This window comes from Triturus cristatus, chromosome 4_1 (assembly GCF_964204655.1).
Source record: "Triturus cristatus chromosome 4_1, aTriCri1.1, whole genome shotgun sequence".
NCBI lineage: Eukaryota > Metazoa > Chordata > Amphibia > Caudata > Salamandridae > Triturus > Triturus cristatus.
The window spans coordinates 1,267,906,977-1,269,060,409 of record NC_140585.1 but is presented as its reverse complement, the minus strand read 5'-3'; the positions used below and the strand labels follow the sequence as shown (position 1 = coordinate 1,269,060,409).

Here is a 1,153,433-nt window from a genome sequence, read left to right as displayed (position 1 = left end):
TATTACAAATAGATGCTTGCACATGAACCCAGAGTTGCTGGGAGATGATTCTGATTCCAAGGAGCTAAAAAGCATATAACAAACAATTGTTTGCTAAAGATAATAAAGGTTCAGTCTCCCCAAATGCAACAAACTGGGACACTTTAAAATGCTATACAAGAGGACTAACCATAATGATGTAGAGAAAAATGGCATTATTAAAATCAAACTAGATAACTTGTCCAAATAAATCAGAGTTGTGTAATGAAAGCATTGGCACTCCAAAGATTTGTAATACCTGGATACACTCCAAAAAAATAAATATGAATACAACAGCATTGTACGTAGTAGTCCACAACTATGGGTACAAGCACAGGAGCGAAAAAATTATCATAGTTCCAAGGAGTGGAGAAAATATCCTTGCTGCCTAGCACGGGAGAGAACAAATTATAAAAACTGGGAGAGCCAATCAAGTGAGGTCATGACACATGTCAGGGATGTCCTCTATCTCCCCTGCTATTCATATTTGCAATTGATCCCCTATCACAAATAACAAATAATTGTGAGAATATCAAAGGCATTTAATTTACATTTGACACGCTCAAAACAGCAGCTTACATAGATGACATCTTAATACTCACTGAGGAGACTGACACCACAAGCACAGCCCTGTTGGATCTTATTCACAAGTTCTCTCACATATCTAGTTTTAGTCTGAATAAAGAGAAAACAGAGTTTCTACTACCAACCCAACTTCCAGATTGCATTAGACAGAGTGGCCTACAATGGCAACAAAAATACTTTAAATACCTGGGAATATGGTTCAGAAATGATCTGATGGAATCAGTAAGATATAATGAACAAAGAACACCAGCCAAAATCAAAGTTCTTTTAGGCAACTGGTCACTTAAATAGATATCATGGTGGGGCAGACTTTAAACCCTAAAAAGGATGATTCACCTCTAGTTACCTTCACATCTAGTATGATACAGACTCTCTAACAATTTCTTCACCTCCATTGACAAACTCACTTCTGCTTTTCTTTGGAACTCAAAAAAAGTCAGGATGGCATAGATAAAACTCTAAATAGACAAACACAAAGAGGGGTGCAGATTCATCAACTGTCTTAACTTCTGAACATCATTCCTCTCAAACCAGTGTAACCTCTGGATCACAGATAACCTTGGTTATCAACCATACATGCACTTTATTGAACAAGAACTATCTCATCTCCACGATATTAGGTAATTGCTAATGGTTAACCCTATCAACACCCTACAAGCCGAGCAGATAATTGAGTATAATGTAACAGAAGTAATACCACTAGATATAAAAAAGACTAACAAATTCCCAAAACTAAGGTAATGTTACTATGGAGTAATAAAGGGGCTTGAATAGACACACTACTTGTGTTATGATATGCTTGAGGTGGTAAAGGCATTTTCACATATCAATGACCTCTACTCTACTGACAGCCCTTTATTTCATATGGCACTTCAATACATTTACTCTCTTCTCTATCCTCTATACAGGGCCGTACAGCCCTTTTATTCTATTAGGCACTTCTCCAGTGGACTAGTGCCATTGGAGGCCAATTGTGAAAGCCTAAGAGTGGCCCTACTGCCTCTTTCACATTCTCCCAGCTCTCAGAGGTTAATTGCATAGCAGGCACAAGTAGGCTTCAAGAGAGGGAGGAGGAAGGTAGAGAGAAAGCGATCAGAGAGGGAGAAAAGACAGAAGAGAAAAGGAGAGAAAGCAAATGGATTGACTGGTTTAAACATTTTTGCCCCAGTACTACTTTGGTTCCCCAGCCCAGCCTTTTTTCTATAGCTTTCCCAGAACTAGGCAAAAGAAAATCTAAATTTGGTGACTTTAATTCCTGGATATCTTAACTCTAATCAGAAAAATAAACTCCTCAGGATATGCAATTTAAAAAATGTGTAAAATTGTGAATGCTTGTGCAATAAAAACCTATATTTGAAGTTGAAGATTGAATTCAGGAGCGCGGGAAGACCCCCATCTCTAATGCAATCCAGTCAAAGATTTGGAACAGTGCAATAAAACCAAATGTATCCCTTCCCTTTCACAATCAAATGTATTCTCAATTGTTAAAATATTCTAGACCCCGGATAAACTTGAGAAGCTGAATCTGAATTATTCAAATCTCTGCTGAAACTGTAAAGACAAAAAGTGTGACTCTGAACACATGTTATTTAGTGATACGTTTTTTAAGCTGTTCCGTAAACTAATATCTAACTGCATTATTAGGATTTTCAAAAAGTAAATAGGATTAGATTTCCCAACCGTAAGTCTGGGCCCTCGAGCCACTCTAACACCCCTCCTGTTTAATGCAGATGATAGCAACCTACTAGATACAGAATTAACTATTGTGATCAAACTAATTCTGGTCGAATGAAAATCAGCCAACCATATTGGCTTTTACACATGGTCAAAATGTGATATGTTCATAGGCAGAGCCCATAGAATGCACATAAACCAAGTATCCCAAAATATGCAACTAAGATGTGGAATCTTCTTAACATATTCACATAAAATATAAATACTAGGTCGTAATCCAATACTCCAACCACCACACCCTGGAGTATGCCACTCAATATAAACTCTTCCACATACTGACCACATGAGATGTGCATCTGCTCCGTCACCTCCGTTTTCATTCTTCCTTTGCCCTCTAACCTATCCTATGCTTAATTTGTTACAAGATACAAACCAAGCCACCATCATTCTTTCTAAAATGACCAACGAGCTTTCAAAGAGATGATGTTAACCTATACCACCATTACAATGACCCCTCAATATAGATGGCAACCATGACTTTTCATTTCACTTACAGACCTTAGTAGAATAGGTGTAGCTTCATTGTTACAGCCAGCAAAGTGTTGTATCCATGTGCTTCTTCTTGGTAAGCTATACTGGATACTACCATTGTTATGTTACCATGGATCCATATCAACCATCACCTATATATGGTTAATGCATGTAAATGTATGTATTCCATGTGCTTATCATTGGTAAACTATACCTGGATATTACCATTATGTCTTGCCATGGCTCCATAACTCCTACCTTCTATGTATCTTGTATCACTCTATTGATACTTTGGTTTCATAAACTTCAACACACAAAAAACTGATTGAAATAAAAGAAAACAGATGTTGTATTATCAATAACTGTGGCCATTGCTGAGATATGTTTTGTCTAGAAAATAAGTTGGTTATTTGATGGTCCTTTTGATTGCTCTGGGATAAAGTTGGTTGCAAAATTGATACCCCAAAATTTATTTTATTTTTGGTATCCCTAATCTTATGTGCTTATTTTCTCACATTGGCATCATGGTTCCCTGCATGTCAATTTAAATGGGTATTCTGTGGAGGAGAGTTATGCAAGATTAAAGTAATGCATGCTTTACAGTTTAAACATTACATGCTTCACAATCAAGAAATATGTGAATTGCAAAATAAAAAGAAGTAAAATGTTACACCTAAGTTCTTTCCGCCTCTCTGATAGTGCATGATGCAAAAGCTACGACTCCTTCTTTACCCTAATGCTCTTGCATCTATACAGCTCCAAGACTATAACCACTGGCATCTGCCACTATTATGGTTCTGTCTTTCGGATCATAAGGTCTCAAAGCAGAGGCATTTGCTACAGCTTTCTTTACATCTTCAAATGCTAGTTGACACTCTTCCCTCTACTGAACTACTACACCTTTCTTCATCAGTTCCCGCAAATGATGTACCTTTTCAGAAAAATGATGCACAAATTTGGCGTAGTACTCGGCTAGACGAAGAAATGATCTTAATTGATCTGTGTCGCGCTGGGAAGGGACATTTTCCAAGTCTTTCACCAAATTTAATTTTGGCTTCATACCATTGTGTGCAACGTGTGCCCCAAGTATTCAACTTCTTATTTGCTAAACTTACACTTTTGCAGACTAATGGTGAGCCCCTCATTCTCCAATTTCGCAAGTACCTTCAGCAAAATACTATCATGCTGATTTTTGTCTTTTCCCAATGCTAATGCATTGCCTATATCCTTCAAAGGTTTTTGCATTACCCTTTGAAATACGGCAGATGCTGAAGCAAGATCAAAAGGCATTCAAATAAATTGGAACACCCTTCTGGTCTGATGAAAGATGTTAAGTGTCTTGATTCTGGTTGCAATCGTACCGGATAATAAGTACTGGACAAATCCAACGTAGTAAAATACCTTCCACATGCCACACTGGTCAGCATTTCATTTATACAAGGTAAAGGATGTTGATCAACTCAGATACACTCATTCATGTCTCTCAAATCCACACACATGCAGATAATTCCATTCGGTTTGTGCGCAATTACAATGGAACCTAACCATTCTGAGACCTCTATTGGTTCTATAACATCTTCCCTACAAAATCTTTGTAACTCATCTTTTAAGCCATTGGAACATTTCACACTTTGTGCACCTTGGGTATAGTATCCTTCTTAAGAACAATACGATGTTCAAAATTCTTGAGACATCCTAGTTCTTCTTTGAATAAATTGGGAAACTTTTTTATTCATTCTTCACATTCCTGAGAATCAGTTAACAAAACTTGTAAGGGGTGGTTGGGATTAAGAACAATGCCCAATGCTTTTTGTTTCTTCCAACCCAACAAGCATCTTCCTACCTCCGCCACATATATTGCTTTTCAAATGCCCTTCTTTTTTGGAAACCCACTACAGCATTGAAATATCCCAAAAATGTGTACCTTCTTGCCACAATAAACCTTTGGTTCTACATCAGTAGGATTCAATTCTGTGGCTTCTAATCCATCCCACTTCTGTTTATCAATTAATGTAAAAGGGGAACAAGAGTCAGCCCACACATGTACATCGATAATGTTGATGCTCACAACGGATTTGGGGGACTATACGCATTTGTGGACTCCTTCCATAATACGTCAACATTGCTAATAACCAACACTTCTACATCTGTTTCATTTCTCATATTCTTTTCGTGTTCAGAATTAGATGCCACAGAATTATGTATTACATTAACAGATCTCTGTTGTCTGGAAAGTGCATCCGCCTTGCATACTCTCGAAAAATGTCCCAGTTTTTAACCTTGATACATCTCCAGTTGGCAGTGGGACAATTACTAGCTTCAGCCGTGTGTCTAATACTCCCAAACCTAAAGCATGACCTTTTGTATCCCCCATCTTGCTTCTTGAAAAGATTCTTGTTGTCTTCCCATTCAAGTTGTACACTTTTCTTAGTAGAATTTACTGCACACTCCTTGTTCTGATCACCTTCATTCTAAGACACTGGTCCAGCTAGTTCTAGCTATTTCTATGGATTTGTCTAATGTGGGGTCTTTCAAATCTAATAATTTTTCTTGAATCTTTAAGGTTGTTTGTTCTATTTATTAATTGATCTCTAATGATCTCCTCCCTGAGTTCCTTGAAGCTGCACGTTACTGCCAATCTCCTCAAAGCTGCCACATATTGCTCTATTTTGTCACCTTGAATTTGATCTTGTGAGAAAAACGTGTGTCTCTCTACCACTATGCTCAATTTATTTCCATAATTTTCAGCCAATGCTGTCCTAGCGTTCACATACACATCTTCCTCTTCTTTGTCTGATCATGCATCTACATTTCTTATCCCCAGTTGTGGATTAGGTAATGTATTTAACACTCTCCTACCTTCCAACCCAAGGCTCTGTTTGAGAATTGCTAATTTTCTCTTAGCAATAAATACATCCCCACCCATGGCTTCCAGATAAGTGGTAAATTACTCCTTCCAGTCCTCCCATACCATGGAGTTTGGACCTGGCTCTTGCAGAAATGTTGGAGGAGGAGGGATGGACTGTGAAGCCATAGTGATGTGTACTTCAAAAATAAGAAAAAGAAGGAATAATATCCTACCTTACTTAACTTTTGGCTTTAGTACTGTACTAACTAAACCATAAGTATTGTTTGACAAGTCAAATAATATTATGTTGATACACTAGGTTCACAAGATTACAGAACTTTCAGGCGTGTTCCCACCCACATTCAAAGTCACAAAATCACGGACTCCAGTCACTAAATCTATGACAGGAAATAAGCCTGTCACAGATGCCTCATCGCGGATAATTGTGGGCATCGCCTCAAATGTCGAATTCCTCTGTCCCCGTTCAACAAAATCCAATGGACGGTGTGCCCATCACCTGTGTTCAATGCAGCTGGTGTGGGCTAATTCCGCTGTCTCTGCTCAGTAAAATCCAACGGATGGTGTGCTCATCACCGATGTTCTACGCAGCGTTGTGAGTGCCAACACTACATTAAAGATGGAGGCACGCACAGCGTCTTCTCTTCTCTCAGCAACCACACCATTGTGTGCATGCAGCGTAGGTGGTGTTGTAGGATCCACACGTCAGCAATCGCAGGACAAGAACTTCATGCCTTCACTAAGACACAGGCAACCAGCCAGGAGCAACCGCTCCAAGACTTGCGAACGTCTCCCCTCCTCCAAGAGGGTTGCCATGCAACAGAATACAAATGGTGAGTTGTATATAATTGAACTCAAACAGTAACTTCACGTTGTCTTTAAAATTGCTTGGTACCACGGTCTACAGCTAGTCAAATCTGTAAATATCACCTCAGATTTGTGAGAAGAGTTCAATCGTGGCACAGAGTAACACGGCTGGGAGTTGCAAATGTCCAGCTATTCATTTCCTTAAACGCGGTCAACACCTTTAGTTATTCTTTTCTATCACACAGAATCCTTTTCTTAGAAACATGCTTGTCCTCTTCTGGTGGATCCCATCGTCGTCGCTAATTTTGGTATAACAGGCTACTGCTCCAAGATTTAGAGGTGTTTATTGAAGCTAGGTACAACAACCCCAACAACCAACCCCTCAGCTCCACAGCCAAGTTCATCTGCTGGCTTCCACAGCCTGGATTCCAACAGTAGAACTATGTTGCTAGGAGATGAAGGAAGCTACTAAGGAAATGAAGACTTAAAATAAAACCTAACAGTATCCTCGCTCTGAGCATGTGTGTGTGCCCAGCTCTGCTTAAGTTAGGTTAGTTAATTGTAGCTCTGCCTATGTTATGTGTTAGGTTAGTTACTTGAAAAGCCAGGAGCAGTGTAAGAGAACGCCCTTTCTCCTGATCTGGTTTTGTGTATGAGTGCGATATGTGTGAGCATAAGTCCTTCGAAGGCAAAGTGTCTAGGTGGTGGGTGGTAGGATATGCGACTGTTCAGGTAGGTGAGGCTTGAGTTGCGTTTTGCCTTGAATATGTGTGTGGGTAGTCTAAATTGAACACTTTTGTGTATTGGGAGCCATCGGAGCTCTCTGAGGCTTGGTGATGTGAGTTGTGAGTGAAAGGTTGAGGATGACTTTGACTGCAGAGTTCTGGCAGATTTGTAGTATTGTAGTGAGCTACTTGGTGATACTGGTGTGGAGGGTGTTCTAATAGTCCAACTTGCTGGTGACTAGGGTGTGAGTGACAGTTTTGTTAGTGTTGCTTGGGAGTTATTTGAAGATCTACCTCAGCATCTTCAGGGTGTGGAATCAGGATGCAAGGACAGCGTTGAATTGCGCAGTCATGTCTAGTTTGCTGTCAATGATTATTCCAAGGTTCCTGGCATGGAATTTGGGTGAAGCTGCATGTTTGAGTTCCGCCGGCCACCAGTTGGAGTCCCATGGTGAGATGTTCATGCTGAAGATCACTACTTCTTTCTTGTTGGTGTTGAGCATGAGATAGATGGCTTTCATCCAGTTAGCAACTTTGGTCATGCAGGCAGTGTACTTGTTTCTTGTGCTGAGGGTCTTCGGCGTAGGAGAGAATGTTGATGTTGTGTGCATGGATGACAGTGGCCAGAGGGATCATGTTAGCCTTTAAAAGGGTGGATCTGAGTTCTGAACCTTGAGGTAGATGAGTTTGCAGGCTTCCGATATGCAAGGTGCAAGGCTAACAGCCTAATACCAGTAAACATCATTATCAAAAATTGTTTGAGCTTAGCACACAGGACAGGAGAAATTTAAGAACCCCTGGCATTAAAGTAAATCTGAATTTAGGAAGTCAATTCTTAACCAATTGCTTGAGATCTTAATTGGTTGCATGTCATGTAAGGTAGGTGAGCAATGTGACATTGGTTTATGTTAAGTCAATGAAGCCAAATTTAAGCTATCAGTGGCAAATAAGCCTTCCTAAACTTTATCAAACTACTTGATGGTATTGCATTTTTAATAAGTAAATATATTGAGCATAGATCTATTAAGGCAATTAGATGTAGCTTAAAAGAACTTTGCTAGTAAGGAGGTTTTAAAATAAAGCTTGCTTTGATTGCCTATAGTAAGAAGGGCTTGCATTGTAGGTAAATATGTGCCCTGTTGTTGAATGTTGCGGACATCACTAAACAATAGTAACCAGTTTCATAAATTTGATAGAAAACATTATGAGGCACAGAAAAAGAAGACATCCAAGTGAATTGAGAAGAAACATATCCAAAGGCACAAATGAGAAACACATTGGAAAACTCGGATAACACCAAAATGCTAGGCGAATTACAAGAGATAAAGCAGCATATGAGAGAAGTGACACATTCACTACAAAAGAGAAGTGATGCATAGTAAAACACACAGATGAGATATATCTCTAGCCAAAGAGATGAAAGTCATTTCAGCACACAGATAGAAAACCCATCCATCGAGAAATAAGGAAAAGATGGCCTCATTCCAAAGAAGCTAATCCAAAAATCCCTGAGAGAAGAAAACTTTTAAAACAATGAGGTTACACATCCAAAGACATGAACATCCAAAGACATACAGGAAGTCTGCACTTAAAAAGAGATTAAGAATTTCCACAATTTAGGGAGAGAACATACTATCAATCAGAAACACGACCTTACAGAAAATGGGAACATACCAAAAGCTAAAGACATCTCAAGGTATCCCAAGATGCTGAGAGGCGATGCATCCCAGCAGCAGAGAAACATAGGTTACATAGGACAAGGTAGGAAAGTGGCCATACTTGATACGGCCATCAAGGGTAGCTTTACTGTATGCCTTCAAAGGGAAATAGGGTACAGGACTAGTGATGACAAAGTCAATAAGTGCCTCTCGATGCACAGAGAGGAGAACAGATGCACTAAAGATAAACAGGCAGCTAATGATATGACACAGAAATGCACCAGAATGAAATAGAAGGGTACGCCTTCACAAGACAAATTATGTGCACTTTATACATGAAGTGGATCCAGGCTTCAGAAATGCAGTATGAATGTAGTGAAGATGTCCAATGACACAGTAATGATCTCTGAACATCCATTAAACATGACTTGTATAATTCAGATCTCTCACCCTTGGTTCGGCAAGATGGATTCTGACTTCTACATGCCTTAGTAAGTGCAGGAGAACAGACCAGGAACACTCACCATAGGATAGAGAGATCAGATGTCTCGATGATTAAGTCCTCAGTGGAGTCTAGCATCAATGTGTGAAAGCTGATTAGGTTCATCACCTTTCCAAGGTCTGTGTTATCTCGTAAGTGCAAAGGAGCTTTGGCCACACTGGTGTATGCCTAATCGAAAGAAAAAAATCTGCAGATTAGAAGATGGGCTACCATTCTGTACAATACTGACAATTCCGCTCTCACTCCTAAAAGGCATTGTTCGCAGTGGCTGACTTGTAGGATGAGGTTAATGATCATTCTCACTGGGGATGCATTTTTCAAGACCATGTATCTTAGAAAAATAAAAACGCTTATAAATTAGAGCTAAGGTTGTGTTGGAAGCGGAATAGCATCCATTTTTTAGTACAATGCTCTGTGAGTCTTTCACAGAAAGGCACCAAAGATATAATTTATGATGCAACTAATGGTGTCATCATCATCATCATAAAAAAAACCTTTCTTTCAGTCGTCAAGATCATAAAAGTTGTACATATATGGATTAAGCATAAAAGCTTACAATAAAACATAGAACAATATAGCACATAAAATCGAGTACAGGGAACAGGAAAGCAAGAGTTTCGTGTATCTGTTCGTTTAGTGGGCTATTTTACGTTGTATTTTAAATTTTAAATGTCACTGTTTTTATCTCGGGGGGAATATTATACACTGAGAATGTGGTACTTACTTGGGAGGAGAGCGTCCCCTACAGTAGCTCCTCGCCGCCTCATAGGGTGGTCAGGAGTCATAGAGTACAGCCAGATAGCATGGTAGAGAGGTGGTGTTATCCCTCTCTACCATAGAGCTCTACGTGGCGCCACAGGTCAGCCGTCTAGTTTAAGACCTCTGACGCCTTAAATGTCGGCTGCAGTCTTGGTTGCTAATCTATAGGCCCCGGTGCCGAGATTTGAGCTGGCTTTATAGACACATTGTCCAGTCTCTTGATGAAGAAAGCCCACATCACCATTTTACGGGATCTTAACTTTCACTTTGGTGAACAGAATGTCCCTTACGTCAAGAGGTTGGAGCAGGAACTGGAGAGTTTATCTCTGTTCCAATTAATAACATCTGCCACACAAATTAAAGGGCATATACTTGATCCTGTGATCTCTAACAACCAAGTCCATGTACCACTATCTAATTACCATTGCACTAGGCAAGAGGGGAATAGCAAAGAATAACCCCCAATCTACCAAGTCCATTATAAACCCCCATCTGAGAAATTGGGGCAAGCTTAATTCAGTAGCATGGGGGTTATTCCTGGAGTCGTCAGGCTTCAAGACACAGGGAAGCATTGACGAATCTTACGCAAACTGGGAAAGGTGGATCCTTCAATCACTGGCTAAAGCGGTACCAATAATGAAACCCAAACCAGCTAGAAACAATAAAAAATCACCCTGTTTTAATGCTCACTAAACATCGTTAAGGAAAAGTTGTAAAAAGTCTGAAAGGGAACTATGACCCCCAACTCAAAGCCAGGTACCAGTTGGCGATTAGAACTTATGTCAAAATCAAAGAAGCTCAGGCAAAGTTCTTGGAAATAAAGATTATCCAGGCTCAGAAATTTTCCAAAGAACTTTTTAGAGTCGTGAAATCTTTAACGACTGTAACACATGACAACCATCCACCCCAAGCCTCAAAGGAAAAATGCAATGCACTAGCTACCTATTTTCAGAAAAAAGTATAAGACATCTATAGCTCCCTCCATGCTAAGTTGGACACTACAACAAACCAAGAAAGAGATCAGTTGCTGATCTCCTTAACCCCTACGTGAACCCATTTTCCACTTTTGAATAAGGACATTGTTGAAACGCTCTTAGGGGAGATTAGATCAGGTTCCCCTTTAGACCCGGCCCCTCCTCACGTGCTTGCTAAGGCCATGGAGGCTCTTTTTTTTTTTTTTTTTTTTGAAACCGTTTATTACAAGACTCAAAAATATACAAATATGGGCCTACAACCTTCCGGCCGGCCGCTAGCAGTGAAAGGAGCATACGATACACATTTATAAAACACATGGTGCTGCGGCCGAGCATGCACAGGAGGTAACGTCGTTGCGAGCCACACTGTCCTGACCCCACTATACGGTTCCATTTTAAACTTAAAGAACAACAACTACAAACAAACCCACAAGGCAATCCTCAATTAGAAATAGCAGCACGTGCTCCCCTGGAGGGGGGATCCTAGCCATCCATAGGAATCTCACGAGGGGGGAGAGATCAGAACTAGGGCTGGGTACACCCAATGCCCAGGTACCGGGGGGATGAGTTGGCTAAGGGGACGGGGCCGGCGACGGATCGGGCAATAACGGTGGAGCACAGATTCCCCCGCGGTAGGCGTTCCAGGGGCCCCACACTTTCACCCATGTCGCAGGCTTACCTCTCGCCACATACACCACCTTTTCCCGAAACATGCACCAATCCATATGTTCCTTCCAGGCCGAGACAGTCGGGGGCCTCTGGGATCCCCACAGCTGGGCAATATCACGCTTGGCAACCATATACCCCAGAGTCACCCACCACGTCTGTGGCACCGAGTAATCGGTAGGCTCCCACACATTCAACAGGCATCTCCTCACTTCGGGCAACAGCGCCACATGCGTGACCACTCGCAGCACCTCATGCACACCACGCCAGAACCCCTCCACCTCCGGGCACTCCCACAAGATATGCAGAAAAGTCCCCAGCGCACCACACCCGCGCTTACACAAACCGTCCTCAGCGTAGCCCATACGCAGGAGCTTTGGCCCCGTCATGTAGACCCTGTGGAGTATCTTGAGCTGGACGAAGCGAAGGCGAGCCGGTATGGCCACCTCTTTCGGGGAGGCCACCGTGGAGATCCAGTCCTCGTCGTCCAGCTCCAGCCCATCGGCTACCCAAGCCTCACGAAGGGCAATCAACAAGTCTGAGCGGTCGTTGATCAGTTTTTTGTAGATCAGTGAGATCGTGCTGTCAGGGACGTGTCCGTCCAGCACTCTATCCTCCAGGGGGGAACACTCCGGGATGGAGGCAACGTCCGGAAAGACGGAGCCCAGCGCATGTCGGACCTGCAAATACCGAAAGTATTCGCTGCCCTGCAACTGAAATTCCGTCTGCAGCATTTCAAACATTTTAAATCCTCCCCTCGTCCAGAGATCCCCCACTTTGCTAATGCCTATTAAGTCCCACTGCTCAAAGCCCTTCGAGGTCCACAAGGAGCCCAACCGCTCAGACGCATATAGTGGTGACGCCCGGGTCAGACGGTCCTTCCACCCCATAGCTGCATTGGCCGCGTGCCACACTCGCACCATGACACGCGTGGGCCCCGTTAGGCGAGCGTCGGGCGCGCTAGAAGAGAGCGCTCGATAATGGTCACCACCTGGAAGTAGCATCCTATCCATTTCAAACGCCGGGTTTAAGGCTGGCCCATATAGGCCCTGATTAATCGCAGCTAGCTGGGAGGCCCAATAATACCGTTTAATATCCGGGAGGGCTATCCCCCCATCATACCATGGGAGCGTCAGCTTAGCCAGGGCAATACGTGGCCTCCCATCCCAGAACAGACGGCGCTGCAAACTCTCCACTTCGCGGAAGTAGCGCGCCGGGACGAGGTCCATAGTGTTCTGCAACGCGTACAGGAAACGCGGCAGCGACATCATTTTAAACAATGCCGCCCGGCCGAGCGGCGAAAGCGGCAAACGCCGCCAGCGCGCAACATCCTCTTTCAGACGCTGGAGGGGGGGAAGCAAGTTCCGATCATACCGAGCCTCCGGGTCCAGAGTGATGAAGACACCCAGGTACCTAAATCCCTGCGGGGCGACCTGGATCGGACAGCCCCGCGGGAGGATAGGAGCCTCCCCGGAGAGAACATACACACACGATTTAGCCCAGTTGATGACCAGACCGGAGTTACGACCGAATGAATGCAAAACATCAACCAGTACTATGAGTGATTTACGTGGGGAAGCTAGGTATAAGAGGATGTCATCAGCGTATAGGGATACGCGGTCCTCATACTCAGGGGTCCAGCGGAGACCACGGATGGAAGGCTCCCACCGCAGCCACTCCGCCAGGGGCTCCAAGGCAAGTGCAAAGAGGAGCGGCGATAAGGGGCAGCCCTGCCGCGTGCCCCGGCCCAGCTCGAACGGAGCTGACACTCTTCCGTTCACCACCACCTGCGCCAATGGGCCCGAATACAGCAATTTGACCCAACTGATGAACCCTGGGCCGAATCCAAACTTCGCAAGCATCGCCCAGATATATGGCCACTCAAGCGTGTCAAACGCCATGGTGGCGTCTAAGGACGCCAAAATGGCCGGCTCCCGTATGAACGGGGCACGTGCGAGCACACCGTGCAAACGCCGCAGATTAAGGGCTGTGTTGCGATGGGGAATAAAGCCCGATTGGTCCTGATGAACCAAATCGCCCACCACACCGACCAGCCGATTGGCCAGTACCTTGGCGAGAATCTTGGGCTCCGCGTTCAGTAGCGAAATGGGCCGATAGGATGTAACCCGGTCCCGAGGTCTCCCTTCCTTGTGGATGACCACGATTGTAGCCAGACGCTGGTCCAGTGGGAGGGAGCCCACCGAGTGTGCCGCCAGGAACATAGCCCGGAGGTGGGGTGCCAGCGTATCCGGTCGCAACTTGTACAACTCGATAGGGAGACCATTCGGACCCATGGCCTTGCCGGAAGCGACCGAGCGTATGGCGAGGGCGATCTCGTCGGAGGTGGGAGCGGCGTCCAACGACACCCTGTCATCCCCGGAAAGGGACGGCAGCGCGATATCACTGAGCAGGGCACGGGAATCCTTTTCCGAGCAGGGAGACACCGGGGAATACACCCCACGGAAATAATCCGCGAAGCAGGAGACAATTTCTTCTGGCTCAGTTACACACACACCATCCGTTTTCTCAATCAGTGGGACCACACGATTCACTTTCTCTTTTTTGTCCAACCACGCTATAAGTTTACCAGCCTTATCACCCACATCATACAGTCGCCCCTGTTGCTCTCTACTGAGGCCCCTGGCCGCCTCCGTGACGAGGGCCCTATAGGCCGCTTGCTTGAGTTGGAGGACATGCAATGCGGCATCCGTCACCCCACCTTCTAAATTACCCTCCAACTCGGCTATTTCAGCCTCCATCCGGGTCACCTCCTCCCGCTCGCGCCTCCGGGCGTGGGAAATAAGGGATAGGGCCTCCCCTCGGAGTACTGTCTTGAAGGCCTCCCATAGCGGTACAGCCGAAGGCACAGACCCCACATTCTCATCAAAATATCGCTGAAGGGATTTAATCAATTCAGCGCGAATGATGGGGTCGCGCAGGTACCAAGGATTGATTGGGACCACCCTACCCTCACCCCTCGGAAAGACATCAAAGTGCAGTAGGAGCGGGGAGTGGTCCGAAATACCCCGTGGCAAATGGCGCACCTCTCCCACCCTCCCAACATAAGCCGCCGGGACAAGGACATAGTCTAGTCGTGAGAGACTACCATGGGCTCCCGAGTGGAAAGTGTACTGCAGCTGCGTGGGGTGTTTTAAACGCCAGCAGTCCACTAATCCAAATGTATCCAAGAGGCCGGGTAGCCACGCCTGTGCCCGGGGGAGGTCCCTAGGGGGGTGACGATCCACAGTCCCAGATACCACCGCATTAAAATCCCCCCCCACAACTAAAAGCCCCCCCGGAAGGCCAAGGAGAAGGCGCCCAAGGTCCGCAAAGGTGGTCGACTGCAGCCCCGGTGGGATGTATACTGACACAAAGACAATCACTTTGCCCTCCAATCTTCCCACCAAGACCGTGTAACGTCCCCTGTCATCGTGGAGCACCTCATCAAGCTCCAACGGGAGCGAGTTCTTCACCATGATGCCCACACCCCTTGAGCCGGACGTGAAGCCCGAGTGAGCCACTAGGCGATAGCCACGCCGATTCATGGCGCAGAAGGAGTTGCCAATAAGGTGTGTCTCCTGCAGAAAGACCACATCAGGCGAGATACGCTTCAAAAACTGCAGGACCACACCCCGTTTGATCCTGTCCCCCAGTCCATTCACATTCCAAGACAACAAAGTTAGTTCTCTACCCCCCATCATGTACAGAAGCCATCATTCGTCCCCCGGAGAGCACTTTAGAACTAACACAAAAATACGTTTGCCTTGTGATAAAAACGAACAACACCCCATCCCCACCCACCCACCCCAACAGAACTCCCCCCTCCCTGCACCCCTGCATGAGCCCAAACAGCCCCCCCAACGTGCAGTGTGCCTGTCGCCCCATATATAGTTAGACTAACTAAACCCCCTAGAGGAGGAGGGAGAACCCCCAATAGACCCAACACAACCTCCATAGGAGGGGAACTTACAAAAACTGACGCAGAATCAAAAGTGGCAACATTTTCGTCCAGAGTGAGGCCCAATATTAGATCCTCAGTCCCGATCCAGCGTGCCGTCTCCCCCCGCCGCCCCCCCCCGCCCCCCCGATCACGATCCCCGGGCAGAGTATCCAGCCAGTCCCCGGCCGCTTCAGGACGATCAAAGAAGTGAGTGCGACCATCCACCTCCACACGCAGCTTGGCCGGGAAAAGCATGGCGTATTTGAGGTTTAGGTCCCGAAGACGGCATTTGACGCCTAGAAAGCTCAGTCTTTGCTTCTGGACCGCTGGGGTGAAATCAGGATAAAAATTAACCTCCATATTGTCGAGCTTGACCGGTCCATGCAGTCTGGAGGCTTGCAGGATAGCGTCTCTGTCCCGAAAATTGAAAATCCGGGCGATGAGAGGTCTCGGAGGGGCTCCGACCTTCGGCCTTCCCCTGGGAACCCTGTGGGCCCTTTCCACAGCGAAGAATTTGCTCAGCCCCCGTGGCTGGAGATGGGTAGCAATCAGGTCCTCCACAAAGAGATCCGCCGCCGCCTCCTCGCGTCCCTCGGGCACCCCAATAATGCGGACGTTGTTCCTCCGTGCCCGACTCTCGGAGTCCTCCAGGCGTCGATCCATCAGCGCACTCGCCTGACTAAGCCGGCGCACCTCTGTTTGCAAGGCCGCCACATCTGTCGTTAGGCCCGATGCGGTGTGGGCCAAAGAATCTACTCGGTCGTTGGTTTTGGAAAGATCGGCCCTCACCAGGCCAACATCCACAAGGACCGAGTCAATCTTCTGCGCCAGTGTATCAAACCGCTGGCCCACCGAGGCCTTCATCTCGGCAATGGCGCCCATGACATCTCGCAGAGTTAGATCTGCGGGCAGGTCTGGGGCATCAGGAGGGCTCTCAGGGGACTTGCGCGGTCCATCGGGAGATCCCTTCTGGAGGGTATAGCGGTCCATACTGTTGGCCTGATGGACGGCGCCACGCCGGGTCGATTTGGTCTTTGCCCGGTCTCCATCTTGTTTCGTGGCCATGGCCACCAGTCTCCCAGTCGCACCAGCCACGTCGTGTAGGGCAGGAAAGCAGGGCCACGAGCTCCGGGGGGGGCCCCCTCAGAGCAGTGGGGTGGATCGCAGCCGGCAGGCAGGCAGAATCTCCCAGCAAGGCCATACCACACCAACACCAAGGGCTCCGCGACCCAACCTCGCAGAAACGAAGGTGGTGCGAAAGCGAAAGCGAAAGTGCGGGGTACGCGAGTCGCCAGGCCCTGCCTGCCGCTGTTGTTCACTTTGTCACTGGATCACCCCACAGCGCAAATCCGGGGTCTGGCGAGGGGAAGGCCGCAAACCTCAATCGGTGCTCACTCCGGTGTCCGAGGTCCGATTCGGAAGCGGAAAACGGGTGCCACCTCAGCTCGGGTTCACCAACATAGTCCCCTCATCCAGGACAGGATAATTTCAGGATAATCGTAGGAGGTTGCGGAGGTCCTCGGGAGCCTCGCACCTACGCGGCCATCTTGGTTGCGCGCTAGGCTCCTCCCCATGGAGGCTCTTTTGACGTCAATAGTGGATGTTCTGAATCTCTCATTACAGACAGGCAAAGTTCCAAAAGCCTGGAAACAGGCAATAATTAAACCTTTATTAAAGAAACTGAACTTAGACACTGCTCTACCAGAGAATTTTCGACCTATATCACTTTTCCATTTAGTGGTAAATTGTTGGAGAAATATGTAAATAGGATCCTGTCGGAATTTCTGGAAGAACACCTTTGGCTTCACCCCACACAAATGGGGTTCCAGGCACAGCACAGCATGGAATCTGCATTGCTAGCAGTATCCAAAGAATAAAAAATGACCCTAGATCAAGGTGGATAAGCTGTGATACTACTCTTAGATTTAAGGATGGCAGTTGACACGGTTGATTACTCCATTCTGTCTAACAGACGTCCGGGAAATCAGCATCCAGGGCAATGCATTGGAGTGGTTAGGGTCCTTCTTGGAGGAAAGATCCTTCCAAGTCATGGAAGCCAATTTTTTCTCAGACAAAAAGCAGGTTGACATGTGAGGTGTCGCAGGGCTCGTCACTGAGCCCCACGTTGTTTAACATTTATATGCGGCCATTGGCAGACATGGTTCAGGAATATGGCATTTCTATGATTTCATACGCTGACGATACTCAGTTGGTGGTTTCACTTGATTCCAGGAACAATAGTGAATCGGTTCATGGCGCCATGTCTAGAAAGCGTAGTGAAATGGATGACAGGGAGCTGTCTGAAACTGAACAGGGACAAAACCGAACTGATGTGCCTTGGAAACTCAGGAGTCCCCAGGCCTCTAACCAGATGCCCAAGTTGCTTAGGGATCGTACCAGTCCCGAGTACTTCTATAAAGAATCTCCATTTATGTATGGATAGGGAGCTGACCATGGAGACCCAAGCAGACAAAATGGCAGGTACTTGCTTTGGGTTGCTCAGAATGCTCCACAAGATCCTTGAGTGTATCCCCTTACTGCTAAGAAAAACAGTTATACATGCTCTAGTCAAATTATGTTTGGATTATGGCAACTCCGTCTTTCTGGGCGCACTTAAATATGTCATCAAAAAATTACAGGTCCTGCAGAATGTGGCGGTCAGACTTTTGTGTAAGATTCCAATTCAGGAACCAGCGAGAAAGTATTGATGAACTCAACACTGGCTTCCGATTGAGGCGAGAGTCAAATTCAAAGTACTCTGCCTAACACATAGAGTCGTAAATAATAAGGAACCTTGCAAAATCAAAAATCTGGTGAACCTAAACCTCCCCAACAGACGTCTGAGATCTGGCACTGAGCCCCTATTAAAAACTACCAGAATAAAAAGGGCTAGATGGGGTGAAAGATCCTTTTCCCACCTGGCTCCCAAGCTATGGAATTCATTACCTCAGGAACTTAGATTCATAGTTACAGAATTGACCTTCAGGAAAAATCTGAAGACTTTGGGGCATATTATCAAGAAACGGCGTTAAAATTATCTCCGCTTTAGCAGCAGAAAACTGCAGCTAAAGCGGCGATAATGGGCTTGATAATATGCCCTTGAGAATTCCCATAGAAGCCCATGTTCTGGTGTCAACCTGGGCTTCTATTGGAATTCTCTGTGGCATATTATCAAGCCCATTATTGCCGTTTTAGCGGCAGTTTTCTGCCGCTAAAGCAGCGATAATCTTAACGCCGTGCTTGATAATATGCCCCTTTGTTGTTCCACGAGTTCTGCTAATCTCTCCTGCTGTCTGTACTGTATGTTATGCTTAGCGCTTGGAAGCCTTTGGGCAGCCATACACTCTACAAATCCCTGTAGCATAACATATTCTCTCAGGTAAGCCGTTAAAAGGTTGAAAACGTGCTAAAAGGAGTTTTAAAAAAAGCATAAAATCTGTCTTAAATTGCCTTAGAAATACTGATACTTTCTTTACTAACATAAATATACACAAAGAATGCACTAAAGGAATTTCTACAGGACTCAAGTCAAAGAATGGTGATGAATTGTAGTGTTTGCTCTTGCTCACGAGCCATATAAGAGCACTAACAGAATTCACTAGTTGGTTAGTCTATCAAAGTTGTTAACAATTCTATGGTATCAACCAGCTTCCTACTAGAGAATATAAAAGTGTATAGGTGATGAAGTGCAAACATAATTTTTAAAACACCAAAGGTTTCACGGAGAACATCTTTACTATTCATGATATAATGACTTAGGGGTGGAAGGAAAGTGCATGATGTCAAAGAGCAAACAGTTTCCACTACTAGAGCTCCCTATGTATAGGAAACTAACAAAGTGTATTGGTGTTAGATTTCCAGCAGAATTATGGGTCCATGGTAGTAGGGGATAGGCCAATCAATAAAAGACAGAATGAGTAACATATAATCCAATTTTTAGAACAAATTTAGAAATCACAGCAACATCTCTAAAAGGTTCATTATCCGTAGAATCACTAGAATTCAGTAAAAAAAACAGTTAGCCCTAGCCAACATTGCTATACATTTATGGGCAACAACTGCTCTTCACCTATGCCAAACCTGAAAACTGACAGCAAAATTTGGCCATGGAAAAGACCACCACTCTAGAGGTGTCAGAACTAAGAATTCTAAAAGCTTCCAGGTGGTGTCTAGTGCCCAAATTCCTGCATAGTGGAACCACCCATTTTGCTCTCTCATTCGATACATCAGACAGACAAATAATATATGGGTAACAGTTTCGGATGATGTCCACTTACTACAGAACTGCTACATTGGTAGAGTATTAAATCTGAACTGGATCTACAATTTACGGGCCAAAGGAGGAGTGTTTTCATTAAGAATGGACTCATAGTAAGAACAAGAGTTTGCATCTAGGAACTCTGATGTTAAAGTTCCTTTATAATGGATTACCATTCAGACAGCTAAAAACTCCCAGTAAGTCCCCTTAATACCTGCTTTAGAGGAAGAACACATCTCTTCAGGGGAAGTCTAAAAGTTCTCGAAATCCAGTTTCCTTAATAAACCTTTCACACATTTCAGCCATGGGTTTTTTCCTAACACATACTGGAGACATTAGGTCTTCAAGGCCTCCCGATATGGTTCAAGGGCTGGTAGGGCACAGAGACGGAACCAATGGTGAAGAGTTGGCACTCTGTCTTATGGAGAAGGCCCCTCTGGGCAAAATTCAAACTCACTGGGATCAATGGAGTGCTAGCTGGAAGTCCTAACATAGATCTAACAAACTTGTTTTTGGCCGTTGACAAGATTTTAACATTTACAAATCCCCAAATTTTGGCTCCATACAGTGCAGCCCCTAGGGCTTTTACATTATAGATCTATACTTGCCATATGGTAATTTAGTAATGTGTGGGCGTTTTGGATTTGGAGAGCCCAGATTAAATTAGGTGTAAATCCTACCCCTAGGTAGTCAAAAGAGGACACCTGATCAACTGGAGTGTTGCCCACCTCCATTCTAAGCTTCTGCTTTTTGTGGAATACAGGATGAAATAGCATAAATGAAGTCTTCGAGTTGTTAATCTCTAGTCCCCTCTCATCACAGGAATCATTGGTATCATTTAGCAGCTGCTGTAATCCCCCAGGAGAATAGGAGAGTAGTAAGGTGTTGTCGGCAAATAGCAAGGCTGGTAACCTCCAGCCCTCCACTTTAGAGGAATCACATCCATCCCTATTTAAGTGTTCAGCAACACCTTTAATATACAACGAAAATAGGGTGGGTGCTAGTACACAACCTTGCCTTACAATTCAGTTAATCCCAAAGGGCTTGGTAATCTGCCCACTACCTCTCCACCGTCCTTGAGCATGGTTTACTGCATGTAACCTCACCAGAATGTCTAGTAAGCTTGCAGGAATACCCATGGCTTCCAGAACCCTCCACAGCTTACCTCTAGGGACCAGGTCGAAGGCGGCATGTAAATCAACAAAGGCAACATAAAGGTTGCCTCCGTTAATTACTGACATCTGTCAATAAATACAGGTGAATCGAAAGACCTGGTTTGTCACTGGTGCTAATGTTGCTTCTAATGCCTGCCTAGTAGTCGGAGAAAACCTCTTTCTCAATGATCCAGTATTGGAGATGGGCAAGCACCCATTTAAAATTATTTTTTGTGAGGAGTCAAGCAAACTAATGGGCCTGTAATTCCCTGGGTCATTTTGATTCTCCTTCTTGTAAATTGAGATGATCTCTGCAAATCTCCAAGAAGTAGGAATCTCCATCCCTGACATGATTGCATTGGATAGATGTTTGATATAAGGCTCCCATACATCTTAGTTTGCATATACAAATCATTGGGAATCCTGCCTGGCCCGGGAGATTTAGACGCCAGACACCGATTAATGGCTGCTAGGGTCTCACTTAAAATTCAAGGATATCATTGGAGTTCAACTCAGTATCAAATGTAGACTCACCCCCCTCCTGATGCATTTTGGTACAAGGTGAATATAAACTGCTAAAGTGAGTAACCCACTCCTGAGAGTGAACACAGAACTCCAAATCAGCCTTAGGTCAATTTGCACAAGCTGTGGCTATTTTGAAAAAGGATCTATTATCCTTGGGAAGCAGGGCTCCATGGAGATTTATCCATAGGACCTTTTCTCATTCCCTCTTGGCTTTAGCCAGTTCCTTCATGTAAAGGGCTCTACATCTCAGCAAATCTGGCCTATGTTTTATTTTTGCTGCTGCTAATAATTCTGTTTTCACTGCCCTGCATTCTTTTGTATATCATACCTTCTCTCTGGATTTACTTTTTGCAGCTTTTATATCTTGAGATAGGAGCTCCCTAGTTTGCATGTATTTTTTGTTATGGTTAATCTGTAGTAACTCAATTCTATATTTGGGGGCACAAGCATTTAGCTAATCCACTACCATCTTTACCTTGGTGTGGACAGCTTTTAGAGTCTGGAGTGTTTAACCACCTAATCCTATTTTATATTTTTACCATTATTTGTGTTGAAGAGGGCTCCGGTATCTGAGTGTTCTATAATGGGGTATTTCTCCACCAGGCTGCCTGCTAAGGTTAGCCACAGGGCATTATGGGCAGTATCCATCCTGTCTACTACTATCATGTCCAAGAAATTGGGCCACAAATTTAAATCCATCAAAAAGTAGTCAATTTGGCTCATATGACAGCGTCTATTGAAAGTTGGCCTACCCTCCCTGTCAGAGAGAATTCTACCATTTGCTGCGCACTAGTCACAATTTAACGTTAAAGCCAATACTTCTGTGGCTCTAGAAAACAATTTCATAGTAGTAAGATCAATCTGGGGTATCTTCCATTCTCCATCTTGTTCCGCAAGGAAGCTGTAGGGGTAATGGCCATTGGTTTAAAGGTCATGTTAAGATCCCCAGCCACTATTTAATGACTCTGTCCAAATTGCACAAGGATCACATTTTTCACTATACTAAGCACCAATGTCTCACCCTTTGTGGATTCCACGCGATTGTATATATAAAACATTTTCAAAAGCTTCACGAATGGGAACACCAATCTGATAGATAGAATATCTGGTGAGTCAATAGAATTAAGACCAATTTTGCACTGGAGTGAGGATTTGACCCAAGTCGAAAAGCCCCCTGAAGGCCTACCCCTGCCTGGATGGACACCATTGATACAAATTTCCATTCCTGTGGATGGGTATAAAACTCCATGTCTCTTGGAAGAGACAAATATCATGTAAATCTATAAACTGGCCCCAGTCCATCTTTGTAAGTTTGCTACATATCCTTGCCACATTTCAGAGAAAGAATTGTTATTGATGTCGGATGGAGATCAATTGGTCTATTTGGATCCCCTAAGCTTGATTTATGAACTGGAGAAATACTACAGGTTGCAACACATGTAAGTCCCAGGTTTGTTTCTGTTACCTTGGATCCTAGAACAAAGTTACCCTTGCTATGGTCATTCAAGGCGCCCAGCTCTTCATGGGACGAGGGCGGAGGCAATATTGAGACCTTCGACTTCATTTCCACTACAACCTCCACTCAGCCATGTTCTCCCAAATTTGATCTGTAAGAGTTATGTACTCCCAATCAGACAGTTCCATTTGTTTCCCTGAAATTTCTGATTCCATGCTCTTTGGTAGTGGCGGCATTTGCCTGAATGGATTGGGCTTCAGAAGTCCCTTGAGCTGTGTATTTGATCGGGATTGGGTGTTGGCAATACTGGATGTGTGTTGGTCAGGGGCCAGTCAGCCACCCACCAGCTCTTTGTCTATGAAGACTACCATGGCCATGTCACTGGGGTCATCTCCCAAGGCAATCCTTACAACTCTAGATATATCACTTTTAATGCCTAAATAACAGTGTCTGATCTCCTGAAACTAATGCGTGAATTATTTAATGAGAGTCCTAATCTTCCCTAGCACTGTCTGCCAACTTGGAAACCTGTGTTAGATAAACTGTTGAGCTATTTGTGACTTCCTGGCTACGAGAATAAATCCCCTTGTGGACCACCCCCCTGCTGTCTATTATAAGAATATTGCAAATCGCTGAGGGTTTCCTTGACCATATAGAGGAATGAAACTGAAAGTTGAGTTCCTTTATAAGGTTATGGAACTCCAAGGGTACTTGCAGTTCCCTGATCATGTATGGCAGGGGGTACTTTATTCCTTATAATACATCATCTTTCCCACAATCCACTTAAATTCTAGATGCACAGCTCTTTTTATATGAAAGAGAGAATGTTTGAAAACATGAATAATAAAAGTAGAATCTCTCGTGCAAATTTAAACAAATCAAAAACGCAATTAAATAGTTTTTGAAAAAATAATAGAATCAGTTTAACACAAGTTAATTTTTTGAACAAGCATGGTAGGACCATGTAGAAAGATGTAAAATGTTCTATAATTACTGAAGGAGTGCAAAACAGAAACATGTTGCTATAAAATCTCCTTTCTGTTTGTCACTGCACAGCTAGAAAAACAGAACAGAAGAGAAAAAATACTTTCATTTTCATTCTTTGGACAACTTCTTTAATTTTGCTTTGTGACCTGACTGCTCTTTCTCCTCGGCTGCTGGCTCTAGCAGCAGGCATTGTGCCGCCAGTGCTCAACTGTAATAAGTAATTACAGTTGAGTTGTTACGTCATATATTTAAATGGCGACTGTGTGTGTCACAAGCCCCCTACTATAAAGGAATTAGAGACAGGTTTTTATACAGGGATTGTAGAATCTTATGTATTATCATTCAATTGTAACACATGCAATAAGATATTATTGCCCAGTCATGGTTATAGTTTGAAAAAAACAAATAGCTTAATGCAGAGCTGTAAAACAGTTTTTAGCCATAAACGTTTGAGATGCTGCATAAAATAACCTCTATAATAGGGTATTGTTCCTTAATTTGCTTTGTGTTTCTAATTTGTGATCTGTTTTTAGCAGAAATATTAATTGGTATAAGAAACAATGGACAGATGTGATCCTGTTTGCATTCAGCACCATGGATAGCTCTATTGCTTCAGCGTACTGGAAGTCCTTAACATTATGGTCTTTGGAGAAGCCGCAAAGGTATCATCGTTAGGAGACAAAAGTATTAAAGTCAAAAGGTACCCTTGGTGGACTCACTATTAAGCATTTCTAAAATTGCGTACTGTGTACATGTCCTTTTATCCTGGGCAACGAATGGAACATTGCTTTAATGGGTATCATTTTGCTGGGCATTATGGTCTGAGAAGACTAATGGCGTGCTATTTCCGATGTATTTAATTTAAATGACGTGTGGTGCATAATATAAATTCATCTTAATGGGATAAATATTTTAGTTGATACTTTGTAAGGTGTTTAGCTCATTTATTGACTGATGATTCCTATCTTACCCTGCATTGTAAGTATTTTTGAGAGAAATGCAGTGCTTAATTTGTAAAATATTAAGTGCCAGGGCAGTTTTCAGGAGGCCACTGAAGCTTGCACCACCCATCACCCTTGTCATCGCTGCCAAAACAGCTACTAATCATCTCTCTCACATGTAAATGCGACAGTTCAGATTATTCCAGGTCCTCAAAGCTAAAGGAATGGCTGGGGAGGCAGGTATTTGCAATTTTAATGTATATTGTATTCCTGAACAACCAGTGTTCTGCTCACCTCTGAATTAGATGAGCAGCGCCACCATGTGGTAGACTGTTCTATGTGTGGTGTTGACAATTAGGTGCTGGTGCCGAGCACCGGAAACCTATTAATAATAATAATAATAATCCACATTTGTAAAGCGCGAACAATCACCCGTAAGGGTCTCTAGGCGCTGGGGGCCGTCGGGAAGATTAAGCAAGCTATTGCCCAGGGTCACATAATGCTGGGCTATTCTGCTGCCAGCGCCGGGGATCGAGCCGTATTCCCCAGATTCCGGAGTCATTCGCCCTGGCCGTGGCGCCACACCTCCTCCACAATTAAGTGCCGGTGCTTAGCACCAGAAGCTCCGGCTCAAATTAAGCACTGGGTGTCCCTTACAGAAATATTAGGAGAAAACACAATTCGTTTGGGCTACCAGGAATCACACATTAAGGTTAAATTGACAGGAATATTGATGGCCGACAGGAGAATTCTTAGGAGAAAACCGTTAAGGTCTTCCAATCTTGGTGTTTAGTAAAGATGTTCAACATGCAGGGAGCCACTTTAGTTGAGGACACATGAGACTGTTGTATCTTTGGTCATATGAAGTGCTTCCCTTTGCTTTAGCCATCTTACCTGTAGTCTGAACCAATCAAGCCTCAGAGCCGTGAAATCAAACTTCTCTTTGTTGTCAACTGCATGGAAAGAAAGAGAAACAAATTATGTCATTAATCTTCTCTTTTCTTGTCCATTTCATCCGCACCCCCTCCCCCACCCTAAAAAAAATCTGCCATAGGAAACGCTTCATTTTTAGAATAATGCTCTAAGGAATCAAATAGTAGATGGTCGTCCCACCCCTTAGACATACTGGTTAAAGTTTAATTTAGTAAAAGTGGGTCATGATCTGTACTTCAGCACCAGGAGTAAAGGGGAAGGCATGCTTTATCCTTTAAAGTCTGATGTCTCTGCTCAGTGACAATCTCTGAACATTTAAGAAAAGGTAGAAAAAGATGGATGCATAAATGTCAGCTCTCCATCTCAATCTCCCTCCAGCTCTTTGCATTGCTAGACTATGGGGGTTAATGCATTTGATAGCAAGGTTATATGCCTGAATCTCCTTCTGTACCTCCAACTCCCATGCATCCCCTCTGGTATTTCCCCCACTTACTCAGGTTTTGAGACCCACTTTCGACTCCCTTGATCTCAGCACAAACTCTCTCCTCATTGATACACTTCCCAGCTGTTCACCATCACCCTATCTTAAGTCGTTTGCCTGTGCCTCCCATCTTTTTTCCTACCCTCTCTCATTTCTTTCTGTCTACTTGTCTCTCCTGGACCTCAATGTGCAAACGGTTTCAGAGAGTAAAACTTCAGGAGTGACATATATTTTAGTGAGTGTGTGCTGTCCGCCAAACGTTGGCAGATGCGCTCTCCTTCCTATTCAGAGAGTACACCAATGAATACTATGTAAACAGGGAGGGCAGGACAATGACCAATTTTTGCTGTAGATTACCCACTTTGTACAGCATGGAGTAAAGGTTCCAGTCCTATTTTCGTCATACTCTTTTAAAAATCATAATTGATTTCAATTCATTTTGCTTCGTTTCACTAAACATATCATTTTCTTAATCAAAAGATTTTCTATTTCTGCCACTGAGTGTCGCAGGCTGACTGTAGCATCATGACAGATGCTGCCATCTTGCTTTTAAGATACGTCCTCATGAAGACTTTCTTTAAATTGTTTGAATGATGCCAAATCGCTACATCACGGCTTACATTAAATCATCATGTATTGGTATTGTGTCAATGAAACAGTCAGAAAATTAGATGTTTGCTTCTGTATTCATTTGTCATTACATTTGAATGCGGTATGAGTGGGTATGTTTTGCATGGATGTTTACCTCTTAGAGACGTTGCTATTTTACAAAATAGAGCTTTAGTTTGACATAGAAGTCATTACCTCAGTGATCATAGGTTTGTGTGGGAAGTATGTGACCCTTGTGTTGAACTCAAACAACCAGGTAAAGTCAGACCAAATACAATAGGAACTCGCCATACATGCAAGCCTTTCATTTGCTATTTTCGAAAATGCACTCCTGGCACAACTTCAGGTGTTGTTCCTCAACTCGTTGTAATTGTATAAATGTACCATTTGTTATTTTAATGTGGAAAGCCAAACTATTGCTCTGCTTTAGATCTGAAACCAATCGTGGGCCTGATTTGGGGTTAGCAGTACTGTAAAATGTGCTGGATAACTGTGATTGATGTGCACCTGCTGTGGGTGGGATAATCAAGAGCAGAATTGGCACCAGTGGAATGAATAAAGTGGTACTACACGATGGCTGTAGCAATTCTGGCATTGATGAATTTACTTCTTTGTGGATTTTAAGTGATTGTCTCTAAGTTAGGTCTCAAGTATCTTATTGAAATCAGATTTTTATTGTATGATGAGAGAGAAAGAGCAAGACTGGGTTGCCATAGGATCGTGCAATGGATAAATGTGCCTTGTATGCGGCATTAAGATTAACACGATTAAACGCTATTATTCCTCCTGAACTGTGGGTGCCAGCAAAAACTAATGATGGCTAATGAGAGCATAATGAAGTTTGCAGATCCAAACCAAAGTGGTAAGAGGTTTACTACTCCATAATTGGAAAACTGACTGCAATTGCCAGCTTCTATTATTTTAAGGCTATTGTGGTAGGAATATCATAATTTGTATTCTGATTATTTTTATTAAAGTCCATTGGTCATATGCAGCAGTCCACAGACTAGACATGCTGGAGTGACGTTGGGAAGAATCCGTTTCCTTTATAGTGCTGCATCCTCCCGCATGATTTCAGACTCGTTGTAAATAGATCCTGTTGTTATAGTTCAGATGTTCATCGGTTCACAATCCATTTGTCAGACTTTGACATGGAAAGGATGACAAAAACTGAGCTTTGTGTTCTTAATATGACCCTAAAATGCATGAAGAAGAATGCGAGAGAAGATGTCATGTGGGAGTCCGTGAACTTAGCATGTCGATTATTCTGTGGGTACAATCAAGACAAATCGTGCAGTGGGCCAGAGACTTCCGTTTCTTTCTAAGCAGTACATGCACAAACTGGACTACTGGTTTCAGCAATATCCCCATGCAGAAGTTCTTCTCGTACAAGATAATCCTTCATGTTAGCTAGTACAAAATACTTTACACATAAATACTTGTATTAGGAGTCTGCCGTATAAACCGTCATCTAATTGTATTTCAGTTTTAGACCTGTATTTAATATGTGAACATATAACATTTTTTTAAATTTTTTTGAGTCACTAGGACGCTTGGAAATCTTTGCACAGAGAGGCCTTAGGCACAAATCCTGTTTCAGACAATACAATGTGCTTACAAAAGCAGAAAGAAATGCCCAGAACCGCTCCATGGCGCATGTCATGCATGTAATGTAATGACTCATCAGCCCTTCACCTACTGTGAAGTGTAGATGTGAGAGTAAATCATCATCTCATAAGGATATTGCCCCTTCTGTAAAGCAGTTACAGACTTGTCTTAAGTTTTGCTATTTTGGATTTTCTAAAGCACTCTAAACATACGATATACACTTTCTTGACATAACATGGACTGACCTAACTAGAACACAACATTTTGGATTGGATTTTTTTTCAGAATTGATGTGGTCATCAGTGGCTCAAAAAGTGAGAAAAAAATGTGTAGTTTCCGCAACGACCAGATAGAGATGAGTAGAGTGGAGGCAGACCTCTGTTTTTGTTTTGTTTAATCATTTTAATTAATATCACGATTATACAGAATCACAACATCAGAATTTCAAAGCAGCCTTGTAGAGACGCGAACTTAATACTGATATTCAAGGAAGGCCAATGAAAACCACTAAGTGTAAACACTTAGAAAAGCAGGGGATGAAACGTGTCCAGTGGGGTCGGTCACATCTGTGAGATAAGTGTGATAATAACTGAGAGAAAGCGTAGTTATCAACCAGAGTGAGGGAACTGGACAACTTATTTGGGGGATAAGGCCCTGAGGTGTGGGTGATGGTCCCAGAGACTGTAGTGTCAGTGAGGGTGTTGAAGGGCACAGAAGGGCCGCGAGGAGGCTAGTGCTCATGCGCTGCGGGGGGGAGCAGTGCTCATGACTGGAAGAACCCCCGGTGTCAAGGATCGTAGCATCGCTCAGGATGTCCTCGGCTAGTCTTCCTCAGCGGAGTCATCATCTGCTACCTGGATCACTTGCCCCGCATCATCTTTACTGGAGTATCAAGACCCATGCTGATGGGAGGTTAGGGCTGCAAAGCCCTTTCTGTGCCTTGGTTCCAAGCAGCGTGCCTTCTCAATTGGGCCATTTGGATAGTTCCTTCCCCTTCCCATGGAGTGCGGGACCTCTGAGGGATTGCCAAATTTGGTGATCTGACGCCGTGCAAGCACTAATGATAGGTCGGCAAACCCTTGACATTATCACGTTTTCTTTACTTTTAGGGAAGAGGCCCAATAAGCAGGTCGTTGGTGATCTGGTTCTGTTGCTGCCCATGGCAGCATTAACATCGAGTCTCAACTTGTCCCAGAATGAGGAGAGGGTTGCACACCGACCGTGTGGTAGAAATCCGCAACAAGCACTCTGCAGCAGAGGCATGCTGCCTTTTAGTCTGGGAACAGAAGATTAATGCGCTTAGCCATCAGGTATGCCCTGCAGATGTAATATGTTTGAATGAGTCCGAAATGAGCATTGTGGGATACGCAAGGTGTGTAACTTAGGATGTTTTGCCAGCTCTTATCTGTGAGTACAAGATCCATGTTCTGCAATCAGCGGTCCCTCAACTCAATGAGTGCACTCTGGGTCTGGGTTGCTGGTGCTCTGTAAAGGAGGGTCATTGCAAGGAAGGCATTGTCCTTTGGTGGTACAGACTATGTCCAGTCATTTATGTGTTGATAGTTCCTGGCCATCTCGCTGCAGGTAGATTTCATTTAAGAAAAGTTGCTTTTTATGTAGAACTATATACATTTGCTTTCCGTTTCCCATCAGTAGATTGGTATTGATTAGATTACTCTGTTACCTTGACAGATCTCGTGGCTCACAACGGCCTCCTTGATAATATCTTTTCCTCACAGACATCGGCACTAAATTGAATTAAGAAATATACAAATTTGGAAATTGTGTAATTTTAAAGATAAGAAGCCTGTGGTTCTTTGAATAACGTTATGTGGTTTAACTCTTGAACATTTTAACGTATGTTTTTCAGCACTAAAGTGAGTTGTTACTACTGTAGATTGACGGAACAGAATAAATTGGATTTGTGATGCTAGAATTTTTGAATGACCAGCCGGGTCGGAATTACAACCGGTTAATAGGTGAGATTCAGCTACTAGTGTCATGTTGTGAATAGATTGGTTATTTATTGACTGTAGACTTCCTTCCCACTCCTTTATGAACAGGACACCATTATATTTAAATTACAGGCATTGAATTCCTTTTCCATAACGATACAGGTAGGCCCATTTACGTGCCTTGTGAAGTTTGAGACATTTCTTAATCTACAGAATTTCGTCCACTTTGTCATGCACTCACTTTGACAATGAACTAGAACTTATAGAGATGGGAACTGCACATTTACCCTCACTCGCCACCCGCGTGGTCACACTATTCAGAATCACACACTCTTGGGCCTTTCCTTTTTCACAATGGGCACAGCATAATGTGTTTCTGTCGGTGTGAGTGAGTCACTAAGTATTTTATTTTTAATTTTTAATTTATGATATATGGCTTTGGAAGATTACCACTGTAAAGGTGATTACTTTTTCGCCTTGTTCAATTTTGATAACGTCATCACACTTAGAGATGTTGTGTCACAGCTTTAGATTATGAGAGGTTATGTTCAACACTTTTTTCTTGTAAAGGCATTACACTCATAATGATATGAGTCCCGTTTCTGTTATTTCCAGCCTTGAAGAAGTCGAGGGTTAATACCCTAACGACGAAACACGTGTTGGCTGGACTTTGTGCTGTTCTTTTGAATAAAGATTAAGAAAATACGCCGAGATACAGTACTTGCTTACTTACCAACATTTGATGAACTTTCACTCTACACGAAAGCGTGCGCACAGGAATTGGCATTATTTACTCATGCACGTATCTTGGTCAGCCACGCTTCCCCGGGAGTGTGGTGGGGTGTGGTTTGTGGGATTATTGGCCTCCTGGCATTTCCCTTATGTCAGGAAAAGACCATCTGTCTTCCTTCACACCGAAGACTCTGTTCGTCGCAAGGTCTCGTCCTTGCTCCAGCGACATCTCCCTCTGCATCCGTGCTTCCTCTGGAGATTCGCCCTCTGGGTGTTCTTCTGGGTTCTGCATGCCCTGGATGAACGTGGATTGGTTGTTTTCCTTTTCTGTACCATGATAGGTAGGCAGAGGGTCATGGGGTGACATCAATTGCGCCCTCCTCCCCATTTCACACTGCAAGGCACTAGTCTTCTGCGCAGGCCACAACCTGTGTGTCTGATGACAGTGCAGAGGTGGGGTCCCGGACTACATGTGCTCGCTTCGCACTAGTCCCAAATACCACTGGCCAGCAATAGTCAGATGCCAATGTCTGGGAGGGTTCTGCGTACTGCCACCATTGCCGGTTTACACTCACCTGGATGATGGAGCAGCTCGGGCGAGGGGGATCCCCCAGTATCCCCAGGCGCATCCAAATAACTCCCCTCAATAACCCGGGGGACGGTAGCACGCTCCATGGGGCCCAGCATATCCTTTTCTCCCTAGTCCCGGTGGGGCCATCCAGGGGGCCGCCGGTCCGCTGGCATTCAAATCTCCCTAATCCAGGGGGCCACTGCCAATTTTTGGGACCTAATCCCAGGGCAGGAAGGAACGTGTGTCCTACAGGGCTCAGCAGACACAGGGCGTCAGTCTGAAAGGCCCCAACTGCAGCAGTATTCTACCGCACTCTGCCCTCTGAGGCAGCCCAGTGGTGGAGGCATTGCGGGGTCAGAGCAGCGTGCATGTGTCGTCGGAGACCTGATACCTGTTGTGCAGTTCAGGCCTCCAACCGACCGCAAACCGTGCACTGCCAGCTATCTGACGTGGCCCACCAGTGCCATCTTTGCAAAGGCTTACCATGTTCAGGGAGGGCCGCCCCCGGAGACTCACTGGAGCTGACGACAACACTCTGAGCTCCCCATATGCCAAGGGGGCTGTTTCCACCACGCTGGAGCTAGCTAGGTGTTTTACCTTTGCCAACATGGTGCTCACGTTTACATGCCACTCTACACTAGTAGCAACCCTCTAGTGTGTCTGCTCCAGCGGCATCTGCACCACATGACACCATCAGCCACAACAGCTTCTTAAACTTCTTTCAATGAGCAGAGAGCAAGCATCCAATAATGGCGTAATGAGTTAGGGCATACGCCCCTTTGTGGATCGCTCTGTGACCCATACCCTTGCTCGACCGTGTTTGATATTGCATCACTGGAATTAGAAAGCTATTTCCATTAAGGCAGTTTGAATAGTTGGCTTGCCCAACCATCACCCTCCTTGATATTTTCTATGCGGACAGTGATCTTCAAAGAAGGGAGGCCATTGATTGCATTTAAAGAGTGCACAGCTTACCTTCAAGAGCGCTGACGGCGATTCTCTGACCCTGTCTCATCTACAGTGCCCTGACGACCTTATGGTTACACAAACTAAAGTGCTAGCGTGACATTTGTCCCGTTTAGTCCTGAAGTGGCCACTAATCATAAGGCCGAAATGCATAAACTCACACCCTCTAAGATTAACACCAAGCAGGAAGAAATAACACAGAAACAGAATCTTGTTATATACTGTTTTTCGATTTATACCTGTATACAAATGAATTCTGCACTATTTGATTAGGTCTACTGTCACTTGGCGTCTTCACCTAGAGACAGCAACTTTTTGTTGCCTGACAATAACAGTGTATTGTTCGTCATTGTAGTCCTAATGCTCACCTGCATTTAAAGCTTTTACTGTGACACTAATTGCTTTTAATGTATAGTAGCAATTAAACTTGTAAGCCTTTATGTAAAGCATACAAATAATTTGGCATAAGTAAACACGGATCAGTGAATGCGAGTTTATTGTCATTGTCTTTTCAGCATGTGGCGGAACAATGCCTCTTACAATGGGTGCCTATTGTTAATATGTATTAAACACATTGAATTCATTCTTAAAGGGTGAGTCCAACCCCAGTGAGGCTGCAAATAATAAGCTCGGCTCTCTGTGAAATTTAATATATCCATCCTGCTAGAGCTTTTTAGGTCTCGTCTAGCGTTGCAGCGCATGCGCTGCTCGCTCTGCGAGAACTATTGTCTTCAAGTTGATTTCGGAAGTGGAGTGGAACCTCCGCCCATGCTTTTGATTGGCGCGCGTCACACTTTATGCTAAACGCTCGCTATTGATTTAGAGTGAGGCTTGTTTGTTCTCTCCCTGTCTCCTTTAGGCCCCGCCCACCCAGACTGGATCTTTTGCTCGTCTGTTGCTCGCCATGCGCGCTGCGTCTCTTCACTTCTTCCTTCTCACAAGGCGGTGGGCGGGTCGGCACTTTTTTAACACTCACGATGTCGTCCCATTTATCACAACATACGGGGAATGGCTGACTACGTGAACTTCACCATGATTTTGGTTAGCGTTAACTACAGCGTTACAGCCGCGGTGAATTATAACGCAATGTATAGTTGCATTTACTAGTGTCTACCGGGCTTGTCTAATGTTGAATTCACATTCAGTTCACAGTCACTCTTTATTATCAAAGCTGAACGGACCACGCCAACTTCATCCATTTTTTCAGGTTAGCGTTGGTCACAGTACATCCACCAACACGTGTAGTTGTAAGGCTGTTTAGCCTTTTCTAAATATTCCGTCTATGTTTTTGTTTTAGCTTATTTCGCGGACCATCTCACGATAACATGAGCGAGTGCATGTGAATTCCAGTAAGTGTGTTTACTTAATAATAAACACTTCGGCTGTCTAGCCTTCACACTTTTTTCCAGCACTTGGACAACATCGTCGTCGCATTTTTTTCTACCTCTTCATGCACAAACTTCACAGAGGTGCACTTGATTAGTGAATCACTTTATTTTTTATAGCATGTCACGTAGATGTATCCGTGTGTACACTTACTCTGCAACACGACGTTTATGACGCGAGCACAGTTTTTCCGTATTATCACCTATGTCAACTTCTCAAACATAACGGGCCGTCTTTAATTTCCTTAGGCACTTGATGTTTTCTTTTCCAATTTATTTTGCTTTTTAGACAATCACCATGTTTTCAGCATATCACCAGCATGCATACTAGTGATTTCGTTTTGGCACACTAGTGCTACATTACAAGCATTTGTGGCACTTTTCTTGTTACAAAGGATGTGAGTAGAGAGTTAGCTTAGCAGTGTCTCCCCTGGGGTTTGATGTTAAAGAGCACATCACGCTGGTATGGAATGCGCAAGGACCTGTTCAATTTGATGAACCCAGGATGAATCCACCCTGTCGGCGGACCTTCATTCTCTGAGTGTGGGGGCAACCCTTATGTTCTCCGTAAATCTTTAGGGAACGTCACAACCCACAGATAAGGGTCCGTGCCAAGACTACTCCCGACCTGCAGCTGATAAAAGAACTGAGAGCTTTTGGTACAAGCGCTTTACACAGAGTTAAATATTTGCACAGGAAGATAGATAACCCATCGATGCTACATTTATGGCGTTGTACAAAAGACGGGGAATTCAAATACTAGCTGACCACTTTCTACATCTTGTAGCTTTTTGTTATCTCCGTGTGCTCCAGTTCCCGCATCTGACAAAACTGGTTGCTCCCAAAAAAATGCTGAACATACAGTACTAACTTTATTCTTAAAAATAAAACTAGGCGACCTCAATGTATAATGGGCTGTCAGGACTAGAGTCACTCCCCCTCCCCCTCAGCTGTCATGTGCTGGACAGGGGCTCTTGGACGCATGCCCACTCTATTCCCATCCCTCTTACCCTCCTAAAACAAGCATTTGCAATGCAATAGGTCTCGCATTTACACGAGTTTGAGCTATTGACATTGCAAATAACAATGCCTTTTAATTTTGTTTTCGTTTTTGAAACATAAATAAAAGGCATTGTCATTTACAATGCCAATAGCTTAAACTCACGTAAATGCGAGACCTATTGCATTGCAAATGCTTGTTCTTTGTTCTTGTGTGCAAATAGCTCGAAGGGCAAGATCTTGGGAAAGCCCGGAGCCGGATGAGGAGCAGAGCGACGAAGCTGCTCAGCCCAAGGCGGTTGGCTCCGCCCCGAAGCCGTGCCCACTTGACATTAATTTGATCCCCGAGTCAGAGCAGACCTCCTTTGTGACTCTAAAGCATTTCGCATAGTGACCACACCGTCATCCGCTCCACTCAACACGCATGCACAGACGTCACCGAAGGATTACACTGACACTTTCATTGTGGGTGAAGAACTGCTGCAGGTTTATTTCATACAACATAAGTATGACGATAAGTGGGTTATCTTACGGGCGATCCAGGGCAAGCAGCCCCTCGCTGCTCCGCCCGCCTGGCGAGCCAGCACGCACGGTGGGTCGATGCCCGGCAGTGCGACACATATTTTCAGATCATCCACTGGGTCACGTGATCTGTCTACTACTCCCGCTCCTTTTGACAGGGGCGGGAGTAGTAGACAGACACCCCCGGTTGGTCAGGCCCCCCAACCGCCCAAAGGACTAACGGGGCGCCGTCGCGGTCTTCCCAGAACCTCCTTCGGCTCCCGGACCTTGGCTCGGGCACCCTTACTGTGCCGGACAGGGGTACCCTTACTGTACCGCCTGTCGCAGAGGTACCCTTACTGTACCCTTCTGCCTCCAGATCGCCCTGTAACTCCGCCTGCAACGCAAGAAAAAACATTAAAACATTCCAATAACGCGCTGCCTACGCTGCCCAGGGTAAGCGGAATGGGTGGGAATACGCGTGGCCAGGTAGGAGCGGCGCAGGAAGCAGAGGAGGATCTGGGGGGGGTGAGGCGCCTAAGAAGGGGGTCTAGCCTCGCCCCCCCTATTGGCACGCCTCCTGAAGACAAACTCATTGGGGGGCTCCCCTCCCTGGGCGCGGCCTCGCTAGCGAGGCGGAGCAGGGGGGGGAGGGAGGCTCCGACGGGCGGCCACTAGAAGGCTGCCCTGCTGATGTCCCTCTGCGTGGGACGCGGGCAGCGGCATAGTGACCACACCGTCATCCGCTCCACTCAACACGCATGCACAGACGTCACCGAAGGATTACACTGACACTTACATTGTGGGTGAAGAACTGCTGCAGGTTTATTTCATACAACATAAGTATGACGATAAGTGGGTTATCTTACGGGCGATCCAGGGCAAGCAGCCCCTCGCTGCTCCGCCCGCCTGGCGAGCCAGCACGCACGGTGGGTCGATGCCCGGCAGTGCGGCACATATTTTCAGATCATCCACTGGGTCACGTGATCTGTCTACTATTCCCGCTTCTTTTGACAGGGGCGGAGCGTGTTGTGGCACACCCCCGGTTGGTCAGGCCCCCCAACCGCCCGAAGGACTAACGGGGCGCCGTCGCGGTCTTCCCAGAACCTCCTTCGGCTCCCGGACCTTGGCTCGGGCACCCTTACTGTGCCGGACAGGGGTACCCTTACTGTACCGCCTGTCGCAGAGGTACCCTTACTGTACCCTTCTGCCTCCAGATCGCCCTGTAACTCCGCCACAGCTCTGGGGAGGCTTCCGTCGCTGCCAGAGCCCCCCTCCATAGCTGCTACTGATGCCCTGCCCTTGCTAGCGCCTCTTGCACGCCCAGCAAGAACATGTCCATCCCTACCCTGGACAGGTGTACCCCATCCGGCTCGTAGAACCCCTCCACCTTCTCTTGGATCAATGCATGTCTGATGAAGCCCATGCCCCTGCGCTCCATGAATTTTTGCATGGACCTATTGACCCTTCTGCGTGACCGATCTACTGCTGCCGGAGACCTGGCCCCCCTCCAAGTCTTGCGGGGGACGATCTCCGACCACCACAGTTCGCATGAACCCAGAGCCTGGCTGATGGCTGGCAGGTCCGATTGCATGGACAGAAGCAGGGCCCTCCTTCCCCTGGAAACAAGGTCATTTCCCCCAAGGTGCAAGATGATGACCGACGGCTGTACCCCCCCAGCCGCCAAACGCTGTTCAATTGCGCCCCGTGCTTCACTCCATTTCATCCCCGGGGAGCCCAACCACACGAACTGCGTGTTAACAAAACTCTGCGACCACTTCCTGTGCGCTGCCCAGCGTTCCAACCTCGTGATGTAGGAGTGTCCCATCAACCATACCTGGTGACCTGCCAATGAAATGATGAAGCAGCTTTTAGGCAGTTGTATCATTTGCACACAAAATTTCTCGGGGGATGCCCGCTGTAGAACACAGTTTAAGGACGCTCGGATATGCTCATCGGTAGGAGCGGCGCAGGAAGCAGAGGAGGATCTGGGGGGGTAAGGCGCCTAAGAAGGGGGTATAGCCTCGCCCCCCCTATTGGCACGCCTCCTGAAGACAAACTCATTGGGGGGGCTCCCCTCCATGGGCGCGGCCTCGCTAGCGAGGCGGAGCAGGGGGGGGGGGGAGGCTCCGACGGGCGGCCACTAGAAGGCTGCCCTGCTGATGTCCCTCTGCGTGGGACGCGGCCAGCGGCAATTTCGCGATTCGTAAATTAATCGCAAAATCAGTTGAGGAACACGATGACCAATATATTTTTCTTTTTGGCCGCTAAAAATGATCTTGGGCAGGCAGCAAAAAAATGGTCCATCTGATTGGTTGCACGCACGAACGGCACCATATGACGCTTTACAGCTATAATAGGTGCCTGACTGCCTGCTTCCTCCTGCCGCTTTAGGAATGATGTCAATGAATGGGCCCTGCAGGGCATCACCTACAGAACTTACATTCTCAGCAGGGTGTCCCTCACAGAACAAAGGGGAAAACAATGCTGTTGAAAGCAAGACGAGAAAACATAAATTAGTGCTTTACTGGCAAGCTCTGTAAAGTGGCGCTTGTGCTCACAGACCGATAGGCCTGTTGTTTATCTGGGTACAGCCATCGATCTGAAGACAGAGACAGAGGCCTTCAGCATAGTCCATACTGTCTGCAGATTTGTGGATTGTTTGTGGAGGCAATCACAAAGCCATTGAAAGATTGCAGGCTAAAAACAGTTGTGAAAGGCACATGAAAGGACTAAGACTGCATGTCAGCTGTCCCATGGGCGCTCAGAGATGGAGAAGGATGAGTCTGCAGAGTAGCGGTGGGTCATTTAGAGGCTGGACAAACAGAGGCAGCACGATAGGAATCGGCTGTACTCTCACATGTGGCAATGGGCAGCCCTCCAAGGAGAAAGGGACTGCAAGAGAAAGCAGAGACAAGCGGCACCAGCGTAAAGGAGCAGATTGCAAGCCTCGCTCTCTTGAGCCTCAGTAACATCTTCCTACAACCTTTCTGGGATGGAGAGTGGGACTTAAATAAAAGAAAAAATACTACATTAACCAACTGCAAGCATGGAAGAAACATAAAGTACAGTCATCAGTTCTAGGTGTGATGAAAACAGCGTTTTCAGTGCAGCTTTGCAAATCATCAGTCTTTCATGATTTAGTGATGTATATTACATGCTGTGTTCTGCTATAGTAGTTGAATGTATTTAACCGGAATTCTGAGCAAAATAATGGAAATGACCATTCTTACTATCTCTTTGGATCATATCATGTGACTGGTAAATTACATGGAGGATGTAATTCTGATTTGTATCAGTTCACTAATCAGTCTTATCACTCTTGCTTTAGATGTATATGCAGGGCCACTGGAATTATGCTGCAGGGTTGAGTCAATTATGCAGCAAGAAAAGGCAAATTATGCTGCATAATGCAGCTCATTTTTCAATAGTATTACTTCATTAACTCACCACTTTTAAACTTGGTAACATTCTAACATCCAAATATAGCAATAAGCGCCCAAAAAGAGGCCAGTCCAGCTTTTCAAAGAGCCTTCCACTGCGCCCCAACACGTTGTCACAATTTAGTAACTTTTGAGCTGTTTGAGATAGAAACATTTTTTTTTTATCTGCAGATTATGCAGCAGATGATGAATTGTGTGGCAAATGCAGCAAATCCCTAATGAGGTGAGCATTGCCGTGGCCTCACAATAGCATAATTCCAGTGGCCCTGTGTATATACACCTGCTGACAGACCTCTATAGATCTTATTGTGTATCTTTCAACATTCAGGGTAATGACCAGACCCTCTAGCATTTTGCAATTTTGCGATATGCGAAATAATCGTGAAATCAGCTGAGGAGCGTGATAATCTCAATATCTATCATTTTAGCTGCAAAGAAAGGTCTCCGGTAGACAGCAATCTGATTGGCTGTATGCTTTTATGTTAGCTGGGCTTGTTTAAAATGGATGGCGTTAGACTCTGTGCATGTGTTATGATCTATCTGACCATTTTTACTTGTGTGTTGTGTACCTCTCATGCATGTTTCATACAAGAGCCAAGCCTACTTGCTTTGTCAAAGACGGTTTTATTAAGCAATTACGATTTTCCCCAACCAAGCTGGTTACATTTCAAAATGTAGTGTCCTACAGCAGATGGCTCTGGGGCTTGGAACCACTAGCCCCAAGTCAGCACAATGCCACAAAAAACAGAATGATTAGCAAACTATGATCCAGAATGTTACCACAAAAGAGAATATAGCAAACAAACAACTCTCAGACACATTCATCAGGCCTATTTCAAAGTGAAATACTCTGCTAAAACAGTTTCCATTGATTTAAGACTGAAAATAGTTTATACACTCGCGTCTACATGCATAGTTTATACCTACCCCATGTCACTCAATCCTTACATTCAGAAGAACAATATAGCCCCAATAGTAAACACAAAGAACTGTCAAAAGTAGAAATTAGTACAACATTTTTATTAAAATAAATACACAAATATTTTTCCAAATGTCATTTCATTAAAAATATCAAAAATTAGTGCAGTGTATATCTGTACTAATGATAACATATTTATTTTAAAAACCTAAAGCACAATAAGTGCGCAATCTTTACCCTTGTTCTAATAAGGGAAGAAACCCATAGATAAACAACAATACATAAAGTGTTTTCGAGAGAAGAACAGGAAGACAGTATACTTTGTCATTGAATCAAACATATTCGTAAAAAGAATGATATTAGTCGGCTAAGAGCCAATACATCCACTCTTATTAGGTATCTGTGGTTCCAGTCAAACAAAACGAATTGTGTGGTTGAAGCGTCGACGCGTTTTAATGGTGTTTCTATATTATACCATCTTTTTCAAGACAAGAATATTTTACTCTCGATGTACACCACCGGGTAAAACATGAAAACAATTCCTGGCAATATTGTCCAGAATTGGTCAATTGCGCTCTATAGTGTACGAAAGAAAGTATCCTCAGCTACCGTGGATAATAGGTGTCACAATAAAGATCTTGTTTTTGAAAGAAGACTTTAAATACCAAGAGTCTTTCTTCCTGGTCGGGACATTTTTATTAAAAGATTTTAAAAACCAATACCCATTAAAAATCATTTGCAGGCAATCTCAAAGGTACAGCCAACACTCCATTATTTATGACTTGCCGTCTTCTGCACTCGATCGCGGTCTTAAAATTCTACCGCTGTGTGCATCGATGCCCTTCATCAATTGGGCCTGGGCACGTCCTCGTTTAAACTCTTACGCGACTCTCCTGGCAAACGGTTGTCAGGAGAGTCGCATAAGAATTTACACGAGGACGTGCCCAGGCCCAATGCATACAGAGGTAGAATTTTAAGACCGCGATCGAGTGCAGAAGACGGCAAGTCATAAATAATAGTGTCTGCTGTAACTGCACTACCTTTGAGATTGCCCGCAAAGGATTTTTAATGGGTATTGGTTATTAAAATCTTTTCATAAAAACGTCCCGACCAGGAAGAAAGACTCTTGGTATTTAAAGTCTTCTTTCAAAAACAAGATCTTTATTGTGACACCTATTCTCCACGGTAGCTGAGGATACTTTCTTTTATACGCTATAGAGGGCAACTGACCAATTCTGGACAATCAAAGCCAGGACTTGTTTCTATGTTCAACCCTGTGGTGTACATGGAGGATAAAATATTCTTGTCTTGAAAAAGATGGTATAAAAAGAGAAACACCATCGAAACGCTTCGACGCGTCAACCACACAATTCGTTTTGTTTGACTGGAACCACAGATACCTAATAAGAGTGAATGTATAGGGTCCTAGCCAACTAATATCTTTCTTTGGACGAATGTGTTTGATTCAATGACAAAGTATTCTGTCTTCCTGTTCTTCTCTCGAAAACACTTTATGTATTGATGTTTCTCTATGGGTTTCTTCCCTTATTAGAACAAGGGTAGAAATTGCGAACTTATCGTATATGATTTAGGTTTTTTAATTAAATGTGTATCATTAGTACAGATACACACTGCACTTATTTTTAATATTTTTAATGAAATGACATTTGGAAAAATATTTGTGTATTTTTTTAATAATTCTTTTTTACTAATTTCTACTTTTGACAGTTCGTTGTGTTTACTGTTGAGGCTATATTGTTCTTCTGAATGTAAGGATTGAGTGACATGGGGTATGTATAAACTGTGCATGTAGAAGCAAGTGTAAAGGAACCAAAGGACAAATTTATTTCTAACTTGTGAAGAGTACCCTACTCCTTTGGTGAGGCGAAGGGGTCCCTCACTTTTTTTGTTTGAAAATAAATGATTACACTTAAATTATAGTGATACAATAATGCTGCAAAATCTCCATTTTTATTCTGTAAAACTTCAATTTTTGGGCCACAAAATTTGCTAATCTTGCTGCATAATTCTGGGGGGTCTGTCCAAACCAATCATGCCTATTAGTGGATGGGAAATATTATGAAAAGCAATGTGAAGCCACCTCCTAATAAAACCGAATACCCAATACCATCTGACCGCTAATTTAACCCCTTCCATGCGGGGCGGATTCCCCCGCTGTGCTGACTGCTGCTTGCGCGGGCGTGGTCATGACGGAACGGTTCCGTCATGAGCACAGCTCAACCGACGCTCATGACGGAACCGTTCCGTCATGAGCGTCGAAGGGGTTAAGTACATTCATAAATTACCTTGTTTAAGGTTGAGCGATGATAGCGTGCTCACAAATGAAGACATGATGACAGACTCTTCTTCAGGACAGACTGTCATATTCTGAAAGAGGAGAAGTTTGGTTAACATGTGGCAATGTGGATGAAAAAAGAAACCCCTTGTATATGACATAATGATCCTGATTGCTTTTGACATCATAAAATATCTACTTCATGTACACTAAGGTAAATGCAAAAGACTTCTGGGATTCATTTGAAGAAAACTGAAAATCAATTACTTGGCAGAGCAGTCAGCAAACACCATCCATGCTGGTGGCCTCCAGCCATGGAAGGCCCTTACCCTAAGACCAAAAGGGAGTAGACTGGGAGTAATATTCCTCTCAGTGCTTTCAGTCTGACTCCCTATAGCAACTGAATTTCTTGTAACATGAACATCACCTCTCATGTTCTCCATTTCCCACTTGCACCTGTTGGCTTCCCTTAGCTGCGGAAGGTCATTGATTTATCACTGTGGCTTATCCACAGCACAAGCTGTGTCATCCTCTTTCCTCATCCTCTTTCCGGATCACTTCACTCACTGCTTTCCTTGTCTCTTTCAACTTGCTCCAAATGGCCAAACCACAAAGACCCTGATTATGCTTAAGGCAACTGACGCATAGTAGTAAATACCTTTCTTCAGGGATAAATAACGCATGACCTTAACAAATGGTCTGTGGAGAAGTGTGGCTCAATGATTAGAGCGGCAGACCCTGATGCAGAGGTCTAGCCCGGGACCAGGGTTCAATTCTCCGCCTCGGCGGGTCTTGGGCACAAAAATTCCACGGACCTGATAATTCTTGCCTTGGTGCCATTCCAATCATGGAGTCCCACTCTGCAACTCTTGGTAATAGCTTGCTTAATCTCCACAACGGCCCCCACAACGCTAAGGATGCCTGGCCTCCACCTTGGGGGTGCCCAGGAGTGGACGCCTCACAGGGAAAGCCAGGATGGGTTCCACAGCGGTATTCGTACAAGCGCCTTGAGACCCTTGCGGGTGAGTAGTGCGCTATACAAGTATCAAATTTACATTTATCACTAGTTAAAAAAACGCATTAGTTATTTAGCACATCTGTTAAATACTAAAATATTAAAAATACCCCTTTGCCCTAATGTAATTGGATGTGTCAATACAAATCTGGAAGTAAATCCACGACAGCCTCACAAAGTGAATAGGTCCACAGTAATCCAGACAAGTAGAGCCTTGAATGTTGCAAAAGGCTTCCTCCAGAGATCAACTGAAACCATTATATTGCTGCACATTTTTGCTACATGTGATGAAAGAAGAAATGAAAACACATGGTGGCTATGTTACGATTGAAGAAGGAAGCTAGACCAAGTTCAGGGTTATTTTAGCCAACCACAAGAAATACAGTTTTACAATGTGTAGTAATCTTCTTTAAGTGCAGAAATGTTCCTAACAAATAGGCATACATTTTTAATACTTAAAGTTCATCTCTTACGTTTATATGCCCACTGGTTAACTGAACATTCAGGCGTTAATTACAATTGGCAATGAGTGTCAATTTTTGCTGACACACTTCTATAATGTTACTATTACTCCTAGTGATCACATGAGCTTAAATATGTGATTTTGATTTGTTGTTAAATTATTTTGGCATTATTTTCCACCTCAGTGCCACATTTTAATTTCACGTTAGGGCCAAATCTTAGCCATTACAACTCTGATTTTATATTGAAGGATGTTCTCATGAAGAGTTGGCTCCTCTTCAGTGGAAACCAGTGCAACAGGATGAAGTATTATTTGATCTAGGTCTCAGAAAGCAGTTTTGTTGCATGCATCAAGAACCCTGATTTTTACTTGTAAGCATTATCAATTAAATGTTTGTTTAAAGGTATTTGGATGATTCTATTTTGGCACAGTCTAGTATTACTAGTGGGCATAGTGATCACAATCCTGACCCTAACTCTTACCTTGTTGATGTCATATGTACCACCACGTACCATTATCCTGAGAGATAAGACATCAAGTATAATGGTCTAAGACTAAAGTGGAACCTTGTTGATCCTATTGCTACCTTTAATAATTTGAGGATAACATATCTCAAGTATGTTTTACATTGTTTGGAGGCATATTTTTCTTCTGATTTTATACATTATTCCTTTATCAGTATGTTCTTAACCATCAACTCATTACTGGTAATAGGTTCTAAAAGGCCTTGCAAACATTGCAAATAGTTTGGCTCTCTAGCCAATTATAATATAGACGGAGCTCTAAAGATATCTCTCTGGGATTGTGAAGTGGTTGCACACTGTTGAGCTACATAAGAAAACCTTCGGTAAAAATAAAAAATCGCTACTTTGGAGGATGCTTGGGATAAATTGTACTTGCTGACCCATGAAATATGTGTGTACCTTTTCGAAACCTAATAGCCCTTTTTTCAGAAAGGTTCCTTGAACTTTCTTGGATGTTCAGATTTTACCAGATGCTTGGGTATCTAATTTTACTATCTTCCATCTGCTAAGTTGGAAGAGGTGGCCTTCGTCCCCCATGCTGACAATTATTTCAGATTTGCTTTGCATGTGTCATTGATGAGTTCAGCAATAGTCCTACTGGCAAGATTCCTTGCACTGATGGTGCTACTATGGATTTGTCCAAGTTTAATGTAGATTTATGAGCTTGGCTACATACAAATGTCCTATCTGCTGCCAGTAGCTCTTCATTTCCTTTATCTTGGTCTCAATCAGTTACAGTGCCTGTATTCAAGGAGAGTGACAGGGGATACAAGCATAGCTGTTGTCCAATCTCACTAATAGATTTTACTGTGAAAGTAGCCAAAGTGTACTCCTGGGAAGAAATTTGACCTGGGCATTAGCTAACGATATAATTGCTGATGTTCAGTATGGATATAGAACTGGACTGGGGACCCTCAAATAGTCTTTAAACTTGCATCTATTTATCACGAAATACATTGTAGCTTCTTAGGGTTCCCTCCACCAAGACTTTTTGGGCCTCAGCTCAGTCTTAATTATATTAATGTGGCTAAACTACTGTCCAGGCTGACATTAGTGTGTTTGTGGCAGATCTTTGAAATTCCCAGCATCTCTTTTATACTTGGATGTGTCCAAGTGAGTGCACTGAATCTTTTAATCTGCCCAGAGGTGTACGGCATGGCTCTGTTATAGCATCAATTCTTTTTTGTCTTGTATATTAACAACTTAAATGCAAATCTTGTGACTTAGGGGCATGAAATCTATATTAATTACAAGTACAATTCAGTACGCCCACAGGACCTGGGAAACAGTGTATATCAGGAAATGCACATCACATGAGACTCATTTAGGTGAAGAAACCTCATTTAGCAATATGGAAGTTTCTCAACAATAGTCAAAATCATTCAAGGGTATACAACTTAAATGGTCAACAGCAGTGTTCCTGGTACTCAAGACCACTGGTCTTGTGGTGAGGAGACCACAGCAGACACTGCTTTCCCGAGGGGAACTACACTTCCTGCTCCTAGATTGACAATATGGAGCATGCTGGTTCGAGTGATTGGACTTATGAGCTGCTCCATTAATAATCCAAGTATTGAGTACATGCTACAGGTCCACAATTGGTGTGATAGTTGAATGACGACTTCCTGAGGAGACCGCTAAAAGTAGGTTTGGGTCGAAACGTCGAACGTATTCCCAATCGGTTGACATAAGTAAGGAAACATATGTGTGGCCAAATGTTTTGAGCCCCTTTCACTTGAGTTTGAACACTACATAAATACAACCATTGGGAACACACAGTGTCTATGGTTTGTAATAATTGTTGTCTGTTGAGTCACTTTTTGCACACTGTGTTGTCTGCACTATTGATTCACACAGTCACATCTTGAGAAACACATGTCTGAAGATAATACATGTATAAATTGAAGCCTTCTTGGTCCAGCTGTTTCATTGAAGTACCACTGCTCTGAAATCACAGACATAATAATTCTACAACAGTGTAAACAGAACACTCTTTTTGACCAATTAAGTTGTGTATCCCTGAATGATTTTGACTATTGTTGAGAAACTTCTAAAATGCTGCATGAGGTTTCTTCACCTAAATGAGTCCCATGTGACGTTGTGCATTTCCTGATAAGGGGCATAACATTGCAAAGACCCATCCCAGCCTTCCTTTATGCTCATGACGATGAGTGTACTATGGAATATCAAGGCAATATCATTGACAGAATATCGAGGGACTAAATATCGAAAGGTAAGGTCATATAGAGGAACCTAGATCCCTAGATACAAGAAAAACAACATGGGTGGCACATCCTTCTCTGTTCAAGCAGCCAAAATATGGAACTCTTTACCCCCAACATAAGATCCACCGACAACCAATATCTTCAGAAAACGACTCAAGAATTGGCTCTTCCCCACATAAGCACCATATGCAAACAGAAATATACAGCATATCCCTCAGTATATAAGCTTTTATTTGTGCTATAGATATGTACCTATACATGTGTATTGCTTTGTATAAACATGTTTAATAATTATGTTAAAAAGAATAAATACATTTTCAAGTGCAACACTTGAAAACCAGAGTTTATTGAATGCATCTTTAATCTACATATACTTCCTTCCTTTATGCATCTATATACCTCCCATGTACTTGGATCTATGTATTTATTACTTTCCTCCCCATCAAAAAAATGCACTACCCTATTTCTCACCCTATACCTCTATCAATATCTTTAATCTACATATACGTCCTTCTTTTATGAATCAATAATATTTCCATGTACTTAAGGATCTATATATTTATTACTTTCTTCTAATTCAGAATATCCAATGCACTACCCTATTTCTCACCATATACCTCTCTCAATATATATTCTACCTCAACGCTCTGACTCATCTCCAACCTCTTCCTACTACTCTTTCCAATGCACTACCCTATTCCTCACCCTATACCTCTATCAATATATCCTCTACATCCACTCTCTCATTCATCTCAAACCCTATACCACTTATGACCCCCAAAATAGCCCTTTCTAGAATCTCCCCAACTCTACCCCTCCTTGCACCATCTGACACCTTTTTACTATACTGATCCCCCAAAACAAGCCTTTCTAAACTCCCCCCCTCTGACTCTTCCCTCTACATCCCTTTTTACATATCCCAAGCCTCCCACTACTGCTATGACATCCCTCCAAAAAATCTCTAAATCCTTCACTCATCTATCCTGCCACTATCATTTTCAATCAAAATAACAGACTAACATGTCCACTTATCAAATTTCATATTTCACTATACTAATTCACCACTAATCCTTTATGGGTTCAGAGTAGCGCTCTACTCACTGAAAAATGTGCCTCAACACCCCATCAGAGGTAACAAGCGTTGTGTATATATATATACAAACCTCTTTCCCTCTTCTATCCCTCTGCTACCCTTCTCAATCCAAATAACCGACTAACATATCATCCACCACTCAAATTACTTTCATATTTGACTATACTAATTCAACACTAATCATTTATTGGGTTCCGGAGTAGCGTGCTTCTCTCCAAAAAAGCACTTCATATTAATTCACCACTAATCCTTATGGGTTCCAGAGTAGCGTGCTACTCACCAAGAAAGTGCTTCAACACCCATTAGGGGTAACAAGCGCCATATAAATGCAAACCTTTTTTCCCTCTTCTAATTCTCCGCTATCCTTCTCAATCTGAAAAACTGACTAATATCCAGCACTCAAATTACTTTCATATTTCACTATAATAATTCACCACTAATCCTTTATGGGGTTCAGAGTAGCGTGCTACTCGTCCAAAAAAAAAAAAGCGCCTGAACACCCTATCAAGGGTAACAAGCGCTATATAAATGCAAACCTTTTTCCCTCTTCTATCCCTCCGCTATCCTTCTGAATCCAAATATCTGACAACCTATCCACCACTCAAATTACTTTCATATTTCAGTATACTAATTCAACATTAATCCTTCTTGGGTGCCGGAGTAGCGTGCTACTCGCAGAAAAAGTGCTTCAACGCCTCGTCAGGGGTAGTAAGCGCTATATAAATGCAATTACAATACAATACAATATAGTACATGATTTTGAAAAATTAGCATTAAAGCGTAATCATCCATAATGATTTAAAAAGCATCACTCGCTTTCTTTAGACCATTCGCAGTACAGGACATTAACATAGGAACCCAATAAATGATTAGTGTTGAATTAGTATAGTCAAATATGAAAGTAATTTGAGTGGTGGATGATATGTTAGTCGGTTATTTGGATTGAGAAGGGTAGCAGAAGGATAGAAGAGGGAAAGACGTTTGTATATATATATATACAACGCTTGTTACTCCTGATGGGGTGTTGAGGCACATTTTTCAGTGAGTAAAGCGCTACTCTGAACCCATAAAGGATTAGTGGTGAATTAGTATAGTGAAATATGAAATTTGATAAGTGAACATGTTAGTCTGTTATTTTGATTGAAAATGATAGTGGCGGGATAGAAGAGTGAAGGATTTAGAGATTTTTTGGAGGGATGTCATAGCAGTAGTGGGAGGCTTGGGATATGTAAAAAGGGATGTGGAGGGAAGAGTCAGGGGGGGGAGTTTAGAAAGGCTTGTTTTGGGGGATCAGTATAGTAAAAAGGTGTCAGATGGTGCAAGGAGGGGTAGAGTTGGGGAGATTCTAGAAAGGGCTATTTTGGGGGTCATAAGTGGTATGGGGTTTGAGATGAATGAGAGAGTGGATGTAGAGGATATATTGATAGAGGTACAGGGTGAGGAATAGGGTAGTGCATTGGAAAGAGTAGTAGGAAGAGGTTGGAGATGAGTCAGAGCGTTGAGGTAGAATATATATTGAGAGAGGTATATGGTGAGAAATAGGGTAGTGCATTGGATATTCTGAATTAGAAGAAAGTAATAAATATATAGATCCTTAAGTACATGGAAATATTATTGATTCATAAAAGAAGGACGTATATGTAGATTAAAGATATTGATAGAGGTATAGGGTGAGAAATAGGGTAGTGCATTTTTTTGATGGGGAGGAAAGTAATAAATACATAGATCCAAGTACATGGAAGGTATATAGATGCATAAAGGAAGGAAGTATATGTAGATTAAATATGCATTCAATAAACTCTGGTTTTCAAGTGTTGCACTTGAAAATGTATTTATTCTTTTTTTTTATTTTGTTTTTAACATAATTATTAAACATGTTTATACAAAGCAATACACATGTATAGGTACATATCTATAGCACAAATAAAAGCTTATATACTGAGGGATATGCTGTATATTTCTGTTTGCATATGGTGCTTATGTGGGGAAGAGCCAATTCTTGAGTCGTTTTCTGAAGATATTGGTTGTCGGTGGATCTTATGTTGGGGGTAAAGAGTTCCATATTTTGGCTGCTTGAACAGAGAAGGATGTGCCACCCATGTTGTTTTTCTTGTATCTAGGGATCTAGGGATTTTGAGGCGAGGTGCCGCTTTAGAGCGGAGGTTCCTATGATGAATGTGTTTGGTGCTTTTATTCCTGATGGAGAGCGGTCCCATTCCATGTATCGCTTTGTGGGTGATGAAAAGCAGCTTGAACGTGGATGTTCTGGCAACCGGTAACCAATGCAGGGCTTTCAAGGCAGGGGAGATGTGGTCTCACAGTTTGATATGTAAGAGTAGTCTGGCATCCGAGTTCTGAATCTGTTGTAGTCTTTTCATAGTCGTTAAAGGTGATCCGTGGCAGAGTCTATTGGCGTAATCGAGTTTGGACAGAACAAGGGAGATGGTAGCTTGGACCTTGTGTGGAAATCCCAAATGGGGGAAGATTAGTCTCAGAGTTTTTATAGTAACAAATCTTGATCTTGCAAGTTTGTCCACTTGGGCATTCATCGAGAGCCAGGAGTCCATGGTCATTCTGAGGTTTCTTACTTCCTGCAATACTTTAGGCAGTGATCCCAGTTCATCGGGCTAGGCGGAAAGCGAGTCATAATGTTTCCAATCGCCACATGTGACACTAGGACCCAAATCTACTAACTCTAGAACGCTGATAGTCTAAAACAGGGTCATTGATGAATTGCAAGCTTTTTTAAATCTAGTCATCCTTTTTGACACCTCTGGCTACATTAATTGTCTGCTAACAGAAAATCTTTTATCCCTTTGTCCAGTCCCAGAGTGCTGTTTTTGATTTTACAACCAGGCTAGGTTAAAGTCTCTGAAGCATATAAGTAAATGTTTATCAATAGTTTATTATGGTACTTAGATTTAGGGTATGATAATTCAGTTTACCGTAAAATAGAAGAAATTAGGTTTTGTCACCAGCTCTTAGCTTTACCCCCTTGTTGCCCTCACTATTCGTGCCATGAAGAACTGGATTTGTCATATCTGGAGGATGTCTTCACGTTATATTCTATTCTATTGTGGCTGTCAATTTGGACTAAATCGGCAACCAAGCTCAATAAATACATTGTCAGAGACTACTAAAGAATATATAATCACTTAAATATACCTTGGCTTAGATATGTTCAATCCTTATGCAATGAGCTAGGTAGACCAGATTTTTTCAGTGAACTTGAAAAGATCATTAGTAAGGACAGGTTATGGGCTAAAACGTTTTTTACTTAACACGTTCACAGAGGGTCCACTGAGCTTCTAAAACTTTCAGTAAGTTCTTTTATTCTTTAAGGAACACTAATAAAATGTAATGCTATTTATCTTTAGTTACAAACACATGAAAACGGGTGAACCTGCTGGGCATTTTACATCATTTACTCTCCTTTCCCATGGAATGTCAGACCACCACGTCAATAACATTTTTTGTACCTGTGATCAGAGTTCCTTACAAACGTTGACGCACTTTATGTTTTTTGAAGCATTTTTTAATTCTATGAGACATCTCGTCCTTGTTCCCCTGCTCAGGAATCTTGGCTAAACAAGGTGACGAGCCGTTGTTTTACACTTACAGAAGTTATCTAATCCTTTAGTAGGTGCAACAGCGGGTCACCCTTTAAGTCCCACTGTCAAACGAAGAGATAAGATGTTGATTTTATTAGGTCACTGTTTGATCCTTTAATTTTTTACTATTAATTTAAATATTTAGACTGAATCACTGTTACTTGTTGAGTTTATTTTATTTGTATGTCTTTTTATGAGTAGAATACAGAATAAAGAATTTTTTAATAAAGACTTTTATAGGTAAAAACAATTATATTGTTGTGCAGATTTAGAAATTAAAATTTCCAAATTCGGATAGATTCTGAAACATTTTGTAGATTTCAGATTGGGATTTAAATATCGCAATGGTACCTGGAACATGTCGAGTGCGATTCCTGTTGAGTGTCTCGGGTTCTCCAGTTCTTCCCTTGACATCACTTTCTTTTGCAATCTCTCCCTCTGCGCTGGTCTCGTATTTCCTTTCTCTCCCTACATTTCTCTCTCTGATGTCCTGCTGCATGGCTCACGTTATACCATCGTTCTACAATGCTGTCTTTTCATTCTCTTGTTCTGCATGTGTTTTCTTTTTTCTACTCCACTTCACCATACCATTTCTTTCTCGCAAATGCACAAATGCCCACACTTATAAACACTGAATTTGTGTATCTCCTTCAAAGACTTTCCCAGAGAAACAGTTACTACATACATGACAGAGAAACAATTAGCATATACATGAGCAGAGGCAAAGGATTGGATAATAGTACTCACTCCCTTATGACCCAGTGTCCGACCCTGGTGCCATGATTAAGAGTTTTTTTGTTCATTCAGCTGTTTACGCATGGGTGGGCATTACGAGTTGTTAGGTGTTTAATGCATCTGTTAAAGTTCAACAGATCAAACCCGCCGAAATGTAATGGGGGAAAAACATATGTTATTTACGTATCATGCGGATTTTGGTGGATTAAACACCAGAATCTGCGTCTTATTTCCCACCAACTAGTAACAGGTGTTACTTATATCACACCTGATAAATAACGTACCCTGTGATATCGTTATTAATCAGGTGCAATAAATAACATCTAAATTCGAAATCAGGCCTATGAGAAACTCAGAGGCATATGTACAACGAGTTAACGCCGCGTTAGCGCCACATTTCTACCGCTAATGCGGCGATATTTGTATCGCTCTATTAACAAGCTGTCGCTAACAGCTGTTAGCGACAGCTTTCTGGCGAAACCTGCCGCTTTCCGCATCGCCACCAATGTTCGCGATAACTATCGCTAATGACATGCAAGGCCGGCGTTCCCGTGCAAAAACGCACGCTAACCCTACTTCGCGATATTTACAGCAATCGGCCGGACCCTTGATACGTTAAAAAAACAGCCGCTAAAGGCCGTTAGTGGCTGGGACTTAAGACCAGAAAATAGCTGGTCTTAAAAAATGGAGATAGCACATGGGGCCTCATTCCAGCAGGTTATGGTGCTGGACAGCGCTGCAAGCAATGTTGCTGGGCTGCCTTGCGACAAAACTACAGGGCAGGAATGCGTACCATCAATAAGATAGTGCACATTCCTGCGACAAGACAGCGTTGCAACACTTCTCACTACTCCCTTCTTGCGACACCATGGATGCGCTGTATTCACTAGACAGCGCTCCATGACGGAAGTAATAACAGATACGTCTGGAATCCTGACATATTTGTCTGCACTAAAGTCACACATTGCTGCAGTCGTGTCACAAACATGACGCACCTCCAGCATTGCATGGGGCCAGCCTATCCCTGTGGCATTGCGTCACCCTTGCACCTGCCATCAGGCAAGTGGAAGGTACTGACGCAGTGCTGTTCTTGAGGGGTGCCCAGGTGTCGGCGCAGTTAGAGAGTCATCGGTGGCGGTTGCGCGCTGCAGTGTCATCGTTTGCAAGCGTTGGTGGAGTGGTGGTGTGGACGGAGTTGACGAGACGTCCTTCGGTGGCATTGATCTAACTGCGAGGGGGTGGCGATGATGGCTGTGGCGTCCAGTGGGCAAGGTGAAGAAGTGATGTATACAATGATGGTCAGTCTAGGAGAGTCCGGTGTTGTGGCTGTAGTTGAAGTTTCCGCTGGCGGAGGTGACGTGCTCGACCATGTGTCCTGCTATGTGGCTTGTTGCGGTGACTTGCTGCTTGCGTCTGATGTTAGGGACCTTCTCCAGGAGGGGGTGGTGTTCTGGTCACTTGAGTTCACCGAGTAGGATGTCGTCAGTGGTTGGGAGAGCCTGGGGTGCAATGAGGTATACAATGGTATTGGAAAATGAGGGGCCATGGCCCGGGGGGCCAGCACACGATGGTGCCGTAGAGGATGTGCTTCGGGTTGGTCCGGATCTGGGAGTTGAGGTGGTCCATGGTTGCCGTTGGGTCATTAGAGTGCGTGGTCAGTAGGAGTGTGCTTCAGTAGGCAATGGCAATACCTCCTCCTGGACGGTCGGGTTGGTGTTTGTGGGTGATACTGCAACCGTCAGTGATGGCGATGGCGATGTCCGGTCCGGAGCAGACGTTGGCCCTAGCAGGCGACGTGGCATCCAGGGTTGATGGCCAGGAGGGTGCTGGCGACATAGCGGTGGAGTGTCCAAGAGGAAGGGTCCTTTGTGCTGAGCATGGTCCAGGGGCAGACGGATGCAGACTGGCTTGCCTACGGCTTGCCTTTGGCACAGGAGAAGTCCATTACTATGCAGGCATTACAACGTTAACAAGGCAACTCCGACAACGCAGGTGCCTTTACATCGCATTCGATTACAATGCATTGTGAGGCCAGTAATGGGGTAATTTTAAGTTTCTCTGTGGATTTGGGTTTGGGTATCGGATGTCGGATTAGAAATTTGAGGTGTATTCTAGGGTAATATTAAAAAATTGGGGTCTGTTTTGGGGTCAATTATGAAAATGCGGGTGTGCATTTGGGTCAAATGTGATTTTTAGGTGTGTTTTGGGGGCTCAAAAATGAATTTTAGGGGTCACGGTTTGGTTTGGGGTGCAAAGGTTAGTTGTTTGCACTCACTGAAGTGGGAATAGTCATTTTTACGTCTCCGCTATGCAACACCTTCCCTACTGTTTCAATATGCCTAGTATTAGTATGCATGGAATGGAATCCGATGTAATGGCATGCATCGTAACTACATATGTACCTTTGGCACATGAGTGGTACGACCGCTGCGCATGGGTGCGCAGCGGCTGCCATTGAGAAGTACTGGGGGGGCTGGACAGCGGGGAGGTCGTAAACGTTGCAAAGAACACTGGATGGGGCGTGGATGCGGAGGGATGTGTGTGAGTGGATGTTGTAAATATTTTAATGAGGGAAGTCTTGCCTCGAAGCCGCGTCCCGTGTCTTCATTGCTCCTGCTCTCCTGGGTCTGCTTCCAAGAACAGGAAGCTAGCAACCAGGCTCCCTCCCCTGAGCCATGCACAATGCTGCGATGCGGCGGTGGATTTGGTAATTGGCAACGGGACACGGCATTCAGCCAGGGGCTGGAGGGGTGGACATGTTCTCCATGCAGGCTGTCATGCAGCCTGCATTACGAACAGGGATATGCGCATGACTGCTTTGGGCAGCCTGAGTGAGCCGACCAAACAGTCTTTGCACACTTGAGTGGGCATGCCAATACGCCCATGCCCTGCTCCGTGCTTGGAGCAGTCCTACCCACCCGCAAAGGAAACATGGCACTATTAAATCAGTAAGTTATCATCATGTGATAATTGTTCCTCCTCTGCACTGCTTAAAAGCAGTGGGGCGATGCCCTTCTGCCATAGCAGATGAGCCGGCACTGGAGGTGCGTCATCTACATGTGCTAGGCCTGGGCGATTCGACCCCCAGGCATCCTATGTACCCTCCTTCTCCTTACCTGGACATTGACATTGTGGCGCAATCCGCTGCACTCTCTCCGAATCTGTGACTCGGCCAGCAGGAGCCTCAGCCAGGTGAGATTTCACAAGCGTGGGTATAGCAGTCGCCGCCAAGTCTGCCTAGTGAAGCTCCCAATGCAGTTGATGCAGTAGGGCCCCCCTTAGGTGTGAAGTTGCAGTGCTCCCTCCACACAAGTTTGGCGCAGCTCAAGGGCCTCACTCTCCACAGCGTTCGGCCAGCACAACATCATCCGTCCTGTGATGCAGAGAGGCGGCAGCCACCATTGGTAATCCCCTCCGTGCAACCCGGTGTAGTGGTGGATCATAGTATGCGATGCAGACTTCCCTTGGAGGGGCGCCTCTACCATTCACAGCTGCAAGGGGCGCAAGGCAGTCTTGTCACACAGGTCAGCAACGTGTCTCCATGTGACCGACCAGACTTCACCACCAGGTACGGGCGGTCGACACGTCTCAATGTCTACCACCACAGCTCATCAACTCCACAGCTCCTCCGCATCCCACTCTAGGCTCCAGACGCAGGTCCAGCGACGCATCCAGGCTCCAGGCGCAGGTCCAGCAACGCATCCAGGCTCGAGGGGCAAGTCCAGCGATGCATCCAGGCTCCAGGCGCAGGTCCAGTGACGCATCCAGGCTCCAGGCGCAGGTCCAGCGACGCATCCAGGCTCCAGGCGCAGGTCCAGCGATGCATCCAGACTCAATGCGCAGGTCCAGCAACACATCCAGGCTCCATGCGCAGGTCCAGCGACGCATCCAGGCTCCAGGCGCAGGTCCAGCGACGCATCCAGGCTCTCATTCTGGTCATCCTGGATGTTGGTTGGCTTGAGGGGGTTGTCGATGTGTGCTGCACTTGGTCCTGGCTGCTCCATTCTGCATTTTATTGTTTTTTATGCCTATTTTCTATTGGAGGTCGAATGATTGGCTATTTTTCAATTAGAGGCAAAAAAAAACTCACGTTAGGTTGACTAACGTGCGAATTTTGCAGCTAATGGGCCTATTGTTGGTTTTCGCCCACTAACGCCGGAATTCCTATCGCCATCACGCTAATGTTAGCAGCAGTTTTCACCGCTGATCCCTGAAGCTATCGCCATGTAGCGATGTCTTGTACATACGCCGCTAACAAGGCAATAGTTTTCAGCGGTACACAGCGGTAAGAAAACTGCCACTAACAAGCATTTACGGTAGTTTTCGCCAGTCCTTGTACATATGCCTCTCAGTCCCTCTATGTCAATAACACTAAACCATATACTCAACTCACCTGGACGCAACTGAGAAGTAAGCATCATAAAAGATTCAGTTGTTGCTTGTAAAACATAATTACGGACACACAGCTTCTGGCAAAAAGGAATATTCTTAGGAAACTGAGGCACATATAGAACTGCATTGCTCACTTGCTTTCCTTGAGGGTTCTTACACTTATTGTCGACAAAAAATTATTGATTTTTTCTTCTAAAGTTAAGGATATGACTAGAGGGCCCAGTAAGGTCCCTTTCAGTGTCATCATTTCTTGATACTGATAGTTCTGAACACTGATTCGCCCTTTCAACTTAAAACCTAAACCCCGATTCTGTTTTCTAGTGGAGTTTTAAGTTGTTCGTCTTTAACATTTTGATTGCATTAATATGTAATTAGCAACCATATAATATATTATATTGTCAATTAGGTGTTGTTCTGTGTGTAAAAATGTGTTTGATTTTGCTAAGCGTATGTTGTGGCAGTGGGAATTAAGTTTGAGTTAGTTATTCGTAGGGAGGTGAATATTGAATCTCAGCTTCTCAATTTCATACCTTTTTAGTTTTTGTAGCACAGCCACAGTAACCATAGTAGTTTGGAGAATTTAATTGGCATTTTAAGTATTTATTTGTTGTTTTATGTGTACTATTTCATTCTGTTTATGTGGACATTTGGTTGGTGTATGATGTTTGTTAGAGCGATGTATTATGTTGGGTGTTATAGTGCAAATTGTTGATTATAAGAATGGAAGCTGGTGGTGGGTGAGTTAGTGTTTCATGTTGCGTGAGTTGGCAGTACATTAGGAGTGTAAGTTTTAATTTCCTGGTATGGGCTCAAATTATGATCTGTGCACTGAAAAATAACTGGTGAATTTAGGGGGTTTGCAACTATTTTTTATTATTTTCTTAACTAACCATAATTTCACTTTAACTGTATGTTTTTCTATGCGTTAATATATAGGACACTCCAACCATGTAACATATAATCTATATGTAAATATGTATCTATAGTAGATAGATAGATAGATAAATAGATAAATAGTACATAGATAGATAGATAGATAGACAGACAGACAGACAGACAGACAGACAGACAGACAGACAGACAGACAGACAGACAGACAGACAGACAGATAGATAGATAGATAGATAGATAGATAGATAGATAGATAAGCAGGTATAAATTCTGTTTATTACCATTGTTGAGTGTGTAGAGGGGCCATGACTCATGAGGAGTGAAGTCTCATTTGAGTTATGATGGGTGAAGTCTCAAGTGAGTCATGATGCCCCTCTCCTCGCTCAACAATAGTAAGAAAATGAATATTATAGTCTGTACTTTTGCATGTATAGTTTATGCCACAGAATGTTTCCATGTGCACTTGTTTTAACAAAAGGCATTTCAATGAAATCAGGATGCAAGAGGTTAAATTAAAGAAGCATAGTAAAATCACACAGAAGAGATCTTATAAGTATTATGAGTTGTTTGCTTCTCTAAAGTAATTGTTGTATGCAATCTGTGACTGTCGGGTAGTAAAACATTTTTTGTCATGTCAATTTGTACTGTGGTAATCAAATCAAATTTTACATTCACACTGTAGTAATACGCACTTGAATGCACATTTATTAGTACAGTTCCAGTAGATAATGTATTGAGCCATATTTATTTTCACTACCACGGACCAAATATATCTGTATACAGATTTTTGAATTTGGAAGATGTACTTGCTTTTTGATAACCTGAATAGTCAGATTGGGCCCAGGAGGTGAGAGGGATGAATGCATGCCAGATTTTCAGGATATTAATAATGTAATTGAGTTTTATTTAGGTTTTGTTGTACACTCATTGGTCATATGCTGACATTCTATCAATTTGGTATGGATCCAGCTTCTTGGATCTATGCATGAAAAGTTTATTTGTTCAGTGGTTTTTAGCCATATCTTGAAAACAAACACATAAAAATAAACATTCAAGTGAAGGATCTATAAATTAAATGTTTTACAAATCCACTTTTACAATTCAAGCCATATTCTTCTTTTGGTGCAGGAATGTCCCCTAAGGGGTAAACAGACATATATCCCTGCCCTAAGTGCCCAACTACATGAGATACTAGAATCCTGATTTGTGTTTGGCTTTGAGGTCATAGCACACTAATGTGTTGTCAGAGGCCTAGGAGTGTCCAAGGTAAACCTAGGTCCAGAAACTGTTCTGTGACCTGCAGTGGTTGCCCAAGTGAGCCTTCATATTGGCACTGGACTACATTTGAAGCCTTGGATGCATCACATAAAGCTGTGGTGGCAGCACACTGTGTTGTGTCAATCAGCAGTATGACCAGACCTTTTTCGCTCTGTGTTAAAGACAGATAAGTCTACCGACTCCTCTCATTTAAAGTTCTGCTGTTATGTGAAACCCAGGACCTTGTGCTGGCATTCTATGTGCGTGTCAAGAGCCTGTATGTGCAGTGTGTGCAATACATGTTTGGTAGTAAGACTTTGTGTGTTGTGTTGGTCTGAGTATTGAGACAAGCAGGTTCAATTTTGGATGCCCCTGGTTTATTATATCGCAAGATGGAGGATGAGCATACCTTTCCCAGATAGTGGAAGTGTGTTGCAGGCATTCCTGTGTCCTAAGGATATAGAACCAGACACTGACGTGAAGAAGAATAGAGTCAATTTAAATGAGAACCTTGTTAGCAAAGAACTGCTGATTAGTACTTTCTGGGCACTTCCATTTGGTAGATGGTATGGGGTGTGGCTACAGTTTATATTGTTCAAGATGAGGAAGTTCTAGACAGGGCTTGCCCCCTTGCTGTCCATGATAACTGCTTCAGGAAGACTAATGACAGCCAGATGTGGAGATCTCACAATCCTTTGAGTCCTAGTTTAGGGTACTTTTATTTAGAGCAGTACCCATAAAGTTCTTTCTTTCATAAAAAAAGATAATGAATGGGCTGGACAGTGTGGTATTCTGTCTGTTAGATGATTGTTGAGTTCTGAGCTCTTATCCCCCAGACTATCTCACTGAGAAGCCTTATACTGCTCACCCTCGCCACCCTGAGACTCCAGTGCAGATAGGGTTGTACTTGGCTTATTTTGCAGAGCTATAATAATATGGACCCCAGGACACAAGTGGAAAATAACCTCTACCACAACGATTGGGAGCCCAACAGCTCCTGGCTGCTATTGGCCCCAATGGGATTTTAAATCTGCATTTATCAGACTACACAGAACTCTCTTAAATAAGACTCCATATAAGACTCATACCATAAAAGACGCTATTTATTAAATATTTACATATTCCAGACAGGATCTCAAAATGTTTCTCACAGTTATTGCCATCACCGTTTATCAGATGGACTTGAAATCTGCAGATATGTGATCTTTTGGCCAAGTTGTTGGCTTTGGGTTCAGGTGACCTGGCTTCTAATCCTGTATTTCCCACTTCGCCACACAGTGTGATCCTGGTGACATTAATTCCTTCCCATATGATGCAGTTAAGAGTTTTAGCACACCGATGAGCCCTTACAGCCATATCTACATTCTTGTTCTTTAAGCAGTACATATTTAACTGGAGTTTGCATTCACCAGTGGGATGACTTCCACTAATTTCCCAGTGATTATGCTTCAATTTATATTAGGATTAAAAGTGTGCCTAGGCTGCAGTGTCGTTTTACAATTATTTTTTGTTTTGTTTTTGTGTTGCATATTTATATAGCTCGACTCGAAGGTATTGGAGCGCTTTACATGAGCACCGTATTTACATTACACATTCAGGCACGGGGAGATTAAGTGATTTGCCCAGAATCCCAGGATGCGGACGCGACCTCGAGGCTCGAACCCTGGTTTCCAGCACCAAAATCAGCAGTTTAGCCGACGGACCACTTCCTCTCCCCAACTATACTATTCGTTTTTGTAAACAGTAGAACATTTTCCTGCTGAGTTATATTTTTTGGGGACGAAGAGTAGAGAGAGTTTGTGGAGCCATAAAATCTCCATGGTTAGGATTAATATAATTTAATATATACTTATTTTTGTCAAAACAATTAGAAATCTTATAAAATTGAATCAACAACAACAGGTAACATCCAGGATCTTCACCAGTAGTTCCTCTTTGAGGCAAACCTCAGAGAAGAGCCAGCCAGTATACTTCATGATCACATTGACAACACCGTGTTCTCAAGTTCTACATCCCCTATTACTACAGGACAGTAAGACCAAGTATATTCCCCAGTGAGACAGTAAACTGGATGTTAACGTGGTTTGAAAAGTAAAGAGCGGTTCATAACAGAATATTGCTAATAGGAGAATAGGGCCAGACTGGGAAAGCCAACCAGCCCTGGCAATTCTGCCAGACCGGGCCGGAAGGGGGAGGGGGGGAAAGGTGGCCCTAGGTACTAAGCAGCACTGCTTTCATTTTAGCACTGCTGCCGGTTTTGTTACAGGCGGCCGATACTGCAGCACTGCTGCAAAACCAGCCCCAGGTAACAAAACCATCCCTCACTGCTTGAAAACCTGTCCCCACCCGTCTGGCTCACCGGGAAAAACGCCCAGGGCCAGCTACGGCCTGTCCAGGCCTGTATGAGAACTGCTTTGAAATTTTTTGCATTAAAACTGCTACTACAGAAGTTGATATAGCCTAGATGTACGCATATCTGGTCACAAAATACAGGTTGCAAACAGCAACCTGTATCTTTTAAACCAGGAACAATTTTTAAGAATTGACCTATGTATTAACAGGTCGGTTCTTAAAAATCTGAATCATAGTGGCCTACTGGGGTGAGCGCCTTTTATGGAAGGGTGAGAGTTTTATTTCTGGATAATAGCTAATCTTGTTTATCCTCATCATTGCCCTGCCTGGGTTTTTTGCCATTGTAGAGCAAGGACGGGAAACTGATGTGTGTATTAGCGAGTGGAGATTTCGCTAAGGGGACATTCAGTCAAAGCCTAATTGCGGCCTCTAGCGATTAACAAGCAACCTATCTCCTGAGGCGGAAGCCGGGAGTGCGAATTTGCGCTATTTTTAAAAACAAAATCTATTGTCACTTAACTTTGTGTTTTTAAACTCACCACGCTTGCAAAGCATTTCCGCGCACTTGCTCGGCCCTGATCGGGCCGCGCAGCAGACTCTAGCGCTGCCGCGAAGCCTGACCTGAACACTCCTCCTGACGCCATTACCGGCGAGGACAGAGGCCACGCCCCTTTTTCAGGCCACGCCCACTGCCGCTGGTACAAAAGACGCTGATTACAAGCGCCATAACCACAAGTAACCTATCTCCTGAGGCGGAAGCCGGGAGTGCGAATTTGCGCTATTTTTAAAACAAAATCTATTGTCACTTAACTTTGTGTTTTTAAACTCACCACGCTTGCAAAGCATTTCCGCACACTTGCTCGCCCCTGATCGGCCCGCGCAGCGGACTCTAGCGCTACCGCGAAGCCTGACCTGAACACTCCTCCTGACGCCATTACCGGCCCCTTCCTTCTGCACAAACCATGTGCATCTGCCGGAAGCGCAGCGGACGAGCGCAGCGGGAGCGCCGTCTGCGCGCCGAAGGCGCGCCTAAGGCAAGCCCGTCTGCGCCCGTCCCAGGACCCCTGCTTCGGCCACACCTTCTCCCCTGAGATATACCCAGGAAACCCTCCTCAAACTCAGGGGCTCTCCCTCCGCTCGCTGTCGCAGCATTATCTCCCTAAAGGATGGACATTCCTGCTGCGCAAACTGTCCATATAGGCTCACTCCACGACTCCCCCTGAAACCACGCTGGCTCAATATGGCTCTACTCAATTGCAGATCCCTCCCGAAACACCAAGCAGAAATCAACATGCTCCTGCAGGATTCTGAGATCGAGATCCTCTTTCTCACCGAAACTTGGATCAACCCCAACTCTGACCCAGACATAATCCAAACACTCCCCCCGGGCTACCTTATCAAACACCAGGACAGACCCTCCGGGACTGGAGGTGGGATAGCAATCCTCTACCGTGATCACCTGGCTTGCTATTTTAAGGACAGCCCAATTCAGGACTGTGAAAATGCCCAGTTCTCTATCCACTTGCCACCATCCACAACCCTCTCGGGGATATTAGTCTACCGTCCCCCAGGACAGCAACGACTTTTCTGCAACTCCCTTGTGGAATCCATCTCCTCTCTTGCTTGCCTGACCCCTAACTTTACGGTCTTAGGAGACCTAAATCTCCATTTCGACGACCTAACAAACAAAACAGCCGTTGACCTTAAAGAAGACCTAGCCTCCCTTAATCTCCACTTGAAAAGCAACCAGCCTACCCATTCTAAGGGCCACCTGTTGGACCCTATATTCACTAACCTCACGAGACTAGTCATGAATACCCCCATACCTGTCCCCTGGTCAGACCATTTCTTAATCCCCTTTAAGCTTCAACGTTCGGCTGAAGCACCGGAGAGACCTCCTCCCCAAGCACCATCCCGCCCGTGGCAAAAACTGGATACGGCCTCTTGGGCCCAAGCACTTGCCTCTACCTCACCAGTGCTGGACCCAGACCCCTCCAGAGCAGACGTTCAACTACGCGGCTGGATCGATCAATCCCTTGATGCTATCCTTCCCGTCAAACCCCTCCCCAGTAAGAAGAAAACCCCCAAAATCTCCGTGGTTCACCCAAGAACTACGCCAACTCAGGAAAAAGTGCAAAAAGCTTGAGCGCCTTTGGAGAAAGGACTGGGCGACTGAAAGCAAAAACGAATACAGGTCCGCCATGAAGCACTACAAAACCTGTATAAAAAACACCCAGGCAACCTTCTTCGAGAAAAAATATTAGCTGCAGCTAACTCTGCCAAAGAAACCTATCGCATTGTTCGCCTTCTCACTAAAAGCCCAGACCCTTTGCCCACACCAGACCAATCGGGCACCAGATGCAACCAGCTAGCTGAGTTCTTTGCAACAAAAATTAATAATATCCTCAAATCCCTCCCATCTCCCATTACCTCCCAACTCCCCGCTACCCCCCCCCCCTTATGCAGAGGCTCCACGCCTCCAAACATTTTCCCAGGTCACCACAGAACTTTTCCTGACCACTTAACAATCCGTGAAGAGCAGGCTCCATCAGATCCAGCTCCTATGAGCAAATTAAAACTGGTCGCCGCCACTGTCGCCCCTCCACTCACCCACCTGATTAACGCTTCCCTAGCACTAGGCATTGTTCCAGCCAACTGGAAGAAAGCTACAGTCAGGGCACTTCTTAAAAAGCCCCACCTCGATCCAACGGACCTATCCAACTTTAGACCCATTTCTCTCCTCCCGGCCATCAGCAAAGTGGCCGAGCGAATTGTCAACCACCAAGTATCCCTCTTCTTGGAAACCAACAATCTCCTGCGCCAATCCCAGACAGGGTTTAGACCTGGACAAGGAACAGACACCGCACTACTAGCCGTGGTCGAGGAGGCAAGAACCATCATGGACGCAGGAGGATCAGTGGCAGTGATCCTCCTCGATCTGAGTGCCGCCTTCGACACGGTGGATCATGCCATCCTCATCCACCGGCTCAGCTTGGTAGGAGTTTCAGGCACCGCCCTGTCCTGGATCAAATCCTTCCTTGAAGGCAGAACCTTTCAGGTGTCCGATGGCACAGTTATGTCCAGAGCTCTTCCTCTCCAGTGTGGGGTCCCCCAGGGCTCCTCCCTGAGCCCCACACTTTTTAACGTCTACATGTCCTCCCTAGAGGACATTATAGCCCCATTCGGCATAAAAACAGTCATGTATGCCGATGACACCCAACTGGTGGTGTCCTTAAACCAGTCGAGTAAAAGCCTGGACAACCTGGCAGCTTGTCTTGAGAACATCTTCCACTGGATGTGCGAATCACGCCTGAAATTAAATGGAGAGAAATCCGAGTTCTCCAGTATTGGGGTGTCTTTCATAGATTCACATGCTTGAATATTCCCCGTCGTCGGAGTGGGAGTCCCACGGTAAATAATATAGCAATATATACAGCCATAATATATATATATATATACATATACATAAGTAATCATATAAAACAGAGATATAAGTAAGTAATAACATCAAAAAATGTCCCTATATGAAATTTCCATAGAGATACATGGAAAGAGAAAAAAAGACATTCGTAGTCTATCTCTGTCATTATGTTAGTCCAAACTACGGCCAATCAGGCGCCAGCTCCTCTCTAGAACCTTCTCCTCAGAGCTTCTCACCTTAGATTTTCTACCGCACGTCGTGTGACAGGGAGTCTCCCTGAGCTCTGCTCAGTTTTTTCAGTCAGAATGTCTTCCAGTAAGAAATCTTTGTTTAGACCATGTTCTTCATGTGGAAAGCTGTGTCTATTTTCTGAGGACCCACACAGTAAGTGTATTTACTGTTTGTACCCAGACCATGAGGTGGCAAAATGTAAATTTTTTTAGAACCTTTTCTACAAAGACTTTAAAGGATAGAGAAGGCCGCCTATTAATATGGCTACAGAGACTGAAGGATAAGGATAACCCAGTTTCTGATGTGGAAAGTCTGTATTCTGGCCGTTCTCAACCAGCCTCTAAGCGCAGTAGTGTGCAGGAGTTACCATCTCCTTTCCTCAAGAAAAAGAAGCTTTCTTTGACTCTGACAGCTACCACTTCTGCTGTCTCACCTACTGTTTTGTCGCCTAAGAGACACAGTTCTCAGGCTGAAGAGGCGTCTACTTCACAGTCCTCAGGAAAAAGACTGTCCGCCTCGTCGACGATGCTGCCGACGACGAGATCGGCGATATCAGGCTCGTCGACGGTGACTATGACGACGACATCAGCTGCTTCGTCGTCGACGAGCGTTCTGTCGACGTTATCCTCGTCGACGGGGACCATCAGTAGTACAAGGGCGGTGACTTCAATTTTGCCCATTACATCGTCGACGGCGAAAAAGGTAAAGGTACCGTCGATGCTACCTGTGTCGTCGACGAAGGCGTCGTCGAACTCGTTGACGCCCACTCCGTCGTCGAAGAAGAAAAAGATCCCGTCGACGGGATCGTCGACGGTGGCTTCGTCGACCAAGACCTCGTCGACGACAACTCCGTCGACGGCGGCTCCGTCGACGACGATGACTCCGTCGACGGCGGCTCCGTCGACGACGATTCCAACGACGATTACGTCGACGGCGGCTCCGTCGACGTCGATTTCCAAGGCACAAGGTTCACCGACGCCTATTCCGTCGACAATCGTTCCATTTGCGACAGCTCCGTCGACGAGGCCTTCTCCGAAGACATCCACAGTGTCTACCATACAGCAGTCGACGGCAGGTTCTTTTATAAGGATAAAGTTGAAAAAAGTATAGTCTGCCCAAGAGTCAAGGAGAGAACAGCTACCTCACGAATCTTTAGCGTCGCTTTCATCAGAGGCGCAGCCTCTATCACCTTTATTTGCTACGGATTCTGATCAGGAGTCCGAGGGTCTGCCGGAGTCCTTTGGAACGGCGCAAAGCCCATCCGACCTCATAATTAAATGCCAGGACAGCAGTGAGGATGAAGATCCAGTGTACATACAACCAACGGCGACTCTTCCTTTGTCGCTTATAACTAATCTCCAACGCATGTTGGATGACTATAATCAACGCTTTCCGCTACCTCCACAAGGTTCTGAGGTCCCGTCAACTCCTGTGGTTCCAACTATACCACCGATACCAATAGAGAATCCTTTACCTCTGCTGCCGTCTGCACCACCAAGGCAGGTCCCAGAGAGGTTGTTGCCTCAATATCAGCCTCCGCAGGAAGAAACAGAAGAGGGTGAACTCCCAAATGATGATGGGGATGTGGATGACGATGACGATGATGTGGCGGAGTGGGACAATTACCAAGTACAGACACCATCCCCCTCTCAGATAGTCACAGGGGATTCACCTCCAGTGGACATAGCGAATTTCCATCAATTAATGGAGAGGGCGGCGCAACGTTTTAAATTAACGACTGAGCGCAGAGAGGAAGATTGTTTCCTCTATGATTTCAAAAGTCAGCCGTTTAAACAGACTCATGCTATTCCTATTGTGGAACTTAAGGCAAGAAGTTGATGCAAACACCGAATACCTTGCCGGCACAGGTGCCTCGATTAGAGAAGAAATATAAGGCACCAATGGGAACCCCAGCATGCCTTACAGGACAGGCTAAACCTGAATCAGTCGTTACGCAGGCAGCGCAACGTAAGGCAAAGAATCCGACGTCGACTGTCACCGCACCACCGGACCGTGACGGACGTCGAATGGATGCCATAGGGCGTAAGTTCTCTTCAATGGCCTCTACTGTGGTAACAGCAGCTAATGCCTTGGCCATATTGGGTCGCTATGAACGACAGGTGTGGGCTGACATTTCAGATGTACTGCAACAGTTACCGGAGCCATCTAAGGTGGAAGCAATGAAGTTGCTTCAAGAAGGAGAAGCAGCATCGACGGAGATAATTGATTGTGCAGTAGACATCGCCTGCACGGGATTCCGTCAGCTTGCCGGAGCGGCTGTTCTGCGCAGGCAAGGATGGTTAAGATCGACATCCTTTCCACAGGAAGTACAATCCATGATTCTTAACATGGCTTATGACGGCGAAGCGTTGTTTGGAACTCACGTTGATGAGACACTTCAATCCATAAAGAAGGACACTGAGACAGCTAGATCTTTAGGAAACCTTCAATTTCAAAGGCAGAATTTTCGTGGTGCACGCGGACGCGGCACCTCCTCCTCCAACTTTCGAAGGGGTAATAATCAATACAGACCCTATAATCAAGGATCCAACCGATATTCCAATACCCAGCAACAGCAATCTTCACGACAGCAGGCCTCTAAGTCGTATAGAGGGAAATCCTCATACAGAGGAAACGCATCTAAGAGACAGTGACTCTTTCCGGACATGCATGGTTGGAGGTCGAATCTCTCTGTTCTTTTCTCAATGGTCCTCCATCACAATGGACCGTTGGGTTTTGGACATTGTGAAGAAAGGACACGCCTTAGAATTCACCAAATTCCCTCCTTCCACACCACCCTCCGGACCACCACCTGCTCACATGAAAGAACTTTTACATCAAGTTCGACTTCTACAGCAGAAGGGAGCTGTAGAAAGGGTGCCCATATCGCAAAGGGGAAAGGGTTTTTATTCCCGATTCTTTCTGATCACAAAGAAGAACGGGGAGTGGAGGCCCATCCTCGATTTAAGGGCACTAAACAAATACCTAAAGAGCCAATCCTTTCGTATGATGACGCTAGTAGACATCTTGCGTCTACTCTCGCAGGAAGATTTCATGGCAACTATAGATCTCCAGGATGCCTATTTTCATATTCCGATATTACAAAGGCATCGAAGGTTCCTGCGTTTTCGAGTGGGTCAACACGATTACCAATTCAAGGTGTTACCGTTTGGTCTGCACTCGGCCCCTCGGGTGTTCACGAAGGTACTAGCTCCAGTGATAGCGTTTCTGCGACTTCAGGGAGTGCAGATTTTTCCATATCTGGACGATTTTCTCCTAAAATCCCAGTCAAGCACTCACCTAGAACAACACATACTTCTGTGCCAGAACGTGTTTCGCTCACTAGGTCTGTCAATAAATGCAGTAAAATCCCAACCTCATCCTGCTCAACAAAGGGATTTTCTGGGAGCAACTCTGGAAACGGTATCAGCAAGAGCGTTTCTTTCCCAAGAGCGTCTGCAAAAGATACTACGGCTGGTGGTGTTAATCAGGTCAAAAGAGTCAGTTTCTGTGAGATTGTTAAAATCGTTTCTGGGGATGGCGTCATCCTCCATTGCCTTAGTTCCTCATTGCAGGCTGAGAACACGTCCTATTCAGGAAGCACTGGATGTTCAGTGGCGTCAAGTCACGGGTTCTTTCCACGACATGGTACGTGTCACAGATCAAATGAGGTCAGCGCTCGCATGGTGGACAAATCCAGCCAACCTCACAGAAGGCATGTCTTTTCTGTCGGTGCCGGCGGACAGGACAATCACGACAGACGCCTCATTAGAGGGATGGGGTGCACATTTGGAAGATCTCTCCGTAAAAGGAAGATGGTCAGCACATCAAAGAACTTGGCACATCAACAGGTTGGAGTTGATGGCAATTTATCTTGCTCTAAAGTCATTTCTGCCCTTGATCCAGGGAGAATCAGTGCTAATACAAACAGACAACACAACCTGTATGCACTATGTCAACAAACAAGGCGGAACAAAATCCCCAAGTCTGTCCAGGTTAGCTCAAAGAATTTGGGACTGGTCTCTCAGTCATCAAATCATGATTACAGCAGTACATCTACCAGGAGTAGCCAATATCCTAGCGGATTCCCTAAGCAGGTCCTCCTCGTCGACCCACGAGTGGGAATTACACCAACCCACTCTAGAGAGGATATTCCAAATATGGGGTCGTCCGCAACTGGATCTTTTTGCTACGCCGGAGAACCGGAAATGCCGGAATTATGCAAGCTGGCATCCCCACAAGGGCTCGCAGGGGAATGCCCTTTTGATAAACTGGTGCAATCTATTTGCGTACGCCTTTCCTCCAATTCCCCTCATACCTCGGGTCCTTTGGAAAATGAAGAGACAACCTTGCCACCTGATTCTAATAGCCCCACGCTGGCCCCAACAACCGTGGTTCTCAGAAATGCTTCTGATGTCCCAATGTCAACCAATCCTCCTGCAACATCGGACAGATCTGCTCACGATGAGCGAAGGGAGAATTTGTCATCCAAATCCCTCCTCACTGAGCTTATCGGCCTGGAACCTGAACACCATGAGTTCGCCCATCTAGACATCCCGCAGGATTGTAGGGATATTTTGGCCCAAGCAAGAGCACCCTCTACAATCAGGACGTACAAGTTCAAATGGAAAAGATTCTGCCACTGGTGTGCTGCTAACGGAGTCCACCCGATACACTCCACGGCGCACCAATTACTACCTTTCTTCTTGCACCTAGCTAATTCTGGTTTGTCTCATGCAACCCTACGGGTTTTCTTGGCAGCAATTTCCCGTTTTCGGCAGGATGGATCAAATTCCCTTTGTTCCTCAAGAATTATCCGCCAATTTTTTAAGGGTTTGTTTCGGAAATTCCCGCCAATTCGACGCCCTCCTCCGTTGTGGCATCTTAACGTTGTGTTGGCGCAGTTGATGAGACCTCCGTTCGAGCCCATTCACAAGGCCGACTTAAAATATCTAACTTGGAAGGTCGCACTACTTCTGGCATTAACGTCTTCACGTCGTGTCAGTGACATTCATGCTTTTACCGTCAAACCTCCGTTCCTGCAGTTCAAACCGGATGCTGTAGTGTTACGCACCAATCCATCATTCCTACCCAAGGTGCCTACTGATTTTCATATTAATGAACCAGTAATATTAAAGACCTTCTTTGCCAACCCTCAGACACCTGCAGAGCAAAGATTGCACTCTTTGGACGTGAAGCGATGCCTAAAATTCTACATCAGTAGGACAAGTTCGTTTCGAAAATCCGATCAACTTTTTATAGCATATGGACGTTGTCATAAGGGACGTCAGGTTACTAAGCCGACCATTGCACGATGGATTTCGGCAGCTATTGCTTTCTGCCACCAAAAGGCAAACAAACCCCTACAGTCTTCAGTGAGAGCGCACTCCACTAGGGCAGTATCATCATCGACTGCCTTATTTGCTGGAGTACCTTTGCAACACATCTGCAGAGCAGCTACGTGGTCGACCAGACACACGTTTACTAAGCACTACTGCTTGGCAACTTTAAGCGAAGAGGACGCTGCAGTAGGACAGGCAGTGCTACGCAATCTTTTTAAATAAGGTGAGCCTCTTCCTCCCGCCTCCATATTGTTTCCAGTTATAATTGACATATGATGCATTTATACAATTACAGTTGTTCAGTACTGTCATATGCATGAGAAGATTGATTGTCATTATAATTTCAAGGCTCTGTGATCATGGAAACAATGATGATTGTTACTGCTAGCTATTCTATATTCAAGCATGTGAATCTATGAAAGACACCCCAATACTGGAGAAGAACAATTGTTACTTACCTGTAAACAGGTGGTTCTCCAGTATTGGTGTCTTTCATAGATTCACATGCGACCCTCCCTCCTCCCTTCAGAGGCTCTCTTCTCCTCATACACTCTAAGGTCACTTTGGTGCTACGAAAATCTGAGGTGAGAAGCTCTGAGGAGAAGGTTCTAGAGAGGAGCTGGCGCCTGATTGGCCGTAGTTTGGACTAACATAATGACAGAGATAGACTACGAATGTCTTTTTTTCTCTTTCCATGTATCTCTATGGAAATTTCATATAGGGACATTTTTTGATGTTATTACTTACTTATATCTCTGTTTTATATGATTACTTATGTATATGTATATATATATATATATTATGGCTGTATATATTGCTATATTATTTACCGTGGGACTCCCACTCCGACGACGGGGAATATTCAAGCATGTGAATCTATGAAAGACACCAATACTGGAGAACCACCTGTTTACAGATAAGTAACAATTGTTCATCCTCCTCCTGGGAAACCCACGCAAACTCCCTCCTTCCCTCTCTTGGCCACTCTGCATGGGATCACCTCCCACCCCCAAATCAGAGGTCAAGAGCCTTGGTATCTGGTTGGACCAAGAGCTCAACTTTAAAGCCCAGGCCAGAAAAACCACAGGCATCTGCTTCGGTCTCATTCAAACAGCGTGGAAGATCCTCCACTTGATCCTCTTCCAGTCCAGGAAATTGCTCATGCAAGGGCTGGTGAACTCCAGACTAGATTACGGAAACACCCTTTATCTAGGGGCCCCTGCATCGGTCATTAACAGACTGCAATACGCCCAAAACGTGGCTGCCAGACTCCTAACCGGGACCACATCCAGATGCTCCGCCAAACCGGCCCTCAAAAGCCTACACTGGCTCTCGATTAAGGAAAGGATCACCTTTAAGACCCTTTGCATTTCACACAAAATAATACAAGGCAGAGGCCCGCCGATCCTGAGATCCCTCGTCAAACCCCATCAGTCTAACACACAACTCAGATCAGACTCCCTCTCCCTGGCCAGCGTCCCCAGAATAAAAAAGGCCCGCTCTGGGGGGCGATTGTTCTCCTACAATGCTCCAAAACTGTGGAACTCCCTTCCACTTTCCATCCAAAGAGAACACAACCTACTTGCCTTCCGTAGGCAACTAAAAACATGGCTCTTCCCATAATTCTTCACCTCCTCTTCCCCCCCCTCCGGAACAATAGGTCGACTGACAGCGCTGGGACGCCCCAGGGTAGCTACGCGCTTTATAAATCCGTATTCAAATTCATTCATTCAAAATTCAAACAGATGTTATTTCTGCTTACTTCTATTCTACACCCTCTATCTAAAGATCTGCCATTAATTATGACTTAGATAGTTAACAGCCAATAATCCATTCATAAGTGTTTAATAACGTTTCACTACACAGTCAATACACTATGAGATTTTACTTTGTAAATTTATAATATTTCACATACTTATAGAGGTACCACTCACGTAGATAATCAATCCCCCCAGGTCACCATTTTCTTAGAAACCATGCACCCAATTGTGACAAGCCAGCACAATCGAAGGGGAGGAGGCTTTGGTACCTACGTTGATAAACCCTAACCACATAGACCTTTGAACAACAGGATGAAAAGTTGAGTAGAAATGAGAGGTTGGAAATGGGTACCAGTTTACTGATGACTGATGGAAAAGGGAATAAAATACACTTATGGACAGAAAGAACATATAACACACACACTCTTCAGTACCTGGATAATATCACTGAGCACCTGGCTGTCATAGTTGCACAGGTACTGGAGGTGGTAGCGTTGGATCACCCACGCGTGTTTGCGAAGAAGACTTTTCATCTCTTCCATGAGGAATATCAGTTCTGCTATTTTGCTGTAGAGAAAGATTAGAATTTTAAATGTATTTATCACTTCACGAGTCATTTATATAAAACCTGCTGCCGGCATTATTGAACAAAACACAAACAAGTAATTAGTACGGTTACATAAAGAGGTGCTGTAAATATGACAGATGGATATAGGCAAACACCTCCTGTGATGATCACAAATCACTGCCACGCAGAGACTCTGCTAAAGAAGCATTTGTAAATAGACACCTCTCAACATGGCACATAATGTTCTTAAATGAAAAGTCGCACCTTCATTTAATGAAGTGCTACTAAGGAAATGCCCAGATATAAGCAGATTAGTATAACTACATTAACATTTTGCAGTGACAGATCAGTTGTTATATGACTATTTATCAATGAATTTCAGTCGGGCATATGAATCTGAGCCAAAAAGTTGCCTGTGACGCAAGGCCTTATGGTTGATTGACCTCCATTAGTCCAAATGGACCTCAAATACAAAGGTATATGAGCATCGCAAACAGAAGCTGCTATCTGTACACACAGTTCTCAAGTAGAAGGGAACCTAAGGAACGCAACGCCGTGCAACTGAGGAACTATATACCCAGAAACACGGTGTGGCCATGCTAATATCAAACGTATTTGCAAGAAAGGAACTTTTCATACTCTGAAGAGGACAAAACCTTCTAGTTGAAAACAAGTATTGAGATTGAGCCTAGCTGAGAATAAACCAGTTTCATCTCACTAAATATGGCAATTGTATTTCATTTTAGCAAATTTGAAAAACACAGCTAACAAAAAAGGAAGATTCAATGTTTTTATAATGCCACAAAATAATGTATATGTCCAGTATTGCCCATAACAGATATAACAATTCAATCTAGTCATTGCTGAGAATAACATTCTTCACACATGTCCAATCTATAATGGGAATACCCAATCCTTCCTTGAGACTCATTAATACTGTTCCTCTTATGTGAATTTAGTGGTCAATACTCATTGTGAATTACAGATTCATCTGGCTTTCAATGTTTGACAGAAAAGAAGGCAACTGCATTTTAATAAGCTACTTTACTCAAACAGCATGTTAAAATATGCAGTGGTATGTCTCGGAGTGTGAGAGGCGGAGCTTTTTAATCAACCTTTGCACATGTCATTGAGCATATCTCGACCTGGTTTTCAAAGATTTTTCTTTTTTTTTTTTACCAATCCTGATCCTACTCTATGCCAGATTAAGATGTAGGATTCGGGTGGACATTTTATTCTGAGTCTTGTAGAGTACTATGTCTACATCCGTCCATGGCAACCTTAGTTATCTCCTGTTTTTTTTCTAATGCGAATAGTTTCCTTGATGTTGCACAATCCAGTTTTATTCTCACTGCTCCAGTATGTAGCTACTTTCATTTGTTTTGGGCTTTTATTAATTTACAGTGGATGTAGTCTAATATAGAAATGACCATCCATCCCTTCTAATGTCTGGCACTTAAAAACATCTTCTCTGGAAATCTCCTCATGTAAGTAACTTGAAATTTCTGTAACAAGTTGAGGTCTCAGGCAAAGAATATCACTGGAGGCATATTGGAAGGAAACCTTTCTTATCTACCAGTGAAAACATTTTAATAATTAGGTGTTACAGGTTATTAGAAGTAGGAGTTCACACTCTACTAAATACCATATTTCTGTTTGTGCTGGTGCTCTCATTTTATACTGAAAACTTAACCTCATATCATGAAAGCAGATTGTATACTGGACAGAAACAGAACCTTCGGTTCATTTCATAATAAAAACCCACCTCATTCCACATACTACATTTTGTGCACCCCAGGTTTGAGGATTGGTTCCTATTACTTGCATTCCTGGACCTGGTGTTCAATCTGAGATTAATCCGCAACAAGCCAAATCCTTCAAACACATCTTTCCTTCATTAGAGCCAGAAACGTAATGAGAGGGAAAAATAGAAGCTTAATGTTTTCCAAACTTTCAGATCAGAATCTCTATGGTTGTCTTCTGAATGGATCTGCAGAGCTGAGGTCTCACTCTAACGGTACAAAGATTGCTATCCACTGAAAGTATATTTTTTGTTCCTCATGGAAAAGCCAATGTATTTGACTTTTGCATCCACAAATGCAACATGTTCTTTAACTACTGTCATGCATGATAACTGACAAGAGTCCTGGAGCAAGAGGTACAGGCTATTCAGTATCAAATGGTATTATTTTATCGTTCTTCAACTCCTCCGTCACAGTTTAAGTATTGTGTTGACTTCAAGAGAGGTATTTCAACAAGATCCCATTCCAAACACTATCTTCAGAAGAACTAGACAGACGCCTGTCCCCAGAAACATTTATGTCGGCTTCCTGCCCTCACAACATTTAAAGCCATACCATCTTCCTCTACTTGCTCCCTTTGCCTCACAACCAATCATCACCCTTCCATTAGAATTTCTGTGATGGTAAACGGCCAGAACCTCACATTCTCCGCCCAACAACCAATCTGATCCCTCTTGGTAGATTCCAACCATTTAGACTCTTCAACACATACAGCCGCTAAGCACACCAAAAAAGAGTAGAGCTCGATAAGAACAGCCGCTTGAGATGACCATCTTGCACCCTTTACATTTCAGTCAATCAAGGACGTCCATTTTGAATTCCGGTTCTTCTGCTTCACCTTATCAGGTCTCACATGGTTTCCAAGTCTAGTCTCATTGGTATTTGGCAGACACAAAAAAGGTTATGGTAATCAAGTTTGGTAATGTTAGGGGCCACAAGATGCCAAGGACAAGACACAATGCCTAATGCTACACAAATCAGCTGTTATCATGTGCCTGATTCCACCATCTCGACACACAGTTGTTATACACCTGCAAACACAGAACACACACAGGACAACTGTATATCCAATACTAGTGAGCTAAAACACATCCAACGTATCACCAAACACGACCACCCCTACGCCCCCACTTTCACCAAATCTTGCATCACATGCTCTTTAAAACCCTATACAGTACAACATGCAACAGACACAGCAGATACCATGTCCACACAGAAACTAGATGCAATCTTGGCCCCACGCTCCAAACACATTATGGTTAATATAGCACACAAACCGCACATTTACCACACTTCTAAACCCAGTGGAGTCCATCAACAAGCCCTCATATCGCTGCTCATTTAAGGAACACTTGACGCTTACGTCCATGATGCTCCTCACCTGCCCCTTCCCACTACCAGCATACAGACAGTAATCTTACTGATCTACCATTGGAAACAGTAACACTGTCATCTGTAACATTGTAAAACTCATACTCATAGCGTCTGGCATTCATTGCAATACCACCTTCTTTTGGGATTGTAAAGTTTGTTTAGATGCTTCTAACTTGGCCTTTTGGAAACTGTAATCGTCAAACAGTTTGCTAAATGTTCAAAATGCTCACTCCTTCAGACGTTGGGGATTTCCTTTCCGCCTTAAAATCACAATATATGAACATGAAATAATTCCTTTCACTGTTGTGAAATAGCTTCTGTGAGGAAGAAATCTGATCAACTTAAATAATATGTCATTCTCTTTAGGCATCTTTCCCTGAAAACTAAAATCTGGATACTCATTCAGGTCGACTTAGGTGCTGATCTTAAGAGGGCTGCAAATTGTACATCCAGTAAATATCGATTGCGTGGGGTTCTGTATTCCCTGCCAGTGGGATATGCATTCTCGTCTGATTTTAATGCCTGTGATTGGGGAATAACAAGTTAGTAGTGCATGTTATTTCAGAATCCAAGGTGAAGAAACAGTACGTGGGAGCTATGTACCTGCACAATTTGTGCTAGATTTTACCTTGTGCAAATCATGCAGGCAAAACCACCCACAGTGTACATTTGCAAATGGTTTACAACCCAGTTTATTTGCAAGTGAGACTTTCCACCCAAATCGGGATTTGATCCCTTCTCATAATGAGAGCATTGCATGGAAATACTATCAAAAATGAAGTTCCCATCAAACTACAAAACTAAATCAGAGAATAATCCATCCTCAACAATTGCCAGTAAGGCTTCAGACCATGCTGTAGCACAGAGCCAACAACTATCCATGCCGTAGATGATACCCTTCTCTTGACAGATAATATTGTCCTTGCTTTCTAGTCCTCCTTGAGTCCTCAGTGGCAGTGAACATCATGTACCATCAGGTCATATTTTGAGTGCACATATGATTCACTAATATCCAATTGATACAAATATGTATAGATCAGAACTTCCAGACTACTGCTACCAGTAATCCAAGGCATCCCTAATCTTGCTTCTCATTATCAAGAAGGAGCCCTAAGAGTCCATATGGTTGGCTGCACAATCAAGATTCATCAGTATGCCATGAACACCCAATCCACTAATAAGCTCTTCAGCCACACACATCGACCGACTCAAATATGCCTCATCTTATTGAGTTCTGTATGTCCAACGAAAACATCAAATTGAACTCTTCCAAGCCCAAATTTATATTCATCATCAATAAATTTATACATAACCAAGTATATGGTTGGGCTCGGTAAATAAAAATATCTAGGCTTTATCATCACTAGTGAACCCTCCTTCAAAATACACACCTTCAAGAAAACACAAACTGCTTGGTATCAGCTATACAAAATCAGTTTTGCCAAAACCCAGATGGCGACAATACCAAGCTACTTTGCCTTTCTGCAATCCACCCCTTCCCAATTCAGTATGTCCTGCAAGCAGTCGTTTGTTCACCGAAAGAATAAAGGAATACAAATACAGATCCAACCATGTGAGAACTGCATTGGCTGCCTATGCATTCTCTTATCATCTTCTAAAATTGCTGCAGATAAAATATTTATGATCAACACCACACACTTTCAGGTGGAAACCTCACCATCTAAGGAGGTCGGCTCAACACACAATTATATGAAATTAACAGAATAGAAGGGACGTAAGAAGGTACAAAACAAGCCTTCCTCCATTATCTATCCAGGCTATGATACAATATTGAAAACTGACCTCTGAAAGAGGCACCTCATCAGCCACTGATAAGAAAGCCTCTGATCACCCTTTTCTCAAGGCTAAACTATAAACAGTGCTCCGTTGCTTCCCAGGTTTGTCTACTCTTAACATACATTGTACATAATTATGAAGGTCTTCATACCAGAACACTAATTCATGTGAATTAGAGGATCCTGGATTTTCTTTCTGTGGTGGAAAGGCTTGTCATTTTCACTTTTTCAAGTTTCTTGCACTGCCTAATCATTTTTCCAGCAAGCATCAGTAATTCTATGGAGTGAATTACATCTGATTACAAATTAATGGGAATTAACATGTTTCTGTACCAATTCCTGCGTTTTTTTCTCATTTGTGCTGGAATTTCCCCGAACTTGTAACCTTTGAGCTTACAAAGTGTTTGATTGAAAACCTCTGGACTCACAATGTTCCTGTGGATCTGGTAATGCAGTGGGGCTGGGAATTGCCGTTAATTGCACCATCATCATTACAGTCCCACTTGCAAGTGGCCACTACTTCTATCTGTCACATCAATACTCACCTTTAAAACGAAAATGACAATAACATATATCCATGTATTACAGAGGAGACCTGATGTCAAAATACCTGCTGCAACCGCTTGCGGACAGTATCAAAAGTGGCTTCCTCGATTATTGCATACAACATTAAAGATATGACTAGTGTTTTAAGTCCCCTTTTATCAGAAATACTGAATATTAAATTGAAAGGAACATTTATTGTAAAATGTACATAAACTGCACTCCTGGAGTACAACTCAATGTCCTCTGACTTCTGTAAACCCCCACCTAATCATTACTGGAACCCGGGGACCCCCAGTGAATTATTTTTGGAATCTGGCGACAGCAGCCTAAGCATTTTTGATGATTTGAACCACATACTCGTATATAAAATATGCAGAAACAATCATTCATCATTTTTTTTATTACATTCACAAACAAATATACAAAAAAAAATGTTGATAATTGGAAGGTTGGAGTTTTTCTGAAATGCAGTTGAGGCCACCCATCAACCAAAACATAGTATGTTTGATGCACTTACACTGCTCCCACAAATCATTCTGGAGATACTAACTCAATTTTTAGCATCCAATTTCAAATTCCTAAAACATTAATAGAATGAGTTAAAATTTTCAATTTTACATTTTGCTTCTTTATTTATATACACTTTATTAATCTGTTAATATTATTTATTTTTCTAAGCAATCACAAACTCCCTGAGTAGGCTTTGTAGACCTCCAAGGGTCCCTGGATGACAGGTTGAGAACTACTGCCCTATGACATATTGTGAAAGTGACTTAAATTAACTGGTTTTATATTTGTTTTGCAACTAATTTACAGCTGCATATTAGCGTGCGTATTTCACAGATCAACTCACATACTTACTTTATATGTCTGTAATCCAAAATGTACTGGGAATATTTACTCGAAAAATCTAAAAACAAAAAAATTGGGACCAAGAGAGTCCCTTAGGGATTGGCGAAAGCCGGACGCCCACTACAAATCAGCTCACCGATTGCATGCTTCCACTAGGTCATTTCAAGGAGGGGCAGCTGCTTGGTTTATGCCAGCAGAGCCTCCGCAGACTCAATCTTTTATCTGGAAACTTTTAGCCGGCAGCCCATCTGCCACAGAGCTCTCAGCTTTAGAGGATTTGAAATCCCACCATTTTATTTCCTGCTCTTGACGGGCATATAAACCACGGCTGTCAGGAACAGGAAAAATGAATATCCCATGTGTTGGAAGAACACTTTCAGCGCGTCAAGGTTATAAAATTTTTGTTCTGTGAAACAATGTTGTTTTAGGGGTGAATTTCCTCAAAACCAAAAATGTCAGCAAGCCAGGATTACGTTTTTGCTGACAGTGTTCCTGCTGGGCTGACGAAATCAATTTCAGCAACAGACAGATCTCCCAATATGGCGGGTGGGTAGCCCAATGCACCACGTGATAAATGTAAATTCGCGTTCTCTCAAAACCAATACATTAAACATATAGCTCAAAAGTCTAGTAATCTTTTTTCTCTGTTAGCTTTTTTACAACATAGGGAGATACATTATTTCAAATGAAAAATACCGCTTATGCACAATGAATGTAAGTCATGTGAAAACTATCAATTAATTTATTTATATATAATTTCTATAATTAAAAACGTGTATCGTACTAACCTGTGAAATAACTTAGAAGACTAATTTAAATTTGAAATAAGCATTGGCAGAAATCTTTCCAAAAGCATTGATCCTATCGTAGTGCACACTAGATTAAAAACGTATGTGAGGATGCCTTCTGGATTTGCGCTCTCGGGGACGCCAGTGTTTCAAATCATCCCTATTCTGCCTATTGATATATTGTGCAAGGGAGAGGTGAGAGTCACAGAGGTGGAGACACGAGACGTCTGAGGAGGAGACGCAAGAAGCGAGAAGCCGGGTGCTAAGAACACTGAGAGGAGGAGGCGCTGAGAGCCCTGTGGTGCCAGAGAGCTGGAGAGGAGACACAGAGACACTGAGAGCCCCTGGTGGGGCGGAGGGTGAGGCTATTGAATAGGGGAGAGTGTGCAGAGTCCACAAGATCCCGCAGAAGCAGCTGAACTCACTCATGCCCTGTGTCTGCGTGTCTGTCTTGCTACCCGCTACCTGTTCTGCCGCTTGTTGCTCTGCTCTGTGGTGAAGCAATTCCCTGCAACCCACCCATTCTCACCTCATAACTCACCTCATAGCCTCACAGCCACATAAGCCCTGACCGCCAAACCACCCAATAATCTACACTCTTAGACAGCTAGCGGAGTTCAACAGGTAAATGAGAGATGGAAAACGCTGGATGGATGGTGTTAGGTCCCTTATGATCCTTATACACAAGCTCTGCTGCATGAGTAGTCGTGTAGCATGCAGACCTTCTCTGGACTCTCCTACTGAGTTAGACCACTCTCTATCTGTGCCGCTGGTGAAGTGAGCGTGAAGTGCATGAAGCACGTGGAGTGGTAAAGGGCCAGAGGTGGCGCAGGAGCAGGTGGGACTGATTATTTATTAACTTCTGGCTTCTTCAGCAAAGTTGGCCTGTAAGCAAATGGGCAGCTGGGGGACAGGCATGCAAGCAGTGTGAGCGGTAACAGTAGTGGAGCTTGATGTGGCTTGCGGAGGGGGTCAAACATTATGTGCTGACCCAGAGGGCATTGATTGTCCACAAGCAGTAACTGCTAGCTGAGAGCTGCAGATTGGAATAACCTGGAGACGGAAGGCTGGACACCAGCCTCTGAGACTGAGTTGAAATCTCCCCTCTATTACCATCTCTCCCTCAAACTGATCGACGCATTAATTTAATCTTGCATTGATTGATTGACAGGTGCCTCACTCAACTCCACCCTACTTTTCATGCCTTTATTTTTATTTATTTTTATCAGGCAGGCTCCCTCCATAAAAAAAGAAAGCGATAAGACAATGACCATTAGAAAGAGGCTGTAGAACATGAGGCAGGTGATGCCCGTGCATTTGCAAAGAGTCTACAATCACCTAATCATGACCCACCCAAAAGGAAAAGATGCCATTCAAAGGCCCAGAGCAACACTGACATCCATGCCACTGCTGTTGAAATTAAATGAGATCGCCTCCATGGAAAACACAGAGTCTACCCCAATGGCAAAGCAGATGCCCAGATTATTTACAAACCTTTTCCAGATAGCTAAGGTGGGTGGGGATACACCTATGCAACCCGCTCAGGATGCACAATCTGTGCAATCTATGCCGACTGGAACTAGTCCTATAGGCCATCTGTGTAGACGCTGCAGAGGCTACAGGACACAGCATGCCACTGGGGTGTAAAGTCCTTACCGGATTCAATCAGACACTGCAGATAGGACAGGACTGCCTAAATAATTTAGAGAAGCCAGAGCTAGAGTAGTTGGGAGAGGCTGATGAAGGATGAATGTGGAGTAAGACGAGATAAGCCTGGCAGCTGTGGAATCAGGAGTAGGTGACCGTATGAAAGATCTCTAATTGATGGAGATGGCCTGATAGTTATTAATGCAGCCAAAGCCAGGAGTAATAAAGAGGAAGTGTTTATGCAGGATCTACCAGAGGATATATATTTCCCCAAGTCAGCTCTCCAATTGAATATGATTATACCTTCCCAGATGTGGCAATTGTATTAGCTCCAAGAGGTGAGCGGAGAAAAGAGGGCCCAAATATCGGAGCTGGAGTTATGGTTAGTGTAAAGGAAAAGAAGGGACACCCTACTCACATTGAACCAGGGTACATAATCTATAATCAGAAACAGTGGTTTCTGTGGAAAAAAGTAGGCAATAAATAATATTGATAGGCACAATGGTAATAAACAGGGGTAAGGAGGATGCGCAGCAAAGCATTAACACAACAACAAAACAAAATCACTTAGCGAAGACTGAGTGCTGATAATAGATACACACAGCCCATCATCTTAAGAGTTCGATTGCAGCCAATGTGCACTCAAATCTGCCCCCTCCTTGTGAGTTGCACCCCATATTTCATGAGTTGTCACTGCTGCACCCACCATAGCGCTTTGAGATCTAAAGCGCTACATAGGTCTAATCGATTAACCAGTCGCCAACATGCTGTGCTTTTAAAGAGAATGTGCCAAAAGTTTCCAGCTTTCTCATCATGTCCTCATGAAAGCGCCAACGAAAGGACTCCCGGAATGGTGCAACGGACATGAAGCAGCCGCTGCCATCAGAAATAAACACTGTGAACGTTGTCCAGTTTCACAGTAACATTTCCTTAATGTTCTTTAAGTCACAAAACAGTAATACTAAAAGCATCTCAAAATAAAGGAACACAAACATCGAGTTTGTGGACAGGGAAAGCACATTGTAAGTCAAACGGGTGCAGCAAAGCATTAACACAACATGTTCTTTGATGTATGATGTTCTTTGAACGAGAACATCAAAGGGGCGCCGCGAAAGTGATCGCGGGCGTAAGTGAAAGTGATTGGGCGCTTAATGAGCATGACGAGGTTTGCCAGCCTCTGCTCCTAAGCGCGTGCCCGCGCACATGCACTGTAGCTCTAGGCTGGCCATGGTAGCATTTTTTGAGCCCTCACAAAAAGTCTCGCCAGGCTAGCGCACGCGCTGGGTCAGGCGAGACCTAAAAAAGGGGACCATAGCTACCCATCTAACTATCACCCTATTTCCCTTTTAGATGACGCAGGTAAACTTCTTAGGAAAGTTAAATTAAACTGACTCAAAGGGTGGGTAAATGAAAGAGCTACTGGCTGGCTTTAAGACTATGGTGGGAACAATTGACCAATCTATAAAGCTATATATGATATGTCACAAATATGTTGAAATAAAAAAGTATCAATATACCTAAAACTTATCGACCTGAAGTCAGCTTTTGATCTTGTTTATCAGGCAAGGTTATGGGAATCCTTGGGAATGCAGGGAATAGAGGGTTCTATTCTATGTATAATAAAGGCCCTACATTCAGATTACATATCTAAGGTTAGGTACGGGCTAGCTGGTGAATACAGTGAAACATTCCCTGTAAATAAAAGGTGGTCCGACAGGGATGTGTGTTAGCACGTGCACCTTTTTGCCTCTTCTTAAATGAGGTAGCTGACCGTCTATTAGAGAATCCCACTGATGTCCCCACAATAGTTGGCCAGTAAGTTCTGATCCTCCTTTTTGCAGATGATACAGTCTTATAGGCCCAGACGGAGAATTCACTGCATAGGTTGGTAAAACGTTTTACTGATTACTACAAGTGCCAGGTATGCGACATAAAACAGGTATATGCATGCCAAACCCAGAGAGAGATCTGCCCCGTCTACCTAGTCTCCCTCTTCTTGAGTGAGTGGCCATGTATGGGCGTTTCTAGCATTGGTGCAGCAGGTTCAGTAGAAGCGGGTCTCATGGCTGTGATCCGCACCTCAATTGGATTTTTTTTTTTTACTACTTAGCATGGTATTAGAGGAGACATTTTGTTACTCTCCTATGGCCACAGAACCCATAACAGTGTGTGAGCCTAGTCCGGTTTGCAGAGTATCTGTCCCGATAACAACAAGGCATAGGCGCTGGAAGTGGGTTGTGGGGGATGCTGCACCACCGCCAAAATAACAATACTGGTGTTCAGAAAATAAATGAGCAATAAAAATGTGTTTAAATTGTGTCACATTTGCTCTATGTTCAAAGATAGAGGTCAAACGCAAGACTGTCTTCTGACAAATTCTTAGTTATTCTTTAAACAGGGAAATTGGTGTTTACTTTTCATTCTCTGACTACAAAGTAAGAGGATTTGTAAAGTAAACTATGTGACAATTGTGCAGGGGTACACAGAGTGTGAAAAGTAAGGCTGTAAGATGTAATTTCTTTCCTAACACACACAATATAAATACCTGTAAATAAAATGTATAAATATTTCAAACTATATCAACAGTTGGGAAAACATTAATGAAGCTTGTTTCTATAATTCTGTAGTGTGATGGAATCCAACATTTTAAAAGGATCAAAACAAAAAAAGACACTACTTGGTGATGTGGAACTGATAAATATTTGCGGAAACGCAATTTCCACACATTAGTGTTCAAATTCTATATTTATCAGCCAATTAATTGGAAAATGTGCTGTTAGTAAATGACAGAACGCTATCACACCGCGCTTTAGTAATACATTTGTGACAGTCCAAAATGCACCACTGGCTGGTACCACGCCCTTATCACTCTCCTGCTGACTGAGTGGAGCTCTTTTACTACACTTGTTCTTTGTGAAATTCTTGGATTTTTCACAACTCCTATGACTTCAGTGATATAACAATGATGGCAGCACCCCCATTCTGAAATTGTTCCAACACCACTGCAACTAGGCCTTTCAAAGGCAAGATGCAAGTGAAGGATAGGTGTAATACAGCTTGCAATATTTAGGACTCATACCATATAATGAAACGAGATTTACTTTTTGAAGTGGAACCCCATCCAGAAGGCGTCAAGATGTTTGTCTTTCAGACTAAAGGTTAAATAGAAGTGTGGGTGACAGGAACACTATTTAATACTGCCTGAATGGATAGGAGCCAGTTCAGGTGCCACAATTCAGGAAGGTAAGTGGGGTTGCATGACTACTCACCCTCATTAAGTGAGGGCTATCAAGATAAAGAGCAAAGATTTGCTAACCTTAACTCTGCTTGTTGAAAATTGAAAACTCATCGTGAATGAACCCACTGCAAAGAAGGAGCGCCTGGGGAAATGATTCCATGTCTTGTGGAAACAGAAAAGCAAGCAACTTATTTTCAAACTAGGGAACATGTATCTACAGATAGCTTAGTTCACCAGATTAAAGACATTGGGCAAATTATTTTCTTCTCATTTTCCTCTGTAGTCTGTGCTCTGCACCCATACCCAGTGCTTCATTTGAGCCATTGGTTGCCACTAGCCCTCATTTTTGGGGACTGGTTCTTGTGTTCCATAATTAGATTTTCACTTAGAGCAAGAGAGAGGAAAAACACAAAACACAGAATAAAAAAGGAGGGAAAAACGGAAAAACAGTGGCAAAGAGAGAAAGCAGAGGTGAGAAAGACCCAGCAAGAGTGAGATATCTGGGCAGGAAGTGTCTGGTGGGGGATTAAAGAGGCATGAGGCGGAATCAAGATTGAGCAGTCTTGGTATCCAGCACCCTCAACATTTGTAGGGTCGTCCGCTGGACTTTAGACGCTAGGCATTATTATTTTGCAAATTTACACTGTCCTTACCCCATCATTTTCCCTGGCGACAGTACAATTGGATGCATCCTTAAGCCTTACCTGTCAACATAGTCCTCAGGGGTCTTAGTTTTGGTAACATGCTCTGCATGCCGCACAAGCCAGTTGATTTCATCCCGGCAGAAGGATAAGGCCATAAATGTGAAGAGTGCCTGGATTGGAAAATTGACATGGAGAAAAAGCTATTTGAAGTGATAAGGGAAGAATGACACCTAAAATCTATCAAATGTATCACAAAGAGCAACTGCTATATTTCCTCTATTGAATATAGTTTTGAATAATGTGCACTGTTTCAGTTGTATACATTGACAAATACAATATGGCCGCCGTTCTTCAGTCACATACACTGACTACCTGAAGGATTATTTACTTAAGAAAGGATAAGCATATATAAGTACACTGTATAACCAGAAAAGTGTACATTAATGTTTGGATGAGAAAATGATCCCTGCTTTGAGCACAGGATTGTGCTTGATGCATATATCTACACCCACACACACACATGGCGTAGATAACTGCACCCACAACTATATACGTATTAACGCTTTATATGTATTGTATTCATATGATGAATATGACACCAAACTAAAATATGTGCTTTCAAAATTCAGAATAAGACACAAGTACACAAAAATTGGCAGATACACACTACCATGTTGTTACAGACACACTCATTAACATTCTAATTCAGAAACACACACTACCTAGAAGATTATGGCAAATACATTCACCTAAAAACTCAACATATAGACACAAAGACACATCAACCCGTCAGGATGCAGTATCATGGGATGAGTCTCTCTACAGGCTCCAAATCATTTCAGTAAGCCTCAGTGCTACCTATAACAAAGCAGGGATACTATAAGATGAGGAGACCTCATTGATACCAATGTAGCTGCACATATAAATTGCATGATAATTGAGATCAGCCACAGGATTAACCACACCAAAGTAGTCCACTAGAAACCAGGCAAATTCGATCCTCAGAGGACCGTCTTTTCAGGGCAAGAGGCACAATGCTAAGCAGGTCCACCGCATCTATTCCTCGAAATTTTGGGAAAATCCGTCTTTCTGGGAAGTAAACAACTCAGAGGTGATCCACTGTGCCATGCACCCTGAACTAAACTCCTTGTCCTCAAATAAAAAGGTCATACTATAAAAGAGGGATACAAAAAAAAGAGATAGACTTGTCTGGATCCAAAGTAGGTAGTGGCATACCACACTTTATATTTCAATGCCTACTTCATCACAGAAGTAGTTTATCGTAGTCCATGATATGTCCCCATTGTGCCAGTACAAATTAGACTTGGCATTTGGATATAACAAATAAAATAGCCATTTAGTAGAGTAGCCCTTGCCTTGACTTCACTATCCCCGATTTGTCTTCAACAGGGGAATGTGACCTACATCCCCTAGCTTTAAAAAAAAAAAAAAAACAACTCATTACTAAGGGGCAGAGCTAGCTCAGCTCCAGGGTGCAAGTAGTCTTTGAGCTCCAAATCTCAATGCAACATCTTTTTCTGGGTTATGAGAAGTGGATGCAAGCAAGCAGATGTCCACAGAAAGATACTAAAAGTTGAAAAATGCATCGAGGCACACTTAGGGCTCTAATGAGGTCTCAATCTGGAGGTGGCAGGTGCTGAGACTGAGACAAACATGCCCCCCCCCGGTATTCACAGGTTAACAAGATGGTTCTGGCCAAGCTCCTATCCTTATGAAGGGGTGAGATACAGGTGTGGGTGCACCACCTGAAGGAGAACAGGCTCTGTTAGGGCTTCAGGCAAAACCAACAGATGACAGGAGATGAACTAGGACTGTCTGGATCTTGCTTCTGCTGACAGGATGATATAGGAGAATCTAGGTGAGAGCAACCATATAGCTCATGAAGTTCCAGGCTTGGGAGCTCGTTCTTAGGGACTGTCCATGGAATGATTGCTAGGGGTGTGACAAATGTATTATGCCTGCTTGGCTGGTGACATTTTCTATATAAAAAGAGCATGTGGTTTGCAGGTGTGTCTTGGAGTTGGCATTCCTGTACTTGGCCATTGGATGATCTGCTTTGAGAATAAATGGACTTCACATACTTCTTTAGTGATATTTTTGTGCAAAACCTTTCAAAACTAACAACCTCCAACAGGCAGATGTCCTTACATTTTGCAAATCTGGGGTCTTGATGAGACTCTGCCCTTTGGTAGGAAATGTGGCTCTGGCCAGGGCGTGGAGCAGGCTCCACAGACTTCTCAATGGGTCTTCTTTGAGCTGATTGGCCCATCGTAGCATGAGTCCTCCTAAATTTGGAAAAGTGCCTCTGGCGAGTGCCAGGAGCCCTAGCTTATGTGAGTAGGCCACGGGAGTTTGCATTACCTTCTCAGGACTATCAATGGGGTCTCTTTGAACTGGTCAGCCCCGACCAGTTGTTGCCTGGAGCACTGCCCGGGAGAAACCAGGCCCCATGTTTCCATGCAGGCTTTAAGGGCCAATAACTAGAGCTTTGTTGAGCTGGTTGGCCCAGAGGAGCGCAACACTCCTCACTGTTTTGGCAGCATCGTATCCTGGGTAGGGAAGTTGGCTCTGGCCAGGGCCTGGAGCCCGGGCCTGGGAGACCAGGCAACCACTATCTACTCAGGTTTCCCAAATTTCTCACTGGGGTTTGTTTGATCAAGTCTGCCAGCCCAGTCGGTTGGCTCTGGAAGACCCCGGGTGTTGCCTTTCTTTTTGAAACCCAGGCCCGGCAGGCAGAGTAGTAAGTATTAAGTTAACCATACCCTTTGGGTCTACCCAGAAGGACGTTTTTCATTTATTATTAAGCCGCCATGAAATGAGGTTTATGGAACCCAGAAGGCGCATCAGGTTGGAGATAGTTGCACCAGTCAGCTTCCATCCATGAGGTCTGTCAGAAGTCAATCAGATGGTTGTGGCTGCAACCAACAAGATACCCAGGAGCCATTAACCAGACTGCTCAGGCCTATTGGAGCTGCTGGCCAGAAGTTCCAGGGCCCCAGAACCAGTGACTAGCCTGCCATCTGTAAATGATGATGACCCGGAATGGGAGTGTAGCACTAATTCTGCACCTGGCAGTCTACAGTGGGAGGAAGAGGCCCACCTACCACAGAGCACATTGAGATGAACTCACTCTGAACCATCGGTGGCAAGGAAATGCTGGTACTGCTACCCACATAAACAAAAGCTTGGCTCAGAAAACTTTTAATAGGTTGCAGAGAGGTAGCTGCTCTTCTACTTATGATACTCTGACTCAGAATCAGGCTGTGTAAGACAGATTTAGCGTCGGATGCCCCATGACACCCCATGAACATTCTATGCACTAGGGTAAATGGAGACACCCCCCTTCCATCCATGCTCCAACGACCAAGTCAAGTGAGCATCTGTATGTACTGGCCTAGAGGCTGGCCACCCCTGGCCAACCGAGGTTCAACAGCAATGCTGTAGGGCTTATGGGGAATTCTGAGTTGGAAGTATATAGTCAATGCATAGCTTCTCTCCGTTGGTCCTCTGAACCTGTGTTTTCTCCCATACTAAGTAATAATCATCAGTTGGGTAACTAACCCATATCACAGCAGTCCAAACCCAGTTCACATTCCCTCTTAGGAGATAAAGGAACCAATACTTAGTGAATTCTGTTTCACAACGATATGAAGCCCTGACATCGAAGTATCAAAAGGCGAATTCGCTATAAATGCATGCCCGGCCATAAGCAAGTTATCTCTTTATTAACTTTTCTGATGCTTCCCTTTTGAAACCCTATACGTCAGAAGAATTGTGAGACTGTATTTTCACAGTCTGTATTCTTACTGAGAATCTAGATGAAGCAAGCTTATGCCCTTCTTCTACACTGAAGATTGTTGTCCTCCGTGACATTGTCTTAGGACATGTATATTATGTTTTGACAGCTACACCACCTCAGTGAGCAGCCCACTGTTACCACAATACAGAGATTCTTGGGGAAAAAAATTCTCCATCTGGTGTCTGTCCCAGGGTGCGCTTTATAGTGCCTAAAAGATGAATGGCCAAGAGTGTGAGAGGGGCATTGAGGTCTAGAACAGAGTTATAGCTAAGTTCTATACTGCAACACAATGGGAGAGTCTCCTAAAATAGCCCGTGAAGCATCTATTTATGGTGAAAAGTTTCTGATCTTGTTCTGACTTTAGCCAATTCACACAGAGAAGTAGGCAAGTACTACAGTTTATTAAAAAGAAAAGTTTATTCTTCAACCAAAGCAGCTTTATGGCATCTCACAAAACTCAAGGTGCAGCATATATGCCGTCATCATGTATTCACGCGGGTGGAAGCAGCAAGACTCTGGGTTTGGCTCACCACCGTTGAATGAGTAAGCAAGTGATCATTTGCTGTTGGAGACACTAGCATTGCCTGACATGCAGTTGAAGCTTCCTTATTAGCCCTGAGTAGATTTAGATGAGATTTTCCCCTTTATCGACTCCAGTCCACTTGCCCTCATCCTTCTTGTCTCTTGTTTAATGGTGGTTGGGTTATTTGTGTTCAGTTATATTGATTTGAAATTAATCACATCTTTATAATCAATGTTAGCTAGTCCTCCTAGCACTGCATATATGACTTGTGGCTGTTTTGATTGTTTTGCCCTCATAAAACAATCAAATTATGTAGGGTGATTATATACCTTATATAAAATGCTTTCATATCTGTTCAATGCCGAGCCTATCCTCCACTCTACAAGGCCATTATCAAAAGAATTACTTGAAATCTTATGCTTTAGTGTTACCAAAAAACCTTACTTGGTGGTATAATTGAAAACAAAAAAGCAAACCTCTGTTGTGAAGGCCTGTAATAAAAGGATAAAAGTTGACCCTGCAGGATGTTGACATTACACCAGATGGTCACCAAGGTTGGGATTGGCAGGGTTAAAAAAAGAATGGTTGTGCACCATATGCAGTGTAAGCAAAAAGTGGATAGAATGACTGAATTATCTCAGGCACTAGTAATTACTTGCGTTGCACACTAATTCATTGTTGTCACCGAGCCAGTTTCCAAGCTATACCTAGCTAAAGAGCCCTAACTAGAGTGAAACCAGACCTAGGTTGCTTGTGTTCTGGTTGAGGGAGGACCTGGCCTGGCACTTCGGGTTGAACTTTTTCCATGAGCAGCAGGGTCAAGACTAATTTGCTTATGGCTGGATTTCAACTGAGGTGTCATGGTGACTGAAAAATGATCGATTCTAATGCAGACCGAGCAATTGACAGTGACTTAGATTAATTCACGTATTCAATCCATCACCTTGTTGTTTTTCCATATTCACTGTAGGCAGAGGCTCATGATTATTAAAGGCATCTGAATGGTGATAAATGCCAACAATAACCAGATCCAACCCTGGATAGTGTTTTGGTATGGGAAATTAGAAAAATAGAAAACTTTGGAGCCTGCGATATCAACACTGAATGAAGGAGAAATAATACTGCCTCACTACGATCTAGACCAGCTCAGTGGTTATTGGGAGGCATGCATAAAACGTTAATATTCATTTGCCTCCTGTTTTCCATGATGCATCCCCACATTTTATCCAGATTTGACATTAACTTCACAAGTAAATGCAGAGGTGAAGGCAGAGACCCTTCAGTTCAATTAAGCATGCTCTGTAAAGTTCTCACTCATAATATCACGAGTGCTGGCCAATTAGGCTGCAGTAGCTGTGAACAATGACATTGCACAAAACACAATTGCATATAAAGGAAATCATCCATAGTGTGTCTTAGCATGAAGAATGCAAACCACAACCCGTCTACACCAAGAGTACTCTATCACTCTGGGAAAAATATGTTGATGCCTATTAATCTACCTTATGATTAAAAACATACTGCCAGTGACCAGGAGTGATCAGGAGGCCGTGAGGGCAACGGCAACATCCGAGCTTCCAACACATTTCTCAGGCCGTGAGGGCAACGTCCAGCTACTACATTTCCCGGCTGTCCCAGGGACCACCGGCGCACTCGTGACGCTCCCGCTGTGCACGGAGGTGCTAGAAGAACGCGCAACGCCTCCCGCCTCGCGGGACGTGTGCGGGCGGGCGGGCGCCGGGCTAAGTCCGGGCAAAGGGCGGGCCGTCTGTGGCCGTCGGAGGCCGGGCTGGGCAATTACCTTAACAACCAGAGCTAAAACTACAACTGTATCCTGTAGTGGTGAGTGGTGTGTTTCTTCTTCTGGTACTTTTTGGATGTCTGAGAGTTCTGTCATTATGGGCAAACGCAGCTCTATTACCCCAGCACGCAAAATTACATCCATAGACACTATGTTGGAGCGGGCGGTGAATATGGTCAGCACCGAGATCGAGCTGATGGAGAGAAGGTTGTCCCTGGGCCCCACAAAAATCCAATGTGAAGCACAAACTGATATAAGCAATCCAGAGGTACTGACAAAGAGAATCACTGAACATTCCCCTCAAACCTCCACTGGAGAGAACACGCTGGGCATGGAAGGGTTTGGCTCTAAAGGAACAACTGCAAATTTTGAATCTGGGGTAGCCCAACTGTTTCATTGACATTAACTACAGCCAACCTGAACACAACCCCTAACCCAGAAGTAATTGGAGCGAGAAAGAAGAGGAAGGTGGTGAAACCAGCCTGCTCTAAACGAAAACAGCCCCCATGCTTGAACTCACAACGTACAACGTTAAACACGTGGATTAAGGGCCCCATGGTCCCCGCAGACGCAATCCCCAGTAGTGTCTTAATTGACCTAGCTGATGTGGATACCCAAAGTAATTCCACTCAGACGAAGTCCACGCAGACTGCTTTTTCTAACTTCACACTTGGGGATACTGCTATAGATATTATAGTTGACACGTATGATCGTGTTAAAGGGCTTGTGGATAAAAGTTTTGATAAGTTATGGAAGCGCTTAGATCGCCTGGAATCCCTAACTACTAAGGCAACACCACCTTGCAGGGAACACAATGAGCCAGCTCGACAGGTCAGCACCCTGGAAAATCCACCTCAGAATGTGCGACTGGCTCGACAAGTGCCCCAAACCGTAAAGTCGTTGCCTGTTCCCCTTGACTCTAATAATAAAACGAGAAACCCCCTAGCCTCTAAGCTATACACTCGATCTGCCAATACCCAAAATGTAAACCCTGATGATTCCCAAGATGGTCCGATAGTAAGCACGAGTGTTGTTGACATTGGCACCAGGGGGCATGTAGAACCAAACAAGGATGTTTTAAATTTACCCCCTGCATCCTGCTCATATGTGCTAACTCTTGTACGGGTACCCCCACTAGAGAAAAACAAACCAGAGTCCTGGGAACAACTGCGGAATAAATGTGTGGACTGGATGGCTAAACACAAAGGGTATAGGAGGTCTGATATACATGAAATTTTAATGGTACGAAGGGTAGGCTGGGTGGGACCTGCAGTGAAAACTATCAGGGGCGATTGCATTGTTATTAATTTTTCCCGGCCTAGGACCGTTGGATCCATATCAGCAGTTAAAGAGACCAACTGCCTGTCCTCTACAAACATCTGTGCATTGTCCCTTGGTTTCTTCTATAAACCGCCATCTATACAGTGTCCACTCCTCAGCCCTTCTTATCAGTCGGTAAATAGATTTTTGGCTATTTCTGACTTAGACACCCTTGATTGACTTTCACCCAAAACTCAAACTACTGGATTGGTCTATACGGTACCCAAGGAGACTTCTAAAACCAGACCTGGGGTGGAAATGACCCAATTAATTGATTGCTCTCACTCAATATTGAAGGTGTTGAGTTGGAATGTGGCAGGTCTGGCCTCAAAATTAAATATAGAAGATTGGGCAAATATGATAAATAAATTTGACATCCTTATGTTCCAAGAAACCTGGGCAACTAAAGAGCTATATCTCGATGGGAATGAGTGTTTTAATATTATTTCCCCTAATCCTAAACATGGCAGACCTTCAGGGGGTCTATCAATATGGGTCAGCATCGCTTCAGGTGGTAGAGTAAAACTAATTCCCACCGAGAATGTTAATTTCCAAGTACTGATCTACACACGGGGGGCCTCCATTTGTTTTATTAATTTCTATAATAATGATTTCTTAAGTACACCAAATGTTAATTTTGTTCACCTTTTTAACTTTATTCAGGATCTGGATAATTTATTGGGAAAGTACAAACTGGCAGGGATATGCCTGGGGGGTGATTTTAATGTAAAGATAGGAGAAGGAACTACTGGGTGTTCTTCCCAATTTTTTCCACCCAACCCATGCAAGAGAGGACACGAGCTATTAGACCACACAAGCTATTAGACCACCTATCAAGTAGCAGTGTTTTAAATGTGATGGATATTGCAGCTGCAAACACTAATGATAATCCATTACCCACTTATAGAGGCCTAGGACGAGCCTCAACTATAGACTATGTCTTCATATCTCCATCATTAGAAGACTACTTAGTTGAGGCAGAGGTCAGGGCATCCACTTTTGGAGATCATAATCCTATTACGGTCTCGTTAAGGGTAGCCCCGCGACCAAATATTAGAAGAGAACCGGGAGCGGGAAACTTAGAACTCTCAACTGATAGTTTAAGAGTTAAATGGAAGGGTATGGATTGTAGGGAGGTCTTCCAGAAGATGGTAAAAACTTATCCATCTCTCTGTGAGACTTGTCTCACTTTGGCTGACCCCAACCCAGAGGCAGTTTCTGCTTTTAATCTATTATGTGTTGGCATTAAGGAACTGATCTCCTGACCTGCAGCCCTACACAAATTTGACCCTAGGTAGTTTGACAACACCTGCTCTAGGGCTAATAGGGATCTCAGAGCAGCTTTATCAGTTTCCCCTAGAGATCCCATTCTTATTAGAACCCTAAGGCACAATTATAAAAGTGGAATAAAATTAAGGTGAGACGTGGTCTTAAACGAGTATTGGAATAACCTGGCTTGTGCTGCCAAACTTAATAATACAAACAATTTTTGGTCTGCCGCTAAGTCCCTGAGAGCTTTTGGGAATAAATCTACCCCCCTAAATTGCAATATAACTAGTGAAGTGTGGGTTGCTCACTTCTCGAAAATATATGCCTCCCCGCCCCAATCCGAAGACACCCTGGAAAATGTTATGCCTACCTAAATTCAAATTTCTTTGATTGAGGTCGAGGAGGCAATATTCCAGAGTGCGGGAAATAAAGCCCCAGGCCCGGATGGGCTGCCTATTGACTTTATAAAATCAAGGCCAGAGTTCTGGGCTCCTCTGCTACTTAACGTTTTTAACAATTTAATCACAATAAAAATCCCAAACACATGGTCCACATCTGTAATTATCCCCATTTTTAAAAAAGGAGATAGATCGAACCCAAGCTGTTACAGACCCATTTCCCTAATCGATAACACCCTTAAAATATTGGGGAGAGTTCTATTTAACAAGATCAGAACTTGGGCAGAGGATGAAAACATAATAAATAAATGTCAGTTGGGTTTTCGTAGTCATCTTGGTACTGTGGAACAGTGTTTGAATCTTAATTTAATCATAGGAAAATACACTATCGCCCGACACAGTCCTCTTTACCTGGCATTTATGGACCTTTCGTCCACTTTTCATTTTGTTAATAGATCCAGGCTCTGGCAATGCCTTCTAGATTATTGGTTAGATAAAGATTTGGTGTATTTTTTAGCATATCTGCATAGGGATTTAAGGGCCTGGGTAAGGATAAGTATGGACGGGGCAGTGTCAGGAGACATAGTGGTTGGGAGAGGCGCTAGACAAGGGTGCGTTCTCGCCCCACTCTTATTTATTTGATATATTAATGAACTTTATAATGTCCTGTCTAACCAAACCACCGATGTCCCTATAATTAATGGTAACAAACTGCCCGCCTTACTATATGCAGATGATGCTGTTTTAATGGGCCGAACACCTAATGCCTTGAGAATATTAGTAAGGGGATTTGGAGTTTTTATGAATAATCTGGATCTTTGCACAAATTTAAAAAAATCTTTTTTAATGTGTTGTGGCCCTAAGAAACGTTCCATTAATACTATTACCTTGGGCCCTGATACTTTGATATGCACTCGCACCTTCCCTTATTTGGGCTTACAATTTTCTGATAATGGGTCCTGGACACCACATTTGGCTTATGGACGGACTAAATTTTCAAGAGCCATAAACTCAGTAATAAATCTCCCCCAACCGAAAAGAATTGAGGTGGTACTGTCCCTACTTAAAATCTATAGGACACAATGTGTACCAATCATGACCTATGGGGCTGAAATTTGGGGCCATTTACATTTGAAAAGTGTCCAGGCCAAAGAAAACAGATTTTGCAGGAGACTTTTGGGCCTACCAATTTCATCGTCCACCTTTGTATGCCATAACGAGTTAAGAATGCCATACTAGGAAGATTATATTAGGTCCCGCCCTGTTTTATTTTGGCTAAAGGTTTGGAAAAATCCAGTAGCCTTATTAACAAGGGAGATTCTGACAGATTGTCTAAAATGTGATAAGGGCGGTGATATCCCTTGGCTGGCCCAAGTACGGGCAAATTTGACTGCGGTCAATCTAGAGCATATTTTTAATAATCCTGAGCAACTAGATGGAATTGATGGAAAGATTATCCGCAAAGTTTTATATCAATATTACGGGGATGTGAGATATGCCCAGGAATCCGCCAAAGTATCTGTGAAACAATTTATTTTAATGACCTATTAGTTATCTCTTAAGAGATATTACTCGCTGGGAGCGAAGCCTTCTTTTTCGTCTTAGATCGGGCTCAATAAAGTATCTGTTGTGCTTCTCTATAAGTTATCAACCTAATATTGAGAACTTGGTATGCCCATGTGGTAACTTAGGGAAACAGTCTATGTTACACTTTTTGTTCTTTTGCTCTTTTTATCAAAAATATAGTATGCAGTTATTGATACCGTTTTTCAGGGCAAAGGACACAACGGATTTTAAAGTTGCATACAAAATTATTTTCCAGTTTAAAGATGATGATATAACATATCGAGTGTGCACCTCCCTGAAAATGGCCATCCGCTCACGTTTTTCTATGAATTGATGCTTGCTGGATTAGGCTGTACAATATGTATTTTTGGACTTTGTACTGCTTGTATTTACATTTTGTACTATGCACACCTGCACTTTCATTTAATGCTGCTAACTGTAACCTTTCTGAGATTTAAGGATTTGCCCGTCTTTAGCTGCTCTTCCGTGAAATATTTGCTCTTTGCACACTGTGACTTTAACATCGTCGATGATATCAAGTTATGGATAATTTAGTAATATTTTAACTGATTAGTTTTAGTGATGAGTTTTTTTTTTTTTTTTAAATATTTTAATGATGATGGACTGTGTATGTGATTATGAGTATTGTTTGTACTTTTATGGATAATGCATATCCGAATAAAGATAATGATGATGATTAATTATCAAGAACACACCTCTGATCCACTCCCTCCTTTTCTACGACTGAGCTAACGTTCAGAAAAAAGTACAACACAGAAGCAAATCTATCTGAGAATGAGGCTCCCTATCCTTCCCTGAGTTTTCAAAATACCTGCCCCACTTACAGAAAGTCCCTGAATACACTCTTGCTCAAACGAGTATCCTGCTATTAACTTCACACCAGAACATCCCTCCACAAATAGGGCTTAGTCTCTATCTGCTGGAGTATAAAACGACTGTCTGACTGCCATTGGGTGTAACCCCGTGGACAAATTACAATACCACTATTGTTTGTCAACCATCGGTTCCAACCTCCAATAATCAAGATCTCAAAGCCTGGCAGAAAACCTTGTTCAAGACATGCTACTACCAAGCTTTAAAAAAACAACTGTTGGGATACAAGTTGGTGACCAACAAATCAAATAAATATTAATAACATACATATAAGCCAACTCTCTAAAACATTGATGGGGTACAATTACTCAGTAACATGCAGATGCGGACATATGCATTCACAGTTTGTAGGAAATGCGAGATATAAATATGATTTTTACAGCCCCGACAAGTTTCACAGGTCCATGCAAGCTATGCTGTTCTAGTCAGGGTTTATTTCTTTGAATTCTGGGACTCAAAGAAACAAATCCTGACCTGGAGCAGCACATAGTGTATGGACCTGGGAAACTTGGCAGCTATGCTATTAGTCCGTAGCTGACAGCACTGTATACCTTCATATGTAAAATTTCACACAACCGATATTTTGGACCTATTATTTCAGATTTTCTATAAATCTGAATCCCATAATTTCGGATACCAAAATAGCTCAACAGAACTTGATGCGTTTTGCACACATGCTGGCATTTCTCAAACGTTTGCTGTGCAGCTGCCATCTTCTTTGCTCATTTATATACACATCATGAAAATACATTTGTGTCACTATTTCATAGAGTGGCATGTCAATTATAATAGGACAATTTTGAAAAAAATTTCTCCTGTTGCACTCGCTTTTTATATTGTAGTTCTCTTTACTTTTTTGCTTGGAAGTAGAATGTGAAAAGAGAGTGCAACTAATGGTGTAGGGATAATAGTCAAGGACAGGGGATATGGCCTAGCGGCTTGAGCTGCAGTTTTGAAACCTGGGTACCCAAGTTCGAATCCTGGCCTCAGGGTTAGACCTAACAAGGTATCTGGGCAAATTATCCAATCTGTCTGTGCCTAAAGGTGTGTAAACTGTGTTTGTGTAATCCCCACTTGATTTACACGATCTATGACCATCTCTCAAGCTTTTATGTAATGTACAGCGTTCTCTTGCTGCAGAGCTAGAATTGTGCTATATAAATACACATGCATACACACATTATTAAAATAGTTATAGAATGTATACAAATTATTACAATTCCGAATAAATGTAGGCAAAATAAATGTATAGGCAATGACCAGGTCAACAAGAAGGTAATACGGAACTGGTGGTTCCAAATAAATGTATTCCCAAATTATAGGAGTTGAGGTTGTAACATCAATCACCAGTAGAACCACTAACACGCAAGCACAATGTAATGAGCTGTCACTAATTGTTCTTATCACCTTGGGTCCAAGAAGCCCCGGCTGATCTGCAATGACCGTTTCCAGTTCTTTAACTGCCGTTCTCAGGAAGGCCCTTCTGTCTCGGTGAAAGTGTCCACTGTGAAGAGAAGACAATTGCTCAGTTATGTTTTATTGAAACTAGTGCTGACTAGGTTTATTGTGGGCTAATACACTCTCTGCGTGGAGGCCCAACAAGTACTAAGAAAAAAAAAACATTTGGTACCTAACCTATACGACCCCACCAATCCATCCCCTCCTTTTATTAAAGGCTAAGCCGGGTGGGGGGTGGGCTAGCAATAATTCTACGTATGGCCAGCACACACTAAGGTTATCAGTTCCCACAGTTAAGCTTATATGACAGTCATATTTCAACCACAGGTTGTTAAGAAAAAGGGGCGTCTGGTGTATTTGTGAACAATTGTTTTACAAAAAACAAAAACTAGGTTGTCTGAGATAGCAGGCTTTTTTTAAAAAAGCATTGAGACTATTGCTCGAGTTTCATATTTACTTTGACAAGGTATATTTTCAATTTGTAGCCGAGAAAATGATCTTATTTTTGAACGAAACAGATGTTAGGTGAAAGCTGAAAATAACTTTGGGGTGACATCCTGCACATCACATTGTCCATACTGGACAGCTGCTTTAATGTGTGGTTTTAAGCATAAATTAACCCTCTTTTTTCTTAAACAAAACTATTGTTGCAAAGTCATTGCTATGTAAAGAACACTATACTTAACTGAATATTTTGGATAAACAATCACCCAACCTACAATAATTGCATTCTGCGCCATAAAAGTTATCAATATGTTCTTATCTTGAATGCATGTAAAACCTGCTTGTACAGCGCTTGTTCTATTAAAGACAAAGAAATAAAGATGTTTTCCAAACTCTATCATGAAAAATAAGATTTTTTTAACTAATCTCACTTTGCTGCAAAGATAGTAAACGATGCAGAGGTGGCTACTCTTAAAAATAGAACTCTGATTTATGTGAGGCGACCATTAAAATATACTTTTCCAGGAATGGATTTTGACATGAGATGTGTGTTGCTCACCAGATATTTTACACTCTCCAGGAACTGAGATTAAATCATCAAATTCATTTTACCAAGTGAACAGCTACTAGCAAGCTCAAGCTTGTTTATCTCAAATAGGAGGACTCATAGCTTAGTGCCAATTAGTTTTATGCAACCACAGTTTCCATATCAGCTTCCTTTTCTTACAGTTCAAACCTTTATTTGTCAACTAATATCTGAAAAATGCATGCTTCTTCTAATTTGACTGTAGGAAATTGCCCTTTTTGCATGGTCACCCCCCACACACACTGTTTGCCTCACCTGCTGATGGTTATAACTCTGCACTGGATCCTGCTAACCAGGTCTCAGTGCCAGTGCTCGCTCCCTAAAACTGATATAGGTGAATTGGTAACCCCAATTGGTAAGGACTTTAACCCCCTTATAAATCCTAGGTAAATGGTACCAGCAGTACCCAGGGCATAGAAGTTAAAAAGGTCACCAGGGTTTGCAGCATTGTTTGTGCCACCCAGAGTGACCCAACAAAATAGATGACAGCAGTCCTGCAATTGCAGACTGCATGAGCAATGCAAACTGTTCGCACTCGAATTTGCCCTCACCATGTGTGACAAGGTCACAGCACTATTTTTAATATATGCCAGTCATCCCTAAGGTAGACCTCCTCGGCTGAGGAGGCAGGATGCATTATATTAAATGTATGGACCTATAAGTGCAAACTATAAGTTAGGATAACATGGGCTGGCACCAGAGCACTCCTGAGGTTGCCAGCTCCATTATGGTAACCCTGCATATTGTCAAGTTTGGTATCAAACAGCTTGCCTCATCACTCCTGACATGATGTGCATGTAAGAGTGGATGTGGCATGCACCCAGGTGGCTACCTTAGAGATTTCCATCTGGTCGCCACAGCCTTTCTTGTGCCTTGACAGACAGCTCACAGCTGCTGCTGTCAAGACAGGATTCTGATTCCCTGCCAAGAGGTGTGAATTTTCCCAGGAGTCAAAAACAAAGGCCTGGCCAGGAAAGAGGTGACACCTCCCACGCTGACAGGATGGCTAGTGAAGTGGTACATCAAGGCAATGAGCTTCAAAACGTATTCCGTCTCTGATATGCAACCAGGCCGCCTCCCAAAGAAGGGGACAGTCATTCCCCTGCCCCAAGCACATTTGCACGCAGGCAGACATGAAAATTATGTAGTTAGGACATATAGCTACCTGGTCTGTACATCCAAAGAAGGTTTCTGCAATTTTTAACAGAGGCAGAATAGAGGGTTCGGGGCAACAATATATAGCACACCCCCTGGATGTGATCACCTCAGGGATGGATCAGCTGTTGGCGCTGATAGTCCATTGGCTAATTGCACCCACACCCCTAACACCCCTAAATCTAGAATTTAAGCGGGTTCTACTGGTACCAGAACCTCTGTTCTGATTTGAACTGCAACAGAGAACAAAGAAGAGACCCGAGTCTGCAACTACAGGACCTGCACAAAACGAAGGCGCGAGGCTCTGCACCTGTGGCAACAACCCTGTATCAGAAAGACTCCGACTCATCCTTGACCAAAGACCAGTTCCCCTAGACAAAGGAACTCTTTTGAGAGCCAAAGGCAACTCCAGACTCCCTTGGACTGATTGCACTAGTTCCCTGCAGTCCGCAGGTAAAAGCACGCTCCCGCAACCAAAGAATCGCTGGCCATATTGCCCTCCGAGGGACCAAAAGTTCCAGTGTCTTGTTGGAAACGTAGTCCTGACCTCCAGCAATTTCTAGGTGTCTACTGTTATCCCTTGGATCTCTGGACATCAGAACAACTTCTCACTGGTTTTACCGCTGCCAAGGCTTGCTGTTGGCCAGTCCAGCAACCGCTACTTCCACTCAATGCTGCAACATGAGTGAACTCTGCAGCACCTTCAACCCACCACCTCAGTGGCACAGTTGTTAACTTTTTGCATCCATTTCCTCACCAGCACCGTCTAAGCGGTAAAACCTGCTCCCTCCACGGCTCCTGCTTCAGCACCAGGGACAGCCAGAGCAACTCTATACCTGGCCCTACCGGCCAGGTAAAATTCAACCGACTGTTGTTGCACGTTCCTGAGACCCACATCACTTTACCCCCAATGGGTTCCGCGCGACTCGACCTGTAAGAGACTGATTGTCACTAGTGCTTTTTACCATTGACGGCAATGTTAAAGATCTGCAGTTTAGAATCGCATGATTTATTTTTCCTTCCAAAATCCATACCTCTGGTTATACTCATCCAACAGTGTTTCTTCTGAAATCTAAATTTATATAAAAATCTGCTTTATTTTTATAAATTGGTGTCGGATTTCTTTCAAGTTGTATCAATACTTATCGTCCATGTTGGTACTCTGAAATGCTTAACTCGTTCCTCTAGTAAAGCCTGACTGCTCTGTGTCTCACTATCAGGACTGAGGTAGGAATTTATTAGGATGAATCCAAAGAACCTATTTTGGGGCATTGTGAGAGTTTTACATAGGGAAACCTAACCAGCATCACTGTAGAATACCCCACTTTCCTACAGTAACATGCCACACAACCACTGGTCTAGAATCTTATATAGCCATGACACCAGCTATAACATGTACCTTAGTGGCTGAGGTACCATTTCCGCCACACTGCCAGAGGATAATCTATCATATTTATAGAGTTCTACCATATCTGTAGTGGTATTTTCCCTGATGTTGTCTTGTTGCTGGCAACAAGATTACCTAAAGGTGAGAACACCATCTTTTAGTTCACTCACTGTGTATCAACCACAGAGTTTACTTTGTCGATCAATTTATTTATTTATACCTGATGAGGAGACAATCAATTGAAAAGATCAGAATAAAGAAATGAAAGTCAATTTGTGACTGTCAAAGGGTCAACTTGTAACTAGTTCCATCCAGCACGAAGGTGGTAAAGAAGTTGGAACCGCCTTAGTTCCTTTTTAAAGTTGAGGTAATACGTGATTGCTCTGATGTGGGGTGCAACACAGTTCCACCACGTGGCTCACTGCCACTGAAGACTTCTTTTAGAAGTTTCTTTTTAGTGCATGATAGGATTTCAAGTAAAAGTGTGTCATTGCCCCTCAACTGTCATTAACCTTTTGCAAGTTTCTTGGCCAGATAATTTGGAGGCCTGTGTAAATGGATTTATGTCTGATGAAAGGCAATTTGTATCTGCTTCTTACTTTAATTGGGAGCCAGCTTAGAGTGATAAGGTTTGGAGAGATATGGTTGATTTTCCTCAAACCTATTACCAGATGCTCTGCTGAGTGTAGGGATGCTTTGAGCGTAGCTAGGTAAAACTCTGAGATTTAAGTGAGGGAGGAGTTCCCATAATCAAGCCTCTTGTTAAGACCATGGACTAGTTTGAAGTCTTCATCTTGGATGATTGCTTTGAAGTCTTGTATTAGTGATAGGTGGTTGTGTCTGTCTTTGGTCGTTTTGTTGATGTGTGTTTGCAGATTAAGGATTTTGTCAGATGCCAACTGATTTGGTGCATTTGGAATGATTTGCAGTTCAGCACCATTTTTGACTTGATCCTAGATTAAATTGATATAAAATAGGAAGAAGGGGGATTAGCAAGAGCTTAATTCTATGAGGGTTATGCTTAAGATGTGGAAAGGCATCCAAACTTGAGGAACGCCTTGGTGAACACTGAATTTGTTTGGGAGATTTTTTGCCATTTTAACTCTATCCATGATTGTGTAGCTACAAAGAGAACCATTTTAGATGCAAGTTAAAATCTTGGCTCTTTACAAAATGTTTTATAGTCTAACTTGCCTTTACCTTTGCAGCTATACTCAGCAGCAGGAATCCAGTGATGACAAGGACCATGCTAGTTACCCCCATTCTTAGGAGTTGACAAATGGATTGTGATTAACAATGTTGAAAGCTGCTGGGGGTGGAATAGAATGAGGCGGCAGAGTCTCCTTTGTCGAGCATGGCATTGCATCATCAGTTACTTATAGAACAGCCACTTCTGTCCTCCAGCCTGCTTTCGAGACTGATTGAAGGCCATCCAGTAGGCTATTTTCCTCAAGGAAAGGCTTTATTTGGGTTTATGCAAGGCTTTGAATATTTTTTTGCCAGGAGCATAAGACTGGAGAGTCAAGACCAAGTGGTAATTATTCAGGTTTTTGATATACTGATATACCTTTTTTTTTAAGAGAGATATTTAGCATATGTTTTGACAGTCCAGTATTTACTCTGTGACAGAGATGTGTTGATAATTTGTGTCCAGAAGTGTGCAACAGTCCAACTAGTCTTGAGGATTGGTGATGGGCTAAGGTAAAGAAAGTGGAAGGAGACTTTAGTCTTGGAGATTGTGTAAAGTATCTCTGTGGATGACACTAGCAAGAGAGAGGACATTGAGGTCTCAGATGTTTAGTTGTGTTAGATTGGTAATGAGTTGTCTGGGTACTAATAAGGGGATATCTGATGTTCCTCAGTTTTCCATCAAAATCTAGGAGAACCTTTCACTTATGTGTTGGGTTGTTCAGAGTTTCAATAGTAGAAGCATTTTGTACTACTTGGAAAATCTTCTCAAAAGTTTTTTATTGTGGCCCAGCTATGCTCTGACAAAAAGGATGATTCAGAATCAAAAATATGTTTCTCGTATTTACTGTTTTAGCTGAGATAGGTTAGATGTTGATGGGTTTTGCCTCTATATGTGTCTGATCTCCTTTCTTCATTCAGACTTTTAGCAAACTACTTTGTGGATATTTTGGGCCTGAGCCTGTTTTCTTGTTTACTTTTTAGGCAGCAGCTATATTTATGATCTCTGTAATAGTGTCTTAGTATTTGGTAACATGATCATTGGTGTTTTGTTTTAAAAGAATAGAGTGTAAGGCTAAAGGCACTTTTGTTGATAGGGAATTTGACTCTGCATTATTTAGGTCCCTTACCCAATCTTTTGGCCTACAAATGTGGCCCACTGAAACTATTGTAGATGACAGTGAAGAGAAATGAGTAAGGACTTAATATGCTCTGTAAGTATGAGGTTCTGAACAGTGCCTTTAGAGTGCGTAAAAATATTTAAAAACGGTATTTGTAAAGCGCAAACTAATCGCCAGTATGGGTCTCAAGGCACTGGGGGCCATCGGAGAGATTAAGTGAGCTATTGCCCAGAGTCACATGATGCCGAGCTGACCTGTCTCTGGCGCTGGAGATCGAACCGTGAGCTCCATGCTCCAGAGCAGCCACCCTGGCCGCTGCGCCACAGAGAGTTGTGTTCCTGCACAGTGCTTGGAGTTTCCCCGTTGTAAATTAAAGTCTCCAAAGATGATGTGGACGCCTTTGTAGGTTATAGGTTCTGTGAGAAGCTCAGTGAAGTGATCTGCAACTGCTTTGTTGTTGCCAGGGCAATGGTAGATTATTTGCATTTTGGTAGGGGAGAGTTCTACAGCTTTTATTTCACCTTAGAGGCATTAGAAAGTTGAGAATTGTTCTTTGTTCAGCTTCTTACAAATTATATTCTTTGTGGATAATTGCTACCACTCTAACAATTTTCCCAATCTTACTGAATGATTGAATATTCAGAGGGCAGGATAAGATCAAGCGTTGGTTGGGAGGAATCTCTCTATCATTATTCTATAACTATTAGTGGAGCTAGGTGGTTAGCTAATGTCAGGTCATTATTCTATAGGTGGTGTGCTATGTGCTGCATGTCATTGCACGATGAGCGGGTGCATTTGGTCGTAGTCATAACAGATAATCTGATTTTGATCATGTTGCCTTAATTGTCCCCTTTCTTGCGATAGATGGGTCCTCCTTCCTTGAACTCTAAATGATAGGAATGGTAAATGAGTCTATTGAGTGTCTAGATTAATGTGATAGACATGTAAAAGTGCTATGGTTTCATTCCCAAATGACTCGGGGGATCTCTTGGAGACTGAGTCTTTGTTGTTTTGTGGTGTAATCAGAATTGGCCTATTGATGAACTGACATTACATTAACAGAGTTCTTGATAGAATGCACAGTATCACATGTATGCCTAATGGCGATGAAGAGGGCATTAATTCATTCATTTCTTCTATCAGAAAGTTTGGGGGGTCGTTTCAACCTCTGTGCAAAAAATGGATGCAAAAATACCTTGCCCGAATCAACATTTTCAGTAAGTTGTCAATGATCACCGGATGTTGACGTATATAGCTAAAATAAAACCGAGCTTGCAAACATTTGCTGTATCTTTTTGAGCCTATTATTACCACGTTTCTGGACCTAGGTTACTGAAACATCAGCACTGCACTCCCAGCGCAACAGCAGCAACAGTTCAACTTACACTCGCAAAGGTATTTTGTGTTGAAAGTTGACAATTGCTCAGCACCCCTGTTAATGTTTGCAAAGGGCATGTGTCTGGCAAAAGCCAGGCACAAAATACTGAGGTTTCTAAGGTTTCGGTGCAAATCCAAGTACAATGAATTAGCGTGATATGGCTTTGCCAAAAAAAACATGTGAGCAATGGTTCAAGAAGTATAACATCTGATGTACCAACAATCAACATCTGCTTTACCGTAAAGCACACATCTTACTTATTTGACACCTGTGCTTTTGCCTCCACCTAGGAAGGTGTACTGAACGCTGTACCTCCAGTACAAACCCTAAGCTAGACACTGCTGACTAACCTTTGTGACTTCCCACCTTTCGGGTTGTGTTTGGGTACCAGGACCACTTGCCTGGCCCAAGGACTAATGGGGGGTTAAATCACCCACAACTGTAGCATCTTGGAAACCTCAGCTTTGAAGCCAGTGTTTCCCTGGTCAGACAACCTGTAGATTTTACTTTTGACAGGTAGACTGTCACCTGTGTCTATGTCATGGACACACCACTGGGTCTGAACTGGTGAGTTAGCATGGATCATCCTATGGGGCTGCCTAGGTCTCCCACGTAGGTGACTTCTCCGTTCTTTTCCAGTATCAGGTAAGACCAAGTCCCCTTTTCCTGGAAAGCCCGAGGAGCCACAGGCTCCAATACCCACACCTTCTATCCTGGGTGGTACTCAACCATGAAAGACTTCCCATCATACCACTACTTCAGAAGCACCTGGGTGCCTCCAGAAAGACATTTGCCTTTTTCATGTACTCTGCCATGTGAGACCACAGACCTTGTACATAGTGCACTACATCTTGCTTGGAACTTTGAAGGGTTGCTCCCAACCCTCTATAACCAAGCTCAAGGGATCTCTCACAGGGTGCCCAAAGGAAAGTTCAAAGTGACTGAATCCTACTCCCTTTTGTGGAATTTCCGTGTAGACAAATATTACGCATGGAGGGAGAACATCCCATCTCATCCTGACCTCATCAGACAACCCCATGATTACGCCTTTCATGGTTTTTTTGAATCTCTAAACTAAACCATTTGTCTGGAGGTGAAAGTGGGTGGTGAAGCTGTAAGTAACACCACATTCATTACACATAGCCTTCAGGTATACGGACATTAAATTAGTACCACCATCAGAGATTACCTCCTTAGAGAACCGTACTCTAGTAAACATTTCAAGGAGGGCTCTAGCCGCTGCCGGGGCAGTGACTGTCCTCAGGGGATTGGCATCTGGATATCTGAGGCATGGTCTGCTATCATCAAGATAAGTCTGTTTCCAGAGGCATTTGGAGGATGCAGGGACCAACAATGTCAATCCCTACCTTACCCAAAAGGGGTCCCAATTCCAGGTAGTGGAATTAAGGAAGCCCTTGGTTGTCACCCTGCCTTTCCACTGGCTTCACAAGTAACACAGGAGCGACAGAACTCCTTGACTTTCTCTGACACCTGGGTTCAATAGAAATGGCTGACTAACCAGTTCCAGGTTTTAGTCTGCCCCAGATGTCTAGCCAGGGGAATGTCATGGGCTAGGTTCAGAAGGAATGCTCTGTATTGTTGGGAAATCCCCAGTCTCCTGTATGCCCCCGGTTTGGGATCACTTGCCTCACTAGACAGCAATTCCTTTTTGTGAGCAGACTCTGTGGGTACCACTGACATCTCCCTTTTCTTGACTGGCAGTATGCTGGCAAGGGCCTTCAAGAGTATGACAGTATGACAGATCCCCTGGTCCTCCATAGAGGGTCCTGCTTACAGCTCTGCAACATCTTGCAGGTACCATAGGGCAGCACTCTCCCCTTTAGGATTTAAATCCTCCCCTCCTGAGGGTTAGACTCCCTCTGGGTCTTGGGGTCTTCTGGGGTTGGGTTCCCAGCCTTCTTGCTGCTTCTTTTGCTCTTGGGGGTCTTGGCCATTATTCCAGGCTCCAGAATCCCCTGAAGTGCAGTTTGGACTCACACTCCTCATTCAGAGAGACCAAGCATTTCTCCGTGGGTGCTCCTTTCAACGTCTGCCCAAGTCATTTCCCAATAAACACTCTGGTGGAATGGCAGGGGGCTCAGCTACCTTCTTCAGACCAGTTATCCCTCCCCGCTCAGATTTCACCATAGTCATACGGTGAAAATGTGCTTTGTTGTCAGCAATGACAGCTTAATGTAACAGATCTGGGATTATCTGCTCCGGGAAAACCCTTCTATCCGCCACAGTGGTCATACTGGCACCTGGATACCTCAGAGCCTCTACATGGGCCAGTTGATTTTTGGCCGCAGAATATAGTTCTCCACACTGGGACGTAAGGCTGCTAAGGCTTCAACATTCACTCCTCCCAAAGACACTAAGTTGACCTCTGTGTATCCCTTAGGTATCCCTGGGCCAACTTCCATCCCACTCCCTACGCTGGCAATCCCCTTGGACTGCCCACCATCAGGGGACTTCTTAGTGTAAACGGAGTCTCTTCGATTGTGCCCTGGCTGCTGAAAGTCATAGCACACCTTGGCCTTCGAAGGGTCATAGTTCTTTCCTTGATACCCCCTTCCTTTGGACTTGAATGTGCCTCGGGCACCCTCCCTTGGCCAGACTTCTGGATGGATCCCTTTAGAGAACTCCTTTTTTAACCTTTGTTTCCCTCCTTCTTCTGTTGGAGGCCTGACCCGATTCCCTAGGATTACTCCTGAGACTTTCTGGATACTCTGTTACAGACCCAGTCATGAGCTATACTACCCCTCTGGGGCTGGACAGCTTCGAGTCCACTAGATACTAGTGCAATATCTCTGAGGAACAATTAGCTCAAATGTGCTCTTTAACAATAAGAGTGTATAGCCTATCATAGGTAGAAACTTAATTTCCCTTTAGCCATCCTTCTAATGCCTGTACTCAAATGTCGACAAAGTCCACCCAGGACTGAGGTGTATTTTTGTAGGCCTCACAGACGTTATTCTTGTATTCCTTTGGAGTGAGACCAAGCTTTGCTATCAGGGCCTCCTTCATGTTGTGGCAGGGCTCTGCTACTTCCTTTTTTAAATGTTAACAGCCTGTCCCACCCTACTACTGGGATTAGGTCCCACAACAATGATCCCCAGTGCTGTGGCCCTACCTTTTTCATCTTAAGGGTGCTCTCATAAGAGGCACACCGTTTGTCTGTGTCATCCCCAACAGGTAAACAACCTTTACAACGCAACTTTTACAACGCACTACCATTACAATGAAACTTTTACAACGCAAGTGGATTTACAACACATGCCATTACAACGCAAGTCTTTACATCGACTTGCGCTAGATGGCGTGCTAACATTACAAATAGTGTAGTTTACTATCCCAACACCTTCCCTACTGTTAAGTGGACTGGAGTTGGAATAGTAAATTACACATTTCTAATGTTAGCACGCCATCTAGCGCAAGTCGATGTAAAGACTTGCGTTGTAATGGCATGGCGTAGTAACATCACAGTCGTTGTAACGACCGCGATGTAACTGCACGCGTTGTAATGACTCGCGTTGTTACGTCATACATCCTCCCCAACACAAATAATGGCACAATATCTTGGGCTGTTTAGGGTCTTTTGAACCTTTGGTAAACATTTCTTCTCTTTTGATTCCATAATTACTGCTAGGATCCAGACACAGGCTGATCTTTATTTCTTCCAAAGCTAACTGTTTCTCAACCAAGGCTAAATTATTTTCTTCTAGGGCTATGAACACCAATTGGGCGTCCAGTTCTGTTTGTCGGAGAGGGCCATCTCTGAGGCACAAGTGGTGGTGGAACTTGCTCTACTTCCAGCCCTGGAAGGCACTTCTGTGTTTGTGTGCTGAAAGAGGTCATCTTCATCTTCTTCCTCTGCACTCTCTGAGGTAACCTCCTCTTCTAGGGGGCTTTGGACTTTTCGAGCCTTGTTTGGCTTTCTCATAATCTACTTTTTTAGTGAATTGGCCTAGAGTTATTCCAATGTTCTTGCATAGGGCACTCAGCCAACTGATGTTGAGGGAGTACAGATTGTCTAGGTCCAAATCCATGATTCCCTTACTCTTTTTAAAAGGTGCAAAAATTTAAGACAACAGTAATTTAGAAAAAGATTCTTGGTTAAGTCTTTTTTTATACCTTACCACGGACAGCATATTTCTAATCCATATGCCCAAATCTTCAGCCATAAAAATTACATTTGAGATGGCATTTTAGTGTGTTGCTGAGAGTTTGATGCTTGCGCTACACCCACCTTGAGAACATTTCCATAATCCGTTTCTTTATGTGCAAGCCTTAGGAGTTAGTTCCATTATATGGGATTCCTATCTCATGTTCAGACTAGCTACAGTACACTGATGAGCTCCAGCAAAAGCAAACAACATGTTAGGATTTGCTATCTAATATATGTAATATCCATATATTCTATGATGGAGCTGCTGCTAAACTATAAGGAAAACATGCCATCTACACAAATCTGACAACCAATATGACATCATTTGGGTTCATCCTTGAATCAGACCTATCTTTCAAAGGACAGATCACCAGGAAAGCCAAAGCATAAAGGTAATAGCTTTCTCTCCTTAAAAAAGGGAAATTGTCAATCCTACAAAACAGTTTCAGAACAACAGTACAAGCGCTGTACTCTCCTGCCTTGATGCACTAATGCTTTGATTGATAGCCTACTCAACACCTTTCTGTGACAAAGACAATCTTCTTGTAGCAGCATGACTTATCATGGGCTTGAAGAAATTCAACCAAATCACTCCAATACTGAAGGAATTATATACATTTCCCCTCCAAGCCTGCATCATCTTCAAGACCAACTGAATCCCCTACAAAGCAATCTTATTTGACTATGCCCATTTTAGAGACTCCCAACTTTTTCATACCCCTTAAGGCACTAGCTACCTGGGATGTTGACTACTGTGATCCAATCAGTTTTCTTTTATTCCCAGAACGTAGAGAAACTGCTAAAGAATTTGATTACTAATCACAAACTGATGTATTTTAAGAAATTTGTTGAAAATCTGGCCACACAAGACTATGGGTATTGGGAAGGAAATCTTAATGAGAAAACTGTTTGTGGAGCAAAACGTTGACAAATCCAAGGTACCAAGACCCTATTTAGAGCATGCATAATACACAGAAAAATCATGTTTCTGGATTAAATCATGTGATGACTTGTTTTGGATTTGGCTTTACTAGGGATTTAAAAACACACTCTATTCCAAAAGTTAATTTGACCCTATCCTAAAATTGACAGTGGGAGGGAAATATATCAAATACAGCCTTAAATGAAACTATTCCGAATGGGGCCTACAATTTAACCATAATACACCATGAAGGGATAATCTGTGGCCAATTGATGCTGATTCGTGTATGCGCACATTACTTTCCAAGACACCTTGGCTTCTGGCTAATCGGCATACCCGAGATGTAATAGACATACAACAGTAACTGTTACTAGATACAGTATGGGTAAGCTGCGCCAACTTTGGCTAGCACATTTCAGCCTCACAGCTGTGATAGAGCCCAAGGCCCACACATTACGTGGTTCCTACATGGCGCAATATCCTTGCGTTATATCATCTTTAATTTCCATGAGTGTCAGAAGCACAGGTCCTTGGAGTGGCCGTAACAAATGCACAACACTTTCCCAAATCATGCATGGCATTCAGATTCCACTGTATTCATAAGTAGAGCTGGATGTTCTCATCATGAAGGTCACTCACTCCACTGCAATTCTAACACTGCATGGATCTTTAAACCATTAAAACCAGGATTAAGGTGTAAATTATTGGCTACAACCTGTTCCATTGAATAACAGTTCTTATTTGATAATCATGAATAAAACATGTTGTCGAATGTCCACTAGGCACCCCTACTCGTTAACTGTGCAAAAAAACGCAAAGTGTTGTGGTAGAACCATGTATCCTTCCCCTCAAAGGATGTAAGAAAATGTCCTTGTCGCAAACTAGACATAGATAATATGTGCCTTGAAAAGGTAAACAAAATTGTAGTGATATTAATGGATGAAGAGGTCCCTTAAACCTCTGACTCCAATGGCATCTATCAATCCTGAAACAACTGCTTCAACCGCTGAATTTGTACCAGGGCTATTGTCAAGCATTAGAATAACCAATAGTGAAGTAAGCTCAGTATGATGGCCCATCAAGCTCTTCAATGTTCGAGCCAGCAACAACTTCAGCTCACGAACCACCTATTCTAATCCGAATCAGTGCACAAGAATTATCTGCAGCCCTAGACTCCTTGGACATGCATGATCTGTTTCAATGTATATGCCCATCTGCTCCACCTGGGAACGTTAAGCCCAAAATTAAAGGTTATCCTATTGATCATTACTATGTTACTTCAAATGCTCCAGTTCCTATGTAGAAAACCCCCGGATAGCATAGGCATTCCATTATCACAAATTAAAAAGAAATTAACTTGACTCTAGTTTGTTTTCCAAGATGAAAAGGGAAAAGACTATGGAAAAGTGTGTGAATGAGGTTCACAGCCATCAAAATACTGACTTCACCAAAGAAAAAGAAAATACAGTACTTGAGTTGGTGGGTTGTGTGCGTGGGGGGATTATGGACAGATGTACCTGCAGAAGACGCAATGGTAAGATAATGTGAAGAGGAAAATGACAATATGCGAGATATGCAGTTGGAGGATTTCAGAAAGATGTGAAGAGAAAAATGGAGTGAGTGTTCTACAACAAGAGAGAGGAGAAGAAAGGCACATTAAGGGGAACAGAAATTATTGATACACTCTGAAAACCACCTCCCTTTCCACAGCTCTTAGAAATGTTTAATTCCATCTCAGACTTTCAGAACTGAAACATCTTCAGTTCTTATTATTCATAACAACATCGCAATTGTTACTCATTTATTTGATACTGCTAAAAAGCATTGACAAAGTCAATAGGTCCTATTGTTTTTAGACCTATGTCCCTTGTTGTGTAATATGTCTGGATGCAATAAATTAAATCTCACTGAAAGGCACCCAAATACTGATCTGTTGGTGTGTTCTGTAAAGCACTGGGACTGGCAAGTCTCTTGGAAAGGTTTTCTAGTTACACCTATTTGTGGTGGTTCCATATATAGACAGAGAATACCAGCGCGAACGGATACACTTTACTTAAAGTTGATTCGTATCCCAAGGATTATCTCTTATAGCGGTTGATGTTGTGCCATTCTGAAGCGCTGTAAATAATAAATGCTCTGATAAATAGGGGTACATGGTTAACACAATTGCTGGAGCCACTGTTGCATATATGATCTTAGAACTGGAATGCACATTTCCTATACATGTTATAGCTCATTCTGAGATGACTCACTGCTATTCTTTGTGTTATGAGATTCTCTTACTACCACCATTGACCAAGTAACTTTCATATCCAAGACATCTTTTTTCCCAGCATAGAATCTTCTGTTACCAGGGTCTGACGCCGAAATGAACATAGGACAATTTCAAGCCACTGTGCAGTATCAGCATTATTAATACTTCCCCATCACAGGGATTTCTCCTGCCTTATAGCCCAGAAGGTAGATGTACATGCTCTTCAAAGTCACTAGCCCTTTTTACAGCTCAGCATATGCACAACTGGATGCGCTACAAATGCAGCACGATCACCTGCCACGGCTGGTCCTGCGAATGAGTAGTGTGGCGAGGGGGTGGGGGAGCGGTGAGGGCGGGGGGAAGAGGGTAAGGGGTGGAGAAATAAAAAGAAAAAAAAACTTACCTGGCGGCAGGGCCTGCTGGGCGGCCACCGCCTCTCTTCCATCCTCTTCCTGGCTTCTGCTGGAATAAAAAGCAGGATAGGCCCCTCTAAACCAATCACAAAGCTGTAATACAGTGTTGTGATTGGTAAGCATTCAGGCTCCCATATTCCAATCACAACGCTGCAATGAAGCATTGTCATTGGTATGAGCTACGTGGTTCGGCACTCAGATGGTGAACGGAAGCCTGGGCATGTTCTCCACCCATGCTGTAATGCAGCCTGGGTGGAGAGCATGCTAAGTGCACATGAATGTTTGGCCGGCCACAGAGGGCTGGCCAAACATTCATGCCCACTTAGGAGGGAGTCACCACTCCACCCCACTGCGAAGCCTAGCCCCGACTGACAAAACTGCCCCAGCACAGAAAAATAAAATGATAATAACATTGTGTTATTAGCATTTAAATTTTCCTTTTGTGCCGTACTGGAAGGCTTTGAGGCGACGCTCCCCCTCCTTAGCAGACGAGCAGCTCCTGAGGATCAAGGTAATTTACGCATATCTGTCCACATATACATCCATCTGAGCACACAAGCACACTCACACACTAGAACTATCCGTACATTCACACATCAAAATGTGAGTCTCTGTGTCATAAACTCAAAAACAAAGCCTACTCAATTTTGTTTGTGTCACGGCAATGCTACAGGACTAACACATGTTTGAGCTTCATCGACTAATATTTAGGGTTATTTTGCAGAGCTCAGCTCTGTATGGCATGGGTAGACTGGAGAGTGAGATATGATGTTCTCATTCTAATATTTGTAAGGATTTCTCAAGATTGCAACTGCAGTGGGAAGAATGCACTGTTTAACAAATGTTATAAATGTACCAACTATTGGCGTTGCAAATCCTGTTTACTGATGCTGTGCAGCATAGGCCCCTGCATACACCACCACCCATATGTGTGCCTACAAAATGATGTGGGTGACATTTTCCTGTTTTTACTGACCAATCTAAGATGGTGGATGGTACTTCAATAAATTTTAAAAAAAATGCTGAGGGTGCAAAAGTGCTTTTTATGAAGCTGAGCAGATGGCAGCTATCGGGCCCTCCAAAAAGAGACCAAAGAGCACCAAAGAGAAAAATGAAAATGCCCACAAGGGCTAGTATAGCAACGAGATGGGTGAGTGGGGAAACATGGTGGGGGAGTAAATAAACACAAAACTAAGTAGGGTGAAAAGGGGCGTAGCGGCACACGAGAAAGAGGGAGAGCAACATGGAACGCATTGGAAAAACACAAACAGAAAGAGAACAGCCACAGGAAGAAGAGAGCAACATAGAATGTGCATAGAGGAGCTGTAAGCGTTTAGGTCAGGGCAGCATTACATGAGGCAGAAATCGGGAAAACACATGCACTCCCATGATGTGCTGAAAAAAACGAAAAAGAGTAATTCCCTAAAAATGAGCAGTGGAAGGATACAAGTTATCCAATCAAAAGGATGGTAAAGCGGCACAGGGCAGTGAGAAATAGAAGAAGGGGAAGGCAAGTCATCAAATAAGAAGCAATGTGAGTCACAACAAAGACGGCCAGTGGTAAGCAAAGGGTGGGCTTTATGCCAACTGTAAGCGTTTGGTAAGCCCACAATAGATCTTTTGAAACCAAACAGCATATTTGTCTGGTATTCGTGATCTGAAAATCAAGTTCAGTTTGTTCCAGCTTTCATTTGGTGCGGTTTAGCTGTTTCACTACTGTCAGCTTGAACTTTTGTCTAATTGTGCATGTCACTGTATAGTTTGGCATCAAGAGGGCTTGAAATAGCTGGAAATGGGTGGTTTTAATGTTCCCAACAAGGGGCCCCAACATTTGTCTCGCCCGGGGCCTCAAACGTCCCGAAAATGCCACTGCTTTCATTTGCTTTAAGGTATTGATACTTCATAGGGGTATTGAAAATGCCGATAAGTGGCAGCGCTGGCTGGTTCCCTCATATGCAGCACCCACACAGGCCCCCAAAACGCTGTGTCCTTTCACAACACTGATAGTGGGATGAAGCACCTTTCCAGCCTTTTCTTTATGAACCAGGCAGGAAACATGCCTTATGTTTTTTATGTGCTTTTTGCTACAGGGCATTTATTGCAGAATATGTAAATAGATGTATGTGAATAGCCTGCTGCTATACATCGCCCATGTGTGATGATGAACTGTAGCACAAGAACATCCTCTGTGGGCTGATTAGTTTTGCTAATCTTTTTAATTGTCATCATTAAGATGTTGAGCAGCTCTTGAAAGTGGTCTGCTTTTGTAGAGAGGGAAGCTAGCAATATTAAATAAAATAAAGGGCACTGCATTCCTTTTTGCTTAATACTGTGTTATTTTTAATGTGTCAAATTGATTTGTTGAACTTAGAGCACTAGCTTAGCTCATTATTGAACTGTATAGAAAACATTGCTCTTTGTTGTCAAATGAGAGATTGAAAGAACAAAAAATTGTGTAATCTATGACAAGGAAACCTGGACTCAAATGCTAGCTTCCTCGCTTGACCAAACTGTGTAATCTTAGGCAAACCGTTTTATTTCACAGTTTGTTTTTCTTGTGTCACTAATTTTAGAGAAGTTTGTTGTACTTCAATTTAGGATGTGCTGTATACAAAACCATCGCTGTTCAATAGGCAGTAATGTTGCTTTGCGTATAGCAACATCAGTTCCAGAATAAAGGGGGTCATTACGATGGTGGTCGGACTTTCGACCGCCCGCCATCGTTGCGGTAGTGGGACCGGACGCCTACGAGGCGGCATACTCACCAACCACATTATGATGCGACTGCCACCACTACATGGTCGCAGGCCCTATTTTTTGCATTGCGGCAGGGATGCAGTCAGCAGCTCCCGCCGCTATGCAAAAAAAGAGGCACCTGCATATCCCTGCACTATGTGGCAGGCACCATGCGGTGCCTGCCACATGGTGCAGGGATATGGTGCCCCCCAGTGCCCTTGCCCCAGCCTCAGGGGCCCCCAAATCTGTTTCCGCCAGCCGTTTTGTGGCAGGTTGACCGCCGCAGAACGACCGGCTTAAAGGGATATTATAATCCCTACTGTGGTGCCTTGCTGGCACCGCTGCAATGCTGGCCTTCCGGGTAGGTCCGACAGGCAGTCGGAGAAAGACCGCCTGTCGGAACAGTGGTGATCGGTCTTTCCGACTGCCACCTGTTCGCTCGCCATAGTTATCTGGCAGGTGGAAAACCTCATTCCGATGGCGAAGGGCCCGCCACCGACAGGCTGTCGCTAGAGGGCTCTCTGCCATCGTACTGAGGCCCTAAGTGTCCACGAGACAAACATATTTCTTGGTACACTCAGACTTCTTAGTTCATGTTTAGAAATCATTTCTGTCAATAAATTCCACCCAAATAATCTAATCAACATTAAACACAACTGTTAAAAAAGTAACCTTTTTTAGGTTTAAAGAGTCTTTATTAGATTTTTACAGGACGTTTGTGTAAATCGTGTAATGGCTTGGATAGTGTTTTCACTCCTAGCACCAAGCCAGAATCCTGGCTCAACTCTGGTTGAGCTCTCTCCATTAATTTGCTGTCTTGCCCGCCTCCACTGCAGAGCTTTTCGGTGTTCCAGCAAAATTGAGGATACAATACCAGCATGATATCTCAGGGAGTCAGGTAGTACTTGCTACAGAGATACGGGGCGGCTTTAGCTCTGTTGTCGCCCAGTGGGACAATGTTTGTTGGCGCCCCCATTGACAACCCCGGATTTCCTCACTACCACCCTTTAACAGTGCCCCACAAATTTCCATAACCACTCTCTCTAAGATGCACTTAATTCGTTTTATGGCATTTTACATCACACACACTACACAGTGACAACCAATCATAGGTGTGTAAATCAGTGGATAGGAAACGTGACAGAGGAGTAGAAGGTGTAGGAGTCACAAGTCATCCATACTAGTAGGCAGTATAGTGTAAGAGCGCTTGGTCTGGAGAAGCACAAACTCAGAATTTAAACAGAACACCATGGTTGAGGGTTTCAGAATATATTTTTTATCGAAATTAACCTTTTTTTCAACATTAGGATAATGAAAGACTGGGGGGAAAAATCATAACGCTGTAATCTATACCTTGCAGTTTGCATGCAGGTCTTTAATGGCTGATAATAGCTCATTGTTCTATGTTAGGATGTTAACTTATAAACTACAAGTGACAAAAGGGGCTCTCTGACAAAAGCAGTAACCCACTGAGTTATTTACATTATATGCACTTTGTGATCTGCATGTCTGCATGTGCACATTCTTCGCAGCAGGCATATTAAGCCTCTGCCCTACCTTATGATGAGCCAAAGCTTCCACTAGACAAAACTTCGACCTCTCTCCAGGAAGAACATTAATCACCGGAATAATATTGACATTTCTATTGTCGCATGAAAATTGCTGGAGGCTGAGAATGTTGCAGTAGTAGCTTTTCAAACCTTAATATATTTGGAAACATGACGCCCCACCCAAAGTCCGCACCCGGTGCGTTTGCACCAGTTGCACTGCCCTAGAGCCATCCCTGCACAGATATGTGTGTAATCTGCTAATCATAAATTTGAACATTCGTAAAATGTCTTATAGCATTAATGTACCTGCAGTAGATCACTGTATGTAACCTGCAGGTCCCATGTTTCAACCCTAACTTCAGAAAGTATTTCAGTTTTCATTGTGAATGTCCACCTTTTGCCTGAAACCCCAAAAACTTTTGCTCAGTCTCTTTTTTTGGATTTAGATCCCTGTGCATTTTAACCCTGGTAATCAGGAGTAGAGTGCCTGTGCCCCATCTTCACACATTGTTAAGTTGGCTTACTCCTGACTGACATATTCAACTTGCTCATAAGTCCCTAGTAAATGGTGTGGGAAGAACACCCAGAGCCTGGAAGTTAAATGCCCCCTGTGGATAGCAGCACCTATGGTGCCATCCAAAGGGCTGGCATGTAAAACATGGCTTCGTGACTACCCTGCGTAGCCTGACTGTAGCGGCCTAAAACCTGCTTTCACACCTGCCAAAATAATCTTTTCTGACAGGCTAGAAACTCTGCTTTTAATTATTGAGTCACCCCTCAATACAACTTGTCTCCCACAATAATGAGCAACTCATTTAAAAGTGAAACATGTGAAATTATATTTGCACGTTCGTCGAATGACTAGCCCCAAAAATGGTGGTGAGCTTCAGCCCAAGAACAAAGAGAATAAGTTACCTGGGCCAAAACTGGACATTTCATACCCTTGCTGATTCACATACACCTTGGCCACATAGGTGTAGATTCCGATCCTGGAAAAACCGGGTACGAATCGTCGGACGGAGCGTATTCTCCGTCCGACTCGTACCCGGTAAAAAGACCGTACAAACATGCAAGTACGATTCGTACAGAAACACCATTTCCGTACGAATCGGAAAAAACACCGACCGATGAAAATATACATACGAATGTGATCCGGGACAGCGCATACGCGACATTCGTACGGAGTTAGGCAGCTTTTTACGTACCAGCAAGTAAGATTCGTACCGACAGCACTCCGGACGGCAACATTTCTACAGCACCCAAAAAGTGCCGGAAAAGCGAAGTACGCCGCGAAGCGTGAGGAAAAGGGGGCCCGGTACGCGCCGAACACCCCCCCAGACCCCCGTATGTACGCGCCGTACCCCCAGCCTCCCCCGGTGTGTACGCGCCATACCCCCAGCCCCCCCAGTGTGTACGCGCCGGACCCCCACACCACCCGTGTGTGCGCGCCGTACCCCCAGCCCCCCCCTGTGTACGCGCCGGACCCCCACCCCACCCGTGTGTACACGCCGGACCCCCACCCCACCCATGTATGTCCAGAGCGTACCCCCACCCCTGTATGTACGGTGCGGACCCCCACCCCCGTATGTACAGTGCGGACCCCCACCCGTGTATGTCCGGAGCGTACCCCCACCCCGTATGTACGGTGCGGACCCCCAGCGCGTAGCGCTGGGGGTCCGCACCATACATATGGGGGTGGGGGTACGCCCCGGACATACGGGGGTGGGGGTACGCTCCGGACATACGGGGGTGGGGGTATGCTCCGGACATACAGGGGTGGGTGTACGCTCCGGACATACGGGGTGGGGTGGGGGTACGGCGCGTACGCACGGGTGGGGTGGGGTCCGACGCATACACATGGGGGGCTGGGGGTACGGTGCGTACACACGGGTGGGGTGGGGGTACGGCGCGTACACACGGGTGGGGTGGGGGTCCGACGCGTACACATGGGGGGGCTGGGGGTACGGCGTGTACACACGGGTGGGGTGGGGGTACGGCGCGTACACACGGGGGGGCTGGGGGGGTGTTCGGCGCGTACCGGGCACCTGTTTGGACATCTCCATGGTTGCTATAGGAGTTCGCTTCGGACGGTCTTTTTTCCATACGGTTGTACAATTGGACGGACGGTACGGATCGTACTTGCGCGCTCGGACTTCAGTTTTCCGATTCGTAGGTAAAACTGTCCGGGGACGTGTCGGACACTTTCCCGACCCGAGGACGTGTCGGGGAATTCACCCAATGCGATTCGTATGGACTTTTTCACATACGAATCGTACTTGCCAGTTTGTACCGGACTTGTACGATTCGTACGGAAAAAAATCCGGATACGATTCGTACGGGGAAAATTATTAACAGATCGGAATCGGCACCTTAATAGTTCGTTCAGACAATCTTAGTCTACAAGCTTGGTATAACCTATGTTCAACTCTGTATCCATCCATTTAATCATGCATTCATCCAATATGCACTTACCTATTCACCCATCCATGTACTCGGCTATTCAAGGATGCATTTAGACATGCACTCACTCATCCATCTCACCAGTGACTCATTATCACAGTGCCATACTCAACCATCAACACAAGCACACACATCAATCAATCAGTTAGCAATAAATGGTGATTAGCTTTCACTTGTAAAATGTCTAGATCTCATTGGTGACTTTGCGGGCACTTGTTTTGGGATACTTGCTTGCATACCCCAGGTCACCTATAAATGGAGCCGAGTCATTCTCAGGAATTCCGCCAAATATTATGCACCCCATTTCTATTCAATTTGTGACCTTCTTAAGAGTTGTGTGCGTCCGGTGCTCAAAAAGTTGAAAATAAGGCCCAAATTACTTTCAGGGTGTCGCATAAATACCAGAAAAGTGAGCATGCTGTAATGAAAAATAAAGCCCGCTCGTCCCAAAACACAGAAAAGAAGATAACAGAATGAACTAATGTCAACTGAACTATTAGGCACAGTATGTGGTGCCTCATTACTTCACACTACTCTTTACAAGTTTAACATGAATTACTTTTAACTTCACAACCACAATGAACAATGTAAGAAGGCTTCCCTTTACCTGTTGGTCACCGCATGCTCCTTGCACTCCTTGACGTCATTGATTCGTTTCCCATAACTAGACAGAGAGAGAAAGCACACAGTAGTAACTAGTATATGGACGATTATGCTTTGCCTGTCTAGATCTAGTTAGCGTTGAGTTTCCAGAGACATCAAATTGACCTGAATTGGATGGCAAAACGGGAGCGACACACATAACTCAATTTTAACTCATACAATAAATATAATATATATATCTAAATAAGCAATTGAACTGACTTGGTATCCACTTCATTTGTTTGCAACAATAAGAATGCATGGGTACGAGTGAGGGGAAATGAGTTTAACTAACCCAGCAGCAGAAACCTTAGTCATCATAGGTGCTACTATGTATCTGGCTTCACTAACACACAGGGACACCTGGTACTACTAAGCAATATTTTGATTAGCTATCTTCCCTCAACCGGTATCATCATTTCCTTGCTTGACCAGCCAATGACACTTATCCATATAGTAGCAGTCCCAATCTCTCCACCCATCTGTAAATGTCCGCCTCTCACTTGCTGGTCACCTATACTATTTCTAACAGGATAGTGTTGGTCTATTAATCAGCTGTATCTTGGGCTGCAGTCCACAGGTGCATGAATGAAGAGACTATTTCACTACCCATCATCATTCCCAATGCAGAGGTAATGACAAAGACTCCACCCTTTCTATCTGTATCGCTTCAGTGGACAAACCAGTCAAGATAGGTAGAGGGTAAACTTAAAGATCCTTTGGTCTCCACACCTGCAGCCTGATCTTTCTTTTTCATCATTTCAATTGAGGAATATTTAGCCTATGCAGTGATGTATTTAGCCTACGCGACAAATATATGTTTTTGGAGATTTTCATAAATTGTGTTAGCTTCTGCAGGACAGCATAACATTCAATACAGGTGATGTCTGTGTGGCTGGAGCACTAAGAATTTAGAAGGAGTACTCAAGAACTTATTCACAATATGTTTACCCGTTTCTTCCGGACACCACCAATTCTGCTTCTCTCACCATTGTCATTTTTAGCATTATATTTGTTATTAGAAATGGAGTATATGTGTGCAGACGTGCGTCATTTTCCTCTGCATTCACAACAAGTAGGGGTATTCATGAGTAGAAGCTGGTACCCCTAGTTTTAGGGGTCATATAAGGAATGACCAGCACAAACAATTCGAAGGACACCAAAGCTATGATTATGTTGTGCAGTTTCCCCTCCCTGTTTTACCTTTAGCCCCTCAGTATCAAATAGGAGGCCTTTGAAGGGTTAATGGTAGGGAAAGGAGTCCGTCCAGTGAATTCAGTAGCATTTAATGGACGGTGTTGTCACTTTGACTACCTCTTGCATCTTGGTGAATTTACGTCCATGTTGTTGACCTGCTAGAGAGGAGCCTCATGCCTGCCATTACATGATCACCAGTTAGTTCGATGGGGCTAAAGTTCTCATGCTGGATTTGGTGCACAGAATTTCACATTCCTCATCAGTGGGTATTCTTGTAAAAGGACATTACATCACCTTACCCACAGCACCTCCAATTCTGTCTGCTTCTGGGTTAATAAAATAATGTTTAAAACAGAGCCTACTAGACAGTGATCTACAGTCCAGTTGACAAGGATGATGAGTATTCAATTTCCCAAAAATTTTCAAATATTTGATAGTCTGGCATCAAGGGAAGACTCAGAGGTAGTGTGGGTATGTAGATTAGGATCATCATGGTGAAAGATCTAATGTCTCAAGAAGCACAACCACACGGTCATCTAACTCTCAGGCACATGTACTAAAGTTCAGATGTCTTTACCCTTTAATGTTGCCAAAAAACTCCTCTATGACCTTATGGATGTGGAGGATTTCATCTCGAATCAGTGTGATGCACAGTGAACCTTGAAGTGCCAGCTTCCACAGATCCAGACACTGTGGATTGGTGTTCAGGATCCCATGGGTCAGCAAGAATCCAACTATTGTGAAAGGAAAACAGTAAAGGAAAACGTTTGTACCGTATATTTGTTATTGATAACAGTAATTCCAAATACCATATCATAATTGTGCACGCTCAATCTTGATGCAGGGAACTGACTGACAAGACAGAAATGAGAGAGTGGCTACAGATTTCAACGTCACAGAACTGTCTTATTTCTCTCTGCCGGTGATAGGCAATACTCCATGAATTTGTGTCAAAGATACTGCACATACATACAGTGAAAATTCTATAAATTGTAAGTAATTTAAAGTAACTGTAACCCTGAACTGCATCTACGATAACGCATCTTTGAGAACTGGTGCTGTTATGCCAATTTGTATGCACCCAGTCCACCTTTATGTTTTTTGAATGTTATACATATATATACTCGAACAGTAGCTTTCTCTGGAGACTTGCCGACACTAACTTAAAAGAAGGCTTCCTTCTCAAATTATTTCTCAGATAGAGTGCAGTGAAATTGCTTGGAAGCCGATGTGACAAGTTCTCTTTTCAGGTTCATGGAACTACCCCTTTTTTATTTTGATTAAGTGGAATGAGCATCTCTCTCCAGTGGCGTAGCGAGGGTGCCATGGACCTTGGTGCAAGCAAGGAACATGCGTCACCTGATTATTGGCTTGGAAGTTGATACAGCAATAATCAGGGTTCAGTGCCTCGTAGCCCTTTGCGCTCCACTGCCTCTGCTCCAAAGCCTATAGCTTTGGAGCAGGCCTTACCTCAGCCTAAACTCCTGATCAAAAATACTCCCAGGTACTAAGGGCCTGATTACGAGTTTGGCAGTGTGGGAGCAGGACGGCCTCACTCCAATACCGCTAAACCTGTGGTTGAACCACCTGCCAGATTAGGAGGTTTCGCCTGATCTGGCGGGCGGTTCTTTGGCATTACCATGGCGGTGCCTATTTAAATTGGCACCGCAAAGGGCCATCAAAATCAGTACCTGCACAGCAGGGACTGCAGCAATCTATGCCTTGGAGGTACTGGGGTGCATATTCACTGGGGGGCACAACATGTACCCCCCTGAATGTATCCCCAGGCCCGAGGCGACAGGGGGCTCTGTATGGTCCCCTTTGTTTCCTCTCCACCAGAGTTTTCATAGTGGTGGAACCCACTCCTAACCTTACTGTGTCATTGAGCCTACCAGACCCCTTTGTCCAGAGGTCTCCATCATTAGTAACCTTACAAAACCAGTAAACCTACCTCCTCTAGGAAGTCCCACTCCACACCATTTCTGGGAGAATTTAGAGATCTTGCTTCATCTGCCAAGGTCACCGGCGGGGCGGGGATCATGGCTCTGCCATTGGGCGCCCTACCTAGGTCCCGCTCTCAAAATCCTTAGCTGTCATTGGTGACTAGTTCTGTCAACTATGCTCTTCTCATTTGCCATTGGAAAGCTCCGAGTTTGTTATAGTTAAGCATTCTCCCATTGGTCACCCAGGGCTGCAGTCCCAATGTTTTGACTATTTAGCGTAGTTGCTATTTTCTGCAGATACGAAGCCCTGTTGGTAATTTTTGGGGCTCGTTTTTCATTGGTGGTTCTTCTAAAGCGCTCTGGGAATTGTAGTTTATGATTCATGAGGAAACGTCCGGTTCGGTCTGCTAGAAGTGCAATTGCCTGCACTTCCCGGGATAGTGAATTACCCGGAACAGTCTGCAACTTACTAGGACTGTTGTGGCAAAAATGGGACAGTTGGCTGCTCTATGTTTTTTAGTTCCAGTTCAAAATGGCTACCCAGATCCATACTGATGATAAGCACTCATGCAGCTGGCTGTTTCATGTTCAAATGGCCTTTGTTTCAGGAAGCTGTTGAAATCGTCTGTCATGAGCTACGTTTGGCTGAAGTGATCATTTATTATCCCTCCCACTAAAGGCTTCATTGTTGACTTTTGACGAGTATATTAATGACCCAAACTCAGGTGAAAAATCACAAACTAGCAGTTGAGTTGGCAATACCTTGGCAGCTCCAAAAGCTGCCAAATGCTCCTGGCTGCCTTTATCAAGAGCCAAAGACAAAAAACGGTTTAATTACAATTCAACATATAAGCGCTTGAGGGCCTAAAGGTCCTACAGGCGGTGGACCTATGTGCATTGTATTGAGGTCAGGATCGGCCACTGGTGTAGCAACCATGCAAGGTGGGTTGCCCTTTCTGGTGCTTTTAACAAGATCCATTTTAATCTTCTTAATCCGCAGGGCTCTGTGCCTGGCCCTATCGGGGGATGGAGACGAAGATGAGGCCGGGAATGGAGTTAGCAGGTCGGAAGGGTGAGATGTGATACCGACGATATCCTCTTTTCATCGAGATTTTTTCCTCCTTGTGTTAGCTTTTCTTTTAGCAGCTGTAGGATCTCTAGAAAGGGGCTTCATTGAGAACACGGTGCGCGCTATTTTTATTTTTTTTTGTGAACTTGTCCTGACTTGTATAGCTGAATTTAATTAGTTGGGGGGGAAGTGTAGGAGACGGCACAAGGAAGTCGCAAGCAGCATCTGCAGTAGGCGGACCACCTCTGCGGCCGGCTTGGGTTCCTCCTCCTCTGGGGGGAGCCTAGAGCTCACCCTATGAGCTACTTGAAAGCCCCTGCTGTAGATTACAAAGTTCTCGTCCTCTATGTCTCCTCAATTGCCTCTTCTTCTTTGCATTAGTGTTAGCGGGCGTTAGGACCAGGCCATCTTGGCTGGCTTTTAGAGCGTTCAAGTCAACTAGGCCAGCCCCCCTCTAAGTGTCAAAGAGTCTATCCGTATCCCACTCTTTTCTAGTATTTCGTTTTTTTCCCCTATTATATATAGCTATCTAGCTTTACTGGGGTAGCAAGATACCCCCCAGAAAGTAGAAAAGTCAATATATCCTCTCTTCTCTGTAGGAGGGCCAAAGGCGATGTATCAATTTAATCCTTCAATTCATGGCCCCCCACAATCAATACCCACTCAAGACGCAACCTGCAATGAGGTATCAGAACAAGATTCATTTGATGAGCACTTATAGGCTCCCACGAAAGAATCAATCAGAAGAGAACAAGATCCGACAGAGCCGAACTCCCACTCTCAATCATCTACAAATATCGAAACCACGCTCAACCAGATCTCACTCGAGCTACAAGATATGAAGCTCTTCCAGGAACTGGCATACCAGAAAACCAACGAACAATTGGGGCAACTCAACGAAAACTTCCATCAACTTTCAGCTCATTTGGCACAGGCTGAACTTAAGGTATCGCAAAAAGAACTATTGATTGACAGAATGCAGAACAATGTCATACATTCACCCCAGTACAGAGATCTGGGCCTAAATCCATGGTTTTTTTGCTCACCATGCCATTCCAGTTTGGACCCAGCCATATGCAAATCAGCCTTGACCCTGTGACCAATGGAAACAGTCCAGCCCGAACTGCCAGGCCAGGTCCTCCCTGGACTGGAAACAAGCATCCTAGGACCGGTTTCGGGGTTTCACCCCTCTTCAACCAGGATAGCTTGATTCCAGTGGCATGGAGAGCACGGGACTCACGTCTGAGCATACCCGTCCCACTTGGGGTGACAATTGCAAAAAGAACTATTGATGGACAGAATGCAGAACAATGTCATACATTCACCCCAGTACAGAGATCTGGGTCTAAATCCATGTTTTTTTTGCTCACCATGCCATTCCAGTTTGGACCCAGCCATATGCAAATCAGTCTTGACCCTGTGCCCAATGGGAACACTCCAGCCCCAACTGCCAGGCCACGTCCTCCCTGGACTGGAAACAAGCATCCTAGGACCGGTTTCAGGGTTTCACCCCTCTTCAGCCAGGATAGCTTGATTCCAGTGGCATGGAGAGCACGGGACTCACTTCTGAGCATACCCGTTCCACTCGGGTGACAATTGCAAAAAGAACTATTGATGGACAGAATGCAGAACAATGTCATACATTCACCCCAGTACAGAGATCTGGGCCTAAATCCATCGTTTTTTTGCTCACCATGCCATTCCAGTTTGGACCCAGTCATATGCAAATCAGTCTTGACCCTTTGCCCAATGGGAAAAGTCCAGCCCGAACTGCCAGGCCAGGTCCTCCCTGGACTGGAAACAAGCATCTTAGGACCGGTTTCGGGGTTTCACCCCCTCTTCAGGCAGGAAAGCTTGATTCCAGTGGCATGGAGAGCACGGGACTCACGTCTGAGCATACCCGTCCCACTCGGAGTGACAATTGCAAAAAGAACTATTGATGAACAGAATGCAGAACAATGTCATACATTCACCCCAGTAAAGAGTTCTGGGCCTTAATCCATCGTTTTTTTGCTCACTATGCCATTCCAGTTTGGACCCAGCCATATGCAAATCAGCCTTGACCCTGTGCCCAATGGGAACAGTCCAGCCCTAACTGCCAGGCCAGGTCCTCCCTGGATTGGAAACAAGAATCCTAGGACCGTTTTCGGTGTTTCACCCCTCTTCAGCCAGGATAGCTTGATTCCAGTGGCATGGAGAGCACGGAACTCATGTCTGAGCATACCCGTCCCACTCAGGGTGACGATTGCAAAAAGAACTATTGATGGACAGAATACAGAACAATGTCATACATTCACCCCAGTACAGATATCTGGGCCTAAATCCATCGTTTTTTTGCTCACCATGCCATTCCTGTTTGGATCCAGGCATATTCAAATAAGTCTTGACCCTGTGCCCAATGGGAACAGTCCAGCCCGAACTGCCGGGCCAGGTCCTCCCTGGACTGGAAACAATCATCCTAGGACCGGTTTCGGGGTTTCACCCCTCTTCAGCCAGGATAGCTTGATTCCAGTGGCATGGAGAGCACGGGACTCACGTCTGAACATTCCCGTCCCACTCGGGGTGACAATTGCAAAAAGAACAATTGATGGACAGAATGCAGAACAATGTCATACATTCACCCCAGTACAGAGATCTGGTCCTAAATCCATCATTTTTTTGCTCACTGCTATTCCAGTTTGGACCCAGCCATATGCAAATCAGTCTTGACCCTGTGCCCAATAGGAACAGTCCAGACCGAACTGCCAGGCCAGGTCCTCCCTGGACTGGAAACAAGAATCCTAGGACCGGTTTCGGGGTTTTACCCCTCTTCAGCCAGGATAGCTTGATTCCAGTGGCATGGAGAGCACGGGACTCACGTCTAAGCATACCCGTCCCACTCGGGGTGACAATTGCAAAAAGAACTATTGATTGACTGGGGTGGTGGAGTGAGCTAAAGAATGATGATGGATTAAACCCAGATCATTTGACTGGGGGTGAGTGCTTGAAATGTTCAACACTCCGTCCATCATACCCTTTGGTTTTGCTTTGTTCGCCCTAAGTTGGCAGGGTATGCCCAGACATGGGTCTCTTGCTCACTTTGCCACTGGATTCAAGCAAGCCTGGCTGATGACGGCTGATTAGCCAGAAACCGGTCCCAGGATGCTTGTTTCCGGTCCAGGGAAGACATGGCTTAGCAGTTCTGGCTAGACTGTTCCCATGAGGCACAGGGTCAGACTGGTTTGCATATGGCCATGTCCGAACTGGGGTGGCGGAGTGAGCTAAAGAATGATGATGGATTAAACCCAGATCAGTTGACTGGGGGTGAGTGCTTGCAATGTTCAACACTCCGTCCATCATCCCCTTTGGTTTTGCTTTGAACTTAAGGTATCCTCATTAGAAACAAAACATAACGATCATGGAAGTAATTTGAGCAAACTACAAACTGAACGGAAAGATTTACAATTGAAACTGGACGACATGGAGAACCGTGCCCAACGCAGTAATCTGAGATTCGTTGGTGTTCCTGAAGATCGGGAAGCTGACAATTCACCGATCCAACTTATAAACGAGTTGATCCGCAAGGTGAATCTGCCCAGAAAGGCAAAAGAGATAGCAGATTTGACGACTAATAGGGCACATCGAGTACCAGCAATTTGTTCATCAAATGCTAAATTCCCAAGAACAATCCTGGTCAACTTCGGGGATTTCAGAGTTTAAGAACAGATCTTATCACAGGCATTTAAAAAAAAATCATTCACCTCCCCTGAGAACTTTTCCTTCAGGATCTACTCTGATATGTCCATCTCTGCAGCACAACGGCGTAAAGAATTTGTACGCATGATTGATGACTTCAAGCGCATTAACGCACCAGCCAGGATAATCCAATAATTCAACTCAACGTATTGTTTAAAGGTGAATCGCATATATATTTCAGTCCATTGAACGAGCTTGTGAACTGCTTCTTTCAATCAAGGAGGGGTAGAAGGAGGAAACAGTGAGTAACTTTCAGACCAATAAGAGGTGCAGACATAATCGCATAGAAGTACAAAAGAACATTCTTGTATGCTAAAGGTATGTTCCTATACATGTTATGTTTATTCACTCACTTTGCCCCGATTTGAAGATGATATCCTTGTCTTTTTTCCCTATCTATGTGGAAACTACTGTCATCTCGGCTGGGAGGGGGGCCAAAGCTCTTAATATTATGACAAGGTCCAAAAGTAGGGGTAGGGGTGAGTGGAGTCACTGAGGGGAGGGATCCAGAGCACAGGGGGACAAGGGTCAATTGCATGTAATACCCAAATTCAAGGGAGAACAAAGGGTGGGAGGCACCCTGGGGTGGGTGGAGGGCAGCAGAAAAAAACAAAAAATCAATCCAATCAAGGGTAGTTTTCCAATCTGTATGTGTGGAAATAATAGATCCAGCAATAAGATTATGAGTCAGAAAATAATAACCCAACAAATGCTTCGTATTGCATCATACAATATCAACGGAGGCAATACCAGAACAAAATTAAAAGCCATACTTCAATGGTTAATGGTTAACCATTCTCATGATATCCTACTCCAAGAGACACATTTTAAAAGAAGCAAGCCCATACCCAAATGGCCAACATTTATAAACCATGCTTTCTTGGCCTCAGTAGAGGCCGCTGTTAGAGGTGTGGCAATTCTTGTTACCTGCTATTATCAAGGAGAAGCTCTCCAGATCATGAGCGATCCTCTTATCAGATGGGTAATGGGTAATCTAAAATTGGGGGAGCAAACTTTCCATATAATTAGCTATTACGGTCCTATACTAGACGAAATCCAAACATTGGAAAAAATAAGTGATCTATTAATCCCTTTATAAGGTGCTATTATTATTGGAGGAGACTTTAATTTCATCCAGAATTTAGGACAAGATTCCTCTCAGAAAAATAAATTCCAAAATAAACCTCCAGATACTTGGACAATATGACTCGAGACTTTGTGCTAGTTGATCCTTGGAGGGCCAGCCATATCGCTTGCAAAGAATTTACTTGCTTCTCAAAATATATAACAAAGCATCCAGAATAGATTTCTTTTTAATCTCCCATCAGTGTGAAAAAGGGGAGTCCTGGATAATTCCTAATCCCTTTTCTGATCATTCGATCCCAGTCATTGAGTTCAAGGAAAAACACAATTTAAGGGAACGACCAAGATGGATTTTAGATAAAACACTACTAACTGAAGAGGGCTGGATTAAAAAAAATGCAGACATTACTCATTGAGTTTGTCACTATACACATGGGAACAGCTAGCCCCTTTGCAGTATGGGATGCTTGTAAGGCCTTTTTTTTTTTTATAGGGAATGCAATTTCTCGTAAAGCTGGAATAATTAGGGAGATAAAATAGTTAGCTAAACATCTCCAGCAAAATTTCGACCAAGCTGGCCGAATTAATTCTTTATTCTACTCAGAAACAACGCTCCTTAATTTAAATCAGGCACACCAAAAAATGAAAAACTTTTACGAACACAAGGAAATAATAGATCAAAAAAACTGCTTTCAAAATTGGTATGAGGACAGCGAACATACTGGCAAATGTTTGGCATGGTCAGTAAAGAAAAAGCTTAAAAATGCCCGTATAAAATCTATTTTTGATGACGAACTAGGTCAAAATGTCAATCAGACGGACAAGATCACACTATAATAAACTCTACAATGCTTAGATACCTGCACCACCAGAGGAAATAGACATATTCCTGAACTCAATATCGCTACCCCGACTAATACCGCTACAGAAAGCTCCGAGATCGAGATCCATGCGGCTATAAAAAACACACCTAGCGGGAAAGCCTGCAGCATCAATGGAATACCCATTGAATTCTATAAAATATTGCTGCCACAAATAACAAACCTTTTGCTTTCTTTATATAATACAATTCTGGAAGGTTGCCATATACCAAAGAAATTTTTCGAAGCAGTTATAGTCATCTTTTTAAAAAAGGGGATCTTATCGGCCTATTAGTTTATTGAACAATGATTACAAATTATTCACAAAAATCATGGCAATGAGAATTACCCCAGTCGCTACTAGTTTGGTCCATGAAGACCAATGTGGCTTTTTTCCAGAAATATTTATCACTAATAATACAAACTTTCTAGTTCAGGCAATTGACTTTTTCTCAAATAGCAATATGCAAGCAGCAATTATCATGATTGACACAGAAAAGCTTTCGATCTGGTCAATTAGAATATTCTCTTCGCTATATTGAAAAAATTACATTTTCCCCTAGATCTCATAAAGTTACTCAAGAAATTATATGATAAATCCCAGGCCAAAATAATAACTAACTCCAACACTGCGGGTATAGTCCAGATCCAAAGAGGAACTCGACAGGGTTGTCCGATGTCACCCATTCTGTTTGCTCTATACATGGAGCCAATGGCGAACTTGATACACCAAAACCATTCAAATAAGCGACCAATAGCAGGGGTCCCTAAATTGAAATTATTTGCAGACGATCTAATCCTTCATCTCAAGGCAGGAAAAGCAAGTATTAAACAAACATTTGACACAATCAAAACATTTTCAAACTCAGGCGGGTATAAAATCAACGACAGCAAATCCGAGATCCTATTATTCAATTGTCATGACCAGATTCTACCTCAAGCTCTCCAGATTCGAGTGGCAAAAAACAATCCGGTTTGATACCTAGGCATTTGGGTTACACACGATATTTCACAGCTCTTCACACTAAATTATATCACAATGCTCAATAATGTAAAAAATATGCTAAAAGCTGGCAAAACCTCCCACTTTCGATATTCGGAAGAGTAGAACTAATAAAAATGATGGCACACCCACTATTAATTTTTATTTTTTCTAATGTTCTTATCAAGATCCCACATAATTTCTTCCTAGAAATAGATCAACTAGTGCAGAAATTCATCTGGTCAGGGAAGAAACCACGCACAAAATTGATAACATTACAATTGAGTCCTGAAGAATGTGGCTTAGGGCTTTCTCACAAATTTAAAAATATTTACAAGCCGCTCTTCTAGATTGGTGTGGACGAGTAATATCGGCCCAATATTTACCTTCACCAAATGCTTTTGGAAAAAAATATAGATCTGAAACCTTTTATCAAAATCCCCAAGCAACCCAAACGCTATAGACATAAGACACCACGTATAATTCATGATAGACTTAGACAATTGAAGGAAGAATATCGATTTACACCTCTACAGTAAGAAACTCCATTAATACACTGTAGGGAACTAGGAGCTACAATCGATACACCAACTCTAAAAAGATGGGAAAGGCTGGGAATCTATCAAATAAAAGATCTAGTAATACAGGGGGAGATGAAGTCATGGGAACAAATCAGACAAGACAAAACAAGAGCTGTCTCGACCCTAGTATTTTACTACCTCTAAATTTCGAGTCTAATACAAAAACTACGACTTCCGGAGGGCTTACTTCCCACAATCGTTACCCATGCACTATATATCAAACAACAGGAATAGGGAACTGGTATCACATTCTCCAACAACAAATTTATGACCAAATAGTCCTGAGCGCTCTTTAAAAAATTCTGGCAACCACAGGCTGTCATATAGAAGCAACTCAATGGAAGGAATATAATAAATGGTCTAATAATGCCATGCGCGCAGCACATTTCAAACGCATGTCACTCTTCTCCAAATGGCAACTATACCACACTCCTGAGAAACTCCATAAAATATTCCCAGGGATCATAAAGGAGGAGACTGGCTCTATATGTGCTTGTCTTGCCCCAAACTAACTGTCTATTGGACTAGGGACTAGGGTCTTTCAGTCGATCAACAGGCGACTCAAACAGAATAAAGACCTCAACCCTATAACTATCCTATTCGGGATCTCAAATCAAACTTTAACAGAGCGAAAAAAACAATTTGTTTTTAATGCATCCCTAATAGCTCTATCTTTAATCTTACAAAATTGGAAATCACCAGATCCTCCCTTTTTCTTGGTCCCCGCTTGACAAATCACCCCACATCTTTCCTTGTGCAAACTAGTCAAACTGGAGCACTGTTTGGAAAGTATTGTGAAGATTTGTCATAGGGCGCCAAAGTTATGAGCAACACAAAAACGGCATTTCTTCTGGAATCTCAAACCTAACTATAGCTTCCCAGTGGCAACCACCACTGGGTGTATATATATATATATATATCTTCCAAGCTCCTTGTTGCTGCCAATGGTCCTGCACTCTCGAACGGGTGCTCCAGTCTTGCGGCGACAGTGACGCTGTAATATACTGCTCCTCACTCCCAGAAGGAAATAGACCAGCACTCACATTGGCTGAATACCACTTTATTTATAGCGATTCAGTCCTCAAAACAAACGTGTTTCAGCATTTAGCCTTTGTCAATGTCAGCACGCGCCGTAACTATAGCGATATTTAACACATGATCAATTCATGAAACGCAAAAACGGACCAACATCGTAACTCATTATTTGAGCGCCATCTTGGAACATGTTACTAATATATACATTTCATCCAGCAGCCTCTTTAATAAACTATAAATTCTCTATTCAAATTTAAAACATTAAACCATTTAAAAATCTTTAAACTTAAATTTATCACTGCAGTCAGTGCAACAGTAGAAAGTGTTGGATAGCCGAGGGGTGAACATTACTATTCCCACTCCAGTGAGTACAACAGTAGGGAAAGTGTTGGATAGCGGAGAGGTTAAACTTTCGATTCCCACTCCAGTGAGTGTAACAGTAGGGAAAGTGTTGGATAGCAGAGGGGTAAAAATTACTGTTCCCACTCCAATTAGTGCAACAGTAGGGAAAGTGCTGGATAGCGGAGAGGTAAAGCTTATTATTCCCACCCCAGTCAGTGCAACAGTAGGAAAAGTGTTGGATTATGTAGGGGTAAAAATTACTATTCCCACTCCAATGAATGCAACAGTAGGGAAAGTGTTGGATAGCGGAGAGCTAAAACTTACTATTCCCATTCCAGTGAGTGCAACAGTAGGGAAAGTGTTGGATTGCGTAGGGGTAAAAATCACTATTCCCACTCCAATGAGTGGAACAGTAGGGAAAGTGTTGGATAGCGAAGGGGTAAAACTTGCTATTCCCACTCCAGTGAGTACAACAGTAGGGAAAGTGTTCGACAGCGGAGGGGTAAAAATTACTATTCCCACTCCAATGAGTGCAACAGTAGGGAAAGTGTTGGATAGAGGAGAGGTAAAACTTACTATTCCCACTCCAGTCAGTGCAACCATATGGAAAGTGCTGGATAGTGGAGGGATAAAACTTACTATTCCCACTCCAGTGAGTGCAACAGTAGGGAAAATTTTGAATAGTGGCAGGATACATTTTACTATTCCCACTCCAATCAGTGCAACAGTAGGGAAAAAGTTTGATTGCAAAGGGGTAACTATTAATATTCTCACTCCAGTCAGTTCAAAAGTAAAAACAAACAAAAGATAAACAACAAAAATATTCAAAAAACAAAATCATTTAAAAAATATATGAATATATTAAAAATTAAAAGACAAATATATTTAATATTACAAATTGAAGCAAAAAACATATTATAATGTTAAATGCATATGACAAATACCCACAAATATTATATTAAATAAAATAAAAAATAATTTTCAAACAAATATTTTTAATTACAAATTATTTAGAATTAAAAACATTATTTATTCCATAAATTATTATTTTTTATTTCCTGCCCTATAATACAACACAATTCACAACCCACATCTAAATTTTATTTAAAAAGTACTTACATTGTTAACATAATTAATTACCAATTAAAGAAATATCATTCATTTAAAAAAAAATCAAAACTCATAAAAATGTATAAACATCCCACACTTCACCCCTATAAACCCCATAAACCTCTGGTAAAATTAAACTGTAAAACTTAATTTACTCCCCACGCTTTACCCCTAAAAAAGTAAAAACCCACACACAAAAAAACTATAAAGTACCCTAATTAAATATCAATTAATTAATTAAAATTAATGATCAACCAATTATTAAATAATTGAACATAAGTTACTTCCCACACTTTACCCCTATAAACCCCATAACCCACACCTAAAATAAATACACAAATTCCATATTTAATTTTCAATTAATTAAGCAAGAATAATTAAGAACTGATTATACAGACTATTTCCCCGATCCAGCTCTCGTTTTTTATAAACTCGAGCCATTCTTCCCTAAGAAGATGGGTTTCCTGTAGTATAATTATGTCTAGAGATACATGTTTAAGATACTCAAAAATCTTTTGCCTCCGCCCCTTTGTTCTTAGGCCATTCACATTCCACGTTAATATTTTTAAGTCAAACATTGGACTACCTTTCTACTGGATCAATTTTGGACCTGATTGCAATACAATTTACATATCGGACAATTGATTTTTTTTTTTTCATTTTTTCCCCAATGCTCCCCACTAAAGAACAATTTGAATGAAGAAAAGAAAAAAAAACTAAGAAAGTGCCCACCCTGGAGAACCCTCCCCACTGTCATGGGCATCCCAGTTGCCCTGTTTGAGAACCACAACCGCGGCATTCTTACAAATTGGCTCATAGAGCTATATGTTACTGTTGGATTTCATGCGTTGTAGAAACACTTCCACCTCCTGTGGATCTCTTATATTGTATGTTTTATTACGCCACATTATACGGAGGAGTGCTGGAAATTTCATTTGCACAGTGGCACCTTCTGCCCTTAAGTCTTGGATAAATTTCCCTAGAGCCCATTGCCTGTCGGACGTAACCTTGGAAATATCTGAACAAATTTTGTAATTGTACCCATCTTTAGTAAGAACTCCCGAAATTAGGGCTTTATTCAAAATAGATTCTTTTATTGTGTATGATTTGAAATTAACTAAAATCCTTCGGGGATTTTTCCTGTCCTTGTTTAATCTAAATGGTTCTCTGTGGTTCCTCTGTATATCGCTGTCTAAATCTTTTTCATCCATTTCAGGAACAAATTGTTTTAAAAGATTTATAACAAAGGACCTTAAGTTTTGTCCTTCTTGGGCTTCCGGGACATTTAATATGCGGAGGTTGTCCCTCCTGGAATTGTTTTCCAGGATCTCAATTTTGTCACGGAGCTCTTTCTCAGTAGCTAAGGCTTTTTCATTACTACTTTGGCAAAGTCTCACTTCCTCCTTAATCTGTTCCAGGGCCGTCTCCACAGACACTACTCTTTCTACTAATGCATTGAATTTACTCTCCAGTGTTTCACATGTAGCCTGAATTCAGTAGTCATGCAATATTAAGGGTGTCTCAATCATCATTAGAAAATCTCCATATTGCACTTTGGTCTCACAAAGTGTAGATACAAAAGGGAGATGGGCCATAGCCAACATTAAACATCGAGATTATGCACTGTCTATAGTGGGTTATTATGGCCCCAACACGGATGACCCCGAACCCCTGTCCTCCTTGTACGCCCAAATGATAATTCTGCACCTACCTATTATTTTGGGAGGAGACTTTAATATTTTATTAGACCCCAAGTCGGATAGATATCCCCCTAGCAAAATTCTTAACCTGCCTAAGATGCGACAATGCTTGTCCACGCTTATGGAGGATTTGAACTTAGTCGATATATGGAGAACTAAAGGTAATCGACTTAACAAATACACTTACAAAAACTATAAATACGGACATTCCTCCAGAATAGATTTCTTTTTGGTTGACAAAACATTGAGTAACAGAGTTAACCTAGTGAAACATAACCCTGCACACTTATCTGATCACTCCTCAGTTTATATAAGCATAAACTGTGGGCCAACTAGGAGTGATAAGAGGTGGACTTTAGATCGGTCTCTTCTATTAGACCAAAGAGTTATCGATAGTTTGGAAACAACAACTAAAAACTATTTTAAGGAAAATAGTGGGGGAGAAGTCCCAGACATAATAGTGTGGGAAGCATTTAATGCGGTTATTAGAGGGGCTTTAGTCGGCATTGCAGCGGGCAAAAACAAAACCAAGAATTCTAAAATTTTTAGGCTAGAATTAGACTTACTAGAACTACAAACAAAAATAGACTGCTCTACGTCAGAGGAGGATCAAAAAAAGTTAATAAATGAGAGTCTAGTAAAGAACTATCACTTTTCCTAGAGAAAAGGATAAGAGAAAAATGGCAAGCTAGTTCTCTAGCTAATTATGAATGGGGCGAGAACTGTGGGAGGCTTTTAGGGTGGAAGCTTAAGACTGATTCCAACAGAAGCAAGATAACCGCTATTCATAAAGAAAACAGCACGCAGCCGACCGAGGATAAATTAGGCATAGAAGAGGCTTTTGAGTCCTTTTTTCAGACATTATATGGGGAGGAGTTGGTACCTCGGCAAACATCAATTGAAACCTATCTGAACAAGTCACTAACCCCTAAACTTGATAATGTCTCCTGCAATACCTTGAATGTTCGGATTACCCAAAAGGAGGTGCTAGATATAATGAACAATCTTGTAAGAAATAAAGCGGCAGGCCCAGACGCCCTACCAAATGAAATCTACATTGTATTGAAAGACTTATTAGCTCCTATACTGACAAATGTATTTAATACCATCTTCCTTGAGGAATTACCAATTCCTAAATCTTGGAATGAAGCCACAATTAGCCTGATCTTAAAACCAGGGAAAGACCCCACCCACTGCGAGTCGTATAGACCAATTTCGCTTCTTAACTCCGATTATAAAGTGTACAGTCAGATATTGGCTAAAAGACTTGGTTCTCTCTCTAGTAAATTAATACATGAGGACCAAAAGGGTTTTATTAGAGGGAGACAGCTGCATGACTTAACACATCAGGTGATAGGAGCCATAGATATAGCAACGCATGAGAAGGTACCTCTAGCAATATTTACCTACGATGCGGCCAAAGCCTTTGACCGAGTTAATTGGGCATATTTACACCAAGTCATCACATATAATAATCTAGGTCAACACTTTTCTAAGGCGATAGCAAATATTTATTCTGCCCCGACTGGGAAAATATTGATAAATGGTGCCACAACTAACAGTGTTCAAATTAAGAGGGGCACAAGACAGGGGTGTCCTCTTTCCCCATTACTTTTCAACCTATACATAGAGCCCCTGGCAAATACGATTCAAATCTCTAAGGAGCTTAGCCCCTTTAATTTCAACAATTGGGAGATAAAAGTGGCACTATTTGCCGACGATTTGATGGTCTACACTAACAACATAGTAGAGTCAACTATCATTATGAACGAATTGTTGACAAATTTTGGGCAGATTTCTGGGTACCAAATAAATCAACAAAAAACAGAGACTATGCATTGGAATTTACCTCCCTCCGAACATGATTCCAAGAGGGAAATCCGATACTTAGGGGTTCAAATTCGAAAAAACATCGATGAAATTGCTCAGGCGAATTTGTTATTAAAAACTAAGGTCTTGTCTATCCTTATCCTTTATAGGAAGAGTCAATGTGATAAAAATGACTATCCTACCCAAGTTTACCTTTGTTTTTAATGCTATCCCTTTGGAGTTTAACGCATTCCAAATTAAGAAGATTCAAAGTGAGTTAAACTCCTTTATTTGGGCATCTAAAATATCTAGGATAGCCTGGAAAAATTTGAGCCAAAAAAAAATCGAGGAGGGGTTGCTAGTCCAGACCTTTAGATGTACTATAGGGCTTTTCACTTTAAAAACATAAGACACCTCTTTCAAGATTATGCTCTGTACTCCCCTTATTGGAAAGCAATAACAAATCATAGTAACTGTCTGTACAAGTTTGGACATCCAAGATTCTTTAAGAAAATTAAGTTAAAGGTGCTGAGATCAGCATGTAAACTATGGTCTGATATAAGGAAAATTTGGAGCTACCCATACTATAGCTCACAAGCTCCGATATGGAATTTGACACCCAAACAGGTCTCAGTACTAGAAAAGGGACTATCCTTCGTGCCAACGACTAGATTGGACAAATTTAAACTGCACGTGGAACTGGCGGAGTTCATGAGGAAACTAAAACTCAAGGCCTTCTTCGAGAAAACCTCGAGGGACGACTCAACTCCCACTGAAAACCCTAAAATCACTGGCCTGAGGACCAAATCCACCTTCACCCCGCCACCCTCCACAGTGCCCCCAGAGATCACCACTTTTGAATTGGCTGTTTACAATGATGTCGAGAACCTAGAACCAACCAACCACTTCAACAACCTGTCGAAGGAAGACAGAGAAACCATCCAGGAACTCAAAAACAATCCCTCTATCATAATAAAACCTGCCGACAAGGGAGGAGGCATTGTGCTCTTAGATAAACAGGACTATGACACCGAATGCCGCCGACTACTAAGCGACCAAAGAAACTATAAGAAACTGGAACATGACCTAACCAACTCACTACAAAGCACTATTCAGGCACTAGTGAAGACCGCCCATCAGGCGGAACACATCTCCAAACAAGAAGCAGAGTACCTCTGCCCCCAAAAGATAAAAGTACCATACTTTTACACAGTACCGAAAATACATAAAGGTATTCTCCCCCCCCCCCCCCCCCCGGGCAGACCTATAGTGTCTGGCATCAGCTCCCTTCTGGAACCCCTCTCTCGCTATTGCGATTTCTTTCTTAACCCACTGGTCCAGCAAACACCCAGTTACATCAAGGACACCAAACACTTACTACAAGTCATCAACAACACTGAATTCAACCCAGAAACCCAACTCCTGGTTGGCCTGGATATTGAAAGCCTTTACACCAGTATCCCCCAGGACGCCACCATCCAAGTCCTGAGACAGGTACTTATGGAGTCCCCATGGCCGCACCACACACCCAGAGACTTCATCCTCTAATGTGCCACAATAGCACTAAAGGAAAACTATTTCGAGTATGAGGGAAGCCTGTACCTCCAAACCAACGGAACTTCAATGGGCAGCGTCTTCGCCCCCAGCGTGGCAGGACTCTATGTCCACCTCTTTGAGCAGACCCACATCACCCACAACACCAATCCGTATACCAGGAATATTCTCACATGGCGTCGATATATAGACGACATCCTTATGATCTGGCAGGGATCAGAAATAACTCTACAACTCTTCCTCACTTGGCTCAATGAAAGAGACCCATACCTGAAATTCACAAGCACCTCGAGTGCAAGCCACTTGGCATTCCTTGATCTGAACATATGGGCCAAAGATGGCCAACTGATCACTACCACCTATTACAAGCCTACCTCAAGGAACTCACTCCTCCACTACACAAGCTTCCATCCCCGCCCTTTAAGGGAAAACTTACCATTTGGCCAATTTCTGCGTATACGCAGAAACTGCACTCAAGCAACCGACTACAAAAATCAGTCGGCAGACCTGTCTAAGAAACTGGAGGAACGAGGCTACCCCTGGGCCATCATTAACAAAACCAAGAAAAGAGCCAGGAACCAAAATAGGGAGGCCCTCCTGGAAACTGTACCCAAGGACAAGAGTGACCAACCCATCACGTGTGTCACCACATTCAACACAGCCTCCAATGAGGTGGCGAAGCTCATACGCAGAAACTGGAAAATCCTAAACTCTGGACAACGACAATGGGAAACCCCTAGGTTTGCCTATAAAAGGTGCAACAACCTGAAAGACCAACTCGTGAGCACCCGCCCCAGACCCCTGACCAATAGAGAACCGAACACTATCCTGAATGCGTGGGGCCTGCCTAAAATCTCTGGACATTTTCCATGCAATGACTGTAGCGTGTGCCATCTTACCAGCCATACGAAAACATTGATACTAGAACCAGACAAAGTGTGGACTCAACGCAGCCACACAAACTGTAATTCACGTAACGTGATCTACCTACTTACCTGCAGCTGCGGCCTCCGATACATCGGTATGACCGCCCGCAAAATAAGAACTAGAGTCACAGAACACAGGAGCACAATCAGGTGCATTAGTAAACTGACCAGTCATTTCATCACCCAGGGACACACTCCCAATGACCTGACCTGGACCATCATTGAACAACTACCGGAACTGGCAGTGGATAATGAGAAGAAATTACTCAGCAAGGAACAACGTTGGATATATCGCCTATCCACCCAAACCAATGGCCTCAACGACGCCATACCGTGGAATTCAGTCACACCCTAGACCTACACTAGTCACAATTACCTCGCCTGTCTACAGTGGTCAGTCCCCCGTGCCATAGTCCCTCTGTACATAGACATAGATCATGCTCCCCCTTGTGTGTACCACTAGGCTGCCATAATCATGGGCACATGCTTCAACCCCCCTAATATTGCCATGTCAACTTTAGCGCGCAGAGCCTAGCAGCGCATGCGCATTAAGCAGTGATTAACGGGCCGAACCACTCTGGGAGGCGGCGCGTCCCACAGGCATGTTTCCCCAATATTAGCGCATACATAGCCAACGCTGATCCCTTCGCGCCTGCGCAGATAAGAGCACGCCACACCTAACACGGGTGTTGCCCCTTTCCCCGTACCAACGGCGGCATATTTTAGTTGCTACATGTACCCTAATGCAATCACGCTATCATACTGAGCATATGCAAAAGACTAGAGTACAAATCACCTGCATTATAATCACGCATTCATACTGAGCATGTGCGAGAAACTAATGTGCAAATCATGAGCATGAGCAACAACATAGCAATCGCGCTGATATACTGAGCATGCACGAGAGACTAGTGTGCAAACCGCGCGCATGAGCAGCAACAACACAAAGGGGTAGTCTCTCCACCATTACTATTCCCACAGGTGCTCATCATTACCTTGTTAACCATAGTATAAAAAGCCCACACGCCGACAGGCTCATTCTACCGGAGGACGATGGCGGGACAACAGGTACAAGGCAGGCACTGACCAGAGAGACTGGGAGTATGACAAACCTGACAAGCCTCCAAACAACAAACTGGGTAAGCGCTTCTTTCCTCACAGGTCCCTAACCCCTACAGCCTATCTCTTTTTCTCCCATAGGGTCATCCCCTTACCGCTTCCCTCCAGGAAGCCTTGGCTAATAACCCAAAGCGTAAGAACAATTTTCTTGCGCCCTGCCACACTAAGTCAACTCCTTTCAGTGTGATTTCCGTGTTTTAGCCACATCACGCTCCTAATTAGTCGCGTATTTTCACTCTGATGGCACCACCAGTACCATCACACCTAGCCGACTATAGTCCTCTCACCTTGCACTATAGACCCGGCCACCTAAGCATTGTTGACCATATGTCTAAATTGACTACTGACTCTCTCTGTAAATGTTTTGTCCTTGTTCTTAATGTTTGTTTGTATAGGTATGCATGAGAAGGGAATCCCCCTCTCACATATAGAAAAACGCCTTAGTGAGTGTATCACATAGTCTGTACCACAACACTAAGTCTGTTTTATTTCACCACACCTTTTTAAAAAAAACGGTCCTGAGGAAAGCCAGAATACTCTAAGGCACTGGCTGAAACATGTCGACCATCTGAAGGACGCAGGGGGCAGTAACTCGCCACCCTCACGCGTCCTGTAGCCTTACTTTTAACCGCTGGTGACGGCCCAGTTATTAAAATTTAATTTACCCTCGGGTACTGGGACCACCACCAAGCCGTTTTAAATCACAACTCACCCAACCTCACTGCACTCTCAGCAATATACCAGCTCCGCTGTAATCAGGCGTCGTAGCACACCCGGGACATCCTAGGTGTCACTGGGTGGGCCCGATGATGAAGCATGCCACCAACTAGGTTGGTGGGTGAGGGCTTCATGAATACACCAACAAGGTGCCCGTGACAGAACTAATTTGAGTACTGTAACACTTTGGTCTACTTAAGCTAGTCCTCTTTGTTTAATCACATATAAACCCTCGGGGACTCGGACTAGCTAACTAGTCCTCTCTCTCCCTCTTGTTACACGCACCAAAAATTAATTACACACTTCCAATACAAATTTTTAATCAATTAATTAATATAAATTAATAACTAACTATTACTTAATCATAAATAAATTACTTCCCACCCTTTACACCTATAAACCCCACAACCCGCACCTAAAAAAAATGACACAATTACCATAATGAATTATCAATTAATTCATTAATATTCATTAACCTATTAATTACAAATAAATTACTTCCCACAGTTAACACTATAAAATCTAATTTAAATAAATAAAAAATAATCATTAGTTCATTATAATTAAATTACTTCCCACCCTATTCCCCTCTAAATCCACAACCCACTACAAAACTAAAAAACGCAAAATGTAATTAAAATAAAATTGATAACTACTTAAAATTTTAACACATATATTAAAAAACATAAACAATAGCTATACAAAAAAATACATCACATACATTTAAAATATAAACTAAAATACATAACACTCATTAAAAAATCGATATTTTAAACAACTATATTTTTGCAAACAATATTAATTACTTCTATATTTTTTTAATGATATTTTCGTACCTTAAATATGATATTCTTGACCACGATATTCTTGCTGTCGATATTTCTGATTCATGATATTTCCAACTCGATATTTGTGTAAGTCAACTTTTCTTATTCGATATTCTGTCTCAACACCGTTACATTTCCTTTTATTCAGCCACATAACAAATGGGTACTCAAGAGACTGGACTAAAGAAGCATAAGCAATTGGAACTAGTAATTGAAGTTTAAATATCTTACCAATGATCCAACGTTCCATAATTTCAACTGACAGGAATTCACAGGGCATCTGAAAAACAGGGTTGAAGAAGTTGTCTTATTTATGTTATGTTATGTTATGTTATTTCAACTTATAACGCGCGCAGCTACTCCGAGGAGTTATTTATGATCATGAACCTTGGTTTCAACCTCCTTTTCCATTATTCTCTTACTTTTTGTATCCTCCACCCTTCTGAACTTCATTAACAGCTTCTGTCTGTCATTTTCTTTCCCATTTTCACCTTTTTCCTCATCCTCACAAACCGCAATAGCACTAATTCATGTACTCTTTTCTACTGTGTTCTCTTTATTCCACCGCATATAGCTTCCACACACTCAACTAACTTTTGCTCCTTCTCTGCCTTTAAACTTCTCAACTCCATCTACTACCTCTCCCCACCTATTACCCAGGATCATGACACAGGAGATGGAGATTCCTCCTCCTGTTTTCACCTTTCCTCGCCCTTTGTGGGCCCATCTGTGTTATTAACTCACATCCTCCTCTTCTCCTCTGCACTCCACAACCCTCCTCACTCCATCTTCTTTGACTTTGTCCACTGCTCTTTGATCTACCTCTCAAAATTAACTCCCTGACTTTGGATAATGACCTGAAAATGAGGTCTTCATAATGATCATTGAATTTAAAGAACCTACAACCTGCTCCAATTAATCAGTTCTATTACAAAAGCTAGTTGATGCTCTGGTCACTCATTGCATAGGAAAAAGCCAAAGAGCTACAGACCCTCATCAGCTCAAAGGTTCCAAGAAATCAAACACCCCGAACCAGTAGCATATACCCAAACAACCTTTAGTACGCTCTCTCCATTATCTAACCAATCCTTTAAACAACTAGTATCACATAGCAGAACATCTGAATCAACAGCTTTCCTAGGCTCCCTGCTATTTTCAAGGAAATCTTATCTGTTAAGCCCATCACAGAAGCAGCACAACTGATTACCACTGCCTTACCAACTAATGGTATCATGCCGAGAGAGCTTATATGTTCTTAAAAGAAACTGCTTATAAGGAAAACCTAGTTTGGGTGACAATAACCATGTGAAATTCTGATTAACAGCAAATGAATGGTACTAGGTTATAATAGTTTAATAATCTGGTTACTTAAAAATGTAGGACTTTATAGGAAAAATCTACATTCTTTCAAATTACGAGGCTGGTTCTGTCATTCCAGAGGGACAGAATCTATATAACTCTCTACAGTGAATCCGCTAAGAGTACATTTGAACGCAAATAGTGTACGCCTCTGCACATGCATCTATTGACACTGTCCAACACTCAACTCCACTGCCCAAACCGAAGAATATGGGCATTCAAGAAAAATCCTTTGATTGGATCCACTTCCTTCCTGTTCACTCTCACTTTTTTTCCCATATTTGTTTTATTTTTTCAGTTTAAACAAAGGAAACATCATGCAGGTCACCTAGACGTGCACCTGCAAAAGGACAAGCTCATGAGAAAACAAATCCCCTTCCTACTCTCTCTACCTCCCCCAGATGTCAGACTGCTGATATACATCGGAGAAGAAAGAAGAAAAAGAGACAATAACAGAATTCCACAAACCGTTACCAGTTCTACACCCTTTGTGTTACCCAGCGGTGAGTATTCGATGCACCAAGAATCTGTTCGACCTCCTCCACCAGGGACTCCAGGGAGTAGTACTTGATCCAACCACCCCAGACCTTGAAACATTTTTGGGGACACCCCTCATTAGCATATTTAACTTTTTCTGCCTGCATATAAATATCCATGCCCTGTCTCCATTTCTGTATGGTCAGGGTTTCACTCGCATCCCAATACCAAGCTACATCGCTCTTTGTCACCACCAAACCTAGACCACAGAACAGTAGTTTGGCTTGCGGAAGATTGACATCATTAGGGATCCCCAGAAGAATGAACTTTGGCTCTGGTGGGATGGTCTCCTCCAGGATATTACTAAGTTCCTCAATAATCACCACCCAGTACTCATGAATTTGTGGGAAGCCCCAAAGTGTGTGGCGGAAACCCCCATTCTCATCCTTGCACCACAAGCAGGTGTGGAATATCGCCCTTACCATACCATGCAATCTCCGTCTGTCGTAATAGACCCTGTGCAGAATCTTAAACTGAATCAGTTAAAGCCATAAGATGCATCAAGACTGCCTCCCAATCTTTATCCTCCATGTCCCCCACATCACAAACTCACTTGTCTCGCAGCCTACCCAGGGTATCTGACATGTTGTTATTCAATGTCCTGTAGGTGAGGGAAATTGCTTTTTTCCCCAGTTCCCCCGTTAGCAGTTGCCCTTCTAGTGGAGCATATTCTGGGATGCCCTCCCACAGTAGCCCCTCCACCCACCAAGCATGCCATATCTGTTCATATTGCAGGAATTGGGTGGGGTGCATACCGTATTCACGTTGCATCGAGGGTAACGGTATAAGATCCCAACTTTCCAGCAAGTCCCCTACCCTAGAGATACCAGTAAGGTTCCAGGAACCAAACCCCTGCATCTGACAAATCTCCATGAGCCAGGTACCCTCCCACAAGGGTGTTCTTTGCGTAATTTTGCATGTTCAACACAAACATCTTGTGGCATAGCCATGTGCTGCTATGGCCACTTGTGTGGCCAGAGAAGTCATTGTGACCCCTTTCCCCGCAGAGGTAGTGCTTGTACGACCATGTCCTCCACTGTGCCCATTTCAGTCTAAAGGTAGAGTGGCCATGAGGATGATTACCCACTCATTAATATTGATTAAGTGAGCCACCCAATAATAAGCTTCTAGATCTAGGCGGGCTAACCCCCTATTGTAAGGATTATGTTGCAGTGCTTTCAGGACAATCCTGGGGTGTCCCCATCCCACAACAGGGATCTCACGTCCCCCTCCACCCTAGTAAACACCTACTAATGCACTAGGTGGTAGGTGTTCTATAGTACGTGTAATAGATTAGGGAGCAAGATCATTTTAAAGATGGCTGCTTGCCCCATCAGGGTGAGTGGTAGACCTTTCCATTTTTCTGCAATGTTCTGAAAGTTCTTGCCCACCCTCCCCAGGTTTCTGCGTAGGCAGAGCTCCATTTCTGGCATCACAAATATCCTCAGATATATACAGCCATCCTCCACTATTGTAAGGAATTGCCAAACCTGGGACATGTCCATCTGCCCCTGGGTTAGATAGACCACTATCTTATCCCAATTAGTCCTGTAACTCGAGTGAGCCCCATACTCCTCAAATAATTAAAAAATCATCGGCGGATTGTTGATCAGATCTGTAATATAAGATGTATTTCGCATAAAGCAACATTTTTTCTTCAGCATCCTCTACCTCAGATATTTTTGAATTCACTACACATGCCAAAGACTCTGTGATGAGGGCAAATAAGAGAGGAGATAGGGACACCCCTGCCTGGTTCCCCTAACAATGGGGAAGTCCGCAGCATCATCCCATTTACTTTCACTGCAGCAACCGGGGCATGGTAGAGCACTGCCACCCGCTTCCAGTATTTGGGTCGAAGCCCAAACCTCACCAGCATTTGTTCCAAGAAGGGCCAGTGCACTGCGTCTAATGCATTTTCCGTGTCTAGCGCAAGAAAGACATGTGCAGCCAGCTGGTCCCTCACCGTGTTCAACCAGTTGTGTGGCCACATAAGGTTGTACCGCATTGACTTGCCAGGCATGAATCCTAGCTTATTCTTGTGTATCAGGGGTGTAATGACCTGCAGAAGCCGCAAGGCCAGTATCATAACCAAAATCTTAACTTCTATATTAATGAAATTGAGCGGAATGATTCACAATGCTCCTTCGGCTTGCCTTCCTTGAGGATCACTACTATGGTAGCACCTGGGAGATCTGGTGGTTATTCCCTGCACTTCAACTTTCTTAAACATGTTCAACAGATGGCTGCTGATCATTCCCTATACCAAATGGAAGAAGTGAGGCGGGTCAGCTTGCTAGGTTTTGACAGCCAGGTACTGGAACGAGATCTCCCTCCCACTCAGATGCAATTCAGATAAAAATGTGTTTCAAAGGCAACTGAAAACGCATCTGTTTAAATTGTAGGGTGGGTGTTATCCTCCTTGTGGACATCTGCCTCAGGGCCGGGACACTCTCAGTAGCCGAGCACTCTAGACATAATTTCATTAATTCATTCATTTAACAGATGGACCCCCAGCAACCCAGCATAACGCTTTTAGATACCGTTAGGCCCCAGGGATTTACCGATCCTCAGCTTTGCTATAGCGAACGGGACCTCGGGTGTTGTGATGTCAGCCTTGAGGACATCTCACACCTCTTCATCTAACTCCTGTGTGAGCACTGTTGCCAGATATTGTGCTGCATAAAATGCATCATGAAGCAGTCGGGCCCTGTAAAACGACCAGTAATATCAGGATAATTCCTCTGAAATGTGCCCGTCGAAGTCATACGTATCGTCTTCCGGACACACAATCTTTTGCACTCACATTTCTTTCCTGCTCAACCACGCCAGGAATTTTCCTGCCTTATCAACCAGTACATATAACTGAAGCAGTGTGGTAAGCATGTGCTTCTTCGCCCCCTTCTGTGCTAAGTCCCGATATTGAGCTCTCAGGATTTCTAACTTCCTGAGCATAGGTGGGAGGGGTCTATTACCACCCTTGGGTCACTCTGTAACTCAAATAGAAGACATTCAAGGTCTTCCAGGGCCATCACTGCTTTCCTACTCTTTTGGGCTACTAAATCTGTGCTCTATCATGCAGGACCATCTTGTATGCTTCCTACAACACCACTCATGGGGGAACTGAATGCTCTGTTTCCTTGAAGTAAGGTTCAGTGTCAACTTGAAGCCCAACGATGACCTACCGGTCCTACAAGTCCCAAGCACTGAGCTTCCACCCAGTCCCCGTCCCTTTACTTTGCAATATCTTTCACCTCTTAGAAATGATACTCTTGATTTGGTTGGAGTTTGCAGAAAACTTCCAGACAAATGTATATCTGGATTTCATTAGGATTCTTATGTTGTTGCAATGACTCTCTACTTTTTGTATGCAATTGAATTATTAAATCTTGTACAACAGTTTTAGGTTATCCGCATTTGGTAAACTGCTCCGCATATTCTTGTAAAAATAGGTCAAAATATCTGGTTCAGATGGTATCCATTTAGTTCTCATAAATTGAGATGTTTCTTCAATGTTATGAAGTGAAACCATGAATACAGCAAACTGCTATTCATGTCAGTACGTTTTGGAAACAAATCACCCTAGTTTGCAATGATTCACTCTGTTTCCATATCTGAACATCTAAAAAAGACAGCTTGTATTTTTCCATTGTGTGAGCAAATTGAATATTTGGATGTCTTATATTGAGTTGAACAATGTTATCCTGTAGACTTTGACGTGAACCCGACCATATGATAAGCATTAACAATATTGGAGCAACTAGGGACCCCGTGAATCTCACTGATGTACCATTATTTTGAGAAAAACAAAACTGCAAGAGCTCAATCAGAAACACCTTATTTGCTTGCAAGCCTTCGTGCCCAACAATGCCCATTCAATGGCTTCCATTCCATCCTGATAGCAAATCAATGCATACAAAGCATTGACGTCTATGGTACATAACCATATTTCTTCCCAGCAGTGTCAGGCAGATGCAATGGTGGCTACATTGGCCACGAGGCTTCGTTGCGCTTTTCATCGCAGATGAGGCCGAGAGGATCCTGGGACTGGTAGTCCCCAGCGGTGACCAGCACAGCTCCCTCTTCCTATCAGTGTCAGGCAGATGCAACGGCTTTTTTAGATGTTGAGATATACAGAGTGGATTGTTGCAAACCATGGTGTTTCAAAAGTACTGACAGTACTAACAGTTTGCTGTATTCAAGCTTTCACCCCATATCATTGAACAAAAATCTTCGTTATTCTCAATTTATGAGAATGAAACGGATAACATCTGAAACAGTTCTCACTGAACATTTTTTAGAAGAGTATGCTGAGCGGTTTACCAAACGTGGATACCCTAAAACTGTTATAAAAGAGTCAATAACTCTATTCCATACAAACAGTAGAGGGTCATTGTTACAACAACACATAAGAAACCATTGCATAGCAGATTCACATTTGTCTCGAAGTTTTCCACAAACTCCAACCAAATCAAGAGTATCATTTCTAGGAGGTGGGAATTATTGCAAAGTGAAAGACTTCGTAACTTTAAATAAAGACAAGCCGTTATTTACCTATCAACTCTCTAGCAATCTGAAATAAATATTGTTGACCTCAAGAACACAGTCACACAATAAAGTTGGAAAGGTTACACTAAGATGCAGAAATTGTACTCATTGCAACAATGTCATTGGGGCAACACCCTGACTCATCCCCATCATGGAAATAAAATGATGTTGAAACACACATCTAATTGTGAAATGAGCAATTGTGTTTACTCTCTGAAGTGTCCATATGGTTTAATGTACATAGGCAAGACAACTCACAAAATAAAGTGAGAATAACTGAACATAAAAGCAACACTTGCCATGAATTGAAATCATCCAGTGTTGGCAAACATTGACAGGCAGTGGCGGCTGGTGAAATTTGAAAGTGGGGGGCGTAAAATTATTGTCATACTGCACCGCTGCGAGCGAGCGTAGCGAGCGATCCTGGACAACCTAAGGGGGGATCGTGGGGGTTTACCGAGAGTGGACAAATGGTGCATTTTCAGGCAAATTTGAGAAAGCAAGGTTAAGAAAGCAATTGCGAAAGTGCAGTTATTACATTAATAAAGAGATGTCATATAACATAGGTAGCTGCTTATTCCGTATAACCACAGAGCTTCAAAAGAGACTTTGAGATACAATACATTGCTGAGTAATATCAAAGGAAGCATTTTTGTTATTAGCCACAGTGCTGTACCAAGACTCCAAGAGGCAATAAGGAAACATGAAAAACATGAAAAAGGATCAAGGTGCTGAAAAATAGCCTTGAACATAAGCTTCCCAGCCCAGGACATGAGCTCAGCAGCACCCACATATTTAACGGGCATACCTGCCTCGCCCAGGGAACTGGAAACCAAACACAGGGGAGTATTACATGTTTAACACGCCAGAAACCAGCTCCCCACCTTCAGTCTTCATGCTGAAGAAATCAAACATTCACCCCAGTCACCGATCTCGGTTAAATCCATTTTTTTTGCATGCCACGCCATTCCAGGTTAGACCCAGCCATATGCAAATCAGTCTTGACACTGCTTCCCATGGGAACAGTCCAGCCCGAACTGCCAGTCCCGGTCTTCCCAGGACCTGAAACAAGCACCCTAGAACTAGTTTCGGGGTATCATCCCTCATCAGCAAGGCTAACTTGTATCTGGTGGGGGTAGTGAACACGGGACCCACGTCTGGGCATACCTGTCCCACTTAGGGCACACATAGCAAACTGGCAGTTTGTGCTGGACTGTTCCCATGAGGAGCAGGTTCAAGACTGATATGCATATGACTGGGTCCAAACTAGGGTGTCATGGTGAGCAAAAGAACAATGGATTAAACCCAGCTGTCTTGACTGGGGTGAGTAGTTGAAAGGTTTCAGCACTCCGTCCATCATCTTGTGTTTATTACAGAAATCGCAGCACTTGGTCTCTCTCTCTCGTCTTTCCTGATTCCTCTTCTCTCTTCCCCTATCCTTCTAACTCTCCTCTTTCTGTCTCTTTCTTTCTTTATCCTCCTCTCCTGCTCTATCTTCATCTTCTATTCTTTCTCTATCACTTCTGTCTCTCCCCTCTCTTCCTCCTTCCTCTTTTGTTCTTTCTCTCTCTTTCTCCACCTCCAATTATTTACCTATCTTGCTCTTGCTTACTCTCTCTGCTTCCTCACTCTAGTCGGCCCCTTTCTCCTTTCTTTGTGGTTTGTCTTTTATTTTCCCTCTGTATCACCTCGTCACTCTTTCCATATATTTCTCCCTCCTCCAAGTGTTCACACTTTTTATCCTCCCCTCTTCCACTACTTTTCTCTTTCTCCCTCCGCACGCTCTATTCTCTCCCTTATGTTTCTCTTGTCGCTCTCTCACCCCTCCTGCATACTCCTCCCACCCTTTAATCAGACACAATACACAGCACTCAAACTCCATAAACTGAAGACCCAGCACTCTCTCAGTGCCTTAAACAACACATGCTTTTGAATTAATGGTATTTATTTTATCAAAAGTATGAAAGGCGGAGTTGGATAACAGCATGTAAACTGAGACAGTTTCAACGTAGAAGATTCAAAGAGTAATACAAACGTAATATACATTTGATAAAGGAATTATGCGGATTCTAATATGAATACACAATTACAATCTTCATGTGAGAGTTTACAAAGATCGCTTAGCATAATAAAGAAAATGGACTAAATCATGGCTATAGATTTCTGTGCACAAAATAAATATGTAAATACGCAGCCTGTATCCCGACAGGTGTACTGTCCACCTGCTGTTGACACATCAATATTGGTTTTGGTATCAACAAACCTAATAGTAGCTGAAGGGGAGATTTGGTGGCAGGCTCCGCCAGTGTTACCTGAGAATGCACAATAAAACGCACACTGTCTCATATTAACAAAGTAAAACAAGGGTGGAACACTGCTGTGGTCTAACCGCACGTATTGTGTGTGTGTGTGTGAAGACAAGTGTCACCGCATGCCATACACGCGGAGGCATGAACAAAGGCACACAATGCCCTTCTCATTCGTGTTTGTTACTCGAGCTACTTGCTTAACAGAGGTATGGTGTGCAAAAAAATCCGAACCGCCTGCAGCTTGACAATATCCCTGTTGGTTGATGTATGGTCACCAGACTCTGCCAAGGACCTTCCGCAATGTTCACCTCTAAACTTTCCACTCTTCGCCATGAAAAAAAACCAGTAAACTTTCTCTAGGTCATAACAGAGATTAGGATACAATGGGTCGCGACACAAATTCCGAAAAAACACACAGTGGGAGCCACAAGTTGGAAGCTTCTGGCCGCTATAATGCAGCAGTGCACACTTCAGCTGGACAGCTCTAGGCAACCACAGTTTGGGGCAGAAAGGAGACTGAGGCGCTCGAAGGTTAAGTGGTTTGTCCAGAATCACACAATTTGTGGAAAACGAGATAAGGGCTCGTCTTCTAATTCAGCAGTGATTATAAAACCTGCTACAAAATTAAAGAGGTTCTTGGACCACAAAATACATTTGAAACCCACCTTGCAGCCACATGTTGCTTATACATCACATGAGTACGTTTTCAGTCCTATTGTGCTTCACTGGTTATTTACTTTTTTGTCAACATCTATGCGGCCCTCAGCCAATCCCCATAAAATACATTTTGGCCCATTTTCGATGCTTCCGCAGCAGGCATCTAAACATAATGTTAGCCCATTGCATTTTCAAATCCTGAAAGTTGTCGAATTGAATAAGGAGGTTGACAAAAACAAAGTTGTTGTAGAGAGAAATGTACTGTAAAATAACAGTTCAGCACATTACAACCTTTTGGTTTGAATGACAGACTTGAGATGACTTTTGTCTTACGATATGTGGCTGGATAACTGTTGAATGAAGAACATGAAAACTGTTTGGTTCTTGGGAACTTACATCTTTTTGTCTGCAAACAGGTTTCTTATTTCTGAATCTATGTATTGTTTCTATTTATCTATCTATTATTGTATGTTATCAGTAGTTTTATTTAGTTTTTCATCACCAGTGGCTTGGGGGGTGAGTATCCACATGGAGGTTTTGTTTGACTACTCAACTTGTTCAAAATGGCGATTCTAGTAACAGCGAGCTAGTATGGCAGACACACTGCATGAATGTGATGTGTGCAGGCACTGTGTCACATGGATATATTTCAGGTAATAGCAGCTGTATCGGCACTAAGAGTGGCGATGCTTGTTTCCATAAACGGTTGCGTCAAGTCACGGAGGTAAGCTGTTGCTCCGCTTCAGTGGTCGCAGTGCTGTAAGCTAACGCACATGTGGTATGCGCATTTGAGCACAATTTCATTACACCATTGTCGCATTAGACAACGTTGAAGCAAGCGACATTCTGGTTGTTAAGTGAGGGCTAGTGGTCATATTTTGACTTTCGTCTCTATACTCACGTTTTCAATGTGGATGGACTTAGGGGCATAATTACGAGGAAGTGGCGGAGAGCGACAATAGCCTCCTTGGCTTAACGCTGCGCTCCGCCACTTCTGAAACACAGGGTATTTATAAAGATACGGTGTAGCCCTGCGTTTCTCCCTGCACTGGCGCTAATTTAGCGGTCTTGTGCCAATGCAGACCCCCTTGCACTATAGTGCAAGGGTGCCTCCGTTGCAGGGAAGATTGTTTATGTGCAGGAAGGTGTGCCTTCCTGCACAAAAACAATCGGTAATAGTGTTTTGTAACTTCTATGTGTGCTGCTTAATGCAGTACTCATAGAAGTAGCAAAACAAAATGTTTTTAATGATTGTTTATGTACAGGAATGGATTTTTCTTTTTCCTAGTGTGCTGTGCTGCACAACGCAGCACACATGAAAACTGCAACAAGCATTGGCATAGCCAATAGGTCTCGCCTTTGGGACCTTATAAGTGTTTAGCCATGCAACAGTTGCATAACTAAACACTTATATGGTCCCAAAATCGAGACCTATTGGCTATGCCAATGCTTGTTTTAACTGCTGCAATCTATTGAAGCCTCACGGAGAACAGCCGCAAAAGTGATCGCGATCAAACATCAAAGCGGCCGTGCGGCCGCGAAAGTCAAAGTAATATCAGTAAAGCGCGACTTGCGCGCCCGCGCACATGCACTGAAGGTCTAGGCTGGCCTGGTAGCACTTTTTGGAGCCCTCACAAAATGTCTCGCCAGACCAGCGCATGCGCTGTCAGGCGAGACCTAAAAACGAGGAGAAATTAAACATTTGCACCAGGTTAAGACCAGGTTTCCCCTGGTCTTAATTTTGGCACTGCCCTATATTTACGACAAGGCAGCCTTAAGCCAAGTTAAGTGACTTAACGCAGCTTTGTAAATAAGGCGAAGCCCCTATCGCTGCCGCAATATCAGAAAAAGTGATGTTGTGGCGGAAATAGGGGCTTGTAAATATGCCCCATATTTTGTGGTGATGCATGTTTCTTTTATGATGTGAGCATCTGTGTGCAGTTTCACTATTGTTAGTTTTCAATGCATGCTCTGGACACAATGTATTGGAAATGGCTATATGCACATGTGGTGGGAATTCTAAGATGGTTCACGTTTTGCGTTGCAGTCAGAATTATTTCTCGGACACTCACTTTAGAGGTTGTTTTGGAACTTAATTGACCGGCGATTATAGAAACATTTTGCGACACGATTCTATTTAGAGACACAGTCTGTTATACTATTCATTCCACTTTTGCTCGCCTTGGGCGATGATTAATTTTAAATGAAGCATTGATTTTCTTTTCGGTTCTAGATGCACTGACTGACTGTGTGGTATTTTTTCGCATGACATTTGTCTAGGACAACAAGGTTATTCTGATTTAGTTTCCTTAATTGATGCTATTTCATAATTTGTTTTCAGTTCCTTTTTCCCTGGAGAAAAGCAAAGGGCTTAGAGAAGAATTCTGTTATTCAAAGTTTGATATTTATGTGCAGGGACAATCCCCAGCAACGCCCGTGCTGGTAATAGCGAGAGGAGCTCTCTCATTCCATAGAGGAATGCCAGACTAACTAACGAGTCTATCCAGGAAACTGTTTGTGATTAACTTCACCACACCTACCGATGGCTTGACCACGGTTATCTACGCAGCACTAATTACTGCCATGAGAACTCTGTGAGAATTCATTTTCTTCCCGTTTAAATGTCCTTCACTCCCACCCATGCCATTCTGGGTCCCTGGAGCCCTATCGTCCTTGACGCAAAGTTTGTACCTACTAGGTTCCCAACCTGAACACGGTGCCCCTCTCGCTACATCTTCACCCTTGCCCTGAGGAAGACCTCGTCAGAAAGGACCTAATCCAACCTACATGGGTTAAGGGGTCGAAACTTCGACATACCATACACGCCAGTACCACCAATAGTGCAATGGGCACTGTGTTTGCTCTATTGTACATGGCTTTACAAATGACTGTATACCAATTGAAGAATTTCATTGTGATTATGTGGCATTGAGCAACATGCCTAACAATTTAATTGTGACACTGCTGAATGTTATATATCAAATGCCTCACTACCTCACTCAAATCACCCTCCTCCCCTCCCCTCACCCAGTTGGGCACCCCAACTTTTTATTCTAATATTGCTAGAAAATTGTTGGTCTAATTCAAAAGTTATCATGTGCTTCGTGTGATTAAACAACACTTTAGCACTATTTAATTGTTTTTTGTTTATTGATCTTGCTTTTGATATTGCATTTCAAAACATAACTGTGCTGGGACCATTTCTCTATATACGGTAATAGCGGTGGGGCCGGGTGGGGGGCGATTTCGATGGACGATGACGATGGAAAATTAAATAAATTATTTTTCCTAGTCATCGTCCGTCGAACACCCCCCCTACCTGGCCCCACTGATCATACCTGCACGATACGCAGATGATAATTCCTAAGGCAAACCAGGTCTTTATACACCACCATCCATACCTAGCAGATGAGACATAGATTATTCTCAGATTCAAGAACCTCAGTAACACTATAACAGCCAGCCCGGCACCATGACTAATCGTGTAGAAAGAGTGTAAATTGGATCCAGACAAAACTGAAGTCCTTAGAGATGTAAGCCGTTCACCTGCACAAGAGCCACCAGCCTGGCCTGCAGACCTAGGCGGAGCATCTCAACCGACAGATACAGCAAACAGCCGAAGAGTCATCCCACAACCCATGGAACTGAAAATAGATCCTCAATAAACATGCCCAGAGTATGCTACAAAAAGAAAACGAAAAAATCAATAGAAAGTATGCATCCCCAGAAACATGGTGCCACTTGCTTGCAATAAAAAGTTTACATTGCTTGCAATAAAAAGTTTAAATTAAAAAAAATGCATATGCTTTTGAGAGATCAGTAAAGATACTTCCTAGCAGGCAGGTGTACTTAGAACGGGGAGAGAAACCATTTTTAGTTTTAATGTACACCGTAGGTTTCTTATCGGCACAAAAGAGGTACTATGGGCTCTTATTATTGTAACTTAATCATACAGAAGTATGATTAACAATGAATTGAGAAACAATGCCAAGAAAAAAGAACTGGCAAAATAAGCATTTGTCCACCAGCCAGAGCACTAAAACGCACATCTTTTTAGGCAGATGCGCACATTTGATTAGGAACAATGCCAAAATTCACAATACAATAAAGCCAATAGCTGAAATGGGCTGGCTGACTCATTGTCCCATGCTGTATGCTGTGGTGAATGAAAGCAAAATGTGAAGACAAATAAAGAAACCAGTGGAGCAAAAAGGGCTGAGCTAAATCCCCTTTGTGTTTATAAAACGATTAGATGTCTAACATGAAGCACCATCCAAAGTTTTACAACACCACGCCTCCATTTTATTCCTAACAAATACTCTTAAGCATAGTTTTACCTGATTACACATATGTATTACCATTTGCATTCTCGTTCTGAGTGTTCACTCACTTGGCTACTCCCTGCAGCACTATTTTCTGAGCACAGTGTGATGTGACAACATTTTTTTTTAAATATGAGGACTATTATGCCATTGCCATACTAACAGTTTTCTCAAGCACAACGATAGTTTTTTCCTCTCTCGTTCTTTACCTATACCTTTAAGAAGATTGATGGTTTCTCACAGGTCCAATTACATTGCCAATTCTTTCCTACCTTCATTCAGAACTGCTCCTTTTGCTAAATATTGTCCTACATTGTTGTAAACTTTGATTTCTTTGTACAGATTGATTCTAATTTTGGAAGTGGCTATTATCTTCGTATTCCAATACTTCATGTGTGTTCAATGCAAGACCAGGGAGCCTGCATCCATACAGATTTTTAGGATTGGCATATAAGAAAAAATGATGAACAACACATCTAAATGGAACAGTTAGGACGGATAGGTCCCATGCATTGTAACAGACTTGTACCCCTTCCCTGAGTGCTCCAGTGGTAACTATTGTTGGTCATGGCTGAACACAGATCATGCACGTGCACTACGACATAGGCCTGTCTCACGGTAATGCAGTTTGTTTAGAAAGGACAGGGCTCACCAAGCACTACCCTCTTGAAGGTAGAGGGCTACTGCCATTACCTGGAGTTGAGCGCCCGAAGCACAGTGGTGGTAGCATAAACACTTTTGTGTTCAGTAGAATCAGTAAGGTCAGCAGGCCTTTTTACCTGTGTCACAGGAGTGGGGCATTCTGGCTGATTCATGTAACGTTCCATGGCTTAACTCACCCCTGGACTGCATGGATTGGGTGCCATGCCAGACAGCGTGTGATACTTTTGTGTGCATGTTTGGTTGCCTGTGGATAGTATATAACATGGCGGCCTGTGGGTTCCATTTTGGGAACACAGGGCCAGCAGAGGTTAGAGAGGTGAGGCCTGCAAGCCCTAGACAAGAGATGTGTATGCTGATATTCCTGAGGGCCTGGGTGGATAACCCACACTGAAGGGATAGGAACAAAGTATCCTCTGTGCACATGGAAAGTCTCTAAATCCAGGAAGAGTTACTGATCAATGGAGAGTGGGCTCATTGCCTGAAAGATGGTAAGGCTGATTAGGTTGGCACTAACAGGAAATCTGCTAAAGAGGAATCTGTGTCCCTTGAGGCTCTATGGGACATATTTCATTGGAAGCTGACAGCCAGGTGGGAGCCCCAGTTACTCCATTGGGGTGTGTTGTGGGTCAATCACAATCTGAGCCCGCTGTAGCAGACTCTCCCTTTGAGAAAGGACAGTGCACAGTAGCGAGAGCACTTCAAAAGAGCTGACACCCCAAACACAAATGTCAACAGCCAGACACTTAATTACAGATGTGTCTGAATTTAGACTATAAAGAAGGGAGCATGTGTCCATACTTGTTTGCACATCACAAGTCTCATCAGAAGAAAGAATATCGCGAAGACTTCTCTGCTGTTGGAACGAGGACTGAGGATCAAGGAAGGTCTGGCAGTCTTCCTGCTGGGTGAGGAGACATCACACGGAGAGTCAAGACCAGTTGCCCTGAGCATAGACCACCAGCCCTCCGCCAGCCTGCGAAGACCAGAGCACCCTGTGAGGAGGAGAATGCCTAGAGACTGTCTGCCTGCCAAGACATGTGAGAAGGGGGTAAGGGCCTTGAGGCTGCCTGCTTGCCAAGATCAGTGAAGCCCTGTGAAGAGGAGGAGAAGGAGAGTGCTTGGAGGGAGCAAAGCTCAGCGGGGAGCCTGGCAATTAGATCCCAGTGAGCTAAGTGTGAGACTGGTCATTCCAGTCAGGAGCATAGCAGGAGTGTGCTCCTTCCATACCACTCCTGCAGAGTTGGGGGTCATCCATGTTGCCAGAAAGGGGAACAACATGAAGTTCAGACAGTTTCCCCTGTGTGCATCAGAGTTGGTGACTCCCATCTAAATAGGATATTGGCCATCGTGCATGGGGTGCAATTGCCTATGTGTGTGTCAAAGTTGGCAACCTCTTTGTTGTCAGGAAGAGGGCAGCCGTGAAGATTAGGCCATCATCCAAGTAGGACACTACAGTGAGATCAGGGCCGTTGCCCTGGTTCAGCGTGCCAACGAAGCAGGGGGGAACACTTACAGATTGACATTGGAGATGTGAATGGACATCTGACATTAACACATGCCCTCCAAGGACTGCGGAGGCCGTTGCAACAATGGGGGAAGACAACAAGAGGTCATGGGCCCTCAGCAGCGGGAGACTGAAGCTTGCTGACCAGTGTCGCAGGTCTCCCTAGATTGCCAACTGCCGTTAGGTGTAGTAAGACTGTTCCGAGTTGTTGGGCCTGCTGCGGATTTACATGAACATTGCGCCTAGATGATGCTAAACCTGAAATCTTAAGGCAAGGCATAAGATTTTGGGCTGCATGGGACTAGTGTGACCCACATCAGGGAGTCACCTCCAGTATAGAATAGGGAACAACCACTCATACTGGAAGGGGAAGATAGACTGGGGGATTCAGCCCAGGGGAGTGCGAGCATGCTGATCATAAGACGGGTGTGCGGATTATTTAATCTGCTGTACATGCTTTGTGTGTTTACATGAAATACCATGTTTTTCATAAACACTTGTATTGGACAAGACAAACCACTTATTGCTACTGTTTGTATGTTGAGGTATAGGCCTGGGTTGCTTTGTATCTACCTCCCCATGAGAACCCTTTGAATGCTCAAACCATGCTACCACTAAGAGTCAAGTGCTGAACAGTGTAGTACTTTGCCCAGTTACTCAGGACCCATATTAGGTTGAGTACCGGGACATCAGGAGTAAAAGGCCTCAACCCTCATGCCGTATGCACAGTAGCTCCTTGTTGCCCATGGCTCTCCAAAAGGGGTACTGACAGGAATACATTTACAAAGTCAATGTTTTTGTTTTTTATAAACTTTATTGGCATTTTCAATAAAGCAAATATTTTGACATGTCTAAATCTTCGCATTAACAGGTTACATCACGCTGTTTGCTCAATACAAATTCGAACCTCTCCTTGTGTCAATAATTTTCCGTAACCCTACTTCATATTGAGCAAAAGAGACAGCAACCCCAACTCCTGCCTCCCTCTCCCCTCCCTCCCCCCCAGTCGGTAACTGTTTCGTCTACTACACTCTCTGTCGTCCATATGCGGTCTCTGCGTGCTGAGTCACTTGTCTCATTAACCTCCGGTCGTGTGTTCCCCAGAGTCTGTGGGCTGTCTGTCCCCGTCTGTGAGGGCTCTACCCTAGGGGGTTGTAAATCTGTTATCATCACGACCATGCCTGGAGGTTATCCTCTAGTTTTTCATCTCTCCTAACGTGCGCCATGCAGACCCTCTCGGCTATTGCCCATTCAGTCATGTCTTTCAGCCATCAGTCTAGCATTGGGGGCGACGATTGTTGCCATTCGATGGCAATGCGTTGCTTTGCAAGTATTAGACCCAGATACACAAATTTCCTGCTCAGTTTTCTATTTTTCGGTGGTGGTAGAAGACCCACTATTTCTGTCCGCACGTCTTTGGGAACATCGCAACCCGTGACAATTCTTATGTTTTGTAGAACTTCCACCCAAAACGCCTCCACCGGTGGGCATGTCCATACCACATGTATGAAGTCAGCCCCCTGGCTTGGCGTCTGGGACATGCATTTGAACGCTCAGGGTAAATTCTACTGAGAGTTTTTGGGGTAAGATAGACCTGATGAACAAAATTGTGTTGTATTAATTTAAAGTGGGCATTGGAACTCCCTTGTTTTACCCCTTCATGGATCTTACACCAGTCTTTTTATGACACGGGTTCACCTATCGTTTCATCCCATCTCGCCTGAAGTAGGAATGGTTTCCGTGGCAGGTCCTCACGGATCGCTTTGTAGAAGTGGGTTATCATATGCCTCCCTTGCGCCATAGACAGCATTACCTGTAGGGTTCTGGTTACTGGTGGTTACTCTGGGAATGTTGGCCATATCTCCCTGGCCACCTGCAAAATCTTTGCATATTGTAAATACTGTCCCGCGCCTAACGCAAATGCGGCCTCTGCGGTATTTCTTGTGACAAACCGCCCGTTGTGATATAGCTCCCCCATAGACAGGCAGCCTCCTTCTTTCCATTTGTGAATTGACATTGATTCCGCTATTTTTGCAAACCCTGGAATTGCCCATAGGGGGTCTTCTGGTGCGAACAGTGCATGTTTCACTACTTTTCCAATCATATTTTCCCAAACCTCCGCTACCTATCGAATAAGGTATGGCTCAGTGACAGGAAGAGAGCCTCCCTCGTACAACCCTTCCAGCAAACACTTTTCCCAGTTCCCCTGGTCATCCAACCAGTGAATTGAATGCTGTAGGTGTGCCGCTATATAATAAAATCCCATAGAGAATACTTCTACCCCTACCAGCTGCAAAGGTCGCTTCAGCGTTGACAGGCTAACGTGCTTAAGTTTAGGCCCCCACAACAGGTCTGTTATTAGGATATCTAATTCTTTGAAAATACTAGACGGTATTGCATAAAACGAGTTTTGGAGTACATATAAACATCTCGGTACTACAATCATTTTTGTGATTGCTACCTTTCAGATCAATGACAGGGGCAAATCCCTCCAGAAGCACACTGAACCCCGTATCCCGTCGACCACCCTGCTCATGTTGAGACCTAGAAAGCGCTCTGCTGGCTGTGCCAATCTGATCCCTAGATATCTGGGGGGGGTTCGTCATCCAGGGTAGGCCCACCTACGGCAACGTATCTGTCGATCGGCACGACAAACTCCCCAATGGCAGCAATTTCGACATCTGTGGATTTACTCAGAGGTGGGATACCCTCCCGAACTCCTCCAATACCGTCAACAAGAGCGGGATCGAGTCTGTCGGTTGTCTGCAATATATCAGGGTATCGTCCCCATACATTGAGACCACATGGCGAGTGTTCTCCATCTTAATGCTCCATTCCGCTAGCCGCTTTCTGAGCATCTCAGCTAGTGGCTCCATTGAAAGGGGAGAGTGGGCACCCCTGCCTTGTGCCCCTCTCCAGGTGGAACGACTTAGAGATTCGTCCTCCGGTCTTTACCCTCGCAATGGGCCTAGCATAGAGCAGTTGGACCCAGTTTCTGAACCCCGGGCCCATTCCCATTTCTCCAGTACTGCCCAGATATAGACTCAGGCCACGGAATCGAACGCTTGTTCGATATCTAGAAGAACTAAGGCATGCTCCACGTGTATCAAATTGGGGTCATGCCATACATGGACTAAGCGTCTCAGGTTAAACATCATGTTACGTCGTGGGATGAATCCCGCTTGATCCGGATGGATAAAATGCGGCATATGGGGAAGGAGTCTACTCGACAATAAGCCGCTCAACAACTTCACATCTATATTAAGAAGTGAAATTGGTCTGTATGACTTGGTTAGTCGTTGGTCTCTGTCTTGTTTCGGGATCATGATCACTAAAGCTTTGCGCATAGAGTCCGGCAACTGCTTCTCTTTCAAGGCCTCATTGTACACTTCCGCTAGCCGGTCTACTAAAAGTGGTGCAAATTTCTGATAGAATTCCGCCGGGAAACCATAATTTCCCAGCGCTTTCCCTGATTTGAGCCGTTTAATAGCTCCCAGAATTTCCTCTCTCGTGATCGGTCCACCTAGCGATTCCTCCATCCCCTCAGCCAGTTGGGGTAACTCCACCCGCTCTAAAGATTCTGCTATAGCTGCAGACTCAGGCCCATCCACCCTCCATATATTTTAGCCAGATGGTCCGCAAAGAGATCTGTCATCCCCGCTTGTGTACACTAGTTTCCCCGCCCCATCCATAAGTGACAATATTGGTTCCGGCGACGTTTCCCTTTTTAATTGTCTCGCTAACATGGCTCCCGATTTATCTCCCTCCTGGTGCAGTTGCTGCCGGTACACCATATAGTCATGCTTTTCCAGGCGCTGCCATGCCTCCAGCAATGTAACCCTGGTCTCGCACCACTCCCCCCTTCGCATCGTGGTCTTGTGTAACTTCTTCTCAAGTTTAGCCAGTCTACGTTCCTGGTCCTCTATGTCTCTTATTAATTGCCGCCTTACCCCGTATGTTGTGTGCATACATACCCCCGGAGGACCACCTTCATAGCATCCCATTTATAGGCTCTATTCGATGCTGACCCCCAGTTTTCTGTGAAATATTTGTCTAGTGCTGTTTCCACAGCCTTTTCGAACGGGGGGTCCAGCAAAGCTTCAGCCCTAAGGCGTCATGTAGGAAAAGCCTGTCGTGGTCTACGGCCCTCCATACATATTAAAAGCGGAGAGTGGTCCGAGAGATATCTTGCTTGGTATGCTACCCCTTTTACTTCTTGGGCTAGCGATGGGGAGATGAAGCAGCAATATAGATGGCTGTGTGTATTCGTGGCCGGTGTATGGCATGAGAATGTTTTGTGTGTGGGGTTGCGTTCTCTCCATATGTCCGTGAGCTGCATGTCCCTCAGCAAGTCCGTCAGGGAGCTAGTCATGCATGGTTTTGTACAAAGCCGTGGCGGCTTCCGGTCAAGGTTGCCATCAATGACACAATTTACGTCCCCAACCATAATGGTCGCCTCACCTATAAATGGTGCAGCAGCCACTCTGACAGATGGGAAGAAAGTTGGGCAATCTACATTCGGGGCGTACACATTAATGACGCATAAATCCTTCCATTCTAATGTGCCATGCAGAATTACATACCAACCTTCCGGGTCCACTGTCTGATTCAAACACTTAAATGACACTCCGGGCGCCACCCATATCAAAACGCCCCTGGCGAAACCTGAATACAAGGTGGCGCATAATTGGCCTCTCCACCTGCGTTTCAGACACGGTAGTGCATTCCCCCATACATGAGTCTCCTGCAAGCACGTTATTGACACCCTGTATCTTTTCCAATAAGCGTACACCCATCTACATTTCTCAAATGCAGCCAGCCCCTGAACATTCCATGCGAGAACCTTCAAAGTTGAAGATGCATTTCTACGTTACAGCTTCACCCCCACTACCTCCCGCGCACCCCCTCCCCCTTTTCACAGCTGAGTGTAGACTCGGACAGTCCTTCTCTCATACCTAAGCAGAGACCTCTGTAGCTGCATGAACAACCGACTTTCCCCCACCCCTGAACTTAATTAACTCTCCCCTTCCCCCCACCCCCTGGGCAACCCGGCTACTTCCCCTACTATCTTGGTGCGAAAAGTCGGGGCTTGACGGAGTCGCCCCATACCGCCCTTCATATAACTTACAACTGAACAATGGCTATATCTCTAACAGTTTCGTATCACCACCCCAAGCCACCGTAAACTTGTTAACTTTAAGTACCAGTATGGCACCTTTGTTCCTGTACCCGTTGGGTGTATTCTGGGAACATCGCGATGGAGTGCCCTTGATACATTATTCGGCCTTTCGCTCTGGTGGCCTGGAGGATAATGTCCCAGTCTCTAAAATTAAAGAACCGGGTTATAATCGCTCTTGGGGGTGCTCCAGGGTGGGGTGGCGGGTCCAGCGCTCTGTGTGCTCTCTCAATACTGAAGAACTTAGATAGTTTGTTGGGGGACAACTCGCTGACAATCCAGTTCTCCAAAAATAGGTCCGCAGCCGGCCCTTCCACCTTTTCAGGGAAACCAATGAAGCGTAGATTATTTCTTCGCGATCTACCCTCTGCATCCTCCGCCCGCTCATCCAGTTGCACCACCCTTTTCTGCAGTGGCACCATTGAGTCACTGAGTTCGCGGACCTCCTGTTGCATAGTTTCCACGTTGTGCTCCGTGGCTGTTACCCTGCCTGATACTTTGCAAAGATCGCATCATAGTAGGTTCACCTCTATCGCAACGGCGTCAATACTGTGCACCACCTCTGCCTTGGACGCCTGAATCGCTGCCATGATTTCTGCCAGTGATGGGGATGTGTCTGGTAACCAACTTGGTCCATCCCCCTGTTCGTCCAGGTTCGCTGCCGCTCCGGGCCGTTCTGCGTGGCACGGCTGTGCGTAGTTAGAGATTTTGTTAATTTGGACTTTTTTGTTCCTGTCCTTCACCATCGTACCCGGCCAACACAGGACCCCAGGGTCCAGCCAGTCTCCAACACTTGCACCCTCAAACAGCATCTCCTCTGCCGGGCGCCGGCACCCTCACTTGTCAGGTGTAGTCCTCTTCCTCGCCTTCCGGCCAGACAGCGGCTCAGCCCCGGCTCCCTGGTGTCCGCTCGTCTCGCTATCTTCTAGTGCCAGGCCTGTATTGCCGTCACGAGGTGTCCCTGTCTGGCAGGCTCTTCCCTGGTGTGCAACGAGCAGTTGTGCCCCTCCCCCGGTCCTGTAGGGCCAGAGGATTCTCCCCGCATTCAACGTGTGCCGGCGCCTGGTTTTGGGGTATATGCCTATCGCTCAGCGTCTCCTGTAAGGACTACCGGTTTGCATATACTTCGGCGATCCGCCCGCCAATTCCACAGGCCTGTTTCTCTGCGGCTGCTCGGTCGTGGCTCCAGCCACCCACCATCCTATCCTCCCAGTCGTGCGAGCAAGGGTCTGCTGCTTTCACACCCCACACCTCCGGTGGTTCTCCCCCAGTCCCAAACTAGGCCATCGGCGGGGGGGCCCACTCGCACTGCCCGCCAGTCTCCTTCTCTGCCCGTCAGCCCTCCGGCTTACTGTACTTCACAGAGGGCTCTCACCAGGGCTTGCCGGGTCCTCCGCTGTGTCACCCCACTGTGGCAGCCCTCCGTTTGCCCGGGGCCTGGCCTGGACACGATCTCGGGGTTTTCTGTCGCGATACGGGACTTTCACGCCCTGTTCGCCATTACGGGTCCCTTGGTTGCCAGTGTTAATCCCTCTGCTCCTGCCGGGCGGTCCAAGCCTCCGAGCCGTACCGTTCTGCACGGGGCCTCAGCAAGATGGCGCCCGCAGCTCTTGCCGGCTCAAGATTCCCAGCGGCGTTTACGGACGGTGAAGCCGAATCTTCTCAGTCTGTGGATGTCGTAGGGTAGCGACGACCTTATTCTCCCTTGAGGAGTGTTTTGTGCACCTGGAATATTGCGGATTTATGCCGGATAATTATTCACCAGCGGGAGCTACGGCAAATGTGACTATGCCGCTATGCGTCCAAACCACGCCCCAAAGTCAATGGTTATGCTGAAAATCTCGCATGGGTCTGGCCTTCCTGAGCCTGCATTGAAGGCCCCTTCTCTATCTCAATATCTAAAAGAAAATCCCTAACTAATATAGCTGCCTGATGACCTTTTCTTTAAGGAGAGTAAGCTGTAAGGGTTTCGAGCTGCAAGTTTGCCAGTCAACATCTTATGAATGTAAGACACAAATTTAGAAAACATATGTGTGCTTGTCTGTAAGTCCTTTCTAACACTGCCTTTAAAAGGCCTGAATATTTGTAAACATATGTGCTCTCTTAGCTGATATAGAGTGTGCATTCCACTTACCCTAATCTGAGACAGCATTTATGCATCTGGAAAGCTCATATATATCAGCTCTGATCCTTATGTGCTCCAAGTGCTTTAAATGGTTCTTTAGGGGAGGAGTGGGAATAGTGGAAATCTTGCAGTGCTGAGTCCTAAAAAAGCACCGTCGAGTTATGACCCATAAATGGAGTGTAGCAAGGGTTTCCATACCATAAATGTGTTTGTTCTGCTATGTCCATCTCTGGATACAAGAACACGATCAGTATTGCATATCGTTTGGCTTGAAATTACAACCCAGCCTGAAAGGTTGAAAATGTTCATAAAGCTTTATTCTGTGAATCCTTGGTAAGAGATGGCTGATTCGATCTCCACAGGCTTAAACTTGAGTTGGGAGGAAAGGGAATCAAAAATATAGCATTAAGTGCGGAGGAAAAACGACAACCACGTCTATAGCATTGATAAATCGTGAGTGATCCCTACTCTTTTTGTGGCAATGTGAGCCTCACCCGGGTCTAGGATGAGGGCACCGAAAGAGAATAACATCTTCAATACCAAGTTCATATTTATTTTCTCAACACGTGATGAGCTTTAAGCTCCTTGACTTGGAAGTACTTTTGACACACAATGTGCTAGTAACTTTCAACATTTCTTAAATGATATAATGCAGAGTGAGAAGTCTGTTTAGAGTGTGCAGAGAAAACTGAGTAAGGACACAGTCGAACAATTAGATAGAAGGCCTCGAAAAATAGATTTCAGTACAGACTGCCAACAACACCAGGGACAACTCACAGTGTCGGAGTTGGAGGGGATGATCATGGTCGCGGGGTTACTGATGAGACAGAGTAACTGCGCTCCTCGCCACTGCTCGGCGGACTGGTTCCGTCGACAGAAAAGGAAGTAAAGCGACAAGACTGCATCTGTCACGGACTGTGGAAAAAGAGATGACGAGAATGTCAGAAATAAATGTAAAAGGATTCATTTCAATCTCACATTTATCAGCAACAAAAGAGCTTTGTAGTGCGTCCAACAGCAAAGAGTGCTACGTTATCATCATGTCAGAGGCGTCACATGACGCTCCTTCACAAAGCTAATTGTGGACTCTCTCACTGCCCTGCTGTTGTCCCGGGTTTGAACTATATTTCAGGAGTTATTTACCTCTCCCTTTCTATGAATTCAAACAAAGATGAGTGTCTTTTACAAATGTACATAAACACTTTTTGGGAAGCAGTATGAGCTATGAAGAGAAGCATGGTACAGCTTTGTTTACAGAGGGAGCTCTTACCCAGAAGGGACCACAAGTGATATCAACTATGTATTTTTGCATAAAGGCCCCAACATTCCAACGCAAATCGACATTTGTGCAAAGGCAAGGATTACCCAACATTCCCAAATATTTACCAAAATGTACAGTTAGACTGAATGGGCATAATTAATAAGGTAGACATCACAAGCATTTTCTAATTAAACTGCATAAAAGCAACAAAAAAAAAAATCTAAATAATGTAACACCGTCGTCCGTGTAAAACACGGCAGTATCACTAGTCCAAGGAACAGTGCAAATAAACACTAGCCTTAAGTATATATAAAACGCACGAATAGTCTAGGTTTGCCTCTCAGTCAATATTGCTGGCCTTTAGTTTGAGCTTTTCTTCATTTTTTGCAGGAGGTCATTAAATATAATCAAAATAAGCATATCCTGAATATTTGACCCAGAAAGTATCTCATGTGGGCAAAATACATTTCTTCATGTTTTGGTTGGGTTGAGTTGTAAACAGTAACAGCAGCCTTCCCATTTCATTCACAAGAGAGAAGCTTCTCCCAAGTAAATACTCACACCTGTATCAGATGGGTGACACAGCTGACTGCACAGGTATGTACTTAATTAAGTAGAAAACCTCAGAGGCAAATTATGAGTTTGGCGGTCCATAGGACTGCCAAACTCACGGTGGCAGGGCGGCTGCCGCTGCACAAGTGATCCAACTGCCCTATTACAAGTAGGGAAGTCAGACTGTCATGGTCCCACTGCTGCCGTCAGGTATCCACGATCCTTGGCACTCTTGCAGTGGTCTGAGGCCCCTAATATACTGGTGGTACCACTGCAGCACCGCCAAGCATGATAGGTGTTTCCTCACTGCCACAGTTTTCATGGCGGTGAGCCCGCTATGAAAAGTGTGGTGGTGAGGAAGCAAAGGGGGTCTTACAGGGCCCCCTGTTTCTTTTGCGCCAAGGAATGCATGCCGGGGGGCACATGGTGTGCCACCCTGTCTGCATGCACCCCCAGTTTCTCCAGGACATGGATTTGATAGTCAAAGCCCTGCAGGAATGTGCAATGGCGAACATGTACAGTGTGGGCGTTCTTTCCTCAAATGAAGCTCTCTAGTCCAGTTGTCGTTCATACCAAAGTACTGGAATCAAGTAATCGGTCAGGAAATGATTGAGGTTCTTCTTAATTCTGATTAAAACAACAGAAAACACACATGCCTCCTTAAAGGTCAGGAGAGTGTACTCACTAAGTAGCCCCAGAGATCCTCAATGGTAGCTGTATGTGTTAGAACATTCATAGAATACGTTCGGTCAGAGACCAATGAGAATTGATCTTGGATCACAATTCCGTTTAGCAGCTGATCACATTTATAGGTTAGAAAGAGCATACAGTATACACATCCATGCAGGACTTCAGGGTTTATCTAAATAGGAAAAACTTGAAGTACAGGTGTACCACAGATTTAGTGATTTCATAGTGCTGTGTATAATTAAGCTTACTATTGCCCAAGTCAACGGATCAAGGATTCACGCCCTAGACCTTAGGAATACACAGATGCCTGCAGAGGTGGAGTAAACCGAGAAATCTCACTGAGTGGGAATGATTTATTCCTTTAAATGTGCTCTGTTGCAGAAATAGACAACAAACCACATTTTGAGAAACAACTGACAAATATTGTTTGCAGTGAGAAAAAAGAATAACATTCTGATAATCTTAACAATAAGTTGATAGAAAGATTTCCACTATTAAATAGGAGATTTGAAGAGTAAAGAACAACTATTAAAACCGAGGCACTTCACATTAGTGTCAATTTTTGAGAAAAAGTCAATGGCTTGTAGCATAAAGGATCCATTACCATTACCAATGTTTCTTTATTTCGGTTGTTCACTATAAAAGAACAAAGACAAATATGTACAAACAGACTAAAACGATAAAAAAAAGTTAAAAAGAGATAAAACAATTAATCTGGAAAGTTACTTTTAAATTAAAAAAGATGGTGAGAGAGTAAGTCACAACCCAGTCCTTGGTTTTGCATTTTGAGGAAGTTCCTCCTGGCCCACCACATGAAATTTGAAAAACGTGAGACCTCAAAGACTATATGGGAATCTGTATTATATTTTAAAAGTCTAAATGCTTCCATGCAATGGGTTGTGCCTAGGTTTTTATATAACTGTACCAACCATCTTAATCTTATTGAGTGATAACCCGGGTAAAAAATAGAACACATGAAGTTCAGACTCAACACACATGTTGCAGGCTGGGCACCCACTTGGATTGCCACTTGACTATTTTCACGTAAACGCATGCAAGGGGAGACATCCGTGCCCAAACTGCACATATAGTTTCCTGCCAAGTGCTGGGTGGATTTCGTCAAGGTATGCCTCCAACTTACATGCGTCTTTTACGTCCAGGAAGTGTGATGTAAGGGAGCCGTGGGCGGGTTCTGCGTGGAGTTTTGTGGTTATTCTGTCTCAATAACTAGAGTTTAAAGGTTTGCATGATGTTCTCAGACATGCTGTGTCAGGGTTATCCCATAGGTCTTTTAGTCCTATTGACTAAAGGCCTTCCCTGATAAATAGAAGCCATGGCAACTTTTCTGAGCCAGGGAGTCTCAGGATTTCCAGTAGCTCTGCTCTGTACTCCGCCAGTTCCGGTGTTACCCAAAGGCGCCGCCAAAAGAGTAGTGGCCTACAACCAATTTCCTCAGCAATGGATCTCACCCCTACGTCCATGCGCAGTGGGACCAAAGGGGAGCTTATTGGTAGTCAGAATAATTGTCTGAGGAATTTGTTCTCAGTAATAACCATAGGCCTATGGTTAGAGTGCCCCCATAGTTCAGCCCCGTATAGGGCAGCACTCCTAGCCTGGGTTTTATAGATCTCCATAACCGGACTCACTGGTTTGTGGAATCTCTTTCTGAAGAACTTAGCCAAGCCGCCAGTAGTTTGAGTCAGTTTGAGATTGGATTTGCTAATTTGGGCCCCCCAGGTCATGTTTTCGGTAAGAGTTAGACCCAAATAGTCGAATACAGAGACCTGTTCCAGAGGAGTGCCGTTCATGTGGGGGTTGGGATGTGTAGATTTACTAGTGATGAAGATCATAAATTTTGTTTTTTGGATATTGATCTCTAATCTCCTGATCCTACAAAACTCAAAAAACCCATCTAAAATTCTTTGGATACCCATTGGAGACTTAGAGAGGAGGAGGGTATCGTCTGCAAACATCATGGCAGGAATTTGCTTTTGCTCGATTTTAGGAGCATCTGTATCCTTACAAACTCTCAGCGCATCTATCAAACCATTGATGTAAATGCAGAACAGGGTAGGGGCAAGCATACATCCCTGTCTAACTCCCCTGTTTACAGGGATGGGCTGCGTCAGTTCCCCATTTTTCCCATATCTGATTTGGGCGTGATTTCCGTTATGTATCCTTCTCAATATGCCCAGAAGGTAAGGGGGAGTTCCAGCTCACTTAAAACCCTCCATAAAGCGTCTCCGGGTACCAAGTCGAATGCACTCTTCAGGTCAACAAAGACCAGGTGCAGGCTACCCCCTTCTAGATGGACTTTTTTCCAATAGATAAGCTGGAGCCTGAAAATCTGGTCTATTGTTGATGTTTTCTCCCTGAAACCAGCCTGCAAAGGGGTCAGGATCTTTTGTTCCTCCAGCCAGGATTGCAGATGATCTAGAAGAATCTGGCAAAAACTTTCTGTAAAACATCGATCAAACTGATCGCTCTGTAATTTGCCAGTGATAATGGAGATCCCTTCTTGTATACCGGGGTGAACTCAGCACCTAGCGAATTTGCGGGAAGGGCCATTCCCTGTAGGATGGCGTTGAAGATCACCCAAAAATAAGGGCCCCAGATCTTAGGGTCAGCCCGATACAGATCCCCTGGAATCTTATCCAAGCCGGCGGCCTTGCCAGGTACTATTTTATTTAAGGCTTTACAGACTTCTGTCAAGGCTATCTCATGAATGACTATCTCAGACGCCAAGGGAATCAGAGTTACTAGGGTCTGGCTTCTCTCTGGGTCATCTTGTGAGGCGAAGGGGGCTAAGAAATGCTCTCTCCAACAATCAGCTGCGATATTTGTCTCAAGGGCTGCTAGGCCATTGTTACTACCAGTAGTTACAATGCTCCAGAATGATTTAATGTCTTTGGATTCCAGAGCCGACTTCAAGCTGTCCCACTGATCTCTTTCCCATATGGATTTAGCAGCTGCAATAATGGATTTATAATGAAACCTGGCTGCTTTTACTGTGATATTGCACTTTGTTTTTATGGCCCCTATTAATGCCTTTTTGGCCGCCCGGCAATCCTCGTTAAACAAAGATTGCCCTGGCGTCCTCCCAAGGCCCCTGGTGCACGTTGTCCAAAACGTCTCCTCCAGCTTAGTGGATGTGGATTCATTAATCGTTGCCACCTCTTCAAGAGAGGTGGCGAGGTCTCCAAGCTTCACTATGTCTGATAAGGCCTCAATGTTGGGAATAGTGGCATCAAATAGGAGCGTCATTTTTCCGTGCGATTTTTCTACCCAGGCCCACCTAACCTTCTGCCTATTGTTTGTAAGGGTCAGTCTGTGGACAACAGCAGATGATTCTGCAGATTTTTTTCCAATGGATGGGAGATTATGTGCGAGTATTAAGGCGTTGTGGTCGCTATCATGCCTCGGACAGACAGTAAAATCTTTAGCCAGAGCCCAAAGCCTTGTTTCTAAAAAGATATAATCCAATATAGAGGAGTGGCCAGCTCTGTTAAAGGTGTGGTTCCCAGGGGAGTCTGAACCAAAGCGACCATTACTTACTTGCAGGGAATACTTTAAGGTAAGTGCCTTAATTTGGAGTGCCAGTGGTGTCCAGGCCCTAATTGGGGGAATATTGGTCTTGGGGATGGCCCACAACTCATCCTCCTCTAATGCAGGTGCACCTGTTAGTGTCTTTCAATGGTTCAAATTGACAGTTTAGATCTCCTCCCAGCACCACTAAAGCATTGTTTGGGAGACTAGCTAACAAATTATCAAGATGTTCTAGGGTTTTTGACTCTTGGCCAATCGTAACCGGCCTCGAATATATGTTAATTAGGGCGAATTTCAACTCTGGTTTGAACGTCAGTAGAAGGCACAATATGTTTGGGGAATTGTGCATCACTAGGGTAATCCTACATCCTAAATGACTCCCAACCCACGTGCAGAGCCCTCCCGAGGGTCTGCCTCTTCCCTTGGTTACGGCCGGTATATGAAATGAAGCAAAACCCTTACAGGTGGAGTTCTCCACAGTCCAGGTTTCATGGAACATGCAGATATCACACGTTTCTACAAACCACCACCCCCCCCCAGTCAGGGCAATCAAGCATGTTTTTGATACCTGCCACGTTCCAGGATACAATCTTGAGATCATTCGCTGAGCTACAAGTGCCTATGGGGTCCTCCTGCTCTTGATTCTTTGAGTGAACTGCAATGTATAACGTCACTGCGGTGACTATAGTCATTACTTGGGGCTTATTCAGGGAATCAGGGATTAGCGTGGTGTCTATCCCCCTGTCTATATTCCCAGTTTTTTTGCTGTTTTCACCTAGATGGTTCAGGGCATGTGGATGTATGATGGTTCCAGATTGTGTATCCTTGGTAGTAATGGGAGGTTTGAGTCTGACAGTGGTAGTTGGGTCTTTGGGGAGTTCAAGGGGGGCAATTAACGCAGTGTGAGCATTTACAATGGTCATAATGGTGTCATTTTCTGGGGGGCTATGTGGCTTTTTCTTAGGGTCCAGGGCCCTTTCCACTAAGTGGTCCCTCACATAAGATGACCAAAATGGCCACTCAGCCAAAAGTCAATCAACCTCTTCTAAGGCCCCAAATCTGGTTGCCATGGGCTAGTTAAAGACGTGGGGTTGCATTTGAGGGGGACCCTGGCCTGTTGTTATCCATGTCTGATGCCAGGCGTCTTGTCTATATCTAGGATTATCCCTGTCATCATAGAAGGATGCTGGTACATAGAAGTGGGTAAGCGGGGAGAGTCTAATAGCAGAACCTAAAAATGGAAAACAATTACTCAAATGCAATAGATTTAGCATAAAGGATCAGTTGGTAGATAGTTTCCTGCTTTGATTTGGAGAGTCTGTCGTGGATCAAGACTAAGTGTAATTTGTAAACTAACACAGGGAGCATGCTAATAGCAATTACACAGCCAGAACTACTGTCCCAAATAATTTAGGTAGTGAAGTCATTTGTGATAGAACCTATGGGTGCTTAACCCAGTAACACAACCTGCCACCCAGTAGAGTGTACATGGTAACACAAGCCCTGTACACTTCAGTGTAGTCTTATAGTTGGCTAATCTATTTAGGTCAAAGGTCATCATTACGAGATGCCCATTCATGGGTCTGGTAATTCTGGCCCCTGGAGATACAGTCATTGGCCAGAACCGAATCTCCCAGAGCTGAATCCAGCCCCTTCCAAATTCGATCCTGGGGTCCTATTAGGAATTTGGAATAACTGTGTATTTATTTATTTTTTTATAACTAATTGAAGTGAAATCTTAGTCGGTGCATCATGGCCCTGGGGGCCCATTACGTACATTCAATTATGCAAATTTACAGAATTGTACCAGAATTGCATTACATCAATAAAACCCTGAAAGAAAGATACGACTCTAAAACCCAACCTTGGCACAGGCAGTGCACTCCTCCCCATCCCATAAGGATTACCTGTCAGACTAAGCCGTGTGATCAAGACCGCTAAACCAGGGAAGGTCCGTGACTGCATGGGCGTGTTTCCTGTAGGACTGATGATACAGAGGGAGGCCCGAGGGTAATTCAATACCCCTGTATTCGCCCCAGCTAGACCAAATCTTATTATGCTTTTGTGGGCAGCCCCATGCCTTGAACACCATTATCTCCATCACCATACATTTATCCATGGCATGTTTCCACCCGCCCACGGACGGTGGAGAAATCCCCTTCCAGTTTTGGGTGATATCTCGTTTGGCTAATATGAGCCCTAACAATAAAAGGTGTTGCTTATATCGGTTTCCACCGATCCCATCAGTACTATGTAGTAGGAATAATTTGGGGTCTAGAGAAAGTCACCAGGACAAACCCTGGTCTAAACACTGAGACAACCTCCGCAGAAGGGTTGAAGTGCCCCGCAACTCCACACCGTGTGCAGAAAGGTCGCCTCCGTGTCCCCGCATCTAAGGCAGACAGTGAACGGGATACCGTCCATATGACAGAGACGGGACATTGTGTAATATGCTCGATGTATATATTTAAATTGGATTAGGCGGTATCAGGTGGCGATGGTTTTTCCATGGGGACTTGCCAGTCGTCATCTGTAAGGTCCGGAATGTCCGCCTCTCACGTTCTGACTAGTGTAGTGTGATTGCGTGTGATTAGTGTTCGATAAATTTGTCTGCTTTTGTGGGCCTCCAAGTCTACCATCAACAAGCGCCCCTCCAATGGGTGGAACTCCAGTAGGTCCCTCAGGGATCGGCTATACGGTGCGAGTGCATGCCTGAGCTGAAGATATTTATAAAATTGGCTATGGTGTGACTGATACTCAGTCTGCAGTTGTTGGAAGGAGTTAAGCACTGTCCCATTCATTATGTCACCTAATGGTGAGACACCAATAACCTCCCATGTGCGGAATCCTGGCATTGTCATAACCTGGCGGAGGTATGTACCATTCTAGAGGGGGGTCATCTGTGTCAGTCGCTCTTTCCAGCCCATCTTCCTAAAAGTGTTTCACCAGATAAGTATTACCACCTTACATGCTGGTGGTAGGTGGTCTAGATTTGTCTGGCTATTTAAGAGGTCTTGTAGAGTTTGGGGGCTCATTGCTCGACATTTGACTGCAAACACCCGTTCAACCGGAGCACTGTACCACCACTCATTAATTTTATGCAGGTGAGAGACGGAATAATACGCATAGATATCTGCTGCAGCGATCCCACCACAGTAAGTGGATTGTGTGCAGGTCCGTAAGGCCATTCTAATGGCTCCTCTACCCCACATGAACTGATTCACAATAGCATCGACCTGCCGGAACCACGATTGTGGGATTTCACATTGGAAGTTTTGAAGATGGTACAGTATTTGAGGAAGGTAGACCACCTTGAAGATGGCCGACCATCCGTAGAGTGATAAGGGCAAGGATGACCATACTTTTGCCTATTCTTTAAGACATGGCAGTATTGAGGATATGTTATGTGACCATGAGATAGTTGAGCATGACGAAATGAATACCCCTAGGTATTGGAACCCCCGGTGGCATGAGTCAGTTGAGCCGCCCATGAGCCTCTCCCCTGATCTCTGAAGACCGGGAATAAGACCGACTTTGCTGGGTTGGTTTTGAGCCCAGTGATTTCCCCAAATACCTGAAGTATCTGCACAATGCGAGGACCAGAGAACCACGGGTCTGCGAGAAAAAATAGTGCGCCATCTGCGTATAATGCTATTCTGTCTGACGTTTCTGGGGACCAGTCATATCCTCGCACCAGGGTGTCCCGCCTCACCCATGTCGCCAGAGGCTCAATCGCCAAGGCAAATAATAGTGGGGAAAGTGGGCATCCCTGACTGGTCCCCCGATGGATTGGAAATCTTGCCGAGTGTGGCCCTGCCACTCAAACTGAGGCATAGAGGTCTGTGTGAGAAGGCAGACATATGAAAGGAACCGCGGGCCGAAATTGAGTGCGCTCAAGAGGAGAAACAGATATTCCTATGTGGAAATTTAGCTTGTAACTGAACATTATCTGCGCCATCTTGCCTCTCCCCAGCGCCACGCACAGCGAACGCACGGCTGCCATTTTAGGCACCCCACTCTCTCCCCGCTCATTCTCGATTGCCAGCGCGTTCCCCTGGCGCTGCGAGCATCCCCCGCGCGCCGGCCACCCCCGCTCTCTCATACACGGGCCATAAACCCCTCATTCTGCGCGACCCTGCCATGGAACCACATCCCACGCCTGACCGACATCCCATACATGGTCATGCCTCTCTTTGATAACCCCCTTCCTCTGCGCCCCATTGTCCGAACCGATCCCAGGCCATCACCTAGCCCTGCGGATGCAGTTTATTGCCCCTACTGTAAGGGAAACACCCCACATCAAAGGGATTACAGTGGATCAAAGCCCCTACCCCCTGAGACCCGGCCGGTTGCACACATCCCCGGGAATTGGCGGAATGTCCAGCTGCGTGATAGCCATCTCCTACTGTAGATGGGGTGGGGACTTCCACTGTAGATATGTGTGGGAACGAGTTCGAAGTGGGGATTCCGAAGACGTTCTTTTATACATCAAAGTAATCTCAAGAATGTGCCATGTACAATAACCCTGCAATAAAGTCATAAACGTGTGTATAAGAGACCAGGTCTCAGAGATGCAGTTAGAGCACCTCGTGACGATACCTTGCTGTCTGATCTGATGTGTTCTGCTCCGACGGAATAAAACTTTGTTTCCTGCCTTCCAGTCTCCGGCGCCTGCCTCTTTCATTGGTAAATTATCGAATGGTATGAGAGGCGATTACCGCCGGGCAATACTTGAAGGGTTATCGACTGAAACTGCCGCTACCATTTAACAATTGGCGTCCCAAGCGTGGGGCCCATCAGAGACACGTGGATCCAGTGGGAGAGGTCCTGACGACAGAGTGAACGACTGCAACGATCGGGAGAGCTCCTGCCCAATAGACCCTCGTCTGGCAGCCGATCATCCGAACTTCACTGGTTCCGAGCAGACCTCTCTCGAGTGATCTACGGTCCTGACTGGGAACCATCAGGAGTGCCGCGGCAAATACGGAGAGTAGAAGACGATCGGGCGCTGGAGGCGGAAGACGAGAAACTGTCCACGCGGTCCGGGTAAGGTCGTGATACACGACAAATTGCGAAATAATTGATTGATTGTTTGAAGTTTTGAAATACTAGTATTGCTCATTGATTGTTCTCTTTGAGATATTCGCTGTCTACAAACGGGGAGGAGTAGAAATACTCTCTCTCTCTCCCTTTGCAGATAGTGAAGGGTAGGTAACGCAGACTTTTGTCCCCGTTGAAACCCGTCGTGCCTATCTTTATCTCCCCACTGATTGATTGTCCGAACATTGATTGTTTTGAAGAATAGTGCTCTTTGAGATATTCTCTGTTTGCAAATAACGTAGAATAGAAATATTCTGTCTAGTCTTTGCAAATAGTGAAGGGTAGGTAACGCAGACTTTTGTCCCCGTTGTAACCCGTCGTGCCTATCTTTATCTCCCCATTGATTGATTGATTGATTGTCCGAACACTAGTTGTTCGATATTGGTTCTTTGGAGGTATTCTCTGCTTACAAATAACGAGGAATAGAGATATTCTGTCTAGTCTTTGCAAGCAGTGAAAAGATAGGTAGTGCTGACTTTTGTCCCCATTGAAACCCGTCATGCCTATCTTCTCCCCACTGATTGGTAGTTGGTTCTGCCCGGACCGCTTATTAGAGGTGGACCATCCGGCTCCACTGGAAGGCACCCCTAATAAGGACATGTTCACTAAATATGGACTAGTCGCCGTAGCTTATAGCAAGCTATGGCATAAATATACAAGGAAGGACCCCGAGAGTCAGTGGCCACTGATGGGATCCTTCGACGACCATAAGATAGAAGTGCTAGAAATGGCTCTGCGTAGCAATAAGACGACGCCTACTATGCTTGACAGTATCGGCATGTGGCGCAAAGAAGCAACGCAACGGAAAAAGAGGGAAGAAGTAAAGGCAGAAAAGGAATTACGAAAGGCAGCTCACCTTGCCGCTAGAAAGTTAGAAGAAGAAATAAAGGAGAGAAGGGAAACTAAACTAAGACAGGAGCCCGAAACCTCAGGCCAGTACGCTGTTAGGACCCCCTCTATGCTCTACCCTGAGTTGTCCTCTAAGCAACGAACGAATGACGAATTACTATTAGGTCCCCCAATCATTTACATGCCCCCTCCATACGCACCCTCCCAATCGGTAGTGCAACACCCACAACCCCCAAACACGAGCGAAAGCAGTACAGGGGCCTCGGTCCTCACGGCCTCCGCACCGGCCAAGCCTCTTGTACTGAACACAACGTCGGCAATGACGTTGGATGATCCTGAGATAAGAAAGAAAGATTCCACCAGAATGAATCGACTAACAAAGGATGAACGAGCAGGAATCGACAAGATAGTAGGGACACTGGTGGAGCGAAAGGAAAGTGAGGAGTATATAACAGATGTGTATAACTCGTATGCCGACAGCCGCAGACGACACTTTGTCATACGACTTTGTTACCACGCCCTGAATGCATATGAGGATAGGTACCGCGATAAAGGTCCCGAAGGCTTAGCGGCCCTATATAGGAAGGTAGACATTGGGGAAGAAGGAGAGGGCGATGTGACGAACCTCTTCACTCGTACACTCGAGGTCTATCGACACCTTAAAGAACACAGGCAGACAACCAAAACAGAAACCCCCATAGCGGCTAAGCCCCAGGAAGGAAGGACTGATACCATGATGCCCATCAAAGAGGCCGCCCCCTACTGGGTCCCCCCACGAGGTCAGGGAACACATGACGACATCAACCACCAAGATGCGAAGGGGAGGGTTGTATATAATTGGGTCTACCAGCCATGGGACCGACAAGATATTTTGACCTTTAGAAAATCTCTACCCGACTTAAGAAAGAACCCGACTGCCTTCTACACCGAACTAGGTACAGCCTTAGGCTCAACAATAATGACTTTAGCAGATATCGACTTGTTCTTCGGATTATGTCTGCCGGCTGATGTGTGGAAACAAATCCGGAAAGTTGACCACGCTGAGCCGTTCGGATATACCTGGGTACAACTCGATACCATAGATAAACAGCGAGAACCAGGACAGAAACCCCTGAAAGCCATATTGGAGCTCCCAGACAAGATTGTACTTAAGTTGAAGACTCTAATCCCAGAAAGAAAGGTAGATTGGTCAATAGTGACGGCTTGTCGCCAGAAACCCCAGGAGGATGTGTCTGAATACTTCTCTCGGTTCGAGACTGTGTTTTCCGTTTATAGTGGCCAGGACATGACCACTGCAACCGGACATCACCTCTTTGTCCAGAATTATGTGAAGGGTCTGTCACAAGAAGTTTCCCAGAAGCTGCACACCAGCGAGAGTAGTTGGGCAGCCTCCAAACCCGCAGCTATCCTCCAGATGGCCCAATACTACGAAAACCAAAAGAATGAGAACGATAGGGCGTCAGAAAGGAAGAAAAAGGAACTGAAGGAGAGGGTAATGATAGCACAGTTGCAAGGGGTAACCATAGGAAGAGAACCCCCGAAAGGGAATTACCAACCAACCGCCCCTAGAAAGCTACCCCCTAGAGACCATACCCCTGCACCCTACCACGGACGGAGAGACTTAGATGGGAATCAATGTGCGTTCTGTAGAGGGTTCGGACACTGGAAATCCCAGTGCCCGGTCCTTCTGGAAATGAACAAAAATAGGGACCCCAGAGACACAGCATATGACCCCAGAAATAGAGGACAGGGACGAGGGTACACGAACGACGCCATCAACGACATGCCAGGCAGACCAAACACCTTTGATCGCCCCCGACAAAACCAGTGTCAACAGTCCGACTATGAAAGCACCCATGACTTCGCATAGGACCGCCAGGGGCAAGGGAGGGATCCAGTCGAACTCCGTGTTGACCAGCAAGGTCCTTACGTCACTGCTAAGGTCTTGGGCAGAAAATCTCCATTCCTGGTAGACACTGGGGCGACACTTAGTGCGTTATCTAAACGACTGATTCCTAGGGCACCCTTGTCTGGCTCACATGTAACCTCAATAGGCTTCGATGGAACGCCCTCCACTAACCCCTTATCAGCACCAATCTCCTTTGACTTAGAAGATAACACCACTGACACGACCTTTCTGCTCTCCTCCAACACCCCCGATGCTATTATGGGACTTGATTTGCTAAAACATTTTCGAGCTACCATCAGATGCTCCCCAGACGGAGTTCGAGTCATCCTACACGATAACCCAGATCTGTCCAGACCCTGTCACACACGGCGTATGCTCTCTATAACCGATGCTGACATGTCCCTACTCGACACATTACCTTCACATCTATGGGCTAAAACCGACTCAGATGTAGGGCGCATGGTGATCGACCCGGTACACATAACCGTCCGACCGGACGCAGTGCTCCCAAAGCTTCCACAGTATCGGATATCGCCCGAAGGCGAGAAGGCATTGGTGGAAATCATCGAGTCCCTAGTCGAGGCAGGAGTGGTAGAAGAAGTAGTCAGTAATGTTTGCAACAGCCCTATCCTACCCATTGTAAAGAAGCAAGGCGAGGGAGATGAGAAAGCCTACCGTTTCATTGTTGACTTGCGAGAGGTTAACAAAGTAGTCATACCCCAGTACCCCGTGGTCTCAGACATCACCACCATCCTCACCCTGATTCCATCCACTGCCACCACCTTTACTGTTATTGATCTCAAGAACGCATTCTTTTCCATCCCCATCCACCCAGATAGCCGCTACCTGTTCGGCTTCACTTTAAAAGCCCGTTCGTACAGATTCTGCAGGGCACCCCAAGGCTACACTGAGAGTCCCAGTATTTATAGCCAAGCCCTCAAGAGGCAACTAGATGCAGTCCAACTACCCGATGGAGTGGTGTTGATACAGTACGTCGATGACATTCTTTTGGCGGCCGACACCACTCCACTTGCCGTCACAGCCACCATTCACCTCCTCCGCTTCCTCGCGGAGAACGGTCACAAGGTCTCCAGGAAGAAATTGCAATTCTGCCAACCACAAGTAACATATCTAGGCCACCTACTATCCAAAGACGGGAGAAAACTTACCCCTGACCGAATTCAGACCATCCTAGAAACCCCTGTTCCCAAGACTCAGAAGCAAGTACGGTCCCTAGTAGGCCTCACCTCCTTTTGTCGACAATGGTTGCCAAATTTCAGTCTTATCATAAAACCTCTGCTTTCCCTGCTGGCTAAAGATGTCCCCTTCCCCCTCCCCTGGACACCCGAATGTCAATCCTCCTTCAAAGAATTACGAGACGCCCTCTGCTCGGCCCCAGTCCTAGGAACCCCAGACTACACTAAACCTTTCTCCCTCTACACCCACGAAAGGGAGGGATGTGCGTTGTCTGTCCTAACCCAGTCCATAGGCCCTAAGCAACGCCCTTGTGCCTATTTCTCTGCCACTCTTGACCCTGTAGCCAGGGATTTGCCCGCCTGCCTTCGAGCAGTAGCCGCCGCTGCTATCTCTATCTGGCAAAGCGAGGGGATCGTGCTCTCGAACCCCCTCACAGTATTGGTACTCCATGCGGTTGACACCCTCCTGAACCAAACCAAGACTCAACACCTGACTAGCGCACGACTGACTGGTTACGAACTGACTCTGCTTGCACCCCACATCACATTGAAACGATGCACCACTCTGAATCCAGCTACTCTACTGCCTCTCCCTGACGCTGACCCCAATGCGTCCCCTATACATGACTGCGTGACCCTCACCGACGAACAAACCAAGAGTAGGGTTGACCTCCGGGATACTGCCTTCCCGGACCCTGACGGAGAACTGTGGGTGGATGGCTCATGCATCAAGCTCCCCGATGGCACCACCTCAGCTGCCTATGCAGTCACCACAGCCCGAACAGTTGTTGAGACAGCCCGCATCACACAGCGATCCGCACAGGTGGCGGAACTAATTGCTCTCACACGAGCCTGCATCCTGGCAGCAGGGACAACCGCAAACATTTACACAGACAGTCAGTACGCCTTCGGGGTAGTTCACCACTTTGGGCTCTTATGGAAAGAGAGGGGATTCTTGACTTCTCATGGCACACCCATCCTGCATGAAGATCTAGTCTCGGCCCTGACCGAAGCAGTCCTCCTCCCCACACGGTTAGCTGTGATCAAATGCCAGGCACACAAGAAGGTGAAAGACATTATAGGACAGGGAAATGCACTGGCTGACATTACTGCCCGAACCACAGCCGAGAATAGGTCCACGACCCGTATGTACGTGACCAGGTCACAAACTGAGAAATGGAAGGATGCTAGGGAAACGATTAGGGATATCCAACTAGCCAGCACACCACACGAATTAACTGAATGGGCCCGGGTGGGATTGAAAGACGATGACGGTTGCTGGCGAACTAAAGACTTGAACAAATGGTTGCTACCAGACTCATACTTGATCCCCATGCTGACCATGGCACACTCCCCCGCACACATAGGGTCTGCCCCATGATCGAACTCATCTCCAAAGTCTGGCACAACGACAAAATCCCAGACTCAGCAAAACGTCTGGTCCAACAATGCCTAGTATGCCTCCAACACAACCCTGGGAAAGGAACTGCTGTACCCCAGGGAGGGTTTGGGGTCCCCAATCACCCCTTTGAAGTCCTACAAATGGACTATGTCCAGTTAGAAAGGTGCCAAGGTTTGAAGTACGTACTTGTCGTTGTGTGTGCCTTCAGCAAGTGGGTGGAAGCCTACCCAACCCATGACAACACCGCTATGACTACCGCAAAAGTACTACTGAAGGAATTCTTCCCCCGATACGGCCTTTGTCGAATTTTGTGGAGCGACAACGGCCCCCACTTCGTAGCCGAAGTTATCCAACTCATCTTAAAAGGGTTGGGTGTAAAACAGAAATTCCATGCGGTCTTCCATCCCCAATCTGCAGGCTTGGTTGAGCGACACAACGCCACATTGAAGCTAGGCCTGGGCGGTAAATTCCGTTCCGCTCGCGGAATTTGCGGAATTTCGGTAATTTCGCGTTCCGCTGAGAACGCGAAATTGCCCAAAATTCTGGTTTCCGCGACTTCGCGAAATTTTTTCTTGTTCGCGTTCTCAAAATACGTGTTCGCGAGATATTTCTCCCCGAGCACACAAACAGCAACTGTGAACAGGGAAAAAGCATCGCGAACAAGCAATTCCGCGTGTTCGTGGAATTTCTGCGTGTTCGCGGAGATCTTTTACCGTTTCGCGGAGATTTGCGTAACGCGATTACGCAAATTCCGCCCACCCCTAATTGAAGCTTAAGATAGCAAAAATAGTCGCCACCACAGGACTGAGATGGCCAGACGCTCTCCCGCTAGCATTGCTATCAATGCGTTCCACCCCCACTAAACACCACTTAACCCCCTACGAGGTCGTTTTCGGGCGGCCCATGAACCTTTGGGCTGCTCCAAAGCCAACATCCATCCACGACGTCCCGGACGTCCTCATGTCTGACTATTTGTATAACCTAACTAAAACGTTGTCTGTTATCCATCAGCAGGTGCTGCACACCATTCCCGATGTTTCCAGGGGCCCCGGACACGACATCCAACTCGGTGACTTCGTCTTAGTGCGTAACTTCCAGCGCACCAAGAGTCTGGAGCCCCGGTGGACGGGCCCCCTGCAAGTCCTGATCACCACCCGAACAGCTCTTCGAGTGGAGGGGAAACGCAATTGGCTGCATGCACACCACTGCAAGAAGGTATCACCGACCCTGACAACCACGGACAACATCACCGCCCAAGAAGAACTTCTGGACAAAGACCGACCATCCCTGAGCCGCTGCCCAGATACAGAGACACTTGAGTTAGTAAGATATCCCGATCCCACCGTGCCATCCAAGGAAGGGTATAACTTGCGACGAAAGGAGAGAACTTCGGCTAAACAGACCACAGGCTAAGTGGAAATCTCAGAGCGGTAGCCTAGTCACCTCAAAGGCCACCAGGAGAGAAACTAAACAAAGTCTGTGGTTCTGCCCGCTACCGAGTCTCTTGAAGGTGATGGAAGCGCCCGACATGAAGATGATGGAAGCAACCGGACGTCCGAAGATCCACTACAAAAACCCAAAGACTGACCGAATGCACAGCTCAAAGACTATTGCACTTTTCATTACCCTTCTCTTTTGCCTTCTCCTCGTGGTCACCTTCTGGATCATGGAGGAGAGCACACCCGCTCATAAGACATTGCTGACCACCGTTCAACCTACCACCATGAAAGAACACCATCTGATCTCACTTTCACCCCAACTCCGAGAGAGGCGTAAGGAGTTCTGGAATAACTCTTTTGTGCAGTTGCTCCACCAACACAATCTTGCTGCCAACGCCACTAATTGCTGGATCTGTGGATTGCTACCACATGCCACTGGACACTTTATCCCTTTCATCCCTTCACCTTTTTCTGTCCATGGCTCCTGCCTCGCCTGGTTAATCCTCCTGCAGGAAAGCTACAAGGACAATGCCACTTCCAGCAGAACCATGTCACACTTTTACCATGGGTTCTGGCTGAACAAAACTGGAAGAACTTCTGCCCCCTTCTGTCCTCTGAGAACAAACACTTCCTTTCACATGGACATCCCTGCCAAAGAACGAGTTGAAATGCAAGTGTTCAACAACCCAGCCAGACCCACCTTCTCTTACCTCCGGAAACGAACGGCCGCCACCCTGACAGTGGCCCTATCCGTCGTCAACATCCCTGGATTTGTATGCCTCGAAGGCCTGGGGGCGCAGCTGGTGGGCGCAGCTGGTGGGCCACAGCTCCTGCCTCATCACCCGAACATTGGACTCAGTTGATCCGCCTTCCTTTGTTGCCTCCCCGAATATGTACTTCGTCTGTGGTACTAAGGCCTACACCTGGCTTCCGAAAGGTTGGGGAGGCACCTGCTACATCGCCTTTGTCCTTCCTCCGACATATGTGGCTCCAGCAAACCATCACCGACAGAAACGTGCCAAAGACATTGTGCAAGCCGACTCCGCCGTAGCGCAGTTCATGGACGCAGTAAAAGGTCTTGTTCCACTCTGGGGTCCAATGGCAAACAGCCGTGCCATCCGCCACTTAACCCAGGCAGTCGAAACGGCGATGAACATTACGGCCGGCATCCTCGCCAACAACACCGCCGAGCTCCAGGCCGTCCGCCTAGTGGCTCTCCAGAACCGCCTCGTTCTAGATGTGGTTCTGGCTGATCGTGGAGGAGCATGCCGCATCATTGGGTCCAGCTGTTGTACCTACGTACCGGATAACTCACCCTCAGTCTACAAAGCAATTGAACACCTCCACAGACTATCCGCAGAGGTCCATCAAGAGCAAGAAGAATGGTCACTGGGGAGTTGGTTTTGGGACACTATTAAAAGTTGGGGATGGAGGCTGTTTTCATTTATCCTAATACCGATTGTGATACTATGTGGATGTTGCTTGGGGATTCAGTGTCTGCCACCTTTATGTTCGCTTTTTATGAACTGCATCTGCCCTAAGACTTTGAACTTTGAAACAGAGCGAATGAAAGCTCTGTATGAGGTGGAAATTCGTAGTATTATGGGGATAGATCCGAACTAGACAAGCTGGCGAGATATGTTAAAAGGGAGGACTGTGGAAATTTAGCTTGTAACTGAACATTATCTGCGCCATCTTGCCTCTCCCCAGCGCCACGCACAGCGAACGCACGGCCGCCATTTTAGGCACCCCACTCTCTCCCCGCTCATTCTCGATCGCCAGCGCGTTCCCCTGGCGCTGCGAGCATCCCCCGTGCGCCGGCCACCCCCGCTCTCTCATACACGGGCCATAAACCCCCTCATTCTGCGCGACCCTGCCATGGAACCACATCCCACGCCTGACCGACATCCCATACATGGTCATGCCTCTCTTTGATAACCCCCTTCCTCTGCGCCCCATTGTCCGAACCGATCCCAGGCCATCACCTAGCCCTGCGGATGCAGTTTATTGCCCCTACTGTAAGGGAAACACCCCACATCAAAGGGATTACAGTGGATCAAAACCCCTACCCCCTGAGACCCGGCCGGTTGCACACATCCCCGGGAATTGGCGGAATGTCCAGCTGCGTGATAGCCATCTCCTACTGTAGATGGGGTGGGGACTTCCACTGTAGATATGTGTGGGAACGAGTTCGAAGTGGGGATTCCGAAGACGTTCTTTTATACATCAAAGTAATCTCAAGAATGTGCCATGTACAATAACCCTGCAATAAAGTCATAAACGTGTGTATAAGAGACCAGGTCTCAGAGATGCAGTTAGAGCACCTCGTGACGATACCTTGCTGTCTGATCTGATGTGTTCTGCTCTGGCGGAATAAAACTTTGTTTCCTGCCTTCCAGTCTCCGGCGCCTGCCTCTTTCATTGGTAAATTATCGAATGGTATGAGAGGCGATTACCGCCGGGCAATACTTGAAGGGTTATCGACTGAAACTGCCGCTACCATTTAACACCTAGCTAAGTGGGTCAAATGCTTAATCTATGTCAGCCAATAGGAGGGCCGTGGGGCGAATATGAGTTCGTAGGCGATCTGCGAGAACTTTACCCAAGAGTTTAGACTCAATATTCAGGAGGGTGATAGGACGGTATGAGGAGGGTTTTTCAGGTGGGCCCCCAGGATTAAGAAACACTACTAACTCTGCGTGTCGCCAGTCTGGGGGAAGGATTTGTTGTTCTAGGGCTTCTTGGAGCGCTCTAAGAAGATGTGGGCCCAGAAGGGTCATATGAGATCGTAGGAATTCACTCGGGAAGCCATTTGGGTCTGGTGCTTTGCCAGGACGTTAACTCGACATAGCGACACAGAGTTCCTCTATCGTGATTGGCTCTTCGCTTTGCTCATGTATATGGTCAGGCAGTGGTTTTGTTGGTCTGTCTCTTAAGAATTCGCTAATTTGGTCCTGGGATAGTTTCTCTTGCCTTAAGTATAGTGCTGAGTAGTATGATGTGAACGCTTGGGCAAACTCGGTGGGTGTGGTGCATAGGGCCCCTTCCGTGTTTCGCAACTCCGGTACTGGTATGGGCGACTGTGTCACTTGACAGAGGCGGTGCAACATTTTGCTTGACTTGTCTCACCATTGGCAGATTCTGGATTGTTTCTCCTGCCATATGTGATGAGCCTCATCTGTAAGCAACTGGTGTAGCTGCTGTTGCGTGAGGAGGACGTCTCGCATGGCTGCAGTTCTCGTGCCCTCCCTGACTTCAGCCTCTAGGGCACATTGGCGAGTTTCCCGGTCAACCACCTGCGGTAGGCAACGGTGTTTCTCTCCTGCCCAGTAATAACTGGGAATTTTGAGTTATGCTTTAAATTAAGCCCTTGTTAGTCCTGATTCCTGTCACAGTTTCCCTTGGGCTATCTAGAGTTAAGGGGAAGCTGAACGGGTCTGTGGTGTCCCTCATACTTTCAATGGCCCTGGTAGCTGCTGCTACACGCCCAGGGCTGGACTGGGAACCAAAACCGGCCCTGACAAACTGCTCGGCCGTCCCCCCTGGGGGTGCTGAGGGGATGTGGGCGAGCTATTTGCAAGGGCGGTTTCGGTCGATTTTGTTACGGGGGGGGCGATATTGCATGCCCCCGGTAACAAAACGACCCCCTTGGGCCCAAAACTGCCCCCACCCTGGCGGCCCGTCAGTTAAATGGCCGTTGTCCTCTATGGCCAGTCCGGCCCTGTACACACCCATCAAAGATTACAATTTACTCATACAGAGGCCTAAAGTAAGGCCAGCCGCGGCCCGTGGAGGGAATTCCGTGGGGCGGAAAGGCGGGGCGGGGGAGGGGCAGGGTGGGGGGTACTAAAAACCGGAATATGGAATATTGGAGGTAAGTAAACAATTAAATAAATAAAACAAATTTCGTTGCACGCGCTGCATCGCATTTTGCGATGCAGGGCGCGCTACGAAAATCGCATTTTGCGATGCAGGGCGCGCTACAAAATTCGTTTTATATATTTAATTGTTTACTTACCTCCAATTATCCATACTCCGCTTTTTAGTACCCCCCCACCCCGCCCCTCCCCCACCCCGCCTTTCCGCCCCACGGAACTCCCTCCACGGGCCGCGAGTAAGGCAGCACTCCAGCTTCTGTGTACTACAAAGTCTTCTAGTGAGTCTTCTGGTAATATTCCAAATGGTAATAATGTAAAGCAAGTTCATCACTATTATTCTTGGCAGAGCACTGAGGCCTAATATTACCCTCTGTCCTCCTCTGCTCAGAGGAGGTGCGGTAGCCATTAAATATACAAATGATGTGCTGGCACCCAAGATAGTGCATGTTAGTCCGAGGCGGTGCGATGCAGCTTTGCACTGTATGCTCGCCCTCGCACATATGAACCTTCTCAATGACAATGTAGGAAATGTGCATTATGTGCTGCGCTTTTGGCAAAAAAAGGGATGTGTGCAGAGCAGTCCTGGAATTGAGCCCGGAATGTCTTTTGTTATCCCAAATATAGCATTGACATGGCAGCTTTATATCTGTGCATTTGCTTCAGGAAAAGGAAACCAGTGCTCATAAAGATTACACAAATGCATGTTATCTGACTGTCTTCAGCTACTGTCACGGCTGCAACTGCTAAATGAAGGGAGACTGACAACCTGTTCGTTCGAGCTAATGATTTTCTGTCAGGAGAACATAAAATTAAGCAAATATAAAGGAGAGCGATTGTTTTAATAGATATCTTAGGGAACGTGATTGGAAGAATACAAATGTGTCTGAACCTAAAAAGTAATTGTGTTTGAATGTGTTTCTGTAAAACTGATTGCAAAAAAAAAATAACTAGACGCAGGAGACAGCTGTTAGAGTGAATCCATGGGTGTCTAGAAAGATGGTTAAACTTTGCCTCTGAATTCATGCATTTTAAAAGAAACAAAGAAACCTTCAATACATTATCTGGTGAGACAGATAAAGAAAATGAGCAGAAGTAAATCATGATCTTGCTACACATAGGGCCATATTCACAAGCAGCCATCGCCAAATTAACGGCACTTTATCGCAGCCAAAGTAGTGATAAATTTACCTCCCCATTCACAAGCTGGTGCTAACAGCTCACAGCACCAATTTACCCGCGATAGCAGCCACAAAAAACATCACCACAGAGGACCCCCACAACTATCGCTAATGATATGCAGAGTGGGCGTTCCCGTGCCAAAACCCATGACCACACCACTCTTCACCATTCTCAATGACCAGACAGATCGGCGATAAAAATACAAAACAGGCAATAAGGCGCGTTAGCACCAGGAAATCTACACCTGCTCTGACCTGGTGTTAAGTCGGACGGCAGCCAGCACCACAAAAGGGAGACCAGCCCATGGCCACATCGGAAGTGCAACAGATGCCATGGAGCCACACATCATGCGGCCCGGACACCCAAGAGGGTCACAACACCCAACAACACCATCCCAGGACCCCACCCCACACCTGGAACACCCCACCCCCGGACAACCACAGAGGCAGAGCAGACAAAGACAGTGGACCCCCCAGGATACGCACCAGCCTCACAGACCCAACATCTGATAATGTCACCGTCCACTACAGGCTGAAAGGGACAACCATCCTACGCATCCTGACCATCATCGCCTAACAGGCCTACAGCACCAACATAGCGGACAACCAACATCCCACCCCACACCAAGCTGCTGGATTGTCTGCACATGTTGGCCCCTGGCACCCCCCAAACAACACCCGCCAGAGTTGGAGGAGTCTCACAGCCAGCCACATCCAAGTCCCCCACACCTGTCCTGGACATCACCATCACCCTGGCACCCCTTTCCCCATATGTCCAACACAATACGCAGGATCTTCTGGAGACCAAGCAAGGACCATATGCCATAGCAGGATGCATGCACGTGTTTGGGGCAATCCACAGCACACATGTCCCACCTGTGCCCCCTGGTGACACAGCACACAATCACCGCAACAGGAAGCACACGTCTCACATCAATGTGCAGGCAACAACAGAACACCGTGGAACCTCCAACAATGTCGCCTCCAAATACCCAGCCACTGTGCACGATTCCTACACCATCCAACAGTCCATCAGCAACCAGCATACCCAGGATGGCAACAATGGAAATGCACAGCCCCATGGCAAGTTTCAAATGGACACCCTACTCACCTCAACTCCACAACCATGCAACTCAAAACTCTGGCAATTCACATGTCACAAAATCACTACCAACATGCACAACAACATGACCACCCACCAGACATGACAGAGCAACTCACAATGGTTACCTGCCCAAGCCGTGAACAGAGAGGAGTAAGAGGAAGTTGCGGCTCAGTCCGGACGAAAGCCGGGTCACAGTCACGGAGGTGAGCGAACACGTGGTGCCACTGAACCTGAACTACGCAGGCCAGTGGGTCCACCAACCTATGCCGGCAACACTCGGTGAATGGGCCGTGCTGACCACTGCCTCACACCTACACTGCAGTCCAGTAGGTCACAGACCCTTCATTTGCATTGGCTAAGTTCATATCAGCGTACCGGCATCATCGCAGACTGCATCCCCTCTCAGTTCCGGTGCCACTAAGTCTGTTCCCCGGCAATCATGGACACTCTCTGGTCTAACTTTGGTGGCGTCTAAGTCTATGGAACAGGGGGCAGTTTCCATCCTCATGTAGCTGATACCGATTTGGTGGTGGCAACGAGGCTGTCGCATTCCACTCCTCCATTTGCTGCTTCTGGATAAAATCAAACCTTTCGGCGTCATGCCCTGGAGGACACCTTCCACTGTCCCCCAAAACATACACCTCGGACAATGATGGTGCCCCGCTCAGGTCGCATGGCCCTTTTGACTGCACCGCAAGTCACCGTCCCATGACTGGGTGCCTGTGCCGGCCGCTGTGCATCCGGGGCCACTAACTCTGTACTAGTCAGGTCCGAGACCCCTTCTTCTGAGAAATTGGATGGCCCCTGAAGCGTTGGCCTTGGCGTCATCAAGGCCATTTCTCTGTGGCTCTGCGCTGTTCGCAGCCTCCGGGCCCAAGAGCGTCTCAGCAGGGCTCACACACCAAATTGAGTCCTGAACGGCCCGGACGTTGCATCACCGCAGGAGGCACACACCACCACCGCAAGGACCACATCCAACAGCCATCTGCCACAGTCGACACGGTGGTCCTGAGAGACTTAAGGAGTTGCTCAGACCTATCGTGGATGCCCTCATCGGCCTGATACCCTGCTCAGCACTCCAGGGCCAGCGACACAGTGCACCGCAAGCCATTGTCCATTACTGATTGACATTTGTGCTGTGGAGATGTTGCGCAGCAATGTCACTTCATGCAGTGGCGAAGAGCTGGGACTAGGATTAGGAAACTGTGTCCAGTGTGCAGACGGGAGATGGCACAGACAATGGGAGGGCAGGAGGCAACATCCCCCAGGCAGGAATGCAGACTTGAGGTGGTAGTCGAGCCACACACCTGGAACCATTACTGGGCATCGCGCTGTGGGCTGCGCACGCAACTGTCACCTCAGATGGTGTGGGAGACCTGGGACTTTGATGAGGAAGATGATGCAGGTGTAACACACCCCACTGCATCTGCATCAGGACTAACACAAAGGGACACAATCCTAGCATATCCTTCACATGAGGGCTCTCATCTCTAGTGCCCCTACCTCGGTGCACTGCAACTCACGGAACCTCCTGACTGAATTTCGGGTGACCTCTGTCCTTACTCCGGGTTCCTCCATGTTGCTGTGCAGCTGACTCTGTTATGCATGTGTTTTCTGTTTCCGTTGCACTGGTGTCCAATGTTTAACTTGTTGCCAGCACCAAGCATTCCATGCGGGCTGGTTTACACTCACCCCACACACATCTAGCACAGGCGTCACTGTACGGGTGGCCCTGCCAATAAGAGGGCTGGGCGCATGTGCCCGTAGCCAGTTCAACATGATATCTGCATGTGTCCCTGTGGTTTTGTTGTATGCATGAGGGCCCTGGGCCCTACGACATTACATTGTGCTTTCTACATCGGATGCAAACGTGTCACCGCAGACAGTGGGTTGTAGCTTGGACATGTAGCTTTGTCGTCACCCACTCAATTCGTAAGGGGAGTGTCCAGGGCCATCGTACGCAGAGCCAACATGGGTGTGTGACTGCTATTTGAGCACCCCTGCCCGTGGTTCTGTACTGTGAATGTGCATCTGCATGTGTCTCCATGGCAGTGTGGGTCTCCTTAGTGGAGTGTTGGTGGCCCCTGAAGGGTGATATACACCCACGTATGTGTCCTGGTTCGCAGTCCATGGTTTCAGCCCCCACTCACACCTGTTGGGCCACCTCCTTTTGGCGTGCAGACACATGGCATTGGGGTGCGATGTGTGGGTGGGTGAAGTGTCGTGAGCCAGCTGTGCTTGCGGGTGCTACCTGCTGTGTGGTCTGCTGCAGGCTGGGTGTTCTCCTCTGAGTAGCTTGGCTGTCCGGGTCCTGGTGGGGGGTTGCGTGGGATATCCATGTGCTGTTGTAGGGCATTGGTGTTGATGGTGTGGTGGTCCTCTCAGGCATCACTGATGTGTTGTATTCTGTGCTCTGCTGAATGTGTTGTGTGCCCCTCTACGATGTGAAGGGGAGGTGCGTATTGACTTTGTGTTGACAAATATGTTGGCGCATTGTGTAGGATTGCAAGCAGATTGTATGGCAATGTACATTGTGACTGTTTGCGGGGTGCAGGATTCTTCTGCGGGACAGTGTACATTTGGTCTACATGACGGATGTGAGGTCGTACGCGTACATTTCCATTTCACAGTTTCCGGCTCCGTCAGATGTAGTAGACATGTTTCTGTGCATGTGCGGAGCCAGTTGTGTCCTCTGTTCTGCAGTGTCGGCTATGCACGTTGTTCCTCGTTTTCGTCAATGTGGGTGTGCTGTTCGTGCTATGTGTGTGTGCTGCAGTGTGCCAAGGGGATTGGGGCCATGGTCCTGGGTGATTGTGGGTGTGCCGTGTGCTACACCTCGTTGTGCATGTATGCCATTGTGCCCACTCCCCCTGTGCCCCCAATCCCTGTTCGTTGCACTCTCTGTTGATGTTGTTTCAGGTCCTCTCGAGCTGTGTCCATACTCCCTACTCCTTGCACCGTCTCCACACTGATGACTGTGGGCTGGGTTTCCTTCAGCTCCTCTGATGGTGCTGGACTGCCAACTTCTGTCACTGTTGCTGCCTTCCTGTTGGCAGCGGGTTTGTGCCTGGTTTAGGTAGTCACGTAATGCTGGCGCCTATTGGCCTCCTGGATTGGCCTCCTCAGTACTCCGCCTGCAATCCAGGTGGTCTGCTTGTGGGTCAGTTGCTGGTAATGTTCTGTCACCTCCCTGACTCTGGTCATGTTTTCCTGCGGTCTGCACCCCGTCTTCCACTTCCTCTTCTCCTTGGCCTTCCCCGACCCGTTGTTCCTTGCTGGTAGTCTGTGGGGGTTGTGGGGTTCGGGTTGGCCCCTACGCTGTGCCAGGGTGCATCCATGTTGCTACGCACTTTGTATTGTTTTTGGTGTATTTTTTCTGTGGTTTTTATAGTGCATTGTTCCACCAGACGCGTGGGATTTGCAGGCCTGTGGCTAATTTTCGATATTTTTTGTACCGCGGTTGGCCTCATCGCATGTTTTTTTGCGTTTGGAGTTGATTTTGACACGGACATTTGGCACGTTATCTGGTGACTATCGCATGCTACCGCCTTGTTGTGAATCCCACGTTGTCACCGGGTTATTTTCCCGCGATGGGCTGAGATATTGAAAGTTGAGTTACGCTACTCTTGCGGTAGTTATCACACGTTCTTGTGAATATACCCCATAGTGGGTAAATTGCAAATGTATGAAAGACATAGTCAGTTTTGTTGAGAAGCTAAAGGATGCCCAGGAGAGGAATTTGCCTTTGCTAGTGAAAGTCAATCACAACAGGGTACTAGGGGATCAGTTTCACTATATCAGGTACACAAAGGTCCAGTGCAAGAACATGGTATATTACTTACAGTGAGTGACTACCCACCTCAAGGAATAATCACAATCCTTGTCAGAGTGAACCCTCAAAGTCACTAAATTTTCTGAGCTTATCCCCCTGCTAGCTAGGTCACAAAACAGAAAGGCTTAACTTAGGGCAATGTGTTAAGTATTTATGCAGTACCTAAACAGTAACAAAATCAAAACGCTTTTTTCTCTTAACCCCACAAAGCTGTGCACCTGATTGAAAACCACAATTACACCTGTGGTCCAGAACCCAAGCAAGAGATCTAGATGCAAGTGTACTCTCCCCGGGTGATGTTAAGGGTTGCAGCGCGGTTTGTGAGGCTGTTAGCCGCGATGCGAGGTTTTTCTTCCTTCCACCTTCATGTCCTTTACTGCTAGCCAGGTGAACTGCTGCGGCTCTAGCGCCACGTTGCAGCCGGAAACCAGAGCGCACCGGTAGATGAGGTAATGAGGAGGGGTTGTGACGCTCAGCCACGGAGCACGTGGGATCTGCCCATGGCTTACCCCGAGATGTGCTCACACCACTGGGCTGACGGCAAACTCTCGGCTAATTTATTGCAGCTCACAAGCCAATGATTTATGCGATTGTAAGCAACTTGGAGCAACCATTTATTGGCCTAGTTCCCAAAATGTATTTCTGCATTTCAGTTTCCTGAGGAGCAGTACAACGGCATCTACATGTTGATTTGCAGAATCTGGATGTGAAAATGTACATTTTTTCAACAGGCCACTTAACATTGGTTTACACTCTGTTGACCTAAGAAGGAGGAAAGCATTAATTAGTGTGCTTGATTTTGAACCAGCCCCATCGAAGTCCTGCATATCTGTTCCAAAAATATACCTAGCTATGCAGGCCTGCTGCCATCACTCAGCAAGTACTCCCCCTGCCTTTGGACAGCAAAACAAGTCAATGAGAGAGCCCTCCCCCAATCCTTCTCCGGCTGCTTATCAAACATTTGGAACTCACTCTCTCCTGTAATCCATCTGGTTGCACTCCTTGCTTTCTTCGACCGGAAGGAAAGACTAAGACCCTTATACGTATAACAGCTGGCTAGCTTCCCTAATCCAATAAGTACCTTGGAGGGGAGTAGAGAGAGGGAGTGGCGGTCTGTGACATCCTAACCCCCTGTCAGAACCATAGGGCTTTTTTTCCAACAAATTGTTGTGCTGCAAAGATTAAGGACTGGCCTCCACCAACAGCTGGGCTGTGACTGGACTGTGCCTACACCAAATTGCTAAAGACTAGAGGACGTTTCAGACCCCAGGTTTCCAGCTGGAATGGTAAGTGCTCCCTGTGTTTCTTTGAACTTTGAGAAGCACTAGGATTGCCACCCGGTTGGGGTCGCTGTGTTTGTTCACTTAATCACAGCAATAACTATGTAGTAGTACTCCCAGGCCTCAGGTGTCTCCGCCAATCTGAGGCGCCAGATTTGGCACTAAGGGCAAACAAATGTGGAGGTCAAGCAGCTGCAAGGGCAAATCGCACCTCCCTCTTGAGAAAGGAATGGACTTGTGCCGAGTTACTGGAAGCTTCTTAGGTATTGGTTTAGTCTCCTCTCCAGGTGCTTCAGCTTTAACTGGTGAGCAGAAGACCTTGCAGGCTTTTCCACCCGATCCTCAGGTAGCTGTATTGAGCCTTTCACAGTCAAATGGTCCAGAAGAAGAATCTGTCATGGCGCAGTGGAGCAATCAGATGGCAGTGACTCAGCAAGAGGCTCTTCAGCAAAGGGAATAAAACACCTACTCTCCAATTGAAAGTTAAAAACATACTCAATCTCGTCCTCAAGGAGATCAGGGACTTGGAGGCTTCTCAAACATTGGAAACCGCTGCCCTTCTCACCAGACTCAACAAAATCGAGGAATCTATAGCACAGCTTCCACAGAGGCTGAAGGAGGCTGAATTCAGGATCTCAGAGTTAGAAGACTAGCTCACTACGACCCAGAAGCAAATCCGCCAGTTTAATAAACAGGAGTCTTTGTTAGAGAACAAGATTGAAGACCTGGAAAATCACTTGCTCTGCTCTAATCTCCGTATAGTGGGAGTTCCAGAGGATTGGGAGGGGCAACTAATGCTCCAGTGGGCCGGTTCATTTATTAAGCCTCATGTCCTGCCGTGCTTCTCTGGGAACTTAACTTTAACAAGAGCTTATCGAGTTGCAGCGCAACGCATGGCTACTTCGAAATACCCACACACAATTCTTGTTAATTTTGGGGATTATTGCGTAAACGAGCAGGTGCTATCAAAGGCAGTACAGCAGAGACAGTTTTCTACACCGGAAGTGCCCCGTTTTTTTATTTTCTCTGATTTGTCTGCTGCTGCAGCCAGACACCGAAAGGATTTTTTTAGAATGCTCCACTTATATAAGGAGCAAGGGGTACTGGCCAGCATTGCACAGCAATAAAAATTGAAAGGTCTTCTGGAAGGGCAATTACATCTGTTTTCTAATGTATGCGAGGCTCAGGAGCTTCTGCAACAGATTTCTAAAACATCTTAATAGTGGGTTTTTTCTCGATTAAGGATGTGGTTTCTCGATTAAGGATGTGGGATATTGTGATTCTGGCAGTTTCTAATGGTTATTTTCTATTCTTTTTTGAAGATTGATGATGGGGGCCGGACGAGGAGGGTGGCAAAGAGGGCTCAATGGTGCAATGTCATGGCACCAATCTTAGATAGGTATTACTGGGTTGGCAGTGTGGGCTCTTCCCCTCCCTTGGGGGGTGGTTCTTTCTATGTGCAAATTTTCTTTTGAGGTCCATCTTTGGGTCAGTGGTGGGTTACAGGTGAAGCCCTTTGGGTAGGGGTAGGCACATAGATCAAAAAATGAGCAGTTTCTTTCTTTGCGTACTGATACTGATACTGATTTGATAAAGTAGATGGGGCCAGAATCCACATTTCTTTAACCCCTTCCATGCTCATGACGGAACGGTTCCGTCATGAGCATCGGTTGAGCTGTGCTCATGACGGAACCGTTCCGTCATGGCCCCGCCCGCGCTCGAACCCTTCAGCACCGCGGGGGAATCCGCGCAGCGCTGAAGGGGTTAACAAGTGAACAGATCTTTTTCCTTGCATGGCTACAGCATTTGGCAATAATAACATGGTTGAAAATGGTATGCAAAACTAGAATTCAATCCTGCAACGTTAACGGGATAGTTAATAGACAGAAGCTTGGGGTGTGAGAAGTTGACCTGGTATATGATGTATTCTAATTAAAGTGGGCACCTTGCACCAGTCCAAACGACCCTTATGATGTATGAGGTCAAAGATAACCTTTAGAAAGCTAGCCTAGTGGTAGCTGTGGAGAGCAGCCTTCAGGCTTAATATTGAAGGAATGTAAAGCAGCTTGTTTTACAACACATAGTGGGCTCCAGGGGGTGACCAAACTATATACTAAAATAGTGGTATAACAATCACGACTGGGATCAAGACAAGGTCTGGGGCACGTGGAATTGCTGGGACCCCAAGGAACCACTCAAGGTGAGTAGATAGGGACCCCACGGAGGATGGGTGCAGTGTGCTAACATGACTGCGGGCTCCGTACAATTCTATGGGGAAGTTGCGGTTACAATTTTAAGGTTTAAGTACCCTTCTACAAGGACTTCAAGGAAACCCTTTGGAACTTAAGAGGTTGGAGAGCCACCCGTGGATACTGTAGTACCCGAGTTACCTATCCCAGAGGAGCCGGGTGCATAGGTCTGGAATTGTGTCGGAAACCCCGTCGTTCTCAATGTAGGGCTATGAAGAAGTACTGCTGCCGTGAAGGTGAAAAGGGTCTGGTGGAATCCAAGCCTAGATTCTGGAAGGGAGGAACCTGAAAGCAGAGGGGACAGAGTCTGGGTCACTTCAGAGTGACCAGGAGGTCGGTAGACGAATGCCTACAGATGTCGGGTACTTCAGGTGCAAAGAAGGGATGCTTGACTCTGCAGCCATGATGACCAGGAGCCAGATGCGAGCTGTCCCATAAAGGATGTCAAGTGCTGAAGGGTCGGGGTCCGCTGGAACACCAAAAAGCCTTGGCAAAAGCAACCCACGCAGGAAAGTCAAGCAGGTTACGGTGTGGACCAGCAAGGTTGAGGGGACTCACCAAGCAATGGGGAGTCAGGGCACGTCTGGAACAACCAGGAAAGCCCAACAGAAATCAAGATGACCCTCAGAAGGACCCACAGGCCGAATGACCAGGAGTCGCGAGGGGACCTCGAGCAAGATTGCAAAGTACCAGCCGACGGAGCACTCGGTGCGAGGAGGCTGGTACAAATACTGCTCAGGGTCAGGACTACACGGAGTCCTGTGCAGAAGCTCGGATATCACCAACAAGCATATGTAACTGCAAATGGATGCGGTGCACAGGGGTTCAAGTTAGATAGTCCCCACGAGGGATACTGGCCTCAAACTTGCTGAGAGGGCAGATCAACCTCAGTGACCTTCATAACCCACCTCCTGTGTTGCTGAGATCTTTGGAGTCTGCTTGAGCTCTGGAGCAGCAAACCTGTCAGTTCCTTTGAGGTGCCTGCAAATGCAGGGAAGTGACTCCTTCACCCCAAGGGAGATTCTTCAGTTGTCCTTAGTGCACCACAGGTCCTGCACGGAGCCCATATGGAGCAAGGGAACCGACAAAGCTTTGGACGCAAAGGGGGACGAAGTTGAGTCCAGTCAAAGTCCAGCATAGTCCAGAGTGTCCAGATGGTCAGAGGTCAGTGGTTTCTTCTTATCGAATCTTGCCCACATAAACTCTAAAGTATTACAGCCAGGTAAGCCCTTTTGTTCCCACTGGAGAGGGTTGGACAGATTCAGGGGACCCTCCTAGGGGAGGGACAGGAGAGAGGGGAGGTTACTCCCATGTCCTTTGTCCAGTTTTGCGCCAGATCAGGAGCCGATGGCTCTCAGAACTGGTTTGAACTGGACTATGCACAGGGACACCAAATGTGCCCTAGGTGCAGACTTTCAGGCACTCTCAGAGTGCACCCACCCAGCCCCAATACACTAAATCCTGTCTGGTAGATTGTCACACCTACCTGTGACAGGATGCCTATTGTGCTGCCTTCCTCTGCTCGATCTTGGCTCAGCAGCAGGAGGGCAGAAAGTGTCTCTGGTCGGCAGCATCCATTTCGTGCTGTCCGGGTCGAGAAGGCTGGCACCGGATAGACCAGTGACCTGATGAAGCTCGCTTCAGAAGGGTGGCATCATACCTACCTACACTGGTTACCGGTGTGGGGGTATGATTCTAAGGTGTTTGATACCAAACACAATATGCTTCTCTGCAGCTGTTTTTGAGATAGCATTTTCCGCAAGGTTAAAATGCACCTCTACCTATATGTCCGGCTGAGTCACAGACAACCCGGGAGAATGGTCTCCGAAGGCTGCAGAGGGGCCCTGCTCATGCAGGGGCACCATCTCACATTACACCCAGCACCCTGCCTTCAGGATTGATAAGGCCAGCTATAGTGGTGACTTATAAGTTTTAAGTGTAGTGACCTATAGATATAGTGAACCAGCTTACACAGGCTGCAGTAGCAGACCTGTAGTTCCATTTTGCATGGTCTCTCATGAGTGGCCTAATACATGCTTCATCCCATGGGAGACCTCTGGGGTACCTATACCCTGGGTACATGTGTACCATATACTAGGGACTTATAAGGGTATCCCAGTATCCAATCTGGAGTGTACCAAAGTACATGCATAACAATTTTAGGGAGAAAACAGATAGACTGGGGTCCTGATTAGCAGGATCCCTGTCAGACTAGTCAAAAAAACCAGCAAAACACCAGGCAAAAAGTGGGGTAACCATGCAGTCAGATCCTACCTTCCTACAGGGGGCAATTGAGAAATGGCTTGCGTTCTTTTACCCAGATGTTCTCTTTTAGCAAGAGATTTATCTTAAAGATAACCATACAAAGTTTTCCATACCAAGGCAGTATTCATATGTGTTGTTTGCTTCAGCCGGGCTGGCAGTAAGGGGGTAGTGATGAATCTGGGTAGGGCTCTTGACTGGGTTCTAAGCAATATTATAAGGGACCCGCAGGGTCGATGGCTATGGGTCCAGGCTCTGGTTAGTGGTCTTCCCATTAACTTAGTAAATTACTATGCTCAAGGGACCGATGTACCTATACCTCTGCAGCAGATATATAAAATAGCAATGGGGGCAGCAGGCCAATTATTATGGGCAGAGATTTTTATTTTCTTCAGGAGATCGTTTTTTATATCTCCAATAAAACTAAAAAACTATTAAAACCTCGAACAAAAAAAGTAATTGACACCTAGAAGAAGGATATACAACTGATCGATCCATGGAGGGTCGATCACCCTGCTATTAAACAATTCACTTGTTTTTCAAATCGGTATCGTACCACTTCCCGTATAGATTTTCTCTTACTTTCCCATTCGATAATAAGGGTAGCTTCGGATATATGGGCAAATTCTTTTTCAGATCATTCTCTCATTTCCGTTACTATTGAGCTCGAGGTTTCATGGAAAGACAGGCACAGGTGGCAGCTGGACTGCTCTTTATTAGCAGACTAACAATGAGTTTGCAAAATGAGAGAGTTCATAAAGGAGTTTTTTAAATTGTACCAGTTTACATCTCTCGTTTTTTTCTGTTTGGGATGCGTTCAGATCCACCGCCAGGGGACGGATTACTGCCTACTAGGCATTCCAACATAGCCAACATCATCAATAGATTGCTCAGCTGCAAGCTGCTGTACATCAGATAGCCCGACTTAGTAGACATTCTTCTGCCAGTATGAAGACCAAACAGAATTTAAGGGGTTTTTTGCATTGTAAGAAATCACTAGCTCCAGGGCTTATCAACAGAAACTTTATGAAGAGAGAGTCAGTATATTGGGAGGTATTTGGCTTGGTCTACCCGTCTGCTTATGTAAGGAAACTGAAGAACCTGGCTCGGGCGATTTGGTTGCAGACAAGGATACAGTATCCAGGTTTTTTTCAAACATTATAAATCCATCAATGAAACTGTCTGTCCTACTTAACAGCTAAGTATAACTCTGTATTTTCAGACTATTATAATGCCGACTTTAGAAGACATCCAGCCTCAGCAACTTATGTCAAAACTTTTGCCGGCAAATGAATTCCCTTTCTGACCATGCTATTTAACATCATTAAGGATGGGGGTGGATTTTCATTTCACTTTAGGGAATCAACAATAGTCAGCTTCTTCAAAAAAGGTAAAAAATCAGAGGATGTCAACTCATATAGGCCCATTAGTCTCCTTAACGCTGACTATAAGCTTTTTCTGAAGGTTTGGGCCATTTGTATCCATAGGTGTAATCCACAGGGACAAAACAAGCTTCGTCGCTGGGTGGCTGATGGCTGCCAATACGAGTTTCTTGCTCCAAGCAATTGATTTTTTTCACTTAACCAGATGAAGGCTGTGGTTATGATGGTCGACACGGAGAAGTCGTTCGATCTGGATAACTGTGAGGTGTTGTTTTTAGGCCTGCAAAGGTTTGGGTTCCCTTTAGGCTTTGTCAATGTGTTATCAAAAGCCTATCATGGAGTTAACGCTCAAATTCTTGTCAAATCTCATCTAGCTGGCATGGTAGCTATAAGGAGGGAGACCCAACAGGGGTGTCCTCTTTCTCCTATATTAATTACACTTTTTATAGAGCCTTTAGCTATTAGGATTCAGGCTTCTCAGACTATAGACACACATCTCTCCGGTATGACCAAGTTAAAACTCTTTGCAGACGATATTATCTTGTACTTGAAACCAGAAAGGGGAAATATTCAGCAGGCACTAGATGAATTTGTTCAGTTTAAGACTATCAGGGGCTATAAGATCAACCCAATAAAAACAGAAGTCCTGCTTTGTAACTCTCCTCCTGAGGTTCTTCCAGTACTTCTGCACTCTCAGACCAGACATCAGACACCTATTCGGTATTTGAGGGTGCATGTTGCTCAGAATTATTTGAAATGTTTCCAGCTAAATTATCTCCCAATGTTTTGTAAGATAAAGGGGCTGCTCAAAAAATTGACTCTCCTCCCCTTGACTTTGGTAGTTAGAGTAGCCCTGATTAAGATGTCTGTTCTTCCGCTCTTATTATTTCTTGTTTCAAACGTCCCTATTAAAGTTAAGAATAGGTATTTTACAGATTTAGATGTGCCTTTAAGGCATTTTATTTGGAATAATAAAGCACCTAGGGTTAAATATTCAATCCTCCAGCTGGACATCCTTCAGGGAAGAATAGCTGATCCCCATTTTCAAGGTTATTATCAAGCAGCACTTTTAGATCTCTGTGCCGAAGCTGTGGAAGGTAGCAGAATAATAGACTCCTTCTTTTGAATAGAATCATGCAGGATGCTGGCACACATTTACCAGTTTTTATTAAGGTTCCCAAATTTCCAAAGAGAACCAAGTATAAGGTCCTAGCAGATATCAGTGCTAAGCGTTTGACTCTATAACGTTGTTACAAAATGTCCTCAGGCTGGCTGTTCCTCGTGCTCAGTGTAGTGATTCAGGCTCACTGCTTTTTCTTGGTTATCACTAGATCTTATCTTTTCTTAATGATTATAATTCCGATATTAGCCTGGACAGCAATACTATATTTGAAGCCCTGTTCAAGTCAAGGTTGGCCGGAATAGGGAATTGGTACCAACTAAAAGATAAATTAGAGGTATATCCAAATGGTATTAAGAACATGCTGGATAAAATACGGTAAACAACTCAATGAGATTCCTCAGTGAGGGATTGGGAGACTATATCGCTTCTATGCCATAAATCATTGAGCAATTTTAAAAGGATGTCTTTCTTATCTCTCGCTGGATGGCCTATTACATCCCAGAGGCAGAAAATAAATTGCACCCGGCTCTCGATAATTGTTGCTTCTGCTGTAAGAATCAGGGTGAGGGGTGCTGGCTACATATCTTTTATTCTTGCCCTGGATTGAGTGCCTTCTGGTCTAAGCTAAGGTCCATGTTAAATTCGGTATCGGGGAAACTACTGAGGTCAATCCAGCTCTGGTCCTTTTTGTGTTTTTTACATAACGGGCAATCTCAAAATGTATTGAAATCAGGTCAAAGGTTCTTACAATAGTTCTCACTATAACTCACTCTTTGATTTTGAAAAGGTGGCGAACCTCTAGGGTTCCAAGTTATCAAGAATGGCTTAGCAAAATGATTAAAACAAAGCACTTTGAGGAAGCATATGCCAAAACGGTTGGGGGTCTGAAGCACTTCAATGCCTCTTGACAGTATTTTGATTCAATTATAAATCAAGACTCTGTGGCCTAGTATGGTCCATGAATCATTGTGGGCCTTATAATCCTCAGACCAAGACAGTGCTGTTCCATTAGGAATCCCAAGGGCATGATTACAAACTTTATTTTTTGGCCCACTTCCCTGTAATGCATGGCAGCACTCTGTATTTCTATATCCAGTTTTTTGCACATTATAAAGATGTGTGTTTAATCTAGGAATACAACTCTATGTACTAGGATCCATCCACTCTGCGCTGTAAGAATAATTAGAAATCTTTGCACTTTATAATGATGTATGTATGGTTGTCTTTGTATTATGACTCTTTGCTTTAGTATTTAAGAATTTTTAGAAAAAATTAGAAATCTAATGAAATATTTGATTTAATTTTCTGCACTTTATTACAAAGTTTCTCTCTGAGGCATGGTTGGAATTGGAATTGTACTTTTTATTAGAAAGTAAACATTTTTTAAATCTATTGAATGTACAGGCATATTGCTAGGGAATCTCAGAAATTCATTTGGGGGCTCTATTGCACGTTTAAGGTGCTATATCTTTATATAATGATAATATTACCTAAGGTCTATGCTATCTATGTATACCTAATCTGGATCTGCTCAGATATAAAAATATTTATTAAAAAGAAATGTCAAAATGCCAAACAATAGAAATCCAAAACAGAATTTAAAAAAAAGAGTAACATTTATTCAACAAAATGGATCTAAAATCACAAAAATCCAATAAAGGGAGCAGATATATTCATTGTTAAAATTAAATAATAATAGCAACAAAAAGCACAAAGTGCCAATGACCATCAATGATTGTGGTAGACTGGAACTTAGGCACGCGTTGAGACCAACTGCGATGGCGCACCAACTAGGTTTGTCCCGGTCAAATATTTTACCTTTTGGCATATGTTTTTAGGTCTTAAACAACAACAGGAGGGCTCTTCCTAGGTCCCCAGGACCTCAGGTTAGGGCACTTAGGGACTCTCAGGGTATCAGGCAGAGGCCACCAGCAAAATCCAGTACAGGTCCAGTTGCCACTTGTCAGCTGGGCACTTTCTGGCAAAGACCTCTTGCAGCTTGCTGTCACACTATAGCCACACAGGAGGGCAGCCAACTGACCCCTCGAGTCCACCTCTTTATCCTGGGTACAAGAGGAAGCAGGTTCAGTCCTGAAGGGCTCCTCTCTTGTCACAGAGAGTGTTGGCTCTGGCCCTTTTTGCAAGGTTATACCCAAACGTTTTACCTTCTTCCTTCTATTTTTTCTGGCCTCATTTTGTTGGCTTTATGACTCTGGGCACTTTACTTCTGCAAATCAGTGCTAAAGTGCATATGCTCTCTGTGTAAATTGTATTGGTGATTGGTTTATCCATGAGTGGCATATTTGATTTACTGGTAAGTTCTTAGTAAAGTGTACTGTGTGTGCCCAGGGAATGTAAATCAAATGCTACTAGTGGGCCTGCAGCACTGCTGCCACCCACATGAGTAGCCCAGCACACATGTCTCAGGCTTGCCACTGCAGTGTCTACAAGTGCAGTTTTAAACTGCCATGTTGACCTGACAAGTGCACTTGCCAGGCCCAAACCTTCCCTTTTTCTAGATGTAAGGCACCCCTAATGTAGGCCCAAGGTAGCCCATTGGGCAGGGTGCAGTGTATGTGAAAGGTAGGATATGTACTGGTGTGCTTTACATGTCCTGATAGCGAAATACTGCCAATTTCGTTTTTCACTATTGTAAGGACTTTCTCTCCCATAGGTTTCATTGGAGCTGCCTGGTAACATCTTACAAGTGTAACTTTCAATAGGGAAAATGTAGAGATTTGGAGTTTGGGTTCCCTGAACTCTGGATTTACAAATACATATTTTAGTGAAGGTGGTTTTTATATTGTGTGTTTCAAAATGCCACTTTTAGGAAGTGGGCATTTTCTTGCTTTACCATCCTGTACCTTTGCCTGCCTGTGGAATCAATGTCTGGTTTAGACAGACAGCTGTGTTGTTTGAGCATTTACTCTAGATAGTCAAACAAAGGAGATGAGGTGTGCCCTGTATATCCTCATGGTCCATCAGCAGGCTGATGGGCCTTCATTAGCTAGAGTGGTGGGAGGAGTTGTCATTGACACCTGAATAGGGCTTTGCCTGGCCTCTCACAATGCTGTCTCTGCCCCCATGTAAGGTGTCTGGAGCCAAGGCAGTGCAAGGCAGGATCTTGTGGACAACAAAGACTTTCCTTTGAAGTATGCCTACTTCAAAGGTCAAAAGGGGTATAAGTATTGGACCTATAACCTCAGACTTTTAGAACACTTCTTGATCAAGAGGAGACTATGCCAAGAGGAAGGGCTGGAGAGCTGTTAGGAAGAGTACTGCCACTTATCTCTGTTACTTTGCTGGGTTGGCCTGCATATGCTGCTACTGTCTGGGAGAGATTAAGGACTGGACATTTGCTTTGGTATCCTACTTGAGAAGATTCTCCAAGGCCTTGTGTGTGCTTGCCTCCTGTTAAGAAGTCTCAGGGCCATCAAAGACTTCATCTGCAGCCTCAGAACACCTCTGCTGGGAGTTCTAACCTGCCAAGTGTGTCAATTCCAGTTCTGGGCCTTTGGAGGTGGCGTCTGCTGCAAGAAGAGCTGAAAATCCATGCATTGTGCTTCAGGGCTGTTGTTATCGCCACAAGCTTGCCATGCGGTTGAGAAACCAACACATCGCTGAGGTGTGGCAGAAACAATCAGTGCAGCGCATGTCCGCGTCTGAAAGAAACGCTGCAGCCCGATCCAGAGCACAGTGTCTCTGATGTCTAAGAGTCCCGCCGCGGCTCTAACGCAGGCCCTGCTGTGCGGCTATAGAAATCAATGCATCACCTGTTCATGGTTGGAAGAATCGATGCTTGTGCCTGTTTCGCTGTTAAGTCTACATTTACCCTGGGCTTCAGTAACAAACTGAGGCTGCGTGTCCAGAGAAACAACTCATCACCTCCCCGCGCAGTAAGGAACGGATGCATCATCTCCTCTCACAGTAAGAAACCAACACATCGCCTCTCCTGCGTAGCATTAAGGAACCAACGCCTCACCTCCCCTGGGAGCAAGGAACTGATGCATCACCTTTCCTACATGTAAGGAACCGATGCATCACTTTGCTTTCCGGCATCTCATCTCCCCTGCACCTGTTTTCTTCTTGAAATGTTGACGCATTCCAGGTACATTGTGCTAAAAGTGACTCATCCATAGTTTCCTATGGACTGAACTATTTAAACCTTTTAAAAGTGATATATTGATACATGTATGCTGCATTTTTGTCATTTTGGTCTTGTTTGGTTTAGATAGCGATTGGTTATTTGTCTAAACTGGTGTGGTGTCCAGTTGTAGTGTTTTCACTGTGTTACTGTGTGTTTATGTACAAATGCTTTACACATTGCCTCTGAGATAAGCCTGACTGCTCGTGCCAAACTACCAAGGGTATAAGCAGGGGTTAACTTAGCTGTGTAATCCTCTTACCCTGATTAGAAGGAAGGGTCCCTACTTGTACAAGGTGCAAGCCAATGCCAACTAGAGACCCTCATTTCTAACGGACACCAGGTCCAGTCCTTTTCTGATCTTCCAACAAGTGTTCTGAAGAGGGTGTCTGGGAATGCCACATTTAAGCCTGGCACTAGATAGCAGGCAGGGTGACTCCTGGCCTCTCCCTAACCAATGGGGCATAATTTCCCTGGGGCAACCTTACCCACGTTTTCAGTAGTTCTTGGTTGCCTTTCTGCAAACAGGCCCACAATGCAAGGTGTCATGGCAAATCCACCATGGTGAAAGTCTTCGAGCACACTCAACTTGTGCTGCGTGCGAGGGCTGAGGTGTATGTGGGAAGTGTACTTTGGTAATCCTAGTACCTTAAGATCAACAGGGTATGGAGTTCCTACTGAGATGAGTCTGTCTACTCTGGTCAGTTAAGTTCCACAAAGTGTGCAGGGAGCATTACTCAATAGGAACAACTGTCCTCACACACCTAAATAGGTGTCATGCTTCATCATTGGGCTTTTGCTCCATATCGGGCCAGTGCTGCAATGCCCGACGGGCAGCCTCAATGGGGCCTCTTTACCAGAGATCTTTTCATAAGCCATTTGGTGAAGTGTGGGTGTGTGGGGCTAAATGTAGATTGGTGTATTAAGTGAATATGTGCAACTGAGAGATAAAAATAGGACAGGGGGTACTCTTCAGAATTATTTTAATGATTGAGTCCATCTGCCTACGTTAAAATCTGTGGTGATATCTTCTAGAAATGATTATCTAAGATAGCTACAGGGTTGACATGTTTCAAGCCTAACTCAGTCATGCAAATGATCTAGCGGCTTTTCTTCAGGACCAGTATAACCTAATCTGCACAGTGACCGGAGTTTCCTAGTGTCCTCCCACATCTATCACTAGAATGTAGCTTTAGGGAAGCACCCAGGGGAGTAAAACAAGCCCACACAGCACTTACAGCATGGAGGGGCACTCCTTCTGGAGCCTTCTTGACCCTTCAGGCCTAGGACAATTAATATCTATAAGCAGTTATTCTGTACAATCCTGTTTTTACACTGCAAGACATCATGTCTCTTTGTTTTGCTGAAAATATCAATAAAGTTTTAATTTAAAAAAAAAACAATTAATATCTATAAGATATTATTAATAATAATAATAATAATAATTATAATAATAATAATAAAGTGATTTATAAAGTGCATAGTTGCTCAGACCGCAGTGTCCCAGCACTAGGGTTTTGCTCCCAGAGGTCAGAACCAGTATACCAGTGAGACAACACAATTCAGGCTGACCTGAACAACAAGGTTTTTAGATTTTTGCGGAAGGATAGTTTTTTTTTTTTCCTATCTCATATCTAGAGGAAGGAAGATTCACTGCTATGAAACTGAAAGATCAACCCCTAATGCATGCTCTATTTACAGTGGGGGTACATGCTTACAAGGTCCAAACAGATCTTAAGTTCCTTGTAGGTGACAGAAGCACATGGTTTTTAAAAAAGAGCCTTTTCTTCAGGGGTAGCCAGTGCAGTTTTGAGAGTGCAAGCCCATAGAAGACGGTCTATGAAGATTCAGCAGCAGACGGGCTGCTGCATTCTGCACACGCTGAAGTCTCATCATCCAAAACTGTGAGACTCCCAGATACAGGACATTAGAATAGTTCAGCCTGGGTGTAACCAAGGCCTAGACTACCATCTTCCTAGCAGCTTCAGGGACGAATCCAAGGTGCACTGCGGATTCTGCACTACCTGAAGGTGCTGAATCAGAAAGGCGGTCATCTCTAAAAAGCATCTGCCATATTGTCTTTTGTGTTGTCCTAATGGAGATTTAGATCTCCTAAGGTTCTAAAGTTTAAGTACTTAATTTTAATAGATGCCAATTCTAGGGAATTAATAAATTCCCCTGCGTACCCCAGGTGGTGGAAAAATGAAGGCCCCAGCAAGGAGGTTTGTGCGGAGAGATATACAAAAACCCAAAGACGCCACACATTTCAAAGAGGGAAGGTCCCACTCAGTTGGTGTGAAGTTGTTGCAAATTAACATAACAACATCTATTTGTAAAGTGCACGTTCACCTATGGGTATCTCAGCGCTGAATAACATATGTCTATTGTTACCTAACTCAATGGTACTCATTTTGGATGAAAGGCAGAATGGGCCTGCTGGGATTTGAACCTGTGACCATGAGATTGAACACAGACCCTGACAGTGGACATGTTGGTCCACTAAGCAACAAGACCTGGCATTGGTACACAAGCATTAGCAAAGCCAATATATTGCACCTTTCAGACCTATTGGTCTTCATAATGTTGTTTGCTGATATTGTGCAGCATAGACTCATGCATGCACCAGCAGGCATACGTGCACCTGCAAAATGATATGGGCACAATTTTCTTGTTTTTATTGACAAGTCAAAGATGGCGGGCACCACATAGATCAGTAAATAGAAAAAAAGAAATTATAAGTGTGTGAAAGTCCTTTTGATGTACAGAGCAAATGTCAGCTGCCAGGCCCTGTAAAGCAGCAAATAGCAACATTGAAATGCATACAAGGGGTGGGGAGCAACGGAGAGCCGGGTAGGGGGTAGCACTGGTGGAGGGGGGGAGATAAAATAAACATAAAGCTTGATGGGGGAGGAAGGTGCACAGCAGCACACGAGGGAGAGAGCAACATGGAGCACGGAAGAGAAATACACGAAACACATGACAGAGTGATAAGAGCACCCGAGGGAGACAATAACATGAATGAGCAGAGGAAGGAAACAAGCTATCCAATCAGAAGCATGGTAAAGAGGCAATGCTGCAGGACAGTGATAAACAGAAGAAGGGAAAGACAAGCCATCGAAAAAGAAGCAAGCCAATGTGAGTTACAATAAAGCCAACCAGAGGTAAGTGATGGAAGGCCACTAAGCCCACTGTACGTTTTTGGTTAACCCCCAATTGGCCTTTTGCAACCAAACACCATGTGTTGTCTGGCAGGCAAAACCTGCAATTCTAGTTTCAAGTGAGAAAGAAAGGGCTTTATGACTCCTTGTTCAAGCTTCCATGTGTTGCTATTTAGCTGGCGGGCAAACAGAAGACAGACAACTTCAGCGTTTGCATAATTTTGACTGCCCTGCATTGGCATCAAGGGGCCTTGAATTACCAGACAATTAGTAATAAATTCATAGTTGTTCCACACAAGGGGCCCAATGTATGTCTTGCCCTGAACCTCAAAAATACTCAAAATGTCGGCAATAGGACACATTTTGCTCCATTAATCCCCTATTTAAATACGCAGCTTGATGCACTAACTTGGCGTCAATATCACTTTCAGACATTGCACCACACTCTCAACGAGAAGCTTGCCCTCTGATTTCATTCCTTAGTTAAGCTAGGCAAACCTTGCTTTAAATACAATCCTACTATATAATAGCTTGGCGGCTTTTGCTCAGTCACAAATTGATGCTATGGCGCCACCTGCTGGCTGTCCATGCAATCTTCTCATTACTGAAGACAATTGCAATAAGTTCTTTGTCAGTAACCTCAGACACACAAGCAAGAGCACCACACCCGTGACCCACTGCAGTACCAAGGTTGGGACTCAAAAACCTTAACAGCCAACGTCAGTTGTTCACAAGTACTGGCGCCAAAGCCCAGCTCAGGAACCCGGTAGGAAGCGACAAGGTCAGGGAGAAGAGAGCACAACTAGTTACCAAGGACTCCGTATTAACTACACTAAGGAACATCTCGTTGCCTGTGCCAGTCTTTTATTTACCACAACAGGACAGTTTACTTTTCATATGGTAATAATTCTAGCGCGCCTACCATGTCAGTGTCTGCTTTCGTTAGAACACTGTGACAAAGGCGGAGTGTCGCAGACATGCGCTTATAAAGGCGGTGTCGTTTATGGTCACTTTTTCCAAGGGTCGGATTTACAACAGCGATGTTATCCAGATGGGATGGGTCGCCCAGGTAGATACTGACTGGAGTTGAAGTATAGTTCTCTCTGGCCAATAACCACTTCAGTGTCCCCACCCGAGGATAACAGGCTGTGAATACTGGGCTGCAATGGCTCGGCTGTTGGCGATTCTGGCACACACGAGCAGCCTCTGGTTCTGGTTGATCGATACCAAGGAGTGCGGCGTCGGCGCCCATCTAATGCTGAGTATGGCAACCACGTGGTGTAAAAGTTCACTGACGTGAAGAACTGGGAGAATTGTATTTGATGTACAAACCCGTACTTCACATTCCGCCGTGCTCGTCTCAGTCGGGGGTTCAGTTTGAATTCATCTGCCAGAGTTTACACTTTTAACAGCCTCAGACAGCTTCAAACAGCAAAAGAGCATTCAGGGAGAAATCAAACAACGCGGAGCCTTCAAAATGTGCCTTTCAAGGAACGTTTGAACAATGTACGGCAGGGCAGCAGCGCGACGTGAAATAAAAGACTCCATGCCTACGGGTGCAGCCTAACGCTTAAACGTCCGGAAGAGGTTTGTTGGGGAATAATTTTTAAAAGACCCTGGGCAGAAATGCACGGGCGGCCTGCCTTAAACTGGGTGTCCGGCGGTGAGCGGTGCAAAGTCACTTCCTTGAGCGTCATCTGACAGGTGGGTGCTCCTTCAGGCAGAGTTCTGGCCGCACCACCTTTCCTCATCTAAATGAGGCAGGGAAAGAACAGGCAGATAGATGCATGGAACATCCATCTTATTTTGGAAGATGTCCCATTACTCTCTCCTCTAACTCAGTCCCAAAACGGAAACTGAGGTACTTTCTCGTTGTGATGTCTCTCGGTTATTATATTTTTAAACCTTGTGTAATTTCTGTCATAATGCTTTCCTTGGTTTCAATAGGTGTGTGTTGCTTGTTAGTTATAACAAAACAACAACGTCTCAGCTGGATATCATTTATAGAAAGAACAAGTATTTTAGTGATATAAATCACAGAGGGAGGGGGGAAAAAGGAAAGGGAGACCACAAGAAATTAGAAAAGAATTATATATTGTAGGTAGTTTTTACAGCACTACAGTACAATAAAAGTACAAATGACCAAAAACACACATAAGTGAGCACTGGGCGTGCTAGTGATAGTGAACGGCGCAGTGACACAATAAGTGAAAAACAGCGTGAACGGCGCAAATTATGATAATAACAATGTGGTCAAAAGGAAAAATTATATACAATCTGCTATGAACACATTTTTTCTGAATGACCACAGATAAGCCAAAAAGTTCTTTGCTGGGTTTTGTCGACGGCGTTTCAGCCTGGTTAGTTTCAGACCATCATCAGGACAATGGTCATAGTTTAAAAGTGTGCTGGGCGTAGTACAACTAAAGTACAGGGAATCCTTTGAGATTGGAGAAAAACGGGCATAAATCAGCGTGGGATCAGGCGTTCAAGCACTCAAGGAACAACATCCGATGTTTGCATAGTTGCCAGGAACAATATAGGTCCAGGACTCGAGAAAAGAGATCGAATCTCGTGAAGGGTTCAAGGAAGGAGGATCCAAAAATGGTAATCCAGGAGACGGGGAACAAATCCAGGAATGAAGGGGCGACGAGACGAGTAAAACGTCTGTGCCGGCACAGACGTTTTACTCGTCTCGTCGCCCCTTCGGATGTTGTTCCTTGAGTGCTTGAACGCCTGATCACACGCTGATTTATGCCCATTTTTCTCCAATCTCAAAGGATTCCCTGTACTTTAGTTGTACTACGCCCAGCACACTTTTAAACTATGACCATTGTCCTGATGATGGCCTGAAACTAACCAGGCTGAAACGCCGTCGACAAAACGCAGCAAAGAACTTTTTGGCTTATCTGTGGTCATTGAGAAAAAATGTGTTCATAGCAGATTGTATATAATTTTTCCTTTTGACCACATTGTTATTATCATAATTTGCGCCGTTCACGCTGTTTTTCACTTATTGTGTCACTGCGCCGTTCACTATCACTAGCACGCCCAGTGCTCACTTATGTGTGTTTTTGGTCATTTGTACTTTTATTGTACTGTAGTGCTGTAAAAACTACCTACAATATATAATTCTTTTCTAATTTCTTGTGGTCTCCCTTTCCTTTTCCCCCCCTCCCTCTGTGATTTATATCACTAAAATACTTGTTCTTTCTATAAATGATATCCAGCTGAGACGTTGTTGTTTTGTTATAACTATTGCCCGGTCTCTGCTGGGAAAACGGGTGAACTCCTGTTCTCTGTTCCTTTGTTGCTTGTTAGTAGCATTTAAATAATGGTATTCAGTTTGCTGTTTCCTTTTATTAATTAAGCGATTTTTCCATGGTTGTTATTTTTTGCCACCATTAATCCAGAATGAGCATTGCTTTTTTTTTTTTTAGATTTTACTTAATAGGGCACCCGTCTGTTACAACTACAATTACAACTTCTTTAAAAATAATCAGTGATCTTTGTCTCCTCCCAGAGCGGCATTTCTCTCTCATGCTATTGGCGTTGGTATACGTATCACTCCTCTTCCTATGAAGTACTTGTGTTGGAATGCATGAGCGACTATTTCACATATCAAAAGTATACTGAATTGGCACACATCAAATTAGAGCACTGCAGCAGTCTTTTTATGCTTTTTGATACCAGTCCGATATATTGGTTTTGCTGCAGCTTGTTCTCATCACCACATCATCACATGACGTCTATGAACTTTGCAATGAAGTGCGCAACACTCAATATTAAATATTGTTTTTTCTCTATGAAAACCAGCTTTGTCTCCAGAATACTGGTACTTCCATCGAAGTACCTTTGTTCAGAGCATAGTTAACCTTTAAATACACCAGCCTGAGACTACCTTCCTTTACACTCATAGCAGCCGCTTTTACCAGCAGATTAAGCTATGAAAACTCTATATTGAACACATCACTATCATCTGGGAAGGAGACGCCCATACCAATCCTAATTTTGTGCAGTAGCAGAACTCGTGCAACCAACATTTGAGATTAACCAGTTAACATAGCAAAGAAAGACATCCCTCCTTGGATCTGTAAATATGCCTAGCGGAAAGAAAACCAACTACAAAAAAGTACAGTAAGTCCACAGACACCACCCTAGAACCCTTATAGACAATCTTGCATTGAGGCAATTCCTTCAGCTAAAAGGAACTATTTCAACATGCATACCTTTAAGACACATGCTATGCAATTGAGTGAACGGCTTGGCACTAAGATCATACCCTGGGAAAATGAACAACCAAGCTATGCAAAGAGCCTGCAACCATGTCAGACTCCCATTTCTTGAGATTCATACCAAGTCTGCATCAGAAAGACTAGTGTGTATCAACACTTATTCCAGCTTTTCCAATGATATTATGAAAGGAATCCATACAAAACGGGCTCAATTTCAACAAAGAAAATAAATGACCCTAGAAAAATCACTGTTCACATTACAAAGAGCCATAATCTGAAAGACTTGAGTCCACACCAGACCGGGACGGACCTTGTTGAATTCCCAGAGTATTCTGTAGCACATTATTAAAATACCAGACCATCACCCCTGTGGTTACTGTGCAGTATGTAAATTCACAGAACCATACTTGATTTAGGACCTATGCACCGTGGGATTTTGCCAGGTCACTAACTGCAACAGTGAGTTATTTTTTCTACTGGTGCTTACACTATTTCCTACTGAAAGCTGATGCTGCTATGAATATTTTGAGGGAAACATCGTTTACAACGCGGGGATTACATCGCGATGCCATTACATCGCGGTTTTTACAACGCAAGTCGTTACAACGACTTGCGCTAGATGGCGCTCTAGGACAAGGAATAGTATAATTTACTATCCAACACCTTCCTTACTGAACGTAGACTGGAGTTGGAATAGTAAATTATACTACTCCTAAATCCTATTCCTTGTCCTAGAGTGCCATCTAGCGCAAGTCGTTGTAACGACTTGCGTTGTCAAAACCGCGATGTAGTGTACCGCGATGTAAATGTATGCGTTGTAACGTCATACATCCATATTTTGATTTGGCATGGCACCCAACCAGGACTCAAACCCAGTAAACTGCTTGTACATACCACAGAGAGAGGACGACATCCCCAACATATTCACACAAATTATATTGCCAACAATCTCTCCCATTTGGCCTTCCTCCTTTCTCATCCTGGAGACTTTCCACCTTCGCTCTGATTACGCCTAAAGAAAGAGGTGTTATGTGATGTACTGAGAATGGCTGCTCCATTTTCTCCATGCACCATATAGTCATCTTCAAGTAACCCTATTGCTGAAGCCGACCTGCAAAACCTGAGGATTATCCACACGTGGCTAGAGACAGACTCTCATCGTTAGACTGACGCTTGGTTAGTCAGTTAGTGGCCAAAATGAGCAAATAAGAAAATAACTGGCAACAGGCAGTCCCTCACTGATGGGACACACAAATCATGTGAAACACTACAATCTGAACTTTCACTAAACACCTCATGTACCTGACAACATTGTCAGTTGGTCCACTGCCTACGCAGTTGTCTTGAGCACTGTATAGAGAATATACCCTTGGCACAGTCACCCATCGAAAGGTATATCATGGCATAAGGCAACTTCTAGGATGTGATCTTGGCATTCTCTAATGCACTGTTTGACTCAAGGGCAACAGTTCGAGACACCAAACAGCACTGGCAAAATACATTTTTTTCAATTTAACAATATTAAATACTTTTAACGTTCTAAAACACGTATCATGAAATAGAAAAACAATAAAATGAAATAAAATAAATGAAAACATGTATACTTTTGAATATGTTCTAAATCAATGGTTCCCAAGCTTTTTAGAACCAGGACACACTTTTTAGAACAGTAAACTTTCGTGACCCACCTATCTTTAATGGACTTGAGGCAAGGTGACTTTTAAATGTAACAAAAGCATCATGTGGTAGCACATTGTTATTTACACACAGCACATTTTCCATTGAAATGGCCGAAACTATTTAGCACACAAATAATAATGTGAGGAAATCGGGTTTCTGTGAATATCTATCATTTGTGCATCTCCAAGTAGGTGTCTTGATTTGTTTTGATCCTGTTAAAATCTGTTTCTAGCACACTTCAGAAATACAAAAAACTGCTTCATTTTTGCTCCCCTAACTGCTGGATGCATACAGTTTATTTAAAGGTATTCACATTTTGTTGTGTTTTGCCAAATAACAATATCCTACATTGTCACATAATTCACCTCAAAACCTTCTTTCACTTCTCAGTCAGTGAAAGAAAATGAAACACCAATCCACATGTTAAAACAACAAAGCAGCCTTATATTTGACCTCTGTCTCTGAATCCCAGCAATGTAACAAGTTGATGAATTTAAAGGCCTCTTTATTTATTGCTTTGACATTTGTGACCTCCAAATATCAATCAGTTTGGTTGAGAAACACTGCTCTCAATACCTTAAAATAAATTCCACTAACGTGTAGTTACCCAAAACTAGTCAGAAACCACTAATAATAAACTAATTAAAACAACTCAAATACACTATTCTAAATTCAATCCTACAAACATTAGGGAACAAGCATTTGCAATGCAATAGGTCTCGCATTTCCGAGAGTTTGAGCTATTGGCATTGTGAATGACAATCCCTTTTATTTATGTGTTGTTTTTAAAAACAGATAAAAAAATGGCATTTTTGTCATTTACAATGCCAATAGCTTAAACTCTCGCACAAAAGTGAAGTATTGCATTGCAAATACAAATACAGCCCTCCCAAGCTTTGTGTACACTCATGTGACGTGCATGCTAGCAACATGCAAGGTTTTAGGGAAAGTGGAATAAGTGGATAGCACAATAATCTATTGCGAACTATTTCAGTTACTCTCCATGGATATATTTGATTCCCCTCTCTAAACAGCTCGTCACCACTGTTTGGCTGTGATTCGCTCGTACTCAGCCCTATAGCAGCTTCTTGGTCCTACTTCAGCTCTCAAATTAAAATAAATCAGGTATGCAAGAAAGTCATTGTTTGCAATCACAGATAAAACATCCAAACACTCGTACTCTCTAAGCAAATTTAAACAATTTAAACAAAAGTTAAAGCTTATTTGCATGCATGCGATTTCGCTAGGATCAACATTTCTGGGGTTCTTCGACCTGCCAACCATCACGTTGAACCCAGACCTCAAACAATTTATAAAGTAATTGCATTTCTAAAAAAAATATATATATATACATATCAGAGGGCAAAACGCATTTTTGTAAAAGAACTTAAAACACATACTGACAACGATTACCACGAGTGCAAATGTGTAGAGTGTTGTAGTGCCTCCGCGGTGTCAGAAACTCACTTGAACTACTTTTCACCTCATTACCCTGAGACATCACTCTCACACATCAGAGTTTAGTCTCGCTCTCTGCCGGACTCATTTGACTTTTGGCAACGAGGTTCACACCTTGCATCCACATGTTCTCTAGCACGAGCCCTTGGTAGGAAGCCAAAGAATTCCAAACATATAAACTGCTGGCCATATACATCATCGATCTGCAGTTGGAAGCACCGGAAACACTTTTCAGCCCTGTGATCGACCCAAAAGTGCTGCTCCAGTAACACAAGGGCTGCCAAATATGGGCGGAGAGTGGACGAGGCTTCCACAGCATACCCTACAACAGCATGCCGCTAGGCTTGACCTAAAAAGTCTCAGCAGGATCTCGAAAGGATAGAATGCGCATGGCCGGTCCTCATCCATTCATTCGTGGAAGGATGAATGGCTGCCCTGTGATGAAATTCTGATCCTCAGGCCATTATGTCTTATTTTGAAAGATCAAATCATGATATGACGAATGAGCCTCATCCTTTTTAAATTGGGAGAATACTTTGTTGCTCTTTTTTCTTGATAGATAAAAAACTGGTGCATGACCATCACTCTTTCTTGAAGGGTAAAAGGGCAGGCTCTTGTTCCTTCCGAGTGCTCTCTTTGATTCTTTACATCGACGCCACAAAGATGAAATGCGAGACATGGCCACATCCTTTTTAAACTGGAGCGGTTGACGCTCAGCCATTTTTTTAAGTGATGAAAGGTGGGCACTGGCTCCACCGTTTGACTTCCCGTGGAGGACAAGGGTGACATTCTCTTGTAGTTTGAAAATGAAAACCGGATAATTAACTACCCTCGTTTTGTTACCCTCCATAGACCTCGGCATCTGACCTATGGCCCCTCTTTTTACACCCTCGTGAAACACTAGTGACTGTATGTGCGTCAATATTGGAACCTGCGCCCTCCCCTTTCCCTAGAATCATGATCCGGTTCAGGACTGGACTAGGCTGGCCACATCACCCATCTTGTTCTAAGTTCGAGCTCCTTTCCTCGGCCCACTTTATATTGGCTGCAATGTAGCGCTATTATTGCTGTACAAGGCGGTATTTGCGTTGGTTCGTATGTGGCACTTTGTGTGCCCGTAATAAAGAGTGTGCCTGCCTCTTATCCGGGTGCACTTGGATCTGTGGTGGTGAAGAGATATATGCGGGGTTTGTGCCACGCAGCAGCAAAGGTGCCAACTTCGACACAGGGGATTGGGGGATCAGGAGCGCTCATAACCCCCGCACTGCACCCAACCGGGGGAAGCTTATTCTCCCAACACCGCCGCCCTGGTGTCCCAATAAACTTAGCCAACAAGGATTGTAGTTGTTGTGGTCGTTGTTGGCCACAGCTTTTATTAGGATTATACACATACTGGTTATGTGTATAAAAGCAAAAAAAAATAAAAAAAAGCAAACGGTGCGCCGCTCTCCCCGCTCCACGAAGTTAGGAGCTACCTGGGGGAGCGGCGGCTTATAACCCCCCCCCCATGCTCTTCCCGCCACTCCGGTACCGCGCCCCCATTGGGGGGTTCATACCTCGCCGAGCCCCCCCATTGGACGGGGGGGGTTGGCGCTGCCATGGTGCCCCTGGGGGGGTGGTGTGCTCTACTCGCCGCTTCTGGGCGCTTTTGGGCGCCCAGAACCGGTTCTCCCCCTTTGGCTCGGCGTGGGTTATGGTGCCGGCCCCTGATCCTCCCCCCCTTCGGGGGGGAGCGGCGGCCTCTGCAATTATCGCCTTTTACTCAGAATTTTTTTCAGCTCCCTCACCAAGTGATGGTCCCTCAGATGGGCGCAGTCTAAGCTATATAGCGCCGTGTGTGTGTGTGTAAGCACACCCCGCAAAAGGCCACATTGCTCAACTGAGTGGTGTACCCCTGTCCTAAGCCCCCACTCCCTCGAGTGTGCACATGGATAGTCCCTCCCCCTCTCGCCCCCATGTGCGCTCCATCAAAGCTCCGTGCACCATTTGGCTGCGGGCCTATCAGCCCTGGGCGTCGTGAGCTAGTTCAGGTAGGGCTTTGGTGAGGAGCCGCGCGAGAGACCTGTGCCTGAGGGCACCAATACTTTGCTATGAGATGGGAGGCGCGCCCTCTCTGGGGAGCTTGCGTTAGTCTCCGAGCTCCTGCCGCACACACTGCCAACTGAGACACCACATGGCCCAATGCAGGCCGGACTGCTCTCCCGCGGTGGGCGCAGGGGTACAACCTGTCACATTGTATACTGTGCAAACCCAATTATATCTGAAAGTCATAGAATGGCATTAAGTCCATTCGACCGTTAACTAGATTAAACAAGCATTTGCAATGCAATAGGTCTCGCATTTACGCAAGTTTAAGCTATTGGCATTGTAAATGGCAATGCCTTTTATTTATTTTTTAAAACCCAAATCATTACAATGCCAATAGCTCAAACTTACGTAAATGCATTGCAAATGCTTGTTCGTTTTCCCATTGCTCACCCCCTACCCCTCCCTGTTCTGGATACCCCCCTATTACAGATATAGTTCAAAGTTTTCTTACTTTATTTCATCATGGAGTCAGTCTAATGACAAGATGAGTAGAATAACTGTACTATGGACTCTCGAAGACTTTGCTAGCCCTGTACTTTTAAATACAAGGGTGTCTGCTCTGTGATGGGTTGCCATGTGTGCTGTGTAATGTTTTACTTTTTTTGTATGAAACGTGTAAAATTCAATAAAGAAAAGTGGGGGAAAAAAGAATCCTAAGGCCAACAGAAACGAGAACAGCAAAAGTGGAGGATTAAGGCAAAAAGTTTGGGGAAAGACCATTCTTAGGCAGACAAGTCTAACAATATGGTCCTGTGGAAAAGACCGCCAAAACATTGGACAACAAGCATTGAAAATGCAATAGGTATCGCCCTCGTTTTAGTTAAAAGCAATTCTGTCTGTAATTTGGTGGCTTTTTAGCTTTGCTTGTATTAGTGTTTTTCAAACTTTCATGTACATAACATGCATATGTATGCATATATGTATATGTATGCATGCATTTATATTTGTATTTATATAGATATGCAGATTATATATATGTTTATATATGTATATATATATATATACACATACATATATGAATGCATATGCATATATATGCATATATATGCATATATATATGTACATATGTGTGCGTGTAGAGAGAGGAAGAGAGGTAAAGGTGTAGAGGTAGAGGTGTAGAGGTAGAGAGGTAGAGGTAGAGAGGTAGAGAGTAGTAGAGAGAGAGGTAGAGAGAGGTAGAGAGGTAGAGAGTAGAGAGTGAGTAATTGAGAGTAGAGAGTGAGTAGTAGAGAGGAGTAGAGAGAGTAGCAGAGAGTGAGTAGTAGAGAGTAGTAGAGTGAGTAGTAGAGAGTGAGTAGTAGAGAGTGAGTAGTAGAGAGTAGTAGAGAGAGAGTAGTAGAGAGAGAGTAGTAGAGAGAGTAGTAGAGAGAGTAGTAGAGAGTAGTGAGAGTAGTAGAGAGTAAGTAGTAGAGTGAGTAGTAGAGAGTAGTAGAGAGTGCGTAGTAGAGAGTGAGTAGCAGAGAGTGAGTAGCAGAGAGTAGTACAGCGTGAGTAGTAGAGAGTAGTAGAGAGTAGTAGAGAGAGAGTAGTAGAGAGTGAGTAGTAGAGAGTAGTAGAGAGTGAGTAGTAGAGAGTGAGTAGAAGAGAGTGAGTAGTAGATGAGTAGTAGATTGAGTAGTAGAGAGTAGTAGAGAGAGAGTAGTAGAGAGTGAGTAGTAGAGAGTAGTAGAGAGTAGTAGAGAGTGAGTAGTAGAGACATTTTTGGCGGGCAGAGGTCCAGTGGTGTGCCAGCTGACCCACTGGCTTTCCAAGGTCCTGGAACTCTCAGAGGCAGAGTTTCTTGAAGGAGGTTAGAATTGTTGACTTCCATTACAGAGTGATGTTGTTATTCTGATTGGGGGATGGTTGATTTGCTAGACAGAGCACTGATATTTTTGCTTTGGTGATGCAGGGGCCTGTCATTATGTCACAGAAATATTGTGCTTGAGGCATTGTTACAGAGGTGTATTCTGGATTACAAGTCTGTTAGCATTTTGGGCAATACTTGCTGTCGTAAATTCTGTTTGACTACTGAGCTTCTGTCTAAATGGCTCTTTGACTGTTGCCATTAGTGTTGAACAGTCCATTGCTGCATTCTTACCATTTTTATTTTTCATCCACAGTGTCTTTCATTTATTTTTTGGCTGTGCTGAATTTCTGAGTTGGATTAGTCTGTTTTATCCTTTGTTTATCCTGTTGTACATGTGTTTACAGTGGCTATCTGTTCAGAGTTTCAGGCCAAAGTCAGGCACACTGGAGTTCTTACCTCTTCAACCTGTTCTGTTGTCAAGAGGAAAGGTGAATCGGCCCTGGCCTGAATGGGGTATCAAAACAAACAATAATGAGATGATGGATGCTCCAGAGAACAGAGTCATCTCCTTTGATCTCGACTGATTCTGGATTGTTGACAACACCCATCATGTGTCCTGCTGTGTGGGTAGGTCTCGAGATTAGCTAATGGATGTTGTAAACTTCCAAGCTAGTTATAATGTTATTTAATTTTTCTTTTTGCAAAACAGATGTTCCAGTGATACAGGACACAGTGGTCGTGATATTTGATGGGACTTGTGTCTAGGAGCATATCTGTGAATTCTCCATTACTTGGTGGTAGTAAAAACTGAAGGAGAAAGCGTGCTTCTTTTAGTAGCCAGACAGTCATAGCCTGACAGTCATCTAGCTTCGATTTTTGCAGCTGTGATGGATTTCTTGTACATCACAGCTAAGCTTCATCTGGGTTTGCCATGCCAAATCTATATAGGGTGTCAGTGTCCAGGCAGGATATCATTGTGGAGTGTAGGTGCAGTTTCAACTACCCACCAGGTTTCATTGATGAAAAACAGGTTTAGGCTTGAGTCACATATTAAGTCAAAGATATTTTGTCTATTCTCGGACAAAGATTGTGCATTCATCAGATGGCAGCTCAAGTGGTGGTAATGGTGTGTGTGGGGGAAGAGGGTGGCAGTAAGGGGTGATAGCAGAGGAATATGTTGAAGCTAAAGCAGTGGCAGTGTAACAACGGTAGACATCACACAATGTACCTGTGACAAGCCCAGCATGCCTGTTAGATACTCCTTCTTTAGCCATCTTCTTTATGTGGCAGTCTTCTCTATGTGGCACGCATCCACACTTTATTTGGTATACATTCCCTCTTCTTGGTACACAAGTTTGAGTTCGGACCAGTGACTCTCTCAAACCTAGAAACGATGCAGGTGAACCCTTGTCTCCCACTATTGCAGCTGCTCACACATACATACTCGTCAGTCAAGTGGCCAATTTAACAGAAGCCTCACGGATGACAAAGTCCCTAGTGCTCTCAACTGCTGCTTCTTCAGAAAGCACACTGTAGACTCCACAAATCCCAACAACTAGTGCGACACCACAGGTTCTCAATTAATCTCTAAACTACGAGAAAAGAATGGTCACTATCCAGATCGAATAACAAACTGAGTCTCTTGACATGCACCAATTTGGGCTCAGGCCTAAAATGGAACAGACAGTGCATAAGAGAATGCCTGAACACAGTCCACACAAGGTAGCAGATGAAAGATCACCAGCAACCTGGTACAGCAAGTCCTTTCAGCCAACATTTGAAACTGTAGACCACAACACCCTATTCCAAAGACTCCAGTGGCTAACTAGATGGTTTAAGTCATTGCTTGAAAAATGCACATAAACTGTAGGGATAGGAAAACTCACATCACCCGCCCCCAAGGCTGTTTGCAGCATTCCAAAGCTCTCCTCTTTGACTCACCTCCTTTCACCATCGATTTTAATGCCCCTTATAGATCAGCTCCTCATCGACCATCGTGTATGCGCAGTTGACACATAATTATACCTCAGAGTCACTGGCATTTGTAACCACGAACAAGGTTTCAAAAACATTTGAGGCATGGATAGGGAAAAAAACCCTCTAAATAAATGGCTCAAAAACAGAAATCCTATTCCTAGGCCAGGCATGCCTCCTCAAAACCAATGACACAAAGTGTCCACCCCTGTTCAAAGGGGGAAGCAACTTTTTCCTGATCCTTTTCCCACTGTAAGTTTAATTCCCCATTTACTTTAGAGGAGATGTATATATCTGTTACTTTTGAGAAGAAGTAGGTGGCTAAGTCATTGCACCTCTCTTCTGATGTTTTTGATGGAAGGGGGTCCTGGGCTGGCGTAGTTAAAGCCTTAACTATCGCAAATAGTTCCCTTGAGGAGTTCTGGGCCTCACTGATTTTCTTCTCGAAGAACTTTGCCCGAGTAGTTTTAATACTGTTGTGATAGTTTCTAATGGCTAATTTATACATAGTTTTGAGGTGTGCATCGTAGTTTTTCCCCCAGTCCCTTTCGATTTCTTTGCAATTTTTCTTTTGCGACAACAGATGAGGATTAAACCATCCGTCCTCCCTTGGTCTAGATTTTGGTTTGGAACTAACCTTAAGGGCTACTTCATCCAGAGATTGAGTGATCCAGGTTTCCCACCTAGAGTATGCTTCCTCCACCGTTGGCGAATGTTCAGTGTCAGATATAATTGTATTTGTTAAGATGTTCCCCCATATTTCTAAATGGAGTTTAGCCCAGCGTCTTTTCATGGTTTTGGCATTGGAGATATTTCCCCGGTACTCTCTCCCTTTCTTTTCCAAATTGAAGGGGATGAAATAGTGATCTGACCAGGGTACAGGTATTGGAGGTGCGACCTCGATGTTGGGGTCATTGGAGATTACTAAATCCAGTATATTACCCTTAACATGCGCAGCTGTCCTTACCAACTGGGCAAGTTGTAGACTTTCTAGCTCTCATGCTTTGTACACTGGGAAACGAGCCTACCAAATTAAAAGGCTATAAAAAAGTACAAATTGCAGGAGGAAGCTCGATTATGGGAATAACAGTTGAACCAACAACAGGCCTCATGAGCCTAAACTGGATTCAATAAATAAAAGAATCACATTCAAGAGCCTCTGCTTTACGTATAACTGCATTGAAGGCACAGCACTCAAATACTTGCAAGAAAAGTTTCCAATATACGCCCACAGTCAACTTGCACCCAACAGACCAATGTCTTCTAGTCACTTGCAGAACCAGATGCAAGCATAGCACTGACTGGCGCTCCTCAGTAAAAAGTCCCTAGCCTCTGGAGTAATCTGTCCGGGCATATCCACCAGGACCAATTACTGACGCAACAGCAGAACAAAACATAAGACACACATGTTGTTCTAATCCTATGAAACTATCCACCATATATCCTACTAATGTATACAGTCTAGTATACTTTGCAAATGCCTACTGCACGTGGTTACTGTTACCAGGACGACCAGCCAGGGCATCAAATTGGCATGACCACGAGACTTGTTATCTTAATCTGTCCTGTCCATGTGTTCGACCTGGCTATGCCTACTGGGCACAGTCAATGCAGCCAATACTGAACAGTTTATCACTAATCAAATGTCCTGCGCTCTGTATGTTGATTCTATGCTCCATCATCATCACCTAGAAACAACTGAATGTTACAGTGTGCACAAAGCAATAAAATAAACACCCATCCTATGGCAAGCCTTGCAGGGCTCACACACACACTTTCTCTGTGAATAGCATGCCAGGCACACGTCTCCCTCTGAAAAGCCAGGAGTGCATCACACTCACTCGCTCTGTGAGAGTCCTCCTTTCTCCCAGGCAAGGTGACAGTATTTAACCCGTGACAAGCCGGGTCGCTTCTACCGGGCACTACTCGCAAAGGTTCTACATGTGGTAAGCTAGCTATCCTAAAAATGCCTTCCGTGGCATGCTTTGTATATTTCATATATGAAGTTGTAATCACACTTTGTACATAGTTTACAGACAATATACTTTAACTATTCTCCTCATTGGCTGTGGTTTTCATTCCAGCGTGCTTTCTAAGTCTCACATGATAGTTCTTCGAGTTCTCCATGGCAGAACTAAGTCCTACTTGTATAACTTTTCATGCTCACTCCTTGTCAAAGTCAGCATTCTCCTGTTACTCTCCTCTTGAGCCACACCCCCTGTGTACCTCTGCCTGTCACAACTACCCTGGTGACTCCTGACCTCTCCCCTGGAGCACAGACAGTCCCGTACCTGGCATCCTGCGAAGCCTTCCAGCCTGCTCCGCTCCTCAGATATCCTCCAGTGATAGCCAGACACTAGCCCCCGCAGGTGTTCGGCCAGTCGCCGCCTTTGAACCCTCGCCCCACATCCCTGTAGGAGCAGCACCTGCGCCATGATGGCCCGGGAAAAGAAACAGACAGGGTGGGAAGTAGCGGACTCTAAACACAGAGGAAGGACACAACAGCCGCTCAAAGTGACAGCCATCGAAATAAATAAAAGACTGTAGCCGATGTGTGTTAGAGACACCGAACAGGGAGCAGCGGAAAGAGCAAGGACAAATTCATGTGACGGAAGTACTCCGACACTTGTCGGCGAGTTTGAAGGTCGGGAGGGAAGCTGCCTTTGCCTCTTAACATCTTTAAAACGAGAAACTCTTACAAATTGTTTGACATATAAAACAACGCGTCCTCGATGGTGACGGTGAAGTTGCCTCAATACAGCTAGTGGGATGTAACGGTAAGAAAATAACAAACGGAGAGAAGAACAGATATTGCCAGATGCGTCAGAGGTCTAACTGAAACGAGTTAACAAGCTCGGTGCCATCTTCCGAGTGCAGTGTTCCCCTGTAAGCAAGCGCTCGCCAGGAAGCCTATGACGTTTACTTTCGGCTTTTTTGCCCGTCCCACTTGGACGAGCTCGCCTGCTTTCCTTCTTAAGTAAAAGCTTTCTTATCTTTATGGGGCCATGTGTTTGGCCCCATAAAGATAAGAAACCTTTTACTTCAGAAGGAAAGCAGGCAAGCCCGTCCAAGTGGGACAGGCGAAAAAGCCGAGCGAAAACATCAGGAACAGCTCTTTTCCAATGGGTGGCCACCGTTTAGCATAAACGGTGACGCCAGTCAATGGAAAAGAGGGGTGGGGCTTAAAGCCCCTTACAGAAAATACCCGTAAACATTAAATCTCGCCAGTGAGACTGCGCATGCGCGCAGACTACGCCAGGCGAGACCTAAAAAGGAAGGGAGAAAAGCGCTGGGACATAATAGAGTGGTAGGTAGGTAGAGAGTGTGTGCAATAGTGCTGCTTGGAACTGTATTTTCAGCACCATTATCCACTTTGCAATTGTTGCTGAAGAAATGTATGAGGTGGCATCATCGATCTCGATTATTGATTGTAGGTATTGAAAGCAATTCAATTCTTTCTTCTTTTAATTACCTTAATTTTGATCATGCTTCCTTTTTATGCAATGTTTGATTATTTTGCTATTTGTGAAAAAGGGAAGAAGGGTGATGTGCTATAATGTGAGGCCCACTATGGGTCTGAAGGCATTGGACTCATTCCACTGAGGTCATGGGATTCTGAGGGACAGACTCAGTTGTTGATCGGTGAGGGAGGAAACCTTCTTATCTCCTTTGGTCTCAGAATGAAGTATTCATTTAAACTGTTACCTGCCTGGAGCGTTCTATTTAAACACTCGTCTCCAGTATATTGAGTATTTTTAAAACTATTTGAATGACTCAGGGGAAGCACTGCCTTAATGTATCTGTTTATTAACCAGGTTCCATCTCTGAATAAGGCTTTGCCTTGTCCTATTTTACTGAAAAAAAGTGAAGGAGAGGGTGGATGGGAGAAAGTCGTAAGGTCATGTTTGGGCGGGAAAATAATCGTGCGTTTTATGAGTGTTAGTAAATCAGGGTGGGTCTGGAGGACTGAGTTAAAGACGGATTCTGAGCAAGGCCGAAAGGACAAGGTGGGCAGGAGAATCATGAAAGATCGGGGAGAGAATGTGACAGACGGTGGACAGGATTTTAAAAAAGAAGGCAGGAGAATATCTGCCTGCAGCAAACAGAAAAAAAGCTCACCTCACAGAGAGTTGCCAAAAGGATACCGAGCGGGGGGTGGAGAGAAGAGGGGGCCTGCGCAATTCACTTGGGGGAGCGAGCGGCTGGCGCAGAGCTAATTGATAATATATGGCGCCAGCCGCTCGCTCCCGCAAGTGAATCTCCAGACGTGCACGCGTTGCCATTGAAGGCAATGGAACGCGTGCACGTTTTCGGCGGAAAAGCCGAAGCCATTCCAAAAGGTCTTTTTGCCTGATCAGCGCATTCGCGCTGCGTGGGCGAGACCTAAAAAAGCATTTCAAGCCCTATGTTTTTTCACTGGCACAAATTAAATAACCAAGCGCGGCCGCTAGAGGGAGCGGACCGTGCTGCAAATTAATGAAATAAACGTTCGCGGCCGCAAAAGTGAAAGCAGCCCGCGCCGAAAATTAATTAAATAAATAAACAAGCGCAGCTGCTAAAGTGAAAGAGGACCGCGCTACAAAAAAAAAAATTAAACAAAATAGTGCTCTCAGACATGATCAGGCAGACCATGTAGCATGACCAGTGAAAGGTACAGTCCTTATGGGCGATAACAAATGGAGACAAGGCGGTACCAAGGAGGGACTAAAAAGCCTATTTACCAACCAGAAGCCAGCATTTAAGAAGGACAATGGCACAAAGCCAATACAAATATGGGCGTAGAGTGGACGAGGCTTCCACAGCATACCCTACTACCTGCCTAGCAGAAAGAGCAGCGAATGCGCACTGCCACTAGGCTCGACCTAAAAATAAATATATTGTGGAGGTTAGGCGGCACATATTTATTATTCTACTCCGATGTAAAAAAAGAAAAACACTTGGGAAAGCATATACACTGAGGGTGCCAGATATATTATTCTAACTCTAATATAACAAACATCTAGGAAATTAGATACATTGGTGGGTCAGAATTACTATTTTTACTCTGATCCAACAAACATTGGGTAAAGTGCATACATCTGGGGCAGATTTGTTATGGAGTCCTCTCTAATTGACACACTAATACACAGCAGGTGCGTGTGTTCCTCATCCAGAACTATGCTATTGTGTAATCTTCTGTCACATCACAAATATCTTAATTTATTAGGAGAAGACACCGCCCCCTCACTTAATAGTTGGATGCTTCATCATAGGTGTCTTTTTCTCGCCGGAGTAGGTATATACCACTCGGAAGGACTCATACACGTGTACATTTTCATATGATAGACAAAGGAATAAAGTTGCTTTTGTAAAAATTGCTCAGGATATAGACTTAAGATTTCTCTTTTATTCCAGGGCATGATTAGAAAGTTAGTTAATTCTGGATGTTTCTTGAAAGCAATGTTTCGTATATCAATTACGGGATTTTACCTACATGTTTCAGCCACTTAAATATCCAAATTGAGCCTTCAGCTTTCTTTAGGACTCAAAAGATTCCTTCCTAAGTGATGTAGACTATCATGCAATTATAGTAGAGGCAAAGGCTCTCATACCTGGTTTTGCATAAATTGTAATTACCTATGATGTAAATTAAAAAGGAATTAACGCATACTGTATTCATAAGGTACTATTTATATAATCAGAAAACAATACTCGCGCGCCCCTTGGTGAACACTGCAACGCACACGGTGATAAGCCCAGACTGTTTGGTTTACACTGCACATGTAGTAGAGGCAGTGGATAGTGTGAACCCCAGTGGCTTCCTGAGAAATAAGTTGGACACAGCACTTACCTTAAGTTTTTTTTAATAATAATCCGTAAACTAAGAGATACATTTCACTTATATGCAGTAAAACTGATTTGCTTCCTATTAGATCTTTCCTCAGGGCATATCAAATCTCCCCTAAAGAACTGCTTGATAGTAGCTCTTCTGCTCAATGCAGTTCTTTATAGGATCGGTAAATTGGCATGCCTGCTGCAATGTAATTGTCAAATTCATCTAGTAGCATGTGCTATAAGACCTCTAAACTCTCTCTCAAGCAGATGTTTAGACTTTAAATAACATACAGTACATGAACATTGGGGACTTGATATTATCATAGTCAAAATATAATTTACCAAAATATTATCAAGGAGGGCATTAAGGTATGGTTTTACTATATGAAACTTCACATCTCTGTACATGGATGATGTATAGATCTTCTAGGTACCAGAATGTGGAGGTAAGAATGGTAAACCTATACTTACCTATGTGTATTTACCCATACAATATTTTAGTAGTTGATATTTTGGCTACAAAATTGTTTTAGAGAGACATTAACATCAATTATATTCCTAAGTACAACTCGGGGTCTAAATACAAACCCTTAAACACAACTGTAGGAGTATTTTTTTTCTGCACATATTACTGATATGTGACAATGATGTATGAATATTGAAAACATGTTAAGGAAGATCTATTTGATCGAATCCTAGGTATCTAATTGTCTGTTTGAGTCCACACTCTGAAGCATCAGGTAGGGGTAATTTAAATAAAATACACTTTTTTTCTGACAGTCAAGGGCTGCCCTTGTCCCAATGAAGACCTAGATGAGCCATTGTCATTTTTCTAATGTTATAATTGTTATTCTAGTCAATGTGTCTTTATATTTACATTGTTTTAATAATGAAGCATTCTTTATAAGGGGAACAAACAGATATTTTCTTTGTCATTATTGTATAACATTTAATTTTTGCAGGGTTTCTGGATACCTCTGCTATGAGCAGCTGTGGGCATTCTTTGATTTAATCTTTATATAATGTGACATTTTTCTTTGAGATTATCTAATAAAATGCCCTTTTACTGATGTTGCATATTTGTATTTTGTTATCAGACATATTTTTGTATCTATTAACTATACAACAACCTTCATTTTGAATACGTCAGAAGTGTTCAAAACCTGTGTTAAATGTGTTGTATGCTGATTACTTCCCTTAATATTTGTTATTTATTTAAATTGATGTGATACTATTGTATTATCAATGTTACCAGCCCCATTTGTATTGCGGTATGCAGCAATATATCATGGCATATGTGTGCCCACTGGCACTAAATCTGGTGCTACGACCAAGGAATGCATATGAGCTTCCAGAAACACTATTTATTGAGCTCTTCCCCAAGAAAAATATGCAATAATACCACTCCTATGGAGTAGTGAAATGGGATTACCACTTTGTGGTATTAACGTGGCTGAGCGAGATTTCTGAAATTCATGATTTTTTGTTTTAGTGTAAAATTTGGAAAATGTTGCATTGTTTTCTTTTGTGGGAGACTAAGTTGAACTGAAAATGTTTGTTCAAACCAGACTCCTGGCAGTACGTCATGTGAATTTTATGCAAGATATGCCTTGAGTATAAACCACGTTTTCTGTTGTTCACATACTTGTGCATATTTTTGCCGAATGTTTACAAAATTCAGTGAAATCTCATGAAAGTACTGAAGTTAGCAAACCCCTAGTTGTTACCATATATTTTCGAAAAAAATATCTGAAAAATGGACATTATATTTTATCTCACAATTGATTTACTTCATGTTGTAATAAATTTTTGTTGGTATATATGCTAAAGGGCTAGGCATAGGATGCTTGTGAATCTTAGCAAACAAGCAATAAACAAAAAACACCTAATGACTGCATCATTGTCCAGATATAGAGATAAATTAATCTCAACATGCAGTTATTGTAAGAGAAATAAGGGTCCAAGTTATTGAATGTCATATGAAAGAGGTATTGTGTATGGTTCGAACTCGGGAGCCCAGATATTTCCACACTCTTTTGTCGTCCGGCTAAAATTAAACTGCACAACTACTTTTTAAAGTAACTCTGCACGGATAGCATTATGTGTATCTAAAACTAAGGTACTACTGGAGTTAGAAATCTTGTCACACAAAGCAGGGCTGGAGTTACCTCCCTCTACCGTTTTATGTGAAGCCCACAATAAACGTGGGGGCGGGGAGTTTTAAACTTTGCCCTCAAATGTGATCAAATAAATGTGGTGCAGTTGACAAACGTTGAACTTCATACAGTTTGAGAATTTGGCTGGGTTTGCCAAGCTTTGTTTGGAAAAGAAATCTCCACAAAACTGGTTTTGTATCCTGACTTTCATCTTCAAAGTGATGTCCGTGCACTTTTCTCCTGCTATGAGTATTTTTATTCAAATATCTGAAAACTTTGAGATTTATTTAGAGTTTGGCAGAGTGGGACATTTGTCTCAAAAACTGGGCGATTTCGCTTACGCTATATTTAGAGTGTCATTGACATTAAGGCATTGTTAATATGAAGGACGCTACGTCTGCTGGTTTTTGGTAGATGTCCTACATCTACCGAATCCTAAAGATGGTCCTTTGTAAAGTTCACAAAGATTTCAGTGTTCAAAAATACATAGTAAAATCAACGTGTTGATATAATACTGCCTAATTGAATCTGTGTACTATATAATGCTCTGGTGAGGAACAAAGGGATCTCTGATGGAAAGGACGCATACCAATACTAGCAATAATGTTGTATACACTGAGGCCACCGCATGAACTCATATGTTTAATTGTTTCTTTTTGCTTTCACATGTCAGAAACAGGGACCAAGACTCGAGCTGCTGTCTTTATAATGTGATGTAAATGTTAGAAGCGCGCTGGGACCCCCGTCTTTCTGTTCGTGATGCGTGTGATGTGGACAAATCAAAATAAAATTGGTTAAAAAAATACATAATACAATTATTATGGAGGAAAAAACCTTCAACTTCACACACTCTTAATTATTACTGCTGAACAAATATATATGCACATGAGGGGTACACGAGAACATCACTCACATTAAAAAAAGACCACTGATACCAATTTCTGTTGTCCTTATGTAGTTCTGAAGATGTTACATATATGTATGTTGATGACGGAATGTCAAGCTGAAACCAGTACACTGGCCCCAATGTGTTTCTGGTTGGTTTTATGTAGTCAGAGGACATGACCGCCTGTGGTTGTGTGTCAGATGAGAGGTAGGAGACAGAGTGTGAGGATCCAGCCTATGAGCACAGAGGTCTGTGGGCCAAGAGCTGGATCTTTGCTGGGGTATTAACATAATTATTTAAAACTAAAGGCGTAACAAAGTGCTCTCAAATGTTTGAAAGGCTGCATGGATGACGTAGCACAGTATAAAAGTTATCAATAAAGTGTTACAAAACATTTTAAACCTTTCTAGCCAAGAGCGACTAACCACTTTTATTAACTTTTACTATTTTTATGCACTCTTGATATCAATAAAATGAGAGTAAATGAAAACAATTGAAAGAGGCATTCATTCCTAAACTCTGAAAGGGTCCCATAAAATTACATATCTGTGTATGCTGCCTATTTGTGTCTGACGTATTTTCTCTTTGAACTTCACATCAAGTTAGTTTGGATTATGGCTAATCCCCTGGCGGCAGAGCTCAAATGAATCTCAGATACCTGGGTACTTACAATTCGGTCCCCAGTGTTCAGAATGGATATCCTATATTGTTGCACATGCATCATCCATTAACGTCACTGAATAAATTCTCACCGGTTACCCCACACATGCGTTATTTCTGCCTAGATTCACCCCAACGTCCTATTACCGTTACCAGAAGGTCTTAATAGTGACTTATGGGTTTGCATTACTAAACCTGCCACGTAATATTGCTATGTTTCTCTGCTACCCAGACCTTCTTGGCCACCCCAGACTTTCATGACCAAAGTCCCTTTTCAGAGTTTTCTCATTCCTGGTAACACTGCATTCAGATGGTCTTTTGCTTGACCACAATACTTCCTCAACGTCCAGCCAACATCTACATGTGAATGCCCAATGCACTCATCCAAAAAGACTCTTTTATGCGTGTTCACTTCTGTATCAATAATGGCTGGCACACAACCCCTTTTCCACTGCCTACCAGTACCTATTATTATAGTCTTATCAATTGAATATTTACACTAACAGTACAACATGTTATGTAACAGTGCTCGATTCCTGAAAATACATTTAAAAAAATTATGGATGATACTGCATTTTCTTAGGAACCGGACACTATTTCTCCACCTAACACTCTAAAAAAGTGTGCAATTATAAGTAACGTGGAACTTTGGGCGCCAGTCCTGACCAGGGTCCTAAACGCAGCAGTGGACACGGTAATGCCAGCATCCTGGACCACAGCCACGGTTGTCCCCATTTTCAGAAACGGGAACAAGGATAGTCCACAATGTTACCGCCCGATTTCTCTCATTGATGTGTCAGCGAAGGTACTAGGGCTTGTGGTTTTAAGCCGGTTGACTGACTGGGCTGAGGAGCACCAAGTTATAACTGACGTTCAATTTGGCATCAGGCCTGGGAAATCTACCACCGACCAATGCCTTAACCTGTACCTTATCTCGGCCAAATACACAATAGTCAGCCAAGGAATGTTGTATCTGGCATTTATGGATCTGACTGCGGCCTTTGACACAGTCAATTGAGGGAAATTATGGGCAATTATGGGCGGGCTCGGTGTGGACCCGGGGCTCATTAACATTTTAAAATCCTTGTATCTGAATACCATGGCTGTGGTCAGATACAGTCAGTAGGGAAAAATAACAGAACCCTCTATGTGCTCTGGCGGGGTCAGACAGGGTTGGATATGAGCTCCCTTTTTGTTCACACTATATATAAACGGTCTGGACCGTGCACTATGCACTACAGGTAGACACCCCTAGGATAGGTACCCCGGGGATCCCCGTTCTGCTTTATGCAGAGGACGCAGTACTTCTTGCCCACACCCCCAAAGGCCTGCAGCTCTTAATTGATGGTTTTGTGTCATTTATGGAGAATCTGGACTTATCCCCCAATCTTGCAAAATCGTATGTAATGGAAGTGGGGAAAAATCCAGGTAAATCCTATAATTACACAATTGGATCCCATCGTTTAGGAAAGGTACAGTCCTTCTCGTATCTGGGGATTTCATTTGATGGCCGATTAAATTTTAAATATTTATTAGAAGAGAAGTGCCGAGCTATGACTAGATGCACCGGGTCTATAATGAATTTTGCACAAAGGCTAGAACGCTGGTCCCCAGAGCAGATTTTGAGATTATACAGTTCCATGTGCTGTGCTAAAGTGCTATATTGAAGCAAGGTGTGGGGATTCATTGAGGCTAACCAACTACAAATTGAAGAGAATATGTATTTCCGGCGCCTGTTAAAAGTCCCCCAGAGCACGCCAGCTCATATTGTTCATGAAGAATTGGGTGTCTGTTACATCAAGGACAGGATGACAATCAAACCTCTAGTTTGTTGGGTAAAGATTTGGGCAAACGAGGAGGCGGCTTTAAGCAGGCAGGTTATAGAAGACTGTCTTTCCCTCTACCATGGGCTAAAAATTCCCTGGCTCAAATATGTGAAGGAGTCTCTTGAGAAAATTGGATGTGCAGATCTATTTACCAATCCTTCCAAAATGAGTATGCAGGATAAGGACCTGGTCAAGGATCGGTTCTTTAAATGTATCTCAATGCTCCGGGAAGACAGAGAGTTAGCCAAGCTGTCGGTGAGAGAACATCTAGTAGTTAAGTCTGCCCAGGGTATCGAACCATACCTGTCTTTTTTAAGCAGTGCATATGATAGATTTTTAATAACCCGGTTTAGGCTAAATCTTTTGCATCATGTATTAGCAGAGCCGGCAGGGTTCACACCGTCTATAGAGATGAAGGGGCCATGTGGCTGCGACCACAGGTCTCCACAGGACACCCTTCATTTAGTTTTATTATGCCCACTTTACTCATACCCTAGAAGTCTTTTTCTGAAGGGCATTTTAAAGAAAACCAGATTTAAACAAGCGTGGGTGGCCTTGTTATTTTTAAAATTTGCCGCAGATGCTTTTACACTTTTTTGTACCACTAATTTTTTAAGGGCTGCATTTAAACTAAGGAATACAAGGGGTAGCGGAAGCCCATAGATTTCTCGCTACCATTCTTAAAATTGTCTCACAAATGGTTTCCAAGACTGAAGATGAATTAGACTGACAAGGGACAGGTTACATGTGATGTGTACATTTTTACTTATTTATTGAAATTGTTTTATGTAGATTTTAGATTGACGGATGAATTACTTATTCTCTTTATGTTTGCACTTGTAACCTTCTCTGGATAAATTGCTACTTTTATATATAGATATATATGTATATATGTATGTAATACTAGAAATGATAAAATTCTGTCTAACACACAACATCTTTTTATTCAATGATCAAATGTTCAAAAAAGTTCTCGGTACTGCTATGGGGACTTGTTTTGCCCCAAGTTTTGCCAATCTTTTTCTTGGGGTGTGGGAAGAAGAGGTACAGAGTAAAATTACCCAAACTGAGTCAGGAGAAAAAATAATCAAATGGCTTAGGTACATTGACGACCTTTTTATTATATGGAAGGGGGATGAACAATCAGCAATTGCATTTATAAACAACCTAAATGTCAATGATTATAACCTGAAACTTACATATAATATCAGTAAGGTAGCCATAGAATTTCTAGATGTCACGGTGGAAATCCGCCAGAACAAAATCTGCACCAAACTGCACAGAAAAGAAACAGCAGGGAACAGTCTTCTTCATGCCCTGAGCAGCCATCCAGACACTTTAAAATGGAGCATTCCATTTGGAGAACTGCTCAGGGCAAGAAGAAACTGCAGTAGCATGGAAGATTTCTGTATTGAACAAAATACAATGCTTGAGAGATTCAAAGAAAGGGGATATCCCAAGTGGGTGCTAGATAGAGCGGTCGAAAAAGTGAAAAACATCGCGAGGGAAACAACTCTGCTAGAAAAACTTGAGGAAGAGAAAGAAACAACTAACCAACCTAGGGTTATCCTCACATTTAACGCAGAGTCTAAAAATATTGCCAAAATTCTGAATAAAAACTGGAACACATTAAAGACGGAACCCAGTTTGGCCAAAGACTTACCCACACGCCCACTCATCACCTACAGGAAAAGCAGAAATCTGAAAGATATTCTGATGAAAGGGGATATTTCTAAACCCCAAAAAAACACACGACTCAATTTAAAGGGGTTTTTTCCATGTGGCCACTGTAGAGCATGCCGCAGCAGTCACATGCGGAAAAAATACAGTACACCGGTAGGTGAAAGGAATATTGATCAATTCCTTACATGTGGAACTTCATTTGTTATTTATATCCTCGAATGTCCTTGCCACCTAAGATATGTGGGAAGTACCACTCTGGCAGTTAAAAAGAGGGTGTTGGAACATATGCGAGCTATCAAGAACAAAGATCCACATTACCCTGTGGCAAGACACTTTGCGAAGTACCATCTATCCAACAACTCACTGCTATCCTTCTTCGCTATAGAACAGATAGAGTACAACAGAAGGGGTGGTAATAGAGAATTACAACTCAGACAGAGGGAGTCTTGGCATATCATTAACTTACAAAGCAAAAACCCAGGAGGATTGAATCAAGATGAGGAACTTAGTGTGCATTTACGAGAATAAGATTCATTGGATGCTGTGCTCTGTATATCTTTTTTGATCTGTATATCTGTGTACTAAGAGGTATTTGAGCATAATTTTAATTGAATAAGTGTATCTAATATATTTGTAATTTGTTTTATTTTAGGAAGAAAGGAAGGGGACGACTCCGGAAGGGAATCGCAACTCACCCCTACCCTTTTCTTCCAGAAGAATATTGAATCACTTGACAGATAAGAGAACCTTCATATTCCTAATGATATGTCTTAGTTCTTTGCTGTAGTGTATAGATTATATAAGGGAAAGGTAGCACAGAATTTTAATTTGTGGAATTGGGTGTGGATCTTTTTGGGTGGAGCAGGGATAGAGTAGGTCACGTTGCGTGAGGAAACTGTTTGATTATCGGACTATAATAATGATACTGTATCAGAAACTTATAAAGTTTATACGTACCACTATGCACACAAGAATTTTACCTCAGGTACATGACTTATAGAAGCACTATGCTTCACGAAGAGTGAGGAAATTACATACAAGTTACAGCTCTAGACGGAATAGAGGAGAATTTTTCTTTTTAGCTGTTATATAAAGAAAGCATGTATAACAAATGTTTACAACTATGAATTCACAATTTGAAATCAGCTCATTAAGCTGTATGATTGATTTACATTGTGTGCATATATTGAATACAGCACTAGACTGTATACAGAATATTTCGTTTTTTAGGTACGTTGTACAAATGATATTAACATGTATAACAAGAGGAAACAACTGTTTGAAACTATGATTACAATAGTTCAAAAACTAGAAATTACATGTATTAGACCATATAGAGCACTAGACTGTAGATATCTTTCATGTATACTTTTGACTAGCTCAAAATGGCCGCCACAGTAACACACTTGATTGATAATAGTTCTCTATGTTGTCCGTTTTCTACTGTGTTTCCCTGAGAGTATATACGTGTATTCATCCCACGACTCCGTGTGTGATCAAGCCTGCTGTGTCAGGCGAAACGCGTTACCTAATAAATTAGATCTGGTGAAATAAAGCCCGGTTGTGGTCGTTATATTTGCTATAATTGATAATGTATATATGTGTATATATATATATATATATATATATATATATATATATATTACCTACTGGCGGTCGCCAGTAGGTAGTTATAGTTAGGACCACGTTTCCATAGGAAAACCTCAACATTCTATTTTGAATAACTTTGGCGCCGGTCGACGAATCCTCGCGAATTTCTCAAAATAGGTGGGGCGCTACGCTCCGCTCCTACCCTGAAAGTCTCGGGGGGATTCGTCAAGCGGGGGCTGAGATAAAAGGGGGGTCCCAAAACGCGTTTTTCCCATGCATTTTTCCATAGGACCTTTAGAACGAGCTACAGCCCGAACGGCTGAACAGAATTACTAGAAATTTGGCAGAGAGGTAGTCCCTAGGTCAAGGAAGTGCCTTTTGTAGGTTTGGTGTAAATCTGTTCAGTAGATTCTGAGAAAATAGCCTTTAAATCAATATATATATCTGAGCCAGCTTACGGTACGCTTACCGTACGCTTACGGTAAGCGTACGGTGGCGTGCGCGAGCGCGATTCTGATTGGCTCTTAGATCTTAGTAAACATTCGAATCGGCCGAAACCAGGAAGCGGCGGCCGCCATTTTGTGTATTTCACTCTGAAAAAAAAGAGTGAAAACAAGGAAAGGGGGCAATGAGGAGAGTTACAGACCCCCTTACATTTGTGAGGGGGTCAAAGAAGGACAGAAAAGTACAAAAAAAACATTTATTGATTTTTAAAAAAATCACGGGGTACGCGTACGGTAAGCTTACGGTAAGCGTACGGTAAAAAAAAAAAAAAAAAAATAAATGAAAATCAGATTTAAGAGTTTAGAAATTAGGGAGCTCTAAAAAGAGCTGTTGTGTTTATGGAGTCATTTTTTTAGTGGTACCTACAAGTAAGTACCGATGCAGAGTCTAAGGTTCAAGAGGAAGACTCTGTTCCCTTCATCATTGAAGTGCACACCATCTCCTCTATAAATGTCTTGCATGTCGTAACGCAAGTTGTTGTGGTAAATGGCACCCATACCATAGTCACGGAGGAAAGCAGAAACAGATTTGTTGACGTGCTTTCTTGCTTTGTCAATCTGTGGACAGAAATGATTGGACCAGTTCCATTTTTGCCTTTGGCATATGTTGGAAAACACAAAGGCAGTTTTAGGGAAAAGTGTAAACAGTTGTGCAAAGGTGTCCTTCATAAGCATTTCCAGACCTACCCCAGTCAAAGTGCCTAGGTCATTGCCACCACAGTGCACTATTATGAGGTCAGGGTGTTGGATTTGCATGAAGGATTTCACCAATGGCATCAATTGGTGCCACTTTAACCCTCTCTGACCAATCCATTTAATGTCTACATTTGGCAAAGCAAGGTCTCTCACCATATCTGTTTTCTCTGCAAACTTTTCACTCCAGAAGACATAGCTGTGCCCTACAATCCACACTGTGAACATCTTCAAAGGAGAACTGGATGCACTCAGGAGGTGTCTTTCAGTAGAATGGCAATATGAAAAGAAAGACAGTTTGGAAATGGAGGCATACATATTTTTTACAAAACAAAAAGAACTGATTGGCTGTTTCATACCATTCTAGAAAAAAAACTAGGCTGTATGTGAAAATTAATAGAAGCATGTTTTGTATTGGTACAAAAAAATGTGTAACCAAAGAACAGTACTATGGATTTGCAGTTAGGATTGAAAAGTCAAGCACTCTTGCTCTGTGGAATTGAAACATTGTGTGTCGAACTTCTGACCTAACTGCACACAGCAGTGTTCCATGAGCTGTTGCTATGGTAGCAGGCAGAAGTCAAGTTGGGGGAAGGGTACTAGGCAGAAGTCAAGTTGGGGGCAGGGTACTTTTGGAAAAGGGTTGGTTTTCAACCAATAGAAATGTGTCATTACATTTGAAAAAAAGGGGGAAGCACTGAGATTTGAAACTTACATGTATATGTGTGGAAAAATAGAGGGAAAGTTTGCCATTATCTGGTTCTGCTGAGAGGAGAGAGGTGAACACAACAGAGATCCTGGCTCTGATAATCTGCTGTTTGAGTGACACATTTCTTTCACAACTAACTAATTTTAAAGGTGAGTTTACAGTTTGAGAGGGGATGTATGTGGTAACTTAAGAAATGAATAATAGAAATGGGAATTGTTTTTGTTGTAGTTACACATGGTGGATTCATAATGTGTCAGTCTGTAAAAGAGATTTTCACTTGGCCCGAAAAAAAAAGAGCAGTAAGTGTGCTTTCAAATTGGCAAAGAAATTTCGTTTTGGGACTAATGTGAAAACATGACTCTGTGTGCATAGAAGAATTATAGGCAGAAATTTATTGCGTCTTGCTCTGGTGATTTCACAGTTGCAGTAGATGGAAAAGAGGAGCGAATTTTTGGGGGAAGAAGCAGAGGCTTAGCACACACCCATGTGCTTGCCATGTATAGTCATGCACAGTAATTAGAAGCGAGTGGGGTTTTCAGGTTTAAGTCTGTAATGCAAATACATTCAGCATCACTAAGGCTGGTTGCCCCTGCTGGAGTGTAGGCAGTCACAGAGAATACACACGGTGGTGGTCTGAAAAAAAAACAGCTTGGACATGTGCATTTAAATAAATTTAAAAAAAAGGTTTCAGAATGTGTCAGTCTGTAAAAGTGATTTCAAAGTGTAAAAAGAGATTTTCACTTGGCCCAAAAAAAAAAGAGCAGTAAGTGTGCTTTCAAATTGGCAAAGAAATTTCGTTTTGGCACTAATGTGAAAACATGACTCTGTGTGCATAGAAGAATTATAGGCAGAAATTTATTGCGTCTTGCTCTGGTGATTTCACAGTTGCAGTAGATGGAAAAGAGGAGCGAATTTTTGGGGGAAGAAGCAGAGGCTTAGCACACACCCATGTGCTTGCCATGTATAGTCATGCACAGTAATTAGAAGCGAGTGGGGTTTTCAGGTTTAAGTCTGTAATGCAAATACATTCAGCATCACTAAGGCTGGTTGCCCCTGCTGGAGTGTAGGCAGTCACAGAGAATACACACGGTGGTGGTCTGAAAAAAAAACAGCTTGGACATGTGCATTTAAATAAATTTAAAAAAAAGGTTTCAGAATGTGTCAGTCTGTAAAAGTGATTTCAAAGTGTAAAAAGAGATTTTCACTTGGCCCAAAAAAAAAAGAGCAGTAAGTGTGCTTTCAAATTGGCAAAGAAATTTCGTTTTGGCACTAATGTGAAAACATGACTCTGTGTGCATAGAAGAATTATAGGCAGAAATTTATTGCGTCTTGCTCTGGTGATTTCACAGTTGCAGTAGATGGAAAAGAGGAGCGAATTTTTGGGGGAAGAAGCAGAGGCTTAGCACACACCCATGTGCTTGCCATGTATAGTCATGCACAGTAATTAGAAGCGAGTGGGGTTTTCAGGTTTAAGTCTGTAATGCAAATACATTCAGCATCACTAAGGCTGGTTGCCCCTGCTGGAGTGTAGGCAGTCACAGAGAATACACACGGTGGTGGTCTGAAAAAAAAACAGCTTGGACATGTGCATTTAAATAAATTTAAAAAAAAGGTTTCAGAATGTGTCAGTCTGTAAAAGTGATTTCAAAGTGTAAAAAGAGATTTTCACTTGGCCCCAAAAAAAAAGAGCAGTAAGTGTGCTTTCAAATTGGCAAAGAAATTTCGTTTTGGCACTAATGTGAAAACATGACTCTGTGTGCATAGAAGAATTATAGGCAGAAATTTATTGCGTCTTGCTCTGGTGATTTCACAGTTGCAGTAGATGGAAAAGAGGAGCGAATTTTTGGGGGAAGAAGCAGAGGCTTAGCACACACCCATGTGCTTGCCATGTATAGTCATGCACAGTAATTAGAAGCGAGTGGGGTTTTCAGGTTTAAGTCTGTAATGCAAATACATTCAGCATCACTAAGGCTGGTTGCCCCTGCTGGAGTGTAGGCAGTCACAGAGAATACACACGGTGGTGGTCTGAAAAAAAAACAGCTTGGACATGTGCATTTAAATAAATTTAAAAAAAGGTTTCAGAATGTGTCAGTCTGTAAAAGTGATTTCAAAGTGTAAAAAGAGATTTTCACTTGGCCCAAAAAAAAAAGAGCAGTAAGTGTGCTTTCAAATTGGCAAAGAAATTTCGTTTTGGCACTAATGTGAAAACATGACTCTGTGTGCATAGAAGAATTATAGGCAGAAATTTATTGCGTCTTGCTCTGGTGATTTCACAGTTGCAGTAGATGGAAAAGAGGAGCGAATTTTTGGGGGAAGAAGCAGAGGCTTAGCACACACCCATGTGCTTGCCATGTATAGTCATGCACAGTAATTAGAAGCGAGTGGGGTTTTCAGGTTTAAGTCTGTAATGCAAATACATTCAGCATCACTAAGGCTGGTTGCCCCTGCTGGAGTGTAGGCAGTCACAGAGAATACACACGGTGGTGGTCTGAAAAAAAAACAGCTTGGACATGTGCATTTAAATAAATTTAAAAAAAAGGTTTCAGAATGTGTCAGTCTGTAAAAGTGATTTCAAAGTGTAAAAAGAGATTTTCACTTGGCCCAAAAAAAAAAGAGCAGTAAGTGTGCTTTCAAATTGGCAAAGAAATTTCGTTTTGGCACTAATGTGAAAACATGACTCTGTGTGCATAGAAGAATTATAGGCAGAAATTTATTGCGTCTTGCTCTGGTGATTTCACAGTTGCAGTAGATGGAAAAGAGGAGCGAATTTTTGGGGGAAGAAGCAGAGGCTTAGCACACACCCATGTGCTTGCCATGTATAGTCATGCACAGTAATTAGAAGCGAGTGGGGTTTTCAGGTTTAAGTCTGTAATGCAAATACATTCAGCATCACTAAGGCTGGTTGCCCCTGCTGGAGTGTAGGCAGTCACAGAGAATACACACGGTGGTGGTCTGAAAAAAAAAAAACAGCTTGGACATGTGCATTTAAATAAATTTAAAAAAAAGGTTTCAGAATGTGTCAGTCTGTAAAAGTGATTTCAAAGTGTAAAAAGAGATTTTCACTTGGCCCGAAAAAAAAAGAGCAGTAAGTGTGCTTTCAAATTGGCAAAGAAATTTCGTTTTGGCACTAATGTGAAAACATGACTCTGTGTGCATAGAAGAATTATAGGCAGAAATTTATTGCGTCTTGCTCTGGTGATTTCACAGTTGCAGTAGATGGAAAAGAGGAGCGAATTTTTGGGGGAAGAAGCAGAGGCTTAGCACACACCCATGTGCTTGCCATGTATAGTCATGCACAGTAATTAGAAGCGAGTGGGGTTTTCAGGTTTAAGTCTGTAATGCAAATACATTCAGCATCACTAAGGCTGGTTGCCCCTGCTGGAGTGTAGGCAGTCACAGAGAATACACACGGTGGTGGTCTGAAAAAAAAACAGCTTGGACATGTGCATTTAAATAAATTTAAAAAAAAGGTTTCAGAATGTGTCAGTCTGTAAAAGTGATTTCAAAGTGTAAAAAGAGATTTTCACTTGGCCCAAAAAAAAAAGAGCAGTAAGTGTGCTTTCAAATTGGCAAAGAAATTTCGTTTTGGCACTAATGTGAAAACATGACTCTGTGTGCATAGAAGAATTATAGGCAGAAATTTATTGCGTCTTGCTCTGGTGATTTCACAGTTGCAGTAGATGGAAAAGAGGAGCGAATTTTTGGGGGAAGAAGCAGAGGCTTAGCACACACCCATGTGCTTGCCATGTATAGTCATGCACAGTAATTAGAAGCGAGTGGGGTTTTCAGGTTTAAGTCTGTAATGCAAATACATTCAGCATCACTAAGGCTGGTTGCCCCTGCTGGAGTGTAGGCAGTCACAGAGAATACACACGGTGGTGGTCTGAAAAAAAAAAAACAGCTTGGACATGTGCATTTAAATAAATTTAAAAAAAAGGTTTCAGAATGTGTCAGTCTGTAAAAGTGATTTCAAAGTGTAAAAAGAGATTTTCACTTGGCCCGAAAAAAAAAGAGCAGTAAGTGTGCTTTCAAATTGGCAAAGAAATTTCGTTTTGGCACTAATGTGAAAACATGACTCTGTGTGCATAGAAGAATTATAGGCAGAAATTTATTGCGTCTTGCTCTGGTGATTTCACAGTTGCAGTAGATGGAAAAGAGGAGCGAATTTTTGGGGGAAGAAGCAGAGGCTTAGCACACACCCATGTGCTTGCCATGTATAGTCATGCACAGTAATTAGAAGCGAGTGGGGTTTTCAGGTTTAAGTCTGTAATGCAAATACATTCAGCATCACTAAGGCTGGTTGCCCCTGCTGGAGTGTAGGCAGTCACAGAGAATACACACGGTGGTGGTCTGAAAAAAAAAAAACAGCTTGGACATGTGCATTTAAATAAATTTAAAAAAAAGGTTTCAGAATGTGTCAGTCTGTAAAAGTGATTTCAAAGTGTAAAAAGAGATTTTCACTTGGCCCGAAAAAAAAAGAGCAGTAAGTGTGCTTTCAAATTGGCAAAGAAATTTCGTTTTGGCACTAATGTGAAAACATGACTCTGTGTGCATAGAAGAATTATAGGCAGAAATTTATTGCGTCTTGCTCTGGTGATTTCACAGTTGCAGTAGATGGAAAAGAGGAGCGAATTTTTGGGGGAAGAAGCAGAGGCTTAGCACACACCCATGTGCTTGCAATGTATAGTCATGCACAGTAATTAGAAGCGAGTGGGGTTTTCAGGTTTAAGTCTGTAATGCAAATACATTCAGCATCACTAAGGCTGGTTGCCCCTGCTGGAGTGTAGGCAGTCACAGAGAATACACACGGTGGTGGTCTGAAAAAAAAAAAACAGCTTGGACATGTGCATTTAAATAAATTTAAAAAAAAGGTTTCAGAATGTGTCAGTCTGTAAAAGTGATTTCAAAGTGTAAAAAGAGATTTTCACTTGGCCCAAAAAAAAAAGAGCAGTAAGTGTGCTTTCAAATTGGCAAAGAAATTTCGTTTTGGCACTAATGTGAAAACATGACTCTGTGTGCATAGAAGAATTATAGGCAGAAATTTATTGCGTCTTGCTCTGGTGATTTCACAGTTGCAGTAGATGGAAAAGAGGAGCGAATTTTTGGGGGAAGAAGCAGAGGCTTAGCACACACCCATGTGCTTGCCATGTATAGTCATGCACAGTAATTAGAAGCGAGTGGGGTTTTCAGGTTTAAGTCTGTAATGCAAATACATTCAGCATCACTAAGGCTGGTTGCCCCTGCTGGAGTGTAGGCAGTCACAGAGAATACACACGGTGGTGGAATGAAAAAAAAAAAAAGCTTGGACATGTGCATTTAAATAAATTTAAAAAAAAGAGCAGTTTGTGTGCATTCAAAATGGCAAAGAAATTTCGTTTTGTGACTATTGTGAAAAGAAATGTAGTAATATATTTAAATACAATAAAGGATTTTTTTTTTAGTTTTTTTCAGGTATTGCTGAAGAACAGTGAACAAAATTTAAGATGCCTACAAAATCTCGAGTTCAAAAAACGCTAAAAAAAAAACTATATTTGAGGACAACTGGAGGACCAAAGTTAGTAGAAGATGCTGATGTTGGGAAAAAGAAAAAATCTTCTGGTAAGCAAAAAAAACAATTCCTAAACAAAATATTGAAAACAAACAAAAATGTACAAAATGTCTGTTCTCGGAAAAATGTAACAAAACCTAAAGAACAGCAAAAAATTGAGGATTTAGTTAATGCAAATATACCTTCTGCAATTGAAAAGTTTAACATAAACAGAAAAACAGCATTTAAAGAGATACGTAGAAAAATGTTTCAGAGAAGAGTTATGTCCAATTTGATAAAGGATATAAAGAAATATAAGCAAAAGGCTAAATATTATAAGAGAAAAAAAGAAATTGAAGCCATTGCAGCAAAAGCATTAGAATTAAAAAGGAAACTATTCATATTAATTTTGAATAGGATGCGTACATTAGATAAAATGGTTAATGTACTGAAATCACAAAGCAAAAGCAAAAGAGTAGTGAACAGAACAAACTTTTGTAAAGTGTTTTTAGGAAAGTGGATGCATAGTTCAAGTAGTGAACCTTTTTTTAATGAAGAAAGCTATTTTCAAAGTAATAGTTTGCTGCATGCAGTTGACACCAGAGGTCGTTCATACGAAGTAAAAAATGGTTGCATAATGGAGAAGGAGATAATGGTTCCAAGAGATGAGGTACAAGTGATGGCAGATGAGGCAATGGGGAGACGTCCTAAAGCCCCAGTGTACACTTGGAATTGTAGTAGTATTTGCACTGTGCGTCAGGAATCTATTGACAGATTTCGAGAGTTTCTAAGAGAATATAGTAAAAAAAGTGTAAAACAAAAGATTAAGGTGCTTCAAAGTCTGGATCCATGCAGAGTGAGAGAGAATACTGGTTTGCAGGGTCATTCTCTTGCTTGTCTATCTAGAAAAGTGTGCAATAGTGTTTTCCATCATTTTAGGATGCTGGCTGTTCATCATACTGAAATGAGAAAGTTTGTGAGACGGTTGTATTTTGCCAAAAGTCCAGCAATAAAGTTAAATGAATTGAATAGGGCTCTGTTCCGAGGAACGGTATCAGATGTAGAGAAGGTTGTTGATGAAATTCAGTTTTGTTACTTTGGTCCTGAACAAAACAGTGCAGAGAAGGACACAGTAAATGAGGCAGAAGTGGAAGAGAATGTAGAACCCTCTGTAAGTAACACATTTAATGATCACATAACAAAATTTGCAATAGTCTCTAATGAAAGACCAAATGTTACTTGTATTTGTTGCCGCAGAACTCATTATAGAAAACAAACTAGGAATGTTGATCTCTACAGAAAGAGTGAAAATGAAGATAATTATAAGTGGATGGATTTTGCCACATATATATTTCTTGAAAATTGTTTTGAATTGGGTGAAGATCAGCGTATTTGTAAATACTGCTACAACAAGTTAGAGGAAAATAGAATGCCGACCAGAGCTGTACATAATAATTTAGAATTGGATGCTATTCCTGCTGAACTTTCTGAATTAAATACATATGAGTCTATACTCATTCAATGTGTTCATCCGTTCCAGACCATAGTACGTATGGAGCCCAAAACTGGTAAATTACCTCCTTCAGATTTACTGAGAGGTTTAAAAGGTAGAGTGGTGTATTTGCCCTTGGATTTGAAAAAAAATATGGAAACTATTGATGCAGATACTTTGGAAACTGAACCATTAATTATTCTGGTTAATGGTGTCCCTACAAAGAATAAGAAGATTTGGCAGGAGCTGGTAGATGTGCGGAAAGTACAAAGAGCAAATTTGTATTTGAAAAAAAATAACAAATGGTATGAATCAATTTATATAGAAGAAGAAGAAGAAGAAGAAGATTTACAAGGAGACACAGAAACACCAACTGGACAAATTGAAAAAGTGGACAAGTCAAAGGAAGAAGAAATTTATGAACATTTTAGCATACATCCTCTCCATTCGAAAGAAGTTATGGGAGACAATATTGATCTCTTTCAGATGAAGAAAGCAAAAGGAAATCCCGTGAGTGTATGGGAGGAGAGCTTGGAAGCTCGATGTTTTCCCCAGCTGTTTCCTAAAGGAAAAGGAGGACGATACGATGAACGTCCGGAACAGATTCCAGCTTCTGAGTATCGGACTACAAGACTATATGCTGAAGATCCCAGATTTCGACAAAGTATCCCTTATTTGTTCCATCTTTTATTTGAAAGCGACTTGTCTGCACTGTCTTATGCAGTAAATCACATTTTAAAAAGTGGAGTACATTTACAAAATGTGTCTGCTAAGGATTTTATGGTGAAAGTGCAGCACCGAGATGATCATTTGGAAACACAACTGATCAATCTGATGGCTTGTCAGCGTGGGACAAATGAATATTGGTACCGACGCCATGGTGAACTAAAATGCATGTTACGCAATTTAGGAACACCAACATGGTTCCTTACCCTAAGCTGCGCCGAGTACGCTTGGGATGATTTACTGGATTTTCTACGAGAGGCCAATTCAAACATTGAAAACATCGAATACAAGACAGCAGGAGAACTGTGCTCATTGGATCCGGTTAATGTTTGCAGATATTTCAATCATAGATTTGAGGCTATGATGTCCTTCATCTGCAATAAAAAAAATCCACCCCTTGGAGAAGTAGTGGATTTCTTTTGGAGAAAAGAGTACCAGGCAAGAGGTGCTCCTCATATTCATATGCTGCTGTGGATCAAGGATGCCCCAAAGTTTGGAACAGATACTGATGAAGCAGTGTTATCTTACATTGAAGAATATGCAACATGTGCTATACCTAAAAGCACAGAAGAGAACAAGTTAAAGGAGCAAGTTCTACGTTTCCAAAGTCATCGGTGTGGAAAATACTGTCGACGGAAATACAAGAGCAAAGAAAAATACTACACTAAATGTCGATTTGGATTTCCTAGACCTGTTCTTACAAATGGAAGAGTCAACAGTTTTATGTCATCTGTGAGACATACTATCACAAGAAAATCACCTAAGAATACCTACAACCTTAAAAGAAAAGAAGAATCAAAAAATATAAATGACTACAACCCAGTCATTTCATCCATGTGGAACGCTAACATGGATATACAGTATGTTGCTGACAATTCCATTGCTGTTGCTCGATATGTAACGTCTTACATTACGAAATCAGAAAAAACAGAATTGAAGGAAATGTGGGAAGAGATTTCTCACGAGAAGACTGTCAGTAAGAAGCTGTACAGTTTCAGTTTGAAGATGTTATCGCATCGAGAAATTGGATCCTACGAATGTTCAGATAGGTTATCTTCTGCAAGTCTCTACTCGAAGTCAAGAAGAATAATTTGGGCAAGTTTAGGCCTTGCAGCAATGAGAAATCGGGTACTGAAATCTGTTGGAGAAATTGAATATTTGGCTGAGAATGACCCAGAAAGTACAGACATATTGAAAACAAACATGTTGGACACATATTATCCCAAGAGAAGTCATCATCTGGAGAACATGTGTCTCTATGAAGTGCTGCAGAACTACATTTATTCACGGAAAGCTGCAGAAGACATCAACAGTGGAAAATATAAAGTTGTTGGTGAAGAAGGATGTTTGGTGAAGCAAACCAAAGGAAGTTTGATAAATCACCGGAAGCTGAGTTGCGACACTACCGACAAGAAAGAATTTTACTACTTGGCTCTTTTACAGTTGTTTAAACCATGGCGTACAGAGGATGAACTACTGGGAGAATTCCAGAGCTATGAAGATTCTTTTAATGCTTGCAAAGACAACATACAATGCAGTACATTCTCAACTTATCTGCAAATGTTAAATGAAGAAATTGAACAGGAAACTACAATTGCAGCAGAAATAGCTAGAGACAGTTCTCAGGACAGCCAAAGTTCAGGAACATACAGTCAAGATCCCCTAGGACAACCAATCGTTGAAAATGAAGCATCAATAGCCATGAATGAAGTGGAAACGGCTATGAATCAAGCTCAAGAAGAATTTATAGACTTAGAAAATTTGGAAAGACAACTGAATCAAGAGCAGCAACAAATTTATGAAGAGATCAAAAACAAAATTGATCACGGATTTCTACATATCAAAAAAGAGTGCTCATGCACATCATTTCATCCAATCAGGATGTATGTAAGCGGACAAGCTGGCACTGGAAAAAGTTTCCTAATTAAAGTCATCAGAAGCTACCTAAAGCAAAAAACGGATTCTACTTTGTCTTGTGTGGTTACTGCTCCAACTGGGTTAGCAGCATATAACATAAAAGGAATCACCTTACATCGTTTGCTAATGTTACCAGTGGAGCATGAGAACAAAATACAATTCAACAAGCTAACTGGAGAAGCATCCTTGGAAGTGTCAAGAGTATTGAAGAAGATGCAAGTTCTCATTATTGATGAGGTGAGCATGGTATCAAACTTAATGCTTGCCTTTGTGCATTTAAGAATGCAGCAAATTTTGAAGACAGACTATGACGTGTTATTTGGTGGAAAACACGTCATAGTTTTTGGGGATCTTTTGCAACTTACTCCAGTTAAAGGACAACCAGTGTTTAATACTGTGACACATGAAGACACGAAGAAGTCATTGGGAAGCATTGGAAATACAAATATTTGGTCCTTCTTTGAGTACAAGGAACTTACAACTAATATGAGGCAAGCAAACGATGAAGAATATGGAAGTATTCTGAAAGATATCAGAATTGGACTACTCACAGAAGTTGGCAAAAAAGCATTACAGAGTCGGCTGTTACATAACTTATTTCCAAAGGAAGAAATAGTTGCAGAGAAAATATACAAGAATATTGCAGAAAACAAAAGTGTCATCTGCTTAATGCCAACTCTACGTGAATGCTCAATATTTAATGAGGAGCTTTTGAAATTGGAAAATGAAGACATCAGGAAATTGGAAGCAGTGGACAAAATTGAGGATGGAAGAATTACTGTCACAGTAACAGGCAAACTGAAAAATAAATTGGACTCACTAGAGAAGAATATCTCCAAAACAGCAGGATTAGAAAAAAATCTATATGTTTGCATGAACTGTAGAGTGTTTTTAAGGAGAAATTTGGATGTTGAAAAAGGCTTAGTGAATGGAGCGATGGGAAGAGTTGTGGGTTTTATTAATTATCAGAAAAAAGATGGAATTGAATGTTTAAAAATAAAATTTGATCAGATAGAGGAAGTTAAAGACATTTGTCGTTGTTCAGTTCGTTTCATGCTTGTGAAAGACTTATATGTACGTAGGAAGCAGTTTCCGTTTTCACTAGCATATGCTGTAACTATCCACAAGTCTCAAGGATTGACTGTAGATTGTGCATTTGTGAACATTGGTTCAACTGTGTTCAAAGAAGGTATGGCATATGTAGCTTTGTCACGAGTCAAAACATTATCAGGTTTATTCATGATTGACTTTGATGATTCAAAAGTTAGTGCTGATACAAACTGTGTAAAGGAGTATAATAGATTAAGAAGAAGCTATGCTCCTCATTTAGGTCAGTATCCTGTGTTGGAGAAACGTGTAGTTTCTCGTAAAAGGAGAAATGAGAATATCTGTAATGAAGATGTAGAGAAGAGGAAAAAAAAGAGGAGTGATGTAATTGCAAGCAAAAAGAATAAGGAAAATGAAGAACAGGTTGTAGGATGTCATTTTGAAAATAGCTCTGGTGTCAACTGCTACGCTAATGTAGTGCTGAATGTTGCATTTTATCTGGAAAGTTTGCAAGAGCAGATAATAGTAAATCAGGGAAAAAGATTCTGTTCAGAGCTCAGTCTCCTTTTTCAAAAGCTGAGTAAAGATAAAACTCAAATAGAAAGTGCTACTGACATTAGAAAACTTTTAGATGTATGTTCAGGACGAACACAGTTTTCTCAAAATGAACAGCAAGATGCACACGAATTTTTGATGTATTTTCTTCAGGTAGTGGAAGAAGAAGGAGTTCCCATTGACATTTTTTTTGGTCTCTCTTATAAATGGGAACATAGTTGTGAAAATTGTTATAATATATGTGGCTCTATTGTTGATAATGAAAGGTTTATTTATTTGACATTGCCAGAGAGTAAAACAGTCACTTTTGCAAAATTAGTTAAAGATGCTAATCATAGCATGAAATGTGGTGAGTGTAATTCTGACATGTTTTCAATATTAATTTTAAGGGAATACGGACAGTATGTAATTTTAATGATGCAACGATGTAGAGCTGATGGTTCAAAATTGGATACTTTAATAAAGAAGTTTACAGGACAGCAATTATCAATTTCAGGAAAAACTTTTGTAACTGTTGCAATAATTTTCCATGATGGACCTACTGTTACTTCTGGACATTACACAGTTTATCTTAAATGTGAAAAAGGCTGGACACTGTGTAATGATTCCCAATTGATTTTCAAACAACGTTTGCCTTTTGATTTAGCAAATTCCTATCTAATCTTTCTGAAACCTAAATTTTAGAGAGACTTGGCAAGATCTGGACAAAATAATTTTACCATTTTACTGGATTACCATTGCAATTTTGTAGAAAAAATATTTTTTAAAATTATCATTTGGCCTAAAGGAAAGATAACCAATTGTAATGTGGACTTTTTAAATTTTTAATGCAATTTTGAAAAACCAATAATTTAGAGATAATCGGTAACTTCTGCACATTTTAAATTTTGGAATGCTATTGGACTGCCATTGGAAATTTTTACAAAAATGATTTAAAAAATTACTATTTGGCCATGTGGAAAAGTAAGCAATTCTATTGTGGACTAAATAAATTATTCAAAAAATTTTCGTGAACCAAAATGTTACAGAGAATCGGTGAGATCTGGACAGATTAAACTTTAGAATTTTAATGGTTTTCCCTTGGAAATTTATTCCAGAGAAAAAAAAAAAATACTATTTGGCCTAAAGGAAATAAAATCAGATGTATTTTGGAGTTATTTGAGATATAATATTGTGATTATACTCCTGAAACAAAAATATCAGACGGTATTTTAAAGAAAAAAGTATTGTTTTTAGATGATATTTTTTTAGAATAATATGCATTTCTGTAATGATAAGTTTAAGTGAGAAGAGATTCTGGGCTTTTTTAATACAATCTTTGAGATTGTTATTTTTTTTTGCCCGCTGTAAAATGATGAATGCAATTGCTTTCACAATTTATAGTGAAATGCAATATATTCTGAAAACAGCAAAAATAAGGCAAAAATATTTTTTGGTAAAAAATGTAAATATGTGTACTGTATTATAAAATGGTTTAAAAATATTAATACTTTTTTCTTTTTTTTCAGATCGATATAGAAAATTTTCGTAAACTACAACCATTTTAAAAACTATTTTTTAAAAAAACAAATGAATAAATATTTTTTTGAGTGAGTATGGTAAGTCAATAGTAATAATTGTAGTCTCTCAAGGACCTTGTAATGTGATAAATGATTTTTAGTGTTTTTTTTAAAAAATAAAAAAAAAGGTACGCTTACCGTACGCGTACGGTAAAAAAAAAAAAAAAAAAGTTTTTAAAAAAAAATGTAAAAAAAAGATGAAAGATAAGGTTGGCTCTTAAAAGAACCGTTGTGTTCATGCAGGGACAGAGGAAAGGAACCATGGGAAAATCATACAAAGCTACAAATGTGCTGATCTATTTTGTTATTCACTAGGGAAACACTGGTCTCCCTATAACAAATTAGAGCTTTACAAAATGTGCAATGAATATCAACCTTCCGAAATCGAGGGTTCATTTCCAGAGGGCCAGCAAAAGGAGATTCTCCCCCCACAGATGAAGGGCTCACCTGAGCTGCAGAAGAAGGAGTAAGCTCTGCAGGTGATGGTCCAGGCTGAGCTGCTGTGGATGTACTGGCTCGTCTTTCTGAAGAGTTACCTCCAAAAAGATGAGCATGTGTCCTTTTGTGTACATCCTTGAGGTGCCTCATCATGGTGTGATTCCCAAAGGAATACTTCCTGTCAGGATTACCTCTAGAAAGTACACGCTGACACAGCTTGCAAGTAACTAAGGGTGCATTCACCTTTTGCTGGCCTTCTGGAAAAGTAAAATAATCCCAAACATAAGAAGGTTTTACTTTCCTCGCTCTCTGCCTCAAGACAGTGCTGCTGGTGCTAGCCTCACTCTCAGAAGAGCTCTGCTGTTCTGCCATCGTATCCCAAAGACAAACCAGCTCCTTCTCCCAAGGGATCACAAGCAGAAATGAGGGGAATGGGTGTGGTGTAGGAGAGTTCTAGAACTGAAAGTAGTTTCAACCAATCAAAAGTTGTGTTTCATGATCACATGACCTACCGTACGCTTACGGTACGCTTACGGTACGCTTACGGCAAAAAGTACGCGTGCGCGTAAAAAAGACACGCGCTTGCGCGCATGCGCATAACAGTCACTCCCCGGCACTTCCGCGTAACGTGCGCGTGTTGCGTAAGCGCGCACGCGTCCCACGCGCAGTACGCGCGGCTACGCAAAGTACGTAACTATACGCAAGCAGCGTAGATAGATTACGGACGTTGCGTAAACTGTACGCTTACCGTGAGCTTACGGTACGCGTACTATAAAAAAAAAAAAAAAAAAAAAAAAAAAAAAATCTGGAAATAAATTTTACTTGTTTATTTTAAAAAATTTATATAAAATAAATATTTAATGATTTTAAAAAATTAAGCATAGTCTTTATAAAAGGTAAGAAAATTAAATTAAAAATATGTTTGAAAAAAATGAAGAAAAAAAAAAAAAATAGCATTTAAAAAACCTTGCAAATTCACTGAAAAAAACATGGGTTTCACACACGTTATAGTTAGGAATTAGCATTTAAAAAACCTTAGAAATTCACTGAAAAAACCATAGGTTTCACACACGTTATAGTTAGGAATTAGCATTTAAAAAACCTTAGAAATTCAGTGAAAAAACCATAGGTTTCACACACGTTATAGTTAGGAATTAGCATTTAAAAAACCTTAGAAATTCAGTGAAAAAACCATAGGTTTCACACATGTTATAGTTAGCTGGACATTTTACTCGTAAAAAACCAATGAAATTGCCCCGTTATAGTTAGTTCAGCTAACTTTAACTCGCGCGCCCGCAATGCACTGCTGATGACGTCACATATTACATCACTCATGACATGGTCAGTGACATCACTCATGACATCACTGATGACATCTCAAATGACATCACTGATGACATCACTGTTGACATCATCCTTGTGATAGAGTGGCAGACCTCCTCTCACCTTAATATAAGCTTTGATACACACATTCAAAAATAGAGACTAAAAATTTCAAAACAATGGACATACCAATACCAGTTACAACAACCTCTTCAGTAATTCTAAGATCCACATACACATCCACTCATTCACCAACAGTCCTATACAGTCACTCATACATGTACTCACTCATCATATGTACTCATACATCTATACATCCTGTTACACAATGCCACTCATCCATAGAGTTACTCACACACATAGTCACTCATGCTAATAAGGAATCAAACATACATTTACTTGCATATACAGTAATACACACACCACCATACTTACTTCTACGGAAACTTACACATACTTAGTCTTTTAAACAATCACTTATAGAAACACATACTTATTCATACAGGAACTCTTTCAATCTCTCCCTCTCACATATACTCACATATATACACCAATAGTCACATATACTAGTTTAAAACATATGTAGTTACTCCTGAAGACACTATTGAGACAGTCATTCACTCACTAACACACCCATACACACACTCATCCACCCATACAGTCCTGCACACATGCTGTCTTCAACACATACAAACAGTGAGTCACTCATTCATGCACCTATGCACTACGTAATACCCCCCACCGAACCATACAGACACTCAGACTGATACTCAAAAAAACAACTAATAACCTATATAGACACCCATGTAGCTACTCACCAACCCATGCAGCCACTTATACACAAAGTGAGAGATACACTTAATCAGTCAGTTACACAATCAATTTTTCAAAAACAAATCATCCATTTAGACACTTATATACCCATTTATTCTTCCATCGACCTTGAGATATACATATATAAAACATATTTAATTTTCAGAAAAACACACATTCACTGGATGATGTCATCAGTGATGTCATCAGTGATGTCATTTGAGATGTCATCAGTGATGTCATGAGTGATGTCACTGACCATGTCATGAGTGATGTAATATGTGACGTCATCAGCAGTGCATTGCGGGCGCGCGAGTTATAGTTAGCTGAACTAACTATAACGGGGCAATTTCATTGGTTTTTTACGAGTAAAATGTCCAGCTAACTATAACATGTGTGAAACCTATGGTTTTTTCACTGAATATATATATATATATATATACACACACACACACACATATATTCACTGAAAAAAACATAGGTTCTAGGGAAAGTTATAGTTAGTTGGACATTTCACTCGTACAAAACCAGAGAAATTCCCCCGTTATAGTTAGTTCAACTAACTATAACTCGCGCCAGCCCAAAATGCACTGCTGATGACGTCACATATTACATCACTCATGACATGGTCAGTGACATCAGCGATGGCATCACAGATGACATCTCAAAAGACATCACTGATGACATCATCTATGTGATAATTTCATGCATCTTCTCACATCCTAATATAACTTTTGATACACTCACTCTAAATTACAGACTGCCATTCTCAAAACCATAGACACTCCAACATCAATAACTACATACCCCCTCACTGATTCTTAGGTCTACACACACATCCACCCACTCACCTGTACAGTCACTCATACTTACGGTCACTCAGTACAGGACTATCATATACACTCATACACCTATATAGACACTCACACACCGCCACTCATCCATAGAGGTACTCACACACCTAGTCAGTCATGCAAATAATTAATCACAATCCCATTTACTCACCTAGACAGTTATACACACACCAGCTCACTTACTCATACAAATACTAGCACATTCTTACGCTCTTATACAATCACTGATACAAGCACACACTCATCCATACAGCCACTCTCATAATCACACACTCTCACTTATAGCCATTTATATACTCTAACATACATATATACTGCCTTTCCATATGTAGTTACCCACACATGTACCACTGAGATATACATTCACTCACTAACACACCCATACACACACTCACCCACCCATACAGTCCATCAAAGAAGCACTCTTGAAACCATGCACCCAGTGAATCACCCACACATCTAGTCACACACACCCCACCCACACTAAACACTCAGTCACCCATACAGATACTCGGACAACCAATCAATATCTCATATAGCTATTCACAAACCCATGTAGCCACTTACATACCAACAGACAGATGGATACAGACATTCACACAGTTTAGTCACTAACCCATGCATTCAGTAAAATACGTTTAATCACTCACTTAGAGAGTCAGTCAAGCACCTACAAAATCATCCATTCAGACACTTATACACTCACTCATTCTTCAATATGCCTTTCCCTATATATATTGAACATATCTAAACTTTACAGAAAGACACAGTCACTGGATGATGTCATCAGTGATGTCTTTAGTGATGTCATTTGTGATGTCATCAGTGATGTCATCAGTGATGTCACTGACCATGTCATGAGTGATGTAATATGTGACATCATCAGCAGTGCATTGCGGGGGCGCAAGTTATAGTTAGCTGAACTAACTATAACGGGGGAATTTCTCTGGTTTTGCATGAGTAAAATGTCCAACTAACTATAACTTTCCCTAAAACCTATGGTTTTTTCAGTGAATATATATATATATATATATATATATATATATATATATATATATATATATATATATATATACATAAGTATGCAATTTCTGGTGCCTCCGATGCACACAAATCAGACACTAGCTACCGTTGATATACAGGTAAAGAACTTCTGTTGAATGTGCAGTGTGATGTGGTTCGAAACTCAACTTTAGGAGGATCACAGAAGAGGTGTACAGCTTTTGGTTTCTCTTCACAGCTTGACCTTAGACTTTGGCCTCCAAACCACGAATGCACACCTTGTGTGCAACCTTAACTACCACTAATTCCTCATACACTGAGAGAGTTGGTGAGACTGGAGGACGCCTTTAAGTCTATGATGGATTCTCATTGAGTGATGACAGTGGCTTTATTCGTTGAATCAGAAGGGCTCACAGAGTCAGGGCTGGGAGGCAAAATCTGTGTATTGCATTTGCCTCTAGGTCTACACACCTGACAACGCAGACACAAAGGAGTTATGTTTTTGCTAAGCTGAGGCTCCACCTGACTTTGCATACTTCACCATATAAATGGGTGTCATCCATCTAAGAAGTTCTATCCCCTACTTTAATTCCATCAGCCGGCTTAGTGCTTTTCCTGACTGATTTTTCCAATCATTTGAGCACATCCAACTGCTGAGTCCTGATATACCTCCTGTTCTGTGCCAATCATTTAAATTTCCTCTGGCTCCCAACCCAGATGTATCCACTGTTAGTATGACTTCTCCAGCCTGGACTTACACTATCCTGTCATCTGCAATCACCCAGACCTTTGCTGCACGCTGACAATGTTCTGGCTATATATTCCGATGTGTATTCTCTAACGATCCCTTAAGAGGAGACCTCAGTTATCAATTACTTGTCTTTATACTCTTACACTTGGGGCACATTGGTTGTGCTCCACCTTAGGCTGGCTGAGATGTTCCTGCTATATACACGTTGAATCAAATAGATTGACCTCCTAGCACATGTTATAGTCTAAGGTATGTTGAACCATTTAGGTTCTATTTAAGGTTCTCGCCAAAGTGTGCATTCTTCTGTTTTATAGGGAAAAGTTTATTAAACATTTAAAAAAGGATGTAGGAACTAGTTTTATGTTGAATAATAATGTATTTATTATTTTGAACACATTAAACTAAAACAAAATAATTTTTCTGAAGTTTAAAATAAAACAAATCCCACCAAGAGTATGATATTAGATTTATTTATAATGTATTAAAATTATTTAAAGTGATGTATAGCATTAAATAAAATCAATGTAATTATCTTTAATAAATATTAATGTTATATTTACATTAAAAAAGGTTAATATATTAACTTTTTAACACTAAACAAAATGTATTTATATTTTTAAATAGTTTAAATCATTCAAATCATTTTAACATCAGTTCATTTGGGGCTTTATTTTAAACTCAGTTATTTTTTATGAGAAGGTTTTGCTGTACCCTGGTTGGCCATCTGTGGAGCTGGACTTTTACTCCTGGTTCAGGTCCCTTTTGGCTGTAGTAACTATTGATGGGCAGTTTGTGAATATCAATGGGATTACTATTTACTGGGTGAATGTTTGTCCCTTCCTAAACTCCTCCCTGACCTTCCCTAAACCCCTCCTCTTTAGTCATAAATAGTACTATTGTAGTGCCAAATGTACTGTATGTAAATGTACTAAATGCACTTCTAAACTACTCTCTCTCTCTCTCTCTCTCTCTCTCTCTCTCTCTCTCTCTCTCTCTCTCTCTATATATATATATATATATATATATATATATATATATATATATATATTACATCCAAAATTGCCTTGCAGCAAGGACGCCCTTCACAGTTGAGTGCATTTCAAAAGCCTTTATTTAACAGAATTATTGCTACCAATTCAAACGCAAAGTCCTTACGCGTTTCAGAGCCAGGAGGCTCCTTCATCAGAGGGTGGCGCTGTTCAAACCGGAAAACTCGCTGGGGTGCCTTTCCTGCATGCTAATGTACCACCCACGTGGGCCTCACAGGTGAGTCATCATTCGAGCATGCTGGGACCCGTAGTTTTGTGTTAGCGAAAAAGTTTTCCCTTGTGGGTACAGTTTGAAAACAGTGTCTTTTTCTTTGTGAAATAAAGGGCGTCCTTGCTTCAAGGCGATTTTTTGATGTATTTGTACTCGGCAGCCTGGCCGAGAAGGATGCCCCACCATGGACTTTAATATGGGGCCAAGAGGTCTGAATACTCGGACCTTCAGGCGCAGTTGAGCTATGTGAAAGGGAACTGGTGTTTTCACTGCAGCCCACTTGGGATTTTATCTGTTTAAGAAAATGACATTATAATTGAACTGAACCCACAAGGGAAAAACTTGTCGCAGGTATTGAACTACGGGTTCCAGCATGCCTGAAAGATGACTCACCTGAGAGGCCCACGTGGGCAATATATGTGCATGCAGTTAATGGCGCCCCAGCGATTTTGGCAGTTCAAACAGCGTCACCCTCTGATGAAGGAGCCTTCGAGCTCTGAAACGCGTAAGGGATTTACATTTGGAGTTGAAATGCCGGTTTTGAAAAATAAATGCTTTGTCTGAAAGCACTCAACTGCGAAGGGCGTCCTTGCTTCAGGGCGATTTTTTGATGTATTTGTACTCGGCAGCCTGGCCGAGAAGGATGCCCCACCATGGACTTTAATATGGGGCCAAGAGGTCTGAATACTCGGACCTTCAGGTGCAGTTGAGCTATGTGAAAGGGAACTGGTGTTTTCACTGCAGCCCACTTGGGATTTTATCTGTTTAAGAAAATGACACTATAATTGAACTGAACCCACAAGGGAAAAACTTGTCGCAGGTATTGAACTACGGGTTCCAGCATGCCTGAAAGATGACTCACCTGAGAGGCCCACGTGGGCAGTTTATGTGCATGCAGTTAATGGCGCCCCAGTGATTTTGGCAGTTCAAACAGCGTCACCCTCTGATGAAGGAGCCTTCTAGCTCTGAAACGCGTAAGGGATTTACATTTGGAGTTGAAATGCCGGTTTTGAAAAATAAATGCTTTGTGTGAAAGCACTCAACTGCGAAGGGCGTCCTTGCTTCAGGGTGATTTTTTGATGTATTTGTACTCGGCAGCCTGGCCGAGAAAGATGCCCCACCATGGACTTTAATATGGGGCCAAGAGGTTTGAATACTCGGACCTTAAGGCGCAGTTGAGCTATGTGAAAGGGAACTGGTGTTTTCACTGCAGCCCACTTGGGATTTTATCTGTTTAAGAAAATGACACTATAATTGAACTGAACCCACAAGGGAAAAACTTGTCGCAGGTATTGAACTACGGGTTCCTGCATGCCTGAAAGATGACTCACCTGAGAGGCCCACGTGGGCAGTATATGTGCATGCAGTTAATGGCGCCCCAGCGATTTTGGCAGTTCAAACAGCGTCACCCTCTGATGAAGGAGCCTTCGAGCTCTGAAACGCGTAAGGGATTTACATTTGGAGTTGAAATGCCGGTTTTGAAAAATAAATGCTTTGTGTGAAAGCACTCAACTGCGAAGGGCGTCCTTGCTTCAGGGCGATTTTTTGATGTATTTGTACTCTGCAGCCTGGCCGAGAAGGATGCCCCACCATGGACTTTAATATGGGGCCAAGAGGTTTGAATACTCGGACCTTAAGGCGCAGTTGAGCTATGTGAAAGGGAACTGGTGTTTTCACTGCAGCCCACTTGGGATTTTATCTGTTTAAGAAAATGACACTATAATTGAACTGAACCCACAAGGGAAAAACTTGTCGCAGGTATTGAACTACGGGTTCCTGCATGCCTGAAAGATGACTCACCTGAGAGGCCCACGTGGGCAGTATATGTGCATGCAGTTAATGGCGCCCCAGTGATTTTGGCAGTTCAAACAGCGTCACCCTCTGATGAAGGAGCCTTCGAGCTCTGAAACGCGTAAGGGATTTACATTTGGAGTTGAAATGCCGGGTTTGAAAAATAAATGCTTTGTGTGAAAGCACTCAACTGCGAAGGGCGTCCTTGCTTCAGGGCGATTTTTTGATGTATTTGTACTCGGCAGCCTGGCCGAAAAGGATGTCCCACCATGGACTTTAATATGGGGCCAAGAGGTTTGAATACTCGGACCTTCAGGCGCAGTTGAGCTATGTGAAAGGGAACTGGTGTTTTCACTGCAGCCCACTTGGGATTTTATCTGTTTAAGAAAATGACACTATAATTGAACTGAACCCACAAGGGAAAAACTTGTCGCAGGTATTGAACTACGGGTTCCAGCATGCCTGAAAGATGACTCAGCTGAGAGGCCCACGTTGGCAGTATATGTGCATTCAGTTAATGGCGCCCCAGCGATTTTGGCAGTTCAAACAGCATCACCCTCTGATGAAGGAGCCTTCGAGCTCTGAAACGCGTAAGGGATTTACATTTGGAGTTGAAATGCCGGTTTTGAAAAATAAATGCTTTGTGTGAAAGCACTCAACTGCGAAGGGCGTCCTTGCTTCAGGGCGATTTTTGATGTATTTGTACTCGGCAGCCTGGCCGAGAAGGATGCCCCACCATGGACTTTAATATGGGGCCAAGAGGTTTGAATACTCGGACCTTCAGGCGCAGTTGAGCTGTGTGAAAGGGAACTGGTGTTTTCACTGCAGCCCACTTGGGATTTTATCTGTTTAAGAAAATTACACTATAATTGAACTGAACCCACAAGGGAAAAACTTGTCGCAGGTATTGAACTACAGGTTCCAGCATGCCTGAAAGATGACTCACCTGAGAGGCCCACGTGGGCAGTTTATGTGCATGCAGTTAATGGCGCCCCAGCGATTTTGGCAGTTCAAACAGCATCACCCTCTGATGAAGGAGCCTTCGAGCTCTGAAACGCGTAAGGGATTTACATTTGGAGTTAAAATGCCGGTTTTGAAAAATAAATGCTTTGTGTGAAAGCACTCAACTGAGAAGGGCGTCCTTGCTTCAGGGCGATTTTTTGATGTATTTGTACTCGGCAGCCTGGCCGAGAAGGATGCCCCACCATGGACTTTAATATGGGGCCAAGAGGTTTGAATACTCGGACCTTCAGGCGCAGTTGAGCTGTGTGAAAGGGAACTGGTGTTTTTACTGCAGCCCACTTGGGATTTTATCTGTTTAAGAAAATGACACTATAATTGAACTGAACCCACAAGGGAAAAACTTGTCGCAGGTATTGAACTACAGGTTCCAGCATGCCTGAAAGATGACTCACCTGAGAGGCCCACGTGGGCAGTTTATGTGCATGCAGTTAATGGCGCCCCAGCGATTTTGGCAGTTCAAACAGCGTCAACCTCTGATGAAGGAGCCTTCGAGCTCTGAAACGCGTAAGGGATTTACATTTGGAGTTGAAATGCCGGTTTTGAAAAATAAATGCTTTGTGTGAAAGCACTCAACTGCGAAGGGCGTCCTTGCTTCAGGGCGATTTTTTGATGTATTTGTACTCGGCAGCCTGGCCGAGAAGGATGCCCCACCGTGGACTTTAATATGGGGCCAAGAGGTCTGAATACTCGGACCTTCAGGCGAAGTTGAGCTATGTGAAAGGGAACTGGTGTTTTCACTGCAGCCCACTTGGGATTTTATCTGTTTAAGAAAATGACACTATAATTGAACTGAATCCACAAGGGAAAAACTTGTCGCAGGTATTGAACTACGGGTTCCAGCATGCCTGAAAGATGACTCACCTGAGAGGCCCACGTGGGCAGTTTATGTGCATGCAGTTAATGGCGCCCCAGCGATTTTGGCAGTTCAAACAGCGTCACCCTCTGATGAAGGAGCCTTCGAGCTCTGAAACGCGTAAGGGATTTACATTTGGAGTTGAAATGCCGGTTTTGAAAAATAAATGCTTTGTGTGAAAGCACTCAACTGCGAAGGGCGTCCTTGCTTCAGGGCGATTTTTTGATGTATTTGTACTCGGCAGCCTGGCCGAGAAGGATGCCCCACCATGGACTTTAATATGGGGCCAAGAGGTTTGAATACTCGGACCTTCAGGCGCAGTTGAGCTATGTGAAAGGGAACTGGTGTTTTCACTGCAGCCCACTTGGGATTTTATCTGTTTAAGAAAATGACACTATAATTGAACTGAACCCACAAGGGAAAAACTTGTCGCAGGTATTGAACTACGGGTTCCTGCATGCCTGAAAGATGACTCACCTTAGAGGCCCACGTGGGCAGTATATGTGCATGCAGTTAATGGCGCCCCAGTGATTTTGGCAGTTCAAACAGCGTCACCCTCTGATGAAGGAGCCTTCGAGCTCTGAAACGCGTAAGGGATTTACATTTGGAGTTAAAATGCCGGTTTTGAAAAATAAATGCTTTGTGTGAAAGCACTCAACTGCGAAGGGCGTCCTTGCTTCAGGGCGATTTTTTGATTGTATTTGTACTCGGCAGCCTGGCCGAGAAGGATGCCCCACCATGGACTTTAATATGGGGCCAAGAGGTCTGAATACTCGGACCTTCAGGCGCAGTTGAGCTATGTGAAAGGGAACTGGTGTTTTCACTGCAGCCCACTTGGGATTTTATCTGTTTAAGAAAATGACACTATAATTGAACTGAACCCACAAGGGAAAAACTTGTCGCAGGTATTGAACTACGGGTTCCAGCATGCCTGAAAGATGACTCACCTGAGAGGCCCACATGGGCAGTTTATGTGCATGCAGTTAATGGCGCCCCAGCGATTTTGGCAGTTCAAACAGCGTCACCCTCTGATGAAGGAGCCTTCGAGCTCTGAAAAGCGTAAGGGATTTACATTTGGAGTTGAAATGCCGGTTTTGAAAAATAAATGCTTTGTGTGAAAGCACTCAACTGCGAAGGGCGTCCTTGCTTCAGGGCGATTTTTTGATGTATTTGTACTCGGCAGCCTGGCCGAGAAGGATGCCCCACCATGGACTTTAATATGGGGCCAAGAGGTCTGAATACTCGGACCTTCAGGCGCAGTTGAGCTATGTGAAAGGGAACTGGTGTTTTCACTGCAGCCCACTGGGGATTTTATCTGTTTAAGAAAATGACACTATAATTGAACTGAATCCACAAGGGAAAAACTTGTTGCAGGTATTGAACTACGGGTTCCAGCATGCCTGAAAGATGACTCACCTGAGAGGCCCACGTGGGCAGTTTATGTGCATGCAGTTAATGGCGCCCCAGTGATTTTGGCAGTTCAAACAGCGTCACCCTCTGATGAAGGAGCCTTCTAGCTCTGAAACGCGTAAGGGATTTACATTTGGAGTTGAAATGCCGGTTTTGAAAAATAAATGCTTTGTGTGAAAGCACTCAACTGCGAAGGGCGTCCTTGCTTCAGGGTGATTTTTTGATGTATTTGTACTCGGCAGCCTGGCCGAGAAGGATGCCCCACCATGGACTTTAATATGGGGCCAAGAGGTTTGAATACTCGGACCTTAAGGCGCAGTTGAGCTATGTGAAAGGGAACTGGTGTTTTCACTGCAGCCCACTTGGGATTTTATCTGTTTAAGAAAATGACACTATAATTGAACTGAACCCACAAGGGAAAAACTTGTCGCAGGTATTGAACTACGGGTTCCTGCATGCCTGAAAGATGACTCACCTGAGAGGCCCACGTGGGCAGTATATGTGCATGCAGTTAATGGCGCCCCAGCGATTTTGGCAGTTCAAACAGCGTCACCCTCTGATGAAGGAGCCTTCGAGCTCTGAAACGCGTAAGGGATTTACATTTGGAGTTGAAATGCCGGTTTTGAAAAATAAATGCTTTGTGTGAAAGCACTCAACTGCGAAGGGCGTCCTTGCTTCAGGGCGATTTTTTGATGTATTTGTACTCGGCAGCCTGGCCGAGAAGGATGCCCCACCATGGACTTTAATATGGGGCCAAGAGGTTTGAATACTCGGACCTTCAGGCGCAGTTGAGCTATGTGAAAGGGAACTGGTGTTTTCACTACAGCCCACTTGGGATTTTATCTGTTTAAGAAAATGACACTATAATTGAACTGAACCCACAAGGTAAAAACTTGTCGCAGGTATTGAACTACAGGTTCCAGCATGACTGAAAGATGACTCACCTGAGAGGCCCACGTTGGCAGTATATGTGCATTCAGTTAATGGCGCCCCAGCGATTTTGGCAGTTCAAACAGCATCACCCTCTGATGAAGGAGCCTTCGAGCTCTGAAACGCGTAAGGGATTTACATTTGGAGTTGAAATGCCGGTTTTGAAAAATAAATGCTTTGTGTGAAAGCACTCAACTGCGAAGGGCGTCCTTGCTTCAGGGCGATTTTTGATGTATTTGTACTCGGCAGCCTGGCCGAGAAGGAGGCCCCACCATGGACTTTAATATGGGGCCAAGAGGTTTGAATACTCGGACCTTCAGGCGCAGTTGAGCTGTGTGAAAGGGAACTGGTGTTTTCACTGCAGCCCACTTGGGATTTTATCTGTTTAAGAAAATTACACTATAATTGAACTGAACCCACAAGGGAAAAACTTGTCGCAGGTATTGAACTACAGGTTCCAGCATGCCTGAAAGATGACTCACCTGAGAGGCCCACGTGGGCAGTTTATGTGCATGCAGTTAATGGCGCCCCAGCGATTTTGGCAGTTCAAACAGCATCACCCTCTGATGAAGGAGCCTTCGAGCTCTGAAACGCGTAAGGGATTTACATTTGGAGTTAAAATGCCGGTTTTGAAAAATAAATGCTTTGTGTGAAAGCACTCAACTGCGAAGGGCGTCCTTGCTTCAGGGCGATTTTTTGATGTATTTGTACTCGGCAGCCTGGCCGAGAAGGATGCCCCACCATGGACTTTAATATGGGGCCAAGAGGTTTGAATACTCGGACCTTCAGGCGCAGTTGAGCTGTGTGAAAGGGAACTGGTGTTTTCACTGCAGCCCCCTTGGGATTTTATCTGTTTAAGAAAATGACACTATAATTGAACTGAACCCACAAGGGAAAAACTTGTCGCAGGTATTGAACTACAGGTTCCAGCATGCCTGAAAGATGACTCACCTGAGAGGCCCACGTGGGCAGTTTATGTGCATGCAGTTAATGGCGCCCCAGCGATTTTGGCAGTTCAAACAGCGTCACCCTCTGATGAAGGAGCCTTCGAGCTCTGAAACGCGTAAGGGATTTACATTTGGAGTTGAAATGCCGGTTTTGAAAAATAAATGCTTTGTGTGAAAGCACTCAACTGCGAAGGGCGTCCTTGCTTCAGGGCGATTTTTTGATGTATTTGTACTCGGCAGCCTGGCCGAGAAGGATGCCCCACCATGGACTTTAATATGGGGCCAAGAGGTTTGAATACTCGGACCTTCAGGCGCAGTTGAGCTATGTGAAAGGGAACTGGTGTTTTCACTGCAGCCCACTTGGGATTTTATCTGTTTAAGAAAATGACACTATAATTGAACTGAACCCACAAGGGAAAAACTTGTCGCAGGTATTGAACTACGGGTTCCTGCATGCCTGAAAGATGACTCACCTTAGAGGCCCACGTGGGCAGTATATGTGCATGCAGTTAATGGCGCCCCAGTGATTTTGGCAGTTCAAACAGCGTCACCCTCTGATGAAGGAGCCTTCGAGCTCTGAAACGTGTAAGGGATTTACATTTGGAGTTAAAATACCGGTTTTGAAAAATAAATGCTTTGTGTGAAAGCACTCAACTGCGAAGGGCGTCCTTGCTTCAGGGCGATTTTTTGATTGTATTTGTACTCGGCAGCCTGGCCGAGAAGGATGCCCCACCATGGACTTTAATATGGGGCCAAGAGGTCTGAATACTCGGACCTTCAGGCGCAGTTGAGCTATGTGAAAGGGAACTGGTGTTTTCACTGCAGCCCACTTGGGATTTTATCTGTTTAAGAAAATGACACTATAATTGAACTGAACCCACAAGGGAAAAACTTGTCGCAGGTATTGAACTACGGGTTCCTGCATGCCTGAAAGATGACTCACCTTAGAGGCCCACGTGGGCAGTATATGTGCATGCAGTTAATGGCGCCCCAGCGATTTTGGCAGTTCAAACAGCGTCACCCTCTGATGAAGGAGCCTTCGAGCTCTGAAACGCGTAAGGGATTTACATTTGGAGTTGAAATGCCGGTTTTGAAAAATAAATGCTTTGTGTGAAAGCACTCAACTGCGAAGGGCGTCCTTGCTTCAGGGCGATTTTTTGATGTATTTGTACTCGGCAGCCTGGCCGAGAAGGATGCCCCACCATGGACTTTAATATGGGGCCAAGAGGTTTGAATACTCGGACCTTCAGGCGCAGTTGAGCTATGTGAAAGGGAACTGGTGTTTTCACTGCAGCCCACTTGGGATTTTATCTGTTTAAGAAAATGACACTATAATTGAACTGAACCCACAAGGGAAAAACTTGTCGCAGGTATTGAAATACGGGTTCCTGCATGCCTGAAAGATGACTCACCTTAGAGGCCCACGTGGGCAGTATATGTGCATGCAGTTAATGGCGCCCCAGTGATTTTGGCAGTTCAAACAGCGTCACCCTCTGATGAAGGAGCCTTCGAGCTCTGAAACGCGTAAGGGATTTACATTTGGAGTTAAAATGCCGGTTTTGAAAAATAAATGCTTTGTGTGAAAGCACTCAACTGCGAAGGGCGTCCTTGCTTCAGGGCGATTTTTTGATTGTATTTGTACTCGGCAGCCTGGCCGAGAAGGATGCCCCACCATGGACTTTAATATGGGGCCAAGAGGTCTGAATACTCGGACCTTCAGGCGCAGTTGAGCTATGTGAAAGGGAACTGGTGTTTTCACTGCAGCCCACTTGGGATTTTATCTGTTTAAGAAAATGACACTATAATTGAACTGAACCCACAAGGGAAAAACTTGTCGCAGGTATTGAACTACGGGTTCCAGCATGCCTGAAAGATGACTCACCTGAGAGGCCCACATGGGCAGTTTATGTGCATGCAGTTAATGGCGCCCCAGCGATTTTGGCAGTTCAAACAGCGTCACCCTCTGATGAAGGAGCCTTCGAGCTCTGAAAAGCGTAAGGGATTTACATTTGGAGTTGAAATGCCGGTTTTGAAAAATAAATGCTTTGTGTGAAAGCACTCAACTGCGAAGGGCGTCCTTGCTTCAGGGCGATTTTTTGATGTATTTGTACTCGGCAGCCTGGCCGAGAAGGATGCCCCACCATGGACTTTAATATGGGGCCAAGAGGTCTGAATACTCGGACCTTCAGGCGCAGTTGAGCTATGTGAAAGGGAACTGGTGTTTTCACTGCAGCCCACTTGGGATTTTATCTGTTTAAGAAAATGACACTATAATTGAACTGAATCCACAAGGGAAAAACTTGTTGCAGGTATTGAACTACGGGTTCCAGCATGCCTGAAAGATGACTCACCTGAGAGGCCCACGTGGGCAGTTTATGTGCATGCAGTTAATGGCGCCCCAGCGATTTTGGCAGTTCAAACAGCGTCACCCTCTGATGAAGGAGCCTTCGAGCTCTGAAACGCGTAAGGGATTTACATTTGGAGTTGAAATGCCGGTTTTGAAAAATAAATGCTTTGTGTGAAAGCACTCAACTGCGAAGGGCGTCCTTGCTTCAGGGCGATTTTTGATGTATTTGTACTCGGCAGCCTGGCCGAGAAGGATGCCCCACCATGGACTTTAATATGGGGCCAAGAGGTTTGAATACTCGGACCTTCAGGCGCAGTTGAGCTGTGTGAAAGGGAACTGGTGTTTTCACTGCAGCCCACTTGGGATTTTATCTGTTTAAGAAAATTACACTATAATTGAACTGAACCCACAAGGGAAAAACTTGTCGCAGGTATTGAACTACAGGTTCCAGCATGCCTGAAAGATGACTCACCTGAGAGGCCCACGTGGGCAGTTTATGTGCATGCAGTTAATGGCGCCCCAGCGATTTTGGCAGTTCAAACAGCATCACCCTCTGATGAAGGAGCCTTCGAGCTCTGAAACGCGTAAGGGATTTACATTTGGAGTTAAAATGCCGGTTTTGAAAAATAAATGCTTTGTGTGAAAGCACTCAACTGAGAAGGGCGTCCTTGCTTCAGGGCGATTTTTTGATGTATTTGTACTCGGCAGCCTGGCCGAGAAGGATGCCCCACCATGGACTTTAATATGGGGCCAAGAGGTTTGAATACTCGGACCTTCAGGCGCAGTTGAGCTGTGTGAAAGGGAACTGGTGTTTTTACTGCAGCCCACTTGGGATTTTATCTGTTTAAGAAAATGACACTATAATTGAACTGAACCCACAAGGGAAAAACTTGTCGCAGGTATTGAACTACAGGTTCCAGCATGCCTGAAAGATGACTCACCTGAGAGGCCCACGTGGGCAGTTTATGTGCATGCAGTTAATGGCGCCCCAGCGATTTTGGCAGTTCAAACAGCGTCAACCTCTGATGAAGGAGCCTTCGAGCTCTGAAACGCGTAAGGGATTTACATTTGGAGTTGAAATGCCGGTTTTGAAAAATAAATGCTTTGTGTGAAAGCACTCAACTGCGAAGGGCGTCCTTGCTTCAGGGCGATTTTTTGATGTATTTGTACTCGGCAGCCTGGCCGAGAAGGATGCCCCACCATGGACTTTAATATGGGGCCAAGAGGTCTGAATACTCGGACCTTCAGGCGCAGTTGAGCTATGTGAAAGGGAACTGGTGTTTTCACTGCAGCCCACTTGGGATTTTATCTGTTTAAGAAAATGACACTATAATTGAACTGAACCCACAAGGGAAAAACTTGTCGCAGGTATTGAACTACGGGTTCCAGCATGCCTGAAAGATGACTCACCTGAGAGGCCCACATGGGCAGTTTATGTGCATGCAGTTAATGGCGCCCCAGCAATTTTGGCAGTTCAAACAGCGTCACCCTCTGATGAAGGAGCCTTCGAGCTCTGAAACGCGTAAGGGATTTACATTTGGAGTTGAAATGCCGGTTTTGAAAAATAAATGCTTTGTGTGAAAGCACTCACCTGCGAAGGGCGTCCTTGCTTCAGGGCGATTTTTTGATGTATTTGTACTCGGCAGCCTGGCCGAGAAGGATGCCCCACCGTGGACTTTAATATGGGGCCAAGAGGTCTGAATACTCGGACCTTCAGGCGAAGTTGAGCTATGTGAAAGGGAACTGGTGTTTTCACTGCAGCCCACTTGGGATTTTATCTGTTTAAGAAAATGACACTATAATTGAACTGAATCCACAAGGGAAAAACTTGTCGCAGGTATTGAACTACGGGTTCCAGCATGCCTGAAAGATGACTCACCTGAGAGGCCCACGTGGGCAGTTTATGTGCATGCAGTTAATGGCGCCCCAGCGATTTTGGCAGTTCAAACAGCGTCACCCTCTGATGAAGGAGCCTTCGAGCTCTGAAACGCGTAAGGGATTTACATTTGGAGTTGAAATGCCGGTTTTGAAAAATAAATGCTTTGTGTGAAAGCACTCAACTGCGAAGGGCGTCCTTGCTTCAGGGCGATTTTTTGATGTATTTGTACTCGGCAGCCTGGCCGAGAAGGATGCCCCACCATGGACTTTAATATGGGGCCAAGAGGTTTGAATACTCGGACCTTCAGGCGCAGTTGAGCTATGTGAAAGGGAACTGGTGTTTTCACTGCAGCCCACTTGGGATTTTATCTGTTTAAGAAAATGACACTATAATTGAACTGAACCCACAAGGGAAAAACTTGTCGCAGGTATTGAACTACGGGTTCCTGCATGCCTGAAAGATGACTCACCTTAGAGGCCCACGTGGGCAGTATATGTGCATGCAGTTAATGGCGCCCCAGTGATTTTGGCAGTTCAAACAGCGTCACCCTCTGATGAAGGAGCCTTCGAGCTCTGAAACGCGTAAGGGATTTACATTTGGAGTTAAAATGCCGGTTTTGAAAAATAAATGCTTTGTGTGAAAGCACTCAACTGCGAAGGGCGTCCTTGCTTCAGGGCGATTTTTTGATTGTATTTGTACTCGGCAGCCTGGCCGAGAAGGATGCCCCACCATGGACTTTAATATGGGGCCAAGAGGTCTGAATACTCGGACCTTCAGGCGCAGTTGAGCTATGTGAAAGGGAACTGGTGTTTTCACTGCAGCCCACTTGGGATTTTATCTGTTTAAGAAAATGACACTATAATTGAACTGAACCCACAAGGGAAAAACTTGTCGCAGGTATTGAACTACGGGTTCCAGCATGCCTGAAAGATGACTCACCTGAGAGGCCCACATGGGCAGTTTATGTGCATGCAGTTAATGGCGCCCCAGCGATTTTGGCAGTTCAAACAGCGTCACCCTCTGATGAAGGAGCCTTCGAGCTCTGAAAAGCGTAAGGGATTTACATTTGGAGTTGAAATGCCGGTTTTGAAAAATAAATGCTTTGTGTGAAAGCACTCAACTGCGAAGGGCGTCCTTGCTTCAGGGCGATTTTTTGATGTATTTGTACTCGGCAGCCTGGCCGAGAAGGATGCCCCACCATGGACTTTAATATGGGGCCAAGAGGTCTGAATACTCGGACCTTCAGGCGCAGTTGAGCTATGTGAAAGGGAACTGGTGTTTTCACTGCAGCCCACTGGGGATTTTATCTGTTTAAGAAAATGACACTATAATTGAACTGAATCCACAAGGGAAAAACTTGTTGCAGGTATTGAACTACGGGTTCCAGCATGCCTGAAAGATGACTCACCTGAGAGGCCCACGTGGGCAGTTTATGTGCATGCAGTTAATGGCGCCCCAGTGATTTTGGCAGTTCAAACAGCGTCACCCTCTGATGAAGGAGCCTTCTAGCTCTGAAACGCGTAAGGGATTTACATTTGGAGTTGAAATGCCGGTTTTGAAAAATAAATGCTTTGTGTGAAAGCACTCAACTGCGAAGGGCGTCCTTGCTTCAGGGTGATTTTTTGATGTATTTGTACTCGGCAGCCTGGCCGAGAAGGATGCCCCACCATGGACTTTAATATGGGGCCAAGAGGTTTGAATACTCGGACCTTAAGGCGCAGTTGAGCTATGTGAAAGGGAACTGGTGTTTTCACTGCAGCCCACTTGGGATTTTATCTGTTTAAGAAAATGACACTATAATTGAACTGAACCCACAAGGGAAAAACTTGTCGCAGGTATTGAACTACGGGTTCCTGCATGCCTGAAAGATGACTCACCTGAGAGGCCCACGTGGGCAGTATATGTGCATGCAGTTAATGGCGCCCCAGCGATTTTGGCAGTTCAAACAGCGTCACCCTCTGATGAAGGAGCCTTCGAGCTCTGAAACGCGTAAGGGATTTACATTTGGAGTTGAAATGCCGGTTTTGAAAAATAAATGCTTTGTGTGAAAGCACTCAACTGCGAAGGGCGTCCTTGCTTCAGGGCGATTTTTTGATGTATTTGTACTCGGCAGCCTGGCCGAGAAGGATGCCCCACCATGGACTTTAATATGGGGCCAAGAGGTTTGAATACTCGGACCTTCAGGCGCAGTTGAGCTATGTGAAAGGGAACTGGTGTTTTCACTGCAGCCCACTTGGGATTTTATCTGTTTAAGAAAATGACACTATAATTGAACTGAACCCACAAGGGAAAAACTTGTCGCAGGTATTGAACTACGGGTTCCAGCATGCCTGAAAGATGACTCACCTGAGAGGCCCACGTTGGCAGTATATGTGCATTCAGTTAATGGCGCCCCAGCGATTTTGGCAGTTCAAACAGCATCACCCTCTGATGAAGGAGCCTTCGAGCTCTGAAACGCGTAAGGGATTTACATTTGGAGTTGAAATGCCGGTTTTGAAAAATAAATGCTTTGTGTGAAAGCACTCAACTGCGAAGGGCGTCCTTGCTTCAGGGCGATTTTTGATGTATTTGTACTCGGCAGCCTGGCCGAGAAGGAGGCCCCACCATGGACTTTAATATGGGGCCAAGAGGTTTGAATACTCGGACCTTCAGGCGCAGTTGAGCTGTGTGAAAGGGAACTGGTGTTTTCACTGCAGCCCACTTGGGATTTTATCTGTTTAAGAAAATTACACTATAATTGAACTGAACCCACAAGGGAAAAACTTGTCGCAGGTATTGAACTACAGGTTCCAGCATGCCTGAAAGATGACTCACCTGAGAGGCCCACGTGGGCAGTTTATGTGCATGCAGTTAATGGCGCCCCAGCGATTTTGGCAGTTCAAACAGCATCACCCTCTGATGAAGGAGCCTTCGAGCTCTGAAACGCGTAAGGGATTTACATTTGGAGTTAAAATGCCGGTTTTGAAAAATAAATGCTAAATAAATGCTTTGTGTGAAAGCACTCAACTGCGAAGGGCGTCCTTGCTTCAGGGCGATTTTTTGATGTATTTGTACTCGGCAGCCTGGCCGAGAAGGATGCCCCACCATGGACTTTAATATGGGGCCAAGAGGTTTGAATACTCGGACCTTCAGGCGCAGTTGAGCTGTGTGAAAGGGAACTGGTGTTTTCACTGCAGCCCCCTTGGGATTTTATCTGTTTAAGAAAATGACACTATAATTGAACTGAACCCACAAGGGAAAAACTTGTCGCAGGTATTGAACTACAGGTTCCAGCATGCCTGAAAGATGACTCACCTGAGAGGCCCACGTGGGCAGTTTATGTGCATGCAGTTAATGGCGCCCCAGCGATTTTGGCAGTTCAAACAGCGTCACCCTCTGATGAAGGAGCCTTCGAGCTCTGAAACGCGTAAGGGATTTACATTTGGAGTTGAAATGCCGGTTTTGAAAAATAAATGCTTTGTGTGAAAGCACTCAACTGCGAAGGGCGTCCTTGCTTCAGGGCGATTTTTTGATGTATTTGTACTCGGCAGCCTGGCCGAGAAGGATGCCCCACCATGGACTTTAATATGGGGCCAAGAGGTTTGAATACTCGGACCTTCAGGCGCAGTTGAGCTATGTGAAAGGGAACTGGTGTTTTCACTGCAGCCCACTTGGGATTTTATCTGTTTAAGAAAATGACACTATAATTGAACTGAACCCACAAGGGAAAAACTTGTCGCAGGTATTGAACTACGGGTTCCTGCATGCCTGAAAGATGACTCACCTTAGAGGCCCACGTGGGCAGTATATGTGCATGCAGTTAATGGCGCCCCAGTGATTTTGGCAGTTCAAACAGCGTCACCCTCTGATGAAGGAGCCTTCGAGCTCTGAAACGTGTAAGGGATTTACATTTGGAGTTAAAATGCCGGTTTTGAAAAATAAATGCTTTGTGTGAAAGCACTCAACTGCGAAGGGCGTCCTTGCTTCAGGGCGATTTTTTGATTGTATTTGTACTCGGCAGCCTGGCCGAGAAGGATGCCCCACCATGGACTTTAATATGGGGCCAAGAGGTCTGAATACTCGGACCTTCAGGCGCAGTTGAGCTATGTGAAAGGGAACTGGTGTTTTCACTGCAGCCCACTTGGGATTTTATCTGTTTAAGAAAATGACACTATAATTGAACTGAACCCACAAGGGAAAAACTTGTCGCAGGTATTGAACTACGGGTTCCTGCATGCCTGAAAGATGACTCACCTTAGAGGCCCACGTGGGCAGTATATGTGCATGCAGTTAATGGCGCCCCAGCGATTTTGGCAGTTCAAACAGCGTCACCCTCTGATGAAGGAGCCTTCGAGCTCTGAAACGCGTAAGGGATTTACATTTGGAGTTGAAATGCCGGTTTTGAAAAATAAATGCTTTGTGTGAAAGCACTCAACTGCGAAGGGCGTCCTTGCTTCAGGGCGATTTTTTGATGTATTTGTACTCGGCAGCCTGGCCGAGAAGGATGCCCCACCATGGACTTTAATATGGGGCCAAGAGGTTTGAATACTCGGACCTTCAGGCGCAGTTGAGCTATGTGAAAGGGAACTGGTGTTTTCACTGCAGCCCACTTGGGATTTTATCTGTTTAAGAAAATGACACTATAATTGAACTGAACCCACAAGGGAAAAACTTGTCGCAGGTATTGAAATACGGGTTCCTGCATGCCTGAAAGATGACTCACCTTAGAGGCCCACGTGGGCAGTATATGTGCATGCAGTTAATGGCGCCCCAGTGATTTTGGCAGTTCAAACAGCGTCACCCTCTGATGAAGGAGCCTTCGAGCTCTGAAACGCGTAAGGGATTTACATTTGGAGTTAAAATGCCGGTTTTGAAAAATAAATGCTTTGTGTGAAAGCACTCAACTGCGAAGGGCGTCCTTGCTTCAGGGCGATTTTTTGATTGTATTTGTACTCGGCAGCCTGGCCGAGAAGGATGCCCCACCATGGACTTTAATATGGGGCCAAGAGGTCTGAATACTCGGACCTTCAGGCGCAGTTGAGCTATGTGAAAGGGAACTGGTGTTTTCACTGCAGCCCACTTGGGATTTTATCTGTTTAAGAAAATGACACTATAATTGAACTGAACCCACAAGGGAAAAACTTGTCGCAGGTATTAACCTACGGGTTCCAGCATGCCTGAAAGATGACTCACCTGAGAGGCCCACATGGGCAGTTTATGTGCATGCAGTTAATGGCGCCCCAGCGATTTTGGCAGTTCAAACAGCGTCACCCTCTGATGAAGGAGCCTTCGAGCTCTGAAAAGCGTAAGGGATTTACATTTGGAGTTGAAATGCCGGTTTTGAAAAATAAATGCTTTGTGTGAAAGCACTCAACTGCGAAGGGCGTCCTTGCTTCAGGGCGATTTTTTGATGTATTTGTACTCGGCAGCCTGGCCGAGAAGGATGCCCCACCATGGACTTTAATATGGGGCCAAGAGGTCTGAATACTCGGACCTTCAGGCGCAGTTGAGCTATGTGAAAGGGAACTGGTGTTTTCACTGCAGCCCACTTGGGATTTTATCTGTTTAAGAAAATGACACTATAATTGAACTGAATCCACAAGGGAAAAACTTGTTGCAGGTATTGAACTACGGGTTCCAGCATGCCTGAAAGATGACTCACCTGAGAGGCCCACGTGGGCAGTTTATGTGCATGCAGTTAATGGCGCCCCAGCGATTTTGGCAGTTCAAACAGCGTCACCCTCTGATGAAGGAGCCTTCGAGCTCTGAAACGCGTAAGGGATTTACATTTGGAGTTGAAATGCCGGTTTTGAAAAATAAATGCTTTGTGTGAAAGCACTCAACTGCGAAGGGCGTCCTTGCTTCAGGGCGATTTTTTGATGTATTTGTACTCGGCAGCCTGGCCGAGAAGGATGCCCCACCATGGACTTTAATATGGGGCCAAGAGGTTTGAATACTCGGACCTTCAGGCGCAGTTGAGCTATGTGAAAGGGAACTGGTGTTTTCACTGCAGCCCACTTGGGATTTTATCTGTTTAAGAAAATGACACTATAATTGAACTGAACCCACAAGGGAAAAACTTGTCGCAGGTATTGAACTACGGGTTCCTGCATGCCTGAAAGATGACTCACCTTAGAGGCCCACGTGGGCAGTATATGTGCATGCAGTTAATGACGCCCCAGTGATTTTGGCAGTTCAAACAGCGTCACCCTCTGATGAAGGAGCCTTCGAGCTCTGAAACGCGTAAGGGATTTACATTTGGAGTTAAAATGCCGGTTTTGAAAAATAAATGCTTTGTGTGAAAGCACTCAACTGCGAAGGGCGTCCTTGCTTCAGGGTGATTTTTTGATGTATTTGTACTCGGCAGCCTGGCCGAGAAGGATGCCCCACCATGGACTTTAATATGGGGCCAAGAGGTTTGAATACTCGGACCTTAAGGCACAGTTGAGCTATGTGAAAGGGAACTGGTGTTTTCACTGCAGCCCACTTGGGATTTTATCTGTTTAAGAAAATGACACTATAATTGAACTGAACCCACAAGGGAAAAACTTGTCGCAGGTATTGAACTACGGGTTCCTGCATGCCTGAAAGATGACTCACCTGAGAGGCCCACGTGGGCAGTATATGTGCATGCAGTTAATGGCGCCCCAGTGATTTTGGCAGTTCAAACAGCGTCACCCTCTGATGAAGGAGCCTTCGAGCTCTGAAACGCGTAAGGGATTTACATTTGGAGTTGAAATGCCGGGTTTGAAAAATAAATGCTTTGTGTGAAAGCACTCAACTGCGAAGGGCGTCCTTGCTTCAGGGCGATTTTTTGATGTATTTGTACTCGGCAGCCTGGCCGAGAAGGATGCCCCACCATGGACTTTAATATGGGGCCAAGAGGTTTGAATACTCGGACCTTCAGGCGCAGTTGAGCTATGTGAAAGGGAACTGGTGTTTTCACTGCAGCCCACTTGGGATTTTATCTGTTTAAGAAAATGACACTATAATTGAACTGAACCCACAAGGGAAAAACTTGTCGCAGGTATTGAACTACGGGTTCCAGCATGCCTGAAAGATGACTCACCTGTGAGGCCCACGTTGGCAGTATATGTGCATGCAGTTAATGGCGCCCCAGCGATTTTGGCAGTTCAAACAGCATCACCCTCTGATGAAGGAGCCTTCGAGCTCTGAAACGCGTAAGGGATTTACATTTGGAGTTGAAATGCCGGTTTTGAAAAATAAATGCTTTGTGTGAAAGCACTCAACTGCGAAGGGCGTCCTTGCTTCAGGGCGATTTTTGATGTATTTGTACTCGGCAGCCTGGCCGAGAAGGATGCCCCACCATGGACTTTAATATGGGGCCAAGAGGTTTGAATACTCGGACCTTCAGGCGCAGTTGAGCTGTGTGAAAGGGAACTGGTGTTTTCACTGCAGCCCACTTGGGATTTTATCTGTTTAAGAAAATTACACTATAATTGAACTGAACCCACAAGGGAAAAACTTGTCGCAGGTATTGAACTACAGGTTCCAGCATGCCTGAAAGATGACTCACCTGAGAGGCCCACGTGGGCAGTTTATGTGCATGCAGTTAATGGCGCCCCAGCGATTTTGGCAGTTCAAACAGCGTCACCCTCTGATGAAGGAGCCTTCGAGCTCTGAAACGCGTAAGGGATTTACATTTGGAGTTGAAATGCCGGTTTTGAAAAATAAATGCTTTGTGTGAAAGCACTCAACTGCGAAGGGCGTCCTTGCTTCAGGGCGATTTTTTGATGTATTTGTACTCGGCAGCCTGGCCGAGAAGGATGCCCCACCATGGACTTTAATATGGGGCCAAGAGGTCTGAATACTCGGACCTTCAGGCGCAGTTGAGCTATGTGAAAGGGAACTGGTGTTTTCACTGCAGCCCACTTGGGATTTTATCTGTTTAAGAAAATGACACTATAATTGAACTGAATCCACAAGGGAAAAACTTGTCGCAGGTATTGAACTACGGGTTCCAGCATGCCTGAAAGATGACTCACCTGAGAGGCCCACGTGGGCAGTTTATGTGCATGCAGTTAATGGCGCCCCAGCGATTTTGGCAGTTCAAACAGCGTCACCCTCTGATGAAGGAGCCTTCGAGCTCTGAAACGCGTAAGGGATTTACATTTGGAGTTGAAATGCCGGTTTTGAAAAATAAATGCTTTGTGTGAAAGCAATCAACTGCGAAGGGCGTCCTTGCTTCAGGGCGATTTTTTGATGTATTTGTACTCGGCAGCCTGGCCGAGAAGGATGCCCCACCATGGACTTTAATATGGGGCCAAGAGGTTTGAATACTCGGACCTTCAGGCGCAGTTGAGCTATGTGAAAGGGAACTGGTGTTTTCACTGCAGCCCACTTGGGATTTTATCTGTTTAAGAAAATGACACTATAATTGAACTGAACCCACAAGGGAAAAACTTGTCGCAGGTATTGAACTACAGGTTCCAGCATGCCTGAAAGATGACTCACCTGAGAGGCCCACGTGGGCAGTTTATGTGCATGCAGTTAATGGCGCCCCAGCGATTTTGGCAGTTCAAACAGCATCACCCTCTGATGAAGGAGCCTTCGAGCTCTGAAACGCGTAAGGGATTTACATTTGGAGTTAAAATGCCGGTTTAGAAAAATAAATGCTTTGTGTGAAAGCACTCAACTGCGAAGGGCGTCCTTGCTTCAGGGCGATTTTTTGATGTATTTGTACTCGGCAGCCTGGCCGAGAAGGATGCCCCACCAGGGACTTTAATATGGGGCCAAGAGGTTTGAGTACTCGGACCTTCAGGCGCAGTTGAGCTGTGTGAAAGGGAACTGGTGTTTTCACTGCAGCCCACTTGGGATTTTATCTGTTTAAGAAAATGACACTATAATTGAACTGAACCCACAAGGGAAAAACTTGTCGCAGGTATTGAACTACAGGTTCCAGCATGCCTGAAAGATGACTCACCTGAGAGGCCCACGTGGGCAGTTTATGTGCATGCAGTTAATGGCGCCCCAGCGATTTTGGCAGTTCAAACAGCATCACCCTCTGATGAAGGAGCCTTCGAGCTCTGAAACGCGTAAGGGATTTACATTTGGAGTTAAAATGCCGGTTTTGAAAAATAAATGCTTTGTGTGAAAGCACTCAACTGCGAAGGGCGTCCTTGCTTCAGGGCGATTTTTTGATGTATTTGTACTCGGCAGCCTGGCCGAGAAGGATGCCCCACCATGGACTTTAATATGGGGCCAAGAGGTTTGAATACTCGGACCTTCAGGCGCAGTTGAGCTATGTGAAAGGGAACTGGTGTTTTCACTGCAGCCCACTTGGGATTTTATCTGTTAAGAAAATGACACTATAATTGAACTGAACCCACAAGGGAAAAACTTGGCGCAGGTATTGAACTACGGGTTCCAGCATGCCTGAAAGATGACTCACCTGAGAGGCCCACATGGGCAGTTTATGTGCATGCAGTTAATGGCGCCCCAGCGATTTTGGCAGTTCAAACAGCGTCACCCTCTGATGAAGGAGCCTTCGAGCTCTGAAACGCGTAAGGGATTTACATTTGGAGTTGAAATGCCGGTTTTGAAAAATAAATGCTTTGTGTGAAAGCACTCAACTGCGAAGGGCGTCCTTGCTTCAGGGCGATTTTTTGATGTATTTGTACTCGGCAGCCTGGCCGAGAAGGATGCCCCACCATGGACTTTAATATGGGGCCAAGAGGTCTGAATACTCGGACCTTCAGGCGCAGTTGAGCTATGTGAAAGGGAACTGGTGTTTTCACTGCAGCCCACTTGGGATTTTATCTGTTTAAGAAAATGACACTATAATTGAACTGAATCCACAAGGGAAAAACTTGTTGCAGGTATTGAACTACGGGTTCCAGCATGCCTGAAAGATGACTCACCTGAGAGGCCCACGTGGGCAGTTTATGTGCATGCAGTTAATGGCGCCCCAGCGATTTTGGCAGTTCAAACAGCGTCACCCTCTGATGAAGGAGCCTTCGAGCTCTGAAACGCGTAAGGGATTTACATTTGGAGTTGAAATGCCGGTTTTGAAAAATAAATGCTTTGTGTGAAAGCACTCAACTGCGAAGGGCGTCCTTGCTTCAGGGCGATTTTTTGATGTATTTGTACTCGGCAGCCTGGCCGAGAAGGATGCCCCACCATGGACTTTAATATGGGGCCAAGAGGTTTGAATACTCGGACCTTCAGGCGCAGTTGAGCTATGTGAAAGGGAACTGGTGTTTTCACTGCAGCCCACTTGGGATTTTATCTGTTTAAGAAAATGACACTATAATTGAACTGAACCCACAAGGGAAAAACTTGTCGCAGGTATTGAACTACGGGTTCCTGCATGCCTGAAAGATGACTCACCTTAGAGGCCCACGTGGGCAGTATATGTGCATGCAGTTAATGACGCCCCAGTGATTTTGGCAGTTCAAACAGCGTCACCCTCTGATGAAGGAGCCTTCGAGCTCTGAAACGCGTAAGGGATTTACATTTGGAGTTAAAATGACGGTTTTGAAAAATAAATGCTTTGTGTGAAAGCACTCAACTGCGAAGGGCGTCCTTGCTTCAGGGCGATTTTTTGATGTATTTGTACTCGGCAGCCTGGCCGAGAAGGATGCCCCACCATGGACTTTAATATTGGGCCAAGAGGTTTGAATACTCGGACCTTCAGGCGCAGTTGAGCTGTGTGAAAGGGAACTGGTGTTTTCACTGCAGCCCACTTGGGATTTTATCTGTTTAAGAAAATGACACTATAATTGAACTGAACCCACAAGGGAAAAACTTGTCGCAGGTATTGAACTACAGGTTCCAGCATGCCTGAAAGATGACTCACCTGAGAGGCCCACGTGGGCAGTTTATGTGCATGCAGTTAATGGCGCCCCAGCGATTTTGGCAGTTCAAACAGCATCACCCTCTGATGAAGGAGCCTTCGAGCTCTGAAACGCGTAAGGGATTTACATTTGGAGTTAAAATGCCGGTTTTGAAAAATAAATGCTTTGTGTGAAAGCACTCAACTGCGAAGGGCGTCCTTGCTTCAGGGCGATTTTTTGATGTATTTGTACTCGGCAGCCTGGCCGAGAAGGATGCCCCACCATGGACTTTAATATGGGCCAAGAGGTTTGAATACTCGGACCTTCAGGCGCAGTTGAGCTATGTGAAAGGGAACTGGTGTTTTCACTGCAGCCCACTTGGGATTTTATCTGTTTAAGAAAATTACACTATTATTGAACTGAACCCACAAGGGAAAAACTTGTCGCAGGTATTGAACTACGGGTTCCTGCATGCCTGAAAGATGACTCACCTTAGAGGCCCACGTGGGCAGTATATGTGCATGCAGTTAATGGCGCCCCAGTGATTTTGGCAGTTCAAACAGCGTCACCCTCTGATGAAGGAGCCTTCGAGCTCTGAAACGCGTAAGGGATTTACATTTGGAGTTGAAATGCCGGGTTTGAAAAATAAATGCTTTGTGTGAAAGCACTCATCTGCGAAGGGCGTCCTTGCTTCAGGGCGATTTTTTGATGTATTTGTACTCGGCAGCCTGGCCGAGAAGGATGCCCCACCATGGACTTTAATATGGGGCCAAGAGGTTTGAATACTTGATGCACCAATAATATGCCAGAGGGGCATTTCCTATTTAAGTATTGCTGTATGTCATGCCTATAAAGGGGTGTGCTGCTTTTTGAGGAGATATTCCACCAATTAAACATTGATGCAAAAGAGAAGCTTTCTCCCAGTACTCAAACCTAAACATAAGATCTTAAATAATACTATAAAATATAGAATGAAAATCAGGGGATTGTGCAAGAGAGTCTTCCCTGCATCCTGTGCATGTTTGGCAGATGCAGTCTAGGATTTAGCAGCTCCATCTTGAACCTTTCCTGCATTACCCAGCCAAGAAGGAGGGTCAGGAAGGATATAAATAGTGTCTGCATGGTGTCACAGCATACACAGAATATTGGTTATCAATGATCTGGTAAGTCCAAATACATAATAGAATGCTTAAGTAATACCATAACTAATTCAAGGAAACATTTCATGGCAATTGCATATGGGTCACTAATCTCTGGATATAAAAGAATGTTGCTTGGAAGAATGTTGTAGTGCAGGAACATGCCTCTTTCCACCAAACTGTTTTTGTAACTTATTTTACTTGCTGCAAGGTGATAATGACCAGAGATTGCAGTATTCCCTTACCTGGTATTTCACAACTAAGGGGCACTTTTATTAATATATTCAGATGAAACTCATCTAACATCAAAAAACACCAGAACGTTTCTCTCATAAATATTTTTATATTCTGCTTTACATTCATTTATCGTTAAGATAGTAATGTTATAGTGCCACCAATTTTTTTTACCATCTAATTTGTACACAAGAGTGAATGCCATTCACATCTCTTATAGTGCTGTTTTGGTAAGAAAGGCTACTTTGCTCAGAACTTCATTTTGTCACAGACTCTCCCACCTGATTCAGGTGGTCAAACTCCATGCTATGGTGCACATAACTCACCCTTGTATGCGGTCCAAACTCCTCACTTAACTTTTTCAGTGGATTCTCATATTCCAGGACCATCTGCCCCAACCTGGGATAGCATGAGTCACTAAAATTGAACACCAAAAGTACAGTATTAACAAGGACTGCAGCTCTTTCCTTTCATGCCTTTACAGGTTTCACTCCACATTGTCTTATGCATATCTAATACACAGTAGCCTTTTCAAGATCAGTCAAAATGGTGGACACCAAAGTAGTAATATTCGCAAGCATAATATTTTTGCATTTGCATTTCTTTCTGTTCATGACCATCTCGATATAAGGCATTGTGTGTGGAATAACACTTGGACAAAGCAACTGCAATAGGTAGAGGTAATAAGAAAATTGAGGTAAATAGAACAGTGTAACTGATAGAATATGATAAATGCTAGTCAGGGGTTAAGTTACATATATTCTGAAGAAACAAGTTGAGTTTGAAGGCTGCTTGGAGGGTGTTAATGGTAATGGGTGCTCAAATACCAAAAGGGTATAAGGACAATGCAAAAGTGTGTTAGGGAGTGCTGAGACAAAGTTAGTTAAGGGATAGAATTGGGTAATTGTTGTTGTTGAGGAAGACAGCTTGTGAGGTTTTAAAGTTAGGAGCACCAGCGGAGTCAGGGCTGCTGTGAAGGGGAGCATGCGGGACTTCAGGTCACGGTGCAGGCAGAGGCTCGGTGATGGCATCCAGTGGTGTCAGTGAGAACAGAACTCCGTTGCGAAGTGGGGCAGTGCTTGTTACAATGCTCGCAGGTTGCGGGAAGGCAGCGGCATCGTCGTTGCAGAAGCGCTGTTGTGGGTAGATACAAGGCTGCGGTGTGAGACGGGGGAATGCAGTGTGTGAGGCCCACAGGTCCGATGCAAGGAACGGTGTCAGTTGACGATCTGGAGTCAATGCCGTCAGTGGGCCAAGGCTGCAGTTTGGGATGGGGCGGTGCATCGAGTAACTTAAGAGCAGTGTCCCCAGGCCACGGTTACGGCAGCAGCATTGATGTCGGTGTGGAGCATCGTCATCGGGGATACCAGGGTGGCGATCAGAAGCAAGGCGGCGCGAAGTGCGGTGCCCTCAGGTCACGGTGCAAGCAGAGGCTTAGTGGTGGCATCAGGGGGCATCGTAGGTGAGACCAGGGTTGCAGTGCGGAGCGGGGCGATACTCTCTGCAGTGCCATCAGGTCACGGGGCCAGCAGCGGCGTCGTTGACTGCGTCATTGTGGTTTTTCTTCTGTTGCAGCTCAAAACACACAGTTCCCAGTGCTGGTAGCAGATAATCTTTGAAGTCTTTGCTGGTCCTGAAAACAGGGAACAAGCTCTACTTCAAGCCCTTGGAGAAACTCAGTAAATAAGTTGTGGAAAGTTCAGTCCAGTCCTTTCACTGCCCAAGACATAAGCTGCAACTGCAGGCCAACCCAACAAAATAACACACAGCAAAGGGGTAGTACTCATCCTGGCAACTCTTCCAGCTCTTCTTGTTGACAGGTTCCGTAGTCCAAAAAGTTCAAAAGTTCTGGGGTTTTAGGTATGATTACTTATACCCTTTTTTTCCTTTGATATCTTTGTTCAGAAAGTCTTTCTGGCTCAGCAAAACCAGTGGGTGCACTTGCCAGGTCGACTGCATTTCAAAACTGCACTCACAGTCACTGCAGGGGCAGGTCTGAGGCACATTTGAAAGACTACTTGTGTGGGTGGTACAACCAGTGCTGCCGGCCCACTAATAGCATTTGATTTACAGGTCCTGGGCACAGGCAGTGCACTTTACTAGGGACTTCTCAGTAAATCAAACATTCCAATCATGGAAAATCAATCATAACACAATTTACAGTAAGAGCACTTGCACCTTAGTACTGAATAGCAGTGAAAAGGTGCACAGAGGCACTAAACCTGCAAAAACAAAGTTCAGCACACCATCAAAAACAGGAGGTCAGAAAGCAAAAAGACAGGGGAAACACGCCAAATGATTCAGGGTCTAATAAGCGGGCTCTACCGGCCATTTAAGGCCTGCTCCCTTATTAAAGGCCTGAGCCAAGGGGAGCAGGCCTTTAATAGCCAGCATAATGGGCCTTTTGGCCTTTAATGGGCGATAGAGCCTGCTACAGAAGGCTTTAAGGCTATTACAACATTTCGCCCCTAGGGGACAGATTGTTCTAATTTGCAAAACAAAGGACTCACAGAGCCCGATAGGGATTGAAATCTCCTCCGGCTCCATGAGTCCTTTGAGGAACATGCATCAAGATATTCTGCGATCACACACAGTGCGATTCGCAAAAATCGTCCGTTTGCGATTGTAAAATGGCATTTTCTAATGTATTAAAGGTTTTTTGATTCGCTATTTAGGTAATCGCTTTTTGTGCGATTTCATAAATTGCGAATGCAAATAGGGAATTGCAATTTTTGATTCCCTAATGCACATGCCAGAAGGTTTTCCTAAATGCGAACTTTGCATTTAGAAAAAGCTAATTACCATCAACTTCAAATTGATGGTAACCATGTGCATACTTTGAAAAAGGCACAAAACTGCATTTTTCGCACACATGCCCCTAGGGCATGTGAGTGCCTCACATGTGCACCTTTTTTGTTAGGGGCACCTCAAGGGGGACTTAGGCCCCTGGGCACCCTTGCCTTTGCATTACCTAATTTGCGATTACCAATTAGGTAATCGCAATTTAGGTAATGTAAGACCATTCTCACCTATGGGCCTTGAGGCCCATAGGAGTGGAAGGAGTCGCAATTACAAATAGCGATTCCCTAATTGTGTTTACAATTCTTTCAATTAGAGAATCGCTATTTTATGTAAATTTTGTTACATTGCATTTTGCGAGTACCAAATAGCGATTTCTAAAAAATCGCTTATTGGTAGTTGCAAAATGATACTTGCATGCATGTGGCCCTTTGTTCTCAGCAACAGCTGTGAACAAACATTGGAATGTTGCTGCTCCGGGCTTCTACCAGCCAACAGAAGCCCGGACCACTCCATTGTCTTCAATAGAGCACTCGATATTCCAATGTTCTAATGCAGTTTAGCCATTGCCTTCTGGACATCATTGGTCAAATGCAGCTTGCGTAATTCTTCTGTAGATCTCGGGTTTCAGCAGGCTTGTAATCATGGGTTAGATTGCTTTGATAGTGCGGTCCCAGGACTAGTAGGCCTTGAGAGTCAACCACTGACTCATAAAATCTACTGGAGATTAAGTCTGGATAGTGTGGTTTTGGATGGTTTATTCATGATGGCCATTGGACTGTTACAACTGCTCGATTTTAGTCCATAGACAGTATTTTCAGTGGCTTATTTCAAAGACACATGCTATTACATTAGTTTGCCAGTAGAATTGAATGTTGACCAGGTGCCAGAAAGAAAATCATGGCCACTCTTTAGCTAAACCCGGTGTAGTTTTCACTGCATACTTTTTCATCAGAGCATTTGCTAGTGGGAGGACTGTGAAACACAGTTCCTTTACTTGTTTAATAGTGACAATGCAGTTCCTATTGATTGGGCCATTGGAACATAAGGCCAGGTGTCAGGGGATGAAGCAATATATAAATCTCATCACTGGTCTTCAACAATTCCTATTAATTCCCGACATCAGTAAGTTTTTATTCCTTAAGGGAACCTATTACTAATTTACACTGCTTGCTTGAGCTACATCTGTTCTACCTTACTCTATTCATCATCTGACTGGATCCACACACATTTACCATTCCTTGCTCCACCAAAGGCAATGACGTGTGCAGTGTAGCTGCACCCACAGAGTGATTCAGCCCCCAGCAGTCACAGCCATAGATACTGGCCACAGGCATTTGGATTTCCCACCCTTTAGAGACAAGTAAACCCATCTTGTTTTAGTATTATGGACAAGTAAAAGTGCAGGTGCAGATTCCTCACCCATGTCCGTGAAGCATCTCATGAGCACAGTTGAACATCCCAATGATAACCTTTCTGTCATCAATACGGGACAGCAGCAGGAAGACAGATGTGTATGTCACAATCAGGTCCAAGTAGCTTTTTGTAAAATTGTAGTTCACATTCTGTGGAGAGAGACACACACCTCATGACACAACATCACGTAAATAACAAGAAAATCAAAATATGGTACAAAGCTCAAACACAGAGCACATCGGTGTGTTGTTGTTCAAGAGTGGGGAATGGGTGCACTCGGAAATATAGTTGCTTTGGCGTGTGTAAGAGGCGTTCAACTGAATAATGAATTAAAAGTATAACTAGAAAGAGCACCCGCAATAAAATTTTAAAGTAGCTTAGTAACATGTTTTGTACCTTTCAAAAAATGGAACTATAATGGTTTGGTCAGTACCTTTTCGAAAAAGGAGACAACCATTTCACATTTCATTTTAAGATGCTGTTAGGTCATCGTGAAGAGATAGTATTTAAACCTTCGAAACCAACTAGTTAGCACTTTACTCTAAATAGACATCACACTCAGCTAAACATTGCTTTGGAAAAAAAATCTGATATTGAGAAAAATACCTGCAAGTAAACTTTTTTAAACTCAAAACATATAACAATCAGGGTTCAGTGGTCCTCTGAGGCCTCTGGGCCCTTGTGAAACTGCATATGCTGCTCCATTGATAACCATGCCTCTGATATATAAATGCCCTCCCCAATCCACCACACTCACTCCCCTCAGTCACTCATTCTAACGCGCTCACACTCCCCCAGTCACTAATTGCACTCACTTTCACTTACTCTTCCTCACTCCCGTGCACTCTCTCATGCTCACTCTCGGTCTCTAATTTTCAGTTGCTATCATTCTCACTGACACTAACAAACACGCTCACACAGATAAAAACTCTCCCACCCTCTGTCAATCTCATTTACTCTCAATTCCGCACAAATTCTGACACACACACCCACTCACACATTCACACATGCACAGAGAAACTACGAGTAAGATTATTTTTTTTACTTAACTTGCTTCCTCTGTTGGTGTCTCCTCCATGGCCGCAGCAGAGCAGGAATTAGGAGCTGAATATAGGAACCAGCAAGGCATGATTCCTGCACTGCAAATGAGCACAAACACTAGAGAAGGGCCAAGATTACCCGGGGGCGACCCACATCAACCCCTCTCCCAACTTCTTGATAGGGCTGGAACCACAGCCCTGACAGAAGCTGTCACAGGGCTCGGGCTCCTGTCCTGCTCTTCTGAACATCATTGACTACAGCAATACATTGTTTAGCACCCTGATAATCTTATTTTAGGAGATAAACTGCACCTCCTAAAGCATCCATAGTAGATCTGCTAAATAATATGGATTGTGCCTGTGTGGTGGGACATAGCCAACGTACGCACTTTTTTGTTGCAGTTTCTTACAGTGCATACTCGACCCAAAGGTACTGGAGCGCTTTACAAGAGCACCATTTGTATTAGGTCGAGCCAAGGCAGCGCGCATGCGCTGTCTGCAAGACATGGAGTAATGGATATATGGAGTATGTTTGCCATTGGGTCGTTCCCGCGTTGCTCTGCATTCCCAGCTGCCTATAGGCTGGGACTTCTGAGACGTCACTTCCGCTGCAAGGCAGGCAGCACTGACCACCTACAGTGTAGTGATACTGCAGGGTTGCATCAGTTTTGTTTTGGCACTACTTCGCTTATCATCATGGCACCTGGTTCACAGGCCGCCATGCTTATAACTGTAGTCTGCTTTTATATTTCTCTTTGCCGCAGCCACAGTTTTTATTCACTCCAGACACAGTGCGCTGTCTGCAAGACCTGGAGTAATGGATAAATGGAGTCTAATCCCGCCTGCTGCTTCCTCCTGTTTGCCATTGGGTCATTCCCGCGTTGCTCTGCATTCCCAGCTGCCTATAGGCTGGGACTTCTGAGACGTCACTTCCGCTGCAAGGCAGGCAGCACTGACCAGCTACAGTGTAGTCACACTGCAGGGCTGCATCTGTTTTGATTTGGGACTACTTCGCTTATCATCATGGCACCTGGTTCACAGGCCGCCATGCTTATAACTGTAGTCCACTTTTATATTTCTCCTTGCCGCAGCCACAGTTTTTTATTCACTCCAGACACAGTGCAGCGTTGTTCCAGTGCGGCATCATCCTCGGCTACTTGTGCCAGCCCTGTGTAACTAGTACTTCTTCCTTCCAGGGCTGTTTCACCCGAGAGAAGCCTCATTCCGGTGCTCTCTCGCCCAGCCCCTGAAGCCACTGTTTCCTCATATAGCGCGATCTTGTTTGTGAGCTTCATTAGCATAGCCCGATCCATCTGCGTGATAGAATGTAAATGTCTTAAATTAAGGGTGCAGTACCACAGGCTGTTACTAGGTGTCCCTAGTAACAGCCTGTGGTACTGCACTCTTTCCTTAAGACATAATCTAAGAATTCCATTAGTATTTGGCTCAAGGAACGAGCGTGAAATTTGTTCCCTTCACTGATGGAATTTTTTTTTTTCTCACAAAGGCTCCAAAAGATTAAAATGCTTGCGCTCATTTCTTAAGCCTCATGGTAATGGCATTCCTATAATATGCCTTAAGGAAAGGGTGCAGTACCACAGGCTGTTACTAGGTGCCCCAGCGACACCTATCAACAGCCTGTGGTACAGCAACCTTTCCTTAAAACCTTATATAGGAATTTCATTACACGAGGCTTTCGGAACATGCATGAGCATTTCTGTGCATTTCTTTAGGCTTATATAGCCTTTGTGGTAAGAACAGACATTCCACTTCAAAAAGGAAAAAAAACTTGTGCTAGTTCCTTAAGCCTCATGGTAATGGAATTCATATAATAGGCCTTAAGGAAAGGGTGCAGTGCCACCGGGCTGTTACTAGGCGTCTCTAGTAACAGCCTGTGGGACTGCACCCTTTCCTTAAGACATAATACAAGAATTCCATTACTATGTGGCTCAAGGAATGAGTGTGAGCATTTTTCATTCTTTAGTGGAATTTATTTTTTTATTGTAAAGGCTACAAAAGATTAAAAGGTTTGCGCTCGTTTATTAAGCCTCATGGTGATGGAATTCCTATATTATGTCCTAAGGAAATGGTGCAGTCCCACAGGCTGTGACTAGGTGTCCCAGACACCTAGTCACAGCCTGTGGTACTGCACCCTTTCCTTCAAATAGAATTTCTTACTTATTATGTATGCTGCTGCTGGCATACTTTTAAACAAAAAAAATTAACATTTGCAACACCAATAGGTAACATTTCTACGAATGCAAGACCTATTGCATTGCAAATGCTTGTTACACAAGGGCACATTTATTTTGAGGCACGAAGAGATTAAGGGATTTGTTGAGAATCACAGGATGTTGAGCCTCCTGCTGAGTCTCGAACCCAGTTCCCCAGCTTCAAAGTCAGCTGCTCTAGCTGTTACATCATATCCTCTCTCTTGCCCATGCACAGTCCATGCATCCACCTACAGAGTTCTGTGTCTTAAGCAGCACACTGTAGATGGATCGTTGCCCAACCCCTCGACTCCTCGCCTCATCTTTTATCAGGAGTCTGGAGAGGCTGATGAGGAAACTTATCAGTGCACATACAGTGTTCATGAAAACTCAAACATTGTGTTTACATGTACACTGCAAAATGCAAAAAATAGCAGACTGGGTAGAGACTAGGGGCATGATGCAGTGAGTCACAATTGGCAGGGCACTTCCCAAATACCCTGTTGACGAACTACCACTTTGAATTATGGTCTCTCTTTAGGACCTTAGAAAGAGCTGAATCTGGCCTGGTTTCATTTAAGAGTAAAGTACAGCTGCACTTGTCCGTTAAGGAGCATCGCCTCCCCCACCATCCCCCGCTGCCAGCGCAGTGGCAACACACAGAATAATTTTACACAAAATAATAAAATGGTCAATAGCGTGATGACGGGTTGGGGCAGACAGATTCCTGCGTACTGCAGGACGACTGCTCAGTGTGCATGACAGATTGGCTGGCTGGCTGTCTACAGCTGGACAATCTGTCATGGGCACTTCAACGCCTGCAATCCTAGTGCTGAAAAACAGCCGAGGGATTGCAGACACTGAGCCGCAGCCTCTGTTGCACTGGATTAGCCTGCTCCAATCAATCCTGGAGCTGCTTTTAGCAGCTCCAGGATTGGTTGGATTCGTAAGCAGGAAATAAACCACCTTCCTTCCTGCTCGTTGTCCTCTTCGGAAATGGCAACATATCAGTGAGTTTACGGCGTGCTTCGTCCCACTGATTTCAATAGTTGCTAGCCACCCCTGGTAAAGTGGATGTACATTGAACCACTGGTCACAACAGACTGCTGGGGTTTCCTGTCTGACCCCTTTTCTACCTCCAAAGGAATGAAACAGTGATGCCATTTTTCCTCCTTTCCTTTCTTACTTGTTCTGGAATCCCTCACAGTGGGCACAAGATGGTCGAATCAATCAAGGGTGTAGAAGATACTGTGGCATGCAGGATTATACTGTATGCATGAGACATCCTCATTACTCTCAGAGAACTGGTAATTTTGATCACTAGTTCGGTCCCACTGATTGAAGATCTTTTGTCCTTTTCTGGATATAAGATTGGAGTGAGAGGGATATTCTTCCATTCACTAGGATCACAGCCGCGGCGCTGGATTATGGGTTTCCTTGAATGTCATTGAATTTGAAATATATCGGTGTCTTTATCAATAGAGGACTAGAGGGTAAGCTCTCAGAAGATTTACAAATTCATTTTGCAAAAATTGACAACGATTTCACCTCATGGTCATCCTCACATATGTCCCAAAGGGTTAGGGCGCAAGTTGTAAAAAAAAAGTTGATGACACCAAGGAACCAATTTTCTTAGGAATGATGAGTTTTGGGACCCCCTTTTTTCTCAGCCCCCGCTTGACGAATCACCCCGAGACTTTCAGGGTAGGAGCTGAGCGGAGCGCCCCATTAGTTTTGAAAATTTCGCGAGGATTCGTCAACCGGCGCCAAAGTTATTCAAAATAGAATTTTCAGATTTCCTATGGGAACTCGGTCCTAACCATAACTATCTACTGGCGACCGCCAGTAGATAATATATATATATTCACTGAAAAAACCATAGGTTTCACACACGTTATAGTTACGAATTAGCATTTAAAAAACCTTGGAAATTCACTTAAATAACCATAAGTTTCACACATGTTATAGTTAGCTGGACATTTCACTCGTAAAAAACCAATGAAATACCCCCGTTATAGTTAGTGCAGGCAACTATAACTCACGCGACCGCAATCCTCTGCTGATGACGTCAGATATTACATCACTGTATTTAGACACTTATTTACCCATGTCTTCTTCCATTAATCTTTAGCTATACATATATTACAAATATTTATTTTTCATAAAGACACATATGTCATCAGTGATGTAATATCTGACGTCATCAGCAGAGGATTGCGGTCGCGTGAGTTATAGTTGCCTGCACTAACTATAACGGGGGAATTTCATTGGTTTTTTACGAGTGAAATGTCCAGCCAACTATAACATGTGTGAAACCTATGGTTTTTTAAGTGAATTTGCAAGGTTTTTTAAATGCTAATTCATAACTATAACGTGTGTGAAACCTATGGTTTTTTCAGTGAATTTGTACAGTTTTTTAAATGCTAAGTTATGTATTTATTAATTATTTTTTTTTTCAGATTTTTCACCGTGCGCGCACCGTGCGCGTGCTGTGGGCGCACCCACGGTTCGGCGTAAGTACACCGTGCGCGCACCTCGCGATTGAAAAAAAAAAAAAATGTTTTTTCGCCCTTGGGGGTCCTTCGGTGACCCCCTGACCAAGGCTAGGGGGTCAGGAACTGTCCACTCTGCCCCCTTTTCACGTTCTCCACCTTCTTTTTACACCCCCTCAGACTGCGAGAGACAAAATGGCGGCCGACACTTCCTGGTTTAGACCGATTCGAATGTTTACCGACATCTAACAACCAATCAGAATTGCGCTTGCGCACGGCAGGGTGCGCGCACAGTGCGCGCACGGTGCGCGCGTATAGATATTGATATGCTTTTAAATGCTATTTTCTCAGGAAATACTGAACAGATTTACACCAGACCTGCAAAAGGCACTTCCTTGACCTTATGGCTACCTCTCTGCCAAATTTCACGTAATTCTGTTCAGCCGTTCGGGCTGTAGCTGCGACTAAAGGTCCTATGGAAAAATGCATGGGGAAAACGCGTTTTGGGACCCCCCCTTTTTCTCGGCCCCTGCTTGACGAATCACCCCGAGACTTTCAGGGTAGGAGCTGAACGGAGCGCCCCATTTGTTTTGAAAATTTTGCGAGGATTCGTCGACCGGCGCCAAAGTTATTCAAAATAGAATTTTGAGATTTCCTATGGGAACTAGGTTGTAACTATAACTATCTACTGGCAACCGCCAGTAGATAATATATATATATATATATATATATATATATATATATATATATATATATATATATATATATATATATATATATATATATATATATATATATATATATTTTTATATAAAAAAATAGTAGGTAGTTATAGTTAGGACCACGTTTCCATAGGAAATCCGCAACATTCTATTTTGAATAACTTCTGCGCCGGTCGACGAATCCTGGCGAATTATTCAAAATAGGTGGGGCGCTACGCTCCGCTCCTACCCTGAAAGTCTCGGGGGGATTCGTCAAGCGGGGGCTGAGATAAAAGGGGGGTCCCAAAACGCGTTTTTCCCATGCATTTTTCCATAGGACCTTTAGACACAGCTACAGCCCGAACGGCTGAACAGAATTACTTGAAATTTGGCAGAGAGGTAGTCCTCAGGTCAAGGAAGTGCCTTTTGTAGGTTTGGTGTAAATCTGTTCAGTAGATTCTGAGAAAATAGCCTTTAAATCAATATATATATCTGAGCCAGCTTACGGTGCGCTTACGGTGCGCTTACCGTGCACGTACGGTGACGTGCGCAAGCGCGATTCTGATTGGCTCTTAGATCTTAGTAAACATTCGATTCGGCCAAAACCAGGAAGCGGCGGCCGCCATTTTCTCTCTCGCACTCTGAGTGGGGCAGCATAAATGAAGCCCAAAAATGTGTAAAGGGGCAGTTTATTGAGATAATATTCACCCAGCAGTGATATACGGGCCCCCAAACAACCCCCAAGGCCATAAATTTTTTTTTTTTTTTTTCCAAAAATCGCCGATTACGCTTACCGTACGCGTACGGTAAAAATTGGATTAAAAATAAAAAATTATCCACACTCTCCCCACCCCAAGTGCAAATGGTGCCCTAAGGGCACCATTTGTGCATGGCATATCAAACAAATGAAAATAATAAACAAAACATTTCACAACGATGCGCATAATATGTCCCCCATGTGCGCACGGTGCGCGAAGCGCGTCGTGCGTACATGGCCCATCCCGCATAATGTGGGCACGCGGTGCGCGCAGCGCACCGCGTGACCACCGTGCGTGCATGGCACTAACTGCGTAAAGTGGGTGCGCGAAGCTCACTGTGCGCGCACGGTGCGCGAAGCGCACCGTGCGCGCACGGAACGAACTGCGTTAACTGGGCGCGCACGCCACGAATGGCGTAAAGTAAGTTAGCATTTAAAAAACCGTACAAATTCACTGAAAAAACCATAGGTTTCACACACGTTATAGTTAGGAATTAGCATTTAAAAAACCTTGCAAATTCACTGAAAAAAACATAGGTTTCACACATGTTATAGTTAGCTGTACATTTTACTGATAAAAAACCAATGAAATTCCCCCGTTATAGTTACTGTAGGCAACTATAACTCACGCGACCGTAATCCTCTGCTGATGACATATGTGTCTTTATGAAAAAAAAATATTTGTAATATATGTATAGCTAAAATTTAATGGAAGAAGACATGGGCAAATAAGTGTCTAAATACAGTATTAGCATCAGCAGAGGATTGCGGTCGCGTGAGTTATAGTTGCCTACAGTAACTATAACGGGGGAATTTCATTGGTTTTTTATCAGTAAAATGTACAGCTAACTATAACATGTGTGAAACCTATGGTTTTTTCAGTGAATATATATATATATATATATATATATATATGAATATATACTAAAAAAGGAGCAGATAACTCTGGGTAGTTCTCAAGTTTAGGTGGAAAGCAGCTCCAGTATAGAGCACTCTCAACACCAGCGACACTCTAAATTTGCTCACCTCAAATGTCTGCTTTTCTATCAAATTCTTTAAGCGTAGGATTAGCACAGTGCCATCCATGCCGAGATAGAAAGGGACAAAGACTTTTACCATTTCTACAGCAAAGTTTTTAAGCATAGAAATAGCACAGTGCTATCCTTGCAGAGCTGTAAAATGGCCCAAGCCTTTTACCACTCCAGGCACAGTATTACAGCTTTGGACTGGTGAAATACCATCCAAGCCAACCAGAAATGAATAAAAGCAACCCCAGACACGTGTTTCGCTCTCATCAGAGCTCTTCAGAGAGGTATAGCTTTGCCCAGACACAAGGGAGCACCCAGTGTAATTCAAAACAATTCCCTTTCAGGCATAGAGTGACGCATACATTATGCAGAAAAATATATTCACGGAAAAAAACAAAGGTTAAAGGGGCGTTATAGTTAGTCTTACATTTTACTTGTACAAAACCAGAGAAATTCAGCTGTTATAGTTAGCTGAGGTAACTATAACTCGCGCCCCCGCAATGCACTGCTTATGACCTCACATATTACATCACTCATGACATGGTCAGTGACATCACTGATGACATCACTGATGTCATCTCAAATGGCATCACTCACCCCCAGTCACAGATCTGGGTTGAATTCATCATCATACTTCGCCAGTTCAGACCAGTTCAGAGACAGTCATATGCAAATCAGTCTTTTTAAAAAAAAAATGTAACAATTCTTTTTTATTAATCAACACGTATAAGCAAATATAAGCAATTTAGCATGTATCAAATTGTCATTATACAAATAAGAGGGAACTGCAAATCAATCTTGACCCTGTTCCTTATGGGAACAGTCCATCCTGAACTGCCAAGCCAGGTCTTCCCTGGGCTGGAAACAAGCTTCCTGGGACCAGATTCTGGGTAACACCCCTCATCAGCCAGGCTAGTTTAAATCCAGTGGCAAAGTGAGCAAGGGGCCCACGTCTGGGTATAAACGTGCAAACAAAGCAAACACATGGAGAGGATGGACGGAGCGCTGAAGCTTTTCAGACACTCACCCCCAGTCACAGACCTGGCCTGAATCCATCATGGTTCTTTAGCTCACTTCGCCACCCCAGTTCAGACCCAACCATATGCAAATCAGTCTTGACCCTGTTCCTTATGGGAACAGTCCAGCTCGAACTGCCAAACCAGATCTTACCTGGACCGGAAACAAGCATCCTGGACCGGTTTTGGGGTAACACCCCTCATCCCCGAGGCTTGCCAATATATATGTTTTTTTCTAAGAGAGGGGGGCCCCAGAGACCCCACCCCCCCGGGCTTGGCTATTTTTTTAAAAAGAATTTTAAAGGAGGGGGGCCATGCGGCCCCCCTCCCCTGGCCAATTTCAGCCCCGGAGACCCCATCCCCCAGGGCCCGGCCATTAAAAAAATAAATTAAAAAACAGGGTGGGGGCTGAGTGGCCCCCCTTCCAGGCTATTTTCGGCCCCAGGGACCCCATCCCCCTGGGCGTGGCCTCTCATTCGGACCTGCAAGAGGATCCCCAAGGCCCCCACGGTCCCTGCTCGCTCCCTGCCTCCTGCGGGAGCCGACATTGCTCTTGGGCAGAGGGAGCTGCTAATATGCAGCTACCTCTGCCCAAAAGCAATTCTGCTTCGCTTCATGGAAGCAAGAGCATTTTCAATGCTCTCGCTTCCATGAAGTGAAGCAGTGTTTGCTATGGCATGGCAGGAGCAGTGTTCCCGCCATGCCATAGCGATCTGCAATGTCTCGTGGGTGGACATCCAGGGACTTTGCTGGATTCCTGGTGGTCCCCAGGGTCATGGAGGGCTCCTGGAGAGGGGTTGCCTGGGTGGGGGGCTGTATAGCCCCGGGAAGGTGGTGGTCCCTGGGGCTGGGTGGGAGGATGGAGCCCCCACACTTCATTTTTTAAGATAGCCCCAGGGAGGTGGCGGTCCCCAGGGCCGTGGGGGGCCACGTGACCACCTGCATTTAATGAATATTGCCCCGGAGAGGTGGCAGTCCCCGGGGCTGTGGAAGCCTCCGTGGCCCCCGCATTTAATGACTAAAGCACCAGGGAGGTGGTGGTCCCCAGGGCTACATGGGGAGGGCAGGAGCCTCCCAAAGCCTTTTTTTTTTAAACCCCAGAGGATGTGGCGGTTCCCGAGGCTGCTGGGGGCCAGCATGTCCCCCGTATTTAATAAACATAGCCCTGGGACCTCGTCATTATTTGTAATTGCCCCTGGGATCTGGCCCACCTGGGGGCTTAAACAAACCGATAGAGACCGTGCTTCGTTTTTCAAAAACAAATCGGCGGGATTCGCAGACCCAACGCGACTCTCGCCTAAATTGTTTATAAAAAAATGCTTTTTCTGGCCCTGGAGGTCCCTGTGGTACCCCCTGAGCAGGCCTAGTGGGTCAGGGTGTTTCTACCATGCCCCTTTAATTGATTATTACCCTTTTTTCACTTTTTTCTTGTGACTCGGTTCAACCGAGTTACAAGATGGCTGCCAACACTTCCTGGTTGGAACTGTTGGAAGCCATTCAGATCACAGGCTCAAGATCGGGAGGGTTTGCGGATCCTCCGCGGCCATATTTGTATATCTGAGAAATGTTTAAATTTCTCAGGAACTACTGAATGGATTTACACCATTTAACAAAAAGAGTGCTTTCTGAACCAACAGCTACCTTTATGCCAAAATTTGGTGTAATTCTGTTCACCACCTCCCCGGGGCTATGGAAATGAAGGGAGGGGGGCTGTGCAGCTCCCTTACTGGAGCCCTTGATGGCCCTGGGGACCGCCACCCCCCCAGGGGCGGCTCCTGCAATGTCCTGGGGTGCCCACCCCCGGGACATTGATGTTTGCTATGGCAAGGCCGGAGCACGGCTCCCGTCCTGTCATAGCAAACTCTGCTTTGCTTTTTGGAAGCGAGAGCAGGAAACCTGCTCTCACTTCCAAAAACCAAAGCAGATTGGTTTTGCACAAGGGGAGCTGCATGTCAGCAGCTCCCCTTCTGCAAAAACAATGCCAGCTCCCACAGAAGGCGGGGAGCCGGCGGTAACGTGGGGGTCTTGGGACTCCCCCCACAGTCTCCAATGGTGAGGCCAGGCCCAGGGGGATGGGGTCACCGGGGCAAGAAGTGGCCAAGGGAAGGGGGTCCACGCTGCCCCCCTCCCATACTATTTTATTAAAAAAAATAAAAACAACGAGGCAATGCCCCGGGGGATGAGGTCCCAGTGTCCATTATAATCCTCAGGAGGTGGGCCACGTGGCCTCTCTCCAAAAAAATGTATTAAAAATGCTAGCCAGGCCCTGGGGGATAGGGTCCCCGGGGCCAATAGCGGCCCAGGGAAGGGATGCCACGCGGCCCCCTTCTCATTTTTTTTTTAAAATGCTCAAGCCCTGGGGGATGGGGTCCCCAGGGCCGAAAAATAGTATAAGAAGGGGGGCCACACAGCCCCCTTCTACAAATATTCAAAACAAAGAAAAGCCGGCATCTCGCCGGAGGCCCTGCCCCCTCCCTGCAGCACTCTGCAAGAGCGCCCCCTGGCGCATTCTAAATTGGGGAATTAAGTCCCCTTGAATACTAAGGGTCCCTGGGGGCCAACTAGCCCACCAGGTACCTCCAGTAAGTGCCACACAAAGCTGGAATGCGGAGAGGTGGTCCAAGGATAAGCCCCTTTTTACTCTACTCTGCAAACGCGCCTCTTGGCGTACTGCTGGCGGGGTGATGAGGTTCTCTTGTGTCCTCAGGACCTCAGGACACAAGTGGACTTCATCACCCAAGCAGCAGTGCACCAGGCGGCGCCCCTGGAGACCTATGTTTTTTTTCAGTGAATGTCTATGGTTTTTTAAATGCTAATTTCTAACTATAACGTCCCTGAAACCTATGTTTTTTTCAGTGATATATAAATATATATATATATGTATATGTGTGTGTGTGTGTGTGCGCGTGCGTGTGTGTGTGTGTGTGTGTGTCTGTGTGTGTATGTATATATATATATATAAAATCTTACTGATGCTAGGCAAATATTTTATTTTGCACAGCCACTTTTTTCTTCATTATCACATATGAAAACACCTTCAAATATGTGAGTTCAGCATTCCTGCTGTGCACAAAAAATAAAAAATGTTGGTGTGATTTATTAGACTAAATGTTTGCTCCATGCAGAATAAGATTCTAGCCCACGTATAGGGTACACTTGGCCCCTGACCTGGCTGTAAATTCACTAATAGCATTGCCTTCAGGGTAGGGACAGGAACATTTCTCAGTTCATCTGTAAAAAATACTTTTACTAAATACATTAATAAAGCATGAGGTGGTAGTGCACTGTCATTTACAGAGAGCACATTTTCCATTGAAATGGCCAAAAACATTCCCACTAACATGCAGTTTTACTTATAAAACTATATAGTGTATAAAGAAGAATCTGTGGAAATGGAATTTCAACAAACATTTATATTTTGCACATCAACATGTAAAGTGTTCTGATTTGTTTTCATCCTTGTTAGACCGGTCAACCTTAGGGTGATCTTCCACCAACGTTTTGTATTTTGCCTCACTATTTTTTGCAGTATCTTTTTGTTGTCCTTAGGACTCTGAGCTCCTACAACTGCCATTCAGTGCTAAGCGCATGTGCTCTTCCTAAACATGCTAGTAATTTATTTATTTCTGATTGGCTTATTTTGAATTACCTGTAAGTCCTTTGTCCAGTGGTATAACATACTCAGGGCCTGTACTTCATATTCTACTAGTGGGCATGCAGCACGGATTGTGCCACCCACATAAGAAGCCTTTAAAACCTGTCTCAGGCCTGCCATGCAGGACTTGAGCGTGCTGCTCCCTGTCATTTCACTTGGCATTTAAATATGCTTGCCAAGGCCTGCTTACAGTGGAGCAGTCTCATACTGTTTACTGTCACTAGATTCACAATGACAAACTCTCCCTTGTGGTAAAGGTAGATTTGCCATTTATAATCTTAGAAATACCCCTTCTAGGAAGTGGGCATTTCTCTGCTCTAAACTCTGTGTGCCTGTCAGCCTGTATCCAGTCCACATCTGGGTGCTGGAGGGACGGCTATATTTGTGCTTGCCTCGGAGACAGCCATAAATAAAGGGCACTCAAGGGCAACTGCAAACCTCTGGCTCTGAGGGGCCCTACATGGGTAGGCTAAGGTGGGATTTGAATTGACCCTTGCATTTCAAGGGGCAGGGTCCTGGCCACACTAAAGATATTGATCACACCTCCCAGGGTAGTATGGCAGACAGGACAGAATTTAGAGGGAGCCTGTGCGTTCCCAAGGTGCCCTTTTGAACTAACCCCTACATCAAAGGCACTTCTAAGTATAAGGGTGATGACCATGGCATTAGCAAAGTAGTACACTACTGGACCTGAAAGAAACTCTTCTGGGCTTGACTGTTCCCAGGAACTGCTGCCCTACTGTGCTGAGCTGCCTTGAGCTGCCCTGCTACCTGCTGACTTCTGCCCAGCCAAAAGAACATAAGAACCATCCAGAGTGTCTCCAATCGCTTGCTGGTTTGGAACCCGTGTTTCCCCACAGTCTCAGGCACAACAAAGACCTTGTGAGCAGCTAAATCCAAGGCGTTGCACTGTTGAAACCCGTTGGACCCCAAACAAATGGTCAGCGCTCTGAGTTGTGAGGGGGATTTACTTTTTGTCAGGATTGTACTCCTGACCCAAACACGGGAAGAGGCTCTGTTTGGGGATCCCGCCCCTGTCTCGCCTGCCACTAGGATTCGGGCCCATGTGCGAGTCCGCCGACATCATCCCTGGACTGATGAAGTTGGAGCAGCCTGAGCCCCTAGTACCAACAGTGTCTTGAAACCCCGCCTGCAGCTTCTAGCCGTCCGGCAGCGCGACATCTCCTTCGACAAACCGGTTCCTGTGGGTGAGGTCCACCGACATAACCTTTGACTCACCCTGGCCCGGCCTGTGTCTTGCAAGTGCCAACTCTTTTTCTCAGCAATGTGGGCCCTGTGAGTGTGTCTGCCGACGGCCCAGCCTCTGGTTTCAGCCACAAGGTACTGTAACTACAGGGTCCGCGCAGTCTGGACTGCTGGTCCCTGCTTTAGCAGGGCATTTGGGGAATACTTCATTAATGTGACATTCCTTTCTATCCAAGACCTTTAAACAACACTCTGACAACAGGAAGAGATTAAAGGACAGTCTCAGAGGGAATTACTGTATAGCTCTTGTACGAGCCCAGTCCTCTGTAAAGCACTGCTTGATTTTGTTATCATTTTGATCTTATTGATTTGATATACAAATCTACTATTTCCCTAATATTATGTGAAGTCTTTTTGTAGGGTGTCATTGATTTACTGTGTGGGTGTTGCACAAATACTTTACACCTTGCCTCTTAGGGAAAGCCTGCCTACTCTGCATCAAGCTACCAGAAGGTGAGCACAGGTTATCCCTGGTGTGTATCTGACTTGCCGTGATTAGAGTGGTGAGTTCTGCTTGGCTTAGGTACCTACCCTAGCCAACCGGAAGCCCCATTTCTAACAATCCTAATAAAATATTTGTTATCATAACAGTGAATTACAAAACAAGGGCTTTCATAACTACTGAAATTTATTTTGAAATGTGTGTACAGTTTATCTTTTAGCTACTTAAGTGCATGTTGAAATAAAACAGTGCATGGTAAAGACATTGCGTTGTAATGGCTGCATGGTACAGGCATGTGTTGTAAATGTTTGTGTAGTATTATCTTTCAACCATTCTGCCAGTATTGAAACTGTCCCTTTGGCCAAAAGAAACACACTCACATGTTCATTTAAACCCCTTCCCCTTTTTTCATCTTATATACCTTCTAAAACTTCAATTCCCATATCATTAGGTCTCTTTTTTAGTCACCACTATTATCTACCGCAGTTGCCATCCTAGAGTTTATCTGAACGTGCACCCAGTTTAACCACTCATACCACTATTATTATTAACATTACACTTTGATGATAATTTGAAAGTGTTTAAAGAATGTACCTTCAAGTAAATTAAATTATGTTAGTATTCGTTGAAACCTTTCAATTTAAAATACTAAGTAGTTCAATATGCCCCCAGATCATTACATTTATGTGAATTTCAGGGTTCACAAAATATCTCTTAGTTCCAGCCAACAACAAGAAATATGTTAGTTTCCAAGTTCAAAAAAGAACTTACATCTTTCAGTTTCGAAGAGGAGAAACACTTAAAGCAAACAGAATCTTACATTTACCCAACATGAACCAAGAATAAAATCGCCACCCTAGCAATCTCCATCACTTAAAATGACGCTGTGGTAAAAATTAATTGGATCTTCAAGGTTTTCCTTATCCCCAGATATAATTCAAGATCACAGAATCACGTTTTTAATGCAGGTATTGAGTATAATTAGGGCTCCCGGTTTTCCGTATTTACGGATTTATACATATAAATACAGACGGAAATCGATATTTCTTTTGTCTGTATTTATATTTATAAACGGTAAAATACGAGTAAATGTTGCCGCGCTAGTCTCCCGCCTCCCGATTCCTGCAAGCAAAAACCCGATGCCTCTGGGTTTCAGCTGACAGGGCAGTATTGCGTAACGTGCTAATTCTTCCAGCAATAGTCGGAGTGGCGATGCAGGGGCTCTAGAAGGGGTGAAAAACCAACAAAGCCTCATTAACAAGCGAATGGTCTTTTAAAGACCTGTGAAGTGCTCGGGGCGGCTGTGTGTAAGCTGTTTCAGCCCGGGCTGCCACAAACGTGGGGGGGGGGAGGTACGCACTGCCAGCAACCTGCCAGGCCAGTGCACAACTCTTGCATCACCCTCTCTCTCTGCCATTGCGCGCCATGCTTCTGAAAGGTAAGAAAATAAAGTGCATTTGCGTTTCAAATGTCCAGTCCTGCCCCTCCCGCCCCCTTTGCATAGGCTCTTCTCCTTTCCTTCTGGGCATGGGCGTAGGAAGTGTGGGGGACACGGGGGATATATCCCCCCCAGATTTTGGAGTGGGGGGGACACGGGGGACAAGGGTGGGGGGACGAGGGGACAAAGGAATTTCCCCTCTCCCTTCTGTTATCACAGGGCCATTAGCACGCGAAAGCGCTACCTAATGGCCCTGCACTTGACCTGCCTGGAGTCAGAGGCTACCCGCCCTCTGCCTTTTGTTATGCTGCAGGAAGGCTCAGCCGTTCTGGGAAGGGCAGAGAACGGAGAAAAAATAAACGCTGTCTCTTTTCCTTCATGGCAAGGACCGTGTCCACTACTCCTGATCTGCCTCTGGCGGCTGCCCTCCTCTCTTTATTCCTCCATCTCTTTCTGTCTCTGTCTCGCTCCTGCTTACGTGCTGATTTCAAGAGGCAGCTCTTAAGGTACTCTATCTTGCCTCTCCTTATCTTTATTTGTTCCCCTGTGAAATTGATCCAAAAAAGGCTGAACACTTTGGCTGTAAATGTCCTCATTTTCTGACCGTTTTCTATTGAAAAGAAAAACCTCGGAATGGAGAGAAAAAATAGTTAAATACCTAAATAAAGCAATACAGAGTGGACAGCAGACAGGTCAGACTGTTATTTACACCCACACACATTAGCGCCACTTTACAGAGTTTGCCAGTGAAAGCGCTACTTTCTTTTTATCTTCTTTCTTTGAACAACAATGTTTTCCCAGGGTGGGTAAGTGCGCCATTCCTAAAGGGACTGCAATACCTGGTTGATGGGTAGAGTGGAAACGTTTAATATGATCGTTTTCAACTTTTTAATTATTTTAGCTTATAAAATGCGGCTCTGTGTTTGGGGATGTGGTCTTTTTTAAACCAAACAGCATACATTTTGAAAGGATATAAGCAATGGACATTGAAAGGGGTCCCTTCCTGGTCCTGTAGCCATGTCTTGAACTTTTCAGGCAAAATCACTTACTGATTTCTGAATAATGAGTTTAAAACCGTTAAGGTAACCATGTTTTTTTCTGATTACAGTTCACATGCTTTGCTTATTCTTGCATTCCCTATGAGTGTTTGCTTTTTCCAGGGTGTTATTCATTTTTTTTCAGACAGCATTTTACTGTTGTCTAGTGCATAATTTGAATTTAGTCGCAGCACAATTGAGTTGTGCTGAAGGCAGTGCGAGTTTCTCTCAGTGGGGCAGTATGGTGTAAATAAATGTGGAAAAATACTAGCTGTAGCGTCGCCTTTTGCTTGTGGCAAAAATAAATATGGATAAATACAGAAAAAAAGCCCAAAAAATAAATATGGATAAATACAGACGGAAATGGCAAAAAAATAAATACCATAAAACCGGGAGCCCTTGGTATTAATAATAATTTTGGAATAATACTTTTGGAATAATTATCATGGTGATGATATTAGCTCATCCTACATTAAAAACCATGAGATGCCTCCATTTATCCAGAAACTTTATGATTTGAGTGACAGTAAAACAACTGAGGTTCATAAATCCTGACAATTTCTTGAGAAGGGACACTATTACCTAATGCTAGAATTCTTTCAGGGTTGACCTTTGGTAAATCCAATAGAATAAACATAGTAATATATTTCCCCTCAGCTATATGAGGTTTTGCACTGATCCTTGCAGAGTGTAATACAGAATGAAAAAAGTACATTTATAAATACTGGTAATCACCAGGCCATTGTATACCTAATCTTCTATATAATAACAGAAGCTTTTTCTTTTTAGCTATTAAAGCTAGAATATTCACAGATTTCCCCCGGCTTAAAGATCTTGGTTCTCATAGTGAATACCAATTTAGCAATTTTAGCCAAATGAATTGTATTAATGGTGCTTTTTTTGTATCATCAATCTTCATTTGCATGTCTGTCAATTGTTGAGAAAAATACATCTCGTTTGCTTTTCTGCTTTCCTAATACCTGTTGAGAAGGACTGTTTGGCGCATGCCATCAGCGATTCCAATAATATAACTGGTAACGCAGTACCAATGTTGATTTTAATAAATGTTTGTACCTCTTCTCTAAGATAGTGCCAACATTATATATAAAAATAAGGGAGCTTTTGAAAGAATCCATGAATATAGCAAACCTTGGTCCAACTTTTTATGCATAATGGATGGGTGATAACAGTTAATTATTGGATTCTTTGTAAATTATAAAGAGATAATATTATATGGAATCTTCCCCCAAAAAGTTGATTCATGAATGAAGATAATTGGGTTTGGAAAAAAGGTAAAAGTATTAGCAGTAGGATAGCAGTGTTATCATACAACTGTAAGTCTTTATGCTTTTATCATTTGAGAACATCCAGACTGGTGTTGATCGGAGGTATCTAGCTTGGCATCTAATATAATATGAAAGTATCCAGCTACAAGAGATTAATCCCTCTGAGCCAATTAGACCATTAAGTCAGTGAAAACAAAAAATGAGCACCACCAGTATTAGGAGCATAGATGGAGCTGAGGTCAAATCAACCATGAGAGGTTTTTCTTTTACACAATTGATCTCCTTCAAGCCATGGATTTGATTAAGGTTAAATCCTTACAGAGAATGATCATCACAACACCTGTTATAGATGCATGTGCAGACTAGGAGACTCACAGATTAAACTCATAGACCTCAGACTTTTGTGTCTATCACTTGAGCATTCATAGGTCTCTTGTAAACATACCACATCTAGCTTTACATTTTAGATTTCCTGTGAGATTGTCTCTCACTTCGCTTTTAAATGTGGGATTTAGATATTCTAGATAACTGCATCAATATTTACTAGCCAATGCACAATTTTGTGTTTCGCCTGTTTATATAATTACTGAGCTTCAATATTTTTATTCTTTTTAAATTGCTCACCCATCGCACCTTCATCTCAACCAGTTGTGGTCATCCTTCTCAAAAACACCTTTCCACTTGTCCTGTCCAATACTATGCTCCCTCCACTGCCCAAATTCCCTTAAACCTTCGCTCCCATACGGGCACACTTGTATCACTTTTTATAGGCCCTAACAAGGTGAAAATATCCCTATTGGGGCATATGGGGTCTGGTTAAAAATATTAGCATGAAACAAAAACATTATCATCAAACCATTGTTGAGGGGGCGTGGCCAAGATGGCCGCCACGACGGACGCGTCCTGCTAGAGCTCCGGGATTGGGCTTTACCCTCGCCCGTTCTCAGCAAGCCTGGGGGCGCCACATGACTTCATGAGGCTGTCCGGAGGAGCGGGGAACCCAGCGCTGCAGACCCGGTAGCGGAGCGGCTCCCGGGCGCTGGACCCTTGATGCGGGTGCTGAACGGGTGCGGAGGCGCCGGCCACAAAATGGCGCCCGCCTGGTGCTGCCGCGGTCACTGACGATCGGCGGTCAGGGCATTGGCGTTGACCGATCCCGCTCCCCGGCTGCATATCACCGGAGCAGAGTGCCGGGAGCGGAGGCGGGGCTGCAGAGAACTTCGGGCTCCGGAGCTGCGGAGGTGCTGGTGGGCTGCCCGTGAGTCCCCCCCCCCTCCCCCCGAGTGGCAGACATTGCTGGCGACGCGGAGCGCGGACGGCGCTGCTGAGAGGAGTGATCCCCGGGGGGTGTGGAGATTGAAGACGCCGACCAACGAGGACTACCTTCGCTGTCACCCAGTGCGGCGGAGTGGAGACCAGAGAGGGACCGGGTGACGGCCGTGCTGCGGAGCCTGAGAGACTGGGATTCAGGTGGGCCCGCGCGGCGGCAGTCCGGTGTTACGGCGGCGCTCCCCTCCCCGGGGGGGTGATACCCATGCGGGGAGGCCTCGGGTGCTGATTGCGGTGGTGCCTGCCTGGCCTTAAGATGGCGGCCAGTGGCGCCCCGGCCTACTGACTTGGAGGGCAGATCGGCGAGGGAGGTGCGCGCCATCTGCTGAGGCCCGAGGGTGCTGCCCGGATCCCGCCCTGACGGCGGCGGAGATACCGAGAGGGGCCTGGACTGCCGGGCCCCACTGACCCGGCGGCGACATTTGGCCCGGGGACACGCGGCGCAGAGCACTGGCCGCAGGAGACAAGGGACTGGTTGCGACGCCGTGGAAGGGGGCCTCCACCGCCCGGGCGATTGATCTGCCCTCCGTGGCCCCGCTTGCCCCACGAGTGACACGGCCCGAAGGTATTAACAGTTGGAGGTAGGCAGAAGCGGAGTGCCGGGGGGTCCGGTACAGGCCGCGGCCACATCTCGCTCGGACACTGCAATCGGCCTGCACCTGCAGCGGCCCTCCGGGTGGGCGCCATGGGCAAGTCCAGGACAGGGCAGTCGGCCCCGGGGACGGCGTCAGGGGTCCAGGCTGTCGCACGTGGAGGGGCCCCGGCAGCGGCTGGATCAAGCGGAGAGCCCTCTTTGTCGATCAAGCTGGATCAGGTCCTGGTGGCGATTGAACAGTCACGACTCTCATTGGAGCAACAATTGGGCACCTTAACCACGGACGTCAGTCTCCTCCGAGATGACCACCGGAAGCTAGCCGATAGGGTTGCAGACAACGCCAAAGCAGTCGCTGACATCCAACCTATGGTGGACACACACCGGGACTCGATGCAAGCTTTGATGAGTCGCATGTCCACCATGGAAGAACGCGTTGATGACTTGGAGGGGCGGTCTCGGCGCTGCAACATCCGAGTCCTTGGGCTGCCGGAAGGAATCGAACGGGCCGATGCGGTGGAGTACATCGAGACCTGGACGAAATCGTTCACCCCTGATGACGACCGCACGGCCTACTTCTCGGTTGAGCGGGCGCATCGCGTGCCAGCTCGTCGGCTGCGGCCGGGGGCCCCACCTCGCCCGATGCTGGCCAAGTTCCTCCATTTCAGGGACCGAGATGCGGTACTACGAGCGGCCAGACAGGCGGGCCCACTACGCATCGAGAATAAAACCGTCATGATCTTTCCCGACTACTCCCGGGCGGTTCAACGCCAACGCGCATCCTTTCTGGAGGTGAAACGGCGCCTTCGAGCTGAAAACGTACAGTACTCTCTCCTCTTCCCGGCCCGTCTGAAGATTATCCACGGCGGTGTCACACACTTCTTCACGGCGCCGGAGGAGGCGCACGACTGGGCAGACCAGAACTGTACCGGGGCCCAGAGGGCTGGGCGCCCTGTCGAACAACGAGCAGCTGCGGGAGGACGCAGGAGGCAGCGCTCACGGAAGAGACACCGCCCTGGTACCCCCGGGGGGCCGGCACGCACTCTGGGGTCACCGGACTTGGAGCAGATCGTCCAGGAACGGCGCCAGGCACTCAAAGCGGCGGCGGGCCTCTGCCCGGCCTCCCCGGCAACGGACTTGGAGCGGGCTCCTCACGTTTTCACGTCAGAAGAAGAGGAGGACAGTGAGGCGACACAGTCCGGGGTGGACTCGGGAGCCCTGCCCTCAGTCACCCCGCGGACGGCGGACGACCTGATATGACTGGCTCCGTGCGGAGGGCCGCACGTCTGCGGCCCGAGGTGATGCTCCCCGCCCCATGCAATTGCAAGCCCGGCGCCTCTGGCGTTATCCCTGCTTCCCGGGGCACTCTCTCCCCCCCTGAAGTGCCCACTTTTTCCCCCACTGGCTAGCCATAGATCCTGCGCATAGCCCGCTTGTAGAGCTCAGGACAGACGCCAGCCGACCCCCCCCTTTCCTAATAGGTTCATGCTCCCCTGCAACATGGGAGTTAGTTTGGACGTGTCGCGCTTGACGATAGGTCCCGTGTGTTGGGGCACGTTATGTTCGCCTCACCCTTGTTTCCCTTTCCCCTTACACACACCCCTTCTGCACTGTGTCCCTGCCCGCGCGCCGATGAAAGGTCATGCTGCTGCGCTGGATCCGTGGGGGTGGGATGGAGGGATTGGCACTGGGGGGGCCCTTGGGGGTCCCGGGGGACCAGTCCTGAGACGCACGCTAGGCACATGTCCTGATGGCGCAAGCTGGTAGAATAACATTCCTTACACTAAACGTGCGCGGCATGCACACAGCGCGCAAGCGGTACTCCGTCTACGCATACCTCAAACGTCACCAGGCACAGATTGCACTCCTGCAAGAGACACACCTAGCGGCGGGGGAGGTGACAAAGCTGCGCAGGCGTTGGCGGGGAACCCTTTATGCCACGACTTACTCTGCATTCGCGCGTGGTGCCCTCATATGGGTGCGCCCGGGAGTCCCCTTCCAGGAATTGTCACACGTAATAGATCCGGAGGGTCGTTATGTATTGTTGCTTGGCCGGTTAGACGGCCAGACGATCTTGCTGGGCAGTATCTATGGGCCAAATGTCGACCAATCCAAATTCTGGGACGCGCTCTCCCATACCTTAAGCGCATACACGCAGGCACCATGGCTCCTGGGGGGCGATTATAATTGCGTACAAGACGTGAACCTGGACAGATCTCATCCGCCCCTCCCCTCTTCCCCCGTTGTAACGCAGGCGAAACGGTTTACCACATGGATGCGTCATTGGTCCCTGGCGGATGCTTGGCGGCTTCGGAACCCCACCGCTAAACTTTACTCGTTCCACTCCAGGCCGCATGACCTTAGAGTGCGCCTGGATTGTTTCCTTGGTTCTCCCACCATCCTCCCTGCTGTTCTGGACGCGGATTACCTGGGCAGAACTATCTCCGACCATGACGCCCACACGATCACACTGCAATGGCGCCCGCCGCACCCCCCCGTCCCCGCCTGGCGCCTTCCCAGGGACAGTCTCGAGGACCCGGTCTTACGGCAAACCTTAGCGGACCACATCAGTCACTATTTTAGGGAAAATACTGGCACTGCCAACACCCGAGCTTCAGAATGGGATGCTTTTAAGGTGGTAATGCGTGGCAATTGTATTCGTCATATTGCAGGGGTCCGGCGGGTTCTGGAGGGGGACATACAGCGGACGGAGGGGGCGCTGGCCGCACTCACCAAGGAGACGGACCCTGCGAGGGCCGCGCCGGCTGTGTTGGCTAATGCTGAGACCGCATACGCCACAGCGCTGGCAAGCATGCGTCGGTTTAACTTCGCAGCGTACGCGGTTAGGGCCCATACGGAGGGCGAGCGGGCGGGCGCTCTGCTGGCGTGGCTCATAAAGCGGGATTCATGCCTCCCGACCATCGCGGCCATCCGGGACGTCCAGGGCACCCTGGTGTATTCGCAGGGGCAGATACTCAAGGCCTTCCAGGAGCACTACATGCGCCTGTACGCTAGCCCCCGCCCCTCGGGGTCGGATGCCGCCCCGGCGGCCTTCCTGGATCGTATTCAGCTTCCCCGCATAGACAGGGATACGCGGCTGGACCTCGACCGCCCTCTCAAAGCGGCAGAGATTCGGGGCGCCATGAAGGCGCTAGCCACCCACAAGGGCCCGGGTCTGGATGGCTTCCCCCTGGAATTTTATCAGACGTTTGCGTCCCAGCTGGTCCCCCAGCTGGAATTGCAGTTCCAAGCGGCTCTGGACGTGGGAGTCCTGCCACACTCCATGCGCGAGTCCGTCATAGTATCCCTCCTCAAACCAGATAGAGACCCGCAGCAGCTAGGCTCTTACCGACCCATAACCCTATTGTCGGCGGATTATAAAATCTACGGGAAGGCCCTGGCGGACAGGTATGCCACGATCCTCCCGCGGCTTGTCCACCCCGATCAGAATGGATTTGTGCCTGGCAGGCACACATCTTCGAACATCCGACGGCTGTTCCACGTGCAGGACCAGGTGCGGGAGCGGTTCCCTCGGGCAGCGTGTCTGGTGCTGGACCTCGAAAAAGCGTTCGACACGCTCTCTTGGGCTTACCTGTTTCAGGTCTTGCTCCGAGTGGGCGTCGGACCCCAACTGCTGGCCTGCACACGGCTCAGCTACACCTCGCCCAGTTCCAGAGTGCGTATAGGCCCTCTCATCTCGGACTCCTTCCCGATCCGGCGCGGTACTCGACAGGGGTGCCCCCTCTCCCCCCTCCTATTCGCGTTAGCAATGGAGCCGCTGGCGGCCATGCTGCGAGGGGCGAGCGAGGAGTGGGGCATCCCGATCGCCAATTATACCCACGCAGTATCACTGTATGCCGACGACGTACTCATATACGTCCGGGACATCACGACCGACCTGACCCCAATATCAAGCATCCTGCACGATTTCGCAGAGGCGACGGGCCTTAGGGTGAATTGGGCCAAGTCCACTGTTTATCCCTTGACACCCACCGTGCCCCAGGGTCCGATACGAATCGGAGGCATAGCAGTCTCGTGGAGCCCCCAGGCGGTTCGATATCTCGGCGTTAAACTATATCATACGCCGCAAGATATCTATGAGGGGAATTACCGCACGCTGATGGGTAGTATTCGGTCCTTAGTCCATTTCTGGAAGGATCTCCACTTGGCTGTTCCGGGAAAGATAGCCGTTGCAAAGATGATTTTGGTGCCGCGCCTGCTCTATCTCTTCTCCAATCTCCCAGTGGTACCCCCGAGATCCCTGTTCCGGGAATTGGATACCCTGCTCGGGACCCTTATCTGGGGAAACGGCCGCCGGCGGATAGCCCTGGCAAAACTACAGCTACCCCTTGATCAGGGCGGGTTGGCGGCTCCCTCATTCGAGGCGTATTTCCTCGCTGCCCAACTACAATGGGTGTCGCGTTGGACGGCAGGCAGGGCACAAGAGGAGTTGTGCACGGAGACGGGGCGGATCCCGACCCCAGCGGTCCACCGTATGTTGCTGCCGGGTGCAGCGCCGCCGGCATCCCGGCCCCTCCAAGTCATGACGGCGCGTGCCTGCTTGGCGCGTGTTCATCGACTCAGCCGGGGTATTCCCCTGTACTCCCCGCTGTTACCGTTGGTGGGGCTACCTAGGGGTCGGGCGTACTACACGGAGCAAATGATGCGAGTGTGGACGGATTACACGATCACAGAGGTGGGGGTGTTGTTCTCTGGGGAGGGCCGCAGCCCTTCGAGGCACTGGTCGAGGACTTCGAGCTCCCTGGGGGCCAATTCCTGCGACATAGGCAGCTTCTATTGGATTGCCGGAGGCAGTGGGGAGGGATTGAAGTGGAGCCCCCTACACACCCGGTCATCCATGCGATGCTGCAGATGGGGCCCGGCCGCCATCTAGTCACGTGGATATATAAAGCGGTGAGGGCCCTGCGGAGCCCTACGTTGGCGACCCTTAGAGAACACTGGGAAGATGACTTTCAAAGGCCTCTGCACTATAGGGAGTGGACAAGGGCTTTGGAGTATACCAAGAAAGTGTCCCGTAACTACCGGTTTAAGAACATCCAGCTACATATCCTGCATAGGGCGTATCTAACCCCAGAAAAGTTGCAGAAATATTTCCCCGACGGGGTATTTGGATGCCCTAGATGCCTGGAGCCTGCTGCTTCGTTCAGGCACATGTTCTGGGACTGTCCGACACTCTACAGTTACTGGCACACGATTCACGCTACCCTAAAAACGGTCACAGGATTCCGGGACATGGACACATGGGAGGCGTGCGCGCTGGGAATTCATGACCGGCATAAGCAGCAGAAAGTGGAGAGGAGGTTTGCCTTCCTCATCTTGATCCTCGCTAAACGATGCATTGCCATGCATTGGAAGGCGCCGGGAGGGCCCCCTCTAGCGGCATGGGTGGGGGCTGTCAGGAAGTGGGGTAGAGCGGAGGAAACCACACTCAGAACGGAGGAAGCCCGTGGGATGCGCAAACACCCGATCTCAATGCCCTGGGCCATGTTAATGCACACATTCACGCAGGAGACAGAGGCCGCGGCGCACCCGAGACTGATAGACCCTCTGGGGGCACCCGCAACGCCGGAGTCCATCCCGGGTAGTGCGCAGGCAGGCCGGGCTCCTGGGGTCTCGCAGAGGTTGTCCCCCCGGGCCCCACGACCAGAGCCCTCATAGGCCATTTTGGATGCTCCCGCCCCCCCTGCCCCCCTCCTCACCGCCGCGTGCGCGACTACCCCGGTCCTTTCCCACACGATGGTCCAGCGTATGAGCGCGCAGCTCCCAGTACTCCCGAAAGGCGACACAGTGCACCCTCCCTTTCCCCGGTTTCTCCGCCCCCAGTTAGTTCATGGTTACTTAATGGCTGCACTTCCATAGCCCCTGCGACGCCCCTCACAGGGGGGGTAGTCCTACTGCATGGCACCCCTGCGGCAAGGCGATTATGGCGCGCTCCAGTAGGGTGCACCCAGAGGCTGGCCCGGGCACACATCTGCAGCCCCACTCAGGACAGCGACGAACGGCTTGAGGGGCCAGAAGGCTGCACGATTGTATGGACTGTGCACGGGTGCACTTGAAATGTAAACCTATGTGATAATGCCGATATCGCCTGTGCCCGTGTGTTATACTATCTATAAATGCCAATAAAGAAAGTTTTCAAAAAAAATCATCAAACCATTGTTTTTAAATTCAACTAGTAACTATCCCTTTATGTTTAAAGGCATTATCACTTTGAATAATTTCTAAGCTGTAAATGTGAAAACATACCTTATTTACAAAAAGTAAAATTAGGAATCTAAAATGTTCTTTTCAATTTTTTTAATGTGATTACAATTATGACATTTCTAGTTTTAATATAATTTATTTTTGTTTAGCCTCCATACCATCAGTAGACCAAGTCAAATCGCTAGTAAAACATAATTCGATCACAAAACTCATCATGTCATATATTTAATGTATCAAAAATAATTGCCTTCATATGCAATTCTTGATTGCACTTTGATAAGTTTGAAACTTGAATGATAACAGTCTAAGAGCACATAGTTTCTTAGAACAATCTTGTCAGTTCTTAACGTAGGTTTAGTTGCATTCCAGGTATGTACATGTTCATTATTTCATATTATGCATATGATTAAATGCATTTTCAACAAAAAAAAGTAGATAGAATATCTGGTGTAATAATAATGCATACATTGTACACATATTTTTTCATTCATATAAAATATATTTGAGCAACAGTGTTAGAATTCTACAAACACATATGATGATGTTACTCCAGCTCTTATTCTTGTGCTCTGCGTATGCTGATAAGTCCTCCTGCTTGCTATTTGTAGGTTTCGCCCAAGATCTTTTTATCTTTAAAAAACGTACAAATTTCTTTGACCCCACCCATTAATTACCATTGGCCAGCTTTATTTTCAGTCTAATTTCTTTTGTTTTCATTGGTCAGCAGCATCTGGTTTCATTTGTGCGGTCTCACTAGCATGCAGCTTTCAGAGGATTTTGGTTTCCTCTTCTTTATATTTGACATACACCCAAATCACTGCATGGAATCAACTGCGTAAGCTTTACATGTCCCTTCACCTTGTGACTTTAGACAGGCAATAACTTTGAGGTGATCTTGGACTTTAACTAGAACTCCCTCAGACTCTCCTCCTAGCTGCAACCTTTCCTCAGCCCACCCCCTTTTGTCATTTTGTCTACCCGTGCCTCCCCAGCAGAGGATGTGTTACCCGCTGCCCCACCCCTACCTCTGTGGCATTGCATGCTCACATTCTCTGGTGCCAGCACGGTTTCATTATGTCTTTGTCAATCCTTGATTAATTTATTGAATAATCATTGGCGAAATGATATGGCTCTCATATCCTGGCCCTCACACTTCATGGCTTAGGACACCTCTACCTCATGACTGTAGAACAGGTGTCTCCAACGAGTACTTCACCCAGCTTCAGTGGTGAAGTATGAAAAGTTCTAACAAGCATTGGCAAAGCCAATAGATCTGATCTATGCAAGGTTGGTTGGCATTAATGCTGGATGTCATGGCTAAAAAAAAATTGACAAAGCCAATAGTTTTCGCATAGGTGAGACCTATTGGCTATGACAATACAGGGTTCTTTTTCAGTGGTCACAACCTGTCACTTACCTTATGGAATACATTTTGCCCACCTAACCGAGATAAACACAGACCCAAATAGCACACAGAGCAACAATCACCAGGGCAGCAAGTTGAAACAAGAAACTTATGCACAAAAAAAATGTAAACCACATTTTCATCTTTCTTGGGCTGCTTTCTTTTCTTGCACTGCATCTGCAGTGCTTTTGAGAAAAAATTGGAGAATATATTTAGAAGCAGACTGCGGTGTGGAGTGTGGAAGGAAGTAAAAGTCAGTGCTAAGGAGTTGCTTGCACCTATTCCTCTACAGCAGGAATCTCCAACTTTTTCTTCAGGGGTAGTACATACAAACCATTGCTGCAATCCCCCTGGCACCAATGTATATATAAGAGCAATACATCTCTCCAACTCAAATAATAACTTTTAGCACACTCTGAAAATTCAACTTTTTTTCTACAGACACCAGCTTATAAGTTGTGAAAATACACATATGAAACCGAAACTGAAATGAGCCGATAGGCTCATTTCAGTTTCACTGCCTACATGCTCAGGGCACTATCTCAGCCCCCAGAGCATGTAAACAGACGGGAGAGGTATTGTTGGAAAGGGGAGAATCTCCCTAGTCGATCCCTGCTTGGGAAATCACTGCAGGAGGGCGATCACCAAGCAGGGATCCACCCACTGGACACCAGGGAGCGGTCCTTTTTTTTTAGCTTAATGTGAGGTTTGCAGGGGATTATGGGTAGGAAAACATTGGGGAATCCATGCAAACCACACCTCCCACGACTCCCCCGGGTGTCTAGTTCTCAGAACTGTCTGGACTTGGTGGGTTTCCCTAAATGGCCGCCGAGCCAGGGACCAAAAATGCAGGGGATCCCCTTGCAAGACCAGGTTGTTTTGTGATAGATAATTTTGATGTCTCCATAATAGTTTTGGGCCCTTCCCTGTTGCGGGTACTTGGCCCACCAACATAAGTGAGGTACCATTTTTATCAGGAGACCTAGTGAAATGCTGGGTGTAAGGAAATTGGTGTCAGCCTGGTCATCTCACAAATTTCCCACACAGAAATGTGAGGAAAATGTGATTTGTTTAGCTACATTTGAGGTTTGCAGGGGATTCTGGGTAGGTAAATGTTGGGAGATCTATGCAAGCCACACCTCCCTGGACTCCCCTGGGTGTCTAGTTTTCAGAAAAGTCTGGGTTTTGTAGGTTTCCCTAGATGAGCCCCGGCCCAAAAAACAGGTGACTTCCTCGCAAAACCAGGTAGTTTTGCGATCAATAATTTTGAAGACTCCACAGTATGTTTTGGGGTGTTTCCTGTTGTGGGCACTAGGTCTACACACAGAAGTGAGGTACCATTTTTATCAGGAGACTTGGGGGAATGCTTGGTGTGTGGAAGTTTGTGACTACCCGCAGATTCCAGAACTTTCTATCACAGAAAAGTGTGGGAAATGTTTTTTCTTTTACAAAGTCAGAGGATTGCAGGAGATTCTGGGTAAAAGAACCTGGTGAGAGCAACACAAGTCACCCCATACTGGATTCCCCTGGGTGTCTAGTTTGCAAAAATGTACAGGTTTGCTAGGTTTTGTGAGGTACCATTTTTATCGGGAGACTTGGTGAAAAGCTGGGTGGGTGGAAGTTTGTTCCTCCTTGCAGATCCAGAACTTTCCGGCACAGAAAAGTGAGGAAAATGTGTTTTGTTTGACAAAGTTTGAGGTGTGCAAGGGATTCTGGGTAACAGAATCTGGTAAGACCACACAAGTCACCCCATCCTGGGTTTCCATGGGTGCCTAGTTTTAAAAAAAGTACAGGTTTGCTAGGTTTTCCTAGGTTCCAGCTGAGCGAGGGTCCAAAATCCACAGTTTAGTCACATTGCGAAAAAAGGGTCAGTTTTCACTGTAAAAATATGATGGCTCCACGTTGCGTTTCAGGCCGTTTCTTGTCATGAGCAGTAGGCCTACCCACACAAGTGAGGTACCATTTTTTTATCAGGAGACTTGGGGTAACACAGAACAGTAGAACAAGTGCTATTACCAATTGACTTTCTATGCATTTATGCCTTCCAAATGTAATACAATGTGTAAAAATGAAGTCCTTTTGAAAAATATCCTCTAATTCACATGCTAGTACGGGTACCCACAATTTCAAATATGTGCAAATATCCACTGCTTCTAAACTTTAATTTTTTTTCACATTTTGGAAATATATCAGTTTCCTTGATACCTATTTTTCACTATTTATATTTTACCAAATGAATTGATACATACCTGGTACACAATGAAAAACCATTGCAAGGCGCAGCTCAGGTATTGGCTCTGGGTAACTTGGATTCCTGTTGAACCTAAAAGTCCTATATATCTCTGCAACCATAAGGGTCCCGTAGACGTAACAGTATAGTGCTTCAAACAATCTGCCATACTTTCAAGAAGTTAAAGGTGCAAACGTTGGCACAATTGCCTGTTTTTTCAACTCAATTTCAATACTTTTTTATTTCAACTGTTCGTTTCTACCTGTAGGAAAACCTTGAAGGAACTACACAATTGACCCCTTGCTGAGTTCAGACTTTTGTCTACTTTTCGGAAATGAATAGCTTTCTAGGATCCATTATTGCTTTCACACCCATTTCTACCACTAACTGGAAGGAGGTTGAAAGCCCAAAACATAGGAAAAATAGGCTATGTCCCAGTAAAATGCCATAACTGGATAGAAAGTTTTGGTTTTCTGACAAAAGTCTGCCTGTTCCCTAAAGCTGGGAAGATGGTGATTGTAGCACCACAAACCCTTTGTTGATACCATTTGCTGGGGAAAAACAGATTCTGTCTTCTGCAACACTTTTTCCCCACTTTTCCCCAAAACCCCAAAATGTTGCTGTATTTTGGCTAATTTCTCGGTCCCCTCCTGGGAAACCCACAAATCCTGAGTACCTTTAGAATCCTCTGGATTTTAGAAGAAAAGGAAGCAAATTTGGAGTGAATACCTTATGTGGACAAAACGTTACAGGGGCTTAAGCTTGAGCTAAGCCAATAGCCATTAAGGGGTTTAGCACAGGGGGGAAAGGTCTAGCAGCGAAGGGGTTAAGACTCAAGCCTTACCATAGCCATGACTAATAGAGGGGGAATGCCAGACCAACTGTGTATATCCATTTCCTGCATATCAGAACTTCAGCTTCTTAGCAGCTTCTATTTGTGGAATATACAGCACACTACCATCAAAGTGGCCACCCACTGAAAGCCCTGACTGAAGTCCCCAGAGTCAGCACCTCGCAGTCCTTTACAGTGTAGGAAAAATATCCTGCTGCATCACCATGCCCTATCTGTTTGTCCTTTTTTGTAAAACAAAATACATTTATCAGCTTCACAGTGTGAAAAGCTGGTGAAGTTTTCAGAAAACTATTCGAAGTTGTGAAATCATCACGTGAAGAAACACATTGTCAGATTTTTGATTATCAATCTCCAAAACAGCGCACAAACCCAGACTCGATAATGTAATTATCAAGTGATAACCCTCGCCAACAATGGATATGGTAAAGTATTACATCAGCAGTTTCAGGTTATGACTGAATATGAAATCAATACAATTTGTATATCACAACTTGTTTTTCATTAACTTTCAGCAACTGTCCAACTGGTTTTTATTAAAGAAAATAGTTATTGAAATGTAAGTCAACTGAAGAAATACTTACAATATCAAAATAGCATTGACAGGCATCGATAGTATTGAGGAGTTCATACACGTGGTCCTGCAGGTATCCAAGAAAGGAAAGAAACATTTTATGGTTCATCAGAAGATTCATGTGCCAACTAATTTATCATAGTAGCAAATTTTAATTAATTTTGTATGGTCCTCTATTGAGATTGATAGATGATGCCAACATGTGTTAAGAATATTTCCTTTGAGTATTACTGCTGGATTTCAGCCTTCATAAGAGCAAATAAAAGAAAAATAATATGTGGTAACTAATTTACTGTACATGTTGCTAATTACTTTTCTCTTACTAATCTTCATTGTAGAAGATAAATTATCATTGTCCTCAATTGACTTCATTTTTAGGTCACGGTTTTGATAGCACAGCTGACAAACAGACCTACTTCTTACAATCTACTAGAGTGGGATTTTGGTCTGCCCAAATCAACCATTGAGCTTCCTGTTTCAGCTATTGGTCTGAGACTTTCTTAATCATTTCTTAACAAAGCCTAGTTGAGTATTCATCTCTTACCTAATGCTAATGGCTGTTGGGGTGTATCATTCCACCTCAACTTCAGTGCTTGCATTGAACTAAATGAGGGACTACCTTATGGCTATAACTCTCTCTGTCTGCTGACTTTCTCCTGAGTAGCTCATTCTGTTTCTCGTCTCAATTCCTTCCTACCTCTCCTTACTTCCTTCCTCTCCATGCTCCTGTTTCCCCCACCCACACATTCTCATATCTCACTCCCTCTGTTTATGAGTCACTTCTAGAAGTCTGATTTCAGAATGTGAATTGGGCATGATTGAAAGCTCTGGAGGTGAAACTGAAAAAAATCTCAAGGTTTTCACTGCACCAGTCACCGGGTCAAAAAATATCTAGACTACATGCTCATCCAATCCTTACCACTTTTTGCAGATACAGCGATGGCATTGATCATATATGATCCAGTGCCTCCCCCATTCGTTGTGGGTTCACTCCTTCTCCCACAATCTGTCATCATCCATCCCATTGCCACTGTCCTGTCTGTTAGAGAGACCATATGGATCGCATGACTGAGCGCTCTGGAGACAGAACAATGGTCATATAGGTCAATTGAAATTATGATTATATGGGAAGTGATGCAGGTACATAGGTGATGAAGCATGGGCAACACCAAAGGAAAAAGAGACATTGTTTGGCTTGTGGGCGCCAACAGAGGTTGTCGCACTGAGCACCACCAATGCTAAAGTTGGCTATGAAGAGACTGCTCCCACAGATATGAAAGGAATGGCCCCACAAAATGTGGGCCGATGCTCAAGGCAGTACTGGTGTATGAGAATAAATCCATTAATTCAAATACAACTCGATGTGCCTGAGCACACGGGGAAAGAATGGTGAGGTGCGAGGGGACAGAGAAGAGGAACAGACAGAAACACACAGAAGGACCCTACAGAGAGGGATGTTGTGAAGCAATCCCTCATACAGTTAAATTCAAACACTCAAGTGGAGGTAGATGATTCACACAAAAATGATTTGATTTATATGAAAGATGGATACTCCCCTGGCTTGATCCAACATTATTAATACTTTTGTTTATTTGCATTTGAATGGTTACAATAATACAGCACAATGTTAACACAAAATCGGTAACCTGGGTTTACAATTGTTTGCCCACACTGTGCACACAGGAGCTAGCGAACACCCACAAGGGATGGGGTTATGGTCACCTTTTCAGGAGGACTAGATGCCAGAAGATAATGATAATACACATTAAAAAAAAAAAACTATAACTGTGTCCATGTGTGCCTAAGTCTTGTCACAAAATGTGTGAACACCATCAGTTGTGGAGGAGGGCGGGAGGAGTGTAAAGGGGGGCGAGGAAGAGCAATCCATTCTGCCTACGTCAGCACTAGTACCCACGCACCCTCGGTCCTGTTAGGGTTTGGCACATTTACACAGCCAGGACTTGGCCCCAAAGTCTGCCCTTCCTCAGAGTCAACAACAGTCCTAATGGATTCCCATTCGTCAACCACTTCCCTCCAGAGCGGTTCAATAGGTTTGTTTCGGACACCCCTTGCTTCCTTCCTCCGTAGCGTCCTTTTCTCAGCCCATGCCCAGCGTGTGACTTCCTGTGAGTGTAATTGAATTGTATGTATTTAAGACGTGTGTTGCTAGAGACTTTCTGTGGCCACGCAAGCACCCTTCCCCATTCATTGTGAGTCATATCCCGGCCTAAGTCAGTGGCTCAGTGAGCCCAAAGGGCATCCAATTGTTTATTAACTAGTCCATTCAGAGCCCTATAGAACCACAAGACTAATCAAGAGCTCTTTCCCAGCGTCAAGCGTATCTGAGGGACCGCATGCATAGGAGTTTCTGCTCCCGCAACACCCCAAGTATCCCGTAGGGCATGAGTAAGCACTTTGTAGGTAAGAAATTGTCCCACTAGCTGGCCTGTCTGCTCCACCAGATCTCCAAAGGGCATTAAGACATTCATCTGAAAGCACTCTCCCAGGGTACCCAACCCTGCCTACGTCCAGGAGTCCATTTGACCTGCAGTACAAGAAGTCAATGGGTCTCCATGAGGAAGGCCCACCAACAGAAGTTCAGGGGCATAAGGGGTCACTGTACCAGTTCTTCACAGCCTACATGGACAGCAGGCCAGGGCAGTGGACAAAAGGATGCCCGGATGGGGAATCCGAAGTGCAACAGCTTTGCCTGCAGGAGTCCCTGGTTGGGCTTAGGAGTGTACCAAAATGAGACACAGGACTTCATAGACCAAATGCCCCATCCACTCCCCAGTTGTCCCTAACAGAGATCGTCCAGGTAGTGAAAGACCTGGATTCCTAAGTATTTAGAGGTTCGCAGAGCCCAAAGTGTATCAGGTGGACAAGAAATAGGACAACCCAATCCAGCGACCACTGGAAACACGCATGTTTTACTCCAGTTTACCCGGAGACCTGAGGTCCTTCCTTATTCCTCAAGGAACTGCAGAGACTGCTGGATATCATTTGCCCCATCCCGGAGGTAAATAAGCAGGTCATCTACTAAGAAATGAAATAACATGGACTTAATCATCTAGCTTAATGCCCCAATATATTAACTCCGTTCAAAACCTTGTTGCCTGCGGCTCAACAGCCAGAGTGAATAAGAGGGGCGGCAGGGGTCAACCCTGTCTAGTGGCCCTGAATATGTCTTAGGCCTCCGAAATCGTGTGCCTTGTTTTAACCCTAGCCATTGGGTGAGCTTACAGGGGCCGGACCCATCTTACTCTTAGTACCAAGTCTCATGTGATACATAGTGGCCTCCAAGAATTCCCAACACATTGTGTTGAAGGCCACCTCAAGGTCCACCTACACAATCACTGCAGCAAAGTCAGGCAACCGGTCATGGGCACAGCGTGGCCAGAACAGGTAAGCACAGTGGTGCGGGGCAAGGCATCGTAGAAGGGGGGAAAGCCGACAGACAACAGACTAGGTATTATTTATTTATTTAATTATACCTATTCTGTCGTCTGTCAACTTCCCCTCCTCCCACCCCGCATCGCCCCGGCCCACTGCATTTACCTGTGCCAGCTGCCGCTGGATGGGCATACAGGATAGAATAAAGTCTGTAGAGGGTGTGAGAGGTGTTACACGCTGACATAAAACTGTTTTGGTCACCATAAATCAAGGCCTACATGTAGGGTAACAACCGGGATGATAATATTTTACTGAGTATTTTAGTGCATGCAATTTAAGTGCCAGTTTGCATGCAAACACTTTGTTAAACTCAAAGGGGAAACCATTTGTGCCAGTTGACTTAGCTCTAGCCATGTCTTTGAAGTGTTTCTAACCTCCACATCTGAGACTGGGGCGCCTCGTAATTCTTGTTCCACCTGTGGGAGAGACCGAAGTGGGAGTCCTTCCAAGAAGGATTCCAATTTATCGGGAGGCCTAACTCTGGCAGACAATAGAGGGACACATAATAAGACCTGAATGCCTCATTAATGTTCGAAGATATGATTGAAAAGTCTCGAGCCAATGGCTGAAACAAGTGGATTGAAGAAAGCCAATGGCTGAAAGAGTTGAACCCAAAAAGCATTATATTTATATTGTAAGCGATAGGTCTGTTTGACAGGTTCTGTGTAACAAACCAGACCTAAAAAGCGGTGCCGGTTTTTCATTCGGCAACAGTAAACTTTGACTTGCTGAGATAAATAAATTAATGACCCATTTATTTTACAAAGTTTCATAGCGAACCTTTGTATATGAGGAATACACTAGTTTACAAATGTGAGGAGCGTCTATTTAGGTAGAACATTATACATTTCTCCAAAATAGCAAATGGAAAAATAGCTAAACGTGTCAGTAGCTCAGCAGGATACTATTTAGCAAGATTTTATCATTTAGCATCGGAAACCAATTACTGATGGTCTCCCCTGAGGAGTATAAAGAAATTAAGTTGATGAATATTTTTTGTTACAGAACTGAGCTATGTGGTCGCCGTAAAAAGCAATTTCAAAATATATTCAAAGACAATTCTGGGGATTTTGGAAGAAATGGACTTTCCTCAAACGTGGACTTTGTGGGAATAATAATATAGTTTTTAGCATTTATTTCAGGAAACTGTGAGTCAAATTGTCTTTGGTTGCGGAAACAATATCAGTTAAAGGTCACACTGTTTAATCTTACTTTAAAATCTTCCCCCATTTTAATTCGAATAAGAACAATTTCTATTGGGCAATTTCCAAATTGAATGTGGAGTCGTAAAGCAATCAAGTAATCTACAAATGGGTTGTATTACATAATTTGGTAATTTGTACAACATTACAATGGAACTTGAAGTGTTCCTTCTGTACTAAATTGTGTTTCAATATACTTACTCAATTAAGACCTACATAGGTTTCATTCTGTATTTCTTTGTCAGTAGATAAGTAGCGTGGAGTGGAAAGGTTTAAAGTAAAGAAAAACATTTTAAAGTTCCTTATGTCACAATTGTAATAATTATATACTGGTCACCTATGGCCTGATTTAGACGGGGTAGTAATGGCATTTTTTTTAAACTGAGAGTCTGCCATTACACTGTACTGACAAGTAAACCATCAATTCTGATTTTGACAAAATATCCAACATTGAGCACTCATCTGGCTCGGTACCGAGGTGATCCTAGCTGAATTGCTTGCAGAACAACAACTCAATTTAGATTTACTTATCCTAACTTTTCAAAGAGTTCTAGGAAACACCCGATAACACATTGCACCTATTTCCAGTGCCCACATAAGCTGGCAGAATCCTTTCATCAGAGGTGGGCATTGGTAGATTTTCCAGTAGAGGTTTCTCCTACAGGTAGCTCAACCGATAACAGCTTTAGACTGTGTGGCGAAGGCCCCTCCCCTGCCCTGGCGGAGAGTGGGACCTGAGGTTTCCTCTACACCTCCCAAGCAAATACAGATTTGAGATGTTTTCATGTCATTTAAACAATTTCTTCGTAGGCCAGATAGGAACACTTACTCTAAATTCCATGACGTCCACAAATGACATGTAAAAGTTGTTCAGCAATTTCAAAATGTCCGTCTTCTCTTTATGAACTGGGCCTAAGTGTTGCTAAAAATGAAAAGAAAGATTTTGTATTATGCATCAAGGATTTCCATTTAACATAGCTATTGCTTGTAGTATTACTGGTTCAATCGGATTTAACATAGACGATTACACATTATTTGCTTTGTAATGGTACCTATGTTCTGCATTACTACATACAATTCATTTTATCCCTATTCCAATGCAAAACTGATCTGTATTGTTAATCCCTTTCTTTTTGGCACTCAAGATAATATGTTGGAAAGGAATGATACCCGAATGAGTTGGGCGCTCAAGCAGAGCTCAGTGCTATCCACCATTTGCGAGGTCTACATAGAATGTGGAAACCAAAAAGTATCAGATCTAAATATAGGGCTTTTTGTAAGTTTTCCAGACACACTTAAAATACCTGTCTGGCACACATAATTTGTTCTATAAATACTCCTTCTACTAAGACCTATCACTGTCATGCAGAAAAGTATCGTGGGATGAAGCTATGTAATATAACTGAACACGTTTGAAATGAGTTATTGGGCCTTGCTTCACAAGGCTATATCTGACTTAAAGGTTTATGATAACTACACCACAAGGTAATAGGGGGATACAGTTTCCTTAATTTAAAAGGGTTGCTACTTTTGTCTCTTTCTCAGACATGAATTCAACATATTAATACTAATAATAACAGCATATTTGACTAAAAACGTCATGTCATACTTCAATCCTGTATGAGAGTTTAACTCAATTGGACATGTTGGCAGCACTTTCTCTCTCTCTCTCTCTCTCTCTCTCTCTCTCACTCTGTGTATATATACATCTATATATATATATACATATATATCTATACATATATATATATCTATATACATATTATCTACTGGCGGTAGTTATAGTTAGGATCGTGTTTCCATAGGAAATCCGCAACATTCTATTTGGAATAACTTTGGCGCCGATTGACGAATCCTCGCGAAATGTTCAAAATAGGTGGGGCGCACCGCTCCGCTCCTTCCCTGAAAGTCTCGGGGGGATTCGTCAAGCGGGGGCTGAGAAAAAGGGGGGGTCTCGCCCAAACGGCTGAACAGAATTACTTGAAATTTGGCAGAGAGGTAGTCCTCAGGTCAGGGATGTGCCTTTTGCAGGTCTGCTGTAAATCTGTTCAGTATTTCCTGAGAAAATAGCATTTAAAAGCATATATATATCTATAAGCGCGCACAGTGCGTGTACGGTAGAACTTACCGTACGCGCACGCTGCCATGCGCGAGCGCGATTCTGATTGGTTGTTAGATCTTAGTAAACATTCGAATCGGTCGAAACCAGGAAGTGTCGGCCGGCATTTTGTCTCTCGCAGTCTGAGGGGGTGAAAAAACAAAGGTGGAGAACGTGAAAAGGGGGCAGGGTGGACAGTTCCTGACCCCCTAGCCTTTGTCAGGGGGTCCCAGAAGGACCCCCAAGGGCCAAAATTTCCTTTACTTTGTTTGCGAAAAATCGCGGAGTACGCGTAGTTTGCGCGTACGGTAGAAACAGAAAAATTCCGCGAACTGCGTAACGTGGGCGCGCGGTGCGCGAAGCGCACCGTGCAACCACAGCTCGCGTTCGGTACGCGCATGGTGAAAAACCTTAAAAACAAAAAAAAAAAATTACATAACTTAGCATTTAAAAAAACGTACAAATTCACTGAAAAAACCATAGGTTTCACACACGTTATAGTTAGGAATTAGCATTTAAAAAACCTTGCAAATTCACTTAAAAAACCATAGGTTTCACACATGTTATAGTTAGCTGGACATTTCACTCGTGAAAAACCATTGAAATTCCCCCGTTATAGTTAGTGCAGGCAACTATAACTCACGCGACCGCAATCCTCTGCTGATGACGTCAGATATTACATCACTGATGACATAAGTGTCGTTCTGAAAAAAATATTTGTAATATATGCATAGCTAAAAATTTATGGAAGAAGACATGGGTAAATAAGTGTCTAAATACAGTGATGTAATATCTGACGTCATCAGCAGAGGATTGCGGTCGCGTGAGTTATAGTTGCCTGCACTAACTATAACGGGGGAATTTCAATGGTTTTTCACTAGTGAAATGTCCAGCTAACTATAACATGTGTGAAACCTATGGTTTTTTAAGTGAATTTGCAAGGTTTTCTAAATGCTAATTCCTAACTATAACGTGTGTGAACTTATGTTTTTTTCAGTGATATATATAAATACATATATAATATGTGTGTGTATAGATATATATAGATCTGAAACACCAAGGGCACTTGGGGCAGAATCTCCACAACGAAAAGTGTCATTGCGGAGATTCCACCTAGAGCTCAGAGACTACTAATCCTCAAATGCGTGGGACCTCTGCCACGAGGCCCATAGATAAATAAATATATATATATACATGTATATATGTATTGATGTGATCAAGGGCATCTCACTGTCCGAAACGCGTCATACGGCTATTTTAAAATAAAGAACGGTTTCTGCCACAAATCTTGGGTCTGTGACTCTCTTTCCAACCAACAGGAAGCACGAGGGAGTCTATACTCTGAACACCAGCGACACTCTAGATCTGCTCACCTCAAATGTTTGTTTTTCTATCAAAGTCTTTAAGCATAGGATTAGCACAGTGCCATCCACGCCGAGATAGAAGAGGACAAAGACTTTTGCCATTTCTACAGCAAAGTCTTTAAGCATAGGACTAGCACAGTGCTGTCCTTGCCGAGTTGCAAAATGACAAAAGCCATTTACCACTCCAGGCACAGTATTACAGCTTTGAATTGGTAAAATACCAACCAAGCCAACCTGAAATGAGCAAAAGCAACCCCTGACACAGTGTTTCGCTCTAATTAGAGCTTTTCAGAGAGGTATAGCTTTGTCCAGACACAAGGGATTACCTAGTATAAGTAAGGCATAGAGTGACAAATAAATTATGCAAAAAAGAAGCAGAGAACTCTGGGTGGTTCTCAAGTTTAGGTGGAAAGCTGCTCCTGTATAGAGCACTCTCAACACCAGCGACACTCTAGATCTGCTCACCTCAAATGTCTGTTTTTCTATCAAAATCTTTAAGCATAGGATTAGCACAGTGCCATCCATGCCGAGATAGAAAATGACAAAGTCTTATGCTATTTCTACAGCAAAGTCTTTAAGCATAGGACTAGCACAGTGTTGTCCTTGCCGAGTTGTAAAATGTCAAAAGCCATTTACCACTCCAGGCACAGTATTACAGCTTTGAATTATTTATATATATACTGAAAAAGACAAAGGTTTGATGGACAATATAGTCAGGCTCAAATTTGACTTGTTAAAAAACAGTGAAATTCAGCAGTTACAGTTAGCTGAGCTAACTGTAACTTACCCCCCGCAATGCACTCACATATTACATCACTCAGGGCGTGGTCTGGGACGTCACTAATGACATTACTCATGACATCATCAAGCGATTGTGAGTGTTGTTTAAAAGTTTGTGAGTGTTAAGCATACATACTAAGATACTACAAAAGTTAAATCTGTATACTTTGTGTACTACTAATGATTGATACTATTTCTAACATATATCATGTGTGTGACTGTGTATATCCATTTAGGGTTTACCACTACATTCATGCTATGGATCCACACAAGTACACTCAGTAACTGTATGCTGCATATGACAATGGTGTTATCAGCCATGTCATATATGATGTAATTTAAGATGTCATCAGTGATGTGATCACTGATGTTATTTAACATGCCAAGAGTGATGTGATATAAGATGTCATAAGCAGTACATGGTGGAGGTACAAGGTATAGTTAGCTTGGTAAAATATACATGGTCAATAGGTTTTTATATTATTACAAGGCCTAAGAGTTTCATATCCTCCAAAGCTTCCCAATATTCCCTCCCACCTCTTCTCTTTCTCATCCACCTTCCTGTTTTCTATCTTCTATTGCAATTCCTACTCTCTATAGGTGGGTTCAGAGAAGGCCTTTCAACTATTGACCTAATATTCACATTTTAACATAATGTGCACAAGTTTAGCACAGTCAAAAAATGCCCCTCTAGTTTTTAGAGTTCACATCAGGCACTGCCTTTGGGGAAAGCTAACAATCATTGGTACTGATATAGCTCTTCTGCCCTTAATACAACCTTTGAGAAAAAGTTGGGTCTCAAAATGCATTTTGCCTATATGAATTTAAGAACTATTTAAAAACAATCTGAACGGAATTACACTAATTTTGGCAGACAGGTAGTGTTTTTTTTGCAATTTAGTCTACAACTGTTCATCCATTTTTGAGACATGAAGGTTCAAAGTTATTGATATTTGGACAGTTGGTCCTGCTGTAGTATCGCAATACTTCTGCAGTACAGTGAATTAAAAATATATTGCAATCTGCTTGATCGAGTGGGCTGTTTATTCTGCTAGCCAATTTGATACAGTAGGAACAAGCTTTCCCACAATACATAAGAATCTGATTAGCTGGCTGCAAAAATAGTGTGGTTGGCATTATAGGATACAGGGACTAAGTCCTCTGCCTGTAAATTAAGGGGAAAAACATATGGGGCTAGGGTATTCATATCCTGACTCCAGGCGCTGTGGGATGATCCGTGAATACCACCCTGGGCCAAATTAAAAACCCTCCATGCCGTGGGTCCAGCGTTACTTCCACGGGGATGTATGATGATACAACGCGTACCATCACAACGCGGTATGTTACATCGCGGTTTTGACAACGCAAGTCGTTACATCGACTTGCGTTGGAGGGCGCTGGATTTAGGAATAGTGTGAACTACTATTCCAACTCTAGTCTACGTACAGTAGGGAAGGTGTTGGAATAGTAATTCACACTATTCCTTAGTCTAGAGCGTCCTCCAGTGCAAGTCGGTGTAACGACTTTCGTTGTAAAAACCACGATGTAACCATACCGCGTTGTAATGGTTGCGTGGTAAAGGATGTTTCCCCTTCCACGGGACCCAGCAGAACCCTTGAGGTACCGCGGGACTCTCGCAGGACACATTGCGACCGTACTGTGTGGCCCTGAGGGAGAACCACCATTCCCAAAAATATAAAATACAAAATGAGGGGGAGATTCTGTGGGGGAGTTGTGCAACCATCGAGAGTTGGCCAGCAATGGGGTGTTAGCTGTACTCAGGGGGGTAATGTAGCTGTGAGGGCTTGGGTGCCTTAAGCAGAGGCTTTACATTTGCCTCCAGCTGCAGTTCTCTGAGTGCTCAAGCCCTGAATGAGGTGTGAACACTGCTGCCAGCAGAGACAAAGGCCTGGATGTGAGGAGGTGCTTTTATTCCTCTGGCAAGATGGCCATTTGGGCGAGTCCAGGAACTTAATTCACTTCAATGGGGCCCCCCATGTCACAGGAAGATTGTTTGCAGTAAGGCAGGCGGGAACTGCTGCAAAAGTGGGTAGGGTTATCCCTGAGAACCCTTTACCCCAATTATTTATTTTCCAAACTGTCGTGGACCCCCTGAGTTGGTGTTACGGAGCCTGAGGAGTCCCTTGACCACAGGTTAAAAACCGTTATTTTACACCATTCAAAACTCAAAGGCATGGACTACCCTTTACAACTAAGCCAGTTAGTAGAACTGGAGTCACAAGGGAATAACTTTGGCTCTTCCCCAAAATCCAGCCTAGAACAGGCAATTACAATAAGTTCTCAGTTGTAATGGTGCTCACTCCTATTTCAGGAGGATGCAGTCTTTCCATTGCCACCAGTATTGTTCATCTCTTGCATCCTGTCAATCATCAGCTCTGTTGTCAGCCGCCTGCAAGAAGGCCTCCAGGACCTTAGTCAGTGGCAGAAGAACAGAAACAGAGATCCATTGACAGTGCCAATGTGGACAAAGTACTGGATTCTGGAGCAGTATTTTTCTTCTGCAGGAATTCCATTGCTGCACCTTGGATTGCCAGGTTATAGTTACAATTCAAGAGCCTTGAGTTCATAAAAAATATGGGGGAAGATTTACAAGCCCATTGCGCCACCACTGCGTCACTTTTTGTGATGTTCCGGTGGCGTATTTTACTGCTCCATATATATTCCAAGGATAGGAAAAGCCACCCTGTGTGACTTTTCCTGTCCTTGTAAATATGGCCCCTTTAAACGCAGCACTTTGCGTGAAAGGGGCGTTCCATGGGTGTTGCTGTGGGTGTTCCCACACAACACCCCTGGAACCCAACACATTTCCAGATTTACGAGGAATCGTAAATGTGGAAATGCGTGTGAACGGGAGGCACAACGAGGAGAAATTTATAAAAAATGTTATCCTCATTTTTTTTCCTGTTTCTATGCATGTTGCATTCTGGTGCAAGGGTACCTGTGCCAGCGCATGGCAGCAGTTTGTGTGCCAGTGCAGGGGGAAGCACAGAGATGCAACATATTGTTGTAAATATGTTGCATCCGTGTGCTTTGAATGTGACTCAGTGCGGCGCAGCCAAATGGCTTGCAGCGCGCACTGGGTAACTTTCATTGTAAATCTGCCCCATGCTTTTTATTGGGATTCTTCTCATCAACCAGGCTTCATCCTTTATTCCATCAAGGACATTGTCAATCAAGAGACAATCATCTATTTTCCTTGGTGATTTCAGAAACATCTGAAAACCCATATTGCATGAAATTGAATTTTTCACCATTGAAGCTGAGACTCCTCAAATTTTACCTTGGGAAAAAGTGAAACTACATTCGAAGGTCTTGAAAAAGTTCTAGAAGGCCCATCATCTCACTTTCATCCCTTAATTGGTTGGTACACATGCCAAACCTACCCCAACGCTGGCTTTCCACCAATCACAGCTTCAGTGATTAGTCACAACTGACTCATTTATACTGGTGTTGAAACACATTTCTTGACCTTAAGTTTTTTTCTTTGACTAATATGAATGACTAATGTTGTGACTTAGATACATCCTGCTTTCTCTCTGTTACATAAGCAAATACAGCACCACTGAAGGCATAATGGAGAACAAATGACTTTTCAGATCGACTTTGGTTATAAAAAATTAATCTTGAGAATTCGCCCATCATTAAAAGTGATAGGTTAGGTCTGGTGAACAATGTTGGCCTCTAACTTAAGATTCTTTTCTGGAGCTAAATCTTCAGTTATGATTGTGTTTTAATATTTGATCTGGTGTGATCTCCAGAAGGTCAGATTCATGGTTTGAATTATTAGAGGGAAGAGAAAGACCACATTTCAAAAGCTTCAGGTGACAGGTACCCTGCATAGCTAATGCTCAATGTGAGGATGTTGGTTGAAACGGGCAGCTTTGTTCGGTTTGGTTCGCTATTCGTGGTTTTTACAGAGTGCATCTTTCAAGTGGAATGGTTGACAGGCTCAGTTCAAGTAATGCTGCACAATATTGGATACAACATGCGAAAGTTCAAAATGGAGAGGTTTGCAAAAGTTGATAAAACTCAGCTCGAGTAAGGTTCTAGAATAGACCGGTCAAGTCGCACCTTCATCACGATAATCCAGTAGTTTGCTTTATAAAAGTATGCATATTTCAGTAATGGATGTGATTTACTGCCTGGAGTTACTGAAGGATGCCCAAAAAAATGCACATTTGGGGCTTTGCATCCATGAATTCAACAAGACTGGTGGGTATCATCAGAAAAATGATATTCACTTCTTCCTGTGTACAACGAAGAAAATGGAAGAAAGTGCACCGAGATCTTCAAGTTTGAAAGTGATACCTGGAAGCTCTCACAACTGTTCTTCAAATGTTCCATGGCTCCCAGGTCTCAAAAAGAGACATCTAAGTATACCATGGTATGCATGCAATCTGACAAAGAAAGCAGTTGTTGAAGTACCCCATCAAACCTATGGGTGGAATTAGGAGAAGGATGAGACCACAATGGTAAGAAGCTTTAATCCAAGAAGGATTGTGGCACAGGAGAACAGCTGCCCCCTTTTATCAAGAACCAGGAAAAGGCTTCAGACCCAAACAGCTTCTATCAGCCAGACATTAATTTATATAATATATGAATTTAATAAACTAGGTTATTCTTGGTCTTTCTTTAGTTATATAGCTATAATGTGCCTCATTGTGATTGACACCAGCGAGAACAAATATATTAAACATATAAGGGAAAGGCATTGATTTGTAGAAGGTGGATGCATATTTTCCATAAAATGTTTATGCCTACATGAGTGGTGTTGTCTTAATTTAGGTCTTGCCACTATTGCCAATGTGATGTGCACATGTTGGACAGTTAGCTATTTAAATAGAATCTAAGTATGTATATATTTCAGACGTGTTAAAAAGTAATTCTTACAAATTTACTTGTTTCATGGATAGTAAGGGGACTGGGCTCACCAGGAACGGCCCTGATTATTGTCTGGTGGTGGGAATGAGTGTACCTCAACCCTAACGCTCTCTTAGAAGTTCATTGAAGTGAAAGCTGTCCCAAAAAAAACACCTGCACCATTCTCAGTTTGCCAGTGCGGGATCTTGGACCTCCTGCACTTTGACTCAGGAACTACATGCCTGCCCCCATTAGCTCCAAACCTATTCGGAGGTAAGGAAACATTTTTATCCCAATCTACAATTGTTCTGCATTACAGCATGGTTCCTGATGAAGTGGTGACAATTTTGCCACAAATATCAACCCTCAGCCTTGGTCACTGGAAAATGTGGTGCAGTTTTCTGAATTACTAAGCAGAACAAGGAGCTCAGACTGATAAAAGAAAAAAATATTTTTCAGCAACAGAGACATGAAGGAATAGACTAGGGGAGTTCAACAGGGTCAAACAAATCCCATAGAGTCATAGCCTCTTCATCTTTTCCACCTATCTAAACAATCTCTGTCCGAGGATCTATAATGTTGCCTTTTGGTGTCTCATATTCAACATGCATAAAATAAGCTCATGACTAACTAAGAAATTATGATTTAGAGGAAAACAACATTTTTTGTGGTTATTACTCCTGGTAGGCCCAAAAATTGACCTCGGCCCGTATGAGCTTCTATGCTTTATATTTCCATTCAACCTAGCCTTCAAATATATATTAACAGGGTTCAAACACAGATTTCTTCTAGCCACGCTTCAATGCTGAGATTTAATTAGATGCAACACCATTGATATCAAAGCAATGGCACAGTAGATGGGGCTCATATTGAAATTACCTGCTGATTTTAGCTTTTTTGTGAGAAATTGAGGCACTTTCCCGTTTGCAGTGTGCCTTTTTCCAGTTTTGGGGGTGCATTGATCAGACAGGCATACAGTGCTGGTAGTTGTCATGGTGGAGCTGTTTTGACATTTTCTAAGGTGGTACTATGAAGGATGCTGCCTCATGGTTTTCTTGGACCCACAAGCAGTACACAGACCGAAGCCCTTGGTGGTTATAGTCACTTACCCTAAGAAATGCAAGAGAGAAAAGGGGGAGCCACAGTGGGGTGCTGCATGAACATCAAGAAGGTCGTGGATGGATGAGTGACTGTCTGGAAGGAGTTTGCACCATTGCATGTTTGGTGCAAGAGCAGAGTTTCCCTTGAAATGGGATGCTCTCCAATATATAAAAGAGAAGAGCAATGTGTCAGCCAGTGAGTTCTCAAGTTTGGGAAGAAGCTGAGTCACCGTGCGAGTAAGACATTGCCAGGAAGTCTAACATCTTCCCCAAGGAAGGAAAAAACTCTCATGAGAACATAGGAGAAGTGGTAGCCATTATAAAGTCAGGCTTCCTCATTGCCAGGTCATGCAAAACCAGAAGTGATGTTGAGGAGATCTTGAAGGAAGACTGGTTAGACATCTTGAAGGCAGCCTGACCATCGCTTTCAATATATGCACAAATGAGGATTTAATTAACCGCTGTAGCAGACATCTTGAAGTCAACCTCATGTGGAAGTTCAAACTTGAGAAATAAATACTTGAAGGATCAAGAAAATAAACTAAAAGGAAAGTGAAGTGAAGAAAGATCTATGGGCATGAACAAGAGTAAAGAGTAAGAGCACACAAAGAACCTTTGAAAAATTAAGAAACACAGCAAAAAGCACACTTGCTGATTGCATTAACTGCATGGGAAGCATTTGCCCTCTATCTAAATGTAATGTAGAAGGCAGCAATAACAGGAGTCAGAGTTCTCAAAGCAAAGTAGAAATAAATTAATTTATTGAGACAGCGTTTCCCTTGATGGAGCAAGGACTCATATAAAAGGAAACTTGCTCGGAAGCGATTCCCTCAAATAAGTCGTAACTCCATAATAATTGTGTTTGTAAATACTAATTTGCATTATAAATTCGTACATTTGAATCTAGAGAAAGCTTGCCTACGTGTTTTACTAACAAGTAATCCGTGTGTCGCTAAAGATGGCTGCTAAATGCGGGACTCTGCATTGCGCATGCGTCTACTGCATCTACGTACTATGACGTGCTGTCGCTTGGAGGGAAATCTTTGCAGCTGCACAGTTACTCTTAAAATGGCCGCTTGAAACCCACATGATAATGTGCATGCTTTACTGAAACTAAACCATGCAAGTTTACTAAAATGCTAATGCGAAAGATTATTATAAGTAAATGGGGTTAGAGTAGAGATAGGTGGTATACAGTGAAACCATTTATTTTTGATTTTAATATTCTTTTCTTTGACCTCTCTATTAGTTTGTTTTTGGGCCTCCGAGAGGGACTGAAGCTCGTGTACCATGTGATTAGTTCACATGCGCAGTAATGACAAACCAGGAACCGCGATGCAAAGCCTTGAATGCCATCCAAAAGAAAACAGCAACATGTTCTGGGAACAAGCATGATATCCTGTGAACAGGAGCCAAATTGCATACAATGTATTGAGTAAGATGTGAATACGGGTGAAAAGTAAATTAAGGGGTGGGAACATTGAACAATAAGCTTTAGAAAAATATTAAAACTTAGCATGGTGTGAGGATCATCCCCCCTTGCTTGTCCAATCAGAATTTAGCATTTCATGAACTTGAAACATTTAGGGGTGGTGTTTACCATTAGAAGAGTATAATTGAAGTACTTTAGTTAGCTAGATAGAGCTCGTGATGCAGAGATGCTGAGAGACCGAGACGCTGTCCGAGAATTGAGCAGATCCTAAGCAGAATCGAACTTCAGAACTTAGAACCAAAGCTAAATTAGAAGAACATCGCGGAAGAATCGAGGAGGGAATTAGGTAAAGTGCTAGAAGAAGATCGCGGAAGAATCGAGGAGGATGAGAGTATCAGAGAGGGGTGCGACGCAGGCGTCGGATCTAGAAGAGGTCACCTATCCTGTCCTGAATCCTTTGGTCTCCCGACCTGTCCCAGGGGACCCTGTCCAGCTCCGAGGCCAAGGGGTTGGGTTCCACGCCATTCTAGGTAACTATAATTCTGTGTAGTATGTCATTGTACTGCTCTTTCTATGTTTTCTTCCTTTTCATGTACTGTCATTATTATAACTTAGTCTAATATTTCTGACTTAATTTCACAGGCTTGGGCTACACATTTCTTCACCTGCGGTCGGAATTCCTGATAACTATTCAAAAAAATAATAACTAGCTGAGTGACTGCTGGTAAGTGATCCCATGCGGGCTCACCTTGGTTTGGACATGGTGAATAAGTATTGCTTATAAAATTACTGATGTCTTCATGTTGGGACCCTGGTCAATCACTGCTGTGCTCTCTAATCCATTCATCACTGCCCCTGCTTCATGCAGCGTGTTTGCGCTTCCCATTAGATATTTGCAGTAGAGGGCTCACTGCTGAACAGAGGCCAAGCAGGTTGTGAAAGAATAGGCACAGGATAGACTTCGCAGGGTGGGCACCTGAGAAATAAATGAAAGCACAGACTTTGCGCTTTGCTGCCTAGCCCTGTACACAGTACTGGACATAACATTGCCCTTGATATGTTGTGCTTATAACCCACTCCACCCAATAGCAACAATTGTGTATTTACTGGTATATTCACTTGTATTTTGGTTTTGATATTTGAGTGATGATGTACAATATACGTACTCATTATGAAATGTGTTTTCTTTGGGTATCAGTGTAATGTAACGAAGAGAAGGTGCTAGGCATTCTGTTCACGTTGCCTTCCATACCATATCCAGCTTATATATGTAGAGTCCTCCAGCAGGATATTCAGTCCGGGTGTTTTCAGAATGTCACCTCATTTACTCAGTGCACTTTCGGCGTTACAAGCAAGTATGTAGCTTTAAGGAGGTTGGATGGAGTGGGATACCCCCTATTAATTATTTAGTTGGGCTTGGCCTGGCAGTGCCAGTCAGCTCGGCTGTCTACATAGCATTGAGCAAAACCGTGTCTGCCAGTGCATTCACTTCAGTTGCTGAGTCTGCAGCATTACGGGGACCAATACTGTGGAGCAGACGGGAAAGATTAATTATGGAAATCCGGACTCCTGGCCTTTTTATTTACAAGTCCATCCTCCTGGGGACCTTCTGTAACCAGCCATCACCTCGATGCATGCATGGAGCTGTAGCGAAGGGGATCATTGTTGGCACTGTTGCTGTTGTCAAATAAGTGGACTTTTATCATCCATGCCGTGATTTGCAAACAGTAGTATATTTTTGATTGTGGCTGCTTTCGCATTGTCCATGTAAGCAGCGGGTATTACAATGATACAATGAGTGGCGCCAAGAATGTAGCTGGACGGACATCTGGAAAATGTTTGTTGCGGGCTCCTAAGAAACAATTTTAGCACCAGGACTTAATCTTTTATAAATTAAGTACTGTTGCCCAGTCTGGGGTGATACTACATCCCCAGACTCCATCCAGGCAAGGTGGAGCCCTGAAGCCCAGGAGGAGACATGCTCCAAAGCACTGGTTGAGTCTTACAGCGCAGGACACACACAAGACGCACGCGGGCCAAGACCAGGACAAGACGGGCCTCCTCTCTTTTGCGCTCAGAGCAACAGCCACCACAGTAACCCTCAGAGTGATCAGTGGAGGTGAGCATCCTTATTATTCTTATACATAGGTAAACGGAAAGCCAGCAGGTTGGCATCTGGGACTACCACCATCCCACGCACAACAGTAACTATCAACAGCATGCTAGAGAGGGTTGTGGGATTAATTTCAAATGAGATTGAGGTCACTGAGCGCAGGCAGTCATTAGAACATCGCGCCATAGTAGATGAACTTAGAGACTGTTCTTTCCCCAATGGTAGCATTTCTAGGTCCTCTGAATCTGGGGCTTCAGCACAATTGAATAATGTAGTTAGTGTTTGAAATACTGTGAATGGCAATCTAGAAACTGACTCAGCACTTCAGAGCCCCTCTAATACTCAGTTGCAAAAAGGACCAGTTGTTACAAGGAAGAAACCGGTTGGAAAGTCTATAATGGCAAAAAGGAAACAAAATGACGGGCATCGGGGCCAACTTTCCTCCTGGCTTACACCACAAACTTCTCACTGTCAACCCCGACATGCAATCCTGTATCCCCTGATTTTCTCAATTATGACACGTTGTGTGGGAAATAATGTGTTATTCTAGAGAAGAAATCAAAACCTGTTGTGGAGTGCCTTGTACACATCAAGAGCCATAAGGTAGATTTATTAAAGCAGCCAACTGCCATTACAGGCAGGAGCACTTCATCTTTACAGACAAGTAACACCGCAGGTTGTGCAGGAGGTGACAACGCACAGGAATTTGCAAAGGCCATAGGAGGAACCCGGGACTCCAATAAGAATCATGGAAAATACGTACTGCCTGGACCAGAGGGTGGATCTTGCCATACTAACAACATACACACATCGAATAAAGGACCACTTTGGGGGCAGGACAATTATTCAAGACCCCATTGGAGCACGCCTTATACCTAGGCTATCTGGTTTTAGGTTTAAACCTATAATAACTGATAAAACCCCACCAAAGGGAAAATAGCCATCACCTGTGTAAACATATAAACACTGAAAAAACACTTTAGCAACCACAAACTAAGTGCCATTCAAAGAAAGGAAAAGATAAGTGAAAGAGTAATTTGTATTTCTTCCTAAAGGGGCACATACAATATAACTTTGTTATACAAGGCAGCAGCAAGAAAGGCTGGGCTATCATTATTCTGCTTGAGTTTTGTTGTTTAGGGATGTCACAAAAATATTGTCTTTTCTTCCTTCTGCTTATTTCAGTTTTGTGGTCTTTTGTCTGAAGATGCAGTGTTTAAAAGCATATTTTAGGTCTTATTTAGGTATTTTATAAACTGTAGAGAATCAGGAAATATCAAAATCATATTTTATATTTTGGCTACATTTGATTTCACTTATAGGTAAAATGGCTGGTTTCATAAGAATGTTTCCCAATATGTACCATCACATTTACCCACAGACAAAGAATGGGTGAAATCCTTTGTACATCAGCCCCCTTATCTAGCGAATCAGTATTGATTGTAGGTGAATTACCAGACACCCCAAGGTGTAGTGATAGATATATGTGAAAAGAATGTTGTCATCAAGTATCTGAGATAGTGGTGAACGCATAACACCAGATGTTTGATAAACATGGAATGCAGTGTCACTAGGAATGCTGCTGCAAAAAGTTCCTACCAAGTTCAATTAAGATTGGAGTTATATTGTTAGTACTTGCAGTAATTCAGCTAAATATATGAAAAAGTAGTATGATGACCTGTCAAAATCGATACCTGAGCTGAAGTACTTCCCTATAAAAGATCCTTGTCACTTGCTAGAGGGTATGCTGAAAACATCTTTACAATCTTCAGAGTTAATGAGGAATGCTATTGACTTTGTAGTCTATTCTGGTGCACTGTTTCATTATGCCCTGGCACTAAAATGCAAATATTTCTCATTTTGTGCTTTGTGTGGCATCAAAGAAAGAGTCATCCTAACTTTGTCATTTAGCCAATGGTTCTCAGTCCTAGAGGCTGTGAATGCTATATTTTCCATGTGAGGACCGTTTACAGAACTTTTGCTTAGTGATGATGCCAAAGGCAAGAAATGTGATGATCTTTGGTCACATATTGATCGCGATGTAAAAAAAGTACAGTCTACTGCATGCTTAGGTTTTTACAGGAAAACAAGACTGCTGTCCTGGACATAATCAAAATACTAGAGTCTGAAAACACACTTGTCTACCAAGAGTTCAGCGTAATTGTTGTAGATTTGAGACATCTCCTTGAGAGTAGGCTGGGCAACACATTTACAGGCACATGCATCATCATAGGGTTTTGCGATTCCTTAATAGCGATTATTAAGGAATCGCAATTAAGGAATAGCAAAACCCTATGCATGTAGGAATCGCTAAAGAAATAGCGATTCCCACAAATTCCTTAATTGCGACTAGCATATTGCGAGTTGCAATTAAGGAATGTCTTCCCATTCATTCCTATGGGCCTCCAGGCCCATAGGAATGAATTAGAGATTGCGGGAGCAATTTGCGAGTACCAGTAGGCACTCGCAAATTGCTCCCGCAATTTCGATGGTGCAAGGGTGTCAAAATGACACTCTATTGCACCCATGTATGTTCACTCTGCACAAATGTTGCATACACACATGCTCTAAGGGCATGTGTGTGGGCAACATGAAACTTAGAAAAATGCAAATAAGTGCATTTTTCTAAGTTTTTGCAAATTACCATGAGGTCCAGCCTCATGGTAATTTGCTCACGCTAATAGCGAAATCGCTATTTTTTAAACTGCAATGCATTGCATTTAAGGAATCTCAATTAGGGATTCCTTAAATGCAATCGCTATTTAAGAAATCACAATAATTTGCGATTTCTTAAATTGCGAGTGGCAAGTTGTTTCATGCATCTCAAAAGCTATTTTTGCGATCGCAAACGGCCGATTTTTGCGATTCGCGCCGTTTGCGATCGCAAATAGCTTTGATGCATGTGCCTGTTAGTGACTTTGGCACTGCAACATGCTGCATGTTAGAAGTCATGCCACTTGTTAAGCAAAGAAATGTTGAGGAGCAATTCAGAAAATGTTATTTTACAGTCTATGGGGAATGGCTTGCAATGATGCATAGAAATGTCCCTTCACCAACCATGGCATTTGAAGTTAATAAAGCCTCATTGAGGTACTCTGCACACGTTCTAGATCCCTTCTGAATTTTTTCCAGACTTTGAAAAGTACTGCTTCATTTTTGACCACTTCAACAACGGAGGCCATATGTGCCCAATTCAACGCATATGTTGCAGAACATGTCCTAGAGAATCACCATCTTCAAGTGCACCAGTATTGGCATGGAAAGCTATGACATTGGTCAGTGTTAGCAAATTGTGTACTGGCTATTTTGGTGTTGCCCATCTCAAGTGACAATGTTGAGAGGGTCTTTTCACAGATAAACTTTTACATAGGAAGGAAAGAGCAAGCATGCATGACCAAAGAATCACTAAAGAAGAATCGTATGGTGTACTACAGTAAGTTTGATTTGTAAAAATGTATTTGGACCTCATATACCCTATACACATGCTGTCTATACACATGCACCATCAGTGCAGAAAGCAAGCAATAATTAAAAGCTAAAAATTCCATAAACACTGGCAAAACACTGTTTCTGTTGTTTTTAATGGTGCAAAAATGTATAAACACTGATAACCACGTTTTTTTAAGGTATTGAAAAAACTGGGAAAAAAACCCACCAGAATTTACCAAAAAAAGAAACTGTAAACAGGAAAGCCTACTTATACCCAATAATAAGACTCTTATCTTACTTCCCGCAACTTACCCCTATGTCCTGATCATTGCAATTGTTCCCCCACTTAGACATGACCCAGCGTATCCTTGGGAAAAGCTATGTGACAGAACTTCTCACTGGCTTGGCAAATATAAACACTTTAGCCCAAGGGGCATAAATGAGATCATAATGGTTCGGAGGATTAGATGGGTGGAATGTTCAAGCAAGGATATCGATAAAGGCTGTGTTATGGTGAATTTCCAAAATCTTTCTTGCGTTAAAAACATACTGAAGATGCAAGAGGTCAGTGATTGTTACAGAATTTGAATAATTTCACTTCCCCTAGGTTATTTCTATAAACTAAAAATGATGAAAGTCCATTTTTGCCCATCCGATGCACTTAATTTCAGTCGCCCATTGGCATGTCGGAGTAGCTTTTTGTCCTGAGTGATCATGTAGATGTAGATTGATTGGGAGCTAGACCCAATGGCAGTAAGGAAAATTGAAGTGACACAGAATGGAGTGACGTGGAGTGATGTACAGTGGAGTGGCATAAAGTAGAGTGGACTGGTGTCGAGTGCATTGGCATATAGTGTTCCAGAGTATAGTGGTGTGGAGTGAAGTGGCATTGGGTGCAGTGGCATTGAGTGCTGTGACATTGAATTCAGCTGTCTACAATGCAACATCGTAGAAAGCAGTGGCATATATTAGAGCGGTGCATAGTAAAGTGCAGTGGTGTAGAGTGGTGTGATGCATGGTAGAGTGGTGCAGAGTAGAGTCAGGCAAAGTAGAGTGGTCCCGAGTGGAGTGGCCTACAGTAGTGCATAGTGGAGTGGCGTAGAGTTGAGTGATGCAGAGGGCATTGTCTTAGAGTAGTGCCAAGTGGCATAGAGTGCAGAATCGTAAAGTGATCCACAGAGCTTATGCAGGGTAGATATAGTGCCATAGAGTGCAATGGCATTGAGTGCAGTGGTGTGGAGTAGCGTAGAGTGGAGTAATGCAGATGAGGTAGAGAATGCAGTGTTGCAGAGTGGAGTCGAGTGGTGTAGAGAGCAGTAGCTTAGACTACAGTGATGCAGAGTATCATGCAGTGGCATACAGTGCAATGATATAAGGTGCAGTTGTGTAGAGTGCAGTGGTTAAGAGCAGAGTGGCGTAGTGTGCAGTGGCATAGAGCGGAGTAGCGCAGAGTAGAGCACAGTGTTTTAGAGTGCAGTGGTGTTGAGTAGATTGTTTCAGAGTACAGTGATGTGGCGTAGAGTGGAGTGGTGCAGGGTAGAGCGCAGTTGCATAGAGTGGCATAGAGTAAAGTGGCGTAGAGTAAAGTGGTGTAGAGTGCAGTGGCATAGAGTGCAGTGGCATGGAGAGTAGTGAGGCAGTGTAGATTAGAGTTGCATACAGTGGATTGGAGTAGAGTTCACGGGACTAGAGTTGAGTGTTATGGAGTAAAGTGCATTAGCGTAGAGTGTATTGGCATAGAGTGGAGTGCCGTAGAGTGCAGTGTTGCAGCGTGGCATAGAGTACAGTGGCACAGAGTGGAGTTGTACAGAGCTGATTGGTGTGGCCTAGACTGGGGTCGTGTAGAGTAGAGTGGCGAAGAGTGCATTGGCATAGAGTAGTGCAGGGTAGAGTAGAGAGACGTAGCAAGAAGTGGCGTAGAGTGGAGTGGTGCAGAGTGCAGTGGTGTGGAGTGGGGTAAAGTGGAGTGGTGCAAAGTAGAGTGTAGTGGTGTGGAGTGGACTAGAGTGCAGTGGCGTGCCGTAAAGTGGATAGGTGCAGAGTAGAGTGGAGGGGCATAGAGTGGGTTATGCAATGTGTGGAGGCACATTGCCATTACAGATTTTCAATTGCAATGACCATTACATTTGCACATGTCTACAGTTTAACTAATAAAGTGCAAAGATGAAAATGTTTGGAAATTGTATCACCTAAGTGTAATGATTTGTTTTGATTTAATTAAAGTATTTGTTTCCAACATACTTCAGAAATAACAAAAAATGTGCTTCATTTGTGTTCCTAATTCTGATATATTCCGAAATATTTACACAGTTCATTTAAATGTTGTTGTGTGCTAGAAAACACCCACCCACCCCCAATATCCAGCAAGATTTCTACATAAATCCTCTCACTTTGAAGTCAGAGAAAGAAAAGTAAACAAGCGTCCTTGGAAGACAGCGCCTGACATTTGACCTCGGTCTTTGAATACCACAGCAGATTTGACACTGCAAAAACAGGATTCACAGGCCTGTTTACATAAACGGAGCATTCAGAAGGATAAGACAGCGCCTGAAATTTGACCTCTGTCTTTTGAATGCCCAGCAAACGTGATGAGATAGGAACAAGATTTAGAGGCCTGATACAGAAAACAAGTTTGTGGAAGAATACCTAAAGCAAATAAAGCCAGCAAATGGAAAGCAAGAAAACATGAGTTGCAAACCACAAACCACAAACCACAAAGCCAATTGCAAGCAACAGGTGGAATTAATTCCTAGGTCAACTTTCTGAAAGTCCCCAAGATGTCTTTGACAAATGCAGACAGCTGCACTGTCTGGTTGGCTGCAACCTAAAAAAGTGATATGGTGTGGATAACGTTTCTGGGTCATGCCCTTTTATTTTATTTAAATTCAGCCACGTTGCACAGTGGCTGTGCTGATGTGCAAAATGGTAAAACATATCGACAAAGACAACAGATCTTGCAAAAAGAAGACTTATTGCCTTTGCCAATGATTGTTTTGCGAGAAATGTGTCTAAAGCTCAAACATCAGCAGTAAATGCATGAACTTTAAACAAAACAAGTCAGAAATAGTGAGCATGTATCGTCCTTTCTACGTTTCCATCTTGTTCTGTCTGAACTTTAGGCATCACGCCCACAAAAAAACTGTTGCTTATGATACGGTCCCAGTGGTCCCTTGAACTCCTTGTTTTATTATCTCTTTGTAGTCTGTAGGTGATTTTTGAAGCTATCTATTGTCTGAGGCAATCAGGGCCAGATTTATAATTCTTTCATGGAGCGCCGCACAGAAAGCCACCTTATTGCACTGCGCTATGTGGAAGGGAATGGGATTGGCAGAAATGCAACAAGTATTAGTGGAGCACTCCTCTTTCTTCCAAATAATGTATCATATTTACCATTATATGGCGCATTCCTGTCCTTTCTTAGTGCTGGCTGCCTGGTGCCAAAATAAGCACCCATGCGTCATGGTACCAAGGTGCCCGTTTGGAAGGCAGGATTGTTTTTGTGTAGGAAGGATCCCTGATCCTGAGAGACATTTTCCTCTTTCTATGTGTGCAGTGCATATAGAAAGAGGAAAAAACGAGGAGAAAGAAGGATATGTCTCCCCATTAAGCCTAACCTGGGGAGGCATAGCAAATGACTCATTCCCAGGTCTACCAAAAATGGTAAATTTAGGGAAGGCTCCAAAATCCATGCTCCACCCATGAAATGGCTCCCTGACGCAGAATAATGCAAGGCATTGATTTGCGCTGCCTTGTGTTACTCTAGATTTATCAAGTCATGCAGGGCCAGTCAAGGTCGCAGTGCGTGGCTTCAAAAATCTCACTTAGGTTCTGTGTCACCATAGCGCCCCATTGTGTGGTAAAGGGCAACTCAAAACCTTGATAAATCTTGCCCTTTGTCTCCAGTTCTGTTTGCTGAGTTCTAAGTAGGGGATCACATGTTCTTTTCCAACTTTAAGTCAGTGAAGGAACTGAGTTGAAGACAAATGGAAATATGCACTGGCACTTTTTGTATGATAATTTTATGCTAATGTATGTATATATATATGTATGTATGTTGGCCTAAAAGCTAGGGCAGTCGACCTTGAATCTGGGGAACTGGGTTCGAGTTTCGGCAATGACGCTGAACATCCTGTGATTCTGGGAAAATCACTTAATCTCCCCGTGCCTAATCAAAATGAATGTGTGTCCTCCTGTATCGTAACTGGTGCTATGTAAAGCGCTCTGATACCCGAATCGGGTCAAGTTCGCGCTATATAAAACTATGCCAAAAAAAAACACAAAAAAAAAGTCACCAAGCCATTTCGGCGTGAACTTACTCCAATCCTTCTATTGTGATCATAATAAACATCTGACCCAGTTGCCTGATGGATAATCATTAGTCTATAAAATGGTGATTGTGGGTTTAAGTCCCACCTGGGTTGTAGTAATGGATTTTACGTTCTGATTACATTTTTGGCAGGTAACAATTCATGAATAAATACATAACAATATGAATAAAATGCGTACGTTAATACGAGAATTTGCAGGCACAATGAAGCAAAACCATCTAGTGGGTTTGGAGGTTGGGCAGGATTAATGGAAAGAAGAATCTTTCGCCTATAATCATTCTAAAGCTGAGTAAATATAAAATAGTTGCTACTAATACCTATTATTCAGAGCAAGAAATCTGGGGCATGAAGTACGACATGGTGGCCCTGTTTGTCACTGGAAACTATTCTTCTCAGGGGTTGCTCTATTTAGTGAATTAACTGCCAACATGGTCCTAAAAGCAACTTTACTATAAACTCTTAATGCCATGCAACAAAATAATGCTTTTTCTGCAACACAATTCTAATTGATTCAATTCTGGAAATGAACCTTCCAGCAAGATTTTATTCTGAAATGAAATCGCCCTCTGAGAAATCTTATTTCACCTTACCAGGAAATTAATTCTCACCCATATTCCTTCTGTTGCTCTATTCACTAAGAGTGTCTAACTCCAAGCCGAAAGAAACCAAGGGTGGATTTATTCATTTTACTACAAAAGGATTCATTAGGACTTGCATACATAGTGCCTGCGCTATGCTGCGAAGCATATTGTTTATGATTTAGTGGGTTTACAAACTGCCCACAGCATACCATTAGTTGTTTTCGCTGTTACTCTCATTTGCAATCTTTCGATTGCTTAGTTCCTGTACTCCCCTACCTTTCTTGTGTTAATTCTTCCCTGAAGGATAGACATGTGTTCTTCCTCATCTTTGTTCTTCTTCGTCTTTTTGTAATGCACTATTTTGGTTAATTTTATACGTGTTTTGGTATTATTCTCGGGCTTCCAATGTGCTTTCCTACTTTTAACACAGGCATATATTTATGTTGCTTTTATCCTATCTGCTGTCTTTATTGATACTTTAGTTACTTCCACGCAATCTGAACTACTCTGCACCACACCACTCCACTCTACATCACACTAAACTACTCCACTCTATGCCACTCCACTCTGCACTACTCTACTGTACTATACACCACTCCACTCTACTCCATGCCACTCCACTCTACGCAACTCCACTCTGCTATACCCCACTCCACTCTACGCCACTCTACTCTATGACACTCCACTCTACTCTACACCATTCCACTCCACAAAATGCCACTCTACACCACTCCACTCTATGCCAGTCTTCTTAGTGCCACTCTACTCCACATCACTGTACGCCACTCCACTCTACACCACTCTACCCTATGCCACTCAACTCGATACAGCTCCATTTTATGCCACTTTACTCAGCTCCAACCCACACTATTCTACTCTACTCTGCGCCACTCTGCTCTATTCCACTCTACTCTATACTACTCCACACTACACTCTACTCCCCTCTACTGCATTCTAAGCCACTCGACTGTACAACACTCTATTTTATTCCACTTTACTCTATACCACTCCATGCCACTCAGCTTCACTCCACACAATGCCACTCTACACCACTCTATACCACTCCATGCCACTCTATTCCATGCCGCTCTGTACCACTCTACTCGACGCCACTCCATTCCACTATGTGGCACTCTATTCCACACCACTCTACTTCACTCATTCCCACTCTACGCAACTCCATGCCACTCAATTCTATGCCACTCTAATCTACACCACTTAATTCATTCCCACTTCACTCTACTCCACTCCACTCTACCCCACTCAACGCCAGTTCACCCTATTACACTCCTCTTTATTCCACTCTATGCCACTGTACTCCATTCCACTCTACTCCACACCGCTCTATGCCACTCCACTCCACACAGTAGCAATCTATGCCACTCTACTTTAGGCCACTCTCACATATGCATCTCTGTGTTACTCTACTTTATGCCGCTTCACTCTACAACACTCTGACACTCCACTCTATGCCACTCTACTCCATGCTACTCCACCTCATTGTGTGCCACCCCACTCTACACCACCCCACTCCATGTGACTCTACTGTGTCTCTTTGTTCTACAAGACTCTAATCTTCGCCACTCTACGTTACTCCACTCTACGCCACTCTGTGGCACTCTACTACATGCCACTCAATGCCTCTCTATGCCACTCTACTCCACGTTACACCATGCTATGCCACTCCATTCTACGCCACTCCAGTCTACCTCACTCTACACCACTCTACGCTATTCCATTCCACTCTATGGCACTCCACTCTACTTCACGCCACTCTTCTCCACCCCACTCCATGCCACTCTACACTATGCCACTCTGTGCCACTGTACTCTGTGCCATTCTACTCTATGGCACTCTACTCTATGCCACTCCACTGTACTCTACACCACTCCACTCTATGCCACTCTACGTCACTCTACTCCATGCCACTCCACTCTATGCCACTCCACTCCACACAATGCCACTCCACTCCACACAATGCCACCCTACGGCACCCTACACCATGTCACTCTACACCACTCTACTTTAAGCCACTCTACTATATGCCACTGTAAGCCACTCTACTTTATGGTGCTCTACGTCACTCCACTCTACTTCAGTCCACTGTATGAGACTCCATGCCACTCTACTCTACGCCACTCTGCGCCACTCTAAGACACTCTACTTCAATCTAGTCCACTATATGCCACTCCACTCTACTCTACACCAATGTTCTCTACACCACTCCACTCCACACAAAGCCAGTCTATGCCACTCCAAACCACTCTCCACTACTTCACTATATGCCACTCCACACTACTCTTCTCTAAGGCACTCTACTTTACGCCACACCACTGAATATTAGCGACGAAGAACAGCAGCCACGCTGCTGTACAACATGGGTAAAAGACATTGCCAAAGCCAATAGCTCTTTATAGGCGATGCCGGTATTGATAACGTCTTCAACAAGGAGGAAATAGTGTTATACCGAAAAGTTCTGTTCAGATGTGACATCAATTTTCTTACACCAAGATGATCTATTCTGGCAATGTTACAGTGATTGAATTTGTGAGAGATGTCCTCTGGGACTTCAAAGTCTGCCCTTGAAGGTCTATTCTGATACAGTCACCCCACTTCAGCTCAAAGAATCTATCCTGGTATAGAGACTCCCTCCCAAAGATGTATGTTTTATTCTGATGCAGAAATCCAGCACCAAGTCTACTTTCTCCTACGAAAATGTCCTCACAAAGGCATCATCAAAAGCCTCACTGACCCTTTAAGGAGATTGACCTCATATCCCTCATCATCAGATACCTAAAAATATTTGGGATTGGAATGGGATGTTGTTTGTGTTTGAGATGATGACCCACTTAGTGTAGAACTTTCTTTGGAATGTGGAGGTAGGCTGAAAGAAAACCTCTAATGGCTCAGGCCTGAGATTCACAGGGAAAAAGGGAAATGCAATCGCATTCACTCAGTATCCTATGCCATCAACAAAAAAGCAGGTGTGGAGGACCGAGCTGTTGCTTCAACATGAAATGCAATTCTACTGCCGGAAAGGAGAAGGGGTGGTCAGATAGGCACTCCTATTTGTGCTGAGACAGGAGAACTTGGCAGGACAACACAGACTCTCCCTGCCTGTAATGCATGGGAGGACAAAGGAAAGGAGGTGAAAGCCAAGACAAAAGACACATGGATAGGGGAAAATCGAGGGAGGACCATTGATCAATAGACTCATTAAAAGAGATTTACCTTTTCACCAGCAAAGATGTGGCAAAAAGTTGGGGGATAGACAAAGACACAATTATGAAATATAGAGAGGGAGGGTAGTCACCCATCTGAGGATTAAGAAAATAAGACTAGCATACTGTCTCCTTTTGATTAGCCATGCCTAAGAGAATTTTCACATCATCTAATGAAAACAGATATTATACCACCAGACACAGAGTCACATGGTACCAAGAAAAACATTCCCAGAAATTAAAATCCACAAGTGTGAAGCTGGTCACCTCCCCAGAAGACACTATAGAGGGCTGGCAGAAGTGGGATTATCAAGAACTCACACTTATCATTCTAACCATTAAACTGAAAAACAGCTCCAACCCATATATAACACCTTATCATAAAACCTATTGTCAAGAAAGACTCTCGATACCAGACCATCCCACCACTTTTGGCCTATTGCTAGACCTCTCTCTAGCATCATGTCCATAGACAAAGCCAGTGTTACCTAACTTCTAGAAACTCTTAACCTTCTTTATTGCCTCCATACTTTCACTTGGGTCATGCCATAGAAATAGCCATACTCAAACCTAGAACAACATCTTGGAAGCATTGACAAATACAAAACATGTCTGCCACTAATTACTGAGTGCCTTTTACACCAGACAAAAACCATACTCCAACATCAGCATTGGCAGCGCTCATCTCAGACTCATCCCTTCCCTGGTTAGTTGCCTTCCTATCACTGTTCCCAGCACAACAGACACATCTTGTGTAGAGTCCTCTACTCTTCAATGCCCCCTTATCTCCCTCCTAAGATTATACGGTACCTAGTCTATCACTGCATCACTAATTCGCCCTAATTATCTTGACCAAGCAAAATCTATACCAGTCCCTGAAAACCCAGTTGACAGTCATTGACTTTTGGATGGCAAAGTTAGTCATGAAACACAAAGAAAGCTATAACGTCTGTCTGGAATAACAGCAAAAACACTGCCTTCTCTCTTCAAACTACATGTCTCTTCCTGGATCAGTCAATCAATCCATCAGTCAATCAATTAATCTCTTGATTCGAGTGTCAATGACATTCATAAAAGATAAATATACAGAAAATCTAACATAACAATTAATAATGGAATACAGAAATATTACAATTCAAACATCGAGATTTTTACGATAAAACCCAGCTGTCTTGAGAAAACTACCCTTTCTAAAACATACATCAGTACTTGGAAACAATTGTAAAAGTCCGAGGGCAACCGTGCACTGTTTAAAATGATGAATCTTAAAAACAGGTACTAGATAACAAACTCTAAAAGGTTCACATAGTGTGCAAAATATCATAAAGTGCAACAAAGATAGGGAGGAAACATTATCAGAAGCACATTTCGTATTTGCCAAATCCCCATAGTAACCCAGTGGAAAGCACAGCATATAGCATAAAGAGCTGGCTCTGAATTTTAAAAATAAGATTCTTTCCCAGTTATTAGTCACATACAATAAATAGGGCTAGGGGCCAGAACTAGTATTCAAAACTGAGTAATTCTGAACAAGTGCTTTGCCTAATTCTAGACAATCCCTTTCAGTACAGCATTTTACCATAAGCTAAAGTTTTACAATATTCTTATCAGTCTTGCATACGGGTAAATGATTATCAAATAAAATGTGTTTACCCAAAATAGTAAAAGTCCATTTAACATAAGAAATCCATGGGATATCCAGACCCCGGCACAGCGCACACAGTCGATAATGATGCTGTGAATAAAAGCGGCCCTCTGATTATTCCAAATTGATAGCCACGAAAAAGGGAGCCCACCTTAATGGAATCCTCAAGATACGGTAAGGCCATCTCTTCATGACAGATATAATGGGAAGTTGAAAGATGAAGAGAAAGAAGATGCCTACAACAGCAGTTCTCTTCGGCCTGCAACACATGACAATAACCCCAAATTCCACACCCATAGCTTGCAACAGGTACGCCTCGCTTAGAATATATTTCTATGAGAGAGGCTATAGGCTAACCCTTAACCAGTAGCGGTTCGTGTGAGGGAGTTTGGTGGGGCAGTGAGGTGGGGCGGGGGAGGGACAGAGTGGGGAAATATAAACACCGGAATATGGATGAACAGAGGTAAGTACACATTTAAATAAATAAAACGAATTTCGTTGCGCACGCTGCATCGCATGTTGCGATGCAGCACGCGCAAAGGAATTCGTTTTATTTATTTAAATGTGTACTTACCTCTGTTCATCCATATTCCGGTGTTTACATTTCCCCACTCTGCCCCTCCCCCGCCCCGCCTCACTGCCCCACCGAACTCCCTCCACGGACTGCTACTGCCCTTAACTGATTAAAAAATGTAAAAAAAGTGAACAAATATCTTGCGTGAATTTAGTGTATCTAAAACTCATGTTCTCTGCCCAAGAACAATTAGCAGGAAATATTAAGCCAAGATATGAAAATGGAAAGACACTCTCTAGGTAATTCTCAGTAATCCATAGAGTGTGCAACAAATAACGCTTGGGGCCACATGCCATAGGCTGAGATTTAGTATAGTTTGTAGACAAATCTATGTCAAGCATAAATTCAGAAAAAGCTTCTACTAGGCACATTAAAGCATTGAGATCCGGGCTCTAAGCACGGCGTCATCAGTGTACAACAGTACGGGTCAGAGAACAGAATTAACATGGGCACTTCTTGAGTAATAGCACTTAAAAAGACAGTCAGTTTATTAATATATACAATAAACAAAAGTGGTGCTAAGACACATCCTTGCCTGACTCCACGCTGAATTTTATAGGGTTGAATAATTCACCGTTAGGACCAAACCATACTCTGGCACTTAAGTCTCGATGTAGGTGGGCCAAAAAGTGCACAATTGTGGCATCTATTCCCATCTCCAACATAACAGCCCACAACTTTTTACGATTTACTTTATCAAAGGCTGAAGATAGCTCCATGAAGGCAAGGTATGAAGGAAAATGTTTCTATATAGTGTATTTCTCTAACAGCAAGTTAAGATTTAAACATTGTTCTATAGTTCCTAGGCTTTGCCTGAACCATTTGACAGGGAGATAAAACACTGTTGTCATCACACCAATCTCTTCACCGGCAAAAAATCACTCTACCCATGATTTTAACAGTAGAGTCAATTAAAGACATGGGTCTGAGGCACTTAGGATCAGTGTGGCTGCCTTTTTTTAAAACAGGAACTATGATGGAACTAGACCATCAAGGAGGAAGAGCGTTCAAATCTAAAACATTAGTTAACAGTGGTGCGCAAGGATCGATTCTACATTTAAAAATCTTAATGGGTACTCCATCAGGCCCAGGGGCTTTAGAGGAAGAACTACTATTGAGGGCAACAATCACCTCCTCTACAGTAAATTGGAGCCTCTCATTATTATCAATTGGGAAAAAGACTCTGCATGATCAGTGGCATCAGAGGTACTACAATAAATGTTATCAAAATGGGCTACCCACTGGTCTTTGTAATATGATTGCTCATTGAAGTAAGAAAATATTTTTGTATTTGAAGTTCGCTGACCACACTCCAGAATTCACATGACTTATTAAGGGAGGCTGCGCTAGTCAATTGATCCCAATTAGTTCTTAGTAATCAGTCAATCACGCTATATTACCCTCTTAATTACTGTACCAATAATTAGAAGGATACATTTATGTACAACCACATCTCAAAAATGCCCCTCAATGACCAGCTCACATCTGTGGTCTACACATCCCAACAATACCTTCACCTAAGGTAAAGGATCCTCTTCATCACCTTGTCCCCCATAAGATCTGCAGTACCAAGATCCACCTTTCACTCAACAGTAGAAATGCATGGTGGTATAGAGTCAGTTAACTCACAATGTTACATAGTTTTTTCAACTGCATAAGATTTGCTAAGAGTGAAGATTTAAAATTGTAATTTTTATAAAGTGCAGAGAGAAATCATTTCTGCTAACACACAGGGCCACCAGTGAAGTGCGTGCATTTGTGCTCCTTTGCTGATGTCCCCTTCCGCTGCTCTTAGTCCCCAAACAACCAGGTAAGTCCCAAGCCCCTAGTAACTAACCACCCATATGAAGCTGTGCATTCACCACTATCGTTCTTCCTGTTGTGCCCTGACTTTGTACCCATTGCTTCCAGTTTTCACATTTTGGAGTTGATGCACATACTTTCACAAATCCTACTCCAGACAAGAATACATCTAGTCATCTACTCCAGCTTGCCCACATAGCATTTCATTTCAAATCTTCAACCTCAAGTGATCTAGGTCACTGCAGTAAATTTTTATAGCGGGAAAGAAGCCCTAGGATCTCATCAACTCATAAATCCCTTTGTCGGCTACCTGCCAGCATTAGGTGTCGTTTTTAGGATGTCTACCTCATACACAAACACATAAACTGAAAGGCCCAAAATTCCTTAGCAACAAACTACAGCACATCACTGCACACATATGACAAATTCATTTAAGACCCGCACTATGACATTCTCATTATATCCAGCTATCTAGCTATAAGGGAAGAAAAAAAATCACGTTTACTGGCATATGTGTCACACAGGGTGTGAAAATGTGTCCCTCTTCAAGAAGGAAGGTCTCTTCTGAGTCGGTGCCTGCCCCTTCGTGTACAGGATTATTCTGCTTCGGTCTGGGTCATACCTGATAAGCACTTGTTCCGATACAGACGCCTTCTTCAATAAAGTCAAACAATATCAATCCAGAGTCTCTGCTTCAGTGTGAAAGACTGAAATCTGGTACCAGGTCTCCCCTTTTAAGAGAGTGAGTATTTGGTGGTACATAATTCCCCCTCACCTACTATCATTCCCATCCACTTCTGCCAGTAAAACACTAACAATTGCCTTTTTGCAGCAATGAAAAAAACAATTAAAACATTAAAATGTTGGAGGCTGTGCTGAAGACACTTGAATGGCTGAGTGCTAATAATGGCTATCATAGGTCATATCGCCCAAAATTACAATGTTTACCTCTGGTATTCGAACATTCTACAGTCAATGTAAGGGATGTAATAGAATAATAGCAGTTCTATCTTCTCATTCTCGTCATTAAAGGCCCTCTCCTATTTTATTAGCCCTCGTCTGTGGCTTCCGTGAGCCAGGTGTGTTCAGTCCAGCAGTGGACTAGGTGTTAAATTATGTTTAGGTTAAATCGAAGTGTCCAAGGAAATGCAAGGATATCTACTTTGGTGTTTATGAGTAAGTGATGGTGGTTATCCCTCAATCTTCTCATAGCTTCATTCAGATTGCATGCTAAAATTGCTTTGTGAAGTTTATTGTCTTGATCTTGAATCATCGTAAAGGGGCCCTGGGGAGACCGACGTTAGTATTAGGCTTGCATGTATTCACAGAGTGTAATGATGATTACAGCACCATCAAACTAAACCCAACTCCAACAGAAGCCAGAGGCTCTCTGACTCCTGTAGAATGCACATTCCAAAGAGAACAACGGGTTCCAATAAACAATATGGCAAGTTCCATAGCAGAACCAGACAGGAAATACAAATCACAACACATCTACTCTCTACCCGAAATAATCAAACAGGGAACAACGCTTTATAAAGAAGCAAAAGTAAGGGTGACATGGGGGAGAAATAAGGACACAGCTCCTAAACCTCACAGCAGGGGTCTACGACTTTTGTGTAATTAGCTTTGAAATCAAGGAGAGGGGCTTGTGCGTTCCAAAGGGACACAGCATCATAAACCAACAGGTTAATAATAATGTTTCCCTTTGGAGAAACTCAGTACAAAGTCCACACCCTTATTCACCACAAACATTCACAATCATTCACTGTATGTCTAGTTATAATTCCACTCGGGATGCTAAAGCACTTATTCGAGATATTTAATACACAATATCACAATTGCAATAAAAACATGTGCAAAATGTGTTAAAAAGGTCATGCAAAACACATTAAAACCTATCAATATCACATCTATAAATCAATGATGTGGAGATTATTAAACAACCCGGTTCCCAGGAAAGTAATATAATGAGACAGTTATATTTGTCTTATCAGTATCAATCCTGGACAAGTAAGCAGCACCCCCAGGGAAATACATTTCCTGTGTTGGTATTGTTGCTGTCTCTTCCCAATTTGACAAAATAACATGCGTCGACGCGTTTCGGTGGCGTAACTTCGATCAAGCCACCTTCTTCAGGACATAAACTTTGATTCACTCATTTCCATATTTAGTATATGCCACAGGTATTTAAATATTTATGTACAGGTGCAACGGCACTCAGTAGCTTATTGCTCTAATATAGTCCTTTAAATGAACCATCAATAGTGCATTATTTTCTATGGATCTCCTCTCTGATCCTATTAGGGGTAGGCCACTTCTCAATCGATGGTCCAATTTTAGTCAGAATACCCCTTTATTTCACTTGGTGTAGATGGTCTATTGTGTTGCCGGAGCACGTTCCGTGGTTTCGATCGAACTGCAAAGGAGACGAAGTACCGGAGTGAACGACCGGCGGGAGCTTAAAAGCCACGGAGACGTGCTTCGGCAACACAATAGACCATCTACACCACGTGAAATAAAAGGGGTATTAATTTTTAAATATCTTGAATAAGTGCTTCAGCATCCCGAGTGGAATTATAACTAGACATACAGTGAATGATTGTGAATGTTTATGGTGAATAAGTGTGTGGACTTTGTACTGAGTTTCTCCAAAGGGAACATTTATTATTAACCTGTTTGTGTAATTAGACCTACTTATGGTCAGTGAAAATCATCCCGCAGTTCTAATATTATTAGTGTTGAAATAGTGACCACATCAGACAAGATTACATTAGTAGCTATAATAAGCAGCAGTGATCACCTCAGTGCATTAGGCACGATTGCCATCAGTAACGTTAAAAAATGCTATGATAGTTCAGAACGCCTCTACATGGGTAATACATAACAGCCACAGCTGCACTGCCCCTGGCACAAATGTAATAATATTATTAATAAGTCTCCCACGTTATTTATTACTCAAAAATCAGCTTTAAAGATATTTTGGAAATGCAGCTATTTTTCTGCAAAACATCATTTTATGAGTTCTGAAAATACGCACATTTTTTTTTTTAATAAATAATTTTGGCATATATCTTTTCAATTCAACCAAGCTAAAGGTTCTAATTTAGTAGGCTGAGATTTGCATAGGCAAGCTTCTTACAGGTAGCTGGAGAGCTACTAGTAGCTCACCAGCTATTAATTCAAGAAGCCTGCATTAGGGCATAGCTAGGAAGAATTAAAAGAAGAAAAGAAAAAGCCCATTGACTCGCATGCATAGAAGAAGTAAAGCTTAAGTAGACCTCATAGTTGTTTAAGTGTCGTAACTAAATTACTATATGCGTGGCGTAACTTTACAATGTGTGTATTTGACGATAGTAGGACCCTGGAATATCTGCTCCTGCCATGTATGATGTCATTTTATAATGTCTCTACTTGGGTCGTAGCCTCTCCTTTTTATTTTGTATGTGTTTATTTATAGCATGAAATAAAAGGGGGCTTATTTCTAAATAGCAATATTAAAAACTAAATCCACCAATATAAATAAATTGATTATAATTATGAAAGCTTAACAGCGATGTAATGACTCTTGCAATGTAATTGTGCTCCCAATGTAGTGTGTAATCCCAGTTACTAATGCAGTGACTTCGTATGTAGTAACTGCTGTTGTATCAGAACATTGAAAAAGAGACCCTTCCTGACTATGGGCTAGATGTATGCAGATAGCTTTTTGCAATTCCCTAATTGCGAATCACAAGGATTCGCAATAAGGAAATCTCAAATTGCAATGTATGAAGGTGTATAGTATACCGTTTGCGATTCCTAGGGGGTCGCAAATGACCTACCTCATGAATATTAATGAGGTAGGTCGCAATTTGCATCATGGGGATGGTGACCTGCTGAGATCAGCAGACCACCGTGTCCGTGATTGCTTTTCAATAAAGCAATCTTTTTTTTTGTAAAGCAGCCCGTTTCCCTTAAAAGAAAACGAGATGCTTTACAAAACGAAAAATTAAAAGTTTTCTTTTCATTTTTTAAGAGCAGGCAGTGGTGCGTGGGACCACTGCCTGCTCTTCAAAATGGTTTTACAAACATTCACAAAGGGGTCCCTTGGGGACCCCTTCCCATTTGCGAATGGGTTACCACCTACTTGAAGTAGACGGTAAAATACAAATGTTTTGTGACTGCAATTGCGGTCACAAAACATTCATACATACTGATGCAATTCGGTATTAGGAAGGGACGCCCTAAACACGCCCCATCCTAATACTGAATCCCAAACCCATTTTGCGATTCGGTAACAGGTTACCAAATCGTAAAATTAGGTTTGCTGCATCGGAAAAGCAATTTTTGCATTCGCAAACGGGCAGATTCTCGAATCTGCCCGTTTGCGAACGCAAAAATGCTTGATACATCTGGCCCTTTAAGTTCACAGATGGAAGAGCGTGTTTCCCCAGACTTCACGCGCCTCTCCTAGCTCTCCAAAGAATTGAGCCAAGCACTGGAGTAGCTCAGGATAGTGGTCCAGCGTTTGCCTTCCTCTCAGATCTGAGGAAGATGGTGGAATTAGGGTGATGCTGGTTCTTGTGCAACAACCCTGATTTCTAGTCTCATCCATAGGTCCACATAGCTGCATACCCACAGCTGACAGGAGAACGTCAGTCATTTTTGGCACAGATGGTTATTCTCCTCTCTCTCATTGTGAGCAGAGCATACATCAGTTGGAAGGGAGTGATGGCCAGAGACTAGAGGGTGAGTGTCAGGAGTGGATATCACATCATGCCAGGTGTTGTGGTTTTAAAATAATGTTTTGGATGGTGAGAGAGGGAATCCTAGTGTGCCAACAGACAATTAGAAACCAGAATTGCTCAAGCTCAGAATGATGGCCTTGAATTGAGGAGGACAGTTTGAAGATCCCAAAGGTGGTAGGTCATCTCCATGACTCCTCTGCTACTACTCATTGTCCTTCTCTGCCATGTGGTATTTTGGAAATTTTATGGATAACTTTAATGTTACAATAGTCAACATGTCTGAAAAAGAGGAATAACATTTGTAGATATTTGTAGGGCAAGGACCTAAGAATTAGGATAAAGGAGGGTCATGATTGCTTACTGAAGTAATAGACTTGTTTGACTGTTAATTTCTAAGTGTGGTTTCAGCAACTGGTGCTACTAATAAGTGTCTTCTTTTGTCTTTCCTCCTTACAGGACAATCAAAGAAGACAAAGGGCAAGGGCAAAGGAAAGAGAAAGGGAAATTGTAATGACAGCCCTGCGACCGCATCCGCCACTTCAGTGCCAGTTGGTTGTAAGTCATGTTTTTTTTTATTGTTCCTTGATTATGGATGTATTATTCTCACCTTTATCTTTTACAACATGGACTCCGATATTTTCTTTATTGGATTTTTCTTATCTTCCCTTGTTATCTATTTGGATGTTTCTTTACACCAAATACCTCCGTTTGTGTCCTTTTACATTCCCTTCTTTACCTTACCCTCTTTCCTTCTAGCGCCTTTGGTTTTGTCCTTTTCCTTGGTCGATATTTTGTTAGTGTTTCAACCTTCACTTTGCCCCCCTTTGACATTTGTCCTCTCCTAATATCTGTTTTCGTTTCATTATTCATTGTTTTTTTTATCCTTTCCTAGCCATTTTCTCCCATTTTAAATATTTCTTCCTTTGAATTTGTGAATATTTAGATTTTTAACATATAGAAATAAATCATTCAAAGTATTACCTTGGTTAGGAATAATTTGACATTCTTTCAATATTACTTTTTTTTACAAGTGCAGTTACTGTTGTTGGTGGTAATATTACTAAATAAGTGCCTTTTTGTCTAGTGCTAACCCAGGATAACAAGCAGATCTTGGGTACATGAAGTGGCTGCTGGGGTGAATGGTAAGTCAAGTTCCTTTCATAATGACAACTGCTTCATTCCTTAATGCTAACACAATATTCTTCCCTTCCCTATAGGCCCAGTCCCAACAACCTTTAACCACTTTACTATGTATGTGTCTCTGGATTTTAGCTTCTCACCCAATACATGAGTAGAGGAGGTTGTGTTGCCCACCCATACCCAATACCCCTCGTCACTGCATGCCACACACTTTTAACATGATTTCTTCCTAAGGTTCTTCTTATACCATCCCTTACACAGGCCCGTCTTCTATTTTCTAATAACCAAACTCGTCTACAACCAGATGCAAACCCAGCCCAAACCATAATCAAGATCAAGCTTACTTAACACACACTAGTTTACTAACTAAGGACCAATATTTTCTGTATAGTTAGTGAATTACGAGGGGTAGGATGAGCCATGGGTTGGGAGTCAGGTAAGAAAGTGGCAGAGCCCTGGAATTATTATCATACGCCTGGTTAGCGAAATTAATTATGTTGCATCAACAGTCAAACAAATTGTGCTGTTGAAACGTATGTACCATTTTTTCTGTCACAGCATAACTTTGTAGTTTGGTTATTTTTTAAAACACATTTTAATGCTTTCTTGTAAAAGTTTTACATTTTCAATTTATTTTGTAAATTTGTCTGTTTAGGTTAAAATCAGTTATGCCGATAGTGACGGTGGCAGAAAATAAGTACGTATGGAATTATGTGATTCTGCATACTGGGATTTTGGTGCATAGTTATTTGCAGTGCTTGACATTAATCAGTACACTACCACCATCTGCATAATCTTTTTTTTTTAAAACAGCCCCTCACCCAACAGCAGCCGGCTACAGCCCCCCACTCCACCTCCACACAGAGGTTCTTTAATAGAAGGTCCTCTAAAACCAATAGGTCCTGGAAACTCCAATCCACAGCTAGAGCCAACTGACCCTTGTAGAATGAGTTACAAATTGACTGAGGACACAGAGAACTATTAACAGGATTTTACAAAGCTCCAGGATTGTATTTTACACATTAGATGGTTTCCATGGTAGAACAACATAAAGCCAACGATTACATTGGTTAAATACCAAGGGTGGACAATATAATACACTGTGGTAAAATGACGAAAAAATGAGTCAGACTGTGCACCTTGTCGCAAATAGTTCCATGCATGCTTGGCAAGGTGGGTTTGGTCATCTTGGGTCAAACAATAAGGAGGAATGTGGCAGTTCAGTCCTCCGCTCCCAGGTGTGCTAAATTAGTCATATCCGAGGGTTATGGAATGGTAAAAGATCATGGCCTAATTAATATATACAAAAATATTGCCCCATATGAGTTAATAATTGAAATTCTACAACCATTGGAGTGATACTTTTACAATATTTATATCAGACAACATTTCTGTCTACTACATTCTGACACAAAGTCCTATTGCTTCTGTTGCTGAATTGATGTAACCTTCCCCCAATCTCCTAGTTTTGGATACAGAGGAACCGTGTTTGATTCTGATTATCTGTGAGGTTTCTGTGCATGTGCATCCTTATTCCAATATTGAACCATGCAAATGAATGTTACATCTAAAGCCTTCCACCAAACCCTAATGTGATCAGAAAAACGTGTGTTACAGTTAAGGTATACATAGGTAGTGAGTAGTGGGAGGGGTGTGTATTTGTGTTTCAGTCTCACGAAAACAGTCACTCTCATCATCCTTCTGCATGTCAATGTCTTTCTATCCCTTTGGGCGTGTGATTTCCTGTCCAGGTGTTCGTGTTCATTTTCCTCAGTCCCACTGCCAGTGTTTCTCAGTATGTAAATCAATACAGTTTTAACTCTATGTGCGTAATGGCTTTCCCCTGTCACAGTGAGTGGGTGAAAGTAAACAGACCCATGGGATTCCCTAATTTCCCTAATTTCAATGGGGCCAGAAACTGCCATTATTGACTAAATTGGAATTAAGAGGCCACTCCTAATTAGAGCCATAGCGCCCAGTGCTATGATCAAAGCACGTCCTGAAATTAGATCTATGCACTCCCTTTCTCAGTCTCAGTGCACTCCCTGTCCTATTGTAGGCGTCTTCCTGGTGGTCCCCTTTTAGAACGAAAGGCAGGGCGCTGGTATTCCATGGTGCAGTGAAGGATGGTTTGAGGTTCACTTGGCTGTATAAACAAACTTATTATAAGAAAGTAGGTGTATCACTTACAGTGCTGCTTCGAACATCAATATTAGGAAACTTTTTGTTGATGTATTTGACAGAAGATTCCATTATCTTCTCTGTGAAGAAAAGAGGTTTGGATTTTGGATCTGAGCATGTCTGAAAAGAAAGAGCAAATAAAGAAAACGTTAGTGGTGCCCACCAGGTAATCCAATAATTTGTTTGTTGTTGAAGTAAAGCAATGGATCAAGCAAAACAGATCAAAGAGAAAGGAAGTAATAAAGTATTATGTGGTATCAAACAAGGGACCTTAATAGAAATCAAGTCACCATTTTACAACCGGGTTGGAAGTTCTCCAGTTTATGGACTAAGTACAAAATCTGGAGACGAAGCCACAGGAGGAATATCCTTCACAAGACTCTTCCTATGGCTAAATAAATTACACCTGAGGATTTTTCCTTAGATGCAGCACTTTTACCAGGTATTAAAGGATTTTCCATTTCCCTTCAGCTCTAGATGATGCACTGATGGGATTTATATCCCTTATCACAGAAGTCTCAAACACTGTCATCATTTCAGAAATCAGTTGTACTTCGTTTGTCATCCTAGAAGGATTAAGGATTGACTGGATCCTTCATCACTCAAATCTGTCTCCTTCGGGTGACGCATCTAACCAGTTAGTTCCTTGGTGCAGACATCTCTAAATAGCAACTTCTTTCTGAGCCTTGAACTAGGAAAACAATTACTGTGAAAAGACTTTAAACATTTAAACAAAATTATTAATTTCCCCATATTTCACTGGCTTGTTTCAGGGGATGGACATTACAAAGCTCCTTAATTTATGGCCTGTGCAAAGATAATTGACCCCACCAAGTGAAGCATCACTTTGCCACTCTTTTTCCCTGTGAATGAGTCCATATTTGAGTATTTAATTTTTGATTGGAAAACAGTTGAAGCTAAAAACTACAGCGTGAGGTTCCAAGAGTTGAATTGCCAGTGGAAAGAAGGGTCCAAACTGTGGTTTCTTGCTCTATACTGTTCATCTCCCACTCACATTCTCATGAAACGGTTATGACTTGGCTATACACTGGTGCAAAAGTGGATTTTCTTAAATAATGCAACCTCATGAAGAAGAGCTCATTTCCATTGTGGACCAGTCACCAGAAGAGTAACTTGCTGCTTTTGCATCTGATTGGAGAGGGTCAAGAGGGCTCTCCACCTTCTTCTGTACCCATTCCTATGAGCTTTACAGTAAAAGATCAGAGAAGAAGAATCAGGCGGTAGTAACACTGCATCAAAAGTGATAATCTATTCACCAAGTTTATTAGTAGGTCCTGTACTGTAGTTGCATTCATACACCAGTTCATATATGTGACAAGGAGCTGAAGTGCATTAGCGGGTGGGTAGCACGCTACACCATCCAACTTGGTTGGATGCATGTTGAACTGCTGTGTGATCTATAAAGTAAGGACTATGATGTTGTGCATGATAACCATGCCTGTACCCTTACCATGTCACGTGCAGCTATGGTTAAATGAATCAAAGAGAAAGGTGAGTTAGAACATTTATATTGTTGTGTCTGGTTGGAAGGGGATGGGTTTCAAAGTGTCAGTTTTCCTTCCATTTCTCTAGCTTCACTTATTCTAATATTTAATTATTTCTGTTGTAATCACTTCTGTCTAGATCTCGCTTCATTTTTTTTCTAGACTCATTTTATTTTGATTAGTTGACACATCTCTCCACTTCTTGCCTGCCATTGGTAGGACTTGTGTTCCTTTCAAAGTGTACTCATATGATTCAAGATACATTCGCCGGTTCTGGTGTTTTAGCCAAGACTTTTATCCGAGCTAGGCCTTGTAGGCTTAGATGCAAAACTAGTTGTTGTCTCATATGTAGGGTGACCAGACGTCCCCGTTTTCCCAGGACGCTCCCCGTTTTTGGAGAAGTGTCCCCGTGTCCCGACACGTTTCTCCAAGTGACTCAAATGTCCCTGTTTTCAAACAGTGTCCAGGTTAAACAAAGAAATGTCCCTGTTTTTCATTGTTCCAGTTGAGCATGCGCGCGCATGCTCTCTTTGCACTGTTTACGGCATGTGTCGACACTGAGGTGAGCGCTGTAGCAAGAAGGGAAATCCTTTGAAGAGAGACATTTTACACACAGCGCCACCTATGTCAAAGTTTCTACTTTGGATAAAACAATATTTCTTCGTCCTGTATGCTTGTTTTCATAGCCATACAATCTTTTCAGTAGCCCTTATGCATACCGTGCAAGGATTAATGCATTGCTCATTTCATGTTTTATTCATAACCAATTGATGCATGCTCTGTGTTCTCCATATCAAAGCTATGCCTTGACCTTTTGACTGACCTTTCAGATCACGGCAAACTGTTTAGCTGGAAAGGACTTAAAGGAGCAGGGTTAACGCCTATGGGAGAGGCGAGCAGCGCTGCTTTTTGCTCAGGCTTCACACTATTGCACTATGAGATGATACCAATGGCTAGAGTGCACTATACATACCCCAGTAAGGTAACATGACATCCCAGCAGTGACCACGCAAATGTGGGAGGACTGTGTGGTCGGCCAGCCTTTGCGACCCTTAAGACCCTAAGGCAGTAATACCTGGAGAGAAGTGTTTTTCTTACATTGGTCCATGGCTGCCATTTGGCAATTTAGCTTTCCGCAGTTTACCTCCCATGCTTTTCTGTCGTGAGCAATTAAGCAACATTGGTGAGTTGTACTTTACGTGGTGCTGACGCGCAGCTATAGAAACGAGCATTGATAAAGCTAGTAAATCTGGTGTTTGCTAGCGTGGGATGTTTTATTGATTTTTGGCAAATATATGCTATAGTCCTTATAAGTGTAAATGTAATAAAAAGTACTAATGCTCCTGTGTAAAGGAGAGGGGAGCCAATAAAAGACCGCGGATTTGTTGTCTGTAATGCTTCATCTCGGTCTGAGGAGGGAGCTGTCATTGCAGTCCTTTTTCTATGTCTGACAGCTGTCAAATAGTTCTACTTTTATGTCGATGGTTACTGCAAACCGTAGTCCTACTTCTATGTCTATGACCTGTCCCCATTTTTAGGTCTCGCCTGAGCCAGCGCTTTAGCGCTGCTCTCACGAGAGCTTTTGTAAAAGGGGGATCTGGAAGTGCAAACTAGTGCTTTTCAGGCCTCCAAATACAGTGCATGTGTGCCGGGCGCGCACACCATTTGGCAGCCTGAAAAGCACTGCCTGATCACTTTCACGGCCGCTTTGATGTCCTCAGTGAGCCGCGCGGCCACTGAGGACATCAAAGCGGCCGCAAACGTGCACACCATTTGCCACCCCCTTCCTACTTGTTTTAGTTATAAACTAAACTTTCACGTTTCCACGACGATGTGTGAGCCAATAACTTGCCAACACAATTCAATACCGCGACGCATTGCAACCTCAGTCAACAATATATCACCACAGTAACACAACACAGTGCACAAACACCATCACAAAAGGAGGCACAAGACCAAACAACACCGTCCGTAACACAAAATACCGTCACACAAAGAAAAACACCACTATTAACAAACATTAGCATAGCCAATGGCAGGCAGGCTTACCCTATGGGAATTTTTTTTTTTTATTTGCAAGCATATGCAATTGGCACTTAAACATAGCCACCATACTTCTGTAGATTATATTTTAAATGACCAAAACATTCATGGATGCAGCTTTTTTCTTTTTAAATAGTGACAAAAATTATTCCAATCGCGCCAGGCGGGTACTCGCAAGCATGCGTGCTATTTCTCAATACACTGTCCCTTCAACTCAGGCTGTGGAAATTGTCAACTTAGAAAGATATGGAAACGAAAACATTTTATGCTCTCACTCTGCTGCTCGGCTCTTTCTTTGTGCATCGCCTGTCTTCCCACTCATAAAGTTGGTACTAAAAATAAATTTGTAGACCAGCCAGCAGGCTTTTAGTCACAGCCTTTGGTTTATGGTGCAATTAGACTGGAAATTTTTCGTTTTCGTGTTTTGGACATTTAGCTGCCACGAAACAGCAATACTAAGGGGGTAAGGCTGGTGACAGGGTTAGAGTTTAACATATTTGGCTCAAAACGGCAGAAGCTTTGGTTTTCCAGTTACTAGTATTGTATTTTACCATCTATCGTGCAGTTAATGGTGCATTTATTTCTACTAGCCACTCTGAATTATTTGTCGGCTCTAGTCACCTGACCTGGGTGAAAGGGCTGCACGTGCTCTTCTCCTGGGAAAGAGGCTGGACTCACTCTGAGAGCCCTGGTAATAGTAAACGAACGATCTTTGTTGTTGCTGAGGACTCCCTGCTCTGTTCTGCTTGTCTTGAGGAATGTGCTTCCTTGAGATAAGCACAAGTTTTATGGGATCCCTTTGCTCGACCCGAAGAATTCCTTGTCTTTGCTTTTGAAGTGTAGTGGGGGGCGGGGGGTTTATGACCCCCTTTGCTTAGCAAACTTTTTGCAGACGTGAGCTGCATCTGGTGTCGCGTTAGAAGTTCTAGAGCCCAGATATTTACTGTTTGCGATAAACAAACAAGCATTTGCAATGCAATAGGTTTCGCATTTATACGAGTTTGAGCTATTGGCATTGTAAATGACAATGCTTTTTATTTAAGTTTAATTGTTTTAAAACATAAATAAAAGGCACTGTCATTTACAATGCCAATAGCTCAAACTCGTATAAATGCGAGACCTATTGCATTGCAAATGCTTGTTTGTTTTGAGAATCTGGTCACCCTACTCATATGACATGGATCCGACTGGCACATAATAATGATTAATTTTTACTCCTCTGCCATGCACAATTTTCCAGTACTTTCGTTCTGTCGGCTCCTTTTTTTCCTTACTAGCTTCTTACATATTCCTATGTTCCTTCCATAGCTAAATGTGGCCGGTAGCTTTCTTTGCAGCAGATTGCAGAATATTTACTTCCCCTTGGCAGACTTAAGAATCGTGTTTGCCTTCCTACCTATAAACAAATTAACCTTTAGATAGAATAAAATAAAGATGCTTTTAAAACCGACAGCTATCGTTTGAGATATTCGTTTCTTAATTGTCCTTTCGGCTGTTTTTCCCCCGGAACACATAACGAACTGCTTTCTGTCGAAGAAAGGGAGTGAAGCAGGAAATGGAGCTTCTGGCTGTTTGCATGATGGTAAAAACCACAGCCGCTAGAGCAGAGCCCAGTGTGTAACGCTGAAGCCGGCCTGGCATCAGATTCATGGGGCCTGTTTCTGCTGTATGACAGCCAAAAAGCCTTAACAACAAATAATGAACACGGTTAAATTCAGCATGACTACTATCTTTGCATATTTTGAATAATCCTGATTGTTCCTATGTATTTCAGTGGTATTATTTCATTACAAAACTGGAAAGTTGAAATTTATTAGATAGTTAATCCATTGAAAATAATAACAAGCATTTGCAATGCAATAGGTCTCGCATTTATAAGAGTGTGAGCTATTGGCATTGTAAAATTACAATGCCTTTAATTTATGGTTTGGTTTTAAAACAAATAAAAGGCATTGTCATTTACAATGTCAGTAGCATAAACTCGCATAAAAGCAGTGTGTGGAGTGCAGCAGTGTGCGGCGTGCAGCAGTGTGTGGCGTGCAGCAGTGTGTGGCGTGCAGCAGTGTGCAGCGTGCAGCAGTGTGTGGCGTGCAGCAGTGTTTCGTGTAGCAGTGTGAGGCATGCAGAAGTGTGCGGTGTGCAGCAATGTGTGGCGTGCAGCAGTGTGCGGCGTGCAGCAGTGTGCTGCGTGCAGCAGTGTGCTGCGTGCAGCATGCAGCAGTGAGTAATGTCCTATTACTTACCGGTAATCTTCATTACTCCGGGTCCCGTTGTCCTCGTCCCCTTCATACTAACAAGTGAGATAATCTTGTTCTATCTCACGACAGAAAAAAGAAAAGCAGGAATGCTGGTACACCCCTCCCCCTCCTCACTGGGAGTACATAAGGGTACAGTACCCAGCATGCCTCCTGAACAACCAAGCCCCAGATGAGGGCCGGAAAGCCCGGGAGGGAGGGATGGTATGAAGGGGACGAGGACAACGGGACCCGGAGTAATGAAGATTACCGGTAAGTAATAGGACATTACCCCCAGGTCCCTCCTGTCCTCGTCCCCTTCATACTAACAAGTGAGAATACCCAAGCAGCAACCGGCCATCATCCCCCAACAAACCACCAGGACACAGAGCCATAGCAAACCCAGCAATTTATTAGAAAACAGCACAGTTGCAAAGAAACAAAGGGTGAAATCAGGACCCCCAAACCAAAGTTCGCGTCATCCCCCAGAACATTCTGAATCCGGTAATGCCGAACAAAGGTATTAGCAGAGGCCCAAGTAGCGGCCCGACAAATCTCAGAAAGAGACACACCACGAACCTCCGCCCAGGAAGCAGCCACCCCCGCGTAGAACGCCCCTGAACCCCAGCCGGAGGAGGAGAGCCCGCAAGGGAATAGGCCAACATAATAACCTGCTTCAACCAACGACCAATAGAGGAAGTGGTAGCACGGCAACCCCTGGAGACCACCCCAAAGGACACAAACAGGGAGTCAGAACGCCGAAAGGGACAGGTACGGTCCACATAGACCTTCAAGGCCCGGCAAACATCCAGCAAGGACCAGTGAAGGTAGTCCTCATCCACCTGAGCAGAACACAGAGCAGGCAAACCAACTCCTGAGAACGATGAAATTGAGAGGAAACCTTGGGAACAAAAGAGGAATCCAAACGGAGAACAACCCCATCCGCAGAAAAAGAAAGAAAAGGCTCCCGAGCCATCAAAGCCCCCAGCTCCCCCAGGCGACGAGCAGAAGTAATAGCCACCAAAAAAACAACCTTAAAAGTGACAAACTTCAAATCAACCTCCTCCAAAGGCTCAAAGGCAAAGTTTCAGATTGCCCAGCGCTACCGGGTTGCTGCATTGCTCTCTCCTGCTTTTGCCTAGTTTTTTGCTGCACTACTATAAATTTCACCTCTCTGGCGCCCTCCCTCTCTCTCACACACACACACACACTCACACACACTTTCTCTTTCTCGGACACCACAGTTTCCCAAACAGACCTATATATGAACTGCTTCTTAAGTTGTTTATCAAACACATTCTCATGCACACATTTGCTCTCAAACGCACGCACCCAATTTATACTCAAACACACATTTCTCTTGCACATGCTTTCAGACACCCCTCCCTTCTCTCACACAGTTTCACCCTCACAGACACACACTCTCGCTAAAGCTCTCTCACGCACACTCTCAGCTTGCCCTATCTGATACATTCCATCACCGATGACCCTCGACATTTTGAACAGGTAAAAGAAAATAATACCTTTTTCATTCTTCATTTTCCCCTTAATTATGTTGCCTGAAGCAACCCACAACTTTGGGAAGAATGCCACGTTAAAAAACAGTAGATGTTGCAATACCCAGTATAATGTGCTGCATGGCTAAATACTTATAAGGTCCCAAAGCCGAGACCGATTGCATTGCAAATGCTTGTTTATTTACGCCTCGAGTAAGCATAGCTGATTTTTTTTTCTAAACAGCTGTCTGTGGGGTCGTCTCGGGGGCCAAGCGTCCAGTAAATTCTCCTGACATGATTGTATGTTCGAAGTTTTCTTATTTTTCCCTTCTCATTGAAAAATCGGACCATCTTTAGCGCTTCTCGGTTGGCATTTTATCAACCTGTACCTGGATTCAAACCCAAGCTTTATATTTAGCTTCCTGAGCTTTTTTCTGTTCTTTTTTTGTGATAAAAGAAAGGTCAGGAGCATCCTTATCAGCAGAGCCTGCTCCTGAGAGCTGATTACTTCCTCAGGCGGGTTCTTCCAAGGTTCTTCTTAACTGTGTCATGCATGGAATGCATTATGGATTGCTACTTCAGTTAGAAACGATGGGGCAAATCTACAAGGAAGTGCCGCAGAGCATCAACGCAAGCCCTTTGGCTGCGCCATGCTGCGGCACTTCCGAAGCACAGGAATGCGACATATTTACAATAATATGTTGCATTCCTGTACTCTCCCCTGCACTGGCACCCAAACTGCAGCCATGCGCCGGCACAGGCTCCCTTGCACCATGGTGCAAGGATGCCTGCGTCATGAGGTGATTGTTTTTGTGCAGGAAGGGGCACCTCCCTGCACACAAAAAATCACTACAGGGATTTTCCTTTTTCAATGCATGCTGTAGAATGAAGCACGCTTTGAAAGAGGAAAAAAGGAGGAGAAATGGAAACATTTCTCCTCGTTGCACCTCGCTACGCCTCCCCTGGGGAGGCGTAGCATTGACACACATTTCCAGATTTACGATTGCTCGTAAATCTGGAAATGTGCCTTGTTCCATGGGTGTTGCGTGGGAACACCCATAGCAACACCCATGGAACGTCCCTTCCACGCAAAGTGCTGCGTGTGAAGGGGCCATATTTACAAGGAGAGGAAAAGTCACGCACGGTGGGTTTTCCTCTCCTTGTAAATATGGAGAAGTGAAATGCGCATCCAGTACGTCATACAAATTAAAGTACTGGTGGCACAGGTGGGTTGTAAATCTGCCCTGGGATGCCTTCAAATAATCTGCTGCTTCACTAAAAATATCTTGGTGTGAGGTTTCTATCTTCCAAGTATCGTTATTAGGAATTATCATTTCTGGGCTGAGAGGAATGGTCATTTGGCCCTGGCATAGGCATAAGCAGTGCCATGGATGAACCCGTCCTCTGATCCAATATCAATTTGGCTTTGGGCTTATGTTCCACACTGAGGTAACTTATAGAGATCTAACTTGTTTATCTGTTGGGTCTATGCACTTCAGAAGTACGCAAACTTATGCTGGGTAGGCGGGAGTTAGCATTAAAGAAGGGACGATGTTGTCTCTCCCCTAGGAAACATGAGGAGGACCTTTGGTTATAATAAGGGCGCATGCCAGGGGGCTCGGGCATTTTGTACTGTCTTAGACCCAAAGGAAAGGTGTCAGGAAAGTGCATGAAAAGGCTTGTTAACCACTCATAACACTAGTCACCCTTTACCTGCTACTGATCCTTCTGGTTGGTTAAGTGATATCCCTTCTGCACCTCTTCGGTGCCTTTGTGGCGCCCTTGTGATGGCTTGTCGCTTGCAACACAATTAAAATCAAGTAAAACATACTTATGGAGAGGTGTGAAGAGAAGAATAGGCTACGTAGATGGAAGGTATGGTCTGGGGTAAGCTCTGAGAGTTTTTCCTATTCTATCACTGTTGGAAAGTGGGTTATTGGTAGGGGCAAATGTAGGTCTGCCACTGGCAATAAGGCCACTAACACATGATAGGACTCAGCATAGGTCTTAGAAGAGTATTCCTATGCTCAACCCTTGGTAACGTGGCTGTGAGCAGACAGGCTTAACTTCAAAGACAGGTATGTAAAGCATTTAAAAACCCCATTTCAGTAAATAATGAAGACACAACACATAATAAAACTCCAACACCACTTTTGTAAAATAGGAAATATTTTTATTTTTAAAATGACACCAAAACAACAAAAATCCAATGTAGGGAACCGGAGATATGAATTTTCAAAGATTTAATAAAATATAGCACTTAGAAGATTATTGCACCATATTGTGATACCTGCTCGCGATAGACCGGACCAAAGTCAAAGTTTCAGGCCAGGCGCGATGGAGCCCTAAGCGGCTACAGCTCCCGGCAGATCCCGGTCTCAGTTTCTACCTTCACACTTAGAAACTTTTCTGGAGCTTTTTGCCGAGGGTCCTCAAAGCCCCTAGCCAGTCTGGATCCGGTGAGGGTTTGCCGGCTTGACTTGTGACGAGGTCCCAGTCAACTTCCCTGGTGCGGACTTATAAAATATTTCAAGTTTGCTTCAGCAGGACAACCCAGGAATCCAGGCCGACACACGATTGAAGACAGGCGGCTTGGCTCTCGGGGTTGCTCCTGGTCACCTTTTCTACGAGTGGACTTAGAAACTTTTCTGGAGCTTTTTCTCACGGGGTCTCTCGATGATCCTCATGTAGCCGGATCCGGTGAGGGTTGGCCGGCTTTAGATTTTCTCTAGTCCCGGTCAATCTCTGGAAGTTGATTCGATGGAGCTTATAGTGGGACGAACCTGGATGGCTTGGCCGGTTCGCGGTTGAAGGCAGGCGGCCTGGCTGAACAGGTTGAGTCGGTCCCTCTATGGAGCTTTTTTTCAAAGTTGCTCCAAAGTTCTCGAAACTTCTTGAACTTCTTCCTGAAGTTCCTCAAGGGATCCCAAAGTGTCTCAACCTTACTCCATGGGTCTGGAAGCTCTAAGATGGTCCTTGAAAGTTAAGAACGTCAGTTCCCACAATCCACTGGTACAAAACCCTTACAAATCCACTGATGGGTCTCCAATGTGTAGATATAGTTGGGGATGTTTGAGTTGAGCTCTTTTAACCTGTAGCTTTCAGGGAGTCCACTCTTTAGTTCTTTTTCAGCAAAATAATCCACAGGGCTGTAGTTTCAGATGGTGCAGTTTCCAGAGGACAGGCCTTAGAAATCTTTGCACAGCAAAACTTCTCAGCAGGGCAGTTCTTGCTTCATTAAGTTTCAAGCAGCAGATCTGAAGGGCTCTGCCCCTCTCAGATACTTATTCCAAGTTCCCTGGGTCATGCAGGAGGTCACTTCTGACCAATGGGAGCAGGGTCACTCCTCAAAGTTATGACCACATCCTGTAGAGTGTGGCATTATTTTGTCCCAGAGTGCATCAAATCTTCCAAATCCATAATGGCTGATTTTCCAGCAAGGAGGTAAGAGCTAGCTAAACACACCCCCTAGGATGGTTTATTTCCATAGACTCCCCCCCCCCCTACCATATGCACATACCTTCTCTAATCCTGGGTCTGGTGGGGGTCAAAAGTGTAAAGTGGAAACTGACACTGTGGCCATGCCTCTGCCTTTGAAGCCCATGGTTTACGCCTCCTCCCCCTGGCCTGGCATTCCTATTGAACAGCACATTGCCCTCCCAGCAGAGCTGGTTAACCCCAGGGGCTTTTTATTACCTCTTCAAGGCAGCTTGGCTAATCCACTTAACTCTGACCAATCAGTGCAGACCACTGGAAGGCTGAATTTGGACTCACAAACAAGAAAGTCTTATAACTTCTTGTATGTACACTTCAGGAGAAATTCAACAATATGATATTGTTGGATTTGTTAATACCATTTTGTGAAGTCTTTGAATAGCATTTCTAGTCCTCTCCTATCAATAGTTATTAATCAATAACTTTCTCCCATGTTACCTATGTAACAAGGGATTTGCAATGGGAAAATGACTTGGGCAATATTTCCAGCACCAGGACTTACAAAAACATATTTTATAAGTACTTGCCTTATAGCTACAGGAACCCCACCCCATGTGCAACTAGGGGAGGCTTTAGGGGTTCTGAATCTGTAGAAAGATTGCAGATTTTTCCTTTACAGTGCTCCTAGCATCAACATCAAATTTTAGTAGCACTGTACTACAATGTGGGGAGTGAAATGTGAAATTTCACTTTACCCAGGCATATAAAAACTCATTTACCCTGGGGGTCCCTAATATGCCAAAACATTGTAGGTTATCCACTTTTAAGTGCCCCAAACACCAAAGTCGAGTTTGGGCACAATTTCCTTTTTAAAAGCAGTCCTTGCACCCAGGGCTGATTTTAAACTGACCTCAGACCTCAGCAGTGCACACATGCAAGTGCAGAAAAAGGCTGCTGGCCTCTAAACTGCCATGCCCCAGGCTACTGGGGACTTTTAGGTAGTTTCAATCCCCTGCCCTATTATATACTAAGGGCGCATAGGGTAGGTCATGCCAATCACAGGGGTACCCCACCATACCATTGTGTACCCTAGTGTATGTAGGTGTATTAACTGTATTCTAATGTGTTTCTTTCAGCATAGCTCTGGGCCTGGTTAGGCACAGCCCAGAGTCAGTCAAAGTCAGTTACCACCAGCATCAGTCGGCAAAACGTTGGGGGGTGCCCAGGGCACAGGATGACTTTGCAACAATCACTATTTTATTCCTATTCTCTTCCTGTTCTCAACTTGCAGTAAATAACTGCCTATCTGAACCACGTGTTTGCTGATACACATGTTGATGTTCGAGGTTATACCAAAGCTACAATGGTGCAAAATGAGGGGAGGATGTGGCCTAATGGCTAGAGTAGGCCAACCAAAGCGGGGGAACCAGGTTCGAGTCTCGGCAGGGACGCTCAAAATCCTGTGTTTGTGGGCAAACCACTTAAAATTCCCATGCCTAGCAAAATGAAAGTGTCCTTCTGTAAAGCAACTGGTGCTCATGTAATGCTCTCTTATACCTTGGCGTTGAGTTTGCGCTATATAAAACTCCCCAAAAAAAGAGTCCCACTGATGCAGATCGAATACCAGCAAACAGGCAGCAAATATAATATCAGAAGAAAAACGGGCTTCCAGTTTTTGAGCTCATTATTGGTTCACCTACAGCCTTGAAGGAAAACAGGCAATAAGCAGGCCAACATATAATTCATTGTTATAGAAAATTGCTCCTGATGATTTATCTATTTGATCGTGGAGGGGAGGTAATATTTGCTCTTGGATTAAATCCCACAAGGAAAATGTTTAAAGGGTGGCAGCCTGGAAATTGGAGGAGCCCAAGATGGTGACGATCAGACCAGTGGTGTCGACGGAGATGCTGTGTGTAGACCATGTGTCGGTTGGGAGTAATGCATTCAGGTAGCTGTATATGTCAAAACGGGCACTTCTGTAGCTCTTTTTTAGGGTGAAAGTAAGGATATTAAGGGACAGATTTATCAACACTCAGCACTAGGTCAAATTCACCAAAAGTGATTCAACCCAGGCCAAAGTGGGAATCGGATTTAGTTTGCAGCATAAAACTGGCTTTGCCTTGGAAAATGCTTAAAAGTGCAAATTTGCGCTACGTGCTACTTTGCACTACTTCGCAGGGGTGTCCCATATATGGTGCCTGGACATCCCCATGCTATCACGCAGGTTTTTTTTTTTTAACACAAAGCGCTTTTACTAACATTTGCAGGCAGAGCTTTGAGCAAAATAAATGTCTCCTTGAGTTAGGCATAAAAAAGAAGAAAATATTTTTTTTCTCCAAACTTTTCTAACTTTACATGTGTGCCGAAGTGTACATCACACAAACAACGTTAGAGAAGTTATAAACTAGGCCTAAATATAATATTCAGTACTGAAAATATAGACGTCCAGAGCACTATCCTAGACATCACGCATATACCCTTGCACTGTGATGCAAGGAAGCCTAAACCGCGCCAGCACAGGGAATGACTGCAGCTGCATAGTAGACATGTTGCTGTGATGCTGCCGCGTTTTCATGCAACGCATCATTAATACGGTCTGTTATTCTGATGAGGTGGTTATGGCAATATTCAAGTGTTGTTGCACCCATAGCTCTGGATATGAGGTCAAATAAATTATTGGGAGGATGGTGTTTTGAGGCACAGACCGTTAATTCATGTCTCCTATTACTAATCTCTTGAATTATCTGTCAGTAGTCTTCCTAGAATATGAATTGTGTCAAACAAAGCATCTCCAAGAGCAGACAACAACGTGTACAGAATGTATTTAATTTGTCCTTAATAATGAATTAATTTCTCTACTTCCTTTAATTAAAACATGAATTGGCAAAGCTTATAGGTGTTGCATTTGAAATATGTTAGCAGACCTTTTGGCTTTGCCAGTGCTTGTTGCTGATGGTGAACACTATCTGCAAATAGTAGCAAGCATTAGCAAAGCCAATAGGTCTGTTGTTGGCCAGTTTGTGATTATTTTTATTTATTTCCTTTTTCGCAAACCCATACAGTAGACAACAAATGTGCAAAAGTAAAAAATAAATACAATCTAAACTTGTCTAAGGTGGCATGCATATGTTTGAAAAAGTAAAGTAAATGAAAAATGACCCGTTACAAAAAGCAGGCATCTCAAAAATGAATAAAGAATTATATGAAATCATAGATTGGCCTAGCAGTTTTAGAGCTAACCTGGGCTGCGTTCTAGGTGTTTGTGAATATGTGCTAGAGCAAAATAGTGTCTTTCGCTGTGAAGAGAGCCAATGGAGAAAAAAGAGTGACCGAAAGCCCCTCTACATATAAACATTGTGAGAAGTTGGCCTGGCATATGCTGTCCACTAGTTATAGTGGACACCTTGCACCAGTCCAATTCGACTCTTATGGTGATAGGTTAAAAGACAACCTTTAAAGAAAGCTATCCTAGTGGTAGCTGTGGAGAGCAGCCTTCAGGCTAAGTCTTGAAGGAGTGTTAAGCTTATTGTTTTACCATAGATAACCTCTTGAGTGACCAAATGAAAGAGTAGTCCACACAGGTATATATTCAAAATATATGTATTTATTCTAAGAACAAATCCCACTAGTCTCTTTATGAGGCTGAAGGTAAAGATACAATTCAATAAAGCAATAATAGTTACAATAAATAGCACTGGAATCACAGGGCCCCAGGGGGGGACCAAACCATATATTAAAAAAGTGGTATAAGAACCACAACAGTTCTGCAGGCAGTGCCTAGGGCACTTAGGATCGCTGGCCCCTTACGAAACCACCCAAGGTAGTGAGGAAGGAGACCCACGGGGAACGTGTGCAGTAGTTAAACTAAGGCAGGAATCCCCGTTAAACCCTATGGGAATGACGCGGTTGGAAAATGCAGGAATCTAGACACTTCAAGCAAGAGTTCGAGTTCAGGAGTTTTAAGTTAAGCTCTTGGAGGGCCCACACCCACGATAGTACAGAGGTACCACTGTTACCTACCCCAGGGACGCCGGGTGCATAGGTCGTTTTCGGTGTCGGGGCGATGTCTCGTTTTCTATGGGAAAACGTGAAGAACTGCTGCTGGAGAGAAGAGTCGTCGATGTCGTGCAGGTTGAAGATGAAGATCTTTAAGAAGAGGACCTGAAAGCAGAGGGGACAGAGTCTGGGTCACTAGCCAGTGACCAGGGGCCTCAGGAGAGAGAGCCCTTCAATCTCGGGTGCTTCTGGGTCGAAGAGGTGCAGCTTGGATCAGCAGCCACGGAGTCCAGAAGGCGTCAAGGAAGGCCAGCTGCTGGAGGGCGACTGTCCCACGAAGGATGAAGGCCGCTGCAGTATTAGTGTCCGGATTGGATCCACTAAGCCTTGGCGACCGCAACCCACGCAAGGATGAAGAAACAGCTACGGTGCAGACCCTCAAGGTCTGGGTGAGGTCTCCAGCGAGGAGACTGAAGAGCAGGCCTGGAGCAACCAGGGGAGCTTGTTAAAGTGAAGATTGACCTCCGCCAGGGCCCACCAGTCGAGAGACCAGGGACCGCGGGAGGCAGCAAAATGGCGTGCGTAAAGAGGCGTCTACTGGTCGCCGGAGCGGGCTGGAGTGTCGATCTTTGGCACAGGTGATGCTGAGAGGTTGGCCTAACGTTACGCCAAAGCACAACTTCCCCACTTGTCGGGTTCGTGTGTGGTGCAAGAGGTGGCCGTGGCCTGGGGTATTGGGTATCTCGGCACCCACGGGGTCCACGGTGCTCAGCTTTTCTGTGCACACTCACTGGCCTCTGGGATGCTTGGGAACCCACCTCAGGGTAGGCAGCAGTCTTCGAAGTCCGTAGGAGCAGCGGAGTGCCAACCGAGTCAGTTGCAGTGTTTCAGGTGCCTGCCAAGCAGGGGGGTAACTCCTTTACCCCAAGGGAGATTTCTTACGTCAGCTGGGCAGCAGCTCGTCGAAGGTTCAAGTCTTTAAAGCAGAGTTCTCATCCAAGATTAATCTGAGGCTCTGGGGAGCCTGCACCCACCTTTATCCAGGGATTTAGGGGAGTGACTAAACCAGGGCCCACCAATGGGAGTTCAGGCGGGAAAGGGTAGCTACACCCTCTCCCCTTTGTGGAGTTTCCTGCCACAGCAGGGGACAGGATGCCCCTGAACCGGTCTGAAGCGGTGTATGCAGAAGTAGGCTCCGAAGGGGCCTACGTGCAAGTTTTGGAAGGAAACCTAAAGTGCACCCACCCAGTTCCAATCCACATAGTCTGTCTGGAGAGGTGAGGACACCTCCCTGCCACAGGATCCCTATTGTCCAGCTGCCTTGGCTGGAGTTCTGCCCAGCAACAGGCTGCCAGAATTGTGTGGGTGGCGGGTAGCATCAATTTTGTACTACGTGTGCTCTTTTAAATTGGTGTTTAAAATCAACCGCTTTTACCATATCACCCCTCTAGTAGGGTGGAATCATACCCCCCTTCCAGTTACTGGAGTGGGGGTATGATTCCAAGGTGTTTGACACCAAACACGACATGGTTCTGTGCAGCCATTCTCAAGATAGCATTCTACTGCAATTGATTATAATGCGCTTAAGAGTATATGGTATGGTTGCACTACAAACAACCTCGAAATTGTTTTAATGAAAGTTGCAGAGGGGCCCTACTCAGGTAGGGGTTCCCCCTCACACATATCTCAGCACCCTGCCTTGTAGGATTAGCAAGGCTTGCCTTAGGGGTGGCTTATGAGGATATATGTGTTGTACTTAGGTGGGATACAGGCTACCTATATCCCTGTAAGGGGTGCAAGCACCACCTTACCCAGACTACAGTAGTGGTCTGGTGGTGTCAGTTTGTATGGCGGTCCCAGGGGTGGCACAATAAGTGCTTCAGCCCCTGGTAGGCCTCTGAGGGACCCATGCCCTTGGTACCTAGGGTACCATCTACAAGGGGCTCACAGGGTGTCCTCAGTATCCAATTGGCATGAATCTAGTTTACTCACATCGGTTTAGAGAGAAAGCAGATAGGCTGGGGTCCTGGATAGCAGGGCCACAGCCTGGCTGGAGTCAAAAACCAGTCAAAACATCAGCAAAAAGTTGGGGGCAACTATGCAGTCGATGCCAATCGCCTACAAACATATATTTTTATTATGATTTTTGTGGAAAGCATAAGATTGATAAAACAGCTAAAGCTGTCCATAGGCCAGAACTAAAACAAAGTGCTTGCTGCTGATTCTCTGTAACATCTATAAACATTTAAAAATGGCAGCCATAGCATGCATGATAATGTATGGCTCTTCGTACCGGTGTGTACATTATTCATGATGTCACGGTTGTTATGTCGAGGTCAGTAAATCCAAGACACAGGAAGTAGACTGTTCAATATCCTGGTCACACCAGGCATCTATTATTTAGTCAATAAACCCCACCCCTAATGAGCAAACAATTAACACCTGATATGTATACAAAGGGCGGTCCATCGCTACCCCTTCCGGGTTACAGAAAAGGCAGTGACCACATCACACTCCTCCACAAACTACAAAATAAAATAAAACAAACACAAACAGAAAAACAGAAAAACCCCACGACAACACAAAACTCTAGAAAATAGAAAATAGAACACAGCAAACAAGACCTGAGTCCAACTTAATAGGTTACATAGTACTTGAGTCTCGAAGACCTAGCAGTGCATGACCGCAGCTGGTATCTCTCAACACCCTAGGCACTACACGACTCCCCCCCCCCCAAAAGGTCACCCTCCAGCACCGGAACAGGAGACAACCTCCCACTTCCCAGTGGTGCTTTAAAGGGTCCGGTGACACACCATCCTGCGAAAAACGATACCCAAAAAACGAAATGTCAGTCTTCAAGAATTATGTAACAACAAGAGGAGGGACAATAGGGCTTTTTTTCTAGGTCCAGCATACGTGCCCAGGGCAATGTGTATAAAGATGGGTATGCAGTGCCTAAGGGTAAGGAGATATATAAGGTCAGCGAATACTACGTTCGATATGTAGGATCAATAAGTGAATCCTATTATTCAAAGGGAGAGGGGGAGACCCCTTTTCAGAACTGGAGCCCTCACACACCCAGCAAGCTAGGTGTCATGCTTCATCATATGGGCTTGCTCCGCGTCGGGCCGGCGCTGCAATGCCTGATGGGCTCCCATAAATGGGGATCTTTGTCGGAGATCTTTTGTCCCTGCCGTTTGGTGCAGTGGGGGTGAGGGCCCCAGTAGTGTAGCTATAGTGTAAGTGAGTTAAAACAGGTCAATTATTCCTTGAATTGTATTTATTCTGGTAGGTAAATTGCCTGATTAAAAGTCAGTAGAGTGGCGTAAAGCTAGGGGTTAAGTTCCTAGATGCCTACGTCCTACTCTCATTTGGTCGGAATGTTTCTTGCCTCTGTTGTCAGTAAGATCATGGGCAATTCATCAGGACCAGGGTATGAAATGCTATCTACACAAATTGAGAGGGGAAAACCTACCTCCCACATCGTAATACAGTGGGCAATGTCCCACTGATGTCACAGAACCTAGATCAGAAAAAGGACAGATATTATAATAGCTGTATGTTTACTCGACATTCATAATGTGCCTTATACGCCTTAGTGACAGTAGCACACAACATATTAGAAGGTGTGCATATACAAGTGATGTCTCACGCAGTTATAGTGTCTAGGTGCTATATATAGTGGAAGGACCAAGCACTAAGTGTTTTAAAACCAAATACAACATAAAAACACGAGGAAAGCAGTAGTGGAGCATATTGTTGTGAAAATGCTCACCTAAGGGCCTAAATAGTTTGGCCTCATCAATTTCCGGCGGGGTAAAAATGGACACCAACAGTTAGTGTCCTGTCGAAAGAAAATAAAGAAAGATAAATGGGGATTGGTAAGTGAATGAATCAGTATCCATCCGTAGGTGCTCACATGTGAACAGTGTTATAACATGAAGGAGGAGAGGAGATAACGGGGTGGATCGCCAATACCCCCTCAGTGTGTCCTGCACATAGGCAAGCTCACAAGGGACACAAAACCAACAAGGCGCTTGGTAGGTAGTCAAACCTCGGGTGCTGCCCAAAGTGCCAGCACACCAACGGGCATGTGAGCACCTAGAAATCTCAGCCCCCCGAGGCAAATATAAAATAGCACCAAACACTGTGGGCATGCGGACGAGTCCCGCTATCACTTACCGGCAATCCAGAGATTGTGTGCAGGCTCACCTACCCTCGCCGCTGGAATCGGGTGGAATAAGCTGTCAAACTAGTCCCAAGTTACACCAAGCCGATGCCGCGGGGATGGGGTGGGCGGGGCTATGCGTCACATGTTATCCATGGCAGAAATTCAAAGAGGGACAACCATCGTAAATAACGACGGCCATCTTGGCCTAGTCTTCGTTATGATGCGGAATGGATGGATAGTAGCCATCTAAGACTGTTGATCGAGTCAAGTGTAAACTCGTACATTCTCAATTTATTTGGCCTAGTCTACGTTATAGTGCGGAATGGGTGGATAGTAGCCATCTAAGACTGTTAATCGAGTCAAGTGTAAACTCTAATATTCCCAATTCAATTAGTAATACAATCCTGTGAAAATATGGCATTCATATTCGTCACTGAGTGTCCTTATCTGATGTTATGCAGTCAGTATGCGCGGAGGTAAGTATCACGTGTGATTCATGATGGTAATATAAAGAAGGACCACTGAGTCCAAAAACGGGCGGCCATCTTAGACTGGTCTCAGTCATTGTGAATATTATAGGTAAATGGTCTCCATCTTGGACTAAAGTTGAGTTAACTAATACATTATCTAAAACCACTCAGGGTTGAGATGGTAATCAAAAATGCCCACTCGAGTACAAAAAGATATGTGTGCGAGATAACAGCGGGAATCCTGGACCATTCTCGGGTCATTAGAAAATCACTTCCCCTGTAATTAATATCGCTCACTCATGCAGAGAATCCTTTTATGCAATGGAAATCACGAGTTAGCTAAACTGGCCCAGGGAATGTCATCATTGAGTCCCCTGCTGTCAGTGGACAGTCTGTGCACCCATCTCTGTTCAATCCTGTATAGAGCTTTTTGCGTGATCTGTGGGTGTGCTTCCAATATAAGCCATTTGATGGAATCAGGGGAATGGTTGTGGTCCTTGAAATGTGTGTACATCTTGGTCGAAACCCTATGGCATCGGATGTTACTCCTGTGCTCTGTGATACGAATTTTAGCCATCCGTAATGTCATGCCTACATATTGCAGGCCACACGGGCAGGTAATCATGTACATACAGTGCGTGGTATTGCAATTGGTGTGTCTATTCATTTTCCATTGAAAGGTTTCCGATAAGGACACCTCTTTTGTGGTAATGGTAAAGCGACACACTGTACATGAACCACACGGGTAGTGGCCGGTGACTGGAGGCAAATCCCAAAGTTGTCTTTCGTCTGTGTGGTGTGTGTGCTTTGGGCGGGTGTTGATCAAGATATCCTTGAGATTTCTAGTGCGTCTAAATGCAAATCTAGGGACAGGAATCTGTAGGTCACCCGTGTTAAGTAAGTTCCAATGTTTTTTTAACAATGTGTTTTATTCTGTTTGATTCAGGGGTGAATGATGTCACACAGGTAAGGGTGTCGGCAAGGGGCTTAGTGTTGGCCTCTAGGAGGGCTTCACGTGGGTTATTCCTTGCTCTTTTCATGGAAGTACTGATTTGACGTTCTGGGTAGCCACGCTCTCTCAGGTTAGTAGCCAAAGTCTGTGCTTCTGATTTATAGTCTGTAATGGAGCTACAGTTCCGTCTAATACGTAGGAAATGGCCCACAGATAAATTTTTCCTGAGTGATTTAGGATGATAGCTACTATACAGTAATAAGCTATTCCGGTCTGCAGGTTTTTTATACAGTGTGGTGTTTAATGAACCATTGTCTAGTCTGATGTTAAGATCAAGGAACGGTATGTCAGTGGCTGAGACAGTGTGAGTAAACCTCAGGTATTCCTTTTGATTATTCACCCATAGTACGAAGTTCTCACAAGTAGACAGGTCCCCTTTCCAAAAGATGAGGATACCGTCAATGAATCGTTTCCATAGTACCAGATTATTTATATATGGGTTGTCGGGGTTCCTGATTACCTCATCCTTAAAGTGTGACATGTACAAACAGCGTAGCAGCCCCACCTCTGTGGGGTGTCTCCCTGGGCACTGGTCTGTGGCTAAATTAGCTTTTCACTTGGTTGAAAATAAGTTTGTTTCTCAATCATTTACTTAATGTTCAAGATTGTTTTTATTTTCACAATCATCTTGATGGTTATTCCAAAAAAACTACATTTCCCAAAATGCAATCTGAATGTTTGTTTCAAAGCATCATCTTAATCAGCGTTCCAATGCATTTCGGCATGGCACCTTCATCAGGGAACATCTAAAATGAAAGATTTATCTGTGTATAATACAAGAACGTTTTTGAAAACCCACTCTTATAATCGCATTATGTTGTGATTTAAAAAAGCCTATCTTAGTGTTTTATCGTGGTGCTGTTGTCTATTAGTGAATGTGGTAGTCTATCGGTTAGTGAATATAACTAGGACTGTGAAAAAATATATCTTTACTCGAAGTGCATTGATTAATTCTCTACGCGGTGTGACTCTGAAGTGATAAATATAAACGGCGTGTTGGTGATCGTTGATGCGGTTATTATATTCTAGTAGGTGTTGACGTTACCGTCGTGCTTAGATAAAAATCCGTGGTGGCAAAAATTCACAAAGACCCTATTCATCCACCCTGTCGACCCATAGTTTCGACACGAGGAAGCATACACGAACCAGTGGGCAAATTTTTGGATAGCTATCTACAACCTTGTGTTTTGAAAATGAGATCATTTCTTAAGGATACCACCGATTTTCTTAACAAACTTAACCAAATAAGCATCACAGAAGAGGAAACAACATTACTTTACACCATAGATGTAAAAGCTTTATATACATCAATTCCACATCAAGCAGGAATAGAGTCCGTCGAAAAGGCTCTATTAAACAGCGAATATGAAGAAGGCATGAAGGTGTTTCTCATGGAACTCCTGGAATTTACCCTTTTACACTCCTACTTCAAGTGGCAAAACACATGGTATTTACAGAAGACAGGCACTTCGATGGGCAACTGTGCCGCGCCCACGTATGCCAATATTTTTATGAACACCTTCGAGGAAGAACACATCTTAAACATCCATCCCTGGAGAGATCAAACTATGTTATATTTGAGATTCATTGATGACATTGATAGACTACCACATTCACTAATAGACAACAGCACCACGATAAAACACTAAGATAGGCTTTTTTAAATCACAACATAATGCGATTATAAGAGTGGGTTTTCAAAAACGTTCTTGTATTATACACAGATAAATCTTTCATTTTAGATGTTCCCTGATGAAGGCGCCATGCCGAAATGCATTGGAACGCTGATTAAGATGATGCTTTGAAACAAACATTCAGATTGCATTTTGGGAAATGTAGTTTTTTTGGAATAACCATCAAGATGATTGTGAAAATAAAAACAATCTTGAACATTAAGTAAATGATTGAGAAACAAACTTATTTTCAACCAAGTGAAAAGTTAATTTAGCCACAGACCAGTGCCCAGGGAGACACCCCACAGAGTTGGGGCTGCTACGCTTTTGTGATATTTCAACACTCCAAGCAGGGAGTGATACCCAGGAGCACGGCACAGACCAGGATCTTGTAAGCAACCACGCAGTGCACAATTGACTTTTATGTGATACATGTACAAACAGGCCACACTAGGGGAGAAGGTAATCCCCATCGAAGTACCTTGTGATTGGTGATACAATTGATCTTTCAACTCAAAAAAGTTTTCTGTTAATGCTACCGTAGCGCATTCCACTATGAAAGTGATCAGGGTCGGGGATGTCCATTCTATTTTGCCCAAAGCGGTTTCAAAGACTGCTAGCGTAGCTTGATGGGGAATGTTCGTGTACAGAGCCTCCACATCAAGGGTCATGAGGTAATTTATATCATTGCTGTTGGGTACTTCCTCTATGATGCGGAGGATGTCGGTGGTGTCTCTCACATAGGATGGCGTCTGTTTTACTAAATGTTGAAGAAAGTGATCACAGAATTTAGACAAAGGCTCAAGTAGTAAGTCAATGCCTGACACAATAGGGCGTCCTGGGGTGGGTGTGATGCCTTTGTGTATTTTCGGGAGTGTGTAAAAGTATGGTATTCTAGGTTCTCTTGCAATCAAGAAACCAGCGTCTTTTTTATTGATCCATTTGTTGGTGACTGCTTCATGGATCATGCTGGTAATCTTAGATGTCAATCTATTGGTGGGGTTGTCTGTTATTGCAGTGTAGTACTTTATATTTTGTAGTTGTTTTAGACATTCTGTATCATAGTCAGTAGTTGACTGGATGACAGTGGCACCGCCTTTGTCGGCCAGCTTTATGGTGATAGTCACGTCCTCAGCCAGAGATCTGGCAGTCGCCAGTTCTGTTTTAGACAGATTGTGAAACGGTTTGTTGTTGTAGGGGTTAGCCAACTCATTGAGTACGGCTTTTTCAAACGCTAACACTTCTACAGGAATCATACTGTTACCAGGTGTAAATGTAGAGGGGTTTCGTAACCCTGTGTCAACCTGATCGTCAGTAAGTCTGTCTTGAAAAAAGGCTTTTAGGCGAACCTTTCTGAAGAAGTTCTGTAGTTCACATTGATCTCTGAATTTGTCAATCTTGGGGGTGGGGACAAAGCCTAGGCCTTTCTTAAGGACCATTGTTTCTGTCTCAGTAAGTGGTCTGTGTGATAGATTTACTATCAATTCTTCTGAACTCTTGTCTTGCTCCTCGTTTCTATGTTGTTTGGAGGTTGCTCCTGCCACTGCACTTGCTTTTGCCCTCCTCTTCTCCGCCCCCTTCCTCTGCCCCAACCTCTGTCTAAAAAAGATGGGTGCTGTTGTGGAAGAATTGGGGTTGTCCTTGGTGATACATCGGATATTGCCAATAAGGGAGCGGAGGAGCTGGGAAGGACGGAGTATTGTAATATTGATTAGGTCTGTTAAACCTTCTAGAATTATTACTGCCTCCACTTCCAGTGCTGGAGTCGCTGTTAGTGGAACCCCTTCTGTTGTCTGAGCTCTCATCGCTTGAATAACTGGTTTTAACTGAGGTATAATCTGCTTTAAGATAGGGATATACCTTTTCCTTATCAAATTTAGTTATATCTTTCTGAAGTTTAGCAATTTTTTGTTTCATCAAGTAGTCCTTATTCTCGGCTATCTCAGCGTTAATCTCGGCCAACTTGGATTTCTAAGTCGTTAGTTGGATAGTTGTTTATAAAGCCCCTTCAGCGATCTGTATCCTGATCAACTTACCTCCGCGCATACTGACTGCATAACATCAGATAAGGACACTCAGTGATGAATATGAATGCCATATTTTCACAGGATTGTATTACTAATTTAATTGGGAATATATGAGTTTACACTTGACTCTATTAACAGTCTTATATGGCTCCTATCCATCCATTTCGCACTATAACGTAGACTAGGCCAAATAAATTGAGAATGTACGAGTTTACACTTGACTCGATCAACAGTCTTAGATGGCTACTATCCATCCATTCCGCACCATAACGAAGACTAGGCCAAGATGGCAGCCGTTATTTACGATGGTTGTCCCTCTTTGAATTTCTGCCATGGATAACATGTGACGCATAGCCCCGCCCACCACATCCCCACGGCATCGGCTTGGTATAACTTGGGACTAATTTGACAGCCCATTCCACCCGATTCCAGCGGCGAGGGTAGGTGAGTCTGCACACAATCTCTGGATTGCCGGTAAGTGATAGCAGGACTCGTCCGCCAGCCCACCGTGTTTGGTGCTATTTTATATTGGCCTCAGGGGGCTGAGATTTCTAGGTGCTCTCCATGCCCGTTGGTGCGCTGGCACTTTGGGCAGCACCCGAGGTTTGACTACTTACCAAGCGCCTTGTTGGTTTGTGTCCCTAGTGAGCTTGCCTATGTGCGGGACACACTGAGGGGGTATTGGCGATCCACCCCGTTATCTCCTCTCCTCCTCCATGTTATAACACTGTTCCCATGTGAGCACCTACGGATGGATACTGATTAATTCACTTACTGATCCCCATTTATCTTTCTTTATTTTCTTTTGACAGGACACTAACTGTTGGTGTCCATTTTTACCCCGCCGGAAATTGATGAGGCCAAACTATTTAGGCCCTTAGGTGAGCATTTTCACAACAATATGCTCGACTACTGCTTTGCTCATGTTTTTATGTTGTATTTGGTTTTAAAACACTTAGTGCTTGGTCCTTCCACTATATATAGCACCTAGACACTATAACTGCATGAGACATCACTTGTATATGCACACCTTCTAATATGTTGTGTGCTACTGTCACTAAGGCGTATAAGGCACATTATGAATGTCGAGTAAACATATAGCTATTATAATATCTGTCCTTTTTCTGATCTAGGTTCCGTGACAGCAGTGGGACATTGCCCACTGTATTACGATGTGGGAGGTAGGTTTTCCCCTCTCAATTTGTGTAGATAGCACTTGATACCCTGGTCCTGATGAATTTCCCATGATCTTACTGACAACAGAGGCAAGAAACATGTCGACCAAATGAAAGTAGGACGGAGGCATCTAGGCACTTAACCCCTAGCTTTACGCCACTCTATTGACTTTTAATCAGGCAATTTACCTACCAGAATAAATACAATTCAAGGAATAATTGACCTGTTTTAACTCACTTACACTACATCTACACTACTGGGCCCCTCACCCCCACTGCACCAAATGGCAGGAACAAAAGATCTCCGACAAAGAGCCCCATTTATGGGAGTCCGTCAGGCATTGCAGCGCCGGCCGACGAGGAGCAAGCCCATATGATGAAGCATGACACCTAGCTTGCTGGGTGTGTGAGGGCTCCAGTTCCGAAGAGGGGTCTCCCCCTCTCACTTTGAATAATAGGATTCACTTATTGATCCTACATATCGAACCTAGAATTCGCTGACCTTATATAGCTCCTTACCCTTAGGAACTGCATACCCATCTTCATACACAGTCTTCAAGAATTCAAATTGTTCTTTATGAAGCGTAAGTCCATGATCCAGTAACCGCTGAAACACACTCCGAAGACGACTGAAATGCTCATCCAAAGTAGGGGGATGCACCAAAATGTCATCACTGACATTAATCACACCATCCAGTCCAGAAAGAACCCCATGGACCGTGTCCTGAAAAACTTCTGCCGCACTAGAGACCCCAAAACTCAAATGCTTATACCTCCGCAAACCCACATGTGTAGAAAACGTGGTAATCGCATGGGAAGCAGGGTCAAGCATCAGCTGATGGTAACCAGCGCGAAGATTCATTTTGGAAAACCACCGTGACCCACTCACCTCCACCACGATATCATCCACGGTAGGGGTGAGGTGCCGCTCACGTTTGATCGCAAGATTAGGCAACCGCATATCCACACAATTGCGGACCTCACCAGGCTGCTTAGGTTTACGAGCTACCACAATAGGGAACACCCAGGGAGTTGGACTATCCACCTGTTCAATGATGTCCGCCATCTCCAGTTTCACCAGTTCTGCTTCCACCTTCGGCCGAAGATGGAACGCCCCTGGCTCGACGGAGTCATCAATATGTAGTTTGATCATACAACCCTTCCAACAGCCAATTCCGATAAACAACAGCGAAAACTGGGCCAACAAATCCTCCATGTTCCATTGAAGCACACTCAAAGCGAAAGTGACCAATTGCATGAGAACCATGTGCCACCTCAGCAGTAAAAGCACCTGCCAAAGGAAGGGGATCAGAGGACCCATAGGCAAAAACCTTTGGAGTGGTCGAAATCCAAACGGGAGAAATTGGTAATGTCATCATCATCGATTTGGCCATCACATTTATCGAAGCACCCGTATCAATCAAGGCTGGCACCGGGTGACCGTTCACCATCACATGACATTTAGGAATACCCTTTTGTACAGAGCCCCCAGGCTCCAAAGCATGGATGATATGTATAGTCCCCTCCACCTCATCATCATCCATGTCTCCTTCCGCCGGCAACTGAGCAGCAACGTAAACCTGGTCAGACGACACAGGGACAGAACCTAGTGCAGGGGGAAAGTGACACATCTTCGCAAAATGGTTGAACTTGCTGCAATTGGAGCACCTCTTCCCAGTAGCAGGGCACGTCCCTTTATGAGGAAAAGGACCCCCACAACCATAACAGTGCCTGGGTCGTTCCACTTTCCCCCGACTCTGCAGCTTTTTCCTGTCAGGGACTCGGGCTGAAACAACATTAACCACCTGTTGGAGAGCTGCCTCTATAAGGGCCGCTCGCACTTTCGAAAGTTCCTTAGACCTGCCCCAGGTCAACATATCAGCAATGGGCATGCCTGGCACCTGCAGGATAGCTTCACGTAATTTACTAGCATAACAGCCTTGGATAAATTGGGCCCTGATTTCATCCGCAGCATTGAGTAACGTACAGGTGCTGGCCAATTCACGTAGACGGGCATTGAAAGTGTCCACAGACTCATCAGGTAACTGCCGTGCCTGACGCAACAGGACACACTCGTAATATGGATTGGCCAGCAGTTCAAAATGGGCAGTAAGGGCTTGCTTCAGGGTACCATAGGTATGCAGTGGTCCACCTTCAACCACTGACCGCCCTAAAAGGTGAATGGCCGCACCCCCAGATGCAGCAACATTGGGCACCGCCGTTCCTCCTCCAGGTCAATGGCATCAAAATATGTCTCTAAACGGTCCACCCACTCCTTCCAGCGGGCCGCCTGGGCTGACGGAGGGACCATACAACAAGAAATGCTCCACCGGAGGGATGGTCGACATGACGACCCAAAGGAACACAGTTCAGGACACCCCATACAGGCACCGCCCTGAGACCAATGAAATGACCACCAGAATCCAACGCCAAACCCAGCAACACTTGCCAGGGCTCAAAAGTTCCCAGCACCAGGATCCAAACAGGCACAGGGCAGGCACAGACCCCACACAGCCCGAAGAGATGCACCTCTCACCCCAAAGGACGACACAGGCCACGGGGCACCAGCAGCGGAGCAGTGAGCAAAATGACCTCCACACCTAGCAGGATGCCACAAACCTCCAGGTATCAGCAGCAGAACAGCCGGTGAACCTCCTCGCTCCGCAGGGCAGCAACAGCACGCCCACCGCTGCCGCAAACCACCCGGTCTGCAGCAGCACGCTGCACGCAGCCACCAGCAGGCCACGCCTCTAGGAACAGCCGGGGCAGCCGAACAGCAACACACGGAGAAACCCGGAAGCAAAGAAAGCTCCCAGGAAGAAAAGCGGGCAAAAGCACAAAGACGCCACCAGCAGCAATGAGAAGACAAGGACCCAGGAAGCAGCAGGAAGACTAGGAGCAGCAGTCATCCAGCTACCACAAGGAACATGATACACAGGAACACCCGCCTTCGTCGTCAAAATGTTATGTCGAGGACAAGTAAATCCAAGACACAGGAAGTAGACTGTTCAATATCCTAGTCACACCAGGCATCTTTTATTTAGTCAATAAACCCCACCCCTAATGAACCAATAATTAACACCTGGTAGATATATAAAGGGCGGTTCATCGCTACCCCTTTCGGGTTACAGAAATGGCTGTGACCACATCACAATGGTGACCATTTTGGCTCTGTTTGAATTTACCATTCTAAGATGGCGGATGCCCATTTTGGAGCAGTAAATTAAATTAAAAAAATAAAGTGTGACAGCACATTGTAGCGAAAGGAGTAGCCAAGTAACAAATTACAGCTGCCCAACTCTCCTAAACAAAAATAGAAATGAAAATAACAGGATGAAGACAGGCAAGGAGCAACAGAAGAGCGGGGAAGAGTAAGTCAATGCCACAAGCAGCACTTCCATAAGCAGGGAGAGGAGGGGGCCAGCAGCATGCATTTAAGGCGGTTCTAAAAAGAATGTAAGGTGAAAAATTGGAATGTGGAGGTGTGGGGAAGCAAAAGACGTGCTTTTCGAGCAAGGAGAGCACAGGTTAGAATGTGACGAGGAAGCACACAAGAAACTTTCAACTACACGTGAACATTCATGTATTTACGGTAAGACACTGATGTACATCAGACACCCACACACAACACTGACACTGACATATCCTAACAGAAACCATGCTTCCTACTAGACACCATGTACATCTTCACTCATGTATGTATTCATCCATCCATAAATATTATCAGATACTATGCAAACCATTATATACCAGGCACAATATAATAGACCTGAGCACACAATCAGACATCCATGCTCATCGTCAGATTCCCTCACATGTTATCAGATTCCCACACGTGTTGTATCTCAATCACTCACAAATACACATCAGGCTACGATTCATTCCAATAGCCACCCACGCACCAACACACACCTAGATACCATCACACCTAATCAGACATGTTTGCACAACCAATGCACGCATTCAGACTCCCTTACACCCAACAAGCATTCACACATGCCATGAGACAGACATAAACAGGTGCTATCAGGCACTCGGGCCTTCAGACTCCCATGCTCACCATCAGACAGGCCGGGTTGCCCAAGCACCAGCCAGCAGTTCATATGATTGATGAAGAAACTAGGTTGATACATTTTGAAATGCAGCCAACATTTCAGTTTTACGGTGCATGCATGATATACGTGACACATCATGCAGTTGTATTGCGTATATGTCAAATAAAATAAGCACTGACAAAGTCAATCAGTCTGGCCCTTCACATAGCTACAGCAACTCAGATAATTGCTAGATGTCCTTTTTGAGTCAGAAAAAACAGTGTGAAATATTCAACAAGACTGCAGCCCTCAGTACTCTACTACATGCCCCTCTTAAGTCAAAAGCAACTTCCACTGAAAGCAGAAAGCTAGATCTTTACCCAGGAAGCGTGCCTTTTATGAGTTGGTGTAAGCCCATTCTGCCATTTGGGAGAACATAAGCTTAAAATGTATAGTTATCTAGTGACGTGGTACTTCCGAGGAAGTACCGTGGTACTAAATAGCTAATGAGGAATACTGACTGGCTGGATTTAAAGTCGTGGCATTCGTTTCACTAACACCTGAATAGGCAGTTTCTCCTCTGCACAATGCTGCCTCCACCTCCTATAGTGATGCTGTACCAGAGAGGACAGAAATGGTTTGGACTGGGCTCAGAGACCCTTGCCACAAAAAGAACAAAGACAAAATGGGGTATAAGTATTGGACCTTAAACTTCAGAGAATTAGATCACTTATGGACTCAAGAGAAACCTTTTGCCAAGGAGAAGAGCTGGAGAGCTGTAAGGAGGAGTACTGCCCCTTTGCTGGGTGCTTTGCTGGGTTGGTCTACAGTTGCTGCTTCTGACAAGGAAAAGGACAAAGACTGGAACTTTGCTGTGAACCACCTGCTTGACGAAGAATCTCCAAGGTCTTCAGTGTGCTGGCCTCCTGTTCTGCAGTCTCAGGGCACAAAGAATTCACCACTAGTTCCCCTGAACTCCACTTCTGGGGGGTCTGACCTGTCAGGAAGTGCCTATTCCAGTTTTGGGCCTCTGGAGGTTGTTCCTGCTGGTGGGAGCTGGAAGAAACTTAGAGAAAGCAAGAGAAACAACTCTGACACTCAGCGACGCCGCCAGTAATGGCGCAACCTGCACCGAGGCTATGAGCACAGCTAGTGAAGTGCACAACACATTACTCTGCCTGCACCGCAGCTACAACGCTCTTCGATGCCTACCGATGCCTGCAGTTTTCTGCCTTCCCGATGGCAGGGCTCGCTCCGTCACCATCAGTCGTTATGCTGAGCCGATAACCGACTAGGGTGACTTCACAAACTCTTTGACTTCGCATCCCCTTAATGGAAACCAACACCTCACCGCTGACGCCGCCGACTTCCCCTGCAGTGGACTTGACACATCACCTCCTCATGGACACAACGCCACACCTCCCCCGTGGCAACCAGGGAGCCAGCGTCGACCTAGGCACCAATGCCTCACCTCCACAACGCTGTGCATTGTCCATAGATGTCATTTTCCAAGGTTCTGTCGTTAGATGGGCCGCGTGACTCTGTGGCCGACGCCGCACACCTCGTGGTCGGCGCCGTACTTTGACTTTATGCTTGTCACAACATCGTAATAGCCCCATGTGGAGCTATTTGTTTCTACAAGTGCTATTTCTGCAAGTAACTGTTTTTAAGAGCTATTTTGATATATGTATGTTGGATTTTTGTTGTTTTGGTCTTGTTTAGTCAGATAAAGATACCTTATTTTGTGTTTTGAGTACAAATACTTTACATATTGCCTTTGGGATAAGCCTATCTGCTCATTGCAAGCTATCATGGGGGTGAGCAGGGGTTATCTAAAGTGTGCATCCCCCTTACCCTAGCTAGAAGCAAGGGTCCCTATTTGGCCAAAGGTAGATACCGCTGCCAAATAGAGACCCCTATTACTAGCATGAGGTAAACCCTATCTTTTTTTTCATGTATGTGTTTTAACCCTAAAGATTTATCTCTATGTATGTATGTTGGCCTGTTATTTTCTTTTGAGATATATATATATTTTGACATATAGCAAAGAATCCTTCAAAATAAGACAAATTGTCCAAAAATACTGGCCAGTACTACAACAAGACCGAGATCTAGCTAGCATCGTTGGAACAAAACCTGCAATTTCCTATAGGAAGGCACCCTCCATTAGAGACATAATAACTCAGAGCCACTTCCAAACACATAAGGAAAAAGGAAAAAATTGGCTTGAAAAACAACAAATTGGCTTCAAAAGATGCAACAATTGTAAAGCCTGTAAAATCGGAGCTAATATGAAAACCATAACAGACCCAGAAGGAAAAATTGTTAACATTGAGCAAAAAATCACATGCACAACAAAGTTTGTAGTGTATGCTATCCAATGTAACTGTGGCATGATGTCTATAGGCAGCACCATCTGTATGCTAAAAAAACGCATCCTGGAACACATTAGAGCAGTGAAAAACAAGGATCAGACCTACGCAACTGCCAAACATTTACTCACATGCCAGGAAGGTAATTGGCGAAACATGACCTTCTTTGGCATTGATACAATAGAAAATAATGAAAGGATGGGTGACCGCAAAAAGAAACTCCGACAATTCGAATCAAAGTATATCATTAGATTTCGAACAAAGAACCCGAGGGGGATGAACGTTGATGAAGAACTCTATGTTCACCTTTAAAACACAATGTACAATCATGAATAATGTCAAGCACATGCGTATAATACTGGATAGACTCTAGCAACTCACTGGAAGAACATACGATCTAAGAAGAGAAGAAGAACAAGGGAAAGTGAGAAACCCAATTCTGTGGGAAATCAGGCTTGACAAGCCTTGACTTGGACATTCATCCAATTACATTGAACATACCAATCATAATGTCAATAATGGTACTATACCATGATTTTTCTGACTCCATCATAATTGTTTAGACCCAACTGTTAAATGCGTCTGTACTATACATTAACAACCGTAATTTTTAATTTGTTTGAGTGCTGCCCATATTTTAACATTGTGATTCTCCCTTAGCGCTATTTGCACATATATGTTTTTAATACGCGTTATTTGCACATTCATGTATTTTAAAACATTGTTAGTTGCACAAGATCTATTCTAAATCGATCCTGATTACTTGCCGTGACCGGCTGCTCCTCCCCGTTCCACCGCGGGTGCCGTCCCGATTGATGTGGAGGGAGTTTGCTACTTCCGGTGCACGGCAGTTAGCGCTCTAGTTGTTGCATTTCCTCACGTTTAAAACGGATGCCCTGGCCAACGCGCAGCGGACGCGCGCAGCGGACGCGCCGGCAGCGCGCCAAAGGCAAGCCCGTCTGCGCCCGTCCGCGACCAGACTGCGGCCGGGGCCAGGCATGCTGCTCACAGTGGTACAGACAGGGAGAGGATCGTGTGGACTCGGGAGGATCTGTGGAGGCTTAACACAAACGCCGTGTGCTGCACTCACAGGTTTGACCTAAGATCTCTCCCCGTTGAACATATTTGCGGTACGTGTGGGAAATCATTTGGTGTGTGGGATAATGGAGAGGAGATAGGGCCCTGTAAGTCCAGACCACTCGGGAATAGAAGTCTAAGAGCTGGGCTGTTGAACTGCAGATCCCTCTCAAAGCATGCCAACGATATCTGGCTGCTATTAGCTGGTCATGACTGGGATGTCTTATTTTTGACTGAAACTTGGCTTAGTGAGGACAATGTGACTGCAATAGCTCTGGCAGTAGCCCTGGGCTACACAATGTGTCTCGCTAACCGAGTGGGTGGAAAAAGAGGTGGAGGGGTAGCTGCTATATTCAAAGAACAGTTCACATTAACTTCTTCTGCCCCTACGCTGATCGCGGGTATGGAGGGATTACATTTCTGCATCCAAGTGGGCTCCCAGACCTCCTTAGCAGGGCTAGTCATTTACCGCCCTCCTGGTGGGAATGAGTCTAATCTTATTGCCCTGCTGGACGTGATAGTACAGAGCTCCCTCCTCCATCCTTACTTTCTTGTAGTGGGGGATTTTAATATCCATATGGACAGACCAGACTGTGTCCAAGCAGAGATATTAAGGGCCACTCTGAATGCGGCCAACCTGAGGTTAATCAAGGAGGGCCCCACACATAGAGCGGGTCACACTCTCGATCTCATCCTCTCTAATATTGAAAAGGTGACGTTGGAAGAGACCCTGCCATTACTTTGGTCAGACCACCGGCTTATGCCTTTTTTAATAAATTTGGCAGTTGATAGATCAACGCCAAGCAAGCGAGTTTTTATGAGAAGACAGTGGACGAAGCTAGTCCCTACCGTTATGGGCCCAGTGTTGGCGCAGAGCAAACCCTGAATTCCAAAACTGACGCTCTGCGGTTTCATCACTGGATTGGGAATATGATTTCGTCCATTGCTCCAGCTAAACGCGCTGTGTCCAAGAGGGACTCTCCTTCTGCTCCATGGTTCTCACAGGACCTTAGAACTGAGAAGGCAAAATGCAAACGGTTAGAGAGGCTGTGGAGGGTAAATTATGGGACCCTGGAAAGTACACAATATAAGGTGGCCTCCCATAAATTCCAGAAGGCCGTCAGAAAGGCAAAAAAACTGTTTTTTGCAGCATCGATTGATCAGGCAGAGCATTCCAGCAAGGAAGTTTTCAAGGTGGTTCAGTCCTTTTTCAAACCTAGATGTATTGAAAGGGAGATACCGCCTTCGGTCATCCTCTGCAATAAAATCTTGGACTTTTTTGACCAAAAAATTAAGCGTGTTTACGACTCATTTGGCCCAGAGGTAACAACAGTGAAAACAGATCAGTTTGTCAAAGAGTTGACAAGCGGGCCGTTGGCCTGTTTTCAACCAGTTACTCTGTCCGCGGTCTTGAAGGAATTAAGATGCTGCAAGTCGGGCTCACCGGACGATCCTTGCCACCCAAATTGTGGTGCACAATGGCGGATTTTGTGGCTCCTTCCCTACAACACGTTTGGAATACGTCCATTTCTTCGGGGGTTTTCCCTGATATATGGAAACATGCCATCCTCCTCCCACTAAAGAAAAAGCCTAATGGAGATCCTATGGATCTTAGCAACCTTCGCCCTATCTCTCTACTGGCTGCCCCGGGCAAGATGCTGGAGAAAGTTATCCAGCGGCAGCTCAGTAAATATATAGAGGATAACAAGATTCTGCATGAGACACAGTCAGGTTTTAGACCCGGCTTCAGTACCGAGACAGCTCTGATCGAGGTGGCAGAGTCAATAAGATGGTCGTTGGATTCGGGAGACTCAGCTTTGCTGGTGCTCCTGGATCTCTCAGCAGCTTTTGACACTGTCGACCACGTAAGGTTGATGATGCGATTGGCAGAAGTGGGCATACAGGATCAAGCGCTGGACTGGTTACATTCCTACTTGTCCCAGAGAACCCAGAAGGTGGCCCTGGGGACCGCTTCCTCTACACCTGAGCCGTTATGCTGTGGTGTACCTCAGGGCTCGGCGCTCAGTCCATTATTATTCAATATCTATATGGCCCCACTCTTTACGCTTATTGCTAACTGGGGGGTCAAGGCAGTATCCTATGCCGATGACACCCAGCTTGTGTTTCCATATGCAGAGGTGTCAGAGGCGGCCCTGTCAAGCTTCAAAGGCTGTCTTCATGATGTGGCGCGCTGGATGAACACTAATAAATTAAAGCTAAATGCGGACAAAACGGAGGTGCTCTTCTTTGGCAAAGGCTCCCCGCCCCCCTCTGAGCTCTGGTGGCCGATGGCAATGGGCCCGCCCCCTTCCCCTAGTCCCTCGGCAAAAAATCTGGGAGTCCGTTGGGACAACAATCTGTCCTTTGTTTCGCACACACAACAGCTGATGGGTTGCTGTTTGGGTAAACTTAGGAATCTTCGCAAAATCTTGCGACTTCTTCCGGTGAACTGCAGGAAAACGGTAATCCATGCGACAGTTACATCCAGATTGGATTACGCGAATGGCCTGCTCCTGGGTTTGTCCAAATATTTATCTCAACGCTTGCAATTGGTCCAGAATGCGGCTGCGAGGCTGTTAATGCATATTCCATTCAAGCATTCTGTCTCTCCGCATCTCCGATCACTGCATTGGCTACCAGTTGCCCACAGGATCAAATTTAAGGCACTGACGTTAGCCTTCAGATCCTTGTCTGGCTCATGTCCAAAATATTTAAGGGACCGGCTACCAAGATACACGCAGGACCGCTCTCTTCGCTCTAACTGCCGGATCCAGCTAGCTGTCCCCCGAATAAAAAAGGCTCGTCTGGGTGGTAGAACGTTCTCGGCCAATGTAGCGATGCTTTGGAACTCACTCCCCTCAGAGCTCCAACAGGCCCCCTCTGAACCCCGTTTTAAAACAATGCTGAAAACCTGGCTCTTCACCCAACCCCGCTAATGACTTGAATTTTGGTACATGTTTCTCTGCCTGTGTTTAGCGCCGGGACACCTCCTTGTGAGGTAGCTGTTTGCGCTCTATAAAATTCTGTATTATTATTATTAACACACGGATGATTGACACATATGCATAGCACTTAAGCACAACACTAACATACTGTGTCATCACGACGCAAACCACCCCCCCCCCTTTTTGTTCAGATTGATGATCATCATGCTAGTTTGTGATTGGATACCATCACAATCACATTCATCATGCCGGTGTCTATTTAACCGCATAATTTACCAATTATTTGTTTTGAAGTAAAACTGTCACAAGGTGTATTGTTTAAGATATTTTGTAAAATACAAATCCCAGAAACCCATGGGTAATGTTTGGTTAGACAGGAAATGACATAAAAACTGTTGCAGGAAGTAGTGCCACCTACCGTGAGCAAGGCCGTAAGGGTGAAACGCGTTGGTGTGACAGACTGGGCTCTGTTAATTAAATAAATAACTTACAAGGTTCCAGAGTGCGGGTGTCCTTTGTTTAAAAAATAAATAAATATATATATATATATATATATATATCCAAAACACACTCCTCAAAGGCAAGAGAAGTAAGAGTCCACACGGGGGTCCGGTCGGAAGCCTTTATTTGGATACTTCAGGCATAATGCATTTCGGCGCTTCCCTGCGCCTTCCTCAGATGCCTCTGCAATCAAGACACGGTTCCACCCACACCTTCATTAGCCTCCTGCTGTGCTCCCATTGGCTAAGGAGCTCCACCCCACGGTCACCTGACATCACGCCCACTGTAGTTCATGACAGCATACTACAGGTCCCAGAATTCAACAAAAGGGGATTTGGCTGCGTGGTGGGGGTGAAGGAAAGATCAACGAATGAAATAGTCCCGATATTAGGGGCAAGGTGTGCATGTTAAGATGGAAGGTCTTCTTGTGAAAAAGTTGTCCTCTGGCTTCCTTGGGTCCCCGCTAACGTTCAAAGCCCATAGTGAAGACAGCAGGCGGGCCACAGGGCGGGATGCAATGATTCCCGTCATCTCGTGCAGTCACGAGCTGCTCATGGCAGAAGCCCTGTCCCGCGTCAGCACTTCAAGGCGGGCTGGAGTTACCAAATCCTTGGTTAAGTGAAAAAGCAGCAAAGCCAGCAAACACTCCAGTCTCTTTACTGAACGGGGCCTCTTAAGCACACCACTGGCCCGCGTGCAAAATGTCCAAAACACACTCCTCAAAGGCAAGAGAAGTAAGAGTCCACACGGGGGTCCGGTCGGAAGCCTTTATTTGGATACTTCAGGCATAATGCATTTCGGCGCTTCCCTGCGCCTTCCTCAGATGCCTCTGCAATCAAGACACGGTTCCACCCACACCTTCATTAGCCTCCTGCTGTGCTCCCATTGGCTAAGGAGCTCCACCCCACGGTCACCTGACATCACGCCCACTGTAGTTCATGACAGCATACTACAGGTCCCAGAATTCAACAAAAGGGGATTTGGCTGCGTGGTGGGGGTGAAGGAAAGATCAACGACTGAAATAGTCCCGATATTAGGGGCAAGGTGTGCATGTTAAGATGGAAGGTCTTCTTGTGAAAAAGTTGTCCTCTGGCTTCCTTGGGTCCCCGCTAACGTTCAAAGCCCATAGTGAAGACAGCAGGCGGGCCACAGGGCGGGATGCAATGATTCCCGTCATCTCGTGCAGTCACGAGCTGCTCATGGCAGAAGCCCTGTCCCGCGTCAGCACTTCAAGGCGGGCTGGAGTTACCAAATCCTTGGTTAAGTGAAAAAGCAGCAAAGCCAGCAAACACTCCAGTCTCTTTACTGAACGGGGCCTCTTAAGCACGCCACTGGCCCGCGTGCAAAATGTCCAAAACATATATATATATATATATATATGTTCACTAAAAAAAACAAAGATTAAAGTTACATTATTGTTAGGTATGATAAAAGAGATCGTACTTACATTAACTCACATTACAAAAAAAAGAAGAAATTCACTTAAGGAACCGAAGGATAAAATGATGCGATAGTCAGGTGATGAAGTGACACGAGAACTAATGTTTAAACACTAAAAAAAATACAAATATTGAAATATGCCAGCTATAGTTTAGTGAAATAACTATAACTTGCACACCCTTCAGATGACATCACTGATGGCATTAAATTACATCATTGATGACATCACTGACAACTTCACAAATGATATCAAGAAGGTGGCCTTGCTTAGTACTGCGGTACAGGTCTTCCCCTATCCACAACCCACAATCTTTTATTTTGCAATTTTGACCACCCTGCCACCTTATGTGGCCTTTGAATTTTGTTGTCAGGAGTCAAGGCTGCCACAAAATCTTCTCCAGAATGTGGCCAGCCAATCAGGATCCACCAATCCACTTTGAACAGGCCAATCAGAGCATATTCCAATGGTCAAGGAATCTTTAACTTGTTACCAGCATTAACCCCTTCATGCCCAACACAGGCCCCTCTTTAAATGTTAATTTCTTCGAAATGGAATACTGTAATTACACCAAATCACAAAAACCAAGCTTTGCGAGTAAAGTTCTAACTTTTGTCAAATGTGGTGTAATTCCGTTCGGTCATTTCTTCTATATCAGAGAGCAAAGTTTCCTATGGAAATTAACATTAGAAATCACAATTTTGGTATCCTGTCCTGTTCTTGGCCCCCGCTTGATAGATTGCTGTGAAATTTTCCGTGAAGGAAGCAAGCTTTTCCTTTCCAGTGGAAACTCTGACCTAACTGTAACTACACACTGGCAACCGCCATTAGGTAATTAATTTATTACCTACTGGCGGTTGCCAGTAGGTGGCTGAAATTAGGACCATGTTTCCATAGAAAAGGTGTGTTTTCGCTTCCTATATCTTTGGCGCCGTTTGATGAATCTTAATGAAATTTTCCCCAAAAGTGTCTCATTGATTCTTGTTCTGCATGGAAAGTTTTGTGGTGGTCCATAAAGTGGGGGGCGAGAAAAAGGGAGGTGTCAAAAAAAGTGTTTTTCCATTGTTAATTTCCATAGGGAATTTTGAACACGACTACAGCCCGAACTGTTGGACAAATTTAGACCAATCTTGACAGAAAGCTAGGGTTTGGTCCAGAAAGTGTGTTTTAGGTAATTTGGTGTAAATCCATTCAGTAGTTTTGGAGACATTTTAAAAAACCTAATTTATTTATCTAGGGAAGGGGATCCTCCGAAGATCGAATAGTCTCAGATTAGCTGCCAACACTTCAAACCAGGAAGTGTTGGCAGCCATCTTGTGATTCAGCTTCAGCTGAGTCCCCCCAAAAACTTTAAAAAAGAGAGGAAGCAGAGTAGGAATAACCTGACCCCCTAGGCCTTTTGGAGGGGTCCCTCGGGGACACTGCAAGGTAAAAAAAGCATTTTGTTTTATTTTTAGCGGGAGCCATGCTGGATCTACGGCTCCTGCAGAAAAAAAAGATGCACAGGCTCCCACACTTCTCCACGAATTAGCCCATGGGTAGGACAAGTAAAAGGGGCATGTGGGCTAACATAAAATTAAGGGAGAAGCACGCACAGGGCCCCCCTTCTTGGGCATTTGTAGGCCTCGGGGACCACCACCTCCCTGGGGCTTATGATGTTTAACGTGGGGGCCACATGGACCCCCCCAGGCCCCAGGGACCGCCACCTCCCTGGGTCTGTGTTCTATTTTGAAAATGGGAGGGTGGCAGCGCCGGGGTATGCCACCTCCCGGGACAGGCAACTATTACTTCAAAGGAGGGGGCCACGCGGCCCTCCCTCCTGGAGCCAATAATGGCTCTGGGGACCAGCACCCACCAGTGCCGGCTCTGGCTATGTCCCAGGGTGCCCGCTCCCGTGACATAGCTGTTTGCTGTGGCTTGGCGGGAGCTTTACCCACTCTTCCCAAGTCACAGCAAACACTCCGCTTTCAGCATGCGACAGCAGTGAAAATTCTCTCGCTTGCTGGAAGCGGAGCTTTTGTCTGTTTCCCTGCCACTGTCAAGCACGCAGGGAAACAGGCAAATTGCTTTCACACAGAGACTGTGTGGGCCTTCAGGCTCCCCACCGCTCCCAATGCAGACTGGTTCTGGGGGTGAAGCCTCCCTTATTTGGTAATGGCTGGACCCGGAGGATAGGGTCCCCGGGGTTGAAACTGGCCAGGGGAGGGGGCCACAATGCCCCTCTCCTCTATTAAAAAATAAAAGGTCGGGCCCCAGGAGATGGGCTCCCCAGGGCCGAAATTGGCCCAAGGAGGGCTCTAATAAAAAATAAAAGGCCGGGCCCTGGGGGCAGCGGCGGCCTGCACAGGTTAACGCGGTGGGGGTGGGGCGGGGGTGGTGTGGGAAGGGGTCAAATTGACAGAATACATACAATTAAATAAATAAATAATACTTACTCCTTTGTCTGTTGGCTTCCTCCCCCGCCACGCCCTGCCCTGCCCCACCACGCTTACCTGTGCCGACCGCTTCTGCCTGGTGGATGGGGTCCCTAGGGTCTAAATTATTTTCAGAGGGAGGCAGCGTGGCTTCACTCCTCTATTGAAAATGAATAAAACAAACTGTCGAACCCCAGGGGATGGGGTGCCCGGCGCTAAAATCAGCTCCATTTGGTAATGGCTGGGCCTAGGGGGACAGATTACTGACACATCATCGTAGGCCCCATCCCCTTTCTCAACCACTCTGCAAAGGGGGTCTGCTGGCATACTACTGGTTGGGGGATGAGCTCCCCTGAGCTGCTGTGGGTAGTTGAGGACCAGGAATCCCTATTGTTATGACAAGTAAGTCTCCCACGCTGAGACATCATCGGAGGGCCTTCCCCCTTTCTCAACCACTCTACACAGGGACCTCCTGACATACTACTGGTTGGGGGATGAATACCCCTTGGCTGTTGAGGGTCGTTGGGGCTAGAAACCCCTATTGTTGCGATAATTATTTCCCCCACAGCCGGATTGCTGAGACGTTGTCACAGGCCCTGCCCCTTTCCCAACTACTCTGCACAGGGGCCTCCTGGCATACTTAAAGTTATGAGTGAGTCATTGGGGGCCAAGAACCCCTAAGTAAGTCATCCTACAGCCGGATTGCTGAGACGTCATCTAAAGCCCTGCCCCCTTTCTCAACCACTCTGCACAGGGGCCTCCTGATGTACTACTGGTTGGGGGATGAACTCCCCTTGGCCTTCCTGGGGTCATTGCGGGCCAAGAACCCCTATTGTTGCGAAAAGTAAGTCCCAAACAGCCGAATTGCTGAGAATTCACCAGAGGCCTGCCCCCTTTCTCAACGACTCTGCACAGGGGCCTCCTGGAGTACAACTGGTTGGGGGGTGAACTCCCCTTGACTGCTAACAGTCGTTGGGGAACAAGAACCCCTATCCTTGCGACAAGTAAGTCCCCCACAGTCGGATTGCTGAGATGTTGTCGGAGGCCCACCCCCTTCCTCACCCACTTTGCACAGGGGCCTCCTGGCACATTACTAGTTGGGTGATGAACTTGCCTTGACTGCTCGGGGTTGTTGGGGCCAAGAGCCCCTATTGTTGCAACAAGTAAGTACCTCACAGTGAGATTGTTGAGACGTCTTCAGGTGCCCCACCCCCTTTCTCAACCACTCTGCACAGGGGCCTCCTGGTGTACTACTGGTTGGGGGACGAACTCTCCTTGGCCTTCCTGGGGTCGTTGCGGGGCAAGAACCCCTATTGTTGTGAAAAGTAAGTCCCACACAGCCGAATTTCTGAGAATTCATCAGAGGCCTGCCCCCTTTTTCAACCACTCTGCACAGGGGCCTCCTGGAGTACAACTGGTTGGGGGATGAACTCCCCTTCACTGCTAACGGTTGTTGGGGGACAAGAACCCCTATCCTTGCGACAAGTAAGTCCCCCACAGTCGGATTGCTGAGATGTTGTCGGAGGCCCACCCCTTTCCTCACTCACTTTGGACAGGGGCCTTCTGGCACATTACTGGTTGGGTGATGAACTTGCCTTGACTGCTCAGGGTTATTGGGGCCAAGAGCCCCTATTGTTGCAACAAGTAAGTCCCTCACAGTGACATTGTTGAGATGTCTTTAGAGGCCCCACCCCCTTTCTCAACCACTGTAAAAAGGGTCTTCCTGGTGCACTACTGGTTGGGGGTTGAACTCTACTTGGCGGCTGAGGATTGCCCGACTGTGGTCGAGCACCCTTCAAGTCTCATCATGCTCCCCACGAGCGTGAAATGATATGACGAGTATGCCAGCTGAAACTAATCCACTCCGTTGCGGAGTGTGGAGTTTATCCATAACTTAGTGTTCTCTGTGGGACACAGAGTTGCTGAATTCCACAAACTCCATGAGTAGTGCAGAATTTTATGCCAAGGCCTATAAAAAACAAAGGTTACTGTGATGTTATAGTTAGGAAATTGAACTTAAAAATCCTTCAAAATTCACTGAAAAAAACAAAGGTTACAGAGATGTTATAGTTAGGATCACATTTCACTCGTACAAAACCAGTGAAATTCAGCAGATATTTTTACCTGAGCTAACTATAACTTACGCCCCTGCAGTGCCCTGCTTAGGACCTCACATATTACATTACTTGTGACATGGTCAGTGACATCATTGATGACATCACTGATGACATCATACACAGAACCACTTGCAAACCCACTCACCCTCCTATACAACCTGATATACACCCACTACCACACAACCACTCACAAATCCATTCACAGACCCATTTAAGTACTCACACACCCACTCACTGAATCAAACAGTCACTCACCCATCCACTAACTCACCCATACAGCCACTTGTGCACCCATTCACTCACCAATACAGTCAATCACACATCCAGTCATACAGACATACAGACACTAGCACACAAACTCATACACCCATATAGTCACTCACACACTGAGTGAGTCATCCATACAGCTACTCAAACACCTACACACTCACTCATGAAGCCATTCACATACCGAGTCAGTCACCCATACAGCTACTCACACACCTACCACTCAGTCATACAGATGCTAACACATGTGCACACTCAACTATACAGTCAGTGATAGAAGAACAAACTTAACCATACAGTCATGCTCACATTCAATCACTCACCCATACAGTCGCTGACATACCCACTCACTCACCCATACACCACTTATGCATCCACTCACTCACCCACACAGCCACTCACACACTCCATCACTCACCTTTACATGCCTCTCGCATACTCACTCACACGTACACTACTGACATACCCACTCACCCCCTATATACCTACTTACACAGCCACTCAGACACCGGTATATCCACTCACACACCCACACATACCCACTCACCCACCCACACAGCCGCACACATAACCACTCACCCACACAGCCTCTCACACATCCACTCACTCACCTATACAGCTACTCACACAGCCAGCCACTCTCCCATACAGCCACTCACACACCCATAGAACAAATCAGGCACCTACTCTGATACGGACACACACAGTCAAACAGCCACTCACATAGTATGTGTTAGAAATAGTATTGCTCATTACTAGTACACAAAGTATACTCATTTACGTTATCTAGTAGCTCACTATATATATTTACCACAAATATTTAGAAAGCACTGACACTTAATCGATGATTTCATCAGTGATGTCACTGATGGAGACTGCCGTGGAATTGCCTAGAAGACCAAGAAACCTGCATCAACAGTACTTTGCGGAGAACCATAGTACGGCCTCCTCCAGAATGCTGGAATGAGGCACTTTTAAAGTGGTGGTCTGAGGGGCCTGTATTCAACAGATATCAGGTGCCAGCAAGACCCTTGAAAAGTAGAATCTCGATGGCCGAGAATGCGATGGTGGACCTGTGCAAGGCGGCAGACAGAGACACAGCCCTCAACCTGCAAATGGTGGAAGCAAGGTTGGCTCATGCATCTCTGTTAGAAGGTCTGCGCCGCTACAACTTCACCGCTTAAGGGGCAAGGATGCACCAAGAAGGGAATCAACGGGCCCGCCTACTGGCATGGCTCTCTAAGCAAGATGCAGACTATTGGCTTATCACTGAACTAGAGCAAGACCAGGGTGTAATTCTCTGCACTCAGGAGGACATTCTGCATGCCTTTCATGACTACTTTGCAGCACTCTATGGTGTGCCACGCAGCCCAGGGGTAGCCGCTGTGAGTGATTTTTTGTCGGATATCACGCTCGGTCGTATCTCCGTTGTCGACAGGGCAACTTTGGATGAGGAAATTTTAGTCGGGGATGTCGAACAGGGGATTTGTGACCTGGCCCGTGGTAAAACTCCAGGGTTGGAGGTGCAGCCCCTGGAATACTAGCACACATCATTGACCCTCCTCTATCCCAGGGTGGCGGCAATGTACGTAGCAGCGGTGGAGGAGGATACTCCCTCACTCCCTGCATGAGTCCCTTCTGGTCTCCATCGCAAAACCCGACAGAGATCCAATGCGATTTGCCTCTTACAGGCCCACAGTCTTACTTGGAGCCAACTATAAAATACTGGGTAAGGCACTCGCTGCCCAATATGATCGTCTGCTTCCGGGTCATAGCACTTCGTAGAACCTGCACTGCCCCTTCCACATACAGTACAGTGTGAGCAGTAAGTACCTTCAGGCCGCATGCCTTATCTTACATCTAGAGAAGGCATTGGATACCCTGACTTGGCAATATCTTTTTGCTGTGCTTGCGCATCTGGGAGTGGGACCTCAGCTTTTGGCCTACACTAAATTATTATACTCTGACCTGATCTCATGGTGCACTTCGGCCGCCTGTTCTTGGCCTCGGGCCCGATCATTCGGGGGAAGAGAGAGGGGTTTCCCTTATCCCCCTCCTGTTTGCGCTCGCAATGGAGCCACTCGCTATACTTCTCCAGAGTGAAGGCCAAGAGTGGGGCATACCCTTAACTTATCAGACCCACATGGCGTCCTTATATGCTGAAGACCTGCTCCTTTGAGTTTGTGATATAACAACGGATCTAACGCCCATCCAGGATACACTGTCAAAGTTGGCACTGTTGTGAATTGGGAAAATCTGTAATCTACCCACTCCATCCTGGACAGGTCCTGCGAGAAATAAGCCTCGGCGCCTCCTGTCTTCGATAGCAGGTTCAGGCCCCTCACTACTAGGGAGTCCGCCTCTATCACTCCACTGCTGATCTCCATGAAGGGAACCATTGCAGAGCCCTAACGGGCATCGGCACTCAAATGCATTTCTGGCCCACCTTGCCCCTGGCTTCTATAGGTAGAATAACTATGGTAAAAAAACTGCTACCTCTCCTCCTCTACCACTATTCGAAACATCCCAGTGGTCACCCTGGTCCTTTTTCAAGGAGCTGGACACCCTCCTCGTCTGACTGGTTTGGGGCCCAGGCTGATGTAGAGGGGCTTTATCCAAATTGCAGCTGCCAACCGATCAGGAAGGCCTCAGGCGCCATCCTTCGAAGCGTATTTTCTAGCGGCGCAGCTACAATGGCTGTCCTACGCGGAAACGGGCCTCCTAACCATCCCGACCCTTGGACGCTTGCTCCTCCCGGACTCCCACACAGTGGTCACTACAAGTGGCAATACCATGGAGATGAATGTCCAGGATTCATCTCCTCGCATGGGCAACCTTCTGTACTCCCCCGAGTTCCCTTTGGTCTGCCTCCCTCGAGGATGAGGCCATTACACAGCGTAGGGCCTGCGTGTATGTACTGGTCACTCTGGTCAAGGTAGGCAAACTTTTCGAAGATAAATATCCACACCTTCTGACCAGCTGGTTGCTGACAGGGGACTACCGCCGGGTCAATTCCTACTTCACCGGCAACTTTTCCATACCTGTGGTGCCCTTTGGAACCTTGACCATGGGGCCAGGATGCCACCTTATCACCTGTCTATACAAGGCCACACAAGATTTGACAGCCAGCTACCTTCTCCCCCTCCGCCTTAAATGATAAGAAGAGCTCAGGCGGCCCTGCACGAAAAATTGTGGGAGCGAGCACTCAATTTCCCGAAGAAGGTCTCCCGCAACGCGTGTTTCAAGAACATACAGTTATTCATCTTACATAGAACATAACTTACACCCGAACAGCTGCGCCGCCACTTCCCAGACATATGGTTTGAATGTGAATGCTGCCGCCCAGTAGTGGCCACCTTTATGCATATGATGTAGTAATGCCCGTCCCTTCAGGCTTACTGGCACGTAGTACACAAAGTCAACAGACTACCTGACATTTTCTCCTAGGAGGCCTGCTCCCTCGGTATTTTCAGGAGGCGAAAATATCACAAAGTGCAGTCGAGATTTACCACCCTAGCACTGCTGTTAGCCGAACGCACTATCACATTACACTGGCGCTACCCCCTTCCCCCACCCGTTGAGGCCAGGAGGGGTGCACTGCGTAAATGGGGCGCAGTGGAGGAGAGGTCCGCCACCCAGTAGCGGTCCGTAGAGGGAGTTCCGTGGGACGGTGAGGTAAGGCGGGGCGGGGGAGGGGCAGGGTGGGGGAATGTTAACAACGGAATATGGATGAACAGAGGTAAGTACACATTTAAATAAATAAAACGAATTCCTTTGCGCGCGCTGCATCGCAAAATGCGATGTGGCACGCGCAACGAAATTCGTTTAATTTATTTAAATGTGTACTTACCTCTGTTCATCCATATTCTGTTGTTTACATTCCCCCACCCTGCCCCTCCCCCGCCCCGCCTCACCGCCCCACGGAACTCCCTCCACGGACCGCTACTGCCGGCACCTTCGCCGCAGGTCTATCTCCCTGCAGTGGGCTGGTCTCCTCTTCCGCTCTAGGCAACTGGTCGAGGAAGGGGACACGCCTCTCAATACTTCTGAGAACCCCCCTGCCTTCATGCCAGGGGGTCCCACTGCCATCGGAACGCAAACCTGCTACTCTGCCCCATATTCCTACGGAAAACAATACTCTATCCGCTCTCCGCCATGCTCCACCCCCCCTTTCTCCATCTCTCCCTTTTCTTCTTTGCTCCCCAGTTCAGGATGTTTCAGACATCCGACCCACTGCCAGGCCCAGACTTCAGCAGCATACTGCAGCCGAATCGCACACATGGGGCCTTCCTTTACAGCAACATTTTGACTAGGCACAGTCCCCGTGAATGCACAAAGCAGGTGTTTCAATGGCGTTCTAAGTGCTGATATATTGCTTCATTTTTTAACCTTGCTATATGATCTGGCAGATTTGATACTTTGTTAAAAGCAAATAAAAATGATTTATTAATAAAAACCAAAAATAAATCAGTGATGTTCACTGACCATGTCATGAGTGATGTAATATGTGAGGTCATTGTGGGGGCGTAAGTTATAGTTGAGAGTCAGGTAACTTTAACTTCTGAAATCCAGTGGTTTTGTACGATTGAAATCTGAGCCTTACTATAATGTGTATATATATATATATATATATATTCACTGAAAAAACCATGGGTTTCACACACGTTATAGTTAGGAATTAGCATTTAAAAAACCTTAGAAATTCAATGAAAAAACCAAAGGTTTCACACATGCTATAGTTAGCTGGACATTTCACTCGTAAAAAACCAATGAAATTCCCCCGTTATAGTTAGTTCAGCTAACTATAACTCGCGCGCCCGCAATGCACTACTGATGACGTCACATATTACATCACTCATGACATGGTCAGTGACATCGCTCATGACATCACTGATGACATCTCAAATGACATCACTGATGACATCATCCAGTGAATGTGTGTTTTTCTGAAAATTAAATATGTTTTATATATGTATATCTCAAGGTCGATGGAAGAATAAATGAGTATATAAGTGTCTAAATTGATGATTTGTTTCTGAAAAATTGATTGTATAACTGACTGATTAAGTGTATCTTTTTGAATACATGGCTTAGTGAGTAATGTTTAAATGTGTAAATACCTGTATCAGTCTCTCACTTTGTATATAAGTGGCTGCATGGGTTGGTGAGTAGCTACATGAGTGTCTATATAGGTTAATAGTTGGTTTTTTGAGTATCAGTATGAGTGTCTGAGTGTCTTCATGGTGCGGTGGGGGGTATTACGTAGTGCATAGATGCATGAATGAGTGACTCACTGTTTGTATGTGTTGAAGACAGCATGTGTGCAGGACTGTATGGGTGGATGAGTGTGTGCATGGGTGTGTTAGTGAGTGAATGACTGTCTCAATAGTGTCTTCATAAGTAACTACATATGTTTTAAACTAGTATATGTGACTATTGGTGTTTATAAGTGAGTATATGTGAGAGTGAGAGATTGGAAGAGTTCCTGTATGAATAAGTATGTGTTTCTATAAGTGATTGTTAAAAAGACTAAGTATGTGTAAGTTTCTGTAAAAGTAAGTGTGCTGGTGTGTGTATAACTGTATATGCAAGTAAATGGATGTTTGATTCTTTATTAGCATGAGTGACTATGTGTGTGAGTAACTCTATGGATGAGTGGGATTGTGTTACAGGATGTTTAGGTGTATGAGTACATATGATGTGTGAGTACATGTATGAGTGACTGTATAGGATTGTTGGTGGATGAGTGGATGTGTATGTGGATCTTAGAATTACTGAATAGGTTGTTGTAACTGTTATTGGTATGTCCATTGTTTTGAAAATTTTAGTGTCTATTTTTGAATGTTTGTATCAAAGGTTATATTAGGGTGAGAGGAGGTCTACCACTCTGTCACAAGGATAATGTCATCAGTGATGTCATTTGAGATGTCATCAGTGATGTCATGAGTGATGTCACTGACCATGTCATGAGTGATGTAATATGTGACGTCATCAGTAGTGCATTGCGGGCGCGCGAGTTATAGTTAGCTGAACTAACTATAACGGGGGAATTTCATTGGTTTTTTACGAGTGAAATGTCCAGCTAACTATAACATGTGTGAAACCTTTGGTTTTTTCATGGAATTTCTAAGGTTTTTTAAATGCTAATTCCTAACTATAACGTGTGTGAAACCCATGGTTTTTTCAGTGAATTTCAAAGGTTTTTTAAATGCTAATTCCTAACTATAACGTGTGTGAAACCCATGGTTTTTTCAGTGAATTTGCAAGGTTTTTTAAATGCTCATTTTTTTTTTTTCTTCTATTTTTTTTTACATATTTTATTTTAATTTTCTATCCTTTTTTAAAGACTATGGTTAAATTTTTTAAATTCTACAATATGTTTTTTTTAATATATTTTATAAAATAAACAGGTAAAATTTATTAGCAATACATTTTTTCCTTTTTTTTAAATTTTTTTTTTAGTACGCGTACCGTAAGCTTACGGTAAGCGTACGGTTTACGCAATGTCCGTAATTTATCTACGCTGTTTGCGTATAGTTACGCAATTTACGTAGCCGCACGTACTCCGCGTGGGGCGCGTACGCGTGTACGCTACACGCGCACGTTACGCGGAAGTGTCGGGGAGTGACTGTTATGCGCATGCGCGCAAGCGCGTGTCTTTTTTACGCGCATGCGTACTTTTGCCGTAAGCGTACCGTAAGCGTACGGTAGGTCATGTGATCATGAAACACAACTTTTGATTGGTTGAAACTACTTTCAGTTCTAGAACTCTCCTACACCACACCCATTCCCCTCATTTCTGCTTGTGATCCCTTAGGAGAAGGAGCTGGGTTGTCTTTGTGATACGATGGCAGAACAGCAGAGCTCTTCTGAGAGTGAGGCTAGCAGCACTACCTTGAGGCAGAGAGCGAGGAAACAAAAGACCTCTTACGTATGGGAGTATTTTACTTTTCCAGAAGGCCAGCAAAAGGTAAATGCACCCTTCGTGACTTGCAAGCTGTGTAAGCGTGTACTTTCAAGAGGTAATCCTGACAGGAAGTATTCCTTTGGGAATCACACCATGATGAGACACCTTAAGGATGTACACAGAAGGACACATGCTCGACTTACTGAAGGTAACCCTTCAGTAAATCAACCAAGCACATCCACAGCAGCTCAGCCTGGACCATCATCTGCAGAGCCGAGTCCTTCTTCTGCAGGTCAGGTGAGCCCTTCATCTGTGGGGGGAGCATCTCCTTTTTCTGGTCCTCTGGAAATTAACCCTCGGTTTGCGAGGGTTGAAGTACGGTGCGCCCATTGTCACGATCTAATTACTTATAGGGAGACCAGTATTTCCCTAGTGAACATTAAAATAGATCAGCACACTTGTCGTACCGTCTAATATTCCCAATCTTTCTTTCCTCTGTCCCTGCATGAACACAACGGCTCTTTTAAGAGCCAACCTTACCTTTCATCTATTTTTTATATATTTTTTTAAAACTTTTTTTTTTTTTTTTTTACCGTACGGTACGCGTAATTTTTTTTTTTTTTTTTTTAAAACACTAAAAATCAATTATCACATTACAAGGTCCTTGAGAGACTACAATTACAAACTGCAAATGTGATTGTAGAGAAGTGGAAAAAAGGGACCATGACATTATTGACTTACCATACCCACTCAAAAAAAGATTTATTCATTTAATTTATTTTTAATTGCTTTTAAAATGGTTATAGTTTTCGAAAATTTTCTATCTCAATCTGAAAAAAAAGAAAAAAGTATTAATATTTAATAAAACATTTAATAATACAGTACACATATTTACATATTTTTCAAAAAATATTTTTGCCTTTTTTTTGCTGTTTTCAGAAAATATTGCATTTCACTATAAATTGTGAAAGCAATTGCATTCATCATTTAACAGCAGGCAAAAAAAAATTAACAATCTCAAAGATTGTTTTTAAAAAAGCCCAGAATCTCTTTTTTCATAAACATAACTTTAAAGAAATGCATAATATTCTAAAAAAATATCATCTAATATCTATACTTATTTCTTTAAAATACCGTCTGATATTTTTGTTTCAGAAGTATAATCACAATAATATATGTCAAATAACTCCACAATACATCTGGTTCCATTTCCTTTAGGCCAAATAGTAATTTTAAAATTCTTTTTTTGTTTAATTTCCAATGGTAATCCAATAAAAAACAAAAGTTTAAATTGTACAGATGTCACCGTTTCTCTGTAACATTTTGGTTTCCGAAAGATTAATTAATAATTAAATAAGTCCACAATAGAATTGTTTACTTTTCCGCATGGCCAAATAGTAATTTTAAAAATCTTTTTTGAAAAAATTTCCAATGGCAATCCAATAACATTCCAAAATTTAAATTGTGCAGATGTTACCGATTTTTTCTAAATTTTTGGTTTTCCAAAGTTTCCTTAAAAAATGGAAAAATTCCACATTACAATTGGTTACCTTTCCATTAGGCCAAATGATAATTTGTTAAATCTTTTTATTTGTAAATTCCAAATGGTAATCCAATAAAATGGTAAAATTGTTTTCTCCAGATGTTGTCAAATCTCTCTAAAATTTAGGTTTCAGGAAGATTAGATAGGAATTTGCTAAATCAAAAGGCAAACGTTGCTTAAAAATCAATTGGGAATCATTACACAGTGTCCAGCCTTTTTCACATTTAAGATAAACTGTGTAAGGACCAGAAGTTACAGTAGGTCCATCATGGAAAATTATTGCAACTGTTACAAAAGTTTTTCCTGAAATTGATAATTGCTGTCCTGTAAACTTCTTTATTAAAGTATCCAATTTTGAACCATCAGCTCTACATCGTTGCATCATTAAAATTACATACTGTCTGTATTCCTTTAAAATTAATGTTGAAAACATGTCAGATTTACACTCACTGCATTGCATGCTATGATTAGCATCTTGAACTAATTTAGCAAAAGTGACTGTTTTACTCTCTGGCAATGTTAAATAAATAAACCTTTCAGAATCAACATTAGAGCCACATATATTATAACAGTTTTCACAACTATGTTCCCATTTATAAGAGAGACCAAATACATTTTCAATGTTAACCCCTTCTTCTTCCAGTACCTGAAGAAAATAAATCAAGAATTCCTGTGCGTCTTGCTGTACATTTTGAGAAAACTGTGTTCGTCCTGAACATACATCTAAAACTTTTCTAATTTCAGTAGCACTTTCTATTTGAGTTTTATCATTACTCAGCTTTTCAAAAAGGAGACTCAGCACAGTACAGAATCTTTTTCCCTGATTTACTATTATCTGCTCTTGCAAACTTTCCAGATAAAATGCAACATTCAGCACTACATTAGCGTAGCAGTTGACACCAGAGCTATTTTCAAAATAACATCCTACAACCTGTTCTTCATTTTCCTTATTCTTTTTGCTTGCAATTACATCACTCCTCTTTTTTTTCCTCCTCTCTACATCTTCATTACAGATATTCTCATTTCTCCTTTTACGAGAAACTACACGTTTCTCCAACACAGGATACTGACCTAAATGAGGAGCATAGCTTCTTCTTAATCTATTATACTCCTTTACACAATTTGTATCAGCACTAACTTTTGAATCATCAAAGTCTATCATGAATAAACCTGATAATGTTTTCACTCGTGACAAAGCAACATATGCCATACCTTCTTTGAACACAGTTGAACCAATGTTCACAAATGCACAATCTACAGTCAATCCTTGAGACTTGTGAATAGTTACAGCATATGCTAGAGAAAACGGAAACTGCTTCCTACGTACATATAAGTCTTTCACAAGCATGAAACGAACTGTACAACGACAAATATCTTTAACTTCTTCTATCTGATCAAATTTTATTTTTAAACATTCAATTCCATCTTTTTTCTGATAATTAATAAAACCCACAACTCTTCCCATAGCTCCATTAACTAAACCTTTTTCAACATCCAAATTTCTCCTTAAAAATACTCTACAGTTCATGCAAACATATAGATTTTTTTCTAATCCAGCTGTTTTGGAAATCTTCTTCTCTAGTGAATCCAATTTATTTTTCAGTGTGCCTGTTAATGTGACAGTAATTCTTCCATCCTCAATTTTGTCCACTGCTTCCAATTTCCTGATATCTTCCTTTTCCAATTTCAAAAGCTCCTCATTGAATATTGAGCATTCACGTAGAGTTGGCATTAAGCAGATGACACTTTTGTTTTCTGCAATGTTCTTGTATATCTTCTCTGCAACTATTTCTTCCTTTGGAAATAAATTATGTAGCAGCCGAGTCTGTAATGCTTTTTTGCCAGCTTCTGTGAGTAGTCCAATCCTGATATCTTTCAGAATACTTCCATATTCTTCATCGTTTGCTTGCCTCATATTAGTTGTAAGTTCCTTGTACTCAAAGAAGGACCAAATATTTGTATTACCGATGCTTCCCAATGACTTCTTCGTGTCTTCATGTGTCACAGTATTAAACACTGGTTGTCCTTTAACTGGAGTAAGTTGCAAAAGATCTCCAAAAACTATGACGTGTTTTCCTCCAAATAACACGTCATAGTCTGACTTCAGAATTTGCTGCATTCTTAAATGCACAAAGGCAAGCATTAAGTTTGATACCATGCTCACCTCATCAATAATGAGAACTTGCATCTTCTTCAATACTCTTGAAACTTCCAAGCATGCTTCTCCAGTTAGCTTGTTGTATTGTATTTTGTTCTCATGCTCCACTGGTAACATTAGCAAACGATGTAAAGTGATTCCTTTTATGTTATATGCTGCTAACCCAGTTGGAGCAGTAACCACACAAGACAAAGTAGAATCCGTTTTTTGCTGTAGGTAGCTTCTGATGACTTTTATTAGGAAACTTTTTCCAGTTCCAGCTTGTCTGCTTACATACATCCTGATTGGATGAAATGATGTGCATGAGCAATCTTTTTTTTCATGTAGAAATCCGTGATCAATTTTGTTTCTGATCTCTTCATAAATTTTTTGCTGCTCTTCGTTCAGTTGTCTTTCCAAATTTTGTAAGTCTATAAATTCTCCTTGAGCTTGATTCATAGCCGTTTCCACTTCATTCATGGCTATTGATGCTTCATTTTCAACGATTGGTTGTCCTAGAGGATCTTGACTGAGTGTTCCTGAACTTTGGCTGTCCTGAGAACTGTCTCTAGCTATTTCTGCTGCAATTGTAGTTTCCTGTTCAATTTCTTCATTTAACATTTGCAGATAAGTTGTGAATGTACTGCATTGTATGCTGTCTTTGCAAGCATTAAAAGAATCTTCATAGCTTTGAAATTCTCCCAGTAGTTCATCCTCTGTACGCCATGGTTTAAACAGCTGTAAAAGAGCCAAGTAGTAAAATTCCTTTTTGTCAGTAGTGTCGCAACTCAGCTTCCGGTGATTTATCAAACTTCCTTTTGTTTGCTTCACCAAACATCCTTCCTCACCAATGACTTTATATTTTCCATTGTTGATGTCTTCTGCGGCTTTCCGTGAATAAATGTAGTTCTGCAGCACTTCATAGAGACACATGTTCTCCAGATGATGACTTCTCTTTGGGTAATATGTATCCAACATGTTTGATTTCAAAATATCTGTACTTTCTGGGTCATTCTCGGCCAAATATTCAATTTCTCCAACAGATTTCAGTACCCGATTTCTCATTGCTGCAAGGCCTAAACTTGCCCAAATTATTCTTCTTGATTTCGAGTAGAGACTTGCAGAAGATAACCTATCTGAACATTCGTAGGATCCAATTTCTCGATGCGATAACATCTTCAAACTGAAACTGTACAGCTTCTTACTGACAGTTTTCTCGTGAGAAATCTCTTCCCACATTTCCTTCAATTCTGTTTTTTCTGATTTCATAATGTAAGACGTTACATATCGAGCAACAGCAATGGAATTGTCAGCTACATACTGTATATCCATGTTAGCGTTCCACATGGATAAAATCACTGGGTTGTAGTCATTTATATTTTTTGATTCTTCTTTTCTTTTAAGGTTGTAGGTATTCTTAGGTGATTTTCTTGTGATAGTATGTCTCACAGATGACATAAAACTGTTAACTCTTCCATTTGAAAGAACAGGTCTAGGAAATCCAAATCGACATTTAGTGTAGTATTTATCTTTGCTCTTGTATTTCCGTCGACAGTATTTTCCACACCGATGACTTTGGAAACGTAAAACTTGCTCCTTTAACTTTTTCTCTTCTGTGCTTTTTGGTATAGCACATGTTGCATATTCTTCAATGTAAGATAACACTGCTTCATCAGTATCTGTTCCAAACTTTGGGGCATCCTTGATCCACAACAGCATATGAATATGAGGAGCACCTCTTGCCTGGTACTCTTTTCTCCAAAAGAAATCCACTACTTCTCCTAGAGGTGGATTTTTTTTATTGCAGATGAAGGACATCATAGCCTCAAATCTATGATTGAAATATCTGCAAACATTAACCGGATCCAATGAGCACAGTTCTCCTGCTGTCTTGTATTCAATGTTTTTAATGTTTGAATTTGCCTCTCGTAGAAAATCCAGTAAATCATCCCAAGCGTACTCGGCACAGCTTAGGGTAAGGAACCATGTTGGAGTTCCTAAATTCCGTAACATGCATTTTAATTCACCATGGCGTCGGTACCAATATTCATTTGTCCCACGCTGACAAGCCATCAGATTGATCAGTTGTGTTTCCAAATTATCATCTCGGTGCTGCACTTTCTCCATAAAATCCTTAGCAGACACATTTTGTAAATGTACTCCACTTTTTAAAATGTGATTTACTGCATAAGACAGTGCAGACAAGTCGCTTTCAAATAAAAGATGGAACAAATAAGGAATACTTTGTCGAAATCTGGGATCTTCAGCATATAGTCTTGTAGTCCGATACTCAGAAGCTGGAATCTGTTCCGGACGTTCATCGTATCGTCCTCCTTTTCCTTTAGGAAACAGCTGGGGAAAACATCGAGCTTCCAAGCTCTCCTCCCATACACTCACGGGAGTTCCTTTTGCTTTCTTCATCTGAAATAGATCAATATTGTCTCCCATAACTTCTTTTGAATGAAGAGGATGTATGCTAAAATGTTCATAAATTTCTTCTTCCTTTGACTTGTCCACTTTTTCAATTTGTCCAGTTGGTGTTTCTGTGTCTTCTTGTAAATCTTCTTCTTCTTCTTCTTCTATATAAATTGATTCATACCATTTGTTATTCCTTTTCAAATACAAATTTGCTCTTTGTACTTTCCGTACATCTACCAGCTCCTGCCAAATCTTCTTATTCTTTGTAGGTACACCATTAACCAGAATAATTAATGGTTCAGTTTCCAAAGTATCCGCATCAATAGTTTCCATATTTTTTTTCAAATCCAAGGGCAAATACACCACTCTACCTTTTAGACCTCTCAGTAAATCTGAAGGAGGTAATTTACCAGTTTTGGGCTCCATACGTACTATGGTCTGGAACGGATGAACACATTGAATGAGTATAGACTCATATGTATTTAATTCAGAAAGTTCAGCAGGAATAGCATCCAATTCTAAATTATTATGTACAGCTCTGGTCGGCATTCTATTTTCCTCTAACTTGTTGTAACAGTATTTACAAATACGCTGAACTTCACCCAATTCAAAACAATTTTCAAGAAATATATAGGTGGCAAAATCCTTCCACTTATAATTATCTTCATTTTCACTCTTTCTGTAGAGATCAACATACCTGGTTTGTTTTCTATAATGAGTTCTGCGGCAACAAATACAAGTAATATTTGGTCTTTCATTAGAGATTATTGCAAATTTTGTTATGTGATCATTAAATGTCTTACTTACAGAGGGTTCTACATTTTCTTCCACTTCTTCCTCATTTACTGTGTCCTTCTCTGCACTGTTTTGTTCAGGACCAAAGTAACAAAACTGAATTTCATCAACAACCTTCTCTACATCTGATACCGTTCCACGGAACAGAGCCCTATTCAATTCATCTAACTTTATTGCTGGACTTTTAGCAAAATACAACCGTCTCACAAACTTTCTCATTTCAGTATGATGAACAGCCAGCATCCTAAAATGATGGAAAACACTATTACACACTTTTCTAGATAGACAAGCCAGAGAATGACCCTGCAAACCAGTATTCTCTCTCACTCTGCATGGATCTAGACTTTGAAGCACCTTAATCTTCTGTTTCACACTTTTTTTGCTATATTCTCTTAGAAACTCACGAAATTTATCAATAGATTCCTGACGCACAGTGCAAATACTACTACAATTCCAAGTGTACACTGGGGCTTTAGGACATCTCCCCATAGCCTCATCCGCCATCACTTGTACCTCATCTCTTGGAACCATTATCTCCTTCTCCATTATGCAACCATTTTTCACTTCATAAGCACGACCTCTGGTGTCAACTGCATGCAGCAAACTATTACTTTGAAAATAACTCTCTTCATTAAAAAAAGGTTCACTACTTGAACTATGCATCCATTTTCCTAAAAACACTTTACAAAAGTTTGTTCTGTTCACTACTCTTTTCCTTTTGCTATGTGATTTCAGTACATTAACCATTTTGTCTAATGTACGCATCCTATTCAAAATTAAAATGAATAGTTTCCTTTTTAATTCTAATGCCTTTGCTGCAATGGCTTCAATTTCTTTTTTTCTCTTATAAAACTTTGCCTTTTGCTTATATTTCTTCACATCCTTTATCAAATTGGACATAACTCTCCTCTGAAACATTTTTCTACGTATCTCTTTAAACGCTGTTTTTCTGTTTAAGTTTATCTTTTTAGTTGCAGAAGGTATATTTGCATTAACTAAATTCTCAATTTTTTCCTGTCCTTTTCGATTGAAATCATTCTTTCCAGTACAGACATTTTGTACATTTTTCCTTTTTTTGAATATGTTCCTTAGAAAATCTTTTGTTTGCTTACCAGAAGATTTTTTCTTCTTCCCAACATGAGCATCTTCAACTAACTTAGGTCCTCCAGTTGTCTTCAAATATAGGTTTTTTTTTTGCTCTTTTTTTACTCTGGATTTTGTAGGCATCTTAAATTTTGTTCACTGCTCTTCAGCAATACCTGAAAAAAACTAAAAAAAAATTCCTTTATTTTATTTAAATATATTACTACATTTGTTTTCACATTAGTCACAAAACGAAATTTCTTTGCCAATTTGAAAGCACACTTACTGCTCTTTTTTTTGGCAAGTGATAAACACTTTTACAGACTGACACATTATGAATCCACTTTTCAGATTTTTTAAAAAGCACATGTCCAAACTGCTTTTTCAGGCCATCACCATTTGTAACCTGGGTGACTGCCTACACTCCAGCAAGGGCAACCAGCCTTAGTGATGCTGAATGTATTTGCATTACTGACTGAAACCTCAAATCCCACTCGCTTGTGAATACTGTGCATGATTCCACATGGTAAGCAGCTACCTGTGTGCTAAGAGTCAGCTTCTGCACCAAAAAAAGGCTCCCCCTTTCCATCTATTGCAACTGTGAAATCACCAGAGCAATACGCAATAAATCTCTGCCTGTAATTCCTATTTGCACACAGAGTCATGTTTTCACATTAGTCACAAAACGAAATTTCTTTGCCAATTTGAAAGCACACTTACTGCTCTTTTTTTTGGCAAGTGATAAACACTTTTACAGACTGACACATTATGAATCCACTTTTCAGATTTTTTAAAAAGCACATGTCCAAACTGCTTTTTCAGACCAGCACCATTTGTAACCTGGGTGTCTGCCTACACTCCAGCAAGGGCAACCAGCCTTAGTGATGCTGAATGTATTTGCATTACTGACTGAAACCTCAAACCCCACTCGCTTGTGAATACTGTGCATGATTCCACATGGTAAGTAGCTGGCTGTGTGCTAAGAGTCTGCTTCTGCACCAAAAAATGGCTCCCCCTTTCCATCTAATGCAACTGTGAAATCACCAGAGCAATACGCAATAAATCTCTGCCTGTAATTCCTATTTGGACACAGAGTCATGTTTTCACATTAGTCACAAAACGAAATTTCTTTGCCAATTTGAAAGCACACTTACTGCTCTCTTTTTTGGCAAGTAATAAACACTTTTACAGACTGACACATTATGAATCCACTTTTCAGATTTTTTACAAAGCACATGTCCAAACTGCTTTTTCAGACCAGCATAATTTGTAACCTGGGTGTCTGCCTACACTCCAGCAAGGACAACCAGCCTTAGTGATGCTGAATGTATTTGCATTACTGACTGAAACCTCAAACCCCACTCGCTTGTGAATACTGTGCATGATTCCACATGGTAAGCAGCTACCTGTGTGCTAAGAGTCAGCTTCTGCACCAAAAAAAGGCTCCCCCTTTCCATCTAATGCAACTGTGAAATCACCAGAGCAATACGCAATAAATCTCTGCCTGTATTTCCTATTTGCACACAGAGTCATGTTTTCACATTAGTCACAAAACGAAATTTCTTTGCCAATTTGAAAGCACACTTACTGCTCTTTTTTTTGGCAAGTAATAAACACTTTTACAGACTGACACATTATGAATCCACTTTTCAGATTTTTTACAAAGCACATGTCCAAACTGCTTTTTCAGACCAGCATCATTTGTAACCTGCGTGTCTGCCTACACTCCAGCAAGGGCAACCAGCCTTAGTGATGCTGAATGTATTTGCATTACTGACTGAAACCTCAAACCCCACTCGCTTGTGAATACTGTGCATGATTCCACATGGTAAGTAGCTGGCTGTGTGCTAAGAGTCTGCTTCTGCACCAAAAAATGGCTCCCCCTTTCCATCTAATGCAACTGTGAAATCACCAGAGCAATACGCAATAAATCTCTGCCTGTAATTCCTATTTGGACACAGAGTCATGTTTTCACATTAGTCACAAAACGAAATTTCTTTGCCAATTTGAAAGCACACTTACTGCTCTTTTTTTTGGCAAGTAATAAACACTTTTACAGACTGACACATTATAAATCCACTTTTCAGATTTTTTACAAAGCACATGTCCAAACTGCTTTTTCAGACCAGCATCATTTGTAACCTGGGTGTCTGCCTACACTCCAGCAAGGGCAACCAGCCTTAGTGATGCTGAATGTATTTGCATTACTGACTGAAACCTCAAACCCCACTCGCTTGTGAATACTGTGCCTGATTCCACATGGTAAGCAGCTACCTGTATGCTAAGAGTCAGCTTCTGCACCAAAAAAAGGCTCCCCCTTTCCTTCTAATGCAACTGTGAAATCACCAGAGCGATACGCAATAAATCTCTGCCTGTAATTCCTATTTGCACACAGAGTCATGTTTTCACATTAGTCACAAAACGAAATTTCTTTGCCAATTTGAAAGCACACTTACTGCTCTTTTTTTTGGCAAGTAATAAACACTTTTACAGACTGACACATTATGAATCAACTTTTCAGATTTTTTACAAAGCACATGTCCAAACTGCTTTTTCAGACCAGCATCATTTGTAACCTGGGTGTCTGCCTACACTCCAGCAAGGGCAACCAGCCTTAGTGATGCTGAATGTATTTGCATTACTGACTGAAACCTCAAACCCCACTCGCTTGTGAATACTGTGCATGATTCCACATGGTAAGCAGCTACCTGTGTGCTAAGAGTCTGCTTCTGCACCAAAAAATGGCTCCCCCTTTCCATCTAATGCAACTGTGAAATCACCAGAGCAATATGCAATAAATCTCTGCCTGTAATTCCTATTTGCACACAGAGTCATGTTTTCACATTAGTCACAAAACGAAATTTCTTTGCCAATTTGAAAGCACACTTACTGCTCTTTTTTTTGGCATGTAATAAACACTTTTACAGACTGACACATTATGAATCCACTTTTCAGATTTTTTACAAAGCACATGTCCAAACTGCTTTTTCAGACCAGCATAATTTGTAACCTGGGTGTCTGCCTACACTCCAGCAAGGGCAACCAGCCTTAGTGATGCTGAATGTATTTGCATTACTGACTGAAACCTCAAACCCCACTCGCTTGTGAATACTGTGCATGATTCCACATGGTAAGCAGCTACCTGTGTGCTAAGAGTCTGCTTCTGCACCAAAAAATGGCTCCCCCTTTCCATCTAATGCAACTGTGAAATCACCAGAGCAATACGCAATAAATCTCTGCCTGTAATTCCTATTTGCACACAGAGTCATGTTTTCACATTAGTCACAAAACGAAATTTCTTTGCCAATTTGAAAGCACACTTACTGCTCTTTTTTTTGGCAAGTGATAAACACTTTTACAGACTGACACATTATGAATCCACTTTTCAGATTTTTTAAAAAGCACATGTCCAAACTGCTTTTTCAGACCAGCATCATTTGTAACCTGGGTGTCTGCCTACACTCCAGCAAGGGCAACCAGCCTTAGTGATGCTGAATGTATTTGCATTACTGAGTCCAACCTCAAACCCTTAAACTATTCTTTTATTATACCAGTACACCTTAATTTATTGTGAAAACATAGTCCATATTATTTTACATGTTCCTCACATTTAAATTTCTCCCAAAACAGAAAATAATAAACACAACTTCAACAAAAAGAATTGCATTTCTATTATTCATTTCTTAATTTACCATATACATCCCCTCTCAAACTCTAAACTCACCTTTAAAATTAGTTAGTTGTGAAAGAAATGTGGCACTCAAACAGCAGATTATCATAGCCAGGATCTGTGTTCTCTACACCTCTCTCCTCTCAGCAGAACCAGATAATGGCAAACTTTCCCTCTCTTTTTCCACACATATACATGTTAGTTTCAAATCTCAGTGCTTGCCCCTTTTTTTCAAATGTAATCACACATTTCTATTGGTTGAAAACCAACCCTTTTCCAAAAGTACCCTTCCCCCAACTTGACTTCTGCCTAGTACCCTTCCCCCAACTTGACTTCTGCCTGCTACCATAGCAACAGCTCATGGAACACTGCTGTGTGGAGTCAGGTCAGAAGTTCGCCAAACAATGTTTCAATTCCACAGAGCAAGAGTGCTTGACTTTTCAAACCTAACAGCAAATCCATAGTACTGTTCTTTGGTAACACATTTTTCTGTACCAATACAAAACATGCTTCTATTAATTTACACATACAGCCTAGTTTTTATTCTAGAATGGTATGAAACAGCCAATCAGTTCTTTTTTTTGTGAAAAAAATATGTATGCCTCCATTTCCAAACTGTCTTTCTTTTCATATTGCCATTCTACTGAAAGACACCTCCTGAGTGCATCCAGTTCTCCTTTGAAGATGTTCACAGTGTGGATTGTAGGGCACAGCTATGTCTTCTGGAGTGAAAAGTATGCAGAGAAAACAGATATGGTGAGAGACCTTGCTTTGCCAAATGTAGACATTAAATGGATTGGTCAGAGAGGGTTAAAGTGGCACCAATTGATGCCATTGGTGAAATCCTTCATGCACATCCAACACCCTGACCTCATAATAGTGCACTGTGGTGGCAATGACCTAGGCACTTTGACTGGGGTAGGTCTGGAAATGCTTATGAAGGAGACCTTTGCACAACTGTTTTCACTTTTCCCTAAAACTGCCTTTGTGTTTTCTAACATATGCCAAAGGCAAAAATGGAACTGGTCCAATCATTTCTGTCCGCAGATTGACAAAGCAAGAAAGCACGTCAACAAATCTGTTTCTGCTTTCCTCCGTGACTATGGTATGGGTTCCATTTACCACAACAACTTGCGTTATGACATGCAAGACATTTATAGAGGAGATGGTGTACACTTCAATGATGAAGGGAACAGAGTCTTCCTCTTGAACCTTAGACTCTGCATCGGTACTTACTTGTAGGTACCACAAAAAAATCACTTCATAAACACAACGGCTCTTTTTAGAGCCCCCTAATATCTAAACACTTAAATCTGATTTTCATTTCTTTTTTTATTTTATTTTTTACCGTACGCTTACCGTACGCGTACCCCGTGATTTTTTTTAAAATCAATAAATGTTTTCTTTGTACTTTTCTGTCCTTCTTTGACCCCCTTACAAATGTTAGGGGGTCTGTAACTCTCCTCCTTGCCCCCTTTTCTTGTTATCACTCTTTTTTTTCTGAGTGAAACACACGAAATGGCGGCCGCCGCTTCCTGGTTTCGACCGATTCGAATGTTTACTAAGATCTAAGAGCCAATCAGAATCGCGCTCGCGCACGCCACCGTACGCGTACGGTAAGCGTACCGTAAGCGCACCGTAAGCTGGCTCAGATATATATATTGATTTAAAGGCTATTTTCTCAGAATCTATTGAACAGATTTACACCAAACCTACAAAAGGCACTTCCTTGACCTGAGGACTACCTCTCTGCCAAATTTCTAGTAATTCTGTTCAGCCGTTCGGGCTGTAGCCCTGTCTAAAGGTCCTATGGAAAAATGCATGGGAAAAATGCATTTTGGGACCCCCCTTTTATCTCAGCCCCCGCTTGACGAATCCCCCCGAGACTTTCAGGGAAGGAGCGGAGCGTAGCGCCCCACCTATTTTGAAAAATTCGCGAGGATTCGTCGACCGGCGCCAAAGTTATTCAAAATAGAATGTTGCGGATTTCCTATGGAAACGTGGTCCTAACTATAACTACCTACTGGCGACCGCCAGTAGGTAATATATATATATATATATATATATATATACATTTTTTTTTTTTTTTTTTTAACACAATCCTTGTCAGGGAAAACCTAAGCCCGGTCTGGCTTGTGAAAAAAGACTGTTCTGGTGGAAAAGCGTTGCCAATAACATTTGTTTTGCTTACACGGACCCTGGTGTGCGAGTCTTATTCTTGGTGGGGAAGAGCTCACTGGATTTTCGTAAATTTGCAGCCGGATTCCGAAACCCGGAACTCGCATCGACCTCGAGAGGAGAGGAGTTGGTGTTTGTCGGAAGCCATCATACTGTATATATACATATGGATGTTTTTCACGCCGGCCAGTGGCGTGCTAAGAGGCACCATCCTGTAAAGTGGCTGAGAGATTACTGGAGTCTGCTTTTGCAGTTGTTTTTGCCCCGAGGTATCGGATTCTGCTCAGCCCACCTTCACGAGAGAAATATGCAGAGGCTGCTGTGCAATACAGCTCGGGATTATACGAGGAACAGGTCACATTGTTTTCCTGCTCACAGCCAGGCAGACATTCTACTCGACAAGGCTGGGATGTAAACGGGGGCCGAAGGAAGTTGTTTTTATGGACAAAATCTACATTCAGGACACTTTCAGACCGGCCACCCTACGTTTGTCCTGCCCAGCACAATCCGGTCCTGGATAAATTTATCAACACATTCCCTGTGCAACATCGATCCTAGCATGTTGATTTCTGGGAGTTGTAGTATTCACAATACTACTACGGATGGGCAACCACGTTATCAGGAATTTTTGCGCTCCCACCAATGGGAGGGTGCAGGACACTTTAACAGCGTGGGTGGGGCAGCACCCTGAACTAACAGAGGCATCCGAAGAAGGCTTGAATAAGCCGAAATGCATTATGCCAATTTGCTCTTCCAATAAAGGTGCTTCCGAAGCAATTCCCTGTGTGGCCTCTTCCTTTCTACACAGGAGGGTTCGTTGGATGTTTTTCACGCCGGCCAGTGGCGTGCTAAGAGGCACCATCCTGTAAAGTGGCTGAGAGATTACCGGAGTCTGCTTTTGCAGTTGTTTTGGCCCCGAGGTATCGGATTCTGCTCAGCCCACCTTCACAAGAGAAATATGCAGAGGCTGCTGTGCAATACAGCTCGGGATTATACAAGGAACAGGTCACATTGTTTTCCTGCTCACAGCCAGGCAGAAATTCTACTCGACAAGGCTGGGATGTAAACGGGGGCCGAAGGAAGTTGTTTTTATGGACAAAATCTACATTCAGGACAGTTTCAGACCGGCCACCCTACGTTTGTCCTGCCCAGCACAATCCGGTCCTGGATAAATTTATCAACACATTCCCTGTGCAACATCGATCCCAGCATGGTGATTTCTGGGAGTTGTAGTATTCACAATACTACTACGGATGGGCAACCACGTGATCAGGAATTTTTGCGCTCCCACCAATGGGAGGGTGCAGGACACTTTAACAGCGTGGGTGGGGCAGCACCCTGAACTAACAGAGGCATCCAAAGAAGGCTTGAATAAGCCGAAATGCATTATGCCAATTTGCTGTTCCAATAAAGGCGCTTCCGAAGCAATTCCCAGTGTGGCCTCTTCCTTTCTACACAGGAGGGTTTGTTGGATGTTTTTCACGCCGGCCAGTGGCGTGCTAAGAGGCACCATCCTGTAAAGTGGCTGAGAGATTACTGGAGTCTGCTTTTGCAGTTGTTTTGGCCCCGAGGTATCAGATTCTGCTCAGCCCACCTTCACGAGAGAAATATGCAGAGGCTGCTGTGCAATACAGCTCGGGATTATACGAGGAACAGGTCACATTGTTTTCCTGCTCACAGCCAGGCAGAAATTCTACTCGACAAGGCTGGGATGTAAACGGGGGCCGAAGGAAGTTGTTTTTATGGACAAAATCTACATTCAGGACACTTTCAGACCGGCCACCCTACGTTTGTCCTGCCCAGCACAATCCGGTCCTGGATAAATTTATCAACACATTCCCTGTGCAACATCGATCCCAGCATGGTGATTTCTGGGAGTTGTAGTATTCACAATACTACTACGGATGAGCAACCACGTGATCAGGAATTTTTGTGCTCCCACCAATGGGAGGGTGCAGGACACTTTAACAGCGTGGGTGGGGCAGCACCCTGAACTAACAGAGGCATCCGAAGAAGGCTTGAATAAGCCGAAATGCATTATGCCAATTTGCTGTTCCAATAAAGGCGCTTCCGAAGCAATTCCCCGTGTGGCCTCTTCCTTTCTACACAGGAGGGTTCGTTGGATGTTTTTCACGCCGGCCAGTGGCGTGCTAAGAGGCACCATCCTGTAAAGTGGCTGAGAGATTACTGGAGTCTGCTTTTGCAGTTGTTTTGGCCCTGAGGTATCGGATTCTGCTCAGCCCACCTTCACGAGAGAAATATGCAGAGGCTGCTGTGCAATACAGCTCTGGATTATACGAGGAACAGGTCACATTGTTTTCCTGCTCACAGCCAGGCAGAAATTCTACTCGACAAGGCTGGGATGTAAACGGGGGCCGAAGGAAGTTGTTTTTATGGACAAAATCTACATTCAGGACACTTTCAGACCGGCCACCCTACGTTTGTCCTGCCCAGCACAATCCGGTCCTGGATAAATTTATCAACACATTCCCTGTGCAACATCGATCCCAGCATGGTGATTTCTGGGAGTTGTAGTATTCACAATACTACTATACGGATGGGCAACCACGTGATCAGGAATTTTTGTGCTCCCACCGATGGGAGGGTGCAGGACACTTTAACAGCGTGGGTGGGGCAGCACCCTGAACTAACAGAGGCATCCAAAGAAGGCTTGAATAAGCCGAAATTCATTATGCCAATTTGCTGTTCCAATACCAATAAAGGCGCTTCCGAAGCAATTCCCCGTGTGGCCTCTTCCTTTCTACACAGGAGGGTTCGTTATATATATATATATATATATATATATATATATATATATATATATATATATATATATATATATATATTCACAGAAAAAACCATAGGTTTCAGGCACGTTATAGTTAGGAATTAGCATTTAAAAAACCTCAGAAATTCACTGAAAAAACCATAGGTTTCAGGGGTGTTATAGTTAGCTGGACTTTTCACTTGTACAAAACCATTGAAATTCCCCTGTTATAGTTAGTTCAGCTAACTATAACTCGCGCGCCCGCAATGCACTGCTGATGACGTCACATATTACATCACTCATGACATGGTCAGTGACATCACTCATGACATCACTGATGACATCTCAAATGACATCACTGATGACATCACTGATGACATCCTCCAGTGAATGTGTGTTTTTCTGAAAATTAAATATGTTTTATATATGTATATCTCAAGGTCGATGGAAGAATAAATGGGTATATAAGTGTCTAAATGGATGATTTGTTTTTGAAAAATTGATTGTGTAACTGACTGATTAAGTGTATCATAGTCAATACGTGGCTTAGTGAGTAATGTTTAAATATGTAAATATCTGTATCAGTCTCTCACTTTGTGTATAAGTGGCTGCATGGGTTGGTGAGTAGCTACATGGGTGTCTATATAGGTTATTAGTTGGCTTTTTGAGTATCAGTCTGAGTGTCTGCATGGTTCGGTGGGGGGTATTGCGTAGTGCATAGGTGCATGAATGAGTGATTCACTGTTTGTATGTGTTGAAGACAGCATGTGTGCAGGACTGTATGGGTGGATGAGTGTGTGTATGGGTGTGTTAGTGAGTGAATGACTGTCTCAATAGTGTCTTTATGAGTAACTACATATGTTTTGAACTAGTATATGTGATTATTGGTGTATATAAGTGAGTATATGTGAGAGTGAGAGATTGAAAGAGTTCCTGTATGAATAAGTATGTGTTTCTATAAGTGATTGTTTAAAAGACTAAGTATGTGTAAGTTTCTGTAGAAGTAAGTGTGGTGGTGTGTGTATAACTGTATATGCAAGTAAATGTATGTTTGATTCTTTATTAGCATGAGTGACTATGTGTGTGAGTAGCTCTATGGACGAGTTGCATTGTGTAACAGGATGTATAGGTGTATGAGTACATATGATGAGTGAGTACATGTATGAGTGACTGTATAGGACTGTTGGTGAATGAGTGGATGTGTATGTGGATCTTAGAATTACTGAAGAGGTTGTTGTAACTGGTATTGGTATGTCCATTGTTTTGAAAATGTTAGTCTCTATTTTTGAATGTGTGTATCAAAGGTTATATTAGGGTGAGAGGAGGTCTGCCACTCTATCACAAGGATGATGTCATCAGTGATGTCATCAGTGATGTCATTTGAGATGTCATCAGTGATGTCATGAGTGATGTCACTGACCATGTCATGAGTGATGTAATATGTGACGTCATCAGCAGTGCATTGCGGGCGCGCGAGTTATAGTTAGCTGAACTAACTATAACGGGGGAATTTCAATGGTTTTGTACAAGTGAAAAGTCCACCTAACTATAACACCCCTGAAACCTATGGTTTTTTCAGTGAATTTCTGAGGTTTCTTAAATGCTAATTCCTATCTATAACGTGCCTGAAACCTATGGTTTTTTCTGTGAATTTCAAAGGTTTTTTAAATGCTAATTTCTAACTATGCCTACAGAGATAGGACATGTGAAGAAAGAAGAAAAAATGCACAGAAAGAAAAAAAAGAAGTGCAGAAAGAAGCAACAGAAGTCCTCAAAGATGAAGAAAAGTGCAGGAAGAAGGATAACGTGCAGAAAGAACAAAAAGAAGAGCAGAAAGAAGCCTTGTTGCAAAATCATCCTGTACCCTCAACTTTTTCAGACGGATACTGGTGGTAACTGAGTCTGACTAACCAGTCCTAGAGCCAGTGCTATATTAAAAGACACTTAGAATACAGTGAAAACACCTACATACATTAGGGAACATTATGCGTTGGGGTCCCCCTGTGATTAGCATGACCTCCTCTGTAGGCCCCTAGTATATAATCGGGCAGGGGGATTAAAACTACCTCATAAAACAGGCCACAGGGTGTTTTTGCACACGTTAACTCAGACCCCGTCCCCTCCCTTCACCACTGTGTAAACACGCCCTGTGTCCGTTTTTAGTTGGGAGATTAAGTTCATTTGAATCCTGAGGTTCCCTAGGGTCCAACTAGCCCACTAGGTACCTCCAGTAAGTGCCACAGAGCTGCGTTGCAGAGAGGTGTAAAAAGTGGCACGGCCTGGACCACCTCTCTGCAATGCAGCTCAGTGGCGCTTACTGGAAGCACTTAGTGGGCTAGTTAGCCCCCAGGGGCCCTCAGTATTGAAGGGAAATTATATCCCCAATTTAAAACGTGCCATAGTGCGTGTTTGCACACGTCACCTCAGGCCCCGTCTCCTCCCTTCACCACTGTGTAAATGCGCCCTGTGGCTGTTCTAAGTTGAGAGATTAAGTCCCCTTGAATCCTAAGGGTCCCTAGGGTCAAACTAGACCACTAGGTACCTCCAGTAAGCGCCACAGAGCTGCGTTGCAGAGAGGTGTAAAAAGGGGCTTGGCCTCAGAACACCTGTCTGCAGCGCAGCTCCCTGGCGCATACTGGAGATGCCTGTTGGGCTAGTTGGCCCTCAGGGACCCTCAGTATTGAAGAGGAATTAATTCCCCAACTTACAACTCGCCAGGGGGCGCGTTTGCAGAGTGCTGCAAGGAGGGGGCGTGGCCTCCGGCACGATGCCAGTCTTTTATTTATTTAAATTTTTTAAGAAGGGGGGCTGTGTGGTTCCCCTTCTTATTCTAATTTATTGGCCCTGATGACCCCATCCCCCAGGGCCTGTCTCCTAATTATATTTTTTTGACCCCAATCCCCAGGGCCGGCCACTGTTTTTTATTATTTTTAAAAAATATATATTTATAGACACACCTAGGACATGCTGGACAAACCGTACGTACCTATCACCATGACGATTTGCGTGATATTCATTAAAAGGAGACTATGCATACAATGAATCCACGTGGAATGTATTTACACCACTAGTGAAGCTCTGACATGTCTGATGCCCTACCGTGCCTAATCCCGGTAGACACCCTTGTCGTTTATTTATACAAACATGGGTAGCTATTGACGGGCACATTTAATACACATGCACACCAAGCCATTAAAAGGGGATTCGACAAAAATTCGACCAAAACTATGCAAGAAACCCCCCTCACGGTTAATAAAACACACATCCACTGCCGGATATGTAATACTTTTTATTTTACTCTCTGGAAAGGGGACGAACATCACTTGAGAGTCACAGCGCGCTCCTGGCAGAGCCCAATGCTGTGTTACACCCACCATTGCCTGCTGAGTGCCACACACCTCTGTGTTGTATTCCACTATCTAGTGCATATGCTATGACACTCTCTAGCCCATGTGCACTGTAACACCACCCCGTGAATATGTCATGCCACACTTGTCTTCGCACAGGTTATTTTGCCCCATCTAACGTGCCTTCCTCGATGCCTATGTTATAACGCACAGTGCTATGCCATACATATTACAATCTGGGATCCATATCTTTGTCACAGTGCATATGCAACATTACACTCCCCAGCACATATTTTATATTAGAACTTTAGAGACTAGTTAGGTTACACAACACTGCCCTGTGCATATTACACTCCAAGGTGCATATCGCATAGCACGCGCTAGTGCCTGTGCTATCTCGCGCTCTCCAATGAATCTGTCATTGCGCACAATGTATTGCATATTATATTTCACGCCCGGTTCATCTTATATCACACTTTTTGGTGCATAGTTTATACCATACACTATATCTAGTTTTCATTTTCAATCGTGCTCTCAGGACTATGTTCTATATAACACTGTGTTCACCTACCCTTTTCACGGGCATTACATTTTGCGATAGGGGGTGGAGGGTCAGGGGGTGTTTCTGCCAAGTGAGCCCGGAGTTACAGTCACAAACGTCCTCTTCTTCCTGAATAAAAGTGAGATTATGCTGCATACTTGGTCACACGTTTTAAAAACAATAAAGTTCCTAATACCCGCCTTCCATGAACAGTTAGCTTGCTGCCCCATCCCCCTCCTCCCTATCCTCTGTTGTGTGAATCCATGGACTAGCCTCCTCCCTCCTGCCATGCATGGTCTGATGTGCTGCCACTGCCCTCAATTTAGTATGATGTACCAGTCCACTCCTCCTGCCCTCCATTGCCCAATTCTATGCCCCATCATTGACCTCCTGCTTAAACTCTGTGCTTAGCTTGCTGCCCCTATTCTCCTTCCCCCTGCCCTCCGATGTCTATGTGCATGCCCCTGCTCCATCCTTTTTGCCCACCATGTTCCATGGACCTGCCACTCCTATCTACTCTGAGTGTTCTGTTGAACTGCCACTCCCCTCCCACCTGCCTAGCATTGTCAGATGACTGTAACCTGTCCCTGCCACCTCCACCCTGCCTGTCCACATGCCATGCCCCTATCCTCTTCCTCCTGTCCTACATGGTCCATTGTACTGCCACACCCTTCTGCCCTCCCTGGTCTGTTGTGCTGCAACTGCTCCTCCTGCCTGCCCCATGCGGTCTGTTGTGAGGCCCCTTCCCCTGAACTTTCTTGTCTGTGCACAGGTCCTGACCCTCCCTTCTATCCTTCATCGTCCTTTGTGCATGCCCCTGCACCCTCCTTCTTGCCCATCATAGCCATTGTGCTGCCACTAACCCTCCCACTTGCCATGCATGGTCTTCTGTGCTGCCATGGCCCCTCCCACCTTCCCTGTGTGGTCAGTTAGCTGCCCCTGACCCCCTCCCACCTTCCCTCCATGGTCTGTGTGTATGCCATCACAGTCTCACTGTTGCTCTTCATGGTGTGTCTTGCTTCTAGTGCCCATCCTGCCTGACCTCCATGGCTATCTTGCTGCTCCTGCCCTGCCCCCTTGCCCCCTGCCCTCTGTTTACATGTGCAGACCCCTACTCCCTCCCTCCCGGCTTGTCTGTTCCATTGTAATGCCCCTGATCCGTCCCTCCTGCCCTTTATGGTCTGTTATGCTGCAGCTTTCTCTCCTGTCTGTCCATTATGGTCAGCTAGCTACCATTGCCTCTTGCCCCTCTGTTCTCTGTTGTCCATGTGCATGGTCCTGTCCCCTCCCTCTAGCTTTCTATGGATTGTTGTGCTGCACTCCCGTCCCACATGCCCTGTGTGGTGTATTGTGCTGCTGCAAACCCTGATGCCTGCCCTGCAGGGTCAGTTTGGTGCACCTCTCCATGTCCCTCCTGTCCTCTGTTATCCAAGTTCATGTCCCTACCCCATTTCCTTCCATGATCCAATGTACCATACTTGTGAACATTTTGAACTTGGTAAGAGGGAGATTTTGAAAACAAACTGGGGTATTGATTTTCCCCTTTGAGTTACATTGAAAAAGAGGAGATTGTAGACAGGAGACAGATCAAATAAAGCCCATTTGAGCTTAAAAACATTGGATGTTTCCTGGCTGAATCGGGTCTGTTGGCATGGAAAAATGCATGGGGAAAACATGTTTTGGGACCCCCCTTTTTTCTCGGCCCCCGCTTGACGAATCACCCCGAGACTTTCAGGGTAGGAGTGGAGCGCCCCACCTATTTTGTAAATTTTGCGAGGATTCGTCAACCGGCGCCAAAGTTATTCCAAATAGAATGTTGCGGATTTCCTATGGAAACACGGTCCTAACTATAACTATCTACTGGCGACCGCCAGTAGATAATATATATATATATATATTACCTACTGGCGGTCGCCAGTAGGTAGTTATAGTTAGGACCACGTTTCCATAGGAAATCCGCAACATTCTATTTTGAATAACTTTGGCGCCGGTCGACGAATCCTCGCGAATATTTCAAAATAGGTGGGGCGCTACGCTCCGCTCCTTCCCTGAAAGTCTCGGGGGGATTCGTCAAGCGGGGGCTGAGATAAAAGGGGGGTCCCAAAACGCGTTTTTCCCATGCATTTTTCCATAGGACCTTTAGACAGGGCTACAGCCCGAACGGCTGAACAGAATTACTAGAAATTTGGCAGAGAGGTAGTCCTCAGGTCAAGGAAGTGCCTTTTGTAGGTTTGGTGTAAATCTGTTCAGTAGATTCTGAGAAAATAGCCTTTAAATCAATATATATATCTGAGCCAGCTTACGGTGCGCTTACGGTACGCTTACCGTACGCGTACGGTGGCGTGCGCGAGCGCGATTCTGATTGGCTCTTAGATCTTAGTAAACATTCGAATCGGCCGAAACCAGGAAGCGGCGGCCGCCATTTTCTCTCTCGCACTGAGAGTGATGTTTAAAATATTAAGCCCAAAAACATGTAAAGGGGCTGTTTAGACAGCTCCCACACACATAGCAATGTTGAGGGAGTCCCCAAAGATCCCCCAAGGCCAAAAACTGAATTTTTATTTTTTCGCTAATTTCGCCGATTACGCTTACCGTACGCGTACGGTAAAAATTTTTAAAATAAAATAAAATATCCACACTCTCCCCACCCCGTGTGCAATTGGTGCCCGAAGAGCACCAATTGTGCATGGCTTATTAAAGATGAGTTAAACTAAAATATTTTTAAAAAAAATAAAAAAATAAAAAATTATCCACACTCTCTCCACCCCGTGTGCAAATGGTGCCCGAAGGGCACCATTTGTGCATGGCTTATAACATATACGAAAAATTAAAATATTACCTTTCAAAACGAAGTGCATCATATGTCCTCCATGTGCGCACGGTGCGCGAAGCGCATCGTGCGTACATGGCCCATCTAGCGTAACGTGGGCACGCGGTGCGCGTAGCGCACCGCGTGCCCACCGTGCGTGCACGGCACTAACTGCGTAAAGTGGGCGCGCTGTGCGCGAAGCGCACCGCGTGCTCACTGTGCGCGCACGGAACGAACTGCGTTAAGTGGGCGCGCACGCCACGAATGGCGTAAAGTAACTTAGCATTTAAAAAAACGTACAAATTCACTGAAAAAACCATAGGTTTCACACACGTTATAGTTAGGAATTAGCATTTAAAAAACCTTGCAAATTCACTGAAAAAACCATAGGTTTCACACATGTTATAGTTAGCGGAAATTTTACTGATAAAAAACCAATGAAATTCCCCCGTTATAGTTAGTGCAGGCAACTATAACTCACGCGACCGCAATCTTCTGCTGATGACATATGTGTCTTTATGAAAAAAAAATATTTGTTATATATGTATAGCTAAAAATGTATGGAAGAAGACATGGGCAAATAAGTGTCTAAATACAGTATTAGCATCAGCAGAGGATTGCGGTCGCGTGAGTTATAGTTGCCTGCACTAACTATAACGGGGGAATTTCATTGGTTTTTTATCAGTAAAATTTCCGCTAACTATAACATGTGTGAAACCTATGGTTTTTTCAGTGAATATATATATATATATTACCTACTGGCAGTCGCCGTAGGTAGTTATAGTTAGGACCTATTTTCCATAGGAAATCCGCAACATTCTATTTGGAAAAACGTTGGCGCCGATTGACGAATCTTCGCAAATTTTCCAAACTTTTGGCCAGCTCCGGTCCACTCCTATCCTGAAAATTTCACAGTGATTCGTCAAGCGGGGGCTGAGAAAAAAGGGGGGTCCCAAAACACATTTTCCCCATGCATTTTCCCATAGGACCTGTTGACGCAGCTACAGCCCGAACTGCTGAACGGAATTACACCAAATTTGGCAAAGAAGTAATCCTCAGTTCAGACTCGTGCCTTTTGCCTAAATGGTGTAAATCCGTTCAGTAGTTCCTGAGAAAATTAGAGTTAAAAAGATAGATATATCTGGGTGCAGCCTAACCATACATCTCATCGTGAGATCTGATTGGCTGTCAGTACTTCATCCAAGAAGTGTTGGCAGCCATCTTGGCACCAATATACATGATAGCACCTCATTAAAAAGCATTGCAGTTAATAGAAGGTTTTAAGACTTTAGTTACATTATAAATCATTTGTTGATGGTGCCATACTCATTTTAGAAATTGTGGTGTGATCTAAGGTGATTTTACCATGTGAAAAAGCCTTCTGCTGTGATATCATGAATCATGTGTGAGAGAAAACTATTTTCTCATGCTTTTCCCACAGAGGTTTGGAAGATTATCTATAAGCTAAACTGAGAGCATATTTTCTGTAAATTCACATTATCTTTCTCAGTCATGTGAGAATGAAGTCTGACATTCTCAGTAAAACATGTACATCCAACAAGGGCAGAGACTGTTAGTTGATTCCTTTGTGTCCTACTGCAGCTTCCCAGAGTGTTCTGAAGAACAACTAGAGCATTAACAGTCCTACTTATGACAAACATATTGTACACCTGAAGCCATCTTGATTGGACTAAAGTGGTAACTCTTAAAACATTTAATTTAAAAAGGAACAAAATGAGGGGGTTCATTTTTCCATAAAAAGTATGATTAGTGCTGCAGAAAGAAAAATTAGGGCACATTTTGAGTGACTTCTCAAATCCTCTTCTATTTCATTAAAAATTCTGACATGCAGACTGAAACATGCACTTTCAATACCAGCAGCAGACTTCCCTGGTGAGCAGTAGCTTTACTACAGTGATCTAATAAGCAACTAGAGTGCTAACATTCTGAATTTCTGGCAAATGTGTGACACATCTGAATGCCTTCTTGATGGAATCAAAGTAAAAAACTGAAAGTATTTCCTACTGAGGAGACTGTAGTAAATGAGGAAATTAGGAAACTTCATAACAAATAAGTCTCCCAAAATGGCCACCAGAGACAAAAGAGCCCAAATGTAGCACAAATATCACCCAGATGTAGCCCAAGTATAGCCCAATGACAGAATGTCCCAGAGTGTTCTAACGAACAACTAGAGCGCTAACAGTCTTACTTATGACAAAAGTATGGCACACCTGAAGCCATCTTGATTGGAATAAAGTGGTAACACTCAAAACATTTAATTTACAAAGGAACACAATGAGGGGGTTCATTTTGCCATAGAAATTATGATTAGTGCTGCAGAAAGAAAAATTAGGGCACATTTTGACTTCTCAAATCCACTTCTATTTCATAATAAAAATTCTGACATGCAGACGAAAACAAGCACTTTGAATACCAGCAGCAGACTTCCCTGGTGAGCAGTAGCTTTACTACAGTGATTTAATGAGCAACTAGAGTGCTAACATTCAGAATTTATGGCAAATGTGTGACACATCTGAATGTCTTCTTGAGGGAACCAAAGTAAAAAACTGAAAGTATTTCCTACTGAGGAGACTGCAGTAAATGAGGAAGTTAGGAAACTTCATAACAAATAAATCTCCCAAGATGGCCACCAGAGACAAAAGAGCCCAAATGTAGCCCAAATATCACCCAGATGTAGCCCAAGTATAGCCCAATGACAGAATGTCCCAGAGTGTTCTAACGAACAACTAGAGCGCTAACAGTCTTACTTCTAAGAAAAAGTATGGCACACCTCAAGCCATCTTGATTGGAATAAACTGGTAACACTTAAAACATTTAATTTACAAAGGAACAAATTGAGGGGGTTCATTTTGCCATAGAAATTATGATTAGTGCTGCAGAAAGAAAAATCGGGCACATTTTAACTTCTCAAATCCTCTTCTATTTCATTAAAAAATTCTGATATGGAGAGTGAAACATGCACTTTTAATACCAGCAACAGACTTCCCTGGTGAGCAGTAGCTTTACTACAGTGATCTAATGAGCAACTAGAGTGCTAACATTCAGAATTCATGGCAAATGTGTGACATATCTGAATACCTTCTTGATGGAATCAAAGTAAAAAACTGAAAGAATTTCCTACTGAGGAGACTGCAGTAAATGAGGAAATTAGGAAACTTCATAACAAATACATCTCCCAAGATGGCCACCAGAGACAAAAGAGCCCAAATGCAGCACAAATATCACCCAGATGTAGCCCACATGTAGCCCAATGACAGAAGTGTGCAAAACACTTATTGTTTGTGTATTTGCAGTTTTATATAGTGCAGACTTGTCAGGTATTGGAGTGCTTTACATGAGCATTGGTTACATCACAAAAGATCAAATTCATTTTGGTTGTAGACATGGGGAGATTAAGTGATTTGACCAGAATCTCAGAATGTTGAGCTGAAGCAGAAACTCCAACCTGGTTCCCCATTTGCAAAGTCTGCAGCTCTGGAAGTAACACCACATCCTCTCCCCTAAGTGCAACATTTAATCAAGTGGTCAACTGGATAAAAAAACATAAAGATTACAAATAATTTAAAAGTTCTTTGTCGCTATTTTTAGAGCACTAACCATAATTTTGATGCAAATAAGACCCTCTCATATATGTAATTTCTAAAGGAAATGCTCTAGGTATTACAGTTTTGATTACATCAAGATGACGTCAGGCGTTCCACACTTTTGAAATAAATCAAGAATGTTAGCAATCTAGTTGTTCATTGGGATACTGTTGAGAGGCAGAGGCCAGGGGCACGGACTCTGAAAATTGAAGGCAGGTAGGAGAGTGCAGAGGCAACAATTTGACCACACTGGGCAGGCAGGAAGGGTAGTGGCAGCACAACAGACTATGGAGGGCAGTAGAAAGGGGGGCAGGGGCAACAAACCAACAATACAGGACTGGCAAGAGAGGCTGTGGCAATATAATAGACCATTGTGGGCAGAAGGAAGAGGCAGTGGTAGTACAACCATACATGCCAACAGACCCGTTTCAGCCGGGAAACGTCCAATGTTTTTAAGCTCAAATGGGCTTTATTTGATCTGTCTCCTGTCTACAATCTCCTCTTTTTCAATGTAACTCAAAGGGGAAAATCAATACCCCAGTTGTTTTTTCAAAATCTCCCTCTTACCAAGTTCAAAATGTTCGCAAGTATGGTACATTGGATCACGGTAGGCAGGAGGAATTGGGGTAGGGACATGGACTTGGATAACAGAGGACAGGAGGAACATGGAAACATGGAGAGGTGCACCAATCTGACCCTACAGGGCAGGCATCAGGGTTTGCAGCAGCACAATACACCACACAGGGCATGCGGGACGGGAGTGCAGCACAACAATCCATAGAAAGCAATAGGGAGGGGACAGGACCATGCACATGGACAACAGAGAACAGAGGGGAAAGAGGCAATGGTAGCTAGCTGACCATAATGGACAGACAGGAGAGAAAGCTGCAGCATAACAGACCATAAAGGGCAGGAGGGACGGATCAGGGGCATTACAATGGAACAGACAAGCCAGGAGGGAGGGAATAGGGATCTGCACATGGAAACAAAGGGCTGGGGGCAAGGGGGCAGGGCAGGAGCAGCAAGATGACCATGGAGGTCAGGCAGGATGGGCACTAGAAATAAGACACACCATGGAGAGCAACAGTGAGACTATGATGGCATACACACAGACCATGGAGGGAATGTGGGAGGGGGTCAGGGGCAGCTAGCTGACCACACAGGGAAGGTGGGAGGGGCCTTGGCAGCACAGAAGACCATGCATGGCAAGCGGGAGGGTTAGTGGCAGCACAATGGCTATGATGGGCAAGAAGGAGGGTGCAGGGGCATGCACAAAGGACCATGGAGGATAGAATGGATGGTCAGGACATGGGCACAGACAAGAGAGTTCAGGGGAAGGGGCCTCACAACAGACCGCGCGGGGCAGGCAGGAGGAGTAGTTGCAGCACAACAGACCAGGGAGGGCAGAAGGGTGTGGCAGTAAAATGGACCATGGAGGACAGGAGGAAGGGGATAGGGGCATGGCATGTGGACAGGCAGGGTGGAGATGGCAGAGACAGGTTACAGTCATCTGAAAATGCTAGGCAGGTGGGAGGGGAGTGGCAGCTCAACAGAACACTCAGTGTAGAAAGGAGTGGCAGGTCCATGGAACATGGTGGGCAAAAAGGATGGAGCAGGGGCATGCACAAAGACATCGGAGAGCAGGGGGAAGGAGAATAGGGGCAGCAAGCTAAGCACAGAGGCTAAGCAGGAGGTCAATGATGGGCCATAGAATTGGGCAATCGAGGGCAGGAGGAGTGGACTGGTACATCATGCTAAATGGAGGGCAGTGGCAGTACATCAGACCATGCATGGCAGGAGGGAGGAGGCTAGTCCATCGATTCAGACAACAGAGGTTAGGGAGGAGGTGGATGGGGCATCAAGCTAACTGTTTAGAGAAGGTGGGTATTAGGAACTTTATTGTTTTTAAAATGTGTGTCTGTGCGAACTACTTAAAATATGAACAAGTATGCAGCATAATCTCACTTTTATTCAGGAAGAAGAGGACTTTTGTGACTGTGACTCCGGGCTCACTTGACAGAAACACCCCCTGACGTCATCAGCAGTGCATTGCGGGCGCGCAATTTATAGTTAGCTGAACTAACTATAACGGGGGAATTTCAATGGTTTTGTCCGAGTGAAAAGTCCAGCTAACTATAATGCCCCTGAAACCTATGGTTTTTTCAGTGAACTTTTAAGGTTTTTTAAATGCTAATTCCTAACTATAATGTGCCTGAAACCTATGGTTTTTTCAGTAAATGTATTTATATATATATTGCCTATCCGTGCCATAACATCTAGTTTGCTCTTTGGGTTCCATCCAAACTGGTCATTGTCTTAAGGAAACAGAGGATAGTAAAGGTCCCAGCAGGGTCCACTGTAGGACTCATGCCTGCTGCATATGGCTGGTCACGACAATGAATAAAAATGAAGTCCTCTTAACACCTTCCATGCACCACGGATTTCCCACCTACGGTGAAGCCACTACCATCGGGCAATAACCACACTATCAAAATGGATTTAAGCCCTGACCCCTCAGGTCCCAATGCTTTCATCATCAACTACCCACCCAACCTTTAGAAAAACAAAGACAAAAACCACAAGCATAACCTACTAAGGTCTAGGCCCGAAACTTTAACCCTTTCGCTGCTAGGCCTTTCCCCCCTGTGCTAAGCCTTTTTTTGGCTATTTGGGGGTAGTGCGCACTTAGGCCCCTGTAACTTTTTGACCACATTAGGTATTCACGCCAAATTTACGTCCTTTTCTTCCAACATCATGGGGATTGTAAAGGTACCCAGGGTTTGTGGATTCCCCTGGAGGGGAAAAAAGGGCTGCAAATGAAAGTGTCTGGGTTTTTCCCTGCAAATGGTATCAAAAAAGGGGTTGTGGGGCTGAAATCACCATTTCCCCAGCTTTTAGGGAATGGCAGACTTTTGTCAGAAAACAAGCATGTTTTACACAGTTTGGGCATTTTTCTGGGACATAGCCTATTTTTGCTATTTTTTGTGCTTTGAACCTCCTTCCAGTTAATGGGAGAAATGGCTATGAAAGCAATAATGGATCCTGGAAAGCTATACATTTTAGAAAAGTAGACAACATTTTGAATTGAGCAATGGGTCATTTGTGTAGATCCATCAGGGTTTCTTTATAGAAACTAACAGTTAAATATAGGAAAAATTTAAAATTAGTTGAAAAAAACAGCCTTTTGTGTCAACATTTTCACTTGTAACTTCTTCTAATTATGACAGCTCTTTGAAAGAAATACCGTTACATCTGCTGGACCTTTCTAGTTGTGGGGATATATAGGACTTGTAGTTTCACCAAGAACCCGACTAACCCAGAGTCAAAAACTGAGCAGCAATTTGCAATGGCTTTTTATTATGTACCGAGTATATATCAATTATTTTGGGAATATGTATACATGGAAAAATCGGTATGAAAGACACCTGCGTATTTCTGAAATGGGAACAAATTATAGAGTGTAGAAACAGTAGATATTTGCACATTTTCGAAATTGGGAATACTCATACTAGCATGAGAATTATCGGTCATTTTTCAAAATGATTTGTTTTTTACACAATGTCTTTCATTTGGAAGGAAGAAATGCATCGAAATTCAATAGGTAATAACAGTTGCTTTACAAATTTGAATTACCCTAAGTCTCCTGATAAAAATGGTACCTCACTTGTGTGGGTCGGCCTAGTGCCCGCGACAGAAAACAGCGCAAAACGCAACGTGGTCACACCTCAATTTCACAGTGAAAAATGACCCTTTTTTGGCAAAGTGCCTAGCTGTAGTTTTTTAACCATAGCTCTGCTGGCACCTAGGGAAACCTAGCAAACCTATACATTTTTGAAAACTAGACACCCAGAGGAATCCAGGATGGGGTGACTTGACTGCCTCCCACCAGGTTCTGTTACCCAGAATCCCTTGCAAACCTAAACAATTGGCAAAAAAACACATTTTCCCCACATTTCTGTGGTGGAAAGTTCTGGAATCTGCGTGGATCCACAAATTTCCACCCACCCCGCATCCCCCAAAGTCTTCCGAGAAAAATGGTACTTCACTTGTGTGGGTCGGCCTAGTGCCCGCGACAGAAAACAGCGCAAAACGCAACGTGGAAAACACCTCAGTTTCGCAGTGAAAAATGACCCTTTTTTGGCAAAGTGCCAAGCTGTAGTTTTTTAACCATAGCTCTGCCGGCACCTAGGGAAACCTAGCAAACCCACACATTTCTGAAAACTAGACACCCAGGGGATTCTAGGGAGTTGTGGCTTGCGTGGATCACCCAACGTTTCCTTACCCAGAATCCCATGCAAAGCTCAATTTTAGCTGAAAAATGCACTTTTTCACACATTTTAGTGTGTGAAAGGTGTGGCATCCTGCGCTGACACAAATTTCCTACCACCCAGCGTTCCCCCGGGTCTCCCGATAAAAACGGTGCCTCACACGTGTGGAAGTCCCAAGTACCCGCGACAGGCAAGGGCCCAAAACGTAGTGAGGCGACCTCAAAATTGCCTATCACAAAACGATCTGGTTTTGCAAAGGGGGTACCCTGGGTTTTTGGCCCGGCGCTCGGCGGCCCCTAGGGAAACCTACCAAACCCACACATTTCTGAAAACTAGACACCCGGGGAATTCCAGGGAGGTATGGCTTCCGTGGATCCCCCAACGTTTCCTTACCCAGAATCCCCTGCAAAACTCAATTTTAGCAAAAAAAATCACTATTTTCACACATTTTTGTGTGGGAAAGTTGGGGCATCACTGGGCTGACACAAATTTCCTACCACCCAGCATTCCCCCGGGTCTCCCGATAAAAACAGTACCTCACTTGTGTAGGAGGCCCAAGTACCCGCGACAGGCAAGGGCCCAAAACGTATTGAGGCGACATCAAAATTGCCTATCTCAAAACGACCTGGTTTTGCAAGGGGGGTCCCCGGGGTTTTTGGCCCGAGCTCGGCGGCCACCTAGGGAAACCTACCAAACCCACACATTTCTAAAAACTAGTCACCCGGGGGCTTCCAGGGAGGTATGGCTTGCGTGGATCCCCCAACGTTTCCTTACCCAGAAGAATGCCCTTCAAACCTCAAATTTAGCTGAAAAAAACACTTATTTCACACATTTTTGTGTGGGAAAATTGTGGCATCAGCTAGGCAAAAGTCTGAGCCTAGTGGGCTTTCTGCTGCCCTGGGGGGGAATCGGGGGAGGGGGTTCGTCCCGATATGCCTCCAAACGAAGCAGAAAAACTGTGTCTATTTTTTGTGGGGGTGGGGGCATTGGTATGACCATTTTGGGTAGCCCCCACCCCCATGCATAAAAAAAGCCTGCATACTCGCTGGCGCCTAGTGGGCTTTCTGCCCCCCAGGGGGCAGATCAGGGGCCACTGCCACCATCTGCCCTCCCGGAGGGCAGAAACACTGGAATTTCTCTGGGGTGGGGTGGGTGTATTGTCATGCCCATTTTGGGCAGCCCCTACCCCTACACTAATAAAACAAAAAAATCCATGCTTTCTAGTGGGCTTTCTGCGCCTCCCGGGGGGGCCAGATTGGGGGCTTCAGCTCCCATCTGCCTCCCGAGGGGCAGAAAGACTGTCCTTTTTGGGGTGGGGTGGGGGCATTTAAGTGCCGTTTCAGGCAGCCCACAGCCGAAAAACAATTGCGCAAAAAAAATCCCTGGTGGATAGTGGGCTTTCTGCCCCTCTGGGGGAGGGGCAGATTGTGGGCTACCGCCCCCATATGCCCCCCAGGGGGGCAGAAAGGCTGTGATGGTGGCGGGGGTGGGGGCATTGGGGTGCCCATTTTGGGCAGCCCCCACCCTAAAAACAATAGTGCAAATTAAAATCCCTGGCATTTAGTGGGTTTTATGGAAAGGCTATAATGGTGGCAGTGGCGGGGGTGGGGGCATTGGCGTACCCGTTTCGGGCACCCACCACCCTAAATAAAATTGTGTGAAAAAAATCCCTGGCGTCAAGGGGGCTTTCCGCCCACCGAAGGGGCAGATTTGGGGCCAATGCCCCATCTGCCCCCGGGGGGCAGAAAGACTAATAATTACGGGGGTGGAGTGGGGGCAATGGCATGCCTGTTTTGGGTAGCCCCCACCCTTATTTTTGATGTCTAAAAAAACCCTGGTGTCTAGTGGGCTTTTTGCCCCCATGGGGCAGATTAGGGGCCAATGCCCCATCTTCTCCCAGGGGGGGGCAGAAAGGCTGTAATGGTGGCCGGTGGGGTGTGGGCATGGGCATGCTCGTTTTGGGCAGCCCCCACCCTTTTTTTTCCCAAAACTTTTCGCTGGTGTCTAGTGGGATTTCTGTCCCCCCCCCCGAAGGGGCAGATTAGGGGCCAATGCCCCATCTGCCCCCCAAGGGGGGCAGAAACACTTTAATGATTGCGGGAGAGGTGTGGGCATGGGCATGCCCATCTTGGGCAGCCCCCACCCTTATTTTTATTTCCAAAAAATTCCATGCTGTCTAGTGGGATTTTTGCTCCCCCGGGAGGGGCAGATTGGGGGCTACTGCCCCCCAGGGGGGGCAAAAAGACTAAATGATGCCAAAATTATTTGGGGGGAGTAAAGGCCCTTGCCCAAGGGGCCGCTCCCCCCTCCCTGGTGTCTAGTGGGTTGATCCCTGCTTGGGGATCACCCTCCTGTGGCAGGGATTCACTGGGGAGATTCTCCCCTTTCCAACGATACATCTCCCGTCTTTCTACGTAGATAGCCCCCTGAGCACGTAGAAAGGGAAACTGAAATGAGCCTCTTGGCTCATTTCAGTTTCGGTTTCACTGAAATGACGTCAGCGCGACGTGCGTGCCGATCGTCTTTTCAGGGAAACCAGGGAGGTCCTCGGGAGCTGGGGAAGCTCTTCCCCAGCTCCCGAGGCTCTTTCAGCAGGAAAGGCAATCCCTCTGGTGCACGCACCAGAGGGATTTCCATTGCATGTTTCATGACGAGCTGGACTCGTCATGAGCACACGAGCACTGTGTGCCATGATGAGTCCAGATCGTCATGAGCATGCAAGGGGTTAATCTCAGACATCTATTATTGTGCAAACAAAGGTAGTAGAGTTAATGACCTTATTTTCTAAACCAGAAAAAGAGCTTGTTGGCGTAAAGTCCTCTACTCTATGCTCCAAATATCATGCACCAGGAAAACACCCTATGGTCTCAAACTGACTACAGCTCCTTCGCCCTCGCTCAATGCCAATGCCACCATCACCCTCTATAACAATGGCATCATCCTTATTCAAGCGTCTAATGCCAATCTGATTAAGTTAGCCAACATCTTCCCGTCCCTCAAGCACACGGCCTCGGCGAAGTCCATTGACACCCACCCTCATTCTTCCAGCAATCCGGTCATCACCAGTCCCCCCACCTCTCAGCCTAGACCCTCACTCCCTTTGAATTACTCCTCGCTGCCAGATGATCACAGTGGGGCTCAGTCCCTGGCGGAGGTGCCCCAACCTCCTAGTCCCTTGACCCAACAGGTGATAAACATCTTAGGGCTGCTCGGTGCACAACCAACTAGTCTGGTCCTCTCTGTTCCTCGCACGGAGAGCTCACCCAGTTCCCTATTTTCATTGCCCCAGCAATTGAGGGACATCTCGGGTACTCTCGGCATACAGTCAACTAGTCCGACCCCTTCTGCTCCGCCCACGAAGAGATCCCCATGTGACCTTGTATCTTTGCCTTCATCAGTTGAACACTCGTCCCTCATCCCTCCCCCTACGCCACATACCAAGCGGGTGAATAAACAAATGCCCCACTCCGGCCATGATTTGCTATATCCTCGATCTCTGGTAGGACTTGCTCAGGACCCTCATAGATATGGTCTGACCACTGTCGCTAACGTTACATCTCTGGCTCCCGACCATGATTTATCATACCCTCGATCTCCCGCAGGAATTGCTCAGGACCCTCAGAGCTATGCTCAGACCACTGACGCTAACGCTACATCATTGATTCCCAAGGTTCACTATAACCCGCTAGTTCCACACGTTCAACTCCGTCCCCAGGAACAACGATCCACCACCTTAGCGCACGCAGGCTTACACGGAGACTCCTCCTCTCTGTTAACACATTCTATACCCCTTTCAGACTTAGGTGCACGCCTTGATGATATGTATCTCCAGCTGCACCTTCTCACTACCGAACTACATGACCTAAAAGTCCTTTCAAAGGATTTTTTCCCAATGATTAGTTCCATCCTCACCTCTACGAATCTGCCTAGAACCGCCCGAGTCATAGTGATTGCTTGGGCCAGGTGTTAGCCTCCGCTGTCTCGCAAACCATTCCCTTAGCTAACGCGCCCACACGGCCCAGAAGAGCTGAGACCTTGGCGTCCAATGATCTTAATGACCTTCACAACTCCTACTCGACTAGGTCCAATCCCAACTTGACCCCACCGAAGCACATACAAACATTCATCCTAACCTGCACAGAGAACCTCCTCATAATCTTAGAGTTATCAATAAAGACAATCTCACGCGTATGAATGTCACCCAGACTCCTTCAGCCACAAATCCTCCACGTATGAAATGTGTACTACTCAATTGCAGGTCTGCCAGCAAACGTACCTCCGAAATATTCGACTCAATTCAACACAATGATCTTGACATCATCATTCTTACTGAATCCTGGCTAAATCCAGCCTTCACTCCTATTTTAGACCTTCTTGTACCTCCTACTCATGACATAATTAGGCTAGACAGAGTTAGGAAGCATGGAGGGGGCCTAGCCTGCATTCATAGAAACACACTCTTGATTTCCCACATATAGTCCTCTCTGCCCTCTGCCTGTGAATATCTTTGTCTCAACATCGCAAGTAACAACCGGCCGGTTTGCAAACTTCACACCTTTTAACACCCTCCGGGAGACAACCTCCTTTTTATTGCACAAATGGAGATCATCTCAAGTAATGTCGACTCAGCCATCTCCCAAATCTTTCTTGGCGATTTCAATCTCCATTGGTCTAATCCTAATGACCAAGCGGTTACTTGCCTTAAAGACTTTTTGAAGGATCATGAACTTAAGCAGCACTGTGACCAGCCAACACACAATAAAGGTGAAACTTTAGACCTCATTATCTCGAAAGGGCAGTCCATCACACTGGAATCCATTACCCCTTGCGATTGGTCAGACCACCACTGCATTCTCTTCTATATCAACATGGAGGTGAAGTGGAGGAAGGCTCATCCAACGAAATCTAAGATCTGGAAAAGGGATTTCAGATCTATAAACCCAGTTGAATTAGCTGCCCACTGTAAAACTGCCCTCTCCTCCCAAGCCAACTTGAGTGAGGTTCAGTTACTCACCGACGCTTACAACTCGACCATCTCTAACATCTTGGATGACATTGCACCTCTTCAACTAAAAAATACCTCAACAAAAAAATCCAAACCATGGTACAACGACAATCTAAACACAGAACGACGCAACCTCAGGGCAGCTGAACGAGCCTGGAAGTCAAATCCCTCCTTGGAAAACATAAACTTCCTTAGAGATGTCAGGAGTATATATAACAAGCAAATCAAGTGCGCTAAGGCAGATTACTTCAGACAACAACTTGATCAATCTGCTAATTGCCCCAAGAAACTCTTCGAATTGGTCAAACAACAATCAACTTCGGGGACAAATCACTCTGTCTCCAATGTCAGCCAACTGTCTGGTGATGAATTTTCTGCTTTCTTCACTGAGAAATCAAGACTCATCTCCAGTGAACTTGCCTCCAAGAAGGCTCTACTGCTAGCTTCTGGGTCTGCACCACCTCTTGTCATAGATAAGCCCAATCTCACCAGCCTGATCATCAAGAACAAGGCCTCATGGAGCACCTTTACCCCATTCAGTGAAAAAGACATCCACAGGATTCTTCAGAACATCAATCCATCCAACCACTTCAGTGACCCATTGCCCCCGACCATCTTCAACGAGATCAAGAATGCTCTCATCCCCACATGGACAAGGATAGTAAACGCTTCTCTATCCCAAGGCACGATCCCAGACTGTCTAAAAGCAGCGCAGGTATCACCCATACTAAAAAAAACAACCGCAGAGAAATCTGACCTCAATAATTTCCGCCCCATATCTAACATCCTCACTCTAGGTAAACTACTCAAAAAATGTGCACAATCCCAACTTTGTGCTCACATGGAGAATTTCCAACTCCTTCACCAACATCAATCAGGCTTTCGGAAGGGGCACAGCACAGAATCGGCACTCACGCACGTTATTGACGACATATTAAATATACTCGATCAAAATGGCTCCTGCCTCCTGATTCTCCTTGACCTTTCCTCCGCATTCGACATGGTTAATCACGACAACCTCATTTCCACTCTGAAGAACAGGATGGGATTCTCGGGTCTGGTGCTACAATGGTTCTTCTCCTTCCTCCACCACAGAACACAAAGAGTCAAGGCAAACCACTCCCTCTCCCAGCCCTCTCCAGTACTCATGGGTGTCCCCCAAGTGTCCGCCCTCTCTCCTATCCTTTTCAACCTCTTTTTGGAACCTCTAGCTAATTCTCTAAATGACATGAACATTCCCTTCCATATGTACGCTGACGACACACAACTTTACCTGAAAATCTCATCCCTGTATAACATCATTTCACTCAACTCTACCTTAACGTCTACTCAGAATTGGTTAACTGAGAACCACCTCCTGCTCAACACTTCCAAAACTGAATTCCTTCTCATCTCTCCTCCGAACCACTCCTTCAAGCTGGACCTTTTGTTGACTCACCTCACTGCTTTCAACTGCACTCCTCTCATCATAGACTCTGCCAAATCCCTTGGAATCACCTTGGATAAGCACCTGAATATGAAATATCATATTAGCAACGTAGGTAAGGGAGCTAATCACTTGACGAGGACACTCAGAAATATCAAACCCTTCCTTCCACAACATGACTTCAAACAAGCGGTCCAAGCACTGGTCTTGCCGAGTCTAGATTATGGCAGCGCTACGCTTTGTGGCCTTCCCAAGTACACCCTGGCTCCACTGAGGTCAGCACTGAACGTTGCGGCCAGACTAGTTACTGGTACCAAACGAAATGAGCACATCTCCCCAGTCCTAAAGTCTCTTAAATTGTTGCCCTACGAAGTCCGAAACCAGTTAAAGATTATCGTTCTAGCGCACAAAGCCTTGCACGACAACACACCCAGGTACCTAGCACAAAAGCTTGAATTATCATGTGGCGAGAGAGCTTCAAGAAGCGCTAACAACTTCCTCCTGAAACCACGTATCATGAATAAAAAGAGTACTTGTCGTCGAGCCTTTTCAGGTGCTGCACCAAAGATCTGGAACTCTCTTTCACCGGATTTGTGCAGAATATCATCAATAACTGCTTTCAAACTTGAAGCCAAAAGATTCCTAATGAACAAATTCTTACCTTAATTTGGGCGATGTGCATTGGCGCGCAACCATTGATCCTACAACAGTTGTTGATTGACTCTACATCCTTTTTACCATCCTGTGTTTCTGCTCTCTGCCCCTTCGGATGTAAGGCTTGCCCCCCGTAGCAGCCTGTTATTGACCTGTTTATTTCATTACTCGCTGTGTACCACCTGTCTGTGATTATTGTGACTTTAATTGTTTGGTATTCTTATCTGATATCGTTACTGGAGCTGTATTCTCACTCTCTTCTCGTTGTGTATCACTGATATGTGATTTTTTGTGACTACAACTGGTTGGCATTTTTACTTATAGTACTCTCCCTTTCTTCCTTTTGTAAAGCGCTCTGATATCCCTCGGGATCTGGTTCGCGCTTTATAAAATTTTATAAAATAAAATAAAAAATAAAATAAAAAATGTATATATATATATATTCACTGAAAAAACCATAGGTTTCAGGGGTGTTATAGTTAGCTGGACTTTTCACTTGTACAAAACCATTGAAATTCCCCCGTTATAGTTAGTTCAGCTAACTATAACTCGCGCGCCCGCAATGCACTGCTGATGATGTCACATATTACATCACTCATGACATGGTCAGTGACATCACTCATGACATCACTGATGACATCTCAAATGACATCACTGATGACATCACTGATGACATCATCCAGTGAATGTGTGTTTTTCTGAAAATTAAATATGTTTTATATATGTATATCTCAAGGTCGATGGAAGAATAAATGGGTATATAAGTGTCTAAATGGATGATTTGTTTTTGAAAAATTGATTGTGTAACTGACTGATTAAGTGTATCATAGTGAATACATGGCTTAATGAGTAATGTTTAAATATGTAAATATCTGTATCAGTCTCTCACTTTTTGTATAAGTGGCTGCATGGGTTGGTGAGTAGCTACATGGGTGTCTATATAGGTTATTAGTTGGTTTTTTGAGTATCAGTCTGAGTGTCTGCATGGTTCGGTGGGGGGTATTACGTAGTGCATAGGTGCATGAATGAGTGACTCACTGTTTGTATGTGTTGAACACAGCATGTGTGCAGGACTGTATGGGTGGATGAGTGTGTGTATGGGTGTGTTAGTGAGTGAATGACTGTCTCAATAGTGTCTTTATGAGTAACTACATATGTTTTAAACTAGTATATGTGACTATTGGTGTATATATGTGAGTATATGTGAGAGTGAGAGATTGAAAGAGTTCCTGTATGAATAAGTATGTGTTTCTATAAGTGATTGTTTAAAAGACTAAGTATGTGTAAGTTTCCGTAGAAGTAAGTGTGGTGGTGTGTGTATAACTGTATATGCAAGTAAATGTATGTTTGATTCTTTATTAGCATGAGTGACTATGTGTGTGAGTAACTCTATGGATGAGTGGCATTGTGTAACAGGATGTATAGGTGTATGAGTACATATGATGAGTGAGTACATGTATGAGTGACTGTATAGGACTGTTGGTGAATGAGTGGATGTGTATGTGGATCTTAGAATTACTGAAGAGGTTGTTGTAACTGGTATTGGTATGTCCATTGTTTTGAAAATGTTAGTCTCTATTTTTGAATGTGTGTATCAAAGGTTATATTAGGGTGAGAGGAGGTCTGCCACTCTATCACAAGGATGATGTCATCAGTGATGTCATCAGTGATGTCATTTGAGTTACCAGTTTATTCCAATCAAGATGGCTTCAGGTGTGCCATATTTTTGTCATAATGAAGACAGTAAGCGCTCTAGTTGTTTTTAAGAACACTCTGGGACATTCTGTCATTGGGCTATACTTGGGCTACATCTGGGTGATATTTGTGCTGCATTTGGGCTCTTTTGTCTCTGGTGGCCATCTTGGGAGATTTATTTGTTATGAAGTTTCCTAATTTCCTCATGTACTGCAGTCTGCTCAGTAGGAAATGCTTTCAGTTTTTTACTTTGATTCCATCATGAAGGTATTCAGATATGTCACACATTTGCCATAAATTCTGAATGTTAGCACTCTAGTTGCTCATTAGATCACTGTAGTAAAACTACTGTTCACCATGGAAGTCTGCTCCTGGTATTAAAAGTGCATGTTTCAGTCTGCATGTCAGAATATTTTAATGAAATAGAAGAGGATTTGAGAAGTCACTCAAAATGTGCCCTCATTTTCTTTCTTCAGCATTAATCATAATTTCTATGGCAAAATGAACACCCTAATTGTGTTCCTTTTTAAATTAAATGTTTTAAGTGTTACCAGTTTATTCCAATCAAGATAGCTTCAGGTGTGCCATACTTTTGTCATAATGAAGACAGTAAGCGCTCTAGTTGTTTTTAAGAACATTCTGGGACATTCTGTCATTGGGCTATACTTGGGCTACATCTGGGTGATATTTGGGCTACATTTGGGCTCTTTTGTCTCTGGTGGCCATCTTGGGAGACTTATTTGTTATGAAGTTTCCTAATTTCCTCATTTACTGCAGTCTCCTCAGTAGGAAATACTTTCACTTTTTTACTTTGATTCCATCAAGAAGGCATTCAGATGTGTCACACATTTGCCATAAATTCAGAATGTTAGCACTCTTTTTGCTCATTAGATCACTGTAGTAAAGCTACTGCTCACCAGGGAAAGCTGCTGCTGGTATTGAAAGTGCATGTTTCAGTCTGCATGTCAGAATTTTTTAATGAAATAGAAGAGGATTTGAGAAGTCACTCAAAATGTGCCAAAATGTTTCTTTCTGCAGCACTAATCATACTTTTTATGGAAAGATGAACCCCCTCGTTTTGTTCCTTTTTAAATTAAATGTTTTAAGAGTTACCACTTTAATCCAAGCAAGATGGCTTCAGGTGTGCCATACGTTTGTCATAAGTAGGACTGTTAGCGCTCTAGTAGTTCTTTGGAACACTCTGGGAAGCTGCAGTAGAACACAAAGGAATCCACTGACAGTTTCTGCCCTTGTTGGATGTACATGTTTTACTGAGAATGTCAGACTTCATTCTCACATGACTGAGAAAGATAATGTGAATTTACAGAAACTAAGCTCTCAGTTTAGCTTATAGATCACCTTCCAAACCTCTGTGGTAAAAGCATGAGAAAATGTTTTTCTCTCAATCATGATATCCCAGCAGAAGGCTTTTTCACATGGTGAAATCACCTTAGAACATACCACAATTCCTAAAATGAGTATGGTACCATCAACAAATAATTTATAATGTAACTAAAGTCTTAAAACCTTCTATTAACTGCAATGCTTTTTAATGAGGTGCTATCATGTATATTGGTCCCAAGATGGCTGCCAACACTTCTTGGATGAAGTGCTGACAGCCAATCAGATCTCAGGATGAGATGTGTGGTTAGGCTCCGCCCACATATATATATGCTTTTAAATGTTATTTTCTCAGGAAATACTGAACAGATTTACACCAGACCTGCAAAAGGCACTTCCTTGACCTTATGGCTACCTCTCTGCCAAATTTCAAGTAATTCTATTCAGCCGTTCGGGCTGTAGCTGTGTCTAAAGGTCCTATGGAAAAATGCATGGGGAAAACGCGTTTTGGGACCCCCCTTTTTTCTCGGCCCCTGCTTGACGAATCACCCCGAAACTTTCAGGGTAGGAGCTGAACGGAGCGCCCCATTAGTTTTCAAAATTTCACGAGGATTCGTCAACCGGCGCCAAAGTTATTCAAAATAGAATTTTGAGATTTCCTATGGAAACTAGGTTGTAACTATAACTATCTACTGGCGACCGCCAGTAGATAATACAGCAAAGTAATATATATATATAGATATATATACAGTAAAGTGATCTATTCCTGTGTGGAGTAGTGTTCTCTTTCAGCTGGTGCTTAAATTAATTGAAGGCAGACCTTCCAAAACCACTATGTAGTCCAAAAGAATAGCACAATATATAACCTACGTGATTTGACCTTCACATTGTTAATCACAATGTAAAGATAGATAGACAGACAGACAGATAGACAGATAGACAGATAGATAGATAGATAGATAGATAGATAGATAGATAGATAGATAGATAGATAGATAGATAGATAGATAGATAGATAGATAGATAGATAGATAGATAGATAGATAGATAGATTTGCAGCATGTCTAAGGTATAGGCAAGTCTTAGCGCTGGTTGCACGCTAGCATAGGCATCAAAAGAAGTCTTGGCAACATGTTCAAACCAGCCGCGCTCCCTTCCTCCCCTCACTCTAACGCTCTCACTCTCCGTCCATTTTCAGTCTGGTCTCCCTCTCTTCTTCCTGTTTGATCTCTCTCTCTTACCTGAAGCTTCTACTGTGCCCACTGTAATTAACCTGGGGAGCCGGAGAAAGTGTTAGGGCACGAGCAGCGGTCCCGCCCTTTAAAAGTGAGTAGATTAAAGGGTAATTTATTTAATCTAGCTCTATTGGCATCTGAAGATAGGTCTCGTATGGTCCCCTTTTCGACAAGTACTTAACAAACTGAAATGTGATTAATTTGAGCAGTCCTACAGCTAGCCTATTCAGCATCCCTACAAATGTACTCGAATGACTGAACTCTGGTTTAGACCTATAGTTTTTTAAATCAAAAAACACTTTTGCTATTGACAACACGCCTCTTTACCATCCATAAGTCCTTAAGGGACCCAAAGGAAGAATAAGAAATTGGCAGCAGCCACCTGACCAAGGAGGTATTTATACTAGGTAATTTATCTTTCACACGGACATGTCACAGGCAATTGTCTTTCTAAAAAGTCAGAATGGAACAGCCACGTCTGTGTTTTGTTTGTCATGTTTGCCAGTAGCTTGTGCGATGGAAGATTCCAGCCACCCATGTCATGGGTAAATGGGGTTAATCAACAGTTGGTAGTTTTGTTGGAAATTTCAGGGCAGTTTCCACTAGTGTATCTCAGGAGTGTAAGAACAGGTCTGATGTTATGGGCAAAATATTAAAGTTTCAAATCAGACACTTCATTTCATTTCAACTTTATGTTCGCAACAACCAAGCACACCTCGGATTTGTTTCAAACCGTGTCGTATTTATTTTTTTGAAATATCTTTAAAAAAAGTTGCAAAAGTTTGTAGTGTTACCCCTCTGAACTCCATTTAGTTGGTCGGAGAGAGAAATGTAGGACGTGTTTCTTTATCTGAGAGGCAGAACACAAATATTATATTGGCAGAGAAGATTTAGACTGATAAACTCTATGAGAGTGTTTACAATCCGCAGAGCACAGCAAGCTGCAGAACAGGACTTCTGTAATTTTGATGCCAACGTATTCTCATATTAATAAAGCAATTTCCAATTATGTGACACTTTATTCCACAAGCCTTGTGCAATAACACTTGGAATGAGAAAGCCTGTAAAAGGCTCCCATTCTGATCGAATGCAGTTCTTGAAACCCAACTTTCAATAGCAGGGCTGGTGACATTTTAAACCAATGCAGAGTTCTAGAGACCTTTTGCTCATGACCTATAAGGATGCTTGTTTCCGGTCCAGGGAAGACCTGGCTTGGCAGTTTGGCTGGACTGTTTCCATGAGGCACAGGGTCAAGACTGATTTGCATATAGCTGGGCTTGAACTGCTGTGGCTAAGTGAGCTAAAGAACCATGATGGATTCAACCCAGATCTGTGACTGGGGGTGAATATTTGAAAAGTTTCAGCACTCCGTCCATCATCGCCTTGTGTTCACGATCTATTAGTTTGCCACATCAATGTATAATTTTGCCTCACTTATTTTCCCACATGTTATACATGAATCAGGTCCTACATTGCATTTGTGATTTTGATCTCAGTTTGCAAGTTGTGAGATTGACGCGCCCCTGATGTTTCCACTTTCAAGCAGCCCCAACTTAAAATGCAATGCATGGTGCTGGTGCCCTGATGTCACATCCGTCATGTCTGTTCTGAGTTTTAAATGTATTATCATAGTGATCTCACGGGTTTCACCCTACTTTTCAACTGAGACATTACGGGTCTGATTGTGAGTTTGGAGATGGGTACTCAGTCACAAACCCGATGGCTAGCCTTTCCGCCTTATTACAAGTGCCATAGGATATAATATACTTTTGAGAAGGCAGAAGGTGAATCCCTCACATTTGAGATGAAGAAAGCTGTCTGCCATCTGTAAATCAGGCCCTTGGTTTTAGAAGCAATTAGCTGTAGTCGCTTCGCGCCTTTGCTGCTATTCATCTATACTTTTAGAATTCATGCCAGCAGGGCCTGAGAGTCAATTACAGCCAGATGGTCAGCTCCATACACAGACAAGTATAAATATATACACCAAATTATACATTCCTATTTGTTAAGACTAGCTCTGAGCTTGTAAACACTTTTGACAACGCCAACAGAGGAAGTCCACCATTCCCTCCCACACCCTTTTCGTCTCCCCCTTCTTCTCTTATCGTCTTACCTTCTTAATATTGTACATACGAATCAAAACACCTTTCCCTCTGTCGGTGAGGATGGTCATCTTTTCTGCCAATTTATGCTGGTAGGACGACATCAGAGACATTCTCGACTGTTTGAAGGACTGCTGTGCCATGAATTCACCTCCAAGGCAAACTGAAGGACTCTTGCTGACGGCGAAGTCTTTCACTTTGCAGAAACGAGGACTTCCGCCCCAGAAGTAGAATAGGCAGCCTCCCCCCGTCACAGTCGGTGGCAGTACACTGCCGATGGCGTGGATTGGTAAATCGCACCCCTGCTGCACACTGATGTCATCACCTTCGGACTTACCAATTGGTTGCCGAAGAGAACGCTAGACCACAAGACTATCTTCAACTTGCTGCTTCCTTAATAAAAAAAAGCTTTGCTTAAATTCTCTGCTTGTAACCATGAAAGAGGAAGGAGGCGTCAAACGAACTTCCTTTTTTGTTGTTGTTTCTGGTTTGTAACTATTTTTGCGACGTCAGTAAGGCCTTTCCAGCAAGGCAAAATGTGCACCCCTTTGGATGTTTAAACCACATCTCTTCCACCCAACCCTTTATACAAATATCACATTGAGTAGAGTCAAACTCAACAAAACAAAAACGGTATATATCGCTATGAAGAAAACATACGGTGGTGTTTTAGGTCAGAAGCATATGGTGGTAAACATTTCTCTAATACACTCTGCTTTAGTCAGACATGATACGTCCTACTGGAGTTATAAAGACACCATTCTGAGCAACTGGTCAAGTGGGCCAGTGTTTTTTTAATGAAGGTGTGCACTGCGCTCACCTCCTTGACTTTATTTTCATCCTTTTACACTTTGACCTGCATACAAATCAGATAACTATCAGCGCTAGTGGCAAAATAAACTTGTTATTATGCATTCGTTTTGAACCTTGATATTTTAAAACTAGGAAGACACAGTCGCTCTAAAACTAATGATTCTGTTTTAACTCCTCCTTCATAGCTAAACTCAGCCTCAAATGTGGAATAGACTTGCCGAAGATGAAGGGGATGCGAGTTATTCTTGCATTTATAAAATTGTACATTAGCAACATTGTGCAGAATCATGTTGTACGCTCAAAGTTACATGTGTAAGCTTATTTGAAGATATTGCCTATGAAACAAGTCTTCTATTATTTATTTAAGTGCCTTTCCTGGCTTATGCTAACTTGGCCTTAGTAAGGCATCAACACCATCTTGTTCAAAATGGATGTTTCCCCCTGCACATTCACTATTTATTATTTCTACAGCACACAGTAACACAGTCATGTTTCTTTACTTCCATTGACGCTGTTCTCGAAGACTCACTAGCATTGGCTTAGTAATATTGCACCTCCTTAAAGTCCATCTGGCTAGCTCTCTTTACTGTATTCATTCACAAAAGTTCACTGTTGTTTTGTAACTAGTTTGTCTGGCCATTTTCTGGATGACATTAATATAGAGGGTTGAGCAATATTCATATAGTGAGATAATGCTTAGATGGTAAGGCAATATGACGTTTTGCTTACACCAAAATTATGTAGCACTTTCAATCTTAGTCTATGAGAAGATTTTTTGTAGAAACCCTAAAATTTGGGGGTGAGAGATAATGACTTTCCAGTGGTTTATGGATGCTGGCCAATTTTTAATGATTTTGCTGCTCTTTTAGGACTTAAACTTATTTTTGACTTTTCCTATTTTTCTGTATTTCCATATTGATAAAAGCCTTCATGGCAATGACTTTATGCATCTGCTTTTGAATTTTGTAATATATCTTCCTACATTTGCTATTTCTGCCATAGAACTCACTTATTAAGACTGTCTTTGCTTTATTGGCTGTATTTTGATGTGGTGTATGGTGCCTTATCTTGGGGACATATTGTGTCATGAATTTGAGGTTTAACACTGCCTTTGATTCATCCACCTGTGTGCTTGTTGTTGAGGTGACATTTTCATGGTTTACTATTTTAGGGGCTCTCTGTGCCACCCACAAAGTTTTAGTAGCGGAGTATGAATGTAACATAAGAGCACCTTCTATCTGCTTTAGGTATTTATTTTTGTCCTGCCCTTTTTGCTTTTGTTGTTGTTGAAAATCCACCTACCTACTTTGATTTTTACCTGTGGATTTTCAAAGTGGATTATTTATTTCCTGAGCAAGGAGCGTTGTAAGTAAAAAGGACAGAATGATTCCAGCAATTGAGAGTGTTCTGACGTGTTAACAATCTATTGTGATTTGTGTCGAGTAATGGATTGTTAAGCTGCATGTGATTCTTTTTTTGGTTATGTGATATTGGTTCTGGGTTCAATTGGTGGCATACTCACCGTGACTTTGATGTATTTGTCTTATTTGTGATTTGTGTCAAAGACATTTTGATTTATTGGTTGGTTTGGTTTTGTTTGGTTTGGATTAGTTGAAATCCAAGATCTTGAGTTATTATTGTTTAACATGTCTGCAGAAAAGGTTATGTGTTTTACTAGGTGCCACATTCACACAGATTGGGATTTATTTTTAACAAACTTTTGTTTTCAGGGTTTGTGTGTCTAATTTGATATAGTGTTATTTATTCCTCTGTGCATGGGACTAAACTACACTATCTAGAGGTTGATTGTAGCTGGATGAGACTATGCTTTGGTATGAATTGAGTTTGGCAAGTGCAGCAGAGGTGCTGGTCTTTCTTCTATCAATTGTGAGATTTCCTTTTTTTTAACATGCTGATTTCCTACTATTTAGGTTGATCAGGCATAATTTATTTTGTTTGTTTGTGTGTGTTCAGTGACGAAAAGGCTGTGTATTGTGTTCCCATTCACGTAAAAAGCTGCACTGCGATTGGTTAACTGACACGAGTAGTCTCACTTAGATAGGTGAGACATCCCCACAGGGTTGTGCTATCATTGATTGGTTGCCGTCAAAGTCATACTGTGATTGGTTTACCCTTGGCATAGCCACACTGGAATTCGTTGTTATGGGTACATTTAGACACGAGGGGGCGTGGCCGAGCAAGCCACGATGGCGGAGGCAGTCTGCTAGGGCTCCGCGACCGGGCAGCCCGTAAGCCAACACACAGCGTCGCCCTGGCGAGGTAAACACAGATACTGGCACCGGAACAGAGGCGGATGACGGAGGGCCGCCCGGGCCGCCCGCCGCTCCCGAAGGAGAAGCTCCGACGGCGCCAAACACCTCCGAGATACCAGAGGCCGCCGAGGCAATATGGCGACGACGGCCAGATAGTGCCTAACGGAGCGGAAGAACTCAGCCGACAGCGCCGGCCGCCCCCGGAGGCGATCGCGGGGGGCGCGGACGCGGGGTCGGACGCCCCCCCCCTGGCCGTGGGCGCCCGAGATCGACGGCTCCTTCAGGTGCCCCCGGAGGAAGAGCGTGGGGTGAGTGGCAGTGTCGCCCTCCCGGCCGGACAGCTCACAGGCCGGCACGCTGCGTCGCCCTGGCAGGGTGCTTGCGGATCACAGCACCGGAACAGCGGCGGTCGACGGGGAACTGCCTGGGGCACTCACTACTCCCGGGAAAAGTGCTTCGTCGGCGCCAGTCACCCCCGAGACTACAGAGACCATAGCGGTAAGATGGTGGCGGCCAGCAGATAATGCTCGGCGGAGCGTGAGAACTGGGCAGATAGCACCGGCCATCCCTGGAGACGACCGCGGAGGGCGCGGACACGGGAAAGGGACGCCCCCCCGGCCCGGGGGGGTGGCAGATGTCCCCTCAGACCAACCATGATCGTGCATCGGACCAGCGGCGCCCCCAGGCGACCCCGGAGGTGGTGCAAGGGGTGAGTGGAGGTATCGGCCCCCCGGGGCTGCGACGGGCAAAGGGGGCCGCATGGCATCGGGCCACGGGAGGACTGTGGAGGGGCCCGGACACTGCGGGGACCCCCGCCTGACCCTAACATGGCCGCCGCACAGCACCAGCGGAGCCGCGTCTGAGGCCATAGTAGAGCACAGTGAGGGGCACAAAACCAGTACGGCGTCGACTCCTACCGGACGACGTCCTCATCGGGTCGCCCCCCCCGGGGGCCGGTGAAACAAAGACCCACAGACAGAGCCCACGGTAGCGCCGGAAAAGACAGGCCACGACGGTGCCTGCACGAGGACGCGGTGGGCAGGAGCCGCATAACACTCGGAGTCTGGGGACATCACGCCTGACCACTTGGAGGTGCATTCTACAGTCGGGATTGCCCCCCCAACCCCCTGCGCTTTGGCCCAGCGATGCCCGGGGACCGGTAACGGGGGGCTACGGAGGAGGGGACGACAGCAGGTAGAGATCGGCTGCGCAGTGGGACCCCGCGACCCGTGGGCAGGCACCCGCTTCCCAATTGTATAACTCCCACAGGGGGAGTCGCCGACGGGACGACTGGCGACCCGGCGAGGCGGCCCCGGCCGGGGCAGAGGAGGGGATATACGAACGCATTGTTTCCCGTACGCGAAACGAAAGCCCAGCAGACCGCCGGAGACGGTGGTGGCCCCCGGGGAGGACTCGCGCCCACACCTCGCTACACCCTCGCAGCGAGAGATCGCTAGGTGCCGATTGGACATGGGGAAAACACAGCAGACCACGATACCGGAGACGGCGCCGGAGCGCCAACCACAAGCCAGTGTGATAAAGATGCCCAAGGCTACGCAATCGGATCCAGTCATCACAGCCAAGCTTGACCAGGTGCTAGCGGTCATCGAGCTATCCCGGATTTCTATGGAGGAGCGCCTCGGGTCCAGCACCACAGACATCAGCCTGCTACAAGATGACCATCGGAAGCTGGCGGACCGGGTGAAGGATGGGGAGACCTCGATCTCGGAGCTCATACCACTGGTGACGGCCCACAAGACTATGATGCGGACACTGCAGGATCGCCAGGCCACCATGGAGGAACGCCTCGATGATTTAGAGGGACGCTCCCGCAGATGCAACATTCGGTTGATAGGTCTTCCTGAAGGAATTGAAGGGGCGACACCACGGGACTATATGGAGACTTGGGGCAAATCCTTCACCCCTCAAACGGAACGAACGGCCTTCTTCACCATAGAGAGAGCTCACTGGGTGCCATCGGGCAGACCGCGCCCCGGGGCCTCGCCTCCGCCGATGCTCGCCAAGTTCCTCCACTTTCAGGACAGAGACGCGGCCATCCGAGCAGCCCGAGTCAAGGGACCTCTACAAGTGGAAAACTGCCATGTTATGGTGTTCCCCGACTATGCCAGGGCAGTCCAACAACAGCGCTCATCATTCCTGGAGGTGAAACGCCGGCTGTGGGTCAATAACATACCATATTTACTGCTGTTCCCGGCCCGTCTCAAAGTCATCCACGAAGGCACCATTCATTTCTTCACGGCTGCTGGGGAGGCCGCCGACTGGGCGGATCACCACTGCCAGATGGCACCGCGGGAGGCCCCGGCCAGCCTTCACCCTCGGACCGGGTTACGCCCGGCAGGCGCAAGATACGAAGAGCACGGTCCCAGCGGTGGCACGGCGGCCGAGATCTCCGCGGTCAACGTACAGAGCATTCTCCAAGCCCGGACCAGATCCTCCGGGAACGAAGCAGGACCGTGCAGGCGGTGGCGGCATTGGGGCCGGACGCTACCGGTGAGGTACTGGATGGAGCACCTCATATCTTCACCTCGGAGGAGGAGGAGGGGGGGGACCCTCCCCCACGCGCGATCCCCCGCGGCCTCCATCCTAACAGTCCCAGACACTATGCTACAGTCGGACACGGGCTGAAGAAACACCCACACCGAAGAGTCATGGACCCACAGGTATCCGCACGACTTGCACTCTGTATACACACGAACTGACAGGTTCACACGGCTCCAGCACCTCTATACCTGGGTTAGCCACCCAACCAGGCGACGAATAACACTCCTACGAATGCCCGGCGCGCTCCAGCCCCGGCGACGCCCGTTACCCTCATTGTTTTTGTTCCGAAGGTTCCGATCCCTAGATTGGGAAAAGACTGTTTGGACACATTAGCTCTGCTGATGGGTCCCACGTATTGGGAAGGTTTCCCGAATTTGGTATTAGGTACTTATTGGTTTACCCCTCCCCGTAACAGTTACAACCCTAAGGAAACCACGTACGAGGCACACGCTCGACACCACGACGCCAGTGCCACCCCACACCACCCTCTCAGCTGGGGCAAGGACACTCGGGGACCGTTGCGCTCCCCACGAACGCCACCACTAGGCCGCTATGCACCCGCTAGAACCCCATCCAATGCCCAACACGGAACTTAGCATCCTCACACTTAACACCAGGGGCCTACATACACCGCGCAAACGCTATGCCATTTACTCATACATCAAACGGCAACGAGCGCACATAGCGTTTCTCCAAGAGACTCACCTCACGGCCACAGAAGCGGGTAAATTGCAGGCAAAATGGAGGGGAACCCTATGTGCTACCACGTTTTCTGCTTACGCGCGGGGGGGCGCTCATCTGGTTATGCCTGGGTACCCCATTTCAGGAAATTCGTAGGGTGGTAGACAAAGACGGGAGATATGTACTGCTACATGGGGTGTTGGATGGGCAGGCGATACTATTGGGCAGCATCTATGCGCCGAACACCGAGCAAGAGCGATACTGGGAGGCTTTGACGGGGGTATTGGCACAGTTCCCATCCATTCCCTGGATCCTAGGGGGTGACTATAACGGTGTACTAGATCTTGCCCTTGATAGGTCCCACCTGCCTCCACGCCATTCCCCAGCTTCAAAACTCTCAGAGCAACTCCGCGGGTGGGTGGCGCACTGGGGGTTGGTGGACGCATGGAGAGCGCACCACCCTCACACCAGGCTGTACTCCTTCCATTCCATCCCCCATAATTTACGGGTCCGATTGGACTGGTTTTTATGCTCCCCGATGCTCATCCCAAAAATATATGAGACAGATTATCTAGGAAGAGTAGTGTCCGACCACGATGCGCATGTCATACGGATACACTGGCGGCCGCCGCTTCCTCCGGTTCCCACATGGCGTCTCCCACGGGATTCGGATTATGTGTAAGATAGCGCACACCGAATTTCAAAAGAATGAAAAACAATATAGTTACTTGGAAGTAAATGAAGCGTGCAACTCAGACACGAGGTAGCCCACCTCGTAACTTCAACATAACAACTGCTGGTGTGCATATTCCAGCTTTCATCCTCCGTCACTCATTCGGAATTTACCTTATTCCCAACTAATTCGAACAAAAAGAATTGTTTCTGAGAGTCAACACCTTGAACCATTGCTCCAAAATCAAGTCATCAAATTCAGGGATCGTGGGTATCCTGAATCAGTTCTTGAGTCCGCTATGTCTAGAACTCACACGAAGTCACGCACTGAACTCCTTATTCCTCCAGTCAAAAATCTTTCAAACAAACATGTCTTTGTATCCACATTTTCTACCAGCTCACGCCGCATTAGACAGATCATTAGAAACAGATGGGACATCCTCAAACACGAATCAGATTTCAATGGATTATTTTCTTCTGATCCCATCTTTGCATATACTCGCAGTAGAAACATCAAAGATTTATTGTCAGCCACACCTACGACCGAAGTTGTTGAGTACAAAGGCATGCAGAAATGTCATAACTGTGTCAATTGCCACAATGTCATCACTGGCAATGTCATTCACCACCCACGGTCAGGCAAAACCATTCAACTTAGATACACTGGTACATGTGACACTACCAATGTCATCTATACTATCAAATGTCCTTGCGGACTCATGTATGTGGGGAAAACTTCCCGCAAAGTGAAAGTGAGGATTTCAGAACACAAAAGTTCTATTCGGACCAGCAGTCTCAAATCTCCTCTCACATCACATTGGTTAGAACACCGCCATACCATCGCACAGCTAAGATTCACTATACTTGAGATGATGCCCCGCAATACTCAACTTAATACAGAGAGGCTTCTATCTCAGAGAGAAGTCTGGTGGACCAAGTTTTTGCAAACTCTGTTACCATTTGGGCTCAATGACAAACTTGAAATGCAATGTTTTTTATAATAACAGGTCAATAATTGTCATCTGATTTTCAGAGTGTTTGTTCATTCCAGCTTTGTTTTTCCATCTAGCACATGATCTTTCAGTCATGTTTTTCCTCTTGTTTTTCTGTTTAGATTGTACGTTTTTTCAGCTTGAGCAATAATCATTTCTTTTTATTCTGTGATTTTCAATTTAATCTTATTCATTTTTCCCTGAGTTTGTCTGTTCTATTTACCAGCAAACTTCAACTGTTTTCTGTCATCGGGGCACCATTAATTAGCAGACTCTGCATGTCCTAGTTTTTTTATGTACGCTAGCTTTCCAGATCTACTTGTTCGCTTTTAATTTCATTGGATCCTTTTCTCATCACATCACTCACTTTTGTTTTACATTTTTCCTCTTTTCACACTTATGACCTACTTGCGTCATTTTTTTATCTTCGTGTCCAGTATGTCTTGTTTACTTTTATCTGTGCTCGGTTCGTTTCCGCAACACCATCCTGTGCAGTCATTTCTAGAGGCTTCAACAGTCCTATTTTCATGATTTCTCTCGTTCACCCATCACGTGACTACACACGTACATTTAATTTCCTGTCACAGCGCGTCCCGGACGTACACTCTTATAGATGTTTACAGGAGCCGCGACCGTTTGTTCCTCGCTCTCATCTGCCCAGCACACCCGGTAAGCATATTACACAGCGCCCTGCACGTTAGTTTTCACCGCATTTCTATTGTTTTTTCAATGATTCCCCTTCTTTGGTTGCAGAGTTGGGGATCGTTCCTTTCCACGATCTACCTTCATATACCATTGAACTCATTCCCATCTCCCCGAACACTCGTGCCACAGCATTTTTTCACTCCAGCGGTTTGTTCACTTCAAAACCCGTTTCAGTAAGTTTCTTTCTATCGTTATCCTTGGATCCACTGTCATTTTCATTTCATTTTTACATTCACAGCTCTTCTCTGTTTTTCCTGCACTAGGCATTCAGCCCCAGGTCAGCCTCCTCAACCACTCCTGTGCATTCCGTTTATGAAACAGTCGTTTCACTTCATTTGGCAAGAACCTTCCAGGTCTTTATCAGTTTATCAGCGTCATCTCTCACTTGTCATATCGTTTCTTCTCTTTCATGCACTCTGTGGTTTGCTTTAATGATCAGGTGCACGACCTTCACAACCACTTCTGTTTCTTTTCACTTTCTCGGCGTGGTTTTTAAAGCACAAGCAGCACGACATGGGGTGTATCTCTTTTATTGCTCCAGCTTGAAACAGACTAGCAGTTTTCCGCTTTGGCCACAGCTTTGTTGCACCCTGAATTGTACAGTTATCCACTCATGTTATATTCAGTCATGTCTCCAAGCAAAAGGTTTGAAATCCATTCTTTTTTTTTCTTTTTTTTCACAGCTGCCCCTGAAGAAGGGATGCAATACATCCCGAAATGCATTGGGCCTCTTGCAAGAACTGACGACTAAGTTTTCTGCCTCAGTGCAGTTATTTTGATTGTATTTATGTGGATTTCTTTTTGAGCTACTTTTCAATCAATACCTTGTATATTTTTATGTCTTTCATGCGATTGAATAACAAATACAGCTCTACAACAAACTTTTGTGACTCAACGGATTGTTCAACTGGCATTTTATTCAGATTGCTCATTGCTTTGCTGTAGTTTTGTTTCTTTATCAGTTAACATGATGTAACCTTGTCATATACACTTCCAGCAGTCTCCCACGGGATTGCCTTACGGATCCGGCTTTTAAACATGACCATGCACGCACAATTCACGACTACTTTACCAATAACACCGACACGGCTTCGACCCGGCTGGCAGAGTGGGATGCATTTAAGGTGGTGGTGCGAGGCGCGTGCATCACACAAATAACAGGGGTAAAGCACACATTGGAGCGATTGCTCACGGCCACAGAGCGACACCTGGCAACACTCACACAGCGCGAGGATGGGGGGGCGGCGTCGGCACGACAGGTGGCTGCGGCACGGTCCCGGCACGCCGGGGCGCTAAACACCCTGCGAAAGTATAACTTCAGAGCTTACGCAGCCAGAGTACACCGGGATAGAGACAAAGCGGGACCGCTCCTGGCCTAGCTAGTGAAGCAGGATACGGGCCCACACCCCATCACGGAGATTACTAACCCCTTGGGGGACGTAGTGAGGACCCAGGCAGATATCCTCCAGGTTTTTTATCATTACTATAGTACCGTCTACCGGGCCCCACAATCGACCGACTCGGACGCCATTCCCCGTTTTTTAGACCCCTTACAGGTTCCATGCATCCCCAGAGCTGACAACGCCAACCTGGAGGCGAAGATATCGGCATCTGATGTCTCACAGGCTCTCCGGGCCATGGCCCGTGGTAAAGCGCCGGGGCTGGACGGTCTACCCCTGGAGTATTTTAGTGCCTTCTCATCCCTCCTGACCCCGCGCCTTGTCGCGATGTACACAACGGCGATTGAGAAAGGGGAACTACCTAGCTCTCTCCGCGAGTCACTCATTGTGTCCTTCGTGAAGCCGCACAGGGACCCGCGATTGCCATCATCCTATCGTCCAATTACGCTCCTCTCGGCCGACTGCAAAATATTGGGGAAGATTCTGGCTGCACGCTATGAAGGGATCCTCAGTCCCCTGATCCACATGGATTAATGTGGGTTTGTCCCCGGTCGTTGTACCTCCCAAAATCTGCGGCGGCTTTTTCATGTCCAGGATCAGGTGACTACCAGATATCCTAACGCAGCGTGCCTGATCTTGGACCTTGAAAAGGCATTTGACACTCTCACATGGCCATATTTATTCGCAGTCCTTCGAAAAGCGGGGATAGGTCCCAATTTACTTAATTATACTCAAATTCTCTATACTAATCTTACCTCCCGCGTCAGGATAGGACAATATATATCCGCGCCACTACAAGTCGAGCGCGGGACCAGACAGGGCTGCCCCCTCTCCCCCCTAATTTTTGCGTTGGCGATGGAACCTCTGGCCATACGCCTGCGGGAGGGCGGAGCCGATTGGGGCATACCTATAGCAGACACAATACACAGTGTCTCCCTGTACGCGGATGATTTGCTCCTCTACATCCGAGATGCCACAGCGGACCTTGCGGCGGTTTGGGTGGCGCTACGGGACTTCGCGGCAGCATCAGGGCTGCGGGTGAACTGGGACAAGTCCGTCGTGTACCCTCTTCACCCGGGGTCCCAACTGCGGGAGGTCCGCCTCGGCGAGAAGACGCTATCGGTGGGTTCCACAGCCCCCCGATATCTGGAAGTACGGCTATATCACTCCCCGGCTGACTTGTTCGATGGTAATCACCGTGCGCTGTTGGCGGGGATCAGATCAGCGGTGCGATTCTGGACAGCCCTCCCTCTGGCGCCCATAGGTAGAGTGGCGCTTGCAAAGATGATACTGGTCCCCCGCCTTCTCTACTACTTCGCCAACTTGCCGGTGATCCCACCTCAAACCTTTTTCCGGGACCTGGATACACTCCTGCGCTCCCTTATCTGGGGCGCTGGCAGGCCTAGGATTGCCCTGCGCACACTGCAGCTGCCCACCACGGAGGGTGGTCTGGGGGCCCCAGCCTTCGAATCCTACTTTCTGGCAGCACAGCTCCAATGGCTGTCGTACTGGACAGCTAACCGCCACATGGGAGAAACCTATACACAACAGGGCCAAGTCCCCATACCGGAATTGTGCCGACTGCTACTCCCTGGCTCCAACCCGAGACGCACCTACCCACTTCAGGTCTCCGTTGCCAGACGTTGCATGGTGTGGATTCATCGAAAGGCGCCCGGCACGCCGGCCTACTCCCCCAAGCTGCCCCTGGTTGGCTGGCCATGTCAGGAGAGCTATTTTCGGGCAGCCCAGCTCGGCCCTTGGATGGAGTGCGACATCACAGAGGCCGAGGCGCTATTCACTGAAAACCAGCTGATGCCTTTTGCTCACCTCACGGATTCGTATGGTCTGCCGCCAGGGCAATTCCTGCTCCACAGGCAGTTGATAGCACACTTCCAGCCCATTGCGGACCTCTCCAAAAGGGAGCCAGAGACACACCCGGTCATACATTCGCTTCTCCATATGGGCACCGGTCGCCACCTCGTTCGATGGTTATACAAGGCTATTAGACAACTACTTAATCAACCACTGGTCACCCTTCGATCCCACTGGGAGGAGGACATCGGGAGACCATTGCATGATACAGAGTGGGAGTGAGCCCTCGAGTTTCCCAAGAAGGTATCTCGTAATGCGCGTTTCAAAAATGTCCAGTATAACATCCTGCATAGGGCGTATCAAACCCGGCGCGCCTGCAACGTATTTACCCGGATGTACCTATCTTGTGCCCCCGATGCCGATCCCCGGATGCCCGGCTCCAGCATATGTTCTGGAGCTGCCCGTCGCTGGGTCGGTATTGGACGGCCGTCCTCACATCGATCGCTGCGATAACTCAGCTCCCAGACCTACAGTCCTGGGAGACGGTGGCCGCAAACCTAAGCCACTACAAGCCCGCACCCGCTTTGCTTCCCTCACACTGTTGCTAGCTAAAAGGGCCATAGCCATGAGATGGCGAGACCCCCAGGGGCCAACTGGGGAGGCGGGGGCGGTGAGGAAATGGGCGGCGGCGGAGGAGGAAGCAATCAGGGAGGAGGAGGCGCGGGGACGGAGAAAGTACCCACTAGCAATGGAATGGACCCAACTACTCTTTCAGTTCACCCAAGCCTGGCCCCCCACAGGAATGCACGTGATGCAGCTGTTGCCGCCCGGGGACATCCCCCCCCCATCCACCCCCTCCAGCCCGGGGTTTTGGAAGGTCACGGCTCCCACGAATCCTGATACTCTGACCACAACACCCAATGGATCGTATCCCTCCTTTCACACCGGCCGGGTGCGCCCCCTAGCGCGGAGGCGGAGAGTAATCTCACCAGGTTAGACACAGCAGGATTGCATGAGCAACGACGTCCCCGACCCGGCCCCAGTTTTCATCCCCACGGCGTATACTAACACGCCCTACCTCGGCGCACGTACCCTGGCACACACTTCACGGTTTGTGGTTTCCCCCTCCCTAGTTCTGTCTCTGTTAAATGATTATTTCAGAAGAAAAACCTAATAAAAATGAGATCTAAGTCATCCTGTGTCGTTACCGCTGCCCCCCCCTGACGCGGCCGGCCCCACATGGGGTTGTAGGCGGCTTGCTGTGTATTTGCCCCACCCCCCCCTACATGCCACCTAGCACTGTTACTTTGGCCCTGCCGGCCCGAAGGGATGTAGGCAGTGGTTGAGCTGTACGACTGATGATACCAATAAAGATCTTGTTTGTTCAAAAAAAAAAAATGGGTACATTTAGACACTGGTTAGACAGCAAGTGACACAATATGGAGAGAGGATATGGTAAAGGGAGTAAGAGTTTTCCCTGCAATAGTTAAAGAAACATTAGACAAAAAGAAAACTTTTGAGGCCGATAAGAATAAGGAGAGCCAAGAACATGATTCAGATGAGGAGGCTAACTTTTTAAATGATCTTTTAAACTCCAGCCTGTTCCATGCATTGATGTTATACAGAGGCAGATGCGGGTCTCCGCAATACCTGATATGGTGCAGCATGAGAGGGCAAAAGTGCAAAGGCACAGAAATTTACAGCACTTGCAGTAGTGAGTGCATCAGCGGGTGCTACAGAATATGTTGATAACTTTGTTGAGTTCTAGTAGAGATACAACTGCAACTCCAACTCCGGTTTCCAACGACGTGTCTGCTATTGTCCCCTGCTGTGCCTCCTGAAGAGAGGGAGATTAATTTTGAACTTTAAAGATTTATTTTGGATAAAGTTTACAGGGAACAGTTGATTTGAATGGACTTACAATGTGGATGAAATGAGATTCCTGATCAGGAAAGCAGTAAGTGTGCGAATGAAGGACATGATAAACCTGAGAAAATAGCTGAGGAATAGGAGGTTGATATCAGCAAAATGAGGAATGTACAGAGAAATTATAAAATGGATTTGAGTAAAAAAGAGGTAAAAGAATTGGGTTTGGTGACTTTATGAACTCACATTGAGGATCTAGCTTAGAAAACTAAAGACTGGTGGGATTTGAAGAAGTACAGAGAAAAGTGGAAAATACATTTACTGCTAAAACGATAGGTACAGAGGAAGAAAAGAAAGCAAGGGTCATCGCCAGTGATTCAGAACCAGAGACAGTGTTAAAATTTCCTCTGAGATAAACACATGGAGGGAATGAGGTGCCTTGGACTAGAGGTGAGCTTTATGCCTTTACGATGAAATTTCCAAAACTGAGAGAGGAACCTGACAAGTGGTACAAAAAGGATCATGGATTGGTGACAATTTCAAAAATGTTTTGGACTGATTCGGATATAGAATTTGAGATTACTGTCCTTCGAAATCAATCGACAGAGTGTAAGGTTTGTGTTGCTTGGCCGATTTAGGAACCAGCTAGAGTTATACCTATTAATACTCCAGCTGAGTTACTTGCTGATAAATATAGAGCAGTGATACATTATTTGAAAAAGAAAGTGACAGAGAAGGAAATGAACTGGGCAAAGATCATGAGAGCTAAACAAGAGCTGAATGAGTCAGTGCATGCATATTATGAGAGGCTTATTTAGATTTATAATAAATACAGCGGAGTTAAAGGGCCTGAAAAAGAAGATGTTAGCGGATTTGTATTACCTTTTGATTTGGCTTTGTGTCCTAAGCTGAGTTTGTATGTTCAGAAGAGTGTGATTTGTTGGCAATCCAAAGAAATCAACAAGATCTGAAGTAGCCAAGTATTGCTGTGATTATGTTGGTGCGAAGTGGACAAAGGTGAAGGAGAAGGTGATGATTGCTCAAAGTAGATTCAGAGAAGTAGCAGAAATCTGATGATGGGTTACAGTTCATATTTTGCGATGCATGACAATTCTTGAATAAATGGAGTGAATCTTTTGCAAAGTGTGAGAATGGGAAATGAGTTGCTGCAGATGCAGGGTCGTGGTAGAGTGATTATAAATAATTCTGGAATTAATGCAAATATAAATTTGCTGAAGAAGAGCTCTGCTAGTAATTTATGCGACAAAATTGGGCACTGGAAGTGTGAATGTAGGCCGAATTCAGAATGATTTTGTTACCCAGATGTAGTGGAATACAAATCAGATGCAGACAAAAGTTTTTACAGCCCTTTAGACTTTGGTGCAGAAAATGTAAAATCAAGGGCAATTCCTTATGAATATAACCTGTAGCACTGTTTTGCAGCAAAACTTAAGAAATAGGATGCCTTACAATTCAGGGTACCAGCAAAATCCATTGATTCTGAATAATGCTTTGTCTCACTTTTCATCAGAGACTAATTCTCAATGACAGTGCCTATGTGAGGAGGATGACCGCATGTTTGGTGCTGTCCTAGAGGTAGACTAAAGTGGTCTATATATAGATGGTAATGTGAATGGCCATCACATATTTTCCTTAATTGATACTGGTGCTGCCTGCTCTACAGTTAATTCTGTGGAGGTTCCAAACCTGCTACTTTTGGGAAAGGAAAATCAATATGTAGGCATTATTAATAAATTGATTGTTAATCAGGTTATGGTAGATGTCCCCCTTGTAAATAGGCTCAAACAATCATCAGTTCATATTGTGTGATTTAATTCCTCTTAATCTACTCAGGAGAGACTTGCTTTGTAAAATGACCTGTATGATTTATTGCACACAAGATGGTGATGTAATTGTAGCTCAAAATAAAAACTGAGAGCCTAATTAAAAGTTTGGTGCTCCATATTACTGCCAAACTTGTGATAGAGGTGCGGTGGCAGTCGGGGACTGCCGCACAAGTGGTCTGACTCTATATTACGAGTATGGCGGTCGGATCACCATGGGACCACCGCAACCGCCAGGGATCCATGATCCCTTGCAATAGCACGGTGGTCATGCCGCTGCGGCACTGCCAAGCATATTACTAGTTTCTTCATAACCAGCAGTCTCACAGCTGTTCTCACACCATGAAAATGCTGGCAGTAAGGAAACTTAGTTCCCTCAGGGCCTAGGGATGTATTCAGAGGGACACATGGTGTGCCCCTGTCTGTATGCACCCACAGTTTCAGCACGGCATGGAGTTTACAGTCATGCCGTGCTAGAACATGCTGAGGTGGGCCCACGGCGCTAGCTTTCTAAGGCGCACCATGGGCCCACCACCGAAGGACCGCCCACGTGGACATTACGACTTGTAATCCAGTGGGTGGTCAGCTTTGGCTGTGTGGGAGTGGGGCAGTGGCATGGCACCCTGCTCCCACACCACCAAAGTCATATTTAGGCCCTGAGTTTTTAAGATTATGTCACAAGATTCAACGGTTCAGTTGTTTCCAGTTCTTACCAAAGAGGACCTACCTCCGTATTTAAGACGTCTTGTCAAAGAAGACGCTTTGGATGTTTCAAGTAAAGATATAGGTTCCATAAAACTTGCCAACCTATTCAGGATTCAGGTTAAACCCAATTCAGTTTTTAATAGAATTAAGAAGTACAAACTACCAAAAGAAGCAGAAGTAATGAAGCCTATCATAAAAAAATTAATAGAACAAGATATTCTACAAGAGGTGCTTGGAAGTCCTTGCAACACTCATAAATGGAGACTAGTACAGGATCCTAGGAAGGTATCAAATTGTGATCCCATGTTGCTGGTGGTACTGGAACTTGCTGTAATATTGTTCCAGATTCCTGCAGATGCTGAATAGTATACAATCATTTAATTATGCCAAGCGGTCTTCTCCAGTTCTCTGCATGAGGATAGTCAATATCATTTCACATTTTGGGTTCCGAAATAAAGTTCTTGCTTGGTGTCAAATCCCGCAAGGGTATACTGAAAGTCCCTCAATTTTTAGTCAGATCTTAAAGAAAGATTTGGAGAATCTTCTTCCTTTTTCACCACTGATTTTTAACTCAATCCTACTTCCTTTTTCACCACAGATTTTTAACTCAATATAGACCTATGGGTCGTGTATTTTTTAACCTTTTCCTTTCTTTTCGTACCCCTGCAGTATTTTTTATACTTAACACAGACCAATTAGGTGCTGTATATTTGTTTTAGTATTTTTATTACTGCTATTATGTTCACAGTAACAACAGGAGTGGGAGCATCACTTCTCCTTTTAAGGTCCTGACGAAAAGCCTTGGGGTAGGGCTTGAAACTAGTTGACCTACCAGGGAAACAATAGGTATTCACGCCTAAAGTTTTTCCCACGTATCCCCAGATTTTAGTATATCAATTTAGGGGTAAGAAATAAAGTTGTCCCACTAATTTGGTATTTTTAACCTTTTTTTGCACTTCAAATAAAGCCCACTCCATCTTCATTTTAAGACCACATAGGTATATAGGTGGAGGGACACCCTTATTTTTCAACCAAGTGCTCCCGCGTATTCGTTGGTAGCAGCACACCCCTGTCCATAGAGGGCAGGGATGGACCCTTTGATGAAGCATGTCACCAAGGGGAAACCCGGGTGGGTGAGGGTTATTTGAAATTAAAAAAAATTCTCTCAAGTTCCTGTAAGGGGTGCTTTCTTCGTTTTCTGATATGGAAGGGACCCTTTTTGGTTATTTGCATAGTCTTGTGGAGGACGATTGCCTACTTTTCCTACCTCTACCTCCCTCTTGTGTTTTGATATGAGACCTGCACTAGTACTCAGCATATGAAAAACAGCTGTCTCAAAATGTATGAGTAAGTCATACTAGGGGCTGAAAACATTTCAATCCCCAGGTGTAGTTTTCTGAATCCTGCAGTGCTGCTACTTGTTTCAGACAGCAATGAAGACAATATTAATGATGATAATGATGAACCAGAAAATGACTGTGTGAATGTCACAAAATGATATACCAAAGCAAGACCAGAGATCAAAGTTGAATCTCTCAAAATGGTTGATCTTATTTTGTTTCTAGAGGGCTTGAGTCTGAGAGACCATCATGGAATACTGAAAGCTGCATATGCAGGTTGTTCAATTTCTGAAATTGTTGTCATACCTACCTAATATAACTTCCGTACAAGTGGAAGAGCTGATTGCACTGGCAGACCTTGTTGTCTTATGGGTAATTTGAATGTGACGATTTATAAAGTCAATATGTATTTAGGGTGTTACATGATTTTTGGGCAGTTGTGGTCAAAAAGGGGTTTTTAATAACATCCTCTTCTACGCCCATCGGGAATGTTTCCTATATTCTTGATTTGTTGGAAGCAATACAACAAACAAAAGGGACTGCAGTTTTTTAATTGAATTGAGGGATCTCCATGAGGAAGTAGCAGAGGATGAGAAACAAAGGTGTGAAATGTTCAGTTTGAAAAGAATTACAATGACATTTGGATTACTCAATAATACAAATATATTCTTCCTGACTCAATGCCATGGCTTGTTATTGACATGCAAAACACACAAGATGATGGACGGAATGTTGCACATTGGCAAAACATTCACCCCCAGTCTCAGATCTGGTGTTAATCCATTATTATTTTGCTCACCACGCCACCCCAGTTCAGACATGGCCATATGCAAATCAGTCTTGACCCTGTGCCTCATGGGAACAGTCCAGCCCGAACTGCCAAGCCATGTCTTCCATGGACCGGAATCAAGCATCCTAGGACCGGTTTCTACTTTTCTACTTCTATGCCTATTTTGTTCCACATCTCCTGGCTTTTCTTGTCCTAACCATTTGTCCTGGGTATAGCTTGGCAACTGGCCTTTATGTATTCTTCCTAGACAGTGAGACAAAGAGAGACTAGGTGGTGGCAGGATGAGCCATCTGGCCTAGATGGGTGGGGCAGAGCTGTTCCCTCCCATACTTACATTTCAAAGGGCTGCCTCCAGCCCACTCACAAATGAACTTGATACCAGTATTTTGTCACCTCAGACTACTGGAGCCTTGGCAGAAGAATGAAGGAACTTCCATGTAACCAAATGTAGGGGTTGCCTAGCTGTTTCTCCACTTCAAATACTGGCACCGGGTATCAATATTGAACCCTCAGACCAACTCTTGAGTACACTCCTGGACCTGTGGAAGACATCAGAAGGACTGCCTTGGATCCCAAGAAGACTGCTATGCTACTTGAGGCTTTTCTTGTACTTCAGATGACGGCCCTGCTGCTACCGGAGGACTGTCCTGCTGCTTGAGGCATGCCTTATACCCTCAGAGGACTGCTGTGCTACTCGAGGCCTGCCTTGATGCTTGAGCCCAGGACTACTCGAGTGACTCCAAAGGCTAGTTGGCTGGCCTTCTGTGTGAGCTACAGGGACATTACAAGCACCAGAGATCTTGAACCCTGCACCTTGCCACTACAGGAAGGAACCCTGACCCCACCAAGTGGTGCCCTTCCAGTTCAGGACCCTTGTTGGTGGTTCTGAAGGAGGTGCTCCTGACTAACACTAAAAGTTGGGACTTTTAACATTTTTCATCAAAAAAGTGGCCTGAGAACTGACAGAAGACTAGGACCTACCTGCCTGCTGATCAGCCTGAAGTTCATTGAGCTAGGCCTGACTTCACTATTTCTTCCGCTATGTTCTTTTTCCCCAGCAGCAAATTCTGTTTAGCAGGACCCCTCAGCGCAGGTATCTGGCCTTGTAAAACCCGTGTTGGCTACAACCTGCAGCATTATCCCGCTGGAGATTTTCGACTTCTTAAAAAAGTCCAAAGGTAGAAATATTCCCCTGTGACTCCATCCAGCTTCTCCTGACGACGACGCCTCCTCCTCGGACACTGCCAGCTGCCTTGCCCGCTGAACTTTTCTTCAAAAATTCTTCTAAGTCCATAGGTAAGCTAAGACTAGGAACAATCCAGCAGTGTAGCCAAACCATGCTCTATTGCCTTAACTTTGACAGTTCACTGACATAATATAATATTGATCCAACAAATATTGATATATACAAATTTTGGAAACTAAATATTGAGAAAGAAAATCTTGACTATGTATACCTAAGTATAAAAATCAGGATTATCGAACAGACAAATATCGTTGACAAAAACAAAGGATTTTTACATATATCGATAAAAATATTGGGAAACACAAGTATCATCACCTATAAATACACATGTAACATGTGAAAAATATCAATCCACACAATATCGACTTCAATATCACCACCAACATAACTAATAAATCCTAAAAAAGACACCAATACATCAATAATTTTTTTAACTTTATTTAAAACTTTTACAAGAAAGTACAGTAACCCAATACAGTACATAATTACATGGGCTGGCAGCTGAGCGAGTTTGCGTTAATCTTATACACTACAGTTTTATATACCAAACAGAGTGGATAGTCATTTTTAGAGGTTGTTGACAGAGAGTTTGCAATCCTGTGTACACCCCAAGCATGTACGATCATATTGAGCTAACATAGACAGCCCTCCTACCCGGCAAATAATACCTGCCCGTACACAGCAGGTTGGACCATCAATCGGCTTGTAATAGACCTAGCTTCCCGCAGGCTCTCCAGTTTCTTTCCCCACCAGGTATTGCTGGTATAGTCCCCAAAACCCCACCGGCTGACTGCGGAGGGAGGAGTTCACTGTTGGTATCTGATTGTGTATTGCAATAAAGCATATCCCTCTCCCAATCAGCTTTTGTCGGGACCGGGCCAGTGGCCCAGCGCATAGAGTCCCTGCGCTTAGCTAGAAGCAGTCCCATATCCAACAATTGCCTGACCTGTTTACATATGTTTTTACTATACCCCAGGAGTGCGAGCAGTGGGTCTGGGGCCTGTGAAATCCTTGTAACCGGGCTTATCTTATTGAATACCTTGTCTCAGAATTCAGCAAACCGAGGACACAGTGAGGCAACATGTAGAAACCCCGCCTTGCCCTCTCCACAATGTGGACAAGTATCCGACTCCCGCAAGCCATATTTATTCAATCTTTCTGGGTTGTAGTAGACCATATTTAGATATTTACAATGGATTAGTTGAAGTCTCCTGTTAAGCGAGATACACTTAGTCAGCTCACAGCAATATCTTCAGGTGCCATCATCAATGATCATGTCTAGATCACTCTGCCAATCCCGTCGGGGCTTATTCTATGTTGGTCTCCTGGAATCTTGTATCTGGTTATAAATAACAGTGATTATCTGAGTGGGAGGAGTAGGTTGCAGAATACAGGTGAGTGATGGGATCCCCATGGGTTCTAGCAGGTCCTCCCCAAATAGGATTCGTAGTGCATGCCTAGTTCCATGAAAGTGATATTGCTCTAAGGGGGAGGGTACAAGTTCCTCTGCAATTGAGTCATACCACCCACGTGCCACCCCGTCCTGTAAGAGTTTGCCACATTTGTAAAATGCCTAGTTGTTTTAATGCGGCAGCAGCTTCTTATTAATCACGACCAGTCATAAACCAATGACACCAGTCAATCGGAATCCGAGAAGAATATAATAGAGCACCCGCTTGTCTATTTAATAGGTTGCGCCAAGCATGGACTGTAGTGTTTATAGAATCCAGTACACCAGTCTTTCTGGTAGGTGCCCGGAATAGCATCTGGGGGAGCGAGTAGGGATTGGCAGCAACTGCCTCAATATATAAATGCGACAGGTTTTGGGGTTCATGAATCAAATATCGGCCATGCGAGCCTTGCGCCACTCTGTAGTACAGATCCAAGTCAGGTGCATTGAGACGGCTGATCGAATAGGGCAAAGTAACTGTGTAAAATGGTACCAGTTCCTATGGTGGGCAGTCCCAAAGTGGTGAACTGCTGGGGGGTTGGGAAAATAATGGTGATTGTGAAGGTTCGCGGTGATGTCTAACGTGTAGGCCAGATACTCCTGGGTGGATTTCCAAGTGCCCTCACACACCCTTGCGGGTGCAAAGCATCATCATCGGGCGTTGCTCCTCGTGGGGGTGGCGCTGCAGTCCCTCACGGGCCCTTCAGGAGGGCTCTCTGTCGGAGATCTTTTTACTGGAGTAGCCGTAGTTGTGCGTGCGGGTGTGTGGGGATGGTGGGTGGTGTGGTGAGGCTAAAAAGACCTGTAGGAACCCCAAACGGTTTATTAATGGGTCCTGCGGGTCTGGTTAAAATCTAACGGGGAGTGGTGCCTAAATAGCACTCTAAAAAGGTAGGGGAAAGGTAGATAGTTCTGTTACTCTCGACCCGTATGTGATAAAGTTAGAGTGAGAGTGAGAACGTGAGGTGGGTGGTCAACATGTTTCGCGCTTCCCAAGTCATTTTTCAGATACCGATCCTATCATACCTCAATCTGAAACCCTGCATGACTCACCATGTACTAGGGCAGACCACGAGGCATGTCGTCAAGAAGTAGTCTCACTGGTCACTAGTCAACTTTGAGACACCAGCTCAACGGATGCAGTTATGCCCCCTGATACCCTGCATGAACTTTACACTGTGGAGCTGTCTACTATGCATGTGTCCCGCACTGATTTATCTTGCGTGACCCGTATACCGACAGAGTTGATAGAACCACTAGTCTTTCTTGCACCCGCCCCCCTCCCCTGGCATGTGGCACAACCATGATGCGAGTATTTCTCCGCACCGACTCGTTTTGATACCAGGGACATGTATTACGCCCCCTGGAGATGTTGTTGACCACTTCATTTTGCCTCCCCTTTTTTGTCTCCCTGTCCCCTTTTTCTCCTCCCTTTCCTTTTAGGTTCGCTCATAGGGACTCGAATAAAACGTGATCCCTATACTATGGACATATAGGATACATTCTGACCTATATCAAATTTTGTTACCACTTTCCTTTTGGTCCTGACGAAGCGCTACGGATCCGTTAGGGACCGCTGGGAAGCGCGAAACATGTTGACCACCCACCTCACGTTCTCACTCTCACTCTAACTTTATCACATACGGGTCGAGAGTAACAGAACTATCTACCTTTCCCCTACCTTTTTAGAGTGCTATTTAGGCACCACTCCCCGTTAGATTTTAACCAGACCCGCAGGACCCATTAATAAACCGTTTGGGGTTCCTACAGGTCTTTTTAGCCTCACCACACCACCCACCATCCCCACACACCCGCACGCACAACTACGGCTACTCCAGTAAAAAGATCTCCGACAGAGAGCCCTCCTGAAGGGCCCGTGAGGGACTGCAGCGCCACCCCCACGAGGAGCAACGCCCGATGATGATGCTTTGCACCCGCAAGGGTGTGTGAGGGCACTTGGAAATCCACCCAGGAGTATCTGGCCTACACGTTAGACATCACCGCGAACCTTCACAATCACCATTATTTTCCCAACCCCCCAGCAGTTCACCACTTTGGGACTGCCCACCATAGGAACTGGTACCATTTTGTGTATTTAGCTAACTTAGGAGCGCTGGTACAGGACCTCCTTCTTAACTCCTGCTTCTGGTCCCCCCCTCTCAGTGTGTTTACGACTTAGTACGGCAGTTTGCCGTGGGACTTCCCCTACTATCTTTTTCTGACCTCCTATCCTTGTCTACACCTACCCCCCTCCACGCAAGACTGACCTCACCTATCACTCTCTACCATGGAAGACCCAGGTCTCTGTTTCGATGACGAAACAGTAGCAGAAATTTTGAGGGCACCCTCTTTACTAGCAGAAGATGGTAATCTCCCATCTGGGAGTAGAGATGACGATTGGAAATCTCTCCAAACTTTGAGAAGACTACAGATTAAGACCGCTCTGCACGGCACCATCATGACCGAATATCTCAGAGCCAACATCGCTCCTAATGGTCTTCTTATTTCCCTGGCACCAAGAATCTTTTTAGAAGATCTCACCTTTAGACGAGAATGGTCTCGCATCTCATGGAAGTGCACCAGAGACTGGCTGGTACTCATTATAAACACAGCCAAACGCCTATCAGATGAACTTCTGATACAGATCACTCTCTCTGAAAATAGATTAAAGACAGGCATTTCTATCACGACATTTAAGTCTCGCCTGTCTGAGATTAACCAAGAGATGAACGAACATAAGGAATATCTCACAAAACAGAAAATCAACCAACTTCAAAAGGACGTAAAACGATTTGACAAGGAGAAGGTTTACCCGTACACTAAGGAAGACTATGTCTTTCAAACTATTGAAACATCGGACGATGCCAGCAGCATCTACTCATCAGGATCCAATTCCTCTAATAGCAATTCAAGCTATGAGAACAGGAAACCCAGATATCGTGGAGGATACAGAAATACATCTCAACCTCCCCCACTATTCCAAGGCTTCCCGGGTGTCCCATACCAACCACCCGTGTATCAGGGACCCTGGATGGGCCCTCAACCTGTGTGGAACCCCCACCTAGGTCCTAACTCACTAGTGCCTCAGTACCATCAATTCGAGAACCCACCTTTTCTAAACAGAGGGAGGGGCAGAGGAAGAGGCAGAAGAAGAACAGGACCAAGGAACGTACATTGGAAAGACCAAGAACAGATGACCCTGAGGAGCAGAACACCCAAACCCTCGTAGTCAACCTGTCCACCAAAATTCTGACAATGGACGAACAAAGAATCTTGGACAAGGGCCTTGGTTTCGTTCCCACCCCAAGAGAGGACGACTTTAGACTTCACCAGGAACTCAACCAATTCTTCAGGAAGATCCGACTAAAAGCTTTCTTCGAAGGGAAACCGGAAACTCCCATAGTAGGGACTGGACTCAAGAACAAATCTAAGTTCACCCCCACATCGGCCATGACACCAAATGAGGTTCTCACCTTCGAACAGGCGGTCCTGAAAGATGTCGCCGACGCGACCCCCAACCACCATTTTGACAACCTCTCAAAAATAGAACGACTCACCCTGTCCCAATTCACAGACGACCAGTCAATTATTCTAAAACCTGCTGACAAGGGTGGAGCCATCGTCATCATGGACAAGGATGTCTATGAAGCAGAATGCGAACGCCAACTCGCCGACATACAATATTACCAACCTATCAACGTGGACCCGACGAAACGCCTGATGACTAAAATACAGAACATCACCACTGAGGCCGAAGCTGAAGATTGGATTTCACATGATGAAGCTGCATTTCTCAATCAAACCAATCCACGCACTCCATTCTTCTACTGTCTCCCCAAAATCCACAAGGGTACCAACCCCCCCCCGGGCCGCCCTATAGTGTCAGGGATCAATTCTGTATTAGAACCACTAAGTAAATTCTGTGATTTCTTCCTACGACCTCTCGTAGAAAAAACCCCTACCTATTTGAAAGATACCATGGAAGTACTTAATCTGATACAACAGTTCAGTTCCCCTGACACGATCGATCTTCTGGTTACCCTAGACGTAGTAGCATTATATACCAATATACCCCAGGACGACACTCTGATGGTCCTAGAAGATGCTCTACACTCTCTCGATCCATGGCCATATACTACTCCCATACCGTTCATCTGCGAATGTGCCCAACTCGCGCTTAAAGAAAACTTTTTCGAGTTCAACAACAAACTGTACCATCAAATACAGGGCACATGCATGGGGAGCACATTTGCGCCGAGCCTGGCCTGTCTATACATGGCCAAGCTGGAGGAAGACAAAATTCAAAATCCTACCAACCCCTTCCAAGACAACATCCTTCTTTGGCGGCGATATATTGATGACATCCTTGTATTCTGGAGGGGGAGTACAGACGAATGCGCTGCCTTTTTTGCATGGATGAATACGATCGACCCTTTCCTCAAATTCACAGGTACCCACTCTCACGAGTCGATCCCCTTCCTGGATCTCTCTATATCCTTGAAAGATGGCTGCTTACTAACCACGAACTACAAGAAACCATCTGATAGGAACAGCCTCCTACTTTATCAGAGCCACCACCCGAAAGCTTTGAGGGACAACCTCCCAGTAGGACAGTTCCTCAGATTGAGAAGGAACTGTAACACCCTCAATGAGTTCGAAGCTCAAGCTGCCATCCTGAAAAAGAATCTTGTAACCAGGAAATATCCCACCAGCATCATTAAAACAGCTCACAAAAGGGCTAGGAATAACAACCGTGATGCACTTTTAGAAACAAGGACCAAATCAGAGAACACGGCACTGACATGTGTGACATCTTTCACCCCTCTCTCAAACAACATCCAGAGGATAGTGAAACGTCATTGGAAAATACTCAAAACTGGTTCCTTTGACCCCGGTCCCTGCCCCCTCTTTTCGTTCAAACGCACTCAGAACCTAAGAGATATCCTGGTGCATACCCGCCCCAGAAAGAACAGGAAACCACGAGAAACCCTGTGGGCACTACCCCCGGTTGTAGGCCATTTCCCATGTGGTTCTTGTACTACCTGCCACCAGACAAAACCTGTGAAAGAGCTGGATCTGGGACTTCCCAGACCTTGGCAATTAAGACACCACACCAACTGCAATACTAAAAACTGCATTTATCTGATTACTTGCCCGTGCGGACTCCGATACATAGGCATGACAACAAGACCTGTCAAAACCCGCATCGGAGAACATAAGAGTACAATACGGTGCAAGAAAACACAGACTAAACTGCAGAATCATTTCCTGGAACACAACCATTCCCCTGACAGTCTCAAATGGACTGTGATTGACCACAATCCCTCATGGACACCAACCAACCTGTTCATAACAGAACAACGCTGGGTCTTCAGACTCCGCACTGATGTCACAGGTCTCAACGACGACATCCCATGGAGTTCTCTCAATCCATAATACCAGCTATCATAACCTTACTCCACCACCCACTGCAGACCTGACACCTACCTGCTTTGACTGTAGCTCCATCCCTGTGTTCCATCTCCAGACTACTATTGCGGTCCTCTAATCATTTGGATCTAGATTACTGCAGTTTAATGTATGGACACTTGAGAGGGTTTGTGTACTGACACCTGTACCCAACGGACAGTCACTATATGTGTTTCTATCTCCTGACGATAACAGCGGGTCTCTTCCCGTTTACAATTAGATTACTACAGCTTTTAATTGTATGGACACATGAGATTTTTTGTGCACAGATATCTGTAGTCTACGGACCCTTATTAATTGTGTATCCCCACCTCCAGCACTGAGTGTCAGATCACTTGTACCTCTCAGGTCAATCACACTCAGACACCACCATATCTATGTATGACCTAACTTATCCAGCCATTCTGCTGACACACACACACATGAACAGTGTCCCGTACCCACCAGGGCCGACGCTCCCATCCCAGAAGTGTATGGGATGATAGTACCTCACTCTACTGCCCGGCTTTTGGGACCACCACACGGTTGCTGTATTTATGCATCACCATGTCCACACATGTCTTCTAAGATCTTTGACACAGAGACACCCTTACGATGACACGTTAATTTGGAACGGACACAATTGTACCAACCCATGTGCCTGTATCCAGACCATGCAATCTTTCAATAATATACACACTTTGGGATATCTTCCAGACCCGTTCCAATATGGCCGACGTGCTAACCACAGTAGCTAGAGGTGCTACCAGTCAACCAACTCACTGCGTGACCCTGAGGCACTTTTATTATTATTTTATATTTTATATTTTTTATTTTTGGGTCCATACGCCACGCACACCCTCGAGACACACTCATGTGTTCCCCCCTTCTAAATCGTCGATACGGAGACTCTTACTCCTTGACACTTCTAGACCATTCAAACATGGCCGCCATCCACAACTTCGTGAAACACAGTCCCGCCTCTGTTTCCACGACACTCGCAGCTGTTCCGGGTTGAACACCCAATCAACTTTGGACATAAATAGTGCCTCCAAAACCGTGTCAACTACCGGCGATCCTGGAGGCACGTAGGTGTTCAGAGCAGAATACCCGGGGCGTGAGTAAGTACCTGTTTGCAGCCACTTTATTAGTCTTGTTTGAATTATCCTTACTCTGCCCAGTTAGCCCAACTGGCCTGGTTTACTATTTGTTTGTTTGTGTTATCTCTACTCTACCAAGATTAGCCTTACTGGCGTTTTTAACAATTTCCCGCTCCCCTTGAAGTGTTTATTGTAAAACTACGCTGGTTGTCTTTTTTAGCTGGCGCCCTCCGCCCCAGCCGATCCTTATCCGGTATAGCCTGGACCCATTAAACATTGGGTAGGTTTACCAGTTTGTCTATAAACAGTATATTGCCACACCACCACTATGTAGAATAGTCGTGATCACGGGATTCTGCTGAATAATTTCACCGGCTCCGTTATCCTCACTCACCAGATAGACCTCTAGACATGTCGTTAATAAGCTATCACACTCGACACAAAGTCATTTTTCAGATACCGATCCTATCATACCTCAATCTGAAACCCTGCATGACTCACCATGTACTAGGGCAGACCACGAGGCATGTCGTCAAGAAGTAGTCTCACTGGTCACTAGTCAACTTTGAGACACCAGCTCAACGGATGCAGTTATGCCCCCTGATACCCTGCATGAACTTTACACTGTGGAGCTGTCTACTATGCATGTGTCCCGCACTGATTTATCTTGCGTGACCCGTATACCGACAGAGTTGATAGAACCACTAGTCTTTCTTGCACCCGCCCCCCTCCCCTGGCATGTGGCACAACCATGATGCGAGTATTTCTCCGCACCGACTCGTTTTGATACCAGGGACATGTATTACGCCCCCTGGAGATGTTGTTGACCACTTCATTTTGCCTCCCCTTTTTTGTCTCCCTGTCCCCTTTTTCTCCTCCCTTTCCTTTTAGGTTCGCTCATAGGGACTCGAATAAAACGTGATCCCTATACTATGGACATATAGGATACATTCTGACCTATATCAAATTTTGTTACCACTTTCCTTTTGGTCCTGACGAAGCGCTACGGATCCGTTAGGGACCGCTGGGAAGCGCGAAACATGTTGACCACCCACCTCACGTTCTCACTCTCACTCTAACTTTATCACATACGGGTCGAGAGTAACAGAACTATCTACCTTTCCCCTACCTTTTTAGAGTGCTATTTAGGCACCACTCCCCGTTAGATTTTAACCAGACCCGCAGGACCCATTAATAAACCGTTTGGGGTTCCTACAGGTCTTTTTAGCCTCACCACACCACCCACCATCCCCACACACCCGCACGCACAACTACGGCTACTCCAGTAAAAAGATCTCCGACAGAGAGCCCTCCTGAAGGGCCCGTGAGGGACTGCAGCGCCACCCCCACGAGGAGCAACGCCCGATGATGATGCTTTGCACCCGCAAGGGTGTGTGAGGGCACTTGGAAATCCACCCAGGAGTATCTGGCCTACACGTTAGACATCACCGCGAACCTTCACAATCACCATTATTTTCCCAACCCCCCAGCAGTTCACCACTTTGGGACTGCCCACCATAGGAACTGGTACCATTTTGTGTATTTAGCTAACTTAGGAGCGCTGGTACAGGACCTCCTTCTTAACTCCTGCTTCTGGTCCCCCCCTCTCAGTGTGTTTACAAAGTAACTGTGTCCCACTTAACTCGTGGTTGTTACCCTGCCCAGGCAAGTTTAATAAGTAAAGAACGGAGTACTGCCAGAGTCTGACTAGGGAGAATCGTCGGGATATTTAGAAACAGGAACAAAAATCTAGGGAGGAAAATAATTTTCATTAATGAAATACGCCCATCAACGAGAGAGGCCGACAGATCCACCGCATCACATCATCCATCAGTTTAGCTATAGCCCTCCCATAATTCTCGGAGAATACTACATATGGGTCGGTATGCACCTGTATGCCCAAATATCGCACTGAATCAGTGGTTCATTGTAATGGGAAATCAAGCTCCACAGGAGCCATGGCTGGAGTCAGTGGGAAAATAATAGATTTGAACCAGTTGACCTTAAGGCCCGATATAGATGCAAAATTCGGGACCTCCGTAATCACCAGTGTAAGATTTTCCCCTGGGTTTCGGACATACAGGAGCATATCATCCGCATAGGCTGAAATAATCAGGGGATATCTAGGAAATCGCAGCCCTCTATGTCCGTGGTACTCCCTTAAAGCACAGGCCAATGGTTTGGCCACCAGAGCATACAGTAGTGGTGATAACGGGCACCCTTGCCTGGCACCCCTGGAGGTTGTAATAAGAGGGGTTACCATATTGCCAACCCTAACTCCAGCAACTGGAGCACTGTGCAGGACCACCACTAGCCGAAGAAACACATCTCCCACCCCAAAGCGTCTGAGTACTGCTCTCATAAAAGACCATTCCACAGAGTCAAATGCTTTTTTGTGCATCTAGGAAGACCGCGGATGTTTTGATCTCTGGATTAATAATATGGTTAACTCCAAATACCTTTCTAAGGTTATAGGTTAGGCATCGTCCAGGAACAAAACACGCCTGCTCAGGTCTGACCAGTATGGGCACAAGGGGGCCTAGATGATTAGCTAGTAGCTAGTATTTTAGCAAACAGTTTAGTGTCTATGTTTAGTAAGGATAAAGGCCAAAGGAGGAGCATTCATTTGCCAGTTTCCCTGGCTTAAGTATGGCAATTATCAAGGCCTCTCTAATGGAAGGTGGCATCTATCAGCCTCTACCATCTCTTCATAGAGGGTGACTAAGTGTGGTATTAGTAAGTCCGCAAATGTCTTGTAAAAGGTTACAGTGAGGCCGTCCGAGCACTGCCATCTCACATTGACTGCAGCGCTCTATGGATCTCACCAGGCTCCAGTGGCGCCATAAGGTGTCCTCTATGCAAGTTAGTGAGCCATGGTAGATGTATATGCTCCAAATAGTCCCTCGTGAACTCCTCGTTCGGCTCCAACTTAGAGCTATACAATTCAGTGTAGTATCAGCTGAATCTCTCTGCGATAAGTGCTGTCTCATATATCCGACTCCCATCTTCCCCCAGAATCTCCATCATTGTACTGGATTCCCTTTTGCAGTGCTGCATGGCTGCAAGAACCGTGCCAGGGTGTTCTCCCTCCCCATACTTTCAAGCTATGGCGTACTTACTCATATGTTTCACTTCTCTGTCTGCTGTTTCCTGGCACTCTTCTAAAGTAGTTTCAATTTCCTCAAGTGTATGCGACTCTCCCCTCAGCTGATAAACGTGCTCCAGTTCTGCTAGCTTTTTTTCTAGTGCCGTTAACCTATCTCTTCGCGAACGAAGGACAGCAGAGTGTTTGGATATGGCGACCCTTCTAATAAAAACTTTAAACGTTTCCCAGATTGTAGAGGAATTGTCAACTGAACCTATGTTCTAGACAAAGAACTCTTCAGCAGTGGAGGCCAGGTCGGCCTTAAATACTGGATCTAGTAGGGAGTATGGGGGGAACCTCCAACTAAAAGGCGCACTGTTCCTAGGGGGAAAGTCAGATCCAGCAGAATAGGAGTATGGTTCGAGTAAGTGAAAGGGAGTGATACAGAGTCATTAACGCTAGAACAAAGCTATTTGGAAGTGAGCCAAAAGTCAATCCTGGTGTGAATGTCATGAGGGGCAGAGAGACCTAGCTGCTCAGTAATGTCTTTGTTAGCCCTAGCTACTGCAGAAGGTTTCTGAGGTATGCCCCTAGAGCGATCTCGGCCAGGATCCAGGATGCAATTAAAATCACCGCCCCAGATCGTAGGGAGATTGGGCCCCTTGAGGACAAGGGAGACAACTGTGTGGTAGAAGAGAGGGTCATCATAGTTTGGACCGTAGACGTTAACTAGTTTGACATTTAGCCCTTCTTTGTAACATCTAGAAATGACAAATCTACCTCCTGGATCCACATCCAATTCTTGTATAGTAATTCCAGACTTTGAGTTGACCCACGTGAGAACACCCCTAGTGTGTGAAGTGAACCCAGCCGCATTGAAATTGCCCTGCATCCGACTATGTGTAAGCATATTACTTTTGTGGGACAAATGTGTTTCTTGAATAAGAGCTACGTCTACTTGGTGGCGTATGAGGTATGCTATCACTATGCATATTTTCATAAAGTCGTTCAACCCTCTCACATTCCAGGTCATAAATCTAGCTCTGTTTAGTACTTTAGGCGTTACATCAATTGAGGAAGTAGAAGTCATCATGGTAGCATGCTCAACGTTTTAATTCTCTGCATTACCAGCCAGCACAGTAATGCATGAGCGGTTCTCTTTATCTTGGAACTCATACTATGAATGTCCCCCCACCCACGCCATGCAGCCCCCAACTAAGCATAGCGAGAAGATCCCCGCCCTTTCCAGATAAACAAACCGCAAAACAAACTCCCCCACCCGAACACAAATACATTACATAGTGAGTAACGAGCAGGGGCAGATGTTACCAGCCTCTAACTTATTCAGCATCCAGCCTCATGAACATGAACACATCTAGCGTACTACTCCTCTGCTGCACTATGCAGGTCATGTAAATCAATAAGTAGTTGGACACGGCAATACTTATAGTTCTAGGAGTGTACGATTGGCTGTATCCTGTAGAGTTTACATAGAGTGTGCACAGTTCATCATACTACTTTTGCATAGGTCGAGCTGACAACTTTACCCGACTCACTAAGAAGGTTAATCTGACACAAATATTAGAAACCCATTTCTAATTGCAGGATCTCGCGGCCCATGTAGTAGCTGCCCAGGCAGCAGATTCCACCCTGCCACAACTTAAGGGGACTACAAGTTAGCTCAACCAAGGGAATGTTCGGTTTGATTCACTGTTCATCCAGCTCCGGGACATCATCTCTCTGGGACGCCTGGGAGCAAGTTGGGCCCCGGTGAGGTCCTCCTACCTCACACTTTTTTATAAATTGTAGCGCCTGCTTCGGGTCAGAAAAAATAAAGGCTTTGCCATCAGCTGGTATGAGCAATTTGGCCGGGTAGATCATGTTGTAATCTAGCTGAAGGTCGCGAACTTTCCGCTTAACAGGTAGAAACAGACTCTTGCATCCTAAATTTTCTATATACATTCAGGGTATAGGGAGATGTCCATGCCCTTGTGTCTCAGTGTGCGCAGCACCCTGGCCTTGCGTAAAGCTGTGTCCCGATCCCTATAGTTAAGCAATGTAAAAAAGTATGGTAACCAGGTATAAGGCAAAACGTGGGCGCACTGCACTCTTATTTAGGGGTTTAGGGGGAAATACAAAATATGAGTGGTGCTGCTAGGAAAGGTTTGGTTACTGTTAGACCTGGCACCATTGGGTTGGGTCTCCTCTGTATTTTTTGGCTTTTACCTCCTGTGTTTTTGCTGTGTGTTGGACTCCGTTTTGCTGGTCTAGATGCTTTGGGCACTTTGCCACTGCCATTCAGTGCCAAAGTGCAAGTGCTCCCCTTGTAAATTACTGTTATGGATTGGTGTTTTCATGATTGGCTATTTGATTTACTAGACAGTCCCTAGTACAGTGCACTGTGTGTGCCCAGGGCCTGTAAATCAAATGCTGCTAGTGGGCTTTTAGGACTTTTTGTGCCACCCACAGAAGCAGCCTGTAAATGTAACTCTGGAATGCCATTGCAGAACCTGTGTGCAGTCTGGTACTGCCATGTCGACTTGGCAAGTGCATCCACTTACCAGGCCCTAACCTTCCTTTTTCTTACATGTCCGTCACCCCTCAGGTGGCCTAAGGTACCCCTGTGGGCAGGGTGCAGTGTATATGAAAGGTAGGACATGCCCTGATGTGTGTGGTGTGTCCTGATAGTGAATTACTCCCAATTTAGTTTTTCACTATTGCAAGGCTACCTGTTCCCGTAGGACAGAATGGGGAGTTTGCTTATAACATCTTATAAACGTAACTACCCCTGGGAACAAGGTGAGAAAATAAAATTTAGTGTGCCTGAACTCAGAATGTTAAAATACATCTCTTAGTGAGAGTGATTTTTACATTCTGTGTTTGAAAATACCACTTTTAGAAAGTAGGTATTTTCTTGTTTAGCCATCTAGTATGCCTCTGCCTGGTTTGTGTATTGCATGTCTGGCTTTTGTATGACAGGGGCTGGGGAGGAGCAGTGGCTGCATTTAGAGTAGGGGAGGAGATTTCCTTTCACCTGAATGGGCCTGGTCTGCCAAGGAAAATGTTGTCTCCACCTCCTGCCAAGAAGTTGCACCAGAGTGGACAGAACCGGTTTTGACCAAGCACAGGACGTCTCTGCCACCAGAGAACAAAGGATTACTGTGTATAAAAGGAGGGGCCCAGACCCCAGACTTTTAGATCACTTCTGGGAATCAAGAGGAACCTTTGCCAAGGAGAACAGCCAGAGAAACTGAGGAGGAACACTGCCCCTGTGCCGTTTGCTGTCTGGGGTTTGCCTGCAGTTGCTGCTTGCTGCCAAGGAAAGGAGAAATGGATCTTGCTGTGTCCCCTGCTTGAGGAAGATCTCCAAGGGCTTGAACTGAGCTTGCCCCCCTGTTCCCAAGGTCTCAGGAACATCAAAGACCTCACCAAACGTCTGCGCACTGTCGCTGGAAACGCTGGTTTCAGCTGCCTGGAGAACAAAAGGGTAATCGGCTCTGTCATCGAGTCCGTCGCAGGATTCCATGTCCTGAAGGCACCATAAAGGGCACTGCCTCATCTTGCAATGCAACCCTGGTCTCACTGACTCCCTCAACAAGCTACTGCTTGCACCACGTCCTGTGGGCATCGCACTCCGCAACGCTTAGCTACACGCTGCCCGGACGTCATCGACTCCGTCGCTGCCTGACTCGAACATCAACCGGTTCCGTCACCGCATCGTGACCTGCCAGGACTGCATCGAGTCTCCCCTAACCTTGCAATGCAAGCCTTGGTCACACTGACTCTGTCAACGAGCCGCTGCCTGCACCGAGCCGTGAGGACACCGCACACTGCAACGCTTCCATCTGATATCGTAACCGAGAACGGTTGCCTCGGACCAGCTCGTACCATCGTGTCAGCCGCAACATCAAAAGGTACTGTCTCTGAGTCTGTCGACGCTTTTGCTAACCCGTATCGGCCCAGTTGGCCGGAATTTTTTGACTCTGTCGTACTCAGTATCGCGGTAGCCCCAGACGGAGCTACCGAGTCAGAGGAACTGTATTTTCACATTTTTCCTGCAATTGAAAGGTTATTTCGCACAGTAACTATTATTACTAGTATTGTATGTTGGATTTTTGTTGTTTGGTCTTGTTTTGGTTTAGATAAAGATTACTTATTTTTCTAAACTGGTGTGGTGTCCATTTGTAGTGTTTTCACTCTATTACTGTATGTGTTCACAAATGCTTTACACACTGCCTCTGAGATAAGCCTGTCTGCTCATACCAATCTACCAATGGGGTGAGCAGGGGTTAGTTTGGAAGTGTATCCACCTTACCCTGACTTGGAAGAAGGGTCCCTATTTGGACAAAGGTACCTACCTCTGCCAACTACAGACCCCCATTTCTGACAGTTACCATCCACAATCCTACAATGCCCTCCAAAGGAAGAGTAAATATTATGAATATAGAAATCCGAGCACTCAAATAATCATATATACAGTAGTGTCTTATTAGTAGTCTACTTTAATTCAAGTTTTCAGTTCAGGCCCAAATGGTAGTCCAAGTCTTCATATTGAATTTGCAATAAGTATAATTTCCAGTTGTACTCAGACAGAAGACAATCCTGTACAATTGTTCAAAGCGACGAGCAATTGGATACACAGCTTAAAGACAGCAAGCCAACACGTGTTTCCTCAATAGGTCATTAACAAATCGACTTCTTCAGGGCTGTGGACATTAAGTAGACCATCATAAGAATATATATTTTACCATCATAAGAATATATATTTTACATGGTGAATGAAAGCAGCATTCTCCATTACCAACCACCGATGTGTAATAGGGGGCAAAAATGAAAATGGTGAAGTGATTGGGTTGGTGAAATACAGGAGAAAGAAAAATAGGATTTAAATCTAAATATAGGCACTTAATAAAACTATGAAACATGCAAGCCCAACCTACACAGGTTTTGTAAGCTGAAATCCCATGTGCATGTGCGTAGAAATTGAAAAAATAGATATGTGCATTTATAGGAGAAAAGCGGGTAAGAGAGAACGAAGATGCGGAAAAAACTATAAGTGATTAAAACTGTGAAAGCAATATAATATGGGTCCAAGACAAAGTCTTGCACCACAGAACAAAACACTTCAAAATATATGTGATAGGGTTTCTCAGTTTAGAGTAACCCATGGGATAATAATTATCAAAAGTTAATCATAATAACCTGGTCAAACAGTGTATAGAGATCCATCCAAATGATCAATATAAGATCTGTTGAGCACTATAATGCCTGAATCCAGTAGATACCAAAGACACAAAGTCCTAAGTCAAAAATAACAACCGTCAAGAGTGCAGTAAATCAAGTTCCCTTAGAGATGGTAGTAAACAACTACAAACATAAGGAGGACAGGTAATCAAAAAATAGTTGTCTCAACATTATAGATGCGACCATAAACTGCGGTCGATTTACATAAAAGTAGTTAAAAAGCCATCCCAAATAATTTTAAATAGGGAAAAGCAGATATATTAAAACATGAGCACATAGATAAAATATCAGTTCATTATATAAGATAAAGTCAGAGTATAATGCAACATCACTACTAGTTAAAATCGACATAAACTGGAGAGTGCCCCATTAATTACTTAACTACAAACCCAAATATAGTGCTACATCAATAATTGTAGTAAAATCACAAAATTTAGCAAGGAGAGTGCTCCATTAAGAAAGCAAATCGGGACCACGGGGGTATACACACATCGTACACTCATGTTTATCCAAGAACATCCATGTCTCCTGGGAGAGTACTCCACGTGCTCGAGTAGTGTGAGCCACCCGCGCCATATTGGAGGTCCAATATATAGCCCTCCGTACCTAACGCTCTATTGTGTCCAGCAGGTAAAAAACACGGCCATCTTTGAGCAGGTACTACATGGCGATCATATAAGCAGTGATATATGTCAAGTCTAACAACCAGTCAGTAACTGCATAATAGTATACGCATAGAAAATTAAGAATCACTAATAAATTAACAGGGGGAAAGATACAATAGGATTGAAATTAAGAACAATATCGGGTCACAGCAAATAGTAACCCCTAAATATAGAAGTCACATACAAATACATTCAGAGCATAAACATATAAGTGCTTGTGTGTGACAAAAATTGTATAAATAAATGCTAATAGTGCTATGATATGACCTCTACATCATACTATATTTGTAGAATCGGGCGTATAGCCCAAGCAGGATTAAGCTCCTGTCCACATTGGGTACGGCGGTCATATTGTAGTAGGCTCCGAGAAATAGATTCACATGCCTAATGACTGCCTATCACCACTAGTAAACAAGTAATCTATATTATATGTTATGATATAATCAAACATAAAATCAAAGCAAAATATATACCGTTGACACTGGATACAGCGGCCATTTAGTTATAGGCTCTGTATATAGATCCTCATAATGTCACCTATAGTTAAGCAGCTTAGCAATTATGGGGCGCGGAGGGGCTTCAGGAGCCGATCTGGGTGCAAGGGAACGGTGTGCTCACTTCACAATGAACACATTCGAGAATGTTTCCTTGCCCATACGTGAGATCAAAAGACACACAGCCCAGCAGCTGTTCCACATAGAGTTCCATATTAGGGATATTGGTCGACTCCGCAATTCCAACCAGTCTTATATTGCTACGCTGTGATCTTGCCTCCAGATCCTCGGCTATGGCCTGGACGGTCTGCAGTAGTTTATCCATTTTACTGTGTGTCAGGGAGCTAGTGATTAAGGTATCTTTGGCATCTGATATTCGCTTTTCCACCTGGTCCAGCCTCTCAGTCTGCTTATCTAAGCACTCGACATTCAGTCCATACGGAATGATAAAGCATCTATTTTCCCGTCAATCTTTATCAAGCTTCTCTGCATTGCTGCTAGAATTTGTTTTAGCTCAGGGGTCCTCCGGCATCTCCCCAGCCTCAGAGCTGGACTCAAATGCAGCTTTGTCAGCATCCTGCTGACTACCCGACTTTCGTGGCTCAAACTGTAATTTGGATTGCGTTTTGTCAGATCTCCCCATTGCGCCCACCACCGACACCACTTGCCTCCAGGAGATACTATAGCTGTGTGATAGACAATAATAGACAATGATTACAGCAGCTCTACTCTGCCCTCTCTGTTAGCCGAAGCCTGTGCCCAGGCAGTCGTAGAGGGCTGTCTGGTTCGTGTCTCCCTACCGATGAACGGTGGCTCAGTGTCAGCAGATGGTAGGCCCCACAGCCCGTCCGCAGAGCAGTCAGGCCTCACGCCTCCCCTCACTGCTCCACCAGCAGAAAGGCCCAGCCAAATCTTTAAGGGCACCCCTTCCCAGGCCCACTCCACGTTGCAGGTAGCAGGTACTGAAGGTGTTCTCGCCCAGGCCGGGCACCCAAGCAACCTCACACAGGTATTCAGCCAGGTAGTTGTGATTCTGTACTCTTGCCGTTCATACCCCGATCTCAAGCAGTTCTCAGCCAACAGTGCCAGTAATACAGAGCCACAGAAGGAGCCACTCCCCCCGATGCCGCAGCAGACAGCACAGTTCAGCAGCCACCCAGAACTCCAGCGATCTCTGCCGCAGCAATCCCTTTAATCTGCGGGCACTAACTAGATGTCGCACCTCAGGCAGGTCGCATATCCCAAGGCAGGTCACGGGAGAGACAGGTTATGCAGCTACAGCAGGGAGGAGGGCATGCCCAGCAGGCAGCAATCTCCTACCTTCCCCGCAGCCGTAACTCCTACCCAGCCGCGGCCTAGTCTGTATCGCCACGTACCCCTACCGAGACCAGACTGACCTCTCTCGCCACTCCGGCGTCTGCTGGTCCCGATCAATCCAGCTTTATGCCAGGCAGAAACATGGCTCCCAATCTGTGTCATCTACATGGAGTGCTGGGTTGTCTGAACATAATTCAGGAAGACTCTGTGGTCATGTCGTTAGACGCACGTATGGCCTTCGATACAGTTGAACAGCCATACCTTTTTTTAGTGCTGGAGTGCATGGGCTTTGGCCCTAAGTTCTTGTACTGGTTAAAACTTCTATACTTCAGTCCCTAGGCACAGGAAGGTGTAAAAGATCAGACTTCTTGAATCTTACCCCTCCAATGGGACACCAGACAGGGGGGCCTGCTCTTGCCACTTACCTTTGCCCTCATCCTCGCACCATTAGAGGCTTGGGTTCGGATAGATACGCTGATCCAGGGTCTGCCATGGTCCAGAAATTGGGAGGACAGAATTCTATATACGCTGACAATATCTTGCTATACTTAGCTACTCCGCAGCTCTCCATTGATAGAATAATTAAGATCTTTGCTAATTGTGGTACATACTCTGGGTATACAATCAATTGTAACAAGTCCAATATATTTGTCCTTCCCGGAGAGAAGCCTACCCTGCCATGGGCATGTGAAGCACACATAGAGTCGGAGGGATTCCAATACCTCGGTATATATATTACTGCACACTCAGTGCAGCTTTATACGAAAAGCCTCCAAAGCCCCCACAAAAACTCAACAATGATGTTCAACACTGGAGGACACTGCTGCTCTCACTCCTCAGCAGAGCGGCCCTCTTTAAAATGATGGGGCTACAGCGCTTTTTATATGCGCTTCCCAATACACCGTTCCCTCATCATATTTCAAGTGCATAGAAAGTGAGGTTTGTATCCTACTATGGTACGGAAAGGCCCCAAGTATTGCCTTGACAAAACTGACTAGAGGATGGTATGATGGAGAATCGTCTTACCGGATGTACACAAATATTTTTGTGTGTCACAACTAAATGTAGTCAATCAATGGGCCCACCAACCAATCGACAACCCCAGGGCTGGCTTTAGCACTGGTGGTGCCCGGTACGACAATCACTTTCTGCGCCCCCCCACGCCCCATGACCGCCTTCTCAGATTCTCCCACTACCACCACGCAAAAGTGCCCCTCAGCTCTTCAATCATAAGCTGTTTCTAAACACAGCGCCTCCCCTGAGATCAGTGCCCCCCTCCACATGTCAGTGCCCAGTGCGGCCGCACTGCCACAAAGTCGCCCCTAGACAACCCTGCATACCGTATGGACCAACTCGTATAACACCCATGGCGATATCTATAAGCACTGTACACTTGCCCAAAATGTTAACACTAGATAGTGTGAGAAGTTGGCCTGATGTATGATGTCACTAGTTATAGTGTACACCTTATATCAGTCCAAATACCCTTATGGTGATTGGTTGTAAAGTCAACCTTATAGACCAGCTATCCTAGTGGTAGCATGGACAAGAGCAGTCTTAGGCTAAACTCTGAATGGCATGTGAAGCCAGCTGTGATACCATATATAATCCCTTGAATACCAAATGAAAGGACACCACAACAGATATATATATAAAATAAAGTGTATTTATTCTAAGCAAACCCTCAGCACTCTTTATGAGATTAGAGGTAAGTACAACACAGTCTTATTAATGCATACAGTAAGTCACACAGGTAAGTAATACAGTTAGGCCCTAGGGGCCACGCAAACCATATACTAAGTAAGTGGTATAAGAACCACTGTCACGGAAATAGAATAGGCCTAGGCCTAGGGAATCGCTGGGGCTACACTACACTAGCGTTAGTTAGGGAGTGGGAGGCCCACGGGATTCGTGTGCAGAGTGGAAACACTCACGCGTAATGCGTAAAAGTCAATAGCAATAGTACAGTTTTAGAAACGGTAGATTTAGGACACTTCCGGAGTAGCTAGGAAGTTGAGACTTGAAAACTAGACACTAGGATAGTCACTATCCTGATGAGCACCGGAGTACCCAAGTTACCTAGCCCACAGGCTGCGGGTGCATAGGGGTGAAGATGCGTCGTTTTCGTCGTCGACTCCTATGGATGCCTGAAGAAAGATGCTGACAGGCAGTCAGTGAAGAGTGTCCGGTGGATCCCAAGGCTGGGATCAAGAAGAGAAGAAACCTGCAAGCAGAAGGGACAGAGTCAAGGTCACTAGCCAGTGACCACGTGGAACCAGGAAGGAACCAGGCGATGTCGTGAAGAGTTGCAGGTGAAGGTGAAGCTTGTCGCTGCAGCCAGGAGGACCAGGAAGCGTCGAGGATGACCAGGACCAGGAGGCGAGCTGTCCCACGAAGGCTCTTGCTGTCGGCGGCGTCGAAGTTGGACTAGGACTCACCAAGCCTTGGCAAGCGGAACCCACGAAGAACAAAGGACTTGCTTCTGGTGCAGACCAGGAAGGTCTGGGGTGCTTCTTCTTTGCAGAGAAGCGGGAGCCAGTCTGGAGGAGCCAAACCAGCGCAGAAGATTTCAGGGTGCGTCGTCAGAGAGGCCACTAGCCAGCGGGCAAGCAACCGGACAGACGCGGCAAGCAGGAAAATGCTGAAGGGCCCCACGCAGGACTCGTGGAGTGTGGGGGGCTGATCTTCGGTGCAGATGGTGTTTGGGGTTGGGGCTTCTCAATCCCCGGTGCACAACTTCGAGGGTACCTCAGAAGCTGCGCTGTAAGTTACTAGCCACTTTTCCCAGGTAGCCGGTCCCACGTCGCTCGTCGCCTCCACGGATCTCAGCTCTGCTGTAGATGTGGATGAGGGTCGGAGAAGTCTGGAAGTCAAGGCTCTGGTCGGGCTCTGCAGTCGGTTCCTCGTAGAACGGTCGCAAAGCAAAGGGTAGTCTCTTGATGGTGCCTGTTTGCACAGGGTAGCCACTCCTTGGCTACAAGGGAGATTCTTCAGTCTTCTTCTTTCGTCGAATGTCGAAGGTCCAGAGTTTCTGTTCAGTTTTGCAGGTTCAGGATAATCTAAAGTCTTGAGGCCCAACTCCCACTCTTATACTAATCTGGGGGGCTGGGATACCTGCTAGGTCACGCCTTATGGGTGGGACCTGGGAGGGGGTGGTTACACCCACTTCCCTTTGTCCAGTTTCGCGCCAGAGCTGGGGCTGGAGTGCCCCAGCGCCGGTTTGAACTGGACTATGCAAGGAACACCTTGTGTGCCCCAGGCATGTCTCATTCCTTTCAGCCCACCCTGCCCCAATACACTAAAGGCTGTCTGGGGAGGTGCTAGCACCTCCCCAAGCAGGAAACCTATTGTCCAGGCCTCCCTGGCTGGGATCACTCCCAGCAGCAGGAGGTCAGACTTGTGTCTGTGGCAGCAGCATCCATTTTGTGATGCTGAGGCTTTTGGTTAGAGATAAACAGCAAAGTAGGATTTTAACATGTCTCTCCCTCTAGAAGGGAGGAATAATATCCTCATCACCAGAAATGGTATGGGGGTATTATTCCAAAGTGTTAGACACCTTACACGACATGTTTTGATAAAGCCAAACCATAGTTACCATAACCGTTTAAGATTATAAGGCACTTTAAGAGTATATGGTAGGCTATATCATAGAACAGCTATAAGGACATGGTTCCGAAAGCTGCAGACAGGCTCAGCTCATGCTAGAGCACCATCTCACATGTTACCAAGCACTCTGCCTCCAGGATTGTTAAGGCCTGCCATAGGAGTGACTGATAGGTACACATGTGTCTATATATAAGGTAGATATAGATATACTATATCTAAGCAAGGGGTGATTACACGACCTTGCCCCAGCTGAGTGATCAGCCAGTTGTGTCTGATTGGAAGGCCAGACCAGGGGTGGCATAATACATGCTGCAGCCCCTGGGAGGCCTAGGGTACACCTATGCCCTGGGTACCTAGGGTACACTGTACAGGGTCCAATAAGGTGACCCTTACCAATTGGTTATGTACCTAGGGTACATGGAGTCCATTTTACAGAGAGAGCAGACAGCCTGAGACCCTGAATGGCAGGATCTCAGGCCAACTAAGTCGAAAAACCAGCTAGACACTAGGCAAAAAGTTGGGGGTAACCATAGTCAGATATCCACCTTCCTACACAACCCCCCCCCAAACGAAAGGAGATAAGGCTGGCCTTGACAAGGTAAGCCTCTATTGCCTGAGTGGCCATATAAGGAAGAACCAGCACTGGCATGGTTACCCCCTGTCTCATGGTCCACTAAGCAATCCCTCATCCTAAAGATATCATAGGGTCTCCACCATAGGGAATCTCTACCTTTGGTGTGTCTTTGCAAAGTAAGAGGCTGGTGTTGAGATGGAGTACTGAAGTGAGTGTCCTCAAAGTGAGGCCTCAGCTTCCTCCAATCATCCTCCACCATGGATGCCTTTCTTTCTCTAACTGAGTTGCACTGTGCTCTCAGGGTCAGCCTCTGGCTACCTAAAGCTGGAGGCTGGGTCCCTTTTGTGGGCTTACTGGAGGGACAGGTCAGGTTTGGGGCCTTAAGGTCCCATGTTTGCTTGTGCCCAACAGAATCCCTCTGGGGGAGGTCCCTAACTACCTGTAAAGGGGATCCCTCAGGAATGTTTTTACCCATCACCTGGCTAGGGCTACTAGCCAGGCAATCCTCATTCTTTTGAAGGGGGGGTTCTTGTGGACAGGGGCCCTCTTGGGGTCCACTGGCCTCCCTGACCTCTGCAGCCCTGGGCTGACTGAGGCAGGGTAGAGAGAGGCAGGCTACCTGCACCAGACTGGGTCCCACCTTGGAAGGGGCCACTGACATCAGAGGCTCTGCCAGGCCAGGCCTGGCTACCTCTGGGGCAGTTCCTTCACAAGGGGTGAGGTCAGATCCCTGAGGAGGCTGACCTTTTCCTAATGTCTGGGGAGAGGGAGACTTTTCTTCCTCCCCACTACTCTCTGTTTGTGTGGAGTGATCCATAGTTTCAGGCTTCACTACACCTAGGTCAGTCTGAGTATGGACTGAGACCATTACAGCCCTGCCAACCTTTTCAGGAAGGCACTCAGTTTGTGTTTGAGCTGTGACTGTCACAGCTCTGCCAATTTCTACAGGGAAGTCTGTCTGTGCCTGGGCTGTGGCTACCACTGCCCTTCCGACCTTTTCAGGGAGGAAAGCTACTTGGACAGGGGTTGTGACTGGCACAACCCCACTACCCTTTTTGGAAAGGCCTACCATTTTAGAATGGGTGTCTTGTTCAACTCCAGCCCAAGCTGAGAGTTCTAAGTCATTCCCCAGTAAGCAGTCCACAGGCAAGGTTGGAGACACTGCCACCCTTTTAGGGCCAGTGACACCTCCCCAGCTGAGACATACCTCTGCCATGGGATGACTGTTCTGTTTGCCATCAATGTTAGTCACCTGGTATGAGAAACCAGGCAAAAGCTGCTCAGAGGGAACCAGCCTATGGGCCACCATAGTGATGCTAGCTCCAGTGTCTCTGTAGGCCTCAGCTTTTCTACCATTGATGTAGGGTTCCTGTCTGTACCTACCCAAAGTGTTGGGACAGGCAGTGAAGTTGGCAAACCCCATGCCACCATCACAGACAAGAGTAGCTGCTGTAGGGGAATTGGCTAAGCCAGAGTCCCCCTGTGTTCCCCAAGAAAACCCAACCAAATTTTTGGGGGCACTCCCACCACCTGGGGGATTACTGCTGACAGTAATAGGTGGTGTGACAGGAGTAGTTGGAGGAACAGTTTTGTTTTTAGCCTGTGGACAACTGCTGTCAGTTTTCCAATGCCCAGGTGTTTTACACACATGGCAGTAAGGCTTTTTAACTGTGGTAGAGGAGGGAGCTTGAGACCCACCACCCTGTGTGGAGTTTTGGGGCCCGGAGGAAGATTTCTCTTTTGCTTTATCCCCACCCTTCTCTTGAGGCTTGGTGGTATCTTTCTTTTGGTCACCACCCTGATTTTTAGGCCTAATCCTGGTCCTGACCCATTTATCTGCCCTCTTTCCCAATTCTTGGGGAGAGGTCAAATCTGAGTCTACCAGGTGTTGATGGAGAAGCTGGTTCTGACAATTACTAAGGATCTGCTCCCTCATAATCAAGTTGTACAATCCTGTATAGTCCTGCACCTTGCTGCCATTTAACCAACCTTCCAAAGCCTTAGTGGCACAATCCACAAAATCAGACCAGTCCTGTGTCTGTGTCTTCTGGGTGTCTCTGAACAACAACCTATATTGCTCAGTGGTTAAGCCAAACCCATCTATCAGAGCACTCTTCAGGACTTTGTAATTGTTTGCATCCTCATCACTGACTGTGAGGAGCTTGTCTCTACCTTTGTCAGAAAAGGAGAGCCACAAGATAGCTGCCCACTGACTTTGGGGTACCTGCTGTACTTTGCAGGCCCTCTCCAAAGCAGTCATCCATTTGTGGATGTCATCCCCATTCTGATATGGGGGGACTATCTTGCTTAGGTTTCTATGGTCATAAGACCTATCCCTATCTCTAGGAATGTTGCTGCCACCAGTGGGTTCTGACCCACACAATTTTTGCTCTCTAGCCAGAGCAAGCTTCTCTTTGGCAAGGGCAATTTCTTCCCTCTGAATCCTCAGATTAGCTTCCCTCATTCTGGCTTTATGCTCCTTTCTCTCAGGTGAAGTCATTCCCCTGTGAGAGGAAGCATTAGAGATGCTAGAAACATGGGAGTGGATGGATTCCCTTGAAGGGGATCTGTCCCTCCTCCTTCTCTGTGAATGCCTACTTGGGGGTCTGTATGGGGGGACCCCATGCAAACTCCCATGTAAACTTAAGTTAGCCTGGCTAAGTCTCCTTACTTGGCTCTGGCTGTCTACCTCCCCATCTGAAGCCCCATCTGACTCCTCTGTGGTGGGTAGACCCTCCTCTGTGCCTAGGGCACCTGCCTGAGATGCCCTATGAGCATCATACTCCTCTAGGAGTTGTCTTAACTGAAGGAGGGTAGGGTTTGCACCCTGTTTTATTCCTCTGGAGGTACACAAGTGTCTCATCTCCTGGAATGTTAAGGTATCATATCTAGAGGGGATCTTTTGCAGACCTGATCCTCCTGAGAGAGCATCTACTTGATCTACTCTCAGAGACATGATCTAGTGAGGGTGTGGTGTGTGCACCTACCTACACTAGTTGTATCTACTAAACCTCTCTAGTAGTTGTAGTCAGGGTGTGTTACTCCCTTCAACCTACAACTACAAAGTCCAGTAGGACTTAAGTATAATAATCTATGTTATATGTACCTAGACAATATCTGTGTGATCTTTCAATTTAGTATCTCAAGATTACAATGGTATTACAACAGCAAGCTCAGATCCCAACCGCTGCTCACCAATGTGAGAAGTTGGCCTGATGTATGATGTCACTAGTTATAGTGTACACCTTATATCAGTCCAAATACCCTTATGGTGATTGGTTGTAAAGTCAACCTTATAGACCAGCTATCCTAGTGGTAGCATGGACAAGAGCAGTCTTAGGCTAAACTCTGAATGGCATGTGAAGCCAGCTGTGATACCATATATAATCCCTTGAATACCAAATGAAAGGACACCACAACAGATATATATATAAAATAAAGTGTATTTATTCTAAGCAAACCCTCAGCACTCTTTATGAGATTAGAGGTAAGTACAACACAGTCTTATTAATGCATACAGTAAGTCACACAGGTAAGTAATACAGTTAGGCCCTAGGGGCCACGCAAACCATATACTAAGTAAGTGGTATAAGAACCACTGTCACGGAAATAGAATAGGCCTAGGCCTAGGGAATCGCTGGGGCTACACTACACTAGCGTTAGTTAGGGAGTGGGAGGCCCACGGGATTCGTGTGCAGAGTGGAAACACTCACGCGTAATGCGTAAAAGTCAATAGCAATAGTACAGTTTTAGAAACGGTAGATTTAGGACACTTCCGGAGTAGCTAGGAAGTTGAGACTTGAAAACTAGACACTAGGATAGTCACTATCCTGATGAGCACCGGAGTACCCAAATTACCTAGCCCACAGGCTGCGGGTGCATAGGGGTGAAGATGCGTCGTTTTCGTCGTCGACTCCTATGGATGCCTGAAGAAAGATGCTGACAGGCAGTCAGTGAAGAGTGTCCGGTGGATCCCAAGGCTGGGATCAAGAAGAGAAGAAACCTGCAAGCAGAAGGGACAGAGTCAAGGTCACTAGCCAGTGACCACGTGGAACCAGGAAGGAACCAGGCGATGTCGTGAAGAGTTGCAGGTGAAGGTGAAGCTTGTCGCTGCAGCCAGGAGGACCAGGAAGCGTCGAGGACGACCAGGACCAGGAGGCGAGCTGTCCCACGAAGGCTCTTGCTGTCGGCGGCGTCGAAGTTGGACTAGGACTCACCAAGCCTTGGCAAGCGGAACCCACGAAGAACAAAGGACTTTCTTCTGGTGCAGACCAGGAAGGTCTGGGGTGCTTCTTCTTTGCAGAGAAGCGGGAGCCAGTCTGGAGGAGCCAAACCAGCGCAGAAGATTTCAGGGTGCGTCGTCAGAGAGGCCACTAGCCAGCGGGCAAGCAACCGGACAGACGCGGCAAGCAGGAAAATGCTGAAGGGCCCCACGCAGGACTCGTGGAGTGTGGGGGGCTGATCTTCGGTGCAGATGGTGTTTGGGGTTGGGGCTTCTCAATCCCCGGTGTATAACTTCGAGGGTACCTCAGAAGCTGCGCTGTAAGTTACTAGCCACTTTTCCCAGGTAGCCGGTCCCACGTCGCTCGTCGCCTCCACGGATCTCAGCTCTGCTGTAGATGTGGATGAGGGTCGGAGAAGTCTGGAAGTCAAGGCTCTGGTCAGGCTCTGCAGTCGGTTCCTCGTAGAACGGTCGCAAAGCAAAGGGTAGTCTCTTGATGGTGCCTGTTTGCACAGGGTAGCCACTCCTTGGCTACAAGGGAGATTCTTCAGTCTTCTTCTTTCGTCGAATGTCGAAGGTCCAGAGTTTCTGTTCAGTTTTGCAGGTTCAGGATAATCTAAAGTCTTGAGGCCCAACTCCCACTCTTATACTAATCTGGGGGGCTGGGATACCTGCTAGGTCACGCCTTATGGGTGGGACCTGGGAGGGGGTGGTTACACCCACTTCCCTTTGTCCAGTTTCGCGCCAGAGCTGGGGCTGGAGTGCCCCAGCGCCGGTTTGAACTGGACTATGCAAGGAACACCTTGTGTGCCCCAGGCATGTCTCATTCCTTTCAGCCCACCCTGCCCCAATACACTAAAGGCTGTCTGGGGAGGTGCTAGCACCTCCCCAAGCAGGAAACCTATTGTCCAGGCCTCCCTGGCTGGGATCACTCCCAGCAGCAGGAGGTCAGACTTGTGTCTGTGGCAGCAGCATCCATTTTGTGATGCTGAGGCTTTTGGTTAGAGATAAACAGCAAAGTAGGATTTTAACATGTCTCTCCCTCTAGAAGGGAGGAATAATATCCTCATCACCAGAAATGGTATGGGGGTATTATTCCAAAGTGTTAGACACCTTACACGACATGTTTTGATAAAGCCAAACCATAGTTACCATAACCGTTTAAGATTATAAGGCACTTTAAGAGTATATGGTAGGCTATATCATAGAACAGCTATAAGGACATGGTTCCGAAAGCTGCAGACAGGCTCAGCTCATGCTAGAGCACCATCTCACATGTTACCAAGCACTCTGCCTCCAGGATTGTTAAGGCCTGCCATAGGAGTGACTGATAGGTACACATGTGTCTATATATAAGGTAGATATAGATATACTATATCTAAGCAAGGGGTGATTACACGACCTTGCCCCAGCTGAGTGATCAGCCAGTTGTGTCTGATTGGAAGGCCAGACCAGGGGTGGCATAATACATGCTGCAGCCCCTGGGAGGCCTAGGGTACACCTATGCCCTGGGTACCTAGGGTACACTGTACAGGGTCCAATAAGGTGACCCTTACCAATTGGTTATGTACCTAGGGTACATGGAGTCCATTTTACAGAGAGAGCAGACAGCCTGAGACCCTGAATGGCAGGATCTCAGGCCAACTAAGTCGAAAAACCAGCTAGACACTAGGCAAAAAGTTGGGGGTAACCATAGTCGGATATCCACCTTCCTACAGATAGGACCTACCACACTTACAGTTTAGATGTGGCATACAGCACTTAGAACCCTGGGGTGGGAGACAAACTCACACAGGCCACTCCACTGTGCATGCTAAAAAATAGACCGGGGTTTGATAGGTGGGACCTTATCTGCATTTCAAGGGTGGGAGACCTTTGGTCCAGGGAAAGAGTAGTTCCATTCACCAGCTTGCAAACTGAGTATGAACTAGCTGCAGCCCACACTTTCTGTTACCTGCAGGCACTTCCCTTCCTGATGGCAGTGATCCCCAAGACAAGGTCCTCCAAGATGCATCGCCACTAGCGTAGAGTTGAGATGCGATCTACCTCACCTATTAAAAATGAATTATTAACTCCCCAGGCACACTTCTTCCCCTATGCCAACACTGGTAGGCATACTTAGATGGTCTTACTGAAGAAGATTGGCCTGAGGTCCAAGCGTCTCCTAAGGAGGTGGCGATCAGAGCACAGTTTTGCTTAATTCAGCTGAAAATTATTCCTAGCTCATACATGTCTTGTAACATCATGGTTAAGATGGGTAGAATATCTGAATCAGCTTGTCGAAGGGCATGTGGATGGGAGGGAATGTTCTACATTTTTTGGGGGGAAATGCCCAATGGGCCAGGTCTTCTGGGGCAAGGCTGTAAATTGAATCAATACTGTATGTGGAACTGCGTTCACGCCTTCAGCCAAATGGTGTCTGTTAAACGTTTGGGATGACATGAACTTAAATCGTATGGAACAAACATGGGCAACCTGAGTACCATGATTGCTAAACGGAATATAGCTTGTCTGTGAGGAGCAGAGGAAGCACTGTGTCTTAAAGACTGGAAAAGGGATTAAGGGCCTGATTTCGAGTGTGGCAGTGGTACAACTGCCGGATTACGACTGTCTCTGTCGTTCCTGCGGTGGGCTGTCGGCTGCCCCAGGAAACTATTATTCCTGGCGGTGATGCGGCAGAGGGGCAATACAATATGCTGAATGGGACTGGCGTAGTCCCACAGAGCATATTTCAGGTTCCTCCAACGCCATCCTTTTCAAGGTGGTGAGCCCACAATGAAAAGGCTAGCAGTGGGGAAACAAAGGGGGTCCTACAGGACCCCAATGCCCCCACTGCCATGGGGATGCACTCAGGGGGGGAAACGTGTGCCCCAGTGTCTGCTTGCACCCCAAGTTCCAGCACGGCATGTACTTTACCGTCCATGGTGTGCTGGAACATTTTTGCCATTCCCATTGTGGTTCCCTTTTTCATGAGAAGTGCAACTCGTAATCAGGCGGTCTTTGCATGGCTTTGGCAGTGCTGGGCCGGGGCAGCACCATCAAAATGTAAATCAGGCCCCTAGACTGGTGGATGGTGGCGGAAACCATAACATATACTAGCAGGGGCTGCCCTAAAAAATGGGAGATGATCAACTCAAAGCAGCCTGAAGAAAATACAAAAAACACATCGGCAGAAAAAAATCCACCTTCTTCTGTTCAAAATCATCAGGTAACAAACCTCCAAACCACCGGAATCCTCCCTACAGGCCTCCAAGGACTTACGTGAAAACTTTGCCACCTTCTTCGAAGAAAAAATCACCAAGATTGAGATCTCACTGGACATCAACGTCAACCAGTCTGCAAAAGCCTGCCCCCAGTGACAGTAGATAGCACGCCCAAGCACCCCACAAAAACCTGGAAGTCCTTCAACCCCATCCCGGAAACCGAGATCCTCAAACTGATCGCCACCTCCAAACCAGCCTCTCACGTCCTTGACCCGTTACCCCCCGAACTGACCAAAAAACTGAAACTCTCCATAGCCCCGTTCTGGTGCAAGATCATAAACAGCTCCCTGAGAACCGGTGTCATACCTAAATGCCTCAAAGTTGGCCAAGTCACGCCACTACTGAAAAAAGCAGGCCTTGACTCCAAGGAACTGAATAACTTCAGACCCGTCTACAATCTTCCCCTCCTATCAAAAATCCTTGAAAAATGCGTCCTCCAACAACTGACTCAGCACATGGATAGCATCAACCTTCTTGACCCCCACCAATCAGGTTTCAGAAAAGGCTATAGCACCGAGACCGCGATCCTTAACATCACAGACGACATCCACAAATCCCTCGATACCGACCAATGCTGCCTCCTCATTCTCCTAGACCTATCGGCAGCCTCTGACACGGTTGATCACCAACTTCTCATCAAGGCTTTACAAGAAAGGGTAGGTGCTGATGAGGTGGTCCTACGCTGGTTTTACACAGCCGCTCACAAAGGATAAAAAAAAATCTTTTCCTCCGACCTACACCCTGTCAACAGGGGCGTCCCCCAAGGTTCAGTACTCTCACCCCAACTGTTCAACATATACATGGAACCCCTGACCACCCTACTAAAAAATGCTAACATCACTTTCCACCTCTATGCAGATGACTCCCAGATCTATCTAGAAACGTCCTCCATTGAGCGACATTCACAGACTAAATGTCAGTCTTAAAGAAATCCAACATTGGCTGTCGCTTAACCACTGAAAACTCAACCAAGACAAAACCAAAATACTCCTCATCTCCAACAAAGAAGAGAACCCTCACATCTCAGAATGGCTAAAAGCTTTGGATGCTCTTAACGGCAATCACACTCTGACCCACTCCGTTAAATCATTAGGAATCACCATAGACTCAAAACTAGACATGGCAAAACACATCAAGAACTCCGCAAAGAGTGCCTTCGTCAACCTGAAGCTACTTAACAAAATTAAACCATTCATCCCAACCAAAGATCTCAAACAAGCCACCCAATCACTGGTGCTATCCAGACTTGACTATGGGAATGCCACCCTCACTGGTACAACTACTCTCAACGCAGCAGCTAGAATGGTCACTGGAATCAGGAAATACGACCACATCTCACCAGCACTCGGAGAACTAAAATGGCTCCCAATCGAACTACACAAAGCCCTGCACACTGGAAAACCTGAGTATTTGGCTGCTAAACTCAAAAGTGCTGGTCAGACAAGGAACCTCAGGTGCTCCAGCACCCTACTACTCATACCTATGAAAACACGCAAACAAAAATTGCTTCACGGTACTTTGCCGGAAACGCACCCAAAATCTGGAACACCATCCCAGTCGGTATCAGGACTATCTCGTCCTTCCAAAAATTAAAAAAACACCTAAAAGTCCTTTTCCTCAACTGCTCCTTCCCGAATGGATAGCCACCATCTAAACGCAAGTCCCTGCTCGTCGTCTCTCCCAGACATTGTAGCTCAAAGACTCACCTCCTCCCTGTTATTTGACCCCTAACTGCTCCTCCCCCCTCAAGTGGTTCAACTCGAAGACAACGTGCACTCTATGAGGTTATCTCAGGACTCACGGACTACCTCAATGCTGCTCAGCACACTTGGACTTCCGAACCTATATGTAGAATACTGCTCTATTGTATCAACCCCGAGACAACGTGCACTATAGGAGGTTATCTCAGGACTCACGTACTACCTCAATGCTGCTCAGCACACTTGGACTTCCAAACCTATATGTAGAATACTGCTTTATTGTATGAATCCTGCTCAGAAACTGTTGTGAAGCACTCCGATACCCTCGGGTCAGGCTAGCACTATATAAAACTCCTTAAGAAATAAATAAATAAATAAGATGATATGGGGGAAATGGAAAAGCTAAAGGGGAAGCCCATGTGCTGGTCCCATAGTATTGTTTCCCAGAACTTATAACATTGACTGTATTGCAGTTGAATAACGTCACCCACACTTGAACGATTAATAATTGGGACATTGTAGGAGGCGAAAACCTGCTGCACTGTAATTATAATTCCTGTCTGTAACTATGATGGTGTTCATGTTGCTTATTGTAATATTCAGTTCCTAATAAAAAGAGCCGACGGGTTTAGGAATAATGCGGCATAACTGCTTAAAATTGTACTACCCCTTCAGCTAATGTTGCTTCACCATACCCTGTATTTATATTGTATATGAAGATGTACTGAGCAATTATTTATTAAAAATTAAAAATAAAATGTAACAAAAATAAAAGAAAGTGCATCAACCGAAACTATAAACTGGAAACGTAATAAATAATGTTTGAAGGCATGCTACGGGAGGGCAACTATAAAAGATAATTAATGTAAAAGAGCACAACCACCCCCCAAATGTGACATAGAAGTTAGAGAAATCTTGCAAGATATAAACGAGGTGAGCACTAGCTTCTAGGAGCCTACAAGCAAAATCCTTAAATACATACTTCCCAAAGTCCCCATACATATAACAGGCCAACTTCCACCTATCCCAGCTTTAAAACGTTTAATTGCAAGCACTAAAAAGCCACCAGCAATACCCCACCTGCACCAAGAACATAACAAGACATGCACATACCAGACCATTTCAAAATTGCACATAATGAGGAACTCTTTCTTTTACATGACAATCTCAATAATGAAAAAAACAGTCCTAATTTTCTCTACAATAAACAACTTAATGAAACTTACTCAATGTCAAACCTGGATAATGGATGGGACCTTCAAAATGTGTCCCAAACCATTCACTCAGATATACACCATACACAGTGAATATCAAAACACCAATATCCCTTTCATATGTGCTTTACTAACAAGCAAACAAAGCAGCACCTACTATGATCTCCTAAATTATATAAAACAGCAAAGAAATAACTACTACCCCTAAAAAATAATCATAGACTTTGAACAAGCTATGATTCAAACAATTCTAAAATATACCCCCATACAGCCATTCAAGGCTGTTACTATCGCTTAAATGTAAGTATATGGTGACACCTCCAAAAATCTACATAAGGGGCTTAGATACAAGCCCCTTGCACCACCTGTGTGTCACTTTTTATGACGGTCCGGTGGTGTAGAGTGCAGACGCATATCTACGAGGCCATGCAAAGCCACTTTACGTGGTTTTCACGGCCTCGTAGATATGGTGATATGGTGTAAGGCAACGCAGAGCAAGTTTGTGGGCTTGCCTTACACTACTTCATGGAGGCATTCCATAGGTGTTGCGATGGGTGCTCCCATGCAACACCCTTGGGCTTTGATGCATTCCCAGATTTAGAAGAATCTGTGAACCTGAGAATGCATCAAAACTGTATGCCTAACCAGGGCAGGAGTAACAAGGAGAAATATCTTTTATTCTCCTTGTTTATCTGCAGCACACATAGAAAGAGGGAAATGCCTCCAAGGATTGTTTCTGTGCGGGGAGGTGTCTATTCCTGCACAGAAACAATCCTGCCAACAACGCAGTCACCCTAGTGCAAGGGTGCCTGCATTGACGCTAGGCACCAAATTGTGTGCCTGCACTGGCTGAAAGGACAGGAATGCACCGTATCTCATAAATACTGTGCATCCCTCCTCTTTTGATTACACATAGGGCAGCACAACAACAAGACTTGTGGCACTCCCCTACGCCACATCATCGTAAATGAGACCCTAAGTGTAGAATACTCCACTAACTGTCAATTCGCTTTCGAAATCAGAAAATTAAAGCACTAGCTACATCCCTGTCACAGAGGTAGTCAACTATTATAAATTACTAATAGAAAGCCCTTTTTACCAACAAAATGAAGACAAACGTAGTCTTCTAGAGGACTATTTCGAAGATACTTGGGTTGGCAGAATACTTTGGTCAGGACACAGATGCCAAAACAAATACCAGATACCATAGTAGAATGTCTATGACAGCAGCTTGGCACAGGAAGCCAAAACAAACAAAGCAGTGGAAGGATGACAAAATGCCTTATTATCCTCACTAGTCAGAAATCAACCTACATCATACAAATTTATTGAAGCATTACAAAAAGAGCAAAACTACTAAGAACTAAGAATAGAGCAATCTGTTACCCAAATTGGCCATAAAATTAGCAAACTAAAAGAATGTAAGACATGCTGCAATTTAAAGTCAAACCCTTCATAAATAACAAAGGACTGCATTCCATAGAAATGATAGCCAAAAGCATATTATAAATTTAATATCAACCTACCAAAAACTTCAAAAACTACAACAAACTCTAAACCAATAACCAAATAATCTTTCTTTCTTTAAATATCAATATAAATATGTCATTATCTCAGTGAAACAATTATGTAAAATCACAAAGTTAACAAACACTGATATAATATTAATTATTTTTAAAAAGATGTAAAAATAATTAGCCAACTAACTTAGAAACACATTTAATACATAACATCAAATAAATGCAACACTTAATCCAAATAATTTTACATAATAATAACATACAAATAGCATAAACAATATAATATCAAAAATCCAACCCACAAAAAAAGTAAGAAATATAACTTACTGTTTTAATACTGCAGATCTTCATACATATCCACTTAACAAAAAATAGATAAGACACTGAATCCAAAAAGCCTCCCCAAATGAAAACATTTTAACAATCCAATCAGAATCCCTCAAAGCACTCCAAAGTCTGTATATTTTATTTAAGAAAAATAAAAAGAACCGGTCTAGGAAAGCCGAAAAAAGTAAATCTAAGTAAAAACCTCTGGTTCATAATAAACCAAAACTGATTTAAAAAACTCCCATATAAATCGTTCATAAACAAAAACCTGTTAAAGACCCACCAGCATAATACATTACAATCCCAGATATACAAACACATAACATTTAATCATCAAAATATAAATAATATCACATACGTTAACATAAACATTTATACATTAATGTCACTTATTTTTAACGCAAAACAACAAAACAATAAAAACACATCTAAATATAACAAAAACTCCCAAACAACACTATACCCAACTTTTTAAAATGCATCCTAAATTTCCCCTGCCCTCAAAACCCTTAAAATATCCTGACAAATGGTCTTACCTGTTCCAATGAACAGCAGCACCTAACCGTGACCTGGTTCCTGGAAAAATGACCCAAAGTAACACCAATAGACTACAAAATAGATGGTAGCAATACAAAAAAATGTCCGTCAAATGAAACTAAAACAAACTAGTTCCCCTTAGAATTCAAATTGAAATGTAGTAAAAAATGTAATAAATGTGAAAAAGTAATCCATTATAAAAAAATGTAAACATGTCAACCAATGTTGTAAAACATGTTTAGAAACATTGTAAAGTCTACATTAAATAATAGTATAGAATATATACAATTATTTAATATATTCTACTACCAAATATGTTAAAATAATGCAGAAAAATATATTTTAAAAAGTTAATAAATGTTTGAAAATTATAATAAATGAAAAATTACATTTGAAATTTTACATTATACAAATATAATAAATGTGATATAGTTTTATTTTATCACATTTAAAAATTTACAAAAAATATTTGTATTTACTTCGCAATGCAATTCCTTTTATTTTTACTTTAAAAATATATTTATTAAAATGTAAAACTGTACAATTTAAATAAGTTGTGTGACATCTTTTATTTATACAAAATTTTTCAAAAATCTTGTACTCTAAGGTTGACATTTTCTATTCCCACACCAACCTAAACCAACATGGGGCTGGTGTTGGTCACTAACTGACGGACTGACTGATATACTTACAAAGCGCTCGATTGCCGAGGCGTCTTGGCACTAAGGTGAGTTGGTACCAATGCACAGGCTCGCCAATCTAAGAGCTTAGGGGAAAAGCCAGGTTTTAACCAGTTTCCTAAAGCGAGACCTATTCGGTTGTAGTCTGATCATAGTCGGGAGGGAATTCCACAATTTGGCTGCTCGATGGGAGAACCTCTTGCCACCCCATCTGGCTTTTTTATCTTAAGGACCAGTAGCAGTCCTGTATTGGCTGATCTAAGACTACGTCGCGGCGAGTACCAGGAAAATAAGTTTTGAATATCTATGGCTCCCCCTCCATATAGAGCCTAGTGTACAAGACAGAGGGCTTTGAATTCTACTCGCTGAAGGACTGGGAGCCAATGAAGCTGTTTGATACTGGCAGACATGGGGTGATGTTTAGGGAGATCAAGCAGCACGCGAGCTACCGCATTGTGCAAGGATTACAGTTTGGCAGTCTGGTCTTTGTCTGTTCCCAGGTATAAGGCGTTGCCATAGTCGATTCTTGAAAGGACAAGAGCTCCTATGGCCGTTTTCCTAAGAGTTAGTGGAATAAATGGCAGAATTTTGCGCAAACCTTTCAAAGTAAAGAAACAAGTGGAATATAGCTGATTGATTTGTTTTGCAAACTTTACTTCCTTGTAGAACATGAATACGAGGTTCCTGGCCTTAGTCACAGGAACAGGACAGTTCCCAGCCTTGGAGGGCCACCATAATTGGCTCCATCGAGAAGGACTCTGCCCAAACTCGATGACCTCAGTCTTTTCAGTGTTGAGTTTTTGAAAATTTGAGTTCATCCAGGCCATAACTGAGTTAAGACAATTACAAAAACTGACAGCTGTGGTGTCCATCCTTCGCGTAACAGATACCACTATCTGGGTATCGTCAGCATATGAGACTAAGGTAAGACCATGATCTTTGATTAATCTTGCCAGAGGGGTGACATATATATTAAACAGCGTTGGTGACAAAGCTGACCCCTGTGGGACTCCACACGGGAAGCAAAGGTTTCCTGACTTAAGACCATCCCAGTTGATCAACTGTTCCCTGGATGATAGCAGAGTTAGAGCCATCTCTCTAATAGTTAACGTTATCAAATGCTGCTGATAGGTCAAGCAGGATGAGGACAGCTCTTCTACCCCCGTCCATCACTTTCCGATATCTCTTCTGTGGCTATGATCAGGGCAGACTCAGTGGAATGTCAAGATCTAAAGTCGTGTTGGGTGAAATCTAGAATGTGGTTACAATCTAGATAGTCAGTGAGTTCCATATTAAAGGCTTTTTCTAGAATTTTGGTCGGTAGTGGTAGAAACGATATTGGGCGGTAGTGTTTCACCTCAGTGGGGCCCTTCAGGATAGGCCTGATACAAGCCTTTTTCCAAGACTGTGGAAAGTCCCCTGAGCTAATGACCTCGTTTAAGAGGGGAGTCAGGTGAACACTAATTTCCCCGGGAACCAAGTGCAAGATAGAAGATACTTCCTCTGCCGCTAAAACAGAGAACCGTAACAGACTGCTATGCGTAGGATTGTCCTCTGACAAGTCTTCACTGTTCCCAGTTGAATATTAGATGCTGTCTTATGAAGTTCATTATAGACTGTCTGTACTTTATTTTGGAAGAAGGAGGCAATCATGTCTACAAAGTTTTGGTCAGGAGTGAATTGGCTGTCCTGCAGAAACTTTGATAGAGCTGTCACAGTTTTAAAAAGCTCCTTTGAGGAGTTTTTGGCTGCCTGAAGTTTGGTTGTAAAATATGCAGTTTTTGCATTCTTCGTTGCTGCCTTATATTCCTCAAGGGCTAGATTGTAGTCCCTTTTATGTTCATTACTATAATCTGTCCTCCAAAGTCGTTCAATGCGTCTACATTTGGCTTTAATAGGTCTGAGCTCCGCTGTATGCCAAGGTGCAGATGCTTGATTTCTTTGATGGTGCTTAGTTACTTCAGGAGCGAGCCGATCTACTGATGATCTAATCCAGTCATCGAAACTACTAGCTGCCAGATTAGAATCTAAAACAATGTTAGGGGGGATTCCCCGCCAGGACTGCTTCCAGTTCGCTTTTTTGGATAGATTTCCACGAGGATAACATTTAACATTCCCACTCTAATTTAAACCAACTCGGGGAAGGCTTTGGACACTAAAGGGGTGGCATTTACAATTCCCATTCCAGGCTAAACCAACACTGGGGAAGGTGTTGCATGCAAAACGAGTGACCTTCACTATACCAACTCCAATCTAAACCGACTTGAGGAAGGTGCTGGACACCAAAGGGGTAACTTTTACTATTCCCACTCCAATCTAAACCAAATTGAGGAATGTGTTGGAGACTAAACAGTTGACATTTACTATCAACCTAAACCAACTTGCCGAAGGTGTATTGTGATTGCACCACTATTATTCGGTATACTCAAATGGTCCACATTAAGTCCATCAAATGTTTAGTTGTCCATCTTTATTATTGATTCATAGTCTTCTTGTTTTTAGAAAACAAACAGCCAAAGCGTTTCGTTCTCCACAGAGAACTTCTTCAGGGCATTCCTGATTGCCATGAAAGAGCCGTTATATTATTTGTGACCATGTCGTCCTAATCCAAAGCGTCCTATCTGCCAGTTAGATTTAAATCAACTTCTAGGATAGGTAGTACCGCGATACTTCTACTATAATTATGAAATAAGAACTGTATGGTGACTATCATATCACAATTGCATTGGACGACGCCATAATAATGAAAATTTGGAATGTGGCAAAAACATTTCCCTCAACCTAGAAGTTGATTTAAATCTAACGGGCAGATAGGACGCTTTGGATTAGGACGACATGGTCACAAATACTATATCGGCTCTTTCGTGGCAATCAGGAATGCCCTGAAGAAGTTCTCTGTGGAGAACGAAACGCGTTGGCTGTTTGTTTTCTAAAAACAAGAAGACTATGAATCAATAATAAAGATGGACAACTAAACATTTGATGGACTTAATGTGGACCATTTGAGTATACCGAATAATAGTGGTGCAATCACAATACAAGTTCATTTGCTTTATTGACCCTGTTTATCAGGGTGGTTCCTTTGGACAGAAGGCGCCTTTGTGAGTTTGCACACAGAAGGATCTCTGTTTTTGGTGAAAGTAATTCTCTGGTTTAAATTTTGTAATTGGTGCCTTTTGCTTAGTTGGTCCACTGTCCAGTTTTGTTTAAACAACTTGCCGAAGGTGTTGGACACTAAAAGAGTGACATTTACTATTCCCACTCCTTGTCCTTGTATTTGGTAAAAACAAGGACCTCTGGGGCCCTGAACATTGGACAAGTGAAATGGACGCTCTCCCCACGCCTTCCCCCTAAGCACGAAATCTGGGCATCACTATTGATGATTCACTTAACATTGATCCTCAAGCAGTGAAAGTGACAGCTACGTGTTTTGCCATTCTCAAATGGTTAAAAAAAATCTGTTGGATGCTTCTAGAGTCCACTCAGAAAACCATGGTCAATGCCTTGATCACGTTAAGGATGGACTACGGTAATGTCCTCTATTTGGGCTCAAACAAAGCCATAACCCGAAGGCTACAGATGGTACAAAATTCTGCAGCCAGGTTCGTGTGCGGTGTCCCGAGAGCCACCACCATCTCTGCTCATTTACTTAACTTGCACTGGCTCAGGGTAGAGAACCGAGTCAAGTTCAAAGCCCTGAGCTTTATGCACAAAATAAAAACAGGAAATGCCCCGCACTATCTTCAATCTATGGTCTGTGCCTACATCCCCTCTCGAAACCTCCGCTCCTCCATGCAAGGGAAATTCATCGTTCCCAAAATCAAACTATCCCGGACGTGCGGAAGGTCCTTTTCGTATCTGGGCCCCTCTTTATGGAATACTCTGTCTACAGCATTGCGCGACAAAACTGACTACGTTCAATTCCACAAATCCCTGAAGACGTGGCTTTTTGACAACTAACCTGCTGACATATTTCCATTCTACGTCTCGGATCTGCTTTTGCGCTGGGAAACCCTTTTTGGGTAGCTGTTGCGCACTACAAATTCAAATTCATATCATATCATATCACTCCAATCTAAACCAACCTTAGGATTGTTGAACACTAAAGGGTTAACATTTACTATTCCCACTACAATCTAAACCAACTTGGGGAAGGTGTTGAACACTAAAGGGTTGACATTTACTGTTCTACTTCAATCTATATCAACTTGAGGAAAGTGTTGGACACTCAAGTGGTGACATTTACTATTCCCACTCCAACCTAAACCAACTTGAGAAAGGTGTTGGACACTAAAGGGGTAACATTTACTATTCCCACTCCAATATAAACCAAATTGAGGAAAGTGCAAGACACTAAACGGGTAACATTTATCATTCAAACGACAATCTAAACCAACTTGAGCAAGGTGTTGAACGCTAAAGTAGTGACATTTACTATTCCCACTCCAGTCTAGACAGCTTGAGCAAGGTGTTGGACACTAAAGGGTCAACATTTACTATTCTCACTCCAATCTTAACCAATTTGGGGAAGGTGTTGGACACTAAAAGAGGACATTTAATATTCCCATTCCAGTCTAGACAGCATGAGGAAGGTGTTGGACACTAAAGGAGTAACATTTACTATTCCCACTCCAATCTAAACCAACTTGGGGATGGCGTTGATGACTAAAGGGTTAATATTTCTATTCCCTTTCCAATCTAAACCAACTTGGGGAAGATGTTGCCACTAAAGAGCTGACATTTACAATGCCCACTCCAACTTAAACCAACTTAGGGGAGGTGTTGGAAACTAAAGGGGTGACATTTACTATTTCTACTCCAATCTAAACTAATTTGGGAAAAGGCATTGGACACTAAAATCTTCAAATATTTTAAATCCAATTCACATTAATACATTTTACCTAAAAAATGATCAAATAAAATTATAAAATACAAAACTAATGCTACATAGTCTAAAAGTTTTGTAAATTACAAAACTATTATATTAAAGCAGATTAATTTAAATGACTAACCTTTATATGAAATATTGAAATTAAAAATTAAATATCTATATTTTAATCACAAGATATTATTAGTATTTCCTACGATTCATTCCTACCATTCATTCACTTTAAAAAATACAATTACATAGAATTGAAATACCAAAATGATCAATAACAATTTTTAATAAAATGTCCTATATTTTTGCATGTAAAACCTTTTATAAATAAATTTTTTGCATTTTTGAAATATTGTATTAATTTAGAATTGTTTTTTGCAATTATGACAATTTCATAATAATAATGTCATATTTTTAATATAAATATTCAAACAAATCCAGATATACTACTTAATAAAAATGAGAAAAACAGGTAAAATCTTTAAATATTTAGATTAAAAAATTCCTTTGGGGCATGGCTTGCCAGCACCCAAGATGGCCGCATTCATGTAAAGCTCCGGCCGTCGCGGTAGCTTGATTCTCCCAAATCCGTTTAAGATATCCGTTTGGCAGCCCACATAAGGGAGACTGAGACCCCCTGACTGCCCTGTTTCGCCCGCCGTTTGAGTGGAGAGATTTGGTAGTCGGGACCTGGAGATTCCAGACTCGACATTGTGAGCTGCGTTGGAGATGGCGCTTCGGCCGTGACGTTGCGCGGCTCTCCGCAGCGGACAACAGGGTGAGACCCGGTGCAGCCTCTGGGACAGCAACGCGGAACCCCCGCCCGCTTTGGGTGACGGCGGCGAACTTTGTGAACTACCGCTGATGAGGTCCCGTTGATGTTCGGCACACCAAGAAACTGCCTGCCTGCCTGCGTGGAGGTGAGCGCTGAGGGCTAGAACAGAGCTCCCGCCCCTTCCCACGGGGCTCCTCCATATGGTTCCTTGAGACCTGGATCATTCTTTGGCACATAGGCCATCTTGGGTTTCATTCAGAGCGGGTCGGACCAGTCAGATTTCCTTGGCTCGGTGCACCGCATGGGCTGCTAAGGACCCTGAAGGTACAGGCGGAGGGGCAGCACGGCAAGGGCAGGGGTGCAGATTGAGATTCGCTATCTGCCGAGGGCTCCCCCCCAGCTGTTCAAGACACAGACCGCTGGCTTATCCCTTGTGAGATACTCGCAGCCCTTGCGGTACTTTGTCGGCCTGGGTCCCATATTTGGCCCTGGACGTGGTAACTAACAGCCTGACCAATTGAGACTTTCGCCAGTCTGCGGCGTGGTGTGCCAGCTGCTGAGAGCTCTCTGCTCATTTTGTTTTCCCTGATCGTGCACCGCCAGTCGGGTTAGGCCCCATCACATACACGACCATTGTAGGCATGGCCACCACTAAGGCCACCAAGCAACCTCCTGCTGCACGGTTGGCAAAATATGCACATACCAGATCGGATGGGGTGGAGGGACATAGGAGCTTGCCTGACTCAAAGCATCCCCCAGAGAAGATGCCCTGACCTTGGTTGATGTGATGGCGGTAATCCAGGGGGTTCGCATGGCACTGGAAGCAAAATTGATACTGTGACTACGGAAGTCACCCTGATCCGAGCGGACTTGCGAAACATGGGGGACAAATGAAGCTTCCATCTCCACCCTACTTACTCCACTAAAGCGTTGGAAACCACGGTTAAGTGCCTTCAGACTCAGACAGCAGATTCAGAGGCTAAGTTGGAAGATTATGAAGGGAGGGCATGCCGGAACAACGTCCAAATTTTGGGGTGCCCGAAAGAGCGGAGGGGCAGGTGCCTGATCTATTTGTGGAGGACCTTATTCAAAAGCGTTTGCAGCGCCGGTCTCTGTCGCAATTTTTCTCAGTGGAACGCGCTCACAGAATTCTGGGGGGACCACGTCCCATTCTTGCTCGAATCTTCAATTTCCGAGATAGGGATGCTATCCTCCAGACGGTGAGGGCTGCTCCGCCACTTAAGTTCGAAAACACCACCATAACCTTTTTTTCTGACTTCACTTACAAAGTGCAACTACAGCGCAGGTCCTTTTTGGAAGTCAAGCGAGCTCTCAAGGGTCACAACTTGAAATATGCTATGCTGTTCCCGGCGAAGCTCTGGGTACAGGATGATGGGAAGACATGGTTCTTCCAAACCCCGGAGGACACGTGGGACTGGCTGGAGGGCTAGCGATCAGCTGTGGCTCTGAGGTGTTTCTCCCCGTCCGGAGAGCCTCGAACCGGGGAGGAGTGACGCTCCTGGGATCCCAACAGTGAGGACTGTCCCTTGGCTACTGTGCAATTGTAAGCCCTGTCGGGGGCTATTAATGAGGGTTAATGGTGACTCTTAATTTGTTCCGAATGGCCGCGGATTGAGGGCAGTTTGGTGAATTTGAGGGGACCCTTTAGTTGACCGGCTACATGATGTCTTCTTCGGTGTTCCTCATGGGGGCCAGAGGGAGTTGGTTGGGCTTTTTTTGGGGGCGGGGGAACAGTTTGGTATTACTACTGTAATGTCAATTATTCATGATGCGATGCTTTGCACAACGCCTGATTTTGGGCAAGTGTATCTGTTTGAAAGGGAGGAGTGAAAATTGTGTTTCATGGGTGGCGCTCTTGGGTTGTTTAGGCTGAGTAGCATTCCCCTATATTTCGTCAGTTGTTGTTTGGGTATACAGGCACTCTGCAATTTTTGGGTGTGGGCAGTTTTAAGTCCATGTTGCAGGGAGGCAGGGAGTAGTATTTGAGGTTTTACGGTAATGTTTTTTATTTTGTTTTTTGTGTGGTCCTTCTCAGGTGGTCGTCTTTAGCAACCTCAATTATGTGGATGTCCGTCTAGCTGGGTGGATAATTCACGTAGGAGCATATGACTGTTTCGTTTCCAATTGCATAATGTTCATGAGAGGGTTCTCATCGGAGCGCATCTCCGCTATGTCAGTAATACTTTTCTTCTGTGTTGGGGTTCAGGAGGCCCCGCCTTTAGCTTTAAAAGATGAGCGTTGGTGAATATATGAGTCCTTTGCTGGACCGTCTCAAACTTCTCTCCTGGAATGTCAATGGTCTTGGGGATCGAATAAAGAGGGGTGTAGTGTTACAGTACCTTAAAAGCCAAGTGCCCGACCTTGTGATTCTTGAAGAGACTCATATCCAGGGTCCCTCTTACTGTACACTCAATAGATGGGGGTATAAACTCATAGCCCATGCAGGTTATACTCGCGGTGCAAGAGGAGTTGGCATCCTTGTGCGCAGCTCCTTTCCTTTTCAGGTTCACAAAGTTGTACATGACCCCTTGGGTCGATTTGTCTCGGTCTCGGGAAAGTGGGAAGGTAAACTGCTTAATGTCTCATCCTTGTATATCCCTCCACGATTGCACGCTACCACCTTGCTCGACTTGGCTACTCACCTGTTAAATTTGCCTGAAGGAGACATGCTATTGGGGGGTGACTGCAATGCAGCTTTGGATGGGTCGTTGGATCACCTACCCCTAGATCAGGCAAAACCTCTGGTAGATTACTGTCTGATTTTTTAAGGGTCCTTGGTATCATAGTCGTTTGGCGAGTCTGTAATCCTAGCGAGAAGCAATATACCTTTCACTCTGGTGTGCACGGTAGTCTGTCGCGTATCGATTATCTCTTCTGTAAGGCTGCCCAGCTCCCCTTGTTTGATAAATTATCCCTTCTACCTAGGGAAATCTCCGATCACTCGCCCATTGTGACATATTATGGGGGTACACCCCCCGCAGGCCGGCGGGAGATGATTATTCAGTCCTGGTATCTCAGAATACCTGAATTACGAACCAAACTCGCACAAATTGGCCGTCAAGCAAAAAGAATACCGGGATATTGAAGGTGATTCTGCTAGGGCTCACTATAGGGCAACTCAGCACAGGATATGATATTGGCGATAAAGCTAGTAAGTTGCTGGCTTGGCTTGATAGGAGGGATCTGGGGAATAGATGGATCGCTGAAATTGTTGATGATGAGGCAGTCTGCCTTTATGATAGAGTAGGTATCGCTGATGCCTTTGCCACTTATTTTAGAGTCGTCTATTCTCCCATGTCATCCTCCATGCAGGAGGCCGCTGAATTGCTTGCTACACTACCTCTGCTGTGTCTAGACTCCCAAGAGGTCGCAGAGCTAGATGTGGCGTTAACGCCTGATTAAATCTCTAAGGCTATCTCCTCTTTGCAATCCGGAAAGGCCATGGGCCCGAGTGGACTCCGGATTGAATTGTATAAGACCGTTGCTTCGCTTATTGTCAATCATTTGCTGCGCATGTACGACGCTAGTGTGCAAGTGGGCGTTCTCCCATCCACGCAACGCTTGGCCAATATAGTCGTCATTCATAAGCAAGAGAAACCTCCAGATCGATGCCCTTCTTACCGACCCATTTCCCTCCTTTACCCCGAGGTCAAAATTTTGGCCAAAATAGTGGCTCTGCGCCTCTCCCCCCTCCTTCCCAAACTGATTCATCTGGATCAATCCGGCATTATGCAAACCAAAAATACAGCACTTAATTTGCGTCGGTTGTTCGGGGTATTGGGTCGGGCCTCCACTATACAGGAGGACTCGGCTATTATATCTCTGGACGCCAAAATGGCGTTCGACATGATTGAATGGCCTTTCCTCTTTGCAACATTGAAAAGATACGGTTTTTGGGACCGGTTTCTAGCCTGGGTGCATCTCCTCTATTCGAGGCCTTTGGTGAGAATTGCAGTGAACGGCTGCAGATCGGCAGTTTTCGAGTTGGGGTCGCAGCACAAGACAGGGATGCCCACTGTCCCCTTTGTTGTTTGCTCTCGCGCTTGAACCTCTTGCGATATGGCTCAGGGGAGACCCCTGGATCCAGGGACTGCACTGGTCGCCGGAGTGGAGTCCCTCTACGCCGATGATATTTTTCTTTATTTTGAAAAACCCCGGTCTTCGATCCATGAAGTGCTCCATGTATTCACTTTATTTAAAAAATACTCCGGCTATACTATTAACTGGGATAAGTCCCTAATATATATCCTGAGTGGACACCCTCCGCTTCCTCCATCGAGTTGTGGTGCTATAAATTGTTACTGATGGCTTCCAATACCTTGGAATTTATATTACGATAGATGAGGCAGTTTTTTATCAACGTAATCTACTGCCCCCCCTTCAGCGTCTTAAGGAGGATGTCCAACACTGGAGGACTCTTCCTCTTACGCTTCTGGGAAGGGCGGCTCCTTATAAAATGATGGCACTCCCTCGCTTCCTGTATGAGTTGCGGAATACCCCTTATTTAGTCCCAGTTTAGTATTTTACCTCTGTCGAGTACGAAGTTCGCACTCTTTTGTGGAACAACGGTACACCCCGAATCGCCTTTGCCAAGCTTATTAGGAGCTGGTATGACGACGACATTGCTTTACCATCCATCAGAGCATATTATTGGGCCTCACAACTTACTGTTCTTAATCACTGGATGCACCGATCAAATGATGACCCCGCATACCAGACGGATAGACACAATATGCTACCTGGTACTTATTTAAGGGCATTGTATGGAGGGTCAAAACTAGAGCCCAAGTTCACCCCAACCTCTACGACGGTCTCCATCTGGCATCTCGCGAATTCAGTGCTGGGCTGGAGGGGCAAAATTACGCAAGCGACCCCATTATTTGACTCCCATTGCCTGAGTGTGCTTGGCCGACAACCTGGGTTTGATAAATGGGATTTGATTGGTTTGTCTAGGGTGGGCGACTTGTGGGTTAAGGGTGGTATGGTATCATTCAGTGATTTGCAGCGGCAATACCAACTACATGATGGAGAAACCTTCCGCTATCTTCAGGTGCGAAGTGTACTGACTAAGGTGCTTCCTCGAGGTGAGGAATTGCCGGTGTCTTCCCCCTTGGAAGACAGGCTATTGGACGACTATCTCCCCAAGAAAGCAATATCTCTCACATATCGCAAAATCCTCAACAAGTCACCTGACCCCCTTGACAAAGTCCGTACAAAATGGTGTTCCGATGTGGGTGAGATTTCCGACGAGGAATGGAGGGAGGCCCTGGCGTCGCCCAGTGAGGTTGCAATTCGCTCCCGGTTTAAATTGATCCAACTTAAGCTACTACATAGGACCTATTACACAAGCTCCATGTTGGTCAAAATGGGTCTTAAGGACTCTCCATTATGTCCCCGTGGCTGCGGCCACATAGGTACGTATTTGCACCAATGGTGGGACTGTCCGATTCTCCAAGGCAATTGCGGGAAGTCGTCTCTACTTTATCTCAGACTTGCGGGAAGGTGGTGGAGGCTACCCCGAGGTTGTGTCTCTTGAACATTTGGGACGCCACTCATCTGTCTAGACCTGAACGGCTGTGGGTCACTTTGTGATGTATGTTAACCAAACACAACATCGCCAGAACCTGGAACGGAAGGGTAGATTTGAAATTTGCTGATTGGGAGTCTGATATGGACTGGTGCATGCAGGTTGAGAGAGTGGTTTATGAAAGTAGAGGTTCCCCTCGTAAATGGATGAAAATATGGGCCCCCTGGAACAAGAACAGAGGCTGGCTGTGCGCTCCTTTCACTGACACTTCTCCATTTGTCGTTGATAATTAATCATTGTAATTATGCATTGTCGGGATTATTTGCAAATATGAATCCTTTACTTAGGCTCCACTCTGATGTGCTTTTTGTAATGTACACATTTATGTTAGCTGACCACTTATAATTGAATTTAACTTGTGTGGTTTAAGGATGGTTTGTTTTGTATTTGGTTGTTTTGTGTGATGTCCTATTGTTTGTTTTTTCAATAAACAGAATTAAAAAAATAAAAATCCATTGAACTTTATAGTATTTAATATAAAATTTAGAAATAGTAAAAAAGACTATTATAATAAAATACATTTTAAAATGCAAAACAATTAATAGATGTCTTTTAAAAAATGTACTTAAAATGTTAAAATGTTAAATGTAAAAACATACTTTGTTTTAATCTTACCTCTCTTACCCTCTAATAGCCCAACATCCTGCTACTAAATAAATAATTCAATAATTCATTAAAAACATTAATACAATTTATAATACAAATTAAAAAATATATAAATAAAATAATGATCAAAAATAAAATAAAAACAAATACAAAACATTATATACACATAGAATAGAACAATACAATTCATTACATACTAATTAACACTGAAAAACAATATTACATACTGAGGTCAAGAAGGAGACCTTCCATGTGGTGATAACAAGGCCTCTGCAACTTCCATGTCCTTACTCAGATCCAGCCCACATTAGAGAGTGTTTCCCCTCTGGCCCAGAGGGCAGTTCTCTCATTTCCACCCATGTACTTAATGATCCACTCCGCACACTTTGTTCTCAACAACAAGCAACCTGGTAACCATTGAATATCAAATTGGTGTTCACCCTAGAATACCACTCGGAGGGCCCCCATGACATGTTTTACAGGGGGAACATTTTAAGGTTATTGAAGGCCATCCTGGAGCTAAGTGGCCTGAATTCATGCGACATCGCATCGAGTTTCTCCCCCATGGAGCTCTCAAACACTAGAAACTACATTAGCGAACTTCGTTTCACCAGTCTCCATGTAGTTAATTCTCTCCAGATCTGAGGCATTCCAGTGATGGGCATCAAGATCAGCAAGATCAGCCCCTATAAAGTAATTGGCTATCCAACAGGTACCCTTTGAGTCCTTCAGAAAAGAGCCGTACTACATTCTAAATAAACGCCCTACGGCGCACAGAAGTGAATCCAAAGTAGCAACATTTGACCCCTCAGGAAACAACTAGAACTGGCTGTCTTGATCTTTTCACATGGAAGCTCCAACGCAATTGATAGGCTGGCAACCATGTGCTTGAAAATACTCACACTAACATTCCGTTCATGGAATATTAATGGTCTACTGCACAAATTACATTCTTCCAACCTAATAGATTTCATAAAAGGTCATGATATAATAGTCCTGTAGGACACATGGGCCAAGCAGAATGATCTGATTATGGGATTCATTGAGCATTGGAAGCCAGCCCAGAGAGAGTACATGTTCGGGGGATCAAAAAGTTGTCTGTCCATATATGTCTCAGTAAAATTGCAAGGGAACATCCAGCTGATAACAATTCAAGAGAGCTGGCTGCAAGTAATCGAAATATGCAACTGGAGATCACAGCGTCCTGTCTTGTTGGTTAGCATTTATGTCAGCCCAAGTGTAAAGGAGAAGAGGTCAAAATTAAACCATTTGATCCTGGCCCAGTGCAATGTAATTAGTGATCACCCCCAAGCTGACTGTATCATAACTGGGGACTTCAACACCAACCTCTTTCAAGATCACCAGGAGGATCTAGAAGAGATCTCCTTGAGCACCCCTATGAACATCATTCACCAAATTAGACCGAGAGGCTACCAACGTTGCCTACAAGGAGAATCCCTAATCCTGCAACTTAACAGCATGGGCTTCAAAGTACTAAACGGTAGGCTGCCTCAAGATATACCACCAAACTGATCAAGAACCAACGGAAAAAACCTGCTCCTACCTAGACTACACTATATGGAACACAGAAATGTTATCTTCACTCCAAAGGTTCAGCATTGCTCCGCGCACTGAAAGCAGCCAGCGCCTTCAAATCATCACACTAAATTCAGAATTGTCTCATCATACCCCGGCTACCATTACCTGTTAAGGAACACATACCAAGAACCTAAAACACCTCAAATGGAGTGAAGCCATCAGTGGCAACATTATGGTTGAATGAACTAAGCCAGCTGCGGAAAAGGATTCAAGCATAGAATCACTGATCACTGCATGGATAAGCCTCACAACTCAGCTCATTTCCACTTCCAGACCATCTGCATTGCCCCACTAAACCAACCAATGCATCAACAGTGATTCAGTGTCTAAAGAAAGCCCGTAACATGGCAATGAGGAGAGTTGAAAGAAACCCAGATCTAAGGAATTTATTGGAGTATTCAGGCTAGCACAGAAAAGTTACCGGCAGGATATTCGCGCGGAGAAACTAAGATGCCTTAATCATTTCTGGACAACCCTTTTATGTGAGAGTTCAAGTTTTGACCACGGCCTGTCGGACATACAGAGGTGGGATACACGTCATGGCCTGATGCATGCCCCCAGTCCCTGTCACACCTTCTAAGCCTGGTGAAAGGGCAGCACTGTGGGTCCACTCCGTGAGTGTTGTTGTTGGGCTTTCACGCCACCCAACTTCAGGATCTTGCCTCTGCTGCCTCAGCTGTTCACCTTCTCTGGGTCAAGTTGCACCAGAGGCCACAGGGTAGATCACAAACTCACTGTACTGTCTTGGGTCAGAGAAATCTCTCAAACTGGAACTTTGCTCCCAACTCCACACTGCCATTGCAGGCTGAAGTTGCTGCCTTCATTCAATAGTGGAAATTTAAGGGTTGCAGGGGCTACGGCTTGGTGCTTCACTAAAATTAACAGTTTTGAATGGGTACTGTATGTTATTAATGAAAAGACTGTCAGTCATAACGGCGGTTTTAATAGTGTAGGATAATACTGGGTTAAATCTCTTAGAATAGTGGCATCCTTACCCTCTGCCTCTTGTCATGCCATAATATGTTTTAATATGTTTTAGGCCTCGATCTATGTTATAGTATGTGGTCCTGTCTCTCTGTTCACCATTAGCACATGTACATATTTTTGTTTGTATTGTACCAGTGTTTCTATATTTTTATTCCTGTCCTCTACCATTTTTTGTACTGTATCTGTAAAGCTTTCTGTCACCCGAAAGGTTCTTGTTCACACTATACAAAACTCCAAATAAATAAAAATCCTTCATTTAGTTAACGCAATCGACTTAGGGGCCTATGCATCAACAATGCCATTTGCGATTCCTTATTAGCGAAAAATAAGGAATCGCTAATAAGGAATAGCAAAAGGCTATGCATGTAGGAATCGCTATTCAAATAGCGATTCCTTCATATTCCTTATTACCGAATCGGTAATACCGAATCGGTAATAAGGAATACCTACCCATTCATTCCTATGGGCTTGGAGGCCCATAGGAATGAATGTAAAGCCAGTCTGTATTAGCGATTCGGTATTACCGAATCGCTAATAGCGGGAGCACTTTCAAGGGTGCCAGGGTGTCAAAAGGACACCCTGTTGCACCCCTGAAAATGATATGTGCACATATGTTGCACACACACATGCTCTAAGGGCATGTGTGTGCGCAACATGAAACTTTGAAAAATGCACAAAAGTGCATTTTTCAAAGTTTTTGCAAATTACCATGCAGTTCATCTTCATGGTAATTTGCTCCCCCTATTAGCGAAATCGCGAATTTTTTAACTGTGATGCATTGCATTTAAGGAATCTCACTTTGGGATTCCTTAAATGCAATCGCTATTTAAGGAATCGGTATTTAAGGAATCCCTATTTAAGGAATCGGTATTTAAGGAATCCCTATTTAAAGAATCGCTATTTAAGGATTCCTTAAATAGCGATTTCTGCTTTTGGGTTGATGCATTGGGATTGGGTATTTTTAACTTAATACCGGGAGCTATTACCGAATCGGTATTTTACCGACTGGATTTTGGGTTGATGCATGAGGCTGTTAGTGGCAATCTGCTGCTGTACTATGGTGGGTGGTTTCCTGGATGTTGACAAAGCATTCGACCTGGTGAACTGGGAATTTCTATGGCTCGTCTTAGCTCAAACAGGGTTCTCATCCAGTTCACCATGTTTCTTTCTAAATCTCTATGAATAACATTAGGCACAACTGATCATAAAAACAGAGTGACTGGCTTGATCAATATTACTAGGGGAACATGTGAGCGATGCCCAATTTCTCCACTATTATTTGCCATTTTTATTGAGATGTTGGTGGCTATGATTAGGCAGTCATAGTCTTGCACTATCGACATTTTACACAGTCACACAGAGACTTTTGCTGTACAGAACTCCCACAGCACTGTGTTGATAAATAATGTAATTTGTAAAAAATACAAAATTACATTAAACATTTTCAGTGGTCTTTTATGTGGTACCTGAAAGCCAGAAGTTGACTGCTTTCTCTGCCTTGGGATCACAACAACAGTTCTGTTGACTCCCACAGGGCTATAGGAACAGTCCTGGTCTGTTTGGTGACCAAGTGATGTCAATTTTACAAGAAATTGACACAGAGGCATTGTCTTATCTTGATGACATTTTCATCATAGATGGTGATTTAAACATGCATTTGGCCAAGGTGGATCGTATTTTTCTGGGATTCGCTGAATATGGCTATAAATTTAATTTTCAAAAATCAAATATTCCCCTTCCTAGTATCCTATTTTTAGGATATCAGTTATCCGATGAGGGCAAAAGTCTGGCAATGCATTTCTTAGAGAAACGTGATCAATTTCAACCACCAAATACCTTTAAAAAGCTTCCACCACTTTTGGAATTTCTGAATTATGGTAGAACATACATACCAGATTATGCACAACGAGTTAGCCCATTGTATGATTTCATTTGTCCTGAATTTTCTAATGAAAATTGGACTGCAGAACATACTTACTTTCTCCAGAATTTACTGGCAAATATGTTTGAGTCTACACATTTACATACGCATGTTAACTCTACTAATTTGGTGATCCACATAACTGTGGTTTCCAGTGGTTACACATAAGTTTTATTTAATGAAGGAGAAACAGTTCTGATTGCCTATAAATCGCATTTATATTCCAGTGCGAAAATGCATTTTACATCGGCTAAAATTATTTTGACTGCAGTTCAAACAGCTTTCTTGAAGGAACATCCATTGGCTCAGGGGAGACGTATTATTGTGGTGTCTCCTGTTTCAGCCCTAGAGGCAGTCACCAATGCCAGCATTCCAAATGCAAAAGCCTTGCATCAGAGATGGATCCAGTGGGCCTCTTCCCTGAGAACTACTGATGTGGATTATGTCTTTGTCCCTCATTTGAGACACAGTAATATCTGCAGTATGAACAGGAATACTGCATGTCTAGTGAAATTATGCCTCTAAATAAGTATGCTTTCATAGTCTATACTGATGGTCCAGTTCAGCCGGTGGTAGGTACAATGTATAAGTACTCAGCTGCATGTACTGCAGTTAATGGTGTTATGAAAGATGGAGTTTTTTAGGCACAAAGAACATATGCAGAGACTCTGGGTGACTGTACTGCTTAGCTGACTGAATTGAAAGCTTTGATTCTGGCTTTGCAGAATACGGATTCAGAATTTCCCACACTTATAGAGTGTGATTTCTATTACTACATCCAAGCATTTATCAATAATTTACCTTATTGGCGCTTGAATGGAGTTAGAGATTCTAAAGGAAATCATAAGCTTCTTTGGGGGAAAGTAGTGGCTTTAAAAGATGTTTTTCCACATGCTCATGTGGTCCACATATTGAGTCATCAGCCTGTTGGTATACACATTGCAGGGACTTAATTGGCTGATGAAGCTGCGATGGCGGCTGTTTAGACTGCATTTGTGGCTGCCATAACTCGTTCACATACGAGAATAGATGATGACATTAGAAAAGCCTTGGGCCTTACAACGTAATCTGTTAGTCAAGGCATTAAATATTTTTTAACATTGGTAGCAGTATGGACTTTTGTTAACTGATGGGAAGCATTGAAAGGGAGAAAACATCAACAATGCATTTCTAACTTGTGAAGCCCATGTGAGTCCACGTTAAGGACTAGGAATCGCTGAATATGATCAAATGGTTTTATTGGGTTACCAATCAATCCTGTATATATGCAAACCATAAATAAGTTCAATAAGTGCATCAATACAATAGATAAGCTGAAATATCTCAGTAAGTTAAGGCACAACAGAATGAGATACATAATTGTGATCACCACCACAATACAAATTAAAGCAAACAGTTGCTCCATAAAGAAACCTTCCATTTGTCGTCTAAACATAAATCAGATATAGGGTCATCTATCAAGGGTCTCTAATTCAGGAGCATAGAAGATGGTGTCGGCATAATCAGACTTCAGTAGAAGTCTTGGAGAAAGAAAATAAGTGTTTAGCATAAAGGTTCCCGCATGCAAGAATAAGCGAGCAGAGGAGTCTGTACCTTTCAACGTCTAAAGGCAATCTGCAGGGACTCTAGCTGAGTGAACACCAATTTAAAAGTAACAGGTAATTCAGAAATGCACTAATTTCCTTAACACCACCTAGGACCAATCAAACCATTACTTGAGTGCACCTGCAAATATAGCTCCAATTTCCCAATACATTGAGGTGAGGCTGCGGTTCTCAACCTCGAACACTTGCCATCCTGGTATATGATGAACAGAAAGTCTCTTTCAAGCATTGTTTCTCCATGTTAACTGCCAAGTTTCCCTCCAGGCCTCTCCATGAACAGTCTAATACAGACAAGAAACCTTTCTCTAACTAACAATCCTGCAAGAAAAAGAAAGTATGCTGGCAAATCAAAATACATTCTAATTGAGGCCTGTAGTCAAGCTAACTTTAACTACGCATTTAATGTGCACTTCAAATTCATGGTTATACAAGCGCACGTGTAACTTGGAAAATAAATGAAAAGCATGACTAAAAGAATACATGTTTACATTTGCAAATATAATTGTATGTGTAAGTGTAAAAATGTGAATGAAGAATACATAATTTCATTTTTAAACTAAACATTAGTGCACACGTTTATAAATCTCTTGTCTCTATAGTGAATTCATTTCAGTAGTACGTTTAAATGCTTTCCTTTGCCTGCATTCCTGGGGTGGGTGATCAAGTAATACCCAACCGGGACCGCAGTATAGGGTTATTAATAGCAGCTCATGAGCAGGCGGTTCTGGCACAGGTAACAGGGGTGGGGCAGGTGGCGTGGCAAGTGGACAGATGACGAGATAAGGAAAGTAAAATGAAAAATAAAACTACTTACCTTCATCTCGCCGCATCGCCGAGTGAGATGCGGTGAGCGCAAGGTAAGTGGTTTTATTATTTTTTTTATTTTACTTTCCCTATCCTGTCGTCTGGCTACTTATTACCCACCCACCCTGCCCTACCCCACTGCTGTTACCTGTTCTGGTCGTGCCTGCTCATGAGGGTTTGGCGTCTGGCCATGCTGGTGTGGCAGCCACAGTTTTTTGTTACAGAAATGATACTGGTGGCAGGGTCTTTATCAACAGACCAGAAAAATTGTACTTGCTGTAACATTTGTCAACAAATTAAAGGCTCCACCATTGCACGCCCACCGCAAATACCTCTTTCAGTTTCAAATAAGCTATTACAATGTGTCTATTTAGATCACTGCAGAACACTCCATAAAGATGGTGTTTACAAATATATCTTATGCGCTGTTGATTCTTGTTCTCAAATTCTATGGGTCCGGCAAAGTGAGCAACTGACACCAGAACTGTTATTAAAGATTTGAAAGTCTTTATCGGTACATATGCAGTGGCAGCATTCCACTTGGACCAGGGCATGCTTTTGCCTCTAAGGCATATCAGGACACTATTGGCACCCTGTGTGTTGTTGTGCATTATTCAGCCCCCTATAATCCTGATGGAAATTCGATAGTGGAGAAGAAAATCCATGACTTAAGGAAGTCCTTAACAGTTAGGCATATTAGGTGGAGGTCGCAGTTGGATTCTTCACGCCTATTGACAGAGAGCTTTAAATAATTTGCCTAGACAAAAGTTAAGTGGTCGTACTTCACATGAAGTTTTGTTTGGGGTTCCCATGTTTATACCAGATCTTGATAACTCAAGCGCAGTGGCAGAAGATGCGCCCTTTGACACCAGTGAATGTTTCACTGTCTTACAGGAGGTAAGCATCCTTTACACCGACTGCGTTACAATGCATGTTTTTACCCTGCATTTTTTACTCCACAGCAACTTTTACAATGCAGGGCTTTACACCGCAAGCCATTACAACGCATTCCCCATTACAACGCCCCTGTGGAGTAAGAATAGTAAATTGCATTGTAATGACTTGCGTGTAAAGCCCTACGTTGTAAAAGTTGTTGTATGCATTGTAAACATGTGGGGAGTAGAGTGTCATTTTCCTTACAGGAATTACAAGACTTCCGAGATGAACAGTTGAATGTAATTTAAAAAAATCTGCCACTGACGACATGAGGGTGCAACCATCAATTTCTGGTTGGATTCCTAAAGTTAGGGTCTAGTCCGGTAGTAGATTGCAAATAAATAAAACATTTGTTCCAACCTATCGTTCACCAGTGCCTGTCCTTGCTATCCAAGGTACTCAAACTGTGATTTTGCCACTAGTTGATAGTTGTAAACAAAAACAACAAGTTTCGATTGATTTGATTAAGTTACATAATGTGGCCGATTCTCCATATTAGGCCACAAGGGTATATGGGTAGATCCTTTGCACCTTCTCTTTACCCTGCATGAAATCCCACTGCATGCAGTAAACCGTCGTAATCTTGCTACTCCACAGCTGCGGTCTTCAGATGCTGAACTTTCAATCATGCAGATTGATGAAGGAAATACAGAATGTGTTTCTAATGTGAGTTTACCATTTTTACTGCTGCCACTTGCAATGATGTTGTGTATTATCAACTATCTTTGGAGGCATCTACCTGCTCTCCTTCTCTTAATGAGGTCCCTGTTTTTAATCAGATTGCCTCTGGTTATTTTGTCATATTTGATAATTTTTCTTCAGACCCTTTGCATACCTCTCTGCGTGATGTGGTGGACTATTCCTTTGGCTGAAACAGACATATCTGATTTCTCCTTAGTCCTGTTGTTGGATTTTTCTTTCACTATTTCTTCTCATCCTTTGGATTGGATTTGCTAACGTCTTCTTTCTGCTGTTCAATGGGAACTATCTCCCTAATCATACTGTTCCAGAACTAGTCGCTGAGGTGCTTACTCCCCATTCTTCATCACATAAGGTCTGGAGAGACTTGTCCCTTGTGAACCCTACTGCATTCCCTGTCAGAATTGTATTGTACGGGATAAGGCTCCCTATGGTATATTTGGTCCCACAGAAAGATTGTAAATTCTGTAAGTAGTTAATGTTGCTACGGATGACATAATTTCCTTGGGTTCCATTTCAGATGAATAGGTTCTTGTGACTGTTACTAATATGCTAGCTGAGTTAGAGTCATATACAGTATTTGAAAATGAGTATTTGTATTAAAATTCTGCAATTTATTGTGAAATGTTTTTTTATCATCATTCCGCCCATCATGTTTTACACAGAGCTAGTACGCCGTGTGCTTTTTTTCAATTATACAAAGTGGGAAGACTGTTTGACACCACCTGTTGGTTGTATGAATACACATTTGAAAACATTTCCTTATTTTTCCAGTCATTTTAATACAGACCCAGTGTCATATTTGTATAAGCTTGCACCTTCCCCACCGAAGAAAGAAAAACATGCTCACACAAACAAAGGTAATTTATTCAGATGTATTTATTTCACAACTCTCACTACAGGGTTATGAGTATTGGAAAGATAACATTGAGCTTAAGACTGTTATTGGCAGGTCCAGGGCAATGATAATTTATTTAGAGCATGTTTGATCTTTCGGCAAATGATCCTTTTAAACAACACAGATCAACAGACTACATGTCTTGATTTTGGCAATGTTAAAAATATGAATGCACAAAACATTCCCTCTGTTACACGGTTTCATAACTGATAACAGTTTGTTAACCTCATAGAAGCAGAGCTTAATTGAATGGTGCAGAATGGACGTACAAATCTTCAATTTCTGGTTTGTACAGGTGGTTGTTATGGGCAGTTAGTACCAATGGTTGTAATACTCATTTTGTAAAACTTTTCGAAAGGGTTTAATGCAAACAGGTAGACCCCTGGTATGTTCAATCACTACACTCTGGTGTTGTCACTGCATATAGGGTTGGGAAACTGTGCCAGCAATGGTTAGAACACTCAACATTCTCAGCAATTAAAAAACATGTATCCCTCCTTTCAAATAACATGGATCAGCAGGATTTTCTGAAGAGCTCAAAATCTCCTCGGTCTAAAGGTTTTATATATGCCAGTTATAAGGAAATATGGAAATATTCTCAGCAAGAAGCAGCAGAACTTTTGAGACAAAGTGAAAGAGAAAATTTTAAAAGAGCTTTGGCTGGTGGTGCTAATGGAATGACAACATTGTCAACTCATATTAATTCATTGAATAATATTGTTTCACCTGCATTCAATATCATCCAAAATGACATATCTATGCTTCAACATGGCCAGAGTCAGTTGAGATTTATTTTGCTACTGAGTTGGACTTTGCAGGTTCTGAAATCGAATAGAGTGCCATGGAATTATTTTAATGCAACTGAGTTGTGTATGCCTTAAAATATGACATGCATGTAGAAAAGTATGGCTAAAAAATAAGCCATTTATACGATGCCTAATATCGAGCGTTTAGAAAACGTACCCTTTTTGGTTGCCGAAACTTCTCCAGCGGTCTGGCTTATTCACAGTTTAATTTATTTCCATGTTTCATTTCACATCATGTCTTAGGAATTTTCAAGTAGGCAGATAAGAGGAGATGGGTGTAGGTTTTTTGCACGAAGCCTGGTTCCTCTCTTTTCAGTACATTTGCATACACTAGAACAAAGAGGCTTTTGTTAGTCTTGCTATTGTGGGATTTCTTTAGGTCACTCATTAACCTGTGGCGAGATTGCACTTCATGGAGATTGCAATGCCTCCATGACTAATTTGGCATGTTTTTGATAGGTATTCCCATACAATTGATCAGAATTGAATATTTGTTGCTTTCTAATGGACTCTATCTAATATTAAATGATCAAAGTTGTTGCGAGATGAAACCAGGTGTTCCTTAAATGGTCACTGTTTCCAGCGTGGTAACTTACTGTACGCATATTTTATATCCTCCTACACATACTACCAGAGAAGAAACTTTGTGTTCCACGGTCACTATAGATAAAATTCAATTTGATAGGTTGAGCAGACTGAAAGTCTTACTATATCAAAAAGATATGGCTCTTACATCTGCCCGAGAAACTTTTGATCTCTAAGTAGCACGTTTGAGGTGCAGTCTCTTTTGCTAACTTAAATTGGCAAAGCATTTTGGTGAGCTTGAGCACCGTATTTTTAATGCAACACTACTGGAGTTGCACACTTTTTTTAAGTGATTGGGTGTGCACTGGTTTCTACGTTCCAGAATGTACTTGGATCCATTCCGTGCTTTCTGCACTCCTTATTTTCAAGCGTTTTGGAGTTATTCAGATTTTGTTATTGCTCCTTGTTGATGTATTAGTTCTATTTTTGTTGCTCTGAAATGGATGTCCCACAATGGGGCCAACTGGAAATGGAACTACAACAGGTCCCTCTATGTTGTGAATGCATGATACAGAATTTTGGACAATCAGTGCTACTACAACTGAACAAACACTGGTTTCTATGCTTCCATCCAATATCGTTTCAGAGAGTGTAGCCTGTGTTTCACTGTCTATGGTGCTCATTCGAGTGTGAACTCGACTTATGCCTTGCTAAGCATTTGTCGCAGTCTTCAGGTATAAATCTGCTTGTGCATCCTTTGTGGTTGCACTGGCTGTATTGTCAAATTATGCTGCTTCCTTTGCTGCGAGATGCTTATTATGAGTGCCTTCGCCAATGCCAGATGCTCTTTCGACTTCAGGTTTCCTGGAATCTGCTGCACTCCTGGCACAATTGTCTTTAGCATCTGCTCAATGGGCCGGTGATGGCTATCTTCGTTACTTGGATATTGCTCTTCAGGCCTCTTTAAATGTGATGTCTGTGGGTGCGGGGGAGGGTTAACTCCTGGGCCCTAACAACGCTCTGGACAGTGTTGTAGACACTTCGGAGATGCTGCCTTCCACTTTGGAAGCCTCTTAGATTCATCAGTTATCATTTTTGGAATTTGTCTCTTCCTTTTTTGTAGTGTACAAATGGTAGCAAGTAGGTCAATCCAATGCTAAGAAGGGATTAAGAGGAAATACTAGGACACGTCAGCCGTCTAAACATGCTCCACCAAAAGGTATCTTATTGTAGAAGCTATGCAGCTTGACGCTAAAAAGTTCACATACTTTCTTATTTGTTTGCTAGACCCTAACATACCCTATTGGTGTCATGCTTCATCATCAGGTCTCATCCTGGTCCCTATAGAACAGGGTGAGCTTGACCATATACCAGGGAGCACTTTGGATATTCTCCTGATGGGGTATTTGAATAGCAATACCCCAGTACACCTAGGTATCCATTTATTCATGGTGTTCCTGGTATGATTAAAAAATAAAGGGAATGGGGTGGATATGAAGATAGTGATCATACACCCTACATAAAAGTCAACATCTTTCAGACCTAAAGTATAATAGCCATATGGTCCCGGGCTTTCACCAGGACTGGATGAGCTTTATGCCCCATAAAAATATAATTTAGAGATATCAGTTAACCTAGCACCATACTGCCATGGCAAATACACAACATATAACATAATTGACATGCAAAGTTCACCCTTTCCCCAAAACGTTCTCATCGTGGGCCCCTGGGCACCTGGGTTGTCTGGATAATATGTCACATGGGAGAAGTGGTGGACATACCCTTGTAGTCACACATTCATCAAGAGTGTATTGGTATCTGTAGCACCTACTTGGGCCCGGTCACCTCTCTGCTGATCAAACATATTTTTATAAGTGCTTCATATGGATTCTGTTGAGTACCTGTTGCATGAAAAGCTTTGGCCATTGCGATGATGCAGATGGGGATGATCAGTCGTATACGTTTTATTACACTCATTACAATCATTTCCTCTCCAAAAACAGCACTATTAGTCAGCACTCCTCAGAGTGGTGAAACAAGAGAGAACATGTAATGCTTTACAAATGTTTTATGTGGAATAATTTTACAGTTTAATTTGTCAACAAATGCCTTTTATTGCCATATGTCTTGTGATTAGGTAATGTCTCTTAAATTGAATGATACAGCAGGTTATTTCACACACACATTTTTTCAAAATAAATAAATGTAACAAAATATGTACCAAGCATCCACTGTCAGCATGTGTTCTAGTGGGGCTTAACATATATGGTGTATCCTTTTCAACTTATATACATACCATTAATTGTATTACATTGATTTTTGCATTTTGCGATTGGTAGATACATTTTTCTCTTGTTTCTCTTCTTTGTTTCTATTTTTTTGTTTCTTGAAAAATTGTGCGTACATTGATTGCTTGCTTCTTTCTTTCTTCTTATGTTAGGAAAATCATTTTGATAGTATGTATTGGGTAACTAGATACAATTCATTTTCATGGGCTTGTTATTTAGAAGTTGGTGTGCACCCTAGCAAAACAACTAAGTAAAAAAAAGAAATTGGAGGAGCTTTGGACAACTTTACAAAATCTAAATATAACTTCAGTTAGAATGAAGAAAATGAAGAAAATATTGGCTGCTAAACAATTTCATGATACTCCAACAAATTAAGACCCATAATTCCAGTGGCCTCATTAAAAGTGACCTCAACCTTTGAGGTTAATATAGGACAGAGTGAGACAATAAAGAACAGCGACTATTTTTCCAGTGCACATGTAAAATTGTATCTTGTGTTTTGGTACAGTTATGTGCAGCAACCTCATTTCCCTGAGACAAACCGCCATTTCACTGAAATGCTGAATCACATTGGCAGTAGATGGAATGTAGTAGCCCCCGTTTGGGGTCCACAGAAAAGACAGGGGTTATTAGGTTACAACTGTGGTGATTAGGGTTGCTTGCCTCTGGTGCCTTGGGGCCTGCCCAACTGTGCCTCTGCCAACTAGGCCTAGTACACATACTCTTACTACACTTGACTCTCAGGATAGCAAGCAGTCAAAGGTTTCTCAGGGAGGTAAGGGTGAACAAACAAATCAAGTACACTTGTCTGTTAATGGGAGATAACAATCAAACACAGTCATGGAGGCATATTTATTCAACCTTAAGCCTGAGTGATACAAAGAAATCAGCTTCCAAGTATACTCTGTCAGATGCAGATAGCACAATACTTTTATAACATTTAAGCATCATTGGCATATATTGAAATAGCTAAGTCAGACGTGTGTACAAAATAAAATATATAAGTTAAGCTGAAGAAGAACATTAACAGGAATCTTATCAAAGCATTAATACATTCTCACAGTGCTGAGAACAGGTGCGGTTTTAACATCTGCTGTTTTTTGTCCTTTCTTATCTACCTGATACTTCAGTTCTTAAAAACAAAGGAGATGCTACAAGAATAAACAGTTCATGGACTTTTACCCTCCTTGGTCTAACTGCAAAAGACAGAGTTTGTATGGCTGCAGAGTTTTGAAGACAACAACGTGAGGAATAGTTGTTCAATATCACATTTCTGCTCCTACATAAGTAAGCATTTCTGGCATGAATAATACAAACTTTGCAATCCAATATACATAAGATGATTAAATGTGCTCAAAACAACCAATCAGATAGAAGATAATAAGATAGAAGATAATCAATACACATATTAAAAAATTAAAAATCAGATTTCAACTAAAACTCAGTCTTGTTCAAAAATTCTAATCTGGTAAGGTGCCTGTGTGTCTGTACAAATAGTTAAGTAAACAAATGTAAGTGTCTAATGAGCGCTGATAAAATCATGGGATGTAGATCTGATCAAATAAAAGGACATCATTGTTTGACACAAATTATAGTGCAGTTTTATATATAAAGTATTAATGCGTTAGAAAAGATACAACAATGCCAATATGGTGTGCTGTTAATGGTGTGCAAAGTCAAACTTTAGATAAAGCACGTATTGGATGCAATTTCACAGACATTTATTTGAGGTATCTATATGCAGAACTATTTCAGAAAACCTAGATTCTACAACCGCGTGTGTCTGTGTCAAGTCAATTCAATATGTCTTTATTTTGATTGAAAATCATAAAAGACGTTGACATTTTAAAACATAATTATCCAGTTCATTTTCGTAGGAAGTTACATAGTTATACATTAAAATAATGGTCACAAGGAGAGTAAATCCACAATGATAAAGTGCTTAGATATATGATAAATAAATATATTAAAATAAATAAAAACTTCTGACGGTTGTACCGCAAAAATCTATAACAGTAGATTCAGCTTGTTAGTAAAATTGACTAGGTCGGTGCACTTAAAACAAATTAAAATGACCTCATCTTTTTAGCTCGTATAGCCCACATCCAACTTAGAAACTTGGCAACTGCAGTCACTATAGGTTCGTCAGTTTCTGTTTTTAAGATCCTGAATGCTTCGTTGCCAGAGCTAATGCCCGAAGACAAACAAATAGGTTTTAGCCACTTGTGTCTAGGAAGTTTATAAATAGGGCAAATGAATAAATTATGTACTAGAGATTCGTTCTGAGTTGGACAAAAGGGGCATTTGCTATGACTCGTGGCAGGCCATTTACTAACAAACGAATTAATTGGGAGTGAACCCACTCTTAGTTGGTGATAAAGTTTCCTATCATTAAAAACAGTGATAAAATCCCATTACCCTTCATACTCTGTATCATGTTTAAGCTCTAAGAACTCCCTTATTAGTGACGGCCTTGTTAAGGAGGAAAAGTGCTTCATTTTGACCATACTCCAATACATCGCCTTGAAATCCTTCTTTGAGGGAAAGTCATTATCAACGGGGTTTTCCCACAGTCGGCTCATCCCTATCTCGCTCAATATGACTTTAACCTGTCTCAGCCAAGGGATTTTATGCATACGGTCTGCATCCCTGACTTCGAGAAGGGCCTGAGCATATAGGGACAATTCTGGTGTAACTCAGGGCCTTCTCCAGTAAGCCACTGGTCTATATCGTGCCGTATCCTCAATAAGATGACAACCATATCTAAATAGAGGGGCAGCAAAGGAGTTGATTGGGGAAGACCAGTTATGCCCCTTAGGAATTTATTTTGGGCTGTCGCCAAAGGGGCTAGGTTGTCAAATCCCCATAATTCTGCCCCGTATAAAACGAGGCACTAATTTTGGAGTTGTAAATTTTTAGGACTGGAGCTACAGGCTTAGTATGGGAAAGACACTGTTCCTTTAAAAGGGCACCAGAAAGTTGGGCGTGTTTGAGGACCAATTGGTAAATGTGCAGTTTCCAATTGAGTTTTCTACCTAGAGTAATACCCAAATATGTGAAAACATGAGTCTGCTCTAGAGTGACTTCATTCATGGCTGCTCTACTGTTTATGATCTTATCTTTATGTAGGATCATACATTTGGTTTTCTCCAGATTAACTTTAAGGTCGTGGTCCTTACAAAACTCCTCAAATCTAACAATGGCTGTCTGGAGACCTTTTAGAGTCTTAGAGATTATCAGGGTATCCTCCGCAAACAAGAGCAAGGGGATCTTCATGCCTGCTAGGGTAGGAGCGTCAGTGGGATGAGTCTTAAAATACTGCACTGCCCTATTGATGTACAGGGAGAAGAGGGTTGGTGCTAGAACGCACCCCTGTCACACCCCCTTTGCAATAGGAAACCTATCGGTGACACTCCCCTGCTGTCCCCAACGTACCTGTGCAAAATTGGAATTATGTAGTGTAATTAGAAAAGCCAATAATTCCAATGGCATGCCCTCAAAGCTCTCCACATTTTGGTACGTGAGACTAGGAAGAAAGCCGACTTAAGGTCTATAAAAGCCACATAATGGTACCACCTCCCATGATCACAACACGCCAATAAATTAAAATAAACCTAAAAACCTGGTCAATGGTGCTGGTTTGTGAGCGGAACTCCGCCTGTAATGGAGATAGAAAATCAAATTTGTCTATCCAGGCCTGGATTCAACTCAAAACCAGCCTAGCTGTGACTTTTTGTATACAGTCAATGAGGCTTATAGGCCTATAATTGCCTGGGTTGGAGTGGTCCCCTTTCTTAAAGATTGGGAGAATTTTTGCTCCTTACCAAGTGTCTGGTATGGGGGCACCACTGGCAATGGCATTCGTAAGTAACTGGATATATGTTACCCAGATCGCTTTATCGTGCAGGAACAGATCAGCTGGAACACAATCCAACTCCGGCGCCATGCCTCTCGGGACAGAGTTTAACGCAAATTTTACCTCTTGCCTAGTGAAGTGCAAAGAGGAGTTGACTGGGGGCATAACATACTGTTCTGGATCTTGTTCTCCTATAGCGAACTGGGCCTTATAGTAAGATACCCACTGTTCGGGGGCTACGTGGTTAACTGGAGCCTGACTTGATATGCCCCTGCCCCATTTCACAAGATGCCAAAAAGTGACCATATTTCTCCCTTTACTAGCCTTGAATAACTCATCCCAGTATTGCTCATCCCAGGCCCTTTTAGCTTCCTGCTGGGCTGACTTATACCCAGCCCTTGCCCTTCTGATATCTCCAATATTCTTGGATCTAATTGCCCTGGCTAGTGCTCTATAAGCCTCTCTACAAGATTTTCCGCACCATGTGGCCGCCTTAGGGCCATAGTTTTTCTGGGAATTTTTAGCCTTTGTAATAAAAAAGCCTTTAAGCTTGTTAAACAATTCATTATGGACCTGTAGGACCTTGGAGTTAGTTTCCTCTTGTGTAACACAACTTTGAAGTGTAGCTGTTGCACTTACCACCAGCTGCCTCATCTGCTCCAATTGCTCCTCTTTATTAATACATTTAGCCCATTTAACTCTCCTGGTGTCATTACTAAGCTGCACTTCTACAAAGGCACTTTCTGCTGCCGGACAATCAGTGACAGAAAATCCCTTAAGCTGCAGTGAGAGTACTAGGGGGTTATGGTCACTCTCAGACCGCTCCTGAACTACCATGTCTATTAGGGATGGCCAAAGTTCCTTATTGAGAAAAATGAAGTCTATATGACTACTTCTCAACCCGTTATTGTAAGTTGGCGAGCCCTGCTTATCAGAAAAAGACCTCCCATTGACAGCCCTAACCCCCATTCCAAACATAGCACTTTTAGCTACAACGCAGCTTCATTCCATTTTTTAATTGGTGAGAGTGCCAATGGCGGGCTATTCCACTGAGCATCCTCCTCTAGGCTAAGATTTACATCGTTGATATCTAGAGGTTCAGGAACAATTAAAATCTCCGGCAATTATCAGATAATACACACCTTTGTGCTGATCTAAAAAAGTATCTAGGAGAGCAACAGTACTAGAAGCTTTTCCACCTGGCAACCCTCTCGCATAGACATTAATGATCAACAGATCAGGGACATTAAGCATCTGTAGTTTAATTATTAGAATATCCGTACTGTTGATACACAGCTCCTCTACCTTATAACTATCTGACTGTCTCACCCAGGTTGTGAGGCCCCCCATAGGTCTCCCCCTCTGACTCCGCTGCGCTGTTTTAGAAAGGTTTAAAAAACCCTGCCAAAACACATGATCCAAAGACCAGGTTTCTTGAAAGGCCATAATATCGTGGCCTTCAATATATGTTGAGCATTCTACTGAGGGTATTTTGGTCATTAGCCCTGCAATATTCCAAGAGGCTAATACTAAGTTCGGTTTTAAGGAGCTCGGGTTTATACTATGCAGTGAAGACTGTTCGTTAGGTACATGAACATGACCCGTGTCTCCCTCATATGGAAGGACATTAGTCTGAGTGAGCTTACTGTCCCTAACTTCACCCGCAATATTCTCACCCATGTTAATGGTTTCCCTTTTGGCATTTGACTTTAGTAAAAGTGGTACCCCTAAGTCATGATTGTCTACTTCAAAATCGACCGCACACAGCTTCCTTTGGACCTGCGTCTCAAAACTAGAGGAACTAGGGTTGGATTTAAGTCAATCGATATCCTCCAACGAGCTAAAGGCTTCGAATCTATTAAAAGTAGGGACCGCATAGTTGTAGGGGCCCGAGTTGTTATCAGGTTCCCTCATTACTCCCCCACCGTGATATACACATGTTTGATAGAAAAAGCCAAGCGGGAGTATATTAATGTCTTCCTTGCTCAAGCGGTCAGACCCTGCCCTATCCAATATAAGCCGGACCAAACCCGGAGACCTGAAGCTTAAGACCACACTGTCACCACTAAAAACCTTGTGGGATTTACCGATCCAAGATATTCTTCGAACCATCTTAAATTCTGAAAAAAGATGGTTCCCAACTCCAGTCCTATTGCTCAATAGGTGTAAGGCCTTTTTCTTAAGAGAAGACCAATACTATGGTATAGGGTGTAGCTTGGGTTGGAAGATGGAGGGACATATGGGTGTACGTGGCCCCACCCTTACTTTGCGGTGGAGCCCGATTACCCTGTGGCCCTACCATGTGAACCAATGTACCACTTGGTGTAGGGTTTACCAGAGGGGTGATCGTTGGGGGCGCTTTCCTAGTGGGGGGAAAACATACTGCTGGGTTTGAGTGTGGTCAATTGTCGGGTATATTCTCCTGTCGGGTATTGACTCGCTCTTCCTGCCGAATCCCACAAGGAGGTTGGGAGACATTAAAAATATGCTGTTCGATTTTAGCTAATCTTGTGTCTATTGCTGACAGTTTCAATATCAAAGGATCAATCAACGCTAACAGCTTCTCTTCAACCCGGTTTAAAAAATCAGCCTGAAAATTGCGGGATAGCTATTCTTCAATAGAAATAATGTTAGTGTGACCAGCACCCAAGTTTGGGAGTATTGGTGCAGGTCTCACACCTCCCACACTTCCTGTTACAGCAGGCTTTTGTTTCACCAATTTAGAAGCCTGGTAACTAGACTTGGGTATGCCACGTGCTTTCCTCTTTTTCTGTATAGGTTCGCCACCAGAAGCCAGAGTGGACTTTTGCCGCCTAGTAAGCACCTTGGCTGGGGAGGATTGCGGTGTAGATTAAGTGCTATCCAAAATGTGTACAGAAGGCTGCCCAGGCTGCAAGTGCTCTCGAGCCGCATGGCTTATTTGGGAGGTAGAGTCAGCTGTTGCGTTAAGCTCGAGTACAGGGGTTAGTGTTAATCCTGTGAGGGGACGTGGGGGCTCTAACGAGAGTCTGCGTTTTGTAAGTTGAATCTCATGCATTAGCGCGGATTCAGCCCGGGAAAGGAACGCGTCCAAGGTTCCCACTACGCCTGACCCCACTCACCCTTTACGCTTATAATTACTCATTGTCCCCTGACTTGACATAAGGAACACAGGAAACACAGGAAGCGAAAATCAAAGAAGAAAGGCAGCACTGATACTAGGTAGCACAACCAACTAGTCAGCTTGCGCTGATTGTGCGGTGTCAGGGGGGAGGCTCAGCCCGGCCTCCTGTGGCCCCTGACGGGCACAGACGGGCCCACCCTTGGCCCAGGCTTCGTCCGGGCTGCGTCCCGGCGCGCGTCCCGCGCCGCGGTGGGAGAGGCTGCGCTATAAGCACATTGGCCACACCTTCCCCTCGCCCGCGGCAGCTACGGGATGAAGCGGTGCACTCTGGGGGTTGAGGTCCTCCCCAGAGTGTGTGGAGCAGCGCGAGCGCCGCTGGAATGGTGGCGCAGCCCCTGGGATCCTTGTCCCACCAGGAGCCCTGCAGGAGTCAGTCATGGCAATGCGGGCAGCAGGTATGGACACAAACAAGCAGCAAAATTCCGCCTGTCTGTGTCAGCAAATTATCCAGTTCAGGTTTAAAGTTGTGCTTGTAGTTATCTTCTTCCCTATTCCTAATGCAAAACTATAATTGCCATGAAGCAAAATAAATCCCAAGTCTGCATGCTCAACTGTTGTCTTCCCATATCTCACCTCCCACAAGACAATGAGGCTACTGTACAAGAAAACTGGGAAGTGCTTGCTCATTCCCAAGCTGCTTCCAGTAGTTAAGTTCAGTTCAGTTAGCCTTATTTCGACCAAAAAGGTCAATAAAGCAGAAATAGCAGCAAGGACAGCGAAAAATATAATTTAAATACAATTTGGGCAATTTAGCGCACTATGGCATAAGCATCAAGTGTATCTGAATGAAATATAATAACCAAGTACAGAGGATAAATAACACATTATGCATTAAAACTTGATATTCATTTGCGGTCAAATAGCTCACATCCATTTAAAAAACTTGGCTACTGAACATGCAATTGGGAAATTAGGATCTGTCATTAAAATTCTCTTTGCTACAATACTACTTCTAATCCTCAACAGTCTACATATAGGTGAAAGCCATTTCATTTGGGGGTTTAGATAAGCTGGGCAAACACATAAAACATGTGAACATGTGAAGAATTTTCCTCACTGGATAGACACTGAGGACATTTATCGCCCCTGTCAATATTCCACATTTTTGTGAAGGATTTGATTGGAAGAGATCCCACCCTGAATTGGTGTTGGAGGGCTGGGCGGACAAACAGACGCAGAGGTTGAAAATATTTCTTAATGATGAAGTTTTAATGGAATTTGTTAGGTTGAAATAATATGATCAGGTTGGTGATATTCTTTCTTCTTCCCTTTTCAGGTCATTCCTCTCCCGAATGGCACCTCCCGGAGGCTCAGAAAAGAGGAGACAAAGCAGTAATGAGTATTTTGATTGGGTTTTATATGGGTTTTAATCTACCCATGACCACACCGTTTTTTCTGAAGAGTTGTTCGGGTCGGGAGGCGGGTTAAAGAAAGGGACTGTGCAAGGAAATACAGTACGCAAGTACTCCAAGTGTTCTTCTCCCTTATAACCCGCAAATGGAAAGAATTCTAATTGTAGAAACCTTGAGGTGATAAAAAAGTCTCTACAGTGTAGACACGTTCTAGGTCTCTCTACCCAGAACACTTGCACTTCTCCAGTCGGGAACACAGACTTTGGTGTTACCTCACACCGTCACAGGGCTATTGTTCCTTTTATGTCACTTATGTAGGCTTTCCAAGGACAAAGGAAGAATAATCCAGACAAACAACAAAAACAAAAAATAAATATCCTTGCCATGCTCCCCATGCCCCTACCTCCCTTTCTTCCATAAAGACTGCCTGCATGTCCCACACTGACTCACCTGCTCCGCCACAACTCTTCAGAGTTGCTGCCATCCTTCAGCGTCCTCCGGTGGGCTCCACCATTTCTTGCTCCACTGCTCCAGAGCTTCCTCCATCTCAGTATCTCTCCTTGTTTTCTCTCACCGACTGGGAACCGTCTGTATGATTTGCAGGGTTTTACCGGCATCCTCCTTTGGCTCTAGGCTTCTCATGTGGTCTCCTTTTCCTCCCTCTTTGTCCTCCATCTTCTCTTTACATCCTGCCTGTCTTACTGTTTCCTGTCTCTTCTCTCTTTCCTTGACATTCCGTGATTTGCTTGCTTTTCTCCGGTCTCCACCTCCCTGCTGTCACATGTGAGAGGCTGGATTACTGCAGAAGTGATAATGGATGTCCTGTTTCCTGTTCTCCCCCAGGTGTAATCCTGGTCCCTGCCGGCGGAGAGCAGCATCACCCTGTCGTGTAGTTCCTATATATCCTATACAGGATCTGCACGTTTCGGATAACATAAACTGTGGGTTTGGTGGCAGACTGGTTCCGAGCACCCCCACCGGTTATGTTAGCCTGTTTGAATTAGCTAGCTCACAGTGCCACTAGAATCTCCTCTTATCGGGGAGAGAAAAGTTTCTGGCAACCTCAGAACGTGACAACCCTGATCCCTCAGGATCGTGGAAACAATGTATTACTTTTCGCTCAGTCACTCATCCTCACTTAGTTTGTCTCAGAGATACACAGAATAAACAGTCTGGGCGTTTCAATAAGTATTTATTGAACAGTTGTTATTCCAGTGTGGAATATATGAGCTGTAACAACCATTAGACAGTAGCAGAGATATATATGGTTAGCAATAGTACAAAAGTAAAGGGATGGTATAGTTCTACCATCTTGCAGTGATCATGAATATATACAAGTACATAGAATACATGATAATAAATGCGTACTCCTACGATGTCTCCCTAACTAGATGTACCTAAATGTACCTAGCATCTGTGTAGGTGTTATGCCAAGAATCTCTCCAAGGTCTAGTCCACCCCATTACCTGAGAATTAGAGAATGTGGGACCCCATCCTGGTCTCGAGTTGGACACCCAGCTAAGAATGTTAGACCACTGCTAGCTGGAGGGTCTGCATGCAGGAACCTCATTGTCTCTGGTCAGTGTGTCAGCCGGAAAGTCACGGTCTCCTCTATCTTTCTAAGCAAGACATGATGTATATATACCCACAGGTCTCCCCAGGATAACGTCGGACCTGAACTGTAACATAGATATGATGCAGGAGATGTTTGTCCTGCTGTGAGACCTGCTGTGCTTCCAAGAAGCCTCATGCAGAATGTATGAGTATCAAACCAGGGAAAAACCCGCGTTCTGAATGCTGTGTTGTATCTAGGTAAAAGGTCAGTGCCTAAGAACTGTTATGTGTGTAATGTATGGAGGAATATAGGTGAAAGGTTGTGATGTTTACCTGTGCCTATATAAGGTACCTATATGGAATATAACACCCACCCCTCTTCCGACTGGACGACATATGTAACCTATAGCATACTACTAGCCTAACTAGATATAGGTATGCTCATAGTTCATAAAACATTTTTTTTGTTAAAAACTTTTAAAACTTCTAAAACCTTTTAAAAAGGCTTAAAAAAGTTAAAATAATTTGTTTTTGCAAAATATCGCTCTAAAAAGTGTCCGTAGTTGTAGTCCGAACTACTATAAGCATTAGAAAGCCATTTTTGCCTAATAAATGAAAGGAATGTAAATTTTATTTCTGAGTTCCAAATTGAGCTTGTTTAAAAAAGGGTGATTTTTTTTCCCAGCACACGACAAGCCAAAATGAGACAAATGTTATGTGTCCTGGCTGGCAGACGCAACATTTTCGTTGCTTTCTTCCACAGTGTTCGGCCTCTGTAGCACCTCGCAAAGCACGTCAATTGAGCATGGATGATGTTCCACGCTGTCCACAGCCGGTGCTGGGGCAGGTTGTGTGCCGTCCAAAGCCTGGGTGTCAGTGGAGGAGCCGATGTTCATACCAACAGGTGCAGTTACAACCTGTTGTGGCTCAAGGAATGCTGCCAACAACATTGGAATGCTCTGAGGACACTGCAGAACATGGGCTGTTATCGGGTCCAGTAGAGCATCCACGTCCGGTTGCGCACATGATGGGAGTGTCAAACATAGGTCCAACACACATTCTTCTTCTGCAAAACAGGCATCGGAGGACAGGTAAGATGCAGTCCACCCAGACTGGTCAAAATTACAGGAACCAAGATGCATTTCAAGGCATGCCTAGGTATTGTACCATTCGGTCACGGTATTTTCGTTCCAGGAGTGCTCTTTCCATTTCCTTGGTGACTGGGACGTCCATTGCATAGCAGATAGAAGATAATCAGGATTCCTGCTATTAGAACCAGGATCAGCGGTACACCTCCAAAGATGCTTCCAAATACGGAGTGGATGAAGTTTAGTATAACTCCAAGTACCGTCTGAAAGGTGCTTAGAAGTCCAGAACCTATGGTCTTAAATAAGAGGACAATGCCAGTTGTATCAGATATGTTAAAGATACGAAATGGAAAGGGCAGTTAGTATTAATAAGCGCCTGTATCTCAGCTGAATACCTTGCGATCTCGAGTTCAAATGTCTCTTGAGCGGAGGTTAAGGGCACAGACTTCTATAAAAGCATGCCTTTCATTCTGCCCAGAGTATCAAACCGTATTCAAGAAACATTCAGTGAAGGCCATAACGGCGCCTCCCTGACTGTATGTGTCAGTGGAAACAATACTTGCATACAACAAGTAACCCTGGAGCTCACAGTTACCAGATATGTGATGCTCGGGAGCATTCCACAGCAGCCTTGATCGTTCAGCATCAAGTAACTCCCATTCAAAAGTATCACAAACGCTGGAGTAATCACGGAAGCTGGAGCACCCCTCAGCTGACAGGACAGGTTTGCTACAAAACCATTACAAGCCCCGTGCAGTAGAATGTCCTGACATATGAGCGATCCACTTAAAGCACTCTCACAGTTTGTACCACTGAGAAATACTTCTCGATTCCCACTCTGGCATTGAATTATGTATGGTAATTCCCAAGATTCCTTAATGTATTCCTTACCCATTTTTTCATATTTCCTGTCAGCTTTTGTTCAAGGCAATATTGAAACTGAAAATTAGTGACCGGTAGATTTATGTGGCCAATGATTAGCCATTCTGTGTGCGGTGATTCTGCCACTGTGAATGGTAATCTGTCCAGTTTTTCGATACGCAGCATTGCATATTTTGCTCCCCTTTGTGCCATTTCTATCTGTTTATCTGTTAGATTGTATTCAGAAAACAGAGACGTACTGTTTATAAAACGCCAAGGCACATAGCCTGCACGCAAGATTGTAGCGTTTAGCTTAACATAATAGAACTTAATTGAGATTGCCCATGTTGTAATATGGCCAAATCTTGTTCCAGTATGTCTATCACTGAAGATACAATGTTGCCTAAGGAATATATCCTGGAGGTCAATGCTGTTAACTCATTGTCTACCACTGCTAGAGATATCTCTAAGTTAATACAGTCTCTTTATTGTATTCTTTCTGCGGCCTCTTGTTGTGAGATATTCCAAATTTCATGGTAGGCAGCATAAATGCCAGCATATATGAAACATTTCTGACGTGGTTACCTGAGACCTAGTAAAAAATCCCTAAGATCCATGTCCTGTGTGAGTAAGGATAAGTGTTGTTTCACTTCTGTGAGTGTTGAGGTTTCTAGCCAATTAAGGCACAACTTCCCAACACTGTAGGATGTCACTACCCCTGGATGTTGTCTCTGTACATAACGTGGATCTAGCCTATGGATACTAAAGTCTTCGGTTCTACCCATGAATCTTTCCTGACAACCATTGGTGTCTGTGGGCCAAATCAACCATTTCTTCTAATCAGGATCTGATCTGTTCTATTGCATAATGTCATCTAATATAACCCCTTTTTGTGATGTTCCCTCGGTTTATGATGGTGTTGGCAGCCGAGGTGTGTTCAAGTCTTTGTTCTTGGCTAGTCCAAGGCAAGACGTCTGTTGCACTGTCTCATTAAAAAACATGATTTGTTGAAGGATAAGGCATGCTCTAAATAAAGCTTCTGCCCCCTGAACTTGCCATTCTCTCGTACCCCAGAACGATTTCAAGTCTATGGTGTCCTTCCATAAGTCGTAACCTTGTTCAGACAACTGGGCAACAAAGGATGCAGAGTAAATCTGTTTGGTGTTCGTTAACATACTTTTCTGTGCTGATGTTAGTGCAACCCTATAATAACATGAGGCTGGGTCAGACATATTAAACCCTGAAAAATATGGAAACTTTTGTGCAAATGTTTTTGAACTGCCTTTTGGCGGTATTTGGCGGTATTGGACAATGTTCCCACTGGTGGTATGTGAACACATTTCTAGGATTAGTAGATTTATGCATAATGTTGGTAACAATACATGGATTCATAATCTGCTGCACTCTCCAATGTTTCACTATTAGAAAATGCAGCATATTTTTCTAAATCAGACAACATATTATTTACAGTTTCAAAGTCCAAGTCATCGGAAATTGTACTTGAGGTAATGATATAACTTGATATTTTGAATAAATGTGGAATTTTTAACATTTCTGTCGGGCCAAATATATCGAAATCAACCTTGTCCCAAACTATACCATCCGGTACAGGAACTGCTGTAATGTTCATTGATGACAAGTCTCTTTGTTCTCGATGATATGATTGATGTGGTCTCAAAATTATATTCATCTTTTGGGCTGCAGAGGTTTGCCTAATGCATTGTCCTTTAATAAGCATGTTAAAAACTATTACTAAGCCTAACCAGAAAAGAAAGAAAAGCACCCTGGAAGATACCCATAGCTCTACCCATGGTGATACCAGGTAAGTCTTTCTAAGAAAGTTCAAAAAGTCTTTAACTTGCTGCTTGCATGATTTTTGGGCTGCCGTCATTTCTGGTTCGCTTGGATCCAAAGAAAACGTATCAAAGTTAGTGGGTGCTGCCCTCTGCCTCTAAATGTTCAGTTAGCTGGATGAGTACGGGAGCGGGCCTATCTCGCCACAAATTTCTCCAGCTAGATCTGCTGCAGACGCCATCTGTTGGCCCTCGGCGTGCAGCAGATAGGATCGTCTGGGCTCTGATCGCGATCCACTGCTCGTCTGCCCCGCAGTTGCTGCAGATGCCATTTGCTGGCCCTCGACGTGCAGCAGATAGGAGCGTCTGGGTTCTGATTGTGACCCGCTGTTCGTCTGGCCCGCGGTTGCGGCTGGACCCTGCGACTGGGCCTCTCCCGTCGCAGGCTTCCCTCAGGAGCTACGGACTCCCGTGGCGCCGTAAACAGTTTGATCATGTATCCAGCGTGGTCATTGTATCATTGTTTCATCTACAAAACGCTTGCTTGCTGATGATTGGTGTAAACAATTTATTCAAGTATTCATCTGGGACATTGTCACATTATTGCATGAAACAGAGAAACAGGACTACACCCCCTGAAGACCACTCCATGGAAAGCGAAAGAGGACTATATCACAGAGACAAGTCTATGGAGTAAACAGAGTGGCCATCTTGAGCAGATGCATCCTAAACGGATTGGCTCCCATGAACTCAGACAACCCCCTCATTTCCTCATTCAACGAGCACAAATGTGTCTCCAGACAAGAGGAGATATCAAAGAAATAATCTAAGTCAATGCTATACTTATCAGAAAGTAAAGATTGCTATTCCCACATGGGAGAGGCAAGATGGCCGCCGTGGTGTAGGCTGTGCACAGCCCAGCTCCCTCTCCTGCCTGTTGGAGAAGACCTCAGAACGGTGATTTAATCAAGAAAAAAAGGGCTGGAAAATGCCTGTATGGGTTTCCGCGTTTAAACAAGCACTTTACTAATTTTTGAATGTTTGTCGGCGGTCTTAAACCCTTTTCTGCCGCCAAAATCTACGACGGTTGGAAGGCACTCACCGGTCGATACTGGAAAGAAGTCTCTGTTCGTTTCCCCACTGTCCACGTGTGGTGTGTCCTTCGGAGTTTTGCCAGTGGACGTGGTAGCGGCGTTTGGTCTAAGTGCGAAAACTCAAGCAGCTGCTGCGGAGAGCTCTCTGCCGGGGGAGTTAGCAGACGGTGCGGCGGGCATTCAACATTTGAGCAACCCGCTCCAGAGGAAAGGGGATCGAGGTGCAGGAAAAGAGAAAGCCCGTGTGGGAAAACATGGAGGAATGACTTTGCTGGAGTTGTTTGGAAAACAGACGGCTAAAGGGGATACTTTGTTGCAGCAGACAGGTGAGACTTGCTTGACTCTTGCCGATATTGGCAACATTGTGTCCTGTAATCTCTCACCTCTGGTAGAATGTGCCGTTTCACCTCCACTTATCTTGGAAAAAACAGCTCTAACGGTGGAACAGTCAGCAGATGAAACCCAGGCGTTATCTAACCCCGGCAGGGGGGTTCTGGGAGTTGTAGTATCTAATATCCTTTTTTCTAAAGAACCAACTAATGATTTTGCTGGTCTAACAGCTGAAACAGTTGTAGCAGCGCCGAACAAGGAAGTGCCCCTACAGGCGAGTGTTGGTTTTCAAGAAGTCACCGAGAATTTTTATTCCCTGTCTGATTTTTCATCGGATGAAAGTAGTAAGGATTGGTCTGAGAATGATGCAGAAAATAGCACGGAGAATGAAGCTGATTTAAGTAAGGTCTCTCCGATCACTACAGTAAAAAAAGTTAAAAAAGGAAAGGAACATTCTGTAAATGGCAGTATATCTATAGGACCCACAAAGACTGGCCCGATTTCGGAAGAGACTCCTGGTCTTAGCACAGAAAGCGATTCTGCCATACAATCTGATCATGGGATTACGTTGTCAACAATCTATAATACTATGTTGGATCACAGGACTGAGATTAAAGCAGAGAATGTTCGCATGCAAGCTACTTGTAGGAAAGTGCAAAATTCTGTGCGACGAGTAATTAAGATTTGTTCGGACACAGCTCTAAGAATGACTGAAGCAGAGTCAAGAATTTTGGCTTTAGAAGACATAGTAGCTGCGCAGAAGACGGAAATGAGTACTATCTGTGATCACAAGGATGATGTAGTGTTTAAATTGGCGGAATTAGAAAATCAGGCCAGGAGAAAGAATCTTCGTATTTTGGGCATTCCAGAGAAAAAAGAAGAAGGAGCTGATGTTCGGAAATTTGTGTGTGATTTATTTGTCGAAGCTTTTCCGGAACTTACTTCATGGGACTGGTCTATAGAGATCCAGAGGGCTCATAGGATTCCTTTTAATGTGAGGAAAGTGAGGTTGGGGGAAGTAGAGAAACCTTGTACTATTTTGGTTCGATTCAATAACTTCTTGGCTAGAGAAGCTGTGTTTGGCCTGGCTAGACCAGATAAGAAAAGACTGGCAAAAGATTGTTATTTTTTTGTCAGACCTGATTTTTGTAAGGAAACTGTGTCAAGACGTTGGCATTTACGACAATTAATAGCTGGGTTCCAAGAGAAAGGTGCTGTTGTCTTTTTGCAAAATCCTGCCAAGCTTAAAGTTACGGTTAAGGGCCAGACTAGGCTTTTTTTCTCTGAGGTTATGGCCGCTGAATTTCTACATTCCTTGTAATATGGGTTCTAATATATATAAGGGATCTGGTCTTTATTAAGCTTCTCCTTGCAGCTGGGGGAGGGAAAGCGGTAGACCATCTTATTAGGGCTGTTTGTCCCTATGCCTCATATGGTGGTTTGGGTGGGCTGGGTGGGGTGGGTGGGTTGTAGGGGGCTGAGGGGAGGTTTGGGTTTCTGGGGTTTTGGTGGGGTGTTGGGTGAAGGGTGTATGGGGGGTGAAAAATCATCAACAGCCTGGACACACGATCTTTTTGAGTCGGGAAATATTAATTTCCTTGTTAAAGGTAAACAAATCTATAAACAGTATATCATCTTAATTACTTTAGTTAGGTATTTTGATAAGATGTTGGTTTGTAATAATCAAATCTGGTTTCACAATTTGGCTTCATGGCTAAGAAAATTAAAATTTGTACACTTAATATTTGCGGGCTAAACGATGTGAAAAAAAGAGAGGTGTTTACTAAACTTATTCAGATTATAAATGTTGATTTACTCTGTTTACAAGAAACTCATATTCCGTGGGCCAGAAGGGGCTGCCTGAGGAAACTTGGATTAGAATTTATCGCATGTTCTAAACAGACAGGAGTGAAGAGGGGAGTTGCTACCCTTATGAGACGAGGTTTGGGGGTATGTGTCAGATCGGCAGAGGATAAGTGGGGGCGTTGGGTGATCAGTTTATGTCAGATTGGACATTGTAGATTTACAGTATGTAATCTTTATGGACAAAATCTGGATGATACGGAATTTATACACTTTCTTAATCTCGAGCTAGCTCAATGGCCACAGCCTCTAGTTCTATGTGGAGACTTGAATATCCATCTCGATGCCAACCTAAATGTTAGGACTACCTCATTATATAAGGGTAGGAAACCTCATTTATTCACAGCGCTAAGGGATTTAATTATAGATCATGGTCTGTTCGATACTTGGAATGCAACCCATATGGATGATTTAGGATATACTTTTTACTCTGCTCCGCACAATAAATTCGTTAGATTAGATTATTTTTTTGTCTCTTTACAATATTTAGGTAAAATTGAGCTAGAGATTCTACCTAAACTTATATCTGATCATAATCCTTTAGTTTTGGAATTTTTAATTGAGGTACAAATAGAGGTTGGACAGCATTCATGGTCTTTTGAACGAAGCCTGCTCGGAGATAAGGAATATTGCCAATTTATGCTCAAAGTGTTACAGGAGTTTTTTTTTCTCAATAAAGGTACAGCATCTATACAAATTATATGGGATGCGTTTAAAACAGTAGTCCGGGGGGAAACTCTCAGTTTCTCTCTATCACGTCGTAAACAACTGCTAAGTAAATATAAAGAAGATTTTAGGATGGTTATGTTAGCTGAACAGAAATTGGCTGATGCAATTAGGTTGGGTAAGGATCCAGAATGCGCTCAAAAAGAACTTGCTGTGAATAGGGCTAGAGTGTATTCTAATCTGGCGGATAAAATAGCCTTAAAATATAGACAATATAAGGAGTTGGCATACGAATTTGGTGAAAAAACTGGAAAAGTCCTGGCTAAAAGATTAAGGCAAAAAGCTGCATACAACGATATAACAAAAATTAGAGATGTCAATGGGGTTTTGCAAGAAACGAGAGAGGGGGTTTTGGGGGCTTTTCAAAATTTTTATCAATCTCTTTATAAAGCCCCGCCTACTGTGATTTTAGATCATGATGGGAGGGATTATTTGTCGGGAGTTCCAACCACAGGAATTACCGAAGTACAGGCAATATGTTTAAGGGCCCCAATAACATGGGAGGAAGTTGAAAGAGCTATACTAGCACTAGCTCCGGGCAAAGCAATGGGTCCTTTGGAGTTTTATCGTACTTTTAGGAATATGTTAAAAAATGAATTATTGCAAATGTGTCAACAATCTTTTTTTGGGCAACTCCCCGGCTTCATGGTCAATGGCCACTATAGTAATTTTTTTGAAGAAAGGGAAGCTAGATTTGGATATGGGATCTTATAGACCCATATCCCTCCTTAATGCGGATAGTAAAATCTACTCTAAGATTATTGCAAACAGATTAAATAATCTCTAGCCTTTGCTGGTATCTAAGAGACAACATGGATTTATTTCACGGCGTGATACGACAGATCATATTAAGAGGATTATTTCTCTATTAGATTGGGCACAGGCTACGAGCTCCTCTGTTGCAGTGGCTTTATTGGACGCTGAAAAAGCGTTTGACCGGGTATGTTGGAAATTTCTGTGGTCAACGTTAGCTTGGAAGGGCTTTCCGGTGGAATTTATTAATGCTATTCAGGCTTTATATAAAAATCCAAAAGCAGCGATTCGTATAGCAGGTCGACTTTCCGGCAATATCATAATTACTAGGGGGACAAGGCAGGGTTGTCCCACCTCGCCTCTGCTATTTGCCTTGTATATCGAGCCATTTTTAAGTAGTTTGGATGATAATGCTGGAATAAAACCAGTCTGTATACATGATATAGCTTATAAGGTTTTTGCATATGCAGACGATATAGCTATTGTTACTTCAGATATTAAGTCTGCCCTCCCTAAGTTAATACAATCTGCGGAAGATTTTGGTAGGCATTCTGGATATAAGCTTAATGTTGCTAAGACCCAACTGCTTCACTCAGAGTCTGGGCGTCCACAAGATATGCATTTTGAGGCGGAATCTATATATCTTGGAATAAAAATATCTGCTGATATTGACAAAATTGTGCGATTAAACACTGATACTGTAATTGCCTCTGCTAACAAAACCTTAGAGAAATTGGATAATCTTCATCTATCACTATATGGCCGCAGCAACGTTCTGAAAATGCTTATTTTTCCAAAATTTTTGTATTTATTTAGAACTATCCCTCTTTTATTTTCTATTTCTATATTTAATAGGATTGAGAGAATGTGTTCCAGGTTTCTCTGGAGCTATCATAGATCTAGAAGAGCTCTAAAAAAATGTACATTACCTAGAGATAGAGGGGGTTGGGCAATTCCAAATTTCCAATTATATTATTGGTCTATTTTTTTACAGAATATGGGTGTTTTACTGATTAATGAAATTTGTCTGGATGAGACAGTAAGACCTTCAATTTATGAGATGTTACTAGGACAGGAAGCGCGTCAATGTTTAGTTCGCATTATTGAACCGAGTTATTATAAAAAAAACAAATTTAAAATTGTTATAACTGTTTTTGAGATTTGGAAGAAAATTAAAAAAAGAATTGGATTTACTTCTAATTTAAACTATTATACACCTTTAATTAATTGCCCTTTGTTACCAGATATCTTTAAAGACCCTATTATGCATAGATGGTATCGGGCTGGTATAAGTCAACTGGGTGATTTAATGGATGGTCAACATGTAGTGTCTTTTTTGTTTCTACAACAAAAATATGGTCTTTCTCGGATAGAATTTTTTAAGTTCTTACAGGTTCGGAGTTTTTTAGATAGAAATTGCTCTGAAAATCAAAATGTGTTTCAAAAGGTTAAAATTATTGAAGCACTTCGGAAACGACCGAGAATTGGCCATATTTATCAATTGATGATGGCTAATTACCAAGATGACATATTGATGCTGGAAGACAAATGGCAAAAGAAGTTTAACGTGCAAGGACTTGACATGCATAGAGTTATAGAAATATCTTTCAAAACGTTATATAATGGATCATTAATTAGTCAACATTTTATGTCCATGTATGACTTATATTATACACCTGCTAAACTAGCGAGATGGGCACCAGGTAAAGTGAACAAATGTAAACGATGTGATTTGATCGCTGCAGACACTATACATATGTTTTTTTTGTGTCCAAAGTTAAGTCAATTTATTAGAGACATAGAGAATTTCTTGTCAAACTATTTAGGTGTTCAAACACAAATATCTGCAGAACTTGTTATTTTGGGTGTACAAACTAGTAGTAGTTGTCTAAGAACGGATTTGGAGGATAGACTTTTATTTATATGCATGTCAATCTTTCGTTGTTGTATTACTATGCACAGGCTGGATGTTGATCCACCCGCTTTTAGTTACTGGCTAGCTAAATTATTGTCTGTTTATCATTTGGAAACTGCTGTCTACAAAACAAAGGGCAAGAATAGAAGGGCACTCGGGTTAAAATTATGGTCCCCACTTTTTAATTGGCTATGAATAGAATCTTATGTTTTTGGATTGGTTATGTATGTATCTATTTGATTATATAATCAACTGGTTTATATTTAATATAATGTTTGTGTCCTGGCTTTTTGATGATATAAAAATCAATAAAGAAATTAAAAAAAAAAAAAGAAAGTAAAGATTGCTACCAGCGAACGGGTGAATGTAGGTTACAGCAGAAAAACCCCTGAGAAGTAAGGAGTTACAGAAGTGAAGTAGGAGAGAGGAAAAAATAAAATGAATAAAAACCTAGAACCCTCAGGCCACCATGCCTTCACCATTATCTATCCTCCGAATCTCTCCAAAAATGCAGCACAGAAGTTCAAGCACAGGCTAATGAAAGCTCACCCTGAAACTCTAATTTCATACAATTACTTCGGCATCAGCAAAGACACAATATCCAATGACCTCATCTTCCACACAAAAAACGTGCTCAGTGGATAAATATCTTCTACTCTATGCTCTAAATCTCCAATGCCAAAAAAACCCTGCATGCCCTAAAATTGTCGGTAACCGCCTCTACGAATGCTATCATTTCCATCTACAACAATGGTAATATCCTTATACAAGCCTCTAATTCCAATCTCGACACCATAGACAAGATCTTCTCTACTCTCAAGAAATCAGTGAACAGCACGAAAAGTACACTCCCCGCAACTATTAGGCCCGATTATCCAGATGACACCCCAACTCTTCTACAAAATACCATTATGAACTCAACTGAACTGAAATCTCCCCACACCCACAATGAACCCTACCCCGCCACCACATCAGTCCCAACCACACCTGGGTCCCCTGACCCAGGAGAGACAGGGTTACTCATAGCTACTGATCTCCTCATTGCAGACACACCACTGATATCCCGGAGGCCCAAGAGAGAATCCACCAACCCAGACTCCACCCATGACATCCTTCTCTCCCCACTTACACCTGAGCTAGCTTGCAAAGCTCCCCATGACCCACCGCCTACCTCGATATCTGATCAGATCCTAACTCCCTTGATACTCACTCCGCTCATCCAAACACAGGACGCAACGACCATACCCCGATCACATGCGGCAGCACCTATCATGCTGCCACACCTCAATGCCATTCCACACACTGATTAGGACCCTCCTAAACTTCTTAATGATCAAATAACCCCATCGATCCCCAATGAGGATTTTCCCAGACAACCTGAGGAGATCATGCAACCAGACCTTACCTGTGGGTCACCCCCTATAATAGAACACACATCCACACACACAAATAACCTTCCCAATTCCGATTGATTCAATGAGTTAGCCACCGGCCTATCCCATCTCAAGGCCGAGTTGCAAAACCTTTCAACCATCACCAAAGAACTTCTAAACACACACAGAGCCACTAACGCCACCGTGAACCGAATCAGTTATCAAACTAGTAGATACATTCCCGAAAATTCACACTCTAAGGACACTAGGCAGAGCAAGGTACCTTCCCCCAATGACCCATCTTGGCCTAGGAGGGCAACTGCTGAACTATTCAATAACGACATAGATGACCTCTTCATATCTTATGCCAGGCCCACTGACAACTGTAAGTCTCGAGGTGACACTATCCAATCCATTCAAACCAACCCCTTCAGAGAACCGAGTCACAACAAAAGATCCATAAATAGAGAAAACCTCACAAATATCAACATAGTGCAGACTACGCTCTCCCGCTCGACTAGCAAGTTGAAGTGTTCACTCATTAATTGCAGATCCACTAGCAAACATGCCCCTGACATTTCCACCTCATCCACGAGAATGATTTAGACATTATCATTCTTGCCGAAACATGGCTTAATAGTTCCTCCTCTCCCATCCTTGACCTACTGGTTCCTCCTAGTCACGACTTAATCCACCTTGACAGAAATGTGAAACCCGGTGGCGGGCTAGCATGCATCTATCGAAACACAAACTCATTCAATCAAGCTGACTCCATCTCTCTATCCTCCTGTGAATATCTCTGAATCAACATCTCTGATGTCAATCGCCTTGCCAGCAAACTTCACATTATTTACCACCCACCGGGTGATAATCTGGCTTTCATCAATGAGTTAATGGAAGTCATCTCATCCAACAATAACTCACTAGTGCCACAGATTTTCCTGGGTGATTTTAATCTCCACTGGAACAACTCAGCGGCCTTAAATCCTTTCTGTCTGATCAGGATCTGTCCCAATTCTGTGACAGTCCAACCCACAACAAGAAAGAGACACTAGACCTCATCATAGCGAAAACGAACACTGTATCATTAGAATCTATCACTCCATGTGACTGGACTGACCATCACAGCATCATCTTCTCTATTAATATCGAGGTAATTCCAAAAAGGGGCCAACCCTCAAAAACTAAACAATGGAAAAGGAATATACAAAATATTAACCCCATGGCCATGGTAAACCGATGCAACTCAACCCTGACGCCCTCGACAGAGATGGTTGACGTCCACGACCTCAAAGTCTTTTACAATCCCACTATGCTTGAAATCCTTGACTCTACATCGCCACCCCCCCCCCAAGAAAAATATGTTTCCTCAAAAAATCTCCAAACCATGGTTCAATGAGACCCTGAACTCTGATCGGCGCATGCTATGATCTGCTGGGCGACTATGGAAATCAGCACCCTCCACTGATCACCTATTTCACCTTAGAGTGCTAAGGAATTCTTACAACAGGAAGATTCTAAAGGCCAAGGCAGACTTTTTCAAAACCCAGCTGAACCAAGCCATCAACCGCCCCAAAAAACTATTCGAAATCGTCAAGCAACAATCTCACAACACACCTAACTCTAAGGAGCTAAACGATTTGGCTACACCTACCTACGATGAGCTTGCCATTTTCTTCCTAGAAAAGACAAAGTCCATTGAACTCGACATCCAATCTAAGAAGGCCCACTCACAACCTATTGCTCAGGATGCAACATTTTACTCTCAGACCAAGGTCCATTTCAGTACTCTGATGGAAACCACAAAAAACAATGCCTCCTGGCACACCTTCTCGCCCATCCCTGAACAAGAGATCTATGACATAATTCTAGCAATCAACCCTTCCAATCACTTCTCGGACCCCCTACCTCCTTCTCTATTCAAAATGATAAAAACATATATTCTTCCCGTATGGGCAAAAATTGTTAATGCTTCTCTGAGACAAGGCTCCATACCGGACTGTCTTAAAGTAGGGCAGGTCACCCCTATACTAAAGAAATCCGATTCTCTACCATCAGATCTCAACAACTACCGCCCTATATCCAACATCCCTACTCTGGCAAAATTGCTAGAAAAATGTGTACAAATACAAATATGTACCCACATCGAGAACTACAACCTCGTAGACAATCACCAAATATCTTTAAATAGTAATCTTTTAATACAAACCTTCCCTACCCCCTCGATGCCCTGCCTCCGCTGCCGAAAGTACTTCAAGAGAAGCTACTTTGTCATGTGCACTATTTATGCGTGGAATGTTGTGGTGTGTGGAGCAGCAGTATTCATATATGATATCTGCCAAAGGTTTTAGGTTTCGCCTGCAGACAGCTTTTAGCTGTATGTCGTTGGAAGACCTCGGTAGACAGTATCGAAAACTTACAGTGGACTTTGTGAAGCCTACTGTGAATAGTTTATTGAGTCAAGTATTTAAAATTGTTACAATGCATACATACTATACGATCTAACATAAACATTGTAGATACAAAATTGTAACGTTTTCTAATTGTGAAAACAATATTGCTAATACTAATAATTTTCTGCAATTCTTTAAATAAATGAAAGTCACCCCTTCAGTGGTTTTCGTTATAAAATGTTACCATTCCGTTATTTTAGAGCTGTGTGAGACCGTTCAGTCTTCATTTTATTGTCTACAATATTTATACATTTACCAAATTGTACAAGTTCTTTGGTGATGTTTGTGGTAAAATAAAATACTAATGCACTTCTGCAAGTAGTGATTGCACTTTTTTAAAACATGGGCTCACGGCGTGCAGACATAAATACAGGGCGGCAGGAAAGTATATGTGCCGTCGTTTCTTTTGCCTATCGCTTTTACTTTTGCGGCTTTTCCAGTCTCCCCTTTGAATTTAATGACCCATAAAATGGCCCCTTCTGCCTTTCCCGTTCTCCCCCCTTCCTCGCTGTCCAATCTAACTCTGCCACCTCTGTTTCTCCCTTCCTGGCCCTCTTCACTGTTTCTCTCCCTGCCTCTCCCCCCTCTCCCCCCACCTCCTCACCTCCCCCGCCTCTCTCTGTCCAGGTTCTCTACCTTGCACCGTCTTCTAGTGACCACACCGTCATCCGCTTCAAACAACACGCATGCACAGACGTCACCCAAGAATAACACTGACACTTTCATTGTGGGTGAAGAACTGCTGCAGGTTTATTTCATACAACATAAGTATGACGATAAATGGGTTATCTTACAGGCGATCCAGGGCAAGCAGCCCCTAGCTGCTCCGCCCGCCTGGTGAGCCAGCACACACGGTGGGTCGATGCCCGGCAGTGTGGCACATATTTATTTTCAGATCATCCACTGGGTCACGTGATCTGTCTCCTACTCCCGCCCCTTCTGACAGGGGCGGAGCGTGTTGTGGCACACCCCCGGTTGGTCAGGCCCCCCAACCGCCCGAAGGACTAACGGGGCGCCGTCGCGGTCTTCCCAGAACCCCCTTCGGCTCCTGGACCTTGGCTCGGGCACCCTTACTGTGCCGGACAGGGGTACCCTTACTGTACCGCCTGTCGCAGAGGTACCCTTACTGTACCCGTCTGCCTCCAGATCGCCCTGTAACTCCGCCACAGCTCTGGGGAGGCTACCGTCGCTGCCAGAGCCCCCCCTACCCTCCATAGGTGTTACTGATGTCCCTTGCTAGCTAGCGCCTCTTGTACGTCGAGCAGGAACATGTCCATCCCTACCCTGGACAGGTGCACTCCATCCTTCTCGTAGTACCCCTCAACCTTCTCTTGGATCAATGCATGTCTGATGAAGCCCATGCCCCTACGCTCCATAAATTTTTGCATGGACCTATTGACCCTTCTACGCGACTGTTCTACTGCTGCCGGGGACCTGGCCCCTCTCCAAATCCTACGGGGTACAATTTCAGACCACCAGACTTCGCATGACCCCCCAACCTGGCTAATGGCCGGCAAGTCAGTTTGCATGGACATGAGCAGGGCCCTCCTTCCCCTGGAAACCAGATCATTATGTTATGTTATGTTATGTTATGCACTTTTGTATTGCGCACAGCTGCCCCAGCTAAGGGGCGTCCTGGCGCATGGCAGGCAATGTGCAACAGATAGCAGAAACACAACACAGATAAAAAGATCTATTTAAAAAAGAAACGTTTTCAGAGCTTTGCGAAAGGCCAAGAGGTCAGTCAGTAGCCGCAGGTCCACTGGGAGGGAATTCCAGAGTTCAGCCGCCCTCACCCTAAAAGAGCGACCACCAGCCCGACACAACCTGTATCGGGGGACCACCGCGAGCGCTTGGCTTCCCGATCTCAAAGCGCGGGAAGGAACATACCACGACAGGAGGTCAGCAAGAATTGGCGGACCTACTCCCCTCAAGATCTTAAACGCCAAACACAACACCTTGAACTGGATGCGTGATTTAATGGGGAGCCAATGCAAGGATCTCAAGACACCTGAGACAGAGCTCCTTCGGGGTAAGCCTACAATGGCTCTAGCCGCGGCATTCTGCACTCGTTGAAGGCGGGTAATCTCCGCCATGTTGGTCCCTACCAAAAGCGAGCTGGCATAGTCCAGGCGAGATAATACCGTGGCCTGGACTATCAGCTGCCTGGTACCACGGTCAAAGAACTTAAGAATGGGCCTCAGCGACCGCAGGATGCCAAAACAACCGGCCGCGATTTTCTTCGAGTGGCCCTCGTAACTGAGAGCGGGATCCATCCACACTCCCAGATTCCTAAATTCAGTGACCGGGAGAGGGGCCAGCCCCAGTTCACTGGGCCACCACTTGTCCCCCCACAGTTCCGCCTTCCTACCAACGATCATGATCTCGGTTTTCTTCGCGTTGAGCTGGAGACAGTTGTTCTTCATCCAGCTTGCCACCGCCCTAAGTCCACTCTGAAACCTGGGGGCATCCCGATCCGCATCCCCGCTGATAGTCACCGCTAGCTGAGTATCGTCAGCATACGAGACCATAGTCATGTCCCATTGCTTGACGATCTCTGCCAGCGGTCTCACATACAGATTGAAAAGCGTGGGACTCAGCGAGGAGCCTTGCGGGACCCCCTGTCTCAGAGGAAGGAATTGGGACTGGTACGGTGGCAGCGCAACGCTAAAGAGACGATCGTTTAGGAAAGAGCGAAACCACTGGAGGGCAGAGCCACCCAGCCCGACCTCCTCCAGGCGATGCAGCAGGATAGGATGGGACACGGTGTCGAACGCGGCGCTCAGATTATAATAAAACGAGCGCCGCTGTCTGCCCCGCATCCATCACTGTGCGTAGGTGTTCAGCCATGGAGAGAAGGGCAGACTCCGTGCTGTGACCAGCACGGAAGCCATTTTGGGTGGGATCCAAGATGTTAAACTGGATGAGGTGGGCCGAGAGAACTTTGTTGACATGGGCCTCCATTACTTTGGTAGGCCAGGGAAGCAAAGAGATAGGCCGATAGTTTTCAGGCTTGTCTGGGTCCAGTGAGGGCTTCTTAAGGATGGGGGAAACCATCGCCCGCTTCCAGCTACGGGGGACCGTGCCCGACTCCAACGAGATGTTGATCAGGGAGTGTAACACGGTCCGACCCACGAACGACTCATCTCTAAAGAGAGCCGAACTGAGAGGGTCGGCGGGGGACCCAGATTTCACCTGCTTTGCCAAGATGTTAAACCCTTCCAATGTCAACAGGGGAAGCGAGTGCAGGGCTGTGTCTCCACAGATGGAAATCGGAGACTCAAATGGGGGTCCTGTGGATGGAAAGGTCATATAGATGTTTTGGACCTTTTCCTGAAAGAACACCGCGAGAGCCTCACAATGAGCAGTAGAGCCCGTCGTCGGAGCATCGGGGCGCTTGGCTAGAAGATCCTTCATCAATTTGAAAATAGTTTTCGAGGGGTTAGAGCTGTTGCCGACTTCGGCAGAATAATACAATGCCCGAGCACGGCACACAGCCCGATGGTATACTTTGACGGAGGCGAGATAGATAGCTTTTTTTCCCGAGTCGTACTCCTTCCGCCAAGCCCTTTCTGCACGCCTGCAACTGCCCTTGAGCGCACGTAGGGCGCCATCGTACCATGGGCTAGATTCTCTGGCACTGGTCTTACAGGCGGTGAGTGGAATGAGCGCATCTAGCGCTTTGGAGATCCACGCGCAGAACCCATCGTAACCTGAATCAACAGTTACAAACGGATCTAATGGCTCTGCAGCGAGGACACGGTGCAGATCTTCCAACCGTAATTTGCCCCAGTGCCGCCTTACGATCAGCTTTGCAGGAGGGATGACAGTCCTACCTGACAAAGGGGTACTAATGGCGACCAAAGAGTGATCAGTCCAGCCCAGGGGCGAGACGGCAGTGACAGAAGCATTTGTCAAATTAGTGAAGAAGGGATCTAGCGTATGGCCACCGATGTGGGTGGGCAGCTGAACTAGCTGCAGCAACTGTAAGGCCTCCAAATCCGTGAGAATGCCACTGACCGCGGGTAGGTTGAGTCTATCGAAATGGAGATTAAGGTCCCCCAGAATCGAAAAATTGGGACACCCCACCACCAAGGAGCTGACCACATCCGGGAAAGCGGCGCGAAACGCCGCCTCGCTCCCTGGGGGACGATAGACCACCATCCCCGAGAGTGAAAAGTGTGGAGTAACCAGAATCTTAAACAACGCACTTTCACATCCCGCAATGGTCAGTGCGGTCCAGGAGCAAGTAAGACTAGAACGAATAGCCAGGGCAATTCCCCCTCCCCTAGAAGATCGATTAAGGGTACGGACTGTATAGTCAGGGGGGAATGCCAGATTAATAATGGCTGCGTCCTCGTCTTTCAGCCATGTCTCGGTGATAGCCACGATGTCCGGGCTTGCATCCTGCAACAGGTCAAATACTGCCTGATAATGTGACACCAGAGACCTAGCATTAAAACTAAAAATGCGGAGAACATGCTCCGGGCAGGTGTAGCAAACGGCTGCCACCGGACGTGTGGGGGCAATAGAAGTAGCTTGCTCCAAAAACCACTGACAGCCAGCGCAATGATAAGGACCGTCCAATGGATGAAGGAGGGGTAAGCTACAGCCAGCAGTCCGGCGCCCCAGGTCAAGCAGGGTGTCACAAGAATATGTCAACATGGCTGGAAATAACCAACCGCTCCTCGTACCAGCAGGGCCTGGCCAGAGTCCCGCGCGTCCTTAGCGCGGACGGGCGCAGACGGGCAGGACTCTGGCACGACTCCGGCCACGCGACGGCGTCCCAGCTGCGCGTTCCCGCTGCGCGGGGAGGACGACTTTAAATAGGCGTCCCCTGGACTGAAGCGAGCGTCAAGACGCTCTAAGATGGCGCCCGCAAAAGCGCCAACAGCCCCAATCCAAAATGGCGGCCAAAGTTGATTAGATATGCCCCCTCGGGACCCGGACCCGCCAAAACGGCGGTGCATCAACACTTTAAGTGCAGGTAAGTGGAGACCCTTGCCCCCAGGCCAAGCAGCAAAGCACAAGATAAAATAAACGCTAGCAAAAGGACATTTAGTTAAAATGCAGCGCTAAAGAGCGACGCGCTAAAAAAGCTAGGACAGAGGTAACAGAGGTAACAGCAGAGCCTGACCGCCGTCAAACCCCACGAGTCCGCCTTAAATAGGCGTCCCCTGGACTGAAGCGAGCGTCAAGACGCTCTAAGATGGCGCCCGCAAAAGCGCCAACAGCCCCAATCCAAAATGGCGGCCAAAGTTGATTAGATATGCCCCCTCGGGACCCGGACCCGCCAAAACGGCGGTGCATCAACACTTTAAGTGCAGGTAAGTGGAGACCCTTGCCCCCAGGCCAAGCAGCAAAGCACAAGATAAAATAAACGCTAGCAAAAGGACATTTAGTTAAAATGCAGCGCTAAAGAGCGACGCGCTAAAAAAGCTAGGACAGAGGTAACAGAGGTAACAGCAGAGCCTGACCGCCGTCAAACCCCACGAGTCCGCCTTAAATAGGCGTCCCCTGGACTGAAGCGAGCGTCAAGACGCTCTAAGATGGCGCCCGCAAAAGCGCCAACAGCCCCAATCCAAAATGGCGGCCAAAGTTGATTAGATATGCCCCCTCGGGACCCGGACCCGCCAAAACGGCGGTGCATCAACACTTTAAGTGCAGGTAAGTGGAGACCCTTGCCCCCAGGCCAAGCAGCAAAGCACAAGATAAAATAAACGCTAGCAAAAGGACATTTAGTTAAAATGCAGCGCTAAAGAGCGACGCGCTAAAAAAGCTAGGACAGAGGTAACAGAGGTAACAGCAGAGCCTGACCGCCGTCAAACCCCACGAGTCCGCCTTAAATAGGCGTCCCCTGGACTGAAGCGAGCGTCAAGACGCTCTAAGATGGCGCCCGCAAAAGCGCCAACAGCCCCAATCCAAAATGGCGGCCAAAGTTGATTAGATATGCCCCCTCGGGACCCGGACCCGCCAAAACGGAGGTGCATCAACACTTTAAGTGCAGGTAAGTGGAGACCCTTGCCCCCAGGCCAAGCAGCAAAGCACAAGATAAAATAAACGCTAGCAAAAGGACATTTAGTTAAAATGCAGCGCTAAAGAGCGACGCGCTAAAAAAGCTAGGACAGAGGTAACAGAGGTAATAATGGATGGCAGAACCCCCACAACAGCCAGGCGCTGTTCAATTATGCCCCGGGCTTCACTCCATTTCATTCCCGGGGAACCCAACCACACGAACTGTGTGTTAGCAAACTTCTGCGACCAGTTCCTGTGTGCTGCCCAGCGTTCCAGCCTCGTGATGTAGGAGTGTCCCAGCAACCAAACCTGGTGACCTGTCAATGAAACGATGAAGCAGCTTTTAGGTAGTCGTATCTTTATTACACACAAAATTCGATACGTTCATCCAAAGGAACAAGAAACCCAGGGCGGGAATAGTCGGATCTGCACATACAGCATCAAGGGCGAACATACCTCTTAAAACAATCCGACTCCCAACGCCCCACCCCTTTTACCCCCTCTGGGCCCAGGCCGGCTTTCGCCGCTGAAGTGGCAGCACCAATTCTGAAGGAGTGCGAGGAGAATCTGCGCCCACTCCCCGATAGGCCAGCCTTGGACAGGGTGGCACCCAGAATACGGTCGAACTGAAACTTGGTGAGGGGGGATCCACCTGCATGAATCAGGAAGGGGCCCGGGGACGCTGGACGCAAGGCCAGGTATTCCCTGGCCATGTGAACCGGGCAGTACCTGTTGTCCCCTAGGGTCTGTAGCACAACTGTCTTCCCCCTCCCCGCCTGGTCTGTCTTTGATCTGCGAATCCGTAGCTCCAGCGATGCATTGAGGGCCACATCCTCAATCCCCAGCGCTGAGTCAGACAGGTCAGCCTTAGATTTTGCCACTAGCTCGCTGACCCTAAATGCGCCAAAGAATGCCAGGCAGAAAGCCGTTGAAAACAGCCTAGCTTCGAACGGGGAGAAAGTGATCAGGGGTACCGTGTCCAGGAGGAGCTGAAGGTCTATGAATTCAATGGGTGCCCTGGTGTCAGGTTGTCTAACCTCCTCCCTGGCCCAGCCCTTCAAGGCCGCCCTAATCTTGGATGACCCCGTTGGGTCGACACTCCCATCCAACCTGGCGTCATGGCGCACGGCCGCCAGGTGACCACAAATCCATGAGTGCGATCTGCCGTCCTCCTTGGCTCTCACCACAAAAGCCTCTACCTGTTCCCCTGCCCCCAAGGCTGAGCAACCCAGCGCCTCCACCACTGCTCTGAACGTTGCTAACTGTGAGTCGTACTTCCTCCGCGTCGCTGGCGCCAAGGACCTCTCCCCCATCTTCCTCAGTCTTTCCCCCACCGAAGCAAGCGCCAGAGGTGGTCCGGGAATGGTGTCATCTCCGCCCTTGCCCGCGGCCAGGCCTCTCGGAACCGGAGCCACTGAAAGCGAGAAAGAGCGTCAGCTGCCACATTCCGTACACCCGCAATGTGCCGCGCCCTAAACTCGACGTTGCTGCGCAGACCCTCCTTGACTCCCTCAGCAGACTCAGGACTAGCGGGCACGAGGCAGTAAGGCCGTTGATGGCGTGCACCACCGCCATGTTGTCTGACCAGAAGACCACCTTCATGTTGCTCAGTGTGGCCCGCCAGAGATGCAGCGCTACTATAATTGGGAAGAGTTCCAACACTGCAATGTTCTGTGTCACCTTCTTTTTTCGCCACGCATTAGGCCACCGCATAGCGCACCACTCTTCCCCCAGGATCACACCAAAACCTTCCCTTCCAGACGCATCTGAAAACAAGCAAAGCTCCTGGCTAGCTATCCACGGGGCCCTCCAAATCACCGTCCCATTAAAACCAATGAGGAATTCTGCCCACATGGCGAGATCAGCCTTCAAACCGGCGGTCAGTCGTACAAAATGGTGCTTCTGAGTTACATTTGCCGTGGCCCCTGCCAGCCTCCTCGAGAACACCCTGCCCGCTGGAATCACTCTTGCTGCAAAGTTCAATTTGCCAATCAAGCTCTGGACAGCCCCTAGGGTCGCTTTGTCCTTGCCCAACAGCGCCTGGATATCCTGCAACAAGCCCAGTACCTTATCGGCGGGGAGCCTCGACTCGCCCTTTACCGTATCTAGCTCCACGCCAAGAAAGGTCAAGACCTGTGCCGGCCCCTCGGTCTTACCTGGGGCAAGGGGAACTCCTAGAAACTCTGCCAGCTCCTCAAACCGACTCAAGCCTACCGCACACTCGTCCATCCCACCCGGACCGAAGAATAGGAAGTCATCCAGATAGTGGGTCACCTGCGTGATCCCGTGAAGGTCCCCCAAGGCCCACTGAAGGAACGAGCTGAAGGCTTCGAAGTAGGCGCAGGAGACTGCACAACCCATCGGCATGCAGCGATCATAAAAGAACTGTCCCGCCCACTTGAAGCCTAGCAGATGCTGACTAGCTGGATGCACCGGCAGCAGGCGGAACGCGGATTCAATATCCGCCTTCGCCAACCACACCCCCTTCCCTACTCTCCTGACCATGTCAATGGCCATGTCCAGGGAGCAGTATGCCACGGAACAAATCCCCTCGTCCAGCCAGTGGTTCACAGAATTTCCTTCAGGGTACGAAAGGTGGTGAATTAAGCGGTATGCGCCCTGTTGTTTTTTTGGTACCACTCCCAGTGGTGACACCAAGAAATGGTCCATGGGCGGGCTGCTAAAAGGCCCAGCGACCCTTCCTGCTGACAACTCCTTTCGTACCTTTTGGTCCACCACCCCGGGCATGTCCCTAGCTGACTTCAGGTTCTGTGCATCCCTGGACTCCAGCGGCCCCTTGTAGGGAATCCTAAAGCCATCAATGAACCCACCCGCCAGAAGGGTCCTGTCCTGAAGCAGTGGATAACGCCTAATTAGGGGGAGGATATTTTCCAGGATGATGGGTGAAGGACCCTTAACGGGGCCGGGGCGCTCTGTGGTGAACCCAGAAATGCAGGGGACGGTACCGTTGGCGGGGAGGACTGACGGAGGGGGTGGCACCTGTGTGGTCTCATAGGCGTTGGGAGTCCGTCCTGTTAGGTGCAGCAGGCTGTGGTGCGCTCTGGCTGGGGGGGCAAGAAGTGGCAGGGTGTTGTGCGCCGCACTTGCTGCAGCTGTGTGCGAATTTACATGACCTCCCCCAGGTGCAGTTTCCCCCGTTGTAAAGGCGGCATGTCCCTGAATTAATTCGCTTGCCCTGCCGCTGCCCCCGCCCCCTGCCACCCCGAAAAGGCTGCTTAAAGGGGCGCCTGGGAAACTGATCCCTCTTTCTGTCGACTGCCTCCCCTTGCCCTTTATATGCCTGATCCTTCTTATCCCTGGTGGGTCGGCACATGTGTTCTACCCAAAGCTGAATCTCCTTCTGATCCCACCCCAGGTCCGGGCATATGGCCATTCTTTTCCTGAAATCCTGGTCGTAATAGAACCAACCCAACCCCCCAGAGAGCCTAGCCTCTTCTTGAATCGTGCTGGCATACTGCATTAGGGCCTCACTCTGTTCCGGAAATTTCTGCACTACGACAGCTGCCAATATATTAAATGCAGATGTCCAATTTTCGATCGTCTTGTCCAGCCATCGCTGATACCTGACCCTTTCCTCTTCCTTGCGCCCCATCTTTCTCGTGTCCACCCCTGCCGACCCATGCATAAGTAATGTCAGGATGTCTATATACTCTCGCCTCCATATCCCTTCTTTAGCGGCCTGTGGCACCAACCATGCCAGGGAACAGCGGCCTGATGCCAATGGCGCTTGGGTGACCAGGGGCTTAGGAACCTGGGCCAAGCCCTCCCCTCCTGACGCAGCACCACCCGATGCCACGGCGGGCGTAGACTCAGCAGCAGCAGGGGTGGAGGGCGTAGCAACCGCCGGTGTGGGTGGCGGGGACGCCAACGCGCTAGCCGAGGAAGTACTCGCTGCATTGCTTGTGGAGGGACCTGTGTCCCCTGGAGGTGACAACCCCGGGGCTCCCCCAGGCTCACCATTGCGCTGTTCCACGGTTGTACTCTGCCCAGCCCAGACTTGGAGCACGGGTGCCTGGGCTGGTGCGGGGCCCGACGCTGTGGGCAATTGAGGCGGTGCAGCCAATGCGTCCAGGCGGCTCTGGAAGACAGACATGAGGCCAAGCATCTGGTCCATGGCTTTGCCCATCTGGGCCATGTCAGTGAGTCCTGTGGCAGAGTCGTGCACCGGTGTTGTTGCGACTGCCGGGAGGACGGTACGTGTTGCGGTCGCCTGGCGTTTCCTGGCCGGCAGGGCCTCCGGCATGTCTTTAGATGTGGGCTTACGCACCCTGGTGGACCTCCAGGGCTCTGACCCCGAAAGGCCTGGGGCGCCCTCGGATGGGGGGGGGTTACGACCACGCCCGAAGCCTCCACCCTGCGACCCTCCAGAAAACCTTGGGCCCACGCCGTGCCCTTCTCACGGGCGAACGCCATAAAGTCCGCCCAAACCCCTTCCTGTGGTGCGCTCGACTGCGTCTCCTCGACCGACGTCTCTTGGGAGAACAGTGGACCCGGTGTCCCGATATTCTCCATTGCGGGTGGGCTACTCCGAAATTACAGCTAGCGCGCGTCCCCTTTGCGCCTTCTCCTTGGATCCTGGCCCTACGTTCGCGGGCTGTCCCTCACCGGATCTGTAATTGGGGAAAGGAGCGAAGTTAGAACGACAGAGAAGCAATGCACTAAATATACCCATAACCACATCGCTGGTAACCCGACACACTCATGCGCGCGTCGTAGCCTGTGTCCACTCGCGTCGCAAAACTACCCTCTCAAGGTACCAAGGTAACCGCATCCGTGAACACCCTATGCGTAGCCTGGCCTATGTCCGACCGGGTTTGTTGGCCGTACCCATGGAATTAAGACAGTAATTGCACTCCCCCCAGCGGCCCAACCCCCCCATGATACCCAACTCCCTGCCCGAGCAGGGGCCACGTGACTGCAGGCTACCCGCACGTGGCGATCCAGGTCCGGGACCCTCATGTCAGTGAACGCGCCACATCGTTCGGTGCCCTGGGTAGATATAGCGGGAAAGCGAGCCTTCGTAGTCGGATGCCTATTGATCTGTTGCGCGACTCAGGCCGCAGGGTTTGGAAAACCTATACTCGATCACCGTACCTAACTTACACATTCCGGAATGGGAAGGGTCGTGTTTTCTGGCCAGAATCACAGGATGTGGATGCGACGTCCAACCAACCCCCAACCCCACCGGGGTCTAATTGACGCGCCACATCGTTGATGGCCCGTGTAGCTGTCACAGAAGAAAGGCGACTTCTTATTACTGTTGCGTGTTAATATATCGCGTGAAACCCACCAGCCGGTCTTGGCGCGCTCTGCACGAACACCGCATTTACATTACACATTCAGGCACTGGGATGGCTCGCGTATTGTCCCGCAACACGGGGTGTGGCCCGACGTTCAAACCAACGCACAACCCCCGCGGTCTATGTAAACGCGCCCCATTCATGATGGCCCGTGCAACTTTCACGTGGAAAAAGGAGCATTCTTACTATTGTTGCGTGTAATATATTTATCGCGTGGACCCAACCCGCCGGTCATGGCGCGCTGTACACGATCACCGAATTACTTTAACACATTCAGTTACTGGAAGCTTGCACGTAATGTCCCGCAACACAGGGTGTAAACGCGACGTCCAAAACCAACACACAACCCCTCCCGAGGTCAATTAAGACGCGCCACAACGTTGATGGGCCGTGTAGCTTTAACGGGAAACAGGAGCCTTCTTATTGTTGTTGCTTACGAATGACACGCGTGCGGCCAACCCGCCGGTAATGGCGCGCTTAGCCCGATAAACCTATTGACGTTACGCACATACAGCTACGGGAAGGGATCACGTTGTTGGGCCGGCACACCGGATGTAAACGCGACATTCAAACCAACACACAACCCCCCATGTCTATTTAAACGAGCCACATCGCTGGTGGCCCGTGTAGCTTAACGTGGAAGAACGAGCATTCTTATTGCATTTGCGTAGTGATTATACCGCGTGAGCCTAACCTGCCGAGATTAGCACGCTTTAAGCTATCACCGTACCTGCATTACACGTTCAGGTGCTGGGAAGGGGGGGGGCAAGTTATTGGCTAGAAATCCCTCGATGTGGACGCGACGGTCAAACTAACCCCCCCTCTCACGGTCTGTTCACGCGCCACAACATTCGCTGGCCTGTGTAGCTTTTGCCGCGCCAGGGAGCCTGCATTGTTAGTGTTATTGCGTTTTGTTATCTAGAACGACTCCACCCGGGATGTTGGAGCGGTTCACACGGTCCCCGTAATTACATTACAAATTCAGGCCACGGGGAAAGGGTCAAATTATTTGCACAAAATCACAGGATGGGACATGACGTCATACAGCCTCACAACCCCCGCGGCCCGTAAACGCGCCACATCGTTCGATGACCCGCGTATATTTCGCGGGACAAAGGGGGCACTCTTAATTATGTTGCGTAGCGTATAGAAGCGATTCAAACCCCCGTAACGGATCGATTGCACTACCGCGCCTTCGCATTACACAGACTGAGACGGGCGGGGGGGTTAAGTCAGTGGGCAGGATAAAGGTACGTACTGCCACACTGGGATTCGGCATGCTGCTGCAATGCGAGCGTCTGCTCTCGACGTGCCAAATCTCTCAGTGGACGCGACGCCCACACCGATCCCCGACACCCCTGAGGCTCGCCATTTTGCGAGGGGCCCCCACACTCTACCCGCGATGCTTCCTGCTGCCCGGAATCGGCCCGACTCGCGCCGTGACACGCATACCCTCCTAGGCCTTGTAACTTTCGAACGCGATGGACCCAAGGAAACAATGGCCGCGCATGCTGCGGGGGGGGGGCGGTGCCTACAAGCACGCTTACAATTGGACGGGAAACGCGCCTGGCCGCTACGACTCGCAACCATCCGCATCCGCCCGGTCTGATACTGGACCTCCCCTCGCCCTGCCACCCCGCAATCGCGCCACGACAAATGACCCCCCCAGCAACACCCGCATTGCCCCGCAGGGACACGGGCCACTGCTTGCGCCCCCCACACCCATGGCCATCCGGGCCACAGGGCCCTGTCCACCTGGTCATGCCCAGGGACAGGGCCGGGGTGGGAGAGGTTAGCAAGACTCACCGAACGTAGATGATATCCCGAAAGGCACGACGACGCTGGAGGGAGCCCCGATCAAAGTACCGTGGTGCAGACGGCAGGAAATACGTGTGTCCGAGCAGGAGCGGTGCGCAGGAAGCAGAGGAGGAGCTGGGCGAGAGGGACGCCTAAGTAGGGGGGCTGGCCTCGCCCCCCCCAACGGCCCGCCTCCACCTACCCGCTTATTGGGAGATCTCCTCCCCGGGCGTGGCCTCGCGCGCGAGGCAGAAGAGGGGAGGGGGAAGGCTGCGCCGGGCGGCCACTAGAGAGCTGCCCTGCTGATGTCCCACTGCGTGGGACGCGGGCAGCGGCATTCTTTCCCTCCCCTCCTCTCGCTTCCTCGCTGCGTTTTAATGACCCGTAAAATGGCCTCTTTCATATGGATCTGACCAGTCTTTCATTGTCTGCTGCACCTATCTGGAGTGCTGTGCCCGCTTCGGTCACTGGTCTGCAGTTCGCCTTGCCACTAGAAACCCTGTGCACATGCACACTACCATACCATCGACGAGCCCATCATCACGAGTCAGCCATCCAGATGAACATGAGAGGAGTTAAACTTTATTCTTGGATATTCCTCGCTTGTGAGGGCCAGTTTGTGCCTTTCCCCACCCCCCAATTGTGTGTGCTCATTATACTGCCGTTGACCAGTTCTTTTGCTCCCTTTGTGCGGTGGCCATGCCCAGGGGCGTAGGAGACACTAAACTTCTGGGGGGGACAGGGACAACCTTGTGCACTTTCCAGTGACCCTATACAAATCACCGCCCGTTAAACAAATACAATCGCATACGTTTGCAGTGAAATATTGAGAAAAGCAGGCATGTAGTCACAGTTTGCATGTATGCTTTATTGTTATTTACATCCATATAGTAATGAGACCAAATGTTTAAAAAAAACATATATATGAATCTTGCATCTTAATGCACAAAGCAAACAAAGGCCGCTGACTTAGGGTGGGGGCGTCGTGTTTGCAAGTGCATTAGGGTTTGAAAAGTACCTGCTGCTGCATTCCTGGTCTCCAGCAATTTTCAGGCAACAATAAAAATGTGAAGATAACTTTGGTGATTAATGTTCTTTTTTGAGAGAGATCGAAGGCTTGTCTAGTGAAAGTTTTAATTCAATAGGTCAGTGAGTTACTGCTTTTGTCTGAGATATTCTTTTGGTATTTGAAGTTTATAAGTTAAAATCCTAACATTGAACAGTGAGCTATTAACCGTCATCAAAGAGCTGCATAAAAACTTCAATGTATAGATTAGAACGTTATGATTTTCCCCAGTCTTTCCCTGTCCTAATGTTGGAAAATGGGTTCATTGGGATAGAAATCAATTCTGATTATTGAAGAGAACCCCCCAACCATGGTGTTGTGTTTTACATTCTGAGTTTGTGTTTCTCTAGTGTTGCAAAGCCGCCCTGGGCACTGCCCAACTTTTTGCTGACTGGTACTGGTGGTACCTGACTGACTGACCCTGGCCTCTGCCTAAACAGCCAGTGCTATTCTGAAAGAGGCACTTAAAAATACAGTGAAAACACCTACATACACTAGGGTGCACTATGGGTTAGGGTACCCCTATGATTGGCATGACCTCTCCTATAAGGCCCTAGTACATAATAGAGCAGGGGGATTAGAACTACTTTTAAGTCCCTAGAATATAATAAGGCATGGCAGTTTAGAGGCCAGCAGCCCTTTCTGCGCTTGCATGTGTGCACTGCTGAAGCCTGAGGTCAGTTTAAAAGTAGCCCTGTGTTATAGGGCTGCTTTTAAAATGCAAATTGTGCCCAAACTCGACTTTTGGGTTTGGGGAACTTACAAATTGATCAACTACAATGTTGGGGCAAAATTAAGTGGAAAAATGTTTTCCACTTAACTATGGCTGTATCATATTTGCCACATAATACATCATCTGCTGCATAATCTAACGATTTCCTCCAAAACAATTTTGTAGCTCAAACGGATCCCAAATTACTAAAATAAATGTGACTTGTGTTGCTGTGAAGTTTAGGGCGCTTTGCAAAGGTTAGTAAAGAAAACAATTCCTAAGAAAACAATTGGTCCCAGACACTCCTAATGATACTCAAATTAATACCTGTAGGAGAGTGTAGTATGCAATCAATTCATACAACCGAAAATGTATAATGTGAAGGCACATTCAACAGGGAAATCTCATAGATAAGAGGCCAATCAAACTCAATTAAATTGCAAACATCAATTTATTTCCCGCTGAATCATATTCATAAAATGCAAACTTAGGGGCTGACTACGATGGCAGGCGGACTTCAGTACCACCACCATCGAATCGGGGAATGGGACCGCTGGCCTTCAAGGTGGAGGCCCCACGATAGGCATTACAATGCGACTGCCACTACGGTGTTCGCAGTGCCTATCTTTTACATTGCAGCAGGTGCTGCTGGCTGCATCATCCGCCGCAAATTAAAAAAAAAGGAACATGTTAAATATATCGGTGCCTGCCACATGGTGCAGTGATATGTTGTGGGGCATCATAGATGCCCCCCAGGACCCATGTCTGGGGGCCAGGGGTAAAGGGGCCTGCTACGGGCCCCCAATGTCCCTTTCGCCAGCATTTCCATGGCAGGTGAACCGCCATTGATAAGCTGGTAAGGGACATCGTAATCCCTGCTGCGGTGCATGGTAGGCACCACCAGCATTGTAGGAACCACGAGCCCCTCCACCACACCGGCGGGCTCAAGAAGCCCGTCGGGTGCGTGGTGGTTGGTCTTTCCGACCGCCAGGTAACCACCCGCCATTGTAATATGGCGGGCTGTGATGCAGTCACCAATGGCGGTGGGACCGCCACCGACGGGGTGACGTGGCGGTCCCACTGCCATTATAATCACCCCCTAAGTTTGGTGTGCATCCAAATCCTACATTGCCAACCACTGGCAAGTTGCACTGCTAGTGCTGGAAAAAGGCCAATGGAGGTACCAATGGGTGAGGTGGACTGGCCTCAAGGGTCTTGTGACCACAGTGACAGATTCACTGTCGATCTAAGATGTGCTTCTTCATATGCCTGCCCGTAAGACTGGAAGTGAACTGCAGTATGGATTGTGGTGGAGAGGTCCACCTGCGGGTGCTAAGACACCTGGGCTTCTAAGGTCTATCGGGCCTCCTAAGGTGTAGCATCGGAATAAGCTCTGTCAGGAGTGTGGTCTGGTGAACTGGTCATGAAGGTCTGAACATGGTTCTCCAGTTCCAAATTCAGCAGCTCTGGCCAGAGTGCCACATTCTCGGCCACACTGAACACCATACTGCCCCACTGAGAGAAACTCGCACTGCCTTCAGCACAACTCAATTGTGCTGCGACTAAATTCAAATTATGCACTAGACAACATTAAAATGCTGCCTGAAAAAAATGAATAACACCCTAGAAAAAGCAAACACTCATAGGGAATGCAAGAATAAGCAAAGCATGTGAACTGTAATCAGAAAAAAACATGGTTACCTTAACGGTTTTAAACTCATTATTCAGAAATCAGTCAGTGATTTTGCCTGAAAAGTTCAAGACATGGCTACTGGACCAGGAAGGGACCCCTTTCAATGTCCATTGCTTATATCCTTTCAAAATGTATGCAGTTTGGTTTAAAAAAGACCACATCCCCAAACACAAAGCCGCATTTTATAAGCTAAAATAATTAAAAAGTTGAAAACGATCATATTAAACGTTTCCACTCTACCCATCAACCAGGTATTGTGGTCCCTTTAGGAATGGCGCACTTACCCACCCTGGGAAAACAATGTTGTTCAAAGAAAGGAGATAAAAAGAAAGTAGCGCTTTCACTGGCAAACTCTGTAAAGTGGCGCTAATGTGTGTGGGTGTAAATAACAGCCTGGCCTGTCTGCTGTCCACTCTGTATTGCTTTATTTAGGTATTTAACTATTTTTTCTCTCCATTCCGAGGTTTTTCTTGTCAATAGAAAACGGTCAGAAAATGAGGACATTTACAGCCAAAGTGTTCAGCCTTTTTTGGATCAATTTCACAGGGGAACAAATAAAGAAAAGGAGAGGCAAGAGAGAGTACCTTAAGAGCTGCCTCTTGAAATCAGCATGTAAGCAGGAGCGAGACAGAGACAGAAAGAGATGGAGGAATAAAGAGAGGAGGGCAGCCGCCAGAGGCAGGTCAGGAGTAGTGGACACGGTCCTTGCCATGAAGGAAAAGAGACAGCGTTTATTTTTTCTCCGTTCTCTGCCCTTCCCAGAATGGCTGAGCCTTCCTGCAGCAGAACAAAAGGCAGAGGGCGGGCGGCCTCTGACTCCAGGCAGGTCAAGTGCAGGGCCATTAGGGAGCGCTTTCGCGTGCTAATGGCCCTGTGATAACAGAAGGGAGAGGGGAAATTCCTTTGTCCCCTCGTCCCCCCCACCCTTGTCCCCCGTGTCCCCCCCACTCCAAAATCTGGGGGGGATATATCCCCCGCGTCCCCCACACTTCCTACGCCCATGGCCATGCCTCCTCTTTGTTAGGCTTGAGGACTTTGAACGTTTCTGATTGTCTCAACTCATGCGTTGGCAGATGCAGTCAGTAGTACCGATTTTTCTACAAGGTGCGTTCAGTTGCTTGTCACCATGTCGTGGCAGTGCAGTCACCCATTACAATAACTACCAACCTAAACCACGGACAACGTCATCGTGGCAGTAACTAGCTCTGCAGCTCTGAGTAAGGTGACAGCACCTAGCTGTCCTGATCTGTACACTGAGGCTGCCGTAGGGACAACCTTCGACTGGGGTTAAAAGCAAGTGTAAATAGCACAGCTTTGACTCTTACCCTCTCAAGCGCAGTGAAGCTGTTCTCAAACTCGGGACCTGGTTTGTTGTGTTTTCTTCCCATCTTTCTTTTATATTACCTCAAGTTATTGGGATTCAGACTCAACCACTGCTTTTGCATATGACACTCGAGCGCGGTTCTCTGTACTTTTAGTCTCATTCTTTCCTGCCAGGACACCCCCACCCCAGTAACTTGGAGCAGTGTTTGATTTCAGGGTTTAATTTGACGAACATGTCCTGCGCAGCCACATGCTGGGACTGGAACAGCATGCTCCAGGAAGTTATACTGAACTTTGCAATTAAACCATTGCTGATGTGATAGGCAGTAAATCGTCCTTTCATCACCAACTCTGGAGTAGTCGTGACAGGAAAGGCGAAGAATAGTTTTTTTAAAGCTTTTTCTAATCTGTTCTGAATTTTCTCGCACTTATTTCTCCACATGGCTTCTCTTGACATTAAAAAAGGGATGTACTTAAGAACACTTATGGCTTCTGTCAGTTGTCACATGAAAGTCCTCCACCCACGTGTTTTTTTCTAACACCCGACCCTAATTTTCCCCAAAACGAGTCTTTTTTTGATCCCTGGGTACTGTGCTCTGAGTGTCAATGACGTATACAACAAGCATTGGCATAGCCAATAGGTCTCGCCTTTGGGACCTTATAAGTGTTTAGTTATGCAACAGTTGATGTTGTTGCACCAAGGATATTGTGCTGCATAACTAAATACTTATAAGGTCCCAAAAGCGAGACCTATTGGCTATGCCAATGCTTGTCTACATACCCAAGGATGCCGGTTCATAGCTGAGTTAAACAACACCCCAGATAGGAGGAAACACGTGTTTTGGGTAGAGGGGTGAGCCCAACAGTACAAATCCTTGATTTGGTATTTCGGGGTCCTACGACCATCACATAGGATGTTTTATCATTAATGGGTAAATCCAAATCCTTCATAAAATGGGCGAAAGAGTTCAACAAGGTCTGCAAACCCCTGGTGGTCCTGGCCATGAGGACCACGTCATCTGCATATAATAGTACTGGCAGACAACGCTGCCCGACCTGTCGGTTATCTAATTTTAAGGCCTACAAAGCCCATCACAAATTGTTAACAGAGAGATTAAAAAGAAGCTGGACCAAAATACAGCTCTGCTGGACCCCTCTTTATATTGGAATTTGAAACGTGACTTTTAGGTCTTTTGAATAGCACACCACCCCTGGGATGGATGGTCTGCCTGTGGAATTTTGTAGTACATATGTCGACCTTCTGGCCCCTCGGCTCGTAACGCTATACAATACCGCAAGAAAGGAGCGCCTTCTACCTGCTACTACTCGCGAGGCAATAATTATACCACTTTTAAAGTCGGGAAAACCTCCCCATGACAGGACGGCCTATCGACCGCTATCAATGTTGACTACAGACTATAAGATTTTAAGCCGGATATTGGCGACCCGCTTCCTTCCGTATATGGTGCAATTAATACATACGGATCAAGCCGGGTTTATACCGTCCCGGAATACAGCTCAAAATGTGCGGCGCCTTCTTAATGTCTTGGATTTTCATACGTATCACAAGCCCTCAGCTGCTGTGCTGGCAATAGATATTGAGAAGGCCTTTGACAGCCTAGAATGGACATACTTGTTTCAAGTTATGCGGCGGTTTGGCCTGGGGGATGCTTTTGTGGACTGGACAGCTTTTTTATATTGCCAGTTTACAGCGCGGGTTAAAACGGGTGGGATGATATCGGATGCCTGTGGGTCAGGGAACGACACAGGGTTGCCCCCTATCCCTACTGCTGTTAGCCCTGGCCATGGAGCCGCTGGCGGCCCGGGTCAGGACGGGTTTACATTATCAGGGACTTAAAGTGCGCGAATATGTTCACCACATCGCACTTTATGCTGACGATCTTCTTATGTTTTTGGCGGACACGGAAGGCGCTCTTCGGGGTGCTAAGACTCTCTTGGCTGACCTTGGTGCCATTGCTGGCCTTAAAGTCAATTGGGCAAAGACTTGTCTGTTTCCTACAGTGCCTACTACCGAAGGTCCACTGATAACGCAAGGAATACAATGGGAGCGTCAATGCATGACGTACCTCGGCACTCGTATTTATTACACCCAACCCAACTTATTGGAGGGTAACGTGGGTAGGGCCATTAGGGGGCTCAAGGGCTGTATCGAGTTTTGGAGCACACTTCCTCTCTCGGTAGCTGGGCGGGTGGCCCTTCTTAAGATGATAGCACTACCCCGACTGTTGGAATATTTTAGGACGCTGCCTATTTGGATTCTGGCCTCTATTTTTAAGCTGCTTCAATCAATGAAGGTTGGGTTCCTCTGGGCCTCGGGCAGGCGGAGGGTGGCGCTTAACACAATAATGAGACCGAGGTCGGAGGGCGGCTTGCCAGTCCCAGATTATGAAACGTACTATTTAGCGGCGCAGTTGCAGTGGCTTACTTAGACGATTGTACAGACATTTCGGGACCCATCTGATATGGATGGGCATCAGGCTTTTAGACAGACGCTATCAAGATTGCTATTGCAGTTGCCGCTCCCGGCCTCCTCTCTCACTCGGGAAATTATGACTTTTAAACTCTGCTGGAACAGAAGCCAACGCCGTGCACGCATAGCGCGGCCCTACGCCCCCGAGATCCCGCTAGTAATGTGCGCTGCCCTACCACATGGGGGAGATTGGGGGCGTTGAATGACTGGGTGGGATGTATGTCGTTACAACGCACACTTTTACAACGCATGCACTTACAACGCATTTTTTACAACGCACAATCCATTACAACGCATGACATTACAACGCATGACACTACAACGCATTTTTAAAAACTACCTTTACAACGCATTCCTTTACAACGCATACTACCATTACAATGCATACCATTACAACGCATAATATTAAATTGCATTTAAGGTAAGTATTAGATAGTATAGGGGTAAAAATTACTTTTCTAACTCCAGGGGGTGCAACAGTAGGGAAAGTGTTGGATAGTATAGGGGTTAAAATTACTATTCTAACTCCAGGGGGTGCAACAGTAGGGTAAGTGTTGGATAGTATAGGGGTAAAAATTACTATTCTAACTCCAGGGGGTGCAACAGTAGGGTAAGTGTTGGATAGTATAGGGGTAAAAATTACTATTCTAACTCCAGGGGGTGCAACAGTCGGGTAAGTGTTGGATAGTATAGGGGTAAAAATTACTATTCTAACTCCAGGGGGTGCAACAGTAGGGTAAGTGTTGGATAGTATAGGGGTAAAAATTACTATTCTAACTCCAGGGGGTGCAACAGTAGGGTAAGTGTTGGATAGTATAGGGGCAAAAATTACTATTCTAACTCCAGGGGGTGCAACAGTAGGGTAAGTGTTGGATAGTATTGGGGTAAAAATTACTATTCTAACTCCAGGGGGTGCAACAGTAGGGAAAGTGTTGGATAGTAAAGGGGTAAAAATGACTATTCTAACTCCAGGGGGTGCAACAGTAGGGTAAGTGTTGGATAGTATAGGGGTAAAAATTACTATTCTAACTCCAGGGGGTGCAACAGTAGGGTAAGTGTTGGATAGTATAGGGGTAAAAATTACTATTCTAACTCCAGGGGGTGCAACAGTAGGGAAAGTGTTGGATAGTATAGGAGTAAAAATTACTATTCTAACTCCAGGGGGTGCAACAGTAGGGTAAGTGTTGGATAGTATAGGGGTAAAAATTACTATTCTAACTCCAGGGGATGCAACAGTAGGGTAAGTGTTGGATAGCGTAGTGTAATATTATGCGTTGTAATGGTATGCGTTGTAATGGTAGTATGCGTTGTAATGGAATGCGTTGTAAAGGTAGTTTTTAAAAATGCGTTGTAGTGTCATGCGTTGTAATGTCATGCGTTGTAATGGATTGTGCGTTGTAAAAAATGCGTTGTAAGTGTAGTGCGTTGTAAAAGTTGCGTTGTAAAGGTTGTTCCCCACTGGGTGGGGAGGGGCCTGACCACCATGGAGGACCTTTACGCGGATGGTGCTGTACTCCCTTATGAGATATTACAAGACAGGTTTGAGTTGGCCCGGGGGGACTACTTGATGCAAATGGTGCTCATGACGGCCATTCAAGCACATTGGAGGGGGAGTTGAGAGAACCTCCAACCTCAACGGCTTATCAATACGTAGTTATGGCAGCGGGCACCTTTAAAGTGGTTACGTGTCTGTACTGTCGAATTACGCACGAGAGACTCACCTCTCTGTGCTTACTTTGACAAAAATGGGAGGAAGACTTAGGTGTGGAAATCCCTGAGAAAGCCTGGGTGGGTTTAATGGAACGAGCATGGAAAAGCATGAGGAACACACGCTTCCAATTGGTGCATTTCTTTATACTCCACAGGGCTTATCTTACACCAGCAAAAATGAATCAACATTTTAAAGTGAATTCGGCAATATGCAGTACAGTGGGAGCAGATTTCTCCCACATGATGTGGGGGTGCCCTCAGCTGGGAACTTATTGGGAGGAGGGGGTAACACTTCTGCAGGATGTCAAGACTAGGTACATAGACCCCACTATAGGCCTCTGTTTCCTGCACTGGTTTCCTCACACCTCAAAGAACAAGGTAACAAGCAAATTCATAGATTTAGGGCTTTTGCTGGCAAAGAGGGAAGTCACAACTCATTGGGAGGCCAGGAAGGGTCCTAGTTTTCGGAGATGGCGAGCCGAATTTCTTAAGTGGGAGAAATGTGAAGGGACTACGAGGCTGCAGCTGGCGACTTGCACCAACAGCGAAAAGGTACTAGAGATGGCGAGGGCCTGGGAGGCACTGGTAGTATTATTAAAATTTCCAGACACGGACTCTGATCTGGATTCAGATGCGTCAGCTATAGATGCGTTGCCTTGAGAGACTGCCATATCTTGGGGGGATGGGCACCTTGGTGTTTTGCTTGGGGGATACCTCTGATGGACGAGAACTGTGTCATTGCTGGCTGCTGTACATCTGATTACTGCCAATGCAGCTGAGTCATGTAATCATAAATAAATGTATATAGTTGTTACGCCAATGGGGTGAGGGGTGGGTTACAAGGGAGGGGCAGGAGTTTGCATTTAGCAATGCCTCGTTTATGAAAAGTGGGCATAGACATCTCTCCTCTGCTCTTTTGCTGAGTGAGATTATTGCACTTGAACCAACAGATTGGGCGGCAAGGACTTATGGACAGCATTTTCCAGGAACTGTGATTTATAGCGTTATGAGCATGTGTTTGATGTTAGTAATTGCCCTTGTTTATGCCACGCCTCATTGCATGATGACCTGATTGCATACTGATCTGCATATTGAATCTATATGTGTTGTTTGTATTAAAACAATACAAATCTATTTAAAAAAAGAAAATTACAACGACCGCGTTGTTAGAACGCGATACCTTTACAACGCAAGTCATTAGATCAACTTGCTCTAGATGGCGCTCCAACTTTAGGAGGTCTACCACTAAGGATAAGGGAAGAGGAATTATAAACATCCTCATAATGGCTGACCCGGCGATCTTCTGTAATATGGGCCTCTACAGAGGCAGCAGCTTCTACAGCTAGGAAGGGGCTAGTGGTTATACCCCAAAATTTAGAGCTATTCTTCAGGGTACTTGCCTTAATCAAGTGAGACCATACTTGGTCCTTTAAGATGTTCTTACATCTTGCCAGTTCAGCTTTATACAAACCACAACAATTCTTAACAAAAGAAGGGTCTCTGGGTTTGGCACTAAGTGTTTTTGTAGGGGCTCTCAGTGCTCAAGAGCAACCTGAGTCAAACCATTGCGGCGCCACATCATGTTACCACAGGGCTGGTGCCTTCAATAAAACCGAGATGGGGTTTGCGATGGCAGAAAAGGGATCTAATATAATGAATGGGTTGTTCTGTTGACCTGAGCAGATGTCAAACTCCTTCTGACACCCTGAATACAAGGAGTCATAAACAGAGTGTGAGATTACCTGTGACCACTTAAGTCTCCTGCCCCCATCAATTGTCTTAAGGGTCCCCCTACCACCCTCCCTCTGGATTTGCATGGGCATGGACCAACAGGGCTTAACACACACTAGATTAGGGTCACTAAGAATGCTTGAAGAAATTTCAAAGTCCAATAAATATAGAGAGGTTAGAGACAAAGATAAAATCTATGAAGGTCTCACATCCCCTCCCAATAAAGGTAAGGTTATTGTTTCTCCTAATCAGGGACAGCTTGCCCATTGCTGCGACCAAATACACCAGAAGACATTACCAACTACCGACCCATGTCTCTGCTTCCCCTGTATAGTAAGCTTCTCGAAAAACATATTAATAAACATCTCTCCGAGTTCATTGAAACCACTCACTGCCTAGATCAATCACAGTCTGGATTTCGCCCGAAACATAGCACAGAAACATTAGTGGAGGTCACAGACAACATCCGAATGGCAGCTGACGACGGTCAGGCAGTGATGCTGGTCCTGCTCGACCTGTCGCCTGCCTTCGACACCATATCCCATCAGGTTCTCATCATCCGCCTTAAAGATATAGGTGTTAGGGGCAAAGCCCTGAGTTGGCTAATCGACTTTCTAACTAATAGGACGCAAACTATTAATCTTGGTCCCTACCGTTCTCAAACCACCAGCATCAACAAGGGGGTTCCGCAGGGCTCTTGTTTGAGCCCCACATTATTCAACATCTATGTCACCCCCTTGGCAGGACTTCTTTGAAGGCTCGGATTCACCCCTATATCCTACGCTGACGACACGCAACTTTTGCTGTCATTTGATAAATCTAATCCACTCATCCAAGATATCTTTTCAGAGGGAATGAAAGGTATCGCGCATTGGATGAAGGTGAACTTCCTACAGTTAAATACAGATAAATCGAAAATAATGTTGTTTGGAGAGGCAAAACTAAGATGGTCCCCCAGTTGGTGGCCAGAGGAATTAGGTGCGTCCCCGTCCCCTGAGGATATAGTAAAGAACTTAGGAGTGCGTATTGACCAGGGTTTAACTCTAGAAGAACATGTAAACACCACTGCCAGATCCTGCTTCCATACTCTCCGCATTCTGCGAAGGGTCTGTCCTTTCCTCCCTCTAACAACCCGCAAAACCCTTGTTCAAACTTTGATATCAGTAGATTGGACTACTGTAATGCTTTATTGATTGCAGCTAAAGAAAAATCCTTAAATAAATTACAGGTTGTCCAGAACACCACGGCCCGTTTAGTCAATAATGCTCCTCCCAAGACTCCTTCAGCTCCTCTTCTTCATGACCTCCACTGGCTCCCAATAAAAAAGAGAGTCAAGTTTAAAATCTGTTGTATGGTTTTCAAATCCTTACACAACTTGGGTCCTGGCTATCTGGCTCATAAATTAGTCAGATATACTCCTACCAGACTGTTGAGATCCAGCCATCTAGCATATCTCTGTACCCCTCGCATCAAATTGGCGCAGATGGGAGGTAAAGCGTTCTCTCACCTTGCGCCTCGATATTAGAACCTTCTCCCCATACAACTACGTCAATGCACCAACTTTTTAGTCTTCAGGAAATTGTTGAAAACAGAGCTATTTTAAGTCTAATTCTCTTTGTAGGTCCTCAGGCTGTCGGAGCGCAGAGATACCCCGTATGGGGTGATTCAGGCGCTATATAAGACCCATAAATAAATAAATAAATACAATTAATTCAGTATAGCCTGAAGATAAGCTTCCTGTTGGGTGTGCTCCATATGCATACCACTCAGATGCAAACAACCCAACAACTGTAGGCCATCATTCCTCTGATCTCCGCGTAAGTGAACATAAATATCACCAGTAATCATTGTAGTAACATATTGTAAATTATGTGCTCTCCAGTTCCTTAAATAAAAATAATAACCCAACAGTTGTATATTACAATTCCCCGGTAACGAGGAAATAGCATTCGATAAATTCAACAATAACTACTTATTGGGTCCTTGAGAAAATAACAGGGCTTGCATGGTAGGGGATTCTGTGGGCAAAGCATCAAGGCTACATCGAACCACTAGTGAAACAAAAATAATCAACCCTCCTGTTTTCCCCCTTGAAGATGTTCCAAGCATAAAAAAAAGTCTTGTATCCCTCCAAGAACAAGCATTTGCAATGCAATAGGTCTTGCATTCAGGCGAGTTTGAGCTATTGGCATTGTAAAATGACAATTCCTTTTATTTATATTTTCAGTTTTAAAACATAAATAAAAGGCATTGTCATTTACAATATGTGGGAGGAATGGGCGGAAATAGAAGCCAGGAGGCAATGGGCAGAAATAAAAGCTAGGAGGCTTGATTGGTTTGTCAATGGTTATGGTTTTTTGCAGTTCTTGTCACACAACAGTCTTTCTGAGCATGAATCTGGTCACTTGGGCGTCGTCCCCTGGTCCTTCTTTCCCTGTTCTGGTTTGGGTGGGCTTTGTTGACCAGCCAGCTGTCCTCCAGGATGCTCAAAGAAAGAATAGAGAGGACGGTAAGTAGTCTGCACGGAGTCTGGCTAATCATGAGAGTATTTTATTAAATATCCACCACCACAACAGATGTTAAAAGAAGGTTGAAAACTACTCAGTGTCCGAGACAGAGACAGTCTTTATTAGACCAATGGCCAGAGTGCTTAGATCCCGTGACCTGTTCCTTCACTGGTGCTTGGATTAAAAATAGATAATCATGTCCAGAGAAGAAGAGAGATGAGGGAGGGACAAAGAAAGTACTGTACTGTGGCCGAATGGGTGAATTACTATAAACCAAATATGGGCAGAATTGTCCCCATGAGTCACTCACAAGTGCAGGCAAACAAAAATGCTCCTGTGTCTTCCTCCTTAACCCACCCGCTCCCTCTGACTCCCTCTCTGATCTCCCAGCTTGTGTACAGCGTCACTTACTGTCTGAGCCGCAACTCTCCTTAGTTGTGGCGGCGGTCTCGCCCTTCCTGGGGGGAATCCACCACTCTTTGGACCACTCTTCGTCTTTGTCTTCCCCGTCCTGGACTTTGCCAGCTTCCTCGATTCCCCGTAGCGTCTTTCCTGGTCCTTCTTCCTCGGCATTCCACAACTCCTCCGAGTTCCGCCTTCCGGTCTCCTCTGCATGATGTCCCTCTCCTTCCTATTCCGCCTTTTCTTTATCCGGAAGGTTGTCTGATAGGTTCCCTTCTTCCGGACAGCCTCCAATTGCCTGGAGGGAAGAATTCCCGGGCCATGGATTAGCCTGACTATCTCCTGAGCGGTTCTTGATTTTTTACGGCTGAGACTGTTGTCCGCGGTAGGAGGGGTGCTTTGGGAGGTACGTCGTCAGGACACACCACTTCCGGTCTGGTCGGCAGAGGCGGGGCTTCCGCCGGACTGCCTACAAGTAACCGAAGTGAGCGCGACCGCGCAGAGACACTCTAGGTGAGATCACCGAGTGTGCGCTTGGCAGCGAAATGTGATTTTGACTTTATGATTTCAAAATAATAACAAAGAAACTAGTATACCGTTACCATTTTTTAAGTGTGCTATTTTAAAAACTGTGTTCTTTTAGCCCTTGCGTGATTTGCACATTTTAGTTTTTTTACACTGTGTAATTTGCAAGCTTACCGTCTTCTGCCCGCCCCGGTCCATCCCGGCTGTGTGCCGTTTGTGTGGAGGGCGGGGCAGAGCGTGGCAGGACACACCACTTCCGGTCTGGTCGGCCGAGGCGGGGCTTCCGCCGGACTGCCTACAAGTAACCTGAAGTAATCTATATCGTGATAGCCAAGGGCCACACTTACCAGTGGCCCGCAATGTAAGTCAATAATGAGCAGTTGGCAACGTAGAAGGTTCAAGCGTTTATTGGCCACAAACAGAACTCTACATAGAGGAGCCTCATCGATCCTCACCCATGAGGTGCGCCGAGGAAGACTGAAGACTCCTTGACAGAATCACACTTTTATACATTATCAGTTCAACATACAAAGCCTTACAAGCGGAAAAGTACCAGCCAGTCCAGGCGCTCCTAATGAGCTCATCCCATATCTAGTTTCGGCTATACAAAAGGGTTACTATCTTTGCAGAGAGAAGGTCGGCGGGGTGACTCCCTTCTCGTCCCAGGTCTGAAGGAATTCGCTTGATACTCCCTTTAGCAGATGTGACCTTGCTTCTCGGTCGTAAATACAATTCAGCCTGTCTTCTCAACTGGTGCATGCTAAATTGGGCAAATGGTGGGCTCAGGGAACCACGTGATCATAAAGAGAGAGAGAGTCACAATCCAAGATGGCCGCAGTCCTGCTTTCGGCCCTTTCTATCATATCAAGCTGACTCGAATGGAAACGGGCCTTATTACGAGTATAATCAAACGGGCTGTCATTAGATACACTGTGCTAATTATATGTATTAACTCAATCCCTTCAGAACGGCCCTTTTAGCATAGTGTAGCTAATAAATGAGGTTACTCCTCAAAGATGTCCTCATCTATCTGCATCATATTATGTATTTCTTTCTGGGTCATTTGAGCATCCATTCGAGTTTGGGTAGGCCTAGGCTCAGGTATTGCAGAACGAATTCGAGCGGCACAATAGGAACAACAAGCAGGACCGCATTGAATGCAAATACAACAGGTAAAAAGAAAACCCACTATGCCCAAGAGGATCATGAACAATTTCCACCCCCAGGTAGTCAGAAGATCCCAAAACCAGTTTGACAGGAACCAGGTACCGGTCTCCGTATGAATCTCCGATGCCAATCGATGAAGTTTCTGGATAGCTAAATGGACCGAAGGGGCGGAGTCAGGTATATATACACAGCAGGAGCTCCCGATTACTCGGCATGCTCCTCTGCGATCCGCCAAAATGACATCTAAAACAAGACGATTTTGAAGGGTCACAAGCCGGGTCGCTTGAAGTTCAACAGTGATATTAGTCAATATCCCGGCAGTGGTATTTACCACTCCTTCCACCACTCTGGGCAGTCTCCTAATCTCCTTACTAGTTAAGATGGGGCCCCATATGGGTAGGACCCCTTTTATAATATCAACAAAATGTTGGGCGGGGGTGTCAGTCTGATCAGTGGCGTCATTGTCAGTGGATTCGGATAGCAGACTTCGTCGGTTTAGTGAATGGGATTTGTGATAATCCGATGGGGCAATATAAACAGGAGGATAGAGGAAGGACAGGTAGCACCTGCCTGACCATCCCCTGGGAAGCCAAGTATAAGCATTTTCCCCACACACGAAATATATGTTTGGAGGGGTCAATATTGGCGGACTGCTAAATGTCCGTAGTCTGTAAGTATAATTGCATCTACTGAATCCTACAAATAAATGGCCGGCACCCTGGACACAGAAGGAAGATGAAGTATTTAGCACGGGTACTGGTATAACCTTGTCATCTGAGACATTGCGTTCCTGGAAATATTTGAAGTATTCAGTAAAGTTGAAGGAAACGAAATCCAATATTTCGTCCCTCAGCCATGTGTCATTTTCATGTTCCATGTACACATTCATGCAGGCCGTCGGATCTAAAGTACCATCGGTACCTTCTGCATTGGGAGTGAAACCCTGATGCCTCTCTATATAGGCCAATATTAGGTCGTAATCTTTCTCAGAAAGCCTGTGTGCATCTACAGTGTAGTGCTCATATATCATAGACAACAGTTTAAACCAAGCTTCACAGCTCCCCAAATGTGACAAAGGCATTGAAATAAACAAATCATGCTTGTGCATTACTGAAGGAAGGAGGCCACATACCCAACAATCGGTAACATTTGTGGAACTGTGGGTCTGATGCAACATTTCAATAAAAGCATTATTTACATAAGTCTGGCGATGTCTCTCTTTATGAGGGGCAAAAGTCTGAAAATGATGTTCCTTAGGAGCAGGGGTAGACATCACTAGAGTATGGACTGGGTGGCGGAATTCTAGATAAATGAACAATCCTAAGCATAATATAAGTGACACAGCTACTATAGAAATAAAAACAATCTTAATACGCAAACTCCATGTAGAAAACATTGGTAAATATGGATACATAGGACGAGGGATTATGGGACGTTCTTCTTCAGGGACAAAACGAGCAATGGGATACATCCTCACTAAAATTCCAAACCTAACCTTGGGAAAAAGGGGGCTTACAAGCAGTCCAACCTGCCGGAGGGTGCTTCTTTCCTGTGTCCATGTTAGAGCCTCACAGGCAGACTCCTATTGTTCCAAACAAAAAAAAGGAAACTGAAGGTACAAAAACTTCTCGCGTTGGAGTTGCACTTGACGCAACTCTTGCTGGGAGGGAAAGTTACCTGGGCCCCATCAACCAATCAATGTCTCTACCTTCTCTCTGAACAGGGCTTCCACTCAAAGTTCCGAGCCCTCCACGAGTTCAGTCCAGTGTTTATATGATCCCCAGGTTCCTTAATTCAGGCCTCGGTTTCTGGTTTCTTTAGGCTGAACCTGGGATCTCAACTCTTTTCCGGGGCCGCAGGTGATATCGAACGTGACCAGGGGTCTCGGGGGTTGACAAACAAGACTGGCACAGTAGGATCAGATAAAGAACAGGGCGTGTGGCTTTCCTGGTCACGTGTTTGGTCTCCAGGAGTGGACTCGCTTACAACAACTGATTCCGAACTTGTGGCACTCTCCCCTCGCCCTTCAACTTCTCTGTGGGCTTCGAGAGAGAATGGCTTTTCGGTATGGTGCTCACCTCTGTGCTGTACGCTTTCCTCCTGGCCCTGATAATCCTCAGGCAAGGGAAGAGGAACACGTTTGAGGTGCGAGATGTGGATCCAATGCTGTTTCCCTTCGACCTTTACAGCCGTCCTCGTAGCCAGAAGCACTTGATGCGGTCGGGTCCAGCGTGGGTCCAAGCTTGATTTCCGCTGATAGTTTCGAACTAGGACCCACTGGCCCGGCTCTATGCTGTGTCCGGGACCCTCCGGCAGGGGCTGCAGTACTGCGGATATCTGTTGATGAATAGAACGGAGGTCTTTAGTTAGAGCATAAAGGTAGTCGGCTAACATAGGATATTCAATGTCCCTGAATGATTTGGGCCGGGGCACTCCCCATACATTGGCAGGCCTCCCGAAAACTACCTCATAAGGTGAAATCCCACTCCGGGAATGAGGGGTGGTTCTCACAGACAGCAGAGCTAAGGGTAGAAGATCGGGCCATTTTAAGCCAGTCGTGTCCTGTAGTTTAGCTAATTTTAACTTCAAGATCCCATTGTACTTCTCAACTAGGCCTGCCGATTGAGGGTGTCGTGCTGCGTGAAATTTCTGTCATATGGACAAACCTTTACATACATGTTGAACTAAATTAGCATTAAAATGTGTCCCATTATCACTCCAGATTACTCGTGGTAACCCATATCGGGGAAAGAACTCCTTTATCAAAGCCTTCGCAGTTGCTAAGGCTGTATTTTCTTTAGTGGGGTATGCTTCCACCCATTTACTGAAGGTGCAGACCACCACTAAGACATATTTAAGGTTGTTAACCCGTTCAAGCTGTATGTAGTCCATTTGGAGTACCTCGAAAGGCAAGGTAGGTGGAGCAAAACTGCCTGTTAGGACGGGAATACTACCCCCGGGTTATGCTGTAGGCAGACCATACAATGTTGGACCAAATTCTTGGCCGTTTTGTGGATATTGGTATTGTACCATACAGGGTCCAATATCGCACAAATGCCTTGAACCCCTACATGTGCAGGGCCATGTGCCATGGTTACTACCGCATTCACAAATACATTCGGCAGCAACCATCTGCACTTTTCTGACAGGTCAGTCCAACAACCATTCTTGTCTAACCGTCCCACCTGTTCCTGTCAATACTTCAGTTCCTCCGGGGTGGCTTCCTGCTGCAATTCTTTCACACTATCTATGGTGTTACGAAAAATGTCTGCCTCTACCACCCTTCTATACTGGTTAACCACAAACATGGAGGTAGTGTCAGACTGGGCAGTCTCTTTGGCAATTCTATCTGCAAAGGCATTTCCTTTCCCTACATCATCAGTTACAACTTTATGTGCACTACATTTTACAATAGCAAGGGCTTTTGGCAAGGTCAATGCGGCCAACAGTCGTTCAACCAGCTGTCCATTCTTTATCTTCTCACCATGGGATGTAAGAAACCCTCGTTCTGCCCACAACCTCCCAAAACTATGGGCTACACCGAAAGCGTATTGGCTATCGGTGTAGACATTTAACCTCAATCCCTCACCCAATTCGCAAGCCCTCAGTAGGGCAATCAGTTCAGCAGCCTGTGCTGAATAATATGGTACTTTGGCCGCCTCAACCACTGTCTGTAAGGTGGTGATTGCATAAGCCGCAACCGTAGTACCATTAGGCAATCTAAAGCATGAACCGTCAACATACAGTTCCCCTTGGGGTTCAGATAAAGGGATGTCTGTTAGATCTATCCGGCCCTTCGTTTCTTCTTCAATCCAAAATATGCAATTGTGTATGTCCTGGCCACTTTCTCCGGAGGGGAGGGGTAGTAGCGTGGCAGGATTCAGAGTGACACATCTCTTGATCGTTATATGAGGTGCAAACAGGGTCAATTCGTACCCCGTAAGACGCGCACTAGTTAAGTGCTGCGTCTGTGTCCTGTTTAATAATACGTCCACAGCATGTGGTACCATTACTGTTAGATCCGTATTTAGGACCAGCCCTTCCGATTGCCTGATCGCCACTGCTACTGCGGCCGTGGCTCTCAGGCAGCTGGGAAGCGCTCTGGCGACATTGTCCAAAACCGCCGAGAAATATGCACAAGGTCTTTGCTTACCACCAAAGTCCTGTGTTAACACTGAAAGCGAACAACCGTCCACCTCTTGCACGTAGAGCACAAAAGGCTTCCGGTAGTCAGGGGTGCCAAGCACAGGAGCAGAACATAAAGCAGCCTTTAAGGAAGTGAAAGCCGTTTGACACTCAACAGTCCAAGGTAGAGGTTCATGCACATCTTTGGTGGTTAGATACAGGAAAGGTTTAGTCAAGAGGGAGTAGTTAGGGATCCATTGCGACAGTAAGAGGTTATACCAAGCAAAGCATGGACATCACGCTGCGTGCGGGGAACAGACATGTTAGTAATGGTTGCAATACGCTCAGAGGTCAACCGTCTTCCCTCCTTCGACAGGAGATGACCGAGGTAGGTCACCTCCGGTCGACAATATTGGAATTTCGACAGTGAGACCTTGTTACCATGGTTCGTCAGATGCTGCAGCAAATCCACCGTTGCCGTCCGGCAGCCCTCCTCAGTATCAGAGGCCACCAGGAGATCATCAACATATTGGAGCAATACATTACCTGGTGGCAAACGCAGAGTGTCTAATATCTTTTTTAGTGCCTGACTATAAATACTGGGGCTTTCCGTATATCCCTGTGGGGCGCGACAAAATCTGAAGCTGCGGCCTCCTAATGAGAGCCGAAAAGATAACGGCTATCTGGATGAATAGGGATACTAAAGAAGGCATTTTTTAAATCTATCACCGAGAAAAATGTTGCCGTTGGAGGAATCATCGTCAAAATGGCATTAATATCAGGTACCACAGGATACTGAGGTACCACAATCTTATTAATCTCTCGTAGGTGAATCACAAATCGATAGGTATCAGCATAATCAGGAGTCTGGTGTACTGGGGCTCGTTTAAGAATCGGAAGAATAGGACTATTACATGCGTTGGAGGCCGTTTCTTCCACTACTCCGGTTTTAATCAAATCATGGATGATAGCCAATAGAGCTCGTTCCCCAGCGGGGGCAATTTTATACTGGGGAACTTTCGGTAACGGGGCATACTGTTTTAAGGTGATCGAAACTAGGGGAATTCGTAAATGGCCCACATCAGTGTCTCCAGTAGCCCAGAGACTTTTCGGGATGCGCGCCAATTCAGGTGGCAAAGGATCCGTTTTGGACAGACATTGCGCGGAGAGGGGTGAAGGATCTTTGATGGTCAAATAAACACCGTCCGGGGAACAATAGATACGGGCATGTAATCTTTTCAGTATGTCCATACCTAAAAGGTTTTCTCCACACTGGGAGGTCAAAAGGAAAGGTGAATCTATCGATACCGGCCCCATGGTAAGGGGAAGCGGTTGAGAGATGGGGCTTACCACCGGAGTTCCAGAAAACCCCACGGACACATTGTTCTGGCCAGACAGAGCAGCCCCCGGGACTAGGGCACGTGAAACAGAACTGTTCATGGCCCCCGTGTCAACTAGGAACTTACCTGATGCATTCAGTAATCGCGCATGGACATAAGGTCCAGCCTGATCAATTGGAATTGACACCTGCCCCTCACTCTGTCTTTGGCTGTCCTATGCTTGAGAGTAGCCTGATCCCTCGCCTGTCATATAGCCTTCATTGTAATACTGCTTTCCCTGACTGTGATCAAAGCAATTCTGACCAGTCTCACCTTGAGCCGAATGCTCTTGTCTCGTAGATCCCCCTCGCTGTCCACCAGACCGTCCCCTTCCCCGACCTCTCGGAACACTGTTCTGTTCATACAATAACGGACACTGAGCTCGCCAATGCCCCTCCTGTTTGCAGAAGGCACATTGATTTATGCCCAAGTCTGTTCGTCCTGTCGTCTGTGCAGGACCCGCCCCTCTTGGAGGAAAATTCTGCGATCCTCGCCCTCTCCCCCGTCCCCTCTCCACTTGCTGTAACAATACTCGAGTCTTCAACTCTTTCGATTTCTTTTCTGTCTTGTCCTTGCTTTAATTCTCACGATGTTCATAATATTGAGCCATACTCAATATCGTTGAAGGGGTAGTGGTCGTCCAGGTGCTTTCAGCAGCCTGCAATCGAGCTGACACTTCTGGCAGTAAATTAGTCACAAACCGGTTTACAAACAGACGTACACCCCCTTCAGTGGCGAGATCCTGTCCACTGAAGTCAATAAAGACTCCCTCAAATCTTGTAAAGAAGTCCGACACACTCTCATCCTTCTTTTGCTTGCATGCTGTCAATTTATCCCAATCCACCTTCCGGGGAGGGATCAGCGAATGCATATAAGTTATTATCCTATCAGGGAGAGCCAATATCTCCGCCCGGGGCTTATTCCCTGGTTTGCGATCTCTATCCCAACCCCTTAGCTGTTCCCAAGTTCCCCCAAATTCTGTTGCATGGTCCTGGTCGTGTACCTGGCGCCAAATGTCCACGGGTACTAATAGAGCAAAGAACAGTTCAATGTCTGCCAACGTCATTACTGTAGAGGAGGCAGCCTCAGTAAGCTCCTTATAATACGCGGTAGGGTTTTTCCTGGGATCCGGTAACTGACTTTTGAGTGACAATACCTCACTTCGTTTCCAGGGGGTATAAACCCATTGTTCCTGGAAACGCGCATCCACTCTGGGACGGGTAACTACCCCGAGGGCATCTACCACTTCCGTAACTTCCGGATGGTAGATGGGGTGTACCTCCCGCATAGGGTACCGGGATAGCCCCGGGGGAATGGCCGGCTGCAGACGGGTCTTATACGCCACCAAAGTCTGCACATTCCCATACACCGCTTCTGGAGTAAGGTGAGATTTATGGGCTTGAGCGACGATATCATACAATATAGCCGGGGCCCTCCCTTCCCTGTGTACCTGCTCCCATAATGATATAAGGTGGTTTGCCATGTGTTCCAACGCATGCTGCTGCATTACTGGCTCGTAATCTCTCATGGTGCTCCAAATATCAGATAATGTATAAATAGGTTGCCGCATCCATTGGGATGCCTGTACGGCAATGGTCTCCTTCTCTTCCGTTCCCAGAGCTGAACGAGTAAACAACCTTTTACCCTCAGAAAAAGGGACCGGACGTGTCGGAGTGGTAACAGCTGCTACCGGCGTAGTACTCGCGGAGGAGGAGGGCAGGACAGAAGGGGAAGTCATTGACCCGGATGGCAGCTGAGGCGTTGCAGCTGCTGCGGCCGTCAATAAAGATGGCAGTATAGTCATCACCTCTGACACGGATGTGGACAGCCGGGAGAGTTCTGTCAAAGGAGAGGAAATAGAGGGAACCAGAGGGGCTGAGGCCCCTGGGGTTCCTGAGGACGCGGCCGGGGCCGGAGCCGAGACTCCTGTCACCTCTGGATACAGCCGTTGGGGCACATAAGGAGGCGGTGGCCGCATGTCCAATAAATCCTCTATTTCATCTTCAGCATTGGGTCGAGTCACATAGCTCTTATCTACCTTCAATCGGAATTTGCGGTTCATACAGTCTATTCCCTTCTCTGCTCGAGCCCTATCATAAGCTATAGCCTTTTGAGTTACGTTCTGTCCCACCTTAGCCCTGGCCTGCTTTTCCTCTCTCATCCGCCGCTGTTTGGATTCCTTCAGCCACGCACCCAGGGCATCAAACATAGCCTGACGGCTACGTCTAGAGAACAGTTGGTCCTGTAAGAAAGCAATTTTCTTTTCATCAAACGAGCCGGTCTTTGGCCACTGCAATTCTTCATTACCTTTGGTATATTTATACCACAGAGTACAAAACAACAAAGGGGTGATTCCATGCTTCACATACATATAGTGGCTAGGACTGCCTTCCGGCGGGGCAGGCTGACTCTCAGCTAACCGAGAGTCACCTGTCCGACAACAGCAACTAAAACAATTCAATTTACTAAAACAAGGCATAGTGGTTAGTTTTTAGACAAACACAAATGACATAAACCACGAACGATATGCAACAAACCTTACCACTTTAATCAGCGAGCCAAGCCCACCACACTAATTCATAACATTTCCAACAACAGACATCCCCGATCCTCTCACTGCCCTCCTGGCTCACCACCGAGGCTGTCCCGATGAGGTCTATGCCCCACCGCGGATATGCCTCGTGGCTACCCAGCTCTGGTCGTGAGTTACCTAGGTACAATCGGGCTATATTCCGCGCGCGGCTATCAAATCAGAAAAGGGCCCATCAAACCGTTTCAAATGTACATGTACCTCAAATCAATGCCTCGCCATATAATGCGGGCTTCAAACCAACAGTGGCACCGCTCTCCAGCGCATGCCTCAGAATCAAAGCACCGCCCTAGAGCGTGTGCTTCAAAATCAAATACACGCTCCACCTTGCGTGCTTCAAAATCAAACTTGCACTGTTTACCACAAGTGCTTTAAATCAAAATTCTACTCACCGGGTGCACCCAGGTACGAATGTCCGTTCTCCGCTGCCAACTCCTCTCGACCAACACGGTCCGGTCCTGGGTTAAGCCCGTAGGACCCCGGTGAAGGGTAACTAGCAGCAGAGGGCATCCCAATCGGGCGCGCGGAGCGAAACTCTCGAGCTCCCCTCCGCTCATCCGACCAAGACGCCCTCGAACCTTCCACCCGATTACGGGGGAGGACAGACCCTATCACGGGGTCCCTTTGTGGTCGCCAACTGAAGTAATCTATATCGTGATAGCCAAGGGCCACACTTACCAGTGGCCCGCAATGTAAGTCAATAATGAGCAGTTGGCAACGTAGAAGGTTCAAGCGTTTATTGGCCACAAACAGAACTCTACATAGAGGAGCCTCATCGATCCTCACCCATGAGGTGCGCCGAGGAAGACTGAAGACTCCTTGACAGAATCACACTTTTATACATTATCAGTTCAACATACAAAGCCTTACAAGCGGAAAAGTACCAGCCAGTCCAGGCGCTCCTAATGAGCTCATCCCATATCTAGTTTCGGCTATACAAAAGGGTTACTATCTTTGCAGAGAGAAGGTCGGCGGGGTGACTCCCTTCTCGTCCCAGGTCTGAAGGAATTCGCTTGATACTCCCTTTAGCAGATGTGACCTTGCTTCTCGGTCGTAAATACAATTCAGCCTGTCTTCTCAACTGGTGCATGCTAAATTGGGCAAATGGTGGGCTCAGGGAACCACGTGATCATAAAGAGAGAGAGAGTCACAATCCAAGATGGCCGCAGTCCTGCTTTTGGCCCTTTCTATCATATCAAGCTGACTCGGATGGAAACGGGCCTTATTACGAGTATAATCAAACGGGCTGTCATTAGATACACTGTGCTATTAATATGTATTAACTCAATCCCTTCAAACCGAAGTGAGCGCGACCGCGCAGAGACACTCTAGGTGAGATCACCGAGTGTGCACTTGGCAGCGAAATGTGATTTTGACTTTATGATTTAACAATAATAACGAAGAAACTAGTATACCGTTACCGTTTTTAAAGTGTGCTATTTTAAAAACTGTGTTCTTTTAGCCCTTGCGTGATTTGCACATTTGAGTTTTTTTACACTGTGTAATTTGCAAGCTTACCGTCTTCTGCCCGCCCCGGTCCATCCCGGTTGTGTGCCGTTTGTGTGGAGGGCGGGGCAGAGCGTGGCAGGACACACCACTTCCGGTCTGGTCGGCAGAGGCGGGGCTTCCGCCGGACTGCCTACTAGTAACCAATGTGTTCGCGACCGCAAGGCAAGCCCGTCTGCGCCTGTCCGCGCCCGACCGGGACCTAGGGCCAAAGACCTTGGAACTATAAGACCGGACACAAGGATCCATTACTCTAAAAAGGAATTACTGGGCCTACGGACAGCTGTCAGCACTGTTTGCAGGCATAGCGCGAATGTGGATAACATGGAACCCGCATGTATACACTGTCAAACAATACTTTTACATAAGACATCTACTCTTAAGGAATCTAAAACTCAACTGGCTCTTTTAAACTGTAGGTCATTGGCCAAACACAAGCATGAGATATGCGATCTCCTTATGGAAAAACGTATTGATGCCTAGTTTTCTGACAGAGACATGGCTCAACGAATACTCAACACCCGATATAAAAGATGCAGTCCCGAAGCACTATCACATAGTAAGGCAGGATAGAGAGGGCCAAAGAGGCGGGGGGATCGCCATTATCTATAAAGATGACATGTCATGCGAGATCAAACAAGCAGGTTTAGAGAAATGTGAGGCCTTCTTTTTTACCCTGTCTACGGTAGAGGGCAATACTATGACCGGATTCCTCATCTATCGCCCTCCGGGCCAGATAGCTCCGTTTGTGGCCAGTTTGGAGGATAAGATAGTATACCCAGCTCTGAGACACAACAAATTGCTGATACTAGGAGACCTAAATATACACTTTGACGATACTGACAACAAAGAAGTAGATGCTATTTGTAAAGATATGCTCACACTAAATCTAACACAGAGAGTAGAAACACAAACGCACCAAGGAGGCCACATATTAGATCCTATTTTCACCAACGCTGAAGAGGTTGAAATAGGAGCTCCCTGCCCAGTCCCATGGTTAGACCATTTTTTAGTCCCGTTCACAGTGCCATCACACAGAAGGAGGGCGCCACTTTCCAAGGAGGTAATTACCACTAGAAAGTGGAATAATTTTAACCCCTCATCCTTCACACTCGCATTGGGTGAGCAGAAACCTATGCTAGATAATAACATTGACACAGCGAATGAGCAGATTGAGGCCTGGATCACCAAGGCTTTAGATAAAGTTGCACCTTGGAGCACTAGAATCCCACAGAGAGAGAAAGCAACAGCACCCTGGTTCAATGAGGAATTACGTATGGCTAAAAAAGGATGTAAAAAGGCAGAACGAACTTGGAGGAAAACCTATTGTACTAGATTAAAAGAAAAATACAATAAGGATTTAAAAGCTTACCACGCGTTGATAAAAAAAACTAGGCGTGACTTCTACTCGGTCAAAATTGATAATGCCGATAACTCCCACAAGGAACTGTTTACTATCCTAAAATTCCTCAAAAACAATGATGAGGAAAGAGTTACCACCTCCTCCAAAGAGATCTGCAATGAAGTGGCGGATTTCTTTGCCAACAAAGTCACGAAGATATACTCGTCTTTTCCGACTGAGGCCCAATTGGGCTGTAATCAGCCCACGGGCAATCAGGATGAGTTTACTGGAGTGACATTAAACGAATTTATAATACAGGAGAGGGAAGAACTTACAGCCACTATTAATGGAATAAAATCGGGATCACCTCGCGATCCAGCACGACCTGAAAGAGTATTGGTAGGGATTAATATGATCCTGCCGTACATCTCTGAACTTATTCAACGTTCTTTTAGGACTGGGAAAGTTCCTTTAAGTTGGAAACAGGCCATCGTCAAACCTCTGAGGAAGAAATCCTCACTTGATTTCACTGTAGTAGAGAACTTACGTCCCATTTCATTACTACCTCTGATGGCAAAGATTGCAGAAAAAATTACCAATTAACAACTAGTGGAGCACATTAACGCTAATGATCTTTTTCATCCCTCTCAATCAGGTTTTAGAAAGGCGCACTCTACTGAATCAGCCTTACTAATGGCAACTGAGACCTTAAGAAAATATGCGGATGAAGGGAAGACAGCTGCGCTGATCCTACTGGATCTCAGCGCAGCTTTCGACACCGTTTCGCATCCCCTGTTACTACAGAGACTAGAGGCTTGTGGCATCAGGAGCAATGCCCTCAAATGGCTGACTTCTTTCCTATCCCAACGGAGCTTTCAAGTAGTCCAACTCGCACATATATCAGACAGTCATCTATTAATGCAGGGAGTCCCTCAGGGATCTATTCTAAGTCCCACCCTGTTTAACATGTATGTGGGACCACTTGCTGAGTGTGTGCAAAAGCACGAGATATCGATCGTATCCTATGCTGACGATACCCAACTAATCGTTATGCTATCCAAGAACAGAGAACAGGCAGCGATCCGCTTTACAAAATGCCTTGAAGAAGTGGCAGGCTGGATGACTGACCACTGTCTCAAACTTAATGGGAATAAGACAGAGGTATTGGTAGTAGGGAAAACACCTACCATTTGGTCTTCTGCATGGTGGCCTGAAACACTAGGGCAAGTCCCCCTCCCTAAAACAGAAGTAAAGAATCTGGGGATCTGGGTTGATTCCAAAGTGTCTTTTGACAGCCAGATACGTAAGGTTGCGGGAAAGTGTTACGGAGCAATGAAAACCCTGAGGAAGGTCATTGATTTGCTCCCATTAAAAGCCAGGAGAACCATAGTCCATGCAATAATCACATCCCAACTAGACTATGGCAACGTACCGTATTTGGGTGCATCTAAGAGAGGACTAACTAAATTACAAAGGGTGCAAAATGCTGCTGCCCGCTTAGTCCTCAGCCTCCCCAGGAGAACGAATACTAGAAGAGCCCTGGCTACCCTTCATTGGCTGCCTATAGAAAAGAGAATCCTATTCAAGGCTATGTGTTATTGCCATCGCATACTCACATACAAAAGCCCTCTTTATCTTCAATCACTATTGACAAGATACATCCCTGGACGTAATCTACGATCCAGAGACATGGTGCCGATTACGATCCGGTAAAAAAATTCCCCGTACGACTCGTATCCGGTCTTTTTACCGTACGAATCGTACAAGTGCCGTACAAACTGCCAATCACGATTCGCATGGTAAAAAGTCCATACGAACCGCATTGGGAATTATTCCCCACACGTCCTCGGGTCGGAAAAAGTGTCCGACACGTCCTCGGACGATTTACCGTACAAATGTGAAAAGTGAAGTCCAACCGAGGAATCACGATCCATCCCGTGCGTCCGATGTTACAACAGTATGGAAAAAACACCGTCCGCACCGAACTCCCATAGCAACCATGGAGACATGTGCCCGCATATGCGCCCAACACTCCCCCCAGCCCCCTAACGTCCGAGACGTACCCCCGTGTATGTACACCCCCACCCGTGTATGTACACCCGTGTACGTGTCCTACCCCCGTGTATGTACACCCCTGTGCGTGTCGTACCCCCCGTGTATGTACACCCCTGTACGTGTCGTACCCCCCGTGTATGTACACCCGTGTACGTGTCGTACCCCCGTGTATGTACACCCCTGTACGTGTCGTACCCCCCGTGTATGTACACCCCTGTACATGTCGTACCCCCCCCTCTATGTACACCCGTGTACGTGTCGTACCCCCCGTGTATGTACACCCCTGTACGTGTCGTACCCCCCGTGTATGTACACCCCTGTACATGTCGTACCCCCCCCTCTATGTACACCCGTGTACGTGTCGTACCCCCGTGTATGTACACCCCTGTACGTGTCGTACCCCCCATGTATGTACACCCCTGTACGTGTCGTACCCCCCGTGTATGTACACCCCTGTACGTGTCGTACCCCCCCTCTATGTACACCCGTGTACGTGTCGTACCCCCCTGTGTATGTACACCCATGTACGTGTCGTACCCCCCGTCGTACCCCCCGTGTATGTACACCCCTGTACGTGTCGTACCCCCGTGTATGTACACCCCTATACGTGTCGTACCCCCGTGTATGTACACCCCTGTACGTGTCGTACCCCCCTCTATGTACACCCGTATACGTGTCGTACCCCCCGTGTATGTACACCCGTGTACGTGTCGTACCCCCCGTCGTACCCCCATGTATGTACACCCCTGTACGTGTCGTACCCCCGTGTATGTACACCCGTGTACGTGTCGTACCCCCCGTGTATGTACACCCCTGTACGTGTTGTACCCCCGTGTATGTACACCCGTGTACGTGTCGTACCCCTGTGTATGTACACCCCTGTACGTGTCGTACCCCCCGTGTACGTACACCCCTGTACGTGTCGTACCCCCGTGTATGTACACCCGTGTACGTGTCGTACCCCCGTCGTACCCCCCGTGTATGTACACCCCTGTACGTGTCGTACCCCCACCCGTGTATGTGCACCCGTGTACGTCAGAGTCGCACCCCCACCACAACCTCCTAAGTACGGAGCGCACCCCAGGCCCCAACATCACAACCGCATGTACGAGTCGTACCAAGCCAGACACAAGGACAGCACTGTACAACCAAATGGCCCTTGTACATACCGTACACACGCTAAAAACGCACGTACACAACCAGGACAAACCAAAACACCACAAGAATACACCATTCGAATGGCACAAAGCCACTAAACATGTCCAACAACCACTAAAACAACACATTCACTGACCTGCAACTGCCAAAAACAAACAGAGGCCCAAAACACCACCACTCCTTATAACACACCCACCCAAACTTCAAACACAGCCACACCCACCAATGGACCAATAAAAAGGGCCCACACACACAAACCATGAGCCTTTGCAACAGACTCACTGCTGCCAGACCCCACAGACAACCTACAGCACCATACTACAAACTTCACCACACCTTACACTTGCACACCTTCACACAACCACCTTCACAAACACCCCCTCATCACATTCACACACACACACACCTGCACAACCACACCCACACACCCACAACCATCCACACCCCCCCCATCCACCCCCACACCCCTCACCATGCCCACTAACAAGAATCCAAAGTTCAGTAACCGAGAGTTGGAGGTCCTTGTCGATGAAATCCTCAGAGTCGAGCCACACCTCTTTGGAACATTGGTCAGGCAGACCAGCATGTCAGAAAAAACAGCCATGTGGCAGACCATCGTCGATGCTGTGAATGCTGTGAATGCTGTTGCGGACACCAGAAGGAACAAGCAGGAATGCCAAGCCAGGTGGTACGATCTGCGGAGGAGGGTCCGAGCCAAGATGACGGACGAACACAACCAGGCCAACGTCACTGGAGGAGGGCCGTCCCGCAGACCCGTACACTACCATCCCTGGGAGGAGAGGGTGATGGCCATACTGCCGGTGGAGGCAGTTGAAGGATTAGGAGGACTCCGAGACCCGGGTGAGTACACAAACAACGCACCTCACATGGGGGAACGTCATCCACAACCAAACCCACAAACAGGAACGCAACCACCACAAGCTATCGCATGACTCAACCACACTCCATGAACACGCACATGCCACTGGCGCCACCATGCCCCATGCACCCAGCTGGACAATGTCAAGTCACAGGCCACAGAAGACACCAACACATGACACGATAAGCCAGATGGCGGGAGGGTGGGCCCCAAAAATCACATAGTGCAACTCAGAAGCAGACAACAATGCCCTCTGGCCATATGGCCTAGGTCACAGCCAGACTAACACTGTGTCCCCACACAGGAAAGACTCACCAGCAAATGGCGGACGCCTTGCATTAACACATGGGGGTGAAGGTACGTTCTTGCACATGACAGCAGCTAATGAACAGCCAACACTGTGAAAGAGTGGCAGCACACACCACCACAGCAGCAGCGCAGACACACACACTACACCCAATGGGTGCCTGGAGATCAGAAACAAACTCACAGCAACAAGCCAAGGGCCATTCAAAGATCTGCTAACAGTGTGTGCCCAGGAAGCTGGGCTGAGGTGACAGAGGGTGACACACAGAGGGAGGGAGAGGGGGACAGAGAGGGAGGGAGACACGGGAAGACGGACAGAGGGAGGAGGCTGACACACAGAGGGAGGGACAGGGGGACACAGAGGGAGGGAGAGGGGGACAGAGAGGGAGGGAGACACGGGAAGACGGACAGAGGGAGGAGGCTGACACACAGAGGGAGGGACAGGGGGACACAGAGGGAGGGAGAGGGGGACAGAGAGGGAGGGAGACACAGGGAGACGGACAGAGGGAGGAGGCTGACACACAGAGGGAGGGACAGGGGGACACAGAGGGAGGGAGACACAGGGAGAAGGACAGAGGGAGGAGGCTGACACACAGAGGGAGGGACAGGGGGACACAGAGGGAGGGAGACACAGGGAGAAGGACAGAGGGAGGAGGCTGACACACAGAGGGAGGGACAGGGGGACACAGAGGGAGGGAGAGGGGGACAGAGAGGGAGGGAGACACAGGGAGACGGACAGAGGGAGGAGGCTGACACACAGAGGGAGGGACAGGGGGACACAGAGGGAGGGAGAGGGGGACAGAGAGGGAGGGAGACACGGGAAGACGGACAGAGGGAGGAGGCTGACACACAGAGGGAGGGACAGGAGGACACAGAGGGAGGGAGAGGGGGACAGAGAGGGAGGGAGACACAGGGAGACGGACAGAGGGAGGAGGCTGACACACAGAGGGAGGGACAGGGGGACACAGAGGGAGGGAGACACAGGGAGAAGGACAGAGGGAGGAGGCTGACACACAGAGGGAGGGACAGGGGGACACAGAGGGAGGGAGACACAGGGAGAAGGACAGAGGGAGAAGGCTGACACACAGAGGGAGGGACAGGGGGACACAGAGGGAGGGAGAGGGGGACAGAGAGGGAGGGAGACACAGGGAGACGGACAGAGGGAGGAGGCTGACACACAGAGGGAGGGAGAGGGGGACACAGAGGGAGGGAGAGGGGGACAGAGAGGGAGGGAGACACAGGGAGACGGACAGAGGGAGGAGGCTGACACACAGAGGGAGGGACAGGGGGACACAGAGGGAGGGACAGGGGGACAGAGAGAGAGGGAGACACAGGGAGACGGACAGATGGAAGAGGCTGACACACAGAGGGAGGGAGAGGGGGACACAGAGGGAGGGAGAGGGGGACAGAGAGGGAGGGAGACACAGGGAGACGGACAGAGGGAGGAGGCTGACACACAGAGGGAGGGAGAGGGGGACACAGAGGGAGGGAGAGGGGGACAGAGAGGGAGGGAGACACAGGGAGAGCAAATCAGCCTTGTGGTGTGTGGGAATGTCTGTTCGTCAGCAGGTGGACTGCGTGCATGTAGACAAGGGTGGCCAGTGCCAGAACCCCCCCTCTCCTCCATGGCAAAACACAGGGCCATGTCACAACCTGTGCACGAGCACAACGACAGCTACCTGCATCATTGAAGTGTGTGGAACAACTTCATGTGCCCACGTACAGTGCAACACGGAAGGCGCCAATGCACGACTCGCCACACCTGCCTACTCCACTGCTGACTGCAGTCACACTTGACGCAGCAAGTAAGACTGTGCCACACATAGTTAAAGGCGCCAAAGTGGTGCCCAAGAGACACACCCATGCACAAGTGCACTGTGAGTGGAATGCAAGACAGATCCTAATTCCAAGAGGAAATGTGCCAACTTTGAAACTGATGAAACATGGATGTTGCATGCACCAAAATTAACATTGTCTCTCTCACACACAGGTCAACCTCGTGGTTCACCCCCCAACACTGGGGGGGAAGACTCACAGGACCCGGCTCTGCGGGAGGCCGATCCCACCGGCAGCGACGACTCTCACCACTCTGTGGACGACCCCGACCAACCTGGCCCCTCTGGTGTCCAACGACCTGCAGCACCTGCGTCAGGTACAACGGGGCCAACCATCACCCCCACTCCTGCCACATCCCAGGAGACACCCAGGATCCCTGCCCCACCACCACAAAGCAGCCAGGCTGGCCAGGAGGGACACGGTGTCCCGGGCACCCAGGAGGAGGCAGGCGACAACGCCAATGCCACCCCTCAGGGGTCCCGGAGACCCGATGTGCCCACAAGGGCAGGCCAGGTGCAAGTGGGCAGGGGTGGTGGGAGTGGAGGACGGCGGAGGTGCCAGCCTGACCAGTTGGCTGGGGATCCGGTATATTCCCATGTCCGAAACATCCTGGACACATACCGGCAGGACACCACGGGCATGGCCCAGGTTTTGTCCGTCCTCGAGGTGATCAAGACCCAGCCGGCCCCGCAACATGCGGAGCTACATGCCTGTCTACTGCAACACCAACGGAGGATGGAGGACGGACAGGCTGAGCTCGTGACGGTGTACACGGGAATTCACAATACACTCCGTCGGATGGCCGACAACATGGGCAACCCTCCCTGTGCCAGAAGGTGTAGAACATCACCACCCACAGGGAGGGATCAGGAGGAGGAGGAAACATCCGATGGAGCATCCCAAACATTGTCACGGCCTGCTTCTGAGGGTCCCCGCAGGAGGCCGGGTCGTCCACGGAAATGACCGTGAGGGTCGGCGCTACATCACCATCCCCCAGGACACCTGGCCTGGCACCTGGCCCACTGGAGCAACAGCATCACAGCATCAAGAGACATTCTCTGCCACATGGCCTTGCTGGTCCCTGTCTGACCAATGTTGACAAAGACTGTGGCATGGACTCTGAGGATTTCCAATGGCAAGGACACCAACTCCCCTACTGAACTTTGGATTCCAAACTCCCGGAAAGCCCTTCACGTCATACCCCTCCCCCCCACCCCCCCCCCACACAAAAATAAAATTTCACACCATGAAGAAGATGCCTGCTGGTTGCATTATTACCTTACATGTGTCTTGTAAAGTCTAAACATGCCTGAGTTCTCTTTTGACTTCAACCATCCACACCCTGGGGCCTGAGTCTGGCACAGGACACACAGGTCACAGTGTATTAGGCAAGACAGACACGGAGCACCATACACACCCGTGATGGGCCCAACCAGCTGAAGGGGTGGCCGCACAACTGTGCTGACAGACACATTGAGTACAGCAACAGTCATGCGCAGAGGTCAGGGATCCTGTCCAGTGTCCTGGGGGGCACCCAGGTATGTGTAGACAGGTGGCAGAACCATGTCCTGCAAGCTTGAGTCCGGTGGATGCAGAGAATGGGGGCCTGGCCAACGTTGGATGCATGGGGATGGCACATGTCACAATACCCACACAGTCATGGACATCATGCACAATACACAGTCTCATCCCACACACACAGCTTGCATCTTGCTACTCGACACATAGACACATAGCCACTATCAGGGAAAACCATGCCAGACATGCTGGATGCACCGTGGCAACACACCAGCATTGACTGAGAAGAGGCACCTTGGAGGCATAGGGACACCTTTATTAGTCATGTTTTCGGCATTGCAGAGGCAACTTGAAGTACACATGAACACTTCATGTGGAGTAACATGTGGGTCCAACACTGGCACCCCCCTTCTGCAGCACAAATGCGTGATAGCCATGGAACTGGCACACAATTGTCGGCTAACAGCTAAACACCCACAGCTGCTCACGGAGAGACTGCCATACACCATTGATCCGCTGATGTAGAAGTCCCACACCATGTCAAGCCAATGCAAACCGTATGTGTCCGAGGGCAGTGTTACACACATTGATGCCATCATCACAATCCACTATCCCATCACTGATGACTGTCAACAAGTCAGACCATCTATTCAGGTGTACACAGCTGCATGTCATGTGTACCATGCTGATGCCACATGGCTGCAGAGGAACCAAACATCGACAGGGGCAGTGTGCATACATCGTGAACAACTGCCACACCCAATACACCCCTGATGCATCCCTTACCCCAAGGTGACTTCCAAACGTGTCCGTGCCTGTAACGCTGAGTCAGCACACGATGACGTGTCCATGAGGAATAGCAGTGCCACAACAATGCAAGCAGCAGACGGCATGCGCAAGTACCTGGGGAAGAGAGACACACAAGAAGTCAGCCACAAGAAGCACAGCCACTTGCATGTGCATGTACTCGACACATGTATGGATGACAACATGCTAGGTCACAAGTATGACTGGGGAAATACAACCATCACTGCCACCATCACTCCAGTGACACACCCACACACACCTCTGACTCACGTGTCATACATGCAGGTGGAGACACACATCACAACACATGCCACACGGGGAGCAATGTGTGCACACTCAGACACTGGTACTCACCACTAAGCAAAGAAGTCGCGTACGAGCCGAGTCCGGATGTCCTCTTGCGGCTCCACATCCTCCACATCACTAGCCCCATTGCCAAGCCCTTCGTCCTCCACGGGTGGATGGTCCTCGTCATCTTGATCCAGGATGAGTGGCACAGCTTTCTCAACTGCCATGTTGTGCAGCATGCAGCAGACCATGAAGATTTTGCAGACCTTTGCAGGGGCATATGGGAGCGCGCCGCCGGTCTTGTGTAGGCACCTGAATCGGCTCTTCAGCAGGCCAAACGTCCTCTCTATCACTCGCCTTGTCCGGCCATGGGCGGTGTTGTAGCGGAGCTGGGCCGGCGTGATGGGGTTGCGGAGAAGTGTGATCAGCCATGGCATGTTGGGATAGCCAGCGTCCCCTACATGGGAAGCACATGGACATCGTTAGAACTGGAGAAGCGGTTGTGCCAGTAGTCTACGCAAAATACAGGACAGACAGACTGTACCCACCAACAACACATGCTCGTTCGTTGCGCAGCTGCGTCATCATTTCAGGCACCCTGCTACGCCTCATGATGTAGGCATCGTGTGCTGATCCTGGAAAACGAGCACAGACATGTGAAATCACCATGTTGGACAGACACACCACAAGGGCATTGATGGAGTGGTAGTGCTTGCGATTCCGGTACGCTACCTCCTGTGCCTGTGGTGGTACCAAAGCAACATGTGTCCCATCTATGGACCCAATGACATGGGGCATCCCTCCCAGGGCATAGAATCCACGCTTGACCCCAGTCAACATTTCTGGGGTAGGAAAATGTATGAAGTCATCCAGGTGAATCAACATGGCCTCTAAGAAATCATGCAGCACACGGCAGAACATGCTCTGGGACATGCCACCAACATGAGCTATGGTATTTTGAAAGGTACCCGTGGCTAGAAAATGTAGGGCTGCCATTACCTTCAGCTTGGGTGTCAGTGCCGTAGGATACCTGTGCAGTGGTTGCAGGTGTGGTGCCAGTCTCGCCGTCAACTCCAGATTCAACCGTTGGGGGAAGCGGTAGCACCGGATACGATCATTCTCCCGCATGGCAGCCAAGTCCGGAATTGCTCGGAGAAGAGGCGGCGCTCTGCAGTAATTTGGAAGTGACAAGGAAGAGTAAGTGCACCACAACAACAAATAATTTGTACTGAGCACATGTTAATCTGTCTATACACATATGCTACATACGGAGTCAGGTATGTGCCACATGCCATGGACACGTATGGCTGCCAGGTGACACTCCTACCAAGACCCAGCTACACACGGAGATTGAGAACCTCCACATGCCATGCCATGGGATTAGCTGTGTCCCAGTGCAAGTGAACAGCCAGACGCAAGACAGGAGTGACATACACCCACACATCAGCAGAAGTAGGATGCCGATTGCAGAGACTGGTAGCGGAACACTAGAGCCACAGGTCACATGACATTACACTAGGACAGCCCACACACCTTGCCATGAAGGTGCACATGTCATGACTCACCACACATTCATTGAGAGGATGCAGACATGTCCTTGTTACGCTACTCCGTGTCACATGCATACATACGCACCTCACATCCGATACCACATGTGGCATGGTGTGCGGAACAGTGTGCAATGTCAATCTACACACAGACACATGTTGGTTGCTGCAACAGCTGCAGCTTTTGAGGGTGCTCCAACATCAACCTAATGGGAAACCCCCACACATACATGACATAGTCACATCGTGCACCGTGGGTAGTGACAAGTCAGGTGTGGTAACCCCTGTACCGGGCATCAGGGGACACTTCCGTGTGTTGGTGTCCGTGCCATACAAGTGTTGGTCATCCCAAGTGTGCAGTACGACATGCACACATGTCCAAGGAGTCAAGGGCATGCCTGGCACACATTGCACCGTCACACATTACATCTGTACACATCTCATCATACATCTGGTGCCTTCTCGAATCAGGAGTAATGTGCCACATCACAGCCTGTCACACCTGTGCCCCACACATGTAGTACTGCACAGACAATGCCTTGATGTCCATCCATGGACAAGTATGTCCGCCCTATTCCTTCCTGTGTGTTGCCTGTCACCACTGTGATGTGTGAAAACCGCCGTACTGCTGCTAAGAGGGCCTGTGTACGTTCCCATATCACTATGGGAGTGCTGCCGTATGTGTACCCATAGTGATGGTGAGCGTACAGGCATGTGTACGGTCAGTAAGTACGCATACGCGAGAACACCCATAGTGGTGCGGCCCGTACACACGCCTGTACGTTCACTATCACTATGGGTGTCCTCACGTATGCGTACTCGTACTGGTACGGGCCGTACACACGCCTGTACGTTCACTATCACTAGGGGTGTCCTCGCGTATGCGTACTCGTACTGGTACGGGCCGTACACACGCCTGTACGTTCACTATCACTATGGGTGTCCTCGCGTATGCGTACTCGTACTGGTACGGGCCGTACACATGCCTGTACGTTCACTATCACTATGGGTGTCCTCGCGTATGCGTACTCGTACTGGTACGGCCCATACACACGCCTGTACGCTCACTATCACTACGAGTACGCATACGCGAGGACACCCATAGTGGTACGGCCCGTACACATGCCTGTACGTTCACTATCACTATGGGTGTCCTCGCGTATGCATACTCGTACTGGTACGGGCCGTACACACGCCTGTACGTTCACTATCACTATGGGTGTCCTCGCATATGCGTATTCGTACTGGTACGGCCCGTACACACGCCTGTACGCTCACTATCACTACGAGTACGCATACGCGAGGACACCCATAGTGATAGTGAACGTACAGGCGTGTGTACGGCCCGTACCAGTACGAGTACGCATACGCGAGGACACCCATAGTGGTACGGCCCGTACACACGCCTGTACGCTCACTATCACTACGAGTACGCATACGCGAGGACACCCATAGTGGTAGTGAACGTACAGGCGAGTGCACGGGCCGTACCACTATGGGTGTACTCGCGTATGCGTACTCGTACTGGTACGGGCCGTACACACGCCTGTACGTTCACTATCACTATGGGTGTCCTCGCGTATGCGTACTCGTAGTGATAGTGAGTGTACAGGCGTGTGTACGGGCCGTACCAGTACGAGTACGCATACGCGAGGACACCCATAGTGATAGTGAACGTACGCACGCGTGTACGGGCCGTTGCTATGCATTTGGGGTGCCCTAGGGGCCCGGAACGCACCGTACCTGTGGGTGAAGCTCAATTTTACATAGGGGACACATGAGGGACAAGTATTAAGGCCTACATGCATGCTGGTTGTCATGGAGCCCAAGTTTCAAGTTTGAATTTGTTCTGGAAGGTGCACAGCAGAAGTCAGTTGGAATGAATCTACTTTGTTGCAATGTGTTTGTGGGGTTGACATCATGCTGAAGAAAAAACACAATGAGAACCCACTGACTGTGCTAGGTTTGAAGGGATTGGAGGAAACATAGGATGCAAATGTGAGTGACCAATCACTCTGTACTCCTGTGCATGAAACAGGCCAGCAAGGCAGATATAAGGCAGCCAGGTCCCATGAGGGAGCACTTGCCTGCACATATTTCCTATCTAACACACTGCTGCTGCTCGTGATTCCCTGGAACCATGTCAAGGTCTGTGGAGAGGTCACAGCCATTCACCCTGGAGGAGAACCTGGCATTGCTGGATGTGATCCTCCCACAGTACCCCCTGCTGTATGGGTGGCCAGGGTATCAGGTGAGTGCAGAGCTACTAGCACAGACTGTGTCCCTTCTTTTGTGACAGTGACTTCTGCCATTGTGTCCAGGTGTGACACACATGCTATGTACTGTAGTGGGGGTCCCAGGGGGGGAATGCCTGATGTCTCCCAGCAGTGCCCAGAGACAGGAGGGGTGGGTGCAGAGTCCTCCCAGCAGTGCCCAGAGACAGGAGGGGTGGGTGCAGGGTCTTCCCAGAAGTGCCCAGAGACAGGAGGGGTGGGTGCCTATCACTCCCAGCAGTGCCCAGAGTCAGGAGGGGTGGGTGCAGAGTCCTCCCAGCAGTGCCCAGAGACAGGAGGGGTGGGTGTGATGCACAGCCAGCAGTGCCCAGAGTCAGGAGGGGTGGGTGCAGAGTCCTCCCAGCAGTGCCCAGAGACAGGAGGGGTGGGTGCAGAGTCCTCCCAGCAGTGCCCAGAGACAGGAGGGGTGTGTGCAGAGTCCTCCCAGCAGTGCCCAGACATAGGAGGGGTGTGTGCAGGGTCCTCCCAGCAGTGCCCAGAGACAGGAGGGGTGGGTGCAGAGCCCTCCCAGCAGTGCCCAGAGACAGGAGGGGTGTGTGCAGGGTCCTCCCAGCAGTGCCCAGAGACAGGAGGGGTGGGTGTGATGCACAGCCAGCAGTGCCCAGAGTCAGGAGGGGTGGGTGCAGAGTCCTCCCAGCAGTGCCCAGAGACAGGAGAGGTGGGTGCAGAGTCCTCCCAGCAGTGCCCAGAGACAGGAGGGGTGGGTGCAGAGTCCTCCCAGCAGTGCCCAGAGACAGGAGGGGTGGGTGTGATGCACAGTGTGAGCCTTGATAATTGATTGTGTATTTGCCCTCATTCCACCTGTGGACTTTCACTGGCACGTACTGCTTTTGCCCTTCCCCAGAGGAGTATGTCCCTATGGCAAAGGTGCAATGCGTTGGCTGCATGACATGCCTTGTTGTAACCAGCTAATTTGTTCCCATATGTGTCTCTGTGACATGTTGCAGGTGTATTGATGTAGTGTCACTTGTTCATCCTCACAGGTAGGCGCCACTGCCAAGGAGCAGATCTGGCTGACCGCCGTCAGTGCCGTGAGGGGTGCGGATGGCCGGTGGCGGAGCCTGTCCCAGGTGAGGAAACGCTGGCAGGATATCCGGTGCTGGACACGGAGGATCGCACGGGTCCTGCTGGGGGACTCACCTGAGAGCCATAAGAACCGCGGGCGCCGCCGTCTCTCCCACATCCACAAGCGTGTGCTGGCGGTGGTCTTTCCAGACTTGGACAGGCGCTTACAGGAGATGCAGCAGCAGGAAGGGGGTAGGTACATGTGTGTTTGTTGTGTTTCACCAGCATTTGTAGGTGCACTGTTCCATGGATGCACTGCCAGGGTTTAATGGTGCTGTGCAGATCCTGTTACCCACAGTATTGCAGTGCTCTCCTGCCTCCCTTCCCCTCCTTGCAATGTGTTCCCTGGTCTGTGTGATGTCACTCCGTCACAAGGTTATGTAGCCTGGCACCTTCTCCGCGTGTACAATGCCTGCAGCATCATGTGTGGGGGTGGTGTGTAACAGGTTTTGGGACCTTGCCTGTGCCCTGTCCAGTTCTGGTCTTGTGGGTTCCATGTCAGTTGGCACTAATGCTGAGTCCAGACATGGGAGTTAGTCTCTCAAGTGTGAGGCCTTACAGCACGCATGTCCTATGTGGTGGCCTGTGACATGATGTGCATGAGTGTGCGGTACGCATAGTGCGGGGATGGTAGCGTGTGTTGCAGTCATTCCCATTCAGGAGCATGGAGTTGTGTGGCCACCACTGTCCCCAGGGGCATATTTTCCTAGGTATCATGTGTGTAATCCGAATATGTTGACAATCTCTGTGTCTACAGCATAGGTTGCGCTCTGTGCCATTGTCCCCTGGCCAAATGTATATTGACGTGAAATGTAGTACAAGTGTCCACTGTACAGACTGACCTGATTTTCCTTGTTCATACTCACGGTGGACATTGCCTGTGTGTCTTGTTACAATCATCTGATGATGCCCATTTGTACATGATTATTTGGGCAGGCGCACCTTGGGTATTTTGTGTGCAACCTTGATTTGTTGCATCCCATGTGTATTTCACCCAGACTAAGGGATGTAAGTGCTTCCTGGACATGCACTCAAGGTGCAGTGGGCCAGTCATGGTGGGCATGTTTTCAGTTTAACCTATGCTGCATGTGCCTCTTGTTCCTGGATATGGTCCCTGCTCATCCCTATTTCCTGCCACGCTGTGTGGTGCAGATGCAGTGCTGGATTGTCCCCAGGGCCGTGCTCCTCAGTCAAAATTCCATTCCATCTCATTTGCTATTGTGTCATGCTCTCCATAGTTTTTCGGTGGCATGGTGGGTCAAAAAACTGTGTCTTGCATGCCCTACATATGTACCTTGTTTTGTAGATGTAACTCTTCTTTTGTTTCAGGCTATGCACTGTGACCTATGTAGATTGGACTCATGTGACATATGTATACAGGTGTATGATTAATTTCTGTCTCTTCACCCTGCCCACAGCATCGTCGGGGGACACGGAGGGAGACATGGGCACAGACGGAGCAGAGGGACCGAGTACCAGTGCCAGCGGTGACATCGGGGCTGGCACATCAAGTGAGACAGAGGCGGAGGAGAGTGAACCCGGGGACCTGTCGAGTGGCACAACAGAGTATGAAGCTGACGGGTCCGAGGATGATCTCTCCGAGTGGGCGGCGGCTGCACCAGCAGCTGACAGCGGCACTACATCTCGCCCCGCACCCTCCATTGCCATCAGCCGCCTCCCACTTGCTCGTGTCCCTTCCCAACGTGCCCGGTCACCACATGTCTCCTTCCTGCCAGGCACCGCACCCCCTGCCCCTGTCTCCACTGCTGCCGCCAATGCCGAGTCTGTGGACATCCAGCGGCAGTTGCAGGTTGGTCAGGCTGCGATCCTTAATGTCCTCCATGGCCACAGCCAAGTGCTGCACAACATGGAGGCATACTTGGAGGGCATTCATTCATCGCAGGCTGACCAACGCAGCTTGCTGAGGTCGATAGACTCGACACTGACTGCAGCAGTGGGTCTCCTGCAGCGCTACGTCCCACCCCCTACCCCTGCCCCATCCACACTTCCCACTCCCATGCCTGTCCCACGTACACCCAGACGTCAGCATGCACCCACCACAACACACACAGGCACCACACCAGCAGGGAAGGTCCACCGCACACCTCCTGACACGCACACACAGGGTGAAGTAGGCACACCCACTGGGTCGGGGGGCAAACGTGTGACACGCAGCCAGAGTGGGAGTCCGCATTCCACCCAATCCACTCCCTCCAAATCCCCTCCCCTCAGCTCTCCTGGCCACATCTCCCCCAAAGACTCCTTCATGGCCGCTCTGTCCCTGAGCCCACAGTGACACCACCACGCAAGCGGTCAAGGAAGTCCTCGGTCAGGGTGGTTGATTCCCCCCCCCCTGTCTACACCCTCCCCCAGTGGCGCTGCGACCCATCCCTCTGACCCCCCCCCCCTCCTTGGGGCCTGTGGTTCCTTCGGGTGCAGGGGATTCCCTGGAGGACCTTGCTAAGGTGTGCAGCGAGATCCTGGCCTCCACCTTTGGCCCTGCCCCACCCCCTGTGGTGGAGTCCTCCATCCCTGCACCCACGACGCCTACCCTTCACCCTCCTGTCCCTGCGGTGCCTGTTTCTTCCCCCCCACATGATGCCCTCACCCCTGTGGAAGACGACGGAATGTAACTGTGCAGGCAAGCTAGGGGACACGCATCCCACTGTGTCCCCCGTTCCAGCTGTGACTTCTGGACTGCCCAATGGGCTTTGTAAATATTGAACTATCTACGAACATACACTATTTGATATTGCTGATTAAAGCCATTTTTGTTTCCTTTGAACACTACTGCTTTTCTGATATTGCTGTTGGTGGGGCTGCTACATGATTTTGGGTGGTGATCATGTGTTGGTTGTGTGGGAAATGTAGTAGTGTGCTGGTCATAGGGGGGACCCTGGGATCTGTGTGCCATCACACGGTGTTAGCTAGGTTTCTCTGTTCATGTGAGCAGTTGCTGCATGGTGAAATTGTCCAAAGGTGTATTCCTTCCTCTGTGTACCCTGACATCTTCCCTGCAGGGTGTTCCCAATATTTAGCGCTGAGCTGTGTGTTCATTAGCTGGGTGTGTGACGGACTCCTTCTACTTTGCACATGCATGCTGAGCGATGTCTCCACCTGCATCATTCGTGGCATTCTTGGTAGTCATTGTAATTGTCTATGTGGACTATTGACATGACTTCATGTGTACATGTTTTCTTTTCTGCGCTATGCATGCGTATACTCCCAGCCTCGCACACATGTGGTACATGTACTGCAGGGTCTTTGTGCACCTGACTGAAATTTGTGGGCATGGTATCTGTGGCTACTCCACCCTTTGCGTTCCATGGGCACTGCTGTGAGTGTTAGGCACCCACCCCTCCTGTCTCTGGGCACTGCTGGGAGGACTCTGCACACACCCCTCCTGACTCTGGGCACTGCTGGGAGTGATAGGCACCCACCCCTCCTGTCTCTGGGCACTGCTGGGAGGACTCTGCACACACCCCTCCTGTCTCTGGGCACTGCTGGGAGGACTCTACACCCACCCCTCCTGCCTCTGGGCACTGCTGGGAGTGATAGGCACCCACCCCTCCTGTCTCTGGGCACTGCTGGGAGGACTCTGCACACACCCCTCCTGTCTCTGGGCACTGCTGGGAGGACTCTACACCCACCCCTCCTGCCTCTGGGCACTGCTGGGAGTGATAGGCACCCACCCCTCCTGTCTCTGGGCACTGCTGGGAGGACTCTGCACACACCCCTCCTGTCTCTGGGCAATGCTGGGAGGACTCTGCACACACCCCTCCTGTGTCTGGGCACTGCTGGGAGGACTCTGCACCCACCCCTCCTGTCTCTGGGCACTTCTGGGAGTGATAGGCACCCACCCCTCCTGTCTCTGGGCACTGCTGGGAGGACTCTGCACACACCCCTCCTGTCTCTGGGCACTGCTGGGAGGACTCTACACCCACCCCTCCTGCCTCTGGGCACTGCTGGGAGTGATAGGCACCCACCCCTCCTGTGTCTGGGCACTGCTGGGAGGACTCTGCACACACCCCTCCTGTCTCTGGGCAATGCTGGGAGGACTCTGCACACACCCCTCCTGTCTCTGGGCAATGCTGGGAGGACTCTGCACACACCCCTCCTGTGTCTGGGCACTGCTGGGAGTGATAGGCACCCACCCCTCCTGTCTCTGGGCACTGCTGGGAGTGATAGGCACCCACCCCTCCTGCCTCTGGGCACTGCTGGGAGGACTCTGCACCCACCCCTCCTGTCTCTGGGCACTGCTGGGAGGACTCTGCACCCACCCCTCCTGTCTCTGGGCACTGCAGGGAGGAATCTGCACACACCCCTCCTATGTCTGGGCACTGCTGGGAGGACTCTGAACCCACCCCTCCTGACTCTGGGCACTGCTGGGAGTGATAGGCACCCACCCCTCCTGTCTCTGGGCACTGCTGGGAGGCCTCTGCACCCACCCCTCCTGTCTCTGGGTACTGCTGGGAGTGATAGGCACCCACCCCTCCTGTCTCTGGGCACTGCTGGGAGGACTCTGCACCCACCCCTCCTGTCTCTGGGCGCTGCTGGGAGGCCTCTGCACCCACCCCTCCTGTCTCTGGGCACTGCTGGGAGTGATAGGCACCCACCCCTCCTGTCTCTGGGCACTGCTGGGAGGACTCTACACACACCCCTCCTGTCTCTGGGCACTGCTGGGAGGACTCTACACACACCCCTCCTGACTCTGGGCACTGCTGGGAGTGATAGGCACCCACCCCTCCTGTCTCTGGGCACTGCTGGGAGTGATAGGCACCCACCCCTCCTGCCTCTGGGCACTGCTGGGAGGACTCTGCACACACCCCTCCTGTGTCTGGGCACTGCTGGGAGTGATAGGCACCCACCCCTCCTATGTCTGGGCACTGCTGGGAGGACTCTGCACACACCCCTCCTATTTAACAATATGTACGCTTTGTCCATACACGTGTGTGGGTTCGCTCCATGGGGGTACGGGTTGTACTTACACTGTTGGGGTGGGGGGTACGCTCCATACGTACGCGTGTGAGGGTGCGGGTCGTACATACACGGTTGGGGTGGGGGGTACGCTCCTTGCATACGCGGGTGGGGGTACGTGTCGTACTTACACTGTTGGCATGGGGGGTACGCTCCTTGCATACGCGGGTGGGGGTACGTGTCGTACTTACACTGTTGGCATGGGGGGTACGCTCCATGCATACGAGGTGGGGGTACGTGTCGTACATACACGGTTGGGGTGGGGGTATGCTCCATGCGTCCGCGGGTGAGGGTACGGGTCGTACTTACACTGTTGGGGTGGGGGTACGCTCCATACGTACGCGGGTGAGGGTACGGGTCGTACTTACACTGTTGGGGTGTACGCTCCATGCATACGCGGGTGGGGGGACGTGTCGTATGTACAATGTTGGCATGGGGGGTACGCTCCTTGCATACGCGGGTGGGGGTACGTGTCGTACTTACACTGTTGGGGTGGGGGGTACGCTCCTTGCATACGCGGGTGGGGGTACGTGTCGTACTTACACTGTTGGCATGGGGGGTGCGCTCCTTGCATACGCGGGTGGGGGTACGTGTCGTACTTACACTGTTGGGGTGGGGGGTACGCTCCTTGCATATGCGGGTGGGGGTGCGTGTCGTACTTACACTGTTGGGGTGGGGGGTACGCTCCTTGCATACGCGGGTGGGGGTACGTGTCGTACTTACACTGTTGGCATGGGGGGTACGCTCCTTGCATACGCGGGTGGGGGTACGTGTCGTACTTACACTGTTGGGGTGGGGGGTATGCTCCTTGCATACGCGGGTGGAGGTACGTGTCGTACTTACACTGTTGGCATGGGGGGTGCGCTCCTTGCATACGCGGGTGGGGGTACGTGTCGTACTTACACTGTTGGGGTGGGGGGTACGCTCCTTGCATACACGGGTGGGGGAACGTGTCGTACTTACACTGTTGGCATGGGGGGTACGCTCCTTGCATACGCGGGTGGGGGTACGTGTCGTACTTCCACTGTTGGCATGGGGGGTACGCTCCTTGCATACGCGAGTGGGGGTACGTGTCGTACTTACACTGTTGGGGTTGGGGGTATGCTCTATGCATACGGGGTGGGGGTACGGTCCGTACATATCCGTCCCCACGCTATGTGATGCTTGTGCGGGCCGTACCCAGGCCTTTGCCACGTGGGTACGAGCCGTCCCGCCATTGTTGGGGTGACGTAGGTGTGGGCGTGGTACGACTCGTACCCATGCTCTGAAGGCGTGGGTACGGGACGTACCTGTCTGGTTGTGTTGCCGGTTCGCGTCGTCAAGAACTTCCGTTGTGGCGGTCGCTGGCTTAGCTGGACACGCCCCCACCCCCTCGTAGTGACCAGGGCCTGAGGGTCAGGTATGTCCAGGGCATGTGTGCTGTGTGACTATGGTGGGGGTTTTGTGGCCTGCCCTGGACCTGCCACCCCCCCCTTCCCCCCTCCCTTTGTTGTTCTGACCTTCTGCGGCGTCTGCGTCGTAACCTGTAGAGGAGGTCGACTGCTATGAGGGCCGGGATGACACGTAGGTTCGGGTCCATGTCTGTCCGTCGCGTACGGGTACTCCTTGTTCGCGTCGTCCTGTCTGTCCGTCGCGTACTGGTACTCCTTGTTCGCGTCGTCCTGATTTCCCACCAGTTTTTGGCAGCCGGAAAATATTCACCGTGCGGGATGACGTCGGTGCGAATCGTAATTCCTGGTTCGTGAATGGCAGGCTGCGTGCGTCCCGACGTCAGGTCGGCGCTTTCCCGGATCGCATTTGTATGTTTATTTTCGTCGGTCGGGGTTTTGTACGATTCGTACGGAAATGGTGTTTCCGTGCGAATCGTAATTCCATGTTGGTATATTTTGACGACCGGGTACGCGTCGGACGGAGAATATGCTCCGTCCGACGGTTCGTACCCGGTTTTTACAGGATCGTGATTGGCACCCATGGCCTTACTGACTGTCCCTAGAATATTTAGAGCCAGAATGGGAGCACGCTCCTTTAGGTACCTGGCGGCCAAATTATGGAATACTCTGCCAATGACCATGAGAACAGAACCTAGCGAAAATATTTTTCGCAGAACTCTGAAGACACGGCTATTTCATAAAACAGATCTCTGATTGGCGCACGTCACTATTTAGGTCTACCCTTTGATGTCTCAGCGCGGGGACACACCGCTAGGTGTAACCAGGCGCTTTATAAGTGAATAAATAAATAAATAAATTGCGATAAAGGGCCTTCTTGATCGCTTGTTAGATTGTAAATATCAGAGGAAGAGACCAGCCTGCGATGTCTTCAAAGTACTGATAAATAGTGGAGTGAAGAAGATGTGTAAGTGTTGTAAATTACACAGACACAAAGTGTGAAGTGAGAGTTACATATGATCCGAGCTATAAACACTAACAAAGCCCTCCAACACCTTTCACTCTGTGATTACACTGTTGCGGCTCAGGAGGAAGAGAGGGGGGCTATTTCCTGCCCTCTCTGTGATTTAAGTGTACAGTGTGGCATTGCTTAATGCCATTGCTATCTTTAGCCTAATAAAACATACTCCAGCTGTAGTAGGGCCCTGGCTTCACCTCCTGATGCAGGGCGGCTGTGCTTTATGGCAGGCATGGAGGGAGGGATGGATGGTTTTGGCTGCAGCCCTGGCCTCATGCAGTGACCCTGCTATTACTAGTGAGTGAGAGGCACTGAGGTGGTGGTATTGGTGGTATTGGTGGTATTATTAGTGGTATTGGTAATAGTGGTTTTGGTGGTGCTGGTATTGGTGGTGGTGGCATTGGTGGTATTGGTGGAGGTGGTATTGGTGGAGGTGGTGCTATTGGTGGTGGCGGTATTGGTATTGGTGGTGGTGGTATTGGTGGTGGTTTTGGTATTGGTTGTGGTGGTACTGGTATTGGTGGTGGTACTGGTATTGGTGCTGGTGGCATTGGTGGTGGTGGTATTGGTAGTGCTGGTTGTGGTAGTGGTGGTGGTATTGGGATTGGTGGTGGTAGTGGAGGTATTGGTGGTGGTATTGGTGGTGGGGTATAGGTGGTGGTGGAGATATTGTTGGTGGTGGTATTGGTGGTGATATTGGTGGTATTGGTGGTGGTGGTGGTGGTATCGGTGATGATATTGGTATTGGTGGTGGTATTGGTATTGGTGGTATTGGTAGTGGTGGTATTGGTGGTGGTGGTATTGGTGGTGATGGTGGTATTGGTGGTGGTATTGGGATTGGTGGTGGTATTGGAGGTTTGGAGGTATTGGTGGTGGCATTGGTGGTGGTAGTGGAGGTATTGGTGGTGGGCTATAGCTGGTGGTGGTGATATTGGTAGTGGTGGTATTGGTGGTGATATTGGTGGTGGTATTGGTGGTGATATTGGTATTGGTGGTGGTATTGGTAGTGGTGGTATTGGGGGTGGTTTTGGTGCTGATGGTATTGGTGGTGGTATTGGTGGTGGTGGTATTGGTGGTGGTATTGATGGTACTGGTGGTGGTGGTATTGGTGGTGATGGTGGTGGTATTTGTGGTGGTGGTATTAGTGGTGGTGTTGGTATTGGTGGTGGTGGTATTGGTGGAGGTGGTAGTGGTATTGGTGGTGGTATTGGCAGTGGTGGTATTGGATTAGTGGTGGTGGTGTTGGTGGTGGTATTGGTAGTGGTAGTGGTGGTGGTGGTATTGGTGGTGGTGGTGGTATTAGTGGTGGTGGTGGTGGTATTGGTGATGGTATTGGTGGTGGTGGTATTGGTGGTGGTGGTATTGGTGGTATTAGCAGTGGTGGTGGTATTGGGGGTGGAATTGGTATTGGTGGTGGTGGTATTGGTGGTGGTGGTATTGGTGGTGGTATTAGCAGTGGTATTAGTGGTGGTGGCATTGGTGGTGGTATTGGTGGTAGTGGTGTTGGTGGTGGTATAGGTGGTGGTATGGTTGGTGGTGGTGGTATTGGTGGTGGTGGTATTGGTCATAGTGTTGATGGTGGCATTGGTGGTGGTATTGGTGGTCGTGGTGGTGGTAGTGGTATTGGTGGTGTTGGTGGTGGTGGTATTGGTGGCAGTGGTATTGGTGGTGGCGATATTGGTGGTGGTGTTATTGGCGGTGGTGGTGGTATTGGTGGTGGCGGTATTGATGGTGGTTGTATTGGTGGTGGTGGTGTTGTTGTTGTTAATTAAACAGGCTTTTGAAACCAACCCATCGGGTGACTTTAGTACAGATGACATGTAACACAGATGTGCTGTTGTCTGCTTCAGCCCATTAGCACATGATTATATGCTACCTGGAATTCACATGACTTAATTTGCTTATCTTTTCTAAATCCATTTTACTTGGGGGGGTTGAAACATACACAAGATAATACTGGGTTGAAGTGATTGAAAGCAGGCGCCCTTATTACGGGGGCGGCCGTGCTGCTTAAAAAAGCAGAAGCGGGTTCAGCTGAAGCAGCGCATGTCAGGCCTGCAGTACGAGAAACTCACTAAAGTAAATAGTGCTTACAAACTAAATAACAGGTCCTGTGAAACAACCGAAGTAAAGGGGCCAGTCGCCAAGGGAGGCTACAAATGAAGACAAGGCCATACTAAGGAGGGACAAACAAGCCTATTAACGAATCTGAAGGCAGCATTTACGAAAGACAATGACACAAGCCAATGAAAAATATGAGAGGAGATTGGACGCGGCGTCTCTCCCATACTCTACTACAGCAGTCTCACAGAGCATGTGTGCTGTCAATAGGCTTGACCTAAAAAACTATCATGATGGCCCAAGTTTCTTTGAGGCAGATCACATCAAAGTCTTTGATAAAGTACAGCCAAATCGGATCACTGAACTTGCCTGCAAGGCCCACGATGTTCCAGCTAATAAATTTACATTCATTGGGATAAAGGGGAATGGAGTCCGTTAAGCTCCGTACAGGAGGAACTTTCTGATCAAGCGAATCAGCCCCTGACAGTCAATCACAACTGTTGAAGAATGATAATGGGGTAAAGCTGTTTCTAAGAGCTATATCAGGGGCAACCAATTGCCTTGCTTCCTCAGTAAAGAACCTTGATCCCAGAGTTTGCTATTGGCCAGATTGTGTTGTATGTACTAGTGGCTTATAGAAATATCCCAGAGGAAGAGCTACAATGGAGGAGACAAGACAACTAGGGATAGGACACTTTGTTACTGCTAAAATTCTCTCTACCACATGACCTCTATGAAAATTGATAATAATGCAATCTCCTGTATAATTTTTCTTAACCCTTCCAACCCAGTTCACTCTTTGAACCATAATAATGTGTCTTTCCACACGGATCCACACAGTGATAATAAAGTTCAGCCAATGCAAGACCTTGTTCTCAAGTTGGTCACAATTCTCAATTGTGCCTGGCGAAAGAGGGGTGCATTCCCCAACACCACTACATAGGAGTTGCTTCCGGTTGCAGATAGAGAACTACAGGCTGAGGGCTAAGGGTGCTGTGTGCGCCAATACTTGACCTGTTCTTGAACAGGTATAACATCCAACACTGGCTTAGTAATGCCAATTTCTTTTCCTAACTGCTCTCCGCCTTTAGTTAATTCACCCCCTCTAGACAATGGAAGGTTACTGCTGGGCTGCTTCTGCGCGTCCATGGGCGTGCTGACTACAGCACTGAAACTTCGAGATCCCAGCTGTGCATTGCCTCTTACTGCACACTGTGAGTGGGAATGTCTTGCGGTGATGGGTAGATCTAGAACAGCAGGATTAGAAGCAGATACTTTCACCAGATGTGCTGAATGGGACTGATTCAAATTGTTAATCACCATTTCAATAGCTGCTAAATGTTGGTCAATTGGTTCCAATTAAGCTTCCAGGACAGCTATTAGAGAATCACAAAATTAGTCCAACAAGATCACCATTTATAACAGGTTAAAGAGTCAGCACAACTAAGCGGTGAGTCCACAGTAACACTTGCATGCTTAGGTCTACTGGAAATTAAAGACTGCTTTCTTTTACCCCTCACTCCCACTCTTGGAGCCACCTCTCATTCATGCTGTGTGGTGGATGAAAATTGAGTGTCTGGTACCCACGAGTGAGAACGTAAAGTACACAAGAGGGCTTCCACTTCCAGGGATTCCAGAGATGCACACACACTAGCCACCCCTCCAAGGTCCGACATTGGTGGTGGGGCTATTAGGCCTGAGTCTTGTGTGATGGAAGAGTCGGAAGATAGGGGAGGTAGGGGAGAAAGAGAAAGACGACATGTAACCAGTTCGATCTCCTTTTCAAAGACACCGGCAGCCCGTACAAAAAGCTGAGCATGATAGTCACTGATTTATCTTATGGCTTGGGGACAGCTGTCAGGGGCTTCCCCTTCCCCATAGTAGACCCAAGACTGGCCCCAAGGATGAAATGATGGTCAGAGAGTACGGGGCAAGAATCTCTGTGTAACAGCAGAACTCAGCAGCAAAAAAACCCTCTTTTACTCCCTCCCACTGCCTTTAGGCTACACAAAAGACAGGGGCCTCCAAAAGACCTTTTTCAGCGTGGGCATGCTGGTCATGGCGCCTCTTCCTCCAAGAACCACAGGATTCTGGGACACCGATTCCCCACTGCAGAACCTCAGTCCCAAACACAACAAATGGCAACCGGCAACTCCAGCAGCAAAAGCGTCCCGTCCTGCACCGCGGTAGGTGGTGGGTGCTTTTTCAGCACGGGGATGCTGGTAACGGCCATTCCTCCTCTTCGAAGCACAGAATTATGGGACACAGAGTCCTTGCCGCAGCACCGCAGTACCACAGTTCTGCACACAGCAAACGGGCAGCTCCAGCAGGAAAAGCTTCTTATGTAAAGCTGTTAACGAATCATCAGTTCCCTTGATTGAGGATATTACATTCATTTCTTCTATAGTATCTGAAACATCTTTTTTTGGTGGTGGTTAATGTATCCACATTCCCCAATATTCTGGTCCACTTAGCCCATCACATGGCATTAGATGGGAGAAGGTCCCTCATTATTTGCAAGGAAATAGAGTTAGTTACCACTCTTTTGTCTGATCTCTTCAAAGTAATGCATGAAGGATTATGGTCACACTCTAATCGTTCTACAATAATCATATGTTCAAGTTGGGGCCATAGCCTTAAGTCCATCAGAAAGTAGATTTGAAGTCACCAGCTACAATTAAAGGGGGACATTCATATTTTAATACCAGGATAGATTCCAAAAGCCCCACGGGGGAAGATTTAAGATCACCTCTCACCCCTCCTGCATAGGCATTAAATATGTGTATGTCTATGGGGAGTGATCTGTGAAGGAAGTGCCCGATTAGGGTCACTCGGGTCACTCACAACCACCTCTATGCCTTCACAACAAATCAAGAGCCGGTCAGACAGTAGAGAATACAAACCAGTTAGTTTATTGGAAAATACGCTGCTGTGGAGCCCAGTCTGACCAGTCTCCTTAGATGACTGCCGAGGGGACTGACTCGCGTCTACACAGTAACACAAAATATACATTTTCAACACCTCTATAGTCCAGCTCAGGCCATGGTGAACAAAGAAGGCACACAAAGATGGGCTATGGCACAGGATGGGAACATGCTATCTCGACCTCAAGGCCACTCAGCCGGTGCCTACCATTTAAAGATGTGGGAACAGGTCTCACTAACAGCAAAGGTTTGCAACAATAGATGGTACATTCATTAGTGCAGCGAAGCCTCAACCTTGAGAAGTGTAAGCTGGAGGCGCAGGGGCAGCCTTTCTGCTGAGGCAAGCATTATGAGACAGAAGTTCGATCTCAGTTCCAGAACAAGATGGTCTCAATAAAGATGGCGCCATCAATGCTAACTTGACACGGACTAGAGCTTGAAAATAGCAAAGGGAGCATTTAGAGGTTGTGCATAACGGAAACAACATTTCAAATCTAACAATTGCCTGTGGACAAACGAATTGCCATAATATCAGGGCAATTTATATTTAGATGCTAGATCTTGCGACTTATGTTTTGTTTGACAGAGATAGTCAACCCACCAGCTGGACGGCCCAGAGGACCATCACAAGTCGCAGTTGCATAATACTTAAAATAACCTGATTTTAAAATTGGGTCCAAGGATCGCGTCTTCTTTTTTTTTTGTGTGCTTTTTCCTGTAATTCTATAGCGTTTTTTTTTTAACTTTATTTTCCAGTTTGCAACATATCAAAGGACACATGTATACGCAAATCAGTTCACCGTTAATTACAGTATCATTGTCGCATTAAGAAAACATTGTCTTTTAGAATTGCAATATTGATATGACCATCATGGCTGGTATGAAGAAATCCATAATACAATAAAGTCGTCGCCCCGAAAGCCTCCCTTCACCCCCAATCGCTGCTGCCCCCCGGATCGCAGGAACCCCAAACCATTAGAAATAGTGAACGCAAATGGCCAAACATTAAAGACCTGCCATGCCTGTCGAGAGGTACCAGATTCTGAGTAAGCCGAAAGGACTGAAGCCTGTTACCCCACTCACTCCGGGACAATAACATGGTCTAGTTGAGAGTTGGAGGCCTGCCTCAGACTCTCCAAATAGGAACGATATGGGCCCCATATGTCTTTAGGACGGGAAGAACTGGGCATTATTTTGGCATAGACCTCGCTATTTATATTACAGTAGGCCAGGCTGTGCAGCCAACTCTGTAAGGTAAGTGCGGATTTGCGGCCCCAATGTATTGCTATCTCTCTTTTTGCCAGTAACAGCCCCAGTGATGCTAACCGTCTAACCCCTTTGGTGAAGTTAACTGTGTATCCCAGTAAGGCCACTTCTGGAGTTGGAATAAGGGGCAGGTTAATCATTTTCCCTAGAGTCCTGAGTATTTGGACCCAGTAGGACTGCAGCTTATGACATGTCCATTTAAGATGTGCAAAGTCTGCATGTGGTGCAGTGCATTTCTGGCAGTTATGTGGTCTGGATGAATCTAGTCTGTGTGCTATAGCAGGGGTGAAGTAAATTCGGCGTAAAAGATTTAAATGAAGAAGTTTGTGCCTGCTGTTGAGTGAGACTTCTTTTGTTACTGCACAACACTTGCCCACTGTTCATCGGTAATCGGGCAGCCCAAGTCTGTCTCCCAGTCATTGCGGACCTTGTTGTCGTCTACCGGCGTCATAACAGCACATGCTTTATACAATTTAGAAATCAGATGCGCGCTACTTGTGCTCTCAATTATCAACGTGATAAAGGGGAACGACTCTAGTTCTATTGGTAAATTAGGCAGTGTGGCGCGAAAGCTGAACGGATGCGACCTAGGACAAAGCTATCCATAAAGCTGCTGTCTGGGAAACGGGAGTTGTCTACAAGCGAGAAGATGTGGCCCTCTGAGTATAAATCGCCCAGTTTGGAAATATCGACTGTAGTCAAGGTGCGCTGTACCAGCCGTTCACCTGTTATCGGCAGCCAGCGGGCATTTGGAATGGGTAGGGCAGAGGCATGTAATGCCGTGGCGCCGGTCAACCGCCTCAATTTATCCCATGCCCAACTTGTAGTGGGGACAGTTTGTATGGCATAGGGGTCCCTAGGGATGCCCTTGGGCAGGACAGTAGATAGCCGCTCCGACAGAACAAAGTCTGCTTCAGGGCGAAGGAATGGGATCCTGGCATCTGGATGGAACCATGCATTGGGCCCCCAGATAGTACAATTGTAGATCTGGGACACCATACCCCCCTTTGTCATATGGCAGGGTGAGTACTTGCCATCGAACACATGCCTGCTTCCCTCCCCAGACCAATCATGTAAGGTGTGTGCGCAATGTCCGGAAAAAAAACGTTCAGGAGGGGTTTGTGAATATTATTAAAAAGGTATAAGAATTTGGGGAGTACCACCATCTTCAGGATCGCCACTCGGTCCTCAATCGATAAAGGCAAATGCAGCCATCTTTCCACCTGAGTCTCAAGTGTGCCAATGGCCTGCCCATAGTTTAAGCAGATGATCTGGGCAGTGTCTAGGTGAATATGGATCCTCAGATACTTAACCGAGTTCGTGCACCACTCAAGTGGGAATTCACACTCCCATGGCTTCGTGCTCAAAGTTAAAGGAAAAATCACTGATTTGTGCCAATTGATACCTAAGCCAGAGAAAAGGCAGAATCTGAGACTTTCTCTGATGAGCGGCTCTAAATTTACATGGGGTCCCCTAACATAGAGGATTGTGACGTCCGCGTAGAGCGAGACAAGGAGAGGGCCGGTGTTGAATTGTAATCCCCGCTGTAAATGTCTCTCCTGAAAATGGCGAATTAATGGATCCATGGTCAGGATGAACAATAGAGGGGACAGCCTTGACGTGTACCGCGGGAAAGCTTGAAGGGTCGGGAGAGCGTGCCGTTCAGGCAAAGTCTGCTGTATAATAATGCAGTGGTAGCAATAAATCCCATGGGCATGCCCATACGGCGCATCACTGAGATAAAAAAGGGCCACTCCAAGTAGTCAAAGGCCTTCTCCGCGTCTAGAAGGATGGCAGCCGCAGGGACCTCAGGATTAATCCTGTGGAGGTCTGCAAAAAGTGTCCTGAGATTAAGCGGGGTGGACCGGTGGGGGATGAAGCCTGATTGGGCCGGAGAAATTATAAACTCCATTAATTGGGACAGGTGATTGGCGATGACCTTGGCTAAGATTTTATCGTCCAAATTTAGTAGGGACAGAGGCCTGTATGATCCGCACAGGGTTGGGTCCTTACCAGGTTTGGGGAGCAGGATAATAACTGCCTCGTAAAGTGTGGGGGGTAGTATTTGTTTCTCGAGGGCCTCCGCGTAAACCTCGATCAACTGCGGTGCAAGCAGGTCCTTGTATTCCTTGTAAAAGTCTCCAGTGATTCCGTCTAACCCAGGAGCTAAAGAGCTGAGGAGGGTGTCGATAGCTCCAAGTACGTCGGCCATGGATATGGGTTCTGCCCAAAAATCCTGCATGTGTTTTTCGAGGTATACTAGGGCAGTCTCGGACAGACAGTCTTCCTGTGACGAGGGGTCACTCCCTAGTTTAGTGGTCTATAGCACCAAGAAATAATCCAAAAATTAATTACGAATTTCCTATGTAGAGGGTAAGAGTTTGATTAGTGGCAGAGCGCACCTCAGTGATGTAGGCCTTGCAGTATGGTGGCCTCAGCATCTGCGCCAGTACCCTGCCAGGCTGTTCACCCTCTCCGTATCGCCGAGCTGTCTGGTATTTGCCTAAGTACAATATCTCTCGGTCCGCAGTCTCCCTGTATTCAACAAGAAGGGCCAAGCGGTGTCCCTCCGCATCCAAATCTAAGGAATGAAGAGTAATGCTATCTAAATCCGCGAGGTCTCGCTCAATGAGCGATAACGTGTTACGGAGATCCTTAAGTACCCCGGCATGTTTGGCAATAAACACCCCTGATAACTGCCTTGAAACCCTCCCATAGGACTGCCCAGGAGTCGACTGAGCCGTGTTAATGGCGAAGTAATCCTCAATGGCTTTGCGTATTTCTGTCTTAAAAAGGTCATTATTGAGGGCGCGGCTCGGAAAGCTCCATTGCCGTTCAAACCCCTCGGGGCGAGGGATTTTCAGGTGTAGCAGTACAGGGGAGTGGTCGGAGTACGTCCGTGGAAGAGTCTCAAGCGACCGGAACCAGCTGGAAACATCTGGGGAAACTAGCCAATAATCTATTCTAGTCCAGGTGTTGTGCTGGCCGTAGTAATGCGTGTAGTTTGTAAGGGTGGGATTGCGCTCACGCCAAATATCTAGAAGCGATAACTGCTCACAGAGTTCTAAAGGGCGCGCCGCGCATGTGGTTTAGGGTCGGGAGATGTGGCGGTATTGTCCAACCTGGGGTCAATGAGAAAGTTAAAATCCCCTCCCATCAATAGCAGTTGTGGCTCTAACTTCGCCAGCTGGGCTTGTAAAGTGTGAAAAAAGTTGGGAGAATCAGTGGTCGGGGCATACACACACACCAGGGCAGCGCTGTAACCCATCAGAGACCCTGTGACAATGTACCTACCCTCGCCATCTCGTACCACAGAGCCAAGACTAAAAGGGACCCTTTTATGGATAAGAATGGCCTTACCCCTGGCATAGTTGCTAAAATTGGCAAAATATCTCTGTGCTCCCCAGCTAGTAGCAAAGTGTGCTGCATCTGATTTAGGTAAGTGCGTCTCCTGTAAATAGGCGATGTACACATTATGCCTAAGTAGGTAATGGACCACCAGCCTTCTCTTGCGATTGTCATTGAGACCTCTTACGTTCCAGGATATCAAGGACAGGCCAGAGGGGCCTTCTACATTACCCAGCCAAGCCATCAGAAGAACATGTCAAACAGGTCATATATAAGTAGCGACAAAAAGGAAGAATCTGCGACAGTGAACATCTCTGCTAACAACAAAAAACGTATAGGCAATTGTGATCAACCCCGCCCCCCCACCCCTCACCCAGCCTCCCCTCAACCAGAGCGAGGCCAATCCCAAACAAAAGGCAGAACATGAAGTACCACTTGACTTTATACTTAAATGATGATCCCCAAGAACGGTACCCCAGTACGACCAAGATCAAACCCAAGGGATACACCATGAGGGGTGGCAACGCAAAGGCAATCAACCAGCTATTTGTAACAGCATAAAAGGATGAATAACATTATCCCAGAGAAGTCCATCAACAGCAAAGTAGGGGCAGCGCAGCAATGCTAACCAGCACCAGAGCCTGAGAAGAGATCTGCACTTGCGTCTGAGCCACTATGTGGTGGAGAGGGCCCCCCTCCTCCCGCCGAGGACTGATTGTTATTTTGTTTGTAAACATGGCAAAATTCTTGGACCTCAGTAGGAGTATCAAAAATGCGAGCCCTGCCACCCACATCAACTCTCAATCTGGTGGGGTAAAGCATACCATATTTTAAACCCAGGTTCCTGAGGGTGGCTTTAACCCCATTGTATTTGCGACGGGCATCCTGCACCATCACAGTGAAGTCCGGGTAAAAGGACAATTTAGAGCCCTGCCACACAATGTCACCTCTCTCCCTAGCAAGTCGCAGGGACGAGTCTCGATTGCGAATGTTCATGAGACCTGCAATGATGGGTCTGGGCGGGAGTCCAGGATTGGCCCGAGGCCCCAGAGATCTGTGCGCTCTCTCTATAACAAAGCCACAGGTGAAGGACTCCCTCCCAAACAGATTAGATAACAGAGTCTCAACAAAGAGGTCCATGCAACCAGTGGAGGCAGTCTCCGGTACCCTCAGGATGCGGATGTTATTGCGCTGACTACGTGCTTCAAGGTCCTCATTTTTGATTGCCACATCTTTGAGAATACACGCGACGTGCAGTTCCATCCTCAATGTCCGAAATGCACGCCACCGCCACATCCAGTCTCCTGTCATGCACTTGGATTTTGGCCCCTAAGTTTTCAGGATTTTTGTTAAGTAAATCAAATCGACTGACTAGTGCCTTGAAGCCAGCCCTCATCTCCTGTAGTGTGGAGGTGGACACAGTGGGAGATTCAGCAGTTTGTTCCATGCCGTGTGCGCTTTCCGTCATGCTGACACTTTCCACTGGGGCCCTGTCTGCAAGCTTCTCAAAGGGGAGAGTCTTTCGTTTTGGATCTTTGCGGCCCAAGCCGCGGAGCAGCAGATCAGATGACAAAGTGAAACCGCGGACTTCAACGGGCACGAGCATACAGGACCAGGAGCAGCCAGACACAGCCGCACCTGCACCATGCACAACGGGGTTGGGGGGGAGAATGCACTGCAGCCTCGCTACACCCGGCAACTTACCGCATAGCCCAGGCCCAGGCCTGTCCCCAGTATTCCTCCTCGCTTCCAAGTCCTCCGGCCGGCCAGTGTGATGATGTTGCAGGATCGCGCCATTGCAGGCATGCCTCTCCGCTCCCCGGAGCCGCAACTCGAGGTCGGGGTCTCCTCACCGTCTCGGACTCAGGCCGTCTGGATCAGGATGTGTTCAGCACCCCGGCGCTGTCTGTCACAGGGCATTTTGCCAACTGGAAACGGGGGAAAATGTCGATGAGCTGGAGTGCCCAACAGAGCTTCAATGCCAGGCGGCCATCTTAGTCACCGGCTGGGCCACGCCCCAAGGATCGCGTCTACTTGACTATACAAATATCGAAGTGATCAGCAAAGTTATTCCAATCTGGCAAAGAAACCTTAGATTTAAGGCCAGCGATATTCCAGGTAATGAGAGGCATCTAATGGTCAGCAAAAGGTAATAATGGTAAGGAAAAGGACACAGTGGTGGGTGGGTGGTCCAAAGCTGTGTATAATCCCACTAGGCCATCGACATTTGGAGTCACACCACCACCACCATGTAGATTGAAGTCAGAAAAATAGTTTTTGCTTGTTAAATTTGCAAGAAATGAGGATGACTTATTAGCACAGGCGTGATTTTATGTCAATCTATCTACCCCATGGGTGACCTTGTAGAAGTTACAATTTGGTGGGAATCATGGCCAGACTGATGCAAAAGCTCTGAATGATTGTACTTCAAATAAATAATTGATTTAACCAACTGTAGGGTTCGAATATCAAACGCCACCAGATTCTCTAATAGGTGTCTACGAGCCACTGTGAGTTCTATGCAATCAAATCCAGATCCCTGCTGGTCCTGCCTAATAGCCTCCCACATATCATCTATGATCAAAGATCAGCAACCCCTCACTTGATGAATCCAGTGAATGCACTCGTTGGTCAACATAATCTAATCTTCTTTAGAAGCTGATGGCCAGGGTTTAGGAACATTAGTCACAAATACACAATAACCTCTAACTGAAAGCAGTCTCTTAGAATGGGCAGAAAGATCTGTATTAAATCTAGGTGTGGATCTTGTCAAATTACCACCCCATTTTTTGTTTTCTGGTTTTGGGAGGACAGCAGTTGCTCACCAGATGATCTTACAACCTTGGGATTTGAAGACTCCCCCATCTCCTCTGGTGTGTGCTGATCATAGTGTATGATCTTGCCACTTATATGCGAAGCTCTTGCTTTGGAAGTCTGTGCTTTCTCCTAGGAAATAGATTTAGGTTGAATGTTTGCTAAGGAAGGTACGTTCTTCAGGACATGATTCAGGATGCTAGTTAGGTGGAGGGCCGACCTTTAAATGTTGGCAAAGCTGAACAATGACCCTCCTCATCTGAATCACAAGTGTGAGTAGCCCCATGGCAGGTTCTATATTCTCTGTGGACGATGGTTAATCAGCTAACGGGGAGAATCAGTTTGAGCAAAGAATTGTATGGGACTCAGGTAAGAAGGTTATTTGTTCAGTTGGAACCTCTTCAGTACTAGAGTGGGAAGGATTGTGGGTGGATTTGTTTGATGTTTGCGCAAGTAAATATTTTGCTATTGTGTTTTCCTTTTCTCCCAATTTAGATGTTGGCCCTGTATTATCTTGTGATTTCTTGCCAACCTTCCTCTTTGGGATTGCTCACTTGTAGGGAGATGAATTAAGATGAAGGCATAAGCAATCATGCTCTTTGTCACTCTGGAAACAGCACAATCCTTGTCAGTTTCACCTCTCGCATTAGGGGGTCAATTTCATCCAGGTCGTTTCCCTCAGAGTTACCTGAATTTTTAGGATATTAAGCTGTGACCTGGGCCAAATCTAATCCCTTACGTTCCCCCATTTAGCTCTGATCTGGGTCCTCAGTAAGTGTAAATCGCTCTCTGGTTCAAGGGATGACCACAGAACAACCATACAGGGCCACAAAAAAAAACAAGGCACTCATGCGTTAAGCCTCAATCAATAGCTACATTGGCAGCCTACCACAGCATAGACATTAGAATTACATGTATACATTATGGTTTAGATCGTCAGATGGGGGACCAAGAGAAGGGGCCCGGCTCGGCCTCTGACGTGCATAGATGGCCCCACTCTTGGCCCAGGGCGGTGAGGCACGTCCCGTGTAGTGGGATAGCAGAGTGCCTTTATCGACGCCTGTAGGTTGAACTTGGTGGAGGATGCTCAGGGAGTTCTGGGACTTGAAGTCCCCAGCAGCAACGGCAACCCTGCTGTGTCTCTCCCCATGGATGAAAGAATGAAGTCTTGACCCTAGCAGCAGTAAGTTAATGTTGCTTGAGATGGTCTTCACAAAAATGAGCAATGCAGCACAATAGGATGACTGGCAGCGCACTCAATCCCCCGTGCAGTGGGATAGCAAAATGCCTTTATCCACTCCCGCGGATTGAACGCAAGTGTAGGAGGCTCAGGGAGTTCTGGGACTGAGAGCCCTAGCTGCAACGGCAACCCTGAGGCAGCTCTCCCCAGGCAATAAAGATTGAATTCCTGGCCCCAGCCGCAGTAAATTAATGTTGCTTTCGATGGTCCTCACAATAAAGGGGAATGCGGCACAATAAGATGACTGGGAGTGCACTTGGTCCCTTCCAGTAGTTGAGTAAGGTTGTTTCATTATCTGTTACTATCTTCATGTAGTGTAGAAAGCAAGGGGGTTTTGGCCACTCTTTAAAGATAAGATTTCAGATATACGGTGGGGAAGTAAAAGATGTCAAGACAAAGATTATAAGTTACATAAGGTTTTTGACTGCCACAGCTGAAAAGATAATTGGGTATATCTTTAAAAAAACATTGCTTTTGAAAATGCAAATATAAACTGCAAGTGCAAGAAGAAATCGCTTTGAAGTTTTTTAAAGTCTTCTCAGCTACTCCTAAATAATTTTTAAAACAAACATAATCAGAATTGATAAATTAGAGAATAGAGGATTTTACATAAGCTGATATTACGGTACCAGTTGCAGGCCCTTCCACAATTTTAAAATATGAACGAATGGCAAGAAATTTCTGATAAAGATTGCAAATGTAGCATTACCAGTCTGCTTACGTGTCCCATTTTCATGTGTGCATCACACCACTGGGTGATATTTTCAGGTCTCGTCTGTAACATTTTATCACAAGCAGAGAAATGTCACCCACCAGCAAGAGGATTTTCTTCTAGGCGTTATTATCATTGAAACTTAGTAGAGTAATTGCCCGAACCGCAGTGGAAATCCCCAGGAGCACAAATTGCCTACATTGTTGCCCCTGACCAGATCAGGACTCTTTTGCTCACAATAATTCCCTGAACGTCAACTACCACCCATCTCTGCTTAATTCAAACCTGTGCATGTTCCCACCTATCCCCCACACCCCAGACACCACTGCACAATTTGATAATGCTGTGAACTGAAATCATCGTACTTCAAAGGAGATGCCCTATTTTGGAAACCAAATAAGACTCCAATAACCAATACTGCTGTAAATTCATGTTTTGAGAAAGCTACCAATATGAAAGGCTTTACTTATTGCATCATGGTACTTGTAGTTGTGCATTTACAATAACAAAACTAAAAGAACCAGAAAAAAGCAGGACTCACAGCTGTCATGAGACGACTAGAGATTGCTACTTCACTATACAAAAGTTTTAATTTTGGGGCATACATATTCAGTTCACTGAGGACCTGTTGCAAAAAGAGCATCCGCACTTGCGGCGGAGCCTCCACAGCCATGGTGGCATCTCCGCACTAATGGCGGGATCTCCGCAACGAGAAACTGCAGTGTGGAGATCCTACCACAAGTGCGGAGCCTACACCACGAGTGCGGAGGCTCTTTGTGTATCACGGTCTGAGGCTTTATCTGTGAAGCTGAACCAATTTGCTTTTTAATTTACTTCACTTTATTGTTGGAAAAATTGTAAAGCTTCCAAATAATAAAGATAACATGGCTCACAAGGACAGCAGTTACCACTACTACTGATTTCTCTGAATATCTGGCACATTTTTATTGCTAGAAATGTCTGAGCAGGAAAATTATCAAAACATAAGGTGCTGTGCACCATGTGACCACGGTGAGCATCTACAAAGCAGCTTCATTTGTGTACTAATTCATCTTAGTGCTGTGATGTGGTGAAAATAAAAGATTTGCCTGGAACCACAGAATGTTGAGACCTCACCGGAACTCGTAGTTGGATCCCATGCTCCAAAGTAGGCAGTTCTGGTCATTAGGCAGCACATCCTCCCCATTATGTCTAAGAAATTAAACAACCCTGAAAGGGTGGAGGTGTTTGTGAGCACATAGGGAGGACAAGAAATGGTCTGGTGGCTTCTAGTGGCTCCTGGTCTCTACAATGAGTACCAGCAGGCAGGGCCGGACCGGGAACCAAAACCGGGCTTGGGGGTGCCGCCGAGCTCTTTGCCAGGTCCGGTTTTCGGCCGATTTTGTTACAGGGCCGATTTTGCAGCTATGCTGCAAAAACAGCCCAGTAACAAAAACGGCCCCAGGGGCCAAAAACCGGCCCCCACCAGTGCGGCACACCGGGGAATTGCCCGGTGCCCGCTACGGCCAGTCCGGCCGTGCCAGCAGGACTGGTTTTTGGTGTAGGTGAGCGGGGCCGAGGTCCAGGGTGCACATTTTCAGAGAGACGCACAGAGCAGGTCCCTCCTACTTGATTCCAATGATTCAGACTGAACTGCTTTTAATCCTTTTTACTTGCTTTAGGTGCCGTTTTACAGCCCATTAACTCCCTTCTTTCTCCTCCCATCTCCCTCTCACTCCCTAGCTGACACACACTAACACCGCCATTTGCACCAACAACTTAGCACTAGCGTGATCGAGCTTGCTGTGAGTGAATACGAATATTTGGGGGAGATGCTGAGAAGTTTGTGCTCAGAGGTCAGTTACTGCTATCATGTCTGAATGACCTGTGAACACAAAACGGATCCCCGACTACCTATTTTATTCACCAGCTGCCGTGAGGGGGCCAAGTTTCATTCTGAACAGGTTGCTATTCGGGCAAGTGTCTGCTTTGAGTATCAGTGTTCTTGTAAGAAGCAAGGTACTTTTCCACCACCCGGTCTTGCCGTCACTTTGATTATTAGCTGAAAAGATTTGTAATGACATTAGTTTGGATTTAGTAGAATATTTCTTACAACCCTGAACATCTATTCAATGATTCCCTACAGAAACCAACTCAGACAAGTTTTTGGGTCAATCCACACATATATTTTCCCCTGTTGCCCTCTCAGCAGCAACCCCTAAACAAAAGCAGCGCCAACTGCAAATTGAGGGGTTTCAGCGGCATTCAAATTATCAAAATGGCAGTCAAATATATCCTTTAATCAGGCTAAACAATCTTACTTTCTACATGATTGTTGTGACTTTATAGCTACCAGACACCTGAGTGTGTGGTCCTTTATTGAAGTGTTGGGCCTCATACCCCTACACTAAACTGGTGATGAGGGGCCCGTGCCTCCACGTGTGCCCCCTCTTCCCTCTCACTGGCCAGCCAGCTAAGGACCTCTGTGCTGCCTCAACCGACACTGTCCTGCACAAGCCACGTTGTCAACCAAGAATTGTGGCCTACGCACGTGGCAGCGCGGGGTGGACCTGGTGACTGCGGGCTGGGTCGCATCTTCAGTGGCAGTGCTGTCATGTATAGCCTCTGTCGGCCTGCCTCTCTCCTCGTGGGCCGGTGCCACCCTGAAGCTTCTCTGGCTGGCTCCACTGGCCCAGCAAGCCCCGAGGACTCTGCCTCATGCAACAGGCCTGGTAGGCCCCATAGAGGTAAGTGGCGCCACTGTTCTAAATCTGCTGCTGTGCAGGCCATCGGTGGTCTCTTGGATTTCATCGCTAGCACCCGTGGACCATCTTCTTTAAGGTAATTACCCATACCGGTCACATGGCTTCCATCCTCGCTCTGGAACTTTTCACTGTTACAGCACCAACACCTTCTCATTCTGCTCGCTGGAAGGCATGGGCCAGAGAACTATTTTGAAGCTGTTGGGATGCCTGGAGTCCTCAGACGCCCCATGCCCCTGCACCTGGGTGGCGCTGATATCCACAAGATCTCCAAGACCAATGTTCAGGCCAGTCCTCCTCGTAACTACAAGACCCTAAAATTTGCCATCACGGAACACTTTGAACCTTATGCCAACCCCAACTATGTGAGGTTCCCACTGTGCCAAGCCCGGCACAAGCCAGAAGAATCAGTGGATGCTTTCCACAGCTGGATAAGAGAGCTTGCCAGCACTTGCACTCTTCCAGATGAGGACGACAAAGTGTGCACCCAGTTCATCTAAGGGTGCAGAACTTCCAAGAGCCTAACATGTCCATGAGAGAACACTCTGACTCTATGCTGCTCACAAAACTTTCCAAGGCTCGCGCGGCACACATTGACCCCCAACTCTACTTATTTGGATATAGACCAGAACATTATTTTTGTAAATTATGGGATATGGTAAACAACCTGTACCACTACAAGTCTTGAATATGCTGTATACTGTGTGGTTTTAACTTAAGGAATTTTGTTTTCCTTTTTCGTTGTAATCATTGTACATAGTTTCAAATTAATAATGATGATCTTCAGAGAAATGCAGGTAGGTAGGACTATATAGTGGACCCCTAGCTGAAGTTTTTGTTTTTTCCCTCTCCCTTCAGATCTTAGCTCCAAATGTAAAACTATTACTAGGATGTCTTAGAAAGGGGTGCAATAAAAGATTTTATATCATCATTTTATGAAGCATTTTTATAATGTACTGGAAAGGATATTGTCATCTATTTATTTTATTGTAATATTTTTCCTTTCTTTGTACTTTTATGGTCTTTTTTGATAGATCGAATAAAGTTTATTATGATGATCATGATGACTCCAATGCATCACCTCGCATTAAGGAGGAGACTGTCAACACCGTCCAAAAAAGGCTGCGGAATCTGAAACTTGAGTCCACCAAGCCATCTCCAGGCCCCACTAAGCCAGGGATGCAAACCTGCATGTGTGGCTGGTTTGGTGGCCCATCCCCTCACATGGGTGCCTGCCCCGCTAGTGGCAAGACCTGCAGTGCGTGTGGCAAACAAAACCATTTCTCAAAAGTATGTCACTCATCTCAAGGACGAAGACCCACAGCTCTGACAAAGGCATCCGCACAGTGGAACCGCACCTAGACACCTATCTGCAACCGACATGGATGATGATGACGCAACGTTGGTCCTTGTTGTAAGAACAATCAACACTCACATGGCCATTTGCCAGGCAGCCCCCCCCCCGAGATAGGTGACAGTGCAAGACCACATTGCCTCTGCCCTCATTGACACTGGCGCAGCCATTAACCTGACGGCCGCGGATGTCTATCACAACCTGCCCAATCCGCCGGTGCTTCACTACACCAAGGTACTAATATTTGCATTTTGCGATCACTCACCACCGAGGCTCCACGGCATGTTCCACACCGATCTCTCTCATGACACCACCCAAAAGAGAGCAAAGGTGTTTGTATCACAAGAAGGATCAGGGTTCCTCCTCTGCTGCTACACAGCCCAAGACTTGAACCTAATACAGTACATCTTCAGTGTGCATGCCTATGACCTCGACCACCTTTTGCAAAAGTTTGCACCTTTATTCGAGAGAATCAATTGCTTAAAAGGGCCAGCCATTCAGCTACATATTGATGATCCATCACACCAGTGGCTCTCCGGTATCGGAGGATCGCTTTCCATCTCTGCCCAAAAGTTGAAGCCAAACTAAAGATGCTAGAGAAAGTTGGTATCATTGAATGCGTCAAAGGCCCCACGCCGTGGGTCTCCCCCACCGTGGTGGTGAAGAAACCTAAACAGCCAGACGCAGTCCACATTTGTGTGGACATGAGGGCCCCCAACCAGGCAATACAGCATGAACGTAATCTTCCACCAACCATAGATGACATCAGTGGGGAGCTGTCAGGCTCCATGTGGTTCTCTAAAATGGACCTGAGATCAGGATACCACCAGATCCCACTGCATCCGGACTCCATGTTTGTGATGGTAGATGACTTGTCCCACTATCTAGATGGCAAAATCATAACAACCACGTCCACCTTGGAGGTGATCCCGAAGCTGGAGAAGCACATGGCCACCCACAGCTCTTTGGAGAGATTCACATGGACAATGGGCCCCCCTTCAATGGCTCGGAGCTTGCTGAGTACTTGTGCTCAAGGAATACCAAGCACTGCCGCATAACCCCTCATTGGCCCCAAGCCAGTGGGGAGGTAGAGCACCTGAGGAGAACTCTCACGAAGGTGATCCAGATTGCGGTGGTCGAAGCTTATAACGTTAAGTGTGCCTTGTACCAATTCCTGTGGGAATACCGACTCACACCACACTCCACAACTGGCATCTCTCCAAGCAAAATGTGTTTTGGGAGGACGATGGTTGACACCATCCAACATCACCCCGAGCAGGAATAAACACCAAATTCCCTGAACCCGTCCAACTCTAGGAGGGCCAGCAACAACTATTATACCTTACGGAAGTTGTGAGCTAAAAGAAGACACATCAAAGTAGGAGACCACAGGTTGGTCAAGGACCACCATCTTGGAGGAAATTTCAGTCTGCCGTTTGAGCTCTCCCCACGAACTGTCACAGAATTCAAAGGCCCTAGAATAACTGCCCGCAGGGGCGCTGAATACGTCACATGGAACATGCCCATTTCAAGAAAGACTCTCAAAAGCCACTAACCGTCGCGACAGGGGCTGACACTATGGGGTACAACTCAACGGATGGGCACTCTGATGGTGAAAACAGTCACAGTCCAGAGCAAGGAGAAGATGCACTTTCAGAGAAACTGTTCCCTCCCTCACCCCCTGTTCCATCATCGGGTGCACCTGACCCCTGCCGCCATTGGTTAGAGTCAAGAAACCACTGAGGTACTGAGCCTGGGAAACTCCTCGCCAGGTTTGTCCACGAGGGGTGGCCGTGGACGTTATCTGTTGAGGCCCCACCCTGAACCATCTCAACGACACACTAACTTTATATGTGAGTGATTTGGGCCTGATAACGCTGCAGCATTCGTGAGTAGCCCACTTTATCCTGTTGTTGGATGTAAACAGGAATGGGTTTTGTCATGTTTGGACTAGAATGACATGACGCTGAGGGTTTTGTGAGTTCAGTTATGTTTTATTCTATTGTGAAGGAGGAATGTAGTGTTGCAGGAAGTTTGGGCAACACCACTATTGCGCATGGCGCAGGGGGTAACAAAAGCAGATCCAGTGCACGTAAGTTAAATGAGCCCATCTGGCGTATGTGCCAGAGAAGTGAATAAATAGCCCTGGGGTCCTAGCTGGTCAGTTTGAAGACGATGATCTATACACCTCAGTGCATGGTCTTTTATTAAAGTGTTGGGCCTCATACCCCACACAACAGCAGGGTGCGGAATTCATCAGGTGTTTTTGAAAGCACCTATTCGGATACGTAAAGTAACAAGATTTACCACACATTCCGGAATTTATCAGGCCACTGGTATTCAGGGCCTTAGGACTTACAATTACCATATGCTTCTTAGTCACAAGTGACATTATACCCCAGTTTGGGACATTCCTTTAACAACCTATTCGATTAATTGCCTGCTCTAAGTTCACTATAACGGAACAAAAATGTTCTAAAGTATCAGATTGCTAAAATTTGTAAGAGGAAATACCAAGACGTGTAGACCTATGTTTTCTCGTCAACCGGGAATCTTTTGCGAACATTGATTCGTGGCAGCGTTTTTGAAAAAGTCTACATTTCTTGCAAAATTAACATCCTACAGTTGTAAGCGCGTTTTAAAAAAACGACATTTACTTCAATTCAGAGAATCTTTTCTTACTTATTTTTGCCGAATTTGAGCGCCCTCCTATTAGGTGAAAGTTCCCTGTTAGCTAAGACCCCTCCCCTTTCCACCTCTCTCAGCAGGCATGAGAAAGCGGCATTAAGTTAGGGGGCGTAGTTGCTCTATAGATTACGGTAAAGGTCAGGCACAATGGCCGGGTAAAAGAGGCCAGGAAGGGGGTTTACGAGGCTATAATTAGACCACGTTTCTGAGGCAAGGGATAAGAGGTGTTGGGCTGAGGAGTGCTGTCCTGGTGAAGGTGAGCGAAATGTCAGAATACGGAGATTCCTCGCTCCAATCCCACCTTGTTTGAGAAATACATTGTATTTCTTTTCCATCGGTGTCCCTCGCATTTGCGTATAATTATGTCGCTGTGAGTGTGCAAGCTAGCGCAGGCTTCTAAACGTCCAAAGGTTTGGGATTGCCGGGTACTTAGCGGATCCACTTCAGATTTTTGCGTAAACCTGTGTGGCACGGAAGAGGCGAGCTGTGTGGCTGCGAGAAGTAGATGTTTATTGTGAGCAGTTCGGGTTTGGCCGCGAAGGTGCATCAATAAATGCAGGAAGGCACTCGCTACAAAGTAAACTTGGAATTCGAAAGCTGCTCGCTACAATGTTTTACTGTTCACAAAATAAGTTAGTAATTTGGGGACCGCTAGTTTCAATGTATCATGAAAACAGGACTCTGGTTACTGCAAAGGACTAGTGTGGCTAAAGCGAATGGGCAGAAACAACAGTTTTCAGCTTCGAGCGTATGTTTGACTTTATTGCTATGCTCGCATCAGTTTTGTTTTTTTAGCTTTTTATATCCGAGCGTTACAACAAACAAATGATGGACGGAATGCTGACAATGCAAACATTCTCCCCCAGTCAAGAGATCTGGGTTAAATCCATCGTTTTATATCCGAGGGCATACATTCTACAGATGAGTTTAATATAATTTTATCAAATAATCAAAGTTGTTTGACTCGAATTGTTTTTGCCGTATGCTTATCCGCGCCTATGTCCCGAGTTTTTTTAGCTCGATTCTGCTAGAGACACTTGTGAGCCATATTGTGGCTTACTGATAACATAGAGGGGATTGGAGACCACTCGTAGTTTACCATTGGTTGACTTTTTTTCCTTTTCACTCTTTTGCCTGATTATTATTCGTGTCCCAGCTTGCCAGTCTTGTTAGTCCTTCCAATTGAGTATTTTCTCTTTAAGTGACTGGCATGACTACTTGCATTTATAGCATTACCTTTTGTGTTTTGTGCGAACCACTCTATAAGAGCGCATGTGTTTTCGAACGTAAAGCTAGATAATTTCATATTACCCATTTATAGCTGAGGCTTTTCTAGAGCACAGGTCCTATACTGAAATACTTCAATGTCTTCTCAAACTAGATGTTTAAGGAGAATGATTCACAGTGAAGTAAAACAATGGGTTGTGGATTACAGAGTTTGGTGAAATGAGGAAGCCAGGATTTGAATCCAGTATTGGATATTGTGCAGGTGAGACTTCACAGGTTTTTCTTTCTCTCTTCCGTTGGCACTAAATGTCAGTGCTTTGTGTTCAGTTATTCAATTAGTGTTGGTCTATGGAGTTCCCTAAATACACTTATCACACCTTAAATCTAACTGACACTATACACACATATATACATGCTGTTAGAACTGAGGGTGTCTAGTTGGCTGAAGTAGGTACCTTAGGCCAAATAGGGACCCTTGCTTCCACGTCAGGAAGAGGAAGGACACCTTCTCAGATAGACCCTGTTCACCCCCTCGGTAGCTTGGCACGAGCAGCCAGGCTTATCTTCAAGGCAAGTGTGTAAAGTATTTGCAACCACGCTCTCAGTAACCCAATGATACCACAAATGGACTCCACACGTATTATTATTTTTTTTTTTTACAGAGTTTTATATAGTGCAAACTTGGCCCAAATCAGGCATCAGAGCGCTTTACATAGCACCAGTTGCATTACACGAGGACACATTCATTGTTAGGCACGGGAGATTAAGCGATTTGCCCAGAATCACAGGATTTTCAACGTCATTGCCGAGACTCGAACACAGTTCCCCAGATTCGAGGTCGACCCCACTAGCCGTTGGGTATATATATATATATATATATATATATATATATATATATCTCTATCACACAATATAAATCCAACTTATGCGTATTTGTAATATTCCTCCTGGCCGGTTATTAGGCCAGCCAGCCCTTGTAGGTGCTGGCGATATTATTGAGCAATTCTAGATGTTCCAATGCAGTCCTAATGCAATGCTATGCAGTTCGTAATGCAAGAATTGGGCACTTCGCAATGTAAAAATAAGGCAGTTCGTTATGCAACAGTCAAGCAGTTCGTAATGCCAAAATAATGCAATGCGTATCACAGCAATCAGGCAGTCCTTAATGCAGAAATAATGCAATGCATAGTACACTAATCAGGTAGTTCGTAATGCAATGCGTAATGCACTAATCAGGCAGTTCAGAATACAGAAATACGGCAATGCGTAATGGAACAATCAAGTATTTCGTAATGCAGAAATAATGCAATGCGTAATACACTCCAGGACCGTTCACGGTACTTTAGACGGTATCTCTGCCACTCGTACTGACTCGCGGTCAGCTTCCACCAACATGCGCCTCCAACATGGGTATGGTGTAACCAAAGTGCAGCTCCGCACTCCGGCCCCGGTACTGCCCCTCCTAGGCAAGTACGGGTCATGATACGAGCTGAAGCAGAGGCTCCCGCTGCAAGAATGGGAGCATCTCTCTCCGAGCCCGCACCCCAGGTGGCGACACACGTTACTTGGGGGATGCGACCTCGCTCTCATCTCCTGTTCTTGCGACTTGGGCCTCCGATGCCACTTTGTGGATTCCGGGCAGTGGCAATAACGAAGATCTCAGGCTGCAACAGGGCACACGTACACAGCGTCGCTAACACTCACTTGAGCCTTGGGTGTGCACGATCACAGGGCAATCCTCACCAAGGTCTCAGGCTGCAAGATGCACACGCACACAGCGTCACTGAGACTCACTTGAGTTCCGGGTGTGCACGATAACAGGGCAATGCTTGCAAAAGTCTCAGTCTACACAAAGCACATGCACACCGCATCGCTGAGACTCACTTGGACTCCAGGTGCACACAATCACAGGAAAATCCTCATGAAGGGCTCAGGCTACACGAAGCACACAGCGTCGCTGAGACTCGCTTGGACTCCAGGTGCCAATGATCACAGGGCAATTCTTACGAAGGGCTCAGGCTGCAAAAAGCACATGCATACTGCGTTGCTGAGACACTCCTGGAAACTTTTGTGTTCCTGAGTTTCCACAACAGGGAGCCAGCTCTCCTCGGGCCCTTTGATACAAGTTACTTCAGGACACCGCACACAGCAAAGTCCTTTCAAGCACGGGGGCACAGAACACAGCAAAGTCCCTTAGCCTCTCCTTGGTAAAATCAGCAAACTGCTGGCCAGCCCCAGAACACACAGCAAGGGTCGGTCCTTTCCTTCTGTCTCTTCAGCTGCTTCTTCCTTCGTGGAGGTTCCTCTTGACCATGAAGTAGTGCACTTTACTAGGGACTCTACTAGTAAGGCAAACATACCAATCCTGGACAACCAATAACCTTTACACCTTACACAGGGAGCACTTGCACTTTGACACTGTTCAGCAGTGGCAAAGTGCCCAAAGCATCTAAGTCAGTAAAACAAAATCCATCACAGCATCAACAATAGGGGAGGCAGAGGCAAAAAGTCAGTGGTAATCACGCCAAGAAATGCCAGGTCTAACACATGCGCTTTGTCATAAGATTTAAAGGTGTGCTTTTTTTGTTTGCAAAGTTTCCACAGACACTGAAGGACATGACAGAACATGCTGTCTGAAACCATGCTGCACTTCACGCATTACCTTCAAGAGCTGTAACCTAAGGAGCAAACTGTTGGGGTTTCGAGACTCTATTTTTACTAATTATTTAATTGCGCTCATTGAGGTGTTGAGCCTTTCTTAAAATCCTATCTTTTTCCCAAGTCCTGAGCCAGCAGTAACATTAACTAACTTAAAAACCATCTCCTGCCTTGCCTTATTCTGCTGGCTCGTGGACTTGAGAGACAAACCAATTTTGGGAGAGTTCCAACACCTTAGTGACCACAGCTAAATAATGAACAAATAAATCTTGCAGCCACATAGACTTTGCTTTTCAGAACGACAGCTCTTCAAGGAGTATTAAGAGATGTGCAGCATGACTTGACTGAGGTATGTTCTATCTGCCACTGTTGACTACACAGTTGTCACTGACCAATCTAGGTAAGATATTGTACCCAATGCCCCTCCCCACTCCAACATCTATGGGATATATCTACCACAGTTCCTACGCCCAAGGTGGAAAGCAAAGATTTCAAGTACTTCACGTTTTCCTTTGCATTCGAGTGAGCAACACAAGATTTCGGACTGGTGCAAAACTGTTACGTTCAAAACTAATAACAAATGTTCCCAAAGACTTCCGATACAGGTCGAGCTAGCCCTCTAAACACCCCTCTAAGGGTCTCCAACCCTGATCACCCTAACCTCTATAACACGTTTCCCAGCAATTCCAATATAATCGTCCCTAGACCTTTAGCCTCCTCCCCGCTAGCTCTCCACTCTGACTGTGAGATTGGTACACCTCCAAAGGCCTACGATACAATTTGAGCCAACCCTTCTACCCCACCACCTATGCATGCTGTTTGTACTGCTCCTGAACCGCTGCCCCCTGTCCTCTAGCGCCTACATCTTATATGGATTTTGAAACAAACTCTGCACTCCAGAGCAGCCAAATTAACTCAGAGCATCCATATCTCCATTCTGGACCTAATGAACCTCCTTCACCTCGCCGAACTCTCCCTTGCCAACCTCAAGCCCCTGCTGTTTTCCACCCCTCCTCATGTCACAGAGCTCCCCAAGCACCCTTTACCGCTATCCCGGAGACACCTTCGCCCTCGCAAGCAACCATGCCACCTTTCAGAGGAGGAAACCCTCGCTCTAGCCCTTTCCTACAACTTTACCCCTGCCGCCCCAAGACCACTAGACTTCACTGAAAATGAAATCCTCGCCATCCTCCAAGACTACAACTCAGCCCCAGTCACACCTTGTCTACCAGATGTGAGTTCCGTACATGCCATCGGCACGGTCACCATCAACTCCCAACAAGTCGGCTACCGTCTGTAACAGAAGTGTGGTTAAAAGCAACCTAGCGCCTGTACACCTGTCCGCCGTGACTCCTGACACTCCCCCCCCCCCCCCCCCCCCCACCCCTCCCTGTCTGGTCTCTTAATCAACTGCTGATCGGCAGTTAAGCACGCCGCCGATATTGCCGATCTCATACTGAACAAATATTTCGACCTAGCAATTCTAACAGAATCATGGCTCAACGAACACTCATCTCCATGCCTGGACCTCTTAGTCCCTCCCAAATATAACATTGCTAGACTGGACAGGCAATCCAGCAGGAAAGGAGGAGGCATCGCCTGCATCTCTCTCTAACCTCCTTGTCACAGAACTTATGGCGGATACCATTGACTCCTGCGAATACCTCACCCTCTCCATTTGCAGCAACTCAACCCAACTGTGCAACCTTCACATCTTTTAGCACTCTCCAGGCCTGAATGACTCCTTCACTGATCACCTCTTGGAAATCATCACAACTAAGATCTTATCCACCGCTAAAGAGATTTTCCTTGGTGATTTCAACCTGATGTCAACCTGCACTAGAAAGATCCCAAGGATCCTCATGTCAACGCCATCAAAGACCTTCTGGCCGATCAAGCCCTGACCCAAGCCTGCTCTCTCCCAACTCATTTGAAAGGGGCCACTCTGGAATGGATCATCTCTAAGGAATCAACAATCAAGCTTACCTCTATAGACCCATGCGACTGGTCTGACCACCACGCCATCGCCTTGCTTTTACCTGGGACCCACAAGACACAACACCGCAACTGGTGATTCCCAAACGCTGGGTCAGACACCAAGAACCTTGATCACAGGGTACTGGAGGCCTGCTGTAAATCTGATCCTCCCTTCGCATATCACAATGGTCAGAGAACTTAATGATCACTACTCAGCGACTATATTGAACATTCTGGATGACCTAGCACCACTAAAACTAAAAAGAACACAAATCAAAGACAGAAACCCCTGGTTCACTGGAGCCCTCAACAGGGAAAGGAGATACCTCAGGCAATCTGTAAGAATATGGAGACAGCACCCCGCTACCACTCATCTAAAACTTCTCCGCCAGGCGAGAAATGCCTACAACAAGAACATCCTCAGCTCAAAAAAAGAATTCTTCAGATCGGAACTGGGTAATGCCAAGAATAGACCCTGCAAGCTCTTTGAACTGGTCAAATACCAATCCAATCAACTGGCTAAAACACATAAAAACTCCCAAGTCTCTAATATCATCTGAGGAATTCTCCTCTGTCTTCGCAGACAAAATCACAGCCTTAGGAAACCAACTCAGTGCCGCCACATACTTTCAAGCCCCTCCTGACCTGCCTCCTCTTTCCGTGCTACCCTCACAGGTTTCGCCTAAAAATCAAGCATGCTGGACTGACTTCAAGTGCTATGACGACTCCCATCTCTAAAATCCTATCTACCTTAAATTCTAACAATCACTTTAATGACCCTCTCCCATCCAGCTGCTGCCGCCCAATCCATGATTCCTAGCTGGACTGCAATAATTAACACCCATCTCCGGCAGAGATCGATTTCTGACTCCCCATTTTGAAAAAAACGCCGCTGGATCCAGCCTCACCTGACAACTTCAGACCCATCTCCAGCATCCCTCTGTTAGACAAAGTGTTAGACAAGTGTGTGCAACAACAACTAAGTCAACACATCAACAACTTCCACCCACTCGATGACTTCCAAACTGGATTCAGACCTGGGCACAGCACTGAAACTACCATGCTTCACATAGTTGACGATGCCCTCAAAGCCCTTGACCAAGGCAAAACCTACCTTCTAATCCTCCTAGATCTATTCTCTGCCTTCGACACGGTCAACCATGAAAAACTACTTTAACGCCTCAAACTCAGGATGGGATTGGATGGCTCTGTTTTAGAATGGTTTAGGTTCTTCCTCCATAACCGATCAGAGATTCCTAATTAACGGCAACTTATTTGCTCCCTCCCCGGTCACGGTTGGAGTCTCTCAAGGATCGACCCTGTCCACCACCCTCTTCAACCTCTACCTAGAGCTTCTTGCTGAGGTACTACGCACCGCTAATATATCTTACCATATGTACGCTGATGACACTCAAAAATGCATCAGAACTTCATCTCTCGTGGAGATTCTCTCCCTGAATGAGGCCCTGAAACTGACTGTCCAATGGTTTGCCTCCAACCAACTCAAACTCAACGCAAAGAAAACTGAATTTCTCCTTATTTCCCCTACAAAAACCAACCCGGAGATTCAGATATGGATCGATGCCATCACAGCCTTAAATTGCCCACCGAGCATCATGGACTCTGTCAAATCTCTGGGAATAATTCTTGACTGCAACCTGAACATGCGGGACCACATAAACTCGATGGCCAAATCAGCCAGGTTCCACCTGAGCTACCCAAGGAAGCTGAAACCCTTCATTGATGCTCCCGACCTAAAAATGGTGGTCCAGGCATTGGTCATCTCTAGACTGGAATATGGCTGTTCCACCCTCTCGGGTCTACCCAAGATCTCCCTGGCACCTTTGAAAGCCTGCCTAAACGCGGCAGTCAGACTTCTTACCGGCTCAAGGAAATTCAACCACATCTCTCCACATCTGAAAGCTTTGAACTGGCTGCCCCTCGAGGCCAGAATACTGTTGAAACTGGCTTGCATCACACACAGGGCTTTATACGCAAACTCCCCTGCTTATCTGGCACAGAAACTAGTGGTATCTGGAGGAATCAGAAACTCCCAGTCCACCAGAGACCTCTTGCTCCAACCTGCCCGTTTTCTGAAAAAAAAACCTTACAATCGGGCTTTTTCTGGGGCCGCACCAAGGATATGGAACTTGCTCCCACCTGCCATCAGAAGAATCCCTTCTCTGGCACGCTTCAAAAAGGATGCCAAAACTTTCCTCCTGGGTAAATACTTCGCCTAATTTCTGCCTTCAACCACCACAGAGACCCTGATTAACTTACGACTATTGCCTTTCCCTCGGACTACCTATTCACTCCACCAAGAAATTGGGGGGCGGATCCCCCAGTGGCTTGCATAAATCGCCTGAGAGGTCTAAAGAGGTCTCGGGGCCCATCGTCAGAATTGACCCTGCAGGACGTCATGGGCGCCATTGAGGAGATGAAGGCTGCTGTGGGTCAGCGGTTTGATACCCTGGCACATAAATTGGACGCGGTCCTGATCGATGTGAATTTGGTCAGGGCAGACCTGTCCAAGACCAACGAACGGGTCGACTCCTTGTCTCAGGCGGCGTCGAGCATAACTGTGGATGTGGCCGCCCTGCAGACGGAGGTCCGTAGGTTGCGGCTTGCCAGTGACCAGACGGATCGTCGACTTGAGGACTCTGAAAGCAGGGCTAGACGGAATAATGTTCGTATCATCGGAGTGCCGGAAAGATCGGAGGAATCTGCTGCTGATCTTTTTGTGGAGGATCTAGTGCTCAATCGTCTTGCGCCCAAGGGATTGAGCAAGTTCTTTGCGGTGGAGCGGGCCCACAGAATTCCGGGTGGTGCGCCCAAAGTGGGTGCTCCCCGCGGCCTATAATCGCCCGGCTTTTTAACTTTCGGGATAGAGATGCTATCCTTCAGGCGTCGAGGGTGGCCGGGCCGCTGAAGTTTGAGAACTCCAATGTCAGCTTTTATCCGGACTTCACACAAGCGGTCCAGAAACAGCGGCTGGGATTTTTGGGTGTCAAACGGCGCTTGAGGGACATGGAACTGAAATATGCGATGTTATTCCCGGCGAGGTTGCGGGTTGAGTTCCAGGGTCGTTCCCACTTTTTTGACCGGCCGGAGGCGGCTGGAGACTGGTTGGATGCCCTGCCGCGGGGACAGGATCGAGACAGTCGGACGGCGGAGAGCGGACGGGATGTGGAGGAGCAGGACTAGACTTGGTTCCTGGCGATGGACTAGACTGGCAATGCTTTGTACCTTGGCTCAATTGCACTCTAATCTGGCACACCATGCCCTTCAAATGCCTGGGGGTTGTGGGGAGCTTATTGGGGCCTTTTCCTCCTTCTGGGGTTCTTTTTGTGGTATATGTTAGGGCGACAGGCACACTGCAAGTTGGGGGGGCTGTTTGGGCTCAAGCAGGGGTGCAGGGAGGGGGGAGTTGTGGTTCTGGGACTGTGGGGGAGGGGGGTTGTTGGGGGTTGTTTTTTTGTTTTGCAAGGCAATGTGAAGTTTTCTGCTGATTCCTCCGGGTTGTGCTCTCCGGGATGTGGGTATCGTGTGCGGGAGTGGGATGGAGGGTAGGGGATTGGGTATCCTTTCGTGGAATGTGAATGGACTGGGGGACAGGATCAAGCGCGGGGTGGTGTTGCAGTTCTTGAAGCGGATCTCGCCCGATATTGTTTTCCTGCAGGAGACACATTTGATTGGGAGCTCCTTCCAGGCCCTAAATAGGAGGGGCTATCGCCTTGCCGCTCACTCTGGTTTCACTTCTGGCTCTCGGGGAGTGGGCATTCTGGTTAGGGCCTCTCTCCCATTGGAAGTGGACGAGGTGCTTCACGATGATAGGGGACGATATGTGGCACTGGTGGGGAGATGGGAGGGCAGGACTATTTCGCTCGTAGCTGTGTATGTGCCTCCGGGGTTACAGACGGCTACATTTGCAGATTTGGGGCGTTTGGTCCTGGGACTCCCGGGGGGGGTTCTGGTGTTGGGTGGTGATTTTAATGCCGTTGTCTCCGGGTTGGAGGACCGTCACCCCCCCAGGGATCTCCCTAGGGCTCAGGCCTGGTTGGGTTTTTTTTTGGATACTTTGGGACTTGTAGATTGCTGGAGATTGATGCACCCGGGACAGGCGCAATATACCTTTCACTCGGGGGCCCATGGGAGTCTCTCGAGACTTGACTACATGCTTATGCCGGCGATCCAGGCTGGGATGATTGGGGAGGTGCGTCATCTAGCCCGAGGTATCTCTGACCATTCCCCTATATGGTTGCGACTGAGGGTTGTCCCTGGGGCAGAGGGGAGAGTGGCACCCATTAGCCCCTGGTATCTACGTAACCCTAAGATCCGCGCGGAGCTGGTCAAGTCCACTGATCACTACTTCACTGATAAGGTGGGGTCGGTGTCGTCGGCCGTCTCCCTATGGGAGGCTTATAAAGTGGTGGTCAGGGGGCAGGCCTTGTCCCTTATCTCCCATACTAAGAGGTGCGAGAGAGCAGAGGTGGTTCGCCTGGAAGCTGAAATAGCTGAAATGGAGGAGGGCTTGGAGCGTGGAGTTACTGCTGAGAAATTGCATGTTCTCAGCCTCAAACAATCAGATTATAGAGCGCTAGTCACGGAAGCTGCTAAAGGGATGAGTAGAGAGCAGCAAGGGCGACTGTATGATGTGGGGGATAAGGCCGGAAAGCTGATTGCTTGGTTGGATAAGAAGGAGAGGGCTAGCAGAGTGGTGCCCGTTGTGGAGAGGAGGGATGGAGTGCGTGTGACTGACCCGGTTGAGATCGTTGACTGCTTCGCGGCTCATTTCCGCGGAGTATACTCCCCGGTCTCTGAGCGATCGGAGGAGGACTCTCATCGGTTGCTTAGGGACATTGCATTACCAACCCTAACGGAGGCTGATGCAGTATTGATGGAGGCGAAATTGTCGTCAGATGAGATTGCTTTGGCCACTCGCTCGATTGCATCGGGTAAAGCGGTGGTTCCTAATGGTCTTCCCATCGAACTATATAAGTTGCGCCCCGACAAGATAGCGCCGTATCTTCGAGACATGTTTTTGGCGGCACGTGCGGCGGGCTTCCTCCCCTCTGATCAACGCCTCGCCACCATAGTTGTGATACACAAAGAGGGGAAGCCGCGAGATCGCTGCGCCTCCTATAGGCCAATTTCGCTGTTGAACGCGGAACCCAAAATTCTGGCTAAGGTGTTGGCTAACCGACTGGTTCGGGTCGTGGGCGACTTGATTCATCAGGATCAGTCCGGTTTTATACCCCATCGGAATACCGCTCTAAACTTGAGGCGGTTGCACGGCGTGCTTGCTAGAGCGGAATTCATACGTGAGCCGCCCATCTTGGCATCTTTAGATGCTACTATGGCGTTCGACACCTTGGAGTGGCCATATATTTGGGCCGTGTTGGCGAAGTTTGGGTTCGGCCCTGAGTTTATTGGTTGGGTAAAATTACTATACGCTGACCCGCTGGCTCAGGTGGTGGTGAATGGTAGGGTGTCGGCTCCCTTCGCACTGGGGAGAGGTACGCGACAGGGATGCCCGCTATCACCCCTTCTCTTCGCACTTTCTTTGGAGCCTCTCGCCGCCTGGTTGCATTGGGAGCCGTCGCTGCGAGGCATCAGATGGACGCCGGAGTTCGAAGACCGTGTCTCTCTTTACGCGGACGACATCCTTCTGTATCTCACTTCTCCCCGACGGTCGCTAATTGTATTGGTGGACGTACTGAATTCCTTTGGCCGCAACTCCGGCCTGGTCATCAACTGGGCCAAGTCGTGCGTCTATGTCCTCTCGGGCGATGCCCCCCTTCTGCCGCGGGATTGCCCAGTTCAGATCGCTACCCTGGGGTTCAAATATTTGGGAATCTTTCTCACTGGACCCCGCGGTCTGCTATGAGCGAAACCTTCTCCCTCCCCTCCAGCGATTGAAGGCCGACGTTGCGAGATGGCGACGACTCCCGCTTTCGCCGCTCGGACGGGCGGCATTGTTTAAAATGATGTCGCTGCCTCGTTTTTTGTACGCTTTGCAAAACACTCTTGATGTCGTGCCAGCCCGCTATTTCCGGGAGGTGGAGGGTCTTCAGCGCCAACTGTTTTGGGACGGGCGGCCGCGGATTGCTCTCGCCAAGTTGACGCTCCCCTGGTACGATGGGGGGGGTCGCCCTCCCCGATATTAAACGATACTATTGGGCGTCTCAGTTGGCAGCGGTGAACCACGGGATATATGGTCCTGCCTTAAACCCGGCCTTCGAGATGGATAAATTCCTGCTCCCGGGTGGGGACTATAATAGGGCGCTGTACTCGGTGACCCCGGACGCGCGGTTGACGGGACCCACGCGGGTGGCGGTACGTGTGTGGCACGCGGCGAATGCTGCGATGGGGTGGAGGGACCGTTGTATGCCTCTGGGCGGTTGGGCTGTTTGTGGAGATCGAAAGGCTTTGAGAAATGGGACATGATTGGTATATGTAAGGTGGGTGATCTGTGGGCGAAGGGATCTTTCAAAACGTTTGAAATGCTCAAAATTGAATACAAGTTAAACGATAAGAGTACTTTCGGTATGCTCAAGTCTACCATGCGCTTTGTTCGGTCTTCCCGGACGCTGCTGCTATTCCCGAGCACTCCCCACTGGAGGACAGAGTGTTGGATGGCTACGTACCCGACAGCACGATTTCCCTGATTTATAAGAAGCTCATTAATGATCGTGCGGACTTGTTGCTCCGCCTGAGGGAGACGTGGACGGGCGATGGCTTGGAATTGGATGATGAGGACTGGGTATCGGCGGTGGCCTCCCCGAAAGAGGTGGCGATCCCGGCCCGCTTACGGTTTGTACAGCTGAAGATCCTTCATAGAGTGTATGTTACGGGGCCCGGTTTGTTGCGTATGGGTTATTCGATGGATGGATTGTGTAAGCGTGGATGTGGCCTGCCGGGCACTTTTCTTCATATTTTGTGGGAATGTTCGGAGGTTGTGCGATTCTGGAATGGTATCCACACCGTAATGGAGGAGGTCACGCACGTTGCCCTGTTGCCAGAGGCCAGGAGGTGTTTGTTGAATGTCTGGGAACCGAATGATTGTAATGCGGCGCAGACGCAGTGGGTGACCTTGGGGTACATGGTGGCCAAGCGTGACATTGCACAGTTGTGGGGCTCCCCGAGGCCGCCCACGATCGAGGTATGGAAGGATAATATGGACTGGTGTATGTTTAGGGAAAAGACGGTGTATGTGGCGAGAGGCAAGCCAGGGAAATGGACTAGGGTATGGGATCCGTGGAATTTATATCGAGGACGTATCTGCACCCCGCCTCTGCCATTAGAGGTCGATATTGCTTTGACACCCTAGCCACGCGTTCTGCGGGAGGGTGTGAGGTGTGTTCCATGTTTTGTTTTCCCGTTGCCCCCCTATACCGCTTCCGGACAAGAACTGCTTTCGACACTGTAGGTTATTCCCCGTCATGGGAAGAGCACGCTGCTGTTTCGGACTCTCATTGCCTTGAGTGTGTTTTATATTTAATAAAAAATGAAACTGTTGTCTTCAATTGCTCCTGGCCTATGGCCACGGCTTGTTATATGTGCATACGAACTGCCGGGCGCTTTGCCTCTGGTTCATTTGACTGTGTGGCGTTATATGGCGGGTCCTCGGGCTCTGTAGCGGCCGGCCCTGGTGGTTGTAGGCCCTTGTCTCTTTTATTGTGTGCCAACGGTTTCTAATAAAAAAAATTTTAAAAAGAAATTGGGGGGCCTTGTCTTGAGTATCTGCAAATGTAAATTGTACGTAAGTGTCCCCTATGTACCCTGCATCCCTGCCCTTCTCCAACCGTTTGTATACTCTGTGTCTCCAAGCCTATTTGTACAACTCTATGAACCTTGTAAAGCCCTCTGATACCCTAACGGGTCAAGTTTGCGCTCTATAAAACACTTAATAAATAAATTAAATAAATGTGCATCATGAGAAGCCTTAACACTGTTTTAGCTCTAGACTGATCAGTTGTTGTTACGCAACTTAATGATACTCTTATTATTGACTTCCTAAGAATGATGTGCTATGGTGGCTCTGTTGGATGTTGACACGGATGTCTGTAATGTCGGAGATCTCACTTGGGGCTTCTGTGGACTATTTGCTTTTACTTTGGCGGAGTAACGGCAAGCACAATGAGGCATATATATTTTTTAGGATTTGAATGTAGTGCAGTGATATTGACACAGAGCTGCAGAGGCTTTACAGACCAATTTACCACTGAAGGCACATCTTCGATCTCAAGTGCTAACCGAATGTTATTGTGTCTAGGGTCGATTTCAAGAAATATGCTTGTTTTGAAAACCTAATCAGGAGGACACAAAGATGTTTTTAAATGACACTATGTACATTGACACTACACTTATTTACAAGTAATGTACTTGGTAGGAATTTTTTAGGATTTCCTTTAGTGTACCTGTTTTACTTTGTCATTTTCTTGCTAATGTGAACAATGATTCAGAGTTGTGCCACCCCTTCGTTCTGATATCTGGCACTGTGAACAGGGAATTCACAGGTAGCTTGCTCTAAAACTTTACATTTTGAAGGTCAAAACTGTACTATCCCATGTTTTGGTTTCTGCTCATGCAAAGCCTCCTTTGTTTCCATTTTACCACGTGACCTCCACTGTAGCCCTGTGTATAAAAATGTCAGACACTGTTCATTTGGCGACGAGGCAAACGGAGGCTACTGGAAATTCAGCTGTGGGATCTTGCGTCTTTGTCCTCGGGTCCTTCCTACTATGGCTGTGCAAACTGGACGAAGTAAAACCCATTACCCACTTGGCTCTCAGTGGTAGACATGGCGAGCAGTAACAGGCTTCTCAGGGAAGTAGCATGGAGGTTCATCAACCTCATTACTCCACATTCACCCACAGGCCCATAGCCAGATGTAATATCTTGGGTGGGGAGGGGAGGGGCACTGCCCCTGGGAAAGTCAACATAGGAGGGGTCCAGATGAGTGTGCTATTTTTTCCAAATTGTGTTGACATAATATTACTTTTTTGTAAGATTTTCAAGTGCATAATACTTTTCCTTACACAACTGAAATTATTATGCCCCAAAATGTATTTGGGAAATTGCCTCTTTCGACATGGTTAGCCCCCACTTTTTAGGTCTTGCCTGACCCAGCACATGCGCTGGTCTGGCAAGACTTTTAGTGAGGGCTTAAAAAAATGCTACCATGGCCAGCCTAGAGCTTGAGTGCATGGGCGCGCGCTTGATCGTTATCACTTTCACGGCCGCTTTGATGTTCTCCGTGAGCCAATGCTTGTCTATTTTCCTTGTTCTGATAGGATCTTTGCAGTTGTGTTTTCCGACTTTTATTTGATAGGATCTCCGCAGCTATTACTTTTTTTTCAGAATCATTTTGTTATTGCGGTCACCACGCAGCTAACAATAACTACACCTGTTCCTAAAACAATGGATTTAGAGGTTCGGGATGCTCTTAAGAGGTGAATTGAATAGAGATGCAATGATGAATGCACAGTATGCGGCAACCTCACCCGTATGAATGTTAGAAGGTGGAGTGGGGGCTAAAGTTGACAATGGTTGTCTGTGACCAGCGCCTGGCCTCTTTACACCACTGTGAGAAATACCAAGTGGATGAAACAAATCCGCTTCCATGTTGCCAGTGACATGGCAGCTCATGTTGAAACAGACTGCGCATTGTCCTCAAGGCTCACTTTTTGCAAACAGGCTCCAGAGTAGGTAAACGATGTTTTATCTTTGAAGTAATAAAATGGAGAGAATGAGGCACAAAATTTACCATTTTTTTCACATTCATAAAGTGTTAAGAGGACTGAAAATGTTACAATTAAATTAGGACAGTGTTGACATTTAATTACTTTAGGCAATAACTAGGGGTGGGCGGAATTAGCGAAAGTGCCTTTCGCAAAATATCGCGGAACGGCACAAAATCTCCGCGATCTCGCGAAATTTCGCGTGATCGCCGAGATTAGTGCTTCCGGTTGGGGTTTAATTATTTTTGTGACAGGAGCATCGTGCCAGAATGAATCCTGCCCTGCATATTTACCCAAGAAGATGCCACCGTTTTGTGCAATACCTCTACTCAACTCGAGTACTTTCTACTGGCTAATCAGTAAGTGCTACCTCGTTGGGTAAATGTATAGTGCTTTTCCTACACTACAGCTGTGTAAACGGCCAGAAGAGTTGTCTCCAGTCACAGTGGCAATGTGTGTCTGTAACGTTGCCACGGCGCCGACGGCCCTGGGGTCCCTTGAGTCAGCTGTCCATCATAGTGGAGGAAAGAGCGGGAAGACGTTGCCAACCGCTGGTGTGTGTGGCGGGGCTTCCATGCAGTTCACATGCCTGCTTGTTTAAAGGGCCAGAGACCGATCAGAGCAGCAGACGAGGAGACAGAACCTCCTGGTGTCAGGAGCTACACGGGGATTGCACTCGCGAAAGTCATGGGTGCACAGAGCTCCATCAAAGATCACAGCTAATTTTTGACGGTAGATATGGGGAGAAAAGCACGCCTGCCCAGCCTCGACCTAGCTCCCAAATGTTTTGTGCTGATTAATGCGTTACTGAATTTGAGCTTCAACTCGGGCCCCTGCTTTATTTATATTTGTAAGTGCTTCCTGTTGAGGTTTAATTTTTGTGACCGGAAAGGACTCAAGGCGACAATTTCCGTTCCTCGAGGATCGTGGAAATTTCGACATTTTCTTTAGCGTTCCGCACGGAACGCGAAAATGTCGAATTGTCGCAATTTCCGCGAGCGGAACGGAAATTGTCGCCCACCCTTAGCAATAACCCACAAGTTACAACATTCAACTCAATTATATAATAATGACCAGTACTTAATTGTCAAAATATTACCCTGTCAAGAATGAAAACGAGTAACAGACAACATACGTTATGTTCCATCTGTAAAAAACATACAATAAAATCTAACCTGGGTAGCAATAAAACAGTACACAGTGTGTACCTTGACACCTGGTGGTAGGTGGGAACAATGATAATTTGTGGTAAAAACTAACAAGAATTGGCATAGCCAATAGGTCTCACTTTTGGGACCTTATAAGTGTTTAGTTATCCAGCACAATATCCTAGGTGAAACAACATCAACTGTTGAATGGCTAAACACTTATAAGGTCCCAAAGGTGAGACCTATTGGCTATGCCAATGCTTGTTGTCTGATGTAATTTCGAACTGTAAGTGCACTGGGTCCCTGCTAACCAGGTCCCCAGTGCCTGATTTCTTTCCCCAAAACTGTACCACGATTGGCACAACTTCAGTGGCCCCTGTAAGCCCCTAATAAATGGTATCCCTGGTAACCATGGCATGGGTACTGAAGAGGGTCCTCTGTGGCTGCTGGAGCACTTATTGTGCCACCCAGGAACTCCTCACCAAGGCTAGGCACTCTGCCATTGCAGGCTGCGTGTCTTGGTGCAGAAAAATCTGAATAGTCGACATGGCACAGACCCCTGTATGCCATGCCTCCCATGCACTGCATAAGATATAGTTAAGTCACCCCTACTGCAGGTCTTTGACCCTAAAGCAGGGTGCACTATAACCTATGTGTGGGCATACCTGCATGAGCAGATATGCCCTTACAATGTCCAGTCTATTCTGGGATGTTGTAAGTGAACAGGGAAGCCATAAACAGTGAATGGGCTGGATACTTGTCAACACAAATTTCCTGGCTCCATGATGACTTCGCTGATTTCTTAGATGTTTGGTATCAAACATTTTGTCTTAATAAATCCTCAGTGATGGATTTATTAATACATTCACACGAGACCCTTTTTAGAGGGTCGCCTGAACCTACCAAGCACTGGTGTGGTTCCTGACTTATTTTTGCCAGCCTGCAACTACCTGGCATGGTTCTGTCCTTTGTGAGGTGAGTCAGCGCTCTGAGGACGGAGACAAAGCCTTCTCTGGTCAGAGGTGCTTCACACCTCCTCCAAGACAGTATGGCCTTCCTGTGCTGGAGGCTTCAAAGGCAATGCCGCCTTTGAAATCCAACCCAGGAACCTCTAGAGAGTGGGGAGAGGCCAAGCCCCCTTTCCTAATTAGATGAGAAGGGTCCCCACATAGACTAAATCACCTCTAGGGCGGGGCAGACAATGCAAACTCCTCTCCTAGGATGGTGGGATTTCAAAACAGTGGAGAAACCTCATCTTTCCACAAGAAGTGGTCACAAGAGGGTGTACAACAATCAAAGGTGGAGTGAGAAGTCTTTGCAATGGGTATACCCTCATCTTCCCGAATATCAATGGTAAATAGAAAACCGCATTGGCATAGCCAATAGGTCTCGCCTTTGGGACCTTATAAGTGTTTAGTTATCCAGCACAATATCCTTGGTGCAACAACTTCAACTGTTGCATGGCTAAACACTTATAAGGTCCCAAAGGCGAGACCTATTGGCTATGCCAATGCTTGTTTTTAATCATCTGTTGCTATGCCTAGTAAGTAGTGCCATTTAAAACAGAAATAAACGACAGAGGCTGTCTATGAGAGCCACACAAGCAAAATCAACTTTTGAAAACAAACAACCTATAGGGAGAGGATGTGGTCTACGGGTCAGAGCTGCCTCTGGAGCTTGGAACCAGGTTGGAGCCTCTGCATTCCCACAACATCCTTTGATTCTGGGCAAATCACTTAATCTCCCGATGCCTTCCAAAAGGGAGTGTGTCCTTGTGTAACGTAACTGGTGCGCATGCAAAAAGCTCTAAAAACCTTCGAGGCGAGTTTGCCCTACATAAAACTGCAACAAAACAAAAAAAAATTTCACCTACCTGTAAACATTTCAGAACTGCGGAAATATTGTCGTTTTTCCTCTTAGCAAAACTCGGTGGGTGAAATCAGTGTTTTTCACGCCCCTTACTTTAATCATGTCATGAAGCAAATATGAGACTGAAAACCGCATACACCTCTAGAGACGAATACCGTGCTGCAAGAAGTCACTGGGGTCTAAAGGTTTGCCCGTAGTAGTTTCGCAGATGCTGACTTTGCTACAAGCCATTTATAACTGGTTACCTGGAATATATCTCCGAGTTAGGTTAATCTTCACAAGAGCGCTCAGATCTCATCCTGCCTGTTTGTCCTATTTGGTTCCTATGGTAGTGTTTTGTTTCATGTTTCTTTATTTTGTGATTTGACTCGTATCACTAAAAAACGTGAAAATCGAGTTAAACTGTCTGTTACTGGTGAAGGTTATGTCTTAAAAAGAGAAAGTTCCACTTGAGCTCTCATGTAAACGTGCGGGCTGACAAAGGGTGTAGACGCGTTGATACAATGAAATGAGGGGACAGTAAAAATGGCAGTTTACAGCGCTTAGAAACGCAAAATCTTAACACGAAGTCATTTTAAAACATGGCTGTTTGTCATTTATTGTGTACGATCTATATTTATCAGCCTGCCGGCGTAACCCCAGAGCACAATCACAGAATATCGAGCTTAAACTCTAGGTTATTTATATCTGATTTATTTCTCAATATGGCTAAGTGGAATTAGCTCTCAATGGTGATATGAAGTCCAGGAGCTTGATGTGGGGCAAGGTCAACTTGTCCTTTCATCCTTCCTTGGTCGGCAAACTGAGAACTATTTAATCGGTTCATTGTGATATGCGGTATTTAAAGTGCTCTGAAACTGGAAAAGAGTGGAATGGAGCGCTGTAACAACGTTACTTTTATTGTTATTTAAACCGCCGTTGCATTGTCCAAAATGGTTCCCCAATATTTTACTCTCCTAAAAAGGAATTAATTTATGGCATAAAAAGTAAAGCGACTCAGTAGCACCTTAACGATAGTTCGAAAACACGATATTGACGCCCCTTCGAGCACCAAAAACTATTTCTTTGAAGAGTCAACTATTAATTTCCATTACCCAAACGGCTGCTGCTTTGAATACCAGTGACTTTAATGGTTGAAGGGCAAGGACCTGCGGCCAACTCATGATATATTCCTGCACGTGCACTTCTGAACCACCCTTAGCGCTGGGAGGCAGCCTGAGCCCCCTGCTGCACGAGGCGCTTTAAATATATTTTAAAAAGTCTGTCCTTTCATCTAGCTATTATACTGTCGCGCCCTCTGTATTAACACCAACCACAGCTCATCGTCATTTCTGTGTGTACCCCTAAATCCGTATGAATCTGAACTGGTTCTCATGTAAAGCGCTTCAGTTCCCTCGGGCCGAGTTCGCGCTATATAAAACTGTGCAAATGTAATCCGACAATGTTCTTGAAAACCCCAATTGTCGATATACTGTGTATTTCCGAAATACTTTGGCTTCCAATACGTACATTTTTAAAACCGTTTTCTACAGCATAGCTGCACCTGTGGTATTGACGCTCTTTTTACGGAAGGAGAACAGTGCGCTATATGTGAAGGAAAAAAATATTAATAACAGGTGTTGCTGTTTAATCATATGCGCTTTTACAGGCATATGTCAGAATGCATATTTTGCTGATTGGTCACCGGTTCCCATCATAGCATCGGTGCGACAGGAGAATATGCAGGTTTGTTGGTTGGCGGGAAGAGCAGGGCGGGAGGGGTTATAATTTATCTTTTGGTAAAGAGTGACATTCCCCCACTGACCCAGAAGCAACCTCCTCCCTGTCCAAATGTTTGCTTAATTGTAACGGCGAGACGCGGCGGAGCTTGGCGCGCGCGCTTGGTGGGGCGGGGGAGCGCATTCCAGGCGGGGGAGCGGACCCTTTGAAGTATGATGCCGAGGGCGCCAGTGGGCCGAAGCGCTTCCCCAAACGGATTGCATGGCGTCACGATGCACACGATTGTGCGAGTGCTCCCCATGCTCTCCACTTTTGGGAGCACTTTGAAATGCCCCTCTTACTAGAGTCCCGCATAGCTATTGCGTAAACGCAATAGCTAGGCGAGACCTAAAAAGGTGGGGAACCCAAAGGTTCATAAGGTACATGTGTGCAGTGTATCTGAGATTGGAAAATCCAGGCACCCAGATAAATTTGTGTTCGCCTCACATTTTCTCAGATTTTCAGAGTTCTCCGGTTTAAGTTACCTTTCTGTAACAATATTCCTGTGTATCAAATAGCCTTTTGCAGGGAGACCGGGGCACTGCTCCAGTAAGAGCGGACACGTACCCTTGACGAATGTTTGAATATAGGGATGGTCCACCCCTGAAATTCCCTATTATGTCAGTAAAATTAACTAGACATCTAGGACCATATAAGGAAAAAGGTCCTTAAACTATGGGCTGTATGATATCGTGCATGCTTTCTACAAAATTAATCTGCATAAGCAAAAGGTTATTATTTCATATCACGCAGGGTAACACAAGGTCCTGAAGAAAGCCAAATGACCCTTCGGGGCAATGCATTGGCTGAAACATGTCGACCTAAATTGACACTTGGGAATATTCTATTCTATTCTAAGAGCGTCACAGCAATTCTTTTTAACCTAGCCCTTAATCCTATATTATTAAAATGTTATGATTAGGATTCATAGGTTATTTTAACTCGCCTACATCCCCTGCCTTCACGTATTTCTACCACTCTAAGAACTGTTTATAAACGTGTTGAGTCCCCCCCCATACACATTCAGTGTTTGGGCGATGTCCCAACGATGAAGCATGCCACGGGTAGTACCTGTGGGTGAGGACCCTAAAATATATAAATATATATATTTAGATTCACAGGATTATTGTTACAAAAGGTAACTAACAACCAGACAATACTGAAAAGAGGAGAAAATATGAGATGAGCACCGATTTACATGGGTGCCTGGATTTACCAATCTCCAGTACATTGCACCCATGCACCTTATGAACTTTTGGTTTCCCCCTTCTTTTGTACACGTCAGGGTGCCTACACCGTCTAGGTAATTAGCCCATTGGCTACTACCTATCTCACCTTGTAATACCCCTAAATTCAGTATGTAGGTGGCACCCCGAGACCTGAAGATCACATTCCATGGACAAGAGAAGACAAGGACAAAGAAAACCCACTGCTTGAAAACTGAAGCCCTTCTGCAGAATAAAAAGGCAGTAAACCTTACCTGCTGCTCCTATGACTCGACAATCTTTGCTGCTGTGTTGTCCTGAAACCTGCAAGAACTCCAAGAACCACCATCTTTCAAGAAATCACACTTAAGCTCACTTGGAGTGAAGGTATCAGTCCCTTGCACACCACAGGTACAGAATCTGTGAAGTCCAGTTTGTCGACTTACTGCTTTCAGAACCACATCGATGCAGCACATAAGCAAGAAGAGGTACAATAGCTCTGGAGGGTCAGATCTTCCTCCCCAACAAGTTTGGAGGCACTAGGTCCTACTGGAGCCGCAGCATACCAATACCAGGGGTACCAGACCCCCAATGGTTAAAAAAAACAGGAAGAAGAGTCCCCACCAGAATCCCGTAGCAAGCACCCATCGAGAAATCAGAGACCCACTTCCTGAGTGGCCCAGCTGTCCCAACATCGTCTTCAAAGTTGCCTGCTCCTGACCGCGAGGGCATAAAGACGCACAACGCAAGACTGACCTGTTCGCTCTGCACCCGACCCCAGCACCAACTAACCAGCCCTGCTCCTGTGTTCCCCAGGCCCTTGCGGCCTCCTCCCTCCAAGGAAACCCATCAGACTTACCTTTCAAGTGCGTCTGTGCAGTGCTTTTTCAAGTGGCCCCATCTGTCTTTGCACACCAGCTTCCAAGACCTCACCACCTCTGGTCTGGGCCAATCTGGGACGTTCCCGAACTTCTCCTGCTGGAACTTTGGACCTGGTCCCGACATTGACCTAAAACGAGAAGGTAAACTTCCTGAAAGCATTGACTTAATTTCTCTGCCTTTTTCTGCTTTTTCCCCCATTATTTCCTATGGGGCGTAATTGCGCATAGAAGTGATATATTTGCCGAACTTTGAAAAATCTTAACTCTGAAAGTACTTGCCTTGGAGCTGCTAATGGTCTGAAAAATTATATAAAAATAGATGTACGGTTTACAAATTGTCTCGGATTTATTCTTGAGTGTCATTTATGGTCTCTGTGAGTACAAAAACTGCTTAAAGCTACCCTCTGATGAGCCTGACTGCTCACCCACACTACAACAAAAAGATTAGTATTCTCTACTTTTACCTCCCTCTGCCTTTTGCGGGCTCTCTTGCACTCTACATAGTGGACTTCAGTTAAGTACACTGTACAGATAGGCGGTTTCCTACACTGCAGTAAATGTATTTTTATTGCATATTACATTCAGAACATTGTTTGACAATGCAGAATCTTCCCCATAATTTTCTGGAAGTTCATGTCAAATCCAGGGTTTAAACTGACACCAGTAGCATTATCAACAGGGTAGTCGCCCCAATGAGTTTTTGGGAAAATGAGTGTCTTACAATGGGTTTTAAGTCCAGTTTGAAAAGCACCACTAGTTACAACAGGATAGAATTTCAATACAAATTTAAGGTGACTTTTGTGTGGAAAGAAAATAGTGCTTCTTTAGACACTTTCAGTTTGCTGCAGCTGCCCAAAAAAAACAGGGATCTTAGCAGCAGGAGAAGGACATAATGGCAAGAGAGGTAGAGAGTTACTTGTAGCTGTGCATGGACATATTGCTATCAGTTAGCTGAGGGGGATTCCTAAATTTAGCGTAAATGAGGAATCCATCATATTGCTCTTATACTGGTGTCATCACGTCTCCTCAGAGTTGCCATTCTTCCTGTTTTGTTAACAAGCAACATAGTTGGATACACGTGTGAGAAAGCCCCCAATACATTGAAAGTTAAGCTCCACAAATGACTCACAGTGGGACAAGAACAGCACTAATGTATGTTTTATAGCAGCACTAATGTATGATTTATTGACAGCGATATTTGTCAGACTTCCAGGCTCATATTGAGGAGTACTGATGCATCGCAGCAAGTCATTTTTGAGTGAGAATGATATTTTCATAATCTTTAACAAATCTACTCATTAGGGCTTCTACATTGCTCATGGACAGTGCATACACCTCTCCTCTCAGCCTTGCTTCATGATTTTCACTGGACAGTTACAACAATCTCTGAAAGCCTGACGTATGTGTACTGGCCAGTAAATACATTTCTGAGCAGGAATGCCGTATGTTTCATTGATAATATCAACATTCCTTAGCAGGACTTCATATAACTGCCAACCATTATTTTGGCGTGAAATTCATTTTTTTGCAATTTATTCCTGTTGTCAGTGCCCCATGACGTAGCTAGGTCACTGCCCTAGCCCTAATGTCTGTGCCCCTTTATCAGTGCAGTTGTGAATCCTCTCCATGCCAAAGGGAGAGGACCAAATTCCTTGTCAGTGTCTCAATGTGCATTCGGTCCCATGAGCACTTCACAGACCACGCTAGAAACCTCAACATCATCCTTGACGACAAACTCATGATGAATAAACAGGTCAATGTTGTGACTACATCCTGCAGCCTCATCCGCAGAATACTTTGCAAGATTTTCAAATGGCTCCCCAAGCACACAAGATACATGGTCAAACATGCCATAATAACTAGTTGACTCAACTACCGTAAAACACTCTACGTCAACATCTCCAACCATCTCACGCAAAGACCCCCAGACCTCTAAAATACCCCTGCCAGACTCATTGTAGCGATCCCCAGAAGCACTCACATCACTCCCTACCACACTGAATTACACTGGCTACCAATCCAGAATGTTGTCAGTTCTAGCTGCTCTTCAATGCCTACAAAGCCCTCCACAACACTAGACTAGTATACCTCAACAATCGACTTCAGTTCTACCAAGCATCCACCCAGCCTAGCAGCACATCACTCTCCCTTGCACAGGCCCTCTGCATCCACGAAAGCAAGTCAGGAGGGTGCACCTTTTCCTTCATAGCCGTCAAGAACTGGAATGAACTTTCTCAAAATGTCAGGACTGCTATTTCACTTTTCAATTTCTACAAGAAACTGAAGATTTGGCTATTCAACTAGGAGCACCACCCAGACTACGTTCCTGCTCCAGTGCCTGGATACCCTCATGGGTGATAAGCTGCACCATACAAATCGGTATAACATCTGTCACATACGTAATCGGTGTCCCAGTTTCCCCATGTAAGAACTAGTGTATATTTGTATGTTGGCTAGGGCTCCTTTGTTAATGCTACAGTCCATGTAATTATCCCTGTCTCTGGATAACCAAACTGGTGTCTGTGCCCCTGTGTGGTCACTTTGTTTTCAGGTGTAGCCTTCATGCCACCTTAAATCTGCTTTAATGTACACTAAATTCAGATTCTCGTTTCACCTAATCTAGCACACTCATTTTACAGACCTTTTCAGAAACCAATGTGTGTGTTTATGCATTACAGTAAATGTTAAGTTGTTAAATGTTTGTTTTTCCATAATGTAGCACCACAATTTCCTTCCTCTTTTGAAAAAGGAAATACTGTAAATTTTGGGGGGAAAAAGCATTCTTTTTGCAGTTCAGAGCACGCCTTTCAGTATATTTTGCAGACTTCACTTGTAAATGGGTTAGGTAGGTTTTAATATAGGGCGCTTAGCTAAGAGCAAGATAGTCGGACCGGGGCAGCAGAGCCCGCCATCAGATTCCTGGCCTCAGCAGAGATTCTGCCATGTTGCGGGCCCGTGCGTTTACCTGGACAAGGAGTTAGTTCAGAGGTCAAGGGAGTTGCAGAATGCCCCGGGGAGCCACTGTTGTCTGTGTCCTCTGGGCTCGGTGGGACTCGGTCAATGCAAGATGGCAGTCTACTAAAGGATGCAGAGAAGCCTGCAGTAGTGATCAGTAACCCTGGGCGTAGTTCGCGAAGTAGCACTACGCGAAGCTACGCAAAGTGCACTTCGCACTACGCGAGCTACACGTAGCACTTCGCGAACTGCGTAGTACCCTGTTCGCACTGTGCCAGATGTCGTTTTCAATGATTGCACAGTGCGGACAAGCAACCGGCACTGTGCAATCATTGAAAACGGCATCTTGCACAGTGCGAGCTGTAGTTTTCTGCCGCTAGAGTAGATTTTTACTCGAGCCGCAGCTTTCTCAACGCGGACTGGTAGTTTCGTTTCTCATTGCGAGCGGTCGCGAGCATACGCGACTACTCGCAATGAGAAACCTGACCTCCTCGCGTTGAGAATCTCGCCAGGAGGTTTATTTTCCACGCTCGCGATCGCCAACTTGATGTTGTTGATCGCGAACGAGGAAAAAGTCTCGCCGGGATATCATTTTGCTTGCTCGCGGTCGCCAACTTGACTTTGAGGACCGCGAGCAAGCAAAAAATGACCGCTGCACTACGCAACACTACGCTATGCGTGTTCGCACTGTGCTACGTGCAATTCGCGAAGTAGCGCAAACTTCGCAAACTACGCGAGCATAGCGTAGTGCTTTGCCCAGGCTTAGTGATCAGTGGCCTCAAGGTATGCATGTGCTGCTGTGGCCTGTCCTGCCCCCCCATCTTCCTCAACCTGGTGCACCTCTTGTGGACATGGTGCTGCCATGGCCTGAAAGAAGGCTAACACCTTAGTCGGCCACCCCAGTATGAGGGTGAGGGGGCACCACACCCACACGGCGCTGAAAAGAAGAACCAGGAGATGGAGATTATCTCTGCAACTAGAGACATGGGGACAGCATTAAGGGTCCTCTTCAAAGCAAGGATCTGCCCCTTAATGCCTATAAAGTTCTCACCTCTCTTGGCAAGTAACCAGTATATTTCAAACCCATGCCGGGCATATGTGACCTGTAGAACTCTGGAACCTTACCCCACATGAGGTATCACACTATTCACATGAACCCAAGGATTCTGAGGCACTTTGGGGGAGGGGGGGTAGGAGTCCACCCCGGACCTCCATTCCCATCATGAGGGGAGGTGAATATCTGCAAAATTTGGCCTGGAGCCTGACCCCCGGTGTACTGCCAAGGTCAGTTGTGAAGTGCAGCACAGCCAGAACCCCAGTCATGAAGGGAAAACGCCTGCCACCTGCGAGGAGTGCGGAGCAAGGCTACCCATCCCTCAAGTTACTGGCAGCCACATTGGAGGCCCAAACAGCACAGCTTGGGAAAAACCTGGGTGCCAATGCAGACTTGATAGGCTTGTTAGAATCTAAGATTGATTTCACACCAGGAAAAAAATCTCATTCTATGCGGATGACTTCCTTTAAATTGACAAACCCGGGGAACTTTGGGTTTAGTACTGATGCTGTTAGGAGTTCAAGGATTGCTCCCAATATGAAGTGAACTGTGGCAAATCAATACTTTATATGATTGGGGATTTGTCGCTGGAGGATGAAGTGACTAGCCCACTTCAAATGATACATGTTGGGTTCAAGTACCTAGGAATACTTGTCACACCGAGCCCTGACGGATTCCTGGAAAATAACATAGATCACCCCCTCCTAGAAATACATAGTGACAATTCTAGATTGAGTAAGCTACCACTAGTCCTCTGTGGGTGGGCAGCTGTCTTCAAAAGGATTTGTTTGTCAAAGCTCCGCAGTGTGATGCAGAACATGCCCCTTCCCTATTCTGGAATTTCTCTTCTTGAGATTAGAGAGGGAAATTAAGTTGCTGCACTGGGAAGGAGGGGTGCCCTTGGGTGGTGCTTCGTACCCGTTGCACATATGTGTAGAACTGGGCAGAGGTTATTGCTCATCCACATTTAAGGACATCTTTTTTTGGCGACTCAACTGCAGGCAGCAAATGACTGGATCTATGCTCTGTTGGATGACCCACCAGTCAGTCTGGATAGATCTAGCATGAGTACACAGAGCTGGCTACGCAGTTTATATGGAGGGTCTAAGATGAACAAGAACTTCTTCACCCTTCTCTGGCTGCCTCACTAGCATGGGACAGCAATAGCACATAACGGATAGAAATGTAAAATCACAGTAGACCCATCCCTATGGGAGGAAACCATGCTGAAGGAGGCATGTAAGCTGCAGGGGAACAACCTCTGGGACTTGATAGCTATTATCAGAGTAGAAGACATGATAGAAGGGTGAATCTCCAAACACTTTGAGCAGATGCAAGAGAGACATGAGCTCCCACAAACATTGCATTACTAATTCTCTCAAGTCAAACATGCCTTACATGCAGAGACTGAGTGGGAGGACATGCCTGAATGTGCACCACTCGTGTGTCGAGTCCTGAGGGGTCCACGGAAGAAAGAGCCACTCTCCTCCATTGACAAAACAATGATAAACAACATTCCATACAATCTTATGCATCTATGCCAACTCTGGGAATGGGACATTTGGAACTGTTGATGATATAGACTGGGAGGCAGCACTGATGCACCTTTAAAAAAAAAAAAAAATCCACACTCTCTCCACCCCGTGTGTAAATGGTGGCCGAAGGCCTCCATTTGTGCATGGCGTATAAGAGCACAGCATTTCCCCAAAAAATTTCAACAGATTACCTATCACAAGGAAGCGCATAATATGTCCTCCATGTGCGCACGGTGCGCGAAGCGCATCGTGCGTACATGGCCCATCTAGCGTAACGTGGGCACGCGGTGCGCGTAGCGCACCGCGTGCCCACCGTGCGTGCACGGCACTAACTGCGTAAAGTGGGCGCGCGGTGCGCGAAGCGCACCGCGTGCTCACTGTGTGCGCACGGTGCGCGAAGCGCACCGTGCGCACACGGAACGAACTGCGTTAAGTGGGCGCGCACGCCACGAATGGCGTAAAGTAACTTGGCATTTAAAAAACCGTACAAATTCACTGAAAAAACCATAGGTTTCACACACGTTATAGTTAGGAATTAGCATTTAAAAAACCTTGCAAATTCACTGAAAAAACCATAGGTTTCACACATGTTATAGTTAGCGGAAATTTTACTGATAAAAAACCGATGAAATTCCCCCGTTCTAGTTAGTGCAGGAAACTATAACTCACGCGACCGCAATCTTCTGCTGATGACATGTGTGTCTTTATGAAAAAAAAATATTTGTAATATATGTATAGCTAAAAATTTATGGAAGAAGACATGGGCAAATAAGTATCTAGATTCCATCTCATCCAACACAAGGTCTTGCATAGAGTATACATAGAGAAGGCCAAGCTGCACTGATTGTAGAAATCCCAGACTTCCGCATCCATCTGGTGTAATAGCAAAGAAGGTTTCTTCTTTCACATGACTTGGAATTGCCCTAAAATTCAGAGGTACTAGCACATCGTATATGAAAGAGCTCCATGTTACTGGGTGCCCCCAGGGATATAGATCTTCGCTGGAAAAAACAGCGAATATATATTTCAAAAGTAGAACAGGTAAGTAGCACAAATGCACGGTGGTCTCCAGGGGGAGACCAAACAATATACTAATAAAGTGGAATACGAACCACGACCGAAGTTGAGCCTTGACCCAGAAGACTTAGAAGAACTAGGGACCAAAGGAACCAACCAAGGTAAGTACCCAGGAACCCAACGGAGGCCATGTGCAGAGTGGAAACGCAGCTGTATATTCAATGCAAGTCAGTTGGGAAGTCGCGGTTGCAGTCTTGCTGAAGAAAGGCCTTTCCCAGAGGACCGTGAAGAAACCTCATAGAAGATGGAAGGTTGGAGAGTCACCCCACCCATGGATACCCCAGGATACCAACACCAGGGAAGCCGGGTGGGAAATAACATCGGAAACTTCCGTAGACCACAATGGAGGACTTCAGTGAAGATGCCACTGGTGAAGAAGGTTAAAGAGTATGGAATCCAAGGGTAAATTCTTGAGGAGTACCTGCAAGCAGAGGGGACAGTCTATACCCCTCTGGAATGACAAGGAGGCACAGAAGACAATGACGGAAGATGCAGGAGGGTTGACTGTGACCTTGTTACTGCAGTTGTGAGGACCAGGAGACGCTGTGAAAGACCAGGAGCTATTCACGAGCTGTCCCACGTCGAAAGTAGAGAACCAGGAGGTCGGTGTCCAGTGGGAGCACCAACCACGGTTGTAGCAGACAGGTGTAGGTGAGAATGCCTAACGCTCCCATGGGACACTGTTGCCTATAGCGTATGCCTGCTATTTCCATAGAGGGTCTACCCTTCACTTCTCAAGGGTTGGTTTATTTTTATTGGGTGACTGACAACATAGTATTTTTTTTCCGGCACCATTACTATTAGTCTTCTGTAGTCTGAGATTCAGGGAGTATTTCCCCTGTCCTTTCGAAGCCACTTTTGTTTAAATTAATAATTTCTTCACATTATACCTGGTCTTGACAAAGTGCTGAGGATCCCTTCTGGACCAACCGGGCGTGAAACATGTCAACCTCATGACCCCATCCACTGTACATACTATCGTGGAAAATCAGTTTGTTCTCTGTTTTTACCATACCTGGAGGCTCCAGAAATAAGACTCTTTTTTTGGGCACTACCAAGGTTTTTCCAACTCACTATTTCTCTAGCTCCATACACCCACACATTACTATGGCATTTTTTACAAAAATATCAATGTCATAGAGCCCTCTCGTGGGGCCTGTGGGGGATTGCAGCGCCTATCAGTTGAGGCGCAAATATGCCCAATAATGTAGCATGACACCTTCACAGGTGTGTGAGGGCAACTTTTCCAAATAAGGAATCCCTTCTAATATACATCCATCCTAAGACCAATGTAATTTCTATCCCCCACCTTTATTCACTCCCCCCTACCTTCACTTTATCCGTAGCCCTATGGACCAGAATCTCCTTTAGGAACAGCTACCCTTTAGTGTTGTATAAACATGTTCTAGGGAGCATGGTCCTGGACCTCTTTTTTTCAGTCCGTGGTCCCTACTTCTGTGGTTTGTGACCTTGAAGGGCTCCCACACTGTGCACACCTCCAGAACAGAGTCTTTATTCCTCTCAATGAAAATGAAGATTTCTTGCCTCAGTTCTTCATGGAATTGCGCATCAAGCAGCACAACGGGGGACCGCCTCCTCAACAAGTAGGGTGAGGGATTTGTTGGTGGGCCCAGCGTGAGCAGGACTGGGGAGTGGTCAGAATAGATTCACGCTAGATGAGTTGCCTCTTCTACCCAAGCATTCAGTCCCAAGGATATGATCCAGTAGTCAAACCGTGACCAACTATTGTGAACTTCAGAGTGAAATGTGCCCTCTCTTTCCTGGTGGTGGTGTTCTCCATGCATCCAATAGTTGATGCTCTTCCATAATGTCCTGAATATGGTGGTTAACCGAGGTGTGGTAATGGGTCTGGGATCTACCCATAGTCCCGTTTTAAGACCATGTTAAAGTCATTTACCCAAATTAAGAGCGTGGACCCTACATCCATTATTAGACCCACAACCTGTCAAAGGGGGCGTCACCATTGTTTGGGTCATAGCATTTAACAATCGTTATGGACACCAAAGCCAATCTTCCCCACATCAGAGTATAATGACCCTGGAGATCACTAAGGAGCCCTGCAGATTATATGGTATGCCCTTTCAAATAAACGTGGGGGTGCCCGTGGCATACGTTGAGTAAGTTGCAACGGTTCTGTATAACACCCATCTGGTGGTGAAAGTGATTTGGTTGTTGTCACCCATGTGCGTCTCTTGTAACCATGCCATATGAATATTGTGTCTATCCAAGCAAGCCATTATGTGACTATGTTCACGACGGTTGCCCAGCCCCCTAACATTCCACATCAAGCTGTCCTAGCTAACGCGGACATTAGCAGTACTGGTTGCTCTGGGGTAGCCATCCCAGCTTAGTCATGTAATTGCTACTGTTGTGTGCAAGTCCCAGCAGCGTAATGACTAGTACAACCTCAAATAGGGGGTTAGCAAATGTGGCCGATGTGCACTGAATAACATGTATAATATTACAAGTACCCTCTACCTCCCACACTGGTGGCTCAAACATGCCAGGGATTAGCCTTCCTCCCACCTAGTGAACAGAAAAGTTAACGTAAACATGACATACTTGCGCTTTCTAGAGTGTAGAACTGGGAATCAAGCGGGGAGAAAATGATGAAGAAAGGGCGAAAGAAGAGAACCACACAGGAGGAGAGTTGGAAAAAAAAGTTGAGGGAGTAGGAAGACTGCAGGCTATCTGCCGGGGAATATGCAGATCAATATAGTGCATGAGAGTGGCATAGGAGCAAATGGAGTAGATGAGGGTAAGCAGGAGTGTATGGAAGGGTCGGGAGAAAGAGAGAAAAGGTGATTATTGGAGAGTGCTTGGATGATAGATTAAGTAGTTCAGTTAGAATCAGCACAACCGAGATCGAAGAAGAAAGAGACAAAATCATCACCCGTAAGGTACAGTAGAGGTATACAAATGGCAAGCCTGGCGGTTCCTCCACATATTTAATGAGGGTGTCCTGGGCAAGGCTATAGACCTCTCAAATGACTGCCCCTCATGGAGTCAAAGTCTAGTAGTTTGAAACACTTAGTATGTTTGCGCATGCCTCTGACATCAGCATCCTGTTTTGAGCATATGTCACATTTCCTGACCAGGCAGTGTCTTTCTACCCACAATGCCAGTGTCCTGACGAGAGCTCTTTGGGTGATGGTCGACTGGACAGTCGGGCCACAGTAGATCTTAGCTTTGCATCTTTAACTTGGTTCTAACAGCAGCAAGGAGAGTCTAAATTCTGGTGATGTGAGATTTGCCGAAGAGGTGCAGCTTGCGTTGCGTTTCATGAAATCACTGACCTGTTGTGGGTTGGTGAAAATGAGACCTTTACCATTATGGGTGAGGTGGAGGTTCGCAGGGTATATCATTCAGTCGTGGCCGCCCCATACACCAAGGGGAGGGGGAGCACAGATGAATCATGGGAGGGAGTTCTGGAGGGGGTTCTGGGGAGGGTTCGGGAGGTTGGGGGAAACCTAAAGAACAAGTTACTTTCCTTCGGTAACTCTTTTTCTGGTGGATACAGTATCTACCTGTGGATTCCTCACCTTATGAATATCCCCTGCGCCAGCATTCCGCAGAATTTTTTTCCTAGCTCTCCATGCCGACAAGGACGTCACAATGCTACGGCTCTGTTCGCGACTCCGCATGACGTCATTGAAGCCATAGAGAGCCTCATCAGCGTGATGTCAGCTCCATTCATTTTTTCCGTGCCTCCGAGGCGAACAGGTGGACTGACAACAGATTCAAAGTATACACAGTACACAATATTCAAACAAATACACATAGTGCATAATCAAAAGAAAAGCTAAAGAACATAAGCCTCTCCTATAAATGTACCAGATAGAAAGAAGATACAACGTAAAACAAAATGTCAAACAAAGCACCCTTTAAGGTATACAAAGGTGGACAACAGGGAGGAGGGTGGGGTCAGTGAGGAATCCACAAGCAGATACTGTAGCCACCAGAAAAAGCGTTAACGAAGGTAAGTAACTTGTTCTTCTGATGGATACATCTGCCTGTGGATTCCTCGCCTTATCAATAGATTCCCACAGCAGCCCCGCTCCCGGAGGAGGGTGTCCACCCTTTTATACCAAAAAGTCCTGCAAGACAGAGCGCACAAAGTGGCCCTCTCTCCTCATTTCGGAGTCCAAGCAATAATGCTTTGCAAAAGTGTGGAGAGAGGCCAAAGTTGCTTCCTTACCAATGTCCAGTACAGGAACACCTCTAGCTAAAGCAGAGGTGGAAGACTTGGCTCTAGTAGAATGAGCTCTAATACCCTCAGGTGGTTCCTTACCAGCAAGGGCGTAGCAGATCTTGATGCACAAGATGATCCATCTGGATAGAGTGCGCTTGTGCACAGCCTTGCCTTTTGTGCGACCAACGTAGCCCACAAAGAGCTGATCGTCCATACGAAAGTCCTTTGTCCTGTCCAAATAAAAGCTCACCGCTCTTTCAGGGGCCAGGCGGTGAAGTCTCTCCTCCTCCTTGGAAGGGGGAGGATAAAATACAGGGAGAGTTATGGACTGCCCCAGATGGAAGGTAGTAACTACCTTAGGCAGAAAAGCAGCCCTAGTCCTGAGGACCATCCTTTCAGCATTTATGGTCAAAAACGGGGGTTTTGAACCAAGAGCATGAAGCTCACTCACCCTCCTTGCTGAGGTAATAGCCACCAGAAAGACTGTTTTTAAAAGACCAAAGCCTCAAAGGACAGCTATGTAAGGGTTCAAACAGGGAACCCATCAAGAAAGTTAAAACAAGATTTAGATACCATTGGGGCATAACGAAGGGAGTAGGCGGAAACCTATTGGTAAGGCCCTTTATAAATTTTAAAACAATAGGAGACTTAAAGACGGCTGATCAGGCAGACACAGAAATGCTGATAAGGGCGACAAATCACCCTTAACCGTGGCCACAGCACAACCTTGCTGAGCCAAGGAAAGAGCAAACTGAAGAACATCCGACAAGTGGGCCTTTAAAGGATGAATGGATTTCCCTCCACACCATTTAACAAACTTAGACCATCTATAGGAATAAATCGACCTAGTGGAGTGTCGCCTGGATGATAAGATAACATCCACCACGTCTGGCAGGAGAGAGAAGGAACTCTGGTTGCCTCGTTCAATCTCCAGGCATGGAGGTGCAGGCTCTGGAGGTGGGGGTGTAGAACCTGCCCCTGCGCCCGCGAGAGGAGTTCTTCTCTGAGAGGTAGACGGAGCGGAGGGTGCAATGAGAGATGAATTGGATCCTGTGTACCACACCCTTCTTGGCCAATCCAGAGCGATCAATATGACTTGGGCCCGGTCTTGGCGAATCTTCCTCCGCACCCGAGGAATCAAGGGTATGGGAGGAAACGTGTAAAGGAGTTGTGAGGTCCAATCCAATTGAAACGCGTCCCGCAGCGCTCCCTCCATCGGATACTGGAGACTGCCACCAATGCGAACGCACACTGCCTGTTCAGCAAACGGGTCCAACCGAGGAGAACCCCACATCTGGAATATGTGATGGACCACCTCCGGATGAAGCCGCCACTCGTGATCAGCCGAGTAATGCCGACTGAGACTGTCTGCACGAACATTAAACACACCGACTAGATGATTTGCAAACACACAAATCTGATGGTCCTCAGCCCAGGACCAGAGTCGCAGAGCCTCTGGACAGAGACGATACGACTCTACACCTCCCCGTTTGTTGATGTACCACATCGCGGTAGTGTTGTCCGTCAGGACCTGAACCGATTGACCGCGAATGAAGGAAAGGAAAGCCTTTAGTGCCAAACGTATTGCCCGCAATTCCGGAAGGTTGATGTGAAGCAACCTTTAATCTGGAGACCTAAGACCTTTGACCTCCAGATTCCCCAGATGAGCACCCCACCCTAGAGTGGAGGCATCCGTGATCACTGTGGCCACCAGTGAAGGAGGTTGAAAGGGCTTGCCTTGAGGCAGGTTGCCCTGCACACTCCACCAAGTCGGCTCCGCTGCAGTGTCTCTGGAGATTCTGAATGACTCGCCGAGATCTCCGTTGTGTTGAAATCACTGTCTGCGGAGGCACCACTGGAGCGCCCTCATGTGCCAGCGCACATGACTGACCAACAGAATGCAGGAACGAACAGGCCGAGCAGGTGAAGGACCTTCAGAACCGGAACAACCGCTCCATCATAAAACAAAGGAATCCTCTCCTGAATGTTGAGAATTCTTTGTGGAGGTGGAATAGCTCGACGCACAGTAGTGTCCACTACAGCGCCTATGAACAGGTTGCGCTGAGAGGGCACCAGGTGGGATTTGGGCACAGTGATTGAAAAATCCAAGTTGAACAACAGTTGAGATGTTACTCGCAGATGAATTAGCACCATCTCTGGCGACTCCGCTTTGGGCAGCCAGTCGTCCAGATAGGAGAAAACCGGAATCCCCGACCTTCTGAGATGAGCTGCCATCACCTTTGTGAAGACTCTAGGTGCAGTAGTAAGACCAAATGGGAGGACCGCAAACTGGTAGTGCTGTGACCCTACTGTAAAACGGAGATCCTTCCTGTGCGACTGGGGATGTGAAAATACGCATCCTGTAAGTCGATCGACACCATCGAGTCCTCTTGCTGCAGTGCCAGAAGAACCTGAGCAAGGGTCAGCATCTTGAATTTCTCCTGCTTCAGGTAAAAATTCAAGACCCTGAGGGTCCAGAATCAGACGTAACCTGCCGTCCTTTATGGGGATCAAGAAAATACCGGGAGTAGCATCCCTGACCCCTTTCCTGCTCAGGAACCACCTCTGTCGCACCTTTTTGTAGTAAAGCAAGGACCTCCTTCTGTGGAAGAAGCAAATGGTCTTCTGAACAAAAACCTTGGCAAGGCGGATAAGGAGGAGGAAATTCCCGAAAGGGAAGCGCGTACCCATTCTCTACAAGGTTTAAAACCCAAAGGTCTGACGTGACCGATTTCCAACCCTGTAGAAAGTGAGACAGCCGACCCCCTACAGGACCTACATGATCCAGGATGGGGGATATAGGGCTGCTTTCCTCCGGTACCAGGGGGAGCAGGGGAGGTAGAAGAGGAGGAGGAGAGATTGCGGGCAGAACCACATTGGCGTCATTTGACTCTTCCTCTATAAGACTTACAGAGTGGATTTTGCTGCTGCTGCTGCTGAGGTTTACACAAGCTGCGAAAGGAAGATCTTCCAAAGCCACAATATTTTTTGTAGCCAAAACCCCTTGTCTGGGTGTGCAGTCCCAAGGATTTCGCAGTGGCTCTGCTATCCTTAAACCTTTGCAGTGCCGAATCGGCCTTTTCTCCGAAGAGTTTAGATCCGTCAAAGGGCAAATCAAGAAGAGTAGCCTGGACATCGGGGAAAAATCCAGAAGATCGAAGCCAAGCTTGCCTTCTTGTAGCTATGGAGGAGCCCATAACTCTGGCCATCGAATAAGCCGTATCTAGGCCTGATTGGGGGGCGTGGCTAGCAGCCTGCGATGGCGGTCGGAACCTGGTAGAGCTCCGGACCCTCGGGGGGCGTAACTCTTCCTGTACCGTCGACACCGGGCCCCACCTGAACACCGCCCCCCCCCCCCAACCCGGGATACATTGCACCAGAGCCCTAGATCGGGGCCTACTCGTGGCGGAGCCTGTGGAGGAGCCGGGACCTGGCATGCGGCGCGGGCCCACGCGCTACACGGTCGGCCCTGGGGAATCTAGTACGAGATCTGCTCCAGGCTCTGAGATGGCGGAGCACTCGGATTTCCTTGCGACAGCGCCCTACCTGCCCCATCTGCACTGGCGAGGGACAGACACGCAGGGAGGAGATTCCTGAGAGCTGGCTGGGGACGGCCGTGTGGCCTAACAGCTGTCCCAACCCTGGAAATACCCGAAGGTTGTGGGACGACGAAAGGCGGGACGACCCATCGCGAGACGGTGCGGTGAGTCATACAGACAGGCACATATTGCCCCTAAGCCTGGCTGACGACTGAGGCACACAGTGGGAATATCCCTCGGAGACAAAAGGTTGATTGGGCTGGGGTGCTTTACATGTAAGCTGAGAGCCCCCGGTGGATATTGGACTGGTCTACTGTGGATTTTACTGGGTATATACAGCGGACTTTCCCCCGTAGACTCTGCTGGGATAACCGTCGCGGGATGGCGACGGCGTGGGAGTGTCATCAAAGTGGAAACTGCGCTGCCGCCTTCGGACGGTTCACTGGCTGGGGAGAAGAAATAAGGTCCTGCTGCAAGGTGCTGTACGACGTTATACATAGATTGGACAGGGTAAGACCAGCTGAGCCTGACCTGTGATATCACCTGTCTGCCCCTGCGACGCATAACGCCATTGATCCTGGGCCCACTGAATCACGCTGGCCTCCCTGTCTCGCCACCGTGCCACCCAAGTCAGCTGGTAGCTCACCCTGCTGGGTGCTGTACGGGTAGAGGTGTCCCGTAAAAGGTGAACCCCCCCATTCTTGGTGCTGGACATCCCTTTCAGCCGGCAGGGTTTTCACACTAACACACGTTCACCGCCTACCGATGCCAAGACGGGACGTGCTCCTGTCGCTACTCGGGGAGTGGTCGGCCCCCTCTCGCGCACCTGCTGAGACGTGCCTGCACTGCGACTAGCGGAGGGCCCATGACATGGGCAGAATCCGGGGGCAGACGCTGGGGGGCCAACGAGGAACTAGCCAACCCTCCAACATGTCTGAACACTCTAGCCGTCCTTCCCAGCCCGGGGCTGCGTCTTCTGAGCCCGCTGATGGCCCACCCGATAAATTAGACCTTATTCTTAAGGAGATCCGAGACACTAGAGCGGCACTCGAGTCGCAGATGGGTACGCTTGCTACGAGCTTGATGCTGCTCAGAGCGGACCATGGTAAACTGGCCGATAAGGTCAAGGATCACGGACAATCCCTCTCGGACCTGGACCCGCGAGTTACAGCAAACTCGTCCGCCTTACAACAAATGCAACAACAGATGACAAGCCTTTTAGATCGAGTGGAAGATGCAGAGGGCAGGAACAGGTGTAATAATATACGCGTTATTGGCCTGCCGGAGCGCAGTGAAGGGGTCAAGGCGGCAGAATTCATGGTTCAGGGATCACGTGGTGCCCAAGGGACACTCCCCATACTTCTGCGTCGAACGGGCCCACAGAATTCCAACTGGGCCACCCAGACCTGGCGCACCACCCCGCCCTCTGATAGTAAAAATCCTAAACTATAGAGACCTACTGCAGAAGGCGAGAGACTAAGCTCTAATCCAATTTGAAAATCACCGTATATCTTTATACCCAGACTATACCATCTTAGTATAGAGACAGAGGTCGTCCTATCAAGCAGTGAAGAAAAAACTACAGAAAGCACAACTCAAATATGCACTTCTGTATCCAGCCCGGCTGAAAGTTCTTTATGACAAAAAGACTCACTTCTTTACTGAGGAATGGATGGAAGTTATGGGTATTGGCTCTAGCCAGCTCAGCCACTCGGTCCGCTCTTCTCAAGACTCGGACACACTTACTAAACGAGGCTCCCATCGCTCTCAAAGCTCCGGCCAGAGTAAAGGTGGCACTGGCCCATCGCGTGATCAACAACGTCGCGACCAGGAAGGGGCCCTTGCCGTTGCTGGGGCATTCCGCGCAGATTCAAACAAGATTCCCACGGACTCGGAGGATAGCACTCTGAATTCGGACTCCGAACACAGTATAACTCTCATACCCACGAAGCCCCCCCCTGCAGCAGACGACATAATTGATAACTGAACACTGATGCCTACTCTCTAATGCTATCAGAAGTATCCTTTGATATCTGCTTTACTTGATAATACAGATTCTACAATTTAGAGACTGTTTTCATTAATGTACAGATGAACATTATCACTCTGCTATTGCCGGCTTATTCAGTTGGGGGGGATTGAATTGTTTGATGCAATGATACAGATAGATTTCCTCTGTAAATGGGAATAGACCCCTAGTTTTGAGGGGACTTCGGAACTCTCTTACAAATGGTCGGTAAAGACTGGAATATTGTCTTCGACACATTTACTTCTGACACCCCCAGGGCAGGGTTTCGTAGAGCCGCCAGGTTGCGGACCTTACCAGGACCATGTCCATGACTAAGGGCGGCCGCCTCCCTACTAGCGTATGCACCATTAATTGTTATGTATTGTTTGCGCATTATAGTTTGGCCCAGCGTAGTTTAGGCACTGAGCCAAGTTCTGTTGATGTTCCGGGGAAAGGGGACTCCTGGTAGAGCTTGGTCTACTGGCTCTGCGTGCTGATGCTCCACACTATGCAAGGTAACATGCCCGGGGCAGTTCCCACTCTAGGGTCCTATAACCTAATCACATGGAACGTACGTGGGCTAGGGGCGATACAGAAACGTCATCGAGTGCATGCATATCTCCTCAGGTGTAAGACTCATGTGGCGTTCCTCCAAGAACCCCATCTCACCGAATCCGAAACACAAAAAATTTGCAAAAAATGGAGAGGTCAGATTTACTCTAACTACTCGCCTTTTGCCAGAGGTGCGACCATCTGGGTGCGCCACGGGGTCCCTTTTCTTGAACTGGAACGCTGAGTTGATGGCCAAGGGAGATCTATTCTGCTGAAAGGCACGCTAGATGGCTCCCCGGTGGTCTTCGGCAGCGTTTATGCCCCTAACTTTGAACAGGACCACTTCCTGCATAGACTACCAATGCTAGTAAATTGACCGAACAGTTCGCGACATGGGCTGGCGGATGGGCGCTCTCAGACACATGGCGGTGCCTTCAACCCACCCACAAAGAATACTCCTTTTATTCTCCAGTACACGGTCTCCACACCAGAATTCATATATTCCTTTACTCTAGATCCATCACTACACAGGTCTGTCAGTCTACATACTTGGCAAAAACCTTCTCCGACCATAGCCCGTTGGAGTTCACACTCAACTGGGGTAATGTACCCACCCCAGTTCCTACCTGGAAATTACACCCACAGTTACTGGACGATGCTCCATTCCGTTCAGCTCTTTCCGACACCATATCGAAATATCTAGATGAAAACTGGAACACAGCCTCCTCTAATCTGATCGAATGGGATGCCCTGAAGGTGGTAGTGCGGGGGGCGTTGATAGGGCGGTTAGTAGGAGCCAGGCAGGAGATACACCAACGACTATTGTGCATCGAACAGCAAATGGATACACTTGAGCGTGAGGCGGTGACAGACCCGATTAAAAAAAGAGGCACTGCAATCTGCCCATATAGACCATGCGGACACACTAGAGACCTTGCGGACAATAGATCACAGAGCATTCCTACAATGGAAATACGCAGAGGCTGACCGGTCAGGTGCTCTGCTCGCCCGCATAGTTTGGGATGGACCAGATACACCAATCAGAACTAGAATCCGTACACCCACTGGACATATAGTCCATACACAAAGAGAAATAAACACAGCCTTTTATGCCCATCTTGGAGCGCTTTACGCACCACCCGCCCCTATGGAGGGCTCCTCTATAACTGAGTTTCTACAGGACCTCCCCTTTCCGAAAATCCCTGAAAACATACAAAAAACCATGGATGGCCCCATAACCCAACAAGAAATCTGAGATGCAATTAAGGGTCTGCGTCGTAATAAAGCGCCTGGGATGGATGGATTACCAGTGGAATTTTACCATACATACCAAGGGACCATGGTACCCACACTGGAAGCAGTATATAAACTTGCCTTCGAGACTGATCACCTTCCACATTCCACCATGCAAGCATTGGGCACATCGATACCCAAACCGGGACGGGACGGGACGGCTTAGAGCTGTCTAATTATAGACCCCTCTCCCTGCTAGCTACGGAATATAAAATCTTAAGTAAGGCCCTCGCTAATCGCATATAGCCACATCTTAATAAACTTATACACTGTTCCTAACGAACCGTAGCACATCTCTTAATAACAGACGCTACACTACGTAATGACGGCTGCTCCGCGTGTGTACCAGTCTGCGGGCTGCATAGCATTAGACCTTAGGCAGGCTTTTGATTCCCTTTCTTGGGACTTTGTTTGCGACCTTGAAACGTTTTGGGTTCCCGGACACATATCTCAAATGGGTTCGCTTATTATACACATCCCCCACAGCCAGAGCACCCACAGGCCGTTACATCTCAGATCAATTTTCTATCCATAAGGGTATCGGACAGGGGTGCCCACTGTCTCCCTTACTGTTTGTACTCGCGCTGGAGCCCCTGGCTATAGCACTCAGAGGTTCGGCAGACCAACTCGGCATCCCCATTGATGATACAGACCACTTACTATCCATTTACGCAGATGACATACTCCTGTATTTACGAGATCTGAAAGCGGATAATACCCCTCTTCCCGAGGTGTTTGCCAACTTTGAACGCTTTCGGGTCTGGCTATAAACCCTGAGAAATCTACCGCCTATTTCTTCCGGGAAACACTATACCCAAATACACTGCAGTTTAGCGACTACACACTACCAGTGGCCCCCACCACCTTTAAATACTTGGGCATTCATATATATCTATATCTATATATATCGCAGACAGATCAAATTGACGGCAACATTGGGCGAGCAATAATGGCCCTGTGTGCCAGTGTGGTCTTCTGGTCATAGTTACCTATATCGGTGATGGGTAGAGTTGCCATCTCGAAGATGGTGCTATTACCTCGCCTATTATATTACTTCGTAAATTTGCCCGTCGTTATCCCACTGTCCATTTTTAACACATTGAATACTATACTAGTGAATCTCATCTGGGGCACAGGCCACAGACGAATGAGCCTGCGGAAGCTTCATCTGAATACCCGAAGTGGCGGCCTGGGAGTCCCCGACTTCAGGATCTACTACTACGCCAGTCCGCTCCAGTGGCTATCGTACTGGACTGCAGGGAAAAATCTGCAGGAGATCGGATTTACACCCCATAGATTAGACCGGGGGCAAACTGCACTCCTTACTATTGCCTAGGGCCAAGATCCCTGTGGATAGTCCTCCCCTATTGATGGCAGCCCTACAATGCTAGAGAAAGGCATTATCATATACCTCCCCAGCAACCCCTTACGCAACGAACATTCCCCTCTTGGGGATCCCCACACCACAAGGCAGACTCACAAGGAACAGGATGCGGGAATGGGCAGACTCTGGGGTAGAAGACATTGGTGCATTCTTCGGCGATGGTACCATGCTAGACCATGACTCCTTCCGGCAGTCTACAGGTGCACCACCACGCTTCTACTTGCTACACGCCACAGTGTCCCACTATATTAGACGAGCCTGGGCCCCCCAGAGGAGTGAACCCCCGCAATATAATCTAGTACATCTCTTGTATTACATGGGAAATGGGGGACACTTGGTCCGTTGGTTACATACAGGTATCCGGACACATGCAGCATCACACTCACGGCCCTTGGGGCGCGCTGGTCCGAGGACTCCAATATAGAAATTACTGATAAGGCCTGGGAAATCACGTAACGCGAGACTGAAGTTTATTCAGATGATGGTCCTCCATAGAGCATACCTTACCTCTGGGAGGATTCATCACATGTTCCCAGAATCCCCTCATCATTGTCCCCGCTGTAAGGGAGATGAGGCACTTCCTCCATATGCTGTGGTCCTGTCCCTACCTTAGTGACTACTGGGTGGGAGTCTGCTACGCTCTGAGCGAAGTCACACAAATCCCTGTCCCGGACGAAGCACTTCATTTTCTCACAGGCCTCCGCAGACGTGCAAAGGTGCAGAAGGTACAGTTGAAGTTTTTAGACCTGGCCCTTATCTTGGCAGTAAGAGCCCTTACTATGCGGTGGAAGTCCCCCAGGGGTCCCGTGGCGTCCACGTGGCAGGCTGACATGCTTCAATGGGGGAGGGCAGAGTGCAGCTCTTTGCAGAGAGGAAGAGAGGACTGAGGAAGCAGCCCATCTCGATGGACTGGGAGGCTATGCTGCTAAAACTAGAATCACTTGACTTATTACCCTCACAGGATACCCCAACCCTTTAGCACACAAGGTTATCATATGACTTCTTAGCTATAGGCTTCGAGACCCAGACACATGCTTTCTGACCCAAAGACACTTCAGCCCTTCGAGTTTTATACCTAAGCGTCATATATTGATTGTTATGGAAGCGGAAATAAGACTGACCAGGAGTAGGGAATGGGTGGGCTAGGGAGGGAGGCGGGGCATGGTTATGTAGGTTTTTTTCTTGTTCATTGGACTATAACGGCTTTATATTGTCATTTTATGTACTGGGACTCAAATGTATTGGTATTCACAATGTCACTGGAGAGCATTGTCCTCTATTTTTCTTTTTTTTTATCTCTCATTGAATGACACATACAGAAGCTGCATGTAATATGTATAGTGTAATTTCCTACAAAAACCAACAACTGCCTCTGTAGGATAAACATTGCATTATATAACTGTCAAAGTCATTAATAAAGTGTGTTAGAAAAAAAAATTCCAGGCCTGATTGAATAACCTGTCAAGCTGCAGCCTAAGCATCCGACAGAACCTCCATAAAGTTTCCCCTCTCCTCATCAGGTAACTTGGGAGCCAACTGTTTTACAGAGTCCATTAAGGCATATATATAACGGACCAACAGACTGGTAACATTGGTCGATTTTAGTGCCATGCTAGATGAAGAGAAGACCTTTTTAGCCGACTGCTCAATTTTCTTGGAGTCGCTGTCAGCTGTAGCCTGAGGAAAAGCACCTGAAGATTGCTTGCCTGCACCACCAAACTTTCTGGAGATGGATGAGAGGTAAAAGAAAGTGGATCCCCTGGAGCAGCCCTATATCTTCTAGCCACAGCCTTAGAAACAGCAGGCGAAGAGAGTGGTTTACGCCAAACCTCGAGGATAGGCTCCGTTAAGGCTTCATTAAAGGGTAACAGGGGCTCAACTGTAGAAGAAGGTGAATGCAAGACCTCTGTTAGCAAATTTGGCTTATACTCGGCAGTAGGTAACGGTAAGTCCAAAAGCTCCGCAGCTTTTCTTAAAACTATATGGTAATGAGCTACCTCTTGAGGAGGAGAAGCCCTTGTTGAAGAGAGCTCCCACTCAGGGGAGGTGTCCAATCCACATGTTATGTTATGTTATGTTATGTTACGACTATTTATTGTGCGCACAGATACTCCAGCCAAGGAGCGTCCTGGCGCAGAGACAAGGTAGCACGTAACGCAACCACAGGCTAAAAACAGATACTAAAAGACAGCTAAAACAAGAAGGTTTTTATAGCCCTCCGAAAGGTCAGAAGGTCCTCCAGCACGCGGATTTCAACAGGCAAGGAGTTCCATGCTGACGCAGCCATTACCCTAAACGAGCGGCCTCCCATGCGGCTAAGCCTAAATCTTGGAACCACCGCGAGGGCCAGACCCTGAGAGCGAAGGCTACGGGCAGGGACATAGAAAGACAGACAACTCGACAGGATTTCCGGGCCTGTACCACGCAAGATTTTAAAAGCAAGGCACAATACCTTGAAGAGGATGCGCTTCCTAACCGGAAGCCAGTGTAGGGAGCGAAGGACACCTGTAACTGAGCAGAATCTGGGCAAGCCAACGATCGCCCTCGCCGCAGCATTCTGAACCCGTTGTAAGCGGGTTAGTTCAGCCTGGTTAGCCCCGGCCAGGAGAGAGCTGGCGTAATCCAGGCGGGAGATGATGGTAGCCTGGATCACCAGCTGCCTGGTCGGGGCGTCAAAGAACTTGAGAACAGGTCTCAAGCCCCTCAGGAGACCAAAACAGGCCGCGGTTCTTTTAGTATGGCCTACAAAGGAGAGGCCCGCATCCAGCCATACCCCCAGATTTTTCACTTCCGATACCGGGATCGGAGTAGGTCCCAACTCTGAGGGCCACCAGTGGTCACCCCACAGCTCCACTCCCTTCCCGACGACCATCACCTCTGTTTTAGTGGCGTTTAGCTGAAGGCAGTTGCCTGTCAGCCAACTAGCCACCGCCTTCAGTCCGGACTGAAACCTGGGGGCCTCAATCTCCGCATCCCCACTGAGAGTAACCGCCAGCTGAGTGTCGTCAGCATATGAGACCAAAGTAAGGCCCCACTGCCTAGCGACATCCGCCAGCGGTCTCACGTAAAGATTAAACAACGTGGGACTCAGCGAGGACCCTTGCGGAACCCCCATGGCCAGTGGTTGGTAGTTGGACTTGAAGGGAGGGATGGCAACACAGAAGGAGCGGTCATCTAAAAAGGAGCGGAACCATTGCAACACCTGACCGCCAATGCCAGTCTCCTCGAGCCGACGCAGGAGGATGCTGTGGTCTACCGTATCAAAGGCGGCGCTAAGATCTAACAAAATAAGCGCCGCCGTTTGACCAGCATCCAACCTTGCCCGGAGATGTTCCACCATCACAAGTAACGCAGTTTCCGTACTGTGCCCAGCACGGAATCCGTTTTGTGTGGGGTCGAGGGCATTGGTCCGAGTCAGATGTTCAGACAGGGCCAGGTTGACGTGGGCCTCCGTGATCTTGGCTGGCCAGGGTAACAACGAGATGGGGCGATAGCTCTCAGGCTTGGAAGGGTCCAGGGTGGGCTTTTTAATGATCGGGGACACCACAGCTTGTTTCCACTTAGATGGAACAGTTCCCGTTTCCAAGGAGAGGTTGACAAGGGAGCATACGGCTGTACGCCCCATAAAAGCTTGATCTCGGAAGAGAGCAGGCCTTACTGGATCGGATGGGGACCCAGATTTGACTTGCAACGCAAGTTTGCCAAAACCATCCAAGGTAAGGGGGGGGAAAACAAGCAGTGTAGTCTGATGATGGACCCCATTTATACTTTCCTCAGTGAACCCTATGCTAGGGAATGTCCTATATATAGCTTGGACCTTCCCCAAGAAGTAAGATGCAAGGGATTCACAATGGGAAAGGGAGCTCACGGTCGTAGAGGTAGTCCGCTTCACTGTAAGATCTTTTACGGCCTTAAAAATAGCTTTTGACGGATTCGGACTGTTCCGGAATTCGATGGCATAAAAAGCCGCACGGGCTCGGCAGATAGCTCGATGGTAGAGCTTAACGGACTTGGCGTATGCAGCTTTTAGATCAGCCCCATAGGTTTTCCTCCAAGCCCTCTCTGCTCGTCTACAGGCACCCTTTAGGGCCCGGAGAGTGCCATCGTACCAGGGACTCGACTCTCTGGAATTGATTTTAGTTGAGACGATGGGTATCAGAGAGTCCAAGGCCCTAGTTATCCATGAACAGAAGAGGTCATACCCCCTTTCCACATCCGTCAAAGGGCCCAGCGGCTCCTCTAATAGAAGACGATGAAAGTCCTCTAGCCGAAGCTTTTTCCAAGCCCTCTTCTGAACCCTTCTAGCCGAGGAGATGGAGGGAGTGGCCGAGACCGGGCAGAGGATGGACACCAAAAAGTGGTCTGTCCATTCCACCGGAGAGACAGAGGTAATTTGAATCCCCAACAGATTGGTAAACAGGGGATCCAAAATATGCCCCCCCAGATGGGTAGGCTGGGAAACCATCTGGGGAAGTTGAAAGGCCTCCAGGTCAGAAGAGATGGAACGCACTGTCAGGCCAGAGAGGGTGTCGAAATGTAGGTTTAGGTCACCCATGATAGAGAAGTTGGCACAGTCGGCGACCAAAGGGCCAACAGTGTCAGGGAAAGCATTTCTAAACGCCACATCACTGCCGGGTGGGCGATAGACGACCATCCCGGACAGGGTAAACTCAGGGCTGACAGAGACCTTGAACATGGCACTTTCACACCCGGAGATGTTTAGGGCACCCCAGACGCAAGGGTAGATAGATTTTACCACTAACGCGATACCTCCACCCCTAGACAGCCTATTCAGAGTGTACATAGAATAACCGGGTGGGCAGGCTAGATTAGTAATAGCGGTATCAGCGTCCTGTAGCCATGTTTCCGTCATGGCAAATACGTCTGGAGCTTCCTCCTTAATGAGGTCATAGATGTGCTGATAGTGTTTCAGCGCAGACCTGACGTTTAAATTCAAAATCTTCAGAGTAGTGCGAGTGTCTGTAATACGGCGGGTCTCCGAGGAAATAGACCTTGGGAGAGGATGCGGAGAATCGAGAGCCCACCCATTACAAGGGCAATGATATGGGCCACGCAATGGGTGAACCGGTGAAAGGGTGCAACAGCGGCTTACCTGACCGATGGCAAGCAGGCAATCCCGCGAGTACGTCAGCATGGTGGACCCAGGATGGTATGATAGTCCTTACACAGAGTACCGCGACGTCCAGCGCGTCCTTGGCGCAGACGGGCGCAGACGGGCAGGACTCTGGCACGACTCCGGCCACGCGAGGACACGCCCGCTGCGCGATCCCGCTGCGCTAGGGGAGGAGCTTTAAGTAGGTGTTCCCAGGCTGCTCCTGCGCACTGAAGCGCTGGAGGGTAGAGACACCTCTATCCACACACCCCACTCCAAAATGGCTGCCAAAACGAACACACACCCCACTCCAAAATGGCTGCCAAAACGAACACCCACCCCAGAGCCAAATCCGCCAAACGGCAGTGCGGGGGCCAATTAAGGTGCAGGTAAAGGGCGCTATCTAAAAACAGCTAAACAAACAAATAACACACAAAAGTTATTAAAAATCACAAAGGTGAGAGCAAATGCGCGCAGAGCGCTCACGCAGCTACCTTGTCAGGGGCGGTTTCAGGAGGGACTCGCCTTAAGTAGGTGTTCCCAGGCTGCTCCTGCGCACTGAAGCGCTGGAGGGTAGAGACACCTCTATCCACACACCCCACTCCAAAATGGCTGCCAAAACGAACACACACCCCACTCCAAAATGGCTGCCAAAACGAACACCCACCCCACTCCAAAATGGCTGCCAAAACGAACACCCACCCCAGAGCCAAATCCGCCAAAACGGCAGTGCGGGGGCCAATTAAGGTGCAGGTAAAGGGCGCTATCTAAAAACAGCTAAACAAATAACACACAAAAGTTATTAAAAATCACAAAGGTGAGAGCAAATGCGCGCAGAGCGCTCACGCAGCTACTTGCCTCCTGAATTCCCTCAAATTCATCTAGAGACTCTTCCAATTCACCCTCTTCAACTTCCTCTCTGCGATTCTGCTCCTCTTCCAACAGCCTCTGTGCCTCTCTCCTTGAACGAATCTGCGGAAGCGGCGTCGGTGGCGCTGCAAGCGGCACCGACTGCTCCGGAGCTGGCATCAAAAGAGGTTCCGAAGGAGGCAAGGGATCTGTACGAGGCAGAGAGGAAGGCCCACCAGACGGCGCCGGGGATTCCATCAACGACGTTGAGACCCTCGGAGCCAGAAACTGCCATGACGGCGCCATCAGCATGAAAGGCATGAAGGGTGCCTGGGCATGGTGCTGGGGCACGCCCAAGTTGAAAGCCAGCGGACCCACGGGACCAGAAGGTGCTCCGGATGGGAAAGCTGCCCTTGCAAAACACGGTACATTGCATTAAAAAAATGCAACGGATCCGAACCTGGAGTCGGGAACTGAGGTTACGGATTTGAGCCAGTATCCAAATGGGTAGTATCCAACGTCGGAATGATCGGATCCACTGACTAATCCACCGGTTCATTTTCAGGCACAGGAGAAGGAGATGGATCATCCTGCATTGGCTCGGCTTAAGAACCCGGTGAATCCCTCGGCGCCGGAGACTGCGCCGGAGCACCTTTAGGCGAAGGAGACCTCTCTGGAGTCACACGAGGTGAAGGGGGAAGGAGATGCAAAGTCTTTTCGGCGACGCCGAGGAGCAGGCGAAAGTGACCTCTAAGCCTTACCCTTCGTCGAACGGCATCGAGATCCATGTCGTTTTTTTTTTTTCCTATGTTTTCTCGACTTCGATGTATGCGAAGTCGACAACTTCGACTTTGACTTCTCTTTTATGCCCTCGTCCTTCCTTCTTCGCCTTGGCCTTTTTCTTTAAGTGCCTTCGGATTCATTTTCCTACAACAGGAACAGTCCTCCACGTCGTGATCTGATGACCAGCACCATAAGCAATCTTCATGGGGGTCAGTGATGGACATGTAACCCCCACACTCCCTACAGGGTTTAAAGCCGGACTTTCTCAAACATCTCAACAGCTACAGTTAAAGATTGAGAAAAAGAACAAAGTACCTCAACAAGTATGGAGAGTGCTAAAAAATCGTTATGTGCCAACGGCGCGGAAAAAAGGGAACTGATGTCATCACGCTGATGAGGCACTTATGGCTCCGGTGACGTCATGCGGAGTCGTGGGTGGAGCCGTAGCATTGTGATGTCCTCGTCGGTGTGGAGAGCTAGGAAAAAATTCATCGGAATGCTGGAGCAGGGGATTTTCATAAGGTGAGGAATCCACAGGCTGATGTATCCATCCGAAAGGAATAATAAAACATTGAAAAAAAGGTAAACTTACCTGCTGCCGGCCGCCTCCTGCTGTTGGCCACCTCGTGCTGTGCGCCTTGGTGCTGCGACTTCCTTGTCACATAAGACACTGCAGACTAGTCACAAACTCCCTGTTCAATCACCGCGCTGCAGAGCAGCACAGCGATTGGCCTGAGCAGGCTAGAAAGACGCCCTGTTCAGACCCGGGTGTCTGTGGGGTTTGTATAACTCGGCTGTTCTATACAGCCTTGTTAACCCCTTCCATGCTCATGACGGAACGATTCCGTCATGAGCATCGGTTGAGCTGTGCTCATGACGGAACCGTTCCGTCATGGCCCCGCCCGCGCTCGAACCCTTCAGCACCGCGGGCGAATCCGCGCAGCGCTGAAGGGGTTAAAGTAACCTAAGTGGGCTTGTGAGTTTTGGTCGTCCTGAAACAGCTGGCCAAACACACATGAGAAATTGGGGAGTGCACTAGCACTCCTTCTCCACTTTCCCCCCCCCCCCCCCCCCCCCACCCCCGATGCTTCCTCTCCCTGCACACACTGGCTAAGCCGGCGGCATAAAAATAAACCAATACTGAAATACCATTTTATTTTTTTGCTGCTGGCTCTGAACCAGTGGGGCAACGCTCTTCCGCCATTGCGAAGGAAGCGCCCCTGATTGTTAGCTTGCTGAAGTTTGTTCAATGGGCGGGAATTCCCTGCGGGCCTCTTGCACTCCTATAATGAAGTCCGGATATATGGACACCGCCTTCCCTTCAAAGTAGAGCGTGCTTTTCTCCCTGGCTAGCTGTAAGGCAGTGTACTAATCACTGTAGTGGAATAGGTGGACAATAATTGGCCTTGGTGGTGCTCCAGGTGAAGGGCCAGTCATCAGTGAGCAGTGGGCCTGCTCCACTATAATCATCTTGGAAAATGATTGTGCCTCAAACACTGTCTGGAGCAAGTGCTCCACAGAATCCCCCATTCTGTCTGTGTTGGCGGACTTGGGAACACCTATAACCCATAGATTATTTCTTCATGATCTTGTCTCTAAGTTCTTGTTTTTAGCAGCTATCACTTTTTCCATATTTAGGAGTTGTTCACTCCTGTGGGAGGCAGAGTCCTTGATCGCAGAGATCGGTTCTGCATCCATCCTCTTTTACTAGCTTTTAGGTGATTGAGTCCATCCGAGAGCACATGGTATCCATTTTTGATTCAATGGAGGTGAGGTTGTGCTGCATTGTGAGGAGGAGCGACTCTATATAGCTGTGGCATCCGGCTGGTCTTCAGTGGAGAGTTCTTCAGGGCTTGTCTGGTCTGCACCATCGCTGTGCACCTGAGTAGATCTGCGGGCGTCAAATTGGAGCTTGGTCTGCCTACCATCCATTTTACCCATGTCATTGCCTGTGGTGACAAAGGTATGCAGCGTGGGGTTTACGTAGCGGTCGCCTCGATCTACCCACGTTTCAATTAGGTGCCCAGCAGGGCTCTGCCTCTCGGGCATTTCTAGGCCAGAGTTGTTTGTCACTGTCGCAGTGGTCCCGTCTCACCTCCCCTTGGTCGTTGGGAGGGGAACGAGCAGACCCGGGTTTCACGGGCAGGCAGCGTCACCCAGACACTCAGGCTGCAGATGTGGCCTTGATTAGGCAGTAGTCTTCTGCAGGGGCCGAGTCAGGAAGGCCCCAGGTATTCTGCTGTGCACTGCATATGTCGTTTCCAATGGCTCCTTGTTGGTTGGACAGAAGGTGTGGGCAGCCAATTATGGCAGGTGAGTAGTCAGGAGAGCCACAGCAGTTAAAGAAGGTGAGTGTTCTGAGGCCTTTGTCCTCTGTTTAGGTCCTCTCCCATGCGGGGATACCAGAGCACTGAGCATGCCCTCAAGGTTACCATGGGAATCGACTGCTACAGCTATTTATGTCCTCATTCAATGTGCCTCTGTGGCCTCGCTCAGTCACTGCAAATCTCCAGGCCACAGCAGGATGTCAGACTGCAGGGCCGGATCACCAGGCTCCCCCACACGGCAGCTGCATTCACACCGCAAGGCCAGGCCCTTCCCTCAAGCAGCAACCCACCCATCCACAGCTCCCAGGGCAGGCCCGCTCATAGACACCGCCCCGGTCCAATTTATCATTCGCTCCATTGGACACCTGGTTGCTTCCTTGATAAAATGTCTCATTTTATCAGCATTGTATGTCAGTAGTCTGTTGATATCTACATTACCCTGAAGCATTTCAGAATCCCAATACAGGTCACCTTGGGATGTACCTTTATCATCTCTGGCTCAACAGTATGCTTCGTACCACTTGTGCTAGGCATTACCATTGTGACTGGAGTTTCTAACTGGTCACATTGTACAAATCCAGTAGGAACTTGCACCACTGCCGTGTCTCCCTCTCCACCAACCCCAACAGCTGTCAGGGTTGCTTCTACCTGTTTATCTGCTGTGTATGAAAGCGATCTTGATAACCAATTCTTCAGTGAGTTGCTGATTTAATCAACTGATTCTCCATCTTTCTTCTTTCAGTTTGTCTGTATTGACCTGGTCTGTTTCTGTAACTATAGCTGGAAATGTTTAAGCCCTATCCATTTTGCCCGTTCTCTATGCCTAGTCTCACTGTCTATTTGGTCTCTAATTAGCCCCTGAATGATTTCTTAAAAGATCTATCTAACTTCTCTCTCTCTTTCTCTGTTGCCATGCGATTGCATTTGAATGCTTTGAACTGGGTGGTTCTAGACATTTAACTCTTGTTGTACAAGGTCTGTCTCAAAGTCTAATTGCTCAAAATTAAAGGAAACCTTCCATATGAAATTGTAACTTATGATAATGTGCTGTATATTTCTTCCATTCGGGAATCCAAACATATACATAATACCCGATTCTTTCATCATTTAAAATGCTGGTGTGTGTTCCTCAGGCTTTTTCTGACCCTCTCTAGGCTTATCCTCTTTCCTAGTTTTAAGTTCTGTAACCCATGCTCAAATCCATCCTTCTCAAGCTCAAATCCATCTAAAACAAATCAAAACCGTGCCAAAACAAACTTATCAAACCATCAATAACAGTACAACTCTGTCAAAGGTCAACCTATCTCAACGCGGCTATAGCAACCAGTCGGAGCACAGGTATAAGTGACATATCGCCAATCCCAAAGCGGCTCACTTACTGAGCAGCTAATCACACCACGGTTCCTCTGTTAAAATTTTTTTTTTTAAAACCACCACAATAAACCTTAGGCAATTAATATACTCACTGTCTGTTTACCCTAGAAATGAAAATACTTAAGTATTTCACAAGTTTGAATACTATCAACCATAGAAACTCTATTTTAAGCGAACTAAGAAAACCCGTACCAGAAAACAAGATTAAATCTTAAATAGCTTACGGAGTACTCGCTAGACAAGCTTCTGACCAGCAGAATTCTACCTCCCGAGTTGCACCCTGTGTACTCGGTAAGCACAGTAACTCGAATTAGTCTCTCAAACTTGAAAAAGGAAAATTCATCAATACAGGACCATATTATTGTGTAAGCAGCACCTCACTCTACACACCATAATAAAGACCAGGAACAAGATCTTGAAGAAATACGATAACCGACTACGTTTCTGCAATAACACAAAACATCAAATGGGTTCACGAATATGAAAAATACATCAAAACTGCAAGCAACCCACCAAATTGAAGCTAGAGTCCTCATCACATAACCAAACCGCTCACTACAAAAACAGACATCAACCATTACAAATCACACAAATTCAAGTTTATATAATTTATACTTGCACACCAAGCTCATTCAGGTCTGCACAGTGCAATGTAGCTTTTCACCCTGCAGGAGGACCCAGCATTGGGAACTTTTTTAGGTCTCGCTGAGTCAGCGTGCATGCGCTGCTCGGAGAGACTTTAGTAGGTGAGTTTTCAAAGTGCTGCTGGCTGGTGACAAGCTTGCATTCACGCGAGCGTGCACGCGCGAACCGCCAGCTCTCCGTGCCATCTGTCTTTCCTCTTGCTTGCTCCCTGCCTCCGCCCCTCCCCCGCCTTCGCGCTTACAAGCGTAAGCAAATTAACATGATGCAGCATAACACAATGGCTACTGATATACACCATTTTTATTCTGCTAAAGTTTCACAAAGCCAACAATAATTCAAATCCACTTGCAAATACAACATACTGGGCGAATGCCACTCTCATGCCTGGATGCTTGCATTTGCAACAGCACCCTTGCCCCCAGAGGACAGAAAACAAACAAGCAACTCAAAATAACAATACGAGTTATGTTATGTTCGTTGTAAGGACATTTTCGAGCAGCAGACTTGAATACTGCTTAGCCCTCCACAGAATACAAGAAAGAGCGTTTTTTTCTGCAAGCCAATAGGTAAATCACCAATAAAATCGGGATACAGCACTTAATCTACAAACTCTCCTTTAGAAATGTAAGTTGCTCCATCGCCATTACACTTTTTTTTCCTTCTGGATAATTGTATGTGGGTGGTGACATGAGAAACGCAAACTATTTCATCTGCAGGATGCAATACACAAATACATCAACATTTCTACACAACATATATATCGAAATCGAACCAAAATGATGGCTCTGTAATTTAAATGATCACTGCTCTGCAAGTCAAATGTTAAAATCCCAGCAAAACAGACAGCCTTTGCGCCTTTCGAGGTCGGCAATTTGATCACCATTAATCTGGTATAGTAACACTGCGCATTTGCAGGGCTTGCAAACGGGAAAACACCCACACACAACCACACCCACACACACTCAACCCCACATACCCACACTCAACCACACCCACCCACACACACACTCAACCACACCCACACACACACTCAACCTCAACCTCACCCACACACACTCAACCTCAACCTCACCCACACACACTCAACCTCACCCACACACACTCAACCTCACCCACACACACTCAACCTCACCCACACACACTCAACCTCACCCACACACACTCAACCTCACCCACACACACTCAACCTCACCCACACACACTCAACCTCACCCACACACACTCAACCTCACCCACACACACTCAACCTCACCCACACACACTCAACCACACCCACACACACTCAACCACACCCACACACACTCAACCACACCCACACACACTCAACCACACACACACACACACTCAACCACACACACACACTCAACCACACCCACACACACACACACTCAACCACACCCACACACACGCACGCACTCAACCACACACGCACGCACTCAACCACACACGCACGCACTCAACCACACACGCACGCACTCAACCACACACCCCACACACCCCCCCCCCCCCCCCCCCCCCTCGGCTCGATCAGGACAGCAGAACCACCAGAAAATTAACCCCTCGGCACGACCTGGGCAGAAAGAAGTTGTCACTGGAGACATCATGATCCTCTGAACAATAGTGTCATCAATGATCTAATCCAAACTGTGACAAATAACCTACCTATATATTGCAGTACCACAAAAACCGCAACAAGCATTGGCATAGCCAATAGGTCTCACCTTTGGGACCTTATAAGTGTTTTGCCATGCAACAGTTGTTGTTGCACCAAGGATATTGTGCTGCATAACTAAATACTTATAAGGTCCCAAAAGCGAGACCTATTGGCTATGCCAATGCTTGTTTTCCTTTGATCTGGGCATCAAATGTCAAAAATCCTCCAACGTTTTTGGAACCCCTTACACAGGATGTGTTCTAATGCTAACCATCATATACTACCAACTTTGTGCGGGCCGAACCCCAATAATCACCTGAACCCCAATATTTGATCACGCCAAAAATGTTACCATAATTCAGCTCCAGAATCTGCAATCGATCTAGTGGTTAGAGATATAATTCGTTAGAAAAATACAACTTAGCAGAGTTTAAACATGAATAAAATATTAGATGTATAAAGGACTGAATTCTGGATCAAAAATTGAGCAAAGGGGGTAATTATTACAGAATAATCAAAAATACGGTACAGAGAAAGAAATGCATGGATCGCCATGAATGCCCAATTACAGAAGTACAGATGAACACAAAATAATAAAAATATATATTCCCCTAGTGAGGCATAATCTAAGCAAATATTCCAAGAGTCTACTCTTAAAAAGCACCAACAGCATGACAAGTCTCCTTTTAGGCAAATGGTTAAAGAATCCCTTAAACAGAATCTCAAAGGTTTTATAGACAAATCACACACGCTATTAATAGATTCTGCCAATTAAGCATGGTATGATCACGGTTAGTCGCATTTGGCAAATCGGAAATAATAGCGTTATAATTATACCTGCACAAATATTTAGCATTAAGCCAATTTCTGAAGGTAAAACATCTTTCACTTGCTTCCTCACCAGCTGCACTCCAGAGATGAATAATGAAAATGAAACCTTTTTTAAACAATGGCTCATAGGACTAGCACCAGTGCGTTTCCAGTGCAACTTTTAACAGAAGTCCTTGAAAATGATACTTTGGATACATCATAGATCCTTCATTCACAATACATGTTATCTAACAAATATTGTACACCAATAAAAAATTGACGTCATTCACTTGATGCTCTGTGGAAACAAGGGGACAGATGGCTTTGCAGTGGGACACTAATTTGAAAGGGGAATGAGAAGTTGAACAGAACACTAGAAACTGCATCGATTAAAACAAATAATTGCGTATCACATGAAAATGTGACATCCGTAGTTTTTTTGCGTTATTTAGATAACTAATTTCAGATGGAACCTCAGTACTTTATTGCTTGCTACTCTATACATAATTAAAACTCTAACTATTCGAAAAACAATTTTCACATTATATTTGCATTTTTTTCATATTTTGTAAAACTGTTCTAAGCTGCCAAAGCGCACCTTTAAACGAAGGTACGTCATATAACCGTGAATGTGCTGCCCCCAGGGCATCTGCGAACTTGTGCTGCCCTGGGGACAGAAAATTCAAGTGAAATACTGAGTGACTGCTTTAAAGCCGCTCCGTGTTTCATTGTGCCGGACGCAAACTGCCTGCACTCTAACCCTTTTGCTGCTAGGTCTTGTCCCCTCCTGTGCTAAGTTATTTTTTTGGTTTTTTTTTGGGGGGGGTTGGGGTAACATCTTGAGGATTCTAGAGGTACCCAGGGTTTGTGGATTTCCCTGGAGGGGGACCCAAAAATTAGCCAAAATACATCTAAATGTGTCTTTTGGGGGGGGTGGGGCAATGGGGAAAAGTGCTGCTGAAGAAAGCGTTTGATTTTTTTCCCCCAGTAAATTGTATCAACAAAGGGTTTGTGGTGCTGAAATCATCATCTTTCCAGCTTTCAGGGACAAGCAGACTTGTCAGAAAACCAATATTTTTTTTTACAGTTTTGGCATTTTACTGGGACATAGCCTATTTTTGTTACTTTTTGTGTCTTCAACTTCCTTCCAGTTAGTGGTAGAAATGGGTGGGAAAGCAATAATGGATCCCGGGGTCATTTGTGTAGATCTTTCAAGGTTTTTCGATAGAAACTAACAGTTGAAAATAAGAAAAATTGAAAATGAGTTGAAAAAGACAGCCATTTGTGCCAACGTTTTCACCTGTAACTTCTTCGAAGTATGACAGATTTTTTAAAGCAGTATACCGTTACATCCCCTAGACTGTTCTGGTTGTGGGGATATATAGGACTTGTAGGTGCACCAAGAACCCGAGGAACCTAGAACCAATAACTGAGCAGCGTCTTGCAGTAGTTTTTCATTGTGTACCGGTATATAGCAATTCATTTGGTAAAATATAACGAATGAAAAATGGTTATCAAAGACACCTATGTAGTTCTGGAATGGAAACAAAATATAGAGTTTAGAAACAGTAGCTATTTGCACACCTCAAATTGTGGGTACTAATACTAGCCTGTGAATTGTAGGACATTTTTCAAAGTTACTTTTTTTACATATTGTCTTACATTAGGAAGGTAGAAATGCATAGAAAGTCAATAGGTAATAACAGTTGCTCTACAATTCTGAGTTTCCCTAGGTCTCCCGATAAACATGGTACCTCACTTGTGTTGGTAGGCTTAGTGCCCGCAACAGGAAACGGCCCAAATCACAACGTGGACACACCACATTTGCACAGTGAAAACTGCCTAATTTTTGCAAAGTGCCTAGCTGTAGATTTTGAACACTAGCTCTGCCTACACATAGGGAAAACTTGGAAACCTATACATTTTTGAAAACTAGATACCCAGGGGAATCCAGGAGGGGATGACTTGTGTGGCTCTCATCGGGTTCTGTTACCCAGAATCCCTTGCAAACCTCCCATTTCTGTGATGGAAAGTTCTGGAATCTGCATGGATCCACCAAATTCCACCCACAACTCATTCCTAAAAGTCTTCAGATTAAAAATGGTACCTCACTAACTTGGGGAGCCAAGTACCTACGACTGGCAACGTACCCACGACAGGCAAGAGTCCAAGACGTACTGAGGAGACCTCAAAATTGCCTATCACAAAACAACCTGGCTTTGCAAGGGGGGAGGGGGGGGGGAGGGGGGGGGGGTCACCTAGGTTTTTGGCCACGGGCTAAACGGCCATCTTGGGGAAACTACCAAACCGACACATTTCTGAAACCTAGACACCCAGGGGAGTCCAGTGAGGTATGACTTACACGGGACCCCCCCCCCCCCCCCCAACGTTTTCCTACCCAGAATCGGTGGCGTAGCAAGGTCAGGGTAGCAAGGTCAGGTGGTACCCAGTGCAGAACATTTCTTGTCAACCCCAGCTAGACTAAATGGCAAAATGTGTTTAAAACACATATGTTTGCCATTCTGTCACCCCCCCCCCCCTCAGTGATAACACCCAGTGCAGCCCGCACCCACCGAACCCCCCTTCCTATGCCCCTGCCCAGAATCCCTTGCAAACCTCAAATTTAGCTGAAAATGTAGCACTTGGAATTCGCTGTGGCATACCCTTAATCCCTATGTTTTTGGCTCTTCCTGATCACAGGCCCTTGGCCCAACTACACAAGTGAGGTATAATTTTACTCAGGAGACCGAGGGCAACGCTGGGTGGTAGGACATTTGTGCTGATACGGCGATCCCGCACACAAATGTGCGGGAAAAGTGTTTTTTTTTTTCCCCCAGCTATATTTGAGGTTTGGGTAGTTAAACGTTTGGGGATCCATGCAAGCCATACCTCCATGGACTCCACAGGGTGTCTAGTTTCCAGAAATGTGGTGTGGGTTTAGTAGGTTTCCCTAGATGGCTGCCAAACCCCGGGCCAAAAATCTCAGGTGCCCCCCGTTGCAAAGCCAGGTTGTTTTGTGATGGGTAATTTTTATGTCTCCACAATACGTTTTGAGCCCTTGGCTGTTGCAGTAACTTGACCCACCCACACAAGTGAGGTACCATTTTTATCGGGAGACCTGGAGGAATGCTGAGTGGTAGGAAATTTGTGTTAGCACGGTGATCCCACAACTTTCGCACACAGAAATTTGAGATTTTTTAAATTTTTTTTGATAGGTTTCCTTAGATGGCCGCTGAGCCTGGGAACAAAAACTCAGGTCACCCCCTTGAAAAACCAGGTCGTTCTTGACAGATAGGCGTCTGTGTTTTTGGTCCTGGGTTTGCAGACATCTAGGGGAACCTAAAAAAACACTGACATTTCTGAAAACTAGACACCCGTGGGAATCCAGGAAGGTGTGGCTTGTGTTGATTCCCCCAACATTTTCCTTCCAAATATTCGCAGTAAACCTCAAATTTAACTAAAGTCACATTTTCCTCTAATATGTGTGGGAAAGTTGTGTGATCATCGCACGGCACAAATTTCCTACCACTCCGCATCCCCTCAGTCTCCTGTAAAAATGATACCTTACTTGTGTGGATGGGTTAAGTGCCTATGACATGGAAGGGCCGAAAACATGCGGAGATAGAGGGGGCACAAAGCGGGTCCAAAAGGGCACAAAGCGGGTCCAAAAGGGCAGTTTGTTTATACATCTTTAGGCTGACGCTACTTTGGGCATCCATACAAGTGAGGTATCCTTTTTCTCGGGAGACCAAGGGGAATGCTGGGTAGTTGGAAATTTGTGCCTGTGCAGTGATCCTACAACTTAACACACAGAAATGTGAGGAAAATGTGACTTTGTAAGTAAATATGAGGTTTGCAGGGGATTCTGGGTAAAAAAAACGCTGGGGGATTCATGCAAGCCACACCGCCAGCCAAGCCCCATCCATGCACACTGCCAGCCAAGCGCCACCCACACACTCCGCCAGCCAAGCGGCATCCCCGCACACTGCCAGCCAAGCAGGGCCAGACTGGGAACAGCAACCAGCCCTAGCAGATTGCTGCTCCACCGGCCCTGGCAGGGGAGGCGGGGGTGCTAGTAAAAAGCACTGCTCCCGCTTTTGTTACTGGGGCCAGATATTGCATCCGGCTCCCAATGACAACCCCTCCCTCCACGGCCAGAAAACCGGCCTCCGGCCCACCAGGTAAATGTCCGGTGCCCACTACGGCCAGTCCAGACATGCAGCCAAGCATCATCCATGCAGCCAGCCAAGCCTCAGTCCATGTACACCGCCAGCCAAGCACCACTCCACGCACACCACCAGGCAAGCGACAATCTAAACACACCGTCATCAAGCTTGACTCCACCCACACCATTAACCAAGTGCAGAGCCACACACACCGCCAGCAAAAGGTCAGTACACGCAGACAGTCAACCAAACTCCAGTTTGCGCGCGCACTCTCTCTCCCTGGTTTCTAGAGGTTTTCTGCCCCCGCTTGGGTGCCGATGAGAATAAAAATATCACTGAAACGGACAAAATGTGTGCCTAAAAAACAAAAACAAAAGGGGGAGTGACCCTTGCCTATGGGGCTTCTCATTGGCATGCCCATAAACATGTGCCTAGTGGGATTTCTGCCCCCGTGGGGGGCAGATGGGGGGGGGGGGGGGGTATTGCCCAGATCTGCCTTCCTGGTGGAGGCAGACTGACTTTTTTGGCAGTGGGGACATTAGCATGTCCATTCTCGGCAGCCCCCACCCCTACATATAAAAAAAAAAAAAAAAAAATCCTGGTGGGTAATGGGTTTTCTGCCCCCCCACACCCCCGGAGGGCAGATTAGTGACTTTTGCCCCCATCTGCCTCACGGAGGGGCAGAAAGGCTGTGGCAATTTTTTTTGGGGGGGGGGGGTGTTGTATACATAAAAACAAATCCCAGGTGCTTAGTGTGCTTTCTGCTCCCCTGGGGGCAGATTGGGGGCCATTTCTCCCCTCTGCCCCCCCAGGGGGGGCAGAAAGACTGGAATTTTGCCTTGGGGCATTTGTAGGCCCATCTTTGACACCCCCTACCCCTAAATCATATAAACAAAAAAAATCCCTGGCTTCTAGTGAGCTTTTTGCCCCTCACAGGGGAGGAGCAGATTAGAGGCTACTCTGATAGAACTGGTGCTGCATGTGCGCCGGCATTATATGTAATGGAGAAGGGGTTGTAAAAGCATCTGTGGCTCCTTCTTTAATACTGAAGTGTCCTGGGCCACACAGAGCAGGCACACATGCCCTTTGCACCCCCAGGGCACACACTGTAATACAGAACCTGGTGTAAATGTGAAGCTACGTTTAGGGGGTTTAAATCTGTTCTGATAAGCCTCAGTTGTGCTTGGAAGCAAGCTCTTCACCACTTCCAAGCACAGCCACTTGCAGAGAAGCTAAATGAGTCTGAATCCAAATATTGCCTGTTTTGGGCCAGCACCCGGATGCCTGCTGCCTGTCTTGGGCCAGTCAGCACCTCTGTGCCTGCTGCCTGTCTTGGGTCAGTAACCTGGATGCCTGCTGCCTGTCTTGGGCCAGTCAGCACCTCTGTGCCTGCTGCCTGTCTTGGGTCAGTAAACTGGATGCCTGCTGCCTGTCTTGGGTCAGTAACCTGGATGCCTGCTGCCTGTCTTGGGTCAGTAACCTGGATGCCTGCTGCCTGTCTTGGGTCAGTAACCTGGATGCCTGCCGCCTGTCTTGGGTCAGTAACCTGGATGCCTGCTGCCTGTCTTGGGTCAGTAACCTGGATGCCTGCTGCCTGTCTTGGGTCAGTAACCTGGATGCCTGCTGCCTGTCGTGGGTCAGTAACCTGGATGCCTGCCGCCTGTCTTGGGTCAGTAACCTGGATGCCTGCTGCCTGTCGTGGGTCAGCGCCCTGCCGCCTGTCGTGGGTCAGCGCCTGGATGCCTGCCGCCTGTCGTGGGTCAGCGCCCGGATGCCTGCCGCCTGTCGTGGGTCAGCGCCCGGATGCCTGCCGCCTGTCGTGGGTCAGCGCCCGGATGCCTGCCGCCTGTCGTGGGTCAGCGCCCGGATGCCTGCCGCCTGTCGTGGGTCAGCGCCCGGATGCCTGCCGCCTGTCGTGGGTCAGCGCCCGGATGCCTGCCGCCTGTCGTGGGTCAGCGCCCGGATGCCTGCCGCCTGTCGTGGGCCAGCGCCCGGATGCCTGCCGCCTGTCGTGGGCCAGCGCCCGGATGCCTGCCGCCTGTCGTGGGCCAGCGCCCGGATGCCTGCCGCCTGTCGTGGGCCAGCGCCCGGATGCCTGCCGCCTGCCGCCTGTCGTGGGCCAGCGCCCGGATGCCTGCTGCCTGTCGTGGGCCAGCGCCCGGATGCCTGCTGCCTGTCGTGGGCCAGCGCCCGGATGCCTGCTGCCTGTCGTGGGCCAGCGCCCGGATGCCTGCCGCCTGTCGTGGGCCAGCGCCCGGATGCCTGCCGCCTGTCGTGGGCCAGCGCCCGGATGCCTGCCGCCTGTCGTGGGCCAGCGCCCGGATGCCTGCCGCCTGTCGTGGGCCAGCACCCGGATGCCTGCCGCCTGTCGTGGGCCAGCACCCGGATGCCTGCCGCCTGTCGTGGGCCAGCACCCGGATGCCTGCCGCCTGTCTTGGGCCAGCACCTGGTTACTGCCTGTCATGCTTTGAATGTATTTACCTGTTGCTATGGTGCACAGGCTGTCTTGATGAGGTCACAATGCACGCTGAACAGATCTCTCCCTCTATAGAGATGCAGCTCTCTCTGTAGATGGCGAGATTTTAAATGGCTCGTGTAAGATAAATCCAGACATCCTCCAGCTGCAGCTCAGGTTTGTTGCCTCAACGACGAACTTCTGTTTAAGGGACCAGTTCTAGTTTTTGGGGGACTCAATTTTTCAAGGGAATGCCCCTTTTCATTCGTTGTTTAGTTGAAATTTCAGTTAAAAATCGTGTCTGGTCCCCGAAGCAAGGCACCAGTGTATGTCATTGATTTAGGAATGCCCGGTGTAAGCCGGCTTTTTTGCGTTTGAGGCAACAATTTCAATATACGTTACTATAAACCGTTCCATAAAATACACACCGGTGTTGGCAGTTAGGTTTCCCTTGCCAGTTTTATTAAGGTAGGAAGCGAGCTACATTACAGCTAACGGTATAGGAAGAGTCCAACCTGACCCTCAAATGTTTACCTGTTCTGTTAATGTGTTATATTATGAAATAGGATGGGTTTTTTAAAAAAACGCAATCGACATTTAAAAATAAACCCTAGGGTCTCTTTCTGAAAGGCGTCATTCATGAAAATCACAAGGTTAGTTCCTGGTGAGTATACATGTTCCTGTGATGGTTAGTATGTGTCTGATCTAATGTTTTACATTGTATTTCCCTGACCCGTGCAGTACTGTGCCTGCTTGGGATGTAATGTGTATCTGTGTACTGCCGCTGCTTTGCCAGCACAGTTTATACACGAAGACGGTCCGGGTTTTTAACACAGCCATTAGGCCTTTAAGTGGGCTGGGTCCTGCCGGTGCTCAGCACCGGCAGTTATACAAATCCGGTGCTAAGACGGGTCCCTGTCGGGCTCTCCATTGTTGCCCTCATCGTCAGGATAAAAGACAAATCTTAACTCTGCAGCAGTACCACCCTTCACTGCCTTTGATGTAACTTCAAAGAGCCACATTATACTTCTTTAACAGTCTCATTATTTCAGAACGGAAGCTTTTTCAATATTGTATACAACCCAGTATTTATAACCTACTATTTGTAGGGCTGCGAACTAATCACCGGTAAGGGTCTCAAGGCGCTGGGGGTCGTAGGGGAGATTAAGTGAGCTATTGCCCAGAGTCACATGATGCTGAGCTGATCTGCCTCCGGCGTTGGGGATCGAACCTGGCTCCTGGCTTGCTGGTGGTGTAATTTTACTTATTGTATTATAAATCTGGATCATGGATGCAATGACAGTAGTAACTTACCAGTTGGGCAGCACCGATTTTTAGCTTACTTTTTAATGCCACGCCCTAATTAGATTGGGCATGCCCTTTTTAACCCCCCCACACCCACCACCACTACCACCCCCGATGAACAAAGCATGGTTTTTCATACCACTTAAAGCAGTGGGAACAATCTCAGACCTATTGAATCTGATGGCAACATTTCTGGGTAGAAACTTTAACACTTGGGGAGTTTGCAGGTGAGGGTTGTTTGGTGGAGGGGTGGTTTGAAAGGGAGGCGGCTTATATGAAGCACTGTACTTATATCCAAAGCATTATCATACTCTGCTTAGTAGTGGATGGATCTCTAAATCGGCCTTGGCGAGTTGGATTGTTGTAAGCTTTTCTGTGCACTGCTGATGGGTATAATAAAGCAGCCTTCACTGGGGCCTTGGCCACTCCATTGTTATAAGAGATATCCTAACCTTCAGGTGAAACTTGAACATGTTCATTACACTTTGCTGTCTGTAGACCTAGATCTGACTGAAAACGAAAGTGTGAGAAGCTCTATTAAGAAATATGTTTTCGTATTTACTTATCCTCTTGTTTTTACTGCCCTTACGGCCATTTTGCATGCCTAGTTGTTGGTCAAATGGCCTTGAGTTTGGACCAGAGGCTGAATTACAGTTATCGTGGGTTGTGATGCTTGTTGGAGGCTAGTGCCGTCATAGAGAGGGCGGTGGATAGCATTGGGAGTGATTATTATCCGAAAGCCTCTTTAAACCAGGAGGTTTTCTCACCTTGGGTGTGGGTCCAAGAAGTTTTGGAGTTGCTTGCTCTGCATTTCCATGGTTTGCCTCTGCACAACTAAATCTTGTATTTTTATTTGAAATACTGATCAGCAATACACTGCTGGATCTGAAGTCCAGCCTAGGGGTGATTAATTTTAGTAGATATTTTGGGCCTTTTCCTGTAAAAGCTTTGTGCACAGTACCTTGAATCTGATCCTTTGTCTCCAGGCGAGTCAGCAAAGTTCTTTAATCATTTGGTTCCAGAATGGCACAAAGATTTTTGGCGTTCCATTCAAAATAGAGGTTTGTCATTGGGGAGCATCCTGTGTCAACATTTTGAGGAAAATATCGTACCTGTTCTAACAACTTAGCACCATATACTAGTGCAGCCACCATAGGCTGCCTGACGTGGTCTTAGGGAATGGTCAGTCCTGCTGGGGATATAGCCCAGCTATTGAAACATTAAGAAATGACCTCGGTTCTGGTTTCTCTGCAGTTTCATTATCCTTTCCAGGAGTGTTGACATGCACTTTATTACGGGAGTTCATGCGTGATAATGCGGTGATTTTCATTTACTACAACTGCGGTCTTCTGATTATTAATAATGATGAGAAAAAGGCCCAAATGTTTCTTACTGCCTATGGTGAAATAGTGAATGAACAATTCCTTCTGTGTTGGGCAGTCATGTGGTTGTTGCCTTTACATTGTCTCATGTCGCTTTAGTATGAAAATGGGTTTGATTACATTCAAATGGTGGTAGTGCTCCTTTATGAAAATGTAAATGTAATTTAATCATTCATTAAGCTGAATCTACTGCTGTGGGCTGATACGTAGGTGGTTTTGAAAATCCACAACACTTATCTGGATTTGTAGCTGATGGTTTCTGACTATCAGTCCAGGACAGTCAGTAAATTTTGAATATTAGCAGCACGAGATATGCCCTGTGATTGTGTTTGATGTTGTAGCAGTTCCGAGGATACTTTGTTTACCTTAATTTCTTTTCCCTGACAAACCAATCTGTCGGTGAGGATGCAAGATACTAAGGCTTTCCCCAGAACACAAGCCCCCATCTTTATCAGTTTCTTATGATGGAATCAATGATAGAAAAGTGAAAAGGATAGCCTTGGCTGGTCCGCATCATATGATAAATCTTTTCTAATGTCCTTCAAGGAATCTGGAGTATCCTGGCACCATCTGAAATGACTTGGGGTTTCCTTGCCCTGCTCTAATATAGAAATCGTGACTCGTAAAGGAAGGGTTGCAATTTTCCTCTTACTATTGTGCGTTGACCCCTTCACTTTATATTACTGAAAGCAGCATCTGGAGTGTGGTTGACACGTCTGGCACCTTCTCTTTGATTTACTCATTGTTGGGTAGATCTTCCAGGCAGTGAGAACAATTTCAGCCCCTTTGTTTGCCTTTATGGCTCCTGATTCCATTGAATAATATGTGGTGAACAATTTTATTGGCATTGTGCGATTAACTCCATAGGTGGGATCGGCTGCATGGACCAAGACATCAAGGTAGTTTTAGGTTGGGCAGCGACAGCCATTGTAGCCTTTGGTAACTTTTAACTTGATATTGCCAGAGCTAGTGCGTTATAGCAGTAGGTGGTAACTGAAATAGCACAATGTTTCAATAGCCCCAGTATGTGGTGCAATCGGATAATTCAGCGGTGGCGGCAGAGACTGATGGTAGGGTAGGCACATTTGTGCAAGATGGTTCTGTTTTGTGGTGGGGACTGGCTTAAGAGATGTTCCAAACCACAGAGTAGTATGCGTTGTTACGGAAAGTTTAGCACGTTCTAGAGGCCCTCATGGTCCCACCCAATGTTGGCACATATAAATACTGATGCGGTCATCACAGCAGCTGTACTACAGGACGCTGCCTCTGACACATGGGAGCTGGAATTATCATACTAGCCCCACAAGGTAAGCTGCATACTGACCTAGTATTTCTCTTTTTTTATTTTTTACCTCTTAGGACACTGATTTAATAATCATTTGTGAGGGGCAATTTATTGTTCTTTTGACAGTAGTAAAACTAGAAAAAACACCGAGCAGTAAAAAAGAAATTCTTAGCAAAACCCATCCTATGATGGCAAAACTACCATCTCGAATGAATTGAATAAAAAATTGTTTTTGGTTTTTCACCCTATTATTCTAAAATATTAAAAAATTAGTTGGTTTCGTCTTTACATATATTAACAATGAAATCCAGACACATTTTATAGCGGCAGGAAAGAGTCACATTAACTATGATCGCTGTACTTTGTCATGGCACTCCATTTCCATAAAAGATTAACTTATTAGTAAGTAAACACTAAACGCAGCCATATATCCTTTCCTTTTAGAAGCACCAGGGATTTGAACTGTTTGAAATTGACCATTAACCAATGTGATCATAACGCTCTGTGACGGCACCGGCGCCAAATAATTAACAACCATTTCACTACTTAACAAATAGCTACCTACCTGACCAGATGCTCAGTTACTGGTCAAATGCAGCACTGTAATTTTATTGAACCTTTCTAAATTGTCATTTATTTATTAACTCTAATATGAGATAATTACTAAATGTCTTCAAGCTCATATTCTTAGATTATCAATTTAAATTCAAGTTATTTTTTTGACAAGATCATTATGATATTTTATAATTTCACCTGAAATCACATTCTAAATTAAGATTTAGCGAGTATATGAGCTATGAATTCACTGAACCAAGTTGATTGGGTGTATACGTTTAATTAATGAACAATTCATGGAATTTGATTGATTTGATTGTCAGGCCTTCAAGAAGCAACAGTTATTTACATATAGTTGTGAAACATGTGTTGACCTTTTTTATGATTCTACATGCCAAAGCAAGTTGGAAAGCATTCCCCTTTGAAAATGAACGAATCCAACAATAAACAATGGTTCACCTGCATTCTGCTTGATCTCCAAGTGAGGTTGGAAGAGAGGCTGCGCATTTTTACTGTCTCTTGACATGCCTTACTTATCATCGAAGGCTAACACTGAAATAAATGACATAGAATTCTTTGAATTTACATCACAAGGAAGTCCAATTCGACATGCCCCTAAATCAATGCCCTTAAGGGAATTTGGTTTGTATTTAGTCTTCAAGATATTAATGTAGATACCCAGACTGCAGGTGATGATTATTTTATTTTTATATATGAATGTCCCATAGATCACAAAAACAGACCGTAAAGAAAAGCAGGGGTACACTCAGATGGCAAATAGGTATGTCAAAGCTTTTGTTTCATTCTTGAATGTCTGAGGCAAGCAAAAAAAGCTCAATTTCGAGGATATTTTTACACTTATTCTGTTTGTCAGCAACTATTTGAGGTATTTGCTCTGAATAATCCGAAGTCAGCTACAGAATGACATTTGTTCCCCATTTTTTAAGAAGAAAGTAAAAATCGTAATTTGTATACCGTTTTTATTTTTCCATTTTCCCACAATTAATGTATCTATTTTGGGGGTAAAGAAGGCCTTTTAATTAATGTGATTTAGGCTCTAGGCCTTTCCTTGAAATGTTGCTGATGCAATTACTTTCTTCACATCATTCTGTCTTTGTTTTGCCTGGTCAATACCCACTTAACCAGTAACCACCATGGCACTTACTCATTCGATGTTTTGAAGAGTCACAGTATCCTGCTCAATGCAAACCTTCCCTTTTATAGAGGCAGCTTGTATCTGCACCCAGAATAAAATCTGAGAAAGGTGGCTCTGATTTGGGCGAATCAACCTAATCCTTTGTGCTGTCCTACTAAGAATAAGAGAGCGCTTTAATGCACTTAAGACCTTTCAAAAAGACGTGTCTACTACCTCGAGCATATTGCACCCATGGTCTGGCATACACAGTGAAGTGTTTATTCCAGTGCAAGAATATCTGATGCTTTTTTTTAGGGCACCACATCATGGGTACGCTGTTTTATTGTGGATTAAATACTCTCTCCCATCTTCCAATTGACTTGTTCCTGCTGCACTCTGGTTCACACTATACATTGCAACAGAGAATGTGCCATCTGACTTTTTATAATGGGGCTTTACAATAATGGTTTTGTAGTCCTTGCCTCTAGAATCAACGAGTGCATACAATATGGTTGTGTTTCATGTGAAATACTAGACTCCTTTTCTCTCACCTGATGCACCTCATTTCATTGTTACTCCTACAATACTGGTTACAGTTAGTCTGTTAAGTGAGTGTTTCATTGTGAATTCCCTTGGGGATAAGGATTGAAGAATTCCATTGCTCTGCACTGGAGATGCCACCTTGTAATGTGCTGATGTGCAGATCATTCATCTTACTTATGGTGTTTAAAAACAGATCTTTTTGTTCTGTTTTTGCCCAGGTTTCCATCTAACAACATGGATTCAGAAGATCTACTCCAGTGTCCATATGACAAAAACCATCTGATCCGGCCAAGCAGGTTCCCATATCATCTGGTGAAATGCAGAGAGGTATGTTGGAGCCACCAATGCCTCATACGTAGACCTTAAAGGATGCATCCTCCTGCCAAGATTGTATTTGTTATAGAAGATGCAGCATTTGCTTTACACCATGAGTAATGGAGTCATGCTATACTTTCAGGATATGCACTTGTCGAGTAACTGGTTCCCTATTAAAGATCCTGGAAATGTGTCTTTGCTCTGGCCCTCAAGGAATCCTGTTGCAAACCTTGATATATATTTTTGCCCTTTGCATCAGTCATTGTTCTAAGGAGCCCTCCCGTCATCATAATATGATGATTAAAGGAACTTTGCAGGATGACATTTTTCTAGATCCACAAGATGTGCTTAATTTAGTCATCTGGTGGCTGGATCTGGAAGTACTTGGAACAAACTGCTCTTTTGTGTGTTGATCACAAGTCAATGTGACTTATTAGTGGGTAGAGCATAAATCCTCAATGCCCCTGGACTTTGTCTTGGTCTGCAGGCTGTTTTTTCCATTGGGGGTTTTGGAATTGAGGATCTGTGGATTGAAATTTAATTTAGACACTGTTCGGACAGGAATGTCCCCTGCAGGATGTACGTTCTTATGTTCCCTGCCTTGTGTTCCCAACTGCATGAACCTGTGATCCTGGTATTGGATTTTTTTTTATTGGACATGCTGCACACTAATCTCATGTGAACGTGATGAATAGGCCCGGTCTTTGATTTGATTCGGGTTTTGTAAAGCGCAAACAATTATCCCGAGTCATCTTGGCACTAATGGGCACAAGGAACGGAATGATCACAGTTAAGGCTTAGTAAAGAGCCATCTTTTTAGTAGCTTGCGGAAACTCCAAAGAGGGAGCAGATTTTATCTCTAAGGGAAAGCGATTCCAGTTTTGAGTCATGCAGAGAATTAAGCTCTTACTTCCCCAGGAGGAGAGCTTGTAGGGTGGCATGACTAAATTCCTAGCTGAGCCAGACCTAAGAGTCCTGTTAGTGATGAGTTTTTCTCTTAAGAAGGCAGGGCCTTGTCCAAGATGCGCCTTATATGAAGTACAAAGCTTTTTAAAGATAGTTTCTGGACCTTGCCCTGAAACTGGGGAGGGGCGCAAAAGCACGCCATCCTAGTGATGGAGGACTGACATCCCTTTAGAGGATTTCATGCATGAAGTGCGGGGTGGCAGCTATCGCGATTGGTGAATTATAGTGACAGGTTTTTTACATGTGTGAGATGAATTCTTAATTACAGGCCCATTCATCTAAAGTTCTGCTGCTCACAATGAATGCAGAATAATGAATGCCCTCAGCCCATGCTGTGTGCATGTGTGTGTACATATGAATGTGTGTGCTATAGCTGATCGTGTGCCATGCATAAGTGATTTAAACCCGTGGGTTCCATTTTGAAGCCCACATCCTGGACCAGAGTACAAGATAGAGGAGAAGTTGCTTTCTCCAGACAGCATATGTGTAGTCCTAGCATCTCTTAAAGGGAATGGGGGAGGGGAGGACACCTGGCGCTATAGTGAGGAAAGAGGAGGCTAGCTTTCTTTAGAAGTGCCAGGGCCCGTCCTGATGCATTGGGCTGTAAATGTCTATGACTGAAGCTGCAGTTAGGCAGAACGCAGGGGTGCAATGTGAGGCCATCAACTATATCTGTTAGGGAAAAGAGACCTTTGAAGAGGCACAGATTCTTGTCTCTTTTTCTGACGTATGTGAGGAGGGATCGTAAATAGCTAGATGCAGCCTTATCACTGCTTTGTACATCTGCAAAGGGCTCACATTGCATTTTGCTTCCGTGGTGTGCACTCCATCTGGAGTCTGTCCTGCTGAGCATAACAGTACTGCGGATCGAGACTAGGTCTGGAAGGTGGCCTGACCAGGACACATTAAATGCTAACTGACCTAAACCGTATCCAAGGAAGCAGACCTGGAAAACACATCCTCGCTCTGCAAAATCTGTATGCAAATGGGAGCCCAGAATTCTGTGTTCATTGGTGTGGTCTCTTCTACCAAGGTGGTGGTACTCTGCATAGTAGTTGGGGGCTACTATTAAGCCAGTGGTTGGTGTTGCACTGACAGCCAACTCCTCAGACAAGGGAGCATCACCTGTGTTCTGATCTGAAGTGGGAATTACTGGACTGTCCTGGGTGCCAACAACTTCTGCCTGTGAATAAGGGAAGGAAGCTCCAATGCTGCATTACAAGTTGATCACAGCAGGGACTGCTTATTCAACGTGTCCGTCTGACAGACTCCTAAAGCGTAGGTGGCGAATGAATCGTGGTACTGTCAGACCAAGCAGTGCCGTCTTCGTCACTTATCCCGGTCATAGCTACCAAGGTACCTGGAGCTGTCTACCAGAGTGGTAGACCTGATAAAAAGCCTAGGTAGGCGCCTACAAGTTCCCCCTGTGCAGTTTGATCAGGACCAGTCCCATAGATTAAGTGACTAGAGAGGTACCTCTAGGGTGCCTTGTGAAGATTAGAGGTAGTTGGCTTGAGGCACTGTATGTGAAGATGGCACCTGACTTCCACCATGCCAATGACTCGTCACCTGCAGACAAGAACCATCTTGTTTAAGAAGCAGTGCCAAGTTTTCTCCAGAGTAAGCTATGCCATGAGTTAAAATACCCACTAGAGTGTCTGAGTGAACTGCCATCTAAAGACAGCCATCCGGAAGAGGGCCACTGTGGGAAACCTTTGCTCTCTGTGACTTTCTGAGCAACACACAGCTTCCTGGAAGATGTTTGTGGTGACTAGAAGCTTCCTGCAATTAGTAAGATCCCAGTGCTTGTGGATGGCTGAACGTGGCCCAACACTGCTGCTACAAACTGGGTGAGAGACTGAGCCTGTCAAGGCTGAGAGACTTAACGGGGGCGAGGGAATCATGAGCTGCACCTATAGACCTTACTTTGAGCTTTGAACCTGATCGGGGGAGGGGTGGAACCCAGACAAGGGTGAGACACACCAAGAGAGGTGGAGGGATAACTTGATTAGTCATCAGATGCACCTGAAATCACAAAGACATGCACCCGTTAATCATGTATTCATGCATTATTGAATGTGTAGTGGAATTCAATGTTTTTATGTAATGTTATGTTTAATTTATAAAGCACACGGCTACTCTAAGTGTCCCGGCGCTTGCTCCAGAAAGTAAACTGCACACAGATCAGAAGCTAAAAAAGCAACATTTTAAGATGTTTCTTAAAAAGCAGTGGGTCCTGGATGCCCCGGAGTGCCAACGGTAGCATGTTCCAGGCAAAGCCGGCTTTACGAACAAAAGAACTCCTGCCGAGCCTTTGGCGATTAAACTTGGGGGTCTGTATCAATAGCTGCTCGGACGAGCGAAGTTGTCTACTAGGTTTATAAAAGGCAAATCTCTTCTGAAGATAGATGGGGCCTAGACCAAAAAGGGCCCGATGTGCAATGGACAGCATTTTGAATTTTAGCCGAGATTCAACTGGGAGCAAGTGCAAGTTGCGCAGATGGATATGAACACTGTCTAGATGATAGTCCCAGTAGCAATCTGGCTGCTGAATGAATTTTGGACTACTTGTAATTTCCTTGCAAGATAGCCTGGACTGCCAACCAAAAGAGCGTTGGCATAGTCCTATCGGGACAGGATCAGAGCCCGGACCACAGTTTCCTTGGCACTATCAGGCTGAAGAGGGAGAAACTTCCTCAGGATTATCAAAGTGCAAAAGCAGGTCTCTGCCAGTTTCTTCACTTGTGTCGAAGTTCAAGTTTTCGTCGAACCAGACGCCTAGGTTTTTTGCAGTGCCCTTACCCATGGTGGGTCGGGGGAAATCAGGAGGCCTCAGCCTTTCTCTGAAGTCCACTGGGAACGAGCCATACAGGAGCACTTCAGATTTTCCTTCATTGCACTTCAACTGTGCACTCGCCAACCAGAGAAACACAGAGGACAAACGGTGCTGCGCCGCCACAACTGAGTCGTCGCCCTTCCTCCAGGAAAACAAAAGCTGCATGTCATCCGTGTAGGCCATCACTTTAGCCCTCAGTGACTCCGAGATAAACCAGCGGAGTCACATAGATGTTAAAAAGGAAAGGGCTAAGTGATGACCCCTGCGGTACGCCAGTTGTCAGCTGCATAGAGGCACAAGGAGGGAGCCAAACCTGCTGCGACCTATTTTCCAAGAAGGACCGGATCCAACACCGCGCCGAGCCAGAAATACCAATTTCCACTAGGCGATCAAGGAGCAATGAATGAGGGACCGTGTCGAATGCCGCAGAGAGATCAAGCATAACCAAGGCTGCTCTCCCGCCGGCATCCAGACACTCCCGGATCACCTCTGTCACCTCCAACAATGCTGACTCCGTGCTATAGGATGGGCGGAAAACAGATTGTGCTGGATGAAGCTAGTCAGACACCTCTACATAGTTTGTGAGCGGAGACGCGACCACCTTCTCGCATACTTTGGCCAGACTTGGCAAGAGTGAGATGGGACGGTAGTTCTCAGGAAGCAGAGGGTCAAGTGATGGCTTCTTGAGGAGGGGGAGAATCAACGCCTGCTTCCACGATAGTGGAACACACGTCTCGCAGAGCGACTTGTTGACCATTAGATTTACGTCAAAATTAATAGTGTCTGCCACTTCGGACAAAAGCCTAGCCGCACATGGGTCGTTAGGTGATCCAGATTTAAGTGCCATAAGAATTCTAAGGGTGCTAGGCGGATCAACAGGTCGAAATGCAGAAAAGATGAAAACAGTTTCTATCACTTGCTTCCCCCGCGAGGCGGCAATAGACTTCCTGGATGTGGTCGAAAAAGTATCCCTAAAAAAAATTCGCCATGTTGTTACACCAGGTATCCGAGGTGGGTACCACCGAAACCTGGGCGCTGGGAGCCATGAAACTCTGCACAATAGCAAATATTTCTTTAGAATTATTATTAGCCCAATCAACGCGAGCGGAGAAATGCCTGCCTTTGACCATTCCAATAACCGCATAATAGAGTTTGTTTGGCTCCAAGTGCAAGTTTGGCAATGGAGCAATAGCCGCTGGAACGCCATGCTCTCTCCAATACCTTGCAGGCATGTTTCAAAGTCTTCAGCTCAGGAGTAAACCAAAGCTTGGAGGGGTACTCTCTCCTAAGCTTAAGCTGACCTGAAGCAGAAAGAGCTTCGACCGAATCTGTGATCCAATCTGCAAACCTGGACACATTATCCTCTAGGTCCTCTAAAAGGGAAGGACGCGAAGCTGCCAAGCAGCCAAGCATCCAGTTTCCTAGAGGTGGGAGGCGATGGGAACTAGCTAGTCATGGTGGGCGCTAAATATACCATGAGAAAAATATGGGAAAATGGTCCGACCAAGCGACGGGGAGTGGCCTCACAACCGAAATAGGGAAATTGGCTCAGATGGTGTCCAGAGTATGCCCACCTTGATGGGTCGGATATCTGACCCATTGGGAGAGCTGGGCTAAATGGAGGTAGTCCATGAAAGTGGCTGAGTTGGCAGCCTCTATAAGATCAAGATGGATATTAATATCCCCAAGGAGCAAATAGTTTGAAGCGCAGTGCTCTATCTGCCAGAGCGTCCCCACAAGGTTCCAAAAATACACTAGCTGGTCATGGTGGTCGATATATCAAAGACCCCACCCCCCTGTGTGCAATGGGCAGAGAGTTGTAAGCTGCAATCCAGGACCTCCCATTCACCCCAGATGGTGTCTCTTTCACTATGTAGGGACCAGCATTCTCTATACACAATTGCCAAGCACCCACCTCTGCCGACTGGGCGGTCCACCCGATGGGAATTTATAGCCAGCAGGAGTGGCCAAGGCCACAATCGGGTTAGAAAACGCATCAAGCCAGGTCTCGGTGATCAACAGTAGATCTAAAAGTTCACCGGAGAACAAATCTGCAACATCTACATAATGCTTCCTCAAAGATCTAGCATTGATGAGGGAGGCGCTAATGCTCCCCTGCGTACGTGAGGCAGCAGACATGCTATATGAAGAAAGCTTTGGTGTAAAAGAGAACACAGTCCACACAGGCAGTAACACTAACAGAACCTACCGGGTTGACGCTGTGTGACGGACATGATGGAGTTCTAAAGGATTTTAAAAACACGCGCGAATACTGGATGTTATTTCTGTTAGCTGAGTCAGATCTGGCAGAATAACTGACTTAGCGCTGATGGGCGCAGTCTGGCTTGACCTACGCGCGCCTTTGGCGTGCCATCGGCGTGCCCGCTGCGCATTCGACCAGAGCCCATTTACTTAGTTTGGCTAATGCCGGTGTGCAGCGTGCAACGACTGGACCGCTGACCGCGAGTCACGTCCAAAATGGCCGCTACCCGGCAGTGGCTTCAGCAAAGTGTGCTGCAGTGACATGGAGTCTAACACACTCCGAGTGCAGTACCAAAGATGCCACAGAACATAAAACAATTTACAATTTTAAAAAGTCTGCTGAGATCTGACCAGAAAATTAAAATCATGAAGAAGGCATTCCCCCCCCCCCCCCCCCCCAATTCCCCAAGTCGTGGCAAGCTGCACAACTTTAGTTATTTAATTTCAAAGGTGAGTACTTGTCTTTTCAACAAAAGCGAGGGCATCGATTTTGCTGCACTGCTGAGGAGGCATGATATTGATGCCAGAGCACCCCCACAATCACCTCCTTGTGAAGCCTGTGACTTCTCGCTACCACAGAGCACGGGGAAGCTGTTTGCATAGCCATATTAACACAGGCACTGGAACAGCAGTGGCAGAAGGCTAAAACCCCATGGTTGGGTTGCCCCTGACTGACCCAAGCCCTCGTGAACGGGCTCTGACAAACTCTAGGAACTATCCCTCGAGGTGCCTCAGTTATCCAAAAAAGTCTCAAAAGAGGTGTCAAGGAGTTGAGGGATGGTTGCATCTGGAGAAAAAAAACATGTTTTGGGGGAGAGTGGGTGGGGGTAATCTTCTGTTAGACTTGGGGGTCTCTAGTTGGCACAGGTAGGTACTTGTGACAAAGAGGGACACTCTCCTCTAGTCAGGGTAAGGGGGTACACTCCTAAAATAACCCCTGCTCACCCCCTTAGTAGCTTGGCATGAGCAGACAGGCTTATCTCGGAGGCAGTGTGTAAAGCATTTGTGAACACAGACAGTAATCAGCTGACAACACTACAGATGGACACCACACAAGTTTTATATCAAAAATAAGTATTCTTTATATAGATTTACCACAAGACCATAAACGACAAAAATACACAATACTGTTACTTAAAAATGGTAGTAGTTAGCTTAAGTCTCTTTAGTTCTTAAATGCGATTTTACCTTTAGATGCGACACGCAGGGCCACGGAAGTGTTGCAACGATGTTGATGCGATGAAAGTTTGGTGCAAAGAAATAAAGACGTGAAGATCTTCCTGATGCGGTTTGCTTCTCCGATGCTGCAACAGTGGCACCCTTGTCCAGTGATGCGACGACAGCGGCTTTGGCGGCGACACTCATCTCCAGCGTTGCGAGACGCTTCCGCTCGATGCGATAACTGCAACACTTCCGACGGCGGCACGCTTCTCCGTGGATGCGAGGTGCTTTTCTTGATGCAGTGCAATGCGTCAGCTATAGCGGTGTCATCCAAGATGAGACGGCAGCGGCTGCGACACGCTTCTTCCTCGATGCGAGACTCTTCTCTTGATGCGGTGCAATGCGTCAGCTACGATGGCTGCGACGGCAACACGCTTCTTCGGTGTTGCAGGGCGCTTCTCAGGATGCGGTGCAATGTGACAGCTACAGCGTTGACACCCTTGTTCAGTGATGCGACGAGAGCGGCTGCGACAGCGACATGCTTCTTCTCTGTGAGTCGTGCTTCCAGTTCCTTGCGACACGCAGTCCCTCAGGAGGCCCAAAACAGCAGCAGGCACTTCCAAAGAACTCTGGGAAGCTGGTGGTGAAGTCTGTTGTCCATGAGACTTCAGCAGGAGGCAAGCTCTTTTCCAAGCCCTTGGGGATCCTTCACAAGTTGAGTAAAAGTACACACAAAGTTCCTTTCTCCTCTCTTTGGCAGTAGGCAACCACTGCAGGCCAATCCCCCAGTTTCAGGGATAGTCTCTCCTCAGTTTCTCCTTGGTTCCTCTCCTCAGCAGAGGTTTCTTCTAGTTTCCCAAAAAGATCTAAAGTTCTTGGGTTGCGGTCCCAATATTTATACTAAGTTTTCCTTTGTTCTCTGAAGGCAGAGAGGCCTTTGCCTAGTCCAAACCAGTTCTGGTCAGTCCTGGAGCACTTTGTTTACATGACTCTTTCTTTCCTTTGAGTGCAGGGCAGAGACATCAGACGCACCACAGGAGATGGGGCCAGTATTGTGGAGGGAAGGCACAGCCCTATTCAGGTCCCAGGTGCAACTCCTCCCTCCCATCTAGATGCAGATCTCTCTATTCACCACTGGGCTACCTCAGCCTGTCTCCTGGAATTATCCAGCCCTGTCACTCAAACTCCAGACAAGGAATACACAGCCTAGCAGAGGCAGGTTTCAATGGTTAGACAAGAAAATGCCTACTTTTTAATAGTGGCCTTTTCAAACACAGAATGTTAAAACCAACTAAACTAAAAGATGTATGTTATCATTCTGAGTTCAGGTATACTAAATTCGATTTTCTACCATGTTCCCTGAGCCAGTTAAGATTATAAAATGTAATAATCAAACTGCCCATTCTGGCCTATGGAGAACAGGTAGCCTTGCAATAGTGAAAAACGAAAATGGCTGTAATTCACAATTAGAACATGCCACACACACCAGGGCATGTCCTACCTTATACTTGCAATGCACAATGCCCTTGGGCCTACCCTAGGTGTGTCTGATATGAAGAAAAGGGAAGGTTTAGGGACTTGCAAGTGGGTGCACTTGCCCAGTCAGCATGACAGTACCAGACTGCACGCAGGCTCTGCAATGGCAGGCCTTAGACACACTTTTACAGGCTTCTTCTGTGGGTGGCACAACCAGTGCTGCAAGCCCACCAGCAGTATTTGGATTACCAGCCCTGGGCACTCCTGGTACACTGTACTAGGGTCTGACAGGTTAACCAAACCAACCAATCATGGAATCACAAATTCATACATCAATTTACAATAGTGAGAGCATATGCACTTTAGCACTGGTCAGCAGTGGTAAAGTGCCCAGAGTTATAAAACAGCCAACACCAGTCAGAAAAAATATAAGAGAAAGGCAAAATGTTCAGGGATGACCCTGCAAAAAGGGCCAAGTCCAACATCTTCTTTAACAGTAGGAAATCCCTGGGGAGATATTTTTCATGGCACACTTCAAAGCTGTTTTGGTTGCATAGAGAATGTCCTACAACCATAGGTCAGAGGGATGTTCTGCATGCTATATGTTGAATTAAAAATCGAGAGAAACTAAACTTGGCTCAACTCTCTGAAGAACAACATGACACAAGTTGAACAACCTAATGTATCCCATATATGGTTCTCTGAAGATAAAGGGTTGGAAGAGTAGGACAATACCAATGAGACACTAGGTAAACAATTCCAAAACTCCCATGTTGAGGATATAACTTTTAAAATGTGCGACTCCTGAGACTGCCACTAAGGAAATTCTGGCAAAGCCTAAAGAGTAGATGAAAATATTACCCCAGGACTGTAAGCATTAGGACACTAAATCATAGGAGATGCATGCAACCGAATGTCTTTTTCAATTATTGAGAAAAACTGATTCATTTTAGAGTTTTAACTACATTGTATTAAGCTCTACCCCTTCCACCCATCCACGAACCCTGTATTGCAGATGCACATTTAATTAGACTCAATGCACCTAGCCTGACACTGCCCCAGAATACGAATATTAAAATTACTCCTGTTTATATCGAGCTCGCCCACTCTTAGCCTTTGTGGGATGTGCTGCTGAGGTGCCAAAACAGGTCTGGTGCTTGACAGCATTACAAATGACGCCAATAACCCCTTTGTTGCCCTGCCCTCCCCTTTTTTGGCTATTCGAGGTAAGTTGCGCCTAGGCGCCCTCTAACATTTTGTCCACATAAGGTATCCATGTCAAATTTGCGTCCTTTTAGGCCTACTTCACTTCTGCTAAAGCACACAGGATAGACTCTTCTAGACCACACGCCTGTACAAAATGAGATGCGCCACAAGCTGACTTCGTACACCTTGCATGGACATGTCCCTGTCTGCAGACCTATTGGTCGGATATCCACTGCACACTAGGGAAAATGGTCGGCTTGCACCTTATTCCAACTCCAGAGGTGGCCCTGCTGGGATACACAGTAAATTTCCCTAAGGGGGTCAGGCGGTTTGCATTTCTCCGTCTCCCGCTGGCGAAAAGAGAAGTTGCTATCCATTGGGGCAGGAGAACCGTACCTAAAGTACAAGATTGGCTGAACGGCTTGACGTATTGCAATGTAAATTCTGAGACCTATGCAGGTATTATGCCCTGCTCCTCCCACCCCAAAGATATATGGGGCCCCTTCCGTTCATATTTGGAGGTCTATAACCAGGCCTCTGTCACACAGCCAGGCAACTGCATTGTGCCGGAGGGAGTGGTGTGACTCAACTCGATGCATGTCACCAGCTGCACTTCTACACTGGCTTGAATGACTGCTCCATGGGCTGAATATGTTGGGGTTCCTATGTCACGGGGAAACGCAGTGGTTGGGCACAGGAGATGGCCCCGGGTGGAATGCAGTTACAGCGTTATTGTATTCATTGTCCTAGCCGTTTCAATCGCAGCCTTTATTGCAATGCAAATGTATCTGTAGATTCTGCGACAATGACTCTGCACTCTTTGGTGAACGAGGTTGCTCAAATGTATCTTTTGGAATGATGTAAAAAATGAAAAATAAAGTTTAGAAAAAAATTTAAAAAACTGCAAGAGGAGAAGCCAAAATAATGAACTAGAAAATGTAGCAATTGATCCTTGCTGGGAGATATTACCATTGTAGCCCTTTTTAAATGAAAGGTTCCACTGTTCAATATTTGAAAAAAAATTAAAATTGCGTCCTTTTCTTTCACTCCCTGCGGATTTTAAAGGTACCCAGGGTTTGTGGATTACCCTGGAGGGAGACTGCGAAATTAGGCAAAATACAGCAAAATTTTAGGTTCTTTGGGAAAAATAGGAAAAAGTGCTGCAGAAGACAGTCTTTTTTTTCCCTGCAAATGGTATTAACTAAGGGTTTGTGGTGCTACAAACACCATCTTCCCAGGTTTCAGGAACAAGCAGCCTTTTGTCAGAAAACCAATATTTTCTGCACAGTTTTGGCATTTTACTGGGACATAGCCTATTTTTTCAATTTATTGTGCTTTTAACCTCATTCTGGTTAGTAGTAGAAATGGGTGGGAAACTAATAATGGATCCCAGAAAGCTATACATTTTTTAAAAGAAGACAACATTCTGAATTCAGCAAGGGGTCATTTGTGGAGATCCTTCAAGGTTTTCCTATAGAAAGTAACAATTATTGAAATAGAGTTGGAAAAATAACAGCCATTTGTGCCTACATTTTCACTTGTAACTTCTAACAAAGCTAGATATTTGATGCAATATACTGAAACATTCGCGGATCCCTTCTGGATTCAGGATATATCAGGCTTATAGGTTCGCAAAGAACCTCAAGTACCCAAATGTCGTCTTTTTTCCACACTGTCTTACATTTGAAAGGTAGAAATGCATAGAAAGACAACTGATGATAACACTTGTTCTACTATCCTGGGTTCCCTTGAGTGTCCTGATTAAAAACGGTACCTCAATTGTGTCGGTAGGTTTAGAGCCCACGATACCGAAGAGGTCAAAACTCAATATAGACACATCACATTTTTCCACCGAATATGGACCCTTGTTTTGCAATGTGCCTAGCTTTGGATGTTGGTACCTAGCTCAGCCGGCACCTAGGGAAATCTTGCAAACCTGTACATTTTTGAAAACTAGAAAACACAGGGGAACCCAGGATAGGCTGACTTGTGTGGCTCTCACCAGGTTCTGTTACCCAGAATCCCTTGCAAACCTCAAACTTTGTCAACATTTTCCTCACATTTCTATGATGGAAAGTTCTGGGATCTGCAGGGAGCCACAAACTTCCACCCACCCAGCATTCTCACAAGTCTCCCGATAAAAATGGTAGGCCATGTGTGGGTGGGCCTCGTGCCCACGACGGAAAATGGCCCATAACTTACTCTAGAGACATCAAAATTACTAACGGGAGTCCGTCTAGAGGAGCAGAGGCACTTTAGTGCACACAGACACCTTTGGCAGCATTTTTACGCAGACCCGTAAGTCCGAGGACCACCGGGTAATACCGGGACTACAATGCCCGGCATCACCCGCACCAGGAGGCGCTCACTCTGCTCGACTGCGCCAGGTGGCGGCGCATAAAGGTGGCAGCAGGCTCGTGCGGTGCGTGTGCGGGCGTGCCTGGGCAATGCCCGGGCAAAGCCCAGGCCAAGGGCGGGCCCCTCTGCTCCCGTCCGCGTCTGGACGTGGCTGGGCTGGGCCTAGTCTCTTGGCTTGTCATCTAAGTAACAGTTTCGGCATCTGCCGGGTCCGGCCCAAAGGTAAGGAGATGGTGAAGCGCAAAACTACCATGCCCTCTGGTAAGAAGTGCCCGTCAACCTCCTCCATCACTAGCTTTTTGACTACAGCAATGGGGGCCATCACTAGTGAGATCGAGTCAGTGGAGATGAGACTGGGGGGCTACCAAATGGGCCTTACAACACAGTAACTCAGAGGAAATAGAGAACAAACTTGGGTCAGAGTTCACAGGTGCCGGTGACTGGTTGAGTGCTCTGGATCAAGACACAGGTGTTACGTTATTGACTGATTCAGAGGTACCTAGTGATAACCAACAAGGTGGACCCTTAGACACTCTTTGCCCACCCCCATCGAATAAATCCAAAGCCTGTGGGAAGCCCAAGAAAGGTGCTTTGCCCTTGGTAACGCGAAAGGAAACCCTGATATCCCCCACAAAAAGGACTGGAAGTGCCCCGGATACAGACCCTGGGGGGGGGGGGGGGAGTGGGGGGCTCAAAAGATAATGAACTTTCAGGTGTTTCATTACCGCTTGCACATCTTGCTAGTGTGATTGAAGCGGCCTTGAAACCATTGTTTGAACCTCCTTTTAGGGCTTTTAAATAGTGTTGATGCATCACTCACAAAAACGTAAGTGCTTCTAGATCAATTTCCGGTACAAGTATCGGTCCAAATTCAATACCCAATTCTGATGCGATACATGCATCACATCTTGTCCCTACCACTCATGGCCTGCGCATGAAAGACTGCACTAACAATAACATTGATAACTTAACTCGACCGGCTCAGGCACCTCCAGATAAAGCACTTGCGATGGGCAGTGGTCGGCCTACTTTAATACCTGGGATGAGAGAGAGGGAAGTGCCCAATACTCTAGACAGTCAATGACCTAATTGTAAGGCTGGAGAGTGGAAAAACTATGCAAGAACATTACATCTGCCACCCAAAGCCACCCCATATGTAATTGTTCTTAAGAACGCCCCCCCCCCCATTGTCAATTGATAAGGAGGAGGATTGGTATCAGCTAAAGAACAAAACTGTACATTGGATGGCCAAAGCTGCAAACTGGATTAAAAGCGATTTATTTTATAATGTAAATCATGTTGAATGGGTCACTTGGATAAGCTCAGCCAAAATCAGAGTTTGGTGATTGTATTGTTGTGAATTTTAAGAATAGGTTCATAGTCCACCGCCTTATCGATAGGCTCTCTTGGTGTAACACTGCTAGCGGCCCCATTGAGGCAATACCATTAGGGTACTTCTACAAGCCACAATCCCGCACAGGTCATGGCTTCGTACCGCGTCCAGCGGCACCATCATGTGATTTTTCAATACCAACTTCGAATCGTTTTTCACCTTTAGATCATGTAGATTGACTTCATTTGGTTTCCCCTCCTTATTTTGGATGATTTAAACAAGATTTAAAATGAAGCCAATTTAGGAGCCCCCTGAGTGGCATTGATAAGCAAGCATCATTTATAGCGCCTAAGACAGCTAGTTTTGATTCACCTGACCTTGTGGAGACGGTACCATCTCTGTCTGGTGCTCCTCTACAAGGGGAGGTGGCTCAACTCTTTTCAGTCGCTGAGACAATTATGAGTCCTCTAGGTGGTTCCGAGCTAGCCACCCTTTGCACGGAGGGAGTGACTGCTAGTCCAAATGTTTTTTTCATATATGGCAGTCTTTTTTGGAACATCGCTGGTTTGGCCAATAAGGTAAAATGTGCACAATGGATTGCCTTTATTGAAAAATATAATATCACATGTCTGCAAGAAACCTGGATGAGAGAGCCTGTCCATGTAAATGGCTACGTTTCTATCCACACCCCAGCTAATGTTGCTTTAGGCGGTCATGCTAAGGGAGGACTATGGACACTGATTTCAACTACATTGTCTGGCAAAATTGGCAAAGTTCAGCTCCACTCACCGCATTTTCAGATTATGAATATTCTTATTAGGAAAAAGGTGACATTTGATTCTTGTCAAATTTTTATCAGAATAATTTTAACAGTAAAAATATTGAGATTGCTCTGGAATTAGAAACCCTACTGTGTAGACATATTCAGGAGATAAACATGGAATGTGTAGTGTTATGGGGAGGTGACTTTAATGGCAAACTTTGCCCCTTTTCAAAATCGTCTGCCTGCCATTTGATAGATGGAGATGGTGGCTGCCGTTTTTCCCATAATCCCGGTGGTAATCTTTTTAATTCATTGCTGTCAAGATTCTCACTCTTTCTCACATTGGACCTTAATAAACTGGATGATTCTGAACCAGTTAAATTTGTTGGTAGAGGGTCGGGGACTTTAATAGATTTGATTGCTTTGTCGGATTATTTTAAACCGTATTCTGTGAGCTTTACTATTCATAAAATGTGCCTTAGTGATCACTTCCCACTATCTCTGGAATTAAAGACACAAATTGAAGGTCAAGTTGCACATGGCAAATCAAGTCCTATGATTTATTTTAAAAACAAGGGGCTACTACGAAAGTGGTCTACTATAAAACCCGATCTTGTCCTGCAACAGTTTATATCATCTAATCTGAGGCAAGTGTTAGACTGTTTGAATGACACCTTAAATCCTCCGTCCATGTTAACGTCATTTGGGGCAATAATGGAGACCATTAATGCTGCTTTAACGTATAAACCTAAGAAGTTATGTCAGAAGGAAAAAAAAAGTGGTTTAATAGTGATTGTACATACTTTCACAACAAGTTAGTTAAGTTTCTGAAAGCAAAACCCCGAAATATTCCAGAGGTAAGACATTCACGCATTGCATATAAACAGGCGCTAGAGAGTCGCAAAACAGAAATAAGGCAAGATGCCTGGGAGCTACTTCATACAGCGTGCCAGAGTAGAGACTCAAGGATGTTCTGGCAAACTGTCAATCAGGATCATTTCAATAGCCCAACCAATAGTAAAATTGATGCTACACTCATGCCTGAAACCTGGGTAGAACACTTTACTGGACTATATAAAAATGATATCGACCTGCATCCCTGCGCAGTTTTCAAATACGGGGCATTGAAATTAGCATGTTCGACACTGGATGAGGTAGAAGGGGCCCTAAATCAGACCGTGAGGAACATGGCCTCTGGTCAGGATGGTATCCCTGCGGACCTTTTTTTAGATAACCTCCCACTGTGGCTCCCATTGCTAACCAACATTTTAAGTTGCTATGCGACCCAGGGTCCCCCTGACTCATGGAGAACTGTGATAATAGTTTCCATTTTTAAATAGAGGGATAGGTCGAACCCGATTTGTTATTGACCTAGCTCCTTAATCAATTGTACCTGCAAATTAATGGGAAGGGTAATACTAGAGCGATTGGCAGCCTGGGCAATCGCCAGCGGGAATTTCTCAGATATTCAATACGGGTTTAGTAGGGGCCTGGGCACAATAGAACGATGCCTCAATCTGCTCTGGTCCTAGGCAAATACACCTTAGCTAAGCCAGGTTCACCCTATTTAGGGTTCATGGACCTGACGTCAGCCTTTGACTGGGTGCAGAGAGGCAGACTCTGGGAGAAGATGCTGGGAATGGGCATTGAACCAGCTATTGTCCATTTCTTAGCAGCTATGCACCAAGACGTGACGGGTAGAGTTCGCTATGGTGCAGGTGGCAAACTCACAACCCCAGTGAAAATGAAGTGTGGGGTGCGCCAGGGCTGCGTTCTGGCACCTTTTGTGTTCTACCTATATATAAATGACCTAGAAAAACATATTAAACATGGAACTTAGCTGTCCCATGATAGGTAGCAGGTTTTTATCTGCCTTGCTATACGCAGATGATTGTGTTTTAATGTCAAGACATGTGTTGGGCTGCGGCGGCTGTTAACCAGGTTCAACGATTTTATGACTGACCTCGGTTTGAAAACCAACGTTGGAAAATCTTACACAATGGTAGTGAGAAAATGCCCCCCGATTTTAAAAACTTGTTTCATTAATAATGAAAAAATGACTTGTGTGTCTACTTTTTTTTTTTTTACCTGGGTATTTTATTTGACCAAAAAGTAACTGGAATCATTTAATAGAATCTAGGATCTGTGGTTTTAATAAAAAATGTTTTAGATTCACCAAAAAGTTGGGCTCTAAACCCATCAACGTGATTATTAACATTTATAAAGCCCGCACATGTGCTGTTTCTTTGTACGGTCCTGGAGTTTGGGGATCTTGCAAGGTAGAGGTTCTTCAAAGAGCAGAGAATATGTTTTTGAGGCGTTTGCTGACAGTTCCCAAAAGTGCCACTGCCACCATCTGTTACAGTGAACTGGGTTTGATCCCTCTGATCTTTCTAATACAATTAGCACCAATTCTCCTGTGGCATTCAATTTGGGCTAAGGAAGAAACCAACTTAAATCGTGCCATTATTTTGGATTCTTTAAAACTAGAGTGCTCTACTAAAATACCTTGGCTCAATTACATACAAAATAAATTGGAGACTGTGGGCCTGGTAGATTCTTCATGTAAGCCAGAAATCATTGTCAAGGTTTCAAAAGGAAAGTTGAGAGACTTTTATAACACTTTTATGTCACCAGAAGATCCAAATATATAGATAAGAAAAGGGTAGTTGACCAATCGATGCTAGTCCGCATGCCAGGCATTGAACCTTAATTTCTTTCTATTTTAGCCATGCTAAATTGTTTTATTTAATAAGATTTAGGTTCGGTATTTTGCACTTTGTTTTCTATCCACGTAAAGTTTACTGATGATAAATTGGACTCGTGTCCTTGTGACTCTGAGTCGGTTCAGAGTACTTTACACTTCATTTTCTTTTGTAAACTTTACATTGAACCCAGGCGTGCCTTTTTAATGGCACTTTGAACATTTTTAAACATAAGAAAATGTGGGCCTGCATTATATCATCTCCAGCTTTTAAATGATTAATTTACCCATCTAATGATTTACAGATTTATTTCTACCCTGTGCAGCTGCGGGGTATTGTCGGAAAATTATTTCTCTTTTTAAATCATTTGTATCCCGTGCTAAGCTTTTAAAGAGGCTCCTTTGTAGACACACTTATTCAAGATATTGATACCCTGGAAAGATAATTTGCTATCGTCATGGAATTATTATAAGATGTGTATTTTATTTATACTCCTTTTTTTTTTTTTTTTTTTTTTTTTTCTTTTGTACTAATTGTTTTTAAGATGTATTCTTTTATGTTTGAGATTCAACGGAATAAAGAGCTTTGACTGACTGACTACTGATCATAAAAGACCTGCTCTTGCAAAGGAGTCACCTGTGTTTTTGGTCCCGGGCTTGGCGCTCATGTAGGGAAACCTACCAAACCCAGACATATTTAAAAACTAGACCCCTGGGGGAGTCCAAGGATGTGTGGCTTGCATGGATCACATTTTCCTTACATTTCTGTCTGAGATCACCGTGCTGGCACACATTTCCTACCACTCAGCATTCCCCTTGGTCTCCCGATAAAAATTATACCTCACTTGTGTGGCTCAATGCAGAATCAACCTAAAAACTTTTATAAACAAAAATATAGTGCTTCGAACTCGCTGTGCTATCCACTCAATCTCTACGTTTCTGACTTGTTCCAGTTGAAGGGCAATGGATCACCCTCGCAAGTGAGGTATCATTTAAGTCGGGAGACCAAGGGGAATGCTGTGTGGTAGGAAATTTGTGCCAGCACAGCAAATCCCCCAGAGAAATGTGAGAAAGTTGTTTTTTTTTTAAACACAATTTGAGGTTTTACAGAGGAATATTTGTAAGAAAAAGTTGGGGGATCTACGCAGCCTTGGACAACCTCGGGTGTTTAGTTTTCAGAAATGTTGGGGTTTGGTCTCCACAATACATATTTGGCCCTTTCCTGTGGCGGGCACTTGGCCCACCCACACAGTCGAGGTACCATTTTTATCTGGAGACCTGGGGGAACCCTTGGTGGGAGGACATTGGTGGTTTCTTTCTGAGTCTGGAAGAATATGCCACAGTAATGCAAGGAAAATGTGTTACTGTAGTCACATTTTGAGGTTTTACAGAGCATTATGGATCAGAAAACTTGTTGGGATCCCCGAGAGGGACACCACCCAGTACTCCCCTGGGTTTCTAGTTTACGAAAATATTGAGAATTGGTAGATCACTCGAGACCATGTACACCTTGGCAGAGAAAGACAGAAAAGACCAATATTACATCACAGCCAACAATTCCTCAAGTACACACAGATACTGGTTGGATTAGGCACGAGGGTGAGTAAAGGATCAGAGCTCCAAATTTTATTAACAAGATATTTCACAAAAAGTAAATGCAGTGTTAATAATTGGGGTTAAAAACCTGAACCAATGACTTCCAGCTCGTGAATTGTAAAGCCACCACAAAGCACCAACCTCCTTTTACAGGTTATTCACACACCTTTCATTCGTGTCACATACAAGACCATTCACACTGCCAGTCGCGGGCCCAGCACATTACAACACTCGCAACGCCATTCAAGGACCCATCACTTTCATACACCCAAATGCCTGACACGTCAGCTCTACTGGCTGATGTAGAGTATGGACTGGCAGTTCGGTACCAGTGTGTGTAGTGACTAGCAGCCAGTCACTACTCACACACCTCCAGCCAAACACCAGTCCACTGACACCTCGAGCCAAACACCAGTCCACTGACACCTCGAGCCAAACACCAGTCCACGCACCCTGCCAGCCAAGCGTCCGTCCACGCACCCTGCCAGCCAAGCGTCCGTCCACGCACCCTGCCAGCCAAGCGTCCGTCCACGCACCCTGCCAGCCAAGCGTCCGTCCACGCACCCTGCCAGCCAAGCGTCCGTCCACGCACCCTGCCAGCCAAGCGTCCGTCCACGCACACTGCCAGCCAAGCGTCCGTCCACACACACTGCCAGCCAAGCGCTAATCCACGCACAGCGCCAGTTCACGCACACCGCAATCACATATGCAAAAAAGAGTGCAAACTAACCGCTCTAACTAAATACCTCACACGAATCCAACCATGAAATCTGAACCAAAAATATAAAATGATACAGACCAGTCAGTTTACTTTTAGGCTCACAGTTGCAAGCAAAAGCTGTGTTGCGTGTGGTATAATTTAAAACATGTGGGCACACACAGCCCATGATTAGAAGGACAATAGGGCCAGTACATACGACTTTCCTTCCTCACACATCTTCAGGCACAGACTCTACATTTGTTAACGGGAAAGTCTTTATCTGTGGGAGGAAGGTGGTCAGGAAAGTAGTAATCTTTCAATCTAGCCACATCCTCCACCACTGCTTCTCTAGAAAATCCTGCCTGTTGCGCTAAAACAAGGCTGCCTATCGGTGACTCCTGAAACTGAACAAGGAGAGCTATCCTTAAATACAACAAAGGCATTGTTGCTTGCTAAATGTAATAAGCGGATAGCCAACTTCTTATACCAAACTTGCACCTTACGAACATCAGTGTAAGGTTCCAACCTCTGATCTACACCTCCCATGTGCTTATTGTAGTCTAAAATGCACACCGGTTTGCACACTTCAGCAACCTGACCCCTAACAGTCACAGGTGAAGTACTTTAATCACGGTTGGTAGTTAGCATATAGACATCTCTCCTGTCTGAAAATGTTAGTGCTAGAAGTTCATCACTAAAAAAGGCACTGCACTGTCCCTTCTCAATATATATATTTTTTTTACAAACCATCTCTTTTGGGTAACCTTTTACGGGTAGAGGGGATTGTGCCACAAACAATAGTGTCCCCTTTGAACAATTCCCTGAACAATGGCACACCAGTGTAAAAGGCATCTACATCTAAATGATGACCTTCGTTAAAAAGTCCTCTACAAAGTTCACACACAATTTTCTCTGTAACTCAGTGGACAGACAACCAGGGGGTGGGGGGGGGTGTCAATACTGGAATCCCTACCAGTGTAGACCCTGAAGTTATAGACCTAACCAGTACTAATCTCAGACAGCATATACATCTTAATTCCATAACATGCCCTCTTGCTAGGAAGGTACTGCCTAAAAACCAATCGGCACTTGAACAGGGCCAAAGACCCTGGTAGGTCGCTCCCCCTTCCGCATAGCACTGCCTGTGTCTCCCCCAGCTGCCGCTGTTGAGGAAGTTCGAGGCCCTCCACCACCCGCAGGCTACCACCTGCGCCTCATCCCTGGTGGCCAGTGGTAGGCCGTAGGTAGGTTTGCTCTCGCTGTATTGCCTGTACTGCTTGCCGTCATTGTTGTGCCCGTAACTGCTGTTCTCTGTCCTAGAAGTGTCCAAAATAATTATTCCAAGGGCCACACTTACCATTGACCCGCAATGTTAGGTAAGAAGGAGCAGTTGGCAACGTGGAAGGTTCAAACGTTTATTTGCAATCACAGAACTCTATATAGAGGAGCCTCGTCGATCCTCACCCATCAGGTGCGCCGAGGAAGACTGCTGGCTCCTTGACAGTAACACACTTTTATACATTATCAGTGCAGCATACAAAACCATGTATGTGGAAAAGTACCAGTTAGTCCTGGCGCCCCTAATGAGCTCATGCCCATTTCTAGTTTCGGTTACACATACAAAGGGTTACTATCTTTACAGAGAAGGTCGAAAGGGTAACTCCCTTTTCGTCCCAGGCCTAGAGGAATTTGCCTGATACTCCCTTTTAGCAGATGTGACCTTGCTTCTCAGCAACTCAGCCTGTCTCCTAATTAAATGCAAGGAAAGGGGAAAGCAGAGGGTGTGTGGAAAAGACCACGTGACTCAAGTGAGAGAGAGAGCCGTAATCCAAGATGGAGACAGTTCGGTTTCTCGGCCCTTTTTGTAGTACTAAACATAATCGGGGATCTCGAGCCGTTTAACTCACCATAACGCGGTAAACTATCATTAGGTATACTGCGCTAATCATATCGTAATATCTTGAATACCTCAGAACGGCCCTTTTAGCGCAGCATAGCTAATAACGGGGTTAGTCTTCGAAAATACCCTCCTCAATCTGCATTAAGTCATGCGTCTCCTTCTGAGCCCGCTGGGTATCTACTCTAGTTTGGACGGGCTCAGGCCTAGGGATGGATCGGCGAACCTGAGCGGCACAGTATGCACAGCAAGCAGGCCCGCACTGTAGACAAAGACAGTAGGTGAAAATGAGCCCCACTATTCCTAAAAGAATCATAAATAACTTCCATCCCCAGGTTGTCACCAAATCCCAAAACCACCCAGACAAGGACCAAGTACCAGTCTCGGTGTGAATTTCTGAAGTTAGCCGATGTAGTTTCTGAATGGCTAAATGGACAGAAGGGGCGGAGTCAGGTATATATACACAACAGGAGCTGCCGATGACTCTACAAGCTCCTCCGCGATCAGCTAGGATAACATCTAAAACAAGACGATTTTGGAGGGTCACAAGCCGGGTCGCCTGGAGCTCCACTGTAATATTAGTTAATATTCCTGCAGTAGTATTGACCACCCCTTCCACTACTCTAGATAGCCTCCTAACTTCTTTACTGTTGAGGATGGGTCCCCATATGGGCAACGCCCCTTTTATGATATCAACGAAGTGTTGGGCTGGAGTGTCAGTCTGGTCAGTGGCATCATTACTGGCGACATCAGCTTTTAGGCTCCGTCGATTTAAGGAATGAGATTTGTGATAATCGGAAGGAGCTATGTAGACCGGTGGGTAAAGAAAAGATAAGTAACATCGGCCCGCCCACCCCCTGGGTAGCCAAGTGTATGCATTTTCACCGCACACGAAATAAACATTGGGAGGGGTGAGTGTTGGGGGACTACTGAAAGTCTGTAGTTTATAAGTGTAATTACATCTACTATAACCTACGGATAGATGTCCGGTACCCTGCACACAGAAGGAGGAGGATGTATTCAATACCGGGACCGGAATTATTTTTTCATCTGAGACATTTCGCTCCTGGAAATACTTGAAATACTCAGTAAAATTAAAGGTCATGAAATCCAACACTTCATCCCTCAACCAGGTATCGTTCTCATGATCAGTGTATACGTTCATACAGGCGGTAGGATCAAGGGTACCACCCGTCCCCTCAGCATTAGGAGTAAAACCTTGGTGTGTCTCTATATAGGCTAAAATCAAGGCGTAATCCTTCTCTGAGAATCGTCGTTCATCTATAGCGTAGTGTTCATATAGCATGGATAACATTTTAAACCAGGCTTCGCAACTACCTAAATAAGACTAGGGCATCGATATGAACAAATCTTGCTTATGCATCACTGACGGGAGAAGACCACAGACCCAACAATCAGTAACATTTGTGGAACTATGAGTCTGGTGTAGCATCTCAATGAAGGCATTATGTACATATGTCTGTCGGTGTCTCTCCTTATGGGGGGCAAAAGTCTGGAAATGATGTTCCTTAGGAGCAGGGGTAGACACTATCAAGGTGTGCACAGGATGGCGAAACTCCAGATCTATAAACAGACCTAAGCATAGCACAAAGGATACAATCAATATAAAAATGGAAACAATTTTAACACGCAAACTCCATGAGGAGAACATTGGCAAATGCGGGGGAATGGTACGGGGTACTATGGGCCGCCCTTCTTCAGGGACAAAACGAGCAAAAGGGTACATTTTCTCACTAAAAGTCCAATATAATCTCGGGAAGAGGGCTACGAGCAGTCCAACCTGCCGGAGGGTGCTTCTTTCCTGTGTCCGTATAGAGCCTCACAGGCAGACTCCTATTGTTCAGAAAAAGAAAAACAGAAAAACTTCTCGCGTTGGGGTCGCACTTGACACAACCCTTGTTGAAAAGAAACTCCACCTGGGCCCCCACCAATCCAATCAATGTCTCTACCTTCGTTCTGAACAGAGCTTTACTGAAAGTTCCACGCTCTCAACGAGTTCAGTCCAGTGTTCTATCAATCCTTAGGTCTTTGCCGAGGCTTCCAACTTCACTTGCCAAGGCTAGACCTAGGATTCCCTATTTCCGGGGCCGCAGGTGATATCAATCCCGACCAGGGGTGTCAGGATTCACAAACAAAGCAGGCACACTGGGATCAGACGGGGAGCTGGGCTCCTGACCAGGCGCCTCACTCGGAGCAATTGAGTGGTCGCAAAAAGGGTCTTGCAGGCTCATAGCACTCTCCCCTCGCCCGTCAACTTCTCTGCGGGTGTCCAGGGAAGGTCGTTTCCTAGTGCTGGGCTCGCCCTGATTTGGCAGGCCTTCCTCCTGGTCAAGCTGCTCCCTTGGCAATGGGAGAGGAACTCGCTTAAGATGGGAGATATGGATCCAGCGCTGCTTACCCTCAACTTTCACCGCTGTTCGCGTTGCCAGGAGCACCTGGTACGGTCGGGACCAGCGCGGATCCAGGCTCGATTTTCGTTGATAGTTCCGAACCAAGACCCACTGTCCAGGTTCCACGCTGTGTCCGGGTCCCTCCGGCAGGGGCTGCAGTACGGCAGATATCTGTTGATGAATGGAATGGAGATCTTTAGTCAAAGCATACAAATAATCAGTCAGCATAAGATGGTCTATGTCCCTGAAGGATTTGGGCCGAGGTACTCCCCACACGTTGGCAGGTCTGCCAAAGATTACCTCATAATGGGAGACACCGCTCCGGGAATGGGGAGTGGTTCTTACGGACAACAGGGCCAGGGGCAGGAGATCAGGCCATTTTAATCCTGTCGTGTCCTGAAGTTTAGCCAGTTTCAATTTCAGAATCCCATTATATTTCTCAACTAGGCCTGCTGATTGAGGATGTCGGGCTGCGTGGAACTTCTGCTGAATGGACAGACCCTTGCATACATGCCTAACTAAGTCAGCATTGAAATGCGTCCCGTTGTCACTCCAAATCACCCGTGGCAACCCATATCGAGGGAAAAACTCCTTTACCAGAGCTTTCGCGGTTGCCAGGGCAGTATTCTCCTTTGTGGGATACGCCTCCACCCATTTACTAAAAGTACAGATTACCACCAGCACGTATTTCAAATTGTTAACTCGTTCTAGCTGTATGTAATCCATTTGGAGTACTTCAAAAGGCAGGGTGGGCGGCGCAAAACTACCCGCCAAGACGGGAATGCTAGCCCCAGGATTATGCTGGAGACAGATCATGCAATGCTGAACCAGGTTCCTAGCTGTCTTATGAATATTAACATTGTACCAGACAGGATCCAATGTGGCACAGATGCCCTGGACCCCTACATGTGAAGGTCCGTGTGCCATAGCTACTACTGAATTTACAAATGCGTTTGGCAGTAACCATCTACACCTCTCTGACAAATCAGTCCAACATCCATTCTCATCAAGCCTCCCCACCTGTTCTTGCCAATATGTCAATTCTTCCGGGGTCACCTCCTTCTGTAGCTCTTTCACACTGTCTATGGTGGTGTTAAAAACCCCTGCCTCTATCATTTTTGTCACTACAAACATGGAAGTGGTGTCAGACTGGGCTGTATCCTTGGCGATCCTATCCGCAAAGGAATTTCCCCTCCCCACATCATCCACTACAATCTTGTGTGCGCTACATTTCACTATGGCCAGGTTTTTAGGCAACGTTAATGCAGCCAGCAATCGGTCAACTAATGGCCCATTCTTTATCTTTTCGCCATGAGATGTCAAGAATCCTCTTTCCGCCCATAACCTCCCGAAGCTATGTGCTACGCCGAATGCATATTGGCTATCGGTGTAGACATTTAGCTTCAAGCCTTTTCCCAACTCGCAGGCCCTGAATAATGCAACCAATTCGGCCGCCTGGGCCGACCGGTACGGTATCTTGGCTGCCTCGACTACCGTTTGCAGGGTAGTGATCGCATAAGCCGCAGCTGTTGTACCATCCGGTAATCTAAAGCAGGACCCATCAACATACAATTCTCCTTGGGCATCAGAAAGTGGGGTGTCAATTAAATCTATCCGGCCCTTTGTCTCTTCTTCAGTTCGAAAAATACAATCATGTATGTCTTGTCCACCATCCCCTGAAGGGAGGGGCAACAGTGTGGCAGGGTTCAAGTTAGGTGAGGTGCAAACAGGGTCAATTCGTACCCTGTAAGACGCGCACTCGTTAAGTGCTGCGTCTGTGTCCTGTTTATTAATACGTCCACAGCATGAGGCACCATCACTGTCAGATCCGTATTCAGGACTAGCCCTTCCGATTGTCTGATTGCTATGGCCACTGCCGCTGCAGCCCTCAGACAACTGGGAAGTGCTCTGGCGACATTATCCAAAACCGCCGAGAAATATGCACAAGGCCTTTGCTTACCACCAAAGTCCTGTGTCAACACTGAAAGAGAGCAACCGTCCACCTCATGCACAGAGAGCACAAAAGGCTTCCGGTAGTCAGGGGTGCCAAGCACAGGAGCAGAGCAAAGAGCAGTTTTCAGAGCAGAAAAAGCAGTCTGGCATTCATCAGTCCAAGGTAAGGGTTCATGCACATCCTTCGTAGTTAGATACAAGAAAGGTTTAGTCAAGAGAGAATAGTTAGCAATCCATTGGCGACAGTAGGAGGTTATACCAAGCAAAGCGCGGACATCACGTTGCGTGCGAGGAACAGGCATGTTAGTTATGGTTGCGATGCGCTCAGAAGTCAACCGTCTTCCCTCCTTCGACAGGAGATGACCGAGATAGGTCACCTCCGGTCGACAATATTGAAATTTAGAGAGCGACACCTTGTTACCATGAGTGGCCAAGTGCTGTAGCAGGGTAACCGTAGCATCGCGGCAACCCTGTTCTGTATCAGAGGCCACAAGGAGGTCGTCAACATACTGCAATAGGACATTACCTGGCGGCAATTGTAAAGAATCCAATACTCTTTTTAGGGCTTGGCTGTAGATACTAGGGCTTTCGGTATACCCCTGGGGGGCGCGACAGAATCTAAAACTGCGGCTCCCCAATGAGAAACCGAACAAATGTCTGCTATCTGGATGTATGGGAATGCTAAAGAAGGCATTCTTCAAATCAATCACCGAGAAAAATGTGGCAGTGGGAGGAATCATAGTAAAAATGGAATTAATGTCAGGTACCACCGGATATTGGGGTACCACAATCTTGTTAATTTCTCGTAAATCAATCACAAATCGGTAAGTATCAGCATAATCAGGAGATTGGGGTACGGGGGCTCGTTTAAGAATCGGAAGAATGGGACTGTTACAAACATTAGAGGCCGTTTCCTCCACCACCCCTGTTCTAATCAAGTCAGAAATAATGGCCAGTAAAGCACGTTCCCCTGCGGGGGCTATTTTATACTGTGGGATCCTTGGCAATTTGGCATTCTGTTTCAGGGTGATGGACACCGGGGGAATTTGTAGGAATCCTACGTCAGTGTCCCCCAGGGCCCAAAGATCCTTCGGGAGTTGTGCAAGCTCAGGAGGTAGTGAGTCCGTTTTCGAAAAACATTGAACGGAGGGGATAGAGGTATTCCGAATGGTCAGATAAACTCCATCGGGGGAGCAATAGATGTGGGCATGCAATCTTTTCAATATATCCATACCCAGGAGATTTTCCCCACACTGGGAGGTGAGGAGGAAAGGTGATTCTATCGTAACCGGTCCCACAGTAAGGGAAAGCGGTTTCGAAATGGGGCTCACCACCGGAGTTCCAGAGAACCCTACGGACACATTAGTCTGGCCAGACAGAGCGGCCCCCGGGACCAGGGCACGTGAAACAGAACTGTTCATAGCCCCTGTGTCAACCAAAAATTTACCTGATGCATCCAACAATCGTGCATGGACATAAGGTCCAGCTTGATCTATCGGGATTGACACATGCCCCTTACTCTGCCCTTGGCTGTCCTATGGTGGAGTATACCCGGCGTCTTCGTCCGTTACACGTCCATGATTGTAGTACTGTTTACCCTGGTTTTGGTCGAAATAATTCTGACTGTTCTCACCTCGGGCTGCCTGTTCTTGTCTCGTGTATCCACCACGGTGCCCACTCATCCTTCCCCGTCCGCGACCCCTTGAAGCCGTATTTTGTTCATATAGTAACGGACACTGCGCTCTCCAATGCCCCTCCTCTTTACAGAAAGCACATTGATTTATGCCCAAATCTGTTCGCCCAGCCGTTTGCGTCGGTCCCGCCCCTCTCGGAGCGAAATTCTGCAACCCTCGTCCTCTTCCTCTACCCACTTGCTGTAGTAACACTCGCGTTTTCAATTCTTTCGACTTTCTTTCTGTCTTATCCTTGCTCTCATTTTCCCGATGCTCATAATACTGAGCCATGCTCAGTATCGTGGAGGGCGTGGTGGTCGTCCAGGTACTCTCGGCTGCCTGTAACCGAGCCGATACCTCGGGTAGCAAATTTGTTACGAATCTATTAACAAATAAACGTACACCCCCTTCCATTGCCAAGTCCTGTCCGCTGAAGTCAATGAACACTCCCTCAAACCTCGTGAAAAAGTCAGAGACACTCTCGTCCTTCTTTTGCTTACAGGCCGTCAGCTTGTCCCAATCTACTTTCCTGGGTGGGATCAACGAATGCATATAAGTTATTATTCTCTCAGGCAAGGCCAGTATCTCAGGTCGGGGCTTGTTCCCTGGTTTACGATCTCTGTCCCAGTTTCTCAATTGATCCCATGTCCCACCAAATTCCGTAACATGGTCCTGGTCATGTACCTGGCGCCAAATGTCCACCGGTACTAATAAAGCAAAGAATAATTCAATGTCTGCCAACGTCATTACCGCTGACGAGGCGGCCTCGGTCAGTTCCTTGTAATATGCGGTGGGGTTCTTTCTAGGATCTGGCAACTGGCTTTTTAGGGATAGTACCTCACTCCGCTTCCAGGGGGTATAGACCCATTGTTCCTGGAACCGGGCGTCTACCCCGGGAAGGGTAATGACGCCGTGGGCATCTACTACTGCGGCAACTTCTGGATGAAAGATAGGGTGCACTTCCCGCATAGGGAACTGGGAGAATCCGGCGGGAGTGGCAGACTGCAAACGAGTTCTATAAGAGACCAAAGTCTGCACCTTCCCATATACCTCTTCCGGTGTCATCTGAGATTTGTGGACCTGATCAAGAATATCGTATAATCTAGCCGGAGCCTTCCCTTCCTGATGTACCTGTTCCCACACAGAAATAAGACGGTTGGCCATATGCTCCAGAGCATGCTGTTGCATCACCGGTTCATAGTCTCTCATAGTACTCCAAATATCGGCAAGCGTATAAATGGGATGTCGCATCCACTGGGATGCTTGTGTAGCTATAGTTTCCCTTTCTTCCGTTCCCAAGGCCGAACGAGTGAACAACTTCCTACCCTCAGTGAGACTGGCCGGACGTAGCGGAGTAGTTGCAGCTGTTACCGGCGTGGTGCTGGCGGAGGAGGAGGGCAGAACAGAAGGGGAAGGCATTGACCCCAGCGACAGCTGAGGGGTCCCGGCTGCAGCTGCCGTCAATAAATTAGGCAGTATGGCCATAACTTCAGACACAGATGTCGGCAACCGAGAGAGGTTCTTCTTTTAAAATTGAAAACTTGTTGTGATTTTAACTCTCAACTGTGCACATCTCCCTGCCAGCGCGCAGTGGACCCACGCCGAGGAAAAACGAGCACCACGCCGACATTACCGGCGAGTTTGCTGGCCACGCCCCCTTCTCAGGCCACGCCCCTAGCGTCATACCCCAATCATATAAAAATGTGTCACTCTAGGAAGCGCAGCGGACGAGCGCAGCGGGCACGCCGTTTGCGCGCCGAAGGCGCGCCTAAGGCAAGCCCGTCTGCGCCCGTCCGCGACGGGCCGGGACCAGGGGCCATAACCCCTACTTCTCTCGTTACGCAAACTCGGTATTATGCCTCCGAGGAACTCAGAACCATCAGCTCTCAGGGAATCCTGCCCTGCGCTCATAAATATGGCCCGCTAGACCTACCGTCCCAATGCAAGGTTTGCAAAACTCACCTCAAACCTAAACCCTCTACACCAAACCAACAACTTTTTCGATTATTCCTGCTGAACTGCAGGTCTCTTCCTAGACACTGCACAGAGATTTCCCTATTAATCGAAGAGGAAAAACCAGACGCTCTCTTTCTAACGGAGACTTGGCTAACCCCTCACTCTGATCCCGAGTTGGTCCAAATCCTGGGGCAGGAATATCAAATTGTAAGACTGGACCGGGAACTTGACAGAGGGGGCGGACTAGCCATCATTTTTAAAGATTGTTTTACCTGTCGCTGCACTCCCAACCCCTTTCCGGAATGTGAAAGTATGTCCTTTACTTTGGATTTCTCTCCCAATTTGAGCTTTTCCGGGACTCTTATATACCGCCCACCAGGCACTCCCAAACAGTTTTATGAAACTTTGCCACCACTAGTCGCCGATCTGGCCCTATCGCCCTCCAACTACACGTTATTGGGTGATCTCAATATACACTTTGACGACCCCAATAATTCCATCGCCAACAAACTAAGTAGGGACCTCTCTGCTTTGCAGCTGCTCCAGCTGGTCTCATCTCCTACGCATACGAAAGGCCACTTGCTGGATCCAGTTTTCAGCAACTGCACACATTTGAAGGCTCGTCCCCCCATAGCACTTCCCTGGACAGACCATGCCTTAGTCCCGTTGCTCTGGACAACAGAGAAACTTATACCCCCTACACCCACTGTCCAAGAAACTCTAATTTGGTCTAAAATACCGCTGGCCCAGTGGACCCAAGAATTACAAAAATCCATTCCTTCAATCGGTCAGACTCCCTCACAGGCCAATGAAACATTCAATGAATGGATTCTGAGTTCCCTAAACGCCACGCTCCCCCTGAAGAAAACAGTTTTTAAAAGATCCAGAACTTCAGCTCCCTGGTACTCCACCGAACTAAGGGAGAAAAAGCGTTTTTGCAAGAGACTGGAACGTAAATGGCGACTAGGTTACGCGGAAATAGATAAAACTATCTACAGAGACGCCATCAGGTCATACAAAAAAGACATAAAAAGTGCGCAATCCTCATACTACTCCAACCAGATTGCAGAGGCTAGCTCCAGCTCAAAAGAGATATACAAAATAGTAAAAAGCCTCATCACCCTCCCCACACCCCCGTCTATAACGGAGAACCCAGAGCTCCGCTGTGAAGACCTGGCTAATTTCTTCTCTCAGAAAATTAACCTTATACACTCATCCTTCCCTTCTACAGACCAGACTGCTCTGATTAAAGCAGCCCCTTGTCCCCCTCAAATCCACTCACCCAATCACCCTCCGGTGTTGGTGGAATCCCCCCAGTTGCAGGCAGATTACCCACCCAATCACCCCCCGGTGCTGGCGGAATTCCCCCAGTTGCAGGCAGATCACCTCACTTTCCTCATGCGCCAGGTGAAGTCGGGTTCCCCTAGAGACCCAGCACCCCCATATGTTCTAGTCTCGGCGTTTCAAACCATCCTCCCCACACTGCTTGAAGTACTCAACACCTCGATTACCACCAGCATAGTACCAGCAGCATGGAAGCAGGCTATGGTGAGGGCCCTGATTAAAAAACCAAATCTTGACACCAAGAACCTCAACAATTACCGCCCGATCTCCTTGCTGCCTTGGGCAGCCAAGATCCTGGAGAAACATATAAATAGCATAATAACAACTTTTCTCGAACAACACCAACTTCTCGACCCATCCCAGACTGGCTTCCGCCCTAAGCATGGGACCGAGACGGCACTGCTGGCAGTCACAGAGGAGTCCAGGAGAATCTTAGATCGGGGAGGATCGGTGGCAATCATCCTCCTCGATCTGAGCGCCGCATTTGATACCGTTAACCACGGTATCCTTCTGCGGCGTCTCCTGGACACCGGAATATCTGACAGAGCTCTGGAGTGGCTCAAGTCCTACCTGAGTGAAAGATCCTTCCAGGTGTTTGAGGGCAATGTCACTTCCTCCAGCAAGCCTCTGGGATGTGGGGTCCCACAGGGATCTTCATTGAGCCCGACGTTATTTAACGTCTACATGAGGCCACTGGCTGAGATCGTCCGTCCGTTCGGTATCAAGATCATTACCTACGCGGACGATACCCAGCTGGTGGTCTCCCTGGCACAGGCGGGCGGTACGTCGGCAAATGTAGATCTTGCAGGCTGCCTGGATACGGTCAAATGCTGGATGACCAAGTCTTGTCTCAAACTTAATGGAGACAAGACAGAGCTCATGCTCCTGGGTCACATTCTACCATCGACCATAGACAATCTCTGGCCCACCAGCCTAGGTCCGGCCCCAACACCCAAAGACGCCATTAAGAGCCTCGGTGTCTGGCTCGACAGGTCCCTGTCCTTTGACCAACAGGCTACAAAACTTTCTGCCACCTGTTTTGGTATCCTGAGAGTCATTAGGAAGATTTTGCCTCTACTCCCTTTTGAAGCAAGAAAAACCGTAGTCCTGGGCCTGATCCAATCGCGGCTGGACTATGGAAACGCATTATATCTCGGAGCTCCCGACTTCACCTTGCGCAAACTACAATTAATACAGAACTGCGCAGCCAGAACACTCTTACAAATCCCTCGCAGATCCTCAGCAAAGTCCGGACTGAGGAAACTGCACTGGCTCCCTGTAAAGGAAAGAGTAGACTTCAAATCACTCTGCATCGCACACCAGACTTTCTGGTCGCAAGGCCCGACCATCAACCTCCCTCTCATCACACCCTATATACCCACCAGACAGTTGCGCTCCACTTCTGCAAATCTAGCCATTGTACCGCAAACAAAGAAATCAAGATCCGGAGGCCGCTCTTTCTCCTTCAATGTGGCTAAAAAGTGGAACGCCCTACCCCAGCATCTCAGATCAAACCCCGACATTCTCTCTTTTCGCAAACAGCTGAAAACGCTCCTGTTCACCATATAACCATGGTACTGAATCTGCCTTCCTCCTTACTCAAACTTCAGAGATATGCTTAGCGCTTGGACGCCTCAGGGCAGCTACCCGCGCTTTAGAAATAAAAAAAAAAAAAAAAAAAAGGTTCGGCTGGGAGGGAGGGGTAGTGGTGGCCGGGGGAGCCGAAGCCGAGGCCCCCTGGGACATAGCCGGGGCCGAGGCCCCTGATACCTCCGGATATATCCTCTGTGGCACATAAGGGGGTGGTGGTCTGGTGTCCAGTAAATCCTCTATCTCATCTTCTGCATTCGGGCGGGTCACATAGCTCTTATCCACCTTCAGTCGGAACTCACGATTCATGCAATCCAATCCCTTTTCTACTCTGTCTCGGTCATAGGCCATAGCTTTCTGAGTAACATTCTGTCCTGCCTTACCTCTGGCTACTTTCTCTTCCCTTATTCGCCGTTGTTTGGTCTCCTTATGCCATGCAATGAGGGCGTCAAACATGGCCTGCCTACTTCGCCTAGAAAACAGCTGTTCCTGTAGGAACGCAATTTTCTTTTCATCAAATGAGCCTGTTTTGGGCCAGCGTAACTCTTCATTGCCCTTGGTATACTTATGCCACAGAGTGCAAAACAACAACGGAGAGATCCCATGTTTGACATACATAAAATGGCTAGGACTGCCCTCCGGCGGGGCGGGTTGGCTCTCCGCTAGTCTAGAGTCACTTGTTCGACAGCAGCAGCCAAAACAATTCAATTTACTAAAACAGGACATTTTGGTTAGTTTTCAGACATGTATACACGAACAACAATCAACACGAATCATACACAACGTACAATCAGTATCAGAGAACCAAGCCCGTCGACTCTGGTTCACAGTCCAAACACCAAACTACACGCGGGATTCCGGCCACCCTCCTGGCTCACCACTAAGACCAGCCCCCAACGAGGACTTGCCCCATCAGGAGTATGCCTTGTGGCTACCCAGTCTAGGTCGCGGGTCTTTCCACGTGCAATCCGTTTGTAATCCTTCGGCGCGCCGTTTTTACTCAAATCAAATGCAACCTGTACGTACTTCAAGTCAAACCACGGTAATGCTAACCTTAATCAAACAAGACACCACCCTCCAGTGCGTGTCCTCAAATCAATGCACCGCTGTCCAGCGCGAGCTTCAAACAAATGCAATCCGTGTTCAAAATCAAAAACGCATCGTTCTCAACGAATGCTTCCAAAATCAATCAAATTGCACACCGTCTTCAACGCGTGCCTTTACCAATAATGCACCGTTTACAACGCGTGCGTCAAAATCAAATCAATACTCACCGGGTGCACCCAGATACGAATGTTCGTTCTCCGCTGCCAACTCCTCTCGACCAAAATTGATCCAGTTCCTGGGTTAAGCCCGTAGGACCCCGGTGAAGGGTAACTAGCAGCAGGGGACGTACCGAAATGTCTGACAGGGTGGGAGAAATCCTCAGGCTCCTCTCCCGCCAACCGGTCAGGACGCCCCCAACCCCACCACCCGAATACGGGGGGGGGAAAAGACCCTTTCACGGGGTCCCTTCGTGGTCGCCAACTGAAGTGTCCAAAATAATTATTCCAAGGGCCACACTTACCATTGACCCGCAATGTTAGGTAAGAAGGAGCAGTTGGCAACGTGGAAGGTTCAAACGTTTATTTGCAATCACAGAACTCTATATAGAGGAGCCTCGTCGATCCTCACCCATCAGGTGCGCCGAGGAAGACTGCTGGCTCCTTGACAGTAACACACTTTTATACATTATCAGTGCAGCATACAAAATCATGTATGTGGAAAAGTACCAGTTAGTCCTGGCGCCCCTAATGAGCTCATGCCCATTTCTAGTTTCGGTTACACATACAAAGGGTTCCTATCTTTACAGAGCAGGTCGAAAGGGTAACTCCCTTTTCGTCCCAGGCCTAGAGGAATTTGCCTGATACTCCCTTTTAGCAGATGTGACCTTGCTTCTCAGCAACTCAGCCTGTCTCCTAATTAAATGCAAGGAAAGGGGAAAGCAGAGGGTGTATGGAAAAGACCACGTGACTCAAGTGAGAGAGAGAGAGCCGTAATCCAAGATGGAGACAGTTCGGTTTCTCGGCCCTTTTTGTAGTACTAAACATAATCGGGGATCTCGAGCCGTTTAACTCACCATAACGCGGTAAACTATCATTAGGTATACTGCGCTAATCAGATCGTAATATCTTGAATACCTCAGTCCTCCTGCGCTGCCTGTACTTGCTCTGTGCCCGTTTTTTTCCCCTCTGTTCCCCTCGCTGTCCCTGTGTCTCTCTGCCCGGTTTTCCCTCTGTTCCCCTCGCTGCCCCCGTGTGTCTCTGCCCGTTTAGCTTTCTGTTCCCTTGTTGCCCCGGTAACCCTGTGCCCGTAGTGCCGGTTTTGCCTTCTGTTCCATCCACTGCCCCCATATTTCTGTAACCTTCTTTGCCTTCTGTAACACTTGTTGCCCCTCTAATTTTGTGCCTTTTGCCTTCTGTGCCCTTCGTTGTCCCGCTCCACTCCCGCTGCTGCGTCCCCAGCGGCCCTACCCCCCTGACTGTCCATTCGCTGCCCCCACCTCCCAGCTGCTCCTAGCTCCCACCTCCCCATATATGCCGGCCGCTGTGCGGCCACACCGCTGGAGCGCTAAGGCAAGCCCGTCTGCGTCTGGACCGCGCCCAGCACCAGAACCCCTGGTCCGCGCACCCGCCACAAGGAACGCCGCCACTACGATGTCAGCACTCTGCATGCTCTCAACTCCGGATGGACCCACACCTGCTTTAAGGCTACCCTGAAACACACACACGATCCCTCCACCTGCCGGAACTGCAGCTACACCAGCCTCAGAGCCGATGAACCACCCGCCTAAAAAAAGACCTCCACCTCCGATGCATACTCCTGAACACCCGCTCCGCACGCAAACACGCCATCGAGCTCTGGGACCTGCTCAACACAACATTCCCGGACGTCGCCTTCCTAACAGACGTGGATGAACGACTCCTCCACACCCGACATCGCCATAGCCATCCCAGATGACTACAAGATCACCCGCAAAGACCGCACCAACGGAGTCTGAGGAGGAATCGCCATCGTCCACAAGAACAACATCAGGGTCTCGACTAGCACCGACGACACTCTCAGCACTGCCGAACACATGCTTTTCCAGATCCACAAAGACCCGAACTCCACCCTCAGAGGCACCCTCATCTACCAACCCCCCGGACCCCGCCCCCAGTTCAGCGATTCCATCGCCGGCTTCATCAGCACGCACGCCCTGACCTCCACCGACTACATCCTCCTCGGAGACCTGAACTTTCACCTTGAGAACAACCGCAACACCACAACCCTGATCGATTTAACCTCGGACTGAGGCAACTCGTCATTACGCCCACCCACTCCGCCGGCCACACGCTCGACCCCGTCTTCTCAAGCCCACACGTCTCCTTCAACCACACCACCGAACTCCTCTGGACCGACCACTGCAGCATCCACTTCACCTTCCAGAAACCCACCACACACCACCGCACCCAACAGATCCCCCGCTGCTGCTGGAGCAAAATCACCGAAGATCAACTACATGCAAACCTTGCTCTCAGCCCACCCACCATACCCTCCAACACCGACACTACCCACAGCCTCAGACGCTGGATCGAGGACTGCGCCAACACCCTTGCCCCGCTGAAGAAACCCCCCCTACAGAGACACCAGCAAGAGGGCCAGCTGGTTCACCCCAGAACTCCTAGCCTCCAATCAAGCCTGCCAGAAGCCAGAGAAGAAACGGCACAGTGAACAGACCCCGGACAGCCACGCAGCACACAAGGACGCCAGGCTCTCTGTCAGACCCATTCCCACACCACGTCTTCAACAAAGCAATCGGCTCCATCGCACCCCACCTGCGCAGCGTCATCAACCTCTCCCTCGAGACCGTGACCTTCCCAGAGAGTTGGAAACACGCCGAGATCAACGCCCTACTCAAAAAAAACCAAGGCAGACCCAAGAGACCTCAAGAACTTCCGGCCCATCTCTCTGCTCCCATTTCCGGCCAAGGTCATCGAGAAGATCGTCAACAGACAGCTAACCCGATACCTCGAAGAAAACAGAATCCTGGACCCTTCCCAGTCAGGGTTCCGCAGCAACCACAGCACCGAGACCGCCCTCATCGCCGCCGCCACTGACAACATCATGACCCTGCTGGACAACAGTGAGACCGCAGCACTCATCCTCCTAGACCTCTCCGCCGCCTTCAACACTGTCTGCCACCGCACACTACGCGCACGCCTACACACCGCAGGGATCCGAGACAAGGTTCTGGAATGGACCACATCCTTCCTCTCAGGCAGAACCCAGAGCGTCCGCCTCCCCCCATTCCGATCCGAAGCCTCCGAGATCTGTGGCGTACCACAGAGATACTCCCTCAGCCCGACACTGTTCAACATCTACATGACCCCGCTTGCACACATCGCCCGACAGCACGACCTCAACATAATCTCCTACGCCGACGATCTAACTGATCCTCTCCCTCACCAAGGACCCCATCACCGCCAAAGCCAACCTCCACGAAAGAATGAAGGCCGTCGGCGACTGGATGAAGATCAGCCGCCTGAAGCTGAACTCAGACAAGACGGTGGTCCTCATCCTCTGCTCCAACCCTTCAGCCTAGGACGACTCCTGGTGGCCAACGGCACTGGGGACAGCCCTGAAACCCACAGACCACGCATGCAACCTGGGAATAATCCTAGACTCGACGCTCTCAATGACCAAGCAAGTCCACGCCGTCTCCTCCTCCTGCTTCAACACCCTCCGCATGCTCCGCAAGATCTACAAATGGATCCCAACAGATACAAGAAAGACAGTCACCCAGGCCTGCGTCAGCAGCAGACTCGACTACGGAAGCGCTCTCTACGTGGGAGCCCCGACCAAGCTCATCAAACGACTACAACGCATCCAAAACGCCTCGGCACGACTGATCCTCGACGTACCATCTCACAGCCACATCACCCCCCCACCTGAGAAACCTGCACTGGCTCCCCGTCAACAAGAGGATATCTTTCAAGCTCCTCATCCACGCACACAAGGCACTCCACAAGACCGGCCCTGCCTACCTCAACAGACATCTCTCCTTCTACATCCCCAACCGCCAGCTCCGCTCCGCCGACCTCTCACTAGCCACCGTCCCGTGCAACCGAAAAACTACCGCCGGCGGGAGATCCTTCTCCCACCTCGCCGCCAAAACATGGAACACCCTCCCACTGAGCCTACGACAGTCCCAAGACCTGCTGACCTTCAGGAGAACACTCAAGACCTGGCTGTTCGATCAGTAGCAGCCCCCCCCCCCCCGGACTCAACCACAGCATTTTTTTTTCCCTGGCACATAGAGCTCTGAAAATCGTTCTACAAAGTGATCAAGGATAGGTCGAACCTTAAAAAGATGGTCACAATACAGGTGATCTTGTGGCAGCGCTAAAGCATTATCAATTGAATGCAACATCGGAAGAAGCAGCAGTAAATACCAATTACGACTAATGATTGCTGGAAATACAGCCGTTGCCATCAAGGGATCAGTAGACCAATATGAAGACAGTAACGGCTTCCTTATAAGGCCCATCAAAAAAGTTAAACCCAAGAACTTCTTCAGCTCATCCAGATTTGTGGGAGTCCACTGGGTAGCTCTAGAGTGGGGCTTAAGTCTGGTACTGTTGTCCCTCAAATATTGTTCAGCATACAAATCAGTTTGCTCCACCATCTCAGCCAAAAATACGTTGTCCATAAACAACAAAGACATTTTATAGGCAAAACATTTTCACAATTCACTCTACAACACCACAAAAAGCAGGCAACACCGGCTGCACCATGTTTGGGGTCAACTCAATAGTCCGGCACTTCCAATGGGAAGCCTTGCAGCCCCGGGCTGCAATCCAGATGCCTCTTGCTGCACTATCAGCACATAAGTGTCCTCCTCTAAAATAGGCACTTCATCTGCACTGAGAGTAGCATTATCCACTCTGAGAGTAGCTTCATCATCAGATGATTCCTCTCAGACAGAAAATTCAGTGCCAGAATCCTGGCCTTCCTCCTCTGGATCAGATGCAGGACAGAAGGAGACTCAAAGCATCCCAACAACCTGCTGAGCTGTCACCCTGCGGCTAGCCATAATTCTTAGTTATACATGTAACTTAACAAATCAGTCAACAGTACACAACACTGTGTAAAAAAAAAAAGTAGTAAACCGTGTTGATTTATAAAACAAAAAGAAACTACTGACTTATAGCAGTTGAAACTCCAACCTTTCTCTCGCTCCAGGAAGAACATTAATCACTGGAGTAACTTTGAAATTTTTATTGTTGACTGAAAATTGCTGGAGGAAAAGGGTAAATAAACTGATGCTTTTAAAACCATAGTATACAGCTCCCCCACCAGCAGTTAGCACCCAGTGCAATGGCACCGTTCGCACCGCCCTAGAGCCGGCGGCGTTTACACAACTTGTAGTTTGGCCAACAAGGTATTGTTGGCTGCCTCTAATAGTGCGTGCCCATATTTGAGATGACTAGTGATGAGGACCTGGACTAAGGTCTTTCTGTATCTGAGAGGGAGCCACAGGAAGGTTTTCCTCAAGAATTTCAAGGTGGCATAACTGGTACCACAAGTAGATTCTACCTGAGATTTCATAGAAGGGATATGGTCAATTTTAATCAAGTTTTTCGCCACCTGTTTGGCGACAATAGCTGAGCGAAGCTCAGATGGCCATCAATTGGCTAAGACGATTTTCTGTGCATTGCCAAAAAGCACAATCTGTTTTATCTCCATTTAACTGGAGACCGTTTAGTCACCCAAGCCGTGATATCTCTCTCATATAGTGAGCTAAATGAGATAGAACTTTTCTTGGTCCTGGCCCGAAGGAGAGGAGTGTTTGAGTATTGTCCATGTGCAATACGGTCTCAAATTGATATGCTCTTACTATCTGTGCCAATGGCACTACATAGATGTTAAATTATGTAGAGCTCAGGTGGGAACCCTGTGGCACTCCTTTTATTAATTCTCATTGTTCTGGATTGGAAGGAGTCTAAGCAGAAATTCTGGGTTCGGTTGTCAATAAAATCTCTAAGCCAAAGCAAGGCACTGACGCATATCCCTGCCTCATATAATCTATAAATAAGGTGATAATGGGAGACCGTATCAAAGGCCGCCAACAGGTCAAGCAATACCAGCATGATTGGTGTGCATGTATCCAATGATAATCTGATCGTATCAGAGACCGCCACTACTGCAGTCTCCTTGCTATGTGATGCTCTAAATCCAGACTTTGAAGTGTATTGAATCTTGTGTGCTTCTAGAAAGACAGTCAATTGAGAGTTAACATAACTCTCTAGAATTTTAGCAAGTAATGGTAACCAGGAGATCAGGCCGTAACTGAAGAGAATCTCTTAATTGGCATAAGGCTTTTTGAGAATGGGCAAAACTTGAGTGCACTTCCATTTCACAGGACGTTTAGCTGAGTTTGAGGAGAGACTAAACAGCGCCATAACATCTGGTGCAAAATTGATGACAAGACTGGCAGTTATTCAAGCAGGACCAGGGTCTATGGGGAGCCAGATTTGGCTGTAGATAACATCCCCTGCATCTGTTCCAGAGAGCATAACTCCTAATTGCCCAAGGTATTATTGGTGTTTGGAGGGCATTGGTTAAAATTGTCCTCCCACTTGAAATTGAGGAGCAGTTGAAAATTCTTGTAAAAAAGATTAATTTGTCTTCAAAGTTTTTGTGAGGCCAGGATTGTACAAGAACAAAGTTTTTTGTAGAGTTCCTCAATAGGATTGACCGCATGATCAATAGAAGCCACTAGATACTCTTTACAGGCTATCCTGAGCCGCTTAGGATAGCTTTTCAATAGTAACCTGCCCACTTCTTTGTCATCCAGAGATTTAGTGTCATGCGATCTCCGTTCAAGAGGTTTACATTTAAGTTTCAACTCTCGATGATATTCATTATATCAAGGAGCATGACCTTTCGCTTAAGGGGATGAAACTTTAACGGAGGCGATTTGGTTAAAAACCCTTAAAAGGGAACTATGATAAGTGTTCAGAGCAGAATCAATATCGTCATGGAACGAAATTGAAATGGGTCTATATAGCACAGACAAAAGGGCAGACGCAACCGCCTTCCAAGCATGGCTAGGTTTAATAAGTTATGTACCAGACTTAACTGGTATATTTTTACATGGAATACGAAATTGGATTAGGTGGTGGTCAGTCCAAGTAATAGGAAGGGGAAGTTCATGTTGCTTCCCTAGAATTTGTAAAGAGAAGGTAATGGGTGTGTCCAGCCCTGTGTAGGTCCTGACCCAATTTGTGTGAGTCCTAACATTTTCAAGTCCGCTAAAATTGCCTAGAAGCAAAAGTTGCTTGTGGCCAGAATATGTGGTGTGATACAGTAAATTAAAGTCTTTCTTCCTACCAGGGAGAGGGGGGACGATCTATCAATGCTTCCCTCCAGTAATCCATTGCAGAAAGTACAATTTTGAAACCCAAAACTCTACCCAGTCAGATATTAAAGTGTCAATCAGTTCAGCTTGGAGGGAGTAGTGGAATACAATAGCCACCAGTTCTACCCTCTCTATCGATTTTTAAGCAATGAATAGTGATCTGGTATAGCTTAGGCATACACAAGTTCTGTTGCATTTAATTAAGTCTCCATAAAGATGAAACGTTTAGGAGGCAGGGAGGAGATACAATCCCAAATTTCTGTTGCATGTTTATACAGAGACTCCGAACATAACAATGAAACCGCATCTCTCCCTTCTCAAGAAATGGCTGCTAAATGGAATAATCCAAAGTTACTTCAGAAGAATTGTAACCAGGGAGTGTACGCTCTATACGTCCGTATGCCTTAACATGGCTTAACACTGAGGCCAGGACTTGATTCAGGAACAATACTCAAGATTTGTGTTGGCAATGTGGGCTTGGGGAGGTGATGAGGGGCACAGTCACTTCAAGATTCTGCCTTTCAGGACAAAGTCTGCACCAAACTATTTACCAAATGTATAGCAGTGGTAGCTGGCAATCTCAGGTGACAGTCTATTCATGTATAGCCATAAGTAGACGATTGCCTGGATTTGGAAATTCATTCCAGTATACTATAACATTAATGGGCTGAGACCACTACTGTTTGAGATTCTCTATAAACCTAAAGTCCTCCCCAATCCCATACACTTGAGAGATCTTTTTGGGGGCATACCTGCAATATACATGAGTACCCGCATTTCAGGAACAGGGTTGCCCTTAATAGACCTCTTGGTCTCTGACAGAAGTATGTAGAAAATGTTAATAATTGTTGATATGAGACCAAATAAGGAATTATTCACAAAACAATAGCCACCGTGTGCTCCTGCTGACCATTGGATCCTCCAAGTCATAATACAACAAGAGTGAACATGGCAGACTGTAGCAAATATGATGAAAGGGAGAATGTTCACAGACCATTTTCTCCAATCACAATGGCAGATTCATCACACGCAGGTTAGGGTGCACATCCAGGCAAACTACAACTCTGAGGTCATTGAGCACCAGCCAGTGTGACTTAATACATTCATGTTTTAGAGCCAAAGACCGTTTTCGAAGCACTAATGTATTTTTAGTCAAAATACATGGGCCAGAAATAGAATACAGACAAACAATATTATGACTGTTTTACATTATCAATCAATGAGAAATACCATTAAATGAGAAATACCATTAATTTGAAACTTGCTCAATATGTTTGGCACTGGACAATTCAACACAATTCATTGGTGGCGCATCATTTGCCAGGCTAATGAAAGTAGGCTCGCATGCGCTAAGCAGACATTTGGGCGTTTCACATGAGTGAAAATTTGGTATGGGGTTGTGGAAGATATCAAGAACACCAAACCTTGATACGTGTGCTTCCACATAAAAATTAAAATGCCGCAACTTTGCATCCATGTTCCCACACCCAGCGAAGAATGCTCTGTGGCGTAACTGGTTCAGGAAATTTCCTTAATGTTTTCTAACACTACTAGTTATTTCTCTGGTTATCAACCAGTGCACACTCTCACATATTGTGATACTGTCAGCAGAACTGTGGGGGGTGACTGGGTATTCACACCACACAATGTTGCAACAAAATGTTTAGTTCCTGTCCATATTCCACACCTCTTGACTAAAGGGAAGGTAAATATTTATTATCTGGCACCCAAAATCTTTAAAATATTTATGATGGATCAGGAAGCCCTAGAATTCCAGCACGTCAGCCTACTGCAGAGCTTGTATGAAGGCGATGCAGGATGCAGAAGACCAGAATTGTAATTCACAAAAGTGACTGTTTTCTTAACTGCTATAAATGTAGTAGGTTATATAAATAAATCTCACTTGAGGCAAATTGTTTCCAATACATGTACTTGCTAGTATGCAAATAATGTATTTTGTTTACAGTACAGTTGTCTGCAGTACAAGCATACCTGAGGCTTATGGTAGGAAACACCTGTTTATCATACTAGTAAAGAGCTTTCTGGAAAGAGAAAAAGAAAGTATCCTTTATGCACAATTCATGCACTATCAAGGAAATTACTATGTGGGACCTATGAACCTATGAACCCTCCATACGGCCGGGATCCCGGGGACAAAAAACTAGCTGCCCTGCCCCACCCCTCCCCCCCCACATCACCAGGTAGTTTTGTGATAGGTAATTTTGTGGTCTCCACAGTACGATTTGGGCCATTTCCTGTTGCAACCACCATGCCTACCCAGACAAGTGAGGTACCATTATTATCTGGAGACGTGGGGGAATGTTGGGTGGTAGGAAATTTGTGTCAGCCCAATGATCCTACAACTTTATCACACACAAATTTGAGAAAAATTAGATTTTCTTTTTCAGTAAAATTTGAGGTTTGCAAGGGATTCTGGGTAGGGAAACATTGGGGAGTCCTCGCAAGCCATACATCCCTGGACTCCCCCGGGTCTCTAGTTTTCAGAAATGTGCGGGTTTGGTAGGTTTCCTTAGATGGCCGCTAAGCCCAGGACCAAAACTCATGTGACCTCACTTGCAAAAGCAGATCGTTTTGTGATGGGTTATTTTGATGTCTCCACAATCAGTTTTGGGCCATTGCCTGTCGCGAGTGCTTGACCCACCCACACGAGCTGAGGTACCATTATTATCGGAAGTCCTGGGGGAAGGCTGGGTGGTAGGAAATGTGTGTCAGCCCAGTGATCCTACAACTTTACCACACAAATGTGAGAAAATTAAAAAAAAACAATTTCAGTAACATTTTAGGCTTGCAGGTGATTTTGGGTAAGGAAACTTTAGAGGATCCACGCAAGCTATACCTCCCTGGACTCCCCCGGTTCTCTAGTTTCCAGAAGTGTGTGGGTTTGGTAGGTTTCCCTAGATAGCAGCGAGCCTGGGGCCAAAAATCAGGTGCCCCCCCGCAAAACCATTTAGTTTTGTGATAGGTAATTTTGTGGTCTCCACAGTACGATTTGAGCCATTTCCTGTTGCAGCCAATATGCCTACCCACACAAGTGAGGTACCATTTTTATCTGGAGGCCTGGGGGAACGCTAGGTGGTAGGAAATTTGTGTCAGCCCAGTGATCCTACAACTTTCCCATACAGAAAGTTAAGAACAATTTGATTAGTTTCAGCAAAATATGAGGTTTGCAGGGGATTCTGGATAGGGTAACTTTGAGGGATTCACACAAGCCATACTTCCCTGGACTACCCCAAGTCTCTAGATTTCAGAAATGTGTGGGTTTGGTAGGTTCCCCTAGATGGCCGCTGAGCCCAGGACAAAAAACTCATGTGAACCGCCTTGCAAAAGCAGGTCGTTTTGGGATACAAAGGGGGCATCTGCATTTTTGGTCCCGGGGTCAGCAGCCATCTAGGGAAACCTACTAAACACACACATTTTTTAAAACTAGAGACACGGGGGGGATTCCAGGGAGTTGTAGCCTCCCCACCCAAAATCCCCAGCAAACCTCAAATATAACTGAAAAAAATCACTTTTTCCATACATTTGTGTGTGGGATCACCTTGCCAGCACAAATGTCCTACCACCCAGCGTTCCCCTTGTTCTCCTGAGAAAATTTATACCTCACTTGTGTGGGTGGGCCAAAGGCCTGTGACTAGGAAGAGTCAAAAACATAGGGATTACAGCTATAGCACCGGATTCTGCACTGGACAGCTATACAAGCAAGGTATTGTTTTACTCGGAAGAACAAGGGGAACTCTGGGTGGTAGGACATTTGTGCCGGCATGGTGATCCCACACCAACAGCTAAATTTGAAGTTTGCAGGGGATTCTGGGTAGGAAAACGTTGGAGGAAATTTGTGTCGGCCCTGTGATCCCACAACTTTCCCACACAGAAAATTGTGGAAAATGTGATTTCTTTCAGCTAAGTTTGAGGTTTGCAGGAGATTCTGGATAGGGAAATGTTAGGGGATCCACGTGAGCCATACCTCACTGGACTCCCCAGGGTGTCTAGTTGTCAGAAATGTGTGGGTTTGGTACGTTTCCCTAGATGGCCGCTGAGCCCGGGGCCAAAAACCCAGGTGCCCTAGTCTAGTGGGCTTTCTGCCCCCCCTGGGGTGGGGGTGGGGGGGGCATTGGCCTGCCCATTCTGGGCAGCCCCCAACCCTGGCCTATAAAAAAAAAAAAAAAAACTGCCATCTAGTGCCCCCCCCCCCCCCCCCCCCACCCAATCTGCCTCATGGGGGGCAGAAAGGCTGTCTGGTCATGTGCGCATTCGTCAGTACATTGAAAATCCGCAAAGAGCCTAGGGAGGTTGGGGAAGCTCTTGCACACCTCTCAAGGCCTCCCCCAAAAAAGGAAGTCCCTCTGCTGTTTGCAGCAGAGGGATTTAGTGCCCCTGTCCTCATGATGGAATGGTTCCGTCATGAGCACAGGAGCACTGGAGCTCATGACGGAACCATTCCGTCATGAGCACAGAAGGGGATAAACATTGCATAGACTAACGTACAGAAAATATTGCAGATGCATGTTACGGCTCACGCAGGCATGCATGAGTAATATGGATTATTGCTGTTTTAGGTAATCGATAGGGCCACTAGAATTATGTGATTTTGTGGCTGTGCTGTTTTATCCATTATTATGGATTTGCTGCATTTGCCACAACTTATCTGTTTCATAGTTTACAGATTTTAGCAACAAAAAAAAGTCTAACTCACACGGCTCAAAAGGTACTAAAATCTTAGTGACTTGTTGCCATACAGTGGAAGGCTCTATGCAAAAGTTGACCGTTTACCTTTCTGTTGCATTTTACTGTATTTGTATATTAAACGAGTCCAAATAGTACCTTTTGCCCAGGCAGTGTTAACGTGTTAAAACATGGCAAAATTATCAAGTAATACTATCATAAAATGTGCCCCAATATGTCGCATAATTTGACTTTTCTTGCTGCCTAATTTAGTCAACCCTGCTGCATAATTTGGTCTTTTAATGCTTCATAATTCCAATGGCCCTGGTAACAAATTTAAATGTTGAAGAGGTCACGTTTTGTGTATGCTGTTACCTTTTCAATGCACCGGCTTGGATTAAAATAAATCATGTGTCCCTACAGAGCTCCTATCCATAGTTTATTGCATATGCAGGGGACGCTATGTCTACATCCAACTATGTTAAACAGGGCTACCAAGTTGCAAGTCTACTTATGTGTGACATTACATTGTTTGCAGCAGCTAATGTGTGACCTTTTCAGGCCTCACGTGAGACATTCCGAGTGACACCTTAGAGAAAACTTTGTCTTTGACCCCAGCAGATAATTTTTATGCAGACACAGCAGGAATTTTCCCCAAGGCACGTTCAGGAACCCTTTGCTGGAAGCTTACCATAAATGTATCGGTAATTGTACCTAGCAATACAAATTGACAACATTCGGAACTCTCGTGATATCATGACTACCCTCTAAGCAATAATTACCTTCTGCCCGCTTGTCACTAGCCTAACCTGCCCAAAAAAATGATGTGCTTGGTTCCTTTCCCCCGCCGACCCCTAGACATTGCTTTAGTATCACTGAGTGGCTTCTTCTACATGAGGAAAATAATTTTATTTCAGAAACCTAAGAAAACTAAAATGGCCAATGCTGCGGTCTGTTACAGTCATAGGAGCTACTAGTATAAAACCAAAACAAACTTTATGGAAACAATGAAGGAAAAGGTGTGCATGCTCCATATGTGTACAAGAAATCGTTCATTAGACCTTACAGGATGATCTCTCATTTTTTCCATTTAAGGTGTGATCAGTTGATGCGCTTCATTCTGGCACTTGAAGTCCTGTCTATAATGGGAAAAGTAAAATAACAAGAACCAGGTTAAAAAATATATACATCTCACAAGAGAGGTTGAGATCTCGGCTTTACAATCCTGCAACTTATTGTGGTTATTTAAATATTGAATTCACTGAAGTACTCGTAAATATTTCAGTAAAGCTTTTCACTTTTTAGTTTTTCAGTTTTGTGCTTTTATTGGTATATATTTGTCAATTATCTTTAAAATATCTATTGCATATTGCTTTTTAACTTTGGCCTGACAGGTTATTCAGAACATGCCTAATGGGAACAAGACCTCTGGGGTCCCATCCAGATCCGTTAATGGAAACATTATGAAATCACTTGCAATGAATAACCTTTAATGTCCAAGCAGTTATGGTTCTCCCTTTATCAGTACATACTATAAACAGTTAATGCAAGAATAAAACAATTTAAAATGTGTTCTACGGCAGTCCTAATGACCCATGACTCATATTTAAGTAAACATGGACCGAAAGGCCATGTTAAAATGAATGCAGATTATTTTATATATAGTACTGCTTGAAAATTGTGTGTGCGTATTTGCAGAATCAAGGCAGTGTCTGACTGGAAACAAAATAACAAATACGTTATTTTCATACAAAACCCTTTGGCACACACTATGCATAGGTTATATATTGATATCACAATTTTATATTAATCAAAAAATATACACTCTTGAGTAATTCCAACTCCACACGAAAGTTTGATATTCCAAATCTTGGACTCCAGAGATAATTTATTGCATATATTTTCAATGTTCAAAACATCAGATTCTTCCCAGCAGCCAACAAGTGTTTCGTCTAATGTATCAACATCAGGGCTACTATATTTAATAAGAAATGACAGGGTGGATATTCCCAATCAAAAAGTTATACCATACATGTTAGGCAACTCGATTGCCACCACCAACTGTGTGATCCGGCTAGTGTAACATGCGTCCTCAGTACACAATGGGAGACATGCGATAGTATAGGTGAGCGTGTGTGCAAACACATTTTGAATTGGAACATCACTCTTTTTGTCTATGCAGATAATAACATGTATCCAGTTTATGTCCATACAGACAGAGAAAGAGGGAAAATATATATATATTACCTACAGCGGTTTGCTGCATCATGCAGCCAATGGGAAGACTGGCTGGAAACTCCAAGGAAGGACAGGGGGTGTGCCAGCCTCTGCCAACCCCACCCCTCAGGTGGGGGAGGTGAGGTGAAACACATCCCCGGGCTCTCGCCATCTTGAAGATAGGGAGCCCTGCCCAATCAGGACTCCCCCTCTCCTGCCCCCTCCCACAGAAGAGTGGCAGGAGAGGGGGTGTACCCACCCCAGGACAGGGACCCTGTGGTCCCTGCCCTTTACCTACCTGTAACACCCTTAAATGTAGTATTTAGGGGCACCCTGAACCTTCCTTCCTCGGATTCCAGATTTCGAAAAAGCAAAGAAGAAAGAAGACCTGCTGTGCAGCTGCTTAGAAGAGGAAGACACCAACTGCTTTCGCCCCAGCCCTACCAGCCTGTCGACCCTCGAACCTGCTCCTGCTAAATACCGGCACCTCCTGTGGCCAGCAACCTCACAAACCCCGGAGGACCTGGCTACCTTGTGACTCTGAGCATCTGGGACTCCCACGAGCAGTGGCTCTGCTCAAAGCAAGTATCTAACCCCTGGCATCAGCCCGGAACCGTGAACCCTGCACACTCTGCACCCGCCAAGCCTGGCCTGTGCTGGAGTGGTCAAAGACCCCGAGGACGTCCCCCCGGCGACTGTGAAGCCGAATCCGGCACCAAAGGACCCCCCTTGACGCTCCTGATGACGCCTGCAGCCTCAGAACCAGGGACCCCCCCGCCCAACCGCGATCAACAGGGGGTAAGATTTCCCAACACCAAAAGGCACCCCTGCACCAGGTACCCTGCGGTCCCCTGTGCCCGACTCCTCGGTACCTACCTATCCTCCAAATACCCAACTTACCTCTTGAAGTGGTGGGCAAACCTGAAGAATTTTCGTCCCCGAGCTTGCAGCCTTTGTTCGTCCTTGAGCTTTTCAATTGCAATCCATTGAGCGCCCGACGGCTCAAAAGCACCCTGCACCCAGCCGCCCGAGTGGCCCTGGCAGTGCAACTTCTACTCCTACATACTTCCCCATTTGCCCTGAGCAAGTGACCAGGAGCCCAGCTCCCACAGCCGCGTGGCCTGCTAGTCAGCAGCCACCAACCAAGGCCCCCCTGCCTCCCATAGGATAACATTGGTCCTAACTCACACTGCCCCTGTGCCGCTGAGGGTGTAACAACTGTACTTACCTGACCCTGGGAGACCCCGGAGTCTGTGCTCAAAACCTTAACTCTGCCAGTCGAGTACTTACCCAAAAGCCGATAACTCACTTTTCTTCCATAGGGTAACATTGACTGGTTTCTTCTGAAATTTCTTCTGTGTGGAGTTTCTAAAACTTAAAATATTCACCTAAAATCAACCGAGTAACGGAAATTCTCACCTGCTATTAGGAGAGATCCCAGTGCTGGATCTTGGTGCCCAGCACTGACCCTGAAAAATACTCACAACCGTACTTCACACTAACTCAATTTTCTTCCATAGGAAATCATTGACTGTTTTTCTGTGAAATTTCTTCTAAGTGTCGATTTTTGCAAACTACAAATCTTCTTTAAAAATCGTACCGACTGTGAAAACGTAATTACTTATCTGTATTAGATAGATGTCCCAGTACTGAGCCTAGGAGCCCAGCACTGGATTACAAAAGTAACGAGAAAATACCTTACCTGTAACTTGAATTTTCTTCCATAGGAAACCATTGACTATTTTTCTATGAAATTTCTTCAGTGTCGAGTTTGCAAACTTATAAATATTCCTTAAAAATCGCCTGTACAACTTAAATGCAGTTTCTCAACTGCTTACAAGTGGTACACTAGTGCTGGATCTAGGATCCAACACTGACCTAGAAAAAGTACCCTTAACCCCACTTACCTGATAAGTGAATTTCCTTCCATTGGATAACATTGGTAACTTGATCAGAAAAAGTTTCTAAGTGTCAACTTTTAAAACCGCAAAATATTGCTTAAAAATCACAACAGTAACTAAAACGTATTTACTCACTTGTTTCCAAGAACTGTCCCAGGACTGAATCTAGGATCCAGTCTTGGAGTTAGAAAAGTAATCAATTGCATATAACTTAAAATTCCCATTGAGCTCAATGTATTATTGTGTTGCCTATTGCAACCAACTGTAATTATTACCTACAAAAGTAAATTGCATATTGCAAAGTATTTAACTAAAGCATCTCATTCTGAGAAAGTATATTTTAATACCTATTGTTGGTTCTAAAATAAAACAACCCTATATTTTTATACAAACCATTGGCCTAGAGTTCAGTTCTTGAGTGTGTGAGACCATTTGCTGACTGAGTGTGTACAACTAATGCTTTACGCTGTCCTCTGATACTGCCTTACTGCTCGACCAAGCTACCACTTTAGTGAGTAAGGTTATATCTAACTTTAGCCTCTGTCAAACCTCTGGCGACTTTGGACTCTATACACACTGTACCTATTTGGGAACAGTATATATAGAGCCACTTTCCTACACCCCCCCCACCTAACAAGACACTATCATACCACTGATAATGGAATATTCCCCCAGTCAAATCTCAATAAAATAATGTTCCCTTTTTTGTCCTCCGTTATGTAGTACAAGTTGCATAGAATTCTATAGTATGTTGTAAAAGGCATGTTGTATGCCGGTTACCCACAAGTTCAATGAATAAATAAACCAACGTACTGTGAGGTGTGTTTTGTGCTGCTATTGATAAAAGGTGAGAATTAGCGCATATGCACAGCTAAATAGTAGGAAGGGTTTCTTCAAATGGGGTCTATTGGTGGCTGCCAATAGAAAAACAAACTAACTGTCACTAACAAGCAGACCCCTACGCACACGGACTACAAGAAACATGTATCAGTGGTTTTGGAAATTCCTACCATAAAAGATTAAGATGAAAGAAAGGTGGAAAAATACCAGCATAATCTTTGCATGTAATGCAGTATGTTTCTTTGGGGATCAAACTTTCCAATAAAGCATCTTTCTATAGGCTTAATTGTAAATGATTGTATTCATTCATTTTTCACATCTTTCTTTATTTTAGTGTGTTCAAGGTGACTAGTCTATTTTCATCTGGCTTTAAGCTATGGTAAGGGTGGTTAGAGCACTAGAGTTCACATATCCTTATTCCATTCCTCTTATCTCAGCCAGTAGAGATGTTCTATCCATTGCTTCTGTCAAAAACTGCTAGAATTACTACAGATGAGGAAGTGAAGTTCTGAGAACTCTTTTCAAGAATGTCTTTAACAGCTGACGTGATTACTGCACTATCTTTATTGGTGAAAGTTACTTTAGAAATATTCTGAGGTGCCACCACCTTACATTGTCTTGTTGGCTTCCTCTTATATATTGTATGTATGTGCTTCATCTCTTTGCACAGAGCAATCCGAAGGCAGCGAAGGATGTGGCAACCTGCCCATACAATGCTAGGCACCGGGTCCCTAAACAGGAGCTGCAGCTGCACATTTCAAACTGCTTGGACAAATGCCTAACTGAGAACTTCCAAGGTAGGTGGCACCATGCAGTGCTTGTAAACATTATCTCCTGCAGTGTCCCTTGAATGTTTATCTATTGCAAAACATTGACTTTGCTATTTCCTTTAAAAGAAATAGCAATTTATTTTATCAACGTTTCAAAATATTGTATTTCTGTCTTTTGGTTTTATATAATCAAAATATTGGTAACTGAAATACATATCGATAAAGTTTATTGTCAAGACTCTTTTTTTGCTTTATCTAGCACATTCCTCCCTCACAAATTAACACGTAAGCTGGGAATCCTAGAACCATGTTCATCTTACTTTAATTTAATGTTGGGGAAATGTGCCACCTAGCCTGTTGCCCCAAATAGAACTGAACTCTGATTTTGGCCTAGATATTACACTGGGTTACCTGGCCAACTCCTGTCATCCTGTATCATTCTCTCTAGACCTAGCTAGCACTTGCGCAAACATTATCTCTAGGGCATCTGGGTCGCACATTTATATAAGGCTAGCTTCAGCTTTTTCTCCTGACAGGTAAGTCACAAAAGGAGAAATAAAACAAGCATAAGCAAGGCCAATAGGTCTCGCCTATGAGAACTATTGGCTCTGCCACTGCCTTTTGTTCATACAGCATGGACATAAGAAAGAACAAGCCATGGTAAGAGCATTAGGTTTCGCCTATGTGGTTTATAATAAGCTGTTTTTTGTTGTCAGTTGTAGCTTGCGGAGTAGTTGTACAATATACATTATAGAAAGTCTGTTAAAGTGTTGTGACTTGTTTGTGTTCAAAAGGCAATATATTTTGCAGTTACAAGTGGTATAGTACTGGTAAGTAATAGCAACTTTTTGAGAAATGAAAGAGGGAAATAATAGAATTGATTTATGTAATAGCAATATTATCTGTTTAGAGGAGTTTTGATATCTTTTGGGCCCTGTGCCACTGCACATGCTGCACCATTCAAATCCTGGCCCTATTGCCTGTAAGGTATCTGCACTTGTGACTGCCTATTTAATAGTCAAATATACCAATATTAGGTGTTTAGTAGGGTGCCTTGAGCTTTTGGTCCTGGTGCTACTGCACCTGCCACACCATTCAAATCATGGCCCTATTGCCTGCTAGATAAATGCACGTGTGACTGTCTTGTTTAGTAGTAAAATGTGGTAATAATCTGGGTTTAGTGGGGCCCCTAGAGCCTTTGGCACCAGTGCCACTGCATCTGCTGCACCATTCAAATCCAGTCCCTCTTAACTGCAAGGTAACTGCACTTCTGACTGCCTGTTTAGTTTTAAATTATAGCAATAATTTGTGTTTAATGGGTGGCCTGGAGCTGTGGGTCCCGGTGCCACTTCACCTGCTGCATCATTTAAATCGAGCCCCTTTTATCTGAAAAGTAACTGCAATTGTGACAGCCTGTATAGTAAAATATAGCGATATTAGGTGTTTAGAGGAATCCTTACTACTATTGTGCCGGTGCCACTGCACCTGCTGCACCATTGAAATCATTACCCTGTTGCATGCAAGGTAACCGCACTTGTGACTGCCTGTTTAGTAGTAAAATATAGCATAGCTCTTGTATATTAACATTATTTTTAACGTGCAATGTTTTACAACATTCAGAATTTAATCATAATGACCAGATAGATTAAGTTGAAAGAATCAATTCAACAATGCCTACAAAGTGCTGAGAAATGTACTGAGGCATGAATAGGAAATGCCACAAACGTTCGAAGGCTAAAACATCTACTTTACGCAACTAAGTAATAAGCATTGGCATAGCCAATAGGTCTCGCCTTTGGAACCTTATAAGTGTTTAGTTATCCAGCACAATATCCTTGGTGCAACATCAACTGTTGCATGACTAAACACTTATAAGGTCCCAAAGGTGAGACCTATTGGCTATGCCAATGCTTGTTATATAGTGCTCTTAATTAGGCTTGTTGGTATAACTGGTAGTATAACTGGATAAGTGTCTACCATGATGAAAGATCCAGTGTCCCAAAATGCGCCAATACATATATGTAAGAAGTGCCTGACCTGCTTTAGGGTGTGTGGGAGAAGTGTCGCATACTGCAGTGTTTCCGGTGTTCGATCATTTCCAGCGTTCAGGTCGGCGAGTCCGAGCCTGGACAAAGATGCAGCCTCCAGCCGCCAATCATAGCTCGACCCTAGGTGGAGGGCGGGTGCATCCCCACGTGGGCTGAATGGAGCTTAATATTCACAACGGACTGCAGCCGTCCCAAATGCGTTGTTTGGGCGTGGCTGTGGTCTCATATGTGGCGCTCAATTGGTCCGCGACAGTTACTAAGACTTGTAAGTCGGGTCAATCGTCTGAGGTTATCTCCCTTTACATGAGCGTGCCTCGCTCTGTGTTATGAAAGAGATTTAACCCATGAGGTCGGGGAGACTGGTACTCTCTGTGATTTGAGATTTTCGGAGTGACATTTCCCGAAAAAGACTAGCCCCAAAGTGATATAAAGGTGAATAAATAATGTCTAGTGCCTTCTTTGTGCTGAAAAGTGTTGCATCATTAAGTCCTTAGATGAAGTTAGGGAGGCATTGGATGGTGGTGGGAAGGCTGTATTGATCCTGTTGGCTCTGTCGGCAGCCTTCGACACGGTCCACCATATAGTTTTGATGAACCGTTTGTCGGAGGTGGGAGTACAAGGTGTGTCTTGGAAATTGCTACATTCCTTTCTCTCCGATAGATCCCAGACCGTCTATCTGGACAACCATAAATCTAAGCCCTTCTGCCTTCCTTGTGGGGTCCCTGAGGGGTCCTCACTGAGCCCCACCCTTTTCAATATTTATATGATATCGCTGGCAGGCCTTATAAAATCTCATGGCTTTCAGCTAACCTCATATGCGGATGACACTCCAATAGTGTTATCATTTAAGGACGGTAAGGAAAAGGAAACGGAAGTGCGCTTTCATGACTGCATGAAAGAGATAGCTGGATGGATGGCCTCAAATTGCTTAAAATTAAATTCCTCCAAAACCGAGATTATTGTCTTTGGAAATAACCCCCATGTCTGGACCCCGGACTGTTGGCCAGCAGACCTGGGCAACTGCCCCTCCTCTTCGCCGAAAGCTAAGGTCTTGGAAGTAACTGTTGACTGCAGATTGACATTCTGTGATCATATAAGCACCGTGGTATCCGCCTGTTTCCTATGGTTACGACTTTTAAGGAAAATTAAACCTTGCCTTTCAGAAGGAAATTTCAGGACGGTGGTCACGGTGCTCGTTCTGTCAAGATTGGATTACTGTAATGGCATTCTTTTGAAAGCCCGTAAACATCTGGTCAACAGGCTGCAGATGGCTCAAAACGCGGCTGCTAGGCTGTTGTCTGGCATCCCTAAATTTGTCTCGGTGAAAAAAGAATTAACTAGGTTACATTGGCTTCCCGTGAAGCACAGGGTATGTTTTAAGGCCCTATGCACAGTTTTTAAGGCCCTACAATGGGATAGGTCCACAACACTTGAAGGACAAGCTTAAGTGGTACGTCCCCAGTAGGACCCTTCGGTCCTCTGGAGCGAAAAAGGTCCTGACGCCCTTTGTTAAAAAGGTCAGCTGGGGTGGCAGGAGCGTTATTGCATGTGCATCTATGGCCTGGAATGATCTGCCTTTCCACTTGAGAAATGCCTCTAGTCTTCTTCTTTTTAGAAAGGGCCTGAAGACCTGGCTATTTACCCAATGACCTCCTCCCTCTTCCGGCTAGGCAGTACATAGCGCCAGGACACCCCAGGGTAACCGTTGCGCTCTACAAATTTTATTAACATAACATACCAGCATCTACCATGTTTTAAAACGTGTTGGGACATCTTGCTGCTTAAACAAAGCACGACGGGTGGGCGGGCAGCCGGCCGTGCACATAAATGGTAATGCAAAAGTAATAATGATGAAAGCGCCGGTGCATAGTAAATGTATGCGCAGTTTTCAAAGTGCTGCTGAAGGCTGGCGGTTCGCGCGTGCACGCTCGCGTGAATGCAAGCTTGTCGCCAGCAGCACTTTGAAAACTCACCTACTAAAGTCTCTCCGAGCAGCGCATGCACGCTGACTCAGCGACACCTAAAAAGTATGCATTCTATCCTACTTTTTGAAACTGTCTGCCTGGGAAGTGATATCATCTTGACAGTGAATGGGGCTTAAACAGTGTGAACAGCTTTTGTAGAAGTATCGTAAATGCGTGCAGCCAGGGGAAGTTAACAAAAAAAAAAAGTTCCACACAAATTTAGTGATGGGAACTGAGCCCCCTTTTAAGATATATTAAATACAAGAGATTTCACACTGTGCAGGTGAAACCTAAAAAGGCACAGTGACAGGCTTCTGATGGGGATGTCAGTTTGTAGGTGCCTGCAGGTGTCTTTAGGGTAGGGAGAGAATCAAGCTAGGGAGAACACAACAGGGGGGCGAAGGGAGAAGCACACTAGTGAGAGCAATGCAGAGTGTGGGGTTGGAGAGAAGCCCATAGGTGAGAGCGCAATCTAGCATTGGAGGGAGAAGGGCATGGATGAAAGAGCAACAAGGAGCATGTTGGGGGAGAAAAGCATACATGGGACGACAACTGGAATACAAAAGCACACTCATGTTGTGCTTAAGCAAAAATAATTACGTTATTTCTTAAGACATCAGTGAAGGGACACAGGGAGGCTATGCTCCAGTGGCAAGACAAGCTCAAGATGGATAAGGCAATCAATGGAATAAAAAGTAAGCAAATGGGAATGACCGTAAAGTCAACCAATGGTAAGCAATTGGCACGCTCTAAGCCACTGCAATTTTTTGATAAGCTGACAATAAGCCCATTGCAACCATAGTGCTAGCACTGCCTAAAAACAAATGTGAAGAACTTTTTTTTACAGATGTTGTAACACACTAGCTTGTGGCAGGAGCCACTTTAGAGTGCTGTATAATGTTTTCTGTGGATCATTACTGGCCTTTTACCCTTTCCCAGATGTGGGTTCCATGGCTAATGGAGAAGGATCATACGATGATTCCTAAGTAAATGGCATCACAATTTTCAGTATTCGGCTTCCCAGGTCCCTTTCCCTCCAGGAGAGGTGGTGTACTGACTATTTCATCTAGCAGAAGTGGAAGATTATATGAATAGACATGTTTTCACTTTTGTTTAAGAATACTACAAGGATATTGAGGTTCTGGAGGTCTGGGGACAATAGGTTTCAGAGTAAATTGCCATGAAGAAAGATAGGTTGCCCTCCTTGCCAGGTACAGTTACGTTTGGCTGGTGAAATCAGGTTGCATTGCTTAATATCTGGTTCTGGATGGGTGCATTTAGTGTGAATAGTGTTGGTCATCTTTGACCGAGATCCTTCTTGGCTTTGAAGGGGCTTTAAAGAACTTTACATTTTATTTGCTTTGTTACTGGAATCGAGGGTCTTCGGTTGTTGGGGAGATGTAATCTGTTTTTTTGATATTTTTTATGCTGAGTCTTGCTACCTTAATTTTATTTTTTGTTTAGGCACAGCTTTCTTTTTTTTGTGTTAAAAAGTATTGATTAACTTAATAGAATTGAAATATATCTATGTTGTCCATAGGAATCTTAATCACATATTTTAAATCCTGGGCAGAAGAACCAATCTCAAAAATTAAAAAGAAGTGCAATCTAAATCAAAGCATAATCAAATTAAATACAGTGGTTAAGCGGACAGCAATTACCGTATGAGTGAAGTGTTATATAGATGCTAAATAGGAAATGTTAGAGAATAGAAATCAGAAAGACAAGAAGTAAAATACAAATGATGTCAAAGTTAATAATGAATATATATTTCAACAGCGTTCTTTTCAAAAGAGAGCAAATATAAAATTATAACTGCTAAATATCTTAATAAATACCCATATATAAAATAGTCACTATTGTAATATCAATCCAATAACTTCAAGGAGGCTTAAAACCATCAACTATAAAGATGAGATGGCACTTACTCAGTTTTAAGTATGAAAGTTATAACATTAGAGCCAGAGTGTTTGGTAATAGCCAAATAGTACAGTGACATTCTTGCAAGTGTTAGCTGTGAATTATCAAAATACAAAATTGCTCCATAACATTGTGTCATTGTAGAAATCTGGCTTGGTATATACTATGTAAGGTATAGTGTACACAGATTCCAATGGATTCCCAGAGGTATAGCCGAGGCTAAATGAGATAATCACTCACAGCTCCATTTGTGGGCGAGTAGTTAGGCTTATCAGAGGGTGTGTTAAATATTTATTGTAGTCACTCAGACAAGAAATGATGGAACACACTCGGAGACAGAATCCAGACCAAACAGGTAAGTATAAAAAAGGTATACTTATGTTTTATTTCTAGAACAAAGCAGGACTTGGTACAGGTAGGTAAAATATACTTTCAAATGCAAAACTATACACCGAAATGCAATTGTAGATAAAATTAGTATTGTTACAGGTTTGTATTTGCTTTAAAACCAGTTCCGAATACTTTGAAGATACTTTGGATTACTTTTGCGTTGCTTTTTAGTTACATCGACTTCTGTGGTTATCTGCCTAGATGTCACACTGTAGTTCATACCATACAAAGGTAAGTAAGAAAATGTAGAAAATTTACTTTTCAAACCACACTTGCTTTTGTTTCATACAGAAAACAGGTTGAAAGAATTGTTCAGAGAAAAAACCACAACATGGGTTCCTATGGAGAAAAAGAATGTTATCGGTTTACAGGCAAGTGAACAACATACAATGCTGGGTGTTGGGTGGGAGGGGGGCGGGAGGTTAGAACCAAGCATCAAGGAGGCACTTGAGTTGCACCACCAGCGTCACCAGGGTGGCTGGGTGCAGAGTGCTGAGGCCCAATGTTAGCCAATGGGGCTAGGGGGGCGTCTGTTGGGAGCTGCTCACAAGCTGGCCACTCAGTTGTGGGAGCAAAGCTCTTGGGGTTAAGATCAGCACTGCAAGCGCCAACAATCCACACAGGAGCTGCACCACCAGCGGCACAGAGGCGGCCAGATGCTGGGTGCCAAGGAGACGTCTAGAGCCCTGGTGTTCTCCTGTTCGAAAGAAAGGCTGCAGGCTCGGACACAGTTTCCTGAGGGCGACCACCAGCATGAGTGGCAAGTTGGGTTGATGGGGGATGCCTGGATACCATCGGTTGAGCCGCCTAAGGCCGTGGGGCATCGGTGCAGAGGCGTCTTTAAGCTTTGGGACTTCTCACCATCTCCTGTCGCGATCGGGGGGGGGGACCCCCTCAGGGTGAGGCTGCAGGCATCTGGTTGATGATGGAGACATGTCAGGGATCACCGGATCTCAGGTCAGGCTCACTGGGGAGACCTCCTTGTGGTGTTGAGCCACTCTAACTTCGTTCATGGGCGTCTGGTGCAGAATCGTGGTTTCGGCTAGGTCCGAGATCTGTGATGGAGTCTTTGGTTGAGCAACTTCGATGCTCACAGGAGACAGTCTTTATGCTGAAGGCAGGGCAGGTCCTCTGGGTTCTGGACAGCTGCTGGACACACCGGGATTTTGCTGGTTGCAGGTCGAAGTCTGGACAGGCCGGTAGAGTGGGGGACCAAAGCAGTTGTCCTTTTCTTCCTTGTTTAGCATGGATCTTCTGTCCTTCTTTCTTCTTCTAGAATCTGAGTAGGCAAGGTTCAGGGCCGCCCCTAAATATTAAATTTTGGTGTTACAGGGGTGTGCAGGTTGAGACCGATGGGTCCCTTCCTTGGGGTGAGTACACCCCCTATTGTGCCACCCACCAGTGGGAGCGGGGCATGCGCCTCTCTGATTGGCTGTGTTCCCTCATCTTCAAGATGATGGTTACCGAGATGTGTGCTCCACCGATTCTCCCACCCAAAGTTGGGGTCAGACCAGTGGGAGCCAGTTGCTGGGGACAGCGAAGACCGGGTCAACTACCAAAGGCTGCAGGCTTTTGAAGCTTCCCCTTCGTGGACCCAGCCCATCTTGGGGGAGGAGATATGACATCTCTGCCCAGGGTGGGCTTTGTTTCTGGACCCAATGAGTGGAGGCCCTCTAACTAGAATTTCAGAAACCTGTCTGGTGATGGCAAATGGCAGGTAGCCTTTCAGGAACCACACCAGGGCTAGTCATTTTTCAGGGGGCATCTCTAAGATGCCCTCTGAGTGCATTTTACATTAAAACCCACACTGGCATCAGTGTGGGTTTAATGTGCTGAGACGTTTGCTGCCAAACTTCCCAGCTTTCGGTAAAAATCGCTATGGAGTTGTGTAGTTTCTAATGAAAAACTCCCAGACCATATACTCTTTATGGCTTTACTGCACTTACAATGTCTAAGAACGGACTTGGACACTGTAGGGGTAAAGGCTCATGCAACTGTGTCCTCACTTGTGGTATAGTGCACCCTGCTAGAGGGGTGACTTGCCTAGGCCATAGGCAGTGGTTTGCAGACATGCCACACAAGGATGTGTGCCATGTCAACTGGCAGATTGTGGGTGTTAATGTGCAGGGTCTCTATGGGTGGCACAACAGGTGCTGCATCCCTTAGAGGCCTTCCCTGGTGTCAGTGTTCTTGGTACCCATGGTACCTTTTACAAGGGGCTTACCTGTGGCCCCAGATGTGCCAATTTTGGATACAACAGATACAGTTTTGAGAAAGAATACAGGCCCTTGGAACCTGATTGGCAAGGACCCAGGGCACAAAGTCAAAGTGCATCATGTGCCAGGCAAAAAGTGGGGGTTAACTATGCAAAAAAAGGCACTTTCCTACAGTCATCAAATCATAAACAGAAAAATGAACAAATGCAGAAAGTCAAAGACATTCAGAGCTATTGGGTCCATACTTCAAATCAAATCATCTTTATTCGGTTTCAGATGTTAAAACCATAAAAGCACATACTAAATATAAAATACAATGGTATGTCTAATAAAAAACAATCCTCACAGGGATCAACCGGCGCATTAAAATAACTTGTACCAATGGGGATGCAGGAAAATCACTGACTCCAATTTCATACATGTTGCGCCAATAAAAATAAATCGATCCTTTGTCAATACAGTAAATACAATTGGAGAGAGCAGGCGGGTTAATCGCAGCTGGATCGAAGTCTGATAGCCAATAGGTCTCGCTTTTGTGACCGTATAAGTATTTAGTTATGCTAAACACTTATACGGTCCCAAAGGCGAGACCTATTGGCTATGCCAATGCTTGTTTAACATGATATAACGGCATACACTAGGCTTCAGGACCTCCCTCTCTTCCCTTGCCATAACCCTCTACTCCTTTATAAGGTTCAGGACTCTTAGTTGTCAGGTCCGGGTTAGTAAAAAGATCGCCTCTCCCCAAACTCGTTAAGGTCACTTCAATATACCTGAGCCACGATATACGTGGGACGTAATCAAGGGCCAGACAATCCTTTTAGAATGAGTTTATTTAATGTTGTTCCCTTACGACCCATATTTTTAACCATAACGAGACAGGATGTAGCGCTATCAGAATGGCTATGTATTTCATACCAAGCTCCTCATGTATTGTGAAAGAGGGGGTGCCTTGAACAGATAGAAGCGGTCTCAAACCTTTTATCTGCAATTTGGAGGTCCTCTGTTAGTGTACCCCCAAATTTTACTGACATATAGTGCCTTGGAAAGACACTTAGTGCTGTAGAGCTTTAATAAGGCTCCCACTGGTCTTTTCCTCATTCTGGCTGTAAAATTGAATATGGCTGCAGTCTCTCTAGATAAATCGTTTCTCTTGCAAGTGAGTTGAGGCCCCCATTTCACTTTCTCATCCAATAAAACTCCTAGGTAAGAAAAGACACCCGTCCCTGGGACGGTAGTGGACCCTACCTTAAAGGTGTATAGCCTGCTAGGGTGGGCCCCTATTTGCATAATAAAGGACTTAGAGGGGTTAACCATGAGGTCCTGCTCCCCAATAAACTGTCTGAAAGAATTTATTAACGTTTGTAACCCCCATTCCGTCCTGGCCATAAAAACGGCATCATCTGCATACAGCAAAACAGGAAGACCATGCCGTCCTACCTGCGGGAAATCCACCCTGGTCTCTATAAGGGTGCTCTCCCGGCGGTTGATATATACATTAAATAGAAAAGGGGCCAGGATACAACCCGGTCTTACCCCTCTCCTGATTGGGAACAACCGTGAGGCCTTCATGCTTCCAGAATAACGCACAGCGCCCTAGTGTCTTGGTGGAGATCCTGCAGAAAAATGACTATATCCCTGTCCACCCCCAAGGAGAGCAATGTCTGCCACAGCCTGCTTCTATTCATGATATCAAATGTGGAAGAAAGGTCCATAAAGGCCAGGAAAATGGTGCCAGTGCTGGCAACCATGTACTTGTTCACGATCAGGAAGAGGTACAGACATTGCTCTATAGTTCAGGGACCGGAACGAAACCCATATTGGGGGTCTGACAGAATGTTGTTCTCTGCTGCCCAGATGGATAGCCTATCTAACAGGATTCATCCACCCACTTTGACCACAGAGTCCAGTAGGGAAATGTGCCTATAACATTGTGTACTCTCCCTATTCCCTTTTTTAAAAACTGGGACAATAGTGGAGGTGGCCCAGAGGCCGGGCAACCAGCCCGGACAGCCGCATTATTGACACCTGGTAAGCACCGGAGCCCAAAACTCTGTGTTGGACATATAAAGGTTGGGCGGGATAACGTCCGGTCCAGGTGCCTTGTTTCGCATCATGCCCGCTATTCCCCGCCTCACTTCTTCCTCCATAACTGTTAGTACAGACTTTACATTTACTCCCCTACTGGATGAACATACCCTCGAAGTGTCTGACTCAATCATCCTCTGTGATGTGCGCCTCAAGAGAGATTGAGGTCTCTACTTCCATGATTGGGCTATTGATAATACCCTAGAACTTAGTGCTGCTCCTAATAGTACTGGGCTCCTTTTAGCTTCCTCCAGGCCTCCTCTTTCAGAGCTTCTTTGCGTTTTTAAGGGCCATTTATTATTGTGTTCTACAGGTTCTGACTAAACCTCTGTCTCTAGGGACGGCGTACAGTGCTGCCTTGAGCGACCTAGCCGCAAGTAAGCATGTTGTGTCGAACCATCTCGGGGCCCTTTCTCATTGGTTGTTCGAGGCGGGAATCGTGAGTAAGTCAGCGATGGAGCAGGAGATGGATTCGAAAGCTTTAACAACCAACTCATGCGGGTGCTGCTGGGGGGCCAGAAAAACCTGGATTTCCTCTTGGCAATTGATTAAAAAGGACTTGTGCAAAAGGCCGGAGGTGATCTGTGCCCATTTCAGCCTCCTACCCCCATCTGTGGGCTGTAGGACACCTCCACCCCTACTGCCCTTCTTGAGGCATAGTGCAAGCCATCTGGATGTATGTACGTATGTATGTATGTATGTATGCACGTATGCACGGTGCAACGGTTAATTTTCGGGAAAAGGTCCCGGTTGAAAGAGGGAGATCATGGGATTCTCGAAAAATCAAGGACTGAATTAAAGGATAAAATGGAATATTGAATTCATAGCAAAATCAGGTCGATAGGCTTAAAAATGAGGACTGTATAATAAACCCCCCCCCCCCCCCTTCCTTTGTTTAGAAATAACTTGAGAAAAGGACTTAAAAAGACAGAGAGAGAGAAGCGCACAAAGGATCGATAAAATACGCGTTTGTGCTGATGCCAAAAAAGCTTTAAAGGAATTTTTTCATCCTGAGTTGTTTTAGTAGCACATTCATAATATAATAATTTCTGTAGTGTCATAATTGGATATTTTTGTGATAAAAATTGAACACACGCAACAGAAGAAACGCAAATAAAAAGAATGCAATATAGGAACAAACTACGATTCCCAGAATACACTATACAGGACCTGGTCTCTATTTTGAGTCACAAGTGTTAAAAATGATTTAATTGGCTGAATTGAATACTATCATCCTAACCGTGATCAAGTTATCTGTGATAACGAAACCTGTCGGTTGTTCTTTCAACCTGGAGACCATTGGTAATTAAATACATTTGTGAAATGTCATCCCTCTGCGAGTGCGTTTTAATTTATCTGGAAGGATGCTGTGGATATATATATATATATATATATATATATATATATATATATATATATATATATATATATTTTGTTCACCAAAGATCCTCGATTTGGAAGCGCACTCAAAGCCGGATTAATGTGGGCAAACAAACATTTCATCCCTCGGAAATACATTCTTGCCTTTTGTATGAGAGCACAGAACCTACTAAGGAAATAATTTTCGAAAAGACACTGCAAAGATCACGAAGAGAAAAACAACTTAACACTACAACTCCCAGTGTGCAGTACAAACTTAAATAACCTGCTGCCAATTAAAGAGCGTCATAAATACCAACAGGCTGGAGTAAGTGGCTTTTCTGTGTAAATCTGCGCCGATACAATGCAATGCCTGTGAACAAGGAGTTCATATCTCCGAAACGCGTAAGGCAAGAATGTATTTCCGAGGGATGAAATGTTTGTTTGCCCACATTAATCCGGCTTTGAGTGCGCTTCCAAATCGAGGATCTTTGGTGAACAAAACAATTTAACGGCAATCCAGCCGTGGAAGCTGCACCACCCCAAAAGGAGGGGGCCATGGAGACACAGAACTGTTCAAAGTCTCCTGATGGAAATCGGATGGCAGGAGAATGTTACCTTTTGTTTCTCGGAGGCCCACTAAAGGCAGTGACAGCATATTAATTTTGTATGAGAGCACAGAACCTACTAAGGAAATAATTTTCGAAAAGACACTGCAAAGATCACGAAGAGAAAAACAACTTAACACTACAACTCCCAGTGTGCAGTACAAACTTAAATAACCTGCTGCCAATTAAAGAGCGTCATAAATACCAACAGGCTGGAGTAAGTGGCTTTTCTGTGTAAATCTGCGCCGATACAATGCAATGCCTGTGAACAAGGAGTTCATATCTCCGAAACGCGTAAGGCAAGAATGTATTTCCGAGGGATGAAATGTTTGTTTGCCCACATTAATCCGGCTTTGAGTGCGCTTCCAAATCGAGGATCTTTGGTGAACATATATATATATATATATATATATATATATATATATATACGGTTCCTCCTACACAAAGGAGGGGGCGCACTACAGCTCGGCAATTCTATCAATTTAAAAAACCGGACAGCAGTCCTGACACGTTTCAGTCATTGCGACCTTTCTCCAAGGTAAAGTCCAGCATTAACATCATGGTAACCCTTCATCCGATTGCCTGCTTTATAATATTGGACCTCAGTGGATGCAGTTCAATTGCATTTTGGGACTCGTAGTTACCATTGTTGTTTTAATTCAATTAAAACCCTCTAGTGGGTGTTGACAGTCTTTTGTTGCCCGTTTGTGTTGCTTTTTAATTTTAATTTTCCGAATCTGTTCTGTAGCAAACCCATTTGTCTCAGGAGTCGCACTAAATTCACTCACATGGGAAGCAAATACCAGCAACAAGAGTGATACCATTTCACAGGTTGCTTCATGTTTACCACGCGTCGTCTTATCTTACATTGCAAATGATAATGAAAATGCTAGGAAGGATATCCTTTATTGCTCTCATCCCACATTCAAGGTTTTACTTGTGTCTGCTTTAGTAGTACCTAGCGGAGAGTCTGGTCACACATGGATGGGAACGGGAGGATCTAGTGTTGGTGGAGACCAATGTTTAGAATAAACTGCAATGGTGGAAAAACAAAAATATTTTACTGGGCTGACTGTTTAAGCCATCCTCAGCCAGTCATCAACACAAACTCATCCATGATGGGTAGGGGGGCACACATGCGACACCTGACTGTACATCAGGGACACTGGTCGCCAAACGTACAACTGCTTCATATCGTACATACGTGTTGGAACTTATGGCAGTGCCCATTCAAAATAGAGGTCTTGTAAGAGGCAACATAACCGCAATGTACTATATAAAAAAAACAACTGGACAGGCACTCCATAACTGTCCAAACTTGCACATACCACTTGGCTTTGGGCATTATGCCATTAGATATACCTGTTGTAAGGCAAGACTTTTACCAATCCACTCAGAACACATCAACATATGATCATACAAGTGGGAGAGAACCCCCCAGGTTATTTAGCAGTGCTTCCAGCTTTGGGGGATGCCTATGACAAACCTGTTTGCCACACACATAAATGCAAATTGCCTAAACTTTGCATCAAGGCACCAACACCCAAAGTTCCTCGGTAGTACTCTGGATAAGCTGACCAAGAATATTAGTATGCACATTTTCTACAATTCCGCCAATTCAATAGGTAGTACAGAAAATGCATCAGGCACTAATGGAAGTAATCCTCATTGCTCCAGAGGTTTCACTCCTCGCTGGTACACACTACTTCTGGAGATGCCTATTGAGCCTCACAAAAACCCCACCTCTGTCCAGACTTTCAGTTCACATCACAGCAAGCTATAAATCCCAACCTTAAATAATTAAACCTTGTTATTTGGCACTTGAAATGTTATAATTTGACTATTAAGAGTGTATGCAAGTCTTAAAAGAATGCAGAAAGCCCACTGTGCGAACATGTTATGTGGTTAACTAGATTTGTAATGTACTGTTACTCTTCAAATTAACAGTTTACTTCATCTATTCAGCACATAGTCTGTAACCTATTACACTTGCAAAAGTCTCGAAGCCTACATTTCCATGAGAGTACACCTGGCAGCTATTGCTGGATATTTAACAAAACTGGCCCTTCAATCTCTTTTCAAAATCCCTGTTATTAAAGCACTTGTAGAGATTCTCAAAAGGCTAATCTCACCCAAACTACCACCAGCTCCCTCTTTGAATATGAACATTGTTCACATTAGACCCATGGTAATGCTCTTCGAGCCACTAGATTCATGCCCACTGCAATTCCTATCTAGGATAGCACTTTTTAGATTGAGCCTAGAGCAGCACGCATGCGCTGCCCTGCGAGACTTTTAGTAAGGGGCTTCAGAGATCTCACCACACGCTTGTGCGTGTGTTTTTGTTTTTCTCACAGGCTATTGGCCTTTGCGTGCATCTTTCTAAGAAAGACGGGACGCAATTGGGCAAAGCCGGGTGCATGTCCTGCCTTTGCTCCGCCCACGGCCTATTGCTTGCGGTTACCCGCACGGGCGACATCTGTTTTCAATTATCGTGCCCAGACGTGTGCGCGATAATGCATAACAGATGTTGCGCTGTGGCTCGCGCACACCGCTCGCGTGCTTGTGTAAGTGTGCCATCGTAGTGCGCTAGGCACTTTGTTCGAAATCGGGTTTTGTTGTTATTGAAGGTTTTCATTTTGAAGAACAACATATCCCTTTCTCTGTATACAAGCCATGTGATGCTGTAGTTACTGTGAAAAAAGGGGGCATGGGCGCTTCCGTTGGTTATGTTTAGGTGTTCTCGGCATCTTTGACATTTGGTTCTTCGCTTACTTCATTTGAATATAAATGTTGCTGCCTGCCACCGCACCCGTCCCCATACACCCACAACATCGGCATGACCCCGAATAGCTTGCGAGCGCCCTCTTGCTTCATTTTGCGGTCACCGGAGGTTTAATATGTAATTGCATTTGGTGTGAGTCGCGCGGAGGCCCAGCCTGGTTCGGCAGCGGTGTATGTCTCTTAACCCCCCCATAAGCTCCGGGCTCTGCCCTCCGTGCAGCCGCCCAGCAGCGCCGCCTGGCCTCGGCACAAGAGGGGCTTCACGCGTGTGCGGAGGGAGGTCGTGATTAAATGTGCAGATCTCCTCGGAGCTTTGTTCTGAGGGGAGCAGCAGCCGATGAATCAATTTAAGGTTCTAAACCTGGGAGCAGCCGAGCTACACTCACGCCGGCGGCATTTCTGAACAATTCAAAGAATACACGTATATTTCAAATATATCCTTTGTTTACAAAAACGAGGATGTGATAAAGAGATGTGTGTGCTTGAGAGTGCTTGCGTGATGCTTTGAGGTATTTCAGTCATGGTTTTGTGTTGTTTACTCTATGATCTCACTCTTAGAGGTGTGAAATTAAGTGCCTTTAAGTGCAAGAGTGGCAATTGTTTATTTGCATAAATTAATTAAAACACTTGCACAGCAAATAAAATAATAAATAAGCATTGGCATAGCCAATAGGTCTCGCCTTTGGGACCTTATAAGTGTTTAGCCATGCAACATTTGATGTGGTTGCACCAAGGATATTGTGCTGGATAACTAAACACTTATAAAGTCCCCAAGGCGAGACCTATTGGCTATGCCAATGCTTGTTCTAGTGGACAATGCTTCTCTTGTAGTTCATGAAATTCAGGCATTCTCCGTTGCCTTTCCTACATGTTCACAAATGGTCATTCTGCCCAAACACTCTCCCTTTCTGCTAAAATTTGTATCTATTGAGTTATCTTTTCCCTAAACCTCATTCACTGGCGAAAAAAGGATTATACACGTTAGATGTCTGTAGTGGCATTACATACTAAATAGACTACATGTTCTATAGGGATAACAAAGCTATTTTTTTTTCTCTGCAGTCACATATAGGCAATCCTATCTCATAGGCAGAGCTGTCAGTTACATTATGTTAATAATCTTATAATCAAAGAAGAATGAATCTCATGTGTCGTTTTTCCAGACTCTAAATAAAATTGTGATGGACATCCTTAATCACACTAGCACATTGTGCGGTATATCTTGATTCTTCGCTGGTGTGGTTAGGTGGATAGCATCATCACCGGGTCCTAACACCTCAGGGTCCAGTTCTCCAGGTGCTCAGCTGTCCTCCACCAGGAGGGAGACTGTCTGGTTTGCAACAGTCGTGAGTGAAGACAAATAAAATACAATTATCTACTCTCCTGTATGTTGTGTCTTTATTGTTCAGGAGGGGGATAAGATTAGAAACTGTGAAACAGGTGCTTATATGGATACTTTATTGGTTCATTGCACCTAGTGAAGAGTCAACCGGTTTCAGCCAAGTTATTCCTGTGAGGGTCAGGTGGTTTTCATCAGAACCAATGGGAACCGTGCCCAATGTGAGAAGCCTGCACTGATATTCAGGCTATCCACCTAACCATACCAGTGGAGAATCAAGATATACCACACAATGTGCTAGTGTTGTTGAGGGTCTCCATCACAATTTGTTTGAGACTCTGGAAAAATGACATGTGATTCATTCTCATTGATTATTAGCTTGTCAACTCGGGAAGACCGAAGAATCCCTGCTTCTCCCTCCCATTCTTCTGATGGTTTACATTCTGTGCCACATGCAAATTTTGCTCACAGAAAGGCTGCCACCAATACATTGCTTAGAAATAGGATCTCTGTAAATCTGCCACTTGGAATTACTTCCATATGTTCACTAAATACTATTGTGTGGATATGTGCATCTGACAAGAGGCAATGGGTGGACAAACACTCTTAACATTTTTCTAAATGTCCGATTCACTTGCTTGCAATCCATGGCATTAAGGAAGGTATCGTGTTCTAGTCTAGGCAAAGCATGTGATCTACTGTTGCATATGCTAAAAATGAAAACATGTTACCCATAACCATTTATTTGTACCTTGAAATACTGTAGATTTTCGAGCCACCCTTCCCACCTCTCAGGAAGAGACAAAGGGAGCATGTAGTCCTCCATAAGGATACAGATGTGATTTAAGTCTTGTTACCCGGCATACAGATATAACAACTTCATACTGCTACATAAACTGCTCTACTTCTAGAGAGGCGAAACAATCTTTCAGGAGTGGTACCCTGTGTCCCCTAAAAACAAACCATTTCTTTGAAGAAAATCAAGTTGTAATGTTCCAAGCCCAACATCAGATAGCAGGAGTGTGCTCAGCATGTTAATCTACACTGCTAGAAGCTACAGGTTGTTACATATATCAAATTCACATTTCCACACTGCTAGTAGAATGTGTAACTATAAAACCATGAACCGTTATTTTGGAATTGGATGTTCTGTACTACTAGATCATTGTCTTCAATTCTTATTTCATCTGCTTTCTGGTCTTTAAATATTTTGTATCTAAAAATAATGGCAAATTTTTTCTTGCTTTTCAGCAATTCATGTAAGCACAGAGAAACAGAAACCAGTGCATCAGAGTAATTGGCAGACTCCGCCATGCCAAGAGAACTGGGACGATGGTAAGGTGACTACTGTAGTCTTAATACATGTGCACTCCATTCCCATTTTCCTAAGTATGATTGTTTTTCCAGATTTTCATGGTAAATCTGCGCATCCCCTGTACAGTTTGTCTCACATGGTATTTTTCTTGTTTTTACATTTAAACTAACAGTTCTGGTTACTGCACTCCGATGAGATTCCAGAATCTAGTTTTAAAGTTTAAATGAAAGTAAGTCTTTCAGTGTAACACCTTGTCCTTGATCAAGGTAATTAACCCAATCCAGCTCCGCAGGGTCCTTTTTTTTATTTTTATTTATCTGTGCAATATATACCAGTCTTCCCATTTTTTTGAAAGGTTCTTCAATGTTGCCTGTAGCTGAAGTACTGTTTCCATCCGTTTTTCTAGAACTACTTTCTTTGTCTAGAACTATTTTCTTTGCCATAGAGTCATCATTCCCCTTCCTCTATCGCTCTTGCAATGGTTTTCCGTTCTCTCACTTCTATTTAATTAGTTCTCAGCCTGTTTACATAGTAATTCTCACCCTGGCTGCAGCATTCTAAGTGTGCATGACGGCTGTTTTTTTTTTTTCTTTAATTTATTATCACACGAGACTTGGAACACATTGTGCTCCAAGACTCGCTTTCAGCCCACGTGGTTTGTTGCTGGTTATCTTCCGGCGCTGAAATCACTGTTAAAGATTCGATTTAGGATCGCCTCTTGGCAACAAATGTCAGCGTCAAGACTTAGTGCACTAGAAATGGGCCTATTTAATAATGCCTAGGTGTAATTAACCTAGTGTGCGCATCACTGCTAGTGACTCTCAGACATTGCAGCTTACCAGCAAGATCGCTTCATTAAGTGCACCCGCTCCAAGGTAAGGAACACAATGGAGGTGGTGCTCACCTGGAGCCTTTCTACGGGCGGCATGGCTGCAGCGCAGGGTGCCGTCTCCTCTACAGCATGAGGACAGGCAGTGCTGACCACCTGAGCTGGGGCACGTCTGCCCTCTGCGATCTCAATCTGTCCGTGGGGTGCTTCTACCACTCGATGTTAGACAGCCGGTTGTCTCTACGCATCCATGAGCATGCAGCTATCTACCTCCCCACCAGCATGGAGAACCTCTTTAGGGAGGTGCACCGCTAGCTGCTTTAGGCTGGGCCACGGCCCCCCAAAAAGGAGGACAAGGAGCCCCCTATGTTCACAGCAGAGGCCGTGGAGCAGACCATCAACAACGACTTCTCGGGGCTGCTGCAGCTGCACCAGCATATGGGGCAAGAATGCCAGTGGTAAGCTGCAGTTAACCCGCTGTCCACAAGTGGTAAGTTTGCTATAAAGTGTAGCACTTTTCTCTTCAACCACCTCTCCATTTTAATACCAAACACATTCTTGCTTTCATTCATCCAGCGATTTCATCTTTCATATATCCATCTATTGTCCTATCCCTCATAGGTCCTTTTATTCACCCATGCGCCCATTCATTCATCTAACCTCCGACAAATCACTTACCTACTCCAGCTATTCATCCTTCCACTTGTCCATTTCCCCCTCTCCCCACCATCCACTCACCCTCCCATCAGCCTTTATATCCATTAATTTATCTGTCCACCTGTTGATCAGATCTCCCATTATCCAGCCACTCTCTCTCTGTTCACACATCCATTTGTCCATTCCCCCTCCTGTCCTTCTAACCCCCACCCAACTCTTTCCATCCATTCTGGCATGCGCACTATCATCGAAAGGAGGAGTCACCTTACCTCGTGACTAGGAAAGACTTCTTTGAAGAAAAGCAACTGTCAAACATCCGGACCCAACACTAAATGGCAGGAGTATGCAAAGCATGTGTATCTACAGCTCTAGATGCCAAAAACGGATGCTTCCTGGGGTAAGTAACATTATCCTTATAATGCGGGGCATACATCGGGGATGCCAGCTGCGCCTTTTACTTTTCATATTTGCACTTGATCCCCTAGTACGACACCTCTGCATTAGCCTCGTACTCCGTGGTCTCCAATTCAAGCCTGGCCCCTCCACTTCTCCCTTTATGGACATGACATTTTATTGCTTGTCCAGCGCCTGGAGGAGAACTTGACCCCAACTTGAACAAACTACCATGCCTTGGGACTCTATCCGGTCTTTGAATAAACTGGTCCAAGTCTAATCATTCCCGTGTGATTACCCACTGACTTGGTGCGACAGACCAGTTCAATATCTTGGTGTAGTGATCCATACAGATAAGGAGCAAGCTCAACTATGACCCCACTGTTGACACTGTCAACGCAAATCGATGGATCCTGTTGCTTCCTTCAATGTCCAGCCCAATACTCATACCCCTAAAATGACTCCTCCCCCATCCCTAAGCTCTAACATCAAAATCCGGGTGAAACTCCTCCCCCTCCCACACTTTAGCCCTAAAACCGTGGCCTAGGGAGGCCCATAACAGACAGAATGTAGGCGGTGTATTGCGCCCAAGCTCAACTGGTATCACCCAACCATTGGCACAAACTCCTGCATTTAAAATGTTTGTGGCGCACCTACGTGACTTCCTCTGATCAACACCGATACGACCAAACACGCTCCTCTGACTGCCCGAAATGCCACACTCCTGATGCAGGTTTTATCTACATGGCCTGGTCGTGCAGCCATGTGGCACATTGCTGGGGAGAGACTTTTTGTAGATTATCCCAAATGCTGGATATTGATTTGGGTGTAGACCCCCTACTGGGCGATTCACCTTAATTGCTCTTCTCCTGACGAAACATGAGGTTGCGATTGACTAGGGCAAGCAAGTGCCCCCCCCACCGCTACCAATTTGCTCACCAGTCTCACATACTGCGATACCACCAGTGAGCTGTATGAATATATACAACCACTGACCTTTAGAATGATAAACCTCTGGAGACCATTACGCAGCTATTTCCTATCGCTCACAGCTCAGTCGCACGACTCCCACTCTGGTTAAACAGTGCTCCCCTCCCCTACGCCCTCACTGTTAATCAAAGGTCTGGGACCCCTTGCCCCCTGCCCCCCACCACAGCTCCTTCAGGCACAACTTCCTCCTGCGATACATTGGAGAGAAGAGTTTCACAGACGCCTCTAACACTTGCCCAGGTCACATCTCATCCCCTCTCATCCCCTCTACATTGTATGGCGTCCCACATGGGAGTTCTCCGCTCATGCTTTATGGACCATCGGGCATCAGCGACCTTCCGTCTTCTGCATAACGAGGAATCCGTTAATTAATATTGATGTTCCTTTTTCTTTTCTGTTGTGTGGGTTCCCTCTTTGCGAACTGAATGGCATAAATTGGCTAACGTGTATCCCTCTTCATTCCATTTGCTTAATATAACCCGACTGGCCAATGGCATTTCATCTTTGTTTTCGATATTACGATGCTTTTATGCCTGTGTTAAGTCTATTATCTTTAAAAAGAAAAAAAAAAAAGTTAAAAAAAAAAAAAAGTCGACCTCCCAGGTTGAGTTTTACGATGGGTAATGAGTTGCGAATGAGGGAGGAGTTGGTGGAGTCCTTCCGCCTGACTAGGCACTATGCATATAGACGTACAGAGTTTCCATATTGGGCAGGAGGGCGCTCTAGAGGGAAGAATCACCTATTGAATTCTTGTTCACTTCAAGCATCTGATGCAGGGGCATCTCTTTGCCTTATCGTTATTTACTCGATTGAGCTCCACTGAAAAAGTACTCCTATGTAACCCAGTGGGAAAGGGAATTGTGTGTAGAAATATGAGAAGATTCATGGAAAGCCACTTGGCAGCGAGCTGCCAATCCCCCTATTTGTTTGCGATGTATAGAAAATGCTTTCAAACTTTTAACCTGCTGGTGCCGTCTTCATAAGAGGTTTGGCATTCAGGCCACGTGCTACAAGGGCTGCAAAGAAAGAGGGACTGTCTTACACACATGGTGCCCCATTGAGAAATTGTTTTCTCACCTTCTCTCTGCCGCACAGTTGTGTATTGCTCAACTGTGGAAACAACCTTGGGCGCCTATTCTCAACTTATAGTGGCGAAAGATGTGGTCAATTTAAGCAATGGTAAAAGCTTACTGCGCTGGTACATGATAGATGCTCAATTTGACAATACCTGGCTCCCCTTTACTACTCTCCTTAAATGACTTCAACGTTCGAGGGGCTCCCATTTGCCGATGTCTAAAATTTGAAAGGCCTCTGGTATCTGTCATCTTGGACATTCAGTCTGCTAATCAGTCGGCTCAGGGACCTTGACTAGGTCTTAGTTCTTAATTTTTACTCTATCTTAGAGGCAATAGTCACCAATTTCTGCCTTTTTATGTAGGTTTATTTCTATTGAGGTGGAAGAGCTGAGTCTGATGGGGTTGGAGTGTTTTTATTTATCGTATTTACCGGAAACAATATATGAGAAATGCACTCTGTCTTGAAATGAACTACCATTGTGTGTGTGATTTATTTACTGTTAATTATGAATAAAGTTGTTAAATAATGGTATGGCGCATCAACCCCCAACTCTGCTTTGTTATCCTCACGGTTTATACCATACTTGCTCCTCAAACAGTGGCACCTAGATGTTATCACCTGCGATACTGTGGCTATGTGATGCCCTGAGCAGCAAGAGGCACTTCTCAAAATTTCAACATGACCCACTTGGAGTCTTGAAAACCTCAATGCACATAGTATATAATGAATGACTATCTTACTGGATTATCTTAGAAGATCCCTGTAAAGTAAAAAGACAATTGTTTAGTTTCCTTTTTAAGTCGAAGCCTACTAGACACTGCTGTTGTCTGGTTGGGAAAAGACTTGATTGCATTCTTAAGTGTCCCTGGGAATGCATTCTGCCCTTTGCTTATCGTTGGCTTTGCGGTTTGTAATATATATCCTATATATCAAGAAGGACGGACTGGGGGGGCGTGGCCTGACCGCGAGGCAAGATGGACGCTTAGTGCCTCGGCTCCGCCGTAAACCTCCTCTCACTACACCATCCTGTCATCTATCCTGACATCCTGCACCGAGAACCAATGCTCCAGGACTGGCGATCCCTGCCGCTGCTTGGTGGAGCCCCGGCGCTGCCTCCGTCCCGACGCTACAGCTTCCGCTGCTTGGGGCCCTGTGACACTCCCGCGACCGGGGACTGAGGTGGCCCAGACGCCGGCATTGCGTGACTGTACGTCCGGCCGCGGCTCACCGGAAGTGGCCGAGGCGGCGATCGAGTGACGGCAGCGCTTTGGCGCCAACTTATCGGATCTCCTCTCGAGGGTGCGCGCTGCACTGCTCCTTGGCGCTGTTCCCACCCCCCCCCCCCCCCCCCCGAGACACCCCCTGGGGGCATATCAAAGGAGACGAGCCTTGCTGAGGAGACTCCGCCAGCGCCATTGAGGAGGTGACTTCTTCCCTCGCCATCCGTTTCGAGCGCTGAGGACTGCCGGGGGTCGCCGGAGTTGAGTGTGCCCCGAGTGCGGAGAGCGATGTTCCCTGCTCCAAGGTACAGCGTGGGAGTGTGACTGCGGGGGGATTGCGGACTGGGGCGCTCCCTCCTGTGTGCCCGGCTGCCTGTTGCGGAGTGCCTATGTGCCCCATACGGGAGCTATCTGAGGCGCGTCTTTGAACTCTGCGCTGAGAGTGGCCTATTCCCGGACCTTGAATGACATTGCTCCCTGGGGCCCTGGCGACCCGGCGCGCTGTGACCCCCTGCTGGCCCTCAGGTTCACGCGGTGAGTGCATGGTGACTCGGGGGTGGGCGAGCTTCCCTGTAACTGGCGGGACCCTTTACGACCTCCTATAAGTGTAGGCGGCCACAACGTGGACCTCTCCTGGCCGGGGGTGTGCGGCAGAGATAATTTACGGACGCCCCTTCTTTTCAGACGCCATTCCCACGTTGAGATCTTGACCGAGCTCGCTCTCCTCTAGCGACGCCGCTGGACTGGCTGGGGGCAGCGAGATGTCTGGAGCTAAGGGGGCCAGGCCATCTCAGCAAAGCAAGCTGGATCGCTATGCCTGCACAAGGTCGGACCTGCCCGACAAGAGGGCGCAGGGAGACATGCCCAAGAGTGGCGCAGATCAAACGCCCCCTGAGCCCACTATGAAGGACCTCATGGCAGCCATTACGGGCATTCGCACGTCTAAAGACACTCTCTCCTCGGAGATGACGCTCATCAGGGCCGACCTCGCCAATTATCGAGAGAAAGTGCAACAGCTTGAAACCACCACCACAGGCCTCATGGGCGATACCTCTCAGCTTCAAACAGAGGTTGCGGAGCTTCAGGCCTTCCGTAAATTTGCAGAAGATAAGCTCGATGACTATGAGGGAAGGATGAGGCGCAACAACGTCCGTGTCCTAGGGGTGCCGGAAAAAATGGAGGGCCCTGCTGTTGACCTATTCATCGAGAACTTAATCACGACTAAACTGCAACCTAAGGGACTCTCCAAGCTCTTTGTTGTGGAGAGGGCACACAGGATTCCGGGGGGCCGCCCGAGGCCAGGGGCGCCACCCCGCCCCATACTGGCCCGTCTGCTCAACTACCGCAACAGGGACACTATCCTCCAGACCGCCAGAGTTGCCCCCCCGCTCCGCCTTGATAATGCTACTATTACCTTTTTCCCTGACTTTACCCGCGGGGTGCAGATGCGTCGCCGCACGTTTCAAGAAGTCCAAAAACGTCTCCGGGCCGCTGACCTCAAATATGCCATGCTCTTTCCAGCGAGATTGCGTGTAGAAGCGGAGGGGGAAACACACTTTTTCGACCATCCAGAGGCCGCATCGGACTGGCTGGACAGCCGAGGAGACCGAGGAGGGAGCGGCCCCTCGGGTAGCTGATTTGCGGGAGGCGGGGGCGTAGCAACACTGACACGATCTCGAGGTCGCTGTCTTCCGGTATGTGTGGAATTGACCTGAAGACTCCCCTGTGGCGCCTAATGCTGGGACTTGTGCTTCACTGGGGCATTGCAGGGAACTGCTCAGTCTGACCCTCCTGAACATTGATTCCGATGTGATTACCATTGAGAGTGAGGATCGGGGCACGGTTGAAGCCTCCCCCCCACGTTCTTTCTTTAGCTGGTTTTTCTCCTTTTTTCTCATTTTGTTTGATGGGCGACAGGCACTCTGCATTTGTTGTTCAGATGGGCAGTTTGAGGCCCAGAGTGCAGGGAAGCAGGGAGGGGGGAATTTGGGAGGGAATGTATTTTTTCTTGGTTAGTATTTATGTTAATGTGTTCGACGGCATGGTCTCTAACTTTACACCACAGCATGGTCTCTAACTTTACACCACAACCGTATGCACCACCGACACACAAATGGGTACGCAACGCAACAAGGAGGTCAAAATCTTAAGTTGGAACGTAAACGGGCTGGGGGACAAGATCAAGCGCAGTGTAGTGACCCAACACGTCAAACGACTCTCCCCGGACATAGTTTTACTCCAAGAAACGCATCTGCTGGGCAACAACTGTGGGGCACTGAATAGGTGGGGGTATTCGATGGCGGCACATGCGGGCTTCACGTCTGGGTCGAGGGGTGTGGGCATCATGGTTAGGAAATCCTTCCCATTGTCGATTGTCTCCACATTCACAGACGACCTTGGGCGCTACGTGGGTGTCACAGGCACGTGGGAGGGCCACACTACAACCTTCCTCTCTGTTTATGCACCCCCTGGACTGCAATTGACGACTTTTACCGACCTTAGTGCTCTACTACTCACACTGCCAGTGGGTCACCTTGTCATTGGCGGTGACTTTAACTCTGTCGTATCCGGCGAGTTGGACAGGCACCCGCCGCGCCCCTTGCCCGCAGCGACACACTCGCTCTCTAGCTTCCTGGACGCAATGGGTCTAGTAGATGTGTGGAGAGCCTACCACCCAGATAAAATACAACACACCTTTTTATTCTCATGCACATCGCAGCCTCTCCCGCTTAGATTACATTCTTGCCCCCGCCTCCCAGATTGCCAATGTCCACGAGATCAGACATCTGCCCAGGGGTATCTCTGATCACTCCCCCCTCTGGACGCATATCGTCCTGGATCATGCGCAAGTCGGACGCATTGCCCCCCTCAACCCATGGCACTTCAAAAACCCCAAGATACGAAAAGATCTGCTCAAATCCATAGATGACTACTTTACAGAAAACGAGCATACCGTTGACTCCCCCCAAACACTCTGGGAAGCGTTCAAAACTGTGGTCCGAGGGCAGGCCCTTTCCCTAATAGCGGGTGCAAGGAAAGACAGACTGAAAGACATCTCCGATATCGAACATAGGGTACACCGTCTGGAGCAGACTGTCAACTCAAACCCCACACCTGATGTGCTACACGAGCTACGACTCTGCCAGGACGAGTATAGAGCCCTGGTCACCGAGCGCGCCAAAATAATGGGACAGGAAAAACTGGGCCGTATATACGACTGGGGAGACAAGGCGGGGAAATTACTCGCCTGGCTAGACAAGAGAGAACGTGCTAGTCGTCTGGTGCCTGAACTCCGAGGGACCGACGGTAACCCTGTGACAGACCCCCAAGCCATAGCTACCCAATTTGCGGCCCACTACCAAAAAGTGTATACTTCGGTGGCCCCTCACACTCGAGGATTCTATCGCCCTACTCAGAGACATCTCCCTCCCTACCCTGCCAGATACGAGTCGCCAATTTCTAGATAGCTCCCTCTCTACGGACGAAATTGCGCTGGCAATTCGGACGCTTAGGCCGGGTAAAGCTCTCGCCCCCAATGGTATCCCTATCGAGCTCTACAAGCTCCGCCCTGACAAACTGGGACACTATCTCCAATCCATGTATAACTCCAGTCTAGAGACGGGAACACTACCGTTAGACCAGCGCCTGGCCACCATTGTCACCATATACAAAGAAGGGAAACCCAAAACCGACTGCTCCTCCTATAGGCCCATCTCCCTACTTAACGCCGAGCCCAAAATCCTAGCTAAAGTACTCTCTAACAGACTGATCAAGGTCATAGGGGACCTTGTCCATCCAGACCAATCCGGATTCATGCCTCGGCGCAATACCGCCCTTAACCTCCGCAGGGTGCACGGAGTACTGGGTAGGGCCCCAACCATACGCGAGGACGCCATTGTCGCGTCCCTAGACGCTACTATGGCCTTTGATACCATCGAATGGAACTACCTGTTTGCAGTACTAGCAAAATTTGGTTTTGGCCCGGTCTTTATCAATTGGGTGAAACTCCTATATGCTCACCCTATGGCACAGGTGGTCGTCAATAACAGACAATCCGCCCCCTTTGTGCTGGGTCGCGGCACCAGACAGGGCTGCCCCCTCTCCCCTCTCCTATTCGCTCTGGCCCTTGAACCCCTAGCAGCATGGATACGCAACGATGTGGTCATCCGCGGATTACAATGGGCGCCGGGCTGGGAGGACCGTATCTTTGTACGCTGACGATCTCCTCCTCTACCTCGCCTCCCCTAAGAGATCCCTTATTGTACTGTTCGACATCCTAAACGTCTTCGGGCGTTACTCTGGATTCCGGATCAATTGGCAGAAGTCTCTCATATATGTTTTAAGTGGGACCTCCCCTCAATTGCCTCGGAACTGCCCGATATCGGTGGCCGCAGACGGTTTCACGTACCTGGGCATATTTATCTCCCTAGATCCGACTTTCCGATATTCCCGCAATTTGGGCCCACCCTTGCAACGCCTCAAAAGCGACATCGTACATTGGAAAACGCTCCCTATTTCCTTGTTGGGCAAGGCAGCGCTGTTCAAAATGATGTCCCTCCCAAGCTTTCTATACGCACTTCAGAACGCCGCGGACCCTGTGCCCAATTCATACTTTAGGGGGATCGAGAGCCTGCAGAGGGACCTCCTCTGGGATGGACGGCCACGTATAGCCTTCACAAAGCTCACACTTGGGTGGTATGACGGTGGAATTGGGCTGCCTGACATTAAAAAATACTATTGGGCGGCTCACCTCACAGCCATCAACCATGGCACTTATGGCCCCCCTGACGCCCCTGGATTTCGTATGGACCGCTGGCTACTCCCCGGCGGGACCTACAACCGTGCACTGTACTCCACACCTGGCAAGATCCCGCTTACGGGGCCCACCAACCACACGGTTAGGGTATGGCATACGGCGACAAAATCGCTGGGTTGGGCGAACAAACTTACGCTAGCCACCCCGCTCTGGGACTCACAAAAGTTAGGATACCTGGGCGACTCAAAAGGTTTTGTTAAGTGGGACCTTATCGGTATTTCCACTATCGGAGATCTCTGGACGGCGGAGGGAGTGAAGTCGTTTAACACGCTCCAGACGCAACACTCAATGGCTGACTCAGAGTTGTTCAGATATCTTCAGGTCCGCCACGCGCTACAGGCCGCTTTGCCAAGGGACGCCGCCCTACCAGCTAACTCCCCGCTGGAGGACAGACTCCTTGATGGATATCTCCCAGAGCGTGCCATATCTCTGACTTACAGGAAGATAATTAATAACATGCCTGACCCCCTGACCCTACTGCGGGAAAAATGGACTGAGGATGGAATAGAACTAGACGACCAAGGGTGGCAGACGGCCATTTCATCCCCCAAAACGGTAGCAATCTCAGCCCGGCTCCGCCTGGTGCAATTAAAAATTCTACACAGAACATATATTACGGGGCCCCAATTGGTACATATGGGGGGACACACAGATGGGTCATGTAGACGTGGGTGTTCCCAGCCAGGTATCTTCACACACATCCTCTGGCACTGCAGGTTCATCCAGGAGTATTGGCACAAGATACATGCCATCATGAGTGAAACCCTCGAGATTGACATCCGGCCGGAAGCTCCTAGATGCCTCCTAAATATTTGGGAGCCCACAGACCTCAATGCCTACGCCATACACTGGGTGACACTTGCCTGTATGATAGCCAAGAGGAACATTGCGCAACACTGGGGGGCTGCCCAGGCACCTGCAATAAATGACTGGGAAAAGGACCTTGATTGGTGCATGCAACGAGAAAAATCTGTTTACATTGCAAGGGGCTGCCCCAGAAAATGGTCCAAAATCTGGACCCCCTGGAACTTATACCGAGGTGAAATATGTACCCCTCCCAGACTCTACGTCGACGACGTCTCCCCTTCCTCGTAACTCCAACTGTATAAATGTGTTATGCATTGCTGAATCCTTGTGCTTGCCAATGCCTCTGCGGTGTTCTTATGAAACTATGCCTTGTTGTCGATGTTTCTTTAATAAAAAGAGTTATAAAAAAAAAGAAGGACGGACTGTAAGCGCATCAAGGTCCAGCATACATGCTCCAGGTAACTAGCCTGGGTAAGAATGGAATACAGTTACTAACAAGATGTGTTCGTCTTCTTGGGTCAATACAGTTCCAAAGAGTCAGCTTGGAGTGTGACTCTTTAGGAACAAATGCCCTCACACTAGTGTAGTGTAATAAAAATTGCCTAGAGAGATCATGTCATTCTGCTCTTATTACGGATTGTGAGGCCCTCTCTTTTAGTTGTAATGTGAGGAATCAAACTAAATCACCTATCAAGCAGGCCACACGCTAGATGGTATTTTCACAAATTGCATTTATTTGATAATCATTCAGGTTACCTGGTCTGATCCTATGGCTGTCCAGTTTGATTTTTGCTTCAATCCGACGAAGACCGGCCTTGGCTCAGAACCACAAATTAAGATGATAAAGCCTTGGAACAAAGTAAATGAACTGGATTTAATTAGAACTCTTAAGTCCGCTCAACCGGTGTTAACGGTCAGGCCTGATATGGCAGCTTCGCAATACTCCAATTGGGTTCACGAGGCAGTAAATATACTAGCCCCCTTAAAGAAAATCACCAGTCACAAAGAGTCCGTCAGCCCCTTGGTTTTCCGAGCAATTAAGACCAAAGAAAACGCCTCATCAGCAAGACAAGAAATGGAGAATTAACTATGCTCGGGAGTTTCTTCACTAAAAAAATTAGAGCGGTGACAAATTCGCCAGGTGAGCTGTTCAAGACTGTGTCCAATTTATAAGCCCTGGCTGTCCCACCTACTAAGACTCCCTCACAGCTGTTTTGAGACAATCTAGCTAGGCTTTTTAAAAACAAAGTTAAGGCCGTTTATGAAGATCTCGTTCTTTAAGATGGTTTGAACCATCAACCACAGGCTTCTACCCAACTTTATCTAAGTCATAAGTCTCTTGATAGCTTTCCTGCCATTTCCTTAGACTAAATGATGGAGATCCTTAAACTAAATCCGGTGCTCCATCGGATCCTTGCTCCCCTAAGTTGCTGCACAAAATAGCTGATTGATTGCACATCCACACTCCTGGATGTTTAACTACATCTTAAAATCTGGAACTTTTCCCACAGAGTGGAAAAATGCTACCTTATTGCCCCTACTTAAGAAACAATCCCTAGACCCAGCTGAAGAACAAAACTATCGCCTCATATCGAGACTGACATTTCTAGTGAAAGCATTTGAAAGACATCTTAATTCCTGTCTCACACAGTATTTGGAACAACATGAGATCTTCAACGAATCACATTTTGGGTTCAGGAAAGCCCACTATGGAGACAGCGCTAGTTATAGTGGTGGATAAGGTTAGGGCAATTTTGGACTGTGGAGATAGAGCTGCAGTGCTCCTTTTGGATTTTTCTGCAGCTTTTGACATGGTAAGTCATGCAATTCTGAAGCAGCGGCTCCTTGACATAGGCATCAATAGTACAGCTTTCGAACTGGTATGTACCTTCCTGGATGGAAGAGAACAGTCTGTTCGCATAGGGGAATTTAGGTCAGAATACTTTTCCTTGTCATGTGGAGTCCCGGAGGGCTCCTAGATACCCCATCTTATTCAGCATTTATGTGGCCTCCCTCACGGGACTGATAAGATCTTTAGGTTTTCCTACAATCTCTTATGAGGATGATACCCATATTATCATCCCCATAACTAACAATATTGATGAAGTGGCTCTGCGTTTCAGGAAATGCAGGAGCGCCATTGTGCAATGGATGGAAAACCATTGCCTGAAATTAAATGCAGCAAAGACTGAAGTTCTCCTTTTTGGGTGGGATATTTCTTTCTGGAATCCATCCTGGTGGTCAGACGATCTGGGTCCAGTCCCGAGCCTAGTGTCTAAATCCAAGAATCTTGGAGCAAGATTTGATACTAAGCTCTCTTATAGGGATCATGCCTACCATCTCGCCTCTTCTTGTTTTTATACACTAAACATTTTGCAAAAAATAATCTACCAACCTACCGGAGTTTCACAAAACGGTAGTTTTTTCCTTAGTTCTATCGAAATTGGACTATTGCAATGCACTCCTGGTCGGTGCCCAGCAGTGTTTTCTAAGCACTCCAGAGGATTCAAAACGCTGCTGTCAGGGTTTTGACAAATATTACAAAATCCAAGTCTGTGACCAAAGCCAGAGACTAGCTTCATTGGCTGTCTGTAAAAAAAAAAAAGTTTTCAAAGCTTTGTGTAGAGCTTACAAAGCGCTGCGTTCCCATGGCCAGTAACAGGACTCTACGTTCAAAGAATTCTTTGACTCTGTCAGTTGCTCGCATTCGTAAGGTCTCCTAGGAGGGAGAAGTTTCTCTTTCCACATCTCGCCTCTGGAATCAAATGCCAATCTCTCTGTGGAACTTCACCAACTTCCTGGCTTTTACAAAGCTTCTCATAACTTGGCTCTTTACACTCCCACTCTAGTGTCCTTTCTGATTCTTTCTCTTTCACAAGCAGCGTCAAGATGCCTTCGGGCATATGCTACGCTTTACAAATTTAAAAACCAGATCAATCAGATAGGTGTCATGCTTAATCATTGGGCTTTTGACAATGTCGGGTCGGCACTGCAACGCACAATGGGCACACTCAATGTGAGCTCTTTACCAGAGATTTTTTATAGGCTGTTTGTGAAGTGTGGGTGTGTGGGTCTTGGGTGTAGATTGGTGTAATAAGTGAATGGGTGTGAATGTTGTGTTAAAAATAGGACGCGGAACTCTCCAGAAATAATTTAAATGATAGAGTCCGGTCTATACTAAAATACGTGGCACTACCTACTAGAATTAATTATCGAAGGTCGCTGTTAGGTCAAAATGTTTCGAGCGTAATTCGGTCATGTAAATTATCTAACCGCTTTTCTTCAAAACCAGTGTTGGATAATCTACATAGTGATTGGGATTAAATTGAGGAATACACCCATTAAAACTCCAATCACCCATACCTCTCTGGGCATCAATTAAAAGGCTATTTTTTTTAATTAAGAGTTTGCCGGTGAGGGTACGTTATCCAGCAAACTTTTTTCACAGGATTCACATGCAAATTGGCGTGCCGCCACACATGACTCGAATCTTGAGCAATACCCCAGTATGGTTACCGCAAAAATAACCTTCAATGACCCTCCACTTTGCAACCCTGCACTCCACCCTATGCCACTCTAGTCCACAACTCTATATTTAAATCTTCGCCACAGCCACTGGACTTTACCCTTTGACACTCAACTCTTTGCCACTTTCCTTTAGGCCACTAACTTTTAGCCAAGTTGAACAGCATCCATGCTAGTGTACGACATGGCTAAAACACATTGGCAAATAGCTCTAGCATAGGTGAGACCTATTACACAGATACACATGCTCTGCACACTCCTGCCATCTAGTGTTGGGGGCAGACATTTGCACTGTCACTAGATGAACCTTCCCGTACTTCACAGTGCACCAGGACAAAAACTCCACTATAGATTGTTTTTTTTTTTCCTGCCATTGGATTCAGACTTTGATTACGCTTGGGACTGTCTAATTTATTTTTCATTGAGGTCCATATGTTAAGGTTCCTAGACTTTCTTAGTCACCAGTGACTGCGGATTTTGGTTCCATCCCATCCGGAGCAGTTACCTTCCAAGTTTTGGGTCCTATTTAGAATGACTGTTGGGGAGAGTGATATGGAGAAGACTCCATTCCAGTTATATACAAGGTTTAACATGAAATAACCCTGGTCCGTTGATCACTGGTGTGTAACCTCTGCCTGTCTTCGGCATACAAGAAGCCTCCTGCACTTCTTGGCAGGTCTTCAAAAACAAGACGACGATGGGGTCAAGTGTCCAAGGGGCCAAGTTGAAGATGCACTCAAGAATTGTAGGGCAGAGACCTCTGAATTAGAGGAAGCAGGACAAAGAATACTCCTAGGGCCATTACCCATCAGTTCTCCCTGCCTCCAACCCATATTTCGAGGACAGACCCTCACAGTATCGGCATTGAAAGTTCTCGGCAGGAGGTAGTGCACTGCTTCAGAAGGAGTCTAGCATCTAACCCCAAGAACAGCCTAAAAAACCTGGACCTTCATGATTGGCTGCCGGTTCAGAGACCTTGTGACTTCTAGAGACTCCTTCAGCAACAAGAAAGCTTTCAGCAAAGATCACTGAGCCTCTCCACCAGCTGACACCCTTTGTTCCTCAAACCACTGCTCAACCCCCTTCAGAGTCAAATTTGGCTCATAAGTAGACTCTGAAAGAACTTCCTTGAACTCTGTTGTATGAGGAGGCAGGAAATAATGTGATGAAAGACTGTTTCCAAGGGGGGGGTGCAGAACTCTGAGTTTCACTCCACGGAATTCCACAGTTACATGAAACCTCCTTGAGATTCCACTGATATTTACACGAGCGGGTGGAATTTGGCACATCAAGCTGCTTGTACTGGTTTTAAGTGTCGGGAGCTACTTCCACCTTGTAAAATTAGCATGAACGGTGCCACGCGATGTGCCAGAGGGTGCTACTTCTTTCTGCCGTTCAAGTTTCTATGTGAGCTGCAGCTTTTTCAACGCGAACGGTCGCGCTCTACCATGAACCCCCCCACGTTGAGAAATCTCTCTGGGAGGTGCTCTAATGCCTGAAAATCGCACAGGGGGAAGCAAATTTTCACTTGCACTCGCCAACTTAAAGTTGGTGAGCCGCACGCATCCAAAACTCTGCCACATGGCCGGTGACTGAGTTTTGCCGAACTCCGCGTTCCAAGTGGTGTGGGCAAAACTCCACTAACTCCACCGGCAGAGCGGAATTTATCACCCACCCCTAGTTTCCAATGCCAGTGTTTTACCTTGTGATTGACTGCATGGTGTACAGTGTCCAGTTTCAAACCAGACATTGAACAAGATCTCATTAATGTCCCCTTCGATGGACAACATTTGTTTGGACCCCCAAATCAACAACATGAAAGCAAAAATCAAAAAGACACCAAACCAGCTAAAGCCATTGGAGATGCCAGCACATAAAGCTGCTTTACATATGCAACAGTCAAGAGTAGGCACAAAGTCCTCAACCCAGTTTACGAAACAGGGGTACAAGCAGCAACAGCCCCTTGAAGAAAGCCAGGCTTGCAAGGGCTTTGGAAGCATTTGCCACCGTGGTAATGGCAGAAAAAAATTCAGAGGTGCCCCAATCTCAAAGCAGTAACACTTCTCTAGCCATCCCCAAACAACTTTCCCGACCACCCAACACCTGTCGGGGGAGAACTGCTGTCATTTCTTCCACAGTGGAAGGAAATAACAACGGACCAATGGGTTACTTAATTTATGTCAGGGGTGCTGCTTGGAGTTCCACATAACCCTTTCAAATACTGCTGTACAATGCATCACAGCCATCTGATGTTGCAGGCGAAAGTACAGGCTCTTCTCACAAAAGATGCAATCGATCCCGTACCTCTACACAAATGGGGAGAAGGGGGCCTAAATCCCTGTACTTCCTCATCCCCAGAGAAGACTAAACTCTGTTGGCCTATCCTAGATCTTGGGGCCGCTCAACCTGTATTTCCTAGTGGAGCATTTCAAAATGACCAACTTGCAGGGCGTAATCCACTGCTCTGTAAAAACCATCACAAGAAAATCCGTGTCCAAATGGACGCATACCTTCACATTCCTATCCGTTTGGCACATGACTTCTACCTGTTCTTTGTGGTAAATGGACAACTCTGCCAGTTCAAAGTTCTTTTCTTCATGCACACAACAACCCCATGGGTATTTACCAAATGTCTAGTAATGGTTGCACACCTGCACAGAACCTTTGCTCATGGGTTTCTCTTCCTAGACAATTTGCTGAGATGCATACTCTTCATAGCAGCAGCCAAGAGCAATGCCTAGCATGCGACTAGAGGGTGATGTTTAACTTTCCTTTGAGCTCTTTCGGACCTCTTTGAGGATGTGTTTGCTGACGTTGCATGGAAAGTGCTGTCTGATAGATTAAATGTCAAATCCAGCAGGAAATTTGAAGGGTGATATTTTAAAATATTTGATTGCACTGTTGTGGGACCACCTGTTCGTTCTCGTCTTGATTTTCAAGAGCGACAAGCTACTCTCTACACAATTAAAATTATCTTATCAAGAGTTTCCCAAGGTTTTAAAGTATGCTGCCGGACCTGTGTCTTAGACCACATGCTCAGTCTTGCAACCATGCTAGATGTTTATTTCTTTTGCTTAAAGTAGAACGCCATGACATAGATCCATAGTGTTTAGTGGTCATAGAGTTTCTGCTTACACCGACTATTAAACTTCTTCCTTGAGCAAAAGAAAATTGAGCTTTTCTTTTAGATTTTCCTAATTTGACTGATCATCTATCCTCAATTTATTGCGTTATTTCAGATTTTTTGCTAGTAGAGTGTATTTTCCTTTAGCTTGTTAAAAACTTACTTTCTGGGCTAGGTGCAGTTAATTCCTGCAGATGTTTCAGTGTGAATAGATCACCTAAGACTCTCGAGCATGAGTGCTGCTTCTTTTGAGTCATTTCATGAAGGAATGTATCCCTGGTCACAATGTTTCTTGCAAGAACAAACAGGGACTGTTGTACCATAACCTAGAGCAGTGTCCATTGCTTTCGCCAAACAAAAACACTTTATGGTCACTCCAGCCAGTTTTTTTACACCGTTTACTGTTAACTTTATTGATAAATCTAAAAACCTAATTAAAACCATCACACATGAATACACGCTAAAAGGGCCTCCAACGTTTTTAATAGTAAGATCTACTTGTGTTCAGTGGAAATCATCCTGAGGTACTAATTGTTAGTGTCGAACAAGATTACGTTAGTGGCCACCCTATGCAAGATTACCAGCCAGAGCGCACTACACCTCAGTGCAGGATTGCCATCAGTAATGTAAAAAAGGATTTGTCAATTTGGAACGCCTCTACAACGTTAATGCATAACAATAACCGCTGCAATTCCCCTGGCACCAAGGTAATAATACTAAGGTAATGATAGTAATAAGCCTCCCAATGCTGTATGATTTATCATTCAAATAATGGTTTCTGAAAATACACACTTTTCAATGTTAGGATACATATATTAATTCAACCAAGTATAAGCCTCTAACTATTAGGCCAGGTTGCACACAGGAGAGCTACTCGCATATAGTTGAGGAGCTACCAGTAGCTCACGAGCTACTCGTTGGAGAGGCCTGCACTAAAACCATTGCAATAAAGCAGCACAATTGAACAATTAGTGTGTTTAAAATAAAAAGGGTTTCACGTCCTGGTTTAAGTGTCTCGTTCCTACAGATATTAGGAATGTGACCAGTTTCCGTTGGATAAGCTACTTTATTTCCTATATAGTATTCATCTATAATGTTCATTCTTGCTCTCGCCGGTGTGGCCCTATACGTTCGCCACAAATAGCTGTACAAGTTCGATAGTCCTTGTATTCAGGTGTATGTCTTTAGGCGCTGCTCGAGTGCTTGTCTACAGGCTCTTATCCCGGCTTGAATAAAGGGCCCGTAGTTTATTTCTTTCAAGGAGAAAGGCTAGACCGACACATAAGATGTGAATCATCATCTCTTTTCCCTTCCCACAAAGCCGTGTTTTATTTCTATTAGTGTCAGAAGATAACAATCACAATTTTCTATGTGCAACGTTGTTCAAGTCGGGCTCTTAAATAGGCATATAGGGTACACTAGATTGTCACCTGTATGTATGCCTTCACGTTAATTACTTACAAGGCACGAATTTTATTGCCCAGTTATTTCATAAATGTTTCTAAACTCGCTGCAAAAGTTAGAACGTTGTCTCTTCGAGACAAAGATTATTTCTTACTGTTGGTTGTTCTACTTTTAATAGTTATGAACTGATATTAGGTGAATTGATGTTGCACATCCCCTCCTGGTTTTGTTCTGATCTTGCCATATGTTATTGGCTTCGTAGGGACAAATGTACTAGCATTTTTGCAAAAATTGTGCCACCCTCCCCTGTTCAACATTTGTCAGATCTGCATTTCATTTTTCACAGTCGACTCGATGATCCCTGATGGTGACTGCCTAATGGTATAAGCAAAATAAGTAAGGGCAACCGAGAGAAGCCTGTTCTGATTCCTATGCAAAGTTTAGAATTTTGAGGATTTCAGATAGATACAAAAGAAAGTCTTTTACGTCTACCAGGAAAGAAGATAGAAATGAAAAGAAAGGAGATTCAACAGAATTTGAAAACCGAGTTTGTAACGTTGAGAGAGTTGTAAACGATAATAGATCTGTTATCTTCAATACAGGCTATTTTTCCAGGGCTATTTTTCCAGGGCCTCTCCATTATCGTGCGTTGCAGAGATTAAAAGGGGAGGCGTTAAGGAGAGGTGTGTGGTATGGAGACAGGATACCATGGAGTGCAGAGGCAAATGAAGAGTTGCTCTGGTACATGAACAATATGTACGTCTGGAATGGATGTGCCATTTTTGGAAGTGCTCCAGGTTATGTCTTGGAGACGGAAGCAAGTTTGAGTGGTTGGGGAGCACGTTTAGTGAAAGTGGAAACAGGTGGAGTTTGGACACAAAAAAGGAAATATTGGGTCACAAATTGTTTGCAATTTACAGCAGGTTTGTATGCTTTGAAGAGTTTTAGGGAGGAACTGAAAGGACAGACTGTTGATGAGAATGGACAATGTGTCTGCAGTAACTTGTGTGAACAAGTTAGGGGGGGACGAGACCTCAAGGTTTAGCAGATTTGGCAAAGGATTTGTGGAATTTTTGTCTAGAACACAGGAGGTTAGTGAGGGCAGAATACTTACCAGTAGAACTGAACATAAGTGCAGATTTAAATTTGAAGGATTTCAGAGATTGGAAGCTAGACTGCCATTTTTGCAGGGTAGACCGTGTGTGGGGTCCTCTGGAGGTAGATCTTTTTGCGAGTCAATTAACATAACCGTTGGAGTTTTTCAGTTGGAGAGCAGATCCATTGGTGTCGGAGGTGAACGCAATTTAACAGGTGTGGAGAGCTTATGCTTTTCCTCCGTTCGCAATGATAGAGTGCTCATGATGAGACAGGAAGAGTGTCAGATTGTGCTGGCAACACCTTTTTGGGTGTCGCAGGTTTGGTCTCAATCACTTATGGAGTTAGCATGTGCAGAACCTTTTTTAATTCCTGCAAAGGTAAGTCTTCTGAGGAAGGCAGAGGAAGAGGAACATCCTTTAGTGCAAAGCGGGGTTTTGAACCTGCTTGTTTGGAAAGTCAGTAGATCTGTTGGTTTCGAGGGACTTTTGGTCAAGGCTGAAGAATTTCTGGAGGAATCCTGGGCTCCAGGAACTAGGAATAGGTATAAAGAGACTTTGAGAGTATGGTCTAGTTGATGCATGGAAATGAGTTTGGATCCTGTGGAAGCTCCTGTATTGGAGGTGGTTAATTTTTTGGTAGAAAAGTTTGAGGTGCATTTAGAATATCATACAATAAATTGTTACAGGTCTACAATTTCTGCGGGTCACTCAAGTGAATGGCAGATCTGTAGGAAGAAATGTGATGGTGTGTAGAGTCATAAAAAGAATGAGGATTAAGAGACCACCTAAAGCACGTTACAGTGTGCTGTGGGATGTCAATGCTGTGCTATTGCTATTTTTGCAATGGCCAGCCTATAATTTTTTGGACTTGTAGAGACTTTCCGAAAAATTGGCATGTTTATTATGTTTGGTGTCATGCAAGAGAGTATCATATGTGAAGGCACTGGAGGTAAGTAATAGATTGATGGGACCTGATGGAATGTATTTTGAGATTTTGAATAGAACAATGACCATGTCGGACTCGGTTTTCTATCCAATTTTTACAGAAGAAAGGAAATTGTGCATAGTGAATTGTATGTTAGAGTATGAGAGTATAGTATTGGAGCATAGGAGTGATGGTGAGAATCCGTTGATTTCTCAAGTGAAACTTTTTCGTGCAGTGAGTACAGCAACTATTGCAAGATGGGTCAAGATATGAAAGGGAGTGGTTTTGATGTGGACCGATTCAAATCACATTCTTTATGTTGTGCAATGGCGACTAAAATGTATTTGTCTGGTGGCCGGCTTGAAGATTTAAAAGCTGCAGACTGGTCAAATGCAGGTACTTTACAAGGCATTAGACCCATTAGGCATGTTTCGAATGTGGTGTTAAAGGGGTTTGAACATGAAGAATGGTAGCCGCCGGTGTTGAAAAGAAATGGCGATTATCCAGCCCTCCACTGCCCATGTGGGTAAGTTCAAATAAAAAATAAAAAAAAAAGTTTGTGAATGAATAATAGCGGAGTTATTTTGTGGTATCTTTCATGTGTAAAGCTTACATTGTTTGTACTGTGAAAATGTTGGATAATAAATGATGAGGATAAAGAAGTTTAAAAAAAAAGGAAAGGTTTAAATGTTTTTTGGTATTTCTACAGAATAAAGAAGTAATAGTGTTGGATAAAGTTTGCATTTAAGAAGAAGGTACAGTTGCTGCTTTAAAAGAGGAGGAATGTTCAGTGGATGGATTATTTATGGACGTTAGAGTTCTGGTTCTAGTGTTTAACGTGTTGAGTTTTTTAATGGTGTTTCAGGAGTGGCATTAAAGGTTATTATGCATAATGATAGCCTCCGTGCCTTTAATGAAATCTAGATTCTCATTACACTACGCTTGAAGAATCGCCATTCCCCTTCTTTAATAACTTTTTCACCCAACCCAAGGAGAGATTTCTAGAAACCTCTCCTCCTTCCTTCTGTTGCAACAACGAGGCTGGCTGTACCGGTCTGCGTCGAGGTCACTCACAGGTGCAGCCAGACCCCCATGTGTGCTTCAAGCCTGAGCTGTACATTCAGCATATTTTTCTAGCAAAAGCAATCTCAACCCTGTGAATGGTACCAAGGGCGCATCCCACACAATATGTTCCATCTCACTCTGCACAGTGAAGAGCGAAAACTGGTGAAGAGCAAAAACATCCCCTCCGTTATACAAAATGGAGCCGATGGTGATGTATCTTTCCTCATAGCATCACACACCCCTAAAGTCAAACCAAACGGAGAACTAGGAATAAACTCCAAGTAAGGTCATTCATTGGCTTAGGGAAATAGAAACTTTCACATTACAGATGAAGATGACATTCTTATGGTCTGAGGGGTCAGTTGGATTGGATCAGCAGCTAAGGACATACCTGGGAACTGCATAGTGGTTAACTTCAGACGCCCAAGCTGAGTGGGAAGTCTACGGAGTCCTCATACACCAAGAGTACTCTTAAGATTTAACATAGTTACACTACAGTTGGGATATTTTTATAAGCGCCCAAATCGGGTTGCACACTCGCCTATATATGTTCCCCAGCCTCAGTAATCTTGGGGCATATTGTGTAACAATGGGTTTACAGCTCTGTCAGACTGTAACGAGACAGACTGGCCTGAGGGAGCCAGGCTGATTATTGGGGTGGTCCTGACGCCCCGACATTGGACTGCTCATAAGAAGTGAGCCATTTCCAGTATGACTCTGAGCCAGGTGGGTGCTGTTCCCTCTGTAACTAAAGTCCGGATTGAGCTCAAGCGCCCAGGACCCCAGTTCACGCCTGGAGCCCAATCAACTTTGGCCCCAGACTCTTTGCCTGTCCCAACGTTGGTGTTAAACCTCAATGTGGCTCATATCCTGGCTAAGTTAGCCACTTCTTTTTTTAGGTCAAGTCTAGCGCAGTGCTCATGCGCTGCTCTTTGAGAGGCTTCATGTAATCACTTCAAACTTCCCCGCAAGGTCTCCGTGTCTGTTTGGCAACTCCCACAGATTCCATTGGCCTTTGTGTGTGGCTTTCAATAATGAAAGCACGCAAATTGCAAAAGGAGAGTGGATATCCCACCTTTTCTCAAAATGTTCACTCCCAAAGCGTTTTGGTGTTGGGAGCGAGCAGCGGCGCGCATTTTGGCAGCTGCGTTCCTCCCATGTTTCACGTTTGCAGCTGCAGGGGGCTGGTGCGCACGAGGCAGAGTAGTGTTTACAGCTCGCAACGATTCACTGCCTTCACCAGTGACTTCTGGATTGCTGATTACACAGTCTAAGTGAAACGCAATGGAGGGCAGTAGTGTTTCTGTGTGCCCACGATGCTGCTGTGAGTTCACGCTTGGCTCTCATTTGTTACCTGTCCAATTTGTCATGTGATGTGCTTCTTAGTTGAGCATTATTTTCTGTTTTTGACAACAGGCTGCGTTTGAAACGCAATCTAAACTGGACTGTTGACCAGTGCGATTTTGGTGATGTTAACAGATTTTATTCTTTCATTTTTGAGGGAGGAAAGAGGGGCTTTTGGAAGTGGAAGGCAGCTAATACCAAAGTTCACAGTTTTCCTCTTCTGCATTAACTCCTTCGTGCCCTGCCTGTTAAGTAGAAAGTTCAGAGCTTGTAACATGTTAGTCAGACAGGAGAAGCGTCTCCCACCCTTCTAGCAAGCCATGCAGGTTTCCTTTTCTCATTTTTCATTCTGAAAGGGACACAGACTTCACGTTTAAATGACCGGTCTGAGGATAGTTAACGAGAAAAGTGGAAAATGATTACAAATGTAAGCTGTTTAAATGTATGCCTGAAAAAATTGAACTATAAATATTGAATTTTATTTTAACACTAGAGTATCATTGTTACCAGCACTCCCTTTTCTTCATTAACATTTTTCTTCAAGTTAGACAGTCTCACATTTGTTTTTTTCTATTGTAAAACATGGAGGTTGAGGGCCGTTTTTTTTCTCACATGCAGAAAATAGAAGCGTTTTTCTTTTGCATTTGAGAGTTCAGACGGCCTGCTGTTTTGCCTTTGGAGGACACATAATTCCTAAACTCTCCTTACAGCATGATTTATTGCTGCAATGGTACAAGAAGTTGGAGGAGGGATTACATTTAATTCCTGGTTCTAAGTTCAGGCTTTTTCATGCATTATATTTAACGACTATTGTTTTTACTTACTTTCTTTTATGAGCTGTTAGAAGTTTCAGTAGCAAACTAGTTTTCTGGTCCAACCTTTCTCGTTATAGAAACAGGGGGACCTAATTAAAAACAAGCATTGGCATAGCCAATAGGTCTCACTTTGGGGACCTTATAGTATTTAGTTATGCAGCACAATATCCTTGGTACAACCAACTGTTGCATGGCTAAACACTTACAAGGTCCCAAAGGTGAGACCTATTGGCTATGCCAATGCTTGTTTTATCTTGGAATGTTGCAGGGATCCGTTCGAAACTGCACAATATGGACTGGCTTTGTCTTATTCAAGGTTACAATAAAATATGCTGCCAAAAAACCTGGTCCACTGACCCTTTCCATGTTTGGGGCTTTAAATGGGTGGCTGGATTTGGCTGTCTTGGTTTCTATAGCTATCAGGAACCAGAAGGTCGAGGTGTTAGCATATAAACCAAGTTGCCAAATCTTAAAAATATCTTGGTGCAACTCACTTAAGGTAATTCTTCTAAACTTTTATTATAACTTTGTACAGCTCATCCAATTGGAATTAATGAAGAGTTAGAAAAGTCTGTCACCTAGTTAACCCTCACTGCAGGAACCCACACATCACTTATTTGGGCAGGGGATTTCAACATGGCTCAGTGCACTTTTAGCGGTAATCCCAACTGTGGTTTCTCAAATGATCATGGTGATAACGTCACCCACAAATGGGGAGGCCCTGAACTGGGTAGTTCTCATTCATAACTAGCATTTTGTCTCGGAGTTTAATAACCTTGATATAGTTAATCCACATACATTTGTTGGAAGAGGCAAGGGAAGCACAATAGACTTCATTCTACTTTCTAATGACCTGGCCTGCAAATTATCAATGTACAAGGTGGTTCCTCAACTTCTTAGTGACCATAATCCAACCAGCGTAGGTTTTTCCTTTACTCATCATTCCAGAAATGAGTCTCAAATTAGGCCACCTTTACATTATTCTGTTAATAAAGGGGCCATCATGAAATGGGAGTCAGTGGACCCTCAAATTCTTTGATCTGATCAAAGTTGCTATGATGACATTGCTCGTTGCCTTTTCTCACATGCAGTTTCCACAAAAATCTGTGATAGTTTTATTAAGATTTGTAGCACAGCTTCTTGTATGCTAATTAGGCATTTGAGATTTAAAAGAAGGCCCTCTTCATCCATGGTTTAACTGAGAGTGCACTAGTGCCCATAAAGCCCTTAAAAAGAGAACTATAAGCGATCCCTCAAAATCAGAAAACAGGAAATTGGAACCAAAGCCTGGGATGATTTGGAGGGTGCAGCTCAGATGAGGGACAATAGAGCATTTTGGGAGATCGTAAATGGTCTTTTCAGAACGACCGGCCTCATGCATAGAGTGCCATATACCAGTGGATGACTGGATCTCCCATTTTTTTACAAATGTTTAATCCTAGACCCCTGAAAGATAACAGATCTTCCCTTTCAGCTGAGGTAGATCCCACATTAATTTTTGATAAATGGCTTGAGAAGTCAATCCTCATAGCAGATGTGTTGAAGGCCATTACAAGAGCTGCAGCCGGGATGGCACTGGACCCTGATGGGGTGCCTTTTGATCTGTTCAGGCAAAATGTAGCTTTTTGTGCCCCTTTGTTAACTAATGTACTGAAAGCAGTGTTTAAGTCAGTTCCGCAGGATTCATGGAGGGAATCAAAGTGCCTATATTCAAGAAAGGGGACAGCAACCTCTCTGTAATTACCATCCTATCTCGCTATTTGATTCTTCTGCAAAAATCCTAGGGTGTGTAATTATCGACAAATTTGAAGAATGGTCCAAGGAAAATTCCTTTTTATTTTTTCCCCGAAGTCCAGTATGTGTTTTAGCCTGGTTTGGGCACTGTCGAGCAGGCACTAAACCTGTCCTTAATTCTTAGGAACTATGCCAAGGCCAGGAGAGGTGCCATAAATATGGACTTTATGGACTCCTCATGTACCTTTGTCTAATGGAGCAATCTGGCATTGATCCTTATTTAATGGATCTTCCGTAGGCGCCTTCATTGGGACACATCTACCAAAATCCATTACATGTCTAATGGTGAATGTACCCATTCTATCGAGGTCACAAGAAGGGTGAAACAGCAATGCATCTTGGCTCTTTTTTTTTTCTATTTTATATTAATGCTCTTGAGTTTGCCCTACCATCTCATGTTAAAGATGACCCTCAGATTACATTCGGTCCCTGTACTTTTATATACAGCTGACGTAGTCCTAATTGCATGTACAGCTAATGGAAGGCAGGCCTTTTTAGATGTTTTCAAAGGTTTTATGAGGGATCCTAAACTGAAAATGAACCACCAAAAATCTGTTATCTTGACCTGAAGCCCAAAGAAAATTGGATCCCAGAGCTTTTTTTATCAGGACAACCCCTATTGCCAATGTGACCAGCTTCAACTAACTAGGTATCCCATTTGACCCAAACCTGAGTTGGGACAGGCTTACTGTTTTAAGAATACAGAAGAAGGTGGCTTCATGTGAATCCATTTTTAGATTCACAACAAAGCTAGGCCATAAGCCCTCGGAGAAAAGGTTACACTCTAGAAGAGTAAAAGTCTTACATCAGTACATACGGTGCAGATGTATGTAGATAAACTGGTTTCGGTAACCTACAGACAGCCAAAAAAAAAATTGTGTTGACTTCTGGCCATCCTGAAGACATCTAATTGCATTTCACATCAGCAGCTTGACTTTGGCTTTTTGGAGGACCATGTAAGAGTGGCTCCACTTTTTTATTGTGGCTCAAACTGTGGTCTACCCCCCCCCCCTTCCCAAGTCCAGCTTCTCATGTGATAATGGTGGACTGCAGGAATTTGAGTCACATGCCTGCTATCCCCTTGTTAGCATATGTAAAACAATAATATTTCTTAACTGTGGTCAAGCTATATCTTTGACCATCCAGGAAGTATTAATCCTAGGTCAAAGATGTTAGTGAAAGAAAGGTTTCACAAGGACTGAGAAAAGGTAAGAATGGCTACGGCCCTCAACATGGTCTTGATCATTGGGTATGTGTCGATTTCTACCTCCACTCTTGAGGGCGCTATACTTAACCTGGGTTGTAAACAATGAGCATAGATTTGATCTCGCACAGCTCCGCTTCAACATGGTCCATTTTTTGGTTGCCGTTCCTAGTACATGTTTTGGGTTCATCACACTCCGGAGTTGTCCCTGTGACACAGTCTCTGCCCAATCCACCATGCACTTTATGCTTTTTTTGCACACTTTACCACAGTGTATTGGCCTGTTTATACTCCATCCTGAGAGAGAAGATGCTTATTTCCCAGAAAGAGAGTTTGTCCTTTTTACAAAGTTTGCCCTTTCAGACAATTTGTTTGTCGTAAATTTTATTCTTGCTGCTTTGAGGCTCAGGAAGAAATATGCTGTATAAAGATACCTCCGCTATAACGTACTCTGTATTTTGGATTGTTTGATCTTGTGGGCAGAAATGTATTAGTCTCCTGAATCATGGGATTTTAAGCCATTTTTAATATAGACCCAAAAGAATTCTGAAGATTTTCCCAGTCTACATTCTTCAAAAGTCACTTTTATAATGCCATTTTTAAAAGTATTTGTGCTGTTTAAAAAAAAAAAAAATAAGTTTCGTTAGAATTGCCTTTTTTATTGTGATTTTCCACCCATTGAACCTTGTAATGCATTCATTTTATCTGATGATTGATATATTGTGTATTTAATTATGTCCTTTAATGGTCAGATTCTAAACGAATAAAGATTCACCATCACTGACTGCACAGCAAATGGGACAAGATAAGAACAATATTTAAAGGCCTGTTTTCAGAAATAAAGTACTGGTGGGAAAATACAAATATGGTTTTGGCAAGGGAAGGGACAAACTCAAGCTGAACAGCCTAAAACAAAGCCAGCAAATAGAAAGCTAGCAAATGTGAGTTAAAATGGGCGTAATGCATTCCCAAGGAAGCTTTCCGAATGTCCCAAAGATGTTAGCAAAAAGTAGGCTTTGACCTAAAAATTAACAATGCATTAGACGGGTGGCAAAACACATTTCAAGTAGCAGTGGCAAAGGCCTTCCCAGCATGTGTGCCTTTTTGTTCGGGGTGTCAAGAAATGCAAAGTTTAGAATGCATCCAGCACAATCTTTAGCAAGTATTTGAGAATCCTAAAGTTTCTCAAAAAAAGCATGGAAGTGTCTGCTAAAAAGTGCAGTTAAAAAAACCATTAGAGGTTTATATTACTTAACAGTGCCAACCTACACTCCAGAATATTAAAATAAAAGGAGGAAATCCATTGTACAATCCACAAAATATGACATTTGTATAAACAAAATATTCTCTCAATGTAAAAAATAATGCGGATAAGAGCACACAAAGAAATATACCCCTCAAAATAAATTGGAAAATACCCAAAACCAAGGACAACCTCCTTCACAATCACATTATTAAACAAATCTACTGCAGTACTATATTGTAAATTACACTGCAATAATAAAACTCTGCAAATCATGTACCCTAATACAAAAAATAAAAACGCTAAAGTCCTACAGCGAGTCCAATCAATTTCTAAATAAAACTGAACCACGATTTGCTAAAATATCCCACCCCCTGCTTCCAACAAAGGAGCAGCTATCCTGTGTAATGGGAAAGGTATTCCGCCGCACTCCCTTTATTTAAAAACAATGCATCTATTTTTATAAAAGCAAAAGCAGTAAAAACCTAAATTTTTTTTGAAAAGTAAATAGTCCAATGTAGAACAAAATATTCCAAAGGTGCAAATTAATTCATGATTTCGAATGCCCCAAAAAATTGAGTGAGTGCTCAATCAGAAGAAAAGTGTGGGGCGAGTTTCCCACATTTCTCCATTCGATTAGGAAAAAACAATTACAGTTAATTAAACATTAAAATTAATTAACCCGGCATGAAAACAAAAACTAGAAAAATTATAGTGAAGGTGCTGAAAAAGTGTAATGCTTTTGAGGAGGGGTGGGGGCCACCTAACCCTCTTTACTTATAAAAAAAAATAAGCACATTGAAAATTAGGCCAAAACATGAATCCAATGCAAATTTCCATCCAGCTTGAAAAAATGTTCCTGTAAATAAAATGCAATACAAATACATGCAGAAATACAATTTATCCTCCATAAACATTCACCGCGACCCCACTTAAGCATTGCACTATACTAAAATGTACAGTTAATTAAGCTTACATCTTACCCAAAAGCATTCCTGCGTTAAAAAAACTAAAATAAATTTTCTTCCTTTCTCCTAACCCACTCTGGTAAGCGAAAATAGATGGTACCTGTACCTCTGCATCCATTGCCTGCAACTAGTAAAATTGGTGCCATGTAACTGCAAGCTGCATAAACTATGTAAAATCGGTGAATTACTATGATGGAAATATTTTTTTAAAGGTTACCTATATTTTATCTTTAAAATGTTTAAATATATTACCTCCGTAATGTATTCTTTTATGTAATTATGATTTGTTTTACTTAATTATACTCAAATTCAATGAGTTAACTTTTATTTATTTAGAATGTATATGCATAATTAATTGCTACTTACGTATTCATTTATTTTAACCTTTGTTGATACTTTATTGTATTACTTTCCTTGTCTTGTTTGTGTTCTTTCGTTATTGTTTTGACTTCAAAGTGTAAATAAGTTATTTTAAAAATATTTATAATGTATTGACTTGTACAAAATATATTAATTTCAATACTGATCTTGCATAAATTACATGTATGCTTTTACCACAGTATTCTTTTTATGTAAACTATTTAACTACATTCATTTAATTATTGAAACCAAATATCATGTAATATTTGATGAATATTTTTGCCATTGTGTATCAGTTCAATTGTACAGTTAGCAAAAAATATACATTTACTGTGTAACTTGTTAATTATATTTCAATTATATATTTAGATATGCATTTATGACTGAAAAAATGTATTTAAAAAACGAATGAACCAAAAAATGGCACAAGTAGGCTTATGCATCCAAATTTAAGGGGCTCATTATGATGGCGGGCGTACCGCCACTGACAGGCCGTCTGTGGCGGTTTGCCCAACATCCAGGTCTTCGGTCCGACTGCCGGATTATAATATCGGCAGTCGGAGCGCAGAGTTTGAGGGGGAAAGACTGCCACCTCCAACACAATCCAAGATCCCATTGGGGGCAGCGGTCGGATTCCTATCCCTACAGTGGAGGCAGTGTCTGCGCAGGCACCGCCTTAGAGATTAGTATGTCCTTTTCTGACTGCCTTTTCATTGCAGTACCACTGCCATGAAAAGGCAGATGGAAATGGACTTTGTGAGCGCCAAGCAGGTCCCCGTCCCCCGTGGGCCATTGCGAAGTGTGCTGGGGGTACATGTAGTGCCCCCTCACGCATCCATGCACCGTCTGCCAGGCACCACATGGTGCCAGGCACACGATGCATGGATGTGCACAAAGTTCATTTTTCTACTGCGGCTTGTTCTGCAGCCCTTTTTCTGGGCCACAGCACAAGTCCCAGTTGAAAAAAAGCATTTTACAATCATCTGCACGGTAGCCCTCTCCAAATAGGGAAGGCGGGAGCGCCAACTCATTGTCGGACGTCTCCTGCCTAATACGATGGCAGCCGGCGGTCAGAGAATGCCATCGTAATAAGGCCCTAAGTTAGAAAAGATACTTTGAAAGTGGACTCGTATGGCAATTCCTATTCTGGAAGTGCATTCCTCTAATGCTTGCTTTGTTTAAATAAGTCATTCAAAATCAATTCTATACAAAACATTGTGTTATTGACGCCGAGCTCTCAGCAGCCTCCTGGCCAATTGAATTTTTGGTGAACAGCTTTTGCTATTTAATCAGCCACTCATAATTTTTAGTGCCGCATTTAATGAAGTCTATTATTGCTGGTGGCCTTGCGACAATGAAAAGGTGCAGACTCTAACAATATTTTTTTAGTGTAAATTTGTGATGAACATTTGTGAAAGCCCATCTATTACGTGTGCTCATATTGAACAAGAAAGTTATAAATCATTCATATTGCCACTATAAAAAAACAATTGGATAATATGACAGCATGGATTTATCACCCAATTTTAATAAATCATTTGTTATGGAAATAGGGTGTCTGGGGACTAGAATAAAATCCTACATGGCAGGCACTGCTAACCTAGCTAAAGTTCTGACTTTTACTTATTTGGGTGTCTTATTTGATGATAAACTGAATTGGAATAACCTCAAGGAGGAAAAGGCAAAGGTCATGAAGAAAGCCCTGGGAGCCATTGCAAATCACGCTCCTACGTTAGGCACATGGTCTCCGGGTGTGATTTTAAAATTATATCAGTCAATTTGTATTTCCAAGGCTTTGTACAGGTGTGAGATTTGGGGCTATAAGGCAGTTGATAAACTCCGAATCACACAAAATAAATTTTTAAGAGATTTTTTTAAAAGTGCTGCAGGGAACAACCGCTTACGCTGCACATGAGGCGCTGGGGGTCGAATTAATTACAGATCTAGCTGCAGTCAAGGCCCTGCTGTGTTGGGTGAATGTATGGTCCAACAAAGATGCTTCTTTTAATCAAGCAGTAATTTTGGATTGTCTTGCCCTGGACCACGCTCTGATAATCCCTTGGCTTAAATACATTAAAGATTCATTCAGTGCCCTGGGAAGACCTGGTATTTTTATGACTCATGAGTCAGTAAAGATGGTGGACAAACAGTTAATCAAAGACCTATTTTTTTAAAAACCAGTAGCACCGTGCGTGAAGGAAAGGAGCTTAATAAGCTGATGGTAAGAGCCCATGCTCTAGTTAAATCGGTGCTGGGCATGGAACCCTACCTTTCCATTTTAACTAGAACCCATGAGCATTTTGTAATCACTCGTTTTAGACTGAATATGTTTCACCACTTAGTTGCCTCTCCTCCTGGTTTTATAGTATGAATCGAGGATAGAGGCCCCTGTGGCTGTGATAATAGGTCTCCACAGGATATTTTACATTTTTTCTTTTTATGTAAATATTTTACGCATTCCCAGACAATTTCTTAAACCTTATTTAAAAGAAATGGGGATTTAGACAGGCACGTGTTGCTCTCTTGCATCTGCAACTTATGCAAAACGCTCATACACTGTGTTTCTCCCTTACTAAGAGCAATAAGATCAAGGAAATCCAGATTTGACTGAGCTCAGGAGGTATACTATGGAAATTAGCTTGGTAGATAACATAATCAAAATGCATGTGAAGTATGGTATGATTGATTTCACATGAAGGTTGATGGGAATAATTTTATGTCCAAGGAAAGTTTATGTAATGATTAAGCGTAGATTTGAAACACTCCCAAGAGAAACTGTAAGAATAGGATTGTTTAGATTCCCTTCAGAATGATAGCGATATGTGTATATTTATTAGGTGATGAAATGTTTTAATTAATTTGTTCCTGTTTAGAATGCATGATCTCCTTTATGGCCGTATTACTTCCGAATGAAGATTGTTTATTATTATTCTAATATGACAGCAATTTTTATTTCTGTTGTTGCTGACCTCCAATGATGCAGTAGGGGCGCTTACCTAATTGTTTACTTTTTGAAGTCCTGTTTTGTAGATGTGATACATCCACTGAAGTGACACTTAGCAATCTGCAATTGTACTTATGAAAGTTGTATTGTTTTTCAGATGACGATTGCACTTTATCAACGTGCCCCTTTATCCTGGACCAGGGCAGGGCCTCCTTCTTTGAGGAAGAGAAAAGGTAGAGTAGATTTTGCATTGTGTTCAAAGCATAACTTATTACGAAGTATCCATGTAAAGACTATGTTGGAATCAAGTCCTGAATCTTGTTTATTTGATTTTGATTTATCAAAAATATTTTAACTTTCTTGGCCAGCATCAAAGGATTATTGTAGTATAATATAAGCTAAATGGTTCCCTTTCTTTTAATACGATGTTTGCTAGAACAATACAAAATAATTAAAACTGAGAGTACGTAAACCTCTTGAGTGATGGGGTGCATGGCTGCACCGCCGAAGATGGCTGGCCGCACTACTATGAGGCTCCATATCCAGTCCAGGTTATCCGGCAAGATCCACCACACTCTGCGCCCACCGAGTGGCAGGAAACCGTGACTCGGTTTCATCAGTTGCTGTGCCTTCACTGTTCAGCTTCAGGCAACTCCCATCAGAGAGCAATCTGAAAGCCAGATGTATCACAGCAGTCTTCAAGTAGAAAGATAACTTTGCCACAGAAGCATTAAAGGCTCCGTGAAATGAAGTCCTTGCACACTAAGGATCCACTTAAAATATCCTCGCAGTCTGAACCACAGAAAAACTTCAGTCTCCCTGTTTTGATACCGGAATGTGCAGGGTAGTTCCTAATACTCTTGTATAAACCCTCCCCCCCACTACTCCAATGCTTCTTATCTGCCCACTTGGTGGTATTGCAGACAGTACTAAAAATGAAATGTCGAAATCAGCAGGGTGATCTACCAATGGATCATCCAGTCCGTGAATGGTGTTTCAGCAAAGGTGAAAGGTAACTTCTCTAGTTTTTTTATGTGTAACATAGTGTACTTTTCATCTTTTAATACCATGGGTAAAATAGAATTGTGGCAATAATAGGCCACCACGGCATGTGGCCAGAATGTAGTGTTTGAAGTGGCCAGCTCAATAGTAGATTAGACCTAAGCTGGGACTGCCCATGTTGTTATCCGGACAGGTCTTGTACGTGGTTGTTAGAAAACCCCCGGGCAACCGAGGTTAGCAGTCACCCGGTGGTTTCCCAACACACACTGGTAGCTTGGCTCGAGCGGTAAGGAAGGCACCGTGTTAAGCGTACGTCACACCCACACTAACCATGCGTTCATCCGTTCCAAAAACGACTCTACACCGTAAAAATTTATGAAAATATCTGTGTTTATCTTGTTTTCTCTTAGTTGCAGGTTAAATCAATAATAACACACCTACAGTACACAAAGCTTCTTCTGTAAGAAGGGTAGGTCAAATAAATAAGCTCCGATCATAAATAATTAATGAATAAATAGATGTGCATACAATACATAGGCAAATAAATACTGTGAGACAATAAATACTGTGAGACAATAAATACTGTGAGACAAATACTGTGAGACAAATAGGATAAATACAAGGAATACAATACTCTCAATAAATATAAGCCATCAGTACACTTTCAAATCAGGTCACATTTGTGAGGTACTATGGGTTGATTTGGCCCAATCACAGCTTGTGGTTATGTGGATGGCCTGAGGGTGTCTCACCTAGCTTGGATAAGGCTGAGGCTAAAACTGAGGTAGGTCAAATGTAATCTAGGAATCTGGCTCTCCCAACCTACACAACCCCTCACACAGGTCACTATCAGTCTCAGTCCACCCCTGGCACTCCCAGGCTGGTCCTAACACCTCTCTAGCCCCTAGGATGGTCTCTTAGGGCTCCACAGGGCCTTAGGCGCCCTCTATTCCACTTACTGCCCTCTTTATGAACTTCCGACTCCGCCGGAGTCGTGTCGACGCCGAGTGACGGTTCCGGTTCGACGTCGCTAGCCGGCCTCGGCTCGATGTCAGTTCCTGTTGATGCCGTGAGGCGGTTCCGGATCGATGTCGGCGGTCGGCCTCGGCTCGATGTCGGTCCCCGGCGTCACAGGGTCACGATCTCCCTACTTCCGGGTGTCTCCGGAGTGCGACCTCCACTCCCGACCTCCGGTGCTCTTCTCTTCAGGGTCCGGCGACTCCGGAGTGCGATCTCCACTCCCGACCTCCGGTGCTCCTTTCCTCCGGTTCCGGCGACTCCGGAGTGCGATCTCCACTCCCGACCTCCGGTACGATTCTCCTTGGTCCCTGCGGCTCCGGAGGGCGGACTTCACTCCTCCGTCGACGCCGCACACTCGACCTCAGGTGTCTTCCTCCTCGACCTCTGGTACTCTCCACGACCTCCGTCGGCGCCCTTTCTCGACCTCTGGTGGCTCCGGGTACGACGTCTGCTTTCCAGTCAGCGCCGCTTCTTCTCCTCCGGCCCCAGGTCTCTAGGCTTCTCGACGTCGGACTCCAGGGAAACCAATAAACAGGTCAGGAACTTGCTGTTCTTCACTTCCAAGGCCTGTTCCGGCTGTTCAGGTCCTTGTGTTGGTTCTTCTTGATTTTATCCCACACAGGGCTCCAGGTTGGGCTCAGTCAGTAGGGACTAGTATCAAGGGTGGGATTATGGACCCCACTCCAGGCACAAGTTTCCACCCCTGCTGCCTCACTCCTTCCTCCTAGAGTGTTGTGCTCCTCTCCCTTCACCAGTCAGGTGCCAACTGCCAACTCCAACTGTCAACTCTGAGCTGGCTTCCCAACATTCCAAACCTGCCTCACGCTGTCAGAGTTCTAGAATGTTCTGGAAGGTGCTAGTAGGTTCCAGTGATGTCACAGGTGACAATGGGTGGCCACCATTTTGTGTCTCAGGCCCTCAGACAGAAGTTCCAGGGGTAGGGAAAATGGCTCCCTGACACTGCATCAACACTAAAAAGTCTGGTGGTTCCCAAAAAGGAAACATTCTAACAGGGTTTGAGGCAAAAGTGGGACAAAATAAATAATGATGAGGAGGGACCACCCAAAGGGCTGACAGGTCTAACAGTGGTCTATTGCTGATGACACCATGTTCCCAGAAGAGTATATTCTAGAGGACGAGGTAGTCATACCCTTATCAACCACTGCTAGAGCTTTTTCTATATTGGTACTGTCAATTTAGCGTATTCACTTCGGCAGCTTGATGTTGAAAGACTTTCCGTATTTCATTGATTATTGCATTCAAGAAGCATTTTTGATGTAGTTTCCGAGGACCTAATAAAAAGTCCCTGAGTTCCAGGTCATCAGATAAAAGGGCCAAGTGTTGATGTCCTTAGCCCATCAAGGCACAACTTACCAGTATTGTAGGTTGTCACCACCCCCAAGTGTTCAGACTGCACATACGGCATGTCAGGCCTACTTATTTTAAAACCTTCGATGTGAATTGGGAATCGTGCCTGACTAATGTTTGTGTCTAGTGGCCAAACTAACCATTCCTTCCAGTTGGGGTCCGATGAATTGTACGTGTCATTACGTAGCATGGATCTAATGCATCCTTAGTGTATTTTGTAAACTGCTGCCAGTTTTCAAAGCGTTCGAATGTGAGAATGCGTGGTGTGTTCAAATCTCAATTTAGCTAATCCAAGACATGTCATTTGTTGCTCAGTTTTGTACAGGAAAATCATTTGTTGCATGCTCTAAATAAGTCCTCAGTTCTATGAACCTTTTGCTCCCCAAATTGATTTTACATCTGTAGTGTCCCTCAAATTCTAAACCTGCTATAGACAGCTGGGAAAGAAAGGAAACCGAATATATCAACTTGGTGTCAGCATATTTTTCTTTGCCGGTTAAGGTGCAAGCCTATAGTAATAAGGAGGCGGGGTCAGATGTATAATACCCAGAAACAAAGCAACTTCTGTGCAAATGTTTTTGAACTACCATATGGTGGTGTAGGGCAATGTTCCCATTGTGTGTAATTGAAAACCACACATGGAATACTTGTTTTATGCAGAAAATGATGACTGTAAAGTTGAGAACTAAACATTTCATCATAATAACACACAATATAATGCTCTAGATCTTCTAGCATTTCATGCATTGTATCAATGTCCCAATCGTCAGAAACAGTACTGTGGTAATGACATAATTCAAGGAAATCTTAAACGAATAAGTAATTTGTAAATGTTTATTGGGGCCATATACATCATACAGTACCCGATCCCAAACAATCTCGTCAAACTGGAACAGCTGATATGTTCACCAGGGAGAGGCCTCTTTGTTGTCGGTGTGATGACAAATATGGTTTAAGAACAAAGTTCACCAGTTGTTCTGCAGAGCGTAATGTCTAATCGGTAGTAGGAAAAAGACAGTCACAAAACCAATACAAAGGACCAGGAACAGTAATGAGATTGTAATCCACAGTTGAAGCCATGGAGAAACAAAATGTCTTTTCAGCCAAAGATAGAAGACATGTACCTTCAGCCTGAATGTAAGAGGTGGAGGTGGGTCAGATGAATCCAAAGAGAAGTCATCAAAGTAGAAAAAGTACCCAGAGGCAGTCCGATCTATTTTTGGCAGCTCAGCAGGTTTTGTAGAACTGAGTGGACTAGATCTGTGGTACATTCACGTAGACTATGTTCCTTTCAGGTTTCCAAATTGAAATCTGTTTCTGTACTAGTTGATTGTACAGTTATCATTGTCGTAGCAACGGGTAGCAGGCATACTTTGTTGTTGTTGATTGGTGTCTCTTGTTGGAGAGAGGATGCTACATTGGTTATTTAAGTTGCCATTTGAACTTCCTGAATGGTAGCTACCCAGGAGCCCATGTGGCTTACTGTGGAGAATAAGCTGCCTGGTATGGCTTGACCAGATCAATGGAGACACATCTTTTGTCTTTGCGGCCAGCAAGAGTTGGAGGAAGTACAGTTCTCGTACCTTCAACAGTCTTGTTTACTGGCACTCACTCAGTGCGTTTTATTTGGACATTGCTATGTTCATCCCAGAAGCTGTTCAGTTCCTGTAAAACAGCCAGACATTCAGTGCTATCAAACAGTGTTTCCGTTGCCACTGTGCTGGTATTGTTGAGGTCTGGGTCCCACATCTTTACTCCAAAAAGGATTTCATAGGGAGTCCAACCACACAGGAATTTTCTAGGCAGGTTGTTATGAGTGCCCTCTAGACCCCATGTAAGTGATGTACCCAACTGCGACCTGAGCCTAATACTCTCGCTGTTAAAGACTGCTTTCAGTCAAGTTTTTTCCTCTCCACAACTGAATTTCCCACAGGATGGTATGGTGAGGAGAATGCAGGGTCACACCCAAACTTGCCTCTTTGTAAGCCCTAGAGCTAAATGCCAGTCCGTGGTCGGAATGTATTGTGCCTACTGCGTATAGCCAGATGAACACTCGCAGATCCTTTATAACAGTTCAGGAGTCAGCCGATCGCTGTGGCCATACCCATAGGAAGAATATACTTCTTCCAAGATATACTTGTAAGTCCAATCTGATTACAAAGGGCCGCATTGGTCCAAATAGACACAATCCAGAGGCTTGTTTGAAATCAGTAGAGGTGTCTGTGGTGGATGCATCACAGTGGAACCCTTCATCAGCTGGCAGATGTCACATTTAAGGAGAAAACCTTTGGTCTGTTTGTAAAACTGGGCCATCAGTAACATTGCTGCAGTAATGAAATTGTATCCGCCACCCCTGCTTGAGCGGATGCCAGACCCTCCCGTGCAGCTAGTATTAGACCCACCCTGCGATCAGTGTTTGGTATTACTCTATCCCCCACTCTCGGAATGTGAGCACACAGAATGTTTTGTGCATCTAACTTGTAGGAGTACCTGAGTGGAAAGCCTTTCAGCAAGTGGGTGTCATTGCGAGCAGCATGGACAGCCACCATAAAGTCTGTCTATCCTTATACTTGAACGAATAATTGCAGCAACTGCAGCGGTGCAAACTGCTGCTTTTTTTACAGCTTCATCAGCTATGGTATTCCCTGCAACGTGCATGCCAGGCACATTGACGACTCAATGTATGTATTACATGAGTCTGTGGCAAGCATACATTCAGCTTTGCTACTTATTCCAAAAGCATTTTATGCTCTATTGTGCACCCTTTTGAATCTCTGAACCCATTCTGACTCCAGTAGAGTTGATATTAATTGAAAGACTGGACACAATAAATCGAATCACACACTGAGTGTGGAGAATCTAGGATCTGTACTTTCCACTGCCAGAATTAGAGCCTTTAGTTCAGTCAACTGTGCCATGCAGTCACCTAGTTACTGTGTGTAGGTTTTCTCAGGATGGAATTCTCCATTCTGCATGCGCCCTTTCACAATTCCGCATGCTGCTGGGTTTGGTGTTTAGTCCCTCAGGAAGACTGGGCAGAACCATCGGTGTATATGATGTAATCGTATTGTTCTAGGGGCATTATTTCATTAGGCAGAGGATATTCTTGTTAGTACTGCAGAAAAGCTTGTGTTAGTAAAGTAGCAACAAATCTGTAATCTACATCTGTTGCGGTGAGCAAGTTAGCCAATTGTATCCATTGTGGATGTGATGCTTTAGCGTTTGGAACGATTGCTCTGGTGACTGCCTCTAAGGTTGATACCAGGGTCACAACAATAATGTGTTTACTCTGAGATAGGGCTTGCTCTCTCACCTCAATGGTTTGTACTGCTGTCAGTATTTATTCTGTATTTGCAAAACGCATTTCAGAATAGGCGTATAAATATGATTTATATGCAGTCGGTTTTGTCACCTTCATTGAACGTAACCTAGGTATACCCGGATGTCCCAGTTAGGATGTGGATCAAGTTTAATGTGTTTACACGTTTGTGTAAGTGTTTTGAAGCGATCATGCCAGGGTGTACAGAACGTTCTGCATAATCTGGAATGTATGTTGGAATGTATGTTGTGCCAAAATTTAGAAATGCCAATATGGTTTGTAGGCTTTTCAAGTTATTTGGAGGTTGAAGTAGTGTGCACTTCTCTAAAGTGTGTCACAAGGCTTTTGACTTCACAACTCACATCCCAGAAAAAGGACATTGAGGTGGGCATTTTTTATTTTATTTTTAATACATTTGTGGCCCATGTGAGCAAACCCCAGAATTACGCAGTCTACTGTTGTCCAGTGTTCCATCAGTTTATCATCAGTCAGATAAGTTATCGACATAGGACAATGCCTGGTCATCATAATGTTGTACTAGCTCTGTTACTCTGGCTGAAAACAGCCTGGGCCTATTCCTATACCCCTGGGGCAGTCGACAGAATTGCCTCTGAGAGCTTTGTGCAGAAAATTCAGTCAAATATCTCTTCCAGGTGCTATATTCTAGCAGAAATATCTATTCAAGATATCTAGTGTTGCTTTGCATTTCGTCCACACTATTTTGTTCATTAGTGCAGTACTGTGTGCATTTTGTACTGCAAATGTGCGAGTAGCTGTGTTTAAGTGTCTGTAGTCTAATACTAGACAATAGGAATGATTTAGGTTTCATCACGGGAAACAAGGGATTATTCATTGATGAGGTGCCACTTTCTATTGTACCTTGGTATTCAAGTTGTTGGACGATTTCCTAATCTGTTTTTAGCTTCATGCCTAATTGGGTATTGTCTCTGAGGCTGTGGGGTTGTCCTCAGTCATATCTCATGGTAAGAACTGTTATCACACCCCACATGGTTGCGATATAATGCAGGAGCTAGAGCTAGCTCCCACTCCTCGGCGTTATGTTATGTTATTTTGTATTTGTAAAGCGCACAGATGCCCCAGCCAAGCGGCGTCCCGGCGCTGTAAAGGACAAGCAACACAACAACTGATACCACGAACCAGTCATGACCACTAAGCCTCTGGAAACAAAAATGTTTTCACGGCTTTCCTGAAGAGAAGGAGATTTGACATAGACCGAATACTGACAGGCAGTGTATTCCAGAGGCCAGCCGCCAGAACGCCAAACGAGCGGCCGCCCATTCTGGCTCTTTTAAAGCGAGGAACCTTAGCTAGAAATTGACCCGCTGAGCGAAGTGCTCTAGCAGGGGTGTAGAGGGAGATGGTCTGGGCTAGAATGGGAGGGGAGGCAAACTTTAGAATCTTAAAAGTCAGGCACAGCACTTTGAATTTTATTCTCTGCCTGACGGGCAACCAATGTAGATCGGAAATAGAACGCCTAGCCGAGCAAAACTTAGGCAAACCAATCAGCATACGGGCGGCCGCATTCTGCACATGCTGAAGGCGTGTGAGCTCTGCTTGGTTAGTGCCCAATAGAAGGCCACTGGCATAATCCAATCTGGAAAGAATCATTGCGTATTAGTGTTAAACTGATTCTGGAAAGAGGTCAGACAAAGCAAATAAAATTACCATTTCTCCGTTTGAGCACTCCATTATGAAATCTGGTGACCAATTCTTTCCACATCAAAAAATGAGAACCCAGCTATGTCAAGGAGATGAACTGTTCACTGGAGAAAACAGTTTTCTTATGAAACCCTCACCCACCAGGGTTACCCCTTGATGGCATGCTTTATCATTGGGTCAATCCCGTTCTGCTACGCAGCAGGACGTGCTGCTACCTACAAACTAACAGGGAGCACTTTCAAGATTATACAATGATAAAGGAGATGGTGCTAAAAATAGGAGTGAGGAGGGGGTTTCATTGCTAAAATGAACGTAAAAATACCTGCTAGTAGTTGTAACCTATTCATTCTGGCCTCTAGCGTGTATGATTGAAAACATTGGGGGGAAGAGATAGGAGAGGAGAATAATATAGGCCTGCTTTCCTACACAGTCGACATGTTTCAAGTCATACTCATATTGGCTTTTCATCAGGACCTAGGGGAACTTACTCCCTGGTACCACTCCTGCTGTATTACGTAGAACACACACTCATTGTATGTGTTGGAATTAGTGCATATACATTTACCACTTACTTGGTGATTACTGTCCGTATTTCTGTGGAGATAGAACAAAGAGTTAGACTGTACAGCCCTATGGCCATATACATATTCCTTCTGTGTCCTTCATATCCTTCTCCTCGTCGTGAGCACCTCTAGGTGAAGGAAAATGTGAGAAACATATCGTGGGTGGACACACCTAGTGTAACCCAAATTGAAATTTGTAATCCAGTAAAACAATTTTGTGGTTTTAAAACATCACAAACCTATACCAATGTAAAAAGTACTTTAGACACACCTATAGTACGATAAAAGTCACACCACATTCATGTAAGATGCTAGAATTGTGCATCATGGTGCCTCCTGGGGGGAGAGAGGAGCCTGTAGTCACACTCTAATGAGAAAGTGTGTTGCATTAATATAGTCCATAGGGAAGCTTTTTGTTAAATCTGCATATGCCCAAAGCAAGAGAAAACAATTGAGGAAAACTGGTGGCATGTGCTGTGCTTACCACTCCAGGCTCAGCCTCTGCCTTGCAACGTACTTGGTGCTCCACCGGGTATTGCTTATTACTGATGCGGTGACTGACGGCTGATTGAGACTAGTTTGAAACACTGGCATGTTGCGTCCTTGTGCTCCAAAAAAAGGTTAGACTTCTGACAACACCTAGATTGCGGTCGTTCATGGAGCATCCCTTAGGTTCCATTAGAGTAGAGATATGTGGAAGTCCTGTTTTCAATACATGGATATTTTTTTCTTGGAATAGATTTAAATATTTATATAAAAAATGAAGGCCTGTATGTTGACTAAAAGGTAGAGGGTTGGACAGACGTATGTTCCAAAAGTGAAAACAATTACATGAAAAGGGCATTTATTAGGGATCCGGCTCAGTGCTCCCTTATCTCCAACTGATATATTTAGTAGACTTGCATAAGTTAATGGTGTAAAATGAGCTGGATAGTCCACTTAGGTGAGAGAAAGGTGCATTACGCCAAAACTTTTTTTACTTTACTGGGGTAGTGATCATCCAATGAACTGACTCCATGGGATATTATCGTTAAGGCCCTCTACATGTCTTGAGTATGAAAACATAGCTTGTTCTCTTTCGAACAATTTCGGTTCAGAATTCACTGTCATTGATGTGCTCAAGGATAATCCATTGGTAATCTTGCACTGCGTGTTTCTTTTCTATGTAATGGGTCGACGTCTTTGTGGTAGTGCAGCCACATCTCAAAGTGCTGCAGTTATGCTTGAGCACATCCCACTCAGTAACGGAACAAAATGGACCCGATGATGAAGCATGCCACCAACGGGAAACACTGGTGGGTAAGAGTTTTACGAGAAAACTGTTTTCTCCAGTGGAGAGTTAGTCTCCTTGACCTAGCTGGGTTCTCATTTGTTTGTGATATTTGATGTGGAGGAAGAACCTAGCATATCTCTCAATCCCCCTTCTGTTGATAACTGACCAATCTTTTTCAGCCAAAAGAATACTGTATCCTTTAAGTCCTCAAAAAAGAAATGTTTCTGGGTACATCCCCCTCCAATTGGAGTTGTATTTTGTATAAGCAATGTGGGATGCTGACCCCTTTATCTGGTGTTTCCACTGTTATAAATTCACTCTGTGCTACTCCCACCAGACAACCCATCAGGTTCTGGTGAACTATTGTAACTACTGCCATTTTGTCCTGCATGGTCACTGCCAATTCCCGACTCAGGAGAAGTGTCTGCAATATCCGCAGCATGCCTGACCTTAAGTTAATCTACCTTCTTCTTTTTAAATTGAAGCTAGGAAGGTTAAGGTTCATCTTCCTCTTTACTGATTTAGTCACCTTGGACAAATGGATACTGTATATAATATAGTTCGGGTATTGCACTAAGTGACGAGACAAAACAACATCCACAGTGCCACTAAGGGCAAAGGTGCTTCAGAAAGGAGTTACTACATCTACAACAGAAAATAAAGTTGCTCCTACTAAAGCGAGCAATAGAAAGAGTCCCCAGGAAAAACTCAGTAAAGGGGACTACTCTGGTTACTTCCTCATTCCAAAGCCAGATCTATCCTTAAGGCCAATTTTAAACTTCTAACTGATACCGTCTGAACTGAAAGGTTGAAGTAGGTTTTATATGGCTCTAGAATAAACCCGCTGGCTCTAGTCAACCGGTCATGAACAAACACTGAGGGGCATATAAAGGTAAAATACTCATAGATGTTCCTGGGGATATGTGTGGGCAGGTAGGGGTAATGTCTTGGGAATAGTGCAGGTTCTCCACTGACAATGCAAAAAAGCATCTCAATAGTTTGTTGAGCCAGGCAATGTTTCTTTGATCTCAATTTTGCAACAGGTAGGCTGGGCGGCAGGTCTGCAGGGATCTCCTGCCACTTGGATGGTCTAGGTTCTCAAAGGCATGTTCCACACATCTTAAATCGGCTAGTTTTCATGCATGTTTTTTGGAGGTTATGAGTAACACCTTCCTTCAGTGCAGACTAGATCCAAGTCATGCAAGGTAATCACAGCAACGAGTGCTATCAATTGGGGTTTGGTCCAAGCCTGGGGGAGGGCAGCTGAAATTAGTCTCTTTCCTGGCACTGTACATATCCGATCCTGATCTGAAAGGTTGCCTCTATGTACAGATAAATTACTAGCTCAAGCTGGGGATAAGCAGTAGTTATCCAAATTTGGTGGCGGAGACCTCAAACATGACTGAACAATATTTAATTTCTTGTTTGAATGAAAGAGGACTTTTACATTATTTCTTTGTCCGTTTTCACAGGCTCATAAGTTTGAACTCCCCAATGTGGGAATGCGTTATGACTCCTGACAGAGCCATCTACGCAACAGCCAGAAACACAGGACAGTGGGTCACTGTAGAAGAGAAAACTTACATGAGGCAAAGGAAAGGAATGCCACCCTGAACCCATCTGACAAATGAGACGACTTTCAGGGAGGGTATCCTGGATAAAAGGACGGGCCTCCTGGTAAAGGCTAGCATAGAGACCATCATTGTGTGCAAACATGCTCAACTTTCCAAAATGGACACCTTCCATTAAGTGTCACAGAAGAGCACTTTGACGCAGCACAATACTTGCACAGCCCATACACGAGGATAGGTGAGCAACCCCAGCTATAGTGGACTAGATGGACCAGTAAGAAACCTGTCCTCAAACTGTAAAAATGCCTGCACCCTTAACTATAATCGCTGCCAGCAATAAAAGTCACCTATATTCATGTGAAATCTCACATACAGAAATTGAATCACAAAGATAGTGCAACTTTATAAAAATTGAGCATGCTGCATTGTATCCTCCTTCAAGTGAGGCAGTGCTCATTAATAATGATCCAGCATGCTATAACCTTCTGGTGTTTCATAGGGTGCAAATCTATCCAATTGCTTAATGCATGAAGTCCTTGAGTGAATTTACCAATGTGATTTTAGTTTCCATTTTTTTTATATATACTGTAAATCATATGTGCCCTACAATTTTGGCTAATGTCCAAATGCATGTCGGTAGACCTACAGAGGGCCAATAGATTCATCTTATTTAAAAAACGCTGCCCTTTTGACTGGGGAAGGCTGAAGACTGTATCTTGGAGCGTCCTCAATTCGACATAACTGTTTTGTTTTGAGATTTCAAATACCTTTCATGGGTTCAGAGTTTTTGTTTTGCCATTAATTAAGGGAGTGATCATCCCATTTCATTCTTCATTCTACAAGAAATGTGGAGTTATTTTGCAGTGTGAATAAACTTTCTCCCTTTTGAACACTGAGAAGCTTGTGCAACTTTTGTACTGTTAATCCAAATTTACTTTTAAGGGGAGAAAATGAATCCCTTGCACAATCCTAGAAACTTATGCTGAATAGCGCTTGCCAAAGTAGAGTACAGAAGTACTTTGGCTCTGGAGCACCAATGGTAACACTTAAGCAAGGATACTTCCTTGTAACCACTGAATTCCCTTGAGCCTCAGGAAATGGTTTCATAAATCACACAAAAGTAACTTGTCTGCTCGTAATAACTGTGCTCTCTATTACCTAGGTTACTATATACTGCTCTGTGCACAGTGAATCTAGAGCAGATTTATTTCGCCATTTGTTGCACCCATGAACGTTGATTTTGAATTCACGGGTGGTATAAAATAATGGAAAAATAATAGAGATCCGGCCCGCCATTGGTGGTATTTAATAAAAGCATTCTCTAATTCTGCTGCACGTTGCTTTTTTTTCCCAAAATAATTTGAGCATCCACCTTTTTCTAGCATTGCATGACAGGATTATGGATAGCATAGAATAATCAATATCTCTTTACTAATTTAAAAAGTGACCTGCTGCTTTCCTTTTCAAATTTCTTTGCTAGCTCTAAAAGAATGGAACAAACCACAAATGGTATGATTCGTCGATCGTCTCCACCCAGGAATGTTAAAAACAGCCCAAAGAAACCTGGTAAGTTTTTGCATAATGTATAAGGGGGTATTGCATGCAAGAATTTGCTAAAGGGTGGATTGAACAATCTTCTGTGAATGAAGGCCTACACTTAAAGCAATGTTCTAGAAATACTGTGATCCTTGATGCATGCCATATCCGTATATGCTGTGGTAGATATTTTGAAATTTCACAATGACTACCGATGTATTTCTGTGCACGGTTAGCGTTATCTTGATGGGGATCGAAAACGTGTATTGCATTTCATCTAGTATAGCATAATTTCAAAAACAGCAAAAAGGTTTGCGATTCAAGAGGTGTAGTGCGGCTCCTTCCTCAGTGAACATTGCACTTGGGCATCAATTCCATGTTAAATTGTTTTCTTCTGCTATCGGGTTCTGATAAATACCGACAGATCTGAGATTCAACGTGTCACGTTTTTCAGGCAGACGGTGGAAAATTGACACCCAGCATCAGAAGAACCAGTTATCATTGGATAGCTTGTAGCCGAAGATCAACTCACAGCAACCTAGTCCCTGAAGACATTGGCCTACGTGCAGTCTTAATCAAGCTTTGAACCAGATAATAGGTCTCCCCAGTTTGTGATCGAATGGGCTCCCTTCCAGAACAGCTTGCAGTGCCACGCAAAGTATCCATGGTCAGACTCTCATGAGGTTTGTAACTTCTGCTTCTGATGGATACATCTGCCAGTGGATTCCTCACCTTGTGAATATCCTCTGCGCCAGCAGTCCACGTAATCTTTTTTCCCAGCTCTCCACGCCGACGTCATTATTCCACGGCTCCGCTCGCGACTCCGTATGACGTCACCGGAGCCATAAGAGAGCCACGTCGGCGTGATGACGCCAGTTCCCTTATTTCCGCGCCGTTGACGCGTAACGGTTTTCCAGCACTCTCCTTGATTGTAGAGTTACTTTGAAGTTTCCTTCTGGGTTACTGTTTCTAAAGTACTCATGTCTTCGTCGCGGAAGTCAGGATTTAAGCCGTGTAGGGAATGTGGGGGTCACATGTCCATCACTGACCCCCATGAAGATTGTTTATGGTGTCTGTCGTCGGATCACGACGTGGAAGACTGTTCCTGTTGCAGGAAAATGAACCCTAAGGCTCAAAGAAAGGGAAGTGAAGCTGTTCATGGCCAAGGCGAAGAAGGACGGCAGAGGTCGAAAACGAGAAGTCGAAGCCGGAGTCGTCGACTTTGCACTCGTTGAAGTCGAAGACACAAGAAAAAGAGGAAACTTGACTCTCGGCACCGGTCGACGAAGAGTAGGGCTTCGAGGTCGCCTTCACCTCGACGTCGCAGTAAGGACTTGATCTCTCCTTCGCCCTTTCCATCTCCTCGTGTCTCTCCGGAGAAGTCTCCTTCGCCAAAGATAACTCCGGTGCAGTCTCCGGCGCCAATGGATTCTCCAGCTTCCGATGCCGAGCCTGATCAGGTTGCCGAACTGTCTCCTGTGCCTGAAGGTGAATCAGTGGATCCAGTAGAGGATCCATCAGCTCTGGATACAGGTTCGAATCCATACCCGCAATTCCCGACTCCTGGCCACAGATCCGTTGCATTTTTTTAATGCTATGTACAGAGTTTTCCAAAGAGCAACCTTCCCGTCCGGTGCACCTTCAGGTACTGTGGGTCCAATGGCATTCAGTTTGGGCGTGCCACAACACTATGCCAACTAAAACTTTTGTTTTTGAATTTGTCACCCCGAGTGGGAAGGGTATGCCCAGACGTGGGTCCCGTGCTCTCCATGCCACTGGAATCAAGCTATCCTGGCTGAAGAGGGGTGAAACCCCGAAACCGGTTCTAGGATGCTTGTTTCCAGTCCAGGGAGGACCTGGCTTGGCAGTTCAGGCTGGACTGTTCCCATGAGGCACAGGGTCAAGGCTGATTTGAATATGGCTGGGTTCAAACTGGAACGGCATGGTGAGCAAAATGATGGATTTAGGCCCAGATCTCTGTACTGGGGTGAATGTATGACATTGTTCTGCATTCTGTCCATCAACTGTTGTTTTTACAACACTATGCTCAGGCACTATTTATGCCCTTCATGCCAATGGCGTCGTCATGGCTGTTCCCGACGCTGTCTGGAGAGCCTTCCTCCCGGCCTCGTCTGGATCGCGTGCCTTCATCGGAGCCTCCCTCGACGCCAGCGCCGACTCCAGCTGCGACGCGTGTGACACCGCCGACTCCATCGGTGCAGCAGACTCCGCCAACGGCGACGCCGTGTCCACGGATCTGCTCTCGAAGAGAGGCACAGAGGCTTATTGAGGAGGAGCAGTATCGTGCAGATGAAGTGGAAGAAGGTGAATTGGGTGACTCAACGGATGAGTTTGAAGGTATGCAGGAGGCAAGTGGATTGGACACCACTCCTGAGTGGGAACTTTCTTCTTCCAGAACTTCTCCGCCTCAAGAGTTGGCTCCTTACCATTTAGTGATAACTAAGGCCGCGGAGCTTTTGGACTTACAGTTGCCTTCTGCGGAGTATAAGCCGAACTTATTGACCGAGGTTCTTCATTCACCTTCCTCTATTGTTGAGCCTCTGTTGCCTTTTAATGACGCTATCTTCGATCCTATTATGGACGTTTGGCACAAGCCACTTTCTTCTCCTGCTGTTTTCTAGGACTGTGGCAAGAAGATATAGAGTAGCTCCAGAGGATCCAAGCTTCCTTTCCTCTCATCCTTCTCCAGAGAGTTTGGTAGTACAAGCATCCTGCTCCAAATAATCTTCGGGGGGCTTTTCCACAAGCGCCAGATGACAGAGACTCAAAGAAAATTGAGCAGTCAGCTAAAAAGGTTTTCTCATCAGCTAGGATGGCCCTAAAGTCAACTAATGCCACTTGTTTGTTGGGAAAAAGGGGGTGGTGATGGACAGAGTTTCTGAATGATGCAGAATACTCCTACCAAGTCAAGAGATCATGGTTTTAATCCATCACTGTTTTTTAGCTCACTGCACCATCCCAGCTCAGAACCTGGCTACATGCAAATTAGTCTGTACCTGTCCCAGTGCATGATGGGAACAGGGCAAACCAAACTACCAAGCCAATTCTTATACTTGTTTGTTGGGCCGCTACATTCATGCCTTGATGGACTCTGTAAAACAGTTGGCTCCAAAATTGCCTGATGAGGAGAAGGGTTCTTTTATGGAGGTTATTTCTGACACTCAAGCTGCAGCGAGGCAAGTTATTCAGTCAGGCCTAGATACGGCTGATTCTGTGGCCAGAGTTATGGGTTCTTCCATAGCTACTAGAAGGCAGGCTTGGCTCCGCTCTTCCGGATTTTCATCTGATGTTCAGGCCACTCTGGTTGACTTACCCTTTGATGGGGAAAAGCTTTTTGGAGAGAAACCTGATCCTGCCTTGCAGATGTTCAAAGATAGAGCTACTGCGAAGTCATTAGGTCTGCAGACAGTCGAAAGGTTTTGGCTTCAAAAAGTATAGGGGTTTTGGAAGGTCTTCCTTTCGCTACTTCCGTCAACCTCAACAGCAGCAGCAGCAACAGAATCCTCTCTATAGGTCCTATAGAGGAAGACAAAGGGGTCAGCGTGGTTCTGGCCGCAATCCCTCCTCCTCCTCAGCCTCCTCTGCTCCCAATGATGCTACAGGGAAGCAGCCCTAGATCCTCCATCCTGGATCATGTGGGGCCTGTTGGGGGTCGGGTGTCCCACTTTCTGCAAGGTTGGAAATTGGTCACTACGGACCTTTTGGGTTTTAAACCTTGTGGAGAATGGGTACGCCCTTCCTTTTCAGGAATTCCCTCCCCCTTACCCTCCTTGCCAAGGTTTTTGCTCAGAGGACCATCTTCTGCAGAAGGAGGTTCTTGCATTGCTTCAAAAAGGTGCGATAGAGGTGGTTCCAGAGCAGGAAAGGGGTCAGGGATGCTACTCCCGGTATTTCCGGATTCCCAAAAAAAACGGCAGATTGAGTCCAATTTTGGACCTCAGAGTCTTGAACTTTTACCTGAAGCAGGAGAAATTCAAGATACTAACCCTTGCACAGGTTCTTCAGGCGTTGCAGCAAGAAGACTGGATGGTGTTGATCGACTTGCAGGATGCGTATTTCACATCCCCATTCTAAAGTCGCACAGGAAGTATCTCCGTTTTACGGTTGGATCGCAACACTACCAGTTTGCGGTCCTCCCGTTTGGTCTTACTACTGCACCTCGCGTCTTCACCAAGGTGATGGTGGTGGTGGCTGCCCATCTCAGGAGGGTTGGGGATTCCGGTTTTCCCCTACCTGGACGACTGGTTACTGAAAACAGTGTTTCCAGGGATGGTGCAACATCTCATCTGTTGTTCAACTTGGGTTTTTCAATCAAAGTGCCCAAATCTCACCTGGTGCCTCTCGGCGCAACCGGTTCATAGGGTCGGTACTGGACACTACTGTGTGTCAAGCATTTCCTCCTCCTCAAAGAATTCTCGACATTCAGGAGATTATCCCTTTATTCCACAGTGGAGCGGTTGTTCTAGTTCTGTTCGCCTCCTGTATTCTGTTGGTCAACCATGCACGCTGGCACATGTGGGCGCTCCAGTGGTGTCTCTGCAGGCAGTGGTATCAGCACAACGGAGCTCTCAGGGAGTCAGTCAGAATCTCCAGAGAAGCTGCAGCGGATCTGTCTTGGTGGAGTGTGAAGGGCAATCTGTCTCAAAGAAAGCACTTTCATATTCCTCCAACGGTGGCCACAGTGATAACGGATGCCTCCACCCTAGGGTGGGGTGCTCATCTGGGGGATCTGGAGATCAAGGGCCTTTTGTCTCCGGATAAAAGATTGTCTCATATTAATCTTCTAGAATTGTGGGCGATACGTTTGGCGCTCAAGGCTTTTCTCCCTTCCCTTTGCGGTCAGTCAGTTCCAGTCCTGACGGACAACACTACCGCGATGTGGTAGGTCAAGAAGCAGGGAGGAGTAGGGTTGTACCGTCTCTGCAGAGAGGCTTTGCAACTCTAGTCCTGGGCTCAGGACCATTGGATTTGCTTGATGGTGAATCATCTTGCCGGGGTGCTGAACGTATGTGCGGACAGTCAGTCGTCAGTTTTCCGTCGACCACGAGTGGCGGCTTCATCCAGAGGTTGTTCAGCACGTCTTCCGGACGTGGGGGACTTCTGGGGTGGACTTGTTTGCCACTCAAGAGAACGCGCATTGCCCGTCATTCTGCAGTCTCCAGTTTCCAACGCAGGGGGCGTTGGGCGGGGGGGGGGGGCGTGTTTCAGTTGGGGCTCACAACTCCTTTACGCGTTTCCTCCCGTACCCTTTTATTCCTCGGGTTCAGAGGAAGATTCGCCAAGACCGGGCCCAAGTTATATTGATCACCCCGGATTGCCAAGAAGGTTGTGGTAAACGGATCTACTTCCTTTCATCTCACCCTCCTCTCTGTCTTCCTCTCAGGGCAGACCTCCTCTCGCAGGGGCAGGTTCTTCACCCCCACCTCCAGAGCCTGCACCTTCATGCCTGGAGATTGAACAGGGCAACCTGAGTTCCTTCTCTCTCCCACCAGACATAGTGGATGTTATATTATCATCCAGGCGACACTCCACTAAGTCGATTTATTCCTATAGATGGTCTAAGTTTGTAAAATGGTTTGGAGAGAAATCCATTGACCCTTTGAAAGCCCATCTTTCTAATGTGCTTCAGTTTGCTCTTTCCTTGGCTCAGCAGGGTTGTGCTGTGGCCATGGTTAAGGGCTATTTGTCAACCTTATTGGCTTTTCTGTGTCTTCCAGATCAGCCGTCGTTATTTAAATCTCCTATTTTAACCCCTTCGCTGCGGTACGAATTCCGCCGCGGCGCTGGGGGGGTGCGGGGTGAGCGCGGCGCCGCCATGCTCGTGACGGAACCACGCCGTCATGAGTCACGGGTGAGCTGTGCTCATGACGGCGTGGTTCCGTCACGACTCTCGATTTCGCCCGCACAGGCGGGGAATCAGTGCCGCGTGGGAGGAGCGGCCGCGGCATGACGGAACCACGCCGTCATGAGCACACGCCGCCCGTGGCTCATGACGGCGTGGTTCCGTCATGAGCACGCAAGGGGTTAAGATTTATCAAAGGCCTTACCAATAGGTTTCCACCTACTCCCTTTGTAATGCCATAGTGGGACCCTAATCTTGTTTTAACTTTTTTGATGGGGTCCCCTTTTGAACCCCTTCATAGCTGTCCTTTAAGGCTGTTGTCTTTTAAAACGGTCTTTCTTGTAGCCATAAAATCGGCAAGGAGGGTGAGTGAGCTTCAAGCTCTCAGTTCAAAACCCTCGTTTTTAACCTTACATGCTGAAAGGATGGTCCTTAGGACCAGGGCTGCTTTCGTACCCAAGGTAGTTACTCCCTTTCATCTGGGGCAGTCCATTACTCTCCCTGTGTTTTATCCTCCCCCCCCTCACCCTTCCAAGGAGGAGAGACTTCAACGCTTGGACCCTAAAAGAGTAGTGAGCTTTTATTTGGACAGAACAAAAGATTTTCATTTGGAAGATCAAACCTTCGTGGGCTATATTGGACACTCAAAAGGCAAAGCTGTGCACAAGCGCACTCTGTCCAGGTGGATCATCCTAACCATCAAGATCTGCTACGCCCTTGCTGGTAAGGTTCCTCCTGAGGGTATTAGAGCTCATTCTACTAGAGCGAAGTCTTCCACCTCTGCTTTGGCCAGGGGTGTTCCTGTTGCAAACATTTGCAAGGCCGCGACTTGGGTGTCCCTTCATACTTTCGCAAAGCATTATTGCTTAGACTCTGAGATGAGGAGGGAGGGCCATTTTGCATGCTCTGTTTTGCAGGACTTTTTGGTATAGGAAGGTGGACACCCTCCTAGCGGGGGCCAGGCGTTTTTACAAGAACCAGCTCGTCTAAAAGTCATTAAAAACGGATATACTCATTTTTTTTAATGATGTTAAAGCAGCTGAAGCATATGTATCTAGCGCCTATACAGACAAGAATTAGCTAGGGGGGGGGGAGGAAAAAAAATAATAATAATTTTGTAACCCCAATCTCAATTTAATTTACAAACGTATATTTATAACTGCGAGGTCTTCCTCCACAAACTTGCTGGCAGCTGATGGATCTCACTATCTAGCTTTACGAATAGGACGCTTGTAGGATATATAGGACCGCTCTTAAAGAAATAATGGCTAACCCTATTGGAATATCTCCAACTACTGATATTATGATATGTCTTCATTAAGGGGGGGTAAAATCCTCTTTTTTTCTTTATTTAGTTATCTATCTTTTTTTTTTTTTCCCAGCAGAGGGAGGGAAGTACGGGGTTCTCTTGGGTGTCCAGCTACTGCAGCTGCCCTTCTAGCGGCAGCTGTTACTCAAGGGCGGTTCTTCCCCGGTTGGGGTAGGAACCAGGGGGGGGGGGGGGGGGGGGAGGGAGGGAGGGAGGGGGTTGGGGGGTGGAGGAAACACAGTAAAAAAAATTATGCAGGCTGACGAAGATGGATTTTGTGAATTTATATCGGTTCTTTTTTTTTCTTCTCTATTTTTGCTTATATTACAAGTAATAGGAAATGTATTTGGGTATCTCGTGCCTGATCTTGTGCTTGAAGTTAGGCTTTGCTCCTCTCTTAACAAATGAATGAAATAAAGTGTTTAGCCTGGAATGTAGCTGGACTGAATAGTAGAAATAAGAGATCCCTAATCACAGAAGAATTAAAATTACACAACCCCCGTATCGTTCTCCTTTCTGAGACACATATAACCGGGAAAGATAAGAAACTACTTAATCAGTTAGGTTATGATACTGTGACCTCTTCGAGCTTGGGACATTCTATTAGAGGAGTGGCTATTCTAAAGGACAAACGCTTTAGAGCTGAGGTATTACAGACTCTTAGTGACAACGATGGTAGATGGGCGATTGCCCAGCTTTGTTTCGAGAATCTTAAATATGTCCTATGTGTGGTCTATGGCTCTAATACGGATGAACCAAGGGTTTTTGATCATTTGAATATCAAACTCTTGGACTGGGAGGGAGAACTTATCGTTATGGGGGATTTTAATTGTATAATGGATTATAAAATAGACACAACCAGGCCCGGCTCCTTTCAAAGGATGCGTAAAACTAGGTCATCTATTCTTGACCTATGTCGTATTCATAATATCAAAGATGCTTGGCGACACTTATATCCAAAATCACCAGGTTACACATATTACTCAGCACCCCATAAAATGTGCTCAAGATTGGACATGGCACTAATAAGTGATAATTTGTTAAAGATTAGCACTATGATTTTATGCCCCCGCATCTCCTCTGATCACAATGCGATAATTCTTATAATTACCAAACCACACAATAAGACTCTACCTAGACCGTTCTCTTTTCCCAGATATTTGATCTCAGACTCGCAATATCTGACACAGCTTAAACTACATCTCATAGAATTCATAGACATTAATATAGACTCAGCCTCGTGCAGTACGGTATGGGATGCTTGTAAAGCAAGCATTAGGGGCTTCACTCAAGCATATACATTTAGACAAAATTTGGAACGTAAAAAACGCAACGCCCAACTCATATTAAAAATAACTACCCAAGAAGAATTATTGGCTTCAGCGCTTCAATTAAACTCACCACTGACTACAGAAGTAGGACTCTAACTTGGAATTTTAAAAAACGAAGCTAAAACTAAGCTCATTCAAAAGAGCAGCATTAATATACATAAATTTAAAATAGCACAATATGAGGGAGGGGACAAAATCGGAAACATTTTGGCTTATAAAGTTGCTGAGGACAGAGCCCGTACTCTGATTACAGGAATTCGAGGGGATGATAATAAAATTTATAATCAACCAACAGATATAATAAAACAATTTGCTGACTATTATAGAAAGTTATATACTCCAGAAAACACCCCCAACCCAGATGCAATTAGGGATTATTTGGACAAACATATAATTAACTTACAACCCATACCGGGGATTGACTCTGTCGGACAGCATCACAATGGCAGAACTACACCAGGCTATATCTTTGCTACCCGCAGGGAAGGCGACGGGGGAGGATTTAATACCTCTGGAAATATACAAAGTATGTTTAGCTGAATTGGAGTCTCTTTTTTTGAAGGTATTGCAATCAGTTGGGCTCAATGGGAAAACACCTAAGTCATGGAATAGGGCGAAAATATTTTTTTTTTTAAAGAAAGATAAACCAAAGGAGGAGAGGGGGTCATACCGACCCATATCCTTGATAAATTCTGATGCAAAAATATATGCTAAAATTCTGGCACTGAGACTGGCTCCTATTTTGCCCAAAATCATTAATCCACAACAACACGGATTTATAACTGGGAGAGACACTACCATACATGTTAATATGGCTATCACGGCATTTGATGTAGCGGAGCAGGAGTCCACCCCACTCGGCATGATCTTGCTAGACGCGGAGAAAGCTTTTGACCGAGTGGGGTGGGACTACTTATGGTCCGTCTTGTCTAAGATGGGGTTTAGGGGTCAATTTCTAAGGGGTGTACAGGCTCTTTATGACAACCCAACGGCCTGTATTGGTTACGGGGGTTTGACCTCCTCAGATTTTTTAATACTTCGTGGCACACGTCAGGGATGCCCTTTATCACCCCTGCTATTCGCCCTTTCATTAGAACCGTTTTTGTCTGCTCTTCAGTCCCAAACCCAATTTGTACCTTTTAATTCCGGCTTACAAACGCTTAAAATAACTGCATACGCTGATGATATCGCAGTTTACTCACAAGATATTGAGGAGGCATTAAAAGGTATTGTTTTTGAGGCTAATACATTTGGGGATATATCTGGGTATAAACTTAACTATCAAAAGACTCAGGTTATTGCTAATTATACCCCAGTCTCTTCGGTCCCCGAGATTTGTAAAAATGCTACATACCTAGGTGTTAAACTCACAGCTAAAATTCAAGAAATCAACAACTTGAATTATAATACACTAACAAAATTGACTATCTTATTACTAAAAAAATGGCACAGATTACCCTTGAATCTAATTGGGAGAATCAATTTGATAAAGATGAAAATATTGCCTAAATATTTGTATTTATTTAGCTCTATTCCATTGACTTTAAATAATATGTTCTTTAAACAATTAGATGCTGCATTTAGTAAATTTATTTGGGGCTTTAAAAAAGCAAGAAGATCGCTGAATCTTCTGAAAAACAACATAAACATGGGAGGTCTTAACTTTCCTGATTTCAAGATGTATTTTTGGTCCGCTTTTGCGCTGCGTATTCGCGCTCTACTTAAGAAAGAAGGAACACTTTTTTTTCACACTTTTATGTTAAAACAGGATTCAAATATGTTTTTGCTACGAGCTAACGACCCTAATTACTACAAAAGAGTGAAATTTAAGACTGCTAAAGCTTTAATAAAGATCTGGGGCAATATATCAAAACACTGTAAAATCACCTATTTTCATTCAAAGTTACCACTGTGGGGCAACCCGGGTCTGCCGGGAATATTCAACGATAACAATGCTCATAGCTGGGCTAGGACGGGTATCGGTGTTTTAGGAGACCTTTACGGTACACATGGGTTTTTAGATTTTAATACCCTTAAGTTGTTATATGATATTCCTGAAACTATGAGATGTAAACATTTACAGATACATGACTACTTGATTAATAAAAAACAACTTACGACGGTCTTAGATAGCGATATATTGAACTACCTATATTCAGCCAAAAATAAATCAGTAATAAGCGACACTTACCGTCTTCTAACCAGCTTTAAAGCAAATGATTGCTCTAAATTAGCTGATAAATGGGGAAAGCTAATAGGCATAAATATCACACCGAGGGAGATAGTGTTCTTTGTCAAATATTAATAAAAGGGTCCGTTCATCTAGTTTAAGACTTCAACAGTTCAGAACGAGCTGTATGTTATATTACACGCCCAAAATAATAGCTAAGTGGTCTCACAACAATTTATATAGCGATCGAACAAAATGCCCTAAATGCTCGGCCGAGGCCGTTGATCTGGTACATATGTTCTCATGCCCTACTTTTGGGACCTTTTGGGGGGACATTCAAAGAGTTTTAAAAATTAAGACGGTTCAACTACCCTCATTCAACGCTGCCTCGGTCTTGTTGGATATATATCCCATCTCTTTTCCACAGGCAGGCCTGGCCTCAATCCTTATGTCTTGCGCTAAGCTAACATTGGCCAGAGCTTGGACCCGCCCTGATCCACCTACGGTATGGGACTGGTGGACATTGGTAACTGAGATTCACTCGATGGAGTTAGCATTAGCAAATTTAAGAGGGATACGCTCCTTGAGCAAATATGAAAAGAATTGGGGAACTTTTATGGAATGATCCGGCTATTGTGATTTGTTTAGTACTACGAAACATTCTCTCATTTTTTTTTGTTATATTTACAAATGCATGCATCAATGTATATTGTCTCTTTTGTCTTCTGTCAGCCTGTTTACAAATAAAAAAAAATTAAAAAAAATTAAAAAAGGAAATCTATTCACAAGGTGAGGAATCCACAGGCAGATGTATCCATCAGAAGAACAAGTTACTTACCTTCGGTAACGCTCTCTCTGGTGGATACAGTATCTGCCTGTGGATTCCTCACTGACCCACCCGCCTCCCCGTTGTGCATCTTTGTATACCTAAAAAGATCCTTTTTTTTTTTTTTTGGGCTGGTTGTTTATTTATTGTATTTTCTATTTAGTTCATTTATATGAAATGCTGTTGGTTTTTAGCTTTCTTTTTTGTCTTTGTGCTGTATATATTGGTTCAAATAGTGTGTACTATGTATACTTGAGTCTGTGTCAGTCCACCTGTTCACCTCGGAGGCACGGAAAAAATGGGTGGAACTGACGTCATCACGCCGACGTGGCTCTCTTATGGCTCTGGTGATGTCATACGGAGTCGCGAGCGGAGCCGAGAAATTATGACGTCCACGCCGGCGTGGAGAGCTGGGGAAAAAATTCCGTGGAGTGCTGGCGCAGGGGATATTCACAAGGTGAGGAATCCACAGGCAGATACTGTATCCACCAGAAAAATTGTACCGAGGGTAAGTAACTTGTTCTTCTTTGAGGACCACGACTATTCCTCATCTGGGTATGGTGGCTTGGTCGACAAATGTGTCCACCGTAGGGGCCTGTGTTCAACCTCATGGTCACGGGTTCCAATCCCAGTGGGTCCACTCAGCCTTTCATCCTTCAGAGGTTGATGAAATGAGTACCAGTGAGTTGTATAACAATAAACAACTGTTATTTAGTGCTAAGATGCCCACTGGTGAACGTGTATTACAAATACACATTATATTATGAATCCTGCCTCACCTTGCACTTGAAGAAGACCTTGCAGTACCAAAGGGAGAGGCGCCTTCGGCACCTTGGGAGGGGAGGACGCTGGCCCTTTTAGTATTTTGTTGGGCCACACGCAGCCCAGGGGCCATGTCCTCCAGTGTCTCCCAAACTGAGGAAGAAGAGGAAGCCCTATCTGTGCCCAAACACAGCAGCCCTGGAATGAAGACCATGCCCAGGGTCGTAAGTGCACTCTTAAATTCTAGGCTCCTGATATACCTCTGTAAAAAATTGTTGGGCCTAGATTTTCATTTTCGATTTGTCTTTTTGGATCATTAAAGTAGCAATTTAGCTTGGGTAGACATTGCTGATCCGTTCCAAATTTTTCTGGATTACATTTTTAAAAATAGTGGATGTGTTGCAGTGCTTATGTAATATTTCAGGAACCATGAGACCTATATACTTCATTTTGGTGTCAAAACATAGGTTTTGGGGGGTCGAGTAGTCTAATGACGACTGAAAATGTCTCCTCAGAGCAACCCTGCCGCCATTTACCAAAATGGCGGGTATACTAGAGGAAGAAGAGACACATATAACATTTATAAAACTCATTTTCCAAATACGCACAAGGAATTTTTCTAAGTCTTTTAAAGTCACATTCTTCTCTCTAAGCAAATACTTTTAGAAACTTCACAGGTTCAGCAGTTAAAGCTCCAAGCTTTGTTCCAATTTTGCTCATAGTGTCATCACCCATAAAAATATGTCCCCTGATAAGAACTCTTGGCACATGCGTCAAATTTTGTGTACAGACTATGAAGCAGGATTACGTTTTTTTATTTTTGCATGTTCCATAACATATCCATAACTCTAATAATACTTAACTTATGAACATCGCAACAAATCTAAGTAGCACAATAATATCTGTGTCATTTGATAGTAAAATTACATGATTGAAAGCATTTCGAACAGCCCACTCAACATGTGGCACAACACTAAGGCCGGCTTCCTCCAATTTGGTGAAAAGTTCTTGAACAATATGGCCCATACCTTCTGAATATATCTCTGCAGGCACCAACTCCTCATTAACAATCAGTCCACTTGCAAAAATTGGAAATTCTTTATTGACTTAAGCATCCGCAATGTTTTGTTGAGCTAACAGCTCACCATCTTGTTCAATGTTAATGACCAGAATTTATCTAGTTGAACATGAATTGGTGTCAAATTTGTGATGCAGGCAAGATCAATTGTTCACTTGTAGAAATTCGTCTGATTCTCTCACATTCTTTGACAGATAGTTCAAGATAACCGTCAAAGACAATGTGCAATTCTTGCAAGGTGCTCTTGACTTTGATATCTGTAGAAAGTCTGTACGACTATCTCTGACGTTTTGCATGGATGAAATCATGACCATTCGCAATTGTGGCATGTAGTCCTTAACAGCAGTTTTCAATGAGGACACCTTTTTGAATTGAAGTTCTTCAGGTGAAAGGTTTTTTTTTTAAACACTTGTACAAGTTTGTGCTTTACTGATTTGGTTGCAGCAGCTCAATCAAATAATACGTTTGTTGAAAGAGGATCGTGCAACAGAATGTCCTTGATAAATGTACCCTTTTCTTTTGCTACGTCCTTCTCTCTATATACTCGCAAAAGTTTTTTTGTAACCTGTTTTGTAGGGGCTGGTTACTATGGCAAATAAAGCGTGGAAGTTTAGCTTTGGGGAATGTCAAACCGCTTTTTCTCTTTCAATACAAATCCCTCCTGCTTTAGCTCTGCGTATAGTTTCCATCCATGTTAGAAGACATCTAGTAGACATTTCTTTAAATCGTTATCCATATGTTTGCTCACAAAGTTGTATAGCCGCACAGGCTCAGTCATTTCAAAGAGATTTCCTTGCTGCGGATTAAAATGAAGAAGGTTGTCAACATGTTTATTATAATGTTCCCCTCTCTTTCCCACAAGTTTGTGGTGAATAACAGTTTCACGATAGTCCATTCATTTTGAATTGGTTATCTTTCTTAAAACATTGCAAATAGAAAGTACTTTATAGTAAAATAGCTGCCATTGAGCAACAAATTCACTTTTATATGTCTGACCAACAATTCCCTTGGAGTTTTTCTGTGATCTCTGGATTGTCTTTTCCAGTTTCATGTCTGGAGCCACTACTTTGAACTGTCACTCTGTCTTTCACCACAGTAGTATGGTTTTTCCACCTCTAGCTTCTTCACTCTTTAAAAATACCAAGACCCATATCTCAGGTAGTTTATGCAATCGAATTCAAGAAACAATTCAGTGTCTCCACAGTCTTCATGTGCAGCTCCCAATCACCTTTCTGAACAGCATGTACCACGTTTTTCAGTAGACTGATCATGTGTAAAACCTTTGCTCAGTACTTGAAAAGTTCTGATTTTTCTTCTCATTCTTTGACAAACTCTATTGAACTTGCTTTTCTGAGTTTGAACTGGGGTGTATTGAGCATTGCCTAGCTATGCATTATATCTTTTAAATGAGGTGCACCCTGTGCCTTGTTTGCTTCTGAGATAAGATGCAAAAAAAATGTTTAAATAATTTTTGTTCCAGAAAGCATTCCAACACAATGTTTCTATAGCCTCCGATATGATGAGCATATCTTGTAATGAACGAACCTATTGAGTTCTGCTCAATACTGACTGGACAATTTTGCTTCCAAAGATTTTGACCTCAATAAGTGCATTGTCTATGCTACATCCACTGAGAGCTTCCTGCACACTGCAACACAATTTCTGTCATGTGGAAAATGCCCATCTTTGGCTAAAGATCACCAAATTGTACTAGATTGCTCATAAAAATGTCCGCTACAATACAGAAAACGCCTTCATTGTAGAAAATTGGCAGGTTAGGCTAGTCTTCAAGCTGAGCATGCACATTTTGGAAATGTTTGAGACCGGTGTATACTGTTGCATAGTTTGTGGCTGGAGATGGTTTTACTGGTAAAAATCAAACCTTCCTCAGTAGGACAGTATTCTGGGAGATCAGAGCATGAATTCAAGCCCACGGAGGAACTGGCTTTTCTTCATCCTCCAGTCCACACCGAATAAGCCATTTGATAAATTCAGTTAAATCGCTTTTGCAGACTGCAGTGTCAGGTAGAAGAGTCATGTTCTGAGCCACTTTGAAAAATTCTTTTAGACTGGCACACGTTGATGGCTTGTAGTGATTTTGCACACGTTGGCAAGGCAGATAGTTATAAGTTTGCAGATTTGTTTGTTTATTCCTGCAGCTGACACAGCTTGTTTTCCAGCAGCTACTTTGTTGGTACAGTATTGAAAAAGCACCATGGCAGTATTGTGTGTGCTGGTTGTTCCAGACAAAGAAGAGCTATCTTCAAAATCAAAATTGTCCAGAGCAGCAATTGTAAATCCTTTCCTGGTAAAGTGACTTTGAAGTAGTGTGCTGTCGGAATCACAAGATTTCACAGCATGAGTTGCTTAACACGTTCCTGTTCCGTACTGTGTCATTATAACTTGTTGATACACCAGTCCTATTCATTGAAGTGATTAGCTCTCTACTTTTTCACTTGTCATAGAGTGCATGGGCAGTCATCATGTGTAACAGAGCTTTCTTTTTACCTTGATGTAATTCATAAAACATGATTTGGAAAACACCGTACATTTGCACAGCACAAGTTTGACGGTTCGTGGGATAGTCTTACACTTCTTTGCTGTCTCTTCAAAGTCATCATCAATGTTGTCTGCTTCTGTTCCGAACTAAAAAAACTTTAGTTTGTAAAATTTTTGCTTTGCTGGTATTAAGCAATAATGTAAAAAATGTTAAGACGACATCTGGCATTCTTGTTGACTCCGATGATTTCAGGGGCATCACAAAATGGCTCATTAAGTACAAAATTGAAAGCTTTCCGGATGTTTTTTTAAATGGTTCCTGCTGATTTTACTGCATCCTGCGATCTTATTTTGGCAACAAGAACTTCAGGAGTCAAATCAGCTGAGAACACCAGAAGTGGCTAATTTCGTTTGTTAGAATGACAAAAATGTAATTCTGTCATTGTAAATTCTCACCAGAAATCTTAATTTCATTATTATGGCTCAATACAGTTTCATCATTGTTGACCATCATTTCTCTGATCTCGCTGAGTGTAAACCTGTAGCCAGCACTCAGGAGTGGCTTTAAAACTTCATTAGCTTTTTCAAAGAGTGCAAACTTAACTGAAGGCTGGCGGTTACATTGCTGATGGGAGCTCATTGTGCATTCGCATTTTCGAATGTATGCATGCATGCATGTAGTTCAGGTGGGCATACAAATCCGCTGCACATATATTCACCTCGCTGTTTTGATCAGCGACTCTGCTGAAATCTTTATCTTGGAAGAAACTAGCTGCAGATAAAACATGTTTGCCCTTTGAGACTCGCATAGTTTGGACTTCGTTCTTTCCACAATCCCTGTGGCCCTTGTTCTGGCTAAACCACAGATAACACATTGAAAAGTCTCTGCTTTCTGATCAGTTGTTGGAGGTGGATGAGGGGTAGCCACTGATCTTCTAAGTGGACGGGCATGGCGTTTGGTTGTTGTCGCTTTCTCGGAAGACTCGGATTCTTGTTGTGATTTACTGGTTTCTGCTATCTTCTGACTAATTATTTCCTGGCTTTTTTTCAATTGTATATGACTTGTAGCACTTGTTACAATGATAAAATATTTGATCCTCCTCAGCCATCAGTTTCAATCTTTTATGATCTTCATCTTGCTGTATTTCTGCAACATATCGAACTATCTTCTGTCCAGCTGCAGTCGATGTTAGCTTTTCTTTTGGATTAGTTTGTCATATGACAATTTTTTCTTTGAAGGGGTCCTTAGATTCTGTAGTTAGCAACACAGTCAGGAGGTAAAGATCCTCTGCTACCACCTGCTTCGCTCATGTTCACCAATTTGAACCAATGAAACTTGAAAGAAAAACAATATTAAAATGAATTACCAAACATCCATTTAGAGCCGCCATGTTTCAAAATGGTGGAAGTGTCGCTCTGAGGAGTCATTTTCTGTCTTTATAAGACTACTTCACCCCAAAAGCCTATGTCTTGACACCAAAACGAAGAAAATAGGTCTCATGGTACCTGAAATATTGCTTCATCACTGCACACATCTGACCTTTTTAAAAATGTTGTCCAGCAAAATTTGGCACAAATTAGCAATGTCTACCCAAGCTAAATTACTTCTTGAATGATACAAAAACACAAATCAAAAATTAAAATCTCTGGACAACAATTTTTTTTTTACAGAGGTATATCAAGGAGCCAGAACTATCTGCTCTGATTCTCACTTGAGGCCTCATGGTGGAGTATTGCCCTCTAAGGTAACTGGTGGCGAGCCCTGTGCACAAAAGACTGCCACCTCCAGGGCCTCCTCTACATTTGGACACCAGGAGATTGCTTTAGATCCAAAGAAGGACCCATCCAAAGGTGTTGACTCCTCTCAGCTGTCTAACCCCAGCGGGCCGAAAGGAATCCGACAAGCCTTAACACCACTCAAAACCAGTGCCAAAGACACAGCCATTGCCTGCACCCAGGCCTCCAACTCCAAAGGCTGCATCAACCACGAAAGCACCATCCTGCAAAGGTGCCAAAATGAGCACTATTCAAGGCAATAGCGGCTCTTATTCATCATGTCACCTGGAAATATTTAGCCAAACTATCTCCACTGAAGCCAGCAGAGATTCCGCCTCACAAGAGTCTACTTGCCTTTGAGGAGGAACAAGCATTTTGAGGTCCCCGATACCCAGATCAGATCTTCAGAAACATTGAGACAGGAGGACGAAGCCTTCCTCCTATGTTCCACCTGCACCCCTTCTTCCACCACCACCTCCATTGCCAGGCTCTCTCACTCTCCCACTCTCTCTCACTCCCCCCACCCCCCCCCCCCCCTTCCGGTGCCTCCACCTGAGTCCCTGTGGAATCTCCACACTGTTTTTCCAATCCAAACAGTCACTTTGATCTTGATGATCTCTATCACATGCTCTTGGACCCAGAGCTTACAGATGACCCTTAGGACAACTATGATGTTGAACTCCTGGGTGGACCCAGACCTCAATCACTATGCTGTCCGGGCATACTCTCTGACCTTCCACCTCCAACCCGGTGGTGCCACAGCACATCATGAGGTCATCCAATGGGCAGCTACCTTCCACAAGGTGTGGACATGCATTTCCTCCATAAGACCGAGGCCGTCCTCTTAAAGATGCTCTCAAAGTCTAAGCAAAAGGTGAATTTCCTGTCAATGCTTTAAGGCATACTTAAAGCTGCCCATGAGACATTTAAGGAGCTCGTGAGGCAGTAATAACACACAGGGTGGAGAAGTACAAACTCTCCACAAATTCCCTCCCTACTCCACTGGTTTTATTCCCCCCCCCCTATTCCCTAATCATCCATACCACCTGAAAAAGGGTCGCTGGTGATTCCCTGCTACCGTATAAGGAGATCTGAAAGCTGGTCACAGCAGGTAAGAAGGGAATTATGGGGTTAGTTATCCACTGGTATATAACCAACTTTCTTTGGCTCCTCTCCTGTTATGACGGGTCCCAGTGGGAAGTAATGCAGGAACTGGTTAAACATCTTCTCACTGAGGAGTCTTCAGAAGGAGGATGGAATAAATTGTGTCCAATGGCAAAACCATTTCTAACGCCAACATCCATTGTGCAATAGATGCAATGGAAAATCCTCTTGGGGCATTAATTGCAACCATCCTTCCAAGACATAATTCCTGGTTCTGCATCTCGAAGTTCTACAGCAGGGATCTTCAACCTTTTCTGTAGAGAGAACTACTTCTGTTCAGTGAAAATAGTCATGAGCTACTAAAAGTCAAGCAACTTGACTTTGGATTTATGTTGTCAACACTTTAAGACCTTTCAATTAATAATCCAAGCCCTGGTTTCTAAAATGTTGGAGTTTTAATGTTTCACTTATTATCTCATTAGCTATTTTTCTGGAACCCCAGGTTTAGATTCGACAATCTCAGAAAAAAAAAAAGAGTAAAAGGAAGTAGTGAGAATAGAATTCCAACCTGTCATGAAAAAAACCACAAGGTTTTTTTAAAATGCGCTCACCCAGTAGTAGTGGCATGCTTAATCATTGGGCATGCTTTAACATCCCTGCACAGACCAACACCTGGGTTGAAGAAAAGAGTAAGAGGTAAGACAGTACACACATCTATAGGGATGCACCATACAGAATATCTTGTTAAAACTACCCCCGGGACGTCCCTGGTTCCTCTTCAATATTGGATGCCCTGTCAAGGAGTAAAATAAAAAACAGTGATAAATCAGGGAGACTAGTGCCCCTTCATCCAATTTATCTGCTATCTGTCCACATTGGCATGAGCCAGTATATAAATAAATTAAACTATAATCAGATGTTCTGATGCTTGACAGAAAGTTGGATTGAGTTCACATAATTTTAGAATACACGCACCCCATTTGAAACGTATGAATTATTGTATTCCTTTACCAAAGTATAAATTCATATATAATGCTTATATTCCAAATCACCCTAGCCGCAACAGCTCCTATAGATGCTGCTATTCATTTAAAAAAGAAAAGTCTGAAACGCTGCTTTATTTCAATGTAATTATTAAAATAAAGCAGAGTTTAACACTTTTTAAAAAAAATGTATTTGTTTTTTATAAATGTTTCTATGTTAAGATATGCTTGCTAACTGAGCAGCCTCGCCTATGCGGCTGTTAGGCCAGGGAAGGGGCTCAGTATTAGTTACCATTATGAAAAATAATGGGGTGACCCTGTGTCCCTCGGAACCTGGGTATTTGTATTATATGGCTACAATGGTTCGGTCGGGGAAATACAATTGCTTTGGGATGTTCACAATATAAATACATTACACGTAACATGTATCCATGATTCAGGAGGAGAAAAGAACAACACCCAAGCGAGTTTCAATCAATATTTTAAGAAGTAACAAATAAATTGGGCTACAATGGTACAATTGAAAGAATTGTGAAAGAGGGGTGACATGTAGAAGTAAATACAGACAATACACTTAGTACACTTAGTTTGGGAAAGTGCGATTTTTGGTAAAGTCCATATGATTGATCGCGTACGCCTCCTGTTCATATGTGAATAGGCTTTTGAACTGAGACGTTGCGTAGACTCTTAGTATGCGTCGACGTTTCGACCCTATGTAAAGCGCAAAAAAATTTTAATAAGCGTCATGGCTGGTCTTCTTCGGGACGGAGGAGTGTATGTAGCCTGCGTAGTAAAAGAACTTCTTTAAGGGTGTGTGTTAATGCGAACAAGTAATTTAATCAGTGTTCAGAAAGGTAATGATGCTTACCCTGCGCAAGAGTCATTAATCACTGCGCATGTATTATGCTTCTTTTTCAAAAACGGGGTCGATTTATGTTTGACCTGTGGGGTAATAATATCCAATATCAATGAAGTGATAGCTATTTACAAGGACTGGACAAACTATGGGCTTTAACCGAGCTCAGACAAATAAATCAGGCTTTGTGCAAGTGCATATGTGGCTCAGTGTACAGATAAGCGCCCCAGAAAAAGTTGGTCCGAAACATGAGGATAACATAGAGGTACTAGCACGTCTCTAAGTAATTAATTCCTTCATGCCGGGTGATTTTCAAGATCAACAGGGACAACGCTTCCACGACCCACAAAGCAGTGCTTTTTTAGGTGAGCACACATGGATGAACAGGGACACCAACTGGGAGAGACCGTCAAGATGGAACCGAGGACAAAACAGACCACGCGGGAACACAAGAGTAAGATTCCAGTGGAACGACAATCATGGAGAGTTCAGCACCAGACGACAGACCTACAAGTGGTGATAGAAGAAGAAAACAACGTGGAACAGGAAATAACACCCAATGAAGATGAGATGCCACATAAGTCACCAGTAATTGTTGTAAATAATCACAATCTTGATATCCTTGAATGTAACGGTATTATAATCACCACCGGAGCTACACAAGAGACCGTACCTACATCGATCGAGATGAATACCTTAGTCCTCACCACACCAGATGAACGTGTCATGAACGTCCTCACTCCACCAGATGAACACACAATGAACTACGTAATTGAAGGACAAGAAGACTCCACATTAGATAAAAGTGTGGATGAGACCGAACTGCAGGACATGCAACAGATTGAAGAAGAGGATGACGCCAATTTTGAATATCTTGGATATTCCATTGATGATCAGGAAGACTTCCCTATGCCAGGAAATATTAACACAACAGAAGTGACATCTGAAATAACCGGACACGGATCATCAACTAACTCAAGCGATCCCATAATCGACATCTCAAACCATATATTGACACAAAGCGAATACAACATACTTTGCAAAGGTTTATCATTCATTCCAACCACCGCTCCAAACAATTTTAATATCAAGCTTGAACTCCAGCAATTCTTCCGAAAAATACGCTTAAAATACTACTTCAGGAATAATGAAAATTGGACCAGACATACATCAGCTACGGAGATCAGGCCAGCTTCGACATTCCTGCCCGCCACGTATCAAATGAGTGAAAAGATCCTTGCATATGAAGAAATCGTAATGGAAGAAATAATGGATCTCCTCAATTAGAAGAAATACATCAAACACAATATATCCAAAGATGAGAGAGAGAGGCACTGCAGTCGCTGAATAAAAATACCTCAATCGTTATCAAAGCAGCGGACAAGGGTGGAGCTGTAGTAATACAAAACACTCAGGCCTATATTACAGAAATCAACAAACAATTGAGCTGCACTGAAAGTTACCAAATAATAACGAAAATTCCAACCATGGAAATTAGTGCTCTCATCAAGACACTCACCCAACAAGGACTGACAGAAGGCTTTTTGTCCAAAAACGAATAAGATTTCTTGAACAAAACCGACCCTAGACACTCTGCCAAAAATTCACAAGGATCTACATAACCCACCTGGTCGAACTATTGTCAGGCTGTGGATCTATCCTTGAGCCTCTCAACCAGTTCTTGGATAGTTTCCTCCAACCATTTGTATTGGAAACGAGCTCCTTTCTCCGAATTACCATGCACACTATACAAATAATGGAAAATCAGCCCTATCATAAAGAAACCCAATTCCTGGCTACCCTTGATGTGTCTTCATTGTACACCAGCATCCCTCAAGAGCATGCCATTCAGGTCATGAAAAAGATACTGGATAAACGACCAACACCTGTCTGGATTCCAACCGAATTCCTGGTAGATTTACTGGAAATCGCAATGAAAAAGAGCTATTTCATTCTCCAAAATACTTACTATATACAATGCAAAGGCGTAGCCATGGGAGCTGGATTCGCTCCTAGCTTGGCCAATCTGTATATGGATGACTATGAGGATACTTACCTATATGACCTAACCAACCCTTACCTAAATAACATCACAATCTGGAAGCGTTATATCGATGACGTGCTTATGGTATGGACAGGCAGTGAACAAAGCCTAATGGAGTTCAAGACATGGCATAATGGACGTACCACTGACATACAATTCACCATGTCCTATAATAATCAGACCATTGACTTCTTGGATATAACCATACAAAATGAGGAGGGAAGACTTTTTACCACACTACACCAAACCAACGGCACGAAACACCACCTTGAAATATGATTCCCATCATCCAAGATGCCTCAGGGATAATTTGCCTTATGGCCAATTCTTAAGATTACAGCGGAACTGTTCCAAAAGAAGTGACTTTTACAAAGAAATAGACAGTCTCATAAAAAAACTCAGGGATCGTGGCTACCTGAAGGGCCTGCTAAATCGCTCACTTAAAAGAGCTTGGTACCGACCCGGAGAAACTCTGCTGGAAATCCAACCACACACGGAAGACATTCAGAAACTGGTGTGTGTGTCCACCTTCAACACACGCAGTCATGAAATAAAGAAAGTCATACTTAGATATTGGAATCTAGTAAGCACTGAAATTGGAATACAGGAGAAACCCATGTTTGCTTTTAAACGAGCCAAAAACATCAAAGACTATGTAGTAAGTTCCTTCCTTGGAACGGAGAAACCACAAGACCTGAGACAACAACTTAACTTACCACCATTAATGGGACATTTCAAGTGTAGCACATGTAAGGCTTGTGAATCTACACTAACTGGTACGACTTTCCAACACCTTGGAAGAACATATCACCTACGACATGACAGTAACTGCAACAGTCACAATGTGATCTATGCCATCAAATGCCCCTGTAAAAAAATCTACATAGGACAGACTACCCAGAAAGTAAAAACTAGGATTCTACAACATCAAAGTAGAATCCGTTGTAATGTGCAGGGAGCCCCCCTGGTTGACCACTTCATCACAAACAACCACACAGCTGATGACCTACAATGGTGGGTAATTGAAAAGGCGACACTCCATCCCAGGGGCGGGAGAATACTCCAAACACAACTTTAAAGAATGCAGATGGATTCACCTGCTAGACTCAGTTAAAAATGGGTTAAACGACCAGGAGGAGACATATAAGCAAATGACAAGACTTTAGAATCTTTCAATTGCATATGATTTTGTATGACCATGCGCAGTAAACCCTTGTATGACCATATTTTAACTTGTACTATGGTACTTTAATTCATGAATGAAAAAAAGAAATTTATTTGAAAAGTCAGTGACGATTTTTGTTTATGCATACCCTGAATATGCTTCCTTGTGACTACATAGGACTAACTAATTTGCATTTTTCTGCTGACCAACCTACTGTTTAAATAAACTGTATTCCATTTGTGTTAATATTTATACATGTTACAAGGTGGGCATCAAGCTAAATATCATTATTTACCCTGTGCTTAAACGCTATTTGAATTAGTTATCTGACTGTTGGAACACCTTCAAAATGTGGTAATTCATTCATTTTTTTAGTCTGTGTCTAATGTCAGACACCTCCCCTTGACTCATGGCCACTACAGAGTTAGCGAGCTAGTTGCTCTCTTTACATCACATCCCTTGTTCTACACAGGTGTTACTAGTGAAATCCCTGCTCCCTCTGTCATGTGTGAACGTGCACGTCAAAGCCACGTTCATCTGCATACATAAACAGGCTCCAATCTCCCGCCTCAGTATCGCTTCGCACTGAGAGCTGGAGAGATGTAATTTTCAGCAGATCGTGGTAAGTGTCTTAACCCCCTGGCCCTTGACTTTCTGTAAATCTAAAATAGACTCGTCTTTTAAATGCCTCACTTTCTTTGCAGTAAATCACCCGACTGACCGAAAGAATTAACTACTTGTACTTTTGCCAAACCTCTTTGACTCGTGTCTCTTGTGAGGTACGTTCTAATTAACTGTGTATCTTGTTCATGCTGGAAATTAATACGGCAATTATTTACCTCCGAACTAGCTCTTTATTAAATGCCTCACTTTTAAAGCTGTCCTTTGGCTTCCTTTTAAACAGGCTCCTCTTTATTCCAAAGCGAAAGTGAGGGATTTAGACAACCACCTGGCTTTTGACCTTCTTTCCAAACAGGCTCGGCTTCAAATCCCTCTTTCTTGCTTCAGCTAAATCACCTCACTGGCATGAAGGAATTAATTGCTTAGAGACGTGCTAGTACCTCTGTTATCCTCATGTTCGGAGTAACTTTTTCTGGGGCGCTTATCTGTACAATGAGCCACATATGCACTTGCACAAAGCCTGATTTATTTGTCTGAGCTTGGTTAAAGCCCATAGTTTGTCCGGTCCTTGTAAATAGCTACCACTTCATTGATATTTGATATTATTACCCCACAGGTCAAACATAAATCGACCCCGTTTTTGAAAAAGAAGCATAATACACGCGCAGTGATTAATGACTCTTGCGCAGGGTAAGCATCATTACCTTTCTGAACACTGATTTAATTACTTGTTCGCATTAGCACACACCCTTAAAGAAGTTCTTTTACTCCGCAGGCTACATACACTCCTCCGTCCCGAAGAAGACCCGCCGTGAAGCTTATTAAAAGTGTTTTGCGCCTTACATAGGGTCGAAACGTCGACGCATACTAAGAGTCTACGCAACGTCTCAGTTCAAAAGCCTATTCACATATGAACAGGAGGCGTATGCGATCAATCATATGGACTTTACCAAAAATCGCACTTTCCCAACTATTCCTTTATTTGTTATACTAAGTGTACTAAGTGTATTGTATGTATTTACTTCTACATGTCACCCCTCTTTCACAATTCTTTCAATTGTACCATTGTAGCCCAATTTATTTGTTACTTCTTAAAATATTGATTGAAACTTTCGCTTGGGTGTTGTTCTTTTCTCTTCCTGAATCATGGATACATGTTACATGTAATGTATTTATATTGTGAACATCCCAAAGCAATTGTACTTCCCCGACAGAACCATTGTAGCCATATAATACAGTATTAGTTACCAGCGCAACTAATAAGGCCAGGCCAGGAAAGGGCTTACTGATTAATGTGCTCCGTGCACAGCACCAGCTCATAGATGCAGCTATTTATTTAAAAAAGAAAAGTGTCTGAAATGCTGCTTTATTTCAATGTAATTATTAAAATAGGGCAGTTTTATACAGTTTTTTTTTGTTTGAATACATTTCCTGTGCCCTGGAGAAAGATCTACTTACTAACTGAGCGCCCTCACCTATGCCTAGTTCAGGCCAGGGCTGGGGCTCAGTATGCTTTTACAGCGCTACTAATAAGGAAAGGGCTTACTGATCAATGTGCTCCACGCACTGCTCAAATACGTGTTGGCAGGCTGCAAAGTGCAGGCGGCGCAGGTTCCGATAGCAGTTCTATACTGCTTGTGCCACCTGCACGCTACCAGCCTTTCCTGCTCCAACACCTGCTGCTCCTCACCTGTACATGTCACACAGGATCAAAGCCCGGTGCCAAACTGCGAAAGGCTGGTGGCATGGAGAGGAGTTAGAACATCATGCTCTGTTCCACCCCAGCTCAGCTCAGTCAAGCCAGTCTGCGCTGCTGATTTCGGTGAGGGGGGTCCACAAGTTTAAAAAGAGGCATAAAAACAGAAAACAGAAAAAGGCTACAAAATTGAGATTGTGTCTCGAGCTACTTACTGGGTGTCGGCAAGCAACCGGTAGCTCGCGATTGACCGGTTGGTGACCCCTGTTATATGGCATCTCCTCAACCTCCCATTCAGTGGGGAGCACATATTTTGGCCACAGGTTGACAAGATGCTGGAGAAAATCAAGGACACAGACATCACAAAATCAATGAGTCCTCCATACTTCAGCTGCTACAGGCTCCTTTCAGAGGACACAGGTTAGAGGAGGAGTTAAGGTGACTTCCCACAACCAGCCACACTTTGATCAGAGGCAATAGTTCCTCTAGCAGGAAGGGGTTATACCAGAGGCACGTACTGGGGCAGTAACAATGAGGGTAGGGTTAGAGGCAGCTCTGGTAAAAGGAGAACCAAATACTGACTCCCCAGCAACAGCTGTTGATTTCCTCTCCTGCTGGGAGGATATCACCTCAGGTCAGTGGGTTCTGTTGGGGAATCAAGGCTATTGTGTAGAACTCCAGGCAGCCTCCCTCGGCATCGCACCTCACATACTTAACCTAAAAAGAGAACATCTTTGCCGTTTTCAGGAAGAGGTGCCAGCACTCCTCCACAAGGGGACATTGCAGAGATTGCACCTCACCACTGAAGCAAGGGTGTCTAGTCTCTTTACTTGCTCATTCCCCAGTTGGACAGCTTCCCCAGGCCAGTCATGGACCTCTAGCCACTCAGCAAATACATCCTGTCAGATCATTTTCATGTGACAATCCTGTGGGACGTCATTCGTCTGCTCCAACAAGGTGGCTGTGTGACAGCGTTAGACCTCAAGGACACCTACTTTCACATCCACTCCACTCACAGGCTCTAGCTTCGTTTTGTGGTAAGTGGACCCTACCAATTCTGCCTTTTGGAGTTACTAGTGTCCCAAGTGTTTTTACAAAGTCTCTGGCGATGGTGGCCGCTCATCTAAGAAGGGGCAACAGTCAAGTTGCCCCCTTCCTTGAAGATTGTCTGCCCAAGAGTTCAGACAGCATTGCCTATCCCACACTGAAGCTGTAATCTCCATGTTCTACAGCCTGAGATTCACCATAAATGCCACCAATCCCTACAGGTCCAGTTCTTCCTGAGGTCCATTGTAAATCCTGTTAGATGCAAAGCCTATCTCAACCAACAGAGGGTTTTCACAGATCAGCTACTGATGCCTCTTTTTCAGCCCAATCATCAGTTTACAGTGAGGACCATAATGCATCTCCTAGGATGATGGCTTCATGCACTGGCGCAATTGGCGCTAGCGGAGGAGCACTAAGAAGGTCTTGAATTGTTAATGGCCACTGCACATATCTCTACAGTAGTGGAACACCAACAGCATGATGCACGGCTAGCCTTTCTTAGACCCCGTCCTGCAGGTGCCCATTACCATGAATGCCTGTCGTTCAGGTGGGGGATGCATCTAGATGATAAGAGATACAGGGAGTCTAGCCACCTCTATATCAGGGGCATTGCATCAATTAACTTGAGCTCTTTACCATATGCCAAACTCGCAAAGCCTTGAAAGCATTCCTGCAGGTCATTCAGGACAAAGCAATTCTTATCAAGACAGACAACATGACTGACATGTACTACCATCAGAAGGTAGCTCATGCTCTCCTGCAGTCAGCACTAGCACAACAGAACGGACACTGGGATATTCTACCTGGCAGAATACTTTCAACATTTTTGTGGCCCTGCCCAGCCAAATGCATCAATAAGTCAATGAGTAGAAACTCCACACAAGTCCTACTCACTTCTAGCGATGGGGCAGATAAAACAGTTTGTTCTCCCAAACAACGTAAAATGCCCAAACTTCACCTTGAGATGCCCACAATCACAGTCCATGGGCAATGCCCAATAGATTAACCGGTCAGGGATTTTTGCCTACTCTTTTTCTCCTCCCCAAATCCCTCTGTATGGGGTAAGGAAGATGCAGCAAATATCCCTCTTACTCATCCCTGTGACCCCCACATGGGCCAGACAACCTTAGTACCTAGCACTCATTGAGAAGTCAGTCTGCCCCCATGAAAAGGTTCCCAACCGGCATGAACATCTCGCACAGAACCAAGGCTATATTGGGCACCCACACCCTAGGCAGTTCAAACTAGCGAACTGGCATCTGAGGTCTCCGTTTGGCTATCTTCACCCCTCATGCAAGTTCATGACTATCCTGCAGGAAGCCTACAGTTCTTCTACATGGACCTGTTACACTGCAAAATGAGGGATGTTCGTCCAATATGGTATCCCCAAGTGCATGTGATCTTTAAAGCGTGCTGTCGAGTAAATCATTTATCTCCTCTTGCACCTACAAAAGTCAGTTCTCGCCTAGACCTCCATATAGGTTCACCTTGCCACTACTGCCACCTATATGTAATACAAGGAACATTCTCCCTTATTTAGGATTCCTTTCATCAAAGCATTTATGAAGGGTCTCAAGAGGATCATACCTCCCAGGATGTCCCCCTGCATGCTCACCAGGCTCATGGTTCCTCTCCCTCTTTCAAACCCCTGCACTCTTGCCCTTTACAGTTTCCCTTGTGGAAGGTGACCTTCCTCATAGTAAATGTCCCTCAGATGCATCATTGAGCTGCAGGCACTTAGCCTGCAAGTGCCCTTCATTCAGTTTGACCGGGACATGGTTGTTTCTCAGAAATAATCTGAAATTCCACCCCAGGCTAGTATCCCAGTTATACCTCAATTAGGCTACCAGTTATACTTCAATTAGGCTACACAGCTCCCAGTCTTCTTTCTGCGGCCTGATTTTGTAGCAAAGAGAGTCTGTCATACCCTAGTTATTAAACTGGCTCTTATGTACTATTTTGATAAACACAAAACCCTTCTAGAAGACTAACCAGATCTTTCTGTTTGTGAATCCCCACAAAAGCCTGCCCATTTCAGTTTGGCATTGTTATGCAGACCTGCTAGACATCCTGAAATCTCACACCCTGGGCACACTCCAGCTATAAAAAAAAACAAGCATTTGCAATGCAATAGGTCTTGCATTTACGCAAGTTTAAGCTATGGGCATTGTAGATGACAATGCCTTTTATTTAGGTTTTAAAAACAAAAATAAAAGGCATTGTCGTTTGCAATGTCAATAGTTCAAACTCGCGTAAATGCGAGACCTATTGCATTGCAAATTCTTGTTTACTAAAGTGGTCACTTCAGGGTTTTTCCAGAATCGATGTGTTTTGAAAACATTCGCTAATCCTTTTCCAAACAAATATGATCATGCACTGCTGGCCAGGGATGAAAAAAGAGGTGACCCTTATACAGAATAAATCTAATGTGCCTGGGGACTTGTTTATGTACGTTGGGTACAGGAATTAAGATATGGTACCAAGAGCCTGGTTGTCGAAGATACAGAAGTAAGCTACTAGGTAAAAGGTCACCTGTGCAAAACCATTCTGTCGTGTGGATGGGACAAAATGTATGTAATCGGTATGTGCATGATGGGACTAACCTAAAGAACATAACACGCCTTACCTACCAGTGGGGCTGTAATGCCCCTCGTGAATTTATATAGTGCACTGGTCTGAGAATCGGCACTCGTGGCACCCCACTGTGCGCCTTTGTTTTCATCTGAATCAATCTGATGTTACCCAGAGGCCAGTATTTCGTCCCGTCTTCAGAGTGTGGCCCAGTCGACTGTCTAGAGGTGTACTTGGAGTGCACCATCCACCCTGCCCTGCCAGGTTTCCTTCCCACCAAGTCCAACAAGGGCCAGATCTCCGCGTTTTTGGATTTAAAAGCCAAAAAAGCGGTGATAATATCGCCCTGTTGCCAATGTGGCGCTAAAATGCATTAGCGCATGTTAGCAGCCGTATTCCACACGCCTTGCATTGCATCTGTAATGAGATACAAAGTAGGCATTCCCTGCCAAAGCTAACAGGAAAATATCACTAACTGTCCTTCGCCGTATTTACAAGACCGCCCAGGACACACGTAGCGTTACAAAAAGCCGTCCTAACCGCGGTTATTGCCAGGAATTAACGTGTAAGAAAATCCTGACTTGCCTATAAGTCACATGGGAGGTGGATTGTACGGCTCAATCCACATCTCCCTATTAACAAGGATTCCCCTTACGCTGCTGGTGTATCTCTGGATTTCCAGTGATAAACCCGTATTTTGCCGCTATCGCCGGATTTTTGATCGCTATGGAGATATGCATTGATAACACGATATCTGAGCGATTGAATCCAGCGATAGCCGGCGTTGTGCAAAGTCACGCTAAGCAGGAAATGCGATGATTATAGCATTTCCTTGATGATATGCCCCAAAGTTTCTTTCTGTGCATATTTTTTACTTTTTTACTCCTTTCTTTCGGCCCATCAGGCCGTCATTGTTTTTTGTCGTGAATACATTTCTATAAAATCACCCAATAATCATGTGTTCAAATGTGTTCTTTGTGCTGTGATTAATTACATTTATTATTTGCTATACAAAAACATTGCTTCGTTAACGCCTTCCACATCATTTCGTTTACTCTGAAGCCCCGCCACAAGTGCAGCCATTTACAAGTAAAAGCCTAACTCAAACTTTGAGGCCCTTAATTCCAGCTTGGGCAGTAAAATAAGTGGCAGTAATTGCATATCCGCGTGGTGTAGTAATTAGCAAATGTGCAATTACTGCACCAGTCTTATTTTCGGCCCTTGGAAAAGGCACCTTGTGCCCTATTCCAATGTGAGCAAATTGGAAATCTGTCCTTTTTGCCCTTAAGATTAATTTGGAAAAGATCTTGCTGGAAAATTTCGTGGGGTGCACGTTGTGCATGAGAATTTGAACCCTGAATCGGGCACAAACAGGAACTAGGTCTTGATTTGAGATTTGTGCAAAATTTACGATTTCTTGACTCAAATGCGAGCTTCTGTGGTTTATGACGGATTGAATTTAAGCGAATGAGATGCCAGAGGTCACAACGAGGGACAGGAAATCCCCAACCAGTGAATGCCCTCCAGTGACAAGCCATTCAGATGGACTAGTGTGCCTGGATGGAAATGCCACTGCAATCCACAGGATCTAGTAGTAACTGCTTGATGTAAAGATGAATATCCTGTGTGATTGGGGGGGCCCCCCATGGCACCCAGCATGAAACAGGCAGGGAGAAGATGCTGAATCTCCATTCTTGGCAAATTGAGATCTGCCTCTCAAAAAAAGAGACCATAAATGTAGGACCAGCCACTTCGAACACCATGCAAGCAGAGAAGAGGTACAGCAGAGCCTCGTGGTCCGCCATGTCACTTCTCCCAGAGATCCGCAGCAACTAAGAAGACATCCCCACCACCAGAGCCACATTAAATTTAGGGTGTTGTCCGTCCACTGAGGGGTGGCCAGTGCTTACTGCAGCGAAGCCAGATTACACTAGATAATGGTTGCTAATAAGCACTTGCTGCTGACATGCTACAACTTTTTTGATCACTTTATCCAAAATTGATCCATGTGTTATTGAACGGTGGGTAATTCCTAAGGTCAAATCACCTGCTTCCAAGTTGGAGTTTTAGGCAATGGCAGAAACAAACGACTCCTATTCTCCAGGCCCTGCAGTCACTTCCTGCCTCCTTCTCCAGCACATCTTCTTCAGAATGGCAGCCATGAGCATGGCGCCTTCCACCCAACAGTTACCAACTACTTGAAGGACAAATTCTATTGTTATGAGTCTACTATTAGCCTAGGCTCCACCTCAGCCCTTCACTCCCACAACCTGCATTTCAATTGGGTGATGAAGGGCAGCAAGCCCTTTCAGTGACCAATGGCCACATCTGGAATACTCTTCCTGTCTCACTATGATGCCACCAGAATCATGAGCACTGCGGAAAATCCCCACAATAGAACTGTTTTGGGCAGGGCTTTAAGTGAGGCCATGAGGCATCACAGGGAACTTGGCCGACTGAGCCCTCCAATCCCAGGTTCCATGGAGTTCCACCGCTAAAGTGTCTCAGCTCTGAGTTCTTCTCAAATCCAAGCATCTTGAAGCCATGTAGGCACCCACACCGCTCTTCAATCGCCCTCCTCCTCTCTTTCTCAGGCTTCCTGGTGTGTAGCACCAGTCCTGCAGCAAGTGACACTGACAGAAGCAAGTTTCCAGCAGGCCACTGCCTATGGAAGTCACTCAGGGCTCGCCATTACTGACTGGTACTGTGTTTTGCTTGCCCTTTGGTACAGCTGGCACTGCCCTTGCTACCCCTGCCTTGGGCTCGCATCCACAAATCTGAGTCTGTTGAAACTATACGGGCGAGACAAGGGTGCTATATGGGGAGACACTGTGCTGTCACCAGGGGTCAAAGGGCATGTGATGCCACTTCCACTATACCTGGCATTTGTGTGATTTAACTTGTATGCCACTTCCTTTGGAAGTCTGGTAGGATGGGGCAGTGGGGCTCTGTCCACTGTAGTCTGCTTCTGCCCCAGTCTGCCAGACTTTCATAGGTCACCTGGATATTTCCTGAACTCCCAGTGGAGCAATCCTCTCCCACAGCGCTCCATCCTCGCCGTCGAGCCCACAGCGCCCACCTGGCCCCTCTCCACGCTCACTTGGCGCCCAATTCTGCTAGTCTTCCTGTTGCTCTGACTGGCAAGGAGGAGGAGAGATGAGGTAATGTCTCCCCTGAGCCACCAACTTGGACTCAGTGACTGCACCGCTCTGAACCTCACTCACCCTGCCCTCCAGGTCTTTCTATGTCTCAACCCACCTCCAACTCGGACCTCAAGCGGACCCTCGAGACCAGCCGGGACACCAACGTCGACGATTAAATCCCGCAGTCCAACAACTACCTTTTCCTCACCATTTTCAGCTGCTTCTGCCCAGCCTACCCCATCAATATCGTGGCCTTCGTCTTCTCGATCATGGTGAGTGTGTGACTGGTGCTCTTTGTAATGACCGCCCGTCGTGAAGTTTATTGTGAATGGCGCATCCGTTTTTTATTTCCTTTTACTGTTACACAAACACCGGAACTAAACTGAGAATGAACAGGTGTATTTTTGTGGAAAAGTTGAGACTTCCGCGTTTAGCCTCAAGGAGCGACGCAGAACTTTTTGCAGCATCTTTTGTCCATTTGGACACATTAATGGGCGGGAAAGGACTCTAGCTAGATATATTCGGCGTAAAAATGTTGCTAAAAGCGGTCTCCGGGCTGAAAGGGGAGCCGTTCATATGGTGCTCCGAGCTTGTGACTGGCAGAACTCCTAATTGGTATGTCAGATGGTCACTGGGGCAGCTCGAGTTGCTTCAATCCTCGACTCCCCAGCTCAGTGCCAGCCACGCATGCCCAACCCACGAGAAAGCTGAGTGCTACAGACATCTGAAGTGTGCGCGGCGAGGCTGACAGTGGAGCGTGCGTGCCAGGGTGGGCATGGGGCGTGCGTGCACGGAGCGACAGAGCGCACGTACCCTGGGTGGGCGACTGAGGGGCGCGTGGCCCCGGGGCGAGGAGTGAAGGCTTGTGCTCCAGGCATGTGCCTGAGTGCATGCCAGGGGCCAATAGTTATACTTGTGACAGGGAGGCACATGATGTCATAAGTGGATTGAGTGTCGATACGAAGGAGAGTGGCTGGATTTGCCATTTGGAAAGACCGCGCCAGGGAGAGTGTATGTACCAAGGAGAATGGTAATGTGTGTACCCAGCGGGCATGGCTATGGGTCCGCGTACCCAGGGAGGACACTGGATGCGCGTCAGCGGAGAAAAAGACCAAAGGCGATGGGAGTGTGTATTTCTGGGTTTAGAAGACCTGCGCGTGCCACCGGCAAGAACGCACATCATTAGCGATAGATGACTGTTCGTACAAGTGAGCGTGTGCCTGGGTGCCAGTGGAGTAACATAGTGGTAGGTCCCTGCAGAATGGGTCTCCGAAGGGTTCCCGAGACTCCCAAATGTCACAGAAATTCATACGCCTCTGGTTGAAAAGGGCTCACAGGTGTGGTCCTCTGCAACGAAAAACGATTGTAGTTCCCTGAGCAAACTGAATATATAAAACTTCAATTACAGTTCATAGGAGTTATTTTCGAATCACAGATTAGTGTGTTTATGGATGAGGGCCTTGTCCGATCTGCATCTTCCTTTATAGTCTCTAATTACGACTTTGGCATTTATCCTTAGGAGACTTGTTTAAACAGTAGGCGCCTTATTGTCCAGATCAAAAGTAATCCAAGTCCATTTATGACTTTTGCAGAACAAATTATTTATTTCATCAGGTCATAAAAGAACAGCCTTCATTCGATCATAAAAAAGAAGCCAACACGTGTTTCGTCTAAGGATGATATTCCATAAGACTTCCTCAGGGCTGTAATAAACAGATATACAGCACAATTATTAATTGCATTCCTCTCAACAAAGCAAGTTAGAGGTCCCCACCTAGCAGGGAAGAACAACCCGTGTTCGTGTAAACATCAGAAAAAGTTAGATACCAAAGTGTGACAGGAAATGTGATCAATACACCCAAACCACCTTAGTCACACTCAGTTATTCAAAACCGAAGGGGACAAAAAGAGGGAGAAACACCAAGGCTGGTGTCAAACGTCCGAGATATTAGAGTCACCAAAACAAGCAAGACAACTACACCATGTGTCAATTAAGAATCAACCCAAAATATCTAGATGCAAATATCGTAGAGCACTCACCCTAGTTCCAAAATATCAATAGCATTAACCGGAAATAACAATTCGGGTGGCCGCAGTCATACCAGCCAACCCTAACTAGATAATATTTACCAAAAACGTTTGTTGCCTAAGAAAGAAAGAAAAAAAGAAAAGCATATGCGTGTAATTTTTTATATAAGTAAAGACCGTCAATCCACAAACATCTAATTTGTAGCAACAGCAGCATTTAGTTCAATAAAAAGCAGTAACGAGAAGTATTTGTAAGTTATCTTAGAGTAAGAAGAGGGGAAGAGAATCATACGGACATCTCGACAGTAATGTGTCCGACCTTATCATACAGTTTAAAACGAAAGGTATATATCAAAACCTAATAGCTAAAATGCCTCTCTTACCTCTAAGTTCGAAGCACCGAGTACGGTCTTATTCTGCCATACTCAATTGGCGTCTTGCAAATGCGCCATGTTATTCCATGTGTTTATAAAACGCGAGTGCTCTACCAAAATAAAAGAGGGACTGAAAAAATTATCAGCCATTCTAATGATAACCTAAACCAATGCCATCTTGGAAAGGGTTATAGGAACCGCAGCCATAATTAGCTGGTATCCAACATTAACATATTACAATTTTTATATTTAGAAAGATAATAAAATTGAGTCCAAAGTAAGCAAACCCGCTATTTAAAGGGACAAATCTACGCGTCCCTAGATTGCTAAAATCAACCTATATTGCCTATAGCATTTATTTAAAATGGTCTATCACGTAACAAATCGCCGGTAACCTTATTAGATTGCCGTATTTTGTACTAAGCAGCAAAAACCCAACCAACGTCCAATGATAGTGCTATGTGGCAATCTAAACATAACCGCTCGGTAAGGAACGTAGGCTTAGTGAGATAAGAGATAAAGGATAGAATCCAATTGCGATAGTAATAAGGAAGAGAATAGGGGGAGGGATAAGCCATAGAGTGTAGAGAGATACTAAGTTATTGGCTCAAGATATAACCAGGGTGACTTAATAAGAATGTTCAAAAACAGTACAGAAATCATACGGAGTAACAATATATTTCACATTGAATAATTGGTAGCAGTCATGACAATCATATTAGTTATACATATAGTTGAAACAGACTAATGCACAATACTTGAAGCTGTCAATAATAGACATATGTCCCATAATGTTCCTATTGGTGTTTACATTAAGTTACAGCACATCCAAAAGGATAATCGTACAATTGGGGTAATACAATCGGACCGTCGAACAGCCCAAAAAGTATTGTAGCTCCGAATCAACGTTGAGCCCTAGTTCGACAGCTCGTAATTTTAGAATCCATTTCGCCTCACATTGGCGGACCCTGAGTTCTCTGTTACCCCCACGATTGTCAGGCAACACGTTTTCAATACCATGAAAGGAAAAAGAGAAGGAAGAACTCCCTTTTTGGCTTAAACAGTCTTTTGCATGGTTTGCCAGGGGATCCCTGAGATCAACATTTTTAAGGGCTCTAAAGTGTTCAGACATCCTTTCTTTAAGACATTTAATGGTACTCCCAATGTATACTTTTAAACACTTAAAGCGGATAGCATATACCACAAATTTAGTCGAACAGTCAATGTGTTGAAAGATTTTATATGTGGCAGATCCATTATAATCAAATTCCTTGATATTGTGGATGCACATGCTACAGTGTCCACATTTAAAGGACCCTATATTTTGTTTGTGCAACCAGGAGTGTTCAGTTTTAGTGCCTCTAGGATAGCTCGGACTGATCAGATTGCGAATGGTCGCACCTCTCCTGTAAACAATGCTAGGTTTACTACTCAAATGAGCGCCTAGTGTAGGGTCCGAGGTTAATAGGTGCCAATGTTTATTAAGGATATTGTAGATCTTATGAGACTTGGGATGATAGTCCGTTACCAACTTGAGATGTTGAGTTTTATTAGCCTTAACTTTAGTTTTCTGTTTCAAAGTGTCATTTCTACAGAGTTTCAATGATCTTTGTTTGGCTTGATTAACAATATCCTTATTATAGCCTCTTTCCAGAAATCGTTGTTCCATATCATTTACACAGCTAAGGAAATCATCCTCCCTACTGTTTGTCCGTGCCCTGAACATTTCCCCATAGGGTATGGCGTTTACTTGTGACTTGGGGTGCGCACTCGTGGCAAATAGAGTAGAATTACAGGAGGTACTTTTTCTGTATAGTCTGCTATTGATTTTTTCATCTGCCACAAAAAGCTCAGTGTCTAAAAAGACTATCTTTTCCCGACTTGATGACATAGTGAAGGACATGTTAAATGAGTTCATATTCATATATTCAAAGAAGTCCTGCAACTGTAACTCATTACCAGTCCATACAATAGGACAGTCGTCTATATACCTGCCATAGTAGATTATAAATTCCTGCCATTTGGCACCATTAGGACCCCAGAGGTGTAACATCTCAAACATCCCCATAAACAAACATGCCAGGGACGGTGCAAATTTTGAACCCATTGCTACTCCGCACTTCTGTCTGTACCACTCATTGTTAAACAAAAAAACATTGTGTTCCAAAATCAATCGTGACATATGTATCAGCATATCCGAATGTTCCAACAGTTCCACCGGACGTTTATACAAAAAGTATTCCAGTGCCTGCAACCCCTGTTTATGTTGAATATTTGTGTACAAGGACACCACGTCTAGGGTTACTAATATCATAGAGGCATCCCAAGTAAGATCCATTAACACATTAAGAATGTGTTTAGTGTCTCTGATATAGGAGGCTAAATTCAAAACATATGGTTGCAGAAATAAATCTACAAATTCAGATATTTTTTCCATGGGCCCTCCTATACCAGAGACAATCGGTCTTCCCGGTGGTCTAGAGGCATCTTTGTGGATTTTTGGGAGCGTGTAGAGGCAAGGGAAGCGAGGCTTTGCAATCCTTAAATAGACGAGTTCGTCATCATTAAGTAAACCCTTGGTATGCCATTTGGTGAGTTCTGAGTTGACTAATCGTGTTATGTCAAAAATCGGATTAGTATTCAGTTTAAGAGCTGACTCACTATTTCAGCCTCATAGTCAGATCTTTCCATAATAACCATGTTACCACCTTTATCGGCCTCTCTAATTATGATTTTATCGTTAGAACGTAACAATTTGAGAGCCAACTGTTCACCTTTAGTGAGATTATTGATGGTGGATTGACTATCGCTTTTATTCCTTATAGTGTCCTCAAATTTCTTCAGCTCACCGATAACAATTCTATGAAAAACTTCAATGTTGTTACCACTAGGAAGTTGCGGTGTCCATCTAGTTTTGGGTTTCAGGCCACTGTCAACACTAGCGTCAGTACTATATTCTAGTTCTTCCAATACCTGACCCAATGTCACAGGATCCTCTTCATTCTCCGTGATTGATAAAAGTAACAGTGTCTCTAATGTTTTGGATAGATTGATTGCCCACACTTAATGTTGTGTTTGGTTCATTGGGTTTATTAGCAGAATCTGTACCAATTTTTTTTTTCAATTTTAGATTGCGAACAAACTTATACAAGTCTATTTTGACATTTGTCATATCACATTTGGGGGTAGGGCAAAAACCCATCCCCTTGCCCAAAACAGACACCATATCCTGTGACAAGATTGAGTTGGACAGATTTATCACTTGAATGCCGGGGTTTGGTATAGAGGTTACTACTTGCCCCTGTTCCATGACCGAGTGTGCATACCTTCTCTCATTCTTGGACCTGATTCCCCCCCTGGACCCTCTCTTGGTCCTCGACGTTATTCTCTGGGTAGAATATTTGGCTCTTTGTTGCCCATCCTGATTCTTTGAATTTCGCGTAAAAAAGAACCACCTGCAGCGGCGTGCGTGCCCGTGTCTAAAGCATAAGCAGGACCGCATGAGCCAGTGGGGGTGACCAGGTGGGAAAGAGCTCTGCGTGTCCTGCTGTAAAGAACTGTAAAACAGATGGTGGAAAATACCGCGCCACGGACGATATAAAAGCACCGTGTGCTCGAACGGTAAGAGCGTCTCCTGGGAGAGGAAGGGGCTGTGTGTCCCAGCCTGCCAAGAGGCAGAGAACTGCTGATTCCCGAGCGGCATCTGATAATGACTGTATATGCCGGTGTATCAGGGCGTGCGTGCCGAGGTGAGAAGTGCTGCGTGCCACGCCTAGGAGTTTGTGAATGTGCTAGGGGACGGCGTGCAGTCAGGGTGAGAAGTGATGCCGCGCTACCTACGCCTGGGAGTTTGTGTATGTGCTAGGGGTATAAGAGTGTGGCACCAGGGTGAAAAGTTGAGCCTGCACTGCGCCAGGGAGCTAGTGTAAGCCCTAGGAGTAAGGGCGTGTGCGCCGTAGGCAGATCTGCATGGCTTGGAGTAACGAGCGCTCGCCATGACGTTTTTGTTCGCCTTTTTCTGCCGTCCCACTTGGACGGCCTCGCCTGCTAAAAGGTTTCTTATCTTTATGGGGCCATGTGTTTGGCCCCATAAAGACACTGATTCAATACCTGCATTTCGGATCATAAAGATCCCTTAAAGCTAACGATAAAGTATACTGTCTTCTGAAGAACTACTGTGTGGTGTCCTTCTGTCCGAGAGTGCAAGCGTGTGCGATCCTAAGTATGAGACCATCCCAGGAAGGGTCTCCCCGCCCTTGCTCGGCCTAACTCTGGGAGAGGTGGGTCAACGGGTGGTCAGGAACGTATTCCGAAACCCCCCCCCGAGAACGCCTTTCCAACAACACCTAAGCGTGAAAGGTGATAGGATGCGGCATAATGCCGCCACTACAATGGGCATAATACAAACACAAGCGTTTGATAAACGAAGTGTGTTTTCACTCGCCACCCCCGCGTGTGTGGTGGGAAAACTGTTCACCACAGTTCAGTGAACACGAACGCATGTAGATATGAACAATCTAGAACTCTATATACAACAATGTGTGGTATATTTTTTCTTTTCTTTTTCTCTTCCTAGATGGAGTGAGACTAATTTGTCTTGAAAAATCAATAAGGAGCGCTAGCTGCCCTTATAACAAGTAGTATAGGGAAATTCTCTTTATTACTCATACCAGGGAGCACATTACACCACCCTGAAGAAAGTCCAGCACCCTTTGAGGCTTACAAGGACTGAAACTTGTTGGCTATAGGGTCTTGGGACCATAATATCCCTACTGACCCTTACTTTGTATTTTATTATCACCCCCAGCAGATCCAAGAATAAAGGGAAACTGGGATCTGTTGGTGGGCTTTTAATCTTTGTCCCCCTGGCCAAAAATATCTTCATAAGAGCTCCCTGAAAGACGGTTGAGCCCACCCTGACTTCTAGGCGTCGGGTGTCCCTATGATGAAGCATGACACCACTAGGGTGTGTGAGGGAATATAAAACAAAAGGATTTGCCTCCTTCTCCACTCAATAGTGGTGCCCTATAGTGACTTCACGTAGGGATCTCCACACTATCAGAATTCCAGGATTGTTCAAATGGATCCAACCACTCATTAGCGAGTCGGTAGTGGGGAGTACTTTGTGGTAAAGCAGTGTTAAAACACGGGAGGGTGCACTCCCCTCTTTAGTTCCTCTCGGCCCCCCCGTAAGTCTGGAAGCTTCTTCTACTTACATTGTGCATTACGATGGCAGGTACCCCCAGCCCTAAGTGCCCCAGCTGCAGTGATATCTGCATGTGCGCTATGATCTGTGCCTATCTCATGAACTCCAGTCTCCTTAGACCGGGTTTGGGCCCCCGAATCATTACAATCAGGAGATGTAAGGCTACTGCCTGTACCTGGAGTTAAGTAGCACAAGTGCGATGGTGACCGCATACCATGTATTTAGTGATCAGTAGGGTAAACCTCTAACTTGTGCCACTAGAGTGGTGCCCCCTCGCCCACTGTGGTAAAAAAAATCCACTGCTGTGTGCTTAAATTTACCCTTAGCCTGCATGGAGTTGTGTGCAGTGCAAGGATGTACGTGTGCCTTAGAGATGGTATGGTGCATGAGAAATAGTGCGAGCAGTCGCATGTGTGTACAAGGATGTATGTGTACCTGAGAGATGTTGCGGTGCAGGAGAAATGCGCAATCAGTTGAGTGTGTGGGAAAGGATATACACATGCTAGTGTGAGCAGCTGCTTGTGCATGTTAGGATGAGCATGTGCCTGCTGGAAGGTACAGCACCTAGGAGATAGCACTTGATTTTGTAGGAGCGCGCTTGTATGCATGTGTGACCAGAAAGATGCATAGTACATTGCAGACTGCCCATCTGAATGCACGTGTGGGCAGAAGTATATGTGCGCTGGTGACTAGCACAAGACTCTGAAGACTCTGGTTTCCGTTTTGGGAGACTCAGAGGTCATTGGAGAAACCGGGAGAAGTGGATGTTTCCCCTAGACAGATTTGTGGATAACTGCTCTTTTGAGAGCTGGGTGGGGCACATTTTGGAGTAAGGAAGACCCAGGCTCATCGTGCACTACAATAGAAGTTCTTTGATTCTAAAAGGTGGTCCCTGGTCGAAGTGGCCAGAGCACATCTAAGCAAAATGGGTCTGATAAGAGAATCATTAAGAGTAGGGCTGGGGAGCTTCTTTGGTAACCTTTTGAAGCAGATATCACTGAGGCTGACATACAGGTGTGAACCTCTAGTCACTCTATTGGCCTTTGGGGCTATCAAAATTGGAGACTGTCCTGCTGTGATAGACTACTCGATGGAGAAAGAGCAATTCAAAGCAGTGGACACTTCAAAGTGAGCAACCCCCAATGAACAGACTTCAAATACAGAAACACTAAATCACATATGTCTGGAAATGGATTATCGGATGGGGAGCTTGAGACTCCCAAATTGTCAATCTGAAGGTGTATATCAGCGTGGAGAAGCTCCGCACAAGTTCTGCCTGTAGTGATGAGACTGGGAACTAAGGGTTCTGACAGTCTCCATGCTGGGTGAGGGGACATCACCCATGAGGATCAAGCACATTCGCCTGTAGCACCAGCTTCTGCCTGACCCAAGGCCAGTGGCCCCTTGAGGTCAAAGAGATTACTTGAAGTGGGAGAAGTCCCATGGGGATCCCGGGAGGGGGAGTGTGAGATTCTGGTCCGTCTGGACCACAACACCCATCAGTCTGTCGACCCATGTCCCAAAGTCCACAGCCTCCTTGCCAGGTGGGGGGACCACGGTGGTAAATAAGGGTTACCCTCCTTGATGCTGCACTGTAAGAGACCGAGTTTGTTGCCTGATATGTCGCTTTGACCACAAGAGGGCTGTCGCCTTGTTTGTTCCGCCCACCATCCCTGTATGCTAGATGGGTCCTTGGTGAAGAGAGGATGCTGTTACCTTGTATGTGCTGTTGCAACCCTACCTGCATGTCAGGAGGAAGAGGACCGTCGCCTGACCCTACATCCAGCAAAGAAGAAGCTACAGGCTGTGACCCATGGTGAGCAAGAACTGTCTGGGAACATCTGAGACATTCCCCAAGATCTGAGGAGAGACTTACTAAATCAGAGAAGCACAGAGGATGGCAGCTTCCTGCTGTCTGGTCACAGCCATCTACCAAGGGGCACCTGGAGACTCCGAACCACCACTCTGCGATATTGACAAACAAGCCACCAGGCCCTGGGAATCTTGCTCTGAATTGACGTGCTCCATTACTCCAACACTTGGTTCTTGGCAAAGAGCCCCATAATACTTCTGAGACTTGAGAACTTTAACGGGGCCTAGCTTGAATGTCGCCATATATGTATGGGGATATCCATTAGCCATAAACCGGGAAGCGGAAATGAAAAGCTGACCCGGGAACACTAGTGGGCTTGCCTCAAGAAGGCTCTGTATATTATTTGCAGTGTGTTGAACTGTACTTTGTGTTCGTATATAAATACAATTTTTTACATAAAAGTAAGTATTTGACCGGGCGATCTTTGTATTAACCGAAATAAAGTTAATACTTGTCTGGTTAAACATTTATTGAGTTTACTGGATGTATTTTGAGGTGTATCTGCTCGCCTTACACCTACCTTCTCCCCAAGAAGTCTGACTGCTCGACTCTGCTTCTATTGAGAATCAAGTGCGAAAGTGGTAAGTTGGACGTGGCCCTCTCTACAGAGTCCCATCGAAACATTTGGTCTTTTACCCTCTACTTTTTGCTGAATTAGTTTTTGTTGGCCTTAGAACTCTGTGCACTTTACCACTGCTAACCTGCACTAAAGTTCTTGTGGTCACTCCCATAAATATGGTTTGATTGGCATATACCTAATTGGTATATTTAATTTACTTGTAAGTCCCTTGTAAAGTGGTATACCATATACCCAAGGCCTGTAAATGAAATGCTACCAGTGGGCCTACAGCACTTATTGTGTCACCCACCTATGTAGCGCTCTAAAATGTGTCCCAGGCCTCCCATTGCAGCCTGAATGCAGTGTCACACGCCATGTTGACTTGGCATTTAAACCCCCTTTCCAAGGCTAAAACTTTGCTTTTATTACATATACGTCATCCCTAAGGTAGACCTTAGTTAGCCCATAGGGCAGGGTGCTCTGTATTTAAAAGGTTGGAAATGTACTTTTAGGTTTTACATGTCCTGGTAGTAAAAAACTCCCAAAATGTGTTTTCCACTACTGTGAGGCTTACACCTCCCATAGGATAAAATTGGGGATTCCTTAGTAACTTTAATAAGCTGAAATTCCTACTTGAGAGGAGGTATATAGTCCTGTTTGGTACCAATGGACCTTTAATGATAAACCCTCAGTAATGGTAAAGTTTGATTTTTCATAACAATTTTGGAAAGGCCATTTTTTTTTTTTAAGTTGGCATTTTCCTGCACTTAGCCCGCTGTGCCTGCAGCCTGTCTTGGGACATATAACTGGGTGTAGCTGACAGACGTGAATTTCTTCCAGGCAGCCCCACAATAAAAGGTTGTGCCTTAATGGGCCATATGGGAGGGAATGGTGCAGCTGAGCACAGCCACACTTGCACCTGAATAGGCTGTGTCACCACACAAAAGGCTTAATGACCCTGTAATGTCACGGCAGCCAGCTTGGAGCCAGGGCAGTGGAGTCAAGAAATTCCATGCACTTCAAGGAACCTTTCCAAAAACTTCTCCCAACTTCCAGAAGAAGGGCACCAGAGTATAAAAATAGGATCTTCAGACCTCTCTTCCGTTCACTACTGGACCCGCAGAAGGACTCTCAAAAGACTGCCTGCTGCTGTGACCTCCTGTGCACTCTACAAGACTGCTGCTGTAGCTGGAAGGACTGTTTTTTTGTTGCCTGGTGCCTGCCTTAAACCCTCAAAGGTCAGCCCAGCTGTTGAGCCCTGCATCTTCAACCTGCACCCTGTGCAGTAGAGGTGACTCCAAGCGTTAATTTGCTGGCCTACTGTTCACAACCACAGGGGCATAACCGGCTCCCACCATCTTGAACCTGCACCAGAACCCAACCTGATTAAGTTCTGAACACCCCCCCTCCCCCCCACTCCCCCTCCCCCAAGAGGTCACATCCTCTCCTGGACCCTTGGTTGTGATGGTAAATGTGCTCAGATGGCCAATTTCCAAAACTGAGGCCTTATATAAAATTTGGCCAAAAAGTGCTCTGAGAACTAGGAGAAGACAGGGACCAACCTGTTCGCCGACCACCCAAGGTGCATTGCCGGTCAGATTGACTTTGCTTCTCCCACTACGTTCTTCTCCACAACAGCAAATCCGTTTCAGCTGACCTTCACCAAAGGTGGTCAATCAATCAATCCGTATTTGTAAAGCGTGAACTACTCACCTTTACGGGTCTCAAGGCGCTGGTGGCCATCGTGGAAATTAAGTGAGCTATTGCCCAGAGTCACATGGTGCTGAGCTGCCACCAGAGCCGGGGATCGAACCCTGTGCTCCGAAGTCAGCTGCCCTGGCTGCTGCACCACAGCACACCTCTCCACTCTCTGACCTCACGGAACTGTCTTTGGTTATAGCCCTTTGCCTCGTCCCACTGGAGATTTTGACTTTCATTTCGGCGACAAGGTGCGAAGGTAAAAATCTACACCGCGGTTTCCCTCTAGCTGTCTGACAACAACCCTCCCTCCTCGGTCACTCCTGCAGCCTTGCTCTGCTGAACTTCTACCTTCTCAGGCATTTTTCTTTAAGAATTTTTCTAAGTCTGAAGGTGAGCGCTGACTGGTCCTAATCGTTCGTTCGTTATTAGATTTAAAAAAAAACAGTTACAATAATTGTTTCCTTAATACGCCCTTGGGCAATTGTAATTCATAAAATTTTGCCTCTACGGTATATAATCAATTACTCGATAAATCAAATACAATACGATATTCAGTACATTTAAAACATAGAGGGAAATGTAAGTTCCTGGTAGAGAAATGAAAAAGTGAAAATGTTAGGAAAATAAAAGTAGATATTTAGAACTTTCTACTTAGATTTTAGACATGGAATAAAGTGCAAATGCTATAAAAGTGCATATAGGTACTTGAAGCAACATGTAGAGTATGCAAAAAAAGTGCATATATCTGAAACGCTCTGCATGGATTTTGAGCAAAGAATAAATTGCAAATGCAAGTACTGTGCATAGAAGTGCTTAAAGGAGCACATGAAGATGGCAGCATTCGAAATTCATGCCTTTTTCTTTCCTTAATAAATTGACGGCAAATAAATATCTGCTAACACTAAAAAACAATTTTCTGTGAAGTATCTGTTTCTAGGACTCTTGTCGCAATAGAGCAAGACCTAATTCCCAAGTTCCGACAAATGGGTCTAATCCATCTTTACCTTGAGGTGGCATAAACTGAGCATAAAAAATAGTATATGGGAATAATTTTCTAGTGCATTGGGTTGGTAAAGGGGACAGTAGTCGTCATTAGCATCACTATTTGTGCAACCCCATTTTGCTGTCTTAAAATGTACGTGCAAAACGCCGTAGCGAAACTTCATGTTTAGGGATTTTGCCAATTGTGGCTGGCCTTCGTCCAGATATTGCTCGAATAAAAGAGTGGTTTTATAAGGATGAACTGAGATGTCAACCTGCCTGTATCTGAACTATGGGAGACACCATTTTGCCTATATGCCCAGAATGTGGTTTTCAGGATCTCAAGAAAGAAAAAGCCATGTGTAGAGCTAGTGAGAGGAAATTGAGGAAAACTAAGCTGGAGGGAGATAAACTGGCCTATAAAACAGCACATAGAGCCTATTTAAAAAGTTGCAACACAGCAAGAAGAGAACATTTAGGCATCCGAATCTCGGAAGCGAAGAGCTCCTCTAAGGAGCTCTTTAAGATCCTTAAGGAGTTCACCAACCCCAGAGCTAACAATCCTTCCCTCCCGCCTTCGCGAAGGCTTTGCAATGACTTAGCTAATTATTTTAAACAGAAGATCGACAAAATTTACAGCTCCTTTAGTGCGGAAGAGGTTGCGAAGGGGGTAGTCCCACCCCGGGATGACACCTTATTACCCAGTCTTGACTCTTTCGCAGCCATTACCGCGGAGCAAGTAGTGTCCTTATTAGCTCACATGAAATCAGATTCCCTGTTAGACCTGGCTCCTCCGTTTATTATTTTAGAACTTGCTCGGGTCCTGTCTTCTTCGCTTTTGGAAGTCTGTAATATATCCCTAGCCACAGCCACATTCCCTCTTAAGTGGAAGAAGGCGCACATTAAACCTCTGAAAAAAGCACTAGCTGACCCTGCAAACTTGCAAAACTACAGACCGATTTCTCTTCTCACATGCTGCTCTAAAATTATTGAGGCATTGATCAATAAACCACTCTCGGGATATTTGGAGCAAAATAATCTACTTGATCCCTCCCAGTTGGGCTTCCGGGCATGTCATAGCACCGAGTCTGCTTTGTCTGAAGTAACTGACAAAATAAGGATGTCACTGGATAAGGGGACTCCCACGATGTTACAACTTCTTGACCTGTCAGCAGCTTTCGACACCATCTCTCATAGAATCCTTCTGGACAGGCTACGAGAGATTGGTGTCAGAGAAATGGCCTTAAACTGGCTGCAAAGTTTTCTGCCCAACAGAACACAATGTGTCCAATTGGACACATTTTGTGTCGCAGACTACGTTAGTGGACTAGGGGGTCCCTCAGGGATCCATCTTAAGTCCTACCTTGTTCAATATCTATGTGGCTCCTCTGGGTACCATCATTAGATCATGCGGTTTTGAGACTATCTCGTATGCGGACGACACCCAGGTGATAGTCCCTATTGAGACAGATCACGCGGTGACCAGAGCAAAGTTTAAGACCTGTATGATAAATAATAGCCACATGGATGAGTAAGAACTTCCTTCAGCTTAACTCCAATAAAATGGAGATCCTGCTGTTTGGGAAAGATGAGGAACTGTGGACCACTGACTGGTGGCCTGTAGAACTCTGGGAAGCTTCTATACCAAAAAAGCAGGGGAGGAACCTGGGCATCATAATCTATGCTAAACCTTCCATGGAGGAGCATGTGAAGACTATCTCGGGCACCTGCTTTGGCATAATGCGGATGCTGAGAAATATCTTCCCTTGGATTCCCCTTGCGGCCAGAAAGGCCCTCATACAGGCGCTTTTAATCAGTAGACTAGATTATGGAAATTCGCTATTAGTAGGTACAAGGGAAGACTTACTATCAAGGCTCCTAGTAGTCCAAAATACAGCAGCGCATCTTGCTCTTAACAAACCTGTACGCACCCCGTCACTACCTCTCTTGCGACAACGGCACTGGCTCCCTATCAGGAAGAGAGCAGTCATTAAGCTCCGATGTATAGTGTTTTAAGTACTTCAGGGGAAGGGCCCCACATACCTAATGAAGAAACTAAAACCTTACATCCATGTGCTTCAATTGTGACAGAGTAATCGGAAACTGCCCTGCATGCGGGTAATCAGGAAAGCTAAAATGGGTGGTCGTGCCTTTTCCCATCTAGCCCCCACCCACTGGAACAGACTGCCAGATGACATTCAAGCCTCTTCCAATCTAGCACAGTTTAGGAAACAAATGAAACCTGGATGTTTAAATGATAACTTTCAATCTGTAGTCTGCTACCCAGGCGCCGAGAGATCCCCCGTGAGGATGATTTGTTGCGCCATACAAATCCTAATAATAATTTTTCGAAGATGGTGTGAATAAACTAGGCGCTTCCCAATAGTTGTTCAACCCAAGTTTGCAAAACCAAGGATGCCCATGCTTGACCCACTGAGGGCAAGCACACTGTTCAAGCCTTAAGATCTCTTCTAGCCCTTCTTTATAACTTGTAAGTTCTAGGGTGGTCCACAAACGCACCCAGAATAACAGTGGTCTCAGTATAGCCTGATGGTCTATTTGCTTCATATTCTAATCTATGATAATGGGGATCATGGGTGTGCGTATAGGGAGACGTTGCAGCATTCTAAAAAAACGTTTTCTTACCCCTCAAATGTATTCCTGCAAGTAGCCCCCAAGTTCTGTATCAGAGGGTTGCGGATTGTGCCCTGTATTTGGAAACTTCGAGTGTAGGAGACACTCCCTTGGTTATGCTATTCTGGTGTGTTTTTTAATACAGGTGAAAATTTTGGGAGCAGAATAGTCTTACTTTTTTGCAGATGTGGGTACCAGGTCAATTTAGTGTCTAGTGTGATACCTAAGTAGCTAAAATTCGGCACATATTCTAGCTTCTGTTTGTGAATAAGGGTGGGCGTAGTGCTCCGCTCCGCCCATGGAGTGTACTTGGTGCTGCCTGCTTCGTGGTCCACGAAGTAGGCGTAGTAGGCAGCACTACGCACACGGCGCGGCGGAGCAGAGCTGCCCGCCACCCGCCTCCCGCCCACCCTCATTTTAAAATAATTTAAATTATTTTAAAGTAAGAAAATGCCTTACCTGAGGTGCGGCGTCCGGGGGCTCCCTCTTCCTGGTTCAACCGCAACTTCTTCCTCACAAATGCGCATGCGCGGACGACTGCGCATTTCTCGCGAGCGAGATGGAGCGAGAGATACGGAGGGACAGATACGGAGGGAGAGATACAGAGCGAGAGAGAGATGGAGGGAGAGAGATACAGAGCGAGAGAGAGATGGAGGGAGAGAGATACAGAGCGAGAGAGAGATGGAGGGAGAGAGATACAGAGAGAGAGAGATGGAGGAAGCAGGCGCGGTGCGTCCATGAGGGCGTTGGGGCGTTGCCCCCCCGCCCGCAGCTCCCTTCTCGGTGTCTCTGAACTTAGTTTACTTAAGTTCAGAGACGCCGAGGGTGGGGAGAACTGACCATGCATGTCAGTCAGCATGACGTCGGACCGTGGGCGGTCCGGCGTCATGTTGACTGACATGCATTGTCAGACAAGCCAGGGAAAGGCAGCACAAGTGCGCAGGAGTGGGCATGGAGAGTAATTTTTAGCCCGTGCCCAGTCATGCGTACTTGTGTTTTTACTGCCTTGTGCATGCCCATTAGGAGCCCCTCAGTCTCCTAATGGGCAGGCGGCGGGCGTAGCGTAAGCTGTGCCCTCAGCCAATCCTGGCGCTGCAGCAGCGCCAGGATTGGCTGAGGGGTTGCCACTCCAGTGCTGACGTGGTGTTCCGGTTTGAAGGGGGCAGAGGTGCCAACGCGGACCAGGAGCAGAGGCGGTCAGGTAAGTTTTTGTTTTTATTTTAATTCAGTTCTCCCGCTGCTGGTGGTAGGGTTGGGGTGGTGTTTAGGGTTAGGTGGTAGAATTGGGGTGGTGTTTAGGGTTTAGGGTTGAAATGTGCTAGGGTTCCCGGAGTCTAGGGCTCAGGGCCCGATTCAGGTTCATGCATAATGGTGTTGGGAAAGTTTTTGGGTGGTTTTGCAAAATTCCATCCAGATTTGGCTGATATTGGGGTGTTTTTGTGGGTTTGCGGGGGGCTTGTGTTTGGGTGAAAAGTCGTACCACTTCCAGTGGATTGATTTGTGTACTTCTTGCTGAGATTCTTTGCAATGGCTGGAACTAGTGTCCCAGTGAGTTTGAAGATGATCGAAGTAGTGGAAGTGCGAAAAAAGAGCATTTTTTGTGAAGGCCCAGATTGCAATGTTATCCAATGGGCGGTGTTGGGGTGCCTGGAGAAGTGTTTTTTAGGGGGTTCCAGTGGATTGACTTGAACGGGGCTGCTGTGAGTGGCAGGGAGGTGGAATTGATGGGTGTGCAGGAAGTTTGGGAGGAATCGATCGATGGGAAGGGTGTTTTTTGGCAAAGTCGAGGAAGGGAAAGAGCTGCCATAGGAGCCCATGGAGAGGGGAAGGTGTGTTTTGGGCCTAGTTTCAGAGTGCGTTTTGACGCGACTTTAGGCCTTTAGGAGCTGGCGGTAATGCACATGTTTGGGATGATAATTTAGGGTGTTCTAGGTTTTTGGGAATGGGTTTAGGGGTGTGGGAGCAATGGTGGGAAGGTCTAGTTTGTGTGAAAAAGAGCAGTTTGGTTGTAGTTGAAGGGGAAAGGGTAATTCGGCCCTGTTTTCTAGGTGTATTTTGTGCCATTGGCGAAGAGTGCCTGTACTGGGTAATTACAGGTGTGCGGGATACGAATAAGCTAGAGCGATAGAAATAAACAGATAGCGGTTGGAGAGAGAGAGAGGTGAGGAGAGGTAGAGGCGAGGATAAACAGAAGCGTGTGCACCACACCAGGCTTGGCAGCTCTATCTCCCACCTTTACGCCGAAGTGGTAAGCTAGCGTCCAGGTTATGTTACGGGGCACTCCTCCAGCACTTTTACGCCCCGCCATTTTCAAATGTCACCAGCCGCCCCTGGGAGGGAGAGAGATGGAGAGAGATACAGAGCGAGATTCCGAGGGAGAGGGATGGAAAAGGGAGAGGGATGGAAAAGGGAGAGGGATGGAAAAGGGAGAAGGAGAGGGATGTAGAGGGAGAGGGATGTAGAGGGAGAGGGATGTAGAGGGAGATACGAGGGAGGGAGATACAGATATAGATAGAGAGATGGAGTTACATGGAGCACTAGCTAGAGAGAGATTGATAGAGATCTATAGAGGGATTGAGAAAGAGAGATATCAATAGAGAGATAGTGATAGTGAAAGAGATATATCAATTTACATATGGAGATATAGATAGATATAGATAGAGATGGAGATATAGAGAGAGTGACAGCGGGATAGAGATATAGAGATATACTGAGAGACAGAGGGATAGAGATACAGAGAGAGGGGTAGACCGATATACAGAGATATAGATATATAGGGATCTAGAGAGATATAGAGGGATAGAGATATAGAGGGATAGAGATATAGAGGGATAGAGATATAGAGGGATAGAGATATAGAGGGATAGAGATATAGAGGGATAGAGATATAGAGGGATAGAGATATAGAGGGATAGAGATATAGAGGGATAGAGATATAGAGGGATAGAGATATAGAGGGATAGAGAAATAGAGGGATAGAGATATATAATATTTTGTCTAAAACGTAGACTTACAGGGGGCGTAAATTACATACTTATTTTTGACTGTTTTTACAATTGCTAGACTGTTTTTTAGCATGCACTGCAACACTGGATTGCAGTGCAACAGGTCAGTGGGCCGAAATATCTGTTTTAAACACTGAAGTCTATTACATACCTCATCCTCCAATGGTTTGAAAGGATGACGTGTCTTGTGCATCCGCTGAACCTTCTGTGGTCATTGATGTTGTTCAGTCTGAGTATCTTGAAGGGGGAAAAGAAGATCCTAAGCATAAAAATAGCTCTGTGTTAGTTACACTGTGTAACTATGGTTCATGGTATATTCAGTAGTACAAACCAATGTTTGTAAGGGAAGAGTCATTGAGATAGAAATAGGATCCCAACTTCTTGATTAAAGAATTTTGTCTACAGTCCATAGCAGAGGACGTTTAGGGGTGTTGTTTCACATGTCATAAATTTAACATACATTGTGCAAATTTCCAGGATTCCTTATGCAATAAATAGGGTACCTGATCACTTACAAATAATGCATATCTGAATGAACCCTACTTCTCGTTCACCGGTGTTGATTACCAAGTGCTGGTTGAATTGCATGGCACCAATTATGGTGGGTTCATCCACAAGACAGTACTGGAAGGCCACACCACATTAGTGGTATGTTTGACCACTAGAAGGAGTGCGGCAATATGTTGCAGTAAGTCTCTGGTACAGGGACCCCTGGTGCCCAGATAGTATTTGAAGGTACACTGTCTAAGACTTTCATCAAGCCGCAAAGTATATGGATCATTTGCTAGTGCGCCATTGAATGTAGAATTGTCACTGTGATCCAGACCTCTTTGATCAGGAAATGTCATGTGTTTAAAGACCTTCATAACAACCCCTTCTAAAATCAATAGTTCAGTCAGTGTGACCTGCAAACAACACTTGTAAGAATAAAGAGCAGAAACTGCAATTGTTAAACAAGAAAAAATGTCGCACTGCACAAGAATGGTTTTCTACGAATGCTTGTTTATTCATTTGTTACTAAGCTAACTTTTTCCTTGGATTTCTGTTTTACAGAGGCAATGATTTTCACAACACCATATTTCAGTCCAAGCAAGAGTGAAAACTGCTCTCTTCCGAATTGTAAAAAGTAAGAGGCTGTGGACTTATTTCTGTTTAATTTAACACCTGGTTACATATTTTCTGATTATTTGGGTAGATTACCTTTGACTTGTCCTGTATGCTTGGACACTCTACAGTGGGTCAATCAGAGTGTGTAAAGTACAGCTACTCACTCGTGAGGGTCTCAAGGTACTGTGGGATAGTGAACAAACCATGGCTCCTATGGTGGCTAACATTCATCTCCACATGGGCCTCACTTTACTTTCCATCACTCAAGGGACCATCCAGTTCAGGTATTTAATAATGCTGGATCTCCAGCCCACACCTAATTGACTAGAGAATGTTCTTTATAAGAATACAAATAGTCACTGCCAGTCTTGCACCTTGCCAAAGGGCTGATCAATGTATCCTTCAGTGAAAAATCCCTTTCAAGCTCTAGCATGCCATCCTTCCACTTTCCCTTGGGCTTTTCCTCCCAGCCATAAAGTGCAGTGGAAATAATGCTTAACACTTTACTTAGAGAAGAATTCAAGCATGAAGAGAGTTAATCTGTAAATTTCAATATCTTATTGAGATGTTTAACTTGTATATTCTTTTTTGGTGCTACAAGGATTGATGTCACTTTGACTAAAGGAATCATTTATGTTTAGCTCAATATGATAACCCTCATGAAACATAAGAGTACCAATAGTCTTAAAATTAGAACACATTAATGAAAACATGGTCTGTTAACGAAAACATGCTCTGTAAACAGTCTTTCCTTTTGACGGTTCTCGCTGTACATAGTACGAGATTATAGATTCATGAAGTAGACACCAACTTAAAATTACACCTTTGTGCAGCTCTTCTCTAATTGCACACCTAGTGCACTTTTAAGTTGACCATATCACTTACACCTTTCTGTTAGCAGTCATATTGTAGCGTTAAAGTGGCCAGCTTACTTTGCCTTCTTGTTTTCTTCATTAGTACTAAAACGGAACAAAGGCTAAATAGTCCGACTGGTCGAGTATCACCTACCAGGAACACAAAACCTAACCCATGGAAACATGGTAAGTATGGGCGTGAAAGCGCTAGAAATCCATAGTAGTGATTTAGTAGTGAATTTAACTGTCTTGTGTACAATAAGTATTTTACTTCTAAGAAATTTACTATGCCTACCGAAGTCCATTAGCCTTAATCTACCAAAATGTTCCATGGTCGATATGTGGGTATTTCACATTGACTGACTGCAGATACTTTTTCCTTATCGTCTTAACATTATCAGGGTTACTAGTAATGGGGTTGGGTTCCAAGACTTAGCATATGCTACTGGACGTCTTAACATTAAGCATTAAAAACTGTTGGAGATGTGACTAACCAGGGCAGAAGCCACTTCTTCAATATACTGCTCACCTATTTAAAATTCAAAAATAAAAGCCAATTAAGTACTGGGAATCCAAAAATGAGCATCAATTCAGTAAAGTCTGGCCCCTTTCAAAAGAAAAACTTAACAGAAATTAGGACAGTGCAGAAATAGAATTATTCTCTTTTACGGAACAATTATTTCAGTCTTGCAGCACTAAGTTAGTGGGTTTTTTGTGGGTTTTTTACAGCTTCATGTAAGAGGATCTCTTAACGCTGTGCTGTTTTTGGGTTGATATTCAGCCTTTTTTTACCTTCAAGGGTTCTATCCAGTGCAGAGAAGAAAACTGTTCAGTCCTTCAGCACTAACAATAATCAAAAATAAGCATTCTAGAATATTATTTTGCTTGATGGTGTCCCAGGGCATTTGAGACATGTTATGGAATATTGGGTCTACATGTAATTTTGAATACCTTCCAAAATTAAAAGCTTATAGCAACCAGACAGATCTGTTGGATGATGTCATCAATTATGTCCTTTCAGATGTCAACAGTGATGTCATTTAACTTGTCATGAGTGATGTAATATGTAAGGTCCTTAGTAGAGCATGGTGAGGGCAGAATTAATACTAGGGTCAGTAAGGTATAATTGATGAATTTCAGTGGTTTTTAAACTTTAGTTTTTATATTATTACAAGACTAAAATAAAACATCATTATCAACTGTGGTTAATTCAGTGACGCTTAGTTTTTTTCATTTATAATAAGATTTCCCCAGTTCCCTCACTGAACATAGATTTAGGCCTTGTGTTGCATGAGTTTGGCCTTGGGGCCTCACCTGTTGGCAAAGCACTGCACCCAACGCCTGAAAGGCATCCAACACACCATGGGAGGCCAACTGCCCACGAACCCCAACCACACGTTTCTGTTGCTTTTATTTTGTGATACTTCTGCAATGCTGCAGCTCAAACTTTATCGAAGTACCACAAGACCACGCAAGTCTCCCTTGTTGATGTGTGTGTTCCCTCGCTGTACCATTGCTCCCTTAACCATGAGGTACCACATGGGGCGCAGCATCCGGTCCTGAGGCACGATTTGTTTTTTGGCCCGTTGGCGGTCTCTGGGACTGCACTTCCCTCACAGTGGTCAGGGTGTAGGTGTACACCTACCCTACCTCTCTGTATTTTATTTTTGTGAGTAACTCCGGACACTGGGTTAGAGTATAGAAATGTGAGCCACAACATTTCTGTTCAGGTTGCGGTTATCCATTAAGATTACACATGGCAGAAGGGACTGAGGGGGGAATAATAGCCCTCTATGCAAATCAGAATTCTTTTAATTTGAAATTTACAATAATGCACAAGTACAGCAGGACTCCCACTAGACCAACCCTCCAGATATCACTATATATTGAAACTAAATTTTTCAAAAATGGCTGTACATATTTTCACCAAATCCCTGAAAAGCACGCTTTCTGAATAAAGTTCTAGCTTAATACAAAATGTGGTGCATTTCTTTTCAGTAATTGTTTGTGAACCGATTCATAAAATTCCTAAGAGATTTTACATGAGAAAACATGCTTTGAGGCCCCCTCCCCCGCCCTTTTTCACAGCCACTGCTTGACGGATCACACACTATAACATAACAGGAGAGAGCTGAGGTATTTTTTTTTTTGTGAAGATTTGTCAAGTTGCACCAGCTATAAGCAAAAACGTTTTTGCTATGGTAAATGTGGCCTAAGATATTAACCACTACTGTGTAAAAAAAGAAAATATATATATATATATGTCCTTGTAGCTCCTGCCTCGTCCCCCCTCCAACTGTGGTTTGGCGCTGACCAGCAAACTGCAATGAAGAGTGGAAGATAAGCAGCCAGACCCCGCGCCTGGTTTTGTGACTAGTTGGAGAGGGGGGTGAGGCAGGAGCTGCCAGCCATCACTGCGAGAGAATTTGTACTCCTGGCTGAGAGGTAGGTGTTCCTGGGAGAAGCCCGTCCCTGCCGAGTGAAATGCAGGACACTGCGAAACATTGCTGTGGAGAGGAGGGAGCACCACAAACCTCAATGGAGGACTATTTTCAAAGTGAACTAAGAAAAGTATATGCCATAATTTTAAAAACTTGCACCATTTTGATTGTTTTGCCTGAAGATTATGAACATTAAAATGCTCACCAATCAGACTGGTACATTTGTGTTTATAACGTTTATCAGGACGGGCCAGTCTGCTAAAGGTGTACGAAGAGTGTTTCTTTCATGTCATTGGAGGGATGATTAGCATAAATCAAACAATCATCACATGGATACAGATTGATAAAGGCAGTAAAGTGCTGAAATGCCTCTCTGTGAGTGACATAGTGGCATTTAAATAAAGGAAGGTGACCTACTCTTCCTGGAGTGCAAGGGCTCTTTTTAATTGAAAGGAGCAAGTGCCAAAAGCTGCTGAGCAGTAGTGTCCTACCTTGCACCCCCTGTGGTTTGGCACTGACCGGCAAACCGCAATGGATATCTATCTATTTGTTTACAGCAGTAATCGGGCATCGTAGCACAACCGGGGGGCACTCAGCCACCCAGTTGGGACCCCAATGATGAAGCATGACACCAACTAGGTTGGTGTGTGAGGGGTCTTTTAACAAACCCAGTGGGTTCCAAACACTGCCTACTAGTGATTGTGCCACACATAGATTGGGTTCGTCCATCAATGTGTTTGAATAAACAAATCTTTATGAAGTTATTAGCAAACCAAAAAACACTCTTTCTATGGAAAAGCAATCCTAACTATAACTACCTAGTAGAAACTGCCACTGGGTAATTGTATATAATTTTGTCTGAAATGTAGCCCTACAGGGAGCATAAATCCATACTTATTTTTGACTTGTTCCAATTACTAGACTGTTTTTTTGCATGCACTGCAACACTGGATTGTAGTGTAACATGTCAGTGGGTCGAAATATCTGCTTTTAACATTGAAGTCTATTACATACCCCATCCTCCAATGTTTTGAATGAATGACTTGTCTTGTGCACCAGCTGAGCCTTCTGTGTTCATTCATGTTATTCAGTCTGAGTACCTTGAAGGGGGAAAGAAGATCCTAGGCATATAAATAGCCCTGTTAGTTACACTGTGCAACTATGGTTTATTCAGTAGTACAAACCAATGTTTGTAAGGGTATACTCAGTAAGAGAAGTCATTGAGATAGAAATAGGATCCCAACTCCTTGATTAAAGAATTTTGACTATAGTCCATAGCAGAGGTAGTTAGGGGTGTTGTTTCACATGTCGTAAATTTAACATAAATTGTGCAAATTCCAGGATTCCTTATGCAATAAATAGGGTACATGATCACTTGTAAATAATGCATATCTGAATACACCCTCCTTCTAATGCACTGCTGTTGATAACAACGTGCTGGTTAAATTGCTTGGCACCAATTATGGTGGGTTTATCCCCAAGACAGTACTGGAAGGTCACGCCACATTAGTGGTATGTTTAACCACTAGAGGGAGGAGTGTGGCGATATGTCACAGTAAGTCTCTGGTACAGGGACCTCTGTTGCCCAGTTTGTATTTGAAGGTGAACTGTCTAAGGCTTTCATCAAGCCACAAAGTATATGGGTCATTTGCTAGTGTGCCACTGAGTATAGAATTACCACTGTGAGCCATGTCTCTGTGATCAGGAAATTCCATGTTTTTTTAAAACCTTCATAACATCCCGTTATAAAATCAATAGTTGAGCCAGTGTGACCTGCAGACAACACTAGTGAATGGCTGTATTCAAGTATAAAGAGCAAAAAATGAAATTGTTAAACCAAATAAATCATAATGTGGTGCCGCACAAGAATGGTTTACTACGGAAGTTTGTTTATTCATTTGTTACTAAGCTAACTGTTTCCTTGGATTTCTATTTTATAGAGCCATCGTTTTTAACACCAACACATTTCAGTCCACGCAAGAGTGAAAACATCTCTTTTCCGAATTGTCAAAAGTAAGAGGCTGAGGACTTATTTATGTTTAATTGAACACTTGGTTACGTGTTTTCTGATTTTTTGGATACATTACCTTTGACTTGTTCCGTATGAGTGGACACTCTGAAGCAGATGGGATAGGGAACAAACCTGGGCTCCTATTTTGGTTAACATTCATTTCCACATGAGCCACACTTTATTTTCCATCACTCAAGGACCCATTCAGTGCAGGTATTTATTAATCTTGGATCTCCAGCCCACACCGACTTGACTACAGTATGTTCTTTACAAGAATACAAATAGTCACTGCCAGTCCTTGCAACCTTCTCAAAGGGCTGATCAATGTGTCCTTCAGTGAAAAATTCCTTACAAGTTCTAGCATGCCATCCTTCAGTTACTCTCCCTTGGGTCTTTTCAACAGGCCATAAAGTGTTTAGACTGGGCTAGTCACTATCTGTGGTGCAAATAATGCCAAACACTTTACTTAGAGAAGAGTTCAAGCATGAAGAGAGTTAATATCTAAACTCCAGTATCTTATTGAGATGTATAACTTGAATATTCTTTTTTGGATTCCACATGAATGTTTGTCACTTTGACTGAAGAAAACATTTATTTTTAGCCTAATATGATAATCCTCATAAACTAAAGCTGGAACAATAGTCTTAAATTTAGAACACGTTAATGTAAACATGGTGTGTGAACAGTCTTTCCTATTGAAAGTTATCACTGTACATAGTACGAGATCATAGATTCATGAATTGGACACCAACTTAAAACTACACACCTAGTGCACTTTTGAAGTTGACAGGATCACTTAAACCTTTCTGTTAGCAGTCGTATTGTTATGTTAAAAAGGCCATCTTACTTTGTCTTCTCGTTTTCTTCACTAGAACTAAAACGGAACAAAGGCTAAATAGTCCGACTGGTCGAGTATCACCTGCTGGGAACACAAAACCTAACCCATGGAAACATGGTTAGTATGGGTGTGAAAGCGCTAACAATCCATAGAAGTAGTTGAGCAGTGAATTTAACTGTCTTATGTACAATAAGTGTTTTACTTCTAAGAAATGCACTCTGCCTACTGACGTCCATTAGGCTTATTCTACCAAAATGGTCTATGATCGATATGTGGGTATTTCAGATTGACTGACTGCAGATACTTTTCCCCTATTGTTGTAACATTATCAGGGTAACAAGTATGGAGGGGGGGTGTTCCAAGACTTAGCATTTGCTACTGGACTTCTCAACATTAAGACGAGGAAGCAGCATTAAAAACCTTCGGAGATGGGACTAACCAGGGCAGAAACCACTTTTTAATATACTGAGCACATATTTAAAATTCTAAAATGGGGACATGATAGGCATCAGCAAGGTGGGCGATCTCTGGACGAGGGGGGGATTCAAAACGTTCGATGTGCTGCAGACGGAATTCCAGTTGCAGGACAGGGAGTACTTTCGATATATACAGGTCCGTCACGCGTTGTGCTCCGTATTCCCGGATGTTGCCTCCATCCCGGAGTACTCCCCTCTGGAAGATAGAGTGCTAGATGGGCATGTACCGGATGGCAAGATTTCATTGATTTACAAAAAGCTCATCAACGATCGCTCGGGACTGCTGACTAGCCTTCGTGAGGCGTGGGTCGCCGATAGATTGGAGCTGGATGACGAGGACTGGGTGTCTGCGGTGGCCTCCCCGAAAGAGGTGGCCATACCGGCCCGCCTTCGCTTCGTCCAGCTCAAAATACTCCATAGGGTCTGTCACGGGGCCGGGTCTGATGCGTATGGGATATGCCGTGGATGGGTTGTGTAAGCGTGGGTGTGGTTCTTTAGGGACCTTCTTCCATATTTTGTGGGAATGCCCGGAGGTGGCGCGATTCTGGCGTGGTGTGCATGCGGTGTTGCAGGCGGTCACGCATGTGATGCTGTCTTCCCGAGGCGAGGAGATGTCTGCTGAATGTGTGGGAGCCGACTGACTACTCAGTGCCGCAGACGTGGTGGGTGACTCTGGGATATATGGTAGCCAAGCGTGACATAGCGCAATTGTGGGGCTCCCAGAGGTCGCCAACGGTCTCGGCGTGGAAGGACAACATGGATTGGTGTATGTTTCGGGAAAAGGTAGTGTATGTTGCGAGAGGTAAGCCTGGGAAATGGGTGAAAGTGTGGGGCCCCTGGAACTCCTACCGTGGCGGAATTTGTACCCCGCCACTGACGCCTGAGCTGGCACTGGCCCCGTCTCCCTAGTCTGCTTGTCGCCTTGGTTCTGGGAACTGAGTCCACTTTGTTTCCGCCCCGGCCTATCCCCCCCCCGCTATTCCTGTGGATCGGTAGGGTCCTCCCCAGGGGAGCTCGTACTGCTGCTTTGACTTTTGCTGCCTTGTGGATTTGTTTGTTGTTTCTTATATAAAAATGGAACCGCCATTTGGGGGGTCCGGACGGTGTGGCCGCCAACGCTTCTTTCAACTCCTGTGATCTCTCTCACGCCGCAGCGTGTGTTTACTAACTGTATTTTATGCTCTTACTGTTTGCTAGCGGCCGGCCCGAAGGTTGTAGGCCCATCTTTGTATATCTTTTGCATTCTGTAATAAAGGTTTAAAAAAAAAAAAAAAAAAAAAAATTCTAAAATGAATGCCGATTAAGTTTTGGGAATCCAAAAATGAGCACATTTCAGCTTAAATTAAGTAAAGTCGGTCCCCTTTCAAAAGGAAAACGTAACCAAAATGTAATAAGTGCAGAAATAGAAATATGCTTTTTTACAGAACCATTATTTCAGTCTTGCCACACTACTTTCGTTTTTTTTCCGTGCTGTTTTTTGCCTTTCAAGGGTCTAGCCAGTGAAGAGAAAAAACTGTTCTCTCTGCACAGTCCTTTATCATTAACAATAATCAAAAATAAGCATTCTACAATCTTATTTTGTTTGTCTCCTGGCATATTGAGGCCCTTTGCAACTTCATTCACTGGTTGGACCCTCTTAAGCATCAATATTACATTATTTGCTCTGCAAAGAGATCTTTCAGGTATATGTGCTTAATTAATTATCTTTACTTCAGGTAGTAATATTTGTGAAGTGTGCTGCTGCAGAAGATAGAAGCTGGCTTATGATTTCCATGCAATATGTCTAGCTTGCCCTCCAGCTCTTGCACTCTTACTTAAAGGGGGAATCTAGAGAAGAAAAGAAGGCGAAATAGCACTGACACCATTTCTCTTGTCAATTCAGCTGAACCAATCGAGCTTATCAATGTTTGCAAAGGACACTAACTGTTGACCATTCAAGAACATCTAAGTTGAAGGGAAACTAACTTTGCCTTTGTGGACTCGATCAAGGTTGTAGCATTCATTGATATTGAGGAATCTTCTCACACCACACTGTCACTACAATTAAAGTAGATCCATTTACCATTACATCACCCTGGATGCCATTTATAATCTGCTTCACTTTCACTAAAAGTCTACGCTGCTTTATGATCACAGAAGTAGGCCCTCTTTAGCAGCTACAGCAGTCACAGAATTATGTGGGTGTAAGGGGTACCTCTTTTCTTGATTTATTCCAAGTCCCAAATTCACTACATCTGAGCAGGTACCACAGTCTCTGTTGATGCAAGCACATCCTGGCATTTCTCAAGTTTTGGTGGCAGAGGAGGAGTTTCAAACTGAGAAGTCGATAAAGGATTATGCTCTGGATTTACGCAAGAATTACAGCACAAAACATTTGTAGACTTTAGCCTATTGGAGGTATAAAGACATGTCTGATTTACATATCTTGGGGAGCACATCTCAGAGGACCAACAGGCCTTTCTATCTCAAGATAGTTGGGGACAAGTACAGTACGCCATAATCTCAGCCTTCTACTTGGGCAGCTCAAACCACCTCCTATGCCTATCATACCTCCACCACCTAATTTACCCCAGCTATTTTGGCACTCAGACCACACCGATTGGGACCCAGGTAGTCTCTATAATACCCAAGACTCCTATTATGATCCTGTCTTAACCTGGGAAAACAATGACAGTTGGGAGGATTATCCGGTTGACCCAGGCAACGATTGACTTGAATCCCTACACTGTTATAAGGCCTCCCCAACTGACGATACCACAGCCTATCATGCAGTCATACAGAGAGCAGCACAGAACAACAAGCTGACCAATATCTCTGCATGCTGTGAAGCATGCTCATGACCAGTGCAGACCACATTAAAGATGCCGTGAAGGTTAGGGTTGTCAATCCTCAGATGGAGAAAAAATGACGGCCCCAGATGGCCAAGTCTTTTAATAAGAGCTGGTTGTGGAAGGAAAGGCGATATTGAATGCAAACATCAGGTGTGCATTGGACTCTGTTGATATTGTCTCGCAAGAGATTAACCAGTGCATTCAATTAAGGCTCCATGCCTGACTTGGAGTCTTGGGATTCAAAATTGAGTGGCAACATCATCTGATCAGTGTACCATTTGATAGGAAGGATTTGTTCAGCCCCATGCGGTAGGAAGCTGGGTTTCTGTTGAAGTAACCCCCCAATCAGGTTCCCAGGGATGTGTTCTTTCCCAAAACTGTATCTTGTACCCCCAATTGGCACCTCTCTGGCCGCATGTCAGTCCCTTGTAAAGGGTACATGGGTGCCAAGGGCACTGTGGCCAGGGAAGGCCCCTAAGGGCTGCAGCACTTATGGTGCCACCCTTAGAGGCTCTGTACCTTTACACACACACACTGCAATTGCAGGCTTTGTGTTTTGGAGCAGAACAAAATGAAGTAGACATGGCACACATCCCTGTGTTCCATCCTTCAACCCACTGCCCTGGCATAGATCATCACCCCTCTAGCTGGGTGCACTACACCGGTCAGCGGTGAGGGTACAGGTACATGAGCCCTGTACCCCTACAGTGTCTAAGTCAATTCTTAGACAATTTAAGTGCAGTGCTGCCATTAAGAATATATGGTGCTGGGAGTTTGTCATTACGAACTGTACTGAAAACAGACGTTTGGTATCAAACTTCTCAGCACATTAAACCGACACTTATGCCAGTGTGGGATTTAATGAAAAATGCACTCAGGAGGCATCTTAGAGATGCCCCCTGAAAAACGACCAGCCTCTGGTGGGTTTCCTGACTGGTACACACCTGCCTGCCACCACGAGACCTGTTTCTGGACCCCTGAGGTGGGAGCCTTCGCTCACTGAGCCCAGAAACCAATCCTTTCCTGGGAGGAGGTGCTCATACCTCCCCAGGCCAGGAAGAGCCATCTGTGGCAGGGGAGCTTCAAAGGCCTTGCAGCCTTTGTAATGCGACCCCAGCCTCTCCTGGAATCAGGAGCAGGCCCCCTTTCCTGTCTCCCCTAATTTTCGGTGGTAAGACGGACGAGAAAAATTAGCAAGCCCAGAAGGTGTGCCCATCTCTGCCAAACCCACCCCTCAGGTGGGGGAGGCGAGGCAAAGCCCACTCTTCAGTGCCCGGCACCTTGTAGATGGTAGGCACTCTCCAATCAGAATTGGGGATTGTGCTCACTCCCCCACGTGGGATGAGCACACCAAGGGTGTAGTCACCTTAAGGTCAGTAGCCCATTGGCTACTGACCCCACGACCCTTAAAACACCCCCTAAATACAGTATTTAGGAGGCAGCCCTGAACCAAAAAAGCAGACCAGAAACTACAAGAAGAAAAGAAGGACCGAACAGCCGTGCCGAAGCTAAGAAGAGGAGGATGTCCACTGACTTGCCCCCAGCCCTACCAGCCTGTCCCCCCTCAAACCTGCAGAAGTAAAACTCCGGTGTGTCCTGCACCCAGCAGCCTCAAGAATCCCGAGGATCTGCCCTGCCCAGCCTTCAAAAGAAAAGACTATCTCCTGTGAACACCGGATTTGTTCACCCACAGACTCCAGGTCCGGCAAAGTCTGCAAGTCTGCACCACTCTGCACCTGACGCCCATGGCCCGAGTTCGTATGGCCAAACACCACGAGGAGAACTCCCCAGCGATCCTGACCCAAGATTCGGTGATCCCTGACCTGCCTCAAGCCTCCAGCAGACGCCTGCAGCCTCATCCGGAAGGTCCCCCTAACCGCGACCAGGAGCTGGTAAGAAGATCCAACCCTAAAGGCACCCCTGCACCCAACGCCCCACTGCCTTGGGTGGCCCAACCGGTGGTACCTAACCAACCCTCAGCATCCCAACTTACCTCTCCAAGTGGTGGTCGCACCCAGAACACCTTCGTCCCCGAGCCTGCAGTGTTTGCCAACCGGAGACTCCCTATTAAAAGCTACAGGGCGCTCGATGCCAAAACCACACTCTGCACCCCGCCGCCGCCGCCGAAGTGCCGCTGAGGGTGCAGCTTTTGTGCTGGCTTGAACCCCCATTTGCCCTGAGCTCAAGTCCAGGAGCTTTGCTCCCACAACCCTGTGGCTTTCTCGTAAGCAGCCACCAACTGGAGGTCCCCTATCCCCCATTGGATAACATTGGGCCTCAGCACTCTGCACCCGGCCGCCCTAGTTCCGCTGAGGGTATAACAAGAGTGCATCCTTGACCCTGGGGGGGCCCCTGAGTCTACTCCCAGAATAGCCAGTGTGGAGTTGTAAAATCTATAATAATCTCTTAACTCTGTAACCAAATAACAAAAATGCTATAACTTAACGGTTTACAGGAAATGTCCCAGTGCAGTATCCAGGTATACTGCACTGTGTAAGAAAAGTAATCTGTAAAGTAATCTACATGACATTCTACTAAAAAGTCAATACAAAGTATATGTACAGTATTTCAAAACATTGCATTACTAGTAGTTCTACTGTAATCAAACCAAAGTGTGTATATATATATATATATATATATATATATATATATTACATTACCTACTGGCGGTCGCCAGTAGGTAGTTATAGTTAGGACCCCTTTTCCATAGGAAATCCGCAACATTCTATTTTGAATAACTTTGGCGCCGGTCGACGAATCCTCGCGAATTTTTCAAAATAGGTGGGGCGCTACGCTCCGCTCCTACCCTGAAAGTCTCGGGGGGATTCGTCAAGCGGGGGCTGAGATAAAAGGGGGGTCCCAAAACGCGTTTTTCCCATGCATTTTTCCATAGGACCTTTAGACAGGGCTACAGCCCGAACGGCTGAACAGATTTACTTGAAATTTGGCAGAGAGGTAGTCCTCAGGTCAAGGAAGTGCCTTTTGTAGGTTTGGTGTAAATCTGTTTGGTAGATTCTGAGAAAATAGCCTTTAAATCAATATATATATCTGAGCCAGCTTACGGTGCGCTTACGGTACGCTTACCGTACGCGTACGGTGGAGTGCGCGAGCGCGATTCTGATTGGCTCTTAGATCTTAGTAAACATTCGAATCGGCCGAAACCAGGAAGCGGCGGCCGCCATTTTCTCTCTCCCACTGAGAGTTAGGTTGTAAAATAAAGCCAAAAATCATATAAAGGGGCTGTTTAGACAACTCCCACACACATACCCATGTTGAGGGAGTCCCCAAAGACCCCCCATGGCCAAAAATACAATTTTTATTTTTTCGCTAATTTCGCTGATTACGCTTACCGTACGCGTACGCTAAAAAAAGGAAATAAAAAAAACACTATCCACACTCTCCCCACCCCCTGTGCTTTTGGTGGCCGCAGGCCACCAAATCTACAGGGCTTATTAGTGGTGAGAAAATCCTACATATTTTAAAAAAAAATAAGAAAAGAAAAAATTATCCACGCTCTCTCCACCCCGTGTGCAAATGGTGCCCGAAGGGCACCATTTGTGCATGGCTTATAAAAATTACGAAAAATTAAAATATTACCGTGCACGGAACGAACTGCGTTAAGTGGGCGCGCACGCCACGAATGGCGTAAAGTAACTTAGCATTTAAAAAACCGTACAAATTCACTGAAAAAACCATAGGTTTCACACATGTTATAGTTAGCGGAAATTTTACTGATAAAAAACCAGTGAAATTCCCCAGTTATAGTTAGTGCAGGCAACTATAACTCACGCGACCGCAATCTTCTGCTGATGACATATGTGTCTTTATGAAAAAAAAATATTTGTAATATATGTATAGCTAAAAATGTATGGAAGAAGACCTGGGCAAATAAGTGTCTAAATACAGTATTAGCATCAGCAGAGGATTGCGGTCGCGTGAGTTATAGTTGCCTGCACTAACTAGAACGGGGGAATTTCACTGGTTTTTTATCAGTAAAATTTCCGCTAACTATAACATGTGTGAAACCTATGGTTTTTTCAGTGAATTTGCAAGGTTTTTTAAATGCTAATTCCTAACTATAACGTGTGTGAAATCTATGGTTTTTTCAGTGTATATATATATATATATATGAATGTAAATTCGTCTCTAATGCTGCTGCCTTGGTTAGACGAAAGAACGGACCCAAAACTTCGGTGCCAATCACTGAGATTTATTTCATAATACTCTGTACCAGTCCGCCATGACGCGTTTCAGCCCCCACTCGGGCCTTGATCACATGACACGTTATAGTGGGGAATAGCAGTTTTTAAAGGGAAACACCACCGGAAATGACCTTATCATGGACATTGAAGAGTTACTACAAATACATAGTTTCAATCTTATTGTATAAATACAGGAATAATCGTGCGCAAATGTGGATGATTCACAATTCATACTCATATTTACAAATAAGTAGTTATATGAATATACTATGTACATATATACAATATAAAAAAATTATTTATATACAATTTCATATCAAAAATAAATTCATGACATAAATACTATATGCATAAAAAAGTTTTTCTCTAATACATCCACTGCTACTGTTTAAGTGTCCTTGTAGCGTAAAATAAATCATTGCTACCAACAAGATTTAATTAGATGATTCCTTGCGCTTTACGAAAGTTAGTAATCTCTTAACATGATTGCGCCCGAGTGGGCCAATTAGTCTTAGATTTCATTTCTATCTTGGTGACATCCTCTTAGTTCATCCCCTAAAAATCTTTCTGGCAAATCAAATGGATGTTAATGTATAAATACTTGTATTTCCATTTAATCACTGAAGGACAGGTAATTTCTACCCTATCCAATCATTTGCCCCCCACTTTTCACTTTTGCAGAGACCGTCAGTCAATACCTTAACATTTAAGATTGGGATTTTTTTGTTACATAATTTTACAATTTTTCCGCATACTTATATTTATGCGTCTTCTTAAAAAGGATATACCTCTAATTATTTTCTATATTTACATCATACTAATTTCATTGATTTCTCCTTTTCCCCTATTGGGATTGTACCTCTGTTTACTGTTCTCCATCTCCACATGGGAATGGAAAAGTAAAGGGAAAAGCGAGAAAATAACAAAAAAACTCCTATTAAAAACATGTTGTTGCTTGCTTCCTACGGGTACACACTATGAGCCCATACTGTGTCCCATCCTAGAGTACACGATAGGAGAGATTTGAAGTGGAAAATCGATATTATGGAGGCTGTGGATGGTAATAGATACATACATTATCCTTGTGGAGACTAGAGGCATGTAAAAAAGTCCTCACTAGAGTTAAGACCGTTCGGGTTCTTCGTATCTAACTCTAAAATGTATCTAGTTTCAAGTAGTCTAAGCTTGGCCTCCCAGTTGCCACCACGTTTCAGTGGTAAGACTGTATCAATGACATAGTATTGGAGGAGACCTGGATTGCTATTGTGCTTCCCTTCAAAATGCCTCGCCACGGGATAGGCCTGATCTTTATTGGAAATTGCCCTAATATGCTGTAAAATCCTTTTGTGGACCGGTAGCTTGGTGCTACCGACATATTTAAGTCCACAGGGACATTCCAGAATATAGATTGCAAATTCTGTTTTGCATGAAAGTCTTTTGCCAATTTCCATGGGTAAGGTCTTAAAAGGACTTAAAAAATGCGTTTTGCTGCATCCGAATTTACACGCTTTGCAGTTTGCACATTTTTTAAAACCTTTCACCTGCGACAACCACGTATTTGCTGGGGCCGATTCTGGACTGCTACTTACCAAGCCATCCTTTAAGGAGAATGCTTTCCTAAAAGTTATGGCCGGTTTGGGGTCGATGGTACTACCAATAACTGGATCGCCCTGTATTAAATTCCAATTCCGGCTAAAGATTCTCCTCAATTCCTGATGTTGTCTATTGTAGGTAAGGATAATTCTCGACTGAAATATGGGTGATTTCTCCACTGATTTCTCACTTCTCGATTTTGGTAGCAGCGCATTTGATCTAGGTATTGCTCGTGTTTTCTGAATGGCATCCTTAATCAGTTTGAGGGGGTAGCCTCTGGCTAGGAACCTCTGTTTACTAGCCTCCTGTGCACTTTCACAATCAGTCAGAGCTGCATATGCGCCTAATGCGAATATATATATATATATATATATATATATATATATATATATATATATATATATATATATATATATATATATATATATATACAACTGCAATACAAACTGTTTACAAACTGTATTATTACTGCAAAGTACTTATCACTTACCTGTGCCAGGCTTGCCTGGTTCTAGGAAATAAAATAACGAAAATATTTTATTGGTCTGAAGTTCAGTCTTTGAGTGTGTGACCTCATTTGCTGATTGTGTACAACAAATGCTTAACACTACCCTCTGATAAAGCCTTACTGCTCGCCCACACTTCCACAAATGGAGAGTAAGGTGCCATCTACTTTTACCTCTGCCTACCTTTGGGGTTCCACTGGACTCTGTGCACACTATACCTCACTTTCGTATAGTGTATACAGAGCCAGCTTCCTACACGTCGACAAAATGCTAGAAAAAATTAATTGCTACTGTTCAAAATGCGAAAACTTTGCCTTTAGATACCCCACCCACGGTATAAAGATAGAATATCGACGGGAAAATATCGACTAGCATTAATATTGTGGTAAGAATATCGACTGTGAAAAATATCGTAATAGAAAATATCTTTGTAAAAAATATCGTTTCTTGAGAATGACAAATATCGTCAAGAAAAAATATCGATGAACAGAATATCGTTGATCAAAATGTCGTTTCATATAATATCGACAGAAAAATATAAGTAGTTATAAAATTTATAAAAAAATATGTATTATGTTTTTAAAATACTTACAAAACTCCTACTAGTAATATGTGTTAAAAAATATTTTCTACAAAAGAATTGTTAAAATTTTAGTAGCGGGTTATTGGTATTATAGGGGATAAGGGTGTGTAGTAATTTAAAAATTGTTTTTTACAAAATTTCTAAAATATAAAAATATTAGAAAATAATTAAGAAATCCAAATTTTAATTAGAAATTTCGATTTGTTCACGAAATTAAATTTGTATATAAATTTTAAAAATCCCCAAAAAATGTTTAGGAGCGGGTTATTGGTATTATAGGGGATAAGGGTGGGTAGTAATTTAAAATTTGGTTTTTACAAAATTTATAAAATATAAAAATATTAGAAAATAATTAAATCGAAATTTTTATTAGAAATTTCGAATTGTTTACCAAATTAAATTTGTAATTAAATTTTAAACTTCCCCAAAAAAAATTTAGGAGCGGGTTTTTGGTATTATAGGGGATTAGGGTGGGTAGTAATTTTAAAATGTTGTGTTTTAAAAGTGTAGAAAATATTAATAAATTAGAAATTTATCATGAAATCAAAATTTCTATTCGATATTTTAAATTTTACATGAAATTTTTTTTTTAATATTAATAAATTATTTTGGTATTATAGGGTAATAGGGTATAAAAAATAATTTAGATAGAACAATTTATATTGTTTACTAAGCTGCACATTTCCTGACTTATGTTGGATTGGAGTTAGAATAGTAAATTATTATGGTTTACAATCCAGCACTTTCCCTGACTTATGTTGGATTGGAGTTAGAATAGTAAATTATTATGGTTTACAATCTAGCACTTTCCCTGACTTATGTTGGATTGGAGTTAGAATAGTAATTTATTCTGGTTTACTATCCAGCACTTTCCCTGACTTATGTTGGATTGGAGTTAGAATAGTAAATTATTATGGTTTACAATCCAGCACTTTCCCTGAGTTATGTTATGTTTGGAGTTAGAATAGTAATTTATTATGGTTTACTATCCAGCACTCTCCCTGACTTATGTTATGTTTGGAGTTAGAATAGTAATTTATTGTGGTTTACTATCCAGCACTTTCCCTGACTTATGTTGAATTGGAGTTAGAATAGTAATTTATTATGGTTTACTATCCAGCACTTTCCCTGACTTATGTTGGATTGGAGTTAGAATAGTAAATTATTATGGTTTACAATCCAGCACTTTCCTTGACTTATGTTTTGTTTGGAGTTAGAATAGTTAATTATAATGGTTTACTATCCACCATTTACCCTGACTTACGTAGGATTGGAGTTAGAATAGTTAATTATTATGGTTTATTATCCAGCATTATCTATTTACTATTTTTAATAAGAATAATATATGTCATGTTGTAATATTTATTTCAACAATATAAATTAAAAACATTTTTATAACATTTTTACATACATATGATAAGTTTCTAAATTAAGAAATAACAATTTTTTGATCTTTTTTTTATTAATAGTTTAATTTGTTACTGCAAAGATTTTGAACATTTTATAAAACATTTAACATAATTTTTGTTAACAAATTATATTGCAGTTTTGTACATAAATACTGTTTCAATTATGCATACATTAGTATATAAAATTTTTATATTTTTATAAAAATTTAATATATTACATATTTTTTATGACATTGATTTTATCACGATATGTACATAACATAAATTTGCTTTTTTTAACATCTGAGAAAAATATTTAACAATGAAAAACATTTTTTAATATACAATAAACAATTAATACATAATTCTATTCAACATATTAATGTATATTTTACAATATTCATTTCTCTTTTAAGAATAAAAAGTAAATTATTACTAAACATGGTAAATTTATCTTTAAAGGATGGATTTAGCTATTAGGTCTAAGTATGCTAGACCTTCTATACTTGGGTACAGTCTAGTTTTTTGCTGGAGATATTCGTACATATTTAATGTTTGTTTACTTAGTTTAGGGCCAATTTTAGAAAGGGATTGCTCTATTCTGAGTTCTTGGTAGCTTTGTTCTTTTTTAATGCTTTGGATTAGTTTGTGAAGTGTTGGTTGACTTCTTCCTAAAGTGGCTTGGAAGGCATTATGCCATCCTTCAACTGCGTTGTTAGTTTTAGCTTTCTGTGCTATTGTACTAGCATACACATTCCACCATGGAATTTGAAATTTAGGTTGTCTACGGTGGCCTGAACGATGTAATCTTCCAACCCAGGTATCTTCAAAATAGTCCAAGAAGGGAGTTAGTATTTTCTCATTGGTGCGGTAGAAAGGGCTGTCAATAAAGTGTAGTAGTTAGCTACTTCTGTTGTTGGTACATATGCCAATGCAATCCACTTTTTTATTTGATAAGCAAAGTGACTGTTTGAATATTGTACAATGCTTAAGGTAGATTTTTGTAAGTGCCTCCATATACTTTGGTTGTAGTGATCATAACAACCTTGTATTGAGGTATGGGGATATATCTTAAGGATAGCTTGAATCATGGCTATTTCAAAGTCAATTATAATTCTTTGAGGATAGTAATTATCTGTTAATTCTTTGATCTTTGTTAAAAGTTCAACGTAGGTAGTATTTGTTTTGTTTGGCAGCAGAGTATAAATTAGAGGGATATTTGTATCTTGGTATTCCCCATGGATGGTGTAAAGTTGATAGAAAGGTTTGGGACAAACTTTAAAAGTCCCGTCCATCATCCATGTTTCACATGATTTAAGTTTTTGCAAATTACTATTAGTAGCAAAAAGTAAAACTCGTTTGTCATGACTCTGGTTGTCATACATTAGGAATTTATCCTCATTATGTGTAATGGTATATTCAGGATATATTTTTATATCCTTAAAACTTTCTGGCGTTGGTGGAGTTGGATCTGAAGCACGTTTAGTTTTTGCAATTAATCTTTTTAAGTTGGGAATAGAAGGTAGCTGTCCTGTCACATGTTCTGGCACTTTGCTTAAAACATTTTTCAAAATACTAGTGCTTGTTTCTTGTGAGCCTGTACTAGCATCTTTCAATGTTTCCAGTGCTTCTCTAACTTCCACTTCTGTTACATTTGGTGGGTGGTTATGCTCACGTACATTTACCACATTGTTATCAACAGTTGTTGCTCTACCATAGCATGCACTTGAGTAATATTTGCTACATTTCCAATGGGTCTTATTCGCTTTTACTCTTTCTTGGGTGTAGGTGTAACCCATGTAGTTCAGCATTAGTTTCCCTTTTTGCGAAGTAATGAAAGTAGCTCCAGTTGCCATGTCTAAGGTAGATCTGTGGAAAACATATATATGTATTTTTAAGAATATTGAAGACGATTTACAGAGATGTGTATAAGAGCAGGAAAAAGCGTGAACATATACTTACTATGTGGCTTCACTGGTAATTCTTTTATTATTATTTCTCTTTCTGAATTTTTTTCTTGTTAAGTTCTGTAGTAGTGTTAAAGAATAATTGAAAGACATGATTTAGTGTTATAGGTGTTTGATTTTACTTTCAGAATTGTTATACATACAGTGACTATACTTACTTGATGTAGTAGAAGATGTTGGTAGTGTAGTTGTAGATAGGTAAATAATTTTGTAGAGTGTGGCAAAAATTATCATTGTGTTACTTATAGTATTTGGATGATAGTAGTTGTTAACATATGAAGTAAATAGTACATTTACTTAGCAAGTTTAAATAATTTTTATCAGCTATCTAAGTAGACATGGATAAGGTAGTTTATAAATGTTTTTACATCTAATTTTTTGGTCGTTGTTGATAAGTTCAACATGTTTTGTTTTCACTCTAAAGAAGAACAGTTTTTAAATTAGGGAGTTTATCTACTTTTTGCTAAGTTCGAATGAAAAAAGCAATGGGATTTTACTTACTTGAAGTGTAGTACGACGTTTTGTAGTTGTAGTCGTAGGTTTGTATTCTCTTCTGTCAGCAAGGTAACCGTTTTTCTCCAAGTTTGTGCCAAAAGTGGTAAATTACGTTAAGTGTATAATTGCTTTTATATTAGTGAGTTAATTAGTGGTAGCTTTTGATTGGTTCAATTAGTGAAATTTCAAAATCATTGGTCGAGAACGTAATTTCGAATTAGAAAACCGTTATTTTCGTAAGAGTTTGTTGCATCACTATTTGTTTGTTAAAGTACATTGTAAAAAGTTTTATATGTGCTTTTTTGTTTTATATGTAAATAGTTTATATGTAGAAAATAATGAAATGTGTTTCACATTTAGGCCATCGGAGTGTATGATAGTATCAGTAAATGTAAATTTTTTAAAAATATATTATATATTTTTATAACATTAAGTATTAGGAAAACTAAATAATTATATGTGTGAATAGTTTTGTAAAGTAAAATAGTAAAAACAAGTGAGTAAAATAAAAGATTTGTGCATATCGAGTTGGTAATAAAAAGACGATATTTTTTGTATATTTCTATAAGCAGATAGGTCGTCGATGTTAGTGTAGTCGATATAAATGTCTAAGGTAATGATATTTAAAATAAAGTCGAAAATGTAGTCGATATTTATGTTGTAGATATTAGTGTAAACGATATTAGGGTTGTCGGAAAAAAAAATTCGATATTTGTGTGATTTCTTGTTTAAGTATAGGATGACGATATTAATGTTAGCGATATTTTTGTGACGATATTTATTTCTGACGATATTTATGTTAACGATATTCCATCATGGAACCCCCACCCACAGTTAAAGGGCAATGCATTATGAATGAACAAGTCAGTGATATTTGCTGATGCTACTCCACTTTTGCCAATACCATACGCCTTGAGGAAAACGTGGTATGTGTCAATGAGTGTCATTCTAGTGGCTTCATCGTGGGCAAGGCAACCTTGGTACTCGTTGCTACTGGTGATGGTTGTGCAAATGCATGGAAAATTACCATGAAATTGATGTCCTGTCTCCCCAGCCATCCAGACCTCAGGAAGTTGAATCTAGAAGTTTGGCACTTCAGTTACTATTTGGTTACTTGAAAATTCCAGAGGAGTGTATGGTAAGCCTGCTTGAGGCATGAAAAACCACCAGGTTGGTCTGCAGTGCTGATAAGTGGAAAGGATTTGTTCACCGTTGCATTGGTAATAGACCTTCTAAAAACCTCTGTTCAGGATATCATTTGTTATTTACTCTATTTACTGAAATCCAGACAGGAATACGTTTCCATCCATCTACACCTGCAGTCTACAATAAGAACAGGCCATGCTTAATTTAAGCCAGTGGCAGCAGTTGGGGCCCATCGGCACTCATGTTTTTAAAAAAAACTATTTATTGATCCTCATCAGTCTTTCACCCAGAGCAGGAGAGTCAAAAACACAGAAAGGATAAAGAGAAATGCAGAAAATATGTGACAGAGGGAGAAAGCAAAAACCTGCAAGTGTGAATTTAAGGGGCAGGGAGTGTCTGTCGTAAATTAAAGAGACATGAGATGGAATTAAGACTGCACGGTTTTGTTTTTCGATACACTGACATTCAGTAGCAATGGATGTGTGTCTGTGAGCAAAACGTTGGGCCTTGGCACATGTTCTTATAAAAAAGAAGCTTTGAGAATAGGTGGCATGTGTCTCTTTTAAAGATAGTTGTCTTCACGATACTCACAGAGGGCCTTGGAAGGGTGATTTCACCAAGGGCGCCTACAGCCCCAACTTGGAATCTCAGTGTTGTTCCCTCAAGGGTAATGGGTCCTCCCTTCAAATGCTGCACTACTGCAATATGCAGTTATTGTCACAGATGGTAGCATTTCTGGATCCTATCAAATCTCTTCGGAGAATCTGTGTTGTGAGCATTAACTATAGAGTAATCATTCAATAAAGTACACAGGTGCTTTGGAAGACTGCCTCAAAATTCCTACCTATAGTGGTTTAATTTTTCATGTCAAACTTTCAATTTGCCCATCTTTTTCACACTCTGTGGCAGAAAGGGCACGACACATTCTAAATGTCAAGAGGACGCTCCTGTTTTGTATAGATTGAACTAATTCCATTTGCAAGACAAAACCAACATTTGCTTTTGCTAAGCCTCATATGGGAAATCATATTTTTGAGGCATGTGTGGCTGTAGATATACACACTGTTCATACTCCTGTCATCTAGTGTTGGATCTGGATGTGTGCAAGTTTTTTTTAAAAGAAGTCTTTCAAGTTACTGTGACTCCTCCTCTTTCTGGTAATGCTCATGGTCATCAACTCCATTTTTAGATTGTTTTCTTTCGACCATCTGGTTCGAATGTGTGGTTCAGTGTTCTGGTTTTCCATCACTGCACTGCTCTTTTCAGTCCACATGAGTTCCTTACCTCAGTCGGTGTTGTAATCTATTGAGTCTCCCTTTCTTTCGACGTTTGTGACTTTGCTCAAACGAGGTATGGGTCAACCGTGGCCCCTCCAGGGACTTGCCCTTTTGGGCCTACTCCTGTCTTTGTCTCATATCTCCACCATGCCTAGACTTTAATGAAACAGACACCGTTCTGTTATTGTCCCCGCTGCCATGCACAGTATTTTCGCACTGATCTCATCACGTCCGCAATTTGAGTCTTGTGCCCGAGTACCACAAAGCTGCTTGTGACATTTGCCGCTCCTTTTGCTCCAAAAGACCTGTAGAGACCATTGAGCTTGGCATCTCAAGATGTTGCGTAGGAGCAGAGACAACATCCAGGATCACTTGGGCCCAGAAGACATCGGGGGAGCACCAGCAGACGAGTAAGTCTTTTCCCAGAGGACAGCTCTGGCTCTAATTTGGCGATCGAGGACCTTCCGCCAGCTCAGCAGGTAATGAGTACGATGCCCCCTCACCATCACTTTCCAGCAGAGCAGCCCTCAACCAAGGGGCATCCAGCCACTCTGGAACACCAGAGACAAGCCACCATGGTCAGCACCGACAGTTATCTTTGAATGCACCACCCAGCTCTGCCTCTGTGCTGAAGAAATCAGTGAGACCGCCCAGTCCGGTGCCTACCCAACCTGCACAGGCTTGACCATCGGCTTCGACCACTTCTGCCTCGGCACTGATCCTACCATGGGGGCTGAAATTTAACACAATACAAAAAGTAATGGAGGGTCAAAGGTATGAAATTCACAAGATACGACTATGTAATGGAGCTAGTGATATTGGTTCGCTAGACAGGGTACATCATTCATAGTTTTTGAAAAATACCCATCAGTAGCTCTTCCTGGGCGCCCTTTTCATCATGTGAGTTCCTTCTAACCATGAAGGATAGGAAAAGAGTTTAGTCATTAATGACAACATAGGAACCAGTGATAGTATAACTGGGTCACAGGGGGCTACTGAAAAGCAGTGCGAGTAAAAAAGTGAAATAGTGCAAAAGTGCAAAGTAGTGATATTAAAATTAGATGGCTCTGAGGAAAGTACTTATTTATTTGAGACCTCAAAGTCTCTAAAGCTTAAAAAGAGCGAAATTGGTAGTTTTAACTAATAGCTACCAACAGGTTGGTCGACATGTTTCAGCAGGAATTACGGATCACACTGGTATCCACTGCATTCTTCAGGACCTGTGTCGCTACTGCTAGTGTTGTGTAAAGAAAATATGAAAAAGGAAAAGGTATCACCTGGGTATTAGTGAAGGATCATTCTCCCAGCTGTGAAGTCCGAAGGAGAACAAACATAGTCGAAAACAAGGGAAAAACATATAATTAGTATATCTACGGTATCCAAAACAATTACATGGTATACCATATCTATAAAGAGAATTTATGAAGCAATCCTCTTGGTAGTGCTTTAATTACTACATGGAACTACAATACCTACATATGATATGTAGTAGGGCTCCCACTTACCATATTGTGCAGGAGAGTACTGCCTCACCTCACATGGCAAACAGCTCAGGTAATTGAAGCACCGCTCTAGTGGAAAGAGAGAGACACATACAGAGACACGTCAGCGAGCAGCTGACTTCACACATAATCACAGATTGTACTGGTGTTAATAGTAGGTCAGAAAAGCCAAAAAACCTTGGCTAAGGCAATGGCCGCAGTTGAACAAATGGCAAAGATCAGACCCTCGATGGCCTGAAAATGTGTTTAATGACAATTAAGCCAGTGCAAAGAACAAGCATATCTGTTCCTAAACATTGAGGTATAGGGTCCGCCTGTACCTCATTTTATAATTACTTATGCATGTATCACTTAGTCATTAGAGAACTGCCACTAGTACACATCGTGACAGGATCCCTGCTTGTGAGGTTATATTTTAGCAGGTTATATTTTAGCATCAACACTCCAGCTATTATATTAGAGCACATTTCGTTAGTAATACCATCATCTGGGCGGTATCTGGTTAAACTGTAAACACATAGGCAGAGCGCCAGTACACAACACCCGCAATGACGCTTTTTGAACATTTTCTGAAAACTGCTCGCGTGTGGGTCATAACCAGCAGCCCAACGCGAGAGAACAAACAAAGCTCTAGTGCGCCGTGAGTCAAATGTCAATTACCGCGCTGAGGGTTTAAACTTCACAAAGGCAACAGAGCTCGATAGTTAATGCAGAGCTCTGGTCCTCCGTAAAACAAATAGCTCTTACCGCGCTATGGGATTGAACTCTACACTGGCAGCAGCGCTCAATGGACTCTGGATAAACAATGCGCACACTGGTGGCGAGCGCGCACAATGGCATCCTGCTACTAGGATTGCTGACAGACAGGCAAGAAGAACGTGTCTCTCACCTGTCCGTCGGTACTTCCAGCGTCCCTCTGGCTGTAAGGGGAGGTAACGCGCGGAGTCAAACACTACAGTTTTACTTCCTCAACTGGGCGTGTCAATTGTCAACACATGACCACTAAGGATTCTGGGATATGTAGTCCTATTGAAAGAAAGGACGCTCACAGGTAGATTAGAGCTTATGAAAGCTCACAAATTTATTAATTTATTTATTAATACTCAGTCTCCAGAAACATTGATATTTGCATGTATGTTTAAAGCAGGGGCATCCAAAAGAAATGGTTTTTTTGGAGGTACTGTTGTTTGTAAAAGCTCAGGTACAGCACACTAGCAGCTCTACATGCTACTATGGCTACCAATGTTGTAAGGCTCTATTTTGAGCCAAGCAATACCGCACCAACAAGTGAAACGGTAAAAAATAAATAACAAAGATCCACTGAAATATTCTTTATTATTTATTTTTACTTTAGACAAGTGAGCACTTGTTGATCAGGCAGAGGGGCTCCAATATGTGTTAGATATAAGTTGACAAAGGCAACGGGGTGTTTATGCCCGACAATGGCCTAGAAAACACGTATGAGGCTACACCATCACAAGGAATGGAAAGATTATGGTGAATCCTACATTGAACCTCACAAGAAATGGCGAAGTATGGAGAAAAGCAAACGTAGCCTGTGAACTGGTCAGAATCAGTGCCAGACCCCATATAAATGTTGAGATGACTAATACGCTAGAGGAGTGCATCTCACAGAGACATCCACGGGATGTCATCATTCAACCCGTCCTTGTCTGAGTTCAGAGTGTACACCCATTTTTGTTCTTTCCTGAACAGAAACTTGCTAATGTCTGTCACATGGTTAGGTATCAGGGGCTGTTCTAGAATGGTCCATCGAAATTCATCAGGGCCATGTCCCACCTCCAAAAAGTGATTGATCATTTTGGTGGACTGTTTACGACAGCGGATGGTGCTCCTGTGCTCGGAAATGCGCGTCTTGATCTTCCTGGTCGTCATACCCACGTATTTGTATTCACAGGGGCAGACTATCAAATAGATGACATTGAGGCTATTACAATTTGTGAAGCGCCTTTGTTCCCATAGACGCCCTCCTCCAATGTCAATAGTGGTAGATTTGACGGTCTGGGGGCAGGCGGCGCAATTCCCACAGGGATGGTGACCTGTCACAGCTGTCATACCCCAAAGTGTTCCTACTGCTCTCGGAGTCGCTACTCTGGGTCTTGTGTGGACAAGTTGGTCTTTGAGGTTCCTACCCCTTTTGAAGGCAAATAGAGGCGGGGGCAGATTATCATTCCCCGTGTTCAAGATACCCCAATGTTTCTTGATGATCTTCTGGATCTGATTGGAACGAGTGCCAAACGTGTTGACACAGGTGATCCGAGATTCTTTGGCTTTTGGGAATGTAGGCTCCAGAAGGCTTTCACGGTTATTATTGAACGCCCTCTTTTGTGACCGGCGTATTAATTGCTTCGGGTACTTTTTTTCAAGCAAGTTGTTCTCTAGCAATTTGGCATGATGAAAGAAGCCCTCCCTGGTGGAGCAGTTCCTCTGAATTCTCAGGAATTGCCCATAGGGCAGGTTGTCCCTTAGAGCTTTCGGATGGCAACTCTCGTAGCTCAACAGGGAGTTCCTTGCCATAGGTTTCCGAAAGAGCTCAGATTGAAGACCAGTTGGAGTTACATTAATTTTGAGGTCTAAGAAGGCCAGATGTGTATTACTGTACTCGACAGTGAAACGGAGGAATGCATTCCTACTATTCAGCCAATTGTGGAAAGTGTGAAGCTCATCCACAGTCCCTCGCCACACCACAAGGACGTCATCGATGTAACGTTTCCAGAGGCGGAGCGATCCGAGAAAGGGGTTGGTATCGGTAAGGATGGTTTCTTCTTCGAACCGATGGACGTAAAGGTTCGCCAGGCTAGGGGCAAAAACGCTGCCCATGCTGGTCCCAGAGACCTGTAGGTACATGGACTCCTCGAATTGGAAATAATTCTCCGTCATGGCCAAATTCGCCAAAGTCATAATGAAAGAGACCGGGGTGATGGAATCTAAATCATGTGCTCTTAGTAGGGTCTCGATCACATCAAGAGTCTCTCTTTGTGGAATTGACGTATAGAGAGATTCTACATCGAAGGATACCAGTAGATCTATGTTGGCATCAAACTCGACGTCAGGTAGAATCTTCAGGACATCCTTAGTATCTTGTAAATATGTGGGCATCTTGTGCACCATCGGTCTCAAAAAGTGGTCTACAAAAGTTGAGAGGGGTTCAAGAAGAGACCCAATGCCTGATATTATTGGGCGTCCAGGGGGTGGCCGCTGTGGTTTGTGCACTTTAGGAAGCACGTAAAAGTAAGGGACAATGGGGTGTGCCAGTTGTAAATACAATGCCTCCTTTGATGTTATCCATCCCTCAGATAAAGCCTCTTCAACGTGTTTGATGGCCAATAATAATCTCTCTGTAGGGTCCTCAGTGAGTTTACAATATGACTTTACATCACTGAGTTGTCGAATGCATTCCTCGCGGTATGTAGTTGTATCTAGGACCACTATAGCACCGCCTATGTCGGCAGGTTTGATCACACCCCATTGTCCCTTACTTTTACGTGCTTCCTAAAGTGCACAAACCACAGCGGCCACCCCCTGGACGCCCAATAATATCAGGCATTGGGTCTCTTCTTGAACCCCTCAACTTTTGTAGACCACTTTTTGAGACCGATGGTGCACAAGATGCCCACATATTTACAAGATACTAAGGATGTCCTGAAGATTCTACCTTTTGTAGACCACTTTTTGAGACCGATGGTGCACAAGATGCCCACATATTTACAAGATACTAAGGATGTCCTGAAGATTCTACCTGACGTCGAGTTTGATGCCAACATAGATCTACTGGTATCCTTCGACGTAGAATCTCTCTATACGTCAATTCCACAAAGAGAGACTCTTGATGTGATCGAGACCCTACTAAGAGCACATGATTTAGATTCCATCACCCCGGTCTCTTTCATTATGACTTTGGCGAATTTGGCCATGACGGAGAATTATTTCCAATTCGAGGAGTCCATGTACCTACAGGTCTCTGGGACCAGCATGGGCAGCGTTTTTGCCCCTAGCCTGGCGAACCTTTACGTCCATCGGTTCGAAGAAGAAACCATCCTTACCGATACCAACCCCTTTCTCGGATCGCTCCGCCTCTGGAAACGTTACATCGATGACGTCCTTGTGGTGTGGCGAGGGACTGTGGATGAGCTTCACACTTTCCACAATTGGCTGAATAGTAGGAATGCATTCCTCCGTTTCACTGTCGAGTACAGTAATACACATCTGGCCTTCTTAGACCTCAAAATTAATGTAACTCCAACTGGTCTTCAATCTGAGCTCTTTCGGAAACCTATGGCAAGGAACTCCCTGTTGAGCTACGAGAGTTGCCATCCGAAAGCTCTAAGGGACAACCTGCCCTATGGGCAATTCCTGAGAATTCAGAGGAACTGCTCCACCAGGGAGGGCTTCTTTCATCATGCCAAATTGCTAGAGAACAACTTGCTTGAAAAAAAGTACCCGAAGCAATTAATACGCCGGTCACAAAAGAGGGCGTTCAATAATAACCGTGAAAGCCTTCTGGAGCCTACATTCCCAAAAGCCAAAGAATCTCGGATCACCTGTGTCAACACGTTTGGCACTCGTTCCAATCAGATCCAGAAGATCATCAAGAAACATTGGGGTATCTTGAACACGGGGAATGATAATCTGCCCCCGCCTCTATTTGCCTTCAAAAGGGGTAGGAACCTCAAAGACCAACTTGTCCACACAAGACCCAGAGTAGCGACTCCGAGAGCAGTAGGAACACTTTGGGGTATGACAGCTGTGACAGGTCACCATCCCTGTGGGAATTGCGCCGCCTGCCCCCAGACCGTCAAATCTACCACTATTGACATTGGAGGAGGGCGTCTATGGGAACAAAGGTGCTTCACAAATTGTAATAGCCTCAATGTCATCTATTTGATAGTCTGCCCCTGTGAATACAAATACGTGGGTATGACGACCAGGAAGGTCAAGACGCGCATTTCCGAGCACAGGAGCACCATCCGCTGTCGTAAACAGTCCACCAAAATGATCAATCACTTTTTGGAGGTGGGACATGGCCCTGATGAATTTCGATGGACCATTCTAGAACAGCCCCTGATACCTAACCATGTGACAGACATTAGCAAGTTTCTGTTCAGGAAAGAACAAAAATGGGTGTACACTCTGAACTCAGACAAGGACGGGTTGAATGATGACATCCCGTGGATGTCTCTGTGAGATGCACTCCTCTAGCGTATTAGTCATCTCAACATTTATATGGGGTCTGGCACTGATTCTGACCAGTTCACAGGCTACGTTTGCTTTTCTCCATACTTCGCCATTTCTTGTGAGGTTCAATGTAGGATTCACCATAATCTTTCCATTCCTTGTGATGGTGTAGCCTCATACGTGTTTTCTAGGCCATTGTCGGGCATAAACACCCCGTTGCCTTTGTCAACTTATATCTAACACATATTGGAGCCCCTCTGCCTGATCAACAAGTGCTCACTTGTCTAAAGTAAAAATAAATAATAAAGAATATTTCAGTGGATCTTTATTTGTTATTTATTTTTTACCGTTTCACTTGTTGGTGCGGTATTGCTTGGCTCAAAATAGAGCCTTACAACATTGGTAGCCATAGTAGCATGTAGAGCTGCTAGTGCGCTGTACCTGAGCTTTTACAAACAACAGTACCTCCAAAAAAACCATTTCTTTTGGATGCCCCTGCTTTAAACATACATGCAAATATCAATGTTTCTGGAGACTGAGTATTAATAAATAAATTAATAAATTTGTGAGCTTTCATAAGCTCTAATCTACCTGTGAGCGTCCTTTCTTTCAATAGGACTACATATCCCAGAATCCTTAGTGGTCATGTGTTGACAATTGACACGCCCAGTTGAGGAAGTAAAACTGTAGTGTTTGACTCCGCGCGTTACCTCCCCTTACAGCCAGAGGGACGCTGGAAGTACCGACGGACAGGTGAGAGACACGTTCTTCTTGCCTGTCTGTCAGCAATCCTAGTAGCAGGATGCCATTGTGCGCGCTCGCCACCAGTGTGCGCATTGTTTATCCAGAGTCCATTGAGCGCTGCTGCCAGTGTAGAGTTCAATCCCATAGCGCGGTAAGAGCTATTTGTTTTACGGAGGACCAGAGCTCTGCATTAACTATCGAGCTCTGTTGCCTTTGTGGAGTTTAAACCCTCAGCGCGGTAATTGACATTTGACTCACGGCGCACTAGAGCTTTGTTTGTTCTCTCGCGTTGGGCTGCTGGTTATGACCCACACGCGAGCAGTTTTCAGAAAATGTTCAAAAAGCGTCATTGCGGGTGTTGTGTACTGGCGCTCTGCCTATGTGTTTACAGTTTAACCAGATACCGCCCAGATGATGGTATTACTAACGAAATGTGCTCTAATATAATAGCTGGAGTGTTGATGCTAAAATATAACCTGCTAAAATATAACCTCACAAGCAGGGATCCTGTCACGATGTGTACTAGTGGCAGTTCTCTAATGACTAAGTGATACATGCATAAGTAATTATAAAATGAGGTACAGGCGGACCCTATACCTGATTGTTTAGGAACAGATATGCTTGTTCTTTGCACTGGCTTAATTGTCATTAAACACATTTTCAGGCCATCGAGGGTCTGATCTTTGCCATTTGTTCAACTGCGGCCATTGCCTTAGCCAAGGTTTTTTGGCTTTTCTGACCTACTATTAACACCAGTACAATCTGTGATTATGTGTGAAGTCAGCTGCTCGCTGACGTGTCTCTGTATGTGTGTCTCTCTTTCCACTAGAGCGGTGCTTCAATTACCTGAGCTGTTTGCCAGGTGAGGTGAGGCAGTACTCTCCTGCACAATATGGTAAGTGGGAGCCCTACTACATATCATATGTAGGTATTGTAGTTCCATGTAGTAATTAAAGCACTACCAAGAGGATTGCTTCATAAATTCTCTTTATAGATATGGTATACCATGTAATTGTTTTGGATACCGTAGATATACTAATTATATGTTTTTCCCTTGTTTTCGACTATGTTTGTTCTCCTTCGGACTTCACAGCTGGGAGAATGATCCTTCACTAATACCCAGGTGATACCTTTTCCTTTTTCATATTTTCTTTACACAACACTAGCAGTAGCGACACAGGTCCTGAAGAATGCAGTGGATACCAGTGTGATCCGTAATTCCTGCTGAAACATGTCGACCAACCTGTTGGTAGCTATTAGTTAAAACTACCAATTTCGCTCTTTTTAAGCTTTAGAGACTTTGAGGTCTCAAATAAATAAGTACTTTCCTCAGAGCCATCTAATTTTAATATCACTACTTTGCACTTTTGCACTATTTCACTTTTTTACTCGCACTGCTTTTCAGTAGCCCCCTGTGACCCAGTTATACTATCACTGGTTCCTATGTTGTCATTCATGACTAAACTCTTTTCCTATCCTTCATGGTTAGAAGGAACTCACATGATGAAAAGGGCGCCCAGGAAGAGCTACTGATGGGTATTTTTCAAAAACTATGAATGATGTACCCTGTCTAGCGAACCAATATCACTAGCTCCATTACATAGTCGTATCTTGTGAATTTCATACCTTTGACCCTCCATTACTTTTTGTATTGTGTTTAGTTACTTTCGGGGAGTGTAGTGCTGAGTGGTCATTAAAATTAATCCCTGAGACCCAAACCCATTTTGACTTGTTTGAGGCTGAAATTTAAGCCATTTTCTGAGTGAAACCGTCCGCGGACCTCTGGTCCGTCACTGCGTAACAGATTCCCCACAAATTACAAGAAGAGATCGATGCCTGGCAAAGGCACTTGGCCATCCATCCTTACATGGGCCAGATCCTCACCGTCCCTTTGGGGTTTGCAGCTGCTCAATCCTCCAAACATCCTTTGAGCAGGCTTTGGACATTCAAACCCCACCGAAGCAGTGCATGAAGGCCGACAAGGCTACTAGCCCCATACCAATCACACATACATCACCCCACCCTTTTCCTCAACCATCCCCTCCCCTGGGCGTTGCCTAACAAGTTGAGTGGCAGGACGTGGTTGTCGGCAGCTCCTGTCCCGACTGACTGCATCCTACATAATCCTGCCACTGGGCTGCTGTGTAGATGCAGTGGAGCATTACGCCTTGCGATCTGGAGCCCCTGCTGCTTGCAGTTTGGCTGAGGAGTAACCAGGGAGACCAGGACAGGCCGCACTAAGACTGATACTGGGGCAACCATGTTGAAGGGACCTACTGTGATTTTAGGCAGGCAGGAATGCGCTTTGACAGCCAAAGCTTTGAGGCGGGGGATGCGATGAAATCCTGCGCGAGAGGTGGCTGGTTTCCGTGGAGTAGATCGGGTGCAGTTGGACCAGAGGGTGGGGCTGTTGGGCCCTGCCCTCCAAGCATGTGGAGTGGCGGAGGCCGATAGCGGGAGAGAGCCGGGCGCTGGCCTGTGCACATCCGTAGCAGCCCTGGCACACTGACTGTGGTGGCTCACCACGATTGAGGCGCCCGGGGCAGGGAGCATCCGGCCAAGCTGTGTTGAAAGGGCAAAGACCTGATTCCAGCTGGTGGCGATGCCTGTGGCCTCGCTGGACCGGGCCCCAGTGGGCCAGAGGAGAGCTACTGCTGCATGCTCTGGCCCATCACTGACTGGGCTCCAGCCGGGCTTTTGGATTGTGCTGGGGCTTTTGACAGTGGCTGTGACCCCGGAGTTGCCCTAGGGGATAGCCTAAGGTGGGCTTGGGTGAGCCATTGGACCTTCTTTAGAACCTGAGTGCATGGCGGTCATCGGTGACCCCTCGGAGAGGAATGGCAGGACTCGGCTGGTGACGTCCATACTGGGTACGGCATTTTGGGTGGCAGGAGCAGAGGTGCCGAGGGGAAGAGAGGATCTGCTGTGCAATAGTCAGGGGTGCCCTCGGTTTGCAGTACTGGTTGTGGTGGTGGATGCCTCTGTTGAAACTGGCCTGGTGATCAGCAATTGGTGGCCCTGTCTGCTGTGGACTCAGGGGTGGTGGTGGTAGTATTTTGCTCTTACTCTCCAATCTTTGGTCCTGGGATCCCTGGCTGCACCCTCATTGAGCCTTGACAGGGGATCACACACCTGGGTGGTGTGGACTCTGCTTGTGTGGCCACAGAGTGTAAAAGGGAACCTCAGTGAGCTGAATTGTTGGCAGCTATCCAGGGCTCCCGGGCGGCATAAAATTGACTGTCTCTATTGATATTAATTTGCTTAGAGCTACCTTGCAAAAAGTAGCTTATAAGGTGACTGCGGTGAAGAGTAGCACTGAGTCTGCAGGGGGACGTTTCTGCCTTAAACCTGCAAATGGCTACAGTGACTACTGTTACCCGAGAGTTGAAGCATAGGCTGAGTGGGGTGAAGGGCCATGCCTTCCATAATAATGTTGGAGTGTTGGGGTTCCTGAAGTGGGTTAAGGGTGCCTTGGGGGGGGGGGGGAATTCTTGGAAGGCTGGGTGAGACAGCAGCTCTGACCATAGGGCCTTTTTGGATTTCTATGTGGTGGAGCGAACACACACGGCTCTGGTGCCCCTCCGAAGGCCATCATCACCAAAGTCCTGAACTAACAGGTTAGGGATTGTATGTTGCACACTGCCAGGGATCAGGAGATCCCTGTGTTTGATACCAGTAAAATAGCCATTTATCCTGACTATATTCAGAAGGTAAGGGAGCAGCGGAAATCGTTCCTTGCAGTTAAACACACTGCACACATTGTAACTGAAATATATGCTGCTGGATACTTCAAAAACAAAATCACTTTGCAAGGAAATGTGCTTTTCTTTGAACATCCAGATGAGGTCTGGGAATCGATGGAACTGTGGGACAAAACATCGGCCCTTCAGCTGGGGGAGCGCGGACATTCAGGGTCGGGAGCTGGACCTGCACGTGTTTTTTGGCAGGGCCGCTCCCAGAAGGGACTGTCCAAAGTCGACACACCGGATTCACCTTGAGTCACAATCAAAGAGGGCGGCACCATGCAGGTGTCGGTTGTTGATGCCCTGCAGTCACTTAGGGGGTCTTCAGCTCTCTCCTTGGCTGGTGTAGTGCTGGACACCCTGTATGTCACAGCAGACTTTGTGCCGGACACAATGCTAACTGATCTGATGCAGACCTAATCTCAACAATGCGACCTTACTTAACTTTATTGTGTGCATTTGCCTTAGTGATGGGGCGGTTGTCTTTATCGGGGACTTTGATGCCTGTGGCATGAATGCTGGCCTCTAGTTGGTACTTTGAGTGAAGTTGGCTGCTTGCTTTGGCTCTTTGCTGTGTGCGTTCCTAAATGTGTGACTGGTGGTTGGCTTTATACTCCTCTGTGAACTCTGATATCATGGCAGTAGCGGGGTGGGGCCTACCTCCTGTGGAACACTCGGGAGATCTCCTTGGACTGAGCAGGTGGGTTGGGAGTCATGTGCTTGGGGTCCTGTCCCTGTTGGGGATGATTTGTTGGTCCTGGCGCACGAATTAGGTGGACTTACGAAGGCATTATGTGTCTGGTTGTCTGGGGGGGGGGGGGCTCGTCTTGTTGTGGTACCAGTGTTAGTGGGTGATTTGCACAGCTTGGTGAGTTCTAACAGCACTGCAAGGTATGGGAGAGTTGCCTGAACTCCTGACTTAAACATATGAGGGATGAGTACGGACTATTGACGTGGCACAACTGCGGATCAAGATCCTACATTAAGCGACACTGAGAGCTCTCCTTCCTGAAATGTCACAAAATTAGCATAGCTAGTCTGCAGGAGACACAATTGGATGATGCGGAGACTGTGTGGCTAAAATGTGAGCGGACAGATCTTCCACCCATCATACTCTACTTATGCCAGGGAAGTACTGTTTTAGGTGGCGCCAGGAATTCCATTCTCCCTTACTTATGCGGCGGCATACGTTTAGGATCGATATATGCTGATAAAAGGTATCCCGGATGGGATGGCTGTATCCCTGCTCAATGTTTGTGCTAAGAATAAGGATGAGCCACACTTATTTGTTCAGCATACAGGATCTGGTTAGCCACGATGCAGAGGTTCCCCTTTTGTGGTTGGGGAACTTCAGTAGTGTGTTAGATGGAGAACTTGATAGACTGCCCCCCTCTCCCTGTTTGGGCATGAAACCCTGTATGATAGCTTTGAAAGCAATGAAAACAAATGATGGACGGAATGCTGAATAAATCATACATTCAGTCCCATTCAAGCGATCTGGGTTAAATCCACCGTTCTTTTGCTCTCCAGTTTAGACCAGCCAAATGCAAAACTAGTTTTGACCCTGTTCCTCATGGGAGCAGCTCGGCCTGAACTGCCATGCCAGGTTGTCCCCGGACCAGAAACCTCAGACTAGCTTGAATCCAGTGGTACAATGAGCAAGGGACCCACGTCTGGGCATACCCATCCCAATGCAAACAAATGATGCACGGAATGCTGAATAATCCTACATTTACCCCCAGTCAAGAGATCTGGGTTAAATCATCAATCATTTGCTCACCATGACACACCAGTTTAGACCCAGCCATATGCAAATCAATCTTGACCCTGTTCTTCATGGGAGCAGTCCAGACCGATCTGTCAAGCCAGGGCCTCCCTGGATTGGAAACCAGCATCCTGGGAGCGGTTTCAGGGTATTACCCTTCATCAGCCAGGTTAGCTTGAATCCAGTGGAACAGTGAGCAAAGGACCCACGTCTGGGCATACCCAACCCACTTAGGGATTCAAGCTAGCCTGGCTGATGATGGCGATACCCCAAAACTGGTCCCAGGATGCTTGTTTCTGGTCCAGGGAGGACCTGGCTTGGCAGTTCGGGCTGGACTATTCCCATGAGGAAAAGGGTCAAGACTGATTTGCATATGGCTGGGTCCAAACTGGGATGGAATGGTGAGCAAAAGCACGATGGATTAAACCCAGATGTTTGTGACTGGGGTTAATGTTTGCATTGTTCAGCATTCCATCCATCAATTGTTCCTTTGCTTTTAACTGAATATTTAGAGCATAACTGGGGCACAATCACTTGCAGGGCCACTGAATGGGAGACTATGAAGTCTGTGCTGCGGGGCAGTGCATGGGGCTGACCCGTGAGCTGCAGCTCCATTTTCAGTGGGGAGCTCCATTCAGCGGAGGCTGGTTTGGCTATGTTGCTGGTGCAGGATTTTTCCGATCAGGTATTCCAAAGTTAGGAGGCCGAGGTGCGCCATTGCATTGCCAACATGTGGGACACATCGGATAAATACACTCTGAAGCAATACCGTCAGAGATTGTCTCAAGAGCGTGATAAGTCAGGCAAAACATTGGCCTGGATTTTGCGCTGGGAGGTGGTTGTTACCCCTATATCCCATTTAATTACTACAGAGGGCGCAATGGTGTCTTCGTGGTGACCACCATGGCCACCTTTCTATGCCACTTGGAGGGAGGTCTATAGGTCAAATCCACATATCACAACTGACATGATTCGGGCCGTTCTTGGGTGAGTGCGGATCCAATGGGTTGTTGCAGAGGTGATTTCTGAGTTGGTCGTGGACTTCACTTTAGACGAGCTGTGTGTGGCATTATGGATTCTCCCAAAGACAAAGGGTCAGGCGGGGGGTCTATCAGGAGTTATTGGTGCTGCCCTCACACATGGCTTCTCTAGGTTTCCTTGGAGGCCAAGAGGATGGGGGTACTTCCGCTAACCATGAGGGAAGGGGATCTGTATGTTGCCCAAGCCAGGGGGGATTGATCAGACCCAGCTGTGTATCGTCCGCTTATGATAAACACAGACATAAAAATTCGGTGTCAACTATTGGCTAACTGAACCCTATGATTTGAAACCTGGTACACAGACAAGTGTGGGCTTATCCCGAGTCGCAACATGGGGATTAATCTTAGACTAATGCATGTACTACATGAGGTAGAAGTCCAGAGTGACTCGTAACTGGTCTCGATTGACATAGAAAAGGCTTTTGATATGGCGAACTGGAGGCATCTGCTTCAGGCCTTGTGGGACATGGGGTTCGGGCTGCATTTTCAGGTCTGAATCCTGGATCTGGTTATTTTATACAGGTCCCAGCGCTAGTGTTTGGGTGGGGTGATATCAGTCGGCCAACTGGGAACTAGGGAGGAGAGTCCAGCAGGGTTGCCCTCTGTCTCCTCTCCTGTGTGCCCTGGTGCTCGAACCACTGGTGATTAGAGCCCGCTGGGAATTGTAGAGGTGGGACATTGATGTGGGGCAATGTGGCACATTCTGTTGCTCTGTCAATGATGTTCTGTTTTATCTCACGTCCATCAAAGAGTCCCTTGGAGTTTTGCTGTGTCTCTTGGATGGGTTTGAACAAGTGTCCGGTCTATGAATCAATGGCAAAACATTGTTGCTGTTCCAGTTGGTGGCTTTGGTAGAGACCCCGGTGGACCAGCTACCTGATCTTGGGCTGAGGTGGGAAACTAACCGTTTTCGATATTTGGGCGTGATCGTTGCACAGACTAAAGAAAAACCAGCTGCTGCATAGTATTCAGACGGCACTAATCTCATTGCATTCTCGGGGTCCTTTTGAATACGCAGCTGTCACTTCTGAGCAGAATCGCAATATCAATCTTGATGAGAAGCTATGAGAGGAGGGGGGACTAGAGGTGCCATGGCTGGAGTTTTATTTTGCAACCCATATGCAGCACGCTGCCAGGTGGATTGCTGGCAGCCTTAACTTGTAGAAACAGTTATTGGCGCGGGTAGTTGAGGGGACTGAGCTTCCTGTGGTGTTGGGGGTGTGTGCAGACTTAGACAACCTACCATATTTGGTTCGCCAGACCACACACATGCAGCAGAGGCTGGTGTCGGTGGTGCTTGGGAGAGCACCCTTCCACGAGTAGAGTCTGGTGTGGATTTTTGATCCGATCCAGTGCATGGAGGCCTGTATGTCCTTCAAGGCATGGCGGTATGGGGGTTGAAAACTGCTGGGTGAATTACATCTCCTTTGAAGACGTGCAGGCTGAATTTGAGGTGAAGCTCTGTCATTTTATACTCTTATGCAGGCTTGTAAGAAATTGCAAGGAAGATTAAGACTGTGTTCCCCGTGGCACCAGCAGCATCTGGTCCACTGGGGGCCTTGTTGACCAGTGAGTTGGGGCAACACTTGGTGTCCTTGTTGTTTTGTAAAGCCATAGGATGCAGATCTGGGCGTCTAGCTCTTGGATACGGATTGGGCCAGTGTTTGCACCCTGACCAGAACAGTTTCTAGCAATGCTCACTTTGAACTGGTTCATTTAAATTTTTTCACTGCGCCTATGTAAAGCCCTTGGCTGTGCACCGGATATTCCGGGATTGCTCCTATGCTTGTCCCATGCTGTGGCTATTTGGGGGGCAGACTTCCCTCACATATTTTGGGCATGCCCACCAGTGAAGGCTTTTTGGGTCCTGATGGTTGATAAACTCACACTCACCATGGCACTGCGGGCACTCTTGCACCAAATTTCTGCTTGTTACAGAACATTCCCAGGCCCAGGGGAAGTAAAATGGCATAGTGTTTACAGCTGACCCTAGTGTTGGCCAGGAGGCTGGTGGTGATCACGTGGATGGAACAGTATGCCCCAGGCACACTGGAACAGGAATGTGGCAGAGTGATCATTGGTGGAGCAATTCCATATGAAACATAACAGGAGGGATGAAAAGCTTCAGGGTGACCTGGGTGTCCCAGGGTGAAAGATTTTTGACTCCTGAAGCACCACACTTAACTGATGGGAGTACTCACTAGGACTTGTATGAGTGACATTGACTCTATTGTGTTTTACTATGACTGACTGTAAACCTTGGATGTTTCACTGGTCTACTACTAGATACTTGTGAAACTGTTCTTGATATTCCAATGGACTGCCCCTTATGATACACACTTTGTACTGTGATTGTTTTAAGCGCTGCACTGTTTGTCGTTGCTTAATTCAAACTGAATAAAAAAAATGTTAAATAAAACCTTCACCTATCCTGCCTGCTTCTCCAGGAGATGCCCTTGACATTACACCTCGAGGAGGCCACCTAATGCTGACCCAGGTGGTGAAGGAGGAGGGGCACATTTGACACTCCTCCGCAGGGTGACCCATGGGAATCCTATGACGTACACCTGCTGGGGGATACGAACCTAGACTTATACCCTGCCTACCCATCTCCGACAGATGATTCTACTTAATATCTGGAACTTATTGGTAGGGCCACCTCCTTCCTTAAGGTAGATCTTCACACTGAGCCTATGGAGAAGGAGGACTTTCTCTTTGAAACCCTCTCCTCCACCCACCGCTCCACCCAGTACCTTCCCATGCTCAAAGACATGCTCTGCCACACAACTGTCCGGACCCACTCAGGACAGTCATGCTCCTTGTTGACATGATGGCCTCCTGCATTGCTATAGTACCCCATGCCAGACTACACATGCGTCCATTGCAGGAGTGCCTAGCACAACAGTGGTCTCAAGCGGAGGGTCATTGGGACGATCTAGTGTTGATTGGCCACCATATTTGTAGCTCTCTGCAGTGCTGGAACACCAACAATCTGTTGCAGGGGCTGCCTTTTCTAGAACCAGTTCCACAAAGGACCATCACAATGGATGCCTCCCTTACGGGTGGGGTATGCACTTACAGGATCTGACTGTTCAGGGCCAGTCCGAGCACAAACACAAGGGCCTCCACATCAACTACCAGAAACTTCTAGCCATTCGCCTAGCGTTTAAGGCTTTTCTACCTCACCTGACGGGCAAGCTTATTCTCGTGACAACACGACAGCCATGTATTACCTTCAGAAACATTCTGACATGCAGACATCCCCAACTCAAGAAGTTAGCCTAAAGCATTTAGTGATGGGCTCTCTACTACAAAGTCGCTCTGCTAGAGGAATACCTTCCAGGAGTGAACAACGATTATGTTGAACTCCTCAGCAGGATGCAGCAACAAGTCCATGAGTAGGAACTCCACCCACAAGTCTTCCTTCAGTACGTACAGTGCTGGGGCTTACCAGAGATAAACCTTTTCGCCTCAGCAGAGAACCCCCAAATGCCCAAACCTCGCCTCCAGGTCCCCACACCAACAATCTAAGCATTGAACTATGGATGAGTTGGTCAGGGATATTTGCCTATGCTTTTCCGCCTTTCCTGCTACTTCCATTTCTGGTTCGGAGGCTCTGGCAGACATCTCACCCTCATCTTTATGGCTCCCACATGGGCCCGCCAGCCTTAGTTCACAACTCTGCTCGAACTCTGTGGTTCTGCACAGAAGGCTCCTCAACAGGCCAGACCTTCTCATGCAGAACCATAGAGAAATCAGGCACGCACACCCCATGTCTCTCAGCCTTGAGATCTGGCTCCTAAGGTCATGAATGCATGAGCATTCTTAAAGCAGCACACAGACCTACCAACCGGGCATGATATGCAGCCAGTGGAAGAGTTTTGTGTGCTATGGTCACTTAAAACTTATTGATGCCTTTAATGCCTCAGTGCAGGACATTGTCCATCTGTTTCATTTGCAGATTTCAGGCCTAGCCTTCACATATGGCTACACCTGGCTGCTGTAGCTACTTACCTTCAGAAAAGACAGCACGTCTCTCTTCAGAATTCCAGTCATTAAAGCTTTTGTGGAAGGGCTCGAAAGGGTAATTCCACCTTGGGTTCCACCAGCCTTACATGGAATCTCAACATTGTACTGACAAGACTCATGAGTCCTCCGTTTGAGCCCCTCCACTCCTCCCCCCCCCCCCCCCTTCAGTACCTTTCTTGGAAGGTGGCATTTCTACTTGCAATCAAATCACTCGGGTGTGTTGTGAGCTACAGGCATTAACCTTAGAAGAACCTTTCTTCCAAGTTCATAGGGACAGGGTTGTCCTTTGCACCAACCCCAAATTCCTCCCTAAGGTAGTCAATTGCGGACCGAGCTCTCCTTACTTTCGATGTGAAATGAGCCCTCATGTTCTACATAGATGGAACTAAACCATTTAGGAGCACACAACTACTTTGTTGCTATCTCCAAACACGATAAAGAGAAAGCTCTGTCCGAATCAGACATTGCAGGATGGATCGTGTCATGCATCCAGACATGCTGTGCTGAAACTAAGAAAACTTTGCCCCTTGCTCTTGGAGCCGAAAGGCACCTCTTTGGCCGTCCCGGGAAACATTCCAGTAGCTGACATATACAATGAAGCTACATAATCCACACCATAAACTTCTACAAAACATTACTGTGTGGATATACGAGCACACCAGCTAGCCACTGTTGGCCAGGCAGTACATTTGTAGACTTTTCCAGTATGCTGCAACACCCACAGCTAGCCACTGCTTCTGGGGTGGGGGGGGACTGCTACATTTGTAGACTTTTCCAGTATGCTGCAACACCCACAGCTAGCCACTGCTTCTGGGGTGGGGGGGACTGCTTTGTCTATGCACAGCATGTGTATCTGCAGCCACACATGCCTCTAACTGAAAATGCTACCCTGTAAGCATCTGTTTGTGGCATGTAGTGCTTTATATTCACATGCACCCAACCTCCTTCTGGACACCTATGGCCATTGCAGTGTCTCTTACTATCTATTTTCCCTCTTTTGCATAAAAATCCCTCTAATTGCTTCATTTCATATTCCATCCTCAACTGCCGTAATGATGGAGTCGATGACCAAATTCATTACCAGCAAGAGGAGAAATCAAAGTACCTTGTCGAAAGACTTCCTTGAAGAAACACAACTTGCACACATCTGGGCACAACACTAGATGGCAGGAGTATGCACATCATGTGAATATACAGCACTACATGCCAGAACCAGATGCTTACAGGGTAACGTCTTCTTTACAATGGTAGATGGATAGTTATGTGTATAAGACCTATTATTCTAAGAGCTAAGCGTTTGTTATACCTCCTGCCTTCAGCATATTCTCCGTGTAAAAAGACCGCTACTATGGTCTTTTGGGGTAGCAATCCTTTAGCAGACATTTGTACCGCTGCTACTTGGTCAACACTACATACATTCTTTAAGCACTACTTTGTGGCTATTCCAGCCCACTAGCAGGCATTTGTTGGCCAAGCAGTCTTAAATACCTTGTTCCAAACATCTACTTGCTAGCCACTGATTAGAGGCAGTGTTAAATTTGTGAGAGAGAGTTTCCAGTGCCCGCAGCTCTGCTCAGAAGCCAATGGCAGTGCAATTAAAAGTAAGCATGCAGAATACCAAAGTGTTAGTCTTTAATCCATATTCAGATTCTCCCTGCCCCTGTTTTTCGCTCTTGCAGGTTCCTGGTTTCTCCCTTCGTGACAGTTTTGGTGTCTTTGTGACAGTTTTGCTGTCTTCCCTTCCTCTCTTTCCAATCTGTGTTTTTACCTCTCATACAGCTTGTTAATGATCTAATATCAGAAAAATAAGGGCCCAGCCCCAAAAATAACTGCTGTTGGCCCCCACCGTCTCAAACTTAAGAACTGATTTCAGGAGGAATTGCTTTTTAGTCTTTGCAGGGTAGTTGCATCTATAGCTATGCATGCTACAAACGGGACATGTTACTTTTCCTGTAACCATGTGTTAGTAGATGTAGTGCTGTAGATCCACATGCACCCACCCTCCTCCCAGGAAGAGAGCTATGATCTCAGATGTTGTTATACGCACAGTACTTTTTTTCTGTCTTGCATCACTGCACTCCATGGACATTACTCACCTGCTGGGGAAAAACAATCAGAGTGGAGTCTGTGTCCTGGTGCATTGTGGGCTTCGGGCAGAGTCACAAAAAATATCATGACATAAAACTTCTTTCAACAACAGCTGAAAATATCTGCATCCAACAGTAGATGGCAGGAGTATGCAGAGCAAACTACAGGCTATGAATAGAGGATTACTGGATAAGTAAACATTCCTTTAGCCACTCTATTAGTTCAAAGGTTTGTAGAAGGAACAACGAAATTTGCACACTTAGGCCAATTGCAATGTTTATGTGAAGTCTAAATCTGAAGATAAAACAGTTCATTAAACAGCTGTTTGAGCCCTTCACAAAGCAGGGCTCAAATACCGCATGCTGAGTACAATGTTTTTTATCGTAGTTTTATTTCGTAGAATAAATTACAGGATTTAATTATTTAGGTATCATTTCAACACATACACTAGGATAAAGTAGTTAAGCAAGCTAACCCTCTCCTTATTCTAAAGTTATTGGGTTTCATGTGAACCAATCTATTCAATTATATACATTTTTCCAATAACCAAAATACAAGCTGAAAAAGTGCCACACTGACTAGTTGTAACGAGAGATCTTGTGTACTTCATACAAGAGACAATATCACTTGGGAAAAGTGAAAAAAAGGCTTGTTGCACACAGGTCAGCAAGCAAAGGGCTTAGAGTTTCAAATGCAACAATTGTAAGGTGGATAGTGAAAACTACACAAATATCTTACCTACTGACATGGAAAGTCCTAGACAAAAACAGAGGGCGTGCTCTACAAGGATGGATGATGCAACATAAGCCTTCCTCGATAATGTCTCCATCTACAACATATGCATGCCAACAACTAGATCTTCAGCTAATACCTCATAATTCACTACATTGTAGTTCTCCATGGGAACCAGAAGACACAAATGGGACAGAAGGTTCTTAAATACCACCCAGACTTCACTCTCACCTTTCTCAAATTACTAATACTGCTACAGATACTCAGAATAGTTTCACACTACAAAAGGAGACTGTTACATAACTGTAATTTTTTATTAATATGTCGCCCGTCTATCTCCTCTGTGAAAAGATGGCGGTAATACAAAAAAGTTAAACATTTTAAAATGTTTAAAGGAAGTGAAGGAAAAATTCAAAGGTCACCACAACAGAGGGAAAAGGGAATCTAAATAAGGTGCCCACTTGCTTTGTGGGTGACTCTTGACATCATCGGGAGTCAGCAACTCAGCATTGCACCTCTTTTGGTTGGTGCCCGTGAGAGGTAAAAAAGTACCTTTCTGGACTCAACCACTAGGTGACCGGATAATGCACAGCATGTGAATCTCAAATAGCATCAAGAAGCAAAACGTTTCTACCAGATAAGTAAATTTCTCCTTACTAAGAATGTTCCTTATGTAGACATTTGCAAGGCAGTGATGCGATGTTGTATCAACCCTTTTATACATTGCTGGGATTCTGATTCTCTGGAATGTCAAGCTGGGTTGAGAAATATCTTCGAAATTTGCTCAGATCTAATGTGGTCTTTTCTTATTTTCTTTTTTTTTAGGGGGGGTGCGTTTAGCTGTTAAGGCAATTAGCCTGCTATTCTGTTCTGTGTGATCTTTAATGAAGAGTCTGCAATATAGGTGGAAATTGTACTCCCTTGTAATCCTACTGCACAGTGTCCTCTCATGCTAAAGTCCATGTTAAGGTGCTCTGCTTGTAAGTTTAAAGACCCTGTAAAACATGAGTTGTTACACTGAGGGTCAATGAAAAGATCAACCTTGGGCAAGATCCTTTACTAATTAATGGGTATGGCCCACCTTACTCTCTGGTTGTACACACAGTGAAATACTTAAAAGCAAAACAGGTAATCCTCCCCCTTTGGACAAGGAGAGTATGAAAATTAGCATGTGAATTTTGGGCCTTTAAACAGTGGTGTATTACTGTTTCTTCAAGTGGGAAAGTACATGGCAACCCTCAAAATCCAGGACATCTACTTTAACTTTCCTATGCATGCAACTCATTTGCAGCACTCCTGTTCTGTAGTACGTACAGTTCATTACCAATTCAAAGTCCTACCCTTCGTGTCCCAGGGTGTTTACCTAATGTTATGCAGTAGTGGCATCACATCTCTGGCACAGTTCCATTAATTTGTTTGGGCACCTAAAAGTTTGACTATTAAAGGGAAGAGGCTAAGCACAATGCTTTGCCCACACTCAAACAATGCTGCTGTTTATCAATTTTGAAACCCCAGTGTGTGTGAATAAAATAGCATCTCTGTCCTCAACAGATACCAGCGAGCCACACTCAATGCAATTACAGGTAAAGCATACCCAAGCAACTAGAGAAAAATTGGCGTTTCCAAATCTGCTTCACCTTTACCAGACATTCAATTCTCCGACTATGAGAATGACAATGTGGTTCCTAGGAAGGATGTACCCTTTTCAAGAATATCTTTCCAGCCAATGGACACAAGCAACTAAAAATTGGACTGATCTAGTGCTGGGAAAAAACCCGGTGTTCCACTGCAACTATAATGGTGATATTGGGAGAAATATTTACAGGACAGGTTGTTTTTCAGCTCACAACTGCAATTGATCCTGAATGCAGACACCTCCCTCATGTGTATGAGAGCTCACATGGATGACCTCATAATAAAGGGACCATGGTCCACCCCAACAATGCCTTGTGTACATTAATGTACTGGAACTTTTGCAGTACAGTTAGATCTTCAAGCTTTTAAAACCGAATTTCTCAGAGAGGTGCTTCTCATTCAGATGAGCAACACAACTGTCATGTATTATATACAAAAGTGGGGGCTCAATTGCAAAGTTTGCACTTGCAATTTGGAATATAACTATGCATTTGGAATATCACGATGCATCATTGGTGAAAAAACCAAGGGGTAGACAATCCTATTGCTGATCAGCTCAGCAGGAGTTCTCAGCAAACCCACTCAGGTGCTCAATTATTACTTCCACCACTGGGGCAAACCAGGAGTAGGCAGCTTTGCCACACAAAGCACTAAAATGCATAAACCTATTGTCCCGGTATCCCCACCCTCTGTCCATGGGCTATGCTCTGTGAAGCAGGGATATTTGCATATGCATTTTCCCCTGCTACCAGTGATGCTATATTTCATGATGAAAATGCAGACTACATCAATAACTTTGATCCTCATTACCTCAACTTGGGCTTGTCAGCTGTGGTTCTCCATACTCCTCGAAATGTCTGTTCATCCTCACAGAAAGCTGCAGTTGAACACATCTGCTCAAATAACATCAAGGAGAGTTAGTACACACCAACTCCATGGCACTCAGTCTTGCAGTCTGGCATCTGAAGTCTTGAGGTTGGGGATTTATAGCTTTTTGAGGCTTGCATAAAACGTTAAAGAAGCCAGAAATCTTACTGCCTGTGAATGCTTTGTAGTTGGATAGTAGAGCTTTGTATATCACTAACATTTTTAATATACCGCCTTTAACAGTGACCGCAGAAAACATTCTTGGAAACATTTTACATATTCAAAAATCTGGTTAGCCTTTTCAATACAGGTACACTTGGCAATAGCAGCGATGTATTTACAAAATTGGGAACACTGGCATATATTCAGAATTCCTGCTGTAAAAACTCTTGTGGAACTTCTTAAAAAGATAGTGCCTCCTAGATCACTGCTTATCCCTTTATTGGATCTTAATATTGTCCTTACTAAGCTTAAAAGGCCTCCATTAGAGACACTTTAATCATGCCCACTGCAGTCCCTACCCTGGAAAGTAGCCGTCGTGGTAACTATAACTTTAATCTGTAGAATGAGTTGGAGGCTTAGTCAGTTACAGACATTTTATAGAGGTATACAGAGATCAAGTTGACCTTCGGGTGCACCCTCATGTCCTGCCAAAGATCACCTCTCCTTTTCATGTCAATAAATCTATTGACTTTGTTTAATTTTTCCTACAACTTGTGTCAGTAGCCGAAAGAGCGTGTTCTACCTTGGATTTTACAAGGGCCATTATGTACTATGTTGATCTACAAAGACCATCTGAAAAACTAAGTAACTGTTTGTTGCTTTTGCAGTTACACCTTGACAACCCAATTACAGTAGCTGTTCTTACCTGTTGCCTGTGCCTAGGAAACATTCTACAAGAAAGGAAGCCACTGTGGATTTTCCAGGCAACATCCCATTAGCAGATATCTGTAATAGTACTTATGATCCATTTTTACTGGTTCACTAGCAAGTACAGTCATCTTTTAGACATGCAAAACCTTCTGTAAAGCACAGGTTGATGCCAATTTACCAACTCGAGCTAGAAAGTAAAATGGACAGTGACCCCCATACCTTGCATGACACATTTGCGGATGATTTGTATAGGGTATTAGTCAGTCCTGGGAGGCTACATGTTTTTATTACTTCGTTCCAGAGCCCCTTCCACATGGATGAACTCGCACAAGAAACCTAAACCATAGATCCAAAAGGGCTTTATTATGGCCTCATAGCCTGCTGCCGAGGGCTATATCAGTTGTTTTAATACCCTGAAACTGCGGCTCAGGACTAGAACGAAGGAGAGTGCATTTAACAACAGGTATTGCTCAAAGCAGAAGGGCTGTGAGGTCGTTAGAACATTTCACCCACTAAGGGTATAGTATTATGAAATAAATGGGGAGAAACGGGGACAAATATTGGAATGTTGTAACAGAAGGCGTATACCAGCCGTTATAAGCAGCTGGCCACTTCATTGCCTTCAATGAAGCTCCCAACATTCCATTATTCTTATAATAATGAATGCCCTCCTCTAGTGCAGAGTTACTACAAAAATAAATACAGTGGCTGTAATTAAACTGTTCATTACACAATATATAAAAAAGAATTGCAACATATTAGATGGTGTTCATTAAATCAGAGCACTGAGTGATGAAATCAACCTGTGGTAAAATTCCTGCCTTACTAAACTCTAAATATTTCTTAGGACCAAAGCACCCATATTAGTTTCCTAAATGGTACCTAACATGCATACCTTTGCTTGATAATAAAGATGTGTTTGAGCTATGAAAAGGACAGCTGCGCAAACCTCTGGTTTTCAGTCAAGATGTGCGTAGTATGCAGCTCACCCTAAGCATCCAATGAAAGCTGAAGGTGTCTCTTATTCAACATACATTTGCATCAAACATAAATACCATTACTTGTTATTACAAAAAAGCCAGTACTTGAGATTGTGTAAAATGCAAGAATTACCATGCCTATTGTGTTGCACATTTACTAAAATTTGCTACGTATAATGCACATTGATACATGATATGTAAACATTTGGTGCACTTTGCACTTAGAAAAAAAAAACATTATATGCTAAGCATGCACAATTAATACTAAAGATAGAGCCTTTCTTAAATGAAGGTTGTGCATAATAAATGAAATGCAATGGGGCGCACGTAAGCTAAAAAATGCAATACATATAACATTTATAACACTGTTCCGCTGCTCTTCATTCCCTCTCACAAGCTACTGCTTTAGGGACTTGCATACTGCTTTTCAGTCTATATGCTGCATCTGATCAACATCAAAACATGCTCCAAACTAATAAAGGTACTTGCCTGTAACAGTTTGAAGGTAGCCGTACTGTAGATTGAATTGCCCGTTGTACTCCTCCTCTGATAGTAACGTGTGGGCCCTCGATACCTGCATACCAGTTCACACATAGTAATGACTACCATCTTCAAACTTTTACTTTCCCATAAGGAAAAACACAATTTGAGATGGAGTCTGTGTCCCGGTGCATTGTAGATTTTCAGGGAGGTATCATGAGTCGCCAAACCAAAAAATATATAACAACATCCACCACATGTGAATCCGTAGCATCAGAAGTTGCTGCATACAGATTAGTACAGGTAAGTGATGTTTTCCTTATTCGGTGAATCAGGATTCTGAGATGTGTGCTATCACCGTATGTGATACCACAGCTGTTTTGCTGAGGACCCTTTTCACTATGTCAAACCCGCCAGACTTTGTTCCTGGAATTACTTCTCCATGAAATCAGGGGAAAATTACTTCATCGGAAGTAGTGATGCACTGGGAATAATGCCTTAACCTGTGTACATGAGCTTTTGAGGCTCATCCTCAACTCGATGGCTTAATCGATAAGGCTTGAACTGCAGCACCACAATACATGGATATTTTGTTTACATCACTATGTATTGGAGTAGAACTGTGTGATCAAGGATACACCTCAATAGATTCATTCAATCAATTTCAATGTTTTTCAATCTCAAGCTTTATTTCGACTTATATCATCATAAAAGCAACATACATAAACATTATCAATATCATATACAAATACACAATCCAGATTCCAAGTAATTCATACGAAGGTCAGACCACAATAAATTATATCCGCAGCTATGCTAAAATCAAACATACATTATAAATTAGTTAAAAGCCAGATAATATTTTAAAACAATTCCCGAATACATATTAAAAAGGGGGAATAGGTAAAATTCATAATGTCTAACCAGGCCTGGTAATGGTATAACCAGCCTGTGTATGTTACAACTTGCAACCTATCTGATTCCTTATAAGATACACATTGAATAGGAATCTACTTATACTAAACACTATAGGTTGCGAAGTATTTGACTTAAATGTGCGTTCTGCCTCTTTAAAGAACCTGAACCCCATATTTTTATTCATTCTGCTTGACAAACCACTGCCTTCCTTAAAGAGGTTTTAGTAAAACTAAACTACAGACCCAGGAAATGTTTCTTAAACTAGAATCTGAAAATTGCATAGGACTAGATTACTTTTCACTCTTGATTCACTTGTGTATCACTAACCTAAACCTTTTCTTGATTTCCTATGTTTGTAGATGCAGCATGTTCATCACCTACTCATTTGAACCCGAACACAAGCCAAAATGCCTCTCTTCAGAATAATCGACGGTACGGTGATGTGGAATTTTTTTTACATTACAAATTTCATTTTTGTGTACCCAGTGTGGTTGAACACTCTACACTGTATGGGATGGGTACTAAAAGAAGGTCTAAATGGATTGCACGTTAATTTCTCATCGGGTAATGGCCAGATCATAAGCAGGTTCTCCTTGTATCATTGCTTTCTGGTTAATAACATTCTGTACCTCAACTCTTCCTGCATGTCCTTAACCTTTCAGCACGCAATTTATCAAGCAATCGCTCAAGAGTGATTCATGTTATTTAAAATCCTAAGAATGCAAACTAACATCTCGTTATTAATTCCTGCGGTGTCAAATTGTTTTTTGAGTAAAGACTCCAAGCATGACTGATTTGATAAACTCCTGTATTTAAAATTTTGTTTCAAAAGAGCTGCATTCCTTGTTTGGTATTGCACACAGATTTCTCACCCAATTTAAAAAAAACAAAAACAAAAAACATTTATTTTGATTAAAATGTAACCACAACAAGAAATTTCAAAGAGTACCAATAGTCTATTGAAAGGAGAACGCCTTTAGATGAAAGCATGCTTCCCAAATCAAATTGTAACTTTCACACCTGCGTTCAGTTATCGTTGTATTTGACGTGAGATCATGATATCCAAGATAAGATGAATGAAATTCAACAAAAGATGTTCAGTGGTGATGGCATTTAAAACAGAGCTATAGTTGAGCACATTTAATAGACTGATTAAATTCCCTAAGCATTGCCAAATAGTAAGATTATTGAATACACAAAGAATGATGGCTCAGACTGTGATATCAATATTATGTATTTGAGAAACTGTATAATTAGGAATTATTTGAAAATAATTTCTGACAGCAACAAAATGATCAAGCACTTGAATTAATCCGTTCCATGGGTGATCACTCAATTAACTTTCCGGTCCATTGTTTTTCACACATCATGCCATTCAAGACGGACCACCCATAGGCAAGTTAGACTTTGTTCTGCTCAACAGGGACTGTCCAAAATGAACTACCAGGCTAGGTCCTCTACAGACAAACGCAAGCAATCCTAGGCAGGTTTCGGCATACTCATTCCTCATCAGTGAGGTGTAGCTGGAGTACTCTTTCACAGTGGGCACAGTACCCAGTTCTGGACATACTTTTCAGGAGAAACATACAGTATAATAATGTAAAACTGAAAAATAGAGCACTTGTGTTGAGAGTTTTTAGTTGAGTCATAGTTGTTGAAAAACAGAATATCCTACTTCAATAGCACATGAATGTCTTGACCATGTTTATCCTAACAAAAGCATTTGGGACCTTCCAATGGAAACTAGGTTACCTAGAAACATGTATCCAAGCAAGCATGTTTCTCAGAGAATTTATTTTGGGGCATTTGTTAAATTATCTTATATAGCCAACCACTTTTTATGTCTGGCTTGACACGTCAACGGGTGCCTACATTATGCGATACTTAGAAAAACACCTCAAAGAAGCACTGCTGAGAGAGGGACATCGGCTCCTCCCACATGTTTTTGTTACTTTGAGAACAGCATTTGACTGGGCAAAAAGAAGGCTTCCACTGAAAGTGTGTGCTTGTATCACTCACCTACTGACTGTGAAAGGTCTTCCTCTTACATTTTGTTACCGTTGCGTTAGCAGTGATGTCACAACAGCATGAAAGGGGAAATCCTCCATCATGCTGTGATCCTATTTGCTTAGATAGTTACTCACCAAGGTGCATGAGCCAAATGCAAGCAAGGCCGGCTCAATATAGTTTGTTTTCCACAGGCACACCACCTCAAATGATTGCCAGACAATGCCCCCTTTTGGGACTGGGAGCTGCACAGAGCTACAGTGGTCCACTCATGCTAGTGCACAAAAGCATTAGGTGTGATGACCCCTTCATTGTGATTGATCTTCTGCTCACACAGGTTACCAAAGCCCTTAGCCATTTATTGAGGTTTATCTTGTGCTTGGACCTGTGATCTTCCTTTCCTTTAAATACACTAGACCTGTTGACTGAAAACCAACTCCTGCCTGCCCTGCTGCTTACAATAGCTAGGAATCAGTGAAGTAACCTGGAGAAGGACTCGGGAGAAGGCCTCCCTGACATGAGGAGCACAAAAGTCTCCCAGAGTGCTCATTTACCACCAATCCATTCACTGCATCACTGCAAACTTCCATCTCTGCAAGGGATATCAGGCGACCCCCCCCCCCCCCCCAATGTGTCTGTGCAATTGCAAAATAACTCACCTTGCCCTCCCACTCAACATTCAGGAGGAGGAACTGATGCTGCTCTGGGCTGTGACATGCTCACTGCTCACTCTTTGTATGGGAGTCTCTGGCGTCAAAGAAGAGAGATTACCCGCCTCTCTCTGTGCATCAGGGCACCTCACGCTACCTGGTCCATGAAGCTGTACTGAGCAGGGAAAATTAAAGATAACCCAGCATGCCTGGATTCTGTCTACTCTAGCACCCCTTCTCCACCCCCAACCTGGATAGGCAGTCCCTGGTGCATGTAGCAGGTGGCAGCCCCCACCTTTGATGGGTGTATCATGGGGGCACTGCCTTAAGTTGGCAAACTTAGTGGAGCAGGTGCTGCAAGAATAATAGTGCAGCCAGTCAGGGAAACGGTGTCTGCTGTGGATGGCCTTCATCAAGAGATTAGAGGTGCAGTATTCGAGAGAAGAGATGGTGAGAGTTGCCATGAGCTGCTGGTTCGGTCAGGGGCAGGAGCACAGGGATCCCTGTCACCAGTTCCTGGTACTGCATGCATGATCAAGGTTTCCCCAGGTAACAGCATGCAGATGGTGGCTATCTCAGTCTGATGGGGTGGATTGTGTGCCTGTATACCATAGAGGGGGATCACCTTGTACAGAGGTTAAACAATATTTTCACATGCCAGTCATGTGATTCCCACAACGTAATGGCAGCTAGGTTCTCTCCTGTAACTATTATCAAGAGGGTGTCATTGGCCAGGTTCTGTCTTACACATGTATAGAACACCCTGTCTGCCCTTTCAGTCAAAGTGTTGGAGGAGGGAGCAGGAGACTTTCATTCCCCCTTCTCTCAAAATCTAGCATCCCACACTTGTACTGATGTAGCTCCTGTGACCCAACCCTCTTTTCTACATGGAGTGCTACGTTCAGTAAGCCCACCCAATTCACCACCACCACCTTCCTCCAGCACGTCATGTTGGTTGAACTGGCTGACTTCTAGTTCATTGCAATATCCATTTTTGCTCAATAACCGAGCAAGAACTAGGAGTTTATAGTCCAATTTCTTTCTGTCTGCATATGGCATCAACCCCAGTATGCCTGTGTCAGCTTTCTGCCGGCCAGTCCTCTCATTCCCTCCAACAGGGATATCAGTTAGTCACTCTCAATAGTGGAGGAGAGTCGCCCAGCCCATCTGGCACACTCAATAATAAAAAGGTAATAAATACCATTTTATTATGTGTCGCAGGCTCCCGCTGTTACCGCGTGAGGGCAGGGAGCGGAGCGAAGTTGAAGTAATAGTGCAATTCTGACATGCGTGCTTCAGAACTAGCAATCGCAGGGCTGTGATACAGCCAAGGGATTGCAGCCACAGGCCTCCAGCCTCAAAATGAGCGCTGGGTTAGCCTGCTCCAGCCACTCCTGGAGCTGCACTGTAGCTCCAGGAGAGATTGGCTTCGCATTGCACAAGGGAGAAATCTTTCTCTTTCCACCCGAGTCACTGCTGAGGAGGAAGGAGAACTCATCCAGAGCCTGCGTGCCACCAATATATATGGTGAGTTTTTGGGCATCGTGCCCCACCATATTGTAATGTTGCCGGCTGCTGCTGGTCACTCTATTCTACAATAACCAGCACTTGCAAGAAAATATGGTAAAACTTTCCCTCTGCATCTTGGGCAGATAACAGCCGGGAATGACTACATTTTACCTCACCAAGATACTTTATTCTGTTTTACTGAGCCATAAAAGTCACAGCACAAAGACCAATACAGTATAATGCACAATAACATAAAAGAAGTCTGTTAAAATCACTAAAAACAAGTATTAACATCAGTATTTATGGGGAAAACATTCAATAATTATATCGTACCTTTACAGCACTTAAGATGTAATTTAAAACAGCATAAATAACAGTTTAATTTCCCAACAGTGCAAATAAGCAAAGGCCGCAACGTGAGATCTGGTTTCTAGTACTCTTGATATCTGACGAGGGAACTTCCTCCTTTGTACAATATAAAATGTGCAAAAAAAACAAAGTGCATCTTGCTTTGTGCTGCTGGCGCTTCACAATGAAAGCGGGGAAGAGACTAAAACCATATGCCTTTTACTGGGAAGGCTAGCAAGAAGTGTAGGGTTTGGAGACGAAACCTTGTCAGGAGGAACTTCTGTCTCTCATTTGCAATTACCTGTACATAAAGTGCTAGGCGTACATGCAAGACCCTGAAGGTGTTTTTTATCCCGACACCTCTAGTCTCTGTCCATAACCTGTGCGCTTTTTGATTAAAAAGTGCTTTAGTTTGACTTCAGGAGATGATCGATAAACTGTCTGGATTAGAATAAAAGGTTGTGGTACCAAGCCTTTCAAAACTTTTAAGCCAGGGGATGTCTAGACAATTGTCCAGATTCAGACAATCGAGTAAGATTGTTCTACATAACTTGGCTTCTGGTTTTTCCCAACTTCTGTGCCATAATAGGAGTTGTAGCTTGACATGATCTTCTATATAGTCTAGCCCAACCTCTTCATGACAGAAGACTGTCACAGTAAAGTGTGGAACTGCCAGGAGCCGCCTTATAAATGTATTCTCCTCAATTTGTAGATATTTGCAATTAATATACCCCATATGCCCGCGCCAAATGTGGCGGCAGACACGCATTAACTTTTAAAAATACAAAGCATGTTTCTAGTCTGTTTGTGCCTGTCTTTTGGAAAAATGTAAAAACTGCATCAATTGTTCTCTGGAACTGCATGGCTCTTAGATTGAGGAGAGATATCCAGTTAAACTCTACATCCATCAGCAGTGACGGCTCCTCTGGATGAGGCAGAGGAGCGTCGCCCCACTGCTTTGCAGCAGTGAAATAAAGGAAAAATAAAATAACACAAGTTTATCATTTTATTTTTTCCTGCTGTGGCAGCTTTGCAGGCGGGGCTGCTCTGATGACCGAGGAGCAGGGGGAGGAGTGGTGACACACAGTAATGGCATGCCAGTCATGTGCGCTTTGCATGTTCTCCACCCAAGCTTTATCAGTCTTGGTGGAGAACATGCCCAGGCTCCCACTGCCTGTTTGAGACCTGAACCACAGTGCTCAGACCAATCACAACACTTCAGCTTTGTGATTGGCTTTGGGGAGCCTGGGTGCTTCCTGTTCTGTTCCGGCTGGGACAGATGATGGAGAGACGACTAAGGAGAGATGCGGCGAGCTGGTACGTTTTTGTTGTTGTTCGTTTTGTGTTGTTTTTTTCTCTTTTTTACACCCCCTACCCAACCCCTCCGATCCGTGCCGGCCGCCACTGTCAAATTGAAATCCCAGATACTTGAAATACAAAGTTTTCATAATTTCTTCACCACTAAGTAGGTAAGTTTTCATCTTAGCTACCTTGGGGACACATTTTAATACAACAGACTTAGTGTGATTTGTCTTTAGTCCCAAGCTACTCCTAAAACTCATAACATCTAAACCATTAGCAATTTGGGCAATAAGAACAGCATTATCTGAATAAAGCAGCATGGGGATTTCTCTCAAGTTGACCTTTAGGATGTCTTTCCCCACCATTAACAGATGGCCTCCCAAAGAGTTAATATAAATTAAAAAGAGAAAAGGTGCCAGGACACAGCCCTGTCTGACCCCAGGGATTGATGGAAAATCCTCCAATAGATCTCTGCTTCTATTATACCAGACTCTGACTGTAGTATGTTCATGGAGCCTACAGAGCAGGGAGATAATTCCGCTGTCACTGCCTAACTGGAACATTGTGGACCATAGCTTTGGGTGGTCCACAGTATTAAAGACGCATGTTATGTCCATGAATGCAAGATGGACACAATCTTTTTTAGCCTTAGTATATTTTTGAACGATTGGGGAAAGATTTAAAGACTGTTAAACAATTCACAGGCCTGGATGAAAACCGAACTGTAAGTGTAGCCCAGCTTTCTAGTTTGGCAAATAGTACCCTTCCTAGGGTCTTAACTGTACTATCTTGAAGGGATAACGGATGGTAGCAGTGAGGCTGGTTCTGGTCTTCTTTTTTAAATATAGGGACAATAATAGCCTCTTCCAAGTCTTGACCAAAGGGCCTATAATTGCACTTTTTATGACATTTGTTATAAAGGGTGCCCAGAACTGTAGGATAAATTTGAAAAGGCCTGAGGGAATTCTGCCAGGGCCTGGGGCTTTTCCAGAAGGGCTACTCTCGATGCTAAGGTTACATCAGGCACTTTTATTGAGCTACTTCATTCCAAGGTAGCAGTTGGATCACAGTTGACTATCGTGTTTGGACCTGCATTAAAAGTCTGCTCATTTGGGCCAAAACTTACAAATAAATTAGCTTCCAATCTTTACTCGGAGCAACACATTCAACTTTCGGTAGAAACTTGCTCAAGGGGTTCAAGGAATTTACTACCTGCCAGAAAGCTTGAGGGACTTTATTCTTGCTTGCAGTCCTAAGATTCTCCCAGGCCTTTTCCTATATCTCTCTTTTTTCTATTTTGGGTTGCTTCTTTGTAGATTTTCCTGGCCTGAGTTGCTCGTAACTGAGCTTGTGGGCGTTTTTTAGTGATAGATTTAAAAGTCTATTTTACCTATTTTGAGAAGTGAGGTAGATTCTATGCATTGTGAGCTGCAGCATCTGTTTCAGAATTGCATTACTACCTTAAGCAATTTCGGCAGATGTTACTTTGGACAACCGCAAGTGAACAAGTTCACCTTCATGGAGCCCCACTACTATCAATTGTTTCCAGTGACTGGACCCCAGTGAAATGCATACTTGTACTCCATATTAAATCAATAAAATAGAGTCTAATTCCTAAAGTATCTTAACGAGCAAATGCACAGGAAAATTGGCTAAGTAGTATTGCAGATGTAGGAGAACCACCATTTTTGCTGCCACTATTCTGCCCATTAATGAGTGGGGCAGGGATCGCAAGAGCTCCAGACAGCCTCTAGGGGAATCAAATGCCTTCTTGACAATAGCAAATTTGAGTCACCACAATTCATTTGTACTACCGAATAACTTTGTAGGGGCTTAGGTATTTTGTTCATATTCTCACTCATCTGATCAGGTGTATACGCCATATAGCCCAGTTAGCTTTCAGACATAATACTTTCACACATCTGGTCATATCAGTTACAGTTGGTATGAGCCCAGTGGTCCCATCTCTCGGGTTGCACATAAGATAATCAACTTACAATGATGTTGCATGGGTCCTCTCTGCTATTCAAATACCTCTGTCTTTTCACTTCAATTGAATAATATTAATAAATGATGACCATAGGAAATGTTGTTAGATGCCTTAACAGCCAGGTAATTGAATATTAAAGTGTGCTGGGAGTAGGTGTGCTGTTATAATGTGGTGTGTAGTAGGTCCTGGTGGTGACTACTGTTCTGAGCACATTTATACCAAACTACACAGGGCCTCTGCTGGATCTAGCTGTAATAAGGGGCCAACAGCTACCCACAACATGGGATGCTGGTCTTCCACAGATGGGCAGGAGAGGCCCGGGATCTGTTGTCTGCGACATGGTCTCCAACGCCCACATTCCCTGATGCCACGAGTGTGACCCCATACAAAGATAAGGTGCAAACAACTGTCCACAATACAGTATGCTGTAGGGAGCTGGCTCTGTATATACTATAACAAAATGAGGTATAGCGTGCACAGAGTGCATTGGAACCCCAAAGGTAAGCAGAGGTAAAAGTAAGTAAATAGCACCTTACTCTATTTGTGGTAGTGTGGGCAAGCAGTAAAGCTTTATCAGAGGGTAGTGTTAAGCATTTGTTGTACACACTCGGGCAAGAAATTATGTCACACATTCAGACTGAAATCAGACCAATTTGTTTGTTACAAATATTGAGTGATTTTATTTCTAGCACCAAGCCAAGCCTGGTGCAGGTAAGTGAAATAATAATTTACAAAATCTTATTCAGTGATTTAAAGTTGAATGCAGGTTCAAATGTAGGTGGTTGAATTACAGGTAAGTCAACAGTTCGAAATTACTTTTCAGTTACTTTACAGATTACTGTGCATGTTACTTTTTAGATTATTTTTGCTAATCAGTGTGATATGCCTAGATATCACAGACATTTCTTAGACAAAAGGTAAGTAATTCACTTTTAGTACATTTGCAGTTTTCAATGTTTCATACAAACCAACTCCACACAAGAATTTTCAATGAAAAGCAATCAATGCAATCCTATGGAAGGAAATGAAGTTAACGGTTTGCAGGTAAGTACTTATTTGTGGGAGCTGGTATTCTGGGGTTAGAACCAGGGCCAAGGATGCCCTCTCAGAACACCCTCAGCTGCACTGGGGTGGCCGGGTGCAGTGTGCTGAGGCCCAATGTTATCCAATGGGGGATAGGGGGCCACCGATTGGTGGCTGCTCACGAGCAGGCCACAAGGTTATGGGAGCAAAGCTCCTGGTGTTAGGCTCAGGGCAAAGAGGTATCCGAATTAGCACACAAGGTGCACCTGCAGCGGTGCAGGGGCGGCTGGGTGCAGGGTGCAGTTTTGGCTCGGGTGCCCTGTTTTCAAAGGGAATTGCCGTTTTTGCGTTTTGACTGCAAGCTCGATCCAGGAAGACTTGCGGGAGGAACAAATAGCTTAGCAGGTAAGTTGGAGGGCTCTGGGACGTTGGTGCACCTTGGGTTCTCTTCTCCAGGGCGCAGGGCAGCTTAGTGCAGGAGTGTCTTTTGAGGTCGGATTGCATCTCACCGGGCAACTTGCATTTAGGGGGTTCTCTGTGTAGAGGCTGCAGGCGACGTCGGGGAGTCCTGGAGAGGTTAACCCATGGTGGATTTGGACTCAGGAGTGCTGGCAGACCTCGATGGAACTGGTGGGACACCCGGATTCAGCCTTCGGTGTCGGATGCAGTGGTGGTTCCAGGCGTCGGGTTTCTTTGTCCTCAGCAGGCTGTTTCTTTAGAACAGAGCTGCTGTTCACTGGTCTTTGTTGAAGGCAGTCAGTCCTCCCAGGGGTTCTGGAGGTCACTGGCTACAGGACAAGGCGACTTTTAGCGCAGGATCTCTGGAAACTGCAGACGGGCTGGTAGGGCTAGGGCCAAGTCAGTTCTTCTTTGCAGTCTCCTCTGCTGGGCATCTTCTTTCATCCTTCTTCTTAGATTGCAGCAATCTGTCTTCTTGGTTCAGGGCTGCCCCCTGAATACTGTATTTAGGGGGCATTTTAGGGGTCTCAAGCAAGTGGGCTACTGGCCTTAGGGTGACAAAATCCTTGGTGTGCTCACCCCACGTGGGGGAGTGGGCACAATCCCTAATCCTGAGTGGACAGTGCCTGCCATCTGCAAGATTGGCAATGAAGAGTGGGCTTCACCTCGCCTCCCCCACCTGAGGGGTGGGGATTGGCAGAGATGGGCACACCTTCTGGGCTGTGCTAATTTTTCCCGCCTGTCTTCCTGCCGAAAAAGGAGGGGATACAGGAAGAGGGCCTGCTCCTGATAGCAGGAGAGGCTGATGGTCATGTTACAAAGGCGACAAGGCCTTTGAAGCTCCCCTGCCACAGATCGCTCTTCCTGGCCTGGGGGAGGTGTGACCACCTCTGCCCAGGAAAGACTTTGTTTCTGGGCTCAGGGAGCGAAGGCTCCCACCCCAGGGATCCAGAAACATGTCCCATAGTGGCAGGCTGGTGTGTACCAGTCAGAGAACTCACCACAGGTTAGTCGTTTTTCAAGGGCCATCTCTAAGATGCCCTCCGAGTGCATTTTTCATTAAATCCCACACTAGAATCAGTGAGGATTTAATGGGCTGAGCAGTTTAATACTAAACTTCCCAGTTTTCAGTAAAGCCATTATGGTGCAGTGGAGTTCGTAATGACAAACTCCCAGCACCATATACTCTTAATGGCATTACTGCACTTACATTGTCTAAGAATTGGTCTAGACGCTGTAGGGTACAGGGCTCATGTACCTGTACCCTCACCACTGGTATTGTGCACCCATCTAGAGGGGTGGCTGACCTATGCCAGGGCAGTGGATTGTAGGCATGGCACACAGGGATGTGTGCCATGTTGACTATTCACTTTGTTCTGCACCAAAACACGCAGCCTGCAATGGCAGTGTGTGTAAAGGTACAGGGCCTCTAAGGGTGGCACAATAAGTGCTGCAGCCCTTAAGAGGCCTTCCCTGGCCACAGTGCCCATGGTACCCATGGTACCTTTAACAAGGGACTGACATGTGGCCAGAGAGATGCCAATTGGGGGTTCAAGGTACAGTTTTGGGAAAGAACACAGGCCCTGGGAACCCAATTGACAGGGATCCAGGGCATATCAAGTCAAAGTGCATCAGTAGTCTGGCAAAAGGTTGGGAGGGTTAGTGCAACAGAAACCCAGCTCCCTACAGACATGCCTGGACTAAAGGTTGTCCCATCCAAAGTTTATCAGCGGCTGAAGGAAGCTTGGCTCCATCTCTTGGCTTTTCCTACAGAAATCTATGCTACCAGTCATATATACACCTGACCCCCTGTGCCCATAACTTTATTTTTGCAGCGTGAATCTTTCTGGATTCACTATGCTGTGCATTATTCCGCGGTCTGGTGGTTGGGTCCGGAATCGTAGTCTTTCTTTTTGTTTTTGTGGCCCAGGTGGGCATCGACGTCCCACCATTTGGTGTACTTCTCGTGACGTCGGCATGCTTCCTGCGGAAGTCTCACCTTGGAGCGCCATCTTCAGATTCTTTTTTCCGCCGTTGGGTCTGGATCGTCACCGAGAAGCTCCAGAGTTTAAGGAAGAAAGAAGAAGAGCACAAGTTTCATCGGACGAAAATTAAAGGAGACTACAGACAGAAAGAACATCGAGCCGGGATGACGAAGAAGGAGGAGAACCTCGAGATCTTCAACGTCCAACGGAGAATGCGCACTCTGGGACACTGAGCGCAGAAATGGACAAAACACCTTTTAAATTCTGCCGTAACTGCCACCACAAGTACGCGCAGAAGGACCAACATCCGGTCTGCAACCTTTGCCTGCCAGTCGACCACGAGAGCAAAGACTGCAACGCCTGCTTCGCCTTCACACCGAAGACACTCAGGGTGAGAGAGAGGCAGAGGAGAGCCAACTACAACATGGAAGGCAAGGGTAAGGCCCCGTCTCTGTACGAACTGGGCCTCTCCACCGACGATGAAGACAACGTCGCCGAGGGACCTGACGTCTGACAAGGTAGGAGAGACGTCGAGCACATAAACCCCAAAAGGGTCCCGAAAACCAGAGACTGACTCTCGAAAAACAGTCTAAGTCCTCGAAAGGAACACCGGCGCCGAAAATTTCGACGACCGCGAGTGGATCCAAGGACGAAAGGCCCAGCGGATCCTTCGAGAAGGACTCACAGGTGCTGAAGGCCGCCGAAAAACAAAGTTCGTCGAAAAAGGCCCACGAGGTTGGTTGTTCAACGTCGAAGGACAAGGTCGCGTCGACGCAAGCTCCGTCGAAAAGGCCAGCGCTCGACGCCGAACATGCCTCCGAAATGGAGAAGAAAAAGAGAAGGCTCGAGGCGGAGATGGAGAGCATCCTTCAATGGAAGAAGGAGTTCGATGAGAATATGAAGAAATGTACAATCCCAACGAAACCACCGACGGTTATCGAGGACCAGGACGAGTTCGACGCCGAAGAGCTGTCAAACTCCCGAAGAAGAGGAAGATGACCTCTACTATGAGGGAGAAGAGGAGGAACAGCAATCTAACTACGGCTCGGCGCCGTCGACGACACAAGACCTGGAATGGCAGGACCTCGACGCCGAAAATCCAGAAGAGCCCGTGAGACTTATCCTTCGAGGCCTTCGCCGCCAGATGATATTGGGGCTTACAACATGGTCGTGAAGAGCGCGGATGCAGCTTCCGGCGTGAAACTAGAGGAGGAAAAACCGAAAGCGGATTGTTTTACTCAAGACACTGCTCCCCATCCAAACTAGGAGCCAGTTCCTCCCCATGCTTCAGAGTGTCATGAACCAGGGGAAGGAGGCGTTCAAGGACCCTGCAACATGCAGATCCATCACACCCAGAACAGAGAAAAAATATAAACATTCCTCTCAGGACCCTCCATACATCAAGGGATCTGTCACAGCAGACTCCATTATTGCATCTACAGCCAGAAAGAGGGCCAATGTTCCGGCAACCTCTGGGCCACCTCCTGACAAGGAGAGCAGAAGGATGGACCTCACTGGCAGGAAAATAGAGAGAAACGCGGCAATGCACTGGCGCATGGCGAACCCCAATGCACTACTGAACAGGCACCAGTACCAACATTGGGACGAAATGGGGGACCTAATCAAGCATCTCCCCGAGCAATACCAACAAAGAGCTTCGCATCGAGGGGAAGAATATAGCAAATTCATGCCTTAAAACAGCGTTGGACGGGGCAGAGACATCAAGCAGGCTGATGGCAATAGGAATCACTGAAAGGAGACAGGCCTGGCTCAGAATTTCAGGATTCAAACCAGAGGTACAGAACAACATCCTGAACACCCCTTTCAACGGAGAAACGCTGTTCGGGGCACCAGTCGATGAGAAACTCACCCAACTCAAAAAAGAGAATGAGACGGCGAGGTCCATGGGGGCCCTGCAATTCAGAGGGAGGAGAAGAGGTACCCCGACACGGAGACCTTACCGAAGGGGAGGAAACCAGCCTGGAACGTCACATCAAACATTCCAGAAAGGTCAGCAAGGCGAGGGTCACGGGCAACAGGGACAGCAGAAACAGAACTGACAGTACCAGCCTCGGGGCCAGTCCTTTCGCAGTAGGGAAAACGGACGAGGCCAAAGAAGAAGAGGGGGAGACCAACCCGCCTCAAAGTGACTTCGCACGGAGGAGAGTGCTCACCCACAACACCCCTCCAAGGGTAGAGCACAAAGGAACCAACAAAAGAGGGTTACACGAACCAAACGCCTACGAGCATGCAACACCGGTGGGCGGCAGACTCCGATTTTTCCTCCAAGAATGGAGAAAAATAACAGACAAATGGATACTCAACATCATACAGTACGGATACTGCATAGAGTTGGAAAGGAGACCCCCAAACAAAAAAACAAAGAGAAGGGAACACTCAGGGCAAGAGCTAGCACAACTCGTAGAGGAAGCACAACAGCTACTCCAAAAGGAGGCCATCGAACCAGTACCTTTCAAAGAAAGGAACAAGGGAGTGTACTCCAACTACTTCCTGGTACCAAAGGTGGACGAAACACTAAGACACATCCTGGATCTACGATTCCTAAACAAGTACCTAAGGACGCAAACATTCACAATGACATCCCTACAAGAATTACTCCCACAAATCAGAGATGGAGACTTCATGTCCACCGTGGATCTCAAAGATGCCTACCTGCACATCCCAATGAACAGGCAGCACAAGAATCTGTTAAGGTTCACCATCAACCAGGATCACTACCAATTCACAACCTTGGCATTCGGTCTAAAGTCCGCACCAAGGGTTTTCACCAAATGCCTGGCAGCAGTAGCAGCGCACCTGCGGAGGGAAGGAATTCACGTGTATCCTTACCTCGACGACTGGCTAATAAAGGCAACTTCACGCGAAAAATGCGAGGAACACGCACAGCGTGTCACAAGGACACTGACAAAGCTGACAAGCTGGGGTTCTCAATACACTGGGGTAATCATCAATGGAACCAGAACAGGTGAAGATCTTCCTGGGGGCGCAGATCAACACCGTAAAGAAAACGGTGATGCCCAGCGAGAAGAGGACACTAGCCCTGCTGAAGGAGACGTGCCTCTACCAGAAGGGGCGAGCTCTGACACTGAACAGCGAGCAAAATCATTGGGATGATGGCGTCATGCATTCACCTAGTTCCCAATGTACGCCTACACATGAGACCATTCCAGGAATGGCTGCAACAGCAATGGTCCCAAGCAAACGGAAGTTGGGAGGATCTAGTGGTTGTAACGCACGCAGTGCAAGAAGAGATAGCATGGTGGAACAGGGAGAACATAACAATAGGGAAGCCCTTAACACCACCAAGCCCAACCGTGACCATCACCACAGACACATCCCAGATAGGATGGGGAGCACATATGAACAAGCTCAGTGAGGAGTCTGTGGACTCCAGCAGATGTGGTCAGACACATCAACTATCTGGAATTAAAGACTGTACAACCAAAGGGTGTTGATACAAACGGACAATACTACAACTATGTTCTACATAAACAAGCAGGGAGGGACACAATCGTTCCCCCTGTCCAACCTGGCACAGGAAATTTGGAGATGGGCCATCACGCTCAAAATAGACCTGCTGGCCATACAACTACCCGGAAAGGACAATGTAGAAGCAGACTGGCTCAGCAGGCAGACTTCAGCATCCCACGAGTGGGAACTCAATGGGCAGGAAACGCAAAAACTATTCAAGAGATGGGGCACACCGACAATAGACCTGTTTGCAACACACCTGAATGCAAAATGCCACAACTTCGCATCCAGACAACCAGGAAAACTATCCAAGGGGAATGCCCTATGGATAAGTTGGTCAAGAACATTTGCCTACGCTTTTCCACCGATACACAGGGTACTCAACAAGTGCAGGACCAGCAACATGACGCTGATCCTAGTGGCACCACTGTGGGCAAGACAGACATGGTACTCAAAAATAGTGGAAATGGCACAGGGGCCACCACACAAGTTCACAAGAAGAAAAGACTTACTCTCCATGCAGAACGGAGAAGTTCTACACCCATAGCCAGAGAGCCTCTGCCTAGCGGCATGGCTCCTGAAGACATAGAGTTCGCACACCTTAAGCTGCCCCAAAGCACTATGCGAGTGCTCCGGGAGGCAAGGAGACCGACAACACGGAAATGCTATGGGGAAAAATGGAAGAGGTTCACACTGTGGTGCAGAAAAAATTAATTACAAAATAAGTTGACAAGGGAATCAACGGTGCTTAGATTACCTCACGCATCTACTAAAAGCCAAGCTAAGTTCGTCTTCGCTAAGAGTCCACCTAGCGGCGATTGTGGCCTACACACAAGGTGAGACGGGAGAACGTTTCTTTACGTCACGAGTAGTAAAGAGATTCCTGGAAGGGGCAAAAAGGATAGCGCCACCAAAGAGGATTCCGCCGCCAGCATGGAACCTCAACATAGTCCTGACGGAACTTATGAAGGCGCCCTTTGAGCCCATCCACAAGGCCTCACTACAAATGCTGACAATGAAAACAGCCTTTCTGGTAGCAATAACCTCGCTGCGCAGAGTGAGCGAACTGCAAGCGTTAACGCTGCAAGAGCCCTTCATCCAAATACACAAGGACAGAGTCGTAATGAGGACTGACCCACACTTCATGCCTAAGGTCATGTCAGCATTCCATATGAACCAAACTATTCAAATACCTAGTTGGGAGGGTTAGTGCAACAGAAACCCAGCTCCCTACAGACACGCCTGGACCAAAGGTTGTCCCATCCAAAGTTCAACAGCGGCTGAAGGAAGCTTGGCTCCATCTCTTGGCTTTTCCTACTGAAATCTATGCTACCAGTCATATATACACCTGGCCCCCTGTGCCCATAACTTTATTTCTGTGAAGAGTCTCCATCCAGAGGGCAAGGCCTTGAACTGGGCTTGCCAGCTGTGTGACACCTGATCTCTAATATACAGCTTTTCTAACTTTAAAACCTTTTCTTAAGCCGTGGGCGCTAGGCGGCGCACGTGCGGAATGGCTGCCTCCGGGTGAAGCTCCCGCAGTCCAATGATATTATCCGATAAATAATCCTCTTTCTGGACCAGATTCCCTCTTTAAACTGTGGGTCATCGCGACAGAATTAGCCGTAGCACTATCCAGGCGAGCCCCACGGAGATTGAAGGCGTGAGGAGGCGGTGAGCGACGGACAGACCCGACTGGCGACGGGACCTGCCTGCCTGGAGACTGCGCTGGGCGCGGCGCATCTGCAGGAGGCCGCTGCGCTCACGTGGCGCGAGGGCCGCTCTGGACTGGTGCCCGCGGCCGTGGTGGCTGAGACAGATAACGGAAGAAAGAACTGGCCGTCGCGGAGCCTGAGCGCCATTGATGTTCGTAAGTACGCACTGATGCGTGCTGCAAAGCAGCGGGCAAGGCGGAAATGGAGAGGGACCCGCATCGACATCTAAGTGGGACTCGGACTAAAAGAAAAGGCGACGATCTGTCCCGATCTAGCAGCGGTAAGGGAGGCGTGGCAGAGGAGCCTCGTTTCATATGTAAGACTGCTGCCTTTGTCGGAGCGCGCCCTGCGACCTTGGTAGTGATTGCGGGGGAAGGACTGAGGTGCACTCCAGGCCGTATGGCCGTGATGCCACGATTGAAGCCCCGAGTGAACTAACAGCTAACATTGGCGCTGCGCTAGAAGAAATGCGCACCATCGCTGCCTCTACGGGAGCTGCCGCTGCGGAGTCAGACGAATACGATCAGTGACTGAGACCCCATAGCCCCCTGAGAGGGACACATGTGAGGGGACCTGGCCGTCCAGTGCTGCGGCGGGGCTCAGTGAAAGACACCGTGGGGCGCTTATCTAGGAGGACGACTGCGGCGCAGGCACGGCGGCCGGTGCCAGCAGCTGGGATGGCGTCGCGGGCTGACGGCTGTGGGAGCAGCGCGGAGAAATATCCCAGATTACGAGTGAGGGCCCGGCCCCCTCTTTATAGATTCTTATGGTCCACATCCTTCTTGCGGACGCCAAGAGCAGCCGACGCGGTGCTGCCGCGGATGCGTGACACTGCCTAGTGGGTGAAGCTCCAGGTGCAGGACAACTGCTACAGACGGCGTGCGCTGATCGGGAAGTCGCCCAGCGCACCCGTTAAGAGATCTCCTGGGGGGGATCAGTAAATAGGATGACACCCTGAGCATGCTGTGCACTGCGACATCCTATAGACTGCCTAGCTGAGGAGCCAGAGACCAACTTGGCGCCACCACCTTGGTCAAACGGAATAGCATACTCGACCGAGCTCCCTTGGCATCTGGAAGTGGCATTCTGCGCCTGGAAGAGATGGGGAAAACGGATCCTCGGCTACAGTTTGAGGCCAAAAAGAACTCCAAGGTGCCCCCGGATGAGGGCTCTGAACCCGCGATGGCAGGCGCTCGAGATTTGCCTCAGGAGCCGGAAGTCGACATGAAAACTATCCTCCTGGAAGTGCGACAAAGCATAGCTGCAATTGCGGGCAAGATGGACGATATGACCACGCGCATGGATAACATTGTGCGTAAAATCGACGGGCACGAGGACCGGCTCAAGGAGGCGGAGAAGTGCATGTCGGAGGATACTACAGTGCGCATGCAGAACACGATGGCTCAAATGGATAAACTCTTGAAAGTTATCGCGGCCAAGAGCGAGGACATGGAAGCGAGGAGCCGCCGCAACAACCTCCGCCTCCTAGGAATACCCGAAACCCCCAACACGGGTAGGATGGAGTTGTATGTCGAGCGGATGCTGCTGGCGACAATAGGGGCGGAGGCCTTACCCTCGCAATTTGTGGTTGAGAGGGCCCATCGGTCGTTGGGCCCACGACCACCAGTGGGTGGAACGCCGCGACCCATCATCGCCCGTCTTCTCAACTACAGAGACCGTGACGTAGCCCTCAGAGTGGCAAGGGAAAAGAAACCGCTTCACTACGAAGGGGTAACTTTCACTATATATCCAGACTTCACTGCCGCGGTGCAGGAAGACAGACGGAAACAGAAGCTCCGACAAGCACAGGTGGATTATGCCCGCATCACTCACCAGGGCAAACAAACATTTTGCGCTAACCCACAGCAGGCCGAAGCATATCTAAAACAACTGAAGCGGCGCACTACGGGAGGGCAACCTGTGACTGGCTCCAGATCGCCCACCACATTGGACATTGATTCATTGATTAGGAGTGACACGTGCAGCTGATGCTGAGGCGGATGGCCGCCAGGACTACATCCTATCGGAGCGATAAACATGACCATTCTGGCGAACTAACTCCTCACGTCTAAGAACTGATTGACCCTGGTTCTGGAGAATTGGTATGAACTACATCGGACACCCTTGCCTCCTCTACGGGGCACAGATGGCCCGTTAGGTGCCCCTGAGATGGCGGGTGCTAAATGTGCGCTACCTGGTGACAAACCCCATCTGGGTGATCCCTCTGAGTGTCTTTTCCTTTTGTAGGGTTTTGTTGGAATTGGGCAGAGTTTCTAAGCCCTTTATTGAGGGGGGATAATTTGGGGACGGAGAGGGGGAGGGATATCTGTTACTGGCATGATTGGGATGTTTCAGTGGGTGGAGGGAGGGGGGATAGATAGTTGGAATGTTTTAGACTTTATTATGATGCTCTCAGACAGGCAACTGCGCAATCGTTCAGCTTTAACTAGTGGGATACCTATGAGACACAGACAGGCACTACTATTGCTAATGGGGGGTGCGGACGGCGGGATGATTGACAATTGTACGGGTATAGTGTCCTGGAATGTACGGGGGATGGGAAATCCTAGGAAAAAGACACATACTATCATATCTAGATCGACACATCAACATAGCGTTCTTACAGGAAACGCACTTCGTTCCACAGGACAACATCACATTTGCGGGAAAATGGGCGACTTACAGGTTGTTTTCCTCATACTCTTCTTACGCTCGAGGGGTTGCCATCCTTGTCAAGAAACATACGCCCTTCGCGTCACAGGGAGAACTCGTAGACCCACAGGGAAGATACGTGATAGTGTGGGGGAGATTGGGATCCGACACGTCATGCTAGTGAGCTGCTATGGCCCGAACGTAGACACACCAGACTTTTCACTGTTCTATGGGGTAAAATACTGGCACTGGACACCACACATGTCATTTGGGGGGGAGATTTTAATGTGGCATTGGACCCTAGCATGGATAGGTCCACGGCGCTACCGCACCACTACAATCGCACACAGACAGTGATGAGGGAGATTATGGAAGAGGGAAGACTCATCGACACGTGGCATCACGCACCCACATTCTACGGAGGGCACGCATTTTGTGTCGAGTGCGGCGTCTTGGTCCCGGATAGATTATTGCCTAACAACTAGGGGACTAGGGCCATCAATTAGGAAAGTGAGCCATCTGCCGCGCACGTATTCAGACCACTCGCCGGTACATCTCAGGATCGACTTGCTGGGAGAGGGCGGAGCGAACCGGGCATGGCGCCTGCAACCCACAGCATTACTAGACGCGGTATTTCAGGTCGAGTTGGAGGAGGAAATAAGGGGATTTTTTCAGAGAAATAAAGGTTCTGTGGACTCGGTGGAAATTATATGGGAGGCATTTAAAGTCACGATTAGGGGGGTATGAATGTCCAAAAGTTTTAGGGTCCTCCGAGATATCCGAGGGAGATTCCAGCGATTAGAAAGAGATGAAAACAGTGGAGGTGCGGATGGCTCGGGGAGATGGAGAAAAGGCACAAGCCGAGTTCAGAGGCAAACTGTCAGAATACACAGACACGGAGGACCGGGAATCCAAGTTCCTGGGGAAATTCTGGATAGCTCGGAAAAATGGGGAGGGAGAGCGCCCGGGCAGGGCACTGGCGGAAGCCATTCGGAAACCTAAATTCTCTAATTATATTCTAGAGAGAGCTGATCCGATGGGCGAGGTGCGTCGAGACACGGTGGGGGTGCAGGACATATTCGTGGCCCATTATACAAAACTGTACACAACACAGCACGGAGACCCCTTAGACTTTGAACCGTTCCTGGGAGATGTCGCACTGGGATGGCTGGAAGATCACCACCGAGAGTTCCTATGTGCCCCCTTTGAAATAGATGAGATCCGTGAGGCAATTATGCAGCAGAGATCTGGAAAGGCGCCGGGTCTTGACGGACTCCCGGCTGAATTCTATAAGACCCATGTGAATATAATGGCCCCCATATTGAAAGAACTATACGAGGAGGCTTTTGAGGGCGGAGCACTGCCTCCTTCCATGAATGAAGCCCTAATCACCTCTATTTTAGAGCCTGGCAAGGAACCAAAGCTCTGTACATCCTACAGGCCATTATCGCTCCTTAATTGCGATACTAAGATATTGGCTAAGCACATAGCGAATCGGGTTCTCCTCCTTATAGCTAAGCTGGTCCTGCCCGATCAGGCGGGATTTATCCCAGGGAGAGCAACATCGCACAATCTCAGTACGTTGTGCTCGATTCTACAGAGTGTGTCGCCTGACCTACCGCTGGCTGCGGTGTTCCTGGACGCTACTAAAGCGTTTGACTCTGTCGAGTGGGATTATCTATTCGGTATTTTCCTCCGCATGGGCTTCCCCCCGGGATTTGTATCATGGATACAGCTGCTATACCGTAGACCCACAGCTCGGGTGCTCGTTAATGGTCGGGTGTCGCCTGCCTTCTCCGTCACAAGAGGGACTAGACAGGGATGCCCACTGTCTCCCCTGCTGTTCGCCCTAGCGATTGAACCTCTGGCGTGCAGACTGAGGCAGTATCAAAATGATAGAGCACTCCGATGCCCCCTGCGACAAATACTGATTTCAATGTATGCTGATGATCTGACTCTGTACGTCCGAGACTCCCATACTAACCTGAACCCCTTATTTCGGGAATTTATAATATTTGGGAAACTCTCAGGAATCCAAATTAATTGGGAGAAATCGCAGATTTTTCCCTTGACATCGGCAGCGGTTAAATTCCCACTGGACTACCCGCTCGCCTGGTGTGACACGGATTTGAGATATTTGGGGATTCAGGTCCCGGGGGATAGGGAGGAAATGGTCCGCCTAATTTACGGCACTGCCGTGAGTCGACTTACTGACAATGTCACACGCTGGATTGCCCTGCCCCGATCGATGGCTGGTAGAGCGTCACTGATAAAAATGGTGGTACTACCACAGTTCCTATACTTATTCCTCAACCTCCCTTACCATCCGGGCCGGCTATTTTTTAAAACCTTGCGCTCTGAGCTTATACGGCTATTTTGGGGTGGCAGGAGATCGCGGATCCAGTGGAGGGTACTTACCAGGCCTGCAGTGAATGGGGGATTTGACATTCCGGATTTTGAGCTCTATCACGCCTGTGCCCAAGCTCCCTACGCCTACTATTGGGTGCACCCGCCGGCATGCATGCCGCAAGTAGCGGTGGAGCACTGGTCGGCGGACCCGATTCCCCTCGCTGGAATGCTGCACTCACACTCTAGTTCTCGGCACACTGCGCCAACTACAATCACAAGCACGGTGGATACGTGGCATTACATTATGAAGACCTTGGGGATATCAACCCTCTACTCCCCGACCTTGCCTCTGACGTATCACCCCCGATGGTCCCTGCTGCAGGAGGCAGGTTTCAGGCAGCTAAGTGTCAGATTGGGCAGACAAACTTGGGGAGATCTGTTTTGTAATGGTACATTTTTACGCCCGCCCAATTTTTTGCTGCCACGCAGCCCACCCCTTTAGATCGGTTTTTGTATATCCGATTGCGACAAGGTCTGTGGACCATTTTCCCGAGCTTTCCGCGAGAGCCGGAGATATTGAAGCCACTGCATCAGATGATACAGAACGCGAGCCCTGGGCACCTGGTGTCCAGCTTGTATCGTATGATACGAGCAGAGGGCGAAATCCCTCATAGCAAAGCACAAGTACATTGGGAGTCTGACTTAAATAGGGACATCACGGATGAGCCGTGGCAACACTGTTGCTCCCAAACTGCGGAAATATCGGCTAGCGCCAGGCTACGTATCATCCACTACAAATTCCTGCAGCGTATATATTGCACCCCGGCAGAGATGCTCCACTTTGGCCTGCGCGATACAGCTCGATGTGACAGATGTGGAGGAGAGGGGGCTGGGTTCCTTCATCTGGCCTGGGAGTGTCCGAGGGTGAGGGAATACTGGGGACTTGTCTTTGAAGCGCTCTCTGAGATGACGGACTTGCAGATAGGCTGTGACCCCTTAGTTGCGCTACTAGGTTATGATAGACAAATCCCAAAAGCACGACGCCGATTTGCCTCGCTTTCGCTGCTACTAGCGAAACGCAGGGTGGCCTGTAGATGGGGCAGGGGACGGGCCCCTAAATTTAAGGAGTGGATGGAGGACCTGGTGTACTGTCAGGAACAACTTGCACGATATGCGGAAATGGTGCCCTGTACCTCTAGTCCACGGGATATATGGGGTCCTCTAACGCAGTATTTGCTGACTAGGGCTGACGGGTCCCCTCCGAACGGCCCGATCGTAGTGGGAACAGATGGTGAGGTCTCCCCCTCGTAGCATACTGCTGTTCTGACAGTTGGAGAAGGGACAGTGCTTTCTCGTCTTGTGGCAACGGGAGGTGGTCTAATATCAGAATGGACCGATTTGGGTAATGGGCAATGCGGTGTGTACTTAGGACTAACAAATTGACTCACCTGCAGAGCTGGGGTCGAATAAGAAATCCATAGGGGTGTGTTGTGTAACTGACTCAGACCTAGCTGACCTGAACGCCGTGCCCCGCTGTCTGCACTCGCCCATGTGGCTGGACATTTTACGAAATATTACCAGGTACTGCGGACATGTCCTATTGCCTTCCTGCTTTTATAACTGTGCATATGGTGCTCACATACCCTGTATTTGTGGCTCTGTCTATATATTGCATAACCTGTTTTCTGTATTGAAATTTATCAATAAAATTAAAAAAAATAAAATAATTAAAAAATCTTTTCTTAAGCCATTCCATTACGTAAATACTTTGGTTGACTCTTACATACTTTTGTAAAATGTTAAAGCTTTAGGGAAAGGACTGAAATGGCCATTCTCAGACAGCACCGTTAAGAAATGGCGATATAATTCTGATTCAAAGGACAAGAACAAACAAACATGCGATCTTGGCTCAGGCTCACATGTCTCCAAACTTTCATAAATTCTCATAGTAGAATCTTTTATGTTGAACGCCTTTACTAAATGGCTCAACTAAGTTTTGCTGGCACCCAAAAAGGAAGCTAGTAGTGCAAAGCCCAGTTCAGATAGGGTGTCCGATGCCATTGCCCTTTTATACACAAGATGCACTATACCTTAAAACCCACTTGGCCCAAAGTCATTAAGGGAAAAAGAAGCCCATACTTTTGTGACACCACGCAAAGTGGAAACAAAGCAAACTGGTATTACTCATGATGACGCAAGATTTCAAAAATCATAATACATGACATATTTACTGATTTTAGACACAAAAAGCTGAAAGTGTACCCTTCACACATTAGACATAATAACGCATGAAACCGAGACAAGTGTAGTAGAAGCACCGTAAAAGCGTACTTTGAAATAAAAGATGAAGAAGCAGATATGCAAAACAATACTAATAAATATAAATGAGCTGCTCTAATGAGAATACTTATGACCATGTTGTTTATTAGCATGTGCTGATGAAATAATGTGCTATTAATAAAGTAGCCTAATGTTTCTATTGCTTTCCGTTAGAATGCACCATGTAGAAAAGTCTGTGCAAAACTGTAAAAATATTAGTTAGGAACTTGAAATTTTAACTGATAATACTTGCGATTGTATAGTTTATAAAAGATTAAAGATTTTTGTAATAAGAACTTTGAAAATTATATACTCATGTGAAAGTTGAGAAATTGAGGTAGTAGGCTATTAACTTTAGTCATTTTCGTGTGATAAAAATACTTGATGAAACTTCTACTTTATTTTCATGAACTTATTTTATTGTATTATATTTGCTATAGGTTTAGAGTTTACTTCATTTAAATTTTGATATGCCAACTTGAGGGCTTTTTCAAATCGGCTTTTCTCTAATGCTGACTTATTCCTTGACCTCATATGGTTCTTTTGCAACTAGTAAAATGTTGCCTCATTTTATTCAGTACATGTATAACATTCGAGGTTCCTAAATGTTCAACATTCACATTAAATTGTTCCTGTGGGAACAGGATTTCACTTGTTACTACAAACTGATATTTTGTATTCTTTTTCATCGTTGTTAGGGCTATGTGGGCTTTAAATCCCTTGCTTCTCATGACTTGCATGGCAAACTATCTTGTAGTTGCAAATGCCCTAGGTGACATGTGAATCTGAGCACATGGCAATCTTTCAAAAGTCGTGTGATGCTACATCACTGGGACTTTATAGAGACTTTATAAAAGAAGAAACCCCAAAGGGGGGGCAAAGCAGATGCTACTTGAGCCTCTTGAGCAGCGCCATTCTGATTTTTCCTACTTTAAGACTAGAACGCTATGCTGATCGATTTATTTTTTGATACCCATCCTCTTTGGCTTTTTACTTTTGGACTGCTTTCTGAATGCTACAGTCGGTAGCTGATGGACTGAAACCCTTCTTTGGTGAACCATTTAATTTTCCTTATTTCGGGGGAGGAGCCTAGCGCGCATCCAAGATGGCCGCGTAGGTGCGAGGCTCCCGAGGACCTCCGCGACCTCCTACATATATCCTGACAATATCCTGTCCTAGATGAGGGGACTGTGTTGGTGAGCCCGAGCTGAGGTGGCACCCGCTTTCCGCTTCCAAATTGGACCTCGGACTCCGGCGGTAGCACCGATTGAGATTTGCGGCCTTCTCCACGCCGGACCCCGGATTGGAGTTGTGGGGTGATCCGGAGGCAAAGTCAACAACAGCGGCGGGCTGGGCGCGGCGGCTCGCGTACCCCGCACTTTCACTTTCGCTTTTGCACCCTCCTTGCTGTCTCGGCGAGGTTGGGTCGCGGGGCACTGGGAGGTGGTGTGGCCCCGTTGGGGTGCCCTGCCGGCCCGCCGGCTGTGACTTGCCCCGCGGCCCTGTGGTGACCCCCCCCCCCCCCCCGGATCCCGTGAACCGGCTTGCCCGCCCTTTACGACGTGCCTGGCACGGCCGTGGGACTGGAACCATGTCCACAAAGCAAGATGGAGATCGGGCAAAGGTGAAATCGACCCGACGTGGCGCAGTCCACCAGTCTAACAGCATGGACCGCTATACCCTCCAGAAGGGATCTCCCGAGGTGCCGCGTAGGTCCCCTGAGGGCCCGACTGATGCTCCTGCTCTGCCCGCGGATCTGACCCTGCGGGACGTGATGGGCGCCATCGCTGAGATGAAGGCCTCGGTGGACCAGCGTTTTGATACACTGGCGCAGAAAATTGACTCGGTCCTCGTGGATGTTGGCCTGGTAAGGGCCGATCTATCCAAGACTAATGACCGGGTCGATTCTTTGGCCCACACCACATCAGGCCTCACGACGGATGTGGCAGCCCTCCAAAAGGAGGTGCGCCGGCTTGGCCAGGCGAGCGCGCTGATGGATCGTCGCCTGGAGGATTCTGAGGATCGGGCCCGGAGGAACAATGTCCGTATTCTCGGGGTGCCTGAGGGACGTGAGGAGGCGGCGGCGGATCTATTCGTGGAGGACTTGATTCTCACCCACCTCCAGCCCCGGGGACTGAGTAAATTCTTCGCGGTGGAGCGGGCCCACAGGGTTCCCGGGGGAAGGCCCAAGGCCGGGGCCCCCCCGAGGCCTCTCATCGCCCGGATTTTCAACTTTCGGGACAGAGACGCTATCCTGCAATCCTCCAGACTACAGGGGCCGGTCAGACTCGACAATATGGATATAAATTTTTATCCTGACTTCACCCCAGCGGTCCAAAAGCAGAGACTAAGCTTTCTCGGAGTCAAACGTCGTCTACGGGACCTAAATCTCAAGTACGCTATGCTTTTCCCGGCTAAGCTGCGGGTGGAGTTGGATGGCCGCACGCACTTTTTTGATCGTCCCGAAGCAGCCGGGGACTGGCTAGATACCTTGCCTGGGGATCGGGATCGGGGGGGTGGGGGGGAGCGGTGGGGGGAGAGGGCCCGCCGGATCAGGACTGAGGGACTAATATTATGCCTCGCTCTGGACAAAATTGATGTCACTTTTGACTGTTCGCCTGTTCGAGTAAGTCTCCTCCTGTGGAGGTCGTGTGGGGTCTCTTGGGGGTTCTCCCGCCTCCTCTGGGGGTCTAGTTAGTTTCACCATCTATGGGGCGACAGGCACACTGCACTTTGGGGGGGCTGTTTGGGCTCATGCAGGGGTGCAGGGAGGGGGGGAGTTCTGTTGGGGTGGGGGAGTTGGGGTGGGGTGTTGTTCGTTTATACCACAAGGCAAACCCTTTTCTGTATTGTTTTTAAGGTGCTCTCCGGGGGACGACTGATGGCTCCTGTGTGTGATGGGGGGTAGGGATTTGACTTTGTTGTCTTGGAATGTTAATGGACTGGGGGATAGGATCAAACGAGGTGTGGTCCTGCAGTATTTGAAACGAATCTCACCCGATGTAGTCTTCCTGCAGGAGACACACCTTATTGGAAACTCTTTTTGTGCCATGAATCGGCGTGGCTATCGTTTGGTGGCCCACTCGGGCTTCACGTCGGGCTCACGGGGTGTGGGCATTATGGTGAAGAACTCGCTCCCGTTGGAAATTGATGAGGTGCGCCATGATGATAGGGGACGCTATGCTGTTTTAGTGGGGAGAATGGAAGGCAAAGTAGTGGTCTTTGTATCAGTATACGTCCCACCGGGGCTACAGGCGACCACCTTTGCAGACCTGGGGCGCCTCCTCCTGGGCCTTCCAGGGGGACTCCTAGTGGTTGGGGGGGACTTCAATGCGGTGGTTTCTGGGACTCTGGATCGTCACCCCCCTAGGGACCTCCCCCGGGCCCAGGCGTGGCTATCCGGCCTCTTGGATACACTGGGATTGGTGGACTGCTGGCGCTTAAAACATCCCACGCAGCAGCAGTACACTTTCCACTCGGGGGCCCATGGTAGCCTCTCACGGCTTGATCATGTCCTTGTCCCGGCGGCCTATGCTGGGAGTGTGGGGGAGGTGCGCCATCTGGCGCGGGGTATCTCAGATCATTCCCCGCTCCTGTTCCATTTTGATGTCCTTCCGAGGGGTGAGGGCAGGGTAGTTCCCATCAATGCCTGGTACCTGCGCGACCCCACCATTCGCGCTGATGTGATTAAATCCTTGCAGCGATACTTTGATGAGAATGTGGGGTCCGTCCCTTCGGCTATCTCCTTGTGGGAAGCCTTCAAGACAGTTCTCAGAGGAGAGGCCCTGTCCCTTATTTCCCATGCCCGGAGGCGCGAGCGGGAGGAGGTTACCCGGGTGGAGGCCGAAATTGCTGAATTGGAGGGTGATTTAGAAGGCGGAGTGACGGATGCTGCACTACATGTCCTACAACTTAAGCAGGCGGCCTACAGGGCCCTCGTTACGGAGGCGGCCAGGGGCCTCAGTAGGGAGCAACAGGGGCGACTGTATGATGTGGGTGATAAGGCGGGCAAACTGATAGCGTGGTTGGATAAAAAGGAGAGAGTGAATCGTGTGGTCCCGCTGATTGAGAGGACGGATGGTGTGAGTCACCGAGCCAGAAGAAATTGTCTCCTGTTTCGCGGATTATTTCCGCGAGGTGTATTCTCCGGTCTCTCCTTGCTCGGAGGAGGACTCCCATTCCCTGCTTAGGGATATCGCGCTGCCCTCCCTCTCGGAGGAGGACAGGGTGTCGCTGGATGCCGCTCCTACATCCGACGAAATTGCCCTCGCCATACGTTCGGTTGCCTCTGGCAAGGCCATGGGCCCGAATGGCATCCCTATCGAGTTATATAAGTTGCGACCAGATGTACTGGCACCCCACCTCCGCGCGATGTTCCTGGCGGCCCACTCGCTGGGCTCCCTCCCGCCGGACCAGCGTCTGGCTACTATCGTGGTGATCCACAAGGAGGGGAGGCCTCGGGACCGGGTCACATCCTATCGGCCTATCTCGCTCTTGAATGCGGAGCCCAAAATTCTCGCCAAGGTGCTGGCCAATCGGCTGGTCGGCGTGGTGGGCGACCTGGTCCACCAAGACCAGTCCGGCTTTATCCCCCATCGCAACACGGCCCTTAATCTGCGGCGCTTGCACGGGGTGCTCGCACGTGTCCCATTCGTGCGGGAGCCGGCCATTTTGGCGTCCTTAGACGCCACTATGGCGTTTGACACGCTTGAGTGGCCATACATTTGGGCGATGCTGGCGAAGTTTGGATTCGGCCCGGGCTTCATCAGTTGGGTCAAATTGTTGTATTCGGGCCCATTGGCGCAGGTGGTGGTGAATGGAAGAGTTTCGGCCCCATTCGAGCTGGGCCGGGGCACGCGACAGGGCTGCCCCTTGTCGCCGCTCCTGTTTGCGCTGGCCTTGGAGCCCCTGGCGGAGTGGCTGCGGTGGCACCCCTCCATCCGTGGTCTCCGTTGGACCCCCGAGTATGAGGACCGTGTGTCCCTATACGCTGACGACATCCTTTTGTACCTAGCCTCCCCACGTAAGTCACTCATAGTCCTGGTTGATGTTTTACGTTCATTCGGCCGGAACTCAGGCCTGGTCATCAACTGGGCTAAATCATGCGTGTATGTGCTCTCTGGGGAGGCTCCTGTCCTTCCGCGGGGTTGTCCGATTCAAATTGCCTCTCAGGGGTTTCGATACCTGGGTGTCTACATTACTCTGGACCCAGAGGCCCGCTACGAGCGGAACTTGCTTCCCCCTCTCCAGCGCTTGAAGGAGGACGTCGTGCGCTGGCGGCGCCTGCCGCTTTCGCCGCTCGTCCGGGCGGCGTTGTTTAAGATGTCGTTGCCACGTTTCTTATATGCTCTCCAGAACACTATGGACCCAGTCCCGGCGCGCTACTTCCGTGAGGTGGAGAGTTTACAGCGCCGCCTGTTCTGGGACGGGAGGCCGCGCATTGCCCTGGCGAAGTTGACGCTCCCATGGTATGACGGGGGGATTGCCCTCCCGGATATTAAACGGTATTACTGGGCCTCCCAGCTAGCTGCAATTAACCATGGCCTCTATGGGCCCGCCTTGAACCCGGCATTTGAGATGGACAAGATGCTACTGCCCGGTGGCGACTACAATCGAGCGCTCTACTCTGGCGCGCCCGACGCTCGCTTGACGGGACCTACGCGTGTCATGGTCAGAGTATGGCATGCGGCTAATGCAGCTATGGGGTGGAAGGACCGTTTGACCCGGGCGTCACCGATGTATGCATCTGAGAAGTTGGGCTCTCTCTGGACCTCGAAGGGCTTCGAGAAATGGGACATGATAGGCATCAGTAAAGTGGGGGATCTCTGGTCGAGGGGAGGATTTAAAACATTCGAGATGCTGCAGACGGAGTTTCAGTTGCAGGGCAGTGAATACTTTCGATACCTGCAGATCCGTCATGCACTGGGCTCCGTCTTCCCAGACGTCGCCTCCATCCCGGAGTCTTCCCCCCTGGAGGATAGAGTGCTAGATGGCCACGTCCCAGACAGTACGATCTCCCTTATTTATAAAAAACTGATTAATGATCGATCGGGCTTGCTGATTGGCCTTCGCGAGGCTTGGGTTACCGACGGTCTGGAATTGGACGATGAGGACTGGACCTCCGCGGTGGCCTCTCCGAAGGAGGTGGCTATACCGGCTCGCCTTCGCTTCGTCCAGCTTAAGATACTCCACCGGGTCTACATGACGGGGCCAAGGCTTCAGCGTATGGGCTATACTGAGGATGGATTGTGTAAGCGTGGTTGTGGTGCCGTGGTGACCTTCCTGCATATTTTATGGGAATGCCCGAAGGTGGAGCGATTCTGGCGCGGTGTGCACGAGGTCCTGCGAGTGGTTACGCGTGTTGCGCTGCTGCCGGAAGCGAGGAGATGCCTGTTGAATGTGTGGGAACCAACTGACTACTCGGCTCCGCAAACGTGGTGGGTGACTCTGGGATATATGATTGCTAAGCGTGATATTGCGCAACTGTGGGGATCCCAGAACCCCCCGGCGGTGTCGGCCTGGAAAGAGCACATGGACTGGTGCATGTTTCGAGAAAAGGTGGTGTATGTGGCGAGGGGTAAGCCTGGGACATGGGTGAAAGTGTGGGGCCCCTGGAACACCTACCGTGGGAGTATTTGCGCGCCACCGTTGCTGCCTGCTGCCTCACCAGCCCCGTCCCCTTAGCTGACTCCTTCCCCTAGCCCCGGGCACAGGGTTCCCCCAGTCCTCGCTCTGTTTCCCTTCCCCTCTTTGGACTCCTCTGGATAGTTGGGGTTCCCCATTGGGGAGCACGTGCTGCTACTTTCGACTGTGGGTAGCCTTGTGGGTGTTGTTTTCTTGTTGTTTGTATAAAATGAAACCGTACTGTGGGGTATTATGGCTGTGGCCCATGATGTTGATAACTCCTGCTTATGCTCCTTTGTAACGCCAAGTGTTCTATGAACGTATGCCATATGTTTCTGCCATTCCTAGCGGCCTGCCGGAAGGTTGTGGGCCCATATTTGTATATTCTTGAGATTTGTAATAAACGGTTTCAAAAAAAAAAAAATAATAATAATAATTTTTCCTTATTTCTTGTGTCCCAAACTGATGGACTCTCCCTTAGTGGACTTTATATCAGAACTTTTTCAGTTTTTCCTTAGAATCGTGATCTGTTAGATAAATGGACTGCCCTTCTGCCATTAATGGTAGTGGGACTCTGTAACTCTGTAAATTGATTTAACCAGATCACTTAAGATGGCTTTTTGTCATGAATTTTGAATCTCTAATACAATAACAAAATTCATTCAATATCTGTCTGAGTCTATTATTGGGGCTGGTTGGTTTTTCCATTGAAACTGTGCAATTTCCCAATGATTTAAATGCTTTGTATGGAAAATCAGCTAGCTTTTATGGAATATCATGTTCTGTTTCTTTAGTCTGTGTGCGGCCATAACAAAACGTTTGGTTTGCTTAATTCTAGTCCGACTTAACATATTAAGGAGGCTGGGTCCTCCTATTGCAGTTCTTTATTTCTACAGCATGATCTTGAGAGTAGTGTACTTAAATCTGGTTTCAAATTTGTGAGTTAGCTGCCAATTTATGGTCCTCATTGGACAGCTAATGTGGTGTTTGTTCACCCTAATTTCCACCCCTCCTATTGGCGGAGAAAGATTCATCCGAGGATCATTGCCTCTGTGGTAAATGGAATGCTGCAGATTATCGAATCGTAAAGGTCCCAATATGGTTACAGTAGTAAGGAGAGTAAACGTACAGAAATCTTTTACCACACTTGAACTGCAATACTCCTTATTGACATCTGAACACTAAACGGACCATCTGCTGCTATTAATGCTTTCCTAATGTGGGAAAAGAGTGGCTGAATGTTCTGCCAGCCATTGGATCTATTACATGCTCCAATTACTTCCCTATTAGTGGACTTAGTTGAGAGGAAAGAAGAGCATACAACTGCGAATCACTGGCTTTAATAATCATTTCTGCACATTCAAGAAGATTAGAAAGAGGAGGAAGAATTGTGCCTTTAGTGGCATCAAAGGATGTAAATTAGTGAGATTCCATGACCTGCTTGAAGCAATCCATCATCATCTCTAAGAGACTATGCTGAAAAAACGCATATCAAAGCGATCAGCCAGCAATGATCGAAAAGTGATTTTCAGGGCAGGCCCCTCTACTGGTTGGCATTTGTATTATGTGAAAGTCTTTCTAACATTGGAGGCTTGAAGCTACATCCCCTGGCATAACTCAATAGGTGATGTAATTGCTGCATATGTCGCCCATCACACTTTATCAAGGAGGGCTCTACTTATTCTGATACAGGGCCCTATATACAAGGCTCCAAATAAAGTAATGCTTTTAAAAAAAAAAAAAGCTTACCACAGCACCTTCGGCTTCACAAAACATTTTTAACCATAGGTCACTGTTATTGTTTAAATACCCTCGGGTGGGGGAAGTGAGAGGTGGACTCATCCGATTTAATGGTGGAGTCCTAAAATGTTCCCACTGGATTATAAGGGCAATCAAGAGCCCCTGTTAAATAAATCAATTAACTGGGTACATCATGACAGGCACTGCTATTCAGTTATTCGATTAGATCTATATTGGGCCAGAAGAATCCGCTCACATGGTGAGCAACTTCACTAAATCCATCTGGAAATTAGGAGCCACGTTCCAGCAGAAGGTTTGTTAGTATGGAGTTTTGGTAAGTGGCAGTAAAACACTAGCAAAACCACGAAACAAAGAGCTCATGCCATCTTACGCCAGAACATATTTTGGATATCCCTGCCATGCATAGAGGAATAGTCAATAGCATCTCAGAGCTTGCTCAAATGGACTGGCTGCAGCCATTGTGCAAGTTTGCGCAAAATATACAAATGGGGCAGAGATATGGCAACAATCCCCCAATGAATTTAAACACAATAGCAGAAAACGCTCGAAAGGCTGCTCCACTGGAATGAGGGGGCATAATTCTCACATGAAGGTTTGGGCGCGGGGAACATAGTGCTTCTGTCATAGAAAGAATGAGCTGTAGAATGGAGTAAGTGCATCAAGAATTATCAAACCTGTGTTATCCAGGAAACTTGAGCAGTTTCTCAATGTTTTATGAGGGCTAAACCACTGAGGCAACACCAAGCTTATGAGGTCATCCATTGAGTGGGTTGACTATATGGTTTAAAGTTGTTCTAAACTGTTCATCCCTCAGAATCCATACTATGAGACACCTTGAGCTCACTTTGCTTTATGACAATGTTAATAATATTGAATATGTATATAATTGAGCCCTTGAGCATAATGTAGAATCCCCCACATTAGCAAGATTTCATGAATTCCTCAAGGACTCCGATCACACTGCAAAAGGACATTCTCTAAATGTACTAATGGTTGCAGGTGATTTCAATACCACATTGGAGCCTATTGGGGTTAAGTGTAGCTCCTAAGGAAGAATTACTCTGGGGTATGCCCAAAGTTCTCCCGCCTGTGGTCAGGTACCCTTCTAGATCTGCTCCACAGCTGGATGTATTAACACTTTTGCATGGTCTGCTTGTGTTCAATGGCAAGCTCAATTTGGATATTCCTGCACAATTCACTTTTAGCTCTGTCAAGCAGTACCATTGATTACATCCTATTATTGCACCAATTGGCACATCGTAGAAGACATTGAAGTGATAAATTGCATTGAAAGCCACCTTAAGACCTTAATTTTGACCTTCGGTTTTGCCTTTGCTTTAGTAGGAATGGACATGTTATGAAGAACAAGGGAACCCAAATAAGGTTGGTCAGGGACCTTGGGTAATCAATTATTTCTAAAGACAGTGGTCCCTAGACAAGGATTAATGAGAGCAAGCAAGAAATATAGACCCAATCAGTACTATATTTTACAGCTATCCAGCCGGACAGGTGTTTTTAATATATAGTTGCTTAAATATACACAAAATTCAGCAAGAAACAAATAAAGTGGGACATAAGCCTGTATCCAACTTAGTGGGAATGACGTACAACATGAAACAAAAAGGCTCAGTCAGAGTAAATTGTTTGGATGAGACACATTTTGGTCGGACAAACAAATTATAGTGGAGACACCATTACATATAAGTATTAAAGAGGTGTATATGGCGTACAACAAGTCGACGGAGTTTCGATCCTTACAAAATATATAGGATCATCATTAGGACATTAACAATGGTATGCCTCTATACATTTCACCTGTAATAAATAAAACCTTAGGAGGGAATAAAGGATGAAAAAAGAAAGACATATGAAAGTTAGCTCGGGCGAAAAACTATTTTGAAAACAACTTTGGTGCTGGTGTGGGCAGTGTACGTCAGGCCAACGTAAGAGGATCGCACCTGAGTACAATGATAACGGAGAAGTGAGCAGAACATATAAAATTGCTAAGCAAGAGTAATGTTTGCTAAAAGTCATAGTCATACGTGTGCGGTGATAAGACGCGCAATACGGTAGAGAGAGTGGTAAGTGGTGAAAAACCCACAAAACTAGCGGAGTGCCAGTAAAACGCTGGTGTTGAAAGCAAAATGGGCGTGGGATTGCATTAGAGAAACGAGGAATAATTTAAAAAGTGGCAAACGCATTCACTGGTGAAGTGCGTGTAAAATCGGTGCCAGTGGGTAGAGTGCTTGAGGGCAGCAAGCAAAAGATAGTTAAAGTAATACCTAGATCCAGGTCAGAGTGATTTGGAGGTCTGTTTCAGGCAAAGACCGAATAGAAGTCCAGGCCAAGTACAAGGAGAGTAAAGGATGCAGACGGCCGCGGTCTGTGCAGTTGGATGCTGGGTCAGAGTCAAACTTTGTGAAAAATAACAAGTGATGTGGATCTAAGAGAATAACATAGAAATTGGCAGGGTGCCGAAGGAGGAAAATAACTTACCTAATAAAGGCTGTAACAGCTTAAAGGAGGCGTTTGAAATGCTTGTGGAGTGGTCTCGGAATCAGAGTGGCCTAAATGAAGGAGAGTGGCCAATTAAGAAGGGTGAGATCAAGGTGGGTGGGACAGTACCAATTGCAGGCCCAACAAAGCTTACCTATTGCAGTGGGCTCCTGTATATCGGGGATGGCAAGCCAGTAACCTGTGAGCAGCGTCTGCGGTCTCTAGTGACAAGGAATGGGGCTGAGGCCAATCTAAACAAAAGTTTGTGGAGATTTAGTATTTGGGTAGTAAGGAGGTGAGGCAAGTGGAATTGGGTGCAGGGCACGCTAACCTTAGAACAGCCTCTGCTACAGCATGTCTTGCCTGTCGGAATTGAGGATCTGAAGTAAGGAGTTGCCGGTGAGGAGGCAGTTAATATGGGCAGGGAGATAATTGGAAGAGGAGGTCATGTGACAGAATCAAGAAAATAAGGAAAATAAAGGACTGACAAGGTTGCGGAAAGGCGGCAGCCATTTTGTAGTGGTGAATGAGAAGTAACTAGTATAGCGTGAATGTTATGGAAGTGATAATTATGCTTAGATTATGCAAGACACTACATAAAAGAGTCAGAAAGAGATGTAAGAAAGATAGAGGAAAAATAATTAAGCACCAGGGGGTTTACAGACCAATTACTGATATTGTACAGAGAGTCTGGAGTTATCAGAGAGGTGACAAAACGGCACAGTAAGGCAGGTTAAATTAACAAGTCCAATCCTCAAGATGATTGAGGCCAGTGTGTATGCTGCCAGTTCGTAAAATCCACTTGAGTTCCTCCTTGTTGAGGAGCTGTGAGAGATCCGCGCCTCTTGGAGGTAGCATCATCAGTATGATCAAGTGTGAAGAATAGCTTCCAGAGCCGGGAATGCCATAGTGATAGTGGGAGCTGCCTTTTTCTTCCATGCTGCCGCGATTGTTACTTTCGCGGCTCCTATACGTGCCCACATAATGGCCTTATCAGCCTTGGTGTTCGAGGATGCCCAGGAGAACCCTTTCTATGGTGGTCGGTATCGGGTATCCCAACATGCTTAACATCATAATTTTTTACAAGTGTAACAAATCAGGATTCATTACACCCTTAGTCCATCAGCACAATTCACCACAGAGGACGCCCTTTTGGTGATTTTGAGCTGAAAGTGGGAGTGTGCCTTCTGGACCAGATAAGATTCCAGTAAATGTATTCAAACTTTTTGGGCACTTTGAACGAAAGCTTTGGGAAGGTGGCGGGGGGAGGCAAAAATAGAGACGTTTGTGGCTGGGCCTGGGGAAAGCTGGAAAAAAAAAAGGATTGGTTGACAACGCAATGGACGTGCTTGCATAGAGGATTAAGGGAGCATCAAGAAGCGCAGGGGGGGCAGGTATTTGGTGGGGTGGCAACCAGCACATGAGAAGAAAAATGGAAAACATGGGCACTGTTATGGAGTGCTAAAAGAAAAAAGCAGTTTATTGAATGTGAGCAGTGGAAGAATACAAGTCATCCATTCAAAAGGATGTTAAGAAGACTAAGAGAGGGATAGGATGCAAGCAAAGAAGTGTCAAAAAGGCCAATCAATGGTAAGCAACAAGCTGCTTTAAGCCCAGGTTTTTATTTGCCAACAAGAGGCCAGTTCTAAGAAGAGTAGTGATAGTTATCACTTAAATGAGTCTATTCAGTTTAATTAATAACAACCAAAACAATTTGGCAGAATGATTTTGACCTGTATGATAAATGATGTCCTATTTAAACATCAGGCTAGCTGTTCTAGGAAAATCACTTGCAGTAAATCAAGTTTTTAGAGTACACATCCTAATTGACAAGCATGGAAATTGTAAACAGCAATCTTGGTATATTGTTGTTGTGGTTTAAAATCTGCTTTTGATCTTCAGTGACCACTAAACCGATTACATCCTGATCCATCTACAGGAGTACAATTGTACCAGAGAGGGACAGAAAAAGAGACTAACAATTGTTTTTAGGTCTGGCCTAGGCAGCGCTTGCACTGTCTCGTCGAGACATGCTGTATTCAGGAAATTAGCATAAAGCCCCACCCATCTTATTAAATGGCTCCTGTCCCGGTCCTTTGTAGCTTTTCATTGGTCAGTAGTATTAATCCCTCCTTAGTACTTCCTTGTCTCTTCTTGTAACATCCCAGAGGACACCTCCTGTTACATGTGTTGTTACTCCCATGGTTTTAAATACAGCCTCCGAGCACTATTTTCTTAAAGGGCTTCAGGCAGGACACATGCTTGGTCCTCAGCAAGGCTGGCAGTGGTTACATTACTCACCAATACATCCCCCATTTATATGAGACCTTCTATACATTTCCCTTCATCTCTACACAGAGTACAACCTAATCCAGAATTAATATTATTCTTTTGTCTCATTTTAAAGATACTAATTGTATATATGGACATAGCTATTTGAATGTACTGGTGGTACTGCCTTGCATGCTATGCATTATGAGTAGGGTGGGTTTACCATATCTTCTGCAGGGTTCAGTATCATGCGTGCCCAAAAAAGGTCTCATGGGACCTCTTTTGGCCACATATGGTACTGCACCCTGCGACTTGGCTAGGTAAAAAAACATTCTCATTTATAATGCCTGTAACTCTACCTCCAACAAATGCGAGACGATTACATTTCCAATGCAATTGGTCTCGCGTTTGTTAAAGTTATAGCTGTTGGCTTGAAAATTACAATGTTTTTCACTTTTGCTTTTTTATATCATTAGCAATAGTGCTATGCAAATATAATAACACCACTGCAAATAAAAAAAACAAAAGTATAAAACATTATTTTCAGCACCAACAGCTCTAACTTTAACAAATGCGAGACATTGCATTGCAAATGCTAGTTCTATCAGTCAAGCGTTAAGGCCCGGATGCGTGCTCCCTCACCCCCAATGCATTTATACATGAACTGCATTTATACTGCAAGTCTCATAGGGAAAGAAATCCCCACTCTGCTCTTTGAAGATGCTATTATTGTTGCTGGAACTCTACTTATCCTGAAGAACTCATGGGAAAGATTTACCACACTCTGCAAGGTCAAGGGGAATCAGTTAACTCCAGCAACATCAAATTACCTGATAATTAGCTGCATAAATCTTATCAAGGTACTCCACAACTGGATCACTCTCAGTTGGAGGTGTCTGTTGTGAAATGTTCTCGCATTTAGGATATGTGGCAATTCTACAAAGGATTGACAATTTTTTTATTTGCATTAATCTGCCAGAACAATACTCATCTCCAGGTCTACACTTAGCAAAACGTTTTGACGGTAGGTCAATATCACCTACTTTAGAAGTCGACAGAGCCGACACTGAGGCCAAAGCCATTTATGGCTCTGAGATCTGAGGCAATTGGTATAGTGTCTGATCAAATGTTTCCATTGTGATCATTTACACAGTCTTGGGGACCTTCAAGCCCCCTGACAAAGACCTGCCCCTTCTGCGCTAGCAGTAAAGAGTCTGAGGCATACTGTTTTTCTCTTGTCCAATGTACTTAGCACGCCATAAAAATATGTGATTCGCTTATTGAGGGAATGAGTACTATCCACTCACAAGTGGCTCTTGCAATTTGTAGAGCCAATTAGGAGAGCATTTATATTTTGGAATATCTGGATATTTCCCATCTACTTTGAACATCCACTGGTGCTACGTTGGAAGGCCCTAGGGACATAGATGCTAATTTGGAAAGAATATGTGTAGAGAAAGATGATGCTTTTTTGTTATCCCAGAAATAGACGAAGTGTGGTATCCTTTTATTTCACAAAATATTTGTATTATTGTACTTGTCCTTTTTAAACATAATTTTCTTAACATGAATCATATCTGCAGATCAATATGTGATCACTTTCAAAGACTATCATGTGAAGTCTTCTTATGAACTCCTTAGATATTTTATGGAAATATTTATCCTGCTGTTGCTAGCAGGGTGAGCTATTGTGAGTACTTTGATGCCCACCAATATGATGTCTGCACTGGTATAAATGCAGGAAAGGTGTTTTGCCTGTTTCCTGCTAGACTTGGGCAATTCATATATTTATATAGCGGCTTCAACGATACCAATAAGAGCCTTTCTACCCTTCAATTTTGTTAAGATGAAATGAAGTTGATTTATGGTGTCTGTGTAGAAGTACCATTTCCCCCTTCCATGTCGTAGAGAAGCTACAGGGTTCTGACATACAAAATGTTATTTGTCTGACAGTCTCCTATTGACATTCATATTCATTCTGTTAAAGTTTGACCATTCCTCTTTGTCTCCGAATTTCCAGTGCTCTAACAGAACAAAAGCCAAATAGTGTGACTGGTCGTACATCACCTGCATGGATGACCAAACCCAACCCCTGGAAACATGGTAAGTTTTGGTATACAAGATCTAAGTTGGTGGTCCATAGGAGTATTGTTCATGAGTACATTTAATTTTTTTCCTATAAATGTCTGTTTTAAGCCATAAACTGTGCATGCGGTGTTCCATTTATCATGTTGTATAAATACTTCTATGGCTGTTACATGTGCATCCCCTGTAAACTGCATACATGCTACCTCTCAATAACAATTACTCGCTTAAATTCTCTGCTGCCACCGCTTGCCATTACACCAAGTCGGGGATGGCTGGGCCAATTTACCCAGTGATGACTGCAGATTACCTCACATAGGAGACTGATAGACTGTGACCAAGGGGCACTGTTAGCACTGAAAGAAAAAGCAACCAAAGAACCACTCAGGCAAAAACCAATAATGAATAAAACATCTACTTCTGGAAGTGGTTGAGCCATTTACCACAAAATGGGCAGTAAGAGAAGCAATGTCATGTGGGAGCACAAGGATTATCAGTTTACTGGATTTCACAATTATCGGATGACTGGCTAGCAGGATGTAATACCTTTTAAATCTGGGAGAAGCTTGACAACCATTATCGATCTTAAGAATAAGTAATGGCACTTTGGTCGAAAAGAAGCACAAAATTGGCTGAAATTCATGTGTCAAGAACATTATGCTAATATACCTCTTTTATTGATTAAAAAAAAATAAACATTCCAATGGTGTTCAAATATTTCTGTGATGTCTGCTAATTTCTGAAGTGGCAGTATACAAGGCTACTGTGAATGGAGTATGCATATAGGCATCTAACTGGTTTTAAAGAGAATGTGGTGAAATCACATTGAATTCCAACACTGAGCTATATTTTCTTGCACATGGTTGAAAACTGAAAGGTAGAAAAAGTTATCACTCACCCAGAAGAAAGTTTTCTTGTACTAGGTGGTAAATAATCTTGGTCATGCCCAGTTGATGTGGCAGATGCCTTAAGTAGCAGCCTGTAGGTGAACAGGACAAATTAGACACATGTTTTGTTTTACAGGCAGATGGCACAATACATAAATATGGTTGCAACAGAGGCAAACAAAAAATTTCAGGACATTGCATTCTGGTACCCATGCAAGATTTACGGCTTCTGTGGGGATGTATGCATTTTCCTGTAGGTTTGCTGGTATGAGGCAACAAGCCATTCAGATGTTGCAGAAGTCCAGGATGATAGTTCTTCTGACAGGCACAGGCAATTGTGATGTTCATTTCACCACACAGGAAGCCGCAAGTGCATCTAAAATTATTCACTGAAAAATGTCCCTGATTATACATGTGAAGTCAGTCCTCAGGTTAATAGCACAGCTGCATGGCAGATCCATAGGATAAGGAATACCTCCAGGTGGCGTGTCACAAGACACTGCTACACAATCGAGTAGCATCATTATACATTGTGGGGAATTGCATGTGTATTAAGATGGTCTTAACGCAAATGCAGATATGGCCATGTACATTATAGTTTTCGATGATTCCAATGCCTTTGTAACAGATGTGTCTCAATGTTATGAACTTCAGAATTAAATATGGGCTATTGGATCTATGAATATGAAAATGGTATAAATCATGGGTCACAGCCATCCACTTTAGGAGGCAGTAGGATGACCACTTCACTCAATATCACCATAGATGCTGTGTTTCCATTCCAGAGTTTTAATGTGAAAATTGAACGCTTTCTGTGTGATATTCGATTAACACACACCTGATGGCAATGATGCAGAAGAAAAAGCCAAGGTTAGACTAATAGTATCCATAATCACATGGAGTAGGGTAGGCACCCCTGATTTGAGATCATTGAATGGCAGCCCACCCCCCATTTTGAAATCCCTGGCAAAGCCCACCTGTGGACCTCTAATACATACATTAGTCATTAATGCAGAAAATCAACCTCCCAGCACCGGATCCTGTGTTAACAAAAATGCTGAAGCTGTGGAGTAAGGCCTTGTAAACGTCAATACATTTAGCCCACGTTTTTTACAGTATTCTCTACTTATTTTGGAACAACTGGTAGCTTCTAAGAATTAAAGCGCCTATTCCTTGGCCCACCTATGACCCAGGGAACACTATATGCAAGTAGATATATGAATGGGTTCAGCACTCTTTTTGAGAAGCAAGTGACCCTGACTTGGACAACCTTCTTTAGATTTCGACTGTAAAATAGCAGTCATGCAGAGTATAAGTCACTATTAAAACAAGCATTTGCAATGCAATAGGTCTCGCATTTATGCGAGCTTGAGCTATTGACATTGCAAATGACTGCCTTTTATTTTTGTTTTTAAAACATAAATAAAATGCATTGTCATTTACAATGCCAATAGCTTAAACTTGCATAAATGCGAGACCTATTGCATTGCAAGTGCTTGTTAATCAATGCACTCACAGGCCGACCTCTGGTCTCCAGAGCCGCCCTCATCATTGTACACAGGCTGACCTCACCCAGCAGCGGCCTTTCTCATCGGCGCAGAAGGCGACCCATTGAATATAGGATTTTGCTCTCTCCTGTACACAAGCTCTTCTTTTTCTACAAGCTGTTCCATGTATAAATCAGTGTTTCTCATGTACACAGGGCACCCCCGGTATACCGGTTGTTCCATGTACACCCAAGCTGCCCCTACCTCATCCTGACAGCTGCCTTCTGCTCCTGCCCTTGGTCTCGCGCCCCGTTCTCAGACTGTGCCAAGGATCCTGGAGTTCACCAATAGCTTCAGACCCCAGGAAGTACGCCCTCATCCACAACAAGCCGCCAAAGAACCCAATACTAGGATATTTTACGGAGTATTTATAAATCGAGTTTTTAATTTTCTCAGCATCTTGGCGCTGACGGCTGTCTCTTGGTTACTCACTAGAGTGCACCCCACTAACAGTGGGTTTCCTTGCTGGGGGAGACCAACCGGGAGGGGGATCTTCCCAAACACCAGTGTGTGCAGGACGGGCGGGGGTGGACAGTGGGAATCAGTTTGGGCTCGTGGGGTATCTCTCTTGTGCGTAGGATGTCTCTTCTGCACGGCCTGCCTATGAACACAGACTGCCCCTTCTACGCAAACTGTCCCTTAGAGAGTGAGTGCCCAAGGTACGCAGACTGACCCCTGCACACAGTGTGCCACTTGAAAAGAGGTCACCCTTTTGCAGAGACAGTCGCGTGCGCACAGGCTGCCCTTGGCACACAGGCCGGCCGCAGCTTTATCCTCGGCGCTCACCGTGCAGCCCATCCTGCGCCTCGGCCCCCACAGCTTCCTGCCGGACAGAGGACCTGAGCTCGGGACTCGCAGCAAAGATACCCGCTGAGACCCGCAGAGGGGAGATCCACTCAGCCGCAGCACCCGGAGCAACCCGGAGAACAGCCCGTGCCTCGGCCGCTCTCAGTGCTGCCTACTGACTGCCCCGCACACACCCAGCTCGGGACTCGGCCGCTGCCCGCTATCTCCCCAGCCACCGTCTGCCGTGCCCGGTGCTCCCAGTGGCGCAGTGTGTGAGCGCCGCCTCCTCCTCCGCCGCTGCGCTTCCTGGTCTTCCCCCTTCTCACTCCCCTCAAGGTCTCCCTCCCTCGCAGGCTTCCTCTTCCCCTCACACGCTTCCTCTGCACTCTCCTCTTACTGGCTCTCTCCCCTCCAGACACTTCCTCTGCCCACACGAACACACCCTCCTTGACTCTCGCTCCTCGCAGGCTTCAGGTGCCCCACTGCCACCCCCCGGGGCTCCTCTATTCTCTCCAGACTTTTGTTCCCCTGCTTCAAAGTCACCGGCACCCCACACACTACTTTATCGCTTCCTCCAGACTGCCCCGCTGTAACATCTTCCCTCATAAACTTCATGTGTTCGGTCCCCCCTCGCAGTTCTTCGGACGTGCCTTGCAAGCCCCCACCTGACTCACCCCCCCACACTCTTCCCCTCCCATGACGTATTTGCTTGGCTTTTCCTGCCGGCCTCGCCTGCCAAAAGGTTTCTTGTCTTTATGGGGCCATGTGTTTGGCCCCATACAGATAAGAAACCTTTTGCGACCAACGCAAAGCAAGCGAATCCGTCCAAATGGGACGGCGCGAAAGGCCAAGCACATACGTCACCGATACCTCTTTTCTAATGGCTGGCCACCGTTTAGCATAAATGGTGGCGCCGGCCAATGGAAAAGAGGGGCGGGGCTTAAAGCCCCTTACAGAAAATACCTATCAACATTAAATCTCCCTAGCTAGACTGCACATGCGCGCAGCCTTACGCTAGCGAGACCTAAAAAACTAAATCCAAAAAGGAGGACCTTTATTAGAAATCTTGGGTAGATTTTGAAAACTCTAGGAGTTTGGTTGCCTGGGCATAATCAGGACCATATATCTTTCCTTGATGTCACTATTAGTGCAAAGGATGATGGCATCGTTAGTTCCCTATACACCAAACCCACAGACAGGAACAGTTTATTACATTTCAACAGCGCCCATCCACGTGCGTTAAGAGAATTTACCTGTGGGCCAGTTCCTACGTATACGTAGAAATTGTTCAGATCTGACCGAATATAAAATTGAGGCACAAATTCTGACTAGGAAGCTGGAGGAAAGATCATACCCAAAAAGAATCATTGAGAAGGCACAAAAACGATCCCGGAATACTCCACGGGAGGTTTTACTTGACTCATCAGAAGGCGGAACTAAATACCCTAATCTGCGTTACTACCTTCAATGCATCATCTAATGAGTTTAAGAAAATTATCAACAAAAAATGGCCGATATTAACAACAAATGAGTTGAAATTTGAAAAACACATGTTTTCCTTCAAAAGGAACAAGAGTTTGAGAGACCCATTAATTCACACAGATTTACAGAAAATGAAAAACACATATCGGAGTACCCTTTGGAATCAGCCGCAGGTCATGGGTCACTATCCGTGTGGTTCCTGTGTGGCATGTGCATTTACGGAACACACCAAAGAAATTGATCTGGGTATGCATCACAAATGGGAACAGAGGTCCCATACCAATTGCAACTCGGATAAAGTCATATATGTAATTAAATGCCCATGCCAGTTGATGTACATAGGGATGACAGGGAGGAAAATAGAAGTACGCATTAACGAACATAGAACTACGATCAGAAGGTCCATATCAGCAACCAGACTCACTGCCCATTATCTAGAGAAAAAACACTCAGACAGCGACCTATGGTGGTCTGTGATTGAGAAGGTCAAAGGGGATAGTAACGTGTCGAAAGTCCTCTTAGAACGAGAACAAAGATGGGTCTACAGATTAAAAACCCACATGATTGGTCTGAACGACCACATCCCTTGGAATCAATTAAACAAGAACAAATAGTCCCTATAACAACCCATATCTGAGAGGTAAATATGAGGAAACAAACTACGATACAGTGTATGCATATAGTCCTTACACTATTGATAAAAAAAATACCTGGATCTATGGTGTATCTAACTGGGGTTTAATTTATGGAAATTTTTAAACATAAAGAAACCCCATATTGCGACTCTGGGATGTGTATATACCCTAGTTTGGGATGGCCACGACATCCTAGTTGAATAAGCATAAATTGGTTTAATTTATGGAAGTAATTTTCATATAAAAAAACTCCATCACACCAAACACTGTGATTCAGGGATATGTACGTTCCCCAGTTCGAGATGGCCACGACATCGGAATTGAAAAAGTATGCATTTTGACTGTGTCAATAATAACGACATACACAAGCCCCTAACTAGGAGGATACAGAGAGTGACCCAAACGTATGATTTTTCTCCCCACACCAAAACACTGTTTTTTCTCTATATTTGAACACCGGCAGATAAACGAATAACTAAAGGGAAATGAGTCCGCATCATGAGAACTACTAGTTTCACAAAAACTTCATGTCCCATAATCCCCGTAGCGATACATGCGCAATACACACTTCCGCTAAGGGGCGTGGCCTCGGAGCTCCGGAAACAGACGGGATCATCCATAGAAGCTTAAAACCATGGCCACGAGAACGGGAGTAATTCCAAGCTGTGGGAACCAATACCGAATAGGTGTCTACACGGGGCAGGACCCTTGGTGGCGTGAGTAATATGAATGTGTGATTTAAGTAGACACGACAGCGAGTTGAGACACAGAATGATTACGAGTGAGTAGTTGCCCACTTTGCCTCATTTCCTTCTCTTTTTCTTTCATATTTCGGCCACGATGTGTGGGACTGGACTTCCTCACTATGAACGGTCATGTCAAAAACCTTGGTCGTATGGTCGGGGATGCACCGGTTTGCATATAATTTTTATGTTGCGAATTCACAGTGTGTGACTACAGGGCTACCCTACGTATAGAGGTCCCACATGATGTTAATCCTCTCCTAGATTGGGGTAAGCGACACTGTGTGGCATATGCGAGAGTGTTAATGCGTATTCACCACAAAGGAATGAATTAGGATTGGATTTGTTTTAAAATCGTGTTGATGCACTGAAAGTTCGACTGATAAAACTGATGTCTTCTAATCACACACAAATGGATGTGTGTAGATAGGATGTGGTATAATACCGCCACCTTAATAATCACACGCCACAAGTATGAGTGAAAATAGGATGCGGAAAATTTCAGCCACCTAAATATATATACACGCCACAATGCAGTGTGTCACTTATACGAGCGGCTATGCCCTAATCACGCGCACATTCCATTTCATGGTTTCACGTATGATGATTTGGAGAGTATAGAGACCATCACATTATTTTTGTTGATCTGTTTCTTTGCTAAAGGGAATTGACGCGCTTTATATGTTTGTCTTCTTTTATGTTTTTCACAGATGGAGTGAATTCATTTACAGAACGATAGAATTTAATAAGGTGCAGCTACCTGCCCTTACTGCACATTAGTATAGGGAACTTCCCTTCTACTTTTTTGATCTTACAGGGGGTACATGCCCTGATGAATGTCCATGCACCCTTCATGGGGCATTAAGGACAGAAACATGTTGGCAATAGGGTCCTAGGACCATAATATCCCTAGACACACTCTTCTTTTGTTTTTAATATCAGTGCCATACCCAAGAATAAAGGGAAACTGGGGTCTGACACCGATTTTTAATCTTTAAACCCCCTGGCCAAAAATCATCTCATTAAGTGCTCCCTGAAACATTGGTCGAGCCCACCCTGACCTCTAGGCGTCGGGGTGTCACGATGATGAAGCATGACACCACTAGGGTGTGTGAGGGAATATAATATCAAAAGGACTTGCTTCCTTCCCCACACTTAGGTGGTGTTATATACTTCAGATAGGGCATACCATCATTTGAGTTAGCAACAGATATTTATTGCTGACTTGTCCATCACGGGAGTATTTATAGTGATTCCATGCTGGAATAAGGCCAGCCTACCCCAGCAGACAAGATGGGACTGCGTTTCAGGAGTTGGAGTGAAGATTTATTGAGTCTTCTGGGGACGGCTTGAGAGAGAAATCAGGCACACAGTAGGCGGGTAGAGTTGAGACTGGTGCAGGCTTATGCTTATCAGTGGGGAAGGTGATCAAACTGACACTCGAACAGATCGGGGTATTGGTGGCTAGGCAGATGGCTGGGGAGACCCTCGGTTCCTGGCAAATATGTCTTACTAAGGCAACTAACCTGATTAGACACTGTTCTTAGAAATATTAAAGTGTACTTCATGTGTTTTGCTTTGGTAATCCACTGATGTACTCCTGCATCAAAACTAGACCAAACTGGGTTCCAGGGTGGTAAAAAAGGTGACACTTAATGAAAGCAACCGTAAGGACCCTAGACAGAGTTACTGGGTCTGGAGCTTCTCGTCATTGGTGTGCGTCCTGGAAAGGTGGGAGGAGTTATCAGTCGGTCATAAACCTACTTGCATGACAGTCAATTAAACTGTGTTGATGTGGATAGGCCTACCTAAAACAAACCTTGATATCTGAACGTCATTATGGTGTATGCAATAGGGCGGTTAATCAGAGTCTGGATAAATGTGCCCACACTAGTAATATCTGGTCTCCTGTGTAAAGTTACGAATGGGAAATGAGTTAATAACAAAACTGTATAAAACAACATTACAATTCTAATAACAGAAATCGCCCCAGCATCTCCTCGTTTTGCTTTTCGCTTTGCAGACCGAGATGTGTGCTACAGAATTCCATACTAGTAGTTTGTCCCTAGGCAGGATCTTAGGAGGTGGCACACTAGAAGATCGTATAAGAAACAAGCTTGGTTGAGGGGCTCAGATTTGTGCTTTCAGGTGCAATCTGTGAGTGCAGCAAACCGGGCAAGAAATCAAGTGGTATCCCTGTGTGATTACTAAGCAGGTTAGTGCATGGCTTTGTCTCCTAATGCATTGATAACATGGGGCTAGAAAGGAAGTGCAAAAAAGCAGGTTAGGGTGAATGATTGTTTCCCTTGATGTACAGTTGGTTAGCTAGAACTGATTTACTGAAGCTAGGCAGGATGGCTAATCCATTGGTTCATGGTTGCCAGCGGAACATCTTGTGAGCCAAAAGGTGGCAGTCGTTCATAAACCGGTCTGTTAGAGGCCTGCAGCTGTCGAATATTAGAATCATTCTGTCCAAGTTATTTTTTGAATGCCATTTCAACCCCCTGGAGGTATTTCACAGTCCGAGATATAAGTTGCAGATCTGCTGAATTGAGGCAGGTCAGTACTATTTGTCTACAAGAACGTACCCCAGGCTGGTTCAAGAATGGAAGGGGCCAGTGATGGCGATGGCTTAGGGTTGTTTTGCAGAGACATATGACACAGATTATGTCTTCCTTTGGGTTACCACATTACCTGCAGTCTCCTATGACTTTGTCTTTGCCAGGGAGTGGGGTGTGTATTTGATGGCAGCCTTCTCGGTCAATGTTTCAGATATTGTCCCTTTAGTCTGCTGTTAAAAGCTTCTTCTTGGAATAGCTGCAGTTTTAATAGCTTGTTACTGCATACGATCACCCAGACATGTGACTGTTTTTCTAAAGTTGCTTTGTCCTCCAAGGATGATCGGATTTTAGATGTTTTTGTTTGACTCATTTGGAAATTTCATAACTTGTTATTGCAGACCAAACTTCTGTTAGACCGAACGTATCATTGGTTGTAAATATTCTATAGCAGGTGAATGAGATCTTTTGTTCATCTCCAGCCAAATGTTGTGATTAACGGGGTTCTTTTCTGCAAATTTAAATCTATAGCAAAATTTGACAGACTGTGCACCTGCCTAGTGTCTTCTTAACAAGACTGAACTCCAAACTGATCTGTGCTGGGGAATTCAAAAATGTGCCTATACATCCTCATTGTGATTGTATCCAGGATGTTTTAATCTCTACCCTGTAGTGCTTCACTGCCATATGTCAAGGAAGGCACTACCTTTGCCCTAGCAATTTCTAGTATAGCAGTGTGCGATGGACCTCATAGGTTTCTGAATAGGGCCTCCAACCCTACCCCACCCCTGTCAAAGCGATCCCTTTTCTTTGATTTCCTCCTTCTGGTGTTTGAATGTGCCTTCGCTGTCTAATAGTAGGCCAAGATATTTGTATCCATTTGTTTTGTCGATCTTGGCTGAATTGAGGAACCAATTGGCCTTTACCGTTTCTCTTCTCCTGAAGGTCATGATTTTCATATTTTTCATGTTTGTCAGGCCATTCATGCTTGAGTGTTCTTGTGTAGCATTTTGTAGGCGCTGCAGCATGGACGTCAATTCACTAAAATGCCATGGGTGGCAGAAGTGACATCACAGGATGTGACATCATATGGTCTTTGTCTTCCCTACAGTGAGTCCATGTGACCCTGGTCATGTCACAGAAAATACATCACAAAAGGTATAGATTGTTCAATTAGTGCAACGTTAATAAAAAATAGACATACCATTCATACCTTTATCATATCATCCCATGTCAATTCCATTACCCATCTCTACCTCATCTTATTGCCTTCCTTCCCCATCTTCCTCTAACCTTTTTATGTCCTACTCATCACTTTAATAGTTTTTCTACATCACCCTGTGATGTGTTCTCCTCTCCCAGTTCACAACTTGACCGCATTTTGATAACCAACTTATTCTCACAGTTCCATTATCTGTTCCCTCCCACTACCAGTTGTCATTACTATTGTTCACATATTTCCCATTATACCTCCCTCTTATTCTCGCATCTCTGTATCAGACGGGTTCTCTATCTTCTTTCTCCTTTCTCTGCACACCCTTCACTCTAATTTGAGTTCAGAATTAGCCTCTTACTTCCAATTTCATCACTCTAATTTGCGCAGATTTCTCTCTCCTTATGTCATGTTCACCTACATCTTTCCCATGTTCCCTCCTAACTTCACCTCTCTCATTATCACCATTCTCTTAGTTTGCTCTCATACAATTTTCACCCTTATCGTCAACAACTAATTATAGCTATCTCTTGATTCACCCTCACCCTAATCGTCTGATATACCTCCCTCAAACATTCTCTAATGGTTGTATGACTTAACAACCCATGCATTAATGACACATCTTTACCATGCATCCATTACCACGCATTGCCTTAACAACTATACCTTTACCTTTGCCACACATGTCATTACAACACATGGTAAGTGGTAAGAGCCTCTCACACGAGTGATTAATTACCACTAAAAGGCCCTGATTATGGGTTAAGTTGAGTAGATTTCCTGTATGGAATTCACTCCACACAATCATGAGTAGAGCGTACTTCCTGCACCTGGATTTACCAAGTGCTGGGACATCCGATTGTATTTTTCCAGATGGCAAATCCTGCTGGTAAAATCGCATTAGGAAAGACTGCATTGCAGTCTGGACCTATTTACCAGCCCAGCCTCTATCTCAAGCAAATTATGGAGGAAGCATGTAATGGTCCCCCATCAGCCAACAACTTCCTTTTCTCTTCCCACCCTTCCATTACCTTATCGCCCCACACATATTTACCAACTGTTCAGAGCAGGTGTTAAATGTGTGTGTTACACCTCTCTGGAAAGGAAATACTGTGCAGAATTATGCCCTGTAACACACAATTATTCTCCATTCTAAGGGGTTTAACTCAGAATTGCATGGAGTTACCACAGGATACCAGCTTTTACAGGCGCAGAGTTTGCGCCCTAACAACACCAAACTGAGTTTGGGATAAAGGATCATAAATAAGGCATTGAAATGTCTCACGCATACACAATCAAGCTAACGGATCATTTGGCAGCAAGGCCCGACTGGCCGCATCAGGCATTTCCCAGGAGGCTGGCAGGGGGTCGGTTGGTAGGGCAGGGCTGGACTGGCCCGAGCGGGCACCAGGCGTTTTCCCGGTGGGCCACCATGCTGGGGGCTGGTTTTGTGCCCCAGGGGGCCGTTTTTTTTTTTTACCAGGGCCAGCAATATCAGCCCCTGTAACAAAATCGGCTGAAACCGGCCCTAGCAAACAGCTCAGCCGCATCCCCACCCCCACCTCCCCTGGGGGCCGGACGACCAGTATGCCAGGGCCGGTTTTGGTTCCCAGTCCGGCCCTCGTGGGGGCTCAGTTTTGTAACTGGGGGCTGATTTTGTAGCAGTGCAGCCGTTTTAAAACACCTTCTGCAGAGTTCCTTGAATATTTATCAGTTTTCATGCAACAATAAAAGTGTCAAGATAACTCTGGTGATTAATATACCTGCTAGAGAGAGATCCAGTTGTCTAGTAGCAGTTTGGACTCCTCTAAGGTAGCACAGAGGGTTAATATGCCTGCTGCAAAAGACATGTACCTTTCATTTGACAGACCAGTATGTTCGAGGCATATGAGATGCAGATTGTACACTATGCATAGATCTCCATCTGGTGTTGGGCTCGGATGTCCTCATGTTGTTCTTGTCTTCGAAGAATTGTTGCAGTCACAAGACCAGTGACTCCTCCTTCGGTGGACAATGCGCATGGGCATCGGCTCCATCGTTAGATTGATTGTTTTTTTCCGCCATCGGGTTTGGATGTGACTTGCTGCGCTCCGGGTCGGTGTCGTTATCGAACCCCCTTTCGACACGCAATCACACTTGACCAATGGTATTGTCTCGATCGAGTGCCTTCGATGCGCACCCTCAACAACTTTCGAATAAACTTCGACGCCTGCGGACTTCGACGCAGGCCGCTGGGCCTACCCATGCCGATAAAGATGGACGTCGATGGAACGGACTCCTTTTAAGAAATGTCCACATCCTGTTTGCAATCTGTGCCTCTCTCCAGAACATTGAGAGGACGATTGTGAGGCTTGTCTCTCCTTCAAGTCCAAGAAGACCATCCGGGATCTTTGAGCTCGAAGCAGCGAGATGTCGGGAGGCACAGGTTCCAATCCGGACATCTTCCATCCAGGTCCTGATAGCCTTCCGCAGCCAGAACAGGAAGAACCGGTCCCGGACTCTGAAGCAGACGTCTCCGCCGAAGATATCACCCCGGCTCAAAGGGACGCGAGTACCGAGACCCCCGCCCCACCCAAGCCCATACCAACTGCTCCGGTGACACCTTCGCCTTCGGGCTCAGGTCCACACCGTATGAAAACTTTGAGCGCCCAGCCTCCGGGCCTGGCGCCGTAGGACAAAGAAAAGCCTTCCGGCTCGAGCCACCCACCCGGTACCGAAAAGCCATCTTCGGCACCGAAAGCTGTCTTCTAAGTTGCCGGCACCGGGAAAACATTTGGCACCGAAATTGACAAAAGATCCCTCGGCGCCGAAGCAGCCGGATAAGGCATCGGCGCCGAAGCAGCCGGATAAGGCATCGGCGCCGAAGCAGCTGGATAAGGCATCGGCGCCGAAGCAGCCGGATAAGACACCACAACAGCCGGATAAAACCTCGACCCTAAAGCACACAGAGAAGACTTCGGCACCGAAAACTTCGGAGCCCAGACCATTAAAGGACAAAACTCCTATAAATAGGCCTCCTGAACAAACGCCTCCGGAGCCGAAACAACCCGCACCGAAGGCCTCGGAACCAGGGAAAGCTTCTGTACCGGACACTGTCCCGAAACAGTCAAGAACAGTTTCCAAGGAGAAATCCTCGATGCCAAATAAACCGATCGATCCCGAAGAGCTTTTTCTTTCCCGATCCGAAACAGACTACCATCTTTATTCACCCAAAGACTGGTCAGATAGTCACCAAGCTACCTACAAAGAGGAAACCAGAACATTTGCCACATGTTCCAGTTCCCCCAAAGAAATTACACATAGCTACTAATACCTCACCACCACCTTCACCTCCACCACCATTTAACCCTAATCTACTCATTTCACCAGCACACTCTCCACAACCAGAGGATAGTAACGATTCACATGGGGATGGGCAAGATGACGATGTAGTACCATTAGACATTGAAGATCCTGATGATCCACCACAGGATCCAGACCCATGGCATGATTATAATACTGATTCTGATCTAACCAATGATCCGGATTCCTACCCCTCAAAACCATCTCCGCCAGATGACAATGTGGGTTTTGCCCAGCTAATCAATAGGGCCGCCACATACCATAAGGTCAAACTACATTCCGATCTTGTAGAAGAGGATTTTCTACTGAAGACGTTTGACCAACCACTAAAATCTACTTGCGTCTTACCCATGTTAGAAAAGCCTTCTTAGACCCGCTCCTGAGGTGTTCAAAGACCCAGTTAGAGCTAGGGTTCTTAACCCCAGAGTAGATAAATACTAAGCAGCTCCCACTGACCCTATATACATCAAGGGCCAACTTCCCTTAGATTCACTGGTTGTAGCTAATGCGCGCAAGAGGGCAAACTCTCAGGGGTCAGGTGACACACCACCTCCTGAAAAAGCATCTAAATTATTAGATGCGTCAGGTAAACGTATGGCGTCTCAAGCTGCAAACTCATGGAGAATAGCAAACACACAAGCCCTTCTAGCAAGATAGGAACGGGCCCACTATGATGAGCCGGAAGAGCTCATTCAACATCTACCTCAAGAATATAAGGACAAAGCCAATGAACTTCTAACCAATACAGCCATCAAATGTGCGCTTGACGCAGCAGACACCGCGTCCCATGCAATAAATACCAGTGTTTTGCTACGCAGACACGCCTGGCTCGGGGTATCTGGATTTAAACAAGAGGTGCAAAATACCATCCTTAATCAACCTATTGATCAGGAGCACCTCTTTGGCCCTGCAGTGACGTATCTTTAGAAAAGATTAAAAAGGACACGGAGACCGCAAAGTCTATAGGAGCCTTACAGTCACCATCTGCCAGAGGCTCCTTCCGTCACTCTTTCTATAGAGCAGGTTCCAAGACAAATACATCAGAACACCCGTCCTCATCCTATAAAAGTCCCAACCAGCGTTCCTTTTCCAGGGGATACAATAGAGGAGGTTACTGAGGGAACAACAAGGGTAGAGGCAGGGTTAACACCCTCAACTCCCCTAATAACAAACAGTGACTTCCCTGCGCTTCCCCCCCAATCATCCCACTCCTGTCACGGGACGCCTTTCAGTTCCTGCCTGTATGGAATTCCATCAAAACAGACAAGTGGGTAAGACAGATTATCCAGTATAGTTATTGCCTGGAACTCACTTCTACGCGTCCCAACATTCCTCCAAAACAGCGTCCAATGTCATCAGAATACCTATCGCTCCTCAAACAGTAGGTCTTAGCAATGTTACAAAAACATGCAATAGAGCCAGTTCCTGTGCCTCATCAGGGGCACAGGGGCCTATTCCTTTTATTTTCTAATCCCAAAAAAAGGACGGCTCTCTCAGGCCAATACAGGCCTTCAGACCGCTCAACTTTAACATTCAATCAGACCACTTCCACATGCTCAGCAAGGCGACTTTTTCTCCACTCTAGATCTAAAGGACGCCTACTTCCACATTCCCATTCATCCCGCTCACAGGAAATATCTCAGGTTTGTGATAGATGGTCAACACTACCAGTTCAAGGTTCTCCCATTTGGAGTCACCACAGCACCCAGGGTTTTCACCAAGTGCCTCACAGTGGTTGCAGCCCATCTGAGAAAAGCACAAATTCATGTCTTCCCTTATCTGGACGATTAGCTCATAAAGCAAACGCCTATAACAGCTGTGTTCAACACACACTCCGTACAATACAGTTGCTTCACAGTCTGGGATTCACAATAAATCTAGGCAAATCCCATCTCCAACCGTCCACAATACAACAATATCTAGGAGCTACGGTAAATACTGCCACAGCCCTAGCATATCCCAATCTAGTCAGGATAAGTGCTATACAAACGCTAGCTCAAAGATTTCAGCCACAACACTCACTACCAGCAAGGGTGTTCATGCAGCTAATAGGAATGATGGCCTCTTGCATTTTTCTCATTCCTCATGCAAGACTGCAAATGCGTCCATTACAAGAGTGTCTAGCACGTCAGTGGAACCAGGCTCAAGGTCAGCTAACAGATCTGGTGTTGGTGGACGACTGCACCCATCGCTCTCTGCAGTGGTGGACCACAAACAACCTTCCCAAAGGGCGGTTGTTCCTCGAGCCAGTCCCATAGATCGTGCTAACAGATGCATCACTCACCGGCTGGGGAGCACATCTTCAAACCCATACCGTTCAAGATGTATGGACCTCCCAACAAAAACAATTTCACATGAACTACCTGGAATTGTTAGCAATCTCTCTAGCGTTGAAGTCTTTTCAACCGCAACTGCTATGGAAAGCTGTCCTAATCCATACAGACAACATGACAGCAATGTATTACATTCAAAAGCAAGGGGGGGGGGACACACTCTCTCCAGTTATCCCACCCGGCGCAGAGCATCTGTAGATGGGCCATTCCGCGGAAGATATACCTCCTGGCAGAACACCTACCAGGAGTACACAATCTGATGGCTGAGCAGATCCGCTATCTAACACTACAGATCCACGAATGGGAACTTCATCCTCAAGTTCTTCTTCCATTCTTTCACATGTGGGGACGCCCAGAGATAGATCTGTTTGCCACACACCAAAATGCAAAATTCCCAAGCTTCGCATCCAGGTATCCACACCCATTGTCCAAAAGCAATGCGCTATGGATGAATTGGTCAGGCAAATTTGCTTACGCTTTTCCGCCTCACTCATTCCATTACTAGTGAGGAAACCCAAACAGCATTCCCTCACAATGATCCTAGTTGCTCCAACATGGGCAAGGCAACCGTGGTTTACAACTCTGTTGGAACTATCAGAAGTACCACATCAAAAGCTTTACCTCTCACCCAAGCTTCTCACTCGGAACCATGGGGAGATAAGACACCCAGATCCCAATCAGCTCAACCTTGCGATCTGGCTCCTGAAATCCTAGATTTCGGCTACCTTAATCTCCCGCCAGACTGTATGAAAATTATCAAAGAAGCTAGACGCACTACCACAAGGGCATGCTATGCGGCAAAATGGAAGAGGTTCGTCATTTATTGCTCACACAACAATATCAACCCACTAGATGCTTCTATTCAAAACATCATCTGTTACCTCTTGCATCTACAACAATGTAACCTAGCGTATACATCTATAAGGTTACATATAGCTGCCATAGCAGCCTACCTACAAAACAGACAACATTTGTCTTTGTTTAGGGTTCCTGCTATCAAAGCTTTTATGAAAGGACTTAAAAGAATAATTCCACTAAGAGCTCCACCCTCTCCAGTGTGGAATCTCAATGTAGTCCTTACCAGACTAATGGGTCCTCCTTTTGAACCTCTCCACAAATGTGAACTACAGTTCCTCACTTGGAAAGTAGCATTTTTAGTCGCTATCACATCTCTCCGAACAGTGAGTGAACGCCAGGCATTAACCATACAAGAACCATTTTTACAAATCCATCATAACAAAGTGGTTCTTAGAACAAACCCAAAGCAGTATCTGCCTTCCATCTGAACCAGTCTGTTGAACTACCAGTATTTTTCCCTGAACCAGACTCAGTGGCAGAAAGAGCTCTACACACCTTAGATGTTAACAGTCATACTTTACTACATTGAAAGAACAAAATCCTTTAGGAAAACCAAACAACTTTTCGTGGCTTTCTCCCCACCTCATAAGAGCAATCCAATATCCAAAACAGGAATTGCACGGTGGATTGTAAAATGCATACAAATATGCTACCTTAAAGCCAAACGAACATTAACCATTCCCTCGAGCTCATTCTACACGCAAACTAGGGGCTTCCGTGGCATTCTTACTGAACATTCCCCTGGATGACATATGCAAGTCAGCAACTCGGGCCACACCACACACCTTCACAAAACACTATTGTGTAGATGTGCAGGCAAAACAAGCTAGTGTGGGCCAGGCTGTATTAAAAACACTATTTCAAACTACTGCAACAGATACAGGTAGCCACCACTAAGGAGGAAACTGCTATATAGTCTATTCATAGTGTACAATCTGCAGCTCATATGCCTTCAACGGAAAATTCTACTTACCAGTATGCATCTGTTCTTGGCATGTAGAGCTGCAGAGTTGTACACGCCCACCCGCCTCCCCGGATACCTCCATCTGTTCCAGTATTATCTTATTTAGATACATCACTCATGGACATCTTTCTACTTCTTACTACTCCATTTAACCCTAAGTGGCAAAAACAATCTTAACGATGGAGCCGATGCCCATGAGCATTGTCCACCTAAGGAGGCGTGACCGGTCTCGATACTGCAACACTTCTTCGAAGACAAAAACAACATGTAGACATCTAAGCCCAACACCAGATGGCAATTTATGCATAGTGTACAACTCTGCAGCTCTACATGCCAAGAACAGATGCATACTGGTAAGTAGCATTTTCCTTTATTTGCAGAGCTCAGTGGTTTACTGCTTTTGTCACACAGATCCCTTCGTTAATGTGCAGTTCATAAGTTACAATCTTAATCTAGCACAGTGAGCTATGAGCTGCCAGCAAAGAGTTGCATGCAAGCTGCATGGCTTAGGTTAAAATGTTATGTTTATTCTCAGTCTTTCATTATCTTAACCCCTTGAGTGCCCCGCCCTTTCCCCGCCCTGTGCCGGCCCTTTCATTAGCAGGCGGGGTTCATGAAGAGATAGTCTCGTCATGGGCACAGCGCAACCGCGCTCCATGACGAGACCATCTCGTCATGGGCACTGAAGGAGTTAATGTTGCTAAAGAGTGTGTGTTTGAGCTACGTTCTGAATCCTGAGTTTGTACTTCTCAAGGTCCAAGCAATACTAAACCAGCATTGAAATTGCAATAGATCTCGCCTTTGATTAAGTTAAAGCCATTTGCTTTGCTAATGGTATTGTATAGCAAAGCAAATGGCTTTAACTTAATAAAAGGCTAGACCTATTGCATTTGTAATGCTTGTTTCCTTGTGGGTTGGATGCACTTTCCAAATTTTGCATTGATGTACAGAGTATCTGTAGTGTTTTATAGGAGGTGTGGGATGTTTATATATTGGGCATGTATTGCTCAAGAGAGGAGTGGTTGTTTTCCAAAGAGTTGGTGGCCATAATGGAGACATGGTGATGGTGGACAGAATGAGAAGGACGATATGGAATAAATATTGATCAGAGGCGAGACAATTGGAATAAAAATGGTAAACTAAGTGTGGAATTTGAGGCATTGACGTACTGGGTGGAAACCAATCTTGCTACAGAAGCTAGGATTATCACAGAGATGCTGAATGTTGTTTTTATTGGTGTTAGCAAGATTTGTTGGAGTCATATTCGGGAGCCGAGAGCATCCATGACCCCAGTATACCTCTCAGGATGACAGAGCCTGTGTTCGCGACTGGTTGCTCCTCCTGCCCCGAGGAGGGTTGAGGAAACCGAGATTATGGGATATTCTGCAGAGCAGTGAGTTGGAATTACAAACAAGCCACAAAAACATGAAACCAAGAGAGCCTAGCCCGCCACCCCCATGCCCCGAAACAAAGAGCAGCTTGGTGAAGGGATCGGCAGACAAAGGCTTCCGACAATAGCAGGACAGGTGGAAGTCTCCTAGGACCAGGTAGACAAAGAAGCCACACAAAAGGCAGAGAGGACGAAAAAAGCCTCAGTTAAAGCACAGAACACCTGCCCCAAATCAATCTTCAGCGACATCAGAACCCTGAAAACGTACGGGGGCAGGAAGGACACCAGGTAGCAGAGATCAAAGTCACTGCCAGTAAATAAGGAAACACACTCTAGGTGGGCAGACAAAGGCATGGGTGACATAAAATAAAGTTTACAGGAGGGCACTTAAGCAGCACACTTACAGCCAGCCATCTGTCCTAGGGGCACCAACCTGACCCCTCCGTCCACCCACCTTGAGAATGATTGGCCATTCCGAGCAGAAGACATCACAGCGCGACAGAGCCAGAGTTGAAGGAAGCCGGCGTGTTAAAAAGCAACATGACACAGCTTCTGATAAGCTTGGTTGCCGTGACAATAGAAAGCTATTGTCACAAGATGGCGTTGGACTGTCCACAGTCCCTACGGACACGCGCATGCTGTTTACTTTGGACAAATGGCGAGAACAGCCATCTTTGTCCATGCAGACGCGTGCTTTTAAGCCCACGGGAGAATTGATTGCAAAAGGCATGCGCGGCTTTCGCCAGGCGCGACTTAAAAATGGCTACCAGTATGAATGACATGTAACTTCCCGGGAGGGGGGGGGGGGGTGATCGTGATCTGACACCCTACATTGGTATGAGAGGCACTCAGGAAATCATTCAAGAGCCCCAAAAAGGAATATTGTATCCTGGTGTACTGTAGGGTCATTATTTAATATAGTTTAAAAGCTAGTACCACTGAATATATACTGAAGAATGTGCTGTAAAATGCACCTGTTTTATTTTTAGAAAATAGGGACCTCTAAATACACAATATACTTGCTAGTCGTAGGGAAATGAATTGTTGGGGGGAAAAACAGTACATAAGCAAGTGAATAACTATGAAATTTTCTAAGCTACAAAAACCAGTAGGATTATTAACAATAGATCATGTACATAGATTCAAAAGAAAACAGCTGAAAAAAATATATACCATTATTAGCATATTTATTATTTTTTGGATTTGATTTTTAAATATTGTTTGCAAAAAACGTTGGTTTTCTTTTAGGAATAGTAAAAAGCATAAATATAACAATATAATCATATATCTAAAAGACACAAAGCATTGATATTACAATTCCTTTTTCAATTTGATTTCAGTCAAAATTTCTAGTGTTACTGTAGATCATTGGAAGGCTAGTGGTAGATGAGAACTACACGCGTTTCGGCATGTGTGCCTTCATCAGGGGACCATCTTAGCTATAATCATTTAGTGTATACAGAGAGCAACTGGTGAATTGGCCGCAATTTTGACTCCAGATCTTTAAGAACGGATATCTGCTCTGCTTTGGGGATTTATTCAATGATTTATGAAACACAGGACTTCCACAAGACTGTCCAATATATTCAGATGCCGTCTCCATTTCAGAAATTATTTCTCGTATTCCAACGGCTTTATTTTCAATATGTTACCTAAAATAATGATGTGTAGTCAATGGCCTTCGTTTTAAATACCACAAAATACTTTATGGTTGGAGTCCAGCTTTCTAATTTTCAATTAAAGCCATCTTATACTTGACAAGAAGGCGATTGGGGTGGTGACAACGCAGATGAAGATGGCACAGTTTTGGTACACCATGGAAGCTTCATTCACAATACATGTTTCCTAACACGATGGTACATTCTTGAATCTTTGACGTCTCACACTTGGTGCTCTGGATTTGGCTGTGATCTTGTTCATCAGACTGTGCACTTTACTCATCTGATCTTGCCTCATCCATTGCTTCAGCTACTCTCACTCTCTTTGTGTGAGCAGCGCAGATCCATCGAGGCACTCCTGCAGATTTGACTGGAGGTTGGTAGCTTGTATACCCTGGAAAGGACCTCCTAGGCATTCAAAGAGGCCGCCTCTGCGTACATGTTTGTAGATAAATACCCAGTCAGCCACGTTCAGACCATGGCAGGATGTAGCCTTGTAGTGTTCTGTGGCTGCATTCACTGTAATGGCACAAATGGAGAGTACTCCGGTCAACTCATGTGAATATTCGCGTCTAACTCGACTTTTTTCTGGTGTTTTCTTTTGAAACTATGTACATGATCTCTTGTTAACCCCTTCAGTGCCCATGACGAGCTGGACTCGTCATGGGCCGCGGTGGCGCTGTGCCCATGACGAGTCCAGCTCGTCATAGACCCCGCCCGCTAATGCAACGGCCGGCACTGGGCGGGGAAAGGGGCGGGCACTGAAGGGGTTAATAATCCAACTGGTTTTTGTTGCTTAGAACATTTCATAGAAAGTTTTTCACTTGCTTATGTACTGTTTTTTCCCCCAACAAATGCACCAGTTTTGCCATTTGTTCCCTTATTATTTTGGCAGGAGAATTCCCCCCCGCCCCCCAACCCCCTTCCAAAACCACCCTTGTAGTGGTCAGGATCGCTTGCTCTACACTGTACAGGGGCTGGTCTGACATCATTTGCCAGGGCTGCTTTGAGTTTCCAGTCCGGCACTGCTTAGCAGATATGTAATGCTGTAAAACTAAAAACCAATCACACATTGGTTTGGAAATATGGATCAAATTAAACAAAAAGAATATAAAACCACTTACTGGGACAGCCATGCAGCGATTCCTGGCAGGTTGCAAAAATGCTTCGTTCTGAAAAAGTGCAGGTAACCTACCAGAAAGAAAGCTTGGTTCCAGCAACACTGGTAAGCAATACAGGCCTCTCAAGAAGCACACCAATACCCACAACCTGCAGGTCAAGCAGATTCGTGCTTGATGGAGCGTGAAAGCCACCAAAAGGTGTTGCTAAGCAACAACTTGGCTGTTGCCACAAGATGGAACATTAAAGTGTTTCAGTTTTGCTCGGTGCATAGCTGCCTTCAGAAGCTGCTCCTATAAAGTGACAGGAATGATTGCCTGTTCTTCGATTCCTGTTGCTTTCTTCGTAGCCTCCGAGGCCAGGGGTCGCAAAGAAAGTGCTGGGGGTTGCAAGCTAGGGGTCGCAACTGCGACCCCTAAATGACGTCCATGCGCTGCAGGCTGACCTTTGTCCGACAATGATAAATTGTCGGCATACAGGAGGTTAGATGAATGTATTGAATCAAGTTTCAGTGCATGGGAAATAACTTGCATCAAAGGAGATAGGTCCGCGAGAAACCGGTTAAAAAGTGTGGTGCCAAAAGGCACCCCTGTGAGTTTTGGGTAATAGCATGTATACGTTTGCTCCATTACCCAGTTTAATTCTTCCCCATGTATTTGTGTACGAGTTTTCAATTCCTCTAAGAAGCACCGGAGGGATGTTCCACTGGAGTTTCCTCCAGAGCCTGCTTCGATTGACAGTCAAAAGTGGCTTTGTATTCCATATAGCAGAGGTGAAGAGCAAGTTTGGAGGCTTTTGAGGAATCAATTAATAAAGACAGGGCCATGATGTTTGTTATTGTCCCAGTTTTTTTTGTTGAAAATCCTGTTTGATTAATTGGTATTCTCGAATTTGTAGTGGACCAGTTCAAGAGGTGCTCCAGTAGCACGCCAGCATAGTATTTTGTCTCATCTATGAGGGCAATAAGTCTGTAGTTCTCTGCAACTGCTGTTGTGCTGTCCTTGAATATTTTCTATCTAATAGACCCTCTCCATGACTCTGGTATTATTGTATCGGTTAGGGCATGGTTAAACAGTGGGGCCATATGCTCTGGCTATTTCATTGGGCCGTGTTGGCATCTTCATAATTGACGTTTAGACTATTGTGGCCCTCAAGTGGGGAGCCCTCTACTGCCAACAGTGTTGGCTCTGTGCTTGTAGATGCCTCAAAGTGTGCATATAAGAAATTGGCACAGGATTCCTCAGGAAAGGTTTGAGCTCCAAGTGGTGCTTTAGGGAATTATTTAGGTAATTTACTGTACTCCAGAAAAGACTGGAGTTGTGATGCTAATGTCCCAAATTAGTTTAGCCCAAAAGACTTCTGTGGATTGTTTCTTTTCAGTCCAGATCACCAATTTTAGTTCTATTTTTTTTTTAAGCTCCTTAGATCCGATGTTAAGGTTGCATTTTTGGGGGATTTCTTCACTGCTCTCAAAGCCTTGTTGACTTTGTTTCTGTTCATTCATTGCCCCTCTCGTGTGATCATTGCGGCTATTCCCTCGATATGTCCTTGGGGGTGCGCTTATTGATTTTTACTCTTGAAGCGTATTTTGAAAAAGAGTCTGTAAATGCTTCCCAGCTGTCGTTTGTGGAGTTGCTTTATTTCATAGTAGTTTATAGATCATGTTCTGCGTTTTAAGCCAATGATTCTAGTGGTGTTGGAGTCTACATTACTCTCTAGATCCACTGTGTGATGAGCCGTTCTACCATGCATATGTTCTCTCTCAGGACAATGGCCAATTTTAGTTCCTGAGGCAGGTGATCACTCTCAGATCTTGTCCAATTTTAAATGAGTGCATGTAATTTAGCTGGGGCAAAGAGGCCAGCTTACAGTAAATTAAAGAGGTTTTACTGGTGGAATGGAAGGACAGATCAAGTGGAGTGTCATCTGAAAATTGGCCATTGAGGCCCTATAGGCCCTGGTGGTCTAATTTGCCAATTAAGTTGATTACCTTTCTGTCATACCTCCCTTGGTCTATTGTTGCCTGTATTGGAATGAACCATTGGTGTTCCAGTGACTCTAGAATTTCATTTTGGTCTGCCTAGCAATTTCATGTTGAAATCTCCTGTAACAATTAACAGGGAGCTGCGGTAGGTTGACCCTGCTTTGAGGGTGTTGTAAAACATCTTTTTTGATGTCTCTGTGCTGTTATGTGCAGAATTTGTAGATTGTCAAACTCCATTTTTGCTATGTGCTTGTAACCTTGAGAGCGGTTGATAGATAAATTGCAATTTCGTCTTTACGCGGCCGTATTTTGCTTCTTTGGTGGCTCTCACTATACTGTGAGAAAACCAGTAATAGGGAGAGGTTCAAGCGCCCATGTTTCCTGTAGAGTAATCACTTTAGAGGTTTGCAAGTGCTTAATAGCTCTGGCTTGCCTGAAAGTCCATGTATATTCCAAAAGCACAGGCAAAATATATTTTTGCAGGATTCTAACCTAGCTGAGGGGTTTTAGGCAATTCACGTCAGTATCAATGGCAGGTTGCTGGTTCTTGCAATCCAGCCCCGCTCATTGTTCTGGGTTACTTGCGCGCTTGCAGCTGTTTTGTATTTAATTGTTTCTGGGGCACTCGCTTTACCCACTCTGTATGGTGTTACACCTGTTGCGTTCTTTAAAACTGAGTAGGATTTTTGGTGTATGTCCATGTTCTAAATATTATCTGCTTTAGCCCTCATAAGTGGGTGTGTGGGTACCCTGGTTCTTGGCACGTTTCCACAAGTATTCCCCAGTCTCTAAATTGTTTCATCTTGCAAAGTACTTTCTGGGCCATGTCGGCTGTGTTCCAGGTAACCCTGGTTGATTCACTTTGATGTCCTGGGCTGGGTTGGTAAATTGGATGCAGTCTGTCAGTCGAGATGACCTTGGCGAATGATGGAATCTGATTTAACAGCTTAAGAATGTTGCCTCTGAGGACGTTGTTGCTTTCCTTTTTAGCAGTATGCTGGATGAAATATAGTTATACTTATTTCTCCTTTCTGGAGGTTGGTCTTACGTGCTGATGTCTTCCTTGCCACCGCAGTTGGTGTAAGGTTGTGAGCATTCTAGTAGCTGGCGGGGGCGGAGCCTTGGGGTGAGGGGAAGAGGAGGAGCGAGGAGAGAAGTGGGCAGTTAGAATAGGGACGAGGTAGAGATAAGGAGTAGAGAATAAAGCTCCTGAGAAATCGTAAAGGGCGTCTGTCATTATTTGTAGCACGATGCTACAACTGGCGACGAGGGTGGGATGAGCAAGCCCACACCAGTTACAGAGCCCTGGAGCGTGGTGAAGAACCGGACCTGCCTGAGGCGATTGAGCACCTCTGGATGCCACCAGTGACTACGGAAGTCGGGAGCCTACCCCGACCCCGCCTCGTGTCCCCAGAGTGAAGGAGAAGGTGCCTGACGCTGGAGACGCTGTCTCCAAAAGCCTGCCTGTAAGCGCTGTTGAGCGCGCAAAAAAAATAAAAGAAAAACGAAGACCGAAAATCCCTCGCTGCCGGCTAATCTCACGCCCGATGCGTGAGCTTTGGCAGGGTCGGCGCGCAAGAAGAGCGGGAAGCTGCAGAACAAGGCGGGAGCCCACCCCGACCTCACCTGGTAGCTGTCGCCGCCGTGAATGAGCAGGGACTGGAGGGTGCCACCCCTGAAGATGCCCGCCGGTGAGTCCAACTTGTAGTAGACTGAATGAGCCGGGAGAGAGCCTCGCGCGTGTGTGCAGGGACGGCGGCCATCTTGAAGTCAGGCAATCCTCCTGGGACACCCCCCATTAAAGTGAATTGGCGGCCATCTTGAAGTCAGGCGCCTAGGATTCACTGAGGGAGAACAAACAAGCATAAGCATACCCAGGATAAGTCATCAACAAGCACAAGCAAAGCCAAGATAAAGGAACAAACAAGCACGAGCAAAGCCAAGCCAAAGGAACAAACAAGCACGAGCAAAGCCAAGATAAAGAAACAAACAAGCACGAGCAAAGCCAAGATAAAGGAACAAACAAGCACGAGCAAAGCCAAGATAAAGGAACAAACAAGCACGAGCAAAGCCAAGACGAAGAAACAAACAAGCACAAGCAAAGCCAAGACAAAGAAACAAACAAGCACGAGCAAACCCGAGACAAGTGTGCTACAAACGCAGGTGCGAGCACGCAAGCCGACTGAAGTGAACTGACCCGAGCGCACGGGATTCACAATGTCGAATCAAGGATCACCGACCCGACAGGAGGCCAAACCCATCGTCATAGGGCTGTCACATCTGCGCCCTCCGGAGCCCCTGACGCTTGTAGTCGGTAGCAGCATGGGCCCTCGTTGGGAGGAGTGGATCGAGGACTTTGAGGACTACATCAAAGGTTCCAAGGTCCTCGGCGATGAGGACCAACTGATTGCGCTTCGAAACCTCGTGGGAAAGGACATTAGCAAGATAATTAAGGAAATCCCAGCTGCGGATGCAGGGACGTACGCCAAGGTACGGGAAGCCCTGGATAAGAAATTTTTACACAAAAAAAATGTAGACTACGAGAGGTATGTGTTCCAGCGGGCGCACCAAGTAAAGGATGAAGCGATGAACACATACATAACCCGACTACGACGGTTGGCACGCCACTGCAACTTTGAAGCATTCTCTACGGAGGATGCCATACGGCTGCGTGTCATTGACGGCTGTCAATCTGAGACCCTCCGAAGAAAATTGTTAAAGAAAAGTCACACCCTAGACGAAATAGAGGAACTGACGAGAGTGCATGACCAGACCGAGGAGCAGGCCAAGACCATGGAAGCAGGGCGTACGGAACGCCGAGAGCAGATATGTCAGGTGCGAACCGGTCGCCCTCGCCGAGGGTCCAGGGAGCGCGGGCGACACGATCGGCCATCATCGCGCCGGCGCCATTCTGGGCACCGTCGACCGGACTCGGGGAGAAACAACAGACGACATGATTATGTGAAGAAGGCGACAGCACAAAAATGTTACAGATGCGGGTACGACTTCCCACACTCCAGAGTGTGCCCGGCTATGGGCCAGCAGTGCCGCAAGTGTGGTCGGAGCAGTCACTTTGAAGCCATGTGCGGAGAGTATCGCCGCGAGAAAGGAAAGAAACCGCCCGTGACGTCGCGGAGTGACACTTGCCGGCAACATGCGCGAGCGGTGCATGGTCGCCCAAAGTCGTCATCAAGATCATCGCACTCCAGCAGGGAGTCGCGGACATCGCGATGGTCGAGGAGATCACCCTCTCGGGACTCTAGATCGACATCAGACGAACAAGAATATTCAATTGAATACGCGAGCATGGTTGCCGACCCGGACCAACTTAAGAAATATTCCCGACTGGACATCAGCGTCGGTGGACATGCCACAAAATTTGTGATGGACAGCGGAGCGTCACTAAATTACATTCCGGTGACGGAGTACAAAAAAATGAAACCCCTCCCGCGCCTGAGTCCTGCATTTGTTCGGGTCTACACCTGGATGTCCAGGAAGCCCCTCCCTTGCCTCGGGAAGTTTTCAACTACGCTGAGACACAACACAATGTCAGTTCCCGCTGTGATCCACGTCATAGAAGGGCCGGAGGCTGACTGTCTCCTTAGCCTGCCGACGGCCGAGCGGCTGCGTCTGGTGGAAGTTCTCTATCGCGTCAGCAATGACAATGACATCGTGTACAAGCCAGGCAAATCAGTCAACGTGGCTGACTACAAGTCGCGACACCCCAGGGCACCACACTCACTTGGACTGTCCGTTGTGGAGGAAGATGTCCACCTTGGGGAGGATCAAGCGCGACCGCCTGCGGGCCCCCTGGAGACCACCCCTCATGCCACCCTGAAAGAGTATCCACAGTGTCCAATAGTAGGGCACGGTGATCTTCCGGCCCCGAGTCAGATGACACCGCCGCCGCCTGGAGTGTGGCACGAACTAGCCCTGGACTTTTATGGCCCAATGCAATCAGGCAAATATGTTCTCGTAATAATGGACGAGTACTCCCGGTTTCCCATTGCCCAGTTTGTGCCGTCCACCAGTGCTGCCGCCACCATTGCGGTTCTAGATGAAGTCTTTGCAGCCTGGGGTGTGCCCAAGGAACTGAAAACAGACAATAGCCCATCGTTCACTGGACGGAAATTCAGCGACTTTGCAAAATCCGTGGGTGTCCGGCTTCGGCGGATAACACCTGTGTGGTCACAAGCCAATGGCACTGGTGAGAGGTTTATGGCCATACTCAAAGAGACTCTCCAGCAGGCTACCTGTGATAGACGAGATTTGCAAATGGCTCTCAACGAAGTGCTTCGAGCATATCGAACAACACCCAATGCCACGACAGGCAAATGTCCAGCGACACTCATGTTAGGGCGCCCCATCTGGACGCGGATACCCACTTGGGAGGGGGCATCAAGACCGGTGTCATCAGGTCATCTTCACCAAGAAATAGTAACTAACGCTGATCGCGCTGACAAGGAGAGCATGAGAAATTCTACGGACCACAAGAGACGAGCCAGATCTCTCTCGCCTCGGGAAGGGGATTGCGTCGTGGTCAAACAAGAACCAAGTAAGGAAACGGACTGTTGGTTCCGGGCAACGCCCCTCACAGTCACTAGACGAACGAGTACCGCGCTGACGGCTGAGTCGGAAAACAGGCGCACCACTCGCAATGCCCCCCACCTTCAAAGATGCGGTCTCACCATGAAAGAGACACTCACGCTGGGGCCTACAACGTCTGTGACTGGACACTGTGAAGGGCATGGTCGAACACCTATAGGTCAGGAACGGGACGCTGAGGGCGGCAATGGAACTGTGTCTGAAGGCCTGTCCCTCCGGCCAAGAAGAGATATTCAAAAACCGAGACGGTTGATCGAAGAGATGTGAGCACTGTCACAAGCTTTAGTAACAAAGGGGGAGATGTAAGGTTGTGAGCATTCTAGTAGCTGGCGGGGGCGGAGCCTTGGGGTGAGGGGAAGAGGAGGAGCGAGGAGAGAAGTGGGCAGTTAGAATAGGGACGAGGTAGAGATAAGGAGTAGAGAATAAAGCTCCTGAGAAATCGTAAAGGGCGTCTGTCATTATTTGTAGCACGATGCTACAGTTGGGTCTCTTGATTCTCCATTCTCCAAGTGCCTGGTGATGATCAATGGCCCTGGCATGGTGTTTTGAACTGTTATTTTTAAAAGGGTGTGTTTAGGAACATTGTATCAGCCATTATTGAGGCTTTGATTTCTGTGTAGATATCCCTTTCTCCTTTGCCGTTTTCGGGGTTTGCACATGATCCTGTTTCTCTTGACATCTTTTCTGGTTCTTTTGTATTGAGGGCTGGTGTACTGTGGAACAAAGTTGGACAGCAGCTATGTCCTCCAAGTTGGGCTTTTGATGTGAGTTTATTGTTTGACCTAAGTCCTCCTAGATCATTTCCATGGCTTGCATTGTCAATTATCATTGTGTCGGATGGTGTAAGTGGTTGAATGTTGCGGTTTGTTGTGTCCTCACTCACTGGGTCCTGAACATTCCTAGACCCTTCTGACACTGTGCATTTTTTGTCGAAGATGGTGTAGTCCCGTAGCCAGTTTTTTAAATATTTTTTTTATTTCTGGATTTTCATTTTTTTAGTCTGTTACTTTTAGTCTAGTTCAAGAACTGATGGCCATGGGCTGTTTAAGTGTATCTTTCATTGATGCTGGGTAATCTTGGTCAGTCTCTGCCACCTTATTATAGGTATTTTATTTTTTGCTCAAGTTCCGTTTGAGTTTCCCAAAATAAAATTACAATGTAATACAATTACAAAGATGCAGACCTTCAGTAGACAATTACAATGGATTAGTAAGGCATGGAAAACTTCATGTCAATGCAGGAGTATCATCACCCAGGCTGTCTGCATAGATAAGTGCCACAGGAAGAGAAATCACTGCTATGAGGAGGCTTAGGAAAGCCTGAGCAATGGTCTGCATCTTGCGGGGTCTTTTGGAATGTGTCTATGTGAAGGGCCAAATGAAGAAAAAAAAAACTATAACTGGGAGATGGGCAGGAGTGTAAGGAGAGATTAAGAGATTCCCAATCGGTGTCTCAAAAATGCAGATCGTGCATAATATAGGAGGAGGGTGTTGCAGAGAGGAGAGTGTGCCAATTAATCCCATATGAAGGCAAAGGGTGGAGGGGCATGTCTCATACACCGTTGTGAAATAGGTGGATAGCCTGCAACCTGGAAGGTTGTAAATATAGCTATTCTAAAACAGGACATGTACGTGATGAGGTGTGTCCAGAGGTGCAGGAATTTCTTATCTGGTGGGGCAGCCTATGTGTCATCTGCTCAATGGAATGCCAGAGTTGTGTGAATCAGGATTCCGTTGAGGGTCCAAGGTGCCCATCAGGCCCACGCTATAAGCTTTTTGGTGTGCACCAGTTATGTGTCATACTAGATACCAGTCTGCGTGGATCATGGCAGTCAATGACGTTGAGGGGATGCCTAGGATAATAGCATGATAGTATTCCGGTATAGGATATCCCAGGGTGCCCTTAATGACTCAGGATCTCCTCTCAGATGATTTTTTAACAAAGTACAAGCCCACCATATGTGATGGAAGTCAGCCACGGGTGCAGCACAACACCAGCCTGACGCAGAGGCTGTTGGGAACATAGTGTGGGGACGAGCTGGAGTATAATGCTACTGGAGCAAGACCTTATAGGTTGTTTCCTGTTAGGGAATGCTTCTGTGGGTGTGTGGTATTTCCCTCCATAGATGTTCCCACTGTTTCTGGTTGGTATTGCTGGTAATGTCAGGAGACCATTTCCATTGATAGTGATAAGGCAGGAGGCGTGAATGTTGCAAGACAGCATATGTCTTAGAGATTCAACCTCGAGTACCTTCAAATTTGTGGACATGTTGCTCAAAAAAAGTGGGCGAGTGGCGGCTTCTGCATTGGAAGGGTGAAGGTCCCAATGGAAATATTGGTGATGGGCAGACTGTAGGAGGTGAAAATCCTTCTTGCACTGGTTAAGACTTAATTTTCTGGCCCTGGAAAAGGTCCTGTAATAGCCCACACTCACCTTTAACCTAATCTGGTAAGGATTCCTGGGGGAGGGCAGGGGAGAATTCGGGATTGCGTGCATTTGGGGTGTTTGGAGACTGGAATGTTGTCAGGCCCCTTCTGATCACTAGTCTATCCCAGATCTCGAATACTGTGTGTGTCTGGATCGCAATGTAAGCGCTGCATGGACAGGAGTGTCTGGGCAGCAAAGCGAGGTCCCAGAGCGGCTGACAAGTGACCGCTCTGTCCATGTGGACCCAGTGTTTCTCGCTCTCAAGCACTTTCTACTCAGAAAGATAGCGTAAGTGATTGCTTGTGACCTGGAGAATGGTATTCTTTGTACTTAGACTCCGGAGACTACCTGTTGATTTCCTATGCAACACACGACTGCAATAGTCCTTTTCATTGTTAAAATAACTTGTCACAGTTCGCAGCAGTATATATGCTGGGTCTCACATGTACCTTCACCCTCACACTTGATTATGTTAGTTTGTTGAGGCGGTTAGGGAGGGATATGTGCTTGTAACCACAAGATGAGAGATGGTGTCAGTTAATTTTGCCTTATGACCGCATGTCATGTTTAGTTAGTCACATTGCAGGTTTAGTCTCTTGCAGTTTCTTGGCCACCCTGCTACGGTAGGGTGCGTGCCGGTACTCACACGTCCCCATGGGAAATTTCCCTGAAATATTCTATTTTGTATCTTTTTTTGGGGGTGGGGGTTTGCCTCAACCTGATTGGGGGGTTGATGTGGGTGGGGGGGTTAGGGAAGGGGTTGTTTTGGGTTTGTTTGTTGGTGTATGGCCATTGAGGAATGGGATTGTTACAGGATTTAGAGACAAGTTTGTATGTCAGACGTGGCGCAGCGCTGACACATATGTAATCTTACTGACAGACACGAAACTAAGGTGAATTGAGGCCTAAATGACAGTAGAAAGACCAGGTTGGTTCATGCATACCTTACACGACACAATATTGACTTATGCTTGTTACAGGAGACTCCTCTCCGAACCCAGCTCTCGACAAAACTCAGGCACAGGCGATGGGGCTCTTTGTATGCATCAGTGCATTCTAATTACTCCAGGGCAGTTGCAGTGCTGGTGTGACTGGGCCTAGACTGGAGAGAGAGAGAGGTATATACAGACCCTGATGGTCGATACGTAGTACTCCTGGGCTATTTGGGAGGCACTTTATTGACAGTTATAGCACTATATGGCCCCAACATGGACTCACCTGGGTTCTTTCATGACGTTTGGGCTAAAGTTAGAGCCACCGGCTGAGTCACGACCCTGTGGAGTGGGGACTTCAATGCCATTATTCATGATGACTTGGACAGACAGGGCACCACAAGGACACACCAACCCGCAGCTAGTAAAGTATTAAACGCCCTATTAGAGGAGGGTGACATGGTGGATATTTGGAGACTCCGCAACCCCCTGACTAAAGAGGGCACGTGCTTTTCGGAACACCATCGTGCCTTGTCTAGATTAAACTATTGGTTAATGACAAAAAATATGGCCAGCTGGGTGGTGGACGTTAAGCATTTGCCGAGAACTATATCGGATCACTCACCGTGCCTGTTGACTCTCTCATTGCCCAACACTACACTGAGGGAATTCTCTTGAATGCTGCCCCCACAGGCGCTCTTAGATGAAGCATTTAAAGAAGAAAGACGGTCTGACATAACGGACTACTTCACGCTTAACACAGGGGCTGTCAATACTGAGGCCTCACTGTGGGAAGCATTCAAAGCGGTCATTAGGTGGGGGTTCTTAAGGCCATAAGAACCACTTTGTATAATATTGAGACACAAATTAAGGATTTGGAGACGCGTATACATGATGATGGGGAGTCCGTCTACTTAGCTGAGCTAAAGGTTAAGCTGCTAGAATATGAGGAGGAAGCGCAAAGGGAGGTAAAATTCCTTGGGAAGTACGCGTAAGCCCGGAGATATGGGGAGGGAGACAGACCAGGGAGGACACTGGCTGGTATGCTTCGAGCCCCGCGCTCCATGGCCTTTGTCCCCGAAATTAGCAATCACAGGGGTGATACTATCAGGGGCTCCTCGGCCATCCTAAATGAGTTCTCATAGTTTTATACAAATCTATACACAGCTAAACACACTACCTGTCCGGAGGGTATGCAGGAGTTCCTGGATTCAGTGGCTCTGGTGTGGTTTAATGATAGACACAGGGAATATCGGCACCTACCCTTCACAGTTGAAGATGTTAAAGATGTTATAGCCAGCCTGCCTCTGGATAAGGCCCCCGGATTGGATGGTCTGACGACCACATTCTACAAAACTTATGTGAAGGAATTGGCGCCCAAACTCCTCGCCGTATATGGAGAGGTGCATGACATGGGTATATTACCTCAGACAATGCGTGAAGCTATCATTGTTACTCTACTAAAGCCAGGCAAACCAGAAACTGAATTGGACACGTACAGACCATTTTCACTTTTCAATGTGGACGTAAAAATTCGGGCAAAACTGATAGCGAATAGGCTGCAACCTCTACTTCCAATGATAGCGCTTCCGGATCAATCGGGTTTTATACCCGGGAGATCCACCTCTCATAACCTAAGGACGGTGTTCTCAGCACTACATTCCCTACACCCTGGTGTACAGGCTGCGGCAGTTTTCTTAGATGCCACAAAGGTATTCGACTTGCTCGAGTGGCCATACCTATTCAGAATTTTGGAAAGGATGGGATTTGGCCCCCTTTTCCTTAAATGGATAAAACTGCTCTTCACTGAACCGCTGGCCAGGGTGCGGGTGAACGATATGGTCTCTGCCCCGTTTCATATAACGCGTGTACAAGGCAGGGGTGCCCGCTATCCCCTTTACTATTTGCCTTCGCAATGGAGCCATTAGCAGCCTGTATCAGGCAGCATCGCACGGATAAAGGTATAGGTTTCGGAGCTAGAAGTCTCTTTATCGCTATATGCTGACGATGTCACCATGTATATTTTGAATCCTGAGCACAATCTAGATGTAGCGTTGAGCGAATTCATCAAATTTGGCGGCCTCTTGGGTGTAACTATAGACTGGTCTAAATCTGTGGAATTTCCTCTCACTGATAATACCAAGGCAGTAACCTCAGAGTTTCCGCTGAGGTGGGAAAATGATGCTGTGAAATACTTGGGCATCTGGATAAGTAGGAATTTACAAGAGTTATGGAATTTAAATTATGCTAAAGCCATTGCCTGGCTGGAGGAAAAGGTGCCTCTATGGGCCAAACTTCCACTTTCAATTGCAGGGAAAACCGCATTGGCAAAGATGATTATACTACCCAAATTTTTGTATTTATTCATGAATCTTCCACTTGTACTTACCCAATCCCTTTTCAAGATACTGCGGTTCCTACGGGTATCCTTGATATGGGCCGGAGGTCAAGCCAGGGTGTCTTGGGAACTGTTGTCCTTGCCGACCAGGCAGGGGGGGCTGGGTGCCCCGGACACGAAGCTGCATGCTCTTTGTGCGCAGGCGCTATTCTTGCAATATTGGGTACATCAGACGCCATTACAGCCTCCTGTAGCTGTCGAAAAAGATGCGGTTGCACCTGTTCCACTTAAGATGGCAGTGTATCAGAAATACAAACGTCCCACTGACTGCATAGACACTCCTGAGACTCTCATATGGGCCTGGGATGGGTTACGTAGAAGAGCAGGCGCACAGATTTTATACGCACCCTCAATCCCCCTGGCACAGAATCCCATGCTTCCCAATGTCCGAGATGAAATCAATACCAGGGTTGCGCAGAAAATGTCTCTTCATACCTTTGCTGATCTCTATCTGAATGGAGTATTCAGGGACCCCCCTAGCGCGGAGAGTCGTTTGTATATCCTAAAATCCGTGCAGTCTGTCGAGGGTTACATGCTGAATTCCCTTCCCAACCTACCCCGCTGGCTGTTCTTGAAAATTTGTTGACTACGCCATCGCCGCGCAAGCTTATTACCAGACTGTACACTCACATGCAAAGGGATGCACCAGTGACTGCCTCTGGTGCTCGCCGTAAATGATGTCGGAACTATCACCTAATTATAAACTTCGGCTAATTCACTTCAAATGTATTCATCGCTACTGTAGAACGCCAATTAGTTTATATAAAATGGGACTCAGAGATGATGATTGCTGCTGGCGTTGTGGAGCGTTTGTTGCCTCCTTCCTCCATATGGCATGGGAGTGTCCGGTCATCACTGAGTATTGGTTCCAAAATTTCGATTCAATAAACCAAATTCTAGGTCTAGCATTGTCCTCGTCCCCACTGCTCTGACTGTTGGGATATGTCAGACGACAATGTTAAAAAATGCAAATTACATGCGCTGATATTGTTATTTGCCAAACGACAGATTGCCTTGTGTTGGGGGAAAAAGAGGAAACCCACAGTCAAAGACAGGGTGAAGGAAGTCACGTATGGTAAAACTCAGCTTGCTACGTACTGGGAATTAATGCCACCCTCCTCCAGACCCAGGGAAATATGGGAACCCTTTATTGACTGGGCTCTTGCTAGGTCTACTAGTCCTGATGATGCCACGGATGCCGGAACTAATGTTGGGCCGGTGTAATCTACCCATTACTGTACCTTGCTGTATGCGTTCATCGGAAATTGGAGGAAATTGAACTGTGTGTAACACATGTGGATATTGTGGATGATCATCGTATACTACTGTCAAATGGTGAATTGTCATGTTTGTTGGTTTATTAGATGGCAACTGCCGTTTTTAGTACAATGCTCTGCCTAATGATTGGTTTGTACAAATGACTACTTATGCACCACTGGTTCTCTTTTGTTGATCATTGTTCTTTTGTTTTGTACTGAATCAATTTTGAAAATCAATAATAAAAAAAAAAAAAAAAAGAAAGATAGCGTAAGTGAGCCGCCCAGTAATAATCCTGGCGTTTGGGACAAGCCATGCTCCCACACAACCAATCCCCCTTGGTTCGGTGGGAGCATATGAAGCACAGCAGAAATGTGGGGAAGCTTCCCTTTCTATATGAAAGAGCTGAGATCTGCCTGTAATCGGGTGATGTCCTCCAAGGGGATAGACATGGGCAGAGATTGAAATAAATACAAAAGCTAGGGGAGTATGTTCATTTTGACCAAGTTAATGAGGCCTAACCATGTGCCTTCCATCTCCAAAGATCTTCCGGAATAGATTTATGGTCCTGTGACCAGTTCACACTCGTCCTGATCATCAGGCTATTTGTAATCATGAGTCCTAGATAATATAGAGAGCGTAAGGTCCATCGTAAGGGGGAAGAGTGTCTGCAAGTTGGCGACGTGTTGTGGTGGGAGGGTAAGGTTAAGTTCCTGTTATTTCGCTAGGTTGATCTTGTATCCAGACCCCCGCTCATAGGCTTGGAGGATCTGAACCACTGCAGGGAAGGTGGTGTCTGGCTCCCTTAGTGTGAGGAGGAGGTCATCTTCATATAGTAAGACCTTATGGTCCTGGCCTCCGAAGAAAATCACCCTTAACGTCTTTTGAGAGTCGTAAGTGTATTGCAAGAGGTTCCACGATGAGGGCGAAAAGGAGGGGAGACAGAGGGCAGCCTTGCTGGGTGCCCCAGGATAGAGGGAAAGAGCTAGTAGAACGGCCATAGATGTGGATGGAGGTGGTAGGGGCTGAATATTAGGCCATGATTTTGTTAATCATGACCGGGCCCAGTCCTATATTCTGGAGGACGACTTTTAAGAAGGACCAGCTTACCAGATCAAAGGCCTTTTCGGCATCTAAGGAAAGGAGAAGAGCGGGGTGTAGTGTCTCTGGGCCTTTTCTACTCGGTGGGCCAGGCATCAAATGTTGTCGGATCCCTGCCGATGTCGTATGAAACCCACCTGTTCTGGGTCAATCAGTCCAGGAAGGAAGCATTCTAGGCGTTTAGCCAACATCTTCTTAGTGTAGTGCTTCACATATGTGTTTTAAAGGACAATCGGGCAGTAGGATGAGCAAATCGTTGGGTCCTTTCCTGGTTTAGAAACTAGTGTGATTTCGGAGTTTGTCATGGGTGGCATAAGGCCTATGACATGAGTGAAGGAATTGTAAAGTGCTAGCAAGTGAGGTTGTAGCTGGGATAGGAAAACCATGCAAAAAGTTGTGGGGGGGTGGGGGAGGCCATCTGGACCAGGAGATTTATGCTTGGAAAGCACGTGCAGGGTGCTGCAGAACTCCGCAATAAGGGATCTAGAGGCTGCCAGGGAGACCGCTCTGGAGATACGTGGCAATCTCAGTAGGGTCCTCTCCCCTCAAAGTGTAAAGGTTTTGATAATAAGCTAGGAAAGCCCTTTGTTTTTCTGCCTCTCTAACGGCCCAGTCCAAATCGCCTATTTGCAGCTTGGCAATGTGAGACCTAGCGTGTTGGTGACGCACTCTACGCTTAAGGAGAGAAACCAACCTTATCCCCGCACTCATTGTACTTTTGCTATAGAGCAAGTAAGGAGCACTCTGCTTTATTAACCCGATGTGGCTGAAGTTGGCCCAGCAGAATAGCCAATTGACACTTGGCCCATAGCACCGGATGCAGCTTATTGGTGCGCTTTAGTGTGAAGATTTCATCAGTAAGTTTTGCTCCAACGAGACGCGCCTCCCGAATCCTAGCTATTGAGTTAGAGGTCAATACTCCACACATGTTGGCCTTAAAGCCATCTTATGGAACATGGGGTGGAGGGGGGCGAGGGTGGAAGAGTATCTGGCAGGGAGTTCATAGTGAAGTATTCTGTGATGGCGTCTTGTATAGCTGTTTTGTCAACAGAATCTCTCAGGAGCTGCAGAGAGAGTTGTCCACAAGGTGATATATGTGGTAGGCAAGCACGGGGGCGTCCATGTGAGCTCAACATGTCCGTGACCTGAGGAGGAGATATCAGATATCTGCGCTGAGGAGAGGGTATTCAATAAGGAAGAGGAGACAAACAAGTGATCAATGCGGGAGTAAGATAGGTGCACATGTGAATAAAAGGAATAATCCTTTGATTCTGGGTGTAAATATCGCCAGACATCCACTAAGCCTGAGTCTCAATTCTTTCTTGAGTCCCCCAGACATTGCCCTGTATGTGTGATGTATTTCTACCTATTGAGAGATCCCATATCAAGTTGAAGTCTCCCCCATAATTATGTCACCTTTTACATGTCAGAGAGAGTACAGCATATGAGAGTGTCTTGCACCCGTTTGGAGCGTAAAGGTTAACACTTGTCAAGGTATCCCTCCCCCTTTCCACAGTCAGGGTGAGAGTTCTTCCTCCATGGTCCCTAGTTGAATTAAGAACTTTTGCATAAAAGCCCCTCTTGCAGAGTATAATGACTCTCAAGGTCTTGGGGTCTGTATATGCCCAGTGTTGGTGTGGGTATTTAGGGTGGGCCATACGGTGGCAATCAGTGCAAAATGAATGGGTCTCCTGTAAGAAGATAATGTCAGGCTCACCTGTATAAGATGACATCACTCCCGGTGGCATGTGGCATTTGCTAGGGGAGATGAGCCCAAGGACATCAGTGAAAGTAATTTCAAATCATGTGTGGTGGCCATGGAAAGTGACTAGTCCTTGGTGTGTCTGGTGACGGGGAAGGGCTGACTCCACGACAATGATTGAAAGGGGGAAGCTACCCCCAATCGGCGTAACGTAATCATGGGAATGGCAGTGGCGGAGAGGCCTAGTGGGGGCAGGGAGGATATAGGATTGTGCAAGGGGAAACTCAAGGGACAAACTGGGACAAACTGTGTGAACAACTCCATGGAAGGTCATAAGAATGGTACCGGACCCAACAAGGTGTCACCCTCAACAGCGTAAAGCTCATGGGGCAGGGGTTATAAGACCACGAGTAGCTCTAATATACAATGTGTTCAAGAGTTTGTTCTTATTAAAGAAAAAAAACAAGTATAAAAAGACAATCCACTAATAAGCAGAGGTCGAGCTCTTCCTCTCGAGCCCTGCTAATTGAGCTACACATCGGTGGGCGTGGAGCAGCAAGAACAAGAGTGGGATCCAGACCTGTGTGGCTGGGGTTAGTTATCTTCATCCGAGAAGTGAGGCTATTAAGTCTTCATCTTCTGGAGAGGTTCAATAATGTCTGCTTTTGCTGCATCCTAGAGTGTGGCCTCTATACGATGTCCGCCTTACAACTTGCCGCTCTGAGTACTGTCTCTTTATCTTGAAAAAAAATTGGATTTTAGTAAGGATATCACTGGATGCATCAGGCTGACCTGGTACAGCAGCAACTCCATGCACTCATTACCAGAGGGGATCTTTTCAGGTCACCTCGTATAATCATCCGAAGGTCTCTGGTGAAAGTGATAATATCCTCCCCTACCGCCCCTTGTGAGACGCCCCTGATTCAGTGGTTGTTGCGTCGCCCTTGATTTTCCAGGTCTTATTGCTTGGCTGGGAGATCAATGTGTTGCTCCTCCACCAGATTGACACTTCTCCAAAGCGCCTCTCAGTCCTCTGCGCGGGAGTCAACCATGGGTTCCAGGTCGTCAACACGGTCTCCAACCACAGTGATGTCTTTACGCAAGTCATTGAGGCAGCTTTTGAAGGCATTCTTCAAGGAGCCTATCTCTTGGCGAATGTTCATTGTATCTTTTTCCAGGTAGTCCTGCGTTTTGGAGAGGGTGAGGGGGGCTGCAAGGGGCTGTGAAGCTGGGTCTTGCTGGCAATGTCTGGCATAGCTGATTTGGTCCAAAGGGAGACCACCGAGCTGTCCCTGGCTGTTCTACTCCTGGGCATAAAAGACAAGGCTGCTGCCCAGTACAGACAGATGGATTGGGCTACGAGGATGCAGTCAGTGTCCCTCTGAGAATGCTAGAACCAAGGAAGAGGAGGAGGATTGGTATCATGTGGCACAGAAATCAAAGTCCTCAAGGGCGCGCCACAACACAGGAAAGGCACGAAGCAGGGTGGATCCCAGGGAAGCAGGCTAGCTTGACCCCTCCTGTATGGTACTGTAGAGGAGAGGCGGCACTCGCTGGGCTCAACTGCGGAGACTAGCAGGCCCAGCTCTCAGTGACTCTAGTGCCCAACGTTGCCCCAGAGAGGAAGTGCTGGCGGGGCTTCAGGAGGCTGGGGGTTGAAAGCTCTTTCCTCCCCCACCCCACATCCCGAGCTCCGCTCTCGCAGGTATGTAGCAGTGCCAGAGGACTCTGTAAGTTAACCAGGGTGCTAAGAACTCCCAGTGAAGGCAGCAGTTGCAGTCATTGGGCCCCCACAACAGAAGATGGGTGCAAGAAGCGGGCCCATGCAGGGATCACAATGCAGGTAGTGCCAGCCCCAGTGGGGTGCCGCCAGGCAACAGGAGGGAGCTCCAGGTTGCACCGGTGGCTGGCAGTCCACAGAAACCAAGAGGCATGCGATGTTTGCCGGAGGGGCTTGTATGACTTTCTGAGGTCAGTAATCGCTTAGAGCAGGTAGACGGACAGGCCTATTTGTGCCCAAGCCACACCTGCTACCCTAGGCAAGCCACATCTGCCCCAGGGAGCTCTGCTGGCTGTGCCTAGTGCACGATGCTCACCTCTAAGCAGCCCCAGGTTGGCCCCTGCCTTGATCCGCTCACTCTGTCAGGCCAACGGTGTGATAAGCCTGTTAACACAATTTTAATTCACAATGTTTGTCAAATGATATTATGACAATATTCTGGTACCACACTGGCTAATACTCTACTTAGCAAACACAAGGAGATGATGGACGAAGCGCTGAAACCTTTCAGACACTCACCTCCAGTCCCAAATCTGGGTTTAATCCATCATCATTCTTAGCTCACTTCGCCACTCCAGTTTAGACCCAGCCAGATGCAAATCACTCTTGACCCTGTGACTCATGGGAACAGTCCGACCGAACTTTCCAAGCCATTTCTTCCCTGGACTGGAAACAAGCACTCTGGGACCTGTTTCGGGGTAACACCCCTCATCAGCAAGACTAGCTTGAATCCAGTGGCAAAGTGAGCAAGGGACCCACGTCTGGCATACCCTGCCAACTTAGGGCAAACAAAGCAAGCACAAGGAGATAATGGACGGAACACTGAAACATTTCAGACACTCACCCGCAGTCGCCTAATACTCTACTTATGGAGCTAAACTTCCTTGTCAAACAAATTTTAAAGAGCACATTACAAGATGGGATTCCACAGCTTGAACAGGACAACCTGCTACATTCAGCCTCAGGTGTGCATATTTTCATACCCCTATGCATCAACATAAATCTGGTTTGTAATGCAGAACAAATATTAGTATATAGTTCTTCCCTTGGGCCTAAAATAGGCCCCAGGGATTGTACAAAATGTGGTTCTGTAGTGGCAACATATTTCAAGTTCCAAGTCATGCATGTGCATCTATATAGTTACTAAATAGTCCTAATAGTTGTCACTTGCAGGGTAGAGAAATCATTACAGTGATTGACGGACCTAAAGCAACATTATATGATGCACATGAAATCACTAGTTCCCACTGTGATGATAAAAGTAGATGGTTCACACAGAGGGTGGTGGGAATATCCCACCAAACTATAGGTGACAGTCCTGGTCTGCAGAACACTCAGTGAATCATGTCAATTAGATGGAAATGAAAATGTTTTGCCTTGTTTTATATCCTTTCAAAGCCAAATAAAGTGAAAAACAGTAAAAGTCCAGACAGACAACACCACTATGTTTGAAATCAACAAGGATGGGAGGGACAGAACTCCACCAGATGTCCTATTTAATAGAGGAGATTTGGTATGGGGTTATTCTCAACCACATTGCATTGGTAGCACACTACCTGCCAGGAAAGTAAATTGCTGTGGCAGACAGGTTAAATAGAAATACAATAAAATCACACAGGTGGGAGACAAAATGTTTGAAGCAGGCAATACCTACCATGGACTCATTTGCTTCAAGCAGAAATGCGAGATCACAAGATTTTACCTCCATGTTCCCACATCTCCCAGGGGAATGCTCTGTCAATTAGAAAAGGAAATTGGCTTATGCTATTCTACCAATTCCATTCCTTCCTCTAGTCACCAGGAAGTACATAACTTCAATGGTTATTTTAATTTTTGTTAAGTCACAATGGGAATGGTTTTTCCATCTAATGAATGCCATAACGGAGATGTTGGAAAATAAACAACAATTCCACACTTATTTGCAATGCAGAACGTTAGGGTGTGGTACTAAGATCCCGAACATGGCTTTTGAGGTTGAGCTTAAACCATCATGTGAAATATTTAGACATCTTAAAAGGGTCAATGAGAGGCACACCTCTTGAGTACTTTTCTGTTCAATAGAAAACATGCCTTGTATGGGGTTACACAAAAATGTCAAGTAATTTACAAGAATTAGATAGTTTGAGGTACAATACCTTCTCAATTTGGGGTATTGCAAGCCTAACTACACATTGATTAAGAATGTATTTATCAGCTAATTGAGCATGCATGCATGGACCACAAATGCTGTCAATTTCATTTTGACCAATACCACTCATTAAAATAATCTTGGAAAGAATCAAGAGACCGTATCCTCTGGAGACAATAGCAGCAACAAACTGGAATCTTACCATTGTTTTAAGCTCACTAATGTTTCCCTGTTTTGAATCAAGCACCAATCTGAGCGTTCTCACATATCTGTGCATAGTGAGAGAGATTGAAGCATTGGTATAAGAAGAAACCTATCTAAAGATACTTAATGACAGGGTGGTCATGAGGGCAACATCAAACTTTGCTCAGAGCTTTATCTGATAATCCAATTATTCTGCTTTTTCCAGTTTATTTTTTAAACAAAACCTACAGCAAAAGGGCACTGCACACATTTGGTATTAGTGGAGCAGTTCTGCATTACATTGAACAGAAAAGAGCAATTTGGTGAAAACCCTTGACCGTGAGACCTACAGCTTATTTGATAAAGGCCAAGGGAACTTCATTAGCTTACATAGGACATTTTTAGACAATGGACAATTGTGCTGCTGCAACATGCTCATCAGTGCACACCTTCACAAAACTGTTGCACAGGTGTCTAATCACAAAGGCGGGCCCAAGAAGGACTGAAGGAGTTACATTTGTTTGCTACTACCCAACCTTCTTGCCCTACTGCCTGAAGGCTAGATGCTGCTGTATAATGCACACATTTGTTGTGACTCTACAATAGGGTCCCTCTGCATATAGCCTACCTGTAACAGCTGGAAATGCTCAATTGTCATTGGGTTATTTAATTGTACATGGTCACTTATAACTTTAGAAAGGGTGGGTCGAATAACTTTATCAACCCATGGAGGAGACTATAGTTCCAACAAAAATGTTTTATAGAAGATCAGGTGTCTAAAGTGCAAACCCTATAAAATGATTTATGCTGTATCCTTAGCGCCCTCTTGTTTTGATGTATATCCTATTTTCCATTACTTGGTAAGAAGTCCTGTTCTTATTTGAAGACCGAGCACTTGCTGTATATTGAAGTAATAGAGCACTAACTGTCATGCTGGATCTCTCTTTTTCTCCCCTTCGACCTCTTAGAGTAACCTTGACTGCTAACCTTTGCTAGCCAATGCGCATTAAGTGTCCAAAGTAGGTAACTTGGCTATCCAATCGAAGTGAAATATTGGTGCTCCTGGAACATCTGTGGTAATCACAGTATCCACACAGTTGTAGCAGGCTATATAGTGCTACCCCACTGGACTTGGTTTCTCCTTCATGATTTCAGTACCCCCACTGAGATCACAAGGGAAACCATGCTTGAACTGAAACTGTGCCTTACGGCATTGCCACCAAGATCACGACACCTTAGACCTGGTCACAAAAGTAACCATGGAGTATGAAGTCAGAGGGCCAAGGACATTCAAGAAATACTGCTTTGAGACAACCACAGGGGACCTTGAGTCACTGGGAATAACTAAGGCAGCCCTCCAGACTAAAGGGGCTAATCTAAAAAAATGCAGTGAGTGGACCTCAGAACCCGTTTGCTCGCCCCACCAGGAGACAGACGCTGGACCAGCCCACAGTGGAAGAAGGTCCAAAAAGAGAGGAAAGCTACTAAGCCAACTACCCAACGCCCAGAGGCTTTGATCCAGTATTCTTTACTTTCACAGCATCTCCTCAGGCGAGCAACTCTAGCACAGAGTATATATGTGTACAAGGTTTACTTTGAAAATTTTATTCCATAAAACGTGCAGTAATTCATAAAAATGTCAGTTTAAAAAACTATGAATAAACATATTATTTAGATTCCAGCAGCAAGGTTAACAATCCTGATGGTCAAGATAGCTAACTCTACCACTAGGGTAATAGTCAATCACACAACTTATTTAATTTCACATTGCTATATCAGTATGAAGATAACCCAAAGCAAAATTTGAAAAACAGCTATAGACTAATATGATGGACACTAAAGTGCTGGTGCAGATGGTAGTGTTCATAGATAAATACAGTTGTACAAGTTTATTAAATTAGCTAAAATAGGTTAAACGTTTAAACAGTTAAAAAGGTTACGAGAATTAAGAAAGTGTATACCCAATGCTCTCGTCAGCATGGTATGAAAAATAGAATATAGAAATATAAATGTACTTTAGAGATAAAGTAGCTACTGTACTTAATATGATCTAATATAAAAGACCAGCCAAGCGACTCATCATAGCTTAAAATGTTTGGCCTTTTTCTTTCCTCAGCAACCTCACAGCAAGTAAATATTTGCCTAAGATAGCCACAGTGTATGTAGATGTGTCTCCCTTCTACACCCTTAGAGCCTCCTCACGGCGTCTAACTCCAAGCTGAATACGCAATGGGCGTATCTATTTACTTCTGGGCTTGATGCAGCCAGGACAAAAAACAGGACATGACTTAAGTTTTCTTTAGATTCTAGGTTACGCATTGGGCATATGCAGCTAGGATCAGAGCTTCCAACAGAGTTCCACGTAGACATCAGTGACCCTATTTCCAGTGTGCCATATCAGAACTTTAGGTACAAGGATTTCGCCAGCTGGTGTTGGGGATGTTTAGGAAAGCTACGTATTGAGGGCTGTCTTTATGAGCAGAAGCTGATCAGTCAGTCTCCTTACAGAAAGGGTTTGATGAAGACCAGCTATAATGTGCTCCCAATAATGTCATTTTAGCTGTATATTTAAACCTGTGTTTAGTGAGCTTGGGTCAGACCACAAGGTTGGTAAACCTTAAGAACCTTAAGAACCAAGAACAAACCGGTCTAATCCACAGAAAATATCTTTATTAAGTGCCAGCAGTTCCTGCAGCGCATTCCAGTGTGGCTTAAACCCTTCCGTGGACAAGATCCTCACCCGATATAGAAGAGGCTTCAAATGGGTAATATGTCCCACCCTTTTTAGTGCCACGTCTAGGAACACAAGTACCAGGGGAGTGCTCTTGGGGAGGTGATTGAATAAACTTGCTCTCACAATAAGAGGTTTGATGTTTTCATGCCCCAAAATTTCGGCACCATGTAGTGCCGCTGATAGAGCTTTTAATTTGTAGATCTCTGTAGTGGAGAGTAGGGCCCTTGAGGTTGTTCTCCTGTATTGTTTTTATAAATGGCCGAGGCTTAGTGCTGGAGCACTGCCCTTTGTTTTTGAATGTGGGGAGACCACAAGACCCTACTGTCCAGCATAATACCCAAATATTTAAATCTGTAAACATGCTCCAGTTTCCCATTGTCCAAGGCCAAATTGTTTCAAACTGACTTATAGGGCTTTACTTCCCTGAATTTTGTTGTTAAGTTATTCTCCAGACCCCTGGCCACACAGAAGGTGTTAAAATTATCCAGCAGTTGCTGCAGTCTGATAAGAGTCTGGGAGATTGGGAGAGTGTTGTCCGGGAATAGAAGATTAGGGACATTAACCCCATCTAGCTTAAGAGCTTTTATAATGCCCTGATGAAGGGCCACTATAGCGTCATTGACAAAAAGGGAAAATAAGGTGGGTGCCAACACACACCCCAGTCTCATCCCTCTGCAGGCTGGAAATTAGTCTGTCCCTGGGGACCCCATCGCACTTGGGCATAGTTGTCTTGGTGTAGCCGTACTAGCTAGCAGCGCAGACCAGCTGGGACCATTAGGTTCTTTAATGATGCCCATTGCAAACCCCTAGGGACTAGGTTAAAGGCAACTTTGAGGTCAACAAACGCTATATAAAGGTGGTCTTCTTTCAGTTTGGTGTATTTCCACACAATGAGCATCAGCCTCAGGACTCTATGGTACTGACTTTGGGTCTAAACCCTGCTTGGTAGGGGACACATTTCCTGAGTCCTCTATCCAGTTCAATTTCACTAGTAGCTGTCTCGGATAGACTTTCTGCAAAATGTGCAATAGGCTTATCGGCCTGTAATTGCCAGGGCTCTTCCTTTCTCCCTTTTTTAAGAACCAGGATTAACAGCGGTCCTTTCCAAGAGTCTGGAATCGGGTCTACTAAGACTATGGCATTGCTCAAGTTATTAACATATGGAACCCAGACTGTCAGTTCATGGCGCAGTATGCTCATTAGGAGCATAATCATATCATTGAGTAAAATGGTTCACCCAGGCTCCAGGAATCAATAGAAATCAATATAGGTCTCAGAGCATACATTCCCATGATTGATGATTTTCCAGATCAGCCTGTTATCACAGACCTTGCAGCCCCCACTAGGTTGATCCAGCTAGCATCCTCCCACTTTCACCTTAAAGAGCCTAATGTCTTCTTATACCAGTCTCTCACTACGCGAAACTTATGCAGGGAATTGGTTTTCAATGCGCTCGCCAAAGCTTCTTTGGCCAGACTCTAGTCCTTTGTATATCACAGGTTACTATCATTACTGTAAACCCCTCAGGGCAGGGTGTTTCCTGATAATGGGTTTAGTCAAAATCGATATCTGATAGACTTCTAGCTGCAGGGTTTCTTACCTTTGAATTTTCCAGGCGTCAGTCTGGATCTGGAAACTTTTGCTGAGCAATACCCCTTGCGCGCACCGTCGGGTGGCTCCATTCGGCTCTGCGTGATGTCGGCAGCAGCGTCTGTTATGACGTCGCGGTACCTTTATTAGCGCTACCCAGGCGTGAGGACATCGGTTCTTTTCTTTCCGCGTCAGTTAAGTGCGGATCCGGGAAGAGCTACCCCTCTTTAGCTTTTTGACAGGCTTTTTCTCTACTTTTTCTTGAATTCGATAAGAAAAAATCATGTGCAAGGATGTCTTCGAGGATGACAGGGTTCAAGCCATGTGGTGCCTTTCACAGCATGATGTCGGTTATTGACCCCCACCTCATCTACCTCTGGTGTCTCGAGCACGACCATGATTCGAAGAAGTGCTCAGACTGTCAGGCCTTGTCACTGAAGGCCTTGCGGGGTGGGCTATGATGCTCCATGCGGCTCGGCAGTTGACACCGTCCAGCGAGACTTCACGGAGGGCCCTGTCCCGATCAAAGGAGAGGAGGTCGCAGGACTGCTCCCGGAGTCCAAAGACCTTTTCGTTCCACTCGAGGTCTTCTGCACACTCTGGGAAGAAGCACAAGAAGAAGAAAAAATCCAAGCTTACTTAATCTTCACCTCGGCTGTTGTCCGTCGACAAAAGAGGTAAGGAGCACCGACGCTCTAGATACAGTTCTGTGGAGCCGGAGCCAGGGTTGACTTCGCGCCTCCCTCCCTTTCTGGGAGCCGGAGCGACCCCTGCTCAAATTGAGTTTTACGCGCCCTTGTGCCGCGTATTTGAGCAGACTGACTCCTGGTGATCCCTCCGGCTGCCCACGGTCGGAAGGAGCCCCATCTGATTTGACGCAGTCTGCTCTGGCCACTGCACTGGTGGGGCCAGAGGACTGGACACTTCTCCAGATGCTGGTATGCTTTCTGTGGCTACAGAGGAGGGGGCATCTTATGTCATGGTGGTTGAGAGGGCAGCTGAAGTCCTCGGACTAGAGCTGCCCTCCGTGCAGGTCTGGACTAATCTCCAAGTGTTTCAACCTGGGGCTTTCACCTTCAAACTCCTTTTGCCCTTTAATGAAGCATTAACTGAAGCTAAGGAATCTGCAGCTAGATAGTCTCTAACAGATAATGCGTTACTAAAGGTAAGTAACTTGCTCTTTAAGGATTCTAACAATTTGGTGTGAATATTTCTTATTGGAAACTCGAGGGAGGGAGGGTGCAGAGAAGGTTAGTTTAAATATGTTGCAAATCTGTCATTTTCTCCACGTTCCCCAAAATTGAGTGCTATTTAATGGACGTACAGTCATTCCCGAATGTTGGTAAAATGATTGTTATATGGGCAAGGTGGTTTATCAGGCTGGCTTTCCAAGAGTTTAAGGTGTGGGGGAAGTGGTCACTCTCCTCTTTTTCTTCTATTCTAAAATCCTCCATTCTATTCTACATGCTAACCCTTATCAGTAAATAATAAATGTTTGATCTAGTTAGACCTCTCCTGAATGTAGGATTGCCCTGTTTATCTGATGTGGACCTGCCGTTACATGCACTCAATCCCTTTCATATTGTTAGTCGGACAGCCTGCATGGCAGCCACTGAGCTCGGGATATGTAAGTTAGTTCTGAGAGACGGTATACCCCCAACTCATCTCCTCTTCTGTGATCAGACCGATATCATAGATGGGTTTAAAATCAATATTCAAATCTCCACCTATGAAGATCATATCCTTGGGATTAATAGAGCTAATGGAGTGTTGCAAAGTGGCAAGAGATGGGGATTCAGTACTCCTACTCCTAGGTCTGCAGTAAACATTGAGGATATACATACAGTTCCCCCCGCATGGAACATTTTTAGCGCTAGAATGTCGGGGGAATCAATGGTCATGGCTGCAGTGCGCTCTGCTAGATACATTTTTTACAGAAGTCAGACGACCCTCTCGAAGCCTGGGCTGAAGGCAATGCTTTGACATGGAATGTAGTGTATCCAGTTTTAAACAGGAGTCAGGTGACCAGGTCTCTTGGAACATACTAAATCAAACTACTCCAGGTATTCCAGCCAATCATGTGCTAGCTTTTTATTCTTGAGGCCAACGATGTTCCAGGAGAGAATTCTAATTACTCCAGTGATGTTACAGCCAATAGAAGAGTGCTCAGCGGCCACATCTACATTGTTTGACCATGTTTAGTGTCCCTGTTGAGGCAAAGAGTAGTAGATGGACTGTAAAAGTACCGCATGAGAAGCGCCTTGATCCTATTTGAAGGTGGTATTGCAATAACAGTTCAACAGTCAAGGGGTTCTTAAAGTTCACTAGAATGCAGTCCCAGGGGGATATTTGGGATGGATGCCTAGCCATAGGGCTCCTCTCACCGACAAGACCTCCTGAGCTAGGTCCTGCAGCCATCCAGCATTGGTTTTCGGCCAGACTCTTTTTTTTCAAGGCCACCAAGGCTTTGCTTATGCTGAGAAATAGTTCTTGATTAAACACTGCGTCAAAAGTTATCTGCAACATTCGTCATGCTCATACATTTACATCTCAACCGCTGTTTTTGTTCCAATGTGCAAATTACATGACTCCGCTCTGCTTCACCCACACTGCACGTGAGATGAGTTACTTCATGTAACAGTGCATTTTTGATTGAACTAATGATCACAATCATAAAACAAGAACAATTTTTAAAAAAGAGTAAGGACCCCCCCCCCCCGGGAGCGACCTGCAATTGTCACTATTCCTAATAAGGGTAATCGGGCAATTTGGCTAAAAAGCTGGTTTGAAATTTGTGTGATATTTGTGAGAGGGCCATAATTCTGATGCTGCGTTAGATGGTAATGAGTGCTGGGTGGCTGGTCAATTGTGTGCGGTTTCATTCTCGCTTTGGGTTGTTGCTGTGGTCACTTCTGTTAACATTTGGCCCCACTCTAGTAGATCACTCTCCGCATTCTCGTCTATTCTTACTGCTCTAAGGCGGCACTCCTGAGCCACACCCCACTCACGCAGGTCACCACTCCATCTTTCCCACGTGGGGGTGGGGGCAGGGCGGATGCAATGGATCGCTATCTGTCTCTTTGCTAGGACCTCCCTTAGCAACACTTATCTTATATTGGTCCCCTTCTTTGGTGTTGGGAGTACGCCCAGGAGGCATTGTTTTATGGAGGTTTCAATCTGCACGATCGCTGTTGCCGTGCAAAGAGATTGCATCACCCGATTCCAGTACTGTTGCAGGCGCAAGCAGCTCGAGGTCATATGTAGGAAAGTGGCGGGGTCCATACCGCACAACGGACAGGAGGGGGACCATCCCAGGGTGAACCATGCAAGGCGTTATGGGGTCAGATACGTATGATGTAAATAATGAAACTGAGTAAGTTTAAACAGCGCGTTACTTGTTGAATCGGCTACCTGTGCTAGCACCCTCTTCCACTCGCCATCAGTCAGCGGGATAGGTAGGTCCTCCCTCCTCCCTCTACCCTCTAATTACAGTAAGGTTGGATCTGTGATCCTCCTTTAATGCTTTGTATATATGCGAGATGAGACCCCTGCTAGAGCCCAGGTCCAGCAGCGTCAACAACGTACAGGACTACCTCGGCTCATCCGGGAACATAGTCCACATCTCTCGCACCGTACGTGATATTTTAGCAGATTGCTGAAAGTACCCAGCTGGCCCCTGGAACCAGTTCTACACCTCACTGAAGGTCAGAAAGGTTCCCTTCTGGTAGAGATCTCCTGCCAACTTGCACTCCCCCTCATACCACCTTGAAATGTTCATGGCCTCCTGTATATTCAGAAATCCCCTCAATCACCGGAGCGGTAGTGTGCTAGCGTTCGAGGCCCTTCGGAGAACCAGAACCACTGCCTGTTCCCAGGCTTCAGTAACCTATCGTATTGTGTAAGGGCAATCCCTATGAACCCATCATTAGGAACAGTCGTTGCTCCGTCCCCTCGTTCCACCTACCCAGCAAGTCTGTCTCAACCGTGCGTTTCCCCCATGCACCACTCTGCTGCGCACTGCAATAATCCTGCTATATAATATAGTCTGAGGTCCGGCAAACCTGGGCCACCCATATCCAATTTGAGTATTTCCAACTTGGCTTTTCTCCGTCTACCAGCCCACACTAGTGAGGTCAGGAGACCATTCAGGGTGTCAAACATGGATTTAGAAATTTAAAAAAATTAATTTTGCAGTACATAGACAACAGGGCAGGAGCATCATCTTCGATATTGCCACTCTCCCCATAACCGACAGCAGTAACCTGTTCCAGAATGTTATCGATGCTCGCAGTCCTGTGAGGACTTTCCCCATATTAAATTCAAACTGGGCCTCCGGTTGATGAGCAAACTGTATACCGAGATATCTAAAGCGATCGCACCTCCAATCCATACCAACCCCAGGAAGATCTTGAGGGGTCACCCACGCCTAAACCGCATGCTGGAACAATATGGTTTTCTGGCAATTGATTTGGAGGTCGGAGGACGACCCAAATGAGTCTAATATTTCCTGAGTTGTCAGGATCGCTTCTTCCGGTTCTGTGATGTAAAGGAGTGCATCATCCATGTGCGTATGGCCATCTACTGTTATACCCCATGGTTGCATATCTCTTCGCAATCACACTGCCAGGAGTTCCATGGCTAGATCGAAGAGCAATGGGGATAATGGACACTCCTGTTGAGTGCCCTTTTCTATCTTTATAGTTTCTGACATAAATCCCCCGTTCCGTACTCTGGCCTTCGGTTGATAATATAGTAATTTAATCCAGGCTATGTATGCGCATATAACCTCATTCTTCTCATCACTACCCAAAAATAGTCCCACCGCACTGTATCAAAGGCTTTTTCAATGTCCAGGCCAACAACTGCCGCCCTGAGGTCACTGTCCGCCACCGAGTGTAGGACATGCCATAATCGCCGTAAATTCATGTGTTCCCCTCCCTGGTATAAACCCGCACTGGTCCTTATTGACCGAGGTCACTACTCTTCTTAGTCTTATGGCAAGGACTTTGGCTAATAATTTAGGGCCCACTCCCAACATAGACAGGGGTCTATATGCAACTGGGTCCTCAGGATCTCTATCGGGTTTGGGACGCATGACCATCTGCGGCAGATATCCAGCCTTTTTGGCATCCTGCAAGGTATCTAATAGGTGGGGGAGGAGAATATATGCTTATGTTTGAAGGAATTCAACTGGAATTCCATCCGGCCCTGGTGTTTTGCATCGAGCCATGCCCCGTAGCGCTTCCTGCAGTTCCTATAGTTGGAGTGCTGCCTTCAGTTTGTCTCTCTGCTCATTCGTAAGTCGCTGGAGTGGGACATCCAGGAGGAAGTCACCACCCCCCCCCATCCTCTAATTCGCAAGAGTCCCGTGGTACATATCGGCTAAGTGGTTAAATACCACTTTGTTAACACCGACCTGTGTTTGCTGTAGCTCCCTCAGAGCAACGCAATGCTAGTATCATCGGGGTGGACCTTCACATTTTAAGAACCACGCCAACAATCTTCCCAATCTATCACCCTCCCTGTGCAGTAATTGCCAGTATTCCCTATGAGTCAGGCAATCCAGTCTATCCCAGACCTCCCCAACCCTGCATTGCGCCTGCAAAAGTACGTCTGACGGCCGATCCATCACACGGTTCTCGCACTGTAATTTTGTCAGTTCTTCCTTCGCCACTGTCAGTTCCAACTCCAATCGCCTCCTGGTGCCCCCCACTCTAGACAAGCAGTCCCCCCTAGTAACCACCTTAAATGCATCCCATTCTGTGCTCCTGGTTGCAGTGGTTGACCAGTTCTCCTCAAAATGATTTACTAAGGTTTTCCTAAGTTCTTCCTTGAATACTCGATCATGCAGTGTGGATGGTTGTAATCGCCACAACGGAATTTTCAGCCTACTCCTCTCTGGTTCCCATTCTAGTCATACAGGAGTATGATTGGACAAAAAGCGGCTCAGTACAGTAGGCAACCCCCCCCCCCCCCCCCACCCCCCAACAGTACTAGAAACTTCTCGGTAAAGCAGAAAACTAATGAGCCTGCTTCAGACCTCGCGGGCCGGTGTCTAGCAGGTGTATTGTCGTTCTTGCTGATGCATTTCATGCCAGATGTCTACACAATGGAGCCTGACCGTCACTCCCCCAAAGCTGGGAGATAGTTAAGATACATCCTTAATAACAATTAAATAAGGACTGCATTGGGAGGGAAGATGGAGATATCTTGTGTAGGAGCTACCAGGACGAGTGATTGGTGTGGACCTTCTACTTTCTTCTCCATGCTGTGGCCACAAGCTGAAACCAGTTAGAACCTCTGTCTTTGACTGTTGGCAAGTAAGCTAGCTGGTTGCTGTGGGGTCGGTAAATTATTCCTTGCCTGTGCAGTAAAATGCCTCTTTATGACATGGTCCCCCCCCCCCTTTTTGCCTGGTATTCAATGCAGTTTTAGCAGAAAGTGCACTGGGTGCCTGTTAGCCAGTTCCCCAGTGCCAGATCTTATTGCCATAACTGTGCAATTGTACCCCAATACCCCAATTGACAATACCTTTAGCACACTCTGCAAGTCCGTAGTAAATGGTACCATTGGTACCTGGGACATTGGGTACTAAAAAGGGCCCCCAAGGGCTTCAACATGAATCATTACCAAAGGGACCCCTCACCAAAGCCGTGCAGACTGCCATTGCGTGTCTTGATGAAGACAAAGTGAAAAGACTACATAGCACAAAGCCCTGTGTGCCATGACTGTAGAAACTGCATGCAGTATTGTTAAGTCACCCCTAGAGCAGGCGTTGCAGCCCTAAAGCAAGGTGCCCTATACTACATGTGTGGGCATAACTTCATGAACAGATATGCCCCTGTACTGGCCAGTTCAATTACTGCCTGTGCAAATGGCCAGGGAAGCCTTTTTAAGTACATGTGGTGGACATTGGTCAAAAACAAGTTCCCCAGCTACATGATGGCTTCCCTGAAATCGAAGATGTTTGGTATCAACCATCTTGTATTAATAAACACACACTGATTCCATTGATGGATTTAATAATGCATGCACCCAGAGGGCACCTTAGAGGTGCCCCCTGAAAACCTACCAACTACTAGTGTGCTGGCTGACTGGTTCTGACCAGCCTGCCACCACAGACACATATCTGACCTCCTGGTTGAGGGCCTACATTCTCAGGAGGTAAGGAGCAAAGCTTGCTCTGACAGGAGATGTTTAGACCCCCTTCCAACAGGATGACCAGTAAACTAGCATTCCAAGGCAGGTAGCTTCAAAGAGGCCACCGCCTTTGAATTGCAAGTCTGGCTTCCCTCAGAGGTGAGGGGATAACAACCATCCTGACCTTGGCCCATTTGGTGCCTGGACAGGCAGGAAATTTAGAAGTCAGTGGTGTACCCACCCTCAAACTAGTTACACCCCTAAGGTGGGCTACCTAATGTGGATATGAAATGTAAAAGTCTGCCATCTTGGTGATGGCAGTATTAGGAACTCTGGTACAGGGTTATGCCCACTTTCTAGAGGAAGTGGTTGTATAGAGGTCTTAGTGACCCCAGGGGTAAGAAGACCATTGGCTACTACCCTGCACTCCCCTAACTCCCCTAAATCTATTATTTAGGGGAGCCCCTTGCTCCAGCGAATCAGATTCCTGCTGACCTAAGAAGGATGACACAGAAGAGCCACGATAAGCAAGGACTATTAAGAAGCAACTAACTTGGCGCCAATTCTGCCAGCCTGTCAGCTCTTCCCGATTAACTTGCACCAAACTCGTCTTGTCCTGCAGCTGCTGTATGTCCAAAAGCCTGGGAGGACTGCCTGCCTTCAACGAATACCCACGCACCCAAGTGGAGTAGCAGAGCTGCTTCCCTGCATCCTGCAGGCTCTCAAAACGAACTGTGAAGACTCTGGACTGCCGCAAATCCGAGACTGGAAAGCACCACTGCACCTGTGCCCCTTTACCAGAGTTGAAGTGGGCTAATGGTGCCAGTGTTGTCCCCCGACCCTCCAGAGACAAAGCCCACCTTGGGTTTTCCCACAGTGGACTCACCGACCCTGGCTGAAGCCTTTTTGTGCATGCCCCCTGCACCACGAGTGTCTCCGGTGCCGAAAACCTGATGCCTCAGAACACCACTGCATCCGGCCTCCCTGGCCCGAAGAGAAGCGGACCAAAGGGGTCTCCCATGTCCCTGAGCATCATGAGACCTGAGCCCTCTTGTTGGTTTGGCCTGACTGGTCTCCCAGTACCTGCTTGCAGCCTCTTTGCAACTGGGCCCTTCCCCATTAAAGTCGATGGGACACTAGATGCCATCACACACCTCTGCACCCGTACGCTCCAGAGCCTCCCGAGGTGACCTGTTGATGTGGCTATGGACCTTGCTCCATACTCACCAGAAGTCCAGGAGATTGGTTCCATAAGTCGCTGTGAAGTGCCGTAATGCAGTACATGTTATTCCACAGAGTATAACATTGGGCACCTGATGCTTGAAAGCACCTCTGCACCAAGCTGCTTCAGTGCCACCCGGGGTGACCTGTTGGTGCTGCCTTGGACCTTGCCCCATACTTACCTTAAGCCCATGAGATTGATTCTCTAAGTCGCTGTGAAGTAACTGTATGCAATGTGTCTTTCCTCCATAGGATAACATTACAGCTTCAGAAATTGCACTGTCCATTTTTAAAAACGGTAAAAATAAAATGTATAGAAAAAATACAATTTATAAAATTGTAAAAATTCATAACTCAAAACGTACTTACCTGATTTTCATGATCTTGATGCCTAAAATTATATAAAAATACGTGTTATTTTTATAAATTGGTGTAGATCTCTTTATTGAGTCTTATGTATCATTTATTGACTGTATGTATGCATCAAATGTCTAAAACTCTTCTCTGACAAGCCTAAGGCTGCTTTACCACACTACCCCGTAAGAACGCACCTTGGGATTGCTAGAGCAAGCCCCTGTCCACTTGTGAGGGATACCTGGACTCCTTGCAAAGTATACCTCTTTTTGGTATACTATATAAAGAGCCAGCTTCCTACACTGGGTCCGCTGCCCAACTGGATGAGGAGACTCTAGGATGAGTGGAAGATAGCTTCCTGTCATTTAGGGTAGAGGAACCTTTAAGGTTTCTAATTTATTATCCATTGCATCAAGACAAGTGATGGGGGGGGGGGGCAGTTCCATCTTTAGTATATGTTTGAATTTCTCTACGCAGGTCTCGATCAAGTTGGCTATGAGCATTGAGTTAGGCGCTTGGCGATCCCCCTCTGTCTCGTGTGACTGAGGTGAGGTGGATAAATCACTACACTGAGAGGACTTGAAGTTGTAAGCTGGCTTCAGTCGGATGCCGAGACAGGGGTCTTCTCCTTCTTGCCAGACAGTTAGGTGTGAGTTAACCTCTTAAACTTGGAGTTAAGGGCCAAGGAAATTGTGGGATCAAAGAGCTACATGCAAACTGCATGGTACAGAATAGTAGGTTGTTTTTCCCCAGTCTTTCATTATCCTGATGCTGCTAATAAAGGTTTGTTTGGGTAGAAACAAATTCTTATTATTAAAGTCAACACTAACCATTGTATGTTCTGAATCCTGAATTTGTGCTTCTCCAGACCAACCATTCTTAAAAAATGCCTACCAGTATGGATGACATATGAATCCTACAGCTTCTAGTTCTTTTTGCCTTTATGTAACATTTTCTTTACATTGATTTACACACATATACTTCATTTTCTTTGTATGTGTTTGATGCAAATTGCGCTGACACCCTTCATTGGTATGAGAGGTGCTATAAAACAAATGAAATACTTGTGACAGAGGGGCTATGGAGAGATAAGAGGCACTGTTGGAGGATGGTATACGCCTACTAGGAATTTAAGATCGTTCGGTGCTTTCAAAGTCAACTTTATCAAATTTAAAAAAGCAAAATGGGGAGGAAGCAGTTTTGTGGTGCGAGCATCCAGAGCTTGGAACCTTCTCCCACACCCCCTAAGGGCAGCTCCCTCCCTTCTCCAATTCAGAAAGCATTTAAAGACATGGCTTTTTAATCAGTAGGTTTCCCTTTCACTTAGGCTCACTTGTTCGCAGGACTAGCGCCAAGACACCTTCGGGTAAACGATGCCCTCTATAAATTGACTAGCATAACATACTGTTTAAATGTTCGAAATTTAGATAGTACAAATTGCTTGGTGGTCCCCGGCTTCCAGTAGTGACTCAATGTGGGTTCTCAGGAGTCAAAATTTTGGGAAGCACTGCCATAGGCCGTTCATCTCACACAAGGAGCATCCAGGTTATTTTTCATGTTTGTAGTATTCAAGCCTTTGTCCTCCTCTGGAGGGTCACATGTAAGTACTGGGATCACTGGTGCCAGGAGAAAACCATGTTCTGAAGAGCCATTGAGGCCTTTATACTTTAGCTGACAGAAGGGCAGCAAAACTGCTTCTTTCTTCGTGAAACCAAACCAGCATAAATCAGAATAAGGGACAAAGCCAACAAGATACTTTCTTATGTCTAGCCGTTTTACCACAGCTACGGCACAGCACATAAAGCCTCTAGCACTGTACTGTGAGTGAAGACCAGAGTGCTGGTTGGTCCAAAGATCTTTGAAGGGCAGTGTGTGGCACCTCTCTACACTGGGGAAATACAGGTTTATTTGGAAGCAGTGAACACCTCTGGGACTATCCCTTATGAGGACCTCAAAAGATAAATCAAAAGATTGAGGTTGAATGAAGAAATCTAGCAGGTGAGCCATTGAGAGAGAACCCCACTCCTACCCAGCTCCACGCCCATCCAACCCACATCGACGACCTAAGCTTAACAAGCATTAAAAATGCAGCAGGTCTCATCTTTGTCCAAGTTAGAGCATTTTTTTTTAAACAAATGGTGTTTCTTTTTAGAAGTGTTTTTATTATTGTGTTAGCAGTTTTCAATGTACATAATATGCATATTTATGCATGCATTTAGAGGTTTCGTTATTTAGATATGCAGATGTATTGTATGTGTATATATGTGATTATACATGTTGGTCTATCTATGTATATAGGTATATAATAGCATAGAGTGCAGACATATACAGAACTATACATGTATAAAAGCATATTTTAGTGATATTGGGATGGATATATGTATATATAGTGATATCTTTAATAAAATTGCTTCAACTTTCACAAATGCGAGACATGTTGCATTTGTAATGTTTATTTAGTGCATACATATATTCATATATGTGCATATATATGTGGAAAGATATATGCATATATATATTGACATATGTATACATATATATCTTTATATGTATGCATATATATGTATTCATGTATATAGGTAAGTGTGAAGGCCTCCTTTTGTTCGAGTCTCTTGGTTGGGAGCCTCACACCTGATGCAAATGCAGCAGGGAAAACAAAGGCTCACAATTTGTTAGCAATTCACACATACTTAAGGCAGCTTGTGGACAATGACACAAGCCAATGAAAAATATGGGCAGAGAGTGGGCGGGGCTTCAAGTCCATCCCTGAATACAGCATGCCTCGCAGAGCAGCGCATGTACTGCCCAGGCACAACCGAAAAATAGTATTTGATGCCTAAATGCCTCAGCTAAGAAGCTTATAGGAGCAATTGTCTCTCCACTTGCTTACAATTGACAATACCGATTATAGAGAGAGGTTTATCTTGCACAGAGGCACCACATAAGAAATGACCCATCACTAATCTCCTCAGCAAGCAACATTACTGGCATCCCACCAAAACCAACTTGAAAAGGAGAAGCCAACAAGAGGAGATCACTTCACTTCCCATCATTCATCTGCACAGGAAGTGACATCACTTCCTGCCTTCTTACTTCAGTCAACTCCCCTGGGCACCCCAGCAAAGCGCGGACTCAGGCAAAAGCACTGACTGTTTGTGCCAGAAACCCCTGTGCGTCACCCAGCCCCACATACCATCAACCCCCACACCGAGATACAGACAAGCCAGACACTCTCATAGCATTGGCGCTACACATACACAACCTTGTACACACACCACGAACTACTGCACACACCTCTTTAACTACAGAACACACATTCCAACTCATGCTCATTAACGCTCACTCAGCATACTTCATGCACCAGACGTCGCAGATCGCATCAGCTATGACAAGCTTGACACCCTCCTCATCACAAAAACATGGCACACCCACATAATCACACATCCTAGGAACCATCTCCACACAGGCTACAGCAGCTGTCGTGTGGACTGTGCACAAAAGAAGGAAGGAAGCTTCGCGATCATCTGTAAATCATCCTGGTCCTGCACCTTATGCAAGTAACACTCAACACCAAAGCCTCCTTGGGCGTATAAGATCATAATTGATGAATTCCCGGGTGGTCTCACCACCTCATCTTTCAGACACACCCACACCACCCTCTTGGGTAACTTCACCTTCCCAGAAAACCAAAGCTCAAAAACACGAGACACCCTCACCTAACCCATCGACACAGTGAATACGATACAACACATCGCTCAACCAACACGCTTCAAACGCCACAACTATGACCTTGTCTTCTCAACAGCACCAGCAATGTAACGCAAACCGCACATGCTCCGGACCAGACCACCTCACCATCTCTATCTCCCTTCTCAGCATCTATCAACATCAGACTGCCTGGTCTGCAGTGGTTTCTACATCCTGGTGCAAGAGAGCGCCTTGTGGCAGCAGAGTTCAGTCGCACAGGCACCTGGGGAGGATGTGGCCTGACACCCAGAGTGGACGACTTCGGAGCGGAGGATCGGGTAGGTTCGAGTCTCGGCAATGACTCTAAACATCCTGTGATTCTGGCCAAATCACCCATTTCCCCCCCTGCCGAGCACAGATGAATGTGTCCTCGTGTAACACAACTGGTGCTCATGTAAAGCGCTCCGATACCCTTGGGTCGAGGTCGCGCTATAGAAAACTGCAAATGTAGCGCCAAGAAGCAGGAGCAGACGGCGCTTGTCCTGCCAGCCTCATAGACATGCGCTCTGTCCAATTTGTAATGTGTCCCAGCAGGAGGCGCTCTGCAGCCCTGACCTCTGCCCTCCATCACCAGGGACCATCACCAGGGGGGTGGGGGGCACTCACTCTATTCTTCAAGGGTGGGCAGTGGCAGTGGCAGGGACGCTGGACAGTGCTCTCATGCCCACCGCCCCTGTTTTTGCCCTCATCGCTTGGTTAACGCCTGGTCTGCAGTGGTTTCTACATCCTGGTGCAAGAGAGCACCTCGTGGCAGCAGAGTTCAGCCGCACAGGCACCTGGGGAGGATGTGGCATAACACCCAGAGCTGACTACTTCGGAGCGGAGGATCGGGTAGGTTCGAGTCTCGGCAATGACTCTAACCATCCTGTCATTCTGTCCAAATCACCGATCTCCCCCCCCCCCCCCCTGCCGAGCAAAGATGAATGTGTCCTCGTGTAACACGACTGGTGCTCATGTAAAGCGCTCCAATACCCTCGGGTCGAGGTCGCGCTATAGAAAACTGCAAATGTAGCACCAAGAAGCAGGAGCAGACAGCGCTTGTCCTGCCAGCCTCATAGACGTGCGCTCTGTCCAGTGTGAGGGAGAGAGGGGGGGCACACAGCTCATGCGCCCCTGCAGCTCTCACTCAGTTGTGCGCCCTTAAAATCATAAACGTATCAAGCATTGACAAACCCAACAGGCGGGGCTTTCGTTGCTTCTCTTTGTGTAATGCAAGCAGATGCCATAAAATGAAATCAAATCAAATGCAGGTGTCTAAACTTGGCTGCCGCACGTTTGCAATAAACATGTTTACATTATAAAACATTCACTGAGGCTGCTGCTTTACTAGTGGGGTTTTTAAATAGCAAGCCCTTCGTTTGCATGGGACATTGCACGATTATTTGAGAAGGAGACGAGAATAAATCAACACCAAACCCTCCGATCACAAGCGCTCTGATCACGGGGACCTCTGACGCATCACTCACGGGACTTATTACAACAGCTTTAAAACAAGCGCTCGCCATGACGTAGACTTTTGGCTTTTTCGCCCGTCCCACTTGGACGGCCTCGGCTGCTTTCCTTCTGAAGTAAAAGGTTTCTTATCTTTATGGGGCCATGTGGTTGGCCCCATAAAGATAAGAAACCTTTTACTTAAGAAGGAAAGCAGGCGAGGCCGTCCATATGGGACGGCTCAAAAAGCCGAAGGAAAACATCACAACAAGCTCTTTTCCAATGGCTGGCCACCGTTTAGCATAAACGGTGACGCCAGCCAAGGGAAAAGAGGGGCGGGCCTTAAAGCCCCTTACAGAATATACCTAAAAACGTTAAATCTCACCAGCGAGACTGCGCATGTGCCCAGCCCACGCTAGCCGAGACCTGAAAATGATTGTTTCCAACCGCCTCAGGCAAAAAATGTCAGAGGATTTATTTGGGTGACTTATTGACGTCCTACCATCTATTGCACAGTGCTGGGTCCGCCTCTGAAACTGACCCTCCTCCGAGGTACAGGCAGTTCTCATCAGGCACAGTACTGCAAGCAGCATGAAGCCCCCAAGCCGCCGCTGTGCAGCGCTGGGATAGAAACTCGGGGGCAGATTTATGAGCCCCTTGCGCCTCATTTACGCCGCCGTTGCGTCACTTTCGTGACGCAGCGGCGGCGCAAATCCTGCGCCATGCTGCGGGGTATTTACAACGTGACGCATCTGGGAGATGCGTCACGTTGTAAAGCCCTGCGCCAGCAGTAGGCGTACCTGTGCAGGGGGGGGCGTTCTGTCGCAGGAACGCCTCCTAAAAGTGGCTGAGTGAAATCTACAAGATTTCACTCAGTCACTTTTGAGCCCATGCTGCGTCAAAACCCTGCGCCTGCTTGAAGCAGGCGTAAGGATTGATGCAGCATTGTGAAGATGGGTCCCCCCAAAGCATTGCTGGAGCTGCGTCGCGCTTGCGACGCAACTCCAGCAATGCGCCACTTTTACGGCACAGATGCGTCACGCATCTGTGCCGTTTTTGCCCCATGGTGCGCCGCATTGTAAATGCGGCGCATCCATGGTGGCAGAGCTGTGGCGCACAATAACTGGCGCATCCCTACTGATATGCAGGGATGCACCAGTTATTATAAATCTGCCCCTCAGTTCCTACGACCATGTGAAAGCCGCAATGAGTAATCTACCTGCATGCTGCCATAACTCAAAGGGCCAACCTGAGGGGTCCATGAGGTCCATGAGGCCACACCAGCCACATCCATACTGGTACCAGGGGTGACGAAAGAGACCCATGCGCAGTGATCCAAATATGAAAATAGGAAAGGATCCTAATTAAATGTGGGTAGGGACATTATTTGACTTGTATGTATATATCTGACATTTCTATAGCGCACACCTAGGCAAAGGGCAGCTGAGCTCTGTGCATGGTCAAAGACCAGAATAAAGTCAACGAGTGATAAGAGAGCTAGCTGGTTTGTGGCTGAGTAATGTCAAGCATATCGCTGAGAGCACGTTGTGCAATTCCTGATGACTTCTTAACTAAATCCCCTGACCCACTCCTACATTCTGCATGATGATCAAACAGAAAAACATTAACTTTCAAGAAAATCAAATACATTCTGCCAAAACCACTAGATGGCAGTGTATGCACAGTATTTGATTCAATATTACTCGATCTTCTGAACTACGGTTACAAATCTAGATTGAGTTTTTCAGGTTTACAAATTACAACCCTTTAATCATAAAGTTTGAATAATAGGAGATGCGAGTTTGTGCTGGAGTTTGTACCTTTAAGTGGTTATTTTAGCTGGATTGTCTTACCTACCGTAGAATTTTAAATGGAACCTAAACTACCTTAATTGTAATCTGTTTCCAATCGCCATTACTTTTAACATTTGCTGCTTTTGACCTAAACGGCCTAAATCGAGAACGATATGCTTCTCTTGGGAAAACGAATAAGTGTGTTAGAAACGTAACTAAAGCTCTGGGGCCATCGGTGAAGTCCTAATGACTGAAGCACTTAGGTTTTGTACTTTTCCTGGACAAATTACTGGATTGAACAGTAACGTTGTTGATTTTATTACATTTATACCATAAGGAAACTTTCCGAATTTGCACAACTGATTGCTAAAATGCTTCAGAGACAGCACGACGGTAGTGTGTAAATCAGATTTCGCTCAAATTGTATGGCAATAATTATTTCAACCTTAAACAAGGAGAGGGACTGAAAGGGCTGTTTAACGGGGTCCTGCGTACGTGCCCAAATACTGAACAAAGAAAGGTACGCAGGTCCCCAAGGGGGATGAAACCACGTGAGTAGAGACACAAATAGGAGGAGGGGAATCCTCCTAGACAGAAATAGAGTCCTCACACACCCAGCAAGCTAGGTGTCATGCTTCATCATATGGACTCGCTCCTCGTCGGGTCGGCGGTGCAAAACCCGACGGGCACCCATAAAGGGGATCTTTAGCGGAGATCTTCTGTTCCTGCCATATGGTGCCGTGGGTGTGAGGGCCCTAGGGGTAAGTGTAGATGTGAGTGAGTGATTCTAAAAAAGGTTGGATGATCCACAAGAGAAATTTAATGGAGTGGTCATCCACCTTATTAAAATTTTTTAAAATCACTCACTCACATCTACACTTACCCGTAGGGCCATCACACCCACGGCACCATACGGCAGGAACAGATCTCCGCTAAAGATCCCCTTTATGGGTGCTCTTCGGGTATTGCACCCCCGACCCGACTAGGAGCGAGTCCATATGATGAAGCATGATAACTAGCTTGCTGGGTGTGTGAGAACTCTAGTTCCGTCTTGGAGGATTCCCCTCCTATTTGTCTCTACTCACGTTGTTCCATCCCCCTTGGGGAACTGTGTACCTTTCTTTGTTCTCAATAATTATTTCAAGTCTGATTGGTTCAAAATATTACAGTGTACATGGAAAGAATTCTTAATTCAGAATTTGAAACAAATGCATTTTGGTTTTGTACTTAAGCTTTCAGTTAAATCCTCTTTCACCAACCTATTTGTCTTCTCCCGGATACCTTTGTGTTGCAGAAGCCGCGTCTTCCCCGCCTCCTTTCCCTCAGAACACCAGTGAAAGCCACAGTTTCCCGGACAGCCTACGGTAAGATGCTGATACTCTATTTCTTGGTCCTAGTAACGGGGCATGTATTCATAGCTGGTATTGGAAATGAAACAGTCTGCCCAGTGGCGGGACACATTGGGGTAGACCAAGGGGCACGGACATTTTCACAGTGGCTAGCATTCAAAAGCTCCATGAATCCAATCCTGTAATTTCCCATGGCTTCAAGGGCAGACCCGTGCTGTGAATTTGTAATTCGCTTCTAGGTTTCCAGTTCGTACTTACAAATTTAGTAAATGGCTTTTTGAAGCCCAAATTCGACGTCCAACCTGTGCCCAGTCATCTAGAAGCTAACGACTGATGGGGTTTTAAAATCCTAAGCACAAAATCAGACTCCCCACCCTGCCACCATGAGAAGCCCCCTGCCTACCCTGCCCGAAGGTGCTTGAAAACTACTAGCCGATCATGGTATTTGCCTGACAATACATACCCGCAATGCTGCACAATCCCCCCTGTGATTGACAGAACTCCTAATCCGGTTCAAACCAGTGTTGGCTACCCGCCTTGTTGTATGGAGAAACAAAGGAGGTGTTTGTGCTTCATAAGGACTCCTAGGTTGTTTAATTGCAGTGTAAATTGCCTATCAATCACCGAGTGAGCTGATATACAAGAGGAGGTAAAATAAATTGTATATAGAGGCCTTTCTTTTTTTGCTGGTTTATAAAGCGTACACTTGGCCTGTGGGTGTTAGTGCTCCAGAAGAGAACCAGATTATGCTACACAGTTTTTGGCCTTTGTTTAAGGGAGAGCAAGTATCAAGCCTGGTTCTCCACTCCAAAAGTTGACTGCTTTAGCCGATAGGCAACATCACCTCCCATATCCAATAGTATGCCGGCCTTTGAGGGTAAACAGCTAGCTGGACCCTGGATAAAGAAGGCCCAGATGAAGGACCTCTTTGACGATCCAAGCGGTTGTTTAACAACCACACCTTGCTATCCCTCTGGACAGACTACCACTTCTTGTTCAAGACTATCACTGCACACAAACCCGCCCAGCGCCCCCCACGAAGGAACTGGAGCAAGGTCACAGAAGAACACCTCCACTCCACCCTCGTGCATTAGCCCCCAACCGTCACAACCGACGCCAATGCTGCTGCCACAGAATTCCACCTCTAGATCACCAGCTGTGTAGACCAGCTCGCCCCCCTCCAGCACCCAGATGGAACCGCCCCCCCCCCCCCAGAAGGCCGACTGGTTCACCACCGACCTCCAAGAAGGCTGACGCCTCGAGAAACACTGGAGAAATGGCAAAACCACCAAAGACCAGACCACCTACAAGCACACCTTGACAAAATACCACCACCTCATAATAACCACCAAGAGGACCTTCATGCGGAACAAAAGCCTCACCAACGCCAGCAACTCAAAGGAACTCTTCAACTGCATCCAGCAGCTCACCAAACCTCCCAGCCAAGCCACTGATTTCACACCATCCCAGGACCTCTGCAACAAGCTCAGCACCTACTTTCACCTGAAAATCAAGGCCCTCTACAACAACTTCAGTGAACAGACCCCAGAAACCACCCTCCCCTCAAGCAAGGACGACCATTCCACCATTTCCGCCTGGACACCGGTCACCACCGAAGACACGACCATGAAGAACACCCACTCAGGAGCCCTCACAGATCCCTGCCTGCCTCACATTGTGAGGAAGAGGTGTGGCGCAGCGGCCAGGGCAACTGACTCCAGAACCCGGGGGCTCACGGTTCGATCCCCGGTGCCGGCGGCAGATCAGCCCAGCACCATGTGACTCTGAGCAATAGCTTGCTTAATCTTCCTTAGGGCCCCCAGCGCCTTGACAACTTCGTGTAATTGTTCGCGCTTTATAAATACTGGACATTTACATTTACTTTTTCCACAGAGCAGCCGCCATAGTGCCCGAATTACGACGCACCATCAACATCCCCTTCAAAACCGGAATCTTCCCGAGGACTGGAGGCGGGCAGAAGTCAAGCCCCTTCTTAAGAAACCCTCAGCTGACCAGACAGACTTGAAAAACTACCGGCCCATCTCTCTCCTTCCCTTCGCAGCCAAAGTCACCGAGATATTTGTCAATGCCCAGCTGACTACCTTTATCGAAGAGAACGCCATCCTTGACTCTTCCCAGTCTGGTTTCTGGAGAAACCACAGCACCGAAACCTCCCTTCTCGTCGCCACCGATGATATCTGCATGCTACTCGACCAGGGCCACACCGCGGCCCTCATCCTGCAAGATCTCTGCACAGCCTTCGACACCGCTTCCCACCGCACCCTCGCAAACATACTCCACGGCACCGGCATACGGGGGACTCCTTCCTCGCAGGCAGAACCCAAAGGATCCGACTCCCACCCTTCCTTTCCAAATCCACTAAGATCAACTGCGTAGTGCCACAAGGTTCCTCACTCAGCCCCACGCTGTTCAATATCTACATGGCCCCCCTCGCCACCATCATCAGACCGCATGGGCTCAGCATAGTATCCTATGCCAACGACACACAGCTCATCCTCTCCATCCCGAGCAACCCGAAGTGACCAGACTCCACTTCCAGGAAGGAATGGAAGACGTTGCAGCCTGGATGAGCAACAGCTGCCCTAAACTCAACTCTGAGAGAATGAGGTCCTCATCCTGGGACCATCCCCCACTGCGTGGGTTAACACCTGGTGGCCCTCTGCCCTCAGAACCCACCCAAACTCGACAGACCATGCCCAGAACCTTGGCATCATCCTAGACTCCTCCCTCCATGACTCGTCAGATCAATGCAGTCGCCTCCACCTGTTCCAACTCTCTACTCATGACTTTCAAGTGGATCCCCCCCGAATCCAGAAAGTCACCCACGCCCTCATAACCAGCAGACTAGACTACGGAAATGCCCTCTATGCAGGAATCAACAAATCCCTGCTACACAAACTCCAGACCATCCAGAACGTCACAGCCAGACTGGTCCTCGGCACACCACGACACGAACACATGACCCAACACCTGCGAGACCTCCATTGGCTCCACGTTGGAGAGAGTAACATTCAAAATACTCACCCACGCCTTCAAATCCCTCCACCATATCGGACCCAAATACCTCAACCAATGATTTTCCTTCCGCGTACCCAAAAAAAAACCTCCGCTCCGCCGACCTCGCCCTAGCAAACACCCCGTGCATCCACAGAACCAGAACAGGAGGAAGAGCCTTCTCCCACATACCAGCCAAAGCCTGGAATGAACTCCCAGTCAAAATCAGACAATCCCCTACCCTGCATGCTTTCAGGAAGAACCTCAAGACTTGGCTCTTCTCCTGACCCGGAGCTGCACCACCTAACCCCCACCCCCCTCCCCCAGCACCTTGAGACCCTCACGGGTGAGTAGCGCACTTCACAAACCCCTGATTGTTTGAATCCCTCTACATGTAATTTATTGATGGGTGTATTATACTATTGTGTACACAATTCACTTTTTGCATACTATAGTATATCACCCTAAGTGGGACGGGTATGCCCATACGTGGGTCCAGATGACCCAAGCTATACCCCGCTGATGACTCCATAACAGGTCCTGGGTTGCCTTTATTCCAGTTCAGGGAGGACCTGGCTTGGCTGGTCTGTTCCCATTGAAGCAGGGTCAAGACTGATGTGCATATGGCTGGGTCCACACTGAGGTGCCATGGTGGGCAAAATAACAATGGACTGGGATGCAGCCCAGAGTAATTACCAGTGGCTGAGATTAATTCAAGCATTCCATCCATCACTTTTTCTATACTTTATGGCGTAATATACTGACCTTGTTTACATTGTTTTTGTGGCCTCACCAGATGAAAATGACCAATTGCTACTGTCTCTTAACATTCGTTAACTCCATGACTTCACTGATATTAAACATCCTACTCTTAGGAAACGTTTGCTTCTGACATCTTTCAATGAGGTGAGAGGGAGGTAAAACGGGTAGTTAATTTCACAAACGTTTTGGGTGTTCAGCTAATTTAACAAATTGTAGGTCTAAAAAATGCAAGACTGACCATCGAATTGAGCACCACTGAGAATAACGTTAATCGCACTGGTAGACTCATTTCAAGTCATTTCTTCTTAATTTTATAGTTGTTATTCCAGACTGAGAATCGATTATGTACATATTCAACTGCCTTCAAGCTGCAAGCAGTGTTATCCTTAATTAAAATGTTCTTGTGACACTTTGTACTGTAGCAGTGATTGCCATGCTTTGTCTTGTTACTTTGACAGAAATGAACCCTGCCTAAAGGCAAATGGTGACACAACACCCCGCTGGACTACTAAATTCAGCCCATGGAAACCTGGTAAAGTATTGGTGTTTGAGTCCAGGTCTGTGGTGCAAGTCAGTGGAAGGGATTGCTCCAGGGCGATAGTAACTGCTGTTTAGTATGACAAATGTCTGGGCTTGAAGTCCTTAACTTAACTTGGCCGAATATGATCTGTAAGACATAGAATACCAAAATAGTCTACTCTGGATGCTTGAGTATATCATTTAGAATGAAAGCACATTGCTTTTTGTACTAATGGTGTTACCAGAAAAGACTTGATACGTTCCATTACTTGTAATTTTGGTACATAGTAAATGTCATGTTGGAAAACGCAGCATGACACTTGGAAATAAACGGAAAGTACACAAGGTCACCTACTGAAATGTATTAGGCACAGGGGATTTCTGGGAGGGTCTATAACGGATGAAGTCACTATAAGGTGCAACTTCTTTACTCCGTTCACCCAAGTTACTCTTGTTACTATCCTGTGAGTACTCCGCCTCTAAATGGCTTGATCAAAAAGTAAATTTCAAATTGCTGTGCAACCAGAACCACACTTGTGCCTGTATGAAGTCTGGCAAACTTCCCAGTCCCTCCTAATTCGTGGGCAGGACAGAGAATAGGACAGAGTCTTTGGACTAAAGGGACAACTCAAGAACACAAAGGGTTCATTTTTGCAGAGTGAAACTATTATAGATGAACATGTGAATTTTTCTTCCATCTACTGGTTGTACCCAGAATTTTTTTTATAAGTAAAGTGTCACCTTCAGGGAACGACCATGGGTGGAGTTGATATAACTCACTATGATTGCCTGGTGCCCAGGTATGTCAGCTCCATCATCCGATTGTTGTTTCCGCCAGTGGGTTTGAAAGCTAATTGCTGGCTGTTGAAACAAGGCGTTTGTTCCGATGTGGAGGAGTGGGAAGAAAAAATTGACAGTAACAAATACTGAGACTCCTGCAGAGAAGGACCACAGTGGAATCTCAAATTATTAACAATATTCAATTTAAATGATGTCCTAACTGCAGCGGAAAGTATGCAGTGAATGATGAGCTTTCAGTATGTTATATGCCTACCAAATGCAATAAGTCTGAGGATTGCTATGCCTACTTGCTTTTTAAACCCAAAATATTTAAACTTTGTGATAAAGATTGTCACATTAGGCAAATTTAAAAATATTGAAAACGTTTAATGATTTGATGAAAGTCCATGCGGGCCCCGTCTATGGCTAAGTATTTTTGCTAGATGAGGGTGTGTAAGATTTAGAGTTTATGGAGGAAAATAAATATCCATATAATTTCAAGGGTAGGGATTCACTTTCTAAACATATTGTAATAAACACTGAACACTCATAAGCCAACAGTGCCTCGGGAAACCGAGAGTTGGAGCACAAAAAGACATCAGCAATTTCAAAAATAAAAACTTCGACACCACGGGTCAAAAACATGCACCCTTTTTGGGGCTAAGAAGAAGGAAACCACTGAGGCTGATCCTACAAAAGTCGACTGGACTTGTAAAGATTATGAAGATCAAAAAAGGCTTTGGAGATCAGGGGCCTTATGTAGGTGGGCTGGCATTTACCACTTCATAAATACCGAATCATACCGATTCGGTATTTATGAAGTGGTAAATGCTATGTAGGTAATTGGTCGGTAAATATTACCGAATCGGAAAAATTCGGTAATTACCGAATCGGTATTTACCGATTCGGTAATGAGGCATACCTTCCCATTGATGGGAAGGTATGCCTCATTACCGAATCGGTAAATACCGATTCGGTAATGGGGGAGCACATGCAAGGGTGGCAGGGTGTCAGATTGACACCCTGTTGCACCCCTGATTCGGCCATGTGTGCACATGTGGCACACATACATGCCCTGAGGGCATGTGTGTCTGCCACATTGCACACATCTACGGCCAAAATATTGCATTTACACACATTCGTCATTTACCACCAACTATTAGTTGGTGGTAAATAACGAATCCCCACACACACCACACAGTCCCCCTACATCTCATTTCTGTATTCGGAATTTACCGAATCGGTAAAATTACCGAATCGGTAATTTTACCGATTCGGTAAATTCCAAATACAGATTCTCCCCCTTCATCTCAAAAGCCAAAATACCGGTCGGTAATGGTATAATTACCGAAAATCGGCCGTTACCGACCGGTATTTGGCTACCTTCATGAGGCCCCTAGAGTTCAAAATTAAATAACTTTCAAGGATGTTGAAGTCTAAAATATGGCAAGGTGTCTGAATGTCAAAAAATGCATGAAAGGCTTTTGATCTAAAAGTGGCATCTTTATCCATAAGAAGTTAAGTCTTGATGGAGCATTATCTACTACACAGTTCCTCCTAAGGTGGGGCAATAAAGAGAGGCAAGAGAGACTAATAGAAGAATGGTCCAGCTACTCCTACAGCACAACTGATGGTCCTAATCCACATATACAAGATGAAGACAATCACATTTAGTGCAGTCATAGGCACTAACTCTTTCCAAGAAGAGATGGAACTTTGTCCTTCACGTTCATTACTTCCTGAATATGTAGCTGCCTACCATGCTATTAAAAGGGTGCCACAATGTTTTGGGTCCATTAGAGGATGATCATGTGGAGACCTGCTTTTTGTTGCAAACTCTGATTCCTCTTCAAAGGAAAAAGTTAATATTTACTGATTCTACCACCTATGTTGCATCAAACGAATATTTTTGCTAAACCAGGTAGTGCAGGAAGTTCAAGAATAGAGCAGAAATATAATCCATCTCCGCACCACCATCATTTACTAAAAATCATGCACAGGATGATTTAGTGTAAGCAGCAGGAAAACCACCATCCAACAATCAGTCTACCACAGGACAAACACTGTAAATTCTTGGAAACAGTTAGAAGGAAGGTGGAGAGCAACTGACACTCACTCATGCATAGCCAATTCTAACACACTTTAAAACCAATCTAGACATCTACATTGGGTGGAGATAGTGGAGCTAATCTATCATTTGCCAGAATATAAACCCTTATTTGAGGAAGTCGCAACTATTTCCTATACTGAATTATAATTTGCACTTAATGCAGCAGAAAAAGCAAGTGGGTAGTTTTATTGTGAAGCACCTGGCTATGATTTTTAAGATTCAGACACGGTGTGCAGGTAAAAGTTATAGGTAATCCACTCACTGATTAAAAAATATTTGGACCAGGACACAACATTGAAGCATAAGAAAAAACACTGACTTTGCAAAAGCAACGGGCAACTTGAGAAGATGTTCGAAGTATTAGAAAATAGACAGTTTCCAGCTGCAAATTATAATCCTCCGTGAGACTTCCACCATTTTAAGAACATGTGGCAACATACACCACCACCAAGACAAACCTAAAAGACCAGAGAAAGTGGTCAATGCACAAGAGGCCACCAAGAGAATTCCCAAAATGCTTATTATTGGCAGCACATTTTGGATGCAAAACCATTCCTATTTTACCTTGCCCAGATAGCGGGCTGGTAAAGTGGAATTTATTCCACAGTGTCGGACCTACTACATCAGTTGTTGCTCACGGACCCTTTAAAAAAACCTTTACCTGCAGAAAAGTGCAGCCTCAATAAAAGTACAACTATGGCGATCCAGAAACATAAGATTATGATGGTACTAAAAGATGTCTCCGTCTCCGACAAAGAACATGGGATGAGAATGTCTAGTATGATCTTATCAAAAATTGGTCTGAGCGTTTGCGTTTCTCTACAGAGACTGCTTGCCTGAGGGCCGTCTGGGCTTGCTTGTAAATTTTAAGCGGCAACTCAGCCCCTTTGGACACCTCTGGACTTGCCACAGCGCTGCGTTGTGTGTTCTTGAGTTTCTTGATCTCAGCTGTGCTGACAATATGGTTGCCTCCGTTGTATCAACAAGTAGGGTGAGCACATTTTTTGCGCAGTTGGTCAATAAAATACACCTATGTAGTCATTGGTGATGCATTGTTTTTGCTGTTCTCACCTAAAAAAGCCCTGCATACTGTCATGATGGTAATTATGGAGGAATTTGTCCATTTTAGCCTTTTAAGATTCTCCATATAAATTCCACAGGTTGTCGGTTTTGTCATACCAGGATGTGATATGCTAAATGACAGGGTTATAATTTGTGGGTGATTGTCACTTTCCCTCCGTGCGGCAATACAGTAATTCTCAATCAAGGGGAGCATTTCCCCATTGCAGATAGTGAAATCAAGGTGAGAGTGGATTTGCCCATTTGTTCTTGTCCAGTTGGGTGGCTTGTCCTTAGGAAAACGACCATTCAGAATTGTGTAACCCATGCTGGTGAGTTGTAAAACCATATATTTGCCGAGCTTGCTGTACTTACAGCCGCTAGGCTTTATTTGTTCCATGACGTTTTTGGTTCTACCAGGTCACATTTCTTCATAGTCTTCTGGGAAGTCTTGGAAAAGATTTCTATTTCAGTCCCCTGTGATCAGGCAAGCTGTGCCACAGTGGTCGTTTAATAGGCCACACATCATTTGGGTTAGATGATCGAACTCTAACCCTCTAATGGCTGATGTACACGTTTATCAGCAGCAGTCGTTTCCCTAAATTCGAGCTTCTGATTCTTACACCAGTAAGCCAGTCCTCCTTGATTGGTAACTGGTCAGTTGTCCTGTTTAACTGGACTAAGACCTAGATTAATAGCCCACCTTTTGGTTAACCAAACTTGTGAGTTCTTGTGGCAGAGGTCCGATATTATAGGTAGCCTTCTAGTAGTAGGTTTGTCTCGGCCCATGTTTCCTGAAGGAGTACAACTTTGTGGTTCTTATCAGTTGCAGTCAGTGTGGATGTTGGTGGGAAGGAGCCCATCCACGTGGGTGCCTGGACAGGTTCGGGGGTGGGCGTGGGCGGGTAGAACAGCAGATACAAGCCGCACCAGCCTAATGCCGGCCACCTCCATGAGCTGCTGAACCCACCTGCTGCTTCCTAGAGCTCTCCTCACCCTGTCTTAGGATGTGCTGAGTAACTGGAGCTGGGGCAAGGTTTCAGCTGGTTTTTCCCATGCTCCTTGCTCTCCCTCTGCTCTTTCCAAAGCTGATGAATTCCTAAATTTCTGTGGTGCACGGCATATGGCACACGCGTGGGCTAAGGGGGGCGTAGGCTTTCGGATGCTCCGCGTACAACTGACGCAACTGCCGTTGGCTAGCCGCAAACCTAGACCTCCTGTCACAGTATTGTCGGCCGTGGCCAGTTTTGGACACTCTTGGTGTTTGGCGGGTCGGGCAGGTCGGCTATTCCGGCAGGTCAGGCTCACCCAGAACTGCAGCTCTGTCACGGCTTTGCATCGTGTCACATGATGCAAATACTAGGTCCTATGTTACAGTATCAACTCCACCCATGATGGACAACCAGAGATAAAACACTTTATTTTAAAGAAAATTCTTGACCCATCCACTAGAAGGCAGACTAATGCACAGAGTGCAAATCTAGAAGAGCTTCAATCTGTGAACTATTGTTACAGGTAGATAATTACTTTATTACCCTACTCCTAACTCCATGCTATTCCTAACTTCCACAGCAAGTAAAGTGTTTCGATAAAGAAGAATAGGCCAAATCTCGCAACGGGCTACATCCACTTGGCTTACATCGACTTTCCCCCATGAATAAGCTTTCACGATCGTACTGTCTGCAGAATTTGTCCAACATAACCTCAAAGGTGCCTTCCATTGTTCTGATTGTTCTGATTGGTCGTGCCTTGGCTCCAGTGAAATGCACATCACAAGATGTCACCTTCAAATAGTGACCGTAATGCTTTTAGAGGTCTTCTTATCTGCACCAACATCTCCAATTGAGATAACGAAGGTAGTCCAGGGGTCAGAGTTGTCTTGTCCTGTACATATATATGTGACACCCTGGACTAAAATGGAAGCTAAAAATGGTTTCTTAAGTCAAGGAAATGTGATAATGTGAGGTCGGGTAAAGAACCCCTTGGCTCTGAAGAGAAGTGGTGTACAATTCTGAAGCATTATTTGCCTGCAGCTCGCTGATGTGCCTAACAGAAGTAATGCCAATTGAGAAAAGAGTTTTCCCAGAAAACAGCTTTAGGGGGCACAAAACAACTGGCTAAAACGCTTAGCATATCATGGCTTCCTTGCAAGTAAAGGATTCCCATGGCCTCTTTCTGTTGACACTAATGACCAGGTATTTTGATCATGTGTCTAACAACTGATGGCACCATGTACCTAAAAGTATATAATCCTGTCCTTGTAGCATGTGATGGAGTTCATGCCCTTGGCAGGCCTACCGGAAAAACCATCCAGTTCTGCAATTCGGCCTGTAGAAAAAGTTCCTGGGAGCTACCGTAATATTTAGCCTGTTTGTGCATAAGCTTATTTCACAAGAATTAGGAGCATACACTGAGCACTTTAGGGTTGAAAAAAATGTTCCTTCTCGCCTCATGTTTATTGGTCCTTGCATTTTAGACAACGGTTCTTTTCATTGCTTTGCAAATCTGTGCCAGCCTTTACTTAGTATGATTTTGGGCAGTGCTTTGTGTTTGCTCACCACTTCGCCTGGCAATCATGAAGCTCACTGGAAGTTCTCCATTTCCCTTTTTGTGTTGACATAAGAAATGGGCTATGATCTCAGAGGGACTGCTGAAGTACACCCCTTTTCGAGTAAGAGTGGCACAGCCCTCTTAAAAAGGCTACGCTCTGAAGGACAGTGGTGGCAGCATGTTTAATTTTTGAGGGCACAGGCCTTTTAAACTTTACCTCTGAGTGCAGACCACCTAGGAGATCTCCTCTGGAAAAATAATTTTAGTCGCCCAGGACTGCGGTTCATGGCCTTCATCCTATTTGGGTTTGTATGAAGGGAGCCTGTAAGCTATGCAGTATGTTTAGGTCTGTGTCTGTTTCATAATAAGCAACTTTATTGGCATTCTAAGTAATGAGGCAGGTGACACTTGTATGTCATTCGCGACTGGAGACTCTGAACCCCAAGATTCCAGGCCATCTAGCTGGTGATGAAAAACAAACATCAAAATCACAGCAATGAAAATGATTCCTCCATCAAGCCCAAATCTTGGTTTGTATACAAGGACAACCATGGGCACGATATGAGTTATCCAACAGTTAGTGTCTCTACAGTCGCCTCTCCCCCTCACACCCCCCCCCCCTCACCGGTATTCGTCTGATGCTCTGCTCCAAATCGCCAGTGCTTGCATTTGTTACTTTTGCCATCAAGAACCTGATTAGATTAAATGTGTTGAGCCAATGCTTAAAGCTTGTCAGATTGGAAGAGGGATGTAGGCTAGAAAAATGTCCACATCAAGGCTGCTTGAACAGACAACGTGCACTTGCCCTTTGATGCAAGTTTCAATTCAAGGGTACTAATATGGGCCATATAAGCTTCTGAGTGTGTGACGGGGGACTGTAGTGATTTATTTTGAGCTGAGTAGTTGCATAGTTAAGGGCCAGATGAGAAGGGTATCGGACATACAATTTTGATTATAGATCCATGGTGATAAACCAGAAATTTCTGGCTTTTGGCCAAATGGACAGTATTGCCTGATGAGGCGTAAACTAAATTAGCTTAAAGTTCTTCAGGAGTGCTGGGGTCTCAAGTCTTTTGTGAGTGCTTCTCCTGGCCCCACGGGACAACAAAGTTTGCCAAAGGAGAGTATCTAGTACCCAAGAACAAAAGAGGGTAACCTAAAAACAGAGGTGCCTAAACCATACTCCCGAACTGCAAAAGCCCCACTCTAGTGTAGTCAGTGGTGTTACCTATAATATCTGCTCAAAGCCCATGATCACACTAGGTCCAATCACCATTGTCCAGTTCGAGACACTGAACAAAAGTTACTGGAGTTTACGGGCTGGTTAAGAATCCAACCTACTTATTACTAAAAAGGGCCAATAGAGCGTTTTAGATATTGGGTCATTATCTGAAAACTTACTATTCAGAAAACATTTTTCCAGTGACTAGGCACCCATGCACCATGCAAACCCATTCTAGTCATTGGTGGCATGGCTTTCTGTGAATTACTTTTTTGTTTAGCGGTCGACTTGACCCTGAACTTCATAGGTCTACATCTATGGAACTATGTGGACTAGAGGATGATTCAAACAGTTTTGAATTCGGAATGATCAGTAGATACTACAGGATCTTGTGGGTTAAGGATGGTTCTGGATACTTCCTTGCAACAATAGGCATTTATGTATTAAGCCAAACTCCAATCGGTTTACAACGTGGAATGAGCGCATTAGCCAAATACATGGAAGAGAGAGAATTAAATCGATCAAAAACAAAGGTAGTACGGCTAGTGGACGCTAAATATAAGAAATACAAATGGCCCCTCGAGGGAAACAAAGTAGAGGCAGTTGCCTCATACAAATATCTTGGATTTAAGGTGGAACAAAAATTGAGTTATAAATCACAGCTCACCGCAATGAGGACCAAAACCTTATATATGGCTTTAATCTACTAAAAAAGAAACTAAGTTGTCCATCCACGGCAACCTACTATCTGTGATGCATGCTCAGCTAATGACAACAGTGACCTACGGCACAAAAATTGAGGGGTTGTGAAATCCTAGCCCTGAATAAGATAAACACAAAACTTTTTTCACATCCAGCGAAGTGCATCACCGGTCCAAGTGCGTCTTGAGTTCGGACTGCCAAACCAAATATTCTGGAGTAAAGGTGCATTTATCAAACTATGTTGGAGGCTGCATGCATCTGAAATCTCTTCCATTGACCATCTGTGCTGGAAAGAAATAGATATTCAAAAAGCAAGCAAAATTCAAGGAACCTGGGGTTGCTATCTTAACTAGGTGATAGAGGACCTGCGTGCTCAAGATATTTGAAACGCCAGCATTGGGAAAAAGTCCTTCCACAAACAAATCAATTCCACAATAAAACTTCTGTCAAATTCAACAGATGAGAATACTTTATTACAAAGATGTCACCCCTGGACGGTGATCAGCATATATGGCACAAGGAAGCTTCAGGAATATTTATCAGCTCATTTTTCTTTGATCTTAAAACATCAATTCATGAGACTGCGTTTCGGCATGTGGGAAACAAAGGATCTTATCCCTTCATGGAAAGAACAAAGGCAAAACCGAGACTGCATACTGCTATAAATATGAATCACTTCAACCTATTTCCTGCGCAGGCCCAAAGCTACTAAAAGAAAGGAAGATTTTATTAAAAGTAATATTTGACATGAATATTCGAACGAGTAGCGAAGCAGTAATCACCTGGCTTGGTGGGTCCTCAATCCCCCTAGTCTACAGGGGGTAAAACTTTTTAATTTGTATTTAAAGGAAATTGGTCAAAATCCTGTGGAGACCCAAACAGATTCTTAGTATTAGTGGAATACTACAAAAAAACTTGTAAAGAAAATAAGCTGTTCTACATATGGTTTTTTACTATGACACTGTTTTTTAAAAATTTTAAATTATTTGTGTTAATTGTACTTTGGATGCAGAACAAAGACTAATTGTTTTAAAATTCTATTTATGATTTTTTATTAGTGCTGCTAAAAATGTTGCTTGGTGTTATGTTTTTTTACAAAGACCGAACACTTAAACTTGAAATAGGCAGTTATGCGGTTCCATGACCCAAGTGATGATCCTAGTTTAAATTCTCCTGGTGTGCTGGATTGCGAGGATCTGGATGGGCTCAGTCCATCAAGATGTCCTGAAACCAAATCTAACAGATGGGCCTTGGGCCTCTCTTCCTACGATCAGGACAGTTTGTTCTGACAGGCAGCACGACACAAGTGCACTGTCCATCTCTCCACAGGGCACAGTACAAAGCAAATTCCCATGCTTTCCAGATTTCTTCCCAGTCTTTAGGCAGAACTGTGAACCCAAAGTAGTTCATTTCTAGTCCTATTGTGTAATCTCCCTTGATGGAATGCACATCTCATCCTCCATGTCAAGACAACGATGGTGAGCCAAGTTGGGGAAGCCAGTAGCTGTACTACTTAGATGGCTAAGGTATAAGGGAGAAGCCAAAAACAGGTTACGCAGCATTCAGAAGTTGAAGCGCTCTTCCAGTCTCTGAGCAGTGAATCGTCCTGTTGACGGCTAGACTTTACGGTCTTCTGAGGCAAGTGTCCCCTCTCAGAAAAATGTAGACCTATTTCTAGGAGAGTTAGTGGGAAGGATTGTTCAGTAAAATGAACACTTGGTGCAGAAATAGAGTGTATGCCAATCACAAGCGTTCATCCGAGCTCAACTCAGCTTCTTTTCCTCCCACAAATGAACACACCAAAATTAATTGTTTGTGACCTGACACTATTAACCAGCATTCCATTCCTGGCAGACGTGGGTAAGCCAATATTCCATCAGACCTTTATCAATTAGTTTGGGGACCTTAATCCTCCAAATGACAAATGTCCTACTTATCTTAATATACATTATGAAGTAGAGCCATAGTGATGCCTTTTTTCGGTTCATGGCAGCCAGTGAATAGTTAAGTTTGAAGCATGTGTAGCTGTAGGTCAAATTTTATGCACAGTCCTGCTATCTAGAGCTGGGCTCATAAAGTTTCAAGTTTGTTTTCAACCGAGTTTTGCTTTTGAAGTTACTTATGGTAGCTCACCTGCAATGCTCCATTACACAGGTTCAACCTCAGATATTTTTTTATTCACCATCAGATTTCAACTCCTCGGTTATCTCTGTCTCAGTTCAAAACTTAGATGCCGGGTATCCAGGACACTAACTTTAAGGACGGCCTCTAGGTAGGTGCTATCAGTGGTACAACAAATGCAGCTGCTTTAGGGCCCAATGACATGGAGGGGGGGGGGGGCAATTAACACAGATTTTTGCCACCACACTGGCAGAGGATCCGGTTTTATTTTTGTTTGTTATGGCCCATGGCCCATGACACCTTTGCTACTCCCCTGTAGGCATCAAACGTAAATGGATTGGCACCTACCTCAAGAATGAGTGATCTAAATAGAAAACAGTTTGAATTCGGTGCTCCTTGTAACAACAAATGTCAGTGGTCAGACCAACATTAGATCCGTAACCTGTATCTTCGAGGACCACAACCAACAAAATCAATTGTTTGGCATGTAAAGCAACTGGTAGCAAAACAATTCAACAGATTGGACCTCGGTGAGTGCAATGTGTGGAGATGCTACCATAGGACTCAATTGAATCACCTTCTGGCATGGTGGACATCAAGAGATAAGACTGCAAGGAGGATTGGGAAGGGCCTTCTGGTAAACTTGAAGTCCATAAAGAGTACATCCAATTTGTCTGTCCCCTTTATACTCCATTTCTGGCGATAAGAGATCTTGGCATGCCGAAGAGGTTAACTTCCTCATAGACCACAATATAAAACAATTTCTGACCATGCTAAACATACTGCTGTAATACTGTGGGGACAGTTTTAAGGAATGTGTCAGAGTATTTACAGTAAAGGTGAAGAGAAAGTACAAGGCTTACGCACAGTATCCCCTAATTATCCATGGGCATGTACTGCCTGTCTCGTTAGTTCTGCATACAGCACAGAAAATACATTGATCCAAAAAACCTGAGATGCTAACCACTGGAGAACTAAAGTAAGTAAATTGGCACTGCTGGTAAACATGTTGGTATGGGAGTACCTCTGCAGTAACATATTGCAATATCTATGTATATTCTGTCTCAGTAGGACAGAAATCAGAGGGGGGAGATTGAAGACCTGGTTCAACATTTTCCAGACAGTTATAAAAGTGGATAAACCAAATAATTGGTGAAGGAAAGATATTTTTCAATGCCAATATTATGCTACTACATCACCATGCCTGCCTCACTATTTTGGAGTTCTATTTTGAGGTCCTTCATTTACCTTTCTTTCGATGGTAAATGCTTATTTGGCATACAGGTTGACAAAGTGTTCGTACAGATCAATAAAAGACTCCAACTCAGCAAAGACCATGGGTGTTTTCAAATATCCATAACTAAAGTCTGGCCAAACACAAACCCCAAACACAGCCAGCTCCCGAGGCAAACCCTAGTACTAGAGGGCAGGCCTGTGCCTGGCCACTGCCGCTGGGGCGTGAGCCTTGAACGTTTCTCGTCAGTGTACTGGAACAGAATCTGGCCAACTAAGTCGGGCAATGTCAAGGAGCTAAGGCAGATGGGCCGCTCACTGCTGCCAATCAGCCCAAGCTAATATGTCCAGCACAAAGAGGAGCGGCTACAACAACCACAATGGGGGTGCCGAACTGGCGTACCAAACGGTGAGTGTTCAGGGAAGGGCCTGATAGGACTGGGTGTTAAGGATAGGGTGACCACCTGATATGGAAGCAAATTCAGGACAGGAAGACTGTAAAAAAAAAAAAAAAAAATTTAAAAAATCAGGACAAAGAGTCAAAATTCAGGACAAAATATGAATTTTACAAGCACATCTGAGGTGGGGGCCATACCCCACTACTTTATCATTGCATTTATATTGCCTTAAATTTACAATTTGTATGCACTGTGCTATATGAGATTGCCTCTAGGTATGCTACATTCAGAGGGTACATTATGTCCTTGTTCAACAGTAAAGTGATGCCCTTTAGCATGGTGTCAAGGGCATCACCCCAACCCAAATCTACCCAATCTTTCTTGGAGAGAAAGCAACAGCAACATTTTGATTGTTTATAAACATTTCAATGCCCATAGCAAACAGTTTGGGAAACATTAAGGTAAGTGACTTTTTCAAGTTATGCTCATCTTGCTCCCCACTAAACGTCAAACCTGAAAGGATTAATGAGGCAGAGCAGATGGTGTGGGTGACAAGTCTCGCACCTAATGTCAGGATGTGAGGTACCAACAACTTGTCTGTACGCACAGCACCAAAAAGACCCGACTGATACATTAGCACATGCATCTGGGACACTACATTTATCTCAGAACTGGGAGCCGATCACCTGAGAGAGAACTAAAGAGCAGGATGAAATTAAGATCAGATGGGAGATCTATAGCAACTGATTCAAAGGGTCATTGCCAAGAACTGCACTGATAAGAGAGGAGAACAAGACGGAAAAATTGCTAAAACCAGATGGGCCCTCCATGAGTACCAAAAAGTATTGCGTACATGGAGAATAATCTCAGCAGAGCAGCCAGAAACCGAAGAAGCACAAACAAGTGGTAAAATAACCAGTGTCCAACCACCCTGGCAAATTCTGCCTCAGTTATGGTCCATCCCTCAATCAATGGTCTGGCTCACCCCTAAGTGCCAAAGTACATGAGAATCTTCAGAATATTTGGGATGCAAATTACACAACAAACAAATTATAAGAACTTTAAAATGTAGAAAGTGTTTCTTTAACACATGGCAGTATTTCAATTTAGTATAGTAGATCACCACATTGCATTGATGTTTATTTGAATTGGAAGTTCTAAACTTGAACTTTAAAACATCCATTAACCCTCCCTCCTGACAAAGCCATTAGTGAACAAAGTGAACCAATTGTCTAGTGTCCCTTATATCTTGGTCCATAATATTTTTATGGCTGGTGGAACGTTACAGACCATTAAAGCATGTACAAGTGAGAATTTCGTATAGAATCCATCTTGAACTGAAGAATTTGACAGTGCTCTCAAATGAAGTTAGTGTTACAGCAAACAAATGATGGACGGAATGCTGACAATGCAAACATTCTCCCCCAGTCAAAAGATCTGGTTTAAATCCATCGTTCTTTTGCCCACTACGCCACACCAGTTTGGACCCAGCCATATGCAAATCAGTCTTGACCCTGTGCCCCATGGGAACAGTCCAGACCGAACTGCCAGGCCAGGTCCTCCCTGTACCGGAAACAAGCATCCTGGGACCGGTTTCAGGGTAGATCACCCTTCTTCATCCAGGCTAGCTTTAATCCAGTGGCGCAATGAGCAAGGGACCCACGTCTGGGCATACCCATCCCACTTAGGGCAAAAAGTGTTACAGCAAACAAATGATGGACGGAATGCTGGCGATCCAAACATTCTCCCCAGTCAAAAGATCTGGGTTAAATCCATCGTTCTTTTGACCACTACGCCACCCCAGACCTGGCTTGGCAGTGTGGGCAGGACAGTTCCCATGAGGCACAGGGTCAAGACTGATTAGCCTATGGCTCTGTTCAAACTGGAATGGCATGGTGAGCAAAAAAACAATGGATTTAGACCAGATCTCTGTACTGGGGCGAATGTATGACATTCTTCTGCATTCTGTCCAACTGTTTTTGCATTTCTCAAATGAAGTAAGTTGTTCTTAAATAGCACAATTTAGTCATGTTGGTGAGCTGGGATTTGAACCCTCTTTTCCTGGTCACACATAGGGGCATTTTTTTCATTGTGTTGTCACCCTTGCACCATGCAAGGGGGTGCACGGGTGATGCAACATTAAGTTAGATTTATCAAGCCACGCAAGGCCAACTTGCGCACCCCTGCATGGCTTGATGAATCTGGAGTAATGCAAGGCAGCACAAATCGCTGCCTAGAGTTACTCTGTCCCACAGAGGCGTTCCATGGGTGGAGTGTAATGTTCCCACGCATATACCCATGGTTTGTGGTGCATTCCCAGATTTACCATTAATGGTAGACATGAGAATGTGTGGAAATGCTACGCCTCCCTGGTGGGGGGAGGAGAGTGGCGTATTACGGAGAAATCTTTATTGCTCCTAGTTTTTTCAACTTTCTATGTGTGCTACTTTCTGCAGCACAAGTAAAAGGAAGAAAATGCCTCTCAGGATTGTTTTTGTGCAGGAAGGTGTCCCTTCCTGCACAAAAACAATCCTGCTTACAACGCAGTCACCCTTGCACCATAGTACAAGGGGGTATGTGTTGGCACTAGGCAGCCAAAAGTGCGCCAGTGCATGGAAAATACAGGAATGCGTCTTATGATGTTAAATATGACACATTTCTGCTCTTTCTTGTCCACGCAGTGCAGCGCAGCAAGGTGGTTTGCTGCGTTGCGCTGTGTGAAACTATGATAAATATGCCCCATAGTGTATTTAAGCAACTGACTAGATTACTTTCTTTTTCTCAATCTCCTTTAACAATAGAGAACAATGGCTTTGTACAATTCTGTCAGATGAGTAGTAGACTGTTGAAAAAATACAGATACCACGTTAATTTGACATAATATCTATTTTTTTTTAAAGTACATAATTAAGGTGAGGGACCACGGGAAACCATATGCTAACGTTGCTGGCTTTCTCAGACTTTACAAAGCTAGTCCACACAGCAGTCAAAGTGCAAAGTGACCCTGAGTGCAATTGGGAAGGGGTCAGTGAGCATGGAGGCGAAATCATAGGTGTGGCTAAAAATAACAAAATATTCAGTGACTACTTTGTTTTTTTCACCAATAGGTAACTGCATATAAAATAATTCACACCATAAATGAAAAATAAATTAAAGTTAAATTAATCAGTGGGAAATGCACTTTTTTATATTATGAAACCTCGGTTGGTTAATGTGATCACTGCAGATTTGTGTGTGGGCAACCAGAGGCACATGGAATTGAATCTTGTTTAGCTAGCATGGCATAGTGACTTGTGTATTTTTAGTGCTAATGGGTCCCTGCCATTCACTGAGAGTGTACAAGTCACGATTTTAAATTTGTAATACACACAGTATAAAATTGGTTGCAAAAAAATGCACAAATAAATTTAGGCTGAAGACAAAAAAGTGATTTCAAAGTGTACATTTTAGGAATATGCAGATTGCATCTTGTGCAAAGAGTTTTCCGACTGTCCATTAAAAACACACACTCCACAACTCAGCTTGGAGCACCCTAATAATAACCCTCAAAAAGAAGAAATCTTTCATGTCAGGTGGTTTAAAGCGAACTCTATCAATTAACTCCTATACCGGCATTCCAGCAGCCTTTACTTGCGCAGATTAAGCAGTTGCCCACATTTACATTTCTTTGAAGCAGCAGGCACCCTACTAGCTCCTCCCTCTGGATCACTGTATAGGAGACCCCCCTCCCTTCTGATTCAGCTGAACTATCGCAACTGTTGGAGTTTTTCCTTTAGTGCAAAGGCTAAAGTTACAGACAAATTGCATCCATGGAAACTTCCTTCACAGACAACATACATTAAAGTAAATTCCCAGACAGTGATTAAAATCGGACTTTCTGTCCGTTTTTCCTATGAATTCTTAAACTTACATAATTTTAGACAAGCAGTACATCCTGCTGCTTGTGAGCTCTACTACTAAGACTACTTTATTGAAGACGGGTGCACATCACAAAATAACCTATGCCTTCGCCTTACAAAACTAAACCCCACTATACAATAATTCACCTACTTGCTTACCCCCTAACATTCCTACCCCCTCACATCCTTTCCTTGCAATTGGCTAACTCCTAATCTGTATTTAACTGCTGACCATTAAACTCCTGTAATCTTTAAGCTACTTTTATTAACATCTAACCATTTTACATCGGAACTTTAAATTTGTTCTTATCCTCCCTGTGTAACTTTCCTGCCCCCCCCCTTTTCCTACTTCACCTCTCTTCATAACCCTAATCTTAACCTGTAACCATGTCAAAAGTAGCTACCATCCACCAGTCTGACTCCACCCCCCCCATTCAGGCGCAGCTAACATACCTTCTGATGTTCAAGGACCTGTCCAGCGCTTCCTTCATTTGTATCAAATAAAGCTCCATCCCATAGCTAGACAAATTAACCCAATCTCGTCCAAAGAAATTTACCGCCTTATACCCTTGCCCCTACAAAACACCTGCATATGTCTGTTAACTTTCTGGCTAGCTTTGTCAATGGCAGTATGCTTCACCGCCACCTCCATTGCCTCCTTGGGATAAATTCAGTCCACAGGATGAAGCATCTGGACCACTGTTGTCTGACTTAACAAAGCTAAACCTTTACATACCACCAAGTAATATTCCCCTAAATATAAAACTAATATATCTGGGCATGTGTGTTGCTTCAACAATTTGTTTAAATATTCCAACAATTCTCACCATCTCATCCCACCTTTGCTATGCCATGTGAATTTAAACTAATTCTCGATGAGCCAGAGATTCAAACTTTGACCATTCTGGATTTCATTCCTTTCGGCCCATTTCATGAACGAGTGTCCTATGATCCAAATAGGCAATTTGTCTGCTTGCGGCCCCTCCATAGCACCTGAAAAGAAGAACCTATATGAGAATCAACAATTTACTTCCCCATCAACACCCTTGTTTCCCCAACCGAACATACCGGCAAAGGCAATCTGATAACCAAGGCCTCAACTGCATAATCCTATCCCTGCCCCAACCTTGCCGAGCTGCCTCCACGACCTTCCCAATCCTCAGCAAGTGTGTCAAATAATCTTCTGGGGCTTCCCCCAGTTTTGCCTTTACCTTTCGCATAACCCAAAACTGACGATGTCACCATTTCCCGATTATCTCAACAAAAAAACATGCCATGCCTAGCACAACTGATTGCATTCATCTTAGCTCTCGACTGGACTGGGCACAGGCCCCCATCTGGGAAAGCACGTATCAAGTCTCTCTTCTCCTTAGATTTCTGGTCTGTCTTAGATTGTCGAAGTCGCAACTCTAAGCAACTCCCACTTCCCTCTCCTACCCCCCACCTTCTGTCAATTCCAACCCCGGCACTCATTTCCACTCCAATAGTTCGTACACCATGAACGCCCCAAAGAACATCCAGGACATCAATGTTGAAAACAAAACTGTTTACCCCCTCCCTATGCATATCTCCGGCAGTACTCCTAATATGTTACCTAACAGTTCTTTCAACACTTCCCTGCTGACCTGTGCCAGACTACCTGTTTCTCTTGCTCATCCTTCTAGCATACATCTCCCAAGTTCCTCGGCCGACAGTGCATAATCCCAAAACCGTTTGCCCATGCAGGCAATACCTGCCAGTTTCCCTGTAATCGTAATCCGAGATAACCCCTTTTCGCTCAACCCCAGAGTAAATTGCATAACATCATCTACCTTGGCCGAAGACTCCCACCTCTGCCTAGCCCCACCGGGTAACAACGCCTGCCAAGCCTGCATGTACGATTTCCTAGTGGATTCCACCAGAGGTCCTACCACCAACTGCAGCATCCCCCGCTCACCCATGGTCTACTTGCCCATTGGCACAAGTGTCTTGACCTCGTCTGCCTCCATGGTCAGCCAATGGAACCTCTCCCACTGTGAATGAGACAAAGCATCCGCAAAGTCCTTGTCCACCCCAGGCACATGCCTGGCCTTAAATGATAGATCATGTCTCAAGCAGCCCATTACAAAGACACGCAGCAGCTTAAGCACCTGTGAATCCCTTGCTGACTGTTTGTTCACCACATGTACCACCGCCATGAGCTTGTGAAAACTTGCCAGCTGCTATTGACAGTCCATTGAACCAGGTTGACTCACCAGGAAGAAGTCATCAAGGTAGGTTCACTGTATCCTTGCCCGTCTGCCATGTCAAAACCCACTGTAAGAAAGAGCTGAAATGCTCAAACAAGGAACAAGAGATGGAACAACCCATGGGTAGTGCTCTATCTGCAAACCACTGTCCATCGAACTGAATCCCCAACAATTGAAAGTCTTCCGGATGTACCGACAACAGCCGAAGACAAATTTATTTCACATTTTGCGATCTGTGCCCCAGTTCCCACCTTTTCCACGAGAGCCCTGACAACATCCACTGATTAATATGATACTTAAGTTACTTTCTCAGTTATAAAATCATTGACGGAAGCTCCTTCTGACCAAGACAAGTGTTGTATGAAGTGAAAGTGACCCTTCTCCTTCTTTGATACTACCCTAATGGATGAGATGATCAGGCATTAAGCAAAAAAGACTATCTGAACAAGTCAGATAGACAGGAACCTAACTGGGAAAAAAACAGAAGGTGTAGGAAACAATTTGATCCTTAAAGACACCGTTATCAGAAAGAGAAATATTATCTTTTTCTATAGTCCCCTCACTCACCAGGGTTTCCCCACGGTGACATGCTTCATCATAGGGGTCCTCCCAGTCCTCTACGGACTGAGGCGTGCTGCGACTTGCGGTGTTACGTAGGAGCACTGAGAATTTTGTAAACTATGTGTGGTGTAAGTGAAGTAGTGGTGGAGTGGGAAAATTAAAAATAATCAGCTAGTGGGCTACAAAATAAACTTTATTGGTGCTCTAAGCTGAGAATATTAAAAACGGGGTAATATGACAAGGGACCCTAACTATGATGGAAAGGTATGCCTAGCATATTGTGAAGTCAACTAGTTTCGAGCTCCCCAGCTCTTCGTCAGGACTACACTGGGACCAGCCCAATGTCGAGAAACTTGCCACTCCTAGTCGACCTTAATAGGGTGAAAATAAATGTGATGCCACAATAGTAAGGCATGCGTTTTAAAAAATATATGTATACATACGTTATGTACGTCGGTATACTGATCTGTAAATTCCAAAAATCACAGTTAATGGCGAGAAAGGATATATATACATATATATGCATAGCGTAATACATAGTAATTACTAAAAATGTGAACACACTACACACAGGTGGATGCACACTTCCATGAATGGCGTGCCGCTAAGTGAAAGACAGAGAAAATACAGTTATTCACTCCATGCCGGCGTGGTGAAGAAAGAATTGTGCTGGAATTAAATAAATTATTAGGTCTGACTGAAACACACACAATAACATACAACATAAAACATGTAACCTACTTAAGAAAAAGCAACACTGTGCCTCATGGTCACTGGAGGGGATGTGGAGATCTCGTACATCTAATGGATGAAGGGAATCGAGATCGTTAGGAAAAAACGGCGTGTTCCGTTATGACGGATCGCCCAGCGTGGTCTGGGGGAGAAAGAGAGTTTCCACGCTGCATGCTGGAGGTGAGCATGGCAGCACTTACTTGTACGTTGAACCCCACATGCTTCTGACACCTACTGGAAGCCAAACCTCTCGGACCGCATTCTAGCGTGTCCTCGTAGCCGCGATGTTTTTATGTGCTGGCGGGACTGTCTCGAGGCTCGAAATAGAAAAGGGGCAAGTTACAATGTGCAAGTGGAGCCGCCATATTTGAAAGGAGTGAGACAGACGGTCTATAATACTAATAAGTATCCAAATATGTTACAGTACGCACTCAATGTTCCAGACAGTGTGAGAGATCGCTCACAACGAGGCTGAGAGTGCGAAAGGTGGTATTCTAATGAAGCTCATATTTGGAGGAACTTCAAACTGCAAATGAATAAACCGGTTGGGTTTGTTCAGGCCCGGGTCAGTTCAAAACCACTGCGATGGATGCCGCCATGTTGGAATGGGAAGGGAACAGAATGAATGGTCAATTGGAATAGGTTCCGAATTGGTGCTTAGTGATAATCGACTGTTGGGCTGTGGAGAAATAATAATAGTGGCCACAAATGAGACATAGATTAAGCAAATGAGGGAGGGAAATGGTCATGGAATGACTAGAATCTTATATTAATGGATAATAATGAGCCAGGTCATTATCCAGTATAACCTGTAGGGAATAAAAAGCTAGATCAGCAAATGTTCCAGTGATTGTTGTTCAAGTAAACTGTTTAGATAAACTGACCCCAGGGTATGTCATCATTGAGACCCCTGTCGTCCGAACGTAGCTTGAACACCCAACGTTGTTCCTTCTCATGTAGCTGTTTCTCTACGTTGGGATGATTCTTGACGTGTTCTAAAACGACCCAGTTGAAGTCGTTGGGAGTATGACGTTTTTCCAGGAAATGTGTGGTCATCTTTGTGTTATCCCGTTTACATCTGAAATTACTACGGTGCTCGATCATTCGGGTGTTTACTTTCCTGGTGGTCATGCCTACGTAGTGCAAATTACAGACGCAAGTTATTAAGTAAACAACACCCGATGTGTTACAGTTAGTGAACGACCGAAGGTTCCAGGTTATCCCATTGTTGCATTCCACTGTCTTAGTCACCTTGGTCAGATGACACACACTGCAGTTACTGCATGGGAAATGGCCCTCTGGTAGGGGTTGGAGCAGGCGTTGGGGACCTGCGATTTTAGTTGTCATTGGTCGTGTATGGACAAGATGATCCCTTAGGTTGCGTGCTTTTCGATGGCTGAACATAGGTTCCTGTAGGTCTAGGCCACCGCTGTTCAGGGTGCGCCAGTGTTTCTTGATTATTTTGCTCACCAAGTTGGATGCAATACTGTATGTGGTGATACAAATTTGTCTCCGTGGCTCATCCTGTCTGGCTACAGTTTTTGTCTCTAAAAGGGCCTCCCTATTGTTATTGAGAGCCCTTTTCCTGGATCTGGATACAAGATGTTGTGGGTAATTACGTTGTATCAATTTCTCTGATAGTTCTTTTGCCTGAATGTTGTAGTCTTCTGTAGTAGTGCAATTCCTTCTGAGGCGCAAGAATTGGCCAAAAGGGAGGTTGTCCTTGAGGCTGCGAGGATGGAAGCTGTCATATATCAGTAGGCAGTTCCTTGCTGTAGGTTTGAAATGAGTGGTACTGTGGAGACGTCCGTTTTGTGCTGTTATGGGAAGCACATTTGCGCCGAGTGTGGCGGGGTTGTATGTGCACCATTTGGAGAAGCAGAAAATTCTCCACCAACACAATCCTCACATTGAACATATTAAACTATGGAAAAGGTACATAGACGATGTACTGTTGATCTGGGAAGGTAATGAACAGGAAGCGCAAGATTTCCTAATCTGGCTTAACCAACAAGACCCGTTTCTGAAATTCACTTCCTCGATAAGCAGATCCACCATGGTCTTCCTAGACCTTAACATAACAGCACAAAACGGACGTCTCCACAGTACCACTCATTTCAAACCTACAGCAAGGAACTGCCTACTGATATATGACAGCTTCCATCCTCGCAGCCTCAAGGACAACCTCCCTTTTGGCCAATTCTTGCGCCTCAGAAGGAATTGCACTACTACAGAAGACTACAACATTCAGGCAAAAGAACTATCAGAGAAATTGATACAACGTAATTACCCACAACATCTTGTATCCAGATCCAGGAAAAGGGCTCTCAATAACAATAGGGAGGCCCTTTTAGAGACAAAAACTGTAGCCAGACAGGATGAGCCACGGAGACAAATTTGTATCACCACATACAGTATTGCATCCAACTTGGTGAGCAAAATAATCAAGAAACACTGGCGCACCCTGAACAGCGGTGGCCTAGACCTACAGGAACCTATGTTCAGCCATCGAAAAGCACGCAACCTAAGGGATCATCTTGTCCATACACGACCAATGACAACTAAAATCGCAGGTCCCCAACGCCTGCTCCAACCCCTACCAGAGGGCCATTTCCCATGCAGTAACTGCAGTGTGTGTCATCTGACCAAGGTGACTAAGACAGTGGAATGCAACAATGGGATAACCTGGAACCTTCGGTCGTTCACTAACTAACACATCGGGTGTTGTTTACTTAATAACTTGCGTCTGTAATTTGCACTACGTAGGCATGACCACCAGGAAAGTAAACACCCGAATGATCGAGCACCGTAGTAATTTCAGATGTAAACGGGATAACACAAAGATGACCACACATTTCCTGGAAAAACGTCATACTCCCAACGACTTCAACTGGGTCGTTTTAGAACACGTCAAGAATCATCCCAACGTAGAGAAACAGCTACATGAGAAGGAACAACGTTGGGTGTTCAAGCTACGTTCGGACGACAGGGGTCTCAATGATGACATACCCTGGGGTCAGTTTATCTAAACAGTTTACTTGAACAACAATCACTGGAACATTTGCTGATCTAGCTTTTTATTCCCTACAGGTTATACTGGATAATGACCTGGCTCATTATTATCCATTAATATAAGATTCTAGTCATTCCATGACCATTTCCCTCCCTCATTTGCTTAATCTATGTCTCATTTGTGGCCACTATTATTATTTCTCCACAGCCCAACAGTCGATTATCACTAAGCACCAATTCGGAACCTATTCCAATTGACCATTCATTCTGTTCCCTTCCCATTCCAACATGGCGGCATCCATCGCAGTGGTTTTGAACTGACCCGGGCCTGAACAAACCCAACCGGTTTATTCATTTGCAGTTTGAAGTTCCTCCAAATATGAGCTTCATTAGAATACCACCTTTCGCACTCTCAGCCTCGTTGTGAGCGATCTCTCACACTGTCTGGAACATTGAGTGCGTACTGTAACATATTTGGATACTTATTAGTATTATAGACCGTCTGTCTCACTCCTTTCAAATATGGCGGCTCCACTTGCACATTGTAACTTGCCCCTTTTCTATTTCGAGCCTCGAGACAGTCCCGCCAGCACATAAAAACATCGCGGCTACGAGGACACGCTAGAATGCGGTCCGAGAGGTTTGGCTTCCAGTAGGTGTCAGAAGCATGTGGGGTTCAACGTACAAGTAAGTGCTGCCATGCTCACCTCCAGCATGCAGCGTGGAAACTCTCTTTCTCCCCCAGACCACGCTGGGCGATCCGTCATAACGGAACACGCCGTTTTTTCCTAACGATCTCGATTCCCTTCATCCATTAGATGTACGAGATCTCCACATCCCCTCCAGTGACCATGAGGCACAGTGTTGCTTTTTCTTAAGTAGGTTACATGTTTTATGTTGTATGTTATTGTGTGTGTTTCAGTCAGACCTAATAATTTATTTAATTCCAGCACAATTCTTTCTTCACCACGCCGGCATGGAGTGAATAACTGTATTTTCTCTGTCTTTCACTTAGCGGCACGCCATTCATGGAAGTGTGCATCCACCTGTGTGTAGTGTGTTCACATTTTTAGTAATTACTATGTATTACGCTATGCATATATATGTATATATATCCTTTCTCGCCATTAACTGTGATTTTTGGAATTTACAGATCAGTATACCGACGTACATAACGTATGTATACATATATTTTTTAAAACGCATGCCTTACTATTGTGGCATCACATTTATTTTCACCCTATTAAGGTCGACTAGGAGTGGCAAGTTTCTCGACATTGGGCTGGTCCCAGTGTAGTCCTGACGAAGAGCTGGGGAGCTCGAAACTAGTTGACTTCACAATATGCTAGGCATACCTTTCCATCATAGTTAGGGTCCCTTGTCATATTACCCCGTTTTTAATATTCTCAGCTTAGAGCACCAATAAAGTTTATTTTGTAGCCCACTAGCTGATTATTTTTAATTTTCCCACTCCACCACTACTTCACTTACACCACACATAGTTTACAAAATTCTCAGTGCTCCTACGTAACACCGCAAGTCGCAGCACGCCTCAGTCCGTAGAGGACTGGGAGGACCCCTATGATGAAGCATGTCACCGTGGGGAAACCCTGGTGAGTGAGGGGACTATAGAAAAAGATAATATTTCTCTTTCTGATAACGGTGTCTTTAAGGATCAAATTGTTTCCTACACCTTCTGTTTTTTTCCCAGTTAGGTTCCTGTCTATCTGACTTGTTCAGATAGTCTTTTTTGCTAGATACATTTGTGGAGGGTGAACCTAACTTTTACCTCTACTTCCCCCTTTTTTCTGAATTATGATCAGGCATTAGCCATGTATTAAATGGCCCTGCCATCTTGCCCTCCTGAGCTTCTATTATCAGTTTCTCCTGAACCACCAGTTTATGTGATTGTGCTGACCTTAAGTTCTCTGCCCATCTACTGAACCTTGGCCTCTCGTACTCTAGCCAGAATCCTTCCTGAAATCCTTCGCTTAACAATTGTGCATCCTCTCTGATGGGGTAGTGTGCCAACCATGCGTCTAAACAGTGTGTTTTAATTGGGGTATGAGACTTTTTGGCCATATTCCCATGTCCCCACATCCACCCCTGCTATCTGGTTCCTTTGCTGGCTGCCTTTCAAGCTGGTATGCTGGTTCCATTGCCCTGTCTGCTGTCCCTGACTGCTATTCCGAGCCTCGAAGCACTGCATGAGTGGATGTCTTTCCTTGCACTTAAAGCACTTCTGTCAGAATCTACAATTTTCTCCTGGGCAGAGACCTTTGTTAAAATCGCAGCAAGTCCCCTGCACTCCTCCTTGGTTCCTCAGACCAGTCCCCACCCCCGCAAGTAGAATGGTTTTGAAAGGGCCAGTACACTAATGGATGGCCGCTTGCGGTCACTGTGGTCTTCCTAACTTAACTGAACCCATTGTCTGTTGATATAAGTCCGTATCAATCTCCCCCCAATTTTACTTCTGCATCCGGAATTTTTCCTCCCTTGACCCTTCCTTCGCTCATAATTCTCTTTGTAGTATTTTTAACAACTCCACATACGCCCCTTTCTATATTTTCTAGTTGGTTGCCAACATTGTGTGCTCCCACATGCTAGGTCATCCTCATATATGGCAATTTCTTCATTTTAATATTTTACTTTTTTTTGCCCAGTCTGCTTTCGTCCCCGCCTTGACCTGTTCTTGTATCCTTTCTTCTTTCTTTTCTTGCTGGGTCTTTTCTCCTTTTGTCCCCATGTCTGCATTCTCTACCCACGGTGTCGGTCCCCTTAGGTCCTGTATTTTTGATTGACCCACCTTCATCTCCTCTACAGATGTCTTTGTCTCTGCACCCACCCCTGTGTCTTTTACATACAAACCTTTCATGGGGCATATATCTCCCCTGTCTCCATCTCCCTTCCGCAGATATCCATTGCCAGCACCCTCCACTGCCCTGTTCTTCCTTTCTTGCTCCCTCTTCTGCCCACTCTCTTACCTGTTCACCTGTGGAGAAGACAAGGCAACTTGACTTCCCAACAACTATCTTTACATTTGGTAGGTTTAGAAATAAGGTTTGACGATAGTCTTTCCATTGCTAGTCATTTTGATGAAGTAAAGTAGGGTGTTTACTCACTGCTTTCACAAGCATTTTACACCCTTTGCACACCAACACATTGATAGCAGTAATGCCTGGGTTTCACGCAGGTATTTATTGCGATCATTGTGCTGGTGGTTTCAGTAAGTTGTACAGATCCCGGAAATGTTTCTTAAACTAGAACATGCAAATTACATTGATAACTGGTAATGGTTTTCAACACCTGCTTCAGCCAAATACACCTAATGTAATTCTATGCTGTGGTGTATCTTTTTTCCTAGGTGTAGGGTGGTCATCCCATTGCCATCAGAACACAGGTGAAGCACAATCACTTGACGAGGATCAATGGTAAGATATTGAATCAATGGGCATGCCATTACTATACGTAGTGCAGATGCAAATTTGCTTGTACATTGTTTTCATTGTTTTCCTAAATTGAACAAGCAGCATGTGTCGGACCCCATTCAGGAGGCCACAGCCCAGGCTGGGACTACTTGGCCAAATCCTTGTGTGCTGGGGTAGTTTGCCTCCGCTGTACCATCCTACTATGCCTCTGCACACTGAGCCAAGAACAACCCTTCAGCACTTGACTCTTAGTGGTAGTGATGATGAGCAGACACAGACCTCTCAAGAAGGTTTGTGTTGACATACTCACATACACATACTTGTGCAGCCCAGTGCTTCCCATCATAAAGTACTTTATTACACAGAAAGCAAACTAGAACACGCTACAATAATGATGGAATACCCAAGTTATGGGTGTGAGTCTCTTGTGCTCTAAAGTACCCCATGCCCTATATCCACGTCTTGCCCCCTGTGTTCTCAAGGTTAATGTGGCACAGCTTCTAGTATAGCTGCTGTTTTCTCCCCTCACTTCTCTCAGCATACACTTTCAGGGACTCAGTCTCATTTTAGACTCTCATCTGTCTGTGGTGATGTGGCTGGGGGCTGCGTTGAACCGACCCGCAGTGGTGACTTCACTGGGACACAACCCACCAGCGCCTTGAGAACTTAACTGGTGAGTAGTGCACTTTACAAACACCTGATTGATTGGGTCGGGCATTCACACACAGCAGAACAATACTTCTGCTGGGGGTGAGCAGATGCTGCCCACACTGCAATTCTCTGATAAGCCACAGCAGGATCTGGTGCTTCTGGTGTAGGCTGTCTTCTGGGCTTTGACAATCAATGTGCGTGGTCTGATCTTGATGATTGAACCGGTTTGGCTTCATCACGCCAGTGGGTCTTAGATCAGTCATGCCTAGCATTCCATGGTTGAGGCTGTTGGCATTCTTCCACTCCAGGTGGGAGGGCTCCTGAGATAGCAACTCACTTCCAGAAGACATCCTGGGTCGCAGTGCAGTGTCTCGATGAGTGCTGAGGTTTCTGTGTCACAGCTCCCAGGTGCTATCTCTGGCATATTGTGCCATAAGGGGACAGACTCAGATGTTCAGGGTAGGGTTTGCTTCTTGGCACCTCTAAAGCAGAGCTATATTCTCTACTCACAGAGGGAAACCCTGGCCATGTACCTATGGACTGCAGTCTCTATTTCCTTGGGATGGTCTGGAACATACAGCACAAATTGGCAGTGCTGAGGTCCTACGTCTACATTCACTGACACACAGCCAAAACCACAAGCAGTCACCTATCACTACTTCATTTGGGCCAGCCAATTGGGCACACAAGCTCCAGTGCTTTGATGGCGACAATGTGGATAGTAAATAGAGACCAGCCAGCAATCTTTAGAAGTGCCACAGTGTCTCAAATAAATCTGTGCTCTTGCCTTCCTCTATCATTCAGGTTGTGCGTGTTGGATGGCTCTGCACCAGGGTCAGATGCTACAGCCCCCTCCAACTATCTACTTCTCCTGCATGGTTTGTGCTTCACTTAGGCAGGACTCCTTGGGACTCAAGGCAAGTCAGAAATTGGTTCTTCAGATAGGACTCCTGGTGATGGTCCTTCGCCTCTGCTGAGCTGAATTTCTGGCAGATCCCAGTCGTTCATTGCGAAGTGGACATCTAAGCCTTCTGCACATTATCACCCTCATTGGTTGAAGAGAACTTGGAACTGCAACACAAGTGAGCCAGCTGCTCCCATTTAAATAGAGAACTAGCAGACACAGTATGAGCTTCTACAGTCTGCCTTTCAAGAATCTGTTTCGGTCAGTTCCACTTGCCTGTGTCCTTCACAGGCTGTCCTCTAGACTTCGCCTTTGTCGTCTTGAGTGATCCTCATCACAGCAGGATTGTTTCCAGTCTGCAGTACCCACAACAAAGTCACAAAAGGTATGAGCAGTCTGCACTTTGGCTTTCAACAGTCCCATTTGACAGTAATAAGGAAAAGAGACAAAGGGTTGCTTGCCTTCCAAGGACCCCTCACACCCTGACAACAAATACTGCAGTCTCATCCTTGCCATCTACCAAATGGAACTTCTAGGAAGGCTAATCAACAGCCATCTGTAAAATAAAGGCCCTAATAGAATATCTTGAGGGAAGCATTCCTCCTCTTTCCCCATTTCAGTGTTGGGTTCCTTCTCTCCAGTCTCAGGAATGTTAGCAGTATCCTATCTGGGACAGCACCTTCACCTCCATTTTGCACACATGACCAGGCAATAGGCTTCCAAAATGGTACTCCCTTACCTGTGTGCACTCTGTTTCACACCTACACCCATGTACTGAACATTTCCATTAGCACACATGCACGTGCTCAAGCACACTAGATATTGGCACTAGGATTTTGGGTTTACTGTGAGCAGCCTGAACTTTGAATGAGTGGGGTCAGTAGGCTTCGGCTCGCACCATACGGGTAAAAAGGCTGGTCCAATTATAATCGCCCCAAAACATAGTATTCTGTCACCTCCATAACTCATGACTAGGACAGTAGTCCAGCTTGTCACTATGACCGGTTCACTTGGTGTGCTGCTTCTGGTCCAGGACAAGTCAATAACCTCGTGAATCAGGGGAAGGCCTATGCCTCTGTGAGCACACTAGATTAGTGTGAGGTTGGGCCAAAATCATGATAACCGGTATTCAGAGTTAAGACATGCAGGGTATGGGACATTCCTATTCAAACATATCCTATCTTGCATTAAATCATTTTCTCCCACTCAGGTTACAAACCTTCCTGTAGCAGCTGAAGTATCATCTATCTCTTTGGCCAACCACACTCCTGATGTCTAACAATTCCAAATAAGGTCTGACAATAGCAATTAAATTGAATGCTACTTAGCTGAATATTTGACCGCAACATTGTATATTTTTTTTTAGTTTCACTCCTCAAACGGATAATATTCAGTGTTACTGTCTGTCTTGGCAGAATAAGTAATTTACTGTGAAACGCTAATTAAGATTTATGCGATATGCAAATGTGTCATTGGTCAGTTTAGGTGCCCATTTAAAATGTTTAGTGTAACCATTTTCTTCTATTTTGTAGGCCCACAACAATGGAGCAAAAGTCAAATGGTATAATGGTCCAAACATGCCCTTCATGTGGACAGAATTACAACCATCGGAAAACAGGTAGGTAGAATGTAAAATGCCACGGGGTAAACTAAAGAAAGAATTGTCTCTAGATGAGTTTAAATCTCCAGTAATTGTGTCAAAATTAACTAAAATGTTGTTCATAAATATTCAATTTAGGCATTTGAAAAACGAAAGCTTGTGTTCTTCTTTTTTTTTTTTTTTTTTTTTTTTTTTTTTTTTACCATATTTTTGTGGAATAATCGATCTAATTGGTGGACAACCCTGGCTGTTTTACTAGTCCTTATTCCCCATCGGATACACCATTTTCTGCTAGCCAAACATGGTGTACTCATTCTTCATCATCCAAGCAAAATGATCGGATCTCCCAAACATAGACTGCCTTGAAAATTGTTTATTAAAAGTTTTATTAAACCTTATTCATGAAGTCTGACTTAAGCATGCAATGACGTTGCTCTATGTTGTGTTCTTCCTGATGTAATCTTTGGATTATTGAGCACGTTGTTCATTTTCTATTTATAAGATAACACTGTATAAAGGTTGGGACAGGAATGTCCCCTGCATGTTGAATAGGCAGGTATCCCCTCCTTATGTGTCAGGATGAATAGTAAACTGGTATCTTACCTTTTATTTTGGCTCTGGTGGGTCCTGCATATCTAATGTGTACAGAGCCCTAAACTTGTCTCTGACAATGCAAGTTTCAGGACCTGTCCTATAACTTGAAGATCACCAAGCCTGCCCTCAAAGAGACAGTGGACAATGCCTCTTCTAGATGTATCTCATTCGGTGGTGGTGGCAGAATGCCATGTTTTGTAATTTATTGGATGACCCCATGCTGACATATGTACATGAATATTGTGTGTGAACAGTTTACATGTGATTCTTGTATATCTGATAGAGAGATCTAGGTGCAGATTCCTTAACTTATGAATTCTCACCCAGGCATCAGACTGGATCCGGAAATATTTCAGCTGTACCTCTGTGTGCCAGGGGATGGCGCCTTACAACTCCTTGGTGATGTTGACTCCGGTTGTGACGTCATTCGAGTCATATAAGTCTCCTCCGGTACTCGGACACCAGTTTCTTCTTTTTCATGCTTATCCGGAAAAGCGGTACCTGAGACCATTTTCTCTGGCCTACTTCGACAGTTTTTGTCAGTTGGGAAAAGTGTGCCTTTTTCCCATGTCATCAGGCTTTAAGTCTTGTGGTTATTGTGCATGATGGATGGTGGCTACAGATCGCATTCCATATGCATGTGGTGTTTGGTAGAAGAGCACGACTCAAAGGATAGAGGCTCCTGCCAGAAGCTGACTCCGAAGGCGCTCAAGGAACACCATATGAAACTACTGGCGGCGCACCTGTCGCGCATCTCGTAGACTTCACGGCCTCTATCTTCTTCCCATTCTGAGGTCCGTTCATGGGCTGTTCCAAGAGCCGGAGCCATTTGCAGGGACGTCGCTCTCCTTCGACTTCCCAAGGTAAGTGCAAGCACTAGAATTCGCTGCACCCCCTGACTTTGCCACGTGTAGACTGTCTCCCATGGCTCCTCCCACTCGCCGGTCGAGGAGACTGTGCACGACTCCGCCCGCATCTCCCAGTCTTCCCGTGAGCCGGGGTGTCAATGGCATAGATGAATGAGTACTATAATACTATAACTCTCTACATCTCATCTTTGGGCCCCCATCTTCCTCTGGTGCACCGCCGGGCCCTAAGGAGTTGAGTGGGGCCATGCCGGTGGGTTCACCCTCAGCGGCAGTTGAGCCTATGGAGTTGGTGGGTTGAGACTGGACTGCCTTTGCTGGCTCTGCTTCAGTACCAGTGCACAGCCTTTTGTGGTCTCCATCTTTTGGCGTCTGTACTTGATCAGCAAACTCTGGCAATGATATCAGCTTCACCGATTGAGGCTGTTCCATCTCCTATCAACGTCGAAGCATCGCCATCTCTGCATCGGACAATGTCTGGTGCTGATTTGATGGAGTCATATATGGGGAATAGTGTCTTCCTGCTTGCCTCTCATGGTGACACAGATGAATTGGGCCATTTACAGCCTATGTCAGAGGCCATTAGACCTCTTTTGAAAGAGAGTTGGTTGTCTGTACTTGGAAAGGCTAGTAGACTTGAGTTGTCTCCGACTTCAGGACTTATTTCCCCTCCTAGCCATGCTACTGAGGCATGTTCTTCTTTGCAAACATGCTTAGGAGGGTAGCTATGGTTTTGGAGTTGTCTCTTCCCTAAATTGGAAAAATATGCAGAACTCCTGATTGATGTGCTTTATCAGGGTCAGACAGGTGTGGAGCTGTTCTCCCATATAGTAAGGCCCTGTACGACATATTGTTTGGTACTTGGGCTAAACCTGTTACAGGGGTCTCAGTGGATCGTGCTGCATCTCACAGGCACCTGACTGCTCCTGGAGATCCAGCTAGTCTCCTCAGGTATCCTACCTCTTGTAGTCTGGTGGTACAGGCTGCGTCAGCCTCTCAGAATATGGAATTTCTGCCTAATGCTCCCTCAGGTGGAGAATCTATGAGGAAAGATTAGTGTGGCAGACCTATTTTTCCTCCGCTAGTTCTGCCATAAGGTCGGCTAATAAGGCTTGTGTTCTTGGGCATTTTCTCACGTTTTTGGGATTCCTTTCAGACTATGTTGCCAACATTTCCGGATGTCCTCCAACCTAATCTTGAACAGCTGATCAGGGATGAACAACAGGTAGCTAAGTTGATTATTAAATATGGCATATATACTACTGATTTGGTAGGCTGGGCCATGGCATCCTCTGTGGCACTACGACATTGTGCCTGGTTACAGACATCCGACTTTTCAGAAATGGTCCAGGCTGTCTTGGTTGATATGCCCTTTGATGGCGCCCATCTTTTTGGTGCCCAGGCTGACTCGGCTTTACGGCGTTTCTGTGATAGACAAAGTGAAACAGAGTCCTAGTTTCTCTTTTGTTGAATGATATTCCTCTTTGATTTTTTTCTCTATACTAGCGTTGTATGGGGGGCTATTAATCATTGGTTTCCGTTACAGTTGGCTGTAGTAGCAGGCATTATTGCTTTTTAAGACTGACAGATTATGATGCCTATTGTAGAAGTTTATCTTCCCTTGTTCCTCTGATAATGGGCTACGTGCTCAAGAGATTGTTTGCGATGTTTCTTCCGGTTAGGAAGTTTTCATATGTCACATGCTTCTTCGGAAACAATGTGGTATGCTGGTATGCAGTATTTTTGACTACCGGTATCTTATAGGGATGTCTTGTTAATGCACCTTGTGGGACCTTTCATTCAGAGTGTATGATTATTTGCGTTCACTCTCGGTCTTTGTTTTTTATTAAACCAAGCACAATGTCAGCAATGTCAGTAATACAGCACATTTGTAAGGTATATTACTAAAGCAGCACGGAATGTGAAGTCGAACAAGTCACACAATAAGGCATTAAGGGTCTTCAAGCCTAGGCCGTCTCATTGCCATATCGTCTGTGGGAGCGGTACATATTTCTCCCCTAAAGGCTTTCCACCCTCCCCACTTTCTGGGACAGCCCCGACGTTTATAAACCTCTTTTTCTGCCATCATACATTTATCCATTTCAGCCACCCATCCTATTGTAAGTGGCAGTCTACTGGAGCCCCAGGACATTGCAATTGCACGCTTAACCAATAAGTATCCCAATGCCACCCATTGCTGCTCAACTTCCGTTAAATCTGTAGGTTGCCATATGTTTAGGAGCCCCATTCTTGGTGAGAGTTGAATGTGTTTACTCAATGCGTCTCATCTTTGTGGTAGCTCTAACCCAAAACGGACGTATGTGAGGATACTTCCAGAGAATGTGGTAAAAAGAGCAGTCTTGCCCACACCCTCAGGCATAAAGCGTCACTCACGTTTCCGATTTTAGCTAGAAGTGTGCGGGAGAGATATGTTCTGTCGAGTATTGTTAGCTGAATAAGACGAAAGCGATGGTGCACGGCTGTTTCTCTGGGGGACATTAGGGTGGTCTGCCAATCTTCATCATCCAACTCCCCTATGTCTATTTGCCAGCGATTTCTCAAGGTCAAAAAGGTGTCAGGTAGGTTATTGCAGAGTTTACGATAGGTGCTAGAGATGGCCTTCGTTAGTAGTGGTTCTGTAAGTATGCGGTCCTCCAAAGGGTAGGCTTCTGGTAGGGACGAAAGGTCCGGAATACTGGTGAGGATTGCATGACGGATTTGGAGGTATTGGAAGATTTCTCGTTGTGCGAGAGAGTGTTTGACTTGTAGTTCTTTAAAAGTGAGGATCCTCCCTTTAGCCACTAGGTCCCCCAGATTGGTGATGCCGATGGTGTCCCATCTGTCGAATCCTTTATGGAAGGAGAGTGATCCTAGCCATTGCGAGGACCACAGTGGCGTTGCTTTGGTAAATGTATCCACCCACCCCAGTCGTCTGTTAGCCTTGTGCCAAACTACCAATGTGTGGGACATGGGACCCAGGTAGCGGTGTTTGCAAACTTTACCATATAGAGCTCCCATATAGCCTTCCCGGCCCGTTTGATATTTCTCTAAGTGAAATGCTGGGTTCGTTGGAGGTCCATGGATCCAATGGCTTATGGGTACTAGTTGGAAGGCCCAATAGTACAGGCGGAGGTCTGGGAGGGCTATTCCGCCATCATACCATCCCTTAGTGAGTTTTTGGAGAGCGATGCGTGGGGCTTTCCCATCCCATAATAGTGCGAAGCTCTCCTTCTATGGTGGCAAAATAACTGTCTGCTATGGGAAACGGGCCGTTTTGTAGGGCGTACAAAAATCTAGGAATAGCAAGCATTTTAAATAAAGCCGCTCTACCAACAAGCGACAGGGGCAGCGACCGCCAGTGTTTCACATCTTCCTGTAACCGCTTTAGGGGACTTAGAAGGTTGTGTTCATAGAAGAGTTTGGGGTCAAAGGTGATAAAGATGCCTAAGTATTTAAAACCTGTTGTTGTGTGTTGGATTGAGTACCCATAAGGGAGGCGAGGTGGAGGGCCATGGAGCACATATAGTACAGATTTCGACCAGTTGATGGAATAGCCGGAATATTTGCCAAAACTCGTAATGATATTAAATAAAGCGTTAAGGGAAGATTGGGGGATTCCAAATATACGAGGATGTCGTCTGCATATAGCAAAATTTTGTCTTCCATTTCGTCACTCCATTTGAGCCCTCGAATTGAAACATCCCGTCTGATCCAATGTGCCAATGGCTCCAGAGTAAGCGCAAATAGCAAGGGGGATAAAGGACAACTCTTGGTCCTTGTTGCTAGTTTTTGTGGGGTTCACTTTTCTTTTAATTTAGATGGTGCCCGGATTGATTTTAAGTCATGTGAATTTTGTCAAAGATTAGGATGCTTTCTTAAGAGGTTCTGCCACCATTACAACTTTGTGTGCCCCTTGAAATGTATTTATCTTTTTAAAAGGCTTTACATATGGCAGGTTCAAGGTCTCTATTTGGTGTACTCCAGTATGTCAATATTACTAATGGTTATCCCCCCCTCCCCTCCCCCCCATTTTTGGAGCTTGTTGTTATCCTACTTCCATTTTGGGAACATTGTTGTTCCGTGAACACTGCTTGTGAGGGTATCTGGGATGCAGTGTCAGGCTTCTGTTTTTTTCTTCCTTAAGAATATCCTGAGTTTTCCATTTCATATACTTTTATTATGCTTGGTGTAGATATACTTCTTCTATTGGGAGGTTGGAGGTCTGCTGTCTCCTTGGGGACATTTTCCTCCTGTAATCAGATATTACTCTTTTTTTATGGTTTAAAGCCCTTTAGCGTAATATGTGTATATATATATATATATATATATATATATATATATATATATATATATATATATATATATATATATATATATATATATATATATATATATATATATATATATATATATATATATATATATATAAAATCTACTGGCAGTCGCCAGTAGATAGTTATAGTTAGGACCGTGTTTCCATAGGAAATCTGAAAATTCTATTTTCAATAACTTTGACGCCGGTTGACGAATCTTCGTGAAATTTTCAAAACTAATGGGGCGCTCCGCTGAGCTCCTACCCTGAAAGTCTCGGGGTGATTTGTCAAGCGGGGGCCGAGAAAAAAGGGGGGTCCCAAAACACGTTTTTCCCATGCATTTTTCCATAGGACCTTTAGTCGAAGGTACAGCCCAAACGGCTGAACAGAATTACTTGAAATTTGGCAGAGAGGTAGTCCTCGGGTCAGGGAAGCGCCTTTTGCAGGTCTGGTGTCAATCTGTTCAGTATTTCCTGAGAAAATAGCATTTAAAAGCATATAAATATCTATACGCGCGCACCGTGCGCGCACCGTGCGCGAGCGAAATTCTGATTGGTTATTAGATTTCAGTCAACATTCGAATCGGTCGAAATCGGGAAGTGTCGCCGCCATTTTATCTGTCGCACTGAAAAGGAAAGGGGGAAAAAGGTGGAAAATGTGAAAAGGGGGCAGGGAAGAGTTCCTGACCCCCTATCCTTTGTCAGGGGGTCACAGAAGGACCCCCAAGGGTGAAATAAACATTTTATATTTGTTTATAAAAACCGTGGGGAGTGCGCGCGCAGCGCACCATGCACGCGCACGGTGAAATACCTTAATATATATATATATATATATATATATATATAACTTAACATTTAAAAAACCGTACAAATTCACTGAAAAAACCATAGGTTTCATACACGTTATAGTTAGGAATTAGCATTTAAAAAACCTTGCAAATTCACTTATGAAACCATAGGTTTCACACAGGTTATAGTTAGGTGGACATTTCACTCGTAAAAAACCACTAACTAACCAATAACTCGCGCGACTGCCACTCTATCACAAGGATGATGTCATCAGTGATGTCATGAGTGATGCCACTGACCATGTCATGAGTGATGTAATATGTGATGTCATGAGCAGTGGATTGCGGGCGCGTGAGTTATAGTTATCTGAACTAACTATAACGGGGGAATTTCATTGTTTTTTTACGAGTGAAATGTCCACCTAACTATAACTTGTGTGAAACCTATGGTATTTTAAGTGAATATATATGTATATATATATCGATACAGCTCGCTTTCTTTAAAAAAAAAAAAAAAGGACCGTGATCGTGCCAGAGGCCCCGCCCCCTTCGAGCAACACTCTGCAAACGCACCCTGTGGCGCGTTTTCAATTGGGGAATTAATTCCCCTTCAATACTGGGTGTCCATGGGGTCCCACCAGGTACCTCCAGTAAGTGCCACAGGTCTGCGTTTCAGAGAGGTGGTCCAGGCTACGCCCCTTTTTGCATCTCTCTGCAACGCAGCCCTGTGGCGTTTACTGGAGGTACCTCGTGGGCTAGTTGGACCCTAGGGACCCTCAGGATTCAAGGGGATTTTATCCCCCAACTTAAAATGCGCCACAGGGCTCGTTTACACAGTGGTGAAGGGGGGGGCGGGGCCTCAGGTGACATGTGTGCAAACCCGCCCTGTGGTACGTTTTAAGTTTGGGAATACATTCCCCTTCAATCCTGAGGGCCCCTGGGAGCCAACTAGCCCACCAGGTACCTCCAGTATGCGCCACAGGCCTGCGTTGCAGAGAGGTGGTCCAGGCCACATCCCTTTTTACACCTCTGTGCAACGCAGCTCTGTGGCGCTTACTGGAGGTACCTTGTGGGCTAGTTGGACCCTAGGGACCCTCAGGATTCAAGGGGATTTAATCCCCCAACTTAAAACGTGCCACAGTGCGCCTTTGCACAGTGGTAAAGGGAGGGGGCGGGACCAGAGGTGACGTGTGCAAACATGTTCTGTGGTGCGTTTTATGTTGGGGAATTAATTTCCCTTCAATCCTGAGGGCCCCTGGGGGACAACTAGCCCACCAGGTGCTTCCAGTAAGCGCCACTGCGCTGCTTTGCAGAGAGGTGGTCCAGGCCATGCCCCTTTTTAGACCGCTCTGCACTTGCAGCTCTGTGGCGCTTACTGGAGGTACCTGGTGGGCTAGTTGGACTCCAGGGACCCTCAGAATTCAAGGGGACTTTATCCCCCAACTTAAAACGGCCACAGGGTGTGTTTGCACACATGTCACCTCAGGCCCCCCCCTCCCTTCACCAGTGTGCAAATGCGCCCCGTGGCACGTTTAAAGAGGTAGTTTTAATCCCCCTTGACCTGAGGACTACCTCTCTGCCAAATTTCAAGTAATTCTGTTCAGCCGTTCGGGCTGTAGCTGTGTCTAAAGGTCCTATGGAAAAATGCATGGGAAAAACGCGTTTTGGGACCCCCCTTTTATCTCAGCCCCCGCTTGACGAATCCCCCCCGAGACTTTCAGGGTAGGAGCGGAGCGTAGCGCCCCACCTATTTTGAAAAATTCGCGAGGATTCGTCAACCGGCGCCAAAGTTATTCAAAATAGAAAATAGAATGTTGCGGATTTCCTATGGAAACGTGGTCCTAACTATAACTACCTACTGGCGACCGCCAGTAGGTAATATATATATATATATATATATATATATATCCAGAACGAACTGCGTTAAGTGGGCGCGCACGCCACGAATGGCGTAAAGTAACTTAGCATTTAAAAAACCGTACAAATTCACTGAAAAAACCATAGGTTTCACACACGTTGTAGTTAGGAATTAGCATTTAAAAAACCTTGCAAATTCACTGAAAAAACCATAGGTTTCACACATGTTATAGTTAGCGGAAATTTTACTGATAAAAAACCAATGAAATTCCCCCGTTATAGTTACTGCAGGCAACTATAACTCACGCAATCTTGTGCTGATGACATATGTGTCTTTATGAAAAAAAAATATTTGTAATATATGTATAGCTAAAAATGTATGGAAGAAGACATGGGCAAATAAGTGTCTAAATACAGTATTAGCATCAGCAGAGGATTGCGGTCGCGTGAGTTATAGTTGCCTGCAGTAACTATAACGGGGGAATTTCATTGGTTTTTTATCAGTAAAATTTCCGCTAACTATAACATGTGTGAAACCTATGGTTTTTTCAGTGAATATATATATATATATATATATATATATATATAACGACACACGCACCCTTCAGCTGCGTGAACACCGGCCACTCCATCGTGCTGTTAAAATTCTTTTATTTTGGCAGACACAGCATGACTTGTTTAGAGGTAAGCAACCTCTTAATCATATGCAACATTCTGGGGGTTGCAGTCCTAACCTTTAGGGGCACAATAATGAAAGCATTGAAATTGCACATGTGAAATCTACAATTATGCAATCTCCTGAGAAGACTTTCCATAAGAAATGAGGGAAGTATGTTCCATGCATTGCGTGAAATTTGAAAAATACAAATATGAACTGCCTCTTTAAACAAACAAGTGGACACTGGTCCCTCTTCAATGTCTTAGTCACGTTTGAAATAAGCTAACGAACCCTCCCCTGCAATGTTGCATATGATTAAGAGGTTGCTTACCTCGAAACGCGTCATGGTGTGTCTGCCAAAATAAAAGAATTTTAACAGCACGATGGAGTGGCCTGTTTTCACGCAGCTGAAGGGTGCGTGTGTCGTTTGTGACTTACAAGGTGTCTGACACACCTAAGATGGGCCCCGACTCGAGAGGCTGTGGCGCTTTTTCTTTGTCAGAAAAGCTTCGTTTGGATATATATATATCTTTGTCTTTGTAATGTACTGACGTTGTCATGTGATCAAGGCTCCACGGAGCTGAAACGTTATGATGACAGCCTCACGATTTAATTAAATCAAGCACTTACCACAGGTCCGTGTCAGCGAGTGTTTTTTGGAAATCTGGATGTCGACTACGTCTTCCATGCACCAGCTATTTTCCGATATATATATATATATATATATATATATATATATATATATATATATATATATATATTTTGAGCCGATTCGGGTCAAGTTCGCGCTATATAAAACTCTGTAAACAAAAAAATATATACAGTGTATGTATGTGTGTGTGTGTGTGTGTGTGTGTGTGTGTGTGTGTGTGTGTGTATATATATATATATATATATATATATATATATATATATATATATAATCTCAATCGAAAGTGCCCGAAGGTAGAAGGCGCCACACACGACTAGATTTCACCTTTTTATTTGAGCAGACAGCAGCATACCTAGCCAAGCCTTCACAGCAAGTGTCCTCTGCCAAACGCATTTCGGGTTCCAAAGTCCCTTTTTCACTGGCCGACAACATGGAGAAACAGCTGTGCAGATTCAATCTTACCTGAACTACCCATACCATGATGCAGTGCGCCCACAAGGGCGGGGACTTACTTTACCTATCGCGAATGCGATTGAATCTGTGAAGGCTTTGCTGGGTATGCTGCTGTCTGCTCAAATAAAAAGGTGAAATCTATTACATTTTTCTACCCTTGGTGCACAGTTCTGTGCCTGTAAGGTTGTTTTTACTTACATTGTCTGGGGACTTTGCCATACTTTTTGTAAGGAGTACAATGCGCCTGTTCATCGAATTCCTACGCACATCTGGTCTCTGGCTAAGCTTTGACTGGTTAGTTCTCTCTGAGAACTTTTGTAGGATTTGTTCAGACCCTCCTCCGGGTGGGTATAGCAATGGTATTTTATTAAAGAGTTAAGGTATCTGCAGCTAGATGTCTCTATTAAATGAACAAGTTACTTACCTCCGGTAACGCATTATCTGGTAGAGACATAGTCTAGCTGCAGATTCCTTACCCCCATACCCACCCTCCCCGTTCTGCAAACGACCTGTAGTGTAAGGGTGTAAGAGTTATACTGTTTTTTTAGTGCTGGTTTTATACACCTTTGATCACTGTTTCACATAGTTGTGTGATTGAACAAACCATTCGGTCAGACTATATAGATCCTGGTTTGGTATTACTATACCATTCATTTCCATTTTCTAGTTCTTGTTTCAACAATACTTTGATCTTTTTTGGGACAGTTCCAACACCCTGTTTCTATAGTGGCTCTATGTTCTGGTGCGTAAGGTTTCACAGACGAAACTGATGTCAGTGTGCCTGAGGGGACTTGTAGACCTCCACTGACATTACAACCAGAGTGGACGTCATCACGGAGTCGCAAGGCGCCGTCCCCTGGCGCACAGAGGTACTGCTGAAAAATTTCTGGATTCAGTATGATGCCTTGGGAGAATTCAAAAGTTAAGTAACTTGTTCATTTGTAAGACAGAGTCTGAGTACTGAAGCCATCAGGGTCCATTATGGATACCTCTTATCTTGGCACATGTTGGAGGATGAGGACAACTTCCCCAGACAGTGGAAGTGGATTCCTCTGACTGGAGGTGGGAGATCTGAAGTGAGGAGTACAGAGCAAGGGCAACCTTTGAAAATTCCATGACATCTTTGTTAGTAAGCGGCTGCTGATTAGTTATTTCTGAGTATGGTGCAGTGAGGTCACCCTTAATTGTTATTATGCTTAAGTACTCCTTGCTTGGAGCCAGACCCTCTCCTTCCTGTGTGAAGCATGCTTTCACTCAAAGGCTGTGCCTGGAGAACATCATGAAATTACATTTGAAAAGGAAAACCTATCCACATCATTTCTGTAGCATGAGACCATGGATCCACATTCCCTGTCTAGAAAAAGTTTTTAAAAGTGATTCAATCAACCTCACTTTGCTCTAGTTCTACGTTCTTAATTACCAAGAGTATTTAAGGACTGCTCTGTGACTAGGGTTTAAAGTCTGAACTGTCTGCTGGAGGACCTGAGGTTCTACCTAATGCTTAGAACTCTGTCTGAACAAACAGAGGATGAGTCTGCCTGACCTTGCTGGAGGAGAAGCAGTCGAGGAGGAGAACACCAGTGTGTTCCTGGTGTGAGAATCACCCACAGAAGCTAGACTACTGAAGCGAGTGCAACCAGGAGGAACCTATACTGTGAGCTAGTCTTAACGTCTGTGTTTCCTGCTGAGAACTGCACCTAAAAGGCTGCACAAATACAATAACCATTGTGTTTGTTCGGCAGCTGCTATGGGCCACAACCTGCTACTGCCGCTGTTGATGGAGCAAGAATCTGTTACCACCATGGTAATACCGGTCAGCCTGGGGATGCTGCATCGGATCTGTAACGGACACATCCTTTTAAGCCAATTGGCCAAATATCATAGTCTTGTTGATGCTATCAATGAGAGGAGAGGCCGTTGTGGCTACCTGTGCAGGTCCAAGCCCTGTTTGAGAAATGGAACCAGAAGTTGTTGAATCACTTCTGCCCCCTCCCCGTCTTTGGAAAGGATAAAAAACAAATGACTGTTGCACTGGAGGAGCACTGAAGACACCCAGCCACTGCTCCTGAAGAGCTGCAAGTGTTACTAACCAAAGGTAGCCACTGCTTCAACTACTCCCACGAGTGAGCCGCTCTCTGAGAATACAGTCGTGCAATCCCTGCTGGTGAGGGGAAGACTAATCGAAGGGCCAGAAGACCTTGTCAGCCAGATAACACTTTGGTGCTGGAACACTTTTAACTTTTCTAAAAGAGTTGGAGTGGGACGACTGGGACTGCTAGTGGGGCTTAACCCGAGTGTCACTTGTAGTGCATCTGGTGTAACCACTAACTCTAGTAAGAGGGGTTTGGGAGTCAGGGACTTGCCTATAGCCCTGACCTCGGGGGCTGTGTGGATTGTTAGTGTATGTTGTATTTATGTTCATATATAAATACTACTTTTGTCATAAAAGACGATATTTGACTGGAAAAAAGATGTTTTTCTACTGTTGAACGTACTTTGAGTTATGTGCCTGAATTCCTCTCCCCTCCCCCACCCCCAGAAGCCTGGAACCGCTCAACCCATGCTACCAGTGATTTTAAAGTACTGAAGGGGTACTTCACCCAGTTGCTCAGTAGCCATAGGAGGTCGGGCTCCGGGACATCAGAATTAAAAGGCCTCAACCCCCATGGTCAGGCCTAGTAACTTCTGCTTGCCTCCTGGCCCTCTAAAATGGATTCTGCCAGTAATTATCACAGGGGTATAGCTCCTGCCTCTCCTTTTGTGTCATAGTAATTATTGCTAATCTCACAAATGGAGCTAGAATTTGATATTGGTTAGACTCATTAAATTTGAGTAAGGTAGGTAGAACGTCTTCCACATATATTTGATAAAATTCTCCTGCTAAACTATTCAAATTGGGTGGTTTTTCCCGTTTTCATCTCCCAATAGCTGATTTTTCTTGGATTTGTGAGAGTTAAGCGTTTGCCACTTTATCAAACAGCATTGGTAAGTATAAAAGAACCTTAAACATATTTTTATCCTTGCTACCCTCAAAAGTGTACAACTTCTGATAATTCAAAAGAGCATCATACATTTCCAATGTGAAGGTTGTCCTCTTACCATTACAATTTCTCTCTCTATGTACATCGACTAAAAGCTTGTGTAATCTGAGCCATCCGCCCCCTGCTCTCACTATACTCTCAAGAATACTGCTTGCTCTGAGCAAATTTTCTTATATTCATATTGTAGTTTCACTACCTTTCTTAATTATTACTGAAAACTGTATCTCAAACGTAAGATGTTTTACTTTCTTTTTGGCTGAGCAATTTATAATCACTTATCACTTCAAATAAAATTAGCATACAGTGTATCTGTATGCTAAACACTCCATTCGATTCGAAACCCATTTTGATTTCCAGCACTTGCGGGAGGTTTTAAACACCTTACCCCGCAGGCAGGATAATATTAAGGAGGCCAGGAGGGCATATAAATTTGCCCTAGGGAAGTGGAAGGCAGAGCTCAAAGAAGCTTCTTGGGACCGGCTGGTTTCCACATAATCCTCTAGAGATTCCAGGGCAGTGGTTAATGGATGGCAGCTCAATGTGGCTGTGCAAGACGATATAGGCTCCTCCAGCCACTTGGGTCGCACATTATCAAAAGGTTTATGCGCTGGATAAAGACCTCCCTTTTAATCAGGGTGATGCAGATAATCTGTACCCTTTAGAGATTAGGTTTGAGTTTGAGGAGGTTTATAATGCAATTATGGGCTGCCCGTCCAATAAAGCACCTGGGCCAGATGGAATTCCCATGGATATTTATAAGGATGAACCTCCTCTATGGGCTTCAGTGCTGGTTAATTTTCTTAACACCACAACCCAACTTGGTCTTCTTCCGTTTTGGAAATCAGCCACCATAGTCCCTGTATTTAAGAAGGGAAATCAACTGGACCCTTCCTGTTACCGACCAATTTCTCGGTTATGTTCAGTGGTAAAAGTGGTAGGGTATATTGTCCTTCAGCGAGTGGAAGTTTGGGCTCGAGCTAAAGAGAACATTTGCCCTGTCCAATATGGATTCGGGAAGGGATGCGCACTATAGAACAATGCCTGAACCTCAACCTTATCATAGGGAAATACGTTGTGGCGAAGCAGGGATCTATCTTCCTTGCATTTATGGACTTTTGTAGCGCCTTGGATCAGGTGAACAGGTCCAAACTTGGGGACATTCTTGGGGAGATGGGGCTGCCTTCCGATCTGATCAACTTCCTTAGAGCTCTGCATATGGATGTAAACGTATGCGTTGGATACGGCACAGAGGGGGAAACTACTAAACCTTTTGACTTACCACGAGGTGTTAGACAGGGATGCATGTTGGCCCTATTACTGTTTTTACTATATATTAACAGCCTAAACACATGTTTGAGTAAAAACGGTGTGGTTCTGCCAAAGGTAAAGACAAGCAGGGTCCCGTCCTTGTTATACGCCAACGCCGCTGTGTTGATTGGCCGGACGGGCTACATCTCCTGGTGGATCTGTTTGTGAAGTTCATGGATGACTTGGACCTAGATACTAACCTCTCTAAGACACATTATATGGTCTGTGGGAGGAGGACAGCCAAGACAAGGCCTATTGATATTAAAGGGCAACACATCACCAGGGTTTCCACATTTCCTTACCTGGGGATCTCTTTTGACCACCAGAATAACTGGCTTCCCTATATTTCGCTGCTCTAAATTCACCCAGGCCTGTTGTGCTGTGTAGGAAGGTGGATATCTGACTATGGTTACCCCCAACTTTTTGCCTAGTGTCTAGCTGGTTTTTCGACTTAGTTGGCCTGAGATCCTGCCATTCAGGGTCTCAGGCTGTCTGCTCTCTCTTTAAAATGGACTCCATGTACCCTAGGTACATAACCAATTGGTAAGGATCACCTTATTGGACCCTGTACAGTGTACCCTAGGTACCCAGGGCATAGGTGTACCCTAGGCCTCCCAGGGGCTGCAGCATGTATTATGCCACCCCTGGTCTGGCCTTCCAATCAGACACAACTGGCTGATCACTCAGCTGGGGCAAGGTCGTGTAATCACCCCTTGCTTAGATATAGTATGCCTATATCTACCCTTATATATAGACACATGTGTACCTATCAGTCACTCCTATGGCAGGCCTTAACAATCCTGGAGGCAGAGTGCTTGGTAACATGTGAGATGGTGCTCTAGCATGAGCTGAGCCTGTCTGCAGCTTTCGGAACCATGTCCTTATAGCTGTTCTATGATATAGCCTACCATATACTCTTAAAGTGCCTTATAATCTTAAACGGTTATGGTAACTATGGTTTGGCTTTATCAAAACATGTCGTGTAAGGTGTCTAACACTTTGGAATAATACCCCCATACCATTTCTGGTGATGAGGATATTATTCCTCCCTTCTAGAGGGAGAGACATGTTAAAATCCTACTTCGCTGTTTAACTCTAACCAAAGCCTCCGCATCACAAAATGGAAGCTGCTGCCACAGACACAAGTCTGACCTCCTGCTGCTGGGAGTGATCCCAGCCAGGGAGGCCTGGACAATAGGTTTCCTGCTTGGGGAGGTGCTAGCGCCTCCCCAGACAGCCTTTAGTGTATTGGGGCAGGGTGGGCTGAAAGGAATGAGACATGCCTGGGGCACACAAGGTGTTCCTTGCATAGTCCAGTTCAAACCGGCGCTGGGGCACTCCAGCCCCAGCTCTGGCGCGAAACTGGACAAAGGGAAGTGGGTGTAACCACCCCCTCCCAGGTCCCACCCATAAGGCGTGACCTAGCAGGTATCCCAGCCCCCCAGATTAGTATAAGAGTGGGAGTTGGGCCTCAAGACTTTAGATTATCCTGAACCTGCAAAACTGAACAGAAACTCTGGACCTTCGACATTCGACGAAAGAAGAAGACTGAAGAATCTCCCTTGTAGCCAAGGAGTGGCTACCCTGTGCAAACAGGCACCATCAAGAGACTACCCTTTGCTTTGCGACCGTTCTACGAGGAACCGACTGCAGAGCCCGACCAGAGCCTTGACTTCCAGACTTCTCCGACCCTCATCCACATCTGCAGCAGAGCTGAGATCCGTGGAGGCGACGAGCGACGTGGGACCGGCTACCTGGAAAAAGTGGCTAGTAACTTACAGCGCAGCTTCTGAGGTACCCTCGAAGTTGTGCACCGAGGATTGAGAAGCCCCAACCCCAAGCACCATCTGCACCGAAGATCAGCCCCCCACACAGTCCTGCGTGGGGCCCTTCAGCATTTTCCTGCTTGCCGCGTCTGTCCGGTTGCTTGCCCGCTGGCTAGTGGCCTCTGTGACGACGCACCCTGAAATCTTCTGCGCTGGTTTGGCTCCTCCAGACTGGCTCCCGCTTCTCTGCAAAGAAAAAGCACCCCAGACCTTCCTGCAAGTCCTTCGTTCTTCGTGGGTTCCGCTTGCCAAGGCTTGGTGAGTCCTAGTCCAACTTCGACGCCGCCGACAGCAAGAGCCTTTGTGGGACAGCTCGCCTCCTGGTCCTGGTCGTCCTCGACGCTTCCTGGTCCTCCTGGCTGCAGCGACAAGCTTCACCTTCACCTGCAAGTCTTCACGACATCGCCTGGTTCCTTCCTGGTTCCACGTGGTCACTGGCTAGTGACCTTGACTCTGTCCCTTCTGCTTGCAGGTTTCTTCTCTTCTTGATCCCAGCCTTGGGATCCACCGGACACTCTTCACTGACTGCCTGTCAGCATCTTTCTTCAGGCATCCATAGGAGTCGACGACGAAAACGACGCATCTTCACCCCTATGCACCCGCAGCCTGTGGGCTAGGTAACTTGGGTACTCCGGTGCTCATCAGGATAGTGACTATCCTAGTGTCTAGTTTTCAAGTCTCAACTTCCTAGCTACTCCGGAAGTGTCCTAAATCTACCGTTTTCTAAACTGTACTATTGCTATTGACTTTTACGCATTACGCGTGAGTGTTTCCACTCTGCACACGAATCCCGTGGGCCTCCCACTTCCTAACTAACGCTAGTGTAGTGTAGCCCCAGCGATTCCCTAGGCCTAGGCCTATTCTATTTCCGTGACAGTGGTTCTTATACCACTTACTTAGTATATGGTTTGCGTGGCCCCTAGGGCCTAACTGTATTACTTACCTGTGTGACTTAATGTATGCATAAATAAGACTGTGTTGTACTTACCTCTAATCTCATAAAGAGTGCTGAGGGTTTGCTTAGAATAAATACACTTTATTTTATATATATATCTGTTGTGGTGTCCTTTCATTTGGTATTCAAGGGATTATATATGGTATCACAGCTGGCTTCACATGCCATTCAGAGTTTAGCCTAAGACTGCTCTTGTCCATGCTACCACTAGGATAGCTGGTCTATAAGGTTGACTTTACAACCAATCACCATAAGGGTATTTGGACTGATATAAGGTGTACACTATAACTAGTGACATCATACATCAGGCCAACTTCTCACATGCTTTATTTCAATTTTCAATGTCAGTAGGTAACTAGCCCGTTCTGCCTCTGTTACAAATATTTTGAATGAAGTGTCTCCCAGTCCTGATTTACGGAGCTGCTATTTGGGGGTACCGTAAGAACAAAGAAATCCAGCTGAAGGAGGACCGATTTTGTAGGAAACTCCTGGGGGTGGGTCCAAACAGTTCCTTTCCTCATTTGTCACCCATGAGGAATTGGGTTTAAATTACGTGGAGGACCAGGTTAAACTGGCTCCATTGATAATATGGATTTCTGTTTGGTTTAATGAAAGCCTGTGGTTCAACAGGACTGCATGGAATGTACGTATGGTCTATAGATACCGTGGTTAAAATACATTAAATCAGTAGCCTGCTCCCTCGATTGCACGGACATTTTTGATAGGCCACACCTCCTTAAAAAGGGTGATCATAGAGTCCTTATGGATTTTTTTTTTTTAAATAAGGCCAATGAGGAAAGGGAAGCTCGGATGCTGACGAAACACTCTACTAAATCCTTTCTGTTGCTGAAATCAGTTAGTGGCCCCGAAATTTGCCTCACTGCAATTACGCACCCCATGGATAGATCCTTACTTACTAAATTTCATTTGGGCACTATCCGCAGGATGATTTGCTTCCCTCAGGGTCATTTTGATCCCCATTCCCTTTTCATTTGTCCTTGTGATGACCATTCCCGCTCAGACTCTAATACATTTGGTCCTATTCTGTAAATACTATGAATTTCTTAGCAGTCTTTATCTATTACCACTCTTAAAAGAGAGAGGCTTCACTCAATTTCTACCTGATTTTTTATTCTTACAACTGCTACAGGACCAGTTGGTGATGACAGCAGTCATCGGCTATTTAAAAGGCGTCTTATACTGGAACAAAATGTGTGCATAGTAATAACGATGTATATGATAGACCGGGGTCCTGTTCTTAAACGGAGTTTGTGTTTATGAACTTTTAGATCGGATTAATTGAACTGCTATGTGTCTAAAAATGGTTTAAAACATTTTAAGTGATCCCTTTTAACATGTTTTTATGTACTCCTTTTTAACATGTGTTTTAACATATTTGTATCTTTTATGATTTATTCTGTATAATCGAATAAAGATTAATATCCATCAATTTCCCGCAGTGTCCTTCAATACAGACATATTCATATCAGCTATACTAACAACTATATTTAACAGTCTAAGAGAAAAAAAAGTACCCTTCTTGAGCATTACCATAAACCTGTGATTAAAAAGGTAAAATATTTCTGCTACCTGTAAGAGTCTCTAAATATCAATCCATCCAAGATCTGTTTTGCCTACCTATTAAATCATGGAAACGCAGAGGTGATATTTTCTGAGCAACCGAATTATAAATAAAATGTCAAATGTTAAAATTTGAAGCATATAGATTTACCAAAGAATATAACGCTCCTTTAAAACTTTCTTTGACCAATAAGCTATCCTTCATACTTGTACGAATCTAATAGTTGACAACTTAATTTTTTTGTATCAAAATAATCATACCTTTATATTTGGAATTAAAAGTGGTATAAACATCAATCCCTAATTAGCCGTCTTTAAGCCCCACCACTTCAAGATCCATTGTTATTTTTGAATAAAGAAAATTCTTTGTCGTCTTAAAGTTCGAAAGTGGTTTTCCTTTTTATCAGTGCAGTACAGCAATTAACATTCTAAGGCATAGCATGTTTTGGTCTGCTATTCAGAAATTTAAGTCCTTTTAAGAATTTTTGGTGAATTTACAGTAGTAAAAAAAAAAAGGCCAGACATTAGACAGACAGGACAAGAATAACTTCTAATGTAATATTTTAGCACACCCAAACAATGCAAATTCAACAATACCTTAAGCAACCACGTATTTATAGTTCCAAGCTTATAAATGATTAGAACTGAATGTTACACTCTAAAAAAAAAATGATTTAGAAAGAAACACAGTTGTGACTAATATTGTAAATATTTCACTTGACATATAACTGCATACTTTAATATTGCTGTTTTGTAGATATGGGTGGTTCATCTTCTCATAATTGCAATAAAAAAACAAGTGAAAATCATGGTCTCCAGAATTATCAAAGGTAAGATTATGTGGAAGTACTTCTCCTTTTGTCAAGAAAAGGTATATTTTCACTGCTCATCATTAGATGAAAGTCTCTGGGCTAGTACCCTGAATAGTTAAATGTAAACATGTTGGATTTTGTATTACTTCAATAGGACTTTAGAGCTAAGTGTTTTGGATCCTGATGGCCTTTGCACTGCTAGCACCTGACCAAGCTAAATAACACTCTAAGTGTTTGCTTGCAGCACACTGGACCGTCTTGTGTCCACTGGTTTCATGGTAATTACCTTATAATTAGGGCTCCCGGTTTCATGGTATTTATTGTTTTGCCATTTTCGTCTGTATTTATCCATATTTCTTTTTTGTCAACTTTATCTGTATTTATCCATTTATGGGTTTTGTGAAAGAAATAAGGCAGAAACTGGTATATTTCCACATTTATTTAACCAATAAATATACAATCATGCTTAAATGCCTGCCAGGTTTCAGTTATATGAACACCTGCAGAAGATAACTCAGTGCACTTATATGAAAATATGCACATTTCAGTATCAGCCTTGTGCATATCTACTGTTCTTTAAGCCACTTTACTAAAATTCATTTTTTTACCCCCTTACCTATCAATGCACACAGCTATTGGCCTGTCAGTCATGGCAAAGTGTAGTTAGAATCACTGAAATAGCACGCAATTTCCGTTTTTATCCACATTTATAAATAAATACAGACAAAAAATAGTTTTCTGTATTTATCTGTAAAAATCACTAAAAACGGAAAACAGGGAGCCTTACTTATAATTAAGAAATGGTGTTCGGCATACAAGTCATCCCCTGTTCCTTAGTTCACCTAGATTTCATGCTTGACTCTGCACTGTACAAGTGAACTAACACCCTCTTTCCTGATGGTTATCACAAACTAGATGGATCGGTTTGTGTCTCCACCGTGATGTTCATTGTGGGGTAAAATCTAAGAAAATGCACAATGTGCAAAAAACATGAGGTTGAAGAAGGTTGAGTGACCGGAATTAGCAAATGATGAAGTAGAGCATGTTTTTTACTGTGGTCTTGGATCAGGTTGTAGAATGTGTACTGATGATATTGTTGAGTTTCATTTTTGCCATTTTATTGAGCATGTCCACATACTACGTTGATCATACTAAGTTCAACAGCAAAATTAAACCATTTTTTTGGGGGGTTTGCCCAACCACACTTGGACAATCAAATTTCTAAAGATGGAATTGTAATTTGCATTCAAATCTGTCACACTGAAGCTAAATGTACATTGACTACTATTCCTAGAGCTCTTTCTACTCTTAAGAGAGGTGCTACAGTGGCCTTTCTGGGGGACATTCTACTGTGTCATCTAGCCACACATTTATGAAATGCTACTGTGTTAGACATTCATGCGTGACAGAAACCACAAGTCAGACAAACTGTTCTTAAAACAAGACATCTCCTCCTATTGCTCACAAGCATGATGGGAAGGTACACTGCACTCCATAACAGTCACCTCGTCGCTGTGAAATTGAAGCGGCCAGGTCTGAACCCATTCCCGTGGCTTGCGGCCTCGCAACATAGTGAGTGCAGCCGAGTGTGTTAATTAAATTAGCTTTTTAGTGGCAGCACGCGATCAGCTGCCTGCGGTGCCCATCGTATAATTAGCTGACGTTCTTCTGTCCTGGGCTGGTTTTACACTTTTGTACCTAGGCAAAACACAGGTCCATCATGAAATAGCTCACTGAAAACACATCTTGACATCTGGTGAAATAGTCAATCTTAGAAAACATGTTTCACCTGTAGTCCATTTGAAAGGTTTTCATGCATACAGTCCCACCGAAGTGGCTCTAGAAAGATGAGCGTTTCAAAAATAATAATCACTAAGCGAGGGTGGCTGTTTTTTATTTTTTTTATTTTTACACAGCATCTAATACGGGCAGGCACATGTTTCCAAACAATCCTACTTTGTAAGTAACAGAGTGGAGTACATAAAGATCGGGTGATTGGACAAGGATCATACAATACTGATAGCGGAGTGACCAACCACGCTTATAACACTGAGGTTTCCAGATACTATGTAGGACAATGTATTCTTTGGGCAAGATATAGAGCTTCTTCTTGCTCAAATGGGTGTAATTTGATATATTTATATATTTCCCTTGTCTTCGGTACTCGATTTCCAGCATGAGAAAGTGTCACTCATATTCCTTGAAATGTCACTCATAATTACACTAAAATTATGAAAATGTCACACATAGCAATCTGAAACCTTGCAGCTATGAGCAACTGTTTTAGGGTATTGGGCACTGTTTTTCAGTCTATGCACACCATGTTTTATACATCCACACATGTTGCAAAGGGAAACGTTACTTACCTGTAACAATCGATTTACAGCTTCTAGCACTGCAGATTCACATGAGCTCTACCTGCTCAAATGTGAGCATACCGTAGTATATCCGGTAATAACATTTTTAATTTTCCTTACCATTACATGTTCTTATTCCAGTTTACAGACATCATAATGCTTTGAATCTTCATGCTAACACTTATCCAAAAGAGAAAAAGAAAACCTGAGGTAGACTGGTGCATTGTGGGCTTCTAGGGGTGGTATCACAAGTCTCCTCGAAACCAATAACCCTTCTTAAAATAAAAACTTGCAAATTCTGAGCTCACCACTAGTTAAAAGTATTGTACACAACATGCATGTCTACAGCACTACGAGCTGCAAAACCTCCAATTGCCCTGCAACCCCAAGAGGCGTCATAAAGAGGTTGTTTAGTATGTTACTCGCCATCACCAAAAAAGTCATGGGACCCATAAAACTGCATTTCAAAGGACTCAGCCTAGGCAGTCTATATATCAAAAATCTTTCTGTATAACTTTTAGGCAACGCATGAATGTGCGTTTGCAAGGTTTGTATTACATGTTAGGAAATAATACAAACCAGGATTGGAAAAGCCAATAGGTCTTGCCTTTGTGAGTTTTATTGGCTTTGTCAATGTTTTGTTTCTATGTTGCAAATGGCTGAAAGTGATGTAAGATAGCTTCATGACACAGCCAGCGTTGTCTGTGTTATAGCTCTTTCTTTTTTCATTTTCAGTTATGCTGCAGTGAAGATAGCACTGCTGTATGATATGGCTAAAAAACATTGACAAAGCCAATAGATCTCAAATAGGCGAGATCGATTGGCTTAGTATGAAATGCCATATGGTAAGTATTAAGTATTTATATAGTGTTTACACTGAAGTGCTAATGTTATAGACTGAAGAAGGCCCATGCCAAGGTGTTAGTGTGTCCAGATTCAGAAGAGGACCATACAAACCTGTGAACATGTGCCATATACATCTGCTGAATGTAACATAAGATGTAGGTAGACCGAAAAGTCCAAAACATTATAGCTTTTATTACAGTGATGCTTTAGGGTAGGTTTCACCTCGGGTGCAATGGCAAAAGACCCAAAAAGCACTCTGGACTGCTTATTTAGTAGTACAATATAGCAATAATTGGTGTTCAGTGTGTTTCCTAGACCTGTTGACTCCTATGCCACTGCACCTGTGGCACCATTCAAATCATTACCCTAGTGCCTGCAAGGTAACTGCACTTCTGACTGCTTGTTTAGTAGTAAAATATAGCAATAATCTGTGTTCAATCGGTTTTCTAGACATTTTGGCCTCTGTGTCATTGCACCTGCTGCACCATTCTGCCATGTATCTCGATTAGGGTTAGCGGGAAACACAGCCATTTTAAATACATACCGGTTTCTCCTAAGTTGCCTTCACTCTTGCCCTCTGACTTATTGCACACATTTGCAACCATGACTGTGTGGATTAGTTTCCATGAAACTTTACATGCTCACAAAATCAACTTTGCAAGTACATTATCATGATTCCTTGAACTTCATGTAAAAGGTCCGTATATGCATTGTGCAGATGTGATTGTTTTAATCCAAGCAGCGACACAGCTGTCTGTAGTACATAAACAAAGGCAGCCTGACTAGAATCTCCGCTCAAGGCAAGGATGCTTCCTGTTACAAATAAACAAGCATTTCCGAGTTAAGGCAGAGGAGCACTTGCTGTCATTTGCGAGGTCAATATATGATGAAACCTGCTCCCAGCTGTTTGCTGATCCCTCCGAGTGATGTCCAACTTGTGACCACAACGGGGACCTGCATTCTTTCATCTTAGATAATGGGGTTGGATTATCCAATGGGGATTCCTGGCAGAGCACATGCATACATCCTAGGCATCTAGGTTAGGGAACACATAGTAGGAGTACGCTACATACATACATTGTTTTAAATGCTTCCTTATATACATTCTTAGCAAGATGGTTGAACTTTCCATTCTGTTCACTGCCCTTGTATTGCTAATCCCTTTAATCTGCTTCTGTCTATTGATCATTGCAGCACATCTATTCTATACAGGAATCACAATGGTTGAATAAATATTGAAAACACCCCACTGTGTATTCCGTGCATATTTCTCTGAGAGAAATAGAGCACGAGTGACTGAGCGAAAAGATCTGTTTCCACTCTCCCGGAGAGAGTCAAGGTTGTCATGTTCTGTGGTTGCCAAAATCATTTGCTACCTGTCTAGGCTTAGGGATGCATATGGGGGCACTGTGAGCTAGCTAATCTCTAGGACAACATATCCTGCAGGGTGCATGGATTCAATCTGGCACCATCCCTGAGTTGCCTAACAAATGCGCAGTTCCGACTGGGAAGTGGGAAACAACATGACAATTCAAATCATGATCCTAGTGCCTGCAAGGTAACTGCACTTGTGACTGTTTATAGTAAATTATAGCAATCATCTGTGTTCAGTGGGTTTCCAAGACCTTTTGGGCCCAGTGCCCCTGTACCACTGCACCTGCTGCACCATTCAAATCGTGAACCTAGTGCCTGCTACGTAACTGCACCTGCGACTGCTTGTTTGTTTTTTTTTCAACCATATTTTATTATTTTTCCAAGATAGAAGCATTGGACATACATTGGTCTTTTCATTGCATGTGGCAACATGCTCTTGTACTTCAGCACGCATTGCTTAACACCCCCTGTAACTAAACAAGCCCTCCTCTCCCCCTTGAGTTGCGCTTATGTGGACGTATGCTGAGCTCTAGAGTCCGTTGGGTTTGTTCAAAGTGCTGCGGTTATGCATCGCACTTGATAGTGCCTATCGGAACTGTTCTAAGTGTGCGTTCCCCTCTCCCTCCCTCTCTTGCGTCGCCGGTCGTGGGGAGTCTGTCTCGTTGTCATCTTGTGCACCGGTCATCAGTTCAGTCAGTAGGTTTTCCCTAGCTCTATCTATTTGGCCAATCCCTCGGCTCGCTTCCCTTAGGAGCAGTCTGCTTTCCGCCCCTGCCCATTTTTCTAGTTCATGTTTCCAGGATACATTCTGCGGTCCCCCCCGGCATCTTCCAATTCCTAGCTATTTCCCTTTTTGCTAGGATGTAGGCCAGGTCTTGGAATTTTCCTGTCACCTTATTTTTGACCGTATGCCGAAACCATCCCAAGAGAAACTGTTACGGAGTGCGCAGGAGCACCTGGTTGATGAGGACACCCACCACCGCCTTATTTCCTTCCAGAAAAGCCGCAGTGTGTTGTAGCTCCAAAACATGTGTATTATGTGGGCCTCCCTCTCTCCACAGCGCAGGCATGCAGCCGTCTCCGTCTTAAAGTATCTTCTAATGCGGGATGGAGTGAGGTACGCTCTATGCAGTACGTAAAAGTTGATTAGTTTAAAGCGCGCGTTTCAGGACACTTTCAATGTGCGTGCCAGGATCTTATCCCACTCCTTGCTACTTGAAGCACCAATGTCTCCGATCAAAAAGCTGCAGAGAATTCAAACATTAGCAGCCAAGCTAGCATTAAAGAGACAGTGTAGGTCCTCTGCGTCCTCATCTCTGAAGGATATCCACTGGCTACCGATTCTGCAGAGAGTACAATTTAAATCACTCTGCATTGTTCATAAAGCAGTACACAGAGTGGGACCTAGATTACTGCAGAGCAAATTCTCCTGGTATGCCCCAGCCAGAAACCTCCGCTCATCATCCGCAAAACTGGTGTGACAGCCAGATTTAAGAAAACCCAGATGGGAGGCAGATCATTTAGCTCTGCAGCCTTGCGTCTGTGGAATAAACTACTGATTGATATCAGACAAACTGAGAATCAGCTGAATTTTAGAAAGAAACTAAAAACATGGCTCTTTCCTAGGGACTAACGTTGCCCAGTCGTAGCTTTATTCCTTTCTGCCCGCATGATTGCAAATTTGCATAGCGTTCGTAGGGTAATCTTAGAGCCAGGATACCCATTGGGTGACAGAGCGCTATACAAATCCTACATGCAATACAATACAATACATCTCTGGAATCTGTTTCCTGATATCCTCTTCCCACAGTAATTGCAAACGCTCTAGCGGCTGTTGCATGTTTCGTCTGATCGCCTTATAAAGGCAGGAAACTGCCTTAATCCTTCCCGCCGATAACGCAACATGTCTGCATCCCGCTAGCCGCTCCGCCCCTCCCACTCCCCAATGTTGCCTGATCCTTCTGGTTAGGGCCCGTGCCACAGGAAGTCACCTACCGGTAGGTTGTACGCCGCCTGAAGCTCTTGGAATGGGAGGAATGTAGCGTCCTGATCTCCCATCACTTTCAGTCCTGCCTCCGCCCAGTCTTCCAACCCCATCCAGTGTTCTCCCTGCAGCAGCCCCCTAAGTGCCGTAATGGGCAGATCCGAGGAGTAGGGAATTTTGGCTCCAACCCTTCTCAGGTACCTCGCCCAGCATCTCACCACCACCTTAATTTCCGCTGTGTCCTCTGACCCATTCCTACGCACCCTCAGCATGATCCTCGCCAGGTCCGGGGTTTCCGGCGCATAGGATACTGCTCCCTCTCCGGGTTGCGGCCCGCCGCCAGCAATTGGATCAGCCAGTACAGCTGGGCAGCTAACCTGCAACTGCTTGTTTAGAAGTAAAATATCACAATAATCAGTGCTCAGTGGGTTTCTTAAATACTTTGCTGCACCTTTGAAATCATGACCCTAATGCCTGCAAGGACACATGAGGAAATAGTTTATATCCAGTAATATGTCTTCCAAAAAAGGCACAGTTGCAGACGGAATACATCATTACTGTGTAGCTAAACATAAACACAACATTTTTCATAAAAAATGGCTTTAAACATATCCTACACTCCAAACAGAGTTGCCACAGATTTCCTAAACAAAGCATTTGCTTTCCACATCAAAGTGAAAACCAAGCATAGTTAAATTGTGTTTGTGTGGCTGGCTCTTACCTGTGAAAAGATCTTATCCTGTACTTGGCATTGAAAGGGCCATAAACCGTGTATATTGGCCAAGATCACCATATGTTAGGCTGACAAATGAGGTTTTGTACTTTGTTCATAATAAGTCAGTTTAACAAATTAAATGGACTCACCAAAGAAAAGGAATTTTGCAAAAAAGTGCAAATGTTATGAGCAGCTGAAGAACAAGATACCTTTTAAGATGGCTTTGTCTAAAATACTTATTTTTTGATAAGGGCACAGGCACGCTCCTTGGAGAAAGTCAGACGAAAGCAATATGAACACCAGGTTCCCACGAAAACACAGCTTGACATTTGACCTCGGTCTTTGAATGACCAGCAAATGTAACAAGATAAGAACAAGACTTAAAGGCTTGTTTATTACAGAAAACTAGTTTGTGGAAGAATACTGTAGACGCAGCTTTAGCATGGGGAGGTGGGAATTCAAAATGCACAGCCTAAAGCAAATGGGAAACCAGAAAAACGTGAGTTACAAACCATAAAGCCAATAGCAAGCCACAGGCGGAATGCATTCTTAGGTAAACTTTCTGAAAGTCCCCAAGATGTCTTAAGCATACCAAACAACTGTGCTTTCTGGTTGGCGGCGACCTAAAAATCACTGTCTGCTGACTGAGGCTGACCCTCCCCAGTGGTTTTGAAGTGTTTTCACTCAAGGACATGATGTTTGGGTCCATACAGATTTTACCTTTAATCTTTTGTTCCTCTAAAAATATTAAAAGGGACTCCTCCACTCTGAATAGTATTTGACACATACTGAGTGTTTTAAAAATGAATTCAGTTTCTTTTTAATACAATACAAATGGTCGTTATTCGTGAAATGGCACATAGGAACATTACTGAAAATGCGCTATTAAAGCAGGGCTCTGGTTGGGGGTAGAAAGCCTCTAAAGCAATGAGCCTGCCTGTAGGTTTCCACTTTGGATGGCTCCTAACTAGTCTTCCAGTGTATATACTACACCAGAGCATGGTCATTGATCTATGTAAACCACTAAATTCATATTGAGAGTTAAGTAAGAGCCGAATAGCTAATGCGTAAGCTGATCCATGGAAAATCCCTTCTGTGAACCATTAACATTGTCATATGTGACAAGACTACGCAAACTTTAACAAATTAAAAAAAGAATTAACTTTTTTTTTTTAGATTTACGGATTAGACGACAATAAGTGGAAATTATCAAAAATTGTTTGTTAAACATGCATTTTAGTCACACAAGTTTTTCAAAGAATTGATTTAAGCCTAGGTTTTCTGGTTAAGCTTTCAATTCGCCCATGCTCATTGGATCAAACGCTCACTACTGAAAATGCAGTAATCTATAGGTGGAGTTTTGAATCCTGGCTAAGCCAACACGGCATTTCATGTTTCCTGAGTGGTAAATTGAGTACACAAACTGAAACTTGATAATAGTTTTTATCACGGTGTTTAAAAATGGCAGAACGCTGATATGACAAACATAAAGTTAGTACCTCGTTCCCCAGAGCAGTTGTCTTTTAAGAGCTAAATTAGTACAAAGTGGCCAATAAAATGTTACGGTAAAAAATATAATACAAATAGTTACTTGACTGTCAGAAAATATGAAAAATGTCTAAAAATGCTTTAGACAACTGGATGTGTGTCCATTACAAAACTACATGGTGTAAAAAATGTATCCGTGGTTTTCATCATAGACCAAAAGTACAAGTAAGAAAAGTGAAGCACTCCATTTACATGTTTATTTCGCTTTCCTTTCCTGACATTGCACATATTATTTCTGAAGCCTTCCAGGCCAACACCTGATTAGATACAATAGAAAATACTGACTTAAGGTTATTCTCAGGTTGTAGGCTGCTAGACATGTTTAAATGTGCTTGCTGTGTATTTTTGAGGCAGAAATTTGAAATAACGAAAAAAACGTAATTTTGGTATAATATATTTGCATGAATGAAGAAGGGATTGACTTTCATGTTTGTAAGTTTAGGGATGCCTAGAATGCATTTCTAATTTGTTTCTCACAAACTTGTCTGAATAGACCCAGAAAACCTCTGACTGGCGAGTATGCGCTCGTGTGCAGTGTTGGGTGGCTGCACAGGGCGGCAGCGAGAGGGAGCTGCTTCGGAACTCTGAACCGTTCAGTCTGCCCTTGACAGCTGACCTTGTCCTCAGGCACACCTCCACTGCTCTCTTACATGGCGAATGTCAGAATCTCTTGCTTCTTTGTTGCCAGGTTGAGCTGCACCCTGCATCTCTGGGCAATTTAAGCAGCTGTTGAAGGCCCCATGGGATTTGTAGTCTTACCAGGCCACCAGGAAGCATCACAGGCATGTGGACTACAACCCCATAAGGCGAGAGTGTCCCCACTCTATACGAAGTGCAAACCTTGCTAGTATTCTCTGTCAAGACATGGCAAGTGCGGTTTGGTTTGCCTCTCACTGTCCTAGACTTTAGGTCTGTAGGCTGGGTTTAGACTACGATCCACTAAATGAGAATGAGGGCCATTCCTTTAGCATTTATTGAAATGCTCAAACCCTGTTGTTTGGGGCAAGTTCCCATTGCTGTCAGATTTCATCAACCTTCCACTTGCCCACTTACTGGAACCTCCTTTCCTCTCTGGTTCAATCGTGTCTACACCTACTCTTTCCTTTACCATCCCTGCTTCCTAACTCCCTGCTAACCAGATAGCTACGGCTATGTACCCACAAAACACTATTTTACTGTATGGGTGTATACCAGTGCTTTGTTAAACTTCTCAGCCACAAGGTTGTTCCTCATTTGGTCTATCTAATCTCTCCTTTCCTTTCTCATGGTTTCTCTAGTCCAATCTCTCTGTAACCCCGCAGCCTTTTGTAGAGACTCAAGGGCGGCATGAAGTGCTACACAAATGTACAAATGACTATGATAATGCCTGATGGTCCCCTTCAACTTCTATTGTCAAAATCTTTCATTGGAAACACAAACTCAGACCCTCTGACTTTTCGAGTACTCGTTTAACTGTTCAGTGTCCATGTTTGTAAAAATATATCCCATTGTACATGCTTTATTTTGCTAGATCTACAAGAATGGAACAAAAGTCAAACGGTAGAATAAGCCCTACGTGGGACCAGAAACCCAGCCCCTGGAAAACTAGTAAGTATTTTTGAACTATTCATAGGGATTTGACTACAAATGGATTGAGTATGTATTTATTAACTAGCAGCATAATAAATTTGATCACAAATGTTGTAGAAGGTGATAACCGTGCATCGGATGTTAGACAAATTGTTTCGTTTACATATACCAAACGAGGCATCAAGGTAAGGTGAAAAAGGTGTTTTTGTACTTTAGAACACAAATGGATGCATTTGTATTACACTGAACTAGGGTTGATTAGCAGTTAGGCTGTCTTCAAATCATAGGAGATGGTAGTTTAGGGTTGCTATAAACTACAAGTGAGGGGAAATCCTGTATATCAATTGTCAATGCACACCGGTTGAGGGGTCATGAAAGTAAGAGAAATTAACCCGGATGCAGCAGTTATCTTTGCTTAACATTAGTTCATTTTGAAGGGTGAACGTATTCTATGCATTATGCTACCATCTAGTGTCCAGGTACAGAAATAATCTTCAAAGTAAGCAGAGTTATCTGTACCACTGACCAATGCTGGAGTCAATATGAGTCACTATGATGTCGACCACACGCACGCAATATCCCAGTATGTAAATCTTCATTTTCTTTTTTTTATTGACTGTAAGTTTGGAAAAGAGACTGGACTCTGTACATTGAAATGTTTTAAGTGACCAAGAGCACAGCAAGGTCAGTATAGCATACCTCATAAAGAAATAGGCCATCAGTCACAAGATTCATCTCCTTGAACAATACATACCAGGAGTGAACAACTCACTAGCAGACCTACTAAGCAGGACACAGTAACAAGTCCACGAATGGGAGGTTCGCACTCAAGTCCTACAAACATAATCTTTCAACAGTCTTCCAACAGTGGGGAACACCAATAATAGATTTTTTCGCAACAGCATAAAATGCAGAATGACTAAACTTCACATCCAGACACCCACGATCCAAAGGCAATGCTCTTTTGGATGAACTGGTCAGGGATATTTGCATATGCTTTTCCACATCTTCCACTCATTTCTTATCTGGTGAGGAAACTCAGACAAACATCAATGAAAATGATCCTCATAGCTCCAACATGAGCCCACCAACCATGGTACACAACACTATTGGAGCTGTCCCTAGTACATCACGAGAAGCTTCCAAACATTCCAGATCTTCTAACTTGCAGCAAGGGCAGAGTCTGGGACATTAACGCACAACAACTCAACCTTGCAATCTGGCTCCTGAGGTCATATAATTTGCGCACTTGTGATTACTACCAGAATGTATGGAGATTCTAAAGGAAGCCAGAAGGCCAACAACAAGGGCGGGTTATGCAGCAAAATGGAAATGTTCTGTCCACTATTGTTCTGTGCAGAATATAAACCATTGCACTTCATCTGAACAACAACTGGTATGTTACTCATTACATCTTAAAAAAATAACATCTGGCGTATACCTCCATAGAACTGCATTTAGCAGTAATTTCAGCATATCTGCAAAACAGAATACATCTTTTTCATGCACCAGTACTAAAGGCTTTCATGGAGGGCTTCAAAAGAGTGATTCCACCAGGTACACCTCCTGTACCATCATGGAACCTAAAATCGTGTTAACAAGATTAATTTCCACATCATTTAAACAAATGCAGGAATGCAAATTGCAGTTTCTAACATGGAAAGTGTTTTTCCTCGTCGCAATTACATCGCTAAGAAGAGGAACCTTATTTTTAGGTTTCCCAAGACCAAGATTGACTACGCACAAACCCAAAGTTTCTGCCATAAGTTGTTTCCCCTTTCCACTTAAATCGGACTCTAGATTTGTTTTCCTTCCCAAAACCAGACACTACTACAGAAAGGGAACTACATACACTGGATGTTAAGAGCCTCTATGTACTATGTGGAAAGAACCAAATAATTTTGAAAAACCCAAATAGTTGTAGCTTTTTCAAACCTAAGGAAGGGTAATGTCATCTCAAAAGCAGGAATTGCTAGGTGGATTGTTAAATGAATACAAATGTGCTACATCAAAGCAAAATGAATACTACCCACAAAGCCAAAGCTCACTCCACAAGGAAAAGGGGAGCACCACTGGCCTTCTTAGAAAATATCCCGCTAACAGACATTTTTGAAGCGGCTATATGGACAAACCCATGCACATTTACAAAACACTATTGTGTGGGTGTACATGCCATACAACAAGTTCTAGTGGGACAAACAGTTCTACACACATTATTTCAAGCCAATACAGTAACTGAGTCTTACAGCCACCACAAGAGGAGTACTGCTTTACAGTCTATATATAGCATGTGCATCTGTAGCCAACACATGCTACAAATGCAGTATGTTACTTACCCTGTAAGCATCTGTTCGCAACATGTAGTGCTGCAGATTCACATGCGCCCTCTCCGTCTCCCTGGCAGATATTAGATGCTGTCAAATGCACTGACAAATCTAACCATGTGCAACATCAAACTAACTTTGCAGAATATATCCTTGCTTCCAGCATGACAGGTAAAAAACCTTACGATCTAACAAAGGAGCCACGGAACATGTGCATTGCCTTGAGGAGGACGAGATACGACGCATGACGTTGACCATAACCTACTTCCTTGAGAAAAACAAATTGCAAAGGCTAGGCCCAACACCAGATGGTAGGAGTGTGCATAGCATGTGAATCTGCACCACTACAAGCTATGAATTGGTGCTTTCAGGGTAAGTAACATAATCCTTTCTCTGGGTCACTTAGATGCAATATTATAAATTAGATTATGGAAAATTTTCCCTTAATATGTTGTCCAAATTGTCCTAGTAAACTTTCTGCTGTTGACAGTCCCAGATGTGGCCATAGGTTTGAGGATTGTGTACCCTTCCTTGTTGAAACCAAAAACCATATAAATAGGTAGAGGCAACTTTGTTTATTATTCTGTCCCTAAAGGCAACAACAGGTATTTCTCAAATACATCAGCCTCCTATGGGTTTCTGTGAGGATAAGGGTTTAGATAGCATTCGGTGTACTGGGGAGGATTGGGGAAGCAATTTTTTGAATCTGATGTTGAGGAAATTTAGAAGTACCTTATTTTGTTCATGAAGATATTTCAACAAAGTCAAAACCTAAAAAAGCTTGAGCAGGACTTTCCTTCGGAGCTAAAGAAAACAAGCATTGGCATAGCCAATAGGTCTCGCTTTTGGGAACTTGTAAGTATTTAGTTTTGCAGCACAATATCCTTGGTGCAACAACATCAACTGTTGCATGGTTAAACACTTATAAGGTCCCAAAGGCGAGACCTATTGGCTATGCCAATGCTTGTTTTCCAGTAGGTCATTGACGTTTACAGAGTATGTGACTTACTACAGTGACGTTAAGCTCATAATGCCCCTAAACATGACTTTCATTATGAGTATCTTTTATTACATGAGAGCTCCAGAGATAGTGCTAGCCAGAGGATGAGGACTCACCCAAATTTTGGTAGACGACCGATTTACCGATCGAGAAATGTCCCCCCCGCCCTCTCCATTTTTCCCCCATGAAGGGAGTCGTCGACTTTGAAGAGAATTAAATATTGGAGGGTGCTTCCCTCATTTATTTTTCTAGTTTATTTTTTTGTATAAGCATTGTTGAACATCTACCTCAATTGCCAGCAAATGTTTCTTTAAGCAACCGTGCCACCCAGGAGACCATAAGCCTGAAGACTATTAATACTCTCCGCTCTCTGCGAATATCTTTCTATAGTGACCTCTTGCTCTGCTGAGAGTAATGGGAAGGGGCAGAAACAGAGAAAGGGTAGAAAGGTCCAGAAAACAGTATAGTCAGAGAGGTAAACAAAGTAGAGAGAGAAGAGTGGTAGAGCTAGAGATAAGGTACAGAGATAGGTGAAGCAAGGAGACCAGGTAAAGAGAGAAAGTTGAGGTAGGCATTAAGAAAGTTACAGAGAGGTAGAACGGAGAAGAGATGCATAAAGAAACAGGCATACAGCGATGGGTAAGGCTTTAGAGTAAGGTAGTGATAGCTAATGATAGGGAAATCACATGTATAGAGAGGGGTGTAGTACACAGCGTGGTGAAGTAAAGGCAGAGGTAACTTAAAAGGAGGGATAGGTTAGAAAAAAGTGGAAGTATGGAGGGCTAATGATGATCAGGAAGACAGGTGAAGTACTGGGAGACGCATGGTGGGAGGCAAGTTAGTGAGGGCGTGGCAAGGTAGGCAAAAGAGCAAATAAGACATGAGATATAGAACGGGGAGTAATGAGTAGAAAGAGAAGAGATGTAGAAAGAAAAGAGGTAAGGTAGAAAGATTGATGTGATGTAAAGAAAGAGGCAATGTTGATACAGTGATGAGAGGAACATAGGTAGAAAGAAAGATGAGAAAGAAAGAAAGGGGGAGATAGAGATGATGACTTATAATAAAGGAGATAGAGGGAGAGAAAAGAGAGAGGACCTATTGTTTTTTGTTTAACAAACTTTTATTGGTTTTCCGAAAAAGCCATACAAACAGCCCCATGGGCACCATAGGAAAATAGCTGGGAGGGGGACATGTATTACAATTACATACATTAGTATTCTTGCGTTAGAGGACCTATTGTAAGAAAAAGATGGGGAGGCAGATAAAGTGTGATGGAAAGAAAAGATCTAGGTGAGTTAGAGGGCACAGAAGTAGAAAAGAGCGAGTTGGAGAGACAAGGTAGTGATTGAATGGTGAGGTAATGTGAGTGGTTAAGAAGCAAGAGAGAAAGGTCGGAGAGCGAGAGAGAGATGAGGTTCTGAGAGATAGTCGAAGTAGAGAGTGGTGGGTAGAGAGAGATGAGTTCTGGGGAAATGGAGATTGTTCCGTAGAATAAGACAAAGACGAGGCCAACACAGAGGTGAAGTAGACAAGGCTAGATACAAGGAGGGGAGACAGAACAGTGTGTTCTAGATTAATGGAACTGTAGAGACGGTTGAGGTACAGAGAAAAATTGAGCAGCAGAGGTAGGTTGTATAATAAAACCCCGCAGGCATTTACCCCACACGCCTTTACAACACAGTCAATCCCCCATGTGCGATGTTACAGCGTGTTACTTTACCATGCACGTCATTACAACGAATTGCTTTAGGGGGCGCTAGACTTTGCAATAGTACAAATTACTATTCCAACTCCAGTCTACGCAACAGTAGGGAAGGTCTTGGACTTAAAAATCCAACACCAGTTCAATAACTCGCCCCTACAGCAAGTCGTTGTAACGACTTGCGTGGTAAAGTAACATGTGGTATTGTCGCATGCGGGGTACTGACTTCGTTGTAAAGGCTTGTTGTTGTAAAGACTATGGGGTAACGTATGTTTCCCATAGAGGTAAGCCAGAGAGTCGTGGCCAGGCCAGGGAGGTAATCAGATACAGTTAGAGAGAGGTGTGGTAGAGAGAGGCCTACCGAAAGAGAGGTGAGGGAGACAGGGGTGACGTACACGGAGATCTAGAGATCGGCAGAGTGAAAGGGAGACAGAGAAAGAAATAGGCGGCTAGGTAGAAGATGTGAGGTGAAGGAAGGAGAGAGACATCCGAGAAAGACTACAGTGAAAAAGAGAGGGAGAGTGTGCTAGAGAGATGTGACACTAGTAGACAGACGGGGGTATTAGAGAAGTGCGGTAGAGAGAAGTGATTCATGAGGTGAGATGAGAAACAAAAAGATAGAGAACAAAATGAAGTAGGGAAAGGTAATGTAGAGACAGAATAAGAGAAGTTAAGAGAGAAAGAGGGCTAGTGATAGGTTGAGAGAGAGAAAGAGATGCCTGCCTTTCCTGATAACTATTAGTAGGTCGCCAAGGAAAGTGGGGGCCCTGGGCAGTTGCTCACTTTGCCCATACTTTAAAATTGATGTAGGTTTAACCACGGTTGAAATGCATAATTCACTTGAACGTGAGATTAAAGGTCACATACACATGAGATTAAAGGTCAAGTTTCCACTGGGTGATAATTTACAGGAAGCGCGGTTTTGAGGTTTTACGTTATCTAGAAATGTTCATTTAAGGTAGTAATTTGGACAGTCTATTTGGGATCGTGGGAACGAGGCAGAGATGCAGGTCCAAATCATGCAGGAGCAGATAATTTATGAGTCCGGAAATTGCAAATTATGGCATAGCTTTGGTTACCCATTCTCTAGTAATAAAGACAGTTTAAGAAACCGAGAAGCTGATACAAAACTTACTTTGACATAATTTATACTGATATTTCTTAAGAGAGATAGATACTCATTCTGCTAATATCCACGACTAATGACATTCTTATGCACATAGGTACAGAACACAATTTAATGAAGTCTCTACCGTCTCCAATAAAATTGTTCCTGAAAGTCATATACAATGTTGCAACCGACAGAACGCAAGCATACATATATAAACTTATTGTAGTCAAAGATGCACATCTTTCATTCTGAAAATCGTGGTTTTGTTTTAAAAGCGAGTCTTACTCATCTCACTGCCTGTTATTCACTACCCGTATTGTGGGCTTCTGGAAGCACCCTCTTCTATCAAGAACAAGACCGCAAAAGTGAAAGCAGGGGTGCGCACCCGCCGGCAAACACGCGAGTGGTGCGCACACAGCAGCTCCAAAAGTGAAAGTAATCACGCTCCAGATGGCGCCTTGGGCGCTGAAAGCTGGCAGCTGTGCACGTTCACGCACGCTTGAGGCCAGTAAAAGCCGGTGGGTAGCACTTTGAAAACCCACTTACTAAATGTCTTGCAGAGCAGCGCATGCGCTGGCTCAGGCGAGACCTAAAAAGACTCTTTGACATCTTTTTGGTCTATACTGAAACACTTGCAAAGAGAAGCCAATTAAGTTCATTAAAACTTCTAAGCTTAATTAGGAATGAAAGTTGGATTTGTAGAAAAACTAAACCTAAGGCAGCACAAAAAAGACCTTGGAGGAAGCAGATTCAGAAACTTAGGAAGATAAGAGCAGACCAGGTGCAACCTCTCATGTTGTAGAAACAACAAGAGAGAGGGTTGAGCTACACTCTTAGTCCCCCGGATTCAATGAAAAAACAACAAAAGAGTGTGATGATGGGGAGAAAATCAACCGGTCGGTGATTCTCCTAAATATCGGACTAAAGTGCCAGTGAGACCAAATCAATCTGATGTTAAAGTAAAACCCTCACTCACCAACATAGTTGGTGACATGCTTCATCATGGGGTTTAGCCAGGGGTGCCTTTTGCACCTCCGGTGTGCTTCAACGCTTATGTTAGGGCGGAGCAACAAATTCAGACTAAAGGGGGTGAAGTGTTTAGTGAGTGAAAATCAAGAAAAAAATAGTTAAAAGTCATGTATCGTCTGCCAGAACATTTTAATAGTGGCGAGACATGAACAGATTAAAAGATAATCAAGGATAATAACTCCTGACTTTAAATTGGTCGGGCTAATCCTATAGATGATCAAGTGGTCGACATGTTTCAGCTTGTCAATGTGTTTCACTAAGCTTTCATCAGGACCTAATCATGCAAAGCACCTTGGCGGTATAAACACGCTAAGGCTTACCCTAACCTCAGGTGTAAGGAACCGATACACTCACGGTTACAGTAGAGGTCTTCCACTATTCTGAAGGAAACCTTGTGTATGTATATGAAGAAAAAGGAATGCTCCTTGGGCAAGAAGGCGGTTTGCGGGACTACAGAACAAATCGTCCAAGTCCTCAGCCAGGTAATTTCACCTAAAAAGACCGCCGAGCCCGGCAACTTCTCATGTGACAGAACAGACCAAGTACCAGTACACACAAGGAGATGACAAGTCAAGATTTAAGATCAGGCACAGGATATAAATGCACAAACCTATCGAAGATGAGAGCATATGGGAAAACAATGGGAGTAATTCCCAGAGGAAGAAATCAAGGTATACCACCTCGGAGAATCACCTCGGATGATCTTGCTATATTTCAGGATTCAGGTAAAAGCGTGTAAGACAGATATGGGATACAATCAGAAGAGGCTCCTGGAAACCCTAAACCCTTTCCAAAGGAAAATCATTTTCTACATAAGAAGCCACGCATTTTGCTGCACAGCAAGGGAGTCATCAAAAATCCAGTTACATACAGAGCTTTGACTCAAAGAATTTAATAAAATGGCTACCATCTTCAAGGATCCTTTATGCTTTATACATGTGGAAGCAGACTCCGTTTGGCTAGAAAGAGATCCAATGGACTTCCTGTAGAGAGTAAAAGACTGGTTAACGTTAGGAAGAAAATTGAGTGAGCAACAGCTACATAGTAGCATTTTACCAAATCCTTCGCATCATTAAGTTGTTATGGTCATCAGCAGTGGGAAGAAATGGAAAATTTAGGGCAACTCCAGGCTGAAAAATACAAAACAAAGACAGATTGTCATGGAAGAATGTAAAACTATGTTAAAGGCATGCACGGCTGTAGATGCCCAGGCTGTGTATACTCCTGCCATCTAGTGTTTGGCCTGGATGTGTGCAAGTTGGTTTTCTCCAAAGAATTATTCTCAAATCACGGGGTATGTGACTCCGCCTCTTGCTTGTAATGCTTATTGTAATTGGTTACATTCTTAGATTGTATTCTGTCCGACGTCTGGTTCGGACATGTGTTCCCGTGCTCCGGATCAATGCCGTCACTGCGTTCGGTCATGGTTCATCTTCCTCTGCTGATATTGTCTTCAATTGCATTCCCTTTCTTTTGTATTGGTCAACGCTTGCCGCTTCGTCCGGGGCTGACCTCCGGTAGACTTCGGCCCCTAGTGGGGATCACCCTTCATGTCCTTTTCCCTTCCTCTTGCTCTGTCTCACCATGTCCTGCCTATGATGGAAGGGATGCCCTTTTGATACTGTCATCTGTACCGTGTGAAATGCCCTTGGGCCGACCTTCACCAGGTCCGTAATCTTTGCTTATCACCTGAGCACAAGAAGGCCTTTGATGCCTGATTATCGTTCTGGTCGAAATAGACTTTTTGAGACCACCAGGCCCATGAACTCCAAATGTTGCGCAAGGGCTGTAAAGACACCCCGGACATCTTAGACACCCAGGACCTTAGAGGAATATCACCCGGAGCAGTCTGACACCAGCAAGGAGGTTTTCTTGCCTGATGCCAGCTCTGGCTCCGACCTCCAGCTCCTCTTTCCCCTTGACACCCCCAGCTTATGTTTGGTATATAAGAAGATCCTGAAGCTGTCCATTCAGCGTCGCCCACTTCCGACTTGTCAGACTTGACCTTTGGATCCAAAACGGAGTGTGTCTAAACCAGATAAACCCGTAGGAGAGGACACAACCTGGTATCTAAGGTTAGGCTCATTCCAACATCACTATTCGATGCACTTTAGGTGCCTGCTGACACAGCCGCTCCGGGCATCAACTCCTGTGTTTTCATCTACAGACGCACCTGGCTCTGTGTCTCCAGCTTCAAGTCGGACATTCAACATCTCCTCAAGCTGCTCTTTGATGGGGAGTATCTCTTTGGGCCCCAGGTTGATAAGATGTTAGAGAAGAAAAAGACACAAAAACAGCAAAGACTATGGGTGTCTTACAAACACCCACCCCTTGCAGGTCCTATTGCCTTTCGGCTTACCGTGGAGGATTCAAAACACCCTCCCATAAAGCCTCCATGTCCTTTCAGCATCAGCCTGCCCAGCAAACCTCAACAAAAGGCTACTTCAGAGGTGCCTACTGTGGTACCCACGCCAAAGCTAGATGCAAAGGTGGCTCCCCAAAAGGGGCAGCCTCAACCAAGCAATGATTTGCCACTTCTGACCCCCCCATGACCATATAACACCTGTCAGGGGGGATGACTTCAGATGTTCTTCCCCACCTAGCAACACATCACCTCAACCCAGTGGGTATTAGATATCATTCAACAATGTTGCTGTCTAGAGCTCACAGCCACGGGAAACGACCACTACAACGCGGCCGTTCCCACGCATGCCCTTAACCACACATGCATTAAAACGCATGCATGGTTACCACGCATAGCCTTTACCACTCATACCTTTACTACGAGATACGCAGTAAAGACATGTGTGCTAAAGGTACAAGCTCTCGTTAGATTAATAGCTCGCAAACATTTGGGAATGTAACTCCTAATTTAAAAATGAACATTAAAAAGAATTTGGAAAAAAAAAAAACGCACCGGTAACGGAAGATTCACAAAACATTGATTGATGGGAGATGTGGAGGCAATCGGCATCGTTGGAGGAATGGGAAAGACACTTCCGCTTCCTCTTTACGACGTAAAACGCACGTCGGAAGAGCTTGGAGAGGAGAGGTCGTGGAGCGATAAGGGGGATTTTAGTTTAAAAAAAATAGTCCCGCAGAGGTAAATTATTTGGGTTCAGGACAGGAGCGGGGTATTTGATAGAAGGGTTTGTGGGTGGGGAAATCGCGCAGGGAGAGATTTAAAAGGGTTAAGGGCAGGGGTTTTTCTTAGAAGGAATCGGGGAGGGGGGTCGCACAGGGATACAGGGGAGAGGTATTATAAAAAAAAATATGGGAGGGGAAAGGGCGCAAGGGAGCAGTAAAAGGAATTAGGGCAGGGATATGAGATAACCTTTACAATGAAAATGCCATTACCAAGCTGGATTTACAACAAAAATCGTTGTAAAGGTATGCGTGGAAAAGGCATTTTCGTGGTAAAGGTTATGCGTGGTAAAGGCATTTGTGTTGGAACGCATACGTGGTAAAGGCATGCGTTGCAACGGAATGCGTTGTAACGTCATACAACCACAACCACAGCCACATCCCCCACATACCTCTCTGCAGATACGTCCTCTCCCCAGAACACCAACGGCTGCTTCGGGAAGAGGTTCAAGTGCTCCTCCACAAAGGGGCTAAAGAGCTTGTGCCACTACACCTCAGGGTTCATGAGTGTATTCCCTCTAATTCCTCATTCCCAAGAAGGACGGGTCCATCAGGCCTATTCTGGAACTCAGACCCCACAATGAGGACATCCTGTCAGAACATTTCCACATGATCACTTTCCAAGAGGTCATTTCACTGCTACAGCCAGGCAATTTCATAGCAGCACTCGACCTCAGACGCCTACTTTCATATCCCAATTTATTTAGAGCATCAGTGCTACTTCCAATTTGTGGTACGGGGCAAACACTATCAGTTCAAAGTGCTGCCCTTCAGGGTCACCACTGCACTTTCAGTTTTTACAAAATGTGTTGCAGTAGTGGCCTCTCAACTGCGAAGAAAAGGTATGTATGTATTTCCTAACATGGACGATTGGCGGAGAAAGAGCGTAACACAATTGCAGTGTCACCCACACAGCAGCCACCATAAACCTGCTGCATGAACTGGGCTTTACCTTCAGCGCTGTAAAGTCCCACCATCTAACCCCATCAAATCCAACCCTATTTAGGGGCCATTCTCAATGTAGAGGTAGTCAAAGCCTTTTCCGGTCAAGCAAGAGTCCAGTCCTTCCAGGTGTTCTCTCTCATTTTCAGCCAGATCAACATTATGGATAGTCATGTGCCTCCTGCATGATGGCCTCCTGCATTGCTGTAGTGCCCCATGCAAGGTTACACAAGCGGCCACTGCAGGAATGCTTAGGATTGGTCTCATTGGGAAGATCTGGTGTTAGTCAGCTGCCACACTCATCACTCGCTGCAGTGGCGGAACACCAACAGTTTGTTGCAAGGTTGTCCTTTTCTCAACTCAGTTCCGCAGATTATTAGTACAATGGATGATACTCTCACTGGGTGGGGGGGTGCATCTAGACAACCTGATTGTCCAACATCAGTGGGATCACAGTCACAGAACCTCCACATAAACTATCTGGAGCTGTTTGCTGTCCATCCAGCACTCAAAGCCTTCCTTCCCCACATAGTGAGCAAAGTGTTGCTCATCTGGACCGAGAACATGACAGTTGTGTATTACCTTCAGAAGAAGGGAGGCATTCACTCTCCCCAGCTTTCTTAGCTAGTCCAGTCCACCTGGCAGTGGGGGCTCTGCCACAGGATCCACCTGCTGGTGGAGTACCTTCCTGGAGTGGTGAACAACATTGCCGACTTCCTCAGAAGGATGTAGCAACAAGCCCACATGTGGGAACTACATCAGAGAGTCTTCCTCCTGTAGTTTAGGTGATGGGGGTTTCCAGACGTGGACCTATTCACCACAGCAGAAAACCCAAAATGCCCAAACTTCACTTCCAGATTCCCACATCGACAGTCCATGGCCAATGCACTATGGATGATCTGGTCAGGGATATTTGCCTACACTATTCTGCTTGTCCCCCACCTACCGTTTGTGGTTCTGAGGATTTGGCAGACGTCCCTCACCTTCATCCTAGTGGCTCCCACCTGGGCCAGACAGCACTGGTACACCACTCTCATAAAGCCGTCGGTGGTTTGCCACGAGAAGCTCCCAACAGATCGGACCCTCTCACACAGAACCATGGAGAAATCTGGCACCCCTGGAGTCTCAACATTGTTATTTAGCTCCTCAAGTCCTAGTTTGGTCACCTCAACCTACCTCCAAATGGATGAATTTACTCAAGCAGGCACGCAGGCCTACTACTCAGTATGTAATGCTGCCAAATGAAAAAGGTTTTCCTGCCACTGCCTCTCAAACCACACTAACCCCTTAACAGTTAGCATCAAAAACATTGTTTTTTACCTACTGGATCTACAAACCTGTGGGCTAGCCTTGACCTCATTTTGGATTCACTTGGCTGCTGTGGCTGCTCATCTCCAAACAAAAAGCAACACATTTCCTTTTTTGAGATCCTGCTCATTAAAGTTTTTATGGAGGGACTCAAGAGGGTCATTCCTCCTTGGGTCCCCATGGCCCAAGTTTTGAATCTCAACATCGTCATTACCAGACTCATGCATCCTTCATTTGAACCCTTCCTAGCATACCCCCTTCAATTCCTCTCTTGGAACTGGGCGTTTCCTGTGGCTATCACCTCACTCAGACTGGTAAATGAGCTCCAACCTCTAACCATAAAAGAACCCTTCTTTAAGATTTTCTTTGCACTAACCCTAAATTTCTTCCTAAATTGATTTCTCCTTTCCACCTTAACCAATCTCGAACTACCAGTTTCTTCCCTCAACCTCACTCCGTTACAGAAAGGGCTCTTCATACTGTAGATGTTAATTGAGCCTTAATGTAGTATGTGAATAGGGTGATACCTTTTCGAAAGACTCAGCAACTTTCTGTTGCTTTTTCTGAATTGCTTAAAGGATACACTTTATCAAAATCGGGCATAGCCAGATGGTTAGTTAAATGTAGCCACACATGTTACTCAAAATCCAAGAGTTTTGCCTGTTCTGCCGAGAGCCCACTCTAATAGGAAGAAAGGGGCCTCAATGGCTTTCCTGTGATACATCTCAATAGCTGACATTTCTAAAGCAGATACTTGGTCTACACCACTCACTTTTGGTAAATACTATTGTGGATGGACCAGCACGTCAACAGGCCAAAATTGGTCAAGCTGTACTCCACACCCTGTTCTGCAACACCTATAGGCTAGCCACAGCTTATGGGAGGACTGATTTACAGTATATGCACAGCATGTTATCTACAGCCACACATGCCTTTAACGGAAAATGTTACTTACCCTGTAAGTATGTTTGTAGCATGTGGTGCTGTTGATTCACATGTGCCAACCCTCCTCATCAACAGCCTCTGTCTGTTGCTATTCTCATTCCTTCCTACTTCTCCTGCATGGTATCCATCTCTCTCTCTCTCTCCCCCTCTGTTGTGCTCTAGCTCCATCTTCACCTGCCATGTGGGAAAACAATCTAACATTGGAACCGATGACCATGTGCATTACAAGCAGGAGGTGGAGTCACACCACACTACTAGATGGCAGGAGTATGCTCAGCATGTGAATCTACAGCACTACATTCCATGAACAGATGATTACTTGGAAAGTAGCATTTTCCTTTCAACACACTGTTTGAAGTCGTCCCTTGGCTCTGCTGACGCCTCTAGAAGAGAACTCTGTAATAGATTTGTTTAACACAGACCTGTATGGCTCTGCATTTCAGACATAAAATCAGACATTCAAAGCTTTGGCCTGCCACTCAAAGGAGAACAACTAGTCCCCTCAACCACAGCTGATTTCCTTGAAAGAAAGGGAGCACAAACTGATGGCATTGCCAGAGATGGCTGCCTTGGGCCAGTTGTCAATTTTCCTAGCCAACTTTGAAAAGGCATTCGGTGCAGTGGGATGGGATTACTTGTTTCTTCTGTTGGATGGACTCCAATTTGGTCACAAGTTTTTACATATGTGAGACTGCTATTCTCAGTCATACTTGATGGTGAGAGTGAGGAATGGGAGGGCCACTTCAAACAGTTTCAGGTGAGGCTGGGCGCAAGGAAGTCCGTTGTCCCGCACCTCTTCGCTATTGCAATTAAGCAGTTCACGGAATGGATCGGGGCAATCGCCCAAGTAAAGGGCTTTGACTGGGAACTGGGGTTAGAGAACAGAATGCCATTATATGCACAAGATGTCCTGGTGTTTGTGAGCAATCTACATTGATGTGCTCCAAGGACATTGCAGATATTTCAGATAGTTGGCAAGTGCAATGGACTTCATAACCATTACCAAATCATCACTATTCTTAGTGGACAGCCTCCCTTGTGATCTGGCCTGGCCCTACGGATGGTTTAATACTTATGGGTGTATGTTATGCAGAACCTAGAATACGACTATTCAGCTACAGATTAATAGGCTACAAGATATTACATTCTTGGTGGCCCTCCTGCTGTTACTCCTGGGGCACGTGGCAATATTGATTGTCCTTCCACATTTGCCTTACCAATTACAGAATTTTTTCAATGCGGTCCCCTACAGCTTCTTTACAAATGTAAATTCTATTCTTGGAGGTTTCTCTGGAATTATGGAGTACTCTGGATCACCCTCCAGAAATGTTTTAAGTCTGTTTGAGAGCGAGATGGCGTTGGTCGACATCGTATTGTAGTGTTTCTCATTTGATGACCCTCAACAAATGGTACGATGCACACGGTGACCGTGCTTTTGCATCTGAAAAATGGATGATGCGGTGGTTAGTTAATGCATCTCTTAAAAGGGGAGAAAAGCCACCTCACCCTTCTGCCTGCTACAGTCGTGGTGCTTCAAATCTGACATAATACAAGTTAAGCGGTAGGCTGGCAAAATAAATTCACTAAAGAAATTCCATCATGGACAGGGAACTTGCTACACAAGGTGTCAGAGTTGCAAGGCATTCAGTACTGGGACATTTTTGGCATCTCTAGACTGGGTGATGTCATATCTTGAACAACAACTAACTCCTTCTTAACCCCACAGGAAGAATGTGACTTTTACCACAAGCATTGCTTTTGTTACTTGCAGCCCAGACACACACAGGTATAACAGTGCTCCCAGACTTTAGTCCATTGGAGGCAAAGGACCCAATGGCAGAATTACAAAAACATGAACTGTTTCAAATATATAGGTCCCTGGTGATTTAATGTTCCAGACTCCTTGGCAAGCTTGAGAGAGTCCTAGGTTAGGTGCCCGGACACCCTGACAGATGATGATTAGGGGGAGGCTGCGTTCACATCACAATTCAGACTCATTCAGCTGAAGTATTCACACCACGCATACTTCAGTCGTCCTATACTTTGGAAGCCTGTCTGAAGCTGAACACCGACGAGAAAGAAATCAGGATGTTCAGGGAGAGCACTAAACATTGGGTATCCACCTGGAGGCCAACAGAGCTAGGATGAAGAAACACTGCGTAGGACGCTAAAAGACCACCATCAAATTTCAAAGTTTTTTTTATTAGGTTTTGTAGGGACCCTCCAGTGTTTCTGGGACAGGAGTGATGAAAAATACAGCCTTTACATTTTGTCCCAATTTTGAATATAAACTAGCACAAAAAGGTGCGAAGTTTGCAAATCAAACCTTCAGTAAGACCACGAAGTGAGACAGCCAAAAAGTGTATGAAGCCTTTCTATCTATTGAGGAAAATAGCAGTGGATACAATATGCCAGGGCTACTGGGATTATGTGTTTGGGTAGCCTCATAATTATAGATTTGTCACATTTGCCACATAATCCATCTGCTGCATCATCTTCAGAGTTTTACAACAAAAAAATCTTACCTATCAAAAATCCTCTCCACCAGATGTACCTATTTTTGTACCATGTGCTGGTTTAAATAGCTTCTGACACATATGATGTGCATATAGTGGAGGGGGAAATGGAATAGGATATCAAGTTGTAATCATCCAAACTCAACACTGGGTGGCAGGAGAGTATGCAGAGCATGCAGATCTACAGCACTACATGTTAAAAAGATGCTTACAGGGTAAGCAACAAACCTTTGCCTCCGTTGCTGCCTTCAACAAAAGCGACAGGCAGATTCTTTTATTGCACCAACGAGTCCTTTAAGGGAGGATTATTGGGATTCTCTGGCTGTCTGCTTGATCCTCACCTAGTAGCAGTATCTAGTTGATTGCATAAGAGTTCCCTAAGGAAAGCCTATTCCTTGAGGTGATTTTTTTTTTTTTTTGGAATGGCCTGGATTTTTTGTCTTTAGCCGGAACGCTGACGGTCTCACATAAGTCAGTAGTTCACAAAGTGTAAAATCGAAAATGTTCTCTGGTCACTAGTGAAAACGTGCAACTCCATTAATGGTGTCCATTGCCATCTTCAATCAAGAGTGTCAATGAGTAGGTCAACTCGGAAAATATGATGGGGCTCAAATAATAATTGTGCGTAATCATGAATTACTGCAGCCACCAAGATCATTTCCCCCCAGTTGACATACAAGTTTGTAACCAAGTCACATCATCCGATGGTTATTTACCAGAGGGGAGCACCTGGAGGTATATTTAATGTAGACCTGTTCTCCCCTCCTCACCAAACAGAGGGAAGAAGAGCAAAGAATTTTTCTGGCAGGCGTCCACTTAGCTAAGGGAATGTTCGGGCTACCTCCTGCCCGAAGGCGCTACCTGTGCTCCACAGCTACTGATCGCTTTTGCTGCTTGTCCTCCACTCTTGATTTGGTGTGGCAGGCCGCCTGGCAGCCGTCTTAAAGTCCAAACTCCCCTCAAGACGTGATCTTAGGAGAGGCTCCATCTGCTCTACTCCAGCCAGGCTGTGCTGCCAGGACACTGAATGCCGGAGCCCAATCCGCTCCCCCAGCGTCTGTCCTCCAGCACTGCTACTCCCAGCCTGCTCCCCCAGCCTCTGTCCTCCAGCACTGCTACTCCCAGGTAGGTCAAGCCTTCCACTACACCACACACGCTTGCCACTCAGTTTACCACAAGCGGAGTCCCTTAGGCTGCAGAGCTCCCCACTGGCCCGGACAGTTTGTTACATGGCTTCACCCCTGCTGAAGGATCAGTGTCCAGAGGGGAAGCAGGAAGGTAAAAACAGGTACATATTTGTAGTGTTGAGATGAAAAATATTTTATCTCTCGCGTGTTGTTTTGCAACATCCCCCCCCTCCCCCCCCCCCTATTTAGAGGATATTGGAGCTGTTTCCTGAAGTAAGTTCTGGCGGTTATTTTGTGGAGAATCCATGCCTTAGAGAAAGCAAAACTTAAGAACTTAGAATGAGTTTACATTTAAAACAATTGTAGTATAATTTGCGATTTACGATTCTTGTACTTAGAGTGCTGTTCCAACTTATTCTTTTAAATTCTGTTTTGCAGGCTTTTCTTCAGGACATCCTCCATCAGTTCAAGGCACCTGTAAAAACGAATCGGCCCACGATGGGCAAAGGTAGCTAGTTTTCATTTATATTAATAGGATATGTTGAATTGCTGCAGTAAAATAATTCAATCTGTGCACTTTCTTAGAAATTTCAAAACGTGACCTTCGAATATGAGCATGCAAGTTAAATCATGCATGAATCTTGGTTACACAACAGCTTTACAAGGTTGGAGTTGGTTACTCCAACCTTGTAAAGTTACTTGCCAGTCATGAAACTTTCATCCGACAGCATACTGCTCAAACCATCTTATCTTGCTCAATAGGCTTATTTTAGAAACAAAAATGCTCCTTTAAACTTACTCTTAAAATACACTTCACTGTGCTGAAAACAATTGTGCATTTTTTAGATAATGGCATTATGGATTGTGTATAAAAAAATTCCACTAGACGGTTTCATGTTAATGATTATAAATACATTCTCATGAAACTCAAACATAGTAATTTAATTTGACCCACAGCCAATAATTCCTGTTAAAATGATGCATCCAGGGCCTAGTTATAAATCTGTCTGCACAGTACTTTATTTTCGTACTCTTACAGAGCTCAAGTAGCACTTCTAGGACAAATGCTGAGCTCAAATGGGAGAGGCTTCAACCAGTGCTTCCTGATGTCTTTCTAGATGGATCTTCTGAATAATAAAGAGTAACTTAACCTTGCCATGTTTTGCTGTACCATATAAAAAGTAGGATTAACATATAACCATTTAAAAGTTAAACGATGACCATAATACATGTCATAAAAGGCTGCAAGCACATGGGTATTTGTCTAGATATTTTTCTTGCCCCAATAAAGAATTCAGATATGTAAACGAGCCCTATTGACTCCTGTAAATGAGCTGTAGATCTAACAATTCATATGTGTTCAATGTTTATTTTCATCTCGGTGAAGGTTGTCTAATTTATGTATCAATAGACTGAGCAAGCACGGTTCAGGCAACATGCAAGGGCTTACCTTCATATTAAAAATACTACAAATTAAGTAGCATTGGAGATTAACAAAGATTTCCTACTGGGAATGGATCCTTAGACTTCTAACAAATGTTGAAACCTATTTTATTTATGTATTTCTAAAGCACACTTTCACCCAGACATGCTGTCATCACTAGGTATGCTGAAATGGACAAGAGTAAGAAAGCCTAAAGCAGCGAGATTTGAAAAAGGTGTTCGGTTTGGGCCATTTGCCATTCGTGTTTAATATCCTGAACAGGATGAATTTTGGATCTGGCTTCCTATGACTGGTCCAAACACTGTACTATGAACCTTGGGTTCGGGTCAATCCATTCCTGATCGAGAGAAGCATCTGAGAAGGATGCCCTCTCTCCTCTGTCTTCTCCTCTTTGCGCTTGTGGTTGAGCCCCTAGTGGAATAGATCCCAGAGACACTCACCTGAAGGGTATTCAATGGGACCTGGCTCACAAGGACCTGGTGTCCCTATATGCGGACAACCTTTTGGTCTATGTGCCAAGGCCAGAGCAATTATTCCCAGGCTGCTGGACATACTGCGTATTTATAGAGAGGCCTCCGGCTTGCAGGTGAATTGTGCGAAGTCCTAATAGCTGGCCCTCACTCTGCCGTCCCTGCCCATTGGCCCCTCACACTGATGGATGGCCCCTTTAAGTATCTGGGAAACTACTTGTCCAAAGACCTACGACAATCTTGGAACCTTACAAGGGCCTCTTTATTGCTAGATGTCAAAGGGAAGCAGCAGCCTGAGATAAATTCCTACTTTCGATTATGGATTGAGGAGCTATATTCAAGATGGTGGCCTTTCCACAATTCTTCTACATTCTTCGAAACTTCCCCTCTACCATAACCCCCTCCTCTTCGCCAAAATCAGTGCAGTACTAGGTGAATTTCTTTGGGCAGGTGCACAGCACTGATCTCACTGACTAAATGCATAGAGGTCCCATTCGATGGAGTGTTGAGAATGCCAGATATTCACCTGTATTGTCGGGTATAACTACTGGTTGTAATCTGCGACCTAATATTTGGAGCTAGGAATGACTCGACCCATCAACTGGAGTAGGACTATTTGCAAACTTGTGGCCTAGAGACAACATTATATGGCTCATTTGTTCCCAGGGTGATAACTGGAGCTGACTCGGACACCCCCATTTGATGAAATATAGACCTTAGATTTATTGAATGGTATAAGTCCATCACAAGTGAAACTCTTCTATAGTGGGACTCCTGGCTCTCCCAGGTGTCCTAACTAGAGGGATTCAAACTTGAATGGAATTTCAAAAGTGCCGACACCTGGGTAGGCAAGCATGTCAAGCCCTTTGACATGCTCACTGAGGAGTTTGAGTTGCATAAAGCTCAATTCTTCTACTACTTACAGCTTGACACAATACAGCCCTGACACTTCATCCTTGGGGTCATGTACTTGTTGATATGACTGTTGGTTGTGTTTGGATGAAGTTTGTTCTTCTTCTCTGGAGTCCCATTATGCTGTGCCTACATGACGTTTTATGTTACTTTCCTGTGGTCCTTGCCTAGGTTTATATAAATAGCCTTTCCTACATGTGTTTGGTATCTTTTTAGATTAGACCGGATGGTCCTCTCTGAGACCTTTTGTAGGATTTGGTATCTCCTGGCAGGATTTTGCCGTTTCCCATTAGGCTTTGTTTTTTTCATTGCCTACAGGGTAGTGTATGATTTACATTGTCTGTGGTCATTGCCACAATTTTTATAAGAAGCCATGCTCTGTCATCTAATCCTGTCTGGTCTGTGGCTAATTTCTACCAGCTAGTTCTCTTTCGGAACTTTTGTAGGATTGGTTCGCAGGCCCACCTTCTGGTTGGGTATAGCAATGGTATTTCATTCAAAAGTTAAGTAATCTGCAGCTACATGTATTTGTCAGATGGAAATGTTACTTACCTTAAGTAACAATGCATCTGGTAGAGACAGTCTAGCTGCAGATTCCTTAACGCCCTTCCCATCCTCCCTGCTCTGCGAACAAAATATGATGTGTAGGGGTTATTCCCCTTTACAGTACTAGTTTTATACTCCAGTGATCACAGTTTCATGTATTGGTGTGACTCAACAAACCATTTAGTCTTGCCTCATAGGTCTTGTTCTGGTATTACCATACTATTCATTTCCATTTGTAAGGGACTTGTACAATGAGGTAGTTTTTTTTTGCAAAGCTGGTTTATACACTAGTGCACAGGGTTTCATGCAGCTTGTGCTTCGTTGATTCCTTTTTGTCGTTTTCTTAAAGTCCTTGGCTGGTATTGACATACCATTTTTTTGATACTTTCTAATTGTTTTAGAAATTTTTTATCTTTTTGGGACACCGTTTCCACAGCCAGTTTCTATAGTTGCTCAGTGTTTTGGCGCAGAAGGTTTCACAGAAGAAACTGACGTCCGAGCGCCATAGAGGACTTGCGTGGCTCTACTGACATCACAACAGGAGTCCATGTCCTCTTGGAGCCATACGACGCCATCCCCCGGCACGCAGAGGTACTGCTGAAAAATTTCCAGGTCCAGTCTGATACCTGGGGAGCATTCAAAAGTTAAAGAATCTGCGGCTAGACTAGGTCTCTACCGGATACATCGCTACAGAAGGTAAATAACTTTCATCACGTGTACTACGACCCAATTAAGCAATGGCGTGTGGGTAGAAAAAAGATCATTTTTAGCCAAGATGCCATCCTGAGCACGTTGACTTCTTTCAAACGATATGGGATTGCCCTCTCATTACCTGTGACTGGACCAAAATATATCACACACTTAGCAGGATCGTGGGTTCTATCCTGGAAGCTGAACCCTACACATCCCTCCTTGGGTATAGGGAGATAGACTGACCCAGTGGGCACCCATCAACTAGTGGCCATTGGACTGATGTTAGCAAAATGGCATCTTGCCCAACACTGTTCACCTAATGATTGAAGAATCGACCCAATGCATGAGCATAAGTATGGCAGCTGAGAAATCGGTCTTTACGGTACGTGGTTGCCCACAAAAATAACGCAAGATCTAGATGGTGGGATCATCTTTACTAAGAAAGAACTAGGCTGGATTGTTGAATCTATATGCTTACTACAACCTGCATGTCTAAGCTGTGAGAAAGTTTTGTGTTATTGTGAGGAGGGAGAAGCCACCATCTCATGTAACTTGCCTTACTCGCCCCAGTGCTTTTGGAACCTTGCAGAACACCAACAGTCCTGTCCCTGTAAAGAAAGAATACAAGGAGTTAAAAGTAAAAAGACTCTTCCTCACAGGGAGAAGGCTAGCCCACCTTTCCTAGGAACCAATGGAGAAAGCAGACCGAGTGAGAATAGGATGTCCGCAGTCTACGGGGAGCGTGAGAGACCAGAGGGAGGGGTCAACGAGACCCGGAAGACATAAGCGACCACGGAACACAGAACGGAGAAATCTCAAGAGAATCCTGAAGAGATGCCGTCAGGGAACCGCCAACTGGAGGAAGCGAGGGACGAGGAGGACGAATCTCCAGAGAACTGGAGTGAAGCGTGGTGGACACTCCCAGGGAATGCCTACACACCGCCGCAACTAAGGAGAGTTACGGCAGATGCAGTATGTACCTCGGATGAGGGAGGGGGCCTAGGGGACGGCTCGAAGATTGAAGGGAAGAGGGAGGGGGGGGGGGTCACAAGTAGTGCACAATATTCTCCTCCTGAGGAAGGAGATAAAATATTTTTTATGGAACGTCCTTTTTTTCTTTTTCCTTTGTTGTTGTTGTGCAGGGAAACTTCTGTTATCAAAAGGTATCCATCCCCGGTTTAGGAAAGAAAAGGACATAGTGGTCCCATCATAAACCAATGAAAAGAAAAGGGAGTGAAAGGAAACTCCGTTATTTGTTTTAACAATCCTACACACCGTGCTTACAGATTTATGCTGGTGTTGTTATTTAACACCACTTGCATGCCAACCGGAATCACGGGAAAGGGATAGAAGAGAAATCTAATACAAAAGAACCCCAGTGATCAACATAGGGAATCACTGATATAATCACAAAGCCCAAAGCTCAGGCCCTTCTATTTTCCCAGCACTCCCGGGTGTGGTGAAGGATGCTATGCTAAAACTAGTGTGACTCAAAACAGCAAACTTACCGCCACCTTCTTCTTTTTTCTGAGACCCCTTGGGACGCTATCCTGGAAGAAGATCACCCTGAAAGGAAAGAAGAGCGAACATTATAGGAAGAAAGAAGACCATGGACTTTATATTATTATTTCTATACTTCATTTTAAATACCCCAAATAAAAAATATGCCAAGTTTGACAAGCACATTAAGCCTCCTCGATTCTTTTTCCGCCCGTCCCTCCCACAGTTTTTAAACCTAAAAGCAAATGAAAAGTTGTGGGAAAGAGAATAAAAACAAATGTGTAAGTTTCAAGAGTAGGCTTGAAATTAGGGAAATCCTTAAGATGTAACTGTAGTAGCAGTTCATTCCAAAGCGTGGGTCTGCGGAAATCCATCTAGAAGAGTGGACTAGTGTGAAAGAACTCATGATGGGTGAAGGCGACAAATTTAGAGGGCACACTTTCTGTAGAAGCTCATGTAATGAATAGCATGCATTAGCAAGACTTGTTCAAATTGTTTAAGCACACAGGCTACACTAACCGCCATAATTGTGTAATCATTGAAGCTTCCCAATTGAGGCTTTTAAGCTGGCAATGGAAAAACTTAACTTCCACAGTCAAAGAGCAACAGGATCACTGCTCCAACTGTCACTGCTTGTTGTTCCCTATTAAGGGAGGATCTTTCTTAGAACATGCATGTAAAGGTGCAGCAAAACCAGACGCTCTGGTGTTGCATATTGAAACTCAGCTCATGTTCAACAATCACTCCTAGATTCTTAGCTGGGAGAGATCTCATGGTGTCGGGTTGTGCCAGCTACAGGTTGTGCCAACACAGTAGTAGTTGGCAACAATCAAGATCTTGTTTTCCTTTTTTTGTTTGTTGTCCTTATTACCTTAGGTCTGGTAGCCACTACATCCTACCACCAAGTGATGGAGAAACCATAGCTCATGTGGCTTGCCTTACCGGCTGTCATAGTCTGCAAACATTAACCTTCATCAGCAGAGTAAGGTGTTGTAGTCATTAGACCCACTCAGACCTGGGACTAAACCTTTCAATCATTGGCGACCAATAGTTTTCTTTCTTATTAAGACTAAGCTATTTTGAGTCACAGAAACAAGACTTCTTTACAAGTCCTATCCATTATCTATGGTCCAGAGGCAATGGTTCAGCCCATTTTCCACAGATCATATATCTGGCTAATAGTCCTAAGTATAACCTAAGCTTCCGTTTCATCATGCTGTCCCCATCCAACATCCCTCCTGATTGTGTTCCAAACAAATCAAGATTAAACCCAAATAGCCGGCCTCAAAACTTTAGCAAAAATCAAACTAACATTATACCAAAAATCCTGAAATCTTGGGCGCTCCATGAACATGTGAAATGTATCCTCCTTTAGACAATTACACTTATTGCATCTAGATTCTTGCCTGCCCGGGAGCTTAGATAGTTTATATGGTGCCCTATATACCCAATGTGATGTGAACAGGTGATTCCTTTTGAATGCGACCGGTTTTCATAATATCATATAACATGCCAAAAGATACCTGTCAAGGTTCCTCTAGGTCTAAATCAGACAGCCTTCCTTTCCAAGCAGTCTGGAGTGGTGGAGTTTTCTTATCCTTTGCTTGACAGACAAGATCATACCATTTAGCGATCTTTCTGGTTATGTTCTGGGGTAGCAAAATAAGCTGGAAATCCTGATACAGTCCGGAGCGGGGAACAAAGACCATACTTTAAACAATCAGTGGTTTCCCTGCCCGGGCAATCCCATATTTGAGAAAGTGTCGAATAATATAGTATTGCCCATCTTCTCCGCAGGGTGCACCAGAAGCCAGCCACAGATTTTAACACCTTTAACCACAGTTAAAGTACCCTGGGTCTCCAAACTTATGGAGCAAAATCCTTTCTCTACCCCGTGGGTATTTAACATAGCACTAAACCTATGTGCTTTATTGGATACTCTCCCTCACTCACCTCCTCCGCAGGAAGTTTAACAAGAACCTCAATGACTTGAACTGAAATGTCCTACAATACAGTTGGACATCTGGGAGTTGCAGAGCACCTTGCCTTAGTTTACATCTCAATTCCTTCCAAGATGGTCTAACCACCTTGGAAGTCCATCTAAAACTGTTATTGTCTGCCTGTTTTTTCTAAAAACATGTTGTCAAACAAAAGGGGGATACAATTGAACATAAAGGAAACTCTTGGTAAAATAGTCAGTTTTACCAAGTCGACTCTGCCAGAAATATTCAATGATACATTTTGCCACCTTCTGTAAATTGGCTTAATCTCACAATATTCTTTTTAAAAATTATCTAAAATCACATCCAAATTTGGGTATATCTTAATTACCAAATACCTTATTTATTTTTTTAACCAGATTTTATCCAGATTAATGGACCTGATTTCAAAGTATTATCTTGGTCTCTCTCTTAAGCGAGTATGTAAAATCTGCAGAGAGATTGCTTTACACCAACGCTATATACTATCAAGTCATCAGCATATGACAAGGTTTTGTGAGAAACCTTGCACCCTAAAATGTTTGATGGCCGGTTCTTCTCTTAGCCTCTGTGGAAAAGGTTCAATTTTAAGATTTAAAAAAAGCATGGACAATAGGCAACCATGCCTAGCACCCCTACCAATCTTAAATTTCCATGTTCGAGCTCCATTAACTAACACCCTAGCTGAACTATTACCATAGAGAACCTTAACCGCCTGTATAAAAGCCCTCGAAACTCGAAATTTAGGTAAGCAAGCCCATAAGTAAACTCACTGCATCTGGTCAAATGTTTTTGCTGTGTCAAAAGTCATCACCATAGGTGTATTGTGAACGGTTGCTAAATCTATGGAGCCGATCAACAACTGCACAAGCTCTTGCATTTGCATGCCTTATAAGAAGCCCTTCTGGAACAATCAAGATCTTCATTCTCCCCACCATTTCAAGTTGAAGAAAATGTTGGCAATGCAGAAATGAATTTTTGAACATCATTCCCAGAGGTATACTGTTATGTGATTGTTGATCAAACTTCAATAATGGCTGTGAATCATCCTCCTATGAAAGAGCTGCTGAAAATAGAGAGCTACCTCTCCGCAGTGGAATCTTAACCTAGTGTTAGCAGGGTTAATGAACACACCCTTGAGCTCCTACATCTTACATTGAAATCGATGTTCTTGGTAGCTATCACATCACTAAGAAGAGTGAGAGAGATACAACTGGTAACCGTGCAAGAGCCGTATATATCCATACACAAAGATTAGTAATAATGTGGACTCACCCAAAACTCCTACCATAGTTCATCTTACCTCTTCATATAAACCAGACCGCCTTCTTCTAAAAGCCTACAAGGCAGCAGAAAGAGCCCTAGACACTTTGGATGTTAGGAGGGTAGTTATGTATTACATGCAGTTATCGATATCAGAACACAACAGTTCTTTGTGGGCCATTCAGCTCAGGCTCTTGGGACAGCCATATTTATTTATTTATTTATTTATTAAGGAGTTGTATATAGTGCTGGCCGGACCCAAGGGTATCGGAGTGCTTTACAACAGTTTTAATGCAAGAGTCACACAATAGAGCAGTAGTATACATACTGCTTCAGTAGTCCCAGTGTGCTGTGCAACATTAAGGTAAGGAAGTCCTGAGATAACCTCGTTGAGTGCACGCTGTCTTGGGTTGAACCTCTTTCAGGGAGGAAGGAACAAGATAAGGGTCGGGGAGCAGGGATGAGGTAGGTCTTAATGATACAGTGTCAGGGTGCTGCAGAGTGCAGGCTTGTGCGCGTCGGCTGCGGCTATCGGTTCTGGAGGGAATGCTTGAGGAAGAGGTCTTTTAGCTGTTTTTTAAATTTTACAAAGGACTGGATAGTCCTGATATCAGCTGGGATGGAGTTCCAGATTTTGGGCGCGTTTCCGGCGAAGGACCGTGTGGCGTTTTTTTTGTTTGCGTGTTTTCGTAGGGATTAGTAGTAGGAAATTGGAGCTCCTGCGGTTCCTTGTCTGACTGGCCTTCTTGAGTTTGGCGGCCAGGTAGTTAGGTTTCCCTGTGTGCAGGGCTTTGTGCGTGAGGCAGGCAGTTCCAAAGCTGGACCACAATTCGACTGGGAGCCATTTTAGTTCTCTGAGTGCGGGTGAGATGTAATCCTATTTCTTAACTCCGGTGACCGTTCTGGCTACTGCGTTGAGTTGTTTTGAGTGGAGCTAGGTAAGATTTTGCTGTACCAGTGAGGAGTGCATTCCCATAGTTGAGTCTGGATAGCAACAGTGATTGAGTGGCTTGTTTGAGGTCCTTGGTCGGGATGAAGGGTTTTGTTTTGTTAAATAGCTTCAGATTGAAGAAGGCACTCTTTGCAGAGTTCTTAATGTGTTTGGCCATGTCAAGTTTTGGGTCTAGGGTGATTCCTAATGATTTTACAGAGTTAGCCAGAGTGAGATTGCTGTTGAGAGCATCAATTGCTTTTAGCCATTCTACGATTTGAGGGTTCTCTTTGTTGGAGATGAGGAGGATTTCTGTTTTCTTGGTTGAGTTTTAAGTGGTTTAGTGAAAGCCAGTGTTGGACTTCTCTTAGAGTGTCGTTGAGTCTCTGAATGTCATCAATGGAGGAGGTTTCCAGATAGATCTGGGTGTCATCTGTATATAGGTGGAAGGGGATGTTAGCTTTTTTGAGTATGGTGGTGAGGATTTCCATGTATATGTTGAACCGTTGTGGGGAGAGCTCTGAACCTTGGGGGACACCCCTGCTGACTGGGTGTAGGTCGGACGTAAAGTTTTAGATTTTTATCCTTTGGGAGCGGTTGTGTAAGAAGGCGGAGAACCAGTGTAGGACCACTTCATCTACACCTACCCTTTCTTGAAGAGCCTTGATGAGTAGATTGTGATCAACCATGTCAAAGGCTGCCGATGGGTCCAGGAGAATGAGGAGGCAACATTGGTCGGTATCGAGAGATTTGTGGATATCGCCCACGATGTTAAAGATCGCGGTCTCGGTGCTTTAGCCTTTTCTGAAGCCCGATTGGTGGGGATCTAGAAGGTTGATGCTGTCCATGTGCTAAGTCAGTTTTAGGAAAACGCACCTTTCGAGGATTTTGGATAGGAGGGGGCGATTGGAAACGGGTCTGAAGTTGTTCAGAACGTTGGTGTCAAGGCCTGTTTTTTTTTTCAGTAATGGTGTAATTTGGCCGACTGAGGCATTCAGGTATGATGCATTTCTCAGGGAGCTGTTACGATCTTGCACCAGAATGGGGCTAGGTAGAGTTTCAGCTTTTTGGTCAATTGGGTGGGTATAGGATCTAGGACATGGGAAGCGGGTTTGGAGATCAGTTTGAGAATCTCGGCTTCCTGGATGGGGTTGAAGGATTTCCAGGCTTTCGTGGGGTGCTTGCGTGTGCTGTCTTCGGTCTCTGGGGCCAGGCCTTTGCAGGAGGGATTGAGGTTGATGTCCAGAGAGCTCAATCTTGGTGATTTTGTTGTGGAAGAAGTTGGCGAAGTTGTCGCACAGGTCTTTGGAGGCCTGAACTGAGGATGCAGGGGGTTTGGAGGTTTGTTGCCTGATGATGTTGAAGAGTTCTTTGGGCATGGTTTTTGCGTTGTCCAGGACGATGTAGAAGAAAGTGTTTTTTTCGTTACTGATGTGTTTTTTGTTTTTCCTTTGAGCTGCTTTGTTAGTCAGTCAATTACTTTTATTCGATCAATGAAAGATCATAAAAAGAGACAAAACAAACATATAATCACAATGCATAAAATACAGGGCAAGAATACATCAATTACAAATCTGGTTATAGAAAACATGATCAAAATTTAAAAATGTGAAGAGAACATATTTCATAGGTTCAATTCTAAATTAAAAAGAATAAATAGTGTAAAGATAAAATTTCCATCTAAAAGACTAACGGGGACGGAATACTCCATAACTACGGACCACCGTCCGTCACAACCGCATCAATTATGTTAAAAGTAGGCCGCTCACTGGCACGCTTCTTGCTGATGCGAACAGCTGCGACTAAAAAATTTGCTACATAAAAAGCAATAGTAATGTTAGGCAGGAGTTGCAAGAACAGAAGCGCTGGCCGAACCTGGACATAGCCAGCCCCTTTAAGTAGAGGTAACAAATATTTTGTCCTAATCTGTGCAAAATGTTCACAAAACATAATAAAGTGTAGTGTGTCTTGGCAAGAAAAATTATCACAATCACATGGGGTAGCATTATCAGGGGTAGCCCATGTGGGATTAAAACCTACCACAAAATGTATCAAATTTAAACGGAATTTGATTAGGAGAGACCTGTGCAATGGGCTGGTTACAAATGCCAGGTAGGGTTCAAGACCAGGAACGGTAATTAACCCATAGTTCCTTCTCACTACCGGCTTGTTTAATTCTATGTCCTCCCTCTCGGCCATAAATCGTCTCAATAGTGCGGTCTTAATCCCCATGATGTCCTTCTTATTGATACAGTCAGGGGAATTAAATAACTCTGGTCGACCCACTGTGATCAACATCTTTTTAACATATACTAGCCATGGAATTGTGTGGGCTCTATCCAGGGCGAGGCAATCCTTAAGTATTAGATGGGTTAAAAGAATTTCTTGGTTAAGCCAGGTTTTTAACCAACATATAACAGGTGCCACTTTGATTAAATCGACAACAAACCCCAAACCCAATTCTGAATGTGTTGTAAAAGTGGGTGTGGACTGGGGAACAGACAACAAGGATCTTAAAAACTTGTTTTCCACCCTCTGAATGGTGTCATTGTTAGTATAGCCCCATATGGCGGAGCCATAAGTGGCTATTGCCAAAGATTTAGCTTTATAAACTTTCAAAATGGCCTCCAGGGGGCGAGCACCCAACCGTTTGGCAAAGCCAAGTATAGCTGCGGCAGATCTTGCCATTGAATTGCCTTTTAGTTTGTTGCGGGCCCCACGTGCCTTTCTCGTCGAAAATGACCCCTAAATAGGTGAAGATTGGGACCCTTTTGACCTCATGGCCTAAACAAAAAAAGGATTTCGATTTCTTTTTCCTACTGGCCTGGCCAGTGACCATGACCTGTGATTTTTGGGTGTTAATTTTCAGCTGCTTTGAGTTGACCGTGGAGGCTTGTGGAGGGGTTGCTCCTCCATTCCTCCATAGTCGTTCTGTAGCTCTTAGTTGTCGTCTTTCGGTGTTGATGTCCGTGTTGAACCAGGATCTGGATGGAATGTTGCTGGGTTTTTGTTTTTTTCTTTCAGGAGGCTAATTGGTGTAGAATGGACGTCATAGTCGTGTTCTAGTGGGAGGTGAGTTCTGTTGCGGAGAGATCTGTGGAGATAGTGAGGAGAGAGCTTACTCTTTCCTCTAGTTCAGCCATGTTGATCTGAGTTAAATTTCTAGTCCATTTGGGGGTGTTTTGAGTAGGGGGTTGGTATGTGATCGGTTGGGTGATATGGAATAGGATTAAGTGGTGGTCGGACCAGTCAACGGGCAGGGTGAGGTCTATCTTGACTGTGTCACGTTGGGCGATAATGGCATCTAGGATTGCTCCTTTGTTGTATTTTTCCTCTGAGCAGTGTTTGGTAAGGTTGTTGCTGTGTAGCATCTCATTCACGTTCTAGATTAGAGTTGTTTTCTTCATTCCAGTGTAGGTTGCGGTCGCCCATAATTAGGTTGTTAGCGTCTCGGAGTGAGCAGAGGGCAATCAGGTCGGAAGATGTTCGGTGAATGCGGTGGTGTTGCCTGGGGGATGGTATATTAGATGGCAGAGTAGTGTTTTGTTGTTGCTTGTGTTAATGTTGGTGGTTAAGCATTCAAAGGTGTTGTAGTTAAAGGTGTCTATTCCCGTCACGGAAATGTTGTTGTTGTCGATGATTGCTATGCCCCCGCCTCTTTGGTCTTTTCTATCTTTGTTGATGATTGCAAAGCAGGGGGGCACAAGTGTATCCATGATTGGTGAAGAGAAATCATTTAGCCATGTCTCGGTGATGAAGGCTATGTCTTTGTTGTGGGTGAGGATGGATTCTGCTAGCTTTGTGGCATGCTTGGTGGCTGATCTTCAGTTTAAATATCCGGTAGAGAGTGGATCACTGGTCCTGAAAGAACCAGGGTTAGCCCAAACAGTACAGGGTACTGTTAAGAAACCCTCAATCACGTTTTTTGCAGGTGGAATTCAGCGGTATGTTCGATTATCCGCTACGTGCTTAACAACGTGACAGCATCATCATTGGGTTAATGAATGCTTCCTCCACCCGGAGGTTTTTCCTCTGGTTTTTTAGTAGTGATCATAGAACCGTGTGGGTGTATAGTGAAGTGATTTGCAGTGAGTGAAAATTAAGAGACTCGTAAAACCAGTATGTAATTTTAATAAAACTGGGTTTGAGTTGGTTAAAAACGCTTTTCGTGCATGAGGCAGACAATTTAGGGTCTGGTGCACTATAAAAATGTGCACGAAAAAGAGGTCGACATGTTTCAGCCCTATCTCGTGCCCATAAGGGTCAGGTGGGCTTTCATCAGGACCTTATTTATGTGTGGAAGACACTAATGTTAGTAGGTCTCCTTGTGAAGAAGATGGAATAAATTGTTCCACCAGCAAATGTATGTTTGATTTGAACCAGTTTAAAAAAGGGAAAGAATAAGGGGCGAAAGAATAAAAGGAACAAACTGTATTCAGTCAGTATGTATGCTGTAATGATGTTCAAAACTCAGAGCATCAACTGTTGTAGCAACTAAAAAATGACAATACTTTTAAATGTAATTTGGCCGATCTGCAGTTTAAGCATGCAGTTGGTGGATGACGCCTCTTTTTTTGGTTTCTTCATTAGGGGGGCCATTGGGATGTCAGTGCGGGAGGCCGGGGGTCTTGGGGATTTTGAAGGGGCGTGGTTTCTCCCGAATCCGTTGATCACCTGAATCTCAGATTGTGGGGTGACAGTAGATGGGGTGTCGTATGAGGAGACCAGATCTGCCGCTTCACTCGAGGACATTGCATCTCTTGTTCTTTTGGGTCTCTGTATCTGATTAGAGAAGGGGGTTGAGATCCATCTAGGATGGGGAGCCTTGGGAGGCCTTTGTTGTGTGGGGCTGGAGAAGGTGGGGATTCGGTGGGGCTTTCTGAGCGTGGCGAGATTAGTTAGGATTTTGTTAAGGCCCTGGATTATTGTTGCTATCTGGCTTTCAAGCAGGGTGAGACGCTGCCCTGTCTCTCCGTAGGTGGGAGTGTTTGGACGGGGTCAACCCGGGAGGAAGAGAGACTGACATTATGTTGCCTTCTTGTGGTTGTGCTGTCCATGTAGGCTCTGAGTGGGACCGTGGGCGCGGGGTGTCGAGGGTCGTGTTGTGGCTTCGGTGTTCTTTTGCATGTGGGAATAGGGAGGTAGATTGGAGTCGTTGACTGTGTTGAGGACATTCGTTGTTAGTTGGGGGAGGTGTTAGGCAGGGGGAGGGTAGGGGTGACTGCCGGAGGGGGGTAGTGGAGCCTTGTTCTTGATGATAGGGGTGTGGGTGGTGTTTTGTGGTGAAAAGCTGGTGTTAGAGGGCGCAGGCATTGTAGGTAAGCTCTGCTGGAGGGTCTGGCTGTCCGGGGAGAAGGGGTAGGTCGGGCGGGGGAGAAGTGCGTGAGAGGGGGTACTCCGAAGTGAGGAGAAGAGGGAGTCCAATGGCTCTAGATTGTCGTTGTTGGCTTGTATCAGGACTGTGCCTTTGGAGTAGATGGTCACAGAGTTGTTTCCACTCTGCTTCTTGCGGTTAGGGATTGAGATTGTCAGTTTGCAGGCTATGAGGAGTGTTAGTTGATTTGGAAAGGTGGAGCTGAGATCTGAGGATGAAGTTCCACTTTTCAGATCTTTCAGTGTGGTAAATGAGATCCATTTTTATCTGGCCTTTGGAGGAGCAGTGATATATGTCCGCGAATAGTGATTCTGGGTGTTACCTTGACTTGATTCTGGGTGTTGTCTAATCAGTTTGTTTTTGAAGTTTTTTTTTCTCTTTGGGTGATGGATTAGGGGGGGGAAACTAATCGAGAAGGAATTCAGGCCATGCGGTTTTAAGTAGTTCGGTGTGGAGGGGTTGGTGTAGGTTGGTGTGACGAATGGAATTGTGTCTAGGTTGGACGAGGGGCTAGCTCCCTTTGGGTTTGGTAGGATTGCATTTCCAAAGGGGGGGGGTTGGGGGCTTTGTCTGATGGTGTATGTTAGATATGGTCGGGAGCCGTCCCTCTGGCGACAGGTCGCATGAGGAGGGCGGGGGTGTAGTGTGGTGAGCCTTCTGTATTTGGGGGTCCGTGGGTCAGTGGTTGGCCATTTCCCTGATCGGCGGTACGGGGAGGCGAGTGGAGGTGGAGGTGGAGGTGGAGGTGGAGGTGGAGGTGGAGGTGGAGGTGGAGGTGGAGGTGGAGGTGGAGTGGAGTGATCCTCTTAAGTTGGTGAACCGCCCATGTAGGGTAGTGAGTGAGGTGGAGGACAGTGAAACGCTTAAATGAGTGAGCTGCCCTTTTATGGTCGGGCATCCTGTTGTTCATCGGCGGGGCCCTTAAATAGTCACCTCGATTGCCCTGGCCCTATCTAACAATACCATATCTAACAATACCAGTGCTAGGTGGATTGTACGGACTGTTCAGCTGTGTATACACTACCAAACAAACCTTTGCTCGGTAAACGAAGGGCACACACTACCAGGAAGAAGAGGGCTACTATGGACTTTGACCAATGTCTCTGTACAAGAAATATGCCAGGCAGCCAGATGGGCCTCGGAGCATACTTTCATAAAGCATTACTGCATTGATTTACAATCATGCAAGGAGGTTGAAGTTGGACAAGCTGTAGTTAAAATTTCTTTGTTTCCTTCCACTCCCTCATCTACTCACAGCCGCAAGGCAGGTATTATCGTTACATAATCTGTGCAAAGCATGTGAATCTGGAAGGGATATCATGCTGCAAAAGAAACAAGTTACCTGTAATTATGATTTTGCAGTTTGAAAGTCTTCTAGATTCACATGGGACACTCCCACCTTCCCACTGCAGAATGTTAGTGGAAGGCGAAAAAATATCCAACCTGTTGGGCACATACATGGGCATTGTGGGATTACAGTCCTCACCATACGGAGCTCCTCCTATGTTGACTCCTCCCCTCAAGCTAACAAAAATCTAAGGAAAACAGACACTTACTGACTCTAGATAGCCGAATTGTGCAAACCACGTAAATCTAGAAGAGTTTCAAGCTTCAAAAATATCAGAACAAGCAAGTAACTGTTTTTTTTATACCTTCCCTCAGAAGAGGGTGCACAATGGCTAGAGGCAGGTACATGGCCATCAGTGTTTTCCCAACAGAACCACAAAGCAGGGAGAGTAGGATTCACACATTCATGGTAGACATAATGGAAGATGTGTTATGCTAAAACCCACTAATGGCTCCCTCAAGATCAGCTTAATCCACCTCTAATTACATTTTATAACATTCTTTGAGGCCCCACTGGGGTTGAGGTGACTGCTTAGGCTAAGCTAAAGTCATGAGATTTGAGAACGGTCTGACCAGCTATTAGGACGTGTGGAGTGGACAGATAGGATGGAGATGGGGGAGACAGTAGAATCCAGAGCCATCCAGCCTTATCAGTAGAAGTAGTTAGCCATTATAGAAGACTATAATCTTGCTGATCTTGAGTGCCTATGTATTGTAGCTGATGTCAGAAAGATTGGAAGATTTATGTTACAATCTCCCAGCAATATCCTCTTTGCATAGTAGAGCACGGTCACCCCTGTGAAATCGAATAGTTCAAACCGCCACTGCCGCTGTTTGTGTCGTATGGAATTTCAGAATGGATGTGACAGGCAGAAAAGTGTCGTCTTCCATGTAACATCAGATCAGCTATATGACACAAATTAAGACCAGAGTTAAAATACAGCGAATCATCTTCTGAGTGCCTTCTCACTTTTTAGGTCTCAGCTACTGATCACCTTAGCAGTCTGCTGACCAGACCTTTTGTCCAATATACATAGAGCCGGTCAGGGGCAGTCCCTTGCTCTTGATTGGATGGCTTTGTTATCTCTCATTTGTCTTCTCATGATTCAATGGGTTTCCTCCCTATTCTTGTTTAGCCCACCAAGGAGTGTTTCAGCCTGGGGTATGATTGCTATTCTTCTACTGCTGATGTGCTTGCATTCAGGTAACTAATGTTTTTTCCTTTAAGCACGTCATGGGAGGGCACATATTTTCTCACTGTCTCCTGTTTGTCTGGTACCCCTCACTCCCCCTTCCTCCCAGCTTGTACATTACTTTCACCGCCACTCTCATTCATATTTATTCCACATTCCTCTATTGCTCCCCCACCCTTCCTCTTCCACACTTGTTGCCACTTCCCCTGCCATGCACATCCTGACTTGCTGCCCCTTCCCTTCTTCTACCCCTCATCACATGTTGCCCCTTCTTCTCCCCATATTGCCCCTTCCTCCCCCTTATCCCTCCCGTCCTTCCCACTTGTTGCCCCCTTCCTCTCCCTGTCCATCCCCACTTGTTTGTCCCTGCCTCTTGCCACTTGTTGCCCCCTTCCCCTCTTCTGCCACTCCCCATGTGTTGCCCCTTTTCTTCTCCCACCTGTATTTTTTTATTTTTTAAACTTTCTATCACACTACTGGCAGGAGTCCATATATGTATTTTTTTTTACCCATTAAAGGGTGTCACCAGCAGTGATGGTTCAGGCCAATGGTTGCTGGTAGGGCCCATGCACTCATTTTTGGGGCTCAGACTTCGACTTAGGATAAAAAAGAGAGAAAGGTATAAAGGAGGAGTTGGAGAGACTGTAAACAGTGACTAAGGGAGAAAGCAGGGATCAAAAATAAACTGCAAGAGTGAGAGAAAGTGACACGAAGTGTATGTTGGTGGAAGAAAGAGGCACAAGGTGAAATCAGAATTATACAGCCTTGGTATTCAGGACACTATACAGGCACAAACAATAGAAAACACATGCCAAGAGTGAACAATTGCCTATTGGCGGCTGCCTCCGAACGCGGGTGGTGGGGGTAATGGATTAAATAAAAAAGTACCTTCTCCGCCTTGCCCCAGCATGCCTCTCCTCCATCCTATTCAGATCTGCTGGAAGCACTGTAAGCATCCCAGGCTTCCGGACTCTCCCAGCCAATCACGACGCTGCATGAGTAGCATCATGATTGGTCTGAGAGGCCCGTCTGGTTGCTCAGGCAGTGCCTGGGAGGCTGGACATGTTCTCCACTGGACTGTGCAACACAGCACTGTGGAGAATATACCAAGTGTGCATGACGGTTTGGCCAGCCACTCCGCAATCTGCTCTGGCGGCACCGAGCCCAGCCCTGCCCGAGTGCCGCATAGAAAAATAAAATAATAATAATGTCCAATTATTATCAATTTTTCTTTTATGCACTGCTTAAATAGCACTGGCGTGATGCTACTCCGTCTTAGCGAAGCGCTGCCACTTTTTACTTTGAACAGTAGGTAACAACACTGGTTGGTGCATAACTATGAAATTCATTTAGAGTACTTGCCAGTAAGATCATCAAATATGGGTGTCCATCACATATATAGTATTTGATCTGGCATGGATTAAAAATTCCTCCATCTCTTTAAAGCGATCAGAAACACTGTTCGCTAAATAATGATTCTCTCATGAATACAACCATTCTGCATTACTAGTTGAACAGCTAGGACTGCAAAACCTCAAATAGGGATTATTACATATTCTTCCAGCAAAGCTAAACCACTTAATTGTGATTATTTTATAAAGAAATAAATTGGCTAGCCTAACAATATGGTTGTAAATAAACATATTGCCGCAGTTTTGATCGTTTATGTGTTCATTCTCGAAAAGAAGCCTGATTTTTTGATATCTGCTTTCAGACTATTTATTATCCTACTCCTCTTTCCTTTCCTAGAGTTACACCAGGAGGACAAACTTCAAATGCAATGTCTGGAAGCAGTTCTTTAGCTTGGGGACCTAAACCTAATTTCTGGAAAACTGGTAAGTTAGCGGGTAGATAACACATGAAGATGTTTCTGATGAAATAAAATAGTCCAGTTCCTGTTTCCTTGATCAAATTGTGCACAAAACTCCCACAATAATTGTAGTGGTAGAACTTCACCTTGAACTGCACTCAACTTTCGTTTTTAATGTCTCAGTTATCTACATCAGAGATGTGTATGTACATATCTCATTAAGTAAATAGATTTAATACATAGGCACATGAAGTAAAACATATCAAAGGAGATGCACTCGATGTTGGAAAGTGCCCCTTTTTTACATGGTCTCACACATGTTTTGCCTGATAAATGGTGTGATTTCAACTGAAAGTGCACTGGGTTCCTGCTAACCAGGTCCCCAGTGCCAGAGCTAGTTTCCACAACTCTGCAATTATTCCCCCAGTTGGCAAAACCTTTAGCACCCTCTGCCAGGCCCTAGTGATTGGTACCCTGGAACCTAGGGCCTGAGGTACTAAAGAGGACCCAGAAGGGCTGCAGCATGAATTGTACACCCTAAGGGACCCCTCACCAAGCAGTCTGCAACTTTGGTATAAAGATGAGACCAAACCTTCCAGTCAGTGTTCCAAGATTTCGCCACCAGATTTCAGTGTCGCCAGTGGCAGGAAGATATTTTCGGTGCTTCAGGGTGGAGTTATAAGCCTCCAATTCGCCTTGCCAGGTTCAATACCGGAAACCTGGGATCTTTGTTTTTGACTGCCAGGAAAGGCTGCCTAGACACTTCGAGGAAGAGTTGACCCACTGCTCTGCAAGGACATTGAAAGTGTCCTTGAATGAGGCTGCACTGGAAAAAATGAGGCTGAAAGATGTCTGCTGTGCATGGGAAGAATCGGCACTGGTGGGCTAAAGTGAGGCCCACATGTCCGAGGTGCTGCCTGAACATTACCAGACCATGTAGCTGTAGGAGACTGAGTGTTCAATGCGTGTGTGGCTGTAGATACACATGCTCTTCATACTTCCACCATCTATTGGGTCCGAATGTGTGCAAGGTGTTTTTCTACGTAGAAGTCTTTCGAGTCGAGAGACAAAGCGGCGACTCCTCTTGATGATCATACGCATGGGCATTGACTCCTTTGTTAGATAGTTTTTATCTGCAGACTGATGAGAAGGGGGTGGGAGTAAGTATCAATGAAGAGATGTCCATGTAAATAAAATAGTGTAAAGAAACTGCAGCAGCCACATGTGTCTGGGAAGGAGGGTGGGTGCAAGTGAATTGACAGCACCTCATGCCACGACTAGATGCCTAAAGGGTAAGTAACCTATTCCGTTTGAGGTATGTGCGGCTGTAGATACACATGCTCTGCATAGACTGTAAAGCAGTCCCTCTTCAAAAGCAGTGGCTAACCTGTGGGTGTTGCAGTTGTCTGAAAGAAAGTATGTAGCACTACCTCTCCTACGTTGGCCTGTTGACGTGCTAAGACATCTACATAATAATGTTTGGTGAAAGTTTGTGGTGTAGATCATGTAGATGCTTTACAAACATCGGCTATTGGGGTATTTTCCAGGAAAGCCATGGAAGCCCTATCTTTCGAGTAGTGTGCCCTAGGGGGTGTAGGCAAAGTCCTTTTAGCTTTGACATATCATGTCTGAATGCATTTAATTATCCTTCTAGAAATGCCTGATTTAGATATGGATTTTTCTTTGTGAAGGGTCGGAAAACCAACAGATTTGTTTAGACTTAAAGGATGCACACACAAATTCTACACAGATTGCCATTGCAGGCTGCATAACATTGTCAAAACATGACATGGCACACTCCGGTGCCATGCCAAAGTTACTGCATTAAATATAAGTAAGTCGCCTCTTCAGAAGGCCTGTTAACTCTAAGTTAGGGTACATTATATTTTATTTCAGGACATACCTGCATGAGCAGATATGCCTCTGTGATGTCTAGTTCTATTACTAAATATCGCAAGTGAACAGGTAAGCCATCTTAGGGTATGTACTGTGCACTAGTTAAAATGAGTTACGCAGCTACATTATTGCTTCCACTGAAACCTAGTGGTTGGTATCAAACGCCTCTTATTAATAAGCCCATACTGCTCCCAGTGATGGATTTATTAAAACCTGCATCCAGAGGGTACCTTAGAGGTACCCCCGAACCCTACCAGTCCTCTAGTGTGCTGGCTGCTGACTGCTCCTGTCCAGCCTGCCCCCACAAATGAGTTTTTGACCCCCCTAGGAGATGAGACTCCTGCTCTCAGAGGTCAGAAACGATGCCTGCTCTGGCAGGAGGTGTTTACACCACCTCCAGTAGGATGGCTAGTAAATTAGCATGTTAAGGCAGGGAGCCAAAGAAAACACACTAGCTAAGTTTGGAGACACCAGGACCCCTAGGAGCAACCCACTACCAATACATTAGGTACTGGATCAGGTGTTGCAACCAAGGCTTGGTGGTGGTCTAGTCTGGACTCCAACAACACAACACCCGACCACCGAGGGACATTAGGATCCACCAGGCCAGCAGTGAGAGTGGCCCTCCTACCCTGTTTCCCCTCCTCACCAGGTGACTAAGACCGAGTGAGCCTTTTACCGTCCTCGACCCAGTGCCTCAAAGCATCCCTGCACTTGCGCTCCACAGCCCAAGTCCATGGGTGGTGACCATGCCAACGTAGTTGTGAGACCCTCAAGAGCTGAGCCTACCCTTTGTTTTGACCTGACTGGTCCCTCTATCTGCAGGGACTGAGAACCGCAAGAGTCTTAAGCAATATGACCCCTCCTGACAAAGCCCCACTACACACGATCGCCCCAGCCCGAGTTAGAGTGGACCAACAGTGTTCCTGCGTGCTCAAGGCCTAAGCGCCTCCATGGGTTTAACCAGACTGGCCCCCCCAGTCCCTGCTTGCAGCCTCTTTTCAACAGGACTGTTTCCATTGATATTAACGGGACATCAGTGCCGAAAAGCACCTCTGCACCCGGACGCCCCAGAGCCAACCGAGGTGACCTGTTTGTGCTGCCTTGGACCCTACCCAATACTTAGTCCAAAAGAACAGTCCTGTAAGTCATTGACAAGTGACCATATGCAGTATATATTTTTCTCTTTAGGATAACTTTATTGCTTTAGAGAGAAAAATGCAGTGCATTTTCTATTTTCTGAAAAATCACCATCTTCAAAAGTATTTACCAGATTAAGAAGATCTTGGTGTCTAAGTATATATAAAAATCTGTGTTATTTATATAAATCGGTGTCTGATTCCTTTGAGTGTGCGTCTCACTGACTGTGTGTGCAATAAATGCTTAATAGTATCCACTGATGAGCCTAAACTGCTCACCCACACACCCACGAAAGATCATTTGGAATTATTATTTTAACCTCTGTAAACCAGTATGGGTCACCTGTACTCTCTGCACATTGTACCTCATCTTGGTGCACTATATAGAGAGCCAGCTTCCTAGCCCAACCTCCCCCCAATTGATGGGGAGTGTACCTTGAAACCAAAGTCCGTTCTAGTCCCCCCCTACATGATATGGGTGCTACCGAGACACAAGGCGATAGAAGAAATGAAATGTCAGGCTGCGGTCAAATTAAGAGACCAAAGTGCTGGAAGGGGAGCTGAAATAACAGAGAAGCTGACGCCAGAAGCGGAGTACTCGCCAGGGGTGGGCACCTAGCTGTTTGAATGGTGAGTTTTGTGTCGGACCCCAAGGAAGAGTCCCATCTTCCAGACTTTACTAGAGCGTAAGCACCATCATGCCACAGCTACTTAGACCTGTACTGGTGCTGCCTTCACTCACCTACAATGCTCTGCTACAATGAATGCTGATTGTTCACAACCCAGTTGAGTCAGGATAAAGTGCCTGCTACTGAATGCTAGGGTTCATGCAATGCACACCCCACACCAAAAGCAGCCTTATTTTGTGAAGGCTCTGAGAAGAATTTGCGTGCACGGTTTATGGTCTTGCTGAATACAGAGCAACATGGAAAGTTCAACCAACACTCAATACGGACTGCAGGCTCTGCAATTACGGATACAGATCAATTTTACACCTGCTTTGCTGCATCCTTGAATTTGTATTTGCACACCGCACTTTACTTGGGGACATTGTTCTTGAAAGAAAGGATTCACAACTTGTAGAGTGCCTTAGCCCTGTGTTTTACTACATTCGATGTGGCTGAACTTGCACGGTTTGGAACTTTATAAACCTAGTTAGCAAGAAAATAAAATATTGCAGATCTGACAGCAGTAAAGTGTACAAGGATAACAATATTTAAAATGTACAGGATTTCAACTGATGGGTTTTACTTTTTTTTAATGTTTTCTACGCTGTCTTATGTATTTATTGTAACCATGTTAATCGAATCAAAAAATAATTTACATTACTAATGAACATGCACGTACAAGCTTGTCTAATTCTAATCTTACAGAAGATTTCCTGTTTATTTATTCACTAATCCACATAGTATCGAATGTTTTAACCACTATTTGAGTGTTTGCCACATTTCGTTTATAGCCTGTGACTTCTTAAAAATGAGTAGTTTAATGCCCTAGTTAATATTCTCATTTCAATAGTAGGGATTTCATTCACCATGGCTAGGAGTATATGTACCTAGCTGATGGTAATTTTGAAAAAATGGCCCCATACTGTGGGCATGCAAAACTGGCAAAGTGGACACAATTAGCGTGTGCCACATCTATCTGCTTACTGTGCCGACAGTTCCCTATTAATTCAGAGTGTAGCTTTATGGCTGCCAGCTAATACTTGCAACCAACCACTAAACATCAGAGGAATGGGTATCATGTCCATCACTGCCCACGGTAACTCTCAGCAAGATCAAATGGTATTATTTGTTACTAAAAGTGGTAATATGAGAAGTTGCTGAGTGTATACAGCTTAATCCTTCAGAACAGTGACAATGTGTGCTACTGTGCGTCTTCCTTCTTTTCTACTACTATACTGCAAAACTGGTCACCTCTGAGGGAATGTGAATTGCAGGATTTGTCGGTGATAGTCCTTACACAGCGTTTGACCAAAGTGGGTGAAGAGGGAGCATAGATTTGATGTAAAGCTGGCTTAATCACATTATTTCTTAATCCATTGAAGAAAGGGTGGGCTAATAGCATTTTGTGTCGTGTTAATGTTCTTCTAAGAACATTAGTGTTAAAAACAGGTAATATCTTGAAGGATGGGGCAATGCAACGTAGTACTGTGAGAGATTCAGAAGGAGTCTGGGGAATAGTTGCACATTCTCGCAGGGACAGAGCTGACTGGATTCCTGCAAGAATAGTTGCCTTTTGGGGAATTTCTTTTGAAAGACTTGGTCTTGTATTTCATTGATTGGAAAGTATTATTGCCTAGATTCAGATTGCACAGCTATCTTTGTTTGGCTGATCATTGTATCTTTGGTTAGCTTATCTTATTTCTTCCACACACAGAATAGCGCGCTCACGTGGCCACCCTCAATATAATTGGACTATGGTCCACACAGGAATCCGCCAGACACCAGCTACCTAGAACTGGAAACAAATTTCCTAGCACTGAAAGCTTTCTAAAGCCAAGTCCAAAACAAGACCGTACAACTACTTATAGATTTCGCAATGACAATAATGTTCTTCATCAAATGGGGGGTAACAGTATCTTATCCACTCTCTAAACCAGAGACCTTCAATCTGTGTGGCACGACCCCCAGGGGGGCCGTGGAGGCATGGCAAGGGTGTCGCGCTCTTCATTTGGAAAAATAAAACGTCCGAGACGTAGTTGAAATGCTTTCCCTGGAGTTTTATTCAGGTACTGGGAAATCCTAGCCAGACAGACATCTAAACAGCCTTTCTACCAGTGTGTTGCTGGCCTGAAATAAATACAAATATGCACAACGAGTTAATCTGCAAATGTAAAGGATTTGCAGAATAACTTGTGCACATTTACATTTCTTTCAGGCCAGCAGCACACTGGCAGCAAGGTGTGTTTAGCTGTATGACTGGCTTCGATTTCAGAGAGTACTGTTGCAGGTAATAAGCAGTGGTGTAACAAAACGTGAGGGGGGCTGCCTGGAAGATTTGCTGAAGGACCCCCCTCATGCGAGGGCCTTTGTTAGGGCCCTGGTTGCCCTTAGTAGCATACGCATCTGCCAAGCAAATGATGGCAGCAGTGACCAACGTTCATTCTAACGCTGCACCAAACCCCACATCCTTAAATAAGCTAATTTTTTGCGTTCAATATTTTGTGATTAGAGGAGCAATTTTCTGCATGCTATTTAATTAGGCACTTCTAAAGTGCTATAGCCAAGTGGGTAACTCGGCGCTCTTTTTTCAAAGCCCATTTCTGCAAATTACTAACCAGTCATATAAAATCACAGGAGCCTTGTAGTGGAAAAGCCAGGTGTTTAGTAGCTCTCTAGTCTAAATATCAGCAAAGAGTGTTGTCTTCGCAGATTCAGTGTAAGCCAGTTCTAGAGCATTGCTGCAGCCACTGAAAAACCTCTTTCGCCATAAAGTTCTCTGAAACGTGGAACCAGTGAATACCCAAGCTTTTCTGGGCGCAGATTGCATTTGGGGGTCTAGAACCTAGATTTGTGGGTAAGAGGGCTATGTCTGCTGCCATATAATGCTTTATGAACTAAGCATATGTATATAAAGTTAACCCTCTGAAAAACTTGAAGCCAATGAGGTTTACTGAGGCCCTTTGAGAAGGACTGATGCAGTGTAAAGCAACACACAGACTTGTGCTGCTTTGCCTTATGCCATATCTAGAAGGCCATCAAAAGCCACGCAAAGTGACTTTGCATGGCCTCGTAGATATGGGTCTGCTCTCTGCACAACCAGAGCATCATAAAAATGACGCACTGGCACTACAAGAGGCTTATAAATAAGCCCGTATATTTTGGAAGCAGCCCGAATATTTTGGAAGCACTATTTTATCGTGAAACGTTTTGTAGCGGTCTATCTTATATTGCGTGTAATGCAAGTATTAAAAAAAAAACTTACATATTCACAGTGCTGTCTGTCACAGGCTGTGACCTCATAGCGCTAAAGATACACAAGTCCCTTTTCTCCACTGCACCAGCCACGATCTAACTCTGTGTCTCTCTGGTTTCACACAGACTTTTGCAGTGCAATAACTAATGGAGGTTTCATAATTTATTATAGTGCTTTTCCTACTGAGTAACAACTTTTAAAAGTGTATATATTATTCATTGAAGCTCCCCTTATTTTATATGTAGCTACCCGGCGACGAAAGACCTAAAAAAGTAGGTATTTTTAATTATGATGAATGATGTTCAGCTGCCTCCAGTTACAGGCAGCTGTAATTGCCAAGCTGTCAGCATCCCATGAAATACAGTATGGTTTTCCTCTAATGCCGTGCAATAAAGTTGCAGCCCATGCATTACAGCTATTATACCAAGGGACACTGGAATTATGTGATTGTGCGGCCGCAGCGATTTTAGCATAATTAGAGATTTTCCGCATTTGCCATAAAATCCATCATCTGCTGCATAAACTACTGATTTTAACCAAAAGAATGTATTTACTAAAAAGGTTTAAATGTTACTAAAAAGCAGCAACAGGTGTTGCCGCTCCGTAGAAGGCCCTTCTTTTTCAAAGCTGTACTGGTCCCCTTTTTGTTCCTTATTGCTATATTTTGGTTTTAAACTGGTACTAATGAGGTGCAACCACAGGTTGACCATTTCTCTGGAGATCAGTATTGGTTGTCAATGATAAGGACTAGCAGGTTCTAGAAATTTTTGTCAGGAGGGTGTCCTTACACCTAAAAAATATTGATGGGGGTCTTGGCATCAAAAAGTTTGAAGACCACTGCTCTAAACTAACACAAGCTTTCTGGAGATGGGCCTTCACACAGAACATCAAATTAACCAGGCAGTGCTCATGAGTAATTTTCTGTCAGTCTGGAATGACACAAATGGATCTTTTCACAACATCTGAAAATGCAAATTTCTGGTTCTTCGCATCCAGACACCACAGCCCTCAAGCACTGGGAGTGCTCTATTGAGGATATTAGTGCAGGGTATTTGTATATGCTTTCCCCCCAGTACCGCGGACTCCAAGTTCTGGAAAAATTCAGAGCAACCAACGTGACCTTGATCTTAATAGATGCTAGTGGCCTTGGCATGCCTGGTTTTCCCACCTGATGTTACAGTCTGAGCAGCAATTTATAAAAATACCTCTGAACAAGGACACCCTTAACAATGCAGCTGGGGAGGATATGCCATCGAAACCCAGCAGAATTTTGGCTGATGGTTAAATATTATCAAGGAAGCGTGTAGACTGTCCTGTAGTAAGTACTTTGTACCAAAGTGGAAAAGCTCTGTATTTTGGTGCCAAGCTAGAATGATACAAGACCGCATGCATCGAGTTTAGTTATAGTCTCAACTGATTGTAAGCTGTCCTATGCCTCACTAAGGGTATACTTATCAGCTATTGCAGCATATTTTAAAGGATGGCATGCCAAGCAAGTATTCTCAATACCAATAATCAAAAGGTTCAAGGAAGGAGCCAAACGGCTCTATCCTACATGATCAGTGCGCCCCCTTCAGTGGAACCACAATCTGGTATTAGCAAAGTTGATGATGGCGCTGAGGCCATGCACAAGGCTTCACTTGAACATCTCACATTAAAGACCGTCTTCGAAGCGGAGATCACACCATTTAAAAGGGTGAACTAGCCACAGGCATTCAGAGGACAGGGCCATACATAACCATGCACAAGGATAAGATAATAATGCAACTAAAAACGTGGCTATTCTGAAAGTGTTCCCTAGGTAGTAGTGGAGAGTTACCTGTTAACGCTGGGACACTCTGTTGAGTAGCCGTGAACTTTATAAATGCCAGTGCATTCATTCATTCATGACTACACACCCTAATTTCTTGCCGATGGTGGTGTCACCTTTTCACATTAACCAGTGCATAACCTTACTAGCCAGCCTTCTTTCAAATTCCTGAAAGAGCCTTACAGACCTTTGGTGCCAGAAGAGCAATTTTGTACTAGTTGTGAGTTACTCATAACTTCAGTAAAACCAAATTGTTCTTCATAGGACACTCAGTTCAGGCTTTAGGTACAGTAGTAACTAACAATGCTCTTGCTAGATAGATATTATAAACAATTGAACTGTGCTGCTAGTTAGTCAACAAAATGCTAGTGGCCAGACTAACAGCACAATCAACCAGGACAAAAGGAGCTATGATGTCATATATAGCCAACTTCTCCATGCAAGACATCTGTTGGGCAGCCACATAGTCCTCAGAGCACACCATCGCAAACCACTACTGTATAGACATAATCACACAAAGAGGTTGCAGTGGGCCTAGCAGTACTGACAACCCCATTTGCACCCACTCCCTCTTTTAACTTTCCTATACAAAGGAGGTAATACCAAATACATAGTCTATACAAAAAGCATGTGAATAAGAGATTTAACACTGCAAAGAAATTCGTTGCCTGTTAATATGGTTTTGCAGTTTCATGTTTTCTTCAGGGTTGGCAAGCACTTCATAAAAATGAGTAATGGATTAGAGCTGTATTGTGTTAAAGGACAACTTGTATAAGAATTTTTTATTTATTTTAATGGACGTACTTCCATGGAATTTACTCTAATTAGTATAGTTAATCCATAAAATTATTTAGCTAAAAAAATGCATACAATTAGTTTGTCTCCAAGTTGCTAAATGCCCACCTTAAAACTGAAAAGGCAGATTATGTCCGCTTTGGACCTATGAAGTGCTAAGGTGCTCGTGAGACAGACCATAAACCATGCCAAAGAATGATCTTATCCTTACTGCAGCAAAATGAGGACTGGGTTTTTATTTTACCTTTATTTGACCTTTTACAAAATATAATCGAAGCTGACACACCACTCTACAAAAGGAAATGAAATAAAGGACATAATCATAAACAAGACAAAGGCGGGACATACATTACAATATTGTTACAATACAGATCCGGAATCATCCTGTTGTACATATATTACGGCATGTTCTAAGACCCTTCTCATCAAAGCACTGTACTAATGTCAGACAGATCACAGAGGGGACAGACCACATCAAAGGGGGAAAGTCAGTCTAGGGTCCCGCTGCATTCTCCTCACCGTCAAAGTGCCCCAACCAGGGAACTAAACAGAATCTTATCAGGTACTTATTTCGCTGCTTTGGCCTACCAGTTCCTCTGCTTCCCTCTCAACTAGATATTGCTTGTACAATCCCCAAAAGCACTTGGTAGATTCTGAGGATGCAGCAGTTCATTGTATATGTCCGATTGTGTATTACAGTAAAGCAGGTCTGCTCTCCAATCATCCATCGATGGTATCGGTCCCTTAGCCCAGCGCATGGCAACTCTGTTTTGCTAGCAGCATACCCATCGCTATTGGCCTTCTGTAGGTTTTATCTATGTCCAGGTCATACCCAAGCAATGCTAGGAGCAAATTTGGTACTAGGACATGTCCCGTGATGACACCCATGACAGTGAAGACCTCACTCCAGAATTTGCAAATATCAGTACAAAGCCATGCAATAGGCAAAAACCCAGCTTCCTGTTCCGGACAGCGGTCACAACAGGCAGAATCACGCAACCCATAGTGACAGTCTTACGGGGGTATAATAAACTCTATTTATGTACTTAATGTATTAAGCGGTGTCTACTGTTTAAGGATGTGTGCTTAGTGACTTCGCAGCAATATCTCCAGCATTTATCATCTAGGACCAAATTCGAATCTCTTTTCCAGTCTTGACGGGACTCAATGCATTTTGTTTTCTTTAGCTTTAATGAGAGCGAATAAAATATAGTTATTAACTTTCCGGGGGAATCTGCTCGTATGCTATGCGTAGGTGTCTGCATTTCAGGAGGCTCCTGCAGATCGTCCCCCAGGAGCTCTCACCATGCATGCCTTGCTGTGAGATACTGGAATTGGTCTAGTGGCGAATGTAAGGGCGTATCTTTGGACAAGTCATTCCAGCTATGCAAAACACCATCATGGAAGAAGTCCCCTATCTTTAGTATACCCAGTGCTTTAAGCGATAGGTAAACATCTTACTCCATCCCCGTCTGGAACCAGGAGCACCACTCCAACAGAATCAATGGTGAATACATGTGGGCACCCGCCTGGTACTCTAGTAGCCTATGCGAGGCATGCATAGTGGAGTTTATAGAGTACAATACTCCATGCTGTCTACCTGGAGGTTTAAAGAGGGTCTATGGTAAAGTATCGGGGACGCTCACATCCCTCTATGTAAAGGTGTGGTAATTACCGTGAGCCATGTATCCAGCCATATGCGCGTGAGGCTTGCGCTACACGATAGTATAACTCTGGGTTTGGAGCCCCAAGGCCTCCTGCAGAGTAAGGCAAGGTCAACATATCACACTTAACCCTCAGTTACATACCGGCCCAAGCTAATTTTGTTATGAGTGTACGTAAGGTGGCGAATATGTGTCTTGGCGGCACCATAGGGATTTTTAAAAATAGAAACGAGAATCTAGGTAGGACAACTATGTTAATGATATAAATGCGTCCCATCAATAAAAAAAAGTAGTCTGGTCCATCTGGTGATATCCTCCTCCAGTTTTTAGATGGTTTTCCCATAATTTTCCGTGAGGACCATATTGAGGTCTGTGTGAATTTGTATCCCAAGATATTGAATAGGGCCCAAGGACCACTGCATAGAATAATCTAATCTTGTTGGAGTAGTAGCGGGAGTCGGAGGAAAAATCACCGATTTTGTCTAGTTAATTTTGAGGCCAGACAATTGCCCAAACTGTACAACCTCTGAAAGAATAGGATTAAGATGCGTACTGTGCTTCCAGACATAAAGCAGTGTATCATCTGCGTAAGCAGAGTGGACCAAACAATATTCCGGGAACCGCAATCCCCTGTGGCTATGGTATTCCCGTTGTACACACACCGAGGGTTCAGCAATGAGGACATAGAGAAGCAGGGACAGTGGACAGCCCTGTCGGGTGCCTGTCGAAATCCGGATTACGTCGTTGGATTGTACCAAACATTGTACTTGAGTTGAGAGTCAAATTGCGGCCAGGGACAAATCCCGCCTAATCTGGGCGAACTATAAGGGGAATCAGGGGGGCTGAACAATGTGCCAAGATTTTGGCAAATAGCTTGGTGTCAATATTTAATAGCGGTAGGGGTCTGTATGATGAGCAGTCTATTGGAGACTTCCCGGGTTTTAGCAGCATTATCATTTCATTTCATTATCTTTATTCGGATATAGATATATATCCATAAAAGCACAAACATACAACAACATATACAGTATTCAGATAAAAATATATATCCATAAAAATACAAACAGGCAGCAACATTTACAGTACGAATTTTTCCAGCAGCAGGGAGTATATTCAAAAATTCCAATTTAAAAACTGATCCCCCAGTAATACAATGTGCATAAACGAAATCGTAGTGAGAAAACTATTTCATCAACAAAGTGAATTGAGCAAAATCACAGGGGGCACATAGACTTGCGAGTACGCACAGCCGCTTTCAAGGAGGAGCCAACCTGAAAAATGAGCTCATCTTCCAAAGTAATAACCGTCCCATAGGCTGCCTTGTAATCCGTCCTAAATCTTTTCTTTAAAAAAGGTATCAAACCTTTTAGTAAGTATCGGATAAAAACTACAGAAAAATAGAATGATTATGTTGGCTATTGCAAGGACAAGGAAGGTGATCAAGATTAAAATTATAACACAATGGAAAAAAAGCATACAGTTCATGGTATCAATCCTTAAATGGAAAAGTAAACCCCTTTCCCAATGGCTAATGGGTTTTAAAAGATAGCCAGACGGGATGTGGGAAATATTCTCAATACGCATTTATCTGGCAACAGACGATTTCTTAGATTCTTTATTAAATCTAGCATTCCTGTAGGATGTGTATAAGGCCATTTCGAGGCATTTTTTTACTGGTATTACCAAGATCTAAGGGGTTTAGAAATAACTGCTCAAAGGTCACGCTGGTTAGACTTTTGTAAACAGCGCCCAGCCAAGGTATTTCCATCCCCCTGTCACATTTCAGACAATCAGATATAATCTACCTGGTAAATTGGGCCGCAGGATTTTTCCAGACTCGAAGCCAGAATAATGCCGGACGGGCTTTAATATAGTCTTCAATATATGGCAAATTGAGTTTGCAATGGCAGGCATACTGTGAGGAAGAAATAGGGGCGCCCAGGATTATGCGACAAAATAGATTCTCTTCTTCCTGAATACTGCCACTGTTCGTAAATCCCCATACTTCTGCGCCATAAGTAGCAGTTGGAAAACATTGAAGTTTGAAAATCTTAACAGTAGCAGATACAACCTCAGTATTCCTGGACTTAGGCAAACCAAGTATAGTATTAGTGGAGATGGAAAAAAATTTCCTGCAATAAGCCACATGGTCGGACCACCGTCCATTTGATGCAAAAAACAATCCTAGATAAGGAAAAGTGCGAGTGCTTTGTAAACTGTTGGAGTCTAAAACAAGTAATGAGTTAAAATATTTCTTTGAACCACACGCCATTAAAAAAGATTTTTTTAAATTAGTTCATAAGTCCAAGCAGGCCATAACGTCAACAAAACCCCGCACCAGAGTGCGGAGAGCTTTTGGGGTGCGGGCCATTAGCACTGCGACATCCGCATATAACAGGGCAGGGATTTTGTTGCCATTTAGATAAGGGATATCGTGGGTAAGAGTTACTAATGATTCGTTCAAGTCATTGATATAAAGGGTAAATAGGAGAGGGGCCAGGACACACCCCCTGCCTGACCCCCTGCCTGAGCCCTCTCAACTACAATGTCTTTAGATACCTTACCATCCCTGCTAATACGCACCCTGGCATGAAGGTCTTTGTGCAAGTAGGCTAAAAAATGTACAAGGGGCTCGTCCAGACCGTAATTTAAAAGAATATTCCAAAGCCGTGACCTGTTGACAAAGTCAAAGGCCGAGGTGAGATCCATAAAGGCTAAATAAATAGGTGGTTTTTTAGCTATGCTATATTTGCCAATAATCAAGTTGAGGTTAAGGCACTGCTCAACAGTGCTGATGTTACTTCTGAACCCCAACTGATCAGGATGTAAAATCTGATCTACCTCGGCCCATGACCTGATCTTGTTATACAAGACCCTCCCCAAAATTTTCAACGTATTCTCTATCAGGGAGATCGGCCTATAGCAACTAGGATTTGAGCGGTCCCCTTTTTTTAAAAATCGGCACAATAATACTGGAGGACCAGGTATTGGGTAAAATGGAATTTGTTAGATTATTACATACATTCAATAATAAAGGTGCCCAAAAGTCCAGCTGACTTTTAATAAGCTCAATGGGCAGACCATCGGGCCCGGGGGCTTTGCAGCTCAGGCTCTGGTCAATAGCCTCCTCTACTTCTGAAAGGTTAATCGAAACCCTGGTCGTAATTGCGTACGCCTCAGTTGCAGCAGTTGGGGCTGGAGCTGAATAAATCTTTTTAAAATGTGCTTCCCATGCCTCACTGGAAATATTACAGCTGATTGTAGTCAGGGGGTTTCCCAGGGATTTCATATCCTTAACTGCTAACCAAAAATCCTTCCCATTTTCTAGCGTGACTGCCCGAGCGAAATTATCCCAACGCTCTCCTGAAATCTCCTTTTCTAGCACAAATAGCCAGTTTATAGCTTTGTCTAAGGGATTTGATGAGGGAGCTGTCTCTAGGTTTATCAACAAGAGCCCTGCGAAGAGATCTATTAGCTGCGGAGCAGTCGGCATTGAACAGCCTGGGCCCGGCTGTACATCCTTTTGAGGCCTAGACAACAAATTTTTCACGCCCACGCATAACTGCGTGAAAGCGACAACTACCTTAGTATTTTGTTCCTTATGGGTTAAACAAGTGTCGATTAATTCGGGATAAGTTCTTACCATCTTACCAAGTAGGGCATTATTGTCTATACAACGCCAGACCAATCTGAGGTTGTCAGTGGAGGGGGACAGGTCCCTTGCGCCACACTCTTTATCATAGTTAGGCCTGCAAGCCAGACTAAGGGTAAAATTGATGGGATTATGATCACTAAAGACTGTGGACACTACCTCTGCTTTTAACACATAATTCTCTAATGGTGGTTTGATAAAAATAAAATCTATAGTGGACGCCGAGCCCCTACGTCTGGAAGTAGGTTTTATGTGTTTGGCTCTTGTGGGTCCTGCTACAAGCTCCATCACATCCAAGAAATTGTGGGTGCTTATGAGATTTAATAATTGAGTGCCCCTATTGCTTATTGGTGCCTTATTTGTAGGATGGATGGCTGAGTGAATACTGCTTGGTAACTTAACATTAAAGTCGCCCCCTAAACAAATTCCTACAGAGTTAGTTGCACATTTAGACCTCTGTAGTTTAGAAAGGAAATTAAATAAATTGATAAAATTCATATTAGGAACATTCTTAAAATCATTATTATAAAAATTGATTAGGCAATGTGAAGCCCCCGTTTGTAAATTATAGCCTGAAATGTATCACTGTCGGTAGAGAGGGCCTTAACACTACCACCTGCCAAGATGTTAAACCAAATTGAAAGACCTCCCGCCGGCCGGCCAGAGTTTGGAGTAGATGCTACGATGTTAAAACATTCACAACCCTCCAAAAATAGCTCCCTTGTTGCCCAAGTCTCCTGGAACATTAAAATATCCTGTATTTAACGAACTCCAGCCACTCAGGCGAGTTCATCTTAGACGCCAGGCCGGCAACATTCCAACTCAATATTTTAAGGGTAGAATCTGCCTTGAGAGCAGTTGGACTGTCCAAATCACAAGTTGAAAGCACGATTTGAGAGAGCGGTAGTTCTAATGATGCTGGTGAAGACAGTGGGGGTGTCAGTCAATCCTGGCTGTCCAAACCCGATAGAGGCAAATATCTATTATGTAGAGTGAGAGGAGGGGCACTAGGTGGTACATCAAACAATGCTGTCCCCAGGGAAGGCTTATAGAAATATCCTAGAGGAAGAGCCCATATATTGGTGGTTATATTAGAGCGATCCTCCTCAACCTTTAATAATGGTTTGACCACTGATGGATTGCGGAAGTTGATAACTATGCAGTCCCCGCTGATACGCTTTATGGACTGCCCCACCCACCCAACTCTACGTACCATGATGATGTTATCGATAAGTGTCACCCTGAACCCTCTGTTTTGATAACCAATCTACGCACTTATAACGTAATTGGTCCCATGATTCAACTTGGTTTGGCTTTAGTGGGGGGGGACACCTGACAAGACCACCACATAGGGACAAGCAGCCGGGGGCAAATTTAACACTTCTCTACTACCAGTGTAACTTGACTAAGGTATAGTGTCTGTATCGCGCTCACGTGAAGTACTATGTACTGCGTGTGTGTTAGTCTGCTCCACAGTAGATATACAAGCAGATATACGGGCAGAGGTAATGGATCGGTGCCAGTTTTCTGCATAAAAATTATTAAGTGTACTGTTTACTGCAACTGAGCCCTCACATGAATTGATCAATGGATTAGAATTAGGCACACAAGGCAAAATATTCACATTATTCAATGGTGCAGGTAAATATGTCCTCTCAATCTTAATTGGCACTGTAGGGCTATGCTGAGTGGTAGAATTCGCATGGATTGTCTCAAGGTGGGAAAGAAGCAATTGTTCCCTCAAGGAGGCAAAGTGGTTATTGAGGACATATTTTACACGATCAAATACGGTGTCCACAATTTGGCCAATAATAACCTCACTATGACTGTTCTCTAAAGTGCAGATCGGTTTCAGTCTGGGTACTTCTAGAGCGACAGGGTTCATTAGTTGGAGTGTGCACGTGGGCTACACCTGTCTAAGGGTTTGGGGGAGCACGTATCCATGAGATCAGGCCAGAGCGAGATGCATTAGGGCGGGTGGGTTGCTTCCTTTTAACACTAATCGCTTTGGCGGGCTTTCTTTTTCGTTTTGCCCCGATGGTTGCCTCAGAGAGTGTCGAAGTACCCAAGTAGTTATCGATGATGGAGAACCATCAGATGTAACGTCAGATCTAGTGCCATCATGAGAAACCACACAGTTAGTGCTAATGCCATTAATTATACTGGCATTCGGAGTAGTGCCCACCAGGTTAGCAGGAAGAGAGGAAGCCCCCATAACAAGAGAGCGGCGCCTCTCAGTCAACTATCTCGTTTGATACAATGCTGACAGCCCTTTCCAGCATGCTGTCGATACTTGTTGTTGTGGGCTTTGAGGGTAACGACCCCACTCACTTCCCCATACTTATGTTGGGCTGATGGAGCTAATGAGAGTATGGCAAAATACTCTCACCTCAACTCAATAGCAGCATTATGATTAAGGCCTCACGCATGGAGGGGGGCATAACCTCAGATTTGGACATGTCTTCAGAGAGGGATATCAGGTGTGGTACTAATTGTTCCTAGTGGTTCTTATAAAAGGTGACTGTGAGTCCATCTACACCCAGTGCGCTGCTCGCCCGCATAGTTTTAAGTGCAGCCTTGATTTCACCAGGAGTGAGAGGGGCCATAAGGTACTTTATGTGCCACCGTGAGCCATGTAATTCGGATATGTTCAAGATAGTCTTGAATAGCGTTCTCATCAGGGGGTACCTGCGTTGTGTGTAATTCCGAGTAGTATCTGCTAAACTTACCTGTGATATCTGCGCGCTCATGAAGGAGTCCCTGTTCATCTGAATTTTATTATTGTGTCTGCTTCTCTCCTGGTTCGCAGCAGTGCCCCTAACAAGGCCCCAGGTCATTCCCTATACCCCTCCCCATAAACTCTAGCCATGGCATATTTGCCAAGATGTTTCACTTCACTATCTGTGGCCTGCTGGAATTCTTCCAGAGCTACCTCTATCACCCAGTAATTTTTTATCTCCAGTTTCCTGAAAAGTTTTTTCAAAGATTGAAATTTGTCATTCAAGTTTTGTTAATCTATCCCTCCTGTCCCAGAACACTCCTGCAGGCTTGGAAATGGCGATACCTCTAATGTAGACTTTAAAAGCCTCCCAGACAGTGGCAAAACTGTCTACCGAACCGATATTTTTTTCAAAGAAGTTATCCATCAATGTCGCCATTTCGGCAGCGAACACTGGAATCAACAGTGAATAAGGGGGAAATCTCCAGAGAAATGGCGCAGGTTGTCTAGTGGGCACCTTTATATCTAGCAGTAGAGGCGAATGGTCAGAATATGTACGCGCAAGTGGGGTGCAGTTAGTAACGTTTGGAAGCAAGCTCCTTGAGATCAACCAATAATCAATGCGTGTATGAGTGCCATGAGTAGAAGAGTAGTGGGTAAATCCCCCCCGTGTCAGCTGAACGCTGCCTCCATACATCAAGCAAGTCTAAATCTTCCATCAAATCAATACTAGCACTGGCTGCTGCTGGGGGCAACGAGGGGGGCCCTTGGATCGGTCTCTGTCAGGGTCTAAGATACTATTAAAGTCTCCACCCTATAGTAGAGTTGCATTCACATTTTGCATTAGTTGAGTGCCTAACCGACGATAAAACTGTGGGTCATCATAATTAGGACCATACACATTAACTAGCTTTAGCACTAAACTCTGTTTTTGGCATTCGCTATGATGTATCTATCATTAGGATCCGGGTTAACCGATATTAAAACATCTCTAGCATGGGTGGTAAAACCTGCTGCACAAGTCTTGCCTTGGAAGCGTTTATGGGTATGCATGCTACTATTAAGTGGCAGGTGTCTCCTGGAGGAAGGCAACATCAACGTAGTGCCGCTTCAAGTACGTTACAACTTTCCAACCCTTTCTGTGTTCATTTAACCCCCTGACATTCCATGTTACAAAGCACACCTTCTTGTCCCTACTAGGGTCTGACACCGGGTCTGCCATATCGTTCATGGACCGTATCTGGTATGTTGTACATGCATATTAAAATAAGTCCAGCCATCAACACAGGAGCTTCGCCAATGTAGGTACCAGTCTTGCAGCACAAACAACCCCATCCACGCTATACCAACCCCAACGGTGCATAGGCGATATACCCCCTGCCCCCTACATAATGCCCTCTAAGTGAGCGAGAAAATCTCAACGGAAAAAACAAGAAAATAACTCGAGACACACCCTTGTGGTACACCCTACAGGGCAGATGTCACCTGACTTAAGGATCACCCCATCCCGACATTATGAACAGTATTAACAACAACATTACTACCATGACGTATACATTTTTATGCTTAAAATGTCTCCCAAATCACTCACCCATCACGCTCTATCTCCCCTGGGAAGAACCCAGCCAATGTTATACACATCTTTCAGCAAACTACTGACAGTTGTTCATGGCAGGCATGGGGGGAGAGGTTGACTGAATAGTACGCATTAACATAGGTTACAACAATTTAATCGAACTGCCATGTTGAGAAATGCAATATAGTCTCCTGCATGCCATCACCAGGCCTAGTGGTCCCAACAACACAATGAGAATCTGAGCTGGCTCCGGATCCCCCCGGAAGCATGTCGAGGGAACCTCATTCTTCTTGAACCAAAATGTCCCTCACACTGCCCACCTGCGGGCCAGCAAAGCCTTTCTTTGATTTCGCACAGTCTCTACGCTTAAGGAACTGCAGTGCTTGCGTAGGATCTGTGAAAACATTAGTCTTCCCTTCTGCATGAACTCTCAGCTTAGCTGGGTGCATCATGTTGTACTCTAACTTCAGATCATGAAGCTTTCTCTCGACTGGCACGAATAGCTGCAGAGCATCTTGCACTTGCTGGGTAAAATCTGGATACAAGTTATTTGTCCAGAACAGTGTGGGAGAGTGATGCAGAGTTCAAGGTGTCCTCTGTGTCAGACCCTTTTTCCACTTTGTCTAAATGCTCAGTATGCTTGTCTAGCCTTTCATTTCTCCTATCCATATGGAAGGATGGTGAGTCAATTTCCCCATCTATTTATTCAGACTACTCTGTATAGCTGACATTATTTGCTTTATGTCAGAATCGGAGGGAGAATCACCCGCCTAAGAGCCCGATTCTGAGGCGTTTTTATCATGTTCCATCTGTCTGCTTGATTTCTGTGGCTCGAATTGCAGCTTAGGTTGGGATGTTTCAGGCTTTCCCTTGTTGGTGTCCCTCAGGCCCCTGCAATAATGCAACGAGCGCTGCTGGCACCAGGGAACAAAAGCCTCCCCAAACTGACACAGGGCTTCCAAACTATCAGCTGGTGTAGAGACCCTCATGAAACACCTGCTCACCGAACTCTGTCTTTGGGGCTCTATGCTCCCTTTCAGCGTCCAGTGTAGTGCGGGTTACCACACCCCACCGGCTCAGCTGCAGTCTCAGTTGTCCCAATGGGGGCCGTGGACAACAAAAGGAAGGACTCCTCAGCTCTGTGGGAGATGGGCCACTATTGTGCTGGCCCACCCCAAAGGTATTAAGAGGGTGCAGCGATCACCCCAGGCCCTCTCCACAGGCCCAGTCAGGCCATCAACACACACACACACACTCTCACTCACTCACTCTCTTCTCCCCCCCCCCCCCCCCCACCCACCTCCCCCCCCCCCCAGGTTTCACAGGTCCCAGCAGCTATGGCCTGGATGGAACCAACATCCGAAGCCGCGGCACCAATCTCCACGCGACCCGAGCCCTCCGCCGCCCCCCCCCCCCCCCCCCCCCCCCCCCCGGATCTAAGGCATGCCCACGGCATCTCCAGCGACAACAGTCCCAAAGGCAAGGCCAGGCAATTACCGTGGCTCACTGCGCGACCGGGGAGCCACCGGCTAGGCAGATCCAGTCACAATCCTCGCAGCAGGTTACGGGTAATGTCGGCAGGTCTCTCACCACAGCACAGCGTCACATGGTCTGTTGCAAGCACCAATCACAAAGCCGTCCCAGTTCCGCGTTTGGCGTTACCATCATTGCACATGCTGCCCCGGCCTCTCTGGCTCTCTGGCTCTCGGGGACCAATTTTGAAGAGTCTTTAGTGGCAGGAGACACCGAGCGACGGTGGGCAGAGGATCATGGTGCTTTCCAGTCTGTTACAGATAGGATTCTGCAGATAATGTGCTGGGGCGGGCAAGAGGGTTTAGCTTGTGGCTATCATGCAGCCAGGCAAGCTCTGCCCCCCAAAATGTGGTATAGTTGAAGAATAAGCGTTGGAGGGTTTCTAGGTATGTGGGAGGGCACATATCTATTACAATCTGAGGAGAACAGCTTTTGCATTTTATTTCATGCTGTTGGACATCATTGTACAGATCAAGCTATACAGTATATGTTGGAATAGGCCATGGAATGAATTTCACATGATTAGCAAAGTGTCTTATGCTCACCTTCTCCTTCACTTTGTCCTCTGTAGCATTTATTCTCTATAATGCTATACAGCTACATACTAAGTGCTAGGTGCACCTTCCAGCGTTGGGGATCTCAGTGCCCGAATATCCTGTAAATTCTGGTATTGATACACACAATTGTTGACTGTTCCTTTTTTCTTATTTATAAACACAAGTATTTAAGGAAAACCAAACTAGGCTTGTAGAGTGTGAAGCAGCTGCCCCAGTCCCCCCCCCCCCCCTCATACCCAAAATGCGATTTGACATAGCCACTGCTCATAGCTTTTGGCCTTTCCCAGCAGTTTTTGGGCAAAGGGTGTGGCTGAAGGCTACACCCTACATCCAGCCACTGTATGATTTTTGCGCAGCTGTTGCGGAAGGTGAACGTTCTGAGGCAGCTGTGCATGACCTCAAACTGTGCTCATCTATCCCTATAAACACAAATCCACAGAGCCTATTGCACGCAGTCCTTGATCGTGTGAAAGGAATACTGGGGAATGCATTACTTTTTGCTCTGCTATCCTCTTAGTTTCTTTCCTTTCTTCATTCTTCGTTCTCAGACTGAGTATGTCAGTCACTCTTCTGCACTATTGGCCTATGTCAGTGTTCAAAATAAGCATTGTCATGCACACTTTTGTAAATTCTGTGCCTCTTAGTTAGGATATTTCACTTTCTAAAAGAGCCACTCGTAGGTATATAGTACTGCTTTACCAATACTAAGATATCCTATAAAAAGTTAATATATGTAACATACTTTTTTTCTATTTCCTTCTCAACAGGTTCCTTCAAATAAACATCAGAGGATGCTATTGTCTTTCCTGTTATTTGGCAAACAAACACTTATCAAGGTGTCATTTTCCTATACTAACTTTTATAAGCCAGTCTACCATTTTAACAATCGGTTATGTACATAAACACATTTTTATGTCTAGGGTTTGGGCTGAGCCTAAGCCAAAAAACTTTATCTTTTTAATACAAAATCTTCAAATGTTTTACTGTTCACACGATACTTTCTAACTAAACCAAAAATTAATTCTATCAGCTTTTAAATCGAGTGAATTCAAAGAGTTTTTTACATTTTGTAACTTAGCCTGATACTGTGAACATTTGTGTGTGTGTGTATGTATGTGTATAAAATATCTGTATATGATACCTCAGTGAGTTTTCTGTATTTAGGGATTGGATTAGCTGGATGCATGTCTGTTCTGTAACTTTTTATTAATTTTTTAATGCATACTTTGGATACATTGAAAACGTCTTACCAGAGCAGTACTTAATTTTAGGCAGTTTTTACATCAGAGGAATTAAAAGAGCTTCCCAGAATACCATGTTTTTCTTAAAATTGGAAATGGAGAATATTTCTCCATAAATGGTCTGAATCAAAAAATCCCTAAATGGGAGCTCTTATTAAAATATTGTAACCATACACGCATTACATTTGGTGAGAAAATGGAGTTCCTTATCAGGAAAAGTATAATTGTATAACACACCAAGTTCTTTATGGCATGTCAAGGAAGGTTGAGAAGAGGCTTTAACGTTTGTGGTGTGCACTCTACTAGTTGTATTTCTCACTCTGCCTGGTTGTCATCTTTTCCCACTTATATCACTTAATGTAGGCATTCAAAATTGAAGCGAGGGCTTCCTTACATTCTATCCTTAATATCCTATGTACTTATGTTTTGCTGCCTTCTAGAGCAGATTGAAATGTATGTTGTGGTCCAAAATGTTAATTGTGTTGGTAACCCATAGAAATATTTCTCTTGGAAATAATGTTTTGAAGGGGAACATTCGTTTTTCATTTTCCATGTGTTGCTTTTTCAATCTATTTTAAATCTGCATTGACGCAAAGACACTTCTTTTGAAATTTTTAATTCCTCCTTTCCAACTCCAAGGACATTTTAACCAACTGGGCGATGCCCTTTAGCCACCACATCAATGTATTTGAGCTGGTTCATTATAGTGACAGACATGGCTCACAGTCCTCAAAAGATTCCTCTTCTGAACCTTCAGAGCTACCAAAATTTACTTATGGGAAAAATTGCATCTAAAGTGAATAAGTAGACCAATTTTTATATTGTACATTGTTGTTTTAGTGTATGTTTGGTATGGTCCATTTTTATGCCCAAAAAATCGTATGTGTTTTAGATACAAACTTAAATATTGCATATACATGGGATTTTCTAAATGTACAACAATATTATTCCTAGGGATTATGCTTCAAGTGCAGCCTCAACATTGCTTATCCATGCCAATATTTGATTTTCCACCTTGTGAACAACACCTCTCTCCCCCCCCCCCCCCCCCCCAACTCAAATTATCTTCTAAGGTGTCACAACTGTTATGTTAATGTGCAATACCAGGTTTCACGCAGCAATTTTCATTTAATAAGCCGATCCGATTACCATAGTTAGCGATTTTTTTTATTTTTTTACAGCAGCTTTCGTTACATAATGTATCTGTGACAAGTAACACCATTGACATATGTTGTGTTTTACAAGAGAAGATGGATCAAAATTTTCTTAAATCGGAGAAATAGATACTTTTCAAGCGTATATAAATTATCTGAGTGGCTTTAAAATGGGTTTGTCTGGTGACATTTTAGTACTGGTTGCAACATTGTTCTAATATTATATTCATAAGTGTTAAATCACTTTTAATTACACATTTGGGAGGGCATGTTTTTAAGTATGGACTGATGTAATGTTGTAAACATGCCATAATTAAGCTCCATAATGCACTGTTTGTCTTGAAGTACAACAAATAAATCTGGTTAAACAAAAATTGGTTGTGTCTGGGTCTTTTTTGCTTTTGATGTACACGGTAATTGTGTGAGCCTTGATAACAGTCCACATTTCTGTAAAGATTTTTCGTTGCATTGCTAGAGCAGTGACTAGTTTTTGGATAGACTCCTGTATGGAACCTCAAATTCACAACTGGTTTCAGAGGTCCACCACTACTACTGCATGTCCATTGGATTATCTGAATTACTCTGTTTACACATTTAACTTTTCAATTTTGTTGAAGTCCTGCAGTCAAAGCTTTCTGTATGAGGTGATTGTGGTGATAAATTCATATACATCGTGGCACCATAAATAATCCTCAAACTCAATGTCAACCATTTCTGTAGTTTCAAATATGACTTTTATTGAAAGGTTAGCAACGAGAATATTTAAAGGTAGGCTAGAAATCAAAAGGCACACTATTCCAGCACTTTTTGGAGTTAACATATGATTCCAACAGTTTGTGTTAGTCGTCTGTGCACTAAAATATCTAGAACATTGAACAGACAAATGTTTTTTCTATGGCTGCAGTCTGATGAACTTGAAAGGCTTGGGAATCCTTGGGTTTGCTTTTTTTTAATCAACAAAGTCTGTCAATAGGACCGAGATACCAGTCACACGAAATACAGTGAAGCAGCTTGGCTATGTTACAGCTGCATCAGTGGTCTTTGACTCTAGGTACCACAGTGAATTAG

General features: G+C 45.0%; 2 protein-coding genes across 4 annotated transcripts in view; one reads left to right on the top strand and one right to left on the bottom strand.

Moving 5' to 3' along the window:
• NCKAP1L (NCK associated protein 1 like) overlaps positions 1-454,160 on the bottom strand; it is a 1,693,457-nt gene extending 1,239,297 nt beyond the window's left edge. Inside the window, exons 1-16 of the mRNA XM_085654768.1 lie at positions 453,890-454,160; positions 359,957-360,067; positions 323,377-323,469; positions 317,903-317,959; positions 286,326-286,468; positions 282,431-282,521; positions 167,011-167,148; positions 143,265-143,313; positions 122,219-122,375; positions 120,410-120,466; positions 97,990-98,086; positions 85,052-85,161; positions 72,171-72,303; positions 42,435-42,516; positions 25,921-25,979; positions 9,389-9,534 (exon numbers count right to left, since the gene is read on the bottom strand). Of these exons, the coding sequence (XP_085510894.1) occupies positions 9,389-9,534; positions 25,921-25,979; positions 42,435-42,516; positions 72,171-72,303; positions 85,052-85,161; positions 97,990-98,086; positions 120,410-120,466; positions 122,219-122,375; positions 143,265-143,313; positions 167,011-167,148; positions 282,431-282,521; positions 286,326-286,468; positions 317,903-317,959; positions 323,377-323,469; positions 359,957-360,067; positions 453,890-454,021 (1,655 nt within the window). The 5' untranslated portion in view covers positions 454,022-454,160. The remainder of the gene's footprint in view (positions 1-9,388; positions 9,535-25,920; positions 25,980-42,434; positions 42,517-72,170; positions 72,304-85,051; positions 85,162-97,989; positions 98,087-120,409; positions 120,467-122,218; positions 122,376-143,264; positions 143,314-167,010; positions 167,149-282,430; positions 282,522-286,325; positions 286,469-317,902; positions 317,960-323,376; positions 323,470-359,956; positions 360,068-453,889) is intronic.
• Positions 454,161-640,958: 186,798 nt separating this feature from the next.
• On the top strand, positions 640,959-1,152,739 carry LOC146856562 (uncharacterized). 3 transcript variants are annotated; one of them, XM_085654766.1, is made up of 22 exons: positions 641,045-641,077; positions 642,203-642,310; positions 709,497-709,605; positions 760,533-760,659; positions 778,600-778,683; positions 811,422-811,497; positions 824,541-824,626; positions 876,855-876,927; positions 877,866-877,948; positions 882,144-882,216; positions 883,087-883,169; positions 926,468-926,540; positions 965,081-965,163; positions 1,028,462-1,028,531; positions 1,032,752-1,032,825; positions 1,058,784-1,058,850; positions 1,061,935-1,062,020; positions 1,081,651-1,081,723; positions 1,092,040-1,092,116; positions 1,109,685-1,109,754; positions 1,128,648-1,128,733; positions 1,150,738-1,150,893. In XM_085654766.1, exons 3-22 carry the CDS (start codon positions 709,513-709,515, stop codon positions 1,150,749-1,150,751), a joined length of 1,551 nt encoding a protein of 516 aa, XP_085510892.1. In that variant the 5' UTR covers positions 641,045-641,077; positions 642,203-642,310; positions 709,497-709,512; the 3' UTR covers positions 1,150,752-1,150,893. The 3 variants fall into 3 exon arrangements, with proteins under 3 accessions (XP_085510891.1, XP_085510893.1, XP_085510892.1); XM_085654765.1 differs by lacking the exon at positions 642,203-642,310 and having other exon boundaries at positions 640,959-641,077; positions 1,150,738-1,152,739; XM_085654767.1 differs by lacking the exons at positions 642,203-642,310; positions 882,144-882,216; positions 883,087-883,169 and having other exon boundaries at positions 640,959-641,077.
• Positions 1,152,740-1,153,433: the final 694 nt, after the last annotated feature.

Excerpts from the sequence above, each read along its gene's own strand:
- LOC146856562 (XM_085654765.1), top strand. The coding sequence starts at position 709,513 with ATGGATTCAGAAGATCTACTCCAGTGTCCATATGACAAAAACCATCTG. Across the intron at positions 709,606-760,532 it reads ATCTGGTGAAATGCAGAGAG|AGCAATCCGAAGGCAGCGAA; the intron begins GTATGTTGGAGC and ends CTCTTTGCACAG. Across the intron at positions 811,498-824,540 it reads TTCTTTGAGGAAGAGAAAAG|CTCTAAAAGAATGGAACAAA; the intron begins GTAGAGTAGATT and ends TTTCTTTGCTAG.